General features: G+C 43.3%; 3 protein-coding genes across 12 annotated transcripts; 2 read left to right on the forward strand and 1 right to left on the reverse strand.

Moving 5' to 3' along the window:
* The first annotated feature begins 58,533 nt into the window (after positions 1-58,533).
* On the forward strand, positions 58,534-59,928 carry LOC122943913 (deoxyuridine 5'-triphosphate nucleotidohydrolase, mitochondrial-like). Its single transcript, XM_044302076.1, has one exon. It carries the CDS (start codon positions 58,536-58,538, stop codon positions 59,502-59,504), a length of 969 nt encoding a protein of 322 aa, XP_044158011.1. The 5' UTR covers positions 58,534-58,535; the 3' UTR covers positions 59,505-59,928.
* A 76,567-nt stretch (positions 59,929-136,495) lies between these two features.
* On the forward strand, positions 136,496-836,953 carry INPP4B (inositol polyphosphate-4-phosphatase type II B). 9 transcript variants are annotated; one of them, XM_044300592.1, is made up of 23 exons: positions 136,496-136,950; positions 162,309-162,353; positions 358,374-358,492; positions 376,508-376,624; positions 497,619-497,657; positions 535,158-535,237; positions 577,835-577,946; positions 598,616-598,688; positions 624,660-624,807; positions 662,626-662,756; positions 665,877-665,981; positions 679,978-680,086; positions 710,113-710,290; positions 747,890-748,099; positions 753,080-753,218; positions 765,572-765,744; positions 771,565-771,688; positions 775,750-775,867; positions 778,779-778,919; positions 780,389-780,486; positions 794,877-794,989; positions 809,379-809,533; positions 835,661-836,953. In XM_044300592.1, exons 1-23 carry the CDS (start codon positions 136,860-136,862, stop codon positions 835,779-835,781), a joined length of 2,739 nt encoding a protein of 912 aa, XP_044156527.1. In that variant the 5' UTR covers positions 136,496-136,859; the 3' UTR covers positions 835,782-836,953. The 9 variants fall into 9 exon arrangements, with proteins under 9 accessions (XP_044156527.1, XP_044156520.1, XP_044156535.1 ...); XM_044300585.1 differs by having other exon boundaries at positions 136,497-136,950; positions 835,656-836,953; XM_044300600.1 differs by lacking the exon at positions 497,619-497,657 and having other exon boundaries at positions 136,497-136,950; positions 835,656-836,953.
* An 80,447-nt stretch (positions 836,954-917,400) lies between these two features.
* IL15 (interleukin 15) lies at positions 917,401-1,045,474 on the reverse strand. 2 transcript variants are annotated; one of them, XM_044300664.1, is made up of 8 exons: positions 1,045,234-1,045,474; positions 1,016,778-1,016,941; positions 990,733-990,799; positions 986,918-986,953; positions 979,607-979,651; positions 933,858-934,010; positions 932,540-932,717; positions 917,401-918,240 (listed from the first exon to the last, which is right to left on the reverse strand). In XM_044300664.1, the coding sequence occupies exons 2-7, from the start codon at positions 1,016,822-1,016,824 to the stop codon at positions 932,583-932,585; spliced, it is 483 nt and encodes a 160-aa protein (XP_044156599.1). In that variant the 5' UTR covers positions 1,016,825-1,016,941; positions 1,045,234-1,045,474; the 3' UTR covers positions 917,401-918,240; positions 932,540-932,582. The 2 variants fall into 2 exon arrangements, with proteins under 2 accessions (XP_044156599.1, XP_044156607.1); XM_044300672.1 differs by lacking the exon at positions 932,540-932,717 and having other exon boundaries at positions 1,045,234-1,045,447.
* Positions 1,045,475-1,153,433: the final 107,959 nt, after the last annotated feature.

A 1,153,433-nucleotide genomic window follows, 5' to 3' on the forward strand; every position in this document is an offset into this window, starting at 1 on the left:
GCATTTGGTGTCCCTAACTGTCCCTGATCCAAAATGCAACCTCTCCCCACACTGGCAAAACACATAATGTAAAATGGCTGCCAGGTTGTGTTCTGTTATAGGGTTGGGGGGTGTCTATGTGCAGAAACATCTCAATTGGCTGTCCCGTCCAACCTGATGGAGGTGTCATGGGTCAAAGTTCGTCTCTATGCCCAAAAAAATGGCGTGTGCGAATATCGCCATATGTTTGTATGTTCGGCGAATTGCGAACGAGCAAAGTTCACTGTGAAATGACCGCTGAGCGAACCGCAAGGCCATCTCTATATGCCACCACCTGCTGGCTCAGGTTTTGCTCCATGTCCTGCTGCTGGCTGGTTTCTTTAGTATGTGGGTGAAGAAAGTGCTCATCAGAGACTCAAGACTCAAGTTGCTGCTGATGGAGCTGGTGCTGTTCCTGCTCCCACCCCTCCTCCAGCAGTCATGGCAGTGGAACATGAGTGCAGAGGGTCCCCCAGGTCAAGCCTTTGTGAGGATGGGTTATGAAGCACATAGGCAGTTTATCATCCCTCTCAGAAGGTGGAAAAAAGCCCCTATTTTGGCACAGTAATGAGGGTCTAACATCATGGAGAGCCAGTAGTCATCCCTCTGCCAAATGATGATACTGCAGCTGTCAATATGCAAGCCACTTAGCATGCATCAGGCCATTAGCGTAAGGGAACTAGAGGGACTCCCTGCCTCCATCTCCAATTCATAATGCCATGCTCTATCGGGATCATGTGCCTGGTCTACCACATCGCCCTTGAGATTTTCATGCTCCTCCTCTTCGTCTCCTCTCGCTTATCCTCCTACTCCACCACTTCAGCCCCCACAGTGCTTAGGTGCCTTTAAGATGTAAATTCCATGTCCTCTGTCTCTTGGCCAGTCAGATTTATCAGCATCTGCTTCAGGACATGGAGGAGTGTATAGCATCATTCATCCTGTAGTCTTGACGACTGATAAAGTGGCCTCCTCATAGGGCCTGATTAAGTGGCAAGTGTCACACATGTGATGCCACTGGCGAACGTTGAATATACACAGAGTAGTACTCCTGTCTGCCTATATCATCAAGAAATCGATTACCGCCTTCTTCTGCTCATATAGTTGGTCCAACATGGAGTGTGGAGTTCCAACATATGGAAACGTCACATATGAGGCAATGTTGGGGAACTCCATTCTGCCTTTGCAGCTCAAGGAGGAAGTGTTTTGCACGATAAGAGTGACTGAAGTGCATGCACTTTCTGGCCATTTTTAAGACACCTTGTAGTTGAGTGGAAAACTTTAGGAACCGGGTTACAACGAAATTAAAGACATGCGCCATACAGGATGCATGAGTCATCCCTCTTAATGCAGAACTGACAGAATGTTCTTCCTGTTATCCGAAATCTTCAGTTGGCGAGTAGACAGCCAGGATTTGATTTATTGATGAAGGACGTGAAACAGTACCTCCCTGATATGACTCTGTTCGCCTAGGGTTGGCCAGGTGCTAAACAGCATGACACCGTCATGCTCTGCATAGAGGACCACACCAAACTGTGCCTACAGTGGAGGATGAGGAGGCAGAGGAGGACATTTGAGCCGGAATCACAGCATGAGAATGTGGAGATGCCATTGCATCACTGGCCAAGTTGCAGGTGTGCTTGAGCTGGAACGACATTTACCCAGTGGGCCATAAAGGACATATATAGTCCTTGACCATAGTTACAGCTCCACACGTCGGCGCTGACATGAACTGTACCAGACACCGACAGACTCAAGGACTTGCCCACCTTCTGCTGTACGTAATGTATGCAGGGCTGGAACAGCTTTTTTTTTAGAGACGTAGTGATGGCTTGAGACTCTCCATCTTGGCTGCAAGAGCCGCAAGCGGTATTAGGCAACATAATCCAATGTGCCCAAAGATGCATAGACGTGAACAGGGACCACTTTCAGCATCTTTTGTGACTTATGCGTAATAAAAATAAAAAATAAATCCTCTTGCTAATTTATCTTGTCGTACTATCACTGGAGGCCGGCTACTTTTTTAGGGGCCACCCTGAAGACACCTTTTTCCTTTGTTATTTCAATGACATTCTGATACAGTTCACTCAGTACATTAAATTATTTATAACCTAACATTTTTTGGAGGTCTTTAAAGAGTTCTATGCACAGTTGTATAACATTAAAAGCCACTTCTCTAATATGTCATCTGTCTCCATAGCAACACGTATAGAAACTTACGTTACAGAGACTGCTCTTCCTGAACTATCGGAAACAGATAGGGAGTCATTAGATTCAGACTTCACCGAGGGTGTCATTAAACGTATTATCAGTAACTTTCCTTCTGGGAAAAGTCTAGGCCCTGATGGGTTTACCACAGCGTTCTATAAGCATTTTAGTGATATTCTCTCGCCCTTTCTGGCAAAGATCTTTAATAGTATGCCCGGAATCTCCGAAACAATCCCTGGAAGCACACATTAGTGTTCTTCCCAAACCGGGTAAAGATCACTCCATATCATCGAATTATAGGCCAATTTCCTTAATCAACATAGATATTAAACCGTATTCCAAAATCCTAGCAGATAGGTTGGCCTCTTTAATACCAAGTCTGATACACTCAGACCAAGTAGGGTTTGTACGTGGGAGGGAAGCACGAGATAACACAATAAAGTCTCTACTACTTACAAATTTAGCAAAGCTTTCTTCATCGCCTTTTTGCCTACTATCAATTGACGCCGAAAAAGCCTTTGATAGGGTACATTGTTTTTTTTTTAGACACCACCCTAAAATAAGTAGGGTTAGGTCGCAGGTTTCTTAATCAGATCAAGGCGCTTTACTTAAATCCTATGGCCAAAATAAGGGTTACTGGACTTTTATCCTCCCCTATCCAGATCCATAATAGAACAAGGCAGGGGTGTCCGTTGTCCCCATTACTGTATGTTCTCGTAATGGAACATCTAGCTATGGCACTCCGTCGGAACCCTTGCATTCATGTACTATTAAAAATACCCAGTATAAGGCGGCGCTATACGCAGATGACCTTTTACCGTATATCACTCAGCTTCAATTAACCAATCCCTCAGAACTTCAAGTCTGAAGTTCTTAACATTACCATCCCTAAGCCAGAGTTCAACCGAATACTATCTTCTTTCCAGTTTAAACATCAACCCTCAGCTATAAAATATCTAGGTATTATCATACCAGCAGAAGGGAAAGATCTGTTTAAATTGAACTACCTTCCACTGATAGACAAGACTTTGAAGGACCTCGCTACATATAATAAAAAGGAACTGTCGTGGTTTGGGCAAATTAACGTTATAAAAATGGACATTCTCCCCAAATTTCTCTACATATTTCAGGCAGTCCCACTAATACCACCCTCACAATTTTTTCGTAAATTGACAACTGAATGTACCAGATTCATTTGGGGCCACTTAAGACCTAGGATAAGTCATACCATCTTAGCGAGATGCAGATCCGCATTTCTATAATTTATTATCGGGAAATCCTCTCCCGAATCTAGATGTACTTTCCGCTAAGCATACGAATGCACGGATCTCGTGGCTTGAATACGAACAGATAAGATCTTACATATCTTCGGAAGGGGAGCAGTGTTCCTTTGGAACCTCATTGACAGAAATGGAAAAATTATTTCATCTCTCTTCTCCACCAACTCACCTGATCTCACAATTGTACCAGACCCTATTATTAGAAGGACAACAAAAGGATATCCCGAACTTTATCAGGGGATGGGACAAAGCGATAGGCACATCATTGGAGAAAACCGAGCAACAAAAAGCATTTTTGTTCACACATAAATTATCTATGGCATGCTTGGCACAAGAAAAAAATTATAATATTATGTCCCACTGGTATAGGTACCCGGTCCGGTTGCACAGAATTTTTCCAACGGTCCCTGATTTGTGTTGGTGTTGCAACACAGACCGGGGCATGATGCTTCACATTTGGTGGAGTTGTGTTCTAATCAAACCGTTTTGGGAAAAAATCTTCCAAATATGCAACCTTTTCTCTAAGAACACTGTAACTAATTCTCCAAAAGGTGGCGTTCCTCTCCATCCTCCCAGGCACTATTGCTTCTAAAAAAAAAAGACATCTTAAGATTTTGTATTACAGCAGCTAGATCAGTAATTCCCAGACATTGGCGTTCCCCCGTGGTACCGACTCTGAGAGAGTGGTATCAAGAAATGCAACTTATTGCTAGAAAGGAAGAGATCTCTGCTGATTTTGTCCAATACGTCTCCCAAATATTATATCATATGGTCAAATTGGATTGATTCTCAAGACTCACCTGAATTTTTGGCCCTAATTGCTTCTTGAGACCTTAAGCTTCCCCATAATAAGCCACGAAATACACTAATTATGACATTGTTGGGGTTGCCGCCCCCCCCCCTTTTTTTTCCTTACCCTCCCCCTCCCTTCATCACCTTACTTCAGTGTCACAGTTCCCTTCCCTACCTTCCTCTCTTTCTTGTTTGTATATGTCTTACATAGAAAGAATATTATACTGTTCTCATGACGGTATTGTTTGAAATTTACTGATATGATTCTTTTGACCTATCTATACCGACAGATGACTGCTTCTTTATTTTGTACAATATTTGAAATGACTCAATAAACATTGTTTAAACATAACCTAACATTTTATATGACCACATCTTACACACTGCCCTTTCAATAGCTGATTAGCAGGAATGTCGGAAGTCGGACGCACAGTGATATACTATTGGTGGCCTATTTAAAGGATAGGCTATCAATATTGTGATTCAGAAAAAAAATACCCTTTATTGCTGGTTTTGCACAAGGGATTTTCTGGTATTTCTTTCTGCATTTTTCTGCTTTTTTTATTTTCATGCTAAACATATGGGAGGGGAATTTATCATGAGGGGAATAGTTGAAGTCAGTTTTGCTTGAGTCTGCCTTGGCATACTTGATGCTACATTTATCAAATGTCCCATGTTGTTTGATAAAATTGCCTCATCCATGAATCCAACACTTTTATCTAGAAAACCTACTCCAGTTTTCCAACTCCACCTTCCTACTGGAGTGAGATGGCGACTTTTTTGGTGACTCTTAAAAAAAGTAATTAACATAGCTAACCATGTCCACTTTTTGGGCCACATTTCAAAACTAGAGTGAGTGGTTTAAAAAAGCATAAAGTCACACATTTTTTGCGCAAATGAGTACAAAATATCACAAAAGCCCCATTTTGTGACTTTTTTAAGCCAATTTTCTGGAGTCAAGGTATGGTGTTCTTTGCACATTTTCTCAATAACCATTTTTATACAACTTCAAAAATGTCTGAAAAACCCTGTAAAAATTGACTATTTAAAAAATGTTTTAAATTACAAGCTTTATTGAAAAGGCATGCTTCAAAATGTAAAAGAAAAATAAATGTGGCTGAATATGATTTAGGACAGACCTTGTGAAGAGTGCAGTAATCGAAGCCATTCCTTGAAAACTGTTTGCTGACATTAGAAGAGAATAAACTGACATTATAGAGGCATCTTTCGCAGCACTGGAGTAGTTATATTGTTTATGGATGCATATGATACAGAGTCCAATGAAGTCCTTTATGTAAGGGTTATGAGTACTGTAAATAGCATAGGATAGGTAATGATAGTATTCACAAAATATGTTCATATAATGGATTACTAGCTTTTCAATTTTTACCTTTCTGTTATTTTACTAAACGTGTACACTCAGCAGGCTGTGGTATATGATTATAAAAGCCTATTCAATTTGTACTCTATTGCATCAAAAAAGAAATAGATCCCAGTACAAGGGAAAAGAGAATGATTCCTTAAAAGGGTTCTCTCACTTCAGTAAGTGGCATTTATCATGTAGAGAAAATTAATACAAGGCACTTACTAATGTATTGTGATTGTCCATATTGCTTCCTTTGCTGGCTGGATTCATTTTTCCATCACTTTATACACTGCTTGTTTCCATGGTTACAGACCACCCTGCAATCCATCAGTGGTGGTTGTGCTTGCACACTATAGGAAAGAGCACTAGCCTATGTGTACTCCCATGGTCCCGGCCACCAGAGAGGCTGATGCTTTCTCCTACAAAAATGAATCGAGCCAGCAAAGGATGCAATATGGGTAATAACAGTACATTAGTAAGTGCCTTGTATTAACTTTCTCTACATGATAAATGCCACTTACTGAAGTGAGACAACCCTTTTAAAGGAATTCTGCAGCTTTTCTCTCCACACCCACCCCCTTGCCAAACCCGTGGAGGGAGGTATACTTACCTACTCCCTACTGCTCCGTTCCAGCTCCTCCAGTACGCTGTGTGATCGCCGCACTCAGGTCCTCGTTTGTAAACTCCTGTCATTGACAGGGATCATATGTGCCGCTGCAGCAAATGACTAGTCACATTAGTGACATGTTCCGCAAGCGACACGTCACTGTGTCATGTACAGTTGTCAACCAAAATTAACCGGACAGAATGATATAAAAAAAACGGACCCCCAAGGAGTCATAATAATCACCAAAAAATGAAGCTGACTTTCGTTTATATGAAAATCCAAAAAGCTTTATTGTAAATATAAATGAACAGTACATACAAGTATTATAAAACAGGCAGCACAAGGCGGGACACACAAATGAGGAGCAGGACCCAAGCAGAGGCCGGGAGATCAGTGCACGAAAATACAGGGAAAAAGAATACTAGCTGAAAGAGGCAATTGTAGAGACTGAGGTTAAGATGGAAAGAACACAATTAAACATACCCTGAATGGTGCAAAGATCTCTCGGCCAACTCCTGACCCAACGCCGTTTCGCCAGTAAATCTGGCTTCTTCCGGGGATACAGCCGGAAGAAGCCATGTGTCATGTACAGCCCAAACATTTTTTTTTAAATGGGAAAGGCAGATCTGCTTCTGTTGTGGTTAGCTTGGCAGCATTTGATGCCTCTGTAGTTGATGGAGTAGGGTCAAAAGCTGTCAGACTTAGGGTAAGCTCGGGTATTCGTGGTGGCTCTGTTAGGGCATCTGTCATATGGGATTCTTCACACTGTTGCCAACTGATAAAATAATTTCAGTATACAAGCTATGCATGCAGAGGAACAGATGTAACCATTTAGGCACAAATTTGGACCTACAGCTATTCTTTAGCATATGAAGCGGCAATACAGGCTCAAAAAAATTGTGGGAAAATTGAGCTGGGCAGCAATGTGAGGAAGAATGTTATCCCCCTCCCTGTCGTAATTCTAGTAGCCAAGCCACATCCACAAGTAGTACATGGTTGTTGTTGCTATTATCGCCATCAACATCATCAGCTACTGCTTATCCTGCTCTGACTACAATGTACGGCGCTGTGCTTGATAAGCACAGAGAGGGCTGTAGTGCTCATAGATGCTACGGTGCCTTCTCAAACAGCTGACTGGCAGGGGTCTATGGGGTCGGATCCCACCTGATCAGATATAATGAATAGGTCATCACCAGTAATAAAGTCTTGAAAAACTCTTTTAAATAAAAGTTATTTCATCTTCTGATACCATTGGCAGGCATCTGCCACCACAAAGGGATGATATTTGAACTTTTTTTTATTTTAAAAGCATTACAAAAATCTGATAGTGCAGTTTGATTTTAAAAAGGCTGTTTACTACCACCGGTAACCATGCTTTGGAATGACTAATGCTGTCTTGACTTGAAAGAGGTTGTATGTAGATCTAGGAGAACATTGTGTACATACACAACTTTTCACGGAAATTAGGGCACTTAAGATTTCAGTGGAATTTATTTGGACCAAATCAAATCTATGACTGAAAAGATTTGGAAATGGAAAGAAAAACAAATTTCAGAAAATTTGCTCATCTCTAATTGAGACAAATACACATTATGAGGGTAATTTATCTAACTGGTATAACGTAGAACTGGCTTGGTTGCCCATAGCAACTAATTACTTTCATTTTTGACAGCTCCTTTTGAAAATGAAAGAAGTAATCTGATTGGTTGCTATGGACAACTAAACCAGTTCTACTTGACACCAGTTTGGTAAATGACCCCATATATCTATTGGAGCTTTAATGACGTCCAATTCTCAATCCATAATATGGAGTCCCCCCCCCCCCCCATCCTTTGCAGCTACAACAGATTCTACTTGTAGTGTGAATGTGGTGTTTGATGGGAGGACTTGGATCACAATCTGTATTGGATTTTATCCTAAAGGTGTTTTATGTGGTTGAGGTCAGGGCTCTGTATGGGCCAGCGAAGTTATTCCACACCAAATCCATCCAACCATGCCTTTATGGAGCTTGCTGTGTGCATAGTGGAACAGGAAAGGACATTCTACAAACTGTTCCCACAGAGGTGGAAGCATACGATTGTCCAAAGTGTCTTGGTGTGTGCTAAAGTATTAAGATTTCACTTCACAGGAAGTAATGGGAACTAATGTTCTCCTAGTATTTGCTAAACCCAGACCTGTCCATCAGACTTCCAAATAAAGAAGTGCAGTGACCAGAAACGGGTACGCTGAAGCCACTTATGCAGTGGGCCAGGATGTGGGTGGATAATTGTCTGTATTTGTTAGTAAAGCCAATTTCAGCGTGCACAGGGTACTACCCCAGGGCCCTTCCAAGGTGTTATAACGAACATCCCAGATTAGGAATGCCAGAGTGGTGTAATGGCCTATAATGTCTCTATAGGGAAGTGGTAATTGTGTCAACAGTGTTTCCTACCTGGGTACGGCTGGACTCCTGGCTCACTTGTAATAAATTTAAGTGTGGTGATAGTAGGAGTAATAGAAGAATTTTGCTGAAGAAATGATGTCCAGACCATTAGATGAAGTTCAAACATTTATTTACTGAAAATAACTTGTATCCAAACAGTATACAGCTTTGGCCACTGGTCCCAGCAGGTTTTGGCAATCATTGGTAGGAATAAATGCTTCTGCTTGATATGTGAGGAGCTTGCAGGATAGGACGCCTGCTTGGTAGCTCTGTAACTGTGGCAGGAATTAATCTTCTGCACTTTTCTGTACCTTCTGCTTTGTGGGGATAGACTATCTAAGGAGGAATGGCTTCTCCTAGGTCGCTGGACTTAACTCACAGATGATTTCTCAGGGGATGTTTTCTTTCTGGAACTCTGGAGGTTGTCTATTTTCTTACTTCAGCTGAGGCTGAAAGTGCTCAGACTGGGTATATGATAAAAGTCTCAACCGAGACAAGATCTGTGCTGTCTTTCCTATGCAGGGGTTCTCCTAAATGCTATCACACACCCTTCCCCACCAGGGGTGGCTAGCACACTGACTCTAACTTCCTTCTCCACCCATGCTGCAGGATGTGGGAACAGTCCACACCTCCACAGGGGGAGCTAAGCTGGAATAATCCAATCCAGCCTAGATACACTAAACTGGGACTAGTACTGGGACTAGTACCTGGCCAATGCATTGTTGCCACCTGCTGGTAAACCTGGAAAATTACAAGGAACAATTACTTTTAACATGGTTTTAGATGCACATTTGTGAAGACATAATATAAATTACATCAGATGACAGTATAAAATCTCTTAACAGATAGTAGCCGGGTAGAGGCATGTAGCAACACAAATTTGGGGTGTTACATTCCCCCTTACTTTGAGTTAAGCCACCCTCGGCTTGTGCTTAGGGTGAGATGAATGAGCTCTGAGGTACCCAATTTAGTACAAAGTGCTGCATGAAATACATATAAAGACATACAAAGACAAACATGAAACGACTACCCCAAGGTACCTGGACGCATGAGTTTTTCCCTCTCGGTATAACCAGTGAACCAACGGTCTGCACTAAGCAATCACTACTGACTGACTTTGAAGTATTGTCCACCGATATCAAAGAAAGCATGGGGGTGTCTTTATTCTGTAATCCCACCATCGTGTAATGAAATGCCTGCAATTGGAAGGGTGGCTTTATCCTGTATTCCCTTCCCTGCACTAAAGTCAAAATTTAAGGCTTATAGCACGATCACTATGGTGACTATGGGTAGCAAAAAGGCTCTAAGGTGGAGGTGCCATACCTTAGGCAAAGGCACAGAAGGAGGAGGTATCAGCTTCTCCATGCACTTCTGGCAATGTCACAGGAGGAGGGAATAATAATCCCATGAAACTCCTGGAAGACACACCAGGATGGGGGTTTAGTAGTCCCATTACCAATCCTGGCACATATAACAAACAGGAAGGAGGGGTATATTACTCCCCTAGCCATTCTTGAAGCAGCGGGGTTACCCTTGTAGTGTCTGGACCTGCCTGGGACTTTCCACTTGTCTTACTCATGCACTATGAGTAGGCCATTAGTATTTACCGTCTAAAGAGGTAGTCCGTTTAAAGAGAACATAGCTATAAAGCAAAGTGACACAAAAGCTACTGATCTGACTAAAGGCAAAAGTTAAGTGCAATATCACCAAAAGTACATAAATTCACATTGAGGCATCTATATAAGAGTCCATACAACGTTGCTTAACCTGTAAACTTGAGTGCAAAAATATAGTGCAAAAATATAAGAATAGAGATCACAAAGAGCTCAGGTACACGTTTGAGTCTTTTTTTGGGTGCAAGCTTGCAGCGTTGCATAGCATATAAACTTGTTGGAAAAACAGTGGAAAAACCTAATGCATTTATTAGTGCAATCAATATTCAATAATACGCTCAAATATAACTTGAGTCCTATTTCTTTGAAGTGCTTTAAAAGTTGGAATCCTCTGGAAACAGATAAAAGTCACTTGTAATTAGTGATGTCCCGAACTATTCGCCGGCGAATAGTTCCCGGCGAACATAGCTTGTTCGCGTTCGCAGCTGCGGGTGAACATATGCGATATTCGGTCCGCCCCCTATACATCATCATTGAGTAAATTTTGACCCTGCACCTCACAGTCAGCAGACACATTCCAGCCAATCAGCAGCAGACCCTCCCTCCCAGACCCTCCCACCTGTTGGACAGCATCCATTTTAGATTCATTCAGAAACTGCATTCACAGTGAGAGGAGGGGGAGTGTAGCGGCTGCTGATTCAATAGGGAAAGTGTTAGCTAGGGCATTGTTCTGTGTCCACAGACTCATCTGCTGTAAGGACAGCATCCTGACAGCACCCCAAAAAGCCCTTTTCAGGGCTGGTACATCAGTGTGCTTTTTATATATATATATATATATATATACAGACGTGGACAAAATTGTTGGTACCCTTTGGTCAATGAAAGAAAAAGTCACAATGGTCACAGAAATAACTTTAATCTGACAAAAGTAATAATAAATTAAAATTCTATAAATGTTAACCAATGAAAGTCAGACATTGTTTTTCAACCATGCTTCAACAGAATTATGTAAAAAAATAAACTCATGAAACAGGCATGGACAAAAATGATGGTACCCCTAACTTAATATTTTGTTGCGCAACCTTTTGAGGCAATCACTGCAATCAAACGCTTCCTGTAACTGTCAATGAGACATCTGCACCTCTCAGCAGGTATTTTGGCCCACTCCTCATGAGCAAACTGCTCCAGTTGTGTCCGGTTTGAAGGGTGCCTTTTCCAGACTGCATGTTTCAGCTCCTTCCAAAGATGCTCAATAGGATTGAGGTCAGGGCTCATAGAAGGCCACTTTAGAATAGTCCAATTTTTTCCTCTTAGCCATTCTTGGGTGTTTTTAGCGGTGTGTTTTGGGTCATTGTCCTGTTGCAAGACCCATGACCTGCGACTGAGACCAAGCTTTCTGACACTGGCTAGTACATTTCTCTCTAGAATTCCTTGATAGTCTTGAGATTTCATTGTACCCTGCACAGATTCAAGACACCCTGTGCCAGACGCAGCAAAGCAGCCCCAGAACATAACAGAGCCTCCTCCATGTTTCACAGTAGGGACAGTGTTCTTTTCTTGATATGCTTCATTTTTTCGTCTGTGAACATACAGCTGATGTGCCTTGGCAAAAACTTCGATTTTTGTCTCATCTGTCCACAGGACATTCTCCCAGAAGCTTTGTGGCTTGTCAACATGTAGTTTGGCATATTCCAGTCTTGCTTTTTTATGATTCGTTTTCAACAATGGTGTCCTCCTTGGTCGTCTCCCATGTAGTCCACTTTGGCTCAAACAACGACGGATGGTGCGATCTGACACTGATGTTCCTTGAGCATGAAGTTCACCTTGAATCTCTTTAGAAGTCTTTCTAGGCTCTTTTGTTACCATTCGGATTATCCGTCTCTTAGATTTGTCATCAATTTTCCTCCTGCGGCCACGTCCAGGGAGGTTGGCTACAGTCCCATGGATCTTAAACTTATGAATAATATGTGCAACTGTACTCACAGGAACATCTAGTTGCTTGGAGATGGTCTTATAGCCTTTACCTTTAACATGCTTGTCTATAATTTTCTTTCTGATCTCTTGAGACAGCTCTTTCCTTTGCTTCCTCTGGTCCATGTCGAGTGTGGTACACACCATATCACCAAACAACACAGTGATTACCTGGAGCCATATATATAGGCCCAATGGCTGATTACAAGGTTGTAGACACCTGTGATGCTAATTAGTGGACACACCTTGAATTAACATGTCCCTTTGGTCACATTATGTTCTGTGTTTTCTAGGGGTACCATCATTTTTGTCCATGCCTGTTTCATGAGTTTATTTTTTTACATAATTCTGTTGAAGCATGGTTGAAAAACAATGTCTGACTTTCATTGGTTAACATTTATAGAATTTTAATTTATTATTACTTTTGTCAGATTAAAGTTATTTCTGTGACCATTGTGACTTTTTCTTTCATTGACCAAAGGGTACCAACAATTTTGTCCACGTCTGTATTGCAGTTGCCTGGCTGCCCATGTGTGAGAGGCTGCAGGCTCAGTCATAGATAGCACTGTGTGCACAGTGCACACCATTCATACAGGGTGTGACAGAAAATACCTTGCAGATGAAAAAAATAATTCTATTTAATATTTTTCTGTGACATAATCACATTTGCAAGCCCATGTGTGTCAGGCCAATGCATACTGTATTGTGCCCACTGGCTAGTGGCTAGGCCTGCACTCATACCGTTACAGGGTGTCATTCACGCAAATTCCTTGCAGAATTTTTTTTTATATTTAAACTTTTTCTGTGCTCTAATCACATTTGCAAGCCTGTGTGCGTCAGGCCCACACATACTGTATTGTGCCCACTGGCTAGTGGCTAGGCCTGAACTTATACCGTTACAGGGTGTCATTCACTCAAATACCTTGCAGAAAAAAAATACATATTTAAAAGTTTTCTGTGCTGTAATCACATTTGCAAGCCCGTGTGTGTTAGGCCCACACATACTGTATTGTGCCCACTGGCTAGTGGCTAGGCCTGCACTCTTACCCTTACAGGGTGTCATTTACTCAAATACCTTGCAGAAGAAAAAAATTATATTTACATTTTTTCTGTGATCTAATCACATTTGCAAGCCCGTGTGCGTCAGGTCAACACATACTGTATTGTGCCCACTGGCTAGTGGCTAGGCCTGCACTCATACCGTTACAGGGTGTCATTCACTCAAATACCTTGCAGATAAGAAAAATTCAATTGAACATTTTTCTGTGATATAATCACATTTGCAAGCCCGTGTGTGTCAGGCCCACACAGACTGTACTGTGCCCACTGCCCACCACTTATATAGGGTGGCACAGTACCTTGCACGCATAGTAACACTTATATAATAAAAAATGACAGGCAGAGGCAGGCCTACGCCGCAGGGGCCGTCGTGTTCGCGGTGCTGTGATTTCCACTGGCCCTGGAATAATGCCCAGTGTTCAGAGGCCACGTACCCTGAACCCAAAAAATTCTGAGAAAATAGTTGACTGGCTTCCACAGGACACCCAATATTCAACAGCTTCCGCTAAGAACCTTGATGCACCATCCTCCTCCAGCTCAGCTTTGGTCACCTGCTCTCAAGTTACCACTCTCTCGCTTCGCCGCCACCACCACCACTACCACCACAGCCACCACAGCCGCTTCACTTGATCCCTCAGAGGAGTTATTTACAGATCAGTTGGATGAAATGCATTACACACATGGACGTACAGTGTGATGATGATGATGATGTTGTAGCCGCTGCTGCTTCCTTTGCTGAGGTGTCAGATACAAGTGAAGTGGTTGAGGATGACGATGTGTCCATGGATGCCACGTGGGTGCCTGCTCGAAGAGAAGAAGAAAAGGGGGAAAGTTCAGAAGGAGAGACAGAGAGAAGGAGGAGACGAGTTGGAAGCAGGGGGAGGTCGTCGCAAGGAGCTAGTGGCACAGTCAAACAGCATGTATCGGCACCCGGGGTCAGCCAGACAGCACGCCAATCAACGCATGCTGTTGCCACCACCAAAATGCCGTTGTTGCAAAGCTCAGCAGTGTGGCTTTTTGTGTGTGTGTCTGCCTCTGACAACAGCGATACCATTTGCAACCTGTGCCAAAAGAAACTGAGTCGTGGAAATCCAACACCCACCTAGTTACAACTGCTTTGCGAAGGCACATGATCGCACATCACAAACGCCTATGTGATCAACACATGATGACGAGTAGAAGCAGCACACAAGCTCAAAGCTACCATCCTCCTCCTGGTCCAGCATCTTCAGCCACGTCAACCACTGCTGTCCTTCTTGCCCCCTCTCAACCACCCGCCACTCCGCCTCTCACCTTGAGCAGTTCCATCTCATCTGCCGACAGTCAGGTGTCTGTAAAGGAAATGTTTGAGCGTAAGAAGCCAATGTCACAGAGTCACCCCCTTGCCCGGCGTCTGACAGCTGGCTTGACGGAACTCTTAGCTCGCCAGCTTTTACCATACCAGCTGGTGGAGTCTGAGGCCTTCAAAAATGTTGTCGCTATTGGGACACCACAGTGGAAGGTACCCGGACGATTTTTTTTTTCTAATAAGGCAATCCCAAGCCTCTACTCAGTGATTGAAAAGGAAGTAATGGCATCTCTGGCATACAGTGTTGGGGCAAGGGTCCATCTAACCACTGATACCTGGTCTGCAAAGCACGGTCAGGGCAGGTATATCACCTACACTGCGCATTGGGTCAACCTGCTGACGGCTGACAAGCATGGAATGCTTGGCTCTGCAGCGGAGTTGGTGACACCGCCATGACTTGCAGGCAGGCCTGCAGCCACCTCCTCTACTCCTCATACTCCATCCTCTTCCATAACCTCCTCGGCTGAGTCCTCTTCTTCTGCGGCGTCTGGCTGCACATCAACTGAATACCCCCAGCTCCCCAGGGGCTATTTCACATCCCGGATACAACAGTGTTACGCTTTCTTGGGGTTGACTTGCCTGAAAGCAGAGAGCCACACAGGACCAGCACTCCTGTTCGCCCAGAACGCACAGGTGGATCAGTGGCTGACCCCGCACCAACTGGAGATCATCAAAGTGGTGTGTGACAATGGAAGCAATTTGTTGGCGGCATTGAATTTGGGCAAGTTGACACATGTGCCGTGCATGGCACATGTGTTGAATCTCATCATTCAAGGCTTTGTGTCTAAGTACCCAGGCTTACAGGACATCCTCAAGCAGGCCAGGAAGGTGTGTGGCCATTTCAGGCGTTCCTACACGGCCATGGCGCACTTTGCAGACATTCAGCGCCGAAACAACATGCCAGTGAGGCGCTTGATTTGCGACAGCCCGACACGTTGGAATTCAACACTCCTAATGTTCGACTGCCTGCTCCAACAAGAAAAAGCCATCAATGAGTATTTGTATAACCAGGGTGCTAGGACAGCCTCTGGGGAGCTGGGAATTTTTTTGCCACGTTACTGGACGCTCATGTGCAATGCCTGTAGGCTCATGCGTCATTTTGAGGAGGTGACAAACCTAGTCAGTCGCACCAAAGGCACCATCAGCGACCTCATCCCATTTGTTTTCTTCCTGGAGCGTGCCCTGCGAAGAGTGCTGGATGAGGCTGTAGATGAGCGTGAAGAGGAAGAGTTGTGGTCACCATCACCACCAGAAACAGCCTTGTCATCATCGCTTGCCGGACCTGCGGCAACGCTGCAAGAGGAGTATGAGGAAGAGGAGTCAGAGGAGGAATGTGGCTTTGAGGAGGAGGAAGACCAACCACAGCAGGCATCCCAGGGTGCTCGTTGTTGTCACCTATCTGGGACCCTTGGTGTTGTACGTGGCTGGGGGGAAGAACAGACCGTATATAACTAGCTTAGAGATGGGTAGTTCAAGTAGTGGGTACCTTGTAATTAAGTGGATATTTCCGGAAATTGGTATCCTTAAAAAATAACTTTTATTGCTACTCATATTAAAATACACACCGGATTCCAAAAAAGTTGGGACACTAAACAAATTGTGAATAAAAACGGAATGCAATGATGTGGAGATGGCAAATGTCAATATTTTATTTGTAATAGAAAGTAGATAACAGATCAAACGTTTAATCCGAGTAAATGTATCATTTTAAAGGAAAAATACATTGATTCAAATTTTCACTGTCAACAAATCCCAAAAAAGTTGGGACAAGTAGCAATAAGAGGCTGGAAAAAGTAAATTTGAGCATAACGAAGAGCTGGAAGACCAATTAACACTAATTAGGTCAATTGGCAACATGATTGGGTATAAAAATAGCTTCTCAGAGTGGCAGTGTCTCTCAGAAGCCAAGATGGGTAGAGGATCACCAATTCCCACAATATTGCGCAGAAAGATAGTGGAGCAATATCAGAAAGGTGTTACCCAGCGAAAAATTGCAAAGACTTTGCATCTATCATCATCAACTGTGCATAACATCATCCGAAGATTCAGAGAATCTGGAACAATCTCTGTGCGTAAGGGTCAAGGCCCTAAAACCATACTGGATGCCTGTGATCTCCGGACCCTTACATGACACTGCACCACAAACAGGAATGCTACTGTAAAGAAAATCACAGAATGGGCTCAGGAATACTTCCAGAAACCATTGTCAGTGAACACAATCCCCCGTGCCATCCGCCGTTGCCAGCTGAAACTCTACAGTGCAAAGAAGAAGCCATTTCTAAGCAAGATCCACAAGCTCAGACATTTTCACTGGGCCAGGGATCATTTAAAATGGAGTGTGGCAAAATGGAAGACTGTTCTGTGGTCAGACGAGTCACGATTTGAAGTTATTTTTGGAAATCTGGGACGCCATGTCATCCGGACCAAAGAGGACAAGGAGAACCCAAGTTGTTATCAACGCTCAGTTCAGAAGCCTGCATCTCTGGTATGGGGTTGCATGAGTGCGTGTGGCATGGGCAGCTTGCATGTCTGGAAAGGCACCATCAATGCAGAAAAATATATTCAGGTTCTAGAACAACATATGCTCCCATCCAGATGTCATCTCTTTCAGGGAAGACCCTGCATTTTTCAACAAGATAATGCCAGACCACATTCTGCATCAATCACAACATCATGGCTGCGTAGGAGAAGGATCCGGGTACTGAAATGGCCAGTCTGCAGTCCAGATCTTTCACCTATAGAGAACATTTGGCGCATCATAAAGAGGAAGGTGCAACAAAGATGGCCCAAGACGATTGAACAGTTAGAGGCCTGTATTAGACAAGAATGGGAGAGCATTCCTATTTCTAAACTTGAGAAACTGGTCTCCTCGGTCCCCAGACGTCTGTTGAGTGTTGTAAGAAGAAGGGGAGATGCCACACAGTGGTGAAAATGGCCTTGTCCCAACTTTTTGGGGATTTGTTGACACCATGAAATTCTGATTCAACATATTTTTCCCTTTAAAATGGTACATTTTCTCAGTTTAAACTTTTGTTCCGTGATTTATGTTCTATTCTGAATAAAATATTAGAAGTTGGCACCTCCACATCATTGCATTCAGTATTTATTCACGATTTGTATAGTGTCCCAACTTTTTTGGAATCCGGTTTGGAAATGCCCTTAGGTATTGGTGCATAATAGAGAAATGGGGTGAGCGAGAACCCCAGTTGTGGTGCCTGTACAATAGTACTAGGGAGGGTGAAGGAAGGAGGGGAAGGGGAATGCTGGGTCTCAGCCCCTAGTATTGCCCTACTCAAAGGGCCCTTCTCCTGGTAAACTCTAACCTCCTATATGCCCCTATGTGTGTCCCTATGCATTGCTCCGACTGCCCGGCTTCGTCCTGAAGGGGTAGGGAAGAGGGGGGGGGATTCCCTAGTGCTAGATTAGTACAGCACCCACAGATGGGCTCCCAGAGCCCTGGGAAACCACTGTGTACAGTGACACTGGACCAGTAGGGACCGGTGTCCTGCAAAAAGGGGAGTGTTGGTGGGTGTCACAGCCGTGTATCACCCAACACTCACTGCTGCGATAATCTGGAATGATCAATAATAGTTGGTGGCCCGACGCGTTTCCCTGATGTATGGCAGTTCGTCAGGGGCCCACAGAATTGATGTCAGCATTAATATCAATGGCCGACCCACAATTATGGGCCGGTCACTGGTATTTCAAACAGTTATATTCAGCAGTGCTCGGTTTAAAACACCTGACATCAGGTGTTTTAAACTGAGCACTGCTGAATATAACTGCTGAATATAACTGCTGAATATAATTCTGTGGGCCCCTGACGAACTGCCATACATCAGGGAAACGCGTCGGGCCACCAACTATTATTGATCATTCCAGCTTATCGCAGCAGTGAGTGTTGGGTGATACACGACTGTGACACCCACCAATACTCCCCTTTTTGCAGGACACCGGTCCCTACTGGTCTAGTGTCACTGTACACAGTGGTTTCCCAGGGCTCTGGGAGCCCATCTGTGGGTGCTGTACTAATCTAGCACTAGGGAATCCCTCCCCCCTCTTCCCTACCCCTTCAGGACGAAGCTGGGCAGTCGGAGCACTGCATAGGGACACACATAGGGGCATATAGGAGGTTAGAGTTTACCAGGAGAAGGGCCCTTTGAGTAGGGCAATACTAGGGGCTGAGACCCAGCATTCCCCTTCCCCTCCTTCCTTCACCCTCCCTAGTACTATTGTACAGGCACCACGACTGGGGTTCTCGCTCACCCCATTTTTCTATTATGCACCAATACCTAAGGGCATTTATTTTAATATACGTAACAATGAAAGTTATTTTTTAAGGATACCAATTTCCAGAAATATCTGAAGAACAGACCGTCAATGACATCAGTGAGGAGGAGGAACGGGAAATAAGTAGCTCGGCATCCAACCTTGTGCAAATGGGGTCTTTTATGCTGTCATGTCTGTTGAGGGACCCTCGTATAAAAAGGATGAAGGAGAACGACCTGTACTGGGTGGCCACGCTACTAGACCCCCGGTATAAGCAGAAAGTGGTGGAAATGTTACCAAATTGCCGGAAGTCAGAAAGGATGCAGCAGTTCAAAATCAAACTAAAAAATATGCTTTACACAGCTTATAAGGGGGATGTCACAGCACAACAGAAATCTAACTGGGGAAGAGGTGAAAGTAATCCTCCTCCTACCACGACCACGGCAGCAAGGTCAGGACGCTTTACAGATGTGTTGTTGATGGAGGACATGCAGAGCTTTTTCAGTCCTACACATCGCCACAGCCCTTCGGCATCCAGCCTTAGAGAACGACTCGACCGACAGGTGGCAGATTACCTTGCCTTAACTGCAGATATCAAAACTCTGAGGAGCGATGAACCCCTTGACTACTGGGTGTGCAGGCATGACCTCTGGCCTGAGTTATCCTAGTTTGCGATAGAACTTCTGGCCTAGCCCGCTTCAAGTGTCCTGTCAGAAAGGACCTTCAGTGCAGCAGGAGGCATTGTCACTGACAAAAGAAGTCACCTCGGTCAAAAAAGTGTTGATTACCTCACCTTCAGATGAATAAGGCATGGATCCTGAAGGGACTGACAGTAGGGGATACGTTTAATTAACAAAAGGCCTGATGACATTCCTTGGCCTCAAAATGGTCCCCACGCTGCTGTATTTAATGTCTGCATACCGGCTTTCGTGAATTCTCCGCCACTAACTAGGGTTCAAGCCGCAATGTTTTAGTCACCTTTCTGCCTTGAAAACATCAATTTTTCCGGCCACTGCTACAACAGCGGCTGCAACAGTAAGATTATTTTTCAGGCATGTGTACGTGCCAAATTTTTCTGGCCTCTAGTGCTGCACTGTGGCTGCAAAAACAAAACTAAAAAAAGGCACATACAAGTGTCAATTCCCCTTTCGTGATCGTTACCTTGTTGTGGTGAAGGGGCTTGCGTATCACAATGAAGCGATCATCACCTCTATGAGTGTGTTGGCAATGTTGCCACACCCCAGATGATAAGACCGTTGCTTCATTATGATCAGACCAAAAGCGATCGGCTGGATGTTTTTTCATAGAAAAAACTTCAATTTTTTTATTTTATTTTTTTAAGTTGTATGGGTGGGTTTTTAATACATAAAATTAAAAAAATCATAACGTTTATTAGAAATAATGCATACAATTTAAAAAATCCCCATCAATTCCAATACAAAGCAAGTACAAAGCTCAGAACTAAATTATTCCAGGATGTCGTAATGGTTCGTTAATTCGACAATGGTTAATCAATTCGACACACGTCCCCAGTAGTGATGAGCGGCAGGTGCCATATTCGATTTCGACGAAATTTGCGAATATTCGATAGAATATTCGTTTTATATTCGTCGAAATCGAATATTCGTTATTATTCTAGTTATCGCGAATAATATGCGATTTAAATAATCGCACATGCGATTTTTAACTTAAAGGCTACTCTCCTATTGAAATAGCAATGCGATTAATTCAAGTTATATTAATCGCATTTGCGATTTCAACGTAATTCTCAAATCCGACAGTAGATTCTAGTATATGGAGACGTTCCCATGGTGATGGGGACGCTCCATGAGCATGGAATATAGCAGTGCTAACTAAGTTGGCACTGCTAAGTGCTAAGTTGAAATCGCCATGCGATTATTTCGTGTTATATTAATCGCATTTGCGATTATCTTTTTTTTTTTTTTTTACTATGGTTGGCTTCAATGGTAGAATTAGCGAATATGACGAATATATTCGTTATATTCCACAAAACGAATATACGAATGTATTCGTCATATTCCACAAAACGAAGATAACGAAGTATTCTCCATCTTCGTTTTAGCTACCTATTCATCAACTTCGCTAATTCTAGCAATCATATAGGAAAGTTTACTATAGAGACAGCTAAGTATAATTCGCTATGCGATTATATTACTTAGCTTTTTTTTTATAAATAGATTATAATAATTATCAGGTATTATAATTATTCTATTTATATAAAAAAAAGCAGTCATATAATCGCATAGCGAATTATACTTAGCTGTCTCTATAGTAAACTTTCCTATATGATTGCTAGAATTAGCGAAGTTGATGAATAGGTAGATAAAACGAAGATGCAGAATACTTCGTTATCTTCGTTTTGTGGAATATGACGAACACATTCGTATATTCGTTTTGTGGAATATAACGAATATATTCGTCATATTCGCTAATTCTACCATTGAAGCCAACCAAGGTAAAAAAAAAAAAAAAAAAAAAGAGATAATCGCAAATGCGATTACTATAACACGAAATAATCGCATGGCGATTTCAACTTAGCAGTGCCAACTTAGCACTGCTATATTCCATGATCATGGAGCGTCCCCATCACCATGGGAACGTCTCCATATACTAGAATGTACTGTCGGATTTGAGAATTACGTTGAAATCGCAATTCGATTATTGCAAGTTATATTAATCGAATTGCGATTTCAACGTAATTCTCAAATCCGACAGTACATTCTAGTATATGGAGACGTTCCCATGGAGATAGGGACGCTCCATGAGCATGGAATATAGCATTACTAAATAAGTTGAAATCGCCATGCGATTATTTCGTGTTATATTAATCGCATTTGCGATCATTTTATTTTTATTTTTTTTACTATGGTTGGCTTCAATGGTAGAATTAGCGAATATGACGAATATATTCGTTATATTCCACAAAACGAATATGGCGAATATATTCATTATATTCCACAAAACGAAGATAACGAAGTATTCTGCATCTTCGTTTTATCTACCTATTCATCAACTTCGCTAATTCTAGCAATCATATAGGAAAGTTTACTATAGAGACAGCTAAGTTTAATTCGCTATGCGATTATATGACTGCTTTTTTTATATAAATAGAATAATTATAATACCTGATAATTATTATAATCTATTTATAAAAAAAAGCAAAGTAATATAATCGCATAGCGAATTATACTTAGCTGTCTCTATAGTAAACTTTCCTATATGATTGCTAGAATTAGCGAAGTTGATGAATAGGTAGATAAAACGAAGATGCAGAATACTTCGTTATCTTCGTTTTGTGGAATATGACGAATACATTCGTATATTCGTTTTGTGGAATATAACGAATATATTCGTCATATTCGCTAATTCTACCATTGAAGCCAACCATAGTAAAAAATAAAAATAAAATAGATAATCGCAAATGCGATTAATATAACACGAAATAATCGCATGGCGATTTCAACTTAGTAATGCTATATTCCATGCTCATGGGAACGTCTCCATATACTAGAATGTACTGTCAGATTTGAGAATTACGTTGAAATCGCAAATGCGATAATTTCAAGTTATATTAATCGCATTTGCGATTTCAACGTAATTCTCAAATCCGACAGTACATTCTAGTATATGGAGACGTTCCCATGGAGATGGGGACGCTCCATGAGCACGGAAGGCGGCAGAAGCGGCAACGGGCACTGACTGGAGCAGCCAGGAAGCCAGGAATCCAAAGGACAGGTAAGAACAACTTTAGGGAAGTGGGAAAGGAAAAAATATAACAATAATAAAAAAAAAAAAACGAATATTCGAAATATCAAATTTATAGCACTATATTCGAAATATTCGCGAATTAGCGAAGTGCCGATATTCGCGAAAAAAATTTGCTATTCGAATATTCGCGCTCAACACTAGTCCCCAGATAGGGGACATAACAGGGATTAAACTGATAGGAATAGTACTAGTTAAGACACCACTCATAGAGGGTGTCACAGCACACTGCTCCGTGCACGCGCAGTGCCCCAACTTGGGAGTAAGAGGACCGACCAAGCTGCTTTTTCCATCTCTCGGTTCCTAAAATCAATTCAGTTTGGTGTATCAGAGTTTGGTCTGTCGCTGTGAAGGCAGTCAAAGGTACCCGGCCTAAAATTTTTTCACAAAAGGCAATCCCACCCTGATATGGGACGTAACAGGGATTAAATTGATGAGAATAGTACTACAGAAAATTGCACTCATATCGGGTGTGACAGTAAATTGCACGGCGCAGATGCAGTGACCGTGGCGTGGATTCAAACAAAGGGGAGGGAGCCAGCAATTTTTTACCATCTCCCCGTTTGAAAAATCAATTTAATAAATGGACCCCAGAATGGGAACATAGCAGGGATTAAACTGATGAGAAGAGAGAACTACAGGAAATACCACTCATATCGGGTGGGACAGTAAATTGCACGGCGCAGACGCAGTGACCGTGGCGTGGATTCAAACAAAGGGGAGGGAGCCAGCGTTTTTTTTAACCATCTCCCCGTTCGAAAAATCTATTTAATAAATGGACCCCAGATTGGGGATGTCATGTAACAGGGATTAAACTGATGAGAATAGTACTACAGAAAATACCACTCATATCAGGTGTGAAAATAAAATAGCACGGTGCAGATGCAGTGACCGTGGCATGGATTCAAATAAAGGGGAGGGAGACAGCATTTTTTTAACCATCTCCCTATTCGAAAAATCAATTTAATAAATGGACCCCAGATTGGGGATGTCACGTAACAGGGATTAAACTGATGAATACTACTACAGAAAATAGCACTCATATCGGGTTGACAGTAAATTGCACGGCACAGACGCAGTGACCATGGCGTGGATCCAAACAAGGGGAGGAGCCAGCGTTTTTTTAACCATCTCCCATTCGAAAAATCTATTTAATAAATGGACCCAGATTGGGACGTAACAGGGATTAAACTGATGAAATAGAGACTACAGGAAATACCACTCATATCGGGGGCAGTAAATTGCACGGCGCAGACGCAGTGACCGTGGTGTGGATTCAAACAAAGGGGAGGGAGCCAGCGTTTTTTTTTAACCATCTCCCCGTTCGAAAAATCCATTTAATAAATGGACCCCAGATTGGGGACGTAACAGGGATTAAACTGATGAGAAGAGAGAACTATAGAAAATAGCACTCATATCGGGTGGGACAGTAAATTGCACGGCACAGACGCAGTGACCGTGGATTCAAACAAAGGGGAGGAAGAAACCTTCAATGACATCAACAGGACATGGCTAGCTTGGTATCCAACCTTGTGCAAATGGGAAGTTTGCGGTTGGGCAAATGGACTGTTTGCGGTTGTTTGCGGTGCATTAAAAGGGGAGTTTGGTCTGTCAATGTCTGTGAAGCGGGCATAACCTTTACACTACATGATCAATACAACATCATACCTGATCGTATACACACACTGGATGTTTTAAACCACGTTGTTTAAAAAAAATATTAGATTGTTAGGTGATTTATGCCCTTTATGGATTAAAATTCAACTCTGCGTCAACTATGTAATTTTCCATGGGAGTTTTGCCATGGATCCCCCTCCGGCATGCCACAGTCCAGGTGTTAGTCCCCTTGAAACAACTTTTCCATCACTATTGTGGCCAGAAAGAGTCCCTGTGGGTTTTAAAATTCGCCTGCCTATAGAAGTCAATGGCGGTTCGCCCGGTTCGCCCGTTCGCGAATATTTGTAGAAATTCGCGTTCGCCTTTCGCGAACGGAAAATTTTATGTTCGACATCTCTACTTGTAATCCACATGGAACAATAGTCATTTGTAATCCAATAGGAAAGTGTATTTGTAATCCAAGGGATGGTACAAAATGTTATATAAAACATATATAAAAAAGCAGCATAATGAGAACCATAGTTCCATGAGGCTCTCAAGTAACCTGAGAAAGGGGATAAAACAATGTAAACTGGGGTATAAAGGGTTAAAGTAGTTGGGGGAGTCCTTACAAAAGTGGCCATCCATCTCAGGCTGTAACTAGCGGCAACGGAGACAACAAAACTGGCCAACAGTCCCCCAGATTTCAAGACCAGTCCACGCTGTGGCTCCCTAAAGTTCTTTTATTTGTAGCAAAGGAGCATTTAGAGAAGGACTTGCAGGTCCTCCTCACTACTGGAGCTGCTAAAGCTCATTAGTGGGCGCCCTTATTTCTGGTAGTTAAAATTTGCAGCAGTTGAGGTGTGCCACTGCCCTCTTGTGGGTTTCTTGGGATTTGGCTGAGCAGTCAGCCTGGTGAACGCTGCAGTGACCTGCTGCAAACCGGGATCCCTTGCAGAGGTGGACAAAACCTCTTGCTGGAGAGGCTCTGGACGACAAACTGGAGGTGTCTGTGGAAGCTTCCATGGCAGGATATATGGTTGCACCCTGGGATTAAAGGGTAATATAAAGTTATTGATCTGGCCCACACGTAGTGTTGGGGGTGCTGCCAGGTCAGGAATTAGTGGCTGTGGTTCAGGTTGGGCTTGTTCCCTGAACCGTAACTTGCCATCTGGGGTCTCCTGCAAGCAACAGACCCTCCCTGCAGAGCCTGGGTCTTCCTGCCAGGTCTCTGGGGTAAATGCAGGGGATAGTGGATTGGCCAGGAAGGTTACTCCTGCGGCAAAGGGGCCTTGAATTGACCGAATTGGAGTGTATTCAAGCTGGTCCGCCACATACAAATTGTGCCAGGCCTGAGGCAGGTAAGTGCGCTTGACAGAGCGGCGGCCTAAAAATACCTCGGCTCCCGAGTAGTTGTCTTGGAGGAAGTCCACTCCTCTCTCTACAGAAAACCAGAGTACGGTTCCTGTGTGCCGGGCGAGTTTGGGGTCCCCTGGCTGGGGGTCATCCAGTACCTGTTTCACCCACTCCTCAAAGGCTGTCTTATACTCCCACTGGCTTTGGGCATGACAGGTGATCTCCATTGGGACTTCTGGATTAAGGTGACTGGGCCTAGGTTCAGTCTGGTTGGGCGACAGAGTGGAAGTTCCAGCCGCCTCTGCAGTGCCAGTGGCGTGTGGAGCGGGGCCTCTCTGGGCCTAGTAGTAGTCTTCTGGGACCACCGGGCGCGGTGCAGGGGCAGCTACGGGCTGGACCGGGCCTCAGGGAGCGGGACTGCTACAACCTGTTGTTGTGCCCAGGCAGCCGGTTCCGGTGCCTCCTGCTGGTCATCTTCGGCGGTCGCAGCTGTCTCCGGAACACGCCTCCGAGGACGCAGCTGGTTCCTGGGCCGGAACGTCAGTCGGTGACGATGACGATGAAGCGCTTGATGGTGTAGACGCCTCCGGTGCCTGGAGAACTTGACAGATGTGGAGGCCATATTGGTTTCCGTGCTGGCGGCCATATTTCTTGCTTCCTCAGTTAGGATGATTGCCGGAAGTGAGAGTGGAGTCCAGGGGGAGGAGTCTTCACTACCTTGGCTCACATTGCAAAGGTCCTGGTGGGCAGTCTTTAGTTTTCCCGCTTCTAGGGGGGCGTAGACATCCTTTTCTCTCTTCTGAGAGGGCGTTCCTTCGTTTTCCCCCTTCCAAAGGGCATGAAGAAGTGGCGCTGGAGTGCTAATGCGCATGTTTTAGCGCTTTCTGTCACTGCAATAAAGTACATTTTCATAGTTATGCAGTGGACCAGGATATGGGTGGATAATAGTCTATATTTGATAGTGACGCCAATTGCAGCGTGCGCAGGGTACTACCCCAGGGCCCTTCCAATGTGTTATAGCGCACGTCCCAGATTAGGAATGCCAGATATAGGGTAGTGGTAATTGTGTCAACGGTGTCTCCTACCTGGGTACAGCTGGACTCCTGGCTTAAGTGCAAAAAGTTTAAGTGTAGTGATAGTAGGAATAATACAGGAATTTTGCTGAAGAAATGATGTCCAGGCCTTTAGATGAAGTTCACACGTTTCTTTACTGAAGATAACTTGTATCCAAGCAGTATATAGTTTTGGCCACTGGTCCCAGCAGGTTTTGGCAATCATTGGCAGGAATAAATGCTTATGCTTGATATGTGGGGAGCTTGCAGGATAGGATGTCTGCTTGGTAGCTGTCATGGAACCAAGAACCAGACGTACAACAGAGATGAGTGGAAATAAGAAGGCTTTATTGGAAATCAAGCCGTAGCAAAAGTCCAAATGGATGGCTAAACCAAAGCAGGGTCTTGCGTAGACAGAGGTCAGGAACCAGGAGGGTGGTCAGACGAAGCCAGGATCAGGAACCAACGGGGTAGTCAGACGAAGCCAGGATCAGGAACCAACGGGGTAGTCAGACGAAGCCAGGATCAGGAACCAACGGGGTAGTCAGACGAGGCCAGGATCAGGAACCAGAAGCAGCAGCAGTCTTAGAAGCATGTGAACACAGGAGGACCAAGCAAGGAACTGAAGCCACAGACCTTCTATATATATGAGCTAGGCATCCAGCTCCTCCCAGTGGGAAGGAGGAGCCGCAGGGTGGGAGGCTACAAGAAACCCAGAAACCAAGATGGCCGCCAGCACATGTCAAATGAAGGAGAACAGTGAGAAGGTAAGACCATGACAGTACCTCCCCCTCAAGGGCCCCTCCTCCGCGGAGTAAGGAACGGTTTCAGAGGGAAGCATGCGTGGAAGGCTCGGAGCAACGCAGGAGCATGGACATCTGCGGAGGGAACCCAGGAACGCTCCTCTGGACCATAACCACGCCAATGGACCAAAAACTGCAACCGACCGTGGACCAGGCGTGAGTCCAGGATATTGCTCACCTCATATTCCTCACGATTGCCCACTTGGACTGGACGGGGCCGAGGAACCGAGGAAGTGAAACGATTACACACCAATGGCTTCAACAGGGAGACATGAAACACGTTGGAGATCCGCATGCCAGGAGGAAGCGCAAGGGCATAGGCTACCGGGTTTACCCTGTGAAGCACTCGGAAGGGACCAACAAAGCGAGGCGCCAGCTTGGGAGTGGGCACTCGAAGGTTGAGGTTGCGGGTGGACAACCATACACGGTCTCCGACCTGGTAGGAAGGAGCGGGCGCTCGTCTGCGATTAGCCTGGAGTCTCTGGCGTTGCGCAGAGACCTCAAGGGACCTCTGGATCTGTACCCAAGAAGTACGTAGGACGGAAAGGTGATCCTCCACAGCCGGAGTATCCTGGGGAGAGAATACCTCCGGTAACACGGCAGGTTGGAACCCATAATTGGCCATGAAGGGAGACGTCCCAGAGGAAGAGTTCACCGCCGTGTTCCTGGCAAACTCAGCCCAAGGCAGGAGGTCAACCCAATTGTCTTGGTGATCGGAGACATAGCAACGAAGGAATTGCTCCAAGGCCTGATTGGATCGTTCTGCGGCCCCATTGGACTGAGGGTGGTAGGCCGAGGAGAAAGAGAGATGAATCCCCAACTGGGAGCAAAAGGCGCGCCAGAACCTGGACACAAACTGACTCCCCCGATCCGACACAATCTCCTTGGGCAAACCGTGCAACCGGAAGACCTCCCTGGCAAAAATCGAGGCCAACTCTTGTGCAGAGGGTAACTTCTTGAGAGGAACACAGTGGCACATTTTGGAAAACCGATCCACAATCATGAGAATGACCGTATGGCCTCGGGATGCAGGGAGGTCCACAATGAAATCCATCCCCAGGTGTGACCATGGACGCTCCCCGGTGGCTATGGGTTGCAAAAGGCCCAACGGAAGGTGCCGAGGGGACTTACTCTGGGCACAAACGGAGCATGCCGCTACATATGCGGCGATGTAGGAACGTAGAGAAGGCCACCAGAACAGACGTGAAACCGCCCAGGACAGCTGATTCTTTCCAGGGTGCCCCGCGGCCTTGGAGTTATGGTAGGTTCGCAACAACAGAGTGCGCAACTCCTCAGGCACAAAACATCTGCCGTTGGGTCTCCCAGAGGGAGCACCAGATTGAGCCGCCAAAATCTGCTCACACAGAGGAGAGGTCAGGCTGGTGCGAATGGCGGCCAGGATCTGATTCGGGGGTATGACCGTAGTCGGAATCGACTCCTCCCCGGACAGCTCGGAGTACTGCCGTGATAAGGCATCCGCTCTGATGTTCTTGGAGCCGGGTAGGTAGGAGACCACGTAATTAAAACGTGACAAGAACAGAGCCCATCTGGCCTGACGTGGTGTCAATCTCTTGGCCTCAGAGAGGTAGGTCAGATTCTTGTGGTCCGTCAGGATGAGAACCGGAACCACCGAGCCCTCGAGCAAGTGCCTCCATTCTTTAAGGGCCTGCACGATGGCCAATAACTCCCTGTCACCAATCTGATAGTTGCACTCCGCGGAAGACAGTTTCCGGGAGTAAAACCCACAAGGAAGCAGAGGACCCTCTGGTGTTCTACGCTGAGACAGGAGGGCGCCTACTCCCGTCTCAGACGCGTCCACCTCGAGGACAAAAGGCAACCCAGGGTTGGGATGCGACAGAATCGGAGCCGACACAAAGGCGGACTTTAGAGCCTCAAAAGCTCGGATGGCCTCGAGCGGCCAGACCTGGGGATTACTGCCCTTCCTGGTCAGATCCGTGAGAGGCTTGGCTAGCATGGAAAAGTCCCTGATGAACTTCCGATAATAATTGGCGAAGCCCAAAAAGCGCTGCAGGGCACAAGCCCACTGGGCTGGGGCCACTGTAAGACAGCCGAAACCTTCTCAGGATCCATGGAGAACCTCTCAGCGGAAATGATGTAACCTAAGAAGGTTACCTGGGATCGGTGAAATTCGCATTTCTCAAGCTTACCGAACAGCTTGTTCTCTCGTAAGCGTTGCAACACTCGTCTGACATCCAGAATGTGGGCCTCCATGGATGCAGAATATACCAAGATGTCATCCAAATAGACCACCACACACTGCTGCAACAGGTCACGGAAAACATCGTTGATGAATTCCTGGAAGACTGCGGGCGCATTGCACAACCCAAAGGGCATAACCAAGGATTCATAATGACCGGTCCTGGTGTTAAACGCGGTCTTCCACTCATCGCCCGCCTTGATCCTTACCAGGTTATATGCCGCCCTCAGGTCGAGTTTGGTAAAGACCGTGGCCCCTTTGAGGCGATCGAACAGCTCGGAAATCAAGGGTATCGGGTAAGCGTTCTTGATCGTGATGCGATTGAGACCCCTGTAATCGATGCAAGGCCTCAACTCGCCGCCCTTCTTTTTCACAAAGAAAAATCCAGCCCCTGCCGGGGACGAGGATTTGCGAATGTGTCCGCGTGAAAGTGCCTCCCTCACGTACTCCTCCATGGCCTCATTCTCCGCTACCGACAGTGGATAGACTTTGCCACGAGGAGGAACGGCACCAGATTGTAACTCTATGGCACAATCGTATGGGCGGTGCGGAGGTAGGGCAACCGCGCGCACCTTATCGAATACATCCCGGTACTCTTCGTATTCAGGAGGCAACAGAGAGTCCGAGGAAGTACACAGCAACTTGACAGGCCCATGGATGCAACTAGCCCCACACTGCGGTGACCACGAGAGGATCTCGACCGATCTCCAATCGAAAGTCGGATTATGCTTCTGGAGCCAGGGGTACCCCAAGACCACCGAGTAGTGTGGAGACAGATCGACTCTCTGTGAACGACACCAATGGCTATCCCCACTGGAAGGGTCTCATGAGTCACGTGTGGCGGCAGAAGGGGTCTGCCGTCTATCGCCTCAAGAGCCAGTGGGGAACCTCGAGGCTGCAGAGGAATGGAATTGGCGGCAACGAACACTCTATCAATGAACAAACCACCAGCACCAGAGTCCACCAACGCCTGGGTCGTCACCGAGCCCCCGACCCAGGAGAGGACAACTGTGATCAGTGGTTTGTCAACACGGGAAACCGGGGACGAGGAGACTCCACCCAAGATCTGCTCCCGACAGGACCTCAGGTGCGAGCGTTCTCCCGGACGGTTCGGACATGCCAACCGAAAATGCCCACCGAGACCACAGTACATGCATCGGCCCTCGCGTCTCCGGAGTACCCTCTCCCCCTCAGACAGGCGAGCAAACCCCCGCTGCATGGGTTCACCCCCAGACAAGTCATCCCCAGGAGGCGTGGGAGGAGAGGGAGGCACGGGTGGGACAGCAAACGTAGGCGCCAATCTGTTAGGAGACCTCCGCAGGCTCTCCTTAAAGGAAGGTCTCTCCCTGAGTCTGGTGTCGATCAAAATCAGGAAAGAAATAAGAGACTCGAGCTCCACTGGTAGGTCCTTAGCTGCAACCTCATCCTTCAAGGCATCCGAGAGACCATGAGAGAAAGCAGCGACCAGAGCCTCATTATTCCAGCCCACCTCTGCTGCCAGGGTACGAAACTCAATGGCGTATTCAGCTACGGATCGTGAACCCTGTCTGGTGGACATAAGGAGCTTCGCAGCAGAGGCAGCACGAGCCGGCACATCGAATACCTTCCGAAGAGAAGCAACAAAACCGGAAAACTCGGCAACCACCGGATTGTTGTTCTCCCATAAAGGGCTGGCCCAGGCCAAGGCCTTGTCCGAGAGCAGCGAGATCAAGAAGCCCACCTTTAATCTCTCAGTAGGAAACGCATGTGGCAGCAACTCGAAATAAATGCCCACCTGGTTAAGGAAACCTCGGCACTGAGTTGGCTCTCCCCCAAAGCGCTGTGGAAGGGGGGCAGAACCGATCATACCCCGAGACACCGCAGGCGCAGCAACAGGTGTCGGGGTAGACTCTGGCGCAACAACCGGAGCGGCAGTAGGAGCGGGCCCAGGAGCGACAACCGACCCATCGGCAACGGAAGCGAAATGAGCCGTGCGTTCAAGCAGGGTTTGCAACGCCACAGCGAACCGACCCAACAGGTGATCCTGCTGATCAAGTCTGGCAACCAGCGTAGGTAGCGAGGATGGCCCTGTACCGTCAGAATTCATGGCTTGGTCCTAATGTCATGGAACCAAGAACCAGACGTACAACAGAGATGAGTGGAAATAAGAAGGCTTTATTGGAAATCAAGCCGTAGCAAAAGTCCAAACGGATGGCTAAACCGAAGCAGGGTCTTGCGTAGACAGAGGTCAGGAACCAGGAGGGTGGTCAGACGAAGCCAGGATCAGGAACCAACGGGGTAGTCAGACGAAGCCAGGATCAGGAACCAACGGGGTAGTCAGACGAAGCCAGGATCAGGAACCAACGGGGTAGTCAGACGAGGCCAGGATCAGGAACCAGAAGCAGCAGCAGTCTTAGAAGCATGTGAACACAGGAGGACCAAGCAAGGAACTGAAGCCACAGACCTTCTATATATATGAGCTAGGCATCCAGCTCCTCCCAGTGGGAAGGAGGAGCCGCAGGGTGGGAGGCTACAAGAAACCCAGAAACCAAGATGGCCGCCAGCACATGTCAAACGAAGGAGAACAGTGAGAAGGTAAGACCATGACAGTAGCTCTGTACCTGTGGCAGGAATTAAGCTTCTGCACTTTTCTGTACCTTCTGCTTTGTGGAGACAGACTATCTGAGGAGGAATGGCTTCTCCTAGGTCTCTGGACTTAGCTCACAGATGATTTCTCAGGGGATGCTTTCTCCCTGGAACTCTGGAGGTTGTCTGCTTTCTTCATCCAGCTGAGGCTGAAAGTGCTCAGACTGGGTATATCATAAAGGTCTCAGCCGAGACAAGATCCGTGCTGTCTTTCCTATGCAGGGGTTCTCCTAAATGCTATCACACAGACTTCCACAAAAGGGGTGGCTGGCACACTGACTCTAACTTCTTTCTCCACCCATGCTGCATGACGTGGGAACAGTCCACACCTCAACACAGGGGGAGGTAAGCTGGAATAATCCATTCCAGCCTAGATACACTAAACTGGGACTAGTACCTGGCCAATGCATTGTTGCCACCTGCTGGTAAACCTGGAAAATTACAAGGAACAATTACATTTAACATGGTTTTAGATGCACATTTGTGAAGACATAATATAAATAGCATCAATAGATGACAATATAAAAGCTCTTAACAGATAGTAGCGAGGTAGAGGCATGCAGTAACACAATTCTAGGGTGTTACATTAGCATGATTTGTCATCCAAATGCGCTGTTGACTGAAAGCCGAAAGTGAAATATAAAATGCACTACAGAGTCTATTTTTTTAAGAAGTAGCAGGCTTTAGGCATAACATTTTTAGGTGTTTTCCTATAGGCTTCCCCATAGGACTTGAAATGTCTGGTAAAAAAGGAATGTTAAAAACAGTCAGAATTTGTTTAAAAAAGATAAAAAATACACCACCCAAATCTAAATGCTTTTAAAACTGCGTGAAATTCCTTTCATTTTTCACAAACCTTTTGTTAGGTTTACTTATCTCATACAGTATTATGAGTGGGTCTTTTCACCCATTTTGTCCACACTGTATTGAAAGAAATGGAACTTAGCCTATGTACTTGAAGACTACTATGAGTTCCATCTTTCAGAATAGATGACATAGCTCAGTAGCTAACAGTCAATATATTATTGGCATGATTTTACAAATGACAATCGTGCTTTATGGTGTTTAGGACTGGTGGGCAAAAAAAGAGGAATTTTTTATTTTATATTTTACGAGTTGTTGAATCTCCCTGCCTTTAATCTCTCTAAAATGCCCAAAATTTTGTCAGTTTAATAAATCACTCCTCTTCTATTGCAACATGCAAATTAAATATATTAAACATCTGACTGACCAATATGAATAAGCAAGTAGTGTTTGTGTTGCTACTAGGACTAGTCTGCAGTTACAAGACATCTTAAATTTATAGATCGATGCTAACTTTATATTTCTCTACAGAAACTTCAAATGCAAATTTCCGCCACAAAAAAATGTGCATTGTCATAAAATTTGGCACACTGCTACTTTATCATAGAGATTAGAATGTAAGGGTACCTGAACATGGTACATATTATGTGAGAATTTTCAATGCAAATTTTGTAATACAACAAATATAGTAATACAGTGTAATACAATAAAAAAGTATCTTCAGATATAATGAAAATCTCATATACACAGAATATAAATTTTCCACACATAAATTGACTTGTGGTGACGATTTTGAAATCCACATCATGTTGATTTGTGAGAATTTTCATTGAAGTTTTGGGCAAATCTACAACAATTTCTGCATTTAATGATAGTTTCAGACAGGCATGTTCACAGTGTGAAACTCACTCCATTTGGGAGCATGAATTCCTGAAGTTTCTGCTCCTTTGATCGGACTGCGCAACATTATAATTAGGCATGAGCGAATCGACTTCGGATGAAACATCCGAAGTCAATTCGCATAAAACTTTGTTCTAATACTGTACGGAGCAGGAGCTACGTACAGTATTAGAATGTATTGGCTCTGATGAGCCGAAGTTGGTGCTTTGCGAAGTCTCGCGGGACTTTGCGCAATAACTTCATAAATAAAATTTTACTGTAAGAAAAACATTTACCGAACCCGGGTTTAGTTCCAAGGTTCCACTTGGAACCAAACCCGAGTTTGGGAAATGTTTTTTTTTACAGTAAATACTAATTTATGACGTTATTGCCAGTGATGATCGAGTATGCTCGGCTAAACACCAGTTCGGCTCGAGCATCTTGATGCTTGGCACATGGCAGTATTCGAGTGTCCGTCCAGCATGTTTCTTGGCTGCTTTGCAGCCAATAAACGTGCGGGTAAGTACTGCCCTCACTGTAATGCCGTAGCCATGTTGGCTGCTGGCATTTCAGTGATTGGCTGGCCAGAACCCATCATCGGGTGCAATATAGCGCCCGATGACGCATGTTTGGCTTACTTTTTGCATAGACTGTGTCTGCTGCGGACAGTGACATTAGCCGCGCCACATCTCCTGTGTAAAGTGTGCGCATCAAAAAAATATCAGTGACATCCAGTGTACTTTTTCAATAGTCGTGTCCGCTTCTGACAGTGACATTACCAGCGCCACATCTGCAGTGTAACGTGTGTGCTGAAAAAATGTATCTGTGACATACAGTGTACTTTTTCAATAGACGGTGTCCATTTGTGACAGTGACATTACCAGTGCCACATCTGCAGTGTAACATGTGCACTGAAAATTTTTATCTGTGACATACAGTGTACTTTTTCCATAGACGGTTTCTGCTGCAGACAGTGACATTGCCAGCGCCACATCTGCAGTGTAACGTGTGTACTTGAAAAATTTATCTGTGACATACAGTGTACTTTTTCAGGAGACGGTGTCCGCTTCTGACAGTGACATTTCCAGGGCCATATCTGCAGTGTAACGTATGCGCTTTTAAAAATATATCTGCGACATACAGTGAATTTTTTTGCGTAGACGCTGCAGACAGTGACATTACCGGTGGTACCTCTCCTGTATAACGTTTCCTCATCCCAAATACCTGTGATATTCCCTGTAATTTTTCCTTAGCCGCTGGTGACAGCATTGACATTATCTGCATGATATCTCCTGTGTGACGTTTCCACATCCCAAATACCTTTTTTAAATTTGTTTACGCATACACTTCCAAATCCTACGCTACTGTACATGTGACAGAATTTTAATCATATATAACATTTAATATGAACAAGGCGAGCAGTAAGAGACTGGGCAGTGGGCGTGATGCTGATGGTGCACGCAGAGACCGTGGCCCTGGGCGCGGTGAAACTGTTCCTGCTGCCAGAGTACAAGAAAAACAATCATCCACGATGCCTAGCTTCATGTCCCAGTTTGCAGGACGGCGCAGGACACCACTCTTAAAGACAGACCAGTGCGACCAGGTGGTCGGTTGGATTGCAGCAGATAATGCTTCCAGTCAGTTGAGCACCACCCTGTCTTCCACCAAGTCCAGTCTCAGTAGCCAAGAATCTGGTCAACAGAATCCTCACCCTGATACTCCTTCCTTCCACCATGGAGAGTCTGGGCAAACAAGTGATCCCACACTCGGATATCCCGAGGAGCTCTTTTCAGCGCCAATCCTTGATTTGGCACGCTTGAAGAGGGACAGATCTTGTCCCCTGATTACCAAACTCTTGAGCATCCACAATCAAAAGAAGATGACAGTGGGAATGGCAATTACTGTTTAATGAGGTGGATGATGATGAGACACAGTTGCCAATAACTCAACGGCAATTACTGTCTCAAGAGGTTGATGAAGAGTATGAGACACAGTTGTCAATCACTGAGGTAGTGGTTAGGTCAACAAGTCAGGAGGATGAGCAGATTTAGGAAATGGAAGAGGAGGTGGTGGACGATGAAGTCACTGACCCTGGGAATGTGGAAAGCCGAGCGAGGACAGCAGAACAGAGGGGGAGGGATCTGCTGCACCGCAACAGGCTGAAAGAGGCGGTGGAGTGGCAAAAGGGAAAAGGCGGGCCACACCAAACAACTGTTCCCCGAAGCACCCCCTTGTGGAAATCTCCCTTGCCAAGGGGTAGGTGTTCCGCAGTCTGGCGCTTTTTTGAGGAAAGTGCGGACGACAAAAGAATTATAATTTGCAACCTGTGCCATACAAAAATGAGCAGAGGCGTGAACACTAGCAACCTCACCACCACGAGCATGATCCACCACATGGCATAAAAGCACCGCAATTGGTGGGCCGAACGCCTGGGTCCACAATCTGTGTCTTCGGGTCACACCACTGCCTCCTCTTCCCCTGTGTTTTTTGCTGGACAAACCCAGGTCGAAGGTGCAGGCCCGGATGCCTCCCACCCTGCCCCATGACCTTCATAAGCACCATCAGCAACCACATCCACTTCCGTGTCCGAGCACATCGTACAAATGTCCTTACCCCAGGCATTTGAACGCAAGCGCAAATACCCAGCCAGCCACCCACAGGCCATAGCACTAAATGTGCAGCTTTCCAAAATACTGGCCCTAGAAATGTTGCCATTTAGGCTTTTGGACACTGAGGCCTTCCACAGCCTGATTTCGGTGGCGGTCCTGCGTTGCGCAGTACCCAGCCTCCACTATTTTTCAAGGTGTGCCGTGCCCGCCTTACATCAACATGTGTCCCTTAACATCACATGTGCCCTGATCAATCCAGTTACTGAGAAGGTCCACTCAACCACAGACACATTGACAAGTGAATTCGGTCAGGGACGCTACATTTCTCTGACTGGGTGAATGTTGTAGAGGCCGGGAGCGAGTCGTACCCTGGGATGACACAGGTGCTACCAACACCAAGGATTGCGGGCACTACTAGAGATGTCGCGAACGGCGAACGCGAATTTCTACAAATGTTCACGAATGGGCGAACCGGGCGAACCTCCATAGACTTCAATAGGCAGGTGAATTTTAAAACCCACAGCGACTCTTTCTGGCCACAATAGTGATGGAAAGGTTGTTTCAAGGGGACTAACACCTGGACTGTGGCATGTCGGAGGGGGATCCATGGCAAAACTCCCATGGAAAATTACGTAGTTGACTCAGAGTCGGGTTTTAATCCATAAAGGGCATAAATCACCTAACATTCCTAGATTGTTAACGTGCTTTAAAACATCAGGTATGCTGTTGTATCAATCAGGTAGTGCAACGGTCATGCCCGCTTCACAGTGACAGACCAAACTATGACAGACCAAACTCCCTGTTTAACGCACCGCAAACAACCGCAAACAGTCCATTTGCATAACCGCAAACTCCCCATTTGCACATGGTTGGATACCAAGCTAGCCATGTCCCGTTCCTTGTCTTCACTGATGTCATTGAAGGTCTCTTCCTCCACCCAGCCACGTACAACACCAAGGGTCCCCGAAAGGTGACAACAAGTCCCCTGGGACGCCTGCTGTGTTTGGTCTTCCACCTCCTCAAAGCCACCTTCCTCCTCTGACTCCTCTTCTTCAGACTCCTCTCTCTGCGTTGCCTCTCTCTGCGTTATTATAAGGTGTGTTAAGTAGTACTATTCCTATCAGTTTAATCCCTATTACGTCCCCTATCAGGGGACGTGTATATGGAATCGATTTTAGGAACCGGGAGATGGAAAAAGATGCTTGGTCGGTTCTCCTACTTCCAATTTGGGGCACTGCGCCTGCAATCTAATGTGCCACCAGATATGAGTTGTGTGTTAAGTAGTACTATTCCTATCAGTTTAATCCCTGTTACATACCCTATCAGGGGACGTGTATGTGGAATCGATTTTAGGAACCGGGAGATGGAAAAAGATGCTTGGTCGGTCCTCTTAATTCCAATATGGGGCACTGCGCGTGCGCTGTGTAATGTACTGTGCAATCCCAATATGTGTGGTGTGTTAAGTAGTACTATTCCAATCAGTTTAATCCCTGTTACGTTCACTAGTATTATTATTATTATAAGGTGTGTTAAGTAGTACTATTCCTATCAGTTTAATTCCTGTTATGTCCCCTATCAGGGGACGTGTACGGAATAAATTTTAGGACCGGGAGATGGAAAAAGATGCTTGGTCGGTCCTCTTAATTCCAATTTGGGGCACTGCGCGTGCAATCTACTGTGAGTGCCACCAGATATGAGTGGTGTGTTAAGTAGTACTTTGCCTATCAGTTTAGTCCCTGTTACGCGTCCACTAGTATTAATATTATTATTATTATAAGGTGTGTTAAATAGTACTATTCCTATCAGTTTAATCCCTGTTATGTCCCCTATCAGGGCACGTGTATGGAATAGATTTTAGACAACCGCAAAGAGTTGTCAATAGTTGACACACTCATGACATAAATTTTATACCTCTATGCGTCAATCTTGGTGTAGTGACGACTGTGCTCGTGCGCACGTTTGGGAGATTGCAGGCGATGGGGGTTTTTCAAAGCCTATGGTCGTGCTGAGGTAGTTCAGTGACAGTTAAGTGACCCAGAAAACAATGATTCTGCAGTGTGAGCCCATTGTTGGCCTAGTAGGCTTTAATGATCACCTTTAGATGATCACAAAGAAAATTAATGTTTTCTCTATGCAAAATTATACAGCCGATCGCTTTTGGTCTGTTCACAATGAAGCAACGACCTTATGCATCTGGGGTGTGCCAACATTGCCATTGCCAACACACTCATAGAGGTGGTCGCTTCATTGTGATGCGCAAGCCCCTTCACCACAACAAGGTAACGATCACGAAGGGGAATTGACACATGTATGTGCCTTTTTTTGGGGGGGGGGTTTGAAGCCACAGTGCAGCACCAGAGGCCAGAAAAATTATTGATGTTTCCCAGGCAGAAAGTGCCCTAAAACATTGCGGCTTGAACCCTAGTTGGTGGCGGATAAGTCACGCAAGTCATCCGACATTCAGAGAAAAAATACAGCAGCGTGTGGACCATTTTTAGCCCAAGGCAGCTCATCTCATCAGGCCTTTTTTAGTTGAATGTATCGCCCACTGTCAGTCTCTTGGGGATCCATCCTTCATTCATCTTAATAAAGGTGAGGCAATCTAGACTTTTTTTTACCTAGGCGACTTCTCTTCTCAGTGACAATACCTCCTGCTGCACTGAAGGTCATTTCTGACAGGACACATGAAGCAGGGCAGGCCAGAAGTTCTATAGCAAATTGGGATAGCTCAGGCCACAGGTCAAGCCTGCACACCCAGTAGTCAAGGGGTTCATCGCTCCTCAGAGTGTCGATATCTGCAGTTAAGGCGAGGTAGTCTGCTACCTGTCGGTCGAGTCGTTCTCTCAGGGTGGACCCCGAAGAGCTGTGGCTCTGCATGTCCTCCATCCACAACACGTCTGTAAAGCATCCTGTCCTTGCCGGTGTGGTCGTGGGAGGAGGAGGATTACTTTCACCTCTTCCCCTGTTAGATTCCCGTTGTGCTGTGACATCACCCTTATATGCTGTGTAAAGCATACTTTTTTATTTATTTTGGAACTTCTGCATCCTTTCCAACTTCCGGTAATTCGGTAACATTTCAGGCACTTTCTGCTTATACCGGGGGTCTAGTAGCGTGGACACCCAGTACAGGTCGTTCTCTTTCAGCCTTTTTATACGAGGGTCCCTCAACAGGCACGACAGCATGAAAGACCCCATTTGCACATGGTTGGATGCCGAGCTACTCGTGTCCCGTTCCTTGTCCTCAGTGATCTCACTGAAGGTATGTTCTTCCCCCCAGCCACGTACAACACCACGGGTACCAGATAGGTGACAACGAGCACCCTGGAATGCCTGTTGTGGTTGGTCTTCCTCCTCCTCCTCAAAGCCACATTCCTCCTCTGACTCCTCTTCCTCACACTCCTCTTCCAGCGTTGCTGCAGGTCCAGCAAGCGATGCTGATAAGGCTGTTTCTGGTGGTGATGGTGACCACAACTCTTCCTCTTCCTCTTCACACGCATCTACGGCCTGATCCAGCACTCTTCGCAGGGCACGCTCCAGGAAGAAAACAAATGGGATGATGTCGCTGATGGTGCCTTCGGTGTGACTGACTAGGTTTGTCACCTCCTCAAAAGGACACATGAGCTTACAGGCATTGCGCATGAGCGTCCAGTAACATGGCAAAAAAATTCCCAGCTCCGCAGAGGCTGTCCTAGCAACCCGGTCATACAAATACTCGTTGACGGCTTTTTCTTGTTGGAGCAGGCGGTCGAACATTAGGAGTGTTGAATTCCAACGTGTAGGGCTGTCGCAAATCAAGCGCCTCACTATCATGTTGTTTTGGCGCTGAATGTCTGAAAAGTGCGTCATGGCTGTGTAGGAACGCCTGAAATGGCCACACACCTTCCTGGGCTGCTTGAGGACGTCCTGTAAGCCTGGGTACTTATGAACAAAGCGTTGTACGATCAGATTACACACATTTGCCATGCACGGCACATGTGTCAACTTGCCCAAATTCAATGACGCCAACAAATTGCTTCCGTTGTCACACACCACTTTGCCAATCTCCAGTTGGTGCGGAGTCAGCCACTGATCCACCTGTGCGTTCAGGCCGGACAGGAGTGCTGGTCCGGTGTGACTCTCTGCTTTCAGGCAAGCCAACCCCAAGACGGCGTGACACTGTCGTATCCAGGATGTGGAGCAAGACGTAGCAGCAGAAGAGATCTCAGCCGAGGAGGTTATGGAAGAGGATGGAGTAGGAGGAGTAGAGGAGGTGGCAGCAGGCCTGCCTGCAAGTCATGGCGGTGTCACCAACTCCTCTGCAGAGCCACGCATTCCATGCTTGGCAGCCGCCAGCAGGTTTACCCAATGCGCAGTGTAGGTGATAATCCTGCCCTGACCGTGCTTTGCAGACCAGGTAGCAGTGGTCAGATGGACCCTTGCCCCAACACTGTGTGCCAGATATGCCATGAATTCCTTTTGCACAATCGAGTACTGATTGGGGATTGCCTTTTGTGCAAAGAAATTTCGTCCGGGTACCTTCCACTGCGGTGTCCCAATAGCTACAAATTTTTTTAAGGCCTCAGACTCCACCAGCTTGTATGGTAAAAGCTGGCGGGCTAAGAGTTCCGACAAGCCAGCTGTCAGACGCCGGGCAAGGGGGTGACTCTGTGACATTGGCTTCTTACGCTCAAACATGTCCTTGACAGACACCTGACTGTGGGCAGATGAGCAGGAAATGCTCAAGGCGAGAGGCGGAGTGGCGGGTGGTTGAGAGGGGGCAAGGAGGACAGCAGTGGTTGACGTGGCTGAAGATGCTGGACCAGGAGGAGGATGGTGCCTTTGAGTTTGTGTGCTGCTTGTACTCATGTGTTGATCCCATAGGCTTTTGTGATGTGAGATCATGTACCTTTGCAAAGCAGTTGTACCTAGGTGGGTGTTGGACGTCCCACGACTCAGTTTCTTTTGGCACAGTTTGAAAATGGCATCACTGTTATCAGAGGTAGACACACAAAAAAATGACACACTGCTGAGCTTTGCAATGACGGCATTCTGTTGGTGGCAACAGCATGTGTTTGTTGTGGAATCATATATCTATATACCTAGTATCAAATGTATACTTGCTTGTATTATATCTAACAGTTGCTTAAACAAGATGGCCCCTGAAGTAGCAGCCAGCTCCCTTAATAATCCCTTACTAAACACTTTATGATATTGAAATTGCTGACATAGTGCTGACATTGCTAAAGTATGGAGTGATAATGTGATACCTTGTCATGGGACTTAGTAATGTGACAATTAGATCATCAAATTAGCCGAGTCATAAAGTTCCTCTTTTTTGTTATAAAATATCATGTAATCTCAATAAACGCAGCATCTTGCATTGACTGACTTCTCTGTGACAGTCTGTGTGTGATCTCTTTCAAGGTGTACGTACGCCAATTATTTTATATCATTCGGAGCAATACATCAACAATACATCACTGACTATTGGAGTCAGATCCAGAACCATATCAGTTGGCGCCAAACGACGTGGGGCCTGAGGATTGGACCTCCTGCTGGCGTACCCCCAGAGACTGGACCCAGAGAGACAAGCCAACGGACACCGGGACCGCGGCCCGTAATAAGAGGTGAGAAAATATATTCATCTTACCTATTCTGTGTCCCTTGGCTTAGTCTATCCATATTTGTTCTAGGGAGGGGTGCACCGACAGTGAGGCATCCTCAGGGGCATGAAAGTAAGAACCCCATTGTATTGATAAGCTTGATGTATTGTGTTTTATAATTTTTTTGTGTATGGTTGGTTTCTCTGGTCTCTGGGAGAAAGGAGAGGCATAGACTGACAGAACAATAGAAGTCTCCTAAAGTGCCTACATTGAGGGGTAACCCTGGTGTGTAACCCCAAGAAATAGTAGAAGGGAAGGAGACGGCTTGCTGATAACCCAGTGGTGTGTTAATCTCAAGCTCAAGGTGTTTGTTTGTCAGTGTCTGTGCTAATCCAACTATCAGAGACAGACAGTAAGTGAAGGCTCCAGAAAGTGTTGAAGGCTCCAGAAAGTGTTGTTTTGAAAAAATGGGTAACCGAAATAGTGTCCCGAAGGGCTATTGTTCACCTGAACAGTACGTGGCGGACCGGAGAGGAAAAGGTTATGTCAAAGGACTAAGCAAGTTAGAAAAGAATTATGGTATTGCAAAAGGAGGTGTGTTGTGTTCTGCTGTGTGGCAGACATTGTTGACTGAGAAAAGAGGCAAATTGAATGATGATAAGTTGATAGATACAGTCAGAGTATGGCTGGACTGTAGCAAAGAATTTGAACAGACAAAAGGAGAAGCAATGTTTGATGAAAAATCAGGACTCCATTACTATCGGCCTGGCCCAGTCTTAGTACAGGAACAGCCACCGCCCTATAACAGTGGCGCAGCTGAAAGAAAAAGGGGAAGTTGGACTTGTACACATTGTGGTCAGCAGAACCCTGCCCCCCGTGATACGTGCTTAGCCTGTGGTGCTCCACGCCCACATAATCATGCTCTTTTAGCCCCCCAGCACGTCTCACCAGTCCCAGCAGTGACGCCATCTTGTCCTCAGCCAACGCCCAAGGCTGGACTTGTAATCTCCCCAAACCCTGCTCTTTCTGTCATGCCACAAGTCACTACTATATACCCACTTGTAAATCCTGACGGCACCTACATGCTACCCAGTCAGCCCATAGCTCCAGCTCATATAATGGTAGGAGGAAGTGGTGCTGTAGATCAGGAAGATGAGGATGGGGAGAAACAAAAGGAAGATGCAGGGGAAGACTCACAGCAGACAGTGGACTATGCACCTGGTACTGCAGCACAAACCCCGGGATATCGCAGCCCCCCACCGCACCTTGGACAATTTTCTGATATTACCCTAAGTAGCCAGCAGGGTGCAGCAAGAGCAATGAATGAGTCTTTTCAAAACCAAATTACAGAGCTGCAAAGAGAGATCCATAACATAGGACAAGGAAATCTTGAAGCCTTAAGGGAAATATACTTGAACACTCGCCCAGTCGGGCCACCTAGGTATGTGTCCTTTACCCCCCAGCAGTTGTTCACCATAGTGAACCTCATGCCTGACCCAGATACACACCCTATGCCCTTTTATAGAAAATTGGCACAAGTTTATCAAACCTACGGGTGTACTTGGTCAGACTTGCAAAGTATTGTACAAAATAAAACTGGTGAATTTTCTTCACTTATAATGGATCACATACGCCAACCAGAACTCCCTGGAGCAAATTATGACACTCGTGATTCAGAATCTGGCCGTGATTTCATTCAGCAATTATATAAGTGGGCGAAAGACAGACTAGCAGAGCAGTCCACGACCCTGCAAGACATGGTGCAGGATAAAGCAGAGTCAGTAGAAAAGTTTGTACAAAGAGTTAAACAAAACTATAAAGATATGGGATTCAGTCCAAATGAACCTGTGCACTTAAGACTCCTAGCACGGTCATTTGTAGATGGCCTTAGGCCAGATCTGAACAAAGCTCTTGTAACCTGTCGCCCAGAATGGAAATCATTAACATTGGAAATCTTAGAACAAGTTGCAAAAGGGCTGGAGAGTAGTACAAAGAAATCCCGCATATCAGTCATGGCAGTCATGACGGGAGAAGAAAGAGAGGAAAGACCCCCGCCCCCCCGTGTCTGTTATGGGTGCGGCAAACCAGGGCACATTAAGAGAAACTGTCGCTCCAAACATCTGTGGCCAGCAGATCAGAGCCAAAGAGGAACTCCTCCTCCATGGCCAGCTCCATCCCACTAGGACGTTGGCAAACCAGTGTTGCTGGGAGGGGACACCCCGTGTATGGCAGTCTCTGCCCCTCCTGCAGGCCCCGCCCCTCGAATCACCCTCGATGTGGCAGGGAAGGAACTCTCATTCCTTGTAGACACTGGTGCAGCCCGCAGTGTGTTATGTGAGACCGCCATACTCCCTTCCTGGCTCACAGATATGCATTTACCCTGCTCTGGTTTAGAAGGGGTCACCCAGCACAACCCTGTTACTAAGCCTCTCTTGATTACTCCCTCTACTAAATCCCAAAGCCAATCTCCACAGTTACATCTGCCCACTGGAGTAATGTCACAATTTGTTGTAAGCCAGACATGTCCTTATAACCTATTAGGCTCAGATTTTCTTCAGAAAATACGTGCCAACATCCAGTTCAAGGAAAATGGTACAGTTGTTTTAGGTACGGCATTGAGTCCTGAAGAAACCTGCCTCCTAATGGCATTAAAATCCCAGTCACTTGAATCACATGAACAAGGGGATTCGCTGCAAAGCATTTTGCACCTCATCCCTAATACCCTTTGGACCAAAGGTCCCCAAGACATTGGGCGTCTCAAAGTCCCACCAGTCACTGTAACCTTGAAGAATCCTAACTTACTGCCTTATAAAGCACAATACCCTCTCTCCATTTCCCAGAGAGATGCTATCACCCACCAGATACAGGCTCTTCTTGCAAATGGAGCTATTAAAATTAACACCTCACCATGTAACACTCCCTTATACCCAATTAAAAAGAAGAGTGTGAAGGGACAGCCTCCTGTATATCGCATGGTACAAGACCTCAGAGCAGTTAATGAGGCTACGGTCTTTGAAACCCCCATTGTACCAAATCCCCACACTTTGCTGGCTAGCATTCCTCCTGTGGCTGCTATCTTTACTGTCATTGATCTAGCAAATGCCTTTTTTTCTGTCCCATTACATGAAGACTCCCAATTTCTCTTTGCTTTTACACATGATGGAAAACAATACACCTGGACGGTGTTGCCTCAAGGAGCTCATAATAGTCCTTCCTGCTTTAGCAAAGCAATGGCATCCATCTTACAACCATGGCAAGCAGATCACCCAGAGGTGGAACTCTTACAATATGTGGATGATTTACTCCTCTGTGCTGACTCACACCCCGTCTGCCTGAACTCATCTGCCTCACTTCTTGCCTACCTGGCGGATGCTGGGTGCAGAGTCTCACGTTCTAAATTACAGTTGTGTCTTCCAAAAGTTGTTTTCCTAGGCCACTGCATCTCTCAAGGCAGTAAGCATCTTACGGATGCCAGAAAGAAAGCAGTCTCAGACATCCCACTGCCAGATACCCCTCACCAACTGCAAACCTTTCTGGGACTCATTTCATACTGTAGACCATGGATCCCTGATGCATCCGTTCTAATGCAGCCACTATTTGATTGCATACCCCGTATTGCTACTGTTCCTTTCCAAATGACTGCAGAAGCCATAAAAGCATTCCAATCTCTCAAACAAATCATTGTCACTGCCCCAGCTCTTGGCATCCCTAACTATCAGCTTCCCTTTCGCCTTTATGTCATGGAACGTCAGGGCCATGCCACTGGAGTTCTCACCCAGAGCCATGGGGGTCGTAGTAGACCTCTAGGCTACTTCTCAAAACGTCTAGACCCTGTAGCCAGAGCCACCCCTTCCTGTGTCAGGGCCGTTCATGCTGCTAGTTCTCTCCTGAACGCTACAGCTGACATCGTCCTGGGACACCCACTCACCATCATGGCTCCCCATGACATCTCAGCTATCCTGCAACAAACACAACCTAAACACCTCACTGCACAACGCCACCTCAGGCTCCAGTGTAGCCTGCTTCTGCCAGATAATGTCACCATCCAGAGATGCCACATCCTCAATCCTGCTGCACTCCTTCCTCTCCCAAGGGGGGAGTGTACTGAGTGTACTGCAGATGGAGATTCTGCAGATTTTATTGATCTACGTGCTGAAGAAGATCTTCAGGAAGAAGAACTATGGGCCTCAACAGACTCTCTTTACAAAGAACAAGAACATGATTGCATTACAATGATGGAAGCTGAAGTAGGAACTCCACCATCAATACAGGATACTCCTTTGCAAAACCCACACTGGACACTCTTTGTAGACGGTTCAAGGTATGCCGATGACAAAGGGAAATTCCATACAGGCATGGCAGTTACTAGTGAGTATGAAGTACTGTGTGCAAGGCAATTGCGCCCAGACCAGTCAGCACAAGAGGCTGAACTCATAGCCCTTACTGAGGCCTGCCTCATAGCAAAAGACTCCACTGCTAACATCTACACAGACTCCAGATATGCTTTTGGAGTAGTTCATGATTTCGGAATAATATGGAAGGCCAGAGATTACATTACAGCAGCAGGAACCCCAATTAAACATGCTTTAGCAGTGGAGGCTTTGATGACTGCAGTACTCCTGCCCACCAAAGTAGCAGTAATCAAAGTAAAGGCACATACCCGTGCTGACACACCAGAAGCCAAAGGAAATGCATTGGCGGACCAAGCAGCCAAACAGGCAGCAATGAAAGAGGAAAGAGCACAGCCAGATAAAATCATGTTAGCACAACCGAATGTCAAGCAACAAGAAATATCATGGGATCTACTGAAACAGATGCAGAAGCAAGCCACCCGCTCAGAAAAGGAAACCTGGTTAAAAGAGTCAGCCCTGGAAGAAGAATCCGGACTTTGGACACAAGGGAAGAAAGTGTGCTTGCCTAGAGCACTCTATCCTGTAATAGCCTCTGTGGCCCATGGGCCCACTCATCAATCTAAGACGATAATGAAAGAGCTCATCGATAAAATATGGGTAGCCCCAGGAATCACTCCTGTACTAGTGAAATATGTCCAGTCATGTTTAATCTGTGCCCAATGCAATCCAGGTAGGACTGAGCCCACGCCCAAAAAATGTCTCCCAAAAGCCTTATACCCCTTCCAGAGGATCCAGATTGATCATATCCAGATGCCAATGTGCCAAGGGTTTCAATACGTGTTAGTAGTGGTAGACATGTTCTCTGGGTGGCCAGAAGCCTACCCCGTCAGGAATCAGACAGCAACAACTACTGCTAAAAAATTGATACAGGAAACTGTCTGTAGGTACGGGGTACCTGAGGTCATTGAGAGTGATCAGGGCCCAGCATTCACTGCTAACCTAACCCAAGAGGTCTGGAAGATGGTAGGGTCACACCTGGCATTCCACACCCCTTACAGACCCCAAAGTAGCGGCAAAGTCGAGAGACTGAATGGGGTATTAAAGTCAAAAATGCTGAAAATGACTAGGGAGACAGGGCTCAATTGGGTTCAGTGTTTACCAATAGCACTCTTTGCAGTCAGACACACTCCCAAACCTCCCCATAAGCTGACTCCACATGAGATATTGTTTGGGTCGGGACCCCGGATGGGGCTGTACTTCCCTCAACAGTTGCAAATGCATTATGAATCTGTTGCAAAGTATGTGATAGCTTTGAGCAAACAGTTGTCTAACATCCATGTACAAGTCTTTTCTTCCATTCCAGATCCTGACTCCCTAGAAGGCAGCCACACTCTGAAACCAGGAGAGTGGGTAGTGGTCAAGAAACACGTCAGAAGTACCCTAGAACCACGCTTCGAGGGGCCTTACCAAGTACTACTGACCACTCCAACTTCTGTAAAGCTCGAAGGGAGATCCACCTGGATCCACGCCTCTCACTGCAAAAGGATAAGGAACCCGCCAGATTCAGAAATAACAAAATGATTTTCTTTTATCTGCTAGCACTGGTGACACTCACCACCAGTGCATACATTCCTCCCCCGGCGGAAATGGATGATGACGGGTGGGACAATAAGTTTGTCAAACATCATCAAGTGTTGTATAAAAGCTTCCCTAATAGTAGTAGCATGGGATGGGTCCCCATGGCTAATGATAAACAGAACAGGACCCTCAGCTCAGAATAGCAATATGCCCTGGAATGACTATATGTGGAGCAATGTATCCTGCTTCCCAAATTGGACCCACTGTTACTGCCTACAGGTACAAACCCATGGTATGGTTTTCAGTTCCCATAACAGATCAGGCTGTAATGATTCCAACCCAGACAGTCCAGTACAGTGCATTGGTATATATGCTGAAGCAAGTGGTGATCTGGCCTGCGCCCGGCGCAGTGTAAAGGACTTGACAATAGGGATGACTAGTGAAACCACAGAGGGTCAAGAAAAGGGTCAAAAACTGGCAGAAGGTATCAAACTAGCCCACTTAATCACTCGTTTGTTCAATAGTACAGTGGTTTCGGTCCCAAAAAATATATACCTAGTATGTGGACACAGGGCATATAAATGGCTCCCTTCGGATTTCAAAGGTTTATGTACAATTGCTAGGCTCACACCAGCCACTTTTACACTGCCTCATGGAAAATTAAATGTCAATGCTATCCCCAAACACACCTTATATAAAAGAGCCGCAGATAACATTCCTAGACCAAATGGAAAACCCCATCTTGTGGAAATGAGTGGTGCCAACAAGTTCTTTAGTACTCTATTAATCTATCCTATGCTTACACAAACATATGACAAGCTAGTAATGGCTACCGACTACTTGGATGATCAGATTTGGGAAATTATGAAACTGATGAATACATCTAATGTTGTCCAGAATCAGCTCATCATAGTCACTAATCAACACACTTTAGTATTAGACTATTTGACTGCAAAGGATGGGATGGAGGTATGTGTCAGGTAGTAGGTACTGCATGCTGCCATTATATCGATCCACAAGGTAATCTACAGGTAAAAGCTGGTTTGGAAAAGATGAGTGGCTAGAGGCTCACAGTGCAGATAAGTCAACATGGTGGTCTGACACTTTCTCATTCCTTAATCCCAGTAACTGGTTCAAGGGAATTAGTGGATGGACGATGGGAATAATTCAGGGAATATTACAGATAGCCCTAATATTGATGGTAATCTACATATTTATCAAATTTGTTGTTTCCTGCATTAACCGTATCACCAACAGAAAGAAACCTGCTGAGGAAACCATACTACTTCTCTATGAACAAATGGCTAGCACCGCAATAGATGTGGATGTCGTCCCTGCATTTCCGACACCCCCTACATTCCCGACACCCCCGCCTTCTCCAACTCCCGCGGATGAAGCTCCTCCACCCAGACCTGAAGATCCAAGAGATGATGAGAATTAGGGACAAATGAATCCCAGGGTATTACCAGAAGTCCGCTCAATCGGGAACTTATTCACAAGGGATAAGTTGTCGCCACTGTGGGTGAAGAGGATACGAATGGTATGCCAGGGGATTCGCTAGGTTTAGGGAAAGTCTACAATCAAGTCTACAATCAAGTCTACAAGGGGGGACTGTTGTGGAATCATATATCTATATACCTAGTATCAAATGTATACTTGCTTGTATTATATCTAACAGTTGCTTAAACAAGATGGCCCCTGAAGTAGCAGCCAGCTCCCTTAATAATCCCTTACTAAACACTTTATGATATTGAAATTGCTGACATAGTGCTGACATTGCTAAAGTATGGAGTGATAATGTGATACCTTGTCATGGGACTTAGTAATGTGACAATTAGATCATCAAATTAGCCGAGTCATAAAGTTCCTCTTTTTTGTTATAAAATATCATGTAATCTCAATAAACGCAGCATCTTGCATTGACTGACTTCTCTGTGACAGTCTGTGTGTGATCTCTTTCAAGGTGTACGTACGCCAATTATTTTATATCATTCGGAGCAATACATCAACAATACATCACTGACTATTGGAGTCAGATCCAGAACCATATCATGTTGATTGGCGTGCTGTCTGGCTGATCCTGGGTGCCGATACATGTTGTCTGACTGTGCCACTAGCTCCTTGCGACGACCTCCCCTTGCTTCCAACTCGTCTCCTCCTCCTCTCTGTCTCCCCATTTGAACTTTCCCCCTGTTCTTCTTCTCTTCGAACGGGCACCTACGTGACATCCACAGATACATTGTCATCATCAACCGCTTCACTTGTATCTGACAACTCAGCAAAGGAACCAGCAGCGGGTACAACATCATCATCATCACACTGTACGCCCATGTGTGTAATGCTGCCTGACTGAGACATATCCCTGTTATCTACATCCTCTTGCAATAATGGTTGCGCATCACTCATTTCTTCCAACTGATGTGTAAATTACTCCTCTGACAGATCAAGTGAAGCGGCTGCGGTGCTAGTGTTAGTGGTGGTGGCAGGCGTGCGAGTGTTAACTTGAGAGGAGCCCGAAGATGAGCTGGAGGAGGATGGTGTGTCAAAGTTCAGAGCGGAAGCTATAGAAGATTGGGTGTCCTGTGTTAGCTAGTCAACTATGTCCTCAGAACTTTTCAAGTTCAGGGTACGTGGCCTCTGAAAACTGGGCATTATTCTAGGGCTAAAGGGAATCACAGCACCACGATGGCCCCTGTGGGGTGGCCTGCCTCTGCCTGTCATTTTTTTTAGATTAGTTAAGTTGTACTATGCGTGCAAGCTACTGTGACACCAGATATGAGTGGCGCTGAAGTGACACTATGGACTTGCAGCTGAGCCTTAAACACACAAACACGTGTGTAACTGACTGCTATTTATTCACAGTCAAAATTGTTGTTTTTCTTTAAATGCAATTGAATGTGACACCAGATATGAATGGCGCTGAAGTGACACTATGGACTTTCAGCTGGGCCTTAAACACACAAACATGTGTGTGCAACTGACTGCTATTTATTCACAGTCAAAATTGTTGTTTTTCTTTAAATGTAATTGAATGTGACACCAGATATGAGTTGCGCTGAAGTGACACTATGCACTTGCAGCTGGGCCTTAAACACACAAACACGTGCAGGCAACTGACTGCTATTTATTCACAGTCAAAGTTGTTTTTCTTTAAATATAATCGAATGTGACACCAGATATGAATGGCGCTGAAGTGAGACTATGGACTTGCAGCTGGGCCTTAAACACACAAACACGTGTGTGCAACTGACTGCTATTTATTCACAGTCAAAATTGTTGTTTTTCTTTAAATGTAATCGAATGTGACACCAGATATGAGTTGCGCTGTTGACACTATGCACTTGCAGGGCTGTGAGCCTGACACACACTCTGGCAGGCAACTGCAATTTGATTACACAAGAAAAAAAAAAAAAGCAGACTGATGTTCTAGCCCTAAAAAGCAGAGATCAGATGAGTCTTTCAGGACTGTAGTGGACACTGAATACACTGGCCTAGCTATCGATTTCCCTATTAAATCAGCAGCTACACTGTCCCTCCTCTCACTAAGAATGCAGCTTCCAAATGAATCTAAAATGGATGCTGTCCAGGAGGTGGGAGGGTCTGCTGCTGATTGGCTGGAATGTGTCTGCTGACTGTGAGGTACAGGGTCAAACTTTATTCAATGATGATGAATAGGGGGCGGACCGAACATCGCATATATTCGCCCGCCGGGGCGAATGCAAACAAGCTATGTTCGCCGGCGAATATTTTGGGACATCTCTAGGCACTACATCCATCCGGGTTTCCGCCGCCACCTACATTAGTGTCTGCAAACCCCCTTCTCCTCCTTCACTTCCACCTTTGAATTATCATCTTGCAGCACCAGTCAGCCATCAGTCACTAGCTGGAAGCAGTGTAGCACTGCAGTGGGGAAGCGGCAACAGGCCGTGCTTAAACTGATCTGCTTAGGTGACAAACAGCAAACCACCGCAGAGCTGTGGCAGGGGATAAAGGACCAGACTAAGCTGTGGCTCTCGCCACTCAACTTACTACCAGACATGGTTGTGTCTGATAATGGCAGTAACTTGGTGGTGGCTTTGGAGGTAGGCAAGCTCACACACATACCATGCCTAGCCCACGTGTTCAACCTAGTGGTTCAGCAGTTTCTCAAAACCTACCTTAATTTGCCTGAGCTACTGGTGAAGGTGCGCCATGTCTTTGCACATTTCCACAAGTGATCGCCAGCTTTAGCCGGTCTGTCAATGCTGCAGCAGCGCTTGAAATTGCCAGCTCACCGGCTGTTGTGTGACGTGAGCACGCGCTGGAACTCCACGTTCCACATGTTGGCCAGGCTTTGTGAGCAGCAGAGTGGAATACCAGCTGTAACATGGTTGTCACCTTTCCAGTAAGCTTCCGCTATTCACAAGCGAGTAATGGGCATGGATGTCTGACCTCCTTAAAGTTTTTAGAAACTTTAAGAAATCAACACAGATGGTGAGCGACAATAACACAATTATCAGCGTAACCATCCCACTTCTGTGTCTACTCAAAGGCTCTCTGCTCACAATTAAGGACAACGCTTTGCATGTGGAAGAGGTGGAAATGGTGGAAGACATTACAAAGGGGAATAGCCAGACCACCCTCAGTTCGTCTTCTCAGCGAGAATTGGATGATGAAGAGGATGAGGAGGAGCAGGAGATGGTTACTTCTGCTACAGAGGCTATTACCCATGAAAGTTTAATTCCATCTTTTCAGAGTGGGTAGGCAGAAGAGGAGGAAGAGGATGAGAAGATTGATAGTGAGCCTTGCCTGTTGGTTCTCTGACACAATTAGCTGATTCTTCGTGTTAGGCTGCCTTTCCCACGACCCGCACGTCATACGCATTTTAGACAACACGGATTACTGGTTGTTCACCCTTCTCGACTGTGATGTAAATCTGATACGAATGTGTGCATGACTGGAGGGCTATAGGAAAAGGGCCCCCCATAGTTATATAAAGGATAGGTAGACAGGAATTCCTTTTACATCTTAGGTAATGCTGATCGTCTCATAAGAAACCATTCTACAAGAACATTAGGTTACTACAGTTCATAAAGACATGTTGTGGAAGCTGTAATCATCTACTGATAACGAAAAATAACTCATACAAGCAATCATACAATTGGTTCATAGGGACACCGCCCGTTGAAAACAGAGTACTGAGCATGCGTAGAACGTGATACTCTTATATAATAGTATGTTGCACTGCGCGTAATAGTAAGCGCGCACAAACAGTACTTAACTATAACTAGTGCTGTTCATGAGGAAATGGCTATAAGCCATCCAATCATAATGAAGCTCATGACTGAGCATCCCCAGGATGCAACAAGATGATGGGTGGAGTTATGGGCATATAGGCAGAGGATCTTTCCCATTTGGTTGGGACTTTTCCACTGCTGACCAGCCGTGTGATGTGTATGCGCTGCCTCCTGATGAATCGCTGGTCCCCCGATATGGAGTGATGATGCAATATCCGGTAATGTATTGATTCTTACTCTATGATTTATCCACAATTTCATTATATACTCTAGAAAACTGTATATTAACCCAAGTATTCATATAATAAATCATTGATAACAGAAAGAAGTTGTATGCTGTGTGTTTCCTAGTTGGAAAGCTAGTGAGAGGAAAGGTGAGGCTTTAGCACCGCCAAAAACATGGCAATACATTAATTGGCGACGAGGATGGGATTTGACCTTTTATAACATATTGTTTGGGGCAGGGGAATCCAGGGGAGTAATTTGTAGGTTTGGCATGTTGCCAGAAGTAAGGGGCAATTGATACATAAGCTCGTAAAATTGCCCCTGAAGGATATTTTGACTTGAAACTTGGTATCTGAACAAATCATCCGGTAACGCACCGATTAGATTAAGACAGGAGTAAGAAGCTCCTCCTTTCCAGTTTCAAAGCAGAATATCTTAGAAACTAAAAACAATTTATCTGTCGGAGGTTGTCTTAAAACGTTCCAAGTAACAAGGGACACCTCTGAGCACAGCCCCACCCATTTTGGCAAAAAGCCAAAAATATAACAGTATGTTTAAAAAAAAGGGCAAATCCCAGAAGGAACCCATGGAGATCCCCGGCTGGACCGAGGCTCCCTATAATATAATAGCAACCGAATTAGCTGGTCACGGGTTAGCGGAATCATGGGATAAACAGTTAAAAGAATCAAATCCGGTGGATGTAGTTCAAGTACTTGAGAAACTCCCAGCGAAAGCTGGTGATGTAGTTACCCTGGCTCGAAGGAGCTGGGTGTTGGCATCTGCATATCGTGGAGTGCACAAGCGATTGCAGAAGGCAATTCAAGATCAGAGGCGCGCGGAACAGGCTCAGTTGGAAGCCGAGGGGCGTGCTCTGATGTTGGAATGTAGTGGAAAACTGTTGAAAGACAAGTTGACCCACTATCAGACTATAGCAGAAAACTCTGCTGTATACATAGCGGCGAATAAATATAAATAAAGAAGGGGTAAAATTAACAAGAATAAAGTTTATAAACATATAGCTGCCGCCAGTGTGGATTGGGATCCTAGCAGATGGGATGGAGATATCTGGGATTCAGACTCGGATGATTGGGATGATTGTCCCGATGGTCCTGATTGTCCTGATCCAGTTATAGATCCCCCATTTGCTAAGGCATTCCCAGTGTTACGTAGAAAGAAAGAGACTACCTTAGGACCGGAAATAAGGGAAAAACTAGGGTCAGATGGGACACGTATCCCTATGTTGGATAAACACGGCCGACCCTTTATGAGAGATGATGGTACGCCAGTGTATCAAACGGAGTTGGTCCCTCATACGGAGGTTCGTGAGAACCTCCAAGACTTTTCGCAGGCAGAAGTAGACGACATACTTCCCAGATTTAGGCAAAGATCAGGGGAAAATGATATGAGGTGGTTGGTAAGATTATTAGATACCGGGGCTACAGGAGTAATGTTGGATCCAGGAGATATTCACAGATTTCTTACTATGACACAAGACACTGTGATTACTCGTGTAATGAAACATTGGTTTAACAATAAACATGAAGATGATAATATCACACTTGCAGGTGTAATAGTACAGGGGTTAAGAGAAAAATACCCCACGGAGGGAGACATTCCCTTTAATGATAGACCCTGGTTTGCCATTAAAGATGGGATTGCCCGGGTAAAAGAGGAAATAGCGAGAACTTCCCTTCATTCATTGGAAGTACGTGACCCATACATGACACCGGTTACGGCGGGTTTCCGTTCTAGGTTACTTAAAAGTACACCCCCTGCTTACAGGGCAGTAATGATGACTTTATTACTGTCACTGATGGACCGACCCGCATATAATTTGATAGATAGGATGTCAGAAATACAAGAAATGGGGTAATGGGGTAGGGATGGAGAAGAACGAAATAGAGACCATCGCCCTCCCCCAAAGAATCCACAATCTAACAATAGTAAACCTCAGGGAGGGGATAGGGTATCCAGAAGAGATATGTTTACCGCATTGTTGAAGGCGGGAGTTAGTAAGGAAAAAATAGATGGCATAGATACAGGTAAAATGTGGGGATTGTACAAACAGAAAGTGTTGGGGAAACAAGTTGGTAAAACTGAGGCCCCGAAGGAAGACAAGAAAGAGAAAGGGATTGATAAAGTAGCAAAAGAGGAGAGTAAACCCCGTCTCCCGGGATGGGAACAATACAAGGACCTCTATCCCTGGGAAGAAATGGCAGCGATTATGACTGCTCAATTACGATCTGCAACAGCTCCTCCAACGGAGGAGGTGGATTCAGCATAGGTAGCCAGCCGAACCCCCGTTTTCATGAAAAAGGACGAGCGACCCTATGTACCAATATCCATTCATTGGAAAGGGGGGAATGTCCAACGAATTCAGGCTTTAGTAGATACGGGGGCGGAGGCTACACTGATATATGGTAATCCTCATAAGTTCAAAGGCCCTAGAGTAAAAATCTCAGGTTTAGGAGGAGATGTCACAGAAGGGGTACAGGCACAGGTCACATTGAAGATAGGCAATCTTCCGTTGAGAAAATATTCTGTGTTGGTTGTGCCCATTCCAGAATATATAATTGGAATAGATGTTCTGAAGGGGATGACTCTTCACTTACAGGAAGGCAAATTTGCTTTTGGGGTACGGAAAACCAGTATCCAAATTAACACTGTATTGGTGGGAAAGGTCAAGATGCCCCCAGTACATATTCCCCCTGCCACTAAATTAATTGCCTTAAAATAGTATAGGATACCAGGAGGACACACAGAAATCTCACAAACTATAAAAGAAATGGTGGAAGCGGGGGTTATGAGACCTACCACCACCGCTTGGAACAATCCAGTTTGGCCGGTAAAAAAAAGTGACGGGTCATGGAGGATGACAATTGATTATAGGGAACTGAACAAGCATACACCGCCAATAACAGCAGCAGTCCCCGATACGATAGGTATCATTGAAAATATACAGAAACATCCAGGAACTTGGTATGCAGTGATAGACCTGGCAAATGCGTTCTTTACCATTCCGATAGAAGAAAAAGCTCAGGACCAATTTGCATTTACTTGGTTGGGGAGACAATATACCCTTGCTAGACTGCCTCAAGGATGGTTACACAGTCCTACCATATGTCATAGGGTGGTAGCTGAGCAGTTTGGATGAATTTAATCTTCCGGAAGGAATGCAGTTTTCTCATTATATTGATGATATAATGATACAAGGTGAGGACGCAGGCAGTGTGCAGGAAAAGTTGAATGGGTTGGTTTCCCATATGAAGGAGAAGGGGTGGGAGATTAATCCAGCCAAAATTCAGGGTCCGTCACAGACGGTAAAATTTCTTGGCATACAGTGGAACAAGGGACACAGGGAGGTGCTTCCTAAGGTAAAACAAAAGATCCTTGACTTCCCGACACCCAAGAGTAAGACCGAGATGCAGTCTTACATTGGATTGTTTGGGTTTTGGAGACAACATATACCCCATTTGGGACAGCTGTTGGCTCCTCTCTACAAGGTGACTCGAAAGAAATATGAGTTTACTTGGGGAGAGGAACAGCAGAATGCATTCGAAGCTGCTAAACAGGCCATACAAACAGCTGTGGATTTGTGGCCGATGAGGGAAGGAGATGTAGAATTACATGTATCCGTCTCAGACATCTATGCTAATTGGTCTTTGTGGCAGAAACAGGATGGTAAAAGAGTGCCGTTAGGCTTTTGGAACAAAAAGTTGCCGGACGCAGGGGATAAATACATTCCCTTTGAAAAACAATTGCTGGCCTGTTACTGGGCCCTAGTGGAGACTGAGCAACTTACACTGGGACATGATGTCCTGCTGAGGCCACAAATACCAATTATGCAATGGGTTATGTCCAATCCCAAAACTAACAGAGTAGGACATGCACAGGAACAAAGTATCATCAAATGGAAGTGGTATATTTCCCAAAGGGCCAAACCAGGAGAGGGTGGAGTGGCGACTCTACATGAAAAGGTGGCGAATATTCCTTCGGAGGAAGGAGTTATGTCTGATGTCACACTGGAAACGCAAGAATCTCCAGTAAAATGGGGAAAAGGGTTTGAATCTTTATCAGAGGATCAGAAACGGCATGCATGGTTTACGGATGGATCAGCCAAATACATGGGAGGAAACAGAAAATGGAAGAGTGTGGCATATAACCCTCGGTTGTCTGCTATACTCACAGCAGAAGGGGATGGCATGAGTAGTCAATATGCGGAACTCATGGCTGTTTTCCTTGCCCTGAAAAAAGAACAGGGAGATCAATGTCATATTTTCACAGACTCATGGTCGGTAGCTAATGGCTTGGCTACTTGGTTAATGGGCTGGAAAAAACATGATTGGGTTATACATGGAAAGGAAATTTGGGGAAAACAAATTTGGCAGGAAATAGAGGAGATTGTCCAGAGAACTAACACTACTGTTTTCCATGTTGATGCTCATATGCCAATAGACTCTCTTGAACGTTTGTTTAATTCCCAAGCAGATGCGGCAACGGCCATATCCACTATATCCAAGTCAGAGGATAGAGAGACTGAGTCATGGCTGGAAGGTACAGCCGTTTGGGCTCACCAAAAAAGTGGACATCTTGGAGAAAAGGCCACTTACAGGTGGGCGTAGGAGAGAGGTATTCCACTAACAGGAGACATGATCAAGCAGGTCATACAAAAGTGCCCCATATGTCAACATGTACAAAAAAGAGAGGTACCACATACAGTAATGGGACACATTGGGAGGGGAAAACTACCCGCACAGATATGGCAAATGGATTTTGTGGGGCCCCTCTCTGAAAGTAGGACATGTAAATATATGTGTACCGCCGTAGACACATATTCAGGCCTTATGGTGGCCTTCCCGTGTGCCTCTGCTACTCAATGGAGCACGCTACGAACATTGGAGATGATTATACAGTATTATGGGATGCCCTTACAAATACAAACAGATAATGGGTCTCATTTTACAGGGAAGGAAATAAAACAGTTTGCTTTAGAAAACAACATTGAATGGGTATATCACATGCCCTATTACCCACAGGCTGCTGGTCTCATTGAGCGAATGAATGGGTTGCTCAAAGGAGCATTGAAAAAAATGACTTCAGATGGTAAATACGGACAATGGAGAGATAATCTTTCCTCGGCCCTTCAGTCGCTCAATAATAGACCACTAACAGAATCCACTACACCTTTAATGAGAATGTTGACGCCAAATCTTACTATAGGTAAATTAACTATAGAATCTATTGAATATTGGAAAATTAATGAAGAAGCTCAGGTCCCTTTTAGGGGAACATCAAAATCTGCAGGGTTGGACTTGCACTCACTGGAGGTGACGGTAGTAAGTCCAGGAGTCACTAAGATAATTCCTACTGGAATCGGGGTAAAAATTCCCTCAGGACATTATGGACAGTTGGCCACTAGATCCAGTTATGCTCTAAAAAGTTTAATAGTGGTTGGAGGGGTAATTGATGAAGATTACCAAGGAGAAGTCAAAGTTGTTCTCATAAATCTGGGTAAAATGGATGCTATAATATCAAAAGGAGATAGGGTGGCACAATTGCTATTAATCCCAATATATATAGCACAGATAAAAGAAACAACAGCCCCCAAGGAACTAACTGTGAGGGGACAGAAAGGATTTGGATCCACTAATGAAATTAGTGTAGGTGCTAAAATTTGGATTCAAGATGTAAACGGACCTCCGTCACCTGCTGAAGTAATAGCGGTTGGCAAGGACCGTACTCTACTCGTGATGAGGCCTGGAGTAGAGAAGTGGGAATATATCCCACAGGAGAAATGCTATTTACGGGAATAATGCTGTATTCTTGATTTACAGAATCCACTAAGACATTGTGGCATCGTCCTTGGTCTCCTTGGTATCGTGTGGTTGGCATCCTACGCAGACGGTAATACACCTGGACGCAAGTTGAGCCTGGCTGAATCCAGAAATGGGGCGTGGGGATGGAAAAACCATTCTAAAACCAGGAAACAGGACAGTGTTACATGTGAAGCCAATCGACCCTGCTTATTTGCCAAGTGGAACATAAATACCAGTGCTTGGCTAGGGGCCAATCCACCCGGAACATTCCATAATAGACAGAGGAATATTACCTTTTATGCCTTATATCAAACATTTGTGCACATACAAGTAATATCGAATGTAACCTTGCGGTGTTGCAACGAAGAACAGTATGTGGAATTAAATAGAAGTCAAAGGGTAAAACTTGTGGAGAAGTGCTCTACCTGGACAGTGAATTCATCCCATATGCTGAATCGAACATTGAAAGAACCCAAATACTTTATTTGTATTAATGGAACTGAAATACAGAATAGAAGTGGATGGGGTGACTTCATTACTTTTGTTAATATAGATACTGCAAAGATAGATCCCGGCCATATTAAGAGACTTCCTTCGACTTGTGAACGAGTAGGGCAACATGCACAAAAAACTGAACTTTCGTTCAAAATAACATTCCAGCCTTCTAAGAAATGTCGATACCGAAGGGTGTGGTATGATACAGCATTAGGAGGATATGGAGCTCTGACCGGGACAATAAATGGTTTTGATATTGAAACATTAGCCAATAGAATGCATAATGCTGGCAGTAAAATTAATGAAGCTGATTAAAGTCTCTTTAAATGTGTTGTTTATAATGTACTGAATAGACTGAATTCCCATGCACCCCTTCCACCACAAACAAGGGTTTAATCTTCCTTTTCTCATCCTCCTCCTCTTCCATCATATCATCATGCTTATTCATTGCATATAAGGCCCTTGCATATATACCCTTCGCATATAATGTTTTACAGGGTCAGCTCAGCTGCAGGCCCTTGCATATAATTTTTTAGAGGGTCAGCTCACCAGCAGGCCCTCTCCTACAATGTTTTAGAGGGTCAGCTCAGCTGCAGGCCCTCGCATATAATTTTTTAGAAGGTCAGCTCACCAGCAGGCATTCACCTACAATCTTTTACAGGGTCAGATCACCTGAAGGCCCTCGCATATTATGTTTTAGAGGGTCAGCTCACCTGCAGGCCTTCACCTACAACCTTTTATAGGGTCAGCTTACCAGCAGGCCCTCCCCTACAATATTTTACAGGGTCAGCTCACCAGCAGGCCAGCACCTAAAATGTTTTACAGGGTCAGCACACCAGCAGACACACATCTAAAATCTTTTACAGGGTCAGCTCAGCTGCAGGCCCTCGCATATAATATTTTAGAGGGTCAGCTCACCAGCAGGCCCTCACCTACAATTTTTACAGGGTCAGCTCAGCTGCAGGCCCTCGCATATAATTTTTTAGAGCATCTGCTCACCAGCAGGCCCTCACCTACAATTTTTCCAGGGTCAGCTCACCTGCAGGCCCTCGCATATAATTTTTTAGAGGGTCAGCTCACTAGCAGGCCTTCTCCTACAATGTTTTACAGGGTCAGCTCACCTGAAGGCCCTTGCATATAATGTTTTAGAGGGTCAGCTCATCTGCAGGCCCTCACCTGCAATATTTTACAGGGTCAGCTCACCAGCAGGCCTACACCTAAAATATGTTACAGGGTCAGCTCACCACCAGGCCCTTGCATATAATTGTTTACAGGGTCAGCTTACCAGCAGGCCTTCACCTACAATCCTATACAGGGTAAGCTCACCTGCACGCCCTCGCATATTATAATGTTTTAGAAGGTCAGCTTACCTGCAAGCCCTCACCTACAACCTTTTAGAGGGTCAGCTCACCAGCAGCAGGCCCTCAACCATGATTTTTTCGATGGTCAGCTCAGCAGCAGACCCTCACCCATAATGTTTTAGAGGGTCAGCTCAGCAGCAGGCCCTCTCACCTAATGTTTTAGATGGTCAGATCATCAGGGTCACCAGCAGGCCATCAATCATAATTTTTCAAGGGTGTGTATGATGCTCTTCTTTATGTGTAACAAAGGGTGTATTGGAGTGCCGGTTTCTTGTCATTTTTGGCAGCCCTTTCACTTAGTGCATAGGATTTATGAGTGTAGGAGCCCCTACTACATGAACAATTGTACCACAATGTGAATGAGGCCCTCCTTTATGTGATATACAAGTTGTATCGGAGTGCCTTTTGCTTGTAATTTTTGGCAGAACTTTCACTTTATATATAATTAAATATACAGGAAAGAATGTTTCCTAACAATTTTTTTCTCTAAAATCGATTTTATCTTTGGTTTTGTTCATAAAGTCTGTAAAAGTGACTTACTACTCGGACAACATCATTCCCAGCAGCGACCCAGGAGTCCAAGATGGATCCAGACATCCTCCCTACGCTGTTCCAGAACCATTTTGGTGGTGTTTCCATAAATTTCTGACCTTTTCCTATGAACCAGGCACCCTCCCCTCTTCAGAGCAGGGGTTGCCTGGTTTGATGCTTGGGTTCTCCCTTTGACTTCCATTACCGAGCACCTGAGCATTCCGACGTGTTGGGCTAGAGCACCCAATCACTTTGGTGCTCGATCAACACTAGTTATTGCGCAACGTCTCACGAGACTTCGCAAAGCAATAACCCTGCTCCATACAGTATTACAACAAAGTTTTATATTTCATCCGAAGTCGATTCGCTCACCTCTAATTATAATGATTTATAATACTGTGTCTATTCCTGACCTCTGACCACTGTTATGATTTGTGCTCACATAATCCCGTCAGTACAAATCATTACAGTTGCGTTCAGGCAGAGACACACATCATTCTAAATCATTATAATGCTATGTAGTTTGGTCAAAAGGAGCAGAGTTCCCTACAGGAATTCACACTCCCAAACAGAGCAAGTTTCACGCAGTGAACATGCTTGTCAGAAAATAACCTAAGACAAGCAGATATTCCCATGGATTCTTCATGGAAATGCAGCAATAGCCACATGAAAATCCTCATGGAAGGAATATCAATGAATAATTTAGTAATATATTGTAATTTAGTAATATATTTTATAGGGTCTGGAGCTAGAGATCCTTTTTCTGGACACAGAGTAAAGTAAGCTTTTTGCTGGGGAGGTTAAAGGGTCTGTCTCACCAAAACAAACTGCATTTATAATGTGGTAGATTCATTAAGACTGGCATTTTATATCTTAACATTTTAGGTCACACTGCAAAAGGGTAAAAATTCATTTTGTGTGGTATAAACATTTACTGTATTAATTTTATGCATGAAGTTCATAGACCATATTTACATCCACCACTAAATGGGGCTGTTGTCACCTTCTCTATGTAGAGAGAAAGAGTTAGACCACTCAAAGAGAGAGAGAGTGAATCTAAGACTAGTCAGAGGAAAGAGCACATGCTAAGTGTCAGAGCTGAGAAAAAAGCTAGGCTTGGATGAGGATGAGGTACTGTCCAAAGCAAGGCTAGAAATGCATACAAGTGTTACCAGGAGTTGCAAATTGAAGCCCCATGGTGATAAACTGTTCAGCAAAAGCTTCTCCACATTGTCCAGTTGTGTAAAGGCTTCAAGCCATAGACAAGCTTACAACAGGCAGAAATCTGGATATGCCTGCTATACTACTCCCTGCCTTGGAAACCTGCGGTAACTTTAACTGTGAGTATGGGAACCTACACAAAAGGTGCAGAACATAGTCTGACATTGAGGTCTGCCTTGTGATTGCATCATAGAAGCCAACTGTTGCACCCCTCTTCCTGCATGTTTATGCAAGATTCATCTATGTGAGGAGAATTGCTTTAAAGAATCATCTTGGCCTATTAACTACTTTTGTAGCCGTTAGACCTGTAAGATCTGTGGAAAGTGCACTTGTATAACATTTGCCAGTCCATGCATGCTGAGAACTGTTCCTTTTGTGCTTGAACTTGATTATTCAGTAAAGCACCAGTCTACAGGTCCTTCTCAAAAAATTTGCATATTGTGATAAAGTTCATTATTTTCTGTAATGTACTGATAAACATTAGACTTTCATATATTTTAGATTCATTACACACCAACTGAAGTAGTTCAAGCCTTTTATTGTTTTAATATTGATGATTTTGGCATACAGTGTCATGGAACCATGAACCAGACGTACAACAGAGATAGGTGGAATAAGAAGGCTTTATTGAAAATCAAGCCGTAGCTAAAGTCCAAACGGATGGCTAAACCGAAGCAGGGTCTTGCGTAGACGGAGGTCAGGAACCAGGAGGGTAGTCAGACGTAGCCAGGATCAGGAACCAACGGGGTAGTCAGACGAAGCCAGGATCGGGAACCAACGGGGTAGTCAGACGAGGCCAGGATCAGGAACCAGAAGCAGCAGCAGTCTTTGAAGCATGTGCACACAGGAGGACCAAGCAAGGAACTGAAGCCACAGACCTTCTATATATATGAGCTAGGCATCCAGCTCCTCCCAGTGGGAAGGAGGAGCCGCAGGGTGGGAGGCTACAAGAAACCCAGAAACCAAGATGGCCGCCAGCACATGTCAAACGAAGGAGAACAGTGAGAAGGTAAGACCATGACAGTACCTCCCCCTCAAGGGCCCCTCCTCCGCGGAGTAAGGAACGGTTTCAGAGGGAAGCGTGCGTGGAAGGCTCGGAGCAACGCAGGAGCATGGACATCTGTGGAGGGAACCCAGGAACGCTCCTCTGGACCATAACCACGCCAATGGACCAAAAACTGCAACCGACCGCGGACCAGGCGTGAGTCCAGGATATTGCTCACCTCATATTCCTCACGATTGCCCACTTGGACCGGACGGGGCCGAGGAACCGAGGAAGTGAAACGATTACACACCAATGGCTTCAACAGGGAGACATGAAACACGTTGGAGATCCGCATGCCAGGAGGAAGCGCAAGGGCATAGGCTACCGGGTTTACCCTGTGAAGCACTCGGAAGGGACCAACAAAGCGAGGCGCCAGCTTGGGAGTGGGCACTCGAAGGTTGAGGTTGCGGGTGGACAACCATACACGGTCTCCGACCTGGTAGGAAGGAGCGGGCGCTCGTCTGCGATTAGCCTGGAGTCTCTGGCGTTGCGCAGAGACCTCAAGGGACCTCTGGATCTGTACCCAAGAAGTACGTAGGACGGAAAGGTGATCCTCCACAGCCGGAGTATCCTGGGGAGAGAATACCTCCGGTAACACGGCAGGTTGGAACCCATAATTGGCCATGAAGGGAGACGTCCCAGAGGAAGAGTTCACCGCCGTGTTCCTGGCAAACTCAGCCCAAGGCAGGAGGTCAACCCAATTGTCTTGGTGATCGGAGACATAGCAACGAAGGAATTGCTCCAAGGCCTGATTGGATCGTTCTGCGGCCCCATTGGACTGAGGGTGGTAGGCCGAGGAGAAAGAGAGATGAATCCCCAACTGGGAGCAAAAGGCGCGCCAGAACCTGGACACAAACTGACTCCCCCGATCCGACACAATCTCCTTGGGCAAACCGTGCAACCTGGAAGACCTCCCTGGCAAAAATCGAGGCCAACTCTTGTGCAGAGGGTAACTTCTTGAGAGGAACACAGTGGCACATTTTGGAAAACCGATCCACAATCATGAGAATGACCGTATGGCCTCGGGATGCAGGAAGGTCCACAATGAAATCCATCCCCAGGTGTGACCATGGACGCTCCCCGGTGGCTATGGGTTGCAAAAGGCCCAACGGAAGGTGCCGAGGGGACTTACTCTGGGCACAAACGGAGCATGCCGCTACATATGCGGCGATGTCGGAACGTAGAGAAGGCCACCAGAACAGACGTGAAACCGCCCAGGACAGCTGATTCTTTCCAGGGTGCCCCGCGGCCTTGGAGTTATGGTAGGTTCGCAACAACCGAGTGCGCAACTCCTCAGGCACAAAACATCTGCCGTTGGGTCTCCCAGAGGGAGCACCAGATTGAGCCGCCAAAATCTGCTCACCCAGAGGAGAGGTCAGGCTGGTGCGAATAGCAGCCAGGATCTGATTCGGGGGTATGACCGTAGTCGGAATCGACTCCTCCCCGGACAGCTCGGAGTACTGCCGTGATAAGGCATCCGCTCTGATGTTCTTGGAGCCGGGTAGGTAGGAGACCACGTAATTAAAACGTGACAAGAACAGAGCCCATCTGGCCTGACGTGGTGTCAATCTCTTGGCCTCAGAGAGGTAGGTCAGATTCTTGTGGTCCGTCAGGATGAGAACCGGAACCACCGAGCCCTCGAGCAAGTGCCTCCATTCTTTAAGGGCCTGCACGATGGCCAATAACTCCCTGTCACCAATCTGATAGTTGCACTCCGCGGAAGACAGTTTCCGGGAGTAAAACCCACAAGGAAGCAGAGGACCCTCTGGTGTTCTACGCTGAGACAGGAGGGCGCCTACTCCCGTCTCAGACGCGTCCACCTCGAGGACAAAAGGCAACCCAGGGTTGGGATGCGACAGAATCGGAGCCGACACAAAGGCGGACTTTAGAGCCTCAAAAGCTCGGATGGCCTCGAGCGACCAGACCTGAGGATTACTGCCCTTCCTGGTCAGATCCGTGAGAGGCTTGGCTAGCATGGAAAAGTCCCTGATGAACTTCCGATAATAATTGGCGAAGCCCAAAAAGCGCTGCAGGGCACGAAGCCCACTGGGCTGGGGCCACTGTAAGACAGCCGAAACCTTCTCAGGATCCATGGAGAACCCCTCAGCGGAAATGATGTAACCTAAGAAGGTTACCTGGGATCGGTGAAATTCGCATTTCTCAAGCTTACCGAACAGCTTGTTCTCTCGTAAGCGTTGCAACACTCGTCTGACATCCAGAATGTGGGCCTCCATGGATGCAGAATATACCAAGATGTCATCCAAATAGACCACCACACACTGCTGCAACAGGTCACGGAAAACATCGTTGATGAATTCCTGGAAGACTGCGGGCGCATTGCACAACCCAAAGGGCATAACCAAGGATTCATAATGACCGGTCCTGGTGTTAAACGCGGTCTTCCACTCATCGCCCGCCTTGATCCTTACCAGGTTATATGCCGCCCTCAGGTCGAGTTTGGTAAAGACCGTGGCCCCTTTGAGGCGATCGAACAGCTCGGAAATCAAGGGTATCGGGTAAGCGTTCTTGATCGTGATGCGATTGAGACCCCTGTAGTCGATGCAAGGCCTCAACTCACCGCCCTTCTTTTTCACAAAGAAAAATCCAGCCCCTGCCGGGGACGAGGATTTGCGAATGTGTCCGCGTGAAAGCGCCTCCCTCACGTACTCCTCCATGGCCTCATTCTCCGCTACCGACAGTGGATAGACTTTGCCACGAGGAGGAACGGCACCAGATTGTAACTCTATGGCACAATCGTATGGGCGGTGCGGAGGTAGGGCAACCGCGCGCACCTTATCGAATACATCCCGGTACTCCTCGTATTCAGGAGGCAACAGAGAGTCCGAGGAAGTACACAGCAACTTGACAGGCCCATGGATGCAACTAGCCCCACACTGCGGTGACCACGAGAGGATCTCGGCCGATCTCCAATCGAAAGTCGGATTATGCTCCTGGAGCCAGGGGTACCCCAAGACCACCGAGTAGTGTGGAGACGAAATAACCTGGAGACAGACCGACTCTCTGTGAACGGCACCAATGGCCATCCCCACTGGAAGGGTCTCCTGAGTCACGTGTGGCGGCAGAAGGGGTCTGCCGTCTATCGCCTCAAGAGCCAGTGGGGAACCTCGAGGCTGCAGAGGAATGGAATTGGCGGCGGCGAACACACTATCAATGAACAAGCCACCAGCACCAGAGTCCACCAACGCCTGGGTCGTCACCGAGCCCCCGACCCAGGAGAGGACAACAGTAATCAGTGGTTTGTCAACACGGGAAACCGGGGACGAGGAGACTCCACCCAAGATCTGCCCCCGACAGGATCTCAGGTGCGAGCGTTTCCCGGACGGTTCGGGCATGCCAACCGAAAATGCCCACCGAGACCACAGTACATGCATCGGCCCTCGCGTCTCCGGAGTACCCTCTCCCCCTCGGACAGGCGAGCAACCCCCAGCTGCATGGGTTGACCCCCAGACCAGTCATCCCCAGGAGGCGTGGGAGGAGAGGGAGGCACGGGTGGGACAGCAAACGTAGGCGCCAATCTGTTAGAAGGCCTCCGCAGGCTCTCCTTAAAGGAAGGTCTCTCCCTGAGTCTGGTGTCAATCAAAATCAGGAAAGAAATAAGGGACTCGAGCTCCACTGGTAGGTCCTTGGCTGCAATCTCATCCTTCAAGGCATCCGAGAGACCATGAGAGAAAGCAGCGACCAGAGCCTCATTATTCCAGCCCACCTCTGCTGCCAGGGTACGAAACTCAATGGCGTATTCAGCTACGGATCGTGAACCCTGTCTGATGGACATAAGGAGCTTCGCAGCAGAGGCAGCACGAGCCGGCACATCGAATACCTTCCGAAGAGAAGCAACAAAACCGGAAAACTCGGCAACCACCGGATTGTTGTTCTCCCATAAAGGGCTGGCCCAGGCCAAGGCCTTGTCCGAGAGCAGCGAGATCAAGAAGCCCACCTTTGATCTCTCAGTAGGAAAGGCATGTGGCAGCAACTCGAAATAAATGGCCACCTGGTTAAGGAAACCTCGGCACTGAGTTGGCTCTCCCCCAAAGCGCTGTGGAAGGGGGGCAGAACCGGTCATACCCCGAAACACCGCAGGTGCAGCAACAGGTGTCGGGGTAGACTCTGGCGCAACAACCGGAGCGGCAGTAGGAGCGGGCCCAGGAGCGACAACCGACCCATCGGCAACGGAAGCTAAATGAGCCGTGCGTTCAAGCAGGGTTTGTAACGCCACAGCGAACCGACCCAACAGGTGATCCTGCTGATCAAGTCTGGCAACCAGCGTAGGTAGCGAGGATGGCCCTGTACCGTCAGAATTCATGGCTTGGTCCTAATGTCATGGAACCATGAACCAGACGTACAACAGAGATAGGTGGAATAAGAAGGCTTTATTGAAAATCAAGCCGTAGCTAAAGTCCAAACGGATGGCTAAACCGAAGCAGGGTCTTGCGTAGACGGAGGTCAGGAACCAGGAGGGTAGTCAGACGTAGCCAGGATCAGGAACCAACGGGGTAGTCAGACGAAGCCAGGATCGGGAACCAACGGGGTAGTCAGACGAGGCCAGGATCAGGAACCAGAAGCAGCAGCAGTCTTTGAAGCATGTGCACACAGGAGGACCAAGCAAGGAACTGAAGCCACAGACCTTCTATATATATGAGCTAGGCATCCAGCTCCTCCCAGTGGGAAGGAGGAGCCGCAGGGTGGGAGGCTACAAGAAACCCAGAAACCAAGATGGCCGCCAGCACATGTCAAACGAAGGAGAACAGTGAGAAGGTAAGACCATGACATACAGCTCATGAAAACCCAAAATTCCTATCTAAAAAAATTAGCATATCATGAAAAGGTTCTCTAAACGAGCTATTAACCTAATCATCTGAATCAACTAATTAACTCTAAACACCTGCAAAAGATTCCTGAGGCTTTTAAAAACTCCCAGCCTGGTTCATTACTCAAAACCGCAATCATGGGTAAGACTGCTGACCTGACTGCTGTCCAGAAGGCCATCATTGACACCCTCAAGCAAGAGGGTAAGACACAGAAAGAAATTTCTGAATGAATAGGCTGTTCCCAGAGTGCTGTATCAAGGCACCTCAGTGGGAAGTCTGTGGGAAGGAAAAAGTGTGGCAGAAAACGCTGCACAACGAGAAGAGGTGACTGGACCCTGAGGAAGATTGTGGAGAAGGACCGATTCCAGACCTTGGGGGACCTGCGGAAGCAGTGGACTGAGTCTGGAGTAGAAACATCCAGAGCCAACGTGTACAGGCGTGTGCAGGAAATGGGCTACAGGTGCCGCATTCCCCAGGTCAAGCCACTTTTGAACCAGAAACAGCGGCAGAAGCGCCTGACCTGGGCTACAAAGAAGCAGCACTGGACTGTTGCTCAGTGGTCCAAAGTACTTTTTTCGGATGAAAGCAAATTTTGCATGTCATTCGGAAATCAAGGTGCCAGAGTCTGGAGGAAGACTGGGGAGAGGGAAATGCCAAAATGCCTGAAGTCCAAAGTCAAGTACCCACAGTCAGTGATGGTCTGGGGTGCCATGTCAGCTGCTGGTGTTGGTCCACTGTGTTTTATCAAGGGCAGGGTCAATGCAGCTAGCTATCAGGAGATTTTGGAGCACTTCATGCTTCCATCTGCTGAAAAGCTTTATGGAGATGAAGATTTCATTTTTCAGCATGACCTGGCACCTGCTCACAGTGCCAAAACCACTGGTAAATGGTTTACTGACCATGGTATTACTGTGCTCAATTGGCCTGCCAACTCTCCTGACCTGAACCCCATAGAGAATATGTGGGATATTGGGAAGAGAAAGTTGAGAGACGCAAGACCCAACACTCTGGATGAGCTTAAGGCCGCTATCGAAGCATCCTGGGCCTCCATAACACCTCAGCAGTGCCACAGGCTGATTGCCTCCATGCCACGCCGCATTGAAGCAGTCATTTCTGCAAAAGGACTCCCGACCAAGTATTGAGTGCATAACTGAACATAATTACTTGAAGGTTGACTTTTTTTGTATTAAAAACACTTTTCTTTTATTGGTCGGATGAAATATGCTAATTTTTTTAGATAGGAAATTTGGGTTTTCATGAGCTGTATGCCAAAATCATCAATATTAAAACAATAAAAGGCTTGAACTACTTCAGTTGTGTGTAATGAATCTAAAATATATGAAAGTCTAATGTTTATCAGTACATTACAGAAAATAATGAACTTTATCACAATATGCTAATTTTTTGAGAAGGACCTGTATAGCACTACTGCCTCATCACTGCATCCACTTCTGCATGGGACTTTGTCTTGCACCTCACAATCCTTCAACATCAAGGGCACCATGAACCACCATCAAGAAGTAGAACTCCAGAACCAGAGTGTGGCGCAAAGAGAAGAAAAGTGAGCCCTAACTGTCACTGCACTGCCCAGGGGAGCGGCAGAGTGAGTAATAAATACAACCACCATTTTTGCTACTATCACTCCTGTCCTCTCATCTCCTAGGCACGCTGCATGTCCACTTAAGGAGTCTAGTGCCAGTTGTCATACATGCTCTGTAGTTTAGCCCAACACTCAGATTCTTTTGTACATGAGCAGTGGAGTGATTATTGCTACTATGGAAATCAGCCAATAAGAGTCATCACAGTGGAAAGGCAACTTTTGAACTACACTTGACAAATCTCTGAAGCTTTTCCAAAACGTAATGAAGCACATCACTATCAATGATTGGTACTAGACTTTGGTCATTACTGTAAATAAGTAGCTTTGTGATTCCACTTTGTGACTACAAAAAAAAATTGTTTAATCAATTTAGTCTTGTTTTGTTTTCGTGTTTTTCTTCTCCAGTACATTTGTTTTATTACATACAAAAACGTGCAAAATATGGCAGTATGAAACATGTACCTGTCATTTTCAGTACAAAGTAATACTATAACCTTGAGTGTCCCCCAAAATGTGAATTTAGCACTATTGGGGGTCATTTATCAAACAGAAATATGCCTAAATTAGGCGTTTTTCTGGCGCAGATTTGCAACTTTTCCCTGCTCACCCCAGGTCTAAAAAAGTGGGCTTGGCATGGACGGAAAACGGCCTGCTTTTTAGCCATAGAAAATGGTCTCAATGTAAGACAGCTAGAAAGCTGTCTTACATTTAGCAGTGGACGAGGATCTGCCGAAGTTATGTAGAGGCCAGCGCCTCTTCATAACTCCGGCGGATCTACCTCCAGGTATAGGGCTTAATAAATGTGCCCCTGTGATTTTTTTTACCTACAAAAAAAAAAAACTGTGTAAGTGCTTTTTCCACCTGCACTTTTGTAGCAATTTTCTGCAGTTTTTTTGCACACAGTGTTTCCCACTAGCATCTTTATGGTGTTTCTACCCTATAAAGGCATAAAAAATCAGCAAGGAACACCAGGAGCAAATAAATGCTTGTATGGCTCAGTTTCAGATTTCCCTATTGTGACAGACTAAACCGTCACTGGGGCTGCTGGAGAAGCCTGAGGGCCAGCCTCCTTTCTATGGACTATGGACACAGAACTATGGAGACACCCTCAGACCTTTTGGGGTTACAAGGAACTATGAACCCTGATTTATGTGTGGAATTTATATGCCACATATTTCCTATTGCCCATTAAAGGTGCAGGGTGTGAATTCAGCAACACAAAAAGGGTTATCTCTGCACTGAGACTCCCACTAATTGTATTAGTGATGGGATTAAGACAGCTGACTCTAGGAGCAGCCGACTCTTAGATGAGTATATCACCCTATGATACACTCAGGAGATAATCCCATCACATGTGTCTCCTCTCTCCCTATTCATTCATTGTGGAGGGGGTGACGATGTATGTTTGCATGTTGTTCATGGTTGATTGATTTATGTTGTTAGACTTCTTGAACTGTATATATACTGAGTTGGTCTTCAATAAAGTGAGTTCCTGTTTTACCTTCAACATAGAGCCTCATCTCATGTGTGTGGGGATTGCTATACGCTGTATACTCCCCTGGCTATAACCCCTAGCTCTTGTAAGAGCTGTTCCTGTTCCTTGTTCCTGCATTGCTCTCTGAAGGAAGAGAGGTTCACCCACTAGAGCCTGGAGCCTTGTCATAGGTCCAGGGTGGGTAGGAGACGGTAAGACGCCAACCAACCTGCGGTGGTTTGTGGGGTCTGCAGTGCTTACGGTGTCAAGTGGAGTGCTTGGAGCCCTCAGGAAGCACAAGGAGCATCCATCAACAGAGGTACCCAGTCGGGGTGCCAGGAGATCCGTTACACTTATTATCTTAGAGCTGGCATTGCAGAAAAAAATTTCACCAATACTGCAAAAAACAAGAAAAATGGCAAAAAACTCTGTGAAAGCACCCTTAAAAACATTTAACGCCTAACAATGTGTCACCTATTTTTTCTACCAGCTAAAACCAGATAGTGACACACATCCTTTTTTAATATGGATTTATTATGTGAATTTTTTTTAATTATTTTTTTAACATAATGATGGAGAATCCATCCTGTCTCAGCTATTATTAACAGTATTTAGAGATATGCTTTGCAGCAGCCACCATGTGCCAAGCACAATGAACAAGAGGTGATAAAACATGATATAAACAATAGGTCAATTTCAGATGACACATTCCATTTAATGCCTGCAACATGTACATTCCTAGGAATAAAACTACATTTGTGGGCAAAAAATCTTTAGATAAAGAATCATTAAAAAAACTAGATTTATATTCTTACAAAGCAATGGTACTAAAAGCACATAAAGATTCCTAGTAAAATGAATAAAAAATAAGTTTGGAATGTTTAATTACAGCTTAACTGCTTAATTACAGGAGTGTTTACCTCCCTTCCTTAGGGTGCAGTCACCCGACTGCAAGTGTTTTGAGGTCCGCAAATTGCGGATCCACAAAACAAGGATACCGGCCAAGTACGTTCCGCATTTTGCGGACTGCAACCGCGGATAAGAATAGGACATGCTCTATCTTATTAGCGGGGGCCACGAAACGGAACAATGGATGCGGACAGCACACGGTGTGCAGTTCGCATCTTTTGCGGCCCCATTGAAATGAATGGGTCCGCACCCGTTCCGAAAATTTGCAGAACGGATGCGGATCCATTTATACGTTCGTGTAAATGCACCCTTATCAGGACAATTTTTCAGTTTCAGCAATAGAGAGAATCAAAAATTAGATTTGCAGGTTCGCAAAATTTTTCGGGAAAAATTTGATTCAATCCAAATATATTCGCGGCAAATTACATTTAAAAAAAACTGCTGTTTCCTGGCTGCTAAGAGCCTTTATAGTGTTGTACAATACCGTGCCTTGTAGTAACATGCACAAGGAGTCTTCTTTTGTACTGAAATAATTCTGTGAATCCGTATGACATGCAGATGACAGGCGTCGCTCTTAGAATCACTGCACACTTCACTTATTAGGGCAGTCACGGGGTCAAAACTGACCACATAACTCAAGTATGAACTCAACCTTACAGGTCGATGTTAGTGCTAAGAAGAAGCGCACTTCTTTTACACAATTGCCAGCTGATTCCACATAGATGTCTACAGAACCTGTTCTATTAAATGCTTATACAAGTAGCCCCCCCTGGACAGAGTGGAGAGGGTGCCACCAGCAAATTTGTGTTGACGCCACTGATTAATTTGTCCTTCCTCTGATCCATCAGAACAATAACCCACAAAAAATGGATCCTGTCTGTAGAGCATACAACTTCACTCGTTCAGCATTTGCTCAATAATCCATCAGTATTGCTAATGCCCAAAAAAAAACAGAAGTGGATCTAAAACAGAGATGACACGTGAATGGAATATTTTGCATGTATTCTGTGTTTTGTACCCACTCCTGCTTTTGGCTAATAAATTATAAGTCAATTCTGATGGCACCATACAGGCCTTACAGCTGCTACACAGACAGGATCCGTCATGTGTCTCATTTTTCCTTCCTTTTGACAGATCAGAAGAAAGGTAAAAAAAATCATGATGTCAGCCAGGCCGAAAGTCTAAATAGTGGCCCAGTCATGAAGTGGATAGGTTGGGAACAGCATGAGAAGTCCACAGAGTGGACCTATGACATAGTGGTGGGGTGGAAGCAGCAGCATCAGGAGGATACCACATAGTGGCAAGTTGTCATAGCGTGGAGATGGCAGCAGCAGCAACAGGATACCACATAGTGGCAAGGTGACATAGTGTGAAGATGGCAGTAGCAATAGCAGCATCAGGATACCACACAGTGGCAAGGTAACATAGAGTGGAGATGGCAGAAGCAGCATCATCAAAAGACCACAGAGTGGCAAGGTGACATAGTGTGGAGATGGCAGCAACATCAGGATACCACAAAGTGGTAAGGTTATATAGTGTGGAGATGGCAGCAGCATTATACCACAGAGTGGTAAGGTGACATAGTGTGGAGATGGCAGTAGCAGCAGCATTAGGATACCACACAGTGGCAAGATAACATAGTGTGGAGATGGCAGCAGTATCATCAAAAGACCACAGAGTGGCAAGGTGACATAGTGTGGAGATGGCAGCAGCAGCATCAGGAGACCACAGAGTGGCAAGGTTATATAGTGTGGAGATGGCAGCGGCATTATACCACAGAGTGGCAAGGTGACATAGTGTGGAGATGGCAGTAGCAGCAGCAGCATCAGGATACCACACAGTGGCAAGGTAACATAGTGTGGAGATGGCAGCAGCATCATCAAAAGACCACAGAGTGGCAAGGTGACATAGTGTGGAGATGGCAGCAGCATCAGGATACCACAGAGTGGCAAGGTTATATAGTGTGGCGATGGCAGCAGCATTATACCACAGAGTGGCAAGGTGACATAGTGTGGATATGGCAGCAGCAGCAGCATCAGGATACCACAGAGTGGCAAGGTGACAGTGTGGATATGGCAGCAGCAGAGTCAGGATACCACACAGTGGCAAGGTGACATAGTGTGGAGATGGCAGCAGCAGCATCAGGAGACCACAAAGTAACCCGGTTACAGAGTGGAGTGGTGGGTGGCAATCCCAGTACCCGCTGACGAAGGTGGGTGAAAGAAGGAGCACTTGGCATAAGATGTGTGGCATCAGGCGGGTGGTAGCATCAGAGTAGTAGCTGAGTCAGGTAGCCAGAAGAAACCGGTCTCTTTTATCAAATTGTTGGTGTGGCACCATGGATGATCTAGTGTGATGCATCAGGAATTGGTGGTTGGAAATCCTGGCTGATCCACACCTGATTCATCTTGACAAAGGTCACTCTCTCCACATTTTGGGAATATGGTAAAAGGAAGAAACATTCCTCGGCGCAGAGGGTTGTTTCTTCCTTTTACTATGTACTAAATCTTCGGGAGGGCCCAGACACACTCATCTGAGGAGACTTGCATCCGTGGCTGCATACCAACCTCTCTATTGGAGATTGATTTTATTCCCTATATGCCGTCAGTAGTGTTGTGCTTATTATTTGCACAACCAATTAAGGAGAGTCTCCAATTTGGAGTATATTTTACCTTTCCCCATACATTTTCACCCTATGGTGCGCTCTCTCTCTTTTGTTTATTTAGTAAACAAATGCTTGAGAATTTGATTTCCACATTTTGGTGGACAGGCGAGTTCTCCTTGGCCGGGCAAGACAGGGCAAACTTGTCCAGTTGCGGCCACAAATCCTACTGGCTGCCCAGTTAGCGGATCTTCAATGTGGGGTGGCAGGGTGCTGTCCAAGTATGCCACCACCTGCTAGTTCAGGTCCTGCTCCAGGTCTACCTGCTGCTGCTGGTGAGTAGTTTCGTCACTATGCGGGTGAATAAAGCTGCTCATCAGTGACTGTAGACTCAGGCTGCTGCTGATGGAACTGGTACTGCTCCTGCCACCCCACCCCTCCCCAGCAACCATGGCAGTGGAACGTGAGCGCAGAGGGCCCCCCTGGTCAAACCTGTAAGAGGATGGACGATGAAGCAGATAGGCAGCGGCCAACTGACTACCAAGGATGTCTCTGTAGTAGTTCAGTTTGTCCTCCCTGTCAGTGGGTGTAAAAAAAGGCCCCCATTCTGGATCAGCAGCGAGAGTCCAAAAAGGTGGGGAGCCAGAAGTCATCCCTCTACCAAATGGTGACAATTTGGCTGTCACTACGCAAGCAAGTGATCCCTGCCTCCATCTCCACTGCATACTGACACGGTGTGTCTGAGTCATCTGTCTCATCTTCCTAATCACCCTGTAGCTCCTCTGGCTGCTCCTGCTCCTCCTCTCCTGTCACCGGAGTAGAAAAACCACCCATTTCGCTACACATTGCCTGTGCTGAATGTCCTCCCCCCCTTCTCCTCCTCTTCCAGTTCAGCTGCCACAGGGCTCATGTGGCCGTGAGATCTAGGCACCACATCTCCAGTCCCCTAACCAGCTATTGTTGCCACCATCTGTTCCAGGACATGAAGCAGTGTGTTGGCGTTATTCATCCCATAGTCCAGGTGACTGACAAACGTGGCATCCTCAAAAGGCCGGAGCAAAGGGCAGGTGTTACGCATGAGCTGCCACCGGCTAAAATCAGTCTGTTCGTATAGTCCGTCCAACATATAGAGTGTGGAATTCCAATGGGTGGAAACGTTGCATATCGGTCTATGTTGGGGGATGCCATTCTGCCGATGCAGCTCAAGGAGGGTGTGCTTTGCGGTGTACAAGTGACTGAAGTGCATGCAAATTTTACTGCCCATTTTTAGGATGTCTTGCAGGTAGGTGTAAGACTTCAGTAACCACTTGACAACCAGATTTAACACGTGTGCCATGCAGGCCGCATGGCTCAGCCCTCCTTGATGCAGCGCAGACACAACGTTCTTCCCGTTGTCGGTCACCATCTTTCCGATTTTAAGTTGTCGGGGAGAAAGCCAGGATTCGATTTATTATTGAAGGACACGGAGCAGTTCCTCCCCTGTGTGACTCGGTTCACCCAGTTAATGAGGTGAAGAACAGCATGACAACACCGTGCCCTGCACATGTGGTATGCTGGAGGGGCACTGTGACTTGTCCCTGCAGTGGAGGCTGAGGACATGGTGGAAGATGAGAAGGCAGAGGCGGACATTGTTGCAGGACCAACGGTCTGGCAACGTGGAGGTGGAAACGGTGTGACCTGGCCAAGTTGCTGGTGTGGCTGTGCAGGAACCACTTTCACCCAGTGGGCCGTAAAGGACATGTACTGTCCCTGCCCGTAGTTACAGCTCCACACATCAGTGCTGCCGCGCACTTTGGCAGACACCGACAGGCTCAAGGACTAGCCCACCTTCTGTCATATTTGTGCAGGGCTGGTACTGTCTTTTTGGCAAAGAATTGACGACTTGGGACTCTCCACCTCGGCTCGGCACAAGCCATCAGTTCTCTGAAAGGTGCAGAGTCCACCACTTGGAAAGGAAGAGACTACAGCACCAGCAACTTGGACAGGAGCACGTTCAGCTTCTGCACCTGTCTCTTGGCAATCACTTTGGTAATCGATTGCTGATGGAATGACTGACGAGGAGGAGCAGGAGCATCTGGACCAGCAGAAGATGAGAATGACAGACAGCTCCCTTGGGCTGAGGTGGTGGAGCCTTGACTGTCTGAAACCGGGTGCATGCCGTTGGGTGAAGCAGCAGTTGCTGCAGCAGGCTGGACCACTAGATCTGGGCCACGGTTCTCCCAGGCCAATGTATGGCGACGCTGCATATGTTGGCGCAGGGCTGTAGTGCCAACAGTGGCACCCTGGCTACTCATCACCTTCTGCCCACATATACTACATATGGCCACATTCACCTCCCCCGTCGGCTTGACAAAAAACTGCCACACCGCTGAGTAGGTGATTTTCTCCCCAACAGTCTGCACTGACTGGCTGCTACTGCCACTGGCTTTGTTAACCCCTGCACCACTACTTCCCGGCCAGGTAGGCTGCTGCGAAGCAGGTGGTGTACCCTGGGCATGTTTGGCTCCCGACCTGCTACTGCTGCCACCCTGCTGACTCCCAGCCATGCTACCACTTTGCTGGCTCCACCGCTGGCTCATGGGCAAGCTGCCACCCTTGTCTCCTGATGATGATGAAGCCCCTTCGTCACCCGGCTCCCAAGTGCGGTCAGCTACATCACCATCATCGAGTACTGTCTGCACGTTACTGACGTCCTCCCCAACAATCTCTGGTTTAGGAGCCTGACTACTCGCAACACCACCTCCCACACCACTCTCCTCATCAATACTTGCCCGCCTAGCCGAGGAAGCGGCAGATGCCTCCTCCACATCTTGGCTGGCAGTAGCTGCTGACTGTCCTTTAGTAGCTCGTTCTCGCTGAAAAGTGGAGCCGAGCCCACAGCATATAATACTTCTCTGGGTGAGGGAACAGAAAAGGACAGGGGCAGGTTGAGGACAGGTGAGGAACAGGGCCTGCTCCCGGGCAATGTCAACTAAGGGTTGTGTCTGGCGAACCCACCGACTGTTGGCTGGGGGTGTCTGATGTCACTTGGGATGAAGTGGATGACCAAGTTAACCAATCAGGAGCTGCTGGGTTGCTGGTCAAGACATGACCGCTAGATGAAACCCGGAGCAGAGGCCTCTTGCTGTGACTCCTGCTGCCATGCCCCCTTACTCTGCTGCGACCTCTGCCTACGGCAGAAACATTTATGCCTCTGCCACTCCTCTGTGCACGGCCTGGCACTTCTCTGTCAGACATACTATTACCTGAACTAAATAAATTAAAAGCAAATTAAAACACCCCTAAAAGCGACAAAAAAATTATTTTTTTTGTACTGAAATAGGCCACTAAACTCTTTCACCACAAATAAATGCACCAGTGAAGTGCACATATATTTTTCTTTCTGTACTGAAATAGGCCACTAAATGCTTTCAACACATACAGTCATGGTTGTTAATGTTGGCACCCCTGAAATTTTTCAAGTGAAAGTACAGTCGTGGCCAAAAGTTTTGAGAATTACATAAATATTGGAAATTGGAAAAGTTGCTGCTTAAGTTTTTATAATAGCAATTTGCATATACTCCAGAATGTTATGAAGAATGATCAGATGAATTGCATAGTCCTTCTTTGCCATGAAAATTAACCTAATCCCAAAAAAACCTTTCCACTGCGTTTCATTGCTGTCATTAAAGGAACTGCTGAGATCGTTTCAGTAATTGTCTTGTTAACTCAGGTGAGAATGTTGACGAGCACAAGGCTGGAGATCATTATGTCAGGCTGATTGGGGTAAAATGGCAGACTTGACCTGTTAAAAGGAGGGTGATGCTTGAAATCATTGTTCTTCCATTGTTAACCATGGTGACCTGCAAAGAAACGTGTGCTGCTATCATTGTGTTGCATAAAAATGGCTTCACAGGCAAGGGTATTGTGGCTACTAAGATTACACCTCAATCAACAATTTATAGGATCATCAAGAACGTCAAGGAAAGAGGTTAAATTCTTGTTAAGAAGGCTTCAGGGCGTCCAAGAAAGTCCAGCAAGCCCGAAGACTTTTGAAAGATGGCCTGGTGTCACAAAGGGCAGCAAAGAAGCCACTTCTCTTCAAAAAAAACATCAGGGACAGATTGATCTTCTGCAGAAAATATGAATGGACTGCTGAGGACTGGGGCAAAGTCATATTCTCCGATAAAGCCTCTTTACGATTGTTTGGGGCATTAGGAAAAAGGCTTGTCTGGAGCAGAAAAGGTAAGCGCTACCATCAGTCCTGTGTTATGCCAACAGTAAAGCATCCTGAGACCATTCATGTGTGGGGTTGCTTCTCATCCAAGGGAGTGGGCTCACTCACAATTTTGCCCAAAAACACAGCCATGAATAAAGAATGGTACCAAAACACCCTCCAACAGCAACTTCGTCCAACAATCCAACAACAGTTTGGTGAAGAACAATGCATTTTCCAGCATGATGAAGCACCGTCCCATAAGGCAAAAGTGATAACTAAGTGGCTCAGGGACCAAAACATTGACATTTTGGGTCCATGTCCTGGAAACTCCCCAGATCTTAATCCCATTGAGAACTTGTGGTCAATCCTCAAGAGGCGGGTGGACAAACAAAAACCCACTAATTCTGACAAACTCCAAGAGGTGATTATGAAAGAATTGGTTGCTATCAGTCAGGAATTGGCCCAGAAGTTGATTGAGATCATGCCCAGTCGAATTGCAGAGGTCCTGAAAAAGAAGGGCCAACACTGCAAATACTGACTCTTTGCATAAATGTCATGTAATTGTCGATAAAAGCCTTTGAAACGTATGAAGTGCGTGTAATTATATTTCACTACATCACAGAAACAACTGAAACACAGATCTAAAAGCAGTTTAGCAGCAAACTTTGTGAAAACTAATATTTGTGTCATTCTCAAAACTTTTGGCCACGACTGTATTTATCACAGAAAAGTATTGCAGTAACACATGTTTTGCTATACACATGTTTATTCCCTTTGTGTGTATTGGAACAAAACCCAAAAAGGGAGGAAAAAAATCTAATTGGACATAATGTCACACAAAACTCCCAAAATGGTTGCGAACCCTTTGGAAAAAATAACTGAAATCAGTCGCTTCCTATAACCATCAATAAGCTTCTGACACCTCTCACCCGGAATTTTGGACCACTCTTCCTTAGCAAACTGCTCCAGGTCTTTCTTATTGAAAGGGCGCCTTTTCCCAGCAGCAATTTTAAGATCTCTCCCACAATGGGATTTAGATCTGGACTCATTGCTGGCCACTTCAGAACTCTCCAGAGCTTTGTTGCAATTCATTTCTGGGTGCTTTTTGACGTATGTTTGGGGTCATTGTCCTGCTGGAAGACCCAAGATCTCAGACGCAAACCCAGCTTTCTGACACTGGGCTCTACAGTGCGACTTGCACACATTCAAGGCACCCAGTGACAAAGGCAGCAAAACAACCCCAAAACATCAATGAACCTCCACCATATTTCACTGTAGGTACTGTGTTCTTTTCTTTGTAGGCCTCATTCAGTTTTTGGTAAACAGTAGAATGATGTGCTTTACCAAAAAGCTCTATCTTGGTCTCATCTGTCCACAAGGCATTTTTTCCAGAAGGACTTTAGCTTACTCAAGTTCATTTTTGTAAAATGTAGTCTTGCTTTTTTATGTCTCTGTGTCAGCAGTGGGGTCCTTCTGGGTCTTTATCCTTCATTTCATTTAAATGTCGACGGATAGTTAGCGCTGACACTGATGCTCCCTGAGCCTGCAGGACAGCTTGAATATCTTTGGAACTTGTTTGGAGCTGCTTATCCATCATCCGGACTATCCTGCGTTGACACCTTTCATTATTTTTTCTCTTCCATCCACGCCCAGGGAGATTAGCTACAGTGCCATGGGTTGCAAACTTCTTGATAAAGTTGCGCACTGTGGACAAAGGCAAATCTAGATCTCTGGAGATGGACTTGTAACCTTGAGATTATTGATATTTTTCCACAATTTTGGTTCTCAATTCCTCAGACAGTTGTCTTCTCCTCTTTCTGTTGTCCATGCTTAGTGTGGCGCACACAGACACACAATGCAAAGACTAAGTGAAATTATTTCCTTTTTATCTGCTTTCATGGGTGATTTTTATATTGCCCACACCTGTTACTTGCCCCAGGTGAGTTTAAAGGAGCATCACATTCTTGAAACAATCTTATTTATCCACAATTTTGAAAGGGTGCCAATAATTTTGTCCAGCCCATTTTTGGAGTTTGGTGTGACATTATGTCTAATTAGCTCTTTTTCCTCACTTTTTTGTTTTTGTTCTAATACACACAAAGGTAATAAACATGTGTATAGCAAAACATGTGTTACTGCAATGCATTTCTGTGAGAAATACCGTACTTCATTTTCTTGAAAAATTTTAGGGGTGCCAACATTTATGTCCATGACTGTATAACTGCAGAAGTGAACTGAGAATATATTTTTCTTTTTGAACTGAAATAGGCTGATAAATGCTTTCAATACATATAACTGCAGAAGTGAAATGAGAATATATTTTTCTTTTTGTACTGAAATAGGCCAGTAAACGCTTTTAGCAGAAATAAATACACCAGGAAAGTGCCTATATATGTTTCTTTCTGTACTGAGATATTTCAGCACATGGACACACCCCCACCCTATCAAAGAACCTGATCTGTCAGCCATTTCACATTCTGTGTTTTGCCAGTGTAGGGAGAGATTGCTTTGTGGAGCAGAGACAGGCTGTTAGGGACACCAAACGCTAGCGAATAGGGCCACAAAAGTCCTTTTAAGGACTGGTATAGGTGTTCTATCAATAGGTGTGATATACTGAGGGGTGTGATATACTTATAATATACTTTCTAACATATAAAGCATATTATAGTGCATTTTTATTGTGCAACAGTTGTGTGCGCTTCTGCTGCAATACCGCAGCTATATAGAGGTTCAAACGCTGTTGGAACTAATTAATGATGGACAAACATCGGCCAGGAAAATTCGTGATCAACTAATTGCGATCCGCGCGTTTGCGGTCCGACAACATAGATAGTGATATACCGGAGGGGGATCATTGGCAAAAATTCCCACCAAAAAGATTTGTGGGCCATTTTTAGGAGGCCAATTTTATGCAGCTTAAAGGGAAACTCTGCAAAAATGTGCCTTGCTGCAGCCTAGAAAATTTTTATTTCCTATCGGTTTGATATATACAAATGTGCAGCACTCCACGTTTTTGTATCCCGCAGAGTCCAATAAAATATGCATACATTAAGGTACTTTTTTTTCTACCATGTGTAGGAAAGCGCAAGGGGCCGTCATTGACGGAAGATATGTGTCACCGAGGTTCCTGGCCTCGGTGAGGTAAGAGCCGTTAATTTTAGGTGTCAGCAGCACAACTTTTAGTTATTTAGTGTGGTTGTAAAGCTGATCTGGGCCGACTCTTACTGGGAGCGGCCAAAGTGCAGGGTGGGTGGCTGTTCCCCATGTTCCAGGCCAGGTTTTGGTTAGGGATATAAAACCCAGCTAGCAGTTTCAGCAGGTGGTGAATTATCCTCCATCTGACAAGGAAGCTGTGGAGTCTGTGTTTTTTTAGATCTAAGGATGTAAGCTGTGCTAAAGGGCTGAGAGCTGCATTACTGGGAAGCAGGCCCCTAAAACCTGTTGTGGACTGCTGCTGACAAAACCGCTGACAAGGTGAATGTTATTTGTTCTGTGGACCTGCCCTGGTGTAAATGAACACCAAGACTGCGAACTGTCATTTTGTTCATGTGTGAATAAACACTGAACTGTTTAAGTTAAAGACTTAGTTTTTGCCTCTGTTCTGCGTCCGCTAATCTGCCTACCAGAGCGAATCCCCACACATGGAACGGACGCCACTGTACGGCATCAGTCTGAGGCATCTGTTCACGCATACATTTTTGGTTTGCATTAAATAGATGGCAAAAATAGGATGTGAACCCAGCCCTAGTGTCAGAATAAGCACCACTACATAGCGGAGCAGCGTGGTGAAGAGGGGAGGCCACCATGTACTGACAGAGTGCTACCTGGTCCTGGTGGTCAGGGATGAGTACTGTTTCCCAAGGATAATTTTCTACTGGAAAATACAGGGCACAATACAATACACTATAATCTATATAATATAAAGATGTTAGCCCTATTAGCCCTACCCCGAATAATAATACAATTAGGTGGTCATTTATTATATGGAAATAAGTCTATGCTAGGCGTATTTCTGACACAGATTGTGGCACAAAGGTCCTTAGCACCACAACCTGCATATTTTTCCCGCTCATGCCAGACCTAAAAAAGGATGGCATGGGCAGGGAAAGGGATACAGTTATGGCTATCCAGTTATTGGATACCACTGACATACATTGACCGAATAACACCTCTGTACAGGGACTGGATAACACTGTCATACCGTGACCGGATAAAAGGTTATAAGAAGACACAGAACAGGGAATGACTAGGGGCATTGCACAGGGTGTGGTAAGAGGGCACAATGCAGAATATAAGGGGGCACAGTACGGGGAGAGGGGGACAGAACGGGGTGGGGGGCACAGTCACATGATCCTATGACATTAGAAGGTCCTTATGGTGAATGCGGTTCATACACCACCATAATGAGAGGCAGAGGAGTGAGACAGGGGTGTGATTATGTTGCTAGAGATAAAAAAATGAACTGTACATTAGGCGGTCACAGGATAAATTTGCAATTGTCGGCGAGTATAGGCCCCAAAAATTAGGCAATAGGCATTCACCTGCAAGTAAACAACTTTGGATTCTGTGGCTGGAGGTACATTAGGCGGTCACAGGATAAAAATGTCAGAATAAATTCCAGTAGGCGTATCGATTTTTTCTTCAATGCTTTATTGATCCATACACAGGACGCGTTTCGGCCCGTCTAGCCTTCCTCAACTGCATGTTTAACAATTGAAGATATCACATATTTATAGGCTTAGTCACCTGACCCTGCCAATCAATTTAAACAGGAAATGACATCACATCACAATTAGTATCAACACATTTGTAATACCCTTGCGAATACTACGATGAACAGGTGCCCTTATGAATATTTATAACAAGAGTCTCCTCCCATCATGATCGTGTCGTAGTAGTCTGAAAAGAAAGATATAAAAAAATATAATTAAAAACACATCACTTCATAATCCCTATTCAAACCCTAGGGATGTAAAGTATCAAGGGTGTGGATCCAGAACACCGTCCCTTTTGAGTAACAACTTTTTCAGATCCCCCCCTCTCCGTGGTAAATGTACACACTCAATGACTTGGTATTTCAATTGTGATATGGAATGATTGCGATTATGGAAATGTAACGGTATAGGGAATAAAAGATTCTTGTTCCTTTTTGTCGATTTGTGTTTGTTGATCCGGTCTTTTACTTTCTGTATTGTTTCCCCTATATATAACATGCCACAAGGGCACTTGATTAAATATGCCACATTTGTTGTTTCGCATGTATAATAACCCTTGATTTTATAGGACTTTCCTGTCTGTGGATGTTGAAAATACTGACCTTTCTGCACATTGCTGCATTGCATACAGTGGAGACAAGGGAAAGTGCCTCCCTTCTGATTAGTGAGTGTACTCTGTAATAGGGCCTTCTCCATAGTGCCAATATCTGAGCGAATGAGATGATCTCTCAAACTGGGATTGCGTCTATTGCATATAAGTGGTGGTTTTTTAAATTCCACTATGGTGGGGTATGCTTTCTCCAAAATATGCCAGTGTTTGCGCACCACATTGTCCAGTTGGTGATTCAGTGGATGATATTTATGTATAAGTGCTATGCGCTTACTGTTATCTCTTGATGGAGCTCGTACCACACTAGCACTTATTGCTGTGGATAAAATGTCACGAGGATAACCTATCTCCAGAAATCGGGACGTCATCTCGTTCACCCTCACATCCTGCATTTTTAAATCTATCACAATCTTCTTCACTCTCATATACTGCGATTTTGGATTATTTTTTATTTTTTAAGAGGAGGATGTGCACTGCTATAATGCAGGATACTATTCCTGTCTGTATTTTTTCTATATAAATCAGTGCATACAATTCCCCCCTTCCTGCTTGAGTATTGTGACATCTAGAAAATGCACAGATGTCTGATCATATGTAATAGTAAATTTTAATTCCTCCCAGACCCCATTCAGATATTCAAACAGCTGGAGGAGGGGTGCGAGTGGCCCCGCCCACACGCAAAAAAATGTCGTCGATAAACCTTTTCCATACTAGTGCGAATTTTTTTAAATATTAATTCGGATATACAAAGCACTGTTAAAACGACGACAGGTTAATATTTGCGTAGGGTGGGGCCACATTCGCACCCATCGCCGTCCCACACTGCTGCCCATAAAAATGATCTACAAAAAGAAAATAGTTCTCATAAAGAACTAAATTCAACAAATCAAGAAAAAAATCGCTGTTGTTCAGCAGAAAAATGACTCTGTTCTAATGCAGATGTAATTGCCACTATACCTTTTTGATGTTCAATTGACGTATATAAGCTCACTACGTCAATGGTTACCAACCAACTGTCCTCAGGTATATTTTCCAAATCTCTGATTAACTGCAAAAAAAGAGACTGAATCGATCGAAGCCACAATGAATTGGCCTGGTGGATTTATCAAGGTTTTATGCACCTTTGGCAATACGTAGAACACAGGTGTCACCGGTGAGTGGTTGACCAAAAATTCGCTCAATTTCTTGTCGATGATTCCCTGAGCCTTATATTCGGTCACCAACCCCATGATCTTTTCCTTAATTCGAAAAACTGGATTGTGATCCAATTTTCTATAGGTGTCAGTGTTGGACAGTTGGCGGTAAACTTCTTGTAAATATTGAACCTTATCCATGATGACAATCGATCCGCCTTTATCGGCTGATTTCACAATAAAGGACTTATCCCCCATCAAATCGTGCACAGCTCTCCTTTCTTCTGTGGTAATATTTTGCATAATCGAAAGATCACCCCTCTTTATTATGTCCAACTTCTGTTGTATTTCTTTAGTGACAAGATGAACAAATGTCTCGATGGGATGATAGCTTTCTGGGGGGTAAAGCGGCTCTTGAGCCGCAAATCCAGGTCAGTCAACCTCAAACAACCACCACCCCATCCAAACTCATATCCTTCATAATACCGGGGGAATCTTTCTGAGCAAAATGAGTTTTCAATCTGATTTTACGAAAAAACTTTTGTAATTCCACATCTAATTTGAAAGTATCCATGTTATTTGTAGGAGAGAAGGAAAAACCTTTTTCAAGCAGCTCAATCGTTTCACATGAAATAACTTTCAATGATAAATAAATTACTATGGACTGTGTCCTACCTGGGATCGTGTGGTCACCGTCGACTGTATCAATCTTTCAGGATCTCTGATGCTTGTAAATGTGGTGAGCTGTCTTTCTTCTACATCAAATTGTTTGTTCAAGGCGTGCTCCTACCATACTGATGGAGTGGTACGAATACCCTCAGTTTCAACGAAGAAGATGCGACTAGGATCCTGTCACAAGTGACCTCTTCAATAGATTTTTTAACAATCCCTATGAGTGAATTAAAGAAAAGGCATTGGGAGAGAGAATCCAGGAGACTAGCATCATATGAACTACATGCCATAACTGGCTGAGTATTTTAAACTGAATCGGATCCCGAGGGGGATGCGAGTTCATCTCCGCCCTACCTTTTTTTCGGAAGATCAATAATATTGTGCGGACTTTGAGAAGATCATAAATAAATGTTCATTGGACATTATTTTACTAATAGTTGATCGACTTCAGAAAGCGATTGGAGAATTAAAGGAGGGCATTGCTACGACTAAACAGCAGCTGCAAGATTCACTAAACTCAGATGAGTTTGAAAAACTGAAAGGCACTGTGGAGAAATATATCGACACCTACAGAAGGGAGACGCAAGAAAAGATCGGAATTCCTCAGCGATAGTGAGGATTATTTATTAAATTGAGTGTATCAATGGCAGGATACATCATTCAGGTCTTGTCCTGGTTACAGGGGAGGATACAGGCCAGGAAATCAATATACCTCCAGCTCCGGCAGCAAATCAAACAATTCCCAAGTTACACTCCCTTTTTTCAGGCGGGGCCAAGGACGCCGTCCGCCACGAGGAAACGCCGGGTGGGCCGCAAGCATCGGAGATCCCGAAAGATCGATACAGCCGACGGTGACTATGCGATCCAAGGTAGGACACAGTGCAAAGTGATTAATTTATCATCGAAAGTTATTTCATGTGAAACGATTGAGCTGCTTGAGAAAGGTCTTTCCTTCTCTCCTACAAATAACATGGATACTTTCAAATTAGATGTGGAATTACAAAAGTTTTTTCGTAAGTTCAGATTGAAAACCTATTTTGCTCAGAAAGATTCCCCCGGTATTATGAAGGATATGAGTTTGGATGGGGGTGGTGGTTGTTTGAGGTTGACTGACCTGGATTTGCGGCTCAAGAGCCGCTTTACCCCCCCCCCCCCCAAAAAAAAGCTATCATCCCATCAAGACATTTGTTCATCTTGTCACTATCACTAAAGAAATACAACAGAAGTTGTACATAATAAAGAGGGGTGATCTTTCGATTATGCAGAATATTACCACAGAAGAAAGGAGAGCTGTGCGCGATTTGATGGGGTTACGTCCCGTACTGTGAAACCCACCAATAAAGGCGGATCGATTGCCATCATGGATAAGGTTCAATATTTACAAGAAGTTTACCGCCAACTGTCCGACACTGACACCTATAGGAAATTGGATCACAACCAAGTTTTTCGAATTAAGGAAAAGATCATGGGGTTGGTGACCGAATATAAGGCTCAGGGAATCATCGACGAGAAATTGAGCGAATCTTTAGTCAATCACTCACTGGTGACACCTGTGTTCTACATATTGCCAAAGGTGCATAAAACCTTGATAAATCCACCTGGCCGATTCATTGTGGCTTCGATCGATTCAGTGCTTTCACCTTTGGCAATAGTGTTGGAAAAGGTGTTCACTCCATTAATTAAGAATACCCGTTCTTTTCTTTTGGATTCATCTCAGTTTTTGCAGTTGATCAGAGATTTTGAAAATATACCTGAGGACAGTTGGTTGGTAACCATTGAAGTAGTGAGCTTATATACGTCGATTGAACATCAAAAAGGTATAGTGGCAATTACATCTGCATTAGAACAGTAATTTTTCTGCTGAACAACAGCAAATTTTTTCTCGATTTGTTGAATTTAGTTCCTTATGAGAACTATTTTCTTTTTGGAGAATGTGGGGTGCGAATGTGGCCCCGCCCTACGCAAATATTTACATGTCGTCGTTTGAGAAGTGCTTTGCATATCCAAATGAATATTTAAAAAAATTCGCACTAGTATGAAAAAGGTTTATCAACAACATTTTTTGCGTGTGGGTGGGGCCACTCGCACCCCTCCTCCAGCTGTTTGAATATCTGAATGGGGTCTGGGAGGAATTCAAATTTTCCATTACATATGATCAGACATCTGTGCATTTTCTAGATGTCACATTACTCAAGCAGTAAGGGGGAATTGTATGCACTGATTTATATCGAAAAAATACAGACAGGAATAGTATCTGCATTATCGCAGTGCACATCCTCCTCTTAAAAAAAAATCAATTCCAAAATCGCAGTATATGAGAGTGAAGAAGATTGTTGCAGCAATGTGCAGAAAGGTCAGTATTTTCAACATCCACAGACAGGAAAATCCTATAAAATCAAGGGTTATTATACATGCGAAACAACAAATGTGGCATATTTAATCAAGTGCCCTTGTGGCATGTTGTATATAGGGGAGACAATGCAGAAAGTAAAGGATCAACAAACACAAATCGACAATAAGGAACAGGAATCTTTTATTCCCTTTACCGTTACATTTCCATAATCACAATCATTCCATATCACAATTGAAATACCAAGTCATTGAGCGTGTACATTTACCATGGAGAGGGGGTGGATCTGAAAAAGTTGTTACTCAAAAGGGAGGCGTTCTGGATCCACACCCTTGATACTTTACATCCCAAGGGTTTGAATAGGGATTATGAAGTGATGTATTTTTTATTAGATTTTTTATGTTTCTTTGCAGACTACCACGACACGATCATGATGGGAGGAGACTCTTGTTTTAAATATAAAAAGGGCACCTGTTCATCGTAGTATTCGCAAGGGTGTTACAAATGTGTTGATACTAATTGTGATGTGATGTCATTTCCTGTTTAAATTGATTGGCAGGGTCAGGTGACTAAGCCTTATATAATATGTGATATATTCAGTTGTTAAACATGCAGTTGAGGAAGGCTAGACGGGCCGAAACACGTCCTGTGTATGGATCAATAAAGCATTGAAGAAAAAATTGATACGCCTGCTGGGATTTATTCAGATTTTTCCAGCTCAAGTGAATTTACAAGGTGGTGAGCTGTCTTTCTTCTATATCGAACAGGATAAGGCCACAAAAATTAGCCAATAGGCCTTCACAGGCGCCAAAAATAAGGCAATAGGAATTCACTTGACAGCAAAGAACTTTGGATTCTGTGGCTGGAGATATATTAGACGGTCACAGGATAAATATGTAACTGTCAGCCAGTACAGGCACACAAAAAGTATCCAATAGGCATTCACCTGACAGCAAAGAACTTTGGATTCTGTGGCTGGAGGTACATTAGGAGGTCACAGGATAAATATGTAAATGTCAGCCAGTACAGGCACCAAAAATGAGGCAATAGGCATTTACCTGACAGCAATCAACTTTGGATTCTGTGGTTGGAGGTACATTAGGCGGTCACAGGATAAATATTTTATTGTCGGCCAGTATAGGCCCCAAAAATAAGGCAATAGGAATTCACCTGACAGTAAAGAACTTTGGATTCTGTGGCTGGAGGTACATTAGACGGTAACAGGATAAAAATGTAATTGTCTGCCAGTGCAGGCCCCCAAAAAGTATCCAATAGGCATTTACCTGACAGCAAAGTACTTTGGATTCTGTGGCTGGAGGTATATTAGGCGGTCACAGGACAAATATGTAACTGTCGGCCAGTACAGGACCCAAAAATTAGCCAATAGGCATTCACCTGACAGCAAACAACTTTGAATTGCGTGGCTGGAGATACATTAAGCGGTCACAGGATAAATATGCAACTGTCGGCCAGTACAGACCCCAAAAATTAGGCATTCACCTGACATAAAAGGCCTTTTATGCCGCTGTATATACATAGGGCAAGGACCATTCTTTGTTCTGTGTGCTGGTGGATATGCGTGGGCTGTGTGGGGATGTGCTCGTGGTAGGCTAAGGTAGCAGCGGCAGCATTGAGGCAATCACAGACAGTCTTTGTGATACACCGTGACTTTATTCACATCAAAGGCATAACAGGCAATGTGCACACACAGGTGCCACACAGGTGCATATCCACATAGTGCATAGAACAAAAGTCCTTTTATAGCAAATAAACAGCAGGTTTGAGTCACCTTGTTTATGGACAGACCACACCGATCCTGCAGGCTTCTAGGCTACCTGCCTTTGTCTCCCTCAGCCCAGAGCCCATTCGGCTAGTAGCACCACAGGTCTCAGGGCTATCCTTCAGTTTGTGCTGTGCCCAGTCTCCCCTTGACCAGCACTGACTCTGTCTGTCAAAATGTCCAGCCCAGCAAGACACACCCCACCCCCCATCTTCAGCAAGCTGGGTTCTTCAAAGGCCCAGCTCCACCAAAAACCTGGGCTGGCCGTGGGGAACAGGCACCCACCCTGCTCTTTACCTGTTCCCAGTAAGAACCGGCCCGGACATGCTGCGCCAGCAGCATTCGCCGCTGTAACCGCAATGATCCGGTTCTTACTCCATCGAGGCCAGGACCTCTGGTGGCACGTATCGTCCATCCATTATTATCCCGGGGACTCTCCTACAGCTGGCATGAGGAGATTCAATTACACGTGGTCATCACAGGTGTTGAATTCCTCCGAGATCCATGCATCATTCATTAAAAAAAATGTGAGGTAGTCTACACTGTCGTGTGCTAGGCGAGTGCGCTTATCGGTCACGATCCGCCATGCTGCGCTAAACATCCTTTCGGAAAGGACACTCGACGAGGGGCAAGCCAAGAGTTCCATGGCAGATTGCGCCAGCTCTGGCCACAGGTCAAGCCTGCACACCCAGTAGTCAAGGGGTTCCTCGCTTCTCAGAGCGTCCACATCGGCCGTTAACCTGATGTAGTCGGACACCTGTCGGTCTAGGCGTTCCTGAGGCTGGATCCGGAGGATGGCTGTTGATGGGTTGGCTGCAAGAATGATCTCATATCAGAAGTGGCCAACACATCTTCAAACCGCCCTCTTTTTGCAGGCGCGGTAGGATTGGTACCCACACCTGTTTCGCTGTAGGTTAAAAATCCTCTGCCAGTGCCAGCAACAACAGGCCTGGAAATGCTGCATTCTGACAGCCCTCTGTGATGCTGGTAACATGTCCGCAATTTTATGTCTGTACCGGGGGTCTAAGTACGTTGCTACCCAGTACAAGTCCTTGCCCTTTATGCTTTTTATACAAGGGTCCCTCTTCAAACACTGGAGCATGAAGGCCCCCATTTGCACTAATTTGGAAGCAGTGGAGAGCCCTGGCTCCTGCTCATTGCCAAGGAGAATGTCATCCTCGGTCTCCTCCCCCTAGCCAAGGACAACACCAGGGATCCCTGAAAAGTTTCAAGCCTGCACTTCTTGCTCCTCCTCCTCCCCCCAGCCACCATCCTCCTCTGACTCCTCTTCAGACTCCTGCTGACTTATCTCAGATGGAATAGTCCCCCTGGGAATTCATTCAGCATTGCGACTTCCTCATCTTCCAGCTCCTGCTCATTAACGGCTTGATCAATGACACAACGCAATGCACGCTCCAGAATGAAGGCGTAAGGTACGATGTTACTAATGGCTCCCTGGCTGCGACTGACCAGTTTGGTGATCTCATCAAATGGCCGCAGAGGTCTGCATGCCTCGCACATAAGCAGCCACTGGCGCGGTAAAAAAAAAAAAAAAAACAAGCTCCACAGAACCTGTCCTGCCGCAGAGTTCGTACAGGTAGTCGTTAACGGCACGTTTCTGCTGGAGCAACCTATCAAGCATATACAAGGCGTCAGGCGTCAGCGCGTCAGGCAGTCACAAATCAAACGTCTGACGGGCAAGTGGTGTCACCGCTGAACGTCAGCAAGGCGAGCCATGGACATGCAAGATCTTCTAAAATGGCCAGAGATTTTCCTGGCCTGCTGTAAGAGGTCCTGGACCCTGGGGTATTTGGGAAGGAATCGCAACGGCAACGAATCGCTGCCAAAATGACACACATGCATGGCACATGTGTCATTTTGCCCTGTTTCAGTGCGCTCAGCAGATTGGCACCATTGTCGCACGCAACTTTACTAACTGTCAAATTGAGCGGGGGGTTAGCCACTGATCGGCCTCTGACCGCAGAGCTGAAAGGAGTGCAGGACCGGTGTGGCTCTTGGCTTCCAGGCACAACAACCCCAGCACAGCATGGCACATCGAATATGTTCTGGGGAGCTTGGGGGGTGCAGTGAGAGAGGCGGCAGCAGTGGAAAAGGAGGAGTCAGCCGAGAAGGAGACGGAGGATGGAGTAAGAGGAGGAGAAGAAGAGGCAGGCCTGCATGCAATCCGTGGCAGTAACACCAAATCCACACGGGTGCCATGGGTTACATGCTTGAGGGCCGTCAGAAGGTTCCCCCAGTGGACAGTAAAAGTTATGTACCTTCCTTGCTGTTGTCCCTAGTAGCAGGGGCAATATTCAAATTTGCGATATTTCACGAATATTTAAGGTGAATATTCATCATATATTTGTGAATTCGAGAATTCGTGATCTCCAGTTATTATTTTCTTGATAGCGAAAATCGGCAATCGGAAAATTCACGATTAAAATTCACGATACGAAAATTTGCAATCAACCCTACTCCTAAAGTCAATGATATTGAAGCATTCTCATTGGCCCACAAGCAAGAAGCAATAAGGGATCATGAGTATTGATGAATAAAAAATCTAGAATATTCTCGATTACGTGGATATAGCACTATATTCTAGATATTCACAAATTCTCAAAGTGCAAATATTCGCAATAAACATTTGCTCTTAGAATATTCGCGATTAACAATAGTCCCTAGGTGAGTGGTGGGCTTACCGCGACTTATGCGTTGACAGCACAGGCTGCAGATGGCAACACTATTGTCAGTAGCTGTGGAGCCCACACTGCAGAGCCATGTGCCGGCGTCCTAGGAGCGCCAGACGTGACCGTGCATGGTAGATTGCTCGCTCCAGATAAATTTGCAGTCTGCTTTTTGCCTCCTGTGCCCTGCGAGCTCTGCCTGCTTCTCCTCCTTCCCCTCCCTTTCTGCTGCTTGGTCTCTCCCTCTGAACTCACCTTCTCTTCCTCTCTTGTGGGCACCCACATGACGTTCAACAACACGTCATCATCGTCACCTTCACCACCACTGACATTAGAGATCTCAGAGTAGGCAGCAACAGCGGGGACCACCCTCCTTGGGCTGATCTGGGTACTGTCGTCAGACCGCTGGGTGGCGGCTGTTGCTTCCTCCTCTTCCTGATCCGATGGCAAAAATGGCTGCACATCGGTAAGGTCTGGGAATGGATGAGAAAATAATTCCTCTGACTCGAGTGGAGGGGCTATGGTGGAGGTGGTGGTAGTGTCTTTGGGGGTGCACACAGAAGAAAGTGAGGAGGGTGCTGATACAGAGGATGAGGAGCGTGCAGAAGCGGAATGCTAATTTAGCCACTCAACCAACTCTGGTGCGTCATTTGACGCAATCACACAAACCTTCTACAACTTCCCACTTAGGCTCTGGCCTGGTACACCTTCCCGACCCCTACCACCCCTGCGGAATGGCCTGCCTATTCCTCTGTCTGCCATTTTCAAAATGACCCTGTGACAAAGTCCCTATAGAAGAGCAGTATTTGCGGAAGTAGGTATATAGAACCCCTTAATGAGTATTTAGTGGAGGCAGCTATATCAAACCCCTTAATCTGTTTATTTTGGGGCAACAGGTATATCACAACAGTTGCATTTAGGTATTCCAATTGCGTTTGTCCCTCTGTATAGCTGCGGTATCTCAGCAGAACCTCACATAAATGCTGCACAATACAAATGCACTATATAGAAATTAGATTATATGTATATCACACCCCTGCCTCAATCAGTTTTTTTGGGGGGCAGCTGCTATATCACACCAGCTGCAATTAGTTGTTTCAATAGCGTTTGTCCCTTTGTATAGCTGCAGTATCTCAGCAGAACTGTACACAAATGCTGCAAAATACAAATGCACTATGTAGAAAGAATATTATAGGTATATAACACCCCTGCCTCAATCAGTTTTTTGGGGGCAACTGGTATATCACACCAGTTGCAATTAGTTGTTCCAATAGCTTTTGTCCCTCTGTATAGCTGCAGTATCGCAGCAGAACCGCACACAACTGCTGCACAATACAAATGCACTATAATATACTTTCTATGTTAGAAAGTATATTATATCACTCCCCTCAGTATGTCACACCTATCGATAGCACACCTATACCAGTCCTTAAAAGGACTTTTGTGGCCCTATTAGCTAGCAGTTTGGTCTCTTTAACAATCCATCCTTGCTCCACACAGCAACCTCTTCCTACACTGGCAAAAGACTGAATGTAAAATGTCAGCCAGATTGGGTCTATTTATAGGGTAGGGGGTGTGTTCATGTGCTGAAACATCTCAATTGGCTGTCCTGTGGATGTGTCATGGGTCAAAGTTTGGCACAAATACAAAAGAATATGGCGCCGGCGGACATCTCCATATGTTCGCATGTTCGCCGCGAAACGACCGCCGGGTGAACCACAAGGCCATCTCTACTCTCGGCATGTTTTCCATGCTGCGGCTGGACCTCCACTAGCACAGCACTGGATCTGGCAGGCTGTTCACCCGCCGGAACAGCCTGCCGAAGAAGGCTGCCGCTAACGTGACAGTAGCCTTAAGGAGTTAATTATTATCATAATCTAGTCAGTAATCTAATCCATAAAGGGTCATTTACAGCATTATGTTTAAAGGGGTTGACTGCTTTTTTAATATTGATGACTTATCCTCACGATAGGTCATCAATATCAGATCGTTGAGGGTCCGACTCTTGGTGCCCGGCCATCAGCTGTTTAATGAGACGATTGGTATGAGCGCTTTCTTCTCTGCTTGGTTTAATTGCTCACCATCGCAACTGCAGCAACAAGCAGGTCTAATTATAGCTCAACTGTCCTATTCACTTCAATAGGACGGCTCCTTTCTGTTCAAGTGAAGAAGAATTCCGTCCAATTTAAGTGAATGAGATGGTGTAGTTGTATTTACACCTGCTCACAGCTGAAATGTCGAAAGCGAGCCGGTAAACAATGAAGAAAAGGCAGTGTTTGTACCAACGCTGCGGTCTCTTCAAACAGCTGATCAGTGGGGTGGCAATAGTCACCCATCTGATATTAATGACCTACCCTGAGTACAGGTCATCGATATAAAAAAAAGCGGACAACCCCTTTAAGAGAGTTCACACATAGCAGATTTTTCACAGATGTTCTGTGTACATTATGGAGCATATCTAATGGCAATTCTGTTGATGAGTTGTCATGGATTTTACGTTTCGCAATGCACATCTTAAGTCCACAGCAGAATCTGTGAAACAATTTGCAAATAACACATTATTGATTCATAAACCATTCACACAATCAAGAAAAAGTCTGCGCAAAATAATGAACACAGTAAAGTTTTCAAAAGCCACAGCAGGCTGATTATCGCTGCGCATTCTACATTGCAAAGACAAGGATTAGGTCCATTGAATTACATTGGGGCTAATCCATGGGCAGATCCACTGGCTAAGATTTCTGCTGTGGATTATCAACAAAACAAAAAAATCATGGAGAATTAAAAAATATTTAAGAAATAAATTACTAAATCAGACATTAGAGAAATGACATTCCTAATATACTGCACATATTTTATTCTGACAGTGATATAATTATTTTTCTATAACATGGTGTTGCAATGTTTGAATTTTCCACCACCAGACTGGTCAACATTTTCTTAGAATTTTTTTATTTATTAAATATTTTGGCATTTTTGTAACAGTAAAAACAGCATTTTTTTTACAAAATTAGCAAGACTGTAGACTGCCACCCTCCTTCTTTATTTACCATCTTCTATTTGGATCCTGAACTATTAAGGCTCAAAATAAATATTATTGGAGTACATCCAAAACTTATTTTCTTTTTTGAACAGTTACTTTTTAAATTTCAAGGTGAATTCCTATTCCTACTATCCTATTTCTGCTGCTTTTGCTTAGTTTCACAAGAAATATCACTTATTCATACAAATGCTTTTCACGTCTGGGTGCTGTCCAAATTTAAACGGACAGCACTCGGACTGAACACTGACTCATTAATGTCAATGGAGGACATCTATCAATGTCTTTACGCCACAGTAGTGGCAAAATATAGTCGCACATTGCAGGCCATATTTGGCCCATAATTTGTGACTTTTAGAGGTTGTCTGCCCATTTATTTCAAAAGTGATGAGATAAAGGATTTATTATAACTTATACTAGAAACTGGTGTGAATTAGAGCTCAAGTCTGTGCCTGCTCTTAGCTGGTATACACTTGAGTTTGTGGCTCATGGAGGGCCAAAAATGTGCCTAATTTATTAAGCATCTTACTCCAGTGTAGGGAGGTCGACAGGGGCGTAACTACAGTTCTATGGGCCCCAGGGCAAACTTTGAATTGGGGCCCCCCTTGCGAGCCTTTGCTACCAGAGCCCCCCCCCCCCCCCCCCCGCCAGCCTCTGTCCCTACCCATACCCTCCCCCCCTCTGTATGAAGCATACATAAAAAAATATAATAATACTCTAGTCACTAGAGTATTTTTTATTTATTTTTGAATGTATGGCCCACACTGGCTATGAGGGATGGGGGGGGGAGATGAATGATGATCAGTGGTGCCGTGCGGCAGTGTGTCTGAATTCAGAAAGGGGGGGCCCGCGCCATATTAGGACAGCCAGGGGCAGCAAATAATGAAGAGGGGGCAAAATGAGGGGGCAAAATGAAAAAGAAATACTCAGTGGGCAAAAAATGTCAAATATATAGAGGGAATAGGGGCAAAATGAAATATAGTGAGACTCTTACTATATTTAATGTTGCCCCCGCCCACTCCCTCTATACATTTTGATTTTTGCCCACAGAGTATTTCATTTTCATTTGCCCCCTCATTACTTGCTGCCCTATTATGGCCGGTCCGGGGCCTCCTGAATTCAGACACACTGCCTCACGGCTCCACTGATCATAATTCATGTCCCCCCTCCGTATGAAGCTGGACGCAGGTGTGTGCCATTTTTTACATAAAAAAAAAGTCTACCTACTCTTGTTTGTTCCGCTCTCCTCACTTGAGGGCTGAGGCGGCCGGCAGGCTAGTCATTCATGGCTGCTGTGATCCCGCGAGACCCGCCGCGGAGGTCATGGGTCTCGCTCTGACAAGTAAGCGCAGCGCAGCCACTCAAAATATAAGGAGGGCCCGCCGCACGCAATACAAAACCACTTGGGCCCGCTTTACTCCATCTCTCCTGGGGGGCAATTGCGACCGCTGCGACCCCTATAGCTACGCCACTGGAGGTCGACTGGTGTAAGGGAACGCTAGTCTTAATAAATCTCACCCAATGTGTTTACCTACATTGACAAATCTCACCCAATGTGTTTACCTACATTGGCTTTTCTTTTTTTTCTTTTTTTTTATATGGACCATTGGTCTGTGGGGAGAAAAATCAAACTCTGTCCATTCAAGTTAATAAGTGGTAAGTGAAAAACTGAAACACATGGATGCCATGCATGTGGAGTCCATTTTTCAATGATGGATTCTAGGAGATTCTATGTATGTATGTATTCTTCAGGTTTTTTATTTTTTTACTGCTGTTAAAAAGTGATAACTGACATCACATAAATTGAAAAAAATCATAAACTGAATGCAGTCTGAGACAATACTCATTCAACATGGGTGGAAAATCATGGATTTTGCAGTGACAGAACTTACATTGCTCTTCTGCATAAGCACTTAAACTTTCTCAGACTAGATTCACAACATGTTTAGTGCTGGGAGATCTTCCAATGCACACGGTGGATCCATCTATGGACTATAATGGAGCACATATAATATAGCCAAAAGAGTGACCTTTTGGTTTATGCCTGGCTAGTATGCATACCTTATGTCAACTTTATTGGTAAATGCAGACCACTATGGAGGTTTATTTCAAACTAAAGTGGTGTAAAAAATGAGCCTTTACTGTAGCTGAGCCAGAAAAGTTTATAACAGATAGGCAATCTTTTCTAACGTTTGAAGCATAAAACTACACAAGCAATTTCATGGTATAAAAGTGAGCTTTCTCAAAGAATTAATGGAGCTAGAGGAGAGAGAAGATCATTAAGCGTTCTAAAATCCGAATAGGGTGAAAGTGTCAAAAATTACGTTTGTTCTGTCATTTCCTCAAAAATGTTTTTGTTCCTTTTTTTCTTTATCTTTCTGATTGTGCGGGTAAATGAGAGAAGAATTTTAGCAAAAGAAAAGTGAGCGTTGTTCAGTCAATTGATAATAATCGTGTATTATAAAAAAGATCAGGGGCATTTAAATGATTGAAACCTTCCCATGACTTGTCTGGTAATTTTCTTGACAATTAGACTACTGTCACAGAACCTTTAAAACTATTTTAAATTCAGAGCAAAGATCATAAGAAAAAGAATTTCAGCAGGCAAGATAAGTGATGATTGACATAAGAGGCCTAGATTTCCTTGAAATGTATTGTTCCAAGATATAAACTTATCCCCTATCCACTTTTTCTGGGAACACATCCCTTACAATGTTTACACTTTTTGTTACCATTACTACCTCATACTCCATTTGAAGGTTATACTTGCATTAATATGTATTTTGGGGGCCTGAGTGTTTTAGTTTTTTTATTTGCTGACAATGATCCATTGTTTGCCTTATTGGAGCCAAGTGCTGCAACAGTCAATTCCTAGTTTGTGTTTGCTATAATATATAATAATTATTGTTTAAATATTAATAAAAATAGTTGCCTGTATACTGTCAGTAAAGCAGTTAATATTTATGATAATTATGGGTGTTTGCAACTCTTTTTATGTCTCACTTTCCTTTTTGTTTGCTGCATTGTCTTGATAAATGGGTAGCACCCCTGCTTTCTGATCCTCAGTATAGGTTATTAGTATCCGATCATGAGCAGGTCCGTCTCCCTGCACACACGCTGATCAGCTATTTGAAGAACACTGCAGTCTCTTCCTAGGCCAGTGACATCATGTTCATTGGTCGCAGGGCCTTGACACAGTTCAGTCCCATTCGAGTGGATAGAGCTGAGTTGAGATACCAAGCAGAGCCACTATCTAATGGATAGCACTGTGCTTGGTATGCTGTGATGAAGCTGTGGTGCTCACCGGAGTGCCACAGCCTCTTCAAACAGCTGATCGACAGGGTGTCGGGATTCGGACCCCACTGATCACGAACCTATCCTGAGGAAAAGTCATCAGTATAAAACACTTGGAAAACCCCTTTAATAATTGTTGTTTGCTTGCAAACTCTTTTTCTATTGATCAGCAAAAAATAGGCATGCCAAAATAAAACATGCAACCTGAGCTATGTTGGTAAAACGTCCAGGGCCTTTAAAAAGAGAATACTGGAACATGTTGGTGATGTCCGCCATAAACGCGACAAACCACTGTCCAGACATGTTGTACTCCAGCATGGAGCAGACCCTAATATATTACGTTTCTCCATGATAGAGACAATCAAACACTTTATCAGAGGAGGTGACATAGATACTATCTTGAAACAAAAGGAGTCCAGATGGATTCATATGTTAAATACAATGTCACCACTGGGACTTAATGAGGATATTGATTAGTCTTGCTTTCTATAGTCTGCCATAGACTATCTATATAGGAGTTAGGGTATACTATAGAATACTATCGACTGAAGTGAGGGGAGGGTATGTAAGCCATCTCCAACACTCTGCTATTCCACTCTCTCCTATAGGGAAGAAGTTGAACGTTAAAATAAATATATAAAGTATAAAAAACTAAAAAGAAACAAATATCTGACAGAAATGTGTAGAAAATATAAAACTGTACGGTCAGACATGGGCATGGGATTTATAATTTCCCTATGTGGTCACCAGGGCCAGCAGGGATGTCCCTATGTATTCCTGCACTGTACCAAGGCAGGGTTTTTATCTATACATGTTGTGCTACAAGTTCATCCGCCCAGGGGGGTGACACATATGACTAGGGGGTCCACCCAGCAGTCTTGCTCTACCCGGCCGGTAGAGACACATATGAGACTGATGCAATCAGGTGACCATCCTGATGATTCTAGAACCACTGTTTCATCGAGACATGTAATTTAATAAGGTTATCCCCCATGACCGCCTAGTGTGATTAGAGGGCCCACCTAACAGCGATTCTCGACTTGGCCGGCAGATACATGCATAAGTTCGATGCGATCAGGTGACCCGAATGACGGTGTGATCGCTTACTCCACAGCAGGCAGTTATATGACCACTGGTATACCTCACTGCCAAGCGCCTTTTCAACGGAGGCTTGGCTCTGTCACGTGAGGCAACTGTGACCACACACCATCACGTGACCAGTGACATGGACGACTGACGCATCGACATGTCACCGCGTTACCAAGAGACACGATGACGCAACGAGGGAGGAGGTACTGGGACACGCCTCTCTCTATGTATACGCCATCACATGACCAGTGATGGCAATACGTCACCGCGTTACCAAGGGCCGCAATGACGCAACGAAGGAAGAGGTACCGGGACACGCCTCTCTCTGTGTAGGCCCAATTGTGAACAAGTTGAACACTGGCCCCGCCCACATGTAGGCTAGGCAGGCTATTTAAATCAGAGCCAGGCAGCAGCCGGTGACCTCACATTGAACTCACTGGGGCACCGGCGCTGGTATGTTTCTGGAAGCACTGACAACCTAACTAAGGAGGTTAGTAATACAGCTACATGCGATGGCTAAGATCTTTATCATCTCTTCCCTACAGACCACCACAGGTCAAGCCGGAAGATTGTGGCCTGCTACACCAATGAGTGGGCGCATGTCACCACCCCCTTGTAGTCAATCTTGGGCAAGCAAGTACCACAATTTATCTTCCATGATGTGGTGCACATGAGCGAGTTAATGTGACCACTGCTATATGTTACCTTGTATGAAATCATGGAATTGCGGAATCATAGTTTTGTTGTAAGAAGTCTTGGTATGCAATTATCCATTGAATCATGATACCACTGATGCATCAATAAGATTTTTTGTATGATTGTGTGACCATAGATACATGTACCCATAATCTAAACATATGGTGCGGATTTTTGGTTTATTTCTTGCTGATCTCTGCTTCTCTTTCTTTCCGTCCATTTCCCCCCCCCCCTTTTTTTTATTTTCCTTGGTATTAACTATGTATACTCAGCGGTCCTGTGGCATTTCTGGACCTTGTATACCCCATGTAGACTCCATTCAGGGTTAAAACCACTTCCCATATACTTGAACGGGCTCTGACAATTTAGAGCCGTATGGCAGGTCTGCCGGATGAGTTGATACAGCGCTTGGCCAGGATGCGCTGCGCGCCGGGTCACGTGGGGACGCCGCTGTGTTTCCTTGGGAGGCGGGCTGGAACGCATGTTTGCGTTCCACCCCTCCTCCTGATGAATGCGGCGCCTCCATGATGTCCTCGGCATGCATCATCGGGCACAAGCGCTCTATTAATAGGTATCAGCTGAGTTATATCAATTATTTACATATGTGTAGCTACATGAGGGGTATAAAGGGGGAGCCATGGCCACATTCTCATTAACCTCCTGACGAAGCTGAGGCGAAACGCGCGTCAGGGTTCTTGCCTGCCTTGTGTTCGGTGTCTCAGCCCTTCATCATGTCTGTGGGTATGTTCACGTTCCCAGTGGGTACTTTTGTGTAAGGTCTTGTTATTTTGCAGCTTACTATTCATGATCTGTTGTAAAGGGGCATATTTCATCTGGATTTATTAAATGGATGTTATGCGATTATGTGCTCTATAGTATTACTATTTTGGGCTGTATTATTACACATTAACTCTCCACTGGGCTGTGCAGTGAGTTGAACATCACAGTCACTTGTAGCGGATATTTACTTGATACTTTCTACTTGTGAATCACCTCACTGCATATTGCACAGACATGTATTTCATCTGTTTGGCAGGATTTTGAGGCACCGACGGGGGGGACTACTGTATCCGGGTTGTTTTGCAGATTTTTCTCCATAGTAATTCTGTGAAAATGTCTTATGAATTTTTTGATCAATTGATGATTTAATAAAGTATTTATATTTTTATTGGGCATTCTATGGTTGTTTTTCTAGCAACATTTTTAGGTTTATATGATTGGTTCTCTGTTTGCCCTCATTTACGGTATTATAGGGAGGGCTTTTTTCCTCTTTTTTTCGGTTCTATGCTATATGTTACCTGCGGGCACCACTTTATCAGTGTGTAAATCGATGTGGTGCGGCACCTGTATTTTCTGCCCATACGGGATCATACCTATCCCTCATATCTGCATAGGGATGTGGCCCTGCCAATATTTTTGACTGTACTATTTAAGAGTTATGTGTTAGTTGGAATCGTATGGCTGTAATGAATGACAGCCTGATACGGGTGACAACTTTACTTAGTGTCATCAGTGATGATGAAGATTGTGTCCTATTCACGTAAATATTGATGCCTGTTAGGTCACTGAACTGTATGTCCCCTGATGAGCCCAGGTTATTGGTGTGGGCGAAACGCATTGAGACTATATATCTATACCAATAGTGCATTTGGCATCGGGATAGACGGCTGCGTTGTGAGAATACACCATTGTGTGCACTAAGCAGCTGCCTATAGTGCGTACCATAGAACATCTTTTTTCTCTTACTCTAACGACGTATTGGATTTAGCACGTACCTGTACAGTGCATATATAGAAGTATATCTTGCTGCTCTACATCTCAAAAATATTTTTTTATTATTTTCTTTACCTAGACTAGGTTATCACTAATTGGGCCTTGACTAGACCCAGCCCAATTATCCCCGGATAGGGGCAGTCTAGGGCATTGCAGGAGGTTCCTGAACACGGGATCGCCCCTATCGGGGCGGCTATTAGGTTTTTTAGGCAGGAATTAATATCTTAGGGCCATACTCAGGGACAGGCCCAAGTAAGAAGCCATTATCTTGCCTAGAACAAAGTGTTCTTTAGGAATCTCACTGAGAAGCAGAAATAATTCTTCAGAGCGCAATAACTGCATATCCACTCATGAAGTGTCAATTTTTCTCTTCTTTTTTGTGTTTGTCTTTATGGGAGTTTGTTATTTTATACGTAAAAATACAATAAATGCTACGTTTTATGTCAGGTGGTACCCTGTGATTATACACAATAAAACATGGGAAGATTTCTGAAAGTATCTAAAAGAAACCTATCACAGAACAGCTTCTATTTCTTCTAGTGTTCTTGAGAAGTTAAAGCTGCCCTGTAATTGGTTGCTATTGTAGGCTGGAACACGGGAGTTTCAGGATCCAGGGCTGAGGGCATTTACCTCCTGGCCAGCATGAAGTGTACTACATGTCACATAAGCCTGTTTTAATCAGGCTTCAAAGAACAGGCAAATGGACAACTGTTTGCCTAATCTAAACATGCCACATATCCTATTGAGGGTATTCAAGTAAAATTAATACATTTGTATTTATGGTACTTACACTTGTTGGAATTAGCTCTGGAGACGTAGGCAGTTCTATGCAGTTTTCCTGACCTGTGCTTAACCAAAAATAAAAAATTTTAGAATGTGAGAAACCATCTTATCACTCTTGTGTTTCTCTATTTTGGTTGACTCATCAAAATCAGTGGTGAAAGTTCTGTAATCAACCTGAAATGTCAGCCCAACAAGTAATACCTTATTTATTCCAGGGCCCATTTGATTGTCAATCATTTTTGTTCGACAATACTATCGGTTTTTCAGGGGTGTAAGCTTTCTGATCAGATATGTAACATGGTATTCATCTTTCCCAACCTCCTTGGAACTGCCCCTAATCCCAATTCAACACATGAGATTTTGTCCTCTCTGCATTCCACTTGACCATGACAGATTTATTTCCTTTGGTAAGGTAGGTCAAGGGTGCTGCTACGCTAGTGAAATTTTGTATGAACCTGCAGAAATAACTAACGATTCCCCAAAAAGCTAGACTTGTCTGTTTGTTAAGGGCTGTGGCAAATTGTGGATGAAGTCCACCATATTCACCTTGGATTTTATCACACATCTTCCTAAAATTGTAGTATTCCTTTTGTGGTTCCCCAGTCAAAAAAGACACCACTACAACTGCTCAGCTTGTAACTTCTTACACTTTTCTAATCTCTTGAAGATCGTGATATATGCTTCCACATGACCGGTGGGTGTCCTCTTTTGAAGTGAAGCATTTACTGCGGTCCTTGTGCTTTTTCACTCTCCTCAGGTGACAGGTCACTTGTAGGCCAGGGTTTCCTGCTGTACCTTGTCGAGCAAACAAGGTCTCATCCAAGCCTTATAATACTGTTTCCTGGTTTTAGAAACACCCTACATGCAACCGAATATTTTTCCTGGGCATACAACAGGGCTCAGGAGTAATATTATAAACACTATGTGCATTTGAGGCCCAATGTGGTGATTTAAACATTTTATGCTGACAACTGTAGAGGCTCTGGGATGAAATGATAAATGGAACCCCTGAAAAGTTAACCCATTTTGGAAACTTTACCCCTTAGGTATTAATGTGTCTTGTTAGCATTTTGATTCTGAAACTAGTGCCCAGCGGACCGTGCAAAGTGAAACTTGCCAGTTTTACACAAATATGACATTCCAGTGCCCAATATGATAGGTGGGTTCTACTGTGTAAGGAAATCCAATCCAATGTCGAGTTAAGCTGCATGGGCACACGCCAGGGCTCAGAAACAAAAGAGTGCCATTTGGCTTTTGGAGCACAGATTTTGCTGAAATGTTTTTTTCTTGATGGAGCAGTTTTTTTGCCAGATGAGATGCCATTATCATTGGTTTTAATTTGGGGTACATAAGACTTTTTGATCACTTTTTAGTTAACTTTTTTAGAAACATGATAAAGAAAATACAGTAACTCTGTTATTGCTTTTTGTATTCTATTTTGCACAGTAAACTGTGCTCAAAAAATAACATGTTATCTTTTTTCTTCTCCTCAGTATTATTACAGAGATACAATTTTAATATAGTTTATTTACGTTTTACCACTTTTACACAATGAATTAAAAACAATCATGTTTTTTTGTTGCCGTTGGTACCATTTTGGGGTACATTTTGATTGTTTTTATAGAGTAGGTTGTCACAGATGCGGTGATACCAAATACACGTATGTTTATTTTTTATACATTTTAAACAATAAAAGCATTTTTTTAAAGAAAAATCATGTTTTAGTTTTGCCACTTTCTGAAAGCCCTATTTTTTCTGGCATTTTCATTGGTAGCCTTTTTAGGGTACATAGAATCACTGACTTTTTGTGAGGCAAGGTGACCAAAAATAGCTGTTCTGGAATAGTTTTCATTTATCTTTTTTTACATCGTTCAGCTGAAGGGATAGATCGTGTGATATTTTTATTGAGCTGGCTATTATGAATTCAAAAATGTCAATTTATTATTATTATTTTTTCAGTTTTACACAATAAAAGTGGTTCTGAAAAAAGAATTGTGTACCCTATTTTCTGAGAGCCGTATTTTTTTTTCTGGCCATGGTCGTGTGACAAGACAATTTTTTTTCGGGATTAGGCCAAGTTCACACTTAAGTTATTTGGTCAGTTATTTCAATCAGTTATTGTGAGCCTAAACCAGATTCAAAACACAGAACAGGTGCAAATGTTTCCATTATACCTGATCTCTAAGTAGGCTTCACTACTGGTTTTGGCTCACAGAAAGGGCTCATTCAGGCAGCCGTAGTGTTTTGTGGTCGGATACCGGCTCATGTGCATTCCACATTTTGGGGACCGCACATAGCCAGCACTATGATAAAAAATGGCTATTCTTGTTCACAATTGCGGACAAGAATAGGACAACTGATGCGGACAGCACACAGCGTGAAAATAATAGATCTGCACCCGTTCCGCAAAATTGCAACAATTTGGTCATCTGAATGAGCCCTAACTGATGGAAATAACTGATCAAATAACTGAAGTGTGAACTTATCCTTAGTTGACATTCTCATTCTTGCCATTTTGGGATACTGTCATGGTTCGGCCTGTCACAGAGACTAGAAGATTGAGATTGAGGCGACTTGCTCTACGCGATTGACAGCCCCTTTGGTTTCACTTTTCTGTGTTGCTGCTGGGGATGACCACACCTCTTATCTCAGGTGTAGCTTAAGTGGTCATTCCTTCTTCTCTATTTAGTCTGGTTTCACCCATCACACTATGCGGTTGATAGCTCCTTGTTTGTGGAAGTCCTGGTGCTGGTTCTCTCTGAGTTCATGCTCGTCCACATACTTCTGGAAGTTAAGTTTATCTTCTTTGTTGTTTCCCCTACCTGCTGATATTAGGCCTGAGGGGATCTCCTATTCCTTCATTCGGGAAGGAATAGGCCATACGCATCCTGACACTATCTGCAGGGGCCTGTTAGGGTGAGATTGGGCTTAGGTTCCTGCGTATGAATATTCCTACCATCAAGGTCTGTTCATACTGATAGCAGTCAGGGCTCGGCGTAGGGACTCACTAGGTGTGACCATTTCCCTTTCCCTAGGTTCCAGGCCTAATACCTTTTCCTTTCCCTTCTGTGTTCAGTGTGGAGTGTATTTACCACACTGCGCCGTGACATTATCAACCGCCTGAGACCGTCATTTTTTGTCTGTGTCACTGAGACTATGGATCCTATCGCTGCACTGGCTTGACTATTGCAAGGTCTGTCTTTGGTGGTAGCTGACCTCTGGACGCAGATCCAAGGATCACAGGCTGCTGGTGTAAGTAGTACTTACCAGACCTGTCCTGAACCTGCACTCCCGGACAGTTTTTCCGGGAAGAGTGACAACTTCATTTGGTTCAGAGAGTTGTGTAAGTCATTCTTTAAGTTATGCCCGCTCTCATCTGGGAATCAGAGTGGCAGAGTTGGTATTGTTATTTTGTTGCTTAAAGAGGACGCTTAGTCTTGGGCTTTTTCTCTGCCACCAATCACAGTCCCTCCGGTCGGTAGATGATTTTTTCAGAGCTCTAGGTCTTATCTATGATAACACGAATCGGATCTCCCTTGCCGAGACCAAGTTACGTGGTTTACAACAGGGAGAGCGTTCTGCAGAGATCTATTGCTTTGAATTTAGGAGATGGGCTACTGATACGGAGTAGAATGATCAAGCTCTCCGTGGTCAATTCTGTCAGGGATTGTCTGAGAGGCCAAAAGACACCTTGGCCTTTCATGAAAATCCTAAGTCACTGGAAGTGGCTATGTCCCTTGCCATACGTATGGATAGATGCCTGAGAGAGAGATCAAAGGTCCCTCACTTTCTGTCACAACTATGTGTTTGGTCGTGAATCTTTTTAGTTATACTGACACCTCAGCACACGTCTTGAGTGGCTTTTGTGGGTGCTCGTCTCCTGGTGCCTCCTTCCACCCGCGGAGTGAGATTATGGCTTTAAATGAGTTTTTCAGAGACAGCACACCAATGTAGTTTGCAATTCAATCTTTATTTTACCAGTGGTATATTCTCAAGTTATTTCATGACATTTATTGCTGTTTGCAACGTTTCGGGCCCATTCGGTGCCCTTTGTCAAGCTATAAATGCAAGAAACAAACACAAGACGATATTAAAAACAAAAGGAAGACAATTCATATCTTCATAATTCAGAATTAATATACACACATATATACGTATACACAAACGTACACACACGTATACATATATATATACACATACATCTCAATTCACTTGAACCATATTGTGTCATTACTCTTTTATAGATGGGAATTTCATTCATGATATAATCGTTCATAATTCATATCCTTCAAAGGACTATAGTTCATATTTCAGTACTGGGTTACTAGCATAATAAAACAAGCTGTATGTGAATTGCCCGCATACATCAATTCATAAAGAAGAGTTGCGGGGGAAGGGGTAAATTCCCTGCACGTATGTGCATCAGAATCAAAAACAAGCATGATTCAAGCGAAATTCATAAGAACAGTTCATAATTTATAACAAAATTCATGAGAAATCACAGTTCATAATTCATAACAGATAAGACATGATTGAACAACAGCACGTGATACATGATTCGACGGCAACCTGGTTGAGGCATAATTTAGATAGTACATGATTCGGGTAGGATATATCAAGTTAGGGTAGAATATATACAATATATACAAAGAGAGGCTCCATGGGAGGCAATAATAGTGGCTGATTAGATTAATAATTGAACACATGATGACAGTATCAGATAGCAGGTTGTGTCCTTACACATTATTCCTATGAGCATTTCAATAGGGGAGAGAGGGGCGGGCATACATGATCCAATAAGGTACAATGCAATGTGGGACAGCAGAGACATGTGGCACAAGCGAAAGCCGTAAGAACACCAGTTATGTGTGTCATCTATCTGCAGCGCAGGGTAAGTAAGAGTGGGGCTGGCGTACTCTGAGGCAGAGTTACATACCTGATTGACCGGTCCTCATGTTTCCACGGCGTGCGGTAGCTGCAGTGCACGCCGTGGTGTGTTTTATTCAGAGGTCCCGGCGGATATCCGGCAATTGCCGGCACATGAGGGGCGGGTCCAAGGTAGTGAGGTCGGCCCCAGGGAGGAGGAGTGAAGAGGCTTCAGGTGCGGAGGTGCCTGGCGCATGCGCAATGTTGCCCTGTGTGCGCTGCGCCATTTTGGTTACTGGCACTAGAATGGGAGAGATCCCGGCGGATGTCCGGCAATTGCCGGCACATGAGGGGCGGGTCCAAGGTAGTGAGACCGGCCCCAGGCCGGAGGAGTGAAGAGGCTTCAGGTTCGGAGGTGCCTGGCGCATGCGCAATGTTGCCCTGTGTGCGCTGCGCCATTTTGGTTACTGGCACTAGAATGGGAGAGGACATAGCATATTTGCAGCGCTGCCATAGGGTTCCTTATTATGATTTAGGATAAAAAGGGACTGGATCCACTCATGGATTATGACTTCAATTAGGTGTATGTGGTGATCCTAAAACAATCATTAAGGTACACGATTTTCTGTGGTGCCACAGGTCTCTGTGTATCGAACATGTACATTTTTATTTCAACCTATAACTACAGGCATACTATACCCAGAGTGAGTGATGTATAAGTAAGGACTTGGTCGTGAAGGACTTGGTCGTGAATCTTTGTGTCGCATGCAGTTGTCAGCGGTCTGCTTGTTGTCTACCGCAGGTGAGGGCAGTTAGTATGTTGTCTCATGTGTGGTTGCCGCTGGCATCATGTTGTTGTTGGCAGTGTAGCAGTCTGAGCTGGTTGCCAGGCGGCTCGCTGTCAAGGCATGCGGTTGCATCTAGCAACGTGTGTTTGTATGTGTTCACTTTCCATGTTTGGTTTGCACGGGATTTAGTTGTGTGTGCATTTTCCCTTTAAGTGACACTTACCTTGTCTGGTGTTGGAAGGGTTAACTCCTTTCCTAGTATGTGTGTGTGGGTGTGGCTGCTTGGGCTATTTAGCTCCTGCTGGATGCCTGTAGCTGAGGGGTACTCCAGCCATGCTTTATGCTGGAGTCATCCTCCTAGTCTCATATGCCATCTATCCAGTGAGGGCCACCCTTGTGGTCATAAAATATATGTATGATGTTAAGAAGATGTTTTTATGCTCTTGATGTGTGGACATCAGTACTTGCGCACGGGTTCCAGTCAGCGTGTCTGTGGCAGGTAGGTGTTGTACTGGTTTAACTCACCTGCCATATCCATATGCTGTACATGTTTCCCCTCTCCTTGCTCCTTGGCCAGTGAGACTCCTGTTCCTCCGTGTCTAGGAGGAACAGGTCTTCTTACCCTGCTCCTAGTCCAGGGATTTCCTGAGGGCTAGTAGGGACCCTAGGTTATGGAGTATGAGCCCTCCTACCATCTGGGTTGGCTCATACGGTTAGGAGTCAGGGTCAGAATTGGGGACTCGCTAGGAGGTGACCTGCTCCCTGATCCTGTCGTCCTGGCCTAGCAGCTACCCTTATCCTATTGACATCGAACGGTTGAGGGTTTACCCCATTCTCAGCCGTGACACTTTCAGGATGAACTATCATATAATATGGCGGCTTCCTCTGACACCTTGGGTGGAGAAACTTTGGAGTTTATGCCTAGGGACGAACCCATGCAGCTAGGGGGAGATACCCCTGGGCCTGGTTGCAAGAGTTATAGTCATAATAAGGGAGTATGTTTTTTCTGTGGTAAAAGGGGACATTTTGTTAATGTTTGTCCTTGCGTTCTGCGACAATGTGAAAACAAGAAGAAACCGTTTTCCCATCTCACTCTTGGTGGTGTGGGTGGGGAGTCAGAGAACTTACTTTTGCCATTTACTGGTAGTGCCCGATTCACGGAACAAAGTTGCCCAAATCTAGGTCATATGACCTCTCTGAACCTGAAAGAGGGGCCATGTGACAGTATATTGCCGAGAGTTTGGCTTAGAGACATATTAGACCTTCCAAGTTCCCAGTGGCAGCAGGGTTTTTCTTTGTAAAGAAGAAAGACAGAACCCTTAGGCCATGCCTGGACTTCCGTGAGCTCAATCGTATTACGGTCCGTAATCCGTTTCCCCTTCCTTTGATTCCTGACTTGTTTAATCAGATTGTCGGTGCCAAAGTGTTCTCCAAGTTGGACCTTAGGAGTGCATATGATCTAGTCAGGCTCAAGGAAGGGAATGAATGGAAGATGACTTTTAATACCCCAGAGGGTCATTTTCACAGTCTGGTCATGCCGTTTGGACTAACTAATGCTCCCGCGGTTTTTCAGCATTTTATCAATTAAATCTTTCATCATCTGGTGGGGAGGTTTGTTGTTGTGTCATCTCAATGACATATTCATTTATTCTGCAGATATAAAGACTCATCAGGATCACGTGAGAAAGGTGTTACAGATCCTAAGAGAGAATTAATTGTATGCTAAAATGGAGAAGTGTGTATTTGCAGTTTAGGAAGTGCAATTCCTGGGTTACCTAATCTCATCTTCAGGTTTTCGTATGGATCCTGAGAAGGTCTGTGCTGTGTTGGACTGGGATCGACCTGAAAATCTGAAAGCGTTTATGTGGTTTTTGGGATTCACCAACTACTACCGTAAATTTATTTTGAACTACTCGACTGTGGTCAAACTTTTGACGGACATTACAAAGAAAGGTTCGGATGTCCCAGTCTGGCCTGATGCAGCATTACAAGCCTTTTCTGCTGTGAAGAAGTGTTTTGCTTCTGCTCCTATACTGGTGCAACATGATGTGTCGCAACAATTCATCGTGGAAGTTGATGCATCCGAGGTGGGGGTAGGAGCAGTTTTGTCGCAGGGTCCTTCACCTAGTAAATGGCACCCATGTGCTTTCTTTAATAAACTCTCAGATGCAGAAAGGAATTATGACTTTGGTAATATAGAGTTGCTGGCCATTAAGTTGGCTTTTGAGGAATGGCATCATTGGTTGGAAGGAGTTACTCATCTTATTACTGTGCTTACTGACCACAAAAATTTGGCTTATCTGGAATCGGCTAAACGACTGAACCCTAGGCAGGCCAGATGGTTGTTGTTTTTCACCAGATTTAATTTCATCGTCACCTATTACCCTGGGGTTTACAACGTAGCTTGCCTGTGTGGAAGGGGGGCTGATTCGGAAGATCCTGGTCTGATATTGTCTGAAGGGTTAATCATATCAACCCTATATCCCGACCTTGAGGCAGAGGTGTTGGAGGCCCAGGGAGATGCACCGGATTCTTGTCCTCCGGGGAAGTTGTTTGTTCCTTCTGAATTACATCACAAGGTGTTCGAGGAACATCACTGTACGGTTCTCACAGGACACCCTGGGAGCAGATCCACTGTCAATCTCACCTCTCGTAGATTCTGGTGGCCCGGGTTGCATAAGAGTGTTGATAACTATGTGTCTGCTTGTAGAAGCGACACATACTCGGCCTTCCGGACCTTTACTTCTGTTGTCCATACCGTCCAGACCTTGGACTCATTTGTCCATTGATTTTTATAACAGATTTGCCTAATTCTTCAGGAAAAACTGTGGTTTTGGTGCTTGTTGATCGCTTTAGTAAGATGGAGCATTTTATAGCATTGCCAGGTCTACCTAATGCTAAAACTGTTGCACAAGTGTTTGTCGATAACATTGTGAAATTACATGGTATTCCTTCTGATGTGGTGTCTGATAGGGGGACTCAGTTTGTTTCCAAATTCTGGAAGGTGTTCTGTACTCGTCTGGGGGTACAATTGTCCTTCTCTTCGGCCTTTCATCCTCAGTCGAATGGACAGACTGAACGCACTAACCAGAATCTGGAGACTTATTTGAGATGTTTTGTCTCGGAGAACCAGGAGGAATGGTCTTCATTTTTGTCTTTAGACGAATTTGCCATAAATAACCGTAGACAGGAGTCTACTGATAAGTCGCAGTTTTTGGGGGCCTATAGGTTCAACCCGCAATTTGGCACATTTTCTGGTACGGAAAATTCTGGTATACCGGAAGAGGAACAACTTCACTCTTCTTTGTCATCTATTTGGCGGAAGATTCAAACGTATGGCTGACAAGAGATGTATGAATGTTCCGGACCTGAGAGTGGGTGATTCTGTGTGCCTGTCCACTAGAAGCATTAAGTTGAAAGTACACTCTTGGAAATTGGGTCCAAGGTTTATTGGTCCATATAAAATCATTGCCATTGTTAACCCGCTTGCCTTTCGTCTTGAACTCCCTCAGGCTTTGAAGATTCATAATGTGTTCCATAAGTCATTGTTGAAGAGATATGTTGAACCTGTTAAACTGTCCTCCTTGCCATCCTCCCCTGTCATGGTGGACGGTGATCTAGTATTTCAAATAGCCAGGATAGTGGACTCCCGAATTCTCTGTAGAGCCTTCCAGTATCTCTTCCACTGGAAGGGTTACAGATGGTGTTGATCGAGCACCAAAGTGCTCGTGTGCTCTGGGCGAACACATCGGTATGCTTGTGTGCCTTACCGAGCACCCAAGCACAATGGAAGTCAATGGGAGAACCCCAGGCACCCCCTGCTATGAAGAGAAGAGGGTGTCTGGTTCACAAAAAAAGGTTAGAAATTGATGTAAACCCCATCAAAAAGGTTTAGCACCAGCATTAAGAGGATGGCTGGATGCGTCTTGGACTCCTATTATCTATAACATACAATAGACAACCACACAAAGCCTATATGACAAAAGCCAGGTATATGCAAGCCACCAATCTATCCATGAGACAGATGACAGGCTGAGTCAGAATACCTTACAATGGCAGCCTTGTGCACTATGAAACATTCCAAACCAGCTCTCATCTGACTGAGAGCCAGTAAGCCTCAAAGTTACTTCAGATCTGTTGGATGGCTTGGGTGGACCTGCACACCTAGATCAATATCATTAGGGTGACAAAAAGTTTTACTGATTGTCCTAACATAATATTCAATAACCTTTCTATACAGTTTTGTCATGTAAAAACTCATTTGCATAAACATGGCCATAAGGAAAAATATGCAAATAAACATTTGCATGAAAAATTTGCGATCTACACTACTCATGAACAGTGCCATCTATTGGTTTCATAGTATTATGAAAAGACTATTAGTGTAGCCTTTTGCATGGAAAATTTTCGATAAAATTTCACGATTAGAATATTCGCGATCTACTGTACACTACTCATGAACAGTGCCATCTATTGGATTTATAGTCTTGTCATAAGACTATGAAACCAATAGATGGTGCTAGAAGATATGTGAATGATAGCAGGAATCCTTGCACATGAACGTATGAACCCCGTGGCCATGCTGCAGCCCAATGCACAAACACCAACTGTGGGGCAGCCGCAGCGGATCGCGGACCTATTCACTTTAATGGGTTCGCGATCCGCTTCTTCTGCATAAAGATAGGACATGTTCACTTATGTTTTCTGTTTTTAGTTTAGTTTTTATCGTCCTCTGAAAAAAAAAAAAAAAAAAAAAGGCTTTTAGTCTCTTTCGTCTCTGTTTTTTAGTGTCTGCGTCTGTTAAAAATAACAACAAAAAACAAAAAAAGCTTTAGAGTCTTAGTTTTTCTCTGTTTAGTTAATTTTTTGGAGTCCTCTGTGAAAACAAACAAAAAAAAATGTCTTTTAGTCTCTGTGTTTTAGTTAGAAAGAACAAAAAAGGTTTTTAGTCTTAGGTTTTTTGTGTTTACTGCAGTTTTTCTTGTTCTCTTTAAAAAAGAAAAAGAAAAAAAAAATTTACTCTCTGTGTTTAAGTTAGTGTCTGCGTCTGTAAAACAAAAAGTTTAGAGTCTTAGGTTTTTTGTGTTTTTAATGTAGTTTTTCTCTTTCTCTTTAAAAAAATATCTAAGAAAAAACATTTATTTTAGTCTCTGTGTTTTAGTTAGTCTGCATCTGTTAAAAAAAACTATTTTTAGAGTCTTAGGTTTTCTGTGTCTTGTGTTAGTTAGGATCTGTCTCGGTTGAGTTGGTGTAAAAAAAAGAAATTTAGTTCTACATATTATTATTTTTTGTATATTTTCTTAAATTTTTTTCCTCATTTAATTTTTGGGGGGTATTATATAACAATATAAACAGAATGAGTGTACTTGGCCGTGCAGGCAGCCGCGGTCGTGATAGGGGAACTAGTGGAGTTGGTTCCGGTGCTGGGCCGCTGCCATCAAGGGGCCGCTCCTCTAGCCACGGACAGGCGGGGGTGCTGGCGCCAGGGGCATCCGCCTGATCCATAAATTTTTCCGGCATAGCAGCTGCCCCATTACTTCGCAAGATGCAGTGGCTGTGGTGGGTCTCGTGGCAGATTCCAGTGCCACATAGTCCTCTGCCCCAGCTCCCAGCAGCACTCTGCCTCCTGTAGGACCAACCCCCAGCCCCCAAGAATGTTCCCCGCTCATGTTCGAAGACAGTGACAGTGAAAGGGACATCTTGGGGGAGGCAATGCAGGAGGCGGAATTGCAGTTTAGTCCTCCGGATGAGCAGGACCTTTTGGAAGGGATGGGGATGAGGAGGAGGAGGCTGGGGTAACGCCTGTAAATACCCCAGTGAAATCCCTTCCAACTGGTGCGGGTGGTGTCAGCCACACAACCCCTGCACCTAGTCAGACCCAGGCATCAGCGAGGATTGTTCCCCTCAGTACACCACTGGTTGGCCCTGGGTCTGACATTACAAGGGATGAAGAGGAGGGTGATGCAGAATGGGTGCCACCTCCTTTGTCAGGTAACAGCAACACTGATGAAGGTAGGCACCCGAGGCAAATGGTATGCCAGGTTACCAGGGAGCCCATTGTCAGGGGCTCCACTGGTAATGTGAGTAGGCAGCAGCAGCCAGCCCAACCTGTGCGCACTGAGCCCGAACAGGCGCAAGACAGCACCACCCCATCTGAAAGGAGGTCGGTACGGAATCGCCTGTTTGGGCTTACTTCACACTGGTAGCAGATGATGTTAAAATTGCCATTTGTAAGCTGTGCCATGCCAGGGTGAGGAGAGGGAGGTCTGTGGCTCGGCTGGGTACTACTGCCCTAACCCAGCACATGTGAGTCAACCACTGGCAGGAACAGATGCAGCGTGGTCGTAGCAGCAGTGCCACCAGCAGTGTGCAGGAAACTGCAGCTCCTGCCACTGTACTGCATCCACCCCAACCCCTTCCACCCATTCATTCCCACCTCCCTGCTACCTCTCCTAGAGGTACTGGTACCGGCAGCCAGACCTCTGCCTCCACTGCACCCTCCTCTATCTCTTCCTCATCTGCCGTCCGTACACACTGCTCCCTATGTCCCTGGGGACAGACGCGTCCGGTCAATCAATGCGCTCCTGGCAAGGGTTATCGCCCAACATCTGCTATCCTTCAATTTAGTGATTAGGAATCCATTCAGGCAGATGTTGGAGCAGGACCAACCCAGAAGTCGGGTCCCCAGCCGCCATTACTTTGCCAGGACCGGCGTCCCTGCCCTACACCAGCACCATGTGCAGAATGTATCCCTGTCGCTAGATCATGCTGTCAGCGACAGGGTGCATCTGACAATGGATGCTTGAACCAGCAAACATGGGCAGGGACGATACATCAGCTTTACTGGATGATGCAGGCTGAAGCAGCCATACAGAACATGATGGTAGGTGTAAACCGTATACCGAGGTGGGCTCCCCAAGATACAGTGAAGTCACGAACGAAGAAAAGCAACCCCAACACCAGCTTAAACTTACTTAAATGTGGCAATAAACACAACCACAAATGCTGGGAACATACAATCAATTTACATACACCCAGCCCGAAGGCTGAGACCCTTATGCTGCACAGTACGGCGCCCTCCGATGGATGAAGGAAAAAAGTGAAGTAATTTACCTACTGGTGGGCACAACTAAACTGCCACACCTTACCTGTTATTACCCTAAAAACAAGAACCACTGTATGGGTGTGTGTTACAGATTGTCCTACGATGCAACACAACAGCTTACAATCTTAACATTTTCTACAGTATTCCCCCTCCCATTACTGGTCCTGTAGCACGTGCCTGAGTATTCCTCCTGAGCAAAAAAAATGCCAGCCTGGCATGAGTTTGTGAGAATTTTATCAGCTCTCCAATGTCAAATGTCATTTTAAGTTATGGAGTCCTTGAAATAAACAGTAGTAACACTTGTGGCCTTACTCAAACAGAAACCCTAACTAACTAACTACAGGCCTGGTCTCAGTCTCTAGGCACCAACACTGTGATGAAGTGCGTGCACGATCTTACTGACTCGGGTCTGCTTTGCATCCGCTGGTGACTCTGAACATAATAAACGTCTTTCCAACAAGCATGCGGTACCGCAGTGTATGTTGCTTTGTTCCTCTGCTCTCATCAGTGTTCCTGGCCGCAATCCTCCTTTCTCTGGACAGAATCAGGGTCTTGGACATGATCAACTTCACTTAACTGCAGCTCTGGTCACTGAGGGAGGCTCTCACACCTGGAACCCGTCAGATTCTCTGCTCACACAGTTCCTTAGTTTTCACCTCCTTCTAAGAAGGCTGCGCTCTCTCCAGACTCTGTGTAAAACCCCACCTCTCTGGGCCTCGTTGACCTTCATAGAGTGACAGGCTCAAAAGCACTGGGGACGTCAGGCACATTTAATGGGAGAGGAACTGTTGACTGCTCAACACTTTCCCTGGGTGGCAAACTTGCCACAGCTGGAGCCTCTGTGGGTGCCAGGGCAGGGAAAACCCACCATTCCTCCTCCTCTCAGTGAATTTCCTCTGTTCTCTGAGCAGGAGGAGGCATCTCCTCCACGCACACTGGCTCATCAAAATTACAACGCCTCAACATGTCATGGTGCAAGTTTCGTGAGGGTCCCCCAGTCCCTATTGGCTCTATCTCATAGACCGGGATGGCAGGGTCTACCCTCCTCTTCACTGTACATGGGACCGCCTCCCACTGCCCATCCAACTTCCCAGAAGGCCGTTTAGCTTTGACTATCACCCGATCACTCATGCATACCCATCCCTCTGCACTGGTCTTGGGTTAGGGTGTACCACTTTTTGCAGGTGCCCCCCCACAAACTTGTGGATCGATCTCAGCCAGTGGTGGTGCTCTTGCACCCATGTGGTGGTATTTCTTGGTGGTGGTCCCATTGGATCGGGCATATGGAGATCTTCAATCTCCCGTCTGGCTCTCTCAAACATGAGCATATGTGGGGAGTATCCGGTGGTACTGTTTACCCTGTTGTTATAGGCCCACATCAGTTCAGGTAGGTATCAGTTCAGGCCGAGTCACCAAGGGGCATGGCCTGACAGGGTGTCTGGCACCCCGCTGCAGTGTCCGAGCCCCAGACTGCAGCGCTGTAGCTCGGACAGGCAAGTTGGTGACATAAGGAGCTCTAGGGGCACTGAGGTCCGGATGGCCTGGCCAGGATCCCGCTGTTCAGTACTCTTACTCAGCCCTTAGGGCCGACACTTAAGACATGCCTCGGCCACCATGTCTGCCAAATCTGGACAGTATACCAGCCGCTGGAGACACTTAATAGTTTTATTGATCCCCGGGCAGCCACCGGTCCCAATGACATGGGATCTGTCAACTTTTGGCCCTCTGAAGTCAGACTAGCCCACTCTTCTGGCCGAGGCCAGTTCTTGGTCCGGACCCATTCATTCACTTTCAACAGGTCCGGGCAGCCATTCTGGACCCTCTCCCAATCAGCCAACATCTTTCCCAGCAACATTGGCATCCCGGACACCACCTCACTTAAATGTGCCATGTCCTGTAATCGACGAAGGTCAGGAGTTTCAGTATCCTCTTGCTCCTCATCGACATTCTGATCCGACAACCCCACAGGGACTCGGGAGCGTTGCAGTTCTCCCTACCTCACAGGATCTTGATGTCGCATTGGTACTTAGAAAGGCAATCCAACCACCTCTGCTCAAGCACACCAAGCTTGGCATTCTCCCGACGTGTCATCACGGTCGCCTCTGTACCTGTCAGGTACTCGGCAAACCTTATCGGTCGTGGCCCACACGAGAGCCAGTAGTTCCAATTTAAAGGAGCTATAGTTTTCAGGGTTTCACTCTGACTCCCTCAGAGACTAGCTGTCATAGGCAATGACTCTCTGACGTCCATCCTGGACTTGGGATAACATAGCTTCCAGACCATGTAGACTTCCGTCAGTGTTCAGCAGGAATGGGGTGTCGAACCGTGCATAAGCCAGAATCGGGGCACTGGTCAGCGCCTCCTTCACTGCTTCAAAGGCTTCTTGCTTCCGGGTCCCCACTCGATGGAATGATTCTTCGTGCCCCCCCATAGTGCCCCTTAAATAACTTGCTTAACAGGCCCACCAAATGAGCAAATTAGGGTATAAACCTCCTGTAGTAGCCGGCCAGTCCAACAAATGCCCAAACCTCTCGTAGTGTACTCGGCTGGGCCCACTTCTGGACGGCCTCCACCTTGCTGGAGGCCCGGCTTTTCCCCTCCTGGGTGACCAAATATCCCAAATACTCTATCTGCTGTAGAAACAGTCACTTCTTGGGCTTGATCTTGAGCCCATGGTCTTGCAGCCGTCTTAGGACCTGTCGCAGCTTCTGGAGGTGATCCTCAAAAGAGGCCCCAAACACTACTATATCGGTATATCAATACCGACTTGAAGTTGAGATCTCCAATACAGTGCTCCATCAACTGCTAGAATGCTCCCGTGGCATTGGAAAGGCTGAAAAACATCCAGTTGAACTCGTAGAGTCCCATTGGTAGGATGAAGGCCGCCTTCGCTTTGTCCTTCTTGGCCACCGGTATCTGACAATACCCACTGACCAGGTCAAGAGACAAGAAGAACTTCACGGACAATGATTCCTCAATCCACGGAAGGGTGTAGGCATCTCAGACATTCTAGGGATTCAGCTTCCGATAATTCAACACAAAACCGGAGACTCCCATCTTTCTTCCACACCAAGACTACTGGACCAGCCCAAGGTACATTTTAGGTGGGATTTACTGGTAACATTCCCCAATCGATGCAGCATCACCGATGAGGATTTTGTGTTCGATGGCGACACCCGAAGTCCTCATCATGTCTCAAGAATGCCTCCTGATATTCCCAAAGGGTGTCTTCCAGCAACTTCTGTTGTCCTGGAGTCAGGGTCTTGCAGTCCACCCCCATCCGGGCCATGATTACTCGACCGTTCCACTCCGCTGTCGGGGTCTCCCTTTGATGGGCCTCTACATCATAGGTCCAGGCTGACCTCATATCTGGCTGTAGCGTGAAGCTCCTAACACTGTGATGAGGTGCATGCACGATCTTACTGACCCGGGTCTGCTTTGCATCTGCTGGTGACTCTGAATAGAACAAACGTCTTTCCAACAAGCAGTACCGCAGTGTTTATTGCTTTGTTCCTCAGCTCTCATCAGTGTTCCTGACCACGATCCTCCTTCCTTTTGACAGAATCTTGGACACGATCAGCTTCATTTAGCTGCAGCTCTGGTCACTGAGGGGTGCTCTCACACCTGGATGCCGTCAGATTCTCTGCTCACACAGTTCCTTCATTTTCACCTCCTTCTAAGATGGTTTCTCTCTCTCCAGACTCTGTGTACAACCCCACCTCTCTCATGAATTTGGAGATATATATGCAGTCTGTAGCTGTGTTTATGAAACAGCAGCATCTTGTGGTCAAACAGAAGAATGTCAGTCCAGAACTTTTAATTTACCTACACAAACAGCGTTCAGACAAGGAGAGCTGTTTCCCCAGCTCACATAGGCAGACAGACTGCAACAGTGGCAAGATGGGGCACTGCCAGCAAGGCAAGGTCTATATATCAGAATCAGCCTGAGGACTGTGTAATTTGTGAGTATTAATGCAGTAATCAAGTATCTATGCTGCTTAATAAAATAAAAAAATGTAATTGCAACTGTGTGGAAACTGAATATATGTAAACGGACGATTGAGGCTTGACGCCCAATTTCACGTTAATACACACAAGTAGATTCCTGCTACACCTTGGGTATTAATGCAGTAATCAGGTATATATGCTGCTTAATTAAATTTAAACTTCCTTTCCCCCCCCCCAAAAAAAAAAATTACATTGCAACTGTGGGGAAACTGAATATATGTAATCGGACAATTGAGGCTTGATGCTCAATTTCACATTAATACACACAGGTAGATTGCTGCTAAACCTTGGTATTGATGCAGCAATCACATATATATGCTGCTTAACTCCTTAAGGACACAGCCTTATTTCACTTTGGACCAGGCAATTTTTTGAAAATCTGACCAGTGTCACTTTAAGTGGTGATAACTTTAAAATCAGTTTTACATGGTGTCAATAAAAAAGGCCATCAAAATCGGCCTTCCAGAAACCATGTCGGTCCTTTCCTTTTGCGCCCTGACTTTTAGTGATACAGCAGTTTACGACCACAAATGTGGCGTTTATGTAAACTGCAGTATCAGGGTAAAAAAATACTACGTTTTGTTTCGTTGTTAACCCTTGCTTTGTTACCGGAAAAAAACAGATTAAAATGGAGAAAAGTGCCAAAAATAGCTGTTTTGGCCCTTTATTTTATTTTTTTGACCGTGTTAATCTGGGGGGTTAAGGTCATGGGGTATTTTTATAGAGGATATTCTTACGGACGCGGCGATACCTAATAAGTCTACTTTTTTACAATTATTTAGGTTTAAGACTATATTATCCTTTTTGATACAAAAAAATATGTTTTTGTATCTCTAAAGTCTAAGAGTCATTTTGTTTTGTTTTTAATGTTTCAAAGATTTTTTTATTTGAAAGTCGCATCTTAGATGCTGTTAATAGAATGCAAAAGAGCATAAGTATTGTACAAAACATGTAAATACATGAAATCATTATAACAATTACAATGAGAGATCCAATGATGGAAAAATAAATAAAAAATGGCAATGTAATTTGACAGTAGAGCAAAACAATTTTATTTATTTTTTCGGCCTTTCAATTTTATACATCTACAGTGGGATGCGAAAGTTTGGGCAACCTTGTTAATCGTCCTGATTTTCCTGTATAAATCGTTGGTTGTTACGATAAAAAATGTCAGTTAAATATATCATATAGGAGACACACAGTGATATTTGAGAAGTGAAATTAAGTTTATTGGATTTACAGAAAGTGTGCTATAATTGTTTAAACAAAATTAGGCAGGTGCATAAATTTGGGCACTGTTGTCATTTTATTGATTCCAAAACCTTTAGAACTAATTATTGGAACTCAAATTATCTTGGTAAGCTCAGTGACCCCTGACCTACATACACAGGTGAATCCAATTATGAGAAAGAGTATTTTAGGGGGTCAATTGTAATTTTCCCTCCTCTTTTAATTTTCTCTGAAGAGTAGCAACATGGGGGTCTCAAAACAACTCTCAAATGACCTGAAGACAAAGATTGTTCACCATCATGGTTTAGGGGAAGGATACAGAAAGCTGTCTCAGAGATTTCAGCTGTCTGTTTCCACAGTTAGGAACATATTGAGTAAATGGAAGAGCACAGGCTCAGTTCAAGTTAAGGCTCGAAGTGGCAGACCAAGAAAAATCTCGGATAGACAGAAGCAACGAATGGTGAGAACAGTCAGAGTCAACCCACAGACCAGCACCAAAGACCTACAACATCATCTTGCTGCAGATGGAGTTACTGTGCATCGTTCAACCATTCGGCGCACTTTAAACAAGGAGATGCTGTATGCGAGAGTGATGCAGAGGAAGACTTTTCTCCGCCCACAACACAAAAAGTGCCGCTTGAGGTGGGCTAAAGCACATTTGGACAAGCCAGCTTCATTTTGGAATAAGGTGCTGTGGACTGATGAAACAAAAATTGAGTTATTCGACCATAACAAGGGGCGTTATGCATGGAGGAAAACAGCACTTCAAGAAAAACACCTGCTACCTACATTAAAATATGGTGGTGGTTCCATCATGCTGTGGGGTTGTGTGGCCAGTGCAGGGACTGGGAATCTTGTCAAAGTTGAGGGACGCATGGATTCCACTCAGTATCAGCAGATTCTGGAGACCAATGTCCAGGAATCAGTGACTTTCAACAAGACAACGACCCTAAACACTGCTCAAAATCCACTAAGGCATTTATGCAGAGGAACAAGTACAACGTTCTGGAATGGCCATCTCAGTCCCCAGACCTGAATATAATTGAAAATCTGTGGTGTGACTTAAAGAGAGCTGTCCATGCTCGTTAGCCATCAAACCTGAATTACCTAAAGATGTTTTGTATAGAGGAATGGTCCAAAATATCTTCAACCAGAATCCAGACTCTCATTGGAACCTACAGGAAGCGTTTAGAGGCTGTAATTTCTGCAAAAGGAGGATCTACTAAATATTGATTTCATTTCTTTTTTGTGGTGCCCAAATTTATCCACCTGCCTAATTTTGTTTAAACAATTATAGTACACTTTCTGTAAATCCAATAAACTTAATTTCACTTCTCAAATATCACTGTGTGTGTCTGCTATATGATATATTTAACTGACATTTTTTATCGTAACAACCAACGATTTATACAGGAAAATCATGATGATTAACAAGGTTGCCCAAACTTTCGCATCCCACTGTATATATAACCATATTAGGTGTTTAATAAATTACAGAGTCATGCTATATCGAAAATCCACTGAGTGTGAAGAGGACAGCCAGGGTTCCCAAAGCTTCTCAAAGGACTCGTACGTGTCCAATCGGATGGCTGAAAGCCTCTCATATAGGAGGATACTATTAACCCTGTCGATCACTGCCTGAAAATTCAAGGAGCTGGACCTCCATTTAGAGGCAATATGAATTCTGGCGGCTAGTAATATATGTTGGGCTAATTTAAATTTAGCAAAAGACAAACGCGAGGGTTTGTCTCCAAGGAGGGATAGGGAGGGTGAAGGTGAGTAAGCACAGTCCAACAGTGAGGATAGTAGTCTGGAGATTTTTTTCCAGAATTGCTGGACACGTGAGCATGACCACCAAATGTGGTAGACCTTCTTGCCCACACCCCCTAAAACATTAAGAAGAAACTTCAAGATAGATGTGGTGTAATCTATAGGGGACTAGATATGTCCTATGAAGGACTTTTATCGAAGTCTCCGCCAAGGTAATTTGCCAAGAGTTTTTGGTCAAGGTCTGGGAATGAAGGTGCCATTTAGATAAGGGAAATTTTTCATGGATATTCTCCTCCCAATCTTTCATGTAAGGCAACTTAACTCCTTCTGGGGAGGCATTGAGTGTCCCGTAAATTCTGGACAATAGACCCTGTTTGCACAACGAGAACGTGATAAACCGTTCAAAGGGTTTGAAATCCAGGCTTAAAGGGGTTGTCCAGGTTCAGAGCTGAACCTGGACATCCCTCCATTTTCACCCCGGCAGCCCCCCTGACATGAGCATCGGAGCAGTTCATGCTCCGATGCTCTCCTTTGCCCTGCGCTAAATCGCGCAGGGCAAAGGCATTTTTCTGAGTTCCGGTGACATACCGGGCTCTCTATGGGGCTGACAGGCAGCCCGGTGACGTCACCGGCACTGATGGGCGGGATTTGGCTCTGCCCTAGCCAGTAAAACGGCTAGGGCAGAGCTAAAGCCCGCCCTTCAGAGCCGGTGACGTCACCGAACACACTGCTGGGCGGAAGTTACCGCCCGGCAGTGTGTTATTGAAAACACAGGAGCCTGTGCCCTGTGCGATCTAGCGCAGGGCACGGGAGCGCATCGGAGCATGAGATGCTCCGATGCCAGGCTCAGGAGGGTTGCCGGGGTGAAAATAAGGGTATGTCCGGGTTCAGCTCTGAACCCGGACAACCCCTTTAAGTTATTAACTCTCTGGGAGTGAAGAAAGGAAAAAAATTGATTAGCATTATATGACTCATTAACTGGGAGTGCGTATTTGTCTTTAAAATCACTAAGGGTAATTATCTTTCCTCTGATCAAAAACCTATGGAGAAGGAGAATCCTTTAGAAATCCACCACTTAAAAGTATCTGTCCGAAGACCCGAAAGAAAAGCCGGATTTCCGAACAGGTAGAGAAGCTGTGAACACCTGGATTGTAATTTAGCCTTAAACCTGACCGACCTCCAGAGTAGTAGAGCGTGGTAAGATAACGGAGAGTAGGTCCTAATTCTTGGTGGCAGGGAGAGGGGGGACCAGAGTAGGGCTTTCCAAGACCAAGAACTAAGAAGGGATTGTTCAAGGGAGACCCACAAAGGGTGAGCTTCTGGCTTCAGGTGTGTTAGGAATAACTGGGCTAGGCTTGGCGCTTTATAATACTTTGTAAAATCGAGGACTGAGAGACCTCCTTGTGATTTGTGCCTACACATAACAGTACGGGAGATGCGGGCTCGTTTATTGTTCCAGATAAATTTCATCACATCTGACTGTAAACTACGGATATCTTTGATGGGAATTTGAACTGGAAGGGTCTGAAACAAGTTTAACAGCCTGGGTAAGATCACCATTCTGACTATGTGCATTCTGCCAATCCAAGAGACTGGTAGTGAGCTCCAGGGTTTGAGGTCTTCCTTAACTTTTCGGTATACTGTAATGGGAGGTAATTAAGTTTATAAAGGGTGCCTAGTTGGGACGGTATCAGAGTACCTAAATATGGGATGTAGTTGGGTTGGAGCAAAAAGGGAAAGTTCTGCTGTAGATGGGATTTCAGCAGGGGAGGGATGTTGCATAATGGAAGTTCAGATTTTACATGGTTATTGTGAAGCCCCGAAAACACGGAAAAAGATTTCAGAAGATGTAACAGGTTTGGGAGAGACGTTATGTGGTTGGTGAGGAACAACAGGAGATCATCTGCAAATAAGCTAAGCTTATATTCAGTACTTCCTATCTTAAGGCCTATAATATTCGGGTTATTCCTAATATGAATGGCGAGAGGCTCCATTGCCCTGGCTCCATTGCCCTGACGTGTTCCCCTAAAAATCTGGATGGAGGTTGGATGTGTAAATGGGAGTTTAAGGTCACTGGGGTTGATTAAAGGGAGTAAACAGCCTGTAGAAAAGAACCTTTAATACCCAAAGCCTGTAATACTCTATACAGATAATCCCATGCGACGGAGTCAAAGGCCTTTTCTATATCTAAGGCCAAAATAGCTAACGGAGTTGTTTTATTATTGGCTACTTGTATTATATTAAGAACCTTTCGAATATTATCAGGAGCTTCCTTGTCAGGGATGAAACCCACCTGATTTTTATGTATAAGGCTGGGTAGGAGAGTATTAAGACGTTTGGCCAAAATGGATGAGAACATTTTTGTGTCTAAGTTCAATAAAAATATGAGTCTGTAGTTGGATGGTGATAGGTGATCCTTTTTGGTTTGGGAATGACTGTGATATTGGCCACCAGTAAATGGTTGCAAAAGTTGGTGATATGTGGGGTTAGTACAGGGGCAAATTTTTTATAGTAAAGGGCTGAGAGGCCGTCCGGGCCTGGGGCCTTCCCCAGTTTCAAGGCTTTAATTGTGAGCTCCCAACTTTGGTTACCTAGTGCTACAGGCGAAATCCGTGGAAGCGGGATAGATAATAAAAAGGTATCATCTGCCTGCCTCTGGTCAGTGCTCAGTTTTGCATACAGTTGTTGGTAAAAGGCATGAAAAGTATTGTGAATGACATCTGGATTGGAGGACAATTGGCCAGATCGTGAATGGATTTGAAAAACCTGGTTAATTTTTTGTTTGGCTTTTAATTGTCGCCCTAACATCTTATCAGGTTTATTTGCATATTTATAATAATATGATGCTGTCCAACGTAGGGCTTTTTCCGTATTATTTGATAGGATCAGATTTATCTGCATTTTGGTTTCTTTTATTGCCTTAAGCAAGTAAAGTGAGGGTGACCTCTGATGAGCTCGGACCAATGTACTCAGCTTGGCTTCTAAAGCCAAAAGAGTTGAGTTCCTTTCCTTTCCAGATGTCCCTTCATGCAAGCTTTATGAGAGAGCCAAAGCACCATAGGGTCTATGTCTGTGTGAGCATTATCTGCAAAGAGATTAACCATCTCTTCCTGGAGCCGATCACGAACAGCGGGTCTAGTTAAAAGTGACTCGTTGGGTCTCCATGTATATAGGCAACTGGTGGGGGTAGAAGGAGTGACGTCAACCATGACCATGTCGTGATCAGACCAGGAAGCAACAATATGTCTGCAATATGAGACAGAAGGCAGGAGGGATGTAGAGGCTAAAATAAGGTCTATACGAGTATACAGGCGATGGGCGGGTAAGTAATAGGTGTAACTCCTCTGTGGGCCATTATGTTCCCTCCAAGTATCTGCAATGGAGAGTGATTCTAAAACCCTTCTAATATGAGCCTCTTGAAAAGCAGAGCGTGGTGTATGCTTCGGAGATGAGCGATCCATTAAAGGATCCATCACAAAATTAAAGTCACCGCACACAACATCTCGTCATATGTGAGGGATTCAAGCGGTTGGTGCATCTGAGTAAAAAAAATAACCGGGTCATCAGTAGGAACATATACACTCACCTAAAGAATTATTAGGAACACCTGTTCTATTTCTCATTAATGCGATTATCTTGTCAACCAATCAAATGGCAGTTGCCTCAATGCATGTAGGGTTGTGGTCCTGGTCAAGACAATCTCCTGAACTCCAAACTGAATGTCAGAATGGAAAAGAAAGGTGGGCTACAACAGCAGAAGACCCCACCGGGTACCACTCATCTCCACTACAAATAGGAAAAAGAGGCTACAATTTGCACAAGCTCACTAAAATTGGACTGTTGAAGACTGGAAAAATGTTGCCTGGTCTGATGAGTCTCGATTTCTGTTGAGACATTCAAATGGTAGAGTCCGAATTTGGCGTAAACAGAATGAGAACATGTATCCATCATGCCTTGTTACCACTGTGCAGGCTGGTGGTGGTGGTGTAATGGTGTGGGGGATGTTTTCTGGGCACACTTTAGGCCCCTTAGTGCCAATTGGCCATCGTTTAAATGCCACTGGCTACCTGAGCACTGTTTCTGACCATGTCCATCCCTTCATGACCACCATGTACCCATCCTCTGATGGCTACTTCCAGCAGGATAATGCACCATGTCACAAAGCTTGAATCATTTCAAATTGGTTTCTTGAACGTGACAATGAGTTCACTGTACTAAAATGGCCCCCACAGTCACCAGATCTCAACTCAATAGAGCATCTTTAGGATGTGGTGGAACGGGAGCTTCGTGCCCTGGATGTGCATCCCTCAAATCTCCATTAACTGCAAGATGCTATCCTATCAATATGGGCCAACATTTCTAAAGAATGCTATCAGCACCTTGTTGAATCAATGCCACGTAGAATTAAGGCAGTTCTGAAGGCAAAAGGGGGCCCAACACCGTATTAGTATGGTGTTCCTAATAATTCTTTAGGTGAGTGTACATTTACAATACATATAGCGCGATCTTTATAATTGCCCAGCAAAATGACATATCTGCCATTGGGGTCTATGATAGAGCGGGAGATTTGGAGAGGGAACGAGTTCCGTATAAAGGTTATTACTCCTCTGCTCTTGGACTGAACTGAAGAAGAGAAGAACCTGGTATACTGAGGATTAAAGAACTTAGGGTGTGAGGTGGATGTGAAGTGGGTCTCCTGTAAGCAAATTATATCTGGACTATGTTTAAGGTAAGAGGTAAAGGCCGTCCTACGTTTTGTCGGGGAATTGAAACCCCTTACATTATGCGTTAGTAACTTACACATAATTGGAAAGGCGATAAGCTTCTGCTAATGTCAACTAGCATTAAACACCCTTTTACATTAGAGAGGATAGAGGGGGTGATCTCCATATTAACAACAAAACCATATGACAAAAATACTAACAAAGCACTAAAAGGTGCAAAGTGATAATGCAAATAGCTGGGCCAAAAATGATCAGCAAACATATGTGGGTCAGTAGTAGGGATCAGAGGGAAGATAAGCAACCCCTGATCTCCAATGGAAGACCCTATGATGGAAGGCAACATGTGGGTCCGAATCGCTGTTTCCCTGCGTAATAGCAGGAGGACTGCTGAGTAAAGGGATAGTTGGGCATGTTAAAAATCAAAGGGCACACATAAGAGAGGGAGAAACCTTGAACTCAGAGGTGTTGATGTGTGCAATCCCCACTTGTGCAGCAGCCAGAGGAAGACGATTCACTGCAGAACGTTCAGTGCCCCGGCAATTTGTTCACTGCTTGCGAGGAGGCAGGGATCTTTGTCCAGACCCGGGCTGGTCGTTGTGGTCTTGGGGGAGCCGAGGTTCCTTTTGGGCAGTCCACCACTATACCGACGCGCTGTAGTGTCTCGAAGCCTTCCGCAGGAGTGTGGATTGTATGATTGCGGGAATTCAGCTGAAAAGAGAGGGCAAAAGGGAACCCCCCTCTGTATCGTATTTGCGCTTGCTGTAGAGCTTGAGTTACTGGTCTCATTTCTCTGCGTTTTCGCAGTGTTGATGGGGCTAAGTCTGCATACAGATGAACATGGGATGGGAGACCAGGTAAGGCGGACATATTTCGTACGCCAGTGAGGACCATGTCCCTCACCTCTGGATGGTGAAATTTGAGGACCACGTCCCTAGGAATTTCGGGTGAGCGTGGTTTACCCAGGGCTCTATGAACCCTATCCAGCCGTAGCTGGTTTGGCTGCGCATGAGGCAGCAATGCTGCAAAGAGGGATCCCATGGTAGAGGAGAGGTCTTGGAATGATTCAGGCAAGCCTCTAATTCTTAGGTTCCCTCTCCTGGACTTATTTTCTAGGTCTTCTAGTTTTAGTTCAAGCGCTTGTAGTTGTGCAGTATGCGTTTGCGATCTCATCCGTTCTGGACTCCAGGTCAGAGACCCTATTTCCCAGATCTTGTATTTGGTGGGTGAAATGCTTGAGAAAGTGCAGCATGAAATAGGGCTGCAATGTTCTTGTACAAGACTTTAGAGTCGAGGTGCGGTCCACTTTCAGTTGAGGAGGCCGGGCTTTCTGGGGATTTCCTCGTGTTCCTGAAGATCTCCGGTAGGGTCTGTGACGGTGCCGGTGTGCCCGGAATTTTAGATTTACCCTTTCCGCGGGTCTTCTGGGTCCCCTGCATGGGTCTTGTAGGCTGGTGGAGCCGAAGGATCGGCGCTAAAAGTGGGAAAATGTCAGCGGTCGGAGCGGAGTTCACAGAGGCATGTCTTCCCTGTAAGCCGCGCATGCGCCCCTTCCTTTTTTTGTTTTTTAGCCGATTATCTTATGTAGGGGCTCATTTTTTGTGGGATGAGAGGATAGTTTTATTGGCACTATTTTGGGGGCTATATGACTTTTTGATCGCTTGCTATTAAATTTTTTGTTATGTAAGGTGACAAAAAAAGGTTTTTTTTGCACCATTTTTTTGTGACCGTGTTAATCTGGGGGGTTAGGTCATGGGGTATTCTTATAGGGGAGATTCTTACGGATGCGGCGATACCTAATAAGTCTACTTTTTTACAATTATTTTAGTTTTTACAATTTTTTGGGGTGTCTCAAGTCTGAGAACCAGTTTTTTTATCCGATAGTCAGTGGCTAAATTGGGATATAAATTTAGTACTCCATGGAAGTGTGATACTCCTTGAAGCAACCGTCAATGCAGAGGCCCGGATGATCGGGGCACATGTCGCACTGAGTAGTGGTGTCCTTCCGTATCCCCCTGCTGCCACATACTCTGCACTTTTTTGGGATTTGTCCCTTCTTTCCAGTATGGGGGATCACACCTGGAAAGTGTTGGGCAGGGACGATCCGAGCAACTCCAGTTCCTGAGGTACTCCGGCCTGCTCTTTCCCTGTCTGAAAAGATCAGGGCTTTGAGGACTGCCTCATAGAACTAAATGAATGTCCCTGTGTTGCCAGCTCTCCGGGACAGCACAAAAGAGTTGTACATAGCAACCTGCACCAAGTAGACCGCAACGTTTTTGTACCATGCCGGGGTTTTGCGCATGGCGTTATATGGCTTGAGGACTTGATCAGAGAGATTAACTCCTCCCATATACCGATTGTAGTCGACGATACAATCGGGCTTGAGGACCATTGCCGCGGTACCTCGCACAGGGACAGGGAAGATGCCGTTACCATGAATTGTGGACAGTACAAGGACATCTTACCAGCAACAGGTTTTCAATGGTAAGGGCATGGGTCAAACCCCTGGGGATAGGTACCTAGAGGGGGTGGGCAGGGAGGCCCCATTGATTTTTCCACACGGTCCCACAAGCGGGTGTGGATCTGGCTGCGAGGGACTAGAACAAGGGGATATTAGTATAAAAGTTATCCACGTAAAGGTGGTAACCCTTATCTAGCAGTGGGTGCATAAGGTCCCACACAAGTTTCCCGCTAACACCCAGAGTGGGGGGACATTCTGGGGGTTGAATACGGGAATCTCGCCCCTCGTACACACAAAACTTGTAAGTGTACCCTGAGGTACTCTCATAAGTTTGTACAGCTTCACGCCATACCTCGCCCGCTTTGAGGGAACATACTGGCGGAAAATGAGTCTCCCCTTGAACACAATGAGAGACTCATCAACCACGACCTCCCTTCCAGGTACATAGGCCTGTACAAATTTGGCCCCAAAGTGATCGATGACCGGCTGTATCTTATACAGACAGTCATAGGCAGGATCACCTTGGGTGGGACATGCTGCATTATTTGAATAATGCAGACATTTCCGGATGGCCTCAAACCGGGAGTGTGTCAAGGCCGTAGTGTAAAGTGGGGCCTGGTAGAGGACGTCCCCACTCCAGTAATGCCTGACACTAGGTTTCTTGACTAAGCCCATATGCAGCACGAGGCCCCAAACTGTCCTCATCTCGGCTGCACTGACCGGGGTCCAGCCACCGGGCCTAGCCAAAAAGGAGCCTGGGTGTTGAGCAACCAACTGTTGGGCATACAGGTTTGTCTGCTCCACCATTAGATTTACCAGTTGGTCACTGAAAAAATGACTAATAAAGTCATATTTAGTGTAGCCCACTGTGGAAATCTGGATTCCTGATTGACCTACAAAATCAGGAATCATGGGCTCATATCGCTCTGGGGTACACCAGACAAGTTCATCAGCAGGGTGCTTGCTCCGGTGGATTTAACTGGTGGGCAGGTAAAACTAGTATGAGCCCCAGAGCTGCTCGTACTAGGGTGGGCCACAGTGTCCGTAGCATGGCGGTCCTCTTGCTCCGCCTGGCAGTGTCTCCGCCGCCTTGGAGGCTCATCATCATCGCTAGATGATGAGGAGGACGCGGATGACAACAGAAAAGTGGGGTCATCCTCGTCCTCACTGGGACTCTCGGAGTCGGAGGCAAGCTGGGCATATGCCTCCTCGGCCGAGAACGTCCGGCGGGCCATAGGTGAGTGTGTGTCTGCGTGTGTATGTGCGTGTGTGTAAATCTTTATTTGGTGTGCGTGTGTGTGGGGGCACGGGTGTTTGCGTACTTTATCCCCAAAACTAACAGGAAAAAAAAAGACTAACTAAAAAAAGGAGGGGAAAATGTGAAAAAAAGTTTAAAAAAAAGTTAAAAACCGCTGATCAACCATCCGAAGTTGATCAGCGGTGGGGTGTGCAATGCACTAACAGTGGTCGGACGCTAAGAGTGCCGGCCACAGTCAGCGTATGCACAAAAAAAAAATGCCTGCGCCCCAAAAAAGTTGTGGGGGGGAGGGGGGGCAGGGGGGTAAGCAGAAGCACCCTTGGGGGGGGGTCTAGGGTCACACAGCTGTGGACCCCTGACACCCTACTTAGGGTGATGCAATCAAACTTTTTTTTTACCACTAACTTTCCCTTTTATATCCCTGCCTAGCCCAACCTTTCCCTATACTTTCCCTAATTACCTGCAGATAAGATGGGGGGTGCTGGGGGACAGATCGGGTCCTGGGGCAAGGATGGGTGCTAGAGCACAGATGCTGGCTCAGATCGCACGTGCAGGCAGCACTCCTCTCTCCTCGGGCTCTGGACACAAAAGGAGGAGGAAAGGAGCGCTGCTATCATTTGAACCTCCCGCCGGCCTACCTACCAATCAGAAGCGATCCTGAGAGGTGATGTCACCATCACCACGCAGGATCGCAGGATGGTGATTGGTGGGGTAAAATCACACTACCGATCACCATTCTGTTCCAGGTTATCGGATCCTCAGAGACCCGAAGAACCTGGAAACGCAGCAAACCGCAGGTCTGAATTGACCTGCGGTTTGCTGCGATTGCCTATACGGGGGGGTCACAGGACCCCCCGGCGCATTTGCCCGAGGTGCTTGCTCAATGATTTTTGCATTCACATTGGGTTTCACTTGTTTATATATAGATAGATAGACAGATACATACTGTGTGTATATCTTTCCAGTTTTCTAGCGATAGCCAGGTTCCTAAGAACATAATTGTGACTATGGTGCCTTGGCAGATCAGTCAGTCACTCAGGTTAGTTTGTCAGAATGATTGAATGCTTTCATATAAGGGAATACAGCATCCTGCAACCAGTTACACATGTTTTTTTTTTTGTTTGTTTTTTGTGTGCGGAAAATACAGCACCAGCAAAGTAAATGGATTAGACAAATTTCATGTACACTTTGCTTTTTTTTTTTTTTAGCATGAGGAAATTGACATTCTGTACAGATTTTGTCAATTCTTTGTGCAATTTGTTTGTGCGGATTTCAGCCTTTTTTCAATAGTAGGGTGAGATCTGCAGAAAATCCAAAACACATGTGCTTTCTGGTGCAGATTTCATGTGGAATTTCTGAGGACAGCCTGCACCCGTGTGCCTTAGGGTATGTTCACTTGATGTATTTTGGAAATCCCCTTACTATATTCAGGGTGGAATCTGCATTTCTTTTTTCAGAGTTTTTTTTTTAATTCCTTTTTGATGCAGTTTTCTGACACTTTTGACACAATGAGGGTGACATTTATTAAGACCGACGTGGAAAAAATGTCCCCTGATTAAGTCCCTCTGCGCTGCTGGAGTATGCGCCAAAGTTATGAAGTTATGAAGAGGCTCAAGTTTCCTCCAGCAGGATGTGCACTATACCAAAATCTACACCAGCTCACTTGCTGGTGTAGATTTAAGACATTTTCCACGCCAAAAACTGGCATGGAAATTGATAAATGAGCCGGGCCTACTGGCCCGCCCACGCCATGCCCCCTTTCCTTGGCACTCAGGAAAAGTGGCGTGAGCACTGCAAAAATCCCATGCGACAAAATCTTTGACTTTTATATGCCATAAAGTGGCAAATATGTGAATACAAATGACCCCCTGGGTGTTCACTTCAATACAAAAGTGCATTTTCACTTTGTGGCTTTTGGCATGAAACTGTGCAGAAAACACACACAGATCTGTTGTTTTTATGCTTCCATTCTCTTCAATGGAAGACGCATCGGGAATTCTGCCCCAAGATAGGGCAAGCTTCTTTTTTTCCACATGTTAAAAACCAGCAAGCCCTGCTTCTTATTGAAATGAATGGGAGGCTGTTTCAAGATGTTTTTTTTAGCTGATTTTGGGGTGGAAATGCTCCAAAATCAGCTCTAAAAAACTCTGGGGGACATTTACTAAGACGGCTTTTTACACTAGTCTTAGTCGTCCCCCCTGTCCTGCTGTAGTATATTGGCAATTTATAAATTAGGCGCATACATTGCAGTCCGTGCATCTGAAAAACTTTGCCAGTCTCTGGTTCCAGGCAAAAAAGTATTAAATTTGATGGGGCAGGTGTTCGATCCCTAACCTGCAATTGGCATAAAAACGACCGTGCAACGGAATATTGTCGCAAAGGCATCAAAACAGACACAGAAATGTCAGTTGTGACTATTTTACCTTCAGCTTTAATGACTGACCCCCTATGTGTGAAATGGCGGCAACAGCTAAGGCCGGGTTTCCATTCTTTTGATCCGCCAGAACAGAAAAATTAAGAAAAAAACGATCCTGTATTTTAAGCATCCGTTATGCTCATTTATGCACACTTGGCATCTGGTTAGGGCTACCTTCAATCTTGCGTTTTTGCCTGATCCGGCAGGGATCAGGCAAAAACACTTCCGTTACTGATAATACAACCATCTGCATCCGTTATGAATGGATCCGGTTGTATTATCTTTAACATAGCAAGCACGGATCCGTCATGAACACCACTGAAAGTCAATGGGGGACGGATCTGTGCCCATTGACTTGCATTGTGGGTCATGATGGATCCGTCTTGCTCCGCATCCCATGACGGAAAGAAAACCGAAGCTTGCTGCGGTTTGCTCGCCAGTATGGAAACGCAACTAAACGGAACGGAATGTATTCTGGTGCATTCCGTTCTGTTCAGTTACATTTTGTCCCCATTGACAATGAACGGGGACAAAATGGAAGCGTTTTTTTTTTTTTCCGTTATTGAGATCCTCTGCCAGATCTCAATACCATAAAATGTAAACACTAGTGTGAAAGTAGCCTTAGCCATTTCTGTCAATGCATGCAGGACCCACAGGGACTGGGTTACAAATTGTATTATATACTGATCATTTAAGACAAATAAACCATTTAAAGATATAATGGTGTAAGACATTCTCTTCTGGGAGTTTAATATTTGTAGCTATAGAATAAAATGCATGGATAATTTAGTGTAGGTAAAGCACTCAGGTACCACCGCCATTCTAAATAATCTACATATATACATGTATAATAACCGGAAATTGGGTAAAAATGAAATTGCCAACCGTGGATTTACATACTGTGACCTTATTGTAAAATGCAGAGCATTCTACGGCGCAATGTAATGTGTTTCTGAGAAAATGACAAAGCAAAAGCTGGAGGGGGGGTGGGTTTGAGATCGCAGAAGACGCAGTACTTTGCATTTCCCAATATTGTGCCATTTAAGGGGCAGCTGGTAACAGTCAGTTCTTCTATTTGTGTCCTAATGAATGTATGTCTGTTTCAAATATGGCTCATTAACTTTAACAGACTGAAAATGGCTCCTGCTAGAGAAATAAGGAGAGGCACATCTTCCACCCTTTCCTGATCAGCTCTGGAATTTCTTCCCAGAAGGTCACTCATGAAACAATTATGACTTTTATCAGGCATAACAGCAACAGACACCATGGGGAAGTAAATGAGGCTGGCATTTCCCACATTCAACCTGTTGCCTGCTGGAGATGCTGTGTCATCCTGAATTCTCCCCACATGGTGACACGGATAGATGGGAAGCTTAGCATAAAGGACAGGGCTAATAGAGGAGATGATGGACATGTTCACCTCCCTAAGTCCCTCTGTCAGCCTGCTGCAGCTCATGTATTGAATCCTTGGTAAAGTTTGCAGCTGCCAGCTGAGCAGCACAGTCTGAGGACCAGGGAAGGTTGGAGCATTCTGCCACCTAGTTTCCCAATGCATTAATTGCTGTGAAGCTTTGGTCTGTGCAGGAGCTGAACAAGAAGCAACAGGGGATTGATTGTGGAGAGGTGTGTTAGGTGTGTGCTCCAGTGACAGGGAAGATACATGTAGAATGGTCTGCATTAGGCACAGCATCACTTCTGCTGCTATCTGCTACCTGCCCCTCTCTTGCCTAGGTGGCTGAAGAGCTCTTACCTCAAGCCATAGCCAAGGAGAACTGCAGATCTTGGACAGTGGCACTGGGAGAAGCCAAATCACACAGGAGATTGAAGACTCTCACCAAGCTGATCATGGAGATAAAGGAGGAAAGGACTTGTGATTCAGCCCAGGATCTGATTTCTCCAGCAGAAGGGGAGAATGCTGTTGTGTCACAGTGTGCAAGTAAGTGCAGCACCTCCATTGGCATGCTATTATTCATGTGTGTCGTGCATGCACTCCTGGAGCGCAAAGTGCATCCTTTAACCCTTTATCAGCTGGTGCATCGCAAGGTCTGGGCTGATTTCACACAGCTTGAGCTGAAGGCTGCTATGTTTGCAGCCAAGGGAAGCTGATCCTATATGTGATCCTGCATGCCTAACAGAGCCTTATGATGACTGAATGGAGCCTTTTCACCTAATAGACCCTGGATATGTGTTCCTTAAACTGTGGACCTGTCTCACTCAGTAGGCAACTTCACTTCCCTCATCTGTTGTCCCTTGCTTTCAGCAGGGCTGAATAATACAATGATAGAAATATATAGCTGAAGTGGGTTATGGCTTGGAATATGCACATAAATCATAGACTCTTTATGCTATATGTGGGTGTCAAGTGGATTCAGCATACAGAGTGAATGGGTGTATTTTATTTTTTAAATGTATCTCATTAAACTTTTAGGGGGTCCACAACAGTTAGAGGAGCATTAAGTGATCTTCACTTGGTTTCCTACTCAACAGCACAATCCTCAGCAACCCCCCAAATACAATCCCCTAAAAAGATGTTGTCAACCGCCTCCTAAGCTATTACCTGGCTAGCAGAGTAGTACAGGTAGAAGATGGTTACCATCTTTGGTCAGAGTACTAGAATAGGCACAAAGTTCATAATCCAACATACATGTCCTAGGACCCACATGCCATAGGATCATGCAAAAGCGCAACACAAATCATTGTGATGCCCCAGTGTATATTATCTCTCATCTTGCATAGGACTGCAGATGTTAGACATCAGCTCTGCTACATTTGTATATGTTAGTGCGTGGCTTTATTTTGTAATGGTTTCTCAGTTGTCAGCAGCCCACCGGTTGGACTGAATGAGTTTGTCATGTAGGAATTTGCAGGAAGCTGTTCCGTAACATGGGGAATAGTGTAGGTAGTAATCCAATAAACCTTTAGCACATTCCGGATGCTCCGCATATTGCAGCTTCTCTAGTCTAGAGCTTTATGATGTGTTCTGAACATCTCATCTGTCAGAGCTCGGAGCAAAGTTGATTTCGATGGTCTCTTTTTTTTTTTTTTTTTTTTTTTATAACCTGTTTAGGAATTTAACCCTCGCACATACACAGATAGGGCTATTAAGTGGGAACAATTTCACTAATTTATATTTTCCTATGCAGTTCGGAGCCTGGAAGCTCCTTAATGACCAGGCTTGATGAATGTTTGTTATCCTGGTTTATTTCCTCCCGCCGTATGTGTGACTAAATGATGGTAATTATATTTTCAACGTGTCTAGTGTATCTTTGCCTTGCACATTTTGTTTTAATTCGGTCTTAGCCCTGTCTTATCCCGTGTCCATAGCAACACAATTTGGCAGCAGGAGACAGGCATCAAGCTACAGGGTCTAACACTATTGTATCCAATATATATCACATGCAATGTGGAGTTTTTGTATGTTTGCCATCTGGAAGTAGATAGCTGTGCTGTGGGATATTTTGAAGCTCTGTTCAGTAGCAGTTACCTCCTTGTAACGTGCAGTTGATTTCACTAGAAGCCTGCAGATATTGTCAGCTGCTGAAGGTACCAAATTTGCAGAGAAGATGTTTAATGTAATGTTCTTTAAATGCACACATTCTTTTCTTGCGAAAAGTAGACTGTGAGGTCTAAAGAAAAGATTCAAACTGCTAGGAATCTACTACAAGAAGCACTGCAGGACATTCCTTGGTGCTTCTCTCAGGAATGTCCTCCAAGTAGGATATGTTGGCTAATCTCTCAATTTTACACCAGTATGAGGGTTAGTAAGACCGCAGAGTGCACCTGTCTTTGCTATTGTTATAACTTCTCTCAGAAGAGGATACCTACAGTAGATCCTTTTTCCTTCACCACTTTGGATATGTTGGCCATTTTATTATGGTCATGTATAGTGTTGAGCGAACTTGTGTTTTAAGTTCGGCGTCTAAAGTTCGAGTTGGGGTTATCGAAGTATCCCGTTATGGATTCCGCTACCACGGACCATAACGGAATTTAGAATCCATAACGGGATACTTCGATAACCTGAACTCGAACTTTAGACGCCGAACTTAAAACACAAGTTCGCTCAACACTAGTTATGTATGCAGAGGATAATAAATATTTGCCTGTTTATGGTATAGTTGTGATAGACGTGCAACCACTCATGTCAGGGAAAGATAACAAAAAATAATAGTAAAACTGTTATGCTGAATGATTTGTATTCAGATTGAGTCTATCATGATACTCTTTGGCTTTAAAGATTGATGAGTCCATTCATGAATATTGTGGAGAATAGACTTTGTGAATGGACTCCACTCATCCTATAAGATGTGAGTCTGTCAGAAGTGGACCACACAGATGACATCTAAAGAATCGCATGCAAAACTTGGAAATACTTCATATAGCCCAAGGCTGCTGCTACCTGCTGATTTAGGAATTGTAGGACTAAGCATACCATTTTACCCTTTGGAATACATGCCCTCTAGAAATCTGATGGAGAAACCTCAAGAGCTGTCACTATTTTAGAACTCTTTTGAGTAGAAAACACTGTAGGTATAATGGATGCCACACAAAGCATATGGTGACTTTGTAAAGAAGTAAAGTAAGGTACTCTAGAATCCAACCAGTGATGAAATGTGGGTGATGATAATCTCTATTACTCATCCTTCAACTGATCAAAGCATAGAAAGGATTGTACCATAGACTATATATAGAATTAATGTATCCTGCAATGATAAAAAATAGGATGACTCATGTATTATGTGAGCAAATAAAACCTGCAGTGTTCCTACATTGCTCTGTTAGCTACTTCACTGTAGGGTACACATCTTATTTGAATATCTTGTTTTGTTCAGTTTTATTTCCAACCCCTTTCTGCTTCTTTGCATTAATCTGCATTACGTTTGCTTTACACATTGTAATGCATAAAATACAAATTACTCTGTTTTGTTACTGTTATAATTGCATTTGGCACGAATGATCCTTTTACTTTGGGCTTTATGTTTCCTGCTCTTAAGTACTTGTTTGCCAACCCATTAAGAGGATTTTCAAACAATGAGTTTCATAGGAAAGTTCCAAACCACTTTCAATAGCTTCAGCCAGTGTTGTGTGGGTAATTCCGCATTTTTTTTTTATTATTTTTTTTTGTGATAACTAAATAATTAGAAAACTATAAATAATAAGAAAACTCATTAAAATGTTCTACTGTTTTAGGGTACTTTCACACTAGCAGCAAGGAACTCTGGCAGGCTGATCCGGCGGGTCAACGGCCTGTCAGATCCGTGCTGCCGCTAGTGCATGCGTGCCCCCGGATTACCGCTTTGGCCCCATTGACTATAATGGGGTCGGGACGGAGTTCCGGCGGTAGCATGGAAAACATGCCGAGAAGCGGCCGGAATAAAACTACGCGTGAACTAGCGGCAGCACGGATCCAACAGGCTGCTCACTCGACGGAACAGCCTGCCAGAGTTACTTGCCGCCAGTGTAAAAATAGCCTTAAAAATTAAAATAGAATGCCAACTAAATTTGTAATCCACTGGAAAATTTCAGTTCTGAATTGTGTAATAGGATCCAAGGATTCTGTACCAACAGGTTCCAGGCCAATGGATGTTTATTCTATGTTATCTTAGTCTCTAGAAAAGTTACAGTAAGGGTCCATTCACACGTCAGTATTTTTCTATATCCCGAGTTTTAGTCCGTTTTCTGCGGATCCGTTGTTCCTGAAAATGTTTCCGTATGTCATCCGTTTTTTTCGGATCCATTGACTTTGTATTGTACCAGGAACCGATTTTTGCGGATAATAATAGGACAAGTTTTATATTTTATCGGACATGCGGAACGGAACAACGGAAACGGACAGCACACATTGTGCTGTCCGATTTTTTTTTCAGGATCCATTGAAAATTAATGGGTACGCAACTGGTCCGCATCCGTTCCGCAAAAAATGGAATGGATCCGGAAAGAAACAACGGACGTGTGAATGGACCCTAAGGGTTTTCTTTCCATGTCCGTTCCAAGTTTTTGTGCGAACCATATGCGGAACCTTTCATTTCAATGGGTCTGCAAAAAAAAACCTGAAGTTACTCCATGTGCATTCCATTTCCGTATGTCAGTATTTCCATTCCGCAAAAAAATAACATGTCCTATTATTGTCCGCATTACGGACAAAGATTAGTACTGTTCTATTAGGGGCCAGCTGTTCCGTTCCGCAAAATACGGAATGCACGTCATCCATATTTTTTGTGGATCTGTTTTTTGCAGACCGCAAAATACATACGGTTGTGTGCATGAGCCCTAATGCTACAAAAGCCTAAAGTACAATTCTAATGGACAAACAGGGCAGATCATTCCATAAATGTATCCAAGTTGACTGTGCACCAGAGTTGTCATAATGCAAACATTTTTATACGGTTTCGATACAAAGAACAAGTATTGCGATATTCGATACTACACAAAAAAAAATTACAAAAAATACCCACACATTAACCTCATGTTTCTGAGCTTATTATGTGGAGGTCACTTACTAATAATGTTAGGCACATCGAGGTCTGATAAAACCATATGCCTCACATTAATAGTAACATGGGGTTAATATGAAGCACATGATGGGGTTAATTACTATTTAACCTCATCATGTACCTTACATTAAACCCATGTTGTCCATTATGTGAGTAGGTACATATTATTAAACTCTTAAAGGGAACCTGTCACCGGGATTTTGGGTATAGAGCTAAGGACATGGGTTGCTAGATGGCTGCTAGCACATCCGCAATACCCAGTCCCCATAGCTCTGTGTGCTTTTATTGGGTAAAAAAAAAAAAACTGATTTGATACATATGCAAATTAACCTGAGATGAGTCAGAGCTACAAGTAAGATATGACTCTTTTATGTTAATTTGCATAAAAGGTGGGAAGTACAAAAATGCAGAATACTTATTGAATTTGTCTGCAAATGGAATTTAAAGTGTGATTTATATGTTTAGGGTAACACAATGAACATTTAGAAAAGCTCAGTGAGGGTAGCATAGTATAGGTGACAGGTTTCCTTTAAGGACTGAGCCTATTTTTATTTTTGCATTTTTTATTTCTTTCCTCCTCACATTCTAATAGCCATAGTTTGTTTCTGTTCCTATGGCCATATGAGGGCTTATTTTTGCCAAACAAGATGCATTTTTACTGGAACCATTAAATTTACCATGTCTTGTATTTGAAAATGAGGGGAAAAAAATTGTGAGGAAAAAATTGAAAATAAATAAATGATATTACAGCATTCAATGTGGGCTAAAAATAACATGACATCCTTATTATGCAGCTAAATAAGATTATGGCAATACCAAACCTGGGTAGTTTTATTTATTAAATAAAAACCTTTTTAAAAAAATCTAATTTAGTTTGCATTGCCGTTCTCTGACAAGCATAACTTTTTTATATTTCGGTCTACGGTGCTGTATGGGAACTTGTTTTTTGTGGACAAACTGATTTTTCTTGGTACCATTTTTGAGTTGCATACAACTTTTTGATCATTGTTGTTAAGGAGGTGACTAGAAGGTGACTATTTTTTATTGTAAAATTGGGAAAGAGGACCTGTCACCGCTCCTGACACGCCTGTTTTTAATAGCTTCATGCATTCCCCCTGTAATAACACTTCTGGAGCATCTATTCTTATGGCTCTATGTTGTACCATTCCTTTATTATTTCTACTAGATGTTATGAATGAATTGTTTGCAGTCTGCAGTAAGGGTACAGAGGGATGGTAAAAAGTTGGGGGGGTGTACCTGAACAGTCTCACTCTATCCAGTCAGCACTGCCATTGTCAGACATGTGCACACCCAACTGGTTACCACCCCGCTGTACCCTTACTGCAGACTGCTAGCAATTCATTCATAGCGTTGAGTTGAAATAATACAGGAATTGTACAACATAAAGTCATAAGAATAGATGCTCCCAAATTGTTATTACATAGAGAATGTATGTAGCTATTAAAACAAGCATGTCAGGAGAGATAAATATTTATTTTATTTAATTTTTTTAACTTTTTTTTAAATTGTTTTAATTAGAAACATTTAACCCCCTTAGGGAGCTAGAACCTGGGATCTTTTGATCCCTTGTCCTATTCGCCATAATATGAGATCTAATATGGTGAATGGGATTCTAATGTGCTCCCTGATGAGCTATGCCTCGTGCACAGCTTAGCGAGAAGCTTAGGGCACTTTCACATTTGCGGCAGAGGATTCTGGCAGCCAGTTCCATCTCCGTAACTGCCTGCCGGATCCGTCAAAACGTATGCAAACTAATGGCATTTGTCAGACGAATCAGGATCCTGATCTGTCTGACGAATGCATTGAAAAACAGATCCGGCATTTCTTTTTTTTCAATTTTTTTGCGGCCTGAGCATGCGCAGACTGCACAAACGGATCTGTTTTGCCGGAAACACTCGGGGCCGGATCCAGCATTAATGCATGTCAATGGTAAAAAATGCCGGATCCTGCATTTCGGCAAGTGTTCCGGAATTTTGGACGGAGATAAAACCGCAGCATGTTATCTCCATCCTGAAAAGGCAAAATACTGAACTGAAGACATCCTGATGCATCCTGAATGGATCGCTCTCCATTCAGAATGCATTATGATAAAACTGATCAGTTCTTTTCCGGTATTGAGCCCCTAGGATGGAACTCAATGCTGGAAAAGAATAATGCTAGTGTGAAAGTACCCTTACATTGACAGGCCTGGGAACCTCTAGCAGGGCCCAGGTTGTCTTGGTAACCAATTGGAGTCCTGCAATTTTACTGCAGAGGCTTCAAACATATGGCAGACGGCGCCGCCTCACTCTGCCTAACCTCACAGATGCCGCAATCGCTTTGCTCAAAGTCGCACAAGGCTTCTGTTATTTCCTAATGTATGCATATAGTATCTGCACATTGAAAAAAAAAACAATTTAAAATTGCAGTCCGAACTGGGCTTTGGTGTTGTGGTACCAGCCAGTACCAAACCCCTGTTCAGTTTGCTATTTTTTAAATAGTTTTTCAATACGCAAATATGCATACAGTGGGAATTAACCACCTATTTTGCCCGAGTCCAGCTACAGCAGTGGGAAAAGTAGCTAACTGGAGGGCTGCTTTAGATGCTGCTATCTCCTGAATGGTAGCAGCTAGAAGCATACAACTGGTCTTGTTTGAAAGCTGACAGTCCAAGGTCTAAGCAACTGAGGAGAAATCACTGTTAGAAATCAAGTCGGGAATAATCGCTGGTAAAACCTGTTTTTACTTTGACTTTCAGCGGCATTCACTGCATCCCGATTTTTCTCAGTGATATCTTCCCCTGTACTGGACATATTGCTGTCATTCTGGTATTGTCTGAAAGCTTGGAATGTCAGTTGCATGTTTCTAACTGCTACCATTCAAGACGTAGCAGCATCTAAAGCAGCCCTCCCCTCCAGTTAGCTACTTTTTTCACTGCTGGAGCTGGACTGGGGCAAAACAGTTAGGGGGTTAACTGAGGTCTCTTGGGTGAGAAGAATCTATGATCCGAAGGTCGATTCGCTCAAGCCTAGTTGTAATGATTTTCAGCCAGATCAAAACAGGAGAGGGAAGAGATGACTGTAGAGTGTTAATAAATTGATGTGCGTTAATGTTATGTAGGTGTCTGTGTGTGTGAAAAGTAAAGTGTCATGAGAATAATAAATATCTTGATAGTAAATGAAAGGTTGTGGTCAGAAAATAGGAAGGGCAAGTTGATAAAATCAGAAATCAAGAAGATCAAGATTGTTGCCAGATAATGGTGTGGTCCTCAAACAAAGGGAATGTGGGCATGGGTACAGAGAAAATGACCTGAAACGAGCCTTGTGGAGAAAGAAGTATGCCTACTCCTCCACCATGTCATCAGTAGTATGGTAAAAGTAGTAGCCCATGATAAGCAGCAGGGAAATTGGTCTCAGATTGTTGAAGCCAAATTTCCATGAGTTTTTTAGAAGTTGAGAAATTTTGAAAGGAAGAAGAATTGGATAGTGGGGAGTGTATTACACCCTGACAGAGTTACATAGAGCACAGGTAACCTCTTGGATACCTGAGGTTTATATAATTTATACTTTTTAACGTTTTTGTTAACTTTAAAAAAAAAAATTGCCCCTCTGGGAGGCTACAATACTATCTAGTCAGATTTTTTATTTTATTTTTTGCTTAAGCTATAGTTCCATAGAACTACAGTATAACTTTAATATGCTGTTATCCTATGTTGGCCAGCCACCTGCATGCCAACATAGGAACTGCAGGGTCATTTATTATCATGAATAACGCCTATATTGCAGGATCAACTTGCAGGATAACAGGCCGAACTGGATGGACAAATGTCTTTTTTCGGCCTTATGTACTATGTTACTATGTTATATTAGGCGTATTACAGGCGCAGATTGTGACGCAACTGTTAGTTGCACTGCAATATGCAGCTTTTCCCCCTCATGTCAGGCCTAAAAAAGTAGGCGTGGCATGGACAAGGAAGTGGATGGGCCGGAAGGATCAACTTCCAGGTCTTTCACCATTTAGATGCTGTGGTAATGCTTGACCACGGCACCTAAAGGTTTAAATGCCTGTGATCTGCTTTATTGTCAGTCGTAGACATGAGCAGTGGGCCTCATGTCCAAGCGGGCACCATGTTTAAATGAAATTGTTAAGGGTTAAAAGACACAGGAAGAGGACATACAGCAAATGTTAATCAGATTCTCTCTGTTTCTTTGCATGGCAGGTGAGAAGCTGAGATTAGCAGAAGAAAGTGGTCCTGGGTTTGGTAGGATGTCGCCTGCAGCCAGTAGCAGGAGAATAGAATGAGACAACAGATGGTAGAATAACTTGGGTGTATATTTTTTCAGTGCTGCACAATGGAGCAAGATGGGTCAAGGTGATATGAGAAAGTAAAAAGTGCATGTGAACTGTACATGGGTGAAGGAAGGAGAGAGGGACTGATGTGAATAGAAGGCACAGAGGGAGGAAAATGTGGATAAGTTTGAAGGTAAACAGCAGAAGCAGTGAATATGTGGAGACAGTGTTGCAAAGTATCTGATTTGTGAATACGTTGGTTTGTGTAGTCCTGCCCTGTCCTATTGCCTTGAATAGAGAGGACCTGTCACCAAGAATGCAATGCATACTGTGAAACAGCAGGCACTCAGCAGCTATTGTGCCTGCTCCACACTGGATCAGGTGCCATCTTTAAAGAGACAAATGACATCCTCCTGTTCTGTTAAAGTGAATCTGTTACCAGTGATCTCCCTATGCATTGAAACATAGCTGTAGCTCACCTGCTTAAAATGTAGTTTTTCTTTTGTTGATGCAAGGCTCCGTTCCTGAATTACTTTACTTTTTCTTAAAATGCAAATTAGGCCTTTGGTGCAATGAGCTTCCTCTTGTTGCACCCAAGCTCTTTTAATTTCTGTGGCCAGTCCCTCACTTTGATTGACGGGGCCAGGCAGTGGCAAAGCAGCCATGGAAGGTCTGGCCACAGAAATAAGAAGAGCTTGGGTGCAACAAGAGGAACGCTGACACTTCCATTTAAAGATGACACCCATTCCAGAGCATAGCGGGCATCGTAGCTGTCATACAACAGATAGCCGGGCTAATGTATGTGATCGGCCAATCGCAGACATTTAACCCCTCAATTGTGACCATGGCATCTGAAGTGGCTTTAGACCTGAGTGGTTTTCCCGTAATGAGATTGGAGAAGCCGTTCATTGCTAGTAATAGGCCTGGCAGGCCTTTAGTCTGTCACAAGTATATTCCAATGTTGTCCAGAAGGTGGCAGTACTTCATTGGAATATACTGAATTTCCCATAATTGAATGTATTAAAACACATTAGTGTGTGGGAAAAGCAATTAAATTCTTGCATGTACAGGTCTCCTAGGGGGAAGGGGGGAATAAAGATAAAAAAAATTAAAGAAGTTTTTAAAAATATAAAATATATATATTTATAATAATTTGAATCACTCTCTTTCCCCATAATAAAAATTTTAATAATTTTTAAATTTTAATCAAATTTTTCCTGTAACACAGCAAGGGTTAACAGCCAAACTACGTCGGCCGTTAACCCGATTGTAGTCAGACACCTGTCGGTCTAGACGTTCACTGAGGCTGGATCCGGATGGCGGCTGTCGATTGGTTGGCTGCAAGAATGATCTCATCTCAACAGCAGAATGCAGCATCTCTCGCAACAAGGCCTGGAAATGCTGCATTCTGACAGTCATCTGTGATGCTGGTAACATGTCCGCCATTTTGTGTTTGTACCTGGGGTCTAAGTACGTTGCCACCCAGTACTGGTCCTGCTCATCTTCCTGCTCCTGCCCCTCGACTGCTTGATCAATGACACAACGCAATGCACGCTCCATAAAGAAGGCGTAAGGTATGATGTCACTGATGGCGCCCTGGCTGCGACTGACCAGTTTGGTGATCTCATCAAATGGCCGCAGAAGTCTGCATGCATTGCGCATGAGCAGCCACTTGGGTGGTGAAAAAAAACAAGCTCCCCAGAGCCTGTCCTGCCGCAGAGTTCGTAAAGGTAGTCATTAACGGCATGTTTTTACTGGGGAAGCCTATCAAGCATATACAAGGTAGAGTTCCAGCGCGTCACAAATCAGACGTCTGATGGGCAAAAAATGTCGCCGCTGAACGTCAGCAAGGCGAGCCATGGCCATGTAAGATCATCTAAAATGGCTAGAGAGATTTTCTTGGCCTGCCGCAAGACGTCCTGCACCCTGGGGTATTTGGCAACGGATCGCTGCACGACTAAGTTCAGGAGGAGTGCCATGCACGGCATGTATGTCATTTTGCCCGGTTTCAGCGCGCTCAGCAGATTGGCAGCATTGTCGCACACCCCTTTACCAACTGTCAAATTGAATGGGGTTAGCCACTGATCGGCCTGTGACCGCAGAGTTGAAAGCAGTGAGGGACCTGTGTGGCTCTTGACTTCCAGGCACAACAGCCACAGCACAGCATGGCAACGTCTCAACTGGCACGTCGAATAGGTTCTGGGGAGCTTAGGGGGTGCAGAGGAAGAGGCGATAGCAGTGTAAAAGGAGGAGTCAGCTGAGGAGAAGATGGAGGATGGAGTAGGAGGCGGAGAGGAAGAGGCAGGCCTGCATGCAATCCATGTCAGTAACACCAAATCCACACGGGTGCCACGGGTTACATGCTTGACGGCCGTCTAAAGGTTCACCCAGTGGGCAGTAAAAGTTATGTACCTTCCCTGCCCGTATTTGCTAGACAACGTGTCTGTGGTCAGATGTATCTTGGCACCGACACTGTGTGCCAGAGATATATTAACTTACCGCTGAACGTGGCCATATAGTTCAGGGATGCCCTTCTGGGGGAAATATTTCCCTTTCGGGGACCTTCCATTGCGGTGTGCCAATGGCCAGAAATTTTCTAAAGGCCTCCGAGTCCACCCGTTTAAATGTCAGTAGTAGGCGGGCTAGCAGTTCTGACAAGCCAGCGGTCAGCCTTTGGGCAAGAGGATTATCCGGCTTCATCATTTTTTTATGCTGGAACATTTGGGCCACGAAAGCCTGCCTTTTTGCCAGATGAATGTGACGACGGCACAGTTGAAGGTGGAGTGGAGGACAAATGGGAGGAGAGAGGAGAAGGAGAAGAGGCAGGACGTGGAGCGCCGGGAGTGTGCCTTTGTGGGTTCTGACGGTTTTGCTCCCACTGGGTTTGGTGATGGGAGGCCAGTTGCTTTCTTAAGTCGGTGGTCCCTAGGTGAGTGTTGGGCTTACTGCGACTTATGCGTTGACAGCACAGGCTTCAGATGGCAACACTATTATCAGCAGCTGACGAGTTAAAAAAAGCTCATACTGCTGAGCCATGTGCCGGCATCCTGGGAGCGCAAGATGTGACCGTGCATGGTGGATGGCTCGCTCAAAAATACATTTGCAGTCTGCTATTTGCCTCCTTTGCACTGCGAATTCTGTCTGCTTCTCCTCCCTATCTGCTGCTCCGTCTCTCCCTCTGATCTCCCCTCCTCTTCCTCTGTTGTATGCACCCACGTGACGTTCATCGACAAGTCATCATTGTCACCTTCACTACCACTGACATTAGAGATCTCGGAGTAGGCAGCAAGAGCGGGGACCACCCTCCTTGGGCTGATCTGGGTACTGTGATCAGTCCGCTGCGTGGCGGGCGTTGCTACCGCCTCTTCCTCATCCGATGCCAAAAATGGCTGCTCATCGGTAACCTCTGGGAATTGATGGTAAAATGATTCCTCTGACTCCAGTGGAGGGGCTATGGTGGTGGTTATGGTGTCTTTGGGGGTACACACAGCAGAGAGTGAGGAGAGTGCAGAAGCGGAAGGCTGAGTGAGCCATTCAACCAACTCTGGTGCGTCCTTTGATGTAATCGCACGCACCTTCTCCAACTTCCCTCTTAGGCTCCGGCCTGGTGCATCTGCCTGACCCCTACTACCCCTGTGGAATGGCCTGCCTCTTCCTCTGCTTGTCATTTTCAAAATGACCCTGTGACAAAGTCCCTATAAAAGAGCAGTATTTATGGAAGCAGGTATATAAAACCCCTTAATCAGTTTTTTTGGGCCGCAACTGGTATATAAACAAATCTCACGCCCTATTTAGGGACCCTCGGGATCTCAAAGTCAATATAACAAGAGGTCGGTTGACCAAAAAATTCCTTTAGGGGTCTCTAACTAATATAAAAATATATCTTTATTAATTAATGACTAAAACAGTGATGCAAAAATTCTATAAGGATGATCTAATCTAAAACTGTCAGAGTACAGAAGAGTTGTGTACATATATATTTAACTCATGTATTTGACTACCAGCTGGTGCTTGGAGTTGGCAACAGCTTTAGGGTAGTTACATGAGGTGTATATCCATATATATTCCCTTCTAGGTAATTGAGCCAGGAAGGTACTGAGTGCAGGGAATCAATTTGGTATACTCTGATGTATGAAATGAGACCGGGCGTGTAACAGTTACCACTACATGTCATTCCCTCAATAATGGGCCAGTTCTGAAATGATTTGTGTTTGTTTGATGTAATTTATACTTAATCACACAATACACCGTGTTACTGGACGGTGGTCACTTGTTTGGTGACTGTTTATATCAACTGTACAGTCACAGCCAGTATTATCTACTCCTTGTTCTCTTAGAGGAGATGTGTATTTTGTCGCAACAGCTGGTAATTTTGTCCACCAGTCGGTGACAAATCTCTCTACCGGCTTGGTATCACTCTGTCTTGGCAGTAGATTTATGTAACGGTGACTGAATCTGGTGATCACTACTAATAGCCATTTGTTTGACGGGCTAATAATCTCCACTGTGCAGCCACCACAAACACTATCTGCCCCTTATTCTCTTGAAGCAGATAGTAGCTTGTTGTCACAACTGGAAATGTTGTCCACCAGTTGGCAGCAGAAATCTCTACTGAATTCGTTTGCTATATACTTATTGAGTCATATCACGGCGGCTGAATTTGTGATCATTCCTGCTAACAATTTACTCGCAACTGAATCTTACTATTGCTGTACTGCTCTGCTTGAGCTTGCTGGGTAATGACAGGGTGGCTGTTGCACTACCGCTATCTGGTCTGAAACTAATCCAGTGTTCACCTGCTAAACGCTCTCTGTGCTCTGTCTAAAAATAGCGCTGCACTATGGCACCCCTCCCGACATGTTTCGCCACTGCTGTGGCTTCGTCAGGGGAAGTGGGGTCCTTAGCGTGCACGCGCTGCTAATGACCATTATTTAACTAATGACCTCATGTAATTAGGTCATTAGCTGTTGCCAATTCCAAGCACCAGCTGGTAGTCAAATACATAAGTTAAATACATATGTACACAGCTCTTCTGTACTCTGACAGTTTTAGATTAGATCATCCTTATAGAATTTTTGCATCGCTGTTTTAGTCATTAATTAATAAAGATATATTTTTATATTAGTTAGAGACCCCTAAAGGGATTTTTTGGTCAACCGACCGCTTGTTATATTGAGCAACTGGTATATCACACCAGTTGCAATTAGTTGTCCCTCTGTATAGCTGCGGTATCTCAGCAGAACCACACACAAATGCTGCACAATACAAATGCCCTATATAGAAATTATAGTTATATCACACCCCTGCCTCAATCAGATTTTTTTCGGGGCAACAGGTATATCACACCAGTTGCAATTAGTTGTTCCAATATTGTTTGTCCCTTTGTATAGCTGCAGGTATCGCAGCAGAACTACACACAACTGCTGCACAATACAAATGCACTATAATATACTCTCTATGTTAGAAAGCCTATTATAAGTATATCACACCTATCAATGGCACACCTATACCAGTCCTTAAACTGACTTTTGTAGCCCTATTAGCTAGCGTTTGGTGTCTCTAACAGTCTGTCCCTGCTCCACACAGCAATCTCTCCCTACATCGGCAAAAGACTGAATGTAAAATGGTGGCCAGATCGGGTTTATTTATAGGGTATGGGGTGTGTCCACGTGCTGAAACATCTCAATTGTCTGTCCTGTCCCACCTGAATGATGTGTCATGGGTCAAAGTTCTGCACAATGCAAAGAATATGGCGTCGGCGGATATCGCCATATGTTCGCCTGTTTGACGAACAGCGAACGAGCAAAGTTTGCCGCGAAACGACCATCGGGCGAACCGCAAGGCCATCTCTATTTGAAGCCCCCTGATGCACACCTACAATAGAAACTCACAAAATGTTACCCCATTTTGGAAACCACAGGATAAGGTGACCGTTTTATTGGTACTATTTTTTGGTACATATGATTTTTGATCGCTCGATTTTATGCTTTTTGTGAGGCAAGGTAACAAAAAAATGTCTGTCTGTTCTGGCACAGTTTCTATTTTATGTGTTTTACTATGTTCATCTGACAGGTTAGATCATGTGCTCCTTTTATAGAGCAGGTTGTTACAGACTTGGCAATACCTAATATGTCTATTTTTTTTGTTTTGTTTTTGTTTTGTGTCTCCATTTTCTGAAAGCCATATTTTTTTTTTTTTTTTTTAGGTGATTGTCTCATGTAGGATGTAATTTTTTTTTTTTGTTGGATGAGGCGACTGGTACTATTTTGGTCTATATTTGATATTTGATCGCTTGGCATCACGCTTTTTTAATGTAAGGTTACAAAAAATTGCTTTTTTGGGACAGTTTTTATTTTATGCTTACAGCATTCATTTTAAGGGGTAGATCATGAGATATTTTTATATATAGATATATATTTTTAAACTAACATTTTTGGGTGCCTATTTTCTGAAAGCTATATTAATTTTATTTTTAGGTGATTGTCTTATTTAGGGGCTAATTTTTTGCGGAATAAGGTGACGGTTTAATTGGTACTAATTTAGGGTACATATGGCTCTTTTGATCACATTTTATACCAATTTTGGGAAGTGAAGCATTTTTTTTTTTTTTTTTTTTACACAATTATAAATGTTATTGGAAAAAGTTAGATTATTTTTATTTTATTTATTTTTTTAACACTTTTTGGAACCATAACCCTGCAGTATATTGTGACTTTACACTAAGGCTCCTGCCAGTGGCAAGCTGGATCCCTGTGAAGGCATCTGGTTGCCATGGAAACCATCGGGATTCTGCCACAGCTCCCTCCCTGTTAGGCCTCCTGCACACGAACGTGTGCGCCCCGTGACCGTGCTGCGGGCCGCAATGCACGAACACCGACAGTGGGGAAGCCGCAGCGGATCGCGGACCCATTCACTTTAATGGGTCCGCGATCTGGCCGTTTCACAAAACTATAGGACATGTTCTATCTTTTTGTGGAACGGAAGTACAGGATAAAACCCCACGGAAGCACTCCGTATGCTTCCGTAGGGTTCCGCTGCATGCTTTCGTTCCGCACCATTCCTTATCTCCGGATTTGCGGACCCATTGAAGTGAATGGGTCCGCATCCGGGATGCGTAATGCCCGCAGAATGGTGCCCGTGTATTGCGGCAACGGGAAGCACACAGTTCATGTGCAGAAGGCCTTAATCACTTCCATACAGCGACCTCTACGGACCGCGGCATGGAAGCGGTTAAACATCAGACATCGTTGCCAGCACCAATGTCGGTTATTACAGCAGAGTGTCAGCTGTATGTTACAGTTGACACTCTGCTGTGCTGGGCCATTTTGAATTATTGGGGAGATGCGCTTGGCCATTCCGAATGATTGGGGTGGTGTTATATATATCGTAAATTGATGTACATGAATATAGATGTACATCAAGATGTACATGAATTATAGGTTGTTATCAATACCCTTTATGTATGTTTTATATATATCTTTTTAGGGGAGTGTTTTTAGAGTAATAAATATTAATTATTCATCCATCAATTGTTTCCCTGGTGTGTGTGCCCCCTCATTTCACCTATTACCTTTTGGGTGTTATATATATGATTGGGGTTATTGGGACTACAGGAGCTTCCTAACAGCATAGCCCTGGTCCCCTCAACACTCATTGAGGAGGCTGCTCTGCAGGATTTGAGCCTTCCGCTCAATGCTGCGATTGGTCAGTCAAATGTGACTGACCAATCACAGCGATCTAAAGGCAGGAACTGCGCTGATTGGTACCCTGCTGGGTGTGCTGTCCTTGACACCTGTTTAGATGACGGTGTCACTGCAAGTACACCACAAGTAACTAACACCACATCATGACGTACGTCATTAGTCATTAAGGAGTTAAAAGGTTCTCCCAACACTCTCAAGTATCAAAGTCAAATGTTTGTTTACTTGTGCTCTGTAATCCAGACTGCATGGCTTTTCATACCAGGATCTAGATGAGAACTTTCCAGATTTTTCAGCCGCTCTTACTAAAAGTCCAGTCTTTGTCAAGCTCAGTCTCTTACCCCTCCTCCCTCCATGTTGATATTTGAGGGAATTGTCGGTTTCGGAACCTCTTTTAAAGGGGACCTGTCATGTGGATATTTGATTAGAATCTAACTAATTATATACAATCATTAACTACTAAAAAGTGCCTTAGATGTATTCACTTACTGGTGTGACAGATGGTTACCTCATAATATACACACAAAGATGCCACATGCCACATGCTAATGAGCTGATTTGAGTCCAGCGTGATGTCAGTGAGTCCAGCGTTTTTTTAATTTAGAGCTATAGCCACTCCCCTCCCACCTGCTGCTGATTCATATGGAAAATAACTGGCAGGAGCTCATGAATATTCAGGACTCCTCATTATGAGCTGGAGCTTTTCAATGCAAGAAGTTGGCAGATTGACTGGGTCGATTAAAGAAAGTGGCCCAGCATTTTGCTAAGAGAATTAGTCACTTATTTATGTTGTCCTTAGTTAGGACACCATAAAACTGGTGATGAGTTCCCTTTAAGTGGTTGTAGGGCAATTCATAACTTTGTCTGTGGGAGGAACTTTTTACATTGGGAGCTCCTCCCTTAGCTGTTCTGCAAGTTGTTATAAGGTCATCAGCCCTGCTGGTTAGTTAGTGTACTGCAGGAAGTCTTGGCCAGATGATTACCTTTGCTCTCCATACCATTGCAAATCACCCATGGACAACAGTAGTGTGAGCAGAAGTCAGATCAGTGGTTAAAGTCTTTTCTGATTGGGTGGCAGGCAGACCATCAAAAGCTGTGTCGTACCACACCTGGTGTTGTTAACTTGGGCAGCGCCTGGTCACTGCTGAGGTTGTCAATCTTGGCTCTGCTAAACAGTTGATACATTCTGCACTTAGGGAAGAATTAAAAACAAACTTGAACAGTTCCACATATTCTAACATTTAAAAATAAATTCCGCTCTGGATTAACTCCGTGCATGGGTTTCAACTCTGTCCAAAATAACTCGGTCCTTGGCAATTTGAGTTTTTAATGGGGTGAAGTACATTTAAAAAAACTTTGTTGTGTCATTTACTTCCCACCACCCACTCATCAGATGGATTAAACAAAACAAACAAATGTCCCATTATAACTTTTGTCGGTCTAACACTGCTTTTAAATAACATTGCCCAATGGAACCAAAACTTTGCTAAACCCTATACCTAAATCTCATTGTACACTTACATATACTGTGCATGTACTATTCTCAATTATTTTTTCAGTGTTTGACCCAATTTTTTTTATAACATTTTCTAAAATAAAAACTTGTACATAAAGTAGGTTCTACTTCATGGCGGTCCTCATCTTTGTTCTTAACAAATTAAATAAAAAATTGCAATCAATAGTTTTCAATGGTCTTGGATGGCCTTTGTCATGTGATAACAATTAAACATTTATCAGTTCCGAACGGAACCTAAGGACCCCATAGACAAAAGTAGTGCATGGAGCGGAGACAAAAGTAGTGCATGCAGGACTTTTGTCTCCGCCTCAAAAATCTTCACCTGAGTGGAAACCTAATAGACCCCATTATATTCTATGGGGTCCTTAAGTTCCGTTCTGCTCAGTTATGTACCGAATCCGTCCTCTCCGGAAAGGTTGAACAGTGATGTGAATGAAGCCCTAGTTACTTATAACACAATGTGGTGTTAAATAAAGACACATTTGTTTGAATGTCTTTTCATTTGTTGATATCTTCTTCAGTAAAAACCTTTTGACATCTTCAGTGTAAACCTTTTAACCAGCAATATCAGTTTAATTATATACCCTTGATTATTGATAACCCCATTAATATTAAACATTTATTCACAAATCTTCTAATATACTCAATGTTGTATATTGGTTCATAATTCCTTTGGTATTTTGTTTTCAGATGTACCCAGTTTCTCTGTTGGATCATTAGTTAAAAGCTTTGTCCTTTTCCTTAAGAAAATATAATATATTACACAATACATCTCACACACATATACAGAGTGAATATGCCATATCGGGTGTATACTCCTCGAACACACATCCTAAATGACAAAAATAACTTTTTTATTCATAGGGGTGGCTTGTAGTTAAGGGAGGAGAAGAAGGGGTTGTCTTTGGGTCCTGTGTTTTCCACCTTTTCTCTTTCCTTTTCTTCTGTGTCATCTAAGTCAACCCTTCCTTGTTGGGCTGTGCGATCCAGCATTGTCTCCTTAACACTGTATGAGGTCAGATCAATGGACCACATATATTGAGAAACCAAACATAACATTTAACATGTAATTAAACAAACATAAAGGGCCCATATCACATGCAAATCTGAGTCACATCATCGAGGTCGCATCATTAGGGAAAGGCTGCTGGAGACTGGGGTACCTCAAATGGAGTGGCTTGCACTTTTTTCCGACCTGAATCCCATTGAAAACCTATGTGATCAGTTGAGTTCCCTTGTAGAGGCTCATAACTCTTTACCCCAGAACCTCAGTGACCTGAGAGCCACCCTTCAAGAAGACAATAAGTTGACTTTTAAATAGCATGAGACATCGTTGTCAAGCTATAATTGATGCTCAGGGTCATATGACAAGTTGTTGAGGCATTGACATTTTTTGTGGGGATATACTCACCACTGTTGTTGGCTTTAATAAGTTGTTTAAGATTATCCACCTTCTCTTGCATTCAGCAGTGGACCCACATGTGCAGTAGCTTCCCTGCTTCCTTCTTCCTCTGTGTTGGTATAGTGGCCTCAATAAGAACCAGTGACCAGCTTGTTTTGGATCCTAATATTCACACCCAGTCCCCTTAATGCCCCCACATAGTAATTATTTTACCTTTGTGCCAGAACACAGTAGTAATGCCCACATGTGCCCCCTTTTACTATATCTATGCCCAGATGTGTGCCCTTTTCACAATACTTATGCCCAGGTATGACCCTTCACAGTAGTAATGCCAAGATGTGCCCCACAGTTGCTGTGCAGTGATAGTTAGGCCCAGATATGTGCCTCCTTCACAGGAAGTAAAAAACAAACAAAACAACTGTAATTACTCACCTGGTTCCTCCGAAGATGACAGCTCAGTTGCCAGCGCTGACAGTGGAGTGACAGCAGCTGAATGGTGAAGCAGGGAGCAGAAGGCTCCCTTCTTCACCATTACAATCAGCTGAGAGCAGGACATACCTCAGCCGTTCAGGTTGTATAGGTGTAGCATACATCAACTTGACAGAACGCAGTAAATACATTGCTGATACAAACTTTAAACTGATCCTTAACAATACAAAAGCCATTAACGAGATCAATTGCATATTAAGCACATTAAAGTGTCAAATTAAAGGGGGTTATAAAAAAAGTTATGTACATTTTTTTTTATAAAGCACTGAAAATAAATTATGGATACTATATTTATTAAGACGTTTTAAATGCTGGTCTTAATAAACCCCATCGCTGGCAGTGTATCTACCGAAGGTATGAAGAGGTGCCGGCCTCTCCATAACTTCCGCGCATCAAGAGCTAGTTCTAAATGTAATACCGCTTCCTAGCTGTTACATTTAGACCTTTTTTTTTACGCCTAAAACAGGCGTAGAAAATGGTATATGAGACGGGCCTGCCTGCCTGTCCCCTTCCTTACCCATGCCATGCCCACTATTTTAGACCTGTCGTGAGTGGGGAGAAGTCTCAGATTGCGGCTGCGCTAAAATACACCTCATATAGGTGTATTTCATAACAATAAATGACCCCCTATATTCAGTAATTTCCCTAGTTTTGTTCTGGCCCTTTGTTGACATGCAGTTGGAGAGCTGTGAGGGCATGTAACAACAATCTCTGAGGTTGTCATCGTGAATATTTGTGGGTGTCAGCAAAGACTGCCTTTGCCCTCCCCCTTGCTCTGCAAAGGGAGTGAATAAGATTGCTTCCCTGTCTGCAGTCTGACTGCTGGGATACTCATGTTATATGTGTGGGACTACAAGTCCAAGCTTTACAGTACAATGACATTGCTGATATACACAGCATCTTCCCCCTACCTGTTCTTGTGAAATTCTCTGCAGACTCTTCCTCACAGCCAGCAGAAGAGTACAGAGGAGAGAACTCCTTTTAGTCTTCGTCAGCTCTGTGTTTACAGGATGAGGAAGGAGAATCCTATGCACAGCATTTGTCTCTTCAGTACCTGGAGAAGAGGAAACCCTGCAGCTGCTCAGTACCTGAGACACCGCATCCAACTCTGAATTTGTGCTGCTGATGATAGAAGAAGTTAAACTTGCTGAAGAATCCGGTGGGAACAGAGACAAAGGGCAGACAGCTCAGCCATTAGATTGGGCAGTGCAGGGTGCAAGGCTTATCACTCCAACTAGCACAGCCTTCACAGTGATGTACTGTGCACAGACCCAGACTAGTGTTGGGTGCCAATATTTTGAATTGCGAATTTTAATCGTGAATATCGGCACTTCGAGAATTTGCGAATATTTCGAATATAGTGATATATATTCGTAACTTTGAATATCCTAGATTTTTTTATTTTTTTTACAGTACACGTGATCCCTCCCTGCTTCTAGCTTGAGGGCCAATGAGAAGGCTGCAATATCTCTGTCATAGCTTAGCAACATCCCTAGCAACCAATAGGAAAGTTGCCTACCCCTTACTATATAAGAACCTCCCCAGCAGCTATTTTCTAAAGTCTATTGCAGTTATGAAAGAGACAGCAGTGTCATTGCTGAGCTCTGTGCTTTGTTGTATTACATTAGACAGTTTATACACTCACCTAAAGAATTATTAGAAACACCTGTTCTATTTCTCATTAATGCGATTATCTAGTTAACCAATCACATGGCAGTGGCTTCAATGCATGTAGGGTTGTGGTCCTGGTCAAGACATTCTCCTCAACTCCAAACTGAATGTCAGAATGGGAAAGAAAGGTGATTTAAGCAATTTTGAGCGTGGCATGGTTGTTGGTGCCAGACGGGCCGGTCTGAGTATTTCACAATCTGCTCAGTTACTGGGATTTTCAAGCACAACTATTTCTAGGGTTTACAAAGAATGGTGTGAAAAGGGAAAAACATCCAGTATGCGGCAGTCCTGTGGCGCAAAAATGCCTTTTTGATGCTAGAGGTCAGAGGGGAATGGGCCGACTGATTCAAGCTGATAGAAGAGCAACGTTGACTGAAATAACCACTCGTTACAACTGAGGTATGCAGCAAAGCATTTGTGAAGCCACAACACTAACAACCTTGAGGCGGATGGGCTACAACAGCAGAAGACCCCACCGGGTACCACTCATCTCCACTACAAATGGGAAAAAGAGGCTACAATTTGCACGAGCTCACCAAAATTGGACTGGTGAAGACTAGAAAAATGGTTTCTTGAACATGACAATGAGTTCACTGTACTAAAATGGCCCCCACAGTCACCAGATCTCAACTCAATAGAGCATCTTTGGGATATGGTGGAACGGGAGCTTTGTGCCCTGGATGTGCATCCCTCAAATCTTCATCAACTGCAAGATGCTATCCTATCAATATGGGCCAACATTTCTAAAGAATGCTATCAGCACCTTGTTGAATCAATGCCACGTAGAATTAAGGCAGTTCTGAAGGCAAAAGGGGGTCCAACACCGTATTAGTATGGTGTTCCTAATAATTCTTTAGGTGAGTGTGTAATATATATATAATAAATGTATGTATGTATGTGTGTATATATATATATATATATATATATATATATATATATATATATATATATATATATATATATATAATCAGATAGTTAGGAGGAGATAGTCAGTGTAGGTTAACTTGATCTATAGTGTAGCTGATAGGTTCTGCTGTCCATACATACATGCTACATAGTGCTGTGATGTCACAAGTTGCACGTATTGCGAAAAAATATGCGCATCATTAATTGCCGAAAATTCGCAAGCGCAAATATATTGGAGCACTCTATCTGCATATAAAGCTATTGTAATCTGCCATGCCAACCATTATCTACAGTCTCAGGAAACTTATACCAACGTAAAAAATGTGGCATAAGTGACCCATGCCTGTATTTCGCGTGCATTACGCGAATATTACATTGCCGATTTTTGCAATCAAGAATATAATCACGAATTCGCGAATTCTCAAATATATGACAAATATTTAGTAGAAATATTTAGTGAAATATTGCAAATTCGAATATTACCCCTGCCGCTCTCATCACTAAGGGCTCTTTCACACTTGCATTGTCCGGATCCGTCGTGTACTCCACTTGCCGGAATTACACGCCGGATCCGGAAAAACGCAAGTGAACTGAAAGCATTTGAAGACGGATCCGTCTTCAAAATGCGTTCAGTGTTACTATGGCAGCCAGGACGCTATTAAAGTCCTGGTTGCCATAGTAGTAGTGGGGAGTGGGGGAGCAGTATACTTACAGTCCGTGCGGCTCCCAGGGCGCTCCAGAATGACGTCAAAGCGCCCCATGCGCATGGATGACGTGCCATGTGATCACGTCATCCATGCGCGTGGGGCGCCCTGACATCACTCTGAAGCGCCCCGGGAGCCGCACGGACGGTAAGTATACTGCTCCCCCGCTCCCCACTGCACTTTGCCATGGCTGCCAGGACTTTAGCGTCCCGGCAGCCATGATAACCATTCAGAAAAAGCTAAACGTCGGATCCGGCAATGCGCCGAAACGACGTTTAGCTTAAGGTCGGATCTGGATTATTGCCTTTCAATGGGCATTAATTCCGGATCCGGCCTTGCGGCAAGTGTTCAGGATTTTTGGCCGAAGCAAAAAGCGCAGCATGCTGCGGTATTTTCTCCGGCCAAAAAACGTTCCGGTCCGGAACTGAAGACATCCTGATGCATCCTGAACGGATTTCTCTCCATTCAGAATGCATTAGGATAAAACTGATCAGGATTCTTCTGGCATAGAGCCCCGACGACGGAACTCTATGCCGGAAGAAAAGAACGCAAGTGTGAAAGAGCCTTAACACAGACCTGCCCTTCAGGCTTGTGCATTGAATCTTATCAGAGCAGGGAGAGAAGTTGACATCGCAGGTCATGTGATGCTCAGCTAAATAGGAGAACAGGACCACTGTAGATGAAGTAAACAAATTGAAAACCCCTTAAATTTGCTTAGTTAGAAACATACAAAGAAAAAAAAAAATTCTGTCTTGATAAATGCCCCCCCTTTATGTACTGAGTTTGTAGTGGGTTGACAGGCTATGTTACTTGATGGTGCCACCATGCCCTGTCTGTAGGTGCAGGTGCCAACATCAATACGAGATCTAGAGTTGCTTGATTCTGGCATAATTGAAAGGCCTGAGACACTGTGCCACAGCTGTATTGTAAGGGATCAAAGATGTGTCTGTACAAGAGAATATCTTTGAGCTTGAGGACCAACAGTGAGCTGAATGGGGCCACTAGGAATCATGGGCAGAGAGTACCTTCAGCTCTTGGACAGGTCAGCTCTTGGAGATTTCTGTTGTGTATAAGAGACATTATCCTTGTGTTGAGACAAAGGGGGTTGGATTGTGAGAAAATTTAAGCACTAGAGAAGGCTATAGCTAGGTCATGAAGGGGCTGAGTTGAGTTTCAGCTTGGGAGGCAAATGAAAGGGAGTTGAATGCTCTGTGGCCTATAATGTGGCCAGGATAGTTAGATTCTCAAAATCAGTGGTCTGAAGGGATTTGTAGAAGAGAGTAGCACTGGGGGCTGTCAGAGATGTGGGTGGATGAGTGGAGAGTATTCATTCTTATGAAAAGTCTATAAAGTTAACTTTTATATATATATATAATCTAGTTTATATGTCCTAAATTGCAGTGGTGAAGAGAATACTCCCCTGTAACATTAAGTAAAAAAAAAAAGTTTTGTCTTAGGCAAGAGTGTTGAAGTTGTGTTCTGTACAATCCAGAGTGACCAGCAAACATCAAGTTTATCGCACTTTCTAAAGTGAATTGTAACCAGCTTATTGTAACTTCCAGACTGAACTTTTTTGTCACTGCCATGTGATAATGTGAAAAAGCAATCTGTTCTTTATGGGTAACCCTAAACTACTTTTTACACACTTTTAAGGCACTACTGTGTGTCTCTTGAAACACGAACCAACCCAACATCCATCTCCTGAATTTATAAATAGAGCTCCTACTGTATATGAGAGGGCTCTTACAGATGAACAGCAAATCCTTTAGTTATTTTTTTTTACCTTTTTGATCAAAACTTCAGAGGACCATTTAAGTAGAACAAATTATAGGGATCCAGGCCCAGGATATGAAGAAGCGTGTGTCTCTGAAATGTGTTCTATAATGGTGCACATCTCTATAGGCTATTGTGTGTTTTGCGACTACCTTTCTATAGTAGACATTAACCACCTAGACATTACCTTCAGCAGTGTACATGAAATCACTGTACTTCTCCCCCAACCTGGCTGGATAGAAAATAAAATATTAATGCTTGACTGCCAAGAATTATGCAGAGTTGCTAATGAGATGCTCTTTAGTGAAATCTTTATTTTTAATTACTATTTATCTTGCTTTTGTGTCCACAGAGATTCAAAGAACTTTAGCTGACCCGAAGCTTGAGTTCACTCTAGGTAAGAAAATGTTCTTTTTAACTGATATTATGCATCAATGCAACCATCAATTTTTGGTTTTGAGTGTGTCTGCTTTTAAATATTAAACCAATTTCATTTAAATAGATAGAATTTGTTTGTGTTGTCTGCAGAAGACACTATGTCATGTTCGTACTACATAATTGGGGTCACAGTGCTTAAGACTGACATTTATATGCATTGTTATATGATTGCACTGCAGTGCGTAATGTTTAAGTTTCTTTTAGTTAGCCTTCCTATTGTGTTAGCATTAGAACAGATCTGCAGTATGGTGCTGAGTAGAACAGTAAGTTTTATTTTGCGAAATGTTATTCTTGGAAGGAAATTAACATGTATCTTATAAATTTATGCATTTTGAAAATCCATTTTGTCCTTTTCATTTAGAAGTATAGTTTCCATCATGGTTTTGTTGTATTTAATTGAACTTTATATAACATCTATTTGAAGAACACTTTATTTTGTTAACACTTCACAATTTTGCACAGTGAAGCGAACGCTTTTTTTGTAATGCACACTATGGAATATCTGTCTGTCTTGATATGTGAAATATTGGTTAAATCTGCCACAGGACGTGATACCATTCACATAGTCAGTCAATCAGGGGGCTCCCTATTTAATTTGGGGGACTGCAGTGGCACCCATAAGCTGGAGGTTTAAAGAAGTGGCCGTGGCGGGAAAGGGGACAGGCCGGCAGACCCGTCTCATTCAACACTTTCTGCACCTGTATTAGGCATAGAAAAAGGTCTAAATGTAAGACAGGTAGGAAGCTGTCTTACATTTAGACTGGCGCTGGATGCGCCAAAGTTATGTGGAGGCCTGTGCCTCTTCATAACTTCGGCAGATCCAACCCCAGATGTAGGGGTTATTAAGACTGGCGACTAAAACACCATTCTTAATAAATGATCCCCAGAGACTTTTTGGGAAAAATCTGACTGCAGTTTTTGATACAGTTTTATGAACTTGCTCCTGTTACCACACAGAAGGAAATGGCCACGATTGTTGCTCAGCCAATCGCTGGTTTAGGCAGGTCACCACTGCACAGACTGACTGGTTGAGCTCCATCCACAGACATTTACTGTTCTGTCGAGACATCAGCAGGAAGTGAAGACCCCATATGTTGGAATACCGGCAGCAGAAATTGTGATGGTTCAATGCATACCGCATATTTACCAGTAAAGAAATCCCAAATTGTGTAATGTTTTAAGCAATGCTCCAGAAGGTTCCATTTAAATACAAATTAGCATAAACTTTAGTCCAATTTGCAGTTCTCTCCATCAAGAAAACCTATCTATACAGAGTTTGCATAAAAAAGGTATCATACTTTATCTAACAATGTATTTCGAACCAAGTGCAAGGGACTTGATCTGTTGATCTGCCATTTAACAAATAAGTGCAAAAAAAATTATGGAGCAATCGGAATGAGAAATATAAAGGAAGGGCTTCTATTTTTCCTTCCTGTTAGATCCACTTTAAGCATGAAAAGGGCAAGTCTTTTCTTTTTACTTTTTTTTTTTTTTCTGGAATCCATGGTTGGCTTTAGCTTAAAGGGGTTATCCCATAAGTAATGTAAAAAAATTTAAATCAGACATCATGTAGTACATGACGATTTCTAGAATTAGCCCTGTACCTCACATGGGTCTAGAGATCTCCACATACATTGTTCTGCTAGATTTATATCAAGATGGCAACTCAATGGGAGTGTCTTTTCTGCTGCAGCTAAGGGGACGTGTCTCAGTTCTCCCTATCACAGCTCAAGGGGAGTGTCTTTCTGCTGCAGCTAAGGGGGCGTGTCTCAGTTCTCCCTATCACAGCTCAAGGGGAGTGTCTTTTCTGCTGCAGCTAAGGGGGCATGTCTGTTCTATGGGTGCTCTCTTCCTATGACAGCTCAGGAGGCAATTGAAGGATGAAACTGAGCATGTGCGGACATCTTAGTGAGCAGGATAAAGAGAAAAAAAAAACAGCAAGTGGCGCTATACAGATACATTTTATTGAATAACGCAGTGGCTATGATACAATTTTAATTACATGCAATTACAAAATAATTCAGATGCAGGTGCTGGTTTGAGAACTGTGAAATATTTTTCATGGGACAACCCCTTTAAAGACAACACATTACATGGTGGCTCAGTGGTTAGGTTCAAATCCGACCAAGGACAACCTCTGCATGGATTTTGTATGCTCTCCCCGTATTTTCGTGGGTTTCCTCCTGGTATTCCAGTTTCCTTCCACACTCCAAAGACATATTGCTAGGGAGCTTAGATCGTCAGCTCCGCTGTGGGACAGCAAATGATGATGTCTGTAAAGCGCTGCAGAATATGTCAGTGCTATATAAGTGAGTAAAATAAATAAGAAAAAACCTTCACTAAACTGCCCTTGGTGCCATTTTGTTCTTTTCATTTAGAAGTATAGTTTCCATCATGGTTTTGTTGTATTTAATTGAACTTTATATAACATCCATTTGAAAAACGCTTTATTTTGTTAACACTTCACAATTTTGCACAGTGAAGCAAACGTTTTTTTGTAAGGCACACTATGGAATATCTGTCTGTCTTGATATGTGAAATATTGGTTAAATAGAATCTGCCACAGGACGTGATACCATTCACATAGTAAGTAAATCAGGTGGTTTCCTGTTTAATTTGGGTGACTTTTCAGTGACTGCAGTGGCACCCATAAGCTGGAGGTTTTTATGACTTTTTTTGGATTTCCTAATGAACAGAAATCTGTATGGTAATAAGTTCTCTTTAGGGCCAGTTTTACATGGGTATGTTTGGTTTGGGGATTATGCGCTCTATGATGGAAGCATTTCCCAGGCTACCCTGCGGTTTAAAAGTGGTGTTTTTCCCATTTCAGACACTGACATCAATGTAAGATAGGTGTGGGTCCCATCTCTGGGGTGTGTCTTATAAAGCGAAAAATGACAAAAACTGCAACAACCTAAAAATACAACGGTGAAATATATATTTTTTTTTCTCCATCCCCACCCCCCTCCAAAAACAGAAGTTAATCAACAATGAATGTTTTTATTTAGAAAAAAAAAAAAGAACCTCATCCCGGAAATTAACAAGTCCGTATATGGCAACATTGATGGAAAAATGAAAACGTTATAGTTCATTGAATGAGCTGTCATAAAAACTATTGTTTTCCATGAGAGATGCTATTAGTCAAACATAAAAAAGCATGTTTTGTATTGCTTTAAATGTAGTGACCCATAGAAAAAAGGTTCCATGTTATTTATGTCCCTCCTGCAAAAATCAAGTCTATGTAGAGCAGCTAAAAGCAGTTTATAAATCTCTGAATATGGTGATTCCAAAACGAAAATGGTCTGCAGAAATAGGCTTGGTATTGACGGGAGTAAACCCTCTGGTACTGAAGTAAAGAGAATTTCCACTCAAAATCTATTTTTGTTTAAATAGATTGTCAAGGCTTTAGATATTTATGACCTATCCCCAGGATAAGCAATTAATATCAGATCGGTGGGTGTTCGACCTCCAGCATCCCTACTGATCAGCTATTTGAAGGGGACTTGGAGTTCCGGTTAGAGCAGCGTCATCTTCAGTGTACGGCGTCTGCCTTGTAGCAATGATGCAGTGTAATTACAGCTTTCTGTTCGCTTCACTTGAACATCTGTAATTACACTGTACCACCACTGCAAAGGAGGTGGCGTACAAGTAAACATTGAAGAGGATGCAGAGCTTGCACGAATGCCACGGCCCTTTCAATTAGCTGATCAGTAAAAAGTATTTGTAGTCGGTCCTGAGGACAGGTCAACAATATCTGTAATCTAGACAATCCCTTTAATGTATAAAACATAACTAGCATGCAGGATCACATAACAGGATATATACAGTATATACACCAATGTTTATATTTGGCTGCTGATGATTCCTAATCCTTTTCCCCCCTTGTGCTGCCTAGATGATGGACCTGTTACTAAATAGCCCATCCAATTCTGTAGAAAAAAATGTTTTGCCTACGTACTTAATTTAGAAAATTGTCTTCTCCTTGTAGTTATCCAAGTTGGATGAGATCCAGCTGTCTGAACACTTGGCTTGGCCGCTGAATCATTCCAGTTCTGTTTAGCTTGCTAGTGTGTCTGGAATATGACAACAGACCTAATAGCAGGTGTCGTCCAACGGCAGGATATTTCTTATAAGATCAAGTCTTTCTTTCTGCCTGTGCTCAGAAAATACAGTATATGAATTGTAGGCTGTTGTGACATGAGATGTGCTGGTTTTTTAGCTGCAGAAACACGGATATACTGCCAGGGGATCTAACTAGATCATAGACCTATATAGATTGACATGTAACCTTGTTTTGCATAGAAGTCTGATACCAGTTTTTAATGAAAAACCACTCTTTTAATTGAATAACTACCATATATCATCCACATAATAGAAGGCCAATTTGGTATGATAATACAGGTGAAGTCATAAGGTTTGCATGCACCTTCATTAAAAATCAGTTTTTTACAATTCCTGACATTTAAGACTCTTTTAGGTGAGTTGAGATCACTGCTATATTTCAAGAATGTGAAATGTCAGAATAATACTAAAGATAATAATGCATTTAATATATTATTTCTTTCATCACCTCCCAAGTGGGTCAGAAGTTTACATAGCCAAGTTTTCACATCTTTAAATTGCTTTGGAAAGTTCCAGAAGAACAACTAAACTTTTGTATACAGTTTTGTTAATCTGTCCTAATGCCCTAATAACAGTTTTTGTAATATAGTTTTTTTGCACTTTTATGACACCTTTTTTCTCCCTAAAGTGCACATTTCACGTATGCTTAATGTCTACTTCTCTGTACACCACTGACTTCTCAACGGTGTACAGAGTACGGAGTTGACATTTTTATCAATGGGGCTGCAGCGCAATGAGTACGGGCAGGAGCACACATTGCTGTTCCTGTCTGTGCCCCCCAGAGGTTTACTAAATGGCATAGCACATGGGTACTCTGTAAACATGTGTTATGCCAGGATTAGCTGAGCAGAACAGGATCCTGCTTCGCTAAGAGTTGACATGCAGGACTCTTACCTTAGCGAAGCAGGCACAGGAGGGAGCCCGCTCTGCTTAGCTAATCCTAAGCTTTAGGAGGGAAAGTTATTAGGGCATTAGGAACAAGTTAATAAAAATGTAGTTACTCTTTAAGTTATTTGAAGCTGTATCTGTGGTAGTATTTTAAGGCCTACATTCCAGGCCTACTTGCCTTTTTTGCTTGATCATGGTAAAATTAAAAAAATGTAATAAAATCAGCCAAGGCATCAAAAAAAAGAATTGTGGACTGCCACAACTTTGGGAGCAATTTTCTAATATCTTAAGGTTGTGGGGATACTTTTATTTCAAGAGGAACTGGTGCACTTCAAAAAGTAAATACAATTATGAGGAAGAAAAATGATGTGGAGATATTGAATCGCGAGACATCAACCAAGAAGTTAAAGTCAACTAGGTATCAACTTTTTACTGCCCCTCATGAGGGAAGTATAAAGTAGAGACACTCACACTGATTCCAGCTGTTGCTCATGGTCTAATATTAGGTGGTTGCCAAGAACCAGCATTATAATTGTTGCAGTCTGTTCTGGTACAGAGTCAAGTCTGCCTGAGAAGAGTCATGACTATTCATATTCTCCTGCTTTCTCATCCCACTCCCTAATGACTCTCAGTTTTCTCTTAGGGAAGAAACTAAGAAGAGAACACAATCATCAGAAGGTGGGCAGGGAAAAGGGGACATGGTGAATAATCATGACTCTTCTCAGGCAACCTTGACTCTTTACCAGACTCTGACTACAATGATTATAATGCTGGTTCTCAGCAATCCCTAAATATTAGCACATGAGTGAGACACACTGATCACAAGGGTGTCTATCACTACTTTATACTGCCTTCAGCAGCATAAGGGTACGTTCACATTACCATATGTGTTTTGTGGTCCGCAATAGCAGATCCTCAAAGCATATATATCGGCTGTGTGCATTCCACATTTTGTGGAACGGAAGGGCCGGCCCCTAACAGAACAGTCCTATCTTTGTCCATAATACGAACAATAATAGGACATGTTCTATACAGATGTAGCAGGGGTAACACACACACTCTTAACTCAAATTTCTTAACTCATTGCATTATCTTGAAACAAAAGCCATCGAAAAGCAATTGCTTAAAGCATTTAGTTGCATTTAGTTTAGATAACATGTCTCATAAAGCATGTGTGTTAACCCTGCTACATCCGTATGTTCTATTTTTTTGCGGAACTGACATATGGACACAGAATGCCCACGGAATCATTTTCATATATATATTTTTTTTGCAGCCCCATTGAAGTGAGTGGTTCCACATACGGGCCCTCAAAAAAATGTAACGGACACAAGAAATAAATAAGTTTGTGTACATGAGCCCTAAAGTTAATGACGGGTTCACTTTAAAGCTTGGGCAAAAATGGGTATAACAAATCGACAGTGACCTGATACATACTTTGAAAGCTGTGGCAAAATGTGACTATACAAAGTTATGCCCATCTTATGTTCAGTAACACCCTCACATTCCATATTTTGGAATTGAATTTCTCTTTCAGTTCTGGCACTCCCTGGGGATTGATGTGACAAACCCTTTCAGGTAACCCCGCAGACAAAAGTTGCACATCATTAGGTCCGATGTCTTTGGAGGCCTCAAAACTTTGCTTACCTTATGTTCTTCTGAAAATGTCGCATGAATTTGCCACAGGGATGTGTGCCACGTGATCACGCTGATGATCAGTTAACTGTGCATAGAATTGTGAAGATGTACATGGCTGATTATGTTTCTGTCAATTATATTGGGCCCACAGTCCGCTTACCCATAGTTGCATAATAAGCGCAGATTGGATCATGAAGCAGTTGTTGGTGTGGTGAACGTGACATTTCTGTCTGCCATTACTTTGGTTCTGCAAATTACTGTAACTAGGCTGCAAGTGTGAGGCTCTTGAGACAGTGTTTCTGGGTTTGTCTGTATCGGACCAGCATTTGCAGTATTTTCAAGCTGAAAACTTGTATCCACAAAACAGGTGAAAAAGATGATACTTTGCCAGAGTTAAACAGGAGATAGACAAGAATGGCTACCAGGAAGAAGGCAGGAGCTAATTACATTAGGGCATAACAAGGAGCCAGCAGAGACAAACTAACAAAAAGCAAACTACATGAAATACAATAATATGACATAAAAGGCATAAATCCACGAGTGGGATGTGACAATTGGTGTTGAATTTTCTCAGGAGCTGCTATAGCAGTGTGTTATATTGCTCTGTCCCTGTTAGGCGACAGTTTCCCTTGTATAGATATGCGCTGTCTTGGTTGTAATGTTGCTGTTTATTTTTGCTTTGTTAAAAATGCCAGAAAAATGTTTTTATAAGCATTTTTAGGGATTTCCTTTGTCAGTCACAAAATATTTTTCTTGCCATTGTTTTTGTCTTTTTTTTTTCTACTAAAGAAAAGTCTATGGAAAAATGCCTGAAAAAATGTCACACCCAGAGTGCGATGCTATTTAAAACAAAAAAGCATTTATGCAAAAATACACCTAAAAGTTATTTTAAAAAAATGCCATGCAACATCTGGAGCAAAAACGCCAGAAAAAATGTATGTGTGACACCAGCCTAAGGGTACAACCCGAATATTAAATATGAATATGACAAGAACTCCCTGCACATTTTGAGGTCACAGAATACATTGAAATGTCTCAGTAGAAGATCATGATTTATCCATATAAATTGGATGTGTCTAGAGTATAAATTGCTGTAAAATAAGCAGCTGTAAGGGGAAATTAGGACTCCGAGGAGTTCTAATTAACAAGCAATTAATAACTTCTAATGCACTTAACTAAGAGCTCTAACTCCCCTGTAGCCCAGTTTTTCTGTACCTATGCTTGCAATTTTCATTTTTACGTGGATTCTCAGCCATGTGATGTCAAAATTCAAGTAGTTTAGTAGTTGAAAATCGGCCTGCCCTCTGAACATACACTGTAAATAAAATAAGATAGTGGTCGTTTTTCCAGTTGGACCGCGCTGCTCTAGAAGGCAGGAAAAACACCACTTTAGACTCCTTCTTCGGGTCGGGTGTATGCAATTTTATACCGCTTGTATTCTGTTCACTTTTGTGAGTATAATAAATACTGTTATTCCATTTATGTGATGGTATTTCACTATTGTGGCTATCCTTTGGTATCTGACAGAGGCGAATGAGTGGAGACTCTGCTGCTTTCTGTGGCCTTTTGCTTCCCTATATCCACGGATTATTGGAAGGAGTCTAAAGTGGTGGTTTTTCTGCCTTCTTAGCAGCGTGGTCTAACTGGAAAAAGGATTGAGATTTATGTGAACTGTACCCACTTCACGATTGGGTCCTGCGACGCAGAAAAAGGCAACGTACCAAAGACTATTTTATTTATTTATTTATAAAGATAGTGGTCATAGTGATTGGCTAAACAAACGTAAAACGGGTAGAAGGGAGTGTAAATGCTGCCCCTTACTGGTGTGGCTTGAGTGCTACACGTGAAGCTCAAACATAGCGTCTCTATACAAATTCAGCATCTGTGTTTTTAAGGATGACATGGCACAGTAACCCAGCTAGGAGCTGAAACATCACATATTGCTGAATCCATAGAAGGTTTCTTTTTCGCGTTTTTGAAGTGCTGCCTTTTTCTATTGTAACTCTTGATGGGACTGAGGGGGTGACCTCCATTTGGTTGCACACAGTACTCATCTAGTTGCATTTTTTTCAGCTTTTTAACACTATTATTATTTCATTACATTTATAGCTTATCAACAGAATAGGGAATAATTGTCTGATCTGCAGGAATTCATCATGAAAATGTTGTGCTGTCGAGCACTTGTACTCTGCTTTCTCCAGCAGTCCCAAAGTGTTGAATGGAGCAGAAGCGTGCCTGTGTGACTCCCGCTCCATTCAAATAGGGGTAGCACAGGGCCCCTATTCTCATGAGCATCAAGATCCCAGGGTTCAAATCCCTGCTAATCTGACACTTGTCCCCTGATAAGTATTTTTCATCCGAGAACAATTTGGATGGCGTTTTGAAAGCGTTTTTGTGCCATTTTGTACAAATTTTATTTAGAAGAGAAGCATTGGCAGAAAAATGCATGCTGTGTTTTGATAAAAAATGCCAATGAGCCCAAAACCTGAACCATATTTACTAATCCTATATATAGCATAAACATAGGCTGTCTAGACATGCATCAGACTTATCAGATTAGATGATAAATATGGTGCAGGGATATTTTTAGTCTATTTTATGTCAATATTATGTCTATGTCTATTTTATTAGTTGGCTTCATTTCAGACAGAATTTTATGTCAGAATTGCGGCACAGGTTTGGCGCAAAACGCTGCATTGTAGGAAACGCCTCAATTCGGCAAAGCCCCTTTTCTTATAATACTGCATCGACATTCTGGCAATATCTGAGCAAGGCATAAAGCGCGTTATGATGCAAGGAGAGTAGCAATGTAAGAATGACAGTAGAGTTGAATGAAGTATGGATAAATTGGTCCTCTTTGTATGTGGCCCTTGGGCTGTGACCGTAAGTGCATATTATTATGTGACCTAAGTAATCCTGAAGAGATGAGTAAGTTGATCATAGACTGTGTTTTCTTATCCATGAATTTAATTTAGGGATACATACATATGCCTCCAGGCGAAGATGAAAAAAACTGAATGCAGCTCATATAATAGATGTGGATATGTAAAAAGCAGACAATGCACACTACAGATTCTCTTGGCTTTTATAAACAATCAATAACCTTTCAGGGCATTTATGAGAGCTTGCATATCAGAGGGAAAAAAAAAGAGCATTTTTGTTCACATAATGAATTTAAATTGTGTAAAAATTACAAGATGTTTTATTGATTAGAACTTGAAAGCCTAGTAGCCTCATTAGAGCAATGCTATCTGTTTTATGAAGAAGCCTTTAAAGGCATTTTGCAACAAAATATGTTATAGCAATGAGACGTCTTGTAAGTCATATCAGACAGGGTTCCAGCAACATGCCCTAGAGCAAAGGGTTTATTCTTGGTCGCACATGCATGCTCAAATTCATTGAAATCAATAGAACTCCTGCAAACCTCCTCATTTGTAGTTTTACTTAACTTCTTTAGGACCCAGCCACTTTACCTTGAACATCCAGTAGTTTTGGCTTGAGGACCTTAGTTACTAGTAGTGTTGAGCGAATCGAAGTATCCAAAATGGACTTGGATCCAAATTTCAGGAACAAATTAGATTAGCTGCGGAGCCAAATTTCCTTGCGCTTCGTGATAACAAGTACATTTTCCTTGGAAACATGCTCACTAGAGATGAGCGAATTGAAGCTGATGAAGTGGAATTCGATCTGAATTTCAGGAATTACTCATCGCACCGAATCCGAATTTCTGAACTCTTCGTGGTAACGAATCACATATTTGTTTTTGCTAAAATGGCTGCTGCACATGTTAGGACATGGAGCAAGGAACTCTGGGAACAAAGGATCACCCACAATGCCATGCATGCAGCCAATCAGCAGCCAGCCAGCCCTGTGATGTCACAGTCCGATAAATAGCCTCAGCCATCTTGGATTCATACATTTTCCAGTGTACTGTGCAGGGAGAGATGTTACCAGGCGCTAGGGATGGTGCTAGGAAAGACTTGAAAGCTTATATTTTGCTCAATAAAAGTTCAGGGAAAGAGTATTAGAAGTGTATGGAAAGGATGGGTAAAAATTATTCCACACTATAAAAGGAGAACAGGGTCCAATAGGGGAGTGTACAGCCTGGGTAATAGGAGCAATTCTATTACACCTTGCTGCGCTGACTGCGGATCCAAATTGCCATTATACTGCTGCTCATTTCAGGTTTGCAATACCTCTGTTATTCCAGCAGTTATATATACTGTATATGTTCTAAAGCCTTTTTTGTCATGTAGTAGTGGGGGGGGGGGGGGGGGGGGGGAATTGGCTTATTAGCCATAGTGTGATGAAGTGAGAAAATTGCAGCCCTTTTTGGAGTGTATTAGTGGCAAAAAAAAATTGCCGTTCACGGGCACAGTTATATGTTCTAAAGCCTTTTTTTGGTGTGTATTAGTGGGGAAAAAGAAAAAGGGCTTATTAACCACTGTGTGGGAAGTGGGAAAATTACAGCCCTTTTTGGCATGTATCAGTGGCAAGAAAACTACAACTTTATTTGCCGTTCACGGACACAGTTATATGTTCTAAAGCCTTTTGGCGTGCATTAGTGGGGGGAAAAGGGGCTTATTAGCTGTTGTATGGTAAAGCGAGAAAATTAAAGCCCTTTTTGGAATGTATTAGTTTCCCTTTTATTTACCTTTTTGATCTGACAGTATGTCAGACACAGAAGTGACAGGCCCTGCACAGGGGAGGGGCACAGGCCTAAATGTTTATGGTGCAAGCACAGGTTGCACCAGAGTATGGGGGGGGGGCAGCAGTTGTCACTTCGAGATGCCTTTGCTACCAGTGTCAGCTAGCGGTCGTGTCTTGACCAGCAACCCAGCGGTTTTTGAATGGTTGACTCGATCTTTGACTTTGTCGCAAGTGACATCAGACACCCCCAGCCAAGAGTCTGTGGGTTCATCAGACACTACCCTTAGTTGGCATGGCCCAGGAGCAGGCCCTGTGCCCTCACCTGTCCTCAACATGCCTCAGTCCTTTTCTGTTCCCTCAGCCAGAGAAGTACTATATGCTGTGGGCTCAGCTCCACTATACAGCGAGGACGAGGTACTAGAGGACAGTCAGCAGCTACTGCCCAGCCAAGATCTGAAGAAGACATCCGTCGCTTCCTCCGGAAGGCGTGTAAGTAAGTATTGATGAGAAGAGTGGCGTGGGAGCTGGTGTTGCGAGCGGTCAGGCTTCTTACTCAGAGACTGTTGAGGAGGACATCAGTGACGTGCAGATAGAGATGTCGCGAACAGAAAATTTTCCATTCGCGAACGTCGAACGCAAATTTCTACAAATCTTCGCGAACGGGCGAACCGCCATTGACTTCTATAGGCAGGCAAATTTTAAGACCCACAGGAACTCTTTCTGGCCACAATAGTGATGAAAAAGTTGTTTCAAGGGGACTAACAACTGGACTGTGGCATGCCGGAGGGGGATCCATGGCAAAACTCCCATGGAAAATTACATAGTTGACGCAGAGTTGGATTTTAATTCATAAAGGGCATAAATCACCTAACAATCCAATTTTTTTTTGAACAACGTGGTTTAAAACATCCAGTGTGTGTATACGATCAGGTATGATGTTGTATCGATCAGGTAGTGTAAGGGTTACGCCCGCTTCACTTCAAAAAATTTAGGCCGGGTACCTTCGACTGCCTTCACAGTGACAGACCAAACTCTGATACACCAAACTGAATTGATTTTAGGAACCGGTGCCAAGTTGCGGCACTGCGCGTGCACGGAGCAATGTGCTGTGACACCTTATATGAGTGGTGTCTTAACTAGTACTATTCCTATCAGTTTAATCCCTGTTACGTCCCCTATCCGGGGACGTGTGTCGAATTGATTAATCATTGTCGAATTAACCACATCCTGAAATATTTTGTTCTGAGCTCTGTATTTGCTTTGTATTGGAATTGATGGGGATTTTTTAAATTGTCTGCATTATTTCTAATAAACTATTAAGAGACTTTTATTATGATTTTTTTTATTTTATGTATTAAAAACCCACCCATACAACTTTAAAAAAAAAAAAGTTTTTTTTCTATGAAAAAACATCCAGCCGTCCCGATCGCTTTTGGTCTGATCATAATGAAGCAACGGCCTTATCATCTGGGGTGTGGCAACATTGCCAACACACTCATAGAGGTGATGATCGCTTCATTGTGATACGCAAGCCCCTTCACCACAACAAGGTAACGATCACGAAAGGGGAATTGACACTTGTATGTGCCTTTTTATTTGTTTTGTTTTTGCAGCCACAGTGCAGCACCAGAGGCCAGGAAAATTAGGCATGTACACATGCCTGAAAAGCAATGCTATTGTTGCAGCCGCTGTTGTAGCAGCAGCCGGAAAAATTTATGTTTTCAAGGCAGAAAGGTGACTAAAACATTGCGGCTTGAACCCTAGTTGGTGGCGGAGAATTCACGAAAGTCATCCGGTATGCAGACATCAAATACAGCAGCATGGGGACCATTTTAAGGCCAAGGCATGTCATCAGGCCTTTTGTTAGTTAAATGTATCCCCTACTGTCAGTCCCTTCGGGATCCATGCCTCATTCATCTTAATGAAGGTGAGGTAATCAACACTTATTTGACCGAGGCGACATCTTTTGTCAGTGACAATGCTTCCTGCTGCACTGAAGGTCCTTTCTGACAGGACACTTGAAGCGGGGCAGGCCTGAAGTTCTATCGCAAACTGGGATAGCTCAGGCCACAGGTCAAGCCTGCACACCCAGCAGTCAAGGGGTTCATCGCTCCTCAGAGTGTTGATATCTGCAGTTAAGGCGAGGTAGTCTGCCACCTGTCGGTCGAGTCGTTCTCTAAGGCTGGATCCCGAAGGGCTGTGGCAATGTGTAGGACTGAAAAAGCTCTGCATGTCCTCCATCAACAATACATCTGTAAAGCGTCCTGTCCTTGCCGCCGTGGTCGTGGTAGGAGGAGGATTACTTTCACCTCTTCCCCTGTTAGATTCCCGTTGTGCTGTGACATCCCCCTTATAAGCTCTGTAAAGCATATTTTTTTGTTTGGTTTTGAACTGCTGCATCCTTTCTAACTTCCGGTAATTTGGTAACATTTCGCCACTTTCTGCTTATACCGGGGGTCTAGTAGCGTGGCCACCCAGTACAGGTCGTTCTCCTTCATCCTTTTTATACAAGGGTCCCTCAACAGACATGACAGCATGAAAAATTTGCACATGGTTGGATGCCGAGCTACTCATTTCCCTTCTTACGCTCAAACATTTCCTTTACAGACACCTGACTGTGGGCAGATGAGATGGAACTGCTGAAGGTGAGAGGCGGAGTGGCGGTTGGTTGAGAGGGGGCAAGGAGGACAGCAGTGGTTGAGGTGGCTGAACATGCTGGACCAGGAGGAGGATGGTGGCTTTGAGCTTGTGTGCTGCTTCTACTCATCATCATGTGTTGATCCCATAGGAGTTTGTGATGTGCGATCATGTGCCTTCGCAAAGCAATTGTACCTAGGTGGGTGTTGGATTTCCCACGACTCCGTTTCTTTTGGCACAGGTTGCAAATGGCATCGCTTTTGTCAGAGGCAGACACACCCAAAAAATGCCACACTGCTGAGTATTGCAATGACGGCATTCTGGTGGTGGCAACAGCATGCGTTGATTGGCGTGCTGTCTGGCTGACCCCGGGTGCCGATACATGCTGTCTGACTGTGCCACTAGCTCCTTGCGATGACCTCCCCCTGCTTCCAACTCATCTCCTCCTTCTCTCTGTCTCCCCTTCTGAACTTTCCCCCTCTTCTTCTTCTCTTCAAACAGGCACCCACGTGGCATCCATGGACACATCGTCATCATCAACCACTTCACTTGTATCTGACACCTCAGCAAAGGAAGCAGCAGCGGGTACAACATCATCATCATCATCATCATCATCACACTGTACGTCCATGTGTGTAATGCTGCCTGACTGAGACATATCCCTGTTATCTACATCCTCTGGCAATAATGGTTGCGCATCACTAATTTCATCCAACTGATGTGTAAATAACTCCTCTGAGGGATCAAGTGAAGCGGCTGTGGTGGTGGTGGCGGCGGCGGGGGGGGGGGAGAGTGGTAACTTGAGAGCAGGTGACCAAAGCTGAGCTGGAGGAGGATGGTGCGTCAAGGTTCTTAGCGGAAGCTGTTGAAGATTGGGTGTCCTGTGTAAGCCAGTCAACTATTTTCTCTGAATTTTTGGGGTTCAGGGTACGTGGCCTCTGAACACTGGTCATTATTCCAGGGCCAGTGTAAATCACAGCACCACGAACACGACGGCCCAGCGGCGTGGCCTGCCTCTGCCTGTAATTTTTTATTAGATAAGTGTTACTATGCGTGCAAGGTACTGTGCCACCCTATATAAGTGGTGGGCAGTGGGCACAGTACAGTCTGTGTGGGCCTGACACACACGGGCTTGCAAATGTGATTAGATCACAGAAAAATTTTAAATATAATTTTTTTTCCCTGCAAGGTATTTGAGTGAATAAAACCCTGTAACGGTATGAGTGCAGGCCTAGCCACTAGCCAGTGGGCACAATACAGTATGTGTGGGCCTGACACACACGGGCTTGCAAATGTGAAGATGTCACAGAAATTTTTTAAATAGAATTATTTTTTTCTGCAAGGTATTTGAGTGAATGACACCCTGTAACGGTATGAGTGCAGGCCTAGCCACTAGCCAGTGGGCACAATACAGTATGTGTTGGCCTGACACACACGGGCTTGCAAATGTGTTTAGATCACAGAAAAAATTTAAATATCATTTTTTTTCCCCTGCAAGGTATTTTCTGTCACACCCTGTATGAATGGTGTGCACACAGTGCTGTCTATGACTGAGCCTGCAGTCTCTCACACACGGGCAGCCAGGCAACTGCAATATATAGATAGATAGAGAGAGAGAGATAGATAGATAGATAGAGATATATAAAAATAAAATAAAGCACACTGATGTACCAGCCCTGAAAAGGGCTTTTTGGGGTGCTGTCAGGACGCTGTCCTTACAGCATATGAGTCTGTGGACACAGAACAATGCCCTAGCTAACGCTTTCCCTATTGAGTCAGCAGCAGCTACACTCTCCCTCCTCTCACTGTGAATGCAGTTTTCGAATGAATCTAAAATGGATGCTGTCCAGGAGGTGGGAGGGTCTGGGAGGGAGGGTCTGCTGCTGATTGGCTGGAATGCGTCTGCTGACTGTGAGGTACAGGGTCAAAGTTTTCTCAATGATGAAGTTATGGGGGGCGGACCGAACATCGCATATGTCCACCCACAGCGGCGAACGCGAACAAGCTATGTTCGCCGGGAACTGTTCGCTGGCGAATAGTTCGGGACATCACTACGTGCAGACAGTATACGATAAAGATGTAACCAATCGCAATTGGGAGTCGGGTGATGAAGGGGCTTCATCATCATCATCGGCAGAAGAGGGAGGCAGCTTGCGTGTGAGGCAGCGGTGGAGCCAGAAAGTCGGTAGGTGGGTGGGAGTCAGCAGGATGGCAGCGGTGGGAGGTCGGCAGCCAAACGTACCCGAGGTAGACCACCCGCTTCGCAGGAGCTTACTGGCCCGAAAAGTAGCGGTGCAGGAGTTCACAGAGGCAGTGGTAGTAGCGGTTAGTCAGTGCAGAGTGTTGGTGGTAAAATCATCTACTCGGCGGTGTGGCAGTTTTTTGTTAAGCCGCCGGTGGAGGTGAACATGGCCATTTGTCGAATCTGTGGGCAGTAGGGTAAGCATGGCCAGGGTACCAATGTTGTTGGCACCACGGCACTGAATCAACATAAAGTGTCCTGGGAGAAACGTGACTCCAATCTGGTGGTCCAGCCTGCTGCAGCAACCGCCAAAAGAAGCTGTCTGTCCTTCCCATCATCTGCTGGTCCTAATGCTCCTACTCCTCTTCCTCCTCCTCCTAGTCAGTAATTCCATCAGCAACTGATCACCGAAGTTATTGCCAAGAGACAACAGTATGTGTGCACTCAGCTGAACGTGCTCCTGGCCAAGTTGCTGATACTGCAGTCCTTCCCTTTCCAAGTGGTGGACTCTTCACCTTTTCAGAGAATTGATGGCTTGTGCCGAGCTAAGGTGGAGAGTCCCAAGCCGTAATTTCTTTGCCAAAAAGGCAGTACCAGCCCTGCACACATATGTAGAACAGAAGGTGGGCCAGTCCTTGAGCTTGTCAGTGTCTGCCAAATTGCACAAATCTTTGTGTCATCAGCAAAAAGACACACCTTACCATCGAGGCCTTCTGCAATTTCGCTGATAAAGATATTAAACAATATGGGTCCCAGAACAGATCCCTGAGGTACCCCACTGGTAACAAGACCATGGTCTGAATATACTCCATTGACTACAACCCTCTGTTGTCTGTCCCTCAGCCACTGCCTAATCCATTCAACAATATGGGAGTCTAAGCACAAAGACTGTAATTTATTGATAAGCCTTCTATGTGGGACCTTTTCAGAGAATTGATGGCTTGTGCCGAGCTAAGGTGGAGAGTCCCAAGCCGTAATTTCTTTGCCAAAAAGGCAGTACCAGCCCTGCACACATATGTAGAACAGAAGGTGGGCCAGTCCTTGAGCTTGTCAGTGTCTGCCAAATTGCACGACAGCGCCGACTTGTGGAGCTGTAACTACGGTCAAGGACAATATATGTCCTTTACGGCTCACTGGGTAAATGTGGTTTCTGCCCATCCAAACCAGCAACTTGACCAAGTGACGCTGCTTCTGCCTCCACATTCTCACGCCGTTGCTCCTGCGACAATGTCTGCCTCTTCCTCCTCATCCTCTGCCTTGTCCTCAGCCTCCACTGCAGGGACAATTCACAGTGCCCCACCAGCATACCACATGCAGCTCTGCACCTAGTTTGCCTGGGTGAACGAAGTCACACAGTGAAGGAACTGCTCCGCGCCCTTCAGCAAAAAATCGAATCCAGGCTTTCTCCACGAAAACTCAAAATCGGAACCATGGTGACTGACAACGGGAATAACATTGTGTCGCCGCTGCATCAAGGAGGGCTGAGCCATGCACCCTGCATGGCGCACGTGTTCAATCTAGTTGTCAAGCATTTCCTGAAGTCTTCCACCTATCTGCAAGACATCCTAAAAATGGCCAGGGAACGTTGCATGCACTTCAGCCACTCGTACACCACCAAACACACTCTCCTTAAGCTACAGCGGCAGAATGGTGTCCCTCAACATACTGTAGGCTGATATGCGACGTGTCCACCCATTGGAATTTCACCCTCCATATGTTAGACCAACTGTACGAACAGAGAAAAGCCATAAATTATTTTTTGGATGATATAGGTGGACAGAGGTACTCCTCTGTGTAACTTCGATGATAGCCAGTGGCAGCTCATGCATGACACCTACCGTTTGCTCGTGCCCTTTGAGGAGGCCACTTTATTTGTCAGTCGCCAGGACTACGGGATTAAAAACGTAATTCAACTGATTCATATCCTGGAAAAGATGCTGGTAAATCTGGCTGGTCTGGGGACTGGAGACGTGGTGCCTACATCACATAGAAACATAGAATGTGTCGGCAGATAAGAACCATTTGGCCCATCTAGTCTGCCCAATATACTGAATACTATCAATAGACCCTGGCCCTATCTTATATGAAGGATGGCCTTATGCCTATCCCATGCATGATTAAACTCCTTCACTGTATTTGCAGCTACCACTTCTGCAGGAAGGCTATTCCATGCATCCACTACTCTCTCAGTAAAGTAATACTTCCTGATATTACTTTTAAACCTTTGCCCCTCTAATTTAAAACTATGTCCTCTTGAAGCAGTTTTTCTTCTTTTAAATATTCTCTCCTCTTTTACCTTGTCGATTCCCTTTTATGTATTTAAAAGTTTCATCATATCCCCTCTGTCTCGTCTTTCTTCCAAGTTATACATGTTAAGGTCCTTTAATCTTTCCTGGTAAGTTTTATCCTGCAATCCATGTACTAGTTTAGTAACTCTTCTCTGAACTCTCTCCAAAGTATCAATATCCTTCTGGAGATATGGTCTTCAGTACTGCGCACAATACTCCAAATGAGGTCTCACTAGTGCTCTGTAGAGCAGCATGAGCACCTCCCTCTTTCTACTGGTAATGCCTCTCCATAAACACCCAAGCATTCTGTTAGCATTTCCTGCTGCTCTATGACATTGTCTGCCAACCTTTAAGTCTTCTGAAATAATGACCCCTAAATCCCTTTTCTCAGATACTGAGGTTAGGACTGTATCACAGATTTTATATTCTGCTCTTGGGTTTTTACGCACCAGGTGCATTATCTTGCACTTATCAACATAAAATTTTAGTTGCCAGATTTTTGACCATTCCTCTAGTTTTCCTAAATCCTTTTCCATTTAGTGTATCCCTCCAGGAACATCAACCCTGTTACAAATCTTTGTGTCATCAGCAAAAAGACACACCTTACCATCGAGGCCTTCTGCAATTTCGCTGATAAAGATATTAAACAATATGGGTCCCAGAACAGATCCCTGAGGTACCCCACTGGTAACAAGACCATGGTCTGAATATACTCCATTGACTACAACCCTCTGTTGTCTGTCCCTCAGCCACTGCCTAATCCATTCAACAATATGGGAGTCTAAGCACAAAGACTGTAATTTATTGATAAGCCTTCTATGTGGGACAGTATCAAAAGCCTTACTAAAGTCTAGATAAGCGATGTCTACTGCACCTCCGCCATCTATTATCTTAGTCACCCAATCAAAAAAATCTATAAAATTAGTTTAACATGATCTCCCTGAAGCAAACCCTCGCTGTTTTTCATCTTTCAATCCATGGGATTTTAGATGTTCCACAATCCTCTCCTTAAGTATAGTTTCCATTAATTTCCCCACTATTGATGTCAGGCATACTGGCCTATAGTTGCCCGATACCTCCCTACTACCTTTCTTGTGAATGGGCACAACATTTGCTAATTTCCAATCTTTTGGTTGGTTAAATGAATCTGTTAATGGTTTTGCTAGTTCACCACTAAGCTCTTTTAATAGCTTTGGGTGTATCCCATCAGGCCCCTGTAACCTATTTGTATTAATTTTAGACAGCTGACTTAGAACCTCTTCCTCTGTAAAGACACATGCATCAGAATATTCACTAGTCTTCCTTCCTAATTGAGGTCCTTTTTCCTTCATTTTCCTTTGTAAAAGCTGAACAGAAGTATTCATTGAGGCAGTCAGCTAGTTCTTTATCTTCTTCCATATACCTTCCTTGTTTGTTTTTAATTTGGTAATTCCTTGTTTTAGTTTCCTTTTTTCATTTATGTATCTGAAGAATGTCTTATCGCCTTTATTCAATGACTGAGCTAATTTCTCTTCTGCCTGTGCTTTAGAAGCTCTTATAACTTGCTTGGCCTCTCTCTCTGCCTAATCTTATACATTTTCCTGTGATACTCTTTTTTTTTCTTTTTTTTTTTTTATAATTACTAAATGCTATCTTTTTGTTTTTAATGATTTTGGCCACTTCGGCCGAGTACCAAAGTAGTCTCTTCCTTTTGTTGCTTTTACTGACAAGCCTAATGCAATTATCTGTTGCCTTCAATAGTTCCACTTTTAAGTAGTCCCATTTCTCCTGGACTCCATTGAAACTGTTCCAATCTTATAGGGACTCGTATACCACTAATCTAATTTTAGAAAAGTCAGTTTTTCTAAAATCTAAAACTTTTGTTTTTGTGTGGTGTGACTCAGTCACTGTACTTATAGTAAACCACACTGACTGGTGATCACTAGATCCCAAGCTTTCCCCTACAGTAATATCAGATAACAAATTCCCATTTGTGAATACTAAATCTAAAATGGCCTCCTTCCGGGTTGGCTCCTCCACTACTTGCTGTAGAGATAATCCCAGTAGGGAATTTAGAAAATCTGTACTCCTGGCAGAACTAGCTATTTTGGTTTTCCAGTTTACATCAGGAAGATTAAAGTCTCCCATAATGATAACTTCCCTTTTCAATGTCATTTTAGCTATTTCCTCAACTAGTAGATAATCTAATTCTTTGACTTGGCCAGGTGGTCTATATATCACACCTACACGAGTTACCTAATGATTATCAAGCTGCAACGTAACCCAAACAGACTCTAAATTGGCCTCGCTAACTTGTATTAAATTAGATTTTTTTGCTATCTTTCACATACAGGGCCACCCCTCCCCTTTCTTGCCTTCTCTGTCTTTCCTATATAGAGAGAACCCTGGTATTGTTATATCCCAGTCATTGCTCCCATTGAACCATGTCTCAGTAACAGACACTAAATCTATATTCTCAGATGCCATTATAGACTCAAGTTCACTTATCTTTTTCCCTAAACTGCAAGCATTTGTAGAAAAGACTCTGAGCTTGCCATTTCTTAACCTCTTCTGGCATTGTTCCGGGGGGCAGTCGGACTGCTGGATTATCACTCTTTTGCCCCCCTTTCTTAGTTTAAATGCTACTTAGCAAATACTTTGAATTGTTCACTGAGGAATTTTGTTTCCTTGAGAGAAAGATTCAAACCATCTATCTTGTACAGTTCTTTTCCATTCCAACGAGAGCTAACATGAGACACAAACCCTTAGTTCAGACACCATTTACCAAGCCATACATTGAATTCCTTAATGCGCATCTTTCTGTCATGCTGAAGGTTATGCACAGGCAAAACTGCAGAGAATGAAACAGTTGATGCAACCTCCCGTATATCATTACCAAGTGTGTGAAAAGCTTCCTTCACCTTTGAAACCTTGTTGCAAGCCAGGTCATTTGTCCCAAGATGGACAATAACATCCACCTCCCATTCCTACTTTGCTTGCCTAACAATATTAAGGATGTGTCATCTGTCCCTGCTAGCAGTAGCACCAGGGAGACATCTCACAAAACAATTTTCCTCAAACTTCCCACCTCTTATGATAGAATCGCCCACCAACAGCTGCTTACTATCAGTCCTCACCTTATCCTTTTTGTCTTTGGCTGCAGTCTTGCATACTTTAGGCATAGAAGATGATTGTTCCTCACCCACTGTGCCGGAGACATCCTCCATGTTGCTATTGCACTCTGAAAGTGCTGTAAATGATATATGGAGAGCCACAGACTGTGGGACATGTCTTCTATCAACAACTCTAAATCTACCAGAACCTGCAGTAACCCATCTTCCATTTCTAGGGGGCCTCTGTGGCAGTGGCATTGCAACGTTCCCAGCCTCACGGCCACATGAGCCCTGTGGGAGCTGAACTGGAGGAGGAAGAGGAGGAAAAGGAGGACATTGGTGCACAAGCAATGTGTAGCGAAATGGGCGTTTTTTCCACACAAGTGACAGGAGAGGAGGAGCAGGAGCAGAGGGAAGAGCATTAGGAAGATGAGGCAGATGACCCAGACATGGTGTGGCAGTATGCAGTGGAGATGGAGGCAGGGAGTCTCTGAGTTACTTGTGTAAATGGCAAGTTTGCCCTGGAAAAGCTGTCCTGCCCGGCCAGTAGTGTGGCCTCAGAGCGGATGTTTAGTGCGGAGGGAGCCATAATTATCCCAAGGAGACCTCGCCTTTCCACCCAAAATGTGGAGAGACTGATTAGATCATCCCTGCTGCTTCACCCAAACCTTGAAAAGAGACTGGTTTCTTCTGGCTACCTCCCTCAGCTACTTTTCTGATGCTGCCACCTGCCTGATGCCACACATCTGATGCCATGTTCTCCTTCTTACACCCACTATTGTCAGCGGGTACTGTTAGTGACACCCACCTCCACACTATGTCACTCTGTGATATCCTGATGCTGCTGCCACCTCAACACTATGTCATCTTGCCACTCTGTGGCCTCCTTATGCTGCTGCCACCTCCACACTGTCACCTTGCCACTCTGTGGTCTCCTGATGCTGCTGCTACCTCCACACTATGTCATTGGGCCACCCTGTGGACGTCTCATACTGTTCCCACCCTCCCCACTTCATGACTGGGCCACTATTTTGCCTTTTTGGCTTGGTTGATATCATCATTTATTTGACCCTCCTTCTAATCTGTCAGAAGGAAGGAACATGAGACACACAACAAATCCTGTCTGTGTAGCAGCTGTAAGGTCTATATGGTCCTATCAGAATTGGTTTATGATTTGGTAGCCAAAAGCATGAATGGGTACAAAACACAAAAGACATGCAAATATTCCATTCACGTGTCATCTTTGTTTTGGATCCACTCCTGTGTCTTGTTTTTTTTTTGTTTTGTTTTTTTGGGCATTAGCAATACTGATGGATTACTGACCAAATGCTGACCGAATAAAGGCGGATGCTCAACAGACAGGATCCGTTTCTTAGGGGGGTTATTGTTCTGATGGATCAGAGGAAGGGCAAAATAATCAGTGATGTCAACACAAACTTACTGCTGACACCCTCTCCACTCTGTCAGGGGGGGGGCTCGACTTGTATAATCGTTTAATAGAACAGGTTCTGTAGACATCTATGTGGAATCAGCTGATGACAGTGTAAAGGAAGTGCGCTCTTTCACGCTATAGTAGGATCTTGGGCCTCTGCATGGTACTTTATACCTGACACTAACATCGACCTGTAAGGTGGAATTCACATTTGAGTTATTTGGTCAGTTTTGGCCCCGTAACTGCCCAAAGAAGTGAAGTATGCAGTGATTTTAAGAGCGACACCTGTCATCTGCGTGTCATACTGACTCGCAGTATTGTTTCACTACCACAGCAGACTCACTATGCATGTTGCTGCAAAGCACAGTGTTCTACACCACTATACAGGCTCTCTGCATCCAGAAAATGGCAGTTTTTTTTACGCAATTCGCCACAAATTAATTTGAAATTCGGCAAACCTACCAAATCGGAATTTTTAAGAAATTCGCTCATCTCTAATACTCACCTTCTCTATTTGCATGTGAGGAGGCCATGGTGGCCATCTTGATTGAGAAAAGGGTTATGGCCACCACGTTTCCCAAACTTGTCCACATGTGATTTCTATCTGTGGGGAAACGGAAAGTGTCCACTAACAATCCGCATACCCTGGATGAACTCAAGGAAAACATCACAAACACTATCTCATTCTTCAATGTTGAAGAGCTGCAAGCAGTATCAGCCCACATAATCTGATGTGCCCAAAGATGCATAGATGTGAATGGAGACCACTTTCAGCATCTTTTGTGAATTGCTCATTCATCTTGCCATACTATCGCTGCAGGCAGGCTACTTTTTATTAAGCCACCCTGCTGCTATTACCCACATTCTGTCTTTGGGTCTTTCATTTGGAACATTTCCGTAGCCCTGACATATTTGGGCCTCTCAGATAATATTGTGTGCTACCTTGTTGATTGGTGTAGTAATCGCGTATATGCTGGTTTGAGTATATTTAATAACCCCCCCAAATATTTACACAATGTGGAGATGGAAATGAAAGTGAACGAATTTAGGCCTAAATTCATTAATACTCACTGTAAAGTAATTGCCATAGTCTGAGTATTGCCATACTGATCACTTGCTGGTTTTATTAAACTGAACAAGTCCCAAAATGTTTAAATTCCAACAGTGTGGAAATGGAATTCATGGAAGCGGGCAATTGAGGCCCGACTCTCAATTTCCTGTTATCACTCACAGGAAAGTTGGTTCTCTACCCTTTGTTTTGCTTTACTACTTATCTCCTATATGCTGTTTTTTTTGTTTTTTTTTTATTGAAGTTGAACCCCCCCCCAAAAAAAATATTTAAATAAATAAATTCTAACCATGTGGAAATGGGATTCATGAAAATGGACGATTGAGGCCTTAGGCTAGATTTCTCATTATCGCTCACAAGAAAGTAGGTGTCCTAGCCGATGTATTGCTGTATTGATCACCTATATGTTGGTTTAATTAAATTTATTAAACTCCCCCCCCCCCCCCAAAAAAAAAAAAAAAAAAAAAAAAAAAAAAATTGGACTGAACTGTGTGGAGATATTAAAAGGATTTTGCCCTAATATTTCGTTCTCATTCACTGATATATACAGTCATGTGAGAACCTTTCTTCTTCCTCCTTAGTGCTTTTTCCCACAACATTTGCACTAAAATGGTACTACATCAGTGGATACGTCCGAAACAAACATGAAAATATTTGGGTTTGTGTGCCGTCTGAAAAATAGCAAAGTTTGGACTGGTCCTGGTTCGGTTTGAACTGGATCGCTCATGCTTAATTGAGAGTTGAAAATTAACCTCCTTTGCCCATTTTTACCCCCAGCATCGTTTCAGGGGAAAATGGGGAAGTCCCTATATACATTAGAGTATGAGATGGGGCATACGCATTATGGAATTGCCCTGCAGATTTGCATGTGGAAATTCTGCAGCATTTTAGAGTGCCAGCAATATAAATAAGATTTTGAAAAATTTCACACTGCAAAAAAAATAAAAATCTGCAGCATAAAATGACATAGGATTGTTGCAAATTTTGGCACACATTTCCACTATGGATTTCACCTTTTGCAATGCAGAGGCTGAAATTCACAGCAAGTTAGCACTAAAATCTGTGACAAATTTACTTTACTGTGAGTTCATAAATTCTCTTCCTCGGGACATACCTTTTTAGATAGTCAGTCTCACGGAAATCAGGTTAGAATGCTGAAAATCTAATGTGTATGGGAACCTTTAGGCCAAAAGTAGGACCAAGAAAAGATAAATTTAAGGGTGTTCTGCACAGATGTTCTATGTAGAGCTGTCGGTGGGGCATGTGCTGCAGAGAGGCCTGAACTTCGAGGGCATGTTTTTTTTTAAATAGAAACAAAATAACATATATTACGGAAATGCTTTTTAGAAGATTTGTAATGATTTTCAAGGAAATTCTTTGAAGGTTTAGGTACGCTTTAAGTGTCATTCCCTGCAAAAATTACTAATGTACCAAAACATTTGTCAGAAATGTTTACATACCCAAATGTTATTATTCCAGAGAAACTCCAATGTCTTCTACTAGGCCACAACTAAAGCGTGGGCTAGCCAAGAAAATAAACTTGGTTCTGTGGTTGCAGATGCACCCGGGTCTTGATGTCTACCTTATAATATTACATATGGTAGATGAAGCATTATAAGATGGCACATTGGTAGATGAAACATTATAGGATGGCACACTGTAGATAGAGGAGGGTGCTACATATTTATCATTAGTGCCCAGGGGTTACAACGTACAACGTGATAACCAAGCAGCACTGTCATGTCACATGGCAAGGAAGCATAGCAAATACTACGTCAGCATACCAAATAACATCTGCATTGAGTTTGTATGTTCTCCCCGTGTTTGCATGGATTTCCTCCGGGTACTCTGGTTTCCTCCCACAATCCAAAGACATACTGATATGGACCTAAGATTGTGAGCCCTATTGCGGACCGGTTGATGCTAATGTCTGTAAAGCGTTCCGCAATATGTCAGCACTATATAAGTGAGTATAATAATAATATTAATAATAATAATAATAAAATACTATGACTGCCAACCACTGCAATGATTGAGAACACTTGTTCTTTAAGGCTACTTTCACACTCGCGTTTTGTGCGGATCCGTCATGGACGGATCTGTTCAGATAATACAACCATATTTCATCCATTCAGAACAGATCCGTTTGTATTCTCTTTAACATGGCCAATACGGATCCGTCTTGAACCCAATTTAAAGTCAATGGAGGACGGATCCGTTTACTATTGTGCCAGATTATGTCAGTGAAAACGGATCCATCCCCATTGACTTACATTGTGTGCCAGGACGGACATCAGACGGACACCAAAACGGAATGGAGACTGAACTGATGCAAACTTTTGCATTCTGAGTGGATCCTTTACCATTCAGAATGCATTAGAATGCAAACTGATCCGTTTTGGACCGCTTGTGAGAGCCCTGAACGGATATCACAAATGGAAAGCCAAAACGTGAGTGTGAAAGTAGACTAATTCCTGTAGCATAGTCATATTTTATTTTACATTATTCTTGTTCTAGTCGGTTTGTGTAGAGTTATCCCTGGTGTACATTTATAGTCACTATAAGAAATTTCTATTATTGTAAAGTAGGGGTTGGAGCTACGGTTTCATAATGGTGACATCAACCACTTATTTTCAAGCAGTTTCACATAAGCATCCTGGAATGTGCATACCGTATCTTTATGGATTTTATTAACCGACATACCATCCTTTATGGAAGCACAAAGGCCATGCAGGGAATTGGGCAGGGAAAAAAAAACATTTTTCAATTCTAGGTACAGTACATTCTCATTAGCAGAAACATTTCCTGAGAATGAGCTCGCTATTTGGTATGTGCTAAATAGACCATCAAGTGGCAAATCGGAGCAATTTCAATGAATGCGGTTTATACAAAGTCAATTAGGTCTAATGTTTTTAGATCAATAGTAAAAATAATCATGAAATGTGGTTGTAATATTGGCATAGCACAATTTTCCTAGGCAAAAATATGTAGAGATGAAGTGGTGGTGGTTAGATTTGAACAACTCTCAAGAAATATGTTACGTTCATTGTATTTGGCTGTTTTTGAATTGTGTTTATCTTGCTACCCTCAGAGGTATACTCTGTAAAACTATCATTATCCTCATTGTCCTCATTGCTATGTCATCATTTTATGAACTTTTACATGTACTATGTCATATACACTGCTCATCCATCTGCTTAATATTGTACAGGTCTTTAAGTTGCTTGTCGTGCATCAAAACATTTCTAGCTTGTCCAGGCATGGATCCACAAAACCACTGAAGGTAGATGTTTGCAGGAGATTCTAATTTAATTTGGTGGGGCCTCCATGGACTTGTTTTTAAAGCATATCCCACAGACTGTGAACTTAGCAATTTGGAGGCCAGGTCAACACCATGAACTCTTTGTCATCTTCCTCAAACCAATGGCAGCAACAGAGCTCAGTATCCCTGTGCAAGAACAGTATTTGAGCCAATATCTCATCGTAGAGCAACCATTTATAGTTTTCCAGCAATTCACCAGTAATTGTTAGTAATAAAATTCATTAACCCAGGCATTTCCATGCAATCCAATAAATAGTGGGCAGCTGTTTCAAAGGGGTTGGCTGGTCTCCTGTATTGATGACCTATGCTCAGGTTATAATTACAGCTGCTGTGTCCAATTCATATGGGCACTGCAATTTTTGTCATAGAGCTGATCGCCTGAGGTGCCGGATGTCAGACCCCCTACAATCTAATATCGATGACCTAATCAATGTAGGAAGCTGGCCAACCCCTTTTGGGTTTGGTACGTGATATGTGATAAACTAACATCCACATCAATACCAGTAAATATGGATTTAGCCTCTTAAGGACACAGGGCGTAATCAAAACTGAGTGCCTTCCGAATTCATTCGGCAGGCACTCTGGCACACCGCGTAGGGGGGGTCCTGTGACCCCCCCCCCCCCCCACACACACACACACACACACACATCGCCGATCACAGCAAACTGCAGGTCAATTCAGACCTGCGGTTTGCTGCGTTTACGGGTTATTCAGGTCTCTGGTGACCCGATAACACGGAACAGGATGGTGATCGGTGGTGTGATAATAATACACCACCAATCACCATCCTTAGATCCTGTGAGATGATGGTGACATCACCTCAGAGGATCTCTTCTGATTGGCTGCACTGGCGGGTGGGGGTTAACTCCCCCGTTCTCTCCTCTCCTCTATTCGGCCATTGGACTTCGCAGAGCGAATAGTCTGCTGCCCTATCTCCAGACTGCACCCCCTGATCTGTGCCCAGCACCCCCTCTTTCGATCCTCCACAGTGCCATCTGGCACTAAAAGGTAGGTTAGGGACAGGGTAGGGAAAGGTTTAGTTCAGGCAGGGAGACTTTAGGGAAAGTTAAGGTTTTTAGTGTTGCATCATCCTCTTAGAGCTTCTGGGGTCTACAGCATGGCTGTGTGACCCTAGACCCCCCCCCAGGGGTGCTGCAGCTTGCCCCCTTGCCCCCCCTTCACCCTTTCTTTGGGGCGCAAGCTTTTTTTTTTGCGTACGCTCACAGTGGCCTGCACTATTTAGCGTCCAGCCACTGTTAGTGCATCGCCCACCCCACCTCTAATTAGCTTCGGACGGCTGATCAGCGAGTTCGAATTTTATTTATTTTTCTCTGTTAGGTTTAGGGAAAAGTCTGTTAACACCCGTGATCCCCCACACACGCACGCACACACACACACTCCCCTATGGCCCGCCGGACGTTCTCGGCCTCCGAGTCCGAGAGCCCCCTTTTGTCATCCGCGTCCTCCTCATCATCAAGCGAAGATGAGCCTCCAAGGCGGCAGAGACGCCACCATGTGGATCGAGGGGACCCCCATGCTAGGGACCCTGTGGCCCACCCTAGTACGAGCAGCTCTGGGGCCCACCAGGTCAGTCCACCTTGTATATCTGACTGTAATGGCATCCCACTACAAGTCAGTTCACTCACCCCTCTTCTTCTACCCGGTAGCGTGCATATGTCTGCAGTTTTTCTTAAGAGCTGTTGCTGCGTTGCTCGGGGACCACCTTCTTCCGGTTTCTGTTCGACGTCCCACATGTTCAAGATGTCTCACGTGATCGGAGCCTCGGAGCGTCCCACGTGACCTGTACTTTGTTCGATTTGCTTGATTCGAATAGTCTGTTTTCCGGAGTCGTAACCAACCTCCGTACATGTGATTATTTAAAGACTGTTTCTATTGGTCTTTCCGCAACAGTCTATTAATAGTTGCAATGCTGTAAGACGTCTTCTTAATATAAGGATCTCATCCACTCCTGTTATACGCGTTTCGGGGTTGCGTACCCCTTCCTCAGTAGCTGGTTTATGAGATCCTACATTGCTTCCTTATATACCCATATAGGTTCCGCCCTTTGATCTAATTAAAGTTCCCTATAAGATCTGGTCAGGAACTCGTGGAATGTGGAATTTATATCCTTCACTATTCATATATAAAAATATTCTTATACAATTTTCATACGATTTTAAATGTTATGCACTTAATTACAAAATTATCACATTATAAATATGCTTTCCTACGATTATAAGTTAATAAGATTATTGTCCGCTTATAAATTTTCTTTCCTCTCTTTAAAAAATGGATTGTCTCATATATAAAATACATATATTCTTTAAAAATGTGCTTAAAATTCAGATAAATAACATAATACTATGATACATCTGAAAATTATCTATCTAAGAGGAACCGCCATGGGCACCAGGTTCGCCCCCAGCTATGCTAATTTATTTATGGCGCAGTGGGAGGACCAACATATAGCGCCAAGGATGGGGATGAACCTGGTGCTCTGGTGAAGATTCATAGACGATGTTATCTTTATATGGCAGGGAACAGAGGATGAGTTGTCATTGTTTTTGAATGATATAAATTAAAATGACAGCAATATAAAATTTCAGCTCGAGTGTTTAGTAATAAAACAGATTGAATTTCTGGATCTGACTATCAAAGTGGAGGAAGATAAGCTAATATGCCATACATACCAGAAAGAAGTAGCCAGAAATAGCTATATTCTATATACAAGCTGCCATCTACCAAGATGGCTGCTAAATATTCCTAAGGGGCAGTTCAGAAGGTTGAGACGTAATTGCACAAAGGAAGATGATTATATTAGGGAAGCTTCCGTTATGAAGGAGCAAATCCTTAATAGAAGTCCAAAATATGAATAGAGAAATGTTCTTTGAAGAAAAAGAAGCTAGCTCACACATAGATAAAAAAAAAACGGATGATCTAATGAGGATTATCCTACCCTATAGTGACAGTATAAAAAAATTGAAACCATTCAAAAAAATCATTGGCATCATGTCATAAAAGATAAAGTGATAGGACCATATCTAATTAATGGCCCACGAATGGTATACACCAAGGCACCGAATCTAGCTCTAAAAGTAGCACGACTATAAAAAAAAAAAAAAAAGTATTAATCATAATTTATTTAATCTAAAGGGATTTTATAGGTGCAATACGTGCAACAACTGTAAGAATACGAAATTTCCGAAAAAAAATAGTAAGGCTTCCTCCACTGCGAACACATTTTCATATGAAATTGACACATTTTTATCCTGCAAAACATCAAATGTCCTATATCTTGATTGAATGCCCTTGCAGGAAACAATATATAGGGCGTACAAAAAGACTACTGAAAACTAGGATTGCAGAACATATGACAAAAATCAGAACAGGATACGAGAAGCATTCACTGTCTAAGCATTTTAAATATTATCATAACCAGGATCCCTCTCAGTTGTAATTCATGGCGTTCGAAAAAGTGGATATTCATTGGAGAAGAGGTGATCATATCTCTAATGTCACGACAGGAAGCAAGACGTATATTTGATTTTAATACCTTGCTACCTGGAGGTCTTAATGCAGACTTTGAGATATTTGGCTTCCTGTAAAATATAGGGATGGGTGCCCCTCGCTAATGGGACATCGGAGTCTGGCTGTAATATCAGCACTCCGATCTCCTCTCGGTGGAGGGCCCCCACCCCCAACTTCCACTCATTCTGGACAATATGAATGAGAATCGAGTGGAACTGAAATCGCAAAAAATTTGCAGAAAGAGTGAGGATAGATAATTTTCAGATGTACTGTATCATAGTATTAAGTTATAATTTTACTGCAAATTTTATCTGAATTTTAAGCACATTTTTAAAGAATATATGTATTTTATATATGAGACATAGTAACAATCCATTTATAAAGAGAGGAAAGAAAATGTATAAGCGGACGATAATCTTATTAACTTATAATCGTAGGAAAGAGTATTTATAATCATGCGATAATTAATAATCAAACAAAATTTTTAAGTGCATAAGATTTCAAATCGTACAAAAATTGTATAATATTTTTATATATGAATAGTGAAGGATATAAACTCCACATCCCATGAGTTCCTGACCAGATCGTATAGGGAACTTTAATTAGATCAAAGGGCGGAACCTATATAGGTACATAAGGAAGCAATGTAGGATCTCATAAACCAGCTACTGAGAAAGAGGTACGCAACCCCGAAACATGTATAGCAGGAGTGGATGAGATCCTTATATTAAGAAGACGTCTTACAGCATTGCAACTATTAATAGACTGTTGCGGAAAGACCAATAGAAACATTCTTTATATAATCGCATGTACGGAGGTTGGTACCGCCTCCAGAAAACAAACTATTCGAATCAAGCAAATCGAACAAAGTACAGGTCACGTGGGACGCTCCGAGGCTCCGATCACGTGAGACATCTTGAACATGTGGGACGCCGAACAGAAACCGGAAGAAGGTCCCCGAGCAACGCAGCAACAGCTCTTAAGAAAAACTGCAGACATATGCACGCCACCGGGTAGAAGAGGGGTGAGTGAACTGACTTGTAGTGGGACGCCATTACAGTCAGATATACAAAAGATTGAACAATAAGCAGTAAGTACAAATATTACACTGCATATAATAACCCCCGATTCGAAATACTACCCTAATAATTTGCTACACAACTCAGACTTTCTAATCATTGAAGGACATCAGCACATCATTAGCAAGTGCTCTGCATTAATTGCACCCCATCAATTGCACTATAATGACTGCACTCTACGAAATAGTGTGGAATTTTTAAGAGTTTTAGAGGGATTTTAAGAAAGAATTTATGATACTCTAATTAACTATTAATTGATCCTTGGCTACTCCGCAGGAATCATATAATAATTCTTATCTAACCTCCAGATATTTTATGAATTTTAGGGATTGATGTACATTGTCTTTATATAATATTATTGTGATATATTGATTAAATGTTATGAAATTTGGTGGAATTTTAAATAATAAATGTGTTGTACCCAATGTGTAGTAACAGATATTGAGTGCCCACTATTTGTGTTGGTATCCTCCAGGTATTTAACAACCTCCCGTCCGCCCATAGACTAAAAACGTCCAGGAGGTGGTTCTCTATCTCTGAATAGATGTTCCTGAACGTCCATTCAGAGACTTCATCTGCACACTGCCTTCTCTAAGGGTTGCCCTGCTGTCACTGACAGCACATTGCCCTGCTCTCAGTGACAGCAGGGCAACCCTTAGAGAAGGCAGGGACGGTGCCCAGGGGTCCCTGCCTTCTAGATCGCTGTATACACAGCGCTATGCGCTTCCTGTTTCGGCCCGGCAGTCATGTGACCGCCGGAACCGGGTGAGTGCAGGAGCTGTGAGGTCTGCTACAGACCTTGATCAGCCCTGCACTGAGGCTGTACAGCACAGTATAGTGCTGTATAGCCTCTCTGGGGGAGTATTTCTCCTGTAACTGGGGCTACTATGTCAGCCCCAGTTACAGGAGAAATCAACAGTGGGAAAAAATAAATAAAGTGAAGTTAAATGTCCCCCAGAGGTCTTGTATGACCTTATGGGGGACGAAAAGTGTAAAATAAAAAATAATGTTAAAAAAAATAAAAATTAAAAAAATTCCCCAAGTAAGGAATTAAAAAAATGTTAAAAATATAATTTTTTTTAAAAAATAGACATATTTGGTATTGCTGCGTCCGTGATGGTCAGCTCTATAAATATGTTACATGATCGACCCAGTCCGATAAACACCATAAAATATAAAAACTGTGTCAAAAAAAGCAATTTTTGTCACTTTACATCACAAAAAGTGCAACACCAAGTGATCAAAAAGGCGTATGTCCAACAAAATGATACCAATAAAGCCGTCACCTTATCCCGCAAAAAATGAGCCTCTACATAAGAAAATCAGTAAAAAAATAAAAAAAATATAGCTCTCAGAACATGGACACATTAAAACATAATTTTTTTTGTTTCAAAAATGCTATTATTGTTTAAAACTTAAATAAATAGGAAAAAATATACATATTGGGTATCGCCACGTCCGTAACGATCTGCTCTATGTAAAATGTCACTTGACCGAACCCCTCAGATAAAGGCTGTAAAAATAAATAAATAAAAACTGTGCTAAAACAACCAATTTTTTGGTCACCTTGCCCCATAAAGTGTTATAATAAATGATCAAAAAATCATATGTACCCAAAAATAGTACCAATAAAACTGGCACCTTATCCCCTAGTTTCCAAAATGGAGTCACTTCTTGAGAGTTTCTACTGTAAGGATGCATCAGGGGTTCAAATGGGACATGGCATCTAAAAACCATGTGGCGCTCCTTTTCTTCAGCGTCCTGCCGTGTGCCCATACAGCAGTTTATGACCACATGTGGGGTGTTTCTGTAAACCGCAGAATCTATGTAATAAATATTAAGTTTTGTTGGGCTGTTAACCCTCGATGTGTAAAAGAAAAAATTGGATTAAAGTGGAAAATCTGCCAAAAAAGTAAAATTAAAAGATTTTATCTCCATTTTCCTTTAATTTCTGTGGAACGCCTAAAGGGTTAACAAAGTTTGTAAAATCAGTTTTAAGTAACTTGAGGTGTGTAGTTTCTACAATGGGGTCATTTATGTGGGTATCCACTATGTAAGCCCCACAAAGTGACTTCAGACCTGAACTGGTCCTTGAAAAGTCGGTTTTGGCAATTTTCTTAAAAATTTTAAGAATTGCTTCTAAACTTCTAAGCCTTCTAACGTCCAAAAAAAATAAAATGACATTTCCAAAATTATGCCAACATAAAGTAGATATTTCTGTTTTAAAGGCAGAGAAATTGAAATTTTGGAAAATTTTTCATAAATCAAGGTGAAATATTTTGACTCAAATTTATAACTAGCATGAAGTACAATCTCTGAATGGCTTGGATAAGTAAAAGCGTTCCAAAGTTATTACCACATAAAATAAGATATGTCAGATTTGCTAAATTAGGCCTGGTCAGGAAGGTGGCAAATGGCCCGGATGTGAAGTGGTTAAAGAGGTTGGCTGATAAAAAAAAAAAATATCCAGCACCAAGTAAATATAAAGCTGTGTGTTCCTTTAATATAGTGGTAAAATTCATGCAGCAAATCAACAACATCAGTGACATCCATCTGTTACGTCAACGCGTTTCAAACAGAACTGTTCTTAATAATTTAAAGAGGTTATCCCATGATTAATGTAAAAATGAAAATCGGACATCTAGTACATGACAATCTCTTTCTAACAAAGCTAGAACCAGCCCTGTACCGTAACCAACATGGATCCAGACAGATCTCCATTCATCGCTCTGCTAGCTTTATATCAAGCTGGCAGGTCAAGGGGAGTTGCTTTTCTGTTGCAGCTAAGGAGGCGTGTTCATTCTGCTACAGCTCTCTCCATATCACAGCTCGAAGGTGAAACTGAGCATGTGCAGCCGTCTCAGTGAGGAGGACAAAGAAATAAGAAAAGAACAAGCTGCAGGTGGTGTCATACAGATACATATTGAATAACTCAGTGGCTATACAAATTTTTTTATTAAATTTGATTGAAAACATATTCAGATCAAAGTATGGTTTGAAAACTGTAGAATAGTTTTCATGGGACAACTAGTGTTGATCGAGCATGCTCAGCCGAACACCAGTTCGGCTCGAGAATCGCCATGCTTGGCACATTGCTGTGTTCGACCGAATACCGCGTGTGCTCGAGCGCGATGCTAGAGTCTCCTCCTTGCACGTTTGTTGGCTGCTACGCAGCCAATAAACATGCTGGTAGGTACTGCCATTCACTGTATTGCCGTAGCCATGTTGGTTACTGGCATTACAGTGATTGTCTGGCCGGAACACGTTTTCAGGTGCTATAAAGCACCCGATGACATGTGGTTCAGCCAGTCTTAGTCAGGGAGAGCTGTGCTGTAGGGACAGATGGTGTAGGGAATTGAATTTTATTTTTTTGTTAGGCAGGGTTGGTGTTAGAGACCAAAAAGTCCTGTTAAGGACTATTGTTGTATCTGGCAGCAGTATATATTTTTAGCGCAACCTGCGCTAAATAGCTTGCAATTGTTTGGCCGCTGCAGACAGCGACATTATCTGCGCTACATCTCCTGTCTAACGTGTGCGCAGCCTAAAAATATCTGTGACATCCAGTGTACTTTTTCCGTAGATGGTGTCCGCTACGGACAGTGACATTACCTGCGCTACATCTCCTGTATAACGTTTGCGCATACCAAATATCTGTGACATTCCCTTTAATTTTTTATTAGCTGCTGGTGACAGCAGCGACGTTACATGCGCTACATCTCCTGTGTAACATTTGCGCATCCTAAAAATATCTGTGACATCTAGTGTACTTTTCCGTAGACGCTGCGGACAGTGACATTACCTGCGCTACATTTCCTGTATAACCTTTGCGCATCCTAAAAATATCTGTCACATCCAGTGTACTTTTCTGCGGACAGAGACATTATCTGCGCTACATCTCCTGTATAACGTTTGCACATTCTAAATATCAGTGACATTCAGTTTAATTTATTTGCGCGTACACTTCCAAAATCTGTGCTAGTGTACGTGTGACATACTTGCAAGCAAATATACCATTTAGTATGCAGAAGGTGAGCAGTAAGGGATGGGAAAGAGGCCATGCTGCTGATGGTGCACGCAGAGGCCATGGCCCTGGGAGCAGGGAAACTGTGCCTGCTGCAAGAGCAGAAGAAACACACTCATCCACGATACCTAGCTTCATGTCCCAGTTTGCATGGCGGCGCAAGACACCACTTTCGAAGTCAGACCAGTGCAACCAGGTTGTCAGTTGGATTGCAGCAGATAATGCTTCCAGTTGGTTAAGCATTACCCTGTCTTTTACAAAGTCCAGTTTCAGTAGCCAAAAGTCTGGTCAACAGAATCCTCACCCTGATACTCCTTCCACCCATCATGGAGAGTCTTGGCAAACAAGTGATTCCACACTTGGATATTCCAAGGAGCTGTTTTCATCGCCATTCCATAATTTGGGCCTCTCGCCAAGCCTGCTTGAAGAGGGACATGAGAAGATCTTGTGCCCTGATTCCCAAACTCTGGAGCATCCACAGTCAGAAGATGACGGTGAGGAACAGCAATTAGTGTTTCACAAGATGGATGATGATGATGAGACACAGTTGCCAATAAGTCAACCGCAATTAGTGACTCAAGAGGTTCATGATGAGGATGAGACACAGTTGTCAAAAACTGAGGTTGTTGTTAGGTCAAGTCAGGAGGATGACCAGAGTGAGGAAGTGGAAGAGGAGGTTCTGGACTATGAAATCACTGACCCAACCTGGGAAGGTGGCAAGGTGTGTGAGGACAGCAGTATAGAGGGGGAGGGATCCGCAGCACTGCAACAGGCTGGAAGAGGTAGTGGGGTGGCAAAAGGGAGAAGGCATGCCACACCAAACAGGCCCGCAACTGTTCCCCAGAGCACCCCCTTGCAGCAATCTCACTTGCCATGGGGTAGGTGTTCCGCAGTCTGGCGTTTTTTTTGAGGAAAGTGTGGGTGCAATGAAAGAATTTGCAACCTGTGTCATACCAGAATGAGCAGGGGCGTGAACACTAGCAACCTCCCCACCACCAGCATGATCCACCACATGGCATCAAAGCACCCTAATAGGTGGTCCAAACCCCTGGGACCGCATTCAATGTCTGTGGGTCACACCGCTGCCTCCTCTTCCCCTGTGTTATGTGCTGGCCAATCCCCTGTTCAAGACGCAGGCCCGGATGCCTCCCGCCCTGCACCTGGACCTTTGCAAGCACCACCAGCTAGCACATCCAGTACTGTATCCCAGCGCAGCATACAGATGTCCATACCCCAGTCCTTAGAACGAATAAGCAAATACCCAGCCACCCACCCACAGGCCATAGCACTAAATGTGCACCTTTCCAAATTGCTGGCCCTGGGAATGTTGTCATTTAGGCTTGTGAACACTGAGGCTTTCCGCAGCCTGATGGTGGCGGCGGTCCCTCATTACTCAGTCCCAAGCCGCCACATTACTCAGTCCCAAGCCGCCACTTTACTCAGTCCCAAGCCGCCACTATTTTTCCCGGTGTGCTGTCCCAGCCTTACACCAGCATGTGTCCCGTAACATCATCCGTGCCCTGACCAACGCAGTTAATGGGAAGGTCCACTTAAGGACTAATACAGTTGCAAGAAAAAGTATGTGAACCCTTTGGAATGATATGGATTTCTGCACAAATTGGTCATAAAATGTGATCTGATTTTCATCTAAGTTGCAACAATAGACAATCGCAGTCTGCTTAAACTAATAACACACAAAGAATTAAATGTTACCATGTTTTTATTGAACACACCATGTAAACATTCACAGTTCAGGTGGAAAAAGTATGTGAACCCTTGGATTTAATAACTGGTTGAGCCTCCTTTGGTAGCAAAAACTTCAACCAAACTTTTTCTGTAGTTGCAGATCAGACGTGCACAACGGTCAGGAGTAATTCTTGACCATTCCTCTTTACAGAACTGTTTCAGTTCAGCAATATTCTTGGGATGTCTTGTGTGAATTGCTTTCTTGAGGTCATGCCACAGCATCTCAATCGGGTTGAGGTCAGGACTCTGACTGGGCGACTCCAGAAGGCGTATTTTCTTCTGTTTAAGCCATTTTGTTGTTGATTCTGTTGAGCTTCAGCTGGTGGACAGAGGGCCTTAAGTTCTCCTGCAAAATGATAAACTTGGGAATTAATTTTTCCTTCGATGATAGCAATCCGTCCAGGCCCTGACGCAGAAAAGCAGCCCCAAACCATGATGCCCCCACCACCATACTTCACAGTTGGGATGAGGTTTTGATGTTGGTGTGCTGTGCCTCTTTTTCTTCACATGTAGTGTTGTGTGTTTCTTCCAAACAACTCAACTTTGGTTTTATCTGTCCACAGAATATTTTGGCAGTACTGCGGTGGAACATCCAGGTGCTCTTGTGCAAACTGTAAACGTGCAGCAATGTTTTTTTTGGACAGCAGTGGTATCCTCTGTGGTATCCTCCCATGAAATCCATTCTTGTTTAGTGTTTTACGTATCGTAGATTCGCTAACAGGGATGTTAGCATATGCCAGAGACTTTTGTAAGACCTTAGATGACACTCTAGGATTCTTCTTCATCTAATTGAGCAGTCTGCACTGTGCTCTTGCAGTCATGTTTACAGGACGGCCACTCCTAGGGAGAGTAGCAGCAGTGCTGAACTTTCTCCATTTATAGACAATTTGTCTTACCGTGGACTGATGAACAGCAAGGCTTTTGGAGATACTTTTATAACCCTTTCTAGCTTTATGCAAGTCAACAATTCTTAATCATAGGTCTTCTGAGAGCTCTTTTGTGCGAGGCATCATTCACATCAGGCAATGCTTCTTGTGAAAAGCAAACCCAGAACTGGCGTGTGTTTTTTTTTTTTTTATAAGGCAGGGCAGCTGTAACCAACACCTCCAATCTCATCTCATTGATTACACTCCAATTGGCTCTTGGAGATGTCATTAGTCTAGGGGTTCACATACTTTTTCCACCTGCACTGTAAATATTTACATGGTGTGTTTAAAAAAAACATGGTAACATTTAATTCTGTGTGTGTTATTAGTTTAAGCAGACTGTGATTGTCTATTGTTGTGACTTAGATGAAGATCAGATCACATTTTATTACCAATTTGTGCAGAAATCCATATCATTCTAAAGGGTTCACATACTTTTTCTTGCAACTGTACATGGACAAGTGCTTGTGGCCAGGGACACTACATTTCCCTGACTGCACACTAGGTGAACGTCGTGGAGGCCGGGAGCGAGTCGTACCCTGGGATGGCACAGGTGCTATTGACGCAAAGGTTTGCAGGCCCTACTTCTATCAGGATTTCCGCCACTACATTAGTGGCTGCAACACCCCCTTCTCCTCCTCCACTTCCACCTCTGAATTATCATCTTGCAGCACCAGTCAGCCATAAGTCAGTAGCTGGAAGCAGTGTAGCACTACAGTGAGGAAGCGGCAACAGGCCGGCTGAAACTAATATGTTTATGTGACAAACAGCACAACGCAGCAGAGCTGTGGCAGGGTATAAGGGGCCAGACTGAGCTGTGGCTCTCGCGGCTTTGGAGCTCTGCAAGCTCACACACATACCATGCCTACCCCACGTGTTCAACTTAGTGGTTCAGCGGTTTCTCAAAACCTTCCCCAATTTGCCTGAGCTACTGGTGAAGGTGCGCCCATGTTTTAAAAGTCATCTACAGCTGCCGACGATCTGGCCACGCTGCAGCAGAGCTTGCAATTGCGGAAATCCACGTTCTACATGTTGGCCAGGCTTTGTGAGCAGCAGAGGGCAATAATGTAATACCAGCTGAAACATGGTCGTCGCCTTTCCAGTCAGCTTCCCCTCTTCACAAGCGACGAGTGAGCATGGATGTCTGACCTCTGTGAGGTTTTACGCAATTTTGAGGAATCGACACAGATGGTGAGCGGTGATGCCGCTGTTATCATCGTAACAATCCCACTTCTGTGTATACTGAAAAGCTCGCTGCTCACAATGAAGGAGGACGCTTTGCATGTGGAAGAGGTGGAAATGGAGGAAGACAGTACACAGGGTGATAGCCAGACTATCCTTATTTCGTCTTCTCAGCACGATTCGGATGATGAGGAGGAGCAGGAGACGGTTGCCTCCGCTACAGAGGGTAGTACCCATAGCGGGTTTATTCGATCTGTTCAGCGTGGATGGGTAGAAGAGGAGGATGAGGAGATTGAGAGTCCTCCTCCTGATGAAGACAGTGAAGTCTTGTCTGTTTTGTACTATAGCACACATTGCTGACTTTATTTTATGCTGCCTTTCCCGTGACCCTCACGTTGTACGCATTTTGGCCAACACCGATTACCGGTTGTTCGCCCTTCTCAACCCCTGCTACAAAGAGAACTTTTCATCTCTAATTCCTGTGGTGGTGAGGACTAGAAAAATGGTGCAATACCGGAAGGTCCTTGTGTAAAAATTACTCCAAAAATCTCCAGCTGACAACACTGGAGGCAGAGTACGTAGTTCCCTGGGCAACCAAGGACTGGAGACGAGGGGAACACACAGCAGTTCAAACAGAGGTAGGGCAACACTCTCCAAGGTCTGGGACAGTTTCATGACACCTTGCCAGCACCCTCACCCTGATGCGCGGCCTACTGTCACAAGGAGGGAATAAAATTTGGAAGATGAAGGAGTACGTAGCAGACCATGTCAGCGTCCTCAATAATCCCTCTGTGCCTTGCAACTATTGGGTGTCCAAGCAAACCTGGCACTCTACGCCTTGGAGCTGCTGGCCTGCCCTGCCACCAGTATTTTGTCAGAGTGGGTATTTTGTGCTGTTGGGGGAATAATAAATGAGAAGGGCATCTGACTGTCACCTAAAAATGCTGACAGGTTGACTCTTATCAAAATAAACAAGGCCTGGATTGCCTCTGACTTCTCTACGCAACAAGAGGAAAGCGACTGAACATTTAAATGTGGCTTTTATGGTGTATTTAATACACTGTATTTCTTTGCACCCCTTCCACCAAAAAAAAGAGTATATGGTTCAATCTTCCTTTTCTCGTCGTCCTCCTCCATCATATCAACATCCTTATTAGGTTGCCCTCGCTCCTAATGTTTTAGAGGGTCAGCTCAGCAGCAGACCCCCAACCATAATTTTTTCCATGGTCAGCTTAGCAGCAGGCCCTCGCCCCTAATGTTTTAGAGGGTCATCAGCAGGCCCTTGCTCCTAATGTTTTTGAGTGTCGCCAGCAGGCAGCAATCATAATTTTTCAAGGGTGTGTATGTTGCCCTCCTTTATGTGTATTAAAGGGTGTATTGGAGTGCCAGTTCCTTGTAAATTTTGGCAGCCCTTTCACTTAGTGCATAGGCTTTATGAGTGTAGGAGTCACACTACTTGAACAATTGTACCACAATGTGAATGAGGCCCTTCCTTGTAATTTTTGGCAGCACTTGCACTTTATATACAAGTAAATATACAGGAAATAATGTTATTGTCAGTCTGTAAAATTGGCGTACTACTCGGACATTATCATTCCCAGCAGCGACCTGGGAGTCCAAGATGCATCCAGATATCCTCCCCATGCTGTTACCAAACCATTTCAGTGGTGTTTCCATGAATTTCTGAACCAGAATTTGAACCAGACACCCTCCCCTCTTCAGAGCAGGGGGTGCCTGGTTTATTGCTCTCGTTCTCCCATTGACTTCCATTTTGCTCGGGTGCTCGGTAGCGGAGTGCTCGGTAGTGGAGAATATAGATTGTGACCTCCAATGTGGACGGGTGCCAGTGTGAATGATAACATTCTCTGTACAGTGCTGCTGAATATGTAAGCGATATATATGAATAAAACAAAAAAGAGATACTGAAGGGCACATGTATTAAGACTGGAGTCATGAAGAGGCGTAGATCCCTAGATGTCTTACATGTGGATCCTTTTTCTACAGCTAAAACACGTGTAAAAAAATGGTAAATGAGATGGGCCTGCCGGTCTGTCCATGTCACGCCCACTTTTTTAGACCTGGCGGGAGCGTGGAGAAGTTGCAGATTGCAGTGCGCCTCTCTCTGCATCAGAAATATGCCTAATTTTAGGCGTATTTCTTTTTTACTACATGACCCCCTGAGTTTTTACAGTTTAACAGAGGACTAAGAAGATTAGCTTTAGTTCCTACGAGGACTGTTAACCCTTGAGAAATGAGGATATTTAATTCTGTGATTATTGGTAGAAGATGTTCTGTACTGATGTGATATATATATATATATATATATATATATATATATGTGTTTTATGTGCTGCACTTTTAAGAATCTAATATTATGTGAATGAGGAATTTAGCTAGTTAGTGCTTCTGTGGTCCAGAATCAGAGGAGAAGAGATTGTTATCTGTGCCACAAGCGCCTAACGTCACCTACTGCATGGCTGCTGAAAATGTTGCCTTTGTGAAATAGGAAAGTAAAGATGGGATTACAATTTTTTTAAATTTGAAAATAAATTTTACAGCACGGCACATTTCTGCTAAAGATGAACTAATAGCTGGAAAAAAGTGAGTCTTAGAATCCGAAAAGCTATTTAACAGCTGAAAGGGTACTGCTGGGATTGGACTATTTAAGGGATAGTGGTTTTATGACTGCTGTTCTGGAGTGAAGCAGCAGATAATGGGTCTGATGGCTGGCTGTGCTGTAAGGAGAATAGAAGCTCATACCGGCTGCCTTCTGACTACAGGTGACTGATTACCTCTTTCATTCTGAAAGCACAAAGCACAAACTGCCTTTTATGTGTAAATATTTTATCACTGTTCTGTATCTGCTGCGCTCCGACCAAACTTATACATGACAGGATCTAGGCTTAACAAAATCATTCACCCTACATTTGCTTTTTGGGGAGTATACTGAGACAATAACATGTTACAGTACATAATGTTACAGTGCCGCAATGCTATTGTTATATAAGTTTGAATTTGCATACATAGTATATTTTTCTGACCCTCACTACTAGAGTTGAGCAAACACCTGGATGTTTGGGTTCGAGAAGTTCGGCCGAACTTCCCGGAAATGTTGGGGTTCAGGATCCGAAGCCGACCCAAACTTCGTCCCGAACCCCATTGAAGTTAATGGGGACCCGAACTTTTCGGCACTAAAAAGGCTGTAAAACAGCCCAGGAAAGGGCTAGAGGGCTGCAAAAGGCAGCAAAATGTAGTTAAATCCCCTGCAAACAAATGTGGATAGGGAAATGAATAAAAATAAAAATAAAATAAATAAAAATTAACCAATATCAGATGAAAAGAGGTACCATAGCAGAGAATCAGGCTTCATGTCACCCACCACTGGAACAGGCCACTGTCAGATATTTAGACCCCGACACCCAGACAGAGGAGAGAGGGCCCATAGCAGAGAATCAGGCTTCATGTCATAGCAGAGAATCAGGCTTCATGTCACCCACCACTGGAACAGGCCATTGTCAGATATTTTTAGGCCCCGGCACTAGGGATGAGCGAACTCGAACTGTATAGTTCGGGTTCGTACCGAATTTTGGGGTGTCCGTGACACGGACCCGAACCCGGACATTTTCGTAAAAGTCCGGGTTCGGGTTCGGTGTTCGTCGCTTTCTTGGCGCTTTTGTGACGCTTTCTTGGCGCTTTTTGAAAGGCTGCAAAGCAGCCAATCAACAAGCGTCATACTACTTGCCCCAAGAGGCCATCACAGCCATGCCTACTATTGGCATGGCTGTGATTGGCCAGAGCACCATGTGACCCAGCCTCTATTTAAGCTGGAGTCACATAGCGCCGCCCGTCACTCTGCTCTGATTAGCGTAGGGAGAGGTTGCGGCTGCGACAGTAGGGCGAGATTAGGCAGATTAACTCCTCCAAAGGACTTGATTAACTGATCGATCTGCAGCTGTGGATCATTGAGCTGCTGATCCTCAATTGCTCACTGTTTTTAGGCTGCCCAGACCGTTTGTCAGTCACATTTTTCTGGGGTGATCGGCGGCCATTTTGTGTCTTGTGGTGCGCCAGCACAAGCTGCGACCAAGTGCATTTAACCCTCAATGGTGTGGTTGTTTTTTGGCTAAAGCCTACATCAGGGTGAAGCTGTCACACCAAGTGCATTTAACCAGCAATAGTCTGTTCATTTTTTGGCCATATACAAAATCAGGGGCAAGCTGCGCCTGTCACCAAGTGCATTTAACCCTCAATGGTGTGGTTGTTTTTTGGCTAAAGCCTACATCAGGGTGAAGCTGTCACACCAAGTGCATTTAACCAGCAATAGTCTGTTCATTTTTTGGCCATATACAAAATCAGGGGCAAGCTGCGCCTGTCACCAAGTGCATTTAACCCTCAATGGTGTGGTTGTTTTTTGGCTAAAGCCTACATCAGGGTGAAGCTGTCACACCAAGTGCATTTAACCAGCAATAGTCTGTTCATTTTTTGGCCATATACAAAATCAGGGGCAAGCTGCGCCTGTCACCAAGTGCATTTAACCCTCAATGGTGTGGTTGTTTTTTGGCTAAAGCCTACATCAGGGTGAAGCTGTCACACCAAGTGCATTTAACCAGCAATAGTCTGTTCATTTTTTGGCCATATACAAAATCAGGGGCAAGCTGCGCCTGTCACCAAGTGCATTTAACCCTCAATGGTGTGGTTGTTTTCTGGCTAAAGCCTACATCAGGGTGAAGCTGTCACACCAAGTGCATTTAACCAGCAATAGTCTGTTTATTTTTTGGCCATATACTACATCAGGGGCAAGCTGCGCCCGTCACCAAGTGCATTTAACCCTCAGTAGTGTGGTTGGTCAAGCTGTGACACCAAGTGCATTTAACCAGCAATAGTCTGTTCATTTTTTGGCCATATACTACATCAGGGGCAAGCTGCGCCCGTCACCAAGTGCATTTAACCAGCAATAGTGTGGTTATTTTTTGGCCATATCCCAGTCTAATTCTGTCACTAAATCCATACCGGTCACCCAGCGCCTAAATACTAGGCCTCAAATTTATATCCCGCTAAATCTCTCGTTACCGCTGTCCTGTTGTAGCTGGGAAAGTTATTTAGTGTCCGTCAAAGCACATTTTTTGTTCTGGGTTGAAGTACAATTCCCAATTTAGCAATTTCATAATTTAGTGGTTTCTGCTATATCAGAGCTATTTGAAATCTATCCCTAAAAGGGTATATAATATTCAAGGTGCACATTGGGTCATTCAGAATAACTTCACACACACCCGCTACTGTGTATTTTCAAGTCTAATTCTGTCACTAAAACCATACCTGTCACCCAGCGCCTAAATACTAGGCCTCAAATTTATATCCTGCTAAATCTCTCGTTACCGCTGTCCTGTTGTAGCTGGGAAAGTTATTTAGTGTCCGTCAAAGCACATTTTTTGTTCTGGGTTGAAGTACAATTCCCAATTTAGCAATTTCATAATTTAGTGGTTTCTGCTATATCAGAGCTATTTGAAATCTATCCCTAAAAGGGTATATAATATTCAAGGTGCACATTGGGTCATTCAGAATAACTTCACACACACCCGCTACTGTGTATTTCCAAGTCTAATTCTGTCACTAAACCCATACCTGTCACCCAGCGCCTAAATACTAGGCCTCAAATTTATATCCTGCTAAATCTCTCGTTACCGCTGTCCTGTTGTAGCTGGGAAAGTTATTTAGTGTCCGTCAAAGCACATTTTTTGTTCTGGGTTGAAGTACAATTCCCAATTTAGCAATTTCATAATTTAGTGGTTTCTGCTATATCAGAGCTATTTGAAATCTATCCCTAAAAGGGTATATAATATTCAAGGTGCACATTGGGTCATTCAGAATAACTTCACACACACCCGCTACTGTGTATTTCCAAGTCTAATTCTGTCACTAAACCCATACCTGTCACCCAGCGCCTAAATACTAGGCCTCAAATTTATATCCTGCTAAATCTCTCGTTACCGCTGTCCTGTTGTAGCTGGGAAAGTTATTTAGTGTCCGTCAAAGCACATTTTTTGTTCTGGGTTGAAATACAATTCCCAATTTAGCAATTTCATAATTTAGTGGTTTCTGCTATATCAGAGCTATTTGAAATCTATCCCTAAAAGGGTATATAATATTCAAGGTGCACATTGGGTCATTCAGAATAACTTCACACACACCCGCTACTGTGTATTTCCAAGTCTAATTCTGTCACTAAACCCATACCTGTCACCCAGCGCCTAAATACTAGGCCTCAAATTTATATCCTGCTAAATCTCTCGTTACCGCTGTCCTGTTGTAGCTGGGAAAGTTATTTAGTGTCCGTCAAAGCACATTTTTTGTTCTGGGTTGAAATACAATTCCCAATTTAGCAATTTCATAATTTAGTGGTTTCTGCTATATCAGAGCTATTTGAAATCTATCCCTAAAAGGGTATATAATATTCAAGGTGCACATTGGGTCATTCAGAATAACTTCACACACACCCGCTACTGTGTATTTCCAAGTCTAATTCTGTCACTAAACCCATACCTGTCACCCAGCGCCTAAATACTAGGCCTCAAATTTATATCCTGCTAAATCTCTCGTTACCGCTGTCCTGTTGTAGCTGGGAAAGTTATTTAGTGTCCGTCAAAGCACATTTTTTGTTCTGGGTTGAAGTACAATTCCCAATTTAGCAATTTCATAATTTAGTGGTTTCTGCTATATCAGAGCTATTTGAAATCTATCCCTAAAAGGGTATATAATATTCAAGGTGCACATTGGGTCATTCAGAATAACTTCACACACACCCGCTACTGTGTATTTCCAAGTCTAATTCTGTCACTAAACCCATACCTGTCACCCAGCGCCTAAATACTAGGCCTCAAATTTATATCCTGCTAAATCTCTCGTTACCGCTGTCCTGTTGTAGCTGGGAAAGTTATTTAGTGTCCGTCAAAGCACATTTTTTGTTCTGGGTTGAAATACAATTCCCAATTTAGCAATTTCATAATTTAGTGGTTTCTGCTATATCAGAGCTATTTGAAATCTATCCCTAAAAGGGTATATAATATTCAAGGTGCACATTGGGTCATTCAGAATAACTTCACACACACCCGCTACTGTGTATTTCCAAGTCTAATTCTGTCACTAAACCCATACCTGTCACCCAGCGCCTAAATACTAGGCCTCAAATTTATATCCTGCTAAATCTCTCGTTACCGCTGTACTGTTGTTGCTTGGAAAGATATTTAGTGTCCGTCAAAGCACATTTTTTGTTCTGGGTTGAAATACAATTCCCAATTTAGCAATTTCATAATTTAGTGGTTCCTGCTATATCAGAGCTATTTGAAATCTATCCCAAAAAGGGTATATAATATTCAAGGTGCACATAGGGTCATTCAGAATAACTTCACACACACCCTCTACTGTGTATTTCCAAGTCTAATTCTGTCACTAAACCCATACCTGTCACCCAGCGCCTAAATACTAGGCCTCAAATTTATATCCTGCTAAATCTCTCGTTACCGCTGTACTGTTGTTGCTGGGCAAGATATTTAGTGTCCGTCAAAGCACATTTTTTGTTCTGGGTTGAAATACAATTCCCAATTTAGCAATTTCATAATTTAGTGGTTCCTGCTATATCAGAGCTATTTGAAATCTATCCCAAAAAGGGTATATAATATTCAAGGTGCACATAGGGTCATTCAGAATAACTTCACACACACGCTTCTGTGCATTTCCAAGTCTAATTCTGTCACTAAATCCATACCGGTCACCCAGCGCCTAAATACTAGGCCTCAAATTTATATCCCGCTGAATTTGAATACAATACATTGGGCCAAATAATATATTTGTTGTTGTGGTGAACCATAACAATGAGAAAAACATCTAGTAAGGGACGCGGACGTGGACATGGTCGTGGTGGTGTTAGTGGACCCTCTGGTGCTGGGAGAGGACGTGGCCGTTCTGCCACATCCACACGTCCTAGTGTACCAACTACCTCAGGTCCCAGTAGCCGCCAGAATTTACAGCGATATATGGTGGGGCCCAATGCCGTTCTAAGGATGGTAAGGCCTGAGCAGGTACAGGCATTAGTCAATTGGGTGGCCGACAGTGGATCCAGCACGTTCACATTATCTCCCACCCAGTCTTCTGCAGAAAGCGCACAGATGGCGCCTGAAAACCAACCCCATCAGTCTGTCACATCACCCCCATGCATACCAGGGAAACTGTCTCAGCCTCAAGTTATGCAGCAGTCTCTTATGCTGTTTGAAGACTCCGCTGGCAGGGTTTCCCAAGGGCATCCACCTAGCCCTTCCCCAGCGGTGAAAGACATAGAATGCACTGACGCACAACCACTTATGTTTCCTGATGATGAGGACATGGGAATACCACCTCAGCATGTCTCTGATGATGACGAAACACAGGTGCCAACTGCTGCGTCTTTCTGCAGTGTGCAGACTGAACAGGAGGTCAGGGATCAAGACTGGGTGGAAGACGATGCAGGGGACGATGAGGTCCTAGACCCCACATGGAATGAAGGTCGTGCCACTGACTTTCACAGTTCGGAGGAAGAGGCAGTGGTGAGACCGAGCCAACAGCGTAGCAAAAGAGGGAGCAGTGGGCAAAAGCAGAACACCCGCCGCCAAGAGACTCCGCCTGCTACTGACCGCCGCCATCTGGGACCGAGCACCCCAAAGGCAGCTTCAAGGAGTTCCCTGGCATGGCACTTCTTCAAACAATGTGCTGACGACAAGACCCGAGTGGTTTGCACGCTGTGCCATCAGAGCCTGAAGCGAGGCATTAACGTTCTGAACCTGAGCACAACCTGCATGACCAGGCACCTGCATGCAAAGCATGAACTGCAGTGGAGTAAACACCTTAAAACCAAGGAAGTCACTCAGGCTCCCCCTGCTACCTCTTCTGCTGCTGCCGCCTCGGCCTATTCTGCTGCTGCCGCCTCGGCCTCTTCCTCCGCCTCTGGAGGAACGTTGGCACCTGCCGCCCAGCAAACAGGGGATGTACCACCAACACCACCACCACCACCTCCGTCACCAAGCGTCTCAACCATGTCACACGCCAGCGTTCAGCTCTCCATCTCACAAACATTTGATAGAAAGCGTAAATTCCCACCTAGCCACCCTCGATCCCTGGCCCTGAATGCCAGCATTTCTAAACTACTGGCCTATGAAATGCTGTCATTTAGGCTGGTGGACACAGACAGCTTCAAACAGCTCATGTCGCTTGCTGTCCCACAGTATGTTGTTCCCAGCCGGCACTACTTCTCCAAGAGAGCCGTGCCTTCCCTGCACAACCAAGTATCCGATAAAATCAAGTGTGCACTGCGCAACGCCATCTGTAGCAAGGTCCACCTAACCACAGATACGTGGACCAGTAAGCACGGCCAGGGACGCTATATCTCCCTAACTGCACACTGGGTAAATGTAGTGGCAGCTGGGCCCCAGGCGGAGAGCTGTTTGGCGCACGTCCTTCCGCCGCCAAGGATCGCAGGGCAACATTCTTTGCCTCCTGTTGCCACCTCCTCCTTCTCGGCTTCCTCCTCCTCTTCTTCCACCTGCTCATCCAGTCAGCCACACACCTTCACCACCAACTTCAGCACAGCCCGGGGTAAACGTCAGCAGGCCATTCTGAAACTCATATGTTTGGGGGACAGGCCCCACACCGCACAGGAGTTGTGGCGGGGTATTGAACAACAGACCGACGAGTGGTTGCTGCCGGTGAGCCTCAAGCCCGGCCTGGTGGTGTGTGATAATGGGCGAAATCTCGTTGCAGCTCTGGGACTAGCCAATTTGACGCACATCCCTTGCTTGGCGCATGTGCTGAATTTGGTGGTGCAGAAGTTCATTCACAACTACCCCGACATGTCAGAGCTGCTGCATAAAGTGCGGGCCGTCTGTTCGCGCTTCCGGCGTTCACATCCTGCTGCTGCTCGCCTGTCTGCGCTACAGCGTAACTTCGGCCTTCCCGCTCACCGCCTCATATGCGACGTGCCCACCAGGTGGAACTCCACCTTGCACATGCTGGACAGACTGTGCGAGCAGCAGCAGGCCATAGTGGAGTTTCAGCTGCAGCACGCACGGGTCAGTCGCACTACAGAACAGCACCACTTCACCACCAATGACTGGGCCTCCATGCGAGACCTGTGTGCCCTGTTGCGCTGTTTCGAGTACTCCACCAACATGGCCAGTGGCGATGACACCGTTATCAGCGTTACAATACCACTTCTATGTCTCCTTGAGAAAACACTTAGGGCGATGATGGAAGAGGAGGTGGCCCAGGAGGAGGAGGAGGAGGAGGAAGAGGGGTCATTTTTAGCACTTTCAGGCCAGTCTCTTCGAAGTGACTCAGAGGGAGGTTTTTGGCAACAGCAGAGGCCAGGTACAAATGTGGCCAGCCAGGGCCCACTACTGGAGGACGAGGAGGACGAGGATGAGGAGGAGGTGGAGGAGGATGAGGATGAAGCATGGTCACAGCGGGGTGGCACCCAACGCAGCTCGGGTCCATCACTGGTGCGTGGCTGGGGGGAAAGGCAGGACGATGACGATACGCCTCCCACAGAGGACAGCTTGTCCTTACCCCTGGGCAGCCTGGCACACATGAGCGACTACATGCTGCAGTGCCTGCGCAACGACAGCAGAGTTGCCCACATTTTAACCTGTGCGGACTACTGGGTTGCCACCCTGCTGGATCCACGCTACAAAGACAATGTGCCCACCTTACTTCCTGCACTGGAGCGTGATAGGAAGATGCGCGAGTACAAGCGCACGTTGGTAGACGCGCTACTGAGAGCATTCCCAAATGTCACAGGGGAACAAGTGGAAGCCCAAGGCCAAGGCAGAGGAGGAGCAAGAGGTCGCCAAGGCAGCTGTGTCACGGCCAGCTCCTCTGAGGGCAGGGTTAGCATGGCAGAGATGTGGAAAACTTTTGTCAACACGCCACAGCTAACTGCACCACCACCTGATACGCAACGTGTTAGCAGGAGGCAACATTTCACTAACATGGTGGAACAGTACGTGTGCACACCCCTCCACGTACTGACTGATGGTTCGGCCCCATTCAACTTCTGGGTCTCTAAATTGTCCACGTGGCCAGAGCTAGCCTTTTATGCCTTGGAGGTGCTGGCCTGCCCGGCAGCCAGCGTTTTGTCTGAACGTGTATTCAGCACGGCAGGGGGCGTCATTACAGACAAACGCAGCCGCCTGTCTACAGCCAATGTGGACAAGCTGACGTTCATAAAAATGAACCAGGCATGGATCCCACAGGACCTGTCCGTCCCTTGTCCAGATTAGACATTAACTACCTCCCCATAACCATATATTATTGGACTCCAGGGCACTTCCTCATTCAATCCTATTTTTATTTTCATTTTACCATTATATTGCAAGGCTACCCAAAGTTGAATGAACCTCTCCTCTGCCTGTGTGCTAGGCCTAAATATATGCCAATGGATTGTTGCAGTGGTGGCTGACGTGAAGCCTCATTCTCTGCTATGACATGCAGACTGATTCTCTGGTGACATGAAGCCAGATTGTCTGTTACGGGACCTCTCTCCTCTGCCTGGGTGCTGGGCCTGAATTTATGACAATGGACTGTTGCAGTGGTGGCTGACGTGAAGCCTGATTCTCTGCTATGACATGCAGACTGATTCTCTGCTGACATGAAGCCAGATCCTCTGTTACGGGACCTCTCTCCTCTGCCTGGGTGCTGGGCCTAAATTTATGAAAATGGACTGTTGCAGTGGTGGGTGACGTGAAGCCTCATTCTCTGCTATGACATGCAGACTGATTCTCTGCTGACATGAAGCCAGATTGTCTGTTACGGGACCTCTCTCCTCTGCCTGGGTGCTGGGCCTAAATATCTGACAATGGACTGTTGCATTGGTGGCTGACGTGAAGCCTGATTCTCGGCTATGATATGAAGACTGATTCTCTGCTGACATGAAGCCAGATTGTCTGTTACGGGACCTCTCTCCTCTGCCTGTGTGCTAGGGCTAAATATATGCCAATGGATTGTTGCAGTGGTGGCTGACGTGAAGCCTGATTCTCTGCTATGACATGCAGACTGATTCTCTGGTGACATGAAGCCAGATCCTCTGTTACGGGACCTCTCTCCTCTGCCTGGGTGCTGGGCCTAAATTTATGAAAATGGACTGTTGCAGTGGTGGGTGACGTGAAGCCTGATTCTCTGCTATGACATGCAGACTGATTCTCTGGTGACATGAAGCCAGATCCTCTGTTACGGGACCTCTCTCCTCTGCCTGGGTGCTGGGCCTAAATTTATGAAAATGGACTGTTGCAGTGGTGGGTGACGTGAAGCCTCATTCTCTGCTATGACATGCAGACTGATTCTCTGCTGACATGAAGCCAGATCGTCTGTTACGGGACCTCTCTCCTCTGCCTGGGTGCTGGGCCTAAATTTATGAAAATGGACTCTTACAGTGGTGGGTGACGTGAAGCCTGATTCTCTGCTATGACATGAAGACTGATTCTCTGCTGACATGAAGCCAGATCCTCTGTTACGGGACCTCTCTCCTCTGCCTGGGTGCTGGGCCTAAATATCTGACAATGGACTGTTGCATTGGTGGCTGACGTGAAGCCTGATTCTCTGCTATGATATGAAGACTGATTCTCTGCTGACATGAAGCCAGATTGTCTGTTACGGGACCTCTCTCCTCTGCCTGTGTGCTAGGCCTAAATATATGCCAATGGATTGTTGCAGTGGTGGCTGACGTGAAGCCTGATTCTCTGCTATGACATGCAGACTGATTCTCTGGTGACATGAAGCCAGATCCTCTGTTACGGGACCTCTCTCCTCTGCCTGGGTGCTGGGCCTAAATTTATGAAAATGGACTGTTGCAGTGGTGGGTGACGTGAAGCCTGATTCTCTGCTATGACATGCAGACTGATTCTCTGGTGACATGAAGCCAGATCCTCTGTTACGGGACCTCTCTCCTCTGCCTGGGTGCTGGGCCTAAATTTATGAAAATGGACTGTTGCAGTGGTGGGTGACGTGAAGCCTCATTCTCTGCTATGACATGCAGACTGATTCTCTGCTGACATGAAGCCAGATTGTCTGTTACGGGACCTCTCTCCTCTGCCTGGGTGCTGGGCCTGAATTTATGACAATGGACTGTTGCAGTGGTGGCTGACGTGAAGCCTGATTCTCTGCTATGATATGAAGACTGATTCTCTGCTGACATGAAGCCAGATTGTCTGTTACGGGACCTCTCTCCTCTGCCTGGGTGCCGGGGCCTAAATATCTGAGAATGGACTGTTCCAGTGGTGGGTAACGGGAAGCCAGATTCTCTGCTATGATATGAAGACTGATTCTCTGCTGACATGAAGCCAGATTGTCTGTTACGGGACCTCTCTCCTCTGCCTGGGTGCTGGGCCTAAATTTATGAAAATGGACTCTTACAGTGGTGGGTGACGTGAAGCCTGATTCTCTGCTATGACATGAAGACTGATTCTCTGCTGACATGAAGACAGATTCTCTGTTACGGGACCTCTCTCCTCTGCCTGGGTGCCGGGGCCTAAATATCTGAGAATGGACTGTTCCAGTGGTGGGTGACGGGAAGCCAGATTCTCTGCTATGGAACCTCTCTCCAATTGATTTTGGTTAATTTTTATTTATTTAATTTTTATTTTAATTAATTTCCCTATCCACATTTGTTTGCAGGGGATTTACCTACATGTTGCTGCCTTTTGCAGCCCTCTAGCCCTTTCCTGGGCTGTTTTACAGCCGTTTTAGTGCCGAAAAGTTCGGGTCCCCATTGACTTCAATGGGGTTCGGGTTCGGGACGAAGTTCGGATCGGGTTCGGATCCCGAACCCGAACATTTCCGGGATGTTCGGCCGAACTTCTCGAACCCGAACATCCAGGTGTTCGCTCAACTCTACCCGGCACCCAGACAGAGGAGAGAGGTCCCATAGCAGAGATTCAGGCTTCATGTCATAGCAAAGAATCAGGCTTCATGTCACCCAACACTGGAACAGGCCACTGTCAGATATTTAGGCCCCGGCACCCAGACAGAGGAGAGAGGTCCCATAGCAGAGAATCAGGCTTTATGTCATAGCAGAGAATCAGGCTTCACATCACCCACCACTGGAACAGGCCATTGTCAGATATTTTAGCCCTGGCACCCAGACAGAGGAGAGAGGTCCCATAGCAGAGAATCAGGCTTCATGTCACCCAACACTGGAACAGGCCACTATCAGATATTTTTAGGCCCCGGCACCCAGACAGAGGAGAGAGGTCCCATAGCAGAGATTCAGGCTTCATGTCATAGCAGAGATTCAGGCTTCATGTCATAGCAGAGAATCAGGCTTCATGTCATAGCAGAGAATCAGGCTTCACGTCACCCACCACTGGAACAGGCCATTGTCAGATATTTTGGCCCTGGCACCCAGAAAGAGGAGAGAGGTCCCATAGCAGAGAATCAGGCTTCATGTCATAGCAGAGAATCAGGCTTCATGTCATAGCAGAGAATCAGGCTTCATGTCACCCAACACTGGAACAGGCCACTGTCAGATATTTTTAGGCCCCGTCACCCAGACAGAGGAGAGAGGTCCCATAGCAGAGAATCAGGCTTCATGTCACCCACCACTGGAACAGGCCATTGTCAGATATTGTTAGGCCCCGTCACCCAGACATGCCTCGCTTCAGCCTCTGATGGCACAGCGTGCAAACCACTCTGGTCTTGTCGTCAGCACATTGTTTGTTTGAAGAAGTGCCATGCCAGGGAACTCCTTGAAGCTGCCTTTGGGGTGCTCGGTCCCAGATGGTGGCGGTCAGTAGCAGGCGGAGTCACTTGGCGGCGGGTGTTGTGCTTTTGCCCACTGCTCCCTATTTTGCTACGCTGTTGGCTCGATCTCACCACTGCCTCTTCCTCCGAACTCTGAAAGTCAGTGGCACGACCTTCATTCCATGTGGGGTCTAGGACCTCATCGTCCCCTGCATCGTCTTCCACCCAGTCTTCCTCCCTGACCTCCTGTTCAGTCTGCACACTGCAGAAAGACGCAGCAGTTGGCACCTGTGTTTCGTCATCAGAGATGTGCTGAGGTAGTATTCCCATGTCCTCATCATCAGGAAACATAAGTGGTTGTGCGTCAGTGCATTCTATGTCTTCCACCGCTGGGGAAGGGCTAGGTGGATGCCCTTGGCAAACCCTGCCAGCAGAGTCTTCAAACAGCATAAGAGACTGCTGCATAACTTGAGGCTCAGACAGTTTCCCTGATATGCATGGGGGTGATGTGACAGACTGATGGGCTTGGTTTTCAGGCGCCATCTGTGCGCTTTCTGCAGAAGACTGGGTGGGAGATAATGTGAACGTGCTGAATCCACTTTCGGCCACCCAATTGACTAATGCCTGTACCTGCTCAGGCCTTACCATCCTTAGAACGGCATTGGGTCCCACCAAATATCGCTGTAAATTATGGCGGCTACTGGGACCTGAGGTAGTTGGTTCACTAGGACGTGTGGCTGTGGCAGAACGGCCACGTCCTCTCCCAGCACCAGAGGGTCCACTAACACCACCACAACCATGTCCGCGTCCCTTACTAGATGTTTTCCTCATTGTTACCGTTCACCACAATAAGAAAAAAAACATTTGGCCCAATGTATTGAAATCAAATTCAGGCCTTTTTTTACAGACACCCAACACTATCTGGCTATCTATTTAGGTACCGTATTACACTAATACAGGCACAGCAGTAACGACAGATTTAGCTGAATATAAATTTTAGGCCTATTTTTTAGGCGCTGGATGACCGGTATACGTTTACGGACAGAATTAAACTTGGAAATGCACGGTAGCATGTGAAGTTATTGAGGATGACCCTATCAGCACCTTTAATCTAATATACCCTTTTATGGATTGATTTAAACTTGGCCTGATACAGCAGAAACCACTGATTTAGGGAATTGCTAAGTTGGGAATTGTATTTCAACCCAGAACAAAAATATATCCTTTGCCAGACAGCAGACAGTATTACAATTGGCTAGCCACAGCTGAAACGCCAGATTTAGGGTACTGCTATTTTGGCAATTGTATTTCACCCCTCAATAAAATAGCAAGCACAGCCAAGCCCCTGATGTAGGATATAGCAAAAAAAAAAAACACACTATTGATGGTTAAATGGACTTGGTGGCAGCTTTTGCTGGCGCACCACAAGACACAAAATGGCCGCCGATCACCCCAGAAAAAAGTGACTGAAAAACGCTCTGGGCAGCCTAAAAACAGTGAGCAATTGAATAGCAGAAGATGAATGATTCACAGCTGTAGATCGATCACTTCATTAAGTGTTTTTGCTGAGTAAATCCCTGTCTAGTGCCTAATCTCGCCCTAACAGCAGCAGCTGCATCCTCTCCCTACACTGATCAGAGTGGCGTGCGGCGCTACGTGACTCCAGCTTAAATAGAGGCTGGGTCACATTCTGCACTGGCCAATCACAGCCATGCCAATAGTAGGCATGGCTGTGATGGCCTCTTGGGGCAAGTAGTATGACGCTTGTTGATTGGCTGCTTTTCAGCCTTTCAAAAAGCGCCAAGAAAGCGCCGAACACCGAACCCGGACTTTTACAAAAAAAAATTCGGGTTTGGGTCCGTGTCACGGACACCCCAAAATTCGGTACCAACCCGAACTATACAGTTCGGGTTCGCTCATCCCTACTCACTACAGTTACGTGACAGAAGATCTGTGAGACTGGCAACACATGCTTTGATCTTACAGGTTTCCTTGTGGATCAATTAACTTCTGTGTTGTTTGTGATACTGACCACACCTCTAGTTGCTTCTCCCACAATGCTGTACGGTTTATAGCTTCAGTGGTATCTGTGGTCTTCTGGTATTTGGTTCTCAGGCTGAGTTCCTGTTGCTACCATAGCTACTGGAAAGTTAAGTGTTTCCTTTTCCTTTTGCATTTTGTTTTGTTTTATCTGTGTGTTGTTTTTCCCCTGCCCTTTGGTGTAGGCCTGAGGGAGACTCCTGCTCGTCCTTCCTTACTGGAGAAACTGGTAGTCTCAGTCCTGTCACTATCGCCAGGGTCTTATAGGGTGAGTTAGCACTCTAGGTACTCCTGCGTATGAACTCGCCTACCTTTGGGGTTTGTTCATACTGATAGTCAGTCAGGACTGTGACTAGGGATTTGACTAGGAGGTGTCCTTATTTTTTCCCTTGCTTTTAGGCCTTGTTCCTTGTTCCCTCTCCTTCTTCGTCCGGTGTGGTGTCTCCCTCCACACACGGACGTGACAAGCACTCACATTAGCGCAGCACACACATCTCAATTTATGGGTAAATTTGTTTCTGTATTCAGTCTTCCCAAAAAAAGAGGTGTGTAGTAAATACATGTATAATTCAAGCAAACATAGTTTTAACCTGAGCTTCAAAGTCAATGTTGTAATCTGATTCTGTATACAAGGTGCTGTGAGGCAGTGCTAATCTGATTCTGTATAAAAGGTGCTGTAAGGCAGTGACATGCCTCATAGTTGTTAGGGGAGATATATGGCAGGATTTGCTGCATCTTCCCCACAATCACCAGGTCTGAAGCAAGACCAGGTGCAGTAATCACCTGGGGATAAAGGAATCCTCAGAGTGAGAGGGGGTGGTGTCTTGCACACAGAAGTCTGGAGTTGTTCTGTGTGGTCGGAGCCGGGAGGGCTGAGAGACCACAAGGCTGGGTTTAGCCTGAGGTTTGGGGGGTCCAGCGACGCCTAAGGAAGAGAGTCCCGCGGTCAGCGTCGGGAAGACTTCTAGACCACTATCCCCCAAGAGACACTGGTGTGGGAGCAGCCTGGAGGCAGCTGGAGGTTAGGCTGGGAAAGCCGCACTGGAAAAATGTTGCCTGGTCTGATGAGTCTCGATTTCTGTTGAGACATTCAAATGGTAGAGTCCGAATTTGGCCATCCCTTCATGACCACCATGTGCCCATCCTCTGATGGCTACTTCCAGCAGGATAATGCACCATGTCACAAAGCTCGAATCATTTCAAATTGGTTTCTTGAACATGACAATGAGTTCACTGTACTAAAATGGCCCCCACAGTCACCAGATCTCAACCCAATAGAGCATCTTTGGGATGTGGTGGAACGGGAGCTTCGTGTCCTGAATGTGCATCCCTCTAATCTCCATCAACTGCAAGATGCTATCCTATCAATATGGAACAACATTTCTAAAGAATGCTATCAGCACCTTGTTTAATCAATACCACGTAGAATTAAGGCAGTTCTGAAGGCAAAAGGGGGTCCAACACCGTATTAGTACGGTGTTCCTAATAATTCTTTAGGTGACTGTATGTTGTATCATGTTGTATTGCACTTTCGTATAAAGATCCCTGTTAACAGGCTGTTGGGTGCACTACACAGATAGACTACACAGATAGCACCACAGTATATATTGCTCAGTTCAGGCCTAGTTTTGGTGGAGGAGGAGTAGGAGTTGAAGAAGTGAGAGTGCAGTAGCTAGCAGTGTTAGTGGAAGTCGGCTCAAGTGAGAAGTGGATAAAGTTACAAAGGACAATAGCCACTTTACTAGGCTTTAAGGACCTTTTGGATTCAAGGTGAAGGGTTTATTAGCTTCTGTTAGACTCACCATTAACAATCTGGGGAACAAGGACCAGATTTGGGACTAAATACCTGTGAGTACACAACCTCCTACCATAGCCTGAGATATAGCCACATATTCAGCATGTTACCTGGATTGACCACATCCAATCTCCATGTTCATAAGAGGTTGTTTATATCTGGATGTAAATTGCTGTCAAGACCTATTGATCCACAGTGAAAACCTGTCAGATCAAACCACGTGTTGCCAGTCTCCCCGATCTCCTGTCGCTCGAACGTCCGTGACAGAGGCTTATGCACAAATAGTGACTTTTTGGTGCTACTGTTCTCACACAGGGGCTTGATAACTCTTCTGTATAGTTCAGTTTTTGAGTACATTGCATCATTAGGTAAATTCCAAGTACTTGCAGAGTTTTTGTGGGCAAAATATCCCATTCACCTTTTTTTCTAAATTAATTTTGGCAACGTTCACAATGTGCATCATTTTGTGGGTGAATAATTCACCGGAACGCCTAGTCCCTGGCAACCTTATATACCAATGTAGCAGCTGAGATTACAAATGTTATTATGTGGTAATAAATGGCGTCTTAAACTTAACAGACCTGTATCTAAGTGAAGGCTTACACATACTTCTTCCCACAAAGGCAAATTCTGTCCATATGTCCAAATAGCGGGTCATAGACACGGGTGCCCCATGTGAGACCCTTTTTACAAGCCAGCGCAGAGAGCTGTTCTATAGCATCAGCTCCCTTTTTGGCAGGCTTGAGCATTGTATGGAAGGACGCCAACCACCAGCAGCCACTTACAGAAGGGAAATAGGTGGTTAGCCATGACTTTCCCCAGCATAACATTTTATTAAACCTTTATTAAAGGATCGTGAGTACAAAGTGCACTTAAGGGGCGAGAGAGTCTCAAGTACCAGTTTGTATTATAATATCAAAAAATATTGAAATCAAAGGAGAAAACAACAAAATAGTTGTGAGACATTATTCTTTGTATTCCTTCTACTGAGGATTTTCAGTTTCTAGTTATGGTAGAGCAAGCTCATACTAGTACAGTATATGCCCTATTAGGCTTGGGCTACACGACGGTCTTGGCTGAGACACTCATCATTCGACCAAAGATCGCTTTGTAGCCATTGAATTGAATGGGGCTGTAGCATGACTCACAAGTTGCCATGACCATAACCCCAGAATTGCAAAAAAAATCAGTAATGTTGGAATATTTAGTGATTCTGGGATCGCTTGTTTAATGTGTTGGGAAATAGATATGCAGAAATCTTGCATTAACTTCTTAAAGGGGAAGTTGTCATCGGAAAATGACCTTTTATTTAATCACGTTTTTATGTTTATATTTTTAAAGAATTTTTGGTAAGGGTATTTTTAATTTTCCAGGTCAATATCTATATGTAAACAAAAAACATAAAATCCTGCAGTATTTGCATTGGCCTCTAAGCCTATTAATAGGCGCCACTTCTTGGTCTGTACATATAACTTTACTGCAGTTATCTGCTTATCTATACACAGATGTGATATCTGTCAGTCTTATTCTGCCTATAATAAGACAGGATCCTCCATTCACAATAGGTGATTGTCAGAGCGTATCTATTCTTTCCTTGTGCAATGACATCTGCAGAGGTCACAGAGCATGAAAATTCTCCCACAGAAGTCAATGAGGTCCCCTCCTGACCATTGTGTCTATGGCCCATGGGGCTGCTATAAAGCACATTTTTGTAATGCTTTGTAAATGCTGTTAAGAACAGCTCAGGCAAGATGGCCACCCCATAATCCTATTCAAGAAATAGAACAAAAAATCTGCAATCAGAAAATAAAAACAGATTAGAATAAAAGGATTTGTGTTGCTGTCTGGTTTTAACTGGCAGATAACATTTTTGGTGACACGTTTCTTTAAACTTTTTAACCCTTAGGCCCCTTTCACACGGGCGAGTATTCCGCGCGGGTGCGATGCGTGAGTTGAACACATTGCACCCGCACTGAATCCTGATCCATTCATTTCTATGGGGCTGTTCACATGAGCGGTGATTTTCACGCATCACTTATGCATTGCGTAAAAATCGCAGCATGCTCCTCTTTGAGCGTAGCGGTGCGATAATCCACGCAATGCAGGCCCCATAGAAGTGAATGGGGTTGCATGAAAATCGCAAGCATCCGCAAGCAAGTGCAGATGCGGTGCGATTTTCACGCATGGGTTCTAGGTGACAGTCTATTCACTGTATTATTTTCGCTTATTACATGGTTATAAGGGAAAATAATAGCATTCTGACTACAGAATGCAGAGTATAATAGTGCTGGAAGGCTTAAAAAAATAAAAAAGTTAACTCACCTTCTCCTCTCCTTGATCGCGTAGTTCCCGGTCTGTTCTTTACTAGCTGTGGGCTAAAGGACCTGTGGTGATGTCAGATCACATGCTCCATCACCATGGTGATGGACCATGTGATTGGAGCATGTGATCTGACATCACCACAGGTCATTTAGCCAAAAGCTAGTAAAGAACAGACCGGGAACTACGCGATCAAGAGGATAAGGTGAGTTAACTTTTTTTATTTTTTTTAACCCTTCCAGCACTATTATACTATGCATTCTGTAGTCAGAATGCTATTATTTTCCCTTATAACCATGTTATAAGGGAAAATAATACAATCTTCAGAACATCAATCCCAAGCCTTCTGTGAAGAAGTTCGGGTTTGGGTACCAAACATGCGCGATTTTTCTCACGCGAGTGCAAAACGCATTACAATGTTTTGCACTCGCGCGGAAAAATCGTGCATTTTCCCGCAACGCACCCGCCTCTTATCCGGGCAAAAAACATGACGCCCGTGTGAAAGAGGCCTAAGTATACCGGATGTTTTTTTCACTTTTGTGTTTTCATTTTTCTTCCCTATTTTCTTTGAGCCATAACTTTTTTATATTTCCGGTCAGATAGCTGTATGAGGGCTTATTTTTTGCGGGACATGTTGACCCATGCCCTTCATTCTCTGGGTCAGTACGATTCACCATGTGTAAAGGTAATTTATGTCTAAATAGTGTAAAAATAAATTTAAACTTGCAGATTTTTTATTTTATTATTTTACATCACCATATATTGACCCCCATAACTTTTTTATACTTATATCTACTGAGCTGTTTAGGGGCTCATTTTTTGCAGAACAATCTGCAGTTTTTATTCATCACATTTTGGAGTGTGCGTGACTTTTTGATCATATTTTATTACATTTTTTGGTGTAGGAGAAGCAATGAAAAATGACAAATTGGAAATTTTTACACTTTTTTTTCCATTACGCCATATTGGATTATTTTTTTCTAGTTTAATAGTATGGGCGTTTTTGGTCACGGTGATACCCATGCTGTTTATATTTGTTATTTAGGTATTTATTTTTTAGTTATACAGAAAGGGGGGTAATTTAAGCTTTTATATATATATATATATATATATATATATATAATAGACGAAAAAATTGTAGATTGTAAGGAATCGGCCAGCAAGGAAAAAGAATCCATAGTGGTAAATATATCTTCCCATGAACTGACCAGTGCACAGACCGATCTTCTATCTAAAGGTCTATCTTTTTGTCCCGCGGTGGGAGTGGACTGGTTTCAACTGGAAGTAGACCTGCAAAAATTTTTTAGAAGTCTTAAGTTAAAGGTGTGGTTTCTGAAACCGATAGACAAATGAATAATGTCGATACCCAGCGTGGGTGTGAACTCTCCCTTCGCGGTGTAGGCTTATACGCCAAGGGGGACTTCACACCACAGATTAAGAATCCAGCTATTGACACATATATCAATGCAGTGAGGGCTGACATTGAGGCACTGAAGGAGTCCATAACTGTGGGAGGCCTCAGACATCCTAACATGACGTCTGCGGAGATGTGTGCGTTGGGTGAACTTTGCAGCAACGGCTCCCTCACGGTCAAACCGGCCGACAAGGGGGGAGCCGTGGTTGTGATGGACACCCAATGGTACATCTCCGAGATATTGAGACAATTAGGAGACTCCCTGGTATATAGGAAACTCAATCATGACCCCAAGTTTGAGGTTATTAAGGTCATCACAGGATTATTGGATGGAGCCCTATCAAGGGGTCTGATTGATGAAGCCCTTTACAAATATCTATTGATCACACAGCCCAAGACACCATTGATATATGTGTTACCTAAAGTTCATAAAAGCTTACAGAATCCCCCTGGGAGACCCATAGTGTCCGGGAGGGAGTCAGTGTTCTCAAATTTGGCCATCTTCTTAGATAAGATACTGAGATGTTATGCTGTTGGGGCAAAATCATATGTACGAGACACTGGTGATTTTCTGAATAAGATTGCTAATGTACAAGTGACGACACATACGCTGCTGGTTTCTTTTGATGTGGTGAGCCTCTACACCTCTATCAACCATGATAGAGGTGTGGAGGCAGTCAGAAGGTTTCTGGCTCAATCCCCATACACTGATGAATGTAGGGAGTTCATATTGGACCTGCTCGGTGTAGTCTTAAGATACAACTATTTTGCATTTCAGGATGGGTATTACCTACAACAGCGGGGAACCGCAATGGGTTCAAATATGGCGCCTACTTATGCCAACATGTTCATGTCTGCCCTAGAGGCTGAACACGTCTATGTATCCCACCACTACAGCCGAGTGCGGGGGTGGTGGAGATACATAGATGATGTTTTTGTCATCTGGGAGGGCACTGAGGATGAGTTGGCAGAGTTCCACACGTTTCTGAACAATATGGATCCTGAGATCCAGTTCACGCTTGTATACTCCACCGAGCAGGTCCAATTTTTGGATACCATGGTAAGAAAACAGGGTACCTCACTGGTCACTGACCTATACACAAAGCCAACTGACCGTAACAAGCTATTGAGGTTTGAGAGCTGCCATCCGAGATCTATGGTTAAGACTTTGCCACGGAGTCAGTTTCTCCGTGTGCAACGCATAGTGAAAGATCCAGCATTGTGTAAGACTAGGTTGTTGCAGATGGCAGACAAATTTACCCAGAGAGGATATCCGAGGAGTTTGGTATGCAGACAGTTGGATGGGATCGGAACTAGGAGGACTAGTGAGGTTACCAAACAGAGTAGGGTGCCTTTCATTTCCACATATAATGAGGGCAGCTACCAGATAGCGGGAGCCATTAAGAAACATTGGCCGATATTGAACAATAGCTTCAAAAAGGTGAAGGAGTTTGCTGTGCCCCCCTTGATGTCGTACAGGAGAGCGGACAGTCTGAGGGACAAATTGGTGAGGGCTGATGTTACCGGGGGTAAGGCCCCAGTTCAAACCTACATAGGCCGCAAGAAAAATGGGTGCTACCCATGTCTAAACTGTGTTAACTGCAACTATATGTTGAAAGGGGATAAATTCGTACATCCGGTACTGAACACCCGGTTTGAAATCAGACATTTTCTGACCTGTGATAGTTCATTCGTGGTATACCTCCTGTCTTGCCCCTGCAATCTACTTTATGTGGGGGAGACAATTTGCGAGGTCAAGACCAGAATGAACTATCACAGGTATTCGATCCGACAGAAGAGGAGAGACCTTCCGGTGCCCAAACACTTTGTTGAAGCAGGACACAAAGAAAAGGATCTTAAATTCAGGGTCATAGACCACATCCCCCCACTTAAAAGGGGAGGCAATAGGGAGAAATTGTTGAAACAACGTGAGATCCTGTGGATACACAGACTACACACACTGAAGCCAGATGGCCTCAATGCGGAGTGTAGATGGGAACTATATGGATAAAGGAAATATGTGTATAGCTCATCAACGTGGGGGTTTCTTGTTCGTTCAGTCTGGTGTAGGAGAAACATAACAGTGCACGCCTTTTTGAACATACTAATATGATATACTGACACTGTATTTTTTCTATTCCAGGATGTTTTGATTAACTTGATGAACTTTTATCTTGGTATTGGATGGAGCCACCCTAGTCCTTGGATAAGGATCTGATTTTGAAATTACATGTGGACGCATATGGGACGACGTCAGACGGCCTGGGATCAGTACATGATTGCACTATTTGTCCAACACTGTTTTATATTGTACTTATAGACTGCTGATGTATGCGCGTCTCTGACCACACATTTGAGGGTCAGTGACTTGACATACACGCTATCTTGAATTTGTGTATGCTGATGGGATGAGTGTGTCCCATGACAGCCACACTACATGAAGTTATTGGTGATGGCAAGGGGAGACGACATAATCGCCTGAGCTAATGGCTGGGCTTGATTTTCCTCCCCCTTGGCCATTTCCAATCATACTGTTATTCTGGATTTGTGCGCATGTATTTGCCCTGGCCGCGCTGGGCTCGTCCGCTGGTCTAGGCTTGTTTGCGTCGCCATGGTGACGGCGGGGTCCCGCCTGCGACGTGACGTGCGCTGAACCACATGGTCTGGCCTCCCTCCCTCAGCAGCTGCGGCTCCTGCGTGCGTTCCGGTGGATGACGCTGCGGTCCATTGGAGCGTGACGTGGGGGCGTGGCGCCGTCGGGGGCGCGGCCAGAGCTGTCGGGTCCGGCGCATGCGCACTGCCGACTGGGGGACGCTAACGCTGAAGGCATGGCGATGTTGACAAGCATAATGTGCGTAGATGGTGAGCTCCCTCCAATTTTTAATATGGTTCAGCTGCAACTGCAGCATATGATTTTAACTCTGTGTGTACTGCACTGTATAATGGTCACTGTATAAAAGGGGCTTGGATCCTCTATACATTACGTATTGTATATGCACTATAATTGCTGTGCACATCACTTATGTTTTTATGAACAAGATGTACACCTTTGATGCACGTAAATGTGTATAAGTATTATGTTTATTATATCTGAACACCATGTGACTATGCAGTCCCAGGTCATGTGACTTGATTGTTAACAGGTGTAATCACTGATTGTCACTCACTTGTCTATGTAGTGTGGGTATATATACCCAGCTATTTGCACTGTTATGTAGCTTGATAAAGGCCTCATTGAGTAGGCCGAAACGTCGCTTGGATTAAAGTTTGGGGTCTTCACCCGTACACTAGAAGCTGGAAGTGCTGCCTCGTTTTTTCGTCTATTATATACCGTGGAGGAGCGGCCTGCCTCTGTGGGGATTTGCACCCAGTCCATTGGCTCTGACTGTGCTGCTGCACTATTTGTGTTTTGTATATATATATATATATATATATATATATATATATTTTTTTTTTTTATATATAATTTTTTTTTTATTGGGATGGTTTTGTGGCTCATATATGAGCCTATAAATTATGTTTTTAAATTTTTCATTTTGGTCTATCAGGGATTTTTAAAATGCCATTAAAACTCAATTTAGCTAATTTCTTATCCTGGCCTGCTATCTGGTGGCCAAAATAAGAATTGCAGCATGAACACTTTCAGCCTCATCAGCGAGGCTGAAAGTGTTCAGCGCAAGTACAGATGCCCCAATTGGCCTCACGGGGCATCGATAGGAAGCCCGGATGCGCGAGCTTCCGGGTTTTTCTGCATTTAGAAGCCGTGACCTAACTTGGTCTCGGCATGTAAAGCATTTAATTACTGCTATAGGCATTATTGATGTTCACGGTAATTAGCCGCAGATCTCTGCTGTTTGAAACAGCAGAGATTTGCCGGCCATGGCGCCCACTGCATGTGTGAGTGGGCGCCATATTTACACATCGATCCAGCACCGTACATGTACAACACTGGTATCGAACGGGTTAATTCATGTTTGAAGTAAATATAGTCGTGCACAACTTAGGTGAGGCTACTTTCACACTGGTGTTTTAGTTTTCTGGTATTGAGATCCATCATAGGATCTCAATAATGGGAAAAAAACGTAAGTTTTTTCTCCATTCATTGTCAATGGGGACAAAACTGAACTGAACGGAATGCTCCAAAATGCATTCTGTTCCATTCAGTTGCATTCCCATACCAGAGAGCAAAACACAACATGTTGTAGCTTGCTTTCCGTCCTGGGATGCAGAGCAAGATGGAGCCGACATGACCCCCAATGCAAGTCAATGGAGATGGATCAGTTTTCTCTGCCACAATCTGCCACAATAGAAAACAGATCCGTCCTCTATTGACTTTCAATAGAAGAACCGACAAAAATTTCTCAACCAGTGAGAATTATGTGAGAATTAACTCAATAAATCCGAAAAACAACAAAACACATATGCATAAATAATTTATTTGATTAAATAGTCACATAAGGACAACAACGTAAACAATAATAGATAAAAATTGATGAACAAAATAGCAGTAATGTAGTGGCACTGTGGACCAGCGCAACACCAAGGTACCAGATAATAAATCTATCCCCTAAGCGTACGTCAGCTCTTAGTCCGAATAGGCCTAACGGCTAAAATATCTGAGATAAACCATCTCATAACCGGACCATAGAGTGGCGTGAGATTATTAAATATAAATGTCACCATGCTGGCCACATTATAAGCGTGAATGGGTGCAGTGTGTAGGCGAAGTTATTTAACACCCAGTGGTTTAATCAATTACAGCATGCACCCAACACCCGAATATGCAGCCAGCATGAGAACATACATGATTGTAGCAATAATAACAAAGTATAGGGGGAACCAACCTGGAGACCTGAGTGAGCGCACGCCTGACGCGCGTTTCGCACAGCTTCCTCAAAAGGGGCGTGTCCATTCGGCCAACACGTCTGGACTTTAAATACTGTCACAGTTGAGAGAGTGCGTCCTGAACCAATCGCAGCATGTCAAACCAATTACCTAACAGTACTCTGTCACCTGCGCTCGTACTGGGCTAGCACCTATCAGAGCATCGACGTCACTGCCGCCCAGAGGTTTCAATCCCCTCTACGCTCAATCTAGTAGCGCGACGTCACTTCCGCCCTTACTCTAGGTAGAAGGCAATACGTCACTACCGCCCATATTCCAGCAACACTTCCGCCCATACCCATCAACAGCGTCGGCATCGCGATATCATCATCAGGGGTAAGCTCAACCCAAGATCCATCACCTTGATAGAAGTATATAACGAATTAAGGACGAGGGATATTGGACAAACACAAGGCTCATCATTTCACTACTTAGCCAGTACGATGTCTATATAATATTTCTACATGAAAAATGGCATAGGGGATTTCATACAACAGGTGAAATTATAATCAATGTGGGTAGTGTATGGGCAGGGGAACAGAACGAACTGTCACCCACCCAATCACTCAACCAAAGCATTGAGACAAAATTACAAAAGCAGTGATTGATAATAAAGTGAATCAATTCATCATACACCTAATATACATAATGAATATTAAAAAGTTTAAACAGGGTTTTTGTAATATATCATCATTAGTATTAATAACATGACTGGCAAGTACATACAAATATTAAAATGACAATAATAGTAATAATGGTTTTGTAACATCATGGTCAGAACCAAAAGCCCACCCATGGAACATGCCATATATGTATATACGCATGTGTATACTATATGCGGAGATCCTAGCCATCCTTACAAAAATAAAATATATCAATAAATACAGTACATAGATATCTGAGTGTATAACATCCATACTCGTATATAATTTATAAGTTATTGTCACAAAGTATATACAACTACCCTAAATAAAGTGCTAAAAGTGATAAGGTGAAAGTGCTCAGTGCGCATGCAGTGCAAAGTGATAATATACAAGGCTCATATTAATGCCCTGCAAAATCTCGGGCATCTTTAAACAATATTAAAGAAAATAAAAACAAAATAATAGTGTAAATTCCCCCCAAAAAACATAACTGTCAATCAGTACATAGAAAAAGAGTCATCAGTTTTACAACATGTATCCAGGGTATTAACCACCTCATACAATCTGGCCATTATCTTTCTACGAATCCTCCCAAGCGACACCTCAATGTTGATAGAAATCGGACACACATCTCTCAATCTGTAACACATAAAATCACATCAGTGCATCCTGAATATGACACAAAATAAATCAAGACCTGTTAAAATAAAAAAATTACAAACCGTTAAAATATCATGGCAGTTAAAACCAAAAAAGTCCTGGGCATTGGACCCAGACCAGGAGCAGATGAAACACAGAACGCCTATTGGTCTGAATCAAGAGCACAGAGGAGCACACCAACAGAGCATGATTATTATATCTAAAAGAGGAACCCTAGAGAACGGGAATGGCGATTGCACCATCTACAAAAATGGCGCAAAGCTATTCCCCTCATTCAGCCCAAACGGTGCAACTGTATTTAGCAGGAATATCCATTTTGTTTCTTTTTGGGCTAATGTTTTCTTCCAATCTCCTCCTCTTGGGGAGATCAGTACACGATCCACACCCCTAATTCTGAGTAGGGTACTATCCGAGTTATGTTTATCTTTAAAATGTCGTGGCAAGGTCTTTAATTGTATGACATCTTGTTCTTCTCTTGATGCTTCAATAGCCAGTACATGTTCCCTGACCCTTCTTCTTAATTTCCGTGACGTCAGTCCAACATAAATGAGGTTGCATGGGCATATAGCCCAATACACAACCGTGATTGTTGAGCATGTGATGGTGTGTGTGATCTTATACACTTTATCACCTGCCGCATTATGGAAATGGGTTGCTCTGTCCATATTAGTGCAGGCAACGCATTTCCCGCATTCTTTACTCCCCCATGGTGGCCCTTTACTACCAAACAGGCCCCCTTCCTTTCGGACATAAAAACTGCGGACCAACTGGTCACGCAGATTCTTAGCCCTCCGGAACGTTGTTGAAGCATGTGGGGGTATCACCTCCTGTAGTTGGGGATCAGAGGTCAGTATGTTCCAGTATTTACTTAATGCCATATTTACCTCTTTCCACTTACTGGTATATCCTGTAATGAACCTGATCTGTTGCGAATCTTGTCGAGTGTGTTTCCTGTGTAGTAAGTCGCTTCTCCTTGAAAGTCGTGCACGCTTGTAGGCCGTCTCTATACACCGATTTCCATATCCTCTCTCTTCAAACCTTCTTTTCAGGTCTTCCGCCTGTACCTCAAACAGACTGTCAGATGAGCAAATCCTGCGCGCCCGCAGGAATTGCCCCACCGGAATGCTCTTTATCAAGTTACCTGGGTGTGACGAGCCTGCGTGTAATAATGCATTCACTGAGGTTCATTCGCGGTATAGGTTGGTACCCAAATATCCATTGGCATCCACCTGGAACATCACATCTAGGAACTCGATATCCGTACGGGCCACCTTAAATGTGAGTTTAATATTCTTAGAGTTGCTATTCAATACCCGGATATAGTTCACAAATTCCTCCTCCGTCCCCTGCCAGATAATCAGTATATCATCAATATACCTACCCCAGTATTGGACCTTACTGGACTCTGGCAGGGGACTGGATTGGAGGATGTCCCTCTCCCACAGCCCCAGGAACAAATTTGCATATGAGGGTGCACATGCCGCCCCCATTGCAGTGCCCTGCAGATGTAGGTAGAAGGACCCCCCAAAAAGGAAGAAATTATGGGTAAGGACTAGGGATGAGCGAACTCGAACTGTATAGTTCGGGTTCGTACCGAATTTTGGGGTGTCCGTGACACGGACCCGAACCCGGACATTTTCGTAAAAGTCCGGGTTCGGGTTCGGTGTTCGTCGCTTTCTTCGCGCTTTTGTGACGCTTTCTTGGCGCTTTTTGAAAGGCTGCAAAGCAGCCAATCAACAAGCGTCATACTACTTGCCCCAAGAGGCCATCACAGCCATGCCTACTATTGGCATGGCTGTGATTGGCCAGAGCACCATGTGACCCAGCCTCTATTTAAGCTGGAGTCACATAGCGCCGCCCGTCACTCTGCTCTGATTAGCGTAGGGAGAGGTTGCGGCTGCGACAGTAGGGCGAGATTAGGCAGATTAACTCCTCCAAAGGACTTGATTAACTGATCGATCTGCAGCTGTGGATCATTGAGCTGCTGATCCTCAATTGCTCACTGTTTTTAGGCTGCACAGACCGTTTGTCAGTCTCATTTTTCTGGGGTGATCGGCGGCCATTTTGTGTCTTGTGGTGCGCCAGCACAAGCTGCGACCAAGTGCATTTAACCCTCAATGGTGTGGTTGTTTTTTGGCTAAAGCCTACATCAGGGTGAAGCTGTCACACCAAGTGCATTTAACCAGCAATAGTCTGTTCATTTTTTGGCCATATACAAAATCAGGGGCAAGCTGCGCCTGTCACCAAGTGCATTTAACCCTCAATGGTGTGGTTGTTTTTTGGCTAAAGCCTACATCAGGGTGAAGCTGTCACACCAAGTGCATTTAACCAGCAATAGTCTGTTCATTTTTTGGCCATATACAAAATCAGGGGCAAGCTGCGCCTGTCACCAAGTGCATTTAACCCTCAATGGTGTGGTTGTTTTTTGGCTAAAGCCTACATCAGGGTGAAGCTGTCACACCAAGTGCATTTAACCAGCAATAGTCTGTTCATTTTTTGGCCATATACAAAATCAGGGGCAAGCTGCGCCTGTCACCAAGTGCATTTAACCCTCAATGGTGTGGTTGTTTTTTGGCTAAAGCCTACATCAGGGTGAAGCTGTCACACCAAGTGCATTTAACCAGCAATAGTCTGTTCATTTTTTGGCCATATCCCAGTCTAATTCTGTCACTAAATCCATACCGGTCACCCAGCGCCTAAATACTAGGCCTCAAATTTATATCCAGCTAAATCTGTCCCTAGTGCTGTAGCTGGGCGAGTTATTTAGTGTCCGTTCAAGCACATTTCTTGTTCTGGGTTGAAATACAATTCCCAATTTAGCAATTTCATAATTTAGTGGTTCCTGCTATATCAGAGCTATTTGAAATCTATCCCAAAAAGGGTATATAATATTGAAGGTGCACATTGGGTCATTCAGAATAACTTCACACACACCCGCTACTGTGTATTTCCAAGTCTAATTCTGTCACTAAACCCATACCTGTCACCCAGCGCCTAAATACTAGGCCTCAAATTTAAATCCCTCTAAATCTCTCGTTACCCACCGCTGTACTGTTGTTGCTGGGCAAGATATTTAGTGTCCGTCAAAGCACATTTTTTGTTCTGGGTTGAAGTACAATTCCCAATTTAGCAATTTCATAATTTAGTGGTTTCTGCTATATCAGAGCTATTTGAAATCTATCCCTAAAAGGGTATATAATATTGAAGGTGCACATAGGGTCATTCAGAATAACTTCACACACACGCTTCTGTGCATTTCCAAGTCTAATTCTGTCACTAAATCCATACCGGTGACCCAGCGCCTAAATACTAGGCCTCAAATTTAAATCCCTCTAAATCTCTCGTTACCCACCACTGTACTGTTGTTGCTGGGCAAGATATTTAGTGTCCGTCAAAGCACATTTTTTGTTCTGGGTTGAAGTACAATTCCCAATTTAGCAATTTCATAATTTAGTGGTTTCTGCTATATCAGAGCTATTTGAAATCTATCCCTAAAAGGGTATATAATATTGAAGGTGCACATAGGGTCATTCAGAATAACTTCACACACACACGCTTCTGTGCATTTCCAAGTCTAATTCTGTCACTAAATCCATACCGGTGACCCAGCGCCTAAATACTAGGCCTCAAATTTAAATCCCTCTAAATCTCTCGTTACCCACCGCTGTACTGTTGTTGCTGGGCAAGATATTTAGTGTCCGTCAAAGCACATTTTTTGTTCTGGGTTGAAGTACAATTCCCAATTTAGCAATTTCATAATTTAGTGGTTTCTGCTATATCAGAGCTATTTGAAATCTATCCCTAAAAGGGTATATAATATTGAAGGTGCACATAGGGTCATTCAGAATAACTTCACACACACGCTTCTGTGCATTTCCAAGTCTAATTCTGTCACTAAATCCATACCGGTGACCCAGCGCCTAAATACTAGGCCTCAAATTTAAATCCCTCTAAATCTCTCGTTACCCACCGCTGTACTGTTGTTGCTGGGCAAGATATTTAGTGTCCGTCAAAGCACATTTTTTGTTCTGGGTTGAAGTACAATTCCCAATTTAGCAATTTCATAATTTAGTGGTTCCTGCTATATCAGAGCTATTTGAAATCTATCCCAAAAAGGGTATATAATATTGAAGGTGCACATTGGGTCATTCAGAATAACTTCACACACACCCGCTACTGTGTATTTCCAAGTCTAATTCTGTCACTAAACCCATACCTGTCACCCAGCGCCTAAATACTAGGCCTCAAATTTAAATCCCTCTAAATCTCTCGTTACCGCTGTACTGTTGTAGCTGGGAAAGTTATTTAGTGCCCGTCAAAGCACATTTTTTGTTCTGGGTTGAAGTACAATTCCCAATTTAGCAATTTCATAATTTAGTGGTTCCTGCTATATCAGAGCTATTTGAAATCTATCCCAAAAAGGGTATATAATATTCAAGGTGCACATTGGGTCATTCAGAATAACTTCACACACACGCTTCTGTGCATTTCCAAGTCTAATTCTGTCACTAAATCCATACCGGTCACCCAGCGCCTAAATACTAGGCCTCAAATTTATATCCCGCTGAATTTGAATACAATACATTGGGCCAAATAATATATTTGTTGTTGTGGTGAACCATAACAATGAGAAAAACATCTAGTAAGGGACGCGGACGTGGACATGGTCGTGGTGGTGTTAGTGGACCCTCTGGTGCTGGGAGAGGACGTGGCCGTTCTGCCACATCCACACGTCCTAGTGTACCAACTACCTCAGGTCCCAGTAGCCGCCAGAATTTACAGCGATATATGGTGGGGCCCAATGCCGTTCTAAGGATGGTAAGGCCTGAGCAGGTACAGGCATTAGTCAATTGGGTGGCCGACAGTGGATCCAGCACGTTCACATTATCTCCCACCCAGTCTTCTGCAGAAAGCGCACAGATGGCGCCTGAAAACCAACCCCATCAGTCTGTCACATCACCCCCATGCATACCAGGGAAACTGTCTCAGCCTCAAGTTATGCAGCAGTCTCTTATGCTGTTTGAAGACTCCGCTGGCAGGGTTTCCCAAGGGCATCCACCTAGCCCTTCCCCAGCGGTGAAAGACATAGAATGCACTGACGCACAACCACTTATGTTTCCTGATGATGAGGACATGGGAATACCACCTCAGCATGTCTCTGATGATGACGAAACACAGGTGCCAACTGCTGCGTCTTTCTGCAGTGTGCAGACTGAACAGGAGGTCAGGGATCAAGACTGGGTGGAAGACGATGCAGGGGACGATGAGGTCCTAGACCCCACATGGAATGAAGGTCGTGCCACTGACTTTCACAGTTCGGAGGAAGAGGCAGTGGTGAGACCGAGCCAACAGCGTAGCAAAAGAGGGAGCAGTGGGCAAAAGCAGAACACCCGCCGCCAAGAGACTCCGCCTGCTACTGACCGCCGCCATCTGGGACCGAGCACCCCAAAGGCAGCTTCAAGGAGTTCCCTGGCATGGCACTTCTTCAAACAATGTGCTGACGACAAGACCCGAGTGGTTTGCACGCTGTGCCATCAGAGCCTGAAGCGAGGCATTAACGTTCTGAACCTGAGCACAACCTGCATGACCAGGCACCTGCATGCAAAGCATGAACTGCAGTGGAGTAAACACCTTAAAACCAAGGAAGTCACTCAGGCTCCCCCTGCTACCTCTTCTGCTGCTGCCGCCTCGGCCTATTCTGCTGCTGCCGCCTCGGCCTCTTCCTCCGCCTCTGGAGGAACGTTGGCACCTGCCGCCCAGCAAACAGGGGATGTACCACCAACACCACCACCACCACCTCCGTCACCAAGCGTCTCAACCATGTCACACGCCAGCGTTCAGCTCTCCATCTCACAAACATTTGATAGAAAGCGTAAATTCCCACCTAGCCACCCTCGATCCCTGGCCCTGAATGCCAGCATTTCTAAACTACTGGCCTATGAAATGCTGTCATTTAGGCTGGTGGACACAGACAGCTTCAAACAGCTCATGTCGCTTGCTGTCCCACAGTATGTTGTTCCCAGCCGGCACTACTTCTCCAAGAGAGCCGTGCCTTCCCTGCACAACCAAGTATCCGATAAAATCAAGTGTGCACTGCGCAACGCCATCTGTAGCAAGGTCCACCTAACCACAGATACGTGGACCAGTAAGCACGGCCAGGGACGCTATATCTCCCTAACTGCACACTGGGTAAATGTAGTGGCAGCTGGGCCCCAGGCGGAGAGCTGTTTGGCGCACGTCCTGCCGCCGCCAAGGATCGCAGGGCAACATTCTTTGCCTCCTGTTGCCACCTCCTCCTTCTCGGCTTCCTCCTCCTCTTCTTCCACCTGCTCATCCAGTCAGCCACACACCTTCACCACCAACTTCAGCACAGCCCGGGGTAAACGTCAGCAGGCCATTCTGAAACTCATATGTTTGGGGGACAGGCCCCACACCGCACAGGAGTTGTGGCGGGGTATTGAACAACAGACCGACGAGTGGTTGCTGCCGGTGAGCCTCAAGCCCGGCCTGGTGGTGTGTGATAATGGGCGAAATCTCGTTGCAGCTCTGGGACTAGCCAATTTGACGCACATCCCTTGCTTGGCGCATGTGCTGAATTTGGTGGTGCAGAAGTTCATTCACAACTACCCCGACATGTCAGAGCTGCTGCATAAAGTGCGGGCCGTCTGTTCGCGCTTCCGGCGTTCACATCCTGCCGCTGCTCGCCTGTCTGCGCTACAGCGTAACTTCGGCCTTCCCGCTCACCGCCTCATATGCGACGTGCCCACCAGGTGGAACTCCACCTTGCACATGCTGGACAGACTGTGCGAGCAGCAGCAGGCCATAGTGGAGTTTCAGCTGCAGCACGCACGGGTCAGTCGCACTACAGAACAGCACCACTTCACCACCAATGACTGGGCCTCCATGCGAGACCTGTGTGCCCTGTTGCGCTGTTTCGAGTACTCCACCAACATGGCCAGTGGCGATGACACCGTTATCAGCGTTACAATACCACTTCTATGTCTCCTTGAGAAAACACTTAGGGCGATGATGGAACAGGAGGTGGCCCAGGAGGAGGAGGAGGAGGATGAGGAAGAGGGGTCATTTTTAGCACTTTCAGGCCAGTCTCTTCGAAGTGACTCAGAGGGAGGTTTTTTGCAACAGCAGAGGCCAGGTACAAATGTGGCCAGCCAGGGCCCACTACTGGAGGACGAGGAGGACGAGGATGAGGAGGAGGTGGAGGAGGATGAGGATGAAGCATGGTCACAGCGGGGTGGCACCCAACGCAGCTCGGGTCCATCACTGGTGCGTGGCTGGGGGGAAAGGCAGGACGATGACGATACGCCTCCCACAGAGGACAGCTTGTCCTTACCCCTGGGCAGCCTGGCACACATGAGCGACTACATGCTGCAGTGCCTGCGCAACGACAGCAGAGTTGCCCACATTTTAACCTGTGCGGACTACTGGGTTGCCACCCTGCTGGATCCACGCTACAAAGACAATGTGCCCACCTTACTTCCTGCACTGGAGCGTGATAGGAAGATGCGCGAGTACAAGCGCACGTTGGTAGACGCGCTACTGAGAGCATTCCCAAATGTCACAGGGGAACAAGTGGAAGCCCAAGGCCAAGGCAGAGGAGGAGCAAGAGGTCGCCAAGGCAGCTGTGTCACGGCCAGCTCCTCTGAGGGCAGGGTTAGCATGGCAGAGATGTGGAAAACTTTTGTCAACACGCCACAGCTAACTGCACCACCACCTGATACGCAACGTGTTAGCAGGAGGCAACATTTCACTAACATGGTGGAACAGTACGTGTGCACACCCCTCCACGTACTGACTGATGGTTCGGCCCCATTCAACTTCTGGGTCTCTAAATTGTCCACGTGGCCAGAGCTAGCCTTTTATGCCTTGGAGGTGCTGGCCTGCCCGGCAGCCAGCGTTTTGTCTGAACGTGTATTCAGCACGGCAGGGGGCGTCATTACAGACAAACGCAGCCGCCTGTCTACAGCCAATGTGGACAAGCTGACGTTCATAAAAATGAACCAGGCATGGATCCCACAGGACCTGTCCGTCCCTTGTCCAGATTAGACATTAACTACCTCCCCATAACCATATATTATTGGACTCCAGGGCACTTCCTCATTCAATCCTATTTTTATTTTCATTTTACCATTATATTGCGATGCTACCCAAAGTTGAATGAACCTCTCCTCTGCCTGTGTGCTAGGCCTAAATATATGCCAATGGACTGTTGCAGTGGTGGCTGACATGAAGCCTGATTCTCTGCTATGACATGCAGACTAATTCTCTGCTGACATGAAGCCAGATTGTCTGTTACGGGACCTCTCTCCTCTGCCTGGGTGCTGGGCCTAAATTTATGACAATGGACTGTTGCAGTGGTGGCTGACGTGAAGCCTGATTCTCTGCTATGACATGCAGACTGATTCTCTGCTGACATGAAGCCAGATCGTCTGTTACGGGACCTCTCTGCTCTGCCTGTGTGCTAGGCCTAAATATATGCCAATGGACTGTTGCAGTGGTGGGTGACGTGAAGCCTCATTCTCTGCTATGACATGCAGACTGATTCTCTGCTGACATGAAGCCAGATTGTCTGTTACGGGACCTCTCTGCTCTGCCTGTGTGCTAGGCCTAAATATATGCCAATGGACTGTTGCAGTGGTGGGTGACGTGAAGCCTCATTCTCTGCTATGACATGCAGACTGATTCTCTGCTGTCATGAAGCCAGATTGTCTGTTACGGGACCTCTCTGCTCTGCCTGTGTGCTAGGCCTAAATATATGCCAATGGACTGTTGCAGTGGTGGGTGACGTGAAGCCTCATTCTCTGCTATGACATGCAGACTAATTCTCTGCTGACATGAAGACAGATTCTCTGTTACGGGACCTCTCTCCTCTGCCTGTGTGTGTGCTGGGCCTAAATATATGCCAATGGACTGTTGCAGTGGTGGCTGACGTGAAGCCTCATTCTCTGCTATGACATGCAGACTGATTCTCTGCTGACATGAAGCCAGATTCTCTGTTACGGGACCTCTCTCCTCTGCCTGTGTGTGTGCTGGGCCTAAATATATGCCAATGGACTGTTGCAGTGGTGGCTGACGTGAAGCCTCATTCTCTGCTATGACATGCAGACTGATTCTCTGCTGACATGAAGCCAGATTCTCTGTTACGGGACCTCTCTCCTCTGCCTGTGTGTGTGCTGGGCCTAAATATATGCCAATGGACTGTTGCAGTGGTGGCTGACGTGAAGCCTCATTCTCTGCTATGACATGCAGACTGATTCTCTGCTGACATGAAGCCAGATTCTCTGTTACGGGACCTCTCTCCTCTGCCTGTGTGTGTGCTGGGCCTAAATATATGCCAATGGACTGTTGCAGTGGTGGCTGACGTGAAGCCTCATTCTCTGCTATGACATGCAGACTAATTCTCTGCTGACATGAAGACAGATTCTCTGTTACGGGACCTCCCTCCTCTGCCTGGGTGCTGGGCCTAAATATATGCCAATGGACTGTTGCAGTGGTGGCTGACGTGAAGCCTCATTCTCTGCTATGACATGCAGACTGATTCTCTGCTGACATGAAGCCAGATTCTCTGTTACGGGACCTCTCTCCTCTGCCTGTGTGTGTGCTGGGCCTAAATATATGCCAATGGACTGTTGCAGTGGTGGCTGACGTGAAGCCTCATTCTCTGCTATGACATGCAGACTGATTCTCTGCTGACATGAAGCCAGATTCTCTGTTACGGGACCTCTCTCCTCTGCCTGTGTGTGTGCTGGGCCTAAATATATGCCAATGGACTGTTGCAGTGGTGGCTGACGTGAAGCCTCATTCTCTGCTATGACATGCAGACTAATTCTCTGCTGACATGAAGACAGATTGTCTGTTACGGGACCTCCCTCCTCTGCCTGGGTGCTGGGCCTAAATATATGCCAATGGACTGTTGCAGTGGTGGCTGACGTGAAGCCTCATTCTCTGCTATGACATGCAGACTGATTCTCTGCTGACATGAAGACAGATTCTCTGTTACGGGACCTCTCTCCTCTGCCTGTGTGCTAGGCCTAAATATATGCCAATGGACTGTTGCAGTGGTGGGTGACGTGAAGCCTCATTCTCTGCTATGACATGCAGACTGATTCTCTGCTGTCATGAAGCCAGATTGTCTGTTACGGGACCTCTCTGCTCTGCCTGTGTGCTAGGCCTAAATATATGCCAATGGACTGTTGCAGTGGTGGGTGACGTGAAGCCTCATTCTCTGCTATGACATGCAGACTAATTCTCTGCTGACATGAAGACAGATTCTCTGTTACGGGACCTCTCTCCTCTGCCTGTGTGTGTGCTGGGCCTAAATATATGCCAATGGACTGTTGCAGTGGTGGCTGACGTGAAGCCTCATTCTCTGCTATGACATGCAGACTGATTCTCTGCTGACATGAAGCCAGATTCTCTGTTACGGGACCTCTCTCCTCTGCCTGTGTGCTAGGCCTAAATATATGCCAATGGACTGTTGCAGTGGTGGCTGACGTGAAGCCTCATTCTCTGCTATGACATGCAGACTAATTCTCTGCTGACATGAAGACAGATTCTCTGTTACGGGACCTCTCTCCTCTGCCTGGGTGCCGGGGCCTAAATATCTGAGAATGGACTGTTCCAGTGGTGGGTGACGGGAAGCCAGATTCTCTGCTATGGAACCTCTCTCCAATTGATTTTGGTTAATTTTTATTTATTTAATTTTTATTTTAATTAATTTCCCTATCCACATTTGTTTGCAGGGGATTTACCTACATGTTGCTGCCTTTTGCAGCCCTCTAGCCCTTTCCTGGGCTGTTTTACAGCCGTTTTAGTGCCGAAAAGTTCGGGTCACCATTGACTTCAATGGGGTTCGGGTTCGGGACGAAGTTCGGATCGGGTTCGGATCCCGAACCCGAACATTTCCGGGATGTTCGGCCGAACTTCTCGAACCCGAACATCCAGGTGTTCGCTCAACTCTAGTAAGGACATAATTGAGAAGGATTAGAATAAAATCACACTTCTCCTTACCCATAGTTGTGGTCCTCAAAAAGAATTGCGTGGCTTCCAACCCATCATGATGTTTAATTGAAGTATAGAGAGACTCCACGTCACACGTAGCGATCAACATGTCAGGTTCCAAATGTATGCCCTCCATTTTTCTCAAGATGTCCGTTGTGTCCTTTAAGTGAGTAGGTAACCCCTCCACCAGTGGCTGTAAGAAATGGTCAATGTATTTACAAACAGCATCATTTAAACCATTCACCCCCGATACGATGGGCCTACCAGGGGGTTTCATCGCATCCTTGTGGATCTTAGGTAAAAGATATAGGGTTGGGATCACAGGGTAATCAGGCAGCAAGTGGGAAATCTGTTTCCTTGAGATAACCCCTTGTTCAAACCCAGATTGCAGGATAACCTCCAGATCCTGCTTAAATTTTATTAGGGGATTGAATGTTAGCTTCTTATAACAATCGGCATTTTGTAACTGTCTCTGCACCTCTTTCTCATACATGCGCGTGGGCCATATCACGATGTTACCGCCTTTGTCAGCCTGTTTTAGGACCACATCATCCCACTTCCCAATCTGTTTCAATGCTTGTCTTTCACCAAACGTGCAATTATCTCTCCCTTTTTGGTCAGAGATATGTGAAAGTTCATTTTCAACTAGTTTCACAAAGTAATGCACATTGGAATATAATGACAATGCTGGGAAGTTTTTTGACTTTGGAATCAGGGATTTGGGGAACTCACCAGACTTTTCTGCGATTTCTTGTTCCTCCAAAAGTGCAATTAAATTACTTAGTGCTTCCTGTTCCATTTGTGTGGCAAAATTAGGATCCTTTCTCTGATGATAGATCTTTTTGAAAATAAGACGTCTGGCAAACAGGTGTAGATCCTTCACTGTAGAGAAGTAGTCAAATATACAGGTTGGTGAATACGATAATCCTTTCGCCAAAAGTGACATTTGATCATTAGTCAGCACATGCTCAGATAAATTAATTACCTGTAGTTGGCGTCCACCGTCTTGACCCCTCCTCCCTGCAGGTTGCTTTACTATCCCAGGCTTGCGTTTGTTATCCCTCCTCGGGTATCTGCGTGTATCCTGGCCAGATGTACTGCCATCTTCACTTCTTGATGTACGTGAAGACAGTGAGACAGACCGTGATCTGCCCTCCTGCGTCTTATACTTCCATTTATAAATTCTGTTGCTTGCCATGTCTTGTTGATCACGTTGAAATTTTCTAGTTTTCACAGCTTTGATCTGTTTTTCCCAGACCAGGAAGGCCTCATCCATTTCTTTCTTGAAGCCTTCCAGTTCAATACCATTTATCTTCTGGGAAAGCTGTTCCTCAAGTCTAGTAATCTCACCATCCAGTATTAACATATTCTTACCGTTAGATTCTATAATAAGGCGCATCAGCGTAACTGAGCATGTACCACAGGCTGACTCCCATTTTGTGCAAAATTCCTCATCTTCTTGTCCGTAAGACGGAAACATCTGTACCCTTAAACCTCTAGGGATAAGTCCTCTTTCTATATATTTATCTAGAGTGGCTTTGTTCCACCACAATTTCATGCGTCTATGTAGTGCATTCCTCAATAGTGCCCTTAGCTCAGAAGCATTCCTGCCTCCTGGGTCCGTACCCTCCGCAGCGCCACCTGCAAAAACTGCATCCACCTGGGAAACCCAGGTTGACTCTCGTGAGTGGAAGTCCATCCTCTCTGCTTTTAGCAACACCTCTGTGAAAACACAGGAAATAATTAGTAGAACCGACAAAAATTTCTCAACCAGTGAGAAAACCATATGTGAGAATTAACTCAATAAATCCGAAAAACAACAAAACACATATGCATAAATAATTTATTTTATTAAATAGTCACATAAGGACAACAACGTAAACAATAATAGATAAAAATTGATGAACAAAATAGCAGTAATGTAGTGGCACTGTGGACCAGCGCAACACCAAGGTACCAGATAATAAATCTATCCCCTAAGCGTACGTCAGCTCTTAGTCCGAATAGGCCTAATGGCTAAAATATCTGAGATAAACCATCTCATAACCGGACCATAGAGTGGCGTGAGCTTATTAAATATAAATGCCACCATGCTGGCCACAATAGAGTTCATGACGGATCCGTCTTGGCTATGTTAAAGATAATACAACCGGATCCGTTCATAATGGATGCAGACGGTTGTATTATCAGTAGAACTACAGGTAACAGCACACTGCTGGTCAATTTCACAAAGATAAAAGCAAACACTGAAAAAATAATGGCGGCTTGGTGGCCATACTTACTGCAAGTGCAGTTAGAAGCTCTTTGCGCATATAATTGATCAATACATATGTCATAGATGGGCTCGACATATAATTGATCGGTATTGATCAATTATATGCGCAAAGAGCTTCTAACTGCACTTGGAGTAAGTATGGCCACCAAGCCGCCATTATTTTTTCAGTGTTTGCTTTTAGCTTTGTGCAATTGACCATCAGTGTGCTGTTACCTGTAGTTCTACTAATCCAATTGTGTTTCAGCCAAGGTAGCGTGCACCTGCTCGCTTGTTTTTCTTCCCGGTTGTATTATCAGTAACGGAAGCGTTTTTGTTGAGCCCTGCCGGATCCAGTAAAAATGCTAGTGTGAAAGTAGCCTTACTGAAAGTGCCTTTTAACTCATTTGTGACATAATTAATTTTAGACTTAACATCCCCCCCCTTATTGTTCATAATTGTTTTAATTAATTATATGAGACCTTACATTTTGGGACAAGTTACAGTTTTTTTTTTTAGGAACCATTTCAGATTTTATTTTTAGTGGGAAAGATAAAAACAATTATTAACATTAACTTGCTTTCAAACAAGATCGGGCACATATCTCTAGCTACTACCAAGCCCAAGATATGAGGGGTTAAAGTAGCTCTTCCCCTCTTACTCTGTGGGCTGAACTGTTAAGTCCTGTTCTCAAAGTCTGGGCAGAGCTGGTTAAAAACTGTTAAGTGGCTAATGGCCATTCCCACATTTCTTTCAACATTCGTTTAGAGGTACCAGTTTAGAGTCCATTTTAGTTTTATTTGAATAGGGCTTCACAGCTGCATCAGATTATCCATGCTGACCAAAGTCCGTTGCGAAAAGTGCATACATTGGGTACAAACATAATCAGATCTGGACCATAGAGCTATGGAAGAAGTAGTCTGGTCTGATGAATCACGTTTTCTTTCACATTGTCACAAAGTGGACAGCCTGGTACGTATGTGTTGCTTTCCTGTGGAACAGATGGCACCAGGATACAACTATGGGAAGAAGTCAGCTCTTTACTATCTACAAACAGTGGAGTACAGTAGGACCTCTTTCACATCATGTTTTTTGTATTTTGTACATCAGTTTGCATGTCTTTTTTTGAAAAAATCCAGTTTTATTATTTTTAACTGGAAACAAGGCAAGTGACCGGTGATTGGTTGAATTTTATTTTTTGGTGTTTGAAAATCTGATAAATTGTATACCTAGTGCAGGACCTAACACAAGGATTTCTGTTTGGTTTCATTGGAATTCCTGTGTCATGCGCCTCGTTCTCAGGCCTCTTTCTCCCACCACCCCCCCCCTCCCCCATCAGACAGCTGGTTGTAGAGGCTACAATGCATGTTTGAGAGGTGCATCCTCTCCACACTGTCTCCCCTGTAGCAGCGTTGCAGTGTAATTAAACCTGCCTCTCACGTTCACTTAAATAGGAAAGGAAGGTGTAATTACACTAGACCACCGCCACAAGGGAGACGATGTGCAGGGAAATGTTGCAGAGGATGCAGCGCTCGCAGAAATGCGCAACCTCTTCAGCCAGCTGATCGGAGGGGATGCTGGGAGTCAGACCCCCGCCAGTCTGACGTTAAACAATACGGCCACATTCTTTAAGACTGGCACCGGCCTCTTGATCCTCCACCAGTTCTAAATGTAAGACAGCTTCCTAGAGTATTTCAGCTTAATAAATGTGCCCCTATGTCTCTTTTTTCATGGCACATTTCCCTTAAAGCATGTATAAAGTCCTGAGACCACATTTACAGTACAGCTGGTCATCATCTCTTTTGCACCATAAACTAGGATTTTTCTAATGCTTCAATGCACTTTCAAACCAAGAGGGCATCTAATTCTGGCAATGGACACACCAGCGATGCAGTTCTAAGAACCGAGCAGAGTGGTGAGAGGAGGTAAGTCATTAAAAGCTCTGTGGCTTTTGTATCTTTGGCCACTTCCTCCCAAACTAACCAAGGGAAGCTATATATAATCATAAAATATACATCTTATACTTTTTTTGCCAACTTTGAAGTGTGAAATTTAGCTTGTTTTTACAGTAAATTTCTAGTGTGAAAATAAACCCAAAACCAAGCATGTCATTAAGCTGAGGATGTTTTCCTCAATTGTATGTCAAGGTCAGTTCTATAATTAGTATTTCCCACCAACAAAAGCTGTGATCTCTGTAGATATCTGGACCTTTTGACACCCTTTATATGCATCTTACGCTTTAGAGTGGCATACTGGGACTAAGGAACAATTTCACTTGTCATTTTATCACAGTTTTTTTATACAATGCCCCAAATGATTTGAATCACTGTTGAGCGTCTTGGCATGCTGACTTTCATGTGGACTCGCTTTTAGAGATGGACTATCTGAACTGATAAGTATATGGCAATAGCACAGCACTTTTTCAATGATGCACTTTCTATTGAATTCTATGGAATGTTGGTTTTAAGATGTATGTTGCAAGCAATGACTTGAAAAGTGGCCCGTGTCGCTTGTTGTTGAGGTGCATGTGTTTTCTGCATGAAGGTTTGATTGCCTAATTGTACTTTTTGGTTTTGATGAGCAATTAGACACCTGTCTGAAAATTATTGTTTTACAGCTTCATTCATGTGTCAAAATTCACAGTAACATATAATAACCAAAACAGAGATTAAATATTCAGAGGAGCTATGATTTTGCTTCTAAATTTAGGGGGAAACCAAATACTAAAGTGGTTTTGAAATGCTCCTACAGAACTTCCCATATACTTTCATACATGTTATACATTATTTAACTTCTGTATATGTGTGTATAATGTCATGTTCGTGCCTATGTCTGTGCCCTGTTGCATCACTACTTGACTGTTTGCTGCTGTTCTTGTGGTTTTAGGCCAAAGTATAAAGTCCAAGGCGGTCCACTGTTCACAATTGCCAATTAGTTTCCTGAAATCCTGAAGTTTTTTTGTTTGGCTAGGTTTTTATGCGTCATGCAGGGCTTGTATTGTGGGACACCCCCAAAAACAATGTTAAAGGAGTTGTCCAAATTGCTCATTTTTTATTTAAAGAAACTGCCAGGAACCTATTAAGTTTAATCTCTGCAGCTCCTTTCTTATCCCTGGGCTGCAGCACGTGACACCATGTATACAGCTGCAGCCATTTTCAGGCCTCAGCAGCCTTGCGCCATACACTTCTGAGACCGGTGATTGGCTGCAGCAATATATGAGAGGTCACCACTGTAGCCACAACAGTATGTCACTAACTGAAGCCTGGAGAAAAGGAAGTAGAGGCGCCGCTGGGTTTGTGCATTACAGTGGAATTGTAAAGAGTTGCCCCGAAAAATGGAGAATCCATAGAATTCAACATTGTCAGTCGACTGCAAGGTCCAAAAGCGGTAATGGTAATTGGCCCTGGTGTTGTCCCATTAAAGGCAAACAAGAATGCTGTGCAGTGTGTGAGGCATACTCATCCTACCAGATCTCCAATATGGCTGCAGTATTGTAGAGGACTACAATAGACAAACAAGGGGGAAGTGTAAGGAGGGCAAACATGTCTGTAGTATATACTGCAGCCTGTCCAATTTTTGTAAAACCTGTATTCTACAGTTTACTATGTCTGATATGTAATGGAGGTTGGTTTTAAGTCCTACATCTCTCTATGTAGAGTGGATATATTATTACACGTGCCAACCTGAGTCAGACATTGCAGAAGATGCTAGAAAGGAGCTTGGCACTGACAGGATGTAGGACTGTGAGGAGCAGTTATGGAGAGTTATGGGAGGAGAGTCTGGAAAGATTGTGGAGAGATCCTTGAGAGGAGAGTTGTCAAGAAGAGCTGCATCTAGAGAGAGATGAGACTGAGACCAGAGTTGAGCCTCATGCAGACGTCCGTGGAACACGGTCCCCGAGGTACCGGACTGGCATTGCAGGAGCACATGGCGTCATTGGTTGCTACGAAGCCGTGCGCTCCTGCAATGCTAGTCCGGTATTTCACGGACCGTGTTCCACGGATGTCTGCATGAGGGTTTAGAAACAACACAACAACATGAGACCGGCTGGGACTGTTACCACTAAGAGCCGGAGGGGCTGTGGAAAGCTGAGGGGAGACCGGTGTCAGTGGTTTGTGGAGAGCTGCACAAACTGATCTTATGTCACTGCCCAACCCAGACTTGTATTAAGGCTGGTTACAGCCTGTATTTGTGGGCGGGGCTGCTGGCTATATCTTTCCACGCGACCTCCCCCTGAGGACGGTCGCTTCATGCAGGCTTTCTCCGTTCCGCCCCGTCACTTCCGGTTTGCGGTCGCGTCACTTCCGGTTCGCGGTCGCGTCACTTCCGGGTGAGTCTCGGCTCCCTGGGCTGCCTCGGCTGGGGGCAGCGTTCGTCCATCGCCCGGCCGGGCTCGGCCGGTCTCTCTCTTCCCTCCAGCTCCGAGGGAGCCTCCTCTTGTCAGGTCTGTTTTGGTCCTCAGCAGGGTTCGGCGGGTCCGGCGCCTGCAGCGCTTCAGGTGGGGGCGGACTGTTCCGCTCGGCTCCCTCTGCGCCTCAGGTCTTCAGCGGTGTAAAAAAAAAAAAAAAAAAAAAGAGCACACACTGCTCTGCTGCCCGTGTTCTATTTTCTTATGCTTTTGTTTTATCCAGCAGGTTCCTCAAATGTTATGTGGTTCCCTATATGCCATAGGCATGTTCCCAATGCCATCCCCATCTGACTCTCTTTGCCATGTCCATGACACCTGTCGTGCCGCCGCGTGCACCTCCGCATCCCTTGCGTATAGCTCTTAGTCAGGGTCGGCAGGACGGGTGGGTTCCGGCCTGCGGGTCTTCCCCGGGTCCCTCATCCCAGAAGGGACCCGGGGGAGTAATTGATGAATATAAATGGCCGGAGGTAACTGACATGGAAGAGTGTGAACGCCCCTTCTCGGTCCATTAGTCACAAGAAGGCTAAATCAGCCTATAAAGCAAGCCATATTGGGATAAAACATTTCCTGTACTGATAATAACGTTGCATTTTTATTTATTTTTTTCATCCCGTCAGTACAGTAAGTAATTGAGTATTGAATAATACATTCATATTCTAGAAAAGGGTTTCTGATTCGGAGCCAAGAGTTTATTTCCTTAAAGATTTCCTTCTAAATGTTTTCTTTTAAATCCAACTGCTCTTGCGAATTCTACCTTTGTTCCGTGCTTGTGCATCACTCCATATGTTTTCCGCCCCGGGGCATTGGTTTATGGCACGGCAGCGTGGTGCCGCCCTCCTGTGCACACAGGTCTGGCGGCTGTGTCTGCCGCCCTCCTGGGCGCATGCGTCTGGCACCATTGCAGTGCCGTCCTCGCATGCTCAGGTTTGGCACAAGCTGCCCCGCCGCCCTCCTGTGCACATGCGTGTGGCACCGCCGTGTTACACCTGGGTGCTGATTATTGCTTGTTGTCTATACTTGGGTCTGTTTTCCTTGCTTCTTATCTCGCTCGCCCAGGCTCATTCTGCCTCCGTCATCCTGGATCACCCAGGCCCGTTCTGCCTCTGTCATCCTGGATCACCCAGGCCCGTTCTGCCTCTGTCATCCTGGATCACCCAGGCCCGTTCTGCCTCTGTCATCCTGGATCACCCAGGCCCGTTCTGCCTCTGTCATCCTGGATCACCCAGGCCCGTTCTGCCTCTGTCATCCTGGATCACCCAGGCCCGTTCTGCCTCTGTCATCCTGGATCACCCAGGCCCGTTCTGCCTCTGTCATCCTGGATCACCCAGGCCCGTTCTGCCTCTGTCATCCTGGATCACCCAGGCCCGTTCTGCCTCTGTCATCCTGGATCACCCAGGCCCGTTCTGCCTCTGTCATCCTGGATCACCCAGGCCCGTTCTGCCTCGGTCATCCTGGATCACCCAGACCCGTTCTGCCTCTGTCATCCTGGATCACCCAGGCCCGTTCTGCCTCTGTCATCCTGGATCACCCAGGCCCACGCTGCCTCTGTCATCCTTCCTCGCTCCCCGCCCGGTCCTCCGGTCCCGCATCTTTTTTCTCTTCCCTGCTCTCCTAAAGCAATGTTTAAGAATAATGACAATATTAAAGCTAATTGGTACAAGTTCTTCTTTAGTTCACCGGACCTGGGGGTATCTACAACTGTAATCAGGTATAATTGCATGTATTGTTTCTATTTTTCATTTATTTTGCAGTACATTCCAGCCGAGAAGCCATGGTTAGCAGGCACGGGGCTGGCCGGCCTGTTTCTCCATTCCACCCTACTGAGCACTTGGTTATAGCGCAGTGGTGTGATGCCACGCTCCTGTGCACACGTGTGCGGCACCCCTATCTTATGCCACCCTCCTGGGCGCATTACACGGCTTAGCGGTGTTGTGCCACCCTCCATGCTCCGGTACCTGGCACAGCTGTCTCGTGCTGCCCTCCTGTGCACATGCGTGTGGCTCTGCCATGTTTTTCCGCCCTGCCACATGTATGGGGGAGGGCGCGATAACCCTTAAACGGGCCTTTCCTTTCTCAGGTGCAGCGGCTGTTCCGGTTGTCTTATGTGCCATTTCGGGCTCGGGGCTGTCTTCATGAGCTTGTTGTCTTCATCTAGGTGCTGATAAATTTTTCCAAAATGAATAGGGCTGCAGTACCGTCTGATATCCAGTCTTCCGGTTCGGCCAAGTTGCTGCTCAGCTTCCCGAATTTCTTCAGGTATCACGCACACGTCATTTTGTCCGTTTTCCATGCTTCTTGTCTCACTCTCACACTTCATCTGTAGTCTCCCTGGATCACCCAGGCTCGTTCTGTCTCTGTCATCCTGGATCTCCCAGGTACACGCTGTCTCTGGCCCACGCTGCCTCTGTCATCCTGGATCGCCCAGGCCCACGCTGCCTCTGTCATCCTGGATCACCCAGGCCCACGCTGCCTCTGTCATCCTGGATCGCCCAGGCCCACGCTGCCTCTGTCATCCTGGATCGCCCAGGCCCACGCTGCCTCTGTCATCCTGGATCGCCCAGGCCCACGCTGCCTCTGTCATCCTGGATCGCCCAGGCCCACGCTGCCTCTGTCATCCTTCCTTGCTCCCTGTCCACGGCCCTCCGTTCCCCCATCTTCCTTCTCTTCCTGTCTCTCCTAAAGCGGTGTCTATTAAAATAATAAGAATAAAATCTAATTGGTACAAGTACTTCCTCAGTACACCGGACCTGGGGGCATCTCCAACTGTAATCAGGTAGAATTGCATGTATTGTTTTCTATTTTTCATTTATTTCACAGTGCATTTCAGCCGAGGAGCCATGGTTGGCATCAGTTGGCAGGCACGGGGCTTGCCGGCCTGTTTTTCCATTCCGGTGGGAGTGGGCTGGTCCTGCTTCTGCTGGGGGGAGAGTCAAGTATGAAGACAGAGAGGGGAGGGAGCGTATGCCAGAGCTTCTATTCCTGGGAACAGAACGAAAAAAAAAAAAAAAAAAAAAGTGTAGCTAACCCCATGAAGGTTGTCTTAGTAGTGGGGTTCAGTTGCCGTGCTATTTTCCGGTTTCCTAATGTACCATTTTGGGCACTATTTTCTTAAATCAAACACGGCTGCGGTTCTGTCTGATACTCAGTCCTCCCGATCAGCCAAGTAGCCGCTCATCAGCTTCCCGAACTCTTCAGGTATCATGCATACCTCTTCTGTCTGTCTTCCCTGCTTCTTGACACACTCTCACGTCATCCGAAGTCCCCTGGCGGGTCCGCCCAGGCTCGCTCTACCCCTGTCATCCAGGATCGCCCTGGCCCGTTCTGTCGTCCTGGGTCGCCCAGGCTCGCTCTGTCTCTGCCATCCTGGATCGCCCAGGCTCGCTCTGTCTCTGCCATCCTGGATCGCCCAGGCTCGCTCTGCTTCTGTCATCGTGGTTCGCCCAGGCTCGCTCAGCTCCTGTCATCCTGGATCGCCCAGGCTCGCTCAGCTCTTGTCATCCTGGATCGCCCAGGTTCGCTGCGCCCCTGTTATTCTGGATCGCCCAGGCTCGCTCTGTCTCTGCCATCCTGGATCGCCCAGGCTCGCTCTGCTCCTGTCATTCTGGTTCGCCCAGACTCGCTCCGCCCCTGTCATCCTGGATCGCCCAGGCTCGCTCCGCCCCTGTCATCCTGGATCGTCCAGGCTCGCTCCGCCCCTGTCATCCTGGATCGTCCAGGCTCGCTCCGCCCCTGTCATCCTGGATCGTCCAGGCTCGCTCCGCCCCTGTCATCCTGGATCGTCCAGGCTCGCTCCGCCCCTGTCATCCTGGATCGTCCAGGCTTGCTCCGCCCCTGTCATCCTGGATCGCCCAGGCTCGCTCCGCCCCTGTCGTCCTGGATCGCCCAGGCTCGCCCTGCTCCCGTCATCTTGGTTCGCCCAGACTCGCCCTGCCCTTGTCATCCTGGATCGCCCAGGCTCGCTCTGCTCCTGTCATCCTGGATCACCCAGGCTCGCTCTGCTCCTGTCTTCCTGGATCGCCCAGGCTCGCTCTGCTCCTGTCTTCCTGGATCGCCCAGGCTCGCTCTGCTCCTGTCATCCTGGATCGCCCAGGCTCGCTCTGCTCCTGTCATCCTGGATCGCCCAGCTCGCTCTGCTCCTGTCATCCTGGATCGCCCAGGCTCGCTCTGCTCCTGTCATCCTGGCTCGCCCAGGCTCGCGCTGCTCCTGTCATCCTGGCTCGCCCAGGCTCGCGCTGCTCCTGTCATCCTGGTTCGCCCAGGCTCGCGCTGCTCCTGTCATCCTGGATCGCCCAGGCTCGCTCTGCTCCTGTCTTCCTGGATCGCCCAGGCTCGCTCTGCTCCTGTCTTCCTGGATCGCCCAGGCTCGCTCTGCTCCTGTCATCCTGGATCGCCCAGGCTCGCTCTGCTCCTGTCATCCTGGATCGCCCAGCTCGCTCTGCTCCTGTCATCCTGGATCGCCCAGGCTCGCTCTGCTCCTGTCATCCTGGATCGTCCAGGCTCGCTCCGCCCCTGTCATCCTGGATCGCCCAGGCTCGCTCTGCTCCTGTCTTCCTGGATCGCCCAGGCTCGCTCTGCTCCTGTCTTCCTGGATCGCCCAGGCTCGCTCCGCCCCTGTCATCCTGGATCGTCCAGGCTCGCTCCGCCCCTGTCATCCTGGATCGTCCAGGCTCGCTCCGCCCCTGTCATCCTGGATCGTCCAGGCTCGCTCCGCCCCTGTCATCCTGGATCGCCCAGGCTCGCTCCGCCCCTGTCGTCCTGGATCGCCCAGGCTTGCCCTGCTCCCGTCATCTTGGTTCGCCCAGACTCGCCCTGCTCCTGTCACCCTGGATCGCCCAGGCTCGCTCTGCCCTTGTCATCCTGGATCGCCCAGGCTCGCTCTGCTCCTGTCATCCTGGATCGCCCAGGCTCGCTCTGCTCCTGTCTTCCTGGATCGCCCAGGCTCGCTCTGCTCCTGTCTTCCTGGATCGCCCAGGCTCGCTCTGCTCCTGTCTTCCTGGATCGCCCAGGCTCGCTCTGCTCCTGTCTTCCTGGATCGCCCAGGCTCGCTCTGCTCCTGTCTTCCTGGATCGCCCAGGCTCGCTCTGCTCCTGTCTTCCTGGATCGCCCAGGCTCGCTCTGCTCCTGTCATCCTGGATCGCCCAGGCTCGCTCTGCTCCTGTCATCCTGGATCGCCCAGCTCGCTCTGCTCCTGTCATCCTGGATCGCCCAGGCTCGCTCTGCTCCTGTCATCCTGGCTCGCCCAGGCTCGCGCTGCTCCTGTCATCCTGGCTCGCCCAGGCTCGCGCTGCTCCTGTCATCCTGGTTCGCCCAGGCTCGCGCTGCTCCTGTCATCCTGGTTCGCCCAGGCTCGCGCTGCTCCTGTCATCCTGGATCGCCCAGGCTCGCCCTGTCTGTCATTCGGCATCGCCCAGGCCCACGTTGCCTCTCTCATCCTGGATCGCCCAGGCCCACGTTGCCTCTCTCATCCTGGATCGCCCAGGCCCACGTTGCCTCTCTCATCCTGGATCGCCCAGGCCCACGTTGCCTTTCTCATCCTGGATCGCCCAAGCTTGCCCTTCCGCTGTCATCCTGGACCGTCACTTTACCAACTACCCAGTGCCTTCCCGGCTCGCTCAGGTCATTTAACAGCCCAGCTCCTGCCTGAATCACCCTGGCCCTTGTTACTTCCCGTGTCGGTCGGTCCAATTAACTATTTCCCTCCTACAGCGTGGGTAGTCTTTTTGCCCACTTATTCAGGCCTACCCCGCACTGGCTCCGGGCACAGTTCAGCCAGATGGATCATGGAGGGTGATAGGCATCCCTCCCGACTCCACGCCAATGTACACCTCAGCCCCTGCCACAAGTATTAAGGCTGGTTACAGCCTGTATTTGTGGGCGGGGCTGCTGGCTATATCTTTCCACGCGACCTCCCCCTGAGGACGGTCGCTTCATGCCCCACCCTCCCGACCCTTCTTTCTTTCATTTCACTCTCTTGGGTGGCCCACTTATTCAGGCCTACCCCGCACTGGCTCCGGGCACAGTTCAGCCAGATGGATCATGGAGGGTGATAGGCATCCCTCCCGACTCCACGCCAATGTACACCTCAGCCCCTGCCACAAATATATTTCATTACTGGAGTAAAGTTGTGTAAAATCTGCCACCTGTCTGGTTCCTGTGCTAATATACTACTCTGCTTGGGCCACCCTTACATGCTGTGGAGAGAAACAGTAAGATCTTCATAACTATGGACCTGGGGCCAAGGCTTAGGTAGTGCGTCACAGAGGGCACAGCCTGGCATTGCGTCTCACTAAGACCGCAACTAAGACCGCAACATCACTGGAGCCCTCACAAATAAGTTGGTGACAATCATTGCAGGTTTTCCGTATATAGATCTGTAGCTTTAGCCTTTATGAATTATGCTTGTGCTCCTCATAGTACTAGCATTATCTATAATCTATGTATGTACCAGAGCCCGGATTTCGTAAATAATACACTTTGATGATTGCTGGTGAGTGAAACTGTGTCATGCTATTGCTGCTGTCATCAGAATTCTGCTGCAGCCAACATAGCTATGCATACTCTAATGATCTAATTACGGCAGATGAGCTGTCTACACTCCTCTCTATTGCTGCTCTAAGTAAGAAGGTCTTTCATTTAAATGTAAGGTTAGGATAGTAAGTCAAAAGACACATCTGACTGAAGGTATGTTTCTCATATTCCTGAAGGATATCTCAGTTGTTGCTGACGTTCTTGTCTCCTGCCAGAAGTCCTGATGAAGGAGACAGAGGGAAATAAGAATTTCAGCATCTTTTGGAGATACCATTTAAGAACATTTTTGATCTTAAAGATGATCTGCCAGCGATCGTGATATGCCTGTATTGGAGCATCTGGCAAAGTGGGTAAAGAAAATTAAAGCACGCAGTTGTAAATGTATTGTTACATTTCCTTGTGGAAAATGCCCAATTAACTACAACAACTAGAAAATGTTTTCATGGGAAGCGCTTTATAGACAACAACCCATAATTACTAAACAATTTACAGCAGTTTTTGGCTTAAACAGAGCCAAAAAGTCATAAATTATGATTTGAGAAATTGGCACCAAAACGTAAAACTTTTTTCTTTTGACAGATTTGAAATGAGAATAGAAATGTTGACGTGGTCTCCAAGGAAACGTACTTCAATTCACATTTATTAAGAAGAACGCCTCTAAATAGCTAAAATTTTGGCATAAATCTATGCCATGATCAGGTATAGATTGCATTTTGTGACTGTTAGTTCCGGTTGCACTTTATTAAAAAACTTGCTACTTTTAATAAGTGTTGCACAAATCACTTAAAGGGTTTCACTATTAAACTGGCTGATTAGCGATGTGCTAATGTCAGCTGCGCCTAACTATGCTATTCCTGTGATTATTCATGCCTCCGTTACTGCAGAATTCTTAGGCTGGTTTCACACAGGCGTTGCGGGAAAAGATGCGGGTGCATTGTAGGAAAACAATTTTTCCCCGCGAGTGCAAAGCGTTTTAATGCGTCTTGCACGCGCATGAGAAAAATCTGCATGTTTGGTACCCGGACTTCTTCACAGAAGTTCGGGTTTGGGTTCAGTATTCTGTAAATTTTATTATTTTCTCTTACAAAAAAAAGAATTGTAGAATATAATGGAAAAAAAAAAGAATGTAGAAATATAATGAATATTTGAATTTGCGAATATTCGATGAATATTCTACAATATTCTACAAAACATTTGCGAAATATCATGAATTCGAATATTCCCCCTGCCACTCATTACTAGTCACTGATTAGTTTGCCCTTCCTCTGATCCGTCAGAACAGTAACCCACAAAAATCGGTCAGCATTTGTCAGTAATCCATCAGTATTGCTAATGGCAAAAAAAACAGGAGTGGATCCAAAACAGAGATGACACGTGAATGGAATATTTGCAAGTCATCTGTGTTTTGTATCTACTCCTGCTTTTGGCTACCAAATCACAAGCCAATTCTGATGGGACCATATAGGCCTTACAGCTGCTACACAGACAGGATCCGTGGTGCGTCTCATTTTACCTTCCTTCTGACAGATCAGAGGAAGGGTCAAATAAATGATGATGTGAGCCAATACAAAAAGGCTAAATAGTGGCCCAGCCATGAAGTAGGGAGGGTGGGAACAGCATGAGAAGTCCACGATGGACTTTCTCTGTTCGTACAGTTTGCCCAAAGTATGGAGGGTGGAATTCCAACGGGTGGAAACGTTGCATATCAGCCTAAGTTGGGGGATGCCGTTCTGCCGCTGCAGCTCAAGGAGGGTGTGCTTTGTGGTGTACAAGTGGTTAAAGTGCATGCAAAGTTTCCTGGCCATTTTTAGGATGTCTTGCAGATGGGCGGAAGACTTAAAGAGGACCTTTCACCAGAATAAAACTTCTAAACTAACTATGCAGACATTTATGGGCGCCGCTCTGTTCTCCCGTTATTGCCTCAGGTATTTTCATAGTTAGGCTCCACCCAGGGGAACCTACCGTCGGCTCATTCTCCCATGCTGTAGCGCTGGCCAATCGCAGCGCTCAGCTCATAGCCTGAGAGAGAAAAAAGCCTCTCGGGCTATGAGCTGAGCGCTGTGATTGGCCAGCGCTGCAGCATGGGAGAAGGAGGCGCCGGCAGGTTCCCCTGGGTGGAGCCTAATTATGAAGATACCGGAGGCTATAACGGGAGAACGGAGCAGCGCCCAGGTTTAACAGTAAGTGCAGGGGGGTCCCTGGGCGCCGCTCTACATGTCTGTATAGTTAGTTTAGAAGTTTTTTTCTGGTGAAAGGTCCTCTTTAAGGAACCACTTGACAACCAGATTGAACACGTGTGCCATGCAGGGTTCATGGCTCAGCGCCAACACAAAGTTCTTCCCATTGTTTGTCACCATGGTTCCAATTTTCAGTTGTTGCGGAGAAAGCCAGGATTCGATTTCTTGCTGAAGGACATGGAGAATTTCCTCCCCTGTGTGACTTTGTTTGCCCAGGCAAATGGGGTGCAGAACAGCGTGACACCGCCATGCCCTGCACATGTGGTTTGCTGGAGGGTCACTGTGCATTGTTCCTGCAGTGGAGGCTGAGGACAGGGTGGAGGATGAGTAGGCAGAGGTGGACATTGTTGCTGGACCAACAGCGTGGCAACATGGAGGCGGAAGCAGCGTCACCTGGCCAAGTTGCTGGTGTGGCTGTGCAGGAACCACATACACCCAGTGGCTGAAAAGGACATGTATTGTCCCTGATCATAGTTACAGCTCCACACGTCCGCGCTGCCTTGGACTTTAGCAGACAATGACAGGCTCAAGGACTGGTCCACCTTCTGTACTGCATGTGTGTACAGGGCTTGTACAGCCTTTTTGGCAAAGGTATGACGGCTTTGGACTCTCCACCTCGGCTTGGCACATGCCATCAGTTCTCTGAAAGGTGCAGAGTCCACCACTTGGAAAGGGAGGGACTGCAGAACCAGCAACTTGGACAGGAGCACGTTCAGCTTCTGCGCCGTTGAATGAGTGCTTGCATACTGTTCTCTGCATACTGTTCTCTCTTGGCAATCGCTTCGGTGATCGATTTGCTGATGGAATGCATGACGAGGAGGAGGAGCAGGAGCATCAGGACCGGCAGATAATAGGAAGGACAGATGGCTCTCTTCGGCTGAGGTGGTGGAGCCTTGACTGCCAGAAATCGGATGCGTGCCAGTGGGTGATGCAGCGGTTACTGCGGCAGGCTGGACCACCACATCAGAGCCACGGTTGTCCCAGGCCACTTTATAGCAACGCTGCATATGTTGACGCAGGGCCGTAGTGCCAACATTGGCACTCTGGCCACGCCTCACCCTCTGCCCAATATTCTACATACGGGCACGTTCATCTCCTCCGGGGGCTTAAAGAAAAACTGCCACACCACCGAGTATGTGATTTTACCCCCAACAGTAAGCACTGACTGACTGCTACCGCCGCTGCCTCCTTGAGCACCTGCACCGCTACTTTCCGGGCAGGTAGGCTCCCGACCTCCCACTGCTGCCATGCTGCTGACTTCCGGCCATGCTAGCTTTACTTTTGTCACTAATACACGACAAAAAGGGCTATAATTTTAGCACTTTACCACATAATGACTAAAAAGGCCTTTTTTTCCCACTAATAAAAGCCAAAAAATGCTTTAGAAAATACAGTATAACTGCACCACACTAGGGCAAATAAAACGTATAAATATTTCCTTGTAATCAACCATGTTAATGCCTGTACCAAACAGCACTTGCACCCTAATAACGGTTTGCTGGAATTACTCAGCTGTATAATGGCAATTTGCATTGCCAGTCAGTGCAGTAAAGTGTAAACAGATTGTTCCTATTACCCAGGTTGTAACCCCCACAACTGAAACCTGTTCAACAGAAATGCTGTGGATTGATTTCCCCACACCTTGAATAATCTTTCCCTGCATTGTCCCTAGCACCTGCAGACACGTCTCTCCCTGCACTAAGTACGCTGGTGAATGGCAGAATCTATGATGGCTGCCGTATTTATATGGCTGTGACATCACAGGTCTGGCTGGCTGCTGATTGCCTGCATGCATGTCAGTATGGGTGATCCCACTTTCCCAGACTTCCTTTCTTCATGTCCTCACATGTGCAACCACAATTTTAGGAAAAAAGTGATTTGTCACTACGAAGCGCGAGGAAATTCTCATTCTGTGCGTATCGAATTTTTCCTGTAATTCGTAACGAATTCCACTTCGTCAGCTTCGATTCGCTCATCTCTATTGACCAACTGAGCTTGTGGTCGCTGGTTACTACTGCCAACACTCTGGCATGATATGACTGGGCTGGTGAACTGTGGCATAGCAGAATTATGCTGTACATAACATACTGCTTGGAATTAAGAGGATTTCATGAGGACGCAGGAACACTGAAAATAAATTGGTATTTTTACATAAATCACTGCCTATTTTATGGAAATACATTGCACATGTGATCACTGTAACGGTCTGAAAATTTAGGTATAACTGCACTTAATATTATACATGAGTTACGCAGTAAAATGTAACTGTGTCCCTGTCTCTGAAGCATCCATGTCTTTCAGCAAATGCCCTGGGTGTCCAGTGCTTGCAATACCACCAGACTTCAGATTTCCATCAGATTTAGCTTCAGACGATAAACAAGTTGTTTTATGGCAATCCATGTGTGCTGCTTCATAGAAAGAGTAAAGGCTGCCAAAGTACACTCGTGACTGAATTCTCCATTGCTACTCTACATTCGTTATCATGATCATAATAATGAGCATGGGTTCCTTTTGCTGTCTTGAGTGGTCCCTCAAGATACAATGGCCTCGGGTACAATATTTATAGCTTACAATGGTCTTTCCTGGGTAATTGTAAGCTTAAACCAGACTCAACGTACAATGCAAAGTATGGCCATGTCTCTGTTACAGTGCAGGACTACATGTCCCGCACTGTCCTCTGTCTTTGCCAGGATGGGCTTTTTCTTTGGATGTCAGGTGAGGGAGGCTCCATTTTATTTTTCTGGAACACAGTGTGCTATATAGGACCCTACACTTATCATAAAAAGTGATTTATAGCTTCCAGCATTTATTACAGACTGTTATATGTAAGGTCTTGGCTTTTTCTTTGGATGTCAGGTGAAGGAGGCTCCATTTTATTTTTCTGGAACAAAGTGTGCTATATATGACCCTACACTCATCATAAAAAGTGATTTATAGCTTCCAGCATTTATTACTGACTGTTATATGTAAGGTCTTCCTTTTCATCTTTGGGAGCAATTTATTTTATTATTGCATTGTACTCATTTTGAGCTAAAAATGGAATTAGTCTTTATTCAAAATTTGTAGCCTTTTTTTATCTGCACAGGACTGAGACGCTCTAGTAGCAGGATCTAAATTTTCTCTCTGCTCCGTCAGCCAGTTCACCTGACGGACTCCTTATCGCTGATCTCTTACCTTATAAATAGCTCCGTTCTTATCTTACTAATAAGAATGTGGCTTAAATACGTTTTTCATTACCTTTTAAGTAATAGGTTTAGGTTTAGTGAAAGTGCCAGTCACACAGCTAGAAAAACAGTTACCCCTTTGTGACAGAAGTGCTCAATATTTTTAATAAAAGCGGTTTGATAAAATTATTCTTAACCCAAATTGAGTAAGATGCAATAATTAAAAAAAATTGCCACAAAATGTGTACATAGCCTTTGACTTTTCATATTCTTTTATCTTGGGATTATATTTTGGGGCTTTGAAACCAATAAACAGTTTGCCATAGAGTCATAATATTGCAAGTTGAGAGACCACTGTATACACTGTAATTGTTGGTTTACTTGAGGACAACCTACACTTTAACCCTTTCAGGACCCTGCCATATTTCACCTTAAGGACCAGGCCGTATTTTGGAAATTTGACGTGTCACTTTATGTGGTAATATCTTTGGAACGCTTTTACTTATCCAAGCCAGTCTGAGATGGTTTTCTCTGGATACATTATTCTTTATAATAGTGGTAAGTTTCAGTCAATATATTTCCTTTTTATTTATAAAAAATCCCAAATTTGCCAAAACAAATGGGAAAAATGTGCAACTTGCCAAATTTCAAGTTCTCTGCTTTTAAAAAAGATAGTGATACCTCATACAATAGTTATTACTTTACATTTCTCATATGTCTACTTTATGTTTGTATCATTTTGTGAATGCCATTTTATTTTTTGGGGACGTTAGAAGGCTTAGAATTTTAGAAGCAAAGAAAATTTTCTGATAATTTCCAAAACCCACTTTTTTTTTTAAGGACCAGTTCAGTTATGAAGTCACTGTTGGGCTTACATAATAGAACCACCCATAAATGGCACAATTTTAGAAACTACACCCCTCAAGGTATTCAATACTGATTTTACAAACTTTGCCAACCCTTTAGGTGTTCCACAAGAATTAAAGGAAAATGTAGATGAAATTCCAGAATTTCAATTTTTTTTTGCAGATTTTCCGTTTTAATCCATTTTTTCCTGGTTACAAAACAAGGGTTAACAACCAAACAAAACTCAATATGTATTACCGTGATACTGCAGTTTACAGAAACACCCCATTTCTGATTGTAAACCACTGTAAAGACGTACGGCAGGGCACTGAAGAAAAGAAGCGCCATATTTTTTTTGGAGGGCAGATTTCACTGGGATAATTTTAAGTTGCCATGTCACATTTTAAGACCCCCTGATGCACCCTTAGAGTAAAAACTTTTAAAAAGTGACCTCATTTTGGAAACTATGGGATAAGGTGGCAATTTTGTTGGTACTATTTTAGTATATGTATGATTTTTGATTGCTCTATATTACACTCTTTGTGAGGCAAGGCAACAAAAAATAGCTGTTTTGGCACCGTTTTGTTTTTGTTTTTTACAATGTTCATCTGACAGGTTAGATCATGTGCTATTTTTATAAAGCAGGTTGTTACAGATGCAACCATACCAAATATGACTTTTTTGGGTTTGTTTCAGTTTTACATAATAAATAGGGATGAGCGAACTCGAACTGTTACATTTTCGTAAAAGTCCGGGTTCGGTGTTCGTCGCTTTCTTGGCGCTTTTGTGACGCTTTCTTGGCGCTTTTTGAAAGGTTGCAAAGCAGCCAATCAACAAGCGTCATACTACTTGCCCCAAGAGGCCATCACAGCCATGCCTACTATTGGCATGGCTGTGATTGGCCAGAGCACCATGTGACCCAGCCTCTATTTAAGCTGGAGTCACATAGCGCCGCCCGTCACTCTGCTCTGATTAGCGTAGGGAGAGGTTGCGGCTGCGACAGTAGGGCGAGATTAGGCAGATTAACTCCTCCAAAGTACTTGATTATTGATCGATCTGCAGCTGTGGATCATTGAGCTGCTGATACTCAATTGCTCACTGTTTTTAGGCTGCCCAGACCGTTTGTCAGTCACATTTTTCTGGGGTGATCGGCGGCCATTTTGTGTCTTGTGGTGCGCCAGCACAAGCTGCGACCAAGTGCATTTAACCCTCAATGGTGTGGTTGTTTTTTGGCTAAAGCCTACATCAGGGTGAAGCTGTCACACCAAGTGCATTTAACCAGCAATAGTCTGTTTATTTTTTGGCCATATACTACATCAGGGGCAAGCTGCGCCCGTCACCAAGTGCATTTAACCCTCAGTAGTGTGGTTGGTCAAGCTATCACACCAAGTGCATTTAACCAGCAATAGTCTGTTCATTTTTTGGCCATATACTAAATCAGGGGCAAGCTGCGCCCGTCACCAAGTGCATTTAACCAGCAATAGTCTGTTCATTTTTTGGCCATATACTACATCAGGGGCAAGCTGCGCCCGTCACCAAGTGCATTTAACCCTCAGTAGTGTGGTTGGTCAAGCTATCACACCAAGTGCATTTAACCAGCAATAGTCTGTTCATTTTTTGGCCATATACTAAATCAGGGGCAAGCTGCGCCCGTCACCAAGTGCATTTAACCAGCAATATTCTGTTCATTTTTTGGCCATATACTACATCAGGGGCAAGCTGCGCCCGTCACCAAGTGCATTTAACCCTGAGTAGTGTGGTTGGTCAAGCTATCGCACCAAGTGCATTTAACCAGCAATAGTCTGTTCATTTTTTGGCCATATACTACATCAGGGGCAAGCTGCGCCCGTCACCAAGTGCATTTAACCCTCAGTAGTGTGGTTGGTCAAGCTGTGACACCAAGTGCATTTAACCAGCAATAGTCTGTTCATTTTTTGGCCATATACTACATCAGGGGCAAGCTGCGCCCATCACCAAGTGCATTTAACCAGCAATAGTGTGGTTTTTTTTTGGCCATATCCCAGTCTAATTCTGTCACTAAATCCATACCGGTCACCCAGCGCCTAAATACTAGGCCTCAAATTTATATCCCGCTAAATCTCTCGTTACCGCTGTACTGTTGTGGCTGGGAAAGTTATTTAGTGTCCGTCAAAGCACATTTTTTGTTCTGGGTTGAAATACAATTCCCAATTTAGCAATTTCATAATTTAGTGGTTTCTGCTATATCAGAGCTATTTGAAATCTATCCCTAAAAGGGTATATAATATTCAAGGTGCACATAGGGTCATTCAGAATAACTTCACACACACACTACTGTGCATTTCCAAGTCTAATTCTGTCACTAAATCCATACCGGTCACCCAGCGCCTAAATACTAGGCCTCAAATTTATATCCCGCTGAATTTGAATACAATACATTGGGCCAAATAATATTTTTGTTGTTGTGGTGAACCATAACAATGAGGAAAACATCTAGTAAGGGACGCGGACGTGGACATGGTCGTGGTGGTGTTAGTGGACCCTCTGGTGCTGGGAGAGGACGTGGCCGTTCTGCCACATCCACACGTCCTAGTGTACCAACTACCTCAGGTCCCAGTAGCCGCCAGAATTTACAGCGATATATGGTGGGGCCCAATGCCGTTCTAAGGATGGTAAGGCCTGAGCAGGTACAGGCATTAGTCAATTGGGTGGCCGACAGTGAATCCAGCACGTTCACATTATCTCCCACCCAGTCTTCTGCAGAAAGCGCACAGATGGCGCCTGAAAACCAACCCCATCAGTCTGTCACATCACCCCCATGCATACCAGGGAAACTGTCTCAGCCTCAAGTTATGCAGCAGTCTCTTATGCTGTTTGAAGACTCCGCTGGCAGGGTTTCCCAAAGGCATCCACCTAGCCCTTCCCCAGCGGTGAAAGACATAGAATGCACTGACGCACAACCACTTATGTTTCCTGATGATGAGGACATGGGAATACCACCTCAGCATGTCTCTGATGATGATGAAACACAGGTGCCAACTGCTGCGTCTTTCTGCAGTGTGCAGACTGAACAGGAGGTCAGGGATCAAGACTGGGTGGAAGACGATGCAGGGGACGATGAGGTCCTAGACCCCACATGGAATGAAGGTCGTGCCACTGACTTTCACAGTTCGGAGGAAGAGGCAGTGGTGAGACCGAGCCAACAGCGTAGCAAAAGAGGGAGCAGTGGGCAAAAGCAGAACACCCGCCGCCAAGAGACTCCGCCTGGTACTGACCGCCGCCATCTGGGACCGAGCACCCCAAAGGCAGCTTCAAGGAGTTCCCTGGCATGGCACTTCTTCAAACAATGTGCTGACGACAAGACCCGAGTGGTTTGCACGCTGTGCCATCAGAGCCTGAAGCGAGGCATTAACGTTCTGAACCTGAGCACAACCTGCATGACCAGGCACCTGCATGCAAAGCATGAACTGCAGTGGAGTAAACACCTTAAAACCAAGGAAGTCACTCAGGCTCCCCCTGCTACCTCTTCTGCTGCTGCCGCCTCGGCCTCTTCCTCCGCCTCTGGAGGAACGTTGGCACCTGCCGCCCAGCAAACAGGGGATGTACCACCAACACCACCACCACCACCTCCGTCACCAAGCGTCTCAACCATGTCACACGGCAGCGTTCAGCTCTCCATCTCACAAACATTTGAGAGAAAGCGTAAATTCCCACCTAGCCACCCTCGATCCCTGGCCCTGAATGCCAGCATTTCTAAACTTCTGGCCTATGAAATGCTGTCATTTAGGCTGGTGGACACAGACAGCTTCAAACAGCTCATGTCGCTTGCTGTCCCACAGTATGTTGTTCCCAGCCGCCACTACTTCTCCAAGAGAGCCGTGCCTTCCCTGCACAACCAAGTATCCGATAAAATCAAGTGTGCACTGCGCAACGCCATCTGTAGCAAGGTCCACCTATCCACAGATACGTGGACCAGTAAGCACGGCCAGGGACGCTATATCTCCCTAACTGCACACTGGGTAAATGTAGTGGCAGCTGGGCCCCAGGCGGAGAGCTGTTTGGCGCACGTCCTTCCGCCGCCAAGGATCGCAGGGCAACATTCTTTGCCTCCTGTTGCCACCTCCTCCTTCTCGGCTTCCTCCTCCTCTTCTTCCACCTGCTCATCCAGTCAGCCACACACCTTCACCACCAACGTCAGCAGGCCATTCTGAAACTCATATGTTTGGGGGACAGGCCCCACACCGCACAGGAGTTGTGGCGGGGTATAGAACAACAGACCGACGAGTGGTTGCTGCCGGTGAGCCTCAAGCCCGGCCTGGTGGTGTGTGATAATGGGCGAAATCTCGTTGCAGCTCTGGGACTAGCCAATTTGACGCACATCCCTTGCTTGGCGAATGTGCTGAATTTGGTGGTGCAGAAGTTCATACACAACTACCCCGACATGTCAGAGCTGCTGCATAAAGTGCGGGCCGTCTGTTCGCGCTTCCGGCGTTCACATCCTGCTGCTGCTCGCCTGTCTGCGCTACAGCGTAACCTCGGCCTTCCCGCTCACCGCTTCATATGCGACGTGCCCACCAGGTGGAACTCCACCTTGCACATGCTGGACAGACTGTGCGAGCAGCAGCAGGCCATAGTGGAGTTTCAGCTGCAGCACGCACGGGTCAGTCGCACTACAGAACAGCACCACTTCACCACCAATGACTGGGCCTCCATGCGAGACCTGTGTGCCCTGTTGCGCTGTTTCGAGTACTCCACCAACATGGCCAGTGGCGATGACGCCGTTATCAGCGTTACAATACCACTTCTATGTCTCCTTGAGAAAACACTTAGGGCGATGATGGAAGAGGAGGTGGCCCAGGAGGAGGAGGAGGAGGAGGAGGAAGAGGGGTCATTTTTAGCACTTTCAGGCCAGTCTCTTCGAAGTGACTCAGAGGGAGGTTTTTGGCAACAGCAGAGGCCAGGTACAAATGTGGCCAGCCAGGGCCCACTACTGGAGGACGAGGATGAGGAGGAGGTGGAGGAGGATGAGGATGAAGCATGGTCACAGCGGGGTGGCACCCAACGCAGCTCGGGTCCATCACTGGTGCGTGGCTGGGGGGAAAGGCAGGACGATGACGATACGCCTCCCACAGAGGACAGCTTGTCCTTACCCCTGGGCAGCCTGGCACACATGAGCGACTACATGCTGCAGTGCCTGCGCAACGACAGCAGAGTTGCCCACATTTTAAAGTGTGCGGACTACTGGGTTGCCACCCTGTTGGATCCACGCTACAAAGACAATGTGCCCACCTTACTTCCTGCACTGGAGCGTGATAGGAAGATGCGCGAGTACAAGCGCACGTTGGTAGACGTGCTACTGAGAGCATTCCCAAATGTCACAGGGGAACAAGTGGAAGCCCAAGGCCAAGGCAGAGGAGGAGCAAGAGGTCGCCAAGGCAGCTGTGTCAATGCCAGCTCCTCTGAGGGCAGGGTTAGCATGGCAGAGATGTGGAAAACTTTTGTCAACACGCCACAGCTAACTGCACCACCACCTGATACGCAACGTGTTAGCAGGAGGCAACATTTCACTAACATGGTGGAACAGTACATGTGCACACCCCTCCACGTACTGACTGATGGTTCGGCCCCATTCAACTTCTGGGTCTCTAAATTGTCCACGTGGCCAGAGCTAGCCTTTTATGCCTTGGAGGTGCTGGCCTGCCCGGCGGCCAGCGTTTTGTCTGAACTTGTATTCAGCACGGCAGGGGGCGTCATTACAGACAAACGCAGCCGCCTGTCTACAGCCAATGTGGACAAGCTGACGTTCATAAAAATGAACCAGGCATGGATCCCACAGGATCTGTCCGTCCCTTGTCCAGATTAGACATTAACTACCTCCCCTTAACCATATATTATTGGACTCCAGGGCACTTCCTCATTCAATCCTATTTTTATTTTCATTTTACCATTATATTGCGAGGCTACCCAAAGTTGAATGAACCTCTCCTCTGTCTGGGTGCCGGGGCCTAAATATATGCCAATGGACTGTTCCAATGTTGGGTGACGTGAAGCCTGATTCTCTGCTATGACATGCAGACTGATTCTCTGCTGACATGAAGCCAGATCCTCTGTTACGGGACCTCTCTCCTCTGCCTGGGTGCTGGGCCTAAATTTATAAAAATGGACTCTTACAGTGGTGGGTGACGTGAAGCCTGATTCTCTGCTATGACATGAAGACTGATTCTCTGCTGACATGAAGCCAGATTGTCTGTTACGGGACCTCTCTCCTCTGCCTGGGTGCTGGGCCTAAATATATGCCAATGGACTGTTGCAGTGGTGGCTGACGTGAAGCCTCATTCTCTGCTATGACATGCAGACTAATTCTCTGCTGACATGAAGCCAGATTGTCTGTTACGGGACCTCTCTCCTCTGCCTGGGTGCTGGGCCTAAATATATGCCAATGGACTGTTGCAGTGGTGGGTGACGTGAAGCCTCATTCTCTGCTATGACATGCAGACTAATTCTCTGCTGACATGAAGCCAGATTGTCTGTTACGGGACCTCTCTCCTCTGCCTGGGTGCTGGGCCTAAATATATGTCAATGGACTGTTGCAGTGGTGGGTCACGTGAAGCCTGATTCTCTGCTATGACATGCAGACTGATTCTCTACTGACATGAAGCCAGATTGTCTGTTACGGGACCTCTCTCCTCTGCCTGGGTGCTTGGCCTAAACTTATAAAAATGGACTGTTGCAGTGGTGGGTGACGTGAAGCCTGATTCTCTGCTATGACATGCAGACTGATTCTCTACTGACATGAAGCCAGATTGTCTGTTACGGGACCTCTCTCCTCTGCCTGGGTGCTTGGCCTAAACTTATAAAAATGGACTCTTACAGTGGTGGGTGACGTGAAGCCTGATTCTTTGCTATGACATGAAGACTGATTCTCTGCTGACATGAAGCCAGATTGTCTGTTACGGGACCTCTCTCCTCTGCCTGGGTGCTGGGCCTAAATTTATGAAAATGGACTCTTACAGTGGTGGGTGACGTGAAGCCTGATTCTCTGCTATGATATGAAGACTGATTCTCTGCTGACATGAAGCCAGATTGTCTGTTACGGGACCTCTCTCCTCTGCCTGGGTGCTTGGCCTAAATTTATGACAATGGACTGTTGCAGTGGTGGCTGACGTGAAGCCTGATTCTCTGCTATGACATGCTACTGATTCTATGCTGACATGAAGCCAGATTCTCTGTTACGGGACCTCTCTCCTCTGCCTGGGTTCCGGGGCCTAAATATCTGAGAATGGACTGTTCCAGTGGTGGGTGACGGGAAGCCAGATTCTCTGCTATGGGACCTCTCTCCAATTGATTTTGGTTAATTTTTATTTATTTAATTTTTATTTTAATTCATTTCCCTATCCACATTTGTTTGCAGGGGATTTACCTACATGTTGCTGCCTTTTGCAGCCCTCTAGCCCTTTCCTGGGCTGTTTTACAGCCTTTTTAGTGCCGAAAAGTTCGGGTCCCCATTGACTTCAATGGGGTTCGGGTTCGGGACGAAGTTCGGATCGGGTTCGGATCCCGAACCCGAACATTTTCGGGAAGTTCGGCCGAACTTCTCGAACCCGAACATCCAGGTGTTCGCTCAACTCTAATAATAAATAATTTATTGTCTCCATATTCTGAAAGCCATATATTTTTTGGGGGGGGATAATTGTCTTAGGTAGGGTCTCATTTTTTTTGCGGGAAGAGATGACTAATTGGTACTCACAGGCTCCCGTAGAAGGCAAGCCCCGATGCCTATGGAAGTTATCGGGCTGCCTTCTCTGCTATCAAGTCCCCGTCACTGCAGCACGGGGACCCGATGGGAAAGCGGAGGGAAGCCGTACCCTCCGCAAACCCCCTGCTTGCCGTGGTCAGCTTTGACCGTGACATACAAGGGGTTAATACACCAGAATCTGTGTTTTCATCAATGCCAGCGTATAGAGTAGGGGCAAGGCTGTCAGTGACTGTTCTTTGGTGGTCTTTAAGTCACGTCCACCAGCACCGAACATGTACTGCCGAGGTCCTCTACGGATTAAGCTTTTTGGCAGCAGTCTTTACGGCTTTGGAGAAATTTGAAGTTTAATGGTGATTTTGTTAAGGCATAATAAACAAGTGTAATGGGTATTTTGTAAAGAGCAATATCAAATCCATCACAATAAAGATTAGTATTACTATCATGTAAGGCAGCAGGACAACATTCGGTCAGATTTTGTTTATTTCTTTAACAATATACAAAGAACATAAAAAAAAATAAAAAAAAATAAAAAAAATATATATATATATATATATATATATATATATATATATATATATGACAAGCCTGTGTGTGGGATATTTAACCTTTCTTTTAGCTATATCAAGTTGATACTAGTTATTTCTTTGTTATATGGATTGGGTTATTCATGCAACTTTTGCACACACAGTTTTTCAATTGCATTTTTTTATTGTGTTACACACAAAAATTATACATTGTATACTGAAAACCACATGTTGCCAGTTGGGAAAAACTCCACACTTTGGCCAAGCATTTTGAAGTTTATACAGTATTTTAATATGTCAGCTATGGCAACTGCAACATTTTCATGGCAACTGCGACATTTGTGCAAAATTTCTAGATTAGACCTGAATTATGGCTCATTTACTCGCAAAAAAGTCGAATCCCACACCAGACAACCTTCTGGTCTACTTTTACACCTAAAGGTATAAACCACATTGGCCTCATATATATTATTAAGGTGCACCAGTTCATAAATTTGGTGCAGACACAGACTTAAAACTGACATAAAAACAACCTCAAATTATAAATGACCCCCATAGTTTGTAGGGCTGAAAAAAGACATATGTCCATTAAGTTCAGCCTATTATACTGAAAACTGATCCAGATTCAAAACATGTGATAAAATACAGGGCAGTGAAAATACCATCAGTGTCATACTGGTAAAAACAGCAAATTTGTGGAATCCAGAGTAATATAAGGTGCTCTTAAGAGAATATTTTTGTTGGTCATCTAAGGAAGGAAATTAAAGAATTAAAAGAAGGGAAAAGAAGCATGGTAGATAAGGAGGCTCTGGAAGGCATTAAGGAGAAGAGAGGCGAGCAGAGATCATGGGTATGGGTCTCCAAAGTTAAGACTGAATAACAATGAAAGGAAAAATGACCAAATTTGGAAACGCATTCTCTCATCCTTTGATCTTCTTTTTTAGTTCCAGAATTTGTGTTGATTAAATTCCATACGTAGTTTAGACTCTTTGAGCTCAGTTTTCTGATACAGAGCTCCAAATGCCCTACATAGTTGTAGATTTAAAGAGGTGTTTAGCAAGAAACCAAGCAATTCTGTGAAATAGCCTCCAATAATGAAACTGCACAGCACTTACTTAACATGTATCCCATCTTGCATCACTGAGGCCAGTGATCTTTTGAAATGGTGCTACTACTGAGCCAAGTGAACAAACCTGGCCAAGCGAATTGAAGCAGCGGTGCTGGATTTGAAAGGCAAGTACTGCTCATTTCTGGTTTTCTCGAACCAACATATTGATGAACTGTACATAGGCGAGGTCACCAAACCAAGAACAGTGGTGGTCTAACCCCTTCCCCCACACCCCGCCCCACTGATCAGCTGTTAGAGGCAGCTCAGGTTACAGATGTAAGCAGTGTGGGTATTGGGAACACCTCAGGTCCATAAATTGTGTAGTATAGCCAGCTCTGCTATTACCATAAATCCACCTATCCTCAACCGGCACTTACTTTGGTTAATCCCATCTTGGCTGTGAAACTGTTAGATGTTTTCACTAATAAAACTGATAGAGTTTGATCTAAAATTTGCAAGCCAGCAATGAGCTGCTATATGGTATGGATCACAGTGGTATTTGGAATAGTGTTCTACCTTCCTTCTAGAAGTAAAAATTGTTCCTCAACCTCTCTCACCTTCCAGTGTAGCTAAAACAGTCTTTCTATTCCTAGTAGTCCACAATAGTCCACCCCCTACTTTTTCAGCATTCAAAACAGTGCTCCTACCGCTCCAGTGAAAGGAATCGCTACTGCCCCAGGCATGTGTAGCAGCCACAGATTCCCCAACCAGTAGTCACAGCATTCTCATCCAGCAGTCAAAGCAGCGCCCCATTCTCAGTAGTCACATCTCCTTTTCCCAAGCAAACATTAACCTGTCAGGAGATTCATGGTGACCAAACTATGTTGATTCAAGAGCATGAATTTCCAGACAGGTTCCCTTTAATTTATTATGTGAGTACTAAAGTCTATAGCCACAGCGCTCCGAAGTGAATTAATGTAACATGCTATGAAATTGCAAATTAATGTTAAACTTCTAATAATAGCATTTAATTCAATATGTCATTATATGAATACACAGCGTCTCAAATATAGACAGTATAATTAAAATATAAAGGCCTACATTCAAGTGTTCAGGCAACATTGTATTCCTGGGGCCAATAATGGGGGCATAAATCACACTGGGGCACTATAGACATTATACGTTCACAAGACATTTTTAAACTATTTTTGCATCCATTTTCTGGCCATTTGTCCATTTATTTTTTTTATCCCATCCCCTGCAGTGCCCTCTGTATACACAATGTCCCCTAAAGTGCCCCAATGTGATTAACCCCTTCCCAACATATGATGTAATAGTATGTCTTGTCGCATTTTTATGTACTATTATGTCATGGTGATCGGACGGGCACCAGAGCGGTGCACACCCCAATCACTGCAGGGGCCTGATAGCCAGGCCCCTGCTATATCCACCGGCATCGCTGTAAAAGCCGATGCCGGCAGATTAATCCCTTCTATGCCACGGTCAGCGCTTACTGCGGCATATAAGGTCCATGCGGCGGGTGAGGGAGCCCATCGGCTCCCCACGCTGCTGTAGCGGGGACCCGATGGGTGACAAGGCAGCCCCCGTAGAAGACCGGAACCTGCCTTCTATGGGAGCGGAGGAGATCCAGCCTCAGGCTGGGTCTCCTAGGCAACCTGTTAGTGCATTACACTCAGTAATACATTAACAGGCAATGCATTACAATACAGATGTATTGTAATGCATTGCAGAGGGGATCAGACCCTCAAAAGTTGAAGTCCCAAAGTGGTACAGAAATTAAGTTTAAAAAAAAGCAAAAAAGTTTCAAGTAAAAAAGAGGAAAAAAAACGCCCCTTACCCGTGATTTCATAATAAAAAATAGAAAAAAAGGATAAAACACACATATTAGGTATCACCGCTTACGTAACAACCTGCTCTATAAAAATATCACATGACCTAACCCCTCAGTTGAACACCGTAAAAAATACTGTGCCAAAAAACCCAAGTGATCAAAAAGGCGTATGCCCCGCAACATAGTACCAATCAAACTGTCACCTCATCCCGCAAAAATGAGACCCTACATAAGAAATTTGCTCAAAAAATAAAAAACTATGGCTCTCAGACTATGGAGACACTAAAACATCATTATTTTTGTAAAAAAAATGCTATTATTGTGTAAAACTTAAATAAATAAGAAAAAGCATACATATTAGATATTGCAACATCCGTTATGATCTGCTCTATAAAATTGTCACATGACCTAACACCTCAGATGAACGCTGTAAAAATAAATAAATAAAAACTGTGCTACAACAACAAATTTTTTGGTCATCTTGTCCCATGAAGTGTAATAATGAATGATCAAAAAATTACATGTACCCAAAAATGGTACCAATAAAAACGTCAACTCTTCCTGCAAAAAACTATACCCTGCACAAGACTACCGGTAGAAAAAAAAATAATATGGCGTTCAGAAAACATACCGTATTTTTTGCCCCATAAAATGCATTCCCCCCCCCCCCCCAAAAGTGTGGGAAAAATGCCCGTGCATCTTATGGGCCGAATACTAATGAGCCCTTCCATTATGGAAGTGTTCATTAGTACCAGAGGACCAGGAAGCGGTGAAGGCTCTGTACTCACTGCTTCCTGGTCCTCGGCTTTCAGCTGTGCAGTGGCTGCGCACAGTGTGAGGGCGCTCGATGACCTCACACTGTGCACATCAGGTCACAGCACAGCCATTGGCAGGAGGAAGCAGATTGTGGGTGGAGAGGAGCTGCGGCATCCAGGAACAGGAGAGGTAAGTGTATTTTTTTATTTATAAAACATGGCAATATGGGGCTGATGTGAGGCAATATGGGGTGATCTTTGTAAATATGGGGCTGATCTTTGGCAATATGGGGCTGATGTGAGGCAATATGGGGCTGCTGGGGGCTGATCTGAGGCAATGGGGGCTAATATGAGAGGCAATGAGGCAATGGGAGCGCTTATCTGAGGTCTAATTGGGGGTCATTCACATTGGGGTCTGAGCTGAGGTCTGATTGGTGGTCTGACCTGAGGTCTATTTAAAATATATATTTTTCTTATTGTCTGTCTTATTCTTGTGGAACACCTAAAGGGTTAACAAAGTTTGCAAAATTAGTTTTGAGTAACTTGAGGGGTTTAGTTTCTACAATGGGGTCATTTATGGGGGATTTCCATTATGTAAGCCCCACAAAGTGGGTTTTGGAAATGTTCTTAAAAATGTTAAGAGTTGCTTTTAAAATGACATTTACAAAATGATGCCAACATAAAGTAGACATAGGGAATGTCATGTAATAAATATTTTATGTGGTATCACTTTCTATTTAAAAAAACTGAGAAATTGACATTTTGAAAATGTTTCAACATTTTTTGGTAAATTGGGTATAAAAATCATTATTACCACATAGTGACACATGCAGATTTGCAAAAAAAAGCCTGGGCAGGAGTGCGAAAACTGGCCCAGGGTAGAAGGGGTTAATGCCCCCATTACTGGCCCCAGGATTGTTAGTGCCCTATTAGTGCCCCCTTAGTATTAATAATTGCTCCATCAGTGGTTCTCAGTATTAATAATGACTCCCTTAGTGGCCACTAGTATTAATAAAGCTTTCATTTGTGGCCCCCAGTATTAATGCTTTTAAAAGTGGCCCCCAGCATTAATAATTACTTTGATAGTGGCCCCTGGTATTAATAGAGCCTCCATTAGTGGCCCTCAGTATTATTAATGCTCTCACCAGTGCCCTCGGTCTGCTTGTGTGAAAAAAAACAAAAAAACATTTTCCTTATACACTTGAATGCTGGGAGAGCAGTTATTTTCCTGCTATATCCAGTAAAGAGTAAGTGTCCCCGTTACTGGAGACAGCAGGACCTGCTCTCCCAGCATGATGATGTCATCACACTGGGAGGGCAGGTCATTTCCTGCTGCATGCAATGAGGAGTGAGTGACCCTCTGCATTTAGGTGGATTAGTATTACATTTTATTTTTTATTTATTTTAACCCATGAAAGGCCCTTTGTACCTGTTTTTACAGCCGTTCGATTGGGTGCACTCCTTTACATCTACAAACATGATCCACGTGATCTAGATGGTTTTTCCAGAATAGCGCCGTTATGTAAATCTCTGTCACTGGGGCCTTTTGCCTGTAATACTATTTCCATTTTAATAGAGAAATATACTGTAATTCTGTGATTAATGTTTTCTTGATTTCTTCAATAAAAAGAACATTGGAAAAAAAAGATGGGTGTACTCCTGCCTGTATGGCTGTTAAAAATGGTCCCATTGATTTTCAAATGGGGTCCGTCTGGCCGTAAAAAAATGGCCATGTGAATAGCCCCATTAACTTCAATTGATTTTAAAATTAAACGGCCTTTACTATTACACACCTTATTAATTCCAACTAGGTTAACCTTTCCATCCAACATACAAATTCATCTTCTCCATTCTGGCACTATAAGTCCTGCCTGTTAAATCCATATTGTGATTGAAAGTCATGTTTCTCATACACAAGCAGGGCCAGATTAAGCTTAGTGGATGTCCCTGAGCAAAAAGTCCAGCAGAGGTCCCTCATAATTTAAATTGTTTTCATAGCTGGGGGAATAAGAGTGCATCTGAGCTGCATGCCTGTCTGCTGCTTCCACACTCCTCAACATCCACACGCAGTTATCCAACTTGGCAGCCAGTCCACAGTTGAGTATAAATGTTATGGTCAGACAGTCCATAGACTAGTGTAAACTCTAGAGTCAGTCCATAGCCATAATGAGTGTTGAGCGAATCAAGCTTCGGTTCATGGATCCAAAGTCGATTAAGTCAAACACTTTGATTTTAATGCTGTCTGTGTACAGCGTTAAAATACATTGGCTTAGTGGAGACAAACTTCATTTCACTCGCACGAGACTTCAGTGAATTAATTTGATATTCATCACCATTTTCTGCTAGCCATAACTTTTTTTTATATTTCAGTTTACAGAACTGTATGAGGGCTTGTTTTTTTTGCGGGTCAAACTAGTCTTTATTTGTACCATTTTTGGGTAACATACAACATTTTGATTACGGTTATTCAACTTTTTGGGGGGACAAGGTGACAAAAAAATTGCATGTTTTATTGTTTTTTCCTGTTGCGGTGTTCACGCAGACATTTTTTAAAAATATTTTAATAGTTCAAACATTTTCAATAATCAGTTTTGTGTTTTATAAATTTTTAGATGTATACAATACTTTGAACTTTTTATATTTTCGCATTTTGTTTTCAAACTTTGTTTTTTGCAAATGTCCCATTCGCTATAATTGAGATCTATTATAGTAAATAGGATTCTGTCACTTTGCCTGCTGAGCTGTGCCTCATGCACAGCTTAGCAGGCAGATTACCATGCCAAGCCAGGAGGCCTTAGTCTTTTTCAACCAATGGTTCAGCAGGGTGTCTGAACTTTAAGTTACCTAGCTTGCTAGTTAACAGTGAAGGTGTGCTGCTCTGTTTGTCTGCACATATACTGACTTTTACCTGTTTACTAACTCTGCTGACTGTACTCACCATAGCCTGTTTACAGTTGACCTTTTGCTGACTGCTTTGATCTTGGACCTGTTTCACGGATTCACACGTTCTCTGCCTGCCCTAACCTTTACTGGTTTCCTGACTACAAGTACTGCTTGACCCCTTGGTGCATTACATAAGCGTCTCGAGCCCCAGTAGACATTACTTGACAGGATTCTGTGGGGTACGGTGATGCAACCTGGCAGGGCTCTTTGGGGAAAGTAGGACAGATGAACAGATGATCTAAATGGCACAAACCAGGCAACAGAGGCAGTGCAGAGGACTGACATTATTTTTTAGGATCTCTGGGAGTTTCAGTTTAAAATACAAACCATTTCATTTAAGGCTGTTCACAACCAGTCCCCTCCTTAAATCTTGCTTTCCCAATACATCCCCAAAAGCAATCTGCGTTCCTCACAGGACCTCCTTCTCTGTTTTGTTTTCACACAATTGACTACAAGATTTCTCACGTTTCCTCCCCCTACCTACTCTGGAATGCACTACCCTGGTACATCAGACTCTCCCTCAACATCCAAACCTTCAAAAGTAACCTGAAAACCTTCTTCTTCAGGAAATACTACCACCGGCAAAGAGCATGCTGCCACTACAAAGCCAGATGTTCACCTTTCACCCTTACCTACTGTATTCTTCCCCCTTCCCTTGTAGATTTTAAGCTCTCATGGAAAGGGTTCACTCCTCTCCCCCTCTGTACCTGTCTGTTAATAGTTTCTTGTTTTTTATATTATGTTTGTGTAACCCCCTCTTGATGTACAGCATCATCGAATTATTGGCGCTTTCAAATAAATAATAATAATAATGTTGTGGCCATGCTGTGTGAGAGGTGTAGGAGGGACATATGGTATCTTGAGGGGATGGACAGAAGGGACAGAAGGAAATGCAAGACATAGTTTACCAGGGCCCATGTAGGAGGAGGGTGCAAAGAGAAGACACTATTGGGTGATAGGAGCTCTTGAGGGGAGTAGAGAGACACATGTAAAAAATACCTGTACTAAACATAGGCAGGCAGCAGCTTCATCAGTGCCTCCACCTCCCTCTCACAGTTACTCACCAAAAATTAGAAACATATAGATGACCCTCATGCATCTACTTCTGGTTGTAGGGAGCAATGAAAGAATGCTGCAGACATCTGCTCATACTGTGGTCTCGCTTCCCGTAATATTCTAATGCCAGCAGAAGGCAGCATTGCTGTGTATGCAGCAGTATGTTTTCTACTGGCCACAATAATTATCTCTCCTCTAAGATTTTTGTGGATTTTATTTATCTCATCTTTTTGTACATTGTTATTTTTGTCAGTTTTTGTATGTAGAATGGTTTATTACCACAGTCATCATTATAAATAAATTTGAAACGTGATTGATTTATGCCTAGAGTGTCTCATCCTCTTTTCTATTTGATAAATGTGTCTAACAACATTTATGCCAAAATTACGTAACAAAAGCAATGCAACTCCAATAATAAGTGTGGGTCAGTGTGTCGGTTATGGTTTATGGCACTGGTGTCCTTTCAGCACATGGACACTGGTCAGAGTATGACTAACCCTGATTTTCTTTCATGGATTTCATTTTTATTTTTGTTAGGTATATGCAATAAAAGACAGTTGTTGTTTTTCTGATACTGTTTTGGAGCTACTGCATTATTAAAAGACCTGGTATTAAATTGACAAAACTGCATCAAATACCCTGTCCATGTAAACCCAGCCTGCATGAAAGACAGAGACCGTTGCATCTTATCTGACAGCAGGACTAGGTATATTCAGTTTTGCAGTTTCTCAATGCAAACAAGAGATTTCTCATTACTGATGGCAAACAAATATAATATAGTGATTAAGCTTTATTTACATAAAATCGCGAAACCTTAATGGACACCGCCCCGCTGTGGGAGCTCCTGAGTCAAGGAAGTGCACGTATGATTATTCCAACTAAGTGTTATTACTAGGGATGAGCGAATCGACTGCGGATGAAACATCCGAAGTAGATTCTCATAAAACTTTGTTTCAATACTGTACGGAGCGAGCGCACTGTACAATATTAGGATGTGTTGGCTCCGATGAGCCAAAGCTATTACTTTGCGAAGTCTCGTGAGACTTTGCGTAATAACTTCAGAAATGGATTTATACTGTAAAATACCATTTTCCAAACTCTGGTTCGCTTCCAAGGTACCACTTGGAACCGAATCTGAGTTCAGGAAATGTTTTTTCACAGTATAAATCAATTTCTGAAGTTATTATGCAAAGTCTCACGAGACTTCACGAAGTAATAACTTTGGCTCATCGGGGCCAACACATTAAAACTAAGTTTTATGCAAATTGACTTCGGATGTTTAACCCGAAGTCGATTCGCTCAACCCTAGTTATTACCCTTGAGGCATATTATACTTGCGCATTGCACAATGGCATTAAATTCCGTTTCATTCTTTTTGTTTTACAAAGTCAGCTTCTGCTGTAAAGCCCCCCATGCATATTAGTGTATTGTCGGCTGAACCTGCCATTTTCAGCAAGACTGCCTGCCAATCTAATGGGTATGCGGAGTTCCTGACTCTCCTTCAACAGATGTCAGGGGACAGAAGGACATGGTGAATTCAATTTTCTTCACTGAACCTTGGACCGGAAGTGTGATGTGCTGTCTGCAAGCATAACATCGGTGCTGGCCAATCAGTGACCTCAGCAGGTTCGCCATGTGACCATTGCCACCACTGAGGCCATTAGTTGGTCAGCAGTGATGACGTGCATGTAAATGACTTGTGACATTTCTGGTCTAGCAGGAATTTGAAGCGGCAGATATGGGAACTTGATGCTGGGACTGAAACAACGGCGATCATAGCGGCAGTGCAGTGTAATTACAATCGCTCATCTCTTTCAAGTTGTAATTACACTGCACTGCTGCTAAAAGCTAGACTGTGTGCAGGTAACCAATGAAGAGGACACAGCAATCCATACAAATAGCTGATCAGTGGGGGTGCTGGAAGTCAGACCCCACCCCCATTTGTAATTGATGACCTATCCTGAGGTCAGCTTGCACTCAACCATGGTCTCAGCGAACCCTTTAACCACTTCAGCCCCGCTAGCTGAAACCCCCTTCATGACCAGAGCACTTTTTACACTTCGGCACTACACTCCTTTCACCGTTTATCGCTCGGTCATGCAACTTACCACCCAAATGAATTTTACCTCCTTTTCTTCTCACTAATAGAGCTTTCATTGGGTGGTATTTTATTGCTGCTGACATTTTAACTTTTTTTGTTATTAATTGAAATGTAACGATTTTTTTGCAAAAAAATGACATTTTTCACTTTCAGCTGTAAAATTTTGCAAAAAAAACGACATCCATATATAAATTTTTCGCTAACTTTATAGTTTTACATGTCTTTGATAAAAAAAAAATGTTTGGGCAAAAAAAAATGGTTTGGGTAAAAGTTATAGCGTTTACAAACTATGGTACAAAAATGTGAATTTCCGCTTTTTAAAGCAGCTCTGACTTTCTGAGCACCTGTCATGTTTCCTGAGGTTTTACAATGCCCAGACAGTAGAAAAACCCCACAAATGACCCCATTTCGGAAAGTAGACACCCTAAGGTATTCGCTGATGGGCATAGTGAGTTCATAGAACTTTTTATTTTTTGTCACAAGTTAGCGGAAAATGATGATGATTTTTTATTTTTATTTTTATCTTACAAAGTCTCATATTCCACTAACTTGCGACAAAAAATAAAAAATTCTAGGAACTCGCCATGCCCCTCACGGAATACCTTGGGGTGTCTTCTTTCCAAAATGGGGTCACTTGTGGGGTAGTTATACTGCCCTGGCAATTTAGGGGCCCAAATGTGTGAGAAGAACTTTGCAATCAAAATGTGTAAAAAATGGCCTGCGAAATCCGAAAGGTGCACTTTGGAATATGCGCCCCTTTGCCCACCTTGGCTGCAAAAAAGTGTCACACATCTGGTATCGCCGTACTCAGGAGAAGTTGGGGAATGTGTTTTGGGGTGTAATTTTACATATACCCATGCTGGTTGAGAGAAATATCTTGGCAAAAGATAACTTTTCCCATTTTTTTATACAAAGTTGGCATTTGACCAAGATATTTTTCTCACCCAGCATGGGTATAAGTAAAATGACACCCCAAAACACATTCCCCAACTTCTCCTGAGTACGGCGATACCACATGTGTGACACTTTTTTGCAGCCTAGATGCGCAAAGGGGCCCAAATTCCTTTTAGGAGGGCATTTTTAGACATTTGGATCCCAGACTTCTTCTCACACTTTCGGGCCCCTAAAAAGCCAGGGCAGTATAAATACCCCACATGTGACCCCACTTTGGAAAGAAGACACCCCAAGGTATTCAATGAGGGGCCTGGCGAGTTCATAGAATTATTATTTTTTTTGCATAAGTTAGCGGATATTGTTTTTTTTTTTGTTTTTTTTCTCACAAAGTCTCACTTTCCGCTAACTTAGGACAAAAATTTCAATCTTTCATGGACTCAATATGCCCCTCACGGAATACCTTGGGGTGTCTTCTTTCCGAAATGGGGTCACATGTGGGGTATTTATACTGCCCTGGCTTTTTAGGGGCCCTAAAGCGTGAGAAGAAGTCTGGAATATAAATGTCTAAAAATGTTTATGCATTTGGATTCCGTGAGGGGTATGGTGCGTCCATGTGAGATTTTATTTTTTGACACAAGTTAGTGGAATATAAAACTTTGTAAGAAAAAACAAAAACAAACAAAAAATTTCCGCTAACTTGGGCCAAAAAAATGTCTGAATGGAGCCTTACAGGGGGGGTGATCAATGACAGGGGGGTGATCAATGACAGGGGGGTGATCACCCATATAGACTCCCTGATCACCCCCCTGTCACTGATCACCCCCCCTGTAAGGCTCCATTCAGACGTCCGCATGATTTTTACGGATCCATGGATACATGGATCGGATCCACAAAACACATGCGGACGTCTGAATGGAGCCTTACAGGGGGGTGATCAATGACAGGGGGTGATCACCCCCCTATCACTGATCACCCCCCCCCTGTAAGGCTCCATTCAGATGTCCGCATGATTTTTACGGATCCATGGATACATGGATCGGATCCACAAAACACATGCGGACGTCTGAATGGAGCCTTACAGGGGGGTGATCAATGACAGGGGGTGATCAGGGTGATCACCCCCCCTGTCACTGATCACCCCCCCTGTAAGGCTCCATTCAGACGTCCGCATGATTTTTACGGATCCATGGATACATGGATCGGATCCACAAAACACATGCAGACGTCTGAATGGAGCCTTACAGGGGGGTGATCAATGACAGGGGGTGATCACCCCCCTATCACTGATCACCCCCCTGTAAGGCTCCATTCAGATGTCCGCATGATTTTTACGGATCCATGGATACATGGATCGGATCCACAAAACACATGCGGACGTCTGAATGGAGCCTTACAGGGGGGTTATCAATGACAGGGGGTGATCAGGGTGATCACCCCCCTGTCACTGATCACCCCCCCTGTAAGGCTCCATTCAGATGTCCGCATGATTTTTACGGATCCATGGATACATGGATCGGATCCACAAAACACATGCAGACGTCTGAATGGAGCCTTACAGGGGGGTGATCAATGACAGGGGGGTGATCAGGGAGTGTATATGGGTGATCACCCGCCTGTCATTGATCACCCCCCTGTAAGGCTCCATTCAGACGTCTGCATGCGTTTTGCGGATCCGATCCATGTATCCATGGATCCGTAAAAATCATGCGGACGTCTGAATGGAGCCTTACAGGGGGGTGATCAATGACAGGGGGGTGATCAATGACAGGGGGTGATCAGGGAGTGTATATGGGTGATCACCCGCCTGTCATTGATCACCCCCCTGTAAGGCTCCATTCAGACGTCTGTATGCGCTTTGCGGATCCGATCCATGTATCCGTGGATCCGTAAAAATCATACGGACGTCTGAACGGAGCCTGACAGGGGGGTGATCAATGACAGGGGGGTGATCAATGACAGGGGGGTGATCAATGACAGGGGGGTGATCAGGGAGTTTATATGGGGTGATTATGGGTGATCAGGGGTTCATAAAGGGTTAATAAGTGACGGGGGGGGGGGTGTAGTGTAGTGTAGTGTTTGGTGCGACTTTACTGACGTACCTGTGTCCTCTGGTGGTCGATCCTAACAAAAGGGACCACCAGAGGACCAGGTAGGAGGTATATTAGACGCTGTTATGAAAACAGCGTCTAATATACCTGTTAGGGGTTAAAAAATTCGGATCTCCAGCCTGCCAGCGAGCGATCGCCGCTGGCAGGCTGGAGATCCACTCGCTTACCTTCCGTTCCTGTGAGCGCGCGCGCCTGTGTGCGCGCGTTCACAGGAAATCTCGCGTCTCGCGAGATGACGCGTATATGCGTCCAGGAGGAGTAAAGCAACCACCTCCCGGACGCATATCTGCGTACAGCGGTCGGGAGGTGGTTAATGCAGAGATATGCCCTCCTCAATTCTTATTGTTCTTGTGCTGGTTGAGATTTATTTATAAATTTCTTGGTAGTTTTTATGTGTTTGGTCTACTGCATGAATCTATTTCCTGATTTTAAAAGATACACTTCCCTACATATTTTACAGATTTGCGTTTTATTGTGGACTGAAGTGGAAGCAATATTACCATTTAAATTGTTAATGTAATAATGGTTATGGGAGTTCTCTGAGATGAATTAGCTCATTTGTATGAATATGCTATACTGGGCAGTTTATATAACTTCTTTTATTTGCAATAGAGTTTATACTTCAAGTTAATACCGACTTGAACTTCAAACCCTTTCCTTGGCTCATACATAATTTAGTGTTTTCACAGTGTGCCATTTCACCCTTTTCTGAAATGCCAGGATCCCCTGTGTTGGCATTCTTCATATCACAGATTGCCTTTTTTTGTTTGTACTATTCTTTTTGTCCTCGTTTTAAAGTCTGTTTTTCTTTCTTTTTTTTTTTCTTTTTTATTGTAACACTCTGTCCTGAGAAATCAGGAAAGAGGAAACAGCAAAGATGTACAGGAAAAGCCATGTTTTCTAAATTTCCTCTTACACATGAAATACCACCCAGATCAGAGCTCTCTGATGGTTCTTATTAGCAGAATGTTTTATTATGTGTGTTTTTGTGTGTTTAAATTGAGCCACCCAACATAGTATTGAATGCCTACTTCTTACATGCATGCAATTATGTGTTATGGAATGAAATGCAGCAGCCACCATCTTTTATAGGTTAGCTTCAGGATGAAGTTTTGAGATGGTATAGACCCTTGAAACATAGGTCCCTCAGCTTAGTGTCCCAATTCTATTATAAGCCTCAGAGGTACAGGGCAATATATTGAAACCGGAAGTTGATTGGAGGGGTGGGAGAATGTGGAAAAAGTTAAAGGAACATGATACAAAATTTGTTATTTGCTCACCACGTTCTTCATATTCATGTCCTACATACCTGTATGTCATTGATACAGAGTGCAGTTCACTCTGTTGCGCAAGTGTAATCCATAGAACAGTCACCCACAGCAATTCTTCTATTAAAACCAGTTCATTATTGTTCCTTCATTAAAAGTAAATAACAAATTCCCTACTAGAGGCAACCCACCCTAAAATCTTAACTCTTATTTACATTTTGAGTAACATTACGAATGGTTAAAATCACAAGATACATTCTCCTGTTTCTCTAATAAATACGCATCTAATAAATATTATACAATATTTGTGCAGCGCAAGCGTGAATCTGATTCTCTCACCAAAGCTCGCTCAGGCACTCCATGTTCTAACTCCAGTCAGGGATCACGTGTCCATTGTCCAATGTAAATTTAAATTAAAATACATTTCAACATTAAAGTTTAGCAGCAACTGTCTTTAGTACTGAGGCTGAGTAAATTAAGATCTATCAGAGGGAGCATAGAAGCACTTAAAAAAAATATATAATTTTACCTTGACGCTTAGTTAGACTATACAGCAAATATTATGTAAAGTCTCTGTGCATAGTGATCCAGCCATTTTAGAGACATCACAGATCTCTCCGGGGATTTAGAGATGAACACCTAAAGTAATTAAGAGTTGGCTAGATGATCAAGAAAGAGTTAAAAAATTGGGGCTGTTTAGCTTGAAGAAAAGTCTGTGCAGGATTGACCCAATAGTGTGTATAATTAGCAAAGCGTAATTAACTGGGGCACATCCACTACATCTCTCGGTGTCACGGTGGGGTGGGGTGGGGGTGCGGTGTCAAAGGGTAAAAGGGAATCAGCCTGGCCAAAAGGAGTAATAAGGGAGCAGGTCACCTCCTACAGAGTCCCTAATCCTCTCCCTGACTCCTCACCGTATGAGCGGACCCCAATGGTAGGACGACTAATACTCAGGATTCCTAGAGACCCTCAGTCGCCCTGGTAATCCCTCACCAAGGAGCAGGAAAGAGACGACCTGTTCATCCCAGTAGTGGAGGAACAGCAGTCTCTATCTGAGGCCAGGCTGCAAAGAGAGGGGAACACATACAGCATAAGGAGATGGCAGGTAAGCGAAACCAATAACATGCTTACCTGCCCCAGACACACTGACTTGAACCTGTGCACTAGTGCTCCTGTCCACACCAACATTAAAGGACACAGCACACACCACAAACCACACAGGAACCCAGGACACTCATAGCTGCAATAAACAAGAGACAGGGGAATGTCTAGTAAACATGCTGGACACCAAACACCACCAGACATGTGTAGTGTCAGACTAGGTAAATGTGGGCACTACGCAAAGGTCAATTGGGCCACGTTGTTCTCCACCTCCTGTGGAACAGTGGCATTATATTTAACAGTCCATTTTAATGTATTTTTTATATGTATTTATGTGTATTTTCCCTGTGATGTGTGTAGCAGGCCTATTAGGGTGTAGTTCATCCTCCTAGACACTAGAGGGAGCTAGGGAACCCCTAATACATATAGTTAGGCCCAGACAGGGAGGAGGGGGTCTGTGTGCAGAGTCTGAAGCAAGAAGACACTTTAGCCAGAGAGGAGCTGAGGTGCAGGCTCTGACATGCAGCTAGACAGCCTAGGCTTCTAGCTGATCACCAGGAGAAGGGTTTGCCTCCTGAGGAACAAGTTCCCATAACAGAGCAGAGCAGAGCCAGTATTCCAGCCAGACAAGAGAGCTGAAGGGCAGAAGGATCCTACCTAAAGCAAGGATATATATACCTGAGGAAGTTTTCTACCAAGGGTAAAGCCAGCATTAGGGCATACGGGCCTTGGGATAAAGACAGACAGGAGTTCTGAGCAATAGTGCACAGGATTTCTGAGGAAAAGTGCAGCCTGTTCTGTAAGTGTTTTTACCCTTTGAGTATCTTGCAAAGAACATTGTACCTGCCATTGATCTTAAAGCCTGCTTATGATTGCTGCTGCCATGTGGAACTGAACCCAGACTGTACAAAGTTAACTGTTTCCAGTAAAGGAAGCTTTGGTTCACCAAAACAACGGGTTCCTCAATTATTCCTATCTTCAATCGGTGTGCCACCATTACAGGCACTGGCGTCACAAATCCTAAAGGGACCTTGCCCCCGGCACATTAAACACCTGCAACATCCAGGGCACCTCATCTACCATCAGGCCTGGTCCCTATACACCGAGAGTGCCCCAGAGGTCCCCTGTGCCAGCCTCTCCATCACTGCTGTACGCCTGCCCAGGGTCTTTCAAGAAACTGTGATTAACCCAGAGCAACCCTCGTTTGCCTATTAACCGTGACCTCACTATTGCCATACCCTGCAGGGCTGCGTACTGCACATGTAACACCAAACTAGACATACAAACACCCTGAACATAACCCACTCATACAAATAGGGACAGGAAGGAAGGAGACACTGGGATAACATTGATGACCACAAGGGTGGCCCTCACTAGCACCAGCACCAACCACAGCTGAAGTACAACAGACTCCAGCTAGGAAACCACAGAAGATATAAGCCAAGTGACCACACCCAGTCAGGGAGTTAACCCTTACAGCACCAGACAGAGGGAGGCTACAACTTAAAGGGGAAGTGCACACACAAGCATACTAAACCACATGTTACCATCGGAAACAGCATGCATGGCAACCATGTCACGGCAATCACGCAGAAGTCCGAGACACTGCCACCGCAAGCTCTCACAGCAACACATTGCTGCAGGCAACCGCAAGTGTGGCAATGGTGTCACAGCGCAAACCAAAGGCTGTGACACTCGGAGGCTTCATCGTCAGCATTACTAAGAGTTGGAGATATGAGAGGCTATGGAACTCTCAAATGTAAGATGTAGCGGTGGTTTAGACTCTAGAATAAAATAATATACTGAACTATAAGCTATACGGTGATGTAGAAAAGCAATTTTCTCCTTTCTTATGTCTGTAGTTGTAGATGTATAACACTAAACAATTAAACACTGGTGTTAAAATAACACAACACAAAGGAAACATGAGTTTTTGACAAACTGTATTTAAAAGGGGTTGTGCGGTACAAAGATATTGTTGACTTATCAAATTATCTTTGCATCACACAACCCCTTTAACCCCTTAGTGACCACCAATACACGGCAGTCACTATGGAGCCTTAGGCTGGCCGCTGTGTCTAAGCACTGCACTGGTCTCCTGTGCAGCGCAGAGCAGGGGCTCTGCTCTAATATGAGAACCTCACTCCTGCTGTAACAGCCTGGGCTGGCAGGAGAGACCATCTGAGCTTTTTAATGCCCCCAATTGTGCCCACCACATGTAAGCAGTTACAGAGGGAGCAGACTCCCTCTGTATCCCATCGGCACCCTGCAAATGATATTGCAGGGTGCCGATGCCTGTGTAGGTAGGCCAGGGCCTAGTGTATGCCTTAAGCCTGCCTCCAGCATTTCCCAGCAGGCTGCACCTCTCTGACGCAGCCTGCTAGTCAATGTCAGTATAGCACTGACATTAAAATGCATTGCACTATAGGAATAGTGCAGTGTATTTTAGAAGCGATTAAATGATCGCCTATTAGTGGAGATAGATGAGGGTTTTGAAAAATTTGATTCGACAACTTAGCCAAAGTTAGCCAAGAAATTTGATTTGTTACAAATTAATTTGTTAAGGATCGCTCAAAATCAGGTACACCCAGGCCACTCTACAGGTGCACATGGAGCGGCCGTGCTGCAGGTGGGTTGCGGCCATGCTGCGGTGAAGAACTGTGTGCCTAATAAGCCCTCAGATGCCTTTCATGTAATAATTAAGACAGCACTGTGTAGCTGGTCTTCACTGTTAATGGCAGCGCGTCACTGGGCTGTTGCTAATATGGTGTTTGGCTGGTTAGGTTGGGGGGAAAATATGCTTATTATTGCTGTTTTTGCCTGCAATCTCCTGCAGATTGACAGTAAACCCAGAATATTAATCAGCTCTGGCATACCCACTTCTCCAGCACCAGCACTCTCCTGTCCTACAGGTGGGAGCCCTTCTTCTGCCATGTTCTTTTCCTCCTTTTCCACATCATCTAATATCAATGAGAATATGTAATCAGGAACATCCAGCTCCTCCTCTCTCTACATCTTCCTGACTTTTCCAGAACGTGGAGACTTTGAAGGATGATTTGGAAGACGTAAAGCCAGCAAAAGATGAGGATGGTCATCCATAAGACCTGGCGTCCCTAATGAGTGCAGACTGGGTCGTATTGGTTGGCACGCTGGCACTGGAATAATAAAGGCTTCCATCTTATTGGTATTGAATTACATATCTTAGTTGACGGCTGATGTAGGAATAAGTAAATGTAGGAATAAATAAATACTGATGCAGCATAAGTCTCCCTATATTTATATCCAATATTCTTCTATTAATCATTTTCAGCAACACTGTCCCCAGTGGATGACCGCTTACTATGTCTCTCCCTATGCTCAGCTCACAGAACAATGGTGGAGACTGCGCGGGATGAGGTTTTTTTAGGGCTGTGACATCACAGGTGATGGCTATCTGTGGATTAGCTGGCTGCACGGCATTATGGGTGATCTCATGTTCCCAGGCTTCTTACTCTTACTTTGTAACATGTGCAGCTGTTATTTTAGGAAAAACAGATTCATTTCTACAAAGCGTGACAATTCAGATTACTGTAGTTTAGTTTCGAAAGTTTTAAAGTTTTTCTAAACATCTGACCAAATTCAAATGCTTTGCTTCACTCAACACTACCTATTACACTTCCCTTTTTTTCCCATTGAAAAAATGCTTTTCAATGGAGAGAAATAGCAAAAATAAAATCTCCACATGCTTGGTATTGCCACATCCGTAACTACCCACACTACTCAAATATTATGTCAATTATCCAGATGGTGATAAAAAAAAGCCAGAATTGCTGCTTTTTAATTAGAAGTAGATATAACTGTATGCAAAAAATAAATGTATCACCTTTCCGACAAAGTTGAGCCTTTAACCCCTTTGTGCATTATCACGTACGTGTATGTTAAAGAATACAGTCTCTTGCTACATCCTCAAGTGCATGCACGTGATCTGATTGGGCGGGTGCAGGAGCATGCGCCCGCCCAATCGGCAGCACAGGCCCAGCGGTTATTGACATCCGGGCCCCTGCTGCATCTGCCATCATCGATATATGCAGTGTTGTCCACGGATTAACCCTTCACATGCCACAGTCAGCGCTGACCGTGCACGTGCGGGCTTTACATTTCCTCTGACTCCATCGGCCCCTGCACTGTGGTGATAGGGGGCCAATGGCTGCTATGGCAGTGATGGAAGCCTAGGAAATCCAGTCCCCAGGCTGAGGCTCCTAGGCAACTGTCAGCGTCTTACATTGTAAGACACTGACAGTTCAATACAGTACAATACAGCATGTATTGTACAGTATTTAAACAGGGATCAAACCCTGAAAAGTTGAAGTCGCACAGTGGAACAAATATAAAAAGTAAAAAAAAAGTGTTTTTTAATAATAAAAAAAAAATTGTTTCTAGTAAAGAAAAAACAAATCCCCTTCACCATAAAACTGTGTATAATGAAAAAATAAAAATAAGGAATATACATATTAGGCATAGCCATGTCGGTAACAACCAGCTCTACAAAAATGTCACATGATGTACCCAAAAAAAACTATGAAAAAGATTTTTTTTTTTATCACCTTACTTCAGAAGAAGTGTAATGCCAAGCTATCAAAAAGACATATGTACGCCAAAATAGTCATCAAACTGTCATCTCTTTCCACAAAAAATGAGCCCCTACATAAGACAATCACCCAAAAAATAATAAAAAAAATGGCTTTCAGAAAATGCTTTTTATTGTGTAAAACTGAAATAGAAAAAAGTTGACCTATTGGGTATCACCACATTCGTAAAAACCTGCTGTATAAAATTATCACATAATCTACCACCTAAGGTGAATTCCATAAAAAAAATCTGCAAAACTGTGCTAAAATAACACATTTTTTTGTCACTTTTCCCCATAAAGAGTAATATTAAATGATAAAAAAAATCATATGTGCTCAAAAATGGTACCTATAAAAACATCAACTCTTCCAGCAAAAATGATCTACACAAGACTATCAGCAGAAAAATAAAAAAATATAATAGCTTTCAGAAAATGGTGCCAAAAAACATTGTTTTTTATTGTACAAAAAAAATAAATAATAAAAACTGTGCCAAAATAGCCATTTTTGTCACATTGCCCCAAAATATTGAATGAAAATGGCAGAAAATGTAAAGAAATGTAACTTTAAGAAAATAGGCACAAAAACATTATTTTTGTTTTCAGAAATGCTTTATTAGGTGAAACTGAAGCAAAAACAAAAAAATACACATATTTGGTATTGTCTTGTCCGTATCAACCGGCTCTATAAAAACATGATCTATCCTGTCAAGACAACTTCGTAAAAGCCCCCAAAAAAATTTAACTGTGCCACAGCAGCCATTTTTGGGTTACTTGACTTTCAAAAAGCATAATATCAAGCGATCAAAGATCATGCACAGTAAAATAGTACCAATAAAACTGTCATATTCCGTAGTTTACAAAATAGGGTCACTTTTTGGGAGTTTCTACTGTAGGGGTGCATCAGGGGGTCTTCAAATGCGACATGACAACTTAAAATTATCCAAGCAACATATGCTCTCCAAAATTCATATGACACTTCTGTCCTTCTGCGCCCTGCTTAGCGCCCATACAGCAGTTTACAACCATATATGTTGTGTTTCTGTAAACTGCAGAATTAGGGTAATAAATATTGAGTTTTATTTGGCTGTTATACCTTGCTGTGTTACAGGTAAAATGTATTGAAGTGGAAAATCTGCAAAACAAAAGTGAAATTTAGAAATTTCACCTCAATTTTCCTTTTAAGTTTGTAAAATCAAATTTGAATAACTTGAAGGGTGTAGTTTCTTCAATGGGGTCATTTATGGGTGGTTTCTACTAAGCCCCACAAAGTAACTATGTAAATAAACTGGTTCTTAAAAAATAGGTTTTGGAAATTTTCTTTAAATTTTTTAGAATTGCTTCTTAAATTCTAAGCCTTTTAAAGTCCTTAAAAATAAAATTACATTTTCAAAATGATGTCAACATAAAGTAGATATCTTGGAAATGTACAGTAACAACTATTTTATGAGGCATCATTATCTGCTTTAAAAGCAGCTAAATTCAAATTTTATAAAATGTTGACTTTTTCAAAATTTTCGGTAAATTCTGGATTTTTTTTTATATAGAAAGGTGAAACATATTGATTCAAATTTGCCACTAATATGAAGTACAATATGTCATAAGAAAACCACAATATCAGAATGGCTTGGATAAGTAAAAGTGTTCCAGAGTTATTACCACATAAAGTGAAACATGTCAGATTTGCAAAATAAGGCTTGGTCTGTATGGTAAAACTGGCTTGGTCTTGAAGGCACCCAGGGATAATGACACCCAGGGTTAATCACTGACTATGATTGGCGTCAACGCCGATAGCAGACATTTAACCCCTCAGATGGTGATTATGACCATGACATCTGAAATGCTTTCCCCAGGAAGTGTTTTGCTGCTGGTGTCCAAACTGTTTCCTTACGCTAAGATTAGAGAAGGCTTCAGGTCTCAGTACCTCTGAAGGATCTGAGGCTACCACAGGAACATAATTATTGCAGTCTATGTGACACGTGAGCTAATGATTGTATCCTTAAAGGGGTATTCCCATCACAGATAATGGGGGCATATCGCTACACTGAGAATAGAGCGGGGAAAGGTGGTGGAGGGCACACAGCACTTGCCGGCTGGCTCAGCTATTTTCATCGGCCCCATAGAAATTAATAGAAGTGGTGGCCGCAAAAGCGTGGTGCGCTCCCATTCACTTGTATGGGGAGAGTTCTTGGCGGTCGATGGACTCAGAGAAACCGTTCATGGCATAAGTACCTATCAAACAATTGGGGCATATCATAGCGATATGCCCTCATTGTCTGTGAAGTGAATACCCCTTTAAGTCCCCGAAGGGGACTAAATATAAGTGTAAAAATAAAAAATGTTAAAGTGAAAAATTGCAAAGTACTAAAAATTAGTCCACACACAGCTCCATAGACATAAATATAAAAAGTAATGAAGGTCAGAATATGACAATGCAAAGCAAAAATTCGATTTTTTTCAAAACTTCATTTTTTTAAATATGCATTAAAAACACAAGAAAAACTATATAAATGTGGTATTGCTGTTATAGTACAGACCCAGAGAATGAAGAGAACATACAGAACACCACATACAGAACACTGTAAAAACAAAATCTATAAAATTATAGCGAAATTGTGTTTTTTATTCCCAATAAAGCCCAACTTATCCCACAAAAACCGAACCTTCATACTATGTGAATGAAAACGCAAAAAAGTCTTGGAAGGCAGGGAATAAGGCTAGGAATACACGACGACACAACTACACTGCAACATTTGTCGTGCAACATTTTGTTGCACCAATGTCGCGCGACAAATTTTATAATGGCAGTCTATGTTGTCGTACTGCAACATGCCACATCCTGCGACTGCGACGCGACAGTCACAGAAAAATCCATCCCGAATGGATTTTCTGTGACTATTGCATCACAGTCACATCATGTCGCATGTTGCAGTGCGACACCATAGACTGCCATTATAAAAATTGTCGTGCAACAAAATGTCGCGCAACAAATGTCGTCGTGTATACCTAGCCTAAAAGTCAGGGAGAAAGTACCATCCACCCTGAACTAGCAATTATTTCCTCCATACTTCCTAACTACCTAGTCATATTTTAAAGGGGTTTTCTGGGGTTTTAAAATTGATCATCTACCCCTAGGATAAGCCATCGAAATCAAATCGGTAGCGATCCAACTCAGCTGTTTTCAGGAGCTGCAGTGCACAGAAACCAGGCATCAAAACAGCACTGCTCTGTAAGGCCTCATGCACACGGCCGTGTTCCGCAGCCGAGAGCGGACCGTGGAAACCCTGCCGGGATTCCTCCTGACAGCATGAGCGCATAGCGTCATTGGTTGCTATGACGCCGTGCGCTTCATGCAGCCACTGCTGCACAGTAATGCACTGTCAGCAGGAATCCCGGCCGGGTTTCCACAGTCCGCTCTCGGCCGCGGAACATGGACGTGTGCATGAGGCCTAACACTGTGTAATGGCATTGGTGGTTGATGCAGCACTGCAGTAATATTAAAGTCTCCAGGGAAAGAGAAAAAAAACTAAAAAAAACTTTATTTTGTCCCTTCCAACAGTCTTCTCTGGCTTCTTAATTCTATAGTTCTCTGGTGTTCAGCACTTTCTGTATTTACACCAACATTTTTAGAAGCAGTCTACTATATGTATTCTTGGTATGTACTGACGTTCTCCCCTCCAATTAGTTGCCAATGTATGTTGATTTCACTTATTTTAAGTAGGCTTAGTTATGTTTTTGGTGTCGTTTTGACGCAAAGCCAGGGCTGGATCCAAATACAGTAAGAAACTGAGATGAAAGTGCACTGGAGTTTAAAGGGCTTTTCTGAGATATTGATATTGATGACCTATTCTCAGTACAGCACAACACGGTCCATTGTATTGAGGCTGTGCTTGGTATTGCAACTCGACCCCATTCTCTTGAATGGGACTGAGCTGCACCTAGGCCATGTGCCCTATGAACATGATTTCACTGGTCTAGGAAGAGACCTTGACCTCACAGAAGCCTCTTCAAACAACAGATCGGCAGGGGTCCCGGGAGTTGGACCCCCGCCTCTATGACATTGATGGACCTATCCCGAGGACAGGACATAAATATCAAAATCCCTGAGAACTCCTTTAATTTCCAATCATGGCTACTGCTGACCTTACATTGACAGTCCCCAAACACATGCAGGCTCATTTTGGCTGAGGGTACATGTGTTTTCAAAGATGGAGAGGGGAGTAAGCAGTGACAGAAACATCTTTTAGAGGAAAGAGGTTCTGCATCGGCACAAAATCACTTGGTGGAAGCAGTCTTATAGATGTATTCTTCTTTTATTCAGAAACAACGCGTTTCGGGGATTAGAGGTTCCCCTTCATCAGGTTTCACAAACATATAGTGGGTATTGTGGCAAGAACATATTTATAGATAAATTCTTTAAAAAAAACCGCCAAAGGATGCACCTGGGTGACGCCCCTTATGGGAGGAGCTATCCTCAGGTGTCATCCAAAACATATGGGTGTACAAATCATACATAACATTCACTTATAGTGACACAATGTATACAGTATACTGGCTTTGATCGCTTCCTTATTTTATTAAAATTCGCTGCCGATTGCTTAAATAAACATAAACATAAAGATGAGGTTCGGTTCCCGGTCATGTGATCGCTATTGCAAGCGTCACATGACTCGGGAGGTATATGCTGTCTTCACGCCGCTGGCATCTAGCCGGGCGGAAGTAGCAGTGATGTTGCGATCCCCCTGCCGGCGCATGCTCACATGGACACTCTGAGCTGGCAGCCGAAAACCAGAGCAGGGGGTGTCACATGATCGTATAGTGCGGTCATGTGACCTGTCGTCTTTCAGCAGAGTTCATTCCTAAGCTGTAGCAGTCTATCGTATTTGGTATTCATGTGAAAAAGAAACCTGTATCTTCGGTTAGAAAGCTAATTTCAACCTGGTCTATGCACTCTATATATGTTATGTGTAGGGAAATATTTAGTATATATTAGCCACTGATTAAGAGATATTATAAAATGTATACAAATAAAAGACCTATTCTGTATATATATAAAAACATATAGGATAAAATAGATAAAAATGTAAAAGTAAACGTGTGTATATATAAATAAGGGGGAGGGGGGAAAAGATTGAATCTATATGTATCTCAAGTATAGACCATGAAAAATATTTATATCTATATATATATAAATGTATATATATATAAAGGTGTAGACCCATGTATAGGAAATGTGCATAAAACATGTAATTTAAAGAGTAATAAATAATAAATATAAAATATAATAATAAAATAAAGAAAAAAAAAAAAATATATATATATATATACACATATATAAATATATATAAAAAAAAAAAAAGGAGTTTTTTTTATATATATATCCTTTCTCTTTGAATATCCTTTCACTTTATTTAGAGGTTTATTTCGAAGGCCTCATTGAGCCCGTACGGATTGAGACTATTAAGTTTGAAGATCCAGTACATCTCCCGACGTCTGATATATTGGGCATCTGTTTGGAGATGTACTGGAATGAGTTCAATGGGTGTTATCGTGAACCCTACGGTATTGCCATCATGGTGTTCCGCCGCATGTCTAGAAACGCTATGTTTCATGTATCTTTTCCGGATTTTTGAGCGATGTGTATTGAAACGTTTACGTAATTTTGATCTTCATCTGGGATGGCGATTTATCTTCAATAAAAAATTTCTTATCTCATCTAAATGCCAATAACTGGGGAATTAAATTCACAGGCACATACGACAAAACAAAAACCGAATTCTTGGATCTAGAAATCTTCATCCTGAATAACGAAATCAAAACACGTACTTTCTTCAAAAAGGTGGATAGCAACAGCTATCTTGATTTTAGCAGTACACACTATAGGAAGTGGAAGTCAAATGTCCCCTTCAGCCAATTTAAACGGATCCGCAGAAATTGCACATTAGATTCAGACTTCGACTTACAATGTAACATTCTGACATCCCGGTTCACCCAAAAAAGGTACCCCAGTAGTATTATTGCAGGTGCTAGAGAAAAAGCGAACAAGCTGACCCAATCAGAAAGCCTAGCCCCCCCCAAAAAAAGAGAGGATAAAAATGATCCCAACTTATACTGTTATAATACTTATACTGTTATAATTTCATTACAACCTATAACCAAAATCATAATGCCATTAAAGATACATTGGGGAAACACTGGCATATCCTCAAAAGGGATCCCATACTCAGCCAAATCATTCCGGAGAACCCCAAATTTACATATAGAAGAGCGAAAACTCTGAAAAACATTCTAGCTCCGAGCAAAATGAGATCATTAACACATTCCGCCAACAATGATTTTGATACTGAGGCCCTCAAAGGAAGTTTCAAATGTGGTCACCTAAGATGCCTTTGTTGCAATAGCATTAACCAACGATCATCTTTCCATAGCAGGAGCACTGGGGAAGTATTCCAAATTCAACATCACCTGACCTGTAACTCTGACTATGTCATTTACCTATTAGAATGCCCCTGTCACCTACAATATATAGGCCGCATAATACAAAAATTACGTAAACGTTTCAATACACATCGCTCAAAAATCCGGAAAAGATACATGAAACATAGCGTTTCTAGACATGCGGCGGAACACCATGATGGCAATACTGTAGGGTTCACGATAACACCCATTGAACTCATTCCAGTACATCTCCAAACAGATGCCCAATATATCAGACGTCGGGAGATGTACTGGATCTTCAAACTTAATAGTCTCAATCCGTACGGGCTCAATGAGGCCTTCGAAATAAACCTCTAAATAAAGTGAAAGGATATTCAAAGAGAAAGGATATATATATTAAAAAAAACTCCTTTTTTTTATTTTTTATTTTTTTTATATATATTTATATATGTGTGTATATATATATATATATATATATATATATATATTTTTTCTTTTTTTTTTCTTTATTTTATTATTATATTTTATATTTATTATTTATTACTCTTTAAATTACATGTTTTATGCACATTTCCTATACATGGGTCTACACCTTTATATATATATACATTTATATATATAGATATAAATATTTTTCATGGTCTATACTTGAGATACATATAGATTCAATCTTTTCCCCCCTCCCCCTTATTTATATATACACACGTTTACTTTTACATTTTTATCTATTTTATCCTATATGTTTTTATATATATACAGAATAGGTCTTTTATTTGTATACATTTTATAATATCTCTTAATCAGTGGCTAATATATACTAAATATTTCCCTACACATAACATATATAGAGTGCATAGACCAGGTTGAAATTAGCTTTCTAACCGAAGATACAGGTTTCTTTTTCACATGAATACCAAATACGATAGACTGCTACAGCTTAGGAATGAACTCTGCTGAAAGACGACAGGTCACATGACCGCACTATACGATCATGTGACACCCCCTGCTCTGGTTTTCGGCTGCCAGCTCAGAGTGTCCATGTGAGCATGCGCCGGCAGGGGGATCGCAACATCACTGCTACTTCCGCCCGGCTAGATGCCAGCGGCGTGAAGACAGCATATACCTCCCGAGTCATGTGACGCTTGCAATAGCGATCACATGACCGGGAACCGAACCTCATCTTTATGTTTATGTTTATTTAAGCAATCGGCAGCGAATTTTAATAAAATAAGGAAGCGATCAAAGCCAGTATACTGTATACATTGTGTCACTATAACTGAATGTTATGTATGATTTGTACACCCATATGTTTTGGATGACACCTGAGGATAGCTCCTCCCATAAGGGGCGTCACCCAGGTGCATCCTTTGGCGGTTTTTTTGAAAGAATTTATCTATAAATATGTTCTTGCCACAATACCCACTATATGTTTGTGAAACCTGATGAAGGGGAACCTCTAATCCCCGAAACGCGTTGTTTCTGAATAAAAGAAGAATACATCTATAAGACTGCTTCCACCAAGTGATTTTGCGCCGATGCAGAACCTCTTTCCTCTACCACGATTTTCTTTTGGGGGACTGGACATCCCATCCGAGAGACTACAAAAATCTGCGGCTGCAATCCTGGTGCAAAAGCCTTATTTATATTAAAGCTTACAGTAGAGTTGTGCCTGCCGGAGCACAACTCCATAAGGTGAGTCTGATTATTTCTCACTTTGATATCTTCATCCGGTGAACGTATTACACTATTGTGCGCTCCCCTTTTTTCTGTTTCCCTGTTTCCGAGGGGAAATTAGATTCGTCCGTGAGAAACATCTTTTAGTCTCCTGTGAGAACATCAACTGGGGAATGTGGAACTTAAAGTTGCCCAACTCTTCCTTTCTCCAACATCATCTCTCAGGTGAAAGTCGGAATCAAACAGGAACATAGCTGATTTATAGACTGTTTCAAGTTTGTGTAAGAGGTTGATCTTTTTTTCGAGTTCGTGAAGTTCTGTGGTCTGTTTTCATATTGTTTGTTTTATGTCCTCTTGTGTGGCAGGATGAGCTTGGAAAGTAAGTCATCAGAGGCAAGTATGTGGTTATTTTGACTGGTGCGTGCCAAAGCTCCCAAAAGCAGATGCTGTGAATCTTTTTCATTTTATTTCTGCTTCTGGTACATTTATGAACTAAATGAATAGCGGTTATATTGTGTAGACTTGTACAGAATTGGAAACTGTAGGCACTCTATATAGAAATGCCTGCAAGCTAGCTTAATAGTGTTTGCATCATTGGAAATCTCATTGCCAGTGATAACCAGGTTTTAAGCACCCAGCAGTGCAGAGAATCAAATTACTAAGCAGTGTATAATTTTCTGTAGTGCTGCTAAATACAATCTGAGTGAGCAGATTCTGTTCTCAAATAAAATTCTTCTAGTGTTGACAATAGTAATTTGAACCAAATTTGTTCTTTCCTATGCAAACTGACTATGGCTTGGCACTCTATAACTTTGCACAACTTCTTATTAAAACAGTATGGAGGGAAATTATCATTCCCCCACACCACTTTCCTGCGGTAAAAAAGTCACAAACCTTGTGCTTGAGACTTTTTAAAAACTACTGCGACAAATGTTTGTCACAAGTGGTCTCTCTACGCTACCTTCTCTGCTTTCCAAAAAGGGGGTGGTGATGGGGCCAGTGGCCCTGGCACATTTATCTTCATTTACATAGTAACATAGCAACATAGTTTATAAGGCTGAAAAAAGACATCTGCCCATCCAGTTCGGCCTCTTATCCTGCAAGTTGATCCAGAGGAAGGCAAAAAAAAAACTGTGAGGTAGAAGCCAATTTACTCACTTTAGAGGAAAAAATGTCTTCCAACTCCAATCAGGCAATCAGATAACTCCCTGGATCAACGATCCCTCTCTAGTAGCTATAGCCTGTAATATTATTACGCTCCAGAAATACATCCAGGCCCCTCTTGAATTCCTTTATTGTACTCACCATCACCACCTCCTCAGGCAGAGAGTTCCATAGTCTCACTGCTCTTACCGTAAAGAATCCTTTTCTATGTTTGTGTACAAACCTTCTTTCCTCCAGACGCAGAGGATGTCCCCTCGTCACAGTCACAGTCCTGGGGATAAACAGATGATGGGAGAGATCTCTGTACTGATCCCTGATATATTTATACATAGTTATTAGATCTCCCCTCAGTTGTCTTTTTTCTAAAGTGAATAACCCTAATTTTGATAATCTTTCAGGGTACTGTAGTCCACCCATTCCAGTTATTACTTTAGTTGCCCTCCTCTGAACCCTTTCCAGCACTGCTATGTCTGCCTTGTTCATAGGAGCCCAGAACTCTACACAGTACTCCATGTGTGGTCTGACTAGTGATTTGTAAAGTGGTATGACTATGTTCTCATCATGGGCATCATGCCCCTTTTGATGCAACCCGTTATCTTATTGGCCTTGGCAGCAGCTGCCTGACACTGGTTTCTACAGCTTAGTTCTCGGTTCAAGAAAATTCCTAGGTCCCTTTTCCATGTGAGTGTTACCCAGTGTTTTACCATTTAGTATGTACTGGTGACTTGCATTATTCCTTCCCATGTGCATAACCTTACATTTGTCAGTGTTAAACCTCATCTGCCACTTCTCTGCCCAAGCCTCCAATCTATCCAGATCACTCTGTAGTAGTATACTGTCCTCTTCAGTGTTAATTACTTTACACAGTTTAGTGTCATCTGCAAAAATTGATATTTTACTGTGCAAGCCTTCTACAAGATCATTATTAAATATATTGAAGAGAATAGGGCCCAATACTGACCCCTGTGGTACCCCACTTGTGACAGTGACCCAATCTGAGTGTGTACTGTTAATCACCACCCTCTGTTTTCTATCCCTCAGCCAGTTACTTACCCACTTACAGACGTTTTCTCCCAGTCCGAGCATTCTCATTTTATATACTAACCTTTTATGTGGTACAGTGTCAAATGCTTTGGAGAAGTCCAGATATACAACATCCATTGATTCGCTGTGGTTAAGTCTAGAACTTACCTCTTCAAAGAAACTGATTAAATTCGTTTGACATGCCCGATCCCTTATGAAGCCATGCTGATATGGCGTTATTTGCTTCTTTTCATTGAGGTACTCCGAGGTAGCATCTCTTAGAAAATCTTCAAACGGTTTACCCACGACAGATGTTAAACTTAGGCTACTTTCACACTCATATTTGGTGCGGATCCGTCATGGATCAGCACAAACGCACCCGTTCAGATAATACAACTGCATGCATCCATTCAGAACGGATCCGTTTGTATTATCTTTAACATAGCCAAAACGGATCCAGAAAAAGATAACTAGTTGGTGTAAGCTACCGCTCTCGGTTATAGGAAGAGCCAATCTAGTTAAAATGGTACCGATGCCACAGTTTCTTTAGGTTTTGTATAATAGTCCAGTGTGGATACCTATTTCTATAAAATACAGGGATTATTTAGATCTCTGATTTGGGGCAAACAGTCTCAGAGAATCCGGTTAGAAACCCTACAAAGAGATATGGATAGTGGAGGATTGACGATTCCTAATCTGTGGCTATACTTTCTGACGGCACAGGCTCAGCAATGCAAGACATGGGGTGCACTAAATAGTTCGGGTCCGGTGAGTGCGCTAATGTCCTATAGCTTGGTTCAGTTATTTGCCCCCAGACAGTATCCCGAGCGTACATCTACTATGTAAAGTATGGCAAAAATGGAGACATTACTAAAATTTTGGGTTGCTGTGACATTATTCCTCTCTGGACCACTCATAATTTATTAGAAATAAAACAATTGGAAGGTTTTGGTAATTGGGAAAGCAAGGGAGTACATTGGCTGTCGCAACTCCACATTAATGGGGCACTCAAAAGCTTTGAATAACTGAGGGTGGAGTTTGGCCTTCATAACAATCAGTTTTATCAGTATTTGCAGTTACATCATGTACTGGCAGCGCAAGGAAAAGTTACTAACCTTACTATACAAGCATCTATGATAGTGGAGCATATTAGAAAGTGAGGAGAGACTAGGGGAATGATATCTGCCTTTTATAAATTATTGCTCTCCTTTTATCAGGAAAGTTTCCATTGAAAGTCAGGGAGAAGTGGTCTAGGGAAGTCGGTCCCATTACAGACGCACAATGGTCAGAAATGTTATCTAAGGGCCCCATGTTATCACTGTGTGAGACACACAGACTTTCACAGTTATACCTCTTACATAGAGTGTACCGGACACCAGCGTTCCTTCATAGAATTGGTGTACGAGATACCTCTAACTGCCCTAAATGTGATATGCGGGACGCTCATATAATCCATATGTTCTGGGAATGCTCTGCCTTAGGACCGTTTTGGCGAGCAGTTTTACATGTTATCTTTGAGGTCTATAAAATTAGACTTGTACTGGGCTTATTACAAGATGATTCCACAGAGGGGGTTAGTATTGGTATAAGCAGATCACTATATCAGACAAGGAAGTTGATAGCCAAATACTTGATAAATGTAAATGTACCCACCAAGGAGGAATTCATTGCTAGCATGAACGAGATAATTTATTTAGAGAGGGGAGTGTATTATAAGAGAGGTACTAATACGAAATTTTAGTCTATTTGGGGACCGTGGCTTGCGACTCCGGGATTACCCTCTAGACGTCGGATATCTATGTTACCGGGGTATTCTGTCTAGTAATATAAAGACAAACACATTACTGGTTTGTTGGAACGTGAGACACAATAGAATTGAGAAGTATGTCTTAACAAACGGGAAAGGGCAAGAATAACAAAGTCATTACGGCATGGTACGGTTCAGGGGAGGGGGGGTTATGAATATGTATGTTTACTCTTTTATTATTGTTATATCCAAATTGGATTTCTGTATGTTCATACAGGTGAATTTGTACTAATTTCATATATGTACAAAACAGAATATATGATTAATGAAATAGATTTGATTTAAAAGAAAGTCAATGGGGGACGGACTCATTTTCTGTTGTGCCATATTGTGGCAGTGAAGACGGATCTGTCCCCATTAACTTACATTATGTGTCAGGACAGATCCAGTCGGCTACAAAGTGGAATGGAGGCGGAACGGAGCCAAACTGATGCATTCTGAGAGGATCCTTATCCATTCAGAATGCATTAAGGGCAAAACCGATCCGTTTTGGACCACTGTGAGTTCCCTGAATGGATCTCACAACCGGAAACCAAAACACCAGTGTGAAAGTAGACTTACCGGCCTATAGTTTCCAGGCCCTGTTTTTGGACCCTTCTTGAATATTGGCACCTTATTTGCTATGCGCCAATCCTGCGGAACACTCCCTGTCAGTATAGAGTCCTAAAATATCAGAAATAAGGGTCTGGCTATGACATTACTTAATTCTCTTAGGATACGGGAGTGTATGCCATCTGGTTCCGGCGATTTGTCTATTTTAATCTTTTTAAGACACTGCTGTAGTTCTTCCTGGGTCAGACAGGGCACTTTTAATGACAGTTTATTTTCTTTAGTTAATACAGTGGAGAAAAAATAGCCTTGTTTTGCTTTCTCCTTATCGCTCTCTGCAACTCCCCCCTCATTACTTTGTAAAGGGCCCATTTATAGTTTTTACCATTTATATAATTGAAGAAGCTTTTAGTGTTAGTTTTAATATTTTTTGGGAATTCATCTCTTAGTCTCTAGTTTGGCTGCTTTTATTTATTTTTACATTTTAAATTTTTTTCAATGCTTCCTCGCTAACTTCCTGTTTTAGTGATTTTAAATGCCTTCTTTTTGTCATTTATTGCTTTTTATTTATTCACATAGTTTTTTTTCTTGTTCCTTAACCTTTTATTCCCATAAGGTATGTACCTCTCACAATTAGATTTTAGGATGCTTTTAAAAATATCCCATTTTGTGACTGTATTTTCATTTTTGAGGACTTTGTCCCAGTTAGTTAGGCCTATGGCCTCTCTTAGTTGGCTAAATTAGGCTTTTTTGAAATTTTGGTATTTTTGTTACTCCCTGAAGAAACATTCTTTTGAATGACAACTGGAAGGCTATTACTTTATGGTCACTATTTCCCAGGTGTCCCCCCCAACCTGCACATCTGTTGTTCTGTCAGGTCTATTGGTTAATACTAAGTCTAGTATGGCTGTCCCTCTAGTTGGATCCTGAACCTGTTGGGAAAGGTAATTGTCTTTAGTTATTGCCGAGAACCTGTTTCCTTTATGAGATGTACAGGTTTCAGTTTCCCAGTCTAGATCTGTGTAGTTGAAGTCCCCCATAGTGACAACCTCATTATGATTTGCCACCTTTTGTTTAGAAGTAGATTTTCTGTGGAATATTATGTGGTATATTAGGTGGCTTATAATAAACTCCTATGAGTATTTTATTATTGTTTTTTCCTCCATGTATTTCTACCCACAGTGACTCGACATGTTTATGTCACTCACTTATATCTTTTCGGACTGTGGGCTTTAGACAGGACTTTACATAAGGGCAGACCCCTCCCACTCTCCAGTTTTGACAATCCTTTCTAAACGCACTATAACCTTGTACGTTAAATGCCCAGTCATAGCTATCATCCAGCCATGTCTCAGTTATTCACACTATGTCATAGTTCTCCTCACACATCACTAATTCCAGTTCACCAGTTTTATTAGTCAGGCTTCTGGAATTAGTATACATACAGTTGTGTTCAAAATTATTTAACCCCAAATGCTGTAAAGGGTTTTAGGGCATTTAGTGTACATTTGTAATTGTGTTCAAATTGAAATCTTACAAGGACTTTTTAAAGAAAAACCTTGCCTACTGTGAAGCATGGCGGGGGGTCAATCATGCTTTGGGGTTGTTTTGCTTCTACAGGTACAGGGAAGCTTCAGCGTGTGCAAGGTACTATGAATTCTCTTCAGTACCAGGAGATATTGGATGAAAATGTGATGCAGTCCGTCACAAACCTGAGGCTTGGGAGACGTTGGACCTTTCAACAGGACAATGATCCCAAGCATACCTCCAAGTCCACTAGAGCATGGTTGCAGATTGAAGGCTGGAACATTTTGAAGTGGCCATCGCAGTCACCAGACTTAAATCCGATTGAGAACCTCTGTTGGGACTTAAAGAAAGCAGTTGCAGCACACAAGCCTAAGAATGTGACTGAACTGGAGGCTTTTGCCCATGAAGAATGGGCGAAGATACCCGTAGATCGCTGCAAGACACTTGTGTCAAGCTATGCTTCACGTTTAAAAGCTGTTATAACTGGAAAAGGATGTTGTACTAAGTACTAAGATTGAATGTCACTTGGGGATTGAATAAAACTGATAATGATGTGAGCACAGAAAAGACATTTGTGGTTATTTAATGAAAAATTTTATGTTATATTTGTCTGACTTACAAGTGCCTCTTTGATTTAATTGTAAACAAGATGACTGAAATGATCAAAATCAATGTCAAACTGGCCAAAACAGTCAATTTCAGTGGGGGTTGAATAATTTTGAACACAACTGTACATTTAGAGGTTTATGTATAGTTTTTACCCTATATCTTTCCTTCTAAACTGTTCTAGTCCCCCCTTCCATTCCTCCCCCTTTCCATTACCTTGCCCTAGGTCTCTATTTGCACTATCTTCCCCTACTATAATGTAATTACCCTCCCCAGTCCCTATTTTAGACACTCCTCCAACCTTCTAGCCATTTTCTTCCCCAAAACAGTTGTCTCTTCCCCATTGAGGTGCAGTACATCCCTACAATAGAGCCTGCAGCCGGCAGAGCAATCGGCCCAGTTCTCCAGGAACCCAATACCCTCCTTCCTACACCAGTTCTTGAGCCACTTGTTAACCTCCCGAATTTCCCGCTGCCTTTGAGGTCTTTGCCCTAAGCTTGTGACCTAAATCCCTAAAATAATTTTTAAGGACGCTCCACCTACCTCTAACTTTGTCATTTACACCAGTTTTGTGGTGTAAATGAAGACAGAAATCTATGACAACTCAGAGCTACCATAGATTTCCGTTGAGGTGCATAGACTGCTTGATGATGCCCCTAATTTATGACAACGCTTGACCTTGTCAAAAAGTAGTCACATCCTCCGACAGCGCAGAGGGTATCGTAGACCAACGTAAAAAGCCGGTCTGTGATAAAAAAAAAAAATCCCCCCCTTTATCCCCCTGTACGTGAAATTTTGCAAAACTGGTGTAAAGGAAAACTTTCTTTGTTGCCCCTAGAAACTAATCAAATTCCACCTTTCATTTTTAAGGGCTCCTTTGGAAAATAAAAAGTGGAATCTAATTGGTTGCTATTGGAAGTAAGACAGTTTTCCTTTACACCAGTTTTGATAAAACTGCCCCTGTGTGTTTGCTTCATGGGCATCGTGTTGATTTTGCCAATTTTACATAATCTTGATACAATAATTGATTGCCCCAATAAATTAGAGATTGCTTGTCATTTTCTGTAATGCTTTGATTCTTCATTTGCATCCTTTGTTCCAAACAAATAACAAAATTGCAACAAAGAGTAATATAAAACATTACTCTTGGTAGTAACATTTGCTGTTGCCCTTTTGGTTAAAGGGATTCTGTCACCTGCTTTTAGCATTTTAAGCTGGCACCATCGCTATGTTGACTAAAGTACCTTATTTCCAGGACTCTTCTTTTTACTTATTTTCGTTTGGTAGTTTTGATATAAAAGAGATTTTTATGTCATGCTAATTAGGGTCCAAGGTGCCCAGAGGGGCGTTTTGTTCACTCTTCGGTGCCCAGTGACGCCCCCCTGCAGTGCCCAAGACAGCCTCCTGATCATCAAAACACCTCCCACAGCCCAGCAAACGGTTCACCCCCTCCCCACGTCATAATCTACCTTATAGATATGCCCCGTCCTTCCTGTCTGCGGCCAGAAAACTCGCGCAGGCGCAGTACCGCCTGCGGCCTGCGCCTGCGTGATCATCAACCTCCTGAGGGCAACAGCCTCAAAAGTCTCACTGGGCATGCGCCGAGCCCAGTGATGTGACCTGAGCGCTGTTGCCTTCAGGAGGTTGATGATCGCGCAGGCGCAGGCAGACAGGAAGAAGGACGGGGCATATCTATAAGGTAGATTATGACGTGGGGAGGGGGCGGAACCATTTGCCGGGCTGTGGGAGGTGTTTTGATGATCAGGAGGCTGGGCACCGGAGAGTGAAAAAAACGCCCCTCTGGGCACCTTGGACCCTAATTAGCATAACATAAAAATCGCTTTTATATCAAAACTACCAAACGAAAATAAGTAAAAAGAAGAGTCCTGGAAATAAGGTACTTTAGTCAACATAGCGATGGTGCCAGCTTAAAATGCTAAAAGCAGATGACAGAATCCCTTTAAGTAGCTTCACATTCAGTACTGGTGTTACTGGTTCTGCTGTGGTAAAATTTCCTCCATCTTCAGGATGTTAGAGATTCTTATTACTATTATACACCAAATATAGTTGTGGTAGGGGCTGAGGTGTACATTGGCGTGGAGTCAGGAGGGATGCCTATCACCCTCCAAGATCTATCTGGCTGAACTGTGCCTGGAGCCAGTGCGGGGTAGGCCTGGATAAGTGGGCCACCCAAGAGAGTGGAATGAAAGAAAGAAGGGTCGGGAGGGTGGGGCATGAAGCAACCGTCCTCAAGGTGAGGACGCGTGGGGGAGATATAGTCAGCAGCCCCTCCCACAAATGCAGGCTGTAACCAGCCTTAATACTTGTGGTAGGGGCTGAGGTGTACATTGGCGTGGAGTCAGGAGGGATGCCTATCACCCTCCAAGATCTATCTGGCTGAACTGTGCCTGGAGCCAGTGCGGGGTAGGCCTGGATAAGTGGGCAAGAAGACTACCCACGCTGTAGGAGGGAAATAGTTAATTGAACCGGCCGACACGGGAGGTAACAAGGGCACGAGTGATTCAGGCCGGAGCTGGGCTGTTAAATGACCTGAGCGACCCGGGAAGGCACTGGGTAGTTAGTGACGTAACGGTCCAGGTGACGGCAGGAAGAGCAAGCCTGGGCGATCCCGGATGTGAGAGGCAACGTGGGCCTGGGCAATCCAGGATGAGAGAGGCAACGTGGGCCTGGGCGATCCAGGATGAGAGAGGCAACGTGGGCCTGGGCGATCCAGGATGAGAGAGGCAACGTGGGCCTGGGTGACCCAGGAAGACTAAGGTAGAGCGGGCCTGGGCGATCCAGGATGACAGAGACAGAGCGGGCCTGGGCGATCCAGGATGACAGAGACAGAGCGAGCCCGGGCGATCCAGCATGACCGAGGTAGGGCAAGCCTGGGGGGAGCAGAGCGAGCCCGGGAGATCCAGGGAGACAGGAGCAGAGCGAGCCCGGGCGATCCAGGGAGACAGGAGCAGAGCGAGCCTGGGCGATCCAGGGAGACAGGAGCAGAGCGAGCCTGGGCGATCCAGGGAGACAGGAGCAGAGCGAGCCTGGGCGATCCAGGGAGACAGGAGCAGAGCGAGCCTGGGCGATCCAGGGAGACAGGAGCAGAGCGAGCCTGGGCGATCCAGGGAGACAGGAGCAGAGCGAGCCTGGGCGATCCAGGGAGACAGGAGCAGAGCGAGCCTGGGCGATCCAGGGAGACAGGAGCAGAGCGAGCCTGGGCGATCCAGGGAGACAGGAGCAGAGCGAGCCTGGGCGATCCAGCGAGACAGGAGCAGAGCGAGCCTGGGCGGTCTAGCGAGACAGGAGCAGAGCGAGCCTGGGCGGTCCAGCGAGACAGGAGCAGAGCGAGCCTGGGCGGTCCAGCGAGACAGGAGCAGAGCGAGCCTGGGCGGTCCAGAGAGACAGGAGCAGCGCGAGCCTGGGCGGTCCAGAGAGACAGGAGCAGAGCGAGCCTGGGCGATCCAGGGAGACAGGAGCAGAGCGAGCCTGGGCGATCCAGGATGACAGGAGCAGAGCGAGCCTGGGCGATCCAGGATGACAGGAGCAGAGCGAGCCTGGGCGATCCAGGATGACAGGAGCAGAGCGAGCCTGGGCGATCCAGGATGACAGGAGCAGAGCGAGCCTGGGCGATCCAGGATGACAGGAGCAGAGCGAGCCTGGGCGATCTAGGACGACAGGAGCAGAGCGAGCCTGGGCGATCCAGGATGACAGGAGCAGAGCATGCCTGGGCGATCCAGGATGACAGGAGAAGGGTGAGCCTGGGCGATCCAGGACAACAGGGAAGACAGACAAAGGCGTATACATGATACCTGAAGAATTCGGGAAGCTGATGAGCCGCTACTTCTGATCAGGAGGGCTGAATAAACGACAGCACCGCAGCCCTGTTTGTTATAAGAAAAGATTGCCCAAAATGGTACATTTAGGAAACCGGAGAATGGCACCGCAAAACCCCCACGCCTAAAACAACATTCATGGAGTTAGCTACCCCGGAGGGGATAACCTGTGCTGCACTTGGTAGCAGCAGTGGAAGGTGCAGTTTCTGGTTCCAGTCGAGGAGGCAGAGAGCGATTGTGCAGTGATTAAAAGGCACTTGTGGGAATAGGGGTCCACTGGAGGTTCGAACCTACTTAACCTGGGCCAGCGGTAGCCTAGACGATGGGAACCAGAATCGCAGATCCAGACCCCGCAGCAGCGTCCGCAAGGCAGCACCTTAATGACCACACCGGTGTCTGGTCTCTCCGCTGCGTTCCTGAAGCTTCTTTCCTCTTTTTCCCTTTTTTTTTTTTTTTTTTTTTTTTTTTCCGAAATGGAGAAACAGGCCGGCCAGCCCCGTGCCTGCTAACCATGGCTTCTCGGCTGGAATGTACTGCAAAATAAAAAATAAAGAATAGAAACAATACATGCAATTATACCTTATTACAGTTGTGGATACCCCCAGATCCGGCGTACTAAAGAAGAACTGCACTAATTGGCTTTAATATTATCATTATTCTTAAACATCGCTTTAAGAGAGCAGGGAAGAGAAAGAAGATGCGGGACCGGAGGACCGGGCGGGGAGCAAGAAAGGATGACAGAGGCAGAACGAGCCTGGGTGATTCAGGATGATGGAGGCAGAATGAGCCTGGGCGGGCGAGATAAGAAGCGTGGAAAACGACCCAAGTATAGACAACAAGCAATAATCAGCACCCAGGTGTAACACGGCGGTGCCACACGCATGTGCACAGGAGGGCGGTGGGACAGCTTGTGCCAAACCTGAGCATGCGAGGACGGCACTGCAATGGTGCCAGACGCATGCGCCCAGGAGGGCGGCAGACACAGCCGCCAGACCCGTGTGCACAGGAGGGCGGCACCACGCTGCCGCGACATAAACCAATGCACCGGGTCAATTCTTAACGGAAAAAGAGCTTACAGAAGGTTACTAAACAGGATTGCAGACATTTGTCAGAGAAAGGTAACACATTTATATAGAGGCTACAGCCATCCGCAATAAGCTTCAGGCTTCCTACTGTGCCAAAAAGGGCAGAAAGGATCCACTACTCAGAGACTGTATTCCCCTGAGGATACCTGGGTATCTAAATATACCCAGAGACAGTGCAGGAAAGATTGTGCAGGCTATAAGAAAGGGATTCAGCCCAGTCCTCCATACACAGCCTTGGAAATTGCATATATCATTGTAAAGACTGCATTGGATGTACAGTGCTTGTGTGAACCACCTACAAAATAGCCGCAGTAAAGTACAGTGGATTTTTGTACCTACCCCCGGCCTCCTCCTCATCGCACTGCACCGCCATTGCCCAGTTGTGAATGCCTTATAATGCAATAAATACATTCACTATCGAAGCAAACTGTTCAAATGCAGGTGAAGAAAAATATTGTACATTACAATGGGGAACCACGTGACCCTTGAGGAACCTGTCCAGCTCTGCTATGCCGCTGAAGACCTGAGGCGCAGGGGGAGCCGAGCGGAACAGTCCGCCCCCACCTGAAGCGCTGCAGGCGCCGGACCCGCCGAGGACCAAACAGACCTGACAAGAGGAGGCTCCCCCGGGGCTGGAGGGAAGAGAGAGACCGGCCGAGCCCGGCCGGGCGATGGACGAACGCTGCCCCCAGCCGAGGCAGCCCAGAGAGCCGAGACTCATCCGGAAGTGACGCGACCGCGAACCGGAAGTGACGGGGCGGGACGGAGAAAGCCTGCATGAAGCAGCCGTCCTCAAGGTGAGGATGCGTGGGGGAGATATAGTCAGCAGCCCCTCCCACAAATGCAGGCTGTAACCAGCCTTAATACTAGTACTAAAAAATGTAAGCAGCTTGTGGCTCGGCGGTTAGTACTGTTGACTTGTAGGACTGGGGTCTTGGCTTTGAAGCACGAGATCTGAAGCTGTCTATGGTGATGGTGATTGTACAGGGTTAGAGTGAAGGAAATAACTCCCCTTGAGTGAAGGCCCACGTTAGCTGCCTGCATCGCAAAACAGAAGTGGATTCAAGGATGGAATTATTGTGGCCCTGAACTCTGGAATGGAAGATGCTTGATGCTACACTTAAATCAGCATTTGGTAACTGTACTAAATTCACAATTATTAACCAGTTCAAGACTGGGCCATTTAACCCCCCTTTCATGATCAGGGAAATGTTCAATTTTTTTGAATATATATCTTTGAAAAATATAACTTTTATACCTTTGTTCGGTGATACAAGTGGCTTTGTTTTATCATTTTTATTTTACAATTTTTTTGTTTACATTCTTTTTGTTTTCGGAAAAATCTGAACAAAATAATCTATTTCTCAAATTTTTTATGGGGAGTGCTACAACTAACTTCCACAGGACAGGTATACTTTTAATCAAAAGGATCAACCCTAGCAGTCAGGATGTCTGGTTTGATAGGGTTTATCCTGCTGACAGGTGCTCTTTAAGTAAGGACTACTTATAGTAAATGGGCGCCCCCCCACAAACACTTCCAGTTTATTAGCCAGAGTGTTGATGTCTACGAAAAGAATTTCCCACTCTGGAAGACTGAGCATATGCATGCTTAATTTTCACTCAAGCGAGTGAGCACTTTGACCTCAAAGGTGTTTCTTAAAATTAGGAAACACTTGGCAGTGAAAATTAAAAATTTCATTTTTTTTCTAGAAAAAGTTGCTTTACACGCACATTTTTCTCTTTTACAAAGGGTAACAGGACAAAATGCACCCCAAATTTTGTTCCCCATTTCCCCCCGAATACGGTAACAGCCCATATGTGCTCAAAAAATTATGTATGGGCGCACAGCAGGCTTCAGAGTGGAAGGCGCACCATATGGCTTTAGGTGAGCGGATTTAGCTGGAATGGTAATTGGGAGCTATGTCGCATATGAAGTATTTTGGAAATACACACCTCAAGGAACCTTTCAAGGTATGTAGTGAGCACTTTGACCTCAAAGATGTTTCCTAGAATTAGGAAACAATTAGCAGTGAAAATGAAAATTAGCATTTTTTTCTAGAAAATTTTGCTTTATACCTACATTTTTCACTTTCACAAAAGGTAACAGGACAAAATGCACCCCACATTTTGTTCCCCATTTCCCTCTGAATACGGAAACACCTCATATGTGCTCAAAAAATTATTTATGGGCACTCAGCAAGCTTCAGAGTAGTAGGAGCACCATATGGCTTTAGGAGAGCGGATTTAGATGTTATGGTAAGTGGAAGTGTGACACAGTAAAGGGAGTTGCATGGGGAGGCAGGTATTTTCCTCCCAGTGTGTGCTGCTGGACTGATTAGCGGCCAGGTGGGGTCAAACACTGGAAAGGTCTGGGTTTTGACAACACCTAGCTGCCTTTAAAAGACAGCTGGGTTCAGCAGAAAGATCTCTGTATTGGTATCTGAGACTTGTGCTGGGATTGGAGGTTTGAGACCAGTGTGAGGGTAAACAGGCTGCCTAAAGTCTGTTCATGGACTCTCTGAGGCAGAACTGCCAGCTGGGTGTAAACTAGCACCAAAACCAAAAGGTGACTTTTTGTGTTGAATGTGACTTTTTGTTTATGAACTTGCCAAGAGTGTGAATAAACACTGAACTGTTTGATTTAAGATCTGGTTGGTGCCTCTATACTGCGTCCGCTTATCCTGTCTACCAGAGCAAATCCCCACAGTGCTATGTCGCATATGAAGACACCCTGAGGTGGCCCAACAGTGGAAACCCCCAAAAAGCGACCCCATTTTAGAAACTACACCCCTCAAGGAACCTTTCAAGGTGTGTAGTGAGCACTTTAACCTCAAAGGTGTTTTCTACAATTAGGAAACAATTGGCAGTGAAAATGAAAATTTGCATCTTTTTTCTCGAAAATGTTGCTTTATACATACATTTTTCACTTTCACAAAAGGTAACAGGACAAAATGCACCCCACATTTTGTTCCCCATTTCCCTCTGAATACGGCAACACCCCATATGCACTCAAAAAATGATGTACGGGCGCACAGCAGGCTTGACAGTGGAAGAAGCACCATATGGCTTTAGGGGAGCGGATTTATTAGCTGGAATAGTACTTGGGAGCTATGTCGCATATGAAGACACCCTGAGGTGGCCCCACAGTGGAAAGCCCAAAAATGTGACTCCATTTTGGAAACTACACCCCTCAAGGAATTTTTTAAGATGTGTAGTGAGCACTTTGACCTCAAAGGTGTTTCCTACGTTCTGGAAACACTTGGCTGTAAAAATGAAAAATAGCATTTTTTCACACAAAAGTTGTTTTAAACGCACATTTTTCACTTTCTCAAAGGGTAAAATGCACTGCTCATTTTGTTCCCTATTTCCCTCCGAATATGGCAACACCCCATATGTGCTTAAAAAAAATGATGTATGGGCACACAGCAAGCTTCAGAGTAGAAGGCGCACCATATGGCTTTAGGAGAGCGGATTTAGCTGGAATGGTAAGTGGGAGCTATGTCGCATATGAAGACACCCTGAGGTGGCCCTACAGTGGAAACCCCCAAAAAGTGATGCCATTTTAGAAATTATACCCCTCAAGGAATCGTTCAACGTGTGTAGTGAGCACTTTAACCTCAAAGGTGTTTCCTAGAATTGGGAAACACTTGGCTGTGAAAATGAAAAATAGCATTTTTTTTTCACCCAAAAGTTTTTTCACACCCACATTTTTCACTTTCACAAAGGGTAACAGGACGAAATACACCCCAAATTATTTTTTCCGAAATCTTTGCTGGCAGGCCTGAATTGGCAGAAAAGGTTTTTAGGTGCCATGTCGCATTTAAGATTCCTGAGGTCTCCAAAAATTTAAAACCCCCAAAAGTTTTGAAAAGTGAACCCCCGTACAAACATTTTAAGGGGTGGAAAGTGCACTTTTGACCAAACAGGTGTTTCACAGAAATGAATATGTATTGGTTGGTGAAAAGTGGATCTGTAAGTAGTGATGGACGAATATCGGCCGGGACGATTCGCGAACGCGCGTTCACGATTGGACCCATTCACTTTATTGGCAGGCGAACCTGAAAAACCTTCAGGTCATATTTGCAGCCAGCAAACACTTACTAGAAGTACACAAATAGTCCCACAACATGGACAGTGATATACCAGAGGGGGATCATTGGCAAAAATTCCCACAAAAAATATGTATTTTAATCAGGGGTCATTTTAGGGAAACTCTCAAAAAAGTGCCCTGCTGGAGCCTAGAAATTTTTATTTCCTATCGGGTTTGATGAATATAAATGTGTATCACTCCACGTTTTTGTATACTGCAGAGTCCATAAAAAAAAATGCATACCCTAACGTACATTTTTTTTCTACCATGGAACTGAATGGTGAACGGACGCCACTGTACGGCATCAGTCTGAGGCATCTGTTAACGCATACATTTTTGGTATGCATAAAATGGATGGCAAAAATAGGATGTGAACCCAGCCCTAGTGTCAGAATAAGCACCAGTACACAGCAGAGCAGCATGGAGGAGAGGGGAGGCCACCATGTACTGACAGAGCGCTACCTGGTACTGGTGGTCAGGGATGAGGACTTTGTTTCCCAAGGATCATTTTCTACTGAGAAATACAGGGCACAGTATAATACACTAGAATCGATATAATATAAAGATGATATCCCTATCCCCATTAGGTGGTCATTTATTATATAGAAATAAGTCTATTTTAGGCGTATTTCTGACTCAGATTGTGGCGCAAAGGTCCCTAGCACTGCAATCTGCATATTTTTCCCGCTCATACCAGGTCTAAAAAAGGATGGCATGGGCAGGGAAAGGGATACAGTTATCGCCATCTAGTTATTGGATACCACCACCATACATTGACCGGATAACACCTCTGTACAGTGACCGAATAACACAGCTATACCGTGACCGGGTAAAAGGATATAAGAGGGCATAGTACAGGGAATGACTAGGGGCACTGCATAGGGTGTGGTAAGAGGGCACAGTGCAGGGTATAAGGGGACACAATACGGGGTGAGGGGCACACTACGGGGTGGGGGGCACAGTCACATGACCCTGTGACATTAGAAGGTCCTTATGGGGAATGCTGTTCATATGCCACCATAATGAGAGGCAGAGGAGTGAGACAGGGGTGTGATTATGTGGCTAGAGATAAAAAAAAAAGCAACTGTCGGCCAGTACAGGCCCCAGAAATTAGGCAATAGACATTCACCTGACAGCAAAGAACTTTGGATTCTGAGGCTGGAGGTACATTAGGTGGTCACAGGGTAAATATGTAACTGTCAGCCAGTATGGGCCCCAAAATTTAGGCATTTACATGACCGAAAAAGGTCTTTCATGCTGCTGTATATACATAAGGCAAGGACCATTTTTTGTTCTGGGTGATGGCAAATATGTGTGGGCTGGCATAATGAAATTCAATTGCACGTGTTCATCACAGGTGTTGAAATCCTCCGAGATCCATGCCTCAATCATTTTAAAAAACGTGAGGTAGTCCACACTGTCGTGAGCTAGGCGAGTGCGCTTATCGGTCACGATCCCCGCCCCTGCTGCTCTGAACCTCCTTTCGGACAGGACACTCGATGAGGGGCAAGCCAAGAGTTCCATTGCAAATTGTGCCAGCTCTGGCCACAGGACAAGCCTGCACACCCATTAGTCCACGGGATCCTCGCTTCTCAGAGCGCCCACATCGGCCGTTAACCCGATGTAGTCGGACACCTGTCGGTCTAGGAGTTCCCTGAGGCTGCATCTGGATAACAGCTGTCGATGGGTTGGTTGCAAGAGTGATCTCATATCCGAAGTGACCAACAAATCTTCAAACTGCCCTCTTTTTGCAGGCGCAGTAGGATTGGTACCCACACCTGTTTTGCTGTGGGTGGAAATTCCTCTGCCATCGCCCGCAACAGCAGCATCTATCGCAGAAATGCTGCATTCTGACAGCCCTCTGTGATGCTGGTAACATGTCTGCCATTTTGTGTTTTTACTGGGGGTCTAAGTATGTTGCCACCCAGTACAGGTACTTGCCCTTTATGCTTTTATACGGGGGTCCCTCTTCGAAACACTGGAGCATAAAGGCCCCCATTTACACTAAATTGGAAGCGGTGGAGCTCATCGCCCAGGAGAATGTGGTCCTCGGTCTCCGACCCCCAGCCATGGACAACACTAGGGACCCCCGAAAAGTTTAAAGCCTGCTCTTCTTGCTCCTCCTCCTGCCCCCCAGCCGCCATCCTCCTCTGACTCCTCTTCAGACTCCTGCTGACTTGTCTCAGATGGAGTAGCCCCTTTCTGGGAATTCATTCAGCATTGCGACTTCCTCATCTTCCAGCTCCTGCTCCTCAATGGCTTGATCAATGATACAACGCAATGTAAGCTCCAGAAAGAAGGTGTAAGGTACGATGTCACTGATGGTGCCCTGTCTGTGACTGACCAGTTTGGTGATCTCATCAAATGGCAGCAGACGTCTGCATGCTTCGCACATGAGCAGCCACTGGCGCGGTGAAAAGAAACCAAGCTCCCCAGAACCTGTCCTGCCGCAGATTTCATACAGGTATCGTTAATGGCACACTTCTGCTGGAACAGCCTATCAAGCATATACAAGGAGGAGTTTCAGCGCATCGGGCAATCATAAATCAGACGTCTGACGGGCAAGGGGTGTTGCCGCTGAACGTCAGCAAGGCGAGCCATGGCCGTGTAAGATCTTCTAAAATGGCCAGAGATTTTCCTGGCCTGCCACAAGACATCCTGGACCCCGGGGTATTTGGCAACGAATCGCTGCACGACTAAGTTCAGGACGTGTGCCATGCAAGACATGTGTGTCATTTTGCCTTGTTTCAGCACGCTCAGCAGATTGGCACCGTTGTCGCACACCACTTTACCAACTGCTAAATTGAGCGGTATTAGCCACTGATTGGCCTGTGACCGCAAAGCTGAAAGCAGTGCAGGACTGGTGTGGCTCTTGGCTTCCAGGCACAACAGCTGCAGCACAGCATGGCAATGTCTCACCTGGCACATCGAATAAATTCTGGGGAGCTTGGGGGTGCAGCGGAAGAGGCGGTAGCAGTGGAAAAGAAGGAGTCAGCCGAGGAGGAGACGAATGATAAAGTAGGAGGAGGAGAATTAGAGGCAGGCCTGCATGCAATCCGTGGTGGTAACACCAAATCCACACGGGTGCCACGGGTTACATGCTTGACGGCTGTCAGAAGGTTCCCCCAGTGGGCAGTAAAAGTTATGTACCTTCCCTGCCAGTGTTTGCTAGACCACGTATCTGTGGTTAGATGTATCTTGGCACCGACACTGTGTGCCAGAGATATATTCAATTGCCGCTGAACGTGGCCATATAGCTCTGGGATGCCCTTCTGGGAGAAATATTTCCTTCCGGGGACCTTCCATTGCAGTGTGCTAATGACCACAAATTTTCTAAAGGCCTCCGAGTCCACCAGTTTATATGGCAGTAGTTGGTGGGCTACCAGAATTTGTGACCGGAATTAATGAATATAGAGAATATAGGGCTATATTCATTATCTTCGTTATTTGTATTTTACGAATATTCGCTATATTGCTATATCTTCAGGTTTTAGAATATGACGAATATTCTAAAAAACTAAGTTATAGCAATATAGCGAATATATTCGTTATTTATAATATTCGTCTTTTTTTTTTTTTCAATGTGTACTATTATTTTACTTTGGCATACTCCCCCCCCCGATAAGCATCCCCGTCACCATGGGAACGCCTGTGGGTTAGAATATACCATCGGATCTGAGTTTTCACGATGGTGACTGGGACGCTTGTCTGGGAGGAGTATGCAAACAACTGTACAGATTGGGGGAACAAATTGCGAATATTCTAAATAATGAATAACTCATTGGCCCACAAGCAAGAAGCAGTGATGAATCATGTTTTCAGATGTAAAAAAATGACGAATATTCGATATAGCGAATATATAGCACTATATTCAAAATATTCGCGAATTCTCGAATTTGCGATTTTGAAATAATGTATAATGAAAAATTTGCTATTCGAATATTCGCGCTCAACACTAGTGCCCGCTTCCTAGGAGTGCAAGATGTGACCGTGCATGGTGGATAGCTCGCTCCAGATACATTTGCAGTCTGCTTTTTGCCTCCTGTGCAATGCGAGTTCTGCCTGCTTCTCCTACTTCTCCTCCCTATTTGCTGCTCTTTCTCTCCCTCTGAACTCCCCTCCTCTTCCTCTCTTGTGGGCACCCACATGACGTCCATCAACACGTAATCATCGCCACCTTCACCACCACTGACCTTAGAGATCTCAGAGTAGGCAGCAACAGCGGGGACCGCCCTCCTTGGGCCGATCTTGGTACTGTCTTCAGACCACTTGGTGGCCACCGTTGCTACCTCCTCTTCCTCATCTGATGCCCAGAATGGCTGCGTATCGGTAAGGTCTGGGAATGGATTCCTCTGACTCGAGTAGAAGGGCTATGGTGGTGGTGGTGGTGTCTTTGGGGGTGCACACAGCAGAGAGTGAGGAGGGTGCAGATTATGTCAAAGGACGCACTCTCGTGCGTCCTTTGACATAATCGCGCGCACCTTCTCCAACTTCCCACTTAGGCCTGGTGCACCTGCCCGACACCTACCATCCCTGCGGAACGGCCTGCCTCTTCCTCTGCCTGTCATTTTTAAAATGACCCTGTGCCAAAGTCCCTAGAGAAGAGCAATATTTGTGGAAGCAGGTATATCGCAGGCCTCAATCAGTATTTAGTGGAAGCTGGTATATCGCACCCCTCAATCAGTATAGTATGGAAGCGGGTATATAGAACCCCATAATCAATATTTTGTAGAAGCAGGTATATCGCACCCCTCAATCAGTATTTTGTGTAAACAGGTATATAGAACCTTTTAATCAATATTTGGTGGAAGCAGGTATATCGCACCCCTCAATCAGTATTTTGTGCAAGCAGGTATATCAAACCCCTCAATCAGTGTTTTGTGGAAACTGATATATGGAAGGCCTCAATCAGTTAGTTGAAACAGGTATATCAAAACCCGCAATCTGTATTTTGTGGATGCAGGTATATGGAAAACATCTATCACTATTTTGTGGAAGCTTATATATGGCAGGCCTCAATCAGTTGTTAGTTGAAGCTAGTATATCACCATCAATCAGTAATTTTGTGGATGCAGGTATATGGAAAACCTCAATCACTATTTTGTGGAAGCTGATAGATCGCAGGCCCCAATCAATATTTTCTGGAAGCATACAAATGCACTATAATATACTTTCTATAATAGCTTGCTGCTTTTTATAAGTGCATTTGAGATATTCAGGCTATTTTCATACTAGCGTTGTTTGAATCCGGCGTTCAATTTTGTCACCATAACTGCCCGCCGGATCCGGAAAAACATGTGAAAACGGATTACATTTGAATCCTGATCAGGATTTTGATCACAATGAAAAAATGCATTGGAAAAAACGGATCCGCCATTTATGGACTTTAACTTTTTTTTTTCACATTTTTTCGGGTTTAACATACAAAAGCCAGATCCGGTTTGATGGGACACACAGCGCCGGATCCGGCGTTAATGCAAGTCAATGGGAAAGAAAACGGATCCGGCGTTCAGTCAAAGTGTTACAGATTTTTGGCCGGAGGTAAAAATACAACATGCTACGGTTTTCTGAAAAGCCTAATCAGTCAAAAAGACTGAACTGAAGACATCCTGATGCATCTTGAACGGATTACTCTCCATTTAGAATGCATGGGGATAAAACTAATCAGTTATTTTCCAGATTTGAGCCCCAAGGACTGAAAGTAGCCTTAGACTAACTTAGAGCTTTTCCACTGTAGCAGAACTTCAGCTTTGTTTCTGGTGGATACTCAGACACTGTGTTTCAAAACAGGTAAGGAATTTGTTAGACAGGTTATCACTATTGTCTGATTGCAAAGAAGCATGGGTGATTAAGGTCTTAAATTTGTTGTTGGGGGAGGAGCTTTTGTGGGGGTGTGTATATATAGCCACATCGTATTAGCTTGCCTAATTATAGCTTGCTGCATTTTCCAAGTGCTACTTTTTATAAGTGCATTGGAGATATTCAGGAGGTAATCTGGAGGTGGATACAATCTAAAAAAGTAAGATTTGTTTGTTTAAAATCTTTCCCCTCTTTAAAATGGCAGACCTGATTCTGTGTAGGAATTGTTGAGAGTTTTTGATAGAAGACATGTCCCATAGTCTGTGGCTCTCCATAATTCATTTGCAGCACTTTCAGAGTGCAAGAGCAACATGGAGGATGGCTCAAGCACAGTCGTTGAGAAACAATCATCTCTCATGCCTAAAATATGCAAGACTGCAGCCAAAGACAAAAAGGAGAAGGTGAGGACTGATAGTAAGCAGCTGTTGGTGGGCGATTCCATCATAAGAGGTGTGAAGATTGAGGAAAATGGTGTTGTGAGATGTCTCCCTGGTGCTACCACTAAAAGGGATAGACGACGTATCCTTAATATTGTTAGGCAAGCAAAGCAGGAAAGGGAGGTGGATGTTATTGTCCATTTTGGGACAAACGATCTGGCTTGCAATGAGGTTTTAAAGGTGAAGGAAGCTTTTCACACACTTGGAAATGATATATGGGAGGTTGCATCAACTGTTTCATTCTCTGCAGTTTTGCCTGTGTATAACCTTCAGCATGACAGGAAGATGTGCATTAAGGAATTCAGTGTATGGCTTGGTGAATGGTGTCTGAACCAAGTGTTTGGCTTTGTGTCTCATGTTAGCTCTCATTGGAATGGAAAAGAACTGTACAAGATAGATGGTTTGCATCTTTCTCTCAAGGGAACGAATGTCCTCAGTGAACAGTTCCAAGTATTTGCTAAGGAGCATTTAAACTAGCAAAAGGGGGCAAAAGAGTGATAATCCAGCAGTCCAACTGCCCCGCGGAACAATGCCAGAAGATGCCAGTAGCACTTAGGTTAAGAAATGACAAGCTCAGAGTCTTGTCTACAAATGCTCGCAGTTTAGAGAATAAGATCAATGAACTTGAGGCTATAATGGCATCTGAGAATATAGATTTAGTGGCTGTTACTGAGATGTGGTTCAATGGGAGTAATGACTGGGATATAACAATACCAGGGTTCTCTCTATTTAGGAAAGACAGAGAAGGAAAGAAGGGGGGAGGGGTGGCTCTGTATATGAAAGATAGCATAAAATCTAATTTAATACAAATTAGCGAGACCAATTTAGAGTCTGTTTGGGTTACCTTACAGCTTGATAATCATAAGGTAACTCGTGTAGGTGTGATATATAGACCACCTAGCCAAGTCAAAGAATAAGATGATCTACTAGTTGAGGAATTAGCTAAAATGACATTGAAAGCGGAAGTTATCATTATGGAAGACTTTAATCTTCCTGATGTAAACTGGAAAACCAAAATAGCTAGTTCTGCCAGGAGTACAGATATTCTAAATTCCCTACTGGGATTATCTCGACAGCAAGCAGTTGAGGAGCCAACCCGGAAGGAGGCCATTTTAGATTTAGTATTCACAAATGGGAATTTGGTATCTGATATTAATGTAGGGGAAAGCTTGGGATCTAGTGATCACCAGTCAGTGTGGTTTACTATAAGTACAGTGACTGATTCACAACCACACAATAACAAAAGTTTTAGATTTTGGAAAAACTGACTTTTCTAAAATTAGATTAGTGGTATACGAGTCCCTATCAGATTAGAACAGTTTTAATGGAGTCCAATGGAAATGGGACTACTTAAAAGTCGCACTACTGAAGGCATTAGAAAATTGCATTAGGCTTGTCAGTAAAAGCAAAAAAAGGAAGAGACCACTGTGGTACTCAGCAGAAGTGGCCAAAATCATTAAAAACAAAAAGCATTTAGTAATTTAAAAAAACGAGGATGACAGGCAAATTTATAAGATTAGGCAGAGAGAGGCTAAACAAGTTATAAGAGCTTCTAAAGCACAGGAAGAAGAGAAATTAGCTCAGTCAGTGAAAAAGGCATAAGACATTCTTCAGATACATAAATGAAAAAAGAAAACTTAAACAAGGAATTACCAAATTAAAAACAAAAGAAGAAAGGTGAGGGAGGTGCTCATGCCGCTCTACGGAGCACTAGTGAGGCCTCATTTGGAGTACAGTACTGGAGACCATATCTCCAGAAGGATATTGATACTTTGGGGAGAGTTCAGAGAAGAGCTTCTAAACTAGTACATGGATTGCAGGATAAAACTTACCAGGAAAAATTAAAGGACCTTAACATGAATAGCTTGGAAGAAAGACGAGACAGAGGGGATATGATAGAAACTTTTAAATACATAAAGGTAATCAACAAGGTAAAAGAGGAGAGAATATTTAAAAGAAGAAAAACTGCTACAAACGGACATAGTTTTAAATTAGAGGAGCAAAGGTTTACAAGTAATATCAGGAAGTATTACTTTACTGAGAGAGTAGTGGATGCATGGAATAGCCTTCCTGCAGAAGTAGTAGCTGCAAATACAGTGAAGGAGTTTAAGCATGCATGGGATAGGCATAAGGCCGTCCTTCTTATAAGATAGGGCCAAGGGCTATTCATAGTATTCAGTATATTGGGCAGACTAGATGGGCCAAATGATTCTTATCTGCCGACACATTCTATGTTACTATAAGTATATTACACCCCTCTGTGTATTACACCTAACAATAGCACAACGTTACGAGTCCTTAAAAGGACTTTTGTGGCCCCATTAGCTAGCATTTGGTGTCCCTAAGTTCCTAACAGCCTGTCCCTGCTCCAAAATGTAACCTCTCCCTACACTGGCAAAACACATATGTAAAATGGCTGCAATATCATATTCTGTTATAGGGTTGGGGGTGGGTCCATGTGCTGAAACGTCTCAATTGGCTGTCTTGTCCCACCTGATGTATGTGTCATGGGTAGGGATGAGCGAACTCGAACTGTATATTTCGGGTTCGTACCGAATTTTGGGGTGTCCGTGACACTGACCCGAACCCGTACATTTTCGTAAAAGTCCGGGTTCGGGTTCGGTGTTCGTCGCTTTCTTGGGGCTTTTTGAAAGGCTGCAAAGCAGCCAATCAACAAGCATCATACTACTTGCCCCAAGAGGCCGTCACAGCCATGCCTACTATTGGCATGGCTGTGATTGGCCAGAGCACCATGTGACCAAGCCTCTATTTAAGCTGGAGTCACATAGCGCCGCACGTCACTCTGCTCTGATCAGCATAGGGAGAGGTTGCAGCCGCGACAGTAGGGCGAGATTAGGCTGATTAACTCCTCCAAAAGACTTCATTCAGAGATCGATCTGCAGCTGTGGATGATTGAACTGCTGCTATTGACTTGCTCACTGTTTTTAGGCTGCCCAGAGCGTTTTTCAGTCACTTTTTCCTGGGGTGATCGGTGGCCATTTTGTGTCTTGTGGTGCCACCAAGAGAATTTAACCCTCAATGGTGTGGTTGTTTTTTGGCTAAATCCTACATCAGGGTCAAGCTGTCACACCAAGTGCATTTAACCATCAATAGTCTGGTTATTTTTTGGCCATATACTACATCAGGGGCAAGCTGAGCCTGTCACCAAGTGCATTTAACCCTCAATAGTGTGGTTGGTCAAGCTGTCACACCAAGTGCATTTAACCATCAATAGTGTGGTTATTCTTTGGCCATATCCCAGTCTAATTCTGTCAGTAAACGTATACCTGTCACCCAGCGCCTAAATAATAGGCCTCAAATTTATATCCAGCTAAATCTGTCGTTACTGCTGTGGCTGGTCAAGTTATTTAGTGTCCGTCAAAGCACCATTTTTGTTCTGGGTTGAAATACAATTCCCAATTTAGCAATTTCCTAATTTAGTGGTTTCTGCCGTATCAGGCCTACTTTCAATTTATCCCTAAAAGGGTATATTAGATTCAAGGTGCAGATAGGGCCATTCTCAATAACTTCACACACACGCTACTGTGCATATCCCAGTCTAATTCTGTCAGTAAACCTTTACCTGTCACCCAGCGCCTAAATACTAGGCCTCAAATTTATATCCAGCTAAATCTGTGGTTACTGCTGTGCCTGTATTAGTGTAATACGGTACCTAAATAGATAGCCAGATAGTGTTAGTTGTCTTTAAAAAAAGGCCTGAATTTGAATTCAATACATTGGGTCAAATAATATTTTTATTGTTGTGGTGAACGATAACAATGAGGAAAACATCTAGTAAAGGACGCGGACGCGGACATGGTCGTGGTGGTGTTAGTGGACCCTCTGGTGCTGGGAGAGGACGTGGCCGTTCTGCCACAGCCACACATCCTAGTGTACCAACTACCTCAGGTCCCAGTAGCCGCCATAATTTACAGCGATATTTGGTGGGGCCCAATGCCGTTCTAAGGATGATAAGGCCTGAGCAGGTACAGGCATTAGTCAATTGGGTGGCCGACAGTGGATCCAGCACATTCACATTATCTCCCACCCAGTCTTCTGCAGAAAGCGCACAGATGGCGCCTGAAAACCAAGCCCATCAGTCTGTCACATCACCCCAATGCATACCAGGGAAACTGTCTGAGCCTCAAGTTATGCAGCAGTCTCTTATGCTGTTTGAAGACTCCGCTGGCAGGGTTTCCCAAAGGCATCCACCCAGCCCTTCCCCAGCGGTGGAAGACATAGAATGCACTGACGCACAACCACTTATGTTTCCTGATGATGAGGACATGGGAATACCACCTCAGCATGTCTCTGATGATGATGAAACACAGGTGCCAACTGCTGCGTCTTTCTGCAGTGTGCAGACTGAACAGGAGGTCAGGGATCAAGACTGGGTGGAAGACGATGCAGGGGACGATGAGGTCCTAGACCCCACATGGAATGAAGGTCGTGCCACTGACTTTCACAGTTCGGAGGAAGAGGCAGTGGTGAGACCGAGCCAACAGCGTAGCAAAAGAGGGAGCAGTGGGCAAAAGCAGAACACCCGCCGCCAAGAGACTCCGCCTACTACTGACCGCCGCCATCTGGGACCGAGCACCCCAAAGGCAGCTTCAAGGAGTTCCCTAGCATGGCACTTCTTCAAACAATGTGCTGATGACAAGACCCGAGTGGTTTGCACGCTGTGCCATCAGAGCCTGAAGCGAGGCATTAACGTTCTGAACCTTAGCACAACCTGCATGACCAGGCACCTGCATGCAAAGCATGAAATGCAGTGGAGTAAACACCTTTAAAACAAGGAAGTCACTCAGGCTCCCCCTGCTACCTCTTCTGCTGCTGCCGCCTCGGCCTCTTCCTCCGCCTCTGGAGGAACGTTGGCACCTGCCACCCAGCAAACAGGGGATGTACCACCAACACCACCACCTCCATCACCAAGCATCTCAACCATGTCACACGGCAGCATTCAGCTCTCCATCTCACAAACATTTGAGAGAAAGCGTAAATTCCCACCTAGCCACCCTCGATCCCTGGCCCTGAATGCCAGCATTTCTAAACTACTGGCCTATGAAATGCTGTCATTTAGGCTGGTGGACACAGACAGCTTCAAACAGCTCATGTCGCTTGCTGTCCCACAGTATGTTGTTCCCAGCCGCCACTACTTCTCCAAGAGAGCCGTGCCTTCCCTGCACAACCAAGTATCCTATAAAATCAAGTGTGCACTGCGCAACGCCATCTGTGGCAAGGTCCACCTAACCACAGATACGTCGACCAGTAAGCACGGCCAGGGACGCTATATCTCCCTAACTGCACACTGGGTAAATGTAGTGGCAGCTGGGCCCCAGGCGGAGAGCTGTTTGGCGCACGTCCTTCCACCGCCAAGGATCGCAGGGCAACATTCTTTGCCTCCTGTTGCCTCCTCTTCCTACTCTGCTTCCTCCTCCTCTACTTCCACCTGTTCATCCAGTCAGCCACACACCTTCACCACCAACTTCAGCACAGCCCGGGGTAAACGTCAGCAGGCCATTCTGAAACTCATATGTTTGGGGGACAGGCCCCACACCGCACAGGAGTTGTGGCGGGGTATAGAACAACAGACCGACGAGTGGTTGCTGCCGGTGAGCCTCAAGCCCGGCCTGGTGGTGTGCGATAATGGGCGAAATCTCGTTGCAGCTCTGGGACTAGCCGGTTTGACGCACATCCCTTGCTTGGCGCATGAGCTGAATTTGGTGGTGCAGAAGTTCATTCACAACTACCCCGACATGTCAGAGCTGCTGCATAAAGTGCGGGCCGTCTGTTCGCGCTTCCGGCGTTCACATCCTGCCGCTGCTCGCCTGTCTGCGCTACAGCGTAACTTTTCCCGCTCACCGCCTCATATGCGACGTGCCCACCAGGTGGAACTCCACCTTGCACATGCTGGACAGACTGTGCGAGCAGCAGCAGGCCATAGTGGAGTTTCAGCTGCAGCACGCACGGGTCAGTCGCACTATGGAACAGCACCACTTCACCACCAATGACTGGGCCTCCATGCGAGACCTGTGTGCCCTGTTGCGCTGTTTCGAGTACTCCACCAACATGGCCAGTGGCGATGGCGCCGTTATCAGCGTTACAATACCACTTCTATGTCTCTTTGAGAAAACACTTAGGGCGATGATGGAAGAGGAGGTGGCCCAGGAGGAGGAGGAGGAGGAGGAAGAGGGGTCATTTTTAGCACTTTCAGGCCAGTCTCTTCGAAGTGACTCAGAGGGAGGTTTTTTGCAACAGCAGAAGCCAGGTACAAATGTGGCCAGCCAGGGCCCACTACTGGAGGACGAGGATGATGAGGAGGAGGTGGAGGAGGATGAGGATGAAGCATGTTCACAGCGGGGTGGCACCCAACGCAGCTCGGGCCCATCACTGGTGCGTGGCTGGGGGGAAACGCAGGACGATGACGATACGCCTCCCACAGAGGACAGCTTGTCCTTACCTCTGGGCAGCCTGGCACACATGAGCGACTACATGCTGCAGTGCCTGCACAACGACAGCAGAGTTGCCCACATTTTAACGTGAGCGGACTACTGGGTTGCCACCCTGCTGGATCCCCGGTACAAAGACAATGTGCCCACCTTACTTCCTGCACTGGAGCGTGATAGGAAGATGCGCGAGTACAAGCGCATGTTGGTAGACGCGCTACTGAGAGCATTCCCAAATGTCACAGGGGAACAAGTGGAAGCCCAAGGGCAAGGCAGAGGAGGAACAAGAGGTCGCCAAGGCAGCTGTGTCACGGCCAGCTCCTCTGAGGGCAGGGTTAGCATGGCAGAGATGTGGAAAACTTTTGTCAACACGCCACAGCTAACTGCACCACCACCTGATACGCAACGTGTTAGCAGGAGGCAACATTTCACTAACATGGTGGAACAGTATGTGTGCACACCCCTCCACGTACTGACTGATGGTTCGGCCCCATTCAACTTCTGGGTCTCTAAATTGTCCACGTGGCCAGAGCTAGCCTTTTATGCCTTGGAGGTGCTGGCCTGCCCGGCGGCCAGCGTTTTGTCTGAACGTGTATTCAGCACGGCAGGAGGCGTCATTACAGACAAACGCAGCCGCCTGTCTACAGCCAATGTGGACAAGCTGACGTTCATAAAAATGAACCAGGCATGGATCCCACAGGACCTGTCCATCCCTTGTGCAGACTAGACATTAACTACCTCCCCTTAACCTGATTCTCTGCTATGACATGCAGACTGATTCTCTGCTGACATGAAGCCAGATTCTCTGTTACGGGACCTCTCTCCTCTGCCTGGGTGCCTGGGCCTAAATATATGCCAATGGACTGTTCCAATGTTGGGTGACGTGAAGCCTGATTCTCTGCTATGACATGCAGACTGATTCTCTGCTGACGTGAAGCCTGATTGTCTGTTACGGGACCTCTTTCCTCTGCCTGGGTGCTGGGCCTAAATTTATGAAAATGGACTGTTACAGTGGTGGCTGACGTGAAGCCTGATTCTCTGCTATGACATGTAGACTAATTCTCTGCTGACATGAAGCCAGATTGTCTGTTACGGGACCTCTCTCCTCTGCCTGGGTGCTGGGTCTAAATATATGACAATGGACTGTTACAGTGGTGGCTGACGTGAAGCCTGATTCTCTGCTATGACATGCAGACTGATTCTCTGCTGACATGAAGCCAGATTCTCTGTTACGGGACCTCTCTCCTCTGCCTGGGTGCCGGGGCCTAAATATATGCCAATGGACTGTTGCAGTGGTGGCTGACGTGAAGCCTGATTCTCTGCTATGGGACCTCTCTCCAATTGATATTGGTTAATTTTTATTTATTTTATTTCTATTTTTATTCATTTCCCTATCCACATTTGTTTGCAGGGGATTTACCTACATGTTGCTGCCTTTTGCAGCCTTCTAGCTCTTTCCTGGGCTGTTTTACAGCCTTTTTAGTGCCGAAAAGTTCAGGTCCCCATTGACTTCAATGGGGTTCGGGTTCGGGACGAAGTTCGGATCGGGTTCGGATCCCGAACCCGAACATTTCCGGTAAGTTCGGCCGAACTTCTCGAACCCGAACATCCAGGTGTCAGCTCAACTCTAGTCATGGGTCAAAGTTCGGCACAATGCAAAAGCCATATGTTCGCATGTTCGGCGGATCGCGAACGCGCAAGGTTTGCCGCGAACCGCAAGGCCATCACTATCTGTAAGCTATGCAGACTAAATTAGAGAAATAAGGGGTGCATGATGGATGAAATTTAATTAATACTCCATGGGTGAGCGGTAGATTTTAAAACACTCCTGCATGCACAGGCCAGGTTTTTCAGGGCAGGTTTCGCTTTGGTAAATGGTGTATTTCCTTATCGCCCTTTTGGAACACACCCTGCATCTTTTTTGGGTCCTTCCTTTCCTTGCTGTCTGGGGGACTTGACCTGAAAAATGTTGCCCTGGTACAACACGGACACCATGACTTCCTGAAGTACTGGGACCCTCCACGGCCTGTCTTTGAAAAATTAGGGCCTTGATAACCACCTCTTGGAATTAAATGAAAGTTCCTGTGTGACCTGCAGATTGAAATAGCGCATTGCCATCTGTGCAATGTGTACGCCCAGCTTTTTGTACCACACTTTCGTGTGGCACTGTAGGGCTTTAGAAGTTGGTCCTAAATATCCACCCCTCCCATGTGCCTGTTGTAGTCCAGGATACAAACATATATATATATATATATATATATATATAAACTAACTACATGGAAAAAAAAATAATCTGCACAGTAAGGTTACTTTCACACTAGCGTTAGTATTTTCCAGTATTGAGATCCGTCATAGGGTCTCAATACTGGAAAAAAAAAAAGCTTCTGTTTTTTCCCCATTTATTGTCAATGGGGGACAAAATGTAACTGAACAGAACAGAATACTCCAAAATGCATTCCGTTCCGTTCTCAGAGAGCAAATTGCAGGATGCTGCGATTTGCATTCCGTCCTGAGATGCGGAGCAAAAATGGATCCATCATGACCCACAATCTTCTCTGACACAATAGAAAACGGATTCGTCCCCTATTGACTTTCAATAGAGTTCATCATGACGGATCAGTTTTGGCTATGTTAAAGATAATACAACCTGATCCGTTCATAACGGATGAATACGGTTGTATTATCAGTAACGGAAAGGTATTAGCTGAACCCCGATCCAGCAAAAATGCTAGGGTGAAAGTAGCCTAAACTGAGCAGAACGATCAGAAAAATTTATGTTTCTGATCAGCGATCAGTAGATGCAGAACGCACGCGCACAGATCTTATGTACGTGCAAAAATCTACACTAACACTACCTAACTAAAATGGATTTCTATATATATATATATATATATATATATATTATATGTATATATTTAAATATATATATAACTGCCAGAAAAAAATGATCTGCACAGTAAGCAGGACGCACGGACGTACACAGATATTATGTGCGGCAAAAAATCTACACTAACACTACCTAAAATTGATTTCTATTTAACACTAAATGTATGAAGGGACAGGGACGGAGGGTGGTTTAGGGATCTGGAACAGCTGCAAATGAAAAAAATATGTGCAGCAATTTCAGGTGTTCTTCTTCTTTTAGCAGGCCACACCACAAGTCCCAGCAAGCCAACAAGCAGCACAGAACCTCTCTGCATGCAGTCACAAGCTAGAATGGCTGCATGCAGAGAGGTTCAGCCCTTTCTTGTACTGCTATAGCGCTGCCATTGGTTGGAGCGTTGTTCCAGCCAATTACAGTGGTGGCAGTGGATGCCAAACACTGGAGTCCCCTGCCTGACCTCAGAGGAGACCGGTGCTGACTAGTTCAGCACCGGTCACCTCACCAAGCATCCCCCCCCCCCCCCGACCCGTCCCACAGCTTCCTTCTGCTGCCGGCGCTGCGATGTGCCGGTCTTCATTGACTGACCAATCACAGCGCTTGGAGCTGTCGGAAAGACACCATGCTGCCCTTACCCGGCATGGATGCCTCCTGTTAAGAGCAGCAATGGTGCCCCGATTCCCCCGCGATCCTGCCTAAGCACCAGGCAGTCCTTAAGGGCCCTTTCACACTTGCGTTGTCCGGATCCGGCATGTACTCCACTTGCCAGAGGTACACGCTGGATCCGGAAAAATGCAAGTGTACGGAAAGCATTTGAAGACGGATCAGTCTTCAAAATGCTTTCAGTGTTACTATGGCAGCCAGGACGCTATTAAAGTCCTGGTTGCCATAGTAGGAGCGGGGAGCAGAGGAGCGGCATACTTACAGTCCGTGCATCTCCCGGGGCGCTCCAGAGTGACGTCAGAGCGCCCCAGGCGCATGGATGACGTGTACATGCAATCACGTCATCCATGTGCGTGGGGCGCCCTGACGTCACTCTTGAGCGCCCCGGGAGCCGCACGGACGGTAAGTATACTGCTCCCCCGCTCCCCGCTACACTTTACCATGGCTGCCAGGACTTTAGCGTCCCGGCAGCCATGGTAACCATTCAGAAAATGCGCCGAAACGACGTTTAGCTTAAGGCCGGATCCGGATCAATGCCTTTCAATGGGCATTAATTCCGGATCCGGCTTTGCGGCAAGTGTTCAGGATTTTTGGCCGGAGCAAAAAGTACTGCATGCTGCCGTATTTTCTCCGCCCAAAAAATGTTCCGTTCCGGAACGGAAGACATCCTGATGCATCCTGAACGGATTTCTCTCCATTCAGAATGCATAAGGATAATCCTGATCAGGATTGTTCCGGCATAGAGCCCCGACGACGGAACTCTATGCCGGATCCGGCCAACGCAAGTGTGAAGTCACATCCAGCTGTGCCGTACATGTATGGCGCGGGTCCTTAAGGGGTTAAAAAACACCTTTTTCCCCACCTTTTTTTTAATAGGCCTCACCAATAGGCCTCACCAATTTCAGTCTACCTTGCTTAACCTAAAATAACTAGCTTTTCTCTTGTGCACCTGGAAAAGTTATATTTGAGGCTAGGAAGTTATTACTTACTATTCTATTCTTCTTTGAACTTTATGTGCCTTGTAACTATTTTACAAAATAGAAAAAAAAAAACACTAATGCTCTGTTCCCAATGTCTCCTAGCCATTACAGCCTGTTGCCAGGAGATTGCTATGATTTAAAAAAATTGATGTATTGATAGAGTGGAAACAGAAGGAACTTAGACCCAACATCTGTTTTATGTCATAATAGGTACATTTTTTATTAGTGCTAATTATGAATATATTTTATAGTGCCAAATCGGAATATATTTTATAGTACTCTGTAAGGGCACTGTACGTATTTGCTCTTGAATATAAATATGAAGTCTGCCTTTTCACAAAGTTTTCAACCCAACGGACATATTTTCTGAATAGGTCAGTTCTTATTTGAATCCAACCTTAACTGCCTCAATATAAATGCCTGTGTAAAATAAAATCTACCTCTGCTACATTACATACAGATAGTGGCAGATAGTATAATTCCTCTTCTAGAAATACAAAGATATGTATCTATCAGAATACTGAAGCAAATCCGAAAGTAAAGAATTGGGATTTTTTTAAACCTATTCTCTACCGTAACTTTTGCTTACCATTATTATGTTTTATTAACCATGGACCAGGTCAAGAAGATCAGTCAAAGAGCGGTTGTGAGGCAAGTGTTCTTGGAGAAGGAGATATCTTGCTATTGGCATTCCAGTCTTTCCAAAGATGTTCAGTGGTGTTCTAATTCAACCCAAAAGTATTTGATGAGATTGAGGTGCACCCCACTTCAGTTTCTACATGCCAAACTCATTAAACCATTTAGTTATGGATCTCATTTTGTCTACTGAGGCACTGCCATCCTGGAACAGGAAATAGTCTTGTCCAAACTGTTGCCACAAAGTTAGAAACATACAATTGTCATAAATGTCTTCATAGGTCACTATATTTTCTGAAACAAAGTTGGCATTAATAGGTGTTCTCTATCATCCGTGAAACCCAGGTGCATCCATGAGAACGCCAAGTAGTGAAACATGATTCATCACTCCAGAAACCACTGTTGCGCTTCGGTGTGGGAGGAAAACACCACACCGAGCATAGGAGGGAAGGGGGAAACAGGGAATCGGGCCTGAGAACTAGGGAAGGAAGATGGACACCTCCTAACCAAAATCCTGACTGACTACCAGTATGAACAGACCTTAAAGGTAGGTGAGTTCATATGCAGGACTACCTAGAGTCCTATCTAGCCCTATAGGACCCTGGTACTAATGGCAGGGAAGAGACTACCTGTTCCTCCAAAAGGAAGGACGAACAGGAGTCTACTTCAGGCCTAATACAAAAAATAGGGAAATGCAACACACAGAACCTAAACAAAATACAAAAGGGAGAGGAAAGACTTAACTTCAAAGGGGCTATAGAAGCACCAGGAACTCAGCCGAGATCCAACCACAAATAATCCACAGGCACAGAAGCTATAAACCGCACAGCATAGTGGGAGAAGCAAGTATAAATAAGGAAGGTTAAATGACCACATAAGCAACACCTGAGGCAAGGGGTGTGGTCATTACAGAAACAACACAGACACCTATGGATCCACAAGGAAAACCTGTCAGATTAAACCATGTGTTGCCAGTCTCACAGATCTCCTGCCAGTCACTTTGCCTTGGACATCTGTATGTCTTGGTACATCTGTGACAATCATATTTGCACTGCTCCAGAGTCCAGATGCTTTACATCCCTCCAACCAATTCTTAGCATTGCACTTGGTGGTCTTGGGTTCGCAGGCAGCTACTTGACATGGAAACACATTATATGAAGAATGTACAATTCTTGTGTTGATGGCACTTTTAGGGGCAGTTTGTAATTTTGTAGTGAGTGATGCAACAGAATATAGGTGATTTTTATGTGTAGCGAACTTTAGCATTCAGCAGTTCGACTTTGTAATTTGGCATGGTCTACTGATTTGTGGCTGAGCTCTTGTTACCCCTAGATGCTTCCACTTCACAATAATAACATAGTTGACAAGGGAAGCTCTTACTGATTCCAAATTTAACATAGGTAATATCCAATGCAAGATTTAAAAGGTTTTCCTGGAGTATGATATTGATGATCTATACTTAGAATAGCTCAGTAATATCAGATTGTCGATCTTCCAAATCCTGACACCCCTGCCGATCAGTTGTTTGAAGGAGGCCTCAGCACTCAGGCACAGCATTGTACATTGTATAGCAGCTGTGCTTGGTATTACAGCTCAGGGCTATTCACTTGAATGGGACTGAGCTGTGACTAGGTCATCTGATTGATGAACATGAGGCTGCAGTGCTCACAGAAGCACCACAACCTCTTTAAACTGGCCAGATCCCCACGATCATCTTGAATATTTGCAATTATGAATATATAGCACTATATTCTACACCTTCGCGAATTCTCGACGTGGCAATATTCGCAATAGAAATTTGTGATTAGAATATTCGGAATCAACACTATGCACTGTCTTTACTCGTCATAGGTCCTCCAAGCAGCTGCTGCCTCATTGAGGGCCTGGAGGGCCCATGTAGAGTGAAGACAGCAAGCAGCTATGAGGCACCTCTGGTCCCCTCCCACTCTGGGCCTGGTCCTTCACCTCTAGCAACCACAATCATTACTCCCCTGCTTTTATTTCTGTGACAAAGTACAGCTATATTTGTTGTTACTCTAGAACAGGGGTCGGCAACCTTATATGGAGTGCAGATTTAAAAAATAAAATCAAAGCTTGTGCAGAGCCATACAGGAAAGTAATATAACACAAATATGTGACATAAAACTTGTATTATTTACAAAATTCTCAACAATGCTTCCAAACTTGCACGGCTTAAAGGGGTTTCCAACCTTCTGGAAAAATAGCCTTCTGGCAAATATATGGATAGTAAAGCTTGTCACTACTCCTCAGAATCCAACTACGGGACCAGTATATGGGGGACGCCTCCACCAACCATACATTTACTGACAGTGGGGGAGAGCACCCCTCACTCATTTTAAGTGACTGGGATCTGCTTTCCACAATCACTGTCCGACATAAATTGGTGCCCCATATACTGGTCACCCCCACAATAATAGCAATCAGAGCTGCACCAATCACACCTAAAACTCACTCCCACACAGACCAATCACATTCCAACTCACCATGCATACTGCACCCCCCAAAGTAGTTGGGGAGCTTGTTCCCCATCCTCCCAGCAATCATTTTCAGGCTCACCATTCCTTCCCCCAATCCCCCAAAGTAGTCAGAAAGCTGGTTTCCCTTAATAACAAGCCTCCCTTATCTCCCCAGCAATCACTTCATAACAAGCCTCCCCTATCCCCCCTTCTATCATGTCAGGCTCACCACCCTCCCTCCACCCCTGAACAGGTCATAGTGCTCGTTCCTTCATCTCCCCAGCTCACCATTCTCCCCCACCCCCAATCTGGACACAGTGCTTGTTCCCCCATCCTCCCAAGCTCACCATCTTCCCTCCACTCCAAATCTGGTCACAGTGCTCATTCCTCCATCTCCCCAAGCTCACCTTCCTCCCCCTACCTCAAATCTGGCCACATGCTCATTCCCACATCTCCTCCCCAAGCTATGATCAAGTGCTTCTCTCTAGTATTCAAGAAGCTAGCTATTGCTTGCAAGCCCTGATTCATGGTCAATGAAGCTCTATAATCCTTTGACATCAATAGAGGCCAGTAGGGTTGATTTGTCAAGCTGCGTGCCCTCTAATCTTAATAATAAATCAGAGGTGTCTCTGATGTATGAAGGTAGGCCTTCAACAAATGGTTATAATATTGCATCCACATATACTCCCACAATTTGGTTCACACTCCCAACTCCTGATACTATTGGTCTCCTTGTAAATGGGCTTATGTATTTTTGGTCATGCATAAAAGGCAGCAGTTATAGAATATGTAGGTAGAAGAAAACCCTAATTTCTCCTGATTTGTGAGTTTTTATTTTTTTATAAGCATCTCTTTTAATTTAAGCAGGAATATAGGACCGGCTAGTATCTAATTTGTGGTAAAATTCTAGTTCCACCAGTAATCCTACATACATCTTTTTATATTCTTATGAATCTAGAGACCTCTCATTGGCTGTTGGGACCCCATAAGCTCCCAAATTGGGAAGTCGTTTGACTTTAAAAGATGGTTTCTCTGTTCCAGATGTGGCTACTGTTGCTCCCAGGTGATATGAATTATCGGCAAATTGTGTCAGAGGAGGGACTGATAGGCTATAGATCGAGGAGAGAGATTTATTAGGTCAAGCCTGAGGTTCCTGCACTATCTAGGTCTCATGGTGGTCATGTTTCAATTGATAAAAAATATATGATGCACTGCTTCTGGACTCTGGAGACCATGAAATGACAGTACTGTAGATTTCTTGAAAACGTTTCACTCGTTCTTCCAACCAACTTTCTCAATTCTGAGTGACCGTACAAGAATTTTCTGGGAATAAATATGTAACTGAATCAACATCTGGTAATTATACCCAGCATGGGGTCAGAGGTCATTATACCCAGCATGGGGTCAAAGGTGTTAATTCCATTATCCTAATTGAAGTCAGTAGGTGATAACGACTTCCCAGAAAAAGGTGTCAAGACAGCATTGTATGTGGCAGACAATAGATGTCCAACCCCCCCCCCCCCCCCCCCCCCCCACAGTGCTGTCTTGACACCTTTTTCTGGGAAGTCTTTATCACCTACTGACTCCAATTAGGATAATGGAATCAACACCTTTGACCCCATGCTGGGTATAATTACCAGATGTTGATTCAGTTACATATTTATTCCCAGAAAATTATTGTACGGTCACTCAGAATTGAGATAGCTCGTTGAAAGAACGAGTGAAACGTTTTCAAGAAATCTACAGTAAGTCCAGTTGCCTTGATTTATTCTTTACAGATATACCATGACCTGGATAAATGAGAACCTTCCCAGACATGAAATGACAGGGAACAATGTTCTTTAAAAATTAAGTCAAGGACATAGGTGAGAACAGGTTGACCATTATGCAAGTGATCTATGTACAAGACATTTGTAGCCCAAAATCATGGCTTAAAGAATTACAAAAACATATTTCTCCAATTATCTAACATGTCTCAAAATAATATAAATGTTAATGTTGAATGCCCTCCAGTAGTGATGAAAAATATATGAAAGTTTTAATAGCATGGTAAGTAGGCCAAATCAGAAGTCAATTCCAGTTCTGTTTTTAATCCCATTATACTGGTCACAATACATACAGCAAAGTATTATATTTGTAGGTAACATGAACCTAATAATATTATTCTGCTCCCTTGTGCATCTACAGCCTTGGTGACCTACATGGTATCTGTTTGTTATTTTTATGTGATATCTAAAAAAAAAGAATTAACCTGGCTCACACCTCCTCATGCTATGCTTTTATCTAATAACTGCTTCTCAGCATAATTAACATCACTTCTCAGCGCCATAATTAGTATACAGGCCCCTATGTTGCATGCTTACGTGAGGCATTAGTTCACATTTTGATCAAAAAGCCCACTCACAACAACAGGGTTGCCTCCTCGATGTGGGAACCTATTCTAAATTTGGCGTGGCACTCCATGGCAACCACTGGTGCCACAGCACCACACCAACAGACAGCGGAACTCAGCAGCCAAACAGCACCCCTGCTGTTTGGCAATGCCACCCTGGCACTGGGCCCCACTGACCCACCAGCACAGCATCACAGCAACAATGACTGCCACCGCATTTTGTTATTTTTATGTGAATTTGAGCATCTAAGTTTTTTCCTTTGACCTTCATCTTTATTTTAATTGTTAATCAGAATTTCACAGGAACTGCAAAATGACAAACTGTTGATTAACAATTCTTCACAGGCCACAAAAAGAAACGTCCTAATTAGGAATCGTTGATCTGATTGAAAGAGAGGGAAAAGCTCAGAGACTGCTGTAGGAGGAAACAATATAAATGGAGCAAAAGGAAAAAAAAGTTTAGGATATATTTAATTACAGAGCAGACATAGTAATATGTGAAATGCATAAAATACCCGGGTCTGCTGTAGATAGCCTTACATCATAGATAGAGATGAGTGGATCGAATTTCACAAAGTGGAATTTGATCCGAATTTCAGGATAAATTTGATTCACCCCGAAGCCTAATTTCCTCATGCTTCATGTTAGCGAATCGATTTAACCTGAAATAGTGTAAAAAACGAAAAAATGAATACTTACTTCCTCCATTTGCTTGCGACGGGCCGCCAGCCGCCATCTTGATTGAGGATTTCATTCGAAATCCCGTTCCGCGCAATATTTTGCGCCAGATCTTCAAGCAAGATGGTGACGGTCGGCCCGTCGCGAGCAAAGAGGCGGTAAGTTTGATTTAAAAAAAAAAAAGTATGTTAATTTTACACTGTTTTTACAATCAGATGCCGCGATCATGTATCAACGCAGCATCTAAGGGTCACAATGACGGGGGCGGTTCTATCGCAGCTCCCAGTCATTGCACCCGCTACTTTTAAGAAAATGCGCTTTGTGACATAGTAATTTGTCACAAAGCACATTTTTTTTGCAAAATTCATACTTACCTCATCCATTAGAGCGCAAATAGCCGCCTCTATCTTTATTGAAGATCTCCCACGAAATCCCACGCGCGGTGATGTATGATGTCACCACGGGCCGCAAGAGATTTGTCGCTAGATCTTCAATCAAGATGACAGCGGCCGCCTTTTTGCAATCAAATGGAAGAGGTAAGTATGTGTATTGTTATAAATTTGTATTTTATTTTACACATATTATTGCTGTCAGATGCTGATATAAGCTATGAACGTGACATCTGAGGGGGGCGGCTCAATCATCATTGCACCCACTACTCACTTCTTGGGACCACAAAAAAGCACTGTGCGCTGTCCGCATCCATATGTCCATTTCACAATCCTGCAAAAAAGATAAAACATGTCCTATTCTCGTCCATTTTGCGGGTTTGCAAAAAAAACTGATGCCGCACGGACATCACATGGAGGTCACCTGTATTTTTGCGGATCTGAGTTTTGCAGACTGAAAAACACATAAGGTCTTATGAATACACCCTTATTATACACCAGCCAACTTGTGGATATAAAACTACTTCTTCCTGCTGGAGAGGTACAGAAAATCTGACTCCTGTGAAGGGGGTGGTGTGGTGGTGGAGTCCAATATGGCACCCTGCTCAGTGTCCTGGCTTCTATTTTGCACCCTCTTCATAGGCCCAGCTCCTAAGTCAGCTGGCCTGATCTGATATGTCTCAGGTCATGGCTGCTCTTGCTTCCAGTTTATTGCTGGAGCCTTTGTACCCTCACTTTGTTCCACAGCACTTTTGCACCTACTTTCAAAAAGTTACTCTAAGGCCTTATGCACACGACCGTTGTTGTGTTCCGTTCCGCAAAATGGGGTTCTGTTGTTCCGTGATCCGTTTCCGTTTTTGTTCCATGTGTCTTCCTTTATTTTTGGAGGATCACCAGACATGAAGGAAAGTAAAAAAAAGTCTAAGACAGGTTTGCTATGCAAATGATAGGAAAAAAAGGACGCAGACGCGGATGACAAACTTGTGTGCGTTTTTTAGCGGTCCCATTGACTTAAATGGGTCCGCAAACCGCTTTCCGTGGAAATAATAGGACAGGTTATATTTTTATGACGGGCTGGAACCACGGATCACGGACTCGGATGGCAAACGGTGCACTATCCGCATTTTTTAACGGCTCCATAGAAATGAATGGGTCCGCACCTGAAACGCTAAAATCGGCGGAACGGACGCAGAAGCAAACAACGGTCGTGTGCATGAGGCCTAACTTGGCTGCATGGTGGGAACGTAGGGTCTCTATACTCTATACTGCCACACTTTAATCTCCTCAGTGTCGGGTCACAGGGTACTACACAGGGCACCCTGTCCCCTCTCAATATGGAACCACCTCCTCTAAAATGGAAGCTGTTTATACTTTGTGTAAGCGACCACTACACTCCTCCCACAAGCTTTGACATTAAACCATGGTGGTGTGATAAAATCACACAAATGTTTCAGAAAACAGAATTCCGCTTACTCTTAACCAAAAAATGGTGCACATACTTTGTAACATATGTATTTTCTGTTTTAGACACTTAGGGGGAGATTTATCAAACTGATGTAAAGTAGAGCTGGCTTAGTTGCCCATAGCAACCAATCAGATTCCACCTTTCCTTACTCGCAGCCAGACCAGTTTGATAAATCTACCCCATATTGTGCTCTGTCCAACAATTATGGTTTAACCGTTTTAACGGGAGAGGGGGCACATCTTTAAATGTGCCAATGTGCAGCCACATTATGCCACAACGTGAGCCAACCAATAGGTGAAGCAAAGTTTCTGATGATGAACCAAATTTATCATTCAGCCATTTTGATAAATTTCAAGCATCTGTAAAATATAAATATTGGGAAGGATGGGTAAATCTGCCCCACTATTTAGAAAATGCCTGCAAAAATGCCATTAAAAACATTGCACGTATTTATGTAGCCGTTTCTATATGTGCTTCTATATGAGCCGTTCCTACATCCGCTTTGCGGCCAGCAAATCGCGGATCCACAAGATATGGACGTGGTCCGTGTGCATCCCACAATTTTCGTGGGACCTTAACACTAGCGTTTTTACTGGATCCGGCAGGGTTTAGCAAAACCGCTTCTGTTACTGATAATACAACCATCTGCAGCGTTATGAACGGGGAAGGTTGTATTATCTTTAACATAGCCAAGATTGATCCGTCATGAACGCCATTGAAAGTCAATGGAGGACAGATCTGTTTTCTATTGTGGCAGAGAAAATGGATCCGTCCCCAGTGACTTGCATTGGGGGTCATGCCGGATGCGTCTTGCTCCGAATCCCAGGATGGAAAGCAAACAACGACATGTTGCGGTTTGCTCTTCGGTATGAGAATGCAACTAAACGGAATGTAATGCATTTTGGAGCATTCCGTTCAGTTAAGTTTTGTTCCCATTGACAATGAATGAGGACAAAACTGAAGCTTTTTTTACGGTATTGAGCCCCTATGACTGAACGCAATACCGTAAAAAACTAAAACGCTAGTGTGAAAGTAGCCTAAAAAAGCCTATTCTTGTCTAAAAAACAGACAGAAATAGGACCAGCAGACCCAAAGAAATAAATGGCTCCGTGTGTGATCCGTAAAAAATGCTGATCGGACACAGACCAAAAATATGGTCGTGTGAAAAAACTCATATGAACATGGTCTAACACACATTGACGTAATTTAGAAAGTTTAGTAATTATCTTTATTACGAACTTGTGCATACAGTAGGTACTGTATGTAATAGTCAGATTCCAGGTTTACTTTGTCTTAAAAACATTACAAGATAAGTATTCTTCTCACAGATAACATAGAACTAATGATCTTATTCTTCTCTTTCTTTTTCATCCACAACTTTTGTGACCTACTTTGAAATGATAGTTCTTTGACTAAAATACTGAAAGTGGCATAAGGGAAGGCACTGAGTACTTCAGTGGAAGCCCTTCCAAGCCTCCCTTCAAAATGGAGCTGTAGTATGGCCATGTATAAGCCCTTAGGCCTATTTCACACTTAAAGGGGTTGTCTCATCATGGACAATGGGGGCATATCGCATGGTGAAGAGTTATGTGTATAGGTGTTAGGTGTAATAATGTCATGTTGTGTGACTTGGTTATGAAAATACAGCACTCCTTTTTCTCCCCCTCCCTCTCGTTATCTCCCATTATACTCTGGAGGAGCTCAGAACAATGTTATTCTGGCAGGCTCTTGCTAGAGCTGTCTGGAGCGATTAGCAGGTGGACCCCTGTGGTGTGGCGAGGGGAAGGGGGATGTAATGGGATTTTAGTTTTATCTGATCACAAGTTCTGTATATAAGTTTGTGCAGTTACTCAATAAAGGAGATTTTTGTTTCACCTACACGTAGTCTCGACCAGTGAGTGGGGAAACTGGAAGCTACAGATCAGCGGTTTGCAATATCTCCTGAGTAAGGAAGAATACAGAGGTGGACATACTCTTCCTGAGTACTGGGGGTCTGTCACATTGGTGGCAGCAGTGGGATGCTCTTCCTTGCCTGAGGAGACATTCAAACCACCACCAGGATTTATTTCTCAACCGGCTGAGAACTGACTCAAGCAGCCATGAGCCTGGCAGTGGAGTACTCCAAATTGTTGTGGATCATCTGTCCAAAGGGAGAAAGGGGTCTGTCTAAGAAAGACTACTTCACCCTCAGGCAGACGGCACAGACAGCTCTATGGAATATTATAAAGGCACACCGGGGCCGGTTTCATCCATTTCCAGAACAAAGGGTCCGGGATCAGGTGGGCCTGCGAATGCGTATCCTGGGAGAGCAGCCTCAGGAGCATTGGGTGGCTGATTTGCACAAGTTGGTTTGGAGAAGTCAAGATATGGGTCCTGAACGCCCCCCCCCCCCCATAAAAACTGATTAAATAAAATGACATGACCGATGCCTCATGAAGCCATGCTGTTACAGTGTTATTTGCTTATTTTCATTGAGGTACTCAAAGATAGCATCTCTTACAAAACCTATAGTTTCTGGGCTCTGTTTTTGCTTTGCACCAGTCCTCTGGAACACTCCCTGTCAATATAGAGTTCTAAAATATCAGAAATAAGATTCTGCCCATAATATTACTTAATGATACGGGGGTGTATGCCATCTGGTCCCAGCGATTTGTCTACGTTAATCTTTTTAAGATGCCGCTGTACTTCTTCCTAGGTCAGACAGCTCACTTTTAATGTGGAATTTACTTTTACAGTTTTACAATATTTAATAGCTTAGCTTTCTCCTCATCACTCTCTGCAACTCCTCCCTCAACACTCTGTAAAGGGCCATCACATTCAGATTTATATATTTTACCATTTATATAATTGAAGAACATTTTAGGCTTAGTTTTATTCTCTTTGTAATGAATCTCTCTGTATTCAGTTTGGCTGCTTTTTATTTGTCTTTTTTTCAGTATATACTATTTTTTTCCTTATAGTTTTTCAATGCTTCCTTCTTTTTGTCATGTATTTTACATTTCTATTTATTAACATAGTTTTTTGTTTGTTTTGTTTTTTGTTCCTGCCCCTTTATTCCCATAAGGTATGTACAGTGCATCTCACAATTAGAGTTTAGGAGGATTTAAAAAATATCACATTTTGTGACTGTATTTTTATTTTTGAGGACATTAGTCCTCAGCGGCCAATGGCCTCTCTTAGCTGATCAAATGTTGCTTTTTTGAAGTTTTGGTATTTTTGTGCCTCCCTGAAGAAACACTCATTTGAATGACAATTGGAAGGTTCTTATTTTACGGTCATTATTTTCCAGGTATATCCCCACCTGCTCATCTGTTTTGTCAGGTCTATTGGTTAATACTAAGTCCAGTATGGCCTCTAGTCGGGTCCTGAACCAGTTGGGAAAGGTAATTGTCTTTGGTGATTGCCAAGAACCTGCTTCCTTTATGATATGTACACTTTTTAATTTCCCAGTTTATATCTGGGTGGTTGAAGTCCCCGTAATAATAAACTCATTATGATTTTCCGCCTTGTCTACTTCCCTTAATAGCAGATTTTCTGTGAAAACTGGTATATTAGGTGGTTTTTAATAAAATCCCATCAGCATTTTATTTTTTACTTTTTTTTTTTTATTATTTGTTTTTTACTTTAGTTTTATGGGAATCCCTTTAAAGGGGCTGTCATAGTTGAAAAGTTAGGCAGCACTCGAAAATGTGCTAAAATAAAAAAAGAGATGCTTAGTCATTTTCTCTGCTTCAGTTCCTTTACCCTGCTATTTTCCTTTCTGGCTGCAGCATTGACGTTCTATGCACCCAGGCCATTGCAGCCGCCAATCATTGGCCTCAGCAGTTACATCCTGTATACTGCTGAGGCCAGTGAGTGGATGCATGTTGGCAAAGGATATCACTATTATAGATGGGAATATGATGTCAGCAGCAAGAAGGCCCGGAGTGCAGTGCTGGAAGTGGTAGGGTAAGTAAAGGGTTTAGTATAACTTCTTTTCTTAATTTTGCATATGTATAGGGGCTCCTAAATATATTTTTTTTAATCTTGGACAACTCATTTAATGCCTTGTCGATCTCCAGCGTTGGATCTTTAAACATGACACCTGCTCAGAAGTTGAGTGGACACCCGGCGATAATTTCTGTGATTGGCGATTCCTACAGTTATGTAGCAAAATGATTGTGTTTAACCTCTTCGGGACCGTCCTGTTTGCTTTTTAAAAATGCTCTAGATAACTATAAAATGGTTATGAGGGTCAGAGTATGGTGATGCAAAGAAACAAAATACAGGGTGGGCCATTTATATGGATACACCTTAATAAAATGGGAATGGTTGGTGATATTAACTTCCTGTTTGTGGCACATTAGTATATGTGAGGGGGGAAACTTTTCAAGATGGGTGGTGACCATGGCGGCCATTTTGAAGTCGGACATTTTGAATCCAACTTTTGTTTTTTCAATAGGAAGAGGGTCATGTGACACATCAAACTTATTGGGAATTTCACAAGAAAAACAATGGTGTGCTTGGTTTTAACATAACTTTATTCTTTTATGAGTTATTTACAAGTTTCTGACCACTTATAAAATGTGTTCAATGTGCTGCCCATTGTGTTGGATTGTCAATGCAACCCTCTTCTCCCACTCTTCACACACTGATGGCAACACCGCAGGAGAAATGCTAGCACAGGCTTCCAGTATCCGTAGTTTCAGGTGCTGCACATCTCGTATCTTCACAGCATCTCGTATCTTCACAGCATATGCTAACATTACACTCATTGCTACAAAAACATACAGGGTAAAACGGTTAAACATACTTCTTACATCCAGTGACATCTCCTCTCATGTAGAGGTTCTCTTTCCTTATCTTCTCCATTCAGACCAGACCACCATGATGATGTCATTCATTTATGTCTCGTCTCTGCAGAGTTTGATAAAAAGACATCTTAGTTTCCTACTTTTCCATGATCCTCACAGCTTCTCAACACCGCATCCTGCCACCCCAATACTGTGCCCACTCTACTGCCCAACATTATACTGCAGAACCAGTCCCCCTGAAAATACTACTACCACACAGATTTGCACAAAGTATCCTAAAAATTAACTGCACCCAATAAAAAGTGTTCAATGCTAATAGTGTAAACATTGTGCTAAGCTAATACTGTGCCAGGGTGCCCCCACAGTAATAGTGCTCCCAAAAGTCCTGTACGCTGCCCAACTCAAGTGGCGCGATGATGATTACGTCAACGCACCAACTGTGCCTGCCTCTAACTGGGCCTGGAACCTACCAGAGGTAGCCGCAGGGCAGGGAGACTTTGCTCCCATGCCCTTGCCACAGCATCAATACATAATCAGTGGTGCGCCACTGGCAACAGGGGCCCAGTCGAAGTTGCTGTGACCCCCATAGCTACACCAGTGAAAGAGCCTGTGCCACTGAGTAAGCATTTAATTTACAACGATGCAAATGAAGTGCCTCCTCCAGTAGTGAGTGCGGCTGTCACAATGCTGTGTCATGGTCTGGTGGTAGTGGACCGTGACACTTGTGCCGTGCATGCTTGTTGCCGGTGGCAATGTGTTGTTTTTGCATGTTTGGACACTTCCCCTTTAAGTCTGGTGTTCCTTCCCATTTTGGTATGTAAGGGGTTAAGGTGTGTGCAAGGTGGAGCTGGGTGTGGCCTCATGGCTCTTCTTATGTTGGAGTTTTGAGCTTGAAGTCAGTTGTTTGCCTTTGTAGGAGAAGGAGCTTTGCTCCTCTATGGATGAGTCACCTGTCCGTGAGGGCCTCCTGGTGGAACATCAAGGTCTTTGGCTATGTCATCCCGATGTTTCCCCGTGTCCCCTTACCCTTCCTTTCCTATTTATGATGTTTGGTGTGGGTTTATGTACAGGGTGTATGTTGTATGTCATTTGGTGTTCCATGTCTGGTCTGTTTGGTGTTTGTAGTCCAGCATGGTTGTTTGACATTTCCCCTGTCTGTCTGTGCCTGCAGAAGTGTCCCGGAGGGGTGAACCACAAGTAAGCAAGCTGTAGCTGTAGTAGTTCCACCCAGTCATTGTGGCAGCTAGGTGGTAGTTGTTCCAGTGCGTGCCTGTTGAGCTGGGCTCTTACCTGCCGTTAGGTGTTTATGCTTGCTCTCTGCTCCTTTATTGTTGTTAGGCCTGTGGGAGACTCCAGTTCTTCTGTGTCTTGGAGAAACCAGTTGTCTCTTTCTCCTTACAATACCATCAGGGAGAATTAGGGTCCAAGGTTCCGGGTATGAGCCCTCCCACCATCAGGGTTGGCTCATACAGTCAGGAGGTCAGGGATTGTATTTAGGGATGCATAGGAGGTGATTGGCTCCCTTATCCTGGCTTCTAGGCCTAGTGGAATGGTCTATTGTGCGGTGAGGGTTTTCCCCCACTCCCCATCGTGACAGCGGCAGACTGATGTCTATGGCAGGTCAGAGCTGCTGTAGATTTCAGTCAATTGTTATGCAAGTTTCTGGTATGAATAATGATAAAAGTGCCAGGCCCATGGCCTTGCCTACACCCCCTCCTAACCACACTGCCTTTTCGCAGACCTAGCGAGGGTGGCATAAAAATGCCAGTTGCAAATAAAAAAGTCACAGTGGAATTTAAAGACAGTAAACCAAGTGAGAAGATACAGTGCAACAGGTAAACCTCAAGTCCAAGCACACCACTGTTATTTAAAAGGGTCTCTGTATTAGCAGTAATGGTCAGCAGTGCAGTCCGTTCACCTATTGCGCTCCGGGATCTCACTTGATTTACAGTCATTCATTTATGTTATGTTTGAGGAGAGGAACAAGACCCATTTGAGCAGGGTGTTTGCACTTTTTTTATTTTACCATATTTGTGTTTTAATTTATTTAATTTAAAGTGTCGCAAAACCCTGGTTTTACATTTTTTTTATGCTAGAAAACTTGTGTGGGGGGAAAGGATCAATTCACCCCTTAGAATATAAATAATGTGGAGATTAAATGGACCCCTAAATATTTTTTGCATCTGTATTTATTTCTTATTTACTGTACCATTAAAAAGTATTTGGTAAATTGCTAACTTCGCAAATCTTAACATAACATACACATAGGAAAAAGAAGATTGTATACAAGAAGCATGATCCCTGGACATCCTGTTATAAATTTCCATTGTTCCTGTGGGAAAAGTGTTCTACTATCCAGACTACAGTTTCCTGCTACAGTCAGTCTTTTGGAATTGATCCAGATGTGAGCAGGTTTATTAGGATCACCAAAATCGTGTACCCGTCCCAAAAAAAGTTGCCACCAAAAATATTTTGGTAGACCGCCTTTAGCTTTGATTACAGCACGCATTCGCTGTGGCATTGTTTCGATAAGCTTCTGCAATGTCACAAGATTTATTTTGATCCAGTGTTGCATTAATTTTTCACCAAAATCTTGGTTTAATGATGGTAGAGTCTGACTGCTGCGCAAAGACTTCTACAGCACATCCCAAAGATTCACAATGAGGTTAAGATCTGGACTCTCTGGTGGCCAAGCCATGTGTGAAAATGATGTCTCATGCTCCCTGAACCACTCTTTCACAATTTAAGCCTGATGAATCCTGGCATTGTAATCTTGGAATATGCCCGTGCCATCAGGGAAGAAAAAATCCATTGATGGAATAACCTGGTCATTCAGCATGTTGAGGTAGTCAGCTGACCTCATTCTTGCAGCACATACTGTTGCTGAACCTAGACCTGACCAACTGCCGCAACCCCAGATCATAGCACTGCCCCCACAGGCTTGTACAGTAGGCACTACGCATGATGGGTGCATCATTTCTTCATCTGCCTCTCTTCTTACCCTGATGCGCCAATCACTCTGGAACAGGGTAAATCTGGACTCATCAGACCAAATGATCTTCTTCCATTGCTCCAGAGTCCAATCTTTATGCTCCCTAGCAAATTGAAGCCTTTTTTTCTGGTTTGCCTGACTGATTAGTGGTTTTCTTGCGGCTACACAGCTGTTCAGTCCAAATCCCTTGAGTTTCCTTCGCATTGTGCGTGTGGAAATGCTCTTACTTTCACTATTAAACATAGCCATGAGTTCTACTGTTGTTTTTCTTTGATTTGATTACACCAAAAGTTTAAGTGATCGCCGATCGCGATCATTCAGGATTTTTTTTTCCCGCCACATTTCTTCCTCGAATATGATGGGTCCCCACTATCCTTCCAGTTTTTAATAATGCGATGGACAGTTCTCAACCCAACTTTAGTAGTTTCTGAAATCTCAGATGTTTTCTCTGCTTGATGCATGTCAATGATTTGACCCTTCTCAAACAGACTAACATCTTTTCCACGACCACGAGATGTGTCTTTCGACATGGTTGTTTAAGAAACGAGAAGCAACTCATTGCACCAGTTGGGGTTAAATAACTTGTTGCCAGCTGAAAGATAATCACCCATGCAGTAATTATCCAATAGGAAGCTCATAACTATTTGCTTAGTTAAATCCAGGTGGCGACTTAATTTTTTGGGGACAGGCAGTATATTAGAAAGTTATGTGAACTAAACTAGCTAATATTATAATTGAACATTTTTCACATACAATTAAAATAAGTAACAGGGAAAGTGAATAACATTGATTATCTCATGAAAGTGGTATCTGTCATGGGGTGGAATATACTAGGCACTAGGTGAACAGTCGGGTCTCCAAATTCATGTGTTGGAAGTAAGAAAGCAGGCAAATATAAGGATCTGAGCAAAAGTTACCATTGTGGTCGTGGCCACCAGGTACGTACCTGACCCCTACCTAGGGAACCTAACCCTAAGCGGTCAGAGTTGTGCCGCAACCGCGTCGTGGAGGGACGCCTGAAAGAGGGCATCCCCTTTGAGAGTAACAGAAAAAAGGGGGTCGGGTGGGAGGGAGAACTTCGTACGTCGTACACATGTGGGAGGGTGCCGGCGGCTGATATAGGCGGCCAAGCCCCTCCCACAAATACAGGCCAATGAATCGGCCTTACACTTGTGGTCGTGGCCACCAGGTACGTACCTGACCCCTACCTAGGGAACCTAACCCTAAGCGGTCAGAGTTGTGCCGCAACCGCGTCGTGGAGGGACGCCTGAAAGAGGGCAAGAGACATACTGATAGGCAAAGTACTTTATTGTGGCGTAATTACAAAGCCAGGTTCTGAAACGCTGTTGACATTTCGGTATCGGGGTGAGGTATGTAACGGGTGAAACATGCCGAGTGCCAACGCCCTAATTTCTGAATTACGTGCGCTGGTACCTGATTCTTGGAGGCTGCAGATGCAGCGCCTATGCGGAACGAATGTCCTGAGATAGCGGAGGGGTCACCACCCAGGCTGGCCACCAATGACCTGACATGGGACACGAACTGATGGGTGGTGAGTGGAACCACCCCGAAGGGTAACAGTGGGCTGTTAGGCCCGGACCCCGACAAGGCGGACCGTAGTTGACGGAGCACCGTGACGGGACACCACTGGTGTGAAGTGGGATAGAAGGAGACCGGGACAGGGGGGCCCACCTGGGAGGTCTTAGACGTCCTGAGCAGTAACGTGAACCCCTCGGAGTTCTGGACCAGCTGGCTGACCGTGAGGAACTTGCTATTGCCGGAAGAGCAGGTGAACTCCCCGGGCCTCAGAAAGCCGTAAAAGGCTAAATAGATGGCAGATTTGAGTACCAAGCTGGGCAAAACCCCGAACGGATTACTGTCCAGGACGTCGGATAGATTGCGGAAGAGGGGCCCGGTGACCGCTTGCCTACTGCCTCGGCCTTGAGGCCCGCATTTACTTAAGCCCTTGAGTGCTGCTTTAACAGCATGCATGGCGAAAACTGATGGTTGTTCGGGATGACTGACGGAGAGAAAATGTTGTACTCCCGCTAGGTATGACCTTACTGTACTGTGGGAGAGCTTGTGCACTGAGTGGCAGTAGCCAATAAACGCCAGGATGTAATCTGGAAAACTGGATTCCCCCTGAGGATGCTCCCCTTGGAACCTGCAGAACATCTTCCACCCGGTGTGGTATGCTTGAGTCGTGTTGGGCGAGAGAGAATTGCGAATCAGAGCGTGGGCCGTCTCAAGGTGGTCGGTTATGTTAACATTAAGGACTCGTGAGGAGGAACGGTGGCGCCTGTCGCATCTGCCTCTGGCATGATCTGAAAGAAACGGTAAAAGTTAGCCCTGGATAAGGCGTCGGCAGCCAGGTTTCGCTCACCTGGTACATGTGCGCTATGGACGTGGAAATGGTGGTGTAGGGACAGCTGAACTAACCGCCTAAGGAAACCCATGACGTGGCTCGATTTTGACGATCCACTGTTTATGATGTCTACGACGGCTGCGTTATCTGTCACAAACAGGACGGACTGGTTCGCCCAGAGACTGCCCCATACGTGAGCAGCTACCACAATGGGGTACAGCTCAAACAGTGCCGAGGAGTGGAGGAACCCTGGGATTAGTACCGCCTCGGCCGGCCATCTGTCTGCAACCCAGTGTGAGCCAAAAACAGCGGCAAACCCTGTGCCGGCTGCCGCGTCCGAGAAGACTAAGGGGGACTGGCACGACAGCTTGGGGACGAATAGGGACACCCCGTTCCACTGGTCCAGGAAATGATCCCACATACGGAGATCCGCTAAGGCCTGGCTGTCCAGACGCACTGGGCTGTCCTGTTCTGGGGCGGTGCTTAGGAGCGCCAGCAGGCGGGATACAAACGTTCTGCCTTGCGGAATGATGCGCATAGCAAAATTCAGCATACCCAGTAGCGACTGAAGGTCAGTCTTAGTGACCACCGACGTGGCTGAAAACCTGTGGATCACTTCTCGGACTCTCGTTAGCTTGTCCGAGGGTAACCTGGCTAACATGCGTTGGGAGTCCAACTCGATGCCCAAAAAGGTGATCACGGTGGACGGGCCCTCTACTTTTTTGGAAGAAACAGGTACCCCCAACTGGGAAAAACACCTTAGTAGCTTCCCCAGCCCCAGAGGGGCAGCCCCTGGCCCCTCAATCAGTAGGAAGTCGTCTAGGTAATGGATGACGAATTCACAGCGCACCTTGTGTACCAGAACCCAGTGGAGGGCTTGGGCCAGCTGGTCGAAGAGCCAGGGGCTGCTCTTGGAACCGAAGGTGAGTTTTGTGGCAAAGTAATACAGGCCTCGCCACCTGATACCGTGCCATTGCCAGAGTGCTGGCATAATGGGGAGCAATTTGAAAGCGTCCGATATATCTGCTTTGGACAATGCGGACCCGGGACCTGTCTGCATGATGATGGCGATGGCTTGGTCTATGGAAGAGTACCTCATACCCACTTCTTCCGAAGGAATGAGGGAATTGAGACTGGGAACCTGTGAACCATGTGGGGCAGACAAGTCAATGATGAGTCTCTCCTTCTTACTGAACTTGCCTGTGACGACTCCTACGGGACTGACTCTCCACCGTTGAAATGGGGGTACTTCGAAAGGACCGATTAAGAACCCTTTGACTAACTCGGCTTCTATGAGTGTGTCTACTGAGCCAGGATTCCTTTCGGCTGACTGAAGGTTCCCACACTCATGTGTGACCTCTGGGGTCGTGATTAACCCTGTGTGGAAACCTTCATGGAACCCTGACACCAGGAACTGCACGAATCCTGGGTTGTGATGACCTTGCAACATTACTTGTAGGCGACTAGTATCGACCACGCTCATATAATTCTTCACCGATTTTAATGAACAAGCTACTCGGGGGTGAGCCCTGAAGCAGTTGGTACAGATATGCAACAAGCGGCACTGGCCGAAATTACAAGACGCGTAATTAAAATTGTTGCATATCTGTGCCCTACCTAACTGGACAATGGGTCGTCCTAGTTTGTCTACTGAACTGGGGGGCCTGAAGATGTCGAGTGGTCCTGCTGAGGAGCCGGAGGGGTATGACGTCGTGCCGACTGCCGACTTATGGCACCACTCTACTGAGTGGAAGATAGACTGACAGGCCGAACAGGAGGGAGCCTTCAGGCCTGCAAAGTGTCTGCAGAACAACTCAGTGTCCAAGACGGACCAGTCTGTGACATGTTGAAACTGGGACAGGGCTGCAGCTGCTTTGGCTGAGAACGAACAGTGGTAATCGTAGAACGCATTCCCACCATACCTATGTCCCAACTCAGTGACCCTAAAGAGGTATAGGTCTAGCTCCTCCCTCCTGTCCGGCCTGGCAGTACAGATGACGTCCCTGAAAAGGCTGAAAGCCATGACGAACTCTGGAATGTTCAGTTTGCGATTGAGCCGGTGGTCGCGGCTTCTCAGCACCACCGAGACTTCCCCGCAGGCTATGACCTTGTTGTCGGAAAGGTCCCTGGAGGCTATTAGTAGCGAAGCGAGATTGATGTCCCTACCCTCTAGGATGTCCTTTCTGATGTTGATGGGGACAAAGTGAGACGGAGCCACGTTGGGGACTGGCTGGGCAGTGCGAATGTCTGCTGCCGCCGAGGTGGAGGCGACCGGAGGCTCGGGTGAAGAAACCGACACTGCCGAGTTGTGAGCCTCGACTGACTCGAGTCTAGCCTGTATGGACGTGACGGCCGAAGTCAAATTGTTCAGCATGAGGTGTAATTGGGCCAGCGATGTTTGTATCGTGGCTGCGGGGGGATCACCGCCGCTGGGCACCAAGGAGTCTTTCCATAACCGGTACAGCTCTGCCTTCCTGGCTGACGCCGGGAAAGGAACACCCCGTCTCGTCAGCTCCGCCATCAGCTTGGGGATAGTCCAAGCACGCAGGGATAACGTGCTGCCCCCTTCGGACGTCCCTGCAGCATTCTCATCCACTGATGCTTCCATGATATCAGACGCGTGCGACATCACAGCTGTGGAGAAAATAATGCAAGGTGACCGGCTACCCTGGGCGACCACCAAGTGCGTGAAGCTGTTTGACAACGTAGTAGAAAAAGGTGCACTGTCCCTGTGAAGCACACACCCTAACCCCCGACGGCCGTGAAAGAGTGGCCAGGAACCGCCACCTGAAGGTACACGCCAGGACCTGACTTACTTACCGACTGAGGAACACTGTGTTCTGAACCTCACGGAAGTTTTTAAATGGAAAAGGAAACCTGTACGTAAAAGAGTGCATGAGACCTCTCCCTTGCTAGTGATCAATACCTCCCGTCCACTGACGTGAGCCCCCGCTACCTTGTTCGTGGTAACTCGGGTGAATCCTAGACTGGCTTCTCTTGTGTGGATGTTTGAAAAAATGTTTTTTTTTTTTTTTTTCCCTCCTTGCTCTAACCTGGGAAACAAGCAGCACAATTAAACAAATCAACACGCAAGATACAAACTGATGGAGCGCGAGCTGTGGGCAGTGGATTTGAACAATGGATGGGGATGGTGTTGATAGACGTTTTTCCGCCCCCCCCGACTCTGTCTGTCGTGTGTGGTGGACCCCTACCTACCTAAGCAGCACGGCGGCCCGTGCCAGACTTTAAGTGTGTGTGAGGCGCTGGCCATTGCATCCCCCACCGTGTTCCACTGTACCGCGTGGGGAGCGCGGAGCTCCCTGACACAGAGGACCAAGCTGGGGGATACTTGTGAGCAACAGCTCACGCCTCGCACTACACGACTTTGTGCCACGTGGAGAGTGACGCGTGTCCCTAGCAGGGTGCGCAGTGCAGGGGCGCCCTCCGTTCGAGGGCTGACCCGCCCGCCGGCTGGGCACACCTGCCACGTGGGGAGCCGCGCAGCCCTCAGGCCTAGATCGGCGCAGGGAGGACCCCCGGTGGTGAGGGCCTACCCCTGCCGATAATGAAAATGCCGCGTGGGGGGCCTCGCCGGTCCCTGGCGGAGCGCCCAGTGCGAGGGTGCCCTCCTGCCGTCTGTGGGCCGACCCTCCGCCGGCTGAGCGCGTCCGCCGCGTGGGGAACCGGCTTAGCCCCCTGGCATAACTGGAACAGGGGGGGTCTGAACATGGCGCCGCCTTCCCCCCTGTTCCCCTAAACATCGAGCCACGTGGGAGGCCCACCGCTCCCTGGTGGAGTGCCCAGTGCGGTGGTGCCCCCCTGAGTCCGGAGGGCCGACCCACCGTCGGCTGGGCAAATCCACCGCGTGGGGACACGGTGGTGCCCCCTGGCTTAGACAGAGACGGGGGGGGGGGGCGTGTGTACGTTGCCCCACCCCGGTTGTGGTAAGGAGGGTCGTATGGAGCCTCCTTGATCCCCGGCACAGTGCGGTGGCAGGGACGCTACCCCTCAACTGGGGGGCGGGCCCGCCGCTGGAGGCCACGCCCACTCCACGTGGGGGAGCGGGGCAGCGCCGGCAGACATGGAGCATGAGACGTGCCTGTGAAGGTAAGCTGAAGCGGCGGAGGAGGGAAGGGAGGGAAGCGCGGTCTGCTGTGTGCTCCACCACCTCCATGACACGAGCGGGAGCGGGACGGGGGGCGAAGTGTTCCGGAGCGCGGGGCCCGCTTACCAACAGGGCCGACCGCACAATCGGACGTCCACTTACCTGGCCTGTTCGGCAGGACTGACAGGTACAACGCACGCTCCGGGACCCTGAGAACTTCGTACGTCGTACACATGTGGGAGGGTGACGGCGGCTGATATAGGCGGCCAAGCCCCTCCCACAAATACAGGCCAATGAATCGGCCTTACACTTATCTGGTCAGATACAACAGAAGAGCTTGTGTGACACACATTGATGAAAAAAGTAATGTTGGCAAGATAGGTGTCTGAACACTGTGTAGCTACATTAAGGTCACAGTGCAAATTCTAACCTCTGCCCACTACCAAAAGCACCTACAATCTGAAAGTGAGCATCATAACTGGACCATGGTGTAGTGGAATAAGGTAGCATGAATTGTGCTTTCTCCTACATTATGTGGATTGCAGGTGTGTATGTGTGTGTCACTTACCTGTAGAGACGTTGCAACAAGGATGCACTATCGGAAATTTGGTAGAGGCAGTCTTCTGCTGTGCAACATTAGGTCCTTTCATGTCCATTACTTTGACATTGACCACCTACCTAAACATTGTTGCAGACCAAGTACACCCCTAAATGGCACAATATTCCCTAAGGGCAGTGGCTTCTTTCAGCAAGATAATGCATCCTGCCACACTGCATAGAGTAACTAAACATTTGTATCACATTTTAACAAGATGTCCCTAATGCCTTTTAATAAAAGTTTTTCTAATATACTTTATTCATTAATTTTGTATTTTTATTATACTTTTTTATTGCTGCTCCTGCCAGTGCCCCCTGGAGGTTTACTAACTCCTGGCATAGCACATGGGTACCCTGCAGGAGCAGCAATATGTGTTCCTGTACTCACTGCACTACGGCCCCATTCATAAATTTCACACTCCGTACACCGCTGAGCAGTCAGCGATGTACAGAAAACTGAGTTTTAGGCGCACAGTGAATAGTGCTCTTTAGGGAGGTAAAAGTATAATAAAAATACAAAATTAATTAATAAAGTATATTCGAAAAACTTATTAGGCCATTAGGGACATCTTATTAAAATTTGACACAAAGGTTTAGTTACTCTTTAAATGTTTGAAAAACATAAAAAGAGCTCAAGGTTTAGATTTGACCTCCAAATTCCCCACATCTCATGCAGAACTTTTTCTCCCATATAAAATATCTCTGGATCTCTGATGGAGCTGACAAAAAAAGAAGCAAACGAATGCAAAACGAGCACAAGAAACTAAAACAACACAGTGATGTGAACGCGGCCAAACTTATGCATGCACTTTAGATGTTTGTCAGAAGATCCCAGAACCATTTGTCAGTCTAATGTTTGGGAGAGCAGTCCCACTGTGGCCTGGTGTCTGCTATTAAGTTTAACAAGCCTGAGCGACTTGGATTGTATATGCTTGTTGCTTTTTCAACCAGCAGATAAGTATTGCTTCTTATACTGTCTCCCTATAGTAATAAATATGTGTGCTTGACAACTGGATTTCGTTAGTGTGCAGACAGAACAGTTGAGTTCTTACCCCTTGTAATAAATAATAGTATAAGTTGCACATTCACCTCTTCCACATATTAAAATGTTTATAATAATGGAGTTAACATAAAGTCCCTTGTTGGTGCTAGAGGGGCTTTAAGGATCTTGATGGTGGAGGACCTTGGGAAATTGCCTCTTCTAACCCTAGTTATAGGTATACATGGCTGCAGAACCCATGAGAATAATGTATAAAGTCATGCTGCATATAGTGCTCCATGTCTGTTTATGAGTGCTGGAAAAGTCTGTGGTCTAAGGCTAGGTCTACACGGCGACATTTGTCGCACCAATGTCGCACGACAATTTTTATAATGGCAGTCTATGGTGTCGCACTGCAATATGCTGCGACTGCGACGCGACAGTCGCAGAAAAAATCCATCTTGAATAGATTTTCTGCGATTGTTGTGTGGCAGTCACAGCATGTCGACACCATAGACTGTCGTTATAAAAATTGTCACGCGACATTGGTGCAGTAAAATGTCACGCGACAAATGTCGCCGTGTAGACCTAGCCTAAACAAGCTTTATCAATTTCTGCATTGCCTGATTACCAAGTTTGTTTTTTAACATTGATTTCGTTGAACATATCCCTACTCAGGGGCGGACAGGCCATAGACCCTACAGGGGAACTTTGCGGTGGGCCGATGCCTAGGAGGCTGCTCAATCCCCTCTCAAGGCCTCTAATCGGGTTACATAGCAACTTTTAAATACCAGGAGCATCTGGTACTTATGTACTTGTATGTACTGCTGCAGGGTTGTGATAGTTAGATGCTGCGGCGGGAGTGACAGTATTTTGTACTGCACTGTGGTATCTCATTCTGCGGGGGCAGTATCTTGTACTGCACTATAGTATTGCTGGCCCTGCCTACTTATATTGGCCCTGTTTTCTGTCAATTTAGACCCGCCTACAACATGGGGCCATTTTTAGTTCGTTTTTTTTTCACTTTACGTTCCCAGCCGGCCCCCATCCGTGCTAATTACAGATTTACAGAAGATCATATATGTCCAGGGTAGACATGAAGGATCCAACCCTTCATACACATTTTATAATGGACATCTGTCAGCAGATCTGTACCTATGAATCTGGCTGACCTGTTACGTGTGCACTCGGCAGCTGAAGGCATCTGTGTTGGTCCCATGTTAATATGTGCCCGCATTGCTGAGAAAACTGAGGTTTAATATACCAGACAAGCGTGTTTGTGTCTAGAAATAAAATAGACCCTATCCCCAATCTCTTAGAACCCCTTCAATGCCAAGACCAAACCTGCTCAATAAAGAATAACAAATAGGTAAATGATAAAAAAATATTTTTACATAGATTTCCTTGACTTTGTCTTGTTCAGCCATTTGTCGGTATTATCAGCTTCCAGGAAAGCTGGATTTTAGTTTCAACAGAGGTTGTCGCTCATCTTTCCAGTTGACATCAATGGAGCTGAGCTGTGCCCAGGCCACGTTTCATAGTGGTGATGTCACTGGCCTGCGGGAAGTAGCGTGAAGGCTGCGGTTTGACTGTGAGCACTGCTGCCTTCTCAAACAGCTGATCGGCGGGGTTCTGGGGTGTAAAACCCACGCCGATCAGATGCTGATGACCTATGCAAAGAATAGAAAAAGGTAAAGAGCTCATCAACTTTATGCTGACCGTACTGAGGGCAGTATAAAGTAGTGACAGAAATGCTGATGTCAGCGGGGTGTCACACATCAGCTAAAAGTGAGTGGTTACCGAGAACCAGCATCATAACCCCACGCAACCAAAAAAAAACTTTTCGGCAGCTACTGGGCAAAAACCATTTGTCCTATACTAAATCGAGTGTGCGGATTACAAATCCGAAGTCAGAATTGTTGTAACACATCACAAAATTTTGCTATGCATAAGTATGCCTAAATGAATTCAGCACTTGGAAAGCATTGAATAATTTTGAACAGAACAAGTTTTACTCCAACAATTACCTGATCTACATCAACGTTTGCTTAGTAAACAGTGTATGAAAATGTAATGGAATAACAAAATTTTAAAAAGTCTAAAGTCTTACTTGAGCAAGGCCCAGTACTGGTAAAAGTGCTTCAGGCACCTGCTTTTGCGTTTATGAATGATCATATTTTCCCGCTGCAAAAACCAGCAGTAGTCCCCCATCATGTTGGGATTCCAGCGGCCTTGATATCTGTTCTCCATTGTAGAAATATCTTTATGGAACTGCTCTCCATGTTCGTCACTTACGTGTCCCAAATTGGGTGGGAAAAAGTCAAGATGGGAATGTAAGAAAAGCACTTTCAATGACATTCGGCAGCCAAGTTGTTCATGTGCTGTAAGCATGTTGTCTACTAATTCAGCATAGTTTGCAGCTCGTCTGTTCCCAAGGAAGTTCTTCACTACTAGCACAAATGCATCCCAAGCTGCAAGAAGCAATCACTTTGTCAGACTCTTGCGCTGATCATAAGTAGTTTATTTGCCAAATATGTAGCAGAAATTGTCTGGATCATTAACACATCTGCGTTTATCCATCTTTCAAAACTGATAGCACTATAACAGATCACTTTATCAAAATCTGTCCAGCTTGCCTTATATACTTACTGCTGACATCAGCCTGAGTGCGTCCGAACAGGTCTGGACATGTCCATTGGAATATCTCCAATATAATGCATTAATATTATAACTGGCTTTGCATGTACTTAAAATCTAGACATGTCAGGCAAATTCTGAGTTCATATTTGGAATTGGCGCGCTCATTTTAGTATAAATCACATGTTTTTCTCTCAGTAGCAAAATCATTTTTGTGTGGTGTAATCATTGCAGCCTGGGCCTTGAAAAGAGTCACAGCCACCTGAGAAGAGTCCTGGTTATTCATAATCTCCTGCTCTCTCACCCATCTGCTGATGATTGGCAGTTCTCTGCTAGAGAGAAAGAGAGAAAAACTAGGTAGAAGACTGTCAGTCATCAGCAAGGAGAGCAGGAATTCATGAATAACCAGGACTCTTCTCAGGTAGATTTGACTCTCTTTTCCAGGCCCAGTCTGCAATGATTACGATCCTGGTTCTCGGTAACCACTTCCTTTTAGCTCATGAATGACACACCGCTGACCTCAGCATTTCTGTCACTACTTTATACCGCCCTCAGTACGGTCAGCATAAAGTTGATGACAGGTTCCCTTTAGGCCTCATGCACAACGGCCGTACTGTATTTTGCGCTCCGCACTCCGTGGATCCGCAAAAAACGGAAGCCGCTCATGTTGCCTTCCGCAATCTGCGGAACGGAACGGGCGCTGGCAATGTAAATGCCTATTCTTGTCCGCAAAGTGCCACGGATGCGGACAGCACATGTAGTGCTGTCCGCATCTTTTGCGGCCCAATTGAAGTGAATGGGTCCGCATCCGAGCCGCCAAAACGGCGGCTCGGATGCGGACCCAAACGACTGGTCGTGTGCATGAGTCCTTAAGGAAAGTTGCTTAGCTATGCAGATATATCACTGTATTGCTAGGCTAATTTCTTTCTTGTTCTATTTCAAATTCTGGGAAAGCTGGGTCGGCACCTCTGTAGGAGCTGTGAAGTCAGCCATCTTGGTTGCAACTTTCCCCAAAATAGATACTAAAGTAGTAAACGGATGCCTGGAATTTTTACACTCTACGGACGTTTTAATATTTATTTATTTATTTTTGTTTTGTTTTCTGAAATGTTCTTTCAAGGAGTTACAACCGTCAGTACATGTAACTATGTAGCAGCATTGTGGCCGATATGCAAAACTGAAAGCTGCTGATAAGTAAAGTCAGTCACTGTGCCTGTGGTGCATGGGTGTAGGGTGACCCGGCTGGTTAATCAGTAACCTCTTTATTGAGAGATTCCTCCATAGCCATTCACCACAAGGTCTGTGACCACAGAGTGAGTGACGTTGCTTGGGTTTTAAGGTCAGAGCTGATGTGCTTATTCTCTCACTGCTGCCTGCGGATTAGCCTGCAATTCTGCTCCAGTGCTGGGAAGTCTTACAGGAGCCGCTTGTGGAAACGAATTCTCAGCTCTAACATGTGACTTCCTATGTCTGCAAAGGTAACTCCAAGGGACTTCCTCTCCAGAGATGTCATTCTCAGCTCCTGCTAAGTCTGTGCACTTTTACAGTCTATTTAAATGTTTCTTTTTTCCCCCTTCTCCTTCCTGTAGCATGCAAGGATTTACTGACCGCTGCCCGTGATGGAAAGCTAAACACATTTGTGCAGACCTCGGTGGCACATCCAACAGAGCAGACCCTAACCAGATATGCTAACACAGAACTAGTGGAGGTGAGCATTTTTCCTTGCATTTCTCTTCATGTGCTGCACAGGCAGGTTCCAACACATTTGGGCAGGGAGGCTCCACGTAGAACTATGTCAGGGATTATGTATATTCATGACTAGCCTTTCCCTGCTACATGGTAACAGCTGACGGTTCATTCCGTGACTGACTGCAGCAACGTCCCAATTACCTGAAGCCAGGATTACATAGATTTGACCTTTTTTTTTATTTATTCCCCCCCCCCCCAGAATGTGTTTACGGTTGAAGGCAAGGGTACGTATATGCCTGGGGTGTGTTGGAGCTCTCACACATTGCCGTCCTCATGGTTAACTGGGAAGAGAAGGAAACAGCAGTGGCAGCCAGTAAGGGCTCTGTTTACATTAGTCATGGCACCTCCTGGAAGTTTAGAAAAAACAAACAAAAAACTGCAGCCCAGGATACATGGCATGTAAACCAGCTTGCCTCGCTGCAGAATTACTTTGCGAGACACATTTGCAGTTCCTAAGGCATGTAGCCTGGGCTGAATGGGTCCAGCGTGCTTTCTATAGACGCAGACTTCCAGTTGACTGCTAATCAGGTTGGCAGCATCTGATCCTTTAGCTATTCTGCAAGTGAATGGTTTAAATAGTCTGCTACAGATCTCAGTGCTTTAGCGCTCGCTGTCTGGAATGTTTGTTTTTTCTAGCAAAAAAATGCAGACATCCATTTGCTACTTGATGAATGACCCAGATTTCTTCTCCTTCAAAACTTCTTCAGTACCAAAAGCGTTTGTACGCTGCAGTGATTTTATAACCCTTTTAAGCATCCCAAGAAGGTTGTTGCAATGCACAGTGCTCTGCCTATGTACCGCGCTATGGCTTGTGTGGTTGATGCTGGAACCAGTTTGATACTGGAGTTTGTGGTCTATCTGTAGCAGATCTACACCAGTCTGGATAGAGGGTTTGTTCAATATCGATTTATCAAACAGCGGCATGTGCTGATCCCAGATAGAAAGGAAACGTTATAGAATCTATGTGCACTCTATGGCGGCACTCATGTGAGAAATCACATCCTGACTTAAAACCAGTGAGATTCACAAACAAGCAGTGAGAGTTGACAGGTCTGCTAAACCAGGCTAATGGCCGTACTCCGGATGCTTCCCATCACTTCACTGGCATTAGCTGTAATGTAGCAGAACAATCCTGGGTATAAAGACTTTCTTGTTCTACTCCATTTCCTGACTGCTTGCCCTTTGGATGTCAACGCTGAGAACAGTATGTGTAAAAATACTCTATTATAGGATGTATTTTCTAGGTTACTAGTTTCAGATATTTATAGTGTGTACAGTGGTAAATAGATGTTTGTCTATGCTGCCTGCATTTATTATCATATAATTATATAGCACCCACATAATTAATTGCATGGAATAATTATGACTTTACATTGATCATTATGAACAAACACGCAGTTATAGATGATAATACCCTATCTCGGATGCTTGCATGTGTAGCAGACTCGTGAGTTTGTCATTTGTCACATTAATGATGACCTGAAATGTGGTAGATAAATATGCTTAGAACGTTCTTATGATATATTATTATTGCTGTCAGATTTGGTATGCCCGTACAGTTTAGTAAGATGGACTGAAAATATATACAACTTTGATTATATGAAATGATAGTGAGTGCCCTGTGTTTGCTTCATGGAGAAAAATAGTGACTGCTTTAGGCCAGTTTCCCTCTGGCGTTTATCTTTTCTGTCAGGCTGTTCCAGCAGGGGAAAACAGCCTGCCCGATCCATACTACAGTGTGCACACGTGTGCTGCTGGAACAGCCTGCCCGATCCGTACTACACTGTGCACACGTGTGCTGCTGGAACAGCCTGGCCGATCCTTACTACACTGTGCACACGTGTGCCGCCAGAAGTCCACTGGAACAGCCTGCCCGATCCGTACTACACTGTGCACACGTGTGCTGCTGGAACAGCCTGCCGGATCCGTACTACACTGTGCACACGTGTGCTGCTGGAACAGCCTGCCGGATCCGTACTACACTGTGCACACGTGTGCTGCTGGAGCAGCCTGCCCGATCCTTACTACACTGTGCACACGTGTGCTGCTGGAACAGCCTGCCCGATCCATACTACAGTGTGCACACATGTGCTGCTGGAACAGCCTGCCCGATCCGTACTACACTGTGCACACGTGTGCTGCTGGAACAGCCTGCCCGATCCATACTACAGTGTGCACACGTGTGCTGCTGGAGCAGCCTGCCCGATCCTTACTACACTGTGCACACGTGTGCTGCTGGAACAGCCTGCCCGATCCATACTACAGTGTGCACACGTGTGCTGCTGGAGCAGCCTGCCCGATCCTACTACACTGTGCACACGTGTGCTGCTGGAAGCAGCCTGCCCGATCCATTACTACAGCTGTGCACACGTGTGCTGCTGGAACAGCCTGCCCGATCCATACTACAGTGTGCACACGTGTGCTGCTGGAACAGCCTGCCCGATCCGTACTACACTGTGCACACGTGTGCTGCTGGAACAGCCTGCCCGATCCGTACTACACTGTGCACACGTGTGCTGCTGGAACAGCCTGGCCGATCCTTACTACACTGTGCACACGTGTGCCGCCAGAAGTCCACTGGAACAGCCTGCCCGATCCGTACTACACTGTGCACACGTGTGCTGCTGGAACAGCCTGCCGGATCCGTACTACACTGTGCACACGTGTGCTGCTGGAACAGCCTGCCCGATCCGTACTACAGTGTGCACACGTGTGCTGCTGGAACAGCCTGCCCGATCCATACTACAGTGTGCACACGTGTGCTGCTGGAACAGCCTGCCCGATCCATACTACAGTGTGCACACGTGTGCTGCTGGAAGAGCCTGCCCGATCCGTACTACAGTGTGCACACGTGTGCTGCTGGAACAGCCTGCCCGATCCATACTACAGTGTGCACACGTGTGCTGCTGGAACAGCCTGCCGGATCCGTACTACACTGTGCACACGTGTGCTGCTGGAACAGCCTGCCCGATCCATACTACAGTGTGCACACGTGTGCTGCTGGAACAGCCTGCCCGATCCGTACTACACTGGGCACACGTGTGCTGCTGGAACAGCCTGCCCGATCCATACTACAGTGTGCACACGTGTGCTGCTGGAACAGCCTGCCCGATCCGTACTACACTGTGCACACGTGTGCTGCTGGAACAGCCTGCCCGATCCGTACTACACTGTGCACACGTGTGCTGCTGGAACAGCCTGCCCGATCCATACTACAGTGTGCACACGTGTGCTGCTGGAACAGCCTGCCCGATCCATACTACAGTGTGCACACGTGTGCTGCTGGAACAGCCTGCCCGATCCGTACTACAGTGTGCACACGTGTGCTGCTGGAACAGCCTGCCCGATCCATACTACAGTGTGCACACGTGTGCTGCTGGAACAGCCTGCCCGATCCATACTACAGTGTGCACACGTGTGCTGCTGGAACAGCCTGCCCGATCCATACTACAGTGTGCACACGTGTGCTGCTGGAACAGCCTGCCCGATCCATACTACAGTGTGCACACGTGTGCTGCTGGAACAGCCTGCCCGATCCGTACTACACTGTGCACACGTGTGCTGCTGGAACAGCCTGCCCGATCCATACTACAGTGTGCACACGTGTGCTGCTGGAACAGCCTGCCCGATCCGTACTACACTGTGCACACGTGTGCTGCTGGAACAGCCTGCCTGATCCTTACTACACTGTGCACACGTGTGCTGCTGGAACAGCCTGCCTGATCCATACTACACTGTGCACACGTGTGCTGCCAGAAGTCCACTGGAACAGCCTGCCCGATCCGTACTACACTGTGTACACGTGTGCTGCTGGAACTGCCTGCCCGATCCGTACTACACTGTGTACACGTGTGCTGCTGGAACTGCCTGCCCAATCCGTACTACACTGTGTACACGTGTGCTGCTGGAACAGCCTGCCGGATCCATACTACACTGTGCAAACGTGTGCTGCCAGAAGTCCACTGGAACAGCCTGCCCGATCCGTACTACACTGTGCACACGTGTGCTGCTGGAACAGCCTGCCGGATCCGTACTACACTGTGCACACGTGTGCTGCTGGAACAGCCTGCCCGATCCGTATTACACTGTGCACACGTGTGCTGCCAGAAGTCCACTGGAACAGCCTGCCCGATCCGTACTACACTGTGCACACGTGTGCTGCTGGAACAGCCTGCCGGATCCGTACTACACTGTGCACACGTGTGCTGCCAGAAGTCCACTGGAACAGCCTGCCCGATCCGTACTACAGTGTGCACACGTGTGCTGCTGGAACAGCCTGCCCGATCCGTACTACACTGTGCACACGTGTGCTGCTGGAACAGCCTGCCCGATCCGTACTACACTGTGCACACGTGTGCTGCCAGAAGTCCACTGGAACAGCCTGCCCAATCCGTACTACACTGTGCACATGTGTACTGCCGGAAGTCCGCTGGAACAGCTTGCCGGAAAAGATAAACAGCAGTGTAAAACTGGCCTAAAACTTAGAATTTTACTGTAATCTCCTGGTTGGTTTATTGGGCTTTATTCTATTATTATGTTTTGTTGTAAGTGGATTCCAGGTTTATTTTCTAGTTAGACCCATAGGAAGTAACCTGTTGTAAACCAGTTGGCACTCCTTAGTCCTCGGCGTGGTGCCTCCAGGGAAATCGTCCCAATATACAAAAAGACTGGCATTCACTTCTTCTTTGCAAACTTCCACTAATTTATTGCATCATCAATATATAAGGCATTTCGGCTCAGATATGAACCTTATGAAAAAAAGCTTCCGAAGCGCGTCATCTGTTGATGCTGCAATGAATTTATGGAAGTTTGCAAAGAAGTGAGTGACGGTCTTTTCTGAAACTCATAAACCGTAATATTGTAGTTTGCAAATTCTAGCACAGCCAAAGTAAAGTGTCCCTAGTCTTAAGGTGTAGAGGTAGTTCTGTAGCCGACTTTTGAAGAGAACTTGTCAGGGCCTCTAAACACCCAGTATGCTGTTATGCAGTTAAGGTTTGACATCCAGATCCTTTTTCAGGATTAGCTAGAAAAATATGTTAGAACATCCTGGAGATGAGCCTGGGACTCCCCTCTGGGGGAATCTAGTGAATACACACTGTTTACAGGTCAGTACTCAGTGCATTATTGACCCTAAAGCTAGTGACAGGTTCTCTTTTATCAGCATGTTTCTGTCTATTCCACAAAAGATTCTAGTAATAGTGCAGTACGCAGCCCTGCAGGGTGAGCGAATGTGAGGTCACAGGGGTAGTTACTTACCAAGGGTGTTTTTGGTACTCACAGTTTTTATATATATATATATATACCCTGGGCAGGCGTACAGCAGTGATGGAGAGGCTGGCACAGGGATCCTCTGGGGCACTCTCCATGTATAGGGACCAGGCCGGGTGGTAGGTGAGGTGCCCTGGGTGTTGCAGGTTTAATGTGCCGGTGGCAAGATCCCTTTAAGTTTGTGACGCCAGTGCCGGTAACGGTGGCACACCAATTTATTGTAGTAATAATTGAGGAACACAGGTTGCAGTGAACCAGAACTTCCTTTTACTAAAACAGTTCAACTATTTACAGTTCTTTAGTTAGTTCCACATGTAAAATGTTGTAACAGGCAGGCTTTATATATAAACGGCAGGCAAAGTCCTTGCAAGATACTGAGAGGGAATAACACTTACAGATCAGGCTGTATTTTCCTCAGTTCCTGTCTGGCTTTCTTCAAGGCCCGTATGCCCTATTGCTGGCTTTATTCTTGGGTAGGGAAACCTTCCTTTGGTATATGTCTCCTTGCTGTAGTATATACTTATGCCCTTCAGCTCTCTGTTTGGCTGGAATAAACTTGGCTCTGCACTGTACTTTTAAAGGGACTTCAGGAGGCAAACTCTTTCCCTGGATGCAGCTTCTGAGCTTACATTTGCACAGGAAACTCAGGCAGGCTAGACTGCACTAACTAGCCTCCTGGATTAAACTCAACTGACTCTTTCCTGTCTGGGCCTAACTATATATACTAGGGGTTCCCTAGCTCCCTCTACTGTCTAGGAGGAGGAACTACCCCTACCAGGCCTGATACAGGAGATAACAGGAAAAACACATAAAAATATCATATAAAATACAATGACCATGTTCCACAGGAGGTGGAGAATAACGTGGCCACAATGACCCCTGTGTAGTGCCCACATTTACCTAGTGGGACACTACAATAGTGATACAGTACATTAGGTAATTGATAAACATAATATAATCAGAACTGTACCGTCAAAGCTTAAAGGGATTGTTAACCACTGGGGACTTTTTCTGCAGATTCTCCACCCTAGCTGGACCAGCAGTGGTAATCATAACTACCTGGTCCCTACCACTGGATTGCGGTTCCTTCATTCCCCAACTCTGTCGCAGCGCTTGGGACTCCTCGGTTCAACACTCACTTTGACTCGGGTCACATGGCTGCTGCAACCAGTGACTGGCTACAGTGGTGACATTTCACTCATGGGCCATGTCACACGTCACCACTGTGCCCATGTCAAACCAGATGTTGATGCGACAGAGGCAGGATAGTGAAGGAGCCAGAACCTAGGGGCATGGACCAGGTGAGTATAATACCCAATGCAAGTCTGGCCAATTTTTTCTATGTCATTAATGTATATGCCATACGGAAAACGGAACCGGAAACACTACTGAAACAAAAAAAAAATGGAACAGTTAAAAACGGCCCGCAAAACACTGAAAAAGCCATACGGTCGTGTGCATGAGCCCTAACTGGGCAAAGAACAGAACACTTAGATGGTAACCTCCTTTTCATATTTTTTTAGCTGCAGATCCATCATCTCCTGGGGTCCTATTCTGCCATCCAAGATGGCGCACCGCTTCTCAAACCACCTGATGCATACTGTGCATTTGATAGCCCCGAGACACTTCCTGCTGCTCTTGATGCTGGCCAATCCAAGAGCAGGACTGGGCAAGTAGGAAGTGTCTTGGCCTACCAATGCACAGTGTGCATCAGAAAAGTGGGGCGGCCATCTTTGATGGCAGAATTAGCTTGAGAATTACCGGATCTGACTACTTGCAGGGATCAGAAGGATTTCTCCATGCTGTTCTATGCACACATCTCCTCATACATTGCAGATATGACAGGTAGTGGCTTTTAATCAACAATGCTCAATAAAATGTTTGTATGTGCAGCACCTTAATAGGAATACTATTTAAGATGTAAATTAAAGGGATTATTGATATTGATCCTAAGGATGGTTCATCAATAGTCTGACACCCCTTACTGATCAGCGATTTCAGGCTGCTGCTGCACCAGAAACTGACAGTGTATAGAGCAGGAGTAGAAGGCTCCATATACTGTGTAGTTTCCAGTGTACTTGAATGGCAGCTGAGCTGTAGTACCACAGCACGGCCACTACTCGGTGCTGTCTACCTCCAGTTCCATACACTGTATAGGTCCTAGCACCTTTGCAGACAAAAACTGATGATCTGTGGGGGCGCTGGATGTAGAACCCCCATCTATCTGATATTGATGGTCTATCCTAAGGATAGGTCATCAATATCTGTAGCCCAGATAATCCTTTAATCCCTCTAATTTGCATCTTAAATAATGCCTATTAAAGTGCCTATACAAATAACAAAAAAAAAACAAAAAACAGCAGCAGCAGTCAGGGGTTTACCTTAAGGCACAATACCTTATGAAGATCCCAAATTCATAACTGTATAATAAAATGCAACATGATGCTTCCAAATATTGCTTTATTTTTCTTTATTAAATCCTTCTTTAAATATCCCATATAACAAAGGCATAAAATCCACATAGGAAAAATTCCAAAAGGTCAATAGTAGGGACGAGCAAATCGACTTCGGATGAAACATCTGAACTTGATTCGCATAAAACTTTGTTCTACTACCGTATGAAGCAGGAGCTCCGTACATTATTAGAATGTATTGGCTCCGATGAGCTGAAGTTATTGCTTCGCGCAATAACTTCATAAATTAATTTGTACTGTAAAAAACAATTTCCCGAACTCTGGTTCGTTTTCAAGGTACCACTTGGAACCGGACCTGAGTTCAGGAAATGTTTTTTTTTTTACAGTACAAATTAATTTATGAAGTTATTGCACAAAATCTTGTGAGAATTCACGAAGCATTAACTTTGGCTCATCGGAGCCAATACATTCTAATACTGTATGGAGCTCCTGCTCCGTACAGTATTAGAATGGAGTTTTATGTGAATCGACTTAGGATGTTTTATCCGAAGTCAATTCGCTCATCCCTAGTCAATAGTGTCCAAACGTACAAGAGAAGTCCAGATTTTCAAGGCAAATAATCCACAGCGAGACATAGTAGAGGGGAATCGGGCGTGATGACACTCGGGGTTGTCCCCCTCCTCCAAGCATCTGAAACGCTGCGTCTGTGTGTGATTATGCTTGATTCTCCACTGTCTCCACTGTCTCTCCCTGTGGATTACCTGTCTTGAAAATTTGGACACGATTCACACTTGGACTTTTTCTTGTGCGGATTCTATGTCTATTTTATATGGGATATTTGAAGAAGGGCTTTATAAAGAATTGAAGCAATATTTGGAAGCGTCCTGCTGCATTTTTTATGGCCTATTCACATACAAAACATGTTATTGGGCATGGCTGAATAAATGCCGATACTTGTGTAATCTGCAATGCATGTGGAGATGTGTGCAAACTATATCTGCTAATATGGAAGCTATTTTCCATGGTGAAAATCCATCTGTTCTTCGCAGACAGCATGCTCATTTAACCAAGAGCTAGAGCATCGGAATAGTGAAAAATGAAAAAGATTCAACCATAAAGCTGCTGATCTTCTCTAAAGCTATGTTTATTCCACACATCCTGGGTAGGTTACTACTGAGATACTTAGTGTTAGGGCTCATGCACACGAGCCGCAAAAAACGGATCCGCAAAAAATACGGATGACGTCCCCTAATAGAACAGTCCTATCCTTGTCCATAAGGGCTCGTTCACACGAATGTATTGTGTGCTGTCCGCATCCGTTGCTTCGTTACACGGCCCGCAAAAAATTATTCTTGTCCGTTTCGCGGACAAGAATAGACCTTTCTATAATAGGCCTCCTGTTCCGTTCCGCAAATTGCGGAAGGCACACGGCCGCAATTTTTTTAGACCTCAAAAGACGCAAGAGCCGTGTGCACGAGCCCTAATGCAGACAATAATAGAACATGTTCTATTCTGTTGCAGAACGGACATACGAAAACGGAATGCACACATGAGTAACCTGCGTTTTATTTAATTTTTTTGCAGTCCCATTAAAATGAATGGTTCCGCATACGGTCCTCAAAAAATAAAAATAACTGAACAGACACGGAAAGAAAATACATTTGTGTGCATGAGCCCTTGGGGCTTATGCACATGAGTGTGTGTGCCCCATGTTGTGGACTACAAATTGAAGTCCGCAATGCACGGGCACCAGTCATGTCCTCGCCGATTGCGGAGGCGGAGCGATTGACTTGAATGGGTCTGCGATTCACAAGAGACGCTCCGCACCACAAAAAAGTAGGTCAAATTAAAGAAATTTGGGGGGGTGCAGAGGCACAGAGCGAAATCCCACAGAAACGCTTCATATTGGTTCAGTGGACTTCTGATCTGTGCCTCCATTGCTAACCCATTGAAGTCAATATGGTCTGCAAAATGGGCACAGGGCACACACGTTCATGTGTGTGAGTCCTTAGTAGATGGCTATCTGATGTCTCATGGTTAACATGTGACTCAGATCAATATTCTTAGATGCAACTGAAACACAGAGGCAGATATTAAGGGGTTGTCCGGGTTCAGAGCTGAATCCAGACATACCCATATTCTCACCCTGGCAGCCCCCTTAATGTTAGCATCGGAGCATGTCATGCTGCGATGCGCTCCCTTGCCCTGCGCTGGACCGCGTCAGGGCAAGGGCTTTATTATTTACAATAACACGCTGCCGGACTGAAGCTTCCGCCCGGCAGTGTGTTCGGTGGCATCACTGACTCTGATGGGCCAGCTTTAGCGCTGCCCTAGCCGTTTTACAGGTACGTCACCGGATCTCCTGAAAAGGCCTTTGCCCTGCGCGATTCAGCGTAGGACAAAGGAGAGCATCGGAGCATGAAATGCCAGGAGGGCTGCCTGGGTGAAATTCTGTGTATGTCCGGGTTCAGCTCTGAACCTGGACAACCCCTTTACGAATCATGTCAATGCTTGTACTGCTGGATCAGCTGTTGTCTTGCTGCTCTGCTTTATTAGGCTTCATTCACTTTGCCGTTTTGCGCTTCCATCAGGGTCCCAGCATTTTACCGGACTAAGTAGCACAGCATTCTGCACTATTTTGTCTGCCTTTTTTGATGGAATCTACAATGGAACCTCCGAAGCAGGTGTGAAGGAGGCCTTAGCTGTCTTGAATTTGTAATTTCAGTTGACTTATGTTTGTGTACCAGCACTAACAGAGAATGTGACAAGTTAAAGGGTGTCAGCATATCCTATGACTATTCATGTTTATCCCTATTCTTGTGACAAAACAATATATCCAGTGTCGGCCAAATTCCTTGCGAAATTATCTGAATAACATCAGACGGATACAGAAAAGGGCAGGAAGTAAATGTGCCAAGTTACATTGCCCCTTATCTGCTACCTACAAGTTTAGCGCCAGTCCAGCTGAGTTTAATTATTTGAAACAGACTGGTTGCTATGGATACATTACCTAAAGCTACTGTGGTGTGTATGCAGTTGTCAGGCTGTGTGTCCCTAGCAACCAGTCTCTGTGACTCTTCGAACATCTTCAACTCAAGGCTCAATCAGCTGTGGGCAAAAAAGGCGCTTGGCAGTACTCACAGGACAGATTTAAACATTTCTTTTGGACAGTATGATTTTTAAAGTAAGCCCTGTTAAAGGGTTGTCTCAGGATAGACCATTAATATCTGATCGGGATGAAAAGGATGGCTGTAATTACACCGTGTAATCTCACTGTACCGCCGCTACAATGTAGAGAGCATGCAGATAAACCGTGAAGAGATCACCACTCCGAATCGGTTATTGATGACTTATACTGAGAATTGGTCATCAATATCAGAAAACTGGACAACCCCTTTAATAAAGGACAGTCCAGTGCAAAGCAGACGTGAATGACTCTAGAACCCAGAGACCCTGAGTTACTATAAGCACTGCTACTCTGTAAGTCTACATATCACATACAGAGCACAGCCTCCAGATGCACAAGTATATATCACCGCTGTCTCTGTGGATATGCTAATGAGCCTGGGCAGCAAATTTATGCACAATATAAATTAGAATGTATGAACATAAGAGTATTCAGTGCCCTGCTGATTTCATTGAGCATTATTTCTGTTAACCTGAAGGAATACTTTAAATGTCATGACTTTAAAAGTATACCGCATTTGCCCCAGGCAATGTAATTCTGCCTTCTTTACCACACACCCCAATAAAATACATTGGTTTTATCGAAGCAGTCTCATAAAAATAACCTCTGTTCGTATTTACTACTATATTCGGTCAATTAAACAAGCAGTGCCTTGAAAAAGTATTGATAGCCATTGAACTTTTCCACGTATTTTCACGTTACACCCACAAACGTAAATGTATTTTATTGGGATTTCATGTGATAGACCAACACAAAGTAGCAAGTATGTGTGAAGTGAAAAGAAAATGATACATGTTTTTCAAAAGTTTTAATAAATAAAAATCTGGAAAGTGTGTTGTGCATTTGTATTCAGCCCCCTTTACTCTGATACCCCTAAATAAAATCCAGAGTGACCAATTGCCTTTAGAAGTCACTTAATTAGTAAATAGAGTCCACTTGTGTGTAGTGTATAACTACAGCTGTTCTGTGAAGGCCTCAGAAGTTTGTTAGTGATTATTAGTGATCAAACGCCATGAAAACCAAGGAACACACCAGACAGGTCAGAGATAAAGTTGTGGAGAAGTGTAAAGCAAGATTAGGTTATATAAAAATATTCCAAGCTCAGAGCATCTCGCAGAGCACTGTTCAATCCATCATCTGAAAATGGAATGAATGGAGTATGGGGCAACTGCAAACCTACCAAGACATGGCTGTCCACCTAAATGGACTGCCCAGACAAGGAGAGCGCAAATTAGAGAAGCAGCAAAGAGGCCCTAGGTCACTCTAGAGGAGTTGCAGAGATCCACAGCTCAGGTGGGAGAATCTGTCCACAGGACAATTATTAGTCATGTACTCCACAAATATGGCCTTTATGGAAGAGTGGCAAGAAGAAAGCCATTTTTGAAAGTAAACCAAAAGAAGGCTCATTTGCAGTTTGCCACAAGCCATGTAGGGGACACAGCAAACATGGGGAAAAAAGTGCTCTGGTCAGATGAAAACAAAGTTGAACTTTTTGGCCTAAATGCAAAATGCTATGTGTGGAGGAAAGCTAACACTGCCCATCACGCAGAACACACCATGCCCACCGTGAAACATGGTGGTGGCAGCATCATGCTGTGGGGATGCCTTTCTTCAGCAGGGACAGAGAAGCTGGTCAGAGTTTATGGAAAAATGGATGGAGGTAAATACAAGGCAATTCTGGAGGAAAACCTGTTACCGTCTTCAAAAAACTTGAGACTGGGGCGGAGGTTCACCTTCCAGCAGGATAACAACCCTAAACATACAGCCAGAGCTACAATGGAATGGTTTAGATCAAATCATATTTATGTGTTAGATTGACCCAGTCAAATTCCAGACCTAAATCCCAATAAGAATCTGCTGCAAGATTTGAAAATTGCTGCTCACAGACACTGTCCATCCAATCTGACTGAGCTTGAGCTTGACTGAGCTTGAGTATTGACTTAGGGGCTTAATACAAATACACAGCACACTTTTTTCAGATTTTTATTTATCAAAAATTTTGAAAACCATATTTCATTTTATTTTCACTTCACACATACTAGCTACTCTGTGTTGGTCTGTCCCATATAATCAATACATATGAGTTTGTGTGTGTAACAGGAAAAAAATGTAGAAAGGTTCAAGGGGTATGAATACTTTTTCAAGGAACTGTACTAGAATAGGATCCCCTCATGATCGCCCTATAGGAGCCATAATGGAGAGCTCTTAAATAACTGTGCCTTGTTCACTCATTATATAGATGAAAGGTCTTCTATGTATGCTTTACATTAATGTAAAACATTTCTGGCCAGGACAGGTGATAACATCTGACCACTGAGGGCTAGAAAAGCTGGACCAGCAGCAGCTGTTCTTTAGACTAGCTTCCTTTTGAGTTGGTCTTCGTTACATTCCTTCAACATGTAAATTCATATTTCTCCTTTTTGATTCTGCTCTGACAATTCAATAACTTTACCTATCTCTTATCCTTAAGGGATGTAAAGAAGTATTCCCACATTAGACCTTTATGTCATATCTACAGGGTATGTAATAAAAATCTGATGGATGAGGGTCTTATCTCTGGACCCACACACAGGGCCGGTTTTAGACAAAATGTGGCCCTGGGCAAAATCAAAAGTGGGGCCCCAAATCTTGTAATAATTTGCTAAAAACACAGTCCAAAGTCCAACACCTGACAACCCCGCCGATCAGCTGTTTGGGCAGGTTGTTCACTGCTGCTGTCCCATAGACATACAGCGGTGAGAAGGGAGACGGCACATTCCCACAGCGCCCGCCGTCTCCTGAAACCGCTGATTGGCATGGGGTGCCGGGTGACCCTACAGTACCCTAGTGGTAATAATATAACCATAATGTCCCCTGTAGTGCCCCCCACTAGTTCCAATATATAATGCTTCCCCCCATAGTGCCAGTATATATATAATGTTCCCCCATAGTGCCAGTATATAATGCTCCTCCATTCCTCCCCAGTAGTACCAGGTATATATAATGACCCCCCCCCCCCCCTTTCCTGGTGTCCCCAGCAGTTTAGACATTTAGTATTAAAAAAAATAAACACCTCACTCCCGTTTTCCCCGCCGCTGTCTGCGACGCAGACCACAGTTTTATCTGTGGCTTGTGTTGCTGCGTCCTGATGTACGCGGTCCTAATGACATCACCACTCCTGCTCCGGGTCTCACGTGATGACGTCATCATGCGAGACCCAGCACAGGAGGTTGCATTGATGTCATTGTGGCTTCTTGCTCTGTTCTAATGCCTCACAGGCTTGAGGCCTAGCGGCCTGAGGCTTGTGAAGTTGGACGGCCATGAGTGCGCCCCCCCTTTTTGGGAAGTGAAGTGGTGCCCTAGGCAGATGACTACCCTCGCCTATCCATTGTCCCCGCCCTAATGCAGAGCACGTTACCGCAGGAGGTATAACAGGAGAGGACTATAACTCCCATCATGTCTAAGCCATTAGTATTTAATATCAGAACACATTACCCCCCTGTAATGTGTTCTGATATTAAATACTAATGGCTTAGACATGATGCGAGTTAAAGAGGATGGGATTACAACTCCCAGCATATCCAAGCCGTTATTATGTAATATCAGAGTACATTATAAGAGGAGGTATAAGAGCAGAGGACTACAACTTCCAGCATATCCAGGGTGTTGTAATGTATCCTTATATTGCATAATAATAGCCTGGACATGCTGAGAGTTGTAGTCCTCTCTTGTTATATCTCCTCTTGTAATGTACTCTGATATTACATAACAAGCTGGACATGCTGGGAGTTGTAGTCCTCTCCTCATACCTCATCCTGTAATGTACTCTGATATTACATAACAGGAGGTATAAGAGGAGAGGATTACAACTCCCAGCACTTCCCTGGCACTTACATTGAATCCTGCACTTTTTCCCATGCATGACTGGTCTTCTTCATTACTTTACTGCATAGCTCCACCTCCTGTTCTAATGTTCTAGTCACATGATGGAGAGGTCATCGCAGGTCCTTCATCCCCCCTCTTCTCTACTGAGCTCCGCTTTCTGCACGTGACATCATGCCAGGTTCTACAGCTCCAGTAGAAGAGTTTTGCTGGGGTCCAGAGCTGTCAGTTTGCAGAACAGCACTGTGGTAATGACTTGTGTTGTGTGCAGAGAGGGCACCTTACACTGCATTGTAAAGTACAGCTTTTCAGCTGTCCACCCGTTTGCTTCCACGGACATTGAGCAGCAGCACTGAAGTAGGGTGCCCCTTAGACCGGGACTTTGACCCCCCCCCCCCCCCCCAACGCCAGCCCTGCCCTGCCCACACGTATCTCTAGAATGGGAGTTCCCAACATCTCTCCACCAGCTGAGGCCAGCACTTATCCCTTCATTGTGCCCCTTCATAGTAGTTATGCCCTCATTAAGCCCCACCCCCTCGCAGTAGTTATGCCCTCTCTGTGCCCCTTTCACAGTAGTAATGCCCTATCTGTGCCCCCTTTACAGTTGTAATGCTCTTTCTGTGCCCCTTCAGAGTAGTTATGCCCTCACTGTGCCCCCATAACAATAGTAATGCCCTCATAACAATAGTAATGCCATCTGTGTCCCTTCATATTAGTAATGCCCATTGTGCCTCTTCACAGTAATAATGCCCACTCTGTGCCATATAACAGTTAAGCCCACCCTTTCACAGTAGTTATGATCTCTGTGCCCCCTTCACAGTAATGTCCATTGAGCCCCCTTCACAGTAGTAATGCCCATTGTGCCCCCTTCATTGTAGTAATGACTATTGTGCCCCCTTCATTATATTAATGCCCATTGTGCCCCTTTCATAGTAATAATATCCATTGTGCCCCCTTCATAGTAATAATGACCATTGTGCCCCCTTCATATTTGTAATGCCCATCGTGCCCCTTCACAGTAGTAATGCCCATTGTTCCTCTTTAACAGTAGTAATGCTCATTGTGCCCCCTTCATGGTAATAATGCCCATTGTGTCCCACTCATAGTAGTAATGCCCTCTGTGCCTTCTTTATAGTAGTAATGTCCATTGTGCCCCCTTAATAGTAGTAATGCCATCTGTGTCCCTTTATAGTAATAATGCCCTCTCTTCCCCCATGGAGTAGTATTGCCCTCTCTGCCCCCTTTATAGTAGAAATTCCTATTGTCCCTCCTCTGTGTTTAAAAAAAAAAAAAAAAACACAGTACCTACTCACCTACTCACCTTGTCCCATTCCTGAAGCTCAGATCCAGCGCTCCCCTGCAGTCACAGATTGCTCTACAGCACTGTGTGGGAGGAGCACAGGCAGATTCCCTGGCTTCAGGCTCATTCCACACAGGCAGGCAGCGCGATCTGTGCCTGCAAGCTAAATGGAGGAGCAGGGAGCAGAAGGCATCATGCTTCATCATTCAGTGCGCCTGCCTGAAGGAGAGAAGGAGCGCAGGGAGTTGTCAGTGAGTGAAAGGACCTCAGCTCCCCGGTGCTCCAGCAATTAGCACTTCCATCTGTATTAATGGATGTTCTCTTTACTTCTGGGCTCTTGCAACCCCCTGAAAGCGGGCACCCGGGGCGGACTGCCCCTCTTCCCCTAAGCACGCCACTGGACCCCCATAAATGCCAACAGTCCCAAATTTGCAGACACTTTCCCTAATTTTCAGAGACAGTCTTGCCAAATTCAGACTTTCCCAGATTGAAAATGTATGGAACTTCTGTAATCCCTGTCCATAAGTGGGCAGTCTTGTAGGATTTTGTGAGCATTCCTGGGGGTTGGACTTACATTCCCTGATTTACCAACTACAATGTTGGTAAGTATGTACCCCCAAAACAAGAAGCTAAATGCACTCAGCAGAGCCTTGTACCCTTTAAATTTTGCTTGGCTCTCCTTGACTTTCAATGAGCCCAAACACAACTCACTCCACCCACCAATCACAAATAAGGAGGCACAATGGGTAGCTAGGTGCTTCTGCGTCTTCAAGTTAGCGAATCGTGGGATCTCAGACCTTTGACCCCCAACGCTCACATTTTCTGACGTCACTATGACACATCAATTTTTATTTTATTTTTTTCAAAATGATATTTTTGAATGCAGGAATTATGGCAGCATCTACTTTTTAGACCACGGATAAGCAACATCTGGTACTCCAACTGTTCAGTAACTACATATCCTACAATGTTTCATTCATTTCTATGAGAGTTAAAATAACAGCCTAGCATATTTGCATGCTGGGAGTCGTAGTTTCATGACAGCAGGAGTGCCGAAGGTTGCTGATCCCAGCTTTAGACCTTGACCGACACTTTCTATTTGTGATGATGAAGAACTCCTGTTGTCTACTGTCCATTTACTTTTAAGATCCACATTAGTTCTTCGGTAGATTTTCTCCTGGTTTGATCCCTAGGACTCTGTGTGTAGCATGGTTTGGGCTACTCTCTGAATCGTTTCCTGCTGTTCAGGTGAATTAGACGTCCTGACGGATGCAAGAACATTATTAGCTGCATTTTAAAACAGATGTTCTCATTGGATATTTAGGTCAACTGGGTGTTATAGAATCAAGTGAATGGATAAAAGGCAACTGTCAAGAACAAAGTCGAAATATGTTCATGAACCTGACAGCAAACAGCGTTTGTGGAAATAGATATCATTGTCAGCTGAATGTTTGACTGTTTGGATGTAATCCCCAAATGCTGCCCTCATTACAGCTGCCTTCATTGGTGTGGCTTAATAAGAATAGTTTCTGGCTGTTCGTACAGATTACAGCTCACGTCCTTTCAAAAGAGACACCAAGCCCTGTGACAGCTGGCCCTAAGGAAACACTTTAAAACAACAGGCTGGCATAGGAAATAAGCAGTTTATTACCACCCACTAAGAAGGCTTCTGATAAATGGTGACAGAGGGACATTCACTCCTTTACTGAGCATCATAAGACTGTGGTGGCGCCCAAAAGCATCACCATGCCCAGCCGATAACACCAGGAGAGACGGTCGTCTCCAGACTTTGGGTGGGGGGGGTGAACAGAAATTGTTCTTTGAAATTAATATCCTATTTTTTCTCCTTCGCCTTCTTGTCTGCATGCTTGTCTGTCAGATGCTTTCTGTGCTGCCAGCAGCTGCCACCTCATTGAGCTCAGACTGTCTGCTTGTACTATACAGGGAACAAGAGATCCACTGTTTTTGACTGGTGTGACGTTTCCCTCGGAGTATCCCATCTACGAAGAAACTAAAATAAAGCTCACGGTGTATGATGTCAAGGAAAAGTCTCAAGAAACTGTGAGTATCCCGCTGGCACTTTATTCATTTCTCACTTTTTGCCTGTCTCCATCCACTTCAGAGCTCTCTAGAATGACATTAAAGCTAGAAATGGCCGGGGTAAGTGGACTGGATGTGCCATTTTCTATTTGCTGAGATCCCTAATTACACTTTAAAGTGATAAGTGGATGTTTTCATGCCTGGCAAATGCTGTTTTGGTCTATGCTCCAAGGCCACAGAGACCGAGCACCAGCTCTTTAAAAATGTATACTCTACATTCATTTTTTATGAACCAAGCCCTTATTTTTGCTGTTGACTGAGGATGCTTTTCTTGAGCTTATCCTTGGGCTTAGAAGGAGAAAGGTTAACTGCACTCGTAGTTAAAGCTCAATGGAGCACATCTCATGCTTTGCTCCGGTCTGAGAACAGGAACAGATGGATTAAATTAAACACTGCAAATAACCTTACAGGAAATATGGCTTGTACAAATGGGCCTCTTCACGGCAATCTGGTAACCTGTTTTATCAATGTTAGCAAATCATTAAGTAAGTACTCAGCCCTCTTAAAACCTGCGTTATATCTCCGTGCGTCTTTGGCTGGCAGTCTGGAAAGCTTTGTCTACCCATTTATAACTTTGGCTTGTGTTCTAGGAGTATGTCATTGCTGATGAGATCTTCTGCGGCACATTGTTTGCACTGTTTAGACCTTGGACACTCAGTCTGGTTCCTTCTCATATTATTCATTTATTGTGTTTTTGAGTTAATGTGACTATAAGATTTCTTTTTTTTTTTTTTTTCTTGGTTTGCATTTTTCATAACATTTTTGGCTGTTGTTGAGAATTAAATATGAATGAATATGTCTAGGAGCTTTGCCTGACAGTGTGTAATGCTCTGAATGAAGACTTTCTTCTGGGCAAGAGGATACTGTCTTTTGGGTTTTTTGCCGCTTTTGTAGTAAGCGTTTGGTCTTAGTTGTAGATGATTGGACAGTGATTATTGTTATACGTAATAACTTTGCAATATATAGAAAATGATTGATGTTTGTCTATAGATTTACAATCACATCTATCTCTTTGCTATTAAATACGGTGTATATGGTCTCGTCCCCATGACACAATCTTGGCAGATGAGTTAAGGCTACTGGTGACAGAGGCAGTTTTGACAAGGTCTCAAAAATATACACCAGCTTGGCTAGTTAAACACAATGGTTAGCAGTTTATCGCTGATATATGCAAACCGTTTCTGGCAATCTAATTTGTTCAGACTGCTCTTTAGACCTTAGTTTAATGGTCCAGAATATATTTTTTTGCATAATCTGTTTTACATGTGTTTTCAAGTGTAACAATATAATGCACACCAATGAATGCAGTACAGATGCAGCAAACATTAACGTAAAATGTTCCATGTTCCATTGAAAATGCCAAGTTAGAATATGCCGCAATAGTGTTTTTAGTGAGTTAAGTGTCAAGTTAATGTTTGCTATGTCTGCAAATGCAATCTCGGATTTACCTTAATGTAAGGTGGATGTCTTAAACCATGGGCATATGATTGTTGCTCATTTAATATGTACATTTTTGACAATAAACAGCTTGAAAAGTGGCTACCACCTTGTTCTCAACAAAAAAAGAGAAAAGAAACAAAGGAAAAGAAGACACAATTATATAAAATTTCTCAGATACAGCCATACCTCAGGCGTAGAGATCAGAGAAAGAAGCATAGGAGAAAAGGGGGAGTGGTAGCTATATTGACCATAGATATAATGGACAACTCATGACTGTGAACCTAGTTTGGCTGTGAGACCTGATCTGGTGGGTCTGGGTTTCATTGAAGTTCTTCAAAGGTTATGTGTTCCCCCTAAGCATGTTCTAAGTTTGAATCACTCCATTCTTGGGAACTTTTAGTGGTCCAAATGCTAGAAACTAGAGGTGGTCATTGCCAAGTAATCTAAAAAGTGAAAAAAGATTTAAAGCTAGCAAAAATCTTGCTGCTGTACTTTTGTCATCAAGCTGGTTTTAGTATAGAAAATATGTGATGGCGCTCAGATTTTTTATGAAGAGGAACCTTGTAGCCAGGTTAACATTAAAATGGCTATGTATCAGAGCTATAGAGGAGTTTATGGGGTACTTTCACATGTACTATTTATTGTGAGACAGGTTTTTATGTCTTATTTTATGTCAGTAGTTTATTAATATGTAAGGGTAATGATATAGGAAAGCATTCACTTCTTTCTTTTTTAACTTTTTTTTTTATCCATTTCTGGTTTTATCTTTAAAAACTGCATCATTATTATGTGTGCTGACCTAATTAGCCTACCTAGTGACCCTTTCAATCTGTAAATATCAAGCTTCCTTTTTTACTTTTAAAAAGGGTAATTTTAAATGGAGGGTAATTAGGAAAAAAAAGGAAATGATCCCCTTTGTGAAAGGTTCTTCCTTTGCTTATTGTTTTCCTTGCCTTGGATTATTCTGTCACTAGGCAGGCAATGAAGAGTAAAAGCCTATACATTAGTCTAACTGGGTATGAGGAGTGCATGTCAGGTCAATCACTCTTGCACTCCGGGAATGTGATCAGAAGAGACGGCTTTCCAAGTGCATCAGTGCACGGCTCACAACTCTGTCATTGTGCGTGAAAATACTAACAAACGAGCGAGGGCTTCTATCAATGTAGAACTTGGTCTGAACATATACCATAATGTCATCTGCTGCTGTACCCCTACTGGTTTATCTCATTTTCCCACCGTTCTTCTATTTGCAACTTAATAATAATCTTTCACCACATATGTTAGTGCCATTCTTGAATTCGGACATATTTTTATCACTTTTTGTAGAGCTAGAAATGTGCTAGACCTTTTTTTGATTGAAAAGCTGAAGTGAACGAGGAGGATAGTCATAAAAGAGAAAAGCGGTATTTCAGGGGTAGTGGAAATAGACTTGGCAGACAAATAGGACCACGTGATGGAATAAATGAGCATTACTTGTCTGAATCGCTTGCGCTAAATTAGCCACTGTGTATTTGTAGCCTTGCTGTTTTGCTTCATTTGGCAGCCAAAGGAAATAAGGGGTGTAATATAAGGAACTGGACAAACTGCATAAATAATTGTCACATTGATTGATGTAACCCATGGTTTCCTGTATCATTCATCATGCATGATGCTATTCATGGTAGATTCTGGACTGCTATATGTGTTTCCAGTAATAACATTAGCATGGCTGACATTATGACACTGTATGGTTTGGCACTGGTGCACATCAAATAAGGTAGCAATTCCAATTAAACTCCTTGTATAGAAGAACAATGATCTATTCATAACATTAATCTGCTTTATAATTATTTTACTCTCATTATCATACTTTTCTTGAGAAATTTACTGTGTTTCTTGTGCTAGGGAAGGAAAACATTTGGGGTCATTTATCGAACTGGTGTAAAGTAGAACTGGCTTAGTGGCCCATAACAACCAATCAGATTTCACCTTTCATTTCGCAAAGGAGCTGTGAAAAATGAAAGGTGGAATCTGATTGGTTGCCATAGGCCACTAAGCCAGTTCTGCTTTACACCAGTTTGATAAATGACCCCAATTGTCTCATTGGGGCTTATTCACACTAGTGATTGCATTTCCGCTAAACAGAATCTATAAGAATTGATCTGCATACTGTTAATCTGTCTTCTCAATCCTGGAGTGTTAGAGCTGACAGCAAAGATATGTCCTTCTTCAACTATCCTCTTGGCTCAATGTGTCCCGAGATAAGAACAATGATGTGTCTGGTATACGTGCAGACACAAAGTGTTTAAAATGTGAATTGTAGTCCTCTATGTTGAAGATTGACTCAGTAGAAAGTCTCGCAAGAGCACAGTCGGCACTCGTGCACGTGTCCAGGGTCGGCGTCCCGCTTACAAATACAAGGATGGGACCGGCACTCGCAAGATGGATGCATTTCTTATGTGTTTATTGCCACATCAGAAGAAGATGATGCGTTTCAACTCTACAATCGAGTCTTTCTCAAACAGGTAAATGTATGAAACAGCGGAAATTAAATAGCCCGCCGGTTCTGACATCACAAGCTATAGTGCTTGTGAATATTTTTGTTCACATTTTGACAAGCTGACGTCACGGCTTGTGACATCAGAACCGGTGGGCTAATTAATTTCCGCTGTTTCATACATTTACCTGTTTGAGAGAGACTCAATTGTAGATTTGAAACGCATCATCTTCTTCTGATGTGGCAATAAGCAGATAAGAATTGCATCCATCTTGTGAGTGCTGGTCCCATTCTTGTATTTGTGCATGTATCAGTAGAAAGTCTGTGAGCCCACCTCCAGTCTGTTCTCAGCAGTGAGAAGAGACAGAAGAATGTAAGGACTTTTATCTCCTCGTTTTAGGGATCAGCAGGGGTCTCGGCACTCTGACCCCTGCTACTCAGAACCTTTGATATGTCATGATGACAGAACGACTTTAAACCAAAGGTAGGGGTGAACACATCTGTGCATTTCAGTTTTCCTGCTGATGATGGTGCAGAAGTAAGTCTGAGGGAAACATAACATGCTGAAGGCTCAATCTATGAAACACTAATATAGGTAATAAAAAGATAAATGTAGCATTGATAATGGTTCTGGTGCCACTAAAAACCTAAGAGTTCAGGTAGTAAGCACTGTTTACACTGGTGTCATAGCTTTAATTAATTAGCAGATCCCATTGACTTCTATTTTTTTGTTACTGGGTCGAATAGTTCAGCAGACTATGCTATTTTGCCCATCAGTGGAATGGAGTTGAACTGAACCTATAGACCTTTTCCTTGCTGGAGTTCAGATGATATGTGCAGTCTTTCCAATTTTTTGCTGTTTTGTTGTCCACCTGTGACCTAATGGAAACATTATGGTCACTGGTGGCCTGCTTTAATAAGTACATGTTCACTGAATCAATCCCACATGGTTAAAGCAAAGCCTGTGTATCTCTGTGCTGGCCAGTAGATCCAGCACTTGTAGTAAAAACATTCTTGCTTTATTAGGATGCCAGTAAAACTAATGTTCAAAACGTGTTTCAAACTTTTCAAACCTGGTGAACAAGAACTCACAAGGTTAGAAGTGTGATGGAGTAATATGGACCACCCTTTATTGTAACTTTAATGGAATCTTAAGCAAGATTGTATTTTTTTACTACAAACACTGGATCTACTTGGATTTTGCTGGTCTGCCTTGCCTGGTAAGCATAGCTCTTTATTGTGAAAACCTCTTCAAACAACTCCCCAGAACTCCTCTTCATGAACTCTTTGTGTATGGGTATAACTCCTATAGAAGCAGTCATAGCAGCAGATAAGGGGCCCTGCAAGTAAAACGGGAGGGCACGCCTACTCAGATAAGAGGTGCATTAGTGGGTGAATGGAAGTAAGTGTTGAAAATTGAATGCAGATTGCTTTTAGTGTTATGAACTCCTTTAATGAAGATGCCACAGAGGCCCCCTAGAAATGGAAGATGGGTTACTGTAGGTTCTGGTAGACTGAGAGTTGTGGATAGAAGGCAAGTCCCACAGTCTGTGGCTCTCCATAATTCATTTGCAGCACTTTCAGAGTGCAAGAGCAACATGGAGAATGGCTCAAGCACAGTGGGAAACAATCATCTCCCATGCCTAAAGTATGTAAGACTGCAAACAAAGACAAAAAGGAGAAGGTGAGGATTGATAGTAAGCAGCTGTTGGTGGGCGATTCCATCATAAGAGGTGTGAAGTTTGAGGAGAATGGTGTTGTGAGATGTCTCCCTGGTGCTACCGCTAGCAGGGATAGACTATGGATCCTAAATATTGTTAGGCAAGCAAATCAGGAAAGGGAAGTGGATGTTATTCTCCATCTTGGGACAAACGATCTGGCATGCAATGAGGTTTCAAAGGTAAAGGAAGCTTTTCACACACTTGGAAAGGATATATGGGAGGTTGCATCAACTGTTTCATTCTCTGCAGTTTTGCCTGTGCAGAACCTTCAGCATGACAGGAAGATGCGCATTAAGGAATTCAATATATGGCTTGGTGAATGGTGTCTGAACCAAGGGTTTGGCTTTGTGTCTCATGTTAGCTCTTGTTGGAATGGAAAAGAACTGTACAAGAAAGATGGTTTGCATCTTTCTCTCAAGGGAACGAATGTCCTCGGTGAACAGTTCCAAGTATTTGCTAAGAAGCATTTAAACTAGGAAAGGGGGGCAAAAGAGTGATAATCCAGCAGTCCGACTGCCCCCCGGAACAATGCCAGAAGAGGCCAGTAGCACAAAGGTTAAGAAATGACAAGCTCAGAGTCTTGTCTACAAATGCTCGCAGTCTAGGGAATAAGATCAATGAACTTGAGGCTATAATGGCATCTGAGAATATAGATGTAGTGGCTGTTACTGAGACGTGGTTCAAGGGGAGTAATGACTGGGATACATCAATACCAGGGTTCTCTCTATACAGGAAAGACAGAGTAGGCAAGAAGGGGGAAGGGGTGGCCCTGTATGTGAAAGATAGCATGAAATCTAATTTGATACAAGTTAGCGAGAACAATTTGGAGTCAGTTTGGGTTACCTTGCAGCTTGATAATCATAAGGTAACTCGTGTAGGTGTGATAAATAGACCACCTAGCCAAGTCAAAGAATTAGATGATCTACTAGTTGAGAAAATAGCTAAAATGACATTGAAGGGGGAAGTTATCATTATGGGAGACTTCAATCTTCCTGATGTAAACTGGAAAACCAAAATAGCTAGATCTGCCAGGAGTACAGATATTCTAAATTCCCTACTGGGATTACCGTATTTTTCGCCCCATAAGACGCACTTTCCCCCCAAAAAAAATCGGGGGGAAATGCCCCTGCGTCTTATGGGGCGAATGCTGACAATTTAACATCGCTGGATGCGATGTAGCGTGAGCTGGGGCCGGGGGAGGGACTGGGAGGAGGAGCTGGGGGCCGGGAATAGCGGCGGGGCGGTGCAATCAATGTACTATAGCCCCGCCCCGCCGCTCTGGTATACTAATATTAAATGTCTTATTCGATTAAAATGTATTATATATGCCCCCTCACTCCTATATTGCTAATCGTACCTTAAATCCTATTCCTAGGTGCTGTAATGCAGGCTGGGCGGGCGGCAGCGTAACTCCTTGATGTCACGTGCCTGCGCCGCCTACTTTATGAATGAAGCAGGCGGCGCAGGCAAGTGACGTCAGCGAGTGACGCTGCCGCCCGCCCAGCCTGCATTACAGCACCTACGAATAGGATTTAAGGTTCGATTAGCAATATAGGAGTGAGGGGGCATATCTAATACAATTTAATTGAATAAGACATTTAATATTAGTATACTGGCGGCGGCGGGGGGGCGGGTGGATGATCGAGCTGATCCGTGGATGGCACAGTTAAGGGGGGGGGCTGTGGATGGCACTGTTATGGGCTGGGGGCTGTGGATGGCACTGTTATGGGGTGGGGGGTCTGTGGATGGCACATATATAACAGTGCCACCCACAGATCCCCCCCTGTAACAGTGCCACCCACAGATCCCCCCTGTAACAGTGCGATCCACAGATCCCCCCCTGTAACAGTGCCATCCACAGATCCCCCCCTGTAACAGTGTGTCAGTCATCCACAGATCCCCCCCATAACAGTGTCCGTCATCCACAGATCCCCCCATAACAGTGTCCGTCATCCACAGATCCCCCCATAACAGTGTCCGTCATCCACAGATCCCCCCCATAACAGTGTCCGTCATCCACAGATCCCCCCCATAACAGTGTCCGTCATCCACAGATCCCCCCATAACAGTGTCCGTCATCCACAGATCCCCCCATAACAGTGTCCGTCATCCACAGATCCCCCCATAACAGTGTCCGTCATCCACAGATCCCCCCATAACAGTGTCCGTCATCCACAGATCCCCCCCATAACAGTGTCCGTCATCCACAGATCCCCCCCCATAACAGTGTCCGTCATCCACAGATCCCCCCCATAACAGTGTCCGTCATCCACAGATTCCCCCCCATAACAGTGTCCGTCATCCACAGATCCCCCCCATAACAGTGTCTGTCATCCACAGATCCCCCCATAAGTGTCCTTCACAGATCCCCAGTAATAGTGCCACCCACAGACCACCATTAGTTCCAAACCCACCAAAAGCACACCTTTTGGTTAAAAATTATTTTTTTCTTATTTTCCTCCCCAAAAACCTAGGTGCGTCTTATGGGCCGGTGCGTCCTATAGGGCGAAAAATACGGTATCTCTACAGCAAGTAGTGGAGGAGCCAACCCGGAAGGAGGCCATTTTAGATTTAGTATTCACAAATGGGAATCTGGTATCTGATATTACTGTAGGGGAAAGCTTGGGATCTAGTGATCACCAGTCAGTGTGGTTTACTATAAGTACAGTGACTGAGTCACACCACACAAAAACAAAAGTTTTAGATTTTAGAAAAACTGACTTTTCTAAAATTAGATTAGTGGTACACGAGTCCCTATCAGACTGGAACTGTTTCATTGGAGTCCAGGAGAAATGGGACTGCTTAAAAGTGGCACTATTGAAGGCAACAGAAAATTGCATTAGGCTTGTCAGTAAAAGCAAAAAAAGGAAGAGACCACTGTGGTACTCAGCAGAAGTGGCCAAAATGATTAAAAACAAAAAGATAGCATTTAGGAATTATAAAAAAAAAAAAAAATGAGGGTGACAGACAAATTTATAAGATTAGGCAGAGAGAGGCCAAACAAGTTATAAGAGCTTCTAAAGCACAGGCAGAAGAGAAATTAGCTCAGTCAGGGAAAAAAGGCGATAAGGCATTCTTCAGATACATAAATGAAAAAAGGAAACTAAAACAAGGAATTACCAAATTAAAAACTAAAGGAAGGTATATGGAAGAAGATAAAGAACTAGCTGACTGCCTCAATGAATACTTCTGTTCAGTTTTTACAAAGGAAAATGAAGGAGAAGGACCTCAGTTAGGAAAGAAGACTAATGAATCTTTTGACGCATGTGTCTTTACAGAGGAAGAGGTTCTAAGTCAACTGTCTAAAATTAATACAAATAAGTCACAGGGGCCTGATGGGATACACCCAAAGCTATTAAATGAGCTCAGCGGTGAACTAGCAAAACCATTAACAGATTTATATAACCACTGGCAACAGGAGTCGTCCCAGAAGATTGGAAATTAGAAAATGTTGTGCCCATTCACAAGAAAGGTAGTAAGGAGGAATCGGGCAACTATAGGCCAGTAAGCCTGACATCAATAGTGGGAAAATTTATGGAAACCATACTTAAGGAGAGGATTGTGGACTAAAATCTAAAATCCCATGGATTGAAAGATGAAAAACAGCATGGGTTTACTTCAGGGAGATCATGTCAAACTAATCTTATTGATTTTTTTGATTTGGTGACAAAAATAATAGATGGAGGAGGTGCAGTAGACATCGCTTATCTAGACTTTAGTAAGGCTTTTGATACTGTCCCACATAGAAGGCTTATCAATAAAGTGCAGTCATTGGGCTTGGACTCCCATATTGTTGAATAGATTAGGCAGTGGCTGAGGGACAGACAACAGAGGGTTGTAGTCAATGGAGTATATTCAGACCAAGGTCTTATTACCAGTGGGGTACCTCAGGGATCTGTTCTGGGACCCATATTGTTTAATATCTTTATCAGCGAAATTGCAGAAGGCCTCAATGGTAAGGTGTGTCTTTTTGCTGATGATACAAAGATTTGTAACAGGGTTGATGTTCCTGGAGGGATACACCAAATGGAAAAGGACTTAGGAAAACTAGAGGAATGGTGAAAAATCTGGCAACTAAAATTTAATGTTGATAAGTGCAAGATAATGCACCTGGGACGTAAAAACCCAAGAGCAGAATATAAAATCTGTGATACAGTCCTAACCTCAGTATCGGAGGAAAGGGATTTAGGGATCATTATTTCAGAAGACTTAAAGGTAGGCAGACAATGTCACAGAGCAGCAGGAAATGCTAGCAGAATGCTTGGGTGTATAGCAAGAGGAATTACCAGTAGAAAGAGGGAGGTGCTCATGCCGCTCTACAGAGCACTAGTGAGACCTCATTTGGAGTATTGTGCTCAGTACTGGAGACCATATCTCCAGAAGGATATTGATACTTTGGAGAGAGTTCAGAGAAGAGCTACTAAACTGGTACATGGATTGCAGGATAAAACTTACCAGGAAAGATTAAAGGAACTTAACATGTATAGCTTGGAAGAAAGACGAGACAGAGGGGATATGATAGAAACTTTTAAATACATAAAGGGAATCAACAAGGTAAAAGAGGAAATAATATTTAAAAGAAGAAAAACTGCTACAAGAGGACATAGTTTTAAATTAGAGGGGCAAAGGTTTAAAAGTAATATCAGGAAGTATTACTTTACTGAGAGAGTAGTGGACGCATGGAATAGCCTTCCTGCAGAAGTGGCAGCTGCAAATACAGTGAAGGAGTTTAAGCATGCATGGGATAGGCATAAGGCCATCCTTCATATAAGATAGGGCCAGGGGCTATCCATAGTATTTAGTATATTGGGCAGACTAGATGGGCCAAATGGTTCTTATCTGCCGACACATTCTATGTTTCTATGGATGCCATGATGGAGTAATGGCCATTTCATTTGCTCTGGGTTCGATATTGTTGTGATCAGCTATCAATATATGTTATAGGCTGTAATTCTGGGTGTGGCCACTGGGTTTTGGAGGGACCTGTTTGCCAGCCTTTTGCCTCGGGATTATGGCCGATATACTAAAACTTTGTCGGAGAAGGTAGACCAGCCGCACAGCCTAAATCTGTGGAACTGTTTTGGGCAGTAAAGCCATGCTTGTCGTTGGTCAAATGTGACTTCCATGTCATTTGGGAACCCCTACTCAGGTCTGGGTTATTTCTGAATATGTTGTTTGCCCAGATCAGAGCGATCCAGGGATGTATAATTTATGGACATGTATGGGGCTTTGGGGTGTTTTCTGTGTTTTGAGGAAAACTGTGTCTTTTTCTGTCTGTGAGGGATTAAGTTAGCCCATTGTTTGGTAATTATATCACAGGCAGAGCCCATTGTGTTTGTTAATTGTATCAGATGAGAGCCCATTGTGTTTGTTAATTGTATCACAGGCAGAGGGGGGGTTGTCTACAATTTCTGGGAGTGTTTCCATACTGTAAATGCATGTGATTGGCCAATGTAAAAACTGTTTTGTCCCTTGCTGAAAGACCTGCATAAAAAGCTGACATGTAGCCCCATTAAAGAGTTCCTATTTTACACTCAACATAGAGACTTGTCTCATATGTGTGGGGAAAAGGCTGCATCTACACTAGGAAATGCTATACGCTGTATAGTCCCCTGGCTATAATCCCTGAGCTCTTTTAAGAGCTTGTTCCTTCATCAATCTGGAAGCCTTGTCGTAGTTCCAGGGTGGGTAGAATTCTGCGAGCTCCCAACCAAGCTGCGGCGGTTCGTGGGGTCGGCAGTACTTACGGTGTCAAGTGGAGTGCTTGGAGCGGGAAACACTAGGAGCATCCATAAATGGAGGTACCCAGTCAGGGTGCCAGGAGATTTGTTACACTGGGGTTATCAATCTTCTAGAAATCCCTTCCTCCATACTATTATCTTCTAAATTCTTTGTAAGGATTCTGTACTTATTTTTCTTTTCAGACTTTTTTAAGTGCAGAAAGTGAGAAATAGGCCAACTTTAGCATGCCTATTTTCAACACAACATTAAGTGTTAGGTCTAATAACTTCCATCAATTTCAATGGCAGTTAAGTACAAGTTTTCTTTTCCAAATAAGGTAGTTAGTGTTCAACAAAAAGAAGAATTTAAAAGAAGTTTGTGTCTTTGTGTAAGGAAGAAAATAGAGCTTTGTAAATCATTCTGCTTTCTAAACTGCTTAGTGCCATTTTTTATTTATATGTTTTGTAAAATTATGGAGCAGTCTCAGCATGTTTAAATATATATATTTTTTTTCTGGGGATGGATTTCATCTTGAAAATATTCTATTTTTCTTCATATTAAAAGGTAGCACAAGTTGAATGTGCAGGGTCTTGTAGTAAATCAGTGTGTCACAGTGACTAATCATTGAGGCTGCGTACAGTGTCTGATAAATGGCTACAACACCACGCGATGACTTAATTGTGCCATGAGAAAGAGTCCTATGGATCTGAGCTGTAGGGACTGTTCTGTGCTGTGTGCTGTGTGCTTTGAATACAGCCATTTATTGTACTTGTGTGCTTTGCCTTAATTCCAGAGACATTACCAGGAGCGTATTACTGTCTGAGTTACCCAGCCGTCCCATTCATGTTACAGAGAGAGGTTTTATATACTACCACACTAAATAAAAAGCAGCACAAACACTCAACATTATATACTGCATCACTGTGATTTCCCTTCACTAGGACTTAGGTTTTCCATTTAAACTTTTACTCTTGGCACTGCTTGTGAGCAGGAATCCTTCTCGTGGCATCCGCCAAACCCAGCTTCAACTGCCAGGTAACCAGACAATGATCTATCAGTCTACAAAATAATTTCCACACTTCCAATGAATTGTTTTAGATACAATCCCACCAACTTTCTTCACCAACCTTTTGCAATTGACATTATTGTAAGTGAGCAGGAAGGTTTATTCCAGCTTTATCTGGTGGTCATATCTATCAGTCGAGTGAAAACATTTCCATATCTCCAGTGAGATGTTGGCTTAGAGCTAAAGCTTAGCATTTTGCAAAGTGATCTCAGCATTGTATGTGACAACCCTGAAGCCCCATTCAATGGCTCTTGTGCTGATTGTTCTTCCACACTGTTTGGAATTGTGTAGTAAGAGTTATGGCCAAGTACAGAATATTTTTATGAACTATGATCTTCAGAACTATATAGGCTTAAGTTATTAATCCATTTCATGGCTGAGATGTTGTTGCTCCTAGACATTTTTCACTTCATAATAATAGCACAGTTGATTCAGGCATATATAGCAGGGCAGAAATTTGACAAAGTGACTTGAAGAAAAGGTGGCAGCACATGAAATTACATGTTAAAAGTAAGTGTGCTCTTCAGTATAATCTATCCTACTGCTAATGTATGCCAAGAATCTAAAGATATAGTCCAACCACAGTCCTCCAAGGGTGCACGGCAAATATTAGTCTGGATGCAATAATGAAAAACAAATCTAAAACCTGCACTACCTTGTGGGATTAAAAAATCCAATGTTCATCATGTGGAACTGGAAATGCAGACATAGTCAATGGAGAGTGCCTACATGTTTCAAACTGATTGGACTCAAAAGGGTTTTCCAGGACTTTATTACTGATGACCTATCCTCTGGATAGGCCATCAGTATCTAATTGGTGGGGGTCCAATACCCTGGACCTCAGCCGATCAGCTGTTTAAGAAGACATTGGCACTTCTGTGAGCACCGTGCCTTCTCCATGCTTACCAAGCACATCACCGTACATAGTATAGTGGCTGTGCTTGGTATCACAGCTTAGCTTCACTTCTGTGGGACTGCGCTGTACCTAGGCCTTGTGACCGATGAACATGTTGTCACTGACCTAAAAAAAAAGCTGAAAGAAGGCCGCAGGGCTACTGCAAGTGCCACTGTCTTCTCAAACAGCTGATCGGTAAAGGTCCCGGATCTCGAACCTCTCAAATCCGATACTGATGATCTATCCAAAGTATAGGTCATTAGTATAAAAATCTTGGAAAACCCCTTTAAAGGAGTAAAGGATTTGTTCTATGCTGGCAATGTGGATATAATGGGAAATTGGGCCAAAACGTTTGCTGTCCTATACCTACAACCTATAACCCTCTCCAAAAGTTGTAGCTCATTGAAAAATCTATGTAACAGTATAATTTGGCCATTGTATAGAATATATATGTCACTATAATGTGGGCATGTATGGTACCGTTATTTGGAACTACACTGTATAGTGGTATTGTTTAGGTACTATCATTTAGGTATTTTGGCAGTAGTATAACAGCATGATTTCCCCGATTCAAAATCAATGACAGAGGAGTTCCCACAAAGATATTGGTCTAGGCCTCCTCAGAGCTTAATCTGGCCCTAATATCTTGGCCCACAAATAATACTCTATTTGGGCATCATACTGATTTCCTTAAAGGGGTTATCCAAGATGCTGCACAATCCTGGGATCTTGTGATCCCAGCCTGGGATTACAACCTGCAGTGCATAGGTGACTCGGAATCTTTTGCTAAAGCAAAAGCTAGAAATTAAGACTCTCACTAAAGGTTCTAATCCCAGTCGGCACATGCCAGATGTACACGTGATCCCAGAAGTGCCGTCTGCAAACAGGCTGTTTATTATACTGCATAAAATTAAGACAAGACAATGAGATTCTATAGTTGGGTAATCTTTAAAAGGGTTTTCCGAGACTTAAATACTAATAACCTTTCCTCTGGATAGGTCATCAGTATCTGATCGGTGTGGGTCTGACACTTGGGACTGTTTGAGAAATCACCGGTGCTCCCTGCTTACCAAGCGCAGCGCAGTACATTATATAGTGGCTGTGCTTGGTATCGCAGCTCAGCCCCATTCCCCTATGTGGAGCTGAGCTGGGCCTAGGCCACTTGACCGATGAACGTGTCATAACTTGGTCTAGGAAAAGCTGTAAAAAAGCTACAGCGCTAGTGAAAGCATCAGTTCCTTCTCAAAAAGCTGATCAGCGGGGCTCCTGGGTGTCAGACCCCCACTGATCAGATACTGATGACCTATCCAGAGTATAGGTTATCAGTATTTACACCTTGGAAAACCTCTTGAAGGCCCCTTTACGCAAACCAACTGAGCAGACAATAATTGGGAACAAACCATTTATTCCTGATAACTGCCTGCTTGTCAGAAGAGGTGAGAGCTGTATTTACATGCAGCAATCATCTTGTCTGTATAGTGAAAAGCGATCACCATGCAGATTCATTGTTTTTGAGTAGCAAATCCCAGTTTACACAGGATCATCTGCTGCTCTGAAACAATGATTGGCTGAGGAACAAGCAGATGATTGGCAGCACCTTTGACCGGGCCAATAATTGGGAACAAGCATAATTGGTCTAAATACTCATACCATGTAAAATAGTAACATAGCTTATAAGGCTGAAAAAAGACATCTGTCCATCCAGTTCAGCCTGTTATCCTGCAAGTTGATCCAGAGGAAGGTAAAAAAAAATCCTATAAGGTAGAAGCCAATTTTCCTCACTTTAGGGGGAAAAAATTCCTTCCCGACCCCAATCAGAATAACTCCCTGGATCAATGACCCCTCTCTAGTAGCTATAGCCTGTAGTATTATTACACTCCAGAAATACATCCAGGCCCCTCTTGAACTCTTTTAGTGAGTTCACTATCACCACCTCCTCAGGCAGAGAGTTCCATAGTCTCACTGCTCTAACCGTAAAGAATCCTTTTCTATGTTTGTGTACAAACCTTCTTTCCTCCAGACGCAGAGGATGTCCCCTCGTCACAGTCCTGGGGATAAATAGATGATGGGAGAGATCTCTGATATATTTATACATAGTAATTAGATCTCCCCTCAGTCGTCCGTGCAACCCATTATTGGCCTTGGCAGCAGCTGCCGGACACTGGTTTCTACAACTTAGTTTGCAGTTCCCTAAATTCCTAGGTCCTTTACCTTGTCAGTGTTAGTCCTCATGCACACGACCATTCCGTTTTTTGCGGTCTGCAAACCGCGGATCCGCAAAAAACGGAAGCCCCTCGTGTGCCTCCTACAATTTGCGGAACAGAACGGGCGGCCCATTGTAGAAATGCCTATTCTTGTCCACAAAATGGACAAGAATAGGACATGCTATATTTTTTTTGCGGGGCCACGGAACGGAGCAACGGATGCGGACAGTACATTGAGTGCTAAACGTGAAAATGTAGAAGCAGCACCTTACGGTCTCAAGATAATGCGTCGTTCAATGCAGTAGCCTAGTAAGTAATAACCTGTACAGATTTATTCCATCACAATGATTAGCTTTGTTGATTGAATGTGGGGCGTGTTTTTTATTATGGGGGGTATTTATATGCCTACCAACACTGATGTCATTAGGCTTGACAAAGACTGGTGAACAGTCGAAACGTTGCCATTTGTGTCTGGAGGTACAAATAAAGAAGTTTTGATACTGCTACATGCTGCCGAAGCCATCTTCCTTTTTAAGTACATTGAGTGCTGTCCGCATCTTTTGCTGCCCTATTGAAGTTAATGGGTCCGCACCCGAGCCCCAAAAATTGCAGCTCGGATGCGGACCACAACAACGGTCGTGTGCATGAAGCCTTAACCAGTGTTTTACCATTCAGTATGTACTGGTGACTTGTATTATTCCTTCCCATGTGCATAACCTTACATTTGTCAGTGTTAAACCTCATCTGCCACTTCTCTGCCCAAGCCTCCAGTCTATTCAGATCCATCTGTAGTAGTATACTCTCCTCTTCCATGTTAATTACTTTACACAGTTTAGTGTCATCTGCAAAAATAGATATTTTACTGTGAAAGCCTTCTACAAGATCATTAATAAATATATTAAAGAGAATAGACCCCAATACTGACCCCTGAGGTACCCCACTAGTGACAGTGACCCAATCTGAGTATTTGCCATTAATAACCACCCTCTGTTTTCTATCACTGAGCCAGTTACTTACCCACATACAGACATTTTCTCCTAGTCCAAGCATTCTCATTTTATATACTAACCTTTTATGTGGTACAGTGTCAAATGCTTTGGAGAAGTCCAGATATACGACATCCATTGATTCGCCGCTGTCACGTCTAGGACTTACCTCCTCATAGAAACTGATTAAATTAGTTTGACATGACCGATCCCTCACGAATCCATGCTGATATGGCGTTATTTGCTTATTTCCGTTGAGATGCTCTAAGATAGCATCTTTTAGAAAACCTTCAAACAGTTTACCCACAACAGATGTTAAACTTACCGGCCTATAGTTTTCCATGTAAAGGGGTCTTTAGCTGAAAAATTGTGGTATAAAGATTTCTCTAAAGTTATTTCCAACTGAATCCTAGATTTCATGCATTCTTGCCTCCATGAATAAATGAAGGCCGTTTACTATTTTTTAGCATCTGTTGTCACTTGATGGGACATGTCTCGGGACATTGATTAGCTACAGTGTTCATTCATAACATCTCAGCCTGTCATAAGAAATGATCAAAGTCACATTTGTCTGAGGAAACTGATTATGACCATTTGTCTATCTATTACAGTTGCAAGAAAAAGTATGTGAACCCTTTGGAATGATATGGATTTCTGCACAAATTGGTCATAAAATGTGATCTGATCTTCATCTAAGTCACAACAATAGACAATCACAGTCTGCCTAAACTAATAACACACAAAAAAATTAAATGTTACCATGTTTTTATTGAACACACCATGTAAATATTTACAGTGCAGGTGGAAAAAGTAAATGTCTTGATAAACTTGAATTCATTTTTCCTTCGATGATGGCAATCCGTCCAGGCCCTGACGCAGCAAAGCAGTCCCAAACCATGATGCCCCCACCACCATACTTCACAGTTGGGATGAGGTTTTGATGTTGGTGTGCTTTTGCCTCTTTTTCTCCACACATAGTGTTGTGTGTTTCTTCCAAACAACTCACTTTTGTTTCATCTGTCCATAGAATATTTGGCCAGTACTGCTGTGGAACATCCAAGTGCTCTTGTGCAAACTGTAAACATGCAGCAATGTTCAGGGCCATCTTTACCAAGGGGCAAAAGGGGCAGCTGCCCCGGGCCCAGTTGCTCCTGGGGGCCCAAGGCAGCTGCCTCTTGAGCCCTGCTAGCCACTGCCCCGGGTGTCAGGCTGTCAGCTACACAGGGGATGCTGCCATGCCATGCCTGCCGACACTCCAGCCAGCGTACTGTGTCTGTGAGAGCTGTGATCTAGGAGCTTAATGACATCATCACCATGTGACCAGTAACCTAGCAATATTACTGGTCACATGGCTATGAGGTCATCACAGGTCCTACCAGGAGTGTTGCAGGAGAAGTTTTTAACGGTGGAGCTTTTTTTGTGAAGATTACATCAGGAAAAGGTGACAGGGGCTGTTATGCTAATGCTAATATACTGTAAACTACTGTACAGTGGGGTGCTGTATACTGTGGGGGGGCTGTATACTGTGTGGGGCCTGTATACTGTGGGGGGGGGGGCTGTATACTGTGTGGGGCCTGTATACTGTGTGGGGGCCTGTATACTGTGTGGGGGCCTGTATACTGTGTGGGGGCCTGTATACTGTTTGGGGGGTCTGTATACTGTGTGGGGGGTCTGTATACTGTGTGGGGGGGGCTGTATACTGTGTGGGGGGGCTGTATACTGTGGGGGCCTGTATACTGTGGGGAGGGCCTGGAGTGCTATACTGTACTGTATACTGTGGGGGGCTGTATACTGTATATTGTGGGTGCTGTATATTGTGTAATGCTATACTGCTGTACTGTATAGTGTGGGGGCTGTAACGTGTATAGTTTGGGGTGCTGTATACGTTGAGGTGCTATACTGCTCTACTGTATACTGTGAGGTGTTGTATACTTAGGGGTGCTGTATACTGTGGGCTGCTATACTGCTCTGCTATATACTGTGGGGTACTGTATAGTGTGGGGTGCTATACTGCATACTGTGTGGTGCTGTATACTATAGGGTGCTATACTGCATACTGTGGGGTGCTGGGGTGCACTGTAACACTAGGGTGAGCCGAGCCCCAGTCTCCTTCCTGAACTGCAGAGCGGTGCCCACTTCCAGCCTGAGCCCAGGGCACTGATCCTGAGCCGCTGGAGTCTTCAGAACTGGAAGTATTTATATCACTGTACTCTACCAGGTGTGTGGATTTTTTGTGTGTGTGTTGTGGTGGAGGCCGTGATTGCTTGCTAAGGTGTGGGAAGGCGGGATCCAGGGGGCCCAAGTAAATTTTTGCCCAGGGTCCAATCAATATTAAAGACGGCCCTGGCAATGTTGTTGTTTTTTTGGACAGCAGTGGCTTCCTCTGTGGTATCCTCCCATTAAATCCATTCTTGTTTAGTGTTTTATATATCATACATTCGCTAACAGGGATGTTAGCATATGCCAGAGACTTTTGTAAGTCTTTAGCTGACACTCTAGGATTCTTCTTCACCTCATTGAGCAGTCTGCACTGTACTCTTGCAGTCATCTTTACAGGACGGCCATTCCTAGGGAGAGTAGCAGCAGTGCTGAACTTTCTCCATTTATAGACAGTTTGTCTTATTGTGGACTGATGAACAGCAAGGCTTTTGGAGATATGTTTATAACCCTTTCCAGCTTTATGCAAGTCAACAATTCTTAATCGTAGGTCTTCTGAGAGCTCTTTTGTGCGAGGCATCATTCACATCAGGCAATGCTTCTTGTAAAAAGTAAACCCAGAACTGGTGTGTGTTTTTTATAGAGCAGGGCAGCTGTAACCAACATCTCATCTCATTGATTGGACTCCAGTTGGCTGACAGCTCACTCCAATTAGCTATTGGAGATGTCATTAGTCTAGGGGTTCACATACTTTTTCCTCCTGCACTGTGAATGTTTACATGGTGTGTTCAATAAAAACATGGTAACATTTAATTCTGTGTGTGTTATTAGTTTAAGCAGGCTGTGATTGTCTATTGTTGTGACTTAGATGAAGAGCAGATCACATTTTATGACCAATTTGTGCAGAAATCCATATCATTCCAAAGGGTTCACATACTTTTTCTTGCAACTGTATGTCAGTGATTTCTGATGTTCTATAATGAACAGCACATGACACTTATAATGCTCAGTGATATTTTTTGAGCTGGGTTCAAGTATTTCACGCATGCATTTTGTACACCACCACAAGGGAAAATAAAGGACCAACACAGATTCCATCAGGTAAGAATCTAATGACAGATGCCCTTTAAGGAGTAGAGTCCGACACACATTTGCTGACACTCTTCGGACCCTTGCAAACGAGCGTTCCTTCCGCAGCGAGTTGCAGCGCCCGGCCTGACCTCCCATCGCTGCCGGGAGTCACATAGCATTATATTGATTTATGATGCTATGTAACCCTTACAGTTCTGGAATGTACTGGATAACACTGGTATAATGCTGCCAGTGTTATCCATTACATTCCAGAACTGTAAGGGTTACATAGCATCATAAATCAATATAATGCTATGTGAATCCCGTCAGCGCTGGGAGGTCAGGCCGGGTGCTGCGATGCGGACTCGCTGCGGGAGGAACGCTCGTCTGCAAGGGGCCTTAAAAGATACTGGTTCTCTATGTTGTTGATGTAAGGAGTCTAACAATCAATACTTCCTAGGGGAAAATGTGTAAATCCGCTTCCCTGTGCCTCCAGCAGGTAGCTTACCTGGTAAGTCAATATCTGAAACATTACAGAGCCTTGAAACATGACTAGACGCCCATCAGTGGAAAGCACCTTTCCGGTTGGTCGTGTGAGATATCTTTGATACAGCTCTTGGAAGGTACTCTCTTTGCTTGCAGGGATCCAACTGCAGCTGGTATAGGGAGGCAATGTTCCTGGAGAAATATGAAAACTAGATCTCCACCAGAAGGAAGAAAACTCTCAAAATTCAGAAACCAGTACCTTCAAGAGCTGCCTCAAAGACCTCTCACTCAGCCAACCAGAACCCGACTGATTAATGTGTCTACATGTTATGTGTCTTTGCTTCTCTTTGTTCAACTCTCTGTGTGAAGCTGTCTGTAGTATCACAGTTATACAAAACACAGAAAGAGCAGCAATTTTCTTCTTCTAAAATGTATCTATTATGTGGGTAAAATGACAATAGAGTCACTTTAGTCTTTTCTTAACACAAACTGACCATTTCCAACTCTTTTGAATGTAACACAATATGAAAATGGTAAATTATGGAAGAGGTGGAAAGAAGATCTGGGAGTACCTGAAGGGTACATGATGAAGTATGTTTAAGTAGGATGACAGTGGTTTTCAGGATTTATCTTGTCTACCATTAGCTGTAAAAAGCTGGGCATTTTGGAGCTTACAACACAAAGCTCCAAACTCCACAGCTTGTCTCCATACGACATTTACTGATCTATTTTTATGTATCCTGTAAAGAAATGTTGTCAACCAAATTACGAGAAATTTGAAGTTGGAGGTTTTTTGTCATTCCTTTTTAAACACCAGCCATATAGATTGCAAGAAGAAAAAAAAAGGAAATAGCAAAGAAACCTGCCTAATTGTAATTGTTTGCAGTGTGCATATAACTCACATCAAAGTGGATCTAACGTCCTTGCCTTCACTATGAAATAAAGAATAGGCAATAGAAAGAGGTCATATTGGAGTAATGCTAGAAATTGTACTTGCCAGTTTTAGCCAACTGCAAAAAAAACATAGTGCTCTACACTTATTAGCATGCAAAAAGAGAATGAGGAATGTCTATCAAATGTTTTATGTCACAATTTTGGCCAAAAAAGTTGCAAATGATGGCATACTCAATATTGCTGCTATAATATGTAACTGTTCACTTCTTTTCTCATTTTTCCAAAGTGCCAAGAAAAGTAAGTGGGGTTTACTGGGAGAAGACATGGTGTAAATGATGGTTCCAATCTACACCAGATTATTGATGGCATAGATTTAATCTTCTGGCGCACAGACTGCCTGGAGATGTGCCAAGTGTATTAGGAGGCCTGTGCCTCTTAATGAATGTGGCACCTTATATCAAGACTGACATTTCTAATGCCAGTCTTAGTTTAGCTTTCCCAATCTCAGTTTATTTCTGAACCATGACTGATATCAGATATGTAGAATCTAGAAATTCTAGGCCACCACATCCCAGACTCAAGGATTTCACACTAACATATTTGCTACAGAATTTGGTTTGAGGTGTTCAGAGATCGTCTGTTGCATTCCTTTGGTAGAGGTTGCTATTGTTATAATGGATTTTGAAGCATTAGACCAGCTGTTCACACACAGGCTATCATATCGCTGCCATGCCGAACAGATATCCCAAGAAATCATGAAATTACTTACTGTTTTATTATTTATGGAAAGGAAGCAGACAAATGTTACTAAACCATGTTACTACTTAAGCCTCATGGACATGACCGTATCCGTTTTTTTGTCCATGTGCCATCCACATTTTTTTGCAGACCTATTGACTTAAATAGGTCCGTGGTCCGAATTTTGATGACCCATATGCTTTCCACATTCATTTGGTCCATTCCACAAAAAAGTAGAACATGTTCTATACTTGGCCACAACTTGCAGACCACGGACCCATTGTAGTCAGAGGGTGCGCAACAAATGTGGATGCAACACAGACAGTATCCATATATTGCATATTCCCAATATGTCAACCGAAAAATACATATAATTGTATGCCTATATTCTTTGATAATCTCTCCTCCAGTATTTCACTGAAGGTTGAGTGAGCAGTAAAGCTACTTTCACACTTGAGGCAGAGTGATCCGGCAAGCAGTTCCGTCGCCGGAACTGCCTGTGGATCCAGCAAAACGTATGCCAGCCGATGGCATTTGTAAGACTGATCAGGTTACTGACTGATCAGTCAGAAAAATTTATTGAGATGCCAGTGTCATCCGGCAAAACTGATCTGGCATTTAGTTTTTTCACCTTTTTTTCGGTCTGCGCATGCGCAGACTTGAAGGACAGATCCGGCCTTCCGGTATTTTGAATGCCGAATCCAGTTCTAATAGATTCCTATGGAAAACAATTCAGGCAAGTCTTAATTTTTTTGGCCAGAGATAAAACCGTAGCATGCTGCAGTTTTATCTTTTGCCTAATCAGTCAAAAAGACTGAAGTAAAGACATCCTGATGCATCCTGAACGGATCGCTCTCCATTCAGAATGCATGGGGATAAAACTGATCAGCTATTTTCCGGTATAGAGCCCCTGTCACGGAACTCTATGCCGGAAAAGAAAAACACAAGTGTGAAAGCATACTAAGGCCTCTTTCACACTTGCGTTGTCCGGATCCGGCGTGTACTCCACTTGCCGGAATTACACGCCGGATCCGGAAAAACGCAAGTGTACTGAAAGCATTTGAAGACGGATCCGTCTTCAAAATGCTTTCAGTGTTACTATGGCACCCAGGACGCTATTAAAGTCCTGGTTGCCATAGTAGGAGCGGGGAGCGGGGGAGCGGTATACTTACAGTCCGCGCGGCTCCCGGGGCGCTCCAGAATGACGTCAGATCACGTGATCCATGCGCTTGGGGCGCCCTGACGTCACTCTGGAGCGCCCCGGGAGCCGCACGGATGGTAAGTATGCTGCTCCCCCGCTCCCCGCTACACTTTACCATGGCTGCCAGGACTTTAGCGTCCCGGCAGCCATGGTAACCATTCAGAAAAAGCTAAACGTCGGATCCGGCAATGCGCCGAAACGACGTTTAGCTTAAGGCGGGATCCGGATCAATGCCTTTCAATGGGCATTCATTCCGGATCCGGCCTTGCGGCAAGTCTTCAGGATTTTTGGCCGGAGCAAAAAGCGCAGCATGCTGCGGTATTTTCTCCGGCCAAAAAACGTTCCGGTCCGGAACTGAAGACATCCTGAACGGATTTCACTCCATTCAGAATGCATGGGGATAATCCTGATCAGGATTCTTCCGGCATAGAGCCCCGACGACGGAACTCTATGCCGGAAGACAAGAACGCAGGTGTGAAAGAGCCCTAAGGCTGAGTTCACACTTCAGTTATTTGGTCAGAATGGCTTTCGAATTTAGGGGATTTGTCCAGAGGTCTGAATTCATTTTAGGCCTCATGCACACGATCGTTGTTTCATTCCGTGTCCGTTGTTCCGTTTTTTCGTGATCTTCTGCGGACCCATTGACTTTCAATGGGTCCGTTGAAAACTCGGCTAATGCACCGTTTGTCATCTGCGTCCGTGATCCGTGGTTCCAGTCCGTCAAAAAAATATAACCTGTCCTATTTTTTTCACGGAAAACGGTTTGCAGACCCATTCAAGTCAATTGGACCGTGAAAAAACGCAGAGGCACACAAGATTGTCATCAGCGTCCGTGTCCGTTTTTTTCCTATCATTTGTATGGCAAACTTGACTTAGACTTTTTTTTTTACTTTCCTTCATGTCTGGGGATCGTCCAAAAATAAAGGAAGACACACGGAAACAAAAACGGATCACAGAACAACGGAACACAACAACGGTCGTGTGTACGAGGCCTTAGGGTCTGATAATTCCGGGGTCTTACACCATCTCTACAATGAGTAAATCTGGGCCATTATATCCAAAGGTCACATTTTTACCTGAGGAAGGGGTCATATAGACCCCAAAAATCACATTTGCTTACCTTTATTAAATGTGAAAAGTGTGAAAACTTTATCAATGTTTTAGCAAACTGAAGACATTTGAGATCCAGTGATGGAATTGCAGTCCAAAGCCTCATTCACACATCAGTGTTTTGGTCAGTGATTCCCATCAGTGATGGTGAGCCAGAACCAGGATTGGCTTCTCCACAGACATAAGGTATTACCCTAAGTTCACACTTGCGCGTTTTACAGCGCGTTCGAACACGCTGTAAAACGCATAACTGATGCAAACCAATGCTTCCCTATGGGACTGGTTCACATTTTCGCGTTTTACAGCGCGTTCGAACGCGCTAAAAAACGCCCGACGCATAAACAAGTTCTTGAGCTTCTTTGGGGCGTTTTGTCACGTGTTCCCGTACATAGACTTTCGGGCGTTCGCTTGTCTCTGTATGCGCGATTGCAAATGCCCGTACAATCGCGCATACAGAGCGCTCCTTTCAGAACGCTCAGGTGTGAACCCAGGGTTAGGGAAAGATCTGCTCCTGTTCTGTGTTTAGAGCCTCATCTGGTTTTGGCTCAAAATCACTGATGGAAATCACTGACCAAACACTGACGTGTGAATGAGGCACAAACCACATTTCTCTTACCTGCTTGTAAATAAATTTGCAATCAGGTAAACCAACTCAATGAGAAATGATATTGCTTGTTTGTTTCTCTAGTAATTACAGCTAGTTAAGCATTTTGCTCATCGTCTACCGCCTCTTCAGTGTAAAATACATATCATTTTCTCCATACGAGGCATTCTGATATCTTTGGAGATCATAAATTCTTTGGGGGTTTCATTGAACCTTTACTGCTTCGAGAATGATACCGATAGATTTTTTTACTACTTTTATGGAGGTTTTTTGCCTTTAAAATATATTTGTCGTTAAGTTTGTCTTAATTGTAAGGTTTGAAATAGGAGATGACTTCTCAGGGTCTCGTAGACTTTCTCAAGGCAGCAAACTGTGTCGCTATGCGCCATCATCGTTCCTTAAAAGGTTGAGGCTAACTATTAAAGCGAATTATTACCGCTGAATAAGGTGTTCTGTGCATGGTGGATGACAAAGCCTTACAGATGGCAAAAGCTTATTACCTCCCTGGCATCCTTCTCCGCATGAAGGAATAACATCTGCATGAGCCAGCAGTGCAAGGCACAGTGTTTCTTTGGGGCAAGAGTGCAGCTTTCATTCTCTTTATTAATTGATTCATTAGCTTTGAAACACGCACAGACATTTCTATGATGCACACAAGTTCTCACCATATATTTTAACTACATTTTAAACAGGAAAACAATCTCCATCCATGACTATGGTAAAGAGTACGAAAAAACATTTAGAATTATTTTTCCCTGGAGCTATTCCTTTTCCTTTACCTTTCCAAAGGTATTCATCTCTTCTATATATCTGGACTCACAGACACATTATTTTTTTTAAACGGCTATAACGCCAGATTATCAAACACTCTGGATTTTTGTATGGGCATCAAAAAATGTGATGGAAGTTAAAAGGGTTGTACGATGCGCTCCCTTGCCCTGCGCTAGATCACACAGGGCACAGGCTCTTTTGTTTTCAATAACACACTGCTGGGCGGAAACTTCCGCCCAGCAGTGTGTTCGGTGACGTCACCGGCTCTGATGGGCGGGCTTTAGCGCTGCCCTAGCCGTTTTACTGGATAGGACAGTGCTAAATCCCTCCCATCAGTGCCGGTGACATCACCGGGGTTCCTGGCAGCCCCATGGGTAGCCCTGGTATGTCACCGTATCTCCAAAAAATTGAGAGCTGTGGTGAAAATGGAGGTATGTCCGGGTTTAGCGCTGAACCCGGACAACCGCTTTAAAGGAAATGTGTCACCAAAAATTCTATCTACCAGTTAAAATCAGATAGCTACACAAATCCCTTTTTTCTAATCTGTTTTTATTTTCTGATTGCAGATTTATTCCTTCTTGAACATGATGATGGGGTGGCCATCTTTTCTGAGCTGTTCATAACAGCATTTAGAAAGCATTAAAAAAATTACTTTACGGCAGCCCCATGGGCCATAGACACAATGGTCAGGTGGGGACCTCAATGACTTCTATGGGAGAGTTTTCTAGGCATGCTCTGTGCCCTGTGCAGAGGTCATTGCGGAGAATAGACAATTACCTATTGTGAATGGTCGATCCTGTGTTATCTATACACAGAGGTGATATCATTACAGGCAGGATTAGAATGACAGATAAGCAGATAACTGCAGTAAAGTGATTTGTACAGATAAAGAAGTGCAGCCTATTAGGCGTAGTGTCCAGTGCGAAAACTTCAGGATTTTATGGGTTTTGTTTAAATATAGTTATTGACATGAAAAAATTTAAATAACATCATCAAAAATTCTTTAAAATGATGTTTAGCATAAAAATGTAATTTAAGCTACTTTCACAATGGCGTTTTGGTTTCCGTTTGTGAGATCCGTTCAGGGATCTCACAAGAGGTCCAAAACTGATTAGTTTTGCCCTTAATGCATTCTGAATGGAAAAGGATCCGCTCAGATTGCATCAAGTTTGCCTCCATTACATCTCCATTCCGCTTTGAATGCGGACACCAAAACGCTGCTTGCAGCGTTTTAGTGTCCGTCAGGCGAAACTGAGCCAAACGTTCTGACGCAATGGGGACAGATTCGTTTTCACTGAAACAATATGGCACAATAGAAAATGAATCCATCCCCCATTAACTTTTAATGGAGTTCAAGACGGATCCGTTTTGGCTATGTTACAGATAACACAAACTGATCAGTTCTGAACAGATGCATTAGGTTGTATTATCTGAACAGATGCTCCAGAAAAAGGTAACAAAACAGGTGTATACAGGGTATACTGTGTCTGTTATCTATTTAGAAAACCATTGCTCAGATTTACTCATTCTATAGATGTTATAAACCTAGACAGGCTGTCTAGACCTACACCAGAATTATCCCAGTGCCTCAGGCTGGATGATAAGTCTGGTGCAGGGATAGACACTTTTTTCCATACCAACTATTGGTTGGCTTACTTTTAGATGGAATTTTACACCAGAATTAAAGTGCATTTTTGGCGCAAAGTGTGGTTTCTTAGGCCACACTAATTTCCTGCAAAGCCCTGCCCCTCCCTCTTAGCACACCCTTTTTTCAAGAAAGGCTAGAAAAGAGTTTAGAAACGCTCGTTGTGCCAAGATACATGAAAATGTCATCAATTTGCTCAAATTTTTAGACAGATACTAGGCATAGACACAATAACAAATTATGTATTTTTTATATGTAAAGCTAATCTGTTAACAGGAAATAACCTTTAAATTTGGCTAATATACCTAATTCTCTAAGAAAAAAACAACGGTGCTCCCACATCCATTATCAACCCTTACCAAATTTCCATGTAGAGAACGGCTAACAAGCAGCATGACCTTGTTAAAATCCTTGGTTTTTAACTTTTATTCCAAATTGTGGGCTCCACTGCTCTATGTATGAATGATAAATATAAGGATCTAGGTTACCTTGCTTCTTGAAGGGGTTTTTCATGATTACTACAGTTTTCAATGCACATGTAATTGCTTAGATCATGTACATCTTCTCCATGCTTCAATTTTAATTTGGACTCTTCTGAGCCCTTTCCACCATGTAGACCAATTACTCTGGTTTGCTTACATTCTGTATATAGCACTTCCTATGCCACTGCTCCAGTACACCTAACAACACCCAGCTAATTTATTGCTCCCCCCACCCAGCTAGTAACATAGACACTCCCCTATCACAGCCCCTAACAATGCCCAGCTAGTTTATAGCCCCTCCCACCAAGCTAGTTTATAGCTCCTCCCAGCCAGCTACATAGACACTCCCCTATCAATGTCCCTAACAATGCCCCGCTAGTTTATAACTCCCCCCACCCAGCTAGTTCCATAGACACTCCCCTATCACTGCCCCTAACAATGCCCAGCTAGTTTATAGCTCCTCCCTCCCAGCTAGTTTATAGCTCCTCCCACCAAGCTAGTTCTATAGACACTCCCCTATCACTGCCCCTAACAATGCCCAGCTAGTTTATAGCTCCTACCACCCAGCTAGTTCCATAGACACTCCCCTATCTCCGCCACTAACAATGCCCCCGCTAGTTTATAGCTCCTCCCACCAGCTAGTTACATAGACACTCCATTTGTTGCTGCTTTAACAAACCCATAGAAATAACATCACAGGAAATAAGAGCTGCATGGACATGGTCATGTGACCACAGTCCAGAATGGAAGATAGGATCAATGAAAGTAAATAAATAAATGATTATTTTAAAGGATGTTGATGCAAATTAGAGAACCCCTTTAAAGAGGATCCGTCACCAGTTTGAGTTTCTTATTTGACTTGAATGAGCATGTGGTCTCTACATTGTATATGTGCAAACCGGTTATGATAAAAGAGGTGGGAAAGCTCAAGAAATATGCAGATACCGTATAATCATGGAGGTATGCCACTTGATGAAGCCATCTGTACTGCCCTCTTTCCTGGACAAAATCCCTGTGATGAGACCTGCAGTGGAAGATAGACCCAATGGACTCCGTGCCATTGTCACCATCACCACTGGTCTATCCAGGGGGATGGGGGGTAGTGGGGCCATCAGAATCTTAGACTTCCAAAGAGCAACCTGTGAAATGAACTCCAAGACTGTGGTGGTCATTTTGTGATCAAGCAAAGTGGTACCAGAAGACACCAACCGCACCAAGATCTGTCACGAGAAAGGCACCAGGCATTTGCCATGCACAGTCAAATATTCAGTTTGGGCTAGAAAGTTCTTTTAATGAAACCAGCCTAAAGAAAAATGCAATTGTTTTCACCCAGTCTCCTGTTTCAAATCCTCTGACAAAGTTCTGTGCTGGATTAAAAGAGTTGTATTGTAGTATAAGCTAATAATTCAACGCCGACCGCTCCACTGCAGCTTTATACCACTGTGGTATTTTATTTCAAGCATCATTACTCTTCCCTTCAGAAAGCTAATACTACATTTTTCTTATAAATTATCGGAAAGTTCTATGATAAGCCTAAAACGTTGGATACATTTCATGTTTTTACAGTTTTGGAGAGTATATAGGTTTCAGTTAAAGGGAAGATTCACTTTTGCATGAAAGCTGTGTATAGTTTGAGCACAGACTATACCGGAGTCCCCAGATTCGATCTCGGGGACCAAAGCTGAGGGGAAATACTTTTTGTGCATTGTCACATCCATAGGAAGGGACTGATGCACACAGCGTGTTCTTATGGGAACAAACTGCTAACCAAACAAAAACACAGGTCCTGGGAATAAGCTTCACATAATGTTTTTAATAAGTTTTCGTGTCCGGTTCTAAGTTTATTAACCCTGAGTTCCCTAGAGAGAAATTCCCTTGTAAAATACTATTTTTTTTGCCTATTTTTTCCCTTAGGTTGTATTTAGTCAAGCATTTACAATTCCAATCTCCTATTATATATGGCTCCTATTGTGTGTCTCTCTTTTTCTTTCCCTAGAAACTGATGTAATATCTTTTTCTGTCTGTAAGGGCTTATGCACACAAACGTGTGCCGCCCTTCCCATGCATCGAGGACTGCAAATTGCTGTCCCCAATGCACGGCACCGTTCGTGAGGCTGGCACAGACTGCTGTGGACCCATTCAACTTGAATAGGTCCGTGATCTGTCCACACCGCAAAAAAATAGAGCAAGTTGAATATTTTGCAGTGCGGAGGCACAGACAAAAAACCCACAGAAGTACTACGAAGGTTCCGTGCCTCTGTTCCGCACCTTCCGGATTGCGGACACATTCAAGTAAATGGATCCGCATCCGTGATGCAGTGCACAAGCGGCCGGTGCCCGTATATTGCGGACCCACTGTTTGCGGGTCACAATACAGGCATCGACCAACATTTGTCATGTGAATGAGACCTAAATCCTTCTCACAAACCCTATTACAGATTGTCGAGCAGGGCCATCTTTACCAAGGGGCAAAAGGGGCAGCTGCCCCGGGCCCAGTTGCTCCTGGGGAGCCCAAGGCAGCTGCCTCTTGAGCCCTGCTAGCTACTGCCCCGGGTGTCAAGCTGTCTGTGTACTTTAGCTTTGTGATCTAGGACCTTAATGACATCATCACCATGTGACCAGTAACCTAGCAATTACTGGTCACATGGCTATGAGGTCATCGCAGGGCCTATCAGGAGCGTTGCAGAAGTTAACTGTGGAGCTTTTTTGTGTGAAGATTACATCAGAAAAAGGTTACGGGGTCTGTTATGTTAATATACTGTAAACTACTGTATAGTGGGGTGCTGTATACTGTGTGGGGGTGGCCTGTATAGTGTGGGGGGTGGCCTGTATAGTGTGGAGTGCTATACTGCTGTACTGTATACTGTGGGGGGCTGTATACTGTGGGTGCAGTATAGTGTGGAGTGCTATACTGCTGTACTGTATAGTGTGGGGGGCTGTATCGTGTATACTGTGAGGTGTTGTATACTGTGAGGTGTTGTATACTGTGGGCTGCTATGCTGCTCTACTATATACTGTGGGGTACTGTATAGTGTGGGGTGCTATACTGCATACTGTGTGGTGCTGAGTACTATAGGGTGCTATACTGCATACTGTGGGGTGCTGTATACTATAGGGTGCTATACTGCATACTGTGGGGTGCTGGGGTGCACTGTAACACTAGGGTGAGCCGAGCCCTGGTCTCCTTCCTGTAGAGCGGTGCCCACTTCCAGCCTGAGCCCAGCTGCCCAGAACACTGATCCTGAGCCGCTGGGGTCTTCAGATTTGGAAGTATTTACAGTCATTCACTGTACTCTACCAGATGTGTGGATTTTTTGTGTGTGTGTTGTGGTGGAGGGCGTGATTGCCTGCTAAGGTGTGGGAAGGTGGGATCCAGGGGGCCCAAGTAAATTTTTTGCCCAGGGTCCAATTAATATTAAAGACGGCCCTGTTGTCAAGGAGAATCAAAACTGGCCAAAGAAAGGGAATGTGTTAAAATAATGATCAAAGTCATAATCACCTGTTCATTCCCCCTTCACTCCAGCTCTAGTGCCCAATACTGCTGAGGCCATTGATTGGCTGCAGTGGTCACATGGGGGTATATTTGTATCTCACTACTGTGGCCATGTAAACAAAGCCTCCTGGAAGGACTAGAGAGGGATCGATCCAGTGATTATAACTTTGTTTACTATTTTAACACCGTTCCTGCCTTTGGCTTGTTTTTTATTCACCCAGATAACCCCTTTAAGAAAATATTATTTGGTTATTCATAATTAAAGATGATTGGAAAGCTCTGCATACTACTGAAGACACTATACATTGTGCACTGCTCCACATAATACAGTATGTTGGTCATATATAAGCAGTGTTAATCCCTTCCTGACAGTCGAGCTTCACTTTCCTGACACAGACTGTTTTGGGAAATCTGACATGTGGAACTTTGTTTTAATAAGTTTGGAATGTTTTTACTTATGCAAGCCATTCTGAGACTGTTTTCTCGAGATACGTCAGACTTCATGTTAGTGGTAAATTTAAGTTATGTTTCACCTGTATTTATAAAAGGAAATCCCAAATTTACTGTGTGAGGGCTCATTTTTTCGCAGGATGAGTTGCTATTACCATTGGTTCAATTTTCAGTGTATATATGACTTTATAATAAAAAGGCAGCAACTTTGCCATTGCTTTTGGGTCTTGTGTTTGCAGCGTATACTTTGTGGGAAAAATGACATTTTTTTTTCTTCATTCAGCTGGTCAATACGATTACAGAGATACCAATTTTATATACAGTTACAGAAATGTTTTGTTTACATTTTACCACTTACACAAAGCATTTTTGAAAAAAAATGTTTTTGTCACCATTTTCATGAAGCAATTTTTTTTCTTGAGATAGTCTTCTATGAAGTCTTGTTTTTTGCATAAGGAAGTGACGTTTTCATTGGCATCATCTTAAAGTATATAGGAATTTTTTTGATCACTTGATTTTTTTTTTAAGCAAGCTGACATTATTTGTATTTTACGGTGTTCACTTGATGGGATAGATCATGTGATATTTTTATAGAGCCTTTACAGAAGCAGCCATACCAAATATGTCTATTTTTGTTGTTACTTTTTAGTTTTACACAATTAAATTATTTCTGAAAACCTTTTTTTGGAGATAGTCTTATGTGAGTGCTTGTTTTTTGCAAGATGAGTTGATGTTTTCACTGGTACCATTTTGGGGTACATAGTACTTTTCAATCATTTGATATTACACTTTTTCTAAGGTAAAGCTGTTCTGGCAGAATTTAATTTTTTTATTTTTTCAGCGTTCACCTAGCGGGATCATGTGATGTCTTTATAGAGCTATGTGCTATAGAGATTTTATTTACTTGTGACATTTTGTATTTCAAGAGAGGGAGCCCCCTCCCTCTGTAAACTCCTTAGATATGGAATTAAGCATTAACCGCAGCATCAAATGGGTTAATTCGCCAGCACCAGAGTTTTCACTGATGGCATAAAATACTTTAAAAAAATAAAAAATGGTAAGTTTTATTTTTGTCCCACTATGGGACTTTAACATTTGAGGGTCTGATCTCTTCTACTGTGCATTGCGATACATAGTGTATTGCAGTGTATTGTAACTGTCAGTACTACACTCACTGTTGCCTATGAGACCCAGCCTGGGTGTCGGGCTTCATATTCTGAAGCTGGCAGGCCCCAGAGTCTTTGTAAAGCCTTGGGCTGCCATAGCATCGGCTCCTCACAATTACACCGAGGGAAGCCGATGAGTTGAGAGAGCGAGCCCTATCCCTTTGTAAACCCCTTAGATGCCACTGTCAATGCTGACTGATGCATCTAAGATGTTAATCCACCAGCAGATACAGCAGGAGCCTGACTGTCACCTGCTTCATTATGAGATAAGTATGCCAGCACTGAGAGGAGAAAGAGAGCAGGGAAGCTACTAAATGCAGAAGAATGTGGACCAGGTTAGACAGGGAGCGCTACCGGAGAAGAAAATTAAATTTACATGAACAACCCAACAATAGTTTTCTGCATGTTTAATTTGATACCTTATTCATTGCATAGTAATACTTTTCATGGAATAACCCCTTTAATGGATCTTTTAAGTGTTGCTGTGGACAACTAAGCCAGTTTTCCTTTACACCAGTTTTGATAAATCTCCACAACAGTGTTTTTGGCCTGCAAGGCCCTTTTCACACAATAGTGTGGTGCTCAGTTATTTCCATCAGCGATTGTGACTTGTGAGATAAAACCAGGAATGCGGTGTGCACAGAGTTAAGGTATAAAGGAAAGATATACACCTATTGTGTTTTTTTTACCTTTACCTGGTTTTGTCTCACAATTGCTGATGAAAATCACTGATCAAACATTGACAGTTTGAATTAGACCATTGACAAACTTGTATCAAGAAAATGTCTTGCTTAGGCTACTCTCACACTTGTGGCAGAGTGATCCGGCATAACTTATGCCAACTGATGGCATTAGTAAGACTGATCAGGATCCTGATCAGTCTTAAAAATGTCTGATCAGTCAGAAAAATGCATTGAAATGTCAGATCCGTCTTTCCGGTTTCATCCGGAAAAACTGATCCAGCATTTATTTTTTTCACCTTTTTTTTTCAGTATGTTTGTTCCGTTGCCCTGCAAAAAATTTGTGCATGTCCTATTTTTTTTCTAGTTTGAGGACAAGGATAGGCATTATTACAATGGATCCGCAAAAAAAACTGATCCGCAATTAGCCTTAGGGTTAGATCACATGGCACGGTTGAGATATGGTCATGATGTGGGTATGGAAAGCATGTATTATCTTGCTTTTGGGGTGCGATCATTTATGGATTGTTTAAACTGCTGTTATTTTTTTTTATTTTTTTGTGGTTCATTAGCATTCTAATTAACTTCAATTAGTGACATGTGGTAAAATATGCTAAACATGTACCGTAACTAGCTGATCTATGGACAATGCGATCAGCAGCCGCAAGCAGCAGGACAACCGCACGTACTGTAAATCAAGTGCCAGGTCTGCCTCAGAAACCTATTTCCACATTGACTTCTATTGGGAAATGGGTTCCTAAGCCAACGGCGCCACGTTGACCTTTTCTAGTCCTATGCAGGGCTAAACTTAACTGATCACTTCTCTAGACAATCAGGCAGAGTTCCCCCTCCAGTATAAAATGGTAGATCATGAGACAGACATCGTTTACACCTCCTCCCCTCCACGCGACGCAAGGGGGTTCTCCCGAAATGTCACGTGGAGGGGAGGAGGTGTGAACGATGTCTGTCTCAGCATCCCTCATGATGTTCCATTTTATACTGGAATGTATGAAAGAAATAAAAAGAAACAAAAGGTTTTGTACCAGCGACTTGTGAGTATGACTTCTATTGCTCACCCACATATAATATTGGCACATTGAGGTAAAAAGAACACACAAGTCTGCATGTTGGAAAGTCTGCTGGTGCTGGGTTAGGCCTCTTTCACACGAACGTGTGCGCTCCATGGCCGTATCGCAGACCACATTTGCGGAATCACAATACACGGGCGCCATTCCGTGGGCATTCCGCATCACGGATGCGGACCTATTCACTTGAACGGAAGCACGGAATGGAAACTTACGGAAGCACTACGGAGTTCTTCCGTCGGGTTTCGTCCCGTACTTCCGTCCCGCAAAAAGATAGAACATGTCCTATCTTTTTGCGGCACGGGCAGATCGTCGACCCATTAAAGTGAACGGGTCCGCGATCTGCTACGGCTGCCCCACGGTTGGTGTTCGTGCATTGCAGCCCGCAATTTGCGGGCCACAGCACGGCCGCACACGTTCATGTGCAAGAGGCCTTAAAGGGAACCTGTCACCAGGATTTTGTGTATAGAGCTAAGGACATGGGTTGCTGGATCGCCGCTAGCACATCCGCAATACCCAGTCCCCATAGCTCTGTGTGCTTTTATTGTGTAAAAAAAAAACACGATTTGATACATATGCAAATTAACCTGAGATGAGTCCTGTATGTGAGATGAGTCAGGGACAGGACTCATTTGAGGTTAATTTGCATATGGATCAAATAGTTTTTTTTACACAATAAAAGCACTTAGAGCTATGGGGACTGTATATTACGGATGTGCTAGCGGTGATCTAGCAGCCCATGTCCTCAGCTCTATACCCAAAATCCCGGTGACAGGTTCCCTTTAAGCAGAGCTCCCAATGTGGACTTGTATTTGTTACAGGTGGCTGAAGCGCTACATATTATACAAGAGGTTTCCCTCCCCTCATCCTGTCTATCATTCAACCTAGCATTCATCCTCTGGGGGCACCCCATTCCTCATTTATCATACTAAGCATTAAAAACAATAAAACTAAACATAATTTGTATTGCTGTGTCCAAAAATGTCCAGACTATTAAAATATAATTGTATTTATCCCACATGGTGATTGATCATTGTAAAAAAAATCTAAAAAAATCCTGATGCCAGAATTGCAGTTTTTTGGTCATCTCGCCTCAACAACGAAATGGAATAAAAAATGATTGAAAAGCCATGTACCCATCCGAAATGGTAGCAATAAACACTACGGCTCATTCTGCCAAATAACAAGCTGTCACACAGCTCCATCGAAAGGAGTAATACAAAAGTTATGGGTGTCAGAAAATGGCGACGCAAAGCAGCTTTTATTTTTTTAAGTAGTAAATTATAATAAAATCTGTATACATTTAATATCGGCATAATTGTACTGACGTGCTCAATAAGGTCATCATGTCGTTTTTACCACGTCGTAAAATGTAAACCCCAAAAACAATAGCAGAATGAAATTTTTCTCCTATTTCATACCACAATTTTTTTTTTCCAGTTTCACAATCCAGTTTATGGACCATTAAAAAAAAAAAAAAAAAAAGTTCAAAGGCGAGGAGCAAAAATCTAAACAGTCATTGCCAGAACTGTCTTGGACCTAAAGGGGTTAAACATGCTGCCAACCCCAAGTAAAAAATAATAATAGTGAGAGGGAGTTTGAGGGTGACCCCGTGCCATAGGGTGAGCACAGAAGGGACCTGACTTCAGTTATATACAGTACTAAGACATTAGCCTTTACCGAATGGCGCCTGCGCAGTGAAGGCCGCCTTGTCTCAGTTATTATTATACATTATAGATTCGTTTTTAATATTACATAACCACATATCAGCATATGAAAGCAGTCAAGTATATTCACTATTCTTTTTTCTGCTTTCAATTGTATTACAAAAAAGCAGGCATGAATATGATGTTTAAATCCAATTAAAGTGCCTCGGCCTATAGTAATTGCCATCTAGAATACTCACATTTTCTATGCGTCACATCTTATGGTTAGACTCATTTGAACCCTGCGGCAGTATCATTTTGATTGTAATAGTCAATTAATTTCTTTCTTTTATTTTTTTTTTTTTTCAGAACAGTGTCAAAATTTATAGCAAACCAATTATTCCACCTTGGGGACAAGGGACAATCTATCGTCACAATGCATTACCATCTCTTCTTTCTAGGCTTTGTCATGCAGTAAACCATATTAACAAACCTGACACTCAGAACGAGCTGTGGACTTCATTAATGGGACAGCATAGTGGACTACTAAAACTGTTGTTCTATGAGACATGTTATTTAGCCGTAATTTAACGTGGTATCTTATTTAGTGCATCGGCTTTCCTCCCTTGCATTCTTACATTTTATTTGAATGTGTAAAATGATATTTCTATACATTTCTGTAAAGCCAGATTTAAATGTGACGTCTCTAGGTCATGTTTAAGAGGACCCGTCATATCTTCTTCCCTCCCAGAAGGTGGTGCGATGTGGTGACACCTTGCTCTACTTATGCCAGGATGCTGACTGTGCGTGGTCCAGTGTCCTGTAGGCCTATAAGAAGGGGAATAGTAAGGCAGGGAGCCTATGGAAATTCTATCACGGAATGCATAAAGGAGTGTCTTTAGATATATAAAAATGTCTGTTTATTCCGTCATAATACAAGTCTATGGGCTGCAAAACGGATCCGTCCTGTTTTCCGTTATGCAGGTGAGTCCTCTCCTGCATAACGGAAACGGGACAGATCCGTTTTGCAGCCCATAGACTTCTATTATGACGGAATGAATAACGGAAAGCCTCTAAAGGCATTCCGTTATGCATTCCATCATAGAATTGCGTTTTGGTCCGTGGTAACAGAATCCATAACGCAATTCACCTTTTACCAGTAAACAAAGCGTGAACGAATTTCATAACCTGAATAAAAGAGGAATGGTACAACACCGTTACGAGAAAATATGAACCAGAATTGTTATTTCTTTGCATTTGGGCTCATTTTTGCTCCCACTTCATGTAAGTGATTTTATGAGCATTATAATAACGGTGACAGATGTATTTTATTATAAAGGGGAACATAAGCCTGGGTTACTTTTAGAAATCCTTCCTACTCTCATGCTAGTTAAATTCTCACTTCTATAGCTCCAGTACAATACTGTAAGACCAGGAAAACTGCAGAATCGTCATGGGACTTTCTAACGAAATCAGGACAGACCTCCGCAATATGTGTAGCCTCCTCATATATATATATATATATATATATAACCTAAATCTGTCTGCTTCTATGCTGTTATATATTACTTAATGAATACCGTTATATACAATAAATAACGTTAAAGGGGTCTTTTGACATATTTTAACTGATGACCTATCCTCTGGATAGGTCATCAGTGTGTGATTGGTGGGGGTCTGACACCTAGGATCTCGCCAATTAGCTGTTTAAGAAGGCACTGTTGCTCACAGTGGCACCGCAGACTTTTTGTAGCTTTGTTTAGGCCATGTGACGTCATGTTCATTGGTCATATGGCCTAGGCTCAGCTCAGCCCCAGTGATGTGAATGAGGCTGATCTGCTATACCAAGCACAGCCGATGTACAATGTGTGGCACGGTGTTTGTGAGCTGAGAGAAGTCTGGGGCACTACTGCCAGCTCCAGTGCCTTCTCAAACAGCTGATCTGGCCTCTACATAACTTTGGCGCATCCAGCGCCAATCTACATGTAAGACAGCTCCCTTGCTGCATTTCTATGCCTAAAACAGGCGTTGAAAATTATGAAAGAGATGGGTCTGCATGTCTGTCCCTTTCCCCACCCACGCCATGCCCACCTTTTTAGAGCTGGCGTTACTAGGGAAAAGTCACAGATTGCGACGCACACAATCTGAGCCTGAAATACACCTAATATAGGCCTATCTCTGGATAATAAAGAACCTCCATGGGGTAATTCTAATAGACTCCAATGTGAATCTAATGATTGCTTGTTAGGGTAAAAAAAGTGTAAAAAAAAAAGAAAAAAGTTTTTAAAAATATAATATATATATATATATAAAAATTCTAATCACCCCCCTTCCCCAAAATTAAAATACATAAATAATTAAAAAAATTAACATCATAGGCATTGCTACGTGCCAAAACACCTATACTATTAAAATATAAAAATATTTATTATATATGGCGAAACGCGATTTTTCTGTCTTTTTACCTCCCACAAAAAATTGAATAAAAAATGATCAAAAAGTCATACACACCTAGATGAGAAGTACAGATTGTTCCGCAAAAAATGATCCCTCACACAACTCCATACACATAAAAAAAAGTTATAAGGGTCAGAATATGGCAGTGCAAAGGAAATATTTGTTTTTTCTAAAGTTTTTGATATTTTTTTTTTGTATTAAAACACAAGCAAAAACATACATGTGTGGTATAGTTCTAATCGTAATGACCTGGAGAATAAAAGTAACAGGTACATTTTTGCCGCATAGGAAACGGTGTAAAAAAAAAGCCAAAACATAAAACTGTGGCAGAATGGTGTTTTATTTTTAGAATTCCCCACCATTTTAGAATTTTTTTCCCACTTCTCACCACATTGTATGCAACCGTGAATGGTGCCATTAGAAAGGAAATCTTGTCCCGCAAAAAACAAGCCCCCATACTGCTATGTGAATGAAAAAATTTAAAAGTTATGGCTTTGGGAAGGCTGGAACTAAAAAATGAAAACAAAAAAACTGAAAATTATTCGGTCTTGAAAGAGTTAAAAACAATTTGTCATTAAAGTGGAAGTCAGCTCTTGGGAATTGCTCCTTTTTGCAGTGGAGGGTTCTCATTAGAGAGTACATAATCCCCAAAAATTTGCCAGTTTACTGATACCAAGATTTCAACTCTCAGGACTGTATTTCTCAATTTAAGACAATGGAGGCTCTGTATGAATGTATATTCAGAATTGCTGTCAGCCTCTGAGTACCGGACTCCTAGGCATAGAAAGAGCAGAAGTGCATTACAGTTTACATTTAATGACTATTTTCCCACAAACCTACAAATTAATCTACTCCGCTCCTCCTGCTCTATGACATGCTGCCTGCAGATTGCACTGCATTATTAACATGACAGTTTCCCTTTAAATGATTCCATTGTGTCTATAAAAAATATTGGCTGTTCGTGATTTCTGGATAAGAAAAGAAAAACCAGGTTGGCATCCCTGAAGGTTATAAATGGCACAGTTAGTCAGCTGTGACTGGTACCAGTACAAGTGAAGAATGCAGAAGTCAAGTAGGAATTTAGAAGTCAAGATGTACGCTAAGTAAAAACGTAAAGAGAAAAAGTTATTGTACAGTCTGATTGCTCAAGGAAGAGCATCCCAGGTACAGGTAGGAAGTTAGAAGGCTTAGAAGTTTAGAAGCTATTTTTCAAATTTCAACAAAATTTCCAAAACCATTTTTTTAAGCACCAATTCAGTTATAAAGTGATTTTGAGGGGCTTACATAATGAAAACCACCCATAAATGAACCCATTTTAGAAACTACACCCCTCGAATGATGCAAAACTGATGTTACAAACTTTTTTAACCCTTGAGGTGTTAAAGGAATTAAAGGAAAATGGAGCTGAAATTTCAAAATTTTGGGGTAGATTTTTTATGTTTAATCAGTTTTTTCTTGCAACACAGCAAGGGTTAGCAGCAAAATAAACCTCAATATATATTACTCTGATTCTGCAGTTTACAGAAATACCCCATATGTGGTGGTAAACTGCCTTATGGTAATGGTCAGAAGGAAAGGAGTTTGGAGGAAGATTTCACTAGAATGGTTTTTAGGCACCATTTTTTATTTGAAGAGACCCTGACATATGCCTACAGTGGAAACCCTCAAAAAGTGACCCTATTTTAGAAACTGCACCCCTTAAATAATATATTAAGGGGGGTACTGAGCACTTTGACCCCCTAAGCGTTTTACGGAATTTGGAAACACTTGGCTGTAGAAATTAAAAGTTTTGTTTCTTCCAATAAAATGTTGCTTTATCCCCAAATTTTTCCTTTTTTCTAGGGGTAACAGGAGAAAAAGCACCTCATAATGTGTTACCCATTTTATTCTGAATACGGCAACACCCCATATGTGGTGGTAAACTGCTGTGGGAGCACATGGCAGGACTTGGAAAGGAAGGAGCGCCATATGGCTTTTGCAGCGCAGATTTTGAAGGATAGGTTTATGGGTGCAATCGGTTTTTATAGTGATTGTCTTATGTGGGGGATCATTTTTTGTAGGATGAGGTGACGGTTTTATTGGTACCATTTTGGGAAACATAAGATTTTTTGATTGCTTGGTATTAAACTTTTTGTTTGGCATAGTTATTTTTTATTTTTTTTACAGCATTGACCTGAGAGGGCATGTCATGTGATATTTTTATAGAGCAGGTTGTTACAGACGTGGTGATACCTAATATGTCTATAATTTATTTTTTTTGTTAAGTTTTACACAGTGAAATCATTTTTAAACAGAATAAAATCTTGTTCTTGTGTTGCCATTTTCTGAGAGCACAATTTTTTTTATTTTTTGGGTGATTGTCTTAGGCCTTTTTCACACGGCGTCCTGGATTTGCTCCTGATGCATAGTGTGTGCATTGCGTTGTTCAGTTTTTATCACGCGGGTGCAATGCGTTTTGCACGCGCGTGATAAAAACTGAATGTGGTACCCAGACCCAAACCCGGACTTCTTCACTGAAGTTCGGGTTTGGGTTACGTGTTCTGTAGATTTTATTATTTTCCCTTATAATATGGTTATTAAAGAATTCTTCATACAGAATGCTTACTAAAATGTGACTTGAGGGATTAAAAAAATAAAAATAAATTAACTCACCCCATCCTCTTGTTCGCGCAACCGGCATCGTCTTCTTTCTTCTTCTTTCAGGACCTGCAAAAGGACCTTTTGATGACGTAATCAAAGGCTGGCTCTCACGGATGACAGCCACAATGCCTAAGGAAGGCACCGGGCTGCCTTTCCTGCCATCGGGTCTCCATCACAGCAGCTCGGGACCCGATGGCCACCCCACCCCCGGCAGGATACCGCACGTGCTGCAGTCAGCGCTGACCGGGGCAGAGCAAGGGTTAATGCGCCAGCTTCTGTGTTTTCACTGATGCCGGCACATACAGCAGGGGTACGGCTATCAGTGACTGCTGGACTCCTGCAGCTGATCGGGCAGGCACAGCTCCAGCGCCCGCCTGATCAGAGCACCATAGCTGTACGGTGCTGGGATTTCTGTTCCAGTTTCCAGCACCATACATGTACGGTGCTGGTATCCTACGGGGTAAAGCTAATTACATTTCACAGCTTTTTGAGGCAGAAGACATACCACTACATATCAGTACAAGTTAGATGACTCACTGAAAAATCCTGATGTTAAAGCATATAAATGTGCTGTAAAGGGTTTTCCATCACTGGTTTCAGGTGTCAAGCAAAAGCACCACCGAATATAGAAAGTTATGGTATTGAAGCCAAATGCCATTTCAGTGTTCTGCTCCTATACAGCTTAGCTTGAAAGGTCGAGCGGTGTTGGTCCTATCCATCTTCACTAGTACTTATCCATCCTCATACAATGAAGCTATTCTGCAGGACGGATGGGCACCAATGTGCAATATATGATCTCTGTAATCAATTTCTCTTATTCCAAAAGTCTACAAGTCAGAGGGATCTATATTTCTGTAATATGTTGTGTAAATGCCGACATGGTTTGTGCTTTTAAGGCATCTAATGTAGGCCATTGATATCTAAAATGAAACTTGCCTCACTCGCACATTTGGTGATAAAGAAATAAAATTTGGAAGCTGTATTCATTTGGCACTGCAAGGGTTGGAGATGTTTGCTATAATTGTAGTAGTGTGCAACGCAGCGGTATCCTCTACTCATTTCTAAATTGAAGTTGTGAATCCTGAGGTCTCTTCTGCGGTGAATATGACATTTAACACTCTACTGGCAGGAAACTAAGGGTCAGGAAATATTTTTGGTGTGTGTGTGTGTGTATATATATATATATATATATAATTATTATATAGGGAAGCTTCACTGGGAAGCTCCTGCTACTGGTATCAGTTGCTGTACGGATCCAGAACTTCAGCACAGGTCCTCCAGAAAAACAATCCTTTTCACAGAAAAAAATCTCACTCAGACTCCTGCAGCACAAATAGAGACTCTTACTTCCTGCAGCCTTTGAACACAGTCCTGCCCAGCTCTCAAGGGACACAGCGGCATCTGGTGGCTGGAGTTAGTACTACTGGCAAGAACAGTCTATACGTTCCTAACACTTAACTGATGCAGCCTCTGTGTTTCATAGGAGCACCCTGCCAATAATCCCAGTTCACATGAAGGTCCACTTAAGGGTATATCCTCGCCCTCTCACACATAAGTTGATGGCTGGACTTAGCCTGGCAAGGCCCAAACATCACCTTTTTTATACTTTAATGGATCAATAAAAATGTTCCTGGTTATTTGGTTCCATGATTCTTTACTTGCAACATAGAGAATTGGGTATAGTTCACATGTGACAGATTGTTGGAGAAGATTCTGCAACTGAAAAATGCAAATAGGATTATTCTATAGCATGTGCAGCAAGCTCCCTAGAGATGAATGAGACATTGCAGAAATGATTCCACGAAATCTGTCTTGTGTGAGCATACCCTTAGAAAAGGTGGAGGAAACATTGACCACACCATCGGTCTACAGAAAATGCCTAGTTCACATGGAATGTTCTAGGTTAGAAACTTTCTTATTGCAGTTTTCTTTAGCATAGTGTCTGCTTCTGAAAAATGTAACTTGGGGTACATTCACAGTGAAAAAGAAACAGATGTTAAAAATGGGTAAACTGTCCGTTTTTAACGCTCCTTTTTTTGGTCATTAAAAATGGTCCCTTTCAGTTGAATGGGGGCTGTTGGGCAGTGAAAATGGACAAAATATGGACATGTCCTATTTTTTGATGGCCAGTATTTACGATACATTAAAAAAACGGACGTGTGAATATGCCCATAGACTATCATCATTCTGACAATGGCTGTGTACATAAAAAAAAAGCCATTATACGTCCGTTTTTCACTGTTAAATGGAAGTCTTAATGGCTACTTATGACTCGAGATGAGTATTGGAAAATTTGATCCGGCTGCTCCAACGAGTTTTAGAAAAAAAATCGCTTTGTGTCAAATTATTTAGTCACGAAGCTCATTTCTTTGTAAGTAGTGGATGGAATGACGGGAAATTGCAATTGTGCGGCTCCCCATCATTGCACCCCTTAGATCCGGCATTCATAGCTGACTTCAGCATATTACAGTGTAAAATTTAAATAAAAAATAAAATCATACTTACCCTCATCCATGTGATCGCGAACATCCAGCCTCAAAATCTCACACGGCCGGTGGTGACGCCATACATTGGGATTTCACGCAGGATCTTCAATCAAGATGGCAGTGGCCGGCTTTTCAATCTAAAACAGATTAGGTTTTTTTGCTTTTTGTTTCTTTTTACCACCATTCAGGGAAATTCGATTCGGTACCAAAAAGCACGAGGAAATTAGGCTTTGAAGCAAATCAAATTTTCCTTGAAATTTGGATCGAAGTCCACAACTAACACTACTTATGACTTTTCAAAATGAATTTGCGACCATGCTGATAATTAATGCTCTGGGTGGTACATTGTTAAGCAGATTTTACATGCTGATTTAAAATTGGGTGACCCCCAAGATGAGCTCGCAAGGACTACATTTTATTACACTGCATACTTGATAAAAATAAACTTTAGCGCAACCCAGATCTTTCTTTGTGGCAGGTACTAAAATAAGTGATAATTTTTTTTTTGTTCTATTAGGGATCTCCAGTACGGGTCTAATAATGGGTATGTCTGCATCAATGTATCTAAAGGGGATTGTTTAAACATTAATAGGAAAGGTAATGAGTCTGTCAATATGAAATCAATTATTTAGCCTGTGTCCTCCCTCTCACAGCGCAACATCATAATCTACTATCGGATGACAGCCAGCTGACCTCCTATAGATGTCTCCGAATATAATTATAGGCAGCAGGCTTTGTTAATGCAATTATCAGTGTATCTGCAATTAATCTTTAGTATGAATATCATCAACGAGAACCGCATAAAATTAAAGTAATCACTTACAAACTATATTATATAGTTGGATATTGTCGCATTAAGGCACTTTTCCTTGATGAATTAAAGGTTATTAAGGAAAACTACAGTACCTTAATTGCTTGGGACCTTAGTCTAATGCCAAGTTGAGTTTAGTGTGTCTTTGGTGTCTTCCTGATACAACCCCTTTAAAAAGAAAGCTGAAAAAGCTGGGCTTTATTGAACACCCATACTTGTGTGCATCTCCCCACCTCCAGCTACATCACTTACCTGACAACCTCCAATGACAGTGATCTTTTTTCTTTCTTTTTTTTCCTCCTTTATTATCAAGTTTTCTTTTGACCACACAATGTACTATAAAAACACATTAAATGACTCATGCCAATGGTCACAAAGTCATTTCTTACTTTCCACTAAGAAATGAAATTATTCAATATTTCTAGTCTGTACTCTTCCAGCCATTGGCAGACTTGGTAAGACTATGGTGCTTTCACACAATATATGAAATTGACCCTTTGGGCTCCTCCTTACTATGCCTCGTGGCCTCTGTGTGATCATTTTTATCTTATTGGTGGATTATTTATCCCTGTTTTATGATTATTCTGCCCAGGCTGTAATGAAAATCAGCTCTCAATGGAGCTATCCCTAGAGCTGGTCTGCCTAAGCAGCCATGACCGAAACTTTAGCGCAGTGCAACAGTCGCAAACAAAATCCTCAGTCTGAAGCTACCCTAAGTATGCTACATTTACAAAGCAAAAAAAGAAACATAATGAATTCATTACTTGTTGAATAGATAAAAATTGAGTAATGATATCCTGATGATATAGCGTGATGATGAGACATATTTCCTGGGTAGTTATTTTTTTACCTTTAGAAACAGTAATATTAATTAGCATACATTTTGCTGTTAATACCATAACTTTTTGTAACCCTCATTGTAGTGTATAAAGAAAAGTACATGGAAATTAAAGTCTAGGGAGATAAAGGTGTGAGATTTTGGTGGAAATGTGGCGCAGTTTGGCATATCAAGATTTAGAGAAAGTATTAGCCTAGCCCAAAAAGGAGGCATGGCTTCACTGGAAAGAGGGAATGACATAATACGAAAACTTTTTGCCAATTTTTGGCACATGTACCTCGTAATACATACCTCGGCTGCTAGAGAACATTATAATACACAACTTGGCTGCAGAACATCACATGGGTATTAAAGGGGTGTTCTCACTTGAGCATGGTTATGACCACCCTGCAATCCAGCAGTGATCAGGACCATGGGGACTGCACATAGGTTGGTGCTTTTTCCTATAGTGTGCAAGCCCAGCCACCTATGCTGAATTGCAGGGTTGTTGTAACCTTAGAAACGAGCAGTGTATAATGTGATGGAAAAATGAATCCAGCCAGCAAAGGAGACAATATGGACAATCACAATACATTAGTAAGTTCCCTGTATTAACTTTCTTTACATGATAAATGTCATTTACTGAAGTGAGACAATCTCTTTAAAAGTCTTTCCCACCATAACTCATCGCTGATCTCCAGGACAGATGATAAATATATGATTGGTGGTGGTCCAACTATCATGAGAATGGGGGTCTTCGTGTCCCTGAGTGACTAGAGTGACGGTCATGCATGCACTGTGTTTTTCCATTCATCACTTTAGGACTGACAAACAGAAACCAAGAATGGTGCTCACCTTCCTCCCATACAGTGTTACTGTCCCTCCATTGACTCTGGGACTCAGAGACCCTAGTTGTTGTACCTGAACCCCCACCAATCAGACACTTATCACCACCCTGTGGGACAACCCTTTAAGAGTCACCCAATCTCTCTTATTGGCATCTTTCAAAGTTGATTGAGTTCAGCTTTAACTTACCTGCTATATACGAAGGATACCAGTTATGTCTCCTGACCCCCTCCCCCCATCCTGTCCAGGTGCACACTCCGCCAAGAGCTGACAGGTCCTAATTGAAGATACTGTATGTTGGTATTGACAAGTTCCTAATACTACGTCCACCTTTTTTTTTAATACTGTATGGAAATACTGTGATGTGTTATTTGTAGTATTCCATTTGACTTCAATAGAATCTATCCGGTGAAAAATGAGGTATCGTGGTGCAGGAACTGTAACCACATGCCTCAGTATTATGCCAAATCAATGGTGTCTGTGTCCCTTCCGTTCCTGTGCCTCCGTTCCAGATAAATCCTGTCTTTTGGGGTATGCAAATAAGCTGTTTGGTGCGACAAGGTTACCATTGCACCTCATCTCACTAAAAGCTCTGCTCCCTAACTTGGATAGCCCTGCACCCCCATTGACAGGGCCAAGCAGTGGCAATGTATTCTCGTCTGGCCCTGTCACTCAAATACGGGGTTGCGGATATTCACGATGATGGGGGATGGTGCTTTTTGTGAGAGAAGGATGACACTCGCCCTGAGTGCACCAAACAGTGAACCCTTCATTTGCATATCACAAAAGAAATGATATCTCCAGAATGGTGGCACTAAACTGGATGGGGAAAGAAAGTTTTGACTAAGGAGACCATAGCGGATCTAACAATTCACTTGGCCTAATATTGAGGTATCTAATGACAGACTCCTAGAAGACTTCCAGTGACTAATGGTTCTAGTTCTTAAGCATACATGTAAGGCTATGTTCACATCTCTGATGGTGGCTCAGATACGCTTTGACAGAACCTGATGGATAAGTCAGTGGTTTCTGTTGGGAGCAAAGTGTGTCTGGCATATAACAGACCCGCCACGGCAGTGTGGTTTTCATTCTGAACAGAAACCAGCCTTACTATCCGTATAGGACTTTCTTTGTCAAATACCAGACCATTAAAGATATACAAGAAAATATTTATGGGAAGCACACCAAAATAGAGCATGGCCTGCTACCATCCAATAGCTAGACATTAAAGATATACAACAGTAAAATTCTTGCAGGCAGTTATATTCATAACAGACATAGGGATCCTACTGATTGTTATAACTGTACAATCGCTCTTATGAAAAAGAAACCTGAAAAAAAGGGATTAGCTGGACTCAATTCTAAAAGAGATTTACTTTTTATAGATATAATTATATGTTTTGCTGCATGAACAAAATGATAGATGCCATTTTTCTGCGAGAACAGATGCTGCAAGATACCTTTAAAGGGAGTCTTTCACCTAAACTGACCATTATAGAACACGAACACCATAATTTGTGTTATAGTCCCCATATTGGAATGCCACTCGCTGTTTAGCTGTCCGTCCCTTATTTTCTTTAAAAAAAACACTTTTATTCAATATGCAAATTAGGTCTGAAAGTGCCCAGGGTGGCGTTCAAGCAGCCCATGCCAAGGCCCCTCGTCGCTATTCATATGAAACCCCTCTGGCCTGTCCTAGGTTCTTCAGAAATCCAGCACCAGCGCCGTTCACAAGATTCGCCGCCCCTGCGCACTTCATTCCCCATTATGGGCAAAGGCACAAGAGCATTTAATGCTCATGTGCCGGAATGGGGAATGAAGTGCGTAGGTGCAGCGAATCTTATGAATGGGGTGAAAGGGGAGGGGTTTAATATGAATAGCGACGAGGGGCCTGGGCACCGGCCCCTTGAATGCCGCCCCAGGGCACCTTCATACCTTATTTGCATATTGAATACAAGTGTTTTTTTAAGAAAATAAGCGACGGACAGCTAAACAGTAAGTAGCATTCCAATATGTGGACTATAATGCAGATCATGGTGTTAGTGTTCTATAATGGTCAATATAGGTGAAAGACTCCCTTTAAGTTCATTGGATTCAACATCAATGTCACATCTTTCGAGTCTCGGAAGACAGAAGTGAGTTATGTATATTGAAATATAAAAAATAAATAAAAAAGTGAGTAAAAATAGATAGGAGTTAGAAAGGAAAAAACTAATCGCGGTAAGAAATGCTCATCTTCTTTTATCGTGGCAGGAGCGTATGTACTCTACCATCTTTTGTTAACGGAATAATGACGTTCCAAGATTGTAATGGGATCTTAGTTGAGATGCAGACATGCCGTTCTGTACATGGCCTCTTCTATAATATAATAGGCAACAATTTGCAAAGACTCAAGTTGGTGATATGTGTGGGTTCATCTCAAGGAACGGCTTGAAGAGAATGGATATGTATGTCAGGAATTGCTGATTATACAGCTCCACTAGATGTAAAGCTACACTAAAAGACATTAGCAGCTTGACTTTGCCTCTTTTAAATATCATTCATTAGCCCATGTTTGTTATAGTAGGACTATGTACAAAAATTGTATTTGTCATTTTTTTGTCATTTTTGTTTTAGTACTATGCTTAACTATATACAATTATCTATCTAAATATTGCCCCTCAAGTACATACAGTATACCTAACTAAAGTTATGTCTCTTTCTCACAGTCAGTGTTTGATCAGTGATTGTGAGCCAAAAGCAGTAGTGGAGCCTATGGAGAGAAGAGGTATAATGCAAAGATTTACTTCTTTTCTGTGGCTTGGACTCACTAATGAAAGCCACTGACCAAACACTGACTGTGTGAAAATGGCAATAACTGCTGGATTTTAAAATATTGCCTGTTTACTCCCAACTATAAATTGATTAAAGTTCTTTGCCACTATACAGCAGCTGGATTTAGTTACACTGAAGATATAACATAGGAGTTCAGTGTCGGACTGGGGTTCCTGGTGCCCGCCAGAGGTATAGACCCTAGTGGTGAATGATTGCCTCCAAATGCTGCTGAATGGGGTTTTCTCCTAGATCAGCCATGCCCAATCTGCGGCCCTCCAGCTGTTGCAAAACTACAACTCCCAGCATGCCTGGATAGCCTACAGCTATTAAGGCACGCTGGGAGTTTTAGTTTTGCAGCAGCTGGAGGGCCGCAGGTTGAGCATCACTGTCCTAGATCTTTGAGGCCCATTATGATATCAGAGCCTGGGCCCACCGAAGGGTCCCCTGGTAATCTGGTGGGCCAATCCGACCCCGTAGGAGTAAATGGAGCAAGCTTATGAAATGTTCTGTTTGAAGGGAAAGATATTGATAAATTGTTTGAAGAGTGACTTCCAGCGTGTCTAAAAAGGGGGGTGGTTCTCTTTTTTCTCTTCCTTTACTACCTTGTTATTATTGGGGGATTTAATTTCTATATGTAATACTGCCTTATTTCTCATTCATAATTAATTGCAATGTATTAAAACCACCCCTTAAAAACAAACTAGGGAAGATTGGGCAGTGTGATATGGTAACAATCAGTGCAGAAAGTGCACATTTTAATAGTCACAATCATATATATATATATATATATATATATATATATATATATATATATATATGTAAAAATGGGCAGCACTCCAAAAAGTAAAATGTAAGAAAACTTTATTTACCCCAGTGGGAAATGCGCGACGTTTCGGCTCCGAATCAGAACCTTTCTGATTCGGAGCCGAAACGTTGCGCATTTCCCACTGGGGTAAATAAAGTTTTCTTACATTTTATTTTTTGGAGTGCTGCCCATTTTTGTATTTTTGGATTGATCCACATTGGGTCTGCTGCACCCACCAGCTTGCATTGAGGACGGTGCTGCCATTGCTTTTTCATTTCTATATATATATATATATATATATATATATATATATATATATCATGCCAATATTATAAACTGCAATGATACCAGAATCAAATGTTAATCCAACGCCGTTCAAACGCCATAGTATCAGTCCCCACACTACCCTACAACAAGTAAGAGTCTGTTCTTTTAAAACTTGCTCCGTGCAGTGGATTAGTGGCTCCCTATTAGAAGAAGAAAGCTTAGACTGATACAAAGATATATTAAAAAAAGGGGGGGGGGGTGTCATCAGAAAATGACGTATTGTTTAAATCAGATTTTAATGTTTAAAAGAAAATTCTCAAAAAAATGTTTAATTTGTAATGTCCCTGTATTAAAAAAATGCTGAAATTTTGCAGTTGCCCACTGAGCCTCCCCACAGGCTGACACTTCGAGTTCTGTAGAGATCACTTGCCCATAGTTATCTCATTATCATCACCGTCAGGATTACATTCATAGAAAACACCTATGCATAGTTAACTGCTCCATTCTTGGGCAGATTAAAGCTAATGATCGTTCATACGAATACTAGTTAGCGATAATCTGCCTGCGTAAAGGTGCCAACCATTACCCAATGAATAAGCAAAACACTTGTTCATCGGGTAACAGGGTTGGCCAAGGAGACATCTAAATCATTGTTTACCGGCAGCAGCTCATGCCATTTAAACAGCACTTTGCTGCAAGTAAACAATGATTCTGTGTGGGGATGATGGAACTAGTGATCACTCCACCCCATACTGTGGAGGAGATCTCTGCATTTAAATATAGCCTTCTCTTCCACGGATGAACAGTTGATTGTCAGGAAGGAATGCTTCTTTCCCAACATCTGACCATGTAAAGGGGCCTTTACACAGGACCCTCTAATCACAATAGGCAAAGGTCACTGCTTACCTACTCCCCCTCCCTGCACAATGGCCATTGTACAGGTGACAGAGCACTCTCCCATAGCAGTCAATGAGTCATCTACAGGACCCTATGGCTGATGTGACTGCTGCAAAGCATATCTTTAAATCTTGTTAATAGCAGTTGAGGCAAGGTGTCCGCCCCCACAATCACATGCAGAAAATAGAATAAAAATATCCAGCAGCAGAAAATAAAAGCAGATTAGAAAAATGAATATTTATCAGTATCTGGTTTTAATTAGCAAAAAAAAAAAATAGGTCATACATTCACTATAAGAATTAAGTCAGTGCAGAATATTAAATTAAATTCAAAATTGTTATTCAAGGGCAGATATTCACTTTAATTTTAGTAAGTCACCTTAGTTATCTGTCTCAATATCTTTAAGACCAGCAAAAGTAGGATGAGCTAATATACTCCTTCCCAAAAGTCAAGGTCATTTCTCACTTACATAAAATATCCCAACACTTTGACCATTTACTTGTAATGGTATGTGAAAGTATTTTCATTAGCAGTGTTAGCTTGTCAATGAAGCCCTCTCTTTTTTTCTTTTTTTTTTTTTTGCTGTATAGCGCGTTCAAGAATACCATTTCTTTTCGCCCTTTTTGCATAGATTCCTTGGAGGCATTTTCCCCTTCTTCTCGTGTAAATCTATCAGGAAAGTAAATCTGATTTCCCAATAGATGACAGTTTTCTGTACGTCAGTTGACTTTACATTGTTACATGATCCTTTAAACGCTCATTTAAAACACTTCAAGCTGTTATCCTGAAGGCATCTTGTCGCCGCACTTGCCATAGTAACACAAATGTGTGTTGAAGGTTGGCCACTGAAGAGGTGTTGGATGCCTTCTCTATAGAATGAAAGAGGCAGCTAAGAGAAGTTGTATTCTATTCTGTGATGAATAAGACCACATACCTGTGCTGCTCCTATAGGCGGCCATTGCTTCAAATGCATTCTGTGTAGTATTTACCGGTTTATGGTCCGTATACAAAGTGATGGCACGGCAATTTGTAGAGCTTCACAGTATCACCTTGTTCAGTGTCTGTCTCCAGTTCTCTTTTAAATTTGCAGCATATTTACGTTAGTAGGTAATTATTGTACCTTTAGTATGGTCATCTTTCCTTTAATCATGGGAGGCGATGCCTGTTTTTGTGCCATCGCCTCCTTGCGATCATATAAGTAGGGGGATTAGCTGTTTAGTCTATTTGCTGGTCAGATCGCTGGACCAAAAGTTAAGTAGTGCGTGCTCCAGTGTGCGCTCCACCTACATGAAGTGTGGTGCGTTCCATGATGGAGCACAACCGGAATGGGAAGTCTAGCAGCTTTTGGCACGAATTCGCTTGTGACATGGCTATTTTAACCGGAGCTTCCGGCCACACCACAGGTCCTTTTCATCTTGGTACCTCTGGTGGGGCTGGATGCCCGCTTAAATTGTGAGTACTGCTTGTATTCTTACTGACTGACTCACCAGGGTTTCCTCCATTTATATATTTTAGGATGAGCCCAGTCATCTTGACACTGAATCATATTCCACTTCAAGTATTTGTGTATCAACCAGCCCCACCTCTTGGCTTCACTTTTCCTCTCCTTCTTTTCTGTTGATGGAAGAGGGGGGGGGGGAGTGTAGCTAGTGATTAGCCCTGTTAAGCACCCTCTATGTGTACCCCCTGATGGGGAAAACGTGTTGGTGTGATAGGGTACTATTGTTAGGGTGTATTAGGGAAATCCAGGGCAGGTACACAGACGGAGGATCACCATCTTTAGGTGATGCCTTCAGGCTGAGGACCAATCAGGAACATTATAGGGAAAGGAATTTCCTCATATGGTTGTTTCCTTGCATACACCTACTCCTGGGCCCTTGATTGATCTGAATAAGAGCATTGTTGTGTATTGTTTACATCTCACTATTTATGGTTGTATTAAGGATATCTATTAAAGCTTATGTTTTAGGGTTCCACTACTTTTTTTCGATTATTTTCTTTAATTTACTGGGACTCACTATATCCATTTGATTAGATAACTTATTGTTTGTTTTTCACAGAAAATAGCTTTGAAGTCCAACACCAAATAAATTAGTGTCCATTTTATATGCGGTTGATATGTTTTTTATGCTTTTGGCTAGATTTGCAAGGCTGAAGATTCTAGTCAATTTCCACTAAACAGGCCTATTTCTCCAATAATTTCTAAGGCTGTGTTTTCACCAGTCAGATTTAATCCAAATCAACGTGAGATCCAAGTACAATCTGCCTTCAATTGATTGATGACAATCTGGTCAATCAACAGCTACATCTCTGTAAAACCAGAGCACATCTACAGCAGAAATCGGAGAGCCAGTCTTAGATTTCTGCACATAATTATGTTTTTTGTTGTTGTTTTTTTTTCATGGTATCAGCACCTTTCCCATTAGACCCAAGTATTTGTTTTAATAATCAGCAACCTTTCATAAGGGTTAATAAGCTCCTACTCTATGTCACTTTAGATTTCTGAGACCACACGGAGAGGAGAGCTTTCGATACCTGTTCATATTATGCAGAGCTGCATGGTGGCTGTTGTGATGCTGTGCCCAGGTTTGGACTGGCCCACAGGGGTATAGGTGAATCCCCCTGTGGCCCCTAGTCTCCCACTCTCTGCACAAGTAGCACATAACACAGTAGACTTACTGCACTACATACATATATTCAATGTACAGCACCTCAACCAGCCTATGTTGATAAAAAAAAAACTAGGTAAATTATTTAAGAAACTGCCCAATTTATTATTGATATAATTAGGTGACTGAGACAACTTCTAGGAACAGGGTGTTCTGTCCCCACATGAAGGCGAATGAAGATATAACTGATAATGGCTGCGTGACTTCCTACCTTCGTATCCAAGCAGTGGAGCAGACCGGACCGGCAGATGCTCGGGTTAGATGGATCCAAAATGTAGACACGGGAATTAAATCAACGTGGGTTTATTTGATCCAAATACAGCGACAACGATGATGCAACACTGTAATGTAGTAGTGGTATTGGTGCTGTCCTGTTGGTGTCTTTCCTGAGGCTAACTGCTGGTCAAAAACTGATGCCTTCACTAGCTCAAAAATGTTAGAATATCCAGTCACACAGCTACCGTATACAGCACTGAAAATGGCTGCAGGAAGTGACATCGACTGAGGCAGCTAAAAACACGCCCAGCAGAGAAAAAACTTTACTAGCAAGAGCAGAGGCATGCAGCATACAATTCTGGCTAGCAGAACAATACATAGAAACAACATGGTAAAAGAAGAATTAATAATACAGTGTACGATTAAATATGAGGAGAACAGCACACAGAGGCCACTAGCCAGCATTCACTACAGGAACCCCCATAATCAATCTTGTGGCATCTTTCTGTGTGACCAGGTAATATTTGAATCTATCCCTACGGTGGACCCCCAAAATAAATTTTACTGGTGGGCCCTAGGCATTCCAATCCAATGCTTGCTGTGCCTGTGGGTTGGTGCGGCCCAGAGCTATGGGGGCTTAGCCTGATAGCAGTGGTGTTGTTGGGCTGTCTGCAGGTGCTGTGTTGTGGCAGCAGCGATCACCATGTGGTGCTGCACGATAATAGAGTAGGGACCCACTCATAAGAGGCCACCTTGACGTGGTAAGTGGGACTATGCATTTTGATCAAATCATATACAAAGTGCCTCAATGAAGATATTTATAAATGATGCTTAAAAACATTACATCAATTGATGGCTTGTGGATGTGCGATCCTTGTGTTGTTTTCTATGGAATTATTATCCGGGTGAGCATAAACAAATATTGCATGAAAGCATCCTTCAGCTATTTTCATCATCTCCCTGTTCTGGATGTTTCATTGCTATTTTCCCATTCAGTTTAGAATTGGCACTAGATGGTTGGTGAGAAATCGCCGGTTTAGATCTAAGAGTCTCCTTTGGGGTCATTTATCAAACTGGTGTAAAGTAGAACTGGCTTAGTTGCCCATAGCAACCAATCAGATTCCACCTTTCATTTTCTAAAGATGATGTTCAAAATGAAAAGTGGAATCTGATTGGTTGCTATTGGCAACTAAGCCAGTTTTACTTTACACCAGTTGATAAATGACCCCCCTTGGTCTTTTTCTTTGATTTTAAAAGGGCCAATACGGTTTAAAAATAAGACATTACTCATCCTCATCGATCCCCTACCACTGCCATTCCATTGCTACTATGGTCCCCACTACTTTCCACTTTCTTGTCATGGCTCAACACCCAGAAAATTGGTGGAAATGCCCAGCCAATTACTAACTGAGGTGTGTAACTGTTGTGGCCAGCGATTGACTCGGTGGCCATTTTTATAGCCATTACCTGTGTGTCAAGTTTATGCCATGAGTAGCAGGGACGGAAACAGAGTCGGATCACTGAGGGTGAGTGGTGTTTCTTTTTCTATTTTTAAAACAGTCTGACCCTTTTTAAAACACAATGAGGGACATTTATCAAGACTGACATTACCATCCGCCAGTCTTGATCTCCATGCACTGGTGTGAGATGAGCCTAAGTTTTTTTAAGAGGCAGATGCCTCTTAATAAATTAGGCGTATCTCTGCCTTTGAAGTCTAAGCCAGCTTCAGGCTGGTGTAGACTTCAGCTATAACCTATCACTTTCTGGAGAAAGTTATAGTAAATGCTGGTGGTAGGTGTGAAGCCCCACCCCTCTGCTAAGCCCCATAAAGGTGAAGAGGAGGTACAGAAACGGCGGAGTGAGCAGCCCTCCTCTTTCGGCACATCCAGCCAGCAGTTGGGCACACGCAAATTTTAATACATAATAACAAAGCAGTACTGAAATATATAAAAGGCAATTTGGATAAAAATCTATATTTTTAAATATTTAATGGATAAAGACTTTACAGTTCAATTTGTTAAACGGCTTGAAGCAGCTACCGTATTATAAAGTCTGAGCTTCCTAGTGTAAATCAGGGCTTCACACTGTACTGAACACAGGAGGCTGCATACTCGGAAGCTTTTTTCTCTGATGATACATGTCACAGTTCACGCAGCATGACAATTCGCTAACACTTGTTTTTGTCCTTCGCTTGCTGATGCCTAGCTTATTTTTCTATTGCCATCCATGCATGTGTATGAATAAAACCGGATTTATTGTCACAGCTTCTTTATGACAAATATGTTTTTCTCATTTTTTTTAATGTTGAGGAAATGATGCAGCATTTTATTATCAGCCGAAAAACAGCTGTCAGGTGTGTGTGTATCATAAATATATCATCGGCTGTTGGTAATTCTGCTTTTAACAAAATCTCACAAATCTAATGAAAGAACTCTTTCTATAGTTATTCAGTGTCTTCTGTTCATTCCTATACGTAATACTCTACTGAAACAGAGATATGCAAGTCAGTTCTCCTTCCAAAAGGACAAAAGTACTGAATGTCACCATATTACCTTTTTCGGAATGACATGTGCAAGTCAGTCACTCAGTCAGTGCTTTTGCATAATAAGATTTTCCCCTGGTGGTAGCCTCGAACTGTTTAATTAATGCTTTTTTATGAAGGAAAACAAGTTTTCATACTTTTGGGTATCTGTAAAAGATATTCAAATTGCTTTTACAGTAAAATTAAGATATGATAATTTGCATATAATTGTATATATTTGTATATAAATTGTGTATAATTGTATATATTTTGCAGAGCAGTCTTGTCTGGACTACAGTACCACTCATGCATACTAAGTTGTCTTCCTAATGAGAAAGAGCACCCCCTAGACCCCGATAAAGGCACCTCAGCTAAACCAAGGCAATTGTCTTGAGGCACTCAGTACACTTGTCCTTTTGGAAAGAGAACTAACCTGCATGTCTCATTCAGAGAAGTGCAATATGGGGACATTCCATGGTGTCCTTTTGGAAGGAGAATTGACTTGTACATGAGTGTGTGACTTGTATTATGTTATGTGTAGCTTTCCCTCTCCTTTTATTAGTACTTTTGATATAGCTAGAATTGATTCATACCCAATATGGATTTTTAGAATAATTTGACAAATCACACTGAAATGAATTTTAAGAAGTTCAATGATCTCTACTATGAAACCTAGCCCTGCTAATCGAGAAGGAGGAGCAATGCGGTGGCTTGGGTTCCTTTCCCCGTCCACAGTGCACTAGACTACTCATTTACATATGGATTTAGTACTTTTTCCACAAAAAGAAACAATGTATGGCTAAGTGAAAGGTACATTCAGCTGGGCTAGCCTTACAAGATATTGTATGTGCTATAACATTGTGTCTGCTATAGTAAATTTTCTGATGACAGAGTATTTACAAAATTAAACATGAAATGTTGTACATGCATGTACTTCCTGTTTATATTTTTGAATATTTTTATCATAATTGTTAAATATGTAAATTGTCCATAAAAAGGCATATTGGTGCTCACTAAGGAGTCTTAGTTAGGGCCGGGCAGCGGAGAGTGGAAGCTTGGCTCTAACATTTGAGCCGTACTTCTGCTCTAATGGCCCAGACTGGCAATAGCACTGATCCAGGCTGTTTAACCTCTTACATGCCACAGGTGCTATTGGCACCCTCTGTCTCCCATTGGCACCCCATGAATGAGATTGCAGGGTACCAATGTTTGTGCATGCAGACCAGGGCCTAGTGAAGGGCGCAGCCTGATGGTGAATGTCAGTATAGCACCAACATTAAAATACATTGCACTACAGGAATGGTGCAACGTACATTGGAAGCGATCAAAAGATCGCCTATTACAGATTCCTTGTGGGACGATTAAATGGTTTAAAACAGTAAAAAAAAAGTATTAAATAAAAAGATTCCAAGTAAAATTAAAATACACTTTTTTCCATTGAAAAAAACACTTTTCAATGTAAAAAAAATTGCAAAAGTAAAATCTCCACATATTTGGTATAATCATGTCCATAACGACCCTCCGTACACAATTATCATGTAATTATTCCCGTTTGGTGAACTCATTAAATTATAACCTTTTTGCTTATTCACCACCAAAAAAACACACAATAGAAAATTATCATAAAGTGTCATGTACTCAAAAATGATACCAATGAAAACTACAAGTCGTCCCGCAAAAATCAAGACCTCATACAGCTCTATAGAAAGAAAAATACAAAAGTTATGGGTCTTGGGATATGACGATACAAAAACATTTTCTTTTTATTTATTTTTATTTTGCAAAATTAGAAACCTGTATGTATTTAGAATCTATGTAACTGTACTGACCCAGAAAATTTATCATGTTGATATGCCAAAAAATGAAATTATAAAGAAAAAACGTTCCATTCCCCTCCCAAAAACAGTAAGCTATGTGTATCCCAAAATGGTGCCATTAAAAAAAAAAAAATTGCTTGGTCATTAAGGCCCAAAACAGGCTGATCACTAAGGGGTTAAGAAGCATAGTTTAATTTTTATGTTTTAAACCATAGATATCTATTAACATGGTGTGGATTGTACAATACTGGTATAGGAACAGACTCTGGTGTACTCAGTACACAGCTGCTGTGATACAGTACATTGATCTGCCTGCATGAGAAATATTATTATGGCCATACATTTTTTGCTTAATCTAAATGTTCTCAATATGCGCTAGCCTCTTTTATTGCTACAAACAAATGCAGATATGTTCGAAAAGAAATGGAGGAGAAATTAAAGGATTAGAATTAGATTGTGATACCTTGAAGACACAGACTTAATGGGGGAATGTCCGGGTTCAGCTCTGAACCCTGAAAACCCCTTTATCACCCAGGCAGTCCCCCTAATATGAGCATCAGAGAATTTCATGCTCTGGTGCTCTCCATTGTCCTGCGCTGAATCACGCAGGGCAAAGGCGTTTTTAGGAGATCCGGTGACATATTGGGCTCTCCATAGGGACTGCTAGGTGGAGGCTTCTGCCTAGCAGTGAGCCCGGTGATATCACCGACACTACTGGGTGAGTTTTAGCTCTGCCCTAGCCTGTGAAACGGCTATGACAGTGCTAAAGCTCGCCCATCAGAGCCGGTGACATCCCCGGGAAGTCTCCACCTAGTAGTGTTAAAAACATAAACTAAAAAAAAACTTGCCCTACGCAATCCAGCAGAGGCAGGCATGAAATGCTCTGATGCTCATATCAGGGTGCCACAGGGGTGAAAATGGGGGTATGTCCGGATTCAGCTCTGAACCCGGACAATTTTCCAGGCTCCTGATATTGATGACTTATCCTCATGGTAGGTCATTAATCTCAAGCTGTTCCTGCCTCAAAGAGTAATGGTCATGCCAGATTACTGCAGCTCAGCTATCGTTGAAGTGAATGGGACCTGACCTGCCGCAATCCGGCACTGCCACTATACTTTCTTTCCCGTTCAATTTACAGTGCTGGAGGCTGCAGAGAACAGCTGATTGGTGGGGGTGCAGAGTTTTGGACCATCAGTGAACGGATACCAATCGGCTATCTACTGGATAGGTGATAAGAATCTGAGAAACTGAGTACAATATATGAATGGAATGTCATGCATGTGCAACTGTTGCTCCAAGCACTTAGGACCCCCCCCCCATTTTTGTGATCTGTGAGGATCCCAATGATCAGATCACAACCTATCAGATACTTATTACCTGTCCTGTGATAAGTTTTTAATCAAATATATATACAGTATGTATGTGTGTATATATATATATATATATATATATACTGTGTAGAATCAGGGCAGCACACCTAGTAACAAACCGATGGGTGCCAGCGGTGTAAACACCTTACCAAGGTGTATGATATAAAACAAGGAAAAACACTGCAGCACATCCGTAGGTGAAAAATGGTGGATCTTTATTCACCATTCGCAAGGGTGAATAAAGATCCACCATTTTTCACCTACGGATGTGCTGCGGTGTTTTTCCTTGTTTTTATATATATATATATATATATATATATATGTATATATAAAATTTCCTATATCTAAGTTTATGGACTTTCAAGGTGAAATCCATATCATTGTAATAAAACTTGACACAGACTGCAAAAGGCTGATTCCATGTCCTCTTTGAAGGAAGTCATGATAAACTATAGTCCAAGCTAAATTAAGTTTGTTTTTACATCACCCTGAAATACATCATCACTATTGTTAAATGTTGATGACCTCTCTCTGCCAGATGAATGGTACCATTGACTTATGCAGGACTTGAACCTGTTGTGACCCTTAACAAATTCAAATGTCACAGGCACAGGCTCCATCTGGCCATGGTTGCTTTTCCAGCCAAGTTTTATAATGAGGATTAATTGGTATGTGACGGTGATAAATTCCGGCCTGCCTCTAATGCATTTTATTGAATAACTATGTTCCTTTTGGTACAAAATATGTTTTTTTATCTACATTTGCAAAAAAAAGTGTTTTCTTGCCTGACTCTTACTAAAACATTTAACTTGTTTTCGTATAGGGTAAAAAGTTACATTTGTAATGCATTTATGGTAGGTGACCAAAGAGAATAAACTATTTGAAATTATATGAGGCTGTCTAAGATTAGAAAAAAAAAAATTCTTACCATAAATGGTCCAACTCATGCAATATGGCTGCTATTGCAGCTCAGTTTTATTTGCCATACTTAAAGGGGTATTCTGGTTGTTACAATGACCCTTATCTATGGGATAGGGGATAACTGTTAGATCGGTGGGGTCCTACCGCTGGGACACACATCAGTCACAAGAATGGGGACACTGTACCTTCGGAGCCCCCCTGAAATATATGGAGAAGCAGGACAGGCATGCATAATGCAGCTCCATTCACCTCTATAGGATTTCCAGAAATAGTTGAGCGTTGTACTCGGCGGTCTCAGGAACTCTCATAGAGATGAATGGAACGACAGTGCACATACCTGACCTACCACTCCTTTCATATTTGGGGGCTTCAAGGGGTACAAGTTTCATGTTCTCGTTATTGGTGAGGTTCCAGTTATCCCCTATTCTTTGGATAGAGGAGAATTTAACCACTGGAATACTCCTTTAAATGAGGCTGAAGGTCTTATCTGTAAACCAGACACACTACTGCTCAGTTCATTGTGGTGAGTGCAGCAATCCCCCTCTTGCTGCCATGGGGTGGCCTGTTGAAATGAATACTATTACTATTGTGCTAATGAGGGGCTCGTACTGAGGGGCTGGCCTAGCCTCCTGGAGCACCAATTTACCTTCTCTTCTACCCTGTTGCAACTTCTTTTACCAAGCAATAAACATATATACAAAACAAAAAAGCACTCTCTGGGCAGTGGCGTACATACGGAAGTAAGGGCCCCTTAGCAAGGATCAAACCAGGCCCCCTACGCAGGACAGAAAGGTTTCTGCCTAAACCCTTTTCAATGACCATTGGGACATTTTTCCACTGCCTCATTTGCTAAAAGTTGTTCCTTTAGAGAGTAGAGTCCTGACCAAATTTTTTACCTCCAGTAGAAGAGGAGATAATCCCAACTATGACTGGGCCCCCTCTTGCCCTGGGCCCCATAGCAGTCGCCTGGTCTGCCGCTATGGTAGTTACTCCCCTGTCTCTGGGTATTTCAACGAGGTGCATGCAGGGGATACTAAAGGATTCTTTGTTAGTGACCTAGAAATGGTGTTCAGAGGCGGAGACTATGGCAGAAAAACTTTGGACAGAGCCAAAAGGTCTTAATCAAAAGCATGACCTGATATATCATTATTGACGTTACTGTTACATCTGCATCTCTATGTGAGTCACATTCTTTAGGATTTGTATTCCTCCATTCCAGATTTTCAGTTTTGCAGTCATGTGACACTGCATATGCTTTTAAAATGTGTTATTTTCCTTGCATAGACATATTATTAGTAAGGCTACACGCCGAAACATGTAAAATGTGCTTGCTGTATTCCCTGTTGGACTTTTTTGTTATCATTTTGGATTAATAAAGTAAGATGTTTTAATTGATTGGCAATGCTGTTGGAATTCTTCATATTATTACATGATAAATGTGGTGCAATGCATGTACACTGTACATTTTCGGTACACATTAAGCTATAATTCTGCCGCATTTAGCTTAGTAACTTTCCCACATTGCGTTTTGCAATTTACTACTTTCCTCTTTGGTGTCTGTTTTATTAATTCCATTATTTTTGTCACCCGCCTAATCTTTTTTAACAAACCAATTACATTATTATTGCTCTGTATTAAGGGGACACCATGAAAAACAAGAAAAAAAAAAGCATAACCTGCGAAGGAATGTTTAACTTTACCTCTTTAAACTAGAGAAAGTAATTTAAAGTGATTTCCTGCAGTCAGACAAGTTCCTTTTTTCCTCCCCACCTCTCCATCTTCGGCCGGAGACAGGCTCTTAGTTTATGTGCACTACCATGACCTTGTAGTCACACATAAAGTTCAGGAAATGGGCAGGGCTTAGCTCCTTACCCTGCAATGAACACTCAGAGCACTAGGAAAGGGCTGGAAACGTAGCAGATTTTTACAAAACCACCTCTTTGTTTGTGTATCCAGGGATACTGTACACTGACACTACAAAAAACTGCTAATGAGCTTTTCCAGGTGCCTGAATGACAAGTTTGCCTAAATAGACAGGAGGGATTTCTCACTACCTGTCTAGGCAAATCTGACATCCATCACTGTGGGAAAACTGGATTACAAGTCTTTCGGATCTGTACACACCATCTAGGTAATGCTACCTTTACATTTTGCAAGTAACCCAGCTTTATCAGTACGCTAAAAGGCAAGGTAAATTTAGTATTCTGCAGTCTATTAGAATTCTAAATCGTGGTGACCCAGCGTTCCTAGGATCATTAAAGGTGAATCTGCCTAGCTATGGCACTCTTTAGGAGTAATAAGGGGGATTTATCTTGGTAGAGTTAGTATTCAGCATTCTCTATTACAGTTCCACATGGTGGTAACCCAGCTTTTCCAGGACCCTGAAAAGCAGATCTGCCTAGATTCAGTATGGCACTATTTAGGAATGGGGAGCTGGATTTATCTAATGATTGTCAATGGTGTCAAAATTGGACACCTGTTATGCTTCTACAGCAACATGACCATCGCAAAACATCCAGACATGATGAATTTTGTGTTGCAGGCTGCATGCAAGCCTTTGATGTAAGTCATGTGCGACACGCAGCTCACCTGTGACTTACTTGCAACTTGGCTGTATTATTACACAGTTCTAAAATAGTCAGACAAGTTGCAATTTTTTTTGTGCAACTTGTTGTCATGCAATACATGTTTCCGTGTAGCCCCAGCCTTTTATTTACCCATGATGGTAACCCAGCTTCCCCAGGACCCGGAAAGGAAAATCTTCATAGCTGTAGCATTATTTCGAATTTTGGGGGGGGGCGACTTGTCTTGGTAGATTTAGTATTTTTCTTTCTCTACTACATTTCCACATTGTTGTAAACCAACTTTCCCAGGACCCTGAAAGGAAAATATGCATAGCTATGGCACTTTTTAGGAGTGGGGAGGGGGATTTATTTGAGTAGACTTAGTATTTAGCAGTTCTTGTTACAGGTCCATTTAATGTGTTACAAAACTTTCCCAGGATCCTGAATAACTAATCTGTCTAGCCATACTACAGCATGGAGGATTTGTCACTGAGCTTCTTATTCACCTTCTCCAGGCTCCTTGATAGAAAATCCAGCTAGGTGTTCTACAATACTTGGCAGTTACCAATTGATAAATGGGCTGATCTGGAATTCTGCAGTGTGGGAAAGCTGGGTAACAACCTCTGCAGGGTGGTGATAGGGGATATATTTGTTTTATAAAATACACACAATGCTGCCCTGATATATTGTTTGAATCTATCATATGGTACCAGGACAAAATAATGTGTTATTACCAATGCAATTTGAGTCCCTGAATGGTAAATTGGTCTAGCTACATAACTAGACAAATCTAGACAAACAACCTCTGCATGGATGCAATGGAAACTACAATTGGTACATACATTCTTTATAAAATGTACTTTACCCATGCATGTCATATGAGTAAAAACATGAGTATATATGTAGTTTATGGTCAGGGCTAGGACAATGTCGGCGTACGCAGAGAAACCTGCCCTGAACATAGTGGCTGAATTGTGCCGGGAGCCACGGGCGCGGCTACACCAGTGAAAAAAGGGGGCAAAAAACCATCAGTTAGGTACAATACTTTATTACAAATTACAAAGCCAGAGATCGAAAGGCACGAGATATCTCTACTTGAGGATTGGGACCGCCACCGCCCCATGGACCGGATGACGTGGGCTGGCACCTGATGCCGAGAAGCAGCGGAGGCCGCCCCTATGCGGAATGAGTGCCCCGAAATTACCTTGGGGTCATAGCCTAGTCCCTGGGCGAGGGCACGGATGTAAGATATAAACTGAGAGGTGCTGAGAGGCTTGCCTGCCTGTGGCAGGAGCGGGCTATCTGGTGATGAACCTCGAATGAGAGCTAGCAATTGATGCAGCACTTGAACTGGGCACCAATCGTTCAACGTTGGGTAGAATTTAACCTCAGAAGGGGGACCCGTCTGATTGGTTTTGGTGGAGGGTAGCAGGAGAGTGTAATGGCCCTGGCCCCATAACAGATGCTGCTCCAGAGGATGGTTATGACGATTTGGACCGGCCAGAACCTCTCCGGGCCGGAGGAACCCATAAAAGGTGAGATACATGGCCGCTTTCAAAATCAGGCTAGTGGAGGGCCCAAAAGGATTACCATCCAATGACGAGGAGAGATCCCTGAACAATTTACTGGACACTGGTTGCCTATGGCTCACGGACCCCTTCCCCTCCTTTTGAATACCCCGAAGGGTGGCTTTAATAGCTTGAATGGAAAAAAGGACCTGTGATGAGGAGTGGCCAGCATGGCGTGATGTTGAATTCCGGCTAAATAAAGTCTGATGGTACCATATGACAGAGAGAGATGTGAGTGACAATAGGCCAAGAAGGCCATGATGTAAGAGGTTTCGGAGTGTTGACCCCTCGGATGACTCTTAGAGAATTTGTCAAAAGCTCTTAGGCCAGCCTGATAATTCCTCGCCGTATTGCGTGACAATGATTTTGCGACCAGACCCTTGGCCTCCTCTAAGAGCGAAACTAAGCCAGGACGAGAGTGCTGAATTGGGGCACCGGCGTGCCCGACTGATCCGCGTCGGGCATTTCCTGAAAGAAAACCGCAAAATTAGCACGGGAAAGAGCGTCCGCGGCCCTATTCTGTTCGCCTGAAATGTGTACGCAGCGCATGTGAAAATTGTGGTGGAGGGATAACCACACTAATTTGCGCAACAACGCCATGATCCTGGGGGACTGGGCCCTGCCCTTGTTGACGATGTTTACCAAGGTCTGACTATCCGTAATGAACGTCACAGCAGTGTTGGACCAATGGTGACCCCAGACCTGAGCAGCCGCCACGATGGGATACAGTTCCAAAAGGGGGAGGATTTGAGGGCTGCTGAGTCTGAGGCTAATTCTGGTGGCCATCCGGCAGCCAGCCAATGAGACCTGAAAATGGCAGCGAATCCGGAGGAACCAGCGGCGTCGGAGAAAACCATAGGGGAAGAGGAATCCCACCGCGGAACGAACAAAGAAATGCCATTCCAGTCAGAGAGAAAACTACTCCACATGTCGAGATCTGCAAAGGCCTGGCTGTCCAGATGGACGACAGAATCCTGCTCTGAGGCAGAGGGCAGGAGACATAACAACCTGGAAAGGAAGGCCCTGCCTTGAGGCATAATTCTGGAGGCGAAGTTAAGCATCCCCAGCAAGGATTGGAGCTCCGCCCTGGTCAGAGAGTGAGACTGGACCACCCGGGAAATAGCAGAGCGGATCCTGAGCAACTTCTCGCTGGGGAGGCTAGCCTCCATTTTGATGGTATCTAAAATGATGCCCAGGAAGGTGACCTTGGTGGCCGGACCCTCAGTCTTGGCCGTGGCCACGGGAACCTGGAGATAGGAAAAAATATCCAGCAGTGAATGGGGAATGGAAGGGACCTGACTGGGCCTTTCAATGAGAAGAAAGTCGTCCAAGTAGTGGACGACCATGGATAAGCCACCGTGATGGACGAGAATCCAGTGCAGGGCTTTGGCAAGTGTTCAAAAAGCCAAGGGCTGCTCTTGGACCCAAAAGTAAGCCGGTTGTCAAAATAAAATTTATCTGCCCACTTGATGCCGTAGTACTTCCAAAGCTGCGGGTGTATTGGAAGCAGCTTGAAAGCATCAGCAATATCTACCTTGGCTAGCCAAGCCCCGACACCTGCTTGAAGAATATACTGGATGGCCTCATCAACTGAAGAATACTGCATGGAATATTCCTCAGAGGGAATGAGTGAATTGAGACTGGGAATGGAGGACATATGAGGCGCGGAGAGGTCATAAATGAGACGTTTTTTATTGGACGAAAGTTTTGTGACAAGGCCGATAGGATTGATGCGCCACGACTGGAACGGAATCTTTGGGAAGGGACCAATGACAACCCCTTGTCGACCTCTGCTTGAATGAGTGTGGTCACCGCCTCAGGGTCACTGGAGGCGGATAGCAGATTTGGACCCAACCAGCAGCCCTGAGTGCACGTGACAATGCCGGTGTGGAACCCTTCTCTGCACCCATCCAATAAGAAGGCGACAAAGGAACGATCTGGGTGGCCCTGCAGGAGTGCAACCAGTAACTCCAAGTTGAGGTCGGCTAGTCAGGAGTCCCTGGCTGTCTTCCTGGGGCAGGAAGGACGAGGGTGAGCCCGAAAACAAAGCGAGCACATGTGCAGTGCTCGGCACGCATTGAAGGTACAACCCTTGGCATTAAAATTGTTGCACACCTGGCTACTACCGAGGTACACAATTGGCCTGCCCAATTTATCTAGAGAAGAGGAAGACCTGGAGGACCCGGAAGGACCTGGAGTGGGCGCTGATTGCGGATCTTGCACCGGATTGGGGCACCATTCCGTAGAATGAAAAATAGACTGACAGATGGCACACAGAGGAGCCTTCAGACCCGCAAAGTCCCGGCAGAATAACTCCATGTCCAAGTCTGCCCAGTTGGACATGAACTGGAATTGATTCAGGGCCGCGACGGCTTTGGCAGAAAGCGAACGATGATAGTCGTAAAATGCCGAGCCGCCGTACTTATGCCCCAAATCCGTGATCCGGTACAAGTAGGTATCTAACTCTTCCCTGCGATTGGGCTGAGCGGAGCACACCACGTCCCTGTAGAGGCTGAAGGCCAGGACGAACTCGGAAACAGACAACTTCCTATTTAGCCAAGCGTCCTTGGCCTTCAAAACCACGGAGACTTCTCCGCAGTTAATCACTCGATTCTCGGAAATATCCTGGGAGGCAATCAAAATGGATGGTGAGACATGTTGACCTGAGAAAAAAAGGCGAACTTGTGTCTACCTGAAAAACTGAAAGAAGCACAGACGGATGCGGGGAGAGCGGCCGAAGAAAGTGAGAGACTGAAGGTGTGTGAAAGTGACCAACGTACGAACCTACCTGACGAGATATGAACGGATTTGGAAACACTGCTCCAAAAAAAAAAAAAAAAACAATCGTTTAAATGAAACTAATGAAAAAGAACGGACTTGAGTATCGAACTGACGGTTAACCCCGCCCCAGTGACCGTCTCTGAGCCGACTTACCTGGAATTGCCTTGAAATTCCTAGATGAACGAAGGAGAGGGAGGAAAAATGACAACTGCCCAATCTAAAGGAAGGAACAAGCGGCATCAGAACAGATGTAAAAATCCTGAGAAAACAAAGACAGAACCTGGGCATTCCAGGAACATTGACAACCTGGGCGATCCAGGAACATTGACAGCCTGGGCGATCCAGGAACACTGACAACCTGGGCGATCCAGGAACACTGACAACCTGGGCGATCCAGGAACACTGACAACCTGGGCGATCCAGGAACATTGACAACCTGGGCGATCCAGGAACATTGACAACCTGGGCGATCCAGGAACATTGACAACCTGGGCGATCCAGGAACACTGACAACCTGGGCGATCCAGGAACATTGACAACCTGGGCGATCCGGGAGGCACTGAGATCCCGGGAGGGCCAGGGGACCCCGGCCATACGTAAAGACCAGGAGACAGAAGCAGATTTGAACCAGAAAACGAGAAACCACTGTCTTCTGAGACAGTAAAGTGAAATCACATAAGTCGCAAATTCTGGTATTGTGATGCAAGGCAGATGAACTTAACATTAAACGTACGGAGCCCCAAACAATCTGGCAGGGGACCCAAATGAAACTGCGCCCCCCCTGGAAGCGGGAGAGCTACCTGCATCCCAAAACCAGAATTTGACCATGCCTCCTGAGCTACAAAAGCCCTTAAAAAAAATAGGCTTCCAACAGATATACCAGATAGCATGGTTACATGTGAATTCTACCTATGATACAACTTTTAATTCAATAGGCTCTCATACTGAGCCGGCATGTGACCGGCAGTTCACTGACTAGGATGCCGCTCCCCCAACCCTGTCGCCCGTACTCGTGCGAGCGCATCATGCTGGGGGGAGCGGCAACCAAGCCTGCACCACCAGGGGGCAGGAAACCAGGTCGGGTGCGAGACACAGCTAGAACGGAGCCAGCTGAGCCTCGATTACCTGGCAGGCTGGCGTGCTGCGATCCGGACGTCGGCGGCGCGTGAGCACAGGATACCGGAAGCAAGATTCGGGTCGGAAGAGGAGGGAGCTCGAAACCGCAAATAGTGCGTGAGGCTCGGGCGCCTGGCTGAGCGGCAGGTAGGGGGATAAATAGCCAGACGCCCCTCCCACAAATGCAGGCTGTTAACAGCCTTACTATTTGGTCTCCAGCATACTTCCACATACTACCCAGCCTTCTAAAGACACTTAAAGTCAAAATTGTGCAGTGAAGGGAGGAATTATCATATAGACTATAGCTGGCATAGTTACCACATTTATTTTATACTATTCATAACAAGGAGATCCCTTCCAATAAAATGGCCCAATTATTCAGACCAAAACCAGCCCCTTTCTCCAAAACTTTCTGGCTCATGTGTACTAGCATCAGAGCGGGGAGAGGAAGGGGCAGAAGACATGGCTGCAGCCTGAGAGAAGAATGAACTGCTTTTCTAGTTTATTTTTCATGGTCTGCAAATGTGATATCTTACGAAACAAGAGCAAATAACAATTTTTTGATGTGTGGATTTTGTGGCCCTTTAAGAATAACACAAAGGAAAAGAAAGTCCTCTGCAAAGCCCAGATAGTGGAATGTCCATTTCCTTTTCGATTAATATTGTGTATCACGTAATTCACGCTGATGTGAATCAGGAACATTTTAACATCCACCAGTGGCTGCCTCATTCTCTGGAGAAAGCCCTTAATTGTGTCTCAGAAATCCCAGTGCAGACAGAAGAATTACAGCCCATTGCTGCCGCTGTAGCTGGCTGACAAGACCACTCATTAGAGCTGGGATGTAGCACAGATTTCATTCTTTTCCATGTCGGAATTGGCTCACACAGATTTATATATACTTTTAAGAAAACTTTTTGTGTATTAGTCCTAAACAAACTCACAGAAGGTGGTCTGTGACCTGAATTCCTTTCTCTTCTCATCTTTATTTTTTTCTTTGTTTTAAATCCCATTAATCTTGATATTTTATCCACCTGGATGCAGATAAATAAATTACATGCTGGGCAAGAACTTCAAATAGATGGTGAAAAGAAGGAATGTGCATTTGTTTTAATCTTTGTAATTTCTTGCTCTAGAAAGGAAAGGTCTACACAGTGTGATTTTGTTTTTATCCCTGCTCTTCAATCATTATCAACCATAAAGAATTTTTGTTTCTTTTTTCTTAAACATCAAGTCTTTGATATTTTGTATCATGCACTTCTCTGAAGAATGTATGGTCTACTAATTTGCAGTGGGCAGCAGTGATAAAGTACAAGCCTACCCCAAGTCACCCTGGGTGTTTGTGTAATAGGTCACTGGCATATCAAAGGTTTTGATCGGTGGGGGTCTTAATGTTGAGACCCCCACCGATTGCTAAAATGAAGAGAGAAGTGCTTGTATGTTGCCCTCTTTCCTCACTGTAGGAGAGGAACGAGACTAACTCTATAGAAAGTCTATAGAGCCATCTCGGTTCCATCCCCTGCAGCATGGATAGAGCGGGCAATATGCCAGCGCTTCTCTCCCCTCCTTGTAGTGATCTGTATGGGTCTCAGCAATAAGATGACACATTAAATGTTTTAAGAAAACTCAGTGACCCTTTATGCTTTAAAGTTACATATTTATCTCAATGTTTTTGTAGCAGAGGATTCATTCAAAGACTTAGTTTACTAAGGGTACTGTGCCCAAGATGACTTTTCGGAATCTCCAAGGCATCCACCACCCAGAGGATGTGGCTTGTCAATTTTTTGCCCTCTCCGCCAAATATGATCTTCAGACCTGATCTTCATTTAAATGTATTGACATTATTCTTTAGGAGTTGCCGATGTGAAAGATTAAGTTACATTTTTGGATGGAAGTTATGTGCATTATAATATCACTAGCACATGTCCTCCAGCTGACAACAAATGCCTCTTATTTTAAGCATTATAAGGTCTGGTGATGCTTTGTTTCTGTTATATTATGTTATTTTGCCTTTGGTGACATAATATGTAAAAGAGCAGTTAATCAACGCTTGACACTATGCTTTAGTCACATAGCTATGTTGATGTCAGATGTTGATGCTCAGAGGAGAAAATGATAGACAAGGAGACAAGAGAAAGACTTATGAGTTGCTTAGAGGGACAGTCCTGTTATGTTTAGTTTATGTTCACTTTTTAAAGAATAAAGGAAGCAAAACCAGAAATAAATCAGAAGTTCTGACAATTAGTACTCACCATCTCTTGGGTAGATATATGACTTCTGTTAGATCAAAACCTGGAATTACAATTCTGGACCAAATTTAGGGTTGACAGGTTGGTCCAGGTTTTATATTACTTGAGGCTCATACAATTTAAATGACTGAAAAGAGATTATGGTTTACCGCAGTATTCAATATTTAAGTACTGTCAATTAAGTCATACTCTGCCAGCACAACCCAAGAGTTTTAAGACTTTTACTATTTTAGAATTATTAATTGATATGTTCCCTGAAAAGAAGATTTTAGGAAGTTATATTGAATTTTGACTCACAGGCAATGTTTAGGGCATGTTTTTGGTTATTGTGGGCAGTGGCATATGGATTTGGGTTACATTCATCAGACTACTTTTAAAAGAATGTTCTTGAATGTTAATAAAATGGCATATAATGCATCATGGAATATTTCACATTGATCTATTGTTTACAGATTGTACTTCACTCCAGAATTATTTAAAAATCAGAAACATTTTTAGATGACTGTCCCTCGTGTTCTCAGCCATCTGTCTATCTATTTCATTTTCTTTGGAGGTGCCTAAAGCTTCAATTATACTGCAAGTAAGTGCAGCGAGCCTAAGAGAGGAGAAGGTAGGGTGATAGTAGCCTAAACTGTGGTTATAGTTGTCACCCACTCTGACGCTCCCCTGGGCCATGCAGTGACTGGAAGGATGCACCTTTCTTCCCTTTGGAGCACATCCTGGTTCTGGGGTTTCTCCTGCCTCATGGTGGTTTGGGGTGCCCTTGATGGTGATGAATTGCAAGGTGCATGGCAGGGTCCTTTGATGGCGAATGATGGCATGGCAGTGCAGTGTGACGATGCAAGCAATAATGACACCAGGTTCTTTACTGAAGAATCAAGTTCAGGTACCCTGCCACACTAGGCAGTTCTTACACAATCTGCAACAGTTCTCATAGGTTGCATGGCTGGAAAGGTAGTTAATAGGTCAAGATGTTTCTTCAGAGCAATTTGCCTGACACTCTTACACTGTACTTCTCTCGATGCCTTTAGCATAAGCATCCAGACGTAGGGGTGCAACACTTCACTGTCACTTATCCCTATGGGAAGAGTGTAAACAGCCCCAACTAGTGTCATTATTTAAGGCCTTTAACCCAATGGCCATCATACATACAGAAAACTAGTTTAGTGCTCTCATTTAGAGAAACAAAATACGAGTATTGCAGGTTTTATACATTTTAATGGCTATCAAAAATAGAAGTAATGATGTTACATAGCGAGCTTTCGAGACATCACCAGTCTCTTCATCAGGAGTACTACAAGAATATATGGCGGAAATGCACATATCGTTTATTACAGCACATTTTTAACCCATTGCAGTGATGCACTTCTGTGCAGTGGGACACTCTCAAAAGGAACTAATGTTCCTAGTGTTGTGTATTAAATGGAGGTTCCCTGTCCCCTGTTACTGGACACATTTTTCAAAAGCCTCTCAGCATGTTAGTAGGGTTATTTCCAGGACCCTATTTATCAATGTCAATTTGTTGTTATTTATATTGGATGTCTAGTAGGATCCCTACTGGTTATCGATGGAGAAACATGTTGAACCCTATGATTCAGAATGAAAAGGAAACCTTAACAACTTCTTTGATTTCTCTCTGTGGAGGATCCGTGGGCACCAACATTGTAATTCCCATGCTCTTTGAGCTTTCTTTTTCCTGTTTTATTTTATTTTTTCTCGTTCTTCTCTCCTCGATTCCGCCGAGGGGGTAGAGTTATGTTTTTTTTTATGGTTGAATATTTTTGTATCTTCAATAAGTAAGAAAAAATATGAATTCAGTAATCCTTTTGAGGATGCATTTATTGTACTGCTTAGCAAAATAATGGCTTGGGTCTAATCAGACCTGTACAGTATTACGGATACATGTATGGCAATACAGTAGGTGTACTTTTCCCATACTGTACCCCCATATGCCCTTAATTTAATTTCATGCTAACTTTTTTCTTATATATTTTTGTGCAGGAAGCAGACCATATGTTCTTATGAACAATGTATATTTATGCATATACAGGGGCATAACTAGGAAAGGCTTGGCCTCATAGCAAACTTGTTCATGGGCCCCCCTACCTTGAGCATTGACGTTTATTGCCAAAATGCACACTGTTGTGTGAATGAGGCTTAAATCTGTCACAGATGTTTTTAAAAAGTAGCATAACTGTAGGAAATGTGATAAGATATAAAAAAAAATTAACTATTACTCACTTGGCAAATACTCCATTACTGAAACACTCAGATAGTCCTGCCTATCAGCAAAGATGTTCTGTATGACCACTAAAGCCAGTCAATAGCCCTAGTGGTGATGCATTTATATATTCACACAGACACACACCTACATGTATTTAAACACACATATACATATTTATACAGACATACAGTATACACACTTATACACGTTCAGGTTTCTTGATGCATTTTTTTTAAAGTCAACCAGGAGTGAATTAAAAAGAAGAGAAGTAGTATCTGTACTTTATGCTTTTTCTCCTTTATTATCCACTCTTCGTTTTAGACCTTCCCTAACTGCATCCAGAAATCTGAAACCGTGGCTGTATCTTAAAATGCGGCTGATAAGCCCCTGTCAGTATCTCGTAGAAGAGGGGGAGATGACACAGACAGGACGCTACAGGCAGCATCCAGGTCCTGATTAGCAGGTCCTGTTCTGCTAGAGATCCAGGCTGTGATTCCTCCCTTTCCTCTCCTCTCTAACCAGACAGTTCCAATAAGCTTAGAAAGAATAGAACCAGTGGCGTAACTACAAATGACTGGGCCCCACAGCAAACTCTATTATGCCCCCCCCAGCAACTTCTTAACCCCCAACTCACATGCACCCCCCCACTCCTGTGGCTAGTCAAGATTGAGCTCTCAGACAAGGAGCAGCAGCTGCTCCATTCGTTTCCTACAGTGTCGCTGTATATAATGTCATTGTATTATTGTTGACGGGGCCCTGACAAAATATTTTTGTCTTACTCCTGAGGGGGCCCCTTGTGGGTCTGGGCCCCAAAGCATCTGTTTCCCCTATGGCTACAACCCTGAATAGGACTGTGGAGGATGTGTTGCATACACTCAAAGTAATACTGTGTATCCTCCATTCTTTTTACTCATTGTGTGCCCCTGTCCTTGGTTGAACTTGATGGACTTATGTCTTTTTTCAACCGTATTAAAGGGATTCTGTCACCAGGTTTGGGGCTATAGAGATACGGACATGCACGGCTAGATCGCCGCTAGCATGTCCGCAATATATGTGTCCTATAGGGCTGTGTGGTTTTAATTTCTTTAAAAAAGGATTTTATAGATATGTAAATGAGTGATAAATGTGTCCAAGGGGCTGTACGAACCTTACTTGTGCCCAGCCGTGCCCAGCCACACCCCCCTGTGAAGGAGCCCAGCACCTCCTATGTCTCCTCCTTTCATCAACGATAGATAGTCGTAATCTCGCGATGCGCAAGCTCTTGCATGCGCAGTTCTTTCCCTGAGGCTGATGCCAGCACACGGAAGGAACACTATACCGGCACTGCGCATGCGCGACTCCATTTCGAAATAACATTATTCCTGTGTCCATGAATAAAAATAGATGTGTCCATGATTTTTTTTTTTTGAGGCTGGTGGTACTTGCCTGGATTATTTTGGTGGTAATTCTCATCATTTTACAGCTCACAGTAAGGCTTCATTCACATGTCCGCAATTGTGCGGAACGGGTGCGGACCCATTCATTCTCTATGGGGACGGAATGGATGCAGACAGCACACAGTGTGCTGTCCGCATTTCCGGAGTGCGCCACCGATCTTCCGGTCTGCGGCTCCGGAAAAAAAATAGAGCATGTCCTATTCTTGCCCGTAATTGCGGACAAGAATAGGCATTTCTATGGGGGTGCCGGCCGGGTGTATTGCGGATCTGAAATGCACTACGGACGTGTGAATGGACCCTAAATACTGCTAATGTTTTCTTATCGCTATATTGAGCCATAGACACGTGTTACTTATCTATATCATTCATTATGGTTTCCCAAATAGTCCGTAAAAAATATTGTTTGTCCGTGATTTTGGGATAAGTTGTCCAGAAAAAAGAAATTCTGGTTGGCATCCTTAACTAGTAGCCTAGTTAATATATAAATACACACAAGGCAATGTCTATAGCAGATGGACCTACTGCTTCTTTTGCGGCTGGCACTTTTATTATTTCTGTGTTTACAGTAGTAAACGATCTGCATTGAATTCCCTTGAAGCTGAAACAGCATATATTTGTGACTCGGCCACAACAAAATAATTACCTTCATCTCCAAAGACCAACAAAACCAAATTAGTGGGTAAAAATAATTCTGCATATAAAATATCATCATATTTCACCATAGCTGGACGCCTGAAGGCAAAACTGTGACATAAATATCACCCAGAATGGCATTTGATTAATGTGTGTGGTAGGAGACTCTCTCTTGGCTTCCTGACATTTAGGTTGCAGGTGAACGGTTCTCTCTTGGTAGAACCAATATGTGCAGAATACTGTCAGACATTGTCAAATTAAGAAGTTTAAATGGGCCAGCAAAAAATAATGTCTCACAAGTATTATAAACTGCTGGAGCGGTGAGAACTAGAACCTCAGGTACTAAATGAAATTTCAGTAGGATTTCTTCTGTTCTGTTTTTAAATAGAAGTCTTCATTATAATAGAGACCATGTCTTATTTTTACTAATCTGACCTTAGCTTCTGTTCCAGCAATGGATGAGGTTGTCTACTCTAGAAAGTCCATTTTAATACCCTGTTGAGATAAAGGATATGGACACCTTTTGGCAAAAAAATTTTTTACACCAATTAATTTATTTTGTGGAGAAAATCATTTCTCCAATTGGTTCTATTTATCTATCTTTTTTGTTTTTGTTCTACAGCCTGCTGTGCTTCCTATGCACAGCAGGCTGCTCTCAGTGAGTTTACAGAGAATCCGTCTGCTGATGGATTTTCTGTAAGGCCTTTTTTCCACGGGCGAGATTTCCGCACGGGTGCAATGCGCGAGGTGAACGCATTGCACCCGCACTGAATCCGGACCCATTCATTTCTATGGGGCTGTGCATATGAGCGATGATTTTCACGCATCACTTATGCGTTGCGTGAAAATCGCAGCATGCTCTATATTGTGTGTTCTTCATGCAACGCAGGCCCCATAGAAGTTAATGGGGCTGGGTGAAAATTGCAGAAGTTATGAATGAATTGCTATTAGCCTTCAATAAGGGTACAAGGGGAGGTAACCAGTTTGGGGGGGGTGTACCTGCACAGTCTGAAAAGGCAGCACTGATTGGATAGCGTCAGTCTGTGCAGGTACACCCCCCATTACCCCCATACTGGTAACCACCCCTCTGTACCCATACTGAAAGCTAATAGCAATTCATTCATAACTTCTAGCAGGAATAATATAGGAATGGTACAACATAGAGCCATAAGAATAGAGGCTCCATAATTATTACATGGGAAACTATTAAAATATGCCTGTCTGGAGTGGTGAAATGTCCTCTTTAAGGAGTAAAATACTTAATACATACTTAATATATACAGTGGAAGGAAGCAGAAATGTGCCTAATGGCAGAGGCGAAACAATAGAGTTGGAATAAAATGTAGTTGGCGAAAGACTAAGAGATGTTCCTACGTCCCCAAGAGGGATTTGGAAATATTTTACCAATATTCATATGTATTGCTTTTGAACAATGTCTTAATTTACTAAGCTGGTCAACACTGTCATGTCATATAATGTACATCTCACGCTAGATATGCCTTTGTTTGCGCTCATTGTACGGTGACTAAGCTTCATTCGCTTTCTCTGAACACTTGAATGAACTGTCCTACTTAGTTATAGTACATGATGGTGGGTTAAAAGTTTATTCTCTTTAATATGATGAAAGCTAAAGTGTACACTGATAGAATGAAAGCAGCGATTATGGACTCCATTAATTTTTTACCTTAAAATGTTTATCCAGAAACATCGTAAAGTTTATATTATAGCGCAGTTTGGATATACAATTAAAGGGGTTATCCAACCCCTATAATGATCCCCCCAATGCCTGAGCCCCTTATGCATAGATTATGCATACCACGCTCCCCGGCACCCGTGTCGCTCCTGATCCCCGTGCAGGTGACACTGGTGGGGGGCTTGTCCCTGTCGCCGCTTGCTATTGTTTGCTCCCCCCTCTTCACCGAATGTTTTAATCTGCACGACTGGGACATGCAGCGGTGGCCTTTCCAGGATCAGAAGCAAAGCGGGTGACGGGGAGCGGGTTAAGTGCCCGGGTATTGGGGGAGTCATTATAGGGGTTGGATAACCCCTTTAATCAACATAAAAAGTTAAACCACCTTGTAAATAGATTGTATTACCCATTTAGTATTGATTTAGAATTATATCCTGTACTGCATTCCAATGTTCCATTAATAATTCTTCAGAGCTGAAATATCCTAGCAGTGCCTTGCACATGAACAATCCTGCCGCCACTCCTCTGTTCTGGAGCCCCGATTGCCTTGATGGCATTGGCGTTTACATGGAGGGCATTAGAACAAGGGTATTTTTCTTTCTTTCTACGATTACTCTAGATAGGGAAGTATGAGTCTATAGTGGCAAATTTGTGAAAGATGCAAATGAGACTCCAGCTACAAGATAGTTCATCAACAGGGGACCAGTATATTATACATAAATATTCTGGGGGGAAAAGCAGTCCAGAGTATATGTCCTATATTCAGCTTTTTTTTCAATCTGTTTTAAAAAAAGAAAGAACTTGGAAGACTTTTGATGTAAAGGAGCATTAAACCTAAAAATGACTGCTAAATATAAAAAAGAAATAGACTTGTCCCGCTGTCAGCCTGCAGCAGTTTTGCTTGTAGAAATCCTTTAGAGAACACAACAGAATCTCTTGCAGAACGTTCTGTTTTGGCTAACTGCAGTCAGGTTATTGGGGGAGGCTCCTGCTCCAGCCAGTTGTCTTATAGTCAGATGCCGGAAAGTGAGGGGTAGGGGAACATGACAGCTTCTGAAATACACAGGAAAGAGTTTTTATATATTTCTTAGTTTTAACTATAATTTTTGTGCATTGTGTGTGTTTACTGCTCTGAACTGTACATGTTATCATGAAACCTTCCAACCTAAAGACAAAGGTCATAAAGCCTACAAGCAATAGTGTTTTTGCCCTACTAGAGCTATGTATTGGGAAACAATCCACTGTTGGAAAGTTGCTTTTCATCTATGAAATTTCCATGCCTCTTTTTCGGAGTTGTTTTCTTTAGGCCATCAATGTATGAATATTTCATAAATATATTAATATACACTACTTAAAATATGAATAGTTGAATTCCAACATGATATTTTAAGGTGATGTGAGTGAGCTAACCAATGAAGAGGGAAGGAGCTACAAAGGCAGTCAGAGGATTATTAGAAAATAAGTTTAGGAAGGTACTAGGAACTGTATGAAATGCTCTAAGAGTGGAGGAAGAGAGAACACCAGGGGTAAAATGAATAGAGATGGAGCTGGAAATGGATATGAAGGAAATAGGAGTCAATACTTGGATAAAGCAAAGTATTTCATTTTCTGTTAATCAGCTGGACAAACTCATTCAGGAGGTTCTCTAAGATTACCGTATTTTTTGGGCTATAAGACACAATTGACTATAAGATGCCCTCAGGTTTAGACAACAGAAAATTATAAAATAAATATCTTCTACTAATTAAAACGTTCATGGCAGTTAATTGAAGTGTAGGGGTTAATGTCACTAACTTTAATAGTCTAGGGTAGAAGGGATTAATAGTTTATACTCAGCTTCTGTTAATCCTAGTGCGTCATCTTGTAACTATTGAAACAAGCAGCAATAGCAACAACATCACAATAAACATCACAAGTTAGAGAGGGCAGTACAATACAGCACCCACTGTGTAGTATTCTTCTTATGCCCCATGTACGTGACCATGAAGACAATGGGTCTTCAACGCGATGCCAGTTACACATGGCCAGTGTCTGTGTCAGTGTCAATGGGTCAGTGATCCACAAGATGTGTCAAAAGATAAGTCATATGGGGGATTCAGCCCGCACAACCCCTAGCAGGTGCAGATTGCTACGGCAAAATACAGATACAAACGTGAGAGAGAAGTGTACAGATGACATCTTTCTCATTGATCCAGCAGAGCACTGTATGAGCACCTTGCCGGATCATCAGGGAAGCTGGCACTGCTGGAGCAACCTCACTGTGGACTATAAAACACAGTTTTAAGCGTGTCTCGTCCATAAAACGGAATATAAATTTAAGTTAAAGAAAATGGCATGTCTAGTGCTTCAGTTTACTAATATAACTCCTGTTCCCAAATACAATAAATGATAATGAACTCATCAACAATTGTCCCTAGATCTGTGATTGGCTTTAAAGGAAGAGGTAGTCTTCTGTTGGATCATCGGGGCCTTTTAGGGGGCAACCCCTAAATCTCGCTGAGAGAAATGGTAACTAAGATATACAAGTAAGAACAGATAAGTAAGATATTCAGATCCTTAGAAATATTTATATAACTTTTCTGCTCCCTTTTGAGCCTACAACGGTTTTGCCAAGAACATTTTATTTTTCAGTATTCTACATAAACTTCCTAGTTCCCAACCTTATCAGATATGGTCTTGCTGATATATTACTTCAGTGAGTCAAGATGATTGGAATGACTCTAGTATATGTTTCCAATGCCGTATTAGTATGTATTGCAGATCAGCTAATTACTATGCTGCCCTGTGGCATTGTATGCTGGTAAAATTGGATATCTAAGCCTGGAGCATCTTAGTCCATTACAGAAAGACACATTGCATGTTTTTATGGGACTTCAATACTGAACATATCCTTCTGTAGGACGAATGTGCCTCCATATTGTGTTTAAATGGAATTGAAAGCTTTTGAAATAATGATGTTCTTCCAAGTTAACTCTGTGAAGATGCTGGTAGTGATAAAAATTAATGTTGCTAAATGCTTTGTATAGTAGGCATATTTTAATTTTCACTATTACAGTCCATTGCAAGGATTGTTTTTCATTGAGCACAGCTTCTGTGAGATCAATACTTCGCGAAATATCATCTTGTCTACAAACATCTCATTGGTTTTTATGATGTGTGATAATAAATAAAGACTAGTCATTTGTGTTGGCCATTTCATATTTTTATTGGTTTCAAAAATAAAGTTCAGCACCATAAAGGAGTTTGCGCCTCATTACAATTGTGTAGGTGTGTATTCAGGTTAATTAATTGTTATAATGTGGGTCTGTTCAGCGTAGTAAATATTTAATTGTATGTGACTTTTATGCCTTTTGGACAGTCTCTTGTAATCAGATACTTAAAGGGGTTGTCTAGTTTAGAAAACTCATTTTACAGTATAAGGGAATGCTGTGTAAATAAAAGGGGATCCCTGTTAAAGGGGATGTGCAAGAATGGGGGAGGTGGAACCCCCCCCTCCCCCCCACTCTTGGCCGGACCTGTAAAAGGAAGCATAATTACCTGCTTTCCATTGCTAGCTTCCCACTCCTTTTATTCCCACCTGCAATGCTCTGCTAGAATCCTTTTGCGAAAACATCCGATTTGACGCTGCCGGCAGCCAATCACTGGCCGCAACAGTGGCCGAATTCCCGTGATTGGCTGAAGGCTGCATCAATCCAGATGTTTCAGCCAGAGACCCCAGCACAGCAACACAAGCCAGGAGGAGAAGGAGTGGGAGCTAGGGCTGGGAAGCGAGTAAGTAAGCCTCCCTTTATAGTTCAGGCCAAGTTTGGGTGCTGGGGGGGGGGGGGGTTGTCATATCTTGAGTGTAGAGCAGTTACAGTATCTCTCTCTTCCTCTCAGTACAGTATCTGGAGGTCCTTTGCTGCATTGCATGCACAGACAATCCATAGATTTTAACAGGTACCTAGTGGTGGAGAATTTGAACACTTCTAGCCAGATCTCCTCAGAAAGTATAGCAAAGTGCCGGGGATCCCATATGGTAGACACTGTGCAAATTGAAAGGGGCACTTCTAACAAGTACTGTAGGTATTGTACAGAGTAGTGAACTCCGTTAACATGTTGTTAGGCCACTTTTTGCAACATATTTATATCATGAGAGGCTATCTATCGTAGCTGAAAACGTAAATTCAGTTTTGATCGCAGATAAGCAAAGTCTTGGCCCCTTTCATGTGATAGAGAAGCTCAGATTTATGCGGCTGCTTGCAGTGAGCAATATATATTTTTAGCTCTCCTTCTGTCTACATAGCTGATATGCAGTGCAGACTGACTAATAATGGGAGATTGGGCTTAGGATTTTCTCATCAAGGGAATGGGTGACAATGTAGCAAATAGACGGGTCACGTTCACCCTGACTAAGGAGATCTTTCCAGCACGCAATTATTGGAAATGATCCGTTAGTTCCCAATGATTGCCTGCCCAGAAATTATGATTTAAGGGACCACATCAATTAAGTTCTTTTATACAGAGCAATTATCTGGAATGAGTCTTCCAATAAATGCTTCTTCCAGATACTTGCCCTGATCGTTGGGGCTTTAATAGAGGTAGTCCCAAGCAGGGGACCCTCTCTTTAATAAGCATATATTACTTCTGTGGAAGGGGATTCAGCTTGAAGAAACTATGCCTTAAACTGCAGTAAAACACATATTTTCAGTGTTTGGCTTTAAAAGTAAACTATATTTATTTCCCAAACAGATGGTACTCTGCTTTTTTTCCTAAAAAGAAAGATAGTAACAGCATTTCTTAGGTCTATAATCTATCCATCACATTAGTAAAACCTGTTGTGTATCTCAGTGGTGTAAGTGCAAATCTGAAGTTATGTGTAGGAATTATGTGTTAAAAGCCACTTAATATTAATAATAACAGTAAGTTATGATTTATATTATTAGTAGTAATAGAGATTCTGTATGATGATCATTTCATGATCTTCCTACATATTCCTTGGAGCCTACATGGTTTTTGCTTTTATTTGCTCCATTTTTCCCCATAATCATTCAAATGTTTAACCCACAGTTGTGACAAGTTATAGGAGGGAGATAAAGTATTTGGGGAAAATTAATCAATTGAAGATTTTTGTTTTTAAATATTTATTTTATGCACTTATATAGCGCTGCTATATTACACCGCGCTTTACACACATTAGAAACGTTTGTTATAATGCTGATATTATAGTTTAAAGAAAAAAAAATTGTGATTTTATTTTTAATTTTCCATGTCATTACAGTGGTCCCTCAAGATACAATATTAGTTGGTTCCAGGATGACCATTGTATGTTGAAACCATTGTAAGTTGAGTAATTGGTTCCAAAGCCCCAAAATGTCATCCACGATAAGAGAAAATGAACAGTCAGGAATAGCTGCTAACTAGTAACTAATACAGAAAAATCCAGAGCATGTGAACAGCACCGCAGAATATGTGGAAATCGGTTACCAGCGGCTGTCGGAGTGAACCTTACTCCAAAAATATATAAACCAGAAAAGTCCTCGGCACTTCCTTAGATAAAAAAAGTGTAGATTTATTCACCAGTAGAAACATTTCTGTCCACACACTGGAACCTTTATCCAGCAGTGCTTGAGAGAGTTTCCAGTGTGTGGCCTGAAATGTTTCTACTGGTGAATAAATCTACACTTTTTTTATCTAAGGAAGTGCCGAGGACTTTTCTGGTTTATAGCAACTAATCCAGCTATTTACCAGAGAAGTGTCCTTGATAGGTTGGCTCTGAGTCTGAGGCATTGTATGTTGAGTCTAGTTTCAACTTACGATGGGTCAGAAAAGACCACTGTATGCTGAAAATATTGTATCCTGAGGCCATTGTATCTTGAGGGATCACTGTATATTTAAAATGACTGTGAGGACTGTGGTGACATGATCTCTACAGAACAGGAAGTCTTGACATGATTAGGCTTAGCTGCAAATGCAAAAATTGCAGGATTTCAGGATTATTATTTTTTTAGTAATGACAGTAACATGAAAAATTTAGAAATTCACCAAAAATTCTAAAAAATGTTTAACATAAAAATGTGATTTAAAGGGGTTATCCGGTAATTAATTTTGATAGGTCATCAATATCAGATCAGCAGGGGTCACGGGTGTCAGCTGGTAGAAGAGGCCGGTGCTCTATAAGCTCTTCCTAGGCCATGTGACATTACTGTACATCGATCACATGACCTAGTTGCAGCTAAGCCCCGTTGAAGTAAATATATTGCGCTGTGCTTGGAGAGCTGCCGGGAGCTGGCTGCACTCGCCAGAGCTTCGGTGAGTGCGACGGCTCCCTAAAACAGCTAATCAATGGGAATGCCAGGACTCGGACCCCTGCTGATGTGATAATGATGTTAGGTCATCATTATCCATTCCTGGATAACCCCTTTAAATAATAAGTGAAGACACAATCTTTTTAAAGGGGTTGTCCAAGTTATTTCAGCATAGGTCATCAATATCAGATCAGCAGGGGTCCGACACCCAGCACCCCTGCCCATCAACTGGTTGAAGAGAAGGCACGCACCATGCCAGCGCTGCCTTCACCTCATTGTTTACCTGCTCGCCATCGCAACAGCTAATTTCACCTAAGTTGTCGCATTCATTTCAATAGTATGGCTCATTCCTATACAAGTGAATACTACAGAGCCGTCCCATTGAAGTGAATGGGACGGCTTAGGTGTAAATACACCTGCTCATTGCTGCGGTTGCGACTGTGAGCAGGTAAACAATGAAGACAAGGCAGCACGGAGCGCTTTTTCTTCAAACAGCTAATTGGTGAAGGTGCCAGGAGTTGGACCCCCGTCGATGTGATATCGATGACCTATCCTGAGGATAGGTCATCAATAAAAAGAACTTGGACAACCCCTTTAGAGGGCGCAATGGCATGTAAAACGAGGGGATTATATAGTGCAGTGGGCAATGTTCCTACACTGTTTGTTGGAGCAAATCCTTTACATTTATTTAATGTGCTGAGCTACAGTAGCTGTAAAGATTGAAATACGCCTGAGTACCTGCAGTACTCTGTGTGCTTGAATAGGATGTCATGATAATTCAGTGGGCCTTAACTACATGTGTCAGATTCGATAAGAGTGAGAGACAATGCAAGTCATTTAGCATTAACAATTTCCTTTCACGTTCTAACTTTATGTTTCACATCTGTAATGAACCTGCAGCCTGTTTATTCATTTGTGTTTTCTTCCGTTATCAGATGTTTAAAACACTAGAGGAAAATTCACTGAATAAATATAATTGTTGTTAAAATGACTGTTATGATTAGCATCACGGTCGTCATCGTTATCAGTGTTATTATCATTATTGTCAATGATATTATCCAATTTAGCATTACACAGTAATATACTGACCCATCTGTTAATCTGGTTTTGTTGATAATATCCAATATATTCAGCTAAACCTAGAGCAGTCCTATCTGCGCAAACACAAAAAACTACTTAAAGGGGTATCCAGTTGTGAGAAGTTATCCCCTATCCACTGGTTAGGGGATAAGTATTAGATCAGGGAGGGTCCTACTGCTAGGATTCCCACCGATCAGGAGCATGGGAACCATGTACCCCTTTGATACCACCCGAAACGAAAAGCGTAGCAGGTGAGACATATGTACTGCCTCTTCATTTATCAATATGGGAGTGCCAGAAATAGCTGGATGCTGTATTCATCTGTCTACTCCCATAGAGATGAATGTAGTGGCAGAATGCATGCCAGACCTGCCACTCCGGGGGGCCTCAAGGGGTACCAAGTGCCCATTCTCATGATCATTGGATAGGTAGGACCCCCGCCGATCTAATAGTTATCCTCTATCGTGTGGATGGAGGATAACTTCTCACAACCTGAATACCCCTATAAAGTGAAAGCACAATTATATATATATTTTTTTAATATGGACCCACGTGGGTCATTTATACCTTGATCCCCATTGTTCAAGTGTATACCCCTATATTTGTTTTCTAGTTGTGCTGATAAATTTCATGTCCTCTCAGAATAAACAACTGCTGCTGGAACAATTCTGAGGCAGCTGCAGCAGTTGTATAAACTGCACCCCTAGTCAGTACTGTGCTGTGGCTATATCTTTGGAGCACTCGCATAGTTACTAAGCATCTGCCCATTCTGATTAAGCCTGGTCTGTGCTAGAGGCTTATGGTCGAGATGATGGTGTAAGTCCTAGTTGCCACAGTTTTTATACTTTAAAGGTAAACTGTTTCCTCCAAAATCAGTTCAAAGTAAGCCTAACCACCATGTAGAGTAGGTGCCCCTAAACATAACCATGTTCTTGTGAAAATCTGGTCCTCTAATCTTTAGAAATGCTTACTTTTATTTCTATTTCTGTTTGGTGCACTTCCCCTGCATCATTGGTACCAACTCTGAAATCTCAGGGACTGTCAATAAAACAAGTGAGGAGGCTCTGGGCAGCTTGAATGGTGGAGTGATGATGCAAGGGCCTTAGAAATTTTTTTTTTGCATAGAAATAAAAAGTTTTATTTCTTAAGAATAGAGGACCACATTTTCACAAGAAAGGAATGATTCTGGGCAACTTCCCTATTCTTAATATAAAACAAATTTTGCAGGTGACAGATTTCCTTTAACCTGTCTTGAAGTCTAAGTGTGGACTCCTATAGCTAAAGGTCCCCATACACGTTGAAAACTATATTGCTGGCCATACCCACCGTTTTCAGTGGCAATCTAAAGTCCTGGCTAGAGGATGTTGAAAGAGAGAGAGAGAGATTGGGCATGATTAATTTTAAAGCCTTTTGTTCTCCAGGAAGAAAAGCCACAGCCAGAGAAGTCTAGCAGAGGCTTTCTCCTCTCTCCTCAATGAAAACACATATAAGCTCACCATTTGGTTGGTGATGGCAAAGGCTGTAGAGAACAGATTATTATTTTTTTATTCCACAGTTCTCCTATGAAAGTATTAGAATATTAATAAGATGAAACACTATGTAGGTTTCCAGGTTTGTGAGCTGGCAGTAATAGCTATATAGCCATGTTTTCCTCCACTGTGCCAGCCTGGAGTCAGGGGCATAGCTATAGCAAGTGCAGAGGTAGCAGTCGCTACCGGGCCCAGGGGCCTGAGAGGCTCCGAAGACCGTTGTGCCACATAAGAAGACACCAGTATTACAGAAAGTGCATGCTGGTCAAGTTACGCCTGGTGGGAAGGGGTTAGGTCAAGAAATTTTCATGGGATGTTGATGGTTCAGTTTTTGCCTCAGGCGGCACAAAGGCTATGTGCTTCCCTGCCCCTGGCCACAAAGTACTGCAATGAGCCTTTAGCTACACCCTTGGCTGTAGTATACTTATGAATATGGTATCAACAGATGATTCTGACCTTATCTGTAGAGAATGGTCCAGCCATAAATGTACAGGAGTTGGAAAAGGGTACTGAGTGATCACAGTTTTGATGGATTCCAGCCAATATGTTTTCTTTCGCCAGTCAACAGATTTTTGTTTTAAGAATCAGTCCTACTGTATTTTTCTCAGTAAATCTATTGCACACAGTATATGCAAATGTAAAATGTGAGAAAATCTGTCAAGGTCATTTGTCTGCATGAGAACATGTGCGTGTATTTTTTCTTTAGAAACGAACTATATGGAATGTGCTTCATCGGGAAAGCACTGAAACATTTTTCATTTGAACAGGTTACATAGAATATATTTTCTCCGGTATTCACAGTACAAATTTTTACTCAGTGTCAATTGCAAACAACCTTCTGTGTACCTGTAACAAAAGTAGCAATGATATAGATGTAGTTGTGGGTTTAACCCCTCTATATATGTAGGAGGTTTATTTCTAGGTGTAAGGATTTTAGGTTAGTTTCACTCCTGCGATGTGAATTCTGGCAGGCTGTTCTGGCAGAAAACAGCCTGCCAGAATTCTCCGGATCTAGCACTGCCGGATGCCAATGGATTGTCCGCCTGCCCCATTAAATATAACGGGGTCGGGCGGAGATCCAGCCACATTCCAGAAGACAATGTGGAGGATCGGCTGGACGCATGTGGAACAGCTCGACAGAATTCACACTGAAGTTGTGAAACTAGCCTTATTATTTGACAAACCTAAACTATACCATGATTATTACAGCCCAAAGATTGCAGGATCATGATGCTGCTTTACAACATTGGAAAATGTGTTCACATCGCAACCTAAAGGTTGCCCATGGGGTCAGGCGGGATCCAGCCGCATCCTGGCAGACAATGTGGAGGATCGTCCGGATACAAACTGCTGCATGCTGTGGTTTGTGTCCAGATAATTCCCGGCATTATCTGCCGGAACAGCCTGAAGGAATTCACATAGAGGTGTGAGACTAGACTTAGTCTTTGACAAATCTAAACTATACCATGTTTACTACAGCCTAAAGATCGCAGTATCGTCATGCTGCCTGACAACATAATAAAATAGAATTTTGTGACCTCAAAGTTGTGGTATCCTATAGCTCTCAAGTCCTCAGAAATCCAAGCCTGGTGAATTTCTAGCAGTGTGCTGATCTCATCAGTGCTGGGGTCAAAACAGCCAACAGAAAGGCTTATTTTATATTTTTATTGCATTTTTGATGTTTTTTGTTTTTACTGTCTACTACATAATGTTATATTGACTATTCTAATAATTTAAATGGCTTTACGTACTTTTATTATAAATCAATGTGGTTTAATGGAATCGGGGATAAAAGTATGAGGAAATGGTTGTGTATACTTGAGTAAAGTTCACATCACCGTTTACCTCTCCATCCTTCTGATCTGGCAGGAGAACAGACATAAAAAAACAACAAAAAAAACTTTTTTTTAAAATCAGTTACTGTAAGCTCAGCATCACTTTGCACTAAAAATAAGTTTGTGTCACTTGCACTCAAGGCAGTTCTTCACTGTGGCACTGTTTCTGGGGGAAAAAGATGACTTTTTTTCATATCCTAACTCTATTAGAAATGCATGGATCTTCACTTATTGATAACTGGAATAATGTCCTTCTGTAAGGATGTGTCACATAGGATCCTATCCTAGCTCCTAGGCTATGATTTGCACTTAGAGTTGAGTGTAAACTTCTAGTTTTGTTTGCACTATATGTTATAGCTTTGTGTTTTCCTGTTGTGTCCTTTTCAGGATGTTTTAGATTGTGCAGTCGAAGAAAACTGTGATTGTTCTTGCTGAGATTGCTGCCGCTGGCTGGCTGAGCTCTGCAGGATATCAAAAGTATAGGTATCCTGCTGGTAGTGTCAGACGGGGGAGATAATTTTGGCACCTCACTGTAACAGCTTTTCATCTGAAGTGTTATAATGAAGACTGGATTGGTGACACTTGTTAAAGTAAGGGTCTTCGCTGTACATGTAATGCACAGTCAGCTCTCTTTGCAAACAGTGTACAGTCCACCCACTTTCATATATCTTCATTAGTTCAGACAGAACATACTTTCTTGGACACATGTTTATTTTCTTTTATGATTTTGTTATACATCTTCAATTTAATTTTGAAGATTTGTGCCCAGTAGAAACCATTTTTTATTTATTTATTTATTTATTTATTGCTTGTTTTGTTTTTTTCCCTTTTACAAGGTGTAGTCTTATTAGATAAAGTATATACAGTCTTTGTCTTAAAGAGGACCTGATGTGTCTGGTCTAAAAACTGCTTGCATTCCTCATGTAATAACAAGTCCATGAACCATGTTTTTTTTTATTTTTTTAGATCTATTCCTTTATTATTCCTTCTAGAAGTTATGAATAAATTGCTAGCAGTTTGCAATGGTCCATCTAAATATTACCAGTTGGTTGGTGTGTTCCTGTACAGTCTGATACTGGCAACACTGATCGGATAGTATCGGAGTGTGCAGGGACACTCCCGCCACTGGTAGCAGCCAGTTGAACCTTCATTGCAAACCACTAGCAATTTATTCATAACTTCTAGAAGGGATAATAAAGGAATGGCTCAGTATATACAGTTGAAACCAGAAGTTTACATACACTATATAAAAAGACACATATGCATGTTTTTCTCAATATCTGACATGAAATTGGAATAAACCTGTCCTGTTTCTGGTCAATTAGGATTACCATATTTATTATTATTTGCCAAATGCCAGAATATTGAGAGCGAATGTATTAAGGCATTTTTATTACTTTCTGCAATGTCAAAAGTTTACATACACTAAGATTACTATGCCGTTAAACAATTCTGGACTGCCCATATGACGTCATGTGTTTGGAAGATTCTGTTGTTGGCAACATCTGAGTTAATTAGAGAAACACCTGTGGATCTAATTATCTGCACACCTGAAACACGCTGCTTCTTTGTGTAGCATCATGGGAAAGTCTAAAGAAATCAGCCAAGATATCAGGAAGAGAATTGTGGACTTGCACAAGTCTGGCTCAACCTTGGGTGCAATTTAAATATACCTGAAGGTGCCTCGTTCATCTGTACAAACAATTATATGCAAGTACAAACAAGATGTGAATGTCCAGCCATCATACCGCTCATGAAGGAGACGGGTTCTGTGTCCCAGAGATGAACATGCTTTGGTCAGACATGTGCATATCAACCCAAGATCAAAAGATAAGACCTTGAGAAGATGATGGCGGAAGCTGATAAGATTGTGTCAATATCCACAGTAAGGCTACTTTCACACTAGCGTTCGGGCGGATCCGTTCTGAACGGATCCGCTCATAATAATGCAGACGGAGGCTCCGTTCAGAACGGATCTGTCTGCATTAAAATGGCAAAAAAAAAGCTAAGTGTGAAAATAGCCTCGGACGGATCCGTCCAGACTTTCAATGTAAAGTCAATGGGGGACGGATCCGCTTGAAGATTGAGCCACATTGAGGCATCTTCAAACGGATCCGTCCCCATTGACTTACATTGTAAGTCTGGACGGATCCGCACGGATCCTTCAAACGGAGCTCACGAGCGGACCAGCGAACGCTAGTGTGAAAGGAGCCTTAAACGAGTACTGTATCACTATGAGCTGAAAGGCCACTCTGCCAGGAAGAGGCCATTACTCCAAAAGAAACATAAGAAAGCCAGATTAATGTTTGCAAATGTACACAGGAACAAAGACCTACATTTTTGGAGACATGTCCTGTGGTCTGACGAAACTAAAATTTAACTATTTACAGACGTGGACAAAATTGTTGGTACCCTTTGGTCAATGAAAGAAAAAGTCACAATGGTCACAGAAATAACTTTAATCTGACAAAAGTAATAATAAATTAAAATTCTATAAATGTTAACCAATGAAAGTCAGACATTGTTTTTCAACCATGCTTCAACAGAATTATGTAAAAAAATAAACTCATGAAACAGGCATGGACAAAAATGATGGTACCCCTAGAAAACACAGAACATAATGTGACCAAAGGGACATGTTAATTCAAGGTGTGTCCACTAATTAGCATCACAGGTGTCTACAACCTTGTAATCAGCCATTGGGCCTATATATATGGCTCCAGGTAATCACTGTGTTGTTTGGTGATATGGTGTGTACCACACTCGACATGGACCAGAGGAAGCAAAGGAAAGAGCTGTCTCAAGAGATCAGAAAGAAAATTATAGACAAGCATGTTAAAGGTAAAGGCTATAAGACCATCTCCAAGCAACTAGATGTTCCTGTGAGTACAGTTGCACATATTATTCATAAGTTTAAGATCCATGGGACTGTAGCCAACCTCCCTGGACGTGGCCGCAGGAGGAAAATTGATGACAAATCTAAGAGACGGATAATCCGAATGGTAACAAAAGAGCCTAGAAAGACTTCTAAAGAGATTCAAGGTGAACTTCATGCTCAAGGAACATCAGTGTCAGATCGCACCATCCGTCGTTGTTTGAGCCAAAGTGGACTACATGGGAGACGACCAAGGAGGACACCATTGTTGAAAACGAATCATAAAAAAGCAAGACTGGAATATGCCAAACTACATGTTGACAAGCCACAAAGCTTCTGGGAGAATGTCCTGTGGACAGATGAGACAAAAATCGAAGTTTTTGCCAAGGCACATCAGCTGTATGTTCACAGACGAAAAAATGAAGCATATCAAGAAAAGAACACTGTCCCTACTGTGAAACATGGAGGAGGCTCTGTTATGTTCTGGGGCTGCTTTGCTGCGTCTGGCACAGGGTGTCTTGAATCTGTGCAGGGTACAATGAAATCTCAAGACTATCAAGGAATTCTAGAGAGAAATGTACTAGCCAGTGTCAGAAAGCTTGGTCTCAGTCGCAGGTCATGGGTCTTGCAACAGGACAATGACCCAAAACACACCGCTAAAAACACCCAAGAATGGCTAAGAGGAAAAAATTGGACTATTCTAAAGTGGCCTTCTATGAGCCCTGACCTCAATCCTATTGAGCATCTTTGGAAGGAGCTGAAACATGCAGTCTGGAAAAGGCACCCTTCAAACCGGACACAACTGGAGCAGTTTGCTCATGAGGAGTGGGCCAAAATACCTGCTGAGAGGTGCAGATGTCTCATTGACAGTTACAGGAAGCGTTTGATTGCAGTGATTGCCTCAAAAGGTTGCGCAACAAAATATTAAGTTAGGGGTACCATCATTTTTGTCCATGCCTGTTTCATGAGTTTATTTTTTTACATAATTCTGTTGAAGCATGGTTGAAAAACAATGTCTGACTTTCATTGGTTAACATTTATAGAATTTTAATTTATTATTACTTTTGTCAGATTAAAGTTATTTCTGTGACCATTGTGACTTTTTCTTTCATTGACCAAAGGGTACCAACAATTTTGTCCACGTCTGTAGGTATAATGACCATCGTTATGTTTGGAGGAAAAAGGGAGACGCTTGGAAACTTAAGAACACCATCCCAACTGAGAAACAAGGGGGTGGCAGCATCGTGTTGTGGGATTGTTTTGCTTTAGGAGGGATTGGTGCACTTCACAAAATAGATGATATCATGAGGAAAGAAGATTTATATAGAAATACTGAAGCAACATCTCAAGACATCAGCCAGGAAGTTAAAGCTTGGGCGCAAATGGGTCTTCCAAATGGACAATGACCCGAAGCATACTGCCAAACTGGTTACAGTGGCTTAAGGATAACAAAGTCAATGTTTTGGAGTGGCCATCACAAAGCCCCAATCTCATTCGTATTGAAAATGTGTGGGCAAAGCTGGAAAGGCAGGTGCAAGCAAAGCGACTAACAGACATGGCTCAGTTACACCAGTTTTGTCAGGAGGAATGGGCCCAAATTCTGACCAACTATTGTAGAATACATGGATTGACTTAAAAAATTAAATAAAAAAACATAACATTCAACCTGTTTTTGTAAAGAAAACAAAAAACAACCATTCATATTCATTCATGATTAAAAAATGATGGAAGCTGTCTTAAGTTTCCAAGTTGGGTCTTGCAAGTGTTTGTTATCGTGAGTTGTGTGGTGACCAGCCAATAAATGAGAGGTAATTGGCAAGTCTGACAAAAGCTGGACATAATGTTATAACATAGTAATGTCAGACAGAATTAGATTAATGGCTACACTTTAGTAATAGTAATTCTGTGCATGATATTAATACAGAGTCAAACTTCTGTATTAATATTGTCATATAAATTACTTTCAGGCTGAGGATAAACAAAGTATAGAAATTTGTAGCCCAGTGTTATAAAGTCTAGGATAATGGTTTCCATAGAAAGGCATAAGGACTGCATTATGATCATGTCTGGTAGTTGGTCAGCCTGATAGCCCTGAACCATCTGAAAAAGTGACTTGTTGATGAAAGATATTTTTTTTCTGGAGTGCATATAACAAGCTTGACCATACTCAGGAATCATTTAGATCTCTGACAAAGTCAGCAAATAGTCACCTTATCTAATGGAAAGACATTTCCAGTACTATGATATGTTTTAAACTTTATTCTCAATGTCTAGACCAGTGATGGCGAACCTTTTACAGACCGAGTGCCCAAACTGCAACCCAAAACCCACTTATTTATCGCAAAGTGGCCAACACGGCAATTTACCCTGAATACTACAGTCCAATATAATATATCTTTTATGTACAGTACTTTATCATTTATCTATGATAGCCTGCCTACATTCTGTGTGCTGCCTGTGCTGTTCATAGCGCGCCTGCGCTTATGAATGGCAGAAAGAGTGTTAGGGCATACTGGCATGCCTCAGACTTTTTTCAGGGTGTGGGTGCCCACAGAGAGGGCTCTAAGTGCCACCTCTAGCACCCGTGCCATAGGTTCGCTACCACTGGTCTAGACAGTTCTAGAAATTATTTCCTAGAGTTTAAAAATGTTGAAAAGAAAATGTAGAAAAGTGTAAGACAAGTGCAAACATATACTGTTACTAGCTAGCCCTGGTATACCTGAAGAGCATTGCCTGAGCTCTTCATTTCTCCATACTGCAAAGCTAATTAGATCTCTTGAGGAAAATAACATTTATGTTTAAGAAAATGTAGCACAAAATCATTGTTCAAAATTACTGACAGAACTAGGAAGGGCTTCAGGAAAACACGATGAACATGCACCCGAAGAATAGGTACACCAGTATTAACTATATGATTACTGTATTACTTAAAGGGGGTTTCCAAGTGTTTATTATTAATTGCTTATCTTTTGGATAGCTTATCAATATCAGATCAGGCACTATCAGACAAGGCTATTAGCCCTCTCAATCAAATTTGGGGGGAATGTACTGAGCACCGTGGAACTTCTCTAGTCCCTCAGTGCTCAGGTTGCCTAATTTGCATAAATATAAAAACTAATATATAATTTCAGTAGTGGATCCTATAGCCATAAGACAGATATCAATCTAATCAGCATGATCAACCGTGACAGGCAATATGCCTGGTTCAATAGGGTTTATGATGACAGAGACCCTTTAAGGTAACCTTAAAGCCAAAGACATCTCATGAAAACAATTAGTTGCTAAAACATTTACCTGTTCACAACTCCTGAGAACACCATCATTTCCTGAACCACTTTAGTAAAAAATTTTCACATTTTTTAACTCTTCCACTTGTCTTATTTTTCATGGTTTTTAATGGTTGACCATCTTTCTGGACCATTGAATAAGCCCATTATGGCTAGGGCATAACTTCTGTAAATATATTATATTTTAGTGGCTCACTTCTCTGATCTGATTATATTTATAATTGGGATAAAGATATGGAAGGATATTAGATGAACATGGCCATGAGTTAATTATTGTATACTGTGATGTCTTATTTGCCACAAAACTACCATTCTTTTTATATAAAATATAAAATTGTAGAATTTGATATTTTAAACATGTACAGTCTTATGGATGGCTTGTCCTCAGGACTGTACATTTTATTGGTATTGCAGCTGAGGCCCATTCACTTGAATTGGTCTGAAATGCACATAGGTCATGTGTAGTGTCCAGCTATGGGGTGGCCCCAATGGTATGTTGGGTCTCCTGGACACCGTTATGTTGTCACCATGTGTTGCTACTCTCTGGAGGTGGTGCTAAGGTGTGGTGCACTCACATGAGAAATAAGTTTAGGGAGTCAGGGTTTGCAGTAAACCAGTGTGCTTCTTTACTGGAGGAACTCAACTCCAGTCTCCACTCTGGTAGAAGAAGGTTCTGTGCTCTCTTTATCTCTGTGAAGTCTGAAAATCTGGCCACAGGGTTGGTGGCCCAGGGTCTGTGGCTCAGTCATCTGGTTGGCTCCTTGGTTAAAGGGCTATTGACTTAGGGCCTGAGTATCCTCATCCCAGGATCTTCTTCTGGTCACTCACGCAGACTGGCAGAGTCTTTTGTCTGCAGACAACTAGGGGCTCTGCTCTACTTTTATAGTTTCTAACTGAATTAGAACCTTCTAGTAGGTGGGGTGGGGTGGAGAAACACAGCCTAACAGAAACAATGCTGCAATTTCAGTCTGCCATAGATTTGAATTGAGCCTCCATACAAGTTAATGGAGATGACCTAAGCAGGTTTTACTGTTTGTTTCTTCCCTCTAAAGCTCTGTATATTCTCTCATAGTAACTGTGTAAAATTAGCTTCTCAGTATATAGGTAGCAAGTCTCAGTATTAGCTGGCTGTGTATTGAATCTTTCCACAGTGCAGTGCAAATAAACAGCATATATTACAATAAACATATAAAATTAAATTCAACAATATTAAACAGCAGAAGGGTAAACAAATAAATCCTATTGCAAGTTAACCCTTCAAAGTGCAATAAAGCAGGGAGTTTATTGCATTGCAAAGTAGCAATAGGGGAAAATGTCCTCAAACATACGGAAAACCCCTTTAAGTACATCTTTTCCAGACGGCAAGACAACCTTTAAGTGTGATAGCAGGACTTGCATAGTATGGTTGCTACAAAGGGATCCATAATGGTTAACACCTAGGCATGCTATTACATCTGCGCTTCTCTTGAGACCAGATGGTGTTGATTCCTCTTTCTGATTTTATTGCCTTGTGTTCTGTAATGAAGAGCACTTATAAAGAACAATGGTTTGTGAATAACACCTGCTCCGTGGCTATGACTGAATATTTGCTGTAAACACAGGTGTATATTTCACCTGACGATCACACTTTAGCTTCCATACAGTATACCGGGTGTAATGTTTACTGTATAAATACTGGTAAAAAAGGATTTGTTTGTCTATGCCACATTTGACTTCATGCATAACCATTGTTTAACCACTTCAGCCCCGCTAGGTGAAACCCCCTTCATGACCAGAGCACTTTTTACACTTCGGCACTACACTCCTTTCACCGTTTATCGCTCGGTCATGCAACTTACCACCCAAATGAATTTTACCTCCTTTTCTTCTCACTAATAGAGCTTTCATTTGGTGGTATTTTATTGCTGCTGACATTTTTACTTTTTTTGTTATTAATCAAAATGTAACGATTTTTTTGCAAAAAAATGACATTTTTCACTTTCAGCTGTAAAATTTTGCAAAAAAAACGACATCCATATATAAATTTTTCGCCAAATTTATTGTTCTACATGTCTTTGATAAAAAAAAATGTTTGGGCAAAAAAAAATGGTTTGGGTAAAAGTTATAGCATTTACAAACTATGGTACAAAAATGTGAATTTCCGCTTTTTGAAGCAGCTCTGACTTTCTGAGCACCTGTCATGATTCCTGAGGTTCTACAATGCCCAAACAGTAGAAAACCCCCACAAATGACCCCATTTCGGAAAGTAGACACCCTAAGGTATTCGCTGATGGGCATAGTGAGTTCATAGAACTTTTTATTTTTTGTCACAAGTTAGCGGAAAATGATGATGATTTTATTTATTTATTTTTTTCTTACAAAGTCTCATATTCCACTAACTTGCGACAAAAAATAAAAAATTCTAGGAACTCGCCATGCCCCTTACGGAATACCTTGGGGTGTCTTCTTTCCAAAATGGGGTCACTTGTGGCGTAGTTATACTGCCCTGGCAATTTAGGGGCCCAAATGTGTGAGAAGAACTTTGCAATCAAAATGTGTAAAAAATGACCGGTAAAATCCAAAAGGTGCACTTTGGAATATGTGCCCCTTTGCCCACCTTGGCAGCAAAAAAGTGTCACACATCTGGTATCGCCGTACTCAGGAGAAGTTGGGGAATGTGTTTTGGGGTGTCATTTTACATATACCCATGCTGGGTGAGAAAAATATCTTGGTCAAATGCCAACTTTGTATAAAAAAATAGGAAAAGTTGTCTTTTGCCAAGATATTTCTCTCATCCAGCATGGGTATATGTAAAATGACACCCCAAAACACATTCCCCAACTTCTCCTGAGTACGGCGATACCAGATGTGTCACACTTTTTTGCTGCCAAGGTGGGCAAAGGGGCACATATTCCAAAGTGCACCTTTCAGATTTTGCAGGCCATTTTTTACACATTTTGATTGCAAAGTTCTTCTCACACATTTGGGCCCCTAAATTGCCAGGGCAGTATAACTACGCCACAAGTGACCCCATTTTGGAAAGAAGACACCCCAAGGTATTCCGTGAGGGGCATGGTGAGTTCCTAGAATCTTTTATTTTTTGTCGCAAGTTAGTGGAATATGAGACTTTGTAAGGAAAAAAGAAAAAAAAAGAAAAATCATCATTTTCCGCTAACTTGTGACAAAAAATAAAAAATTCTAGGAACTCGCCGTGCCCCTCACGGAATACCTTGGGGTGTCTTCTTTCCAAAATGGGGTCACTTGTGGCGTAGTTATACTGCCCTGGCAATTTAGGGGCCCAAATGTGTGAGAAGAACCTTGCAATCAAAATGTGTAAAAAATGGCCTGCAAAATCTGAAAGGTGCACTTTGGAATATGTGCCCCTTTGCCCACCTTGGCAGCAAAAAAGTGTGACACATCTGGTATCGCCGTATTCAGGAGAAGTTGGGGAATGTGTTTTGGGGTGCCATTTTACATATAACCATGCTGGGTGAGAGAAATATCTTGGCAAAAGACAACTTTTCCTATTTTTTTATACAAAGTTGGCATTTGACCAAGATATTTTTCTCACCCAGCATGGGTATATGTAAAATGACACCCCAAAACACATTCCCCAACTTCTCCTGAGTACGGCGATACCACATGTGTGACACTTTTTTGCAGCCTAGATGCGCAAAGGGGCCCAAATTCCTTTTAGGAGGGCATTTTTAGACATTTGGATCCCAGACTTCTTCTCACACTTTCGGGCCCCTAAAAAGCCAGGGCAGTATAAATACCCCACATGTGACCCCACTTTGGAAAGAAGACACCCCAAGGTATTCAATGAGGGGCCTGGCGAGTTCCTAGAAATTTTTTATTTTTTGCATAAGTTAGCGGAAATTGATTTTTTTGTTTTTTTTCTCACAAAGTCTCACTTTCCGCTAACTTAGGACAAAAATTTCAATCTTTCATGGACTCAATATGCCCCTCAGCGAATACCTTGGGGTGTTTTCTTTCCGAAATGGGGTCACATGTGGGGTATTTATACTGCCCTGGCTTTTTAGGGGCCCTAAAGCGTGAGAAGAAGTCTGGAATATAAATGTCTAAAAATGTTTACGCATTTGGATTCCGTGAGGGGTATGGTGCGTCCATGTGAGATTTTATTTTTTGACACAAGTTAGTAGAATATGAGACTTAGTAAGAAAAAACAAAAACAAAAACAAACAAAAAATTTCCGCTAACTTGTGCCAAAAAAAATGTCTGAATGGAGCCTTACAGGGGTGGGGGGGTGATCAATGACAGGGGGGTGATCAATGACAGGGGGGTAATCACCCATATAGACTCCCGGATCACCCCCCTGTCACTGATCACCCCCCCTGTAAGGATCCATTCAGACATCCGCATGATTTTTTACGGATCCATGGATACATGGATCGGATCCACAAAACACATGCGGACGTCTGAATGGAGCCTTACAGGGGGGTTATCAATGACAGGGGGTGATCAGGGTGATCACCCCCCTGTCACTGATCACCCCCCCTGTAAGGCTCCATTCAGACATCCGCATGATTTTTTACGGATCCATGGATACATGGATCGGATCCACAAAACACATGCGGACGTCTGAATGGAGCCTTACAGGGGGGTTATCAATGACAGGGGGTGATCAGGGTGATCACCCCCCTGTCACTGATCACCCCCCCTGTAAGGCTCCATTCAGACATCCGCATGATTTTTACGGATCCATGGATACATGGATCGGATCCACAAAACACATGCGGACGTCTGAATGGAGCCTTACAGGGGGGTGATCAATGACAGGGGGGTGATCAGGGAGTGTATATGGGTGATCACCCGCCTGTCATTGATCACCCCCTGTAAGGCTCCATTCAGACGTCCGCATGTGTTTTGCGGATCCGATCCATGTATCCATGGATCCGTAAAAATCATGCGGACGTCTGAATGGAGCCTTACAGGGGGGTGATCAATGACAGGGGGGTGATCAATGACAGGGGGTGATCAGGGAGTGTATATGGGTGATCACCCGCCTGTCATTGATCACCCCCCTGTAAGGCTCCATTCAGACGTCCGCATGTGTTTTGCGGATCCGATCCATGTATCCATGGATCCGTAAAAATCATGCGGACGTCTGAATGGAGCCTTACAGGGGGGTGATCAATGACAGGGGGGTGATCAATGACAGGGGGTGATCAGGGAGTGTATATGGGTGATCACCCGCCTGTCATTGATCACCCCCCTGTAAGGCTCCATTTAGACGTCCGTATGCGTTTTGCGGATCCGATCCATGTATCCGTGGATCCGTAAAAATCATACGGACGTCTGAACGGAGCCTGACAGGGGGGTGATCAATGACAGGGCGGTGATCAATGACAGGGGGGTGATCAGGGAGTTTATATGGGGTGATCATGGGTGATCAGGGGTTTATAAGGGGTTAATAAGTGACGGGGGGGGTGTAGTGTAGTGTAGTGTGGTGTTTGGTGCGACTGTACTGACCTACCTGAGTCCTCTGGTGGTCGATCCTAACAAAAGGGACCACCAGAGGACCAGGTAGGAGGTATATTAGACGCTGTTATGAAAACAGCGTCTAATATACCTGTTAGGGGTTAAAAAATTCGGATCTCCAGCCTGCCAGCGAGCGATCGCCGCTGGCAGGCTGGAGATCCACTCGCTTACCTTCCGTTCCTGTGAGCGCGCGCGCCTGTGTGCGCGCGTTCACAGGAAATCTCGCGTCTCGCGAGATGACACATATATGCGTGACTGTGCGCAGGGCTGCCACCTCCGGAACGCGAATCTGCGTTAGGCGGTCCGGAGGTGGTTAAACACAGGTTTTGTAGTACACCCATAATGTTTGGTCTAGACGCTGCTTTAATTCTGAGCTGTATCAAATCTGTGCCCTAATATGCTCATGCTGTTATCCGCTGGCCTACTGGTGAGCTAATGGTTATGAACAGCCTATATGCAACTATTCTGTGTAATTTTATGTACAAAAAAAACGGTTTTCTGGATGTCATTTTTTGAAGTCATTCCAACCATGTATACTACTTCCTGTCCTGGCTCTTTTACTTCCTTCTTTATTTGAACTTTTAGCACAGCAAACAGCCTTGCTTAACTTTCTCAGTCAAACCATTAAATGTAGCCAACGAGGGAAGTAAATGAGTGGCTAGATTACATTATCTAGGCCTATAAAGAGAACAATAGAGTTGGGATCCCAATTCTACAATCTACTATTATCCTAAAAGATAACACATTTCCCTGGCAGTAAAATAACAATGGGATCTCTATCCATATAGGGGTTTTATCTCTCTGTCTTGACTGCTACAATAGGACAATAACTTTAACAAATAGTTTTCTATGAATATTCAGTTTAAAAAGTACCCATTTCTACAAAAAATATCCCTTTAACAAAGTTGCAATAAAAAGCAATGGGGAGAGACAGAACAGTAGAGTGAGCTTATGATGAAACAGTAGGTGGATCTCAGACTACATTATACTTCATGCAGCCAGGACACTGGAATCTGAGGGGAATAAAAGGCCTGTGTTATGTAAGAAGACACCAGTGTTGTAATTGATACATGAAATATTGTAGGCCTATTACAGATTTGGCATTGGGACCCTAATCTTTGTTACCCCTTTACCTTAAGGCACTGAATCTAAGCTGGAGCCATAGGTAACCGCTCTCCCTTAGTGGAACAGAGCCAAAATATGGATACTGCAAAGCAGATAAGTATTACCCAGCCATACTTGTTTACATATCATTTTACAAGTGATGGCCTATCCCCTACTTGGCTTCTTTAAGACTTAAATTGGCATTAGACTTTGGGAATAAATTTGATATCTCATCCCCACAGATTAAAAGTTTTAATCATCGAAGAAAGAGTTTGAGTTTCTAGAAAGTTTATGGTCCTGTCTGTGTTTCAACTCCAGCAGTGAGGAGAGAGGGCACGCTACATTAGGTGATTGCTTCTGTCTCTCTCTGTTCCAGTGATCATAGGGGTCTCACTGCTCAGACCCCCATTGATCAAAACTTGTGATATGTGATGGTCAAAAATTTAGGGGGCTGTGTCTGTGTGCCCTTCTCTTCCATGCCCTAGTCGCTGTGTGAGGAAAGAAACATGGCTTTGTGTATTAGGCTCCCGTCCCCCTTAAAAAGGACCTTTCAATGGTCCTGATAATTACAGTATTATTTACTGGCAGTGTAGGGCATAATCGGTATATGCCAGTGCCCTTTTTTCAGATATATTTTGCTTTGTTCCCCCGCTGTGCCCCCTGTTCTCTTTTGCTGCCCTGTATGCTATTAATAACATCGCTACAGGGAAGAGGAGATGGCCGGGTTTCTCAGGGGGCACCTCCTTCTCCCTGGCTGTCACGCTCTCCACTGCGAATGGACAGCTTTAGAAACACGGCCATCTCCTCTTCCCTTTACGATGCTATTAATTAGCATTCAGGGCAGCAAAAGAGAACAGGGGGAAAAGCGGGGGAAGGAAGCAGTATATCTGGAAAAAAAAAAGCGCACTGACATCCCCTACACTGCCAGGTACTAATATTGTAACATCAGGACCAGTGAAAGGTCCTCTTTAAGCCGATAATCACTAACAAGCATTCTCATGAATGCTCATTAGCGATCACCTTGCAGTCTAATACTGCTGCCAATTACCTAATGAATGAGCAAACACTCATTCATCGGGCAATTCTAATATTTAAGCATCCTTTGCTGGTGGCAGATCATGGTGTCTAATAACACTCTGCCGCCGGCAAGCCACTAGACAGTATGCGGAAGAACGATGGCATAGCGATTGCTCCTCCCCATGCTGCTGAGGAAATCATTGCATGTAACAACCATGATGTCCTCCGCTAGCGAGCAGGAGATTGCCAGGAGGAAACTCTTCCCTTCCGGCAATATCTTGCTAATCTGCCTGTCTAATACAGGCTTTACTCCAGGACTTCCATGCTCCAGAGAACGCAGTGAGGTCACAAAGATCTCCGCACTCTGCTCTGGTAGCTCATGTCTGCTAATACATTAGAGCAGAATAGGATGCGCAAATACTGATGAGCATGCGCTAGTGCCGTCCTGTTCTGCTGTATGGAGATGCAGAGAGGTGGCCGGGCTGTGAGCTACTGCGCATGCTCCATCCTGTGTGCTCATGGGAACCTGGCTGTCCTCCAACTGCGGCCACCCCTGCTGAAGTGGAGCAGTGCCATGACCATGGGCAACTGTGGATATACAAGGAGGGGAATCCTGGGTGGAAAGGTCAGAAAATGTAAATCTAGAAGGCTATTTGCTAAAATTCATATTATTACAATGCCTATCATATTGAATAAGATTCCAGAGATTGGGAATACCTTTTTTAATGTTCATTTTAGTCTTCCCCTGTTATCCCATTCACGTATGTCAAAGAAACTGAAAACTGGGTGCTTGATAGGGTCTTCTTAGTTGCTTGGTCTTCTCTAATATTTTTCCAAATACATCGAGGCTTCATAGGGATAAGGAGTGAAAAATGGACTTTGCTGCAGGAAAAATCAAGCAATTAAGCAATCCACAGCAAGCACTGATGAGTATGTAATGATAACCCACAGTATGTTTTAATGAATATTGATATGACATCACTAGGCAATGATTATGAGACCTCGTTAGCACCACGTAATGTATAAGGTCATAAAGGACAAGCTTTTGTGTTTCATGCAATTTAATTATTTCACCTCCCAAACATCAGATTATGTCATTCCTCTTTTATATCGGCTAGCGTCTTACTGTGAAGTGCCACTTTGTATAGAAATATTGCTATGAACCAACTTAATCTCTTGTCGATTTTGGAAGTTTAATCAGATCCTGTTATATTTAGCCGTCGATGTAATTACATTGCGTGTTTGAAGCGGCATATACAGAGTTCTAGGCGTGTACACAGACATAATTGAGGATCATTTTAGTAATGGTTACAAATGATGCAGAAGAAAGAATTGTACAAGATAATAAATAAATGATTGCATTAGATTGGTTAGATGATTGCTTTTCAGCTTGTCAAGGTTACCTTTGCTTACAAGGTTCTCGGGAAGGAGCCATGTAGATCCTTAGGATAAAAACTAAGTTTATTTCTCGGAAGACCGATCTAAACAAATGATGTGAAACTCATAATTCCTTGGAGATTGACTACAGAAGATCCATTAAAGAAAATAAAAAAGTTAATGACAATTATGCCTTTGATTTGACCATCTCCACATAATTTTTTATATGTTTATGTTTGGGTTCACTAGTGTAATGTCAAATGAAACCTAGAGACAATAAAGCAGTTGGTCACTTTCTGGTTATTGTTGATGACCGTTTGGCACATTATTAATATACCTTGTGCTATGTCCCCTTGTTTCCATACTTGTCTACATAGAGGTCCTGTCCATAAGATGGCTGCTGACGAATGGTCATGTAGCCAGGCAAATCGCTCAGTCCCCTCAATTCTAATGCACTTCACTTGCCATCTACACTTGTACTGTTGGGAGATTACTGTAGGTTCATTGTGTTTGAATGGGCTGAGTGATGTGTCTGGTCACATGACCCTCCATCCGCGGCCATCTTATGGACAGGAGAGATTTGACCAGTAAGGGATTTAGCAAGTGGCACAAAATATCAATGAACGCAGGGATGACCAACCTTTGGCTCTCCAGCTGTAGTAAAACTACAACTCCCATCATGCCCTGCTGTAGGCTAATAGCTGTATTCAGTCTTTGCATGCTGGGAGTTGTAGTTTTGCACAGCTGGAGAGCCGCAGGTTGGCCATCCATGAACTAAGGTTATATTAGTAGGTGTCATATAGTTATCTTAAATACACATTGGTCAAAAGTAGCCAAAAAATTGCGATCCCCTTTAAAGAGTACGAAAACTTCATAGACTAATGTTGGCATGTCCATTGTGCCGAATGGGGTTGAGATTATTATTTTTGCAAGAATCACTAAATCTGTGTTTTATCGGAGATTGGTAGCAACCCCAAAATCCTCTGATGTGCTGTGGCAGGCTCTAATATATGTATGCCCATTCCAAAATTCTGGAGGAAGTCCCATAATGGCATCTTCTACATTACTGTTATTATAGCTAGGGTATTTGGTTGCTGCTGATGAAACCTCAGACTAAAATGGTAACTGGAAGCAATCCTATCCATCCATACATCCATTATAATTCATGTCTGGGTATTCTGTTGTTTTAATAAATGTTGCCAAACTAACATTACACTAGATATGCTTTTACTTTTAATAAATACATTTTTGCCTCCTTCAGAAATTGCAGCTCCCAATTTGGCTTTTCATGTTTGCATAAGCTCATCCATAGATGTGGGCTACATTCGGATACATGTGGGAAGATTTTCTCTGCCTACCTCCCCATCTACTAGTCCCTAGAATGCATGCTAATATATAGATATCAACGAGGTATATAATCTTTCATACAGTTTTATACATCTGTACATTTATTATACCACATGCATAGTTATGTAAGGTAAATCCAGTTCCAGTTGGCAGTACTCCTGTGTTTCCTGGTGAATATTTAGTGGTTATTTATTACGTAGCTGATAATGGTCACTTCATGATGTGTTTCGGCTCTGTCCAAGCCTTTAGAACAGGCATCCTCAAACTGCGGCCCTCTCCAGCTGTTGTAAAACTACAACTCCCACAATGCCCTGCTGTAGGCTGATACCTGTAGGCTGTTTGGGCATGCTGGGAGTTGTAGTTTTGCAACAGCTGGAGGGTCGCAGTTTGAGGATGCCTGCTTTAGAATTTTTTGCATTTTGAATGCACATTTGATAAAGGCTGAAACACTTCATAAGGTGGATATTATCCCCTGAATAATCACAAGCAGATACAGGAGTTCTGGTCTTTCTTTTATGTCAATGATTATTGCATTACTTACCTAGTAGAAGCATAATTTGTATTGTGCAAGTCATTAAAGAAAGCAGAACATTTGTAGTTGGTTATATTCGCTGTATACTGTTAGACAATAAAATCACTGTAATTGCACACTTTTACCTGAATAATAATGAAAGTAGTGACGAGCATCATGGAAAACTCTAATCCAGAATGTCTAACTAAGCATTGTGAAGGCTTTGTTCTGTATGATGGTTTCTTCACTGTAGTGGTTCATAGCTGTTATCTTTATGATACATTACCAACCAGGAAGGCATGAAAGTTTATATGGTAATTAATCTTTCCCCATACATGTGCAGCGAGCCCCTGTGGGAGCCGGTGCAGAGGATGGGAGTGGTAGTGGCCCTGATGTATTGTTGTTGTGTCACAGTCTCCTACCTCAGGCCATCACTCCCTGAGGTACGTGAAAAAGGTGATGATGAAAGGAACCAGACAGAGATGGTTGAACAAACAATGTCTACTTTTACTGAATGCTAAAATGGATAGCAGCACAATCATAAGCAGTTTGTATAAAGTACACTATCTCTCCTCCCAGATGATGGGTTATGGTGGCTGGCATTGCGGCAAAGATGACACTCAGAAACTTGCTAGCTGATACTCTTTCTCTCTCTTTTCATACAGCTTTATGCCTCATTCACACTGTCAGTGTTCGGTCTGTGATTTCCATCAGTGATTTGGAGCCAAAACCAGGTGCGGCTCCAAACACAGAACAGGTGCAGATCTTTCCCTTATAACTTATGTTTGTGGAGGCTCCAATCCTGGTTTTCGTTCACAATCACTGATGGAAATCACTGACCAAAACACTGATTTGTGAATAAGGGCTTACTCTGCACCTGTGACTGTAGGTGTCCACTGAATTATGCATCCTTCTAGCTATGCCTGTCCTGAACTCTCGTGATGGTGTCTTAGCGTGTTACCTACCACTTTGCAGTGGAGTCTTGATAGCTTGCTTGTTTACTCTGCTGACTGCAATACACCATAGCTTGCAATTCCTCTGCGGCCAAGGGCCCTGCAGTCTCCCTGGGGCAATTACATCCTCCTAGGTGAGCCAGTTCTGTGATCCACCTGGCCTAGAGTAGTGGGAGATGGAACGCATCATACCTTATCTCCTCTCTGAAACTGTCTCTCCCTAGCTCAGCCCAACCATTGGCAGGAAGTCAGACCAGCCCAGTTCTCCCAAGAGGTGAAGAATGGAATAGTAAGTTCCATTCCTGTTATCAAACTTTGCCAACTGTACCCCATCTGCTGGTGTACAAAGTGTATTATATGTCATTACATTCACATGGCATATAAAAAAGTAAACAACTGCGGATACCATAGTAGTACCCCTAGGTGTGGGATACTACACGTGGTAATAGCTGTAGGTTGCCAACTAGGACATAAATGTATGTGCAGCTGTATATTGGATCAAACTGTGACTTGATAATGAAACAAAACTCCATTCTAACTGCTTGGTATATGGAAGACTGGTGCAGTAACTGCCTGGGTGCTGGGTATGGGAGGATGATGCCACAAACAGCAAGAGTTTTAATACATTAATATAGATACATACAGTACGTCCACTTTCCTTCCACTGCATGGCATGTTGGAGGAGACCAGGGCTCCTACCCAGCAGCCATAGGCCTAGGGCAGGCTGATGAATAAATCACTAAGCTACCAATTTCAGAATTTCCACGTGGGGGCAGTGGGTACCAATCTGAATCTGTTCACAGAATGTTTGCAAAATCATGTTCGCAACTTTGTTGTTGGCTTTGTCATAAATTCTGCAGTAGGCAGTGCTATGGACGGGCACCATGACGGAAACTTGACAGACTCCTTTATAATTAGTGGAGGCGCTGTTGGTGTTTGTCATGTGGTGGATCTGCTCATTGGTCTGCAGATGCTTAGCTCACAAAAATCAGAAATTAAATGACTTGAGTTAAATAAAAATGTAAGCAGCCCCTGTACATGTGATATAATAACAAAATAAGTCCTACTTACCGCTTCCTGTGTGAGCTCCGGCACCCCACACCGCCCTTTGTGTTCCTGCAGCGGTAACATTCTGTGCTCACAGGTCTCTTCAGCCAATCACAGTCCTCAGCAGAGATGTCCCGCCTATAGCTGAGGCCAGTGATTGGCTGCAGTTTGATCTGTGTGTACGCCACCAGGAAGATGATAAAAGCATTGGGGAGGACCGGAGCGCACAGTTGGAAAAGGAGAAAAGAATATCTCATCTTTTGTTATTTACAGGGACTGCCTGAGTTTTTATTTAACTCTGACAAACCCTCAAATTTAATGTAACAAATTTTCATAGGAGGGAGAAATTTAGAATGGTTATACCTCCTCTTTCTGAGATGAAGTTTTCAGCTGGATGTTGGCTTGAGACTATAACATGTTTTTGTACCAGCACTAAGAAGAGTGAAAAGAAAGGCTTAAGATGGTCTTAGCCACAGGCTAATCACCTCTGAGACAACAAAGAGCTCAGGCTCACTTTTTATTGTCCGTAAGAACTGAATCCTGACAGATTTTTCAAGAGAAAGAGATGCAATCAACACACAGCCAAACAAAAGGAAATCTAGCATAACAACCTGAGACCTACCTCAAGAATAGCGTATAGCCTTGAAAATGCAGGTATTAGTGCTGGGTCTCTGTCATTATTCAGGAAGGTAGCTCCATCTAGTCTATCTCTCCGCTGCTGTGTGGTTTCATTAGGTGCATGAATAATTATGAGATGACCTGAAGGCTTTTCTGCAGTGACTCCTTAAGGCCGTTTCCTAATCTTGTTATGGCATGGCTTCTAGATCAAAGTCCTAGTAATTAAGTTGGGTTTTTTGTTACAAGTAGCCGAGAAAGCATAATGACGTATTTACAGAGAATGATTGAACAGATGCATTAGTAATGAACAGAATGTGATAATAGCCCCTTTGAAAGCCCACGACCATTGGCTCATGCTAAATACTCTGTAACCATGAGAGAGGGAAAGATGACATCATCTCATTTTGTCCCTCCATAATTAAATTGAAGGTGTATTTTTCTTTACCCTTTTATTATAGCAAAGATAACAACGGTGCATACAGTAAGTGATCATCAGAGGCGTCAGAATGTCAGCAGAACTATTGTGGCCACAAAATTGCAGCAGAACTGAAATCTCCACTCCTTTTTAGAGCTACACGGATATGTGTCAGATTGCATTGCAATTCTTGATTATCAATAGGGTCCTGTTGCAACAGTTGCAAAAAAAATAATAATTTCATTTTGGACTTGGTTGCAAGTTCCACATGACTTTGCCACCACAGGCTGCAATGCAAGTCACGCGCCACCATGACTAGACTGCAACCTGTCCACTTTTAGTCTTAGTTTTACAGCCAAATCACAGCTGTAAAATAGTCTTGCTATTGTGCAGCCCTAGGCTTAAAGAGGTTATCCCATGATTAATGTAAGAAAATGAAAATGCAATATCCTATAGTACATAGTAGACTCTTTCTAACAAAATTAGAACCAGCCCAGTACCTCACATGGATCCAGAGATCTGACCATCCATTGCTCCAATTGTTTATTTCAAGCTTATTTTCAAGGGTGTCTCCTTTCTGCTGCAGCTGATAGCCGTTGAAGGACGAAACTGAGCATGTGGACAGCACAGAGAAATTAAAAAAAGGGCAAACAGCAGGTGGCGCTATACAGATAGATTTCAGTGACTAACTCACTGGCTATACTAAATTTTTAATTACATGCAATTAAAAAAGTATTCAGATCCAGGGGCTGGTTTGAAAAATGTAGAATATGTTTTGTGAGACAACCCCTTTAAAGGTGTATTCTGTGACATTTATGGTATATCCAGAAGATATTCTATAAATGTCCAATCTGTGCAGGTCCCACCTCTGGGAGCCACTCTTGTCTCAACAGAGTACACATAAAAATGTGATTTGAACAATAGTATAATTGTTAAAATAAGAAGCCATTACCATCTGCTTATTGCTGCACAATTCTGGAAATTAAGCTAGAGAAAGATCCAAAATAAATTCCTGATTCCAAGTCACAAAACGAGTGAAGTACTGTATTGTAGTGAGACTTCTACCCGAGATCCTAATGGTGCACCTAATGTAAGGTGAAGTTTTGGTTTTCACTCCTGATTTGTTCTTATTTGAGTGAGGAGCTTTGTGAAGAGATAACATTCTCCCTGCTCAATAGACTGCGCAATATAATACTCACAGCAGTGCCATATACTGTCATCATGTCAGTCACAGTCGCCCTTCTACTGTAGTTTGGGTTAGTATTTGTTGCAGTATTGTTTCATTGTCTCCCACTGCTCTTGGAAACTGACCCTACAATAACCATCTGAAGATTTGACATTTCTATTTATACATGTGTACTACGGTTCACTAATGTTTTAATTGTAGTTTACTCTATTAATTCCTTCAACTTTTATAAACTTTTTTACTCTGGCGTGTTTTTATTTTACTTTATGCAAAATGCTCCCTAATGCATGTTAATGTTGACTACGTTTCTGCGCACATTCATACAGTATGTTCAACGAGTAAAGTACTTCCTGTGAAATTAAAAATTCATGCAAGTAGAAGAGAATATTGCTTCCAGATACTAGTGCTCAGACTTCTCCTGGTCCTAATGTATGATAAGTGATCTAACCTTCCTTCTGAAAAACCTGTGAAATCCTTGAGTAAATCATGAAATGTCAAAGTAGACACTTGATGCATTCTAGCACTTCGTCAAAAGCCAGCTACGGATAAAATATTGTCTTTGGAGGGACAGTTCATAGCGGAGCATTTGTTTTCCTCGAGATAAATGGTGCAATGGGCATCTAGTAGAGGCTTAACGGCTATGTTTACCTTTTTTCAATTGGCCTTTATTAAAAATATTGAGCTGGTCTGTCACAGAGATAAGGAGTCCGTCAGCTCCTGGTCTGATGGAAAAGACAGAAAATCCAAAGGGTGCATGTCCGCTCTGTACAGAAGAAAGGACTCCATATTTTTTAATAAAGACCAATTTAAAAAATATATTTTAAGCTCAAAATGAGTACAATTCAATAATACTAAAAAATTGCCCCCAAAGGTGTACGTAGACTTTAAGGTGAATTTAAACATGCAGATTATCAGGAACGAACATTCCTACGAATGCTCGTTTCTGAAAATCTGCCAGCGTAAAGGTGCAGCAGATCAGATTTCCTGCCTCTTGCCCACTTAGTCAGCAGCTTTTTTTGACTGTGCATGTCTAATACGCCCCTATAAATGTGATGCTTTAAAACTGCAGCTTGAACAACTTGCAGGAAATTACTATACAGTATTAGGGCTCATCCACACAAACATATTTTTGCTCCACATCCAATCCGCATTTTTTGAGGGTCGGAAGCAGACTTCAATGGGGCCATAAAAGATGCAAACAGCACATCATGTGCTGTCTGCATCCATATGTCCGTTCCATGGCTCCTCCAAAAAATAGAGCATGTCCTATTCTTGTCCATTTATGGACAAGGATAGGACAGTTCTATAAAGAGCAGAACAATCTGTTCTGCAATATGCAGAACACACCGCTATTACCCGTGTTTTGTGGATCCGTAATTTGCGTACCACAAAATGACAGTGGCGTGAGCCCAGAGAAGAGGTCAGCAAATGCAGAACCTTTTATATGCAGCTTAATTGGGGTTTTGTAATCTTTGGATTTTTTTTGTCTCTAGATGTAAACAAGAAGGGATATCCCATTAAGAAAATTTGGGGTCATTTATCAAACTGGTGTAAAGTAGAACTGGCTTAGTTGCCTATAGCAACCAATCAGATTCCACCTTTCATTTTTGACTGCTCCATTGGAAAATGAAAGGTAGAATCGGATTTTTTGCTATGGGCAACTAAGCCAGTTCCACACCAGTTAAATTAATGAACCCAATTATGTTTATGTAAAAATTTGCACCAAACTATAGACATATTTTATATTTAAACTCATTAAAAAATAACATTCCATTTAAGAGTCGCTGGCGCCATCCGCTGTCCACCTGAATGTCCACCTACTGAGCTGAGTGCTGCTGGTCATGCATGTTCAATCGCTCTCCCACACAACCCCAGTCCTTCTCTTCCTGGCCTGTGATACTCTGCTAGGCTTCCGCCTTAAAAACATCCAGTTTGATGTCAACTGCAGCCAATCATTGACCGCTGCGGTGACTGGATCCCCTTGCATCATGTGACCATTTGTCATGGTGGAAAAAGAGGCGGTCACTTCTATGGCCAGTGATTGGATGACAGCACCGTCCAACCGGATGTTGTCAGCAAAGGTGGGCAGAGGAGCATCGCAGGCCGAGGGGAGAAGTTGTGGAGAACCAGCACCGAAAAGCAGGTAAGTAAGCTTCCCTTTACTGGTCCATCCATTTTTGCACAACCCCTTTAAGCTTTATTTACATAAAATAAAAAGCACGCTTTAGGGGTAGTTGGCATATATAGGCTCTTAACCCCTTAAGGACCAGGCTCATTTTCACCTTCAGGACCAGGCCATTTTTTGCAAACCTGACCAGTGTCACTTTAAGTGCTCATAACTTTAAAACGCTTCGACTTACCCAGGCCGTTCTGAGATTGTTTTTTCGTCACATATTGTACTTCATGACACTGCTAAAATTGGGTCAAAAAAGTTAATTTTTTTGCATAAAAAAATACATTTTTTACCAAAAATTTTGAAAAATTAGCAAATTTCAAAGTTTCAGTTTCTCTACTTCTGTAATACATAGTAATACCCCCAAAAATTGTGATGACTTTACATTCCCCATATGTCTACTTCATGTTTGTAGCATTTTGGGAATGATATTTTATTTTTTGGGGATGTTACAAGGCTTAGAAGTTTAGAAGCAAATTTTGAAATTTTTTAGAAATCTTCAAAATCCCACTTTTTATGGACCAGTTCAGGTTTGCAGTCATATTGTGAGGCTTAGATAATAGAAACCTCCCGAAAATGACCCCATTCTAGAAACTACACCCCTCAAGGTATTCAAAACTGTTTTTTCAAACTTTATTAACCCTTTAGGTCTTCCACAAGAGTTGATGGCAGATGGAGAAACAATTTTGAAATTTCTATTTTTTGGAAAATTTTCCAATATAATCAATTTTTTCCAGGAGTAAAACAAGGGTTAACTGCCAAACAACACTCAAAATGGGTTGCCCTGATTCTGTAGTTTGCAGAAACACCCCATATGTGGTCGTAAACTACTGTTTGGCCGAACGGTAGCACATAGAAGGAGGGGAACACCATATGGGTTTTGGAAGGCAGATTTTGCAGGACTGGTTTTGTTTATACCATGTCCCATTTGAAGCCCCCTGTTGCACCCCTAGAATAGAAATTTCAAAAAAGTGACTCCATCTAAGAAAGTACACCCCTCAAGGTATTCAAAACTGGGTTTACAAACTTTGTTAACCCTTTAGGTGTTCCACAAGAGTTAATGGCAGATGGAGAAACAATTTTGAAATTTCTATTTTTTGGAAAATTTTCCAATATAATCAATTTTTTCCAGGAGTAAAACAAGGGTTAACTGCCAAACAACACTCAAAATGGGTTGCCCTGATTCTGTAGTTTACAGAAACACCCCATATGTGGTCGTAAACTACTATTTGGCCGAACGGGAGCACATAGAAGGAGGGGAACACCATATGGGTTTTGGAAGGCAGATTTTGCTGGACTGGTTTTGTTTATACCATGTCCCATTTGAAGCCCCCTGTTGCACCCCTAGAATAGAAATTTCAAAAAAGTGACTCCATCTAAAAAAGTACACCCCTCAAGGTATTCAAAACTGGGTTTACAAACTTTGTTAACCCTTTAGGTGTTCCACAAGAGTTAATGGCAGATGGAGAAACAATTTTGAAATTTCTATTTTTTGGAAAATTTTCCAATATAATCAATTTTTTCCAGGAGTAAAACAAGGGTTAACTGCCAAACAACACTCAAAATGGGTTGCCCTGATTCTGTAGTTTGCAAAAACACCCCATATGTGGTCGTAAACTACTGTTTGGCCGAACGGTAGCACATAGAAGGAGGGGAACACCATATGGGTTTTGGAAGGCAGATTTTGCAGGACTGGTTTTGTTTATACCATGTCCCATTTGAAGCCCCCTGTTGCACCCCTAGAATAGAAATTTCAAAAAAGTGACTCCATCTAAGAAAGTACACCCCTCAAGGTATTCAAAACTGGGTTTACAAACTTTGTTAACCCTTTAGGTGTTCCACAAGAGTTAATGGCAGATGGAGAAACAATTTAGAAATTTCTATTTTTTGGAAAATTTTCCAATATAATCAATTTTTTCCAGGAGTAAAACAAGGGTTAACTGCCAAACAACACTCAAAATGGGTTGCCCTGATTCTGTAGTTTGCAGAAACACCCCATATGTGGTCGTAAACTACTGTTTGGCCGAACGGTAGCACATAGAAGGAGGGGAACACCATATGGGTTTTGGAAGGCAGATTTTGCAGGACTGGTTTTGTTTATACCATGTCCCATTTGAAGCCCCCTGTTGCACCCCTAGAATAGAAATTTCAAAAAAGTGACTCCATCTAAGAAAGTACACCCCTCAAGGTATTCAAAACTGGGTTTACAAACTTTGTTAACCCTTTAGGTGTTCCACAAGAGTTAATGGCAGATGGAGAAACAATTTTGAAATTTCTATTTTTTGGAAAATTTTCCAATATAATCAATTTTTTCCAGGAGTAAAACAAGGGTTAACTGCCAAACAACACTCAAAATGGGTTGCCCTGATTCTGTAGTTTACAGAAACACCCCATATGTGGTCGTAAACTACTATTTGGCCGAACGGGAGCACATAGAAGGAGGGGAACACCATATGGGTTTTGGAAGGCAGATTTTGCTGGACTGGTTTTGTTTATACCATGTCCCATTTGAAGCCCCCTGTTGCACCCCTAGAATAGAAATTTCAAAAAAGTGACTCCATCTAAAAAAGTACACCCCTCAAGGTATTCAAAACTGGGTTTACAAACTTTGTTAACCCTTTAGGTGTTCCACAAGAGTTAATGGCAGATGGAGAAACAATTTTGAAATTTCTATTTTTTGGAAAATTTTCCAATATAATCAATTTTTTCCAGGAGTAAAACAAGGGTTAACTGCCAAACAACACTCAAAATGGGTTGCCCTGATTCTGTAGTTTGCAAAAACACCCCATATGTGGTCGTAAACTACTGTTTGGCCGAACGGTAGCACATAGAAGGAGGGGAACACCATATGGGTTTTGGAAGGCAGATTTTGCAGGACTGGTTTTGTTTATACCATGTCCCATTTGAAGCCCCCTGTTGCACCCCTAGAATAGAAATTTCAAAAAAGTGACTCCATCTAAGAAAGTACACCCCTCAAGGTATTCAAAACTGGGTTTACAAACTTTGTTAACCCTTTAGGTGTTCCACAAGAGTTAATGGCAGATGGAGAAACAATTTAGAAATTTCAATTTTTTGGAAAATTTTCCAATATAATCAATTTTTTCCAGGAGTAAAACAAGGGTTAACTGCCAAACAACACTCAAAATGGGTTGCCCTGATTCTGTAGTTTGCAAAAACACCCCATATGTGGTCGTAAACTACTGTTTGGCCGAACGGTAGCACATAGAAGGAGGGGAACACCATATGAGTTTTGGAAGGCAGATTTTGCAGGACTGGTTTTGTTTATACCATGTCCCATTTGAAGCCCCCTGTTGCACCCCTAGAATAGAAATTTCAAAAAAGTGACTCCATCTAAGAAAGTACACCCCTCAAGGTATTCAAAACTGGGTTTACAAACTTTGTTAACCCTTTAGCTGTTCCACAAGAGTTAATGGCAGATGGAGAAACAATTTAGAAATTTCTATTTTTTGGAAAATTTTCCAATATAATCAGTTTTTTCCAGGAGTAAAACAAGGGTTAACTGCCAAACAAAACTCAAAATGGGTTGCCCTGATTCTGTAGTTTGCAAAAACACCCAAATGTGGTCGTAAACTACTGTTTGGCTAAACGGCAGGACATAGAAGAAGGGGAACGCCATACGGTTTTTGGAAGGCAGATTTTGCTGGACTGGTTTATTTACACCATGTACCCTTTCAAGCCCCCTGATGCACCCCTAGAGTAGAAACTCCATAAAAGTGACCCCATCTAGGAAACTACGGGATAAGGTGGTTGTTGTTTTGGGACAATTTTTGGGGTAAATTAGATTTTTGGTTGCTCTATATTACTCTTTTTTGAGGCAATGTAACAAAAAAATTTAATTCTAAAATTGTTTCTACATTCGCTATTTAGTTTTGTGGAACACCTAAAGGGTTAACATAGTTTGTAAAGTAATTTTTGAATACCTTGAGGGGTTTAGTTTCTTAGATGGGGTCACTTTTTTGGAGTTTCTAGTCTAGGCTACATCAGGGGGGGCTTCTAATGAGACATGGTGTAAAAAAAAAAAACTGTCCATCAAAATCTGCCTTCCAGAAACCGTATGGAGTTCCCTTCGTTCTATGCCCTGCCGTGCGGCTATATAGCCATTTACGACCACATATGGGGTGTTTCTGCAAACTACAGAATTGGGGCAATAAATGTTTAGTTTTGTTTGGCTGTTAACCCTTGCTTTATTACCGGCAAAATGGATTTAAATTTAAATTTTGCCCAAAAATAGGTGTTTTGGCACCGTTTTTATTTTATATTTTTAACACCGTTCATCCGAGGCGTTTGGTAAAAAGTTATTTTTATAGCGACGACTTTTACGCACGCGACGATGCCCAATATGTATGGCTCTCAGACTTTGGAGACACTAAGCAGGCATCCTAAAACTGCGGCCCTCCAGATGTTGTAAAACTACAATTCCCACCATGCCCTGATGATGGCTGTAGGTTGTCTGGGCATGCTGGGAGTTATAGTTTTACAACATCTGGAGGGCCGCAGTTTGAGGATGCCTGCACTAAAACTAATATTTTTTGGGGAAAGAAAAATTGTTTTCGTGTCTCCAAAGTCTGAGAGCCATAGTGTTTTATGTTCTCTAGTGAACTGTTGGGGATTATAAAAATTTAGTACTCCATGGAAGTGTGATACTCCCTGAAGCAATCGATAATGCAGAGGCCCGGATGATCGGGGCACGTGTCACATTGAGTTGTGGTGTCCTTCCATATCCCCCTCTTGTGACACACTCTGCACTTTTTTTGGGTTCGTCCCTTCTTTCCAGTATGGGGGACCACACCTGGAAAGTGTTGGCCAGGGACGATCCGGGCGCCTCCAGTTCCCGAGGTACTCCGGCCTGCTCTTTCCCGGTCCGAAAAGATCAGGTCTTTGAGGACTGCCTCATAGAATTGGAGGAATGTCCCTGTGCTGCCAGCGCTTCGGGATAGTACAAAAGAGTTGTACATGGCAACCTGCACCATGTAGACCGCAACTTTTTTGTACCATGCCCGGGTTTTGCGCATGGCGTTATATGGCGTGAGGACTTGATCAGAGAGATCAACTCCTCCCATATACCGATTGTAGTCGACGATACAATCGGGCTTGAGGACCGTTGCCGCGGTACCTCGCACAGGGACTGGGGTGGTGCTGTTACCGTGGATTGTGGACAGCATAAGGACATCCCTCTTGTCCTTATACCTGACCAGCAACAGGTTTCCACTGGTAAGTGCACGGGTCTCACCCCTGGGGATAGGTACCTGGAGGGGGTAGGCAGGGAGGCCGCGTTGATTTTTCCGCACGGTCCCACAAGCGAACGTGGATCTGGCGGCAAGGGACCTGAACAAGGGAATGCTGGTATAAAAGTTGTCCACGTACAAGTGGTAACCCTTATCCAGCAGTGGGTACATAAGGTCCCACACGAGTTTCCCGGTAACACCCAGAGTGGGGGGACATTCTGGTGGTTGAATCCGGGAATCTCGCCCCTCGTACACACGAAATTTGTAAGTGTACCCTGAGGTACTCTCACAAATTTTGTATAGCTTCACGCCATACCTCGCCCGCTTTGTGGGAATGTATTGGCGGAAACTGAGTCTCCCCTTGAACGCAACGAGAGACTCATCAACCGCGACCTCCCTTCCAGGTACGTAGGCCTGCTGAAATGTGGCCCCAAAGTGATCGATGACCGGCCGTATCTTGTACAGCCGGTCATAGGCAGGATCACCTCGGGGTGGACATGCTGCATTATCGGAATAATGCAGACATTTCCGGATGGCCTCAAACCGGTGACGTGTCATGACCATACTGTACAGTGGGGTCTGGTACAGGACGTCCCCACTCCAGTATTGCCTGACACTGGGTTTTTGGACTAGACCCATATGCAGCACGAGGCCCCAAAATGTCCTCATCTCGGCTGCACTGACCGGCGTCCAGCCACCGGGTCTAGCCAAAACTGAGCCTGGGTTTTGAGCGACGAACTGTTGGGCGTACAGATTCGTCTGCTCCACCATCAAATTCACCAGTGGGTTACTGAAAAAAAAACTAAAAAAGTATATTTCAGTAAACCCCACTGTGGGAATCTGGATTCCAGGATTGCCAGCGAAATCCGGAATCTCAGGCTCAAAGTCCACTGGGGGACACCAGCTAAGTTCATCGGCAGGGGGCTCCGGTGAACTTATTTGGTGGGCCGGGAAACCAGTACGAACCCCAGGGCGGCTCGTACTAGGGTGGGCCACAGGATCCCTAGCATGTGTGGCCCCTGGCTCCGCCTGGCGGCGTCTCCGCTGCCTTGGTGGCTCATCGTCATCCGATGATGATGAGGAGGATGCGGATGACAAAAGGAACGTGGGGTCATCCTCATCCTCACTGGGGCTCTCAGAGTCGGAGGCAATCTGGGCATATGCCTCCTCGGCCGAGAACACCCGGCGGGCCATGGGTGTGTGTGTGTGCGTGTGTATGTGCGTGCGTGTAAACCTTTATTCTATGTGCGTGTGTGTGGGGGCACGGGTGTTCACGTACTAAAAAGTCCAGGCAAAAAAAATGGGCAAGTGTTAGGAAAAAAAAAAAAGTTCAAACTTGCTGAACAGCGGTTCAACGCTGATCAGCGGTCGGTGGGGTGGTGGGGCGGGCGATGCGCTAACAGTGGACGGACGCTAAAAAGTGCCGGCCAGTCAGCGCACGCAGAAAAAAAAAAAAAAAGTGGTGGTGGGGGAAGGGTCTGGTGGTGGGGGGAGGGGGTTGGTGGGTAGGGGGGGGGGGGGGCTGGTGGTGGTGGGGGGGCTGGTGGTGGGGGGGATGCGGGGGGGGGCAAGTGGCAGGGGGGGTCTGGGGTCTGAAAGTTGGAAAAAAAAAGTTTGGAATAAATGTGCTTTTTTTTTTTTTTTTCTTTTTCTAACTTTTCCCTTCTATCCCTGCCTAAAGGTGCCTCTCCCTCACTGACCCTAACCTACCTGGGTGGCGATGGGTGCAGGAGGGTGATGGATGCCGATTTAGGGGGACACAGGAGCTGGTGCTGGATGATGCTGCACGGTCAGGGTGCTGGACAGGAAGAGGAGGGGAGAGAGGAGCGCAGGAAGTTTGAATCTCGCGCCTCTCTCCCCTGCACCAATCAGCACCCTGGACAGCGGCGTTCAGCACCAGGGCCAGCTCCGCCTCTGCAAATCCTCGGACTGCGATTGGTGGTGTAAAATTACGCCACCGATCGCAGTCTTTTTCCGGTTCATCGGGTCACAGGACACCCGAATGGACCGGAAACGCAGAAAACCGCAGGTCTGAATTGACCTGCGGTTTTCTGCGATCGCCGATACGGGGGGGTCCAATGACCCCCCCCTGCGTTGTTACGGGATGCCGGCTGAATGATTTCAGCCGAAATCCCGTTTCGATTAACCCCCGCGGCGCCGGAATTCAGATTTTAAGTCGGTACGTCCTCGGTCCTTAAGGACTCGGGAAATAGGGCGTACCGGTACGTCCTCGGTCCTTAAGGGGTTAAAATCTTTGTATCCGCTAATTATCATAGGTTTATATCGGAGTTTTTAGAACCCTGAATTTACATTTGCAAATTCCAATTGAGTTAGGGCTCATGCACACAAACGTATTTTCTTTCCGCTTCCGTTCTGTTTTTTTTTCCGGACTGTATGCGGAACCATTCACTTCAATGGGTCCGCAAAAACAACGGGAGGTACTCCGTGTGCATTCTGTTTCTGTATTTCCATTCTGCAAAAAAGTAGTGCATGTCCTATTATTGTCCGCAAACCACGGTCCGAGGCCCCATTCAAGTCAATGGGTCCGCAAAAAATATGGAACGCACACGGAACACATCCGTATGTCATCCGTATTTCATCCATATTTTGCGGATCCATACTGTAGAAATGCTATGCCCAGCCCATATTGCTCATGTGCTTGGTGATTAATAAGTTACTGTTTCCGTTTTCAATCTGCAAAAAACGGATCGCATATGTCAACCATACAGATATGTTTTGTGGAATAACGGAACGGAAGAAGACTTAAATTAGACAAAAAAAAACTCTGATACGGAACAACGTATAGTGTGAATGAGCCCTTACATTGTGTTTTGAGATATAGAGATATAACAGGGTATTAGTGTTGAGCGAATTGAAGTGAAAGAAGTGGACTTTTTTTTTTTTATAAATCTTTTATGTTTTTCCAAAATGTACATGGTTATTCAACAGTCATTTTATTCTAACATTACAATTGCATTACATTACATTTCCCAAACCCCCCACCCCTGACATATCGGTTGCTCAAAAGAAAAGAAACCAAACATAAAAAAAAAAGAAAAAAATGTATATATAGTAAAATAATAAAAAAAAGAAAAATACATATTCTTCCCTTCTCTCTCCTATCGTTGGTAAAGATGATACAATATATTGAATTGGGTTATTCTATAGGAGAAGTTCCTTTAGACCCCTTTCTTTGCCTGTATAGCCGAATCCCCCAAATCTTCCCGTAAGGGGTTCAAGGCACCCTGCCATTTATGCATCAGATTGTCAACTGCTCTTCTGTTGTTCTTTTGGTGCGACAGACATTGATATATTCTTGAGACCAGTTTCTTGCCAGGTGTTAACTTGGTGATATTATCCAGAGGCTACGGTAGCCTTTCCCTATCGTCTTATACAGTGCTTGTTTTAGTTGTAAGTAATAAAACCTCAACTCTATATTTTTCAGTTGGTATTTCCTTTTTAACTCTTCATAGGAGATTATATTCCCATCCCCATGGACTTTGATACAAATTTCAGGAAAAATAAATTTGCCGCAAAGCCGAATTTCCTTGTGCTTCGTGGTTGATTTACTCTGAATTGGCATAAAAAATAAATCCTACTTGTGAAGAGGCCGCTGCAGCCATCATTCTTGTAGATCCCGTGCAAAACCTTGTGCGCTGTGACATAACCGCGCTGCCTGGCATGATGTCATCACGCGCTGCGTGAGATTTCGCACTGGATCTTCAAGCAAGATGGCAGCGGCATGCTCTTTGCAAATAAATGGATGAGGTAAGTGGAATTTTTTATTTTATTTTTTTTAGCAACCGCTGAAATGCTTTAATATTGATCCCAGATGCCGCGATCAGAGATGAACACGACCTCCCAGGGGTGCAATGATGGGGGAGGCGCAATCTCCATTCCCTGTCATTGCACCAACTGCTTACAAAGAAATGCACTTCATGACAAAGAAATTTGAATCAAATTTTTAAGAACTTAGCTCCTAATAAATATTTATAGTATTTTTGAATTTGCTTGTAATGAGTTAGAAGGAATCTGAGAGCATTGCACAATGTAGGAATATGTGTGCCTCAGTGTCGCTTTCTCTGGCTCCAGCACTCATCGGCATCTACATCATATGCAGATTGAACGTAATGTTCTACATTAGTAAACAGAAAGAAAACAAAGCAGAAATAAAAACAATAAAACGGCCCCGTTGAGGGTTAGAGTTGTGAAAAGACTGCGCTTAAACAAGGGAAAATGGAAAATGCGCAAAATGTTTGCATAAAATAAAGTATATCTATTGTGAAGTTATGTACCAGTGAATGGAAAATTCAATTTTTAATGAGCAGCAACAAATGGATCACAGAGGAAAATATACCCTCAAGTCTTTATGCAAGCATTTCTTTAGATAATACGGACAGTAGCAGCACCGGGAGGCCCCCTTGTGAACCCCTGGAGCTGCTGGGGGAAGCTGCGGTATTCAGTCCTAATGAACTATTCATTCTCATCCATTTTACAGTGATATTGATTTTGGCTTCTCCTGCTGTAGAATAAAAAAAAAAAAAAGCATGTTTTGGGAAGATTGCTGATTTGAGGACAGAGTGGCCAGAATAACCATTGGGTACCAATTAGGACAGATTCTGATCATTGTGGCCGTAATTCTTTTGGGGACTGAACTGAAATGGAGAGATGTTGCAGGAGGAAAATCAATAATCTAATAGGAAGCTAAGCTACAATAATAAAAGTTGCAGAACTTTATGGTTTTACGTAGCCAACAACATTTATCTTTTAATTTTCTTTTCCCATAGGTTCCTCCAGAAGCCAGTGATCCAAGAACAAACAGTGGGGTAATATTTTTTTTAAAACTTTTATATAGATCGTGCTGAGAAAAATGCATACACTCCCGGTTATACACACTTTATTATCTCGCGCTTATTTCAGTAGTGTTGTTTTTGTTAAAACTGATGCTGGTAAATCTTCAGCGTAGCGTGTACATGATTATATAGGCGTCTTGATGAATTTGGAAATAAAAGTCTTTATGATAGGATTAGACTGTTGTACACGAACAGCTGCCGTTTGTACGTATAGTTTTATGCATACATTTTGTTCGCTCTTCAGGGAACAAACTTAAACAAGATATCCTTTGTGAGCTCAACTTTTATATGGTCAGCACTTATAGGTCAAGCACCTGCATTTTCTCAGTGCCCCAGAGGACTACTGCAAATGGGTTAATTTGCTACTTAGTGGGTTAATATCCACTGTCAATGTTAATGCACTTTTTCTGTGTGATGTTTGTGATCCAAGATGTGAGATGGGAACACCGTCAGTTATGTTGCCCTTCTCGGCAGGAGGAAGTGGGTCCTTCTTCTCTGGGTCAGGAGTTTAGTGAGAACACTCTAGACAGGTTGAGTGAGAGGAAGCATCTGCATGTGCTGTGCAGTGCGAGACCTGCTGTAAGGAACCTTCATCCTTGCATGGCTACCAGCTACCACCACCCTCCGAGAGATAAAGACGTACAGAATATACAGACTGTTGAGGGGCAATTTAAAGGACTGGTGCATAGGTCAGACAGTAACAGAAACAGTCCTTACTGCTAATGGAAAGGGTACATTGCATCAGATGCCCACCACACTTACCATGTATTAGCTATTCACTGGAGGATCTACTCTTCACTGTGGGAACTGTACTACATATCGCAGCACTGTGTAACCCTTTGGTCAATTTGGAAAGTAGTTTGGAGCTGATAAAGACAGACTCAGAGTCAGCCATCTTACTGCTGGTGAAACCACGTTCAGCTTTGGAACTGAATTCTATCAGTGTCTTTGTGAACTTCAGTAAAGAACATTGGATTTGTTACCTCTACACTCAGCTGATTATTGCTTTGCACCACCATTGCACAGCTGCCATTATCCTGCCCTGCACTGGCCTTCCTGCCTTGCACCCTGCCAACTGTTCGCCATCAGGGGCACCACATCTATCAACAGACGGGAGTCACCAAAAGGCCCAGGGTGGGCCCATGAAAAGATAGGGTATGCCCTCAATTCAATGCACTGCCCCAGGAGTTTGGAATCCTTTGCTGCTTTTTACCTCAGATCCAATAGGGCAGAGCTGTGATCTAACATAGTAACATAGTGATTATTTATGAAACAGAAATACACCTATATTAGGTGTATTTCTGGGGCAGATTGTGGCACAAAGGTCAAGAATGCAGGGCCACATAAAGGAATTGCAGATGCAGACAGCACACAGATTGCTGTCCGCATCTTTTGCGGCCCCATTGAAGTAAATGGGTGCACATCCAACCTGCAAAAAAATCTGCTCAGATGTGGACCCAAACCACAATCGTGTGCATGAGGCCTTCATGAGAGCAATAAAGCTGTGTTCTACTGGCCAACACGGTACCAGGCTTTACTTTTTAGAACCCTTTTATTATAAGTACGGTCTGCAATTTGGAAATCTTTCAAGCCTTTGTTGACACTTGTATGTTGTGGGTAGCCCCATCTCGGACATTTTGGCCCATCTCCAGAACAATGCCCTGAAGTGAACAGAGAGCACACTGTGCATGCGGTCGTCTTGGCTTTTTTTGGATCTCCCACAGCAATGAGTGGACAGAAAGCAGCACACGTGCAGCCACCCCTCCATTTACCACTCTGGGGCTTACAAAAATAGCCAAGCTAGCGCTTTGCTGTTTTCAGAAGTTCCATAGGGGTAAATGTAGAGTTGTTGTGCATGCACGACTTGCTCTCTTTTCACTTTGGGACCCCGTTCTGGAGATAAGAATGAGAGGTGGGACCTTTACCTATGGGACATTTATAGCATGTTCCAGATGGAAATACACTTTTTAGTTTCTTCCATTCAAAATTTGTTATATTATTGCTGTCCATAAACTGATAGATTTATCTTGCATCTATTTTTTTATTTAAGGATTTTGCATGATAAAAATTATACATGGTAATGTTAGTCAAGTAGTAACTACATTCAAGTGGGAGTTTTTACAGGATCAGTTTTATTTTAGTAGAATATACTTTATTACTCCTTGACTGTTATGAATCCCTACGGACTTCTTCCTTTATGCTCTGCCTACGAGTGACTTCATCAATATGCTGATATTCCATAGAAACGGGCTCTCTCCTACATAAGCATATTCATACACTGCACTATTAGGTATTCAGTAGAGGTTGATGATCAGTGGTGATGAGATCCATTTGATGTAAGATGAAGACTATCTGACTGCTTTGACATCGATGTCCTTAACAGCTGCTTCTACTGGTATGTGGTGTCGACATACTAATGAGGTCACCACATACAGAATTTGAAAGAGGAAGTCAGCGGGGAATCCTAAAAAGTCAGGAAGAGACACAGTGGCTTTGTTGCATTCATACATGACTAACGATATGTGTGTAAAATAACATGCATTATGTATATATAAGTGATCGGATATAGAGGTTTTCTGGCTTTATATGAATAATAATGGGGCAATGATAACAATTTACTCATTTATATAGTGCTGTTATATTCAGCAACACTTTATAGACATTGTCAACACTCAATGCCGCCAGTGGGACCCTTTCATTTTTTTAACATTTTGTTTTGTTACGGCCTTGTGCTAAAATTAAATTTAAAAAAATCACGTTTTCTCCATCAATCTGCACTCCATACCCCATAATGAGAATGTGAAAACAGAATGTTAGAAATCTTTACTTCTCTATTGAAAAAGAGCAAAAATCTTGCATTGACATAAGTATTCAGGCCCTTTACTCAGTACTTATGTGAAGCACCTTTGGCAGAGATTACAGCCTCCCGTCTTCTTGGGTATGGTTCCCCAAGGTTTGCACACAGAGGCGTAGCTAAAGGCTCATGGGCCCTGGTGCAAGAGTTCAGCTTGCCCCCTTCCCTAGGTGCTTTGTGTCCAGGATCAGGGAAGCACATAACATTCATGCTGCCTGAGGCAAAAGTTCAAACGCCTACATTCCCCCCATGCCAAATACTTGACCTACCCCTTCCCTTGATTCTTTAACTTCAAAGGGCAAACATCGCATTCTACCACCCGGCATTCCTCCTTGGAGTCTCGGAGCTTGCTTAGTTTTTAGGGAGCATTAGGACTTTGTTTGGCTGGCGGTAATGCCTAAAGCATTAGGCCGCATTCACACATACATGGATTTTCAAGGACCACGGTCCGCGAAAACCAGTCCTGCTGAGTGCACGAGCGCATGGTGTCAGTGGTTGCTATGACGCTGTGCGCTTAGTGCCGCCGCTGTACAGTAATACACTCGTATGGATCATATGAGCGCATTACTGTACAGCGGTGGAGGCACGAAGCGCACGGCCGCATTCACACATACGTGGATTTTCACAGACAACGAAATGCTTTCCATTCAGAATGCATTAGGATAAAACTGAAGCTTTTTTTTTTTTTTTTCCAGTATTGAGCCCCTGTGATGGGAATCAATACCGGAAAGTCAGTTTTGCAGGTGCCTGATTTGCTGTAAGTGTTGCTAAATTAATGAAATGGTGTACAATGTCTGATCACGTTGGTGCATCTTTAACCCCTTCCTGATATAGCCATTTACCATTTTTATTTTAGTTTTTTTACACTCTGCCTTCCAAGAATCGCAATGACTTTTTTATTTATTTTTTAATCACCGATGTATGGGTACTTTCACACTAGAGTTATAGTTTTCTGGTTCCATTCAGTTTGCATCAGGATGTCTTCATTTTCAGTCCCTCTTACGGTATTTGGCTGGAGAAAATACCGCAGCATACTGCAGTATTTTCTCCGGCCAAAATTCCGGAACACTTTCCATTGAAATGTATTAATGCCAGATCCGGTACCAAGTGTTCTGGAAAACCGGATCCGGTTTCCCGGTCTGTGCATCTGTTTTTACGGATGACACCGGAGAAACGGATTCGGTATTTCAATGCATTTTCAGATGGATCCGCATCCGGATCCGGAAACAAATGCTATCTGTTTGCATACAGATTTCCGGATCCAGCAGGCAGTGTCAGCAATGGAACTGCCTGCCGGAATCCTCTAATGCAAGTGTGAAAGTGCCCTATGAGGGCTTGTTTTTTTGTGGGAGAAGTTATATTTTCTATTGGCACCATTAAATGTTCAATTAGATGTATTGGGAAGTTGGAGAAAATTCGAAATGAGTTGAAATTGGAAAAAAAAAATCCATTGTTTTTATGAGTTGTTTTCACGGAATTCAGTAGGTGGTAAAAATTGTCATCTTTATTCTGCTGGTCAGTCCAATTACAGACCAAGTTTTTACATTTTTTCTTGTGTTTTAATACTTATACGAAACTTTGAAATAAACATTTATACCTACAGATATGTGTGAGGGCAATCTAGTTTTCATTAATAGCTTTTTGGGGTGTGAATGACTTTTTGATCACGTTTTATGACTTTTTTGGGAGGTGTTATGCTTGTTCATGGGGTGATTGGTTGCACATTTCTGCCCAAGGATTATTAGGAATGAGCGTTCGTACTAACATTTGTTCCCGATAAGCGGCCCGACAAGTACTTTTAAACAGGTGTAACTGTAGTGTTCTGTTTTATGGTTCTTTGATATGGCACAATATTACAGAGCTATTCTTCCCTAGAAGCAAAGCTTCTAGAAGGAAGTGCTTGCAATATGGCAGCCAGTGCATGCAACTTTTTTCATTTTTTTTCCTGTTGGTTTTGTGTTCATACAGAAAACACCATTGTTTTCCACTCTTTGAAACTGGATGCATGTGGAGGCACATTAGGGCATGATAGTCCATTACAGATGCCATTATACAGTAGCTCCATACAGCCCAGAGGTTGCACAGAGACATAATATATTGGGTATTAGGAATCACAGCTTTAGGCCTCCTGTACACGGCCATGTGACTTTTTCAGTGTTTTGCAGTCCGTTTTTCACGGATCCGTCGTTCCGTTTTTTGTTTCCGTTCCGTTTTTCTGTATGGCATATATAGTATATAGTAATTACATAGAAAAAATTGGGCTGGGCATAACATTTCCATTAGATGGTTCTGCAAAAACGGAATGGATACTGAAGACATATGGAGTACATTCCGTATGTGTTCAGTTTTTTTTGCAAACCTATTGACTTGAATGGAGCCACGGAACTTGATTTGCGGGCAATAATAGGACATGTTCTATCTTTCAACGGAACGTAAAAATGGAAATACGGAAATGGAATGCATACGGAGTACATTCCGTTTTTTTGCGGAACCGATGAAATTAATGGTCCCGTATACGGACCGTATACAGAACGCAAAGAACGGAAAAAAAAAACAGTCATGTGAAAGAGGCCTTACAGATTGCAGATTTCTGGTCCTGCACAGGACATGATTTCTCCTTTATGCCTCAATATTGTCCCTATTGGAGAACTTACATATGCCTTATGACAGGCTAATGACCAGAAATGTGGCACAATTTATATATATTTTTAAAATTTTCTCAAAGCAATGTGTTTTAAGTATTTGAACCAGCTTAAAAGCCAAATACAAATTTCACATTAAGCAAGACATAAAGAACCACCTCGCCAGTACCACCTACTGGAAGTGTCTCCCTAGGAGTCCAGGTATTTTTACAAGAAAATCTATCCAGGCCATATATCCATCAATAGACGGCTGTTTCGGGGTGCTTACTGCATGGTATGGAGACTTATTGGCAATGATCCATGGTAAATGAATATGCAAAGATGTATCTCCGTAGAAAGAGAACCATCTTGCCAGTACCACCTACTGGAAGTGTCTACCTAGGAGTCCAGGTATGACTTTTCAACAAGCCTTGGGATTTGACAAGGAAATCTAGCCAGGCCATATATCCATCCATAGATGGCTGTTTCGGGGTGCTTACTGCATGGTATGGAGACTTATTGGCAATGCTCCATGGGAAATGAATATGCAAAGATATATCTCCCTAGAAAGAGAACCATCTTGCCAGTGCCACCTATTGGAAGTGGCTACCTAAGAGTCAGGAACTGACTTGCCAACAAGGCTTGGAATTTGACAAGGGAATATAGTCCAGATATCTATCTGTAGACTTGTATAGTCATGTGCATGAGCCCTAAAACTCATAAGGATAAGCCTACCCCAAGAGAAACTCACTCTATCCTCATGCTGCAAGCTCTTTCGCTATGGTGTGTCCATGTTTGTCTTTTCTCATGCGTCATGCTATATTTTTATGTCTGATAACTACTTGTCAAAGACTAGCGGAATGGTGATAATCTCCTTTAGGATTAGACAGATATAGACAGATTCCTGAATCAAGACATGAAGCTATTGAGCCCATTGTCAAACTGGTGACAGATTGCAGATTTGGTGCATCATCCATCACTGCTGGGTACTGTCAGTAGTCTGAGAGCTCGATCTGCCTGGGGATGACGAAAGCCTGGCCTTTATTAATATTTTCTACTGTAGAAAATATTTCATTATTCATCCATACAATAATAAGTATGCCTTAGTGAAATGATTTGAAAAAGATGTATTTTAATAAGCTTAAAAATGAATTTATAATTCAAAATTTCTAATGGAAGCATCTGTTTTACGACGCCATCCTCTTAATTATTTCTCCCCTAGCTTTTGACAGGTCTTTTACTATTAACGGTGGCCTGTTTTTTTTAAGGCACGTCTTAAGTCGTACTTTGATAAGCTGTTAATTGCATTACAAGTGAAATTCTAAAAATGAGCCTGTTACACGGCTGAACAAGTTCATGAGTTTGCTGCCTAATAATGTCTTGCTAGGTGCCAAAAGACTTCTAAAGTGGAACCGGCAACAAGAAAATGTACACGAAGAGCAGGATTGTGTGCTAACCATACACTCTGCCCAATTCTCCTCTGCTAATAGACTGATGGACAGGTGTAATTAACCTTGCTAGTGAGAACTGCAGTGGTATCCTGATATAGTACCCATTTGAGCGAAGCAAATGCATATTTATCTCCTAAATAGGGGCATGTATTTTATCTGCCGCAACTAGGAGACTCTTAAGACTCTAGATGGAGTCTCATCAGCAACATACTATACTATTATCATTAGCAACTCCAGTCATGATAGTGAAAAGGATCATTGTCTGATGGACTGTTTGCCCCATACGTTATAGACATTGAAGATCTTTCCCGTAGGAGCGCTACCGGGTTGAGCGTCTCTAAATGACAAACATGATGGCGTATTCCTTGTTTTCTAGGGTCCTGCTACAGACTCCTATCTTATGTTCCTACTAGAGATGAGCGAATTATTGGAAAATTCGATTCGGCTGCTTCGCAGAATTTTACAAAAAAACTAGCTTTTTCACAAATTACTTCATCACAAAGCGTATTTCTTTGTAAGTAAGTGTAGCAGTGACAGGGAGTGGTGATTACACCGCTCTCCATCATTGTGCCCCTCAGATGACACGTTCATAGATGATCGCGGCATCTGATATAAATAACATTTAAAAAAAATCATACTTACCTGATCCATTTGCTCGCGACGGGCCAGACCACGACCTGGCTTGAAGATCTGGCACGAAATCTTGCACGGCCTGGCCTGCGTGGTGACGTCACCCCGCACAGGATTTTGTGCGAGATCTTCAAGTAAGATAGCGGAGGCCGGACGGTCTCGAGCAAATGTATTAGGTAAGTATAATTTTTTTGTTTTGTTTTTTTCACTATTTCAGGTTAAATCAATTCGCTACCACAAAGCACAAGGAAATTCGGCATTGCGGAAAATCAAATTTATCACTTCGTAGACTTCGATTCGCTCAACACTAGTTCCTACATATCAGAATGACAGAGGATTGTCAGTCTATTGTTTTTTTTCTGCGAACTTGTAGTACAATCTGCAGCAATTAAATAAGAAAAGGAAACCAGTCCATCTCACCACGTCTGTAGGTTCAGTGTACCTGACCACACGTATAGGACGGTGCACGGGTGACCACTTCGGCTGCAGATACAGCATACCAAATGGAGAAAATCCAGCAGCATGTCCGTAAAATCGTCATCTTTATTAGATCACATTAAAAACGTAACATCCAAGTAGTACATAACAGCCTACACTGGTTTAAAAAGGGGGGAGAGGATAAGACCATCCTCCCCTTTTTTTTTTGTTACAGCCAATTGGGAGTTAACCCATTCTGGTAGGGTCTATTGTATGTGCACAGGTTGTTTTTGTTTCAGTATGATTTAATAGACTATGTTACCTGAATGAGTTAACTAATAGGTTAACTCCCAATTGGGTGTAAGCAAAAAATGGGGATAGTCTTATCCTTTTCCCCCTTTTTAAACCAGTGTATGTCAGTTATTGTTTCATGCCATGACTAAGGATAGCACGTGTCTGTCTGAATCGCAGAGGCAATGATGCACTACTTGGTTGCTTATTCTTTTAATGAGATCTCATAAAGGAGAAGATTTTATGGATGTGCTGCTGGATTTTCTCTGTTTGGAGTGAAATTTGCAGGCAGTCTAATATAGTGCAGTGTGCTGAGCAGATTGGAGTGTGGAAGGATGAAACTATATATCAAAGACATAGTGATAGGGAACTTAGATTGGGAGCCCCATTGGGGACAGCTTGATGATAATGTCTGTAAAGCGGAATATAGTAGCGCTATATAAGGGCATACATTAAATAAATAAATGGGAAAAAATTCAGCAAAATGTGTATTATTAATTTATATCCCTGCTCTTTGAAGGCTTAGCAGTCATGTGGGCGGTCCTACTTGGTGACTGACAGCTATCTCTGTATATGCAGTAATACAAGGAAGAATGTCAGTCGTTGATAAGACCGCCCACTTGACTCCTCAGCATAAAAGAAGTAGATATTTAAATTTGTAAATTACAAGTTTTACTGAATCTTTTTCCATAAAACTATAAATCAATCTGCTCAGCATCTCCTGCTCTATAGCATGCTGCCTGCGGATGGCACTGCATGTTTATGGTGACAGTTTACTTCAGAAGAGTTTATTTCACATATGAAAATACAGCAGTGGGTTTCTCTGAACAATCTAGCGGAAATGGTCAGGTTTCTACAGTAGCATTGCAGCAGGAATTGCAGAGGGTCTTTTGCTGCTTTGAACCTTTGCACTACAATCCGCGGGTGAAACTTGTCGCCAAAATTAACATCCTGCAGATTGAAAACCCACAAATCATTTCTGAAAGTGTCAACGTTTTCTGTAAGATGTTGTAGGACTGCGGCACTGCAGCATTTACGTATATCCCTTGTGTACATACTCTTATTACATGATTGTGCATTATCATTAACTTATGGCGTCATCTATAACCATTTAATTGTTGGGAAACTAGTAACTTACCTCAATATACAGTTGAAACCAGAAGCTTACATACACTATATAAAAAGACACATATGCATGTTTTTCTCAATATCTGACATGAAATCAGAATAAACCTTTCCTGTTTTTGGTCAATTAGGATTACCATTATTATTATTTGCCAAATGCCAGAATAATTAGAGAGAGAGAATGCTTTAAGGCATTTTTATTACTGTCTGCAAAGTCAAAAGTTTACATACATTTCATTAATATTTGGTACCATTGCCCTTAAACTGTATGACTTGGGTCAAACGTTTTGGATATCCTTCCACAAGCTTCTCACAATAGTTGGTCGAAATTTGGGCCCATTCCTCCTGACAAAACTGGTGTAACTGAGCCATGTTTGTTGGTCGCCTTGCTCGCACCTGCCTTTTCATCTTTGCCCATACATTTTTAATACGAATGAGATCAGGGCTTTGTCATGGCCACTCCAAAACATTGACTTTGTTATCCTTAACAGTGATGGCCAGTTCGCAGTGTTCGCCAGTGTTACCTGTGCCTGTGCCGTGAGCTGGTCTGAAATCAAATGCCGTCACCGGGAGAAGGCAGTTCCAAGAACAGCCTGATGAAGGCCCCCGGCGGCTGTTCTCGGAACTGCCTGCTCCCGGTGACCGCATTTGATTTCAGACCGGCTCGCGGCACAGGTAAGAGTCTAACCTTACTGAAGATGGCAGCCCGCATGTGTTTGCTGGCAAACACTGCGAACTGGCCATCACTGATCCTTAAGCCACTTTGTAACCAGTTTGGCAGTATGCTTTGGGTTATTGTCCATTTGGAAGACCTATTTGGGCCCAAGCTTTAACTTCCTGGCTGATGTCTTGAGATGTTGCTTCAGTATTTCCACATAATCTTCTTTCCTCATGCATCAAAACAACCCAACAACATGATGCTGACACCCCAGTGGTTCACAGTTGGGATGGTGTTCTAAGGCTTCCAAGCTTCTCCCTTTTTCCTCCAAACGTAACGATGGACATTGTGGCCAAAAAGTTCAATTTTAGTTTCGTCAGACCACAGGACATGTCTCCAAAAATGTAGGTCTTTGTTCCTGTGTGCATTTGCAAACATTAGATCTGGCTTTTTTATGTTTCTTTTGGAGTAATGGCTTCATCCTGGCAGAGGGGCTTTCAGCTCAGCTGATAAAGTACTCGTCTCACTGTTGATATTGACACAATCTTACCAGCTTCCGTCATCATCTTCACAAGGTCTTTTGTCTTTGTTCTTGGGTTGATATGCACATGTTGGACCAAAGCACGTTCATCTCTGGGTCACAGAACCCGTCTCCTTCATGAGTGGTATGATGGCTGGACATTCACATCTTGTTTGCACTTGCGTATAATTGTTTGTACAGATGAACGTGGCACCTTCAGGTATCTTGAAATTGCACCCAAGGTTGAGCCAGACTTGTGCAAGTCCACAATTCTCTTCCTGATATCTTGGCTGATTTCTTTAGACTTTCCCATGATGCTACACAAAGAAGCAGTGTGTTTCAGGTGTGCATTTATATACATCCACAGGTGTGTCTCTAATTAAATCAGATTTTGCCAACAACAGAATCTTCCAAAGACATGACATCATTATATGGGCAGTCCAGAATTGTTTAAAGGCATAGTAATCTTAGTGTATGTAAACTTTTGACTTTGCAGAAAGTAATACAAATGTCTTAAAGCATTCTCTCTCTCATTATTCTGGCATTTGGCAAATAATAATTCTGGTAATCCTAATTGAGAAAAAATTGCATATGTGTCTTTTTATATAGTGTATGTAAACTTTTGGTTTCAACTGTATCTCTATACATGATAAAGGAACCTGGCCACAAATGACTGTCTGTTTAGGTCTCCAATCCCCTTAGTCCAGTTGCTGCATAACCCAGTGCCTACGAAGACATTAACTGTGTCAGATTTTAGCAGTATTTTATTTTTATTTTTTACTCCAGTTTACTATAGTTCATTAAAGGGGTTATCCAGAAATTTATAGTGATGACCTATCCTCAGGATAGGTCATCAATATTAGATCAGCTGTTAGGAAGACTCATAGACCACCAGTCTCTTCTAGGCCATGTGACATCACTGTACCTCGGTCACATGACCTAGGTTCACTTCAATGGGGCTGAGCTGCAGTGCCAAGCACAGCCGCTATACTATACATAACGCTGTTATTGGAAAGCTGCGGGAGCCTGCTCCGCTCACCAGAGCTCCGGTGAATGCAGCGGCTCTCTGTAACAACTGATCTGCGGGGGTGCTGGGACTCGGATCCCCACCAATATGATAATGATGACCTATCCTGAGAATAGGTCATCATTTTCAATATCTGGATTATGCCTTTAAAGCCTCATGTACGCAACCATATCCATTTTGTGATCTGCAAATTGCAGAGCCACAAAACACAGATACAGGTCACATACATCCTGCATTTTCCCGTTCCACACATCATGCCTTATGTTAAAAATGTCTATTCTTGTCCACAAAACTGATAAGAATAGGTCATGTTCTATCTTTTTTGGCAGAATGGACATACAGATGCGGACAGCACATTTTTTGTGGCACCATTGAATTGAATGGGTCCGCATCTGATCTGCCAAAATTGCGGATCGGATGCAGCCCAAAAATACAGTCATGTGCATGGGATCTAAATGCAAGTCTCTCAGCAGTAATTAACATTGTGAAAATTAGATCCCCATGTACCCACCCAGCGACATCACATGCCCTACTGAATTAATCTGCTGTGGTCCACATGTCACCTCCTAAGCCCTCAGCTCCATATCTTGATCAAACACAACTGGAGGAGAAGGACAGAAAATGGCTGCTATTGATGGCCATCACAGCTTTTGTGGCAATATACTTTTTAGGGCCACTCTAAGTTCCAAGTCCACCCCTGTGTGTAGCTGTGGATGTCTCATCATATTCTCATTTCATATTGTTTATGTATTTTTATTGAATATCCTGTATTTTTTATTCATTTCCCATTGCTTGTAGTAATAGAGCAATCTAAACCCTTGTTTTTAAATCTCTGCAATGGTCAGAAACTGTGTTACACGTGATTGCCAATCTTCATCATTGTTTGGCATGATAATTATTTCCTTTGAGAGTAACCTAAATTAGGCGTTTAGGGGTTCATATTTCAAATTGTTTTACATTTTTTCCTCTAAAACATAGACTGGATACAAATAAGAGAAGTGTAATTATGTCTTTTATATTTTTTCTCCATTTAGCGTGCGTTCTTGGCTTTGGCTAAAACAAAAGGTTCACACAGAGCTTTTTAGAGGGGATTTTGAGAAGGGGATTCGAAAGGAACTCGGAAATATAGGAAGGACGGCTTCTCCTTTGTGCTGGGTCCACTTATGGCTTTGGCTGAAAAATACTGAAGCAAAATCATCCTCAAAACCTCCTCTGAAAAAACACCCTACAACATTTAAAAAAAGGTTAATTGTACGGCAATATGGAGTCATAAAATTCTGTGGTATATACAGAAATCATTGGGCCCATAGCAAAATTTAGAATGATTACCCTCTCCCAAATTAATGTGCGTTGGTTTAGTTGGATTTGTCATTCTTTTCTATGACGTTTCTAAGACTTCACATATAGTTTTTGTGGCATTTGTTGTCACACCTACAGCATGTTGAGTAGGAAAAAAATTAAATGTCACTGATCTAAAAATGCTCTAAAACTGAAGAAATGTCTCAAAAAGACACAGTTTGGTGTTCATTTTACAGTATATTTATTGGCTTTAGGCTAGTGTATGTCCAGAGCTGTTACTGAAAAAAAAATATATATACACTGCAAGTAATGTTGTCCATCAGAAAAAGTATAATCTTTATCCCAGAGATTTTATCAATATATTTCTGCTACAACCCTGCCATAAATACACTAAATAATATCCCCCTGAAATCTCCATATGATATTTCAAATAATAAAGATTTGGCTGCCTGCAACCAAAACTAGGAGGAGCTCTGAATGTATACAGCTGTAATAGAACTCAAAAGAAGCTGAATAAATCTCTATGCAGTGAGCTCCCCCTAGTGGTGGGTGCAGGTAATTCATTTGGCTATGTTGGGAAAACAGCACAGTGCCGAGCCCATTTCAACCACTGACCCCCTAGAAGCTGCAGAGTCTGCCTCCATGCAAAGTATGCCACTGCACACAAGCTCCATAAAAACTCACCGTCCATATGCATTCTTTGTATATTTAGCTTTCTATAAAAGGGTCCTCTGATGATTGCTGAAAAGACTTTGCCAGAAATATGTTAGAGTGTTGAACTTGATACCAGCTATGATTAGAGCTTCCTATTGTTAACGCTTAAAGTGGCCATTCACATTAGGTGTCATATATTTGTGAATTCGAGATTATATTCTTGATTCCGAAAATCGGCAATGTAATGTTCGCGTAATGTGCACGAAATACAGGAGTAGGTCACTTATGCTACATTTTTCGAGTTGGTATAAGTTTCCTGAGACTGGAGAAAATGGTTGGCACGGCAGAACATTAGAATACCTTTATATGCAGATAGAGTGCTCCAATATATTTGCGAATTTTCGGCAATTTTAAAACTAAAAGACCACAGCACTCTTTCTAAGACTGGCAAAGGTGGGTGAACATCCAGGGTCTGTTCTGTAGCTCCAATTCAAGAACTGCAGATATCACACAAATTTTTAGACAGCACTCCGTGATAATGATGATTTATTGATTTATTTCATATTATTTCAGCCAGTGGTACATAAGTTGCTTGCAACGTTTCGGGCTAACATACGCCCTTCATCAGGTACAAGCAGGACCACAAAGCGAGTATTGCCGGCGCGAATTTTCGGCAATTAATGATGCACATATTTTTTCGCAATACGTGCAACTTGAGACATCACAGCACTATGTCTGTAGCATGTATGTATGGACAGCAGAACCTATCAGCTACACTATAGATCAATGTAACCTACACTGACTATCTCCTCCTAACTATCTGAATTATATATATATGTGTTGACTGTCTAATGTATTACAACAAAGCACAGAGCACAGCAATGACACTGCTGTCTCTTTTATAACTGCAATAGACTTTAGAAAACAGCTGCTGGGGAGGTTCTTATATAGTAAGGGGTAGGCAACTTTTCTATTGGTTGCTAGGGGTGTTGCTAAGCTGTGACAAAGCCTTCTCATTGGCCCACAAGCTAGAAAAAGAGAGGGATGATCACCTGATGTGTACTGTGTTAAAAAAAAAAAACATGAATATTCGTCATTACAAATATATAGCACTATATTCTAAATATTCGCGAATTTTCGAAGTGACGATATTCGCAATATAAATTCGTAAATACCAATATTCGCGCTCAACACTATTTATCAGCTGAACCCACCAATTTTAGTAGGCCCAGCCAACCATCTAATGAGCATGAGGCCCTCCCAGCTCTCCCCCAGTAGCAGATGTCGGTAAAGATAAGGATTAGGCAGTTAGATTTCAACATGCCTGACCTTTTTTTCTTGAAGAGATAAACCATTGCCAGCCCAAGGTTCCAGACCTAGTTGTCCTTTTCATGTGGGTACCCCATATGACAGCTTAGTGAGGGACACGCTAGCCACTATTATAGAATAATATGGATGTAAACCATTACTTATGCAAGTCATTCATCAACTAATACCCCCATGGGAGCAACAGATGAGCGAAGTAATATGACTGTTCCCATTTATACTTTATGTGCTGATGGAGATTTTTTCACTTTGCTTCTGTCCCCATCTGTGGTGTGTTTATGCTGTGTGCGTACTGTGATATTGGTCACAGTTTGGTCTTAAGAAAAAGGAAAAAGTCCGGTTCCGTGTTAGCAAATAGAAAACTAGTTTAATGCTCTCATTAAGAGAAACAAAATAAGAGTATTGCAGGTTTGATACCTTTTAATGGCTAACAAAAATAGAAGTAATGATGTTACATAGCGAGCTGCCTGATGAAGGGACTGGTGATGTCGCGAAAGCTCGCTATGTAACATCATTACTTCTATTTTTGTTAGCCATTAAAAGGTATCAAACCTGCAATACTCTTATTTTGTTTCTCTTAATGAGAGCACTAGACTAGTTTTGATTTTAGGTTTACATGGACTTTAATGATATTGATGAAAAGTTCTGTTTTATGGTTTCCCCACTTTTGCTCTGATTATATGCTGAAAGACCATATAGGTCCCAGTATTTTATAACTAGGTAAAGCAATTATACTTGAAGCCTACCTCTGCAGTAGCAGTTATTACAAAAAAACATAAACAGCTCGAATAAGCTTGATGCCTCAAAGGCCTCCTCCTCCTGTTAGATTTTATTGCAAGTTGCAGGTCATAACTTTTTATTGAACCCGCATAAAGCATTATTGAACTAGCTTGAGAATTACATAGCCTTCAAATATTTGTCAGCCAGGCTCATAAATATTCAGAGATTTACAAGTTTACAATCATGATGGGTGTTTCTCTTCATTTTTTAAAAATATTCTTGAAAGAAAACTGACACAGATCGAAAGCAAAATAAAAGATATCCTTATATTAATTCTGGCGCAGATATATCAATAATGGAACAGGGAAAATATTGCCATTATTTAATCCATCCAATACTAATTCTATACACAATTTGTTAGACATCAAAATGAATGCTGGAATGTCTACGAACCACTAGAACTGAGGTCCTCTGTTCACATTCCCTCTGACTGAGCTACTGAGAGAGAGGAGGTAAAGGGTGAAGCATGTGCAGACACTCCTCATACAAGTCTATGGGAAATATGGATATAGCCAAGAACATTAACTCAGTTAGTCACAAAATAGAATGGAGATTTTCATTCTTCAGCTCACCTATCTAGCTGGCCCAGTTAAAAGGTGTGGCGGTGAAGGGATGGCCATCAGCATTAGTGCTGAGATCTTTGAAGAGGGAGATACCTCCTTTGATGGTCTAGGACACTAAAGCTGCAAATGCACAAATACCGTATGTGTATGTTTAGAGTATTTCTAGGGTAGGTAGGTAGACCTGCAGTATTCTAAGGTATTCTAAGGTGATCAATGGGTTTGCTGAAACAACCCTGGATATATGTGGTAGTAATGAGGATGATATGCACATTTTTGGTGGTTTAAACATGGATATATCCCTCACAGTAGATGGGGTTATCGGGCAAATCCTCTATGCTGTAGTAATGGGCACATCCCTAGTGGTCTAGGGCAGTGAAAGGGCTAATGGTGGACCACTGGGCTAATGGTTGACCACACGCTACTGCCAATAACTACTGGAAGCTGTGAAAGAAACCACCTGCTCCTGCGGGCCCACTGTTTCTACTGCTTGGCTGCCAGTATGCCTGGCAATCTGTTGCTGTCTGTAAAAAAAATTGTACTGTAACAGGTAAACCGTGTAGGACAGCAAAGATCACTCCGAATATCTGCATGCCCATGTGGACCTTACTACCTTGAAAATCAGATGTAGCCACAGCTTCCAAGTTCAATGCCTCATGTTTATTCATCTAAAAACGCCATATGTCATCTAAAATGGTGATGTTTAACCCCTTGGTACAGCTAGGTCTTATTCAAACTTGCCATTTTGATGTATATCCTATTTGGATTAATAAAGGAATGAAGATGCTGGGGTTACACTTGTCTTTTCCTAAGGAAAGAGCGCTGTCTGGGGCAGGATGCTCACCTAGCCTCATTGACAGTGCAGCCCTGGTTAGACATATTTGAAGCCCATAGTACAGCGCTCACTTTAATACTTTTTTTCATATGAAGTAGAATATGTGCTTTCTACTTATCAAGCGACCACTAAAAACAGTTTTATGGTAGTATATTAGATAAATGTATATACAGACACTTCCTATTCCTGTCTGCTCCTGGAATATATATTGATAAGACTGCAGTTTAAATTTGCTTGAATTTATGAAAAGCTCAACTAATATGTGTGAATGTAGCTTCAAGAGAGGAACAATGACTTTCCTTTTAGACTTTATAGGTTATATATATGGTGTGGAGAATATAACGTCATTAGTACTGTACACTGGTATTACTGGAATGTGTCACAAAATTCCGCAGGATCTTCTGTCGCTTGTAGGTTACACTTATTAAATCAATGTCTGCAATACTAGACATAAGGATCAACCTCTAAAGTACAGATTGTCCTTCATCCTTTGTCATATGTGAATGTTTTTGTAGTGATGCATGCAGCAATACAGTGTATATGAGCTTTTAATATTTTTAAATGGCCATTATAGTCACCCTGCCTTCTGCAAAACCCTAAAGAGATAAAAATGTACACTATTATGTCCCTATATACTTGCCATGTTCCTTGTCTGTCTGTCAGCCTTTGCTGTTTTTTTTTTTATTTCCTTCCTTTATTATTAAAAGAACATTATAAAAAAAAACATGAAATACAAAATTACAAAGTGTTTTTCACCCATATGACCCTCTCTCTTATGCAGTCCCCAACCCCATCCCTTTTGAACAATGATGTTGCTTTACAACCAGGCAACAACAAAAAAAAAACGGGAGGGGGGGGGGAGGATATTTTCCCCTTTCACTCTATCCCAGACTCTTATCCAAATCTGTTGCTGACTAGGTTCTTCTTTTCATACTATAAAAGTATACCATCTTTTTATTTTCCTGATTTTGTTTAAAGAGTGGATCCATTCGTCCCCACCTGGGGCATATGGACCCATCCGTTTTCTAGCAATAGCCAGACTCCCAGGAAATAGCAGTCTCTATATATATTTTGTTTGTTCACATTTGGTCCAGTTATATAAAAAATATTACCCAAAATACAAAAGCAAATTTCACATTGCATTTGAGATTTGTAAACTTCCCGATTATTTCAGTTACAGGTGAAACTCGAAAAATTAGAATATTTTTTATTTCAGTAATGCAAATTAAACGGAATTGCATTAATGCAGCTTAAAATTAGGATTTAGTGAAAAGGTTCAATATTCTAAGCTCAAAGTGTCACACTCTAGTCAGCTAATTAATCCATACCCACTGAGCAAAGGGTACCTGAGATTGTGACTTTGGGGTTTCATAAGCTGTAAGCCATAATCATCCAAATTATAACAAATAAAGGCTTGAAATATCTTGCTTTGCTTTATAAAAGTTCTTTTTTCTAAATAACTGCGGCACATAGTGAAATGGGACTAATATAGTTATGTTCAGCTGACATTAGCACATCGCTAATGTCAGCTAGCTTAATACCCATTTTTCTGCTGACAGAAACCCTTTAAATACTTAATACAATTTTGCCAATCTGTGTCCTGATTCAAACTAGTATCTTTTAGGGTGGGTTCACATAATGTTATTCCCATCCTCTTAACATATACAAAAAACATATATGTTAAATGGATGCCTCAGACCGATGCCATACAGTGGCATCTGTTTACTAATGAGTTCTATTGTAAAAAGTATACAAATATATGTCAAATACATATGTTTAAAAGAACTAAAAATATAAACGAAATCACCCCTCTTGAATAAACCCCAAATGATAATAGTTGAAATTCGATAACACTCCGAGGCCCCAACAATTAGGCATTCACCGTACAGAAAAGATCAAGTGATTATGTGGCTGGAGGTATATTAGACGGTAACCGTATAACAATTTTACTGTTGGCCAGTGGAGTACAGGCCCCAAAAATTATTCATTCACCCTACAGAAAAGAACAAGTGATTATGTGGCTGGCTGGAGATATATTAGACGGTCAATGGATATCAATTTTACTGCAGGCCAGTGGGCTATAGGCCCCAAAAATTATTCATTTACCTGACAGAAAACATCAAGTGATTATGTGGCTGGAGATATATTAGACGGTCAATGGATATCAATTTTACGGCAGGCCAGTGGACTACAGGCCCCAAAAATAATTCATTCACCGTACAGAAAAAAACTATTGATAATGTGGCTGTAGGTACATTAGGCGGTCACCGATTTACAATTTTTCTGTTGGCCAGTTAGATTACAGGCCCCAAAAATTATTCTTTAACCGTACAGAAAAGATCAAGTAATTATGCGGCTGGAGGTACATTAGGCGGTCACCGTAAAATAATTTTACTGTTAGTCAGTTAGATTACAGGCCCCAAAAATTATGCATTCACTGTACAGAAAAGATCAAGTGATTATGTGGCTGGTGGTATATTAGACGGTCGATGGACAGATGGATCTGTATAGCTGCTGTATCTCAGCAGAACCGCACACAACTGCTGCACAATACAAATGGACTATATAGAAATTATATTATAGGTATATCACACCCCTGCCTCAATCATTTTTTTTTTGGGGGGGGGGGGGCTACTGGTATATCCCACCAGTTGCAATTAGTTGTTCCAATAGCGTTTGTCCCTCTATATAGCTGCGGTATAGCAGCAAAACCGCTGACAACTGCTGCACAATACAAATGCACTATAATATACTTTCTATGTTAGAAAGTATACTATAAGTATATTATACCCCTCAGTATGTCACACCTATCGATAGCACACCTATACCAGTCCTTAAAAGGACTTTTGTGGCCCTATTAGCTAGATTTTGGTCTCCCTAACAGCCTGTCCCTGCTCCACACAGTAACCTCTCCATACACTAGCAATAGACTAAATGTAAAATGGCGGCCAGATCGGGTTTATTTATAGGGTAGGGGGTGTGTCCATGTGCTGAAACGTCTCAATTGGCTGTTCTGTCCCACCTGATGGATGTGTCATGGGCCAAAGTTCGGCGCAATGCAAAAGAATATGGCACCGGCGGACATCACCATATGTTCGCATGTTCGGCGAATCGAGAACGAGAAAAGTTCACCACGAAATGACTGAGGGGTAAACTGTAAGGCCATCTTTACTTGCAACTGCATATACTGTATATTAGGTGAAAATCCCCACTGTGCCATAGTTCAGTATGGTCTTTTAATATCCAAAAATGACTAATAATTTCATAGAACCCTTAGTACCCTAATAATAGGGACTTTTTCCAACCATCTTTCACACAATTGGCCAGATTTCAGTGCAGATATCTTTACTACTTCTCACTGGTGAACTAAGGAATTCATATTGTTCCCACCTGATAAGAAGAAAATGCTAGGATGTCAATAAGTAAATTTTAATAAGAGAGATTTATTCAAGTTAATGTTTATCTATGAGAAGCTTTCATAATCCTTGATAATTGAATAAGATGGTTAAGTGATTAGTTTGTACCCTTGAAAAAAATAAAATATCATCAGCATACAAAAGTATCTTGTCCCCCTTCCCATCACCCCACTCCCAAGACCACCCTATCCTCGCTGATTACGATGGCCAGGGGATCCTCCACAAAAGCAAACAGTAAGGCTACATGCACACAAGCGTATTATGTTTCCCTGTCCGTTCCATTTTTTTAGCGGATAGGATGCAGACCCATTCATTTCAATGGGTCCGCAAAAAATGCGACAGCACACCGTGTGCTGTCCACATCAGTATGTCTTTTCTGTAGCCCCACAAAAAAATAGAACATGTCCTATTCTTGTTTTTGGCATAGTTACAATGGAGCCTCAAAAAAAAAAAAAAACGGGTGGCATACAGATGTCATCCGTTTTTATTTGTGGACCGCAAAACACATATGGTCGTGTGCATGTAGCCTAAGGGAGAGAGGGATCAACCTCTAATTCTCCTTTCCATCTCAAAGAAGGTTGGTTAGGTTTATGATGAAATATTTAATAAATGTATTACCCAAACCAAATCTTTCTCACACAACCCAAAGGAACCTCCATTCCACACCCACGGCATAAGACTTCCACACACTGAAGATTTACAAATGTCTTATGTGTATTGTTTGATGATAACCTTTGAGGCAAAAAAAAACCCTCAATGATTGCCATAAATGAGGGATTCTGCAATCTGGCTGTGAGTATATTTGCTAGTATTTTAATATCCTTATTTAAAAGTGAAATTGGTTTGGTACAAGCCAGGATAACTATCCTTATCTAGTTTAGGGATCAACACAATTGTGACTTCTTCCATCGATTTGAGTAGTCTACCACACATCAATTTGAAGGCCATCTGGCCCTGGCATGGCATATCTGCTATCACTACTTCATCCTCTTGCCTTGTTATAGAAAATTCCAACATACATTTCTGTTCTTCATTTAAGGGTGGAATTTTGACTCCATTCAGATACGTTCTTTTCTTGTTCTCATCATAATTATCCCTAGAAGTGTACAATTCCTGTTAGAAGTCCAACAACTATACAACACTGTTTGTCCCTTAATCATAAAATGGATAGCTTGACTCTCTGGCAATTGATAATTCTGGTTGACTGTTTGCCAGGCCTGTCCCCTTCTCAGTATCTTGTACTATTTGCAAAAAGGTCAGCACTTTGTGCTTTCTCAATCAAATAATTATTATAGTTTTCTGAGGCAATTTGCCAAACACTCTCTCAACTCATTAGTTTTCCCTTCTATGTAGACAGTTTCTGTGTTCCTCCTAACCTTTTGCTCTAGTTGTCTTTCCTTTTTTTTTCTAACTAGTCTCTTTGCATTTATAATTCCACCACAAAAAAACATAATATATACTTTAGCTGTTTCTCAAACCAAGTCCATACCTGCTGGATCCACATTATTGAGGAAAATGTTTGTGATTACTTCATTTAACTTAAGTTGTTCGTTAAATATTTCCACCCAATGTCGATAAATATTATAATCTTTTATTTTTGACATATTATGATTAAAGGGGTTGTCCACTTTTTACTTTTAATGACCTATCCTCAGGATAGAAAAGGTAGGAGGCCACAGCAGCATATCCACGAAATCCTCTTTATTCAAACGAGCGCCTCACGACAAGGCATAAAATTGACAGCGACGTTTCGGCTATGACTAGCCTTTATCAAACATGATAGGTCATCAAAATCAGATTGGCAAGGGTCCGACTCCTGGCACTGATTCCGGCCTTCTCTGCTCTGTTTACCTTCTTCCTGCAGAAATTGCAGTGGTGATCAGGTGTACTTACAAGTATGATGTCCCCATACACTTCTATGGGACGGCTCTGTCTGTTCAAGTGAATACTACTGAGCAGTCCTATAGAAGTGAATGGGGACATCATACTTAATTACATGTGCTCACCACCGCAATTGCTGCGGGGAGCAGGTAGAGCAGAGAAGGAAGTACCGCCAGAATTTTGGCACAAGTCGAAACCACAAACAAGAAGGGACATGTCCAGATGGACACAGCTTGAAGCTGTGGTGGGTGTCCTTCGGCAAAAACCACAGAGGTAAGAGTGTCAAAATCTACCATGTGAACATACCTTTTGTGTCCTCAAAATCAGCATCTAAAAAAAAAAAACTGCCCTTTTTTAAATCTATTTTTCTGTCTAGCACAAAAGAGAAAAAGTCTAATACAGTGTTAGCCAGAACAAAATGGGTTTATTGCTCCCAAACAAAATAAAAACCTTTCAGGTATGATACCTTTTAATAGCTAACAAAATAGAAGCAATGATGTTACACAGCAAGCTTTCAAGACCACTTCCCTTCAGTGTACAGGGATGCAAAACCTGTTTCCATGAAATGGTAGAAGACAAGATTCAGATCCCCAACATACAGCAAGACTATAAAATCCCTGGGTCGTTCACATGTGCTTCATTCAATGTTAAAGGGGTTATCCCATGACTAATGTAAAAAATGAAAATCAGACATCATATAGTACATGACAATCTCTTTCTAACAAAGCTAGAACCAGCCGTGCACCTCACATGGATCCAGAGACCTCTCCATTCATTGCTCTGCTAGCTGGCAACTCAAGGGGAGTGTCTTTTTTGCTGCAGCTCAAGGGGCGTGTCCATGCTCTCCCTATCACAGCTCAAGGGGAGTGTCTTTTTTGCTGCAGCTAAGGGGGTGTGTCTCAGCTCTCCCTATCACAGTTCAGGAGGCTGAAAGGATGAAACTGAGCATGTGCGGCCATCTCAGTGAGCCAGACAAAGAAATAAGGAAAAAAAAATGCAGGTGGCGCTATACAGTTACATTTTATTGAATTACTCAGTGGCTATGCTAAATTTTTAATTACATCCAATTTCAAAAGAATTCAGATCCAGATGCTGGTAGGAAAACGGTAGAATATTATTTGTGGTACAACCCCTTTAAGATCCTGATTTTCTGCACTAAGACCCTGATTAATCAAGACCGGAGTGTGCAGTGTTCCTTCCCACCAACTGCCATCCTCGTCAGTGGAGGAGTAAGCTGCATTTGCATGCTGTTATCTCCTCCACAGTATGGGGAGGAGGGATCTGTAATGCCATCGCTCGTCCCCATATAGAACATATGGTGCTGTTTAGACCGCATGATCTGCTGCCAGAAAACAGTGCTTTAGGTGACCACATGAAAGATCCAATGACCCAATGAACAAGCACCTTTTACATTGGCAGATTATTGCTAACGAGCGTTCTTACGAAGGCTTCTTACCGATGATCTGCTTGATGTTTGGGCACTGTAGAGGGGCCTTTACACCTACTGTAACTTTGTGATGAATGAAAAGTGACCCTGGTGAATATCCACTGTAATTTGAGTGAATTTGTCGTGCAAATATTCTTAATTTTTCTGTAGTCATGTGAGTTTTCAATCAAGCACACTATAGCAGATAAATATCCACCTATTATTCTAAATATTGCATGTCTTTTAAGTTTATTTCTATGCCTGCGTGTTACTCTGTGCCTTGTACTTTTAGCATCACTCAAAACGGTTATAGTTTATCAATATTCATATGGAGATAAATGGGCTCATACAGACACTTCCTATTCATGCCTGCCCCTGGAATATATATTGATAAAATTGCATTTTAAAATGACTACAGTTTATAAAAAGCTCTTCTAATCTGTGTGGAATGTAGCTTGAATAGAGATCATTGACTTTCTTCTTAGACTTCGTAGCTAATATATAGGGCGTGAAGGACGTAAGTCCGTTAATACTGTACAGCGGTATTACTGGAGTGTATGTATCACAATTCTGCAGCTGATTTTCCCTCAACTTTTGTCACATATATATGCAATTGTGGGCACGTATGTGGCAATACAGTGCACATGAGCCTTTAATATGTTTCTTTGTCTTTTCGACGTCAGGTACTAAATGGCCTTTAGACGTCAGAACCTGAATGACACAAAATCTACAGTTTTGCAGAGTTGCATTCTAACCTTTTCTGTCTGTGTAGAAGCCTTTACTGTACTAGAATATAAATCTTAAAATGCAAAATGATCAGGCAACATATGGAGACCATCACCTCTATGTGTCCCTATTATGGATCCCCTATGTCGGGGATGGCCAACCTGCGGCTCTCCAGCCGTTACAAAACTACAACTCCCAGCATGCCCACACTGCTTACAGCTATCAGCCTACAGCAGGGCATGGTGGGAGTTATAGTAATGTACTGGAGGTATGGATTCTCTAAGCCGCAATCTATTTGGCAGTGGTTAGACAGAAGTGCTGAGTTTAAGAGAATCTCTTGTTTTCACCCTCTCCGCCCACAATATGATGGATTTCTACAGGAAGATTCCCATGAATCACTGTAGACCATACTGGCTAGAACCTCACGCTGATGTTAAAAGCTGAGACTTTAGCCAATATCTTCCAGTCAGGAACATATTGAAAGCCTGCGCACCCCGTCAAGGTATCTCAGTGTGGCGTGGGTCCTACCGCTAAACTACATATCGTGTGTGAACACAGTCTGATAGGCGCTAAGGACCTACTCACAGCCAAGCTCCTACATACCTCCATAGTAAGATCCCTAATACAATGGGAGGGAGGAGGAGGCTGCGAGCCCCACCTATAACAGGCCATATCACACAGATTCCCATGCCATGATCCTAGAAATAGTTACAGGTTGGCGGCAGCAGCACTGATGCAGTAGTACAGTAGTTAGAAATGTAGCCAACAGTTATCACCAGGAACACAGTCCGAACAGGACTGGCTACAAGATGGGGGAGTAGTCGGTAACCTAGCAAGGGGTCAGGGCCAGGAGTTGAACTACATGTATCATTAAAACAGTCTGAAGGACAAGGTAGGATCAAGGTCAGGAGCAAAGCCAAGGTGAGGATCAGTGGCAAGACAATAGCAATGCACAGGAACAAGAGCCAGCAAGGAATGCACCTTAGGATACTTTCACACTAGCGTTCGTCGGTCCGCTCGTGAGCTCCGTTTGAAGGAGCTCACGAGCGGACCCGAACGCCTCCGTCCAGCCCTGATGCAGTCTGAATGGAGCGGATCCGCTCAGACTGCATCAGTCTGGCGGCGTTCAGCCTCCGCTCCGCTCGCCTCCGCACGGCCAGGCGGACAGCTGAACGCTGCTTGCAGCGTTCAGCTGTCCGCCTGGCCGTGCGGAGGCGAGCGGATCCGTTCAGACTTACAATGTAAGTCAATGGGAACGGATCCGCTTGAAGATGACACCATATGGCTCAATCTTCAAGCGGATCCGTCCCCCCGCTCAGGCATCTTGTGCACTTAGAAATTTTTCTAAGTTATTAATGCAGACGGATCCGTTCTGAACGGAGCCTCCGTCTGCATTAATATGATCGGATCCGTTCAGAACGGATCCGATCAAGCGCTAGTGTGAAAGTAGCCTTAACTACCCAGCAAAGGATGTCAGGACAGATTCTTAGCAACTGGGACACGGCCTTTGAACAAGGTTAGGCTACTTTCACACTTGCGTTCAGAGCGGATCCGTCTGAGACGGATCCGCTCATATAATGCAGATGGTGGCTCCGTCCAGTACAGATCCGTCTGCATTATATTGTTAAAACATTTCTAAGTGCGAAAGTAGCCTCAGACGGATCCGTCCAGACTTTCAAGGTAAAGTCAATGGGGGACGGATCCGTTTGAAGATTGAGCCATATTGTGTCAACTTCAAACGGATCCGTCCCCATTGACTTACATTGTAAGTCTGGACGGATCCGCACGCCTCCGCACGGCCAGGCGGACACCCGAACGCTGCAAGTAGTGTCCTCCGGAGCGGAGGACAAACGGAGCCATACTGATGCATTCTGAGCGGATCCGCATCCACTCAGAATGCATTAGTGCTGGACGGATGCGTTCGGGGCCGCTTGTGAGAGCCTTCAAACGGAACTCACAAGCGGAGCCCTGAACGCTAGTGTGAAAGTAGCCTTAGGTTAATGAGCTATATGTTTAAGTTAATATAGCTCCCACTGTATATACACAGTTAAAGGGGTTGTCCCACAAAAACTAGTCTCCATTTTTTTCAAATGAGCAACTGAATCTGAATAATTTTGTAATTGCATGTAATTACCGTCAATTATTATATAGCCACTGAGTTATTTAATAAAATCTATGTGCGTGTTCATCTCCTTGTTTGTCCACCTCAAAGAGGTGGTTGCACATACTCAGTTTAGTCTTACAACTACCACTGGAAGCTGTGACAGTTACAGTGAGAGAGCTACAGTAGAAAGGCCATGCACCCTGAGAAAGGGCACACCGTCTGTGCTGCACCAGAAAGGACATGTCCACTAAGCTACAGCAGAAAGGACACACAGTCTGAGCTGACAGCTTAAAATAAATCTAGCAGAACAGTTGGGGCAATGAATGGGGAGAGCCCATGATCCGTGTGAAGATACAGGGCTGGTTCTAGCTTTATTAGAAAGATTAGAAAGGTTATCATGTACTATATGATATCTGATATTCATTTTCTACATTAATCATGGCATAACCCCTGTTAGCCCAGCTCCCCGAACCCGCGATTCCATCCCCACACGCAGGTACGGGCACCAGGCCCGTAGCTTCTTCCTGCTACTGAATGCCGTGCTGACAGATGCGTGCAGCGGGGTTTTTAGCTGTGGTCTGTATTCCTGCTGTCACGTACTAGAGGCCCAAGGCAGACCTCCAGGACGTCAGGCAACCAAGACATGGCAACACAGACCAGCAGCAACACAAAACAAGAGCTGCATAAAGTTATACAGACTACGCACAGGCACTACTACACAGAACAGCGGGTGTGGACCCACTGTGCCACTAACTGGCAATACTCTGGAGGGACGTGACTAAGCAACCACCTGGTATTCACTAGATCCTCAGATGGTATGGATAGACTTAAGCCAGAAAGGTAGTTACCAGAGCAATCCCCAAGTCAGTGGCAGCTGGTAGAGACCGACCAGGAGGTACCTGAATTAGGTACCGGCATGAAGTGTAGACAGGCAGACAGAGACAGAACCAGGAGCAACGGCACAGACAAGCGAGATACAGATCAGAGATACCAGTAATGGAACAGGCTAGAAATACATACAGGCAAGGGATTCCCCTTCGGGAAAGCCAGGGACCCTCTCACGAAGGCAGGACACAGAACAGACGGATCCAGCAAAAAGCTAGTGTGAAAATACCCTTAGGTTCCTAGCTAGTCTAGTTTCCTGTTTGAATTAAGGTATTCTTTTGGTTCTTGTCATTCTGTGTACCGGACTTTGGATTACGTATTATGGACTTTGCCTGATTAACTTTGTACCCTGGCTATGCTTCCGTCTGATCAGCCTCTGGCCTTCCAGCATCCACTGGGTGTATTGTGTCACCTGGAGCTCAGTCCAGTTCCCCTCTGAGGCAGCATCTGGTACTCCACTCTGGAAAGTCTCTCCTCACCATCAGAGGTATCATCCGAAGAACGAGGGGTGTGCTCAGACATTGCCCTCAGAGGGAGTTGGTCAGGTAGGGCTCATACACACATGCTAATTTCATTTGGAGACTAAGGTTTTGTATCTTGAATTCCATAAGAAACATAATAGCATCCTCAGGCATTAAATATTTTAGGAAGTATCTTCCCCTCTGTTATATGGTCAGCCATAGACACCATACAGTGAAACATGTGCAGGGACCCTGGGTGTCAGCATACTCATGACATACAATACTGAATAAAGCATTCCCCTTATAAAATGCTAGCCCCGCTAGCGGCATCACATGATCACAACTAGGATAGAGCAAAAATGTTGAACAGAATCATATCCTTCATATGTTGCAAACAATACTAGAATAAGAAATATTTTAGCAATTGCAGCTCAATGTTTTAACAAAAATACATCAAATCTTGGCGCTTGTTCACACCCTTTGAGCGCTTTGTAACACTGAGATTGAATTTCTCTGTTCATAAGTTTCCTTGTATAATCGCCACCTATCAACAGAGAAAAGACTCGTTCTGTTCCCGAAATGTGGAACTCCACAAATCTCCCTTATGCATTCCTCTAAAATATTTAGTGAGGGAAGAAACATTTACCTTATTATTAGTCGCAGTAGAAATATGGCATCTTATGCGCACCTTAAGCCACCTGCCCCACATATTGCAAGTTGCCAAGTAAATCACATGTGTTGTATTGCAATATATGTCCGCCCTAATTTTAAACTCTTGCATAGTGGTACAGGCTTGAAAACCATTATTAACCCTAGCGTACCTACATGCCTTGAATTTCTGATCTCAACCAGAAAAAGACAACCAAGTCCTTTGATGTACATTCCCAGGGGAAAACTGACTCGGAGAAACAAATCACCCAATGTCTGTGCCCATCCCAGTACGAAGCTGACACCCCTTTTTATAGGGTGTCCAAGTACTTTGTCTTCTATTTGAACTGGTAAATATTTATGTATAATATTCACTATTTGGTAATATTGTCTACTGTAGGTAGTTACAAAAGTAATTGGTTGCTCAGATTTTTCCTTTTTGGTAGTATATTTTGATTCAACCAACAAAGAAACTTGGATATGATTCTGCCCTTTTCAAGAAGCCTTCTTTAGGGTACAGTCAGAATAACCTCTTTGTCTGAGACGAGCGAGCACCTTATCTTTTTCATCATTATACTTGTCATCGTGTATGCAGTTACGTCTGATGCGTACTAACTCTCCATATGGTATATTATTAATTACATGTTGAGGGTGATACGAACTAGCTGCCAAGATGGAGTTACCTGCTGTGCTTTTTCTAAATGGCATACTAATGGCTTTATTATTCTCCTGGGAGAGCCCTACATCCAGGAATGGCATGCTGATAGAGTCAAAATGATGTGTAAAGCTCAGATTTGTCATTCCTATTGATGTACTGAACAAAATCCCCAAAATCTGAATGACTACCCTCCCAAATCAACAAGTCATCAGTAAACTGTCCATGCCAGATTATTGATGACTAAAATGGGTTGAAGTCTGACTGCTGTGCAAAGCCTTTTCTAGGACATCCCAAAGATTCTCAATGGGGTTAAGGTCCGGACTCTGTGGCGGACAATCCATGTGTGAAAATGATGTCTCATGCTCCCTGAACCACTCTTTCACAATTTGAGCCAGATGAATCCTGGCATTGTCATCTTGGAATATGCCCGTGCCATCAGGGAAGAAAAAATCCACTAATGGAATAACCTGGTCATTCAGTATGTTCAGGTAGTCAGCTGACCTCATTCTTGGAGCACATACTGTTGCTGAACCTAGACCTGTCCAACTGCAGCAACCCCAGATCATAGCACTGCCCCCACAGGCTTGTACAGTAGGCACTAGGCATGATGGGTGCATCACTTCGTCTGCCTCTCTTCTTACCCTGATGCGCCCATCACTCTGGAACAGGGTAAATCTGGACTCATCAGACCACATGATCTTCTTCCATTGCTCCAGAGTCCAATCTTTATGCTCCCCTAGCAAATTGAAGCCTTTTTTTCTGGTTTGCCTCACTGATTAGTAGTTTTCTTACGGCTACACAGCTGTTCAGTCCCAATCCCTTGAATTCCCTTCGCATTGTGCATGTGGAAATGCTCTTACTTTCACTATTAAACATAGCCCTGAGTTCTACTGTTGTTTTTCTACGATTTAATTTCACCAAACGTTAAAGTGATCGCCGATCACGATTATTCAGGATTTTTTTTCCCGCCACATTTCTTCCTCGAATATGATGGGTCCCTACTATCCTTCCAGTTTTGAATAATGTATTGGACAGTTCTTAACCCAATTTTAGTAGTTTCTGCAATCTCCTTAGATGTTTTCTCTGCTTGATGCATGCCAATGATTTGACCCTTCTCAAACAGACTAACATCTTTTCCACGACCACAAGATGTGTCTTTCGACATGGTTGTTTAAGAAATGAGAAGCAACCAGTTGGGGTTAAATAACTTTATTGCCAGCTGAAAGATGATCGCCCATGCAGTAATTATCCAATAGGAGGCTCATAACTATTTGCTTACTTAAATCCAGGTGGTGACTTTTTTTTGGGACAGGCAGTGTATTAGCAGAAGAAGGGGAGAAGCGAGCCCCCATTGATGCCCCACGAACCTGAAAGAAAATACTTTGTTCAACATAAAACTTTGTCTGTTACATTTTTGTAAAAAAAAACAAAACATCAAGATTATCTCTTGTAATTGAGCAGTATATCTCCTGTAGAGTCTAAGATGTTCACCAAGTGCTGACAAACCTTGGGCATGTAGAAGAATATTGCCACACTACATTGCAAGTAGCCCAACTATATGTGTCTGACCATTTTTCAAGACATGCTTTGTGTCATGTAAGTAGCTGGGAATTTTAATCGCAAGTGGTTGTAACTGTTGATCTACCCACATGCCCAATTTTTGCGCACAAGGAGCCACTATAGGCCTAAAGGGGGGAGGAAACTTCCCCTTATGCACTTTGGGGAGGGAGTGGAATATGGTCATAATTGGATCTTTCACGTAAATATATTCTGCCATTCTCTCATTAATGACCCCCAGGACTATACCCTCCAATAATAACTTTCTTAGGCATTCCTGTACATAATGAGTAGGATCAGTATTAACGCCGCATCATTTAGTATTTCTAAATTGCATTTGTCGTATAAGCCTGAATTATTAACAACAATCAGAATCCCTGAGGCTGGGTTCACACTTGAGCGTTGCGCAAACGCGCGTTTTACGTGCGTTTTTGACGCGCATTTTTATGCGCGTTTTTGTAATAGTAAACGCGCGTTTGACGCGCGTTTGTGTGATTCACTACAGTGTCCTATGGCCACAAACGCCCCAAAAGTCGCTCATGTACTTTTTGGAGCGTCGGGCGTTTTACAGCGCGATCGTACGCGCTGTAAAACGCCCAAGTGTGAACCATTCCCATAGGGAATCATTGGTTTCTCCTTGTTGAGCGTTTTACAGCGCGTAGGAACGCGCTGTAAAACGCTCAGGTGTGAACCCAGCCTGAGAAGGAGATCAGGATTGTGCTTAATCTGTTTTAGAGCTATGTGCCCCACAACAGTCAGATTATCTCCTAGCTTCCTACAGTTGGGTTTTAGGTTCATGAGCTCCTTCTCTACCATCTCTTGAAATCTTTCCAATGGATCAGACCGTGATGCTATTGGGAAGAAATGAGATACAAAAATGAAAAACAATCACATCTTTATTATCCACAGATTTACAGTGCAATGAGCTAAAATAAAGTAGATTTTTTTTTGTTCATATGAATTAAACAACTGCAAATCTGTATGTGTTTCACCCATAGGATTATTTCCCAATCCCAATATATTTTCAATATATATTTCAATATATTTTTCATCACAAAATGAGACTTTCAGAATAGTCAGCAAGGATTATTTCATTCTACTCAGACATTGAGCAGGACAAACCTCCTGTATTTCTAAATCGGACACTGCAAAAAAAAAGTTTTTTAAATTTTTTAAATAAAGTTTAAAAAAGTTTAAAGTTTTAAAAATAAAGTTTCTTACAAGTTTATTGATATAATAAATAGTTGTGAAACATTAAAGTCAATGGAGGGGACATAGTTCAGACCTTTTCATAGGACTGAGCATTGGGCTTCACTTAAGATGTAACTATAAAGGTTAATCACAGTAGAATCACATGACTCTGATCTTTTTTCACCCCGACGGTGCTTTCGTCCAGCACGTCTTTTACGTTTTTTAGAATATGTGTATCCACTGTTTCCTCGCATTAATATACTGTAGAGCCGCATACAGCTGGATCGGGTGTGGTATTTTCACCCATCAAGGAATTTGAACAATCATCGGAGGTGTATTGTGAATAATCAGATGAGTCATAATTTACAAAGCTGATATTTTGCATGTTCTTTCTTTTTTTCGATGACCTTTTTTCAGTGTAGGAGTTGTATTTTTAGACCACATATAAACCTTGTCAAATTGGTAATATCTGCAATCCCTCTAAAATTTGCCCTTTTTTATTTTCATAATTTGATTTTCGAACTTATTTGTGATTTTTTTCATCCCACACCTTAGGCCTCTTGCACACGAATGCGCAAATTGCACCCACCGTAGGGCAGCCGCAGCGTATCGCAGGCCCATTCACTTTAATGGGTCCGCGAACCGGCCGTTCTGCAAAAAAATGTTCTATCTTTTTTAAGAACAGAAGTACGGGACGAAACCCGACGCAAGCACTCCGTAATGCTTCCATAGGGTTCCGTTCCGTGCTTCTGTTCAGCACCATTACGCATCTCCGGATTTGCGGACCCATTGAAGTTAATGGGTTCACATCTGTGATGCGGAATGCACACGGAACAGTGCCCATGTATTGCGGATCCGCAAATGCGGTCCGCAATACGGTCACGGAGCGCACATGTTCGTGTGCAACAAGCCTTAAAGTCTTCATTCTGTGCATAATCTGACAGTGAATCTTGCGTCTCCTTAATTTGCTTTTGAGTATCATTCAGTACATTTTGTTCTCCCTGAATAATCAGTGACATTATTCTCAGCAAACAATCCGAAAGTATGCTGTTCTATTTTTTCAAAAAATCTCCATGGTATCAAAAAGTAGGGACCTTTTTTCAACCCTAATCCATTGGTTATCCATGTCTTCAATTCTTTTGCAAGCAAAATTTCCAGGCGTTTCACATTTCCAGGAGTTAACATTTCTGTTGGAGGCAATTTCTCATTGGAGGCTATAGTAGCACATTCTAAGACTGAAGCTATTTTATTCAAACGTGCCTCTGAATCTTGGACCTCCTTTAAACTCAATGGGTTTTCAGACTCAATGGGGGATATGTAAAAAGACTGCATGTAGTGTGCACGATCACCAAGCTTCTCTAGTACAAACAAGCGTAGATGTGATGCCCCTGGTAGTTTAGAATGGGAATGTTTTATTCAGTCTTGTATGTCATGAGTAAGGACTAGGTCCGTGGACTATTTTTTTATGAAACAACACCCTCCAGGTGCTGTATTTCCTTTCTTCATTGACTTTGGTGATTCTGTGATACGCATTTTGCAGGCATATTCTATATTTCTGCTAAATGGACATACCGATGCGGAAAGTACAAAGATGATCTGTGTGCTTTCTGAATTTGTATGTCTGTTTTGCAAAAAGATACATGTCCTATACTTGGCCACAAAATGCGGTCCACGGACCTATTAAAGTCAGTGGATGTGCAAACACGGATGGTATCTGTAGTTTGTGATCCAGAATTTGTGGACCACAAAATACATACGGTCTTGTGTATGAGGCCATAGGTTGTATGTGAATAATATTTTAACCCAGTGAAGGTATAGACAGCCTTACCCAGTTTTACTAATCGTAAAGATAGCATAGTCTTAGACAGTCTGTTTAGACCTGGACCAGATTTATCACAGTGTCTAGGGTTGGATGATAAATGTGTTTTAGGGATCAGCTGTTTGAGAAGGCACTCCTGTGCGTCTTCTCTGTGCTCACCAAGCAGAGCGCCATACATTGTATAGTGGCTGTGCTTGGCATCGCAGCTCAGCCTTATTCAATTCTATGGAGCTGAGCAGCGCCTATGCCATAAAACCGATGAATGCATATCCAGAGGTTGTCTTTTCAAAATAGACGTATGAGTGCTGCCAGCACTGCTGCAGAAGTTAAAGGGGTGGGGGTCAGCCTGTCATGCTCAAACCATGCGCTGCACGCTGCATCAAATTGGTCTCCATGGCTGTCATCCCAGAAAGAAGCCTCTTCTAAAGATGATACACAAGAAAGCCTACAAACAGTTTGCTGAAGACAAGACTAAGGACATGGATTACTAGTTCCATATCCTGAGGTCTGATGAGATCATGATAAACTTACTTGGTTCAGATGGTGTCACGTGTGTGTGTGTGTGTGTGGCAGCAACCAGATTAGGAGTACAAAGAAAAGTGTGTCTTGCCTTCAGTCAAGCCTAGTGGTGGGAGTGTCACGGTTTGAGGCTGCATGAGTGGGGAGCTACAGTTCATTGAGGGAACCATGAATGCCAACATGTACTGTGACATACTAAAGCAGAGCATGATCCCTTCCCTTCGGAAACTGGGCCGCAGGGCAGTATATCAACATAACAATGATCCCAAACACACCTCCAAGATGACCACTGCCTTGCTATAGAAAATGAGGGTAAAGATGCTGGACTATCCAAACATGTCTCCAGACCTAAACCCTATTGAGAATCTGTGAGGCATCCTCAAAGAGAAGGTGGAGAAGCGCAAGGTCTCTAAAAACCATGTCATCATGGAGGAGTGAAGGAGCATTCCAGTGACAACCGGTGAAGCTGTAGTGAACTCTATGCCCAAGAGCATTAAAGCAATGCTAAAAAATAATGGTGGCTACACAAAATATTGACACCTTGGGCACAATTGAGTTTTTTTTTTTGAGGGCACACCAAATTTACACACAAGTACAAGCTGTACACGGACTACTTTACATTGTATCAAAGTGTCATATCTTCAGTGTTGTCCAATAAAAAGATATCATAAAATATATACAAAATTGTGAGGGGTGCACTCACTTTTGCTAGATACTGTAAGTCTCAGAAAACCACTATTATATAATATCTTTCAAATCTTTAGGAGCAATATATAGTCCATTAAGCTTTATGACAGCTGCTAAATGCAACATATAATTAGATTATTTTTCTTACGTCCATTATGACACCTAATGTATACGTTTAAAAAACAATACATCCAAAGAGAAAGTCTAAACTGAGATTTGAGGCCAAACCCACCAATTCCTCTGCCTGTGCCCATCATGCACAGCCTGGATGTTGACAACAATAGCATGACAGTGCAGAGTTGTTATCTGAATATTACTGCATCTGTTGCAACAGTTTAAACATATATACCTAAAAAATCATTAGGGAGCCTAAAGGACTTTCTAATGAATAACTCTCCATGTGGAGAGTCCCTGGTAGTTTCTTCTCTGCTCTGTATCCCCAAATCAAAGGCAAAGACCTCTCACCCAGTTAAAAGCATATTTTGGCAATTTCAAGCTACTTCCTTATCCTCTGGATGGGGGATACCTATTAGATCGGTGGGTGCCCTGCTGCTTGGACCTCCACCAATCATAAGAAAGCTCCATCAGTCCCATATAAATTAATGGAGTGGCAGTAACCATGCTACATTCATTTTTGGGGTCCCATTCTCATGATTGTTGCTGGGCCCACACCAATCTAACAGTGGATAAGAGATAACTTGAAATTAGCAGAATACCCCTTTAAGCCAGTTATGTCTGCTCAGTACTGATGAGGCACAGTCAACCTGAAACAACTTTCTGCAGAGGAGGTACTGGCTTGGCTATAATCTTAACTAGAGATAAGCGAAGTTTAGAAAAATTCGATTTGGCTGCTTCGCCAAAGTTCCTCAAGAAATTTGATTCATTACAAATTAATTTTCCACAAATCGCTATAAATCAGGTATACCTGCAGGCCACTCTGCCTTAGGGCACGGCCACTGCAGTTGGGTTGTGGCCATGCTGCAGTGAAGAACAGTGTGGCCAATTAGCCCACAGCCTACCTTTTATTTAATAATGAAGACCCCGCTGTATTGTTGGTCTTCATTGTTAATGGCCGTGCTGCACCTTTAATGCACCTTTAAACAGGGGCTGTTGCTGGTATGGGGTTTGGCTGGCTAGGTGGGGGCACAATATGCAGGCATAACCACATCTCCAACACCAGCTCTCTCCTGCTCTACAGGTAGGAGCCCTCTTCTGCCATTTGCTTTTCTTCCTTTTCCACATCTTCTAATATAGATGAGAATGTATCATCAGGATTATCCAGCTCCTCCTCTCTCTACATCTTACTGACTTTTCTAGGACATGGAGACTTTGAAGGATGATTTGAAAGAAGTAAAGCCAGCAATAGATGACGAAGGTCATCATTAAGACCTGGTCCTCCCTAAAGGGTGCAGGCTGGATGGTATTGATTGGTATGCTGGGCACTGGAGTAATAAAGGATTCCATCTTATTGGTATTGAATTATTCTATTAATTATTTTCAGCAACACTATCCCTAGTGCATGAACGCTTGCCACGTCTCTCCCTATGCTCAGCTCACAAGAGAGTGGCGGAGACCATGCTGGATGAGGGTTTTATAGGGGTGAGACATCACAGATGGCTATCTGCGGATTGGCTGGCTGCACGGCATTGAGTGATCTTGCGTACTGAGGCTTGTCTCCTCTACACTTAGTTTTGCTATCTAACACGTGCAGCCACCTGATTTGTTATCATGAAGTGCAAGGAAATTTGGATAAGTTGAGAATAGTTTTCCTAAACTTTGAATCAAATTCCGCTTTGAATGCTTTGCTGAACACTAATCCTAACTAATGTCTCAAGGTTTAATATTGACTTATATGACTTACCTACCAACTAGTGGAACCAGAGGCACAGCTTTACTATTTTAGTTTTTTTGTTGTAAAGGGCAATTTGCATAATGAAAGACTATATGTGAGACTAAGGCCTCATGCACACGACCGTGCTGTTTTTTTGCGGTCCACAAACCGCAGATCCGCAAAAAAACAAAAGCCGCCCGTGTGCCTTCCGCAATTTGTAGAAATGCCTATTCTTGACCGCAAAACGGACAAGAATAGGACATGCCATATTTTTTTTGCGGGGCCATGGAATGGTGCAACGGATGCGCACAGCACACGGAGTGCTGTCCGCATCTTTTGTGGCCCTATTGAAGTGAATGGGTCCGCACCCGAGCCGCAAAAAAGCGGCTCGGATGCAGACCACAAAAACGGTAGTGTGCATGAGGCCTAAACGTGATAAACATCAGTAGTTAAAATCAACCTGTAATCTGTCTTACATCTATTCTATTTGTATACTGTGCTATTAATACATATGGCTATTTCACCTTCATTAACGAGCTATCGCCTTTGTAGTGAACCCTCATCTCTTAATGTCACTCGAGAGTTACAAAAATGTCTTTCTTCTTTTCATCTGTAGAAAAGTTTCCTGGGCTGCAGCACATTTAAAGTGAAGGATCTGGTGAAAGCAAAGGAGCAACCATTGTCTCTCAGTCTCAAGTAGGTTTCTTTTTTTTCCTTGACTTTCCTTAACCCCTTCTACCCGGGACAGTTTTCACCTTCCTGCCCAGGCCATTTTTTGCAAATATTACATGTGTCACTTTATGTGGTAATAGCTTTGGAACGCTTTTATTTATCCTAGCCATTCTGAGATTGTTTTCTCGTGACACATTGTACTTCATGAGGCAATTTATTTAGAAACATAGAAACATAGAATGTGTCGGCAGATAAGAACCATTTGGCCCATCTAGTTTGCTCAATATTTCACCTTTATTTATGAAAAAATCCCAAATTTACCAAAAATATTGTAAAATTTGCAACTGCCGCATGGTTTTTAGAAGGCAGATTTTGCTGGATTGGTTTTTAGACACCATGTTCCATTTGGGTTGTTACGGACACGGTGATATCATATATGTCAACTTTGTTTGTTTGTTTGTTTGTCTCCATTTTCTGAACGCTATATTTTTTTATTTTTCTGCCAATCGTCCTGTGCAGGGGCAAATTTTTTGCAGGAAAAGTTAACGTTTTTATTGGTACTATTTTTGGTATGATTTTTTGATCATTGATTATTACACTTTATGAAGCAAGGGGACCAAAAAATTGGTTGTTTTTGCACAGTTTTTATTTATTTAATTTTACAGCGTTCACCTGAGGGGCTAGGTCATGTGACATTTTTATAGAGCAGGTCGTTACGGATGTGGTAATGCCTAATATGTATATTTTTTTCTTATTTATTTAAGGGTGAGTTCACACTAGCGTTATGGAGTCCGTTCTGGCTTTTCGTTATAACAGTGTTATAACGGAACATTACGGAATCCATAAGTCGAAAGGGCGGATCCGTTTTGCTGCTCATATACTTGCATTATGACGGAATGCAGAACGGACGCTTTTAAAAGGCAACATTTTTTCATTTATCTTTCTGTGCATGCAACATACATACCAGTACATGCTACTTTGAGTGAACCTACAGTTCTCACAATTTTCATGCTGATGTATACCTAGGTCTGTGACATCTTTTACCCTGCCAGTTGGGTGTTTGGGAGAGAGGTTGTATCTGACCTCCTTACATGAGGTCTCCCCCCCCCCCCCCTGCTGTACACTTGTGCCTTATGTTTCATATATTGTTTGTTATGTGATCATGTCTTAATAAATTACATACCGTATTTTTCGCCCCATAAGACGCACTTTTTCTTCCCCCAAAATGGGGAAGAAATGCCTCTGCGTCTTATGGGGCGAATGCTTGCAGTTTTGCATCGCAAGCTGCGATGTAGGAGCGAGCGAGGACTCGGGGAGGGACTGGGAGGAGGATCTGGGGGCTGGCAATAGCGGCGGGGCGGTGCAGTCAGTGTAGTATAGCCCCGCCCCGCCGCTCCGGTATACTAATATATGATGTCATATTCAATTAATAGTTATTAAACATGCCCCCTCACTCCTATTACTACCTTACATCCTAATTGCTTCTTTAGGATTCAGGCAGGCCGGGCAGGCGGCAGCGTAACTCTTGTCACGTGCCTGCGCCGCCTATTTTATGAATGAAGCAGGCGGCGCAGGCAAGTGACGTCAGTGAGAGACGCGCAGACCGTCCGGCCGGCCTGCCTGAATTCTACAGAAGCGATTAGGATGTAAGGTAGTAATAGGAGTGAGGGGGCATGTTTAATAACTATTAATTGAATATGACATCTTATATTTGTATACTGGCAGCGGCGGCGGCGGGGGGGGGGGATCGATCTGTGGATGGCACAGTTATGGGCTGGGGGGTCTGTGGATGGCACTGTTATGGGCTGGGGGGGTCTGTGGATGGCACTGCTATGGGCTGGGGGGGGTCTGTGGATGGCACTGTTATGGGCTGGGGGGTCTGTGGATGGCACATATATAACAGTGCCACCCACAGATCCCCTCTGTAACAGTGCCAGCCACAGATCCCCCCCTGTAACAGTGCCAGCTACAGATCCCCCCCCTGTAACAGTGCCAGCCACAGATCCCCCCCTGTAACAGTGCCAGCCACAGATCCCCCCCTGTAACAGTGCCAGCCACAGATCCCCCCCTGTAACAGTGCCAGCCACAGATCCCCCCCTGTAACAGTGCCAGCCACAGATCCCCCCCTGTAACAGTGCCAGCCACAGATCCCCCCCGTAACAGTGCCATCCACAGATCCCCCCCTGTAACAGTGCCAGACACAGATCCCCCCCTGTAACAGTGCCAGCCACAGATCCCCCCCTGTAACAGTGCCAGACACAGGATCCCCCCCTGTAACAGTGCCAGCCACAGATCCCCCTGTAACAGTGCCAGCCACAGATCCCCCCCTGTAACAGTGCCAGCCACAGATCCCCCCTGTAACAGTGCCAGCCACAGATCCCCCCTGTAACAGTGCCAGCTACAGATCCCCCCCCCTGTAACAGTGCCAGCCACAGATCCCTCCCCCCCCCGTAACAGTGCCAGCCACAGACCCCCCCCCCCTGTAACAGTGCCAGCCACAGATTCCTCCCCTGTAACAGTGCCAGCCACAGATTCCCCCCCTGTAACAGTGCCAGCCACAGATCCCCCCCTGTAACAGTGCCAGCCACAGATCCCCAGTAATAGTGCCATCCACAGACCACCATTAGTTCCAAACCCACCAAACACACAGCACATCTTTCGGTTAAAAATATTTTTTCTTTTCTTATTTTCCTCCCCAAAAACCTAGGTGCGTCTTATGGGCCGGTGCGTCTTTTAGGGCTAAAAATACGGTATATTTTATATGTGTGTCTTCCACTTTTCTTTGGGGTTATTGGTTTTGTTTTTGGGTTGGCTCAGTATATTATACTAGACCCCAGTGTTATCTACACATTATATGTGAGTTTTTTCTTATAGGTTGGTCCAACTTGCACATATACCACATGTGAACATATTCTTAAAGTAATGCATTTTTTAAATTTGATGTTATTTGCAAAACATAAAAAAGTGACTGAGGTAGCGCAGAAATGTTATCATATGTGTTGCCATATGCCCCCCTGCTTCAGCTATAGGCGGATAGAGAAGCACCAACTGGAGCAGAGGAGAAAATAAGCGACTTCCGTTTTTGGATGCTGTTGTAGCAACTGCAAACTGGCTCCATTTTGATTTGTGTTTTGGGGTCTCCCTCCGTTCTGTCCCTGGCAGTAGAAAGCATTTTAATTGTAATCAATTAGGGTGGGTTAACACGACTGTATGTATTTTGCAAAATACGGAAGAAGCACGTCCTACCTTTTGCAGAACGGACATGTGGATGCAGCCAGCATGTGCTCTGTGCATCTGTATGTCTGTTCCGCAAATCATAGAACATATTCTGTTCATGGGTCTGCAGAAAAAATGGATGCAACACGGACATCACACGGACGTCATTCGTACTTTGCGGACCGCAAGATACATACGATCATATAGATGTACCTTGGAAATGCAAAGTGATTAAACATGAGAAATCTTAATCAAATTAATATGTTTTTCACAGATTCAGTTCTAGAACTGTTCATCATAAAACCATATTCAAGGCTACAGCGCAGCCAAGAAAATGACATTGAGAGAGTTTTTTCAAAAACTGTTAGTTGCCTATAGAAACTAATCAGATTCCACCTTTCATTTTCCAGGAGCCCTGAAAGCTTTACACCAATTTTGATAAATCTCAACCATTGTGTTTCCATAGATTTTATTTTATTTTTATTTATTTTTTTTACCCCATTGTTTGGTGTTGCGGTAATTGCTCTTTTTGAAGCACCATTGCTGCCCTTTTTCAATATAGAACCAGCACACAGAACCAGGAGGAAGACTGCCCAATAAAGTAAAATAAAAATATCTAAGTATCATTTGGTATATTCTGAGAGAATTTCCTATTTGATTATCCTCTATCTTTTTGAGGTTGTATGAAAATTCTGATAAGTGGGGTGAACTGTCCTATACTTGCTCCTTCAACAGTGTCACTATTTCCTCTGTTAATTGATGACAACCGAAGTAGCATTCCTCGGTCATTCTGTAGTAGGTATCAGTCAGAAATATACATTGTTCCAGTGACCTGCCCTGACTTGAGAAGATGTTGCAGTGCCAGAAGGGTTTTACTGTAGGGTCGGTAGGTGTAGTTGAAGTCCCTCCAGATAACCATGTGTGTTTGTGTGTGCAATAAGTACATGCGAGACACAGAGAGACCTACAGAGAGAATATGTGGAGGCCAGGACCTCTTCAGCCACCAAGAAGCCGTCAGAGGCAGACAGAGAGTGATTGATGCCGGAGAATAATTAGAGTCCGTAATGTATGTGTAGATGATCAGAAGAGAACAAGACAGGTCCTAAAGAATGGAAGCCCTCAGGGGGTCATTCATGAGAGGGCAATAGAGGCTGGTGAATCTGGGTTAAAATGTAGTCTTAGGAAGCCAATGGCTGTATATTGTGACCAGAGCATTGTATTAGGATGAAAGAAAAAGATACCTGCCGGCCTGGTCCAAAGCCATATTGTAAGTCACAAAGAGTGTGTGGGAGTTGGCGAAAGCTAGGGTCCGCATCCTCAAGTAGAAAACAGTGCAGTTGGCACTCAACTGGTGAGGGTGGCCCAAAGGTATATAATCAAGGTGATACAATGCAAGTTGCTTGTGTGCTGTATTAGAAGTTGAATAAAAGTGGTACTTCTTGAGAGGCAGTAAGCCCAATGTTCAAACTGTGATGAACATGCCTGTTTGAAAACTGTTGAATTGAGTTAAATTGAGATGTGTTAGACTACTTTCACACCTGTGTTTTTGCCTGATCTGGCAGGGATCAGCAAAAACACTTCCGTTACTGATAATACAACCATCTGCATCCGTTATGAATTATCCGGTTGTATTATCTTTAACACAGCAATGACTGATCCGTCATGAACACCATTGAAAGGCAATGGGAGATGGATCCATTTTGTATTAGATTGTCTCTGAGAAAACTGATCTGTCCCCGTTTTGCTCCGAATCCCATGACGGAAAGAAAACTGCAGCTTGCTCTCCAGTATGGGAACGCAACTAAATGGAATGGAATGCATTTTGTAGCATTCCGTTCTGTTGAGTTACGTTTTGTCCCCATTGACAATAAATGGCGACAAAACGGAAGCGTTTTTTTCCAGTATTGAGATCCTAAGACAGATACTAAACGCAAGTGTGAAAGTAGCCTTAGCAGCATATGCATTGCGAGTTGAAGGCAGTAATTCCTGAGAAAGTTAGTGGCCTAGTGGTAGGGAGAAACCTCAGAGGCACTTGAGCACTGGCTGTTGTGGCTGTTGTAAGCTTGCATACAATGCCTAGGCAAGGCATGCTGTGTTAAGGGGAAGCCCTTATTAGATGGAAGATGCAGTTGAGAATGACACAGAAGATTTGTGAGAGCCATCAGGGATGGGGGGCAGCCTGACCCACTGGTGGTGCACAGTACTCCAGACCCGAGCAAGGTGGGGTTCAAGTGTATTTAACCACCAAGTGGGAGAGAAACCACTTTGACTATTTTATGATAAGAGGGTTATTATACACCATTAAATCAGTCTTATTAACAGCCACAAAGTGATATACTGGTTCCAAGGCTTTTACTTCTGCTCAAAATCACTTGCTGATGGAACTGTAATATTTATGTTATCTTCAGTAAATTCTATACCATCTATATCCTAGGTGATGAAATGCCTATACATTCTCACTATGTGAACTGCTAGGGACAAATACGGACAGGACGCGACTCTTCTAAGAGCTGAATGTCAGCGTGGATAATTGCAGCTGCTTACTTCACTCTATCTGGACATTTGGGGTTCAGTCTGGGTCATCCTCCTTTCAAGTTCTACAATGTAACAGAACAAAAATGAGCCGTCATTCTCTTGGTATCAAAAGGATGATGACACATTTGCAGTTGGTACATGTTATTCTAAAAGCACAGACCAAGGGTGTAAATATAAAGGCTAGGCAAATCAGCGCTATAATCTGTAATAATCTTTGAAAACTCATGACTGTGCAGTTACTGTATAAAAGTGTTTAAAGGCGTCACACTTGAATAAAATAAAATAAATCCCCAAAGATGGGAATAGTGAGAGGGTGCAACTTTAGAATAGGCACTCTGTCCTGAATGAGCAGCACCCATTACTGGCATTTTATGGGAAGTTAATGCATTGGAGCCATCATGTCCTAGATGTAAAAGTACTTAGGCTGCTTTTGCAGATGTAGCAGAGCAATCCGTCAGGCTGTTGCAGCAGAGGAACAGCCAGCCAGAATTGTCCAGATCTGGCCTAGCCATTCACTGTCGGACTATAATGGGAACTGGTGAGATCTGGACTCTCCCCGGGATTTGTTCAGAAAAAATCTATTGCGCGCAGCGATATTTGTCTACCTGAAACCTGGCATCGATACTGGAGAGTGGCCGGATCCCATTATAGTCTAAGGGGTCTGGCGGGCACATGGTAATATCTGGCTCTGTCGGATCCGGAAAACTATTCTCTGCCGGAATGGCATGCCAGATTGCTTTCCCACATTATTGAAAGATGCTTAATTCTTTAACATAGGCAGGGGGACTAAACATTTTTGACATAGTTTGTGTATCTTTACACTACACACTCCTAAATTTTCAGATTTGCATTCACACACAGACATGTGTATATGTCAACCTTGATGGTGCATATTTCCAGGAAATTGTCCATCACTGATCTTGGTATGAGCGAAGTTATGGGTGATCACCAATTTGTTTGTGTGAAGAGATAATATTATGAAGAGATGCCCATCAATGTCTTGAGAGAAAAAGGTTATTTCCTAGTCTGTTTGAAATTGTATATTTTACACATAGTTATATATTTCAAGAATGCTAAAACCTTAATTAAGTAAATATGTACCTTTCAGTCTTAGATGTTAATGCCTTATAGGTCCTCAATTTGCTGTTAAACCAGGCACAGTACCTTGTAGGGCTAGCTCATCTGAATGAGTACCTTTCAGTTAGCAATCCATTGCATCTTTCTGTAGAAAAATGACTTTTAATCCATTTGCAAATGTGCAGTTAAGTGCACCAAGGGTAGACCCAAGCCACTCTGTGCACCCTTGGCCTTCCTTCTTCCTTTGCCCACCTCCCTCTCATTGATTGACAAGGTCCCACATAATCATCTTGCCTGATCCTGTCAATGAGTGGGAAGGGCTGGCAGAGGAAGCTGCACAGAGTTGCTTGGGCCCACTTTTAGGACACTGCTAATATGCATTTTTATCCAGAATAAAGTAATGGATCGCTATGTGAAAGGTATCATTGCATAGAGTTGAGCTAACACTACAAAGCAATTTCCTGCTGACAGATTCTCTTTAAAAGGTATATAACTAAAAACAGTGTCCTGTGCAACAAGACGTTAACTCTGGGGTGCTGGCCTGACAGAATTCCAAGGAAAAAGCCATATTTGATACTGTCCAATAGAAATACATAAATTATATTTTCCTGGAAGCTTGATTAGTGAAATGTTATACAATGGATCTATTATATTGCGGGTAATGTAGACTATTAACACAGAAAACATGGAATTATACCAAAATAGTTAGTGAAGAAACAGGAAGCAGAAGGCTGACTTTGATAGTCTTGCTGGCATAATCCCCAAATCTCTGCTCTGTTTAGTGCATATAATAAGAAAAAGGCATAAAAGCCAAAAACACTTCTGGGAGGACTCTGAGTAATGGGTTCAACTTTGAAAGCTGGAATGCGGCTAGGATTCTTTGATAATGATAAAGTTTGGTGAACAGAACATTTACATGAAATCAAACTAATAATTTGTAAGCGCTTCGATCGGATTGAGTTCCTCTAGAGCGCTATACAAGGACTTAGTAACATAACATAACATAATAATTTATGAGAGCGTATCATTTCTGGTCAATCTAACAGTACCTTGGGCAGTGACCGGGCCACAGGGGCATGTGAGTGGAGCTAATGTTGTGGACATGGACCAAGGAGTAGTTTCTACTTGCAGCTAACAGCTCTCTGGATGGTGTGCAGTAAATGGAAGAATGGCACCAGATTCCTTCAGGGCACTCTCAAGGTTACCAGATGCTAGTCGAGGTCCCCTTGATGGTCTGGGTGTAAGGTGCAGGGAAGGCAGGGTCCCTGATATATTCGTGATGGCAGCACTCTTGGGTGCAAGTAGGTGATGAGTTTACACAATAGGCACACCAGTTCTCGGAAAAAAATCTCAGTACTTTACTGAACCTGATCCAAAGGTCATCAATGCACATATAAGTCATTTACAGCAAGGCAGTTTCTACAATGGTTCAAGTTAGTTCCTAAAAGTTGCATAAGGGGTTGTTTTCCTCTATAGCAATCAATATTCATCTTTTGTTTCTCCAGGCTGGAGGGATCTACTGGCTCTGATGTACCGTATTGCCATATACAGTACTTTGGTACACAATAGCGTCGGTATCCTCTCTAGGAATACTATCTCCTGACAGGTGGTGTTTCTGTCTGGTAGCTTGGAATCTCTCCCCCAAATGCAGAGGAGGCTAAAGCCTGATAAACAACAATTACCTTCCTTTAACAATATTCTCACTCCCTCTCTGGGTTGCCTGTATCTTCAGTAATCTTTTACATCTATGTGCTAGTACACAGAACTATCTCTGGAGTTTAGCTAACGCTCCAAAATGGCTGCTGAGGTGTTGCTTCTACCTCGGACAACACACTACACTGTACTGACTTCCTTCTTGGGAAAAAAGAGTTGAGTCAGCCCTGGGAGGTTTGTTAGAACCTTCCCCTCCTTTATACAACTTAATGGTAACCTGATACGACACATTTTCATGAAACACAATCACAATACTAAGAAGTGTGTTTCAGGACGCTGCATATGAAAAAATGTCCTGTTAATGAATCTAAATTAAGTTATCAAGGAATACAAAGTTTTGCTATAGGAAATAAAAATGTGAAATTATATTGTAAAGGTTACTATTGCTAAGGAGCGTTAAGTAGATAGCCTATCCTAAGAATAGGCTATCAGTTTATGATTCGTAGGGCTCCTATCCCTAGGACCCCCACTGATCATCACAACTGATGGGCCTTTTTAGTGCTTATCCGTGCACAGTGGAATACCTACTGGTGTGTTTAGGCCTGGTATTATACTCCAATGAGCATACACTGATCGATAAGCCATTAACAGAAAATCCTCGATAACCCATTTAAAGAGGACTTGTCACCACAAATGCAATGCAACCTGCATGTTTTAGAGCAGGAGAAGCTGAGTAGATTGATGTATAGTTTTGTAGGAACAGATTCATCAAAACTTGTAATGTATACATTTTAATCAGTTTTCTTTCTGACTTCAGTTGAACACAGGCAAAGAAAGCTTTCAATCACCAATAATATCTCCCCCATGTACAACTGAAGTCATAAAAATATAAATGTATAAATAACAAGTTTTACTGAATCTTTTCCCATTAAACTATATACAGTCCTGATCAAAAGTTTAAGACCACTTGAAAAATGGCAAAAAATCATATTTTACATTGTTGGATCTTAACAAGGTTCCAAGTAGAGCTTCAACATGCAACAAGAAGAAATGAGAGTGAGACAAAACATTTTTTGAGCATTCAATTAATTGAAAATAACGATTAAACTGAAACAGGCTGTTTTTCAGCTGATCCAAATTTTAGGACCACATGCCTTTAAAAAGCCAAATCTGTGCAAAGATGTGGATCCATTGTCATTCTCTGTCAGGTAGTCACACGTTGTGATGGCAAAGGCAAAAAAACTCTTCCTTTTTGGACGTGGTCTGGTTGTTGAACTGCATAAGCAGGGTCTCTCATAGCGCGCCATTGCTGCTGAGGTGGGACGCAGTAAGACAGTCATTTGGAATTTCTTAAATTCCCCCCTGAGGGTTATGGAACAAAAAAGTCAAGTGGAAGACCCAAAAAGTGGCTGTCCGTCAAACACTGGACAATCCTCGATGCAAATTAAGGCCCTTACTGGTGCTGACTGCAGCCCCATAACCACAAGCATCTGAGACTGAAGGGCTTCAAAAACTAAAAACGTCTTTAAAGACCTTGTCTCCTTGAATGCCACAGAACTGCTCGTTTGGACTTTGCAAGAGAGCACCAAGCATGGGACATTCAAAGGTGGAAGAAAGTTTTATTCTCTGATGAGAAAAGAATTAACCTTGATGGTCCTGATGGTTTCCAATGTTACTGGCATGACAAGCAGATCCCACCTGAGATGTTTTTTACGCGCCACAGTGGAGGGGGCGCCATAATGGTCTGGGGTGCTTTTTTCCTCAGTGGAACAATGGAGCTTCAGGAAGTGCAGGGGCGTCAAATGGCCCCTGGCTATGTCCAGATGTTGCAGAGAGCATTCCTCATGACTGAGGGCCCTCGTCTGTGTGGTAACTACTGGGTTTTTCAACAGGACAACGCTACAGTACACAATGCCTGCAGGACAAGGGACTTCTTCCAGGAGAATAACATCACTCTTTTGGCCCATCCTGCGTGTTCCCCTGATCTAAATCCAATGGAGAACCTTTGATGATGGATGGCAAAGGAAGTTTACAAAAATGGACAACAGTTCCAGACAGTAGATGGCCTTTGTGCTGTCTTCACCACTTGGAGAAATGTTCCCACTCACCTCATGGAAACGCTTGCATCAAGCATGCCAAAACTAATTTTGGAAGTGCTAAACAATAACGGCGGAGCTACTCATTACTGAGTTCATGTTTGGAAGTTTGATTTCTGTTTTGGGGTGTTTATTTATTTTTTTGGAGGTGTGGTCCTAAACTTTTGATCAGCGAAAAAACAGCCTGTTTCAGTTTATTCATTGTTTTCATTAAATTGAATGCTCAAAAAGTGTTTTGTCTCACTCCCATTTCTTCTTGTTGCATATTGAAGCTCTACTTGGAAACTTGTTAAGATCCAGCCATGTGAAATATGATTTTTTAGAGAGAAGGGTTATTAGATGACAGGCACAAAGTGAAAGTAAAAAAAAGTACCATTTGCACAGCTAGACGAACAGATAGCCCTTTGTGACAGAACGGCTCAATATTTTATAATAAAGACCAAAATGAGTAAAATGCACCGAAGGTGTACATTGCCTTTTTAACTATGTTTTTTTTAATCAGTTTGGACAACACATTTGATGTATAAACTATAATCTATGGGTAATTCAATAATGCCTTAAAAAATTTAAACTTGTATTTCCCACATAGATAAAAAGTTTAACTCCTATTTTCACCCTACACAAAAGTTAAAGTAAAATGTTATTATTCACATTAAGTATTTTGTTATGATGGTCAGAAAAGCTTCTATCGTTTTGATATGATCCCCTATGGTAAGATAGCAGTAATGTTGGATCCGAGAAGTGCTTTCAAGATTCCAGTGGCAGGAAGAAAATTCATTGCCGCAGTCATGAAATCATCTTTGCTCATTAAATACCCTTCTGCTTTTTTGTTCAGTTTGATTGAAAACTGCTTGAAAGAAAACTTTTGAAGGGCTCCAGACAGGAAATATTTCGGCAGCTCCCTTTTAACCAATATTGTACATTCTAATTTGCCATCGCAATTTTATATCAATTTGAAAGTCAAATCATTGTTAGTTCTTTAGTCTAATTAGTTAAATAAGTTTTAAATCTGTTTCTTTTATTTGTGAATTTTTCAGTTGCTTTAATTTGTCGTTTGAAATAGATGTCAGATCAAGATAAGATATTCTTCTAGAAAATGGAACATCACAGCCTTGCAGTGAATAAAATAAAATTCTGTCTTCTATTCAACCAAAGCAGAGCCAATTAGTGTAGGTTATAGGGTTTCATATCAAAGGGGCTCTCTTCTACTAGCTTGTCATGATCTTTATGTGTAAGGGCACAAGTAAAATTTAGGCTGTGCATGAGTCCATTTTAAAAGTCACCAAAAACAGTCTATTTATGTAGAATTCAAGAATCAATTAACCTTTATGAACTAGATGTATTTTTCAATCAAATCCGTAAACTGGCCGCCCGTATTAGATGTATGTTGGCAGATCCTGCCGATATTCAGTGGGATGGATTCGCCTCTGCTATGATGGAAGCTGTTGGGAGAGAAAAAGGTTGGGCATGTTGAAAAAAAAATTCTCGAGGAGATAAGCCACCCGCCAGGGGAGTCTGGCAGAAGCTTTCATGCAAAACACATGCATGCTTCACAACAAACAGATCTGCACAAGCTTTGCCATCCCACCATGAGTTAATTTTGTAGATGCAGAAACAGACACCAGATTTATTATAAGGGGATTTTTTTATTAAGTCTGTTTCCCAGGAGTCTGCATTGCTGCAATTTGTGCCAAATGTATCAAACGTTGCATGACGTGGTGCATCTTTAAGTCTAACGCTTCTGGCTAGATTCACAATGAAAAGTACATGTGTGACAGTCATTTTTTAACAGCTGTTTTCAGAACCATTAAAGTCTATTGGCTTATTCACATGGTCGTTTTTTTTAAAGCCAGTGAAAAACGGCAATGAAAAAATAGGTTATTGCGTATTTTGGCCCTTTTCGTGGACCGACAACCTCCATATAATTAAAGGTTCTGTGTTTTTTTTAACAGCTGTTTTTTAGAAAGCACCAAATGGTTGTTCGAAATAGGCTATTTTGCTGTTTTTAATTTCCATTATTTAAACTGTTGTGTGACTATAGCCCTACTCCCCCTCACTGGAAGTAAGATGTGACTTTTTTAAAATTTCACAAAGATCTATTTTTCAACGTTTTGTAAATAGAATTCTGGAGTGCGGCGCTTAAAAACTTTCCCAAGATTTACCCCTTCCTTTCCAACAGCTAAAGTGCTTATCACAGACAGAGTCAATTTGCCTGGTGGTCTTAATATTAAAGTGATGCTTTGGGGAAATCTGTTTATTCCTCAAGGGTCATGCACCACCACCTCAGGCCATGCTTTATGCATAGCACATTTTTTATGCTGCCTCGTTGATAAATGTGGAGCATGATACATAGAAAAGAGATAGTGGGACATCCATAGCCCACTGACAATGTGCACAAATAAATCTACTCCGATTCACCAGCGGTGTCCAAGATGTTCCTTTATCATGTTTTTAGCAGAAAAATTGTTAGACCCTCTAAAAAAATGAAAAGAATCATCTCAATATAACAAAAAACAATGTAAAAAAGGCTATACAGAGCACAATACGTATTTGCATAAAGTACGCATGCCATTTAAAGCCCTTTTAATAAGATATTTTTCATCAGAACTCAGATCAGACCCCAAAATCTTTATCAGATCTCAGAATAGACCCCCAATCTTCATCAGGTCCCCAAATCAAACCCCCAATCTTCCTAAGATCTAGTGCGCTCTGCTTGCAATGCTGCACTGTGACTTGACGTTTGAGTGGTGAGTACTAGGGATGAGCGAAGCGACTTCAGGTGAAACATCCGAAGTCGATTCACATAAAACTTCATTAGAATACTGTACGGAGCAGGAGCTCCAATGAGCCGAAGTTATTACTTCGCAAAGTCTCGTGAGACTTTGGGTAATAACTTCAAAAATTAACTTAGTGGGACCTTGGAACCGAACCCGGTAAAAAAAATTGTTACAGTAGAAATACATTTTTAACCATTTCAACGCCCCCCCCCCCCCCCAGCTGAAACACCCTTAATGACCAGGCCACTTTTTACACTTCTGCACTACACTAATTTCACCGTTTATTGCTCGGTCATGCAACTTACCACCGAAATGAATTTTACCTCTTTTTCTTCTCACTAATAGAGCTTTCATTTGGTGGTATTTCATTGCTGCTGACATTTTGACTTTATTTGTTATTAATCGAAATTTAACTATTTTTTTTGCAAAAAAAGACATTTTTCACTTTCAGTTGTAAAATTTTGCAAAAAAAACGACATCCATATATAAATTTTTCACTACATTTATTGTTCTACATGTCTTTGATAAAAAAAAAATGTTTGGGTAAAAAAAAAAAATGGTTTGGGTAAAAGTTATAGCGTTTACAAACTATGGTACAAAAATGTGAATTTCCGCTTTTTGAAGCAGCTCTGACTTTCTTAGCACCTGTCATGTTTCCTGAGGTTCTACAATGCCCAGACAGTATAAAAACCCCACAAATGACACCATTTCAGAAAGTAGACACCCTAAGGTGTTCACTGATGGGCATAGTGAGTTCATAGAACTTTTTATTTTTGTCACAAGTTAGCGGAAAATGATGATTATTTTCTTTTCTTACAAAGTCTCATATTCCACTAACTTGTGACAAAAAATAAAAACTTCCATGAACTCACTATGCCCATCACAAAATACCTTGGGGTGTCTTCTTTCCAAAATGGGGTCACTTTTGGAAATGTTATACTGCCCTGGCATTTTAGGGGCCCGAATGCGTGAGAAGTAGTTTGAAATCAAAATCTGTAAAAAATGACCTGTGAAATCCTAAAGGTGCTCTTTGGAATGTGTGCCCCTTTGCCCACCTAGGCGGCAAAAAAGTGTCACACATCTGGTATCGCTGTACTCAGAAGAAGTTGGGGAATGTGTTTTGGTGTGTCATTTTACATATACCCATGCTGGGTGAGAGAAATATCTTGGCAAAAGACAACTTTTCCCATTTTTTTTATACAAAGTTGGCATTTGACCAAGATATTTATCTCACCCAGCATGGGTATATGTAAGATGACACCCCAAAACACATTCCCCAACTTCTCCTGAGTACGGCGATACCACATGTGTGACACTTTTTTGCAGCCTAGATGCGCAAAGCGGCCCAAATTCCGTTTAGGAGGGCATTTTTAGACATTTGGATTCCAGACTTCTTCTCACGCTTTCGGGCCCCTAAAATGCCAGGGCAGTATAAATACCCCACATGTGACCCCATTTTGGAAAGAAGACACCCCAAGGTATTCAATGAGGGGCATGGCGAGTTTATAGAAATTGATTTTTTTTGTATTTTCTCACAAAGTCTCCCTTTCCGCTAACTTGGGACAGACATTTCAATCTTTCATGGACTCAATATGCTCCTCACGGAATACCTTGGGGTGTCTTCTTTCCGAAATGGGGTCACATGTGGGGTATTTATACTGCCCTGGCATTTTAGGGGCCCTAAAGCGTGAGAAGAAGTCTGGAATATAAATGTCTAAAAAATTTTACGCATTTGGATTCCGTGAGGGGTATGGGGAGTTCATGTGAGATTTTATTTTTTGACACAAGTTAGTGGAATATGAGACTTTGTAAGAAAAATAAAATAAAAATAAAATATCTATTTCCGCTAACTTGTGCCCAAAAAAATGTCTAAATGGAGCCTTACAGGGGGTGATCAATGACATGGGGGTGATCAGGGAGTCTGTATGGGGTGATCACCCCCCTGTCATTGATCACCCCCCTGTAAGGCTCCATTCAGACGTCCGTATGTGTTTTGCGGATCCGATCCATGTATCCGTGGATCCGTAAAAAACATACGGACGTCTGAATGGAGCCTTACAGGGGGGTGATCAATGACAGGGGGGTGATCAGGGAGTCTATATGGGTGATCACCCGCCTGTCATTGATCACCCCCCTGTAAGGCTCCATTCAGACGTCCGTGTGATTTTTACGGATCCGCGGATACATGGATCGGATCCGCAAAACACATACGGACGTCTGAATGGAGCCTTACAGGGGGGTGATCAATGACAGGGGGGTGATCACCCATATAGAATCCCTGATCATCCCCCGTCATTGATCACCCCCCTGTAAGGCTCCATTCAGACGTCCGTATGTGTTTTTCGGATCCGATCCATGTATCCGTGGATCCGTAAAAATCATACGGACGTCTGAATGGAGCCTTACAGGGGGGTGATCAATGACAGGGGGGTGATCAGGGAGTCTGTATGGGGTGATCACCCCCCTGTCATTGATCACCCCCCTGTAAGGCTCCATTCAGACGTCCGTATGTGTTTTGCGGATCCGATCCATGTATCCGTGGATCCGTAAAAAACATACGGACGTCTGAATGGAGCCTTACAGGGGGGTGATCAATGACAGGGGGGTGATCAATGACAGGGGGGTGATCAGGGAGTCTATATGGGTGATCACCCGCCTGTCATTGATCACCCCCCTGTAAGGCTCCATTCAGACGTCCGTGTGATTTTTATGGATCCGCGGATACATGGATCGGATCCGCAAAACACATACGGACGTCTGAATGGAGCCTTACAGGGGGGTGATCAATGACAGGGGGGTGATCAATGACGGGGAATGATCAGGGATTCTATATGGGTGATCACCCCCCTGTCATTGATCACCCCCCTGTAAGGCTCCATTCAGACGTCCGTATGTGTTTTTCGGATCCGATCCATGTATCCGTGGATCCGTAAAAATCATACGGACGTCTGAATGGAGCCTTACAGGGGGGTGATCAATGACAGGGGGGTGATCAATGACAGGGGGGTGATCAGGGAATCTATATGGGTGATCACCCGCCTGTCATTGATCACCCCCCTGTAAGGCTCCATTCAGACGTCCATATGTGTTTTGCGGATCCGATCCATGTATCCGTGGATCCGTAAAAATCATACGGATGTCTGAATGGAGCCTTACAGGGGGGTGATCAATGACAGGGGGGTGATCAGGGAGTCTATATGGGGTGATCATGGGTGATCAGGGGTTCATAAGGGGTTAATAAGTGACAGGGGGGTGTAGTGTAGTGTTTTGTAGTACTTTACTGAGCTACCTGTGTCCTCTGGTGGTCGATCCAAACAAAAGGGACCACCAGAGGACCAGGTAGCAGGTATATTAGACGCTGTTATCAAAACAGCGCCTAATATACCTGTTAGGGGTTAATAAAATCGCATCTCCAGCCTGCCAGCGAACGATCGCCGCTGGCAGGCTGGAGATCCTGTGTCTTACCTTCCATTCCTGTGAACGCGCGCGCCTGTGTGCGTGCGTTCACAGGAAGTCTCAGCTCTCGCGAGATGACGCGCCAATGCGTCACTCTGCGCAGAGCTGCCGCCTCCGGACCGCGGATCTGCGTTAGGCGGTCCGGAGGCGGTTAAAGTTATTACCCGAAGTCTCGCAAGACTTCGCAAGGTAATAACTTCAGCTCATTGGAGCCAATACATTCTAATACTGTATGGAGCTCCCGCACAAGTATTCTAATGAAGTTTTATGCAAATCGACTTCGGATGTTATATCTGAAGTCGATTCGCTCATCCCTAGTGAGTACCTAGAAGAGCTACACTCACCACTCCCTGCACCTCCTGTGTACTAATGAGCTTTTCCATAATGGCAGTTTTGCAGTCTTCGGGTAGCATGTTTTAGAGCAGGAGGAGCTGAACAGATTGATATTTAATTTTGTGGGAAATATTAAGTAAACCTTGTATTTCATCTATGTAACTCTCTGCATTTTGTATGCGTATGATTCCAGTGGATGGTCCTACTCAATGATTGACAACCTTCCTTCTATAACTGTGCATGCAGAGATAGCTGTCAATTACTATTAATTGGTTCTCTTTTTGTAAGGCTGTACTTTTTTTTATTTATTTGCTAAAACAGTAAAATAGAAAGGATTTCAATGGGTAATTTTTATTCTTCATTTTTAAGAAAAGTTTTTGTCCATCACATTGCTTAAAGCTTGAAAACTAAAATAGAACCATAACAGAACACTTACTGCTCTGCCACGTCCCCTTTTTTGCTATAACCATAGGCATCCTGAGTTATGACCATAGGTACTGGCAATTGACATTATTGCAGACATAACACCATACCATCAAAAAGTGCCAATTCAGATGGCATAACACTAGTGTCACATTTCACAGTGAAATATTTATCAGCAATTGTTTGCAATGTCATGATTTCTTGTTTCTGCACACTTACAATTTCTCTCCTCTTTTTTTTGAGTTGAATGCAGCTCCCAACTATGACTTAAAGATGAATGTGGCTCCCAAGCACAAGGCTGAGGACCTCTGTTGTAGATAATACATAAAATATAATACATTAAAAAAAAAACATTTGCTCCATTTGGTTCTAAAATAAACTATTGGTTCCATAAAAATTGGAAATAAAGGCTTAAAATTTTAACTTTTTGTTATTTTTGTAATGTTGGTTCTACTTCCTGCTTTATCTAGCACTGATTGTGCAGTCACCCAGACTGGAGTGCATAGTCCTGGCTTCTGTACATAATTTTCCTTTGAGCTCAGTTTTTTTTTCCTCTTTGCACATTTCTTGGCAGTGTCAAATCCAATCAGCAACTATTATAATATAGCTGTCGTAATAAGAATTGTTGCTAAAAATCCATACATCTTCATAAATAGCTTTGAATATTATCATGTATGGAGGGCTAATGTTATGAATAGCATAAAAGCAAATTGAAACTGACGAGGACAAACATCCATGCTATATTAAAGGCCATGTACACCTTCAGAGGCAATTTTTGTTTATGATTGGATTTTACTAATTTTTAGTGAAAAAAATCATATTTTCAATTGGACTTTATTAAAAATATTGAGCCATTCTGTCACAAAGGTTTAACTGTTTTTCTAACTGTGTGACTGGTACTTTCACTTTGTGCCGAGTCATCTAATAACCCTTATCTCTAACCTACTGAGAGGTAATAAACACTTATTTAAGCCACATTCTTATCAGTAAGATGAGAACTAAGCTATAATGAGGGTTTATAGGGTCAGAGAGCAGAGGTAAGGAGCATGTCAGTCCACAAATGACAGAAAAGACAGAAAATCCACAGGCTGCTGCTACAGCATGTCAGCGATATACAGAAAAAAAGATGCCATCTTTTTTTTTTTAATTCAAAGTTTATTTATCATTTTCTTCTTCTCATTAAAACAAGAAAAACATAGATAAGAGAATAGCCATTACAAAAAGCACAGATATACATCCTCATATTTAACAAGAGCATACCCTAACAGCTTTTCCCCCTTCTTATTAATTATACCATAATCCTAAAAAAAGAAAGAAAGCTTTCCCCCTCCCCTCCCATCCCCACACCCACCCTCCCCTCCCTCCTCCCCCCTACCCACTTGGTTGTCTTGGGAGTGTCCTCAGGGTATTTTGTTTCAATGGCCTCTTTTCTAATAACTTATATCTATATTTCCCCCTCCTTACTCCTCATTTAATTACCCATCAGTTTCACCTGCCTGGCTTTCTCATAGCTCGTCACTCTTTCATATAGATTTTTCCATTCTACCACTCTTGGCGGGCGTTCCGCTCCCCATCCTCTGGCCAACACAACACGTGCCAGCATTAGCCCTTTTTCCCATTTCCTTTTGCTTTCTCTATCTCCCCCCATTATTCTAATGTCTCCCAAGACTGCCGTACTAATCCCCAGAGGTACAGGTCTCCCTGTTTCTCTCTCAAGGTCCTCAAAAACTTTAACCCAATACCCCTGTACAGTCGGGCAGGACCAAATCAGATGCACAAAATCAGCCCTTTCCTCTCCACATTTCCAACATTTTGCCTCTCCTGTTCTGTACATCTTACTCAATACCATGGGGGTAATATAGGTCCGGTGAAGGATAAAAAACTGCGTCAGTCGGAAGCCACTGGAGATTGTACTCCTTTTAACATTTTTATATATACTTCTCCAATAAGTTTAGAAAGATGCCATCTTTAAAAAATTATTTTAGCTCAAAATAAGTACAATGCTATAATTTTTTTTTTTGCCAAAGGTGTACATAGACTTTAAGTATAGGAATTAGTGTGGGAATGCAGGATGATATTGCCATTCAGGAATTTAAGTTGTTGCTCTAAGGACTATTTCACACGAGTGAGTATATTGCAGGAATCACGCTCTGTGTGTGAGCCTGATCCTCCGTTCCAGACCAGCAGGAGCACACGGCATTATCATGACTTATAATGCTATTTGCCTCTGCCTGACCTGACTTCTACAGAATCACACTGACGGCTTTATGTCACTATGATCCTGTAGAAGTGAGGTCAAGCAGATGCACATAGCATTATAAATCATGAAAACGCTGTGCTCTCCAGCAAGTCCAGAACGAAGGATCAAGCTCACACACGGAGCATGAGTCCCGCCATGGACTTGTTTGTGTGAAACAGCCCTAAAGGTGAAGTATCTCAGAAAGTTTTGTTTTCCCAAATTTTTGCCATTTTTTCCTGATTATTACAGGAATTTGTTTTGACAATAAAAGAAAGGTCTGAGCTGCACCTAGGCCACGTTGCTGGCCTTGAATGAGGCTTTGGTGCTTACGGAAGCGCTACAGCCTCTTCAAACATCTGTTCAACGAGGAGCTGGGAGTCTGACTGCCACGATCTGTGACCTATACTGAGGATTGGTCATCACTAGTGTTGAGCGAAGTGAGCTTCTGATGCTACGTCCGAAATCGCTTTGTTCAAAACTTCGGATTAAGGGTCCATTCACACGTCCGTTGTTTCTATCCTGATCTGTTCCGTTTTTTGCGGAACAGATCTGGACCAGTTCTGTACCCATTCATTTTCAATGGGTCCTGAAAAAAAAATCTGACATTGAGCTGTCCGATTTTTTTCAGGACCCATTGAAAATGAATGGGTACAGAACTAGTCCAGATCTGTTCCGCAAAAAAACGGAACAGATCAGGAAAGAAACAACGAACGTGTGAATGGACCCTAATACTGTACGGAGATCAGTCTCCGTACAGTCAGTATTAAAATGTATGTGCACCGATGAGCCGAAGTTAGTTATTCGCAAAGTCGTGCATGAATTTGTTGAATAACTTCAGTGGTTGATTTTTAAAGTGGAAAATCATCCTAAGCTCGCTTCGCTCAACACTAGTCATCACTATCAAATTCTCAAACAACCCATTTTCAAAGAATGGCCTCAGTAGCCAAATAGTGTATCCTGTGGCACAGTACACTGGAAGCATGCTTTTGTTTCACCTGAGCTGCTGTTAAAAAGGCTGCTGACTGCCGATCCATGGGCTATATAAATAGTGTGTCCTTTGCGGTGATGTGGTTTACTCAAGTGGCTGCTGTCTTAGCCGTGTGTTCTCTTCCGTGCAGGCGCTGGAATGGTGCAACAAGAAGCAGTCATGTGAGCAAATCACACGAAGACCGCCATTTTGCTTCCCAAGGATGGGGCGGCATTGCGCTGTTTATATAGCCCAAAGATGGGCAGACGGGGGAACTTCTTAACAGCAGCTTAGATGAAATCAAGCATGCTTCCAATTTATTCTGCCACAACATGTACTATTTGGTTATGGATATATTCTTTTAAAGCGAGCAACCTTTCTAAAGATGTATTCTGGTTAGATGAAGTTTTTCCCTATCTACCGGACAGAGCATAACTATTGGGCCCTTTTACACAGTCAGTATTTGGTTAGTATTTTTCATTAATATTTGTAAGCCAGAATCAGGAGTGGAACATACAGAAAAAAAAACTATAATGGAAAGATCTATACCTCTTTGCTGTGTTGGACACACTCTTGGTTTTGGCTTGCAAATACTAATGAAAAATTCTGACCAAATACAGAATCAAAATATTGACCAAATACTGACTTTGTGAACATGGCCTTAGACAGAGTACAACACTTGGCTATTTCCGGGAGTGCCCTAGAAAAGAATGAAGCGGCAGTGCTCTGGGCAACCTGACATTCATTTTAGGGACAGGACCCCCATTCTTGTGATCAGTGTGGTTCCCAGCTGTTGGACCCCCAGTGATCTAATACTGTAGTTATCCACTATCCTGTGGCTAGGGGCAAACTTCATGTAACCAGAATATCCCTTTAAGCTCCAGGGCCCCAAATGCATTCTCCAGGGCCCCAGAGGCTGGGATTGTTGTGGCCTCTAATAAATATGCATTAGTAAGCATTTTAGTTAAAAAAAAAATATACATCTGAAATTCAAAAGGGTTAAAAAAATAAAATTAATAAAATAATTCCAACAAACCAAATGTATTCATTAATGCATTTTGCCAAGAGATGCTGAATTTTTGTATGTCTTAGCAGGTCCTGTTGATTTGACCTCCCATATCTGCCATGTGATATGTAGCTATGGATAAAGATCTGCTGAGAAGTTTTGATTCTGCTGCCCTGTATTACAGCGCAGGTCTCTGGGTTGGTTCTCTGAACTGGAAACGGCTGTGTGAAGAGAGCAGCAATGTGTTATATAACCCAGAGCAATACAGATAACTGTCTGATTCTATAAATGTACTGTTACAAGTCCGGCTCTCGGGCACAAATAAAGCAATGGAAAGGAAAATTAACATCTTTGTTCTATGCATTGGCTGACAGTGTAAATACTAGTATTTTCATACAACATTTTTTTTTCATTGCTTAAAATACAATGCATCAGAAATTCCATATTTTCAAAGTTTTTCAATTTTGCACATTTATATTGATTACGGATTATAAATCAGAGCTATGCCATGTATTGACTATGCATCGATTTTTCTGTGGGTGCAAAGGCGGTCCTGACCATGCAATTGCGTGGGGTTCCTGCCTGTCAGGGGGCCCTGAGGGGCCCCTTACAGGCGTGTCAAACAGTGCGAGCTGACAGCAGGGCACGGGAGCCTATGGTTCTCCTACATGACGTTCAATCTCAAAAGCTTCAGACCACAGAGGGCTGCATTTGTTATCTGCATACTCTATGTACTGTAGTCATTGCCCCATCACTATTAAAGTGCATCTGTCAGCAGATCTGTACCTATGACACTGGCTGACCTGTTACGTGTGCACTTGGCAGCTGAAGACATGTGTGTTGGTCCCATGTTCATATGTGCTCGCATTACTGAGACAAATGAAGTTTTAATATATGCAAATGAGCCTTCAGGAGCAACGGGAATGTTGCCATTACCCCTAGAGGCTCAGCTCTCTCTGCTGCTGTTGCACCTTCTACACAGGTAGTGTAAACATCATCACACCTGGCCCTGTCAATCAAAGTGGTGAGGGAGTGGCAGTTGTAGAGCCTCTAGGACAGTGATGGTGAACCTATGACACGGGTGCCAGAGGCGGCACTCAGCGCCCTCTCTGTGGGCACCCGCACCCTTGAAAAAGTCTCTATGGTATACCAATATACCTTGGACTTTTCCTGCCATTCATCAGCGCAGGGTGCTGAATAAAGACGGGCTATTATAGCTAAATGATAAAGTACATGGACGATGTACTATACTGGACTGTAGTATTCAGGTTAAATTGCTGTGTTGGCACTCTGCGATAAATGAGTGGGTTTTGGGTTGCTGTTTAGGCACTCAGTCTCCAAAAGCTTCTCCATCACTAGTTTAGGTGTAACAGTAACTCTAGCCCGTTGCTCCTAAAAGATCATTTGCATATATTAAAACATACTTTTTCTCAGTAGTGCGGACACATATGAACATGGGACCAACACACATGTCTTCAGCTGCCAAGCACACATGTAACAGGTCAGCCAGTGTCATAGGGGCAAATCTGCTGACAGATGCCCTTTAAGCGCTATTTATTGAAAGCCCATACTTTCAGAAGTATTAATGGGGTGCAGGTTACAGTGTGTGGGAAGAACGTCCACTAGAGTAACGATAATTACTTTATCCCATCAGTGTCCAGTAATGTTTGCCATATTGAAGCACCCACATTATTGTCAATTTAGATCCAGTGTCAAGTAGGAGATGGCACATATGAAGGATAGACTGCAAAGATGCAGACGAATCAGTGCCCCTACGGGCACATTTACTCCAGCATGGAAACTCTAGCTATACATGGCATTGGTTTTTTGTTTATTCACATCTATCAGCACTTGACATAATGTAACAAAACATTGAGCAATATATTCTGCCCCGTATCTTGTCATTTACTTTCTCCGGCATATTGAGAATAGAAAACCACAGGAATAAATTCACATCATGGATGTATTCCATCTGTTTTATAGTAAGTGAATGACACGTCGCTCATAGCTGGAATCTAGTTTAGATGTTACCTGGTAATGTCTTAATTCTATAAATCATTAGGTGACATCACAGGGATCCGGCTGCGGATGTTGTACTTGCTTTATACCGAAAATTGAAACAGTTAGTTTGATATAAACAGACAGATCCCACGGCAAACCTAATTAATATTCGTCTCGGCATCATTTCCCTCCGCTGGTACGGCTTTTGCAGGCAGCACTTCTGTTATTGCACTGGGATTTGCATTGCTGTATGCGGAGTAGTGACATGACATTGCTGCCCATAGCAAACTTGGGGAGGAAAGGCGTTTCTTTTCATCTGTAGAAGCTACATGAGCTTTGTAACTGACAGAGGAAGGCGAGCGCAGAGATGTGAGGACCAGCACATCACACCCAGATCTCCCAGGTGCTGAGGACTGGACTCTAGGAAGGTCTGGAATGAAGTCAACCAACCGTGCTTTTCACGGCATTATTGACTTTTGGCTTGAAAGTAAGGCCCCTTTCACACGGGTGGGTTTTCCGCACGGGTGCAGTGCGTGCAGTGAAGACATTGCCCACCACTAAATCCTGACTTATTCATTTCAATGGGTCTGTGTACATGAGCGTTTTTTTTTTTTCACACATCAGTTCTGCGTTGCGTGAGAATCGAAGCAGGGTTTATATCCAGTGTTTTTCACGCAGCCCTGTCCCCATAGAAGTGAATGGGGCTTCAGTGAAAAACACATTTCATTGTTACATTGTTTGTAAACCTTCAGTTTTTTTTCCCGCGCTCGTGAAAAACGCATCAAAACACATTGCACCCGCACGGAAAAAACTGAACGCAGACAAAACTGACTAAACTTGCTTTCAAAATGGTGCGAGTTCCACTGAATGCATCCTGAGCCAATCCGTATAATTCGTGTGAAAGGGACCTAAGGAAGAAATGACGTATACCCCATAATTTATAGTGCAAATGAAAGGACACCTGCCATTTTTATATAAAATATTGATGACTTTTGGATAACATTTTTTGAAGTCACTCCATGTATTCTTCTTCCTATCCTGGTTCTTTAAAGGGAACCTGTCTCCGTGATCTTGGAATTTACATGAGTCACCATTTTTATTGTCCTACTTCCATTCTCAGTGCTCAAAGTTGCACTGAAATACATTGTCAGGACTGCTGTGCATGTACACAGGGGTCCTTTCCATTATGTTAGCGCAGCAGAGCAGCCTGGACTGTGTGTTCAATGCAGCAATGCACTGACAGTGAGGGAATCAGGAGCAGTAGCAAAAATAAAAATAGTGACCTGGACTCCTTATCAGCAGTACTACTTATGTAGCATTGCAGACAATAGTCCAAGATTATGGGGACATATTCCTTTTAACTTCCTGTTTGTTTGGGCTTTTAGCATGAGACAGAGACAATGGGGGCATATTGCTAAGATATGCCTCTATCTTCTGATAGGTGTGTATCCCACCGCTGGGACCCGTACCTGTATCGAGAATGGAGCGGGCCAAAGTAGTGGCTGGAGGACACCGGGTGAATCACCATGGTAAAAGATCATGTGACGTACCATTTGATGACCGGAGTGACGTCATCAAAGGTCCTTTACCTGTATTTAATGCTCACCACAGGTCCTATTCAACAAAGGAGACAGAAGGAGATGCCGGGCTTCGCGATCAAGTGGACTAAGGTGAGTTAAATTATTTTTAATTTTTTTTTTAACCCCTCAGGCGCTGTTTTACTATGCATTCTGTATTCAGAATGCTATTATTTTCCCTTATAACCATGTTATCCATCCCGATCGTCTCCTAGCAACCGTGTGTGAAAATCGCACCGCATCCGCACTTGCTTGCGGATGCTTGCGATTTTCACGCAACCCCATTCACTTCTATGGGGCCTGCGTTACGTGAAAAACGCAGAATATAGAACATGCTGCGATTTTCACGCAACGCATAAGTGAAGCGTTAAAATCACCGCTCATGTGAACAGCCCCATAGAAATGAATGGGTCGGTATTCAGTGCAGGTGCAATGCGTTCAACTCAGGCATTGCATCCGCGCGGAATACTCGCCCGTGTGAAAGGGGCCTATAAGTGAGAGCAGCATAAACCTGGAGACAGATTCCCTTTAAATGTAGATCAGTGATATCCTGACATACTGCTGTGCCAGTAAAATATCACTGCCGCAGACCATTGCCCACAGCGAAAACTCATAACTGATTGGGTCAGTGGCCTTATCTACTATAAACCTCACTTAGAAACAGATTTACTTCAAGTACAGAAGAAGATCTCATTCTTCCAGAACATTTTCAACAATCTCATGGTAGTTCATAGTTCTTATACACTACTTTTTAAGCTTTTTACTCTGGTACAGTATATCTCTTCTTTTCCCTATTTTCCTATGCCCTGGGCCCTCCTGAACTATTCAACTTTTTTTTCGTATTTTTCTTATCTCCATCTAATACTTAATTTTGGTTGTTTCATGTATTTGTGCCCCATCTATAGTTGCTTACAAACTTTGCTATATATCCTTTGGATTATGAGGAAAACTCACTGGTATTGGATCTTTGTCGAGACGGTACCATTTTATATATCTCCTTCCTTTTTATGTTTGCATTTAGAGTGGCTGTGAAGTGGCTTAATATTGATGACCTATGCTCAGGATCTGAGGGGGATACAACTCCTGGCACCCCTGCCGATCAGCTGCTTGAAGAAATCACGGCGCTCAAGCAAGCGCTCCTTCCTCTTCATAATTTTCTGCATTTGTCTCCTTTGCAGAGGTGGTGTAGGGTAATTAATTAGGACTTCTCCCCGTCTCATTGATTTGAATAGGATGAGCAGTTGGCTTTAAACTGCGACGTCACTACCAAGGGGATGACGTGCAGGAAAGAAGCGCTTACATGAGTTCCGGGACTCCTTGAAACAGCTGATCGGCGGGGGTGCCAAAAATCAGACCCTCGTCGATCTAATATTGATGACCTATCATGAAGGATAGGTTATCAATATAAAGCCACTGCACAACCTCCTCACGGCGGTCCAGTGGAAGTTTTTGAGGATGTATGGCAGCAGTATTTTGTGATGCACTGTGGTATTTGGGTCTGTTAGGGTGGTATAATGTGCCACAATATGGTATTGCTGGCCCTGCCTTCCATCAATTTGGAATCAACTACAAAATGGGGCCAGACATTCCCCATAATATACCATTTCTGGACAATCTTTTCTTCTAACTCTGTATTGTGCCTTTCTTTTTTTTTTTTATTACTGCTAGCTATTGATGAATAAATTGACTACTGGGTGTTACCAGATGGGGTGTATCCCTGCACAGTCCGTCACCTTCCGGTGTCAAGTGCAGCTAGTGTCAAGCTATAAAGGGGCACACCCTTGAACAAGGAGACTGATAACTCCCAGCTGTTATTTTATTCTTACATTTCTGGGAGGAATAACATAGGAATGGTCCAATGGAAGTACTTCCCAAAATGGACATGTCAGTAGAGATAATAAGCCCTCTTTAATAGAAATAGTGGTGAGAAGGAATTGAAAAGATGGAGGCGTCAGTGTATTTTTGCATGCAGTTGGTGACTGGGTGACCAGATTCAGTTTTCTAACCACCACAATGGATTATTATTTTCCAGCTCAATGAATGATGGTTTGATTAGTCAGAAGTCAAAATTCATGCGTGGCTTTTGTAATATGATTTATTAAAGCAGATAACATAAAAACTACAGGATACTATCCATCAGGATCTAGGAGACAGAAAAGTATAGTTTTTTGGCACTGTTTTGGAGAATTTATACATCAAAATCAGCTCCAAAAATGCCTCTAAACAGCCTCCTAATTTTTTTTGCAAGTGAAAAAAAAATACAACATGCCTTATCTTGGGGCAGCATTCACACTGAATAGCCCATTGAAATGAATGGGAAGCATAAAAAAAAAAAAGCTCCATACGATCCTGTGCATATTTTTTTTTTTTTTTGCTTGTTTTTGACATATTTTTTTTCTTTTCTGCGGGTCTGCACATAAAACCATGAGCTGAAAAGGCAGTTTTGTATTGAAGTAATCGCACATAATAAAAGTGTAAAAAAGCACATCAAAAATGCATCAAAAACCACATAAAGAATGAGCAAAAAAAAAAACATGCTGAATTTGTGGGTGGATTTTCAAAATCTGTCATGGGAACATGTAATTATTGTATTATTATTTTATTGTATGGTATGTAAAATCTTGAAGCTTCCAGGTATATTTTATTCACCGCGTGATGTGACCTCTCCTTGTCTTATTCTTTAGAGCGGCATACTAAATTTTAGTAAACTTGGTGAGAAGGCGAGCATATGAAACCACCTTCTCTTCTGCCTTCCCCTCTCAGCTGTCATGCATAATTAAATAAGAAGGTTATGCAAATACGCTCTCTCCTTTTTATATCAGACTAGCGATGGCCATGGGATCTAATTAGTGGATTTCTGATTTGCATAGTCCAAACTGTATTAATAATCAAAATGATATGTAGAAAACCAAATACATATTGAGGTTTTCCGTTGTTCCAACAAGAAAATGAATCTGTCTAATCAGATTCTCCTACATTGATAAGCCTGGAACTTGAAGAGTAAAAGGAAATTTCTGAGTACTTTCTCCTTGGAGTATGTGCTAAGCCATGAGTGGACCATTTAATATTACAACATAGGCCTGAATGTACATTTATCAAGCAGACTATATTAATTGTGATCTTTATGCCACTGATTTAGCATTCTGTCCTTTAGAGTCCTCACCAAGTATTCCGAGCAGGATGTCTGTGACCCTAATCAAGTATTTAACCAAGAATATGGTGTCAGCTTGACAAAAACAGTTATACGGGGAAGAACTTCTGCAGGTTTGTTCAGGTTAAAGACAAACTACAGGACAATACAAAAAAACAAGTTGTGATCCGATGTCCTTCACGTCTTCCATAGGTGTTATCAATTAGAATTACTAGAATCTTGGATGTTAAAGATATCTGGTCAGTCACTGATGTAATGGCATCACCAGAAGTCACTAAACCTTTTTAGGTTCAGAGTCAATGACATTAAAGTGAAATCAAATCAAATATTAAATGAAACAAATTACAACCAATAGCAACCAATGAAACTGAAAAAAAAAAAAAGAGTTGAAAATTCCAATGTACATGAGAAAGTGGCAAAAAGTCCAATATACAGTATATAAGGATTATCTGTAAAATCAACCATGTACAGAGCTCAGTATAAAATCACTTAAAATGTATAGAGAATATATCATAAAAAATGACCTATTGTTTAAACATGTTTTAGAGTTTTTGGTGCCTTTTTTTAATTAAATATTCCATAGATCGATCTATTTATCTATATATCTATCCATCTACTGTATTAATCTATCACTATCTATCTAATATCTATCTTTCTAATTATCTATCTAATATCTATCTGTCTATCTATCTGTCTATATCTATCATTATCAATCTATCTATCTTTATCTATCATTATCTATCTATATCTATCATTATCTATCTATATCTATCATTATCTATGTATCTATCTATCAATGCCTATCTATCTCCTATCTATCTATCTTTTTGCAATTTTCACACTGTCCGCTAGGTCTAATAATTGTTAATAATTTCCTGTTGTGTACAAGTAACTTTTCAGTATCCATTAGCATTATCTGCACAGGCAGAATTATAATGACAATTTACACCTCTATAGATAACACAAGGTCCAAAATTCACAGTAGGTGACATCACAGGTCTGGCTACTTTCACATCAGCGTTGTTTCTTTCCGCTATTGAGATCTGTAGCAGAATAACAAAAGAAAAGGAGCCAAATGATACCAAATAATAAAAAATAAAAATAAAATTATTTGTGGTAATATGACAAGACAATAAGTAAAAATGCAATACAATGCATGTGATGCCAGGAAACAGGGAACGAAAGGGAACAGGGAAAGAAAAAACGGCGCCACCCTGGGAGGGACACACTGGTCAAAAATACATAAGTATAAAAGATCACAGGAACGTGTAAGGTATAGTAACCTAATCTAGGATCACTACATGTACATAATAATAATGGAAGGTGAGTCACTACTCAACTGCAAAGAACCAATATATATCAAACAATGATAATATGGAAATAAATAGATATACCAAACAGCTAAGATGAATAGCCGCACTGGACGCCAGCCTGGGAAAACAGTGAATCATCCAGGTGAAGAGAGACAACAGATTAAACAACCAGGATGGCGCTACCCCAACGCGCGTTTCGGCGTGCCTTCGTCATTCTTTCCCTGTTCCCTTTCGTTCCCTGTTTCCTGGCATCACATGCATTGTATTGCATTTTTACTTATTGTCTTGTCATATTACCACAAATAAATATTTTTTAATTTTTCATTATTTGGCATCATTTGGCTCCTTTTCTTTTGTTATTCTGCCATTTGTACTCGGGAGCTTGTGCCGAGTTATCCTTCAGGGGTGGCATTAGTGGATACATTAGGTGGGCACTGTCCCCCTCCCTTCTCTCTCCAAACCCCTGGGGTCTCTTCGTTTTCCTATTGAGATCTGTGGTAGGATCTCAATACCGGAGGAAAATGCTTCAGTTTTATACCTATGCATTGTCAATCGGGACAAAACTGAAAAGAACGCACCAGAATGCATTCCATTCCGTTTGGTTGTGTTTCCATGCCGGGCAGAAAAACGCTGCAAGCAGCATTTTGAGCAAGACTGATCCGGCATGAAACACAGTTTAAGTCAATGGTGCCAGATACATTTTCCCTGACTTTAAAGAAAACAGATCTGGCGCCCATTGACTTACAATGGTTTTAGTGCCGGATCGGTCAGGTCTATTTTAGAGATAATACAACCGGATCCGTTCATAACAGATGCAGATGGTTGTATTATCATGAGGGAAGCGTTCTTGCTGATGTGAGCCTCAGAGAGCATGCCTAAATAGCTATCTCATAGAAGTCAGTGAGGTCCCCTCCTGTGCATTGTGTCCCATGTAGCTGCTTTCAAACGACAGGAAGTTTTAACATATTTTAGGGCTGGTGGGCAGTGTGAAAATTGATTATTATATTTTTTTATATTGATAATGACATGGAAAATGTAAAACAAAATCATCAAAAACTCTATAAAATGTGTTTCTACATAAAATGTGATTTAAGTGATAGGTCATTTTGGTGACACATTTTATATGTCCATTGATTGGATTGCTTATTAGTAGACTCTGCAAAATCACTGCCTTTTTATTATCTACATTATGTTTATATCAATCTATTAAAAATTTCCTAGCATAGAAGGGAATGGAACCTGTGAGTAATGAACAGCTGAAAAACCTCACCGCAACATGTCCTCTCCATCTTTGCCTTCGTGGAGGAGTGGGCATGAGGCTGGGAAGCAAGAAGTCGGTGTAGTTTTTGGCCAAGTACATATGGTGATTTGCTTTTTTATACTGTACCAACTTTTTGTCACTCGATATGGATGCATACCCGCTATGGAGTTTTACTTCTTAAAGGGAATCTGTCACTAGGATCTTGGACGTTTATCTGCAGTAATAGATAGTAGTCCTCCAGATCACAATTTTTTTGTTTCCTACTGACCACCATTCTTCTGCTATCAGGGTTTAAAGCTGCGGTGAAAAACATTGTTGGGACTGTTGTGCATGCCCACAGGAGTCCTCCCCATTATGCTAGTATGGCACAGCAGCCCAGACAGGGTTTTTCAGAGAAGCTCACTCATTAATAGGAAAAATATTTAACCTAAATGATCAACCCTCTTACAAGTAATTTGGGATAATATAAAAGGGTAAGAACACGACTAATCTTCAGCTAATCTGTCTCCTGTTTTACTGTGTTTGTAGCGGAAAATCAGGTGAAAATTAATTTCTCCTTTTAATTTCATTGTATATTCAGATTACAGAGAAAGAGGTAGGTAAAAACCTGGACTGAAAAGTGATATATAAAGTATAATGTAGACAAATGGGAAGTCATGGACTCCAGAGCAAATATCACAAAGTGGGTGGGGAAGCTCCCATAGAAAAGCACTTGGGTTAATAATGGATGGCAAAGAGAACATTAGCAATCTGTGCCAGGAAGCTGTTGCCAAGGCAAATGAAATAAAGGGATGAAAAAACGGTGGCTTGATATACATATTTAAAACCAAGTTCTACCCTAGAAATCATTACTTAATCAGAAAGATTAGCAAACAATATTATTTAATTTGGCTTACAGTTAACAGTGGGTTCACATCACGTTTTATGTCTCCGTTTGACGTATACGCGACAAACAAAAAGGATACAAAAATCAGCACACCACGTACGTGTATCCTGCACAGTCCAGTTAAAAAAATGTATACTTTTTTTTTTCAACAATGATAAAAAAAATGATTTTTTTTTAAGTGTAACTCTATGGTGAACAGATGCCACTGTATGTCTTCAGTCTGAGGCATCCGTTTAACGTAAACGTGTTTTGTATACGTGAAAAGGATGGGAAAAACTTGATGTGAACCCACCCTAATTCGTGTGTACCTATGTCAAATTATAGCAAAGATCAATACAGAGGTTTGTCTTATGATCTTTTCATGCCTAAAATAGGAGGACATTCACTCTGCCTGGAGGAAAGAAGATTTCTATACCAGCAAATTAGAGGATTCTTTACTGTAAAAGCAGTGAGACTAAGGCCTCTTTCACACGGGCGTTGCGGGAAAACGTGCGGGTGCGTTGCGGGAACACTCACAATTTTTCAGCGCGAGTGCAAAACATTGTAATGTGTTTTGCACTCGCGGGAGAAAAATTGCGTGTGTTTGATACCCAGAAGTTTGGGCTTGGGTTAGATGTTCTGTAGATTGTATTATTTTCCCTTATAACATGGTTATAAGGGAAAATAATAGCATTCTGAATACAGAATGCATAGTCAAATTGCGCTGGAAGGGTTAAAAAAAATAATTTAACTCACCTTAATCCACTTGCTCGCGTAGCCCGGCATCCTCTTCTGTCTTCATCTGAGCTTTGTGCAGTAACAAGGACCTTTGGTGACGTCACAGTCATCACATGATGGTAAAAGATCATGTGATGGATCATGTGATGACTGTGACGTCACCAAAGGTCCTTGTTACTGCACAAAGCTCAGATGAAGACAGAAGAGGATGCCGGGCTACGCGAGCAAGTGGATTAAGGCGAGTTAAATTACTTTTTATTTATTTTTTAACCCTTCCAGTGCATTTTTACTATGCATTCTGTATTCAGAATGCTATTATTTCCCCTTATAACCATGTTATAAGGGAATATAATAATGATCGGGTCTCCATCCCGATCGTCTCCTAGCAACCATGCGTGAAAATCGCACTGCATCCGTACTTGCTTGCGGATGCTTGCGGTTTTCACGCAACCCCATTCACTTCTATGGGGCCTGCGTTGCGTGGATTATTGCACCACAACGCACAAAGAGGAGCATGCTGCGATTTTCACGCAGCGCATAAGTGATGCGTGAAAATCACCGCTCATGTGAACAGCCCCATAGAAATGAATGGGTCGGTATTCAGTGCGGGTGCAATGCGTTCAACTCACGCATCGCATCCGCGCGGAAAACTCGCCCGTATGAAAGGGGCCTAAGGGCTGTTTCACACGAGCGAGTCCATTGCGGGAATCGCGCTCCGTGTGTGAGTGTGATCCTCTGCTCTGGACTTGCAGGAGCGCACGGCATTATCATGATTTATAATGCTATGTGTCTCTGCATGGCCTTTTTTCCACAGAATCATAGTGACATAAAACTGTCAGTATGATTCTGTAGAAATAAGGTCAAGCAGAGGCACACAGCATTATAAGTCAGTATAATGCTGTGCGCTCCTGCAAGTCCAGAGCAGAGGATCACACTCACACACGAAGGGTGATTCCCGCAATGGACTCGCTCACGTGAAACAGCCCTAAGGAATCCCTAACTGAAGATGCAGTGATGTTGATTCATTCAAAATGGGTCTGCATGCCTTTAGAAAGCGATCATAGAAAGACAGGGTATCTTTAACAGATTATTGAGATAGATCATGCGCCACTACCCAGAAGTGTAGCGGTACATGCGCAGCGGAAGCAGAACCTGTGCGCTTGCACTGCTATTCAGATGCAACACTGTCAGGGACAGTCGAGATGTCCAGCCCTGTCAATCAAGCAGCAGGGGGGGTGTCCTTGGCTTGGGGGGGGCACCACGTCGCAGGTGCAGAGCTCTGATGAGATGATTTGAATGGCTCATCTTTAGATGCCATATTTCTTGTTTGCTTCGTAAAACAAATTCAGTCAAATGCAGGTCCAAGTCTTTTTTTTTGGTATTCAGCTTGTGAGGCTGCCACATTTCCCTTTTTAGTAAATTGACATTTTATCTCTCTCCCAGCCAGTGATCCAGAGTTTGGGAGCTAAGTAAATAATTTATATTTCATTTAAAACTCTCTTGCAGAACTATTATTTCTGTTCTCTGCACAGTTTGGCATGTGATAAACAAAGCGCAGTCATCTTAGATCTACTAAATGTTGCATACCGGGTTATCTGCACAAGCAAATGTTCGGGAATTGCTTAATATTCATTAGACTCTGCCCCGGATAGAATTAAATCTACCAACCGTGACAGGTGCCACAATATGCTTTACATCCTAAGAAAGAACTTTTTTTGTCGGGAAGTTTACCTTTGCTAAACTCCTAATAAAGAATTTTTGAGGCAAGGCCAAGTTGTTTCCTCTCCAGCTATATGAGCACAGCAGGGCTTCCAAGATAAGTGCTGAGCTGTGAAAATTAGTTCTTCAATGCGAAACAAATAAATATTGAAGACAACACTTACGGTTTAAGAATGCATCTTCTCCTTTCTTTAAAATCTCGCCTCTTGATTTTATTTTATTTTTTCCGTCTTCATTATTTTGCACAAACACTTCCTTTCAATCTGACCCAACAGGACATTAATCTTACATTCCCGGGTTTATGTGCTTGAAATGCACGGCATGTTTGTTGTTTGGATAGCGGCGCTGCATCGGGGGTACTTTACATTCACAGCGTCTGACACAGCTAATGATGGCTGCTCCCTAGACATTTATGGAGCCGTTTGTTGATTTGTGTGTAGCATTCGCAAGTAAAAGATTTTTTTTTTTTTTTTTTTTTTTTTTTTACTGTGGTTCCACAATCCCATGTAATTTATGTTCCTGTTTGTAGAGTGATGTCTCAATATTGGCGTTTAGTAGACGGTCTAATTGACCAACGTAGTTAAATACTGGAATCTGCGCCATTGTTGGACTGTACATGGGAATTTCAATAAATGAGACACATGGAACATTAACTGCAGCTGGTGGTCCTGTATCGCATCACCACAGCCTTCCAGTGTCGGCTGTCAGATTAATGTTGTGCGCTATTAAGTCTTGTTTTGTAGCTTTAACTTTCAAGGAAGTTAATTTTCAAGCTGGAGTTGATATTATACGTTATACAGATGGCACGCATTTGTCTTACATAGAAGTCGTGAGGAAGAGCATGTCGTGTGATGTTGATTGCTGCCTTCACTTTAAAATGAGCTACCAGATGGTTAAAGGTCTATAAACAACGCTTCAGCAAGGTGTCCTCTATCTGTTTATGCAAGAGGGCAATTCAATTTTGATCAAAGGTTTTATGTAATTGCCCAATAAACTAGGAAAATGTATTTCCCAATGCATCCCAACAAAACTGTAATGTGTGTACTGCCCACCATACCGTTACTGTAGTTATCAAGGAATTAAAGAAAACACCACCTATAAAGCCTTTAATGGCTATTGCTCCATTAGCCCCTTAGTGACCAAGCATTTTTTTTCATATTTTCATTCTCTCATTCCAAGAGCTATCACATTTTTCTTTGGAGACTTATCAGGTCTTGTTCTTTGCTGGACAAATTGTAGCTTTTAATGGCACCATTTTGGGAGTACACATAACTCATGGGTTAATTTGCATTAACTCTTTGTAGAGTAGATTTGGAAAAAAATGAATATTTATGTTGTAAATTTAGCAACACTCACTTTGTGGCAAAAATAACATGATACATTTTTTGTCTGGGTCAACGTGATTACAGCAATACCAAATAAATATATAGGTTTTTTTAAGTTTTACTACTTTGGCACAATGAAACCTTATTTTTATTTTTTTTAAGAAAATGTTTTTGCATTGCAATATATCTTTTAGTTTTTATTGTTACCATTTTGGGGTACATAATACTTTTAGATCACTTTTTATTCCTATTTTTGTTGGCGAACAAGCTAAGAAAATTGCAATTCTGGCATTTTTTTTACAGTATTCACCATGCAGGATAAAATGTGATAATTGTATAGTTCGGGTTCTTACAGATGCAGCTATACCAAATATGTGGAGGTGATTTTATTTTTGCAATTTTTTTCATTGAAAATCAGTTTTTCAATTTAAATAAAGTATATTTTCTTTAACTTAGAAATTGTATTTTTTTTTACTAAGGCTGCTTTCACACTAGCGTTCGGGTGTCCGCTCGTGAGCTCCGTTTGAAGGGGCTCACGAGCGGACCCGAACGCAGCCGTCCAGCCCTGATGCAGTCTGAATGGAGCGGATCCGCTCAGACTGCATCAGTCTGGCGGCGTTCAGCCTCCGCTCCGCTCGCCTCCGCACGGACAGGCGGACAGCTGAACGCTACTTGCAGCGTTCGGGTGTCCGCCTGGCCGTGCGGAGGCGTGCGGATCCGTCCAGACTTACAATGTAAGTCAATGGGGACGGATCCGTTTGAAGATGCCACAATATGGCTCAATCTTCAAGCGGATCCGTCCCCCATTGACTTTACATTGAAAGTCTGGACGGATCCGTCCGAGGCTATTTTCACACTTAGCTGTTTATATGCTAAAATAATGCAGACGGATCCGTTCTGAACGGAGCCTCCGTCTGCATTAATATGATCGGATCCGTTCAGAACGGATCCGATCAAACGCTAGTGTGAAAGTAGCCTAAAACAAGGGGACATCCACCAGTTGCTTCCATAATACACTGTTAGTGATGAGCAGCAGGTGTCATATTAGAATTTGTGATATTTCACAAATATTTTTTAGAATATTCGCAAATTCGAATATTCGTTCTATTCTACATTATTTTTTTTTACAAAAAAATCGGCAAGGTAATGATCGCTTAATATGCGACTATTACGCGCTCAGTACAGGCTTGGGTCAAAAACAAATATATAGCACTATAGAATATATATTTGTTTTTTAGAATATTCGCTATTTTTTCCATCTGAACACATGATTTATCCCTGCTTCTTGCTTGTAGGCCAATGAGTCATTGGCCCACAAGCAACTTAAGCAGGGAGGAATCATGACTTCAGATAGAACAAAATGACAAATATTCAAAAAAACGAATATATAGCACTATAAACAATATAGTTCTATATATTAGTTTTTTAGAATATTCATCATTTTTTTCCATCTGAAGTGAACACTTCAGATGGAGAAAAATGACGAATATTCTAAAATACGAATATATAGTACTATATTGAATATAGTGCTATATATTTGTTTTTTAGATTATTTGTCAATTATTTTTTTCCATATGAAAACATGATTCCTTCCTGCTTAAGTTGCTTGTGGGCCACGATTCGTGTGTTCAGATGGAAAAAATGACGAATATTCAATATAACTAATATATAGCACTATATTCTAAATATTCTCGAAGTGACGATATTCGAGATAAAAATTAGCTTTTCGAATATTCGTGCTCAACACTATTAGTAATGAACTCTCAGGCACTCTATTAGGCCGCAGCTCTGGCACAGCCTAAGGGATAAACTGTGGGCAGACCTGCAGGCCATTAGAGCAGGAGCCTGTCTGTCATGTGAGAGGCAAACTCCTGTTTTCTGCTGCATGGAAGACTAGAACACCATCAAAAGGCAGTGGCTTAGCTTAAGGCCCTTTAATGACTGTTGTAAAAAGGCTTATTGGTGGTCACTAAAGGGTTAATGATTCCTTGCTTCAATTGCATGTATATTTATCCTTGATCAAGCTTTTTTGATACTCGCCATACTCATCCAGCAGTTATGTGCCTTCAGCTCTTAAAAGGAATTGCCATTATGTTTTCCCCCTGCAAACTAATGTAATGGATGGAAAAGTGAGAAAAGTTTGAATATGTAACTTTTATCTAAGTAGTCTCTGTGTGCTGAAGCTCCTTTGCTGGTTTGGCTGCAAGGCAAGGAAATTCTAGTGAGAAGATAAAAATAACATTTGGAATGAATCATTTTAGCCATTGTATTGGTTTTGGTGATAGGGGATTTCCATGTTTGCAGATTCCCTCTTAAAGGTAGCAGAATTTTTCACAGTATTACCCCATTCACTACATGGGCATTGAAGTTACATATACGCAACGTACACTGTATTCACGAGGGGAGGTGTCTGCCTCCACCCACCCAGACATGATTTTACAAGGAATCTCCCTATTTTAGCCTCCCTCACCCAGTTACAGTAGACATATAAGATTTCTATCATGCTCGCAGTTCTGATCAGCCCCTGGTGCCAATGTGCCGGGTTCTGGTAATGTGAAGACCTCAGTGTGACCACCTGAGTCCAGAAGCAGGCTACTCAGGCTGCAGGCTGGAAGAGGTATGTGGCTTGCATTGCATACAGCTGCAGCAAGTCAGGTGAGTATTTTTATTTTTGATGACATTGGGAGCTCTGTAAATACTGAGGGCACAAAATGGATGTGCCTGTGTGTGGGGTGGATCTGTAAGTACTGGGGGCGCTAAATTGAAAATACACATGCTGGGGCACAATGTGTGTGTGTGTGGAGGGCTCTGTAAATACTGGGTGCACTGAAGGGGCATTTACCTACTAAGGGCACTATGTGGGGGGCAATATACCTATAGGGGGCACTACTGGGCATACTATAAGTACTGGGGTACTACAGGGGGCACTATGACTACTGGGGTACTACCGGGTGCATTATACTTATTGGGGGCACTACAGAAGGGTATTATAACTACTGGGGCACTACAGGGGATACTTTTACTACTGGGCTATTACAGAGTGAATAATACCTACTGGGGGCAATACAGAAGGGCATTATAACTACTGTTGATGCAGGTAGACTAATTCATTTAATTTTTGGCATGCACACAAATCTAATGGAGCAGAAATAACTGTACTCATATATTAGGGTAAATGTTGCTAATACCTTAAAGTTAACTAGAAACTCAGTTAAAGTTCCTTTGGACCAACAACCAATGGCTGTGTTTGTCAATTAAAAATGGTCCGAAAGTTAGTGGTGTTTCCCAAAGAAAAGAGGAAGCTGTGCTTCTAGTGCTATCTTTTGGAATGCAGCTACCCTATACTCAGTGATCAACCTTTCAAAACAAGCCTTGAAACATTATTTAGGATTATAGCCTTGTGCAGACAGCTGTTTTTTTTTTTTGTAAAAAGGGAATTTGCAAACCAGGGGGGATTTTCCACTGCATGCTTCAGACAGATGCCGCTGTGTAGGTATTCAGTTCAATTACTTTGCCACAAAGTGAATTTCTTTGTAAGTAGTGGGTGCAATGACAGGGAACGGCAATTGCTCCTCCCCCATCATTGTACCCCTTGTGGCATCTGATATACATAACATGGTGTAAAATGTAAAAAATAAATAAAAAATCATACTTGCCTGCTCCATTTGTTCGCGACGGGCCAGCCGTCGCCATCTTGCTTGAAGAGCTGTTGCGACATCTCACGCGGCCCGAGATTACGTCATCACGTTGGCTTGGTGACATCATACGTCACTGCACGCAGGATTTCAGCTGAGATCTATAAGCAAGATGGAGCAGGTAAGTACATTTATTTTTTTGCACTGTTTCTGGTTAAATCGATTCGCTACTACGAAGCACGAGGGAATTTTGCTTCGCGGCAGTGGGAATTACCTGCCAATCTCATATTGATGATCAGTATAAATATCCTGGAAAACCCCTTTAATGGATATGTCAGTAGAAAAATAGCGAGGTTAATTACGCTATTCTATAAAGCAAAATAAGGTATACCAACGTATACCAGTGGAGGTCAATAGGACACTCTTGGACTCTTTTAGGTAAATAAAGACCTATGATTATGCTTGACGTGCTTTCACACTACGTATACAAATGTGTTCTGGGGACTCAGGCACCTGTAGCCAATCTATTCATTTTTAATTAATTTGCTGAAAATAATAAATGCAAAGGAAAACATGTTTCTGTAAGGCCTCAGAAACATGGTTGGAATAGGATTCCCATAGAGGACCATGAGGTCTCTAATGTACCTCTCCCTGCCTGATTTCTTAAGGTGAAGTTTATCTTTAGGAAATGCTCCTTCTGATGACTTATGTATGGTATTCTCAACTAGAAGCCATGCTGTTGGAGAAATACCTGCAGTAGCTGATTGGATGTTTTTGTCAACATCTCCATATTTTAGTAAATATGTAGATTTTAATGTATGATAAGGTTTTACTAAATTGCCAAGAAAATACATTCATATCTTCTGCAATCAAAGGTGCTCATGTATTCTGTATTTCTTGTATGATGTGTTTATTCTGCTATGCCTCTGGACTTCATTTCCTTGCTCTCTGATTTTATAAAACAGCATATAGCTATATATTTCTTTCCCAGTTCCTAGAAACTGAGATTGTGGATAAATCTTGAAACCCAGAATATGCCGTTGTATTAGAGTACAAGCTGTATGTAGAGTGTGAAATTAAAGTCCCATGCCCTGCATGCAATCAGCTCAGTGGTGACCTTCAGCAGATGGCTACGATACAAATAGGATGAAATAAATAACTGCAGCTGATGATGTCACATGCTTGATCTGTTTCTATCTGCAGAAAGGTACACGACAGTGATACTAATAGATTTTCTCAATATGCTTTCTCTACATATAATATACCATAGTATAATGCATTTATTAGTCCAACTCATACAGTAATATATTGTATTGATACTACTGTGCTGATAAGTAAAAGAGTCACTGTACTGTCACACAATTTCATTTCATTTAATAGAGAATGGTGCCCCTAGCAAATTTCTAAATCACTTCATTTACAAAATATGCCTGCATCCACCTGAAAAAAAGCTGTAAAGTCATAGCCATCAGGGGTCTCACTTCCACCTAATTTGTAGGAAATGTGGGGGTGCCAGAGCTAGCGGAGATCATGAGCATGATAAAATAACTGCTTCTACACTGCTTCTGAAAAGCAGAGAAGCTCCTGTATGTCTGATCTCTCCCTCCTTAGCATCGAAGCTTCCTTGAAGAAAACAAACATAGTGAAAAGTAAGGGAAAATACGTCACAGCAGTACAGTGCTGGCAGATTTTACAGAAGGGATCTGCCCCCTGCTTCTGAGTGAAATGCATCTAGCCCTGCAGCTGAAACAGAGAATAATATGGCTAAAAGAGACATTAGGAAAGCCCCAAAAAGACCTGTTTCTTCACAGTTATGATTGTACAACGAAGCACCGCTTTTATGAAAATGAATTTTGGTTTATTTAAGGCCTCATACACACAACCATATTTTGGGTTTGCATCCGAGTTGCATTTTTTGTGGATCGCAAACAGACCTATTTATTTCTATGTCCTATTCTTTTCCATTTTGTGGACACCAATCAGTTTCCAAACTAAACTATTCAGCCAGTATGTCTGAACACATCTTATAGCGTCAAGCCAGTATCAAGGAAAACTTGGGAACTGGCACACCTATTCATAGTCAATTATGAGATGGCGAGGCTGCATTCGGTGCACAGACTCACTGTAAGACGCTGCAGATCCACATGACATGGCACAGTAAGTTACCGTCTTGAGACGGTGTGCAGTTTTAAAGTGGACAGCTGCAGACATACATATTGCAGTATAGTAAACAACCATTTTGATACATTTATTGTCAGACAGTATCAACTAGTTTCTTCATTATTGCAAGTACGACACTGCTATTGAATCTTATATCGGGCGTTAGATATACCTGACTGTGTGAATCACACAAGGAACTTTATTACAGTGTGTCAGGGAATCTTGCTGGTATTTTTTTTATCATTTTGTTATATTATTTTTATTATGTTTTATGTACATTGTATGCATGTAGGAGTTCATAAATAATTTGTTTAATTTCCTATTTGTGGTACTATATACCTTGAGAGCCTACATATTTAATATATTCATTGTACTTTTTTTGGTTCCTAGGTACTTGTAGTGCACTCAGTATTTACCTTGTTATTACATTTGTGTGGTGAGCTGCCTAATATTTTATCAGCTTTACCCACTGGTTGACGGTTATCGCTGTATGTACAAAGAAGGCTGCAAATCGTTGACAATACCGCCAATAATAGATTACAAGTGCTGCTGAATCTTTTCCCATAAAACGATATATCCATCTGCTCAGCTCCTCCTGCTCTATAACATGCCGTCTTCAGCTCAGACACCGTGTTCCCCTTGACAAGTTCCCTACAAAGCTTCTTTGGTACAGCTTGTCTGATAGGTTTGTAGAATGATGACAACTTACATTACTCATGGTTATCTAGGACACGATTGAAGCAGGACCAGCAAGTTAGATCAGTTCGTATTGTTCCATTTCATCATAGCGGCCATATCTGTTGACAGAACTAGGTGGAGCCATGTTTCTGGGAAAAGAATGATCACGTCTATAATCTAATAAGCATAATAAAATCATACACCTGAAAACAATTTCTGGAAATGGACAAGTAATATGGTTCCCTTGTTTGCCTTCTCTTACTTTACCTACTTCTCTTTCTCAAAGTGAATAAAGGTCAGTTTTTTATGCAGGATAATCCTTACATTCACGTGGAATGCTATTTGACAGTGACTGACACTTACCACTGACGAATCATACATTTGTCCAGATATTTAAACGTCTAACTTTTTATTTTTCAGGACCTTAAATGGTGGAAAGAAAATTGGCAGAATTGAAGTGAGTCTGGTGAACATGGGGGAGATTCAGAATGGGGAGGCGGATCACATCACAACAGATGCACAAGGACAAAAGGTAGACACTCATTAATACCTGGCACAAATGACATTAGAAAGTATCTTGGATTGAATAGCAAATACATGTAATTAACTTTTGTTCTAAACAGAAATGAAGCTGGAGTCCCTTAAAGGGGTTCTCTGGGAATTATTTAAAATGGCCGCCAGCAATTTACCCTAGTCTGTGAGCAGGACTGGTTGCGTCCACTTGCAGAGCTGCCTAGGGAGGGTGAGGGGGCAGGGCCTCGCTACACAATACACTGCTTTACAGTAGATGATGTGATCCTGCTTTGATATGCCATCATGGCTGAGCAGCCTGACAGGAACGCTCACCATTATGTAGTATATGCAAGTGGAGTGGAGTGTGGAGTGAGACCATGCCCCCTCACTCCCTAGGCAGCTCTGAAAGTGGAGGCAACCAGTCCTGCTCACATTCTAGGACAGGCTACTGGTGGCCATTTTACATTATTCCCACAGAACCCCTTTAAGGTGGCCTACACATTAGACAGAAGTTGGTTAATGGTTGAACAGCAGTTGAACAATCTGGTAAACCGTTATTTCACAGACAGGTCATACATATTTCTTTCTATATTGGTCATTACAGTATTCAGACTCATGTTCAATGAAACTGTGCAATGGACGAAAGATCTTTTTGGGAACATTTAAAAAAAAAGATCTTTAATTCATGAATAGGGATGAGCGAACTCGAACTGTATAGTTCGGGTTCGTACCGAATTTTGGGGTGTCCGTGACACGGACCCGAACCCGGACATTTTCGTAAAAGTCCGGGTTCGGTTTCGGTGTTCGTCGCTTTCTTGGCGCTTTTGTGACGCTTTCTTGGCGCTTTTTGAAAGGCTGCAAAGCAGCCAATCAACAAGCGTCATACTACTTGCCCCAAGAGGCCATCACAGCCATGCCTACTATTGGCATGGCTGTGATTGGCCAGAGCACCATGTGACCCAGCCTCTATTTAAGCTGGAGTCACATAGCGCCGCCCGTCACTCTGCTCTGATTAGCGTAGGGAGAGGTTGCGGCTGCGACAGTAGGGCGAGATTAGGCAGATTAACTCCTCCAAAGGACTTGATTAACTGATCGATCTGCAGCTGTGGATCATTGAGCTGCTGATCCTCAATTGCTCACTGTTTTTAGGCTGCACAGACCGTTTGTCAGTCTCATTTTTCTGGGGTGATCGGCGGCCATTTTGTGTCTTGTGGTGCGCCAGCACAAGCTGCGACCAAGTGCATTTAACCCTCAATGGTGTGGTTGTTTTTTGGCTAAAGCCTACATCAGGGTGAAGCTGTCACACCAAGTGCATTTAACCAGCAATAGTCTGTTCATTTTTTGGCCATATACAAAATCAGGGGCAAGCTGCGCCTGTCACCAAGTGCATTTAACCCTCAATGGTGTGGTTGTTTTTTGGCTAAAGCCTACATCAGGGTGAAGCTGTCACACCAAGTGCATTTAACCAGCAATAGTCTGTTCATTTTTTGGCCATATACAAAATCAGGGGCAAGCTGCGCCTGTCACCAAGTGCATTTAACCCTCAATGGTGTGGTTGTTTTTTAGCTAAAGCCTACATCAGGGTGAAGCTGTCACACCAAGTGCATTTAACCAGCAATAGTCTGTTCATTTTTTGGCCATATACAAAATCAGGGGCAAGCTGCGCCTGTCACCAAGTGCATTTAACCCTCAATGGTGTGGTTGTTTTTTGGCTAAAGCCTACATCAGGGTGAAGCTGTCACACCAAGTGCATTTAACCAGCAATAGTCTGTTTATTTTTTGGCCATATCCCAGTCTAATTCTGTCACTAAATCCATACCGGTCACCCAGCGCCTAAATACTAGGCCTCAAATTTATATCCAGCTAAATCTGTCCCTAGTGCTGTAGCTGGGCGAGTTATTTAGTGTCCGTTCAAGCACATTTCTTGTTCTGGGTTGAAATACAATTCCCAATTTAGCAATTTCATAATTTAGTGGTTCCTGCTATATCAGAGCTATTTGAAATCTATCCCAAAAAGGGTATATAATATTGAAGGTGCACATTGGGTCATTCAGAATAACTTCACACACACCCGCTACTGTGTATTTCCAAGTCTAATTCTGTCACTAAACCCATACCTGTCACCCAGCGCCTAAATACTAGGCCTCAAATTTAAATCCCTCTAAATCTCTCGTTACCGCTGTACTGTTGTTGCTGGGCAAGATATTTAGTGTCCGTCAAAGCACATTTTTTGTTCTGGGTTGAAGTACAATTCCCAATTTAGCAATTTCATAATTTAGTGGTTCCTGCTATATCAGAGCTATTTGGAATCTATCCCTAAAAGGGTATATAATATTGAAGGTGCACATTGGGTCATTCAGAATAACTTCACACACACCCGCTACTGTGTATTTCCAAGTCTAATTCTGTCACTAAACCCATACCTGTCACCCAGCGCCTAAATACTAGGCCTCAAATTTAAATCCCTCTAAATCTCTCGTTACCCACCGCTGTACTGTTGTTGCTGGGCAAGATATTTAGTGTCCGTCAAAGCACATTTTTTGTTCTGGGTTGAAGTACAATTCCCAATTTAGCAATTTCATAATTTAGTGGTTTCTGCTATATCAGAGCTATTTGAAATCTATCCCTAAAAGGGTATATAATATTGAAGGTGCACATTGGGTCATTCAGAATAACTTCACACACACGCTTCTGTGCATTTCCAAGTCTAATTCTGTCACTAAATCCATACCGGTGACCCAGCGCCTAAATACTAGGCCTCAAATTTAAATCCCTCTAAATCTCTCGTTACCCACCGCTGTACTGTTGTTGCTGGGCAAGATATTTAGTGTCCGTCAAAGCACATTTTTTGTTCTGGGTTGAAGTACAATTCCCAATTTAGCAATTTCATAATTTAGTGGTTTCTGCTATATCAGAGCTATTTGAAATCTATCCCTAAAAGGGTATATAATATTGAAGGTGCACATAGGGTCATTCAGAATAACTTCACACACACGCTTCTGTGCATTTCCAAGTCTAATTCTGTCACTAAATCCATACCGGTGACCCAGCGCCTAAATACTAGGCCTCAAATTTAAATCCCTCTAAATCTCTCGTTACCCACCGCTGTACTGTTGTTGCTGGGCAAGATATTTAGTGTCCGTCAAAGCACATTTTTTGTTCTGGGTTGAAGTACAATTCCCAATTTAGCAATTTCATAATTTAGTGGTTTCTGCTATATCAGAGCTATTTGAAATCTATCCCTAAAAGGGTATATAATATTGAAGGTGCACATAGGATCATTCAGAATAACTTCACACACACGCTTCTGTGCATTTCCAAGTCTAATTCTGTCACTAAATCCATACCGGTGACCCAGCGCCTAAATACTAGGCCTCAAATTTAAATCCCTCTAAATCTCTCGTTACCGCTGTACTGTTGTTGCTGGGCAAGATATTTAGTGTCCGTCAAAGCACATTTTTTGTTCTGGGTTGAAGTACAATTCCCAATTTAGCAATTTCATAATTTAGTGGTTCCTGCTATATCAGAGCTATTTGAAATCTATCCCAAAAAGGGTATATAATATTGAAGGTGCACATTGGGTCATTCAGAATAACTTCACACACACCCGCTACTGTGTATTTCCAAGTCTAATTCTGTCACTAAACCCATACCTGTCACCCAGCGCCTAAATACTAGGCCTCAAATTTAAATCCCTCTAAATCTCTCGTTACCGCTGTACTGTTGTTGCTGGGCAAGATATTTAGTGTCCGTCAAAGCACATTTTTTGTTCTGGGTTGAAGTACAATTCCCAATTTAGCAATTTCATAATTTAGTGGTTTCTGCTATATCAGAGCTATTTGAAATCTATCCCTAAAAGGGTATATAATATTGAAGGTGCACATTGGGTCATTCAGAATAACTTCACACACACGCTTCTGTGCATTTCCAAGTCTAATTCTGTCACTAAACCCATACCTGTCACCCAGCGCCTAAATACTAGGCCTCAAATTTAAATCCCTCTAAATCTCTCGTTACCGCTGTACTGTTGTTGCTGGGCAAGATATTTAGTGTCCGTCAAAGCACATTTTTTGTTCTGGGTTGAAGTACAATTCCCAATTTAGCAATTTCATAATTTAGTGGTTTCTGCTATATCAGAGCTATTTGAAATCTATCCCTAAAAGGGTATATAATATTGAAGGTGCACATTGGGTCATTCAGAATAACTTCACACACACGCTTCTGTGCATTTCCAAGTCTAATTCTGTCACTAAATCCATACCGGTGACCCAGCGCCTAAATACTAGGCCTCAAATTTAAATCCCTCTAAATCTCTCGTTACCCACCGCTGTACTGTTGTTGCTGGGCAAGATATTTAGTGTCCGTCAAAGCACATTTTTTGTTCTGGGTTGAAGTACAATTCCCAATTTAGCAATTTCATAATTTAGTGGTTTCTGCTATATCAGAGCTATTTGAAATCTATCCCTAAAAGGGTATATAATATTGAAGGTGCACATAGGGTCATTCAGAATAACTTCACACACACGCTTCTGTGCATTTCCAAGTCTAATTCTGTCACTAAATCCATACCGGTGACCCAGCGCCTAAATACTAGGCCTCAAATTTAAATCCCTCTAAATCTCTCGTTACCCACCGCTGTACTGTTGTTGCTGGGCAAGATATTTAGTGTCCGTCAAAGCACATTTTTTGTTCTGGGTTGAAGTACAATTCCCAATTTAGCAATTTCATAATTTAGTGGTTTCTGCTATATCAGAGCTATTTGAAATCTATCCCTAAAAGGGTATATAATATTGAAGGTGCACATAGGGTCATTCAGAATAACTTCACACACACGCTTCTGTGCATTTCCAAGTCTAATTCTGTCACTAAATCCATACCGGTGACCCAGCGCCTAAATACTAGGCCTCAAATTTAAATCCCTCTAAATCTCTCGTTACCGCTGTCCTGTTGTAGCTGGGAAAGTTATTTAGTGCCCGTCAAAGCACATTTTTTGTTCTGGGTTGAAGTACAATTCCCAATTTAGCAATTTCATAATTTAGTGGTTCCTGCTATATCAGAGCTATTTGAAATCTATCCCAAAAAGGGTATATAATATTCAAGGTGCACATTGGGTCATTCAGAATAACTTCACACACACGCTTCTGTGCATTTCCAAGTCTAATTCTGTCACTAAATCCATACCGGTCACCCAGCGCCTAAATACTAGGCCTCAAATTTATATCCCGCTGAATTTGAATACAATACATTGGGCCAAATAATATATTTGTTGTTGTGGTGAACCATAACAATGAGAAAAACATCTAGTAAGGGACGCGGACGTGGACATGGTCGTGGTGGTGTTAGTGGACCCTCTGGTGCTGGGAGAGGACGTGGCCGTTCTGCCACATCCACACGTCCTAGTGTACCAACTACCTCAGGTCCCAGTAGCCGCCAGAATTTACAGCGATATATGGTGGGGCCCAATGCCGTTCTAAGGATGGTAAGGCCTGAGCAGGTACAGGCATTAGTCAATTGGGTGGCCGACAGTGGATCCAGCACGTTCACATTATCTCCCACCCAGTCTTCTGCAGAAAGCGCACAGATGGCGCCTGAAAACCAACCCCATCAGTCTGTCACATCACCCCCATGCATACCAGGGAAACTGTCTCAGCCTCAAGTTATGCAGCAGTCTCTTATGCTGTTTGAAGACTCCGCTGGCAGGGTTTCCCAAGGGCATCCACCTAGCCCTTCCCCAGCGGTGAAAGACATAGAATGCACTGACGCACAACCACTTATGTTTCCTGATGATGAGGACATGGGAATACCACCTCAGCATGTCTCTGATGATGACGAAACACAGGTGCCAACTGCTGCGTCTTTCTGCAGTGTGCAGACTGAACAGGAGGTCAGGGATCAAGACTGGGTGGAAGACGATGCAGGGGACGATGAGGTCCTAGACCCCACATGGAATGAAGGTCGTGCCACTGACTTTCACAGTTCGGAGGAAGAGGCAGTGGTGAGACCGAGCCAACAGCGTAGCAAAAGAGGGAGCAGTGGGCAAAAGCAGAACACCCGCCGCCAAGAGACTCCGCCTGCTACTGACCGCCGCCATCTGGGACCGAGCACCCCAAAGGCAGCTTCAAGGAGTTCCCTGGCATGGCACTTCTTCAAACAATGTGCTGACGACAAGACCCGAGTGGTTTGCACGCTGTGCCATCAGAGCCTGAAGCGAGGCATTAACGTTCTGAACCTGAGCACAACCTGCATGACCAGGCACCTGCATGCAAAGCATGAACTGCAGTGGAGTAAACACCTTAAAACCAAGGAAGTCACTCAGGCTCCCCCTGCTACCTCTTCTGCTGCTGCCGCCTCGGCCTATTCTGCTGCTGCCGCCTCGGCCTCTTCCTCCGCCTCTGGAGGAACGTTGGCACCTGCCGCCCAGCAAACAGGGGATGTACCACCAACACCACCACCACCACCTCCGTCACCAAGCGTCTCAACCATGTCACACGCCAGCGTTCAGCTCTCCATCTCACAAACATTTGATAGAAAGCGTAAATTCCCACCTAGCCACCCTCGATCCCTGGCCCTGAATGCCAGCATTTCTAAACTACTGGCCTATGAAATGCTGTCATTTAGGCTGGTGGACACAGACAGCTTCAAACAGCTCATGTCGCTTGCTGTCCCACAGTATGTTGTTCCCAGCCGGCACTACTTCTCCAAGAGAGCCGTGCCTTCCCTGCACAACCAAGTATCCGATAAAATCAAGTGTGCACTGCGCAACGCCATCTGTAGCAAGGTCCACCTAACCACAGATACGTGGACCAGTAAGCACGGCCAGGGACGCTATATCTCCCTAACTGCACACTGGGTAAATGTAGTGGCAGCTGGGCCCCAGGCGGAGAGCTGTTTGGCGCACGTCCTGCCGCCGCCAAGGATCGCAGGGCAACATTCTTTGCCTCCTGTTGCCACCTCCTCCTTCTCGGCTTCCTCCTCCTCTTCTTCCACCTGCTCATCCAGTCAGCCACACACCTTCACCACCAACTTCAGCACAGCCCGGGGTAAACGTCAGCAGGCCATTCTGAAACTCATATGTTTGGGGGACAGGCCCCACACCGCACAGGAGTTGTGGCGGGGTATTGAACAACAGACCGACGAGTGGTTGCTGCCGGTGAGCCTCAAGCCCGGCCTGGTGGTGTGTGATAATGGGCGAAATCTCGTTGCAGCTCTGGGACTAGCCAATTTGACGCACATCCCTTGCTTGGCGCATGTGCTGAATTTGGTGGTGCAGAAGTTCATTCACAACTACCCCGACATGTCAGAGCTGCTGCATAAAGTGCGGGCCGTCTGTTCGCGCTTCCGGCGTTCACATCCTGCCGCTGCTCGCCTGTCTGCGCTACAGCGTAACTTCGGCCTTCCCGCTCACCGCCTCATATGCGACGTGCCCACCAGGTGGAACTCCACCTTGCACATGCTGGACAGACTGTGCGAGCAGCAGCAGGCCATAGTGGAGTTTCAGCTGCAGCACGCACGGGTCAGTCGCACTACAGAACAGCACCACTTCACCACCAATGACTGGGCCTCCATGCGAGACCTGTGTGCCCTGTTGCGCTGTTTCGAGTACTCCACCAACATGGCCAGTGGCGATGACACCGTTATCAGCGTTACAATACCACTTCTATGTCTCCTTGAGAAAACACTTAGGGCGATGATGGAACAGGAGGTGGCCCAGGAGGAGGAGGAGGAGGATGAGGAAGAGGGGTCATTTTTAGCACTTTCAGGCCAGTCTCTTCGAAGTGACTCAGAGGGAGGTTTTTTGCAACAGCAGAGGCCAGGTACAAATGTGGCCAGCCAGGGCCCACTACTGGAGGACGAGGAGGACGAGGATGAGGAGGAGGTGGAGGAGGATGAGGATGAAGCATGGTCACAGCGGGGTGGCACCCAACGCAGCTCGGGTCCATCACTGGTGCGTGGCTGGGGGGAAAGGCAGGACGATGACGATACGCCTCCCACAGAGGACAGCTTGTCCTTACCCCTGGGCAGCCTGGCACACATGAGCGACTACATGCTGCAGTGCCTGCGCAACGACAGCAGAGTTGCCCACATTTTAACCTGTGCGGACTACTGGGTTGCCACCCTGCTGGATCCACGCTACAAAGACAATGTGCCCACCTTACTTCCTGCACTGGAGCGTGATAGGAAGATGCGCGAGTACAAGCGCACGTTGGTAGACGCGCTACTGAGAGCATTCCCAAATGTCACAGGGGAACAAGTGGAAGCCCAAGGCCAAGGCAGAGGAGGAGCAAGAGGTCGCCAAGGCAGCTGTGTCACGGCCAGCTCCTCTGAGGGCAGGGTTAGCATGGCAGAGATGTGGAAAACTTTTGTCAACACGCCACAGCTAACTGCACCACCACCTGATACGCAACGTGTTAGCAGGAGGCAACATTTCACTAACATGGTGGAACAGTACGTGTGCACACCCCTCCACGTACTGACTGATGGTTCGGCCCCATTCAACTTCTGGGTCTCTAAATTGTCCACGTGGCCAGAGCTAGCCTTTTATGCCTTGGAGGTGCTGGCCTGCCCGGCAGCCAGCGTTTTGTCTGAACGTGTATTCAGCACGGCAGGGGGCGTCATTACAGACAAACGCAGCCGCCTGTCTACAGCCAATGTGGACAAGCTGACGTTCATAAAAATGAACCAGGCATGGATCCCACAGGACCTGTCCGTCCCTTGTCCAGATTAGACATTAACTACCTCCCCATAACCATATATTATTGGACTCCAGGGCACTTCCTCATTCAATCCTATTTTTATTTTCATTTTACCATTATATTGCGATGCTACCCAAAGTTGAATGAACCTCTCCTCTGCCTGTGTGCTAGGCCTAAATATATGCCAATGGACTGTTGCAGTGGTGGCTGACATGAAGCCTGATTCTCTGCTATGACATGCAGACTAATTCTCTGCTGACATGAAGCCAGATTGTCTGTTACGGGACCTCTCTCCTCTGCCTGGGTGCTGGGCCTAAATTTATGACAATGGACTGTTGCAGTGGTGGCTGACGTGAAGCCTGATTCTCTGCTATGACATGCAGACTGATTCTCTGCTGACATGAAGCCAGATCCTCTGTTACGGGACCTCTCTCCTCTGCCTGGGTGCTGGGCCTAAATTTATGACAATGGACTGTTGCAGTGGTGGCTGACGTGAAGCCTGATTCTCTGCTATGACATGCAGACTGATTCTCTGCTGACATGAAGCCAGATCCTCTGTTACGGGACCTCTCTCCTCTGCCTGGGTGCTGGGCCTAAATTTATGACAATGGACTGTTGCAGTGGTGGCTGACGTGAAGCCTGATTCTCTGCTATGACATGCAGACTGATTCTCTGCTGACATGAAGCCAGATCCTCTTTTACGGGACCTCTCTCCTCTGCCTGGGTGCTGGGCCTAAATTTATGACAATGGACTGTTGCAGTGGTGGCTGACGTGAAGCCTCATTCTCTGCTATGACATGCAGACTGATTCTCTGCTGACATGAAGCCAGATCCTCTGTTACGGGACCTCTCTCCTCTGCCTGGGTGCTGGGCCTGAATATATGCCAATGGACTGTTGCAGTGGTGGGTGACGTGAAGCCTCATTCTCTGCTATGACATGCAGACTAATTCTCTGCTGACATGAAGCCAGATTGTCTGTTACGGGACCTCTCTCCTCTGCCTGTGTGTGTGCTGGGCCTAAATATATGCCAATGGACTGTTGCAGTGGTGGCTGACGTGAAGCCTCATTCTCTGCTATGACATGCAGACTGATTCTCTGCTGACATGAAGCCAGATCCTCTGTTACGGGACCTCTCTCCTCTGCCTGGGTGCTGGGCCTAAATTTATGACAATGGACTGTTGCAGTGGTGGCTGACGTGAAGCCTGATTCTCTGCTATGACATGCAGACTGATTCTCTGCTGTCATGAAGCCAGATTGTCTGTTACGGGACCTTTCTCCTCTACCTGGGTTCTGGGCCTAAATTTATGAAAATTGACTCTTACAGTGGTGGGTGACGTGAAGCCTGATTCTCTGCTATGATATGAAGACTGATTCTCTGCTGACATGAAGCCAGATTGTCTGTTACGGGACCTTTCTCCTCTGCCTGGGTTCTGGGCCTAAATTTATGAAAATTGACTCTTACAGTGGTGGGTGACGTGAAGCCTGATTCTCTGCTATGATATGAAGACTGATTCTCTGCTGACATGAAGCCAGATTGTCTGTTACGGGACCTTTCTCCTCTGCCTGGGTTCTGGGCCTAAATTTATGAAAATTGACTCTTACAGTGGTGGGTGACGTGAAGCCTGATTCTCTGCTATGATATGAAGACTGATTCTCTGCTGACATGAAGCCAGATTGTCTGTTACGGGACCTTTCTCCTCTGCCTGGGTTCTGGGCCTAAATTTATGAAAATTGACTCTTACAGTGGTGGGTGACGTGAAGCCTGATTCTCTGCTATGATATGAAGACTGATTCTCTGCTGACATGAAGCCAGATTGTCTGTTACGGGACCTTTCTCCTCTGCCTGGGTTCTGGGCCTAAATTTATGAAAATTGACTCTTACAGTGGTGGGTGACGTGAAGCCTGATTCTCTGCTATGATATGAAGACTGATTCTCTGCTGACATGAAGCCAGATTCTCTGTTACGGGACCTCTCTCCTCTGCCTGGGTGCTGGGCCTAAATTTATGACAATGGACTGTTGCAGTGGTGGCTGACGTGAAGCCTGATTCTCTGCTATGACATGCAGACTGATTCTCTGCTGACATGAAGCCAGATTCTCTGTTACGGGACCTCTCTCCTCTGCCTGTGTGTGTGCTGGGCCTAAATATATGCCAATGGACTGTTGCAGTGGTGGCTGACGTGAAGCCTCATTCTCTGCTATGACATGCAGACTAATTCTCTGCTGACATGAAGACAGATTCTCTGTTACGGGACCTCTCTCCTCTGCCTGGGTGCCGGGGCCTAAATATCTGAGAATGGACTGTTCCAGTGGTGGGTGACGGGAAGCCAGATTCTCTGCTATGGAACCTCTCTCCAATTGATTTTGGTTAATTTTTATTTATTTAATTTTTATTTTAATTCATTTCCCTATCCACATTTGTTTGCAGGGGATTTACCTACATGTTGCTGCCTTTTGCAGCCCTCTAGCTCTTTCCTGGGCTGTTTTACAGCCTTTTTAGTGCCGAAAAGTTCGGGTCCCCATTGACTTCAATGGGGTTCGGGTTCGGGACGAAGTTCGGATCGGGTTCGGATCCCGAACCCGAACATTTCCGGGATGTTTGGCCGAACTTCTCGAACCCGAACATCCAGGTGTTCGCTCAACTCTATTCATGAACAATCCTTCTTTGAATGAAAGGCATTTCGACTGTTGGGTGAAAACATTAAATATTGCCTACTTATTTTTAGACAATAATGGTCTGTCATCTAAATCGATCATTCTTTGTTCAATTTCAACTGATGAAAGTATTTTTTGGTTGAAATCATCAATTTTGATCAACTTTAGACCAATAGCTTTAGGTCCCAGGAACTTATGTTTGGAGTAAGTTCCATGAATCACTCATATTCAGCATGTCACATTCCCTTAATTGTTTATAAAAAGGTTATACACTTATATGGGACCAGCTGCAGAATCAGGCCCTCTGTACCGATGACCCGTCCTCTACGCCTATGTAAACTATGAAGGTGACATGGCACTTGCAGACTTCTATGGAGTGGAGTGGTAGCGAAAATGCTGCAGATTTTCCATGGGAAAACCAGAATGTATTAAAGTACCAACTTTATAGATGAGATTTTACACATCTCATCTACACATGGCAGGGATTTTCTGCATGGAAACGGATATGCGGTGCAGGATTTTCAGTGCAGATTTCATCTTTCCCAATATAGAGGAGGGGAGTTATGCATCAGGATTTTGCTGTGGACTTGACATGGATTTGTTGTAACGAAATCTGCCACCATGTACAGTTCTTTCTGAGGGTACGTCCAGATGTGTTTGAAAATTCGGCTTTTTGCTGCAGCTGTATTATGTGCGTTTTTTGCCTCAGAAATGGCTGTGGACTTCACCGTCCTCACTGCAAAGGGTGAAATCTGCAGAGGAAAACTACAGTATTAACTGACATGCTGCACAGTGGGGTAAAGGGGTTTGTGCAGGGAGTATATATTGGTTACTCTGTCCTCATTAATAGCTGATCGGTGGGGGTCCGACATCTGGCACCCCCACGATCAGCTGTTTGAAGAGGAGGCGGGGCTCCATTATGAGCGCTGCTTCCTCTTCATTACACTGTGCGTTGTCTCCCCTGTAGCGGTTGCGTAGTATAATTACAAGTACTCGCTCCATTCAAGTGAGTACTTGTAGTTACTCTGCACTTCTGAGATTAAGGGGGGCAGTGTAATGAACATGAAGCATGGAGTGCCGTCTCCTCTTACAGCTGATCGGCAGGAGTGCGAGGGGTTGGTCCCATGCCGATCTGATATGAATCACCTATTCTGAGGATAGTTTATCAATATATACTACCTGCATAACCCTTTTAATTATATTGCATTTTTTGTACACAGTGTGTGTATGAAATTTCTTGAAATCTCATCCACTTTCCTGGTACTATAGAAGGCTGCGGATTTGCTGCATGAAAATCCACAGTGGCCAATCCGCAGCATGTCAGTCACGTGTGGATGTGTTTCCTCATAAACACCGGCTGCTAACCATGTCTAAGTGAGTTAAATACTTTTCTTTGACCGTCCAATAATCCATAATATATGATCCAGCACCTGCCAGGACTGCTGGTATCCAGGGAAACAGGGGAAGGGGTACCACCTTTAACTCACCCTTGGCCCCTTTACCCAACCTTGACCCATAACAAAAGACACCGACAACTGTATCATTTTATTGCTGGGTGGTGATCGGCCACAGCTTCTTTATTAAAGCGGCAAACCTTAATAAACCATAATATCGGAGCGGTATGTCAAAGGCTGGACTCCCAGCGGGCAAGTTAAACTGTAATCATCAAAGCAGTCTGCCAACCGCTGGACTCCCAGCGGGCAGTTACGCCATCTGCTACCACCATATCTCCGCTGTATCCAAATGCCGCCAGCTGTGACTTCATAAACTTGACCAGAATTTGCAGCTCTCAAAAGCCATAATCATCGGAGCAATATCCAAAACCGCTGGACTCCCAGCGGGGGCTTTTAAGAATAGAAAAAACAAAACAGAATAACCAAGTATCCATAACTGATCAGAACCGTGCACCTCGACCCGCCTCCCAATCTGCTTCCGCTAGCAAAAGGGAAGTGACCAGAACAGAGAGAAGGTATATGTGACCTTCAGGATTTACTGCACCGCCCCCATCCTGTCTAAGAAGAATCCCCAGTGAATTAACCCTTAATGACCCTAATCTGCAACATACTTAATCATTACCGAGATGGGGCCAGACTCCCTAAACGCCCCTAAGGGGAAAAGGGGGGAGGGGGGAGGACCATCAGTCCCTGAGCACCCTCCCTATACAGTCGGGCGCTTGCCAGTCTAATCCTTGCCACATTAAACACATTTTAAGAATATTCTATTTATGTGCCTCCCTGATATACTATTTTATATGGTTCCATGTTTAAACTGCATTTACACATTAATCTAAGACATAAATACGACAACTTCTATTTTCTTTATATGATTTTGAGTGTCAGACTAAACTACAGTATGTATGAAAACTGCACCAGCAGTGGCACCTATGGCCATCTATTATCTGCGTAGTAGAAAAATAAAGACAAAAATCATTGTATTTTCATCAAGCTTTGATAAAACATGAAACAATTATATTGTAAATAATCCGATTTTAAGGAAGTAGTATCAGAGAGTATGGACGATATGCTAGGGTCTGACAGACATGGATAAAGAGCATTCCTGACTATAAAGTAGTCACAAATGAAGAGGCAAAGTGATGGTGTAAACTGGCAGATCGATCCCCGGAGAGACACAAGCCTCAGCCCATGTAAAACACATATATCTCTTTAGAGACACACATACACCCCCCTTCCCACGCGCGCTAACTGTTCCTCTCTCTAGGCATTAGAGCCCTGCACTCTCAACACCCTCCTCTGCTCTCTGTCTGGCCCTTTCCCTTTGCTGCCCTTCCTGGCTCACCCCCGTCTGCCCATTGCCTGGTACAGTTTTTCTGTGATGCCGTTTAGTTGTCCTCTATCTGCGTCCCCCTGTCACCATCACTGTGCTTCTCCCTCATTACTTGTGACTGCTCTTTAACACTTAAGGGGAGAATTACTAAGATTGGCGTTTTGTATACCTGTTTAAAGAAAAAGTGCACTGAAGATGAACCAAACCTATTAAGAGGCTCAGGCATCTTAGTAAATTTGGTACATCTCCTAGCTTTCCATGCTCCAGAAACTGAAATCCACACCAAATAGGATTTGGTTATAGATTTCATCTACAATTTATGCTGGTTTCCGCCGTAAATTATACAAAATTTGACAGTCCATGGGAGGCAGCACACTCTATGCTAAAACATGCCCCTTTTCTTGCCACTTTAAAAAGCCTAAAATTGTAAATATTGTAGCATAAAACCATTGATGATCTACTTCTGTTATTTTGTGTAGTCCCTTTAATCAGGTGTGCCCTTCACCCCTGTGGTCTGGTTGTTGGGCTCTACTCACCTCCCCAGGGGCAGATTGGGAACTTAAAGTGGCCCATGTTGTAGGTGGGTCCAAATTGATAGAAGACTGGACAAAACAAGAAGGCAGGGACAACAGAAGTAGGCCTGCAATACCATAGTGCAGCACAAAATACCGCCCCAGCAGAACCAAATACCACAGTGCAGCAAAACATACTGCCACCTCAACCACAGTATTCAACTGTATCACCGTCATGAGGACGTTAATACAGTTGATTTCAGGAGGACACTTGTGGCCGTTGAGTATCAGATCATTATGTACCTTGCCTGCAGCCTTGGATGGACCTTGGGCACTGGCCCACCAGGAAATTTCCCTGTATGGTGTATAGCCAATCCACCCCTGCACCTCCCTCTTCAGGAGTGAGTACAGGAGGTGATAGGGTTGCTCCTTCCAGCATTGTGAGAACTGCTGAACTGCATTTTGTGAACTGGAGGTGGAGATTGCACCCAGTAGTAGCAATAATGGGGTCTGCCATGCAGCATTGTTATCACCACCCATCTGTAATCTTTCATATGGTGCAAAAACAGAGGATTTTCTCTGCCGTTCATAGTGTGTGGCAGAAAAAAAAAACCTCTTGTCTGTGATTTTTTTTCTTTTAAAGTTTGCAGATAGATCGATAGAATAGATATGGATAGATGGATAGAGAGAGAAGGAGATAGGATGAACGGATGGATACATTGATACAATATATGGATAGATTAATGCATACATAGGACTAGATAGATAGAAAAACTGCAGCACTCCAAATTCGGTGAAATATGTAAAATTTAGTTCAGTCATAAATATAAGGATATTTAAACTAGATGGCTTAGGGAACTGGTGTGTTCCATGCCATCTATAGTGTCTAGCAGGACATACCATATCCAAAATGTGCATTAGTGTTTTTTAAGTTTGCACTGCGGATGTACCATTACATGATATTTGCACTGCAAACAGTGTGCTCAGCCTCTCCTGGCAGCTCTGAATGAGAAGCTGTGCTGTTCAAGAGTTAATCAAATGTTAAATCCCTGTGGCTTCAACATCGAGTCTGCTGTTGTTCCCCGACAGTCGTTCTTTACATGGCAGCAGCAGCGATACCAGTCAGTATTGCACTCAACCCTGCTGCAATGTAAAGAAAGCGAAGCACAGGTGCCAACAGAATCTTATATGTTTCAGGATATATAGAAACTGTAGTTAAGGGGGTCAAAATAAGCATTTTATTGTTAGTGTCTGGTATGGAACTTTTTACTCGCCATGTCTACACTAATATCCCTAAAAAACATGAGCATGTGTGTATCCTGCAGCTGGAGTCCATGGACAAGCTGGCTGAGATTATCCAGTCTTCGTTTCTATTTCAGAAAAGATGAAAACAAAAATATATAATTAAAATATACAAGATACAATTAAAATAACAACAATGTGCAATATCTAAAAAATCTCATATTCACTCATTATGCAAGGTGCAAAAATAGATGCTTCTAGGTAGGTTGTAATACAGAACACAGCTATTAGAGAAGCGATGTATATGTTTTTAGGTAGAACTATCTATGGATACAATGTGTTTTGGTGTAATGCAAAGTGTGTTACCGCTCTGATAGATAGATATAGATAATAGATAGATATTAATTAGATAGATATTAATTAGATGGATAGATATTAGATAGATATTGTGAGCAGACTGTGCCAGCAGTGCGACCAGGAGGCCGTGGAGGATGAGGCTCATTTCCTGCTGCGGTGCCCCAAATACTCAGCAGTGAGGGAGACACGCTTCAGGAGACTGTCTGATCTCTGCCCAGATTTCATCTCCATGGAGGAGAAAGAGACACTCTCCATACTGCTGGGGGAAGAGGAGAACACAGCGTCCACAGCAGCACAATATATTACTGCCTGCCATAGACTGAGAGGAGCCTGATATACCATGGACTCCTTTATCCCCACCCTGGACCTGTCCCCACCCCCCAACCCTACCCAATTATTTCCCACTTGCTTTGGCAATGCTAAAATGTATTTAGTCCGGCCAATAAAGCTTATTTGATTTGATATTAGATAGATAGATAGATAGATAGATAGATAGATAGATAGATAGAAGATAGGGATGAGATAGATAGATAGATAGATAGAAAGAAGATAGGGATTAGATAGATAGATAGATAGATAGATAGATAGATAGATAGATAGATAGAAGATAGGGATGAGATAGATAGATAGATAGAAAGAAGATAGGGATTAGATAGATAGATAGATAGATAGAAAGAAGATAGGGATGAGATAGATAGATAGATAGATAGATAGATAGATAGATAGAAAGAAGATAGGGATGAGATAGATAGATAGATAGATAGATAGAAGATAGGGATGAGATAGATAGATAGATAGAAAGAAGATAGGGATGAGATAGATAGATAGATAGATAGATAGATAGATAGATCGATCTGAGGCTGTAGCATCTACCCCTATCCCTGCATATCTCTTTCTATTCCACAATAAGTAGCAATTACTTCTGTGTGATTAATGTAATGCTATTCCTGCTTATGCGCACTATTTATATATAATTATTTTCTTGTATTATTTTTTTCCTCCACCACTAGTATTACTTAAATTACTATTATTACTCATTTTTTATCTCATTAACAACTTTCTTTATTGTAATATTTTAAACATTTTTTCCTTAGGTTTCTCTCCCATTAGAGATGCCTAAGCAAAAAAATGCCCAAAAAAGGGAATAACTAGAGCATTCTGCACTTTGTCAAGAAAATGCCAACTATGTACAAACACAAAGCAAAAAACACCATGAAAAATTTGTTTCATAACGTGTTATAGACTTTAAAGTAACATCTGGGCACATTAAAAAGTAAAAAAAAAGTACACAACAAAAAAACTTACAAAAAGGCAGCAACATAAACAGTAAAAATAGTAAAAACACTAACAAAAAACTATGTGGATAATTATTACCATAATAATGTTGCAACTTTTGTATGCAAGCCCCAGTTGCACAAAAATTTATGATTTTGGGGGAGGTTGCACCGCACTTGGCACTTTTCATAAAAGTGGTGGCACAGGGAGTGGATGGCGAGTGGCTGGGCCAAGGCATCAGGATACATTTATTATAATTTGCACCAGAAAATTAGCATACATTATATTTATATCTGAAATGTATAGCAATGTCTACCTGGTACACGGCCAATCCAAGGTGCACCACAATGGCCAATCCAAGGTGCACCACAACACCATGCACGCGACCATGCCCATTTGGCTGTCCACAAATCGCAGATCCGCCAAACACCCATACTGGCTATGTGTGTTCCGCATTTTATCGTTGCACACGCCCCGCCCTATGTAGGGGACATGTTCTATCTTTTTAGCGGGTCAGCCGAACAAACAAATGGATGGTTTGCCGCCCACATTTTTTACGCCCCTATTGAAATGAATGCATCTGCATCCAGTCCTCAAAAAATACGGATCGTATGCGGACCAAAAATACAGTCGTGTGCATGAGGACTACCTGCTTATTACTGTTCGAAGTGGCATGAAATCTACACTAAAAAGTGCAGCTTGTCCTAATATCTCAGCAGATTTTTTACAGCATATGTGTGAGGTTCCGTTAGGATCCCTATACACATGAATTTGCACTGGTGTTTTTGAACAACAAAAAAAGCCTTAGAAACCACTTGTAGATTTATTCCATGGTTTTTATGGCTTTTAAAGCTGCATTTTCTTTCTAAATGACTTTGTGAGTCACTTTTTTTTCTAGCATTTTTCCCTATAGAGAAGGAGTTGTCAAAATGCTAAAATTGTGTGTTTTTCAAAAACTACCCATGTAGAAAATGTTTTAGACTTTTTATATGTGTACAATTTTTTGATCTTTTGTGCATGTTTTTACGTGCGTTTTTATGTGCGTATATATATATATATATATATATATATGTGCTTTTATCTCACAGATTGAGACCTCTATACACACCCCTACATCCTAAAACTTGCTCATTTTATCAATACAAAGCCCAAATACCAACCAGTAACGATCAACCACTATTGGCGCCCAAAAGGGTATATTTCAAATAGGCGAGACCTGGAGGGTATTTCTACCTACCAGTCACCCTAATTTGGCTCACTACCATATTTTTCAAAAAACAACTGGGACCCAAAATGCCACCTAATTAACCAAAATATCAGTAGCATGAAATTCTTGTGTGTCCTATGTTTCATATTTCCCATGGACTTTCCGCTAACATCTGGTGTTGGCTGGTTTACAGCAAAAAAGCACCAAAAATACCACAAGTGCAGACCAGCATTAAACAAAAAAACTATGTGTGACGCTCCCTAAAACTATATTTGCCAGACCTCGGTGTCTGATCCCAGCCCAGTGTCTAGGACAATGTTTAGATTGAAGAATTACAGTACATTTCTTTATTGCCTGCTTCCTCCCCAAGTGAATCTCATTTGTGCCATTACTAGTTCGCAGGACCCACACTATATACCATCAGCGTGAAACTAACCTTGCATTTCACTCATTTTCGCTATTACTTGTGCCTTTCCATAGCAACCAGTCACGCTTGCCTTTGCCTTGATATACATTGTTTAGTCGTGATGATATTTTTTGTAAGTATAAGAGCGGAAGCGGAATCTAATCTAAAATTGCACACCAGCTGTGTTTTTATCAATAGGTAAAATGTTCTTCATTGGTATGTACTTTAAAAAAATATCCTCATCAGCTAGGTCAATTTGCATAACGATTAGGAAGTGGCAGGAGCAGTAATGAAAGCTCGAATTTTGTTACACCTGCTTGCCGTATGGTGGCAGGGAACATATCTAGCTTTTTCTTTTTCTTAAACACATTTGGATTCACAGGAAGGCAGACAGGGTCAACCTCATGAGTAGTGTTGAGCGAATTGAGCTTCAGATCATAGATTCGAGGTTGATTCGTTCTAACACTTCGTTTTAATGCTGACTGGAGACCGGTCTCCGTACAGCAATAAATGTATTGCCTCTGGGTCAAAATATGTTTGACCCGAAGTCACGCAAGACTTCGGTGAATGAATTCGGTATTCAGTTCTACCATATAGTAGCCAGTACCAAACCCGACTTTGGATTCCGAATTGCACACAAATGTATTTTCTTTCCATGTCAGTTCCTTTTTTTTTTTTTTTGGGCGGACCGTATGCACAACATTTATTTCAATAGGTCCACAAAAAAACGGAAGTTACTTGGTGTGCATTCCATTTCCCTATGTCTGTTCCGCAAAAAAAAAACAGTAGGACATGTCCTATTATTGCCCATGTTAGGGACAAGGATAGGACTGTTCTTTTAGGGCCCAGCTGTTCCATTCCACAAAATACAGAATGCACACATACGTCATCTGTATTTTTTGCGGATCCGTTTTTAAGGACCGCAAAATACATACGGTCATATGCATGAGCCCTAATTCTGTACAGAGACAGGTCTCCGGACAGCATTAAAACGAAGTGTTAGAATGAATTGACTTCAGATCCATGATCCAAAGCTCGATTCGTTCAACACTAATAATGAGAAGGATAAAAGCTTTAAAGGGGTTGGCCCATCCGCACTTTGGTGGCATATGACTAGGATATGCAACCAATGTCCGATAGGTGTGTGCCCCACACTTATGGCTAGAACAGGGCCCCTTACAATCACAAGCCAGAGTCAATTACCAGGAGAGTAGATATAAGCAGGGACAGCAGCCACAAGGATGATCCACAAAACAAGCCAGAAGTCAGATCACCAGAACAGTCTTAAATCCCCCTCCTCGCTCAAGGATTGAGCAGATCAGAACACTGACAGGTCGACCTAATGGGACTTGCCAGATCAGCATGACGACCCTCCCAGCACCACTCTGCCCGGAGAGCTCCTGACATACTTCCTTTGTGGCCACTGCAGTGGAAATATATGATCAGCTGTAATATTAATGATATCATTTGAGGGTATGCTTATCATGAGAATAGTATAAATAAATATGCTACGTTATATTCAGTATATTTCCTAACTATCTTTATATCTTTATGCAGTGCGCCTTAGTCTGTGAGTGTTCTTCACCTGAAATGTTCAGTGGAATTGACAATCTGCCCTTACTAACTGCAGGTAAGATATGGTGGTCTATGATTTATGCTCTTACGTTGCACTAAGACTGCGAACCCGCGTTCTGCCCTAAGCTTACGTGCCATAGAATCCTCTTTCTCACGCTAAGCATGGTTCTCACGTGAACTTAGCATGTCATGAAAAGACTTAAGTTCTAAACTGTCTTCTGCCTATACTTTTCATAGTAGCAACCTGGGACTGCCGCCAGTGCCAACCTGACTGTTGATACATTACCCTCTATTTATCCAAGAGGATCAAGAGGTCACTATCATTACACATTACAAAACTTTGTAAAGCGTCTCATCTGTTGTTTCAAGGGTGAAGTGCAAACATCAATTATTTGGTATTCATTGTAACCTCTTCATGGCCCAGTTATTTTTGGCCTTCAGGCCGAAAATGCTTTGAGGCAATTTTTTTTTTGTGTATTTTATCACTGGGTTTCAAGAGTCATAACTTTTGATGGTACAATTTTTTGGGGTTTTGTTTTACAATGTTCACTGTGTGATGTAAATACATTATTCTGTGAGTCAGGACAATTAGTACAATACCACATTTTTACTTTTTTTTAAATGCTTTACTACTTTTGCCCAATAAAAACCCTTATTTAAAAAATTTGGTTTTGAGTGACAATATTCTGAGCGCCATATTTTTTTTTTTTTTTTTTTTACGTTGATGAAGCCATTTTGGGGTATGTACCAGTTTTTTACTTTTCATTTTTTGGATGTGTTATGAACAAAAAGAAGATCAATTCTGGCATTGCTTTTTATTGAATTTCTTTCCTTACAGCGTTCACTACTGCATGTGGGTTAAATAACATGATACCTTTAGGCCTCTTGCACACGACCGTATGCCCTCCGAGATATGTCCCGGAGCGGCATTGATAGTGCAAACGGGAGCACACAGCATCATAGATTACAATGATGCTGTGGACGTCAGGCCGCCTGCAGGACTATTGTCCCGCACTCAGATGATCATAAGAGTGCTGGATAATAGCACAGCGGACGGCCTGACATGCACAGCATCTTTGTCATCTATGATGATGTGTCTGTATAGCCGTATATTATGCCTATCAAGCAAAGATCTTATGGTTGCTATATACAGCTGAGTTCTTGATGCAACTGCCAGGATAAGAGATAACTCTGATCTCAGCAGTTTAACTCATTAGATGCCATGTTCAATAGTGACCACAGAATCTATGCTGTTAGATAAAGGATGGGGCTCCCTCTGTTAGCTCATGACCTTGCCAATGGGTTGTCCTGGCAATCAGAGGCCTATTGAAGACTCACAGGCATCCTGTTAGGCCTTGTCTAGTAGGTATACTAAGATGGCAGACATGTGAGTCTTCAATAGGCCTCTGATTGCCATGACAATCTATTGGCAGGGTTATGGGCTAACAGAGGAAGCCCTATCCTCTATCTAACAGCATAGGTTCCGTGGTCACTATTGAACATGGCATCTAAGTCATTAAGCTGCTGAGATCAGAGTTATCTCTTGTCCTGGCAGTTGCCTCGAGAGCGCAGCTGTGTATATAAACAGAGTATAAAGATGTCCCTGCTTGTGACTGATAATACGCCATGTAGAATGAAGTAGTTACAATTTAATAGATTTGCATGCCGCAATGAAAAGCTAAATATTTGTGGTAGATCTAAACAGATGGGGTCTATATGTATGTTCCCTTGCAAAGCAACAGCTAATATTCCTAAAGCTAAAAGACCATCACAGAACAGTTCCATCATGGCTTCCTAGCAGACACTTGTATAGGATGGATTAAGATTCAGATGCCTGCAAGAGCACTTCATCCCATGTGCTGTATTAGGTCATTTGGATATATTATAGAGTGTCTTCTGCTCAGGACTCCTACCGTACTTGAAAGAGAATTTTGCACTCTGGCAGACTCGGAGCAACCATGTAATACGTGGTCACCATTCATTTGATGAGTGGTCTCTTGCAGTGTCCCTTTGTAATCACAGCTAATTGACATGGTCACAATTCATTTGACGATTGGTCTCTTATAGTTTCCCTTGACGATCACAGCTGATTGACAGGGCAGCTTTATTTTGAGAATAGGTTGTTTCAGCTTCACATGGACATAAAAACCTGCATTTAGTAAGACAAAAAAGGGGGTCTGGGAGAGAAGAGGGCAGGAAGGCTTCATCTGTAAAGTCGTGTTATGGAATAATTCTAAGCTATGGTTTTAAAGAGGTTGTGCCACCAAAATGATTATACATTTTTCAACCTAGCACCTGGATCTGAATACTTTTGTAGTTGCATATAATAAAATTTTTAGTATAGCCGGTGAGCTATTCAATAAACTGTACCTCCACCTGCTGTTTGTTCTTATCCTTATTTCTTGTGCATCTCACTGAGGTGGTCGCACATGCTCAGTTTAAATCTTCAACTGTCATCAGCCATATCTTCTGTTCGAAGCTGTGGCAGTTACAGGAAAAGAACTACAGTAGAAAGGACACACCCAATGATCTCCCAGCTTGAAATAGATCTAGCAGAACAATGAAGCGATGAATGGGGAGATCAATGGATCCATGTGTCCTCTCTAGTGATGGCACATTGTCATACAGGAAGTTTCCAGAAAGTAGGAGGATATAGCGCTCTATCTAGACAAGCAAAGCTACCAGTGCTTCTATTGCTTTTTTCAACATTGGAAAATGGCTATTGGAATGGAGAGAATCACTTTATTGGTAGCGGGGGGCTGCAGAACTGCAGTACAATCTGTATTTGTTTGTTCTTTTATGGTGTTTTAAATAATTCACTTACACAGGATATATTATTTTGTTCTATTTTCCCATCTTTTCAGTGCTGTGTATTGTTACAGTGATTAATTATACTTACTTATGCATATTTACACACAACTGCAAATAATTCAAGATTAAGTGGATTAGATCTGCAGTATTAAAATGTACAAAGATGATTTATATAATACAATAATAAACCATCAGATAACAAATATTGTTTGAGCCATGAAGGGAAAATAATAGGAAGCACAAAATCCCAAACCTTACCCCTGAACTAATTTATAAAAGGAAAGCAAGACTATATGCTAATTATATACTCATTTGTAAACTAGTCTTGAAACAGCTTTATATACTTAACATTAGAGGGATTAATTTTTCAAGGACTCTCATTCTAAAAACAAATCCAGAGGATGTGTGCATGGTATCCTGAACAAGTAGAGCTGTAGTTCTATAAAAGGAACCATTACTATGAATGAAATATGTTTCCCTTTATGTTCCACATATTGAGGAATGTTATCTAAAAGTGAGGTCATCAAAAAAAAAAAAAGTATTGTTAAAATCAAGTTTTTATGTTTAACATATTTTAAAAGAAGTTTTGATGTTATTTTTAATTTTCCATGTCACTATATTTAGCAAAAAACATAAAATCTTGCAGTTTTTGCATAGGCCACTAAGCCTAATAATTGGTGCCGCTCCTGGATTGTACAGATCACTTTACTGCAGTTATCTGCTTATGTTATTCTAATCCTGCCTGTAATGATATCACCTCTATGTATAGATAAGACAAGATCCATCTGTCCCAGGGGGGGGAAAGTGAACCCTAAATTCCACCCGCACCTCTGGCTCTGCCTACTTGCACAACCGCCCTTAGTGGCAGATCACAACTATTCAACGGTACCGTACCTGCTGTACTGCATGCAGGACTTTTATTTCCTTCTAAAAAACGGATCTCAGTTGGAAATGACTCAAATGGATGTCAAGTGTGCAACAGAATCAGGTTGTTTTTTTTTGTTTTTGTTTTTTTACAGAATCCATTTTTTTTTTCTTTTCTTCTGATGAATCAGAAGAACAGAAAATGAAACGGAGAGGTGAACTCAACTTTACTGATCATTTAAACTCAATGGGAAAGATTTATTAACAGGCATAGACTACAACATCATCAGGTCAGACTTGACATTGTTTTATGCCTCTTCACAAAGAAAGTTAATGGAAATGTCTATAAATGATTGAATGGTGACACAATTCTGAGGCTCTGACTTTTTCTGATGCATTTGTTAAATGTAAAAATGGTGCATGAGCTTTTGATCATTGTCAGTACCAGAAAACACTGAAAAATCTCCCACAGTGTTTAAAGAATAAAACCATGGTTTACATCTAGAGGAGTTATGATAAAAGTTGAAAGTAACATCTTTCCAATTAGACATTTCCGTAATCATATATGAGAGAATATACCATGGAAATATGTTGAAGTGTTGCCATTAACGTCTTGTCTAATTCAATTAAAGTCAGTATCTAGCAACTTTACTAGTTTTACAGTACGTGTGGGATGATTATCCAATATGGTCACCAACATATTTGGACAAAATGAAGGATAGTCAGGACAAGCTGTGCAGAAAAATGCTAATGATATTAATAGAAAATGAAGCTCATTTATACTAGTGATAGTTTCACATCTATGTAACTATTGTTAGATACCATATTGTCATTCATAAGCTTCAAGTCGTCATTGTATTGAGGTCAATAGAATGTCATCAGTAGGACCTCAGTTGCTAAGTTTTCACCTGGTTGTTATACCAGTGCTCTGTTCCCACCACCTTCTTTATTTCCTCTGGTGATTTGTAGTCGCCATTGTAACATAGTAACAAAGTAACATAATTTACAAGGCTGAAACAAGACATCTGTCCATCCAGTTCAGTCTGTTATCCTTTCAAGTTGATCCAAAGGAAGGCAAAAAAAAACTTTGAGGCAGAAGCCAATTTTCTTCACTTTAGGGGGAAAAAATTCCTTCCCGACTCCAATCAGGCAATCAGAATAACTCCCTGGATCAATGACCCATCTCTAGTAATTATAACCTGTGTTCCTTCTTCCTCACACTGTGGCCATCACAGTTGCACTGTTCTGGTTCCCCTCATGCCAGTGTCCAGCTACTGCTGCACCTCCTGATACCCAAAAGGCATGCGCTTCCTCTTGCTTACTTAAAGGGGTTCTGCACCTTCATTTAACTGATGATCTATCCTCTGATCCAGCAGCGCCGCGGCGTTCTCACTGTTTACCGCTGGGCCGCCCGCCCACTGACGTCACGACTTGTATCAACTAGAGTGGGCGCGGCTAAGCTCCATTCAAGTGAACAGAGCTTAGCCGCGCCCACTCTAGTTGATACAAGTCGTGACGTCAGTGGGCGGGCGGCCCGGCGGTAAATAGTGAGAAGGCAGCGGCGCTGCTGGAGCGCCGCTGCCTTCTCAAACAGCTGATCGGCGGGGGTCCCGGGTGTCAGACCCCCGCCGATCAGAAGCTGATGATCTATCCAGAGGATAGATCATCAGTTAAATGAAGGTGCAGAACCCCTTTAATCTTTTCCAGTTAATGGCTAGTCGCCTTTGGATATAATTGCCACATTCCCCTGTGTGAAGGTGTCTGAGTAATACTCTAAGTTCTATTAGCTAGTTTCTTGAAAACAGGTGTTATTGTCATGTTTGCCTGTCCATGTACCAACCTCTACCTGTTGTCAGATCTAACCCATCAATGACTGACCTGACTCCCCCCCCCCCCCCCCCCCCACATTCTGACCCTGGGCTGCCCAGCCTGTCCTTTGGACTATTTACTGAATTGCTTATATGCTGCTTACCGTGACTTGGCTTGTTTCCTGGCTACAGTTTTGCCTGTCATCTTGATGCTCCACACCGATGCCTCTTGGCCCCCATGGGTCAGCAGCCTCTGAACTGAGACAACTGCTGGGGGTTCCCCTGCAGCTGAGTCTAAAGCCTTGTATAGGGGTTAAAGGGTAAAGACCAGGGAGCTGCCAGGATAATGCCCTGAGTAGCTCCACGTCAACTCAATTCAGTGGCAAAGAGGATCCTCATCTGCTTCTGTAACACTGAGAGCTATGCAAAAGGGTTTAAGGTTTTGCCCAGTAAAGTATTAAATGTGGAAAATGGGGGTGTTGTAAATTGATTGGGTCTATATTATAAAGCAGTGATGGCAAACCTATGGCACAGGTGCCAGAGGCGGCACTCGCACCCTGGAAAATGTCTATGATGTACCAATATGCTTTAGACTTTTCCTGTCATTCATCAGCCCCAGGACGCACTATGAACGGCACAGGCAGCGCATTAAATGTAGGCAGGCTATTATAGCAAAACGATAAAGTACATGAAAAATATACTATATTGGTATTCCGGTTAAATTGCCATGTTGGCACTTTACGATAAATAAGTGGGTATTTGGTTGCAGTTTGGGCACTCAGTCTCCTAAAAGGTTCGCCATCATTATAAAGTGAATCTAAAAAGAATCAGAGACATTTACAAGATAATAAATAAGAAATGACCAGGTTAGAATTACTACTGAACAAGTGAGCGGAAGCATCCTAAGAAAGCCCAGGGTCAAGGGCACAAGTAGTACGTAAGTTCAGAAGAACACAGAAATTAAAATGCTCAGAGTACTGGAGTAAATAATACGATCTACATTATGTTCAGAATTAGACACAAAAAGTTAATCTATCTATATATAGGAGGCCAGTAACTCCTCTGATGTGTTTATGCAGGTGGAGGTACAGCACTTAGACATTGTAATGCCATTGACCAGAAATTCCACTGATCTAAATCTTGCTATAATTAGGGAACAGTGTTTTGAGAAATCATAGGGCTCATGCACATGAACGTATTTTCTTTCCGTTTCCATTAGTTTTTTTTTTGTGGACTTTATGTGGAACCATTTATTTCAATGTGTCCGCAAAAAAATTGAAGTTACTCCGTGTGCATTCCAGTTCCATATGTCCGTTTTGCGAATCCTTGCGGATGTTTTGTGGTCTGCAGAATACATACGGTCATGTGCATAAGCCCTTAGACTGATTATGTCACCAAATTGTTTTTAAACAGTAAATGTGCCTGCTGGAGACCTCACCACTCTCATCATTACTGCTGAGAAGATATTTAATAAACTTCATGTAATTAGGCAGTAGTTGTACTACAGGGCTAGTGAGGGAAATCTCTTTGATTTTCATGAGCTACATACAGTATACGCATCCCAAACATACAGGTTACTGCAGAAAAATCTTAATGTTTTGATCGTAAAAAGAAAAAAAAAGAAGTATTGAGTGAATTTTATTTTTATTCCACCAGGAATGTGGACCATGTTCTTGAAAAGTGAAATGGGTCATGATCAGAGAACACCAGGGGCGTAGCTATAGGGGTACAGAGGTAGCAGTCACTACCGGGCCCAGGAGCCTGAGGGGGCCCAAAGACCCTTGTGCCATATAAGAGGACACTGGTATTATAGAAAGTACATGCTGGTAAAGTTACACCTCTGGCTGAAAGGAAGGGCTTAGGTCAAGAATTTGGATTGAGGGGGATGCTGTTTCAATTTTTGCCTCAGGTGGCACAAAAGCTATGTGTTTCCCTGTCCCTTGCCACAAGGTAGCGGGCCCAAGCTGAACTCTTGCACCAGGGCCCATTAGCCTTTAGCTACGCCCCTGGAGAACACGATAGTCGCAACATTAATATGGAGGAAAATTGAGGCAGGGGCAGGTATATACATACTCTTCATCCTTTACAGCTTATTTTGTCAAACCAACAAGGAATGACATAGAACACTATTCAAATACTCAATTCTGACATCTCCTTGACATCCAACGATCAGATTTCCTAATACTCAAGGTATATTCGTCAATCCTGAAGAGATTTTCACTAACAGGAAATATTAAAGGGGTTATGCCATTAATATAAATGTATCCCACTCAACAGATATTGCTGTTATATCACTTTCCCCAAATACCACTGTGGCAAAACCAACCTCGCCACTGGGTTTTGGAGGGGCCTGGCTACCAGCCTCTTGCCCCAGGATTATGGCCCATACTAACTTTAAAGGAGAAAACAGACCGGCCGCACAGCTTAAATCTGTGGAACTGTTTTGGGCAGGAAAGCCATGCTTGCGGCCGGCCAAATATGACTTCCATGGAATTCGGGAACCCTTGTCCGGATCTGGGTGATTTTTGGATATGTTGTTAATCCAGATCAGAGCTATCCATGGATGTATACATTATGGGGATTTGTGGGGTTTTGAGGTGTTTTTCTGTGTGTTGGGAAAAATGTGTGTTTTCTGTCTGTGAGTGATTAAGTTAGCCTATTACGTTTGGTAATTGTATTTTGTTGATTGCGTCTCAGACAATGCCAGTGTGTTAGTTAATTGCGTCTCAGACAATGCCAGTATGTTAGTTAATTGCGTCAAAGACAATGCTCATTGTATTTTGTTGATTGCATTACATTGGTGGCAAGCAGTGAGATGGCGTCCTAGTAAGAGGAGAAGCCGCTCGGAGACAACGTTCGTGGATTTACAAAATTGAGGGCAACGCTAGTATCCGTACAGCGCCATACAGCAGGATGGAATCAACTAGTCTTCGGACAGCGTTCTATGACGAGGAGGAGGAGGCAGCTGTGGACTACAGGGATGCAGACAGAAAGGAAATCTGGTATGATGCCCTGGAAAATGCCCAGCGGCGGCGAGGTGAGAGCCTCCCCAGTTATGAGCAGAGGCTACAGGAGCGTGTGGCGATGCGGATGGGTCTCTTGGGAGAGCAGCCCCTGGATGAGTGGGTGACAGAACTGGAGAGCCTGGGATGGAAAGAGCTTTGGCTAGACAACGCCTACCAGGCACTCTGGTGGTATGTGATTCGGCACTCCCCCTGGATGGCTGAGCACGACAGACCCGAGGGTGAGGATAATGATGGCCCTGGCCTGTTTTGAGGCCTTCGCAGAACCGGATTTCGGAGATGCTATGCATGATTGGGCTACAGCGAGAGAGGTGAGACAAGACCTGGCATCTCTAGTGACAAAGGAGTGGGAGCAGGACTACCAATACTTCTTCAGCTCAATTCGGTCCCAAGAAACACTGCCAGAGAGCTGGGTGGCCGTCCCAGACCTACAACCCTACAGCTGGGAAAACCCGACTGAAGTATCCCCTGCTTTAGTACCAGCTACAGAGGTAGGGGACTTCATAGACTGGTCCTGGGGGGAAACCCATATGGCAGGTGGAGATGGGATCGAGATCTCTCCACCGGCCCTACAGGGATGCTGGGCAGTCGGCCCATATCCCCAACGGCAGCCAGAGTTTCAGGGAGTAGGGGCAGTTGGTCCTGCTCCCCAGCGGCAGTATGTTTTGCAGGGAGAGGAGAGCATCGTCTCCATTCCCCAGCGGCAGTGTACCTTGAAGGTAGAGGAGACAATCGGTCTCTCTCCCCAACCACAGGGGGACGGCACCCCTAACTCCGATGGGGCAGATGGGACCGCAGTCTCTGCACCAGGCCTACCGGGATGCTGGACAGCCGGTACGGATCCCCCACCAACTCCGCAGGAATGCCAGGAGGTAAGCAATCCCTCCTCTCCACAGCTGATCCGCAACAAGGTCTTGGGGGCAGGATTCCCTGACCCCATCCCAGCGGAAGAGCTGGCATCTGGGCAGAGCGCAGTTGGCCTCTGCCCTCCCCTATCCTCTTGTCCAGAGGCTGACTCCTCACAGGCTACCCCAGCGGAAAGGCTGGCATCTGGGAAGAGCGCAGTTGGCCTCTGCCCTCCCCTATCCTCTTCTCCAGAGCCGGACTTCCCACAGGCTACCCCAGCGGAAGAGCTGGCATCTGGGCAGAGCGCAGTCGGCCTCTGCCCTCCCCTATCCTCTTGTCCAGAGGCTGACTCCCCACTGGCTGCCCCAGCGGAAGAGCTGGCATGTGGGCAGAGCGCAGTCGGCCTCTGCCCACCAAGTACCTACAGCTCCAAGCTAGAGAACACCAATGAAGCAAGGAGTAGCAGATGCCCACTCAACAGCTGGGGACATACAGAACAGAGCCAGGCCCCAAAATTCAACAGGTCCAGTATTTGGTTGTGGGTGGACTGCCAGACTAACTCAGGTACCGACCGGCGTGAGGTCAGGTATCTGGTTAGTCTTCCCTGGGAGGGGGAGATGTGTGGCGAAACCAACCTCGCCACTGGGTTTTGGAGGGGCCTGGCTACCAGCCTCTTGCCCCAGGATTATGGCCCATACTAACTTTGAAGGAGCAGACAGACCGTGTCTTCAAATGTGACTTCCATGGAATTCGGGAACCCCTGCCCGGATCTGGGTGATTTTTGGATATGTTGTTCACCCAGAAAAGAGCTATCCATGGATTTATACATTATGGGGCTGTGTGGGGTTTTGAGGTGTTTTCTGTGTGTTGGGAAAAATGTGTGTGTTCTGTCTGTGAGTGATTAAAGTAGCCCATTATGCTTGGTAATTGTATTTTGTTGATTGCATTTCAGACAATGGCAGTGTGCTAGTTAATTGCGTCAAAGACAATGCTCATTGTATTTTGTTGATTGCGTTACAGACAGAGGGAAGGGGGTTTTGTGTACAATTGCTGGGAAGGTTTCAATACTGTAAATGCAGGTGATTGGCTAAAATATAAACTGTCACAGTCTTCTACAAGGGCCTCAAGGGGAGTGTCCCTTGCTAGAAGACCTGCATAAAAGGCTGAAAAATAACCCATTAAAGAGTTGCTGTTTTACATTCAACATAGAGCCTTGTCTCATGTGTGTGGGGATTGCTATACATGTATACTCCCCTGGCTATTAATTCTAGCTCTTGTAAGAGCTGTTCCTGTTCCTGGCCCCTGTGGTGGTTTTGGTGTAGAGCGGAGTGCTTGGAGTCCTCGGGAAGCACTGGGAGCATCCATCAACGAGGTACCCGGTCGGGGTGCTAGGAGATCCGTTACAACTACCATTTATTAAAACTTTCTTTTTCAAAAGTTATTATCCTGCCACTGTGCCCTGTGGCAAATCAGTTTCGATCTTCGGTTGCAGTTGGTTACATCCTGCGTTGCTGCCTTGTTATGTGGGACGTAGAAAGCGTCATTGGTATGAACAAGAGACGTGGTTAGTGTCACTTGATCTGCTAATGTCAGGACACCTCTTACTGCCCTAAGACAGCAGACATATGACAAATCAGAAAGTTGTTTTTAATCATGGGGGATAAGAGAAAACTGCAAATGAGGTAAATTTGAAAATAAAAATTGTCCAAGGAGGAATGGGAGCTACAGTAATTGATGAAAATAAACTTTAGAGTGAAAAGTAGTTTATGGCACAACCTCTTTAAGGCGAATTACTGGCTAAACAACACTGCCAGACCTGTCGCCTGAAGTAGTATAAATTCTGGGCTTCAAAGCTGTTACCACTTCTATCGTAAGAGAAGCTGTCATGCTGCATCCCAGTCACTTAAGCAACATTGTCAGTCCATTGAGTTGTTGGAGTTATCGCAATAGACTAAAGAGAAATGCAATGATATGTAAACATTTAAGAGAAATTAAATGTCAAATGACATTATATGGGGTGAAAACTCTAGCAGAATAAATGCTGTGTTTGTAGCTAGTGTCTTTCGATCCACCCGAGAAAATTACCAGACCACCTTTAGTCTATACAGAGCATATGCATGTTGTTTTTTAATAGCATTTTAAATAGCATTATCAATTAGTAATTGACTTTGATCTGAATTTCTGGAAAAATTTGTTTTGCCGCAAAGCTAATGAATCCATTTTTCTTGAAATTTTGTTTAAAAACAAAAACATTTTTGTTAAAAAACAACCGTTGCGCCCATCTTGATTGCAGAAACCCCTTAAAATATTGCGCAGGGTTGCGTATGACTTCAGCACGCCAGCCAGATGCGGCCAGTAATGTCATCAGTGATGTTGTCACCACGCCTGGCCAGTGCGAGATTTCACGCAGTGTCTTAAATCAAGATGGCCGTGACGTAAGGTGAGTATTTTTTTTTTTAACCCTGATTTACCCCCGATAGTCCTCAATTGTAGACTCAGATGCCACGATCAGCGATTTCGCGCGGATTCTGAGGGGTTCAATCATGGGAGGCGGCGTCATCGTCAATCGCAGTCATTGCGCCCACTACATAGAAATTCATCACAAATCAATTTTTTTTGTGAAATTTGTCGAAGCAGCCAAAATATATTTCATAACTTCACTCATCTCTATTATCAATGCTGGATATATCATTGATAAGGTCTAGAAGGTCATTTGTGCATTAAAACTTAATAGATAGACCAAGGGATTGACTCACAAGTCCTCTCCAAATGGGAAGGTCTACTGCTCGACTTTCTGTGGACCATCACTGTTTCAGAGCTTGGATCCTCCTGAGGATTCTCTGCTACTCTAGTGGTCAAGTCTGGTCCTGTCAAAAAAGTTTCTCACTTGTGTATTGATCTACTTATGTGTATTATGAAGACTAATATAAGACATTTGCTCAATTGAATTTTGGTTTTAGATGTGAACTGTGTGGAGTTCTTCAGTAAAGGGTTATGTGTGAATTAGCCCTTTACCATGTAAGTTGGACAGTGTAACAGCAGCTGTTGTGCACCGCTGTTCCCCTGCTTACCACCGTGGTCCCAGGCACTGTGTTCTGCGGCCAGTGCTTCCCATTCATCGCTGCAGTCCTGGGCTCTATCTGTGTGGGTACTGTTGTTCTGGGATCCGCTTCACAGTCTCCTCTCCGCCTTGGCCACAGAATGCTTGCTGCTTGTTTCCTGCAGCACTGCCTTAATAGCCGGTGCGTGTAAATTCCTGGGCTTTATGGGTTAGGTCATGTGACCTCGCTGACCAATCCTAGCCATCCTGCACATTTGTAAGTTGCTCAGTCCACTTCCCAGATGCCTCAGTGTCAAGGTCCTTGTGTCCTGCTAAGGTTCCTGATTACCGCTTGTTTTCCTGTGTTCCTGACTCGTACTTGTATTTCTGGACTCTCCTGTTGCCGACCCGGATTGCCTGACCTGTACCTGTGCCGCCTGCTCTCACCTTTTGCCTGTCTGACTACGCCTCTGCCTCATCATTCGGTCCTACACCTCTAGTACCTTTCTCTGGTACCTCCTGGTCTGCCTGGACCAGCTGCCTCGTGTGCCAATCTGGTGTTCCCCTCGGGAAATTCTATCCCCACCATCATGGGTACTGTAAAGATCGAGGAGTTCACTTAGACAATGCCCTTAGAGGAGGTAGGACACGGGGCACAGTGGGTTCACACCTGCTGGTTCGTGACAGACAGCTTTAACGAAGTGAGGGGTTTGTAACAGAAGCTCATGTTTTGCAGTGATGAATGACCTTACCTCCAGGCATTCAGGTAATAGAAGATGGCAGAACATTATTCATTTGCATAGCCTGCCTCAAATGCTTTTGGAAATTAAATGTTTGAGCCTGTCTGTGCACCCATTATATATTCTGTTCATGCTATGTTTTATGTGTAAAAATAGAAATGAGTTGTGACTATTATTTTTCCTGGGGCTCTTCACTGTAAACGATTTAAAAGTAAATGCAGATGTCATAACTCAGGGGTTTTATGAGGAATAAAGAAGTTCATGTAGTGCTTCCTGGAAGTTTTGAAATGGTTACTTAAATAAAGGCTTTTATGTGAAGGTCGTTGAGCCCACATATCTGGCATAAACACACCGTAATCATGGCATTTATTATATTTTATGTTATAAATCCAGCAGAGTTATGGTGCGCTGGCTTTATCACTGCTTTCATTATACAACGCTGGACTAAATTTATCACATTTATGTGAGTAAAGGTAGGCCTGAAGTACAACACATTGCCGCAGCTGGAGGCTGAAAGTTGTTAATATTTATCTGGTTTCTTAAACGTTTCTGAACATGTAGTACATGTAGTAACCCACTGACTAATACTAATTTAGAGTGGAGTGTACTTACATGGTGTTTGTGTCCATACTCTAGGTATTTGTTTCCCTTTTTGTCAGGAAGACCAGATGGGTCTTCATAACTTGCCATACCAGTTTTTATTCATTTTTGAAGCAGTTAGGATTAGTTATTACTCTACAACAGATACAAGCGGATGACAACAAGTCTGACACAGCCCATAAAAATATCGGATGAATGAACAGCTATTAACCCTTTCAGGACCCTGCCATATTTCACCATAAGGACCAGGCCGTTTTTTGGAAATTTGACGTCACTTTAAAGTATGTGGTAATATCTTTGGAACGCTTTTACTTACCCAAGCCATTCTGAGATTGTTTTCTTGTGACACATTGTACTTCATGATAGTGGTAAATTTCAGTCAATATTTTTCATTTTAATTTTTTTTCAAAATCCCAAATTTACCAAAAAATAGCAACTTTCCAAATTTCTATTTCTTTGCTTTTAAAATGGATAGTGATACCTCATATAATAGTTATTACTTTACATTTCCCATATGTTTACTTTATGTTTTGATCATTTTGTGAATGCCATTTTATTTTTTGGGGACGTTAGAAGGCTTAGAACAGGCATGGCCAACCTGTGGCTCTCCAGCTGTTGTAAAACTACAACTTCCACCATGCCGTGTGTGGGCTAATAGCTGTCGGCAGTCTGGGCATGCTGGGAGTTGTAGTTTTGCAACAGCTGGAAAGCCTCAGGTTGGCCATCCCTGGCTTAGAATTTTAAAAGCAAATCTTGAAATTTGTCAGAACATTTCCAAACCCCACTTCTTTAAGGACCAGTCCAGTTATGAAGTCACTGTGGGGCTTACATAATAAAAAACACTTATAAATGGCCACATTTTAGAAACTACACCCCTCACTGTATTTAACTGATTTTGCAAACTTTGTTAACCCTTTAGGTGTTCCACAAGAATTAAAGGAAAATGTAGATAAAATTTCAGAATTTCACTTTTTGGGCAGATTTTCCATTTGAATCCATTTTTTCCGGTAACAAAGCAAGGGTTAACAGCTGAACAAAACTCTATATTTAGTACCATAATTTTGTATTTTACATAATTTTGTGATTGTAAACTGCTGTATGGTCACACGGCATGGCACAGAATAAAAGGAGCGCCGTATGGTTTTCACTGGAATTATTTTAGGTTGCCATGTCACATTTGAAGACCCCCTGATGCACCCCTAGAGTGTAAACTCCAAAAAAGTGACGCCATTTTGAAAACTACGGAATAAGGTGGCAGTTTTGTTGGGTACATATGATTTTTGGTAGCTCTATATAACACTTTTTGTAAGGCAAGGTAACATAAAATAGCTGTTTTGGCACCGTTTTTATTTTTTGTTTTTTACAATAATGATCTCACAGGTTAGTTCATGTGCTATATTTATAGAGCAGGTTGTTACGAATGCGAAAATACCTAATATGACAACTGTTTTTGTTTTACATAATAAAGCATTTTTAAAAATGCTTATGTAGTGGATTAAGGCCTCATGCACACGACAGTATTTTTTCACGGTCCGCAAAAACGGGGTCAGTAGGTCCGTGATCCGTGACCGTTTTTTCGTCCGTGGGTCTTCCTTGATTTTTGGAGGATCCACGGACATGAAAAAAAAGTCGTTTTGGTGTCTGCCTGGCCGTGCGGAGCTAAACGGATCCATCCTGAATTACTATGCAAGTCAATGGGGACGGATCCGTTTGACGTTGACACAATATGGTGCCATTTCAAACGGATCCGTCCCCATTGACTTTCAATGTAAAGTCTGAAGTCCCTTTTATACCATCGGATCGGAGTTTTCTCCAATCCGATGGTATATTTTAACTTGAAGCGTCCCCATCACCATGGGAACGCCTCTATGTTAGAATATACTGTCGGATATGAGTTAGATCGTGAAAACTAATTTCCGACAGTGTATTCTAACACAGAGGCGTTCCCATGGCGATGGGGACGCTTCTAGTTAGAATATACTACAAACTGTGTACATGACTGCCCCCTGCTGCCTGGCAGCCCCTGATCTCTTACAGGGGGCCGTGATTAGCACAATTAACCCCTCGGGTGCCGCACCTGAAGGGGTTAATTGTACTATCATATCCCCCTGTAAGAGATCAGGGCTGCCAGGCAGCAGGGGGCAGACCCCCCCCCTCCCCAGTTTGAATATCATTGGTGGCCAGTGCGGCCCCCCCCTCCCTCCCTCTATTGTAATAATTTGTTGGTGGCATAGTGTGCGCCCTTCCCCGCCCCCCCTTCCTCCCTCTATTGTAATAATTTGTTGGTGGCACAGTGTGCGCCCCCCCCTGGCCCCCCCCTTCCTCCCTCTATTGTAATAATTCGTTGGTGGCACAGTGTGCGCCCTCCATCGGCCCCCCTCCCTCTATAGCATTAACAACATTGGTGGCCAGTGTGCGGCCTCCCATCTCCCCCCCCCCCCCCGATCATTGGTGGCAGCGGAGTTCCGATCAGAGTCCCAGTTTAATCGCTGGGGCTCCGATCGGTAACCATGGCAAACCAGGAAGCTACTGCAGCCCTGGTTGCCATGGTTACTTAGCAATAGTACAATAGTAGAAGATTCATACTTACCTGCTGGCTGCTGCGATGTCTGTGTCCGGCCGGGAGCTCCTTCTACTGGTAAGTGACAGTTCATTTAGCAATGCGCCGCACAGACCTGTCACTTACCAGTAGGTGGAGCTCCCGGCCGGACACGAACATCGCAGCAGCCAGCAGGTAACTATGAATCTTCTACTATTGTACTATTGCTAAGTAACCATGGCAACCAGGACTGCAGTAGCGTCCTGGTTGCCATGGTTACCGATCGGAGCCCCAGCAATTAAACTGGGACTCCGATCGGAACTCCGCTGCCACCAATGATCGGGGGAAGGGGGGAGATGGGAGGCCGCACACTGGCCACCAATGTTGTTAATGCTATAGGGGGGGGGGAGATGGGAGGCCGCCCCACTGGCCACCAATGTTGTTAATGCTATAGAGGGAGGGGGGGCCGATGGGGGGCGCACACTCTGTCACCAACAAATTATTACAATAGAGGGAGGGAGGGGGGGGCCGCACTGGTCACCAATGATATTCAAACTGGGGAGGGGGGGTCTGCCCCCTGCTGCCTGGCAGCCCTGATCTCTTACAGGGGGATATGATAGTACAATTAACCCCTTCAGGCGCCGCACCTGAAGGGGTTAATTGTGCTGATCACGGCCCCCTGTAAGAGATCGGGTGCTGCCAGGCAGTAGGGGACAGTCTTGTACACAGTTTGTAGTGTATTCTAACTAGAAGCGTCCCCATCACCATGGGAATGCCTCATATACTGTCGGATATGAGTTTTCACGAAGTGAAAACTTAGATCTGAAAAAGCTTTTATGCAGACGGATCTTCGGATCCGTCTGTATGAAAGCAACCTACGGCCACGGATAACGGACACGGATGCCAATCTTGTGTGCATCCGTGTTCTTTCACGGACCCATTGACTTGAATGGGTCCGTGAACCGTTGTCCGTCAAAAAAATAGGACAGGTCGTATTTTTTTGACGGACAGGATACACGGATCACGGTCTCAGCTGCAAAACGGTGCATTTTCCGATTTTTCCACGGACCCATTGAAAGTCAATGGGTCCGCGAAATAAAAAACGGAAAACGGCACAACGGCCACGGATGCACACAACGGTCGTGTGCATGAGGCCTAAGTCTTATGTAGTGGATACATTTTTGTGGGAAGAGATGACGGTTTGATTGGTACTATTTTAGGGTGCGTATGACTTTTTGATCACTTGGTATTACACTTTTTGTGATGTAAGGGGACAAAAAATGCCTTTATTGACACCGTTTTTATTTTAGTTTTTTTTTCAGTGTTCACCTGAGGGGTTAGGTCATATAATATACGCTAATAAAAAATGTATAAATTCTCAAATGGGACTCCCAATAAAGAACAATTGCACCACATATTGCCCGAAGGGGATAAGAGGGAGATAAAACTTAACTTTTACTTATATTATTAATAAAATTGATGCACTGCACCAGATAATGAATAAACACAAACAAGACCAGGATACAATACCATACAAGCACTTGGAATACGATGTAATAAGTCCAGTGAATTAGTGAGGGATCAATATTGGCGCGCAAATTACGTTGCAATGTAAAAATTGGAAAGTTCTTACCAATCTTGAAGTGCCTCAGCGGGGAAAAATGCAGTTCCACTGCGTATTCAGGTGGCTAGTGAACTCCTGTATGAAATAGCCAACGGGAACCTCTGACCCTAATAAAACCTGGATAGGAAAAGTGGCTAGGAATACCCTGCCTATCTATACAGAGCACTCGCCCCGAAAGGGGCAACCCCGTCCGGATACCTGACACTAAACCCGGGCAGTATCCCTAACAAACCCTATAAACATACCGTATCCCGACTTGCCACGTTTCGTCTGATAACTAGTCAGAGAAACATAAAAAAAAGGGTATCCTCCAAAATTCTAATGCAGGGTATATAGAGTATATATAATTCCGAGTCAAGCCTGTCAGGCAATGACCCAGTGAAAAATACAAAAAGTATGTATATATAGGTAAGTGGAGGGGCTTCCCCTGGGGTCGGTGGACCTGAAGTCAAAGGAGAAAAAGTGTGCCCCTAATCCAAAGCACGCCCACCACTGGGTACAGGCTGCTGAACGCCTGTCAGCAATGTTTGGCGTCTGGTGCGGCAATTAAAAGGCCGCACCTAGCACGCCTACTCCCAAGGACCGCTTTACTGGTCATGTGAGTGGAACACGTGATCTCCGTGTCACGTCACATGGGACATAGCTCAGAGTCTCGTGAGGCGGAACATCAAACATAGAGACAGACGGGCCTGGAGCCTAGCAACTAGGGTGTAAGTGTATAGTACGCCCCTTGGTATCAAATAGCCTTCAGAACAGAAGGAATATATTAAGGAGCTTCTTAGACAGTATGCAATCCATTGTGACATGCCGATAGAGCCAAGAGGCAAGCAGCATATGAAATCCAGACCTAATGAGCCAAAATCACAAAAAATATCACAAAAAATGGTGACAAAGAATGAAAAAACAAAAATACAGATTTAACACAGTACGGGAGTGGGGAGGGACAGGGAAGAAACTAAAGCCCAAATGAAGATCGGAGTTCATGACAAAATGAAGAAGGACAGATTAAGCATTGGTAAGAATAACATCCAACCCCCCTTCCCCCCTTTTCCCCCTTTTCCCCAGTAAAGGTATACACTCTAAAAACTGGGGGGAGTTGGTGACAGATCTGAAAAATGTAAATGCATAAACCAAAACTGGGGCATTCAAATAAAACAACTAAAATGAATCTGCTCATTAAGTCCCAGTGGGGCTTTGGTTTTGAGATAAGACATCCAACGGGCTTCTCTCTGAAGTAAATCCCTATCCCAGTTACCTCCCCTCTACGGTGGTTTGACCCTGTCAATGACCATGAAGGAGACATAAGCTCTACCATTGTGAAAACAGTGAATGTGTTTAGCTATGGGTGTATTCCTCATATTAGCAATGTCAATGAGATGCTAACCCACTCTTCTGCGGAATTCACGGATAGTCTTGCCAATATATTCTTTCCCACACTCACACGTTAGATGATAAATGACTCCCCGTGTCTTGCAGTTAATGTCATGAATTACATATTCTCTTCCAGTTACATTACTCCTGAAAGTTTTGCACGTATGAATATGTTTACATGCTATGCAACCACCACATCTATAGCAACTTCTGGTTCTCGTCTGGAGCCAGGAGCTGCCCGAAGGTGTTGGTGGTGCAAACTCACTAGTCTATCCCGTAGGCTCCTGCCCGGACGGTAGGTGATATGCGGGTAATCCCCCACAACTTATTTCAGATCGGGATCCATAGTAAGGATCTCTCAGTGTTTGTTTACAATCTCCCATATCTGTGTGGCGGCCTTGTCATAGGTAGTGATAAGTCGTATCAACTTCCCACATGCTTAGGGGTAAGGAGAGTAGATCTCTCCTTCTGTAGAGCCAACCTAAAAGCTAGTCTGAGAACCCTATCAGGATAACCATGTTGTAGGAATCTCTGGCATAGATCAGAAGCCTGGGAAATAAACTCCTGTCTAGGAAAGCCAGGGACATTTCATCAGATTCATAGGTAAATCTTAGGCCTATATGATTGTTATTCAGGCCCTTCACAAAGGATTCAAACCCTGCCTTGTCACCATTCCAAATGATCAAGATTTCGTCTATGTACCGTTTCCACAGCCCTATAGATTGGATAACCCCCGTCAACTCATCTGTAAAAACCATGGTCTCTTGCCACCAGCCCAGGAACAAATTTGCATACGAAGAGGCGCACAGGCTCCCCATCACAGTGCCCCTGAGCTGGTGGTAAAGCTTATTGTTGAACAAGAAGACATTCTTGGTCAAAGTGAATTCAAGAATACGGAGGACAAACAGACTGTGGGCACGGTACTGACACCCGCGAGTTTGTAAAAAATGGTCTACGGCCTTCATCCCCAGATTGTGAGGGATAGAAGAGTATAAAGCCTCCACATCAGTACTGGAAAGCATGCTACCCTCTTCAATATGGACCCCCTCCAAGCGTTTAAGCAAATCTGTTGTGTCCCGCGTGTAAGGTGTCAAAGCTGTCACAAAAGGGGCCAATACTTGGTCAAAATATATGCCCAAATTTTGGCATTGATTTCCAACTCCTGATACAATAGGCCAACCTTTTAGCGGTGATAACGCCTTGTGCAGTTTTGGTAGGCACTAAAAGGTAGACATGCGTGTGACTGCGGGTAACAAAAAGTTGTATTCATGCTGAGTAATGAGTTGTAATGGTTTAGCCTCATCCAAAATCATCTTAAGTTCCCGCCTAAAGTTGTCAGTTGGGTCCTGAGTTAACATTTCATAGGTCTCACTTCTGGTTCCTTACCGGTTCCGTGTGTTAAATCTGTATTTTTGTTTTTTCATTCTTTGTCACCATTTTTTGTGATTATTTTTATTTTATTTTGGCTCATTAGGTCTGGATATAACCATTGCATATGTAAAAAGAAAAGAAATAGAACCCGCGCTGACTATTGGTCACTATGAAGATTCAGATACTGCTGTGATGAATAGAATTTGTTTAAATGCTCAGTCATTCCCCTTTAAATTCGCAAGCTCCTCGATCTAAGTCCACCAGGAACTATATTACAATAGTATATAATAGAGGGAGATCTACTAATTCAAGTGCAATATGTCCATTATGTGCATTAGAACAAGGGTTAAAGACTTATTGATGTGTGTATCGTCCGGCACATTTGATGCTGTGAATCGGTTTAAATCGCTACTGGCAGTGATTCTCCTGTTGATGTCTCGTCCACTACTATCTTCGGCTACGCGCATACCACGAGGTGAGCTGAATATATAATGACAAATAGTCAGCGCGGGTTCTATTTTTTTTCTTTTTACATTAGTTTTTTTCCTACTTTTTGGGGCCTTTTTGGCAATTAACCCCATATTGGAACCCTGCAGCGACGCAGCCCGCACATTGTCCCATATTGTGTGAGCTTACTCCCCTTATCCTGACCACAGCGCGAGTATCCACTCTTGTTATTAACCATTGCATATGCTGTTTGCCTATTGGCTCTACCGGCATGTCACAATGGAAGCTCCTTAATATATTCCTTCTGTTCTGAAGACGATTTGATACCAAGGGGCGTACTATACACTTACACCCATTCGCAGTAACCAGGACGTCCCGTGAGTCACTGGGCGTCCTGGTTGCTAGGCACCAGGCCCGCCTCTCTCTATGTTCAATATTTCGCCTTACGTGACCCCATGCTATGTCCCATGTGACGTGACGCGGAGATCACGTGTACCACTCACATGACCGGTAAGGCGGTCCATGGGAGTAGGCCCACTTGGCTTGGCCTTTTAATTTCCGCACCAGATGCCAAACACTGCTGGAGGGCGTGTTTTGGATGATGTGCGCACTTTTTCTCCTTTGATTTCAGGTCCACCGACCCCAGGGGAGGCCCCTCCACTTGCCTATATATACATACTTTTTGTATTTTTCACTGGGTCATTGTCTGACAGGCTTGACTTGGGATTATGTACTCTATATACCCTGCATTTGAATTTTGGAGGTTATGCTATCTTTTTATGCTTCTCTGACGAGTTATTTGTTTTTTTTTTACTTGAAACTCTAATTATAAAAAAAAAACACTTTATTTTTACCTTTTTTCCCCCCCTACTTTTGGGATCTGATCCCCTCTGCAATGCATTACACTACATCCTATACTGTAATGCATTGGCTGTCAGCTTTTATGCTGACAGCCTGCCTGTAAGACCCAGCCTAAGTTGCTGGATCTCTCAGGCTTCCATAGAAGGCAAGCCCCGATGCCTATGGAAGGCATCGGGCTGCCTTCTCTGCCATCAGGTCCCTATCACTGCAGCACGGAGACCCAATAGGGAAGCGGAGGTTAATACGCCAGCATGGGTGTTTTCTTGTGCAGTAGGGGCCCGACTGTCAGTGGCTGCCGTGTCCGTGTCGCTGATCAGGCACCCTGCCCGATCAGGTCTTGCACCTGCCCGATCAGCCTGCTGTACATGTACGGCGCTGGTCCTTAAGTCATGTCCACCAGTGCTGTACATATACGGTGCAGGTCCTCTATGAGTTAAAGGACAGATTTGTACCTATGAAACTGGCTGCCCTGTTACATGTGCACTCGGCAGCTGAGGGCATCTGTGTTGGTCCCATGTTCATATGTGCCCGCATTGCTGAGAAAAATGTTTTAATATATGCAAATGAGCCTCTAGGAGCAATAGGGGAATTGCCATTACAAGCAGAGGCTCTTCTCTCTTTGCAACTTCTGCACCCTCTGCACTTTGACAGGGCCAGGTGAGAGGATGTTTACACTACCTAGCCCCGTCGATCAAGTTGAGAGGGCGCAGCAGTTGCAGAGAGAGCAGAGCCTCTAGGTGTAACAGCAACAGGATTCTGGATCCTTGTGTTCTGGAATATGACAACACTGGAGCATAATGGGTTCCTGGTTGTTTCACATTTGATTCTGCTCAATCTTTGGCAGTTAATTTGTGGATTTTTTTTTCTCTCAATACGTTTCTTGCGATCCTGTTGACTATTTGCAGAAAAAAGTTTGATGGTTCTGTGATCACGTCCTGATATCTTAGCAATTTCAAGAGTGCTGCATCCATCTGAAACAATAAGGAAACAATAAGACAGAGTACATTGAGAAAAGTGAAGAAGGGCACATTTCCGTGCCTCCATTGTTTTCAATGTTCTCATGTTATTAAAGGTTCAGAATTCTATCATCCCCATACGGTACAGGCCTATAAAGTGGAGGGATTTTTCACATGTGAATCAACAAATGTTATCTATTTGATAAAATGCCCTTGCGGTCTGCTGTATGTCAGGGAAACAATGCAAGAATATGTAAGTACAAGTCCACAATAAGAACAAAAAATGTATTGTTACCAATCCCCCACCATTTTGACAAATATAAACATACAGTGTCACAATTGAGATTTCACGTTTTGGAACAAATAAAGAGACCAAGACGAGGAGGAGACATAAAGAAAATTGTATTACATAGAGAGGCATACTGGATCCATATGTTAAACACAATATATCCCAAGGGTTTAAATCGTGACTATTAAATTGCATGCCTGTAATATATATAATGCATATCTACATTGTTGTTTCGGGTTCGCTGTCTTGTTTGTTCATTTCTATATCATTTTTTCTATAGACCTTATCGTCCCGTTGATCCTCTAGATGCTGATTTGTGTTGAGTTAATTACCGCCTACTGCTGGGCGTTTTGCGTCACTTGTGTTCAGATTGATCATGTTATATATAGGTGATTTGTTCAAAATGATTATGCATTCTGATTGAGAAAGGTTTTGTTCCGAAACACGTCATATTATATACTTTATGACAATGAAACAAAAAGAATATATTTGGAAGCAAGATACAGTTGCTGGGATTTTCTTATACATATGGATCCATCTAAAAGACTTGTAATTTTTAACTTTTCAGAGTCAGTTAAAGGGGTTATCCAAACTCCCCCCCCCCCCCTACACACACACACACACACACACACACACACAATGCCCAGGCCCCTAATACAGAGAATACTTACCTAGTGCCCGATTCCTGTGTCCTTTCAGATCCCTCCATGGCCGCCTCTGCATCTCCACCAGCTATGGGCCTTTATTAAGACCGGCGTCTAAACTGCCGATCTTAATAAGTGTTCCCCATAATTTTAGGCTGTCAGTTAATATAAAATTATAGATGGTCAAGGGTATGTGGTTATACACTGTGTGCACAATAATTAGGCAAGTGAGCCCATTTAAGAGATTTAAAGGGGTTATCCAAACACCCCACAATGCTCAGGCCCCTCATACAGAGAATACATACCTGGACCCCGATGCCTGTTTGCTTTCAGATCCCTCCATGGCCCCCGCTGCATCTCCCCATCATGCAGATCACAACATCCGATGATAGAGGCCAATAGCAGGCCACGATGGTGACCTGCTCCCCTTGCATCATGGGTGACATCACATGTGACACAAGGGGCCTGCTATTGGCTAAACCACCCTTCACCACATGTTGTCATCTTCATGACAGGGAGATCAGCGACAGCCATGGAGGGATCTGAAAGGAAACAGGCGTTGGTGACCAGGTATGTATTCTCTGTATGAGGGGCCTGAGCATTGTGGGGTGTTTACATTGTGGGGTGTTTGGATAACCCCATTAAATCTCTTAAATGGGTTCACTAGTTGGTGGAGGATCCACCAAAGAGGCACAGGCCTCTCCATAACTTTGGCGCATTCAGCCCTAGTTCTAAACGTTAGATAGCTTCTTAAAACAGAATGGTGAATGTGACAGGTCTGTCGGCCCGTCCCCTTCCCCGCCCACACCACGCCCACAATTTTAGACCTGGCGTAAGCTGGGCGAAGTTGCAGATAGCGGTGCAACTAACCGTTGCGTCGCCATCTGCACCTGAGATATGCCTAATTTAGGCGTATTTCAGTAATAATAAATGACCCTCTGTTTTTTCCTTTTCTTTTCTAAATACAGAAATGTGTTCTTCAGCAGTGATGGCCAGTTCGCAGTGTTTGCCAGCAAACACATGCGGGCTGCCATCTTGACTCACAAGTCCGGCGATGCACAGGTAAGCCTTTACCTGTGCCTGTGTTGGGAGCCGGTCTGAAATCAAATGCGGTCACCGGGAGCAGGCAGTTCTGAGAACAGCCCGATGAAGGCCCCTGCAGCTGTTCTTGGAACTGCCTGCTCCCAGAGACCGCATTTGATTTCAGACCGGCTCCCAGCACAGGCACAGGTAAGGGCTTACCTGTGCATCGCCGGACTTGTGAGTCAAGATGGCAGCCCACATGTGTTCGCTGGCAAACACTGCAAACTGGCCATTACTGTTCTTCAGTTGTTTTTAATACTGTCAATTAAAAAGCTTCTTAAATAACACAATGCAAAAATATAAAGGCTCAAGTTATTGTTATGCTGACAACGTGACAAAATATTGTTATGTTGATTTCACTGCACACGCACAGATGCTCAGGTAGGATCCTGCTCACTATGTCCATATTCACAGATAATCCGGATAAATGGATTGCACCACAGAGTATACAGCAATAAAAGCTCTGGATAATAGACCTGCCTGTTGTTCAGCAACAGTGGTCACATCACACAGTGAAGCTTGTGAATATATATGGCAATCTGTGATAAGTAACCAGTAACATTACTGTCTCCATTTACGTTATCTTCATGATCACAGTCCGAAGGGGCACATAGAGAGCAGTCACTGATGCTTTAGATGGCCCAAAGACCCTTTGACATGTGACAAGAGGCCAGCATTGTAAAGGCCACATGGCGGGTTACAGATTTTGTATTTCAGCTTATGATGAGCTTTAAGTTAAGTCTCTTATCACAGTACTACTGAGTCTTCCAGTGGCCTTACTTACAATACTTAAAACTCTATGACTGCTAAAAAAAATGGGCTAAGTTCTGGGATGATACAAATAAAATCAGCGGCAGACTACTATTGAATACCAGACGCTCTAGAATAGAATAAACCTGTCTTATATCCAAGACCTGAATGAATAAAAGGCACACCTTTCTGGAGTGCTGCAGTGCTTTCACATAGGCTTGACCTGATCATCCGAACTATAGAGTTGTGGGGGTTTGCTGTGTGTTTAGTGTGACACTTCAGATTCTTGTAATTACTGAATATGGTTGACATTTCCATGAAAAGAAACAAAACTTGAACATGTACCATTTCCCCGACAGTGTTAAAGAACCCCATCTACAAGTTCTACAGATTCCCTGCATCTGACAACAAGTGGATCTGTGTTCGGGAGCAGATGTCAGAGAGCATCATGTCTTTTCATATCCCAAAGCAACTGCTTACCCTTTACTTAAAAGAAGACACCAGAAGGTAAAACAGAAGTCAGCAGTATCATGTTATTCATGGCGGTATGAAATGATAGCTTCCAGAATTCCTATTTAATTGCATTGAAGTCAGTAACCATAAGGCACAATCTCCGTATCCTACCACAGTATACTATCATGGCACATAGCACTGAATTGTAACGTAGACTGCTTTATTCCCAAGGCAGCGCTCTGTCAGTTGGCAAGTGCCACTTTTCCACCATCTATTCATATATAAGATATGGAAGGGAAAGCTGGAAGTCACTGGGTTATGCTCATTTAATTTGGAGATCATTTTTCTTCCTGTCATTCTGCATACTTTTTACTGACCTTTTCGTTGTAATGAGTTAGTATTCATATTCCCGGACAGGTACTTTTTACCTATTGGAAATGCCAATTGGCGTGATCAGATTTGATGTAGAATGATATTTATTATAGTTACAAATAGAGTGAACAAAATACTAATACTATAAATAAAAATGTAGATGCCTCTCCAATGACCCCTTGATAATTGGGTTGTTAAACATTCCAAGTCAAGTGTAGCTCCAGTGATCCACTTGAAATCTCTTTGGATGTGTATCTCAGTAGGTTTATAATCTAGAATTCAGAATAGACTGCTCTATGCTGTTTAACAACTTAGTTCAATTACAGGCTCCACATTCAATTTTAGTATGGAGCAGAATATGAGTATTTAATTACTAAACCCATTGATTTCCAGCTTCAGGAGTAGAGAGAGTAATTAGGATGAGATATAGCGAATATAACTTAAATATCTTACCAAATCAGGGAATTGCATGCTGCATGCCTGTAGAAGAAACTTTCTAGCTAAGAATGTCCTGTCTCTGTCTCTTTCTCTATTTATCCTCCTCCCCCTTTCCCTCGCTCTCCCTCTCTTTCTCTCCCAGTGGCGTAACTAGAAATGACTGGGCCCCACGGCAAACTTTTGAATGGGCTCCCCCAGAAACTTCTTCACAACCCCTCCTTCTATGCAACCCCCCTAGTCAAGATTGTTCTCTCAGACCAGGCCCAGCAGCTGCTCCATCTGTCTCTTACACATATATACTGTATGTCATGTCACTGTATATAATGTAATTGTGTAATACTGTTGAGGGGGCCCTGACAAAATCTTTTAGACCTCGTTCTGAGTTTGGGCCCAGTAGCAGCTGCTTCCACAGCTTCCTCTATAACTACGCCCCTGAGTGTATGCAGATAGCCAGTGGCACACATAGAGAAGTAAGGGCCCCATAGCAAGGATCAAACCAGGCGCCCCACACAGGACAGAAGGGTTTCTGCTTAAACCCTTTTTTAATGACACTTTGGCCATTTTTTCACCGCTTCCTTTGCTAAACGTTGTTCCTTTAGAGGGAAGAGTACTGACCAAGTTTTCACCTCCAGTAGAAGAGGAGATGATCACAACTAAGACTGGGCACCACCTTACCCTGGGCTCCATAGCAGTTGCATGGTCTGCCGCTATGGTAGTTACCACCTGCAGGTAGCATAAAACAGGAGAAAACATAAGGAATATTTTACATTACATACCTTCTCATAGCATGTACCAGGTTTAAAGGCTATGTACACTTTCGAGGGCAATTTGTTTTATGATTGCAATTCACTCATTTTGCTCTAACAATCATTTTTTCAAAAGGTCTTTATTAAAAATATTCAGTTGTTCTGTCAAATAGGGTTAACTGTCTAGCTGTGTGAGTCATACTTTACTTTCATTTTGTGCCCATTATCTAATAACCCTTATCTCTAAACTACTAAAAGGTCATAAACACTTATTAAAAATTGATCCTGTCTGTGGGGCATCCACCTTCATTCGGTCAGCATTTGGTCAGTAATCCATCAGTATTGCTAAAGCAAAAAAAAATAAAAAAAACAGGAGTGGATCCAAAACAGAGATGACACGTGAATGGAATATTTGCATGTCTTCTGTGTTTTGTACCCACTCCTGCTTTTGGCTACCAAATCTTACAGCTGTTACATAGACAGGATTAGTTGTGCGTCTCATTTTACCTTCATTCTGACAGATTAGAGGAATAAACTATGTCAGCCAGGGCGAAAGGCAAAATAGTGACCCAGTCATGAAGTGGGGAAGGTAGGAACAGCATGAGAAGTCCAAAGAGTGGCCCTATGACATAGTGGTGAGGTAGAAGCATCATGAGGAGACCACATAGTGGCCCAATGACAGAGTCTGAAGGTGGCAGCAGCATCAGGAGGAGGCCATAGAGTGGCACAAAGACAGTGTAGAGGTGGCAGGAGCATGAGTAGGCCACAGAGTGGCACAATGACAGTTTGTGGAGGTGGTGGCAGCAGCAGCAAAAAAAAGGAGGCCTCATAGTAGTGAATTTTTATTGCGAATATCGTCACTTCAAGAATTTGCGAATATTTTAAATATAATTATATATATTCATTATTTCAAATATTCAAGATGTTTTTTTTTTAAACAGTACACCTGATCCCTCACTGCTTCTAGCTTGTAGGCCAATGAGAAGGCTGCAATATCTTTGACTTTAGGAGTAGTGTTGATTGCAAATTTCCGTACTGCGAATAATTTACTGCAAATCTTTCAATTGCCGATTTATGCAATCAAGAAAATAATCCCTGATAACAAATTCGCGTGGAGGTGGTGGCAGCAGCATCAGGAGGAGGCCACAGGGTGGCACAATGACAGTGTGAAGGTGGCAGCAGCATCAGGAGATCACAGAGTGACCCACCTCACTAAACACCCGCTCTGATGTCACACTACTGGCCGGGCAGTACAGCTTTTCCAGTGCAAACTCGGCCAGTTGTGGCCAGAAATCCAGTTTGGCTGCCCAGTAGTCCAGCGTATCTTCAAGGTTGGCTGGCAGGGTGCACTCCAAGTACTGTATTCCACCACCTGCTGGTTCAGGTTCTTCTCTAGCTGCTGGTGAGTAGTTTCTTTACTATGCGGGTGAAAAAAGCTGCTCATAAGTGATTGTAGACTCAGGCTGCTGATGGAGCTGGTACTGCTCCTGCCACCTCACCCCTCACCTTCAGCCATGGCAGTAGAACGCGAAGAACAGACGGCCCCCCTGGTCAGACCTGTGAGAGGATGGACGATGGTGCAGATAGGCAGCGTCCAACTGACTACATAGGATGTCTCTATAGTAGTTCAGTTTGTCCTCCCTCTCAGCGTGTGTAAAAAAGGCCCCCATTTTGGACCGGTAGTGAGGGTCCAACAAGGTGGAGAGCCAGAAGTCATCCCTCTGCCGAATGGTGACAATTCGGCTGTCACTACTCAAGTAAGTGAGCATGCAGCGGGCCATTTGCACAAGTAACTCGGAGGGACTATCTGCCTCCATCTCTACTGTGTACTGCCACGGTGTGTCTGGGTCCTCTGCCTCATCTTCTCCATCGCCCTGTAGCTCCTCTGGCTGCTTCTGCTCCTCCTCTCCTGTCACCTGTGTAGAAAAACACCTATTTTTCTACACATTGCTTGTGCTCCAATGTCCTCTTTCTCCAGTTCAGCCCCCACAAGTCTCATGAGGCCATGAGATCTAGGCGCCACATTTTTAGTCCCCTGACCTGCCAGATTTACCAGCATCTGTTCCAGGACATGAAGCAGTGGAATGACGTTGTTCATCCAGTAGTCCTGGCGACTGACAAATAACGTGGCCTCCTCAAAGGGCCTGAGCAAACTGTAGGTGTCACGCATGAGCTGCCACTGGCTGACATCGAAGTTACACAGGGGAGTACTCCTGTCTGCTTGGATCATCAAGAAATCGTTTGTTTTTTCTCTGTTCGTATAGTCGGTCCAACATATGGAGGGTGGAATTCCAATAGGTGGAAACGTCGCATATCAGCCTATGTTGGGGATGCCCTTCTGCCCCTGCAGCTCAAGGAGGGTGTGTTTTGCGGTGTACAAGTGGCTGAAGTGCATGCAAAGTTTCCAGGAAATTTTTAGGATGTCTTGTAGATGGGTAGAAGACTTCAGGAACCGCTTGACAACCAGATTGAACATGTGTGCCATGCAGGGCGCATGGCTCAGCACTCCTTGATGCAGTGCAGAGACCATGTTTTTCCCGTTGTCGGTCACCATGGTTCAGATTTTAAGTTGTCGCAGAGAAAGCTAGGATTCAATTTCTTGATGAAGGACATTGAGCATTTCCTTCCCTGTGTTACTCCGTTTGCCCAGGCAAACGAGGTGCAGAACAGCGTGACACTGCCATGCCCTGCACATGTGGTATGCTGGTCGGGCACTGCGAATTGTCCCTGCAGTGGAGGCTGAGGACACGGTGGAGGATGAGGAGGCAGAGGAGGACATTGTCGCAGGACCAATGGTCCTGTGAGAACGTGGAGGCAGAAGAGGCGTCATCTGGCCAAGTTGCTGGTGTGGCTGTGAAGGAACCACATTCACCCAGTGGGCCGTAAAGGGCATGTATTGTCCCTGACCATAGTGTCGCAGAACCAATTGTGTGAGAACGTGGAGGCAGAAGCGGCGTCACCTGGCCAAGTTGCTGGTGTGGCTGTGAAGAAACCACTTTCACCCAGTGGGCCGTAAAGGACATGTATTGACCCTGACCGTAGTTACAGTGCCACACGTTGGCTCTGCCGTGCACTTTGGCAGACACCAACAAGCTCAAGAACTGGCCCACCTTCTGTTCTACATACGTGTGCAGGGCTGGTACTGCCTTTTTGGCAAAGAAATGACGGCTAGGGACTCTCCAGCTCGGCTCGGCACAAGCCATCAGTTCTCTGAAAGGTGCAGAGTCCACCACTTGGAAAGGGAGGGACTGCACCACCAGCAACTTGGCCAGGAGAACATTTAGCTTCTGCGCCGTTGAATGAGTGCACGCATACTGTTGTCTCTTGGCAATCGCTTTGGTGATCGATTGCCGATGGAATGACTGACGAGGAGTAGAAGGAGGAGCAGGAGCATCAGGACCAGCAAATGATGGGAAGGACAAACAGCTCCTTTCGGCTGAGGTGGTGGAGCCTTGACTGCCTGAAATCTGGTGCGTGCCACTGGGTGATGCAGCGGTTGCGACAGGCTGGACCACCACATCGAAGCCACGGTTCTCCCAGGCCACTTTATGGTGATGCTGAATATATTGATGCAGGGCCTTGGTGCCAACATTGGCACCCTGGCCACGCTTCACCTTCTGCCCACAGATTCTACAAATGGACATGTTCATCTCCTCCGGAGGCTTAACAAAAAACTGCCACACCACAGAGTAGGTGATTTAACCCCCAAGACTCCGCACTGACTGACTACTACCGCCGCTGCTTCAGTGAACCGTTGCACCGCTACTTTCCAGGCAGGTAGGCTCCTGCAAAGCAGGTGGTCTACGCCGTGTACCTTTGGCTCCCGGCGTCTCACTGCTGCCACCATGCTGACTCCAAGCCATTCTAGTGATTTGCTGGATCCACCTCTGCCTCACGGGCAAGTTGCAACCCTCTTCTCCCGATGAAGATGAAAGCCCCTAGTTCACCTGGCTACCAAGTGCGATCAGCTACATCATCATCGAGTACTGTCTGCACGTCACTGATGTCCTCCTCAACGGCTCTGAGTCAGGAGCCTGACCGCTCACAACACCAGCTCCCACGCCACTCTCCTCATCACTACTTGTCCGCCTACCGGAAAAAGCAGCGGATGTCTCCTCCACATCTTGGCTGGGTAGTAGCTGCTGACTGTCCTCCAGTAGCTCGTCCTCGCTGTATAGTGGAGATGAGCCCACAGCATTTTATCTGACAAACCCACCGACTCTTGGCTAGGGGTGTCTGATGTCACTTGGGATGAAGTGGATGACTGAGTAAACTATTCAAGAACCGCTGGGTTGCTGGTCAAGACACGACTACTAGATGACACCGGGAGCTCAGGCCTCTCGCTGCGACTCCTGCTGCCACGCCCCCTTACTCTGCTGCGACCTGTGCCTGCGCCAGAAACATTTAGTCCTCTGCCACTCTGTGCATTGTCTGGCACTTCTCTGTCTGACATACTGGAAATTAAAACACAAAAAAGTCTGTAATTTTCTCACTACACCACACAACGGTTAATAAGCCCTTTTCCCCCCACTAATGCACGCCAAAAAGAGCTTTAGAGCTCTTAGAACATATAACTGCACCGCTGAACGGCAAATAATATTATTTTTTTTGCCACTAATACATGCCAAAAAGGGCTGTAATTTTCTCGCACAACGGCAAATACTTTTTTTGTGCCACTAATACACGCCAAAAAGGGCTTTAGAACATATAACTGCACTGCTAAACAGCAAATATATATTTTTTTGCCACTAATACAAGCCAATAAGAGCTGTAATTTTCTCATTTCACCAAACAGCTAATACTTTTTTTTTGTGCCACTAATGCACGCCAAAAAGGGCTTTAGAACATATAACTGCACCACTTACCAGCAAATTTTTATTTATTTTTTGCCACTAATACACGCCAAAAAGGGCTGTAATTTTCTCACTTCACCACAGAACAGCTAATAAGCCCTTTTTTTCCACTAATACAAACCAAAAAATGCTTTAGAACATATAACTGCACCGCACAAGGGCAAATAAGAAGCACAAATATTTCCTTGTAATAAAGCCTGTTAATGGCTGTATCAAACAGCACTTGCACCCCAATAACAATTACAGTTTTCTGGAATTACAGAGCTGTATAATGGCAATTTGGAGCCGCAGACAGTGCAGCAAGGTGTAATAGGATTGTTCCTACTACCCAGGCTGTAAACTCCCCTACTGAACCCTGTTCTGCTTCAATACAGTGTAATAATTCCTCCCTATCTTTTCCCTACACTTCTAATGCTCTTTCCCTGAACTTCTATTGAGCAAAATATAAGTTTTCAAGTCTTTCCTAGCACTTTCCCAAGTGCCTGCTAACATCTCTCCTTGCTTAAAGTACACTGGAAAATGGCTGAATCCAGATGCCTGAGGCCATTTATAGAGCTGTGACATCACAGGGCTGGCTTGCTGCTGATTGGCTGCATGCATGGCATTGTGGGTGATCCCTCGTTCCCAGAGTTCCTTGCTCCATGTCCTAACACGTGCAGTAGCCATTTTAGGAAACAATTTTATTCATTACCACGAAGCGTGAGGAAATTCGGATTCGGTGTGAATCGAGTTTTTACTGAAATTCAGATCGAATTCCACTTCGTAAACTTCAATTTGCTCATCTCTAATCACCATAGAGCTTCTCTTTACTTAACTCTATGCTAAACCATTCACCAGTGGGTCAAATTCTCTGTTGAATTTAAGCCCAGAAATTATGCGCCAACTTATGAGACAGTAGGAAATATTATTTTTTTATTTTTTTGGGATGCTGTTGCCTACATGCCCAAGAAAATTAGGCTGCGCAGATCTCATAATAATATGTTCTGGTTTTTTTCTCTACATTGTGGGGATTGGCTCTGGTAGACAGGACAAGCGGATGCAGTATAGAGGCAAAGACCAGTTTGTAACTCAAAAACATCAGTGTTTTATTCACACTAAGGCCTCATGCACACGACCGTTGTGTGCATCCGTGGCCCTTGTGCCGTTTTACGTTTTTTTTCGCTGACCCATTGACTTTCAATGGGTCCGTGGAAAAATCTGAAAATGCACCGTTTTGCAGCCGAGACCGTGATCCGTGTATCCTGTCCGTCAAAAAAATATGACCTGTCCTATTTTTTTGACAGACAACGGTTCACGGACCCATTCAAGTCAATGGGTCCGTGAATGAACACGGATGCACACAAGATTGGCATCCGTGTCCGTGATCCGTGGCTGTAGGTTACTTTCATACAGACGGATCCGAAGATCCGTCTGCATAAAAGCTTTTTCAGAGCTGAGTTTTCAATTCGTGAAAACTCAGATCCAACAGTATATTCTAACACAGAGGCGTTCCCATGGTAATGGGGACGCTTCTAGTTAGAATATACAACGAACTGTGTACATGACTGCCCCCTGCTGCCTGGCAGCACCCGATCTCTTACAGGGGGCCGTGATCCGTACAATTAACCCCTCAGGTGCTGCACCTGAAGGGGTTAATTGTGCGTATCATAGCCCCCTGTAAGAGATCCGGGGCTGCCAGGCAGCAGGGGGCAGACCCCCCCTTCCTCCCCAGTTTAAATTTCATTGGTGGCCCAGTGCGGCCCCCCCGCCCCCCTCCCTCCCTCTATTGTAATAATAGCATTGGTGGCACAGTGTGTGGCCCCCCTCCCTCCCTCTATTGCATTAACATTGGTGGCAGTGTGCGCCCCCCCCCCTTCCTCCCTCTATTGTTTTAATACATTGATGGCAGTGTGCGACTCCCCCCCGGCCCCCCCCTTCCTCCCTCTATTCTTTTAATACATTGGTGGCAGTGTGCGGGGGGGGCGCACACTGCCACCAATGTATTAAAACAATAGAGGGAGGAAGGGGAGGGGCGGGGGGCGCACACTGCCACCAATGTTAATACAATAGAGGGAGGGGGGCGCACACTGTGCCACCAATGCTATTAATATAATAGAGGGAGGGAGGGGGGCGGGGGGGCCGCACTGGCCACCAATGATATTCAAAGTGGGGAGGGGGGGTCTGCCCCCTGCTGCCTGGCAGCCCCTGATCTCTTACAGGGGCTATGATACGCACAATTAACCCCTTCAGGAGCGGCACCTGAGGGGTTAATTGTGCTGATCACGGCCCCCTGTAAGAGATCAGCAGGGGGCAGTCATGTACACAGTTTGTAGTATATTCTAACTAGAAGCGTCCCCATCACCATGGGAACGCCTCTGTGTTAGAATATACTGTCGGATATGAGTTTTCACGATGTAACTCATATCCGACAGTATATTCTAACATATAGGCGTTCCCATGGTGATGGGGACGCTTCAAGTTAAAATATACCATCGGATTGGAGAAAACTCAGATCAGATGGTATAAAGGGACTCCAGACTTTACATTGAAAGTCAATGGGGACGGATCCGTTTGCAATTGTACCATATTGTGTCAACGTCAAACGGATCCGTCCCCATTGACTTGCATTGTAATTCAGGACGGATCCGTTTGGCTCCGCACGGCCAGGCGGACACCAAAACAACTTTTTTTCATGTCCGTGGATCCTCCAAAAATCAAGGAAGACCCACGGACGAAAAAAACGGTCACGGATCACGGACCAACGGAACCCCGTTTTGCGGACAGTGAAAAAATACTGTCGTGTGCATGAGGCCTTATGGCAACAAAACAACACGACCGTCCATTTTCAGTTTTGGTGTTTGTTCACACCTAGACAGTTCATACAGCAAAAGTTATCCCAGGTGTTAGTTCACACTCGATTGCTCAGGACAGAGCAGACCTCCCAAACTTAGGCCTCCAGCCTAGCACACGGCTTAGATTCCAATCCAGCGATTGCCAGAGTGCCTCTGTCAGAGAGAGAGGTAATTACCACCAACTGACACTGCTGGCTGGGTTTTTTATATAGGGCAGTCAAGACCCAGCCTGGAACGTGGGGAGTAGTCACCCACCCAGCACTTTGACTAATCCCAGTAAGAACCGTCCCGGATCAGCTATTACAGCTATACTAAATATCAAGGTGACACATAAAAACTGGCTCTTACTCAACAGAGGCCAGGAACCTCAGTGACACATACCTTCCATCAACGACGGTGCCTTGCGCCTTCCTACAACATTTATGCTGATGCAGCTGGAAATATTATGGGCCTAGCTAAATGTGCCCATTGTCAAGTCTGTAAAACAGAAAAATTGTTTCATTTTAGTTACTTGAACAAAATGGCACAGAACTCAATATGTTTTTCATTGAAGGGTCACTAACTTTTTGCAAAACTTTTGATATGTCATAGAGATATTAAAATTTTTTAGATCGGTCGGGGTCTGAGTGCTGAGACCCCCACAGATTCTTACAACAAAGAAAGAGAAGCTGGTTTCCTCACTACAGAGGACAGAATCGAGACAGGGACATAGACTTCTATGGTGCACCTCTTGTGCAGCGAGAAGTAAGAGCACGCTATCTGCCCACTTCTCTCCCCATGTTTTATGGGTCTGTGGGGGTCTCAGTGTTGAGACCCCCACCAAATTAAATCTCTTGATATTTCTCTAGGACATATCAAAAGTTCTGTGAAAAGTTAGTAACCCTTTAAAACGTTGACATCACTTATGGCGTACAGATGAGGAATGTTACTGTCACGTCTACTTGGCAATGATATCTTCTACCCCCTGCTTTCTTTACGGCTAATAAAAATCATGTTTTTGCTGTTCAAAATGCCTCATTTTTTGTTTTGTACAAAAAGTGTGGAAAAAACTAAGATTTATTTTGAGTATTCAGCAGATTTTTGCTGTGCTCCACATTTTAAGAGCTTTAAAAAGTTGATTTTCCCTGAAGGTAACAATGAATCAGTTGATCTTAATTGCTTCTTGTGCTTTGGAGCAGATAATGTATTACTGCTGAATATTACAGTTTAGTTTTGTCATGTTCTCTATTCAATTACAAATTTGGGCGTATTTATGTTTTATCTTTAATGAGCACCAAGATGGTTAGTAGATCTTTTACACAGGCCTCTATATTTTGAGGTCCAGGTTGTAAATAAAGGAGTCTCTTTAATTGTGATTCACAATTGTATCTTAGAACAAATATTTTTGTGTTTACATATAATATTTGATGTTAGTTTGATAAAAAATTATTAAACGGTCACTGTAATTTCAAAATACTTTTCAGAGATCAATAGTGGGGGTGACTATACAAAACCTAGTAATTAGTATTCCAGAAGTGGAAGAGATTGAGTGCACTGATGCCCAACCACTTATGTTTCTGCATGTGGACATGGGAGGGCCACCGCAGTACGTCTCTGATGATGATGAAACACAGCTGCCAACTGCTGCAGCTTTCTGCAGTATGCAGACCGGCAAGGAGGGCAGGGGTAAAGAGTGGGTGGAAGATGATGTGGAGGATGATTAAGTCCTAGACCCCACATGGAATCAAGGTCATGTGAATGACGTGTGTAGTTCCGAGGAAGAGGTGTTGGTCACACAGCGCCAGCCGCACAGCAAAAGATGGAACAGGGTGCAAAAGCAGAGTGGCCGTCCCCTAGCCCAGTACGCCTGCTACTACCGACCGCACCCAGTAACACCAAAGCCAGATCCAAAGAGTTCCCTGTGTGCTGACAACAAGACGCAAGTGGTCTGCACACTGTGCAATCAGAGCCTGTAGCGAGACATAAATGTTCTAAACTTGAGCACCACCTGCATGACCAGGCATCTAAATGCAAAGCATGAGCTACAGTGGAGTACACACCTGAAAAACCACAAAAGATCTCAGGCTCCTCCTGCTCCCTCTTCTGCTGCAGTGTCGACCACTTCCTCCCCCTCTGGAGTGACAGTTGCACATGCCACCCTGCAAACAGAGGATGTGGCAGCAACACCACCACCATCGCCATCACCAAGCATCTCCACACTATCCTATGGAAGCATTCAGCTGTCTATCCCCCAAACATTGGAGAGAAAGAGGAAGTATCCCCCTACCCACCCATGAACCCTGGCCATGAATGCCAGTATTTCAAAATTCCTGGCCTTTGAATGCTGTCATTCCGTCTGGTGGAGACGGAGACTTTGAAAAACCTTATGGCGGTGGCTGTCCCACAGTATGTGGTTCCCAGTCGCCACTTCTTTTCCAGGCGAGCCATCCCTGCCCTGCACAACCCAGTGGCGGACGAAATCAGGTGTGCACTGCGCAATGCCATCTTTGGCCACATACCACCGATACGTGGATCAGTAAGTACATGCAGGGACGTTTATATAGCAGTTTGGCACATGTCCTACCGCCACCGAGGATTGCAGGATGTTCTCGTTTCCCTCCTGTTGCCTCCTCCTCCTACTCCGCTTCTTCCTCTACCTCCTCCTCATCCTGTAAGCATAACACCTGCACCACCAACTTCAGCACAGCCAGGGGGAATCGACAGCAAGCTGTTTTGAAAATGATCTGTTTGGGGGAAAAACAGAGTCCTCAGCGTTACTATCTCACTTCTATGTCTCTTTGAAAAAACACTTTGGGCGATGATGGAAGAGGATGTTGCACAGGAGGGAGAAAGAGGGATAATTTCCACGGTTATCAGGCCAGTTATTCACAAGTGGCTCCGGAGGGTGGGTTCCTGCACCAACAGAGGACCGGTACACAACTGTCCAGCCAGGGCACAGTTCTGCAGGATAAGGAGAAGGAGGATGATGAGGAGGAGGAACTGTGTTCACAGCAGGGTGGCACCCAAAGCAGCTTATGGGTATCAATGGACAGTGTCTGGGGGGATACAGAGGATACACCTCCCACGAGGACAGATTGTCGTTGCCTCTGGGCAGCCTGGCACACATGAGCGACTACATGCTGCAGTGCCTGCGCATCGACCACGAGTTGCCCACATTCTAAACATTGCTGATTACTTGCCGGCCACCCTACTGGATCCCCGCTACAAGGACAATGTGTTGTCCTTAATTCCATTACTGGAGCGTGATCGGGAGATGCGAGAGTACAAGCGCACACTGGTAGATGCGCTTCTGATGGCATTCCAACCTGACAGCGGGGTCTCAGTGGAAGCACAAGGTGAAGGCAGCAGAGGAGGAGGAGGAAGTCACCAACACAGCTGGGGCACTGCCAGCACCTCAGAATAGAGGGTTTGCATGGCCGAAATGTAGAAAATCTTTGTCAGCATGCCAAAACAACCAGCACCACCAGCTGATACGAAACGTCTTCGCAGGCAACAGCATTTGAACAACATGTGGAACAGTACGTGTGCACATGCCCACACGTACTGACTGATGGGTCTGCACCATTCAACTTCTGGGTTTCCAAATTGGGCATGTGGCCTGAGCTTGTCCTTTACGCCTTGCAGGTGCTGGCTTGCCCTGCGGCCAGTGTATTGTCCGCTCGTCTGCTTAGCACGGCAGGGGGAGGGGTGATCACAGACGAGCACAGCAGCCTGTCCACAGCTAAAGTGGACAAGCTCACGTTCATTAAAATGAATCGGGCATGGATCCCACAGGACTTGTCCGTACCTTGTGCTGAATAGACAAGTATACCAGCAGCACCCAGCCATTATTATACTCCAGTGCACTTTCTTTTTGTGTTCTCTTTTCCATTTCCCAATGTTTTGAGAACCTTTCCAAATTTATAAAAAAAATAAAGGTAAATAAATAAAAAAAAAATACAAAAAACGTGTTGGCTACATCCTCCTCCACTGCCGCTTCTACCGACACCGCCATGTTAACCTCCTACTCCACTTTGATCCTTTGTTAAATCATTTCCCTCTCCACATTTGTTTGCAGGTAAATTGTCCTGCTCCTACCCCCAATTTACTTTATTTTGCAGCCCTCTAGTCCTGACTACGAATATTTTGCAGTAGAAAGAATACTCCAGCAATGTGATTGCAAAGTCGTGAGTATTTATTGAAGGTGCGGCTGTATACAACGTGACGTTTTGGCCTCACTTGGCCTTTATCAAACTACAGCAAAAAATAAATAACATACAGTAAATGGATAAGGATACAACAGGTCAAATGGTTACAAGTATTCACAATGGCAAAATTAATGTTAAAAAGAATAGCCAATTTAATCGCTGTGTTTAAAGTCCAATCCGACATGGATCCTGAAAGTCAGGTAAAATTGGGTTCAACTGTAGAATCTATAGATTGAATCCATATGGGTGAAGAGAATAATAAGGAAAGTAATTTTAGCTCATGATGTTAATACTCTACATACTTCGCTTATAGTAAAAAAGAGAATGAGCCCCACAATAAAAAGATTACATGCAGTAATACAAGCATATATAAGCAAATACAGTTCTTGGCAAAGGGTCCCTGTCATTAATTACTTGATGCCGCTGGATGGTGAAGGTTTAGAGAAGCGTGCACTATATAGATACAGTACAGACCAAAAGTTTGGACACACCTTCTCATTCAAAGAGTTTTCGTTATTTTCATGACTATGAAAATTGTAGATTCACACTGAAGGCATCAAAACTATGAATTAACACATGTGGAATTATATACATAACAAAAAAGTGTGAAACAACTGAAAATATGTCATATTCTAGGTTCTTCAAAGTAGCCACCTTTTGCTTTGATTACTGCTTTGCACACTCTTGGCATTCTCTTGATGAGCTTCAAGAGGTAGTCACCTGAAATGGTTTTCACTTGACAGGTGTGCCCTGTCAGGTTTAATAAGTGGGATTTCTTGCCTTATAAATGGGGTTGGGACCATCAGTTGCGTTGTGGAGAAGTCAGGTGGATACACAGCTGATAGTCCTACTGAATAGACTGTTAGAATTTGCATTATGGCAAGAAAAACGCAGCTAAGTAAAGAAAAACGAGTGGCCATCATTACTTTAAAAAATAAAGGTCAGTCAGTGCGAAAAATTGGGAAAACTTTGAAAGTGTCCCCAAGTGCAGTCACAAAAACCATTAAGCGCTACAAAGAAACTGGCTCACATGTGGACCGCCCCAGGAAAGGAAGACCAAGAGTCACCTCTGCTGCGGAGGATAAGTTCATCCGAGTCACCAGCCTTAGAAATCGCAGGTTAACAGCAGCTCAGATTAGAGACCAGGTCAATGCCACACAGAGTTCTAGCAGCAGACACATCTCTAGAACAACTGTTAAGAGGAGACTGTGTGAATCAGGCCTTCATGGTAGAATATCTGCTAGGAAACCACTGCTAAGGACAGGCAACAAGCAGAAGAGACTTGTTTGGGCTAAAGAACACAAGGAATGGACATTAGATCAGTGGAAATCTGTGCTTTGGTCTGATGAGTCCAAATTTGAGATCTTTGGTTCCAACCACCGTGTCTTTGTGCGATGCAGAAAAGGTGAAGAGATGGACTCTACATGCCTGGTTCCCACCGTGAAGCATGGAGGAGGAGGTGTGATGGTGTGGGGGTGCTTTGCTGGTGACACTGTTGGGGATTTATTCAAAATTGAAGGCATACTGAACCAGCATGGCAACCACAGCATCTTGCAGCGGCATGCTATTACATCCGGTTTGCGTTTAGTTGGACCATCATTTATTTTTCAACAGGACAATGACCCCAAACACACCTCCAGGCTGTGTAAGGGCTATTTGACCATGAAGGAGAGTGATGGGGTGCTGTGCCAGATGACCTGGCCTCCACAGTCACCGGACCTGAACCCAATCTAGGAGGTTTGGGGTGAGCTGGACCGCAGAGTCAAGGCAAAAGGGCCAACAAGTGCTAAGCATCTCTGGGAACTCCTTCAAGACTGTTGGAAGACCATTTCAGGTGACTACCTCTTGAAGCTCATCAAGAGAATGCCAAGAGTGTGCAAAGCAGTAACCAAAGCAAAAGGTGGCTACTTTGAAGAACGTAGAATATGACATATTTTCAGTTGTTTCACACATTTTTGTTATGTATATAATTCCACATGTGTTAATTCATAGTTTTGATGCCTTCAGTGTGAATCTACAATTTTCATAGTCATAAAAATAAAGAAAACTCTTTGAATGAGAAGGTGTATCCAAACTTTTGGTCTGTACTGTATGTGCAACAGCACTGTAGGGGATGCGCCACCCTTCTACAGTATGGTGTGCTCTTTTGAATGTGCGTGTCGGCCGTAGAAAGACGCTGAGCATGCGAAGGCCTAGTTTGAGAATGAGTAGGAGCCAGAGTGTGTCAAGCCTTGTTCCAGAGACGAGCGAGAGCCAGAGCGCTCCTATTCAGATTAATTCTATGTATACTGATGTAAAAGTGTATGGCAAGAGCGGACAAAAATGTTCTACATTTATGATGATAAGGTTATTATAAATATATATATGGTGTGAGGCAGTGATTGGCCTCAGAGCTGCTAGGGGAGATTTATGGCAGAAGTTTCCATGTCTTCCCAGTCAGTTATCAGTTCTGAGGCAGCACCTGGTGCTACAATCAGTCTGGGATAAGAGCCCAGCCCAGACTGTCAGTCAGAGTAGAGAAAGTCTTTGTGCAACAGAGTCCTGCTGTAGGCTCTGTACGAGTGGTCTCAGCCAGGCTGGCTGAGGGTGCCACGGGGCTAGGTGTTAGCCGGGATGTTGGGGAACGCCGTGATGCCTGGGAACAAGGGTCACGAGGCCAGAGTCGGGAGGACTCCAAAAGGTGTTGAAGGATCACCTGGACTGTATGGCTGGAGAAAGCCGCATTTATGTTCCACATGTGAACAGAGCTCGATCTAGATGAGTCAGGGCTTGTGTTTTTGTATTAGCAAGTGCCTAGACGGGCAGGTTTTTGTTTTGTTTAATTTATGTTTTGTTGCTGTGAAAATAAACCTTACGTTTGGACCTGCAATCCGGGTGTTGTGAAGATAATTGTGAGAATGACCCCCAAAAAAGAGCTAATCCCTCACAATAGCGATAAAGTTACCTTGAGTTCCAGTTGTCATTGAGGCATGGAGACAGGGGGGATAGAAATATTTAGAAAGAAAACACAAAAAATACAAAATAGAAATAATGGAAAAATAAAGATATAATAATAAAATAAGAACAACACAAATATGAGTGTGTAAATAAGGAAGGGGGGGGGCAATATAAAACTATAAAGGGTACTTAGGCAGCACCAGGATTCCATACTAGTAGTTCTGGAAGAAATATGAGATCAAAGTGTTACTACCATATTTACATATAGAAAACTCCATATATTCTTACACCTCCAGGCTGTGTAAGGGCTATTTGACCATGAAGGAGAGTCACCGGACCTGAACCCAGTCGTGATGGTTTGGGGTGAGCTGGACCGCAGAGTGAAGGCAAAAGGGCCAACAGGTGCTAAGGATCTCTGGGAACTCCTTCAAGACTGTTGGAAGACCATTTCAGGTGACTACCTCTTGAAGCTCATCAAGAGAATGCCAAGAGTGTGCAAAGCAGTAATCAAAGCAAAAGGTGGCTACTTTGAAGAACCTAGAATATGACATATTTTCAGTTGTTTCACACTTTTTTGTTATGTATATAATTCCACGTGTTAATTCATAGTTTTGATGCCTTCAGTGTGAATCTACAATATTCATACTCATGAAAATAAAGAAAACTCTTTGAATGAGAAGGTGTGTCCAAACTTTTGGTTTGTACTGTATATGTACTATATTTTTCATATATATTGTGAACACTTTTATATATGTCCTCATACACAATTTTTGTGTGGACTTTGGACTACAGCATCCATTGAACTATCCGACCAGTTCAAAAAAGACCTAAGGAGGAGCTTACAAATCCCCTCCTCCCAACCAATTAATTAATTAATCATTCAATTATAGCAACAAAGACAAGAGAGTATATATGGGCAAAGTGGTCTATTGTTACTCATACCTACTGAAGAAGGAGCTGAAAGCTCTGAAACACGTCTGGGAGTGAGCAGCCATAAGTCCCATATTTATACTGGCCAGTATATGGAAAATTTTGCGGTGAACACTAAGAAGACCCACCATTTCAAATAATCGCGCTCATCTCAAATAATCCCGCTCAGTGGAACATGTGGGACACCGACCGCTAAAGTATTTCTCACTACCCCGAAGTGATGTCACCGGAGGAGAAAAGCGCGCAATGGCAAGACCGCTACAAACTCACGTGCAGAGCGAGGACGCCCCCAGCTACCTGGACAAACAGAGAACGCCGCCTACTACCTGGACAGCAGGAGAAACACAGAAGAGCGGTAATGTACCACTGTGCTATTTCCTTTCCAGGTGAAAACCCAGCACTCTATTGAGGAGCAGATATATGAAAGATCTAGCTGCAAAAGATCCATCTGCAATATCATTCTATTTGCTTTTAATAGCAGTGATCAATATATAAACAACCTTTGGGGATCGATCCACTACTAATAGGAACTGTTTTTTACTATTTACAAGAATCAATTTATTTTAACTCAGAGACAACCTTTTGAACTAACTGCCTTTTTATCTATATGAACTCAGAATAATCTTTGAACTATAAGAATTTTGCAATCTATGATTTTTAGGCAATTTTTATGAATATATTTTTTATGAACATTTTCTAGGAACAATTTTTTGGGATTTTTATGGACTTTATCTGGATTTTATCTGAATTATAAGAATTCCTAATCATATATGGATACTGATTAATATATTTTGTCACATATTGATCACATGTTCTCTCTCTCTCTCTCTCTCTCTCTCTATATATATATATATATATATATATATATATATATATATATATAGACATCAACGTATAACTTCACAGACATCAAATCCTGAATATCATATAAATCTTTTTATATGAACTAGCACCTTGTCACCTATGAATTATCTACTTATTTAATCTACCTATTTATATATCCAGTCACCTATTATTACTTCTTGAAGAGTACATATACCACAAGTCCTATTAAAACCATATAGTTAATCCAGACTAATATATGCCAACTACCAACTGACTTAAAAAAAAAAAAAGAACATCCTATCCTTATTACCTAATAAACATATCTACATATCCCACCTGTTGCGAGTGCCGTCCATTTATTTCATTTTTTTATCCTACTAACTTGAAGCTTTTGGGTTAGCTTCCTCGGACTGAGCACAGCTATAATTCTGCTACGAGAAGTGAGCCACCTAAACTACAAATTAGAATATTGCCCCTGCCGCTCATCACTAATAGAAATAGGCTACTGTGCCTATCTTTCAGGCTGGATTCACATATGCAGTTTATGGATTCAGTGCAGTTTGTGAGCCAAAGCCAGTAGTGGATCCAAAAGGGGAAAGGAAATAAAACAGAGGAGACAAATATTTTATATTCTGTTTTTGCTCAGTAAATTACATCAAAGCTACAAGAATATTTTTTTTTTCAAGAATGGCATGTGTGATTTCATTTTAGGATTTTTTTTTTGTTCCATAGGCTTCTCTTAAGGCCACAAAAAATGTTACAAAATGAAAAAGCCATCAAAAATACTGTAAAAAAAGAAAAGCACATAAAAAATGCTTGAAATGCATGTCAATGTTTTACAAGCCTTTTAAAACACTGCAATACGTATGTGTGAAGGCTGAAGAGTAGTTTTTACTTCATCTTTATGAAAGTTCTGCCCCTTAAAAATGTTGAATTGGCTCCTGGTGCAGTCTAACAAGCTTTTAAAATCTACAGTATATGGCTGATGCCTGGTTCATATACTGTAAAGAAATTAATAATCTGATATGGTAAAAGAAATCTCATGAATGAAGTCAGCGTGCACCAATTGCTCCATACTTTGAAGTCTGAGTGATTTAAAATACGATTGTGTGGCAGCCATTTGTCTGCTGGCTATAAAGATGTTCTATGTGTCAAATAATTCTGCTGCTGCACGTTACTTTCCACAGCCGCCTGACAGGCTTTTTCTGATAAATTGTAAATACTTTATTTTCCTCCAAGGCTTGAGTAATCATCAAATTAATCATGCACTCATTCTTTCTCAAGACAAGAGCACTTCTTAATCTAAAACATGTGAGTAATTAGTAGTTACTTCTGAGGACAATGGAAAACGATGTAAATTGTAGATGTGGTAATTGTTACATTTATGTATGTGGTCTTGGCACATGAGGGTGAGCTCACATCACCATTTAGCTTTCCGTTTTTCTGATTCGTCAGAAGAAGAAGAGAGAGGAAAAAAAACTGAATCCAGTAAAAAATGGATCCTGTTGCATCAGTTATGCATAGGATTGCAATGGATACATTTTTTATACAGGATCCAATAAAAAAAACGAGTCCTGTTGCATCAGTTGTCATCCATTTGACCCATTACCGTCTGAGATCCAGGGTACTTTCACACTAGCGTTGCTGGATTCAGGCAATCTGGTTTGGCTGCCTGATCCGGCAATCTGTATGCAAACGGCTACCATTTGTAGATGGATCCGGATGCAGTTCCGTCTCACAAATGTATTGCAATACCGAATCTGTCTCTCCGGTTGTCATCCGGAAAATAGATCCGGTATTTATATTTTTCACATTTTTAAAGGTCTCCGCAAAACCGGATCCATTTTTCCGGAACACTTAGTGCCGGATCCGGCATTAATGCATTTCAATGTAAAATAATGCTGGATCCGGCATTCCGCCAAGTGTTCCGGAATTTTGGACGGAGAAAATACTGCAGCATGCTGTGGTATTTTCTCCATCCAAAAACCGTACAGTGACTGAACTGAGAACATCCTGATGCATCCTGAATGGATTGCTCTCCATTCAGGATAAAACTGATCAATTTTTTTCCGGTATTGAGCTCCTGTGATGGAACTCAATACCGGAAAAGAAAAAAACTAGTGTGAAAGTACCCTTAGACGGAAACAAAAGTACTGCATGCAGGACTTTGTTTCCCCATCTAAAAAACGGATCTCAGACAGAAATGGCACAAACGGATGACAACTGATGCAACAGGATCTTTTTTTTTTTTTTATACTGTATCCTCTTTTCTCTCTTCAGCCCCTTAATACAACCCTTTTTTTCTTGTTTGCGGGCCGTTTTTTTTGCGTTCCGTATACGGTCCGGGTACGGAGCCATTCATTTCAATGGTTCTGCAAAAAAAACAGAATGTACTCGGTATGAATTCCATTTACGTATTTCTGTTTTTCCGTTCCATTGAAAGTTAGAACATGTCCTGCAAATCACATTCCGTGGCATCATTCAAGTCAATAGGGCCACAATTTTTTTTAACACATACAGAATATACTCCGTATGTCTTCCGTATCCTTTCCGTTTTTGCGGAACCATCCATTGAAAATGTTATGCCCAGCCCAATGTTTTCTATGTAATTACTGTATATGCCATATGGAAAAACGGAACGGAAACACAACGAAAACAAAAAAAGGAACAACGGATCCGGGAAAAACAGCCTGCAAAACACTGAAAAAGACATATGGTCGTGTGAAAGAGGCCTTCTTCTGACGGATCAGAAGAATGGAAAGCTAAACTGTGATGTGAACTTAGACCTAAGACATTAAAGAGAGATAACAGTTGACTATGGGTTTGGAATACATATGAATTGAATATTACTGTTCTAGATACTATCAAACAGTGTGCAATCTTTTTCAAAAAATTTGTTTTATGGCCATGTTTATTCTACACTAATCAAAAGTGCTCTAATTGGCTTGAAAATTGGTATATAACACTCTGAGGTCTCTTAGGACTCCTATAATTTACTCTTCCTGTAGTATATGCTCGAAGGAGTGGCACCCTCAAGTCTGAATGCTCTCTTATTATCCCACCTTGGGAGTAGCAGTTTTTTGTGTACCTTTGCCCACCCTATTTCACAGGCGACCTTGATTAGGTGGTACATATTGCTTTACCTGCTCTTCCTCTCATTGGATGCTTGACTGCACACAGAGGTAGCAAGTAGCAGCACATTATACATATAGGGTCTGCTCCTCTGAAGGTAGATGCCCAATGGCATAGAGATAGGTTTAGAGTAGGACCTACCTGACTGAGATCACCTTGTTGCTAGTAGGTGGGCACAGATGTGTTTTGTTCCAAATATATTGGCTGAGAGTCTCAGATTTTATCATATCAGAATGAGGTCTTAGACTATATATATTTTTTGCAACTATTGTCCATTATTTTCCCTGATTTTTCTTTTGTAAATGTAGCCAAGTACATCCGCATAATTATTTTGAAACTTTGCTGTAACTTAATGATATCTTGCACTAATACAATGCATTCAATAACACGGGTATGTTGATGCACTGAAATGTGCTGAAAATGTCCAATTACAGATGTTAAACTGAGGAAAAAAGGTAATTACTCAGCGTTTACAGCAGAATGTATGCACTTGGGATGCTGAAAATAAACCTATGCACTGTAGAAACCTGAGGTTTTTACTCCCAAAAAAGCTGGCTGGCAGTCCATATGCAGAAAAAAAAAATGTTTGTTGCAGGATTTTGTAATGCAGAACATGCCAGAAAGCTGTATGAACTATGAAACAACACACCACTCAGATTGACCAGTCCCTCACTCCTTATGCTATGCTTTCCCTGATAACACCCTAAAATCTACTAAATTGTCTCCCTATAGGGTCCTTAGTACATCTAGATTACTGGCTTGTGTCTGCAATAGCCTTTTATCAAACAAAGCCAAGACATATGCTTTCAGGTTGCAAGTTGAGCACAGAATGGTGTTCTATGTTGTTCTCAGCAAAAGGCTCTGCATGAATCCTGCTTCTAATTGGCTGATCTGTCGGTCTCTCAGCCAATCGGGGCAAGCTCTCCCACCTTCCTAACAGTGTCATGTGATTCTTCATCTTCATCCCCCCTCCTGTTTTTCGTTCCAGGTGTCAGAGTAAAATGGCACTGGGCTCCATTTTTGTGTGGTTCCTCCAAAGCAAATCACCAAAAAGATTATTTTGGCAGACAATTTTTTGTGAAACTCATAAACTATCCAATTAGTTTGGAATTGATTCACTCATCTCTAGTGCATCTTTCAGTCTAACACTTTTGTCTAGAAATGGTGCTTTGGTTGTGTTATGCCACTACCCTACTGGAGTGAGTTTGTGACTTTTTTTGGGGGAGTTTTCTATAAAAGGCAACTTGGTGTAGGATACTTTATAAAATTTTTGCATGGAGTTCGACTTGTTGTGGGACTCCGGTGTCAACGTGTTCTGGTTGGTGAGGCCCTGGTAGGAAAAAAATAATAATTGAGAAACCCTGGTCTACAAGTTGCTTTAGCAAGTGTTGTTTAGGCTGTTTCATGTTTCGAATCCTAGCCCTCATCCATAGTGCCCTGAACATTTTCCTACAGGGGCATTATGCCTTTTTAGAGAGAAGGGGTAAGGACAGTTAGCAGGGTCCAGGCCTTTAGCTGCTGTTCTGGATGTTAATTGCTTTTACACTGTTGTGTACTAGTTTCTCAAACACTAATGGAATACAGATAAAGACTAAACTTTTAAGTTCTTATTTTTCAAGAGAGCCCAAGGCATGTTAGTTCAATAATTTCCCTAAACTTGTATAACCAAACTCTGTTATTCTGTTGTCAAAAATAACATCATCTGCAAAATAGTATTATTGATATCTTACTGGAATTTATGGGAAGAAAATTAGGTGGATTACACCATTATTATCTCTACTTTTACAAATGAACTGAGACTCTCTCACTTCAATGATGCCTAGAGCACTTGAAGTGCTTGAATTATGTATAAAGCTGAGCTTATGAATTAAAAGGCTTCCGCTTCATATCAGAAAATCTCCTTAGCCATGATCGCTTAAATGTACCTATCAGTCCCTTATTTTTATCTACGCTGGTCCAAAATGTTGAGCATTTTCCTGTTTCAGAGTTCCAAATCCCTTGTCTTCTTCCATATAGCCATAGATGTAAATTATACAATTTAAAGTTCCTGTAGCCACCACTAGGGGAAGATAAACCGTTTCCTGACAAGATTTATTATTGAGTTAAACCCCTAGACGAACAGTGGCATACATGTACGGCGCTGCGGAAAGTGACTTGTACAATGTGTTGATCAGATGGGCACAGGTGCTGTGCTTGCCTGATCAGCTTTTTTGGCCTGGCTGCTAATGACAACCAGGCCCCTGCTGTAACCATTGTCATATGTGAAAACTCGTATTCCAGCAAATTAACCCCTAAGATGTCATTCAGTGCTGACCGCCACATCTAAGGGGCTTACAGAGGGAGGCACATCCCTCTCTGATCCTATCAGCTCCCTGTGATGCGATTGTGCTGTGCTGATGGCCTACCAACTACAGAAGCCTATGAGGTCAGCCCCCATAGATATTCACAATGCATTACAATACAATATGTATTGTAATGCATTGTAGAAAGGATGAGACCCTCAAAAGTCCCATAGTGAGACAAAATAAAAAATTCAAAATATATATCACATGATCTACCTTGTTAGGTGAAGGTCATAAAAATGTAAAAAAATAAAAACTATGCAAGAACAGACATTCTTTTGGTCACCTTGTCATCAAGGGATCAAATATGTATGTACCCCAAAATTGTACCAATGAAACTGTCTCCTTATCCCACAACAAACAACCCCGCACACAAGACCATTGCCAAAAAAAGGTTTCAGAAATGGCTTTCAGAAAATGACAATGTCAAAACATGATTTTTTTTTTCAAAAATACTTTGTGTAAAAGTGGTGAAATGTAAAACTATCATATATAATTGTACTAGCAGAATAAAGATGACCCAGAAAGCAATGGCAGACTGTTGTCTTTTCTTTATCGAGCTTCCAAAAAAAGCTAAATAAAGAATGATCAAAAAGTTGTATGTACCCCAAAATAGAACCAAAAATAATGACAACCCATTCTGCAAAAAAGCCATCAAACAGCTGCATCAAGAGAAAAATAAACATATGAGTTTCCAAAATGGGGTCACTTCTCCAGGTTCCATTTATTATTTCACCCCTGAGTCTCTACAGTTGTCAGCACAAGATGCATCACCACATTGGGCCTAAAAATTAGCAAGGTGCGCTTTTATTCCTGAGCCCTGTTGTATGTCCAGGGAAAAGATTAGGGCCACATGTAGGGTGTTTATAAAACCAGGAAGCACAGCATAATAATAGGGCTGACTTTTCACGCTGGCATACACTGGGCACAACATATGGGGCATTTTTGTTAAATTGATTCTTGCAATACACCTGTGGGGTCAAAATGTTTACTATACCCCTTTGCAAATCCTGTGAGGGTTGTGGTTTCTAAAATAAGGTCACTTCTTTGTAGGTTTCTTTTTTTATTCAACCTCAGAGCCTTTGTAATTGTCAAACTAGGCATCTATTTCCCTTTGAATCCATAGAAAAAAAATCTGCAGCTTTACAAGCAGAATGAAAAAAGCGAGTTTGGGTGCATGCGAGTGTGTTTTGATCCAAAATGTGTTTTGATTGTGACTTGAGTCTACATGACTTTAGATTCAGGGACTTTAAGAAAGTACTGCATTTATTCATTTTTTGTATCATGTTCATTGCAATCGCATATCAATTTAGCAAGTACTGTATCACTGTGATTGACAATATAATCCAGTGCACATCTTGTATGATGTATGCTATGCAGCCCTGAAACAGCTCTTTCAGGGTGCTTATTGCTGTGCAAAATGTAAGCAATTTGCATGTTTTGAAGCCCTTACACTGCAACTAAGTGAGCCAATTGCAACACTGAGATACTTTCACAATATACACAATATAATTTCACGGGGTTGATGCTCACTGAGCAGATACTCATTGGGGTAGATGAGGGGGAGGGTGGTAGTATGGAAGAGCAGGAAAGTGAGGTAGCTAGCTGGGTATCAATTACAAGGCAGGACAGATGAAAGAGTGCCAGGAAGGCTAGCACTCAGGGGTCGAGTGGAGGGGGAACGCGTGGGAACGGCGTTCCTGCACTTTTTTCATGGCAGGAACGCCGTTCCCTTTCAGCCTCAAGCCAGGAGAACGCGGCTGAATCAGAATCAGATTCACAGGGGGAGACGGAGCGCACTGTGCAGGGCAGGCTAAGGGAGGAGGAGCGGCTTCAGTTGAGAGGAAGCTGACTGTGCGGTGCTGCTGCCTGCGACTCCTCTCATCGCGCCCCGCCCCCTACTGACATCATCTCCTTCACTTCTTCTGTCGGCCAGATACGCTGTTCAGTCACTTCGGGCTGAGATCATTTAGAATGTCTTTCTAAAAGTTTGTCCAGGGATTCGAACTCACGACCTCTACACATCAGAGGAAGGCATTTACCCTCACAGCCATGAAAGCTGTCTAGGTAGTTGCTTAAAAAAAAAAAAAATAATATAAGACTTCTACTTATACCTAGTGTACTGATACCTAGTGTACAACCATACACATAACAGCTGCCCACTGTGTATGGATGTAGCAGAGCTGGGTGTGTTGGGGCAGCTGTCATGTATATAGTTGTACACTAGGTATCAGTACACTAGGTATAAGTAGAAGTCTTATTTTTTTTTTTTTAGCATCTAGCTAGATAGCTTTTATGGCTGTGAGGGTAAATGCCTTGCCTCTGATGTGTAGAGGTCATGAGATCGAATCCCAGGACAAACTTTTCTAAAAGTGTTTTTTTTTTTTTTTTTTTTTTTACAAAAATTACAGCAGTGGAGGGGGGTTGCAGTGGATCTTGGGTGAGTTCCCACACTTTTTTTCCCAGGACTTGACCCCTGCTAGCACTGATATGACACAAGGTTGCAAAGTTGGCAGATGAGGCGGATATCAGTTCATCTGCTGCAGCAAGATACGTACTCTGCCAGTATGAGTAATGTCAGCTCAAGTAATTATATTATAGGAGGGGAATATATTGCAGATAGTTACCTCGGGCAAGGTAATAGAACTGGGGATGGAATGGAGGGAGGGACTAGAAAATGTGTAGGGTAAAAAATATCCCAGCACAAACCGCTTGACCAGCTTCAAAGGCTATTAGCCGTGCTAACTGGGGCAATATCCTCAAAAATAAAGATAAAGACACAAAATTGAATACTTTTAAAAACATCCTAAACGTTTATTGTGAGAGGTACATACCTTACGGGAATAAAAGGGTCAGCCACAAGAGAAAAATAATATGGATACACAGAAATGTAAAGAGAGCAATGCAAAGAAAAAATAGAACAAGACAGTATTAAAGAAGCACTAAAAAACTATCAGGAAAAAAAATAGAATATGTAAAAGACAGATGAAGACAACCAAGCTGGAGACTGAGAGACTCGTTGCCAAAGAAAGTAATAGTAACTCTAAAATGTTCTTGAATTATATAAATGGCAAAAAGCTTAAACCTGAAAGTTTTGGCCCATTAAAAAGTGATGAGGGAGGAGTTGTAGAGGGCAGGGAGGAGAATGCAAATGTATTAAATATTTGTTATCCACTGTATTCACTAAGGAAAATGAAATGTCAGATGAAATGCAGTGTCGAAGTGAACTCCCCATTAAATGTGACTTTTCTGATCCAAGAAGAAGTGCAGTGAGGTCTTAAAAAGATTAAAATAGGCAAATCACCAGATCCAGATTGCATACACCCCCATATCATAAGAGAGTTAAGTAATGTTATAGATAGACCCTTATTTATGATATTTAGGGACTCTATAATGACCGGGTCTGGCCTTCAAAAGCCATATAGTCCTCCTTCTGAGTCTTTCCGTGTTATCATACAGCAGTTTACGACCACATATGGGGTAATACCATATTTTTCGCCCTATAAGATGAAATGGCAGTGCGTCTTAAGGGACGAATACTGCCATTTACACTGATACATCGCTGACCGCGATGCTGCACAGCGCAGCCGGCAGTGTATCAGCAGGGAGGGAGGAGGGGCGGGGGCTGGCATCTGGTGTTGTAATGGCAGCGGGGTCCAGTGCAGTCTATTACTCCGGGCCCCGCTCACTGTAGTATTAATAGGTAACGTGTAGGCATGGGCGCTGTTTTAAACTATAGTAATCCTCTGCAGCATAGAGAAATCCATGTAGTACGGTACTCACTTGAAACTCCTGTAAGCAGGCTGGGCAGCGGCAGCAGTGTAACGTCATTCACTACGTCACACGCCTGATCCGCCTGCTTCATTCATAAAGTGGGAGGAGCAGGCGCGTGACGTAGTAAGTGACGTTTCGCTGCCGCCGCACGCCCTGCCTACAGGAGTTTCAAGTGAATACCATACTACATGGATTTCTCTATGCTGCAGAGGATTACTATAGTTTAACACAGCGGCCATGCCTACACGTTACCCATTAATACTACAGTGAGAGGGGCCCGGTGTAATAGAATACAGTGACTGCACCGGCCGATCACTGCCATTTTAGTTAAAATTAAGTTTATTTTTTCTTATTGTCCTCCTCTAAAACTTAGGTGCGTCTTATAGGGCGAAAAATATGGTAAATATTGAGGCATATTTTGCTGTTAACCCTTGCTGTGTTACAGAAAAAAATCGACTAAAATGGAAAATGAGCAAAAATATGAAATAAAAAAATTTCACCTCTATTTTCCTTTGTTGTGGAACAGCTAAAGGGTTAACAACGTATGTAAAATTGTTTTTTTAATAATTTGAGGTTGTAGTTTCTAAAATGGGGTCATTTATAAATGGTTTCTATTATGTAAGCCACTCATAACCACTTCATAACTGAATTGATCCTTAAAATTCGAAACCTTCTTATGTAAGGCCCCTTTCAGACAAGCAAGTTTTCCACACGGGTGCAATGCATGATGCGAACGCATTGCGCCAGCACTGAATCCGGACCCATTCTTTTCAATGGGTCTGTGTACATGAGCGTCGTTTTTCACGCATCACTTGTGCGTTGCATGAATATCGCAGCATGTTCTACAGTCTACATGCACACGAACGTTGTTTGTTTCTGTGTCTGTTCAGTTTTTTTGCGGATAGGATGCGGACCCATTCACTTTAATGGGTCCGCAAAAAATGCGGACAGCATACTGTGTGCTGTCCGCATCAGTACGTCCGTTCTATAGCCCCACAAAAATAAAATAGAACATGTCCTATTCTTGTCCGTTTTAGGCATTGTTACAATGGATCCGCAAAATGTCATCCTTTTTTTGCGGATCCGCAACCCTGAACGCATCCGGGCCTAATCCATATCGTTCGTGTACAAGAGACCTAAAAGTCCTAAAAAATAAAATTACATTTACAAAATGATTCCATAATAAGGTAGACATATGATGAATGTTAATTATTTTATGAGGCCTTGCTGTCTTTCTTAAAAGCAGAGAAATTTGGACAATAGCAAATTTTTCCAAATTTAAGGAAGTTTTCCGAGATTTTCATACTGATTGGTGGGGGTCCGACACCCAGGACCCCCACCAATAAGCCATTTAAGAAGGCAGTTGCACTGCTATAGGCACTGCAGCCTTCTCTCTGTTTTTGCTAGACCAAGTGACGACACATTCATGTGTCACGTGGCCTAGGAGCAGCTAAGCCCCATAGAAGTGAATGGGGCTGAGCACTATACCAAGCACAACCGCTGTACAATGTATGGCGCTGTGCTTGTGAAGCAGCTGATCGTGAAGATCCCAGGTGTCAGACCCCCACCGATAAGATACTGATGGCCTACCCTGAGGATAGGTCATGAGTATGAAAATCTCAGAAAACCCTTTTAACTCCATGACTATGTGAAGGAAAGGAGAAGATATGGAGATGTGAAAATAAAACCAGAGGGTGAGATTTATCAAAACTGATGCAAAGGAAAACTGGCTTAGATGCCCACAGTAACCAATCAGATTTATCCTTTCAAAGGAACTATGAAAAATAAAAGGTGGAATCTGATTGGTTGCAATGGGCAACTAAGCTTAATCCCTTTAACTATAATCAGCTCATTTATAAAAAAAAAAATAATAATAATATTTAGGAGTGTACAAATTAACCGGCTACTCACGTTCAGTGAGTTACAAGGGGAAGTTTTGTGGACGCATTCTCAATGCAAGTTGCTAGTTATGGTCCCGAGTTAACTTGTAGCACCAAGTGTACAAATGACTGCTGTGAGAGGTTAAGACTTACGTATGAAATAAAAACAACTATAAAAAGTAACATTTTTGAGGCCCCCAAAATGGCAGTTTACTGCCAAACTCACAATGTCAAAGCTGCTACAAAATAAACATAAATGGGGAAGGTTTTCTACCATCGTCCTCATACCGCAACACGGTTTAATACAGAACGCAAATGGATTCCAAGTACAGTGCTGAAATGTCTCATCAACAGAAAACTGCAAAAGCAAAGGTAGTCTACGGAATAATAAAGGTTATAAAATGTCATAGCAAGCAAGCCTGGCTAGATTCTGACATACAAATATTGCTTATGTGGAACATAAAAGAAATCTACTTGTCACTTTCCAGGCAAAAGTAAGTATTTAAAACACAATTTAAACCGAAACAAACAATATCCTACCATTTCTTTTAGAGTAGCTGTATGTTGTAAGCCAGAACAAAGAAGTAGTTACTGCACGTTACTTTCTATTTTGGTCTTTATTGAATTTTTCTCTTTGCTATTTTATATTTGTTAGCTACTTGATCTTTATTGTCTTTGTTGTTGTTTTTTGCTTTTACCGTAATGTGACAGCTGGACCATCTAGTTTCAGAAGATTTGGGGGAAAGAAGGATTGGGCTGTTGGATTTCAAGATGCCTGTTCCTTTGGTTCTCAGGAGGATAAGCCTCTTCCAGAGGTGTCTATTAGCATCTTTCTCGCTATTTAGAATACATGCATGTTTGGCTAAGCCAAGAGGGTATGTAGACAGGGAGATCGGGTCGGAGAGCTGGCAGCCATCAGCTATCTAAAGTGTATTTCAGTCTCAAGTGCAATAACTTGTTTGGCCCGTACTGGCATTGTATTCCATGTATGATGCTATTTTTCTGGTAGAGATTTCAGAAATCCAACAAGCATCAGGACATATTGTGATCCATTTGAAAATTTATTTTTCATACCTGTCATGGCATTGTTAAATTGGAGACCATAGAATATAATATCAATGTGCTACATATATTTCATTTCTCCAAGCCTTAAAGGGGTTGTCTCACTTCAGCAAATAGCATGTATTATGTAGAGAAAGTTCATACAAGGCACTAACTAATGTATTGTGAGCATCCATATTGCTTCCTTTGCTGGCTTGATTCATTTTTCCATCCCATTATACACTGCTCATTTCCAGGGGTTATGTTCACCCTGCAATCCAGCAGTGGTGGCCATGTTTTTATACCATAGGAAAAGGCACCGGCCTCTCTCGTGGCCAGGGCTGCAGGAGCGCACATAGGCCAGAGAGTTTTTTGTATAGTGTCCAAGCACGGCCATAACTGCTGGATACAGGGTAGGCAGAACCTCTAGATAATAAGCAGTGTATAATGTGATGGATGATGAATACAAGTTGGACAGGACCTGGGAGCCGAATCGGGGTGAAGAGGAAGTAGCATCAGAGGAGGAAGGTGGTGGCAGAGGCAGCAATAAAGGTCAGAGGTGTGTGAATGCACCCTAAATCTTATTCCTAATAATGGATTGAGGTGAAAACATGTTATAGGGACTGTACAGTCTTATGTAAGAAAGTTTCATGATTGTATAATAATAAGTGGAAAAACTTTAAGATATATCATCTTCAAAATCTTTGCTGTCCATAAATACATTCATTGTTTACAGTCAGATTAAAGGGTGTTGCAAGCGATGGTGAGGAGGGAAGTGTTCCCTCCCAGAAATCGTCAGATAGCTAGGAGAGGACACCACTGCTATTACATGCAGCAATGTCCTCCACAGCATAGAGAGGAGTGATCTCTATGCCATCACTCACCCGCATGCAGGACAGAGTAGTGCCGGCGGCAGATCGTGGTTACACAGGTTGTTCTTCTCTCACTCACATGTATACATTGTCTAAAGCAGGTCCCTCATTACACAGATGCTGCATTTGCAATTGGTCATCTTTTGTTTTAAATAATGGAATGAGACAACAAACAAGCTTTAATTGTTTATTGGCTGATCGGTGGCACAATTATACAGGCCAATTTTTTGGGAGCGAATGTTATTATGAATGCTTGTTCCCAATTACTGACCCAAAAATGATTCAGTGTATTAAGGCTTTAAATGTGTCCTGATCTAATCTTGATCAGATAGCTGATGGGTTTGTTTCAGTGTAATGGTCCTCATGCTCATTGGAGTATTGTTGACCACAACTGCTGATTTAATCAACAGTCTAATGTGTATGGGTAGTTCCTGACTCTCTCCCAAAAGATGACATAGTAGGAAAGAAGGATCAGGTGCATTGAATTTCAATTGCCATCTTCTTGTACTTCCTTCCAGGAGACCATACCTCTGGTGCTGGATTTCTCCTCTTTCTCCATTGAAAGCATATATACATTGGGACTAGCTGAGCATGTATCTGTATGAGGGAGTCAGAAGAGATAGCTTTCCCACAAATAATTCTCCATCCTTCCTCAGGGATCCCCACCATTCGCAAGAACAGATGTCCTTTGTTCCTCTATTTGAATGGAGCAGTGGTTGCTCATGTCCACTTCATACAAATCTATGAAACGGACAGAAATTGCCACCATGATCGTGGGTCTCCCCACTAATTAGATGTTTACCCCCTGTCCCATGGATAGGGGATAGGTATTGCCCATGGAAAAACCTTTTTAAACCTATAGTCCAGGACAGGGATTGGTACCAGTGCCTACACTAGTTCATTTTAAGAAACCAGGACATATTTGAAATGGACAAGAAAGATTTTCAGATCCTGAATATCAACTACAAAAATGTTTATATTCACAGACAAGAAGAGATCTTAAAATGGTCAAGTGGAAGCATAATGTTTAAAGGGAACCTGCCACTATGAAAATGCAATGTGAGCTACAGGCGCCTTGTTGTAGATCATGAGGTGCTGAAATACAGTTTTAGTGGGGAAAGATTCAGTAAGACTTAAAATTTATACATTTAAATTCCTGCTCAATCAGTGTGGTCCTAGTAGTGATTGACAGCATGCCCTCTATGACTGTGTATACAGAGAGAGCTGTCAATCACTGATAGGACCGCCTCCTTGACTTCAAAGCCCAGAATGACATATCACTGATCATGATCATATCTGTTACAAAATAACAAATCCCTGATCTCTACAGGGAGTAAACTGCATCTAGTTCTAAATGTTAAAATAATCTAAACAAAAAAGTTTACAACAAAGAAATACAAGTAATATAATGATTGGATGGGAGGGTACTTACAGTAAATCTGCAGTATTTTTGAGTACCCTTCTCCAAACTTCCAAAGCTCAGAATGGGCAGGAATTTAAATGAATAAAATGCGTAGGTTTTACAGATTTTTTTTCCGATAAAACTATACATCAATCTGCTCAGCTCCTCCTATTCTATAACATGCTACATGTAGCTCAAACTCCATGTTCAACATTACAGGTTCCCTTTAATTACACAAATGGTGTACATATAATACAGTGGTTATTTACAAGAAAATACTTAAATGCCATCACCAACAGGATTATGCAAATTAATTTAATCTGTATAGCCTAGATCCAGGTCTATTTTTACATACAACTAATAATGAGTGAAGCATTTGAAGCATAATTCAGTGCAAGGTTTAGGAAAACTTTGATTCTCAATTAATCAGTATTTCCTTGCGCTTCGTGGTAACAAATCAGTTTTTCCTAAAATAGCAGCTGTACTTGTTACAAAGTAAAAGTAAGTAGCCCGGGAATGTGAGATTTCCACTAATGTCGTGCAGTCAGTCAATCCACAAATGGCCATCCACTGTGATGTCTCCACCACCAGGGACAGTGTAGCTGAAAACGATCAATAGAAGAATAGTGGAGAGGGAGAGTGCAGGATAAGGGTTTTATTTATTTATTCCAACATTTACTCATTCCTACATCAGCCATAAATGTAGATCAATAACAATAAGATGGATGCCTTTATTATTCCAGTGCCAACGTGCCAACCAATATCATGCAGTCTGCACCCTTTAGGGGGGCCAGGTCTTAATGATGACCATCCTCATCTTTTGCTGGCTTTACTTCTTCCAAATCATCTTTCAAAGTCTCCATGTCCTAGAAAAGTCAGCAAGATGCAGAGACAAGCTGGATGTTCCCGATGACATATTCTCATCGACATTAGATGATGTGGAAAAGGAGTAAAAGCAGATGGTAGAAGAAGGGCTCCCACCTGTAGGGCAGGAGAATTCTGGGGTTGGAGAAGTGGGTATAACAGAGCTGATTAATATTCAGTGTTTACTGTCAAATAACAATCAGATGATTGCAGGCCAGAACAGCAATAATATGCATATTGTCCCCCCACCTAACCAGCCAACCACCATACCAGCAACAGCCCCTGTTTAAAGGTGCATTAAAAGGTGCCGCGCAGCCATTAACCATGAAGACCAACTATACAGTTCGTCTGCATTATTAAATAAAAGGCAGCTGTGGGCTAATTGGCCACGCAGTTCTTCACGCAGCATAGCCGCAGCACAGCTGCTCCGTGTGGCCGTACCCTACGGCTGAGTGGCCTGGGTATGCCTTTTATAGCAATTCGTAACAATCGAATTTCTTGGCTAAGTTGCTGAATCAAATTTTTCAAAACTTCGCTCATCCCTACTTACAACCATTGGATAATTCATTTTTTGTGATTGATTTCTTTTGTGGTAGCATGCGGAAATTAACACATCTGTTTGATGGAATGTATTTTTGATTTTGTATCTGTATTATTAAAAGAGATATAACAGGAGGCATTTGGAATAGAAATAACTTTCAGATATTAAATTCTTTTCAGCACAATCTTAATTCATCATACGCACAGATTGCTATAACATGCTAAATCGTTTAGTTATAAGACTTTTTAAGCTTCAAAAGCTGAAATGAATCCATTGTGCCTCCTCATTTTTATTGCTAGTGTTTTTCTGCAAGTTTGAAAGTGTGTTTTCTTTAATTCATTTAGAGTTTGATGCTTGAAGCCTCAGTATTTATCGATACCTATCTACGTTTATTTTACGTTTGTAGATAGAGTACCTTGCAAATTGATTCACCTACTTGGTCTTTTTTCTGTTTATATTGTATTGCAACCTGGAATTAAATTATATTTTAATTTTACATTTATGTGACAAAACGGTCAAAATTGTTACAGTGAAATGAAGAAAAATTTACCTTATTAAAAAAAATAAGGCAATAAAAACTGAAAAAAATAAAGATCTGGTCCAACCAGTTAAATAATTTTATGATTATTATAACATAGTGTCACATGATGCGAGAATAAATCCACCTGTTTGGAAAGGCCTCTAAGCCTATAGCACTACTAAGCAACATGAAGACCAAGGAGCTCTCCAGTCAGGTCAGAGATGAAGCTGTGGAGAAATATAGGTCACGGTTGGGTTATTAAAAAAAATCATAAACTTTGAACATCCCATAGTATGCTATTAAATCTGCCAGAATTATAAACCTGTCAAGAGAAAGCTGCCCACCAGAACTCACAGACTGGGCAAGTAGGACATTAGTCAGAGATTCAACAAAGACACCAACAATAATACTGAAGAAGCTCTAAAGATCTATAGCTGAGGAGGAAGTATCTGTCCATAGGACTGCTATAAGCTGTACAATCCACAGAAAGGGGCTTTATGGAGGAGTGACAACAACAAAAAAGTAATTGCTTAAATACATAAGGAAAACTTAAAGGAACTGGATAAGTTTTGCTTGGAATGATGAAAAATCATAGTGTCTAGATTTACTGAGTTAATAGATATATCCCAAGAGACCTAGAGACCTGCATCTGCAAAGTAGTGGCCTCTACAAAGTAATATGAACATTAAATGTCAGTTTTTTTGGTCTTAATTATAGTTTGTCTCACAATAAAAATATTTTGCACCTTAAAAGGGGTGGCATGTTGTATAATTCAAATGGTGCAGACCTCCCAAAAATCCATTTTAATCCCAAGTTGTAATGCAGCAGAACAGGAAACAAGGGTGTGAAAACTTTTGTATACAGACCATAATATTTCCACTATCCAGTACTGGGTAGAAATATAAAACTATATTTCCTTGGGTCCACCAGAGAAAAATGATTCTAGGTGCCCCTTCTCCATTTCTACAGAGTATGTGCATGATTGGTTGCTATGGGCAACTAAGCCCATTTTCCTTTACATCAGTTTTGATAAATCTTCCCCATTATATCACTAAGACTAGGGTATCTGTGAATAATTTCATAAGAAGTAGACCCTAGTGGCAAGTGATTAGTTGCAACTGGGGTCATCATCTGCTTAATCTTTGGAGCTCTGTTTTCAGGGGTGCAGTATTACAGCTATGATCCAAACTGAGAATCTTAGAGTAATATAGTTTACCAGTCTGACTGGGCAGTCCTGAAATCCTGAAGACAAGAAGGGAAGAGTAGCTTTTTTTTATAGCTAATTTGGAAAGGAATAAAGTTAATATGTGTTTATATGGAAACTGATATTTAGACTGTATTGGACTCACGCCATGGACTCCGACATTGCTAACCCTGCCGATCAGCTGTTCCCTAGTAGGGCTGGCAGTGGAACTACACAGGTCTGTCCATTGTGAATGGGAGCGGCGCTGCAGTAATCGGCTCCATCCTGTAGACAGTGGGCGGAGCTGTGTAGTTCCAGCATCTACTTCTGCACTGGAGCTTCACGGGATAGCAGATCAGTGTCAGACCCCCGCCAATCAAATATTAATGGCCTATCCGGAGAAGTTTTAATAATATCCCTGATATCAGTTGTGCACAGTAGTAATGTGTAGTTGCCAACAGGTGGCGAGCCAGATGGAAAGAGCCCTAGAGGCACATTCCCCTATGATAACTTTTTTTTTTCCTCTGTACATAGGGGATTTGAGAACCACATTAGAGGAAAATATCTTGCATTTCTGCTCTTCCAAGCTTTCAGAATTTGCAGGCAGAATGTGTGCATTGTTCAGCTGTGTGAGCTTGTTTATAGAAGATTAAATCATTTTGCAATAACAGTCTCTCCTTCTAGGGCCAACACAAATGTACTGAACAAATGGTAGTTTGTTTCATACTCAAAGCCACATTAAAAAATGAGTCTATCTAATTCCAAGTCACAACATTAGCCCAAATTCATTTTCTGTTTGTCTGAGTTCCAAACAGATTATTATATTTGGGCAATGTTTTGCTGAAATATACATAATTGCCAACAGATGAATGGAATTTCTGAGATTTCTGCACCAAGGACACAGGAATATTTCATATCGCTCTTATTCTTCCCTGATCCTGTTTTACAGTTTGCCAGCTAATAAACAAGAACTAATATTAGCGATGACATATAGCAGCCCACCTATGCAAGGATCTCAAATCATTTTCATCACTCAGCAGTCAGTTGTGGTGTACAGGTTCTCATTAGGCAGATCCAGCTGATGTATCAGATTTTACAATATGCTAATGCTCTTTGAAGCAAACCAGACACCCATCTGTGGACAGCTTTTTTGAGGTTATTGCCCCATAATGTGACAAATTCATCCTGACCCCTGCAAGCAATTGGACAGGTACGAGGAGCTACAACTAATTTATGTACCATAGGTGGTTCTAATGATTGTCACTTGTCAATACTATGGTCACTAACATCTTCAGCCCATAAGGTTGTGCCTCTGCCACTATTTGGTCATACTGATTGCGTCTACCCCATACTATTGTGCCTTTGCTGCTAAGTGGATAAGACAAAGAAGTACTTGCTGTGCTGCCACCCAGAAGAATCCAGAAGGACATTAGGGCACTAGACATCTGAAGATCACATGTTTTATTGATAATCTGTGGTTGTGTACCCCGAAACGCATTACAGTGTCACAGATTATCAGTAAAGGGTGCAATCTTTAGTTGACTAGTATCCTTTTGGATTCTTCTGGGTGGCAGCAAAACAGGGATTGTTTCCTCATGTTATACATTATTTACCTACTGGATCTGTCCTCTAGCTCTACCTTGGTTTGCAGTATACCCTGAACAGTTGTGCCTCTGCACAACTAAGCAAGGTGAGCATCTAAGCTATTGTTCTCTGGTTTCTAGTCTACCTGTCCTTGTAGCTATCACAGATCTGATTCTCAATGAGGCACTCTTTTCTTTGTTTTTTAATTAGCACGTTTGCTTCTAGGTTGTCCTAATGATTGCTTCTAGCTCATATTATGAGTACTAATATCTTCTGCCTATACTGCCCCGGGCCAATATCATGGTCTCTAATATTTTCCCATACTGCCACATGGTCCTACTGATTGCCACCTACAGCATTCTGTGGTCACCAATTTATTTTACCCATACTACTGTGTCTTTGCTGCTAGTCTGTCCTATTGATCTCCTATAGTCCATGCGGTCACTAACTCCTTCTGCCTGCCTTTTACTTCTGGCCGCAGTAGCATTAACTAATTACTGAGAATATGTTTGAGTCTAAATATGTAGATTTGCTATGTGAATCTGGCTATGTGAAAAAAAAACTATATACTGTATATATGTTTATATACATAATCGTTATTTTGTCTCCCCCAATCAGAATTGAGGAACTGAAGGAACTTGGGGACCTCTCTCCACACTGGGACAATCTGCGGCAAAGTGTTATAAATCATTATGAAGAAATGTTGGGTGACTACCAGGAAAGCCTTGCAGAGCTTGAAAAATACACAGGTATTAAACTACACAATACCAAAGCTAATAATGAGGCACCCTGTTATGGTAGTCTCTTCAAAGAATACACCTTTTTTTTTTTTTTTATGTGCTTCCAGGAGTAAACAATTGATAGTTTATTGTTAAGGTGGCCATACACATGAAATAGAAGTTGGTTGATAGTTACACCATAGTCCAACAAACAATCATCTGGTACACAATCATTTCACAGACACATACATACACAATCCAGACTATCATGGCCTTTGAGGTGGCCATATACATTCAAAAGTTACTACAAGATAATTTAGACTAGCACATTCATATTCATAGTCACAGGTGCATATCCATCAAGCAAACATGGTTGATAATAAAATGGCTGCACAACATTTCACATACAAACAATAGAGCTGAGAAATGGGGATTATTCTAAATTAAAGTGGTATTATACCTACTATAAATGGAAAAACTAGAATCTCTTTGCGCACATTTTTGATCAAACGTGTGTCGGGCCATCTACCAGGCGTCAAGGTGGCTTCCGCAGATTGGTACCGAACACTAATATACCGCCTCTCTTGGACTTACTTAAGCATACAATTTTCAGGGCAGTGTAGGAGCCAGCTACATTTATACTCTGCTCAGAAGCCCCAGGCAGATGGGCGTTGCTCAGTCTAAAAGAGGCGCTACCCTCAATATATACTACAAGAAAATTTAGACTAGCACATTTATATTCATAGTCACAGGTGCATATCCATCAAGCAAACATGGTTGATAAAAAATGGCTGCACAACATTTCACATGCAAACGATAGAGCTGAGAAATGGGGATCATTCTAAATTAAAGTGGTATTATACCTACTATAAATGGAAAAAGAGGGTAGCGCTTCTTATAGACTGAGCAACGCCCATCTGCCTGGGGCTTCTGAGCAGAGTAGAAATATAGCTGGTTCCTACACTGCCCTGAAAATTGTAGGTTAAGGCAAGTCCAAGAGAGGCGGTATATTAGTGTTAGGTACTTCCACCTTGACGCCTGGTAGATGGGCCCGACACACGTTTGATCAAAAAGAGCTTCTATTTTTCCATTTATAGTAGGTATAATACCACTTTTCTTTACATTCAAAAGCTGTCAGCTGAACGATTGTCTGACAGCTGTATCTCCAGACTCCCCCAGAACTTCCTCATACACATTCGGCACAGCTTTTCACCCTAGACAACAAAAAGATAAAACTGTGCAATGGCACCAATAACATTGCAACTAGCTGTTTTAAAACTCTGTATGACATCACTGGGAAGTGTAATACAGAACTAGTCAACGAAATGAAAAAAAAAAAAGCATCACGTCATCTAGGCAGCCTAGGGGAGGAAGGCTTTTTGTAGAAGGATCATTAGCCAGTTGGATGAGAGTAGGAGAATGCTCTCGAGTCCCCATATGTTGGCTCTTTGAACTGCTGTACAGAACACAAAATGGTGGCGGTAATGGGATTTATCCATGTGACCGCTTTCTTTGCTATCCCTGGACTGATCCTCTTCTACCCATGCTCTAAACAGTAAACAAACATGTTCAGCATATGTACAGAAGAGGATCTGTTGAAGGACAGCACAGAAAGCAGTGATATGGGGGAATCAAATCATCACCACCATCTTACTCCCTATAGACACAGCAACTGATCAGTGCAGCAATATTTCCCCATATGTGACATCACCACTTACCACTTGTACGTCGGGGTAAGTGGTGATGTCACATATGGACATATGTCACAGCAAAAATAGATTATGACCTGTTGGGAAGCATGTATAGAAATTGGCCAACCCCTTACCGTAATTGCTTTTTCTTTGATGCGTGGCAAAATTTTCAGCCTAGGCGAAATTATTGGTGTCAGTACGAAATATACAGTATTTTTGTGAAACTGAACTTGGGCAGATACTAGAATAAAAGTGTAAGTTTCTTTGGGTGCATTGATGTTGTCTAGACTAGCCCATGTGTTGCTCACAGTAAACGTCAAATCATGATGACTCATTTTTTAAGCCATTTTTATACCGCCACTTCATGATGTTTATTTCTTGATTGTTCTCTTCCAAAGCATTAAACGTTTCTTTTATTTTCTAATTGCAAATCACTTTTTGTTCACGCTGGCAAAAAAATGCCCTGCTCACAGTAAATAAAATTTTACATGAAAAATGTTGCTTTGTTCTCTTATCCACATAAAAGCTGAATGGAATCCCCAAGATCTCTTGAATGAATAAAAAAAATGAAATACGGCAATCATTCTTGTAGCAGGTCTTTGCCTGTTTTGTTGCCTGCTTCCTAAGTAAGTGCAGGCATAGACACGTTAATTTGGGGTTATGACTCCGGGGTACCACTATGATTAAAATGGATGGAAGTATGTGATGTGGGACAGTAAGCTTTTAGAGGGACATACATATCGCTTTCTTCGGAGATGTTGACATCATCAATGAAAATGCATTTACTAAAGAGTTATCTTATGTTTATGCTGACTGGATAGAATTACTGTAGTATCCTCCTTGTGCATAAATGTAGTATTGGGGAGGAGACTAGTAATAGTAGGACTGTAGCAGTGCTATTATTCTATTACTCTGAAAAACATTTAATAAAAGTATTGCACTGCAAAAAAAATATATCACACACATACAAAAGAGTACCGGGAAACAGAATAATACTCCAAGAAGTGAAATATAGAAGAGAGGTCTGTGTGTTCATTATTCTTATTTTGACAAGTCAATAAAAATGAGTTGTACTTCAGCTTTTGGCTTTATATAATGCTATATTTTAAGTGCAGCCAAAACATAATGTGTGATAAATGTGCCATCATTTTCACCATGCTGGGTCCCTGTTGTAGACAGCAGGGGATGCCTGTCACTTAAAACGCATTAGCATATCTGCACATTAAATACTGCTCTGTAGATTGCCAAGAAGGTGCATGCTGTGATGCTGCAATAAAAAAATCTTCTCATTTCTTAAGATCCAAGTGCACAATAAAAGCAAAAGATGAACTGGAAAGATACAATGCATGCACCCTGCTAAGACTTAAGATAAAAAATAATAGTAAAAAATGAAAAATTATTATCTGCTTGCAGGATGATGGTTACAGCTTTTTTTTTTTTTTTTTTTATTTCCCCCCAGGGTCTTCCTTCAAATCCAGCTGCACGAAAGGAGAAAAGAGTCTAGAATTTGTTCCAATTAATCTCCATTTACAAAGAATGCGTGTTCACAGCCAAAAGTTAAAAGGTAAGGTTATTGGTCTTAAAAAAAAAAAAAGAAGGGATTCCTAAAGGTTGACTTTTCTAATATTAAAGTGAGCAGTTCAAGCCTGATTATAACTGCTGTGCAAGCAGGGATATCATGTAACTAGGGCAGATGGGGGCGTACATAGCAGAGAGAGGGCCTTCATAGCAAAGATCATAAAACACAACCAGTATGGTGCTGGGTAGAGTTGAGCGAACACCTGGATGTTCGGGTTCGAGAAGTTCGGCCGAACATCCCGGAAATGTTCGGGTTCGGGATCCGAACCCGATCCGAACTTCGTCCCGAACCCGAACCCCATTGAAGTCAATGGGGACCCGAACTTTTCGGCACTAAAAAGGCTGTAAAACAGCCCAGGAAAGAGCTAGAGGGCTGCAAAAGGCAGCAACATGTAGGTAAATCCCCTGCAAACAAATGTGGATAGGGAAATGAATTAAAATAAAAATTAAATAAATAAAAATTAACCAAAATCAATTGGAGAGAGGTTCCATAGCAGAGAATCTGGCTTCCCGTCACCCACCACTGGAACAGTCCATTCTCAGATATTTAGGCCCCGGCACCCAGGCAGAGGAGAGAGGTCCCGTAACAGAGAATCTGTCTTCATGTCAGCAGAGAATTAGTCTGCATGTCATAGCAGAGAATGAGGCTTCACGTCAGCCACCACTGCAACAGTCCATTGGCATATATTTAGGCCTAGCACACAGGCAGAGCAGAGAGGTCCCGTAACAGAGAATCTGGCTTCATGTCAGCAGAGAATCAGTCTGCATGTCATAGCAGAGAATGAGGCTTCACGTCACCCACCACTGCAACAGTCCATTGGCATATATTTAGGCCTAGCACACAGGCAGAGCAGAGAGGTCCCGTAACAGACAATCTGGCTTCATGTCAGCAGAGAATCAGTCTGCATGTCATAGCAGAGAATGAGGCTTCACGTCAGCCACCACTGCAACAGTCCATTGGCATATATTTAGGCCTAGCACACAGGCAGAGCAGAGAGGTCCCGTAACAGACAATCTGGCTTCATGTCAGCAGAGAATCAGTCTGCATGTCATAGCAGAGAATCAGGCTTCACGTCAGCCACCACTGCAACAGTCCATTGTCATAAATTTAGGCCCAGCACCCAGGCAGAGGAGAGAGGTCCCGTAACAGACAATCTGGCTTCATGTCAGCAGAGAATTAGTCTGCATGTCATAGCAGAGAATCAGGCTTCATGTCAGCCACCACTGCAACAGTCCATTGGCATATATTTAGGCCCAGCACCCAGGCAGAGGAGGGAGGTCCCGTAACAGAGAATCTGTCTTCATGTCAGCAGAGAATCAGTCTGCATGTCATAGCAGAGAATGAGGCTTCACGTCACCCACCACTGCAACAGTCCATTGGCATATATTTAGGCCTAGCACACAGGCAGAGCAGAGAGGTCCCGTAACAGACAATCTGGCTTCATGTCAGCAGAGAATCAGTCTGCATGTCATAGCAGAGAATCAGGCTTCACGTCAGCCACCACTGCAACAGTCCATTGGCATATATTTAGGCCTAGCACACAGGCAGAGCAGAGAGGTCCCGTAACAGACAATCTGGCTTCATGTCAGCAGAGAATCAGTCTGCATGTCATAGCAGAGAATGAGGCTTCACGTCAGCCACCACTGCAACAGTCCATTGGCATATATTTAGGCCTAGCACACAGGCAGAGCAGAGAGGTCCCGTAACAGACAATCTGGCTTCATGTCAGCAGAGAATCAGTCTGCATGTCATAGCAGAGAATCAGGCTTCACGTCAGCCACCACTGCAACAGTCCATTGTCATAAATTTAGGCCCAGCACCCAGGCAGAGGAGAGAGGTCCCGTAACAGACAATCTGGCTTCATGTCAGCAGAGAATTAGTCTGCATGTCATAGCAGAGAATCAGGCTTCATGTCAGCCACCACTGCAACAGTCCATTGGCATATATTTAGGCCTAGCACACAGGCAGAGCAGAGAGGTCCCGTAACAGACAATCTGGCTTCATGTCAGCAGAGAATCAGTCTGCATGTCATAGCAGAGAATCAGGCTTCACGTCAGCCACCACTGCAACAGTCCATTGTCATAAATTTAGGCCCAGCACCCAGGCAGAGGAGAGAGGTCCCGTAACAGAGAATCTGTCTTCATGTCAGCAGAGAATCAGTCTGCATGTCATAGCAGAGAATGAGGCTTCACGTCACCCACCACTGCAACAGTCCATTGGCATATATTTAGGCCTAGCACACAGGCAGAGCAGAGAGGTCCCGTAACAGACAATCTGGCTTCATGTCAGCAGAGAATCAGTCTGCATGTCATAGCAGAGAATCAGGCTTCACGTCAGCCACCACTGCAACAGTCCATTGGCATATATTTAGGCCTAGCACACAGGCAGAGCAGAGAGGTCCCGTAACAGACAATCTGGCTTCATGTCAGCAGAGAATCAGTCTGCATGTCATAGCAGAGAATGAGGCTTCACGTCAGCCACCACTGCAACAGTCCATTGGCATATATTTAGGCCCAGCACCCAGGCAGAGGAGGGAGGTCCCGTAACAGAGAATCTGTCTTCATGTCAGCAGAGAATCAGTCTGCATGTCATAGCAGAGAATGAGGCTTCACGTCACCCACCACTGCAACAGTCCATTGGCATATATTTAGGCCTAGCACACAGGCAGAGCAGAGAGGTCCCGTAACAGACAATCTGGATTCATGTCAGCAGAGAATCAGTCTGCATGTCATAGCAGAGAATGAGGCTTCACGTCAGCCACCACTGCAACAGTCCATTGGCATATATTTAGGCCCAGCACCCAGGCAGAGGAGGGAGGTCCCGTAACAGAGAATCTGTCTTCATGTCAGCAGAGAATCAGTCTGCATGTCATAGCAGAGAATGAGGCTTCACGTCACCCACCACTGCAACAGTCCATTGGCATATATTTAGGCCTAGCACACAGGCAGAGCAGAGAGGTCCCGTAACAGACAATCTGGCTTCATGTCAGCAGAGAATCAGTCTGCATGTCATAGCAGAGAATCAGGCTTCACGTCAGCCACCACTGCAACAGTCCATTGTCATAAATTTAGGCCCAGCACCCAGGCAGAGGAGAGAGGTCCCGTAACAGACAATCTGGCTTCATGTCAGCAGAGAATTAGTCTGCATGTCATAGCAGAGAATCAGGCTTCATGTCAGCCACCACTGCAACAGTCCATTGGCATATATTTAGGCCCAGCACCCAGGCAGAGGAGGGAGGTCCCGTAACAGAGAATCTGTCTTCATGTCAGCAGAGAATCAGTCTGCATGTCATAGCAGAGAATGAGGCTTCACGTCAGCCACCACTGCAACAGTCCATTGGCATATATTTAGGCCTAGCACACAGGCAGAGGAGAGGTTCATTCAACTTTGGGTAGCCTCGCAATATAATGGTAAAATGAAAATAAAAATAGGATTGAATGAGGAAGTGCCCTGGAGTCCAATAATATATGGTTATGGGGAGGTAGTTAATGTCTAATCTGGACAAGGGACGGACAGGTCCTGTGGGATCCATGCCTGGTTCATTTTTATGAACGTCAGCTTGTCCACATTGGCTGTAGACAGGCGGCTGCGTTTGTCTGTAATGACGCCCCCTGCCGTGCTGAATACACGTTCAGACAAAACGCTGGCTGCCGGGCAGGCCAGCACCTCCAAGGCATAAAAGGCTAGCTCTGGCCACGTGGACAATTTAGAGACCCAGAAGTTGAATGGGGCCGAACCATCAGTCAGTACGTGGAGGGGTGTGCACACGTACTGTTCCACCATGTTAGTGAAATGTTGCCTCCTGCTAACACGTTGCGTATCAGGTGGTGGTGCAGTTAGCTGTGGCGTGTTGACAAAAGTTTTCCACATCTCTGCCATGCTAACCCTGCCCTCAGAGGAGCTGGCCGTGACACAGCTGCCTTGGCGACCTCTTGCTCCTCCTCTGCCTTGGCCTTGGGCTTCCACTTGTTCCCCTGTGACATTTGGGAATGCTCTCAGTAGCGCGTCTACCAACGTGCGCTTGTACTCGCGCATCTTCCTATCACGCTCCAGTGCAGGAAGTAAGGTGGGCACATTGTCTTTGTAGCGTGGATCCAGCAGGGTGGCAACCCAGTAGTCCGCACAGGTTAAAATGTGGGCAACTCTGCTGTCGTTGCGCAGGCACTGCAGCATGTAGTCGCTCATGTGTGCCAGGCTGCCCAGGGGTAAGGACAAGCTGTCCTCTGTGGGAGGCGTATCGTCATCGTCCTGCCTTTCCCCCCAGCCACGCACCAGTGATGGACCCGAGCTGCGTTGGGTGCCACCCCGCTGTGACCATGCTTCATCCTCATCCTCCTCCACCTCCTCCTCATCCTCGTCCTCCTCGTCCTCCAGTAGTGGGCCCTGGCTGGCCACATTTGTACCTGGCCTCTGCTGTTGCCAAAAACCTCCCTCTGAGTCACTTCGAAGAGACTGGCCTGAAAGTGCTAAAAATGACCCCTCTTCCTCCTCCTCCTCCTCCTCCTCCTGGGCCACCTCCTCTTCCATCATCGCCCTAAGTGTTTTCTCAAGGAGACATAGAAGTGGTATTGTAACGCTGATAACGGTGTCATCGCCACTGGCCATGTTGGTGGAGTACTCGAAACAGCGCAACAGGGCACACAGGTCTCGCATGGAGGCCCAGTCATTGGTGGTGAAGTGGTGCTGTTCTGTAGTGCGACTGACCCGTGCGTGCTGCAGCTGAAACTCCACTATGGCCTGCTGCTGCTCGCACAGTCTGTCCAGCATGTGCAAGGTGGAGTTCCACCTGGTGGGCACGTCGCATATGAGGCGGTGAGCGGGAAGGCCGAAGTTACGCTGTAGCGCAGACAGGCGAGCAGCAGCAGGATGTGAACGCCGGAAGCGCGAACAGACGGCCCGCACTTTATGCAGCAGCTCTGACATGTCGGGGTAGTTGTGAATGAACTTCTGCACCACCAAATTCAGCACATGCGCCAAGCAAGGGATGTGCGTCAAATTGGCTAGTCCCAGAGCTGCAACGAGATTTCGCCCATTATCACACACCACCAGGCCGGGCTTGAGGCTCACCGGCAGCAACCACTCGTCGGTCTGTTGTTCTATACCCCGCCACAACTCCTGTGCGGTGTGGGGCCTGTCCCCCAAACATATGAGTTTCAGAATGGCCTGCTGACGTTTACCCCGGGCTGTGCTGAAGTTGGTGGTGAAGGTGTGTGGCTGACTGGATGAGCAGGTGGAAGAAGAGGAGGAGGAAGCCGAGAAGGAGGAGGTGGCAACAGGAGGCAAAGAATGTTGCCCTGCGATCCTTGGCGGCGGAAGGACGTGCGCCAAACAGCTCTCCGCCTGGGGCCCAGCTGCCACTACATTTACCCAGTGTGCAGTTAGGGAGATATAGCGTCCCTGGCCGTGCTTACTGGTCCACGTATCTGTGGTTAGGTGGACCTTGCCACAGATGGCGTTGCGCAGTGCACACTTGATTTTATCGGATACTTGGTTGTGCAGGGAAGGCACGGCTCTCTTGGAGAAGTAGTGCCGGCTGGGAACAACATACTGTGGGACAGCAAGCGACATGAGCTGTTTGAAGCTGTCTGTGTCCACCAGCCTAAATGACAGCATTTCATAGGCCAGTAGTTTAGAAATGCTGGCATTCAGGGCCAGGGATCGAGGGTGGCTAGGTGGGAATTTACGCTTTCTATCAAATGTTTGTGAGATGGAGAGCTGAACGCTGGCGTGTGACATGGTTGAGACGCTTGGTGACGGAGGTGGTGGTGGTGGTGTTGGTGGTACATCCCCTGTTTGCTGGGCGGCAGGTGCCAACGTTCCTCCAGAGGCGGAGGAAGAGGCCGAGGCGGCAGCAGCAGAATAGGCCGAGGCGGCAGCAGCAGAAGAGGTAGCAGGGGGAGCCTGAGTGACTTCCTTGGTTTTAAGGTGTTTACTCCACTGCAGTTCATGCTTTGCATGCAGGTGCCTGGTCATGCAGGTTGTGCTCAGGTTCAGAACGTTAATGCCTCGCTTCAGGCTCTGATGGCACAGCGTGCAAACCACTCGGGTCTTGTCGTCAGCACATTGTTTGAAGAAGTGCCATGCCAGGGAACTCCTTGAAGCTGCCTTTGGGGTGCTCGGTCCCAGATGGCGGCGGTCAGTAGCAGGCGGAGTCTCTTGGCGGCGGGTGTTCTGCTTTTGCCCACTGCTCCCTCTTTTGCTACGCTGTTGGCTCGGTCTCACCACTGCCTCTTCCTCCGAACTGTGAAAGTCAGTGGCACGACCTTCATTCCATGTGGGGTCTAGGACCTCATCGTCCCCTGCATCGTCTTCCACCCAGTCTTGATCCCTGACCTCCTGTTCAGTCTGCACACTGCAGAAAGACGCAGCAGTTGGCACCTGTGTTTCGTCATCATCAGAGACATGCTGAGGTGGTATTCCCATGTCCTCATCATCAGGAAACATAAGTGGTTGTGCGTCAGTGCATTCTATGTCTTTCACCGCTGGGGAAGGGCTAGGTGGATGCCCTTGGGAAACCCTGCCAGCGGAGTCTTCAAACAGCATAAGAGACTGCTGCATAACTTGAGGCTGAGACAGTTTCCCTGGTATGCATGGGGGTGATGTGACAGACTGATGGGGTTGGTTTTCAGGCGCCATCTGTGCGCTTTCTGCAGAAGACTGGGTGGGAGATAATGTGAACGTGCTGGATCCACTGTCGGCCACCCAATTGACTAATGCCTGTACCTGCTCAGGCCTTACCATCCTTAGAACGGCATTGGGCCCCACCATATATCGCTGTAAATTCTGGCGGCTACTGGGACCTGAGGTAGTTGGTACACTAGGACGTGTGGATGTGGCAGAACGGCCACGTCCTCTCCCAGCACCAGAGGGTCCACTAACACCACCACGACCATGTCCACGTCCGCGTCCCTTACTAGATGTTTTTCTCATTGTTATGGTTCACCACAACAACAAATATATTATTTGGCCCAATGTATTGTATTCAAATTCAGCGGGATATAAATTTGAGGCCTAGTATTTAGGCGCTGGGTGACCGGTATGGATTTAGTGACAGAATTAGACTTGGAAATGCACAGAAGCGTGTGTGTGAAGTTATTCTGAATGACCCTATGTGCACCTTCAATATGATCTACCCTTTTAGGGATAGATTTCAAATAGCTCTGATATAGCAGAAACGACTAAATTATGAAATTGCTAAATTGGGAATTGTATTTCAACCCAGAACAAAAAATGTGCTTTGACGGACACTAAATAACTTTCCCAGCCACAACAGGACAGCGGTAACGAGAGATTTAGCGGGATATAAATTTGAGGCCTAGTATTTAGGCGCTGGGTGACAGGTATGGGTTTAGTGCCAGAATTAGACTTGGAAATACACAGTAGCGGGTGTGTGTGAAGTTATTCTGAATGACCCAATGTGCACCTTGAATATTATATACCCTTTTAGGGATAGATTTCAAATAGCTCTGATATAGCAGAAACCACTAAATTATGAAATTGCTAAATTGGGAATTGTATTTCAACCCAGAACAAGAAATGTGCTTGAACGGACACTAAATAACTCGCCCAGCTACAGCACTAGGGACAGATTTAGCGGGATATAAATTTGAGGCCTAGTATTTAGGCGCTGGGTGACAGGTATGGGTTTAGTGCCAGAATTAGACTTGGAAATACACAGTAGCGGGTGTGTGTGAAGTTATTCTGAATGACCCAATGTGCACCTTGAATATTATATACCCTTTTAGGGATAGATTTCAAATAGCTCTGATATAGCAGAAACCACTAAATTATGAAATTGCTAAATTGGGAATTGTATTTCAACCCAGAACAAGAAATGTGCTTGAACGGACACTAAATAACTCGCCCAGCTACAGCACTAAGGACAGATTTAGCGGGATATAAATTTGAGGCCTAGTATTTAGGCGCTGGGTGACCGGTATGGATTTAGTGACAGAATTAGACTGGGATATGGCCAAAAAATAAACAGACTATTGCTGGTTAAATGCACTTGGTGTGACAGCTTCACCCTGATGTAGGCTTTAGCCAAAAAACAACCACACCATTGAGGGTTAAATGCACTTGGTGACAGGCGCAGCTTGCCCCTGATTTAGTATATGGCCAAAAAATGAACAGACTATTGCTGGTTAAATGCACTTGGTGTGACAGCTTCACCCTGATGTAGGCTTTAGCCAAAAAACAACCACACCATTGAGGGTTAAATGCACTTGGTGACAGGCGCAGCTTGCCCCTGATTTTGTATATGGCCAAAAAATGAACAGACTATTGCTGGTTAAATGCACTTGGTGTGACAGCTTCACCCTGATGTAGGCTTTAGCCAAAAAACAACCACACCATTGAGGGTTAAATGCACTTGGTCGCAGCTTGTGCTGGCGCACCACAAGACACAAAATGGCCGCCGATCACCCCAGAAAAATGTGACTGACAAACGGTCTGGGCAGCCTAAAAACAGTGAGCAATTGAGGATCAGCAGCTCAATGATCCACAGCTGCAGATCGATCAGTTAATCAAGGCCTTTGGAGGAGTTAATCTGCCTAATCTCGCCCTACTGTCGCAGCCGCAACCTCTCCCTACGCTAATCAGAGCAGAGTGACGGGCGGCGCTATGTGACTCCAGCTTAAATAGAGGCTGGGTCACATGGTGCTCTGGCCAATCACAGCCATGCCAATAGTAGGCATGGCTGTGATGGCCTCTTGGGGCAAGTAGTATGACGCTTGTTGATTGGCTGCTTTGCAGCCTTTCAAAAAGCGCCAAGAAAGCGTCACAAAAGCGCGAAGAAAGCGACGAACACCGAACCCGAACCCGGACTTTTACGAAAATGTCCGGGTTCGGGTCCGTGTCACGGACACCCCAAAATTCGGTACGAACCCGAACTATACAGTTCGAGTTCGCTCATCCCTAGTGCTGGGCTTTGTCACCCAGGACAATAGGACCTGGTGTTTGGGCCAATATCCCACTGCTTTGTTTGCTAACAGTACAAGTACACCCAGTAATAATAGGGATGGAACCAACCAGGAATGGACCCGCTCTTACAGAGAGCCCCAATGACACTATATTATGTCTTTATCATATGCATCCCATTGGTAAGGCCATAGTCACAGCTCATGCTGACCTATGTAATAAGCCTGAAGATACCTCCTAGTGACTGCCTCTTTTATGCTTTAGTGACCATGCAATTTTTTCCAAGTTTTCTGCATCACATGCCAAGAACGCTTTTATTTTTATTTTTCCATCGATGTAGTCATATGAGGGATTGTTTTTTGCAGGACAATTTGTAGTTTTTAATGGCACCATTTTGAGGTACACATATTGCATTGATTAACTGTTATTAACTCTTTTTTGGTGGAAGGGAAAAAACAGGCAATTGACTTTTTGCATTTTAAATTTTACCACATCCACTTTGCGGCTTAAATAATAACTTTATTCTCTGGGTCAGTCCAATAATAACAACACTGTGTGTGTGTGTGTGTGTATTATCATTATTATTATTATTAAATATTAAGATTTACTACTTTTGCACAATAAAAGTCCTTTTCTCAAAGAAGAACATTTCGCATTGTGCCTTCTAAGAACCTTAACTTTTTTTATTTTTCTCTCAAGAAAGTTGCTTGAGGGCTTGATACTTCTACTTTTCATTTGTACCATTTTGGGGTACATAAGAAATTTAGTTTTTTTACAGCATTCACTATGTGGGTTAAATATAACAATGAGAAAAATTGTATAGTATAAGTCATCCCAGATGTGGCAATACTAAATATGTGATATGTGGAAGGGATTTTATCTTTTCAAATTTTTCCAATTTAGACAAGGGTGTTATTTTTAAAATAAAAGTTGATTTAATTCTTATTTTTATCACTTATTAGTCCCACAAGGTGACCTTGACAGTAGTAGTACAGTGTATTATGCTGCCAGTAGATAACTGACTTTAGCATAACCTAGTAGTTATTTACAGAAGGCAAACCTGGGGTCTTCATTAGACCTTCGGTTGCCATGTAAAGGCATCGGCAGCCTGCTATCAAATTTGCTGCCTAGCACACAGCCTAGTCCTGGTGTTCGGACTGTAATTACAAGACTTATGTGTTCTGTAGGCATAGGGACCACTAGAATCTGTACACAAAGAGTAACCCTACCAAATAATAATACACATGCAGACTAAACATTACGGTACTTCCACACAGTGACTAAATAATACTACTGCACCATGAGTATATAACAAAATAAGGTTGTCATGTCATTCTTTTGCGCACAGTGAAAATTGCAAACATAAAACCCCTAAAACCTTGGGTATTTTTTCCAATTTCACCCCCCAAATACATTTTTTCCTGTTTTCCAATACAAGCTATAGTAAAATAAACCATGCCACAACTTGTCCTGTAAAAAAGAAACCCTTATCTGGCTATGTGAACAGAAAACGAAAAAAATAATAAATGGCAATTATGGCTCTTGGAAGGCGGGGAAGAAAAAATAAAATTGAAAAAATTATATTAGGTAGTGTCCTGAAAGGGTTAATGTTATGGCTGATCGGCGTATATGCTTTCTCTCACCATCTAAAGAGGATAAAGTCTCTATAAGAAGGAAGTGGGGCATCATCAAAGCTCCAGAAGGAGATGTATGATTTCTATTTTAAGACATCTGTCTCAAGGAAGCAATAAAGGAGAAGAAACATAGATCCTTAGTCCAGTATGTTCGCGAGTGGTCAGCGGGGAGGAGTGACTTACACATCCTTAGACAAATGATGCTGCCCTAGATAGTAATTGAGGAAACCTCCAGTTTATTGCGCTCTCCTCTCACATAGCCTTGGAGCCATGCTTCACTTTTATGTGCCCATTTCTACAAAGACCTGTAAAGAGTCTACGGAGTAAATCAACATTTCATAAGCCGATATGCAGAAAGGACATTTCTTTGCTGTAATTTCCCTGATTTTAATCAAGGCTTGTGTATCAAGAAATGAATGCGAGACAAAGAATGAAATGACAAAAATGCAAATTTGCGCCGAGGAAATATTCAGTAAAGGAAACGAGCCGTGTTGCCTTGTCTCCTGCTGACAGGAAAAATAACCTCCAGTTTGCTTGGTGTGGCGCTGATTGTTCGGAGTTCTTCCCTTCGTCTTCATGCATTATGCAAATGACATGTAGCAGTAACAGGAGCTCTGGGTGTCATAAAGATATGATCACTCTCTGCGGCGCTCGGAGCACATCACGGAGAGAAGAAAGCACCTGTCAGGCTGGAGATGCTACATTTGCAATGTTTTATAATACATGACAAAAGTTGTTGATGGTTACATTACTCTTTAGACTCTGCGTCGTAAAATGTTTTGACAAAGTTATATAGAAAGGCTTCATATCACGAAGTGGGTATTTTGTGTTCACGAATGATTCTGTCCCCGAGATACACTCTGGTGGTTGCACTATTCCGCTAATAATCATTTCTGGTCACAAGTGCATGAATAACTCAGAAGTCACCAATCCAGGTGATGGGTTGGGCTACAACTGTAGCTGTAAGCCAAAAGCATCCACATTAAAAGGTATAAAGACTTGAAATACCGCAGATCACTCTGTGTGGATTATCCACATTAAAAGGTATAAAGACTTGAAATACCGCAGATCACTCTGTGTGGATTGAATCTATAGAATATGTGAGGTAGATTCATCAAACTGGTTTAAAGTAGAACTGGCTTAGTTGCCCATAGCAACCAATCAAGTACCACATTTCATTTTTCACAGCTCCTTTGGAAAATGAAAGGTGGCATCTGATTGGTTGCTATGGGCAACTAATACAGTTGCACATGACACCAGTTTGATAAATCTCCCCCTATGAGTTTCACTTTTTGAATCGAATTACTGAAAGAAATTAAGTTTTAATAATATTCTAATTTATTAGGATGCATATGTATATCTACATCTATCGAAAGAGCCTTTACTGGCATTAAGGGAGATTTATCAAAACTATTCCAAAGAAGAGAGCAGTTGTCCACTGCAACCAATCAGGGTTCAACATTCATTCTGAAAAATGCTTCCCCATTGAGTTTACTTAGGCTAGTTTCACACTAGCGGCAGGGGAGTCCGGCAGGCTGTTCCGGCGGGTGAACACCCTGTCGGATCCGTCCTGCCGCTAGTTCATGTGTGCCCCCAGACTGCCGCTGAGAACAATTATGTTTTATATATGCATATGAACCATTGTCATTGCAGAGAGAGCTGAGCCATTGCTCCTAGAGGCTCATTTGCATATGTTAAAACATGTTTCTCAGCAATGCAGGCACATATGAACAGGGGACCAACACAGATGCTTCAGCTGCCAAGCGCACACGTAACAGGTCAGCCAGTATCATAGGTACAAATCTGCTGACAGATGCCCTTTAAATAATTTTATCTGGAAAGTCTTTATTTTTTATGGATTAAAACTGAAATGGTTTTAAAGTACTGTATATTTAAATAGTTCACAGATACACATGGAAGTGTGCCCAGATATCAGGAGTGTACACAACATTGCAGACGTATTCCAGAATGTACAGTATGTGTATTGGTGTTCTCTGAGGCACAAAAAGTTGTAATAAGATCAGCAACTGAACTAAGGCTACCTTCACACATGCATTGTTGTTTTCCGATATTAAGCTCCGGCAGAGGATCTCAATACCAGAAAAAAAAACATTTCCGTTTGGTCCTCATGCATTCTGAATGGAAAGAGATCCGTTCAGGAGGCATCAGGATGTCTTCCGTTCCAGCAGCATTCCGTTTTGTGACCAGACACAAAACTGCTACAAGCTGCAGTTTTTGTGTCCGGTCATAAAAACGGGAAAAAAAACGGATCTTGCACTAAAAACAATGTAGGTCAATGGTGACAGATCTGTTTTTTTTAGTGACGGATCCTTTTTTTTTCCGTTCTTGTATTCCCACAACTGCATCCTAACGGAACGGATGGATCCTGATGTGCAAAATCAAAACCAATCAGTTTAATTCCGCTATTGATATCCTCTGCCGGATCTCAATACCAGAATTAACAATAAAAGTGTGAAAGTGCAGCTGAAATATGGACTCTACAATACTCCCGAAACCAGTCTTGTAGCCCACTGGCACACTTCAATTAGAAGGCTCCAGATGCAGAGTAACCATACCTGTTACTAATGTTGCTCAGCTACCCTTTTGGCACATTTTTTGGAATAGTTGTGGAGGGGATTTAGAATTTTGGACGTGATCCATACCAGTTGTAGTAACCTTGTTCTATGCCTTTATTGTCACCGAATGGAATTTGACATGTTTTATATCGGCCATATGAATGGTCCTCCACAATCCTCAAGGAGCAATGATAGTGACTCAGCATTATATGTAAATGCTGCATTGCCTTATTGTGTTCAGATGTCTTATTATAGGACTACAGAGAGCGATGATAATTTAAACTGAATTATTAAAAAAATATATAATTTTTGTTCAGTTGTGCAGCTTCTGCTTCTAGAAGGAATAATACCTTGAGATCAAAATTCTCTTATGATTCACATCAAATATTTTTCATTGTGTTTAAGGGAAGCTTTTATTACTGTGTGTGAAGATAGTTTATTATGCAGCGCTGCTCTATGCTTTACCATCATGCATTATGAAAGACAAAAGGCAGCTTTACCCATATGACAGATAAGCATACTTAGCAGTGTCTCATTTACATTCAATTAATGCATAATTCAAACCATTCTATACTTACAAAGAAAACTAAAACATATTGGTTCACACCGTGATACAAAACAAAGCTGTAACTTGGGATATGGTGACTATTAAAAGCTAGTTAGTTGTGTTCACTTGAGAAGATTGACTAGCTTTCTCCAGACCCTGAAGCCCTGCTGCTCCCGTAAATTAATCGCTTGTTATTAGAAGATGTTCACAAAGATCCTGTTTCATTGACCAAGTGCTTTATCATATTGCTACTTAACTAGGTTCAAGTCAAGTACCGTACTTACCATATATCTGTTCTTCTCCAGATGCCCTGTATGATGTTATCACCATTGGTGCCCCAGCAGCACATTCTCAGGGATTTAAGAGCGGAGGTCTCAGGAGACTCCTTACTAGATTCGAAGCAGAAAAACGAAAGTAAGTACAGCAATTAACTACAAAACAATGGATTAATCATACCCGGCCTTTGTTTAGCTTGATTTTGGCTGTATATCTTAAAAGATTCAAGCCCCGTTCGTGACCAGGCTTGTGTTCAGTTTTTTAGTACCAGGACCTTCGAAAGTAATTTTTTTTTCTAGTTCGGTTATGTAAAAAATGTTGCTCCTTTTTTTCAGTTATTCATGGGGCTTTAGTTTTATGTCTGTTTTATTTGAGCATTTTTTTTAATTTTATATTTTATACCCGGGGAAAAAGTGAAAAAACAAAAGGGGGGGAAATATGGGGGGAATAAGACAGCTAGGGAGCTGTCTTACATTTAGAAGCAGCAGTGGATCTGCCGAAGTTATATAACTTCGGCGATCCACCACCAGCCCACAGCCTTATGAAGAACATCGTCTAAAACACAGGTCTTAATAAATGTGCCCCTAAATTCCCTGTATAGACATGGGGCCAGATTTATCATGACTCACTCCACTTTCACATATGGCTAAAGTCAGTTTTAGCCAAGTCAGATTTATAATCGGCCCTTTAAGACTGTAATAAATGTGGTATGACGGTAGCAGTTTATCCGTCAGTAAGCAGCTTTACAAAAGTCGCACATCTTTACGAAAAAGTCACACGTTTTTATGAAAAAGTCGCATGTTCTATTAAAAAGTCTCATAAGATAAGCATGGTCCTCACTGGAGTGAAATTGCGACTTTTTTGCGACTTTTTAAATAGTCCCAATAGTAAATCTGTCTAGAGATTAATTTACATAAGAAAACTGGCGAGCATAGTGCAGAGCAGAAAAAAGTCGCAAATTTGTGCGCAGTTTTAGCGTTTGGGACTTTTTGGGGACTTTTTCACTCCATTATTCTGACCTGAGCTAATGATAAATCTGGCCCATAGAGTACACATGTTTTAATATATAATAGTGACATATCAAAGGTTTTGATTGGTAAGTGTCCCAATGCTGAGATATTCACCATTCAGTAGATCAAGGAGAATTCTCCTCACTGCTGCTTATAGACTTTGTATTGAGCCCGTCTTCAGGAAAGACAGTGCTTTGTGTCTACTCATTTTTAGTGATCAGTGGGGGGGGTCCGCCTCTGCACCCTCACCCATCAAAACCTTTGATCTGTCACTATTATATGTCAACGTTTTTTTTCCTCAAAGTACAGGTACACTTTAAAAGATAAAATTCTGACAGCAGGGGCGTAGCTATAGGGGGTGCTGAGGTAGCAGTCGCTACTGGGCCCAGGAGCCTGAGGGGCCCCAAAGACCCTTGTACCACATGAGAAGACACCTGTTTTATAGAATGTGCATGCTGGTCAAGTTACACCTCTGGCTGGAGGGAAGGTGTTAGGTCAATAATATGGCATGGTGGGGGGTGCAGTTTATATTTTTGCCTCAGGCAGCAGGAAGGCAATGTACTTCCCTGCCCCTGGCCACAAAGCAATGAGGGATGGGAGGCCCAAACTAAACTCCTGCACCAGGGCCCATGAGCCTTTAGCTACGTCCCTGTCTGACAGCCTGTAGCCACCACCAGGGGGAGCATTCTGAATGATTTATATACTGAGCTTAAAGGGGTTGTCCAGGTTCAGAGCTGAACCTGGACAGCCCTCCATTTTCACCCCGGCAGCCCCCCTGACATGAGCATCGGAGCAGTTCATGCTCCGATGCTCTCCTTTGCCCTGCGCTAAATCGCGCAGGGCAAAGGCATTTTTCAGAGTTCCGGTGACGTACCGGGCTCTCCATGGGGCTGACAGGAACCCCGGTGACGTCACCGGCACTGATGGGCGGGATTTGGCTCTGCCCTAGCCAGTAAAACGGCTAGGGCAGAGCTAAAGCCCGCCCCTCAGAGCCGGTGACGTCACCGAACACACTGCTGGGCGGAAGTTACCGCCCGGCAGTGTGTTTATTAAAAACAAAAGAGCCTGTGCCCTGCGCGATCTAGCGCAGGGCACTGGAGCGCATCGGAGCATGAGATGCTCCGATGCTAGGCTCAGGGGGGCTGCCGGGGTAAAAATAAGGGTATGTCCGGGTTCAGCTCTGAACCCGGACAACCCCTTTAATAATAAAATAGTATGCAATAAAGTTTTCATTTCACTCTAGTTTCTTTGACTCAAACTTGTACCAATTTTCACCTGTGCTAGTGGTTAAACGTTCTGATGCACCTTTACTGGCAAATGTAACAATTCCCTTCAGAAATCTAAAATCCTGTATCCTAGTGACTGTATGGTGAGAAACATGAGAAGTTCCTGTACTCTAGTATTGAAGTATGAAAGAGCTAAGTCTGCCAGAAAGTATCAGGGCCCCAGCTCTCATGCTATAATAGGCCCCAGTGGTCCAGGAGAAAGATCTCATTTGGAGATGCCTTTGGAGTTAATAACTTGCCACCAGGGACAATTTCTTTGATTCAAAATCTATTAGACTTGGCAATTGGGCCCCGAGAATAATTTCCTCTGGTGGGCCCGAAGAACCCCAGTCCGACACTGCTTTCAGAGAAGGGGTTCCAAGAAGAGGGAGCCCTTCTCTATGACATGCGTATGCCATGATAGGGATTTGAATGGGGTTGTCTTCATCGGGTAACCACTTTAATATGGGAATATGAATCTGCCCTTTAATTACTGGTACCATATACAGTATATAAAAGCAAAGCATAAAATTATTGGATGCATCTTCCAATAGAGAAGATTAGGCTATAATTGATAAGCTAAATTATAATATGCGACATGGTATGGAACATTTTGCTTATGATCCAAACTTAAAATGACCATGAATAAATGGCCCCTAACTAATGCAGTAAATTTGATTAGGGACTCCACAAGCCATCTTATATCTTATGTTTTCCTTTTACTCGCATACTAGAAAATGGGGGGGGGCATATCATATCTATATATAAATGTGGAAATGGCCCCTTTAAAAACCAATGCAATACGTTATTTTGTTTGAAGACCCCACAGCAAAAATATGTCTTATTTTATTGGAAAATAATCACGCTGTGTTCCACCAGATAGGTTTAGATGTTGTGAATTATACAGTCCCAAGACAGTGTTACAGTGGGGCTGGAGCAGAGGAACACACACGGTATAACCTGAACCTTTTCCCCACTGGATACCAGGCAGAAATTGCGGCCATAGAGTCTACCTTTTATTGCTGCTGCAGGCTTTAGGGAGCCATATTAGGACTTTCAGTAGAAGTAGCCATAGATGTCTCTACACATTGTTTTATGATCTGTAATACATATAAAACAACTCAATCTGTAGATTATATGACTATTATGTTGTACGTATAAGAGGCAGCAATTTATAATACTCATCTCTTAATAGATGTCATTGGCAGCTTCTATTATTGACTGTACTGTTTGTGATCCTACTACTATAATTTCAATCTGTGGAAACCACCCTGAACTACTATAGTACATGAATAGATGGAGTGACATCAATTCCAAAGATGTAATTATTATCTCTGAACTCACCTTCACTCTCAGTAAGCCAGCGAATGGTCCATGCTCTGCTTTGTAATGCATACATGAACACCAGACTGCAGAGCACAAGATGTTCGGGGGACTGAAAGTGTCTACGGTTAATAGACATTTTTGGAATTTCTTTCTCTTCAGCTATTGACACATTATATTAGTTCATGTTTTTTTTTTCTGTTGACAGTTTCCCTTTACACACTTCCATAGACCAAGACATAAAATACAGTAGAGGGCTTTGTTAGGACATCAGAATTAGATGAGACATCATCTGAGTGGTCCTGCACTAGGTGTCCTATCAAACCTTCCCAATGAAACCCGGAATTCCTGACTAGTACACTACTTTTTTGTGGAGAAGGGGGGGGGGGGATCTTTTAGCTGATAAAAAAAAAAACTATTTAATTCATACATGTTTACAGTCCTTCTTTTGGGACACCATTTTTGTAGTCACAAAACGTTTTACTTCAATTTTTTTCCCTTTTAAAGAGCACCCAGTTCATGTTGCAATTTAGAAAAAAAATGCCAAGGGACAAAAAATAAATAAATTACCACTACAAAAAAAGTGTTTGTGGGGTGTTTTATCATTTTCTGTTTGTCAACATGTAACATCTAGCCAGAACGTTTTTTGGTTAAAAAACGAAAAAGGACAGATACAGTACAGTAAAAATACAGTGAAAACACCATTTTCTGCAGGTCCTTCATAGGACTGCTAACTGGGCCTCTACTATACCTCCAATTTAATTTCAAGATTATCTACGAATCTGACATAAATAAAATGTGGCATGTTCATATGTGCAGAGGTATTCTCGCCTAGAGGGGCCCGTACAGCAGTGTACAGAGGCTGTGTGGCTCTGGACACCATCAGAACATTGCCATACAGGTTCCATGCCCATATGTATGAGCTCTTGGGGTCATGTAGCACCATTAACCAAGGTTTTATCTGCCTTGTGATTGAAGGGAAGTCAGACTGGATTTGAAGGCACTACTGGCACAGAGTAGCATCTGTCACTTTCTATTCCCCCAGTAATTTTTTTTTGTTAAGGACTGTGCCGAATACATATGGATGGGACCCGTGTTTGATTGTATAAGCACAAGCATGCATCTAATTTGCCCTGTCAGACACTCTAGAGCATCACAGATTTTATCTGTATTCAGTAGGAGAATTACTCACCTTTTCCCTAATAAAAATATAGAGATTTTCAATTGATTAAAATACTGTAATTATTAATTAATATGAACATCCTATAATATTCTAAAGATACTTTTGTGAAAGTGTACAGTACATTATAAGCCTGCATGCAAACCACATATGAAAGCGTATGTTATATCGGTGGCCCATGCCCACCACTGCCTCTCCCTGTGTCTGTTGTAGTTCCATATTTCCAGAGGGGCCCCGCTGTCTTGTGTCTGCGAGTCCGATGCGTGGCAATCGCTCGCGTGAAAGGGACCTTATGGTAATCCTGGGATGTCCAATCAGCGGTCCTCCATCTCTTACAAAACTATAATCCCCAGCAATACCAATTGCTACTCTCAATGCCCAGCAATACCAACTGCTACTCTCTATACTGGTGAGGTCATTGCAGCAAGTAAAGGGATCCTTCTCCTCCGATCACAAATAATCTATTGTCGGAAAGCTTAATTTAAATAAATCTGGTACGTTACTTTACATCAGCCATGAGATAATCATGAGAGACGCATTCCTTAACGGCTATCGATTGCTCTTCTGTGGAGAAGAGTGCTGCAATTACCATAGTTTGCAAGCAGATGATCATTACTTTAATGATCTACTGCCAGCTAACGATGAATAGTAAACTGTAAAAAATAATCTACATTTTCCATATAAAATTATATAAAAAACATTTTCAGAGACATTATATAATTCCACAAAATAACATTTATTATATAAAGATACAAAACAATATCAGAAATACAGTAAAATTAAAGAGATCAAAAAGATCCCGGGTAAACAGGTGTGGTTTAATTGAGGGTTGACGACTGCCCTCAGAAGATTGGCCAGATCCTGTGTAACCTCCTACTGAGAGTAATGTTGTGACTAGAGATGAGCGAATTTATGAAAAGTTCTATTCGGCTGATTCACCGAATTTTACAAAAAATTAGCTTATTGACGAATAACTTCGTTACGAAGCGCATTTTTTTTTGTAAGTAGCAGGTGCAATGAAAGGGATCAGCAATAGCGCCGCCCCCCCGTTATTGTACCCCTCAGATGCCGCATTCATACATGATAGTGGCATCTGAGTGTAAAAACTGTGAAATTAACATAATTTTTTTCATGTTAAATCGATTCGCTGACACGAAGCACGAGGAAAATCAGCTTTGAGGCAAATCGAAGTTATCCTGAAATTTGGATCAAATTCTACTTTGTGGGATTCAATTTGGTCATCTCTAGTTGTGACGCTTGGTAGAACCTAGGAGGAGGATGTTGGGACACTGTACTTTGGCTGATTGTGGGTAGCCATTTCATCATCCGATCACGTGCATGTTCAATGTAGCGCACTACTTCAACTGTTTTTTGTGGACTAGCGAATAGATCAAGGACCATAGCAAGAGCAGTGATACACCTGGTTTGTCTTTCATCAGGCATACGTTTCATATAGGGGGTGAGATTTTTTTTTAAATTCTCCTCCTTAGGCCCCTTTCACACGGGCGAGTATTCACATCACGCATTGCACCCGCACTGAATCTGGACCCATTCATTTCTATGGGGCTGTGCACATGAGCGGTGATTTTCACGCATCACCTGTGCGTTGTGTGAAAATCGCAGCATGTTCTATATTGTGCATTTTCCACGCAATGCAGGCCCTATAGAAGTGAATGGGGCTGCGTGAAAATCGCAAGCATCCGCAAGAAAGTGCGGATGCAGTGTGATTTTCACGCACGGTTTCAAGGAGAAGATCGGGATGGGGACCCGATCATTATTATTTTCCCTTATAACATGGTTATAAGAGAAAATAATAGCATTCTGAATACAGAATGCATAGTATAATAGGGCTGGAGGGGTTAAAAAAAATATAAATAATTTAACTCGCCTTAATCCACTTGATCGCTCAGCCGGCATCTCTTCTGTCTGTCTTCTGTGCTGTGTGCAGGAACTGGACCTGTGGTGACGTCACTCCGGTCATCACATGATCCATCACATGATTCATCACCATGGTAAAAGATCATGTGTCGGACCATGTGATGACCGGAGTGACGTCACCATAGGTCTTTTGACTGCAATCAGCAAAGAAAGAGACAGAAAAGATGCCGACTGCGCGAGCAAGTGGATTAAGGTGAGTTAAATTTTTATTTTTATTTTTTTAACCCCTCCAGCGCTATTGTACTATGCATTCTGTATTCAGAATGCAATTTTTTTCCCTTATAACCATGTTATAAGGGAAAAAAATTGCAATCTACAGAACACCAATCCCAAACCCGAACTTCTGTGAAGAAGTTTGGGTTTGGGTACCAAACATGCAGATTTTTCTCACGTGCGTGCAAATGCATTACAATGTTTTGCACTCGCGCGGAAAAATCACGCATGTTCCCGCAACGCCCGTGTGAAACCAGCCTTACTCTCACCACAATTTTTATTTTGATACTCGAGAACCCGTACGTCAATGAGGGATCGAGTATCTAAACCAGAATCGTGCTGAGGGGGCCCCCTACGTCTACTTGATGAACGACGACGTGATGAATTTCCAGGATGCTCTCCAGATACATTTTGCTGGCCTCTCTCAGTAGGCTGGGACACCACATCAGGCTCATAAATTTGGACTTGCTCTGACATCTCAGGTTCCTGTGATGTGTCTTGAGCAGGTGGTTCAGATGTAGCAGCAGGTACTTCGACAGAGCAGCTTCATCCTCCAGATTGTCCACAGTCCTATTAATATACAAAATATTAAATTGTAATAATTTTTTTTTCTTCTATCGTTATACAACTATCAAACTTCTTGTGTGAACTCCTATTGGTTGTTCCAGCAGAGAACCGGATATGGAAATGCCTTAGGCCTCTTTCACATGAACGATATGGATTGGTGCCAGATGTGTTCAGGGTGCATTCAGTGAAACTTGCACCATTTCGCAATCAAGTTTAGTCAGTTTTGTCTGCATTTGCATTCAGTGTTTCAATTTTTTTTTCACGCGGGTGCAATGTGTTTTAAAGCGTTTTTCACACACGTGAAAAAAAGTTAAGGTTTACAAACAACATCTCTTAGCAACCATCAGTGAAAAACGCATCGCACCCGGATATCATGCATTTTTCACTGAAGCCCCATTCACTTCTATGGGGCCAGGGCTGCGTGAAAAATGCAGAATATAGAACATGCTGCGATTCTCATGTAACGCAGAAATTAGGAATGGGTCAGGATTCAGTGCCGGTGCTACGCGTTCACGCCACGCATTGCACCCACACAGAAAACTCACTCGTGTGAAAGGGGCCTTAATAAAAACTTGTGCAAATGTCCCCGATACCACTGCCGATACCTGTACGCCGCTTATAAATGTGTCTGTGTCCGTCCGCGGCCTGCCCCTGCATCTCGCACAGCAAATACAGCTCCAGTGATGTCAGGTTCATGAACAAATCATTCTTTTGAATCGATTCAGCTCACTAAACCGGAAGAGTCGATTCCTCTGACTGAGCTGATCCGAGTGAAACAGCTCAGTCAGATTAGCATAGAGGCAGCATGAGGCAGTGTAATAGGAGCCGACAGTGGAAGCTAGCCCCGCCCCTCCCTGCCCTCCAACCAATCAGAGGCAGCCAGCACTGACTCACAGCACAGGGGAGTCGTGCAGGGACTCAGAGAATCGGCTCAGAGTTTATTAGTTAAAAGAATCGAATGAGTCAAAGACTGTGTCACAGAGTCCCTGCCAGGCTTCCTGCTCTGCGGCTCCCAGTCTCTGGGGGGGGGGGGGGGGGCATTAGTATAGCATGTAGCGGATCTGTGTGTGTACAGGGTGCATGCAGCAGTGTAGCATGTAGCAGAGCAGGAAGCCTGGCAGGGACTCGGTGACACAGTCTCTGACTCATTCACTCATTCGATTCTTTTAACTAATAAACTCTCAGACGATTCTCCGAGTCCCTGCAATAACTATGCATTGTAATTACATTACAGTCTGCTCCACTGCATTCACTGCAGCAGAGCTGTGTTTGCCAGGAGCGAGTCCCTCTTGACCTTCGGTTCACTTGAGAGCCGACTCAGCAAGTGAACCGAAGATTTGATTCATGAAAAAGATCCGAACTTCCCATCTAAATGCCTCTCCAGAGTCCAGACACCCTCCGGCCTCCTCAAACAGAGTTCGCCTGCCAGTAGTTTTAAAAGTTATAGGAACCGACCCTAGTAAGTGTATAAAGCTTAGTTAGAAGATTATAACCAGCCCAAGTGGTCACAGACAGAAAGAAATAAAGGTGTTGTGTCTGTCTTCTATGGCCCTGGTCCTTCTCTTCCTGCCTGCAAGCTGCACATTGATCTCTAAAAGCAGGCATTAGGGCAAGAAGAAATATACATTACTCACTACTGTATGATGGCCACAAGACTATTATACTGAGGAGGGAGGGGCTTCAAAAATTGTTGTCCTGACTCCTTACAGTAGCGTCTCCTTGTGGCCCTCATACAGTATAACATCTCCTTGTAGCTGCCCCCATACAGTATAACATCTCCTTGTGGCCCCCATACAGTATAACGTCTCCTTGTGGCTGCCCCCATACAGTATAACGTCTCCTTGTGGCCCCCATACAGTATAATGTCTCCTGCTGGCTGCCCCATACAGTATAACGTCTCCTGCTGGCTGCCCCATACAGTATAACGTCTCCTTGTGGCTGCCCCCATACAGTATAACGTCTCCTTGTGGCCCCTATACAGTATAACGTCTCCTTGTGGCCCCAATACAGTATAACGTCTCCTTGTGGCTGCCCCCATACAGTATAACGTCTCCTTGTGGCTGCCCCCATACAGTATAACGTCTCCTTGTGGCTGGCCCCCATACAGTATAACGTCTCCTTGTGGCTGCCCCCATACAGTATAACATCTCCTTGTGGCTGCCCCCCATACAGTATAACGTCTCCTTGTGGCTGCCCCCCATACAGTATAATGTCTCCTGCTGGCTGCCCCATACAGTATAACGTCTCCTTGTGGCTGCCCCCATACAGTGTAACGTCTCCTTGTGGCTGCCCCCATACAGTATAACGTCTCCTTGTGGCTGTCCCCCATACAGTATAACGTCTCCTTGTGGCTGCCCCCCATACAGTATAACGTCTCCTTGTGGCTGCCCCCCATACAGTATAACGTCTCCTTGTGGCTGCCCCCCATACAGTATAACGTCTCCTTGTGGCTGCCCCCCATACAGTATAACGTCTCCCTGTGGCCCCCATACAGTATAACGTCTCCTTGTGGCCCCCATACAGTATAAAATCTCCTTGTGGCTGCCCCCATACAGTATAATGTCTCCTGCTGGCTGCCCCATACAGTATAACGTCTCCTTGTGGCCCCCATACAGTATAACGTCTCCTTGTAGCTGCCCCATACAGTATAACGTCTCCTTGTAGCTGCCCCCATACAGTATAATGTCTCCTTGTGGCTGCCCCCCATACAGTATAACGTCTCCTTGTAGCTGCCCCATATAGTGTAACGTCTTCTTGTGGCTGCCCCCATACAGTATAACGTCTCCTTGTGGCCCCCATACAGTATAACGTCTCCTTGTGGCCCCCATACAGTATAATGTCTCCTGCTGGCTGCCCCATACAGTATAACGTCTCCTTGTGGCTGCCCCCATACAGTATAACGTCTCCTTGTAGCTGCCCCCATACAGTATAACGTCTCCTTGTGGCTGCCCCCCATACAGTATAACGTCTCCTTGTGGCTGCCCCCATACAGTATAACGTCTCCTTGTGGCTGCCCCGATACAGTATAACTTCTCCTTGTAACTGCCCCCATACAGTATAACATCTCCTTGTGGCTGCCCCCCATACAGTATAACGTCCCCTTGTGGCTGCCCCCCATACAGTATAACGTCTCCTTGTGGCTGCCCCCAATACAGTATAACGTCTCCTTGTGGCTGCCCCCATACAGTATAACGTCTCCTTGTGGCTGCCCCCCATACAGTATAACGTCTCCTTGTGGCTGCCCCCATACAGTATAACATCTCCTTGTGGCTGCCCCCATACAGTATAACGTCTCCTTGTGGCTGCCCCCCATACAGTATAACGTCTCCTTGTGGCTGCCCCCCATACAGTATAACGTCTCCTTGTGGCTGCCCCCCATACAGTATAACGTCTCCTTGTGGCTGCCCCCATATAGTGTAACGTCTTCTTGTGGCTGCCCCAATACAGTATAACGTCTCCTTGTGGCCCCCATACAGTATAACGTCTCCTTGTGGCCCCCATACAGTATAAAATCTCCTTGTGGCTGCCCCCATACAGTATAACGTCTCCTTGTGGCTGCCCCCATACAGTATAACGTCTCCTTGTGGCCCCCATACAGTATAACGTCCCCTTGTGCCCCCCATACATTATAACGTCTCCTTGTGGCCCCCTTACAGTATAACGTCCCCTTGTGGCCCCCATACAGTATAACATCTCCTTGTGGCTGCCCCCATACAGTATAACGTCTCCTTGTGGCTGCCCCCCATACAGTATAACGTCTCCTTGTGGCTGCCCCCCCATACAGTATAACGTCTCCTTGTGGCTGCCCCCCATACAGTATAACGTCTCCTTGTGGCTGCCCCCCATACAGTATAACGTCTCCTTGTGGCTGCCCCCCATACAGTATAACGTCTCCTTGTGGCTGCCCCCATATAGTGTAACGTCTTCTTGTGGCTGCCCCCATACAGTATAACGTCTCCTTGTGGCCCCCATACAGTATAACGTCTCCTTGTGGCCCCCATACAGTATAAAATCTCCTTGTGGCTGCCCCCATACAGTATAACGTCTCCTTGTGGCTGCCCCCATACAGTATAACGTCTCCTTGTGGCCCCCATACAGTATAACGTCCCCTTGTGGCCCCCATACAGTATAATGTCTCCTTGTGGCTGCCCCCATACAGTATAACATCTCCTTGTGGCCCCCATACAGTATGATGTCTCCTTGGAATGTTATAGTTCTGTTTTTGGGCCTTTTGGATGGTCAGTGGTCAGAAAATACACGTGTGTGTATTTTATTGTTAAAATTAGTATTGGTATCGGTGAGTACTTAAATAAAAGTATTGGTACTCATACTCAGTCTTAAAAAAATGGTATCGGGACATCCCTAATAGAGTTGAGCGAACACCTGGATGTTCGGGTTCGAGAAGTTCGGCCGAACATCCCGGAAATGTTCGGGTTCGGGATCCGAACCCGATCCGAACTTCGTCCCGAACCCGAACCCCATTGAAGTCAATGGGGACCCGAACTTTTCGGCACTAAAAAGGCTGTAAAACAGCCCAGGAAAGAGCTAGAGGGCTGCAAAAGGCAGCAACATGTAGGTAAATCCCCTGCAAACAAATGTGGATAGGGAAATGAATTAAAATAAAAATTAAATAAATAAAAATTAACCAAAATCAATTGGAGAGAGGTTCCATAGCAGAGAATCTGGCTTCCCGTCACCCACCACTGGAACAGTCCATTCTCAGATATTTAGGCCCCGGCACCCAGGCAGAGGAGAGAGGTCCCGTAACAGAGAATCTGTCTTCATGTCAGCAGAGAATTAGTCTGCATGTCATAGCAGAGAATGAGGCTTCACGTCAGCCACCACTGCAACAGTCCATTGGCATATATTTAGGCCCAGCACACACACAGGCAGAGGAGAGAGGTCCCGTAACAGAGAATCTGGCTTCATGTCAGCAGAGAATCAGTCTGCATGTCATAGCAGAGAATCAGGCTTCACGTCAGCCACCACTGCAACAGTCCATTGTCATAAATTTAGGCCCAGCACCCAGGCAGAGGAGAGAGGTCCCGTAACAGACAATCTGGCTTCATGTCAGCAGAGAATTAGTCTGCATGTCATAGCAGAGAATCAGGCTTCATGTCAGCCACCACTGCAACAGTCCATTGGCATATATTTAGGCCTAGCACACAGGCAGAGGAGAGGTTCATTCAACTTTGGGTAGCATCGCAATATAATGGTAAAATGAAAATAAAAATAGGATTGAATGAGGAAGTGCCCTGGAGTCCAATAATATATGGTTATGGGGAGGTAGTTAATGTCTAATCTGGACAAGGGACGGACAGGTCCTGTGGGATCCATGCCTGGTTCATTTTTATGAACGTCAGCTTGTCCACATTGGCTGTAGACAGGCGGCTGCGTTTGTCTGTAATGACGCCCCCTGCCGTGCTGAATACACGTTCAGACAAAACGCTGGCTGCCGGGCAGGCCAGCACCTCCAAGGCATAAAAGGCTAGCTCTGGCCACGTGGACAATTTAGAGACCCAGAAGTTGAATGGGGCCGAACCATCAGTCAGTACGTGGAGGGGTGTGCACACGTACTGTTCCACCATGTTAGTGAAATGTTGCCTCCTGCTAACACGTTGCGTATCAGGTGGTGGTGCAGTTAGCTGTGGCGTGTTGACAAAAGTTTTCCACATCTCTGCCATGCTAACCCTGCCCTCAGAGGAGCTGGCCGTGACACAGCTGCCTTGGCGACCTCTTGCTCCTCCTCTGCCTTGGCCTTGGGCTTCCACTTGTTCCCCTGTGACATTTGGGAATGCTCTCAGTAGCGCGTCTACCAACGTGCGCTTGTACTCGCGCATCTTCCTATCACGCTCCAGTGCAGGAAGTAAGGTGGGCACATTGTCTTTGTAGCGTGGATCCAGCAGGGTGGCAACCCAGTAGTCCGCACAGGTTAAAATGTGGGCAACTCTGCTGTCGTTGCGCAGGCACTGCAGCATGTAGTCGCTCATGTGTGCCAGGCTGCCCAGGGGTAAGGACAAGCTGTCCTCTGTGGGAGGCGTATCGTCATCGTCCTGCCTTTCCCCCCAGCCACGCACCAGTGATGGACCCGAGCTGCGTTGGGTGCCACCCCGCTGTGACCATGCTTCATCCTCATCCTCCTCCACCTCCTCCTCATCCTCGTCCTCCTCGTCCTCCAGTAGTGGGCCCTGGCTGGCCACATTTGTACCTGGCCTCTGCTGTTGCAAAAAACCTCCCTCTGAGTCACTTCGAAGAGACTGGCCTGAAAGTGCTAAAAATGACCCCTCTTCCTCATCCTCCTCCTCCTCCTCCTGGGCCACCTCCTGTTCCATCATCGCCCTAAGTGTTTTCTCAAGGAGACATAGAAGTGGTATTGTAACGCTGATAACGGTGTCATCGCCACTGGCCATGTTGGTGGAGTACTCGAAACAGCGCAACAGGGCACACAGGTCTCGCATGGAGGCCCAGTCATTGGTGGTGAAGTGGTGCTGTTCTGTAGTGCGACTGACCCGTGCGTGCTGCAGCTGAAACTCCACTATGGCCTGCTGCTGCTCGCACAGTCTGTCCAGCATGTGCAAGGTGGAGTTCCACCTGGTGGGCACGTCGCATATGAGGCGGTGAGCGGGAAGGCCGAAGTTACGCTGTAGCGCAGACAGGCGAGCAGCGGCAGGATGTGAACGCCGGAAGCGCGAACAGACGGCCCGCACTTTATGCAGCAGCTCTGACATGTCGGGGTAGTTGTGAATGAACTTCTGCACCACCAAATTCAGCACATGCGCCAAGCAAGGGATGTGCGTCAAATTGGCTAGTCCCAGAGCTGCAACGAGATTTCGCCCATTATCACACACCACCAGGCCGGGCTTGAGGCTCACCGGCAGCAACCACTCGTCGGTCTGTTGTTCAATACCCCGCCACAACTCCTGTGCGGTGTGGGGCCTGTCCCCCAAACATATGAGTTTCAGAATGGCCTGCTGACGTTTACCCCGGGCTGTGCTGAAGTTGGTGGTGAAGGTGTGTGGCTGACTGGATGAGCAGGTGGAAGAAGAGGAGGAGGAAGCCGAGAAGGAGGAGGTGGCAACAGGAGGCAAAGAATGTTGCCCTGCGATCCTTGGCGGCGGCAGGACGTGCGCCAAACAGCTCTCCGCCTGGGGCCCAGCTGCCACTACATTTACCCAGTGTGCAGTTAGGGAGATATAGCGTCCCTGGCCGTGCTTACTGGTCCACGTATCTGTGGTTAGGTGGACCTTGCTACAGATGGCGTTGCGCAGTGCACACTTGATTTTATCGGATACTTGGTTGTGCAGGGAAGGCACGGCTCTCTTGGAGAAGTAGTGCCGGCTGGGAACAACATACTGTGGGACAGCAAGCGACATGAGCTGTTTGAAGCTGTCTGTGTCCACCAGCCTAAATGACAGCATTTCATAGGCCAGTAGTTTAGAAATGCTGGCATTCAGGGCCAGGGATCGAGGGTGGCTAGGTGGGAATTTACGCTTTCTATCAAATGTTTGTGAGATGGAGAGCTGAACGCTGGCGTGTGACATGGTTGAGACGCTTGGTGACGGAGGTGGTGGTGGTGGTGTTGGTGGTACATCCCCTGTTTGCTGGGCGGCAGGTGCCAACGTTCCTCCAGAGGCGGAGGAAGAGGCCGAGGCGGCAGCAGCAGAATAGGCCGAGGCGGCAGCAGCAGAAGAGGTAGCAGGGGGAGCCTGAGTGACTTCCTTGGTTTTAAGGTGTTTACTCCACTGCAGTTCATGCTTTGCATGCAGGTGCCTGGTCATGCAGGTTGTGCTCAGGTTCAGAACGTTAATGCCTCGCTTCAGGCTCTGATGGCACAGCGTGCAAACCACTCGGGTCTTGTCGTCAGCACATTGTTTGAAGAAGTGCCATGCCAGGGAACTCCTTGAAGCTGCCTTTGGGGTGCTCGGTCCCAGATGGCGGCGGTCAGTAGCAGGCGGAGTCTCTTGGCGGCGGGTGTTCTGCTTTTGCCCACTGCTCCCTCTTTTGCTACGCTGTTGGCTCGGTCTCACCACTGCCTCTTCCTCCGAACTGTGAAAGTCAGTGGCACGACCTTCATTCCATGTGGGGTCTAGGACCTCATCGTCCCCTGCATCGTCTTCCACCCAGTCTTGATCCCTGACCTCCTGTTCAGTCTGCACACTGCAGAAAGACGCAGCAGTTGGCACCTGTGTTTCGTCATCATCAGAGACATGCTGAGGTGGTATTCCCATGTCCTCATCATCAGGAAACATAAGTGGTTGTGCGTCAGTGCATTCTATGTCTTTCACCGCTGGGGAAGGGCTAGGTGGATGCCCTTGGGAAACCCTGCCAGCGGAGTCTTCAAACAGCATAAGAGACTGCTGCATAACTTGAGGCTGAGACAGTTTCCCTGGTATGCATGGGGGTGATGTGACAGACTGATGGGGTTGGTTTTCAGGCGCCATCTGTGCGCTTTCTGCAGAAGACTGGGTGGGAGATAATGTGAACGTGCTGGATCCACTGTCGGCCACCCAATTGACTAATGCCTGTACCTGCTCAGGCCTTACCATCCTTAGAACGGCATTGGGCCCCACCATATATCGCTGTAAATTCTGGCGGCTACTGGGACCTGAGGTAGTTGGTACACTAGGACGTGTGGATGTGGCAGAACGGCCACGTCCTCTCCCAGCACCAGAGGGTCCACTAACACCACCACGACCATGTCCACGTCCGCGTCCCTTACTAGATGTTTTTCTCATTGTTATGGTTCACCACAACAACAAATATATTATTTGGCCCAATGTATTGTATTCAAATTCAGCGGGATATAAATTTGAGGCCTAGTATTTAGGCGCTGGGTGACCGGTATGGATTTAGTGACAGAATTAGACTTGGAAATGCACAGAAGCGTGTGTGTGAAGTTATTCTGAATGACCCTATGTGCACCTTCAATATTATATACCCTTTTAGGGATAGATTTCAAATAGCTCTGATATAGCAGAAACCACTAAATTATGAAATTGCTAAATTGGGAATTGTACTTCAACCCAGAACAAAAAATGTGCTTTGACGGACACTAAATATCTTGCCCAGCAACAACAGTACAGCGGTGGGTAACGAGAGATTTAGAGGGAATTAAATTTGAGGCCTAGTATTTAGGCGCTGGGTCACCGGTATGGATTTAGTGACAGAATTAGACTTGGAAATGCACAGAAGCGTGTGTGTGAAGTTATTCTGAATGACCCTATGTGCACCTTCAATATTATATACCCTTTTAGGGATAGATTTCAAATAGCTCTGATATAGCAGAAACCACTAAATTATGAAATTGCTAAATTGGGAATTGTACTTCAACCCAGAACAAAAAATGTGCTTTGACGGACACTAAATATCTTGCCCAGCAACAACAGTACAGCGGTGGGTAACGAGAGATTTAGAGGGATTTAAATTTGAGGCCTAGTATTTAGGCGCTGGGTCACCGGTATGGATTTAGTGACAGAATTAGACTTGGAAATACACAGTAGCGGGTGTGTGTGAAGTTATTCTGAATGACCCTATGTGCACCTTCAATATTATATACCCTTTTAGGGATAGATTTCAAATAGCTCTGATATAGCAGAAACCACTAAATTATGAAATTGCTAAATTGGGAATTGTACTTCAACCCAGAACAAAAAATGTGCTTTGACGGACACTAAATATCTTGCCCAGCAACAACAGTACAGCGGTGGGTAACGAGAGATTTAGAGGGATTAAATTTGAGGCCTAGTATTTAGGCGCTGGGTCACCGGTATGGATTTAGTGACAGAATTAGACTTGGAAATGCACAGAAGCGGTGTGTGTGAAGTTATTCTGAATGACCCTATGTGCACCTTCAATATTATATACCCTTTTTGGGATAGATTTCAAATAGCTCTGATATAGCAGGAACCACTAAATTATGAAATTGCTAAATTGGGAATTGTACTTCAACCCAGAACAAAAAATGTGCTTTGACGGACACTAAATATCTTGCCCAGCAACAACAGTACAGCGGTGGGTAACGAGAGATTTAGAGGGATTTAAATTTGAGGCCTAGTATTTAGGCGCTGGGTCACAGGTATGGATTTAGTGACAGAATTAGACTTGGAAATACACAGTAGCGGTGTGTGTGAAGTTATTCTGAATGACCCTATGTGCACCTTCAATATTATATACCCTTTTAGGGATAGATTTCAAATAGCTCTGATATAGCAGAAACCACTAAATTATGAAATTGCTAAATTGGGAATTGTACTTCAACCCAGAACAAAAAATGTGCTTTGACGGACACTAAATATCTTGCCCAGCAACAACAGTACAGCGGTGGGTAACGAGAGATTTAGAGGGAATTAAATTTGAGGCCTAGTATTTAGGCGCTGGGTCACCGGTATGGATTTAGTGACAGAATTAGACTTGGAAATACACAGTAGCGGGTGTGTGTGAAGTTATTCTGAATGACCCTATGTGCACCTTCAATATTATATACCCTTTTAGGGATAGATTTCAAATAGCTCTGATATAGCAGGAACCACTAAATTATGAAATTGCTAAATTGGGAATTGTACTTCAACCCAGAACAAAAAATGTGCTTTGACGGGACACTAAATAACTTTCCCAGCTACAACAGGACAACGGTAACGAGAGATTTAGAGGGATTTAAATTTGAGGCCTAGTATTTAGGCGCTGGGTGACAGGTATGGGTTTAGTGACAGAATTAGACTTGGAAATACACAGTAGCGGGTGTGTGTGAAGTTATTCTGAATGACCCTATGTGCACCTTCAATATTATATACCCTTTTAGGGATAGATTTCAAATAGCTCTGATATAGCAGAAACCACTAAATTATGAAATTGCTAAATTGGGAATTGTACTTCAACCCAGAACAAAAAATGTGCTTTGACGGACACTAAATATCTTGCCCAGCAACAACAGTACAGCGGTGGGTAACGAGAGATTTAGAGGGAATTAAATTTGAGGCCTAGTATTTAGGCGCTGGGTCACCGGTATGGATTTAGTGACAGAATTAGACTTGGAAATACACAGTAGCGGGTGTGTGTGAAGTTACTCTGAATGACCCTATGTGCACCTTCAATATTATATACCCTTTTTGGGATAGATTTCAAAGAGCTCTGATATAGCAGGAACCACTAAATTATGAAATTGCTAAATTGGGAATTGTATTTCAACCCAGAACAAGAAATGTGCTTGAACGGACACTAAATAACTCGCCCAGCTACAGCACTAGGGACAGATTTAGCTGGATATAAATTTGAGGCCTAGTATTTAGGCGCTGGGTGACCGGTATGGATTTAGTGACAGAATTAGACTGGGATATGGCCAAAAAATGAACAGACTATTGCTGGTTAAATGCACTTGGTGTGACAGCTTCACCCTGATGTAGGCTTTAGCCAAAAAACAACCACACCATTGAGGGTTAAATGCACTTGGTGACAGGCGCAGCTTGCCCCTGATTTTGTATATGGCCAAAAAATGAACAGACTATTGCTGGTTAAATGCACTTGGTGTGACAGCTTCACCCTGATGTAGGCTTTAGCCAAAAAACAACCACACCATTGAGGGTTAAATGCACTTGGTGACAGGCGCAGCTTGCCCCTGATTTTGTATATGGCCAAAAAATGAACAGACTATTGCTGGTTAAATGCACTTGGTGTGACAGCTTCACCCTGATGTAGGCTTTAGCCAAAAAACAACCACACCATTGAGGGTTAAATGCACTTGGTGACAGGCGCAGCTTGCCCCTGATTTTGTATATGGCCAAAAAATGAACAGACTATTGCTGGTTAAATGCACTTGGTGTGACAGCTTCACCCTGATGTAGGCTTTAGCCAAAAAACAACCACACCATTGAGGGTTAAATGCACTTGGTCGCAGCTTGTGCTGGCGCACCACAAGACACAAAATGGCCGCCGATCACCCCAGAAAAATGAGACTGACAAACGGTCTGTGCAGCCTAAAAACAGTGAGCAATTGAGGATCAGCAGCTCAATGATCCACAGCTGCAGATCGATCAGTTAATCAAGTCCTTTGGAGGAGTTAATCTGCCTAATCTCGCCCTACTGTCGCAGCCGCAACCTCTCCCTACGCTAATCAGAGCAGAGTGACGGGCGGCGCTATGTGACTCCAGCTTAAATAGAGGCTGGGTCACATGGTGCTCTGGCCAATCACAGCCATGCCAATAGTAGGCATGGCTGTGATGGCCTCTTGGGGCAAGTAGTATGACGCTTGTTGATTGGCTGCTTTGCAGCCTTTCAAAAAGCGCCAAGAAAGCGTCACAAAAGCGCGAAGAAAGCGACGAACACCGAACCCGAACCCGGACTTTTACGAAAATGTCCGGGTTCGGGTCCGTGTCACGGACACCCCAAAATTCGGTACGAACCCGAACTATACAGTTCGAGTTCGCTCATCCCTAATCCCTAATAAAAAAACGTGCCAGAGTTTCACACCGAGTTTAGCCTTTGCTGTTTCTCATTATCGTTAAACATACAATTTAACAGATATCACAGGTAATTTGGGCCTGGAACATGCTGTAGGATCAGTCCAGGTTGAATCCGGGCTCTGCCAGCATAGCCCAGGCAACTTACATACTATGCACTTACATCGCTATCCAGCACCTGCGCCACTTCGTCAGCCCGCATGGCGGCTACAGTATTTCCACGTCGCACAGATGAAAACATCCAACATCAGGGGGGCAGTACAAGCCTTCTTAGAATTACCTGCAATGCTAGGAAGGCTCGTCTCCATCAACGCGTGCTATTGGCTGCCCCACTCCTCCTCGCAATGTCGGATATTTTCATCCGCATGACGGGGACATGCAGCGGCAGCTGCTTGGGCGTAAGAAGTGACCTTGTGAGGGGCCCGGGCATATGGTGGGAAATTTAGTTAATGGTTTCGGACAGAATGTTGGCATACACGGCTCCACCCTGGCAAGGTTATTTAACCCTTTTATCGATTATGAAACAAGAAAAGCATTTTTAAACTGGGATCCAGTGTCAGATTTGATATACATGTACCAGAAGGTATTTGATATAAATGTACCCAACATTATATTCCTGTATTAAAATGCATTTCTAGTGGATTAATCTATTGATAATAACAAATTCGGTCTTAGCGTATCGCTTTCCTTTGAATACTGTATGGAGTCGGGTCTTCATACAGTATTCAGATCTATGATCGTAGGATAGCTCCGCTCCACCCTACTCAACAATTAATATAAATAAAAACTATTAATATTTATTTAGCAAAATATTACTTACGGTCTCAATTCCATTATTGGTTTTAATAACTGAAGTTGAGCGGTATACAGATATGTTTTTTTGGCCAAGGAACCATCCCCACTTCTCTTCTTCATATTGAGTTCTCTTCGAAATTGCGGCAGGAATACCAACTATTATTTTTTATACGTGATACTACAAAAAAAAAACACATTTTTTACACATACATATTTTTCATATTTTTATTTAAATATAAATATGCTTCTATACGAGGTTAGCTAGCTATTCGACCAGTAGTTAAGTATATATACAGCATTTTCTAAAAGGGGTCAATAACTTATGCAATGCAAATGAGCATACATATGTAGCTGTACAGTGGGGCCTTGATATGCAACAGTTTGCAAATTACATTTATTAGCTAAAAGGGGGTTAAAAGTGGATTTTACATTTTACAATCCTAAAAATAAAATGCATCAAAATGGTGTTAAAAATGTTAAACCTGGTATTGTTATAGATGCTATATGGCAGACATGGCCACCCTGCTTCTCTTCAGCTGTTGCTAAACTGCCACTCCCAGCATGCTCAGTCTGCCTACAGCTATCAGCCTACAGCAGGGCATGGTGGGAGTTGTAGTTTTATAACAACTGGAGAGCCGCAGGTTGGCCAGACCTGCTATATGGTGTTCAGTTCACTTATACCAGACAGGTGCCCATACATATACACACAAGAGAATGTGTTTACTCACTGATAGGCCTAGCACATGGATCTCTGAGGGCAGGCCTTAATTTCCAGGAATGGAATCCGCAATTGCTGATGACATACGGATGTCTTCCGCATTTATTGCGGATCCTTTGACTTTCATTGTACCACGGACTGCAATTTGTGGATAAGAATAGGACAAGCTGTATTTATTTTTTCAGAGCTGCAGAACGGAAAAACGGATGCAGACAGCACGCTGTGCTGTCCAATTTTTTTCCTGATGCATTGAAATGAATGGAAACACATCCTCTCCGTATAAATTGCGGATCGGATGCAGAGAAAAAAAAATGATGTGTGAATGGATCCTTAAAGGGACACTGACAGGCCCAAAAAGCATATTTAGGTATATATATGACAGTACAGGTCATATAAAGTGTATTAGAATCATCTAAGTATCCCCCCTGTCCGCCTTATAAATACAGTAAAAAGAAGTTTTATAACCTGCTTTCATCGTGTTCAATCTGCCCAAGGGGCGGTGTTTCATCTGAACTTGCGCCCAGCCAGCCTCGCCACAACTGCCGTTTGAAGCGCCGCCCAGCTAATCAATATTCACTTCGCTGGGCGGCTACTCTGAAGCGCTGCTGTGCCCGGCGCATGCGCATTAAGCAGAGGCTGCATCGGCCTCTGGGAATCAGACTGTGCGCAGGCGCGATGCGATCCCGGCCAGTGAGGGTGCCGGGCGCATGCGCTGAAGATGGCCGGGGACACTAGTAGCTGCCCAGTGAAGTGAATATTGATTAGCTGGGCGGCGCTTCAAACGGCAGTTGTGGCGAGGCTGGCTGGGCGCAAGCCTGTCAGTGTCCCTGTAAGCTGTAGAAATGTGTGTATTAGGCCTCTTTCACACTTGCGTTGTCCGGATCCGTCGTGTACTCCATTTGCCGGAATTACACGCCGGATCCGGAAAAACGCAAGTGAACTGAAAGCATTTGAAGACGGATCCGTCTTCAAAATACGTTCAGTGTTACTATGGCAGCCAGGACGCAATTAAAGTCCTGGTTGCCATAGTAGTAGTGGGGGGTGGGGGAGCAGTATACTTACAGTCCGTGCGGCTCCCGGGGTGCTCCAGAATGACGTCAGAGCGCCCCATGCGCATGGATGACATTTCCATGCGATCACGTGATCCATGCGCGTGGGGCGCACTGACGTCACTCTTGAGCGCCCCGGGAGCCACACGGACAGTAAGTATACTGCTCCCCCGCTCCCCACTACACTTTACCAGGGCTGCCAGGACTTTAGCGTCCTGGCAGCCATGGTAACCATTCAGAAAAAGCTAAACGTCGGATCCGGCAATGCGCCGAAACAACGTTTAGCTTAAGGCCGGATCAGGATTAATGCCTTTCAATGGGCATTAATTCCGGATCTGGCCTCGCGGCAAGTGTTCAGGATTTTTGGCCGGAGCAAAAAACGCAGCATGCTGCGGCATTTTCTCCGGCCAAAAAACATTCCGGTCCTGAACTGAAGACATCCTGATGCATCCTGAACGGATTTCTCTCCATTCAGAATGCATTAGGATAAAACTGATCAGGATTCTTCCGGCATAGAGCCCCGACGACGGAACTCTATGCCGGAAGAAAAGAACGCAAGTGTGAAAGAGCCCTTAGAAGCATTCTTCACTGAACAGTACTGCAGTTGTTAACCCTCCTTTTGCTCTGTGTTTCAGCTGTTAGGCTGGTTCCAATTGCTAATCATCTATTGCTATATATGCCATGCTGTTCTCATTCCTTGCCTGAGCAATAAGGTTCCTCGCTTGCTAGTTTCTTGCTAAGGTGTTTCTACATTTTGTCTGCCCATGTACCGAACTCTGTTAGTTTATTGCATTCTGATCATCTGCTGTCTGACCTGACCTGAACCTGTTTACCCTCTGTTGCCAGCCCTGAGCTCAGACCTGTTTCACATATTTGCATGTACTCTTCCTGCCCTGACCTTGTTCTCTTACTGACTACGGGTTTTGCCTGATGCCTTAGTGCTGCGCATCAGTGTCTCTAAACCCCATGGGTCATCTCTCAAAAACACCAGGACCACTCCAAGAGGTAGTGACCTGGTTGTTCCCCTAAAGTGAAGTCCAGATATTTGTGTAAGGATTAAAGGGTTAATACCAGGGAACTGCCAGGATAATGCCCTTAGGTTAAGGCCAAAATCACACCATTTGGTTGACACAGTGGTTCCACATTCATTGCCATAATAGTGTAAAGGACATTGTATGTCATATATTAATCACAACTCAACCAAAATGTCATAAACACAACCCTTCCTTACAGAATATTTCAAAGTTTCTGGAAATTTTCATCCATTACTTTTAAATCATTTTGAGCAAATTGAGATTTGTCACATCTTTTGCGTTACTTGCAAGTTATCTGATTAAATCTGAATATACAGTCATCCGCTGAGGTAGCACAGCTCATTTACTGCACTAAGTGAAAAGATGTCTAGACACAAAATCACGTTTCGTATGTTGCGTCTATAAAAAGAACTCTAAACCACTGCCAGCTGGCAGCATACGAAGCAGTAATGTAAAGTGGCTTCTTGAGTTGCTACTCTAGTTGCCAATGAAGTTCAGTTGACTGCACAAGTATACATTTTGGGAAAATATGCCAGCTATCTGTACTTATTCTGCGTCAAAATTATCTCTTTTTTACCAGATTATTTCAAAGCCTAGTTAAAGGGACAGTCATCAGAATGGCTGTTCCACTGTTATCGCATTGTTAGGATGAGGTGGGGATAGTTGATATCAGCATAGACTAGCCCACCCCAAGATGGAAATTGGTACTGTAGCTATAAAATACTCTGCAGTGGCTTCTGGCTGCAAAATCTAGAAACAGATCTAATCAATATTAACTGACTTCTCAAAAGGGGACAACCTTAGGAAAACGCACAAAAAAAAGTTGCACTTGCTTAACACTCTCCTAGTGTTGGGGACCCATGTCATGTTCTGTAAAAAGAAACTTTGCATTTTGAAGATCTGTTTACAGTGGCATATCGTCAGTGGAGGCAGACCACACAACTGTCACAGGGTCAGGAGGAGAAGGGGCTTGGTGCTGAATTACTTTTTTGTGTATGTGAAAACACAAAATTTTCATTCAGCCACCACTAGGGGGGCTTCAGTGCAAAGAGATGGTTACAGCTTTAATTGTACACAATGGTAAAACTGTATGAACTCCTATGTAATCAACTCCCCCTAGTGGTGGCTGCAGGCAGCCAGCTTTGTAATATTTGAAGTGCAGCAGTAGATTTATTAATGTATTTATGCTAGTTTCTGATATAAATATGGTGTTCATGATAAGTGGCATATTTGCAAAGATTTTACAAAGACATTGAAGCTAGATAAAGTGGGTGAGGAAGAAGGCGACTTTTTTATTTATTATTTTTGCTAAAGGAAAAGATATCTGGGCATCATGCTTTGCATTCCGCATTACCTGGGAGTTTTTGATACACATATACTGGAAAACATGGTGGGGCAGGGGGAACCATACTAAGCTTTGCTAAGGGGCCCTGTAGGATCTGTGTATGCACCTGCTTGAAGGAATATTCTTGAGCACCAGCAGAAACGGTATATTTATACAGACCTAGACCAGCACTTCTCACAGCTGAGTGTTTACTAAAGTAGTATAGTGCAGACCAATGGTAACTGTCATATTTTCACTCATAATCAATTTTCATATATGTTGTTGCTGCTGTGGTGGTGATCCATAATCACTAATTATTGTGTTCACTTACCACTTGTTTAATAAGATTCCATCCATAGCAACTGCTCCTCACAAGACTTCTTTCTGACTGTCTTCTCAAGATGGCCGCCGATGCCCTTACGCTCAGGCTAAGACGTCCCTCACTAACTACCCAGAATTCATTCGGCTCATCTCGGGAACGGACAGCCTTACCCCAACCAATCGACTTTCTCCAGAATTAAACATGCCCTCTTCCTCTTGAGAAATTACGAATTTTTATAGCGAATGTTCTAATCGCGAATTTTTATTGCAACTATCGGCACTATCCCGGTCAGACAGGAGCACGCACGCAGCGTTCAGGACTGCCCACTACTATATCCTCTGTTTTCTCTATATATAGAAGATAGGAGACGGAGGACACCTAGCAACACTTTTAGCCACACCACTGAAATGCCTGGGGGAGGAAAGAACATGCAGCAATTACTAGGTAATTCAATACCTATACAAAAATATTAACTAGGGAACTAAGGTAAACTTAGTCAAACCAATCCAATTACATAAAAAAGAAAATATGACGGTTACCCTTTACTTACCTGTTAAATCCTCTGTTGCTCAGTACCAATGCTTCGGTGGTCCCCAAGGTGTTTGCTAAATTTCCTAAAGAATAATGTATTGTACAGGCATATGACTGCTGCAGCTGATCACTTGTCTCAGCAGTCAAGTGTCAAATATGCTAGCATTACCACTTAAAGGAAAAACAAAGAACTGAAAGCTCTTAGACGTCCAATGGTGAAAAAATAGGATGCTTTATTGAAAACTCAATCAGTGAATAATAAAATGCCATAAAAACAAGGGGAGTAGGGAGCACAGACGCCATCCCAGCTCTACAGTGTCGACAGAGAAAATCACAAATCCATTAAACATTGATCCAATAAAATATGAGTCCAAATATAAAGTATGGCTATGTACTGAGATAATGTAATTATGGAGGGTAGTGACCAGAAGGTGATCCACACATGAACACAGCCCGTGAAGCAGGCGGTAGTGTGACCCTGCTGGACCTATATCCTGCCTATATATCGGTGGGATATAGGTCCAGCAGGGTCACACTACCGCCTGCTTCACAGGCTGTGTTCATGTGTGGATCACCTTCTGGTCACTACCCTCCATAATTACATTATCTCAGTACATAGCCATACTTTATATTTGGACTCATATTTAATTGGATCAATGTTTAATGGATTTGTGATTTTCTCTGTCGACACTGTAGAGCTGGGATGGCGTCTGTGCTCCCTACTCCCCTTGTTTTTATGGCATTTTATTATTCACTGATTGAGTTTTCAATAAAGCATACTATTTTTTCATCATTGGACGTCTAAGAGCTTTCAGTTCTTTGTTTTTTCTTGTATTTATAAGCTTGTCCAGTTACATCGGAATATTGGGAAGTCTACTCTTTATATAAGCCGCACCATTGTGTGTATATGTATTTGGCTATTGACCCCCATGGTTGTGTTTTGTTTTTTATTTTATAGCATTACCACTTAGGCAAGTGATTGGCTGCATCGGTCACATGGCTGTACGACATCTATAGAAGTACAGTACTATTCCAGGTCTATACCTCTGCTTCTAAAGTTAAACCTGAAATTTGTACAGTATTATATTTGCTGCATATTTCACCCTTTGCATTTTAATAAGTGAAATCTGACAAATCTGGAAAACACAATAATAAAAAAATTATAATTATAATAAAATAATACAAATTGCTTGTTAAACCCCAGTCACATACTTTGCAGTTTATTATAATGCAGATGTTCACTGCGACATCCAATGTAGCAGGGTATAAGGGACCAGACTGAGCTGTGGCTCTTACCACTCAACCTACAATCAGGCATGGTTGTGTCTGATAATGGCCGTAACTTGGTGGCGGCTTTGGTACTCGGCAAGCTCACACACATCCGATGCCTAGCCCACATGTTCAACCTATTGGTTCAGTGGTTTCTCAAAACCTACCCCAATTTGCCTGAGCTACTGATGAAGGTGCACCACGTGTGTGCCCATTTCCTAAATTCATCTACAGCTGTCGCCGGTCTGGTAACGCTGAAGCAGCGCTTGCATTTGCCAGATCACCGACTGTTGTGCGATGTGAGCATGCGCTGGAACTCCACATTTCACTTGTTGGCCAGGCTTTGTAAGCAGCAGAGGGCAGTAGTGGAATGCCAGCTGCAACATGGTCGTCGCCTTTCCAGTCAGCTTCCGCTCTTCACAAGCGACGAGTGGGCATGCATGTCTGGCCTCCATGAGGTTTTACGCAACTTTGAGGAATCAACACAGATGGTGAGCGGCGATGCTGCTATTATCAGCATAACCATCCCACTTCTTTGTCTACTGAAACGCTCGCTGTTTACAATGAAGGCAGACGCTTTGCATGTGGAAGATGTGGAAATGAGGGAAGACAGTACACAGGGCGATAGCCAGACCACCCTCATTTTGTCTTCTCAGCGCGAATTGTATGATGATGAGGAGGAGGAGCAGGAGACGGTTGCCTCCGCTACAGAGGGTAGTACAGAGGGTAGTACCCATAGCAGGTTTACTCCATCTGTTCAGCATGGATGGGCAGAAGAGGATGAGGAGATTGAGAATCATCCTCCTGATGAGGACAGCGAAGCCTTGTCTGTTGGGACTCTGGCACACATGGCTGTCTTTCCCGTGACCCTAACGTTGTACGCATTTTGGCCAACAATGATTATTGTTTGTTCACCCTGGTGGAGAGGACTAGCAAAATGGTGCAATACCAGAAGGTCCTTGTGGAAAAATTGCTCCAAAAATTTCCAGCTGACAATACTGGCAGCAGAGTATGTAGTTCCTTGGGCAACCGAAGAGGGGAGACGAGGGGAACACACAGCAGTTCCAACAGAGGCAGGGCAACACTCTCCAAGCCCTTGGACAGTTTCATTATAAAAATATATATTTGGACGGCACGCCTCTATTGCTTTTTCCGGTGCTCAGCGGTAATTGCAGTAACAATATAATAGGAATGACCACGGCATTCGTTTTTCAATTGAATTAATAATGCTTCTTTATTATCCATCTAGGAAGTAATGATTAATAAATACTGGCCAATGTTTCGTTCTTATCACAATTATTACTTCCTGGATGGATAATAAAGAAGCATTATTAATTCAATTGTAAAATGAGTGCCGTGGTCATTTCTATTATATTGGACAGTTTCATGACCCCCCGCCAGCACCCTCACCCTGATGCGCGGCCTACTGTCACAAGAAGGGAAATTTTTTGGAAGATGGTGAAGGAGTACGTAGCAGACCATGTCTGCGTCCTCAATGATCCCTCTGTGCCTTACAACTATTGGGTGTCCAAGATGGACACTTGGCACGAACTGGCGCTCTACGCCTTGGAGGTGCTGGCCTGCCCTGCCGCCAGCGTTTTGCCAGAGCTGGTATTTTGTGCTGCTGGGGGCATAATAACTGATGAGCGCATCTGCTTGTCAACTGAAAGTGCTGACCGGTTGACTCTTATCAAAATGAACAAGGCCTGTATTGCCCCTAACTTCTCTACTCAAGAGGAAAGCGGCTGAACATAAAGACACTTTAAATGTGGCTTTTATGGTGTATTGAATACACTGTATTCCCATCCACCCTTTCCACCACAAAAAAGGGTATATGGTTCAATCTTCCTTTTCTCGTCCTCATCCTCCTCCTCCATCATATCAACATGCTTATTAGGCTGCCCTCGCTCCTAATGTTTTAGAGGGTCAGCTCAGCAGCAGGCCCTCGGCCATAATTTTGTCCATGGTCAGCTCAGCAGCAGACCCTCACCCCTAATGTTTTTGAGGGTCACCAGCAGGACATAAATCATAATTTTGCAAGGGTGTGTATGATGCCCTCCTTTATGTGTAATAAAGGGTGTAGTGTAGTGCCAGTTCCTTGTAATTTTTGGCAGCCTTTTCACTTAGTGCATAGGCTTTATGAGTGTAGGAGTACCACCACCTGAACAATTGTACAACAATGTGAATGAGGCCCTTCTTTATGTGATATACAGGTTGTATCTGAGTGCCTCTTACTTGTAATTTTTGGCAGCACTTGCTCTTTATATACAAGTAAATATACAGAAAATAATGTTTCTTAACAATTTTTCCTCTAAAATCGATTTTATCTTTGGTTTTGTGCGTATTATTGTCAGTCTGTAAAAGTGGCGTACTACTCGGACAACATCATTCCCAGCAGTGACCTGGGAGTCCAAGATGCATCCAGACATCCTCTCCACGCTGTTACCGAACCATCGATTTCTTACCTTTTCATGTGAACCAGACACCCTCCCCTCTTCAGAGCAGGGGTGCCTGGTTTAATGCTCGGGTTCTCCCATTGACTTCCATTGTGCTTTGGTGCTCGGTAGAGCACCCGATTATCCTGAGGTGTTCTAATCGAGCACCCGAGCATCTTGCTCGATCAACACTACTGTTGAGGCTTTGCTATGTTTTTATCCTTCTTTACTTGGGCGGGGGGGGGGGGGGGGTAAAATTTTGTCATTGAGAACCACATATCAAAAGTATTCCCACAATTATGTTTTTTCTAAAATACTTCCTGCAGCATCATGTATGTGAATGTAGCCATGGGGTTTTTTCTTTCTTTTATTTTAAGGGCCCTCCTAGTCCATTTATTTTTGGCAGTGTTCAGCAAAAAAATAAATACTGCTTTGAAATATCTTTCTTTAAGTGTATAAATCTACAGCATGCAGCACTTATTTTTTATGAAAGCTTAGCTAGCAAATAAATTGGTTTCAACTTTTCACATATTAGTACATTTGTGGTTCCTTGGGTGCTATACTTCAAAATAATGATTGGTGTGGAATTCTCTCAGATAAGTATGCTGTCATTTGCCAGAATACAGGAAATCAATTTCCCCATGTTTCCTTTATTTTTTTAGATTGAGTATTCAGTTCTCAGTTAAATCTGATAATATTTTCTTGCTGTTTAATAGAAATCTGCATTTCTGTTTTCCAGCGCTGGGTACCAATGTATTTACTATTCACCGGAGAACACGGCAAAGGCAAAAGAAATTTTAAGCAACATCAATCACCTGCAACCTCTTATATCAAGCCATACAGACCTCCTGCTTAATTCAGCAAGACAGCGCTCAGCGGACAGCCTCAAAAACTCTTTAAAAGCACTCTCGGAAACGGTGAGATCCAAATCTGCCGTGCAATGGCTCATTTATAAAAATGGACTCCCTCCTAATGCTTCTTTTTTTATTTAATGTACAGGTCGACATTCCCTACATAACAGAATATACAGTAATCACTTTGAAAGATAGACTTCAAAATGCCAAGCTAAAGCAATGGCAAACATTTTTCTTTGAAAAAAAAAAAGCAATTTAAACATGTTCTGTATCTTTATTTCTTGCTTTTAAAGGTGCTTTTGAAAGTAAGATTGTAGGCTTTCAGGAGCGGCAGATTCAGTTATTAAACTGAGTTATTTTGTTGCAACGTCCTTCCTTTTCTAATGCTAATAATTGTTGCCGAGAAGCAAGTAGAAGATAATGTTCTTCTAAGCTAGATTATTTTTTTTGCCTTCTTTTATCTGAAAGTGATTTTTTTTAATGCAGTTACATTTGCGATTCTACATGCAAACACAGCACTAAGATGTGAGCAAATAGAGTAAAACATTTTAGTGCTGGTGGCTCGCTTAGGTATGAGCGGGCCCCATGATGAGGACTGTTGCTGAAGAGGCAGACTTTACAAGAGGTGGAAGCATAGTAACAGGCTTTGCACCAAAGGAACTGAATATATGTATGGCATGATGGTTTATTCCAGGCACTGGTAAGTACGTGACAAGCAGAAGCAGAGATGACTGTTGATAGCAGTGTTGCCAATCAGAATTTTTCTTTTTTCTGGACAACTTAACCCAAAATCACTGACAGCCAACATTTTTATGGACAAATTGAAAAACCATAATGAGTGATAAACATTATAAGAATTTATTTACATGTCTATAGCTCAATATACTGATAGTAACTCATTACCAGTCTTTACTGTGAGCTGTAAAACTATGATAATTACCATCAAATTAATCTAGTCTGGAATCACCAGCTTCAAAAAAAATCACGGACATATTTTATTTTAATTTTTTTCATGGACAAAGGAAAAAAATTGCCTTTTTTTATGGAAACATTTCTGGGCAGTTGGCAACCCTGATTCATAGGTGTAAAAAATGTGTTCAAGCAAGGCTTAAATAAGTTATCTGGGCAAAAGTAACCCCCACAGTTGATTTTGAGGGGAAAATGAGGCCCAGTAGCTTATTTCCCCTGCAGTGGCGCCTAAAAGACAAATGTAGCGCAGTAATATACTCATTTGCTAAATGTAGATATGGTCCAAGACAAGTTAAATAGGGTAAATGTGAACAAAGCTCAAGGTCCAGATGGAGTACACCCAAGAGTGCTTAAAGAGCTCAGTTCAGTCATTGCTGTGCCCCTGTTTATAATTTTTGAAGATTCTCTAGGTACTGGTACAGTGCTAAGTGATTGGCGCAAGGCAAACGTGGTGCCCATATTCATAAAAGGATCTAGGTCCTCCACATGTAATTATAGACCTATAGGCTTGAAAAGTATAGTTTGTAATTGGATTGAAAACTGGCTGAAGGACCGTGTCCAGAGTGTTGTGGTCAATGATTTCTATTCAGAATGGTCTTGGGTTATAAGTGGTGTACCCCAAGGTTCAGTGCTGGGACCTTTTATTATTTAATTTCTTTATTAATGATATTGAGGACGAGATTAATAGCACTATTTCTATTTTTGCAGATGACACTAACTGTAAAAACTGTTCCAAGTAAAATGTGCTCTCCGATTGGAGAGGAAAGAGTTCAGTCTCCGGAAGCATCAAAGCTGCTTTACTGTAAGAACTGTGAATCTGTGGAATAGACTTCCTCAGGATGTGGTCACAGCAGGAACAGTGGACAGTTTTAAAAAGGGTTTAGATGAATTCTTAAAAGTAAACAACATTAATGCTTATGAGAGTCTCAATTCCTTCTGGGATTCGAATCCCCACATATGCCTTGGTTGAACTTTTTTTCAACCTTTTTAAGTATGTAACTATGATTTGGCACAAGTTTTTATTGAGATTGGTTCCTTAATGGTTACTTTTCTGCAGCGTCCTCTATGGGAACATTTATATTGATCCAGACAAGCAAAGAGACAGCATTTTGACTTTTGCAATAGCTGGGTCTTTTTCAAGAGGCACAGTACATCTATGGTGATTAAATATTTCGAGAACATAGTGTGGGTGACAAGGACTACGTTCAGTTTGCTTCTACTGAAAGTAGACCTACAGAGGAGCTTTAGCTATGTTTACAATTTTGAGTTGTGTTATTGCTGGATGTAGTCTTAATTCAGTGGTACCTTCAATATTAGTAGCCAAGTTAGGGAAGCTGGGTTGTCAATGAGGATTTGTCATCCTAAGAAGAACAAGAAGGAATAATATTAAACTGTAAATATTGTTTCAGGTGACTTTTCAGAATCAGTCATCATGTGTCTGTACATGAGGAATAACACTATATCTGACCATTAGTATTATTGTATTATGATTAGAGTTGAGCGGACACCTGGAAGTTCGGGTTCGACGGGTTCGGCCAAACTAAACAAAAAAATTTGAGTTCCGGACCCGAACCTCATTGAAGTCAATGGGGACACAAACTTTTAAACACTAAAATGGCTGTAAAAAAGTTATGGAAAGGGCTAGAGGGCTGCAAATGGCAGCAAAATGTGGTTAAGAGCATTTGCAAGTGCTCTGCAAACAAATGTGGATAGGGAAATTACTTCAAATAACATAAAATATGTAAAAATAAAGTACACATACTGCTCCACCATGTTGGTGAAATGCTGCCTCCTGCTAAGACGGGCCATATCAGCTGGTGGTGCTGGTTGCTGTGGCGTGTGACAAAGCTTTTCCACATTTCGGTCATGCTAACTCTGCCTTCTGAGGTGCTGGTGGTGCCCTTCCTCCTCCTCTGCCTTCGCCTTGTGCTTCCACTGTGCCCCCACAGTTTTGAGAACACTGTCAGGTGGGAATGCCACCAGCAGCACGTCTACCAGCGTGTGCTTGTACTCGCGCATCTTATGGTCACGCTCCAGTGACGGAATTAGGGACGGTACGTTGTCCTTGTAACAGGGATCCAGCAGCGTGACCACACAGTAGCCAGCACAAGTTAGAATGTGGGCAACTCGGCAGTAGTTGCAGCATGTAATCGCTCATGTGTGCCAGGCTGCCCAGAGGAAACAAAAAGCTGTCCTCTGTGGGAGGTGTATCCTCTGTGTCCTCTGTATCCCCCAGCCACTCATCAGTAATGGCCATGAGCTGGTTTGAGTGCCACCCCGCTGTGAACATGGTTCCTTCTTTTCCATCTCCTCCTCCTCATCCTCCACCTCATCATCCTCCAGAACTGTGCACTGGTTGGACAATTGTGTACCTGATGTTTGTGGGTGCAGGAATCTACCCTCGGAGTCACTGGAGGAATCTACCATCGGAGTCACTTGTGAATGACTGGCCTTAAACCCTATGAAATGATCCCTCTTCCATCATCGCCAGAAGCGTTTTTTTTAAGGAGGCATGGAAGTGGGATACTAACACTGAGAACAGCGTTATCGGCACTGGCCATGTTGGTGGAGTACTCGAAAGAGCGCAACAAGGAACAAAGGTCTCGCATAGAGGCCCAGTCATTAGTGGTGAAGTGGTGCTGTTCCGCAGAGCGACTCACCCGTGTGTGCTGCAGCTAAGCTGGAAGGCCGAAGTTACGCTGCAGCGCTGACAGGTGAGCAGCAGCAGGGTGAGAACGCCGAAAGCGTGCACAGATGGCCTGCACTTTATGCAGCAGCTCTGACATATCGGGGTAATTTTTAAGGAATCTCTGCACCACCAAATTCAGCACATGCGCCAGGCAAGGGATGTGCGTCAAAATGGCAAAAATCCCAGAGGTGGATGGTTGCATATCCACGTACCTCGACTATATAACACCTGAACACCCTACAATAGTGAGGGGACACGACCACTGGCTCCCTACACCAGACACGGAGGGAGTCAGGGTCACCTGGGATCCAGCAAACAGAAAATAACAGATAAATGTACAGCACTTAACTTAGTAGCAGACTGGGAAATAGGATCAGCATGCACACACACTCCAGGAAGAAGTATAAGCCGCCCAGTAATGCCTTATGGGGAGGAATTTAAAGGGAAGCAATCAGTCCAACTACATGACAGCTGAGAGAGGCTAACGAGATGAGGAACTGAACACAACAACAACAAAAAACTCAAGGAGGAGGTTCTGAAAGGCTTCTGTCAGAGCTTCTCAGCTGTCTGGTTGTGACAGTACCCCTCCCTCTACGAGTGGACTCCGGACACTCAGAGCCCACCTTCTCAGGATGGGACCTATGGAAAGCCCTGATGAGACGAGAGGCTTTAATGTCCGTCACTGGGACCCACATCCTCTCCTCAGGACCATAACCCTCCCAATAAACAAGGTACTGAAGAGAACCGCGGACTAGACGAGAATCCACAATCCTAGAGACCTGAAATTCAAGATTCCCATCAACCATAATCGGAGGAAGAGGCAAAGGCGAGGGTGCAATGGGTTGATCATAAGGTTTCAATGAGGACTTATGAAAAACATTATGGATCTTCCAAGTCTGAGGAAGATCAAGACGGTAGGCAACAGGATTGATGACAGACAGGATTTTGTAAGGCCCAATAAACCTAGGACCCAACATCCAGGAGGGAACCTTCAATTTGATATTCTTGGTAGACAACCACACCAGATCACCAACATTCAGGTCCGGACCAAGCACACGTCTCTTATCTGCCACACGCTTATATCTCTCACTCATGCTCTTTAGATTATCCTGAATCTTTTGCCAAATATATGACAAAGACGAGGAGAATCTGTCCTCATCAGGTAAACCAGAAGACCCTTCTCCCGAGAAAGTCCCATACTGCGGATGAAACCCATATGCACCAAAAAATGGTGACTTATCAGAGGACTCCTGACGACGGTTATTTAAAGCAAACTCAGCAAGGGACAAAAAAGAACACCAATCCTCTTGATTCTCCGCCACAAAACAGCGCAGATATGTCTCCAGATTCTGATTGACGCGCTCTGTCTGGCCATTCGACTGCGGGTGGAAAGCAGAAGAGAATGACAACCGAAACCCCAAGCGAGAACAGAAAGCCTTCCAGAATCTGGAAACAAACTGCGTGCCCCTATCAGAGACTATGTCTGAAGGAATACCGTGCAATTTGACAATGTGATCAATAAATGCCTGCGCCAGCGTCTTAGCATTGGGCAAACCAGGAAAAGGGATGAAATGCACCATCTTGCTAAAACGGTCCACCACCACCAGAATCACAGTCTTCCCCGAGGAACGAGGCAGGTCCGTTATGAAGTCCATGGACAGATGTGTCCAAGGACGGGAAGAAATGGGTAAGGGAAGGAGAGGACCTGATGGCCGTGAATGAGGGACTTTGGCACGAGCGCAAGTCTCGCAGGCTGCCACAAACCCCTCAACCGACTTACGAAGCGCAGGCCACCAGAATCTCCAAGCGATGAGATCCAGTGTGGCTCTTGCCCCCGGGTGCCTAGCAAGGACCGAATCGTGGTGTTCCTTAAAAATCTTGTGTCTTAAAGCGAGAGGCACAAACAACCTCCCAGGAGGACAAAGATCAGGAGCCTCTGACTGGGCTGCCTGCACCTCTGCCGCCAATTCAGAAAAAAGAGCAGAGACCACCACACCTTCAGCCAAAATGGGACCCGGGTCTTCAAAATTCCCGCCTCCCGGAAAACAACGTGACAGGGCATCTGCCTTCACATTCTTAACTCCGGGGTGGAACGTGACAACAAAATTAAACCTAGAAAAGAACAAAGACCATCTGGCCTGTCTCGGGTTCAGATGCTTGGCTGACTCCAAGTAGGCCAGATTTTTATGGTCAGTAAATATGGTAATAGGGTGTCTGGCTCCCTCTAGCCAATGGCGCCATTCCTCAAAAGCCAACTTGATGGCTAACAATTCCCTATCTCCCACATCGTAATTTCTCTCTGCGGAGGAGAGTTTTTTCGAGAAAAAGGCACACGGTCGCCATTTGGCAGGAGAGGAACCCTGAGACAAGACCGCCCCCACACCCACCTCAGAAGCATCAACCTCAACTATGAAGGGTAAAGAAATATCAGGTTGCACCAAGATGGGAGCGGAAGCAAAACTCTCCTTGATATTAGAAAAAGCCTTACGCGCCTCTACTGACCAAGAAGAAAAATCTACCCCCTTTCTGGTCATATCAGTGAGTGGTTTAACAATAGAGGAATAATTCAAAATAAACTTCCTGTAATAATTGGCAAAGCCCAAAAAACGCATCAGCGCCTTCTGATTCTCAGGAAGCTCCCACTCAAGCACAGCGCGGACCTTCTCGGGGTCCATGCGAAAACCAGAAGCGGAGAGAAGAAACCCCAGAAATTGAATTTCTGGAACCGCAAACACACATTTTTCCAGTTTCGCATATAATTTATTCTCCCGCAGGATGAGCAAGACCTGACGTAAATGTTCCTTATGAGTTTTGAAATCAGGAGAAAAAATCAAAATGTCATCCAAATACACTAATACAAATTTTCCCATCAAATGATAAAAAATGCTGTTCACGAAATGCTGAAAAACGGCTGGGGCATTCATCAAACCAAAAGGCATAACCAAATTCTCAAAATGGCCCTCAGGGGTATTGAAGGCCGTCTTCCATTCATCTCCTTCTCTGACCCTGACCAGGTTGTATGCCCCTCTTAGATCTAATTTAGAAAATACTTTAGCCCCAACAACCTGGTTAAACAGGTCCGGGATCAGAGGAAGCGGATAAGGGTCACGAATAGTGATACAATTCAGCTCCCTGAAATCCAGACAAGGTCTTAAAGAACCATCTTTTTTCTTAACAAAGAAAAAACCAGCGGCAACAGGTGACTTCGAGGGTCGTATGTGTCCTTTTCTCAGACTCTCAGAGATATAAGCACGCATGGCGATCCTCTCAGGTTGGGAAAGATTGTATAAACGAGATTTAGGCAGCTTGGCGCCTGGGATGAGATTAATAGGGCAATCGTACTCCCTGTGCGGGGGCAAATCCTGAACTCCACTCTCAGAGAAGACATCCGAAAATTCAGAGAGAAAAGATGGTACAGTCTTAGTAGCAACCTCAGAAACAGATGTTGTGAGGCAATTCTCTCTGCAAAAGTCACTCCAACCATTTATTTGCCTCGCTTGCCAATCAATGGTGGGGTTATGTTTAGTGAGCCAGGGTAGCCCCAACACTAGAGGAGTAGGCAAACCGCTAAGGACGAAACATGACACATCCTCAACATGAGCATCACTCACAATTAAACGGATATTGTGAACTATGCCCTTTAATGATTTCTGAGAAAGTGGAGCGGAATCAATAGCAAAAACAGGAATATCCTTTCCCAAAGTGCATACCTGGAAACCAAGAGTTATCGCAAATTGATTATCAATGAGATTGACAGCTGCTCCACTATCCACAAAAATCTCACAAAAAATGCTCTTGCTCTCTAGCACCACCCTGGCAGGCAGGACAAAACGGGAACTACAAGCAAACGGAAAACCTTCAATTTCCGCCTCAACCCTGCCAATAGTAACAGACGGAACATTTTTAAAAGATTTTTTCCTGTTTGTTTCTTTATTACTCCCAGAAAACTGCCTGAATCTCCTAGAGGGACAAACATTTGCCAAATGATTTATACCTCCACAACAAAAACAAACCCTCCCATGCAAGCTGAATCTTCTATTGTCAGAAGCAATCAACCCCAGCTGCATGGGCTCCTGCTCAGAAGGAGCTGACAGTGACCAACACCCCTGCGCACAGAATGAGACCGCTGCACTGTCCTGGGACTGAGTATGACAGGAAGGAGATATCTCTCCTCTCTCTCTAAGACGCCTGTCAATACGAACGGCCTGAGACATAGCAAAGTCCAAGGAAATAGGCCTCTCATGAAAGGCAAATGCATCTTTCAATCCCTCTGAAAGACCATGGCAAAATTGACTTCGGAGTGCAGCATCATTCCAACCAGTATCAGCTGCCCATCTCCGAAATTCTGAGCAGTATATCTCTGCGGATTGTTTACCCTGGCATAATAGACGTAGTCTAGACTCAGCCAGAGCAATACGATCCGGATCATCATATATCTGACCCAGGGCTAAAAAGAATTCATCCACTGAACGGAGAGGCTGTGCCCCCTCCGGCAGCGAAAAGGCCCAAGACTGAGCGTTACCCCTGAGCAGCGATATAATGATCCCCACCCTCCGTTCCTCATCACCAGAGGAATGGGGAAGAAGGCGAAAATGGAGTTTGCAAGCCTCTCTAAAACGCACAAAATTCTCACTACCCCCGGAGAACGTAACCGGGAGCGAGATCTTAGGCTCAGAACAAACTCCATGAACGCAAGCTGAAACGGTCACTTGAAGCTGAGAAAAAGTCTTGCAGAGATCAGCTACCTCCAATGAAAGACCCTGGAAGCGTTCAGCCAAAAGTGAAACCGGATCCATGCTTGAGACGGTTTTGGCGGCTTATAATGTCACGGAAGGTGTACAGGAAACAAGACAATGCAACATGCATATATGACTCACTGGATCCAAAGCTAAGGAACCAAAAGGGAGACCCCTGCACAAAACCTGGCACTTTCCCTGGCTGCTCAGCCTATGCAAAAATCCCAGAGGTGGATGGTTGCATATCCACGTACCTCGACTATATAACACCTGAACACTCTACAATAGTGAGGGGACACGACCACTGGCTCCCTACACCAGACACGGAGGGAGTCAGGGTCACCTGGGATCCAGCAAACAGAAAATAACAGATAAATGTACAGCACTTAACTTAGTAGGAGACTGGGAAATAGGATCAGCATGCACACACACTCCAGGAAGAAGTATAAGCCGCCCAGTAATGCATTATGGGGAGGAATTTAAAGGGAAGCAATAAGTCCAACTACATGACAGCTGAGAGAGGCTAACGAGATGAGGAACTGAACACAACAACAAAGAAAACTCAAGGAGGAGGTTCTGAAAGGCTTCTGTCAGAGCTTCTCAGCTGTCTGGTTGTGACAGCCAGTCTTGAGGGTCACTGGCATCAACCACTCATTGGTCTGTTGTTCCATGTCCGTTCACAGCTTCTGCACCGTGTGGGGTTTGTCATAAGTTTTAAAACTGCCTGCTGTCATTTACCCCTGGCTGTGCTGAAGTTGGAGGTGAAGGTGTTACACTGACCAGATGAGGAAGTGAAGTAGGAGGAGGAAAGCAACAGGAAGCAAAGAGAAGCGCCCTGAAATCCTCGGTGGTGGAAGGACATGCGCCTAACTGCTATCCGCCTCAGGCCCAGCCGCCACTGCATTTAACCAGTGTGCTGTTAGGGAGATATAACGTCCCTGACCATGCTTACTAGTCCACATATCCGTAGTTAGGTGGACCTCGCCACAGATGGCGTTGCGCCGTGCACACCTGATTTTGAAAAAAAAAGTTGTGGTGGCTGGGAACGACGTACTGTGGTACATAAGGTTTTAAAAAGTCTCCGTCTCCACCAGACGGAATGACAGCATTTCAAAGGCCAGTAATTTTGAAATGCTGGCATTCAGGGCCAGGGATGGGTGGGTAGGGGGGTACTTCCTCTTCGGCTCCAGTGTTTGGTTGATTGAGAGCTGAATGCTTTGGTGGGACAATGTGGAGATGCTTGGTGACCCAGGTGGTGGTGTTGCTGGCAGATCCTCTGTTTGCGGGGTGGCAGGTGCCACTGTCACTCCAGAGGTGAATAAAGAGGCCGAGACTGCAGCAAAAGAGGAGGCAGGAGGAGCCAGAGACCTTTCTTGGTTTTTGAGGTGTCTACTCCACTGCAGCTCATGCTTAGATGCCTGGTCATGCAGATTGTGCTCAAGTTGAGAACGTTTATGCCTCGCTTTAGGCTCTGATCGCACAGCGTGCAAACAACTCGTGTCTTGTCGTCAGCACATTGTCTGAAGAACTGCCACGCCAGGGAACTCCTTGTAGCTGGCTTTGGTGTGCTATGTCCCTTGCTGCGTTGGGCAGTAGCAGGAGTACTGTCTAGGGGACGGCCGCTCCGCTTTTGCACCCTGCTCCCTCTTCTGCTGTGCTGGTGGCTTTGTGCGACCACCGCCTCTTCCTCCGAACTACACAGGTCACTCACATGACCTTAATTCCATGTGGGGTCGAGGACCTCATCGTCCTCCACATCATCTTCCACCCAGTCTTCACCCTTGCCCTCATTGTCGGTCTGCACACTTTCGAAAGCCACAGCAGTTGGCACCTGTGTTTCGTCATCATCCGAGACATGCTGCGGTGGTCCTCCCATGTACTCATCTTAATACATAAGTGGTTGGGCATCGGTGCACTCAATCTCTTCCACTTCTGGGCAGGGCTATGTGGATGGCCTTGGGAAACCCTGCTAGCAGAGTCATCAAAAAGCAGAAGAGACTGCTGCATGACTTGGGGCTCAGACTGCTTGGCTGATTTGCAAGGGCGTGAGGTGAAAGACTGATGGACATCGGCTGCAGGTACCAACTCTGATCTTTCAGCAGGAGACTGGGTGGGAGACAATGTGAAGGAAATGGAGGCACTGTCAGTAACCTAATCTAGTAACGCCTGTACTTGTTCTGGCCTCACCATTCGTAGAGCCGCATTAGGCCTGACCAAACAACACTGAAGGTCGCCTACTCGCACCTGAGGAAGGTGTTTCACTTGTGCGTGTAGCTGGCACAGATCGACCACGTCCTTTCCCTGCAACAGGAGCTTCACCAGCAGCACCATGACCTGGTCCACATCCCTTATTTGACGCTCTCCTTATTCTCCGCAAATTTAGTATTTGGCACAAAATGGGTGATTTTTTAAAAATCAGAACATAATTGCAGTATTTCAAGCTTCTATTTGACTGTCACAAATGCACATATGCTGTGCTGGTGCACAGAACTTGCATAAAATGGCCGCCACCGCCCACCTAACAGACGGATAAAAGTTATTTTTCTCTGTCAGTGGGCTCAGGGCAGGGTAAGAAGATTGTGCACTGCACCCACAAAACTAAATATAGGTAGATCGCTGAGTTAACAAGCACTTCAGATTAAAGATTCTGTCCTATTCTCTCCCTCACAGCAGCAGCATCCTATCCCTACACTAATCAGAGTAGAGTGACGTGCAGTGCTAGGTGACTCCAGCTAATATAGAGGCTGTGTCGCATGCTGCACTGGCCAATTACAGCAATGCCATTAGTAGGCATGGCTGTGATGGCTTCTAAGGGCACACGAGTTAAACGCTTGTTAACTCGCCGAACATCGAACCCAAACTTATACTGAAAAGTTCGGGTTCGGGTCCAGGGTCCAAAAATCCCAAAGTTCGGTACGAACCTGAACTTTACAGTTCGGGTTCGCTTAACCCTAATTATGATGCATTTTACATTTTCATAATTTGCAGTTCCCCCTTTGCAGAATTCAGTTTTAATTGTCAGTTTTCCCTGAGCTTGTGCATGAAGACTAGCTGCTATGATGTCTCTCATGCAATCACATAGAGAAGAAGAAATCCTGCTCCTTTATCTCTCTGTAGCATTCCCTCAGAAGTAGCAGCAGCATGGGGGGCTTTAATCCTTTATTCACCAGCCTGTTTTGGGCCTTACTGACCAAGCAATTTTTTATTTTTTCATCTTTCAAGAGCTATAACTATTTTATTTTTCCGTCTATTAAGCCTTACGGGGGGCTTGTCTTTTGCGTAACAAGTGATATTTTTTAATGTTGCCATTTTAGAGTACACATAACTTACTGATTAATTTTTATTATCTCTATCTGGGAGGGGCATAGGAGAAAACAGCAATACTGCCACTTTATGTTATAAATTTTGTGAAGTTCATTGTTTGACATAAATAACAAGAAAAATGTATTCTCTCATATTGGTTGTTTTACATTTTACTTACCTTGTGAAAAAAAAAAAAAAAAAAGATGAAAATGTTTTTGCATCGCCACAGAACGAGAATGTTTTTATTTTTCTTTCTGCGGAGTTATGTGAGGATTTGATTTTTGAGAGACAACTAGTAGTTTTTATTAGTATCATTTTGGGTTACATAACACTTTTTGATCGTTTTTTATTCAGTTTTTTGTAGTTATCAAAGAGCGGCCATTCTGTTTTTTCCGTGTTTTTTTTTTTTACAGCGTTCACCGTATGGAAAAATTCACATGATATTTGCATAGTGGTGGTTATTACAGACACAGTGATGCCAAAAATGTGAAGAAGATTTTATTTAGACAATTTTTTCCATTGAAAAGCATTTTTTCGCAAAACAAAATCACTTTATTGGAATTTTTAGCTTTTTTTAACCCTTTAATAGACCCATAAGGAGACTATAATAGGCGACCTTTTGATTGCTTCTAAAATACAATGCACTATTTCTATAGTGTATTGTATTTTAATTGCCAGTGCAGCCTGCTGGAAAACACTGGACGCAGGCTTGGGGCCTACAGTAGGCCCTGGCCTTCATGCACAAACATCTACACCTCACGATCTGCGGTTTGCAGGGTGCTAATAGGAGACAGAGGGAGTCCACTCCCTTTGTAACTGCTTACATGCGGCGGGGGCCATTGTCTGCAGCATGTAAGAGGTTAAATGGCCCAGATCAGCACTTTTTCTGGTCTGGGCTGTTAGACCACTTACTAGACAACAGTGTTTCTGCCTCTGTCTCCCTCCTCCTCTCTCATATTCCCCCTTCCCTGTCCATAGACTTCTATGGACTGCAAATGACCTGCATAGCTTGATGGAGAAATTAGTGTTTTTATGTAAAATTACATTTATTCGTTTTGCTTGTAAGCCGGATTAATGAATCATCAGATATTTATCAGACTTTATAGGTTGCCCAGTATCAGAAATCATGAATTATTAAACATGAATGAAATCAACATACAGAAATCCTAAAATAAATTGATAGCTGCTACTTAATAAATTATCTGAGATTCCAGAAGTCCATGGCTGTGTCTACTATTCAAGCTCAGTTTTGTTCCCTTAAATGAGGCAGATTTTTTTTTTCTTGCATCTGTAACACACTTTTTGTAACCCATTTTGTTTCAATCCATGTCTTTAACCATAAGATAAAAGGATAATAAAACTGTAATGTAGCTGACTTTTTTGAACTATTCATATTGATCCATATAAAAAATACTGAAAAAATATGAACTTACTTAATCCTCTACTGTTTCTTTTATACGTTTGTATGGTATTAACTGTTCTTGTTGCTTCTCATGAACCTGAAAGCCACGAAGGCAAGTTATTTAATGCTTGCTATTGTACAGCAAGTATAATAATTGTAAGTAAGCTATAGCTTTTAGCTTTCCAAAGATAGATCCTAGCTGCTGCTCATCCTGAATTATGTTGTGGGTGAGCTATTTTTTTCTCCAGGACTCTATAATATAATAAAATAAAAAGAACCAGTTCAATTGAGAGACTTAGAAAAAAGAACCTTTCATGGCCATCTTTGATATGTCCCTTTCATAAGAAGATTTGAGGTATGGGCTGCAGTTGTGCTGTGCCAGACGGTGCAGGTGTCCTTAACTTGCGCAATGCTTCAAGCACATTAATTATTTACATTGTTTTTGATTTTGACATTTATTGGGACAAACTTAAAAGAACAACAACTGCTTGGTAAGTTATTCCCTCAGAAACCAGCCAGACACGATTTGGATGCAGAAGAAAGAAGTATATGTAGACAGATGGCCTGTGAAGCCCATACCTCTGCAATACCATGAGCAGAATTGGATCTTTATAGCTTGGAGTGATTTCAAGGCATGACACAATTTAGAGCAGGTTGTACTGAATCACTGTTATCCTTTAGTAAGGAAGAAATGTCAATATACAAGGATTTAAAGAATATAGTACCATCCGCTGGATTACAAAGGCTGGAGTGCTTACTGTTTCATTTTTTTTCATAAATGAATATTACTAGAAAATATAAGAACTTGTAATGCAGTATCGCCCATCAAAGAAAAATACATCCTCGTCTTCTTCACAATGCCTCTAGAAGACTAGGACTTAATTAATAATACACAACTTTTTTACTTGTTATTAAAAATATAAAAGTATCAAACCGTGCTCAAATAATGTGGTGAGAAAAAAATATATAAAATATAGAACATACTCTGGTATGCACCTCCATAACTTCTGCCTAGAAAACAATTGGAAAGGTCCTACCCAACCCAGGATATTTTAAGCAACAGGTGCCCGTCTCTTAGTTGATTGATGGTAGCCAGAGCTCATGGCGTGATTGGCAGTATGGAAATAATATCTAGTAAACCCTAATACTATAACCCTGCCTGCACACAAAGGGAAGGGGGCTAGCCGTCCCTGCCTACCACACACAGAGCACTCACCCCGATCAGGGCGACCCCGTCAGGAACCTGTCCCTGATTGGAGCCTCTTCCCTAAAAATGTCCCTCACTCAAATCCCTACATGCCATGTTTCATCCCCACACGGGGACTTATCAGGGGATACCTAAGTGAAAAGAATACATATAAACTTAAATAAGAACAAAAAGGGGAAAGGAATCTCCACAAGTTGTCAATTGGAGACTTGAAAAGGCTACTTACTATTACTTGATCTAATTCTCAGCGGTGAGACAAGGGCTTGGTGGGGACACTTCCCCATGCCCATTTTGGCACGGACCACTGTCTAACTTGTGCCCCATATACATATTATATAAGGAGACCTGAGAGTCTTTTGATCTTCTTCCCAACATTCCTCGTTTGTAATAGTAAGTAGCCTTTGTTTGCAGGCAGGGTTATAGTATTAGGGTTTACTAGATATTGTTTTCATACTGCCAATCACACCATGAGCTCCAGCTATTTGACTCTACCGTCAACCAACTTACCCAATCCTGGGTTGGGTAAGAACTTTCCAATTGTTTTCTAGGATGAAGTTATTGAGGTGCATACCACAGTATGTTCTATATTTGATATAATATATTTTTTTCTCACCACATTATTTGAGCACACTTTGATACTTTTATATTTTTGATAACAAGTAAAAGTTATGTTTTAATAATTATGTCCTAGTCTTCTAGAGGCATTGTGATATTGTATGGTGGGAGACTCAGATATACATACAGTTTTCATTTTTATGTATTGGGTACCAGTGTTTTTGATCCTTGTCCTCTTATTAGACTTCACTGCTGCTCCACTGCCTTTGTAATAACTCTCAATTCACTACTTGAATCTGTCTTCAGTGATAAGATACTTACCAGTCAGAATAGAAGTCTATGGGGAGGGGAGGAGAAGAACAAGGGAGGGGCTGTTGCGGGTAGGCAGAGCCAGAGAGACAAGTACAGAGAGTCTGTAGTTGGTTTGTAAATCATTTGCTGTCTTAATTAACTCCTGTCTTTACATCTAAACTGCTTATTTCTGCTGTGTCATGTCCTCCATTTGTGCTCCTGTTTGTGAGAGTGTGCTATAGATAGCCAGTAAGCCAAGCAGGATCCATGTCTAGTGTATATAGACAGACATGAAACCAGCGAGTTTCCATATACCAGCTCAGAAAACTTTAGCATTACAGACAGAATGCACTAGGAAAAACTGATAATAAATGCAGGATACAAAAGATATAATAGGTAGAAATTGTGCTATTCCTCATGTATGCCCACATGGATTCTTATTCTCAAAAATTGCCTGAAACGATAGTTACACTTTAAGATTTCTCTACTTTAGTTTTTTCTATTGTACTGAAAACAATTTCCCATTCTAAACAGTGTCTCATTACAGATATTAGAGCAGTGTTCCCCATCTGTGCCTCTCTGGTTGTTGCCAAACATCTTCTTTAAAATATAGTATTCCCACTTCTGCTCCTTCTTGCAGTTCTCTTCACTCCTGTTCTCCGCCATAGACCGTGTCCTGATACCATGACCCAGAAGTGAAGAGGACTGCATGAATGGTCAGAAATCATTATGTGCGCATATGGTCTAGGATTGGTATTTAGGGAGTCTGGTCTGGGGTCTTTTCTAATTTAAGGGGTCAGATTCCTGGTTTTAGCTTAGAGCAGAGATTTTAAACTCGTGGCCCTCCAGCTGTTCCAAACCTGAACTCCCAGCATGCCCTGCTAGCTGTAGGCTATCCTAGCATGATGGAAGTTGACCACGAGGACCACGAATTTGACTTCCCTTGACACTGGCTAAAATGCAGAATCCATGGAATCTGTGGACTTCATCCTTAAATGGGTTTTCTAGGCTCTTGATATTGATGACCTATCTAATCGATGAGGGTCCAACACCTCACACCCCAACTGATCAATTGTTTCTTGTAGCCACCAGAGTTGGAACTAGCACTGTGAATGGAACAGGACTCACAGCACCATTCAAAATGTAGCAGTCCTGCTGGGTTGCCACAGCTCAGCTCCCATTCACTGTAATAGGAGCTGAGGTGCAGTAACCCAGGACAGCCACTATACTTTAAACAGAGCTGTGCTTCCTATTCCATTCACAGCACTAGTTCCAACTCTGGTGGCTGCAGGGAACAGCTTATCGGTCGGGGTCATTGGTGTCAGACCCTCACTCATCAGATATTTAAGACCGATCCTCAAGAGCCTAGAAAACCCCTTTAACATACTCAAAGTGCCATAGACTTTGCTGCATGTCACAATCTCCCAGATAGTTATAGATTGCAGTGCTTATGGAGCAGTATAATGGTCAAGAGAGAAGTTGAGAGTTGCCACCTGGAGATCAATCAGAATACTACGGAGAACAAGGCAGGAGCCTCCCATGTCCTGTCCTCTATTTCCAGTCACAGCTAACAGCCTAGAGATGTACTGGTGGCATTAAACGAACAGCAGCAGTGCACAATTGCTATCAATGTAGCACACTATTATATTACAATTAAATTAGAACAACACACTGCATTAGGCCTCGTTCACATTGCCTTTTCTCCTTTCCGTTCTCCGGCTCCGTTGAGGAGCAGGAGAACGAAAAGGATGGATTCTGCAGATAACTGAGACCTAACTGAGCATAACGGAGCCTAAAGACCCCATAGACTATAATGGGGTCCGTTCAGTGTCCGCTCAGAATATGATTTTTGAGCGGAGAAACAGTGATGTGAGCAAGGCCTTAATAGTGTAACATACCAGCACCATCTACTACATCTGTATACTTCGATGGCTCCGTAATGATTTTTATTATTTCTACAATTAAGTTTGGTTGCTGCCACACTGACGGGATGTCCACAGAGCAATAATCAGGATGGTGGGGATGATGAGATGGGAATGAAGTGTAGGGTGGGCGTATATTCAGAGTGAGGGTGTAATTTCAGGCTGTTTTAGACTAAAGCTACAGTACCCCCACTCATTCAGGCTAGGGCTACACAATGTGCGGCCATACAACCTAAGATCACAATGTTGTGCTGCTGCATAATACCAGTGATGTGCTCACATTGTGACCCATAACTTACTGCAACCTAGCAGTCGGTGAACTCAAAACCTGCTGAAATGTAGTACGATCACATTCGATATGATTAGTTGCAATGTTAGCACTGCGACATTGTAATCTTAATGTCACACGGCCGACATGTAGTCCTAGCCTTACTGCTTAGATTATGAATTTTGTAGGTTTTGTGCAAAAAAAAAACAATCTAGTGATGGTGCAAGACCAGGAGAAGCTGAGCAGATTGATATCTAGTTTTGTGGGAAAAGAGTCAGTAAAACATGTAATTTATACAATGATATGTGTGTTTTTTTTTTCTGATTTCATTGTTCATTCAGGAAGTCTTATCTGTGACTGACAGATATCTCTGTATACACACTTACACAGGGAATGCTATTAATTACTGATAACACCAACCCCGTGTACAGATCTGAGTGACTGACTGACAGCTATCTATGTATGCACACACAATGCTAATAACACCTCCCCTGTGTAAAGCTGAAGAGCAGAGGTTTAAATGTATAAATTACAGGTTATTCTGAATCTTTTCCCATAAAACTATATATCAATCTGCTCAGCTCCTCCTGCTCTATATCATGCTGCCTGCGGATGGCACTGTGGTGACAGGCAGTGATGGCCAGTTCGCATTGTTCACCTGCGAACATATGCGGGCTGCCATCTTTTTTCACAAGTCCGGCGAGGCACGGGTAAGCCCTTACCTGTGCCTGTGCCGCGAGCCGGTCTGAAAACAAGTGCGGTCACCGGGAGCAGGCAGTTCCGAGATCAGGCCTTCATCGGGCTGTTCTCGGCACTGCCTGCTCCCGGTGACCGCATTTGTTTTCAGACCGGCTAGCGGCACAGGCACATGTAAGGGCTTACCTGTGCCTCGCCGGACTTGTGAAAAAAGATGGCAGCCCGCATATGTTCGTGGGCGAACAAAGCAAACTGGCCATCACTGGTGACAGGTCCTATTTAATAACCCTATAGCAGCTGCACAGACTTCCATGTAATATGTACACCCCTGTGCTATCTTTCTACCAGTTATCATAATGCATTCACAATGGAGTGTGATAAAATCCCTGAGTTGAAAGACAAATTGATGTCTGTTACATCTGTATCCCCTTATCTACCAGCTAATTCTGTATTTATTGCTTGAGATAAGCCCGTGTGAAACAATGGAAGGCTTCAGATATTTATAGCTCATTTAAATTTGAATTAGGTGTATAGATAAGAGGGTTGAAAAGCCCAATTAGAAGTATTTGTATCCCTAATCTGGTAATATTTTACCATTGCAAAATTCTCTGTGCGTTCATTGATCGAATATTTTAGAGCAGTTATTCTGGTAATGAAGAATTACTAAGTGGGTACAACATCTGGAAACATCTTTTCTGTTTCATACAAAGACATGCAGCTTGATGGGTTTTACATAATGAACATTATCTTGGATTTTATATCTTGATGTTTGCTGTCAAACTCGCAATAACCTATCACGTCAGTCTGCTCTCTATACTCTGGATGTGATAGTCATATAGGGAACTTTAGCTGTGATTACACTGTGTCAGTAGACATCCGTTATGAAGAGAATCTATCATCCTTAACCCCTTAAGGACTCAGCCCTATTTCACCTTAAGGACTTAGCCATTTTTTGCAAATCTGGCCAGTGTCACTTTAAGTGCTGATAACTTTAAAACGCTTTTATTTACCCAGGCCGTTCTGAGATAGTTTTTTCGTCACATATTGTACTTCATGACACTGCTAAAATTGGGTAAAAAAAAGTACATTTCTTTACATATTACAAATCAACCCAAAATTGGGAAAAATTTGCAAATTTCCAAGTTTCAATTTCTCTACTTCTATAATACATAGTAATACCTCCAAAAAGTTATTACTTTACATTCCCCATATGTCTACTTCATGTTTGGATAATTTTGGGAATGAGATTTTATTTTTTGGGGATGTTACAAGGCTTAGAAGTTTATAAGTAAATCTTGAAATTTTTCAGAAATTTTCAAAAACCCAATTTTTAGGGACCAGTTCAGGTCTGAAGTCACTTTGTGAGGCTTACATAATAGAAACCACCCAAAAATGACCCCATTCTATAAACTACACCCCTCAAGGTATTCAAAACAGATTTTACAACTTTGTTAACACTTTAGATGTCCGACAAGAATTATTGGAAAATAGATATACAATTTAAAAATTTTACTTTTTTGGCAGATTTTCCATTTTAATAATTTTTTTCCAGTTACAAAGCAAGGGTTAACAGCCAAACCAAACTCAATATTTATGGCCCTGATTCTGTAGTTTACAGAAACACGCTATATGTGGTTGTAACCCGCTGTACGGGCACACGCCAGGGCGCAGAAGGAAAGGAATGCCATAAGGTTTTTGGAAGGCAGGTTTTGCTGGACTGTTTTTTTTTTTTTACACCCATGTCCCATTTGAAGCCCCCTGATGCACCCCTAGAGTAGAAACTCCAAATAAGTGGCCCCATTTTAAAAACTACGGGATAGGTTGGCAGTATTGTTGGTACTAGTTTAGGGTACATATGATTTTTAGTTGCTCTATATTACACTTTTTGTGAGGCAAGATAACAAGAAACAGCTGTTTTGGCACCGTTTTTATTTTTTATTTACAACATTCATCTGACAGGTTATATCATGTGATATTTTTATATACCAGGTTGTCACGGATGCGGCGATACCTAATATGTATACTTTTTTTTATTTATGTAAGTTTTACACAATGATTTCATTTTTGAAGCAAAAAATATCATGTTTTAGTGTTTCCATAGTCAGAGCCATAATTTGTTCAGTTTTTGGGCGATTACCTTGGGTAGGGTATGATTTTTGCGGGATCAGATGACGGTTTTATTGGCACTATTTTGGGGTGCGTGTGACTTTTTGATCGCTTGCTATTACACTTTTTGTGATGTAAGGTGACAAAAAATGGTTTATTTAGCACAGTTTTTATTTTACATTTTTTACGGTGTTCATCTGAGGGGTGAGGTCATGTGATATTTTTATAGAGCCGGTCGATATGGACACGGCGATACCTAATATGTATACTTTTTTTATTTATGTAAGTTTTACACAATGATTTCATTTTTGAAGCAAAAAAAATCATGTTTTTGTGTTTCCATATTTATGTAAGTTTTACACAATAACAGCTTTTTTTGGGCGATTGTCTCAGGTAGGGGCTCACTTTTTTGCGGAATGAGATGACAGTTAGATTGGTACTATTTTGGTGGGCAAACGCCTTTTTGATCGCTTGCTGTTGTACTTTTTGTGATGTAAGGTGACAAAAAAATGGTTTATTTAGCAGTTTTTTTTTTTTTTATGGTGTTCATCTGAGGGGTTAGGTCATGCGATATGTTTATAGAGCCGGTCTATACGGATGCGGCGATACCTAATATGTATACTTTTTTTTACCCTATTTTTAACCAATTTATTTTTATTTGGGGAAAATTACGTTTTTGTTTATTTTTACTTGAAACTTTACTTTTTTTTCTGGGAAAATTTAATTTTTTATTTTTTTTCACTTTATTTTTTGTCCCACTTTGGGACTTGAACTTTTGGGGGTATATTCCTTTACAATGCATTCCAATACTTCTGTATTGGAATGTATTGGCTGTAAGAGTAATACTGTGTATTACTCATACAGCTTCTGGGGCCTTTGAGATTCAGGGGGCTAAGTCTCACAGGCTCTTCACCGGAAGGCAGCGCAGATGCCTCAGGAAGGCATTGCGCTGCCTTCCATGCCATCGGGTCCCCCCCACAGCCCCATGGGGACCCGATAGCACCGCCGCCGCACAATAAAAAGCCGCAAACCGCAGGTATGAATTGGCCTGCGGTTTGCGGCAATCGCTGACAGGGGAGGTCACGGGAACCCCCCGAGCATTTAGCCGAGGTGCCTGCTCAATGCTTTGAGCAGGCACCTCGTTCCGATCACCGTCCGCCGGGCAGCGGTGATCGGAAAAACCCATGACGTACCGGTACGTCATGGGTCCTTAAGGACTCAGGATCCATGCCGTACCGGTACGACATGGGTCCCTAATGGGTTAAAGGGAACCTGTCACCGGGATTGTGTGTAGAGCTGAGGACATGGGTTGCTAGATGGCCGCTAGCACATCCACAATACCCAGTCCCCCCCAAGCTCTGTGTGCTTTCATTGTGTAAAAAAAATATTTGATACATATGCAAATTAACCTGAGATGAGTCCTGTCCCTGACACAAATCGTCAGCAGCCAATCCCCTTGTGTAAAAATGGGATTTGTTGGTTACAATATGCAAACGGGATGAGGATGAATGATTGTACAACTACAATATAGATAAAATATACAATGTACAATATACATGAATCCTACACTACAACCAAAGCATAGCCTTTAGAAAGACTAAGGGTACTTTGACACTTGCGGCAGAGGATTCCGGCAGGCAGTTCCATTGCCTGAACTGCCTGCCTGATGCGGCAATCTGGACGCAAACGAATGCATTTATGAGACAGATCCGGATGCGGATCCGTCTCACAAATGCATTGAAATACTGGATCCATCTCTCCGGTGAATCCGGAAAAACTGATCTGGTATATATTATTATTTTTTAACATTTTTAAAGGTCTGCTTATGCTCAGACCGGAAAACCGGATCCGTTTTGCCAGAAAACTTAATGCCGGATCCGGCACTAATACATTTCAATGGCATTCCGGCAAGGGTTCAGGATATTTGGACGGAGAGAAAACTGAAGCATGCTGCAGTATATTCTCCGGCCAAAAAACGTAAGAGGGACTGAACTGATGCATCCTGAACGGATTGCTCTCCATTCAGAATGCATTAGGATAAAGCTGATCAGTTTTTTCCCGGTATTGAGCTCCTGTGACGGAACTCAACACCGGGAAACAAAAACGCTAGTATAAAAGTACCCTTACTTCAAGGAAATGGAGCAGTGTTTAAAAAAGGAATTAAAAGGATGGGATAACACAGCGAGTGAGCGCCCAGTAGACACTATTAAAAGTGGCCATCTTAATGGCAACTAAATTATCTGTCTGACAGTTTAGCAAATGTAAAAGGAAGAAGAAACCACTATGGTTTACTAGAGATATTAACTCATTTGCATAAACTTAAATATGGGAAAGACATGCAAATTAGCAGAATCTGCCTTGTTTTTCAGCTGAAACACTATTTGCATGCCTTTCCTATATTCAAGTTTATGCAAATGAGTTTACATGACAAAACAGTATAGAAAAGTTATTGCATATAATATTAGGACAATTAGAAAACTGAAAATGTGTATGCAGCCCTCCTAAGCAGTGAGAGAAGAGTTAGCTGGCATCCCCCCCAAAAAATTTCCATTTTTGTCATCCTAATGATAATGATCTAGGTGCGCAGGTCCCTGCAAGCCATCCAACTTAAATCAAGCAACTTTGAGGCTTACTGGCTCTCAGTCAGATGAGAGCTGGTCCTGGCAATATCATAGCCCATGAGGTTTATCCGAGGTGTGATTATTGCTAGTTGTTTCATAGTGCACAAGGTAAGGAATGCTGACTGTACCTGTCTCATGGATAGGTTGTTGGTTTCCACATACCCGGCTTTTGGCATACAGACTTTGTGTGATTGTCTGTTAAATGTTATGTATTGTATATTAAATGTAAAAGTTTATTTTTATAGATGTTATATTATTAAATTATTAATGATAGGTTAAAAAACACTTCTAATAAAAATGTATTAATGATAGGTAAAATAATAACGATATAAAAAATCTAGAGTATTCACAATTACGAAGATATAGCATTATATTCTAGATCTTCGCGAATTCTCGAAGTGCCAATATTCCTGATAAAAAAAATAGCAATTTGAATATTCGCGCTCAACACTAATAATGAGCTGATAATGAACATTGGATTTCACCCCTGGATAGTTCAGTAGATCCGCAGTTGGCTGTGGGATAGATATCAGAGTGTTGTTAATGGAGTACATTCTGAGATCTGTCCTGGGTCCTATTCTTTTTAATATCTTTGTAGGCGATATAGGAGAAGGTTTGGGGGGTAAGGTTTGTCTGTTTGCCGATGACACAAAAGCAGGTGCAGACTGGGAACTTAAAGTGGCCCTGGAAAAAATACTAAAAGTGGCCACGTTTTGTAGTCTGGTCCAAATTGATGGAAGGCAGGGCCAGCAATACCATTTTATGGCACATTATACCAACCTAACAGAGCCAAATGCCACAGTCTATCACAAAATACTTCCAACAGAACAAAATACATCTCCAAAAACTTCCACTGGCCAGCCATGAGGCGGGCCCAGGCGGTCCCCTGGGCATCACCGCACGGTGAAATTTCCCTGTAAGGGAACTCAATGTTTCCAAATGTAAAATAATGCACTTGGAGAAAACAAACCCTCAGTCTGAATATCTTATTGGCAGCTCAGTGTTAATGAGGACTTCAAAAGAGAAGAATTTGAGTGTCCTGATATCAGACAGCTTCAAAATGAGTGCACAGTGTGGAGAGGCAGCAGGGAAAGCAAGTAGGATGCTTGGCGGTATAGCTAGAGGTATAACCAGTAGGAAGAACGAGGTTGTGATCACACTGTATAGAGTGCTAGTGAGACCACATCTGGAATACTGTGTCCAGTTCTGGAGACCTCACCTACAAATAGACATAGATAAAATGGAACAGGTACAGAGACGGGCTGCAAAAATGCTGGTGGGTCTTAAGCATAAAACTTGACACGTAAATCTTTAAATATGTTATTGGTTTAACCCCTTCAGGACCCTGCAATTTTTAGCAAATCTGACTTATGACACTTTATGTGGTGATAACTTTTAAACGCTTTTACTTATCCAGGCCACTTTGAGATTGTTTTCTCGTCACTAATTGTTCTTCACGACAGTGGTAAATTTGAGTCAAAATATTTCATTTTTTTAAATAAAAAAAATACAAAATTTACAAAAAAATGGGAAAAATTAGAAAATTTCCAAATTTAAATTTCTCTACTTTTATAATAGATAGTGATGGACGAACCGCAAGTTTGCGGCAGGTCCCATTCATTTTAATAGCAGGCGAACCTGAAAAACCTTCAGCTCATATTTTCAGGAAATAAATAATTACTAGAAGTGCACAAATAGTCCCACAACATGGACAGCGACATACCAGATGTATTATTCGAATTTGCGATCTCCATTCATTATTTTTTTCAATGCAAAATATCGGCAATATAATTTTCACGTAAGCGCATGCACAAATGCACTATACAGTACCCAAATGCACTATAAAAAAAAGTATATTGGTATATAACACCCCGCTTCAATCAGTTTTTTTTGGGGGGGACTGATATATCACACCCGTTATAATTATTTGTTCCAATAACGCTTGTCCCTCTATATACCTTCAGTATTGCAGCAGAACCGCATACAACTGCCGCACAATACAAATGCACTATAATATACTTTCTAACATAGAAAGTATATTATAGCATTGTACAAGGAAGGCAATCCATTAGAATATACATAGAGATAAAACGTAACCTTTAATAATGTTTCTATGAGGGTCCACTCACGCGTCCGTAAGTGTTTTGCGGATCCGCAAAACACGGACACTGGCAATGTGCATTCCGCAATTTGTGGACTGCACATCGCTGGCACTATAATAGAAAATCACTGCAATAAATACACCAAAATGATACGCAACTGACAATACTAGCTAATTCCTCAGGCTGATGTTAAAAGCTGAGAACTTCTGATCTTCCAGTCAGGAACATATCGGAGCCCCTCATGCACCACGTCATGGTGTCTCAGCACGCATGGGGTCCTACCACTCAACTGCCCGTGGTGTGTGAACAGGGTCTGAATCAGTGCTAGAAACCAACTCACAGCCAGGCTCTCACATGCCTCCATAGTGATATCACAAATGCACTGTGAGGAAAAATAAAGCTGTGAGCCGCGCCCACAACAGACCATGTGACACAGAAGCTACCAGCAAAATAAAGTAGCACATTCCATACACATAAAGACAGAAAACTCACTGAGAAAAGTGGCCTAAATGGGTGAAAATGCTCCAAACCCAGACACTGTAGCGTGTCTATAACCGGGTGAGCAATTCCTCTGCATGCGGTCCGCAGACAACGGCAATCCCCAGCAAAAAATGTCTACAATGGAGGATGCCGGGGCGGACCGCATGCACCACAAGAGCATCTTACACAAAATGATACATTGTGCAGATGAAAAAATATATATACACACAAATCACTGCAGAAAATGCACCAAAATGATACGCAACTGACAATACTAGCTAATTCCTTAGGCCGATGTTAAAAGCTGAGAACTTTGCCAATATCTTCCAGTCAGGAACATATCGGGGCCCCTCATGCACCACGTCACGGTGTCTCAGCACGCATGGGGTCCTACCACTCAACTGCCAGTGGTGTGTGAACAGGGTCTGAATCAGTGCTAGAAATGAACTCAGCCCCAGAAATGAAAAACCCCAAGAAGTGACCCTATTTTGAAAAGAGCACCCCCGTACAAACATTTTAAGTGGTGGAAAGGGCACTTTTGACCTAACAGGTGTTTCACAGAAATGAATATATAGTGGTTGGTGAAAAGTGGATCTGTAAGCTATGCGGACTAAATCAGAGATATAAGGTGCTAAAACTACAGGGTACATCATGGATGAAATTAAATTAATAATCCATGGATGAGTGGTAGATTTTAAAACACTCCTGCTTGCACAGGCCAGGTTTTTCAGGGAAGGTTTCAGAGTGGTAAATGGTGTCTTTACTTATCCCCCTTTTGTAACACACCCTGCCTCTTTTTGCGGTCCTTCCCTTTATTGTTGCCTGGGGAACTTGACCTGGAAAATGTTGCCCTGGTAAAATACGGGCACTGTGACTTCCTGAAGTACTGGGATCCTTGATAACCACCTCTTAGAACTGAAGGAAAGTTCCTGTGTGGCCTGCAGACTGAAATAGCATGTACGGATTGCACATTGCCATCTGTACAATGTGTACAGCCAGCTTTTTGTACCACACTTTTGTTTTTCATGTGGCACTGTAGGGCTTCAGAAGTTGATCTGAAAGATCCACCCCACCTAGGTGCCTGTTGTAGTCCAGGATACAAACTGGTTTGGGGTAGTGGTTGTGGTACCTCGTACAGGAGCAGGGGAGCTGGTGTTAGTGTTAATGGTGGTCAGTACAAGGATGTCCCTCTTGTCCTTGTACTTAACCACCAGCATGTTCTCATGGAGGAGAGCCCTACTTTCACCCATTCTCAGTGGGTTGCCCTACCAGGGATCTAGGGAGGCCTCTCAGATTTTTGTGCACTGTGCTGCAAGCCACAGGGGTATGCTGGTATAATAGTTAACCACATAGAGGTGGTAACCCTTATCCATCAGTGGGTGCAGTAAGTCCCACACGATCTTCGCACTAACTTCTAGGATGGGAGGGGAATTCTGTGGGTTCTATCCGGGAATCTTTCCCTTTGTAAATGTGGAACTTGTGGGTGTACCCGGAGCTACTCTCACAAAGTTTTTATATCTTTATGCCATACCTTAAAGCAGCCAATGACAGGCCTAGCCTTGAACAGACGGTCAAATGTCGGGTCGCTTTGGGGTGGGCACTGTGCATTCTCGTTCTAGTGTATGAATTTCCGAATTGACTTAAATTGTTTCTGGGTCATGGTCTTACTGTAAATTGGAGTCTGGTAGAAAATGTCCGAACTCCAATATTGTCTAATGTTTGGATTCTTTACAACGCCCATATGCAGCATGAGTCCCCAAAACTTCATCACCTCAGTAGAGGCCTGGCAGAGCATCACCAGGGATGAAACCCAGCGTCTGGTGATGTCTATGCATTCCAGACTTCAGGCTGTAATTGACTGCAAAGGATTTGCAACCAAGTATTAAAAAATGAAAGTTTATTTATTTGATTTATGATTAATATTCTGTCCCATTACTTTTGGTCCCTTAACAAGTGGGAGGCACATATACAAACTGTTGTAATTCCTACACCATTCACCTGATTTGGATGTAAATACCCTCAAATTAAAGCTGACAGTCTGCAGTTAAAGCACATCTTGTTCGTTTCATTTCAAATCCTTTGTGGTGGTGTATAGAGCCAAAAAATTTAGAATTGTCGATGTCCCAATATTTATGGACCTGACTATATATATATATATATATATATATATATACACAGTGGATATAAAAGGTGGATACAGTGGATATAAAAAGTCTACACACCCCTGTTAAAATGTCAGGTTTCTGTGCTGTAAAAAAAAAAAATAGACAAAGAAATCACTTCAGAACTTTTTCCACCTTTAATGTGACCTATAAACTGTACAACTGAATTGAAAAACAAACTGAAATCATTTAGGTAGAGGGAAGAAAAAATATAAAAATAAAATAATATTGTTGCATAAGTGTGCACACCCTTAAACTAATACTTTGTTGAAGCACCTTTTGATTTGATTACAGCACTCAGTCTTTTTGGGTATGAGTCTATCAACATGGCACATTTTGACTTGGCAAGATTTGCCCACGCTTCTTTGCGAAAACACTCCAAATCTCTCAGATTGCGAGGGGGATCTCCTGCGCACAGCCCTCTTCAGATCACCCCACAGATTTTCAATCGGATTCAGGTCTGGGATCTGCCTGGGCCATTCCAAAACTTTAATCTTCTTCTGGTGAAGCCATTCCTTTGTTGATTTGGATGTATGCTTTGGGTCGTTGTCATGCTGAAAGATGAAGTTCCTTTTGTGTTCAGCTTTCTAGCAGAAGCCTGAAGGTTTTGTGCCAATATTGACTGGTATTTAGAACTGTCCATGTGTCACAACCAGACAGCTGAGAAGCTCTGACAGAGGCCTTTCAGAACCTCCTCCTTGAGTTTCTGTGTTGTGGTATTCAGCTCCTCCTCTCGGTAGCCTCTCTCAGCTGTCATGTGTTGGACTAATTGCTTCCCTTTAAATTCTTCCCCAGAAGGCTTTTCTGGGCGGCTTATACTACTTCCTGGAGTGTGTGTGCACGCTGACTCTGGCCTCCTGTTTGCTTCAAAGCTAAGTGTTGTACCTTTATCTGTTATTTTCTGTTTGCTGGATCCCAGGTGACCCTGACTCCCTCCGTATCTTGTGTAGGGAGCCGGTGGTCGTGTCCCCTCACTATTGTAGGGTGCTCAGGGCTTTATAGTCAAGGTTCGTGGATATGCAAACCTCCACCATTCGGATCTTTGCATAGGCTGAGCAGCCAGGGAAAGTGCCAGGTCTTCTGCAGGGGTCTCCCTTGGTTCCTTAGTTTTTGGATCCAGCGAGTCGTTTATACATGTTGCTTTGCCTTGTTTCCCGTACACCGTCCGTGACATTATAAGCCGCCATAACCGTCTCAAGCAGGGGCGTAGCTATAGGCTCATTGGCCCTGGTGCAAGAATTCAATTTGGGCCCCCCCCTACCCTCAATACCATTTCCTAACACCACCAGACCCCTGCACGCCCACCGTTCCCATATTGCTGATGATATAGCTGCCGCTTGTGCTGGAATCAGTCTATTGCCGAATGCACACGGCCGTGAACGGTCCGTGGTATCCCGGCCCGGATTCCTGCTGACAGCAGGAGCGCACTGACGCCGTGCGCTTCATGCTGCCACTGTACTTCAGTAATACACTCGTATAGATCATACGAGTGTACTACTGTAGTACAGTGGCGGCATGAAGCGCACGGCGTCATAGCAACCAATGACGCCGTGCGCTCCTGCTGTCAGCAGGAATCCAGGCCGGGATACCACGGACCGCTCACCGCCGTGTGCATTCGGCCTATATGTGTCATTCTGCAGCATGGGAGGTACATAGTTCTTAATTTTCCTTCACTTATCCTTTCAGTTTGCTTCATCATATGCCAGCAGGGCTATTGACATCGCCGCCAAGCCCGCCATTATTGCTCACACATGGCTGGTCAGCACTGGAAATATGGGATTGCAACTGCAACCCCTATGGGTGCAGTGACTGTCACCATATTGCTGTGAGTGACTGATGATTATAGCTGTCGCTTGTGCTGGAATCAGTCACTCACGGCAATATGGTGACAGTCACTGCTCCCATAGGTGTTGCACTTGCAATCCCATATTTCCAGTGCTGACCAGCCCTGTGTTAGCAATAATGGCGGGCTTGGCGGCGATGTTAATAACCCTGCTGGCATATGATAAAGCAGTGATGATCATGATATAGCTGCCGCTTGTGCTATGAATGTGATGGTCTATGGGCCATAGACCATCACATGATTCATAGGACTCTGCTGTGATATCTACCAGTACTTGTAGGATAGCAGTAGTGAGTCCTCTTACTTGCAGAGCTCATTTGCAGCTGCACATGTGGCTAGAACGGTGCTAGTAAGAGGACCCACTACTGCTATCCTATGTGATGGTAGTGTTCTCTAGCTACTAACAAGCGAAGCACCCAACTGCCAGAGCAGAGACTGTCTCCGAGTCTCTGCTAGTCACGTCGCTACACCTGCCCTCACCTCACTCGGGCGGCACGCAGCTTCTCCTCCGTTGCTCCACTTCCGGACAGTACTGCCAGACGGGACGACTCCCTCTCCTGGCTGAGCCTGCGCCTGCACGGCTGCACGCACGGCTCTGCCTCCGCCCCCCCCTGTGAAGTTAGCCGCCGGATATTCTGTACTCTGTAAATCAGGGGCCACTGCCAGGGCTTCACTCCGTCTCTCCTGGGGGGCCCTGTGGGCCCCCCTGACTTAGGGGCCAGGTCGCAATTGCGACCGCTGCGACCCCTATAGCTACGCCACTGGTCTCAAGCATGGATCCGGTTTCACTTTTGGCTGAACGCTTCCAGGGTCTTTCATTGGAGGTAGCTGATCTCCGTAAGACTTTTTCTCAGCTTCAAGTGACCGGTTCAGCTTGCGTTCATGGAGTTTGTTCTGAGCCTAAGATCTCGCTCCCGGATACGTTCTCCGGGGGTAGTGAGAATTTTGTGCGTTTTAGAGAGGCTTGCAAACTCCATTTTCGCCTTCTTCCCCACTCCTCTGGTGATGAGGAACGGAGGGTGGGGATCATTATATCGCTGCTCAGAGGTAACGCTCAGTCCTGGGCCTTTTCGCTGCCGGAGGGGGCACGGCCTCTCCGTTCAGTGGATGAATTCTTTTTAGCCCTGGGTCAGATATATGATGATCCGGATCGTATTGCTCTGGCTAAACTACGTCTATTATGCCAGGGTAAACAATCCGCAGAAATATACTGCTCAGAATTTCGGAGATGGGCAGTTGATACTGGTTGGAATGATGCTGCGCTCCGAAGTCAATTTTGCCATGGTCTTTCAGAGGGATTGAAAGATGCATTTGCCTTTCATGAGAGGCCTATTTCTTTGGACTCTGCTATGTCTCAGGCCGTTCGTATTGACAGGCGTCTTAGAGAGAGAGGAGAGATGTCCCCTTCCTGTCATACTCAGTCCCAGGACAGTGCAGCGGTCCCGTTCTGTGCGCAGGGGTCTCAGTCGCCGTCAGTCCCTTCTGAGCAGGAGCCCATGCAGCTGGGGTTGATTGCTTCTGATAATAGAAGATTCAGCTCGCATGGGAGGGTTTGTTTTTGTTGTGGAGGTATAAATCATTTGGCAAATATTTGTCCCTCTAGGAGATTCAGGCAGTTTTCTGGGAGTAATAAAGAAACAAACAAGAAAAAATCTTTTAAAAATGTTCCGTCTGTTACTATTGGCAGGGTTGAGGCGGAAATTGAAGGTTTTCCATTTGCTTGTAGTTCCCGTTTTGTCCTGCCGGCTAGGGTGGCGCTAGAGAGCAAGAACATTTTTTGTGAGATTTTTGTGGATAGTGGAGCAGCGGTTAATCTCATTGATAATCAATTTGCGATAACTCATGGTTTCCAGGTGCGCACTTTGGGAAAGGATATTCCTGTTTTTGCTATCGATTCCGCTCCACTTTCTCAAAAATCATTAAAGGGCATAGTTCACAATATCCGTTTAATTGTGAGTGATGCTCATGTTGAGGATGTGTCATGTTTCGTCCTTAGCGGTTTACCCACCCCTCTGGTGTTGGGGCTGCCCTGGTTCACTAAGCATAACCCCACCATTGATTGGCAAGCGAGGCAAATAAATGGTTGGAGTGACTTTTGCAGAGAGAATTGCCTCATGACATCTGTTTCTGAGGTTGCTACTAAGACTGTACCATCTTTTCTCTCTGAATTTTCGGATGTCTTCTCTGAGAGTGGAGTTCAGGATTTGCCCCCGCACAGGGAGTACGATTGCCCTATTAATCTCATCCCAGACGCCAAGCTGCCTAAATCTCGTTTATACAATCTTTCCCAACCTGAGAGGATCGCTATGCGTGCTTATATCTCTGAGAGTCTGAGAAAGGGACACATACGACCCTCGAAGTCACCTGTTGCCGCTGGTTTTTTCTTTGTTAAGAAAAAAGATGGTTCTTTAAGACCTTGTCTGGATTTCAGGGAGCTGAACAATATCACAATTCGTGACCCTTATCCGCTTCCTCTGATCCCGGACCTATTTAACCAGGTTGTTGGGGCTAAAGTCTTTTCCAAATTAGATTTAAGAGGGGCATACAACCTGGTCAGGGTCAGAGAAGGGGACGAATGGAAGACTGCCTTCAATACCCCTGAGGGCCATTTTGAAAATTTGGTTATGCCTTTTGGTTTGATGAATGCCCCAGCCGTTTTTCAGCATTTCGTGAACAGCATTTTTTATCAGTTGATGGGAAAATTTGTATTGGTGTATTTGGATGACATTTTGATTTTTTCTCCCGATTTCAAAACTCATAAGGAACATTTACGTCAGGTCTTGCTCATCCTGCGGGAGAATAAATTATATGCGAGACTGGAAAAATGTGTGTTTGCGGTTCCAGAAATTCAATTTCTGGGGTTTCTTCTCTCCGCTTCTGGTTTTCGCATGGACCCCGAGAAGGTCCGCGCTGTGCTTGAGTGGGAGCTTCCTGAGAATCAAAAGGCGCTGATGCGTTTTTTGGGCTTTGCCAATTATTACAGGAAGTTCATTTTGAATTATTCTTCTATTGTTAAACCACTCACTGATATGACCAGAAAGGGGGTAGATTTTTCTTCTTGGTCAGTAGAGGCGCGTAAGGCTTTTTCTGATATCAAGGAGAGTTTTGCTTCCGCTCCCATCTTGGTGCAACCTGATGTTTCTTTACCCTTCATAGTTGAGGTTGATGCTTCTGAGGTGGGTGTGGGGGCGGTCTTGTCTCAGGGTTCCTCTCCTGCCAATTGGCGACCGTGTGCCTTTTTCTCAAGAAAACTCTCCTCCGCAGAGAGAAATTACGATGTGGGAGATAGGGAATTGTTGGCCATCAAGTTGGCTTTTGAGGAATGGCGCCATTGGCTAGAGGGAGCCAGACACCCTATTACCGTATTTACTGACCATAAAAATCTGGCCTACTTGGAGTCAGCCAAGCGTCTGAACCCGAGACAGGCCAGATGGTCGTTGTTCTTTTCTAGGTTTAATTTTGTTGTCACGTTCCGCCCTGGAGTTAAGAATGTGAAGGCAGATGCCCTGTCACGTTGTTTTCCGGGAGGCGGGAATTTTGAAGACCAGGGTCCCATTTTGGCTGAAGGTGTGGTGGTCTCTGCTCTTTTTCCTGAATTGGAGGCAGAGGTGCAGGCAGCCCAGTCAGAGGCTCCTGATCTTTGTCCTCCTGGGAGGTTGTTTGTGCCTCTCGCTTTAAGACACAAGATTTTTAAAGAACACCACGATACGGTCCTTGCTGGGCACCCGGGGGTAAGAGCCACACTGGATCTCATCGCTCGGAGATTCTGGTGGCCTGCGCTTCGTAAGTCGGTTGAGGGTTTTGTGGCAGCCTGCGAGACTTGCGCTCGTGCCAAAGTCCCTCATTCACGGCCATCAGGTCCTCTCCTTCCCTTACCCATTCCTTCCCGTCCTTGGACACATCTGTCCATGGACTTCATAACAGACCTGCCTCGTTCCTCGGGGAAGACTGTGATTCTGGTGGTGGTGGACCGTTTTAGCAAAATGGTGCATTTCATCCCTTTTCCTGGTTTGCCCAATGCTAAGACGCTGGCGCAGGCATTTGTTGATCACATTGTCAAATTGCACGGTATTCCTTCAGACATAGTCTCTGATAGGGGCACGCAGTTTGTTTCCAGATTCTGGAAGGCTTTCTGTTCTCGCTTGGGGGTTCGGTTGTCATTCTCTTCTGCTTTCCACCCGCAGTCGAATGGCCAGACAGAGCGCGTCAATCAGAATCTGGAGACATATCTGCGTTGTTTTGTGGCGGAGAATCAAGAGGATTGGTGTTCTTTTTTGTCCCTTGCTGAGTTTGCTTTAAATAACCGTCGTCAGGAGTCCTCTGATAAGTCACCATTTTTTGGTGCATATGGGTTTCATCCACAGTTTGGGACTTTCTCGGGAGAGGGGTCTTCTGGTTTACCTGATGAGGACAGATTCTCCTCGTCTTTGTCATCTATTTGGCAAAAGATTCAAGATAATCTAAAGAGCATGAGTGAGAGATATAAGCGTGTGGCTGATAAGAGACGTGTGCTTGGTCCGGACCTGAATGTTGGTGATCTGGTGTGGTTGTCTACCAAGAATATCAAATTGAAGGTTCCCTCCTGGATGTTGGGTCCTAGGTTTATTGGGCCTTACAAAATCCTGTCTGTCATCAATCCTGTTGCATACCGTCTTGATCTTCCTCAGACTTGGAAGATCCATAATGTTTTTCATAAGTCCTTATTGAAACCTTATGTTCAACCCATTGTACCCTCGCCTTTGCCTCCTCCTCCGATTATGGTTGATGGGAATCTTGAATTTCAGGTCTCTAGGATTGTGGATTCTCGTCTTGTCCGCGGTTCTCTTCAGTACCTTGTTCAGTGGGAGGGGTATGGTCCTGAGGAGAGGATGTGGGTCCCAGTGACGGACATTAAGGCCTCTCGTCTCATCAGGGCTTTCCATAGGTCCCATCCTGAGAAGGTGGGTTCTGAGTGTCCGGAGTCCACTCGTAGAGGGAGGGGTACTGTCACAACCAGACAGCTGAGAAGCTCTGACAGAGGCCTTTCAGAAACTCCTCCTTGAGTTTCTGTGTTGTGGTATTCAGCTCCTCCTCTCGTTAGCCTCTCTCAGCTGTCATGTGTTGGACTAATTGCTTCCCTTTAAATTCTTCCCCAGAAGGCTTTTCTGGGCGGCTTATACTACTTCCTGAAGTGTGTGTGCACGCTGACTCTGCTTCAAAGCTAAGTGTTGTACCTTTATCTGTTATTTTCTGTTTGCTGGATCCCAGGTGACCCTGACTCCCTCCGTATCTTGTGTAGGGAGCCGGTGGTCGTGTCCCCTCACTATTGTAGGGTGCTCAGGGCTTTATAGTCAAGGTTCGTGGATATGCAAACCTCCACCATTCGGATCTTTGCATAGGCTGAGCAGCCAGGGAAAGTGCCAGGTCTTCTGCAGGGGTCTCCCTTGGTTCCTTAGTTTTTGGATCCAGCGAGTCGTTTATACATGTTGCTTTGCCTTGTTTCCCGTACACCGTCCGTGACATCATGATTCCCTCTAGCTTAACTAAGGCCCCAGTTCCAGCTGAAGAAAAACAGCCCCAAAGCATGATGCTGCCACCACCATGCTTCACTGTGGGTATGGTGTTCTTTTGGTGATTTGCAGTGTTGTTTTTGCACCAAACATATCTTTTGGAATTATTCAGACCATAACACCTTTTTTGGGAGACTTCAGATGTGTTTTTGCAAAATGTAGCCTGGCTTGGATGTTTTTCTTCGTAAGAAAAGGCTTTCATCTTGCCACTCTACCCCATAGTCCAGACATATGAAGAATATGAGAGATTGTTGTCACATGTACCACACAGTCAGTCCAGTACTTGCCAGATATTCCTGCAGCTCGTTTAATGTTGCTGTAGGCCTCTTGGTAGCCTCCCAGACCAGTTTTCTCATCAATTTTGGGGGGGCGTCCAGTTCTTGGTAATGTCAATGTTGTGCCATATTTTCTCCACTTGATGATGACTGTCTTCACTGTGTTCCATGGTATATCTAATGCCTTAGAAATTATTTTGTACCCTTCTCCTGACTGATACCTTTTAACAATGAGTTCCCTCTGATGCTTTAGAAGCTCTCTGTGGACCATGGCTTTTGCTGTGGGATGCGACCAAGAAAATTTCAGGAAAGACCAACTAGAGCAGCTGAACTTTATTTGGGGTTAATCAGAGGCACTTAAAAAAAAAAAGCACAAAGAATAATCCCCAAGTGCTGATCAGGCAGGTATGCACTGAACAGCACTTGGCGGTCACAGCTCGCACACAAAAAAAGCGGTGCAGAACTGGAAAATTGTAAAAAAAAAAAGACCAAAAAAGTGCACGGATCGAATGGCATCCGTAAAAAAAGTACGGGGGGAGGGGCTGGGGGTGACGGACGGGGGGAGGGACAGGGGGGGTGGTTTAGGGATCTGGAACGGCTGCAAATGAAAAAAAAAAACAGTGCAGCAACTCCAGATGTTTTCCTTCTTTTCCCAGCAAGCCAACAAGTAGCACAGAATCTCTCTGCATGCAGTCACTAGCTAGAATGGCTTCATGCAGAGAGGTTTAGCCCTTTCCTGTACAGCTATAGCGCTGTCATTGGCTGGAGAGTTATTCCAGCCAATCGCAGTGCTGGCAGGAGATGCCAAACACTGGTGTCCCCTGCCTCACCTCAAAGGAGACTGGTGCTGACCCATTCAGCACCGGTCACCTCCCCTTGACCCCCTCATGACCTGCCCCGCAGCTCCATACTGCTCCAGATGCTGCGATGTGCCGCTGTTCATTGACCGGCCAATCGCAGCGCTTGCAGGGGCGGTGCTGCACCATGTTGCCCTTACCTGGCATGGATGCCTGCCGGTAAGAGCAGCCAAGGTGCCTCGATTCCCCCGTGATTACCTTCCCTCCCACCTCCCAGTGGACAGTGTGCCGTACATGTACGTCACTGGTCCTTAAGTCCCGTCCAGCTGTTACATACATTTACGGCAAGGGTCTTTAATGGGTTAAAAAGTTCAGGAGGGAAGTGTTCTCCACAAGAAGCTAAACGCAAGAAAAAGGGGCCACAATCTGAAATTAGCTGGGGGTAAGATCAGGAGCAATGTGATGAAATATTATTTTACTGAAAGAGTGGTTGAAGAAAACTTCCAGCAGATGTGGCTGGGAAATCTACAGTAAGTGATATTAAACATGCATGGGATAAACACACGTCTAACCTCAGATAAAAAAGAAATAATATAAGGTCAGACTAGATGGACTAGGTGGTCTTTTAATGCCATCAATCATCTGTGTTTCTATGAAAACGTCCAGAGTGTTCTAGACAATCAGATTGAGTGCAATGTGATGGAAAGTTGTGTTTGTACTGCAGGTCTTTTTTAAACTCTAATATTCCTGGGGGTCGATGGTGGTTTAGCAGTTAACACTTTATAACTTATATCATATTTATAACTTATATAATATTCTATCATTTGATTTACGGTAGTGAAGATGGTAATGAAGATTGACTTTGGCAGCAATGTGTACCTATAATTTAACCTAAGTAGGTCCAAAATTGTCAGAGACTTTTTCTATTCTAATAATGCAGATCTCTGTTGCGGCCTGCCTTCAAATCATCTAGTTAAATACTAAATGTTGCCTGCTTGCAGTGGCCACTAGAGGGAGCTCACTGCATTATAGAGATTTACACAGTTTCCATTATCTCTCTGGTGGTGTGATACATATATATATAAATATATATATATATATATATATATTCTCCTGAACTGGTTAGAGGCAAGCTTCTGGGTACTAGGATACACCCCGTCAGTTTGAAAAGGGGTTCCTTTAAAAAGTGTAAACCAAGCAGAATAAGTATAAAATGAAGAAACGAGGGGCATTGTATTATAATAAATGAGGCTTTGCTCTGTAAACCACCCCTAATCATGGGAGCCTCATTCTCTGACTTATCACCATTTCCCACTGAAGCCGTAACACAATGCAATGATTTTCTTAGTAGGATTCAGACTGACGTTTTATTTCAATCCGTATGACAGTTTATACAATCCCATCTGGATAGTAAAATTGTTAAGTGAAATGTTAATGGCTGTCTTTAAAGCAGAATTATTCCACATCTATTTTTCGTATGTAAGTTATGAGCCTTGTCACTGCCATAAATAGTATACTAAAACATAACTGTTTAACCTGCTAACAAATGGGATTTTATGACATGGTGGACTGCTGTGAATGAGGCACTCTACCAGGAGCCTTGATTAACCATCTCGGTTGTGTGTTACAGCAGATTCTTCACATAAAATGCTCTTTTTTTAATGATTACTTTGCTTTTTCACTTTGCAGACAGAGTTGTTTGTTCATTCATTTAAAGACCCTTTGGTCAGCAGTGCTCTCTTGGCGCTCTACACGGCTCGGCCAGGCTGTGCAAACGTGAAGCTTACGGACCCGAGAAATAGCCCGACCGAGAATGATATGCAAGGTCAGGACAACACGCACCCAATAAGCAGGCAGGACTCTATTCCTCACCACTCTGAATATGATGAGGAAGAATGGGTAAGTAATTCTGCTTCATCTCACCCTATTGCTCATGGGCAGCTCTACATTGTGTCATTCCTCCTCGAAATATGTGAATAACTACATCTGGGTGTTACCCTTTCTCTTGTCAATTGTGTGTCCATCCACGGTCTGACACTGCCCCATCTAACGAGTTTTTGAAAAAATTAATTCTAGACTCACACATGACATACTTACCCTGTTTGTGAGTTGGTCACCATAACGCCTTATCTTACAAAGACTTTTAATAGACACTATAAATTATCCCTGCCATAATAAATTTGTACTATGGAATGTATTTTTGATTATTAAAGGACATCTGTCAGCAGATCTGTACCTATGACAGTAGCTGACCTCTTACATGTGCACTTGGCAGCTGAAGGCATCTGTGTTGGTCCCATATTCATTTGTGCCCGCATTGATCAGAAAACTGATGTTTTAACATATGCAAATGCTGCCTTTATTCCTAGAGGTTCTGCTCTCTCTACAACAGCCGCACCCTCTCACTTTATTGACAGGCCCAGGCACGATCTCATTTGCACTGTGTGGTCTTGTCAAAGTACAGGGGCGCGGCAGTTGCAGAGATTGCCGAGCCTCTAGGAGGAGCCTCGTTGCTCCTCCTTTTCATTCTATCTGATAGCAGCAATACCAGCCCTATCAATCAAAGTGTAGAGGGCGTGGCAGTTGCAGAGAGAGCAGAGCCTTTAGGTGTAACAGCAACGCCCCCGTTGCTCCTAGTGGCTCATTTGCATATATTAAAACACAATTTTTATCAACAATGCAACACAGATGCCTTCAGCTGCCAAGCGCACATGTAACAGGTCAGCCAGTTTCATAGGTACAAATCTGCTGACGGATGGCCTTTAAACCCTTGGTTTTGAAGAGTAAGAGGTCTTTGAAAAAAATAAAAATAAATTGCTGAAGCACTAAAGTTTGTACATGGCCTTCCTCCCTAAATCTGTTCAGGGCCTACCTCATTCCAGGCGTGTCACATATGTGAAAGATAGAAAAGCCTCTTTGTGTAATCCACCGGTATTCTGTACATTGCATAGACTGTGAAGGGCAGAGATTCTCATGTATACATTATACATGCAGTGCCCCTCAGTTTAGTGTAGTTATGATATTTGTATTCAGGTTCTTCCCGACACTGCTGTATGAATGTCTATTTTGCGTATATAGGTCAGCGGCACTATCAGAAATTTACTTTGTATATGAACCTGCATGACTAAAAGAGCGGTAACAGTCAGTGTAAGAATGATCATTGTGTTACTTATACACAGAGTTCCAATAAAAAACCCCACCTATGGGTATTATTCCATTTGATATATAATGCAGTATTACTTTGAGGTGGTCTATGTGTGCAGAATAAACTTTGTATTTAATCTAAGCTGTAAATCTTTCCTCTGGAGGTTTTACAGCGAAGTTTGAAACACTGCGGGTGTGCATAGATTGGCGCTGTTATTGTGCCTGGTATATTATGTCTGCCAAGAGAGGTACCATAATTGTAATATCTTCATCAACCATCTAAATGAGGACAATACGTTTTCATTCGAAGCCAACCAGCGTATTTAGAAAGCACGAAAGCAAAATGAATTGTGAACTGCCGAGATAACTGTTTAACTTGCGTATAATTGTGAAAAATAATAATACCTTAGAGGAACATTGTTTTAAAGACCAGCGTGAATGTGGGAAGTCTAATTTTAGCTGATGTAATTGAAGTTGCTATGATTCATTAGAGCTCCTGATGTAAAGGTAAACCACACAGGGAGAATTCACGGAGTTTCTTGTTAATAGTCTTTATGCTGTTTACTAGGTTGGCATGTACTGTTTTTTAGGAAAACAATCAAAATTAATTGACATCTGAATTTATTGTATGTATTATCATGTGCAAGAAGTGTTTATTTGCTGTTACATATTCCTTCTGTGCTGTCAAATAATGTGCAATGCAGACATATTGTTAAGGCTTTTTTATATACATATTCTCCTTTTTAATGAGCTAACGAGACATCGGCCCTGGGAGTGACTGTGACCAACACTGTACAAACATGTCACTATTTGATTTTTATTAAAGGGGTTTTCGAGGAATTTAATATTGATGGCCTATCCTCGGGATTGGTCATCAACGTCTGATCCTGAGGGTCACCCTCACCAATCAACAGTTTTAAGAGGCCAGGGCTCTCCGGTAACTACAGCATATCACGCGCAACAACGTACATTGTATAGCGGCTGTGCTTAGTATTGCAGCCCAAACCCAATCACTTGATTGTGCCTGATCTGCAAATAGGCCATGTAACCAATTAACGGGACCTCAGTGGTCTAGGTAGAGACCATCACTGGCCTAGAGAAAGTCTCTTCAAACAGCTGATCAGTGGAGTTTCTGGGAGTCAGCCACCACACCGATCATATACTGATGACCGATAGGCCATCGGTTTTGGACTCCCAAAAAAACCCTTTAAACTTTTTAGGCTATATCTCTTTTTTTTTTTTGGGGGGGGGGGGCTGGTTAGTTAACATAGCTGAAAAGTAACATGGTAGTATCAATAACAAGCAAGAATGAATTTTTCTTTACAACTTTGTATCCCTGAGACATAACTTGAGACTGCTGGGCCACATGTAAGTTCTGTAACTGGCCCTCCCCCACCATGTGCAGTTTATAATACTGGTGTTGTCTTATGTAGCAGTGGCCTTTGGACTCCCTCAGGGCCTGAGTGCAGCTGAGAACTCTGCTCTTGTAATAGCTGCACCCCTACTCACACTCACCAAACGGAGATAGTTAGCAAGTGACACTGATTTCACTTGTTTATTATCAACGTCTCTAATAACACAACGCACTGATAGGACACACACCAAATGTTGCACATTTTCGTACCATAATTTCAGAACAAAGTAAATGAAAGTATATGTTGCTGTAGCTAAGTATAATCTATACATTTGAGCCTATAAATTTAATAGAGATTATTTTGTCAATGTACTAGGACTAAGCTGACAGCCATATTAAGGACCTGAGCATCTATAGAGTCCTGTAGGCCCATACTACTCCACACCCATAGGGTCAAGGACTTTCTTTGATGAAAGAAATGTGCATGTCATATTGCTCCGGTATTGCGCTATAAAATTATTAGATATAGGTCCATAATACAGACTTTTAGGCAATCTTTGCTCCCCTAAATAGTCTGTGCATGCAGCATTGCTATGTGCATGAAGCCTAACATATCTACTATTGTAATTGGGATACTGTAAATGGGATCATCATTTTTACACCTTTCGTTTTTTTCTGGCTCATCCTACCATTCTTTTATGTGATTTTACCTGACTTCCGATATGTGCACATCTGCGCTTAGATTCCAATATTCTGTTGCGGCATAGGGATGGAATCACTGGATCCGGTATATGACGGACACCTACAGCACCAGAGATTCCCTCAAGAAACAATGGCCTCAGGATACAATATTTTCAACATACAGTGGTCTTTTTCTGACCCATCGTAAGTTGAAACTAGACTCAACATACAATGTCTCAGACTCAGATCCAACCAATCAAGGACACTTCTCTCATAAAATAGCTGGATTAGTTACTAGTTATCAGCTATTCCTGACGGTTATTATGTAAGGACTTGTTTTATCTGTCTTAGTTATCTGACTATTCGGAACCTGTCACCCGGATTTTGGGTAAAGAGCTGAGGACATGGGTTGCTAGATCGCCGCTAGCACATCTGCAATACCCAGTCCCCATAGCTCTGTGTGCTTTTATTTAAAAAAATGATTTGATACATATGCAAATTAACCTGAAATGAGTCATAGCTTGAAAATATGACTCTTCTCTGGTCACACAAGTAAGATATGACTCTTTTATGTTAATTTGCATATGTATCAAATCGTTTTTTTTACACAATAAAACCACGGAGAGCTATGGGGGCTGGGTATTGCGGATGTGCTAGCGGCCATCTAGCAACCCATGTCCTCAGCTCTATACCCAAAATCCCGGTGACAGGTTCCCTTTAAACCTTCATTTTCTGTTACATTGGATGGCATTTTGTGGCTTTGGAACTGATTACCCAAATTACGATGGTTTCAACGTACAGTGGTCATCCTGGAACCAGTTTATATTGTAACTTGAGGGACCGCTGTATCTTCTAGGGGAGAATAACTCCATAATTCTGCACCATAAGCAGACACAATATAGCAGCTCATAAAGTGTCCCATAGCGTAGTTTCCAACTGTCCCGAATTTGCCAGGATTGTCCCTGATTTTCAGAGACAGTCCTGGCAAATTCACACTGTCCGAGGCCAAAATGGGCAGGGCTGACAGGAACCCCTTCTCGGGGGGCGGCTCATATGCTCTGATTTCAGCAACTCAAATGTTGGCAAGGATGCCATAGTATGCAACATACAGGCTCTATGCATCTACAGACAGGCTCCATAAGCATATCAACATATGAATGTGCCATTCACCAAACAAAAAAAATAGCGTAGCATTCGCTATATTATGTATATATATATTTAATTTTTAACATATTTTCACAAAATACATTGCAATACATACTTATATAACATAGTGACATTCATAGTAACGTAGTTTGTAAACCTTAAAAAAGGCATACGTCCATCCAGTTCAGCCTGTTATTGATCCAGATGAAGGCGAAAAATGTCTTACTTTTAGGGGAAGCTGAATTTCTTACTTTTAGGGGGGGGGGGGATTCCTTCTGACTCCAATCAGGAAATCAGAATAGCTCCCAGGATCAACAACCCTTCCCCAGAAATGTAATAACTATAGCCTGTAATATAATTACACTCAAGTGCTACATCCAGACCCCACTTCAACTCTTTTAGGGAGTTCACCATCACCACCTCCTCTGGCATGACACATTATTCTTCAGCTGCCTGTTTTAAGATGGTTTTATCTATGAGGTCTTATGTATTGCTATTCTCTGTTTCTCGATCTTGTGTTAGTGTATCTTTTGTGATACTTATGTTCTTTTCAGGATAGGGTGTGGGTCAACGTAGGGAAGAGTCTAAACTGCATTATTGCCATGATAGACCGACTACTTGAACAAGAAGAAAGCACAAAAGACAACAAACTAGACTCTTCAGATGAAGATCTCATCAGATCGCACATAAATGGTAAGATATGATCATGTGAATGAAATGTGTCTGTTTACAAGAATAAGGAAGAGTTGAGCACAATGGACTTTCCTCGATGTTATTATACTGGCTGTGTATGGCTGTGCTGCCGTATTATATATCCAGGGACATTAGATTGGATTTCAGCACATACTGATCATACTCAATTGGATCAGTAGAGATAAAATAGGGCAATGTTTTCCTCCCTGTGTTAATCATTGTTTAACGTATCACAAATTGGTTTTAGAAGTGTGGGCTAAGAGCTTAAGATATTTAGTCAGTACCAGTTTTCAACAATGTTTTACAGTAATTTTACTATAAAATATTGGACTTTTTCACATTGGATAATCTGAGGCAGGGAAGCTCAACTTGTGGCCCTCCAGCTGTGGCAAAACTACAACTCCCAGCATGCCCTTATAGCTGTAGGCTGTCCAAACATGCTGGCAGTTTTAGTTTTATAACAGCTGGAGGGCAGCAGATTGGGCATCCCTGATCTAAGGAGATGATGCCGATGATAGATACATCACTCGGTGCATGAATTTAAAGAGAGCGCACTGCGCAACCGTGTCCACCCTCCATTTACTGCTATGGAAGTCCCATAACAGTGAATGAAGAGGTGGCCGTGCTTGCCACGTGAATTCTCCAGTCATCCCTATAGGACTTCTGAAATTAAGCAAGCTTAGTCAGCTATTTTTGGAACTACCATAAATATGAATGTTCTTCATTTTGGAGCCCCAGTTCTATAGATAGGAGATGGCCCCAGAGGTGGGACCTGCACCTATCTTACACTGGTGTCTTATCCTGGAGACATGCTACCATGTGTATAACCCTTTAAAGGGAATCTGTCTCCGACATCTGATCTCTAAAAGTAAGACTTGGTTTTAAACATGCCTTTGGTATTCCTTTGTCGATTTTCTGTGTCCAGAAAGCAATTTTTATTCTATATGCAAATTAGGTTGCAAAGTGCCCAGCAGGGCATTTCCAAACTTTCTAAGAGCCCAAGCCCCCCCACTATTTAGTGAGCCCAAGCCCGCCCATTGACAGAGCCCAGTACCTCCCTGTGTGCTCTGCCGCATCACTGACGCCCTCCCTCATCTGCTGTATAGCAAAGAAGGACCGGCACTCACTTTCTTGATGATATTAAGAGACATTTATTCAAGGCATAATAGCATCATCAGTGACTAGTTTTGGCTCAAGCCTGAGCGTTTTTCATACTGCAGTACTCCATTAGTGAGCAAGACAGGATTTGAACACATGTCACATACACTCCGCCCAGTGATGTCATTGTGTTACCATGATAACCAGTAAAGTGTGAATAAACATAAGGTGTCAAAGTGAAAACAGCAGACATGGCAATGCAGTAACCATAGGCAACGTATCCAGTAAATTGTACCAAAGGCATTCAAAAGTCCATAGTGTTATTCTTCTTGATAAAGCTGCACATCTTTGTAACAATGTTTATGTTTTCTGAAATTAAGGGAGATAAAGCTGTTTAGTTCATAATCTCTATTCAGACCCATAGGTTCCAGTGTCTGCAGCCTATGGATCCAGTCTGCCTCCCGTTTTTTTAGTAGTTGTATGCGGTTTCCACCTCTACGTGGTTGGAGAACATGGTCGAAAATTGGGATTTGTTCTCCTGTTTGTGGGTTGGTCAGGTTTTCACCTTTGATCACACTGGAACAGTGTATACAATGTAAGCACGGGAAAGTACCCCCCGTTTGCGTAGTCAATATGGACTGTCGCCATTTCTCCCTGCTGCCCCCCACGTCTGCTCTGACAATTTAGTCCCTAATATTCTCTGATCATTTATAGCACAACATTGGTGGGGATTGAAATTCAGTCACCTGTGGGTAGGATTTGGGGAGAATATTCCAGTGTTGGTTAATTACTGATCTGACTTTCCATATCCATGGGTGATATTTGACGACCAGGGGAATGCGGGGTGGTTTGTTTTTATGCTCTCTGGGTAAAAGGAACTTTTGTCTTTGTTCCTGAAGTACTCTATCAGGATAGCCCCATTCCTTAAATTTAAATGACATTTCATCAAGTCTCAGCTCCCTAGAGTCCTCCAGGCTAACTATCAGATTAACTCTTTAGTATTGAGAGAAGGGGAGTGATTTTTTTTGTCTTAGGGGGTTGGTTGCTCGTGTAGTGCAACAGATTATTACGGTTTGTTGGCTTGCTATGCAAATCTTTATACAAGCCACCACTACCATTTTTGATGACCCAAGTGTCCAAGAAATTGACCTTAATTTTGTCCCAATGTAATGTGAATTGTAGTTCCCTCCTCACGGAATTAAGGAAATCTGTAAAGTCCCGGAAGGATCAGATGTCACCCCACCATATGCAAAATATGTTGTCGATAAATATTAGCCAAAATATACAATGCTGTTTATACAGCTCATTAGGATAAATACATTCTTTCTCGAACCACGACATATAGCAATTTGCGTATGGCAGTGCGACATTCGATCCCATCAAGGTCCCGCTCCGCTGTTGGAAAAACATATCTTGAAAGAGAAAGTAGTTTTGTTGCAACACAATGGTCAAAAGATCAATAAAAAAAATTATTTTCTTGTTCAGTATTGGTACTATTGTCAAGTAACCAAGTAATTGCCCGTAAACCCTTATCATGGTGTATCAAAGTATACAGACTACACACATCGAATGTAACTAGTATGCAATCATCCTCCCAGTTGACCCCTATAATTTCACTGAGAAATTGGCTGGTATCCAGTAGAAAAGAGGGTAGTTGTTTTACAAGGGGGGTGAGCACCTTCTCAAGTAATATAGATGGTGGGGAGAGAATGGAGTCAATGCATGCTACAGTTGGGCGACCTGGTGGAGCAGTCATGGATTTATGAACTTTGGGTAATGTGTAGAATACGGGTGTAACAGGATGTTGGTTGATAATAATTTGCCCAATTTGTCATCAGTGACCCCATTTTTTCAGTATTTTTCTACCACTTTGCATAACATGTTTTTTATAAAGAACACTGGATTATGTGTTAATATGCCATATGTATCAGTATTAGATAATTATTCAAAAATTTCGTTAACATAATATGATCTATCCAAAATCACCAGTCTGCCCCCCTTGTCAGCAGGTTTAAAAATCAAAGTGCCCTCTGACATAAGGTTATCGAGTGCAGCCTTTTCCTCCATGGATAGATTGTGAGTCAGGTAAAGATGTCCCTGTTTAACGTCCCGGAGCAAGTTGGTAACATCTTTCTGGACCAGGTTTATAAAGGCCTCAATTGGATGGTATAATTTGGGTTGAGTAAAATTACTTTTAAGATTAAGGTTAAACTGTTTTAGGGCTCATGCACACGACAGTATTGCTTTTTCAGTGTTTTGCGGTCCGTTTTTAATGGATCCGTTGTTCCGTTGTGTTTCCGTTTCCTTTCCGTTTTTACGTTCCGTTTTTCTGTATGCCATATACAGTATACAGTAATTACATAGAAAAAATTGGGCTGGGCATAACATTTTCTTCAAATACTCCCCCATCTGCTGGTGATGTCTACTCCCCACTCTCTGCATTGGCCTGCTCTTCACATTGTATTGTGAGGGCATAGGCCTTACTATCCTTACTGCGAGATCGCAGTGCTTCCACAGTGAAGATACTAGCGGCGCAGGCAGTTAGGAGCACATGAGGAGGTACTGTAACCTATACTGTTACAAAACCTTTGTGGTTACAAAAATTGTATTTTTGAATTAGAGTTCAGGATTTCTGCTCCTATGTGTGGTCAGACATTACTTTCCGTTGTTCCCTGATAATAACAGCTCATCACTAAGGATATCCTATTGGCATGAATAAACTTATTTCCCAGCCAGCTGTCTTTAAAATGGGGCTTTTTTATTCCTAAAGGTCCTTACATGGACTAGTGTTCTTAAAATCCAATAATCGTCCCGTGCCAATCGCACTCATACATCAGATAAAAGTATCACTGATGCAGACACCTAAATCATTGTTTCTGGGCTGCAGGGATCTCTCGTCCCCATATAGTAGAGGTAATTGTTCCGTGTAAAGGCAGTTTACAGGAGCTAATGGTTTGTTCCTGATAATGGCCTGCTCAGTCAGCTCATGTAAATGGACCTTAACCTAGGAATTGCTGATAAAATTAAACAGGAAATATACTGGCTCACACTATTTTTCCATCTCCAGGATTTTCTGCATGGTCCTAAAACAAAGTGCTGAAGAATCTGATTTCTTCCGAGTATTAGTTTGAGGGGTGGGGCTTATTCAGGGGACAAGGCTTAGTGGCCTACTGAAGACGGGGCAGAGGGGGAGGCTCCTGCTGCAGTAAGTTATCTTACAGTCAGTCACAGGGTGGTAAGGAGGAGGCTTATCTTCTGGGACACATACAGACTATTTAATTATCATTCTCAGTTTTCATTTCAAAATGAGACATATGATGATCAAATAAAAGGAAGGGATTAAAGGGGTTCTCTCACTTCAGTAAGTGGCATTTATCATGTAGAGACAGATAATACAAGCCACTTACTAATGTATTGTGACTCTCCATATTTCTTCCTTTGCTGTCTGGATTCATTTTCCTATCACATTATACACTGCTCGTTTCCATGGTTACAGACCACCGTGGAATCCATCAGTGCTTGCACAACATATGAAAAATTCCCTAGCCTATGCGCGCTCCCATGGTCCGGGCCACCAGAGAGGCTGATGCTTTTTCCTATAGTGTGCAAGCACGACCACCACTGATGGATTGCAGAGTGGTCTGTAACCATGGAAACAAGCAATGTATAATAATAGAATTTAGCCCTGTCATGAATAAGGGCTAAAATTGAACTGTGCCCGAAACATGTAGACCTGCTTTCTTGTACCTGGATTTTATATTCACGTGATTATTGAATAAAAGCCTTTGGATTACCACAACTACAAGCTGGACAAAATTCCCTTTTTTCTTCATACTCTATAATAATAGAAACATTTATGAGACAACCCCTTTAAGGAGAATTTTAATTTTGTAAATTTCGTGTTCCTTTAAAGCGTATAGGCTGTATAAACCATGTCTTTTGTTAGGAAAAGTATATGAAGTCAATATATCTTCATAGTTCTTTTCTGACGGCAAGTAAATTATATGCAGTCAAGTGTGCAGAGCCAAAAGTGGTTTAGGCCAAGGTCAGGGGGCAAAAATAGATCCACGCTCTTTTTCACACAATGGTTGACAAAGTTTCTCTATATAAATGTGCTATAAACAGCAGGAATGACTTCTTACATAGCAGCCTACATTTATGTTACTTAACTGTTCCATATCACGTGTAAGTCTGTGAACCTGACGGTATATATAGGTCTGTTTCTTTCAGGGAGATACTGGCATGTTGGATTGTTATTAAGGACAGGATACACAGCATTTATTTTCATAATCCTTTTATCAGTGACTTCACTCTAATGCAGCCGAATGCGCAAAAACCTAAATAAACCTAGCAGTGGCGTATGTGACTTGTAAGCCAGTGCCACCTATTGGCGCTTTGTATAATGGCACTGTTTTGTGGTGCTACATTCTAAAATCAGTTAAAAAAGAAACCGTTGTATAAGAATGGGTTTTATCAAAGTTTAAATGATAGTATGATGGTAACTGTTACTGAATTATTACGAATGTTAGTGGAGCTTCATCTATGGAAAGTTTATCAGGGCTTACTCATACCTGGTGGTAGATACAGGGGCGTTGCTAGGGTCTCAAAAAATCTGGGGCCCAAGCCCCAATGCATATGGCCCAATTCTCTAAGTCAACCATAAGCCCCCGTCCCCCGTCCCCCACAAACACTAGCACTGAAGACATTTTACTGTACTTGTTATACAGCTATACAGCAGGACAAACCTGTGACATCTCCTCGGATGTAGATCTTCTCTGTCATCATCTTCTCCATTCAGTCCAACTTCTCTCAGCCGCTCCGTCTCTGCAGAGTGTAACATACAGACATCTTAGCTTCCTCACTTTTCTGTACCTCCAAATAGTATCCTAAAGAAAACTTTATGCCATACAGATAATCTTCCCCATAGTAATAGTGCTCCTCATAGTCCCACCAATAGTAATTCCCTTCTAGAATACCCTCATTAGTAATAGTGCCCCAACAGTGATAGTGCTCCCCAAGAGTGCCTCCATTAGTAGTAGAGCCCTCCAGTATTAATATTGCCCTTACAGAGCCCCCCGTAGAAATAAGGCCCACTATTGTCCCCCCCAGTGGTAATAAAGCTCTCTGCAGACCCCTCAGTAGTAATAAGAACGCCTAATGTAACCTGGATTTAAAATGCCCCCCGTATTTATAATGCCCCCTACTGTTATAATGCTCACCCTGAAGTGCCCCAGTATTTATGTCGCCCCCTACTGTTATAATGCCCCTAGAGTGCCCCCAGTATTTATATCAACCCTACTGTTATAATGCCCCTACAGTGCCCCCAGTATGTATATTGTCCCCTACTGTTATAATGTTCACCCTGAAGTGCCTCCAGTATTTATATTCCTCAGTTTAGTGTCCTCCAGCCACTCCACCATACAGTCCCATGTAAATACCATTATTTCCCTCCCTCCACCATAGAGTCCCATGTAAATACCATCACACCATCTCTCAAGCCCCTTCCAATATACAGTCCTATGTAAATAATATCCCTCTCTATCTACAGCCCCCTCCAAAATACAGTCCCATGTAAATAACATCACACCATGTCTCCTGCCCCCTCCGATATACAGTCCCATGTAAATAACATCACCTCCTCCCCGGCCGCCTTCAACATACTGTATAGTTCCATGTAAAGAACATCACCCCTTCCCCAGCCACCGTCAACATACAGCCCCTTTATCCCCTTAATATTCTGTCCCATGTAAATAATATCACTCCACCAGACTCCTTCAACATACAGTCCCACGTAAATAAAATCATCCCCAGACACCTCCAACATGCAGTCCCATGTAAATTACATTACTCCTCAATATTCAATCCGATGTAAATAATATCACTTCCTCCCACAGCTGCCTTCAATATACAGTCCCATGTAAATAACATCACCGTGCCCCAGCCACCATCAACATGCATTCCCATGAAAATAACATCACCCCCTCAACTTTCAGTCCCATGTAAATAACATCACTCCACCCCACTGTCCCATGTAAATAACTTCCCTCCCTTCAGCCCTAACATACAGTCCCAGTTAAATAACTATAACTCCCAGCATTTTCTGCCTCTCCCTTCACTTGCCTCTCCGGATGTAGCAGACCTCACCGCAGCTTCTTCTCAGGAATTCTCGTTACTGCTGTTTTGTCCTCTCCTGCACTGGTCACATGATGGTGACATCATCGCAGGTCCTTTTCATCTACTGCATTAAGAACTGATCACATGGACTGTGATGTCATCACAGGTCCTTCAGCTCTTGCAGGGCATTCGATTTAATTGTATTGCTGTCCTGAGGACAGCAATACAGTTGTATGATGGCACTGTACATTCGGGGCCTGGGACAAAACATCAGGGCCCCAACCCTGAATGTTTTAACCTAGCAACGCCCCTAGGTAGATAGCTAGGTGCCCGTGTTTCAAATGTGCATCCGCGTTTCGTGTTTCTGCAAAAAAACAAAACAAAGGAGGAATAGATGTTGCTAGGGTACCCAAAAAAAATAATATTTAAACAGAGGACATGTACAGGTACATGTGCCATTTTATTGTGCTTTTGGTGTCATTCAGAGCTGTGTGAGAAACCTTTGCATGGCAGTCATTTCTTTATTTTTTTATTGTTAAAATCCACATCTCAATATTGCTTATAAAATGGCACATGAGGTGGTTGCATTTTTCACTACTGATAATGGGGCAAAAATACCAACAAATTGTCACGGATAAAGCATACTTTATAACAATAATTGTTTGGCTTACCTTACAACAGAATTTTATGCCAAAATTATGGTGCCATTTAGGCCTCATGTACACGACCATTGTTGTGGTCCGCATCCTAGCCGCATTTTTGCGGCTCGGGTGTGGACCCATTCACTTTAATGGGGCCGCAAAAAATGCGGACAGCACTCCGCAAAAAAAAATATTGCATGTCCTATTCTTGTCCGTTTTAGGACAACAATAGGCATTTCTACAATGGGCCGCCCATTCCGTTCCGCAAATTGCTTCCGTTTTTTGCGGACCCGCGGTTTGCAGACCACAAAAAACGGAACGGTCATGTGCATGAGGCCTTAGGCGCAAAGTATTAGGCCATGGCCTCTTCCATATCCCTTCTGGCAAACTAAGCTCCTTTTGGGACAGGCACAGATACATTTTCGAAAGCTAGACACTCCAAGCTGCACATTCTCACACACTTTGTGTAAAAATCTAGGGTCACTCACAATAGTAAATGTGGACCAGAATAATTTTGGTCTGAGTGGTATGTGTGGCTCACCACTGTAGGATATCAGAAGGAATCACATGGACACAGTTTGTGTAACTTTGTGTACTATCTCCTTAAGAAGGGGATGGGCCAGTAGGCCCGTATCATTCATCATTTTCTACACCTGTTTTAGACCTAAATGGTCTAAATCTAAGACATCTAGGAAGCTGGCTTACGTTTGGACTGGGGCTGGATGCTCCAAAGTTATGTAGAGGCCTGCACCTCTTCATAACTTTGACTGATCCACTGCCAAATATAGGGGTTTTAAACGCCGGTCTTAATAAATGACCACCTATGTTTTTTGTGACATTTCTTGAATACACAATTTTTGTTGAATGGCAGATATGTTTTTTAAGATGCTTTTGTACCAAGAACATTCGTTCTGAAATGTATCTAAATGAAATGCATCCGAAAACAAATGGAAAAGATCACATACTTAGCATCCACTATATGCTACTTCTAACGAGTCTCGTACCTATCCACCATACAAGTCATCTTCCATTTCTAGTGCTCCTTGATCCATATGTAGTGTCTCAAATTGACCTAGATAAATGAGGGGTATTAGTTCATTTTAACATGCTGATATTACCATTTATACATTTAGTGTGCTGCTTAAGACATATGAGGTCTTTTATCAAACTGGTGTGATGTAGAACTGGCTTAGTTGCCCATAGCAACCAATCAGATTCCTCCTTTCATTATCCAAAGGAGCAGTCAAAAATGAAAGGTGGAATTTAATTGGTTGCTATGGGAAACTAAGCCAGTTCTACTTTACACTAGTTTGATAAATTATCCCAATAATTGTTATCCTTTTAAAACTTGGTGCTGTTTAAAAATCCAGTAGGTTTGTCGCCTGGTGTGCTATAGATGAATATTGGAGCAGGGATTTGGTAGTGTGCACTAAACTTTGCTTCCTGTGGCGTACTCTCATTGTACCTAACTAATGTAGCGTCAGCCTGCTTTTAAAATGACTTCATTCATTGCCTTCCGACATGTTTCACCAGATCCTTGGCGTCCTCTGGGTATATGGGCAATGGCGAAACATGTCAGGGGGCAATGAATGAAGTTATTTTGAAAGCAGGGCTAATATTAGCTAAAAGGCTGCAAGTGATTGTTCCATATCTATCACCAGGCTGGGACTGGACCACAGGGGAACAGGTAAATCCCCGGTGGGCCCCTGAGTAAGCAGACCCTAGTCTCCCATTCGCTACACAAGTGGCACATAACACAGTAGACTTACTGCACTACATACATATATTCAATGTACAGCACCTCAACCAGTCTATGTTCATATAAAAAAAACTATACATTATTTATTATATTTTAATAAATTTTACTGGTATTGTCTATCTAGTTTAATAAAACCAAAGGATGTTGCCTTGTCTACCTACATGAATTTAGCCCTGTAATGAAGTATAACAAAAGAGCAGTAAACTACAGTACAACATATGCAATTTGCTATCATTATGAGACATAGTCATTGATGCCATACATTTTGAAGAGTCAATTCCTGGTACTGTGATTTACTGCGGCTCAGTCACATTCAAGTGTAGGGGGTTGAGTCGCAATGCCAGAGACAGCTGTGACGAAATGTGCAGTACGGAGCCTGGTAAAGGGGACTTGGCAATTGCAGAAGCACTATGACCCCTTAAGCATGCTGATCAGTCAGGGTCTAAGGAATTGGACCACCACCAATCTAATAGCCTATACTAAGGATACAGTAGTTTATGAATATAAACTTTAGGTAAAGAATAATGGTTATTTATAATCCTGTGGTTTAAAGGCCTTGTTAAGTGGGAGCAAGTCTCTGAAACTGAGTTGGATAAGACTTTAGAAGGTAAACCTCTACTCCTTCTAGGTCTAAAGTAGGCCAGGTTTTTGTCCCTTATGTCTAGTTTTATGTGGAGGAACATCACACTGTGGCTAACCTTGTAGTAGGCTATCCAGTTATTGATCTCTTAACTTTTATTCTATATATGGTTAATACATGGAATGACTATAAAAGTCTTTTTCAACTACACTTTTTATGGACATCTTATGTCTTAGGTACCGTATTTCTCAAGATTAGTGTAAGTTGAGCATAAAAGGCATTTGTGAATTGTATGTAATGTACAATATATCTAGATCTAACTTTTAAAGTTATCTTTATAGGGGAAGATGCATTTTATTGAACCCTAAAGACTAACTCCGCATGTGCCCCACCATATGTATTTTGCGGTGCACAAAATGCACATCTGCAAAACACGAATAATGGCCATATGCATTCCACAGTTTCCACAGGCCCCATTGTAACAATGCACATTCTTGTCAGTAAAACAGGCAAGAATAGGACATGTTCTATGTTTTTGTTGGGAAGGACATGCAGACATACCAATGCGGACAGCACACACTGTGCTGTCTGCATTCTTTACAGAGCCATTCAAATGAATGAATCCGCATCCAATCCGCAAAAAAACGTGAATTGGATGTTGAAAAGAAATTGGTCGCATTAAACAAAATACTTAGGTATACTAATAATAATAATAATATTTATTATATTCTGCAGCGCTTTACAAATTCATAGGGTTCATGTACAAAAAAAAGAGTAACTGGCAAATATACAACTGAAACACTAGGAGTCAGGGCCCTGCTAGTAACTGGCTAATATACAACTGAAACACTAGGAGTCAGGGCCCTGCTAGTAACTGGCAAATATACAACTGAAACACTAGGAGTCAGGGCCCTGCTAGTAACTGGCTAATATACAACTGAAACACTAGGAGTCAGGGCCCTGCTAGTAACTGGCAAATATACAACTGAAACACTAGGAGTCAGGGCCCTGCTAGTAACTGGCTAATATACAACTGAAACACTAGGAGTCAGGGCCCTGCTAGTAACTGGCTAATATACAACTGAAACACTAGGAGTCAGGGCCCTGCTGACTCCTTTACAGCATAAATGCCCACGATGTGCCCCTTCACAGTAGTTCTGTCCTCCTTGTGGCCCATCACTGTAGTTATGCCTGCCTTGGTGCCCATCACAGTAGTTATGCCCATCTTTGTGCACCTTCAGAATAGTTATGCCCACCTTTTGGCTCCTCACAGTAGTTATGCCCACCTTTGTGCCCCCTTACAGTAGTTATGCCAACCTTTGTGCCCCCTCACAGTGGTTATCTCCACCTTAGTGCCCATCACAGTATATATGCCCATCTTTGTGCCCCTCATGGTAGGTACGCCCAGTTTGTAACACCCCTCACAGTAGTTATAGCCAGATATGTGCCCCTCAGTGTAGTTATGCCCAGATATGTGCCCCCTTACAGGATTATGTCCTCCTTATGCCCCCCCCCCCCCCAGTGCCCTCTCCAGATACATAAAATAAACAAAGAAAATACTTACCTGCTTCCCTGATGATCGGCACATCCAGACACACTCCCACACAAGCATAGCGCTGCTGGCTTTGCAGGAGGCTGATTCCCGAGCTTTCAGGACTCCTCCCACAGCCAGCAGCGCGATGTGCGGCCTGAGGGGGGGGAGAGCCAGCAGAACAGTGAAGCAGGGAGAGGATGGCTCTCTGCTTCACTATGGAAATGAACTGCTCAGCAATGAAAATAACTGCCAGGCGGGTGCCCCGGCTCGTGGCACATGCCTGTCTGCCCTCCCCCCTGCAATGCCCCAAACCCACAATATTATAAAAAAGAGTGCAAATTCTTGGTTTTGCTCCATTTTTGGTCCACATCTCATGTTTACTAATTTGCAGCTGGAAAAGCTACTTGGTGAACAGCTGGTATTTTCCAATTCTTTTAATATTCAATGGTAAGTGCGGCTGATTGCGGCATCTAATAAATTCATCTGATGTGATGTCTGTCTTTTGAGTGCAAGTTTACATAATATTTTTATGTATTCAGTGTTTTCCCAGCGTGGCAGCAGAGTGACTCATTTCATGATGTTCTCTTTGTATTTGCTTTGATCACTCTCCTTTTTTCTATCATGCAGAAGACTGGTATGAACAGCTCTACCCTCTGATAATTACGCTCAAAGACTGTGCAGCAGAAGTAGTGGAAAAGGCAAAGACATCAATGACTTTTGTTGTTCTTCAAGAACTGGCGTGCGGTTTGCCCCAATGTTTGCGCCTCACCTTCAGAAGAGATGTGGTTTTCAGCCAAGCAGTAAGTTCACAGAATATTGGCACTGTGTACACGCAGCCATTCATTAGCCTTGGAAGCAGACAATCAAGCAATCAGCGTAACAGGGTATTATACGTACCGAGGAGTAGATTCATTTTGTTCCAAGTGGGCAGCGGGTTAGGTAAAATCCTCGCACGGTTTCCTCACTAAATGCATCATATAAATCATATCTGAGTGGTCATTTATGAAAAAGACAGAAAGAACATTTTATAGTGATTTTTTTTCCTTTTTTGTGTCATGTATTTTCTCTGTGTGTATATGTGACTGAGGTGGATAAGACTTCAGAAAGTAAACCTCTACTCCTTCTAGGTCTGAAGTAGGCCAGGTTTTTGTCCCCTATGTCTAGTTTTATGTGGAGGAACATCACACTGTGGCTGAACTTGTAGTAGGCTATCCAGTTATTGATCTCTTAATTTTTACTGAATATATATGGTGTCAATATGTGACGAATACCGACTGACATCAAATACATAGGGCCAGCGATATACAGTATAGTCACTGGTTACCAAGGCGTGATGTTACGCTGTCCCTAAGGAGCAGGTCAGGTCAGCTTGGTACAGTTTTCACAGACTCCTCCTGTCTACACGGGCACAGAGAGGCAACAAGCTGATGGAGCCTTTTCACTCTTCCTCAGCTCGGGAAGACTACCACCAGCTTCTCATTTTATATAAGCCCTGTCCGCTAACGGGATTATACAGGGTGAGAAACCAACCCGCAGTAGCGTATTACTATGCCGAAACACGGACGTGGGAATTCGTGATCGAGATACCAGACAGCACAAGATTAACCACGTTGACTATAAACGTCTGCTAGGTGGTTCTCTATTTCTGAATGGACATTCCAGAACGTCCATTCAGAAACTGCAGCTGCACACTAATCGTGCAGCTGCTGGTCGGGTTGCCCGCTGTCAGTGACAGCAGGGCAACCCAGAGAGAAGGCAGGGACAGTGCCCAGATGTCCCTGCCTTCTGGATCGCTGCATACACAGCGCTCGCCAAGCGCTGTGTATGCAGAGCAGGAAGCGCTATGCGCTTCTTGCTCCGGCCCGGCGATCACCGGGACCGGAGAGTGCAGGAGATGTGTGAAGTCTTTCAGAGACCTCGATCAGCCCTGCACTGAGGCTGTACAGCGCTCTATTGCGCTGTACAGCCTCTCCGGGGGGGTGCATTTCTCTTTAACTGGGGCTACTATGTCAGCCCCAGTTACAGGAGAAATCAACTGTGAAAAAAAGTAAATGACGAAAAGTTTAAAATAAAAAATAAAATAAAGTGTTAAAAAAATAAAATAAAAAGGTCTCACATGTAAAAAATAGAAAAATAAAATAAAATCGACATATTTGGTATTACCGCGGCCGTGACGGTCGGCTCTATAAATATATCACATAATCGACCCAGTCCAATAAACACCATAAAAAAAAATAACTGTCAAAAAAAGCAATTTTTGTCACCTTACTTCACAAAAAGTGCGACACCAAGTAATCAAAAAGGCGTATGTCCCACAAAATGGTACCAATAAAACCGTCACCTCATCCCACAAAAAATAAGCCCCTACATAAGAAAATCTCTCAAAAAATAAAAAAAACTATAGCTCTCAGAACATGAACACATTAAAACATATATATTTTTGTTTCAAGAATGCTATTATTGTGTTAAAGTGAAATAAATTTAAAAAAGTATGCATATTAGGTATTGCCGCATCCGTAACAACCAGCTCTATAAAAATGTCAAATGACCTAACCCCTCGGGTGAAAACCGTAAAAAAAAAATATAAACTGTGTCAAAACAAGCAATTTGTCACCTTTCATCACAAAAAGTGCAACACCAACACCACAAAATGGTACCAATAAAACCGTCACCTTATCCTGCAAAAAATGAGCCCCTACATTTCTCAAAAAATAAAAAAAATAAAGCTCTCAGAACATGGACCCATTAAAACATAATTTTTTTGTTTAAAAAAATGCTATTATTGTGTAAAACCTAAATAAATAAGAAAAAGTATACATATTAGGTATCGCCACATCCGTAACAATCTTCTCTCTAAATATGTCACTTGACCGAACCCCTCATATGAACGCTGTAATAAATAAATAAAAACTGTGCTAAAACAACCAATTTTTTGGTCACCTTGACCCCATAAAGTCTTGAAAAGAATAATCAAAAAATCATATTTACCCCAAAATAGTACCAATAAAACTGGTACCTTATCCCCTAGTTTCCAAAATGGGGTCACTTCTTGGGAGTTTCTACTGTAAGGGTGCATCAGGGGGGCTTCAAATGGCACATGGCATCTAAAAATCATGTAGAGTTCCTTTTCTTCTACGCCCTGCCGTGTGCCCATACAGCAGTTTATGACCACATGTGGGGTGTTTCTGTAAACCGCAGAATCTGAGTAATAAATATTGAGTTTTGTTTGGCTGTTAACCATCGATGTGTTAAAGAAAAAATTGGATTAAAATGGGAAAATCTGCCCAAAAAGTGAAATTTTAAAATTTAATCTCCATTTTCCTTTAATTCATGTGGAACGCCTAAAGGGTTAACAGAGTTTGTAAAATCAGTTTTAGGTAACTTGAGGGGTGTAGTTTCTACAATGGGGTCATTTATGGGGGTATTTACTATATAGGCCCCACAAAGTGACTTCAGACCTAAACTGGTCCTTAAAACGTGGGTTTGGGCAATTTTCTTAACAATTTGAAGAATTGCTTCTAAACTTCTAAGCCTTCTAACGTCCTAAAAAAATAAAATGACATTTCCAAAATAATGCCAACATAAAGTAGACATATGGGGAATGTTAAGTAATAAATATTTTATGAGGTATCACTTTCTGTTTTAAAAGCAGAGAAATTGAAATTTTTGGTAAATTTGGGATTTTTTTCATAAATAAAGGTGAAATATACTGACTCAAATTTATGACTATCATGAAGTACAATGTGTCATGAGAAAACAATCTCTGAATGACTTGGATAAGTAAAGGCGTTCGAAAGTTATTACCACATAAAGTGAGCTATGTCAGATTTGCAAAATTAGGCCTGGTCAGGAAGGGGGCAAATGGCCCAGATGGGAAGTGGTTATATTATATATTTAATCTCCTTAAGGGCTCACTAGATATAACACTATGCACACAAAGAATATATACAGTGGTCTGAGGTTTAAATGCAGATGGCGTGGTAAAAAAAGGGTTAAGCAGAACAAAAGTCAGTTTACCATATGGATGAGTCCTTTGGGTTGATGAACAATGGTTACTGTAATCCTTGTCTGTCGTCACCTGGGAGGCAGCGATATCAGCCCGTTCCCCGTCCCTTCCAAACCCTTGATGCAGCATGACCCCCCTTCAGAAAAAAGACATGCCCGCTGGCTTGCATGGGCCTTTTGACCTGTAGCCGGCCCCTCCCCTCCCTGCATCTGGGAGGGGTCCACTCCTCCTCTTCTGGTGCTGGCAGCCAAGGACCCACAAAATCCATTAGGGCTCATAGCTCCAGACCAGAAGGTCACAGGGAGATGGTTCTGGGACCAATGAATCCGCCTGGGTTCCAACTACAGGTAGAGTCCAAACATGGTACCATTATTAGGTTTCTGTAGGGATATCTGTATACCTCCCCTCCCTGGCCTCCTATTACCAACCTACCACCAGAGCCATGTTTGTCTTGGCCACAGGGTCACAAATATATATCTGGTTTATGCCTGTGATGGACAGGCGATTCATAATTTCTTATGAATCGCCGGTTCCATGATGTCTGAGGTGTATGATAGATCTGGGCAAGGGCTGAGACCCCCTACAGAGAGGTTTTTCTGTAGGATTAGCTGGCCTCTGTGCTGGCTGGTTGAGGTCTGAATTTGTACGCTCTTGGCCTCCTTGAAGCCAGAACCCCTGTGGAGTTCATTACCTCTGCTATCTGACAGCAGATGGCTGGAATGAGATCATGGCTGACATTAAACAATAATTCTACATTCCTCACATATGGTTATTGGTTAATACATGGAATGACTATTAAAGTCTTTTTCAGCTATACGTTTTATGGACATCTTATGAGCATCACTTCCTCGTTTTAGCATGATGATAGGACAATAGTGAAAAGAAGCAAAGGCTTTGGTAGTCTTCTTGGATGTAAGTGGGGTAAGGTTAATAAGAACTCGGAGGAAATACAACAGTTCCTAGATAAGATCTCTATTTCTAGACTAACAGTAGACCAATGTGAGCGCTTGGAAGCTCCCTTAACTTCTTTAGAGGTAGATGATACATTATCCAGGATAACTAAAAATAAGACCCCAGGAATAGATGGCATTTCTTTTGAGGTACAGTACAGACCAAAAGTTTGGACACACCTTCTCATTCAAAAAGTTTTCTTTATTTTCATGACTATGAAATTTGTAGATTCACATTGAAGGCATCAAAACTATGAATTAACACATGTGGAATTATATACATAACAAAAAAGTGTGAAACAACTGAAAATATGTAATATTCTAGGTTCTTCAAAGTAGCCACCTTTTGCTTTGATTACTGCTTTGCACACTCTTGGCATTCTCTTGTTTCACACTTTTTTGTTATGTATATAATTCCACGTGTTAATTCATAGTTTTGATGCCTTCAGTGTGAATCTACAATTTTCATAGTCATGAAAATAAAGAAAACTCTTTGAATGAGATGGTGTGCCCAAACTTTTGGTCTGTACTGTATATGCACAATACAAAGAAATACTGACACCGAAACTGCTCACTATGTGGGCGGAATTGAGGAAGGTCGGAAAACTGCCAGACTCCCTGCGAGAAGCCCTAATTACACTTATTCTAAAACCTGGAAAGGATCCAGCCTTTCTGGATTCATATTGCCCCATTTCCTTAATTAGTACGGATAATAAAATATTAGCCAGGGTATTGGCAGCTAGACTCAGGAGTGTGGTCTCGGGGCTTATTCATGAGGATCAAACGGGATTCATGGCAGGAAAGACCACAACTGACAATATCATGCGATATTTTGTGAACATTCAACTTTTTTGTAAAGTAAATTGTCTGTAAAAAATAAATATTAATGTTTGTAAAAAAAGTAATAAAGATAATCTAAGAAAAAAAAAAGTGGGATATTACTGTGCCCAGTGACAAAGCACCAGCCCAAATGAGAAAACAATGGAGCATATTTATCGGTGCCATTAGTTACTGTCACAGATGGGTGGTGCAGATCATAAGTAGAGCAAGGGGCAATAACCCAGGGGCTATCCTATAGCCTGTACAAGACACTACTATATTTTTAAATATCATTCTTTATATTTCTTTATATATTCTTTATATTTCTAGTAAAAAAAAATTATATGCAACATTTGCAAATGTACCGCTGATTATATTAAAAAAATGTCTGTAGAAGAGGTAATTTGGCAACCTTTCTAATATTTACCAACAGACAGACGGTGCTCGCACATACTAGGTCCTTTCCTCCCCTCTCATTACTTCCCAAGTTCCCAAAAGGAGCATGGGACTACAGGTTTTTATGATCAGTGGTGGTTACTCATAGATATACCATAAACATTATTAGTGGGAAAAAACATATTTTTTCACCTTTTTTATTATTATCCTTATGGCATGTACATGAAAACCAGAATCCTCCCATCCATCAACCAAATATCCCTGTACCCCATCCCCTAATAAACAATTTCAGTAACCAATGCTTTTATCACGATCCCGATGAGTCTCCCACTGACTTGCAGATTAGTGGGTGGATTCTCTTAACAATCACTTCCTACCAAATGAATCAGAATCTCACACTGAACCTGCTTTCACCTTCCCAAATATGACATTCTGTTTTTTATCTATAGCTTTCAGGATTGATTTGTGGATTTATAATCAAGCTGCATTCAAGTTTCCACAATCAGGGCTTTCTACAACAACTTCACACGGTGGGGTTACTAGTGCAATACGAAGGTCTTCTGAGTACATATAGTAAGTATTGTAACTACCATGCATACTGACCTGTGTAATGTAACACTGTGCGCCCTATAAAAGAGGCCCTAAATTTCATTCAGAACAGCTGTGGATTATATATTTATTGTCATCCCTGCATTCATTTTAACAAAATACTTGTCTTTGTCATGCATATGTATGTTGTTTTGTATTTTACCTGGAATCATTTTTGATAATTTACAAGATAAGTTCATATTCTAAAACCTCCGGTTATAGGTACACCGCTACCCCGCGTTTGTTTGTTTTTGGCATCGGTTAGTAGCAAATTGGCAGATTTCCATTTACTTGTGTGGATTCTGCCGTAATGAGCATTTAACAAATAATATTCATCATATAAAATCATGTTTTTGCCCAATGCAGCCAATTTAGGTACTTATAAGGAATTTTATTTTTCCTGTCTCTAAAACATATTAAACTTTTTAAAATCCTGTTTTTATATTCTGTATAACTATGGTAATCGACACACCAGTTCATCTTGTCAGTCCAACATTTGAGTGATTGAAACTTTTTGTAATTTGCTGATGCATACAGTTGTTGCAAACTTTAACTTGTCACCTGCCATGATGTAACAAACTTTAATTCAGCGTTTAAATATTACATACAGTACCATGAAACAGCAAAATGTTCACTTGATATTTTCACTTTTGCTGCATCAAGGTATGTAACACATTAAAGGACATCTGTCAGCAGATTTGTACCTATGAAACTGGCTGACCTGTTACATGTGCTCTTGGCATCTGAAGGCATCTGTGTTCGTCCCATGTTCATATGTCCCAGCATTACTGAGAAAAATGAAGCTTTCATATATGCAAATGAGCCACTAGGAGCAATGGGGGCGTTGCTGTTACACCTAAAAGCTCTGCTCCCTCTGCAACTACCACGCCCTCGACACTTTGATTGATAGGGCTGGTATTGCTGCTATCAGATGGAATGAAAAGGAGGTCAGACATTGCAGAAAGAGTCTTTGTGGCCCTGATTGATATGCATAAGGACAACCCACTCTAGGATGGCAGAACGAGACCTTCAAATAAAGGCAGTTTTACTGGTCTCGTATGTGGCAACTTTGTTGGTCTTTTAACAGGTATCAGGCTTATTGCTTACACTCTTTCCAGAGGCAACAGGTTTAGTGGTTTGAGAGTTCTTCAACAAAGGAACAGTGTTACTCAGTGGCAGCAGTCCCTTTAAGAGGAAACAACTCATTCTCTGCCTGGCATGCATTGTACTCAACTCCCTGGGCATCAGCACTCTGGTTTTGATCTCTTTAGTGTGGCAACTATCAGCACAGCTATCTCTTGTCACACTATCACACAATCTGCACAGTGGCATTCCTTTTACACACAACTAGGGTTGAGCAAATCGGGTTAGGATTGCTGTATGCGAACCTGATTCATTTGAAGAATTTGTTAATAATATGGGCTCCATCTTACTGTAAAAAGTATGTCCTCCACAGAGGTCTTTCTGAAGTTTCTGCAAATATGACGAGACTTACTTTGTCTCGCTTCTATCACATGTCAGTTTGTGTATTGGCATAAATTACTGTTTCAAAATACTAAGCCGAGCTCTGCTTCGAGCCTTGTTAGCAAAGCCTAGTTCAGCTTCGTATTTTGATACAGTAACTGAACTCTGCATGTGATAGAAGCAAGGTGAAGTAAGTCTTGCGATATTTGCAGAAACTTTACAAAGACCTCCGCTGAGGACATACATTTTACAGTAAGACGGATCCAATATTATTATGGTAGTTTTTAAAAGATTCGCTCAACCCTACACACAACTTATTCATGCACACTGTCTGTGCACACTTTCTCTCACAAGTTGCAGTATCTCTCCTTACAACATTCACAATTAGAATGTAGACTGCAGCACGCTGGCAGATCTTTGTGATCCTAACCTGGTGTTTGCACAGGTCTCTAAGTGCTTAAAGTTAAGGGGATTACTCAATGTAAAGTATCCACACCTGTTTCAGGCCACTCATTTCCACTGTGATGATCAGTGCTCTGTGGCCCTGATGTGAGACACCCTCATCACTGGTGCCTCATACCTCTACTTACTAGCTGACTAAATCGCAGAAGTATGGCTGACTCAGTCCCCAGCAGCAGCTTCTCCCCAGCACACACTTTCTCTTTGCTTGCATACTACTTGCACAAGGTCTGGGTGGCCATACTATTTATTATCTCACAAGCATGTGCTCTTTTTGTAAAAGGGTGAAAGGCTGTTTCTAACCCTCTTACAAGTTTCTAAAAGATGAGTAGGGGTAGAATAAGAAGGGAAATAATATTTTAATAAATAATGTATGTACAAAATGAATTGTGTAAACATGAACCTCAACATTATAGTGCAATGTTGGTTACAGTTCATAACTCCATTAACATCACACCCAACTTGAAATAGAAGCAATTTGCATTAGTTATGAACAAATTTATTGCTTTTGACTCTGTGCCCAACTTAATTAACCATGCAGAATGACAATTCTTCCCTGTTGGTTTTGGTAATCAGTAAGTGATAATCTCTTAACTGCTCACAACATACTGAGTAATTTCTTTCCTGAAATAATTATTATGACTTTTTTGCTTCAGAAACCATGCACAGCCACTTAAAGAACAAGGATGCATAATTTGCTAGATTCTTATACCTGCTTAAAGCTATTGCAACTGTGATTTACCCACTCAACCAGCAGCTATGAAAATCAGTCATCAACCTCGCCAGTCTAAAGTGAGCTGTAAATCAGTCAGCTGAAACATGTCCAACCAGCTTAGTGTTGCACATTTCCCCTCTTTACATTCAGAACATATTAAATGAATGATGGATGCCAGCATCAACGATTAACACACGGCTGGACAGTATCTTACATTCTGGTCTTTTTAAATCATCTTTAAACACCACTTTACAGTGTGAGATAAGAAATGTTACCCTGTGAAGAAACTTCTATACAGTTCTTCAAACAGGAATCCTACTTTGAAGGAAAATTCAAGCTGCACGATCTGAAAATAATCCAAATGGATTGCTGATGATGCCAAATGGTTGAATGAATAAGTCAATGAATGATTTGGTGACCAAGTGATTGAACATTATTCGCTCGTTCATCAGAATCTTTGGTTGGGCCATAAATCATCATTTGTCGGCAGCAGATTGAGATGTCTAAACACTAGTGTTGAGCGAACTTGTGTTTTAAGTTCGGCATCTAAAGTTCGGGTTATCGAAGTATCCCGTTATGGATTCCTCTACCACGGACTATAACGGAATTTAGAATCCATAACGGGATACTTCGATAACCTGAACTCAAACTTTAGACACCGAACTTTAAAACACAAGTTCGCTCAACACTACTAAACACCACTCTGCTGCTGGCTAAAAATTATTCTGTATGGGGACGAGCGATGGCATTAGCCATCGCTCCTCCCCGTACTGTGGAGGAGATCGCTCCATGTAAATGCAGTGGTCTTCTTCACTGATGAACAGGCAGTTGTCTGGAAGAAAGCATTCTGCTCAGTTGAGCAGTGTGAAGGTACCTTTCAACAGAACGCCTGCTAGTTTGCGAATCCACTTAAAGTGAAGGCAATAGAAGAAAAACCATTGAACATTTTTTAAGAAAAAAACAATTGAAAACAAGATTTTTGCCCAAAATTAGTGGAATGCAATAAAAAATGCACCCAAAGGTATCCATAGCTTTTCGCATTATTTGTCTCCTACTGCAGAGCAGTGAGAAAAGGGGGAAATGGTTGATCTCCTTGGACACACATAGAAAAATTCTTAATAAATGTATCACACAGACTAGAAAGGGGGTGAGAATATTGATGAGATTAGGAGTCTTTTGTGCCTTTTGTACACTTATAAAATGTGAAAGTGTGATAATAATGAGTGTTCTGCTTAGTACAGTACCATACCACAAATGTTTTGCAGTATATAATTAAGTGTGATACATGTAGAGGTTTCATACAGAAAATAAAATATTGTTGTGTTACATTTTATTCAGTTATTCAGTCAGTTGTTTCCATAGAAAAATTGCACTTTTATGTCACTTTTGTTACCCATGTTGCACCTAGGCGAGGAAGTGGGAATGCTGGAAGACATGGCTGTCGGCATTTCAGATTTGAGGCACGTAGTATTTAAAATAACTGAAGCAAAATCGGATGACTTTCTTCCTGTTGTGACTGGGAGACGGTAAGAACTTCTTTTACCAGACTTTGGCTTTCTCACATCTTGGAAAATTAGATTAGGAAAGTATTTTGTTTTTCAAAGCGCATAAGATTTCACAAGTAATTAGTGTTATGGTGCATTGTGATGCTGAAATTGCCACAATCAATAAGTTATATATTTGTGTTGCTGTCTGGGGCCAGATTAATTAATTCCATTTATAAAGCTGACATTTCAATTTATGGATCAACTTAGGGCCAGGCATGTATGATAAAAGTCCCATTCTTGAATAGTTCATTTTGGATTATTTTCCAATATTTCAATGTAATTACCATTATCTGATTATTTTTTATACCCATGTATCACTGTTGATTTAGTATACTGGGGTTCTAGTGGCAGATACCTTTCAATATGTTCACCTCTCAATATTATTTTATAGTTTACATATTGAATTAAAAAGAGCTTTTAAAATGAAGTATTATTGCAATATACAGTATCTAAATCACTGAAAAAAAGGTGCACCACAATAATATGCGACTGACCATACTGGCTAGAACCTCACGCTGATGTTAAAAGCTGAGACTTTAGCCAATATCTTCCAGTCAGGAACATACTACTTTACATTGTATCAAAGTGCCATATCTTCAGTGTTGTCCCGAGAAAAGATATAATAAAATATTTACATAAATGTGAAGGGCATACTCACTTTTGTGAGATACTGTATATTGAAAAATCACTGAATAAAGTGGCCTAAATGGGAGAAAATGCTCAACCCCAAACACTGTAGCATGTTTATAATCGGGGAAGCAAATCCTCCACAAGGGATCTGTTGCTAACGGCAATCCCCAGCAAAAATGCATACAATGGGGAATGGCGGCAGCGGACCACATGCACCACAAAAACATCCTACACAAGATGAAATAATGTGTGGATGAAAATATAAAAATACATCACTGAAAAAAGGTGAACCACAATAATATGTGACTGACCATACTGGCCAGACCCTCACTAGGTTGGGAGTTGCAGGGTCAAAACAGCTAGAGAACCACAGGACTTACAATACAGATTCGAAATCAGAATTAGGTAAACATAAGTAATGCAATGTAACTATTCAGTTATTCAGTTTGTTATGTAGTATATATACAGTATGCTGCCACCCTTCACTATTACTCAAAGATACTTGTATATGTAAATGTAGAATTTAGGTAATATATAAATGTAAATGTAGAATTTAGGTAATATATATTTTAGATTAGTAGTCTCAGTCCTGTGGCTCTCTAGCTGTTTTGACCCTGCAACTCCCAACATATCCATGCAGCTTGCTGCCTGTCTGCTGCATCTACAGAGACTAATGTACGCATCGGTTTTTGACAGGCCTCCTCTCTGCATATTTGCTGTGCTGTGGCCGGGTCTACGCCGCTCCCCATTATAGTGAATGGGGCAAGGAGGACGTCCAACAGCTCACAGATGTACACTGTAGTATGGATCCGGCAGGCTATTTCCCTGCTTTAACAGCCTGCTGGAGAATATGTAGAATATTTGCCATTAAAGAGGCCCCAAGGCTAATTTCAAACAGCAATATATTCTCTTCGTATTTTAGCCATAACCAGGAGTGAATCAAGAACACATATGAGGTCCAAATTTTTTCACTCTAGCATGTGTCTGTTTTATGTTTCATCCTTGGGTTTGGCTTACAAATGCGGATAAGTCAACCCTTGCTTTTCTGTGAATGTCGTTAAAGACTCCAATTTCAACCCTTTCAAATTCTGTACATTCTCAGACATATGTAGCATCAACAACACCCGACAGTGTAACACAATTTTTATTTCAAAGCTAGTCATCTCAAACCACTCATCTTGGGGTATCTTCAGCCAAGAGAAAAGTTAAGGGGATTTTCAAGGAATTAATAAAATAAAATTACTGAATATACCTAAATATTACTTCGTTATACACACATTCCCAAAGAGCATTTATTATTTATAATGGCTTCTTTTCTCTAGGGGGAAATCGTCAGCTGGACTGGTTAATTCAAAGCAGGGAGCTCAAGATCTGTCTCGGCTCTCCTCACAGCTCCGGCTGTCATGAATTACGATCCTACGCACAGATGATAACATAGCTTATAACATCTTCAGCTCTGCGTGTGTAGGAACGAACAAAGTGAAAGCACAGAAAGGATGGACTGGTGGGGGGTATGGCTAATGAGCAGTGGCATGGCACTCTGCTACAATACCACAGCCTCACAACAGTCCTGTCCGCCCTTTCGCTTCGTTCCTTCCTACACAACCAGAGCTGAAGATGTTATCAACTATGTAATCAACCATGTGTAGGATCGTAATTCATGAAAGCCAGAGCTGTAAGGAGAGCTGAGACTGCTCTTAACCTCCTACCTTTGAACTAAACCGTCCAGTTTAGTAAGGGTTTTGTGTGTGCTAATAGGGAAGTGGCCATTTTATTTCCCCTGACTATTGCCCTCTAGAGAAAACCAGCCATTATAAATAATAAATGCTATTTGGGAATGTGTTTATAATAAAGTAAGATTTAGGTATTTTCAGTCATTTTATGTCATTCCCAGAGAACCCCTTTAAGAAGTACTGCCCAAAATACAGGTATGTGTAAGTGGCCTTAAGGTCTTTGCACATGACTATATTACAGATCTATTCCACTTCCGTGTGGTTTGAAGCTATAATACAGTAAACTATGTACATTTCATAGGCAAAGGCACCTGCATCACAAAAACAAAGTATTAGTATACAGTGCACCTGTTTTTACGATGTGTTCCTGTGCCTAGATTACAATAGTAATAGGACAATTTGAATTCGTTTTCTTTTTCCCTGTGTTTCTTCTACAGAATACAGGGCAAGAGTGTACTTGTAAAATGAGCTATGATAAATCCAGCATACACTCTATTTTTCATCATGTTCTTACATTTCCTTTCTAGGCAGCACTACGAGGTTGAGGTCAAACTTCCTACCAAAATGTTTGAGCTTCTTCCGCAAGAGATAAAAGATGGAAAATTGCTAAGTGTTTACCCTGTGCTTTTTAATGTAGGAATTAATGAGCAGCAAACAATTGCAGAAAGGTAAGAAAGTTTTCTGAAGCCAGAAGTTGTATGCAAACCACAGTATCATTGTAGTGGAGAAAAAATCTTGGAGATTTCTCAAATGCCATGACATTTTTTTCTGTGTGAGGTAAAAACAGAGGGGCATATAAACTACTCCGAATTTTATGCCAGAATTGTGATGCAATTTTGACACTAAGGGGGTAATTTATTAAGATAGTCGTTTAAAATGACAGTCTTAATAACCTCTATAGCTGACTGTGGTTATAAAGAGGGGCTGACCTCTTTATAACTTCAGCACATCCAGCACCAGTCTAATTATAAGACAGCTTCCTTGCTGGCTTACATTTAGACCATTTCCTACGCCTAAACCAGGCGTAGAAAATGATGAATGAAATGGGCCTGCCGGCCCGCCCCTTTCCCACCCATGCCACGCCTTTTTTTTGACCTGGCATGAGCGGGGAAAAGGTGCAGATTGCGGTGCAAATAACCTTTGCGCCGGAATCTACGCCAGAAATACGCCTAATATCGAAATACTGTTTTTCTGGATAATTAATGACCCCCTAAATGTTTTAGACCAGGCTCCTTTTCTATAAAGTCACACCCCTTTTTCAATGAGCCAATCCCCATTTGTCAAAATAGATGCAGTAGATTTTTCTAAAACTATATGGCCCTGATTTATCAAGATCAGCTTGTGCTACGCTGGTCATGATAGATCCTGTGCTGCCAGACAAGGCTTGTAATTTTGATAAGGCACAGGTCTAGGTTGATTCACACTAGCAAATGGGGTCTGGAGTGTAGTACGGATATGGGGTTCATTATTGCACTATAATTAATGTATAATTATTATTTAATTATTCTAATAAATGTATTTCCTAGCATTATGAACCCTATCACCCAATTCACATGATTGTAAACTACACATCTTGGTTTGCTTCTTATGAGTAGATCATCAATTTGCTGAGAATTGATGTTCTTCTGTGCAAAAGTGAATTAGATTAGTAGAATGTTTTTTTAAGCTATTGTCTTTGTCTGACGTACACTTGTTTTTCATACATGATTATGGGAGCCGCCATCTTGCCTGTTATTAGCTCCGGCCAGCAGTTCTGGCATAGAGCAGCTTGCTGAGGCTCTCTGGTTCTGGCATTGCTGGATTTAACCACAATGCCCGCCAGCCCCATTGACTAAAGTGACTATACAGTTCTCGCTGCTACCAGGCAAATATACCGGAATTCGGACAGACACAACCCGCTACATGGCATTTACAGACTCTCTGTAAAGTATAGCACTATGTTATAATTGAGTTTGTTCCTGACAATTGTAACCCTCATGTTCTTGTTGTACTTACAAAGACATGAAAGGGGTCACACACATTTAAATGCATTATTAGCTTCATTTGTCAGTGTCTCCAGTGAGGCTAGCATTTCTCACAAGAATTGTTTTATCGATACTCCCAGTGACGCTTTCTTAATTAACTTTCTCCTTTGCAGGTTCGGTGACACCTCGTTGCAAGAAAGTATAAACCAAGAGAACGTTGAACACTTGGAAGAGTATTACAGACTGTGCACGGATAAAACATCTCCCGACTGTAAGTATAGCTACTGCCTAGAATACTAGACTTGCTAGAAGCACAGTGTATGTAATTATTTTATTTTTATGGTTTAATAGGGCTGAGGCTTTGATCTACTTTGCATTTGCACAGGAGCCTACTGTGACTTTGTATTAATCAGAGAAAAGACGCATACACAGCGTGCTAGATTTAATCTGGTGGTGTCAGGAAAATGAATATGTGAACACTATAGCACATATAACATCTTGGCTGCTTTGTCCTGTAAATACAAATGATTTGTCGCACTTTCTTTATACCGTATAAAAAGAGAAATATGTGCAGAGAGCCTTATGTGTTATGCATGGTAATTTTGTCTATTGTCGGTTATTTATATTGCTTCTAGATATAACACCCTAGTCAGGGGTACACAGAAGATTGCAGCTCTAAGCTGATGCTGATATGTCATTGTGTGGATATATTTATGGAAGGAAACGGCTTAAGTGAAGATTATATATTTATAATTGTGCTTATCTTGCACCCAAGTTATCTCTTGCACTGTTTGCTATAAACAGAGTTAAAGGGAATCTGTCACCAGTGACCTCTCCATCCAAATGTTTGTATAGACACATAGCTGTGGTTCACCACCTGATTAAAACACTGTTTTTATTTTTTAGATGAGAGACTCTGTTCCCGAAGTATGATACTTTTTTGTAATATGCAAATTAGGCTTTTGGTGCAATGAGGGTGTCACCATTGCACTTGTTACACAGAAGCTCCACTCGTTTCTGTGGTCAGCTCCTCTCTGGCTGATTTGATTCACAAGGCCAGGCATTGCCAAGCACAGAAAGAGGGTCTGGCCTCTGAAGAGTGAAGAATGAGTGCAATAACAGCAACAGTAACACCTTTATTGCACCAAAGGCCTAATTTGCATATTGTGTCTATGTAAACAGTTTGATAGGGAGGTGATAGAGTCCTTTTAATGGTGTGAAGTGATGAGAGATGAGGCAGTACATTGTGTGATGTTTTCTTGCAAAGGAATACTCCAGAAGAAGAAGCTGTAAAACGGAAAAGATGGCAGAATTTTTTTGTGGCATTGTCTGTGTTTTGACTGATAGAATATGATGTGTTGTGATGATGAGTCAAGGAGAGGATCCTTCTGGTATAGTAGGTTAGCGTAATCTTGAGATCTGGTTATTTTTAGAAAGCAGGTGGAGCTAGCTGAGCTAAAACCCATAGAACACTCCACCAGTATGAGGAGTACCCTCTGAGAGTTGGGAAGTGAACCTGAAGCACAGAGTAGGCAGTTCTTGCGATACCTCTTAGATTGTTGTGTAAACCCATTCCCATGCCTAGGGACTACAAATGACTAATTAAGACCCATACAGAATTAGGAATCGAAAGCAATTCTGCAGCAGCACATGTATGGGTGGTGACATAAATTTAAATATATAACATTAATAAATTAACTCACACAAACACAACTGTAAGTTGGAAGTATTGAACGTGATGTTTATTATGGATAACATAATTACATATTTTTTATAAATAAGCATAATAAATGAATATGAATAAATTAATGAAACTATAAAAAATTAAAAATAATCGTCACTGAAAACATCAGATGGCATATGAACCAGTCCACCCAGCTGGGCGACAAAACTCCCATAAGCCAGTTAGTAAAGAGAAACCCCACAGCCATTTGTCAATCGTGTTCTGAAAACCAGCATTAAAAATATCTGTGCCAGTGTCCGTAAATATCAATAGCATAAACCCCTCTAAATTGACATGTCGATAAGAAAACCTACCGAGCAATACAGGGTTCGGACTGGGAATTTAAAGTAGCCTTGAAAAAATAAAAAATAAAAGTGGCCCCATCTTGTAGTTACAGTATCTCACAAAAGTGAATACACCCCTCACATTTTTGTAAATATATTATTATATCTGTTCATGGAACAACACTGAAGATATGACACTTTGATACAATGTTTAGTAATCAGTATATAGCTTGTAAAACAGTGTAAATTTGGTGTGCCCTCAAAATTACTCAACACAGCCATTAATGTCTAAACTTTTGGCAACAAAAGTGTGTACACCCCTAAGTGAAAATGGCCAAACTGTGCCCAATTAGCCAATTTCCCTCCCCGGTGTCATATGACTCGTTAGTGTTACAAGGTCTTAGGAATAAATGGGGAGCAGGTGTGTTAAATTTGGTTCTATTGCTCTCACACTCTCTCATACTGGTCACTGGAAGTTCAACATGGCACCTCATGGCAAAGAACTCTCTGAGGATCTGAAAAAGGGCAGTATTCCAACATGATAACAACCCCAAACACACCTTCAAGATGTCCACTGCCTTGCTAAAGAAACTGAGGGTAAAGGTGCTGTACTTGCCAAGCATGTCTCCAGACCTAAACCCTATTGAGCATCTGTGGGGCGTACTCACTTTTGTTGCCAAAGGTTTAGACAGTAATGGCTGTGTGTTGAGTTATTTTGAGGGCACACCAAATTTACACTGTTATACAAGCCATACACTGGTTACTTTACATTGTATCAAAGTGTCACATTTTCAGTGTTGTCCCATGAAAAATATAGTAAAATATTTACAAAAATGTGAGGGATATACTTACTTTTGTGAGATACTGTAGATCCAAATTGACAGAAGGCAGGGCTAATATAGGTAGGCTGGCCGACGTAAGTAGGGGGCCTGCAATACGATAGTACAGCACAAAATACTGCCCCACCAGAACCAAATAAACAGTGCAGCACAAAACACTGTTGCCCCCAACGCAGCATTCAACTCTCTCATCGTCCTGAATTTAGTTCATGCTGAGAACATCACATCTCTATGTACCCAACCTGTGGCAATGAGGAGGGTTGGGTGCCCCTTCCCCCACTAGAAATTTCCCTGTAGGGTCTATGGTCAGTTCAGTCCCTCGAGCAATGACATGAAGTTGCACATTGCCCAGTTGATTCTCTTCCTAATTCTGTCCAGAAACAAATACAAATTGCTTACTGGCTCAAACCAGCCACGGAATTATTTCTGAAAAAATTAAAAAGCTTTCTGGAAAATATATTGCAATATACCCACATCCTTCTTTATTTCCACAGTAAATCTAAAAAATCATTACAATCCAAATGAATTAATACATTTAGTGAGGGCCCGGCCACATTCAACCTATGTATTTCACTCTACAAATTCCTTCATTTCACACCCCTAACCACCAAATATGTTAAACACTTTACAATCAAATGATGGATTTTTTTAGAATAGCATCTCATAACCACTCACTTTTGAGTCCAAAACACATAGGAGCGTCCTACAATCCAAATTATCGTAGGATGTATAGAAAATAGAAATTGAATCTTATATTAAAAGATCAGGCCTGACATTTAAGTTAAACCTATTAGACTCTGATCTACGAACCTAAACTAGACTCATCTAAACCTAGTCTTGCTACCTCTGTCATGGATCCTATCCTAAAAGAATAAGAGGAAATTTTAAACTTATCTAAACCCAACTTAGTTCACACTTCAGTTATGTGATCAGTCATTGTGAGACAAAACCTGTAGTGAAGCCTACTCAGATATATCAGAAAGATCTGCGCCTGTTCTGTGTTTTTGACCTGAACTTGGTTTTAGCTCATTATAACTGACCAAATAACTAAAACTTAGTAACTGGTGATAAATCAGCAAGCAGCAGAAAAACACCCTTAACTTGCGTCATCCTTTGCAGCCAACTCTGAACATCCCAAACTGGACACAAACAAGAACCATGTAAACTAAAGAATCTTAAGCAACATCCCTTACCTAATTGATCAATCTTGGATTTCCAAATAAGTACAAAGACAGATGCAGAAAGTAATTAATTATATCAGAAACAGTAAGTACTGGCTTTTTCTCACTGTACATTTTCATCAGCGCTTACTGAATTACAAAAGACTAGACTTTCCATGTTCTTGCAGCTAGAGAATTTTTAATATTATTAACAATTACTCCCAAATGATATTCCACAGATATAATGTACATGGTGTCCCCTCCTGCTCTGCGTCTGTCCAACTAAAAACGGGATAGAGAATCTGCTAAGTCATTATATTTTCCTGACACTTATCTGGCTTTAGTCCACAAATTCAGTTTCATGCTGTACAAAACAAAATGTTTAAGCAATTTTACCATAAACTCAGACTTGGAGTACAATGCATTGACGGCAAACACTACACCCTTGTTATCCATCAATAGAAGAATCCTGTTATCCTTAAATTAAGAACCCTGGATAACACTAAAATCTGGAAAATCTCCAACAATACTATATCTTGTGTCATATTATTCCTTATCCAAGCCTCAGGCCATTTTTCAGCAGACCACTTACCAGCAAAATATGCACCATAACCACCACTACCAGCAGCACCAGTGAATAACCGCAAACTATCATTATCACAAAAAAACATGCTTCCAACCTAGGTGACCATTATATCAACTCACAAACTGTACAAAGACACCTAAATCTTTTTTCAGATCCTTAAATACACTGTATTTGCATATAGCAATTTTCAAATGTAGAGAAATAAAGTCTTTAAAAATAAATAAAAATACCAACCTTTATAACACGACTTAACTTCTTTCTAACTAACATGAACACTAACACAGATGTCAACGTAATTAGTTTCTCAACTGGCAATCTAAACTCCATCCTCTCCAATCATTTAATCACAATTCCTAAAAATTACAAACACGACACGGTAAAACTGGTTTTACAGTAGCAATAGGTATGCTACACTAGAGATGGCCTTGCGGTTCACACGGCGGTTGTTTTCGCGGCGAAACTTTGCTCGTTCGCGATTCGCAGAACATGCGAACATATGGCGATGTTCACATAAGCCATATTCTTTTGCATTGCGCCAAACTTTGACCCATGACACATCCATCAGGTGGAACAGGACAGCCAATTGAGACGTTTCAGCACATGGACACACCCCCACCCTATAACAGAACCCGATCTGGCAGCCATTTTACATTCTGTCTTTTGCCAATGTAGAGAGAGGTTGCTTTGTGGAACAGGGCCAGACTGTTAGGGACATGAAACGCTAGCTAATCGGGCCACAAAATAGGTATAGGTGTGCTATAGATAGGAGTGATATACTGAGGGGTGTGATATACTTATACTTTCTAATATAGAAAGTATATTATAGTGCATTTGTATTGTGCAGCAGTTGTATGCGGTTCTGCTGCGATACCGCAGCTATATAGAGGGACAAACGCTATTGGAATAACTAATTGCAACTGGTGTGATATAGCAGTTGCCCCCCCCCCAAAAAAACTGATTGAGGCAGGGGTGTTATATACCTATAATATACTTTCTAACATAGAAAGTATATTATAGTGCATTTCTATTCTGCAGCAGTTGTGTACAATTCTGCTGTGATACCGAAGGTATATAGAGGGACAAGCGTTATTGGAACAACTATTTGCAACTGGTGTGATATACCTGTTGCCTCAAAAAAACGATTGAGGGGTGCGATATACCTGCTTCCACAAAATACTGATTAAGGGGTTTAATATAACTGCTTCCACAAAATACTAATTGAGAGGTGCAGTATACCTGCTTCCACAAAATACTGATTAAGGGGTTTGATATACCTACTTCCAAAAAAATACAGATTGATAGGTGCGATATACCTGCTTTCATAAAATACTGATTAAGGGGTTTGATATATCTACTTCCACAAAATACTGATTAAGGGGTTTGATATGCCTACTTCCACAAAATACTGATTAAGGGGTGTGATATACCTGCTTCTACAAAATACTGATTAAGGGGTTCTATATACCTGCTTCCACAAAATACTGATTAAGGGCTGCGATATACCTGCTTTTACAAAATACTGATTAAGGTGTTCTATATACAGTACAGACCAAAAGTTTGGACACACCTTCTCATTCAAAGAGTTTTCTTTATTTTCATGACTATGAAAATTGTTCACACTGAAGGCATCAAAACTATGAATTAACACATGTGGAATTATATACATAACAAAAAAGTGTGAAACAACTGAAAATATGTCATATTCTAGGTTCTTCAAAGTAGCCACCTTTTGCTTTGATTACTGCTTTGCACACTCTTGGCATTCTCTTGATGAGCTTCAAGAGGTAGTCACCTGAAATGGTTTTCACTTCACAGGTGTGCCCTGTCATGTTTAATAAGTGGGATTTCTTGCCTTATAAATGGGGTTGGGACCATCAGTTGCCTTGTGGAGAAGTCAGGTGGATACACAGCTTGATAGTCCTACTGAATAGACTGTTAGAATTTGTATTATGGCAAGAAAAAAGCAGCTAAGTAAAGAAAAACGAGTGGCCATCATTACTTTAAGAAATGAAGGTCAGTCAGTCTGAAAAATTGGGAAAACTTTGAAAGTGTCCCCAAGTGCAGTCACAAAAACCATCAAGCGCTACAAAGAAACTGGCTCACATGCGGACCGCCCCAGGAAAGGAAGACCAAGAGTCACCTCTGCTGCGAAAGATAAGTTTATCCGAATCACCAGCCTCAGAAATCGCAGGTTAACAGCAGCTCAGATTAGAGACCAGGTCAATGCCACACAGAGTTCTAGCAGCAGACACATCTCTAGAACAACTGTTAAGAGGAGACTGTGTGAATCAGGCCTTCATGGTAGAATATCTGCTAGGAAACCACTGCTAAGGACAGGCAACAAGCAGAAGAGACTTGTTTGGGCTAAAGAACACAAGGAATGGACATTAGACCAGTGGAAATCTGTGCTTTGGTCTGATGAGTCCAAATTTGAGATCTTTGGTTCCAACCACCGTGTCTTTGTGCGGCGCAGAAAAGGTGAACGGATGGACTCTACATGCCTGGTTCCCACCGTGAAGCATGGAGAAGGAGGTGTGATGGTGTGGGGGTGCTTTGCTGGTGACACTGTTGGGGATTTATTCAAAATTGAAGGCATACTGAACCAGAATGGCTATCACAGCATCTTGCAGCGGCATGCTATTCCATCCGGTTTGCGTTTAGTTGGACCATCATTTATTTTTCAACAGGACAATGACCCCAAACACACCTCCAGGCTGTGTAAGGGCTATTTGACCATGAAGGAGAGTGATAGGGTGCTGCGCCAGTTGACCTGGCCTCCACAGTCACCGGACCTGAACCCAATCGAGATGATTTGGGGTGAGCTGGACCGCAGAGTGAAGGCAAAAGGGCCAACAAGTGCTAAGCATCTCTGGGAACTCCTTCAAGACTGTTGGAAGACCATTTCAAGTGACTACCTCTTGAAGCTCATCAAGAGAATGCCAAGAGTGTGCAAAGCAGTAATCAAAGCAAAAGGTGGCTACTTTGAAGAACCTAGAATATGACATATTTTCAGTTGTTTCACACTTTTTTGTTATGTATATAATTCCACATGTGCTAATTCATAGTTTTGATGCCTTCAGTGTGAATCTACAATTTTCATAGTCATGAAAATAAAGAAAACTCTTTGAATGAGAAGGTGTGTCCAAACTTTTGGTCTGTACTGTACATAGGGCAGAACTACTAATACCGTGTATGCTCGTTCATTGGGTGAAACGATCTTTGGTGCAGATACCTCAATCATTGTTTCTGGGCAGAAACAATGAATCTGTATGAGGATGAGAGATAGCGGAAGCAATTGCTCATCTCCATACAGTAGATGTGATTGCCTCATGTAAATGCAGCGCTTTACCTCCGCTGATGAGCAGGCAGGAGGGAACACTTTCTTCTTGATAATTGTCTGCCCATTAGCGCAGTGTAAATGCTCCTTAACAAATATCTATAGAGAGCCCGAAGGCAGCAAAATGAGAGCAAATGCAGTTGACATAAGCTTGCTATATTTGCATAGCAAAATGACTCAGCCAGTAGTATTTCATGATCCATTCTTCTTATAGTTACTAAAGGAAATGTGTAATCAGAAAACAGACTAATGTTTAAATCAAGTGTTTTTATCTTAAATATATTTGTTTAGAATTGTTGGAGTTTTTTTATTTTTTTGTATTTCAGGTCTATATAAAAAAAGAAATCTTAAATCTAGCATTTGTCACTGTCTATTAGTATGTTGAGACTTTGTTATGTACCAATCAGTTTTCAGCAGTCATCTAATTATCATTGCAGGCAATAACAGATCACACCTCTATATAGATAACACAGGATGCAGGATTCAGAATAGGTGATCATTCCAGCCTATCTACTCCTCCTCCTGGTATAGTGATCCCACAAAGCATGCCTAGAAAATTCTCCTATAGAAGAGATCCCCTCCTGTCCATTGTGTCAATAGTCCATGGTGGTTACTGTAAGGCATATCTCTAAATGCTGTTAAGAACAGCTCAGGCAAGATGAAAGCCCCATAATCATGTTCAGAAAATAGTATAAAAAATCTACAATCAGAAAATAAAAACAGATTAGAAAAAGGATATTTGTCACTATTTGGTTTCAATTTAAATAAAATATTATAGATGAAACAGTCCCTTTAACCCTTTTGCTACCAGCACCGTACATGTACGGCGATGGCTAAACATGGCGCCCGCTTGCACATGCAGAGGGAGACATGGCCGGCAGTTTTCCATTGTTTCAAACAGCAGTGACCCGGGGCTAATCACCACAACTGGCAATAATGCCGAACTGTGATCATTAAAGCCTTTAGACACCGTGATCAAGTGTGACCACGGGTTCGGCTGAACTTCAGGTCAAAGTTCGGGTTCGGGACCCGAACTTGACCTGAACTTGACCCCGAGCGCGGACCCTATTAAAGACAAAGGGGACCCGAACTTCAATTTATTGGTTTTCCATTATAACATGGTTATAATGGAAAATAATATCATTCTTAAGACAGAAGGCTAAATAAAATGGCCAGTGAGGGGTTAATAATAATAATAAAAAAACTCACCTCATGCACTTGATTATGCAGCCGGTATCCTCTTCTTTCTTCTTTCTGCAGGACCTGCAAAAGCACCTGCAATGACGTCACCGCGCTCACCACGTGGTGAGCACAGTGATGTCACCACAGGTCCTTTTATCTTCATTCAGCAGGACCTGCGATGAAGGCACTATGCTCACCACGTGGTGAGCGACGTGAAGTCATCGCAGGTCCTTTTGCCGGTCCTGCAGAAAGAAGAAAGAAAAAGGATTCCCGCTGCACGATCAAGAGGATGAGTTGAGGTTTCCCGCTCAATGGCCATTTTATTTAGCATTTTGTCTTAAGAATGCTATTATTTTCCATTATAAGCATGTATAATGGAAAATAATAAAAATCACCAGAACTTCAGTGAAAAAGTCAGAGTTCGGTTCGAACCAGAACTTTCCAGTTCGGTTTGGCTAAACCCTAATCTCAGCATCTAAAAACAAAAAAAACTGGAGGCATCCTCTGCGGCCAATGAGGATGCCAGTAATTTGCTTCAATACGCGGGGTCTCTTAGACATAAAAAACTCATACATATGTGGTATCGTTGTAATCGTACTGACCTAGAGAATGAAGGGCACAGGTCAGTTTTGCAGCAAAGAAAAAGCTGTAGGAACCAAAACGGTGGAGGAATAGCAGTTTTTTTTTCCAATTCCACCTCAACTAGAATTTTTTTCCCCGCTTCCCACTACATTATATTCCATATTATATGGTGGCATTAGAAAGTGCAACTTATCTCGCAAAAAATAAGCCCTCATATTTATATGAGAAGAGAAAAATAAAACAGTTATGACTCAAGGAAGATAGGAAAGAAAAATGAAAACGCAAGAATGAATAAAACCTCCAGTATCCTAAGGGTTAAAGAGATTTACTAACTATTCTGCACATTACCTATTTAGAAGTGCGGTGAAAATGCCAAATGGCCTTCACTGGAAGAGTCTATTGGTGCCCCAGCAACTAGAATCCCACCGATCATCAGTATGTCATCACTTAATATGGTAGAAACATTCCTTTAAATATTATATTTTAATATTTAATAGACAACCGCTTCCCATATAATGTAGTAATAGGTCTTGTGTAGCCAAGACTTGACTCAGATGGTCAATTATTAACAATCTTCATACTTATAACCAACAATGAATGAACAATTAACCCCTTTTTCCAATAAGAGGTTTTCATCTATACATTGTTAGTGTATAAAAAATGATTGGACACCAAACAATTGCTCCTTTATGAAGATAATTTAGAAGCAGATCAAGGCAAACAGCCTTACACGCTGACAATGAACCAAGCCATATGAAAGAATAGTGTCAGTAGGCTGTTTACAAGCTACATGCAGGTGTACTTGTAGTTACTGTAGATTGGTTATGTCTGGAATTTTGAATTTTTTTATAGACACATGAATCTTTATATTTTGAACAAGTGGTACTTTGGTTAGCATATGGAACTGAATGTCTTTTTTTGTGCTAGAAGTATCTATATCTATGCTATCTAACCTGAAAAGGGGAATAATGGTCATACTGTTCAATGAACAAGGTAGTTTTCTAGTTAAAACAATGCCAACGGATAATAAATTATCAGGGCAGACTACCTGTCTAAGTGCAGAAATTATATATCCTGACTGCTGCTGTCTTTAGTACCATCATTATTAATCACATTTCCACCGCCTGTTGAGGAGTTCTCCATTGTTCCCATAGGCACAGAGCTGCATGTAATGGAGCACAGCCAGGTAGTAATAAATGCAGCCAACAGCATCACCATAACCTTGAACAATTTAAAAAAATGTTTCATAAAGTTTTAACCATCCACTTTTTAAACAGAAAGGGCGACTACAAGGAATGTCAGGTTCCCTACATGCCTAGCATGGCATTATCCCAATAGTAAATAAAGGAAAATGCTGTATCATGGATTCATGGAAATTCTCTATGTTTTTGGCTTAAATAACTTTTTTCCATTTTACATACAAATGAAGCAAACCGATACAGTAGAATGATATGTTAGGACTATCATCATATACCAAAAATGTAATATACATGTAAACTAGGCCTGTTATGTAACATTAGTTTCAAATCAATGCTCGAGCACAAACTTAAGGTGCATTGACACGGCCTGAGAATCGGGAAGATTATTGGGAAAAAAATCATTCATTGGGTGATCCTGTAGTTTCTGCAGGCACCACTGATCATGGCTTCCGGGCAGCAGGTTGTGCTCTTTAAACAGCGACCTGCTTCCCAGAAACCATCATTCTGCATGGGGACGAACTATGGCAATAGCGATCCCTCATCCTTCGTACTGTAGAGGTGATCACTGCATGTAAATGTAGTGTTCTCCTTCAATGGGCGAGCAACCGACTGTTGGGAAGGAACGTTTCCTTCCTGACAATCAGCCGCTCAGTCGGCCCGTGTAAATCCAGCTTAAGGGTCTAATTTTGTCAGAACTTTCTTTAGTGTGGCTCATTGCAATTTCTGAGTCAGTCTTTTCACATTCCAACTACAAAAAATCAAGGCAGTCAAGGAAGGAAGGAAGGACACGTGAGAAAGTTTGGAGGCCAATATAACTGCTTTTGGACCAAAATACGTTTTTTTTAGTTTTTTGTCTCTTGGCATTCTGTCTGCCCTAACGTTTTGTTTTTAAGGCTATGAAGCTATTGTAGGCTTTGTTTTTAGTGGTCTGTTTTGTTTTTGTTTGTTTTAAAAAAATATATTAATTTGTTTTGGTAAATATATGATCGTTTTATTTATATTACTTTTTTAGTTTTGTGCAATGCATAAAACAGCAATTACACTAATGTTTTTATGTTTTATTGCGTTCATCATTAAAATGAATAGAGGGCATAGCTCACTATTTAACACGTTTAGTCCCACCAGAGAGAGGTTAGAAAGGAAATACAATGCAACGTTTTTAAGCATTGGGATAGATTCACACATCTGTTTTTGTATTGTTTTCTTTTTACACAGTTTTAACAGCAGTGGTCAGATGTTACTTTAAAGTCTATAGTGAAATATATAAAATACTACATACAAAGCATTATAGTTTGTAGAAAAAGGAAGAAAGAGAGGATTTGTACTGATAGTGTTATAGTTTGTGTCAGTTCTGTGACATTTTGGGGTAATGGCATTGGGTATGTTTTTTTTGTTTTCTTTTGAATAAGCTTCTTTGAAGGATTTAAAAAAAAGCTGCTCTATGTTTATATGGCTGATGTGGTGACATAGCTGTAAACCTCATTTGACTGCTGCAGCCAGTCATTGGCCTCGGCAGTATAGTTTCCTCCTTGGGACATCCTGCCATCTGTTCACCCTATAAGCAAGAATAAAGAGCTTATTCTGCCTTTTTTTTTGAGTTTCATAGTATGCCATTCGTATGGATACCTGGTGTAATGCTGCACCTTTTAAAAGGAATATGGTGGCATGTATTGCCAGACGCAGCTTTCTCCGTTGGTTGGTTAGGTTTGATAGCCGGGATGGATTGTGAGTACATCTTTGTGAGACATCCCCTTTATTAGAACACATGGAAAACTCTAAAAGCTTCTGTTTAAATGAAGTTTCCCCTAAACTAAATGGCACCAAAATCATTCCTTTCTGTACCAAAACATAAAATTCTTCAAAGAATGGTATTCAGATTCAGAAAATGCCATTCTCTCTCAAAATTGTGTTCTTGGTGCTTGTCATGACAAAGAGGTATTCTGTGTGCCAGGTGATGTTAGCCTTAAAAGGTTTGTCTTCAATTTTCAATACTGGGCACCTGCCAAATTGCCAACATACTGGTAATTCATTAAAATCTAATGATGTGTCACAGTATGACATTTTGACAGTGTACACAAAGGTTATTAAAGACTATATTCACCTGCGGGGCAATTATTTATTTATTTATTGCAGTTTAGCCATTATGGGCTAAAAATCTTTTTTTCAGTTGGTCTTTATTAAAAATATTGAGCTGTTCTGTCATAATGGGTTAACTATTTTTCTAGCTGTGTGAATCCTACTTTTAGTTGTGCCAGTCATCTAAAAAACCTTATCTAAATTACTAAAAGATCATAAACACTTATTTAAAAAAAGTTGTGTAGTGATTTATATTGATGACCTATCCTTAGGATAGGTTATCAATATCTGATCGACAGGGGTCAACCGATCAACTGTTTGAAGATGAGGCGACACTCCATGTGAGCTTCCTGTTCATTACACTGCACTTCGTCTCGGAAGAGTGTAATGATGAGTACTCCCTTCACTTGAATGGAGGCAGTACTTTTAATTAGACTATACCACTGCTTCACAGGAGACAACACATAGTTTAATGACCAGGAAGTGGAGCTCCCATGGGGTACTGCCTCCTTGTCAAACAGCTGATCGGTGGCAGTGCTGGGTGTCGTACCATCTCCAATCAGATATTGATGACCTATCCTAAGGATAAATTATCAATTTAAATTGCTGCACAACCTATTTAAGCCACATTCATATAAGTAAGCTATTTTTTTTAGCTATACTGAGTATTTATAAGGTCAGAGATGGGAGGCTGTCAGCTGAGCTGCCTAATGGAACAGAATGAAACTTCAGATCTTTCTACTAGAGAAACTCCAGGCTGCACAAAGACAGTGGTTCAATTTTTTTATAAAGATCTATTGAAAAAATTATTTTTGACTTAAAGTGAGTACAATGCAATAATAAAGATAAGGGGATACAAGATAGGGGATATCTATTAGATTGGTGAGGGTCCTATTTTTGGGACCTCCTATCCCGTGGAACCCCCCAAAATTAATGGAGTGGCCGGTCAGGCATGCGTGCCACCGTTTCATTTATTTCTATGGGAGTTCCAGACCCCCTGGGCGCTGTACTCAGCTATCTCCAGCGGGAAAACGTTACATAATTGGAATACCTCTTTAAGTGTTTTAGACACTTTTTGCGCCTTACTTAAAACAAGTCTGTGTTGGTGATGCATTAAATATAGCACACCATGCATCAACATGATACATTTCTGATATCTTCTTACTGCCTGTATAAGTTTAAGCGATCTAAATTTTAGACAATATTAGTAAATCTGTCCTAGTGTGTATACAGGTGAAACTCGTAAAATTTTAATATCGTGCAAAGTTCATTTATTTCAGTAATGCAACTTAAAAGGTGAAACTAACATATGAGATAGACTCATTACATGCAAAGCGAGATATTTCAAGCCTTTATTTGTTATAATTTGGATGATTATGGCTTACAGCTTATGAAACCCCAAAGTCACAATCTCAGGTATCCTTTGCTCAGGGGGTATGGATTAATTAGCTGACTAGAGTGTGACACTTTGAGCCTAGAATATTGAACCTTTTCACAAAATTCTAATTTTAAGCTGCATTAATGCAATTCCTTTTAAGTTGCATTAGTGAAATAAATGAACTTTTGCACAATATTCAAATTTTTCGAGTTTCACCTGTATATTGTTCAGAAAAATCTGCAATAACAGTGATGAATTACAGCTTGTGGTGCAGGTACTAAGTTTGTGACTTGTATCTCCACTTATTATTCCCAGGTCCACAGCTGTTCCAGGAACAAATTGATCTAAAGGAGCTCCTTGAAAACCTTCACCAAAACACTTATGCCAAAAAAAGGAAGAATGTAGAAATCATGTGGATTGCGGCTACTGTAAGTTTCGGTTCAACAGATTCAGAGCTATGTCAGGGGTGACAAATATATGACTTTCTCCTTGTAACTAGTTCAGATTGTTGGTAAGGCAGTACAATGCGTTATCTAAAACTAATATGTTTATGCTGTTATTTAAACTGGTATATCAATGAAATGACTGCAGTACAGTGCATTCACTAAAAGTGAAGGGTATTCTGACATAATAAAATGTGTGGAAGAAAGCTGCTACCCGTATATCAATGCAGTTTTTGCAGTACAATGGGTTCACTAAGTGTGCATGGTATCTTGATGTAATACAATGTGTGGAATAAAACTGGTATATTAATGCCGTTACTGCAGTACAACGTGTTTACTAAAACTGCTCAGTATTTTGACGTAATGTAATGCAATGTGTGCAATGAAACTGCTATATTAATGCAGTTATTGCAGTACAATGCAACATGCTCATATTGATTGTTCTGTTTTACATCGCTTGTCTCATTTACCACACTATTTTATGTCATTTTGTATAAACATTTGACTTTTCATGCCTGATGAAGAGACCTAAATAGTCCCAAAACTGCTATTTGTTATCATAAAAAACCACAAAAAAGTATCCACTACAGAGAACATATCATTTTATTGCCTCTATCTAACTTTAGTCTGTTTCTTTGCCTGGAATCAGGATATGGCCACAAGGGCTAGTTTTGTTCTTTCTGCCATTCTGCTGCAATTTTTGAGAGTTTTTTTTTTTTTTTTTTAAAGAACATCACTAATTGAATTCATACGCAACTGACAATACTAGCTAATTCCTCAGGCCGATGTTAAAAGCTGAGAACTTTGCCAATATCTTCCAGTCAGGAACATATCGGGGCCCCTCATGCACCACGTCACGGTGTCTCAGCACGCATGGGGTCCTACCACTCAACTGCCCGTGGTGTGTGAACAGGGTCTGAACAGTGCAATTACCTCACAGCCAGGCTCTCACATGCCTCCATAGTGGTATCACCAATGCATTGTGAGGAAAAATAAAGCTGTGAGCCGCATGGGGCTCCGATATGTTCCTGACTGGAAGATATTGGCTAATTCCTCAGGCCGATGTTAAAAGCTGAGAACTTTGCCAATATCTAACACCACGGGCAGTTGAGTGGTAGGACCCCATGCGTGCTGAGACACCGTGACGTGGTGCATGAGGGGCTCCAATATGTTCCTGACTGGAAGATATTGGCAAAGTTCTCAGCTTTTAACATCGGCCTGAGGAATTAGCTAGTATTGTCAGTTGCGTATCATTTTGGTGCATTTTTTGCAGTGATTTTTGTATCATTTTGTGTAAGATGTCCTTGTGGTGCATGCGGTCCGCCCCGGCATCCTCCATTGTATGCATTTTCTGCTGGGGATTGCTGTTGTCTGCTGACCCCATGTGGAGGAATTGCTCACCCGGTTATAGACACGCTACAGTGTCTGGGTTTGGAGCATTTTCACCCGTTTAGGCCACTTTTTTCAGTGAGTTTTTAACATCACTAATTGTAGTAAAACTGCAGCAAAAGCTATGCTAAAACAAAATGTTTAAGGTTTAGCAAAACTAGTGTAAAGAAAAACTGGCTTAGTTACCTATAGCAACCAATCAAATACCACCTCTTATTTTTCCAGAGCTCTTTTGGAAGATAAAAAGTGGAATCTGATTGGTTGCTATGGAAAACTAAGCCAGTTTTCTTTTACACCAGTTTTGATCAATCTCCCCCCATTGTGTGAAGGCAGCGGTTAAATTACCCTTTAGCATACTTAAAAGCCCCATTTGTTTCATATGGTGGCGTAATCACACTGATTTAGGAATCTCAATATTTATTTATTTTTTCCAAATCTGCTTAAGTTGTTTTTTTTTAACATTTATACATGACCTTTGTGTCATTTTGTATATTAGGAAAGTGTATTTTTATTTGAACATAGCGAATTCTTTGCCCAGATAACCCTAAAACTGCAGCAGAATGGAGATTTGTTTAATATGTTCTGGAGCTCAGGCGTGAAATTTTGATAATTGTGGTTAGATTTGCTGCCGCATTAAGGAATACTGAAATGATTCTAATTGCATTTTCAAGACTGAACTATAAAGCAATCTCCAATAAATTGACTGTGCTGACTGCACTAATGACCTGGAAACATTGTTTTACATCAATAATTCTCAAAAATATTAACATAGTGTACTTAATGGTGACATTTTCTGTGTCCCTTCTCCTTATGCGGGAAATGTATTATCAGCTAAGTACATAGCCCTGTTACACTGCTTCATTTACACATTTCTCTGCTCAGATTTTTCTTTGCTGTTCTGTCACTTGACCTAATAGGCCTTACTTTTAATGCTAAAATGAGTTCATGACTGATGACTGTGTGCATCGCCAAGTTAGCGCACACTCTCGGAATATGTACAGATCAGTGGTAAGAGCATGTGCTGCCAGCTTGTGCTGGTGACATTTAACGCTTGTCATTGCAGACCCCTCTATACAGAATTAGCGCATTATAAATGCAACAGATGGAACCTGTGCCACAGATGTGTTACATATTTTGCCTGAGTGGGTACATAACAGGATGCCAGAGTTATAGCTGCCATGGTAGGTGGGGGTCCTGTATATTGCTTTGGAACCCTGGAGCTTCATGTTATGCCTCTGCAGAAAAATTTTACTTAACCCCTTAGTGACCAAGCCTGTTTGGGCCTTTATGACCAAGCGTTTTTCTTCCTTTTTTCATGGTCTCGTTCCAAGAGCTATAACTTTTTTATTTATTCGTCTATATAGCTTTATTAGGGCTTGTTTTTTACAGGATAAGTTGTAGTTTTTAATGGCACCATTTTGGGGTACACATAACTTTCTGATTAACTTTTATTAAGTTTCTGGGAGGGAGATGGGGAAAAATAGCAATACTGCCACTGCGTTTTTACATTATAAATTTTACGGCGTTCATTTTTCGGTACAAATAACATAATATATTTATTCCCTGGGTCAGTATGATTACAGTGATACTAAATACTTATAATTTTTTTAAGTTTTACTACTTTTTTTTCCAATAAAACCCCTTTTATTAACCCAAAAAATGATTTTGCATTGCCACTTCACAAGACCCATAACTTTTTTTTTTTCTTTTTCTATGGAGTTGTGTAAGGGCTCGATTTTTGAGGGACAACTTGTATTTTTCATTGGTATCATTTTGGAGTAAATGGCGCTTTTTGATCGCTTGTTATTAAGTTTTTTTCGGAGGAAACTAAGAATAAATTTGCAATGCTATTCAAAGATTGACCAGCAGGCTGCGCCAGAGAGGTACAGCCTGCTGGAGAGAACTGCAGACAGGCTCGGGGCCCTGATCGGAAGCGAGGTAAGCTTCCCAACACATCAGCACCCCGCAATCGCATTTTTGGGGTGCTGATGGGAGACAGCGGGAGTCCGCTCCCTCTGTCACCACTTTACATGCAGCGGGCGCCATTGCACCCAGCATGTAAAGGGTTAAACAGCCCGGATCGGCACTTCTGCCGGTCAGGGCTGTTAGAGCAGGGCCCCGGCTCTCATGTGAGAGCCGGGTCCGCGCTCCCCACTGCACGGGGGAGCCGTGCAGCGCTTAGACTGGGCCACCGTAAAACGCGGCGGCCCAGCCTAAGGCCCCTTAGTGAATGAAGAGGGTTGTGGAATCCGCACACATTTTAATCGTGGGTGCTCGTGGAAGACTTCAGTCTAGTAATAATTTAGATAATCCACGGCACACCAGTATCGTTTTGCTTGCAGTTTATTTTGATTAAACAAATTCAAACAGTGTCAATATATGACTTATCGCGCCATTCTCAATTATTATACATAGAGAAATTCAGGCCATAATGAATTATGGCCTGAATTTCTCTATGTATAATAATTGAGAATGGCACGATAAGTCATATATTGACACTGTTTGAATTTGTTTAATCAAAATAAACTGCAAGCAAAACGATACTGGTGTGCCGTGGATTATCTAAATTAAGGCCCCTTAGTGACCGCCGTAAAAACACGTATGGGTGGTCACTAAGGGGTTAAAGGGCTTTTCTCCAAATCTCATGGATGGTTCAGTCTACCCTATCTGTGAAATCATAGATTTTCTAAATACCATACAGTATATTTGTTTTCAAGCATTTGGCATTTCTGAGTATTCACCCCCCTAAATAACGAATTGGCCAGCAGTCTTTATTCCATGTTGCTATTGGACACATCCTCCATTAGTTCTGATGAGCTGGTAGACCATGTGCAGTTCTTCCAGCCTTTCTTCATATGGTATGCATTGTCTGTACCTGAGGAGGGAGACCGCGCGTGCAGATTCTGCCTACTCGATGCCCAGGGCAAGTATGCGCTGAGGACACCATTTTGTCTCTCTGCTCCACAGATGTCCCCTGCATGTATTATATTTTACTGATCTGCAGCTGTCATGTACACAAGAAAATCTACAAGAACCACCTTTGAACACAGGACAAGAGAGAGGAGATGCAGGGACCTTCTTGGAACCATAATTTCCCAGAAGCAAGTTGAGGTTGTGTCTTATCAGGACCACCCTTTTCCGCTCCATAAATGGGATATCAGTGCTGAAAATACTGTATATCTAGGGAAAGTTTGGCCACGTGGGAGTCTCTTTTTCAAATGTTATAACTGTTGTGGACTTTTAAAAAACAAAAATTCTAAGACCTCTCCCCTTTAAATGAGCATCAGCAGCGAGCCCCTGAGGAGCCGGTGTAGAGGATGGGAGTGGTTGTGACCCTGTCACGTCTCACCTCAGGCTGTCGCTCCCTAGGGTTCAGTGCAGTGACCTTGTTACCTTGTTTCTTTTCGGTCCTCTTCTCAGTAGCACTCCTGGGTGCGAAGAACATACTGCCCGACAGCCCCACTGTGGTAAAGAATGGTAAAATCGGTTTGCAGCAGACAGTCCTGGCAAATTTCCATACCAGGCTTCCTAATTAATGAAATTAATAAATACATAAATGAATTTAGTTGGAGATTCTCCAAGGTTTCTCATTTCTTAGCACATGATTAAATTTGTTGGTTTATAATACTGCAGAATATCCATATCTTTGGAACTCATCACTAATATTCCATGATGGGTTGTTTTCACTGCTATTAGTATCGTTTTTAGTACAGTTTCTTCATACATCCCTCAGTACCCACTATACAGTATGTTCTATCACATATTGTGGCCTTGTATTGGAACCTTTCATTAACATTCAAGTAGCTTCCTTGTAATTGATGTTAACTGTCCAGCAATTTGCTCATTATGATTAAGCCGTGTTCCTAAATACACTGGCTGCTTCGTGCTAATCTTATAGTGATATTGTACCTGCTCTGATGTAATTCCTGAAGATTAAATTAAATAGTCTAGCAATGAATAAACTAAGCTCCTTAAGACCCTTTCAGGGTGAATGCCTGCAGAGGTTGTTTCTTTATCCAGTCACAGCTTTCCAAGAAAGTCGCCCACTCTCTATAGGTAATGCCCCCACAGTTCAAATTATAGAAATGCTACTGCAAAATGTTCTATCCAATTTACAGCTCATATAGGCTTTTATATATGACATTATTCTGGCCAGGCTGCTCCACTGAAATCTAATCTACACACGATGAGGATCTTAATGACATAGTATGACTGAATGTGGTAATAACATAGTGTCTATATCACAATATACAATAAAGATCAGACTAAGACCAAATAAATATTACTATCAGACCCTAATCAAAATCTGCCTATTAAAGGCACTTGACTCCCCCTGATACTGAATGGCAGACTTTGTTGGTGGATATTGTAGTCTATGATTCTTCAGAATCTAAATAACGTAAGTACATTTTAGACAGATTGCCAACCTTTTTTTAAATGGTTTGTATAAAAGGGAATTTTTCACCAGAAAATTATATTTTGTTTAAATGTTTTTATGTTAAATATATTTTTAAAGAATTTTTAGTGTTATTTTTTATTTTCCATGTCATATTGTCATGTATACTTTTTAAAAACAAGCACAAGATTCTGCAATTTTCGTGCTGGCTATTAAGCCTAATAAGTAGCGTCACGTTTTGGTCTGTATAGATCACCTTACTGCATGTTTCTGCTTACCATTACAGGCAGGATTACAGTGACAGATATCCCTTATTATAAGGATGATACAGGATCCACCATTCACAATAGTTGACATTACAGCTTATCAGCTCCCTCTCGACCTCTGCACAAGTCACCGAGCATGCCTAGAAAACTCTCCCATGGAAGTAAATAAGGTCCCCTCCAGATCATTGTGTCTATGGCCCATGGTGGCTGCTGTAAAGCATATCTCTAAATGCTGTTAGCCACAGTTTAGGGAAGACAGACACCCCCACCCCAATCATAAAATCAAAACAGATTAAAAACAAAGGATATGTGTATCTGGTTTTAACTGTCAGAAAAAAAAATGGTTCATTTTCTTTAACTTTGTTTGTAACTTCTGTTTCTTTGTCACGTTTAAAATATTTCAAATCCGTATTTCTTCTAGTAAAGGGGTGTTTGTTTTGAAGTGACTTTAAATGCCCCAACACCTTCAACGGTGTAGATTTGTTTTACTGCCACCACAAAGGTGCGCCAAATTTGTTAAGAGATGTCTTCACTTCATAGAACTGCACCGACACCACTTCTTTGCAGCAGCATTAGCCTTTAATAGCAATCCACAATTGCCTGGACAGCCACATAGCCTTTCCACACTGCTCGCCTCCAAAATCAGTTGCAAACATTCATCTTCCATAGAATACATAAAGCAGCCCTCACCGGTGTTGTTTCAATGGCTTTACTCAATCCACGCCAGGGAGGGCAAAAAATCCTTGTTTTTCTGTAGTGTTGCATGGATTGAATAAAGCAGTTCAAACAGGACCGGTGAGTGCCGCTTTATATATTTTATTAAGAGATATGTTTGCTTCTTCATAATTTTGGCATATTTTACTCCTTCGCATTCAGATTAAAACTGATATATGAAACACCTCACATAGTAACCAGAAACTGCCTTGTGGTGCTGTCCGCCTGACATCTGCAAATTGGTTTCTCTCTGAAACTTGAGTTCCGTGGGCAGCTCCACGTGTAGTTTCTGGCATCTGTGTTTGACTAAATGCTGTTTAAACCTTACATGAAAAATGCAGCTAGTTCCAGCAATAACACACTACGGGTGGCTTGTTCCCATGTGTTTCTTTGCCAGAATTCAGATGATACAGCTTGTGGTGTCTATACGGCGTAGAATATTTTTCTATATGGTAGCTGTTAGAGATGAGCAAATCTATTTGTTTCATCAGCAGGGCTTCTTCACCTGTGCGGGCCATCCCCGCAAGTGAAGAAGCGACCACCTTCCGCAGGATTGACTAGGTCAGTAGAGATGTCGCAAACATAAAATTTTCCATTCGCAAACAGCCATAGACTTCAATAGGCAGGCGAATTTTAAAACCCACAGGGACTCTTTCTGGCCACAATAGTGAATGAAAAGTTGTTTCAAGGGGACTAACACCTGGACTGTGGCATGCCGGAGGGGGATCCATGGCAAAACTCCCATGGAAAATTACGTAGTTGACGCAGAGTCGGGTTGTAATCCATAAAGGGCATAAATCACTTAACATTCCTAAATTGTTTGGAATAACGTGCTTTAAAACATCAGGTATGATGTTGTATCGATCAGGTAGTGTAAGGGTTACGCCCGCTTCACAATGACAGACCAAACTCTGACAGACCAAACTCCCCGTTTAACGCACCGCAAACAACCGCAAACAGTCCATTTGCAAAACCGCAAACTCCCCATTTGCACAAGGTTGGATACCAAGCTAGCCATGTCCCGTTCCTTGTCCTCACTGACGTCATTGAAGGTCTCTTCCTCCACCCAGCCACGTACAACACCAAGGGTCCCCGAAAGGTGACAACAAGCCCCCTGGGATGCCTGCTGTGGTTGGTCTTCCACCTCCTCAAAGCCACCTTCCTCCTCTGACTCCTCTTCTTCAGACTCCTCTCTCTGCGTTGCCGCAGGTCCAGCAATCGATGACGACAAGGTTGCTTCTGGTGGTGATGGTGACCACAACTCTTCCTCTTGATGCTCATCTACAGCCTGATCCAGCACTCTTCGCAGGGCACGCTCCAGAAAAAACGCATATCGGATGAGGTCGATGATGTTGCCTTGGGTTTGACTGACCAGGTTTGTCACCTCCGCAAAAGGACACATGAGGCTACAGCCATTGTGCATGAGCGTTCAGTAACGCGGCCAAAAAATACCCAGCTCCGCAGAGGCTGTCCTCTTTTTTTTTTTTTATTAAAAAAATCTGTTCTTACCAGTTTAATCTCTGTTTTGTCCCCTATCAGGGGCTGGTGTATGGAATAGATTTTAGGAACCAGGAGATGGAAAAAGATGCTTGGTCGGTCCTCTTACTTCCAATTTGGGGCACTGCGCGTGCACCGTGCAATGTACTGTGCTACCTGATCTGAGTGGTATGTTAAGTAGTACTATTCCTATCAGTTTAATCCCTGTTACGTCCCCTATCAGGGGACGTGTATCAAATAGATTTTAGACAACCGCAAAGAGTTGTCAATAGTTGACACACTCATGACATAAATTTTATTCCTCTATGCATCAATCTTGGTGTAGTGATGACTGTGCTCGTGCGCACATTTGGGAGATTGCAGGCGATGGCGGATTTTCAAAGCCTATGGTCGTGCTGAGGTACTTCAGTGACAGTTAAGTGACCCAGAAAACAATGATTCTGCAGTGTGGGCCCATTGTTGGCCTAGTAGGCTTTAATGATCACCTTAGATGATCACAAAGAAAATTAATGTTTTTTCTATGCACAATTATCCAGCCGATCATAGAGGTGATAGCTTCATTGTGATACGCAAGCCCCTTCACCACAACAAGGTAACTTTCACGAAGGGGAATTGACACATGTATGTTCCTTTTTTTTTGTTTGGTTTTTGCAGCCACAGTGCAGCACCAGAGGCCAGAAAAATTAGGCATGTACACATGCCTGAAAAAACAGGTATTGTTGCAGGCCAGAAGTTCTATCGCAAATTGGGATACTTTAGCTCAGGCCACAGGTCAAGCCTGCACACCCAGGAGTCAAGGGGTTCATCGCTCCTCAGAGTGTCGATATCTGCAGTTAAGGCGAGGTAGTCTGCTACCTGTCGGTCGAGTCGTTCTTTAAGGGTGGATCCCGAAGGGCTGTGGCGATGCGTAGGACTTAAAAAGCTCTGCATGTCCTCCATGAACAACACGTCTGTAAAGCGTCCTGTCCTTGCCGGCATGGTTGTGGTAGGAGGAGGACTACTTTCACCTCTTCCCCTGTTAGATTCCCGTTGTGCTGTGACATCACCCTTATACGCTGTATAAAGCATACTTTTCAACTTGTTTTGGAACTGCTGCATCCTTTCCGACTTTCTGCTTATACCGGGGGTCTAGTAGCGTGGCCACCCAGTACAGGTCGTTCTCCTTCAGCCTTTTTATACGAGGGTCCCTCAACAGGCACGACAGCATGAAAGACCCCATTTGCACAAGGTTGGATGCCGAGCTACTCATGTCCCGTTCCTCGTCCTCACTGATCTCACTCAAGGTCTGTTCTTCCCCCCCAGCCACGTACAACACCACGGGTACCAGATTGGTGACAACGAGCACCCTGGGATGCTTGCTGTGGTTGGTCTTTCTCCTCCTTAAAGCCACATTCCTCTTCTGACTCCTCTTCCTCAGACTCCTCTACCAGCGTTGCCGCAGGTCCAGCAAGCGATGCTGATAAGGCTGTTTCTGGTGGCGATGGTGACTACAAGTCTTCCTCTTCACGCTCATCTACGGCCTGATCCAGCACTCTTCGCAGGGCACGCTCCAGGAAGAAAACAAATGGGATGATGTCTCTGATGGTGCCTTCGGTGCGACTGACTAGGTTTGTCACCTCCTCAAAAGGACGCATGAGCCTACAGGCATTGCGCATGAGCGTCCAGTAACGTGGCAAAAAAATACCCTGCTCTGCTGAGGCTGTCCTAGCACCCCGGTCATACAAATACTCGTTGATGGCTTTTTCTTGTTGGAGCAGGTGGTCGAACATTAGGAGTGTTGAATTCCAACGTGTCAGGCTGTCGCAAATCAAGCGCCTCACTGGCATGTTGTTTCGCCGCTGAATATCTGAAAAGTGCGCCAAAGCCGTGTAGGAATGCCTGAAATGGCCACACACCTTCCTGGCCTGCTTGAGGACGTCCTGTAAGCCTGGGTACTTATGCACAAAGCGTTACACGATCAGATTCAACATATGTGCCATGCACAGCACATGTGTCAACTTGCCCAAATTCAATGCCGCCAACAAATTGCTTCCATTGTCACACACCACTTTGCTGATCTCCAGTTGGTGCTGAGTCAGCCACTGATCCACCTGTGCGTTCAGGGTGGACAGGAGTGCTGGTCCGGTGTGACTCTCTGCTTTCAGGCAAGTCAACCCCAAGACGGCGTGACACTGTCGTATCCGGGATGTGGAATAGCCCCTGGGGAGCTGGGGGGTGCAGTTGATGTGGAGCAAGACGCAGCAGCAGAAGAGGACTCAGCCGAGGAGGTTAGCGAAGAGGATGGAGTAGGAGGAGTAGAGGAGGTGGCAGCAGGCCTGCCTGCAAGTCGTGGCGGTGTCACCAACTCCTCTGCAGAGCCACGCATTCCATGCTTGGCAGCTGTCAGCAGGTTTACCCAATGCGCAGTGTACGTGATATACCTGCCCTGACCGTGCTTTGCAGACCAGGTATCAGTGGTCAGATGGACCCTTGCCCCAACACTGTGTGCCAGACATGCCATGACTTCCTTTTCCACAATACAGAGTACAGGTTGGGGATTGCCTTTTGTGAAAAATAAATTCGGCCGGGTACCTTCCACTGCAGTGTCCCAATAGCTACAAATTTTTTGAAGGCCTCAGACTCCACCAGCTTGTATGGTATAAGCTGGCGGGCTAAGAGTTCCGACAAGCCAGCTGTCAGACGCTGGGCGCGGGGGTGACTCTGTGACATCGGCTTCTTACGCTCAAACATTTCCTTGACAGAAACCTGACTGTGGGCAGATCAGCAGGAACTGCTCAAGGTGAGAGGCGGAGTGGCGGGTGGTTGAGAGGGGACAAGGAGGACAGCAGTGGTTGACGTGGCTGAAGATGCTCACCAGGAGGAGGATGGTGGCTTTGAGTTTGTGTGCTGCTTGTACTCGTCATCATGTGTTGATCCTATAGGCGTTTGTGATGTGAGATCATGTGCCTTTGCAAAGCAGTTGTACCTAGGTGGGTGTTGGACTTCCCACGACTCTTTGGCACAGGTTGCAAATGGCATAGCTGTTATCAGAGGCAGACACACAAAAAAAATTAGCTTTGCAATGACGGCATTCTGGTGGTGTCAACAGCATGCGTTGATTGGCGTGCTGTCTGGCTGACCCTGGGTGCCGATCCATGCTGTCTGACTGTGCCACTAGCTACTTGTGACGACCTCCCCCTGCTTCCAACTCGTCTCCTCCTCCTCTCTGTCTCCCCATCTGAACTTTCCCCCTGTTCTTCTTCTCTTCGAGCGGGCACCCATGTGACATCCACGGACACATCGTCATCATCAACCGCTTCACTTGTATCTGACAACTCAGCAAAGGAAGCAGCAGCGGGTACAACATCATCATCATCACACCGTACGTCCATGTGTGTAATGCTGCCTGACTGAGACATATCCCTGTTATCTACATCCTCTGGCAATAATGGTTGCGCATCACTCATTTCTTCCAACTGATGTGTAAATAACTCCTCTGACAGATCAAGTGAAGCGGCTGTGGTGCTAGTGTTGGTGGTGGTGGCAGGCGGGCGAGTGGTAACTTGAGAGGTGCCCGAAGCTGAGCTGGAGGAGGATGGTGCGTCAAGGTTCCGAGCGGAAGATGTAGAAGATTGGGTGTCCTGTGTTAGCCAGTCAACTATGTCCTCAGAACTTTTCGAGTTCAGGGTACGTGGCCTCTGAACACTGGGCATTATTCTAGGGCCAAAGGAAATCACAGCACCACAACCACGATGGCCCCTGCCTGCCTCTGCCTGTCATTTTTTTCCGATTAGTTGTACTATGCGTGCAAGCTACTGTGACACCAGATATGAGTGGTGCAACTGGGCACTGGCAGTAGTGGGCACAGTACAGTACACGCTGTGGGCCTGACACACACGCTTTCAGCCAACTGCAATTATATTACAGTGAAAAAATTGTTTTATTTTTTTAAATGCAAGCTACTGTGACACCAGATATGAGTGGTGCCACTGGGCACTGGCAGTAAACACACGCCTGACACACACACACACACACACACACACACACACTGGCAGGCAACTGCAATTAGATTACAGAGAAAAAAAAAAAGAAAAGCAGACTAATGTACTAGCCCTAAAAAGGGCTTTTTAGGGTGCTGTCAGGACGCTGTCCTTACAGCAGATCAGATGAGTCTTTCAGGACTTGAGTGGACACTGAATACACTAGCCTAGCTATCGATTTCCCAATTAAATCAGCAGCAGCTGCACTGTCCCTGCTCTCACTAACACTGCAGCTTCCGAATGAATCTAAGATGGATGCTGTCCTTGCTTTTTGATAGGAGGTGGGAGGGTCTGGGAGGGGGGATATGCTGCTGATTGGCTAGAATGTGTCTGCTGACTGTGAGGTACAGGGTCAAAGTTTGCTCAATGATGATGTATAGGGGGCGGACCGAACATCGCATATGTTCGCCCGCCGCGGCAAACGCGAACAAGCGATGTTTGCCGGGAACTGTTCGCCGGCGAATAGTTCGGGACATCTCTATTGGTCAGCCCGGCCCTAACAATTTCATGCCTGTGCTTCGATTAACAGAGCAAGGGCACAAGCTCTGCTTTGGCTATGTAGCAGTGTCTGCGCAGGCGTGAGAGTCGAAGCAGAACCTGTACCCTTGCTCTGCTAATTGGAGCAGCAGAGCAGGTAGGAAGTTGTCAGAGCTGGACTAAATTTCCGGCATTGTCAGTCTTGCAGCAGATGACAGCCCCCGCAGGTGAATAAGCCCTGCTGATGAGATAAATCAATTTTATCCCATCTCTAAAATATGTATGCATATGTTGGGTATGTTTTTTGTATTTGTGTATATGTTGTCTATGTTTTGTATTAATAGGGATCTGTATTACAGTATTATTGTAATGTATACTGGTATTATTTGGGTATGCTTTTGTACTTGTATTTTAGCTTAGTATAGACGGATTTTTAATTATTTCATGACCATTTTTATTTTTAGTACTGAGGCTTATTTGAAGGGTGTTCTAAATACCATCCAACCCACTTCTGAGCCAAACCCCCTTTTGACGCAGAGCAGGCTGCCTCTCTTTAGCATCTACATTTTACATTAGCAGGTTCCTTATTACTATTTACACCTAGCAAAGTTCTGGATTCTGCTGATACCTGGTAAAATGTTGGAAAATGCAACACAAGCTTAAATAATCACTGCTAGAACAAAATATATGTTCCATTTTTAGCTATAATAATATAATTTTTCAATTCAATGCTTTTAACTTACAGAGGAAAAACACGGAATCACCCTAAACCTTGACATTTGCTGGCTGAGTCTTTGCAATGCTACTAAAATGCACAATACTAATCTTTTTTTTTCAATATTTTTATAAGCAAATGATGGCTTTTTACATACATTTCTAGAGCCCTTTTAAGTTCTGATGGTATACTGATTCCCCCGAGGAGACAGAAAGATAGTTTCCATGGTAATGTTAGTGTATCTTCCCTTCCAATATCATGACTACCTATGACATACACAGAGTACAGATTTCTAGCTTCTGTCCTTTTGAAGCTGTGCAGAGCCCTTCCCTTTGATGTGTGGTCATCTAAGAGCTTAAAGTCCACAGAAAAAAGCATAATGAAGAATGGAGATCAGCAGTGCATGACATAAGGTCTCCTCATACATAGATAACTTAGGAAAAAGTCTTCTCAGAGCAGTGGTACTGAGAATGTTTTACCACAGACACTTAATACAATGTATTAAAAGGATCCTCCAGGCAAAACTGAAGCACTGTGTTATCTATGTTGCTGAATGTAAAGGAACAGAGCATGACACAGGAATCTCAAGAAAACCAAGGAGATCCCTGTGTCCTGCTCCTTCCACTAGACTTATGCAATGTTTTGGTTTTACTTCGAGTGTCCCTTTAAACATCAAGCAACTTGAAGTAACTTTGTTGTATGCCTACATTCACAATGATGTTTCATTACTAAATGGCATAATTATTTAAAATCCAGTGTCCAGCTTGCAGCTTTGTCTAGTGATTTGTATGCGTCTACAGTACATATCTTATACTTTGTCTAAGGGCTTAGAACTTGTGTTGGCCTACAGATGCCAAACGTGGGTTATTTCACGTTTAAAATTATATACTTATTTCTTTAGATTTGCCGAAAGATGAATGGGGTTCGATTTACATGTTGCAAAAGTGCCAAGGACCGGACTTCTATGTCAGTCACTTTGGAGCAGTGCTCTATCTTAAGAGATGAACATGACCTCCACAAAGACTTCTACATCCGGGCTCTTGACTGCATGAGAAGGTGTGTATAGATCCTTGTCTGGTATAGAAGCCCTGCTGCATGTCTGTGAAAATTAATGTACACTAATGAGCAAATTCTGCTCAAATCTACAGCAGTTCAATTTGATGTGATATGTATATGATGTGATGCAGGGCATTGAAGAACCAACAGATATTGCCACACTAAGATTCCAGAATCCAATCTAAAGTTGGGTTGCATATCAAAACAGTTATGTAATAGTTTATGATTTCTATACAGTAGAAAGACAACACATTATTTAGCACTCCCCCATATTTCCAGCACTGAGTACTCCAAACTTTTCAAGCTTAATAGCCACTTTCTATTACCACTGGTGGTGGTGAGCCACATGGGATAAAAAAAAAGGGAAAAACCTACTACAGATATGACCATGTCATTTTAATGACAGATGAGTAAATCGGTAAAAAAAAAAATTTGGGTCCAAATTGATTTTGCTTAAAGGGTTTCTACCACCTCATTTGGACCTAATTAGCTGTCAGACACTGGCGATCAGCTAGTGTCTGCTCTACCTAACCATGCTATTCTAAGACCTTTGTGTACACTAAAAAAACTACTTTTATTCATATGCAAATGAGCCTCTAGGTGCTATGGAGGCGTCTTTTCAGCACCTATAGCAGTGATGGCTAACCTTGGCACTCCAGATGTGGTGAAACTACGACTCCCAGCATGCTCCATTTATTTCTATATAGTTCTGAGAGCAGCCAAGCAAGGGGGGCATCTTGGGAGTTGTAGTTTTACCACAGCTGGAGTGCCAAGGTTAGCCATCACTGACCTAGAGGCTCCGTCTACTCACCTTGTATTCCGCCCCACTCGTCCGTCAAGCCCGCCCATCTCCTCTGGATTGCCAGCCTCCATCTCATCCATCGGCCGAATTCTCGTGCCTGCGCCTTGTGCATCTGTATTCGGTGCAGTCGCAGTGACTGTCTGAACGCTCCCTGCGTCCGGCATCTCCACTGCGCCTGCGCAGTCTGTTCCTCGGAGCGCACTGACGTAATCGGCGCAGGCACAGTGGAGATGCCGGAGCAGGGAGCATTCAGACAGTCACTGCGCCTGTGCCGAATACAGACGCACACGGCACAGGCGCGAGAATTCGGCCGATGGATGAGATGGAGGCTAGCAATCTAGAGGAGATGGTCGGGCTTGACGGACAAGCGGGGCGGAATACAGGGTGAGTAGACGGAGCCTCTAGGTGCTGAAAAGACGCCCCCATAGCACCTAGAGGCTCATTTGCATAGCAATAAAAGTAGTTTTTTTTTGTGTAACGGCTGCACACAAAGGTCTTAGAATAGCATGGTTAGGTTGAGCAGACACTAGCTGATCGCTAGTGTCTGACAGCTAATTAGGTCCAAATGAGGTGGTAGAAACACTTTAAATTAATAGTGCTCCAATTGTCCTGGAAACTGCTTGCAACAGTTTTTTTTTTAACAAATACAGACATAAAGGGGTTATCTCATCTGAGACAATTGGGGCATATCGTTAGGACCCTCCGTCTTCATCTTCACTGCCCTGTTTCTCTCACTGGTATACTTAATTTTAAATGTAAAATGGCTGCCACAGTGAATCGCTGAATTTCCGTGATATTTGTGACGAATCTGATTTGTTCATCCCTAATTTCAATTCAACTGGTTCTTTCACAATCCGTTGGGGCCCATCAAAGATGTCATGACTGTTTTATATGTAATATACCAGAAGGAAAAAGCAGGATAGATTGGGGTGCTGTTCCTCAGAAGTTAAAACAGTGATTTTTTTGTTATAAGCATTTACATAAAACCCTTGTGTAATGCATTTTGAAGGTTCTTCCCCTTAGACAAAACCTGACTGTTTTTTGTTTATTCATTGTATGCACTTATATAGCGCTAGTATATTCTGCAGTGCTTTAGAGACAATAGCATCACACTGTCCCCATTGGGGCTCACAATCTAAAGTGTTTTACATGTGTATGCAAGTTTCACCCATAAATGAGCTCATCACAAGGGTGTTTGCTGCTTAAAAACCCCCAGCAGTCAGCTATAATCTGCAGGGGAACTGGGCAACAAGTGTAATATTTCTGCATTCTCACCACTTTAATACATTGACCTACTGTAATGCTTTTCATAGCTGCTCTCTGCTCCAAATGAAGAATCACCCTAAATGTAATCACAAAGAGAAGTGAATATGAAAATACACTATTAGTATCTATTCTTCATAAGTTTCCTTTACTATATAATGCAGTCATTTTTACCCTTCATATCATGCAACCTAATGTCTTCATAGTTGTGGCAATTATCTCCAAGCTTTAGCTCTCCAACTGTTGCAAAACTACAACTCCAAGCTACCATTAGACAGTTGTGTTTTTTACAACAGGTGGAGAGCACTGCTGTGGGGAGCAGATCTTCAGAAGATCAATGTGGAGAAATTGAATGTTGCATTATCTCCTGGGTGGCACCAATGATGTCTACTGGACATTAGTCTACTACATATAGTGTATTCGGAAATTCTTAAGACCCTTTTACTTTTTTCACAAAAAAATCAATCACCATCATTTTTCACTCAGTCCTCCTTAATGACAAAGTAAAAATAGATTTTTTATAAATGTTTACACGTATATTAAAAAGGAAAAACAGAAATTGCATTAGACATGATTTGGAATAGTACATCTTTGTCCATATAAGTTCTCACAGCTGACAATGCATATCAAAGCAAAAACCAAACCAAAAGGAAGAAAGAACTGTCTGTAGAGCTCAAAGACATGATCATCTGGAGGCACAGACCTAGAGAAGTGTGCTAAAAATGTCTGCTGCACTGAAACATCCAAAGAGCACAGTGGCCTCCATATTTCTTAAATGCAAGAAGTTTAGGGAAAAAAACTGAACTCTTCCTACAGCTGGCCACCCCTCCAAACAAAGTAATTGGGCCTTTGTAAGAGAGGTGACTAAAAGCCCAATGGTCACTCTGGTGATCTCCAAAGGACCTCTGTGCATATGGAAGAAACTTACAATTGGTCAGCCATCACTGCAGCATTCCACCAATCTGGGCTTTTACTGAGGAGAGGCTTCTTCTGGCCACTCTACCATAAAGACACATGAAAGTTTGCACAAAAACACCTAAAGGACCCACAGACTGTGCGAAATACGATTCTCTGGTCTGATAAAAACGAGATTGAACTTCTTGGCCTCAATTCTAAGCATAATGTTTGGAGGAATCAAGGCACTGTCCAAAACCATCTCAACAGTGAAGTACTGTATGGTAGTGGGTGGCAGCATCATGCTGTGTTTTTTTTTTTTAGCAGCTGGGACAGGGAGACTGGTCAGAGTTGAGGGAAACCTGAATAAAGCAAAGTACAGAAATATTCTTAATGATAACCTGATCCAAAGTGCTCTGGACCTCAAACTGCCAAGACAATACAGGGGTGGCTTAGAAACAACTCTATAAACGTCTTTGAGTGGCCTAGCCAGGGCCCTGGCTTAAACCCAATCAAACATCTCTGGAGAGACTTGAAAATGCCTGTCCATCGCCAGTCCCCATCCAGCCTGACAGAGCTTGAGAGGATCTGCAGCGAAGAATGGCAGAAAATCCCCAAATCCAGTTGTGCAAACCTTGTGGCATCATACCCAAAAAGACTGGAGGCTGTAATCTCTGCCAAAGTTCCTTCAACTAAGTATTGAGTAAAGGTTCTTAATACTGTACTTATGTCAATGCAATATTTTAGTTTTTCCATTTCAATAGATTAGTAAAGATTTCAAACATTGTTTTTACTTTCTCATTATGGGGTAATGAGTGCAGAATGATAGAGAAAGTTTAGATTTTAGCACAAGGCAGGAACATAAAATCTAAAAAAAAGTTAAAGGGTCTGAAGACTATCCAAATGCACTGTGCTGCCTTTTAATGTGTTCCAAATCAAATCCAGCACAACTCATTATTGAATGTATTAGCTTCTTTTATTTCATTCCTTTAATAGCTAACCTTTCTCCGGAACACCAAGTTCTCTATTGATGTACACTTGAACCCAGTTATAAAGCTACCTAATGACTCTTCATAAATAAGCCGTCTTCTAGCGGCGTTTAATAAGATGCTCCCTGGGTTTCTTGACAATTAAAGAGTTTTAACTTTTAGGTAGGATTTGAATGCATAAGTTAGTTGCTCTTGCAAGTCACGAAATGCTGTCGTGTTGCACATATAAAAAAAAAATCATTTGTTAGGTCTTGTAGGGGAAATAATGATCTGTACTGTGAACCTCAGCAGGGATGTAGATCAATATAATTATATAAAAAAATGCCACAAATTACTGAGAAAATGGAACAGCAATTTCTGCTACCTAAGCATAAGAGAGCAGTAGGGATAAATGTTGCTTGCAGTATGCTGATGTACTTACACATCACACCATGAAGTAGCTGCCAACAGAGAAACTGGCCAGAATCCTGATTTCCGTCTTGTTAGTACAAAAACTCTTAAACCTCAGAAGACCATATTTCTAAGGTATTGAACTCAATACAGTGGAGGGGCAGTCATGTCGACCTAAGCAAACCTTCTATTGCTCCTGTATTATATTTTATTGATTTATTTTATACCATTATTACATGAATGTTCAAATCTAGCAATATTTAACACAGCCATTAACAATCTAACTTGTCCGACTGTTATACTAACCCAAATTATTATTATTCAGCACATAATATTCATGTGTCGTTACATACAGTAATAAGAAAACTCACTGTATCGTCAGATCGCAGCTTAGACTATAAACCATAAAAATCACAGAAGTGAAGTTTTCCATAAAACACAGCAATATCAAAAATCTCTCTCATGAGGCCCAATACTGATGGGTCTTGTCTTTACTTTGTAACCAGCTCCAGTGGTGTAATAAGGAACTGAACTTATGTTTGTTGTTCCTCACAGTGATGTATCGTGCAATGCTATGGACAAATTGTCATGGCTGCAGGGATACTGACAGTGGGATGTCTGCCTGGTTCTTGTGCAATAAGAATTTACAGGAAAAATTTTGGAAGAGCAATTTCTTTTGGAAAACATATGATAGTGTAACCCAAGGCAAATTTTTATAATCCGTAAAATGCAGTTTCTAGGGTCACGTCATATAACAAAGCCGTTAACGGGTTACTCTGCAGTCTGCACATTATAGGTCTTTACATCAGGAATAGGCGCTATATGCCGCACCTTTTTCCTTTCAGCACTATGTTTTTTTATGACAATGTGTGTTCTTCCAAGATAGACCAAAATGTCCAGAGTAAAGTGTCACTGCACTGAAGTATTCCCTACCTAACGAATGTTTCACACATCTACTTAATTTGTACTTTTTTTTAGCTCATTTTACATGTATTTAATTTAAAAAAAATGATTTTGCATGGTTGTCTGGTTTGACGATTTTGATGACCTATCCTGGCTTCCCGCTGATCAACTATTTGAAGGTGCTGTGATGCTCATGCAAGCCTTATGAACCTCTTTACCTGTAGGAGGCTACTTTGTAGCAGTAGTGCAGTGTAATTCAGGTGAATGGGAGAGGCATCTGTAATGGACCATAGTCTCAGCTGATCGGCGGAGGTGCTGGGAGTCCAAACCTCACAGATCTGACATTGATGACCTATCCCAAGGATAGGTCATCAATATCATGGAACCAGACAACCATTTTAAATCAGAAAACATAAAAAATCTGCTAAAACAGAACAGAAAGATTTTAGTAGTACCCATATTATGTGTACAGTGCATACAAGAGGAGGAGAGAATTTGCAGCCTGTGAACAGAGGCTTCAGCCAATGGCTGCAGAACTTTTACTTATGTGAAAGAAGGAGCATCATTTTGGCATAATTTTCTGAACAGCCCAGTAACATGCAGTCATTTTGTTATTGTGTTACGGACGGACCTACAGCAGTTAAAAATCTGAAGAATTAACAGCCCTGTTATGTTATGCGAGCTTTGTGGCTCAATTTTACTTATTGTCAAAATTTTGCTCCAAATTTCACTTTCAAGGAAGTGTTAGAACTGTTTGTGTTTGGGAGAGATATTGCCCGATACACTGATAAATTTGGCTCACAAATCTAGCCTAATATTTTAGATGATTATGCAGTTGCAAAGATACAGAAAAAGACTCCATGCCCATTATCTAGGTATCCAGAAGTTTATTTTCAAGACGATATAAGACAATATCATCTAAATTTGGAATTGTGCCTTACTGAACCCCTTTCAGTAGAATTGCGTGGTTCGTGTTTTTGTTCAGAAAGTATTACACGCTTTTTTTTTTTTCTTTTAACAAAAAGACAGTGGTGCTATGCTGAATGATGAAGATGTTCTCGTCAGCTCCCCTGTGTGTCTGAAACTTTTACTTTTGAATCCAAATTGTGTTAGAAGTGAAATGAAATACTCAAAGGGCATATATTTATTATCCTTTAAAACTGGCCCTTAATCTTTCGCCTTAACTTTTTATAGATCTGCTGACAGATTATTTCCTCCCAGGTAAAGCATGTAAAATGTGTGCCAGCTTGATGTGTAGCCGCCATAAGAAATGAAATGTAATACCTAGCCAACCATCACCCAGTACTAAATTTCTTAATGGAAGTATGTGTGTGTGTTAAGAAGCCAGATAGGTATATTTTTCAAATCTGTCAGATATGGTATCATCAGAATTCCATTTCCTATTAGTCATCTAAAATATCCCTGAAATGAAACATAAGTTGCTTGTTTATAATTTCAGTGCATTTTGATCATATGCTGTATGAAGCAGTGAATGTAATCAGTATTACATATTCATCTATCTGAAAAAGTCCACATTTTTCCCATATCTTTTTTTTTTTTTCCTTCGTATAACGGATTCCAGATTTGTTACCCTATATATACACTATACATGTGCATGTCTAATTGTAAGCCGTATTATTAGCATCACATGTTATACACATCAGTTATATATGAAGCTTTACATTGCTGGAAGTGATCATCATGCAATGAATGCATCTATATGCAGAGACCTATGTAGCAGTGACATAGCGCCCCTCACCTTCAGCAGGCTGGTTGCAGAAAAGGAACAACCACAGGCAGAGAATTAAAAAACAATAGAACTTTTATGTTCACATGTTGCGGACTCCATTTAGAGATGGGAAAATGCTTGCTCAGCCTTACATGGACTGTCAAGGACTGGCATGCGCTCCCTCGCACTGACAGCTAAAAAGGACCTGTACCCTCTCCTGACATATCTGCTTTATTAACTACTTGCATCCCCCTTGTATTAACAATTCTGGAACATCTATTCCGATGTCTCATTCCTATATTTTTTCCAGCTTGAAGTTATGAATGAATTGCTAGTAGTCTACAATGAAGGTCCAGATGGGCGTTACCAGTTGGGTAGTATCCCAGGGGAGTCTAATACTGCAAGAGAAAGGGGGTCAGTCAGCACATCCCAATGCGCAAGTGCACATCGTCATGGCTTGAAACACAAAGAAAATAGTCAATGCTACAGCACTCTGCAAGCCAAATAAAGTACAATAATGCCATAGTTATAGAAAATATTCTGGTGCTAATGCTATGCTTATTTTGTAAATTTGAGATTCTTGGCAAATACATTTTGTACAAAATTATTTGGGCCCGTCTGCTGGTGTCAAGGTGATCTCTATAATACAGGAACCAGAATATTTTCTATGACTATGGCAATATTGTACTTTATTTGTGTTTGCAGAGTGCTGTGCAGAGTGCATTGTCTTATACTGGCAGCACTGATAGGATAATGTCACACTGTGTAGAGATACGCCCATACATTTTAAAGGTCATGTCAAAATGGTCAAGACAGATGTATGACTAGCCCCATTGACATGTATGGGTCTTTGTGCTTTTTGTTGTTAAAACAGATGGAAAATATGTTTGTGAGAATAAGGCTATGCTTGTGTAAATCCTCCTATTCTCTATTCTAATACCTTTCTGTAGGAAAACCAACCAATGGATGCAGATCCATTCTAGACCTGACCGTGTTACATTGTTATAGAGGTCCGTCAGCCCTTTAATTGTACAAGCTTTTAATCCAGAAATGTAATACAACTGGAACTCTACAATCTGTGAATATTCCCATAGGCATGGCTGCCATATTTGCTGTCCCATACACTCAGGACAGATTGCAGCCTGAGGCAAGGAGCTCAGTGTGCCTCATGGACAGTGAACCTCTGCCTACACTTCCTATGTACTGTATATCTTTAGTAGTAATTGTATATATCTAATCGTACTATTTATATATGTATATACAGACGTGGACAAAATTGTTGGTACCCTTTGGTCAATGAAAGAAAAAGTCACAATGGTCACAGAAATAACTTTAATCTGACAAAAGTAATAATAAATTAAAATTCTATAAATGTTAACCAATGAAAGTCAGACATTGTTTTTCAACCATGCTTCAACAGAATTATGTAAAAAAATAAACTCATGAAACAGGCATGGACAAAAATGATGGTACCCCTAACTTAATATTTTGTTGCGCAACCTTTTGAGGCAATCACTGCAATCAAACGCTTCCTGTAACTGTCAATGAGACATCTGCACCTCTCAGCAGGTATTTTGGCCCACTCCTCATGAGCAAACTGCTCCAGTTGTGTCCGGTTTGAAGGGTGCCTTTTCCAGACTGCATGTTTCAGCTCCTTCCAAAGATGCTCAATAGGATTGAGGTCAGGGCTCATAGAAGGCCACTTTAGAATAGTCCAATTTTTTCCTCTTAGCCATTCTTGGGTGTTTTTAGCGGTGTGTTTTGGGTCATTGTCCTGTTGCAAGACCCATGACCTGCGACTGAGACCAAGCTTTCTGACACTGGCTAGTACATTTCTCTCTAGAATTCCTTGATAGTCTTGAGATTTCATTGTACCCTGCACAGATTCAAGACACCCTGTGCCAGACGCAGCAAAGCAGCCCCAGAACATAACAGAGCCTCCTCCATGTTTCACAGTAGGGACAGTGTTCTTTTCTTGATATGCTTCATTTTTTCGTCTGTGAACATACAGCTGATGTGCCTTGGCAAAAACTTCGATTTTTGTCTCATCTGTCCACAGGACATTCTCCCAGAAGCTTTGTGGCTTGTCAACATGTAGTTTGGCATATTCCAGTCTTGCTTTTTTATGATTCGTTTTCAACAATGGTGTCCTCCTTGGTCGTCTCCCATGTAGTCCACTTTGGCTCAAACAACGACGGATGGTGCGATCTGACACTGATGTTCCTTGAGCATGAAGTTCACCTTGAATCTCTTTAGAAGTCTTTCTAGGCTCTTTTGTTACCATTCGGATTATCCGTCTCTTAGATTTGTCATCAATTTTCCTCCTGCGGCCACGTCCAGGGAGGTTGGCTACAGTCCCATGGATCTTAAACTTATGAATAATATGTGCAACTGTACTCACAGGAACATCTAGTTGCTTGGAGATGGTCTTATAGCCTTTACCTTTAACATGCTTGTCTATAATTTTCTTTCTGATCTCTTGAGACAGCTCTTTCCTTTGCTTCCTCTGGTCCATGTCGAGTGTGGTACACACCATATCACCAAACAACACAGTGATTACCTGGAGCCATATATATAGGCCCAATGGCTGATTACAAGGTTGTAGACACCTGTGATGCTAATTAGTGGACACACCTTGAATTAACATGTCCCTTTGGTCACATTATGTTCTGTGTTTTCTAGGGGTACCATCATTTTTGTCCATGCCTGTTTCATGAGTTTATTTTTTTACATAATTCTGTTGAAGCATGGTTGAAAAACAATGTCTGACTTTCATTGGTTAACATTTATAGAATTTTAATTTATTATTACTTTTGTCAGATTAAAGTTATTTCTGTGACCATTGTGACTTTTTCTTTCATTGACCAAAGGGTACCAACAATTTTGTCCACGTCTGTATGTGAATCAGAACAAGCAGTAAACAATTTATACCCAACAGCTCAACAGCAGACACAGGTTGTTTGAGATGTGCCTTTTAAATCCTCTTGTTTGCTCTAATGGAAGATCAATCACTCCAGTTCTCAGGATTACTGGGTGTTTCAGCATTCATTTTAACACACCACCCGAGCACCCGAGCATAATGGAAATCAATGGGAGAACCTGAGCATTAAACCAGGCACCCCCTGCTCTGAAGAGGGGAGGGTGTCTGGTTCATTGGAAAGGGTCAGAAATTGATGGAAACACCACCGAAATGGTTCGGGAACAGCATGGGGAGGATGTCTGGATGCATCTTGGACTCCCAGGTCGCTGCTGAGAATGATGTTGTCCGTGTAGTACACCACTTTTACAGACTGACAATAATACACACCAAACCGAAGATAAAATCGATTTTAGAGGAAAAATTGTTTGGAAACATTCTTTCCTGTATATGTACTTGTATATAAAGTGCAAGTGCTGCCAATAATTACAAGGAAGAAACACTCCGATACAACCTGTATATCACATAAGGGAGGGACTCATTCACATTGTGGTACAATTGTTCAGGTAGTGGGACTCTTACACTCATAAAGCCTATGCACTAAGGGAAAGGGCTGCCAAGAATTACAAAGAACCGACACTTCAATACACCCTTTATTACACATAAAAGAGGTCATCATACACACCCTTGAAAAACTATGATTGATGGCCTGTTGGTGACCCTCAAAAACATTAGGAGCAAGGGCCTGTGGCTGAGCTGACCATCTAAAAAATTCTGTGGGCGAGGGCCTGCTGCCGAGCTGACCATCTAAAAAACTTTGTGGGCGAGTGCCTGCTGCCAAGCTGACCATCTAAAACATTTTGTGGGTGAGGGCCTGTTGCCGAGCTGACCATCTAAAAAATTTTGTGGGAGAGGGCCTGCTGCTGAGCTGACCATCTAAAAAATGTTGTTCAAGAGAGCCTGCTGCTGATCTGACAATCTAAAACATTTTGTGGGCAAGGGCCTTCTGCTGAGCTGACCATCTAAAACAATTTGTGGGCGAGGGTCTTCTGCTGAGCTGACCCTCTAAAACATTATAGTTGAGGGCCTGCTGCTGAGCTGACCCTCTAAAGCATTATGGTTGAGGGCCTGCTCCCGAGCTTACCATCTAAATAATTTTGTGGGCGAGGGCCTGCTGCTGAGCTTACCATCTAAAAAGTTTTGTGGGCGAGGGCCTGCTGCCGAGCTGACCATCTAAAAAAATTTGTGGGCGAGGGCCTGCTGGCGAGCTGACCATCTAAAAAAATTTGTTGGCGAGGGCCTGCTGCTGAGCTGACCCTCTAAAACATTATGGTTGAGGGCCTGCTGGTGACCCTCAAAAACATGGGTGAGGGCCCGCCGGTGGCCCTCTAAAACATTTCGGGTGAGGGCCCGCTGCTCAGCTGACCCTTTAAAACATTAGGAGCGACGGCAGCCTAATAAGCATATTGATATGATGGAGGAGGATGAGAAAAGAGAGATTGAACCATATACCCTTTTTTGTGGTGAGAGAGGTGCATGGGAATGCAGTGTATTCCATACACCATAAAAGCCACATTTAAAGTGCCTTTATGTTCAGCTGCTTTCCTCTGGTGGAGTAGAGAAGTCAGGGGAAATCCAGTTCTTGTTCATTTGTATAAGAGTCAACCGGTCAGCATTTTCAGTTGACAGGCGGATACGCTTATCAGTTATTATGCCCCCAGCCGCACTAAATACATGCTCTGACAAAACACTGGCGGTGGGGCAAGCCATCCCCTCGAAGGTGTAGAGCGCCAGTTCGTGCCACGTGTCCAGCTTGGACACCCAATAGTTGTAAGGCACACAGGGATAACTGAGGACGCTGACACGATCTGCTACGTACTCCTTAAAAATGTTTCCCTTCTGGTCACACTAGGCCACGCATCAGGTTGAGGGTGCTGGCGGGATGTCATAAAACTGTCCCAGGCCTTGGAGAGTGTTTCCCTGCCTCTGTTGGAACTGATGTGTGTTCCCCTCATCTCCCCTCCTCGGTTGGCCAAGGAACTACGTACTCTGCAGCCAGTGTTGTCAGCTGGAAATTTTTGGAGCAATTTTTCCACAAGAACCTTCTGGTAGTGCCCCATTTTGCTCGTCATCTCCACCACAGGAATGAGAGATGAGAAGTTCTCTTTGTAGCGGGGGTCGAGAAGGGTGAACAACCAGTACAAAGCAAGGGTCACGGGAAATGCAGCCTAACATAAAGTCAGCCATGTGTGCCAGAGTCCCAACAGACAAGGCTTCGCTTTCCACCTCTTCCACATGCAAAACGTCCGCCTTAATTGTGAGAAACGAGCGTTTGAGTAGACACAGAAGTGGGATGCTTACGCTGATAAGAGCGCTATCGCCGCTCACCATCTGTGTTGATTCCTCAAAGTTCTGTAAAACCTCACAGAAGTCAATGCCCACTCATCGCTTTTGAAGAGCAGAAGCTGACTGGAAAGGCGACAACCATGTTGCAGTTGGTATTCCACTACTGCCCTCTTCTGCTCACAAAGCCTGTTCAACATGTGGAACGTGGAGTTCCAGTGCATGCTCACGTTGCACAACAGTCAGTGAGCTGGCAATTGCAAGCGCTGCTGCAGCATTGCCAGACCAGCGGAAGCTGCCGATGACTTGCAGAAATGGGCACACACGCAGTGCACCTTTACCAGTAGCTCAGGCAAATTGGGGTAGGTTTTGAGAAACCGCTGAACCACTAGGTTGAACACGTGGGCTAGGCATGGTACGTGTGTGAGCTTTCCGAGCTCCAACGCTGCCACCAAGTTACGGCCATTATCAGACACAACCATGCCTGGTTGTAGGTTGAGTGGCAAGAGCCACAGCTCAGTCTGGTCCCTTGTCCTCCCCTGCCACAGCTCTGCGGCGGTGTGCTGTATGTCACCTAAGCAGATCACTTTAAGCTTGGCCTGTTGCCGCTTCCCCACTGCAGTGCTACACTGCTTCAAGCTACTGACTGATGGCTGACTGGTGCTGCAAGATGATTTTTCAGAGGTGGAAGTGGAGTAGGAGACTGAGAAGGAGGTGGCAATGGAAACCCTGATGGAAGTAGGGCCCGCAATCCTTGGTGTTGGTAGCACCTGTGCAATCCCAGGGTACAACTCGCTCACAGCCTCCACAACATTGACCCAGTGTGCCGTCAGGGAAATGCAGCGTCCCTGGCCAAAAGAACTTGTCCATGTGTCAGTCGTTAAGTGGACCTTCCTAATAACTGCGTTGGTCAGGGCATGGGTGATGTTACGGGACACATGCTGGTGTAAGGCTGGGACTGCACGGACTGATTGCGGACCACCTATTAGGGCGCTTTGATGCCATGTGGCGGATCATGCTGGTGGTGGTGAGGTTGCTATTGTTCACTCCCCTGCTCATTTTGGTACGGCACAGATTGCAAATGACAATTCTTTTATCGTCCGCACTTTCCTCCAAAAAGCGCCAGACTGCAGAACACCTACCCCTTGGTAAGGGAGATTTCCACAAGGGGGTGTTCCGGGGAACAGTTGCATGCCTGTTTGGTGTGACCTTCCTTCTTCTTTTTGCCACCCACTGCCTCTTTTAGCGTGTTGCGGTGCTGCAGATCTCTCCCCTTCTGTACTGCTGTCCTCGCTCGGCTTGCCACCTTCCCAGGTTGGGTCAGTGATTTCATCGTCCAGCACCTCCACTTCCTCACTCTGATCACCCTCCTGACTTGTTGACCTAACAACAACCTCAGTTAGTGACAACTGTGTCTCATCCTCATTATGAACCTCTTAAGACACTAATTGCGGTTGACTTATTGGCAACTGTGTCTCATCATCATCATACTCCACCTCTTGAAACACTAATTGCCGTTCTTCACCGTCATCATCTTCTGACTGTGGATGCTCCAGAGTTTGGGAATCAGGGCACAAGATCTCCTCATGTCCCTTTTCAAGCGGGCTTGGCGAGAGGCCCAAATTAAGGAATGGCGATGAAAACAGCTCCTCTGAATATCCGAGTGTGGGATCACTTGTTTGCCAAGACTCTCCATGGTGGGTGGACGGAGTATCAGGGTGAGGATTCTGTTGACCAGACTCTAGGCTACTGAGGCTGGACTTTGTGGAAGACAGGGTGGTGCTTAACCGACTGGAAGCATTATATGCTGCAATCTAACCGACCACCTGGTCGTACTGGTCTCACTTCGAGTGGTGTCCTGCACCACCCTGCAAACTGGGACATGAAGCTAGGTATCATGAATGAGTGTGTTTCTTGTGCTCTGGCAGCAGGCACAGTTTCACCGCACCCAGGGCCACGACCTCTGCGTGCACCATCAGTTGCACGGCTACTTCCCTGTTCCTTACTGCCCGCTTTGCGCATATTAAATGGTATATATGCTTGCAAGTATGTCACACATACAGCAGCGCAGGCTTTGTAAGTGTATGCTCAAATAATGTGCACAGAATGTCAAAGATATTTTTAGGATGTGCACACGTTAAACAGGAGGTATAGCGCAAGTAATGTCGCTGTCACCACCACCTAATAAAAAATTACACTGAATTAATGTCACTGATATTTAGGATGTGCACATGTTAAACAGGAGCTATAGCGCAAGTAATGTTGCTGTCACCACCGCCTAATAAAAAATTACACTGAATGAATGTCACTGATATTTTGGATGGGCAAACGTTATACCGGAGATGTAGCGCAGGTAATGTAACTGTCCGCAGTGGACACCATCTACGGAAAAAGTACACTGGGTGTCACGGATCTTTTTAGGCTGCTCACACGTTATACAGGAGATGTAGTGCAGATAATATCGCTGTCATTGGCGGCGAAAAAAATTACACTGAATGTCACTGATCTTTCAGAGGCGCTAACGTTATACTGATGATGTAGCGCAGGTAATGTCGCTGCCACCAGCAGCAAAAACATTTGACTAAATGTCACAGATATTTCGGATACGCAAACGTTATACAAGAGATGTAGCGCAGGTAAAGTAACTGTCCGCAGCAGACACCGTCTACAGAAAAAGTACACTGGATGTCACAGATATTTTTAGGCTGTGCACACGTTAGACAGGAGATGTAGCGCAGATAATGTCCCTGTCTGCAGCGGCCAAACAATTGAAAGCTATTTAGTGCAGGTTGTGCTAAAAATATATATTGCTTCCAGATACAACAATAGTCCTTAAAAGGACTTTTGAGTCTCTAACAAGTTTTAGCAATTTAGCGCAGGTTGCGCTAAAAATATATATTGCTGCCATACACAACAGTTTTTAAAAGGACTTTTGAGTCTATAACAAATATGACCTGTTCCAGCCAGCCAATCACTGTAGTGCTAGCAGCCAACATGGCTACGGCATTACAGTGAATGGCAGTACCTACCTTCATGTTTATTGGCTGCATAGCAGCCAACAAACGTGCTAGGAGGAGACTCAAGCATCATGCTCGAGCACACGTGGTATTTAGCCAAACACCGAGATGTGCCGAGCATCGCGATGCTCGAGGCAAACTAGTGTTCAGCCGAGCATGCTCGCCCAACATTAATAATTATAGTTTTAGATACATCTTCCAGCAGTTCCATCAGTATGTTGAAAAGTGGCTTATTGGTGTGAAGTATAGTACATAACAAGCTGTATGAACAGTTCAGGGTTAATTGAAATGATCAAAACTGTGCAGCATTTTTGAAATCCACATAATTGTTGTCTATTGATTTTATTAAGAATTTGAGACTGTGGTAGTTCTCTGCACAGTTACCGACGAAGACTATTAAGAATACATATCTTACAAATTATAGACAAAATATAGACTTAAGAACCTGCCGGGAGACCATGAACAAGATGGCTATTTACAGTTGCTAATTTGTATAGGTTTACTTTTATTCCTCTTATGGCTTGTGTATGGCTCTATTAAGTGCTTTAAAATGTCACTCATACACTTTTCATATTACAGGAATGAATGTTTATTTACTTCATTTATATAATAGCATATTGTAATAGTGTCATATAAGCGCTCAGCCCAATCAATCCTGATTGTGGTGCTGTAACCTCATAAATATTGTCTGGACATGACAGTACCCTTGCAGATGTGTGTGCATATGTCTATGAAAAAGTGAAAGGGTTGTCCCATTACAACAAAGTATCCCCTATCCACACAATTGTTGCGAGTCCCACTGCTGGGGCCCCCGACAATCACTAGAATGGAGACCCCTGTTCCTCTGTTTGAATGGAGCTGCCAACACATATGCATGCTGCTACACCATTCAACTCCAAGGAGCTTGGAGATAGCTAAGTTGAGTTGCAGTCCTCATGACTGGCGATTGCCCCAGCTGATCAGACACTTATCCCCTATCCTTTGGAAAGTTGTTGTAACACAACAACCCTTGTGAAGTTCCTTCATAGACAAAAGCAATAACTATAATAAGTTAAAACAAAAATTTTAACCAATCACAAAAGAAAATATTTAACTATATTTTTATTTAATAAAGACCATATAAAATAATCCCCTCTTATTTGGCATCCTCACAACTATAACAACATATATAATTGTTAAGAAAAAAACAAAAATGGCTTGGTCCTAAGTAAGTTATCAAGAACATCTAATTCAAGAACACTTTTAGGCAAAGAAACAAACCTTTGGTGTGATTAGGTCCCGCTTTGAGACCACCACCATTTGCCACAACGAATTGCTACTCTTGTTCTTGTATTTATTTATTTTTACTACAAGTAACCTCTAGGGCAGTGTTCCTCAACTCTGTTCCTCAAGGTCCACCTGCTGGTCAAGATCTGAGACTATCTCACAGAATGAATACCTGATGCATTGACACAAATAATATCACCTGCTCAATCCTAAGGAAATCCTGAAAACATGAGCGACAGGTGGGCACGAAGGACCGGAGTTGAGGAACACTGCTCTAGGGGACATTCTTTACTATTTTGTGAACTCACCATGAGAAATCAGTGTCTCGAGTCTGTCCCTTACTCGCTTCTTTGTGTAATTACTCTCTGATTCACTTTATGTTGCCATCTCTTCTATCTGTTGCACTGTCACCTGTTCCTGAACTTTAGCGCTTGCCTTCTGTGTAGTTAATCCTCATAAAGATAGTTGGTTCCTAACACATGAATGACTTTTCTCCCCTCTGCATGTGTTTCTTCTTTTTGTACTGCAAGTTCTGTTTACTAACTTTACTGTAATACTATTCTGTTTGTTCCTAACTTCTCCTGTCTAACAGCGGACAAGCCCAGGGAATTCTGAACGAGTCGGATGATCCAGAGAAAGGCTGTGTAGCAGATAACAAGCCAACCTCTCGCCACTTCTATCCTGTTGCTCTGCTTCTTGTCAGCTCACACTTGTTGGTTGTGTGGTTAATCCTGAGTCTTGCATTGCTGTTAGCCAAATATCAATAATATGCACTTCATCTTCTGTTTATTTTATCAATAGCAATGTCCTTGGTTTGTAAATTATATCTGTGGTTCTTTGAACCTCAAATTGTGTCCTTGTAGTATTATCCTGTGTTTTTTTTTTTCCATTTATTTGTCCATGTAGATCTAGTATTATATTCTGATTACTTTGTTATACCTGTTGGAATGACTGGAGGAAAAAGTATAACTCAGTCATTGCCTCTTCTTGATCATAGGGCTTATTATCATTGATTTGTTCTGTTTTGCTTCACTCAAAAGCCTCTTTGATATGACAATTCTTATTCGAATGGAGGCAAAATTTATATTTTTTGGCAAAGATCAATATAACTGGGAAATTAGGTGGAGTACAAGGTCGATCAAAGAAGCATGTTTTCTTAACATACCTACTTGTCTGTATATATTGTTTGCCATAAGATTTTCTGTTATATGACAGTATTTTATAGTCATGTATCCTGCTTTATTGCTTAAAGGACAATTTTGAAAATGTGTGTACAGGAAAAAAAATTATATCAGCCATATGAGTCATTGCCAAATAAATTTTCTATAAAGTTTCGTGCACATGCACTTCCATGCACATTGGATTGCGGCATTCTGCAGGGCTATAGGCAGTGCCATATTATGGCAATATGGCGTCCCATGGACCATGACTTGATTTTTTGTTTTGTTTTACTCCATGCAAAAAAACTTCATATGCCTACATATGAAATTGAAGGCATTGGATGTTTAGTAGGACCCCAATGCCCATGGATGTCCTATTACACCTCCATACAATTCAAATTTTGTATGAAGGTGACACTGAGAAAATATTAGGTTGTAAATGAGTTAAAGGGACTCATGATCCTTTGTTCCTAAACAAACAATTAATGGAGCATGCTAGGAGTCACCACAGCTGGGGTGCCAGAGGTTAGCCATCACTGATCCAGGCCTATCAAGAGAACAATAGATCTGTCATAGTGTCTCCCAATTCTATACCTACTATTATCATGAGGATTACCCTTCAGCTACTATCTTTCCCTCACAGCAGCAGTAAAGTGCTGACTTGTACAGAAGGACAATATTTTGTATTTGCTTCAAAGCCATAGTACTTCTGAAATGGAAAAGAAAAGCAGTCAAAAAGTCTAAAGAAATGTGTTTTCTATGAATATTGATAAAAAAAATAAAAAAAACTTCTGGTGGAAGTGACCCTTTAATGCTACCTGTACACATACTTTCTGCAGCAGTCCACATTGTCTGTTACAGCTTATGATTACCAGTGTGGTGACAAGGCAGTATTTCACTTTCTCATTTACACAGTGTTCTTCATCTTAGTAGTTTGCCCTTTGTATTTATTTCATTGATGTATGTTCATTTTTAACACTTTTCATAATTTGGGGCACTCCATGACCAAGTAAATACAACTCATGGACTCTAAAGTTACCAGCTCATGCACTAGTAATGTGCCCCATGTTCATATATTATGAGGACAGATGCTGTTCATTTTGAGGCTTTGTATTAACATGCCAAAAACAAGTAATGGCCAGGTTTAACATCATATTACTTAGTTCTAGAATACATTACCTTAAAACCTTATACAAACATCAAAGCCATGTACAACAGAAGATGGAATTCATACAGTAATATGTACTCATAGACAGTCAATGTGCCATTGTATGATGGCTCTATATACGGTAGCTCTTTCTCTCCCCTAGAAGCAATGGAACATGTCTTGATGTTTATGTTTTACAGATTCTATATGAATCCATGAGAAAGAAAAGCGTTCCTCTGTATGAAATCAGAGGCATGCAAAGGTAGAGGATGGGTCCATAGACTTTCTGAGTGCTGTTTTAGATCTGCTGTAATAGTCATGTACACATTTGCCCCCACCCTACACAAGCACACACACACACGTAGTAAAATGATGTGGACCATACATTCATGCTGTACAATCATTTATTGCTGCTAAGCAAACTTTATAAAAATGAAGTGTTGTTTTAATATAGAATTGATGAAACGGTCCACTTTCCAACTTCATGTCAACCTATTTCATGTGGGCTGCTATACTATCAGGTGTTGTAGCAACCAAATACCCATGGTGGGGCAACAGCACCATCACTAATTTCCATAGTCTTTGAGCAACACACCCCACAAGCATAGCACCATGTATAAAGATCACATTTTCATATGGTCTAAGACAACAAGCTGGGAACAAATAGTAGATATTGACCATTATGCAGTATCCCGATAATTAAAATACATGATGCAAGTGGCTGAAGGGCGGGTACCAAGGAAAGAGGGGGAAAAGAAATAGGGACAAAATGCAAATATGGCACATGTAGAAAACAAGACATGGGCAAAGTATCACATGCTATATATTGGTCTATCCCTGCTAAACCAAATATATGGAAATGAACTTAAAGGGGTTATCCAACCCCTATAATTCCCCCCAAAATGCCCGGGCACCTTATACAGGTTATACTTAGCAGGTTATACCCTGCTCCCCGGCACCCGCGTCACCTCCGATCCCCGCACAGCTGCCGTTGCATCTCCCCGACGTGCGGAACAGACCATCCGGCGACACGGGGGCAGCCAATAGCAGGCCGTGACTGGAACTAGACTTCCTAGCATCACCCACATTGGATAACCCCCTTTAAGTTTTTTTTTTTTTTTTTTCTAAATGCGTTCATTCTTTCTAATGGGTTCATTTGGGCATCATTGACAAATAACTCATATCAATTTGGTTGGCTATTTATTTTGTGTGTAGTCAAACTCCATAATATGTCAATTAACAAAAACAGAAAGTATTGGTCCCAAATAAAATATATAACAAATTTGATTAGTACATGATTTCAATGAAAATACAAACACATAAAATCAGTATTGCTGAGAAAAGGAGGAAAAAATATCCTCCGTACAGAGCGCACCCTGACGTCATTTATACCCCACAATGTCTCTTACAAGACAAAAACAGTTATAACACGTGCCCTCTCTTTATAAAGGGATATATAAAGTATAGCATATGTGCAGCCAATATGTATATCAGATGATAAATACACCCATCAATTAAAATGTGCACTAAAGAGCAATGCCTTTATACTAAATGAAACAATCAGATTGCACTATATTGATGATGCCCGATAGCACCAGCATATACTATAGCAGTCTATATATAGATCAAATACCATGTATTGTAGTAACCCACATATAAATGGAGCAGTGTATAATGACACCACTAACCATGCCAGATAACATCAGCATATGAGGTAACCTTAACATTAAACAGATGGATGAAAAGAGAGAAATGAGCACGTACCCTGTGACATGGTACAGCGCAGCCAGGACGAAAAAGACCACCTCGACACGCGTTTCACCTGCTGGCTTCGTCACACAAATTCCATAATATGATCCTTGTAGTACATGAATATGTGACTGCAAATGAGAAATCTCTTTAAACTTGGCACCAGCATCAACCTTTGCGAACTTGGCAGTCACTGTCAGTGCTATGGCAAACCACATGAATTGTGCCATGGAAAGAAAAGGCAGATCCTATTATAAAACGATATATAGCAGTTTACTACATTAGACAGCATGGAATAGTTAGAGTCACCACATCTTGCACTAAAAACCCATAAATCCATTCAGTGTTGTACTGTTAATAGCTCAAAATCCTAGCACGAAAATACTGAAAACCAGTAAAACATTATAATACATAATAATCTTAAGAAACATATACCTCGCAGATTTAGGCAAGTCCGGTGGGGGTGGAAGCATTTGGATTGAGAGATCTCATCTTCAAATCTATGACCAGATTATCAATATTAGCTTGTTATCCAAGCTGAGGCTCCACTTCATTGACTTACATTCGGGCCCATCTGGTTTACGTGGTAGGGTCTGTCATTCTGCCAGGACTAGCATTCCGTCCTGCATTATTGAAGCCTCCAATGTGCGCATAGTATTATCTGGAGATGCACTGTCTCAAACACCTACTGATGCAAACATCTCTAGAATTTTTTATTTTTTACTTCTTAAAGCAGTGGTGGTACGTTTGGTTAAACCTTTATATAGATTATCTGCCAAAATCTTTATTAGAGTTTATCTGCTCTGTGTATTTACTGCTTAGCTTAGAAAAGGTTATCAACTCTCGTGGCACCATCTCCCTGCTTAATAAATGGAATTTTATGTAATTGAAAAGGGTAAAAATAGATTTTCCATACGTTACTCTAATTATGCATGATCCCTACAGATAACTGCAGATCTAGAAAGTCCCTTTGATGCCAACCTTAGAATATTCTTATTTTGTCACCATTCATAAAAAAAGAGTCCTAGAAATTCACTAGGAACTGTTAAATATATTGGCATCTTCTAAAGAAGAGTTCTAATAATTGCATATGCATGTCATTATATAGAATATAACAGGTATTGAAACGTTTAAGGGAACTACACAAATGCAGCCTATATGTTCTGTGGAACCCACTAGAAAATAGAAATCACTATTGAACTGAGTCCTGTGCAGCTCTTACAGCACCAAAGCAGCTGCATCATAGTGTGAAGACAAATGCAGAAAGTCATAAAGGGCTAAGCATGTTCTTAAGGGTACTTTCACACTAGCGTTTTTGTTTTCCCGTATTGAGTTCCGTCACAGGAGCTCAATACCGAAAAAAAATTGATCAGTTTTATCCTAATGCATTCTGAATGGAGAGCGATCCGTTCAGGATGCATCAGTTCAGTCCCTCTTACGTTTTTTGGACGGAGAAAATACTGCAGCATGCTGCAGTTTTCTCTCCGGCCACAAATACTGAACACTTGCCGGAATGCCGGATCTGGCATTAATTTACATTGAAGTGTATCAGTGCCGGATCCGGCATTAAGTGTTCTGGAAAGAACGGATCCAGCTTGCAATGCGCAGACCTTTAAAAATGACACCAGGGAGACGGATCCGGTATTGCAATGCATTTGTCAGCCGGATCTGCCTCCGGATCCCTCTGACAAATGCCATCAGTTTGTGTCCGTATTGACAGATCCGGCAGGCAGTTCCGTCTGCCGCAAGTGTGAAAGTACCCTAATCATTTGAGTTGTCTGTGTGAGACATTTAGTTTCTTATGGCATCTGCTCATCAAGCCAAATTCTGCCTTGTTGCCATAATGTCCACTTTCTACCACTTTTAGTTTGCCGCTCGAACACTTTTGTATGTTTTCCTTACCGTTACTTGTCTTTCTCCTTTCAATGCATCGGTTTAGGAAAGTGCAAGCAATTTTTCTACTTTATGTCAATATGCACTATCTCTTTGTAAAATATTTTTTATTTCTAAAGTGACAATGATGAACTATATAAACTTCAAATGTATTATACATATTACAGTCAACAAACTAAATTATATCAATTAATGGTTGAAATTTTATCTGCAAATCTATATGGCCAGATCCAATAAATGCCTTATTCTTTTGTGTGAGAAGTAAGAAAAGATTTAGACTCTATAAGACTAGATACTTCTGATCGTGAATATTTTTTGATACTATCGACAGAGTTATAACTGAACGTGCTTGACAACAAGGTGCAATACTCATAGCCATTTGAAAGGTTAAAACTGGGACACTGTCAGTACTACAAAAAGATAAAAACTTCTTATCTTATAATATATCAAGTGCCAGCATTTCACCACCACCACTAAAAAGTCACAGCTTGAGCAGGCAATTAAAATGCAGCTTCCTAAAAGACCATTTACGTGGGTCGATACACAAGGCAATGATCAGGAACAGACTATTTGTTCCCGATTATTGCCTGCTCATTCAGCTGCATTTACACACAGCAATCATCACCTCTGCATGGGGATGAATGATCTCTACTACAATACCAACGAACAATCGGTACTAATTGTTTGCCAGCATTACTTCCTTGTTTACACAGGGCAATATGCTGATGACAATGTTTTTATGTGCCACATAAATAGTGGATCACTCATGATTTGTTGGGTAAATGATGGCATATTTACACTGGACAGTTATCGGGAATAAGGATAAATTATTAGCCGAATCATTTACCCTTGTAAATGGGCATTTAGACAGAATAAGATTATGTACTTACAATCTAGCACTTAATATTTTTTCACAATACAGGATCCAATTCTAGGCACCAATTTTGAAATATCAAAAGGAGTACATTTTAATGCATTTTATAAAAAAAATAGCATTTAGTGTTTTTCAGAAATATGTGTTCTGGAATACACCTTGAAAACTTTTAATTGGTAGTTTCAAACGGTTTGACAGTGCAGATAATGAATAAGAGGAAGCAATCAGAGGCAAAGTTCTTTCATATACATATTGTTAGTGTATTCAGTATTGCACATATGAAAATGTAACACATACTGTATATTAGGTGATAAGCTACAACATCTAGTGAGCTGAAAATATTGCGTATTCACTGGAGTTTTCTCACTGTATAAATTAGAAGGTTCTTCTTCAATCGTGGTGCTACCACCATCTATTTTATGCTAATCATAGCATCTCCAGTAGCACCATTGGAATAAGGAGGTCATGTCCATATTAATAGGGTTGTCACAGGATGAACACTTATCTTCTCAGGCCTCTGACGATCACAAGAAGGGGATCTCTCGTTTGAATGGGGCGCCGAGTCCCTGTGGATAGGACATAAGTGTTTTTGATATGGGACAACCCTTTTATAGAAGAACATACAGGGACACTTAGTCTGGTATCTGTGACAGGGGAGCCCTGGTAGCTTTGGTGGATGATGAACTAAAACACCAGGTAAAACAGAAATTTCAGTTTTGTCTGCCCTATAAGGTTTTGGAATTCAAGGAAGATTGTTATTATTTATTTTAAAGCATACCTAACCTTTCAACAAACTTTGCATTAATCAAGAGTACAGTGTATGTATATAAGGACTAACACTATTTCTGGACAATATGTCACTTATATTTAACATTTTTAGCAGTTTTCCCATCTGTTTTCTAAATCTTTTGTGTGCATTTCTCCCTGATCTGGTGGGTAAAGACTAGCTCCCATACACTGCACACAGAAAGTAGAGGAGAATATGCTTCCTAACTTTCTTCCACTCACTCATGATCTGTCCCAGTATTATATAGGACATTATAGAAAAGTACCTGTACTGATGCAATGAAGCACTTTTGTTGAGATAGAAACTGTCTCTTTAGCTGGTGTAGTCTCTGTGACTGTTTATATTTTTTATGTCTCGATCAACCCCTGCTCGCTCCTTCCCTCCATAGACTTCTATTGATGTGTAATCTGATACTTCTGTGAGCAGATAATGAATAAGAGGAAGCAATCAGAGGCAAAGTGCTTTCATATACATATTGTTAGTGTATTCAGTATTGCACATATGAAAATGTAACACATACTGTATATTAGGTGATAAGCTACAACACCTAGTGAGCTGAAAATCACTTATTCACTGGAGTTTTCTCACTGTATAAATTAGAAGGCTCTTCTTCAATCTTGGTGCTACCACCATCTCTTTCATGCTGATCATAGCATCTTCAGTAGCACCATTGGAATAAGGAGGTCATGCCCATATTAAAATGGTTGTCACAGGATGAACACTTATCTCATCAGGCTCAGGCCTCTGACGATCACAAGAAGGGGATCTCTCATTTAAATGGGGCATCGAGTCCCTGTGGATAGGAAATAAGTGTTTTTGATATGGGACAACCCTTTTATAGAAAAGACTAGCTCCCATACACTGCACACAGAAATCAGAGAATATGCTTCCTAACTTTCTTCCACTCATTTATGATCTGTCCCAGTATTATATAGGACATTATACAAAAGTATTTACCTGTACTGATGCGATAAAGCACTTTTGTTGAGATAGAAACTATCTCTTTAGCTGGTGTAGTCTCTGTGGCTGTTTATATTTTTTATGTTTCGATCAACCCCTGCTCGCTCCTTCCCTCCATAAACTTCTATTGATGTGTAATCGGATACTTCGGTGAGCTGGTTCATCTCGAGATGGATTCAATAGACATTTCACAGAGAAAGTTTAGGAAGTAGGGGAGGAAAACAGCTGATCGCAAGAGAACAAGACATGTTCTCTCATAACATACTGTATATATGTTACAAAGATATATCTTATAAGTCACTTTTACTATTGATCTATGCAAAGTTGCTTGAAAAGTTAGTGACCATTTAAAGCACCATTAATTCCTGGGTGCTGTACATGAAAAGGAGTATACATACATAATATAAAACCAAACCAAGTACAATAAGCATTAACTAACTTACTGACAAACTGGTACAAATGGGAAGGGAAAATATCCTACCCAATGTGCAATATTTCATTGCAGCAGGGTTTAAACAAGGCACCTTGGGTACACAGACCAGTTTTGGTATTTTTGATCTCAATAGCACAGATAAGCAATTTTGTCCTTTCTGCTGGTATTTCCTAAGGAGAGTTAGAAATGCAGTAAGTATCTTGGGTGAAAATATTTTCCCACCAGTTGGGGTTATCCTGTGTTGGTGATTTCAAGTTTTTGGTTGTTTTAGTTTTAATAAAATTATTTCTACTTGAAAAGAACAGAGTTAAGCAAAGTTCGTCATGAATATACAGAGTGTGGGCTTGCTCAGATAAAGTACCTGAAATTGTGTACATACCAAGAGTGGTTTGAATGAGTATTTCTGAGGGCATTTTTTACATGTTTCTGGCCTTTGGATTTAAATATGTAAGATGTATCATCACTTGTGAAAGAAAGAAAAAAAAAACAATGTATAGTTGGAACCTTGTTATTTTTACTCAAAGACTGAAACACTGCAATGAATAAATAAAACCTATTTCTTTACCTCCTGTCTTATGAAGTTGTGCTTTCTTTTCCTCTTCCCAGAGAAGGATGCCGCATAGAGAATGTGATGAAGAATATCAAATGCAGAAAGTATGCTTTCAACATGATACAGCTGCTGACATTCCCAAAGTACTACAGACCTCCAGAGGGGACATATGGAAAAGTTAACAATTAAATGCATTTAAGAGATCCTACTTGCACATCATATCATATCATTGAAATGCACAGACTGAACAAGTTAGCTTAGTTTAACATTCCTCAGGTAGAACCTACAGATTCTAGGATTTATTGGAAGAGTTTTCACACAGATTCACACAGAATGGTGCTTTGTTAAGACCATTATATCCCAAAACACCACTTAACAAATGATCAAAATAATATGCAAATACCAGTATTGTAGCAAATGAAACTTGGTTAACTTCCAAAATATTTCAGATTGTGAAAAATATTTCAGTCAAGGATATAACAGAGGCATCCATGGATATTACTTATTATTCATGACAATAGACACATTTCTAAAGCTTGTACCTGCTTGTAACTAGTTCTCGCTGAGGAACCTGAACTTCGACAACTTACTCATTGGATCTCAAACTTCAAGTTGTCCTTTGTGTCCAGTTTTTGTAGATTATTTTGAGAGAACATAATGACCAAGTGGCACACCAAATATATAACTTGTACATAATTATATGCTATTTATTTGTAAATGTTTTAGAGGTCCAGGCCATGCTCTCACTTGTTATTTTTTTTTTGTCAACAGCTGAAGGCATTCTCTTGTACAGCAGACATTGCCTTATGGCTCAATATTGTAACTTACACCAATAAACTAAAATAAAACCTATACAGTAGATTTGGATGTATGAAGGTTTGTAATGATCAGTTAGTATTTATAATGAGAGAGGCACACATCTAAATATCTAGTAACTCTATGTGCGTTACCAAAAACGTAAGCGAAAGTTGTTTGCAAATTTTGTTACTGTGTTTTAGAGTGGATGTAGTGTTAAATCCAGTGGATTTTTTTATTGCCTTTATACCATTGAAACAAAATAGCCAGCTGGTTTACAGCTTATAAATATGAAAGTAACTTCAGCTGGTATTTGGAGTTATCTTCACCACTTTTCAGAGTCTGGCTGTGTTTTTATGTGTTTTGTTTTCTAGCCACATGTGTTTTCTTGATTTGTCATTAGCAGTGTCAGTACTCAGTACTCTTTCATACCATTTGTTTGTATTTCATACACACACTACTTTTATGTCATAAGTAAAATGTTTGAATGTACCATTCTGTTTTTGAGTGCTTTCATTTTGGACATCTTCTCTTCCATAAAGCCATTATTCACTGTAAATCATGTGTATGTGTTTTTCTTTTGTTTTAATTTAAATAAATATTTTTGCTGTTTTTGTTAGTTTATTTTTAGTTATTTTTATGACAATATAAGGAATGTATTATATATAGCCATGTAGCCACTCATTTTTCTATATGGAAGCCATGGCGTTTATCATACACAATACACTGTCAACAGGTCTTGTTTTGGTAATAGTAGACATCACTGTCGATCTAATCTAGCAAAATGGCTTGTGTTCGGGCATTTTTTTTGATAACCATAAAGAATGAAACTTGTCTGTCAGATTATTAACCCAATAACATTTTTTTGCTGATTAAGGCCCCATGCAGAAGACCATCTCCGTTTTGTGGTCCGCAAATTGCAGATCCCAGCCATGTGTCTGCCGTCTTTTTTTTTTTTACCCCTTTAGAAATGTCCTACCTTGTCCAGACAAGAATAGCACTATCCTTTTCGTCGGTTTGAGGAATGGACAAACGGATGCGGATAGTATGCGGTGTGCCGTCCGCATCTTTTGCGGCCCCATTGAAAAGAATGAGTCCGCATCCAATCTGAAAATAGGTCATGTGAATGGGGCCTAATTTCTAGGTACATCTTTTATCACAACTGGAGCAATGTTTAATGACACAAAGCCCTGAATCTCTTAATACAGACAAAGAGATGGGGCCTTCTTAGATTGAATGATTTTCAGGCCTACCATCAGCTCATTCCAGATAATTGGCCAGTATAATCTTGCTGCTGATCAGCTAACAAATGGGTAAATACTCATTTGTTGATTGAATTGCATCTGTCATCAGGATGTAAGATGCCCTATAATCAGCACCACATCTACCTGTTTAATCATGGATGTTTTGCTCCTCTCCTATTCACCTTGCATTGGCTTGTGTAGTAGGCTGATGCAAAGAAACACCAATGGACATGTGTATTGTCATAGCGTTCATCCTGTCCAAACTTCAGGCAGTCTAATAGGGCCCTAAGGGTTTTAATGGAGTATTCCCACAAAGGGTATTTATCACCTACTCACTCTTCATATACTACATATTATATATAGCATACCCTGTATACTCTAACACCAGATTAATAGAGGTCACACTGGGACCCCTTCAATCACTAGAGTGGATGAAGAAAGGGATATAAATGAGCTCTTAACTAGCTCTGCCTCTAATGCCACCAGATGTAAGGCAGCTATCCTATAAGTCAATGTTTGAACCTTTAAATAGGACTTAGCAGTTGGCAAAAGTACTTTGGTTAGCAAAGTTTGTAAAATCAGTTTTGAATCATTTGGAAAATGTAGTTTTTTTTTAATGGGGTAATTGATGGGTGGTTTATATTATGTAAGGCCCTCAAAGTGACTTTTGAAAATGTAAAAAAATTTGCTTCTAAAATTCCAAGCATTCAAATGTCAAATCAAAAAAAAACATTCTCAGAATAGCTTAGTCAAGTAAGGCTACTTTCACACTAGCGTTCGTCGGTCCGCTCGTGAGCTCCGTTTGAAGGGGCTCACGAGCGGACCCGAACGCCTCCGTCCAGCCCTGATGCAGTCTGAATGGAGCGGATCCGCTCAGACTGCATTAGTCTGGCGGCGTTCAGCCTCCGCTCCGCTCGCCTCCGCACAGACAGGCGGACAGCTGAACGCTGCTTGCAGCGTTCGGGTGTCCGCCTGGTCGTGCGGAGGCGTGCGGATCCGTCCAGACTTACAATGTAAGTCAATGGGGACGGATCCGTTTGAAGATGCCACAATATGGCTCAATCTTCAGGCGGATCCGTCCCCCATTGACTTTACATTGAAAGTCTGGACGGATCCGTACGAGGCTATTTTCACACTTAGCTGTTATATGCTAAAATAATGCAGACGGATCCGTTCTGAACGGAGCCTCCGTCTGCATTATTATGATCGGATCCGTTCAGAACGGATCCGATCGAACGCTAGTGTGAAAGTAGCCTAAAAGCATTCCAAAGTTAACATCACATAAAGAAACCCATGTCAGATTTGCAAAAATAGGCTTTGTCAGAGAAAAATGTCAGGAAGGGGTTAATTAGGGATGAGCAAATTGAATTCGGATGAAACATCCGAAGCCGATTCGCATAAAACTTCATTCCAATACTGTACGGAGCAGGAGCTCCTAACAGTATTAGAATGTATTGGCTCCGATGAGCTGAAGTTATTGCTTCGCGAAGTGCCACAAGACTTTGTGGAATAACTTTATAAATAAATTTGTACTGTAAAAAAAACATTTCCAGAACTCGGGTTCTGTTCCAAGTGCACCCTTTTAACCCCCTTAGTGTTGCTAAGCAAAATCTGTCTTCAGCATTCTACTAGATAACAGTATGGTACAGAGGCAGGCATCTCAGCCTGCATCTGGTCTCCCTGGCCCAGCCTCTGCCTCCTTTCCCCATCCCTGCTTTCCTCTATGTGTATGTAAAATAGATTACTAAAAATTATGTGAAATGCTTCCTTGCAGTTTATCTGCTGCCAACACTCCCCTCTAACTTCCAAGCATGTCTCTGGTTAGGACTGGAAAAATGGGGAGAGGAGCACTGATGGCAAGTATATAAGAAAACAATATATTTACTGTCAGTGCTAATTTCTGCAGTCCCACTCTTCCCTATCTTTCCAGTGTGTCTCTGGTTAGTGCTGGAAGATATAAAAAAGGAGTGGATCTGCAGTGCTGCTGACAGTAATTGTATTATATTCCTGTATACTTACTGCCAGCACTATCTTCCCAGTACAAACTAGAGCCAGAGGGGAGCATTGCTTCCAATAATCAGTGCTAGCAGCATATAAACTGTCTGAAGTTATTAACTGAACATATAGGGAAGCAGAGGTAAATATTTACTTGTTCCATCTTTTTAATCAAACTATGCATAGATTTAATTGGAAGTTTGTGAAAAAGAAATGAACAAAATATATTTTCAGGTACTAAAATGTAATGTACACCTGTAAGTATGAGTGTACAACATCTCCACTGATATTCATAAATATTAATTCTACTACAGGTGCAGTTCTAGCAACGATAAATCTAATCAGTGACACCACCTGTAGATAAATATCAAGTGACATTGAAGATAGTTTGATTTGTATCACCCCATGTTGTATGGTGATAATGTCAAAAAGTTGGTAAGCATGGATGAACAATGTAGTGCATGCTACCCTAGGTAAAAGACTGTTAGGCTACTTTCACACTCGCGTTTTGTCTTTCTGTCTGTGATATCCATCATGGACAGGGGCGTTGCTAGAGTCTCAAAAGATCCGGGGCACAAGCCCCAATAAATATGTCCCCCCCCCCCCCCCGCACTATGCTGTACTTGCTATACAGCGGCACTTACCTGTCACATCCAGGGCCTCCAGGGGACGTCTCCTCTCTGTCATCATCTTCTCCACTTGGTCTGGACAACTTCTCTCAGCCGCCTCGTCTCTGCAGAGTGTGACACACAGACATCTTAGCTTCCTCACATTCTATCATTATCCCCCAACTGGAGTCCCCACAGTGTTATCCTGCTGCTTGCTATGCCAAAACCTCAACCCCCCCCCCCCCCCCCGGACCCCCAAGAAACATTACTGCCCCCCATAGTAATAGTGCTCCTCATAGTTCCACCAATAGTAATTCCCTTCTAGAATGCCCTCGTTAGTAACACTGCCCCAACCGTGATAATGCTCCTCAACAATGCCCCCATTATTAGAAGAGCCCTCCCATATTAATAATACCCTCACAGAGTCCCCAGTAGAAATAAGACCCCCTATTGTTCCCCCAGTGGTAATAAAGCTCCCTATAGACCCCTCAGCAGTAATAAGACCCCCATAGTGCGCTTAGTAGAAATAAGGCGGATCTATAAGACCCTCCTATAGAGCCCCCAGTAGTAATAAGACCGCCTATAATGTCCCCTGGATCTGCAGTGCCCCCTGCAGTTATAATCCTCCCTCCACCATACAGTCCCATGTAAATAACATCACCTCCTCCCCAGCTGCCTCCAACGCACAATCCCATGTAAACATCACCTCCTAAGGCTATTTTCACACTTGCGTTCGTGCAGATCTGTCCTGTACTTGTACAGGACGGATCCGCACCGATATAATACAAACGAATGCATCCGTTCAGGACCGATTCGTTTGTATTAGATTTGAATTTCTAAGTCCCAATACGGATCCGTCCTGACTTACATTAAAAGTCAATGGGGGACGGATCCATTTACAATTGCACTATTTTGTGTCAATGCAAAGAGATCCGTCCCTATTGACTTACATTGTAAGTCAGGATGGATGCGTTTAGCTCCGCAAGGCCATGCGGACACAAAAACACTGCTTGCAGCATTTTGGGGTCCGCCTTCAAAATGGAACGGGGGGCCGTACAGTGCCGAACTAATGCATTCTGAATGGATCCGTATCCATTCAGAATGCATTGGGGTTAAACTGATGCATTTGGGGCTGCTTGTGAGAGACCTGAAACGGATCTCACAAGCGGATAACCAAACGCAAGTGTGAACGTAGCCTAAACCAGTGTTTCCCAACCAGTGTGCCTCCAGCTGTTGCAAAACTACAACTCCCAGCATGCCCGCACAGCCAAAGGCTGTCCAGGCATGCTGGGAGTTGTAGTTTTGCAACAGCTGGAGGCACACTGGTTGGGAAACACGGGCCTAAACATTAAGTCCCATGTACATAAACATCATTCCCCCCCACCATCCACTTTCCACATACAGTCCCATGTAAATAACATCACTCCCTCCCCCAGCCACCTTAAGCACACAGTTCCATCCCAATAACATCCCTCCCTTCAGCCCTAACATACATCCCAGTTAAATAACTACAACTCCCATCATTGCTCTGCCTCTCCCTTCACTTACCTCTCCTGTACAGACATCAGCATTAGGCTCCTTCTCCTCTTCACTCCGGTCCAATCCTGCACTGGTCACATGATGGTGACATCATCCAGATCATCCTATCACAGCCTGTTTTGCTGATCACATGACCTGTGATGTCACCAAAGGTCCTTCACCTCTTCCCAGTGTAAGATTCAATTGTATTGCCGTTCTGTGTACGGCAATACAGTTGTATCTAGCAGGCAGGCAGGGCATTTGGGGCATGGGACAAAACATCCGGGGCCCAGGCCCCGAATGTTTTAACCTAGCGACGCCCCTGATCATGGGCTCTCAAAAGCGGTCCAAAACGGATCAGTTTTGCCCAAATGCCTTCTGAATGGAAAAGGATCAGCTCAGAATGCATCAGTTTGCCTCCAATCAGTCTCCATTCCACTCTGGAGCCGACACCAAAAACGCTGCTGTCCGCTTAACGAAACTGAGTGAAACGGATCCATCCTGGCACACAATGTAAATCAATGGAGACAGATCCGCTTTCTCTGGCACAATAGAAAATGGATCCATCTCTCCATTTCAATGGAGTTCATGACTGATCCATCTTGGTTATGTTACAGATAATACAAACTGATCCGTACATGGCGGATGCATGCGGTTGTATTATTGTAACAGATCAGTTTTTGCAGATCCATGACGTATCCGCCCAAAACGTCAGTGTGAAAGTAGCCTAACCCTGCACCAATCACATAGCTGACTGGCCCTTCTCCATTAAAAAGTGGTTTTGCTGCAATTTACACAAAATTGCAACATAACTACCATGATTTCTGCATGATTTGCACAAAATGCATTAGAAATATATCTCCTTACAAACTTTTTCTACATAAGCTGCAGCAAAGTCAGTGCATTTTGTTATGATTATATACAAACAACATAAAACTGCAACTAAAGAGGTTCAGAACTTTTGGTGACATCATAGTCACATTCAGTAGCACCAAAGAGGAGGAGGATCACACAGCATGGAGGAAGATGAAGGAGGAGGACACAGCACAGAAGGTAGAGGAGGATGAGGAGGAGACAAACAGGAAAATTGTGGTGAAGCAAAAAAGGGTGTTAACATGTGGAGCAGTATGAGAGACGGTGGAACCATTGGAAACAGTATGTGAGAAAGGTGAGTGGGTTCATCAAGAAGAGTAGTGTGTGAGAATGGTGGGGGGAGGGGGGACACCAGGGGCAGTGGAATGGTATGTGAGAAACGGGAGACCCACGGGGAGCATTATATGAGAAAGGGAGAGTCACTATGGGGACCAGAATGTGAAAACATTGGGGAACATGGAGAGAAGTGTGTTAGAAAAGGGAGAACCATGGAGAACAGTCCGTAAAGAGAGCTTGGTGAACAGTATGTGACAAGGGGCATATGGGGAGCAATATTTGTTCATGGGCTTGGCAATCAGTGAGTGTGAGAGAGTACAGAATGGTGAGCAGTGACTATGAGAAATAGAGCATGGGTAGTTGCCTGTGTGATGGTGGGCACTTGCCTAGCATAATTGTCTACACATTTAACTGGTTTGCAAAAGTTTGTTAAAGCCTTGAACAGAATTCACATTTCATTTTTATTTAATTAAATTGTTATTCCAATCTTAGACATTTATGGCCTATCCTATGGCATATCTGGTATCCCCACCTACTAAACCAAAAGTCCACTGGCTGCTGCAACCATGCTATAACATGAATAGAAAAGTGACAAGGATTATGGAAAGAGAGTAGCACAGCAAGCACGACTGTTCACATAATCCCAACCACTTTTCTATTCAACCATAGCAAAAATGCAGTAGTAATTAGTCGACTTGAATAATTAGGTGACCCTCATTTTAGAGGTGTATGTCCCAGAGGTGGGGCTCGCATCTTTAGGACACTTGTGGTATACACTGTGGATATGCCACATATGTCTAAGATGGGAATACCTGTTTACCCCTTGAAATACAAATATTTAATCAGCTGGACAGGAAAATTGTTGGAGATAAACCATAAGACTAGTTTTACACCTCGGGTGTAAAATCCTTCAAGCTGTTCCAGCAGACAATGTCGGGAATTATCCAGACACAAACCACAGCATACAGAGGTTTCTGTCCGGCCGATCCTCCGCATTGTCTGCCGGAAGGCAGCAGGATCTCTACCCTATTATGCTTCCAACAGTGCTGGATCCGGTGAATTCTGGCAGGCTTTTCTCTGCCGGAACAGTCTGCTGGGATTCACACCACAGGTGTGAATCTAGCCTAATTATGCTTTTAATTTAAAGGTTTTTTTTCAGGCTTTTAATTTTGATGATCTAGCCTCAGGATAGGTGATCAATATCGGATCAGCGGGGGTTTGAAACCCGGCACACACGCCGAACAGTTGTATGAAGAGAAGGCAGACGCTGTGCGTGTATGCCATTTCCTGTGTCTCTCCCCGATGGCTGCTGCTATGTCTATGGCAAGCAGGAAGAGAGATCGGTGGGGATGCCGATCCAATATGGATGACCTATCCTGAGGATAGGTCATCAATATTAAAAGCCTGGGAAACCCCTTTAAGCTTTTTATACCTCCCTATCGCAGCTCTTTAGTATGTAATTGCAGAAAAAAAACAAGATTTGTACAGTATTATAGCTTTCTAAATTGTAATATATTACTATTTAGGTATAATCGACACAAATGCAGTTGATTTTGTAATGCAAACACATAAATAGTACAAATACATACACACCCTTAAGGATGGGCCAATTTTTGTTTTTTACTCCCTCCAAGACCCATAACTTTTTACTTTTACGATCACACACCCTTATGAGGGCCTTTTTTTTTGTGGGACAAGGTGTACTTATAACAGCACTGTATAATTCACTATATCTTACTAAGAAATTATAAAATTATTTGTTGGGTGAAATTTTTAAAATGCATTTCCACCATGGGTTTTCAGGTTTTGCTTTTATGATGTTCACTATATGCTAAAAGTGATATGATGAGCTTATTCTGCAGGTCAGTATGATTATGGTGATACCAAATTTTATATTTTTTTTTGTGTTACTACTTAAAGGGATTATCCCATGAACTAGTCCTATTCCTTACATTGATCCAGAGATCTCCTCATTAATTGCTCTGCTACATTTATATCAAGCTGGCAGCTCAAGGGGAGTGTCTTTTCCACTGCAGCTTAGGGGGCGTGTCCATGATTTCCCTATCACAGCTCAGGAGGTGTGCCCATGCTCTCCCTATGACAGTTCAGGGGGCGTGTCCATGCTCTTCCTATCACAGCTCAGGAGGCAGTTGAATGATGAAACTGAGCATGTGCGGCCATCTCAGTAAGCAGGTCAAAGAAATAAGAAATTAAGTGGCATTATAAAGATACATTTTACTGAATAACTCAGTAGCAATTTTTTATTACATGCAATTACAAAAGTATTCAGATCCAGGTGCTGGTTTGAAAACTGGAATATTTTTTGTGGGAAAACCCCTTAGCCTCTTCAGGATATACACCGTACATGTATGGAGTATGTTTAGTCTTTAAATATGGCGTCTGCTCGCGGGCACCATAGCTGCTGGGTTTCTGCTGTTTTACACAGCAGCGGTCCAGGGCTAATGTGTGCGATTGCAGATCACAGACATTTATCCTTTCATTTATTGACCAAGTTCAAGGTGTTCTTCATTTGTAAACGGGAACATCTGGCAACTTTATTACATTGGTTACATATATCCTATATAAAATGAACCTAATGATACAATTAAAAGCCAGTTAATTAGCGTCCTGTTCCTGTGACTCGGACATATTGTTCATATCTAGTGGTTTAATAATTATACAAAATAACATCCTAGGGGGTCTTGATTTTTGTTATTACTGTATTTTCATTATAGGTTCAAAATTATAATATCTAGGGTTGGACTGGGAACTTAAAGTGGGCCTAAATTGACAGGACGCAAGGCCATCATAAGCAGGCAAGAATAATTTAAGTACACAGGGTTAGCACTACCATGCCTTATACCACAATGCACCACACTATACCACCCCATCAGAACCAAATACCACAGTGTATGACAATATAGCCCCTCAAAAGAACCAAATACCACAGTGCAGTACAAAATACCTCCCTAGAAGCCTCCTTTTTGTGATGGGCAGGAAGTCACCTGAAGACACATGTAAGTACCTGACATTCCCAGTGGTAATTAACGCTAGGAGCACCATTTTTTTAAGTACCCAGTCGACAAAGCCATTTTCCTGTAGGGTGCATGGCCAGTCCTTCCCTGATAGTGTCCCTAGCAGAGCTGGACAAATTGCAATAGATAGGAGGTGCCTCTAGAGAATTGGTGCTGACAATCCTAACTTTTGATGTTTACTGTGGATGTCTATGTAAGTTATTTTTGCCTAGCTATTAAAAAAAATCTAATTGGCCTCTGAAGTTTATAATAAAGTCAGTATTTTAAGAATTAATAAATAATATTTTTGGTCATCTTGAGGGTTAACAACTCCAGTAAACAGTAATGCACAAGTAAGAATAAAACAAATAGATTCTTCGTGTGTATCTCATGTATTCGAGAAGTTTCCTGCCCTAAGGAAAAGGTAAATACAGTAACCTACTGCTAATGCTGAACATCAATAGGTTATAGTTGCCATCAGAGTTCATCCATCTGTATCCAAAGGCAAGAGAAGCCAGAAATTCAGCAAGAAGTCTACAAATACTTTAAGGGCAATCAATAAGAATCCTTGGAGGTAATTTCTTTCATTAGCGTATTTGATAGTGTTTGTATGCAATGATAGAAATGTGTCATATTTTAAGTGTAATAACTAATAACTTCTCTTCAATCCTAATGTCACACTTGCGATTTATGTGTAATATAAACTGTATACCAAGCTGTGTAGAACTGTGGGATGTTTCCCGATGGTTTTGGTTGCCCTTTAGGCCCACAGCCTGTTTCTGCAAAAAAGTCTGCAATGGAAGCATAAGTGAATTTAAAGGGATTGTGAGTATTTAGTCCGTGACCTCACTGCAGGGTGGCAGATCGTCATCTGCACACTGCAGCTCCATGGGTCCCAGTGCTTGCTTACCTCGCAGGAGAAGCAGGCACCCACCAGCATACCGCCGCATCCGTCCTCACGGCCAGGTATCATCTGGTGCACTATAGCGCACATCTCTCCCATTCTTATAGGAGTGGCGAGCAGGCTCCTAATCACTGACCATGAAGTGCCCAAGCGTTGTTGTATACAGTACCTGGTAACTTCTGCTGAAGCCTGCCTGTCTGCTACTTGGATTATCTGGACTATTGACCCTTGCATTGCCTGACTACAAATCTGCCTGCCGTCTTCTGTAAGTTCGCCTCGGTTTCTGACCTTGCACTGCGTGACCACGAGTTCGCCTGACCCAGTTTACCGTATTACTCTGAACTTTGTTTTGCCTTTATTGTAAGTGACTTTTGTTTGCTTTCTGCCAGTAAATATCATCTGTTCCTTTACTCTGCCTTTGTTGGACTCTGTACACACTACTACAGTTAGCTACGTTCTGGGTGAATGGTGCAAACACCAGGGTCCTGACTCTGAGAATCAGCAGTCAGCAATATTGGGCTAATTCCTAGTCCTCGATCAGCTGATCCAGAGGATCCCCATCCCCTGGTTGTAACAGGGATTATCAGCAAATGCTATACTATAACAAAAAAAATGATGAATGCTCACCTCAATCCCCAGCTGATCCACCACAAAAGTGTCCCCCAGTGTTTGTCTTCAGTTAGGCACCATGTAACCACTGTAGCCAGTCAATGCAAATAAACATAGCTGCATTCATAATATTGCTGTCACACTCACATAAAAATTGAAAGTATGCATAACTGTCCCGAATTTTTGCCTGGCTTAATTTATATTTTTAGGGATAAAAATGCTAATCTGAATTTATTCCATATTTCTGTTTTCTAATTGGTACCGGCTGCATTTCATTGTTTATTATCAATTCTCATTATTGATGGCATAAAATACTGGGATACAAATGGAAAGTGATGAAAACATACAGCTCTTGAAAAAAAAATATTAAGAAAACACTCCAATTTAAAAAAATCTGTATCTCAAGATGTATGGCAGCCATTCCATTCCAGCATTTGTTAAACCTTCATCACTGGCATACCTCATTCTACTTATTGAGGTGCTGAGAAATGTCAGTAATTTTATAGAATAAAAGAAAACTGCTCATTTTAGTCAAACACATACCCAGAAAATTGCAACACTACAGAAACTGATCAATTTGCAGTGGCCTCTTAATTTATTCCAGAGCTGTATATGCAGACACTGCAGCAATACAGTTATTATAAGAATGTGAGAAAGTGGCTTGATAAAAAGTGATAGTGTATATTCCTGTTCTGGCAGCAGGTGGCAGTGTGGCACCCCTCTTTAACCTTCTTGGGCATTGTTGTATGCATTAAAAATAGCATGCAAATATACACCATTGTCATACTGCAGACACAAATGTGCTATAACCTCATCACTGTGATTCCAACAGAAAACCATCTGCTTTATTTCATCTATGTATCAGCTTGAAGGGAATGCTATCAGTAAACGATATTCTGTGTATGAATCTATACACATAGCATTAATGTGAAACAATTACCGATCTGCAGAACATGAAATAGCATTCATCATAGCACCTTCTATAGGGCCCAGAGGTTGAGGAGCCCAGTCAGGTGGAGAACATTGTTCCAATTTGGGAGGAATTCAAAAATTGGTGGTGTTAAGCTATGTAGCAGTACCATGCAGGTTTCTGATATATGGCACTATCTATACTTTTAATTATTGCTTCCTGCAACCTTATTCTTGGCCACTGCTAGACAAAGATGACCTGTCACCACTCCTGACAGGAAGGTTTTAGTAAATAAATGACCATTTTGGAGCATCTGTTCAGACAACTCTGTGCTATGCTGTTCATCTATTATTCCTACTAGACGTTTATTAAAGTATCTGCAACTTGGTGTAACCAGTTGGGGATATGGACCTGTACAGACTGACAGTAAAGCCTCATTCACACACATCAGTGTTTTGGTCACTGTTTTCCATCAGTGACTGTGAGACAAAACCAGGATTGGAGCCTCCACAGACATAAGGTAGAAGGGAAAGATCTGCTCCTGTTCTGTGTTTAGAGCTGCGCCTGGTTTTGGCTCAAAATCACTGATGGAAATCACTGACCGAACACTGATTGTGTGATTGAAGCATTACCAATCAGTACTCCCAGTGGAAGACTCTGCAGGGACATACTCGAACTGGTAACACCTATTTGGCATTTAATTGATAAACGTATAGTAGGAATAATACAGGAACAACACAGCATAGAGTCTTAAGAATAATTGCTACAGATGGGTCATTTAATGTCGAATATTATTTACAAAAAACAGAAATGGCAGGGACCTCTTTAATCTTCTTTTTCACTTTTCTGTCACTCTCATTTTGCTATCTGGCCCTATGAATTCTAGTTATGCCCCTGGCATAGACCTGAGCTTTAATAACATTAATATATAATTTATACCAACGCAAAAACACAAATGCAATCGCACACTGCAACCAGCACTCTGCCCTGCCTTTATGCTGGATGTTGAATAAGGCATTGGTGTACATTTTGGCCAAAGCGTAATAAGCCACTCACCACGTCAAGGTTGCCTTCATGAGTGGTCCCTAACACTAGTTCCTACCTGTTATGGGCCCCGACAGCCACACAAAGTCCAGGGAGCGCAGGTACAGCATGCACGCTAAGCACACTCTGCTTTTAATCCCGTCCGGTGCCATTACAGCTTTCATCGGATCCAGGGATGCAAGTACCAACATGCATGCTGAGCCCACTATATACTTCTCCTGGAGCCAAATGGCTACTGGTAGGTGCTGTATAAGCAGACTCAGTTTTATACTGACTTTAAAACCAGCCTCCAGGGCAGATTAACTGGTCAGGTGTGCATGACTGCATGGAGATCGCCACGCCTCCAATATATACTACAAAGAAAAAAATGTGGGGGGTTCAGCCCGCACAACCTTGTATGCAGGTACTCATTGCTATGGCGAAATACAGATACAAACGCAAAAACACAAATGCAATCGCACTCTGCAAACCAGCACTCTGCTCTGCCTTTATGCTGGATGTTGAATAAAGCATTGGTGTACATTTTGGCCAAAGCGTAATAAGCCACTCACAACGTCAAGGTCGCCTTCATGAGTGGTCACTAACACTAGTTCCTACCTGTTATGGGCCACGACAGCCACACACAAAGTCCAGGGAGCGCAGGTACAGCATGCACGCCAAGCACACTCTGCTTTTAATCCCGTCCGGTGCCATTACAGCTTTCATCGGATCCAGGGATGCAAGTACCAACATGCATGCTGAGCCCACTATATACTTCTCCTGGAGCCTATAATTTATACCACTTGATATTAAATCAGAGTTTTCCCAGACTTAGGTCCTTTTCACATGTCAGTGAGTATTTTGGTCAGTGTTAGATCAGTGATTTCCATCAACGATTGTGAGTCAAAACCACAAGTGGTCCCTCCAAAGAGTGTTTTTGACCTTTTCCTGGTTTTGGCTCTCAATAACTGACCAAATAACTTATGGTGTAAATAAGGCCTTCTCTGAATATGCAGTCCCATCAAACACAGCATGGAAATTAACAGCGTACTGACACAGGGACCATGCTATTAGCCCAATCATTTACACTGTACTTTTAAAAATGATTGGCGAAACCTGCTGTACTGTAATTCCCGATAACTTAGGACCAAATGGTCAGGTCATGAATGCCCTGAGGGGACTTACTTCTCTCTCACAATAATTCAAGAGAAATTCTGGGGTGGATAGTTAATGGGAAAATTGGTTTGAAAACTGGATAAAAAATTGGAAACAGACCTTGTTACAACTTGGTTGTAATAGTCATTGTATTATTGATCCTTGCAGTAATTGTTGTTTTATCCCCTGCATTAGGAGGATTTTGCTCAAAGCCATAGCTGAGGCTACCCCATAGATGATTATGAGAGAATTTCATGAGGATGGGAGACAAAGTCCACTTAGTTCTGTTGCCCCCCCCCCCCTCCCCCGCTTACAAAGCCACCTGGAGATCAACTGTAGGGACAGACATCTGACTTCTCCTTGCTAAGTCCAGTGTCATGGGAGGCTATACACTAGGATAGGTTGTCATGGAAGCTGGTGAAGAGGATTCGTAACATTGGGACAGATGTGCTAGGTTTTATTAGGGAAAGAATGAGGTCCAAGGGGGGACTGATAGAGATGTGGACTTAATTCTTTGAATCCGCTAAGAAAGCTTGCATATACTCCAGCTCTTAGACAACACCTTATCTTCTCCAGAGCACGAAGGTTTCATCCTACCGAAGAGAACACGCATCCCTGCTACATCATATATGCTGTTAGTGAAGACTCCATTACAAGATGGCACCTGTAGTTAGATATTTACATAGGCCACATGCCACAGTTAGTAAAACAATGCACAATGCGCAGATGCCAAGTGTTATCTCTTTTCATATTTTCATATTTCAGCCAATGTAACAATTCCACATGCCTCAGGGGGAATGCCCCTCTGATGTCTTTTTAAACTACTGTACTTCCTGTAGTAAATGAGAATTTGCTTTGACCCCAGTGTGTGTGTCAGTTATTTTCTTCCGTGCACATAAAACCCTTGGGTTACTATTAATTTGGAGCAGTAGATCAAACATAATCAGCCCTGATTGGCATCTTGAACAGAGTTACTAGGAGCCCCTAGACCATGGAGCCTGCATGAACCACACAATTGAGGGGCAAAGAAATTCGGTATGTCATTTTCTTTGTAAAGTGGCCCTCTGCAACCTGCCATATACAGTACTTATGTGACGTGGTCAGGAAGGGGTTAAGATAAATGCCACATACAGTATCCTAAAAATGACAATAAAACACTTTATATGAAGTGTATTTCTAATTGCACCATAAACGTTAATGGGCAGTCTGGCCACACAAAATAGATTGTTAAAAATGTCATGCAAAACACCTCAGTAAGGCTCCATTCACACGTCCGCAACCTGTTTTGCGGATACACGGATCCGCAAAACACGGAAAGCAGCAATGTGCGTTCCGCATTTTGCAGACTGCACATTGCCGACACTAATAGAATATGCCTGTTCTTGTCCGCAATTGCGGACAAGAATAGGACATGTTCTATTTTTTTGCGGAAACGGAAGCACGGATGCGGAAGTGCGGATCCGCAAATGTGGATGCGGACAGCACATTCCGGACCCATTGAAAATGAATGGGTCTGCACCCGTTCCGCAAAATTGCGGAACGGATGCGGATCCATTTTGCGGACGTGTGAATGGACCCTAAACATGACGTTTCACAAATAAAGGACTTGTGTGAAACTAGCCATAGGCGGGAAACAAACGTAAAGGGGTTGTCTCCTCGCTAGGACTTGCCACCAATGTCAGATAGGTGTGGATCTGATCACTGAAACCCTCACCTGTCTCTAGAACGGGACCACCAGTCAACAAGGGCTCAGAGCTCAAGCGCGACCATCCTCCATTCAATTCTAGGGAAGTTGAGAAAACAGCCAAGTTTCGGCTTGGCTATTTGCTGAACACACATAGAGGTGAATCGAGGTGGACGTGCATGCACAGTGAACTCCCATAAAGCAGGGGCTATATAGTGATGTCATCGCACCTGCACAGGCCGAGGAGTGATCGCACCTGTTGGGGAGCACACAGGCTGGTGAATGCTGGAGCTGGGAGCTGACCGCAACCTTCTTCACTATTGCACTCTATTGTATCTCTGTCATCAGGATGCACTGGGACGTGCCACAACCATCCCAGGACCACAGGACAGCTGCTGAAATCCAGGTCTGTCCCACTGGGAGGTATGCCATGCATTTTGTATCACTGACCAGCAGCTCAGCTGACTAGTGACTGAACAATAGCTGACAAACTGTGCACTGCTGTTTGAACAACTGTATTAGGGTGTCATGGTGTAGATTTACCAAAACTAGTGTAAAGTAAAACTGGTTTAGTTGCCCATAACAAAACAACCAATCAAATTCCACCTTTCATTTTTTTAGAGAACCTTTGGGAAATAAAAAGGTGAAAGCTGATTGGTTGCTATGGGCCACTAAGCCAATTTTCACCAGTTTTGCACCTGTCTGATAAATTTCCACCACTGTCTGGGTGGGGATAATGATTTTCATCCAAACGTTCATCTAGTCTAAACAGATCCACAACACTTCTTCACAATAGCCATACTTACAGAAATTTCTATCCTATTTTTCTCCCCAAAAAACATGTCCATAAAACATTGCTTTCCTGGAGAGCAGTCTCCATGTTATCAACCTGCTGAAAATTGCCTATTAATTCCCACAGACTATAAATGTTTTCTCAAATAATCAGGACACCATTAAAAACAGTAAACCGCTCCTGTTCGCCAAGCAATGTTCTTTCTCCGCCAGCTGCTCTTCGCTTTATGCCTCCCATAAGTTATTAGTGCTCAGAGGACTCGCTGTGTAATTACTGGAATATTTATTTTTTGCTGAAGCAGACATTTTATTGTACATATTTCCATATTCATTATCTTCTTGGAAATTGCAATCATTACCTCTTCAGGTGTTGCTGACATTGTCATGGTCTTCTAGCTCCCTACGTTGCTGGCGTGGGCTACCGCTCTTTGATAAGGAAGTGCATGAAACAAGATTTATGTCTGCTTGCATGGTTCGCAAATTGAAATGGACGCTCCCCATGGAACATGGTGTCTTGTTTGTTTAACATCATGCTACAGTGGGACAACCTCTGATTACTTCCACACCTACCATTCTCCGGCTGTTTCCCTTGTCATATCATCTGGGGATCATTCTCTTTAACTAAATTTATTTTACATTAAACTGCTTGTCACTTCAGTTTATTCGCCTTAGCAATGAACTAAACACATCAATTTTGCTTTGCCTAGGATAGAATGTAAAATAAAAGGCCAATTGTGCTTCCCTGCATCCAGCTTTTTAGTTGAAGTGATGAATCCTTGAATTAATTCAGATGAGTGTTCTTTAAAATAAACAGCACGGCTTATTGTCAGCGAGCTCTGATTTATCTTCTGTAACATAGCTAAAATCTCATCCACTAATCTACACAGTAAGAGCGTAGTATCAGGATCGAACACATTTAGGAATGGTATTTCACCCTTCTGGCTTTTCAGAAAAGCATTGGGAAAGTTTAAAAGGGTTTTCCGAGATTTTAATACTCTTATTATGGGGAACTTCAACTTCCCAAATATAGACTGGGAAACTGAAACCTGTAGATCTCAGAAAGTAAGCAGGTTCTTGGTAATAACCAAAGACAATTACCTTTCCCAAATGGTTCAGGATCTGAATATAGGGACAGCCATACTGCACTTAGTATTAAAGGGGTTATCCAATTTCAAGAAAACCCCACCACCACCACCACCGTTAATATACGTTCCCCGCTCCCGGCACTGCTCCTGGTCCCCACACCGCCACTGCTGCTTCTCCCTGCACACGGAAAAAACATCCTGTGTCGGGGGGAGCAGCCAATGGCAGACGGGGACGAACCTCCCTAGCATTGCCGGTAAAGCTAGGGAGGCTTCACCGACCCCACCTCCCATTGGCTGCTCCCCTCTGACACCGGATGTTTTCATCCGCATGCAGGGAGAAGCAGCAGTGGCGATGCGGGGACCAGGATCCACGCCAGGAGCGGGGTAAGTATATTACCTGTGAGGCGCCCGGCACATGTGGGGGGGTTCTTGAAATTGGATAACCCCTTTAACCAATAGATGTGCAGGTTGGGGAACACCTGGGAAATAATCACCATAAACCAATAACATTCCAATTGTCATTCCAAAGAGTTTGAGACTGAGGCACAAAAATACAATACTTCAAAAAAGCATATTTTGACCAGCTAAGAGAGGCCACTGGCCTCACTAACTGTGACAATGTCAGTAACTCCTATGGGTAGTGAAAGACACAGACAGTGAGCCCTAACCTAGAACCCAGTCTACTTTCCCTACAAGGCCTAGGTAGCAAGACCACAACTGGTCAACAATCCCTATGCTGCTTACATACAGAGACAAACATCAAGGAGACAAAACAACACAAAAACAAGGTTGTACGTAAATCGGTCAGAACCAGACAAGCTATGCAGTACCAAACGAGAGACAGAGAATGGTCAGAAGACAAACCAAGATCAAAACTACAGTTTCTGAGATCTGCTGTACATCTGTGTTGCATGGAGTCAACCAACTTCTGGCACCTGTGAACAGGTATTCCAGCCCAGGATGATTGGACTGCATTTCACAGTTCTTCTCTATTTCTTGGTTTTGCCTCATAAACTGCATTTTTTATGTCGCCTCACAAGTTTTCTATTAGATTAAGATCCGGGGATTGGGCTGGCCACTCCATAACGTCAATCTTGTTGGTCTGGAACCAAGATGTTGCACGTTTACTGGTGTGTTTGGGGTTGTTGTCTTGTTGGAACACCCATTTCAAGGGCATTTCCTCTTCAGCATAAGGCAGCATGACCTCTTCAAGTATTCTGATGTATTCAAACTGATCCATGATCCCTGGTATACGATAAATAGGCCCAACATCGTAGTATGAGAAACATCCCCATATAATGATGCTTGCGCCACCATGCTTCACTGTCTTCACAGTGTATTGTGGCTTGAATTCAGTGTTTGGGGGTTGTCTGACAAACTGTCTCCGGCCACTAGACCCAAAAAGAACAATCTTACTTTCATCAGTCCACAAAATGTCCCTTTAGGCCAGTCAATGTGCCAATTGGCAAATTGCAACCTTTTTTCAACAGTGGGACTTTGCAGGGGCTTCCTGCAGATAGTTTGGCTTCACATAGGCCTCTTCTAATTGTAACAGTACTCACAGGTAACGTTAGACATAGAAACATAGAATGTGTCGGCAGAAAAGAACCATTTGGCCCATCTAGTCTGCCCAATATACTGAATACTATGCATAGCCCTGGCCCTATCTTATATGAAGGATGGCGTTATGCCTATCCCATGCATGCTTAAACTCCCCCACTGTATTTGCAGCTACCACTTCTACAGGAAGACTATTCCATGCATCCACTACTCTCTCAGTAAAGTAATACTTCCTGATATTACTTTTAAACCTTTACCCCTCTAATTTAAAACTATGTCCTCTTGTACCAGTGTTTCTTCTTTTAAATATTCTCTCCTCTTTTACCTTGTTGATTCCCTTTATGTATTTAAAAGTTTCTATCATATCCCCTCTGTCTCATCTTTCTTCCAAGCTATACATGTTAAGGTCCGTTAATCTTTCCTGGTAAGTTTTATCCTGCAATCCATGTACTAGTTTAGTAGCTATTCTCTGAACTGTCTCCAAAGTATCAATATCCTTCTGGAGATATGGTCTCCAGTACTGTGCACAATACTCCAAATGAGGTCTCACTAGTGCTCTGTAGAGCGGCATGAGCACCTCCCTCTTTCTACTGGTAATGCCTCTCCCTATACACCCAAGCATTCTACTGGCATTTCCTGCTGCTCTATAACATTGTCTGCCTATCTTTAAGTCTTCTGAAATAATTACCCCTAAATCCCTTTCCTCAGATACTGAGGTTAGGACTGTATCACTGATTTTATATTCTGCTCTCGGGTTTTTACACCCCAGGTGCATTATCAACATTACATTTTAGTTGCCAGATCTTTGACCATTCCTCTGGTTTTCCTAAATCCTTTTCCATTTGGTGTATCCCTCCAGGAACATCAACCCTGTTACAAATATTTGTGTCATCAGCAAGAAGACACACCTTACCATCGGGACCTTCTGCAATTTCTCTGATAAAGATATTAAACAATATGGGTCCCAGAACAGATCCCTGAGGTACCCCACTGGTAACAAGACCTCTGTTGTCTGTCCCTCAGCCACTGCCTAATCCATTCAACAATATAGGAGTCCAAGCTCAAATACTGCTATTTATTGATAAGCCTTCTATGTGGGACAGTATCAAAAGCCTTACTAAAGTCTAGATAGGCGATGTCTACTGTACCTCTGCCATCTATTATTTTAGTCACCCAACAAAAAAATTAATAAGATTAGTTTGACATGATCTCCTTGAAGTAAACCCATGCTGTTTTTCTTCTTTCAATCCATGAGATTTTAGATGTTCCACAATCCTCTCTTAAGCATGATTTCCATTAATTTCCCCACTATTGATGTCAGGCTTACTGGCCTATAGTTGCCCGATTCCTCCCTACTACCTTTCTTGTGAATGGGCACAACATTTGCTAATTTCCAATCTTTTGGGACGACTCTTGTTACCAGTGATTGGTTAAATAAATCTGTTAATGGTTTTGCTAGTTCACCACTGAGCTCTTTTAATAGGTTTGGGTGTATCCCATCAGGCCCCTGTGACTTATTCGTATTAATTTTAGACAGCTGACTTCGAACCTCTTCCTTTGTAAAGACACATGCATAAAAAAATTAATTAGTCTTCCTCCCTAACTGAGGTCCTTTTCCTTCACTTTCCTTTGTAAAAACTGAACAGAAGTATTCATTGAGGCAGTCAGCTAGTTCTTCCATATACCTTCCTTCTTTTGTTTTTAATTTGGTTATCCCTTGCTTTAGTTTCCTTTTTTCATTTATGTATCTGACGAATGTCTTATCACCTTTTTTTTACTGACTGAGCTAATTTATCTTCTGCCTGTGCTTTAGAAGCTCTTATAACTTGCTTGGCCTCTCTCTGCCTAATCTTATAAATTTCCCTGTCATCCTCGATTTTAAAAAAAATAATAATTACTAAATGCTATCTTTTTGTTTTTAATGATTTTGGCCACTTTTGCTGAGTACCACAGTGGTCTCTTCCTTTTTTGCTTTTACTTACAAGCCTAATGCAATTATCTGCTGCCTTCAATAGTGCAACTTTTAACTAGTCCCATTTCTCCTGGACGCCATTGAAACTGTTCCAATCTGATAGGGACTTGTATACCTCTAATCTAATTTTAGAAAAGTCAGTTTTTCTAAAATCTAAAACTTCAGTTTTTTTGTGGTGTGATACCAAGCTTTCCCCTACAGTAATTTCAGATACCAAATTCCAATTTGTGAATACTAAATCTAAAATGGCCTCCTTCCGGGTTGGCTCCTCAACTACTTGCTGTAGAGATAATCCCAGTAGAGAATTTAGAATATCTGTACCCCTGGCAGAACTAGCTATTTTGGTTTTCCAGTTTATATCAGGAAGATTAAAGTCTCCCTTAATGATCGCTTCCCCTTTCAATGTCATTTTAGCTATTTCGTCAACTAGTAGATCATCTAATTTGACTTGGCCAGGTGGTCTATATATCACACCTACACGAGTTACCTTATGATTATCAAGCTGCAACGTAACCCAAACTGACTCTAAATTGGTCTCACTAACTTGTATTAAATTAGATTTTATGGTATCTTTCACATACAGGGCCCTCCCCCTTTCTTGCCTTCCCTGTCTTCCCTATATAGAGAGAACCTTGGTATTGTTGTATCCCAGTGATTACTCCCATTGAACCATGTCTTAGTAACTATATTCTCAGATGCCATTATAGACTCAAGTTCATTGATCTTTTTCCCTAAACTGCGATCATTTGTAGACAAGACTCTGAGCTTGTCATTTCTTAACCTATGTGCTACTGGCATCTTCTGGCATTGTTCCGGGGGGCAGTCGGACTGCTGGATTATCCCTCTTTTCCCCCCTCCTTTCCTAGTTTAAATGCTCCTTAGCAAATACTTTGAACTGTTCACTGAGGACATTCGTTCCCTTGAGAGAAAGATGCAAACCATCTTTCTTGTACAGTTCTTTTCCATTCCAACGAGAGCTAACATGAGACACAAAGCCAAACCCTTGGTTCAGACAACATTCACCAAGCCATACATTGAATTCCTTAATGCGCATCTGCCTGTGATGCTAAAGGTTATCCACAGGCAAAACTGCAGAGAAATGCACTGTAACCAGCATGTACAACATTTGCTGCCTTCCTTCCTTAAATAAGGGCATTAATTGCCACCTGTTTTTCAAAGAATGAATGACCTCACTCATTAAACTCCATGCCCCTTTCAATAAGTGATTGAATTACAGAGAATCAGCAGCATGCATGTCATGACTGTTGGGTCTGTTGAATTTCTATTACTCTACTACACCTGCTAATAAATTATTTGCCATGTAGAAATATAATTTCTACCAAAAACAGTGATTGATCAGGTTAGTGATGTCTGGCTGCTATTATTTTGAACACAACTGTATATGGACAACGCAGTACCAAACCAAGAGACAGAGAGTGGTCAGAAGACAAGCCGGGGTCAGAGAAACAAGCAATTCAATATGCACTGGAACTAGGAACACAGCTAGTGGGTCAGAAACTATAATTGGCACTGGTATATGGCCAGGAAGGGGTTTAAATAGAGCACCGAATCCCAGGATCAGAACCTGATAGGTCATGACTGGCGGTCAATTAGTCAGAACACTAGCACACATGAATAGAGCAGCTGAGCAATCAATCTACTGCTAATCTCCTCCAGCACATGCCCGCTGTGGGGATAATGAGTATTGCATCCTGTTGCTAGGATGCTGTCACATTACCAGGGGGCATGGCTTAGCAGCACATCTCTCCTGGCTCAGTCGTGCTGAATTTGGAGATCTTGCCCTTGGACAGGTAAGTTTGTGACAATGTTCTCAAAAATAAAAATGCAGCCACAAAATAGGATATTTTTAAAAGCATCCTAAATTCTAATTGTGAGAGGTACATACTTTATAGGAATAAAAGGGTAAGGAGCAAGAAAAAAAAACAATGTGGATAAATATACATTTTTAAGAAAGCAATAAATGGCAAAAAGAAAGCATCTAAATCACTAAAACAGGGAGGAAGGGACAGGAAGGGACATACTCTGCATCTGGAGGAATGAAGGAGACATAGAAGGAGATTCTTTATGGTAAGAGCAGTGAGACTATGGAGTTCTCTGTCCGAGGAGGTGGTGATGGTGAATTCACTAAAAGAGTACAAGAGGGGCCTGGATGTATTTCTGAAGCATAATAATATTACAGGCTATAGCTACTAGAGATGGGTCGTTGATCCAGGGGAGTTATTCTGATTGCCTGATTGGAGCTAGGAAGAAACTTTTTTCCCCTAAAATGAAGACAATTGGCTTCTACCTCCCAGGATTTTCTTTGCCTTCCTCTGGATCAACTTTCAGGATAATAGGCTTAATTGGATGGACGGATGTCATTTTTCAGCCTTACAAACTATGCTACTATGTAAGTGTTTTGCATATGAAAATCCTAATTTGCATAAAATAAATACTCATTGACCATTGTAAGGATATTGGGGTTTGGGTTTGATGGAAGTAATCCTACATCTAGACATGAAATTACGGTGTTGTGAAAATGACCTGTCTATAGTGTATGAGATTTCATTTTTGGGTATATACAGTACAACGGGCACTCAGGTAGGCATGCAAATTTATCAATGACTGTTTCAAGGTAATATATTACTGCCAGCTGCAGTCAATGCACCCACCATAACAATGTCCACACCATTGAGATACAATTACAGAGCAAATTAATCTCACTAAACTACTAAGCCCATGGTGCAGCAGGGCACCTTGACTTCATTCTGGCTGCAGTCTTTTCAAGCAACAATTTGCAAAAGGTTGCATTCAGCCGGTAGAAGGGCTGATATTTCAATGCTTAGTTGCCAATCCATTTAAACTCTTCCTTGCCATGGTTACATGACTGGAGTGATGGGGGAACAATTATGAGAAGTCATACCTGCTCCAAACAGCTTATATCGCAATAAATGGAAATTTGTTTCTCTTTAATAAATGAAAATTGCTTTTCTCTTTAATGGCTAAATCAGTAAAGATTGAGCAGCTCCATCAAAAGAAACTTTAGACATACTAGAGGAGCAATTGTCTCTTAGGGTAGTTTCATGCAAAGATTTTGGGGCAGATTTTTCTGCAGGTTTTTCAACAAAACCAGAAGTGGATCGACCAGGCAGTACAAATTACTCTCCATCATTACCATTATTACTTTCCCCAGGAGTGAAGCAAACAGTTCATGGGAGGAGATCCACCAACATAACAGAGTTTAAGCTGTTTTGTATGGTAGAATAAGATAAAATTCCTCCAAGCCAATTACCAGAAAATGTTTAATTGCAGTTATTGCTGCACAAGTTGGCCACTCCAGATACTGAAGGCAAAGATTCATATACTTTTGCCACCCACAGACTTGCGATATTGAATTATTTTCCTGAAATAAATTACCAAGTCTAATATTTTTGATGTACTTGTTTGATTTTGTTATCTTTATCTACTTTAAGGCTTGTGTGAATATCTGATGTAGTTTTAGGTCAAATGTATGCAGAAATATAGAAAATTCTACAGGGTTCACAAACTTTTATGCACCACTGTACACACTGCACACTGTACTGTTTTAGGATAATGAAAACTGTAGACTCTAAAATAACAGAAAAAAAATAAATTTGGGGGAAACATTAAAGAATGATGGCAAAATAGGATACATGGTCTGTGTAGGCTGTCCATAGGCTGTGCATATGTATTGTTATCTTAGGATACAGTGCATTCGAAAAGTATTCAGACCCTTTCATTTTTTTACATTTTGTTATGTTGTGGCCTTGTGCTAAAATAAAAAATAAAACATTTCCCCAATTAATCTGCACTCAATGCACCATAAGGAGAAAGCGAAAACAGAATTTTAGAAATGTTTGCACATTTATTGAAATGGAAAACCAAAAATTTTGCATGGACTCTTGATTACTTCTAACATGGAGTCCACATGTGATAAGTTCAGTTGGAAATGATTTGGAAAGACACCCCTGTCTATATAAAGGTCTCATAGCTGACAATGAATATTAGAGGGAAAAAAACAAATCATGAAGAGGAAAGAACTGTCTGTAAACCTCTGAGACAGGATTGTGTGGAGGTACAGATATGAAGAATTTTCAGCCAGGACTCTTCCTAGAGCTAAGTATGTAGGAGAGAAAGGCCTTGGTAAGAGAGATGACTAAGAACAAATTATTCACTCTGGCTGAGCGCCAAAGATCCTGTGTGCAGATGGGAGAAACTTCTAGAAGGTCAACTATCACTGCAGCACTACACCAATCTGGACTTTATGGTAGAGTGGCCCAGAAAAAAGCCTCTCTTCTGTAAAAGACACAGGAAAGCCCGCCTGGAGTTTGCAAAAAAGGACTCTTAGACTGTGAGAAACAAGATTGAAAAAAACTCAAATCTAAGCATCATTTCTGGAGAGAACCAGGAACTGCTCATGACTAGATCAAAATCATCCCTACAGTGAAGCATGGTGGTGGCAGCAGCATGCTGTGTTTTCCAGCAGCTGAGACAGGGAGACTGGTCAGGGTTGAGGGAAAGCTGAATGAAGCAAAGTGCAGAAATATTCTTAATTAAAATACGATCCAAAGTGCTCTGGATCTCAGACTGGGCTGAAGGTTCGCCTTTTTACAAGACCATGACCCTAAGCACACAGCCAAGACAACACAGGAGTGGCTTAAGGACAACTCTGTGAATGTCCTTGAGTGGCCCAGCCAGAGGCCTGACTTGAACTCAATCAAATATTTCTGGACAGACCTGAAAATGGCTGCCTACTAATGGACACTATCCAACCTGACAGAGATTGATAGGATCTGCAGAGAAGAATGGCCGAAAATCCCCAAATCCAGGTTTGCAAACCTTGTGATATCATACCCAAGAATACTAGAGGCGGTAATTGCTGCCTAAGGTGCTTCAAATAAGTCCTAAGTAAAGGATCTTAATCCTTACGTCAATGCAAGATTTTATACCATTTTAATTTCACTTTGTCATTACAAGGTATTGAGGGCAGAATGATGGGGAAACACTTCAACATTAAATTTGAGCAAAAGGGTGTGATAATTTTCTGAATGCACTGTAGAGAAATGTTAATACCTACATGATAGTTCAGCTTTACCATCATAAATTTACCCTAAACTAATAAGAAAACTAAAATAATGTTTAGGTTTGACAGCAAGCAAAAAAAAAAAAGAAACAGACCATTTTTGTATAAGGTTAAGAGAGTTACCTTTAAAATCTTAGATTAGTCAGTAAATAACAATCCATGGGTGTTAATTCACCACCATGATGACCTGAGGAGGATATTTAATACCATTGGAAGATAATGCACCTAGTCTATCTAGAAGCTGGGAAGACAATTAATAGTAATTTTTGGATATAAACTGAGACTCCTAAACTCAATAAACAGCCCAAAACAATTCTCAATCTATAGAGGACTACATAAATATCTAAGAAGCTGAAGTAATTATTGAACATTCAGAAAAAATGTCTGATAACTAAAGAGATACACCAGAAATCAAGTTATTTCAAATGTATGTACTATATATACTGTTATATATTGGGAAATATACACTTCAATTAAAAAAGGCATAAATTGATAATTTTTTCGACCCATTAGGGGTGGACAGTAATATGACATAAATAAGACAATATAACATCAATTGTAATTTCAATGTCCACTCCCTATGTTTTGTGCTGCAGCACCGCAACAGTTCCGCAATACCTGCTGCTAAAGATGCCTCACCGTAAACAGTTTTATTCAGGATACCGCACACTATCTTTCCCGCTATTCTCCCTGTTTCCCCTGCTTGAGAAGGACCACAGGTATGTGCCAATACATAAACTAAGATTACTTTGACATTGAACCTTCATCCATAGTCTCTGCTTTTCCTCTGTTGCAGGCTTGACTTCAGGGTTTTGTAGGTCTGGTATCTTATTACTGGAGCATGCCCCGGCCGGTGGCGTTGTTCCTTGCTAGTGAATTGAAAGCTCGCACTCACGTGGAGCAGCCTAGTAACATCACTATACGAGCTACGGATCGTTACAAGTGCCAAACTACCAACGCGTTTCAGACAATGCGATGTCCTTCGTCAGGGAATCAATCTGGCGCTTATATACCTGCTCGATTTTCTTGCCTTAACCCTTGATTAAACTTTGCTTCTCAGCAATACTGTTCTTTTCGTTCTACTTTCTTATTTACCCCCATTAATCAAAAGCAAACAATTCTATTTCAGCATTTAGACCCTTCAGTACCAGTGTGTTCATATTAAAAATCCACCTTGTTTCTGTTCTTGACATGCTTTCAAAATAATCCCCCCCCTGTTCATTTGCCTTAACTATTTCCAACCCATAAAAAATTGACCCTTCAAACTTTCCTTCATGTTTTTCTATATAGTGCCTTGATAATGGATGCCTCTTAAATCTTCTTTGAATGTTATATATATGTTCTCCCATTCTCTTCTTTGATTGTCTCTTCGTACGGCCAATATAGACCTTATCGCAGGGGCATATAATTGCATATATTACCCCCCCCCCCCCCCCCCGACTATTACATATTATATGTTCCCTAATTTCATATTTGTAGAAACCATCTCTATTCTCTGTTTGAACTTGTTTTTAATTTTTATATTTTGGGGGGATTTTTTTACACCCCAAAACATCTATAACATTGGTACAAGCCTTTTTGTGAATCTTTATTTCCCACCTTTTTATTACCTATTGCAGCACATTCTCTTGTGGATGCCACCATATTCCCTACATTTCTTGCTTTTCGATAAACGAACCTTCGGATCTCTGCAATGCAATCTCCAATTACCTTATCCTCTTTTAAAATACCCAAATATCTGCTCACTACCTTTCTGAACTGTTTAGTTTGGCCATTGTACAGTATAATAATAGGTGGAATTATTCCTTCTCTTATTTTTTGCGGTTCATATACTATCTTATTTACCAAATCTTCCAACAGGGTTTGTCTATTTAATTGCCCTATTTTAGTTTTTTGCTCTATCATTTTTCTTTATTGTACCCCTTAGATTCAATTTTTTTCTGCATGTATTCCGTTTCTTTCTCATATTCCTCTATCTCAGTGCATTTCCTTTTGATACACAAAAACTGGCTTCTTGGTATATTTTCAAGCCATCGTGGAAAATGGCAACTCTCCTTAAAGATAAAGCTGTTGGCATCCGTTGGTTTATTAAATGTTTTAGTGAAAATTTTGTCCCCTTCAGTATAAATATTCAAATCTAAAAAATTATTCTCTTTTACACTGTAATTCGGTGTGAATTCTAAATAAAAATAATTTTTATTTATCTCTTTAAAAAATCCCAGAAGTGTTCCCCCCCATATAAAAAGCACGTCATCAAAAAAACACCACTAGAGGACTAGGCCCGTCCGGGGCCTCCCATTAGAGGAGACCATGGGGGAAGGTTTAATAGCAAGGTAATCTTGGTTTATGTATTGGCATGTACCCGTGGTCCTTCTTAAGCAGGGGAAACAGGGAGAATAGCGGGGAAAGTAGTCACGGTATCCTGAATAGAACAATGTAACATGTTAATGAACAGCTTTTCTTCATATTCTGTCTTTGGGGAGGGGTACTCAAATCGAGATCTACTGTAAGATTTTATATATATATATATATATATATATATATACACACATACATACACAAACATATTATTGAGGAAAAAGGAAAATGTTCCAATATTACATGTCTGTGCATGACAAAAGTATGTGAACTTTTTTTTAGCTCCTCCTGCTCTATAACATGCCTTTCAAGGTGACATGTCTCTTTCTAAAGCCTCTATCTCAGGCTGTACCATGCCTAGTGCCATGTGTTTTGTTCCCATTTTAAACTTTATATTCATAGATTTCATACAAGACATTCTATGCAAATCTGATATACCACCGTTAGCAGCAAGGAGGTACCTCTTTGGTTATTAAAGACAAGTGCTAATAATTGGAGCTTTCCTGACTGAGATCCTTGTAGAGGAACCTCCCATGAACAGATGTCACCTGTGACATTCACTTCCAACCCATGGCCATCCAACTACACAAAAGCTGGAGCTCACCGAGCTGTACCACTGATGATTTGGCCACATCCCTTTAAACTGACACAAACTGTGAGATTCTGTTTAAAGTCTAGGCTGTAATTGAGCATGCGTTAGCTATCACTGAGCTCTCTGCTGCTGAATCAAACACCTACCCTTTGAGCAGACGACACAGGTGAAATACTGTTCAAACCCCCTTCTGGAAGATAAGTCTTCTGGGATAACACAGAGCACGGAGAACCCCTTTAAGGAAATGAGGCCCTTATCTTTCCTTTTGATTACTCTTCTACCTGTACATTGTTAAAGCACAAAAACAAGGAATAATTTTAAAATAAGATTATTTTATAGATTTTCATAATAGGATTATCTGTGAATATCACTTTCATGGCTCCCGGCAAACTACACAATGTGTTCCATGCAAATAAAATTGCGGGGGCTGCAAAAGAACAGATTATTCTCGCTTTATCTGAATACTGAAATGGCCACAAATGAAAAAGAGCTTTAGGAATGTTTAATCTAAGAACATAATTATATAAAATAAAAGTAACTGCTACTAAACTAAGTATATGTTTAACAATGAAATAATTATCTCTGCATGTCCACCATTGGTTTTGACATCACTGGCCAGAGCAGATATATCCTCTGATACATTCCATTACAAGACCTAGTCGCAGATAAATTGAAAAGAAAACTGAGTTTTGGTCTCTCCAGGACATCATATATATTATTCTTTATTCCTTTAATTATTTTATCCTGTTCAGAATATAATAAATTAAAATGTACAGTACAGAGTACAGTGGAACATGTACACATAAATATACTCAGTGCTAAAATGGCTAAAAAAAAAGGCAATTCTATATTACAATTATTCTAAAAGGCTCTGTACACCTTTTGGGGGTAATTTTGTTTTATTATTGCATTGTACTCATTTTGAGCTAAAAGTATTTTTTGAAATTGGTCTTTATTAACCCCTTAAGGACCCACGCCGTACATGTATGGCGCTGGTGGACGTGACTTAAGGACCAGCGCCGTACATGTATGGTAGGCTGATCGGGCGGGTACAGGAGCTGTGCCCACCCGATCAGCGGCAGGGGTCCGGCAGTCACTTATAGCCATACCCCTGGCATCAGTGAAAATGGAAAATCTGCCCAAAAAGTTAAATTCTGAAATTTCATCTACATTTTCCATTAAAGGGTTACCAAAACTTGTAATATCAGTTTTGCATACCTTGAGGGGTGTATTTTCCAAAATAGGGTCACTTTTTGGGAGTTTCTACTCTAGGGGTGCATCAGGGGGTCTTCAAATGTGACATGGCAACTTAAAATTATCCCAGTGAAATCTGCCCTCCAAAAATCATATGGCATTCCTTTCCTTCTGCGCCCTGCCGTGGGCCCGTACAGCCGTTTATGACCACATATGGGGTGTTTCTGTAAACTACACAATCAGGGCAATAAATATTGAGTTTTGTTTGGCTGTTAACCCTTGCTTTGTTACTGGGAAAAAAATGATTAAGATGGAAAATCTGCCAAAAAAGTGAAATTCTGAAATTTCATCTACATATTCCTTTAATTCTTGTGGAACACCTTAAGGGTTAACAAAGTTTATAAAATCAGTTTTGAATACCCTGAGGGGTGTAGTTTCTAAAATGGGGCAATTTATGGGTGGTTTCTATTATGTAAGCCTCACAAAGTGACTACAGACCCGAACTGGTCCTTAAAAAGTGGGTTTTGGAAATTGTCTGTAAAATATCATGATTTTCTTCTAAACTTTTAAGCCTTCTAATGTCCCAAAAAAAGAAAATGTCATTTACAAAATGTTCCAAACATGAAGTAGACATATGGTAATTGTAAAGTAATAACTATTTTATGAGGTATCACTATCTGTTTTAAAAGCAGAGAAACTGACATTTAGAAAATTGCGAATTTTTCTACATTTTTGGTAAATTTGGTATGTTTTAAGAAATAAAAATGAAATATTTTGGCTAAAATTTACCACTGTCATGAACTACAATATGTGACGCGAAAACAATCTCAGAATGACTTGGATAAGTAAAGGCGTTTTAAAGTTCTCACCACAAAGTGACATGTCAGATTTGCAAAAAATGGCCTGATCCTTAAGGTGAAAAATGTCGGCGCAGGCGCACTGAGAGGAGGACCTTGTTCGGCCGCTCCTTCCTCAGTGCGCCTGCGCCGATGACGTCACATCTACACCCAGCGCAGGCGCACTGAGGAAGGAGCGGCCGAGCGAGCGTCCTCCTCTCAGTGCGCCTGCGCCGACTGAAGACCGGTACGACGCAGGCGCGAGATTTGGAACGCAGACAGGGCCAGCCGAAGGAGGAGAGCGCTCGCTGGCCCTGTCAATCAACAGGAGGAGGGGGCGTTTTTTTGAAAGGAAGATGCGGCGGCTACCAGCAAGTAACCGCCCTACTTGCTGGTAGCCAGGTAATTAACATATTATAAAAGTGTGTTTTTTAAAGAAACTAAGCCACAGAAAAATGTAAGAGCATTATATATTGAATAATCGCACTATAAGGATTTTAATTAGCCCAAAAATGAAAAATGACTTTTGGGGGTGACAGAAGCCCTTTAATGATAAGAATGTGGCTTAAATAAGTGTTTATGACCTCTCAGTAGTTTAGAGATTATTATATGACCAGCACAAAGTGAAAGTGAAAGTACCAGTCACACTTTGTGACAAAATGGCTCAATATTTTTAATAAATTAAAATATAGATGTATGTATTATCCGTACTCTGGCTGTACAGTTTATTTTTAATCAACTTTCAGAAAAGACAAATGCATTATTTTTCAACATGATACATGTTAATTTGTGACTGCAGTGCAATAAACAATGGCTTTCCCACTTATAATTTGCACGAAAGAAGAGCCGCGCGCAGCGATTTGTTTTTTGTGGACTGAGGGTGTGTCTGGTGCCGATATTTCATGAAGACTTTGTACACAGTATGAAGAAAGTGCTTTGTCATGAAGAAGTGTGTATGTGCAACAGAGGCACGGTCTGCAAGGGGTCCCTTTAAGATGAGATAAGTGTTTTGTCACGCCAGTTGCAGTGAAGCAACAACAGGACAGAGTCCCTTTAAGGAATGGTGTTGGTACCCAGATATAGGAATGGCCAAGTGGTATAGGGTGGCCTATAATGTCCCTTAATGTTTTGTGCACGTGTCACGTTGCTCCCAAAGGGATACTCTGGAACCCCAGGCGTTAGCTCTGAAGCAGACAAAGGGGGTAGTTGAATTGTGGGATGAAGAATACATTGAGTCCAGACCTTGCAATGAAGTTCAATAACAGCTTTACTTTGCATAAACGTTTCTCCAAATGGTTTACAGACTTTGTCTTGGTCCCAGCAGGCTTTAGCATTAAAACTGTGGCAGGCAAACTCCTCTCTGCTACATCTGTTGCTCTCCGGTTCTGCTGTACTGACAAGCTGGCTATATAACTCAGCTTTTGCTGTATGCTACACTTTCCTTTTGTAGTCTGTCTCTTAAGTTATACCAGGGAACTTTCTTCCTGGCTTCTGAGGCTTCAAGCGTCTGCCTTCTTGTCCAGCTGAGCTTATGGTGCTCTGGCTGGCTTGGTTTGGGCTTGGGTACGTCCCGAAGAGACGTGGCCCTGCACACCTTCACCTAGCTTTGGGTAAGTTAGGACTGACCTCTAACTAACTAGTCTCCACCCTTCCTTAGAGAGAGGGTTAGAATGGAAAGAACCATACTCTCTTACTGTAGCACTGCCATGCTTACTGCCACCTACTGGTGAACCAGGTACATTACATGAACATTAAAAGGGATCGCCTTTCTTTCAGGGGTCGCGCTCACAGACTTCCTCGCCAGACACCAAGTTTAAGTTTAATCCAAACTTGTGATTTATTATGGCACTTCAGCATCAACAAAACAAAATAAACACCTGCTCGTCTGGGCATTACCTATACAAAATACGTCCCTACCTCTCTTATAGAGCACCATTCACACATGCAAGTCGGTCCAGTTTTACTCAGCCAAGTAGTCCACCCAGGGAAGTGATCAGGTGTCGCATAGCCTTGTGGCCCCTCAGTCCTCCTGACTGAGACCACGCAGAGCCTCAGAAGGTCTCTGCTTCCAAGTCACTGTCTCTTCTCCAGACTGACACTCTGAGATATGATCTTATCCCTGTCTGATTATCTCAGACCTCACCTGCGATCCTCTCTGGACCAAGGGAACACCCATCCTGGAAGGGTGTGGATTGGCAGATCCCACTTCCAGTCCTATCTGCCAATCCAACTAAAATCCAGCCCAGAATATACTAAAAACAACCTTGTCTCAGCAACCTACATCCTGCTGAGACTATTGCATCCCAGATTTTAGCTATCCCACCCAGCTGAGGTATCTGAGTGGGATATACACACATTCCCGCACTGTCCACCTTATCACAACATATACAGTTGCATAGAAATAGGAAATGCACAATGTGGAGGACTTCGAATAAATGCACAGATGAAATTATATTAGCATACACAGAAGCAGGGCGTAGGAGTGGTAATGCCACTCGGCGACGTTACATTCCCCCTTACTTAAAACCAAGCCGTCCTCAGCTTGTGCTTGGGATGTGCTCTAAGGGTACCCAAGGAAGGTTACAGTGCTGGATGAGACTATTTTTCTATGACTAACTGATATAGCAACTGCTACCACTAGGTCTATGCCCGTATAAGTAGGGTGTCTATTCACATTTTTCTCTCAGTATAAACAAGAGAACCATAGAGTCTGCACCAAGTTCTCAGTCCTGGCTTCCGTTTGAGTATTGTGGCCTAATACCAAGAAAGCATGGGGGTGTCTTCACTCTGTAATCCCACCACAATGCAGTGAAAGCCTGCAAACAGAAGAGTGGCTTCATCCTGTATTCCCTTCCAGCACCAAGGGCTAATCATACTTTACGCTTTGTCACCTTGATGTCTGAACTGGTAGCTTTTCACACATTTTTCCTAAGACAGTGCACAGTACCTTAAGGCACCTAGAACTAGGAGGAGGAACCAACCCACCTTCCATAGCTCCCATGAGGGCTAATGCCCTCTTAACTCACATTTTAGCAGCGGGTTACCCTTTAAAGATGTTTAGACTGCTTGTGACTTTACCACTTGGTCCTCCCTGTGTAGCAACAGCAAATGAACCCAAAGACACAGGACACACTGGCTCCTTCCCCTCCCAAGTCTGTGGAGAGAAAAAGGTTAAGGGTATATGCAAACCAGACAATATAATATCTAGGTTTTCTAAATTAATACCAGGCAAAATAGGACCATTAGTATTTTTGAGTCCTCGGAGAAAGTCCATATGAGCAAGGATGCTAACTATCTAGCTAACGGTATAAAGTCCAAAGTCCATACAAAAAGTGCATAGATCACATTGTTGTACCCAAAAAAAGAGTCCAGGCAATGGGCTAAAGTGCTTAAACGGTGCAGAACCCGTAAAACTTTAAGGCAAAAATAGTACAAAAATATGACAATAGAAATCACAAACAGCACAGGTACAAGTTTGAGTCCTTTCTTTGGGTGCAGGCTTGTAATGTTGCAAATCTGAAACATATAATGCAAAAAGAAAAAAAAATCATTTGTAATCCACAAGCGGCAGTATGCCAACGTGCGCCACCTGGAGATAGTTACTGGCTGATGGTTGGAGTCTATGAAGTCCAGGCACAAAAGGGGTGGATGAAAAAGGCCAAAATATAATCACAAAACAGAGGGCAATGTTTCTCACCAGTCAAAATGTGTCCATGGCTTGGCTCCTATAGTCTCTGTAGCTAAATATGAATTTCAAAGAATTCCCGATAACCGGCAGGTGGATTACCTTTGTTGGTCTGTTGGGATCTCAGCAAGGACAGTTCAGAGTCTCCGGGGATGGAGGTAGAGTCGGGGACTCAGCCGCCTGACTTGATTCTGTAGACGTAGTAATCCCAGCAACTGGCATCAAGACTTTGAGGCTGAAAAAAAACACTGAAGGGGGTCAAGCATGGACGGCAACTCTGTTGAAGTCTCATTTTATGAAGAAAATGACAGTTCGGGTGGTTCATCCACTTCTATTGATTGCTCCTGAACAGGTTCCTGCAGGCATTTCGGTGTACTGGCTGAGTACCTTTATCTTCTCTCTGGATCTCATAGACCTCCAATGAGGGTACAGACACTACTGTATATGGTTCTTGATCCCAGCGACTATCCAGCTTGCTCACTGGGTGATTGTTTCTGAGCCAGACCTTGTCTCCTGGTTGTAAGGGCTCAGCATGTGCGTGTAGATCAAAGTCCTGTTTTTGTTTATTGCTGGGCCTTCTCTATTTTGGAATCCACTATTTCTCTGGCATCCTCTAGGTGCTTCTGATGCTCTTTGACCCACTCATATTGGAGTGGTTCAGAGTCTGGGACATCGAGGGTGAGGTCTGCAGGTAAACGGCCCTGTCTTCCAAACATGAGGTATAGTATAGGGTATACCCGGTGGAACAATGAGTGGTGTTATTGTACAGGTACACTAATTCAGGGAGAAGCAAAGGCCACTTGGCCCTCTTGCGATATGGCACAGCCTTAAGCATATTGATTAGTGTCTGATTCATCTTTTAGCACAGCCCATTCCCTTGAGGGTGATATGCGGTAGTCCTCAGTTTTTTGCAGTTGTACAGTGCACAAAGTTCATAGAAGAACTAAGATTCGAATGCGGATCCTTGATCAGTGAATATCTTGTCAGGACACCCATATGGCAAAATGAAGCTCTTCTACATGGCAGCTGCAGTAGTTTTAGCAGTTAAGTCCTTTAAAGGTACAGCCACAACAAGCTTGGTGTAGTGGTCTATGATTGTCATAGCATAGGTGTATCCAGATCTGCTGGGTTCCAGTTTCACATGGTCGATAGCCACGATTTCTAGAGGACTCCTACTCACTATTGGATGAAGGGGGGCTCGCTGATCATGTCTTTCTCCCCTGGCCACAGCACAGGTGTGACACTCCCGGCACCAGGTTTCAATATCACTTCTCATGCCAGTCCAGTAGAAACGCTGCTTGATGGTGGCTTTTGTTTTTTGGGTTGCAAAATGAAAACACCTGTTATGGTATATGTCCATTGCCATCTTAGCATCTCTTCGGGGCACTACTATCTGATGGAGGCGCTCACAGGTGACTGGATTGAGCATTCTTCTGAGGAGCAGATCTCTTTGTAGGAAGAGTTGTTTTAGTTGTCGCCAGAGGCGAACCAGATCCGAGTCGGCTCTCCGCGACAGCAGTCAAAGTGTCCTTGAGGATCTGCACCGATAATGCAAACGCTTGTATCCATTCAAAAAAAAAGTCTAAGTCAAAATGGATCCGCCCTGACTTACATTGAAAGTCAATGGGGGACGGATCTGTTTTCAATTGCACCATATTGTGTCAGTGAAAACGGATCCGTCCCCATTGACTTACATTTCCTCCAGAGTGGAATGGAGGCGCAACGGAGCCAAACTGATGCATTCTGAACGGATCCTTATCCATTCAGAATGCATTGGGGCTGAACTGATCCGTTTTGGGCCACTTGTGAGAGCCCTGAAATGGATCTCACAAGCGGACCCAGAAACGCCAGTGTGAAAGTAGCCTTAAACTGCAGGAAGAGTGCATAGAGAGCATAGGAGACTGCTGAACTACAGACTCTGCTACAATTTATCGCCATGTACATAACTGTGCAGTGCACCAATATTCAATTAGTGGCCCCATGACATAGTGGGGAGAGTGGCAGCAGCAGTGGCAGTAATGCTAGGAGTTGTAGTTTAATAACAGCTGTAGTGCCGGAGGTGATGACCTCTGATCTAAATCTTAGTTTTAATAAATATCACAAAAATAAATGTCTATCCTATAAATCTATATTTCAATCTGCCATCTCCTCCTACTCTATAGCATGATGCCTGCAGATCAGACTGCATTCTAAGCATGGCAGCTATCTTTTAAACACGTTTTCCAGGTAAATAAATTTTTTAAATAGCTCACAAAAATTAAACCTCATGACTCCCCCACTCTGCCGTTCTGACACTGGTCCAGTCCTAACACTCCACTTCCTGGTCTTGGTTCAATATGCCAGAAAGGCCAGTAATGGAATGCTTACTCGGTAGTACAGTATGAGTTTGGTCTATTTTTTTACAATTAACCCTTTGCAGCCTATATTTATGTATTTTAAATATTTCCTCAGAATACCCTTTTAAGTTCTGGGATAAAACCTGAGAATGCCAACATTCATATTTTAGTTTTACATTTTAGAGTCAGTGTTGCACCCCCCGCATTGCCCATATGTATAATGCCCCCTGTATTATAATTAGTGTTGAGCAAATAAAACCATCTGAAGTGGAATTCGATTTGAAATTCGATTAGCAACTAATTAAATTCTCTCATGCTTTGTGGTAACAAATAGGTTTTTATTCTGAAATGGTGGTTGCACATATTACAAAGCCAGGGAAGCAAGATCACCCTGTGATGTCACAGCCCTATAAAAGCCTCATATCACACTGTCTTTGCAATTTCACTGTGAGCTGAGCATAGGGATAGACATGACAAGCCCTCATGCGCTAGGGACAGTGTTGCTGAAAACTGTAAAAAAAAAAAATTGGAGAGGGGGAGTGCAGGGACAATGCAAGGAGATAATAGGGAGAGCATAGGGAGATACCAGAGAGACTGCAGGTTGAGTGTATTCACTGCGTGCATCTTGTTCAACTGCTGCGACATTCATAGTTAATCTGTTATTTTATACATAGAATTACTGTGCGCCAGACTATTAAATGGCGGTCTAATATATCATCGCGTGCATCTTGTTCAACTGTTGCAACATTTATAGTTAATCTGCTATAATAGTTATAGTATACCCACCTGTCCTGAACCTGCCTCTTACTTTTGCTGCATCTTCTGCTAGCCAAGTAATGTCTGGCACTGGCTCTGCTCCGCTTTTCAGTGATGATGAACTATTATCCATATTAGATAATGTGGAAAAGGAGGAAAACAAGATGGCAGAAGAATGGACTTCCACTTGTAGGGCAGGAGAGCAGTTGGGGTTAAAGAAGTGGGTTCGCAACTGGAGGTGGGGGGCTTTCTTCTTCTGCCCCATGACCATTTTTCTCTCCTCTCCTGGTCAACTGCTGTGCCACGAAGTACTTTTCATGTGTAGTTTTAGGATGTAAGGGTTAAAGGTAAGTATAACATTAATTAAGTTAAATGTATATAGTGGTCAACTATTGGCCATTTATATAATTCTCATACAGGATGGGAATTTTCAGGAGATTGCAGGCCACAACAGCAATAATTTGCATCTTGTGCCATGGACCTAACCAGCCAACCCCCATACCAGCAACAGCCCCTGTTTGACTAACATATTATATGGCAGCTACTAGTTTTCAGGCTCCTGTCCCTTATGGCAATAATCCTGCCATGTTTGATCCATCTGCCATGTTCGGGACATCTTGTTTTAACCCTTATACATTTTTAACGCAAAATACCATCCAGGTCATTGTATATATTTGTATAGTTTTCGATTTGTATAGTTTTTTGTATTTTACACTTGGAATATGAAAATCATTCTTTTTTTTTTTAAAGGATTCATGTGTTAAAAACTATTTTCTAGTTCTTTTAGTAGTTTTCCATTTGATAGAACAGCGCCATTTACAATTTTAATCTGTAAATTTTTTATACTTTTTCTCACGCCGTTTTTTAAAGTTATTCATTGTTTGTATTGTTTTCAGAGCCTATAGTATGGAACCCATTTTTTGTTTTGCATTTTTATTTTTTCCTTTCAAAGTTCCAATAGCCATAACTTTTAAAATTTTCCGTTCATATAGCCATATAGGGCTTATTTCTTTAGGGATAAGTTGCACTATTTAAGGGCACCATTCAATTTACCATGTCTGTTATTGGAAAATGGGAAACAAAAATAGTATTCCACCAAGGTTTTTGGTGTTTGCATCACCCTTTTCTGACAGCCATAACTTTTTTATATTTCGTTCTACAGAGCTATATGACTGCTTGTTTTTTGTTGGAGGAAATTTATATTTTATTGGTACCATTATTGTGGTACGTATGACTTTTTGATCACTGTTATTCCATTTTATTTTGCTGCTATCAAGCAAACAGTCAATGCCCTCCAGCTGAGCAGGAAGTTCAGGGCTGGCGAGCCCTGAACTTGTGAGGTGAGAAAACCCCTTTAATCATCACCAGGATTCTTCAATAATAGTGGAATTCCTGTCCTTGAGGAAAAAAGCTTTAGCATTTCCCATGGTGGGGTTGCTGTGTTATCTCCCACCTCACAGGATTATCCCCCTTTTCTTAGATGTGCATATTTTAACTTTAACTATCACTCCCTAACGCTGTCACTGATACAGGCGCACTCTCCTTAAAGTCAGCCTCAGACATTTGATTAGTGCTTGCTGACACTCATTTGCTATACTCTCCCATCCATGCGACTGCCGCTGCTCACTGAAAATGTCTTTAGAAGCAAACAATTGTCACTAATTATTTTAACAAATCGCCTCTGAAAGCAAACTAGTAAAAGTAAGCTAGTACCGAACCCCGCACACCATTATCACCAGTCAGCACTGGGCTGTGATGATGCTAAGCCCCTTCAGCAGTATCTGCTCATTATAACCGCGACAGCCAGCTTGTGATCTGAATGCCTGGTGGAGTCAGATAGCAATGAATCCTTTTTTCCATCCTCACGTTTGTAACGACGGAAAGCAACGAGAGTCTTCAAAGTGTTTTTTTTTTTCTCTTTAAAATGGAAAACGGATGTTGTTGGAGAATAAAAAAAATAAAAAAAGAGGAAACTTTGTTTTACTCGCAGTACTTTAATTTCAAGGAAATGGATAACCTGAAATCTTTGTTCCTAAACTTTCTCTTACAAACCTAAAATGTGAATTTATACATTTCTGGTGGCAATCTAGGGCTGGGGAATTAATCAAATGAATTCAATTAATTTGCCCGTTTTTATTCTGGCTATGTCATTTTTTGAATTGCGGTGATTGTTTTCTTTCATCTCCCACGGCTTTGTTTGGCGCCAGCGGGAAACTTTCGGGAGGAACTAGGTATTCGGCGAATAGAAGGAGCATCACACCGAAGCCCGCCGTTTAACCCTTCAGATGTCGTTATCAACTGTTCCGATTAGAAGGCACAGGGGCTATCAAAGACTTGAGTAAACCTTTGATAAATGGCCTCTATTCTGTTTACTTCATTATAATGGTGGTGTTTAAACATTTAATGGGTTGTTTAATGGGGTTATGCCATGATAAACGTAAAAAATGAAAATCAGACATCATATAGTACATGACAATTACTTACTAACAAAGCTAGAAGCAGCCCTGTACTACATGACTTTTATTTTTACATCATTGATGGCATAACCCCATTAACCCCTTTCGAACCTCTAACAAACATGTGCAGCAGAAATCTGACATTTAAACATGGCATCCAGTCAGAAGCTTAGAGGGCTCCATAGCCACTTGGAGCTAATATTTGTGATTGGTGATAACGTCAATCACAGATATTTAACCATCAGGTGCCAGTGGTTAATTGAGAATACAGCATCTGAGAGTTTTTTTTTCACAGGAGAGCTCCACTCCTGGGGCCCAAATGGCTCCCTTACTCAGCAATCGGTGAAGCTGTTTATTCCTTGTAGCAGTGCTCCATAGGAACGTAATGAATCTGTGTGCAATCACATCTGACGATTGCATGGTCAATTTGAAGAAAATGGGTCGGCACTGCGGTTTGCACGTGGTGCACGCGTCCAGGGAAGGCGTCCCACTAGTATATAGCGAAGAAGGACTTTCTTGATGATATGAAGAGATGTTTATTCAAGGCATAATAGCATCATCAGTGACTAGTTTCGGCTCAAGCCTGAACCTTTTTCAAACTGCAGTCTGTTCATATCATCAAGAAAGTGAGTGCGGGTCCTTCTTCAATTGCATGGTCAAGTCCACTAGGGGCCTTTATTAAAGTGTAAAAAAAAGTTTTAAAAAATGGGAAAAAAAAATTTAAATTCAAACCCCCCACCCCCTTCATTAGGGTCATAGGTAATGCTATGTGCGAAAACTGTCTGATTTTCCGAATCGAATGTTCAATAACTACTCTCATCTAAATTATAGGCCATCAATAGTAAAATCCTGAAATACTCTTAAGTTCTACATGGAAACAATATGATGTAGATGAATTGATGAAGGGGGACAGATACTGTAAATCTTAATTTCCCCTTATTTAGCCAAATCTGAGGACAGCAGGAAATGTCTTGGGCTACAATATGCAGTGTGCACCAGGTAGTCTGGAAGCGGTGCAGCCATCTTGGATGCATGGGATTTGGCAGATCTGCAGATGGAAATATGAAACACCGTAAAAGATTAGTTTTTTTTTAGACCCCTCGCCTTCCAAAAGCAAGCCTTCACACAGCTACTGTATGTCAGCAGAAAAAAAAAAAAGTTATGGGTCAGAATATGGCCACACAAAGGTTTTTTGTTTTTTTAAAAAGCTTTTAATTTTTTTTTTTAAGTGGTAAAACATTATATGATCTGCATACATTTCTCCATTATCATATTGACCCAGAGAATAAATTAGCATGTCATTTGTACCGCACAGTGGACACCATGAAAATAAAACCTTGAAAACAGTGGTGGAAAAGCAGGGTTTTTTTCACACTGTCACCTTAAAATAGTTTTAAAAATATTATACATTAGATCAGGCATCCTCAAACTGCGGCTCTCCAGCTGTTGTAAAACTACAACTCCCACAATGCCCTGCTGTAGGCTGATACCTGTAGGCTGTTCGGGCATGCTGGGAGTTGTAGTTTTGCAACAGCTGGAGGGCTGCAGTTTGAGGATGCCTGCATTAGATCTAACCCAAAATGGTGCCATTGAAAAATACAACTCGGCTTGCAAAAAAGCCCTGATGTGGTAGAGTCAATAAAAAAATAAAGAGGTTTTGGCTTTTGAAATTCAGGGATCATTACCAAGCAGAGTACTTTTTACAGATTTTTTATTTTTTTATTTCTGTTTTTCAGCTGCCTTATCATAGCGTCCCCCAATGCTCCCACTAGCAGAACTCCATACTGATCAGCTTGATTCCAGGTGCCAATGACTGCATTTGGAAACCAATGTGGAACTCAAAATAAAATATTTCAATATGAAAAAGTGACAACTTTGCAGAACCCCTGCAGCAAAAGAAATAAAGCTTCATTGTTTTACATGAAGCGAAGGAAAATCTCCAGGACGTGCTTCTTAATCTATTTGTTTTGCAGCAAAGTGAATATTTTCGCTTATTACGAAATAGCGCCCGAGGGTTTTCATTGTGAGCAGACAAAGATTATTTTAGCTGCTGCAGAGGTTTTCTGCTCTGGGCCATGAAACAGGATGTTGTTTTTCTTGGTTCTCTAGAACAGTGTTAATACAGGTAACATTCAAAAGCAAGATTTATTGTAAAATATATCGAGATTATTATATTTCTTAAAGGGGACTGTATTCATTGGTGCATATACAAAAGGATCATTTTTTTTTAGAAACAAAGGACACTAGAAATCCGGCATGTACATGATACACTCCAAAATACATAGCACCCAAGTATAGAATACACAATATTTTTCATTACTATGTGAAGGGGAAAATGTATTCTAAATTAAGTCTTCAAGCTTTCAATGTTATCAGAGGCCGATGCAGGCGCCGCAATGACGTCATTTCGCCAGCTGAGCCAGGCAGTGTACAGTGCAGGAAAGCAGCATGGAGGTAAGTATATCTGTTTAACTCTATACTGTTGCCAAATACGGAGATGAGGAAGAGGAGCACTAAAAACAAGAACTGAACTTGCTTAGGCTTGACCCGGATTGACTGCAAATGCTGAAATTTAAACCTGGTTATCAGGGAATAAGGTCAAATTTATTTTTTTACATCACTTTTGAAGCATTTTATTTGAAGTTAAAACAATTAGAAAATCAAAATAAAACACAATATAGCCTCATGTACACGGCCGTTGTTTTGGTCCGCATCCGAGCTGCAGTTTTGGTGGCTCGTATGCGGACCCACTCACTTCAATGGGGCCGCGAAATATGCAGACAGAACTCCGTGTGCTGTCCGCATCCGTTGCTCCGTTCCGTGGCCCTGCAAAAAAAAATATAACATGTCCTATTCTTGTCCCCGCTTTGCGGACTAAAATAGGCAGTTATAGCAAAGGCTGTTCCGTGCCGTACCGCAAATTGCGGAACGCACATGGACGCCATCCGTGTTTTGCAGATCTGCGGTTTGTGGACCACAAAAAATGGAACGGTCGTGTGCATGTATTCTATCTATGTGGAAAACCTACCGGCCTGTATCAAGATGGATAGAAATATATACCGTATAGATAAGAAAAGAAAGGAGTTATGTGTGGTTCTTTTCTTCTCTTTCTTTTACTTTTCTTATCCACACATAACTCCTTTATTTTCTTATAGTTTTTTGTCCGCATGAATCCTGGCACTAATGCCGGAAAAAGGCTGGATTCCCGCCAGGTCCCATTATAGTTTATGTGATCCGGGGAAAACAGCCTGCCGGATAGTTTTAAGTTTAATTCTAGTGTGAAACTAACCTAAAAAGGCTACTAAATTGACTCAAATAAAAGGTGTCCTCTTGAAATAATTTACTGCAGTGGTGTTGCATGAACATACTGAAGTAGGACATTTATTATCATGTATGGCATAAAGCCTCATTCACACGTCCATACTCAAATCCGTGAAAAAGGGGTCAGTGAAGGATCAGTTTATCCGTTTTTTGCTGCCTGTGTGTCATCTATGTTTCAGACACTGTGCAGTTAAAAAATTATTTTAAATTTTTCTCAGCAATGAGGGCACATATGAACGTGGGACCAACACAGACGCCTTCAGCTACCAAGCAGCAGTGATGGCCAGTTTGCATTGTTCGCCTGCAAACACATGCGGGCTGCCATCTTTTTTCACAAGTCCGGCGAGGCACAGGTAAGCCCTTACCTGTGCCACGAGCCGGTCTAAAAACAAATGCGGTCACCGGGAGCAGGCAGTGCCGAGAACAGCCCGATGAAGGCCCCCGATGGCTGTTCTCGGAACTGCCTGCTCCCGCTAATCGCACTTGTTTTTAGACCGGTTCACGCACAGGCACAGGTAAGGCTGGGCTCACACCTGAGCGTTTTACAGCGCGTTCCTACGCGCTGTAAAACGCACAACAGGCAAGAACCAATGATTCCCTATGGGAATGGTTCTCACCTGGGCGTTTTACAGCGCGTACGATCGCGCTGTAAAACGCCCGACGCTCAAACAAGTGCTTGAGCTTTTTTTGGGGCGTTTGTCGCGCGTTCCCGCACATAGAAATTCGGGAACGCGCGACAATGTGTGAACGCCAGTCTCTGTATGCGCGATTGTAAACGCCCGTACAATCGCGCATACAGAGCGTTCGTTTCAGAACGCTCAGGTCTGAACCCAGCTTAAGGGTTTACCTGTTCCTCGCCGGACTTGTGAAAATGTGTTCGCGGGTGAATAATGCGAACTGGCTATTACTGCCAAGCACACATGTAACAGCTCATCCAGTGTCATAGGTACACATCTGCTGACAGATGCCCTTTAGTTGCTAGCAGTTTGCAAGTTACTAGTTGGGGGGAGGGGTGTCCATGCAAAGTGTGACACTGGCAGCACTGATTGGGTAGTGTCAGGCTGCAGGGACACACTCCAACTAGTAACATCCATTTGGACCTTTATTGCAAACTGCTAGCAATGCATTCATAACTTCTAGAAGGAATAATAATAAAGGAATGGCATATCATAGAGTAATAAGAGCAGATACTCCAGAATTCATATTACATGGGGAATGCATGTAGTTAATAAAACAGATATGTCAGGAGTGGGAAGAGGCTGTGAATGTGCCGTGGTTATAGTTTCTCGTATACTGTACATTGAATGTATTTAAATGCCTGTATTCGGTAGTTTGGGAAGCTCTGTAGATGATTGCCTATAACGTTAAAGTGCATAATGCTACACAATGTAAAGGTTTGTGCTTTCACTTAATACTTTGGACTGCTGAGTTCATGCAATTTAGCAGGAACAGCTCCGTCTGATGGAGAGCCACAGCGCACAAAGTGTACCGTGCCATGTAGGCATTTATTTCAAGACATATCACTCTCTTGGATAGTACAGCTTATGTGAAGCTCTCCAGTCTTCATCATTAAGGAATATGCTGTGTAATCACAAACTTTCTTTAGTTTGTCAAAAAGTCTTTTTCATTTATTTGTGCTGCCTTGAGGTCAGTCATGCTATCAAATAAAGCCTTGTATTTGTCAAACTAGCTTTTCCGGACAAATTCTAAAGGATTTTTACTGTTAATATGACACAAGATACAATCAACAATAATGTTCTCCACTTCATTTGCACTTTTAGAAATGGTGATAATAGATTGCACTGTCAGCATTTCGTTTAATATAGAGATATTCTGAAAGATTCACCAAACCCCAAAGCAGACATTCTCAGGCTCGAGCCATGGAAATGTGCTTTTCACTATTATCTTGACACAGCAGAGAACTTTTGCTGAAAATAAAGTATACTCTCCCACTTTACTGCAAATAGCTAAGCATACTAGAACTTTCAAGGTTATTTATGAACAACTTCAGGTGCAATTTTTTATGATTGCATTCTACCCATTTTGGGCTAAAAATCCTTGTTTTAAGTTGTTTTTTATTAAAAAAACAAATTATAGCAGTTTTTGTCATAAAGGATTTGCTCTTTAACTGTGAGCATCTTACTTTCACTTTCACTTTGAGCCGTTATTTGCGAGCTATGTAAATCCCTAATCTTTGGAGTACTAACAGCTCATAAACTCTTATTTATATTCTTACCAGTACAATAAGAATTGAGCTACAATAAGTGTTTATGAGAGCAGGAGATCAGAGATAAGGAACCGTCAGCTGAGCTGCCTGATGGAAAACAGGATAAACACAGAGCCTGATACTAGAGAATCTCAAGGCTGCACAGAGAAAGATGTTGACAATTTTTTATAAAGACCAATCGAAAAATGATTCTTAGATCAAAATGCAATAATAATAGGAACTGCCCCCAAAGGTGTCCATAGCCTATGTTCACACATGATTTGTTACAATTCCTGAGACTAAAAATCTGTTTAATGCAAATGCATGGGTTTGTTTTTTGGAGCATGTGCAGAGAATTCTGAAAGTTCCACATGAATAAGACAGTTGCTTGACTTCTGTAACTAATCTGCCGCATGTGAATACACCTCAAAGAGATTATTTGAGATAAAATCAGACCTCCAAACATGGTTGATCTGTGTTGGCGATGATACTGACCTGGTTCCCATCACCAGATTCCCAGCTTCCCTCTGCGCCGATATGGACATCTGTCAATGGGGGGACACTTAACCGCTGCAGCCAATCACAGGACACAACGGTGGCCTGGCCCCTTGCATCAGATCTGACATCACAAGGTGGGGACCAGATGAGTATCATCACCACCACGGGTTGTCCACATCTTTATGTTTGATTTAGTGTTAAATAACCCCTGTAATCATAACCCATAATAGGAGATAACAATGTACTGGACATTTGCTTTTTCCAAGATTGCATTTTATATGATTTTTTTATATTTTTTTAAGATTTTCAAAAGAGATCTTTAGCACGTCTCATCTCCTGGAGACCTCCACCATCCATTCCACCAGACAGCTTTCAGCAGTGGCGACTCTAGGAACAATATATAGGGTGGGGCACATAAGATACCACAGTCAAAAATGGGGGGGAACTAATAATTTTCACCCCTTAATCATACTACTGAAAAAAACTAAATAAGTATATATAAATAAGATTACAAAATTATTTGCAGGGATACCTTTTTATTGTACTAACCTAATACTTAAAAGACAAGCTATCAAGAGTTTTCCTTTCTTCCTCTGTATTGCTTCAGACCTAAGAAAGAGAGAAACACTCTCCAAAACTTTTCTTTAGAGTTTAAAGCAGTTTCAGAAAACACCAGGGCTGTGTAAATAATCCCATATGTTAAACATGTCACTAAAGAAGACCAATGAACAGACGCTCACAGGCTTATTCACAAAAGGGTGAAGAGTTTGGAGAAGCGAACAATCTAGGACAACATAACTAAATAGGAAAGTGAGCTGAATTGGAGAATTTTTTTCAAATCAGCTATGTTGTCCTATATTGTTCACTTCTCCAAACTCTTCACCCTTTTGTTGGTGAGTGCAACTAATACTACTTATTCTTCTTGTAACGCAGAATGTGGATGTCACAGGTTCGTGTAACGCAGAGTGCGGTGGTCAGGGGTGCGTGTAACTCAGGGTGCGCTGGTCAGGGGTGCGTGTAACTCAGGGTGCGCTGGTCAGGGGTGCTTGTAACGCAAGGTGCGCTAGTCAGGGGTGCATGTAACTCAGGGTGCGCTGGTCAGGGGTGAATGTAATGCAGGGGGTGCTGCTCAGGGGTCCATGTAACGCAGGTGGTGCTGGTTAAGGGTGTATGTAACACAGTGGCGCGCTGGTCAGGGGTGCATCGCAGATAGAAAAGGTACTTACATTACTGATGTGCTCTGTCCTCGTGCCTTCTTCTTCTAGGCATGGTGGCAGGGGGAGGGGCGCGCAACGATGTTTTCTGATGTTAAATCCCCAAGCCGCATTCTTTTCTGCCTCTGCAGGCCCTGCTAGGCTGAAATACACAGGCAGCCAATGGCAGTGATGCCCTCTCCCTCCCAGCCAATAGCAGCTGAGGTGAGCCGGGGAAGATTCACTTGACTGCCGACTGCCGAGGAGCCCATAGTGAAGCGGGTGGGTAGCATGGGCAGTACTTTCAGTTTGACAAAACTGACAGATCGCCGCTGTACTAGCGGCAGCAGCGGCCATCGTTTTAAAGGGCAATCAGTGGGGGGTGGGCACGCGGGGGGGGGCAAGGAATAACCTAGGGGGGCCAATTGCCTCCATGTAGCGATGCCTATGCCTCCCAGATACTCTGTATGCTATCCAGCACAGGTTTCTGATGCAATAAAGAATCCTAGGAAGGCAGAATCTCCTACTTGGCTAAACAAAAGTTAATTATATTCAAAGTCTACTTTAGGTAGATTATTTTAGTCAGCTAGAATTAAAGGTTAATATAGAGAGCTTACTATAGAATAGTAGTACTAGTATTAATTATATCTTTGCTAATAGGTGGTTACCAGGGCCGGCGATAGGGGGGGCAAACAGGGCAATTGCCCAGGGCCCCCATCCTTAAATAGGGCCCCGTGCTGAGCTTCCCCGACACATGTGGAAAAGAGCTGGTGACCTGAGAAGAGCACAGACAGCACAGCAAGGAGCGCTGGTCCCTGGTCTCCTGCCCACTGTAGCCCGCAAGGTCCTTATGCTGTAGTGAGGAGCTGGGTGCTGCGTCCATAGCACCGCCTCCACAGCAGTCAGGCAGACCTGGCCACGCCCCCTTCCTCTCTCTCACCGGAGGCCCTGCACTGTGAATGTGCTGGACTCCTCTGCTCCTGTGGTTTACTGGTGAGTTCACAATGTCACCCTCTAATGACCTGACAGATGTGCTGCCGGCCCATCTCTCCTCTCTGTGCTGCAATAAATGACAAGGGCTGCTTGTTGGCAGACATATCTATCTACAGTATCTATTTAGAAAAGGAAATTCCACGCTGCTCCAAAAGGTTGTTCAATGCAACGTTTCAGTCCTCTTACCAGGACTTTTCTCAAGCATTACAGAAATATTGCGTGAGAAAAGTCCTGGCAATAGGACTGAAACGTTGCATTGAACAACTTTTGGGAGCAGCATGGAGTTTTCTATAACTTAGATGCTGGATCACTTCCACAGCTGCTGGCACAGCGTCATTCACTTTGCTCCTGCTGTCTGTCTATCTTTCTATTTATCTTTCTATCTCTTTCATATCTATCTATCTATCTATCTCATATCTACCCCCTATCTATCTTTCTGTCTGTCTATTGGGGGCCACAATGTGTGGTCCCCAATGCACGGACAACATACGCGGGGTTGCCACAGACGGATCCAGACCCATTCAACTTGAATGAGTCTGTGATCCGTCCGCACCGCCAAAAAACTAAACGTTCTATTTTTTTGTGGTGCGGAGGCACGGAGAGAAACCTCATGGAAGCACTCCGTAGTGCTTCCGTGGGGTTCCATGCCTCCGTTCCACACTGCTCCTTCTGAATTGCGGACCCATTCAAGTGAATGGGTCCGCATCCGTGATATGGTGAGCACACCGTCGGTGCCCGTAAATTGCAGACAAGCAATGGTCATCTGCATGAGCCCTTAGGCTGAGGTTACACTTCAGTTATTTCCATCAATTATTGTAAACCAAAACCAGATGCATGTCAAAAATACAGAACAGGTGCAGATCTTTCCATTATACCTCATGTCTGTGGAGGCTTCACTACTGGTTTGGGCTCACAATAACTGATGGAAATAACTGACCAAATAATAACTGAAGTGTGAACTTACCTGCTTCCTGACTCTGGCTCTCGTCTCCAGTGCTCTCCGACCTCTGCTCAGGTCCCTGGATGTCATCATCCATTTTGACACTGCCTGCAACCAATCGTGGGCCACAGCGGTGAATTCTCTCCTTGCATAAAGTGAATAAATGTGACTGTTGTACCCACTTTTAATTTTGCCCAGGGCCACTTTTTGTCTAAAACCGGCCCTGGTGGTTACCATTCTTGACATGGCTGAGATTATGTCCAGTGGTGTCTGTTGTTGAACCTTAACTGACTAGATGATGGCAAACTTTATGCTAGTCTACCATCCAGATTTTTTTAAGAATGTGTATCTAAATAATATCTGAATAATGTCCAGGAATTCTGGATTAATGTCAATGTATATAGAAAGTGTTCATACAGTAGCTTGAGTACTATTGGGCTACCAGGGTGCCTACAAATTAGCCCCCTGCTCTGGATATAATACCTGTATATGCCGCAGACTAAAGCCAGTGTCTGGGATATCCCATATTCTTTAAGAGGTTTTTACGATATATGTCCCTCTGATAGAGCAAGTTGTCGTAACACCAGTTTCATTTCAGCAATGAGGACACAGGGTCCTCTTTAAGTATAGTGGTGTTGGTACCCAAATGTAGGATTGGCAGAGTGGTGAAGGGCTGCCTATAGTGTCCCTTAGGTGTGGCTTTAGCACTTGTCACAGTGCTCCTACCTGGATATCCTTGGATCCCAGACGTGGTCGTCCGAAGCAGTGATAAAAGGGGTGATGAACTTGGATGAGGAATAAATGGAGCCCAGACTTTGTATTGAAGTTAACAGCTTTACTTGGCATAAAATTTCATTAAGGAACAATCCTCCAACTTTATCTTGGTCATCGTCAGGTTTCAGCATTAGTATTGGCAGGCAAGCAATCTCAGCTCTGCTATATCTGCACTCTCTCAGCTCTGGGTAAGCTAGGCACACAACCTCTCCCCAGGTAGGATAGGCTAGAACTGACTCCTAACTAATCTCCTCCCTAGAGGGACCAAGAGAGATGGAAAGAAGATTCCATCTTCTGCTAGTCAGCACTGCTAATTGTTGCAGCCACCTACTGGTGAACCAGGCACATTACACTTTAGCAGTTATAAAATCAGGAAATACATACACATTATGCAGGACATGAGATTAGATGTATAAAAATGACATAGGATGCACTATTAAAGATAGTGGGGGCAAGGAAAAGATGGTAACGCCACTCTGGGGTGTTACATACAGTATACAATGCCTGAGTACATCTATATAAAGACTGCCCATCATGCAAATCAACACACCTGCCACTAGGTATACTGAATGCTCAGTAGGTGTCCCGAGTAGATCCAAATGTTACTACAGTAAAGCCGTTCATGATAAACTTAACATTAACCGACGTGTAGTCTTCTGCAATGTAGCTATTCGGCATCTGAACCTAAGGGTGAAGTTACGCCTATACACAGCCCAATAGTGGATATTTTTCCAAGAGTCTTCCAAAGATGTGGTATGCTAAACACTACACTCCAATCCGACGAGTTTCGGAGAAATAGTGTTCTCCTTCTTCATAAATTCCGATTTGCGTTCCTCCTGGTGTGTAAGAATACTGCTCCATCACTAGGGGTTACAGACTCCATCTATTTCCACGCATTTTTGTTAGGATCATAGCTAATCTTCACCAGCCTGGTGTATATTTTTCTACATTGTACTGTATGATTGTTTTCTGGGTATGTGGTGTATGGGTATCACATTGTATCTATCTGCAGCTCTGACTGGACTAGTGAGGAGTTGGATAGGAGTCTGGCTAATACCTCGCTGCTCCAGGTGGTGGTGCCTTGGGTTTGTTGGTCCACTGGCTCTGTTTTGGGGGCTGAGTATATATTTTAATGCATATAGAAAGTGTCTCCACAGTAGTTTGTGTAAGATTCTTGTTACTGTCAATTTTCACATCACTTTCCAATAAATCATCTTGCCACAGAAATTTGAAATATAACAAAATGAGCGTACTTAGCCAAGCATACATCTCTGTTCATTTCATGGTTCATCTTTCCTGCTTCAGCTCAGTCACTCAAAACATTAGATATTACTAGGCTATTTTGAGAGCATACATTTCAGATATTATTATTTTTTACTTTTGTCATTCATTTCTGGTAGCTTTTATTTTGTAATAGTCTGCAGGCATTAAAGGTAAACTACCATTTTTTTTGCAAATATTAACAGTCTATAGGTGAATTTTTTTATTCTTTTTTTTTTATACAAACGTTGGATGGATGGTTTTCTGGATATTATTTTTAAGTCACTTGATTCTTCTTTCTGTCCTGGTTCTTTAACTTACTCCTATGTTTGGATTTTCAGCATTGACTCTCAATCAGACCATTCGCTCTGACCAGAGAGGGAAGGGGATGATCACACATTACACTGACAAGTGCAATCCTCTTCTGTTGGCATCTTTTTCTAGGCCTATCCAGAGAACAATAGAGCTGTCATACTGTCATCCCAATTCTTCATCTTCTATTATACTAGCAGACACCTTCTCCACACAGCAGAAGTAAACTGACAATAGATGTAATCAGCATTATTTTGATACCAGCCACCAGGATGGACACTTTAAGGTGATTTGTTTGTATTACTGTAATGTGTTTTTTGGGTTACCTTAACGTGTTTAAAGGGGTATTTCCATCTCAGACAATGGGGACATATCGCTAGGGTATGCCTGTCTGATAGGCGAGGGTCCCACCGCTACAACGACGACGAAGCGGGTAGAGCTGTGGCTGGAGGACCCTGGATTTCCCAGGGTCCGTCTACTACCAAACACTGCTCCCCGCTGCTCCAATAGAAGTGAATGGCAGCGCACCACACACGCTTTCCCCCGCTCCCATTAATTTCTATGGGGCAGATGGAAATAGCCGAGCCAGCGCTCGGCTATATAATCGGCAGCCCCATAGAAATTAATGGAGGGCGGCTGCTCATACGTAGTGCACCCTCTGTTGATTTCCCCGCTCCGTTCTCATTGTAGGTGCGGGTCCTAGCGGTGGGACCCTCGCCTATCAGACAATGGGGGCATATCCTAGCGATATGCCCCCATTGTATGAGATAGGAAAAACCCTTTAAGCCTGTCAAAATAATGGTGGCTACATCTGTGTCTACACAGGAGCTTTGTCTCTCTGTGCTGACTGCTACAGAAGGACAAGATTTTGTATCTAATTTTAAATAGTGTAGTACTGCCAACATGAAAACCAGCAAAAAATGTTTTTTATGAATATTCAGTTAAACCAATGACACTTTCTGTCTACGCTATCTCATACCAAATGCAATATGACATCACTCCAAGACAAGGGTGATCTAGACACCACTTGAAGGACCAGGATGACAGTAGGATGATCCTTCATGTTCTTTCCTGGCTTCTTGGCAAATACACAAAAAGAAAGAAAGACTTATAATGACATTAACAGATGCAAGTGCCTGGCAGAGACTAAGGGGCACATTTATTAGGACTGGCGTTTTAGACGCTGGTCTTAATAAGCCCTATACCTGGCAGTAGATCCACTTTGGCGGATACACCGCCACTTCTAAATGTAAGACATCTTTCTAGCTGTCTTATATTTAGACCATTTCCTACACGTAAAACTGGCATAGAAAATTGTAAATGATCCCCTTCCCTGCCACGCCCTCTTTTTTAGACCTGGCGTTAGCGGTGAGAAGTTACAGATCTGCGCCAGAAATACGACTAATTTAGGCATATTTCTGTTTAATAAATGACCCCCTAAATACTCAGAGTTGCTTAGCGAACGTTCTTTGCTTACCTGCAGGAGTCTAATGCCTGCCTGAACTCAACTGGTATTCATTTAGGTCTCATACACACGACTGTATCCGTTTTGCGGTCCTCAAATTGTGGATCCACAAAAAACAGATGCAGTCAGTGTTGTATCTGCATTTTTTGTGGACCCATTGATTTCAATAGGTCTGCCTGTGCACATTTTAAGGACAGGTATAGGACATGTTCTATATTTTTGCGGAACGGACATACGGATGATGGGTGTGTTTTCTGCATCCTTATGTCTGTTCCACAGAATGACTGACTATGTCCGCAAAATGCAAACCATTTTTTTCAGATAACATGCGGACAGCACACAGACCACATCCGTTTTTGAGGATTTGTGATTTGTGGACCTCAAAAGAGATACGGTTTTGCACAGGGAGCCTAAGGCTGAATTCACACTTCAGTTATTCGGTCCGTTATTTCCCTCTATAATGGAAACATTTGCACCTATTCTGTGTTTCTGATTTGATCCTGGTATAGCCACAATAAGGCTACATTCACACGACCGTATGTGTTTTGCGGTCCGCAAAAATTGCGGATACGCAAAAAAAAGATAACGTTCCATATGGCATCCGTTTTAGTATTTTTTGCAGATCCATTGTAACAATGCCTATCCAGATCCATTGTAACAATGCCTATCCTTGTCCACAAAACGGACGAGAATAGGACATGTTCTATTTTTTTGCGGGTCTATGGAACGGACATACGGATGAGGATAGTACATGGTGTGCTGTCTGAATTTTTTGCGGACCCATTGAAATGAATGGTTCTGTATTCCGTAAAAAAAAACGGAACGGACATGGAAACAAAATACGTTCATGTGAATGTAGCCTAACTGATGGAAATAACTGATCAAATAACTGAAGCGTGAACTTGGCCTTGTTTTTTTTAAACAGTGCTATTTCTATATATTGATTTGTAGCTGAAAAGACTTTACTTTTCTCTTAATTAAATGATAAGAGTGTCTCTTCTTTGTTTCTTTTTAATCTTTTTTGGGGGGAGGCGGAACAGGTTGCAATTTTTTTTATTATGTCAAGGTGTGTGTATAGGATGTGCAGGTAGAAGACTATTGTGCAGGTTATTCGGTGAGATAGGAGAAAGTTTTGGGGAGGGGAAGCAAGAGTGGATTGGGAACTTAAAGTGGCCCTGGAAAAAAAAAACTAAAAGTGGCCCCAAGTTGTCGAGTCTGAACTGACAGAAGGTGGGGCAACGCAAGTAGGCAGGGCCAATACAAGCCAGGCAGGACAATGGATGTAGGCGGGGCCAGCAATACTACAGTACGGGCACACAATACCGCACCAGCAAAACTAAATACCACAGTGCAGCATAAAATACTGTCCTATGACCATCAGGATGGTGATACATTTGAATTCAGGAGAGACCTACGGCTGCTTGCCAAGTGCATAGGTACCTGGTACTCCTAGCATTAATTAATGACGTGAGCATCAGATCGTTATGTAGCTGGCCAGAGTATTTTTCTTTCTTTTACCTTTATTTATATTTTTTATCCCTTTCTCCAGCTCCATTGTCTGTGGCGCTGGTTCAGTTCTCCTCCCACTGTTTGTTTACACAGCAGCAGTGACGTGCCTGGACAGGGCTAATGTCTGTTGCAGCCAGTCACTGCCTTCACTGGTCTACCAGGAGGGCTTTTACACGAATGATACGGACTGCGTCAGGATCTGTTCAGGAAAAAACTGATGGTTTTGAACGCAAGTTGAATCTGTTTTGTCTGCTATTGCGCTCAGTGTCTTTTTTTTCTGTCTGGATTGTATTGGGATTGCATGCATTCTTCAAGTGTGTGAAGAAAACCTGAAGAATAACAATCTACATCCCCTAGCAATGATCAGTGAAAGACGCCTTGAATACGGTCATATATAAAACAGGTCAGTGATAAAACAGGTCTTATAGCCAAGCCAATACCTCATCTGCAGATGGCTATTTTGGGGTGAGCAGAGAGAACTGACTTATCTGAGTAAGAGACTTTTGCGGTGGAACCGGGGGTGATATTTCTCCTTGTGGAGGGTGCCTAGTAGACATAGGCCTTGTAGGCCATGCAATGTTCTTCTGGGAAAAGGTATGCAAATAAACTCACTGGTACCATTGCCCCTCACTGGAAAGAAAAATCTGTCTCGCTTCAGATGAAGTATAATAGCTTTTATTCCAGCAAAGTAAAATCCGTAAACAGGTGTACATGAAACAATCTACGCGTTTCAGACCTCTAAGGTATGTGGGTCCTTCCTCATGACAAACATGCATATGAAATGGGAGCACCTCCTTATGTATCCCAAACTGACCCCTGGTTAATGAGTATCTTCTGGATTGGTTATCAGTATCTGATCGTGGGGGTCCAACACCAAGGACCTCTGCTGATCAGCTGTTTGAGGAGGCACCAGAGATCCTGTAAGTGCTGTGGCCTTCTTGCAGCTTACCAAGCACAGCGCAATATATTGAAAACACTTTTACTCTAATTTCACCTTTAACGTATCTGCTAATCCTAAAGGTTCACATACTTTTGCCACCCACTTTTGCCATTTTGGATAATTTTCCTCCATAAATCAACTAGTCTAATATTTTTGACTTCTTTGTTTGATTTGGTTATCTTTCTATACTTTTAAAACTTGTGTAAAAATCTTTTGCAGTTTTAGGTCAAATTTATGCAGAAATATTAAGAATTCTGAAGGGTTCACAAACTTCCAAGCACCACTGTAATTGGTCCAAGGACATGGTGTAATTAGTAGGGATAAATTGCAGATCTATGAACTTCCCTATAGATTCCTGCCCAATAATGTTCACAGATTAAATGGGTTTTCCTTGACTTAGATATTGATGACTTATCCTCAGAATAGGTCAGCAATATGAGATTGGTGAGGGTCTGACAACCTCGCTGATCAGCTGTTTATGGCAGCCATTGGTGCATTCAATGATACAGTGGATGGAAGACTCTGTACACTGTTTAGGTTTCTCCATTAGTGGCTGGCCTAAACAGCTGCTGTGTCGGAACTCCACTAATCTGATATTGCTGACCTATCCTGTGGAGAGGTCATCAATATCTAAGTTCAAGAAAAAACCTTTAATTCAAGACTACACTGTGGAGGAGAGATTCATCATACCCCTGAACTAGAATTGTGGTGGAAAAAAGTGCACACCATGCACACCACCACTTGCTTTTACCCACAACATTCTCTAAAAATTAAAGGGAACCTGTCACCGGGATTTTGTGTATAGAGCTGAGGACATGGTTGCTAGATGACCGCTAGCACATCCGCAATACCCAGTCCCCATAGCTCTGTGTGCTTTTATTGTGTAAAAAAAAACGATTTGATACATATGCAAATTAACCTGAGATGAGTCCTGTATGTGAGATGAGTCAGGGACAGGACTCATCTCAGGGTAATTTGCATATGTATCAAATCGGTTTTTTTTACACAATAAAAGCACACAGAGCTATGGGGACTGGGTATCGCGGATGTGCTAGCGGCCATCTAGCAACCCATGTACTTAGCTCTAAGGAAAAAAAATATTACAGTGTCTCAAAAGAAAACCAAATTCTTAAAAAACATTTTTTCTGTGTAAAAATCATAAAAGACACAAACATGGTGTAAACTACTTACTGGTTATTTTTTATTTCAGTTTCTATGTTTGTATTCATATTTATGATTATTATTATTTGTGCATGACTGCAAACATATTGTGCTTCATTTTATTCACAGTAGTACTTTCTGCATACCACTGGTAGCACAACCGCTTTGCTGATAAGACACAGTCACCCTCAGTATGAAATGGTAAACATTTATAGTACCAGAATCTCCCCATCTAAAACGACTTAACCCACTAGCATCTATAAAAAAGAAGAAGCCAATTCTTTTCCTAGGAATTGCAGGCTGGCAGCAGATGGTGGTGATGCGAGGAACATGCACTAATGGATTAAGGAAATAATAATGGTTTTATTTACATTGAGAATCATGCTGAAAAGACAAACTTAAATACAGTATAATTAAAAACAAATGCAGTGGCAATTATTACTCAGGCCTTAATCCATCAGCCGAGACACACAGCTGTGCAGATTACAAAATACATTATTTTTGTTTGTACGTGTACGCTGAAGTTAAATGAGCCATTAACGAATATAGGCGCACCATGTGTGTTTGGTAAAACCGCAATAATTATTATAACAAATTGATCACATTCAGATAGCATTCCCTTATTAATCACATCGCGGCATTACTCTGTATCCTCATTAAACAGCCCCATACTTACAAGCAGCTATTTCTATTTCATCTTCAGATCAGTGAACAAGAGTGAGAGCAACCCCACTGAGCAGCGAATATTGGAATTCGAAAAATGAACAAGTAAGCAGAATTAAATTATGGTCTAAGAATAAGAATATCTCACACTTTATACAGATACGTAGGTAGACATTCATTAATACCAATAGATTCACAGCCTGATGAACGTTTAAAAGAAAAAAACTAAAACTTTATTAAAGTCTGTTTAAAAGGAGGGCAAAAAGCCTATATGTCACAGTCTGGGACCATCAGGCAACCAGACCCAAAAATTGTGCAGAGAAGGAGTATAAATAAATCCTCTGTACAATTATAGATCTGGACTAGAGACCTGACTTGCTAGCAAGTAGTTGCTAATCAATTGCAAGCCGGGTGTTAGGACACAGTTCACACTATGAATGGACACTACTATGTTTGTTGCAAGTGACCCTATAGGATATATTGCTCAAGTGTGGTAAATCCAGCTAATTCCTGGCCGTGTGAGGCTATGTTTAGCTGATCGCACTGACTATACTGAGTGCTGCACCCTTGGTCTGCGATTGAGATCAGTGTATCCAGTACATATACGCTAGACCACTATGTCTGGAGCGACTATTTATTAGCCTCACTACTCCAGATGATTTACAGCGTGCTGCGTTAATAAAGTCTCTGTGGACATATATACGCTGTCATGTAGTACAGTGTTCAGACCAGCCTCTCAGATAGCCTGCGGCCAGTATATAAAGCTATATCCATTCGCTTGCAGTCAGTATGTTTTGGCTGTATCCAGTCACTTGCAGCCAGTATATTTTGGCTCCATCCACACATTTGCGGCCAGTATATTTTGGCTGCATGCACACACTCAGGCTATCAGGTTAATACCGCATCTCATGCAACCCTGCCTAAAGAGCCGTGTCCTAATGGTTAACAGCAGCTCTACGCGTTTCCACGTGACATATGTTCGTCACGTATCTTCAGGAGCTTATTAGATAAATGCCTATGTCAGGACAAAGTGCCGCACTGTAGCGTGCTATGGCTCCGGCGCTGTGATGGGATCTGCTGTCATCAGAATATTTTACAAGGTACAGTACATAATAGTCATTGACGGCTAAGACTCCTCTCTGGGCGTCCTTCCCAGAGCTCACTATTCATGGTGAGCAAAACTAAAATTTCTCCTTGCCCCTTGCCAGTAAATCTATCCATTGCAATTCACATTAATCAACCACAGACAAAATAAGAACAGTGCATATGGGTATGTATCTTATTGGCTTATCTACAGCATTAAAGAGCATCTGTCAGCAGATATTGTACCCATGAAACTGGCTGACCTGTTACATGTGCGCTTGGCAGCTAAAGCCAACTGTGTTGGTCCCATGTTTATATGTGCCGACATTACTGAGAAAAATTATGTTTGCATATATGCAAATGTTTGGTAGGAGCTCAGACTGGCATAAGATATTCCTCATGTATAAGATAGGTCAGTACTTTCTGCTTGATGAGATCACATGGGTCATGTGATCCTGGGTGTCTCACATGACCACAGGGCGGCCCTATTTAAACAAACTGCTTCCACAGTTGCCTGTGAATAAGGTCATCTGGCATTCTGAATTGCTGTGTATTGCTGTAGAATTCTTGCCTGGTATTCTGACTCTGTATCTGCCTGACGAATTGGACCCTGTAGTGACTTCTTGGTATTGACCCGGATTTAGCATCATATTGCTTTTCTTTCTGAATTTGTCTCTGATTGTCTCTCCTGGTTTGACTTGGTCCGTCTGTTTACTCTGCTGTAGCTGTGAATTTTCCCTGGTGCCTATCTGTCACTTTGTTATTTTATCCTTGCTTTGTTCCTGCTTGGACGCCTGCACTTAGTTAATAGGGATTGCCATTCAGATGCAGATCCTCGTTTAGAACTGATCATGCAAGTAGGGACAGTTGTGCGAGTGGAGTTCAGGGCTCACTGTTCTCTACCATGACACTATGTTTTACATGTGTTTCCTATTTTCCTTCCCTGACCCTATTTCCATAAGCGTCATAGTTTCCTGATCTCCTGCCCATAAAAGAGCTTGCACCACATATTTAATTTCCAGGACCTAAAAATGCCTAATGATATTGGCGAGCTGGTCTGCCTCAGACAAAGTTTATTTTTGGCATCTCAGCTGGTTTATCTTGGTTATTGGCTAACTTCTCACCTAAAAACCCTGTAGGTGTAGTGGCTTTGGCTCTAATTGGGTATTTCCAAATATATTGCTATATTCAGATGTAAAAATATAAGTTCTCCATTCTCACTAGAGATAAGCAAATTGAAGTTTATGAAGTGGAATTCGATCCAAATTTCAGGAAAAATGTGAGTCGTCCTGTAGTCGAATTTCCTCACGCTTCATGGTAACGAATCATATTTTTTCTAAAATGGCTGCTGCACATGTTAGAAAGAGGAAGTAAGAAGCCCGGGAATGAAGGAGCACTCATAATTACAAAAAAACAAAATGGCTGCACACCATTGTATATGCAAACAATAGAGCTAAGGAATGGGGGTCATCCTAGATAAAAGTGGTACAATACTGACTATAAATGAGTAATGGAATCTCTTAGCGCACATACGTGTCGGGCCCACCTACCAAGCGTCAAGGTGGCTTCCGCAGATGGGTCCCTATCACTAAAGATACTGCCTCACTTTGGACTTACTAAAGTCTCCAATATTCAGGGCTGTGTAGGAACCAGCTACAAAAGTACTCTGCTCAGAAGTCCCAGGTAGATGTGCATGTCCAGTCTAAAAGGGGTGCCACCCCCAATATATTGCAAGAAAATTTAGACTAAAACCTTCAGAATCACAGGTGCATATCCATGAAGCAAACATAATTACAAAAAAACAAAATGCCATGCAGATAGCCAATCATCAGATAGCCAGCCTCTGTGATGCCGCAGCCCTATAAGAAGTCTCTTTCTGCCCAGTCTCCACCATTTTACATTGAATGTAGTGCAGGGAGAGACATTACAGGCACTAGATACAGTTCAGGGACAGATTATTCATAGTGTAGGGATATAATAGGGAGGCATTATCCACACTATAGTGAAGAGAGCAGGGGCTAATAGAAGAGTGTAAAGCCTGGCTATTAGGGGCTATTCTATTATACCCTGCTGCACTAATTGGGTATACAAAGTGATCTAATATTACAGATTTTAGGTTTGTATTCTTTGATAAAACAGTAATTCCAATAATCCTTGATTCTGTAATTGGGGTGAAACTGCGGTCGGATACTACAAAATTTGGGGGATTCATGTTCTTTTATATATGATTCAATCCGTTAATCCTTGATTGTCTATTTGGGGTGAAATTGCAGCTGGATACAACAGATTTTAGGGTACTCATGTTTTATTATACATGAGTATATCCGTTATTCCATAATTGAGGAATTGGTGTGAAATTGCTGCAAAATACTACAAGTTTTGGGGTACTCACGTTCTCATATATAAGTAATCCATTCATCCTTGTTTCGGGGGTGAAATTGCGGCTTGACACTACTGCTATTTTACTCTTAAAGTTACTGTTACAGTACAGTTTGTCAGACAGACAGGTGACAGGCCCTTTTAAGGGAATGGGCAGTGGCCAAAATGTTTCTGGAGCTGGCAGAAGTAGCAGCAGAAAAAGAAGGGAGGAGGGGAGGTGGTAGCAGCAGTCGCAGCGACAGGCCATAGCTGCCAGTGTAATCCAGCGGTCGTGTTTTGACCAGCAATCCAGATGTCCTTGAATGGTTGACTCGGTCTTCTACTTCACCTCAAGTGACATCCGACACCCCCAGCCAAGAGTTGTTGGGTTTCTCTGACACCATGGTTAGTTGGTTAGTTTGCATGGCCCGGGAGCAGGTCCTGTGCCCCCAACTGTTCTGAACCTGCTCCTTTCATTTTCTGTTCCTTCTGCTCAGGAAGTATTGTATGTCGTCGGCTCGGCTTTTCAGTGTGGACGAGTTTCTAGAGGACAGTCAGCAACTACTGCCCAGCCAAGATGTAGCGGAGAGACCCGCTGCTTCCTCTGGTAGGCAGGCAAGTAGCAAAGATGAGAGTCATGTGGGAGCTGGTGTTCTGAGCGGTCAGGCACATGGCCCTGAGACTGATGATGGTGACATCAGTGACGTGCAGACAGTAGCAGATGAAAATGTAGCTGATTACATGTGGGAGCCAGGTGAAGAGGGGGCTTCATCATCATCAGGAGAAGGTGGCAGCTTGCGGATGAGGCAGCGGCTGAGCCAGCAGGGTAGTAGCGTGGCCTCGAGTCGGCAGGGTGGCAGCACTGTGAGGTCTGGAGCCAAAAGTGCCCGAGGTAGACCATCTGGTACGCAGGAGCCTACCTTTCCGGAAAGAACTAGCAGTGCACGGTTTCACGGAGGCAGTAGTAGCAAGCAGTCAGCATGGAGTGATGGGGGAAAATAGCGGTGTGGGAATTTTTCATCAAGCCGCTGGATGACGTCAGCGTGGCCATTTGTAGAATCTGTGGGCAAAAGATGAAGCATTGGCACCACGGCCCTGCGTCAACACATGCAGCATCACCATAAAGTGGCCTGGGAAAACCATGGTGCTAATGTAGTGGAACAGCATGACGCAGCAACCGCTGCATCACCAAGTGGCCCGCACTCCTTCTTCAGCAGTCAAGGCTCCACCACTTCAGCATAAGGGAGCTATGTTTCCTACCCATAATCTACTAGTCCTGATGCTCCTGCTTCTCCTACTCCTTGTCACTCATTTCATCAGCAATCGATCGCCGAGGTGATTGCAAAAAGATGTGCACTCATTCAACAGCACAGAAGCTGAACGTGCTCCTGGCCAAGTTGTTGGTACTACAGTCCCTCCCTTTCCATGTAGTGAACTCTGCACCTTTCAGAGAACTGATAGCTTGTGGGGCGAGCCAAGGTGGAGAGTCCCAAGCTGTCATTAATTATACAAAAAGGCTGTACCAGCCTTGCACATGTATGTTGAACAGAAGGTGGGCCAGTCCATTAGCCTGTCGTGTCTGCCAAAGTTCACGGCAGCACCGACGTGTGGAGCTGTAACAGCAGTCAAGAACAATATAGTGACAGGAGATGAGCAGGAGGAGCGGAGGAGCTAGAGGGTGATGAGGAAGACTAGGCAGATGACCCTGACACACTGTGGCAGTATGCAGTGGAGATAAAGGCAGGGTGTCCCCCGTATCCCTTGCGTAAATGGCCAGATGCATGCTGAGTTGCTTGTGACAGCCGTATTATCACCATTCGGCAGAGGGATAACTTCTGGCTCTCCAAAATGGGGGCCTTTTTTCTACCGGCTGAGAGGGAGGGTAAACTCAACTACTATCAAGACATCCTATGTACTTAGTTGGCCGCAGCCTATGTGCACCATCGCCCATCCTCATGAAGGTCTGACCAGGGGGGCCCTCTGCGCTCACATTCCACTGCCATGGCTGCTGTGAGGGGAGGGGGGGCAGGGGCTCCATCAGCAACTTAAATCTGGAGTCTCTAATGAACACTTTTCTTCACCCACCTACTGAAGAAACCACCCACCAGCAGCAGCAGCAAGACATGGAGCAGAACCTGAACCAGCAGCTGGTGGCATACTTGGACTGCACCCTGCCACCCCACATCCAAGATTCCCTGGACTACTGGGTAGACAAACTTGATTTCTGGCCGCAACTGGCCGAGTTTGCCCTGGACAAGCTTTGCTGCCTGGCCAGTAGTCTGGCATCAGAGTGGATGTTTAGTGCAGCTGGGGGGCATAGTTACCCCAAGGAGAACTCGCCTTTTCAACCAAAGTGTGGAGACACTGACCTTTGTGAAGATGAATCAGGCGTGGATCAGCTAGGATTTCCAGACACCCATGCCTAATGCATCAGACTAGATAATTCTGGGTGCCACACCCAAACTTTGTGAAAAGAGACCCATTTATTCTGGCCACCTGCTTCAGCCACTATTCTGATGCTGACACCCATCTGCTGTCATGTTCTCCTACTGCCACCCACCATCTTGTACGGTTACTGCCACTGCTGTTTCCCCCCATCCCTACTCTTTGACTAGGCCACTGTGCTGACTCCTCATGCGGTTGCCACTCTTACCACTCTGTGAATGGGTCACTGTGTTGACTCCTCATATCATTTGTAGGGTGTATTTATAGGAGATATACATACGTCACATTAACCGTTTTGCGGTGCATTTAAAATGTTCTACAGTTTCTTTTGGGGTGTATTAGTGTAAAAAAAAAAAGGACGTCTTATTTGCCATTCTGTTGTGCAGTTACATTGTAATACAGCTTTTTGGGGTGTTTTAGTGTATAAAAAGTACATCTTATTTGCCGTTCTGCGGTGCAGTTACATTGTACTACACATTTTTTAGGGGGTGTTTTAATAGTATAAAAAGTACATCTTATTTGTCATTCTGTGGTGCAGTTACATTGTTCTACAGCTTTTTTTGGGGTGTATTAATAGTATAAAAAGTACATCTTATTTGCGGTTCTGCGGTGCAGTTATATTGTTCTACAGCCTTTTTGGGGGTGTATTAATAGTATAAAAAGTACATCTTATTTGCTGTTCTGCGGTGCGGTTACATTGTACTACACACTTTTTGGGGGGTATTTTAATAGTATAAAAAGTACATCTTATTTGACGTTCTGCGGTGCAGTTACATTGTACTACACACTTTTTTGGGGGGTGTTTTAATAGTATAAAAAGTTTGTCATATTTGCTGTTCTGTGGTGCAGTTACAGTGTACTACGGCCTTTATTGGGTTGTATTAGTGTAAAAAAAAGTACATCTTATTTGCCGTTCTGCGGTGCAGTTACATTGTTCTACAGCTTTTTTGGGGGTGTAAAAAAAAGTACATTTTATTTGCCATTGTGCGGTGCAGTTACATTTTTCTACAGCTTCTTTTGGGGTGTATTAGTGTAAAAAAAAAAAAGGACGTCTTATTTGCCGTTCTGCAGTGCAGTTACATTGTACTAAAGCCCTTTTTTTGGGTGTATTAATAGGATAAAAAAGGACATCATATTTGCCGTTCTGCGGTCAAGTTACATTGTACTAGACACTTTTTTGGCAGTGTTTTAATAGTATAAAAAGTACGTCTTATTTGCCATTCTGCGGTGCAGTTACATTGTACTACAGCCTTTTTTGGAGTGTATAAGTGAAAAAAACAAGTACGTTTTATTGGTCAAGTTACATTGTTCTACAGCTTTTTTGGGGTGTATTAATTTCCTTTTAATTATTTTATCTAACAGTATGTCAGACAGACAAGTGACAGGCCCTTCAAAGGGAACGGGGAGTGGCCAAAATGTTTCTGGCGCAGGCACAAGTAGAAGCAGAATAAGGGGGCGTGGCAGCAGGAGTCGCAGCGAAAGGCCTGACCTCCCAGTGTCAGCTAGCGGTCGTGTCTTGACCAGCAACCGAGCGGTGCTTGAATGGTTGAGTCGGTCTTCTACTTCGTCGCAAGTGACATCACACACCCCCAGCCAATATTCGGTGGGTTCTTCAGACACAAGACTTCGTTGGAATAGCCCGGAAGCAGGCCCTGTACCCTCACCTGTCCTCAACCTGCCTTTGTCCTTTTCTATTCCCTCTGCTAGAAAAGTATTATATGCCGTAGGCTCGGCTCCACTTTTCAGTGAGGACGAGCTACCAGAGGACAGTCAGCAGCTACTGGCCAGCCAAAATCTGGAGGAGAGATCCGCCGCTTCATCCAGTAGACGGGAAAGTAGTGATGATGAGAGTGGCATGGGAGCTGATGTTGCAAGTGGTCAGGCTCCTGGCCCTTAGACCATTGAAGGGGACATCAGTGACATGCAGACAGCAGTGGATGATGATAAATCCGATCATACTTTGGAGCTGGGTGAAGAAGGGGCTTCATCATCAGGGGAAGAGGGTGGCAGCTTGCGCGTGAGGCAGGGGCTGAGCCAGCAAGTTGGTAATGTGGCTGGGAGTCAGCAGGGTGGCAGCAGTGGGAGGTCGGGAGCCAAATGTGCCTGGGGTAGACCGCCCGCTTCGCAGAAGACTACCTGCCTGGGAAGTAGCAGTGCAGGGGTTCACGGAGGCAGTGATAGCAGGCAGTCAGTACGGAGTGTTGGGGGGGAAATGCCATACTTGGCATACATGGCCATTTGCTGAATTTGTTCGCAATAGGTGAAGTGTGGCCGGGGTGCCAATGTGGGCACCACCACCCTGTGTCAACACATGCAGCACCACCATAAAGTGGCTTAGGAGAACCGTGGCTCCGATGTGGTGGTCCAGCCTGCTGCATCACCCAGTGGCACGCACCTAATTTCATGCAGTCATAGCTCCACCACCTCAGCCAAAGAGAGCTGTCTGTCCTTCCCATCATCTACTGGTCTTCATGCTCCTGCTCCTTATCAGTCATTCCATCAGCAATCGATCACCGAAGCGATTGCCAAGAGACAACAGTATGTGTGCACTCATCCAATGGCGCAGAAGCTGAACGTGCTCCTGGCCAAGTTGCTGGTGCTGCAGTCCCTCCCTTTCCAAGTGGTGGACTCTGCACCTTTCAGAGAACTGATGGCTTGTGCCGAACCAAGGTGGAGAGTCCCAAGCTGTCATTTCTTTGTGAAAAAGGCAGTACCAGCCCTGCACACATATTTAGAACAGAAGGTGGGACAGTCCTTGAGCCTGTCGGTGTCTGCCAAAGTGCACGGCAGCGCCGACATGTGGAGCTGTAACTATGGTCAAGGACAATATATGTCCTTTATGGCCCACTGGGGAAATGTGGCTCCTGCCCAGCCACACCAACAACTTGGGCAAGTGACGCCGCTTCCACCACCACGTTTTCATGCCATTGGTCCTGTGACAATGTCCACCTCTGCCTCCTCATCCTCCACCGTGTCCTCTGCCTCCACTGACGGGACAATTCACAGTGCCCCACCAGCATACCACATGTGCAGGGCACGACAGTGTCACATTGTTCTGCACCTAGTTTGCCTGGGTGAATGGAGTCACACAGGGGAGGAAATGCTCCACGTCCTTCCGCTCATCTGCAAGACATCCATAAAATGGCCAGAAAACTTTGCATGCACTTCAGCCACTCGTACACCGAAAAGCACACCCTCCTTGAGCTGCAGCGGCAGAATGCCATCCCCCAATAAAGGCTGATATGCGACCTTTCCACCCGTTGGAATTTCACCCTCTATATGTTGGACCGAATATAGGAACAGAGAAAGGCCATAAACAATTTCTTGATGATACAGGCGGACAGAGGTACTCCCCTGTGTAACTTCAATGTTAGCCAGTGGCAGCTCATGCGTGACAACTGACGTTTTCTCGAGCCCTTTGAGGAGGACACTTTATTTGGTAGTCGGCAGAACAACGTAATTCCACTGATTCATGTCCTGGAACAGGTGCTGCTAAATCTGGCTGGCCAGGGGACAGGAGATGTGGCAACTACATCTCACGGCCACATGAGCCCTGTGGGGCCTGAACTATAGGAGGAGGAGGACATTTGAGCATAAGCAATGCATAGAGAAATGGGTGGTTTTTCTACACAGGCGACAGGAGAGGAGGAGCAGGAGCAGCCGGAGGAGCTACAGGGCGATGAGCAACACGAGGCAGATTACCCAGACACACCATGGTAGTATGCAGTGGAGATGGAGGCAGGGAGTCCCTCCGAGTCGCTTGCGCAAATGGCCAGATGCATGCTCAGTTGCTTGCATAGTGACCGCCGAATTGTCACCATTTGGCAGAGGGATCAATACTGGCTCTCCAACATGTTAGACCCTCACTACCGGTCCAAAATGGTGGCCTTTTTTACACCCGCCGAGAGGGAGGACAAACTGAACTACTAGACATCCTATGTAGTCAGTTGGCCCCTGCCTTTGTGCACCATCGCCCATCCTCACACAGGTCTGACCGGGAGGGCCCTCTCCATCAGCACCAACTTAAGTCTAGAGTCGCTGATGAGCAGTTTTCTTCACCCTCCTACTGAAGAAACTACTCACCAGCAGCAGCAGCTAGACACAGAGCAAAACTTGAACCAGCCAGTTGTGGCATACTTGGAATGAACCCTGACACCCAACATTGAAGATCCCCTGGACTACTGGGCAGCCAAACTCGATTTGTGGCCGCAACTGGCCGGGTTTGCCCTGACAAGCTTTCCTGCCTGGCCAGCAGTGTGGCATCAGAGTGGGTGCTTAGTGTGGTGGGGGCCATAGTTACCCCAAGGAGAACTGGTGTGGATCAGCCAGGATTTCCACACACCAGTGCCTGATGCATCCGACTAGATCATCCATGGTGCCACACCTAAATTTAAAAGAGACCTGTTTCTTCTGGCTACCTGCTTCAGCTACTATTCACACTCTGTGGTCTCCTCATGCTGCTGCCACCTCCCCACTCTGTCTCTCGGCCACTCTGTGGTCTCCTCATGCTGCTGCCACCTCACCACCATGTCACTGGGCCACTCTGTGGTCTCCTCATGCTGGTGCCACCTAACCACTCTGTCTTTGGGCCACTCTGTGGACTTCTCATTCTGTTCCCACCCTCCACACTCCATGACTGAGCCAATATTTTGCCTTTTTGGCCGGGTTGATATCATCATTTATTTTACCTTTCTTCTGATCTGTCAGAAGTAAGGAAAAATGAAACGCACAATGGATCCTGTCTATGTAGCAGCTATAAGGCCTGCATGACATGGTCCCTATTTGAGAATTGGCTTATGATTTGGTAGCCAAAAGCAGGAGTGGGTACAAAACACAGAAGACATGTCATCTCTGTTTTGGATCCAGTCCTGTTTTTTTTTGCTTTAGCAATACTGATAGATTACTGACCAAATGCTGACCAAGTCAAGGCGGATGCTCAACAGACAGGATCACATTTTTTAGGGTTTTTATTCTGACAGATCAGAGGAAAGGCAAAATAATCAGTGAAGTCAACACCCTCTCCACTCTGTCAGGGGGATTCTACTTGTATAAGCGTTTAATACAGGCATCCTCAAACTGCGGCCCTCCAGCTGTTGTAAAACTACAACTCCCACAATGCCCTGCTGTAGGATGATACCTGTAGGCTGTTCGGGCATGCTGGGAGTTGTAGTTTTTCAACAGCTGTAGGGCCGCAGTTTGAGGATGCCTGGTTTAATAGAACAGGTTCTGTAGACATCTAGGTGGAATCAGCTGACGACGGTGTAAAAGGAGTGCTCTCTTTCACGCTTTAGTAGGATCTTGAGCCTCTGCACGGTTCTTTATACCTGCCGCTAACATTGACCTGTAAGGCTGAGTTCACACTTGAGTTATTTGGTCAGTTTTGGCCCCATAACTGCCCAAATAAGTGAAGTGTGGAGTGATTCTAAGCACGACGCCTGTCATCTGAGTGTCATACTCCCTATGCGTGTTACTTCAAGGCACAGTGTTCTACACCACTATACAGGCTCTTTGCAGCCAGGAAATAGCTGTTTTTAAGGCAATTCACCACAAATATATATATATATATATATATATATATATATACACACACAGGTGAAACTCAAAAAAATTAGAATATCATGCAAACTTAATTTATTTCAGTAATGCAACTTAAAAGGTGAAACTAACATATAAGAGAGACTCATTACATGCAAAGCGAGATATTTCAAGCCTTTATTTGGTATAATTTGGACGATTATGGCTTATGAAACCCAAAAGTCTCAATTTTGAGGTACCCTTTGCTCAGGGGGTATGGATTAATTAGCTGACTAGAGTGTGACACTTTGAGCCTAGAATATTAAACCTTTTCACAAAACTCTAATTTTAAGCGGCAATAATGCAATTCCTTTTAATTAGCATTACTGAAATAAATGGACTTTTGCACGATATTAGAATTTTTTGAGTTTCACTTGTATGTATGTATATATACAGTGGGATGCGAAAGTTTGGGCAACCTTGTTAATAGTCATGATTTTCCTGTATAAATCGTTGGTTGTTACGATAAAAAATGTCAGTTAAATATATCCTATAGGAGACACACACAGTGATATTTGAGAAGTGAAATGAAGTTTATTGGATTTACAGAAAGTGTGCTATAACTGTTTAAACAAAATTAGGCAGGTGCATAAATTTGGACATTAAAAAAAAATTCAATCAATATTTTGTAGATCCTCCTTCTGCAGAAATTACAGCCTCTAAACGCTTCCTGTAGGTTCCAATGAGAGTCTGGATTCTGGTTGAAGGTATTTTGGACCATTCCTCTTTACAAAACATCTTTCGTTCATTCAGGTTTGATGGCTTCCGAGCATGGACAGCTCTCTTTAAGTCACACCACAGATTTTCAATTATATTCAGGTCTGGGGACCGAGATGGCCATTGTAGGAACGTTGTACTTGTTCCTCTGCATAAATGCCTTAGTGGATTTTGAGCAGTGTTTAGGGTCGTTGTCTTGTTGAAAGATCCAGCCACGGCACAGCTTCAGCTTTGTCACTGATTCCTGGACATTGGTCTCCAGAATCTGCTGATACTGAGTGGAATCCATGCGTCCCTCAACTTTGACAAGATTCCCAGTCCCTGCACTGGCCACACAGCCCCACAGCATGATGGAACCACCACCATATTTTACTGTAGGTAGCAGGTGTTTTTCTTGGAATGCTGTGTTCTTTTTCCTCCATGCATAACGCCCCTTGTTATGGCCAAATAACTCAATTTTAGTTTCATCAGTCCACAACACCTTATTCCAAAATGAAGCTGGCTTGTCCAAATGTGCTTTAGCCCACCTCAAGCGGCACTTTTTGTGCTGTGGGTGGAGAAAAGGCTTCCTCTGCATCACTCTCGCATACAGCATCTCCTTGTATAAAGTGCGCCGAATGGTTGAACGATGCAGTGACTCCATCTGCAGCAAGATGATGTTGTAGGTCTTTGGTGCTGGTCTGTGGGTTGACTCTGACTGTTCTCACCATTCGTCGCTTCTGTCTATCCAAGATTTTTCTTGGTCTGCCACTTCGAGCCTTAACTTGAACTGAGCCTGTGGTCTTCCATTTCCTCAATATGTTCCTAACTGTGGAAACAGACAGCTGAAATCTCTGAGACAGCTTTTTGTATCCTTCCCCTAAACCATTATGGTGAACAATCTTTGTCTTCAGGTCATTTGAGAGTTGTTTTGAGACCCCCATGTTGCTACTCTTCAGAGAAAATTAAAAGTGGAGGGAAAATTACAATTGACCCCCTTAAATACTCTTTCTCATAATTGGATTCACCTGTGTATGTAGGTCAGGGGTCACTGAGCTTACCAAGCCAATTTGAGTTCCAATAATTAGTTCTAAAGGTTTTGGAATCAATAAAATGACAACAGTTCCCAAATGTATGCACCTGCCTAATTTTGTTTAAACAATTATAGCACACTTTCTGTAAATCTAATAAACTTAATTTCACTTCTTAAATATTACTGTGTGTCTCCTATATGATATATTTAACTGACATTTTTTATCATAACAACCAATGATTTATACAGGAAAATCATGACGATTAACAAGGTTGCCCAAACTTTCGCATCCCACTGTATATATATATATATATAATAAAAAAATGTTGCAAGAGAAATGTGTGGCTGCCTGTGGTTTGAGGGTGAGCTCATTGGGGGTGAGAGACGTTTTTTTCCGAATTTTCTGAAAAGATTCGATCCAAATGTGTATATATATATATTTTTTTTTATTTATATTTTTTATTTAAAGTCATGTATGCATATCATGCATGTATAACCAGCTGCTTATGTAGTTTACTTTATGAAATTCCCATCATGTGCCCTACAACAGCAGTATTCCGTTTCCTGTTGAATGTACAAAAGCTTATTTTAAGAAATGATGGAATTAATTGATTATCTTGTAAAGAAAGGAAATTAGTGCTTAGTATGCTATATACCCAGTAGGGAAGCAGTCAAAGTTTTATTGCGATTGCCACAAAACTGGTCACATCATGGATTATACCCAATAAAGCGAATGTGACACGTATGGCAGAAAGTACACCCTGTACTAATAATAAAAACAAAGTATAAACACCACCCACAAAAGTCTCTGCCAGACATATTCACACTTTAGCCCCAGTGCCGTTCCCACTAAATAGGACAGGCTGCATATAAAAAGAAAAAGTCACTTGACATGATTTGGTATGAAACTAATCACCATAGCTTACCTACATACTTCCACATACTTTCCCACCTGCTTTTCAAAAGTGGTGGGGCTGGAGTAAAACAACAAAATATTGCAAATTTTACTGCAAATGACTTGCACCAAAATTTGCAACTTTTCTTCTGTCATTCCAGTTTGATACATTTCCCCTATAGTGTTGTTTTGCAAAAACAACAAAAAAAGACCTCTGTTTAAAGAGAATATACCGTATCATCATAAAACTATATATTTAGATTTAAAAGGGTTTTCTGAGATTTCTGAGGGTTTTCTGGACAGGTCATCAGTAGTGTTGGGCGAGCATGCTCGGCCAAACACCATTTTGACTTGAGCATTGCGATGCTTGGCACATCGTGGTGTTCGGCAATCACTGTAATGCCGTAGCCATGTTGGTTACTGGCATTACAGTGATTGGCTGGCCGGAACGCATCATCGGGTGCTATATAGCACCCGATGACATGTGTTTCGGCTCAGTCTTTTTTTTAGGCAGGGTTTAGTCTTGAAAGGTGTTACAGACCCAAAAGTCCTTTTAAGGACTATTGTTTTCTCTGGCTGCAATATACTGTATATTATTAGTGCAAACTGTGCTAAATTGTGTGCAATTGTTTGGCCGCTGCTGAGAGTGACACAACCTCTGCTACATCTGTTGTGTTACATCTGCGCATCCTAAATATCTGTGACATTCAGCGCAATTGTTTGGCCACTGGTGACAGCGACATTACCTGCGCTACATCTCCCATATAACGTTTGCACATCCTAAATATCTGTAACATTCAGTGTAATTTTTTCTTAGCCACTGGTGACAGCGACATTACCTACGCTACATCTCCTATATAACGTTTGTGTATCCTAAATATCTTTGACATTCAGTTAAATTTTTTCACCGCTGGTGACAGCGACATCACCTGCGCTACATCTCCTATGTAACGTTTGCGCAGCCTAAAACTATCTGTGACATTCAATGTAATTTTTTTGCCACTGGTGACAGCGACATTACATGCGCTATATGTCCTGTATAATGTTTGCGCATCCTAAATATCTGTGATATTCAGTGTAATTTTTTCTTAGCCACTGGTGACAGCGACATTACCTGCACTACATCTCCTGTATAACGTTTGCGCATCCTAAATATCTATGACATTCAGTTACATTTTTTCGCCGCTGGTAACAGCGACTTTACCTGCGCTACATCCCCTGTATAAGGTTTGCGCATCCTAAATATCTGTGACATTCAGTGTAAGTTTTTTGCTGCTTGTGACAGCGACATTACCTGCGCTACATCTCCTATATAACGTTTGTGCATCCTAAATATCTTTGACATTCAGTTAAATTTTTTCACCGCTGGTGACAGCGACATTACCTGTGCTACATCTCCTGTATAACGTTTGCGCATTCTAAATATCTGTGACATTCAGTGTAATTTTTTTGCAGCTGGTGACAGTGACATTACCTGCGCTACATCTCCTGTATAAGGTTTGTGCATCCTAACAAGTGGAACACCATTAGGGACATTTAAGCCATCCTACACCACTCTGGCATTCCTACACCTGGGTACCACTATATCACTAAAAGGGGCCCTGTGCCCTTGTTGCTTCATTGCAACTGGCATCACGACAAACACTTATAACATCTTAAAGGGATCCCATGGACGTTGACAACTGTGCGTTGCAAAAGTGGCGTCACTGACAGGATCCGAACATGTTAAATCTGTGTGCCCATCAACTGTCTAGCCTATTAGATTTACAAAAATACCTCTAAAAATTATTTTGATGCATTTACTGTGGAGCAAACGGCGCAAAATGCTGCGCGCTGGCCGCCGGAGGGTTAATCAGACTTTTTTTTATGTAATGTCGCAGCTTCTTCATGAGCAAACAGAGCGGGAAAATCCAGGAACGCTACTCTCCAAAGCGGGGAAATCTAGCCCTGCCTACCAGGAGCGATATTACAGCGTGCAAAGAGGAAGTGAAGGCTCCTCCCTTCGAGTCCCTCCTAGTACTCCAGTGAAGATGGGAAGTGAGCAGCAAGAAAAGAAGGCTCTAACAAAGCCCAATTAGAGAGAGATGGTCTGCGGCGACGACCTGCCCGAACCGAAGGAAGCAGTGGAGGAGATCAGGTTTTCGCAACTTGTACGAGGATTGGGTTAGGAGACACCCGCATTTTCACTCCGCCGCCCAGAAAGAGCGAACCGCCCAGAAAGAGCGAACCACCCAGAAAGAGCGAGGGCATCGATGCCCTTAATCCCGTGGTGCCCCTGAAGGTGACAGCCTACGCCACCAACGCCTGGGACTATAGGAACGCACAATAAGATTGGATGGTCCGAATAATCGACCATCTGCTGCCCCACAACCCGGTACTAGAATGGAGGACCGCCACTGTCATATAGTTCAACATAGAGAGAGGTACGGGGTTCATACAGGATGATAAATCTGGGACAGAACTATTTGTTAACAGGTGTTCAGTTAAAAGGCCATACCTGCCACAGACCCAACATAGCCTGTATAAAGGGGAGCAGGTCGAATACACCCTCATGCGGTCCCCTAAAGGCCCCTTTGCTACAGGGGTGATTTTGCACTCAAAACCATTGGTCCCAGTGTTTCGGAGCACTGGCAGGAGGACCCAGCTGCCCGGGAAGTATTGGACGCCTACCAGAGACAAGAGATGGAGTGCTGAGTTACAGGGAACAGCCGAAACCGGAACCAGAGCCCCTTATACCGGGACTGCCCGCACCCCCAATCATTGGCCAGCAAATGGGAAGTATGGCCCAGGCAGCCTTTGTCTACAGCCCGACGACAGTGACGTACCAGCTGCCCTGGAAGGCACAGCCCCAGGTGAAAAAGATCAATCCAGAGCTGTGCATAAGGCCACCTACAGAGGAGGACTGTCTTCCATCCCCTTGCAGCCAGAGATACTGGACCCATTTGAAATGGCAGGAGCAACCACTCCAGTGAAACAGAAAATGGCCGCAGCTGTAAAAAATGTCACCACCAAGACTGCACTACCAAAGGCAGGACAGACCTTTGATTAGTTTCAGCAGCTCCAGCAGTGAGGAGGATTTGAAATACCTCCTCTAAAGAGCTGCTCTGCCTAAACATTTTTTAGCTAAAAGAACAGTGACGTTTGGGAGCTACTTTATGGACTGGACCTGAAGGGTGAGGGCGTGTTGGCATTGTTGTCTGTTTTTATGTTCCAGGTTGCCCCTGTTTTTAGTTCTCACCCGAATGGCCATGTTAGTAAGGATTCCCCTGAACTATCTTCTACCGCCCAGTTGCGTACGGTTACGCACAATATGCCTTTTCCCCCCCTTTTCAGGTTATTTGGGAGCCCCTTTTGTCCAAACGGTTCTCATGACCTATGCTGCTATATCGTTGTTACCCATGTGGATTGCAAAGGACTTTGTGCCTTATGTGGATTACAAAAATTTCATCACTACCTCATTTGGATTACAATTAGTTATTCGTCATGGATTACAAAGGACTCTTTTGCACTTCAAGGACTTTGTTGCACTTAAAGTTACAGTTTGGTGCATTTTATCCTTTATCACTTTATCAAGCCTTGAAGAATAGACTCTAATGTGATTTTACTGCATCATTGCACTTTTTTTAAAAAATGTGCCTTATTGTGATTTGCACTAATCCTTTTTGTTTCAGCAACGTTTTAGTACTGTGCCCATTGTGAGTATTTCTCTTGCAGGAACCGCAATGTGATCTCATATGCACTATTTTGTATAGACTTTGGTGTAACTTTGAGAAAATGGCAACACAAAAACAAGATTTTATTCTGTTCAAAAAGGCTTTCACTGTGTAAATCTTAAAAAAATTGAAAATAATAGACACATTGGGTATCGCTGCGTCCGAAACAACCTGCTCTATAAAAATATCACATTAGATGGCCAATCAGGTAAATGCTGTAAAAAATAATAATAAAAAATCTAGGCCAAAACAGCTACACAAAAGGTGTAGTACCAAGCGATCAAAAAGTCTCATGTACCCCAAAATGGTACCAATGAAAATGTCACCTCATCTCGCAAAAAAAATGACCCCCACATAAGACAATCACTCAAAAAATAAAAACCAATGGCACCTATAAACCAATCCATCAAAATCTGCGCTGCAAAAGCCATATGGCGCTTCTATTCTGAATTGAGCCCCCACAGCAATTTACCACTACATATGGGGTGTTGACGTATTCAGGAAAAAAATGGGCAACAAATAATGGGGTGCTTTTTCTCCTGTTACCCCATGTGAAAATGAAAAATTTGGGGTTAAAACAACATTTTATTGGAAGGAATTAACTTTTCATTATTACAGTTAAGTGTTTCCAAATTCCGTAAAACACTTAGGGGGTCAAAGTGCTCAGTAACCCCCCTAATATATATAATAATATCTTTAAGGCATTTAGTTTCTAAAATAGGGTCACTTTTTGAGGGTTTCCACTGTAGGGGTACATCAGGGTTTTTTCAAATACAAAATGGTGCCTAAAACCCATTCTAGTAAAATCTGCCTCCAAAATCCATATTACCACTTTCCTTCTGACCACTGGCACATGCCCATAGAGCAGTTTACCGCCACTTATGGGGTATTTCTGTAAACTTCAGAATCAGAGTAATGCATATTGAGGTTTATTTTGCTGTTAACCCTTGCTGGGTTCCAAGAAAAAATTTATCAACATAAAAAATCTACCAAAAAAGTGCAATTTTTAAATTTTACCTCCATTTTCCTTTAATTCTTGTGGAACAGCTCAAGGGTTAACAAAGTTTGTAACATTAGTTCTGAATAATTTGAGGGGTGTAGTTTCTAAAATGGGGTCATTTATGGGTGGTTTCCATTACATAAGCCTCTCAAAATCACTTTATAACTGAATTGGTGCTTAAAAAAATGGTTTTGGAAATTTTGGTGAAAATTTGAAAAATTGCTTCTAAAATTCAAAGCCTTCTAACGTCCTAAAAAAATAAAATGACATTTACAAAATTATGCCAAAATAAAGCAGACATATGGGGAATGTTGATTGATAACTATTTTATGAGGTATTATACTATATGTTTTAAAAGTAGAGAAATTAATTTTTCCAAATTTATTGTAAATTTGGGATTATTTAATAAATAAAGGTGAAATATAGCGACTCAAATTTACTGCTATCATGAAGTACAATATGTCATGCGAAAACAATGGCTTGGATAAGTAAAAGCGTTCCAAAGTTATTACCACATAAATTGATACATGTCAGATTTGCAAAAATCGGCCTGGGATTTAAGATGAAAAGTCGCTCGGTAGTGAAAGGGTTAATAAATAAAATCATTGTTTAAGCCCTTCTGGACATTCACAGTCATGTAAGGCGCAGGTGGAATAATGGAGTTAAGGAACCTTGCCGTACTATTACCCGCCTATGTGCCCGAATGATCAGGGGCACTGAAAACTCCAGATGCTGGCGGATTAAACCCACTAGATGCCATGGTCAATGCTGACTGCCATATCTAAGGGGTTTACAGAGGGAGGGAACTCCCTCTCTGACCCATTGGCTCCTTGTGCCGCAGGTGACCAGGTACACGGGACTGCCCTAGCAGTCAGCAATGTTTCATTGTTGGTTGCTAGGGCCTCTTGTTATTCAACTGTATCGCTGTTCTCACGTACGATACAGTTGAATGCTGCAGCGAGGCACAGGGGGCGATATCTTCCTGCCCTGTAGTTTACTCTGATGGGCTACAGGCACTAGGCCTGAATTCGAGTTCGACACATGCGGCGCAATAACATCAACATTGCGCCGCCTGTGCCGGGCTGCAGGCAGCACAGGACACAGACCGGAAAAGGGGGGCTTTATTAATGCTGTGGGTCACTTTTGGGGTATTAGTACTACTGTGGACAGTATAAGTAGGTATGTTTGTCATTGGGGCACACTCTGGGGGCATTAATACTACAGGGGGCATTATGGTGGGCTTTATTACTACTGGGACACTATAGGTGGCATTGGTACTACTGGGACACTATAGGCAGGCATTATTACTTATGGGGGCATTATTGTGGGCTCTGCTGCTAGTAGAGGCATTATAGGGGGAATTATTACTATTGGGGGCATTATGGTAAGCCTTATTACTACTAGAGGGACCATAGGGACATTATTACTTCTGGGGCACAATAGACAATATTATTACTATTAGATGCACTGTAGGGGCACTATTACTACTAAGGGCACCCTGGGAGAGAATAATGACTATTGGTAGTACTTTTGGGAACACTGTTATTGTGGGGGCACACTGGCACAGTATCATCTTAGTACAATTATTTTTGGGGGACACGGTTTATAGCACTATGACTGTCAGGGTCACTATTTGCTGGGCAAAGTTATTTTAGAGGACACTGTGGAAATAATTATTGAAAGAGACACTGTCTGTGTGGTACTAGGTTTTTTCAAGGGAACTACAGTTGCAAGAAAAAGTATGTGAACCCTTTGGAATGATATGGATTTCTTCACAAATTGGTCATAGAATGTGATCTGATCTTCATCTAAGTCACAACAATAGACAATCACAGTCTGCTTAAACTAATAACACACAAAGAATTAAATATTACCATGTTTTTATTGAACACACCATGTAAACATTCACAGTGCAGGTGGAAAAAGTATGTGAACCCTTGGATTTAATAACTGGTTGAACCTCCTTTGGCAGCAATAACTTCAACCAAACGTTTCCTGTAGTTGCAGATCAGACGTGCACAACGGTCAGGAATAATTCTTGACCATTCCTCTTTACAGAACTGTTTCAGTTCAGCAATATTCTTGGGATGTCTGGTGTGAATCACTTTCTTGAGGTCATGCCACAGCATCTCAATCGGGTTGAGGTCAGGACTCTGACTGGGCAACTCCAGAAGGCATCTTTTCTTCTGTTTAAGCCATTCTGTTGTTGATTAACTTCTATGCTTTGGGTCTTTGTCCTGTTGCAACACCCATCTTCTGTTGAGCTTCAGCTGGTGGACAGATGGACTTAAGTTCTCGTGCAAAATGTCTTGATAAACTTGGGAATTCATTTTTCCTTCGATGATAGCAAACCGTCCAGGCCCTGACGCAGCAAAGCAGCCCCAAACCATGATGCCCCCACCACCATATTTCACAGTTGGGATGAGGTTTTGATGTTGGTGTGCTGTGCCTCTTTTTAGCCACACATAGTGTTGTGGGTTTATTCCAAACAACTTAACTTTGGTTTTATCTGTCCACAGAATATTTTGCCAGTACTGCTGTGGAACATCCAGGTGCTCTTGTGCAAACTGTAAACGTGCAGCAATTATTTTTTGGACAGCAGTGGCTTCCTCTGTGGTATCCTCCCATGAAATCCATTCTTGTTTAGTGTTTTACGTATCGTAGATTCACTAACAGGGATGTTAGCATATGCCAGAGACTTTTGTAAGTCTTTAGCTGACACTCTAGGATTCTTCTTCACCTCATTGAGCAGTCTGCGCTGTGCTCTTGCAGTCATCTTTACAGGACGGCCACTCCTAGTGAGAGTAGCAGCAGTGCTGAACTTTCTCCATTTATAGACAATTTGTCTTACCGTGGACTGATGAACAGCAAGGTTTTTGGAGATACTTTTATAACCCTTTCCAGCTTTATGCAAGTCAACAATTCTTAATCGTAGGTCTTCTGAGAGCTCTTTTGTGCAAGGAATCATTCACAACAGGCAATGCTTCTTGTGAAAAGCAAACCCAGAACTGGTGTGTGTGTTTTTATAGGGCAGAGCAGCTGTAACCAACACCTCCAATCTCATCTCATTTATTGGACTCCAGTTGGCTGACACCTCACTCTAATTAGCTCTTGGAGAGGTCATTAGTCTAGGGGTACACATACTTTTTCCACCTGTACTGTGAATGTTTACATGGTGTGTTCAATAAAAACATGGTAACATTTAATTATTTGAGTGTTATTAGTTTAAGCAAACTGTGATTGTCTATTGTTGTGACTTAGATGAAGATCAGATCACATTTTAGGACCAATTTGTGCAGAAGTCCATATCATTCCAAATGGTTCACATACTTTTTCTTGCAACTGTATGTGATTCTGCAGTAAAATATTGAGGAGAAATGTGGGCACAGTGTTGGGGACGGCAGGATGGGGTGTGGGAGGATAATGGAAAAGTAGGAACTTAAGATGTTTGTGCAACAGACTTTACAGAGATGAAACATGGTGGTCTGGTCCGAATGGAGAGGATGAGGAAAGAGAACTTCTATATCAGAGGAGACACCTCTGCATGTAAGGGGTATGTGGTGCCATATATTTGGTAAAGCAGAATGTAATTTAAATAGTAATAGTCATTCATCATAACGTGGTGTCTGTCATTTTGAAAAGAAGAGTAGTGCTGATCTACAGTATAGGACATGTAAATCTGGGTCACTGTTTGCAAACGAATAGCATAGCTCTGGTGCTTTTTCAATTACGTCTTTTGTCTCACAGAGAACAAAAGTTTTATGAAATGTTATAATATAGTAAGGAGATTATGAGTTTTAGAAAGATAGTAAAGAGATAAGTGTGAAAATAGTAATAACTAGAAAATGTGCTACAATGAGAGCCACCAACTGAACATAAGACAGATCTATTGACCATCTGTTTCCTAAAACAAGAAGCTTAGAAGCCATTTTCCTGGCTACTTGGCACTTCTCCTTACAATCTATGTGCTAACTAACGGCAGGTTCACATGACCCGATTGTCAGGCAGATTATAAGGAACAAATGTTCCTACGAATGCTCATTCCTGATAATCTGCCCATCTGAAGGTGCAGCCAATCATTCAGGCAGCAAGTAAATTATCATTTCTGGGCAGCAGATTGTGCTATCTAAATAGCACTATGCTGCCCAGAAATAATGCAGCTGTATGAGGACAAGCCCTTCCTTCCCGATAATCGGCTCCTCCTCACCATAAGAGTTAACATATTCTTAATAACAAGAAAATGTTGTTCTATAGAACATTACTACATTACTGTCTCTGATATTTTGACAGACTTCCCTGAAAATGACCTTTCCCAGTTGCCCCACTTGGTAAGGAGATTTATAGGATAATTCCATTTGTTTTCAAAACTGGATTTTAAAGTCATCTGGGACTGTTTAGAAAACCAATCCACATTTTTAGAAGAATAAGTCAATACTTACTAAGCAAAATTGAAATTTATTGCATATAAAAATACAAAGTTATAAAAAGTTGTGTGTATTTTATAAAAAGGTTTCCATTAAGCTGGCAACAATCAGATTTTCACCTTAGGCTTTGTTGATATTACCATCAAGGCTTCCATTTCTGATAAATCAGTTGTTAATATATAACAACAGAGACCTTACAAATTGATTTAAACTGAACCTATCAAGTTCATCCTCTGTGGGCATTATCAGGACTCTCACCGTATCTCCTAGGAGTCCTGGAAGAATTAGCATATCCCTCTCTGAAACAGAGCAGCAGAAATCACCTGACAAGTTCACTTTCAATCAGATCTGTCAGGTCAGGTTCTCAAATTAATGTGAATGTTAAAAGGGTTGTCTGAAATGTTGCAGCAGTACAGTACATTGTATAGCGAGAGCTTACGTCCATTCACTTGAATGAGACTGAGCTGCGTTTAGGCCACATGACATCACTGCCCTAGAAAGAGGTCATGGCGTTGACTGAGGGTGCCGGGAGTTGAATCCCACTAGTCATAAATTAATTACCTATCCTGAAGATAGGCAATCAATATCACAATCTCAGACAACCCCTTTAACTTGAAAACTGTTATTTATGTAACAATAAAGAAAGAAAAAAGCTGTGAAAAAACATCAGTGTGATGCTGTTAGTCTAAAGTGTACATTCTCGTGCCTTCCATTGTTTCTTCAGATGCAGCTGCCAAGATGGAAGGTTTTTCCTATTTAACATTCATTTTTTGGGTTATTGATTGAAAGCTATTTAAAAATTCCTGAAAAGATTTCTCTTCATATTCTTCGCACTTTTTACAACTGCCAATCTATAGGAGGAAAAGAAAAGTCAGTACAACTGTAAATAGTTAACCACAATGCAAAAAAAAAAACTATATTCAGGATTTTATTTTGACACTGTTACATACAGTTTTGATATGTAATTATTTCCTTTTTGGTGACCATTATTATATGCGAATGAGGGGTAAGGCCATGTGGTGGAAACGTTGCATCGATGTACACAAATATGGGCCACCTGGAGGAGATGTGCATTTATGTATTGCATCACTTAGAACATCTTTTGAGGTGGAGGCGATACATTGATGACGTCTTCCTCATATGGACGAGTACTAAGGTTGATCTACTTTATTTCTTAGCATTTTTGAATACCATTGATATCGATATAAAGTTCACACTAGAATATTCTGTGAATGAAATTCACTTTTTGGATAAGTTGATCACATTGAAGAACAATAACATCTATACGGATGTTTAAGTAAAACCCACTGATAGAAATACCATTCTTAGATATGATAGTGCCCATCTGAGGGAAATGGTTAAATCCTTGCCCTTTAACCAATTTTTACGTGCAAAACGCATAGTAAGTGACAATTACCAATTAGATAGAACACTTGATAAAATAGTACCATCCTTTTAAAGATTGAGGTTTCCCAAATCCATTTCTAAAAACACACCTTGCAAAAACCAAGGAAGTGGAGAGATCAAATCTACTCAAGAAAAAGAAAAAAGTGCAACAAATTAACAGAATTCCTCTAGTCACAACATATTCCCAGAATAGTTATGACATCAGAGGAATTATTAATAAACATTGGTCCATGGTAAAAAATGTTTTTGCCAAAATTATAATAGTGTTCTTCCCCATGGGAGTTTTTAACGGAGTATGTGTGACTGTTCCAAAATACATTGTGACAAGCAAAGGGGACAGGCATATTACTGATCGAATGTTCTGATGTTCCAGACATGAGACCAATGTTTAGTCTGGGGTGATTGTAGACACCGGTACATGACATGCATCGGTTGTCATAATCCCTGAATATTCCCTTGTAATAATATGCAACTACTTTATGACTTTTATAGTAGGAGAGTATGGTTTGCATATACTGTATTTGGTGTCTATGTTGATAATTATAATATTTATGATTATGAAATGGGTGATGACTGTATTAAATTGACTGGATATAGGCCATTGTGTATGTATATACACAGTCAATATCCAGTCAATTTAATACATAGTCATCACCAATTTCATAATCCTAAATATTATAATTATCATGTTTGAACTAGATTGGATATAGATGGCCAATGAGAATATGTTTTGATAAGTGTACAAAAAGGTGTCATCAACTAATATAGTACCAGTGAATGAGATATACAATTTTTTTTAATATATTCTTACTATTTTAGTACTCTAGTATTTTTTAGGGGGTTCTGTTTATATCATTTTATCATATACTTGTTCTATATTATATGTCAATATTTTACAATTATATGTATTAGTAAATAGCTTGGATACGTAATTGGTCTCTGGGTCATTTCAGATGAAGTGTGCCTTCTATTTTATTACATAACAATTCATTACACTGTGACAGAGCAAAGTCCTATAGACAGAGCACCTGATCCGCCAGAATCAGCAGGTGAGCCGCTAGTTAATAGTTATTTTTATTGGACTACTAATGAGTGCTTCCATTATGGAAGCGCTTCTTAGTACAAGAGGACCGGGAAGTGGTGAATGCAGCACTCCCCTGGCTCTGTACTTACCACTTCCTGGTCTTCCTCGGCGCACAGGGTGAGCATCTCGGCATTCTGTGACCTCATGCTGTACGGCATTGGGTCACAGCACAGCGTGTGGCACAAACAAACATAGAAACATAGAATGTGTCGGCAGATAAGAACCATTTGGCCCATCTAGTCTGCCCAATATACTAAATACTATGGATAGCCCCTGGCCCTATCTTATATGAAGGATGGCCTTATGCCTATCCCATGCATGCTTAAACTCCTCCACTGTATTTGCAGCTACCACTTCTGCAGGAAGGCTATTCCATGTATCCACTACTCTCTCAGTAAAGTAATACTTCCTGATATTACTTTTAAACCTTTGCCCCTCTAATTTAAAACTATGTCCTCTTGTAGCAGTTTTTCTTCTTTTAAATATTCTTTCCTCTTCTTGTTGATTCCCTTTATGTATTTAAAAGTTTCTATCATATCCCCTCTGTCTCGTCTTTCTTCCAAGCTATACATGTTAAGGTCCTTTAATCTTTCCTGGTAAGTTTTATCCTGCAATCCATGTACCAGTTTAGTAGCTCTTCTCTGAACTCTCTCCAAAGTATCAATTTCCTTCTGGAGATATGGTCTCCAGTACTGAGCACAATACTCCAAATGAGGTCTCACTAGTGCTCTGTAGAGCGGCATGAGCACCTCCCTCTTTCTACTGGTAATTCCTCTTGCTATACACCCAAACATTCTGCTAGCATTTCCTGCTGCTCTGTGACATTGTCTGCCTACCTTTAAGTCTTCTGAAATAATGATCCGTAAATCTCTTTCCTCAGATACTGAGGTTAGGACTGTATCACTGATTTTATATTCTGCTCTTGAGTTTTTACGTCCCAGGTGCATTATCTTGCACTTATCAACATTAAATTTTAGTTGCCAGATTTTTGACTATTCCTCTAGTTTTCGTAATTCCTTTCCATTTGGTGTATTCCTCCAGGAACATCAACCCTGTTACAAATCTTTGTGTCATCAGCAAAAAGACACACCTTACCATTGAGGCCTTCTGCAATTTCGCTGATAAAGATATTAAACAATATGGGTCCCAGAACAGATCCCTGAGGTACCCCACTGGTAACAAGACCTTGGTCTGAATATACTCCATTGACTACAACCCTCTGTTGCCTGTCCCTCAGCCACTGCCTAATCCATTCAACAATATGGGAGTCCAAGCCCAATGACTGCACTTTATTGTTAAGCCTTCTATGTGGGACAGTATCAAAAGCCTTACTAAAGTCTAGATAAGCGATGTCTACTGCACCTCCTCCATCTATTATTTTAGTCACCCAATCAAAAAAATCAATAAGATTAGTTTGACATGATCTCCCTGAAGTAAACCCATGCTGTTTTTCATCTTTCAATCCATGGGATTTTAGATGGTCCACAATCCTCTCCTTAAGTATGGTTTCCATTAATTTCCCCACTATTGATGTCAGGCTCACTGGCCTATAGTTGCCTGATTCCTCCCTACTACCTTTCTTGTGAATGGGCACAACATTTGCTAATTTCCAATCTTCTGGGACGACTCCTGTTGCCAGTGATTGGTTAAATAAATCTGTTAATGGTTTTGCTAGTTCACTGCTGAGCTCTTTTAATAGCTTTGGGTGTATCCCATCAGGCCCCTGTGACTTATTTGTATTAATTTTAGACAGTTGACTTAGAACCTCTTCCTCTGTAAAGACACATGCGTCAAAAGATTCATTAGTCTTCTTTCCTAACTGAGATCCTTCTCCTTCATTTTCCTTTGTAAAAACTGAACAGAAGTATTCATTGAGGCAGTCAGCTAGTTCTTTATCTTCTTCCATATACCTACCTTCTTTAGTTTTTAATTTAGTAATTCCTTGTTTTAGTTTCCCTTTTTCATTTACAGGTCCTTCTAAAAAAATTAGCATATTGTGATAGTTCATTATTTTCTGTAATGTACTGATAAACATTAGACTTTCATGAAAACCCAAAATACCTATTTCAAAAAATTTGCATATCATGAAAAGGTTCTCTAAACGAGCTATTAACCTAATCATCTGAATCAACTAATTAACTCTAAACACCTGCAAAAGATTCCTGAGGCTTTTAAAAACTCTCAGCCTGGTTCATTACTCAAAACCGCAATCATGGGTAAGACTGCCGACCTGACTGCTGTCCAGAAGGCCATCATTGACAAACTCAAGCAAGAGGGTAAGACACAGAAAGAAATTTCTGAACAAATAGGCTGTTCCCAGAAAGCTGTATCAAGGCACCTCAGTGGGAAGTCTGTGGGAAGGAAAAAGTGTGGCAGAAAACGCTGCACAACGAGAAGAGGTTACCGGACCCTGAGGAAGATTGTGGAGAAGGACTGATTCCAGACCTTGGGGGACCTGCGGAAGCAGTGGACTGAGTCTGGAGTAGAAACATCCAGAGCCACCGTGTACAGGCGTGTGCAGGAAATGGGCTATAGGTGCCGCATTCCCCAGGTCAAGCCACTTTTGAACCAGAAACAGCGGCAGAAGCGCCTGACCTGGGCTACAGAGAAGCAGCACTGGACTGTTGCTCAGTGGTCCAAAGTACTTTTTTCGGATGAAAGCAAATTTTGCATGTCATTCAGAAATCAAGGTGCCAGAGTCTGGAGGAAGACTGGGGAGAGGGAAATGCCAAAATGCCTGAAGTCCAGTGTCAAGTACCCACAGTCAGTGATGGTCTGGGGTGCCATGTCAGCTGCTGGTGTTGGTCCACTGTGTTTTATCAAGGGCAGGGTGAATGCAGCTAGCTATCAGGAGATTTTGGAGCACTTCATGCTTCCATCTGCTGAAAAGCTTTATGGAGATGAAGATTTCATTTTTCAGCACGACCTGGCACCTGCTCACAGTGCCAAAACCACTGGTAAATGGTTTACTGGCCATGGTATTACTGGGCTCAATTGGCCTGCCAACTCTCCTGACCTGAACCCCATAGAGAATCTGTGGGATATTGGGAAGGGAAAGTTGAGAGACGCAAGACCCAACACTCTGGATGAGCTTAAGGCCGCTATCGAAGCATCCTGGGCCTCCATAACACCTCAGCAGTGCCACAGGCTGATTGCCTCCATGCCACGCCGCATTGAAGCAGTCATTTCTGCAAAAGGATTCCCGACCAAGTATTGAGTGCATAACTGAACATAATTATTTGAAGGTTGACTTTTTTTGTATTAAAAACACTTTTATTGGTCGGATGAAATATGCAAATTTTTTTAGATAGGAAATTTGGGTTTTCATGAGCTGTATGCCAAAATCATCAATATTAAAACAATAAAAGGCTTGAACTACTTCAGTTGGTGTGTAATGAATCTAAAATATATGAAAGTCTAATGTTTATCAGTACATTACAGAAAATAATGAACTTTATCACAATATGCTAATTTTTTTAGAAGGACCTGTATGTATCTGAAGAATGCCTTATCGCCTTTTTTCCCTGACTGAGCTAATTTCTCTTCTGCCTGTGCTTTAGAAGCTCTTATAACTTGTTTGGCCTCTCTCTGCCTAATCTTATAAATTTGTCTGTCATCCTCTTTTTTTTAATAATTCCTAAATGCTATCTTTTTGTTTTTAATGATTTTGGCCACTTCTGCTGAGTACCACAGTGGTCTCTTCCTTTTTTTGCTTTTACTGACAAGCCTAATGCAATTTTCTGTTGCCTTCAATAGTGCCACTTTTAAGTAGTCCCATTTCTCCTGGACTCCAATGAAACTGTTCCAGTCTGATAGGGACTCGTATACCACTAATCTAATTTTAGAAAAGTCAGTTTTTCTAAAATCTAAAACTTTAGTTTTTGTGTGGTGTGACTCAGTCACTGTACTTATAGTAAACCACACTGACTGGTGATCACTAGATCCCAAGCTTTCCCCTACAGTAATATCAGATACCAAATTCCCATTTGTGAATACTAAATCTAAAATGGCCTCCTTCTGGGTTGGCTCCTCCACTACTTGCTGTAGAGATAATCCCAGTAGGGAATTTAGAATATCTGTACTCCTGGCAGAACTAGCTATTTTGGTTTTCCAGTTTACATCTGGAATATTGAAGTCTCCCATAATGATAACTTCCCCCTTCAATGTCATTTTAGCTATTTCCTCAACTAGTAGATCATCTAATTCTTTGACTTGGCTAGGTGGTCTATATATCACACCTACACGAGTTACCTTATGATTATCAAGCTGCAAGGTAACCCAAACTGACTCTAAATTGTTCTCGCTAACTTGTATTAAATTAGATTTTATGCTATCTTTCACATACAGGGCCACCCCTCCCCCTTCTTGCCTTCTGTCTTTCCTGTATAGAGAGAACCCTGGTATTGATATATCCCAGTCATTACTCCCCTTGAACCACGTCTCAGTAACAGCCACTACATCTATATTCTCAGATGCCATTATAGCCTCAAGTTCATTGATCTTATTCCCTAGACTGCGAGCATTTGTAGACAAGACTCTGAGCTTGTCATTTCCTAACCTTTGTGCTACTTGCCTCTTCTGGCATTGTTCCTGGGGGCAGTTGGACTGCTGGATTATCACTGGATTATCACTCTCTGGATTAACAACAAGGAGAGAGCTGGATGACAGGAGTGGCATATGGAGAGGTAAGTTGGTTATTTTTTTTCCCTCTGATCTGAGGTCTGATTAATATGGGGGTCTTATTAAAGGGGTTGTCTCATCATGGACAATAGGGGCATATCGCTAGGATATGCCCCCATTGTCTTATAGCTGCGGGTCCCACCACTGGGACCCGCACCTTTATCGAGAATGGAGCCCTGCAAGTGAAGAAGGGCGCACTGCGCAGCCGCCTTCCATTCACTTTCTATGGGTCCGGCGAAAATAGCTGAGCGCTGGCTTGGCTTTTTCCGTCGGCTCCATAGAAATGACTGGGAGCGGGTGCAGCGCATGTGTGGTACACTCCCGTTCACTTCTATGGGGAGCCGGCTTTGTGGTGGCTGGACTGTAGTCCTCCAGCCACCTTGCGGGGCTCCGTTCTCTATATCGGTGCGGTGGGACCAGCATCCTAGCGATATGTCCCCATTGTCTATGATGAGACAACCCCTTTAACATGGAGTTGTGATCTGAGGTCTGATTAACATGGGGGGTCATTAACATCTTATTAACATAGAGGTCTGATCTGAGATCTGATTTATATGGGGCTCTGAATAGGGGCCTTATTATTAGAAAATGGGGGTCTCTTCTGAGGTCTGATTGGGAGTCTGAGCTGAGCTCTGATGAAAAACATTTTTTTTCTTATTTTCCTCCTCTAAAACAAAGGTGCATCTTATGGGCAGGTGTGTCCTATAGGGAGAGAAATACAGTAAGGTAACATAGTAATATAGTATACAAGACCGAACAAAGACAGTTGTCCAACCAGTTCGGCCTGCTATCCTGCAAGTTGATCCAGAAGAAGGCAAAAAATCCCTGTGAGGTAGAAGCCAATTTTCCGCACTTAAAGGGAAAAAAATTCCTTCCCGACTCCATTCAGGACTCCATTCAGGCAATCAGATAACTCCCTGGATCAACGACCCCTCTGGGTTTAATCACTGTATACGTGTAAGTGTTTAAATTCTTGACCATTTACAAGCTATTTTTTGCTGAAAAAAATACTCATTTATATTTAGGGGATGCAAACTCCGCTTCAAGGTGGATACAAGTGCCTGAAGTCTAGGCAATGCATATTGCTCTACAGGATTTGTTCTAGCATAACCACAATTATTTCAATGATTTAAAGTGGTTTACAGGATAACTGTACATTAAATACTGAACACTTTACCAATTCTGCTCCAATTAGCATTATTTTGTATATAGGCTAGTTAAAAGTATACATACAGTAGGTAGGGATCCCCAACTGATGGGTTGTCCAGGACGTAAATATTGATGACCTACCTTCAGGATGGGGGTCTGACTCCCAGCACCCCTACTGATAAGCTGTTTGAAGTGCTTGTGGCACTCAGGTGAGAATTGTGGCCTCCTCATTATATAGCAAGCACAATGCAGTACATTGTATAGTGATTGCACTTGGTATTGCAATTCAGTGCTATTCACTTGAATGGGAATGAGCTGTAGAAGAGCCATGTAACTAATGTCACAGCTGCTTCAAACAGCTGACTGGTGAACAGAGGGTGACCCTTTGATAATGTTTGTAACAGACTGAGGATTAAAAGGGTTGTCTGAGTTATATAAAAACTCAGGCAACCCCTGTAAACGGCCTACAAAATCAAATGCGTATTTTATCTAGTTTTAGGTCAAATTTATGCAGAAATATAGAAAAATCTGAAAGGTTCACAGAATTTCAAGCACCACTTTAAATCATCACTTGCTGCACATTAATGAAAGAATATCTGCCAATCTAATAGGACCCTTAACCCCTTCACGCACATTATCACATACATGTACGTGAGGGATTACGGCTTCTTGCTGCATCCTCACTTGCATGTACGTGATGTGATCCTGCACCTGCCCGATCAGCAGCACAGGCCAGACTATTACTGATAGCCGGGCCCCTGCTGCATCTGCCGGCATTACTGTATGTGGCGATGCCAGCGGATTAACCCTTTCACATGCCCGCGGCAGGTGCGGGGTTTGCAGAGGGAGGGGGCTCCCTCTGATTCCATCGCCCCCCCCCACATGCTGCGCTGACAGGGGGCCGATGGTTGCCATGGCAGCTCCGATGCCTTACACAGATATTGGACCCTGCCAGCTACGGAAGCCCAGGACATCCTGCCTGCAGGCTGGGTCTCCCGATGCTGAAAGTTCAATTCAGTACAATACAGAATGCATTGTACTGAACTGAAACAGGGATCAAACCCTGAAAAAGTGGAGTCCAACAGTGGGACACATCTAAAAAGTATACAAAAAAGTGAAAAAAGTGTTTTTTAATAAAAAAAATTCAAGTAAAGGAAAAAAAAGCCCTCACCATAAAATCGTGATTAAAAAAATAAAATAAAATAAAAAACTGACATGTTAGATGTCGCCACGTCTGTAATGACCTGCTCTATAAAAATGTCACATAATCTACTACCTCAGATGAACGCCGTAAAAAAATGCAAATTCCAAAGCGATCAAAAAGACATATGTACCCCCAAAATAGTACCAAACCATCATCTATTCCCGCAAAAAATTAGCCCCTACATAAGATAAATGGAGACTAAAACATGATTCTTTTTCTTCAAAAATGCTTAGTGTAAAACTGAAATAAAATAAAAAAAAGTAGACATATTAGGTATTGCCGCGTCCCTAACAACCTGCTCTACAAAAATATCACATAATCTAACCCCTAAGGTAAGTTCCATAAAAACGATAAAATTTTTGGTCACTTTGCCACATAAAGTGTAATATTGAGTGATCAAAAAATCATATGTACCCAAAAATGGTACCTATTAAAACGTCAACTCCTTCCGCAAAAAATGAGCCCCTACACAAGACGATCGGCAGAAAAATAAAAAATATATTCTTTTATTGTATAAAACTTAAAAATAAAAAAAAGACATTAGGTATTGCTACATCCATAATGACCTGTTCATAAAAAAAATCACATGATCTACCCCCTCAGGTGAACAGTTAAAAAAAATAAGTAAAAACTGTGCCAAAATAGCAATTTTTTTGTCACCTTACCTTGCCCCAAAAAACTGTCATATTGAATGATCAAAAAATTATACTGTAATGGTACCAATAAAAATGTCAGCTCTTCCTGCACAGGACGATCGGCAGAAAAATAAAAGAAATGTAGCTTTCGGAAAATTTTGAAAAAAAAAAGATTTTCTAAAATGCTTTATTATGTAAAACTGAAACAACAAAAAAATACCCATATTTGGTATTTCGCGTCTGTATCAACCTGCTCTATAAAAGCAACACATGATCTATCTTGTCAGGAGAACTCCGTAAAAAACAAAAAAACTAAACTGTGCCACATTTTTGGTTACCTTGCCTCACAAAAAGCGTAATATCAAGCAGTCAAAAATCATATATGTCAGTGTATTGGTGGTGGAGAGGTATAGTTAGGATAATTGGTGACTATCTTGGTATTTGGCACACCTCTAATAATATGAAAAAATATATTACTAGAGACGTGCCAAACACCAGGATAGTCACCAATTATCCTAACTATACCTCTCCACCACCAATATACTGACACTAATCCATATCAATATCCTAGATACAGCTTTGGATGTAGGAGTGCCTGTTAATTCAATTATTTGTTGCCTTTATTTAATGAGGTTGTTTAGGGGAAACCTCTTCTAACAGAGCACCCTATTTCGTATCATCTTGTTAGGTGAGCCACCACACAATCGTTTATAAAAATCATATGCCATATTTTCTGACGTATAAGACGACTGGGCGCATAAGACCCCTTTTCCATTTAAAATATAAGGTTTGGCTTATAATCGCCGTATAAAACTACCCCTGCTTGCCCAGCCCTCCCTGTCCTCCAAGACGATCTTCTCCAGTCCAGGGAACTGACCATGGCAGCCAGGGTTTCAGTAGCGTCCTGGCTGCCATGGTAACCTATCTTTTTCTTTTCACATTCCCAGTTTCCCAAATAGGAACTATTAGGGGCTGGTAAAAGATGGTGGGTCCATTGCCATGGGGGATCTGTGGATGGCACTGTTATGGAGGGAATCTGTGGATGGCACTGTTATCGAGGGGATCTGTGGATGGCACTGTTATTGGGGGGATCTGTGGATGGCACTGTTATTGGGGGGATCTGTGGATGGCACTGTTATTGGGGGGATCTGTATATGGCACTGCTATGAGGGATCTATGGATGACACTATATAGCATCTTATGCTATATGTGTCATCCACAGATCCACCCCATGACAGTGTCATCCACAGATCCCCCTCCCTATAACAGTGTCATCCACAGATCCCCCTCCCCATAACAGTGCCATCCACAGATCCCCGTCCCCGCCGCTCACAGGAGTATACATTTATAAACTGTAATCCGTAACTTTAACTTTAAATCAGCACTCATCTCTTTACTACCTTACTCTCAGCTCCGGTAACAGGCAGCGCTCACTCACTGATGTCACGCGCCTGCGCTGCCTAGTGGAAGGGGCAGGCGTGTGACATCAGTGAGTGAGCGCCGCCCGCACTGCCTGTTACCGGAGCTGAGAGTAAGGTAGTAAAGAGATGAGTGCTGATTTAAAGTTACGGATTATTACAGTTTATAAATCACCATGGGAACGCCTGGGGGTTAGAATATACCATTGGATCTGAGTTTTCACGATCTCACTGAGATCGTGAAAACTCAGATCCGATGGTATATTCTAACCCCCAGGCAAGCATCCCCGTCACCATGGGAACGCCTGGGGGTTAGAATTTACCATCAGATCTGAGTATACCCAGCATATAAGACAACCCCCGACTTTTGAAAATAATTCCTAGTGTTAGAAAGTCGTCTTATACGCCGGAAAATACGGTACCCCAAAACAGTACCAACGAAACTGTCAGCTCATCCAGTAGTTTACGAAATGGAGTCACTTTTTGGCAGTTTCTTCCCTAGGGATGCATCAGGGGTCTTCAAATGTGACATGGCAACTTATTATACCAGCGACATCTGCCCTCCAAAATCCATATGGCGCTCCTTTCCCTCTGCGCCCTGCCGTATGCCCAAACAACAGTTTACTACCACATTTGGGGTGCTTCTGTAAACTGCAGAGTCAGAGTACATTTTTTTCACGCCTAAGTTCTGCGTTGCGTGACGAACACAGCATGTTCTATATTCTGCGTTTTTCACACAGCCCTGGCCCCTTAGGCCCCTTGCAGAGGAGCGTGTCCGGATTAGGTCCGGATGCGTTGTGTCTGCGATCAGGGAAAATAGTGCGAGTAGGTACGCAATTGAAGTCAGTTTTGACTGCTATTGCGTTCCGATGTTCAGTTTTTATTGCGCTGGTGCAATACGTTTTGCACGCACGTGATAAAAAACTGACTGTGGTACCCAGACCCGAACCCGGACTTCTTGACTGAATATATTTTATTATTTTCCCTTATATCATGGTTGTAAGGGAAAATGATAGCATTCTTAATACAGAATGCTTACTAAAATGTGGCTTTAGGGGTTAAAAAAGAAAAAATATTAACTCAACTCATCCTGTTGTTCGCACAGCCGACATCATCTTCTTTCTTCTTCTTTCAGGACCTGCCACGTGGTGAGCTCGATAACGTCATCAAAGATCCTTTGGCAGGTCCGGAAAGAAGAAAGAAGATGATGCCGGCTGCGCGAACATCAGGATGAGGTGAGTTAATATTATTTTTTTTTTAACTCCTAAAGCCACATTTTAGTAAGCATTCTGTATTAAGTGTGAAAATCGCACAGCATTCGCACTTGCTTGTGGATTCTTGCGATTTTCACGCAGACGCATTAATTTCTATAGGGCCTGCGTTACGTGAAAAACGCAGAATATAGAACATGCTGCGATTTTCACGCAACGCACAAGTGATGCGTGAAAATCACCACTCATCTGAACAGCCCCATTGAAGTGAATGGCTCCGGATTCAGTGTGGGTGCAATGCGTTCACCTCACGCATTGCACCCGCACGGAATTCTCGCCCGTGTGAAAGAGTCTTTAGAAGTGAATGGGGCTTCAGTGAAAAACGCATTGCATCCGCAAGCAAGTGCGGAAGCAATGAGTTTTTCACTGATGGTTCCTAAGAGATGTTGTTTGTAAACCTTCAGTTTTTTATCACGCGCGTGAAAAACACATCAAAACGCATTGCACCCGTGTGGAAAAAACTGAACAACTGAACGCAATCGCAGACAAAACTGACTGAACTTGCTTGCGAAATGGTACAAGTTTCACTGAACGCACCCTGAATGCATCCGAAGCCAATCCGTCACGCTCGTGTGAAAGGGGAATTACTAATGTATTGTGATTGTCCACATTGCCTCCTTTACTGGTTTGATTCATTTTTTCTTCACATAATACACTGCTCATATCCAGGGGTTGTAACCACACTGCAATCCAGCAACTAGGGATAAGCGAATCGACTTCGGATGAAACATCCGAAGTCGATTCGCATAATACTTTGTTTGAAGCGCTCCGTACAGTATTAGAATGTATTGGCTCCTGTGAGCTGAAGTTATTACTTCGCTAAGTCTCGCGAGACTTCGCATAATAACTTCATAAATTCATTTCTACTGTAAAAAATCATTGCCTGAACTCAGGTTCGGTTCAAAGTGGTACCATGGAACCAAACCTGAGTTCGGAAAAAGTTTTTTTACAGTAGAAATGAATTTATGAAGTTATTATGCGAAGTAATAACTTCGGCTCATAGGAGCCAATACATTCTAATACTGTACGGAGCGCTTCAAACGAAGTATTATGCGAATCAACTTTGGATGTTTCATCCGAAGTCGATTCGCTCATCCCTACCAGCAACGATGGCTGTGCTTGCATACTATAGGAAAAAGCATAAGCCTATGCGCATGTCCTCACTTCTGGCCAACAGAGAGGTCAGCTCTTTTTCCTACAGTGTACAAGCCCGGCCACCTCTGCTGGATTGCAGGGTGGTCGTAACCTTCTGGATATGAGCAGAGTATTATGTGATGAAAAAATGAATCAAGGCAGCAAAGGAGGCAATATGGACAATCACATACATTAGTAATTACCTTATATTAAGGTGGTCTACATGTTATGCTTCTTGCTGAAGTAAGACAACCCATTTAAGGCACATTTAGACAACGCAAGGAGCAGCGGATTTTCAGGAAGGAAGCATTCCTCAACAACTGCCTGCTGCTAGCAGAGATGAAGCGCTGCATTTACATGTGTCGATCACCCCCACAGTATGAGGATGACTGCTGTTATCTCTTATCCCCATACAAAATCATTGCTCCTGGGCATCAGAGTACTGTTTAGACAGTAGAAATGCTCATTCCAGATAATCGGCCAGGATATCCCACGGTGTAAGTGTGGTTCTGGACTTTGATTTATCTCTAGTAATGCTATCTCTCAGTCAAACTGCTTAATTTTCAAAAGATTTCATGTTCCTCATGTGACTGCAGCGATTTGTAGGTATTCACTCACAATACCTGTGCAGCTTCACAGAACTTCAGGCTTTTGTCCATGTGTGCAAAGCTGATGCCATGAGATCTACAGGTGAAACTCCAAAAATTAGAATATCGTGCAAAGTTCATTTATTTCAGTAATGCAACTTAAAAGGTGAAACTAATATACGAGACCGATTACATGCAGAGCGAGATATTTCAAGCCTTTATTTGGTATAATTTGGATGATTATGGCTTACAGCTTATGAAACCCCAAAGTCACAATCTCAGTTACCCTTTGCTCAGGGGGTATGGATTAACTAGCTGACTAGAGTGTGACACTTTGAGCTTAGAATATTGAACCTTTTCACAAAAATTCTAATTTTAAGTTGCATTAATGCAATTCCTTTTAATTTGCATTACTGAAATAAATGGACTTTTGCACAATATTCTAATTTTTCAAGTTTCACCTGTAGACAAACTAAAGTCAATTACTGCCAAAGGCAAATCTGGGAGCTCCAACATGAAGGAGGAGAATGGGTATGCATTTAATTACTTAGTGTTTTATTATTATAATAAATCTAAATCACCATTTACACTTGATATTGCTACTGATATTGATAAAAGGGTCTCCTAATCAAAATCGTCTGGGACCCCCAGAAACGAGCTGTAAATTGGGGCAGACTGATGGATCCCACAGGGAAATCGCAGATGCCCAGGAGCACCATCAGAGCTTTCCTCGCTGCTGCCGGCTGGGTACATAACAATCTGATGCAGAAAAAGACAAAGTTGCTTATGTTTACAAGTAACATTTTATGCAATACTTTTACTGCTGATCACTATTATTCAATGTTGTTACTCAAAAGAACATAATAATGTGCAATTCTTTATAGGCACTGTACAGCAATCATCCGTATTAAGAATAACAGATAGAAAAGCTACTATAGTGATTACAGTGATTTCTGCTTATAAAAAGACTGAATTTATGTTGAATGCTTTCATAAAAAGCATGAAAATACTATGTGCATCTGTGCACTTCATATTGAGATAAGTTACAAAATTAAGGGCACTTTAGTAAAGAGGTTTAAATCACTTACAGGTTTTTTCCTCAGGATAGGCCATCACTATCTGATCAGCGTATCCATCCTCTGTGTAGTGGACAGAGCTGGGCACTGCAGCACTGCTCCTATTCACTGCAATGGGCGCAGCGCTGCAGGAACCAGTTCCATCCATTACACAATGGATAGAGCTATGTAGCTCCAGCCCCGATTTACAGCACCAGTCAGATAGTGATGGTCTTTCTTGAGAATAGTCTCAATGGATTTTAGTGGCATACCACAAAATGAGATCATAATACTGTCAGAGTATGGATGCAGGAGATGCGTCCCAAACCATTTAGGTACAAAAATAAGAACTTCTGTAATCAACTAGGTTGCAAACAGTGTTTCACTCTTTATTGTGTGGACTTCCAGTATATAATTGACAGTTTTCGGCCAAGAGGCGAATGGCGCTCTTTATCATAAGGACATCATGCCCAAAACCTTACTTCACTGCTATCTTCCTTTATTCCATTACTTTAGGTCCTCTGTGTGGCAATCCGGCAATCAGATCCCTTTTGGTCGAAAACTTTCAATTATTTATATACTGGAAGTCCACACAATAAAAAGTGAAACACTGTTTGCAACCTAGTGGATTACAGGATCCATTACTTTTGCAGCTTGAAAATAGGTCATCACTTGTAAAATCCTGGACAATTCCTTTAAGGCTGAGCCAAAACAGCGTTAAAAAAAAAACTTGATGTGATGAGGGCTCTTTTTTGCAGGACAAGTTTGTAGATTTTATTTTTTCCTTCACATTTTTCATTTTTTTTGTAATAAATTGTAATCAAAAGACTTTCACCATACTTACCATATCACTCTCTGATGGACGATAAGTCAACATATTGTTAAGCGTATGCCTTATTCCCTTGGCTACATTTTCCTCTTCTGTCATACTGATCTCTTCCACTACTACTTTAAATTCTTCACAATAGCAATCAAAAATTGTTTGTGTACACGTGTCCTGCAAATCAGATAGAAATGTAAACTGTGCAATAATGCTTACATCGACATAAAAAATATATATATACAGTACAGACCAAAAGCTTGGAAACACCTTCTCATTCAAAGAGTTTTCTTTATTTTCATGACTATGAAAATTGTAGATTCACACTGAAGGCATCAAAACTATGGATTAACACATGTGGAATTATATACAAAACAAAAAAGTATGAAACAACTGAAAATGTCATATTCTAGGTTCTTCAAGGTAGCCACCTTTTGCTTTGATTACTGCTTTGCACACTCTTGGCATTCTCTTGATGAGCTTCAAGAGGTAGTCACCTGAAATGGTCTTCCAACAGTCTTGAAGGAGTTCCCAGAGATGCTTAGCACTTGTTGGCCCTTTTGCCTTCACTCTGCGGTCCAGCTCACCCCAAACCATCTCGATTGGGTTCAGGTCCGGTGACTGTGGAGGCCAGGTCATCTGGCGCAGCACCCCATCACTCTCCTTCATGGTCAAATAGCCCTTACACAGCCTGGAGGTGTGTTTGGGGTCATTGTCTTGTTGAAAAATAAATGATGGTCCAACTAAACGCAAACCGGATAGAATAGCATGCCGCTGCAAGATGCTGTGGTAGCCATGCTGGTTCAGTATGCCTTCAATTTTAAATAAATCCCCAACAGTGTCACCAGCAAAGCACCCCCACACCATCACACCTCCTCCTCCATGCTTCACGGTGGGAACCAGGCATGTAGAGTCCATCCGTTCACCTTTTCTGCGTTGCACAAAGACACGGTGGTTGGAACCAAAGATCTCAAATTTTGACTCATCAGACCAAAGCACAGATTTCCACTGGTCTAATGTCCATTCCTTGTGTTCTTTAGCCCAAACAAGTCTCTTCTGCTTGTTGCCTGTCCTTTGCAGTGGTTTCCTAGCAGATATTTACCATGAAGGCCTGATTCACACAGTCTCCTCTTAACAGTTGTTCTAGAGATGTGTCTGCTGCTAGAACTCTGTGTGGCATTGACCTGGTCTCTAATCTGAGCTGCTGTTAACCTGCGATTTCTGAGGCTGGTGACTCGGATGAACTTATCCTCCGCAGCAGAGGTGACTCTTGGTCTTCCTTTCCTGGGGCGGTCCGCATGTGAGCCAGTTTCTTTGTAGCGCTTGATGGTTTTTGTGACTGCACTTGGGGACACTTTCAAAGTTTTCCCAATTTTTCGGACTGACTGACCTTCATTTCTTAAAGTAATGATGGCCACTCGTTTTTCTTTACTTAGCTGCTTTTTTCTTGCCATAATACAAATTCTAACAGTCTATTCAGTAGGACTATCAGCTGTGTATCCAACTGACTTCTCCACAATGCAACTGATGGTCCCAACCCCATTTATAAGGCAAGAGATGACAGGGCACACCTGTGAAGTGAAGACCATTTCAGGTGACTACCTCTTGAAGCTCATCAAGAGAATGCCAAGAGTGTGCAAAGCAGTAATCAAAGCAAAAGGTGTCTACTTTGAAGAACCTAGAATATGACATATTTTCAGTTGTTTCACACTTTTTTGTTATGTATATAATTTCACATGTGTTAATTCATAGTTTTGATGCCTTCAGATTGAATCTACAATTTTCATAGTCATGAAAATAAAGAAAACTCTTTAAATAAGAAGGTGTGTCCAAACTTTTGGTCTTTACTATATATATATATATATATATATATATAAAGATCTTCACCCAGCGCCAGCCAAATATGCTAACTAATGAACAGTGGTGGAGTCTGTCTATAATAAGTTTTTGCAGTAGTTTTCAGCTAGAGACCAGTCATATGTTTCATCTCCTAATCCCACGAACATTGTGGGACCTCATAATACTAAGTTATAGCCGAAAGCTGTTTCACACAAATATGTTCTGCACTTTAAATATTAAAAGAATACTTCAGAGAAGTGCCATCTACGAAGAGCACACGTACCATTGACTATTAATGTGTGTCACAAACCAGCGGGTGTGAACCCACTGTGCTACGTGTCCTACATCCTCTAAGGGCGTTGTCTGAGTAAACCCCTCAATTCTTCACAGTACCACTGATGGTGGGGATAGACTTTCCCGAGGGGAACACCAGGTTGCTACCTCTTGAGGAGGATAGGCACACGAGGCAGCTGGTCCAGGCGGACCAGGAGGTACCAGGTAAAGGTACCAGAAGTACAGGCGTAGTCATTGCCAGGAGCAACAGTGCAGGACCGAAGGATGAGGCAGAGGTGTAGTCAGACAGGCGAAAGGTCAGGGCAGGCAGCACAAATACAGGTCAGTCAATCCAGATCGGCAACAGGAGAGTCAAGGCTAGCAGGCAGGGATCAGACGGGTAGCAGAATCCAATAACACAAATGCAAGTCAGGAACATAAGTGGTTATCAAGAGCCTTAGCAGAGCACAAGGACCTTGACACTGAGGCATCTGGGAAGGGGGCTGAGCCACTTATATACAGTACAGACCAAAAGTTTGGACACACCTTTTCATTCAAAGAGTTTTCTTTATTTTCATGACTATGAAAATTGTAGACTCACACTGAAGGCATCAAAACTATGAATTAACACATGTGGAATTATATACATAACAAAAAAGTGTGAAACAACAGAAAATATGTCATATTCTAGGTTCTTCAAAGTAGCCACCTTTTGCTTTGATTACTGCTTTGCACACTCTTGGCATTCTCTTGATGAGCTTCAAGAGGTAGTCACCTGAAATGGTTTTCACTTTACAGGTGTGCCCTGTCAGGTTTAATAAGTGGGATTTCTTGCCTTATAAATGGGGTTGGGATCACCAGTTGCGTTGTGGAGAAGTCAGGTGGATACACAGCTGATAGTCCTACTGAATAGACTGTTAGAATTTGTAATATGGCAAGAAAAAAGCAGCTAAGTAAAGAAAAATGAGTGTCCATCATTACTTTAAGAAATGAATGTCAGTCAGTCCGAAAAATTGGGAAAACTTTGAAAGTGTCCCCAAGTGCAGTCACAAAAACCAAGCGCTACAAAGAAACTGGCTCACATGCGGACTGCCCCAGGAAAGGAAGACCAAGAGTCACCTCTGCTGCGGAGGATAAGTATATCCGAGTCACCAGCCTCAGAAATCGCAGGTTAACAGCAGCTCAGATTAGAGACCAGGTCAATGCCACACAGAGTTCTAGCAGCAGACACATCTCTAGAACAACTGTTAAGAGGAGACTGTGTGAATCAGGCCTTCGTGGTAGAATATCTGCCAAGAAACCACTGCTAAGGACAGGCAACAAGCAGAAGAGACTTGTTTGGGCTAAAGAACACAAGGAATGGACATTAGACCAGTGGAAATCTGTGCTTTGGTCTGATGAGTCCAAATTTGAGATCTTTGGTTCCAACCACCGTGTCTTTGTGCGACGCAGAAAAGGTGAACGGATGGACTCTACATGCCTGGTTCCCACCGTGAAGCATGAAGGAGGAGGTGTGATGGTGTGGGGGTGCTTTGCTGGTGACACTGTTGGGGATTTATTCAAAATTGAAGGCATACTGAACCAGCATGGCTACCACAGCATCTTGCAGCGGCATGCTATTCCATCCGGTTTGCGTTTAGTTGGACCATCATTTATTTTTCAACAGGACAATGACCCCAAACACACCTCCGGGCTGTGTAAGGGCTATTTGACCATGAAGGAGAGCGATTGGGTGCTGCGCCAGATGAGCTGGCCTCCACAGTCACCGGACCTTAACCCAATCGAGATGGTTTGGGGTGAGCTGGACCGCAGAGTGAAGGCAAAAGGGCCAACAAGTGCTAAGCATCTCTGGGAACTCCTTCAAGACTGTTGGAAGACCATTTCAGGTGACTACCTCTTGAAGCTCATCAAGAGAATGCCAAGAGTGTGCAAAGCAGTAATCAAAGCAAAAGGTGGCTACTTTGAAGAACCTAGAATATTACATATTTTCAGTTGTTTCACACTTTTTTGTTATGTATCAGTGTGAATCTACAATTTTCATAGTCATGAAAATAAAGAAAACTCTTTGAATGAGAAGGTGTGTCCAAACTTTTGGTCTGTACTGTATGTGCCTGAGGGCTAGGATTGGTCAGTAAGGTCACATAACCTAACCCATAAAACCCAGGAAGTGATGCGCGCCGGCCCTTAAAGGGAACCTGTCACCTGGATTTTGGGTATAGAGCTGAGGACATGGGTTGCTAGATGGCCGCTAGCACAGCACATCCGCAATACCCAGTCCCCATAGCTCTGTGTGCTTTTATTGTGTAAAAAAAAACAGTTTGATACATATGCAAATTAACCAGAGATGAGTCAGAGCTTGAAAATATGACTCTTCCTTGGTCACACAAGTAAGATATGACTCTTATGTTAATTAGCATAAAAGGCGGGAAGTACAAAAATGCATAATACTTATTGAATTCGTCTGCAAATGAAATTAAAAGTGTAATTTATACGGATGTAGCATGGTTAGCACTCCTTTTTTCAGAGATTTCTGAGTTTGGTTATCTAATCTAAGCAAACACCTTCAATTGCTTTTCGCTTTTGTCTCAAGATAATGAAATGAGTTAAGAAATTTGAGTTAAGGCTAGTTTCACACTAGCGTTTGGCTGTCCGCTCGTGAGCTCCGTTTGAAGGGGCTCACGAGCAGACCCGAACGCTTCCGTCCAGCCCTGATGCAGTCTGAATGGATGCGGATCCGCTCAGACTGCATCAGTCTGGCGGCGTTCAGCCTCCGCTCCGCTCAGCAGGCGGACACCTGAACGCTGCTTGCAGCGTTCGGGCGTCCGCCTGGCCGTGCGGAGGCGTGCGGATCCGTCCAGACTTACAATGTAAGTCAATGGGGACGGATCCGTTTGAAGATGCCACAATATGGCTCAATCTTCAAGCGGATCCGTCCCCCATTGACTTTCAATGTAAAAGTCTGGACGGATCCGCTCAGGCTAATTTCACACTTAGCTTTTTTTTGCCAATATAATGCAGACGGATCAGTTCTGAATGGAGCCTCCGTCTGCATTATTATGATCGGATCCGTTCAGAACGGATCCGATCGAACGCTAGTGTGAAAGTAGCCTAACAGCGGGAGTGCTAACCCTGCTATATTTGTATGTTTAGGGTAATACAATGAACATTTATAAACGCTCAGTGAGGGTAGCATAGTAGAGGTGACAGGTTCCCTTTAAGGAAGTGCTGCAAACAAACAGCAGCAAGCGATCTGTGGCCAGGGCTGAGATGAAACTGTGGAGAGGATATATATAAATCGCTGACAAACCCTGCAATAGAAAGCTACACAAGCTGACATGCATACAGACGTGGACAAAATTGTTGGTACCCTTTGGTCAATGAAAGAAAAAGTCACAATGGTCACAGAAATAACTTTAATCTGACAAAAGTAATAATAAATTAAAATTCTATAAATGTTAACCAATGAAAGTCAGACATTGTTTTTCAACCATGCTTCAACAGAATTATGTAAAAAAATAAACTCATGAAACAGGCATGGACAAAAATGATGGTACCCCTAGAAAACACAGAACATAATGTGACCAAAGGGACATGTTAATTCAAGGTGTGTCCACTAATTAGCATCACAGGTGTCTACAACCTTGTAATCAGCCATTGGGCCTATATATATGGCTCCAGGTAATCACTGTGTTGTTTGGTGATATGGTGTGTACCACACTCGACATGGACCAGAGGAAGCAAAGGAAAGAGCTGTCTCAAGAGATCAGAAAGAAAATTATAGACAAGCATGTTAAAGGTAAAGGCTATAAGACCATCTCCAAGCAACTAGATGTTCCTGTGAGTACAGTTGCACATATTATTCATAAGTTTAAGATCCATGGGACTGTAGCCAACCTCCCTGGACGTGGCCGCAGGAGGAAAATTGATGACAAATCTAAGAGACGGATAATCCGAATGGTAACAAAAGAGCCTAGAAAGACTTCTAAAGAGATTCAAGGTGAACTTCATGCTCAAGGAACATCAGTGTCAGATCGCACCATCCGTCGTTGTTTGAGCCAAAGTGGACTACATGGGAGACGACCAAGGAGGACACCATTGTTGAAAACGAATCATAAAAAAGCAAGACTGGAATATGCCAAACTACATGTTGACAAGCCACAAAGCTTCTGGGAGAATGTCCTGTGGACAGATGAGACAAAAATCGAAGTTTTTGCCAAGGCACATCAGCTGTATGTTCACAGACGAAAAAATGAAGCATATCAAGAAAAGAACACTGTCCCTACTGTGAAACATGGAGGAGGCTCTGTTATGTTCTGGGGCTGCTTTGCTGCGTCTGGCACAGGGTGTCTTGAATCTGTGCAGGGTACAATGAAATCTCAAGACTATCAAGGAATTCTAGAGAGAAATGTACTAGCCAGTGTCAGAAAGCTTGGTCTCAGTCGCAGGTCATGGGTCTTGCAACAGGACAATGACCCAAAACACACCGCTAAAAACACCCAAGAATGGCTAAGAGGAAAAAATTGGACTATTCTAAAGTGGCCTTCTATGAGCCCTGACCTCAATCCTATTGAGCATCTTTGGAAGGAGCTGAAACATGCAGTCTGGAAAAGGCACCCTTCAAACCGGACACAACTGGAGCAGTTTGCTCATGAGGAGTGGGCCAAAATACCTGCTGAGAGGTGCAGATGTCTCATTGACAGTTACAGGAAGCGTTTGATTGCAGTGATTGCCTCAAAAGGTTGCGCAACAAAATATTAAGTTAGGGGTACCATCATTTTTGTCCATGCCTGTTTCATGAGTTTATTTTTTTACATAATTCTGTTGAAGCATGGTTGAAAAACAATGTCTGACTTTCATTGGTTAACATTTATAGAATTTTAATTTATTATTACTTTTGTCAGATTAAAGTTATTTCTGTGACCATTGTGACTTTTTCTTTCATTGACCAAAGGGTACCAACAATTTTGTCCACGTCTGTACATGTATATATGGATGAAAATGGGGCCTAACAAAGTGCTGCCATATAGTTGCTGGGCTTGTTATATATCTGAGCTTTGTTGTGGCTGTGTTTAGATCACAAGCTGTGAGCTGCCAGCATCAACATCTGTAGGTAGAGAAATGTAGAGAAATAGTCAAACAGACTTGTTTCAGGAATTTGTACAGCTAAAAAGCAGTTCCCTTCATATGAATGAGGTTGTTTTGGCTGCAAGCAAATACATTTCCTATTAAGTCCTATTAAGATGAATGGGACAGTTGCACAAAAAATCTGCCACATGTGAAAACACCCATAGGCCCTGTTCACACAGAGCCTTTTGCTGCCTGTGGCTGCGCTGAGTCTGCCTTCCATTGTTTTCAATGGAAGCTTGTGCCACATTTAAAGCACATGCGGTCTACAGCCAAGACTGTGCCAAGGCAGAACATGTCCTTCCTTGGCGTGGTGTCTAGAGGACACAGCTGGAAACCACAGCAGGTCTCTGTTCGTAGTTTAGCGCCATTCAGCAAGTAAGACCGCGGCATTCACATAGAAAAACTAGAGGTGCTTCTACCATGGAATATGTGGCATTTTACACATTCGCTATGTCATATACATTTTTTACTAGATTTATCTGTATAGTATAACAAGGCAGATTACAATTTACTATACATTAAAAAAGGTATGTCATCACATACTAACCAGGCATATATTGCATGGTGCATAAAGTGGCGAAGTTGGGAGGAACCAAGTAGGCGGTTGCCCCAGTCAACAAACTGCCAAACTGTAGCTTCTAGGTTTGGAGGGTGCAAATATCCAATGTAGGATAGATAGTCTGTCAAGAAAAGACAGTCTATATGTTAGCTCAGTAGTCTCAAATAAATGTTATATCGTGAACGGAGTGTACCATGTGAGATAAAATAATACGTAGCTTTTATTAATCTCTTTTAAAATAAGTGAGACAGTGTTACTAAACTTCTTGCACACGCACTTTTGTGCGTATGGCTCTTTGATGAAAGAAGGGGTGTCAGGTCTATTGCCCTAGTGGGCGCTAGTCGGTTTTATGATGGGAGTAGCTTCTTGGCGAGATCAACAGATATTACTCCTGTACAGCTTAGCCTATTTGTCTCTCACCCTAACTCCAGTCTTGAGTGGGGAGATTGGCTAACTGGCTGTAGTCAGAGCACTCGCCCTGAAAAGAGCGACCCCCAGCCGCTGGAACCTTGGGCCTGATCTGTATATCCCTTCCTCTAATAGCTGACTGCATGTTCTATCTGACGTGTTTCCCCATAATACAATGGTTCATCAGGGAGCGATCAGTTCAGTGGCAGAGCTTCTTCATATAAAATGGCAGCTTGCTAAAGGATTCTGTCTCCTTTTGTAGTTCCAGCTGCAGGACCTGTGATAATATCATCAAAGGTCCTTTACCCCCTAAATATAGAAAACCTGTAGGTTTGAGACTATAAGGGAGTAGGTAAAAGAAGGTCCTCACTCTGGAGTCAGTAAATAGAGTGGGTAAAAGGAGTTTTTCTCTTTTACTCTCCATGTCCCCTAACCCTATTCCAAACCCTAATCCTAACCACTCATAGTAACAGTAACCATAACAACGTTGCACCTGTTCACATGAGTGAATGTACTTTTTAATCAACAAGGAGTGCTGCAGATTTCTTCTGTATATATACACACACACACACACACATGTCCCCTTTTAGGCTTCCCCTGCGGGCATATGTGTGCACAGTCCTGGCACTTCAAAAGACAGAGGATCAGAAGATTGCACCCCCTCCAGGTTTAAATATTCCAGTGGTGGAGCGCTCATCAGGCCAGTTGAGCAGCCCTACTAGAGAGAGACAAGACAATATTTATAACTGAAGAATGTAGTGTTTAATAAATATATTTGATTAGAATACAGTGTGTTGAGTCTCAGCACATACACACATCAGAACATTAGGGAACAGAGCGTTAAGAGGGAGATGGAGTCATCCAATCTCCTTATCCTTTTACATTGGCGAGACAGGCCCAGACCGTTGAGAATTTGTTTTTCTGTTTGGCTTTATTGAAATTTGTGTTTATTCTGTGAACTAGATAGGTGGGAAAGGCATGGACAGATAACATTGCTACACGGTGAAGTGTCGTGTTATACTGTGCACCTAAGTATGGACTTCTCGACACTGCAACACATAGCTTAGAACAGCACTTTTAACTCCATATTCCCCACCACTTACAAATGCTGTGGTCCCCTTTGTTAGCACAGGCTTGTAGTCATGACAAGCTGTGCATAAACAAACAGTTATTAATAAGATGTCCAAACGGCTACGCATGCTGGCTAAATTAGTTTATGTTTATGACTCTAGTGTTTTGGTGCCTTACAGACACAACTGACATAGAATGTGCAATGTAAAGTTTACTGAGACAGGCAGATGGGTGTACCGGAATCGCAATTAGTAAAGCTGCAGAACCATAATGATGAAATTGAGGCTCAGTTGACTCATATGCTAAGATCAAGGCCTTGAAAGATTGAGCAGCCTGTACTGAAGCGGTAGTAGCCAAGTTGAATGATAAAGTTGCTGCTAGGCTTTAACGGATATCAAGCAAGCAACACATCAACGATTTTTCTAAAATTGTGGGGCCTTCTCTTTTCCTTTAAAGTCAGGACCAGAATCAGTCGGTGGTAGGCCAAATTTCTCAAAATTTCATCCTATCTAGAAATCTAGTTATAGTTCCATAATTTTAAGCAACAAGAAAACTGAAGAAAGCATTTCTGGTTATGGAACAATTCAGAAGGTCAAGACGGGAGCACTATTACAGTGTGGACAGACCTAAGCCATACATGGCAGACATCAGATGTTTTGCATGTGCTGGTTTAGTCCATATAGGTAAGCACTGCAAGTAACCAAGTACAAAGGACAAGTTGCCAGATTAGATATTTTAGAAGTGTGGAAAAAAGGACATATTGGAAGGAATTGCCACTATGCAAGTAACTGTAATATAATGTGTCCGGTAACAGAAATGAAGACAACAAATTGTACATTAGGGCCTAGTCAGCTTGGCCATAAAAGGGTTCCCTCTCAGCGTCATATGCCCCACCATGTGCTGAGGGGTCAAAATCACCAATTTAGACTAGAAAAGAATGTTTAATACCTCTGTATCATTTGTTACATAGTCTGTTCCCTGTGTATGTGCATGTCATGTGTTTTTATCAGCTTTTTTTTTATGTTGATGGCTGTAGTCTCTGTTTTGTGAATGTGTGATAGCCTCGCTGGTTTTTGTGGTTTGCATTCCACCAGTGTTAGTCCAGGCCCAACTGTTTTTAATTTATGTATTCTTATGCAGGTATTGGGTTGTGGACAGATAACATTGGTACACGGTGCAGTGTGATGTTATACTGTGCACCCAAGCCGTCAAGTTCAGACAGACAACACCGTTTTTCTTAAGGTTCAGTAGTGCTCTGTTATACTGTGGACTAGCGCAGGTAGTGGGTTGAGGACAGGTAACATTAATACACGGTGTAATGTTATTATACTGTGCACCTGTCACGAATGAGGTATGGGAGGGAACACCACACCGACAAAAGGAGGGAAGGGAAAATCAACTAGGCCCCATCGCTAGGGAAAGGGTCACCTCCTATAGAACCCTACTCCGTGCCCTAACTCCTATCCGTATGTGCACACTTTGAAGGTAGGAATGCCCATACACTGGAACCTGGAGAACCTGGAGACCCTAAAGAGCCCTATGGGTATAGGTAGGGCTTGAGACGACCCGTTCCTTCCCAGATGAATGAATGGTGTCTCCCTGAGGCCTAGTAACAACAAACACGTGAAGGGACAACAAAACACAAAGGAACGAGACATTTAACTTCTGTAGTGAGATGGACGAGCATGAACTCCAGAGAGGACAACACACCAGCTCTTCCAAACCAAATAAAGCTATCAACCGCATAGACAGAAGGGTGAGGTCAGACTATATAGGGGAGGTGTAATGACCATTAAGCTACACCTGAAACAAGGGGTGTGGTCATTAACAACAACAACACTAAAGCAAGAGTAATTAAAGAGGCTGTTAGATAACTTCATGTGCAGCCAGTCTCTTCGATCTTCTGACATCTGTCACGGGAGGGACTGTGACAGCACCCAAGCTTTTAAGCTTGGACAAGTAACACAGCTTTGATTGAGGTTTGACACAGAATAATTAACAACATCGAATATGGCTTGTATTTTTGTGGTGTGGGGTCCTTCATCCACAGCTCCCCTTGGATATTCTAACCCATGAGGTTGGCCATCCTTATCTGTTGATACAGATGAATGGTGGAGGAAAGAAACTGCTATCCTCTGATGATCAGATGCTTATAAACTAGTGTTGGGATAACGAGGGGTCCTGTGAGATGAATTTCAGCCCAATACCTTCCTCTAGCCTAATATACTTGGGTCAAGGGTATTAGTGCTGGTATCAGCAAGCAACTAATTGCACCGAAAGGGGAGGACTCCCCCCTGAGCGTAGTGTACCCATCATCCCGCCCTAGGTATCGATACAGTGGTGCAAAAAGGAAGAACACTAACTACGCCAGAGAAGAGGTCGGACATCCGTCCAGATACCCCTGAGAGACTCCAAAGGATCTCTCTTAGTATTGGTGCCAAACTGAAAACATCTCCTAATAGACTTCAGTGAGGAAGAAAAATCATACAGAAGCTCAGAGTCTAGGAAAGCCAAGCCACCATCTTTCCTAGTGGGAGAGTTTGATTGGATTTATAGCCCAAAGCAACTTGAATCTGCTCATCCACCCTGTGATAGTCCTTTGTATCTTGGTGGTTATACCTTAGACTGATCTTCATTTACAGACAAATGAAGGGACTGGCCAGCCAACTATAGCAAGACCAGGAAGAAAGTCGTGAACTTACACAAAGACATGGGTTTAGGACTTGACTCGGATATGGTCCTGTGCATACTTGTATTTTCTTCAATAGTGTACCAATAGACACTCTAGGTGCAAATGTGTGACAGCCTATACCCAGAGAAACTCACCCGACATACCACAGTGAGTTAATATATGAGTGTATATACATTTGCACCCTTTAGTTGTTTCCCATTGACTCGTGGGTGTGTGACCTGCACATGTTTTTAGATGTGTAGAATGTTGCATGAGTCTCTATGGGTACACAAACTAAGTTTAATTACTGCTGAGTGTATGGTTTTGTAATTTTTCGATGGGTAGTTGGTTATGTGTAGATAAGATTGTACCTTTATTATGTCTGTGTTTGGCTAAAAGAGAGTAGGAACTACTAGGGACAGGTAAGGTACCCACACTGTTTAAGGTATTTGCCATGTCAACCCTAGGAATTGTGGCGTTCGTAAGAGATGGACTGAATGTTAGTACCATGGTTAGGATTTAGGTACTGTGACATCACCTAATACTCAGGGATTATGATCTGCCTTGGTAAAGACTCGCGTATCTATCCATGGAGAAAGATGACAATCCCTACATTCATCAAGGAGAAGCATCTGGGGAAAGTCATTCCTTTGACAGGATGCCATTCACATTGACCGTACCCCAAGACAAAAGAGGTGCTGCATATGTCAACATAATGGACTGTGAGAGTGAAGCCATTCCTGAGTCTAACCAGTAAAAAGATGTCATTAGGATAGGCTGATACCTCACACTCAGAAAAGATAAGACAGCAAAGAGCTTCAATCCTGACATGAAAAAGAAGGAAGATCTAGAAAGGTGAAGATGGTTTTTCTGTGGATGGAGACGTTGGGTTACAGTGACTGGCAGGAAAGAGGTCCCTGTGGAAATGGGACGTCTAGGTACCTAAGTGAAAAATTATACTTCATTTCATCCTGGACTGTTACCAACAAGTAGGGTTGAGAAAAGAAAATACCTTCAAGCACAAAACTTCCCTCAAATTTCATTGTCCTGTTCTTGACAGCAGGGGAATCGTAGAGAGTGCCTATTAAATCTAAATATATATACAGTAATATATATATATATATATATATATATACACACACACACACACACACACTCACATGTCACCTTTTAGGCTTCCCCTGCAGGCACACGTGAGCACAGTCAAGTATGCCTGCTGGGGAGGGGAGCAGCCCAGGCAACTGGACAAATGCATCCAGTTGCGGGCACATCAAAAGGCAAAGGATCTAAAGATTCTCTACCTGCAGGGGACCACCATCACACAGTACGCAGGTCCCCCCTCTGGCGCGGGAGAGGTGCCGACACATATGTGGGCTGACTTGGAGACGTCATAAAACCTCGCCAGCCCACGTACACTGATGGGCCACTCAGGAGCGTGCCCCGACGGGTTACTTAACCACCTCCCGACCGCTGTACGCATATATGCGTCCGGGAGGTGGTTGCTTTACTCCTCCTGGACGCATATACGCGTCATCTCGCGAGACGCGAGATTTCCTGTGAACGCGCGCACACAGGCGCGCGCGCTCACAGGAACGGAAGGTAAGCGAGTGGATCTCCAGCCTGCCAGCGGCGATCGCTCGCTGGCAGGCTGGAGATCCGAATTTTTTAACCCCTAACAGGTATATTAGACGCTGTTTTCATAACAGCGTCTAATATACCTCCTACCTGGTCCTCTGGTGGTCCCTTTTGTTAGGATCGACCACCAGAGGACTCAGGTAGGTCAGTACAGTCGCACCAAAAACCACACTACACTACACCCCCCCCCCGTCACTTATTAACCCCTTATAAACCCCTGATCACCCATGATCACCCCATATACACTACCTGATCACCCCCTGTCATTGATCACCCCCCTGTCATTGATCACCCCCTGTAAGGCTCCATTCAGACGTCCGCATGATTTTTACGGATCCATGGATACATGGATCGGATCCGCAAAACACATGCGGACGTCTGAATGGAGCCTTACAGGGGGTGATCAATGACAGGCGGGTGATCACCCATATACACTCCCTGATCACCCCCCTGTCATTGATAACCCCCCTGTAAGGCTCCATTCAGACGTCCGCATGTGTTTTGTGGATCCGATCCATGTATCCATGGATCCGTAAAAATCATGCGGACGTCTGAATGGAGCCTTACAGGGGGTGATCAATGACAGGCGGGTGATCACCCATATACACTCCCTGATCACCCCCCTGTCATTGATAACCCCCCTGTAAGGCTCCATTCAGACGTCCGCATGTGTTTTGTGGATCTGAACCATGTATCCATGGATCCGTAAAAATCATGCGGACGTTTGAATGGAGCCTTACAGGGGGGTGATCAATGACAGGCGGGTGATCACCCATATACACTCCCTGATCACCCCCTGTCATTGATCACCCCCCTGTCATTGATCACCCCCCTGTAAGGATCCATTCAGACGTCCGCATGATTTTTACGGATCCATGGATACATGGATCGGATCCGCAAAACACATGCGGACGTCTGAATGGAGCCTTACAGGGGGTGATCAATGACAGGCGGGTGATCACCCATATACACTCCCTGATCACCCCCCTGTCATTGATCACCCCCCTGTAAGGCTCCATTCAGACGTCCGCATGTGTTTTGTGGATCCTATCCATGGATCCGTAAAAATCATGCGGATGTCTGAATGGAGCCTTACTGGGGGGGTGATCAGTGACAGGGGGGTGATCACCCTGATCACCCCCTGTCATTGATAACCCCCCTGTAAGGCTCCATTCAGACGTCCGCATGTGTTTTGTGGATCCGATCCATGTATCCATGGATCCGTAAAAAATCATGCGGATGTCTGAATGGAGCCTTACAGGGGGGGTGATCAGTGACAGGGGGGTGATCACCCTGATCACCCTGATCACCCCCTGTCATTGATAACCCCCCTGTAAGGCTCCATTCAGACGTCCGCATGATTTTTACGGATCCATGGATACATGGATCGGATCCGCAAAACACATGCGGACGTCTGAATGGAGCCTTACAGGGGGTGATCAATGACAGGCGGGTGATCACCCATATACACTCCCTGATCACCCCCCTGTCATTGATAACCCCCCTGTAAGGCTCCATTCAGACGTCCGCATGTGTTTTGTGGATCCGATCCATGTATCCATGGATCCGTAAAAATCATGCGGACGTCTGAATGGAGCCTTACAGGGGGTGATCAATGACAGGCGGGTGATCACCCATATACACTCCCTGATCACCCCCCTGTCATTGATAACCCCCCTGTAAGGCTCCATTCAGACGTCCGCATGTGTTTTGTGGATCTGAACCATGTATCCATGGATCCGTAAAAATCATGCGGACGTTTGAATGGAGCCTTACAGGGGGGTGATCAATGACAGGCGGGTGATCACCCATATACACTCCCTGATCACCCCCTGTCATTGATCACCCCCCTGTCATTGATCACCCCCCTGTAAGGATCCATTCAGACGTCCGCATGATTTTTACGGATCCATGGATACATGGATCGGATCCGCAAAACACATGCGGACGTCTGAATGGAGCCTTACAGGGGGTGATCAATGACAGGCGGGTGATCACCCATATACACTCCCTGATCACCCCCCTGTCATTGATCACCCCCCTGTAAGGCTCCATTCAGACGTCCGCATGTGTTTTGTGGATCCTATCCATGGATCCGTAAAAATCATGCGGATGTCTGAATGGAGCCTTACAGGGGGGGTGATCAGTGACAGAGGGGTGATCACCCTGATCACCCCCTGTCATTGATAACCCCCCTGTAAGGCTCCATTCAGACGTCCGCATGTGTTTTGCGGATCCGATCCATGGATCCGTAAAAATTATACGGACGTCTGAATGGAGCCTTACAGGGGGGTGATCAATGACAGGGGGGTGATCAGGGAGTCTATATGGGTGATCACCCCCCTGTCATTGATCACCCCCCTGTCATTGATCACCCCCCCCCTGGTAAGGCTCCATTCAGACATTTTTTTTTGGCACAAGTTAGCGGAAATTTTTTGTTTGTTTTAGTTTTTGTTTTTTCTTACAAAGTCTCATATTCTACTAACTTGTGTCAAAAAATAAAATCTCACATGGACGCACCATACCCCTCACGGAATCCAAATGCGTAAACATTTTTAGACATTTATATTCCAGACTTCTTCTCACGCTTTAGGGCCCCTAAAAAGCCAGGGCAGTATAAATACCCCACATGTGACCCCATTTCGGAAAGAAGACACCCCAAGGTATTCCGTGAGGGGCATATTGAGTCCATGAAAGATTGAAATTTTTGTCCTAAGTTAGCGGAAAGTGAGACTTTGTGAGAAAAAAACAAAAAAAAAAATCAATATCCGCTAACTTATGCAAAAAAATAAAAAATTCTAGGAACTCGCCATGCCCCTCATTGAATACCTTGGGGTGTCTTCTTTCCAAAGTGGGGTCACATGTGGGGTATTTATACTGCCCTGGCTTTTTAGGGGCCCGAAAGTGTGAGAAGAAGTCTGGGATCCAAATGTCTAAAAATGCCCTCCTAAAAGGAATTTGGGCCCCTTTGCGCATCTAGGCTGCAAAAAAGTGTCACACATGTGGTATCGCCGTACTCAGGAGAAGTTGGGGAATGTGTTTTGGGGTGTCATTTTACATATACCCATGCTGGGTGAGAAAAATATCTTGGTCAAATGCCAACTTTGTATAAAAAAATGGGAAAAGTTGTCTTTTGCCAAGATATTTCTCTCACCCAGCATGGGTATATGTAAAATGACCCCCCAAAACACATTGCCCAACTTCTCCTGAGTACGGCGATACCACATGTGTGACACTTTTTTGCAGCCAAGGTGGGCAAAGGGGCACATATTCCAAAGTGCACCTTTCGGATTTCGCAGGCCATTTTTTACACATTTTGATTTCAAGGTACTTCTTACACATTTGGGCCCCTAAATTGCCAGGGCAGTATAACTACGCCACAAGTGACCCCATTTTGGAAAGAAGACACCCCAAGGTATTCCTGTGAGGGGCACGGCGAGTTCCTAGAATTTTTTATTTTTTGTCACAAGTTAGCGGAAAATGATGATTTTTCTTTTTTTTTCTTTTTTCCTTACAAAGTCTCATATTCCACTAACTTGCGACAAAAAATAAAAAATTCTAGGAACTCGCCATGCCCCTCACGGAATACCTTGGGGTGTCTTCTTTCCAAAATGGGGTCACTTGTGGCGTAGTTATACTGCCCTGGCAATTTAGGGGCCCAAATGTGTGAGAAGAACTTTGCAATCAAAATGTGTAAAAAATGCCCTGCAAAATCCGAAAGGTGCACTTTGGAATATGTGCCCCTTTGCCCACCTTGGCAGCAAAAAAGTGTGACACATCTGGTATCGCCGTACTCAGGAGAAGTTGGGCAATGTGTTTTGGGGTGTCATTTTACATATACCCATGCTGGGTGAGAAAAATATCTTGGTCAAATGCCAACTTTGTATAAAAAAATGGGAAAAGTTGTCTTTTGCCAAGATATTTCTCTCACCCAGCATGGGTATATGTAAAATGACACCCCAAAACACATTCCCCAACTTCTCCTGAGTACGGCGATACCAGATGTGTCACACTTTTTTGCTGCCAAGGTGGGCAAAGGGGCACATATTCCAAAGTGCACCTTTTGGATTTCACCGGTCATTTTTTACACATTTTGATTGCAAAGTTCTTCTCACACATTTGGGCCCCTAAATTGCCAGGGCAGTATAACTACCCCACAAGTGACCCCATTTTGGAAAGAAGACACCCCAAGGTATTCTGTGAGGGGCATGGTGAGTTCCTAGAATTTTTTATTTTTTGTCGCAAGTTAGTGGAATATGAGACTTTGTAAGAAAAAAAAAAAAAAATAAATCATCATCATTTTCCGCTAACTTGTGACAAAAAATAAAAAGTTCTATGAACTCACTATGCCCATCAGCGAATACCTTAGGGTGTCTACTTTCCGAAATGGGGTCATTTGTGGGGGTTTTCTACTGTTTGGGCATTGTAGAACCTCATAGTTTGTAAATGCTATAACTTTTACCCAAACCATTTTTTTTTTTTTGCCCAAACATTTTTTTTATCAAAGACATGTAGAACAATAAATTTGGCGGAAAATTTATATATGGATGTCGTTTTTTTTTGCAAAATTTTACAGCCGAAAGTGAAAAATGTACATTTTTTTGCAAAAAAATCGTTACATTTTGATTAATAACAAAAAAAGTAAAAATGCCAGCAGCAATGAAATACCACCAAATGAAAGCTCTATTAGTGAGAAGAAAAGGAGGTAAAATTCATTTGTATGGTAAGTTGCATGACCGAGCGATAAACGGTGAAAGTAGTGTAGTGCCGAAGTGTAAAAAGTGCTCTGGTCATGAAGGGGGTTTCACCTAGCGGGGCTGAAGTGGTTAAAGCGCTCATCAGGCCAGCTGAGCGGCGCAACTAGAGAGAGCATGAGTCATCTCCTTGGCAACAAGCGCATCTATTACAACAAACCCTTGTAGCAAATGAACCTTTTCTTTGTCCCTACACTCCCCTATACATCGAGCATTAACCTTTTCGCTGTCTCCCTGAATGAAGGTTAACCCTTTTCCTGCCCACTCAGGTTAACCCTTTTCAGGTTAACCCTCTCCCTCCCTTAGATAACTCTTTCCTTCTCTTGTATAGGGACAGTTAGTGCTAGGTGGGGAAGGAGCCACTTCTTAGGTAATTGCACATTGGGTGAGTGTAGTGATATTTATAAGGTGTGTGTTTTTATAGTGTTGTATTGTTAGACATAGTGTTGATTATATATATATATATATATAATCAGCTATAACTGTACACTCTGTAGTGTTTAATAAATATATTTTAGTAGACTCCATCACATCCAAAGTGTATATAAAGCATTTTATAAAATATCCATATACGTAGAGAACCTATATTGCACAACATATGTATCTTCTGAGTGGCCAGCATGTCACGTTATGCTATATAATATCCTCAGTGGGAAAAGGTTCTTTAAATTGCCACTATGTTTCAGAGTTTATTGTGCAGACATGTTGTGCTATATAATATCTTTAGTGGGAAAAGTTTATTTACATTGCCACAATGTTTAAGAGTCTATTGTACAGCCTCCAATTTGTAATTTGTATTGCAACACAATTTTAATAGGTCATATGGCTGACTTTCCTTACGAAGTCTTACGAAGTGTGATGTCTTTCTCAGACAATTCAATCAACCTGTGTCTTTAACCCCCTAGTGACCACACACATTTTTTTAAAATTGCATTCCAAGAGCTATAACTTTTTTGTTTTTTCATCAATGTACTTGTATACATTGCAGGACAAGTTATAGTTTTTAGTGCACTATTTTAAGTACATGTAATGATTGATTAAAGCAAGCTGTTTAGCTAAAACTCCCTTTGTTTACATCACTAAAAAGGCGTATTAATGGTCACTAAGGGGTAAAAGGTTAAAACAAGAGTTGCTGAACACAATAATCTCTTAAAACAAGAGTTGCAGAAAACATTAATACTTTAAAACAGGCATGTCCAAACTGCGGCCCTCCAGCTGTTGCAAAACTACAACTCCCAGCATGCTCTAATAGCTGTAAGCTATCCAGGCATGCTGGGAGTTGTAGTTTTGGAACAGCTGGAGGGCCGCAGTTTGGACATGCCTGCTTTAAAACAAGAGTTTCGGAACACATTAATCCCTTAAAAATGGTAATATCCTTAAGGGGTTAAAACAAGAGTTACTGAACACATTAATAACATCAAAAACGGATATGAGAAACATACATTATCCAATGATTTTAGAATACATCATGCCAGTAAACCATTGGGTTTGAAGTTTATGGCAATTAACTTCGTTGGTGAAAATTGGAGAGGGGGTGATTTTATTTCCTGAATGTCTAGATGCGAATTGAAGAAAATATATGAATTTGGATCCTTGATGCCAAAGGTTCTTAATGCAGAACTGGAGATTTTCGGGTTCTTGTAAATGGGTTGGGGGGACAGAACACACGAGGCGTCGGTGCCCGGCTGTATACCAGCGCACTGATGCTTCCTGTGACTTTCCCCTCACCCCCTACTTCTAGTAACTCTTACATTATTAAGTGTTCTTGCATGGCAAGACCACTTACTGTTATCTCACATATACACTCACCTAAATAATAATTAGGAACACTTGTTCTATTTCTCATTAATGCGATTATCTAGTCAACCAATCACATGGCAGTTGCTTCAATGCATGTAGGGTTGTGGTCCTGGTCAAGACAATCTCCTGAACTCCAAACTGAATGTCAGAATGGGAAAGAAAGGTGGGCTATAACAGCAGAAGACCCCACCGGGTACCACTTATCTCCACTACAAATAGGAAAAAGAGGCTACAATTTGCACGAGCTCACCAAAATTGGACTGTTGAAGACTGGAAAAATGTTGCCTAGTCTGATGAGTCTCAATTTCTGTTGAGACATTCAAATGGTAGAGACCGAATTTGGCGTAAACAGAATGAGAACATGTATCCATCATGCCTTGTTACCACTGTGCAGGCTGGTGGTGGTGGTGTAATGATATTTTCTGGGCACTTTTTAGGCCCCATAGTGCCAATTGGCCATCGTTTAAATGCCACAGGCTACCTGAGCATTGTTTCTGACCATGTCCATTCCTTCATGACCACCATGTACCTATCCTCTGATGGCTACTTCCAGCAGGATAATGCACCATGTCACAAAGCTTGAATCATTTCAAATTGGTTTCTTGAACATGACAATGAGTTTACTGTACTAAAATGGCCCCCACCAGATCTCAACCCAATAGAGCATCTTCGGGATGTGGTGGAACGGGAGCTTCGTGCCCTGAATGTGCATCCCTCAAATCTCCATCAACCGCAAGATGCTATCCTATCAATATGGGCCAACATTTCTAAAGAATGCTATCAGCACCTTGTTGAATCAATGCCACGTAGAATTAAGGCAGTTTTGAAGGCAAAAGGGGGTCCAACACCGTATTAGTAAGGTGTTCCTAATAATTCTTTAGGTGAGTGTATATTATTATTATAGCCAAACTTACCACCCTAACTCCTCCCACAGTTTTTACACTACATAGACAGTAATATACTGAAACGTGCGGATTGTTCACGATTGGTGTGCTATTACTTTGTGGAACGTTTCGCCGAATGGTTCAAAAAATATCGTTTTTGTGTCGAAATTGGTCCCATAAGAATAAATGGGACCTGACAAAAGCTAGAGTGTGAGCTGAAAAATCAGGACATGATTTCTAAACTGCCACCACTCCCTCATTTTCAAGGCCACCTTCACAATTCTTATATCAAAACGTTCAGCTAAGGAGTGGGTTCATACCTTCAACAAATTAAAATTTACGAGGATAGTGAAAGGAATCGGAGAGTTGCACGCAGAGCCACATAGAAATATCTAATGTATGTGTTGTATGTTGTATTTTACTGAATTGAGGGGAACAGCAGCCAATGGGGGGGGGGGGGGAGGATATTTATGATTCGTATATTCTATACATAGATGCGATGGATATGATGTTTAATGGTATAATTTTTATACTAGTGTGATTGATATTGGTCTATGTATTAACCTTGTTTTTGTAAAACAAAATAAAGATTAATAAAAAAAAAAAAACGTTCAGCTATCCCTGCTGCCACTAAAAATGTCCACAGCTGGGGGGCGGAGCTTGGCTGCAGAGCGAGACGCACATGTCTGTGTGAGCTCTGCTGCTGGCCACGCTTACACAAGCTTTTTCAGACGCAGCTGGCATCCAGAAATGGGCAAAGTCGGGAGAGATAGAGCCAGAGACACTCCTAGCACACGTGGGAATCCCTCCACCCACGGAGAAATGGAGAAATTCCTAAGAAGAGGAGTCGGGCCGACTAGAGTGGAATCCAAGATGGCGCCGGAGAAAGAAGCCTCCGAACAAGGAGACCAGACGGACGCCTCGGCCGAATCAGATGGAGGAAGAGACAGCGAATCGAGCACCAGACGCCCCAGGGATAACCTCCCAGTCTCCAGAGACTTTATCACTAAAGCACTAGGGGCCGCCTTAGCTCCGCTGAAGCAGGACCTGCAAGATATTAAAGCAGACCTGAAACAGGTTGGTGACAAGGTGGAAGCCCTTGAGGCGGGATGGGAAGGAACTACTGCTTTTAACTCGGCGGTGGCACATAGCTTTGACCATGCCCAAGCCCACATCAATCAACTTTATAATCTGATGGAAGATCAGGAAAATCGTGGGCGCAGAAACAATCTGCGTATAAAAGGAGTTCCGGAGACTCTGCCCTCAGACGCCATCATGGCTTCAATGGTGGAACTTTTTCAAAAGATGCTAGGCCCGGAAGCCACAGATGATTTCACTATGGACAGGGCCCACAGAGCACTGCGACCCCCTCCTAAACCTCAAGAGGCACCAAGGGACATTATATGTCGCTTAACTAGCTTCAATACCAAAGAAAAGCTGCTAAAGGTGGCAAGAGACAAACACCCGATCGCCTGTTTTGGATCCACAATTACCTTATTCCAGGATCTATCGCCTATGACCCTGCAGAAAAGACGAGCCCTGAAGCCGCTCTTGGAAATCTTACAGAATAGGAAAATTATATACCGCTGGCTTCATCCGTTTGGACTGTTGATTAACACTCCAGGACGCAAAGTTGTCATTAGATCCCCTGCTGATCTTACCCAGATCTACAATATCCTAGAGACAGAGCCATTGGATATCCAGGACTGGACCACTGTGAAAAATCTCACAGATCTCCCTGCAGTTCCGATGCTGACTGCCTGGACTCCTGCTTCATCTTCTAGATCTCAGAGGCATAAGAAGAACCTACCCAGGATGACGCCCAAGCGACTGACATTACACCCAGATTGAGACAATAGGTTTACTTTTGTTGCTGAGTCACATATTTAATAGTGTGATGCAGATAGAGTGGGGTTGTTCACAGATTTAATCTGGGTAAAATGATGTTATTGACAGTCTGTTACCTGTTATTCAATCTAATATATACCAGAGATTCTCTGATAAATGCAATAAGGAAACGGGAAGTTCACTGAAGTTGTACTCTCTCCTCCCCTGTCCCCCCCCCCCCCCACCTCCTTGTTAGCAGTAGGCCTTACTATCTAGAAGATACATTATAGAAGAGAGGGGTGGTAGGTGTAGATGTGGGCAGGGGGTATACCCATTGTTATTGTTTTAGGGATTACCTGATTTATCATGTCTCTATACACCTGACGACATGTGGTTATTATAATATTGCCAGTTGAAATATTAGGAAGTTATACATGCTTGTGTATGCGAAATGGCCGTGTTTTCGGTCCAATTCTCCTCCCCTAAACTCCTTGTAAGAGGAGATTCTGTTATTAAGATGGTTATCTTTCTACTGTCTATCATATACTTTACATGTCAAGAGATCTATTTTGATTCATGTAATAATGATCTATTCTTTATTCTTTTTGATTTGCATTTTCTACTTATCCCTCCTCCCTCCCTTTCCCCTACTCCTTCCCTGCAGCGGGCGTTCCAGTACTTTTCTCCTATAGGTCTCATTGGCTTGTCACTGGACCTTCACGAAGTTATGAAATGGCCACCATAAAGGTCTGTTCCTTCAATGCTAGAGGGTTAAATTTACCAGCTAAGAGAAGCCAGGTAATTCAACTTATGCGCAAGCAGAAGGTGAGCATCCTGATGTTACAAGAGACACATTTTAGGAAGGACCATGTGCCGCGGATGAGCCATCTTACTTATAATAGGTGGTACCACGGTACATGGCCCTCCTCAGCCTCAAAAGGGGTCTCAATTGCTTTACACAAGAATTTTCCTCTGACAGTGAGCTCCACTCTGGATGATCCAGAGGGTAGATTGATTTTTATTAAAGGGACAATAGGGAATAATACTTACACACTCTGTAATTTATATGCACCTAACACTGCACAAACTAAATGGATATGTACCACCCTAAATCTAATAAGAAATTTTATGGAAGGTATTCTAATAATTGGGGGAGACTTAAATATTACGCTATACCCGCTTATAGATTCATCAACGGGAATATCATCCAACTCACAAATAGCTTTAAAAAGAGTTCAGTCAGCTATACACTCATTGGGATTGGTGGACGTGTGGAGGACATTAAATCCTACTGTTAAAGACTACTCTCATTACTCAGTGGCCCACAGATCATATCAGAGGCTTGACTATTTGTTTGCCCCTACTTATAAACTGACTTCTTGCACTAACGCCTCGATAGGCACTATGTTATTATCGGACCATGCTCCAATATACCTGGAGATGACTTTTGAATCTTTACCCAAACCTATGTCTAACTGGAGACTTAATGAGACATTACTAGACTCACCGGAACATATCCGTAAAGCCACAGAAAAGTTGGAAGAATATTTCCAGCTAAACGAGACTCCAGATATAGCACAAGGAATGATATGGGAAGCACACAAGGCTGTGATAAGAGGTCACTTTATTAGCTTGGGCTCTTTCCTTAAAAGGAAGAGAGAAGAGCAGGTGGTTTCCCTGGTAAAGAAAATACAAGCTTTGGAAACTTCTCATAAAAGGACTAGATCAGAGATAGACCTGAATGAATTAGATCTAACACGTTCATCCCTCAAAAATATCCTGAACCAAAAGACAGCGAAGCTTTTTCTCTCTGCGCGATTTAAATACTATGTGCATGGAGACAAAGCTTCAAAGTTTTTGCTCGCGCAGATTAAAAAGAGGAAAGCCAAGTCATTTATTCAGAGAATTCGCACAACTACATCCTCACTAGCTAGAAACACAGCAGATATAGCAATGAGATTCAAGGAATTTTATGAGGAACTATATAATCTACGCACAAAAGATACCCCTCAAGATAGAGACCAGAGATCAAAAAAGATAGATGATTGGTTAGCGACTCTAAAGCTTCCTGTCTTGGAAGACCAACAAATAACCTCTCTAATAAGACCCATTACAGTACAGGAATTAATAGAGGTGGTTAAATCTTCCCCAATGCATAAAAGTCCAGGCCCTGATGGCCTACCAATGATATATTACCGTAAATTTCAGGGAGTCCTCCTTCCCCAATTTTTGAAACTGTGTAATGACACATTTAAAGGGACCCCTCTGCCAGACCAGATGTTGATGGCTCACATCACCATTATCCCTAAAGAGGGAAAAGATGAAACGAGCTGTGCAAGCTATAGACCTATATCTTTACTAAACAATGACTTAAAAATGTTCGCTAAAATCCTGGCGCTTAGGCTTAAACCGCTATTGCCAAACCTTATTAATAGTGAACAGGTTGGATTCGTAGCGGGGAGAGAGGGTAGGATGAACACTACTCGTCTTCTCAACATTATTCATCACGCACGTAGCCGCTCTGTTCCATTAGTATTGCTGGGGACAGACGCCGAAAAAGCGTTCGACCGTATAGACTGGCTGTTTATGAGGAAAGCCTTGACGAAGTTTAATATTCCTTTGGACTATGTCAACGCGGTTATGGCTATGTATTCCAAACCATCAGCCAGGGTGGTGGTTAATGGTACACTCTCTCCCCCTCTGCGAATTTCTAATGGGACAAGACAGGGCTGCCCTTTGTCGCCTTTATTATTTGTTTTGACAGTTGAATGCCTATTCCAAGCTATAAGACAGGACGACAGAGTACGGGGTGTGGAGCTACAAGGGGTTCACCATCAATTAGCGGCATTCGCTGATGACCTTTTGGTATTAATTACAAATCCGAACGAAGCGTTCTCTGCTATACAGTCACTCTTTGAACTTTTCGGTGATCTGTCTAACTTCTTGATTAATCCCACAAAGTCTCAAGTTTTGAATGTGACATTGGATACCCGAACTCAGAAGGACTTGGAGCTCCACACCCCGTATCAATGGTCAAACTCCAGTATTAAGTTTCTAGGTATTAAACTTACGTCGGACCCTATTCGACTGTATATTGAGAACTACATTGGTTTATCTGATGAAATCAGGCATACATTGGATTCATGGGAAATACCCTTCACTTCATGGTTTGGCAGACGCTCACTACTCAAAACTATTGTATTGTCAAAAGTATTATACTTCCTCCAAACCCTCCCCATTCCACTTCCCCGATCCTTTTTCACAAAGTTAGAAGCAATCCTCTCTAAATTTTTGTGGAATAAGAAGAGACCTAGACTCACGAAACAATACACCTCTATACCTATCAAGCAGGGTGGAATGGGTGTGCCGGAATTCCATGGCTACTACTTAGCGGTACATGGAATGAGATGCCTAGAATGGTTGCGCTACAAAGGGGACAGGCTCGACATTCAATCAGAATTTGCCATCAGCCAAGTTGCTATTCGACCATTGCTCTTACATGGTAAATCTGTACTTGAATTAGGTATTGCAAACCCCATTACTAAGAATTCAATACGTCTATGGAAACAAAAACTGTGTCCTCATTATCTGACGGCCAAAGTTTCCCCTCTGCTACAATTGAGGGATATACTATACGATGCATCTCCACAATTCATTCACACTCTGCCTGATAAGGTGAAAGCTTTGACCATACCAGTTGTGGATCTATTAGATGCTTGGGGTACGTTAAAAAATGACTGGGATAGGGAGAATGATATTTCCCCTTTGTCCTTTCTGCATAGACTGCATGTAAGGGAGTACCTGAGACCATTGTCCCCAATACATAGGACGGAACCAACTAAGTTTGAGAAAATTGCCCTTCAAAAACAAGAACCGATTAAAAAGATCTCCACACTGTATTCTATAATACTCACCTTTTCAAGCCTGGAGGTCAACCCATACCTAAAGAAATGGGAAACAGATCTAAATCTAGATGGGAAGGAAAGGTCGCTTACCAGATGTCTCTCTATGACCCCAAGGATCTCCACTTGTGTAAGACTGCAGGAAAATTATTTCAAAATTCTCACTAGATGGTATTATACACCAGAAATCCTACATAGAATGTACCCAGATGTCAGTGAACAATGCTGGAGATGTAATAAAGAACGTGGCACCTTCTTCCATATTTGGTGGAAGTGTGAGATAATTGGAGGTTACTGGTCACAGATATGCTCAACAATCACTGAGATATGTAAGTGTTTGGTCCAACCATTTCCGCAAATCTGCTTACTCAATCTACTGGATGGATTAAAGTGCTGTGGTTCGACCAAACGTCTCATCTCACACCTCTTGGCTGCAGCACGAATTTTAATTGCTGTCAAATGGCGGGATACCTCCCCTCCTTCAATAAATACTTGGGTAAATAGATGCGATGATATTTACAGAATGGAACAAATAGCTGGTTGGGAAAACAGATCCACTCACGTGTTCCAAAAAGTGTGGAGTCCATGGGTGACTTACAGAGGATTTCAATCCTTGTAAACTACCGTTACTCTAACTTCTGTCCTTGAGGCTAGATATGTCTATGATCCCCTTATGTGAGATGGCTGGAACGTGCGCTGCAACATCCAATTCCCCCCCCCCCTCTCTCTCTCCTCCCCCCCCCCCCCTCTTTCCCTCGTTATATGATTTAATTTTTCTGTTACTCTAATGTTATTATATTTCCTCTTATCTTGTTCTGTACTACTAGCAAGATATGTGCTGTCTTATAATGCATGAGATGTCATTTTTGCTATCATTGTTCCTTACAAAGTAGGACAAAAGAAACCTTTACTATTGTAAACGAATATGTGAAATACTTATGTGTTTATGAGACTACTATGAACAATAAAAATTGTTTGAATATAAAAATGTCCACAGCTAAGCCATAGTCCTGATAGTTTTCACAATATGGCCATTTGTTTTCAACTCAAGCTGCCCATTGATATTCATTAAAACTCCACTCTAGTCACCTCAAATTTGAAAGGCAATTTCTAAACTGCGACTGTGCCTTCATTTTTAATATTTCAGAGACATACTACATCAAAATGTAGGTCTGGGTCTTGTGATTCTCACAATATAAAGGTCTTTGCTGTAGGATTTATAATTTTTAAACTACAACCATTTGAAGATGGCAACCGCCAGTGAAGTGAGCAAGTTGGAGCAGTTTATTTTTAACCGCTCTTCTCCGCCCTTGCTGTAGAGTGAGTTGTCATAGGAACCCAGGTGTGTGAGCAGCCAGCAGAGTGACAAAAGCTAGAGTGTGAGCTGAAAAATCAGGACATGATTTCTAAACTGCCACCACTCCCTCATTTTCAAGCCCACCTATGCAAATCAGCTGCTAATGTTTTTATAAATGTATGTTTTAATGTAACTGTGAAGCACTTTGGGCAACAACATTGAAATTAAATGTGCTTTATAAATAAATAAAAGTTGAAATGCATTTCTCACTCTATCAAGCTTGCCATGTGCACTTTTTTAATTTGCTCAATTAATTGGTTAGTTTAATGTTTACCATCTTTACTCACTCCAAACACTCCACACAGTTACTCTGCCCACTCCAACCTTTCCACAGTTACTCTGCCCACTCCACCCAGTTACTCCGCTCACTCCAGTTGTTGACTTCTGGTGGAGGCAAGAACACTTCCCACAATTTCCCCAGAAATTGTAGCTTTTCTAGTTCATGATTCTTAGCTTTTTTTTTTTTTTTTTATTCTTATTTTTTATTTATCTTTTCTTTGTGGGGGATAGCATCTATTAATGTAACAGGACAGTTTAACAAAATCGAGAGGATAACATCTACTAATGTAACAAAACGCACAATGTGAATTAATACCGATGAATTAACAGCTGGTAATAGCAGCACCAATAAGAGTTTGTTCTAATGATGATCCATTCAAGTAATTAGATCTCACCCAAAAGGGATTAAAAACATGAACATTAGGTCCTAGTATTCATTCATCACTTTTTGCACCACTGAGGAAGGAACTACCGGTTCCAAAACATGTCTCATGGCGGTTCCTGAACGGGCAGTGTGGATAGAGATCTATTAGTGTCGCGGCAAGCAGGACTTCGGTTAGCGGTTGGCGTTCTAGCGGGTCTAGCACGCATGTGCAACAAGGAGCTGCACAATCGAGACATCACGATAGGAGGCTAGTTGGAGGAAAAGCAGCACAGGTTGATCACGATCGTGAGTAACATAATATATCAAATGTTGGTAAAATCAATTGTGGACTGAATACAAATCCCACTAACTCAATATGTGTGCAATATGTGTGCATAAAATATGAACTAACCGCAAACTGGCGCTATAACTCATTTAAGGATATGGACAAATTGTAGCAGACCACAAGGACGCGTTACAAGTTTACTATTCATTAGGAGTATTGAGCAATCCAGCTAACAAAACTAACTACAAACTGACACTACTGTATTTTTGGTATTTTTTATCTTTTATATTTGCGAGAGCTCCGCATTTAAAGGGACCGTGTTCATGAAATAGATTATATGAACTTTTTATATGATTATATGAAAGTTTTTTTGGTTATTTATGTAAATGTAAAGGCTGTTTTTATGCATTGGATTTTATATTATGTATAAGATTTAGTAAAAGTACATGCAAATTACTGTGAGCCAGCCATTTTTTCATTATTATTTGGGTCTGTATTAACACTGATGGGTGGTCAGTGGGCCAGGCTCCAGAGTAACTGGTGAGTATCCTCTAGACTGTTAGTTTTTTAAAGGTTTGCACTGACAGCTCCTTACCACCTCCATTGTAGTGCCCTTTCATCTGGAGATGAGCAGCTACAATGTCCTTTCAGCGTGCACACCGCACGTGGTCTGGTCTCTGGGTCCGGCAAATCGTTCAGCTGTGGATCATGCGCTTCTGCCTTCAGACCAAGAGGTAGCTTTGGGATTATTATTACCTCCATAATAGTTGTTCACAAGTTTGTTGTAACCTTTACTTCTTCCTTATTATATGTTTTTGGTGTTTATTTGGAGTAGTACTACCCAAGATGCATTTCCTCAGTAGCTATTAGTTTATAGAGATCTTCCATTATTTTATAGTCCTTATGTGACCCAAAACCTGGAGTGCATAACTCTTAGGATTGTTGGTAAATCCTAAAATGGGATTTAAGGTGCATAATAGTGTGGAGGAATGATTTCCCAATATCATGGAAGAATGGTTGAATAGAAATATCTAAAAAACGAGAAAAAATAAATAAATATATACCTTAACAGGTCTTAAATAGTTGTTGCCCATTTATTTTTGATGTCTCACATGTGGCGTATTAGACGCCGGTCTTAATAAACCCCTGCACTGGCGGTGGATTACCGAAGTTATGTAGAAGCAGCGGACTTTACATAACTTCAGCGTATCCACTGCGATTCTAACTGTAAGACAGCTTCTTTGCTAGACCATTATCTACACCTAAACCAGGCGTAGAAAAAGATGAATGAGACAGGCCTCCCGGCCATCCCCTTCCCAGCCCACGCCACACCCAATTTTTCGACCAGGCGTGAGCGGGGAAGAAGTCGCAGATTCTGCCGCAACATGGCGTATGACAGAATCAGTGCCAGATATACACCACAAAAGTGGAGTATATCAGTCCATAAAAGACATCCTTAATTGATGGAACAATTTTAGAACCTAAATTGGAGGCTTTAATATATGTAAAGAGTGGGTGTTTTGGAACAAAGGTCCAATTACTTTATCCTTACATATATGGCGCCAATGTTTTTTTCCGACTATCCTATGTTGAGAATTAAACGGTAGTATGAGTCACATACTTTGTTCCTCAGCCTTATAAGCAGGTTTTTCTCCCAAAAATTATGTTCTATCCATTAACTGTACCTTTTCTAATAAAGAGTTAATTATATCCGAGGTATATTCTTTGGCTAAAAATTGATTTGTGGGGGCTGTAGCTTCCTCTTCAAATTGAGGTGTTTCTGTGCAGTTTTGTTTTAGTCGTTGCAATTGGCTTGTTGGTATATTGATTAACCATCTGGGAAGGTGGCAACTTGAATACAGGATGTAACTATTTTTGGACAGAGGTTTTTGATATGTGCTACGGATAATCTTGGAATATTTTACAGTAATTAATAAATCCAATAATTCTACCTGTGTTGTACTAATTGTACAAATTGTTTTTATCATTTAGTTCTTTCAAAAATGTATGTAGCTTCTGTTCCAACTTTTGTCAAATAAAGAATATATCATCAATATAGCCCGCCAGAGTACCAGGCTCTTCCCTAGCCATGATGATATAGCTTATGTTCCCATTGGGCCATAAAAATATTGGCATAACTGGGGACAAACCTGTTACCCATGGCGGTGCCTCTCCACTGCATATAATATTCTGATTCATGAAAGAAATAGACAGCGAATGCTGGCATTTTTACATCGCAGGCTGCGATGTATCAGCGGGGAGGAAGGAGGGGCTGGAGGCAACTCGCGGCGGGGCAGTCACTGTACTCTTACACCGAGGGCCCCGCACACACAAGTATTCAGATGTGTTAACTGTAGGCAATCCATATTTAAACTACAAGGTAGCGCAATCCGCGTACCTTAGTACTCACTATTGAACGCCCATACTTGCAGGCAGACTGGCCAGTCACTCACTTCCTCACGGCGCATGCTCCGCCCACTTTATTAATGAAGCAGGCGGAGCATGCGCCGTGATGGAAGTGTGTGACCGGTCAGTCTGCCTGCAAGTATGGGCGTTCAATAGTGAGTACTAAGGTACGCGGATTGCGCTATCTTGTAGTTTAAATGTGGATTGCCTACAGTTAACATATCAATTGCCTACAGTTTACATCTGAATACTGGTGTGTGCAGGGCCCGGTGTATTAGAGTACAGTGACTGCACTGGGCCAGCAGCGATTTAAACCCCTTCACGACTGCAATCCGTATATATACACGTGATAGCTGCACATGCCCCGTGCAGCTATCACATGTATAGACGTCATTGCAGTTCTTTAATCCAATTAAAGCTTCTGCCCGTGTCCTGCTGCTGTCATGGACAGCATACAGTCTAGTAATGCCGGCAAGGGACCAATCAGAGTGGCCCCTTGCCGGCAATCGATCCGATTAGTTAGTCTGTGCAGACTAACCAATCGGATCGCGGCAGTGTTAAAATGCCGGTTTCAGGCTCTGATCTGCGCTCTGCAGATCAGAGCCTGAAATCAGGTAATGTGTCCTGAAGCCCCCGATCTGTGCCCCCTTCTTGAAGCCCCCGATCTGTGCCCCCTTCTTGTGCGCCTCCAACCCCACACCACCACCATCGTGAGCCCTGCCTCTGCCATTGGTCCCCGCCCCCCCATCCATGTATCCTGCCCCCGATGTGGTCCGCCCCCTCCTGTCCCGATCTGTAATTTGTAAAATGCTGCCCCCCCCTCCCCAGTGCTGCTTCCGATCGGTTCCCCTTCTGTGTGTGATGGCGGCGGCTCCATTCCTGAGCCGCCGCCATCAGCAGCGTGTGTCAGCTCTATGCTGACACTGCTGTAACCCCATAGATGCCGCAGTAGCGGCATCCATGGGGTTAATAGAGGGAGGGGCGCCCGATGGTTGCCATGGCAACCGGACGCTTTGCAAAGGCGTCCGGTTGCCATGGCATAGGCGTCCGGTGCTGCCACCTACAGGGCATATGATTGTATTATACTTTGCAATGCAAGAGCATTGCAAAGTATAGTACAACCATCAGCCCCACTGGATCTTCAAGATCCAAGAGGGAACTATTAAATAAATAAAAGTGAAAATAATAAAAGTAAAAATAAATAAATAAAAATGTAAAAAATAAATTGCCTTTTCCTATAAAAAAACAAAAAAACAAAACAAAAACCACACATATTAGGTGTCACCGCATCCGTAACGACCATCTCTATAAATATATTACATCATAGACCCCGTCCAATAAACACCATAAAAAATAAAAACGGTGTAAAAAAATAAGCCATTTTTGTCACCTTACATCACAAAAAGTGCAACACCAAGCGATCAAAAAGGCGTATATACCCCAAAATAGTACCAATCAAACCATTACCTCATCCCACAAAAAATTAGCCCATATTTAAGACAATCACCCAAAAAATAAAAAAGCTATGGCTCTGAGACTATGGAGACACTAAAACATAATTTTTTGGGTTTCAGAAATGCTATTATTGTGTAAAACTTAAAAAAATAAGAAAAAGTATACATATTGGGTATTGTCATGTCCGTAACAATCTGCTCTATAAAACTGTCACATGACCTAACCCCTCAGATGAACGCTGTAAAAAAAAAAAAAAAACTGTTCCAAAACAGCCAATTTTTTGGCCACCTTGCCCCATAAAGTGTAATAATGAATGATCAAAAAGTCATATGTACCCAAAAATGCTACCAATAAAAACCTCAACTCTTTCTGCAAAAAACTAGCCCCTGCACAAGACGATCGGTAGAAAAATAAAAAACATATGGCATTCAGAAAACCAATCCAGCAAAATCTGCCTTCCAAAAACCATACGGTGTTCCTTTCCTTCTGCGCCCTTCCGTGCGCCCTTACATCAGTTTACGACCACATGTGGGGTGTTTCTGTAAACTGCAGAATCAGAGTAATAAATATTGAGTTTTGTTTGGCTGTTAACCCTTAATCTGCTAAAAAAAAGTTACATTTAGAAATTTTATCTCCATTTTTCTTTAATTCTTGTGGAACACCTAAAGGGTTAATAAGGTTTGTAAAATTGGTTTTTAAGTAAATTGAGGGATGTAGTTTCTACAATGGGGTCATTTATGGGGGGGGGGGGGGGTTCCACTATGTAAGCCCCACAAAGTGACTTCAGACGTGAACTGGTCCTTAAAAAATGGGTTTTGGAAATTTTCTTAAGAATTTTAACGTTCTAAAAAAAAATATAACATTTCCAAAATTATGCCAACATAAAGTAGACATATGAGGAATGTTATGTAATAAATATTTTATGAGGTATCACTTTCTGTTTTAGAAGCAGAGAAATAGAAATTTAGAAAATTGCAAATTTTTGGGTAAATTGGGGATTTTTTCATAAATAAAAGGTGATATATATTGACTCAAATTTATGACTGTCATGAAGTACAATGTGTCAAGAGAAAACAATCTCAGAATGGCTTGGATAAGTAAAAGTGTTCCAAAGCTATTACCACATAAAGTGACGCATGTCAGATTTGTAAATTTTGACCTGGACACTGGGGCATCAATGACCTTTGGTCGTGAAAGGGTTAACACCAGTTGCCGGCCCCCACTTGTATTAGGGTCAGAAAACCAGTGCAACACATCTCCGCCGCATAGAGTTGATCAGGTTGTTGATTGCGTTCTGTGGAATGTTGGTCCACTCCTCTTCAATAGCTGTGCGAAGTTGCAGAATATTGGCAGAAACTGGAACACGCTGTCGTATATGCCGATCCAGAGCATCCCAAGCATGCTCAATGGGTGACATCTCCGGTGAGTATGCTGGTCATGCAAGAACTGGGATGTTTTTAGCTTCCAGGAATTGTGTACAGATCCTTGCAATATGGGGCAATTATCATGCTGCAACATGAGGTGATAGTCGTGGATGAATGGCACAACAATGGGCCTCAGGATCTTGTCAAGGTATCTCTCTGTGCATTCAAAATGCACCTATGTTCGTTGTCCATAACATACACCTGCCATACCATAACCCCACCGCCACCATGGGCTACTCGATCCACAACTTTGACATCAGCAAACCACTCACCCACACACACTATCTGCCATCTGTCCTGAACAGTGAAAACCGGGACTCATCCGTGAACAGAACGCCTCTCCAACGTGCCAGGCACCATTGAATGGGAGCATTTGTTATGACGACGAACTGCAGTCAGGTCCAGACCCCGATGAGGACGACGAGCATGCAGATGAGCTTCCCTGAGACGGTTTCTGACAGTTTGTGCAGAAATTCTTTGGTTATGCAAACCAATTGTTGCTGCAGCTGTCTGGGTGGCTGGTCTCAGACGATCATGGAAGTGAACATGCTGGATGTGGAGGTCCTGGGCTGGTGTGGTTACACATGGTCTGCGGTTTTGAGGCCGGTTGGATGTACTGCCAAATTCTCTGAAACGCCTTTGGAGACGGCTTATCGTAGAGAAATGAACATTCATTGCACAGGCAACAGCTCTGGTAGACATTCCTGCAGTCAGCATGCCAATTCCACGCTCCCTCAAAAACGTTGGGACATCTGTGACATTGTGCTGGGTGATCAAACTGCACATTTCAGAGTGGTCTTTTATTGTGGGCAGTCTAAGGCACACCTGTGCAATATTCATGCTGTCTAATCAGCACCTTGATATGCCACACCTGTGAGGTGGGATGGATTATCTCGGCAAAGGAGAAGTGCTCACTAACACAGATTTAGGCAGATTTGTGAACAATATTTGAGAGTAATGGGTCTTTTGTATATGTAGAAAATGTTTCAGATCTTTGAGTTCAGCTCATGCAAAATGGGAGTAAAAATGAAAGTGTTGCGTTTATATTTTTTCTCTGTGTATGTGTCAACTTTATTAAGTGGATTAATTCATTCTTGAATTTAAGTTTTTAACCCAAACAGTAATTGCTCTGCTTCCAAGAAATATAGCCATCTGGCAATTCTTGGACAATAAATGTAATCATGTAGAATCATTTGAATTTAGAAATATAAATACCACAAATAAAGCATCCTCTACATCTAAAAGGTGACCTCCTAACACAATGTTAGTCACATTTCGACAATTAGAACCTTTATTGCAGAAGCAGCCTATCCAGCGCTGGGAAATTAAATCATTGACTCACTATTTAGAAAAGGACATTATTCTAAAAGGTCTTAAACTATTTAAAAATCCAGCACATGATTTACATAGCGAGCAATTTAATAAAGAATGGGAGTCTTTTTTAAAGTTTAGTCAATAGCCCTCATACAGATGATCATTCAACGTTGAACACAAATATCAAGCGAATCAGAACAACAAATAGAGACAAACGTATTCTCAAAACAATGAATACAATAAGTATCAGGAAAGGATATATACAGGGTTGGGTAAATTAGAACAGGAGATCAATTATTTAAAAAAGTAAGACATTTCAGGCAAATATGGAACTAACTAATGACAGTGGTCCTAAAATGAATAAAAATTGGAACACGTACAAAATAAAAAAATATTTTAAATCAAATACCACCAAACATTTAACAATCACAATCACACCGCACCTACTGTTATCAATCACCTGGAATACTTCCCAACCAATCACCCAATCACTATCATAGGAGATATGTTCCTCATCACTCACATTTATTGACACCAACAGATCAATCATACACCAAGAAGACATGTAACCCAAGTCAATGGGCATCATTATCTAGTCACAAGCACAGCTGACACAAGTCAATGGGCATCATTATCTAGTCACAAGCACAGCTGACACAATATGCACACAGAGCAGAGACTCTGCAAGTAAAATCAGACACAATATCAGCAGGTACAAAAACACAGACACAAACAATAAACAATAAAAAGAGGATACGGAGAGGCAATGGAAGGAGATCGAAATACAAAATAAGTATTCCACTTAATATATTTGATACATAGATAGGGATAGAAAAATTTGTCTAACAATAACACTATGTTAAGAACCCAGTGGAGAAGGAAGCTGTGGGGACCTCCAGGTATCAACATACAAAACTAAAGAGGACCTTTCATGTATTGTTTTTGTATAATTAAGTACCTATACTTGTGGGGTACACTCCACTGGCGCTGCCATCATTGTTTTCTTCAAATACCGCTCGCTTGCCCCGCTGTGCCCCCTGCAGTTTTTGCGCCCAGTATATTAATACTGAGCATCGGTACAGGGAGGAGAAGATGCTGGGTTTCTCAGTGGGCATCTCCTTCTCACTGGATGCACTGCGGACCAATTGCAGTGCACCGCGTCACAGCCAGGGAGTAAAAAAACAGCTCAACTTCTCCCTGGCTGTGACATGCTCTGCTGCGATTGACCCACTGCAATTGTTTGATTTATTTATTTTATTTTGATATGGTCTATTTTATTTTAGGGTATGGTGTTGTGGCACTATGGTATTTTGGTATAATGCTGAATTGGTGCCAATGGTACCTAATAGAGATCATTTACTAACTTACATAGACATAAAGTCAATTAAAACAGATTCCAATGGAGTGATGCAATGGGAAGTTGTAAAAAATGGGGAAAAAAAATAAAGCATTAGTGCAAAAAAGTAACAGAGAAAATATGAAAAATGCGATTGACTTGTTCATAATCTAACATTACAGAGCCACATGTGAGACATCAAAAATAAATAGCAAGGACTATTTAGGACCTGTTAACGTGTTTTTTTTTTTTTTTTTTATATATATTTCTATTTAACCATTCCTCTGTGATACTGAGTAACCATGCTCCGCGCTATTATGTACCTTAAAAGGTACACTGTCACCTGGATTTCACTTACTGAGCTATTATCATCACCACATCAGTCTCCACGATTTACATTAAAATATACTGGTATTACTGCCCTGTGTCTTGTAACTTGTCTAGAAAATCGCTTTTATTAATATGCCAATTACCTCAATAAGGAGCCCAAGGGGCTGTCCCTCCGGCGGTTGGAGCCCAGCCGCGCCCATTACTTCAGAGCCCAGCACTGCCCCACTGCTAATTTATTCACTCCTCTTCGCCGACTAAATGTTTGTGCAGCGCCAGTAATCCCGCGCATGTGCCCTGGATACACATGTCTGTGCCCGCGCGGTGTCCTGGCATCGGCCTCACAGAACTCATTGCGCATATGCCAGCTTCACTCGACCCGGAAAGGAAGAGCGGAGTGGCGCGACTTGCCAGGCGGGCGGAGGACGAAGGAGCAGGAGTGGGTCAAGCTAAGCTGGCGCATGCGCAATGAGTTCTGTGAGGCCGATGCCAGGACACTGCGTGGGCATTGACGTATATCCGGGGCGCATGCGCAGGATTACGGGCGCTGTACAAACATTACGTTGGCAAAGAGGAGTGAATAAATTAGCAGTGGGGCGGTGCTGGGCTCCGAAGTAAAGGGGCGTGGCTGGGCTCCAACGGCCGGAGGGACAGCCCCTTGGGCTCCTTATTGACGTAATTAGCATATTAATAAAAGCGATTTTATAGACAAATTACAAGACAAAGGGCTGTAATACTAGTAAATTTTAATGTAAATCGTAGAGACTGAAGTGGTGATGTTAATATCTCAGTAAGTGAAATCCAGGTGACAGTGTCCCTATAAATCCCATTTTATGTTTTACCAACAATCCTAAGAGTGATACAATCCAGGTTTTGAGTCACATAAAGACTATAAAATAATAGAAGCTCTCTAAAAATAATAGCCACTGAAGAAGAAGTAAGACATACTCCGAAACGCGTCTGGTGTTTACTTGGAGTAGTAATAAGCAAAAGACGTGTAATAAGGAAGGAGGAAAGGTTACAACAAACTTGTGAACATCTATTATACTATATGGGGGTGATAATAATTCCAAAGCTACCTCCTGGTCTGAAAGCAGAAGCGCACGATCCACAGCCGAACTATTTGCCGAACCAAGAAACGAGACCACGTGCAGTGTGCACGCAGAAGGGACATCGCGGATGCTCATCTCCAGATGAAAGGGCACTACAATGAAGGTGGTAAGGCTATCAGTGCAAAATTTTAAAAACAGAGGTCGACTGAATTGTCTGAGAAAGAAATCACACTTTGTAAGGAAAGTCAGCCATAGGACCTATTGAGATTTTGTTGCAATACAAATTGCTGAGGAGGCTATACAACAGACTCTGAAACATTGTGGCATTGTAAGCACCAAGTATATTCATCTCTATACATGACATTATTTATCTGACAGTAGGTTAGTCAGTTGCCTTGAGCACCCCCTATACCAGTGAAAAGCGAACCTTTTAGAGACAGAGTGCCCAAACTGAAACCAAAAAAATGGTATTACTTACCGGTAATTTTATTTTACGGAGCCCATGACAGCACCACCAGAGAGAGGAGGATCCGCCCCCCGAGACAGGAAACCTGCAGAATAAAAAGGGCGGACACTCTCCTCCCCTTCAGTAAGTTTTCCAAGTACCGGAGGAAGGCCGCCAATATATATTAGACGTGTAAATGAACATTTATTTTTTATTTTTTATATATACATATCACCTCTTTTTTTTTTTTATATATCACCCGTGCATAAAAGGACACATAGGGAGGGAAAGCCGTGGTGCTGTCATGGGCTCCGTAAAATAAAATTACCGTTAAGTAATACCATTTTTTCCTATCGCCCATGACAGCACCACCAAAGACTTACTAGAGGAGCTCTTAAGGGTGGGATGTAGAAAGAAGGACCCCTTCACCAAAGGAAGAATCCCCCGAAAGGTTCAAGTCCAACCTATAGTGTTTAAAGAAGGTAGAGGGTGAAGACCAAGTGGCAGCCTTGCAAATTCTCTCAATTGGAACCGCAGACCTCTCTGCCCAAGATGCCGCCACTGCTCTGGTCGAGTGAGCCCTTAACCCAACAGGAGGGGACAGACCAGAGGATAGATAGGATAAGGAAATAGCAGCAACAATCCATCGGGCGATGGAATTTTTAGAGGCAGCCGAACCCTTATTCACTCCCTGATACTGCAGAAACAGTGAAGAAGACTTCCGCCAGGTAGATGTGGCCGATAGATAAGCTAAAAGAGCTCTTCTGACATCAAGACAATGGAGAGACTCTTCCTCCTTAGTAGAAGGATTCTGAAAAAGGGTAGGAAGAACAATCTCCTGAGAACGGTGAAATTTAGAGACGACTTTCGGGAGGAAAGCCGGGTCAGGGCGAATGATAACTTTGTCATCTAGTATCAAAGTATACGGAGGATTTATGGAGATGGCCTGAATTTCACTAATCCTGCGGGCGGAGGTTAAGGCTATTAACAAGGCTAGTTTTAAAGGTCAGATGCTTGATAGAGGAGGACTCAATAGGCTCAAAGGGAGATACTGATAAGGCTTTCAGCACTACCTCTAAACTCCACGGAGGAGGCTTAGGAACTGACACTAGGGAGGTTCTATCCACAGCCCTAAAAAATCTGGAAACCCATGGATTCCCTGCTAAGTTTAGATTGAACAAGGCAGAAAGAGCTGAGACCTGAACTCTTAGAGTGCTGACCGCTAGACCCAGTTCTAGCCCCTTCTGGAGAAACTCCAGGATAGTATGTAAAGGGGCTACCGCCAGGAGGCTCCCTAACTGGATCTGGGCGAAGTCAAGAAATTTATGCCAGATTCTGCTATAAATTCCAACCGTGACCTCTTTTTTACTCTTTAACAGGGTAGAAACTAGGGCGTCAGAAAACCCTTCCTTGTTCAGCAACCACCTCTCAAATTCCAGGCCGTTAAGTGTAGGTTCTCCACAGCTGGATGTAACACCGGCCCCTGGCTTAGAAGCCCCTTGACCGAAGGGAGAACCCAAGGATCGGACACTGACATGGTTCTGAGTCCCGTGAACCAGGCTCTCCTGGGCCAAAAGGGTGCTATCAGGATAACCCTGGCCTTTTCTTCCCGAATCTTCCTCAGAACCCGGGGAATCAGGGGAAAGGGGGGGGGGAAGGTGTAAGCTAGATGAAACTTCCACTCCTGGGACAGAGCATCCATCCCACAAGGGGACCCCGACAGGTCTAGAGAAAAGAACTTGGGAACTTTTTTGTTTGAATGGGTAGCAAACAAGTCGATTTCCGGAAGGCCCCAAAGATCTACAATCTTCTGGAAGACTACCGGGTCCAAAGACCACTCCCCCTGAGACAGGGTATGACGGCTCAGGAAATCGGCTTGTTTGTTCTCCACACCCTTTATGTGAACGGCTGAAATCGAGGAACACGTTCTCTCTGCTAACTCCAGAATAGAGAAGGCTTCTTTCATGAGGGTTCTGCATCTCGTTCCTCCCTGTCTGTTTAAATAGGACACTACTGTCCTGTTGTCTGAAAGAACTCTTAAATTCCTTCCTTTTATTTCTGGAAGTGAACTCCTAATAGCTAAGCCCACTGCCATCAGTTCCTTTAGATTTGAGGATTGAACTTTCTGAAGGGAATTCCAACGGCCCTGATAGAAAGAACCTTGAATGTGAGCCCCCCACCCCCAAGGGCTTGCGTCCGTAGTCAGACAAACTAAATTCTCGATCTTCCAAGGGGTCCCCTGTGTTAGATTTCTTTTTACTAGCCACCAGGCTAGTTCCTGGATAGTCTGGGAAGAGACTTCTAGACTGGCATCCAGTGACCTGCTCTTCCCCCAACTGGCCAGAATCTCAGGACGTGAGGGAGCCCACGACTGACATGGCTTTCCTTATGGAAGTCACTGGTCTCTGGGTTAGACTCGCAACTTTGCTCTGAACGGTCTGTATCTTCTCCACAGGTAAAAAGCATTTCTGGAGAGAGGAGTCCAAAATTAGGCCCAGGAACACCTGTTTCTTTAGCGGACGGGATCTTGACTTCTCCTCGTTTATCATCCAACCCAGTTTGCCTAAGATGGAACGGACCTCTAGAACAGCAAGACTGCAAGCCTCTTCTGACTGAGCTACGATTAAGAAATCGTCTAAGTAAGGGATAAAAAGGATGTCTCTTTCCCTTATGTGGGCCGCCATCTCTGCTACCAACTTTGTGAAGACTCTCGGAGCCATGGAAAGCCCGAAGGGGAGCACCTGGTACTGAAAATGTTGCAGATGACCATCCAAAAATACTGCTACCCTTAGGAACTTTTGATGTTCTACAGCAATGGGAACGTGGTAATACGCGTCCTTTAGGTCGAGAACCGCCATAAAGCACTGAGGGTATAAGAGATTGATTGCTGATTTTATCGTCTCCATCCTGAATTTCTTCGGCTGAAGAAAGAGATTTAGTTTCTTTAGATTTATGATGGTTCTCCAGGAACCGTCTGGTTTCTTGACCAGAAAAAGCGGGGAATAGAACCCTTTCCCTCTTTCCTCTTCTAACACCGGGATTAAAACGGACTTTCCTACTAGTTTCACCACCTCTTCTTCCATGATGGATCTTCCCTGCACGGAACCCGGAACTACGGTGGGTAGAAATCTGGCAGGAGGAGACTGAAGGAATTCCAGATTTAGGCCTCTGGAAATGGTATCGAGTACCCAAGGGCTCAAGGAAATACTCCTCCACTCCAAAGTGAAAGCCTTCAGTCTGCCCCCTACCGGAATGCTGGCGTCATTGCTGGTCAGGCTTCTTTTTGTCTGAGGAGGGCTGGTTAAAGAAAAAGTTTCTGCGCTTTCTTTGACCCCTAAACCGGTCTTCCCTAGGTCTTCTATCCTGTTCCTGGTTACTTTTAAAGGGACGAAAGGGGAAGGAGCTCTGAAAACCGGGAAACTTTCTCTTCCTGTCAGCCGCCTTATCCAGGAGGTCGTCCAAACTAGGACCAAAGAGGTACTCCCCCTCACATGGAACTCCGCAAAGCTTAGTCTTGGAGGCAGTATCGCCACTCCAATTCTTTATCCACAGAGCTCTCCGAGCAGAGTTGGATAAGGCTGCTGACTTAGCGGCCAGTCTGACTGAGTCGGCAGATGCATCCGCTAAAAAATCAGCTGCTTTTTTAATTGTAGGGAGGGAGGCCAGTATCTCCTCACGGGGACTTCTGTTTTTAAGCTGAGCTTCTAATTCGGATAGCCAAACAATTAAAGAACGGGCCGTACAGGTGGAGGCTATACTGGGCCTAAAGGATGAGGTAGATGCCTCCCAAGCACCTTTAAGAAAGGCGTCTGCTTTTTTATCTAGAGGGTCTTTTAATATACCCATATCCTCAAATGGCAAGGCCGTCTTCCTAGAGACCTTGGAAATGGCTACGTCAATGCGGGGAGCCCTATCCCAGGAGGCAGAGTCCTCTTCTTTAAAGGGGTATTTGCGTTTGAGGTTCTTGGAGATAAATACTCTCTTATTTGGTTTCTTCCACTCCCCTCTAATCAACGCAGCTACATTTTTGTGTACTGGAAAAGTACCATGTTGTCTGGCTTCTAACCCTTCAAACATAATGTCCTGAAAGGAACAGGGCTCCCGGGTCTCTTCTATGCCCATAGTAGAACGAACGGCTTTTAAAAGCTTCTCCGTATCTTCCACAGGGAAACACGGTCTCCGCCCCTGACCTTCTTCCTCATCAGGAGAGGACTGCTCTGAGATGTCCGAAAATTCAATCACTGAAGAAGGCAAATCTTCCTCTCCTTCTGAAACAATGGGATTACGCCGGGTCTCTTTACGAACCGGCCTCTGATCCTTCTTAGCAGTTAAAGAGGAGTTAACCTCTGACCGAACTAACGCCTGTAGACACTTATAAAAGGAAGGAGATTCTTCCGCAACTGTTCTGTCTATACAGGTCTGGCACAATTTTTTATCCCACTCTGAGGGCAACCCCACTTTGCACAGAGCACACTCTCTATTTTTCTTTTTGGCCACCACTTTTTTAGGCTTAACCTGTAAATAGACAGTAATGCCAATTAGTAAAAAAGGAATCTAGGTCATAAGAGACCCCACTCACCCCTTCAGAGGTACCAAAGCAGGAGGGACAGCAAGCTCCTCAGATGGCTTGTCTTCCTCCATGATGCAGGCTCAGCCAGGTCGCAAACGGACGCCGGCAATTGGAAAATCGCGATCCTCTCATAGGGCGCATACTGATGACGTCACTGCCGACGCCTGCGCCGGTCACATGACAGCAGGAGCGCTATCCGGCACTCACTGCCGAAGCCCCTCCTCTTCCTCCCCCAGGCAGCCGGCGTCGGTCTTCGCGGCACCTCCACAGAGGCGCCGGCTTCTCCCAGCTCGAGCACACTGAATACTCCCTCCGGAGCTCAGCTGTGCCTCTGCACGGACCCCCAGCGCACGTCGATGCCGCCAATTTTTCAGGGACCGCAGGTCAGTAGCGGAGCGCCACCGGGGAGAGGGATCTGATGCATCCATGCTGCAGGCTTCCCACCAGAGACAGGAAACCACACTGAAGGGGAGGAGAGTGTCCGCCCTTTTTATTCTGCAGGTTTCCTGTCTCGGGGGGCGGATCCTCCTCTCTCTGGTGGTGCTGTCATGAGCGATAGGAAAACCCACTTATTTATCGTAAAGTGCCAACACGGCAGTTTAACCTGAATACCAATATGGTATATATTCCATGTACTTTATCATTTAGCTATAGTAGCCTGCCTACATTGAGTGCGCTGCCTGTGCCGTTCATAGTGCGCTGATGAATGGCAGGAAAAGTCTAAGACATATTGGTACACCATACACTTTTTCCAGGGTGCGGGTGCCCTAAAAGAGGGCTCTGATTGCCGCCTCTCGCCACCACTGCCTTATATCTGTCACGCGCCGAAGGCCAAAGGCAGACCTTCGGGATGTCTTGCAAACAGGACACAGGTAAAACAGACAAAGGACCAACAGAGTACTTTATTACACATGTAATAAAAGAATAAGACAGTAAAGCAGGTTAAGCAATAGTGGTAGAACTACCACAGAACCCAGTGCACCAGCAGACCAGAGGCAAAACCCAGACGGCGGGGAGCCAGTGAGCCCAGTTCTTCACAGAGCCCCTGGTGGTGGGGAAAAACTGGGCCAAGGGCTCACTGATCGCACCCCTAGGATGGTCGCTACCTGCAGAGAACCACACAGGTGCAAGCATCAGCGGAATAGACAACAGAACTGGAACTCAAGCAAACACAGGACATGGATCAGACAACAAGACAAACTAGAAACCAGCACAGAAGCAGATGCCTAGACCCCATGCGAAACAGAAGCATGGCGGTCTCAGACAGAGCTGCACACAGACTAGAGATCCTCCCTCCGGAAAACCCAGGAGCAATCTAACGAAGGTAGGACAAACACAGGAACAGAAGCAGTAAGGCACTGCAGGACAGACATGGAACAGACTAGATCAGAAGCAGTAGGCACTGCCAGGCTGGACATAGGACTGGATGAGAAGCAGTTTAGCACTGCCAGGCTATTTGACGCACTGCGAAGCTAGACAAGGTGGTTCCAGACAGAGAACAGGTAAGGCATGGACAAGGATAACAACATCAATACAGAACAGGTACAGAAGATCAGACAAGGGAATAACAACATCAATGCTTTACCAGGCGACACCTCACAAAAGGGCAGATGACAAAACCCCCTTGGTCAGCAGTAAGAGGTTACACTCAGCAAGGCAGAGAACAGCAAGGTGCAACACCCAGCAAGACACAAGATAGACTGACCCTAAGGGCACATGCACACGTTCAGGTTTTATGTGTGGAGAATCCGCACTGAAATCCACAGGTGTTCACAGGCAAATCCGTGCGGTCAATTTGCTTCAATTGGTGTGGATTTGCATGCGCATTTGGTGCGGATTTTCTGCATGCTGATTTTACTAAGTGAATGGAGAAAATCCGGTCAGGAAAAATAAAATGACATGCTGCGGATTATAAAATCTGCACCGCAGGTCAAAATCAGCACGGAAATAATCTGCATCATGTGCATTGAGAATTTCAAATTCATGATCGTGTTCATTTAACCTAAGCCCCACAGCTCAGCGATAAAGCTGCAATAACAGGGCACCTGATAAGACACACCCAGGAACAAACCAGGGAATGTTAACCCCATAAGAACCAAACAGGAAGGGGAGCCTGCATGAACAGAGAAGTGAACACACAGAGACACCCGCAGCCAGTACGCCAGAAGACAAAGAACCCATGACACAAACAGAAATGCATCCATACTCAGACCCTGTTCACACTCAGAACCAGCATACATGGGAACACCCACAGCCAGTACACAAAGTGCATGCAGCCAGCCTACACGGCCACAACTGTCACAGTGAACCGCACCATGACAATACCCATACCCTAGGAAGTGGTGAGCCACTGAATCATGCATCCATTCTCAAATGCTAAGTATAATTCATTTGACTGACATACTTACAGTATATTCATCAATCTTTGCAGTATACAGCCTTAAATCCCTTTCCTGCATAAAAAAATACAATAACAAAGCAGTTAGAAGAAAATGCGATAAATATAACAGACAAATCTAAATAAAAAAAAGAGATACTGTTGGCATATTAACAGAATATGTCATCAATAGCTGATTGTTAGAGATCACAAATCCCACCAATTCTTCGAATGAACAGCACTATTCCTTAGCCAACCCTGTGTAGGAGCTGAAACACAGCCCCATCCACCTAACTAGGTCTGTGCTGTTTCTCTGTTCAGAAGCAGTGATGTATCCAGTTAAGAGCCAATGCTATGGCTCTTTTGTTCCTGGTGCCATATAGGTTTCCCTTAAAAAGGGGTTGTCCAGGATTAAACTTTTTATTTCGCCCTCTTATTTTTAAAAGGAGTCTATCAGTAGTTTTCAGCATGCAAAACTGTTAACATTAGGTAAAGGATGGGTGAATCCAGACAAATATGTCTTTTTCTGGGCTTTTATCATCTGGAGTAGTAAGAATATGAACTTTTATTCTGCCAGGAAAGAGCTCAGTGCGGGGCACTCTGTGGGAAATGTATTTTGCTCTCTGCATCGAGCTGCTTCATAACCCCTTCTCTCTGAATGACAGCTATAGAGATGTTCTGGTTGGTTTTCATTCGATTTTTATAGAATTTTGATTTTCAACATGCAAAAAAAAACATAAGGACCAATGTGGTCCAGTATACAGTATAGAACTGGACATACAGTCAAAATAGCCATTACATATAACTTCCAATAAAGTGAGAAAATAAAAATGACACTAATAATATCTGATATACTGCATTTCCAAACTGGGATATGTGAACAGCAAAGATGCATGTCCTCTCAAATGGGTCCATTTAGAAGAGCTAGTGATGGAGCCACTGGAAGTAAACCTGATATCTCAAATAAGATTATGATTATCAGACCAACATTTTTTTGATTATGGGACAGTCCCACCATACATCATTGTCTCCTGGTTGGATTCCACAGTTGCCATTCGGTGAAGAGTTGGGGGGGCTGTCAAGCAGCTCAATGCAGAGAGGACTTCACAGTGAAGCTCTACCGTGGACACTTGCAGCAGCAGAATAAAATACATATTCACACTACTATTTGTCCTTTACCTACTGATTTGAACAGTTTTGAGTTGCCATAACTGCTTACACACTCCCTTTAAATAAGTGACATAGGATGTTTTCTCAAAAAATTTAATAAAAATCCAGCCCTCCTTCCAAAGCCCACTGAGAGCTGCTGCAAGTGAACACTGCAGCCTTGCTGAAGTCCATAATGCCCTGCATCGAAAGGCTTTCCCTGCTGCAACTGCAACCCCTTAGGTTGCACACATTTGTAAAGACTTGAGCCCATGCAGCGGCATACTTCAGTGGGAGCTTCTAATAAACATCCTAAAGCAAAGCCCTCTTATTCTCCAAGAGTAACGTTTACCTCTGGTGTAGTAGCTTAGATGCTGGATACCTCCTAGCAGCAGGCAGAAAAGTGCAGCATATGGACACTGGAGCTCTGCAGTAAAGTGCACATACATACTGATGTATGTGCACTCAGCCTAAGGCCTCATGCACACAACTGTATGTTTCATCAGTATGCTATCCGCATTATTTTGCAGATAGCACACTGACTCATTCATTTCCATTGGGACATTCCCATATCCGTAATTTTTGTGGATTCGTGTGGCCATTCCTTAAATTATCGAATATGTCCTACTCTGGTCTGTATTGCAGATGAGAATAGTCATTTCTATTAATGGTAATGAGTAAAATGTGGAATGCACACAGTATTTGTATTTTGGTCTGTAAACAACAGATTTGCATAATACAAAATCTGTCACACTCATGGGGCCTAGGAGGGCTAAATACAAAAAGAAAACCCCTTTAAGCTCCCAAATATAGGCTACTAAGGCTATTTTCACACTCACGTTTTGGCTTTCTGTTTGTGAGAAAGCCAAAACGTGAGTGTGAAATTAGCCTTAGCCCATCTGACAAAACTGAACCAAATGGATCCGTCCCCGTCGACTTACATTGTGTGTCAGGACGGATCCGATTTCTATGATACAATCTGGCACAAACAGAAAACATATCAGTCCTCCATTGACTTTCAATAGTGTTCAAGACGGATCCGTCTTGGCTATGTTAAAGATAATACAAACCGATCCGTTCTGAACGGATGCAGACATTTGTATTATCTGAACGGATCCGTCTGTGCAGATCCATGACGGATCTGCACCAAACGCGAGTGTGAAAGTAGCCTTAATTTCAAGTACAATACATTGCATACTCTTTTCTAATCCACATTTGTGTATTACCTATAATAATTCATTAACTATAATTAACCAATAATAGTTACATTTTATTCATTGATTTAAAAAAGTGTTTGTTATTCATATTTCTTAAACATTCATTCAGTTATTTCAGTTTATTATTTTTGTTCCACTAAAAATATTCTATGGTTTTCAAACAATCATCTGGATCTAAATACTTTTGTAATTGCATGTAATTCAAAATTTTATATAGCCAGTGAGTTATTCAATAAAATGTTTCTGTATAGAGCCACCTGCTTTTTGTTCTTTTTCTTATTTCTTTGCCCTACTCACTGAGCTGTGATAGGGAGACAGCTCCAGCAGAATGGACACGCCCCCTTAGCTGCAGTGGAAAAGACCCTCCCCTTGAGCTGTCAGCTTAACCCCTTCAACCGTGCCTGTTTTCACCTTCCTGCCCAGGCCATTTTTTGCAAATCTGATATGTGTCACTTTATGTGGTGATAACTTTTAAACGCTTTTACTTATACAGGCCATTCTGAGATTGTTTTCTCGTCACATATTGTACTTCATGACAGTGGTAAAAATAAGTTAAAAAAAAACTTTTTTATTCATAAAAAATACAAAAATTTACCCAAAAATTAAAAAAATTAGCAAATTTTCAAATTTCAATTTCTCTACTTTTATAATAGCTAGTAATACCTTAAAAAATAGTAATTACTTTACATTCCCCATATGTCTACTTCATGTTTGGATCACTTTGAAAATTACATTACATTTTTTGGGGACGTTAGAAGGCTTACAAGTATGGAAGCAAATCTTGAAATATTTCTGAAAAAATCCAAAACCCACTTTTTAAGGACCAGTTCAGGTCTGAAGTCACTTTGTGAGGCTTACATAACAGAAACCACCCAAAAATTACCTCATTTTAGAAACTACACCCCTCAAGGTATACAAAACAGATTTTACAAACTTTGTTAACCGTTTAGGTGTTCCACAAGAATTGATGGAAAATGGAGATTAAATTTCAGAATTTCACTTTTTTGGCAGATTTTATATTTTAATCCATTTTTTCCAGTAGCAAAGCAAGGGTTAACAGCCAAATAAAACTCTATATTTATTACCCTGATTCTGCGGTTTACAGACACACCCCACATGTGATCCTAAACTGCTGTACGGGCACACGGCAGGGCGCAGAAGGAAAGGAACGCCATATGGTTTTTGGAAGGCAAATTTAGCTGAACTGGTGTCATGTCCCATTTGAAGCCCCCCTGATGCACCCCTACAGTAGAAACTCAAAAAAGTGACCACATTTTGGAAACTACGGGATAAGGTGCCAGTTTTATTGGTACATGTGACTTTTTATTGCTCAATATTACATTTTTTGTGAGGCAAGGTTACAAAAAAAAATTATGTTTTTATTTTTAGCTTTACAGCTTTTACCTGAGGGATTAGGTCATGTGACTTTTTTATAGAGCAGATCGTTACGCACGTGGCAATACCTAATATGTCTACCTAATGTCTTTCTTTTAGTGCCTCATAGTCTGAGAGCCATAGCTTTTTATTTTTTGACCGATTCTCTTTGGTAGGGTCTCATTTTTTGCGGGATGAGGTGACGGTCTGACTGGTACTATTTTGGGGGGCATACACCTTTTTGATCACTTGCTGTTGCAATTTTTGTGATGTAATGTGACAAAAATGGCTTTTTTTTTACATTTTTTTACGGTGTTAAAAAAAAAAGAGCCGTTAGGTTATGTGATATTTTTATAGAGCTGTTTGTTACAGATGTGGCAATACCTAATATGTATACTTTTTTATTTTTTTCACTTTAGCACAATAATAGCATTTTTGAAGCCAAAAATTATCATATTTTAGTGTCTCCATAGTCTGAGAGCCATAGCTTTTTTTTTTTTTTTTTTTACCGATTCTCTTACGTAGGGCCTCATTTTTTGTGGTATGGGGTGACGGTCTGACTGGTACTATTTTGGGGGGCATACGCCTTTTTGATCACTTGCTGTTGAAATTTTTGTGATGTAATGTGACAAAAATGGCTATTTTTTACACAGTTATTTTTTTTACGGTGTTTACCTAAGTGGTTAGGTCATGTAATATTTTTATAGAGCTGGTTGTTACGGACGTGGCGATACCTAATATGTATTTTTTTTTATGTATTTCACTTTAGCACAATAATAGCAGTTTTCAAACAAAAAAAATATATTTTAGTGTCTTCATGTTCTGAGAGCTATAGTTTTTTTATTTTTTGGGCAATTGTCTTAGGTAGGGGCTCATTTTTTGTGGGATGAGGTGACGGTTTTATTGATACCATTTTGGGGGGCATACGCCTTTTTGATTGCTTGGTGTTGCACTTTTTGTGATGTAAGGTGACAAAAATCGCTTTTTTTAACACTGTTTTTTTTTTTATGGTGTTTATCGGACAGGCTGGATCATGTGATAAATTTATAGAGCCAGTCATTACGGACGCGGCAATACCTAATATGTGTGGGCTTTGTTTTTGTTTTCTTCGTTTCTTTATAAAATAAGAGGAAAGGGGCGTTTTTTTTTCTTTTTTACTTTATTAAAAACACATTTTTTTTTACTTTTTTTTACTTTACTTTATTTGTGACATTCACTTTTGGGGGTCTGATCCCCTCTGCAATGCATTACAAATAAAATACATCTGTATTGTAATGCATTGCTTGTTAGTGTATGACACTGAGTCATACACTAACAGGTTACCTAGGAGACCCAGCCTGAGGCTGGATCTCCTCGGCTCCCATAGAAGGCAGTTCCCGATGCAGTGCAAGGCATTGGGCAGCCTCTGCATGGCATCGGGCTGCCTTGTGTCGCATCGGGTCCCCGCCACAGCAGCGCGGGGACTCGATGCGATCGTTCACCTGACACAAACCTCTTCTATGTCGCAGGGGCTACCACTGACTGCCGGGCCCCTGCAGTGATCACGTGCGCACCGCTCCGGTGCCCGCGCGATCACTATGACTTACTATTACGTCAAATTGTGGGAACTCAGTGGTTCCCATGATGTAACAGTATGTCAAAGGGTGGTAAGGGGTTAATATAAATGTAGCAGAGCAATGAATGGGGAGATCTCTGGATCCATGTGAGGTACAAGGCTGATTCTAGCTTAGTTGGAAGAAGATTGTCATGTACTATATGATGTCTGATTTTTATTTTTTACATTAGTCATGGGATTAGTCATTTTCAATGTACTGCCACTTTTAAGTATGCTAAAAATATATTTATTTGTGACAAAAAAAGTGGTGTACATTTTGGCCCTGATTTATCATATCTTCACTCTAGAATTCTGGAGTCAAAAAGTCGCAAAATAGGGCTTTTGCCGCAATCTCACTCCAGGAGGAGGGTAGAGTAGAAAACTGGAGGAGCTTCTCTGGACAGAAGTGTTAGGTTTAAGGACAAGTCAAATTTATGAAACAACAAGTGACATTTGATAAATGTGGCACAAAGTACTCCAACACAGACTCAAGCAAAACTGACTCTAAATATTCTCCTCATGATAAATTCCCCCTTTTGTATCTTGCTTGACGAGGAAGGCTGGCTTGGCAGGAAAGGAGGCATTGCTTGGTAGGCAAGGAGGAGTGGCGCAAGATGCAACAACATGCACCAGAAGTGCTTCAAAATTTTGACGCATAGTAAGCCAGCCAATAGGTAGTGTAAAATTAGACAAAAGTGTCTAAATATGAAACAGCTTTATCATACAGTGTGTGCCAAAATGCAACCATTGGGGACTTTTATCAGGTTACGGGGCAGTCTTTATAGTGACACCTTCACATCAATGTGCAGGAACAGGTTAAAGAAAAGAGACGATGCTAAAGAGTAAAATTATGGAAACTTTTCTGCAGTAATCAAAGAGATTGGCGCTATAATTTTTGTAGGAACTTCTAGGAAAATGAAATCAACAACCTGATTGGTTAGTATGGCCAACCTCTTCTCTTTTCCTTGCACATGGACTGTTCTGTGATAATGTCTCATGTTAACCCATCTCCTAATGAGTTCCCTTATCAAAGTCACCTTGAGCAACAGATTTGTGATGTCGAGAGCTATTAGCACTCCTGTAGTATAGATAGTGACCACTCAAGATCTACATAAGAACAGGAAAATTGCCCCAACATGGTCACCTACATTTGTTGGTAGGCATTCACCTGAACTCTGGGATGCTAAATGAGGTTTTCCAGCTGCACGCCTCAAGACAGATGGGGATTTTCTGAGAAATAGATATCGACGACCTATCCACAGGTTAAATGATCAGTATCTGATTGTTGGGGTCCGACTCCCAGGTCCCCACTGATCAGCTGTGGAAGAGGCTGATGCAGTTGGGCGAGTGCTGCGGCCGCTTACTCAGCCTGTGAAGCCACAATTGTTGGTCACATGACCTTTTTACAGCTCATTGTGCAATACCAAGCACAGCTATTAAACAATGTATAGCCATCATACAACGTACAGTGCTGTGCTTGCAATACTACGAAGATGTCCCTCCAAAGTTAGAGGTGCTAGGAGTCTGACCCCCACTGATCAGATATTGATGACATATACTATCCTAAGGATAAGTCTTCACTATTTAAAGGGGTTGCCCATTTTCCCATATTGATGACCTATCCTCAGGATACAGTAGGTCATCAATATCAGATCGGCTGGGGTCCCACTACCAGCACACCCACTGATCAGCATTTTGAAGAGACCGAAGCACTAGTACGTGTTCAAATCATTGGATGGAGCAGCTGTAATGTCAAAGGCATGCAGGAAAACAGTAAAGAGAATGCAGCACTTGTATGAGCGCTGCTTTCTCTTCATATAGTTGATGGTCGGAGTCAGAACCACGTTGATATGATATTGATGACCTAACCTGAGGAAGGGTCATCGATATGGGAAACCCAACAACCCCTTTAATGCGCAAAAAAAACCACTTAAAGTTTATTATAGACTCTCTGAACTAAAATACTTCCCAAAAAAAGTCCAATCACATAGGTACTGTGAACCAGACTTACATATTTACTTTTCCAGTTCTTGCTGCTTTCCAATTTCTAACAAATAAAGAAAAATGTATGTGAGTTTATAATTTTTATTCAAAAATGTAAATGTTAAAAAAAAAAAATACATATTACACAGAGCACACATCATGCATAAAACTTTGTACATGCTGTCTGCATAATCCATTAAGTTAAAGGGGTTGGCCAATGGAAAATATTCAACATTTTTTTGTTTTAAAGCTTTGCATTTGTTGACCGCTGTATAAACCTGGAATCAATATTTGCAGAATCCTGTTATCTATGTTAAAGTTCAATAAAAATAAATTAAAAAGATATTTAAAATTTTTCACACCAGCACTTCGAACTGAATCCTTTTGTAATTGAAGGTAATTAAAAGTTTAGTGTAGTCAATGAGTTACTCTATCTAATAAAATCTATCTGCATAGCAGCATCTGCTGTTTGTTCTTTTCCTTATTTCTCTGTCCACCTCACTAACATAAGCTGAGGTGGACGCACATGCTTAGTTCCATCCTTCAACTGCCACCAGCATTATCTTCTGTTAAAAACTGTGAGAGAGAGCTGCAGAGGAAAGGACCCATCCCCTGCACTGCCTGTCTGAAGAGAATCTAGTAGAGCAATTGAAGTAATGAATGGGGAGATCTCTGGATCCATGTACAGTCAGGTCCATAAATATTAGGACATCAACACAATTTTTGGCTCTATACACCACCACTATGTATTTGAAATGAAATGAACAAGATGTGCTTTAACTGCAGACTGTCAGCTTTACTGCATTTACATCCAAATCAGGTGAACGTTTTAGGACTTGCAACAGTTTGCATATGTGCCTCCCACATGTTAAGGGACCAAAAGTAATGGGACGATTGGCTTCTCAGCTGTTCTGTGGCCAGGTGTGTGTTATTCCCTCATTATCCCAATTACAATGAGCAGATAAAAGGTCCAGAGTTAATTTCAAGTGTGATATTTGCATTTGGAATCTGTTGCTGTCAACTCTCAAGATGAGATCCAAAGAGCTGTCATTATCAGTGAAGCAATCCATCATTAGGCTGAAAAAAAAAAAAACATCAGAGAGATAGCAAAAACATTAGGTGTGGCCAAAACAACTGTTTGGAACATTCTTAAAAAGAAGGAACGCCCCGATGAGCTCAGCAACACCAAAAGACCCAGAAGACCACGGAAAACAACTGTGGTGGCCAGTTGGCCAGATCAAGAACACTCTCCAGGAGGTAGGTGTATGTGTGTCAAAGTCAACAATCAAGAGAAGACTTCACCAGAGTGAATACAGATGGTTCACCACAGGATGTAAACCATTGGTGAGCCTCAAAAACAGAAAGGGCAGATTAGAGTTTGCCAAACGACATCTAAAAAAGCCTTTACAGTTCTGGAACAACATCTTATGGACAGATGAGACCAAGATCAACTTGTACCAGAGTGATGGGAAGGGAAGAGTATGGAGAAGGAAAGAAACTGCTCATGATCCTAAGCATACCACCTCATTAGTGAAGCATGGTGGTGAAAGTGTCATGGCGTGGGCATGTATGGCTGCCAATGGAACTGGTTCTCTTGTATTTATTGATGATCTGACTGCTGACAAAAGCAGCAGGATGAATTCTAAAGTGTTTCGGGCAATATTATCTACTCATATTCAGCCAAATGCTTCAGAACTCATTGGACGGCGCTTCACAGTGCAGGTGGATAATGACCCAAAGCATACTGCAAAAGCAACCAAAGAGTTTTTTAAGGGAAAGAAGTGGAATGTTATGCAATGGCCAAGTCAATCACCTGACCTGAATCCGATTGAGCATGCATTTCACTTGCTGAAGACAAAACTGAAGGGAAAATGCCCCAAGAACAAGCAGGAACTGAAGACAGTTGCAGTAGAGGCCTGGCAGAGCATCACCAGGGATGAAACCCAGCGTCTGGTGATGTCTATGTATTCCAGACTTCAGGCTGTAATTGACTGCAAAGGATTTGCGACCGAGTATTAAAAAGTGAAAGTTTTATTTATGATTCTTATTCTGTCCCATTACTTTTGGTCCCTTAACAAGTGGGAGGCACATATGCAAACTGTTGTAATTCCTACACCGTTCACCTGATTTGGATGTAAATACCCTCAAATTAAAGCTGACAGTCTGCAGTTAAAGCACATCTTGTTTGTTTCATTTCAATTCCATAGTGGTGGTGTAGAGAGACAAAACATTTAGAATTGTGTTGATTTCCCAATATTTATGGACCTGACTGTACATGACTGGTTTTTGCTTTGTTAGAAAGAGATTGCCATGTAATATATGATGCCTGATTTTTATTTAATTTTTTTACATTAGTCATGGAATAACCCCTTTAAATTAATGACTAAAATATCATCTAACACGGAGGTACCGTAGCAACGCAGTTAAAATTTGAACTACTACTTGCACTCCTGATGTACATACATCATTTAAGGGCTTTTACTATGAGCTGTAAGAATCTGCTCATAGAAGCCTTTACTATACAGCTTCATATATGGTCCATTCTGTCACAAGTGGTTGGTTCTAATAGCTGTTGCAAAGCAACACTTTTGAGTACTGTGTGACTACTGAGTAATGTGTGGTGTCCGGTGGTATCTTCTACAAAGGATCAGCAGTCACCCTCTGAGATTGGCAGCACATTAGATCTAAACTGACGTATGCACCAGTTGTAGGTCTTATCCACGTCTTGTACATAAGAGATAATTCTGTACTTTGCACTTTACTTTATAGCAGTGATTAATGTGCCATTCACAATTTTATTATTCATCATGTTTTCCATTATCTGTGGACTATATATTTATATGACTGTTGACTGGAGTCTGTTTTTTCAGTCATGTGACTCCTTTTTAATAGGCTTTTTAGTATGGATTTTTATTTTTCACTACATTTTTTCTTCTCATATGTTTTTTGGTTGGCGTGATCATTTATAATTCTGTGTATGCCATTTTACTCCAGGTCCAATGTCTTAAACTGTACACAATTTCTGGCACAAACACAATGATAAAAGTGAACCATGCTGCACAGCATACTGTTTTTCAATGGCAGCCAAATACCAGACAAATACATCTGGGTACTATAGTTGCGTGTGTCTGGCTATAGGTTCAGTGGGACCATATATACAGTAACCAGTTTAATTGCTAAATTGCTAAACAGTACACAACCACTTCTGACAACACTGCCTCTCTAAGTCTCACTGATAACTAGGGGCGTTCCCTAATGTGCTTTATCTCTGCACTGGACCCTTTAAGCTTGGATCTTCTCTGTAATGTAATTTACGGGGCTGCATTTTGTACTAGCATTTTCCAAATAATGGGGTAGTAACAGCAATGCATGCGACAAGAAAGCAATCATCTGGTTCACGAACCAAAAGTCACATAAACTGGGCAATGAACAGAACACTTACCTTGGGTCCTCCCTTTCATCTTATCTGCTGAAGATCTGCTAATTCTCGGAAATATGCCCGCACCAATTCTCAAACTGTCTGATGCACACTATGCATTGTTGGCCCAAAACACTTCCTACTTGTCCAGGACAGGTCTTGGATAGGCAATGTTCATGTGAGGAAAGCTGGCCAATCCGAGGGCAGTAGAGAGTGTTCATCAAGCAGTCTGAGAAGCGGTGCACCCATCTTGCATGGCAGAAGAGAAGTCGGGGAAGTCATGGATCTGCAGCTAAAACGATAAAAAATTAGGGCACCATGTAGGGGTTCTGTTCATTCCCCAGTAAATAGGAATTGTTTGCCTTGAACTGGAGGGTCACTTTAGGAGAAAATACACAAACCCAAAAGGCAACTTTGATACTTGCTTTTTTAAGCATGTCCAGCTCTTTCCTTATCAGCGTCCCTCTTTCTTTGTCCCTCTTACTCTCAAAGCTGAAAGTGAAAAGTAAAGAGAAATGTAAAATGTTCCTCCATCTTTAATTTTCCTGGGCTACATTTTTATATAAGCTCCCATCTACTGTGAAGAAGAGCTGAAAGAAATAAGAAGAATTTACAATTATCCCCGGCAAATGTTCACACTTCGGGACCATAGTTTACGATTTTGGAAGAGGTGATGTAAACTGCATTATTGATGACTGATGAAGGAAGTGAGTGGACCGAACCGAAAAGATTCTATTATGGACAAACTTGAAACGTCCCTCTGTAACAAATCTCCTTGAGCGATGTACAAAACTCTCCTTTGCAGGTTTGAAAGTTTTTCAAACATTTTATTTACTTACTTTATTTAGAGGCAATTTAAAATATAAAAAGAAAATGTTAATGGAGTTTTATTCACATTTCATCTTACTTCAAGTAATTTTAGTGAAAAAAAGACCAGCATCAGAAAAGCCAGGGGCACTCCAAAATTCGGGAGGCGGCGTTATCCTGGATGCTCCCTTACGGCTGAAGTCCTTGACTTGTTTGAAGCACCCATAAAAAATATTAGCCACCAAAGTACATACAGTACAGACCAAAAGTTTGGACACACCTTCTTATTCAAAGAGTTTTCTTTATTTTCATGACTATGAAAATTGTAGATTCACACTGAAGGCATCAAAACTATGAATTAACACATGTGGAATTATATACATAACAAAAAAGTGTGAAACAACTGAAAATATGTCATATTCTAGGTTCTTCAAAGTAGCCACCTTTTGCTTTGATTACTGCTTTGCACACTCTTGGCATTCTCTTGATGAGCTTCAAGAGGTAGTCATCTGAAATGGTCTTCCAACAGTCTTGAAGGAGTTCCCAGAGATGCTTAGCACTTGTTGGCCCTTTTGCCTTCACTCTGCGGTCCAGCTCACCCCAAACCATCTCGATTGGGTTCAGGTCCGGTGACTGTGGAGGCCAGGTCATCTGGCGCAGCACCCCATCACTCTCCTTCATGGTCAAATAGCCCTTACACAGCCTGGAGGTGTGTTTGGGGTCATTGTCCTGTTGAAAAATAAATGATGGTCCAACTAAACGCAAACCGGATGGAAAAGCATGCCGCTGCAAGATGCTGTGGTAGCCATGATGGTTCAGTATGCCTTCAATTTTGAATAAATCCCCAACAGTGTCACCAGCAAAGCACCCCCACACCATCACACCTCCTCCTCCATGCTTCACGGTGGGAACCAGGCATGTAGAGTCCATCCGTTCACCTTTTCTGCGCCGCACAAAGACACGGTGGTTGGAACCAAAGATCTCAAATTTGGACTCATCAGACCAAAGCACAGATTTCCACTGGTCTAATGTCCATTCCTTGTGTTCTTTAGCCCAAACAAGTCTCTTCTGCTTGTTGCCTGTCCTTAGCAGTGGTTTCCTAGTAGATATTCTACCATGAAGGCCTGATTCGCACAGTCTCCTCTTAACAGTTGTTCTAGAGATGTGTCTGCTGCTAGAACTCTGTGTGGCATTGACCTGGTCTCTAATCTGAGCTGCTGTTAACCTGGGATTTTTGAGGCTGGTGACTTAGATGAACTTATCCTCCGCAGCAGAGGTGACTCTTGGTCTTCCTTTCTTGTGGCAGTCCGCATGTGAGCCAGTTTCTTTGTAGCGCTTGATGGTTTTTGTGACTGCACTTGGGGACACTTTCAAAGTTTTCCCAATTTTTCGGACTGACTGACCTTCATTTCTTAAAGTAATGATGGCCACTCATTTTTCTTTACTTAGCTGCTTTTTTCTTGCCATAATACAAATTTTCACAGTCTATTTAGTAGGACTATCAGCTGTGTATCCACTTCTCCACAACGAAACTGATGGTCCCAACCCCATTTATAAGGCAAGAAATCCCACTAATTAAACCTGACAGGGCACACCTGTGAAGTGAAAACCATTTCAGGTGACTACCTCTTGAAGCTCATCAAGAGAATGCCAAGAGTGTGCAAAGCAGTAATCAAAGCAAAAGGTGGCTACTTTGAAGAACCTAGAATAGGACATATTTTCAGTTGTTTCACAGTTTTTTGTTATGTATATAATTCCACATGTGTTAATTCATAGTTTTGATGCCTTCAGTGTGAATCTACAATTGTCATAGTCATGAAAATAAAGAAAACTCTTTGAATGAGAAGGTGTGTCCAAACTTTTGGTCTGTACTGTACATTATTGGGAGTGCATATGGTGGCTAGCACTTGTTTTTCATGGGGATCAGATCCATATCATTTTATAAACAAGAAATCAGAAAACTATTTTTTCCTTCAATTTTTCTTCCCCCACCTCTGGCTTTTTATAATGTTTGACTATGGGACTTGTCGTACTTTTAAACTAAGAATATATTTTCTTATGCCCTAAAAAGCAGGGTCAGATTGGCCCACCAGAGTACCAGAGGATTCTCTGATGGGTCCCTTGCTCTGACACAATAATGGAAGCCTTACAAGACAGAACCCCAAGGCCTAGCAGGATCCACCAGATACCCTATTAAAGGGGTGGTCTCACTTCAGCAAATGGCATTTATCATGTATAGTGCCAATGTTATAAACTTCTTACTTTATTTCACTTGAGAGGGTTAACTTGCACTGTTTAATACTGTGTAATTAAATTTTATACGTACGTTGTTATATCCTGTTCATTTGCACTGTGTTTGCATGGCTCTGTGGAAAGGGTTAATGAATACTGAGAGACTTTTGGGACTTTGAATTAGAAGCTGGTAATTTTCCACAGCTGCCATAGGGTTTAACACCTTCAGGACCTTGGACGAGAATGCTTGTCCTAACGTGCAGGTACTTCAGGCACTAGGACGAGCATTCTCGTCCTGCAGTTAAACTGTCACTGTGAGTGAACACACAGTGACAGGACAGTGACAGCTGATTGCTCACAACACCTACAAAAGAGACAGTCACAACTGTCGTCGTCTGACGATCGCTGTGATTGGTCAGTTAATCCAGACTGACCAATCACAGCTAAAGGCGCCTATTTCAACTCTGATCTCCTCAGTTTTGTAATTACTATGACAGTGCTGAGGAGATCAAAAGTATGTGCTATAAATCCTCAGAAGTACACTCCTAATTGCTAAGGAGATCGCAGCTGCAGCCTGACATTCCCCCTCAACCCCCAATACAGAAGTATTTTAAAGCATTGTAAAGGGGATCAGACCCCCAAAAGTTAAAGTCCCAGAGTAAGACAAAAAATAAAGTTAAAAAATAAGTTAAAAAATAAAGTTTTACAAAAAATTAAAAAAGTTTTAAGTAAAAAAAAGCGTCCTTTTCCCAAAATAAAGTAAAAAAAATAAAAATAAAATAGGGATAAAAGGAAAGTAGACATATTAGGTATTGCCGTGTCCATAGCCACCGGCTCTATAAAAATATCACATGACCTAACCCCTCAGATGAACACCGTCCAAAAAAAGAAACAAAAACAGTGCAAAAATTTTTTTGGGTCACCTTACATCACTAAAAGTGCAACACCAAGCGATCAAAAAGGCGTATGCCCCCCCAAAATAATGCCAATCTAACCATCACCTCATCCTGCAAAAAATGAGTCTCTACCTAATACAATCGCCCAAAAAATAAAAATAAACTATGGCGCTCAGACTATGGAGACACTAAAAGATGATTTTTTTTTGTTTTAAAAATCCTGTTATTGTGTAAAACTTAAATAAATAAAAAAAAGTATACATATTAGATATCCGGAACACTTTGACTGGCGCCATGTGTTCTGTCAAACCGGACGGCTTTTCCATGTTAAAAGTTAAAGTCCATAAATGGCGGATACGTTTTTTCCAATGCATTTTTTCATTGTGATCAGAATCCTGATCAGGATTCAAATGTAATCAGTTTTCACACGTTTTTCCGGATCCAGCGGGCGGATCCGGCGACGGAATTGCCCGCCGGATTCAAACAACGCTAGTGTGAAAGTACTCTAAGTCTATGACACACAGGAGATGTAACAATGTAATTGTTGTGCTAAGTTTCTCCACTACACCCCTCCCACTAGAAGGTTCCAGTCTAGTCTAGAAATTATATATAAGGAAGTCAGTCAAAGCCCCTAGTGTTCTGCAGTTAGGGACCAGTGCTCAGAAGAGAGGACTCTGACAGACTATTAAGTGACCAGAAGAAGACACTGAGATCACCAGCCTTTGACCTGATTACCAGGGTTGCTTTGCACCTGAATTTCTCCAGTAAAGAAGCACTCTGGTTTACTGCAGACCCTGACTCTGGACTTATTTCCCATTAGGGTGCATCACACCTTACCATCCCTTCCGGAGAGCATCAACACGTGGTGACATGTCGACAGTGTCCGGGGTACCCAGTGTAGCGTTAGGGCCATCCCAAACTCGGCCACTGCACATGCAGACAAATACAAGGCACTTACTAATTTACAAATTTATTGAGATTTACCATATTGCTTCCCTTGCTGACTAGATTCATTTTTCCATCACATTATACACTGCTCGTTTTTGTGGGTCATGACCACCCTGCAATCCAGCAGCGGTGGAAGTGGATGCATACTATAGAAAAAAGAGACAACCTATCTGGTGGCCAGGATGGTGGATGTATGCATAGGTTGGCACTTTTTCTTATAGTGTGCAAGCATGACCACCGCTACTGCATTACAGGGTGGTCATAACCCCTGGAAACGGCCAGTATATAATGTGATGGAAAAATTAATCGAGCCAGCAGAGGAGGACAATCACATCACATTAGTAAGTGTTATGTATTAACTTTGTCTACATGATAAATGCCATTTGCTGAAGTGAGACAACCCCTTTAAGGGAGTATTCACATGGACATATTTTCAGTCCATGTCTGATCTGCATTTTTATTTTTATTTTTTTTGCAGATTGCACGTGGACCCATTCATTTCTATGGGTCTGCAAAAAATGTAGACAGCACATGGATGTCACCCACGTCCTACCTGCATCAATGCGGCTGTACCATAAATTATAGAACATGTCCTATTGTTTTGCGTAGTGGAACAGGCAGTTCTACAACAGGGTCCGCAAAACGTGCAGGATGCACACTACCAGTATAGTGTCTTGTGGATCTACGGTGTGTGGACCGCAAAATTGATACAGTCGCATGCATGCTCTCTTAACCTTACAGATGATACTGTAAGTGCTGAATATTCCTTAAAAGATAATGTGCATATGTCCTGTATACACAGGTGGTCCCAAGAAACTTCTGCCCAACATTGCTAAAAAGTGTAGTTAAAGGTTAGGTACACCTTTGGGGGCATTTTTTTATTATTATTATTGCATTGTACTCATTTTGAGCTAAAAATACTTGTTAAAATTGGTCTTTATTAAAAATATGGCGTACTTTTTTCTGTACAGAGCTGACATGCTGTAGTAGCAGCCTGTGGATTTTCGTCATTTGGGGAGCTGAAGGGCTCTTTATCTCTGCTCTCTGACATTATAAGCACTCATTATAGTTCAGTTCTTATCCTACTCATTAGAATGTGGCTTATATAAGTGTTTATGACCTCTCAGTAGTTTAGAGATAAGGTTTATTAGATGACTGGCACAAAGTGAAAGTACCAGTCACACAATTAGAAAAACTTAACCTTTTGTCACAGAACAGCTCAATATTTTTAATAAAGGCCAATTGAAAAATGATTTTTAGCCAAAAATGAGTAACATGCAATCATAAAAAAATGCCTCAGAAGGTGTACATAGCCTTCAACTTTTCTTGCCAAATCAGTTCCTATTCTAATTAACCAACAAAAAACCCAGCCTACAAGTGGCGTCCACCAGTGCGGGGGGGGGGGGGGGGCGTTGCGCCTCGGGTGCCGGCTCTGACGGGGGAGCCAGCAGGCCCAGAAGCAATGAGCGTCTCCATCAATACAGATGGAAGCGCTCATTGCTGAAGCACTGACATCCGTTACCCAGTCCTGCATACTGCGGCGGGGTAGGGAGCGGAGCGCATAGTTCCCTGCCCCGCCGCCGATCACCGCCATAGGCTTCAGACCTAGTAGGCCTGAAGCCTATGCGGTAGTGAAATCCCGGCGCAGGGGCGCGCGATGACATCATCACGCACGCCTGTGTCGGGACTCAGCATCACAGTGCTGGGACTCTGCGAGCAAGCGCAGGTAAGTATTTAGCTTTTAGGGTTTTTATTTTTAGTTTTTTTTTCTTTCATGTGCCAACTTTGGGGGACATGAGGGGGCCGGGGTGCACACAGGACAGGGGACGTGTGGGGGGAAAATATGGTAGTATAATGTGTAGGGGCAAATTTTTATTTTATTTTATAATGTGCCAACTTCGGGGGATATGAGGGGGGTGCACACAGGAAGGACGTGGGGGGGAATATGGTGGGATACTGTGTGGCACAGTGGGGGCAAATTATTATTAGAGGGATGGCAATGTGGGGGAAATTACCGTGTGGGGGGGCAGTGTGGGGGACACTACTGTATGGAGGCAGTGTGGGGGACATTACTGTGTGGGGGCAGTGTGGGGGACACTACTGTGTGGGGGCAGTGTGGGGGACACTACTGTGTGGGGGCAGTGTGGGGGACACTACTGTGTGGGGGGGGCGGCATGGGGGCCTTTCTATTGGGGAGGCACTGTAGGGGCTATTCTATTATTTCTGGGGACACTATACAGGGATTATTGCCTGGAGCACAATATAGGGTGTTATTATTACTCAGGGCACTCTAGGGGACATTATAGCTGCCGTGGACACTATAGGAACATTTGGGGTCATTTATCAAACTGGTGTAAAGCAGAACTTGCTTCGTTGCCCATAGCAGCCAATCAGATTCCACCTTTCATATTTGACAGCTCTTTTGGAAATCCAGTTCTTCTTTACAACAGTTTGATAAAGGACCCCAATTATGTCTATTAGGGTCACTATTTTTCAGCAGTATAGTACCTGGGGCATTGGGGGGCACAACAGGATGGGGAGGTTGATGGAAAAATTGAGAAATCTAATGTGTCTGTGTTACAAACTCTGTAGAGACGAGATGCGGCTGAAAGAATTTATCATGGCGGTCTAACTGAGGAGAAGAGGAAAGAGGAGGTCTACTTGACAGGAGATGTCCCTGTATGTAAGAGTTATGTGGTCAAGTATTGGGGGGGTGCCAGAGAAAATGACCCGCCCCGGGTGCCAAACACCCTGGGCACGCCACTGCAGCCTACCTCCCTGTGATCGCGGGGCACTAATACAGAGAAACACTACAGTAATGCAGTCTGCTTATGGTTTCCTCACCTCCCTCTGTGCAAAGTACAGGACACCAGAACATGACACAGAAAGGGTTTAGTATGGGTCCTGATGACTCGATTGGTACTAGTTCTGTGTTGGCCTTTTACACTGGCCAATATGTCACCAATAAATGCGCACCTTTTAGGGTACTATCACACTAGCGTTTTTGCTGGATTCGGCAGGGCTCAGAAAAAACGCTTCCGTTACTGATAATACAACCGTCTGCATCCATTATTAACAGATCCAGTTGTATTATCTTTAACATAGCCAAGATGGATCCGTCATTAACTCCATTGAAAGTCAATGGGGGACGGAACCGTTTTCTATTGTGTCAGATTGCATCAGAGGAAACGGATCCGTCCCTATTGACTTGCAGTCCCGTCTTCATCAGTTTTCCAGGACGGAAAGCAAACTACAACATGTTGCGGTTTGCTCTCCGGTCTGGGAACACAACTAAACGGAACAGAATGCATTTTGGAACACTCAGTTCTGTTCAGTTTTGTCCCCATTGACAATGAATGGGGAGAAAACTGAAGCTTTTTTTCCGGTATTGAGCCCCTATGACGGATCTCAATACCGGAAAACTTAAACGGTAGTGTGAAAGTACCCTTAGTCTGGTGGCTGATTGGCACCATTTTGCAGAACAGAATGGCCAGCCCAAATAGAGTGGCCGGCCCTAATGTAATGTGGATAATAATAGGATATGTTCTATTTTTTGCGGAACTGCCATACAGAAATACAGACAAGGAATGCACAGCCTCAGTGAAGTTAATGGTTCCACATACGGGCGGACAAAAAATACATTTGTGTGCATGAGCCCTTTTAGAGGACTTACTCCTGAAATGTCTGCTTTTGTAAATAATTGTATTGCTTATAATACTACAAGTCTGGAGCATCTTTACTTAGAACTCTGTATTGTACTATTCCTCTATTATTCCTGTAAGAAATTCAATAAGAAATTGACAACTGGTTGTTAGATGTTCAGGGTGCGTCTCTCCACACAGTAAGGCCTCATGCACACGACAGTGTTTTTTCACTGTCAGTGATTTGGCTTCAGTGGTCAAATTTTGCTTCAGTTGTGTATCCTTGTGTCTTTCTTTTTTTTTTTGTCTGACAGGGGGAAAAAAAGGAAGGTTAATGAAAAGTGTAATTTTATTGCACCCAGGTCTTGTAGAAAAAAACGGACATGGACGCGGATGACATACCAGTTGTGCATCCGTTTTTTTTAAAGGACCCATTGACTTGAATGGGTCCGTCCTCCGTTTTCCACTGACAAGAATAGGACAGGTTATATTTTTTTGACGGACTGGAATCACGGATGTGGAGAAAAAACGCAGGACGATCAGTTTTTTTCACAGTTCCATAGAAATGAATGGGACCTCTGCTAAACTGTGAAAAATGACGGAACGGATGCGGATGCACACAACGGTCGTGTGCATGAGGCCTAACACTCTCCAATTAATGGTGGCACAACCCCTTTGAGTACTCTCTTAGTACTGTAGTACTATATATATGTATTGTTTTAGTTTTTCCATCTCTGCATTCCATCAACCATAACATTTACATTTTGACATCTATGTAGCTATATGAGGTCTTGAAATATATTTATGTAATTTTTTTGCGTGTGTCATTGTTTGTCATTATTTTTTGTACGTTTTGTTTTCGATAAACATCAGTATTTTGTGATCCTTAAAAGGGTATTCAGAGATTTTTATACTGATGAACTCGCCAATCAACTGTTTGAGAAGGCAATGTATAGTGCTGGCTTGGTATCTCGCTCAGCCCCATTCTAGCTGCTCCTAGGCAATGTGACACATGAACGTGTGTATCTGGAGAAGGCTGCGGCGCTCACCAGAGGTCCCATCTAGTGGGGAATTTGAAGTGATGCAGTCACTAATGATGCAATAATTTTTTCTTTTCTCACTAAGTGTGGCAGGATGAATTTTATGTGGCACAAACAGTGAAACATATAAAACACTGAAAAAAATGTGGTTTTGCAGTATAGTTTTTGATTGTCTGACACACGACTACTACATGTGAATGTACACTGATTCCTAACTATGTTGCTATATGATGTAACTATACTCCTCAATATTAAAATTGCAAGAAGGACAAGTTGTAAGGTTATGCAATTCAAGGAAGCAGCAGGTGTCACTAACATCTGCAGATGATGAAATTTTCAAGCACCTAGCTCCAATCTGTGGCATGTGGAAGCGACATACAAGCCAGAATGAATAGCAAAGTTTTAGTTTTAGCCACATGAAACGTCAAAAATAGTATAAAGTTGTGTGGGATGATTGTGCAATGCCTCCTGTTCATCATCATGCCCGTTATCTCCACTTGTCACAAAATAATATGGAAAGGAATCCTTGAGAACCACTCTGGAAGATTGCTATGCACCTAGCCCGAGATGTCAGCACTGTTCAATGTTGTATGTACCTGTGGTTGAGAGAACAACGACGAACTGAAATGGCAGCAAGAAGTGCACGCATGCAATCCTCTACCTAACAGCTTGCCGTTACTTTAATTTGGTCCAGTCTATTTCTCCAAATTGTCTCCAGGAGCCGTGTCTCTAGAACAACACCAGATCGCATGTTACTCATGAGCAGCCTGTGTGGCCTAGACGCGCTATCATGGCCTGCACCATCTTCAGACTTGTGTCCCATCAAGCTCCTCTGGAACGCCATTGGTCGGCAACTGCAAAGGGAGTTGTCAGCAGCAGATGTTAACCCTTTCATGACCAAGGGTCACTGATGCCCCAGTGTCCAAGTCAAAATTTTCAAAACCTGACATGCGTCACTTTATGTGGTAATAGCTTTGGAACACTTATTTATCCAAGCCATTCTGAGATTGTTTTCTCGTGACACATTATGCTTCATGATAGTCATAAATTTGAGTCAATATAGTTCACCTTTATTTATAAAAAAATCCCAAATTTACAAAAAAAATTCGCAATTTTCTAAATTTCAATTTCTCTGCTTTTAAAACAGAAAGTGATACCTCATAAAATATTTTTTACTTACCATTCCCCATATGTCTACTTTATGTTGGCATCATTTTGGAAATGTCATTTTATTTTTTTAGGACATTAGAAGGCTCAGAAGTTTAGAAGCAATTCTTAAAATTTTTAATTTTTTTTCCAAAACCCACTTTTTAAAGGACCAGTTCAGGTCTGAAGTCACTTTGTGGGGCTTACATAGTGGATACCCCCATAAATGACCCTATTGTAGAAACTACACTCCTCAAGTTACTCAAAACTGATTTTACAAACTTTGTTAACCCTTTAGGTGTTCCACAAGAATTAAAGGAATATAGAGATGAAATTTCTAAATTTCACTTTTTTGGCAGATTTTCCATTTTATGAAAACATTTTCTTTAACACATTGAGGGTTAACAGCCAAACAAAACTCAATATTTATTACCCTAATTCTGCGGTTTACAGAAACACCCCACATGTGGTCATAAACTGATGTAAGGGCGCACGGCAGGGAGCAGAAGGAAAGGACTGCCACATGGTTTTTGGAAGGGAGATTTTGCTGGACTGTTTTTTAATTGCCATATCCCACTTGAAGCCCCCCTGATGCACCCTTACAGTAGGAAATCCCAAAAAGTGGCCCTATTTTGGAAATTAGGGGATAAGGTGCCAGTTTTATTGGTACTATTTTGGGGTACATATTATTTTTAATTGCTCTATATTACGTTTTTTGTTAAGGCAAGGTAACCAAAAAATTGCTGTTTTGGAACCGTTTTGTCATTTTAAATTTTTTACAAGATTCATCTGACAGGGCATGTGCTATTTTTATAGAGCAGGTTGTTACGGATGCAATAATATCAAATATGTCTACTTTCTTTGTTTGTTTCAGTTTTACATAATAAAGCATTTTTGAAAAATAAATTATGTTTTTGTGTGTCCATTTTCTGAACTCCATTTTTTTTTGTCTTTTGCAGGGGAAAGTTTTTTGCAGAAAGAGTTGAGGTTTTTATTGGTACCATTTTTGGGTACATAGGATTTTTTGATCATTCCTTATTACACTTTATCGGGCAAGGTGACCAAAAAATTGGCTGTTTTGGAACAATTTTTATTTATTTATTTTTACAGCGTTCATCTGAGGGGTTAGGTCATGTGACAGTTTTATAGAGCAGATTGTTGCGGATTTGACAATACCTAATATGTATACTTTTTCTTATTTTTTTAAGTATTACACAATAATAGCATTTTTTAAACCAAAAAATGATGTTTTGGTGTGTCTTCATAGTCAGAGAGCCATAGCTTTTTAATTTTTTGGGCGATTGTCTTAAATAGGGTATCATTTATTGCAGGATGAGGTGACGGTTTGATTGGTACTATTTTGGGGGACATGTGCCTTTTTGATCACTTGGTGTTTCACTTTTTGTGATGTAAGTTGACAAAAATTGCTTTTTTGGCACTGTTTTTTTTTTTTTTTAAACTTACAGTGTTTACCTGAGGGGTTAGGCCATGTGATATTTTGATCAAGCTTGTTGTTATGGACGCGGCGATACCTAATATGTACACTTTTATTTATTTATTTCACTTTAACACAATAATAGCATATTTGAAATAAAAAAAATTATGTTTTAGTGTCTCCATGTTCTGAGAGCTATAGTTTTTTTATTTTTTGAGCGATTTTCTTATGTAGGGTCTCATTTTTTGCGGGATGAGGTGACAGTTTTATTGGTACCATTTTGTTTGACATACACCTTTTTGATCGCTCGGTGTTGCACTTTTTGTGATGTAAGGTGATAAAAATGGCTTTTTTTAACACAGTTTTTTTTATGGTGTTTATCGGACAGGGTTGATCATGTGATATATTTTTAGAGACGGTCGTTACGGACGCGGTGATACCTAATATGTGTATTTATTTTTTTTGAAGATCCAGTGGGGCTGATGGCTGTACTATTCTTTGCAATGCTCTTGCATTGTATAGTATAATACTATCAGATGTCCTGTAGATGGCAACACCGGACGCCTTTGCAAAGCGACAGCCCCGATGGTTGAGAGAGGGAGGCCCCTCCCTCTATTAACCCCATGGATGCCGCTGCCGTGGCATCTAAGGGGTTACAGTAGAGTGTCAGCATACAGCGGACACTCGCTGCTGATGGTGGCGGCTCAGAAATGGAGCCACCGCCATCAAATACAGCAGGGGGGATGCATCGGGGGCAGAGGGCATAAATGGGGGCAGCGCTGGAAAGGGGGGGTACGGCCAGCATAGATGGGGGAGGAGGGGGGGGGACTGCATCAGGGGCAGGCTGGGACAGATGGCGGAGGCAGGGCTCACAGGGGGGGTTGTAAGCGCACAGGGGGGGGCACAGATCGGGGGGCACCAGGACACACTACCTGATTTCAGGCTCTGATCTGCAGAGCGCAGATCAGAGCCTGGAACAGGCATTTTAACACTGCCGCAATCCGATTGGTTAGTCTGCACTGATTGTTCCCTTGCCGGCATTACTGCACTGTATGTTGTTCGTGACAGCAGCAAGCACTTGTATTAAAGAGCTGCCATCATGTCTATACACGTGCTAGCTGCCCATGTACATTCATTGTGACAGAACATTCCTCAGGCAAGCATTAATAATCTCAAAAATAGCATGCCTATATTTCTGTGTGTGGTGCTCATACTCAATACTTAACCCCTTCTGGACCCAGACATTTTTCACCTTAAGGACCAGGCCATTTTTAGCAAATCTGACGTGTGTCACTTTATGTGGTAATAATTTTAAAACGCTTTTACTTATCCAGGTCAAATGTTTCATTTTTTTGTAAAAATAAAATACCAAATTTACAAAAACAATATAAAAAAATAGCAAATTAGCAAATTTCAATTTCTCTACTTTTATAATAGATAGTGATACCTTCTAAAATAGTTATTACTTTAAATTCCCCATATGTCTACTTCACGTTTGGATCATTTTATTTTTTGGGGACGTTAGAAGGCTTACAAGTTTGTGACGCTTACATATTAGAAACCACACATAAATCACCCCATTTTAGAAACTAAAACAAGCTATTCAAAACTGATTTTACCAACTTTGTTAACCCTTTAAGTACCCCACGAGCATTAAAGAAAAATGGGAATGAAATTTCAAAATTTCACTTTTTTTAGCAGATTTAAAATTTGTATCTATTTCTTTCTGCAACACATCAAAGGTTAACAGCCAAACAAAACTCAAAATCAATTACCCTTAATATGGAGTTTACAGAAACACCCCGTATGTGCTTAAAAACTGATGTATGGGCGCACAGCAGGCTTCAGAGTGGAAGGAGCACCATATGACTTTTGGAGAGCGGATTTAGCTGGAATGGTAATTGGGAGCTATGTTGAATGTGAAGACACCCTGAGTTGGCCCTACAGTGGAAAACCCCAAAAAGTGACCCCAATTTGGAAACTACACCCCTCAATGAATCTTTCAAGGTGTGTAGTGAGTACTTTGACCTCAAAGGTGTTTCCTAGAATTAGGAAACACTTGGCAGTGAAAATGAAAAATTGCTTTTTTTTCACAAAAAAGTTGCTTGACAACCACATTTTTCACTTTCCCAAATGGTAACAGGACAAAATTCACTCCACATTTTGTTCCCCATTTCCCCCCGAATACGCCAACACCCCATATGTGCTCAAAAACTGATGTATGGGCGCACAGCAGGGCTCTAGAATATGGATATGGATTTTGCTGACCTGAATTGGCAGACATTGATTTTAGGTGCCATGTCGCATTTAAAAGATTCCTGAGGTCCCCAGAAATTAAAAACCCCAAGAAGTTACTCCATTTTGAAAAGAGCACCCCCTGTACGAACATTTTAAGTGGTGGAAAGGGTACTTTTGACCTAACTGGTGTTTCACAGAAATGAATATGTAGTGGTTGGTGAAAAGTGGATCTGTAAGCTATGCGGTTTAAATCAGAGATATAAGGTGGTAAAACTACAGGGTACATCACGGATGAAATTAAATTAATACTCTATGGATGAGTGCTAGACATCCTGCATGCACAGGCCAGGTTTTTCAGGGCAGGTTTCGCAGTGGTAAATGGTGTATTTCCTTATCCCCTTTTGGAACACACTTGCATCTTTTTTGGGTCCTTCCCTTCCTTGCTGTCTGGGGGACTTGACCTGGAAATGTTCTATCCGGGAATCTTTCCCTTTGTAAATGCAGAACTTGTGGGTGTACCCGGAGCTACTCTCACAAAGTTTGTAAATCTTAATGGCATACCTTACCCGTTTGCTAGGCAGGTACTGTCGGAATCTAATCCTCCCTTTGAAAAGTAATAGGGACATCATCTAGACAGACATTTTTATCGGGGTTGTACACCTCTGCAAACTTGGTGTTAAAGTGGTCAATGACAGGCCTAACCTTGAACAGACGGTCAAATGTTGGGTCGTTTTGGGATGGGCACTGTGCATTGTCGTTCTAGTGTAGGAATTTCCTAATTGACTCAAAACGCTTCCGGGTCAAGGTCTTAAAACAAATTGGAGTCTGGTAGAAAATGTCAGAACTCCAATATTGTCTAAAGTTTATTTTTACAATGATCATAGGCAGCACGAGTCCCCAAAACTTCATTATCTTCTGGGGTCCAACCTAGGGGTCTAGCATATGCCGATGTAGGGTTCGGATCAATAAATTGTTGGGCGTATAAATTGGTTTGGGCCACCATTAACCACTTAGTGAACACCCATATGTGTTTTTATGGCGGTCACTAAAGCGCCTTAGGCTGGGCCAAAGTTTTTTCACGGCGGCCCAGTCTAAGCGCTGCACGGGTCGCCCTGCAATGGGGAGTGGGGGCCCAGCTCTCACATGAGAGGCGCGGCCCTGCTCTAACAGCCCAGACCGGCAGGTCTGTTTAACACTTTACATGCCGCGGGCAATGGCGCCCGCCGCGTGTAAAGTGCTGATAGAGGGAGCGGACTCCCTCTGTCTCCCATCGGAATCCTGCAAATCCGGGGTGCTGATGTGTGTGAAGGCTGGCTGGGGTCTCGTTTAGGCCCCAGACCCACCTTGAGTAATTTACAGCAGGTTGCGCCTCTCTGGCACAGCCTGCTGGTCAATGTCAGAATAGCACTGACATTAAAATGCAATGCACTATAGGAATAGAAAAAATAATATACACTTTTCAATGAAAAAAAATGGATAAAAAAAAAAAATCTCCCCCGGCATTTGGTATTGCCGTGTCCATAACGACCCAGACTACATAAATATCACATAAATTATCACCTACGGTGAACGCCGTAAAAAGATAATAAAAATAAAAAGACAGAATTGCTAATTTATTCTTAGTTGCCACCGAAAAAACATAATAACAAGCGATCGAAAAGCGCAATTTCCACAAAAATGATACTAATGAAAAATACAAGTTGTCCTGCAAAAATGAAGCCCTCACACAACTCCATAAAAAGAAAAAGAAAAAAGTTATTGGTCTTGGGAAGCGGCAATGCAAAAATGTTTTTTTCTTTTAAAGGGTTTTATTGCAAAAAAGTAGTAAAACGAAAAAAAAACCTATATGTGTTTGGTATCACTGTAATCATAGTGACCCAGAGAATAAAGATATTATATTATTTATACCGAAAAATTAACGCCATCATTTATAACGTAAAAACGCAGTGGCTGTTTTTCCCATCTCCCTCTCAGAAAGAGTTAATAAAAGTTAATCAGAAAGTTATGTGTACCCCAAAATGGCGCCATTAAAAACTACAACTCGTCCCGCAAAAAAAAAGCCTTCATAAAGCTATATAGATGGAAAAATGCGACGATGAAAAAAGGAAGAAAAACGCTTAGTCAGTAAGGCCGAAAACAGGGCTGGTCACTAAGGGGTTACATTTACAAAATCTTCAGAGAAGAAGACACTATCTGTCTGTATTCCAGACCTGCCCTCAAAATGCGGGGCTATAATAGTCAGGGGGTGGGATCCATAAGGCCTCTTTCACACTAGCGTGACGGATTGGCTCCAGATGCGTTTAGGGTGCGTTCAGGGAAACTCGCACTATTTTGCAAGCAAGTTCAGTCAGTCAGTCAGTCTTGTCTGGAACTGCGTTCATTTTTTTCCACGCGACTGCAATGCGTTTTGATGCGTTTTTCACGTGCGTGATAAAAAAACTGAAGGTTTACAAACAACATCTCTTAGCAACCATCAGTGAAAAACGCATTGCATCCGCACTTGCATTCAGTTTTTCACTGAAGCCCCATTCACGTCTATGGGGCCAGGGCTGCGTGAAAAACACAGAATATAGAACATGCTGAGTTTTTCACGCAAAGCAGAACTGATGCGTGAAAAAAAAACGCTCATGTACACAGACCCATTGAAATGAATGGGTCAGGATTCAGTGCGGGTGCTATGCGTTCACATCACGCATTGCACACGCGTGGAAAACTCGCTCATGTGAAAGGGGCCTAAGGGTTCACTCTGGGGGTATGCCTCCGCTTCTACGCTGGGGCGCCTTCTAGAGGGTATTTACATTTAGTCTGAGACTACTAATTGCCTGCTCTTGACATGTGCATGTTCTGTTTTTTATATATTTTTAAAAATTAACTTTTATTATTTGCTTTTTTAATAAATAGTGAGCGTTTTTGTGATATCTAACCTACTCCGTTTAAAACTATCTACAGTAACCCATTGTGTGCTGTTATTGTGTTTTTCTCTCTCTTACAACAGCTATTATTGCAATGGCAGTGTATTTGTTACACTTGCTTCTTTATAGCTGGCTGCTTTCATATATACACATATAACACAATAACAGCACACAATGGGTTACTGTAGATAGTTTTAAACGGAGTAGGTTAGATATCACAAAAACGCTCTATTTATTAAAAAAGCAAATAAAAGTTAATTTTTAAAAGTATATAAAAAACAGAACATGCACATGTCAAGAGCAGGCAATTAGTAGTCTCAGACTAAATGTAAATATAATATAAGTGCCTCTACATGTGCAGGGTGTATATAAGTGTAAAATATACCTTCTAGAGGGTCTCTCATCAGCGGATGATGATGGAGTAGAGGAAAGTGGCATCCTCTTCTCCCTCACTGGCAGACTCAGTATCGAAGGCAAGCATGGCGTATGCCTCTTCAGCTGAGTATACTCGTTGGGATGGACGTGTGAAATATGTAAACCTTTATTTCATGTGAGGTGTGTACGTGAAGGGGCTAGTTATACATTTTAAATTCAATTTAGAAGAAAAAGAAAAAAAAATCTGCACAAAAAAAAAATTGCAGTGCAAACTGAGCAGACGCAATCAGTAATCGACACTACTGGTCGGCGCTCAGTGGTTGCAAAGTGCATGTACGCAGATGGTGCATTCGTGCAAAATTCTAAACTGACACTAACTGAAATTTATAAATATATATCTAACTACCACTAACTGCAGGTCTTTTTTCACACAAAAAAAAATGTAAAGAAAAGAAACAAAAAAATGTGCAGATGTAAATGAGCACACTACTGATGGGTGCTCTGCAGCACGCACACAGATCGTGCATGTGTACAAAAAACTGTACTATAAAAATTCACTACAGTGTTATAAAAGTGAACACTGGCTAAAAATTAACTTAACTTATATCTATACACTGGCTGTCCCTAAAAAAGGCGCCACCTGGATTGAACTAAGGCTACTTTCACACTAGCGGCACGGACCTCCAGCAGGCTGTTCCGTTGGGTGAACAGCCTGTCGGATCAGTCCTGCCACTAGTGAACGTGTTCCCCCAGACTGCCGCTCTGTCCCCATTGACTATAGTAGGGGTGGAGTTCTAGCGGAGGCACGACAGCACACGGCGAGAGGCCGCCGGAATAAAACAACGACATGTCCGACATTTATTCCGGCAGCCTCTCGCCGTGCGCTGCCGTTCCTCCACCGTAACTCCTGCCCGCCCCCATTATAGGCAACGGGGATGGAGCGGCAGTCCGGGGGCACACGTTCACTAGCGGCAAGACAGATCCGACAGGCTGTTCACCCGATGGAGGCCCGTGCCGCTAGTGTGAAAGTAGCCTTAACAAATTGTTATAAGCCTCCTATTGTATAATTACTGCATGGGCGATTATCTTTTAGCTGACAAAAAGTTATTTAATTCTAACTGGTGCAATGAGCTGCTTCTCATTTCTTAAACAACCATATGGAAAGACACATCTCGTGGTCGTGGAAAAGATGTTAGTCTGTTTGAGAAGGGTCAAATCATTGGCATGCATCAAGCAGAGAAAACATCTAAGGAGATTGCAGAAACTACTAAAATTGGGTTAAGAACTGTCCAACGCATTATTAACCCTTTCATGACCAAAGGTCATTGATGCCCCAGTGTCCAGGTCAAAATTTACAAATCTGACATGCGTCACTTTAAGTGGTAATAGCTTTGGAACACTTTTACTTATCCACGCCATTCTGAGATTGTTTTCTCGTGACACATTGTACTTCATGACAGTCATAAATTTGAGTCAATATATATCTCCTTTTTTTGGAAAAAATCCAAAATTTACCAAAAAATTGTAAAAATTTGCAATTTTCTAAATTTCAATTTCTCTGCTTCTAAAACAGAAAGTGTTACCTCATAAAAAATTTATTACATAACATTCCCCACATGTCTACTTTATGTTGGCATCATTTTGGAAACGTTATTTAAATTTTTTAGGACATTACAAGGTTTAGAAGTTTAGATGCAATTCTTAACATTTTTAAGAAAATTTCCAAAACCCACTTTTTAAGGACCAGTGCAGGTCTGAAGTCACTTTGTGGGGCTTACATAGTGGAAACCCCCCATAAATGACCCCATTGTAGAAACTACACCCCTCAAGTTACTTAAAACCAATTTTACAAACGTTATTAACCCTTTAGGTGTTCCACAAGAATTAAAGGAAAATGGAGATGAAATTTCTAAATCTCACTTTTTTAGCAGATTTTCTATTTTATTACATTTTTTTTCTTTAACACATTAAGGGTTAACAGCCAAACAAAACTCAATATTTATTACTCTGATTCTGCGGTTTACAGACACACCCCACATGTGGTCGTAAACTGATGTAAGGGCGCACGGCAGGGCGCAGAAGGAAAGGAACACTGTATGGTTTTTGGAAGGCAGATTTTGCTGGATTGGTTTTCTGAACGCCATATGTTTTTTATTTTTATACCGATCGTCTTGTGCAGTGGCTCATTTTTTGCAGAAAGAGTTGAAGTTTTTATTGGTACCATTTTTGGGTACATAGGATTTTTTGATCATTCATTATTACACTTTATGGGACAAGGTGGCCAAAAAATTGGCTGTTTTGGAACAGTTTTTTTTTGTTTTTTTTACAGCGTTCATCTGAGGGGTTAGGTCATGTGACAGTTTTATAGAGCAGATCGTTACGGACGTGACAATACCCAATATGTATACTTTTTCTTATTTATTTAAGTTTTACACAATAATAGCATTTCTGAAACCAAAAAAATGATGTTTTAGTGTCTCCATAGTCTGAGAGCCATAGCTTTTTTATTTTTTGGGTGATTGTCTTAAATATGGGCTCATTTTTTGCGGGATGAGGTAACGGTTTGATTGGTACTATTTTGGGGTATAGTCGCCTTTTTTGATCGCTTGGTGTTGCACTTTTTGTGATGTAAGGTGACAAAAATGGCTTATTTTTTACACCGTTTTTATTTTTTATTTTTTATGGTGTTTATTGGACGGGGTTGATGATGTGATATATTTATAGAGATGGTCGTTACGGACGCGGTGACACCTAATATGTGTGGTTTTTGTTTGTTTTTTTTTATAGGAAAAGTAAATTTATTTTTTACATTTTTATTTTTTATTTTTTTACTTTTATTATTTTCACTTTTTTTTTTATCAGTTCCCTCTTGGATCTTGAAGATCCATTGAGGCTGATGGTTGTACTATACTTTGCAATGCTCTTGCATTGCAAAGTATAATACAATCAGATGCCTGTAGGTGGCAGCACTGGACGCCTATACCATGGCAACCGGACGCCTTTGCAAAGCGTCCGGTTGCCATGGCAACCATCAGGCGCTGCGATGGCAGCAGCCCTGATGGTTGAGAGAGAGGGAGCCCCCTCCCTCTATTAACCTCATGGATGCCGCTACTGCGGCATCTATGGGGTTACAGCAGTGTCAGCATAGAGCTGACACATGCTGCTGATGGCGGCGGCTCAGGAATGGAGCCGCCGCCATCACACACACAAGGGGGACCGCATCGGGGGCAGGGGACAGCGGAGAGCGCTGGAAACGGGGATAGGGGGACAGCATTTTACTTACAGATGGGGGCAGGAGGGGGCGGACCGCATCGGGGGGGGTCAGCATAAGAATATTGACAAGAAGGGGGCACAGATCGGGGCAGAAGGGGCGGACCGCATCGGGGGGCAGATCAAGAACAAGGAGCACAGATCGGGGGCTTCAGGACACATTACCGATTTCAGGCTCTGATCTGCAGAGCGCAGATCAGAGCCTGAAACCGGCATTTTAACACTGACGCGATCCGATTGGTTAGTCTGCACAGACTAACCAATCGGATCGATTGCCGGCAAGGGACCACTCTGATTGGTCCCTTGCCGGCATTTCTGCACTGTATGCTGTCAGTGACGGCAGCAGGGCAGTAGCAGAAGCTTTAATCCAAGCGCTTTGCAGCGCTTGGATTAAAGAGCTGCCAGAACGTTTATATACGTGGTAGCTGCACGGGGTATGTGCAGCTATCACGTATATATACAGATTGCAGACGTGAAGGGGTTAAAGACTGGAAAGATAGTGGGGACCCATCGTATTCGAGGAAGAAATGTGGCGGGAAAAAAATCCTGAATGATCGAGATAGGCAATCACTTAAATGTTTGGTGAAATCATATCGAAGAAAACCAACAGTAGAACTCAGGGCTATGTATAATAGCGAAAGTGTATGCACAATGCGAAGGGAACTCAGGGGATTGGGACTGAACAGCTGTGTAGCCGTAAGAAAACCACTAATCAGTGAGGCAAAAAAAAAAAAAAAGTTTCAATTTGCCAAGGAGCATAAAGATTGGAATCTGGAGCAATGGAAGAAGGTCATGTGGTCTGATGAGTCCAGATTTACCCTGTTCTAGAGTGATGGGCGCATCAGGGTAAGAAGAGAGGCAGACGAAGTGATGCACCCATCATGCCTAGTGCCTACTGTACAAGCCTGTGGGGGCAGTGCTATGATCTGGGGTTGCTGCAGTTGGACAGGTCTAGGTTCAGTAACAGTATGTGCTCCAAGAATGAGGTCAGCTGACTACCTGAACATACTGAATGACCAGGTTTTTCCATCAATGGATTTTTTCTTCCATGACGGTACGGGCATATTCCAAGATGACAATGCCAGGTTTCATCTGGCTCAAAATTGTGAAAGAGTGGTTCAGGGAGCATGAGACATCATTTTCACACATGGATTGGCCACCACAGAGTCCAGATCTTAACCCCATTGAGAATCTTTGGGATGTGCTGGAGAAGGCTTTGCGCAGCAGTCAGACTCTACCTTCATCAATGTAAGATCTTGGTGAAAAATTAATGTAACACTGGATGGAAATAAATCTTGTGACATTGCAGAAGCTTATCGAAACAATGCCACAGCGAATGTGTGCCATAATCAAAGCTAAAGGCTGTTCAACAAAATATTAGAGTTTGACCTTTTTTTTTGGTGGTGACTTTTTTTTGGGACAGGCAGTGTATATAGAAATATAGAACTATATATATATATATTTATATAAAGCCCTAACTACAATTTCTTTTTTTTTGAACCAAAAATAAGGAAAAATTGGCAATACATCAACACAGAAAAAAAAAGCGCAAACAATAATCCCCAGATGCTGATCAGGCAGGTATGCACTGAACAGCACTTGGCAGTCAGAACTAACATGCAGAAAAAGTGGTGCAGAGCCGAAAAATAGAAAAAAAAATGACCAAAAAAAGTGGACAGACCAAATGGCGTCCATAAAAAAAGAATTGGTGGAACAGGGGTGCCTGGGGGGGAGGGAGGGGGGTGCGGGAAGGTACAGAGGGTGGTTTAGGGATCTGGAACAGCTGCAAATGAAAAAAAAAAACGAGGTCTTTTTTCACACAAAAAAAAAAAGTTAAATAAAAACAAAACACAGATCGTGCGTGCAAAAATTACTATAAAAATTCACTACAGTATATTTCATTTTATAAGATGCACTTTTTTTCCTTCAAAGTGGAGGGAAAGTGTCACTGCGTCTTATAAAACGAATGCGACGCAAATTAGGTGGCTCAGAAGCTCTCACTAACAACTCCTGAGCCTGCCATTAAACTATTGGGTGGGCTGGCGGCTTCACTGAATGCTTCTGCCTCCAGCCCGCGCTTCCTTAACAAGACCGCACCAGGGATGGGTGGGCTGGCGGCTTCACTTATTGTGCTCCTCTGCCGCCAACCCGCGCGTCCGATGCGCATCCGGGACCGGAGACCGCAGCTCCAGTAAGTGACAACTTCTCCCCCCTGTCCCCTCCTCCAGCTGCTGCTGGGGGACCCCCGGGCACTGACCTGAGCTCCAGGGTCCTGTGTGCACTTCTCGTCCATGTGCTGAATGTCACACAGTGCGCTCCAGCCCCTCTGTCATTGTGCCTGCTAGCCCTGCTGCTCTCTGCTCATACATATACACATGGATGCAGGCACTACTGGAGTGTCACTGCTCTGTATACTGCCCTGCTAGACACCCTGCTCCCACTCTTGTATTGTTGCTGCACTGTAAAAAATTATCACTATGGATTCCTATGGATGAGGGGGGTTATAGTCATATTTAATATAAACATATGCCAACTACAGAACAGTCCCTGGATAGTGTTTATAGTTAATCTGACTATAACTCCCCTCATCTTTGAGAATACACCAATGTACAGTACCTACAGTACATCAGTGTATTATTTAGGATGATGGGGGTTATAATCACATGAGTGTCATTCACAGATCCCTCATAACAGTACATCATCCACAGATTCCCCATAACAGTACATCATCCACAGATTCCCCATAACAGTACATCATCCACAGATTCCCCATAACAGTACATCATCCACAGATCCCCGATAAGTGTGTCATCCACAGATCCCCGATAAGTGTGTCATCCACAGATCCCCCATAAGTGTGTCATCCACAGATCCCCCATAAGTGTGTCATCCACAGATCCCCCATAAGTGTGTCATCCACAGATCCCCCATAAGTGTGTCATCCACAGATCCCCCATAAGTGTGTCATCCACAGATCCCCCATAAGTGTGTCATCAACAGATCCCCCATAACAGTGTCATCAACAGATCCCCCATGACAGTGTCATCCACAGATCCCCCATAAGTGTGTCATCCACAGATCCCCCATAACAATGCATCATCCACAGATGCCCCATAACAGTGTCACCCACAGATCCTCCATAACAGTGCATCATCCACAGATTCCCTCCATAACAGTGTCATCCACAGATCCCCCATAATAGTGTCATCCACAGACCACCATTAGTTCAAAAACCACCAAAAGCACACCTTTTTGTTAAAAATACTTTTTTTCTTATTTTGCTCCTCAAAAACCTAGGTGCATCTTATCATCAGGTGCGTCTTATAAAGCGAAAAATACGGGAGGGGGGGGAGGTGCAGCGGGAAGGGACAGGGACGGAGGGTGGTTTAGGGATCTGGAACAGCTGCAAATGAAAAAAAATATAAAATCAGTGCAGCAATTCCAGATGTTCTTCTTTTCTTCTTTCAGCAGGAAAGTGTTACACCACAAGTCCCAGCAAGCCAACAGCAGCACAGAAAAGCACAGAACCTTTCTGCATGCAGTCACCAGTTAGAATGGCTGCATGCAGGGAGGTTCCTTTCCTATGCAGCTGTAGCGCTGCCATTGGCTGGAGCGTTGTTCCAGCCAATAGCAGTGCTGGCAGGGGACGCCAAACACTGGTGTCCCCTGCCTTACCTCAGAGGAGACCGATGCTGACCAGTTCAGCACCGGTCACCTCCCCCTGACCCCCTCCCAACCCGCCTAGCATCTTCTTTCAGCTTCCGGCCCTGCAATGTGCCAGTCTTCATTGACCGGCCAATCATAGCGCTTGGAGCTGCAGGGGGGCGGTGCTGCACCAGGCTGCCCTTACCCGTCATGGCTGCCTGCCATGGTGCCCGATTCCCCGCGTTCCTCCCCCAGCACCCGGCGGACCTTGCGCCGTACATGTACTGGTCTTTAAGGGGTTCATAAATCAAAATGTATTGAATATTTTGTTTACATTTTTTTATCATTTGGATATCATTAAAGGGGTTTTCTCATCTCAGACAATGGGGGCTGGAACCCGCACCTATATCAAGAACAGAGCCCCGAAAGTGAAGGAGGGCGCACTGCGCAGCCGCCCTCCATTCATTTCTATGGGGCTGCCAAAAATAGCCGAGCACTGGCTTGGCTATTGCCGTCTGCCCCATAGAAATGAATGGGAGCATGGGACACACATTCACTTATATGGGAGAGTCGGGGATTAGCGATTGGTGGTGGACGGACCCCGGGAAATCTGGGGTCCTCCAGCCACAGCGATCCCTGCTCCGTTCTCGATATAGGTGCGGGTCCCAGCGGTGGCACTTATCAGACAATGGGGGCATATCCTAGCGATATGCCCCCATTGTCTAAGATGGGATTACCCCTTTAACATGTCTGTCTATCCTGTTATTTCCTTAACTCCACAACTTTTACTTCTTGGTGTTGCAATTTCAATGTTGAGGAGTCTAACATACAGTAAACTAATATTCAGTATATGAAGTGTACTTTTGAAATTACTTTGGAGTAGGGGTGGGCAGTATAGGCGATATAAATTTGTGCCACGATATGGATTTTGTGCATATCGCCTATATCGCCGGACCGCCATATAACGGAGCAGCAGTTCCGATCGGAGTCCCAGCAGTATAATGCTGGGGCTCCAATCGGTTACCATGGCAGCCAGGAGTCACGCTACTGAAGTCCTGGCTGCCATGATATGTCAGTGAGCAGCATTATACTCACGTGCGCCGTGGCCGCCGGGCGCTCCTTCTCATAGGTCTGTGCAGCGCATTGCTAATGCTATAGGCATTAGCAATGCGCCGCACAGACAGAAGAAGGAGCTCCCGGCGGCCACGGCGCACGTGAGTATAATGCTGCTCACTGACATATCATGGCAGCCAGGACTTCAGTAGCGTGACTCCTGGCTGCCATGGTAACCGATCGGAACTGCTGCTGTGGGGGGGGGAAGGGGGCCCCCTGCCACCAATGATCAATACTGGGGGGGGCGCACTGCCCACTGCCACCAATGATGGGGGGAGGGGGACCCTGTGGCCACTGCCACCAATGATTAATACTGGGGAGGGAGGGGGGGTTTGAGTTACCAGAGGGGGCTGATAAGAGGCTGGGGGGCTGATCAGAGGCTGGGGGGCTGATCAGAGGCTGGGGGGCACATCAGAGGCTGGGGGGCAGATCAGAGGCTGGCTGCCATGGTCAGCTCCCTGCTGTTGTGTGCACAATCACAGGGCAGCAGGGAGAGTGTAAAGTCCTATTCACCCTAATAGAGATCTATTAGGGTGAATATGACAAGGGTTCTAGCCCTTAAGGGGGCTAATAGTTATTAAATAAAAAGTAAAAAAAAAAAGAAGAAGTTTAACCCCTCCCTCAAATATAGAAAACTATATATCGCACATGCTTAAAATTATATCGCAATATAGATTTTAGGCCATATCGCCCACCCCTACTTTGGAGCTTTTTACCTGGGTTCAGACTTCAAAAAAATTGAAGTAAATCCATAAAAATTTGGTTTTCTTACCTTTGCATTAAGGTGATACTGAATATAACTGGAATCCAGAGATTCATTTATTGATGGGAATCCAAGAGATAACGAGGCTACTATCAACGAATGTCATTATGGAGCAAATACACTGTTGGAAAGACTCCCGACTTCATCTAGAACAGACTGTTCCTATCAACAGGCTGTCAGAAAAGATAAAACACTTCTGTTAATACACAAGCTCCAAGATGTGCACAGTCAGCAATTTCTGTAAACTGACACTTCCATAGTAAAACCAAGAGACAATTATGTAACATGTTAACAACAAAGAGAAAGTGTAGGACGTTTTATGATAATGTAAGATATCATTGTTATCAATGTAATTATGCATTCTGCTAAAATTCCTTGTGAAAATATCACTACATCTATATATATTTGTTCATGCAAGGTACAGCAATTTTATGACACCGTAATATATTGATAAAACTGCAGGTTTATTCTTAAAATGGTCCACTTAGGCAAAACAAAGTACAAACACTGTATTACTTAAATGGGTTATCTGGTAAACGGTCATCAATGTCAGATCAGCAGGATCTAACACCTGGGAACACCATAGATCAGCTGTTATTAGTGGCCAGTGCTCTGTGATCGCTGTGTCCTCTTCCTAGGCCATGTGACATCATCGTACATCAGTCATGTGGCCTAGTTGCAGCTGAGCCCCATTCAAGTCAATGGGGCTAATCTGCAATACTAAGCACAGCAGCTGTATGATGCATAACACTGTGCTTGGAGGGAAGCTCCGGTGTGTGCGGCGGTTCCTTGAAACAACTAATTGGCAGGGGTGCGGGGACTCGGACCCCCTCCAATGTGATAATGATGACCTATCCCGATCATTATCCATTCCTGGAAACCCCATTTAAAGTATTACAAAGGGCAAAAAGTGACTTAGATAAGCAAAGAAAATGTACACTAGGTGTCTTAAAGCCCCTGCGCTGGTGAAGAGGCACAGGCCTTTTCATAACTTAGGCGCATCGAGCACCAGTCTAAATGTAAGACATCTTCTGAGCTGTCTTACATTCAGACCATTTCCTAAGCCTAAAAAAGTTATAGAAAAACATGAATAAGACGGGCCTGCCGGGTCCCCCTTTCCTGCGCAACACCCAGACCTGGCGTGAACGGGGTGAAGTCGCAGATAGCGGCGCAACAGTTTCTGCGTCTGAAATACGCCTAAGGCTACTTTCACACTTGCGTTCAGAGCGGATCTGTCTGGTGTCTGCACAGACGGATCTGCTCCTATAATGCAGACGATGGGATCCGTTCAGAACGGATCCGTCTGCATTATAGTTTAGAAGAAATTGTAAGTGTGAAAGTTGCTCAGACGGATCCGTCCAGACTTTACATTGAAAGTCAATGGGGGACGGATCCGTTTGAAATTGAGCCATATTGTGTCAACTTCAAACGGATCCGTCCCCATTGACTTACATTGTAAGTCTGGACGGATCCGTTTGCCTCCGAACAGCCAGGCGGACATCCGAATGCTGCAAGGGGCCGCTAGTGAGAGCCTTCAAACGGAACTCACAAGCGGAGCCCCAAACGCTAGTGTGAAAGTAGCCTAAGTTAGGTGTATTTCAGTATAATAAATGACCCCCTAAAGGTACAGCCATAAATGGCAGGTCAGCTGCAGATTTTCCCGCAGCAAAAAATCCACAGTGTACCTGGACAAAATCTGCAGTAGGGTTGCAGCTATCAATTATTTTAGTAATCAAGTATTCTACCAATTAATCCAACGATTAATCGAGTACTCTAATAAGAAAAAGCTAATTAAAAGAACGTTTTCTATAAAAACTCAGCTCCCCTGCCATCAGTCTCCCCCCTCCCTTGCGCCATCAGTTCCCCCTCCAGTGCCATTAGTTCCTCCCCTAGTGCTACTGGCTCCCCCCAGTGCCATCAGTTCCCCCTCCAATGCCACCAGCTCCCCATGGTGCCACCAGCTTTCCCATGTCATCAGTTGCTACCCCTACCAGTGCCATCAGCTCCCCCTCCAATTCCACCAGCTCCTCCCCCAATGCTACCAGCTCCTTCCCCAATGCCACCAGCTCACCGTCAGTGCCATGAGCTCCCCCAGTGCCACCAGCTGCCCGCAATGCCATCAGTTCCCCCACGCCCTCCCAGCCATCAGTGCCCAGCCGCAGCCCCAGTGAACTAAAATACTTACCTTTCCTGTAGGGGCACTGCCGACACTTCAGAGATCTTCAATCCTCTTCTTCACACGCTGCACTAGGACCTGACGTCACACAGCATCAGTTCATAGTGTGTGCTTACGTGCACTGTGTCCTGACGATGTGTGTACGCCAGGATCCAGTGCAGCACTGTGCGGGCAGGCCGGGTGACCGCGGAGCATGAGTAATAGCAAGCTCTTCACTCACACTCCATGGTCACATGGCACAAACTAATCATCAATGCAAATCAAAAAATTTGCAGCGAGGATTTTTTTGTGTCGAGTTAATCGATTAATTCGAGTAATCGTTTCAGCCCTAATCCGCAGTGATATAATCTGCTGAAATCGTGCTTGTCTTGCTGTGGATTTTGGTGTGGAAACACTGCAGATTTTCCACAGGTTACCCCCCTGCACTGCAAGGGGTAAAATCCACAGGATATACACAATATAAATTGACATGCTGCAGATTTAAAATCCACACTGTGAAAGCAAATACTCTAACATTACCAGCCTTCTAACAATTGATGCTGAAAAAGCATTCGATAATATAAGTTGGAACTGGTTGGGGACTGTAATGGATAGAATGCGGATTACAGGTACTTTTAGAACATATATCAATGCTTTGTATAAATCCCCTAAAGCGCAAATTGCACTAACAGGGTTTTTGTCCACCTCTTTTTCACTTTTAAAAGGGACAAGACAAGGGCACCCTTGTCTCCTCTGCTATTCAACATAGCGATCGAAGCGTTAGCTAGACTATTGGAGTCAACAGAAATATTCCAAGGTATCAAAATAGGTAAGCAAGAGATCAAACTGTCACTGTTCGCAGATGACATCATTATGTTCTTGTCAAACCCACAAAGAGATATTAACAGATCTTTAATGTCGTGAGGGAATTCGGCTTTTCGGCTTTAAGGTAAATCAAGGTAAATGCGAGCTACTGACTATAGGGGTAGGAAACCATAGGAGATATTTCGTCCTGAGTAGGGATGAGCGAACTCGAACTGTATAGTTCGGGTTCGTACCGAATTTTGGGGTGTCCGTGACACGGACCCGAACCCGGACATTTTCGTAAAAGTCCGGGTTCGGGTTCGGTGTTCGTCGCTTTCTTCGCGCTTTTGTGACGCTTTCTTGGCGCTTTTTGAAAGGCTGCAAAGCAGCCAATCAACAAGCGTCATACTACTTGCCCCAAGAGGCCATCACAGCCATGCCTACTATTGGCATGGCTGTGATTGGCCAGAGCACCATGTGACCCAGCCTCTATTTAAGCTGGAGTCACATAGCGCCGCCCGTCACTCTGCTCTGATTAGCGTAGGGAGAGGTTGCGGCTGCGACAGTAGGGCGAGATTAGGCAGATTAACTCCTCCAAAGGACTTGATTAACTGATCGATCTGCAGCTGTGGATCATTGAGCTGCTGATCCTCAATTGCTCACTGTTTTTAGGCTGCACAGACCGTTTGTCAGTCACATTTTTCTGGGGTGATCGGCGGCCATTTTGTGTCTTGTGGTGCGCCAGCACAAGCTGCGACCAAGTGCATTTAACCCTCAATGGTGTGGTTGTTTTTTGGCTAAAGCCTACATCAGGGTGAAGCTGTCACACCAAGTGCATTTAACCAGCAATAGTCTGTTCATTTTTTGGCCATATACAAAATCAGGGGCAAGCTGCGCCTGTCACCAAGTGCATTTAACCCTCAATGGTGTGGTTGTTTTTTGGCTAAAGCCTACATCAGGGTGAAGCTGTCACACCAAGTGCATTTAACCAGCAATAGTCTGTTCATTTTTTGGCCATATACTAAATCAGGGGCAAGCTGCGCCTGTCACCAAGTGCATTTAACCCTCAATGGTGTGGTTGTTTTTTGGCTAAAGCCTACATCAGGGTGAAGCTGTCACACCAAGTGCATTTAACCAGCAATAGTCTGTTTATTTTTTGGCCATATCCCAGTCTAATTCTGTCACTAAATCCATACCGGTCACCCAGCGCCTAAATACTAGGCCTCAAATTTATATCCAGCTAAATCTGTCCCTAGTGCTGTAGCTGGGCGAGTTATTTAGTGTCCGTTCAAGCACATTTCTTGTTCTGGGTTGAAATACAATTCCCAATTTAGCAATTTCATAATTTAGTGGTTTCTGCTATATCAGAGCTATTTGAAATCTATCCCTAAAAGGGTATATAATATTCAAGGTGCACATTGGGTCATTCAGAATAACTTCACACACACCCGCTACTGTGTATTTCCAAGTCTAATTCTGGCACTAAACCCATACCTGTCACCCAGCGCCTAAATACTAGGCCTCAAATTTATATCCCGCTAAATCTGTCCTTAGTGCTGTAGCTGGGCGAGTTATTTAGTGTCCGTTCAAGCACATTTCTTGTTCTGGGTTGAAATACAATTCCCAATTTAGCAATTTCATAATTTAGTGGTTTCTGCTATATCAGAGCTATTTGAAATCTATCCCTAAAAGGGTATATAATATTCAAGGTGCACATTGGGTCATTCAGAATAACTTCACACACACCCGCTACTGTGTATTTCCAAGTCTAATTCTGGCACTAAACCCATACCTGTCACCCAGCGCCTAAATACTAGGCCTCAAATTTATATCCCGCTAAATCTGTCCTTAGTGCTGTAGCTGGGCGAGTTATTTAGTGTCCGTTCAAGCACATTTCTTGTTCTGGGTTGAAATACAATTCCCAATTTAGCAATTTCATAATTTAGTGGTTTCTGCTATATCAGAGCTATTTGAAATCTATCCCTAAAAGGGTATATAATATTCAAGGTGCACATTGGGTCATTCAGAATAACTTCACACACACCCGCTACTGTGTATTTCCAAGTCTAATTCTGGCACTAAACCCATACCTGTCACCCAGCGCCTAAATACTAGGCCTCAAATTTATATCCCGCTAAATCTGTCCTTAGTGCTGTAGCTGGGCGAGTTATTTAGTGTCCGTTCAAGCACATTTCTTGTTCTGGGTTGAAATACAATTCCCAATTTAGCAATTTCATAATTTAGTGGTTTCTGCTATATCAGAGCTATTTGAAATCTATCCCTAAAAGGGTATATAATATTCAAGGTGCACATTGGGTCATTCAGAATAACTTCACACACACCCGCTACTGTGTATTTCCAAGTCTAATTCTGGCACTAAACCCATACCTGTCACCCAGCGCCTAAATACTAGGCCTCAAATTTATATCCCGCTAAATCTGTCCTTAGTGCTGTAGCTGGGCGAGTTATTTAGTGTCCGTTCAAGCACATTTCTTGTTCTGGGTTGAAATACAATTCCCAATTTAGCAATTTCATAATTTAGTGGTTTCTGCTATATCAGAGCTATTTGAAATCTATCCCTAAAAGGGTATATAATATTCAAGGTGCACATTGGGTCATTCAGAATAACTTCACACACACCCGCTACTGTGTATTTCCAAGTCTAATTCTGGCACTAAACCCATACCTGTCACCCAGCGCCTAAATACTAGGCCTCAAATTTATATCCCGCTAAATCTGTCCTTAGTGCTGTAGCTGGGCGAGTTATTTAGTGTCCGTTCAAGCACATTTCTTGTTCTGGGTTGAAATACAATTCCCAATTTAGCAATTTCATAATTTAGTGGTTTCTGCTATATCAGAGCTATTTGAAATCTATCCCTAAAAGGGTATATAATATTCAAGGTGCACATTGGGTCATTCAGAATAACTTCACACACACCCGCTACTGTGTATTTCCAAGTCTAATTCTGGCACTAAACCCATACCTGTCACCCAGCGCCTAAATACTAGGTCTCAAATTTATATCCCGCTAAATCTGTCCTTAGTGCTGTAGCTGGGCGAGTTATTTAGTGTCCGTTCAAGCACATTTCTTGTTCTGGGTTGAAATACAATTCCCAATTTAGCAATTTCATAATTTAGTGGTTTCTGCTATATCAGAGCTATTTGAAATCTATCCCTAAAAGGGTATATAATATTCAAGGTGCACATAGGGTCATTCAGAATAACTTCACACACCCGCTACTGTGCATTTCCAAATCTAATTCTGTCACTAAACCCATACCTGTCACCCAGCGCCTAAATACTAGGCCTCAAATTTATATCCCGCTAAATCTCTCGTTACCGCTGTCCTGTTGTGGCTGGGAAAGTTATTTAGTGTCCGTCAAAGCACATTTTTTGTTCTGGGTTGAAATACAATTCCCAATTTAGCAATTTCATAATTTAGTCGTTTCTGCTATATCAGAGCTATTTGAAATCTATCCCTAAAAGGGTAGATCATATTGAAGGTGCACATAGGGTCATTCAGAATAACTTCACACACACGCTTCTGTGCATTTCCAAGTCTAATTCTGTCACTAAATCCATACCGGTCACCCAGCGCCTAAATACTAGGCCTCAAATTTATATCCCGCTGAATTTGAATACAATACATTGGGCCAAATAATATATTTGTTGTTGTGGTGAACCATAACAATGAGAAAAACATCTAGTAAGGGACGCGGACGTGGACATGGTCGTGGTGGTGTTAGTGGACCCTCTGGTGCTGGGAGAGGACGTGGCCGTTCTGCCACATCCACACGTCCTAGTGTACCAACTACCTCAGGTCCCAGTAGCCGCCAGAATTTACAGCGATATATGGTGGGGCCCAATGCCGTTCTAAGGATGGTAAGGCCTGAGCAGGTACAGGCATTAGTCAATTGGGTGGCCGACAGTGGATCCAGCACGTTCACATTATCTCCCACCCAGTCTTCTGCAGAAAGCGCACAGATGGCGCCTGAAAACCAACCCCATCAGTCTGTCACATCACCCCCATGCATACCAGGGAAACTGTCTCAGCCTCAAGTTATGCAGCAGTCTCTTATGCTGTTTGAAGACTCCGCTGGCAGGGTTTCCCAAGGGCATCCACCTAGCCCTTCCCCAGCGGTGAAAGACATAGAATGCACTGACGCACAACCACTTATGTTTCCTGATGATGAGGACATGGGAATACCACCTCAGCATGTCTCTGATGATGACGAAACACAGGTGCCAACTGCTGCGTCTTTCTGCAGTGTGCAGACTGAACAGGAGGTCAGGGATCAAGACTGGGTGGAAGACGATGCAGGGGACGATGAGGTCCTAGACCCCACATGGAATGAAGGTCGTGCCACTGACTTTCACAGTTCGGAGGAAGAGGCAGTGGTGAGACCGAGCCAACAGCGTAGCAAAAGAGGGAGCAGTGGGCAAAAGCAGAACACCCGCCGCCAAGAGACTCCGCCTGCTACTGACCGCCGCCATCTGGGACCGAGCACCCCAAAGGCAGCTTCAAGGAGTTCCCTGGCATGGCACTTCTTCAAACAATGTGCTGACGACAAGACCCGAGTGGTTTGCACGCTGTGCCATCAGAGCCTGAAGCGAGGCATTAACGTTCTGAACCTGAGCACAACCTGCATGACCAGGCACCTGCATGCAAAGCATGAACTGCAGTGGAGTAAACACCTTAAAACCAAGGAAGTCACTCAGGCTCCCCCTGCTACCTCTTCTGCTGCTGCCGCCTCGGCCTATTCTGCTGCTGCCGCCTCGGCCTCTTCCTCCGCCTCTGGAGGAACGTTGGCACCTGCCGCCCAGCAAACAGGGGATGTACCACCAACACCACCACCACCACCTCCGTCACCAAGCGTCTCAACCATGTCACACGCCAGCGTTCAGCTCTCCATCTCACAAACATTTGATAGAAAGCGTAAATTCCCACCTAGCCACCCTCGATCCCTGGCCCTGAATGCCAGCATTTCTAAACTACTGGCCTATGAAATGCTGTCATTTAGGCTGGTGGACACAGACAGCTTCAAACAGCTCATGTCGCTTGCTGTCCCACAGTATGTTGTTCCCAGCCGGCACTACTTCTCCAAGAGAGCCGTGCCTTCCCTGCACAACCAAGTATCCGATAAAATCAAGTGTGCACTGCGCAACGCCATCTGTGGCAAGGTCCACCTAACCACAGATACGTGGACCAGTAAGCACGGCCAGGGACGCTATATCTCCCTAACTGCACACTGGGTAAATGTAGTGGCAGCTGGGCCCCAGGCGGAGAGCTGTTTGGCGCACATCCTTCCGCCGCCAAGGATCGCAGGGCAACATTCTTTGCCTCCTGTTGCCACCTCCTCCTTCTCGGCTTCCTCCTCCTCTTCTTCCACCTGCTCATCCAGTCAGCCACACACCTTCACCACCAACTTCAGCACAGCCCGGGGTAAACGTCAGCAGGCCATTCTGAAACTCATATGTTTGGGGGACAGGCCCCACACCGCACAGGAGTTGTGGCGGGGTATAGAACAACAGACCGACGAGTGGTTGCTGCCGGTGAGCCTCAAGCCCGGCCTGGTGGTGTGTGATAATGGGCGAAATCTCGTTGCAGCTCTGGGACTAGCCAATTTGACGCACATCCCTTGCTTGGCGCATGTGCTGAATTTGGTGGTGCAGAAGTTCATTCACAACTACCCCGACATGTCAGAGCTGCTGCATAAAGTGCGGGCCGTCTGTTCGCGCTTCCGGCGTTCACATCCTGCTGCTGCTCGCCTGTCTGCGCTACAGCGTAACTTCGGCCTTCCCGCTCACCGCCTCATATGCGACGTGCCCACCAGGTGGAACTCCACCTTGCACATGCTGGACAGACTGTGCGAGCAGCAGCAGGCCATAGTGGAGTTTCAGCTGCAGCACGCACGGGTCAGTCGCACTACAGAACAGCACCACTTCACCACCAATGACTGGGCCTCCATGCGAGACCTGTGTGCCCTGTTGCGCTGTTTCGAGTACTCCACCAACATGGCCAGTGGCGATGACACCGTTATCAGCGTTACAATACCACTTCTATGTCTCCTTGAGAAAACACTTAGGGCGATGATGGAAGAGGAGGTGGCCCAGGAGGAGGAGGAGGAGGAGGAAGAGGGGTCATTTTTAGCACTTTCAGGCCAGTCTCTTCGAAGTGACTCAGAGGGAGGTTTTTGGCAACAGCAGAGGCCAGGTACAAATGTGGCCAGCCAGGGCCCACTACTGGAGGACGAGGAGGACGAGGATGAGGAGGAGGTGGAGGAGGATGAGGATGAAGCATGGTCACAGCGGGGTGGCACCCAACGCAGCTCGGGCCCATCACTGGTGCGTGGCTGGGGGGAAAGGCAGGACGATGACGATACGCCTCCCACAGAGGACAGCTTGTCCTTATCCCTGGGCAGCCTGGCACACATGAGCGACTACATGCTGCAGTGCCTGCGCAACGACAGCAGAGTTGCCCACATTTTAACCTGTGCGGACTACTGGGTTGCCACCCTGCTGGATCCACGCTACAAAGACAATGTGCCCACCTTACTTCCTGCACTGGAGCGTGATAGGAAGATGCGCGAGTACAAGCGCACGTTGGTAGACGCGCTACTGAGAGCATTCCCAAATGTCACAGGGGAACAAGTGGAAGCCCAAGGCCAAGGCAGAGGAGGAGCAAGAGGTCGCCAAGGCAGCTGTGTCACGGCCAGCTCCTCTGAGGGCAGGGTTAGCATGGCAGAGATGTGGAAAACTTTTGTCAACACGCCACAGCTAACTGCACCACCACCTGATACGCAACGTGTTAGCAGGAGGCAACATTTCACTAACATGGTGGAACAGTACGTGTGCACACCCCTCCACGTACTGACTGATGGTTCGGCCCCATTCAACTTCTGGGTCTCTAAATTGTCCACGTGGCCAGAGCTAGCCTTTTATGCCTTGGAGGTGCTGGCCTGCCCGGCAGCCAGCGTTTTGTCTGAACGTGTATTCAGCACGGCAGGGGGCGTCATTACAGACAAACGCAGCCGCCTGTCTACAGCCAATGTGGACAAGCTGACGTTCATAAAAATGAACCAGGCATGGATCCCACAGGACCTGTCCGTCCCTTGTCCAGATTAGACATTAACTACCTCCCCATAACCATATATTATTGGACTCCAGGGCACTTCCTCATTCAATCCTATTTTTATTTTCATTTTACCATTATATTGCGATGCTACCCAAAGTTGAATGAACCTCTCCTCTGCCTGTGTGCTAGGCCTAAATATATGCCAATGGACTGTTGCAGTGGTGGCTGACATGAAGCCTGATTCTCTGCTATGACATGCAGACTAATTCTCTGCTGACATGAAGCCAGATTGTCTGTTACGGGACCTCCCTCCTCTGCCTGGGTGCTGGGCCTAAATTTATGACAATGGACTGTTGCAGTGGTGGCTGACGTGAAGCCTCATTCTCTGCTATGACATGCAGACTGATTCTCTGCTGACATGAAGCCAGATTGTCTGTTACGGGACCTCTCTCCTCTGCCTGTGTGCTAGGCCTAAATATATGCCAATGGACTGTTGCAGTGGTGGCTGACGTGAAGCCTGATTCTCTGCTATGACATGCAGACTGATTCTCTGCTGACATGAAGCCAGATCCTCTGTTACGGGACCTCTCTCCTCTGCCTGTGTGTGTGCTGGGCCTAAATATATGCCAATGGACTGTTGCAGTGGTGGCTGACGTGAAGCCTCATTCTCTGCTATGACATGCAGACTAATTCTCTGCTGACATGAAGACAGATTCTCTGTTACGGGACCTCCCTCCTCTGCCTGGGTGCTGGGCCTAAATATATGCCAATGGACTGTTGCAGTGGTGGGTGACGTGAAGCCTCATTCTCTGCTATGACATGCAGACTAATTCTCTGCTGACATGAAGCCAGATTGTCTGTTACGGGACCTCTCTCCTCTGCCTGTGTGTGTGCTGGGCCTAAATATATGCCAATGGACTGTTGCAGTGGTGGCTGACGTGAAGCCTCATTCTCTGCTATGACATGCAGACTAATTCTCTGCTGACATGAAGACAGATTCTCTGTTACGGGACCTCTCTCCTCTGCCTGTGTGTGTGCTGGGCCTAAATATATGCCAATGGACTGTTGCAGTGGTGGCTGACGTGAAGCCTCATTCTCTGCTATGACATGCAGACTAATTCTCTGCTGACATGAAGACAGATTCTCTGTTACGGGACCTCCCTCCTCTGCCTGGGTGCTGGGCCTAAATATATGCCAATGGACTGTTGCAGTGGTGGGTGACGTGAAGCCTGATTCTCTGCTATGACATGCAGACTAATTCTCTGCTGACATGAAGACAGATTCTCTGTTACGGGACCTCTCTCCTCTGCCTGTGTGTGTGCTGGGCCTAAATATATGCCAATGGACTGTTGCAGTGGTGGCTGACGTGAAGCCTCATTCTCTGCTATGACATGCAGACTAATTCTCTGCTGACATGAAGACAGATTCTCTGTTACGGGACCTCCCTCCTCTGCCTGGGTGCTGGGCCTAAATATATGCCAATGGACTGTTGCAGTGGTGGCTGACGTGAAGCCTCATTCTCTGCTATGACATGCAGACTGATTCTCTGCTGACATGAAGCCAGATCGTCTGTTACGGGACCTCTCTGCTCTGCCTGTGTGCTAGGCCTAAATATATGCCAATGGACTGTTGCAGTGGTGGGTGACGTGAAGCCTCATTCTCTGCTATGACATGCAGACTGATTCTCTGCTGTCATGAAGCCAGATTGTCTGTTACGGGACCTCTCTGCTCTGCCTGTGTGCTAGGCCTAAATATATGCCAATGGACTGTTGCAGTGGTGGGTGACGTGAAGCCTCATTCTCTGCTATGACATGCAGACTAATTCTCTGCTGACATGAAGACAGATTCTCTGTTACGGGACCTCCCTCCTCTGCCTGGGTGCTGGGCCTAAATATATGCCAATGGACTGTTGCAGTGGTGGCTGACGTGAAGCCTCATTCTCTGCTATGACATGCAGACTGATTCTCTGCTGACATGAAGCCAGATCGTCTGTTACGGGACCTCTCTGCTCTGCCTGTGTGCTAGGCCTAAATATATGCCAATGGACTGTTGCAGTGGTGGGTGACGTGAAGCCTCATTCTCTGCTATGACATGCAGACTGATTCTCTGCTGTCATGAAGCCAGATTGTCTGTTACGGGACCTCTCTGCTCTGCCTGTGTGCTAGGCCTAAATATATGCCAATGGACTGTTGCAGTGGTGGGTGACGTGAAGCCTCATTCTCTGCTATGACATGCAGACTGATTCTCTGCTGTCATGAAGCCAGATTGTCTGTTACGGGACCTCTCTGCTCTGCCTGTGTGCTAGGCCTAAATATATGCCAATGGACTGTTGCAGTGGTGGGTGACGTGAAGCCTCATTCTCTGCTATGACATGCAGACTGATTCTCTGCTGACATGAAGCCAGATTGTCTGTTACGGGACCTCTCTCCTCTGCCTGTGTGCTAGGCCTAAATATATGCCAATGGACTGTTGCAGTGGTGGCTGACGTGAAGCCTCATTCTCTGCTATGACATGCAGACTAATTCTCTGCTGACATGAAGCCAGATTGTCTGTTACGGGACCTCTCTCCTCTGCCTGGGTGCTGGGCCTAAATTTATGACAATGGACTGTTGCAGTGGTGGCTGACGTGAAGCCTGATTCTCTGCTATGACATGCAGACTGATTCTCTGCTGACATGAAGCCAGATCCTCTGTTACGGGACCTCTCTCCTCTGCCTGTGTGTGTGCTGGGCCTAAATATATGCCAATGGACTGTTGCAGTGGTGGCTGACGTGAAGCCTCATTCTCTGCTATGACATGCAGACTGATTCTCTGCTGACATGAAGCCAGATTCTCTGTTACGGGACCTCTCTCCTCTGCCTGTGTGTGTGCTGGGCCTAAATATATGCCAATGGACTGTTGCAGTGGTGGCTGACGTGAAGCCTCATTCTCTGCTATGACATGCAGACTAATTCTCTGCTGACATGAAGACAGATTCTCTGTTACGGGACCTCCCTCCTCTGCCTGGGTGCTGGGCCTAAATATATGCCAATGGACTGTTGCAGTGGTGGCTGACGTGAAGCCTCATTCTCTGCTATGACATGCAGACTAATTCTCTGCTGACATGAAGACAGATTCTCTGTTACGGGACCTCTCTCCTCTGCCTGGGTGCCGGGGCCTAAATATCTGAGAATGGACTGTTCCAGTGGTGGGTGACGGGAAGCCAGATTCTCTGCTATGGAACCTCTCTCCAATTGATTTTGGTTAATTTTTATTTATTTAATTTTTAATTTAATTCATTTCCCTATCCACATTTGTTTGCAGGGGATTTACCTACATGTTGCTGCCTTTTGCAGCCCTCTAGCTCTTTCCTGGGCTGTTTTACAGCCTTTTTAGTGCCGAAAAGTTCGGGTCCCCATTGACTTCAATGGGGTTCGGGTTCGGGTTCGGGACGAAGTTCGGATCGGGTTCGGATGCCGAACCCGAACATTTCCGGGATGTTCGGCCGAACTTCTCGAACCCGAACATCCAGGTGTTCGCTCAACTCTAGTCCTGAGAGATTGCCCGGTATCTTTAGTCACCTAGGGATCAAAATAGGGTGTACGCCTCATTCTCTATACACTCTAAATTACCCGCCATTATTTGCACAAATAAAACAAGAACTAAAGAGATGGCAAAATTTGCCCCTGTCAGTGATGGGTAAATGTCACTTAATCAAGATGATTAGTTTCCCAAAACTATTATATCCTATGCAGACTATGCCAATTTTACTTCGACATGCAGATGTGGTGTGTCTTAATAGGGCTTTTACTAATTTTATTTGGCCCAGGAAAAAAAACACGTATGGCATTGAGATCATTATGGGCCCCTATAAATAAAGGAGGGTTAAGATTGCCGGATGTGAGGAGTTACAACTTGGCATGTCTTTTCAGGCATTGTAGAGATTGGCTAAATTGGACATCACATTACTGTAATTGCAGTCTAGAAAGGGAGTTGGCGGGAGGATGGGATCTTGGATCTCTACTTCATTCCATGTTGGGTTCTTTACATCCGACTATAAAAAATTCATTAGTGATCAGGGATACTTTGGTCACCTGGAAGGAGATTCGGAAAATGTAAAGTCTCTCATTTTTAGCATCTAAACACATGCCTTTATGGAATCACCCAGATTTCAATCTAGGTAAAACAAACAAGTTGTTCCATTCTTGAAAGTTGCTAGGTATACACAAAATGTCGCATATTATTCATGAGGCAGAACCTAGATAGCCATCGCTAGGGGAATTACAAAATAAATGTGGGCTTCCTAGGGAACAGTTTCTAGAGTCTAGATTGAGAGACTTGCAGAATGAATATATTTCCAATCCCTTTGATATTTTGCTGAAGCGAAGAGAAAATAAATTATCACTTTTTCTGACATTTACAAAAGCTTGAGAGAAAAGCATAATAACTTGTCCACTAAAAGATTCCAGGGATGGAAACCACTTTTGGGCTCTAGTGAGTGGATTGGTAAGATTATGGAGGGATGGGAGAGAGTGAGAAGGGCAGTCCCATGTGAAAAATGGAGGGAATCTCATTTTAAATTGCTGCATGGGACAATTTATGCCTTTAAAATCCCGTTCAAGAATAACCTACCTGATAGGATAACGGAATGCCCTAAATGTCATTTATCCAAAGCGGGATTGTATCATTGTATCTGGGAATGGCCACAAGTAGGTATATTCTGGAAATAAATTCTTGCCTGGATAAAGAAAATATGGCAGTTAGACCTACCATTAGAACCTCTGGTAGTTCTGTTTCACGACTTTCCAGATAAATTGGTAATACCTAGGCTGGTAGATGGTGGCACTCAGATGTTTATTAAACTCATGGTTACAACCGAAAGCTCCCTCAATCACAGAAGTTCAATTACAAATGAGATGATTCCTATTGATGGATCAATTAGAAACAGAAAAACTAAAGTCGTGTAAAACGTCACATTTTTTTGACAAGTGGAAGGTATATATCAGTAAGCAGCTACCGGAAGCTGAAATTCAGAAAATTATGAAAAACTTCCAATACACAGAATGGTATCTGCTTACTGACTTGAAAGGGAAGTTGGGCAACTTGAAAGTAAGCTATTCATCATAAGAGACAGTCTTTGGCAGTCTTCATAACCTTAGTAGTATTATCTGGGATGGGTACTCATCCAGATTGGGGGGGGCAAGGTTATTAAATTTTGGAAGGAGATTTCTGTTGTATGGAGCAAAATATGTTACTCTTCATTTGTACAAGAATGTTTCAAAAACATGTAACCATGATGATTCTTCTTTTGTACTCAAATGCATTGCGAATTATGCTTTGCTCTTAAGATGTATTTTTCAGAAAATAAATAAAATGTTCATTTTTTTTTTTGTGCAGATTCAAGTCTGGAAACTCTCTGCTGCATGGGGATGAGGTTATTTTAAAGGGATTGTCTCACTTCAGCAAGTGGAATTTATTATGTAGAGAACGTTAAAGAGTTTCTGTCACCTGAAAAATGGGTATTAAGCTGGCTGACATTAGCGATGTCTTTTTACCCATGATAGGATTATGAGTTGTGATGAAAAAGCTACTGCATGCTGCATGAGACTAAGCAGACCGGGTCAGGGGAACCAAGGGCATGACCCGGCATTCCACAGTATTGATGAAGTTGGGCGTGTGTGCTAAATGTCACACGTGTAGTATAAGTTCTCCAAAAAAATCGCAGCATGCTGCTCTTTGTGCGTTTTTCACGCAACGCAGGCCCCATAGAAGTGAATGGGGTTGCGTGAAAATCGCAAGCATCTGCAAGCAGGTGCGGATGCGGTGCGATTTTCACGCACGGTTGCTAGGAGACGATCGGTATGGAGACCCGATCATTATTATTTTCCCTTATAACATAGTTATAAGGGAAAATAATTGCATTCTGTATTCAGAATGCATAGTACAATAGCGCTGGAGGGGTTAAAAAAATAATAATAATTTAACTCACCTTAATCCACTTGCTCGCGCAGCCGGCATCTCCTTCTGTCTTGATCTTAGCTCTGTGTAGCAACAAGGACCTTTGGCGATGTCACAGTCATCACATGATCTTTTACCATGGTGATGGATCATGTGATGACTGGAGGGACGTCACCACAGGTCCTGTTGCTACACAAAGCTAAGATGAACACAGAAGGAGATGCCGGCTACGCGAGCAAGTGGACTTTTAGGCGAGTTAAAAAATGTATTAATTTTTTTTAACCCCTCCAGCGCTATTTTTTTCGCTTTCATAAATCCCTGGGGAGATGCAAAGAAGAGTAAAAAAAAAAAAAAAAAAACTTCTACAGATTAAGAGCTTGCTGCATACTCATTACTCATTGCTACAGGGAAGCCATTTCAACATAGTTCCTGTATAGTTGAGCTGAGTTGTTCACAAACTAGCGGGTCCGCACAATTCACACCCACTCGCCATCACCTCGCAGTTCCATTTAATCCATACCGCTTACACCATGAGAGCGGACTCAGCTTTTGCCATACGCATTACCTCTATTCTGAGTTTGCCTGACACGCATCAGGTACATGTTTTGTTTCTATTTCCTGATACGCATCGGTACATGTTTTTTTGTTCTGACACGCATCAGATTCACGTGGTCACTTGACCAGGCACGTTCCATGTACAAGTTATTTCATTTCCTGACACACATCAGGTCCATGTCTTTGCCTGACACGCATCCGGTCCATCCGGTCACTTGTCTGCCACGTAGCAGATTCATATTATTTTATGTTGTCTGACACGCATCGGGTTCATTCGGCGGCCTGACACGCATCAGGTACATGCTTGTTTACAGCAGGTTTTTTCTCTTTTCTTTTATTTGTTGATTTGCCTGACACGCATCAGGTGCATTCTTCACTGGCCTGCCAAGCAGCAGGTACATGTCATTCATCTGGCCTGACACGCATCAGGTCCATCAGGTCGCCTGACACACATCAGGTACATGCTTGTTCAGGTTTCTTTCACTATACATTTGAATTTTTGCCTGATACGCATCAGGCGCATTTTTGTCACTCGCCTACCATGCAGCAGGTATATGTAATTTTTTTGCCTGATACGTATCAGGTATATGCTCATTCAGTTTTATTTTATTATCTGTTCGTTTTGCCCTGATACGCATCAGGTATATGCTTATTCAGTTATTTCATCTGTTCGTTATTGGCCTGATACGCATCAGGTGCAGTTTGCCACTGGCCACGCAGCTGGTACATGTGTTTATTGTCCTGCCTGACACGCATCAGGTCATTTCATTTTCTGACTCCAGGTGAACGCTCACTTGCCTCACATGCCTTCAGCATCTCTCAAGCCTCACCCCATGTTTTCCAGGGTCATCCAAGAGGTCTGTCCGGTTCGGGTTTCGTTTAATGGTTTCCTCCAGGTATTAGTCTTAGGTCCCTGATCATTCTAGTTCCACGGTATCATACCACCCTACTCACTTCCTATCTCATTTTCACGTCATTTATTTTACAGCCACGATGTCCCACGCTTCCGATATCGCAGAGACTCGCTCCATTCCGGAATCCCCCGGTTCGGCCCATGGAATTAATCTTTCCTTCAGGCAGTGGACCATTCCAAAGCTAATGACTGAATTAAATAGGAGAGGCATTCGCTATCCTGCCTCTGCTCGCAAAGCAGATTTGTACAGGCTTCTAGCTGTTGAGCCTACCTTAGCTGCAGAAGAACAAGTGTCCCTGTCCACAATCCAGACATCGCTGGCCCAGATTCACTCAACCATCAACAGTCTTTCTAGTTCAGTTTCCGACATCCAGACTAGGCTGCTGGCTGTGGAGACCAGGCCATCAATGCCGGATCTACCTACCTCTCCTGTTCCAGGCCCCTCCACCGTTTGTGCTCCAACCCCAGGTAGGGCTCCCAGCTCCTTTACCATTGCCCCGTCACACTTCGTTCCGGACAACATCCGGAAGGATATTTTGGCAGGTAAAGACGTAAACCTGGCTTCTATCCTCATTTCCACTCACGACTCCAATGAAAATAATACCATCGCATGTGGAGACTTGTAAGTGGTTCTCAAGTCCAAAGATGCCCGCTTACACCAAAAACTCTCCATTCCAGAATTTGTGCTGGCTTTCAGCTTTTTCCGGGACATTTTATGCTCTGCCCAACGACACCGTAGGGAAGAGCAAGATACCTAGCCAATCCTTCTCGCATTCCTCTGACTGGTGTCCCAATTCAGGATCTCTGGTTCAAGGTAGGGTCCCTGCCATTCCTTCCGGGTCCTCAAATTCAGGGCAGAATGTTGACAAGTGGGGTAGGCCCATAGTCTTTCTGGGTAGGAGTCAGGTCTGCAATAATTTCAATTGGTCAGACTGCTATTTTTCAAAATGCAAGGCCTTGCACGTTTGCTCAATTTGTTTCAGGGCTCATCCCCAGTCTTCTTATCCGCAAAGATAAACCAAAAATTCATGACTAGCCGGGGTTAATACCGAGTTACTAGCTTCCCTTCTCCAGCATCATCACAACACGAACTTTGTGCAATTTTTGGTGTCTGGATTTTCGCAGGGTTTCCACACAGGGCTGGTTTCCTCCCCGCTGACCACATGGGAAGGCTCCAATCTCCGTTCTGCTTTGGCAGATCCGGAGTCAGTTGACTCTCTCATCCAGTCCGAAATTAGCAAAGGTTTTCTCCTAAGCCCATTCACTGTCTCCCCCTTTGACATCTGGAGGGTCAACCCCATTGGTTTGGTTACAAAAAAAAATTCAATAAAAAAAAGGCTGATTCTTTACCTCTCTGCTCCTCATGCTTCCAGCACACCCAGCTTAAATTCTTTAATTCCCTCGGAAGACTTTTCCATGCAGTACTCTTCCTTGGACGAAGCCATTCGGTTGATTCTCCAGCTGGGACCAGTCGCTTGGCTTTCCAAGGCAGATATTGCAGATGCCTTCAAATTACTTCCAGTTTCACCTCAATTTTGGAAGTTTTATGGCGTTAAATTGAGGGACCTGTATTATTTTTCTGATAGATTGACATTCGGATCCAAAAGCAGCCCTTGGCTGTTTGATCAATTCGCCCAAGTCCTTCACTGGGTCCTGATCAATCATGGCGGGTGTTCCAGGGTCATTCACTACCTGGATGACTTCCTGCTGATCGAAGCCTCAGATCAAGCACCTAATCAGCTCCAGGTACTCCTCGATTTATTTTCAAAATTGAACGTACCGGTTGCCCCGGCGAAAATTGAAGGCCCATCTTTAATCATAACTTTCCTAGGTATCATCTTGGACACTGGTAAGATGGAAGCCAGACTCCCTGACGATAAGCTAAAAAAAATCCAAGATTCCATCAGGAAATCAGTCACGGCCAGGATCCTCGCCAAAGTCGAACTTCAGTCACTTCTGGGAATGTTAAACTTTGCCTCAAAGATCATGCTTCAGGACCGAGCTTTCATTTCCAGATTGCTGCAACTTTTACCTGCTGCCTCGGATCAGGATGCCTTGATCCATCTCGACACCGCAGCAACCGCTGACTTACACATGTGGCACCATTTCCTTTCAAACTGGAATGGCATCTCCCTCTTCGTCCCTTCTTGGGACCGCAATTCACCCGCGGTCTTTTCCGACGCAGCAGCTTCAAAAGGTTTTGCAGCCATTTTTAAAACACACTGGTTCGCAGGTCCTTGGCCGCTTCAGATTTCTTCAGTTCAGAGTTCCATCAAATCCTCTCCACATCTAGAAATCTATCCTATTGTCGCAGCTGCACAGGTCTGGGGCGAGCTTTGGAGAAACAAGCCAGTCATCTTTGTCACAGATAATCAGGCAGTGGTAGAAATCCTCAACAAAGGCCGTTCCTCTTCTCCGCAAATTATGGCTTTTGTCCGCAGACTAGTGTGCCTTGCATTGCAGTTGAATTTTCATTTCTCGTGCAGATTCATACAGGGTTCAGCAAACACGGCTGCTGATGCCCTATCTCGTTTCAACTTCCCTGTTTTCTTTCAGGCAATGTCAGATGCAGATCCATCAGGGGTCCCTCCACCCACCCTCGAGACACTGATAATGGACTAAGCAAGCACTTGAGAACAGCACAGTCACTAATCCATAGTTCCTTGTCCCTCAATACAGCCAGGAATTATAAAACAGGGTGGGAAACCTTTAGGCAATTTTCCCTCAGGCATCCACAAGAGGAATTGGATAGAACCACTTACATCACTGGCATTCCTGGCTTTCTGTCACACAGAACTTCGGCTATCTTTTAACACCATAAAGTTGTACTTGGCAGGGGTGCAACATTTTTTCACGTTAGATCATCCAGGCAGTCAGTCCATATTTTCTTTTCAAGCCAGTAAAATCCACCCTGAGAGGAATTCAAAAGAACAGCAATAAGCCAGAGTCCAGCAGAAAGCCAGTAACCAGGGCAAAGTTCAGGGCCTTTTCCACCTCCCTAGACAATGATCCTTTCGGGCCATACAAAAGCATAGTGATCAAAGCAGCCATGTACCTCAGTTTTTATGGGTTTTTGCGGCCCGGGGAATTTACCAGCTCTCCTGGACGCGCAGGCCCCACCATAGATCAGTTAGCCTGGCATCAGACACATTGCACCCTACTCCTTCACTCCACCAAAACCATTCAGGTTGGACCGCCAGTAAAAATTCTCTATTTCCAGACCTTCAATGATTGGTGCCCATTTGCTGTGCTCGAACAGTTATTCCACGCAATAAAAAACTCCACGCTAGGCAGCCCTCTTCTTCCTTTCAATTCCAAGCATCTCACAGCATCACAGTTCGTTCGCCACATCAGGATCTTGGCTTCCGGATTGGGTTTTAATTCAAAGGTCATTTCGGGACATTTGTTTCGCATAGGAGCAGCATTCGCAGCGTCAAGTCATGGGGTACCAGCGCATGTTATCCAAAAAATGGGCAGATGGCAATCATCCTGTTTCACGCACTATGTTCCAAATCCGCAGGTTGAAATTGCCAAAGCCTTTACTAGTTTAGCCCTGTGAATCCAGCAATAAAGTTGTTTCCTACCCAATTGATTTTTGCCCCTTACTTAGCTCACACATGGCCATGGCTTCCGGCACACCTCAGCCATTCATAGTTGATGGTAGGGGTGGACGATATAGGCGATATAAATTTGTGCCACGATATGGATTTTGTGCATATCGCCGGACCGCGATATGACCATGGAGCATTAGTGAATGATCGCGCTCTCTGCGCGCACCATGTTCTCTTTAGCCGGAACAGTTGAGAAGAAGGGAGTCCCTCCCTCCCCACTGTGAGTGGCTGCCGCTGGCCACTAATAAGAGCAGAGTAGGAGGAGGAGGGACTGTGGCCGCTGCGCCACCAATGAATGCCTGAATACCAACGTAGCGTTCATGTGCCGGCCATATCCCGGCCCCTATCAGTTGAGGGGTTAATCGCGCGGATCACAGCGTCCTGTCAGAGGTCGGGTGCCGGGAATGTTCTTCAGTCTCTGCATTGGTGGCAGTGGGCAGTTCCGATCGGAGTCCCAGCAGTGTAATGCTGGGGCTCCGATCGGTTACCATGGCAGCCAGGACGCTACTGAAGTCCTGGCTGCCATGGTATGTTAGTGAGCAGCATTATACTCACGTGCGCCGTGGCCGCCGGTCGCTCCTTCTTCTGTCTGTGCGGAGCATTGCTAATGCTTATAGCATTAGCAATGCGCCGCACAGACCTATGAGAAGAAGAAGCGCCCGGCGGCCACGGCGCACGTGAGTATAATGCTGCTCACTAACAAATGCTTAAAATGCTGCTCACTAGCAAATGCTTAAAATTATATCGCAATATAGATTTTAGGCCATATCGCCCACCCCTAGTTGATAGTTCAGGTAACTTGTCCTAACCTGGTTTTATCTACTCTGATTACAACCGTAGCCAGGACCACAAGTAGATAAGGCTGAAGCTCAGCCTGCGTTTGTGGGAGGGGCGAAGGAGGCCTATTTTACACCGCCCCGCTCATTCTCGTGGACGCCGCACACTCACCTCTCCCGCCCTTCCCCTCTCTACTTCTCTCACCATTAGGGCATGCCCCTTACTTAGCTCTCACACGGCCATAGCTCCCAGCACACCTCAGCCATTGACAGTTGATAGTTGAAGTCACTTGTCCTAACCTGGTTTTATCCACTCTGATTACAACCGTAGCCAGGACCACAAGTTATATTTGACTTCTTGTGAACCGACCATTCTTTGTATATCCTGTGAATATGTCATAAATGTCAAGATGGAGACCCACTTTAAAATTTTATTTCAATAGGACTGGAAACCTTTTTACAATTTCAATGTCATGATCAAAGAAGATTACATTATAAAAGAAGAAAAATTTAATTTGGGACTCAATCAGCCAGGTATGGAAGGTTCGTCTTAGGCCGAATGCACACGGCCGTGTTCCGCGGCCGAGAGCGGTCCGTGGTATGCCGGGCTGGATTCCTGTTCAGAGCAGGAGTGCACGGCGTCATTGGTTGCTATGATGCCGTGCGCTTCATGCCGCCGCTGCTGTACAGTAATACACTCGTATAGATCATATACACATGGCTGTGTGCATTCGGCCTTAAAGTGGATAAGATTAGAAACTGGTAAATCATCCCAGGACTGAAATTACTTCAAGGTTAGAAATACAAAAGTCACTCTCAGCTATGATCAGTCCATGGGATTCACAGAGAAGATGCAATGTGGAAATCACTATCCATGAATTACATCAATTATTGTGTCACATTTGCAAGAATACATCAAGACGACCCTCAAGACAAATTTTAGAATATTCTAGGAAGAGATGAGTAAAAACTATTTCAATGCGCCACATGCTGTGATATCTCGAGAAGGCGACAGGGTCTGTGCCTCCGTTCAGCACCGGACCTCCCAGATTGTGGAAGCATTGACGCATTGAATGTGTCCACATCTGTGATGCGGTGCAAAAACGGCCAGGGCCCATATATCACGGGCTTGGCCGACACACAGGTCGTGTGCTTGAGTCCCTAATGTGTAGAATTTTTTGTCACACTGTTACTCCTTATGTGCTCCTCCTCAGAGCAACAAGATCAGACAGTTCTCATCCTGCATTGCTGCCATCTATTCCGGGCTGTTCTCCTCCCCATCTACTCCCCTGGCTGAAGAAGAAGAAGAAGAAGTCTGCAGCCTCTTGAGCACTTCATGTACTGCTTCCTCACTGCTGATCCTCTCACATGACATTTGCATGAAAAAATCTGCCTATTTGCTTCCTTTTTTGCCTTTGTTTTTCTCCATTTACTTCCAATTCAACTTATGACAAAACAATTCTAAATGTATTAAAGGGGTTGTGCGGCCTTGGAACTGACAACCCCTGGGGCCCTCCGCTGTTCCCCTGAACATAATAAATCTCCAAGGCCAGCCAACCCCTTTCACTTTTTCTGGTCATCTATATGTAATAGGAAGCAGCCTCCAGGAGATTTAGCAACAACAGGAGTATCCTGGCCGCCCCAGCTGCCTCCATACCCTAAAGAATCATGCACCTCTGTGTCTAACATATAAACAGGACAGAAGGGACTGGAAGGAAAATCACAAGAGTCTATTCACATACGGTAGATTTGTTTCAGTAATTTCTGCACTAATTCATCTGAATAGGGCTTGCACTACATCTTTTTCTGGAAGAGTAATAATACTCCTCTCATTTTACTATTTTCAGCCGATGAGGAGTATGAAAGTTGCAATAATTCAAATAAATAATATGTAGGCATACATAATGTTAAGAGGTTGCTATTTATACAGGGAAACCATTTTTAATCTAGTTAACATCTCTCTTCTCCATTCAGCATCATCCAACATACAGTCCCATATGGATATATATATGAGACAGGCACTGACTATTATAGATGTATATGTGACAGGCACTGACTGCTATGGATGTATATGTGACAGGCACCCAGGGCCGCCATCAGGGGGGTAAAGCCGATACCCCAGTAAGGGGCCCGGACCCCAGGGGGGCCCGGCCGGTCCCAAGCCATATATATTTTTTGTTGTGTCAGTGTGTTAACTTTAAAATCAGCGCTCATCTCTTTACTATCTTACACTGACTCAGCTCCGGTAACAGCAGGCAGTGCGGGGGGCGCTCACTCATTGACGTTACGCGCCTGCTCCTCCCACTAGGCGGCACAGGCGCGTGACGTCAGTGAGTGAGCGCTGCCGCTCGCACTGCCTGTTACTGGAGGGAGCTGAATGTAAGGTAGTAAAGAGATGAGCGCTGATTTAAAGTTAAAGTTACTGTCTGCAGCCTGCAGGGGAGGCACTGACTGCTATGGATGTATATGTGACAGGCATCGACTGTTATAGATGTATATGTGACAGACACCGACTATTATAGATGTACATGTGACAGACACCGACTATTATAGATGTACGTGTGACAGACACCGACTATTATAGATGTACGTGTGACAGACACTGACTATTATAGATGTATATGTGACAGACACCGACTATTATAGATGTATATGTGACAGACACCGACTATTATAGATGTATATGTGACAGACACTGACTATTAGAGATGTATATGTGACAGACACCGACTATTATAGATGTACATGTGACAGACACTGACTATTATAGATGTATATGTGACAGACACCGACTATTATAGATGTACGTGTGACAGACACCGACTATTATAGATGTATATGTGACAGACACTGACTATTAGAGATGTATATGTGACAGACACCGACTATTATAGATGTACATGTGACAGACACTGACTATTATAGATGTATATGTGACAGACACTGACTATTAGAGATGTATATGTGACAGACACAGACTGTTATAGATGTACATGTGACAGACACCGACTATTATAGATGTACGTGTGACAGACACCGACTATTATAGATGTACATGTGACAGACACCGACTATTATAGATGTATATGTGACAGACACTGACTATTAGAGATGTATATGTGACAGACACCGACTATTATAGATGTACATGTGACAGACACTGACTATTATAGATGTATATGTGACAGACACTGACTATTAGAGATGTATATGTGACAGACACAGACTGTTATAGATGTACATGTGACAGACACCGACTATTATAGATGTACGTGTGACAGACACCGACTATTATAGATGTGTATGTGACAGACACCGACTATTATAGATGTACATGTGACAGACACTGACTATTATAGATGTACATGTGACAGACACCGACTATTATAGATGTATATGTGACAGACACTGACTATTAGAGATGTATATGTGACAGACACCGACTATTATAGATGTACATGTGACAGACACCGACTATTATAGATGTACATGTGACAGACACCGACTATTATAGATGTACATGTGACAGACACTGACTATTATAGATGTATATGTGACAGACACCGACTATTATAGATGTATATGTGACAGACACCGACTATTATAGATGTATATGTGACAGACACTGACTATTATAGATGTATATGTGACAGACACTGACTATTATAGATGTATATGTGACAGACACCGACTATTATAGATGTACATGTGACAGACACTGACTATTATAGATGTATATGTGACAGACACTGACTATTAGAGATGTATATGTGACAGACACAGACTGTTATAGATGTACATGTGACAGACACCGACTATTATAGATGTACGTGTGACAGACACCGACTATTATAGATGTGTATGTGACAGACACCGACTATTATAGATGTACATGTGACAGACACTGACTATTATAGATGTACATGTGACAGACACCGACTATTATAGATGTATATGTGACAGACACTGACTATTAGAGATGTATATGTGACAGACACCGACTATTATAGATGTACATGTGACAGACACTGACTATTATAGATGTACATGTGACAGACACCGACTATTATAGATGTACGTGTGACAGACACTGACTATTATAGATGTATATGTGACAGACACTGACTATCAGGAATAACATTAAACTATAAGAAGCTTAGTTGTATTTGTGCTAAGGAAGCTTCAGATGTAGGTGTACTGTAGGTGGTGCACACGGTGTACGCAGCAGGGATGCTTAGACTTGCCTGACACTAGTCTATGTGTCAAAGGTAACTGGAGGTCACAAGCACCACGTGCTGCTGCCGCCACGGGCACGAGCAGCACACAGTCATGTGAACAAGCCCTTAGGGCTCATGCACACAACAGTATTTTGCGTTCAGTATACTGGACTTTTTTTAGTTTAGTATGCGGAACATATACTGAACCATTCATTTCAATGGTTCAGCAAAAAATACTGAAGTGTCTCCGTGTGCATTCCGTTTCAGTATTTCCGTGCCGTGAAAAGATAGAACATGTCCTATTCTTGTCCGCAAATCACGGTACTTGGCTCCATTCAAGTCAATGGGTCCGCAAAAAAAAAACGGAACACATACGGAAATGCATCCGTATGTCTTCCGTATCCGTTCCGTTTTTGCTGAACCATCTATTGAAAATGTTATGCCAGCCCAATTTTTTCTATGTAATTACTGTATACTGTATATGGCATACAGAAAAACGGAACGAAAAAACGGAAAGGAAACAGAAACAAGAAAAATTGAACAACGGATCCGTAAAAAACAGACCGCAAAACACTGAAAAAGCAATACTGTCGTGTGCATGAGCCCTTATACCTTATGTCTGTGGAGGCTCCAATCCTGGCTTTGGCTCACAATCACTGACCATAACACTGACGTGTGAATATGGCTTAAGATATGCAGCACTAAACCGGGCGGCAGCCCCTTCATTCTCAGGATAGGTGGGGTCCCACAGGTCAGACTCCCACCACTGATAAAGTGATGGCATGTCCTAGAAATATACTACCCTACCCCTATAAGGCATTGATACAGTTACTATTACGGAAAACTGCATTCACTTTTCACTACACAATGCATTTGCTGAGTTTCATATACTACATAGTAACCGTCTGTTTCTGTTGTTATACTATAAGGACTAAGGCTAGGGCTATACGACGACATTTTGTCGCACCAATGTTGCGCAATAATTTTTATAATGATAGTCTATGGTGTCGCACTGCGACATGTGACATGCTGCGACTCTGATGGATTTTTCTGCGACTGCCGCGTTGCGACACCATAGACCATCATTATAAAAATGTCGCTCAACAAATATTGAAGTGTAGTTATGCCCTATGTGTCGCGCGACACATGTGGTCGTGTAGCCCTAGCCTAAGGCTACTTTCACACTAGCGTTTTTACTGGATCCGGCAGGGTTCAGCAAAAACGCTTCTGTTAGGTACTTTTACACTAGTATTTTTCCTTTCCGGCACTAAGTTCCATCATAGGGGCTCAAAAGAACTGATCAGTTTCATCCCCATGCATTCTGAATGGAGAGAAATCAGTTCAGGATGCATCAGGAAGTCTTCAGTTCAGTCACTGAACAGCGTTTTGGACGGAGAAAATACTGCAGCATGCTGTGGTATTCTCTCCGTCCAAAGTTCCAGATCAGTTGCGGAATGCCAGATCCAGCATTGAAATGTATTAGTGCCGGATCCGGCATTAGAAATACTGGAATGCCTGATCTGTAAAAATGCACAGACCGGTAAAAATGTGGAAAAAAATATAGAAATGGATCCGTTTGACCATATGACAAACTGAGAGACGGATCTGTTCTTGCAATGCATTTGTGAGACGGATCCGCATCCGGATCCCTCTACAAATGCTGTCCGTTTGCATGCAGATTGTCTGATCCGGCAGGCAGTTCTGGCGACGGAACTGCTTGCCGGATCACTCTGCCGCAAGTGTGAAAGTAGCCTTACTGATAATGCAACTGTCTGTATCCGTTATGAACGGATCCGGTTGTATCATCTTTAACATTGCCAAAACGGATCCGTCATGAACTCCATTGAAAGTCGATGAGGGACGGTTCCGTTTTCTATTGTGGCAAAGAAAACGGATCCATCCCCATTGACTTGCATTGTGGGTCACGCCGGAACCGTCTTGCTCCGCATTCCAGGACGGAAAGCAATCTACACATACTGATAGGGAACTTATAATGGGAGCCAATAATGTCTGTAAAGCGCTGCAGAATATAGTAGCGCTATATAAGTGCATAGAATAAATCTAATGAAACGGTGCCATTTGTCACCACACACTTTCACTGCAGCAGCACATGAACAGCTCACAACCTGCGCAGTTTCAGAAATACAGCCACCTGCACCTGGAAGCCACTAATCATCCCATCTGCATTATGACCAGGAAGTGGTGACAGTAAGTAACAATGTGTATATAGCATAGGAGCAGGGACAATACATGACATATACACCACAGTAAATAGGGGACAGATACACCCATGACATCCCAGGTCACTACCCATGACAAGGTGGGGGGAGGGGGGCGTCCCCGGATTACCCCTCACCTACCACCAGTGACATGTACAGGGCACAGCGCCCACACAGAAGCGCACAGTCAGAACAGGGACTTACAGCTACATGTCCTCCGGGCTGAAGACTCGGGAACTCTCGCTGGTTGTCAGAAGCCGCACACAAGTCCGGGCGGCAGCGGGCGTTATCTGTCAGCTTCCTGCTGCATGTGTGGAGCCCCGGGAGCCGAGAGCGCCTGCCGTCTTCCCGCCCCCTGCACACACCACTATTACTGTGCCATGCCCATATGTGCAGCACTCAGCCCATGCCACCGCCACCAGCTGCTGCCCGCTTCGGCCATGTTTCACACCAGAGGCGGCTTTTTATACTATGCTTCCATGCATGGGACAGTTTGGAGTGCGTTATCTCCTCCCTTCATTACAAAGGTTTTGGTAGAAAGTCATTTCTTTAAGTCGCAGTTCACACACTGTACAGGCTGTGGCATCGGAGGGTCCTTCACAGCCCCCACCCCACCGAAAGCTGATCTCTGGCCATTACATAGGAGGTGTAGCTCAGGCTGTGTTCACACTTCCATCAGGATTAGGGCAGCACCAGGGCTCATGCACATGAACGGTTTGCGGTCCGTAAGTTATATGGATGCCATCCATTATAGAAACGCCTATTCTTGTCCGCAAAACGAACAAGAATAGGACATGTTCTATTTTTTATTTATTTATTTTGCTGCACCACGGAACGGATGCGAACAGCACATCTGTCAGCCTTTTTTCAGTTTATTTTTATTTAGTTTTTGTTTATTTTTATAGGTAAAATTGGGAAAGGGGGTGATTTGATTTTTTTAAATATTTTTATGTTTTTTTTTTAAATACTTTTAGCCCCTTAGGAGGCAAGAACCTGCGCTCTACTGCTTATTTGTCCCCTAGACCCGGGATGGACAACCGGAGGCTGTCCAGCTGTTTCAAAACTACAACTCCCATCATGCTAGCTGTAGGCTTTCTGGGCGTGCTGGGAGTTGTAGTTTTGCAACAGTTGGAGGGCCACAGGTTGGCCATCCCTAGTCTACAGCTATCAGCCTGCAGCAGGGCATGGTGGGGGTTGTAGTTTTACAACAGCTGGAGAGCCGCCAGTTGGCCATCCCTGCCCTAGACCATAATAGTGAACTCCACACATACCGTTGCTACTGACAGTGGCATCTGCGCCATCGCCGATCCCAGTCATTGCGGCTGGGTGCCTGCTGCGTGCAGCCCTGCTCCTTACAATCCCTTAAACATTACCACATACATGTATGGGAAGGGGTTAATATTTTAACTCTGTTTGACTTGATTTCCGTCTTTTGTTCATGACAGAACAGGGTAGTGCGTCCTGCAGACCACCGGTATTCAATCTAAAACACAGTGTGAACCCAGCCTTGTATGGTGGCCATGAAGAGGAGTTGTCCTGGTGAAACCGCAGCCACAATAGACTGGATGTTACATTAATTTTTACTATCAAAGTCAATGAAAAACAGGATCAAAATGGACTGCTAACCCGCTGGGACCCACTGCTATCTTGTCCCTGTCTCATACCACTATTAAAGGGGTTATCCAATGTCTAAAACATGCCCTCCAATGCCCGGACCCCTCATATAGATTATAGTTACCCCGTGGTGACTCTAGGGAGGCTCGTCCCCGTCGTGGCCTACTATTGACTGCTCCCCCTGACGCTGGATGCAGGAGCGACGTGGGTGCCGCGCAGGGTAAGTATAATCTATATGAGGGGTCCGGGCATTGGGGGACATGTTTTAGACATTGGATAACCCCTTAGGATACCAGATTTTTTTTTGCTTTTGGGTTTTAATTTTCTTTGTTATGGCATATAATGTAGTGGGAAGCGAGGAAAAAATTCCAAAAGGGGTGGAATTGAAAAAAAGAACGCAATTCCTCCACCGTTTCATGGGTTTTTTCACACGGCATTCCATTTGCAGCAAAACTTCATTCTCTGTGTTAGTACGATTACAACGATACTACATATGTATAGTGTAACAATAAATTGAAACTTTGGGAAAAAAATAAAAATAAATGTTTTTACATCACCATATTCTGACCTCCATAACGTCTTTATAGTTATATCTACTGAGCTGTGTTGGGGCGCATTTTTTGCAGGACAACCTGTAGTTTTTATTGATACCATTATGAAGTGTGTGTGACTTTTTGATAAATTGTATTATATTTTTGGGGGAAAGAGAAGCAATAAAAAAAATGGCAAATTGCCCATTTTGACTCTTTTTTTTCCGTTCCGCCATTTGCCTTATTGAAAAAATATTTTAATATTTTAATAGTACAGGCGTTTTCGGTCATGCCCATAATGTTTATATTTTTTGTTTTAAACTTTTATATTTTTTAATTTTCTATATCTTTTTAACAATTTTTTTAAACTTTTTTTTATGATTTTGAAGCTCGTATTTGAACCTACAAAATCCTATTTTTTTTAATTCTGAACAATCATGGGTCTTTTCGACCCATTATTTGAGCAAAATTACTAATTTCTTATGTTTGCCTGCCACCTGGTGGCCAAAATAAGAATTGCTGCTTCAATAACCTTGGTCTTTTCAGAGAGACCCAGCGCTTTGAAATCAATTATCAGCATCCTCAATGGCTGCAAAGGATGCTGGTAAGAAGTGCTTCCAGGGTTTTTAACCCTTTAGATGCCGTGATCACACTTAATTGTGGCATCTAAAGGTTTTAATGACCGCTATCGGCACTATTTAGCCGCGGGTCTCTGCTGTTTGAAACAGCGGAGACCTGCCGGCCATGACGACTGCTGCACGCACGAGCTCCAGCGCCGTACATGGAGAGGTGGCCGCACACGAATGGCTTTCTCCTTTCACTTCTGTGTGACTTCGGAAAATAGCCAAGCACACTTACTGTGCCAAGCACACTTACTATACTCAGAAGGTTCATAGAAGTGAATGGAGAAAGCTGCAAATGTCCTGCCACCTCTCCATTCACAGGCACGCAGGATATGCCATAAATGTCCAGATGACAATAATACCCCTTTAATTCTTTTTATTTAGGTGGGGGAATCCGTATGAACAGTAATTACGTAACTTTTTGTAGTTTTGTTTTTACATTGTTAAATATATTCTGCAATTCTGTAGTTTTTTCTTCGTAGGCGCATTTATGCCCCGCTGTGCACCAGAAACTGAAGCCTGCTGTAGCCAGTTTCTGGCGTCAGTTATAATAAAAGCGGCGGCTGCGCAAAGCCCCTCCCGCTTCTACCCATTTTCTCAGCCATTTCCAGAAAGTGGCAGAAGCCTAAAGTGTAACAAATTATGGCACACGCATGACATGTACTGATGAATGGAATCAGGCTCGGACTGGCCCACAGGGGTACAGGGAAATCCCCCGGTGGGCCCCTGAGCAAGGTGGGCCCCTAGTCTCCCACCCCCTGCACAAGTGGCACATGACACAGTAGACTTACTGCACTACATACATATATTCAATGTACAGCACCTCAACCAGCCGGTGTTCATATAAAAAACTTGTTAAATTATTTATTATATTCGAATGTATCTGTATGGTGGGCACCCAAAATACATTTTACTGGTGGGTCCTAGGTACCCCACTCCGACACTGAATGGAAGGTATACCACGGCACTCTCAAAACTTAAGCATTTCAATATTTGTTCACCAATTCTCAGCGACGTTTTTTGACCAGTGTGGTCTTTTTCAAGCAGAAAAAGACCACACTGGTCGAAACGTCGCTGAGAATTGGTGAATAAATATTAAAATGCTGATGTTTTGAGAGTGCCGTGGTATACCTTCCATTCATCAGTAGCTGTGACGGGGTGCTTTCAGACTGGCACCTGATACTGCGGGCACCACCACTGCTGCACCCTTCTTCTTTTTTCTTTCACACGCCCGACATGTGCCATAATGTGCAACTTTTTAACGCCACAATGGCGTAAGGGGCTTAATAAATGTCCCTCAATTAGTTTTTTTGTGTCTCCATAAAAGAAATGAACGGTGCGGCTCGGTGTGTGGTTAGTTATGATTGTGCTCGTCCATCACTGAGACTTGTCAGACCACGTTTATTAGTAATCAGGTTCACTTACTTTTTCTTACACCTGCACAGTGGTAAAGCCACTATTCGCTACTGCCCAATGACTATAATGTGAACATTATCTTAGGATGACACTGTTTACTTGAAGCCACCGGTTTCCAGATTGAATTCCTGGCACAAAAGTTTTAATATGACTGCACAGAACCTGATAGGTATGAACATAATAAACGTTGCCGTCTACTTCAGCTCTTCAGTCTCTGTGAGGGAAGATTTCCTAAGCGAAGGTTACACTGTACGGAATTAGGGCTATACCCAGAAGCTGGAGAAGGAGGCCGAGACTGGGAAATCATACCTGTCACCTCAGGCGTGACAAGAAGGAAGGAAAATGCTGTTACAGATGTACCTTTGTTTCAAAGCGTTAACATTAAACCCTACAGGACCCAACCATTTTTCATATTTGTTTTTTCTCCCTGCCTTCCCGGAGACATAACTTTTTTATTCTTCCATTCACATAGCAGTGTGAGGGCTTGTTTTTTGCGGGACAAGTAGAACTTTCTACTGACACCATTTAATATTGCATATGATGTAATATGATGATATGCTGCACACTAAAACACTTTACATATATATATATAGATGTTAATTGTCATAGTTAATGAGATGACCGCTGAAAAGTGATCTGTACAGACCAAGAAGTGACTCCTATTACTAGGCTTCGTAGCCAGTGTTAAAACTGCTGTATTTTATGGGTTTTTTTCCTAAATATAGTGACATGGAAAATAAAAAAAACACCAAAATTATTTAAAAATATATTCAACATAAAAACATTGGTGGACATTTATGAAGACAGGGGATGTAGACGTCAGTCTTCGTCTCACCTGGGCGGGTGGTTCATCCGCCTAAGTTATCCAGCCTCTACATAACTTAGGCAGACTTCACAGGTCTAAATCTATGCCAGCTCCCTTGCTGGCGTAGATTTAGACCATTTTCTAGGCCTGTTTTAAGGCCAGCCAGCACGCCCTTTTCCTCCCTCTGTTTTAGACCTGGTGTGAGTGGCGGAAAAGGGGAAAAAGATATACGCCAAAACTTCCAGAAAAAGGAGTATAATGGCTATTTAATATGAGGGCATGGGAATTGTAAGTTTCTGTGCTTGTAAAGCAATAAATGTGTGCTATATTCAAAATAATTTGAAAACATTTAGTTTAATGCCAGACACTACATTCCCAAATCTTATGTGTCAGTACACATTCCTAAGGTGGGGGTAGGACTCACTTAGGTGAGGGGCTATAGATTAGACAGAATGAAGAAAGTATTGGTAATGGACAACAGATTTTGGCTAAGAAAAACATGAAGCAAGCAAGCGTTGTCCATGCATGAATGTATGGGGTATTAGAGAGAGTTTAACCTATCCAATGAGGATAAGACATGTATGGTTATGTATAAGACGAGTGTGGGCCTCTCCCCCTTTATTTATTTTATGCACTTATATAGCACTGTCCCCAATGGGGCTCACAATCTAAGGTCCATATCAGTATGTCTTTGGAGTGTGGGAGGAAACCGGAGTACCCGGAGGAAACCCACGAAACTTTGGACCCCAGCGCTGCAAGACACCAATGCTAACCACTGAGCTGCCCACACCCCTTTGAGCATTTTCCTTTGTGCGATTGAAGCTGTTAATGCTCCCGGCTAGCCGCAATAAACCTTATTCTTCCTGAAGAATGTGTTTTCTGAATGGTATTCCACAACAGCTGGACTGACAAAGGTTTCAATTTCCAAAAAATATAAGTTACAAACAACTTAGTCTTCTTCTGAAACAAGAAAATATTATGTATTTTTATTTATTTTAGTATTATTGTATTTCCATGCTCATTAGATTTATGTTATGGTACATACATCTACAAAGAAACACAGTTTTTTCTTGAGATTTATGCCAAGTTCACACTTTAGTAGTTTGGTCAGTGATTTTCATCAGTGGTTGTGCGCCAAAACCAAGAGTGAAACCTACACAGAAGTATAATAGTAAGATTTGCATCTGTTCTGTATTTTTGACCGACACCTGGTTTTGCCTTACAATCACTGATCCCTGATCAGACACTGACCAGATGACTTAAAGGCTGTGTACATCTTCAGAGGCATTTTTTTAATGATTGCATGTTACTCATTTTTGGCTAAAAATCTTTTTTCAATTGGCCTTCATTAAAAATATTAAGTTGTTCTGTCACATAGGGTTAACTGTTTTTCCAGCTGCTTGACTGGTACTTTCACTTTGGGCTGGTCATCTAGCAAACCTTATCTCTAAACTACTAAGAAGTCATAAACACTTATTTAAACCACATTCTTATCAGTAAGATAAGAACTGAGCTATTTATAAGGTCAGAGATCAGAGATAAGGAGTAGAGATGTTCGTGACCGGGTGAGCCGCCATTGACTTCAATAGGAAGGCGAATTTTAAAACCCACAGGGACTCTTTCTAGCCACAGTAGTGATGGAAAAGTTGTTTCAAGGGGACTAACACCTGGACTGTAGCATGCCGGAGGGGGATCCATGGCAAAACTCCCATGGAAAATTACATAGTTGATGCAGAGTTGGATTTTAATCCATAAAGGGCATAAATCACCTAACAATCCTAAAAATTTTTGAACAACGTGGTTTAAAACATCCAGTGTGTGTATACAATCAGGTATGATGTTGTATCGATCAGGTAGTGTAAGGGTTACAGCCGCTTCACAGACATTGTCAGACCAAACTCCCCTTTTAATGCACCGCAAACAACCGCAGTCCATTTGCCCAACTGCAAACTCCCCATTTGCACAAGGTTGGATACCAAGCTAGCCATGTCCCGTTGATGTCATTGAAGGTTTCTTCCTCCACCCAGCCAAGTACAACACCAAGGGTCCCCAAAAGGTGAATTGAATAGATTTTTCGAATGGGGAGATGGTTAAAAAAACGCTGGCTCCCTCCCCTTTGTTTGAATCCACGGTCACTGCGTCTGTGCCGTGCAATTTACTGTCCCACCCGATATGAGTGGTATTTTCTGTAGTTCTCTTCTCATCAGTTTAATCCCTGTTACGTGACGTCCACAATCTGGGGTCCATTTATTAAATTGATTTTTCGAACGGGGAGATGGTTAAAAAAACGCTGGCTCCCTCCCCTTTGTTTGAATCCACACCACGGTCACTGCGTCTGCGCCGTGCAATTTACTGTCACACCCGATATAAGTGGTATTTTCTTGTAAAATTATTTTTATTAAAAGTTTTATAAACAAATAACAGTAACAAATAAGGGTTTTCTTATTCGAGCGGAGAGCATGAAAATAACATATAGTCAAGCATCTCCTTAATATTATGTGAAACGTAAAGCTGAGAAAACCATAACAAAAATTAACAAATTAACAGAACACAAAGAAACAATGCAGGGGTGCATCCTATGCCTGAGATAGATAATACTTGCTATTCAACCAACTGTCCCATCTGAAGTGAAAAGTTGCAGATCTGTCCTGGATCCTCGATATCATCTGCTCAAAGGAGCAAGTAGTGTTCACTGCTTGCCACACCTCTTTAATATGTGGGGTGTCCAAAGACTTCCAATGTCTCGTCACCACCAACTTTGTAGCCATGACCACATGAGCGACGATTGACCTGGACTCGCTCGGTAGGTCATCCAGGCCCAGTAATAGAAGTGCTAGCTGAGGTGTCAGCGTGATATGTGAGTCTAGGATGGAATGTAAAACGACTTCTGTAGCTTTCCAAAGTGGTTGTATTGAGACACATTCCCATAGTGTGTGAATGAGAGTACCTCTAGCCCCACACATTCTCCAGCACTTGTCAGACGCGTCAGGAAATAGAGTATGTAACTTACTAGGTGTGTAATACCATCTCAGACATGTCTTATACAGAACCTCCCTATGACTGGTGCTGTGAAAAAGTTTGTGTATATTGGAGAAGGCAGTATTCCAATCAGATGGGTCAATGGAGATTTGCAGGTCTTTCTGCCATTTATCTATGTATGAGTTTTTAGATGTGGTAAGAGAAGCAGACAGTTGGGTATAGAACATTGGGATGGCTTTTTTCCTTTTAAAGAACGATGCTAGAGGGGGCAAATGGTTCGGGTTTGTCCTGTCTACAATGGAGTATTTATTGACAAAATTCCTCACATTCAGAAACCTGTAGAAGTCATCTCTGTCTAGATTGAACCGGGCTTTGATTTGTGAGAAGGATGCAAACACCCCGTCGATATAGAAATCCTGGAGGGAAGATATGCCTATTGCCCTCCAGTCATGGACTGGGATCAGGTCTACTTTATCTCTCAATGCTTCCAAGTTGAATTCAGAGAGGGGAAGAAATTATTTGCCTCTAGTAATTTTAATGAATTCTTTCCAAATCCCCTCAGAAACCTGAACTACTTTGATAGGGGGTGGAGGGAGCTGGAATCCCAGTAGTGGCGCTAGCAATCTGGTCTTCAAAGTACGTAAACCGCATATATCTTTCTCAATTTTAACCCACAGCTTGTCGGGGCTGTCCAGCCACCAGTGAGATAATTGATCTAGCAGGGCAGAGAAATAGTAGAACTGGATGTGAGGGACACCCAGTCCGCCCTTCCTCTGGTGTTTAATCATTGTCTTGAACGCCACCCTAGGTTTCTTGCCATTCCAAATGAACAGTCTGAGTTTAGCATTAAGTGTAACAAAATAGGAGTGAGGGATATCAATGGGAAGTGACCTGAAGAGATAGAGCAGCTTTGGCAGTAGTAGCATCTTATAGGCCGCTATCCTGCCAAGCCAGGAGATATTATTTTTGGAGTATTCTGCAATATCTTTGTTCATTTCTGTGACCATTCTAGGAAAATTGAAATCAAATAACTTAGAGGAGGGATGTGACACCTGTATGCCCAGGTAAGTTATCTCAGACTGTTGCCAGTCCAACCGGTGCCTTTGTTTAAGATCCTGCAGAAGAGGTTTGGAAATGTTAACTGGTAGAGCCTGTGACTTATCTTGGTTGATTTTATAGTATGAGATTTTCCCATAAGTTTGTGCTACATCAAAGAAGGCTGGCAAGGAGGTAAGTGGGTCAGTTAATGACAGAATGATGTCATCGGCAAATAGTGCCAATTTGTATTGTTCACTATCCAGTGATATACCCTTGATGTTCGGGTGGTGTCTAATTGCCATAGCAAGCGGCTCTATAGATAAAATAAACAGCAGGGGTGAGAAGGGACATCCTTGCCGGGTGCCATTAGTGATGTTAAATGGGTCAGATATGGAGTTATTAACATAAACTGTGGCAGATGGGTTACTATATAGGGCCCTAATCCCCGAGTGTATAAGTCCTGTGAAGCCAAATTCCTCCAGCACTCTGAAAGCGTATGACCAGTTGATGCGGTCAAAGGCCTTTTCCGCATCGATGGTTAAGAAAACTGAAGGGATATTAAGTTTTTCGCAATATTGAACCAGTGAGATGATACGCCTTGTGTTGTCAGGCCCTTGTCTGGATTTCAGGAACCCTACTTGGTCTTTGTGTATCAAATTTGGCAGAACATCTTGAAATCGGTTGGCTAAGATTTTGGCATAAAATTTAATATCTGTGTTCAATAGTGAAATTGGCCTATAATTCTTCACATTAGATGGATCCTTGCCTGGTTTTGGTATAGTGACTATTGTAGCCCTCAGCATGTCTTTGGGGAAAGAGCCTGAAGAGAAGGCCAGATTAAAGGTTTTGTGTAGATATGGAAGTAGTATGTCCATAAATGTCTTGTAATATTCTGTTGAGAACCCATCTGGGCCTGGGGATTTATGGCTGGGGGAGGTCTTAATTGCGTTTGAAATCTCAAGTTGTGAAATTGGGAGGTTTAGGCGTTTCAGCTGATCTGGGTCAATTTTAGGGATGTCCAATTTATCTAGGAAATCAGTAATATCTTTATCAGCTATCAAGTTCTGTGGATCTGAGGCCAAATTATATAATTCCTCATAATATATTTTAAAAGCGTTCGCTATGTCCCTGGGGGCTAATTTGGGTTGGTTAGTAGTAGGGTGAATGATAGGGTGAATTTTAGTCTTCTGGAATCTGGCTTTCAGACGCTTAGCTAAGAGAGCCCCCGCTTTGTTGTCATGGGAGTAGAAGTTTAGTCTGGTTTGTCTGATGGACTTTTCGTATTTATACAGTAACAGATTGTATAGTTTAAAACGCACTTTTTGCAGTTCCTCAGTGACACTAAAGGATGGGTTGGACTTGTTTTTAGACTCAAGGCTTTGGATAAGCTCCAAAGCTGCTTTAACTTCTTTGTTCCGTTGCTTTTTTATATATGAGCCTATGGACATAAAGGTGCCTCTAATTTTCGCCTTATGTGCCGCCCAGACTGTGAAAGGGTCCACATCAGGGGTGTCATTGATAGTAAAATATTCCCGCAGTTCAGATCTGATCTTTTCTGCTGATTCTACGTTTTTTATGATGGATTGATTTACTCTCCAGATATAATCATTAGGCTGGTGAAGGTTGCTGGCAATGGTTATGGAGATCGGGGCGTGATCTGACCATATAATGGTACCTATCTCAGTTTTAGCTATCAAGTCTATCAGCGGCTGTTCTATTAAAAAATAGTCTATTCTTGAGTATGATCTGCATTTATTAGAAAAGTAGGTGTAATCCCGTTCAGAAGCATGTTGCAGCCTCCATATGTCATAAAGACCATTACTATGTATCAGTATCTGGAAGGCTGAATCACGGTACCTACTACCGTGTGTGGAATCCAATGTGGGGCTGGGAACAGCATTAAAATCCCCCCCTATGATTAACATGCCCTTCTTCATTGAGTTGACTTTTTTAAATAATTTCCCAAAAAATTTTGTTTGTCCAGTATTTGGGGCGTATAGATTCACTAAGGGATACAGTTTACCATCTATCTGGGCAATTAATATTATAAACCTACTTGCTGGGTCTGAGTACTGTTCTAGGATGTCAACTGATAAGGTGTCCTTAAATGCAATTAAAACTCCCCTTTTCTTCTTAATATAACTGGTGTATATTATTTTAGGGAACCTTCTATGTCGTAGTTGTGGCGTGCTCCTCTCTGCTATATGAGTTTCCTGGGCATACAGTATGTCACATCCTCTATCAATTGCCTCGTTCCATAGTTGACGTCGCTTAAAGGGGGAGTTTAGTCCCCTTACATTAATTGAGGTCAGTAAAACAGCCATGGATAACAATTAGACATTGCAGAAATACTCCATACCTTCAGGTCATTATGCCACATCTGCAGAGTCATTAATGGGTCCCTTTCTACGTGGATGGTTGAGGATCCAAGACAAGTTAGGTAGACATCAAGTGAAAAGCAAATACAACCCCCTGCATTGAAAACAAAACACAACAAAAACATTGTTAAAACTGAAACATATAAAAGACATGTTGCCTTTGGTGGCCCTTGAAACAACAGGGCAGAGAAGAGTAGATGAATCAGTGTCATCTACTACAATTACTGGGGCGGGTAAGTCCAGCAATCATGAGGAGAAGGCCTCCACAGTAAAAATAAAGCTCACAGTAGGTGCCTCAAGTGTCCTTTCTTTGTCTCCGGTGGCCCATCCCTCTTTTATGGTCTTGTTGATCAGTAGGGTGTCGCCTCTCTTGGGGCCTTCTGGAGTCGCCATCTTGAAAACGTGATGGCTGTTCAATATGTAATTTCCACTTTTTCAGGGTATCAAGGGCTGAATCTGGTGAATTCAAGACGTGTAGCTCCCCATCTTTGAAAACTAAGAGTTTAACTGGGAACCCCCATCTATAATTGATTCCATTAGCAGCCAGGGTTCTAGTAATGGTGGCAAAATTTCTTCTGGCCCTAATAGTGGCCGCAGACAGGTCTGTGAATAATTTCACCCCGGCAAATTCAGGGTTATTACGCATTTCTCTCAACATCTGTTCCTTTATGTGAAAGAAAGTCAGCCTGGCTAATACGTCCCTCGGTATGTCCTTATGAAGATATGTAGGTTTGGGGAGCCTATGTGCCCTATCAATGCTCAACTCGTAATCTTTGGCTTGTGGGACCAGAAACTTTATCATGTCCGTGATGTATGGGACCAGATCTTTGTTAGAGACCGATTCAGGAATCCCCCTAAATTTGATATTGTTTCTCCTGCTGCGGTCTTCTAAATCCGTGATCTTTGCCTGGAGAGATTCAATAGTGTCCTCAACCATATTATGTCTATCTATCAGATCATTTTGGGAGGCAGGAAACTCCCCCATCTTGTTTTCCACATGGGACACTCTCTCACCTACTTCGTCAATTGCTTGCTGAAGTGGCACAATGGACGATTTACAGTCATTATTTATAGAGCATTTAAGTGCCAAAAGCATGTCTTTAAGCAGTGAAGCTGATAGTTCTTTGTCAGCCGCCTGAAAATTTTCGAATGCATCAGGAATTCGATCGGATGATCGATCATTACTCACTGCGTCGTAGAAAAATCGGGTTCTTCCTGGTCACGGTCGCTTTGTTCGGCCGAGCCAGCTGAATGGGGATCCTGTGGCATGTGAGCCGTCGCGCCTTCTTTGTAATTTCCTTTGTCCCGCTTAGGTGCGGTCTCAGCAGGGTCGCGGCGCTCCCTTGGTGGATCTTTCGATGTTTCAGTCGATTTTCCCCTCTTATACGGGGTGCAGGGAGGTAGTTGTTCAATCCTTCGATTAATATTAATCGGGGTGGTATAGACCGGAGTTTTTTCCGTCGCTGGGGCTCTCCTGCAGCTGGAGCCCGATGAGGCGTCGGACGCTGTATCAGCGCCGTCCCGGGCATCCTGCTCGTGGCTCGAAAAAGATCTGCTTCTTCGATTCGATCGATCCGATTTTTTCGATGTCCTTACTCTAGAGTGTCTGGACCTCTTGATGGTGAAGAAATGATCCATTTTGAGGCAATAATGGCTTTGGAAAGTCGCTTTTAGAGCTTAGCTGTGGAGGAGCTCCTTCCTCATGCGACCATCTCCTACAGCAGTCAAGCCACGCCCCCATGAGTGGTATTTTCTGTAGTACTATTCTCCTCAGTTTAATCCCTGTTACTTCCCCTATCCAGGGACGTGTGTCGAATTGATTAATCATTGTCGAATTAACAACATCCTGAAATAATTTTGTTCTGAGCTCTGTACTTGCTTTGTATTGTAATTGATGGGTATTTTTTAAATTGTCTGCATTATTTCTAATAAAAAAAATCATAATAAAGTCTCTTAATAGTTTATTTTATGTATTAAAAACCCATACAACTTAAAAAAAGAAAAATAATGTTTTTTCTATGAAAAATTATCCAGCCGATCGCTTTTAGTCTGATCATAATGAAGCAACGGCCTTATCTGGGGTGTGGCAACATTGCCAACACACTCATAGAGGTGATGATCGCTTCATTGTGATACGCAAGCCCCTTCACCACAACAAGGTACCAATCACGAAGGGGAATTGACACATGTATGTGCCTTTTTTTTTGTTTTATTTTTGCAGCCACAGTGCAGCACTAGAGGCCAGGAAAATTAGGCATGTACACATGCCTGAAAAATCAGGTATTGTTGCTGTAGCAGCGGCTGGAAAAATTGATGTTTTCCAGACAGAAAGGTGACTAAAACATTGTGGCTTGAACCCTAGTTGGTGGCGGAGAATTCACGAAAGTCATCCGGTATGCAGACATTAAATACAGCAGCGTGGGGACCATTTTGAGGCCAAGGCATGTCATCAGGCCTTTTGTTAGTCAAACGTATCCCCCACTGTCAGTCCCTTCGGGATCCATGCCTCATTCATCTTAATGAAGGTGAGGTAATCAACACTTTTTTGACTGAGGCAACTTCTTTTGTCAGTGACAATGCCTCCTGCTGCACTGAAGGTCCTTTCTGACAGGACACTTGAAGCGGGGCAGGCCAGAAGTTCTATTGCAAACTGGGATAGTTCAGGCCACAGGTCAAGCCTGCACACCCAGTAGTCAAGGGGTTCATCGCTCCTCAGAGTGTTGATATCTGCAGTTAAGGCTACTTTCACACTAGCGCTTGATCGGATGTGTTCTGAACGGATCCGATCATATTAATGCAGACGGAGGCTCCGTTCAGTACGGATCCGTCTGCATTAATAACGTAGAAAAATTTCTAAGTGCACAAGATGCCTGAGCGGATCCGTTCAGACTTTCAATGTAAAGTCAATGGGGGACGGATCCGCTTGAAGATTGAGCCATATGGTGTCATCTTCAAGCGGATCCGTTCCCATTGACTTACATTGTAAGTCTGAACGGATCTGCTCACCTCCGCACGGCCAGGCGGACAGCTGAACGCTGCAAGCAGCGTTCAGCTGTCCGCCTGGCCGTGCGGAGGCGAGAGGAGCGGAGGCTGAACGCCGCCAGACTGATGCAGTCTGAGCGGATCCGCTCCATTCAGACTGCATCAGGGCTGGACGGAGGCGTTCGGGTCCGCTCGTGAGCTCCTTCAAACGGAGCTCACGAGCGGACCGACAAACGCTAGTGTGAAAGTAGCCTAAGGCGAGGTAGTCTGCTACCTGCCGGTCGAGTCGTTCTCTAAGGCTGGATCCCGAAGGGCTGTGGCGATGTGTAGGACTGAAAAAGCTCTCCATCAACAACACATCTGTAAAGCGTCTTGTCCTTGCCGCCGTGGTCATGGTAGGAGGAGGATTACTTTCACCTCTTCCCCTGTTAGATTCCCGTTGTGCTGTGACATCCCCCTTATAAGCTGTGTAAAGCATATTTTTTAGTTTGGTTTTGAACTGCTGCATCCTTTCTGACTTCCGGTAATTTGGTAACATTTCCGCCACTTTCTGCTTATACCGGGGGTCTAGTAGCGTGGCCACCCAATACAGGCCGTTCTCCTTCATCCTTTTTATACGAGGGTCCCTCAACAGACATGACAGCATGAAAGACCCCATTTGCACAAGGTTGGATGCCGAGCTACTCATTTCCCGTTCCTCCTCCTCACTGATGTCATTGACGGTCTGTTCTTCCCCCCAGCCACGCGCAACACCACGGGTCCCAGATAGGTGACAACAACGAGCACCCTGGGATGCCTGCTGTGGTTGGTCTTCCTCCTCCTCAAAGCCACATTCCTCCTCTGGCTCCTCTTCCTCATTCTCCTCTTGCAGCGTTGCCGCAGGTCCGGCAAGCGATGATGACAAGGCTGTTTCTGGTGGTGATGGTGACCACAACTTTTCCTCTTCACGCTCATCTACAGCCTGATCCAGCACTCTTCGCAGGGCACGCTCCAGGACGAAAACAAACGAAATGAGGTTGCTGATGGTGCCTTCGGTGCGACTGACTAGGTTTGTCACCTCCTCAAAGGGACGCATGAGCCTACAGGCATTGCGCATGAGCGTCCAGTAACGTGGCAAAAGAATTCCCAGCTCCGCAGAGGCTGTCCTAACACCCCGGTCATACAAATACTCGTTGACGGCTTTTTCTTGTTGGAGCAGGCGGTCGAACATTAGGAGTGTCGAATTTCAACGTGTCGGGCTGTCGCAAATCAAGCTCCTCACTGGCATGTTGTTTCGGCGCTGAATGTCTGAAAAGTGTGCCATGGCCTTGTAGGAACACCTGAAATGGCCACACACCTTCCTGGCCTGCTTGAGGACGTCCTGTAAGCCTGGGTACTTAGACACAAAGCGTTGTACGATGAAATTCAACACATGTGCCATGCACGGCACATGTGACAACTTGCCCAAATTCAATGCCACCAACAAATTGCTTCCATTGTCACACACCACTTTGCCGATCTCCAGTTGGTGTGGGGTCAGCCACTGATCCACCTGTGCGTTCAGGGCGGACAGGAGTGCTGGTCCGGTGTGGCTCTCTGCTTTCAGGCAAGTCAACCCCAAGACAGCGTGACACTGTCGTATCCGGGATGTGGAATAGCCCCTGGGGAGCTGGGGGGATTCAGTTGATGTGCAGCCAGACGCCGCAGCAGAAGAGGACTCAGCCGAGGAGGTTATGGAAGAGGATGGAGTAGGAGGAGTAGAGGAGGTGGCAGTAGGCCTGCCTGCAAGTCGTGGCGGTGTCACCAACTCTGCTGCAGAGCCACGCATTCCATGCTTGGCAGCCGTCAGCAGGTTGACCCAATGCGCAGTGTAGGTGATATACCTGCCCTGACCGTGCTTTGCAGACCAGGTATCAGTGGTCAGATGGACCCTTGCCCCAACACTGTATGCCAGAGATGCCATGACTTCCTTTTCAATCACTGAGTAGAGGTTTGGGATTGCCTTATTTGAAAAAAAAATTTGTCCGGGTACCTTCCACTGTGGTGTCCCAATAGCGACAATTTTTTTGAAGGCCTTAGACTCCACCAGCTGGTATGGTAAAAGCTGGCGGGCTAAGAGTTCCATCAAGCCAGCTGTCAGATGCCGGGCAAGGGGGTGACTCTGTGACATTGGCTTCTTCTAACGCTCAAAAATTTCCTTTACAGACACCTGACTGTGGGCAATGGCGGATCCAGAGCCTGGTCTCTGGAGGGGCACTTTCAGATTATTTTCTGTCCGCCGCCACAAAACAATGGTGCTTATAGAACAGACTCCACAGTGTAGGCTATATGTGTATAACAAACATATTTCACATGAAAACTTACAGTTACTTGGCTTGGCCCTTGGGGATCTCGGACGCCACTTCCACACTTTGGCCGGGGGCTCGGCGGAGCTGATGTTCTGTTTTATCCTAATGAGAAAGATTTGGAGAAGGGGCAGAGGGATAGCAGAGCAGGGAGAGGCCGGTACTGCTACTAGGGGGTCATACCATGGGGGAGTAATAAAGCCCACCATAATGCCCCCCCCCCCAGTAGTAATAATTCTCCTTATAATGTGACAGTGCAAAAAATACCCCCTTGTAATGCCCCCAGTTGAGCTAATGTCCCCATAGTGCCCCCATAATGTGCCAGTATGAAATACCCCTATATAGTGCCCATAGTAAATGACCCCATAGTGCTCCACACCCTCCTTCCTCCTAGTGCCCCCCATAATGTACCAGTATAAAATGCTCCAGTAGATGCCCTCAGTGTCCCCCATAATTTGCAAGTATAAAATACTCCTTCTTAGTGCCCCCCGTAGATGACCCCATAGTACTCCTCTCCCCCTTCCCCATAGTACCCACCATAAGGTGTCCCAGTATACAGAGAGCTGTACAGAGAGCCCATATAAAATACCCCTTCTTTGTGGCCTCAGTAGATGCCCCTATAGTGCCCCCAATCATGTGCCAGTATTAACAGCCCCCCTGCCAGTAATAATAGCCCCCTATGCCAGTAATAGCAGCCCCAGTAATAACAGCCCCCCTGTGCCAGTAATAACAGCCCCCCTTTGCCAGTAATAACAGCCCCCAGTAATAAGAGCCCCTCTGTGCCAGTAATAAAAGCCCCCAGTAATAAGAGCCCCTCTGTGTCAGTAATAACATCCCCCAGTAATAAGAGCCCCTCTGTGTCAGTAATAACAGCCCCCAGTAATAACAGCCCCCCTTTGCCAGTAATAACAGCCCCCAGTAATAAAAGCCCCCCTTTGCCAGTAATAACAGCCCCCCTTTGCCAGTAATAACAGCCCCCAGGGGCCAGTAATAACAGCCCCCAGGGGCCAGTAATAACAGCCCCCCCTTTGCCGGTAATAACAGCCCCCCCTTTGCCAGTAATAACAGCCCCCCTTTGCCAGTAATAACAGCCCCCCTTTGCCAGTAATAACAGCCCCCCTTTGCCAGTAATGACAGCCCCCGCCAGTAATAACAGCCCCCCCTTTGCCAGTAATGACAGCCCCCCTTTGCCAGTAATAACAGCCCCCCTTTGCCAGTAATAACATCCCCCCTTTGCCAGTAATAACAGCCCCAACCAGTAATAACAGCCCCCAGGTGCCAGTAATAACAGCCCCCCCTTTGCCAGTAATAATAGCCCCCCTTTGCCAGTAATAACAGCCCCCCACCAGTAATAACAGCCCCCAGGTGCCAGTAATAACAGCCCCCAGGTGCCAGTAATAACAGCCCCCCGCCAGTAAAAGTATTGTATATAATAAAATAAAAAAAACACATACTTACCTCCATGTCAGTGATGCGATGCAGGCCTCTTCTGGCCTGTGTCCCACGCTGTATGGCTCAGGCGGCGCGATGACGTCATCACGCCGCCTGCGCCGGCCTCTGATAGGCTGCCGGCCTAGTGCCTGCAGCCTATCAGAGGAAGGGAAAGGGACACGCCTCTCCCTGCCCTACCGCAGCACAGGCAGGCATCTGTATCGCTGTCCTGAGGACGGCGATACTGATGACTGGAGATGAGTGCTTCCACAATGGAAGCGCTCATTTCCCTGTGCCCAGCCGCCGCCGCCGCCCGCCGCCAGCTCGGGGGGGGGGGCAATTGCCCCGTTGCCCCCCCCCCCCCGGATCCGCCACTGACTGTGGGCAGATGAGATAGAACTGCTGAAGGTGAGAGGCGGAGTGGCGGGTGGTTGAGAGGGGGCAAGGAGGACAGCAGTGGTTGACGTGGCTGAAGATGCTGGACAGGAGGAGGATGGTGGCTTTGAGCTTGTGTGCTGCTTCTACTCGTCATCATGTGTTGATCCCATAGGCGTTTGTGATGTGCGATCATGTGCTTTCGCAAAGCAGTTGTACCTAGGTGGGTGTTGGATTTCCCTCGACTCAGTTTCTTTTGGCACAGGTTGCAAATGGCATCGCTGTTGTCAGAGGCAGACACACAAAAAAAATGCCACACTGCTGAGCTTTGCAATGACGGCATTCTGGTGGTGGCAACAGCATGCTGTCTGGCTCACCCTGGGTGCCGATACATGCTGTCTGACTGTGCCACTAGCTCCTTGCGACGACCTCCCGTTGCTTCCAACTCGTCTCCTCCTTCTCTCTCTCTCCCCTTCTGAACTTTCCCCCTCTTCTTCTTCTCTTCGAGCAGGCACCCACGTGGCATCCACGGACACATCGTCATCATCAACCACTTCACTTGTTTCTGACACCTCAGCAAAGGAAGCAGCAGCGGGTACAACATCATCATCATCACACTGTACGTCCATGTGTGTAATGCTGCCTGACTGAGACATATCCCTGTTATCTACATCCCCTGGCAATGATGGTTGCGCATCACTAATTTCATCCAACTGATGTGTAAATAACTCCTCTGAGGGATCAAGTGAAGCGGCTGTGGTGGTGGTGGTGGCGGCGGGGGCGGGAGAGTGGTAACTTGAGAGCAGGTGACCAAAGCTGAGCTGGAGGAGGATGGTGCGTCAAGGTTCTTAGCGGAAGCTGTTGAAGATTGGGTGTCCTGTGTAAGCCAGTCAACTATTTTCTCCAAATTTTTGGGGTTCAGGGTACGTGGCCTCTGAACACTGGGCATTATTCCAGGGCCAGTGGAAATCAAAACACCACGACGGCACCTGCGGGGTGGCCTGCCTCTGCCTGATATTTTTTTTTAGATAAGTGATACTATGTGTGCAAGGTACTGTGCCACCCTATATAAGTTGTGGGCAGTGGGCACAGTACAGTCTGTGTGGGCCTGACACACACGGGCTTGCAATTTGCAAATGTGATAATATCACAGAATGTTTTTTAATAGAATTTTTTTATCTGCAAGGTATTTGAGTGAATGACACCCTGTAACGGTATGAGTGGAGGCCTAGCCACTAGCCAATGGCCACAATACAGTCTGTGTGGGCCTGACACACACGGGCTTGCAATTTGCAAATGTGATTATATCACAGAAAAATTTTTAATATAATTTTTTTATCTGCAAGGTATTTGAGTGAATGACACCCTGTAACAATATGAGTGGAGGCCTAGCCACTAGCCAGTGGCCACAATACAGTCTGTGTGGGCCTGACACACACGAGCTTGCAATTTGCAAATGTGACTATATCACAGAAAAAATTTCAATATAATTTTTTTTATCTGCAAGGTATTTGAGTGAATGACACCCTGTAACGGTATGAGTGGAGGCCTAGCCAGTGGCCACAATACAGTCTGTGTGGGCCTGACACACACAGGCTTGCAATCAGCAAATGTGATTATATCACAGAATTTCTTTTATCTGCAAGGTATTTGAGTGAATGACACCATGTAACGGTATGAGTGGAGGCCTAGCCACTAGCCAGTGGCCACAATACAGTCTGTGTGGGCCTGACACACACGGCCTTGCAATTTGAAAATGTGATTATATCACAGAAAATTTTTTAATATAATTTTTTTTATCTGCAAGGTATTTGAGTGAATGACACCCTGTAACGGTATGAGTGGAGGCCTAGCCACTAGCCAGTGGCCACAACACAGTCTGTGTGGGCCTGACACACATGACCTTGCAATTTGCAAATGTGCCATCCAGGCGTGCCATCTCTTCCCTCCACAACCAAGTGGGGTAAACACTGGGTAAATGCCGTGACGGCTGGGCCTGAGGCAGATAGCAGTTTGGCGCATGTCCTTCTACCACCGAGGATTGCAGGGTGCTTCCTTCAGTTTGCCTCTTGTTGCTTCCTACTCGGCTTCCTCATCCTCTACTGCCTCCTCATGTGGTCAGCATAACACCTTCACCACCAACTTCAGCACAGCCAGGGGTAAACAACAGCAGGCAGTTTCGAAACGTATCTGTTTGGGGGACAAACCCCACACTGCGCAGGAGCTGTGGACAGGCCTTGAACAACAGACCGATGAGTGGTTGGTGCCAGTGAGCCTCAAGCCCGGCCTGGTGGTGTGCGATAATGGGCGAAATCTCGTAGCAGCTCTGGGACTAGCCGGTTTGACACACATCCCTTTCCTGGCGCATGTGCTGAATTTGGTGGTGCAGAGGTTCCTTAAAAATTACCCCAATATGTCAGAGCTGCTGCATAAATGTGTGGGCCGTCTGTGCGCGCTTTTGGCATTCTCACCCTGCTGCTGTTTGCCTGTCAGCGCTGCAGCATAACTTCGGCCTTCCTGTTCACCGCCTCATGGTGGTGCCCACAAGGTGGAACTCCACCTTGCACATGCTAGCCAGACTGTGCGAGCAGCAGCAGGCGATAGTTGAATTTCAGCTGCAGCACGCACGGGTGAGTCGCTCTGCGGAACAGCACCACTTCACCACCAATGACCGGGCCTTCATGCGAGACCTGTGTTCCTTGTTGCGCTGTTTCAAGTACTCCACCAACATGGCTAGTGCCGATAACGTCGTTCTCAGCGTTACTATCACACTTCTTTGCCTCCTTGAAAAAACGCTTCTGGCGATGATGGAAGAGGATGTGGCACAGGAAGAGGAGGAGGAAGAGGGATCATTTCATAGGGATTCCGGCCAGTCATTCACAAGTGGCTCCAAGGGTGGTTTCCTGCACCCACAAACCCCGGGTACACAATTGTCCAGCCAGAGCACAGTTTTGGAGGATGATGAGGTGGAGGATGTGGAGGAGGAGATGGAGGAGGAGGAACCGTGTTCACAGCAGGGTGGTACCCAAACCAGCTCATGGCCATCACTGGTGTGTGGCTGGGGGGATATAGAGGACATAGATGATGCACCTCCCACAGAGGACAGCTTGTTGTTGCCTCTGGGCAGCCTGGCACACATAAGCGATTACATGCTGCAGTGTCTCTGCAATGACCACTTAGTTGCCCACATTCTAACTTGTGCTGATTACTGGGTGGCCACGCTGCTGGATCCTCTTTACAAGGACAACATACCATCCTTAATTCCGTCACTGGAACATCATCGTAAGATGCGTAAGTACAAGCGCACGCTGGTAGACTCGCTGCTGGTGGCATTCCAACCTGACAGCGGGGGCACTTTGGAAGCACAAGACGAAGGCAGAGGAGGAGGAAGAGGTCGCAAACGCAGTTGGGGCACCACCAGCACCTCAGAAGGCAGGGTTAGCATGGCCGAAATGTGGAAAAGCTTTGTCAGCATGCCACAACAACCAACACCACCAGCTGATATGGACCGTCTTAGCAGGAGGCAGCATTTCGGCAACATGGTGGAGCAGTATGTGTGCACACGCCTACACGTACTGAATAATGGGTCTGCCCCCTTCAACTTCTGGATCTCCAAATTGGGCACATGGCCTGAGCTTGCCCTTTACACCTTGGAGATGCTGACCTGCCCTGCAGGCAGTGTATTGTCTGAATGTGTGTTTTGCACGGCATGGGGCGTTATCACAGACAAGCTCAGCCGCCTGTCCACAGCCAATGTGGACAAGCTCTCGTTAATTAAAATGAACTAGGCATGCATCCCACAGGACTTGTCCATTCCTTGTGCAGAATAGACATGTATACCGGCCTTACCCAGCCATTGTTGTACTACAGCGCAATTGCTCATTGTTGTATTTTGGATATTTCCCACTCTTTTGTGCTTACTCTCTTTTTATTGGGAAAACCAAAATCAAAAATGGCTAGTGACATTTGACACATAGAGTATTACAATAGAACCGTTAGAGTCCAGCGTATAAAGTAACAATGAGTAAATTGTTATCAATACAACAAATACATAGAATGTAAATAATCATCAAAAAATGAGTACAGCTATAGACTCACTTTGTAACATTGCATTCATGTTAACACTTTCCATAAAGCATTGTGGCCTATGGAACCACATAGGCAGAATATTCTTGCGGCTAAATGGACAACTTGTTGGGAGTTATCACCCTTTAGAACAACAATAACATGGGGGGGGGGGGACAAGAAACATAAGGAAGGAGGGGGTTGGATGGGAAGAAAACATCGAGAGATATTAAAACATATGAACCTGACCTAAAGATTCTGTGAAAAATCTTATAAATTCTAAAACTCATTAAGCTCCTAGTAAGTCAATAAATTCCGAAGAGTCCAGAAACTGGAGTAGGGGGTCACAGCTACGTGCAAAGGAATCAGCTCTTTCTTGTTCGTTTGCTGTCAACTCTTCCATACGTAGAATAAACCTGAACTCTCTTGACCATTCAAGCAATGTGGGTGGCGAACTGGACTTCCAATGTCTTGGAATAACCATCCTTGTCGCAGCTAGAAAATGCCTTAGGACTCCTTTCTTGACCTGGGCAAGAGAGCCAGGAATCAGGGATAGTAGGGCGAGTTATGGAGTGTTAGGAATCGTTCTGTGTATTTGGCAAAAATCTGCAAGATTCGCTCCCAGAACGAATGGATTTTCGGACAGCTCCACCAAATATGTAATAAGGAACCCCTATCGTTTTCACACCTCCAGCACCTGTCCGACACATTAGGAAACATTTGATGCAATTTAGTAGGACAATAGTACCATCTCAAGAGAATCTTATAATTTTTTCCTTTGACCTGTGACGCCAGTGAAATTCCATGGGAGATCGTACACATCTTCTCTACCTCCTCGTCTGTGAACCGGGTCTGCAAATCGGATTCCCAACTATCAAAAAATGGTGCCCTTTCTCCACTTTGTAAATCAAGAAGCAATCGGTAAAGTGTGGATAAAGTGCGCTCAATTGTGTCCTGTTGCAAATATAACCTATCACATCCTGTCATTGGGTTCACTGTTCCTCCGGAAAATGTGGTTTCAAAAAAGGAACTTAATTGAGCATATCCCAACCAGGAAGTCATACTAATTGCTACGCTCTGGCGTATAGTCTCAAAAGGGGATAGTGTCCCCTCTGACAGAACATCTCTAAATCTCATTAGATCATTATGTGTGGTTTTGACGAGAAAGGATGATGGAGTCAAACCCGGGATAAAAGCTGGATTCCCATGAAGTGGAGTCATAGGACCTGGTCTGAAGGAGATTTGGGATTTATTGATCCATTCCTCCCAGATTGCTAGAACATGCCTCGCTAAAAATGGATATTCTTCCTGAGGGGGTCTATCCTTTATATTTAACCAGGGTATGGTCTGGAGGGAGATAGGAGACAAAGATTGTTCCATAGTGACCCAAAGCTTCTTCAAGCCCTTATGCCTCCAATCCAAAAGTCTAGTAAGTGCCGCTGCTTCATGATATAGGTGGATATCAGGTAAACCAAACCCCCCTAGGGATTTATGTTTAATCAAAACCTTCTTATTTAACCTAGGTTTACTTGTGTGCCAAATGAACCTGTTAAGGGTCCTTTGGATCTCTAGGAAGTATTTTTAGGCACGTGAATAGGTATAGTTTGAAATATGTATAAAACCTCGGTAAGATGTCCATTTTGACTGTATTCATACAGCCGAAACCATGAGAGATGCTTAAGTTTATATGTCCAAAGGTCCTCAAGAGTTCTTTTCTGGAGAGGCATGTAGTTTAAAGGGAGTAACTGGTGTAAATGAACTGGAATCTGAATGCCCAAATATGATAAGCTATCAGCCTTCCATTTAAATGGGAAGTTATGTTTGAGAGATTCAGTCATCTCTTGAGAGAGGGAAATATTTAATATTTCAGTCTTGTCCCATGTTTATCTTAAAGTTACTAAGATGACTAAATCTATCAAACTCTTTAAGCACGGATGGAATGGAGGTGTGGTGGGAAGTTACATATAGTAGAAGGTCATCTGCAAAAAGAACAAGTTTGTGTTGCATGCCTGGGGTCTCTATCCCTTTAATGTTCGGGTTGTTCCTAATAGATTAATAATATTAATTATACCATAACTTCCCATATGTGTGCAGTGGTATCTGGTTACACCCAAATATAACAGATTAATTTTGTAAACTGGGATTCATAAAACGTAACATTTACTAAGTCATTTAAAATAGTGATTCACACTGGGTGAGAGACGACAATAACAACAAAATACCTCCACTATATCAAATCATGTACTAATGAATGATAAAAAGGGTGGATCTTACCCCGTCTTAGCAGGATCCACAAACCAAAGAGGAAGGTCCTGGCAGTTGGTAATACCTGGGACCAGTGTGACCAGGGTGCTTGTGTCGTGGTTGGCATCAAATCCGCTCCTAATACACCCTATTATGGCTTTCCTACCTTACTAGGGGTAAGGGGCTGTTCTTATAGCCTGCCTAGCACACATGGAGCACCCGCCCCGACAGGGGCGACCCCACACCGAACCTTTCCCTCAGTACGGGTCTAGTGTTCTATATAGCCCTAATTACAACGCCCTACATGCCATGTTTCTGTCTTTCTTTCCAGACATCATCGGGGACTTCGCACATGTATTCAAGGGCAACTAAAAATCAAAATCACAAACATACACTAAGTACAGGTCACATATATTTCTGAGTGACGCATATAAAGTAGCTTATCAACAGACTCAGTTTATTTACTAGAGATCAAGGTGGTTTTAGCCTCGTATCTTCACTCAGGATAGTGGGTAGTTCTTATCCTTACTGTAACATGGGAAGTGTCCCATGTCAGTCAGTGTCTCACCACAAATGGCAGTGATTTGGGTGAGCACTCAATAGTTGTTAGCCACCTCCTTATATACCTCACCTCTCAGTGGGTGTACGCCCCCCATGATTACTTGCCTCACCTGTCCGTATCCATCAGGGTGCATGTTACTACATGTGGAACGCACGCCGCTCGCCTGCGTTCCACCGGACCGGAAGCTGGAAACACACGGTGCGGGCTAACCGGAAGTGAGGTCAGGGCCTGTGTCTGAGCGTTGCTAGTTGCATAGCAACCTCTAGGCTCATACCCGCACGGCCCGATCGCCTGGCAAATGATGACTTGCCTGCTCTTTATGTATGCACAATCACATTCAGGATTTAAAGTTGGCAGGACAGCCAAGCCCACGCCACGATACTCAAGATACCAGCTAACAGCTGGACCATGGAAACGGATATATTTACTGGAATGCATAGTGTGACATATTTTATCCAGTTACCCCAATCATTATTCTAGCCAAATCAGCCATCAAATCCCACATGCTCATCATTTGAGATGAGAACATGTGAGATCTAAGGGAGACTTAGCCAGACTACACCCCTCCTAGTCCTCCTTTTACTGCGACTATACTCATAAAATGCAGCAGTAATTCTGTTGTTTGTTTAGACCGGATGGATGGACCATTTTGAGATAGAAGATCCATTTCGCCTCACATTGAAGGATCCTCTTGTCAAAATCGCCCCGTCTCATTCCTGGCTTAATTTGTTCAATCCCCATAAAGGAAAGGCAATCCAGCCTACCATCATGTTCGGTGTTCACATGTTGTGCCACCGATGTGTCTCTGCCATTCCTTATATCGCTCAAATGTTCTCATATCCTTCTCCTCAATTCCCTACCTGTCTTACCGACATATTCTTTTCCACATTCACATGTGATTTTGTAGACTAATCCCATGCTTCTGCAGTTAATGATGTCCTTAACTATGTAAATTTTGCCGGTGTTGTTGCTCCTAAATGACAGGAGGGAATTTGTAGAGGTCAGCTTCCGATATATGGATGTCTCCAGACAACCCATATGATTTATACTCACTCTGATGTCTAGAAAGGGGAGTTTTGATGGATCATATTCCGATGTGAAATGGAGGTCTATCTCGTTTTGGTTTAGTTGTTGAACCCAAGCCCAGAAAGTCTCCATGCTCCCCTTCCAGATGATGAAAACGTCATCTATAAAGCGCGCCCACCCCTGAATACTATAGTGTTTTTCCACCAGCCCAGGAACAAATTTGCGTACGATGGGGCGCAGGGACTCCCCAACGCAGTGCCCCTGAGCTGGTGGAAAAAACACCCATTGAATAGAAAACAATTTCTCTTCAATGAGAACTCCAACAGTTCTAGTAAAAAGGCACTGTGTGCCTGAAAGTGTCTCCCACTTGAAGACAGAAAGTATGATACTGCATACAGGCTCCATTTGTGTGGGATAGATGAGTATAGTGCTTCCACATCTACACTCCCCAATATGCAGCCCTCATCCAGATGGATACTCTCTATCTGTCTAAGGAGGTCCCCGGTGTCTTTTACATGAGATGATAGGGAAAGGACAAAAGGTGCCAGGATCTTATCTATGTACACTCCCAAATTTTGGCTCAGGCTATCAATGCCCGATACAATCGGGCGCCCTTTCAAGGGCTCATAGCCTTTGTGTACCTTAGGGAGGCTATAGAAAGTGGCGATTTGGGGGTATTCGGGGTACAAAAAGTCAAATTCTTCCTGACTGATTAGTTTGGCAAGTTTTGCCCTGTCTAGTATACTTTTTAACTCTTTTTTGTAAACGGGGGTCGGGTCACTCTGTAGGATTTCATAGCAATCCTGTGGGGCTAATAAGTTCTCACACATCCCTTCATAATTCTTTGCACTCAGGATGACTGTGTTCCAACCTTTGTCCGATGGAAAGCCATAATAGGGTGTATTAGGAGCGGATTTGGTGCCAACCACGACACAAGAACCCTGGTCACACTGGTCCCAGGTATTACCAACTGCCAGGACCTTCCTCTACGGTTTGTGGATCCTGCTAAGACGGGGTAAGATCCACCCTTTTTATCATTCATTAGTACATGATTTGATATAGTGGAGGTATTTTGTGTTTATTGTCATCTCTCACCCAGTGTGAATCACTATTTTAAATGACTTAGTAAATGTTACGTTTTATGAATCCCAGTTTACAAAATTAATCTGTTCCTAATAGCTACTGCCAAGTGTTCCATTGATAGGACATATAAAAGTGGGGACAGTGGGCATCCCTGTCGCGTTTCATTGTGTATGTCAAATGGTGGAGCCAGAATACCATTAGTTCAAACTCGTGCTGATGGGTGCGAGTACAAAGCAGCTACCAGTTCTACATACCTTTCCCCTATGCCCACTTGTTTTAGGGAAGCTAGCATAAATTGCCAGTGTACCCTATCAAACGCTTTTTCAGCGTCCACCGACATCAAACACATGGGTATTTTTCGTTGTTGAGCTTGCGAAATTAGGGTAATGGTAACGGATAGTATTGTCCCTAGCCTCTCTCCCCAAGATGAATCCTACTTGGTCTCTGTTGATAATATCAGGCAGTATTATATTGAACCTATTCGCTAGAATTTTTGAATAGATCTTAATATCACAGTTTATTAAAGAAATTGGCATATAGTTACTGCATATAGTACCGTCCTTGTTTGGTTTAGGTATAACCACTATGTGGGCCTCTAAGGATTGTTTAGGGAAAGGACATGTGGGGGATATACTGTTATACATCTTAGTGAGGAAGGGGAGCAATAATTCTTGGTATCTTTTAAAGAAGATGGCTGTAAAACCATCTGGGCCAGGACTTTTCTTCCGTTTAAAGGGGTTATCCCACTTAGCGTTTTTATACTTACCTGCTGCCACCGCGCGTTCACTTCCTGGATTCTGGCTGGGGGCGGGCTTCATCTTGATTGAAGTCTTCTCCCGGCCGTGCCGCGCGCTGGACTGAATGCGCAGCTCTGTACTATTCTGGCCGGGAAGAAGTCACCGTCGCGCATGCGCGGCAGCGTGCGCGTTCAGAACAGCGAGCGGACCGGCCGGGAGAAAAGAATGAGTCTTCTGGGCAAGCGCGACCTTCCGGCTTTTGGAGAAGAGCAGTGGTCGTAACCAGGGGAGACCGAGTCACAACAATCAGGTAAGTGGGTATGAATTTTATCCTAATTGGTGGGGATTTGTTAATAAAGTATATTTACAAAAATGATCACTGTCAAATCATTAACAGATTTAACAGTGATCATTATGATGGGATAACCCCTTTAAGGGCTGATATCACTGTCTTAACTTCCGTCTCTGTGAAAAGCTGATCTAAAGCCGTACTCTGCTCGGCCGATATCACTGGCAAGGCTGTTTTTGACATATATGTAGATATACGTCTCTCAAGGTCTTGTTGAGACATATCAGCAAACTGGCCAGTAATATTATATAACGATTCATAATACGTCCTGAAGGTATTGGCAATGTGAGAGGGATGATGTACTGACTGACCCCTATGGTCTTTGATCACAGGGATATATGTTTGTGATATTCTGGGATGTAACAACTTGGCAAGCGCACTCCCACATTTATTGGCCTTGTCATATAGAAAACTCTGGAATCTTTCCCTTGAGAGGGTGAACCGTTTATCTATAGCATTTTTAAGATTATCTCTTATTGTTGTTAGTTCGGCTAGAAGAGAGGGGGTAAAAAGTCGTTTGTATAGTGATTCTAAGTCGTGCAAGCGCTCTGTTAACTTTTTGATGTGAGCCTCCCCTTCTTTTTTCAGTCTAGACCCTTGTTGTATGAGTGTGCCTCGTACTACACATTTAAGTGCTTCCCATTGCAAAGGAGGTGCTGTGGTATCAGAAGCATGATTCACCAGAAACTCCTGGATTGTATCTTCACCGTATCTCTTAACAGGGTGTCATTCAGTCGCCATGTCCATTCCCTGGCCACTAAATCAGACAGTTCCAGTGTAAGGGATATGGGTGCATGATCCGACCACAAAGCTGTGCCAATGGAAGCCTGAGGTTGGAACATTAAAGCATGATGAGAGATGACAAACAAGTCAATCCTGCTATAAGTACAGTGAGCTGGAGAAAAGTATGTGTAGTCTCTTTCATTAGGATGTAAGATTCTCCATACATCTATCAATCTTCTATTATGCAGAATCGTGCGTATCCTGGCTACTGCTGAGGATGGCACTAAAGACCTGCCTAGGGATGTGTCTACCTTTGGATTTAGCATCAGATTGAAGTCGCCCCCAAGGAGGAGAACCCCCTCAATGAAGGAGTCCAATCCAGACATTATAGAGGCAAAAGCCTTACCCTGTCCCGAGTTTGGCAGATAGATGTTACCGATTGTGTACGTTCTCCCATGGATTGCCAGCTTGACGAAGACGTATCTTCCTTTATCACAGGACCTGTAATCTAGAATAGAACAGGAGAAGGATTTATGAAAAGCAATGGAGACTCCCCTAGCTTTAGCCTCAGGATACGTGCTATGATACCAGGTGTTATAGGACTTTGATCGTAAACCTGGGATATGATCGGTTTTAAAGTGAGTTTCCTGTAACAGTATAATATGAGCTTTTTCTTTCTGTAAACCTGACAGTATCTTTGTTCTTTTTTCTGGAATGTTGAACCCTCGGACAGGAATAGCCATCACGTCATGTTAGAGTTATCTCTCTAGGCCTGGGAGGAAGGGGAAATAGGAAAGGACAAAGGTAAAAACACAGTGGACAGGAAGGGAATCAGGTATACCAGACAGGGGAGACAAACAATAAGGGGATAGTGTGGAATCCCAAGGGGGATGTACACACGTGTAACCAAAGAAAACCTCAGAGAAGAGGCAGATAACGTAAGACGTTATATTGTGTGGGGTCGGTCTTCCAAAAACAGGTGAAGAGACCGCCACGAAACTAACCATTCTTTCCTAAAGCTGTTAACTACTCCTCACTTTAAGACAAATCTAGCAAAAGGGTTTAGACATATAAGCTAGCTCATATCGGACTATAATGCCTAAAAGTTATTATCAATTAGCCAGGAAACAGTCATAAAATGTGAGTATACATCAAATCAGTCAGTAGACTAACTAACATATAGTTTAACTCTTAACTATCCTCTCTAATAGCACACAAAAGTATACTGGCATAATATGAATCCAGGGTCTTCCTATACAACTGCAGGTCACTAGCTGATAAATGGCGATATTTAGGACCTCTCTGTTTTTCAGTATACGTCGAACCTTAGCTTAGAACAAAAACATATCACAAACCATTAGTTGCCTTCTGTAGGAAGAAATAGGCACTTATTGAAGTAGTGGGTTGATATAGGGTCTCCAGCCCCAATACGGAGCCCTAGCAGATAGGAGATCCCAAACTTAAGAAACCAGACACGTTAGAAATTGCACTATTAACGCTATAATAACAGAGATCAAGTGGGGTGATCCTGTGAGTTGGTCACCATTCTGGAACCAGGGTACTTCGTAGTGGCGGAATGGCGTGCCAGTCCGGAAGATTAATATTTGGTAGGCCCAAAGCAGCTAGAAAGTCCGGTAACTCGTCAGGGACCTTCAATTCAAAACGCTTGCCTCCACGTCGGACCACTAACTGGAAAGGGTATCCCCACATGTATGGAATCTCTCTTTCTTTTAGACACTCCAACAAAGGTCGCAGTGCTCTACGTTGCAGCAAAGTTGAGCCGGATAGATCTTGCAGTAAAGAGATGTGAGCGTCTCTAAATTCGATCGTTGGCTGATTCCGTGTTTTACGCATAATTTCCTCCTTAACCGCGTAGTAGTGTAGACGGCAAATAAGGTCCTTCGGCTTGGAAGGGTTAGGAGATGCTAGAGCCCTATACGCCCTATCCATTTCCAGATCATCAGTAACAGATCGATCCAGGATTTTCTTGAAAAAGTCCTGTACAGTGTGAATCAAATCTGCTGCAGGTATAGACTCTGGGAGCCCTCTGATCCTTATGTTATTTCTTCTGCTCCTATTTTCAATGTCTTCTTGGAGCCGATATAACTGACCGATATGCTGATCTCTGATGTCACCTTTGCCCTCTATATCTTCTAACCTGGCTGACATTTCCTCTTGATGAGAGGCTACAGCATAGACCCTCTCCTCCATGATTTGCATGTTGTTGGAGATTGTGTGCAGTTCTTGCTTATAAGAATTCTCCAGGCGCACAATAAATTGTTCCATCTCCTGCCTAGTCGGCAGTTGTTTAACATGCTCCCTCCTGTCCCATGTTTCCTCGTATGGTGAGGGTATTGCTTGCAAAGCTGGGGTATGGGGAGGTTGCTGTCTGGAGGGTAAAGGCTCCATTTCTGGTGCGCAAGATGGCGGCCGCCACGTGGCGCCCCGCGCCGGTGAGTGGCCTCCTTCAACAGGTGGCATAACTTCTTTCACCCTAATCGGGTCCCGCTCCTTGTCCCTGTCCGCTTCTCTACCTGTCTGGAGGGGACGGGGATCAAGCGGTGCTCGGATTGTGTGCCTTGGGGGAGAAGGCTGCTGCTTGGGGATTGCGGCCAGTTACCGTCTGCCCTTCCGGGGCGAAGAAGTGCTGGATGCCGCTCCTTCCCCCGTTTGATGTGCCGGCAGCTGAGCTCTTTCTCGTCCGGAACATTTGCTGACACGAACGGTCCACTTGTGGGGGAGGAGCCCTTATCTTTTAGTTTCGTGGCGGGAGCTCAGTTCGAGTGCAACTTCACGCTGCCATAATCAGGACACTCCCCCCTTCCCACTCTTTTGGAGTGTACCCTAATAAAAAAATTAAATTAAATTAAAGCCAAAAATCAGTGTTGGCTACCTAGTCCTCCTCCACCACCGCTTCCACCTACACCACTACGTCCACCGCCTACTCAAACCCCTACTCCATATAGACCTCCACCTCATAAATCAAGATTTATTTATTTTTTTGTACGTATTTTATTTTTTCATGTCATTTCACTAATTTGTCTGTTACATTTTCGGGTAAAATTCACAAATTTTTGGGTGTAATATAGCCCTGCTCTACCTAGTAGACAGGTAAAAAAAAAAACACAAATTTGTCTGTTACATATTCGGGTGAAATTCACCAATTTTTGGGTGTGATATACCCCTGCTATACTAGTAGACAGGTAAAAACATTTCACTAATTTGTCTGTTACATTTTCGGGTGAAATTCACCAATTTTTGGCTGTGATATACCCCTGCTATACATTGTAGACAGGTAAACAAATTTCACTAATTTGTCTGTCACATTCTTGGGTGACACTTGACCTTTTTTGAAGTGATTAAACCCCTGCTCTGCATAGGTGACAGGGACATAAATTTCAAAAAATCATCTGTTACATTGTCAGGTGACATTTTACCAATTTTTTCGCATACAAACCCCTGCTATGCATAGGTTACAGGGAATTAAATTTAAAAAATTATTCTTTAATTGACGCGCGCCGCCTCCCTTACTTGTAAGCTTCGGCTTTAATAATTTGTCCCACTTTTCCGCTCGATCAACATTTAGTTTCATCTATTGACCTCCCTTGGATGTGGTATTTCTTTGTTACGCTCCCTCTCTGGCGTGGAACCCTGATTCGCCGATAACCGTGATCAACATGGTAGGTGCAGAAAAGAACATCGAAAGTTGATAGATAAGATATCCAAATCGATCGTGGATGTCACGGGGACGTGCAATCAGGCAGAAGTTATCTACAGTCAACAAAGATAACGTTTAAAAATCCAAAATACCCCAGTGACATTCCCTATACCACTCTAACCTTCAGAATCACCAACCTCCTGTTAGGAGATTATTCTGTATCATCACCATCATCTGGTATAAGGGGGTATTACTTTCCCACCCCTGCATACAATATGTTTTAGACGCCGGTCTTAATAAAGCCCTGCACTAGCGGTGGATCCGCTGAAGTTATGAAGAGGTGCAGGCCTCTCCATAACTTCGGCGCATCCAGTGCCAGTTCTCAATGTAAGACAGCTTCCAAACATTTAGACCCTTTTCTACGCCTAGAACAGGCGTAGAAAATAATGAATGAGATGTGCCTGCCGGCCCAACCACTTCCCCACCCATGCCACGCCCACAATTTTAGACCTGGCGTGAACGGGGAAAAGTCGCAATCTGTGCCTGAAATATGCCTAACTTAGGCGTATTTCGGATTAGTAAATGACCCCCAATAAGTATACATTAAAATCACACAACACAGACAGTAGTTAGAGTTCAATACTCACTGCCTATAAAATAGAAACTGATGGAAAGAAAGAAAAAAAGAACCTCTTTGTAACTCTGAAGTCATGGTATGTCAATAGGGCATTAGAGGCTTATGAAGCAAGGTCATGAGCTGATTCCATTCCATATGCGGCAGATGCCAGCTGTATAATAGAGCTGGCACCTGGCTGCAATGACTGGGATTAGCGATTCCGTGGTCAGTCGCGGCATCTGAGCAGTTATATAGAGGGAGGGGGCTACCTCTGCTCTCCAATTGGAGCCCTCGCGGTAAAATCATACTATGACAGCCTGGCGCCTTGTGAAGGCTCTCAGGCCTCTCATAGTGGGCTGTGAAAAACCCATAGACTGCAATGGCATTGCACTGGTACAAGGGATCAGAAAATCACATGTTCGTGTCCTCTAAGGGGACTAAAATTTACAGTAAAAAGTAAAAAAAGGCAAAATATTTTTTTAAAATCACCCCTTTATCAATGTTACTTATAAAAATAAATATACAAAATAAGCATAATTAGTATCAACATGTCCAAAAATATCCAAATATCTTTCATATGCTGTAATGAAAAAATAAATAAAATAGAATTCCCTATTTGTTGCCTCTTTATGTTCCCCCTATATAGTGCCTGTTACATGTGTCCCCTGTCACAAGGGTGTCAAGAGCCACGTCTGACTCCGTTATACTCAGGGTCAGGAAGTCGCAGCGGGTGGCTGCGTGCTCTATGTCTAAAGATAGTGCTGTTACTTAATGGTAGCGTTTTGGGTTTGCCTTGCAATCCTTTTTGTTTCACTCAGAGATCCGTAGCTTCTTCTCCTCAGCTGTTTCTTGTCCAGCACTCCCAACCTCCTTATATTCCCCTCTCCCACTTCTCTGGTTGCCAGTTATAGAGCTTCCTGCCTGGACTTCTATACTGACCCACTGGAGCTGAGTTGCTGTTATCCCTGGTTGCTGTACCAGAGCATTACCCTCTGGATCCCTGTTGGTTGTTTGTTGTTGTCGCCCACCTGGGGCTATATGTTTTGTCAGTATTGTCTGTCTTCTCCCTAGTGTTTCCCTTTAGTGTTAGTGCTGCGGACTAGTGTTCCCACCGCCCCATTCACTATGTAGGGCTCTTCTTAGGGAAAGCCAGGGTTTAGGAACGTGATCGGCGTACGGGTGAGAAACCCATCTAGAGACGTCAGGGCAGTCAGGTGCCAGCCTAATGGTGAGTTAGGGGTCACAATCTTTCCCTCTCCCTTGGACAGGGCCTTCCTTTTCCCTCCCTTTGCGTCACGTATGTGATCGGCACACCGGTTATGAGATCTCCTTTATGCATAGCATCTCTTATATATGCACCCGTTAATTATGTATAGCACCTCAAATGTGCCCCTTTTATACATAGTGTTTTTCATAAGTGCCCGCTTTATGTATAGTGCTCTTTATATGTGCCCCTTTTATGTAAAGTGCCTATTATATGTGCCCCCTTTATGTACAGCGCCTCATATGTGCCCCCTGTGTGTATAGTGCTCCTTGTATGTGCCCCCTTATGTATAGTGCCTCTTATATTTATATTATTATTATTTATTATTAAAGCGCCATTTATTCCATAGCATCAAAGGGGAAAGCGCAGATGTGGGAGATGTTTATGAGTTGGAGGCGGCAGGTGGTGGAAAGGGCTTGGATGTGCGTTCGGAAGGAGAGGGCAGAATCCAACGTCACTCCAAGGCAGCGGACCTTGAAGAGTATGCAACCATTGATTGTGATAGATAGGTCTGTTGGGAAGGTTAAGCAAGATGGGGGAAAGATGAAGAATTCTGTTTTATGCATGTTAAGTTTTAGAAAGCGAGCGGAGAAGGAGGATATGGAAGATAGGCATTGTGGGATTCTGGATAGTAAGGTGGTAATGTCTGGACCAGAGAGGTAGAATTATGTGTCGTCAGCATAAAAGGGATACTGAAAGCCATGGGACTCTATGAGCTGTACCAGGCCAAGGGTGTAGATAGAGAAGAGGAGAGGGCCAGGTCAGTGATGCCAAAAGATGAGAGCATTTGTAACAGAAGGGAGTGGTTGACAGAGGCAAAGGACAGGTCAAGGAGAAGGAGGACAGAGTAATGTTTTTTTGGTTTTGGCTGTTAGCAGGTAATAGGTAACTTTGGTAAGGGCAGTCTCAGTCGAGTGGTGGGGTCGGAAGCCAGATTGTAGATGGTCAAAGAGGGAGCAGGAAGGACAGTTCAGAATGTTGCTCAAGCAGCTTTAAGGCATAGGAAAGAAGTGATATGGGGCGATAACTAGACAAAGGAAATGGGTCAAGTGAAGGCTTTTTGAGGATGGGTGTAATGGTAGCATGTTTAAAAGAGGGGAACACACCAGAGGTTAGTGATAGGTTGAAAAGATGAGTTAGGGCTGAGGTGGGATGGGATTTGGTTAAGTGCACAGGTGGTAAGATGTGATCTGGAGAGTAGAGTGGAAAGTTTTTCTGCTGTGATGGTGGAGAAGCAGGTTTTGGGAGAAGAGGACTGAGTAGCTGTGTAAGGGAACTGTGCACTGAATCTTTCTCTGATGTTGATGAACTTTTGTTTGAAGTATGTGGCAAAGTCTTCAGCTGACATGAGAGGTGAGGGTGGGGCACTGGGAGGCGGAGAAGGAAGTTTAAAGTCTTAACAAGTTGTTTAGGGCTGTGGAACAGGGAAGAAATTAGAGATGAGAAGTAGGCCTGTTTTGCATCAGCGAGTGAGAATATGAAAATGAGGAGGGATTGTTTGTATGTGGTGAAGTGATCCTTAGAATGGGATTTCTTCCATCACCGCTCTGCAGCCCTGGAAGCTTGTCTGAGTTTTTTGGTCAGGTTGGTGTGCCAGAGTCTGTTAATTTTTCGGGTTTTGTTGGGTGTGAGGGGGCAACAAAGACCAGAGCTGTACTTATTGTGGTGTTATACAAGGTGGTGGCAGCATCTGGGTCTTGGAGGGAACAAATAGTAGACAGTGGCAGAAGAGAGTCGGAGAGCAAACGAAAGTCAAGACGTTTAAGGTTCCTGCGGGGGTATGTTAGCGCATGGACCGGGGAAGCAGCAGAAGAGACCAGAGAAGAGAAAGTGAGTAGGTTGTGGTTGGATAGGGGGAGAGACGAATTAGAAAGGTTTGCTAGGGAGCAGAGGTGGGTAAAGATAAGATCTAGTGTGTGACCATCTCTGTGGGTGGGAGCAGAATACCACTGTGAGAGGCCGAAGGAGGAAGAGAGTGATAGGAGCTGAGAGGCAAGTGTCAATGAGGATGCTGAAGTCTCCCATGATGATAGTAGGGATGTCGGCAGAAATAAAGTATAGGAACCAGGTGTTAAAGTGGTCAAGAAAGATGGTGGTTGGGCCTGGAGGGCAGTAAATGACAGCTACTTTTAGGTTGGAGGGAGAGTAGATGCGAACAGAGTGTACTTCAAATGAAGTGATCGTAATAGAGGGTGGCAGTGAAGTTGGGCTGTAGGAGCAGGTGTCTGATAGGAGAAGACCAACCCCTCCACCATGTTTGCAGCCGGGACGGGGGGTGTGAGTGAAATGAAATCCGCTATAAGAGAGTGCAGCAGGTGGTGTCAGAGGGTGTCAGGCATGTTTCTGTGAGACCCAGAAAGGAAAGTTTTCAAGAGATGAAGAGGTCATGAATGTAGGACAGTATGTTACAGACAGAGCGAAAATTCCACAATGCTTCTGCAAGAGGGACCAAGGGAGCAGGGGACAGAGGAATGTTTTTTTAGATTTAAGGGGTTGCAGAAATTTGCAGAAGGAGATTTGTAGTGGGAGGTAGAGGTGACAGTTAGGATTTGCTAAGGGGGGCCTGAATTTGGAGAGATATCACCAACAATAAGGAGAAGCAGAGAAAGTGTTAGTAGGTGAGAATAAGAGAGGTTATAAGGTGGCTGTGTGTGTTTGGGTAGGAAGTGTTTTACGTGGCCAAACAGATGAATAGGTAAATTAGATGGAGGGAGAGATAAAAAGGTCCTTGCTGGGTGAATGGATGTGGCGGTATTTCAGGAGGTTTTGGAAAAGTGGGAAGAATAAGACGAATGTTTGCATTAACTATTTTGGTAATTACCTTTGGCCCCCTTCTGGTTCAATTCTGGTATAATTCAGTATGTACACTTAAAGAGTTGCACTTGAAAGATGTTGCATTGAAAAGACCTGTGCCCTGTTTATGTATATTGCCTCTTATATGTGCCCCTTTATGTATAGTACCTCTTATATGTGTCTCCCTTATGCTTAGCGCCTCTTACATGTGTATACTGTAAGATCAAGGTATAAAAGATGCAGTGGATACAGATATATGTGAACAGTCATATATTATGGTCCCTGTGTGAGGTATTGGGGGTTGTAGTTAAGGTTAGAATTAGGGTTAGCATATTAGGGCCAGTATTAGGGTTAGGGGTCTGTATTAGGGTCAGTTTTAGGGTCCTGTTGAGGTTAGTTATCTAAAATTTAACATTTATTACTTGTCATTAAAAAAACCTTAACTAGAACTAACTTAAAACTGTCAGCCGTGTCTGCACTACCGCTGTTAGTTGTCAGAGTTGAGTTATGAGGCTGACTGGAGGACAGCTAATGCACTTGGGCTGCCTGGCTCACTTTTCTATTAATCAGAGTCCACCGTGCTATGTTTTGGTGCACACTGTTTGTATCACAGTGCGCTACCTACGGGTTGTGAATGCCCTCCTTGCGCTCACTCAATGCTCATGAGAGTAGTGGAACTATTGATTTTTCAGTACACTGGCTGTCAAAAATGTAAAGATCGGGGGCGGAGCCTGGCAGCAGAGCTGAATGGCCGCAAGTTAGATCGCTCTGCTGCAGACTGATAGGGAAGAGGGCATTATAAGCAGTAATCATCAGCAAACATGGGTAAACCCTTGAGAGAAAAATCTAGGGACAACTCGGCACACACGAAGCTTTCCTCAAGTCAGGGAGACCTGGATAAATTTGTCAAAAAGACGTCGGCGCTGCAGGCTAAGAAGCCAGAGAAGATGGCGCCGCCAGACGACCCTGAACAACAGCCTGAGGCCTCAGATTCAGAAGATGGTGATAGCAGTGAAGCAACTGCTCCGTCTTTGAAAGAACACCTCCCGGTCTCCAGACCTTTTATGAGGAAACTTCTAGCAGAAGCACTAGACCCAATAGTGCAGGAACTGAAGGAGTATGAGAAAGATCTCCAACATATGGGAGAACGGGTGGAAGCAGTGGAAACTGTGCAGTCCGCCATCATAGAGTTTGGTTCAGCGGTGGCTCATTCTTTGGACTATACTCAAGCCCATATAAATACACTGTACACACAGCTGGAAGATCAAGATAATCGGGGCCGCCGGAACAACCTCCGACTCAAAGGCTTCCCTGAAAGCATCATGCCGGACGCCATTGAAGCCGCATTACTTACCTTCTTCACCACCCTTGCTGGACAGGATGCGACTCAAGATTTCTTTCTGGAGAGAGCTCATCGGTCACTGAGACCACCACCTGGCCCTGCAGACCCACCTAGGGGTATTATCTGCAAACTTGTTAGCTACCAGGCTAAGGAGTGTATCCTAAAAGCAGCCCGCGGCAAAACTTCTTTGAAGTTTGAGGGAGCTACGGTAGCCATTTTTCAAGATCTCTCCCCAGTCACACTGCGCAAGAGAAGAACGCTGAAGCCACTGCTGGAGGTATTAAAGGAGAAGAAACTTCTATATCGCTGGCTATTTCCATTTGAGCTTCTCATAAACGCGCCAGGCAACAACAAGTTAATTCTCAGATCCTACAGTGACTTACGACGAATTTATGATCACTTAGGTATTGGTGACCAAGAGATCCAGGATTGTAAAATTGCTCAAGAGATCACAGAAGTGCCACCGCTGCCATTACCTGCATCGTGGATTCCAGGAAGACAGAGTAAGTCCCAGAGGCAGAGGCAGAGAAAGAAGAGCGGAAATGGGACCATGAGAAAGGAGTTCGGTGGTGATACCTGAAGTTTTACCCTCTTCTAAGATGTTAAGTCAATGACTTTATTGTCATTAGCACAAGGGGTGAGAGGTTATAGAGTCGCTTATAAATTAATATTGATCTCTGCATTGTCTTCCCCATTTTCCTTTCCCTTCCCCCCCCCACCCTTTTTCCTTCCTTTCTTTTTCACCCATATACCCTCCTTACATTTCCTCCCCTCCCCACCATCCTTACTTATCATATTCCATCCTCTCACCTCACAATCTCACATGCTGTAAGCTCACTGTATATGTCACAGGGTGATGTGTAAGAGTACAACTGCTGGTGAGATTATCTTATTCCAAGGGATATAATATGCGCTGAGATTAGTGCTGAATATACTTTTCAGCTGTTGAAATATTAACATAGTAATCAGACAAAATGTTTGAGTACTAGAGATATTTAGGTAGTTAGTCATGATCGTAGCATATCGTAACTATCGATCCTGGTTTACTATATAGAGAGACAATTTTCAATTGTCCTTAGAGATTTTTTATTTTTTTTCTTCCATGTTAAATTAACTGCCCGACCTTCTCTGTCGGTTTTTAGACAGACTTCCCCCGCCCACAAGAGCCATCTTCTATCTGGAGGATGGGTTTTATACCTCTAGTGATGGAGGATTGGCCCGCCCACTCTTACTCTCTCACATGCTTTGATAGAGAAGATTTGTACTCTACATGGGGGAGAGTGGGAGTGGGTGATGCTAGGAACCTTTGTTCCGTAAAAATACTTTCTGTTCCTGTGTTTTATTCATATGTTAATAGTTATACCCAGCAATGTGCAAAATCTGTATGGGTTGCAGAGATATGGCCTTTATTGAGAGATAAGTCATATATGATAGTGGTATGGATCCCTTGAAAGTTACATCACTTAATGTGAATGGTTTAAATGGGCCACAAAAAAGAAGCAGAGTTTTTCAGATGATAAAAAAGGAGAAAGTAGATATCCTACTTTTGCAAGAAACTCATTTCAGGCATAATAGAATACCCCCACTTTTCACTAATATGTTTTCCACGTGGACGCATAGTACACATACATCAGCTTCTAAGGGAGTCTCTATAGGGTTTAGGAAAGGTCTCCCATTTCAAATACAGGCACAATCAGTTGATCCAATAGGGTGTTTTGTATTTGTAAAGGGGACACTCTTTGGTAACAAGATTACGGTTGCGAACGTGTATGCTCCCAATATGAATCAAGTCAAATGGCTAGTGGAGGTTTTACAGAAGTTACATGTGTTTAGGGAAGGTGCTCTATTGCTGGGAGGTGACTTTAATTTGGCTCTGGATCATCCTTTAGATTCCACATCTCTTCTTCCAAGACACTCTGCCCTCAAGTTAAAAAACTGAGAAAAGCTTTAGACGCTCACCAGGTATCAGATGTATGGAGAGTGCTTCATCCTCAGGGTAAAGATTACACTTTTTATTCGGCAATACATGGCACGTATAGGAGACTAGATTACATATACCTATCGAACCACCTTCTCGATAGAATTGAGACAGCGAGCATAGGACCAATCACTGTCACGGACCACGCAGCAGTCTCGATGAGAATTCACTTCATGGGAGCTCCTCCCAAATCCTGGACTTGGAGGCTCAACGAGACCCTCTTAGAAGATTTTAAGCACAGAACACAGATAGAGGAGAAAGTAAATATGTTTTTTGAGATTAATAACAACCCACAGATAGCCACTCCTATCACATGGGAGGCACACAAGGCTTTTGTTAGAGGGGGAGTTGATTGCCTTAGGGTCGTGGGTCCGTAAAAAGAGGACAAAGGAGGTAGACTCAGTGATAACTCAAATATCTGTGCTTGAAAACCTTAATAAAAAACATCCCTCCAGGACTACTCATGAAGACATAATCAAATTACGTCTTCGACTTAAAGATCTCCTAAATATTAGAGATGTCAAGGTGGTCTCAGGTCAGGCGGGTCCTACGCTAAACCTACCTAAGCCGTTGGGCTTCTATGTTCAGGAGCGCAGACGCCGCACATATGGTGTGCTGCTCCTTGTAACCTCCATGTGCATCAAGCAACCAATGGGAGGAGGAGCAAGCACAGCCATATGTACCACCTAATTAAGGCGCTCATTGGATAGGGGAGGGGGGCAAAAGTGCAGAGGAATGCTACTCCCAAGATACTAGGTGCGCATTCACACTTGAAGGTGCCACTCCCTCAAGCAAACACTACATAAACAAAAAAATCACAGAAAAAACTAAGATAAAAACATCCTGCACGATATGATACAAATTTGCGGATGTCCCTGGCCATATTATTGAAGAAAACCACAGAAATAAGATAATAATGCACTTATTAAAGCAGATGCAAGCACTATATATGGACTAAGTCCTCACTCTGATATGATAATGTCTGAGACACTTAGTCAATATATTTTGATCAAAACACATCTAAGCCCGCCTACCGAGCGTCAAGGTGGTCTCAGGTCAGGCGGGTCCTACGCTAAACCTACCTAAGCCGTTGGGCTTCTATGTTCAGGAGCGCAGACGCCGCACATATGGTGTGCTGCTCCTTGTAACCTCCATGTGCATCAAGCAACCAATGGGAGGAGGAGCAAGCACAGCCATATGTACCACCTAATTAAGGCGCTCATTGGATAGGGGAGGGGGGCAAAAGTGCAGAGGAATGCTACTCCCAAGATACTAGGTGCGCATTCACACTTGAAGGTGCCACTCCCTCAAGCAAACACTACATAAACAAAAAAATCACAGAAAAAACTAAGATAAAAACATCCTGCACGATATGATACAAATTTGCGGATGTCCCTGGCCATATTATTGAAGAAAACCACAGAAATAAGATAATAATGCACTTATTAAAGCAGATGCAAGCACTATATATGGACTAAGTCCTCACTCTGATATGATAATGTCTGAGACACTTAGTCAATATATTTAGATCAAAACACATCTAAGCCCGCCTACCGAGCGTCAAGGTGGTCTCAGGTCAGGCGGGTCCTACGCTAAACCTACCTAAGCCGTTGGGCTTCTATGTTCAGGAGCGCAGACGCCGCACATATGGTGTGCTGCTCCTTGTAACCTCCATGTGCATCAAGCAACCAATGGGAGGAGGAGCAAGCACAGCCATATGTACCACCTAATTAAGGCGCTCATTGGATAGGGGAGGGGGGCAAAAGTGCAGAGGAATGCTACTCCCAAGATACTAGGTGCGCATTCACACTTGAAGGTGCCACTCCCTCAAGCAAACACTACATAAACAAAAAAATCACAGAAAAAACTAAGATAAAAACATCCTGCACGATATGATACAAATTTGCGGATGTCCCTGGCCATATTATTGAAGAAAACCACAGAAATAAGATAATAATGCACTTATTAAAGCAGATGCAAGCACTATATATGGACTAAGTCCTCACTCTGATATGATAATGTCTGAGACACTTAGTCAATATATTTTGATCAAAACACATCTAAGCCCGCCTACCGAGCGTCAAGGTGGTCTCAGGTCAGACGGGTCCTACGCTAAACCAGATTCTTGCATCTGCTTTAATAAGTGCATTATTATCTTATTTCTGTGGTTTTCTTCAATATTATGGCCAGGGACATCCGCAAATTTGTATCATATCGTGCAGGATGTTTTTATCTTAGTTTTTTCTGTGATTTTTTTGTTTATGTAGTGTTTGCTTGAGGGAGTGGCACCTTCAAGTGTGAATGCGCACCTAGTATCTTGGGAGTAGCATTCGTCTGCACTTTTGCCCCCCTCCCCTATCCAATGAGCGCCTTAATTAGGTGGTACATATGGCTGTGCTTGCTCCTCCTCCCATTGGTTGCTTGATGCACATGGAGGTTACAAGGAGCAGCACACCATATGTGCGGCGTCTGCGCTCCTGAACATAGAAGCCCAACGGCTTAGGTAGGTTTAGCGTAGGACCCGCCTGACCTGAGACCACCTTGACGCTCGGTAGGCGGGCTTAGATGTGTTTTGATCAAAATATATTGACTAAGTGTCTCAGACATTATCATATCAGAGTGAGGACTTAGTCCATATATAGTGCTTGCATCTGCTTTAATAAGTGCATTATTATCTTATTTCTGTGGTTTTCTTCAATAATATGGCCAGGGACATCCGCAAATTTGTATCATATCGTGCAGGATGTTTTTATCTTAGTTTTTTCTGTGATTTTTTTGTTTATGTAGTGTTTGCTTGAGGGAGTGGCACCTTCAAGTGTGAATGCGCACCTAGTATCTTGGGAGTAGCATTCCTCTGCACTTTTGCCCCCCTCCCCTATCCAATGAGCGCCTTAATTAGGTGGTACATATGGCTGTGCTTGCTCCTCCTCCCATTGGTTGCTTGATGCACATGGAGGTTACAAGGAGCAGCACACCATATGTGCGGCGTCTGCGCTCCTGAACATAGAAGCCCAACGGCTTAGGTAGGTTTAGCGTAGGACCCGCCTGACCTGAGACCACCTTGACGCTCGGTAGGCGGGCTTAGATGTGTTTTGATCAAAATATATTGACTAAGTGTCTCAGACATTATCATATCAGAGTGAGGACTTAGTCCATATATAGTGCTTGCATCTGCTTTAATAAGTCCATTATTATCTTATTTCTGTGGTTTTCTTCAATAATATGGCCAGGGACATCCGCAAATTTGTATCATATCGTGCAGGATGTTTTTATCTTAGTTTTTTCTGTGATTTTTTTTTTTTCTCCTAAATATTAGATCAGCAAAGATGCTCAAGATGTCGAAGTTTCAGACTTATGTCCATGGTAATAGGGGTTCAAAATTGCTTACGCAATTAATAAAGGGTCAAAGGGAAAAAACACATATTGCACGCATCCAAAACAATAAAGGTGAGTCCCTGACCTCAACACCAGCAATAGCAAATGAATTTGCATCCTTTTATTCCTCATTGTACAACTTACAAACAATAGATCCTGAGGATAAACAAAAGAAAACTGCGGCTTTCATCAACTCGGTGGTGGTTCACAAACTTGGTTCTGAGGAGGTAAATAGCTTAATGACTCCCATCATGGAAGAAGAGGTGAGGGAATGTCTACTGAGTATCCCTACTGGTAAAAGTCCAGGGCCGGATGGTCTTCCCATAATATACTATAAAAAAAACTTCAGAAGATATTAATACCCCAACTCACTAAACTTTGCAATTTGCTATTGGGAGGTTCTCCTCTTCCCTCACAATCCCTGATGGCCCATATAGTAGTTCTTCATAAGGAAGGGAAAGATCCAAGTAGATGCGGTAGTTATAGACCCATCTCGCTCTTGAATGCGGACGTGAAGCTATGGGCTAAAATTCTTAGCCAAAGGATAGCCAAATTTCTGCCCCGTCTGCTTGGAGAGGAACAGGTGGGATTCGTGGGGGGCAGAGAGGGTAGACATAATGTAAGTAGGATTTTTCATGCTGTCCATTATGCTAGAAAGGAGAAGACTCCCTTGATACTTGTTGGGACGGACGCGGAGAAGGCCTTTGACAGGGTAAGCTGGACATTTATGAGAGATTCTCTCCTGCACTTTGGCTTCCCCTCCGCGTTCATCACTGCAATCTTCACTCTTTATGGAAGTCCTTCAGCAAAAGTCTTAGCTAATGGATACCTCTCTGCTCCCTTCGGAATCAAAAATGGGACGCGTCAGGGGTGCCCCCTATCACCTACTCTCTTTGTGCTAGCTCTGGAGATTTTTCTAAATAAATTAAGAGCGTCAGACAAAATTAAGGGTCTACAAAGAGGGAGCTACACACACTCAGTAGCAGCCTTTGCTGATGACCTTTTACTATTGGTCACTAACTCAGAAGAAGCCTTACCGGAAATTATGGTATTACTTGAAAGTTATGGAGAAATCTCCAATTTCAAAATAAACCATGAGAAATCAGAAATACTTAATGTTTCCATAGAAAAGAAAAGAGTAAAAGACCTAATCCCACTCTTGCCATTTCAATGGCCAGGACGAGCTATAAAATTCCTGGGAATCCAAGTGCCATCCGATCCCCAGCAGTTCTATAGTTTGAACTATCCCCCCTTATTTGCGAAGATTAAGGCCTATCTCAATTCTATTAAAATCCCATTCCTGTCTTGGTTAGGTAGGAAAAACATACTGTCTACATATGCTCTACCACAGATAGTATATATACTAAGATGTCTGCCCATAAAAATTCCTGACAGGCTTTTTTCAGACTTCAGGAGTCTCTTTACTACATTCCTATGGGCTAGCGGAAGGCCATGTCTCTCTTATCTTCTTCTTATCAAGAAGAGGTCAGAGGGAGGTCTCTCTTTCCCTGACTTGAGAACTTATCATCATGCAATACATCTAGAAAGATGGACCGAATTAGCAGACTTGTCCAATAACAAGTTGCATGTAGACATTGAACGCAATCTTATGGGTACAAATGCCACAAGGTACATGTGGGTTGCAAGCAAAAATAGAAAGAAGCCCTTGTTCACATCTGAAATGACTAACACTATGTTTTCCTATTGTCAGAAAACAACAGGACTCCTGATGCATCAAAATAAACTTTCCCCACTAGCTCCTCTTTCCGTCCTACCTTACTTTATGAGAGGTAAGAGGAGTGTAAGTCAACAGTGTTGGTACAATCTCACAGGGGTGAGAATCTCAAACTTGCGCAAATCGACTGATTTAGACTCCTTCATACAAGAATTGTTGGAGAAAATCCCGAGATCCTTTAGGAACTCGCTAGCTATAAGAGATTTGACCATCACTTGTAGAGGTTATAAGAAGGAATACACTAAGGAAGCTTTAGATCCCACTTGGCTAGAAAACCTTACATTATCTTCCACCAGGCTGTCCTATTTATACTCCCGGCTACTTCTCGCTTCAACTCCTGAGAAGCTTCTGTACCTAAAGGCGTGGGAACAAGAGCTTCAGATAAACATTTCAGACGCAGATGTCAAATTTATTTTAGCTCATTCCCATGGCTTTTCCAGAAGTATTCGATTACAGGAGAACTCTTTTAAGATCCTCACGAGGTGGTACAGGACGCTGAGCTTCCTACACAAAATTAACCTGATCCCTGATGATAAATGCTGGAGATGCCTGGAAGGGAAGGGGACAATTTCACACATTTGGTGGTCTTGCCCCTCCCTGAGTCTTTTCTGGGAAGAAATAGGGGAAGCAATCAACACTATATGCAACACTTGCATATTCACTATCGCCGGAATTAGTTTTATTGTGGAAACCCCAATTAGGTTTTACACCCTCAGCTGATAACCTCCCTACACATTTGATAGCCGCTGCGAAAATCCTTATACCAAGGAGATGGAAAGAAAGGGATCCCCCGAGGTTAGAAGAATGGATGGAGGAAGTTCATCACATTTGTCTTATGGAGGAACTAGTGGGATGGAATTTAGGAATAAGGGAAAAGTTCCTTAAGATTTGGAAACCCTGGCTAAATTTTCATGAAAAGAGGGTAAAGATTGATAACGCCCTATAACATACACGATACTGGTTACTCATAGAAAGGGACATTCATTGGCCCGAAGTAGAATTGAGAAGAGATTTAACTTTTGGTGAAACTAAGTGATGGTCTCTTGACCTACAAGTCATAGGAATATGAATCATACAAAGTAGATAGTCTGCTACTGGCAGAGATTGCATAGCCCCTTGCCGGGGATGGTTAATTGTTTTTGAGTTAAATATAAATATATTTAATACTAAAATAATATCCTGACTCATTGTTTTGTATCCCTGTTCAATAGTCAGTGATAGCTTTCTGTAATGTATAACTGCAAGCTTGTATCTGTATTGGAAAGTGTATAAGCATGTCACCTTGTGTTTTTACATGAGATGGTTCTCTGGATTAATGAAGATGTAATATCTAAAAGTATGTTTTCCATGTCAGATTTCTCTTGCATAAAGCAAGGGATACTGTTATTATACTGCTCTTTATAAATAAAGAATTGTTAAAAAAAAAAAAATGTAAAGATCACACTCTGCCCCCCGACATGTTTCGCCAAACACTTGGCGTCTTCAGGGGTTTGGGCAGCGATCTGTGAAGGGGGCTGGACCGGGCTTATAACACCTTCCTGCCGGCGTAATGATTTCATCAGCTAATGTGTAACTGTTTTGTTACCGAGTTGCCCGTTTGGCCTATCTGTATCCATCTCTTAGGAGGCTCTTATCTTATGGTGCCTCCCCCTGGTCTTTTATCCAATGTGTATTGGTTACATTGTTGCGCTTGCGTTCACTGTTTGTGCAGATTCGGAAGATTCGCTCATTGTGCGCATGTCAAGGACTTGTGTAGTCATTGCAATCCTGCATCCCAACTGCGCTTGCGTGCACTGTTATACTTCAGGACCAATTCTCCCCACTACACATGCGCATAGTACTCCTTCTGTTGGTGCGCGTGCGCCGGGACTTTATCATCGCAAGGACGCCATGTTGGTCAATGCGCATGTCTGGGCACATAGTTTCTAGTGGAGACTCACCTCAAAGCGGCCCAGCTGCGCTTGCGTGCCCTGTTAGACTCCGGGGCCAATTCTCCCCACTACACATGCGCATAGGGCCCCCCTCTGGTTGTGCGCCTGCGCCGGGACTTTATCATCTCCGGGACGCCGTATTTGTCAGTGCGCATGTCTAAGTACATAGTCTCTAGCGGAAAGTTATCTCTATTCTACGCCTGCGCCCGGTGATAGAGTCAAATGGATTGCTCCTTCCGGCGCATGCGTGGGATCTTTGCCAGACTCGGTTAGTCAGGGGGTTCTTATATGATCTCAAAACTACGCTGCGCATGTGTGCACTCTTAGAGTCTGATGGTCTCATGTCTCTGCGCGTGCGCCTAATTCCCTCACCACCAGGGGATAACGGGATGCTATGTCATCACTGCGCATGTTGATGTACTTGGTCCTGGGTCCGGTAGCGACTGCTACCTCTGCACCCCCTATAGCTACGCCCTTGCTCTTACATCCAGTGATGTCACCTTTGTTGTAGACGTTCTCTTTCCTTATCTTCTCCATTCAGACCCGACCTCCATGATGATTTTTCAGCCATCTCCCGTCTCTGCAGAGATTGAGAAACAGACATTAGTTTCCCACATTTCCATCATCTTCACATCTTCTGAACACCCTTTTCTGCCACCCCCAATACTATACTGCAGAAACAGCCCCCCTGGAAATACTACTACCACACAGATAGTGCTCCCTTCAACAATTATTGGCACACAGTTCTTTAAAAAATAACTGCGCCCAGACACTAATAGTATAAAGATAATGTCCCCCAAAAATAATTGCGTTAAGCTGATACTATGCCAGGGTGCCCCCCAAAGTAAAAGTGCTCCCCAAAATCCCACCAGTAAAATAATTCTCTGCCAGAGCACACATAGTAGTAATAATGCCCCTATAGTGCCCATACTAGTATTCATGTTCCTCATAGCCCCCAGTAGTAGTAAAGCTCCCCATAATACCCCCTAGTAGTAATAATTCCCCTTATAATATGACAGTACATGATATACCCCCGCTTAGTGCCCGCAGTTGAGCTAATGTCCCCATAATGTATGCCAGTATAAAATACCCCTATATAGTGCCCCAGTAAATGCCTTCATAGTGCTCCTCTCTCCGTTTCCCATAGTGTCCCCCATAATATGCCAGTAAAAAAATTCCCCTTCTTAGTGCCCCCAGCAGATGCCCCTACAGTGCTCCTCTCCCCCTAATGTGCCAGTAAAAAATGCCCCTTTTTAGTGCCACCAGATGCCCCAATAGTTCTCCACTCCCCCATATTGCCCCCAAATAATGCCCCATAGGGCCACTCTCCCCTATAGTGCCTCCCATAATGTGCCAGTAAAAAATGCCCCCATAATGCCCCCAAATAATGCCCCATAGTGTCGCTCTCCCCTATAGTGCCTCCCATAATGTGCCAGTAAAAAATGCCCCCTTAGTGCCACCAGATGCCATAGTGTCCCCCATAATGTGCCAATAGAAAAAGGCCCCTTTAGAGCCCCCACTTCCTCATAGTGCCCCCAAATAATGCCCCTATCCCTTATAGTGCCCCCCATAACGTGCCAATAAAAAAAAATCCCCTTTAGAGCCCCCAGATGCCCCCATAGTGCTCCTCTCCCCCATGGTGACCCTCCCATAATGTGCCAGTAAGAAATGCCCCCATAGTGTCCCTCCAAAATGGGCAAGAAATAAATGCCCCCAGAGTGCCACCCCCCAAAAAATGGGGTTGTAAGAAATGGCAGATGCCCCATAGTGCCATCACTTACCTTCATCAGCAGTGATGTGATGCAGGCCTCTTCCGGCCTGTGTCCCTGCTGTTTGCTGCCCGGCTCAAGCGGTGCAATGATAATGACATCATTGCGCTGGCCTCTGATAGGCTGCAGGCATTCTATCAGAAGAACAGGGAAGAGAGACGCCTCTCCCTCCCCTGCCCCGCCGAAGCACAGCCAACTATACAAATGAATATGGAGATGAGCGCTTCCACAATAGAAGCGCTCATCTCCTACTGCCTCCCCACCGCCGCCAGAAACTAGAACCAGGACCGCGTCGCCTGTGGTGATCGGCGGTGTGGCCCTGAGGGATAAAAAAATATAAAAATGATTCACTGGTTGTTCTAGGGGGGTCCAGACCCTGTCGGTGCGCCACTGGCTGTAAGTACCGTCACGAGCCTTTCATAAATAATAATGACTGGCATACGACATAAAGCGTGGTGTGCCTTTTCTGTCCTGCCGAAACATGGAATGGAAACTCTAAGGCCATCTGCATACAAAGATCAGTACAAATTTCCGTGTGGATTTCTGTGCGTTTATGCACCATATCCGTGCCACATTTTGAAATTTCAAACAGGCGCCTTTGTTGAGGATTTGATGTGGTTTTGTCGCAAATCAACTGACAGGCAGCTACAACTGCAAATATAACTGACAGGCTGCTGATTTTTAAATCCACGATTCAGCACAAAAAAACTGCAACAATTGACGTGCTGAGTCAGGTCAAATTCCACACCTAAGAAAAAAGCGAAGTGTGCACGAGATCTGTCTAATCTTATACACTTTGCTGGTACTGTATGGGTGCCTTCAAACACGGCAGAATTTGTGGCATACATTTCTGCAACTGAAAATGAGTTCCATTTATCTGAATGAGGTTGTTATGGCGGTAAGCACATCGATTTTTGAAAGTCCCCTTCAGGTTAGGCCTCATCCACACGACTGTTGTTGTGTTCCGTTCCGCAAAATGGGGTTCCGTTGTTCCGTGATTCGTTTCCGTTTTTGTTTCCGTGTGTCTTCCTTTATTTTTGGAGGACCACCAGACATAGGCCTCATGCACACGACTGTTGTGTGCATCCGCGTCCGTTCCGTAATTTTTCACAGTTTAGCGGAGGTCCCATTCATTTCTATGGAGCTGTGAAAAAAAAATGATAGTCCTTAGTTTTTTCTCCGCGTCCGTGATTCCAATCCGTCAAAATATAACCTGTCCTTTCTTGTCAGTGGAAAACGGAGGACGGACCCATTCAAGTCAATGGGTCCGTCAAAAAAAAGGATGCACAACTAGTATGTCATACCTGTCCGCGTCCGTTTTTTTCTACAAGACCTCGGTGCAATAAAATTACACTTTTCATTAACCTTCCTTTTTTTCCCCCCTGTCAGACAAAATAAAAAGGAAGACACAAGGAAACACAACTGAAGCAAAATCGTACACGGACCACTGAAGCCAAATCACTGACAGTGAAAAAACACTGTCGTGTGCATGAGGCCAGAAAGGAATGTAAAAAAAAGTTTAAGACAGGTTTGCCATGCAAATGATAGGAATAAAACAGATGCGGATGACAATCTTGTGTGCCTCCGCGTTTTTTAGCGGTCCCATTCACTTGAATGGGTCCGCTAACCGTTTTCCGCGGAAATAATAGGACAGATTATATTTTTGGGACGGACTGGAACCACGGATCACGGACGCGGATGGCAACCGGTGCACTATCTGCATTTTCAACGGCTCTATAGAAATTAATGGGTCTGCACCTGAATCACTAAAATCGGCGGAACGGACGCGGAGACAAACAACCGTCGTGTGCATGAGGCCAAAATGGAACTGATTTTCAGTTGCAAAAAAATTCAGCAACAAAATCAGCCATATGTGAAGGCATTCTATTACGCTTCGGTTTTTCTGCATGAAAATCCATGCAAAAAAAATGCATGTAAGGCCTCATGCACACGACAGTATTTTTTCACGGTCCGCAATTAATCTAGATAGATTAATTACATTTATTGCGGTAGTTGAGTGTAGGGACTGAGGACCCTTGACGTGGGCTTGCGGGCTGAGGTTTTTTGGCCAGCATATTTTGTAACGTACATATCCATAGTAATGATGTTTGAATGAAAATGCCACCACCAATCACATCATTAGAATTTAATGTAATAGGCCAAAAAATCTTCTAATACCTCATGTTCACATAATACCCAAAACGGATTCTGTCCCTCCCAAATAAAAATTATGTACATTGTGACCTGGTGTGCGTCTATATGTGTGTATGAAATGTGTTTATGAACTGTAAATATTTGTTTGTTTAATAAAAAAACAGACAAGGAAATACAATTTTTCTGTTCAAATTTTTTTGGGGGGACACATATATTTAACCCAATAATAAACAAGCATTAACACATCAAATATAATATATTTTGCAGAACATAATAGGTTATAGGTCAAATAGTTCTCGTGTAAACGAGCCAGGCTGAAATGCAGCTTGTGGCCGCACCTGGCCAGGCTCACTGGCCCGAGTTGCCATCCTTGGCGGAAAAATGGATGGTGTCGGTGCTTGGAAGCGCTGGTAAGTGGGATTCGGGGGGAAAGATGGCCCTTGAGGTGGCACTTGAGGCTGGTAATAGCCAGGGTCAGGTACATGTGGGGGTATATTGAGAATTTGCCTGCGTAGGTCATTTATTTGAGAATGTATGTCTCCCTGATAATTGGAGGCATACATTTGGATGACCAGTGCTAGTGATGCAACGCATTCGGGATGTCTAGCCATGGGGACTTGTTTCAATATACTGGCAAGGCCCCTCAGCGTCGACTCCTCAATGCCGTCACTCCTCCTCTGGGCAAGGAATTCAATGACTCGGGCATCTATAGCCTCCCGAGTTGCCTTCCCAGAGGAAGATTGAGGGACATTGCAGCGTCTCCTGGGCTGCTGTAGAGGTGAAGGACTCCTCGGAGATCGGGAGGCCTCAGCCTGGGATGGCTGGTCCGGCTCCTCAGCTAGCGTTGGGGCAGGACTAGTAGCCGGGGGAAAAAACTGGCGACAAGTCTCCACTTAATGCCCCCTCTGACTCTTCTGGCTCATCCAGACTGTCCACAGTACTGTATAGGAAAATGACATGAAAACATATATTACATCATTTGTCTACAACAGTTAAAAATTTGCATTTATTTTACTTAAAATACACAACTTTGTGTGAACAACATATACGTGGCGCATGCATACATCTCAAATTTACTCTGAAATGACAATTTATTCAAATATTGTTTTTGAAATTGTTACATTTGAAAATATATATTTTTCAAGGTCAATTAGCTGACAATGCAAAATATAAAACTACTTAAACATATGATTGCCTTTTGAATCTGTGAAGCACAAAACAAGGTATACACATTCATGGACCAAAAGCAGTGCTGAAATTCAGTCCGTCTTTTCTATATCTGGACTGCTTTGAACTGCCTACCATCCATATGTAATGTTAATTAAAAAAAACATAAATTCCTAAAAAATAAAATGGAGCACGCATCACAAGGCCATGTTGGTAGTAGTTACTATTCAGCTGTACGGACACTGTTGGCGCATCAGTATGCTCTATTTAACCGCCTCCGGACCGCCTAACGCAGGATCGCGGTCTGGAGGCGGCAGCTCTGCGCTCAGCGACGCATATACGCGTCATCTCGCGTGAGCCGAGATTTCCTGTGAACGCGCGCACACAGGCGCGCGCGTTCACAGGATCGGAAGGTAAGCGAGTGGATCTCCAGCCTGCCAGCGGCGATCGTTTGCTGGCAGGCTGGAGATGTGATTTTTTTAACCCCTAACAGGTATATTAGACGATGTTTTGATAACAGCGTCTAATATACCTGCTACCTGGTTCTTTGGTGGTCCCTTTTGTTTGGATCGACCACCAGAGGACACAGGTAGCTGTGTAAAGTAGTACCAAACACCACTACACTACACTACACCCCCCCCCCCGTCACTTATTAACCCCTTATGAACCCCTGATCACCCCATATAGACTCCCTGATCACCCCCCTGTCATTGATCACCACCCTGTAAGGCTCCATTCAGACGTCCATATGATTTTTACGTATCCACAGATACATGGATCGGATCCGCTAAACACATACGGACGTCTGAATGGAGCCTTACAGGGGGGTGATCAATGACAAGGGGGTGATCACCCATATAGACTCCCTGATCACCCCCCTGTCATTGATCACCCCCCTGTAAGGATCACTGCCCTGGCATTTTAGGGGCCCGAAAGCGTGAGAAGAAGTCTGGGATCCAAATGTCTAAAAATGCCCTCATAAAAGGAATTTGGGCCCCTTTGCCCACCTAGGCTGCAAAAAGGTGTCACACATGTGGTATCGCCGTACTCAGGAGAAGTTGGGCAATGTGTTTTGGGGTGTCATTTTACATATACCCATGCTGGGTGAGATAAATATCTTGGTCAAATGCCAACTTTGTATAAAAAAATGGGAAAAGTTGTCTTTTGCCGAGATATTTCTCTCACCCAGCATAGGTATATGTAAAAAGACACCCCAAAACACATTGCCCAACTTCTCCTGAGTACGGCGATACCAGATGTGTGACACTTTTTTGCAGCCTAGGTGGGCAAAGGGGCCCACATTCCAAAGAGCACCTTTAGGATTTCACAGGTCATTTTTTACACATTTTGATTTCAAACTACTTACCACACATTAGGGCCCCTAGAATGCCAGGGCAGTATAAATACCCCACAAGTGACCCCATTTTGGAAAGAAGACACCCCAAGGTATTCCGTGAGGGGCATGGCGAGTTCCTAGAATTTTTTATTTTTTGTCACAAGTTAGCGGAAAATTATGATTTTTTTATTTTTAATTTTTTTCTTACAAAGTTTTATATTCCACTAACTTGTGACAAAAAATAAAAAATTCTAGGAACTCGCCATGCCCCTCACGGAATACCTTGGGGTGTCTTCTTTCCAAAATTGGGTCACTTGTGGGGTAGTTATACTGCCCTGGCAATTTAGGGGCCCTAATGTGTGCGAAGTAGTTTGAAATCAAAATCTGTAAAAAATGGCCGGTGAAATCCGAAAGGTGCTCTTTGGAATGTGGGCCCCTTTGCTCACCTAGGCTGCAAAAAAGTGTCACACATCTGGTATTGCCGTACTCAGGATAAGTTGGGCAATGTGTTTTGGGGTGTCATTTTACATATACCCATGCTGGGTGAGATAAATATCTTGGTCAAATGCCAACTTTGTATAAAAAAATGGGAAAAGTTGTCTTTTGCCGAGATATTTCTCTCACCCAGCATGGGTATATGTAAAAAGACACCCCAAAACACATTGCCCAACTTCTCCTGAGTACGGCAATACCAGATGTGTGACACTTTTTTGCAGCCTAGGTCAGGCAAAGGGGCCCACATTCCAAAGAGCACCTTTAGGATTTCACAGGTCATTTTTTACACATTTTGATTTCAAACTACTTACCACACATTAGGGCCCCTAGAATGCCAGGGCAGTATAAATGCCCAACAAGTGACCCCATTTTGGAAAGAAGACACCCCAAGGTATTTCGTGATGGGCATAGTGAGTTCATGGAAGTTTTTATTTTTTGTCACAAGTTAGTGGAATATGATACTTTGTAAGAAAAAATAAATAAATAAATAAATAAATCATCATTTTCCGCTAACATGTGACAAAAAGTAAAAAGTTCTATGAACTCACTATGCCCATCAGCGAATACCTTAGGGTGTCTACTTTCCGAAATGGGGTAATTTGTGGGGTGTTTGTACTGTCTGGCAATTGTAGAACCTCAGGAAACATGACAGGTGCTCAGAAAGTCAGAGCTGCTTCAAAAAGCGGAAATTCACATTTTTGTATAACTTTTACCCAAACCATTTTTTTTTTTTACCCAAACAATTTTTTTTTATCAAAGACATGTAGAACAATAAATTTAGAGAAAAATTTATATATGGATGTCATTTTTTTTGCAAAATTTTACTGAAAGTGAAAAATGTCATTTTTTTGCAAAAAAATAGTTACATTTCGATTAATAACAAAAAAAGTAAAAATGTCAGCAGCCATTAAAGCTCTATTAGTGAGAAGAAAAGGAGGTAAAATTCATTTGGGTGGTAAGTTGCATGACCGAGCAATAAACGGTGAAAGTAGTGTAGTGCAGAAGTGTAAAAAGTGGCCTGGTCATTAAGGGTGTTTCAGCTAGGGGGGTTGAAGTGGTTAATAAAGTGTATTATGTATGTTTTTTATCAAATTTTAATACATTTTTTTAGAAAACTATATGTTGAGTTATTTTTTTTTTTTTTTATTAAACTATGTAAATGTCAATTACATGTACCGAAGAGCTACCAAAACCTAAAACCACCATAATAAAATTTGCATTTATGTACCAACAATTATGAACTATAAACCAAACTTTTAAAAAATGGCTACGCTATTCTGGGCCACAAAAAGAAAACAGGCTTTTCTATCAATTTTCAAAATTATTACCTATACACAGGATAAGTACACAAGATCATATTTGCCGAGGAACAACAAACAACCACCATGACGAACAACTGTATGAGGAGACAATGCGTGCAGTGCGCACGGCCCATCTCCCTTCCCGCCTGAGGTGGCCGAAATACCCTTGTGCCACATTAGAAGACACACAATGCACTGAGGGAAGGTGGGCCAAAGCTGAACTCTTGCACCAGGGCCCATGAGCCGTTAGATACGCCCCTGACAACGCCATACAACTCGTTTCATTGTAGACCACTATGGCATAATTCAAAATTTGGTAGTAATAATTAGCATGACAAACACTTTTTTTATTTACAACAAAAAAAACTTACGGCCTCAAATCCATGACCGGACGCAGAAACTGCAATTGTGCAGGGTATATGTACGGGCGTTTTTTGGAACCCCCTTCACCACTGCGCCCTTGGGCATTCATTTCCCGGCGAAACTTGTCCCGGCAGCTGTTCCACCTGGTTTTTGTTAGCTTGAATAAAAAAATTAAATAAAAATTGTCATTTGTTGTAAACAAACAATTAAAATATATCTGTAGAAATAGTAAAGGGCAAAAATTAATAAAAAACAAGTTGCCAACTGTGATAAATGTATGAATAGGCTGGATTAAACAGCACATGGTACAGAACTGCAGGTATAGGGATACTAATGAACAATAAGTTCAGGAAGGAGGAGATTAGTCGTGCAAGCCATTTGGCCTTCATGAATTTAGAATATGACATACAGACAACTATATAGGATGCTCAATTACAAAAGGGACACGTGTGAGGAAATAACAAGTGCACATACAGGTTTGTGACTGTTTGCTGGAGCAAAGGGAGGCTCAGCCATTTTGCAGAAAACAAATGGGGTATAGTATTTAGTGCACGACTGATCCCAAAACCATGTGCAGGTTTTAAGCCAAATGAAGCTGGACCACAAAATATACATTCTTCTGACCGCATGGAAATTATAGCTACATAATTTTATAGGGACAGACTGGGCAAGGACAGTACAACGACATTGCTTGCACTTACCTAAAGCTGCACGGCCACGTCCATCAGCTTTGGCCCATTCTTGACACCTCAGATGACGGGCCACTTTCTCCCAAGCAGCATCTTTTTGGACACGGTCCTGATAGTTTCTGGACCGGGTGTCCCAGAGTTCTGGCCTCTCCTGCACCAGACATATCAACTTCTCTACATTCCACCGTGGCATATTTGTGGCCTCCAAACTGAATATAGCCAAAGATAAATCACAGTAGCCAGACAGCAATGGCTCACCACTCTGGAATTTCACCACAGGTGCCTAGCAATTTGCATATCCTGTGATATTAAACTTCCTGTATCTGATTTTTTTTTTACAAACCGGATTCCAAAAAAGTTGGGACACTAAGCAAATTGTGAATAAAAACTGAATGCAATGATGTGGAGATGGCAAATGTCAATATTTTATTTGTAATAGAACGTAGATGAAAGATCAAACGTTTAATCAGAGTAAATGTATCATTTTAAAGGAAAAATACATTGATTAAAATTTTCACGGTGTCAACAAATCCCCAAAAAGTTGGGACAAGTAGCAATAAGAGGCTGGAAAAAGTAAATTTGAGCATAACGAAGAGCTGGAAGACCAATTAACACTAATTAGGTCAATTGGCAACATGATTGGGTATAAAAAGAGCTTCTCAGAGTGGCAGTGTCTCTCAGAAGCCAAGATGGGTAGAGGATCACCAATTCCCACAATGTTGCGCAGAAAGATAGTGGAGCAATATCAGAAAGGTGTTACCCAGCGGAAAATTGCAAAGACTTTGCATCTATCATCATCAACTGTGCATAACATCATCCGAAGATTCAGAGAATCTGGAACAATCTCTGTGTGCGTAAGGGTCAAGGCCGTAAAACCATACTGGATGCCCGTGATCCCCGGGCCCTTAAACGACACTGCACCACAAACAGGAATGCTACTGTAAAGGAAATCACAGAATGGGCTCAGGAATACTTCCAGAAACCATTGTCAGTGAACACAATCCACCGTGCCATCCGCCGTTGCCATCTGAAACTCTACAGTGCAAAGAAGAGGCCATTTCTAAGCAAGATCCACAAGCTCAGGCGTTTTCACTGGGCCAGGGATCATTTAAAATGGAGTGTGGCAAAATGGAAGACTGTTCTGTGGTCAGACGAGTCACGATTCAAAGTTCTTTTTGGAAATCTGGGACACCATGTCATCCGGACCAAAGAGGACAAGGACAACCCAAGTTGTTATCAACGCTCAGCTCAGAAGCCTGCATCTCTGATGGTATGGGGTTGCATGAGTGCGTGTGGCATGGGCAGCTTGCATGTCTGGAAAGGCACCATCAATGCAGAAAAATATATTCAGGTTCTAGACCAACATATGCTCCCATCCAGACGTCATCTCTTTCAGGGAAGACCCTGCATTTTTCAACAACATATTTTTCCCTTAAAATTTAACATTTTCTCAGTTTAAACTTTTGTTCCGTGATTTATGTTCTATTCTGAATAAAATATTAGAAGTTGGCACCTCCACATCATTGCATTCAGTTTTTATTCACGATTTGTATAGTGTCCCAACTTTTTTGGAATCCGGTTTGTATTTTATTGGCACAAGTTCTGGCAGACAGTTTTGCCCTGGCAAACAAGAGAAATAAAACAGACGTGGACGCGGATGACAATCGGATGTGCTTCTGCGTTTTTTCGCTGACCCATTGACTTGAATGGGTCCGCGAACCGTTGTCCGTCAAAAAAATAGGACAGCTCATATTTTTTTGACGGACAGGAAACACGGATCACGGACGCGGATGCCAAACGGTGCATTTTCCGAGTTTTCAACGGACCCATTAAAAGTCAATGGGTCCGCAGAAAATCACGGAAAACGGAACAACGGACACGGATGCACACGACGGTCGTGTGCATGAGGCCTAATCCGCATTGTGCGCAGACACAGTTAACGTGTATAGTACTTTCTGTTAGGGTATGTTGAGATATGGAATATTTCCACTGCAGAAATATGGATCTTCTCCATCTTCTCCATGTTTTGTATGGAGGTTGTGAAAACGACATGTACATGCAGTGGAAACAACCCTATTCAGATTTACAGAAATCCCTTCAGTGAATCTGCCACATGTGAACGTAGCCTAATGCATTTACTACAGTAGCTCACTGCTATAAAGTTGCAGAAAGTTCTCTGTGAATACTCTATAGAGACAGACTACTTTCCTGTACCCATTATAAACCTTTCCAACCAAACTGCTTATTGCATTTTGAGGGTTTGCAAGAAGCAGGGGACAGATGGAAACGAAAGACAGAATCTGACTACTCAGAGTGTGTTAGTAATATCTACTATGGTGTTAGGTTTGCTTAGAAGGCGCAATAGGATATTTTTAATTTAGCCTATTAGCAATGTTTCTTCATTTTTCATAAATCCCAACAATAAATTCATTCTGACCAGAATAATAGCTGCAGTGATAGAAAAAGTTTGGCCTTGCAGGACTTTTATTTCCATCTAAGGCTACATTGCTCAGTGTACTGTCTGCATCCGTTGCTCCGTTCCGTGGCCCCACAAAAAAAAATAGAACATGTCCTATTCTTGTCTGTTTTGTGGACAAGAATAGGCATTTCTACAATGGGCCACCCGTTCAGTTCCGCAAACTGCGGAAGGCACACGGGCGGTTTTCGTTTTGCGGACCGCAAAAAACGGAACAGTCGTGTGCATGAGGCCTAAGTCCAGACCACAGGATCCCTCTCTCACACGTAGTGTAATTCCTGGTACACAATAAACAGAAATACTCCTAAATTAGGAATATTTCTGGTGCAGATTGCAGCGCAAAGGTCTAAAACGCCAGTCTTAAAAAAAATGCGCCCCCAGGTTCACATTCGCACTTGAATAATTAATTCAGCTTTCTCAAGGCACATCTCTGAACAATTGACTATGTCCCTGCTGTTAATAACAAGAACCATGTTCACACTGCATTTGAACAATGGATTTAGTTTGTATTGTTAATCACAAGGATTGTGGTGATAGAGGGATCCAGATATTACAATTATTGTTAGGAGTAACCCCTCCCTTTACATTCCTGTAGGGGGTCATCACCTCTTCCATATCCTTTCCAGAGACAGGTCAGGAGAGTGTAGTAATAACAACAAGAAGGCCCCTTGCAGCGAGCGTGTCCGGATTAGATCCAGATGCGTTGCGGATGCGTTTAGTGAAAACTGCGCGATTTCGCAAGCAAGTCCATTCAGTTTTGTTTGCGATCGCGTTCGGTTGTTCTGTTTTTATTGCGCGGGTACAATGCGATTTAATGCGTTTTTCACGCGCGTGATTAAAAACTGAATGTTTACAAACAACATCTCTTGGCAACCATCCGTGAAAAATGCATCGCATCCGCACTTGCTTGCGGATGCGATGCGATTTTCACGCAGCTCCATTCACTTCTATGGGGCCAGCGTTGTGTGAAAATCGCTGAATATTGAACATGCTGCGATTTTTATGCAACGCACAAGTGATGCGTGAAAACCAACGCACATCTACACAGCCCCATTGAAATGAATGGGTCCGGATTCCGTTTGGGCGCAATGCGTTTGCATCACGCATTGCACATGCGCGGAATACTCGCTCGTGTGAAAGGGGCCTACTTTCACACTGGCGTTTTGGCTTTCCGTTTGAGAGATCCGTCATGGGCTCTCACAAGCGGTCCAAAACACGTCAGTTTTGCCCTAATGCATTCTTAATGGAAAAGGATCCGCTCAGAATGCATCAGTTTGCCTCCGTTCCATCTCCATTCTCTTCTGGAGGCGGACACCAAAGCGTTGCCGGCAGCGTTTTGCTGTCCGCTTGACGAAACTGAGCCAAACGGATCCGTCCTCGCACACAATGTAAGTCAATGGGGACAGATCCGTTTTCTCTGACACAATAGAAATCGGATCTGTCTCCCATTGATTTTCCATGGAGTTCATGACTGATCCGTCTTGGCTATGTTACAGATAATACAAACGGATCCGTTCATGCATGCAGTTGTATTATTGTAACGGATCAGTTTTTGCAGATCCATGACGAATCCGTCCAAAACGCGAGTGTGAAAGTAGCCTAAGATGGAACAACTTCACAGACAGAAACCAGGGATCCCCTATCATAAAATGTGAAGATGTCACGTACCAGCGTTATACAGACCAGAACCATTAGAGGGGTCAGGAAAAGACTAGTGTCCTTTCCACCGAGGTGAAACATGAAACCCAGAACAGTGTTTCATGCCTGTATTTGATTTCCCCACCTGTGCTGCACGATTATGACGAGGTATGCACCTTGTCATAAATTAGGCGAATCTATGGTAGTCTGTGTGCCTAGAGTGAAAACCAACTCCACTCCCTGAGTGGAGTAGTTTCCCGTCAATATTTGCGCCTATTTCCAGACGTAAAGCCTCATTCACACGTCAGTGTTTGGTCAGTGATTCCCATCAGTGATTGTGAGCCAAAACCAGGATTGGAGCCTCCACAGACATAAGGTATCAGGGATAGATCTGCTCCTGTTCTGTGTTTAGAGCCGCACCTGGTTTTAGCTCACAATCACTGATGGAAATCACTGACCAAACACTGACGTGTGAATGAGGTATTATACTGTTAGTAAATTTGCAGGGGCCAATATCCTGGCCTCAGCTTCACCCCCTCACTTCCAGTGGAGAGAACAGCATAAAAACAACTGTGTGACAAAAAATTGCACGGGCATTTAAAAAATCACCAAAAGGGGTCTTGCAGCTTTTTTTTACAACAAAAACTGACATAGCGCAGTTAATAAATTACCCCCCTTAGTATTTAAATAATTGATCAGGATTCACCGCTATTAAGAACTGTGTTCACACTCAGTGTTTGAATAGTCACGCAAGTAACAAGAACTAAGTTCACACTTCTTGTTTGAATTACGGAAGCCTGACGGAATGTCTGCCGGCCCAATTAAGTATAATGAGGCCCGGAGGAGACCCGTATCCATTCCGGCACACAAGTATAATAATGGAAAGTTGAGTGGAAGTGAAAAAGTGTGGTAGAAAGCGGTGCACAAGCAACAGGGATAACCACAGCCTTGAAAGGGTTGTCAAGAAAAGGCCATTCAAGAATTTTGGGGAGTGGACTGCGGCTGGAGTCAGTGCTTAAAGAGCCACTGTACACAGTCGTATCCAGGACATTGGCTACAACTGTTTCATTCCTGGTGTCAAGCCACTCGTGACTCAGAGACAACATCAGAAGCGTCTTATCTGGGCTAAGAAGGAAAATGTTGCTGAGTGGTCTAGACCTTTGTTTTCAGATTAAAGTAAATTTTGCATTTCATTTGGAAATCAAGGTTTCAGAGTCTAGACTCTAGAGGAAGAATGGAGACACATACAATCCAAATTGCTTGAAGTCTAGTGTGGTTTCCACAGTCAGTGATGGTTTGGGGAGCCACCTCACCTGTTGATGTTGATTCACTGTGTTTTATCAAGTCCAAAGTCAGCACAGCCGTCGAGCAGGAAATTTTAGAGCATTTCATGCTTCCCTCTGCTGACAAGCTTTATGGAGATGCTGATTTAATTTTCGAGCAGGACTTGGCCACTGCCCACACTGGCAAAAGTACCAAGACCTGGTTTAATAACCACGGTATCACTATGTTTGAATGGCCAACACAAACTCGTCTGACTTAAACCCCGTACAGAATCTATGGGGTATTGTCAAGAGGAAGATGAGGGACACCAGACCCAACAGTGCAGATGAGCTGAAGGCCACTATCAAAGCAACCTGGGCTTCCATAACACCTCACCACAAGCTGAACATAACCACACCGCATTGAAGCAGTAATTCATGCAAAAGCAGCCCTGACCAAGAACTGAGTGCATATATTGTACATTCTTTTCAGGAGGCTAACATTTCTGTATTAAAAACCTTTTTTTTTTTTTATTGATCTAACAGAATATTCAATTTTTTTTGAGATACTGACTTCTGGGTTTTCATTAGCTATAAGCCACAATAATCAACATTAAAAGAAATAAACACTATGAGTTTCACTTTTTGAAATCAATTACTGAAATGAATTAAGTTTTCGATGATATTATAATTTATAGAGATTAATCAGTATATTCTACACTAAAGGTTAATAAAGGAACACATGATAGACTGATGGAGGTGAATTGCATATGCAATTAACTACTCTGCGAGTATAGGAAAGAGCATCTGTTAGATATTTTAAAACATAAAACATTGTGCCAAACACTCTGCCATGAGTAAGAACACCGAAGCTATCCGAAACAAGTAGCCGTTGTTTGGATCTTTTTGCAACCACTTGTTATGTATGGATTTTTTTGAATAAAGGCCCAATTTATGGATTCTGAGATGCTGGACTATTTTCTACTTTAGTTTTTAAGTTTACATGTGGAGACCACGCAGCACAGATTCTAGGGGCACAAGGAAGGCTGAGCTGGCTACAAACTATTTTTTATCTATAGCTTCCTACCTAGCCTAGCTTTGTCTTCTTACACGTCTATTATACACTCACCTAAAGAATTATTAGGAACACCTGTTCTATTTCTCATTAATGCGATTATCTAGTCAACCAATCACATGGCAGTTGCTTCAATGCATGTAGGGTTGTGGTCCTGGTCAAGACAATCTCCTGAACTCCAAACTGAATGTCAGAATGGGAAAGAAAGGTGATTTAAGCAATAATGAGCGTGGCATGGTTGTTGGTGCCAGACGGGTCGGTCTGAGTATTTCACAATCTGCTCAGTTACTGGGATTTACACGCACAACCATTTCTAGGGTTTACAAAGAATGGTGTGAAAAAGGAAAAACATCCAGTATGCGGCAGTCCTGTGGGAGAAAATGCCTTGTTGATGCTAGAGGTCAGGGGAGAATGGGCCGACTGATTCAAGCTGATAGAAGAGCAACATTGACTGAAATAACCACTCGTTACAACCGAGGTATGCAGCAAAGCATTTGTGAAGCCACAACACACACACAACCTTTAGGGTCGGATGGGCTACAACAGCAGAAGACCCCACCGGGTACCACTCATCTCCACTACAAATAGGAAAAAGAGGCTACAATTTGCATGAGCTCACCAAAATTGGACTGTTGAAGACTGGAAAAATGTTGCCTGGTCTGATGAGTCTAAATTTCTGTTGAGACATTTAAATGGTAGAGTCCGAATTTGGCGTAAACAGAATGAGAACATGTATCCATCATGTCTTGTTACCACTGTGCAGGCTGGTGGTGGTGGTGTAATGGTGTGGGGGATGTTTTCTGGGCACACTTTAGGCCCCTTAGTGCCAATTGGCCATCGTTTAAATGCCATGGGCTACCTGAGCATTGCTTCTGACCATGTCCATCCCTTCATGACCACCATGTACCCATCCTCTGATGGCTACTTCCAGCAGGGTAATGCACCATGTCACAAAGCTCGAATCATTTCAAATTGGTTTCTTGAACATGACAATGAGTTCACTGTACTAAAATGGCCCCCACATTCACCAGATCTCAACCCAATAGAGCATCTTTGGGATGTGGTGGAACGGGAGCTTCGTGCCGTGGATGTGCATCCCTCAAATCCCCATCAACTGCAAGATGCTATCCTATCAATATGGGCCAACATTTCTAAAGAATGCTATCAGCACCTTGTTGAATCAATGCCACGTAGAATTAAGGCAGTTCTGAAGGCAAAAGGGGGTCCAACACCGTATTAGTATGGTGTTCCTAATAATTCTTTAGGCGAGTGTATATTCATTGACAGAAATGTCAGATTGCTGCAAAACTTGGCATGGAGTTATGTCTCAGGCAGATATGTAAATGATTACAGGTGTGGTCCCATTAGACACTTGATCTTTACACAACAGGGTGTAAAAGTGCCTTCACTGCTGCCCTATAAAAAGACTCTCAGATGCTACTTTTGGGTTTTGTGCCTCCTTAAACATGCCTTTATGATGCTCTCGAAGACAATTTGCCCAGTTGACAAACTTGGAGAGGAGGTGTATCATTGGACTGAGAGAAGCAGGATGGTCATTTCTACTACTAGTAGCTGCTGGTAGGTGTAGGGGGCAGTGGTTACATGAGGGCACACACACACGCCAAAAGATTCTAGACCACTAGTGGAGAGGATCATTTGATCTGCGAAACAAACACGAGCAGCTCCCACAGTTTTCTGGTCAACCATCCAGACACAAGTGCACCTTCATTACACAACCCTAGTCTCCGCCCAGACCATTTCATGGAGATTAGAAGAAGGAAATCTGGCGTCACAGAGGCCCTTATGTATCCTGCCATTGACAGCCAGGCACCATCGCCTTCATTTGCAGTGGTGTCGTGAACAAAAAACACTTGACTGTTATGGATTGAAGCCAAATAATCTTTAGCAACAAACCCACATTCTGTTTGGGATCCGACAATGGATGGTTTTTATTGTGGAAGCCTGACGGTGAGAGAGCCAATCCTGCCTTTGCTGTGAAGCAAAACATTGCCCCAGAACTAAAGGCCTGAGGTCCCTTCACAAAACTAAGGGCCTGAGCTCCCTTCAGAATTTCTTCTGCACAACAGTATGTTCAATATTACCTACTATGCAAGGAACTAGAGCCCAACTCATAAAAAAAATGCCCTCGTCACTGTCTCTCTCGTGACAGGGGTCAGAAGATCTAAGAGACTGACTGCACGTGATGTGATCTGACAGCCTCTTTGGTTTCACTTGTTTCTGTGTTGTTGCTGGTTATGATCACACCTCTTGTCTCAGGTGTAGCTTAAGTGGTCATTCCAACTCCTATTTAGTCTGGTCTCACCCATCATGCTATGCAGTTGATAGCTCCTTTCTGGTTTTGGAAGTGCTGGTGTTTGGTTCTCCACTGAGTTCCTGCTCGTCTGCATACTTCGGAGTTAAGTGTATTTTACTTTTTTCTAGTTTGTTGTATTCCCCTATCTTTTGGTATAAGGCCTGAGGAAGTCTCCTGTTCCTTCAGCTGGGAAGGAACAGGTCATCTTTTGTCCTGACACTATCTCCAGGGCTCGTTAGGGTCAGATAGGGCTCTAGGTTCCGGCGTATGAACATTCCTACCATCGAGGTCTGTTCATACTGATAGTAGTCAGGGTACGGTTTAGGGATTCACTAGGTGGTGACCTTTCCCCTTTCCTAGTTTCCAGGCCTAGTACCTTTTCCCTTCCCTCCTGTGTTCAGTGTGGAGTTTACTACCCACACCGCGCCGTGACAGCCCTTTAGTTATCAATCACCTGTTTTCCAAGTTACGACATCGCAAGTGTACAGCTCCGTCAACTTTGTAGTGTTGATGCTGATTCAATTCTGAGACAGGAATGAACTGAGTTGAGCCGCAGGTTGGAAATGACCAGGCAACCTGAGGGAAGGACAGATAAATTTTATCTGAGACAAAAGAGTAAGTTGATAACTTGGAAAGGAGGGAACAGGTATCTCTGGGGTGGGAGATGATAACTGAGGGGAGAGAGAGGTAATTCTGGGCAAGGGAGAGATTAAAGGGTTATTCCCATCACAACCTTTTATGGCTGAGATGGGAATAACCGGAGTATGCACTGGCCAGGGGAAAGTGGTTATGGAAATGGCTGAGTCAGCTGCACTCTGCTGTTTTCATAACTCCCAGAGCAATGAATAGAAGCTACAAAAACAATGTACTACAGCAAGCTATCTTGTTTCTGTAAATCCTTAGTCACCAGAAATAATGTAACTTGCTGTGCTTAACCTGTTTGCATAGCTCTCATTCACTCCTACGGAAGTTTTGGACACAATGGAGCGCAGCTGGGTTGGATGTTTCTGTAACTCTAGCCATCCCAGCTGTCACTAACTCTGGTTATTCTATCCCAGCCATGAAAGACTCAGATGATGGTAAGTATACAACTTGGCACAGTTTTGCTGTTTTGGTACCTTCAGGTTTTAAAGGTCAGTGCTGGCAACAGATTGAATATGTAGGGAAGCATGTAAGGGTGCTGGCATGCATTCAGGATGCAGTTTTCAACTTGCCCAGTTTACCAGCCTCATTAAACCCTGGTGTTCTAAATAGTGGGAATGATTTAATTAATTTCAGCTAGCCACAATAAAAAAAAACTGCATTGTGAATGCATGTCAGAACTGCACTGTGTGCCAGCACCCCTAAGGGCTGTTTCACACGAATGGATGCAGTGCATGTCATCCTCTGTGTGAATGACAGCCAAGACCCGATGCGGACAGCAGAAGCACGGAGCAGTAACATGATTGATAATGCTCCGTGCCTCTCTGTGACCTCTTTACTACGAAATCACAGTGAGATAAAGATGTCACTGTGATTTCGCAGTAAAGAGATCACAGAGAGGCACGGAGCATTATCAATCATGTTACTGCTCCGTGCTTCTGCTGTCCGAGCAGGTCTTAGCTGTCATTCACGCAGCGGATGTCACGCACGGCATCCGCTCGTGTGAAACAGCCCTAACAGTTTTTAGTCAATTATATAAGACGAGCATGGAGGCAGCAGCTGCGGCAGGGAGAACAGAGGCAGTCTGATAAGTCTCTGTCTCTACATCTTCATCAAGTACCCTTGAGGGAGCAAACTGGGCAATTGCCTGGGTCCTCCATCCTCAAATCCTGCTTTAGTACTACTGTTCAGCTGCTATTCTGTGGAAGTAGGCAGGCAGCTGGAAAACAGTGACAGCAGGTGGAAATTGCAATGTCTGGTGGGCCGGTCAAATATACCTCCGATTAGTTACTATAAGAACTAGCCCTACACACAAAGTCCTCACACTGACTTACCGGGTAGAGCTAAACTCAGTCTATTGGTCCAGTGTTGGCTCAGCCTCCACCTTTTGTCGCCTGTTGTAGTTCCCGCTCATTCTACACATCACAGCAGCCATCTAGCTTGAGCAGGCCATGCTGATGCTGGTGGTGATTTAAAGCGGTTATCCAGGAAAATATGTTTATGACTTATCCTCAGGATAGGTCATCAGTATCAGATATGGTGGGTGTGATACCCGGGACCCCCTCCGATCAGCTGTTAAAAGAGGCCTTGAGTGCAGAAGCCTCTTCCTAGGCCAGGGACATCACTGTACATTGGTCACATGGCCTAGATGCCACACAGCATGCAGTCAATAGCTTTAGTGAGCGCAGCGGGTCCCTGAAACAGCTGATCGGTGGGGATGCTGGGACTTGGACTCCCGCTGATGTGATGATGTATGCTGAGGATAGATCATCATTATCTTTTCCAGGATAACCCCTTTAAATGTAAGGAGACAACTCACTGCTCACTGGCTGGAAGAAGCTGGGGATATCTGTCTCTCATACAACATATTAGTGTTATTATTTAATATTGATGATTTTGGCATACAGCTCATGAAAACCCCAAATTCCTATCTAAAAAAATTAGCATATCATGAAAAGGTTCTCTAAACGAGCTATTAACCTAATCATCTGAATCAACTAATTAACTCTAAACGACCTGACTGCTGTCCAGAAGGCCATCATTGACACCCTCAAGCAAGAGGGTAAGACACAGAAAGAAATTTCTGAACGAATAGGCTGTTCCCACAGTGCTGTATCAAGGCACCTCAGTGGGAAGTCTGTGGGAAGGAAAAAGTGTGGCAGAAAACGCTGCACAACGAGAAGAGGTGACCGGACCCTGAGGAAGATTGTGGAGAAGGACCGATTCCAGACCTTGGGGGACCTGCGGAAGCAGTGGACTGAGTCTGGAGTAGAAACATCCAGAGCCACCGTGTACAGGCGTGTGCAGGAAATGGGCTACAGGTGCCGCATTCCCCAGGTCAAGCCACGTTTGAACCAGAAACAGCGGCAGAAGCGCCTGACCTGGGCTACAGAGAAGCAGCACTGGACTGTTGCTCAGTGGTCCAAAGTACTTTTTTCGGATGAAAGCAAATTTTGCATGTCATTCGGAAATCAAGGTGCCAGAGTCTGGAGGAAGACTGGGGAGAGGGAAATGCCAAAATGCCTGAAGTCCAGTGTCAAGTACCCACAGTCAGTGATGGTCTGGGGTGCCATGTCAGCTGCTGGTGTTGGTCCACTGTGTTTTATCAAGGGCAGGGTCAATGCAGCTAGCTATCAGGAGATTTTGGAGCACTTCATGCTTCCATCTGCTGAAAAGCTTTATGGAGATGAAGATTTCATTTTTCAGCATGATCTGGCACCTGCTCACAGTGCCAAAACCACTGGTAAATGGTTTACTGACCATGGTATTACTGTGCTCAATTGGCCTGCCAACTCTCCTGACCTGAACCCCATAGAGAATATGTGGGATATTGGGAAGAGAAAGTTGAGAGACGCAAGACCCAACACTCTGGATGAGCTTAAGGCCGCTATCGAAGCATCCTGGGCCTCCATAACACCTCAGCAGTGCCACAGGCTGATTGCCTCCATGCCACGCCGCATTGAAGCAGTCATTTCTGCAAAAGGATTCCTGACCAAGTATTGAGTGCATAACTGAACATAATTATTTGAAGGTTGACTTTTTTTGTATTAAAAACACTTTTTTTTATTGGTCGGATAAAATATGCAATTTTTTTTAGATAGGAATTTTGGGTTTTCATGAGCTGTATGCCAAAATCATCAATATTAAAACAATAAAAGGCTTGAACTACTTCAGTTGTGTGTAATGAATCTAAAATATATGAAAGTCTAATGTTTATCAGTACATTACAGAAAATAATGAACTTTATCACAATATGCAATTTTTTTTAGAAGGACCTGTATATATATATATTCTATACAGTGATAACAATCATCTTAGATAATCATGATCTGCGATATAAAAGATGTCATATAAAACAAAAGGTGTTAAATATTATTATCACAATATTATATATGTTAAAAGATTAAAAACTTAATAGAACCATTGAGTACTAACATTGTCTTATGTTGTATTTCAGATGCGATTTCTGTATAATTGAAAAACGCAATTGCGTTTTTTATATAATTTTTTGCAATATCTGAATATGTGTACTATAAATAGTTAAAAGGTTAAAGGTGTAAAAGTGTGCGGCACACCTCATGCGAAAATATTATATAAAAAATTTTTATAATTTTTTTTTTTTTTAATAAAAGAGACATAATCATTGCCTTTCCCATCGGCCCTTTACTATTTCGATTCATTTTTCAGTAATTATTTCGATAACTTTTTCTATAACTTTTTCGATGGCTTTTTTCGACAATTTTCTCAATAGCTTTTTCGGAAATAGGGCCCAACTGGGGGTGGGGAATAGAGGATTGGGAACCCTCCATCCGAGAAGGACCAGAGTGGGTAGAACAGACCAGACCACCTCTGGGCCTGAGTCAGATGGGGGGCGCCCAACCTGGGCTTTAAAGAAAACCGTAAATTTCTGATTCAGCATTCAAGCCCATTGGTATAATTGAATCGAAATTGAAAATGAATCTAGATTCTACTCTGGACATTTGTTTGATAAAGTCCCCGCCTCTCCAGTGTGGTTTAACCCTTTCAATAGCCGCAAAAGATAAAACATTTGGATCCTGATTATGATACAATTTAAAATGTCTGGAGACAGTATGTTTGTCTGATCCACTTCTGATTTTCGTAAAATGTTCAGAGACTCTCTCCTTCAGAGTCCTTTTCGTGCGTCCTATTTATTGTTTGTCGCAAGGACACTGAAGGATGTATATTACATTTTTACTGCTACATGTTAAAAAATCTTTAATTTCATGTTTAAAACCATTCGAAGTGGATGAGACTTCCATTGTTTTCTTAGAAAAAAGTGTTTTTTTACAATTTGAACAGGTGTTACATCTAAAAAAGCCTTTCAGATTCAGCCACTTATGGATAGTCGAATCCGCGGCAGATTTTCAGAATTTGACGGTCGGGGCAATTTTTAGGCCTAAATTAGGAGCTTTAGTGTAGATGATGTTTGGCTTCCTAGGTGTATTCTTGTTTACCTTTCTGTCTAGGTATGTGTGTGAAGTCTACCTGCAGATGTGTAAAAGGAGTGGTGGGTAATCAAGGTGTTGATGTGGGACTTTGACATTGGTGTTTGGGTTGTTCCTCAACCATGTGATACACCTTCCCACATAATCTGACACTAACTGCTTAATGCCTGTAATATAGAAATTCTGTGCTAGCAGCATGTGTGTTGTTTGAATGCTGTTGTGTCCTACTCCATGAAAATGTACAATGAACAGAGGGGTGCTGTGCTGTGGTATGCATGGTTTTCCCTCTTTGCAGATTAATCCTGTCCTAAGATTCTTCTGCAAGATTGGATAACACCAATCGGCCATTTCATCGTCAGTAGCTGAGGACCGGAGATCCACAGGTATCTGAGTTAACTCAAGTGAAGGAGGTACTAAATTCACCATTTGCAATGTGGCCGGAGCCATCAGTGCAGCCTTCCTGGCCTCCGCGTCTGCCAGGGTATTGCCTTGGGACACATGATCTTTACCACCAGTACGTGCCCTGCAGTGGACAATTGCAATCTGTGAGGGCAATCTTAGGGCTTCTAAAAGTTGTATGACAAGTTGTGACTGTGAGATGTGCTTACCATCAGCTGCAATGAATGCTCTCCTTTGCCAAATGACCACATGGTCCCAGACCACTCCATGTGCGTACCTGCTGTCAGTGTAAATGATGACTGTCTTGCCTTCATGTAGTATGCATGCTCTCGTGAGTGCAATCAATTCTGCTGCTTGTGCAGATTGGTATGTGATGGGTCCGGATTCCTGGACAATATGTGTGTCATGTTGTATGCCGTGTATACAATCACGTGCCTCTGTCAAGTGATCCTCAGGTCCTTTAAGTCCTAATAGGGCAGAGGTGGTTAACAGAGCTGGGTTGGCACTCCAGCTGTGGTGAAACTACGACTCCCAGCATGCTCCATTTATTTCTACAGAGTTCTGAGCGCAGCCAAGCAAGAGGGGCATCTTGGGAGTTGTAGTTTTACCACAGCTGGAGTGCCAAGGTTAGCCATCACTGTAATAGGGCATTCAAGATAGGTGCTGGACCTGAGGTGTGTGATATTGTGTCAGCACACCCGCCATGGTTTTACAATTTTTTCGAGCATATATATGTGGAATGTGAGTCTGTAGTCAGGGAGGCCCAAACCTAGACTTGTCATTAAAGAACATTTCAAATAATCAAATGCATTAAACATTTCCTCAGACCACCTGATGAGATCTGGCATGTCTGCCAGAGTGGCTTGTCTCATTACATTGTCATAGTAGGAGCAATCAGGAATCCATTGTCTGCAGTGGTTTATCATACCAAGGAAAGATAACATTTCTTTCTTGGTGTGCAGGGTGACCAGGCCCACAACAGCCTGGACTCTTTCTGTGCTGATTCTCCTTTCTCCCTTTGTGAGAACAAAGCCCAAGTACTCAACTTGCTTTTTACACCATTGCATTTTCTTGCGTGACACCTTGTGTCCACATTCAGACAACCATTTTAACAAAGATAAACCATCTGTTACATTGGCCTCCTCTGACGCACTGCACAATAACAAATAATCCACGTATTGCAAGAGCACAGAACCCGGGGGGGGGGGGGGGGTGCCATGGTTTTAAACTGGCTTGGAGGACAATGCTGTACACTACAGGTGAATCAGCATATCCCTGGGGCATCCTGCACCAGGTGAGTTGACAACCCTCAAAGGAAAAAGCAAAAAGAGTCTGGTCTACTTGTCAACCGGGATAGAGAAGAAAGCATTTTTCAAGTCTATCACGCTGAAACAGACAGCATCTGCAGTAAATGGCTGACAGCAACTGAGAAATGTGTCAGCTGTCTCTGTTTACTCACGTGTTGGCTCCTGAACTTTTGCAACTATGTGTGGGGGTCTGTATCTTCCTGATCTTAAAGCATCCCGCTGCCTCCTTCTCATATAAATGTTTCTTGTATTTTGTCTGAGGTCCATGAGAAAACGCGCTGCTTTACAATCAACATGAGATTGGGAAGGAGAACTAGGCTGTCACTATTTGCAGCCTGCAGTCCCTGGTTGGGAGGGGGAAGCTCACAATTCGATTTTCCTCCACCGACAGTAAGAAAATTCACCAAATGACAGAGTGAGATATGTTCTTACACTTACCACCAGAACAATAGCTCTCACACAAACAGATGAATCTTAACACTCTATGTATCTTATACTCTAAATATAGGTATGCATCAAACCAAGGTTGGTCAGTCTCCCTTAGACTGTTCTCTTACATGTACCCCTGGTACTAAAAAATCTCTGTCGACAGTTAGATAAAGTAAATAGATCTCCCTGAGATCCTGTGGTGTGTCCCTGACACAAAACAAATCTCCCTGAGATTTGTTCCGTGCGTGGCACTCCAAGTGCCGGCCTTATTCATGAAAGTACTCCAAGTACTTATTATAAACTCCCGGAGTCTATTTTCAAGGCTTAACAATGTATCCTGGATACATAATAAAAACTCACGGTTAGAGATGTGGCCAGTGCCCTCGGACCCGGCAGTGGACAAAAGTGATGTCTCTCTTACCGGAAATGAGGATGGCCTTCTCTATCTCGGACGGAGCCCCCAAACTGAAAAGATTTTGACCTTTCTGGACCTCTACGACAACCTTGGTTTGAGACACTGACATCAGGAGGGATGTTTCTCAGTTGGCAATAATAGACACACTCACACACATCACTGAGAAACACTCTAACTTTATTATGCTATAGCTTGGCCTTATATAGGCAGTAGAAAAGTTTGCATAACAACAGCGTTAAACCAATCATAAAGATAAACATTTGTGTTCACTCACATACTACCGGAACATCCTTTTATGGTATGTAATACGTCACATATAAGAATGTACGCAGTTATGCCGAATGACCCTGAATGAAACAAGAACATTTTTTCTAGTTCTAGGATATTCCCAGAATCTGTCCTGAGACAGATAAGTGAACCTAACTCACAGCGGTTGCCCCCTGTAACTTAGCCTGCCGCTAGGGAATGGAGACTGGGCTCTCAATTCCCTGCAGGACCGGTGGAGAGACCTCGGTCCCATCTCCACCGGCCCCTGGGGTTCTTCCCAGTAAACCTCCACAATATCCTCCCAGCTGAAGGGCTCTGGACCTGGGTCTTACACTGCTCTCTCGCTGAGCCTTTCCAATGGAGTGGAAGAGATCTCGGTAGTCCTGCTCCAGTTCCCACTCCAGGGTTGCTAGGTGAGCCAGGTCTTTCTCTACCTCATGGGGGTCATCCCAATCCTGCCTAGCCTCCCTCTCATAGAAAATGTCATGAAGTCTGGACTGTGCAGGGCTCCCGAAGTTAGGCTCTGCAAAGGACTCCCATAACAAGCCAGGACCATCAAACGCCTCTCCCTCTGGCTTGTCATGCTCAGCTGTCCAGGGTATATACTGTGCCATATACCACCAGGGTGCCTGGTAGGCATCCTCCAGCCATAGTAGCTCCTGCCATACCCGGTGCTCTAGTTCCTTCACCCATTCCCCCAGGGGCTGCTCTCCCAGGAAGGGCATCCGCAGGGCCACTTGCTTCTGCAATCACTGCTCTTCACTGGGGAGACTCTCGCCTCGCTGGTATTGTACATTATCCAGGGCCTGGTACTAGATGCCTTTCCTTAAGGCATCCCGGCCATCTAGGTCTTCCTCATCGTATGCCACTGCTGGTTCCATCCTGCTGCTGTCAGGGTCGCTGTACTGGGACATGCGTTGCCCTCTAATTGTAATTCCAGGAATTATGTTATTTTGTAGCTGTTCTTCTGGGCTGTGAGAACGATCCCGCCACTTGCCACCAATTGTAACGGCATACAAGGAAATGCTCCAAACTCCGAATAGAACCTCACGAATAGCTGCTAGCAGACGAATAGGATACGCACCCAAGCTGCTCACACTCCTAGCAATCAGTCACAGCATACAGTGAATCCCCCCAAGAACGAGACCAAGCTCTGTGTTGAGGGTAAAGCAGTGGACAGCCAGAACTGTGTGTTTATTGTTCTTATATAACATTGTTACACATTAGTACCATCCACAGGGTTTTGTAAGACAACCATTTTTCATATTATAAGAACCCCTTATATATAATTTACTTACAGTTCTGAAGACTCAGGGGTGCTGGCTGGCTTGGTCTCAGGGGTGCTGGCAGGCTTGGCCTCAGGGGTGCTGGCTGGCATGGCCTCAGGGGTGCTGGCAGGCTTGGCCTGGCAGAAGGAGTGTGGGAGACTGTGAGGCCTTTTTTCTCCAAGCTGCTCCGGAAAAAAAATATTTTTCATTATACCTCAGGTGAGACCACAAATCAGACCCTCAATGTTAATCAGACCTCAGCTAACAGCCCCAAAAAGATCCCCAATGTTAATAAGACCTCAGATAACACCTCAGCTCAGACCCTAATATGAATGACCCCCAATCAGACCTCAGATAAGAGCCCCATGCCTTATAGCAACCCCCAGTAGCCTCATAGCAGCCCCCAGTAGCCTCTCCACCAGCCCCCAGTAGCCTCTCCACAAGCCCCCAGTAGCCTTTCAATCAGCTCCCAGTGCCTCTCACCAGCGGCCCCCCAGTGCCTCTGCATCAGCCCCCAGTCAGTGCATCTCCATCAGCCTCCAGTCAGTGCATCTCCATCATCCCCCAATGCACCCTCCCCGTTATTAAAATCATTGGTGGGCAGTGCACCCTCCCCCCCCTCACCAGTATTAAAATCATTGGAGGGCAGTGCGCCCTTCCCCACTCCCCAGTATTAAAATCATTGGTGGCAGCCAGGACGCTACTGAAGTCCTAGCTGCCATGGTCAATTAGTCAGCAGCATACTTACATGCGCTGTGGCCGCCCGACGCTCCTTCCTCTTGTAACTCGTCACAGGTCTGTGCGGCGCATTGCTGTGACGAGACCTGTGATGAGTTACAAGAAGAAGGAGCGTCGGGCGGCCACAGCGCATGTAAGTATGCTGCTGACTAACTGACCATGGCAGCCAGGACTTCAGTAGTGTCCGGGCTGTCATGGTAACCTATCGGAGCCCCAGCATTACACTGCTGGGACTCCGATCGGAACTGCCGCTGCCACCAATGATGGGGGGGATGGGGGGATGGAGGGGGAGGCCGCCCCCTATCATACCGCCACCCACTCGCCACATGAAATTTTTATATTTTGTATCCTCAGCCGGCGGCCCAGGCCCCCAGTGGTGATAACAATCCCTACACCACTGCACTCGCAACCAAACCCGGTCATCACACAGCTGCTCACTCCTCTTCCTGACCTGAAGCTGCTCCCCCTCGTCACTTCGCCTGCCCTGCACAGTGCACGCAGGGATCGCCTTTCAGCCTCCGCTCCGCCCCCTATGTGATTTTAGTCAGCATCTTAGCTGCGGGCCTGCGCCGCCCGCAGGTACGGCTTTACTGTGGCTCTCCTGGCTTGAGGGGGCCCGGTCGCAATTGCGACTGCTGTTACACCTATAGCTACGCCAGTGGCCGCAGCCTCTTTGCTCCTTACCAAGCACAGCGCTGTCCATTTGAGAGCACTGCGCTTGGTATTACAGCTCAGCCCCAATCACTCAGATGGGACAGAGCTGAACCTAGACCATGTGAACGATGTCCTATGGCCTAGGAAGAGACTTTGGCGCTTACGAAGCACCGCAGCCTCTTCATACAGAAAAATAAATAAAAATAAAATGGAGGGGGGGGGCAAGTTGGGTAGACAGCCCCGGGCATATCATGCACTTAATCCACCCCTAGTAGATATGTACTACTTTTGTCTGTGCATAATTACTATATTCTGACTGAATTTCTAACCGACTTTCTGACACACAGTATCGTCATCGTTTACATATGAAGGCTGAAAACCTGGGCTGACCTACTCCTGCTCTCATTGCAGATGGGGTTGTCACAATGCAGAGCAGAGACACTAATGCGTCAGCAAAACCACAGTAGTAGTTCAAATCTCTTCTCCTGGTTTAGACTGCAGATTTGATAGAGCTTACCTGCTCTAACAAATTGTACATTTTGCTGTATCTGTGGCATTTTCTAAGCACCGATCTATATGCAGCAAAATGAGCATCGATAGTTCTGCCACACAGTCTTCTCAGGGACAAAGAAATCGAAGTGAGAACTTGCAGGTGCCCAATTAATTCAGCTTTAAAAATCTTTAATGCATTATTGCTGGCCATTAACACAGTGGTATCACAGCAAGGTCTTCTTAAGACGTAACCAAGTTAATAAAATGTAAAATCAAACTAAAAGAATAGAATTGTAAATCACAATTTAATAGACAACATTATTTTATATTCTTTAACTCATGACCATTTAGTATAATTCTCCAGCTTTAAATGTTACAGAACAATGCACAGAAGATCCTTTTTTCCTATACAAATATGAGACTGCAGAGGAGCTGTTCTTTCTGTATTATGAAGTGTAATATATGGAATAATCCAACCCCTGTGTATTAGGGATCACTGGGTTATACAGCTAGAAGCAGTACAAGTATATTATTCACACTGAGGCACAGGAACTCTTTTCTTCTGAAAAGAAGTCTGTATTTGACTTATCTGCTTTATGCTGCAGTGTCAGAATGGATCCTTGTGATGAGATTAAACTTCAGATTTTAATGGAAACTTTTAAAAATTAAGTTGGGGTACAACCCCCCAAAAAGTGTTGACTGTGGACTGAATTCTAGTGATTATTTTCAAGTTTCATATAATCACCACTCTTAGGAAGCATTCTTGGGAAGTTCTGAGAGGTCTCATGGTCACATCACGTTCAGCTATGGTAGCGAACCTACAAACCATTATCATTTTTTCACGTTACTCACTTCCAAATGAGACCACAAAAATGCAGGTTGGAGGGCATTTGTAGCAGACTGGATGTGGGGTGTAAATGTTTGATGATTTAAACATTGGAAGGAATGGTTGGTGAAGCAGCACAAAAGCCCTCTTAGGCTACTTTCACACTTGAGTTTTTCTTTTCCGGCATAGAGTTCCGTCACAGGGGCTCAATACCGGAAAAGAACTGATCAGTTTTATCCCGCATTCTGAATGGAGGGTAATCCGTTCAGGATGCATCAGGATGTCTTCAGTTCAGTCGTTTTGACTGATCAGGCAAAATAGAAAACCGCAGCATGCTAAGACTTGCCTGAACGCCGGATCCGGCATTTTTTCCCATAGGAATGTATTAGCGCCGGATCCGGCATTCAGAATACCGGAATTCCGGATCCGTCGTTCCGGCATGCGCATGCGCAGATCAGTAAAAATGTACAAGACGGATCCGTCGGTCCGCATGACAAGCGGAGAGACGGATCCGTCCTTGCAATGCATTTGTGAGACGGATCCGCACAGTCAGCGGCAGATCGGTGGATCCGGTGGAACTGCCCGCCGGATCACACTGCCGCAAGTGTGAAAGTACCCTAAGGGCACTTTTGGAAGATGGAAAACAGATTAAGTCCAGCACAAGGTGTCTCTGTTAAAACATCATCATTTAATAAAGTCCATAAAAAAAAAATCACATAGGATCCATTCTGTCTACGTGTTTCGGACTTGATAGGTCTTAATCATGAGTGATATGTACATTTAGGGAACAAATGAATTGAATTGTTCACACCATATTGATGTTTTTCTGACATTGTATAACTGTATAATGACTTACCCTCTAGATCAGTTGTTTGAGAAGGTACTGGCTGCCACAGCCTTCTCCCGGCTCACCAAGCACAGCACTATACATTATATAGAGGCTGTGCTTGGTATCACAGCTCAGCTCTATTAACTTCAATGGGGCTAAACTGTGCCTAAGCCATGTGACTGATGAACGTGACGTTACCTGGCCTAGGCAAAGCTGAGAGAAGACCTGTGCCTTCTCAAACAGCTGATCGAGGAGCGGTCCTTGGTTTCGGACCCCCACTGATCAGATGCTGATGACCTATCTCAAAGGATAGGTCATCAGTTAAAATATCTCCGAAAACCCCTTTACAAGTTAAAATTAGGTTTACATAGGTTTTCTATGTGAGTTTACTGGGTAAGGGAGGGGAGAAAGTGCTGGAAATCTACACCTGTCAGCTCGCTTCGCACTCAAACAGGAAAAAAACTACCGCTTTATGTATGACATACACGAAGAACACATTTAAATCTTCTGTAACCTTATTTTCCTTTTTCATCATTGTTTTATTTGCTGTGCCACTTTTTATATCTTTTTTTTGTGTGCATCAAATTTTTGTTTTATTCTACTTTTGGAGACATCCTATTTTTATTGTTGTTCATCCTTGCACATCTCTTATTTCTCAACATAAAAGTTGCCAGATAAGCATAGACCACACCTAAAATATTCACTTATTCTGACAAAAGGGTTACCTATTTGCATGACTAATCTGACCACAGCAGTTAGTAGGGCAATGGTTGCAAATTACCCTCCATTTAAAGGTTTTCTGAGAGACTGGGAACCCCTTTTAATATTGCCAGGCAGGGTGCATGGTTTAAAAAAAAAAAATAGACTTACCTGTCACTGTAGTTCTGTTCTCCTCTGCTTTTGGTCCCCCTGGATCAGTAGTATGACATGCCTTCAATGCGTATGTCGCTGCTGCTGGCCAATCAATGGCGTCAGCAATGGCAGAGGTCACATTGCGTGCCTGCACGCATCACTGATTGGCCAACAATGGTGACGTGTGTAGACAGTACATCACTCTTCCAGTCCAGGGGTAACCAGAAGAAAAGAAGAAGGGAGCTTGGACCGAAGTGCTAAGGAGAGGTGAGTCTTTTTTTTTTCAGTCCCAGCACACTGCCTGCCCATATAAAAAGGGGTTCCTAGTCTCAGAAGTCCCTTTTAAACCTATGCTGCATCTCAGCTTTTTCCGTAAGACTTTGAACTTAATCATGAAGTTACAGTACATAAAATGAAAAAAAGACACAGGTCCATCAAGTTTAACCTTTATCAGATTAATTATACATTAATTGTTAGATTAATTATAATCCTCAATGTTTGCTATTAGATACGCATCTAGCCCTTACTTTAATGCTGACAGTACCTACCATTACTACCTCCTGGGGTAGGGCATTCCATATTTGGACTACTCTACCTGTAAAGAATCCTTACCTGTATTATTGCCTAAATCTCCCTTCCTCCAATTTCTTAAGCCTCTCATTATAAGAGAGACCTTTCGTTCCATTTAATAATCTGGTAGCAGGCATATAAACCCTTTATAGTTCTTCTATATCATTTAACCTAAAACTGAACCCCATATTCAAGCTATACCTTACAAGAGATCTCTATTTTAATATAGCCTAGAATCTTATTTGCTTTGAAGCTGCTTCCTGACATTGAGTACTGTTGCTTAGCTTACTTGTAACCAGAATGGCCAAGTCTTTTTCTTGTTCTGTTGACCCCAGTTTTATTCCATTTAATGTGTATGCAGCCATATTATTTCTGTGCCCTTGGTGCATTACTTTACATTTATTAATATTAAATGCATCTGCCATGTTCTTGCCTATCCTGTCAACTTATCTAGGTCTTTCTGTAATATTTGATAACCAAGCTGGGTTTTAAGTATCCTACACTGTTTGTGTCATCGGCCAAAACTGAAATGTTACTCTCCTTCCCGACCACAAGACCACTGATAAAGAGTTTAAAAGGAATTGGGCCTAACACAGATCCTTGTGGTAACCCACTGCTAACTTTAGCCCATTTTGAGTATCTACCATTTACAATGACTGTGTTTTCTGTCCTGGAACCAATTTCTTTTATATGGTCCCCCAGTCCCTGCATTTGTAGCTTCAGCACAAGGCTCTTGTATAGTACTGCATCATAAGCTTTCCAAAATCCAGATATATCACTTCTGCCGCAAGACCAGATTTGCGTCAACACCCTCATAAAAACCAATCATTTTGGTTAGACATGACCTGTTTTTCAGGAATCCATGTTGGTTATTATTTACTCACCGCTATATACTTTTGCAGCTCATCTCTTAGGATACCTTCAAATATTTTACATATCACAGATGCCAAACTTACCATGTAATTACATGGTTCCATCTTTATACTTTTCTAAAGCCTAGATAGAAAGCCTTTATACTGTCTGACAATTGGGCAGATTATCGCTAACAAGGGTTTGTAGGGATGCTCATTAGCCATAACCTGCTGATGTAAAAGTGCCGCCACGTAATTGAATTGTTCATGTGGTCACCTAAATCATCATTTGCCGGCAGCAGATCATGCTTTCTAAACAGTGCTCTGTATGGGGATGAGCAGTGGCTATACCGTGGAGGATATTGCTACATGTAATGCTATACCGTGGAGGAGATTGCTACATGTAATGCGGTAGTCTCCTTCACTGATGAGCAGGTGAATTGGCTGCTCAATTCAGCAGTGTAAATGAGCCTTTAAATATTGGTAGAATATCTGCCATCCTCCAGTCCTGTGCCATTGGCCCTGTTGGCTCAATCCCTTCAGTACCCATGGATGAATGTTATCCGGGCCAGGAGCTTTATCAATATTTAATATACTGTAAGATGGTGATATGTGGCAGAGGAGTGATTACTTCCCCCCCAAATCATCATTCGCCGTTGATGAAAAGAGTTTAATATCTCCGCCTTCCCTCATGTTTTTAGAGTCCAGTATTATTACATTCTTATCTTTTTTGGGATTTTGTAAGGGATCGCTCTCTCAAGCAGGGTTGCAATGACAGATTCCTCCTCAGACAACGGGGTTCAAGTCCAAATGGTGCTTTATTTTGGCACTTCAGCAACAGCACAAACATAAACATCACAAAATAAACACCTGCCCCTCTAGGCACTACCTAATACATAGGTCATTTCTACCTCACCTATAGAGCGCATTTCACACACAGGGTACCCTCCGGCTTTTCTCAGCCATACGGTCCAGCAGCCTTCTGGCTGTGACCACACCAGTACCTTTGGGGGGATATGGTCCAGAAGTCCTCCCGACTCTGACGTGCGAACCTCTTTCCGCAGGCGTCGATTGGCCCCCAAAACTGAGGCATTCACACAGCCTCGTGGCCTCTCAGCCCTCCTGGCTGAGACCACACAGAGCCTCTGCAGGCTTCCGTTTCCAAATCCTCTCTCCTCCCCCCAGACTCATAAACTGATGGTTGTTTTATCCCTCCTTGATTACAGCAGGCCTCACCTGTGATCTCCTCAACTAAAGAAAATACCTGTAGTGGACTAGGGGTGTGGACTGAGAGACTCCCACTACCAACCTGTCTCCCAGTCCAAAGAAATCCAGCCCATACAACTTTAAACAAAATGATCTCCAGCAACTATGCCTTGCTGGAGCAGCACCATTTCTGGATTCCAGTTATCTCAGCTAAACTGAACAACCAGATGAGATACAAACCCTCAGCACACCTCTATCATGCACTTCACTACAATTTATACAGTATATTTAGGAAAGCTTTGGGGATTTCTGTCAAGCAATTTGTTTTTCTGTGGCTAATTTAGACAACTCTATTTCATAGTTTTTTAGCAGCCCCGTGGACATAGAGGCATTGGCAGGGCACTAGACGCAAATACATTGCGAATGATATGGGTTAGTATCACAGTGTCGGACTGGGGTGCCTAGGGCCCACCAGTAAAATGTATTTTGGGGGCCCACCGTACGGATACATTCAAATATTACCTGCTCACACAGCAGAAAGATGCTACCAGATGATTGAATATGGGGGTCCCTGCAGCAACTTTCAGAAGGTAGGTCCTGGGGAGAAGAGGAGACTGACAGCTTTTCTCTATACCTAGAAGTCATCTCAGCTCTGATTGTGTCTATAATAATAAACTGAACATAAGCTGGTTGAGGTGCTGTCCATTTAATATATGTATGTAGTGCAGTAAGTCTACTGTGTTATGTGCCACTTGTGCAGGGAATGGGAAACTAGGGGCCCACCTTGCTCAGGGGCCCACCGGGGGATTCACCTGTAACCCTGTGGGCCAGTCCGAGCCAGGGACTATACATGGGGTGCAGTGTACTATACAGGACTGTACATGAGGTGCAGTATCATATACAGGACATAACATGGGGTGCAGTATAATATGGAATATACATGAGGTGCAGTGTAATATACTGGACTATACATGAGGTGCAGTGTAATATACAGGACTATACATTGGGTGCAGAGTAATATAAAGGACTATACATGAGGTGCAGTGTAATATACAGGACAAAACATGGGGCCAGTGTAATATACAAGACTATACATGGGGGGGGGGGGCAGTGTAATATACAGGACAATACAAGGGTGTAGTGCAATATGCAGGACTATAATTGAGGTGCAGCATAATATACATAAGTATACATGGATTGCAGTGAAATATACAAGACTATACATGAGGTGCAGTATAATATACAGGACTATACATGGGGTGCAGTGTAATATACAGGACTATACATGGGGTGCAGTGTAATATACAGGACTATACATGGGGGCAGTGTAATATACAGAACTATACATGGGGTGCAGTGTAATATACAGGACTATACATGGGGGCAGTGTAATATACAGAACTATACATGGGGTGCAGTGTAATATACAGGACTTTCCCTTTTCGTACTCCGGCAGCACATCATGGGTTAATCCCATTCCCTTCAGATTGTAGGACCGCCCACCTAGATAAATCTGAATAATTAATCAATTAATTAGCTCCCTAATATAAGGTGGCAACCAGAATGCATCCTTGTGTTTTTTTTATTGTCCTTCAGTAAGCCCACCTAGCGGCTGGTTACCTGGATCAGGTAGCCTGACTGACCTTTTTTTCTTTTTCTTCCTATTTTTGGCCATGTATACAGGGAGTGCAGAATTATTAGGCAAGTTGTATTTTTGAGGATTAATTTTATTATTGAACAACAACCATGTTCTCAATGAACCCAAAAAACTCATTAATATCAAAGCTGAATATTTTTGGAAGTAGTTTTTAGTTTGTTTTTAGTTTTAGCTATTTTAGGGGGATATCTGTGTGTGCAGGTGACTATTACTGTGCATAATTATTAGGCAACTTAACAAAAAACAAATATATACCCATTTCAATTATTTATTTTTACCAGTGAAACCAATATAACATCTCAACATTCACAAATATACATTTCTGACATTCAAAAACAAAACAAAAACAAATCAGTGACCAATATAGCCACCTTTCTTTGCAAGGACACTCAAAAGCCTGCCATCCATGGATTCTGTCAGTGTTTTGATCTGTTCACCATCAACATTGCGTGCATCAGCAACCACAGCCTCCCAGACACTGTTCAGAGAGGTGTACTGTTTTTCCTCCTTGTAAATCTCACATTTGATGATGGACCACAGGTTCTCAATGGGGTTCAGATCAGGTGAACAAGGAGGCCATGTCATTAGATTTTCTTCTTTTATACCCTCTCTTGCCAGCCACGTTGTGGAGTACTTGGACGCGTGTGATGGAGCATTGTCCTGCATGAAAATCATGTTTTTCTTACCTTGCAGACTTCTTCCTGTACCACTGCTTGAAGAAGGTGTCTTCCAGAAACTGGCAGTAGGACTGGGAGTTGAGCTTGACTCCATCCTCAACCCAAAAAGGCCCCACAAGCTCATCTTTGATGATACCAGCCCAAACCAGTACTCCACCTCCACCTTGCTGGCGTCTGAGTCGGACTGGAGCTCTCTGCCCTTTACCAATCCAGCCATCTGGCCCATCAAGACTCACTCTCATTTCATCAGTCCATAAAACCTTAGAAAAATCAGTCTTGAGATATTTCTTGGCCCAGTCTTGACGTTTCAGCTTGTGTGTCTTGTTCAGTGGTGGTCGTCTTTCAGCCTTTCTTACCTTGGCCATGTCTCTGAGTATTGCACACCTTGTGCTTTTGGGCACTCCAGTGATGTTGCAGCTCTGAAATATGGCCAAACTGGTGGCAAGTGGCATCTTGGCAGCTGCACGCTTGACTTTTCTCAGTTCATGGGCAGTTATTTTGCCTTGGTTTTTCCACACTCTTCTTGCGACCCTGTTGACTATTTTGAATGAAACGCTTGATTGTCCGATGATCACGCTTCAGAAGCTTTGCAATTTTAAGAGTACTGCATCCCTCTGCAAGATATCTCACTATTTTTGACTTTTCTGAGCCTGTCAAGTCCTTCTTTTGACCCATTTTGCCAAAGGAAAGGAAGTTGCCTAATAATTATGCACACCTGATATAGGGTGTTGATGTCATTAGACCACACCCCTTCTCATTACAGAGATGCACATCACCTAATATGCTTAATTGGTAGTAGGCTTTCGAGCCTATACAGCTTGGAGTAAGACAACATGCATAAAGAGGATGATGTGGTCAAAATACTCATTTGCCTAATAATTCTGCACGTAGTGTATTTCCTGGCCCCTAGCGTTCGCTCCTGTGTTCTTCCAGGAAGCGCTTTCTGCATCGGAGGCAGCGTTTACCGCACCGGCAACCGGGGTATATTATCCTGACTTGGTTTTCGGTGGCATGGTGGAGCACAGAGAAGCTCTCTGTGAAACGCAGGTGCTGGGCGTCTGACATCACCCCGCGTGCCTCCTCCTTCGGCAGCAGAACTTCCGGTTACGGACTTCCAGTTTCGTAGAGCGCAAGAAGCGCTTGGTGGAACGCAGGCGCTGGGCATCTGACATCACCCTTCATGCCGCCGCCTACCTGATGCAGCTGTAAGTATTTAAACTGGCTGTCTGTAGTGCTCACTGCCGCATGTGCCTGGCAGCAGAGCTCTGGTATTATAAAGGTAATTCTGCCTGTCCTGTGTCAGGCAAATCCTCCAATAGTTTTCCCCTTGTTTACTGGTTTCTGCATTATGTGTTACAGATGTCCAGCCCTTCAAGCAGACCAGGAAAGAGGGCCAGAAAGAGCAGGCACAGGTTGTGCCATTCATGTGATCAGACCCTGCCTGATGAGTATCCAGAGGATTACTGTGAGCAGTGTAGTGGGAACCCTCCTAAGGTCTCCCCATCTAGATCTGCTAAGAAACGCAAATCTAAACAAGCCTTGTGCATCTCATGCATTCAGCCGTTGCCTCTTGATTGCTCCTCCAATATATGTAAGAATTGTTCTCATTCAGATGAGGCCTCTGACGCAGAGACCAGGAAGATGATGTCTATTTAAGAAATGTCTTGCTAAAACTAGGAAGAAGAGTAACAAGAGAGAGCATTTATCTTCTGGGTCGTCTTCTGAGCAGTCTTCACGCTCTGAAGGTGAAGTCTCTTCTGACTCTGAGTCCGAGTCCACGATTCTGGAGGATAACTTTCTGTTTAACAAGAATAACGTTAACCAACTGATTAAAGAAGTAAAAAGGAGCATGGAGTCTAAGAAAGAAAAGAGTTCAGAACGAGAAGAAGAAAATATTTTTTATTTTCCCTGAAAAGAAAGCCTTTGTGTTTCCTAGTCACCCTGTCTTGAGTTACATTATGTGTAAAGAATGGGAACAGCCAGTGGGAAAGATAAATCTGGGATCCAGATTTAGAGCAGCATACAAAACAGATCCTGCTGAATCCACCAGCTGGGAAGCCCCAGCAAGAGAAGACCCGGCGCTTACCCGTTTAGCTAAAAAGTCTCTTTTTCCTAGTGATGACTCCTCCTTGCTCAAGGAGCCTATGGAGAAGAAAGCGGATGGGCTCCTAAAGAGACTGCACACCTACCTGGCCTCCCTAAGCAAGGCTGCTATGGCAACAGTCCCTGTAGCTCGGGCTCTCAGGGTATGGCTAAGCCAGCTTGGTAGGGATATAGAGGATGGAGTGTCAAGAGAGGAATTGCTGCAACAACTACCATTGTTGAAAATGGCGGCGGAGTTCCTTTGTGACTTCCCTCTGGATACGTTAAGGTTGACGGCGAAGAATATGGCCCTGTCAAACTCAGTTAGAAGAGCCTTCTGGTTGAAGCTATGGTCCGGAGATCCTTCGTCTAAGAGTAATCTCTGCTCCTTACCGTTTGAGCCTGGAAGACTTTTTGGCTCCCATCTGGATAAGCTTCTGGAAGCTAATATGGAGGAGAAGACATTGCATTTTCCTCAAGCCAGACGTAGAGACAAACTGAAGTTTTTTCGTCCCTATAGAGGACAGGATTATAGGAGGTCAAGTTTTAGAGGACGCTCAACCAGAGGAAGATCTGACCGTAGATTCAGACTAGCTCCTGAAAAGCCAGGAAAGAAGCCAGATGATTCCAAACAACCGAACATGGAGTTCTGACGCCACAGGTCAGGAAGTGGGAGGCCGCCTGTCAAACTACTACTCAGAGTGGCTGCGGATTACCTCAGACAATTGGGTCTCCAGATCATCAGAGAAGGTTACGAACTGGAGTTCGACCACTTTTTTTAGAAAAGGGCGCACCAGAGGGGAAAGGGGGTATACTCCAGAGTATTCCACATACCCAAGGCAGATGGAAGAAACCATCTCATCATAAATCTGCGTTACTTAAATCAGTACCTGAAGAAAGTTCATTTCAAGATGGAAACTATAAGATCGATAACAGCAGTACTCAGAAGAGATCAGTACAAGGTATCCTTAGACGTAAAGGACACGTATCTACACATCCCCATAAGAGTGTCGTCCAGAAAATTTCTAAGACTGGCTATTCAGAAGGAGGAAGGCATTTCTCACTTCCACTTCAAGGCTCTTCCTTTTGGCCTCTGCTCTTCACCGAGAATTTTTACCAAGATTGCAATCATAGTAGCGGTGACTCTTCGCCTCCAGGATATTCAAGTCTTCCCCTACCTGGACGACTGGCTTCTGGCAGCCCAATCCGAACACCTTCTGCAAATTCATCTCCAGAAAGCGGTAAAACTACTTCAATCCCTAGGATTTCTAATAAATTGGAAGAAGTCAGAAATCATTCCTACTACCTCCAAGTCCTTCCTAGGGTTCAGGATAGACACACGCAGCATGACACTTCTCCTGCCACCTGTAAAGATTGGGACGTTAAAGAAGGAAATAAGAACCCTATTATCCTTACATCGTCCTTGAGTTCGCAGAGTAATGAAGACATTGGGACATATGACAGCGACAGCAGATGCCGTCCCCTGGGCCATGATTCATACCAGGGACTTACAGCAGGACATGCTACAGACTTGGCATCACAGCCACCACAGTCTGAAAGAAAGAGTGAATCTGAAGCCTTTAACAATTCAGAGTCTAAACTGGTGGCTTCAGACCAAGAATCTTTCCTCTGGGAAGCGTTTCCAGTTCATGTCTCCGGTCATAATCACTACAGACGCATCTGGCCAAGGCTGGGGAGCACACCTCCAAGACAAATGGGTTAAAGGCCTCTGGTCCCCACAAATGAAGAAGCAATCTTCAAATTTCAGGGAGCTGAAGGCGGTCCACTTGGCTATCCACCAGTGTGCAGCAGAGATAATAGGAAAGCCAGTGCTTGTTTGTTCAGGCAATCTCCCGGCGGTATTTTATCTGAACAAGCAAGGAGAGACGAGGCATGGGGTTCTCCTGGGCTTGTGCAAACAGATATTCTCCTGGGCAGAGTCCCACCATTTAAAATTAAGAGCCATGCATATCAAAGGTTGCTGCAATACTCAAGCGGATCAGCTGAGTCGGAGGATGATCAAACCGGCAGAATGGGAGCTGAATCAAGACGTATTCCAGCAAATAGTGGCCAAATGGGGTCTGCCAGCGTGGGACCTGATGGCGTCCAGAAGGAACAAGAAGCTGCCAAGGTTTTGCTCTCTGAACAGTTGGGAAGACCCCACACTGGTGGATGCCTTTTCCTTCAGCTGGAGACACCTATTCGTGTACATCTTTCCTCCGGTCCCTCTCATTGTGAGAGTCCTTCGGAAGATCCTTGCAGAGAGGCCTCAGGTGATACTAATAGCGCCATTCTGGCCGAGAAGGTTGTGGTTTCCCCTTCTTCTCCAGCTTTCCAAGGGGGAATTCTGGAAGCTCCCTCTAGTTCCGGATCTTTTACTTCAAGAGGGTCGGTATCATCAGCATCTGGACAGACTACACCTCACAGCCTGGAGGCTGAAAGATCTGCGCTAGAAGAAAGAGGACTCTCAGACTCAGTAATTAATACACTTCTCTGCTCTCGTAAGCAATCAACGAATATGAAGTATGCCAAGATCTGGAATAAGTTCTCAGAATGGCTCTGTGAGTCGAATTGTTCAGTCATTAACATCTCTTCTATACTGCAGTTCCTTCAAGACGGTTTTCAAAAGGGTCTCAAACCCAATACACTAAGGGCACATATGATGGCGATCAATGCCATGACCGAAAATAAAGTCATTCATCACCCGCTCATCGTCACGTTCTTTAAAGCAGTAAAGAAGTTAAGACCTACTTTTCGAGAACCCATACCGGTCTGGGACCTGTCCTTGGTACTCAGAAGATTAACGGCTTCTCCATTTGAGCCTCTCCAGCAAGCTGATTTCAAATGGTTTACCTATAAGGTGTCTTTTCTAATTGCAATTACATCGGCAAAGCGGTTGGGAGAGCTACGAGCCCTTTCCTCTAAACATCCATACCTGAGAATTCTTCAAGACGGAGTGCTACTTCGTACCATGCCATTCTTCCAACCAAAAGTCTCATCTTCTTCTAACATTAACAGAGAGTCTTTCCTTCCAGCGTTCTTTCCTGACCCTTCTGATGAACAACAGAGTGCGTTACACACACTAGATGTTAAGAGGGCAATTGAAATGTATCTTCTCAGAACAAAGGAGTTCAGAAAGGCAGAGAACCTCCTCCTGTTATATGCCGGTTCAAGAAGAGGGCAGTGTCCATCCAAAGATACCATTGCAAGATGGATTAAGTCTACAATTATGGAAGCATATGCACTTGAGGGATTTCTCCTCCGTTTCCTATCAAGGCACACTCTACAAGAGCCACTGCAGTATCCTGGGCGGAAAAAGCGTAAGTTTCTCTAGAAGACATCTGCAACGCAGCATCCTGGTCTTCAACACTGACCAAGAGCTCAGTAGCAAGGAGCCCAGGGGCCCCTGACGAAGCCTCTGGGCGAAACCCAGGTCGGGCATTGATATTTCAGATGATTTTATATGCTGATTTCTAGCGGTGCTGTTGTGAGTATAATAAAATCTTTAATCTTTGACATATTCACGGGTACTGCACTATGTTGCTGATCTTTTGAAGGGTCATCGCTGTCCTGTGAAGTTTTGGTCGGCAGTGTGGCGTGTGCCTGTGGGGAAGTTTTAGCGTAGGATACAATTTAAACTGTGCTTTCCTTTAATAAGGCGTTTTCTAAACTATATCTCCTTTGGAGCATGGACCAGGACTCTGGTTTATACCAAGAGCTCAGCCTTCGGCACTGGGGTTTTGAGTGCAGTACTAGATGCGGAAGCCCCCCCTTTGGGATCTATGCAAATCCCGTGATGTGCTGCCGGAGTACGAAAAGGGAAAGGAAAAATACGTACCTGGGATTTTACTTTCCTTAAGTATGGAGGCAGCACATCGATACCCTCCATAATAAATTTTTCATTTTTTTGTGTCTGGATCTATTTTTTTAACACAAGGATGCATTCTGGTTGCCACCTTATATTAGGGAGCTAATTAATTGATTAATTATTCTGATTTATCTAGGTGGGCGGTCCTAAAATCTGAAGGGAATGGGATTAACCCGTGATGTGCTGCCTCCGTACTCAAGGAAAGTAAAATCCCAGGTATGTATTTTTCCTATACATTGGGTCCAGTATAAAATACAGGACTATAGATTGGGTGCAGTGTAATATACATGACTATACATGGGGCGCAATGTAATATACAGGACTGAACATGGGTGAAGTGTAATATGCAGGACTATACATGGGGTGCAATGTAATATACTGGACTATACATGAGGTGCAGTGTAATATACAGAACTATGCATGGGGTACAGTGAAATATACAGGACTATACATGGGGGACAGTGTAATATACAGGACTGTAAATGAGGTGCAATATAATATACAGGAGTATAAATGGATTGCAGTGCAATATACAAGACTATACATGGCTTACAGTGTAATATACAGGACTATACAAGGGGAGCAGTATAATATACAGGACTATACATGGGGTGCAGTATAATATACAGGACTATACATGGGGTGCAGTATAATATACAGGACTATATATGGGGTGCAGTATAATATACAGGACTATACATGGGGTGCAGTCTAATATACAGGACTATACATGGGGTGCAGTCTAATATACAGGACTATACATGGGGTGCAGTGTAATGTACAGGACTATACATGGGGTACAGTGTAATATACAGGACTATACACTCACCTAAAGAATTAGTAGGAACACCATACTAATACGGTGTTGGACCCCCTTTTGCCTTCAGAACTGCCTTAATTCTACGTGGCATTGATTCAACAAGGTGCTGATAGCATTCTTTAGAAATGTTGGCCCATATTGATAGGATAGCATCTTGCAGTTGGAGATTTGAGGGATGCACATCCAGGGCACGACGCTCCCGTTCCACCACATCACAAAGATGCTCTATTGGGTTGAGATCTGGTGACTGTGGGGGCCATTTTAGTACAGTGAACTCATTGTCATGTTCAAGAAACCAATTTGAAATGATTCGAGCTTTGTGACATGGTACATTATCCTGCTGGATGTAGCCATCAGAGGATGGGTACATGGTGGTCATGAAGGGATAGACATGGACAGAAACAATGCTCAGGTAGCCAGTGGCATTTAAACGATGGCCAATTGGCACTAAGGGGCCTAAAGTGTGCCCAGAAAACATCCCCCACACCATTACACCACCACCATCAGTCTGCACAGTGGTAACAAGGCATGATGGATACATGTTCTCATTCTGTTTACGCCAAATTCAGACTCTACCATTTGAATGTCTCAACAGAAATCGAGACTCATCAGACCAGGCAACATTTTTCCAGTCTTCAACAGTCCAATTTTGGTAAGCTCGTGCAAATTGTAGCCTCTTTTTCCTATTTGTAGTGGAGATGAGTGGTACCCGGTGGGGTCTTCTGCTGTTGTAGCCCATCCGCCTCAAGGTTGTGCGTGTAGCAGGCAATCACGCCCTCCACCATAACACACACACAAAAAATCCACACATCTGGTAGAGTACAGTGAATGACTGTAAATACTTCCAGTTATGAAGACTCCAGCGGCTCAGGATCAGTGCTCTGGGCAGCTGGGCTAAGGCTGGAAGTGGGCACCGCTCTGCAGGAAGGAGACCAGGGCGTTACAGTGCACCCCAGCACCCCACAGTATGCAGTATAGCACCATACAGTATACAGCAACCCACAGTATGCAGTATAGCACCCTATAGTATACAGCACCACGCAGTATGCAGTATAGCACCCCACACTATACAGTACCCCACAGTATATAGTAGAGCAGTATAGCAGCCCACAGTATACAGCACCACACAGTATGCAGTATAGCACCCCACACTATACAGTACCCCACAGTATATAGTAGAGCAGTATAGCAGCCCACAGTATACAACACCTCACAGTACACAGTAGAGCAGTATAGCACCTCACCGTATACAGCACGCCAAACTATACACGATATAGCACCCCACAGTATACAGCCCCCCACACTATACAGTACAGCAGTATAGCACTCCACAATATACAGCACCCACAGTATACAGCCCCCCACAGAATATACAGCCCCCCACCGTATACAGTACAGCAGTATAGCACTCCACAATATACAGCACCCACAGTATACAGCCCCCCACACTATACAGTACAGCAGTATAGCACTCCACAACCCTTCCCATGAGCAAATTATAGTCGTGGACCGAGAGGGGCTTTTCAATTACACTGGTTGCTCGTTCAATTTGTATTGTCGTGTCTGCGTGAATGGAGGAGAGCATGTAAACGTCACGCTTGTCTCTCCATTTCACCGCAAGCAGTTCTTCATTACACAAGGCAGCCCTCTCCCCCTTGCAAGACGGGTAGTAACGAGCTATTGTGGGAAGCCCCGGCGACTAGGTCGCACGGTGCCACAGCAGCCAATCTGTTCTAAAAACAAATGCCTGAAGGCACACTTATGTAAAAATTGTCCACATAAAGATGGTACCCCTTGCCAAATAAGGGTGACACCAAGTCCCAGACTGTCTTCCCACTGCTCCCCAGGTAGTCAGGGCAACCGACCGGCTCCAGGGTCTGATCTTTACCCTCATAGACTCTAAATTTGTGCGTATAGCCTGTGGCCCTTTCACAGAGCTTATACAATTTGACCCCATACCGGGCGCGCTTGCTTGGGCTGTATTGTTTGAAGCTAAGGCGCCCGGTAAAATGTACAAGGGACTCATCTATGCAGATGTTTTGCTCAGGGGTATATAAATCTTCAAATTTGGTGTTAAGGTGGTCTATGAGGGGCCGAATTTTGTGGAGCCGGTAAAAAGCTGGGTGGCCTCTGGGACGAGAGGTGCTGTTGTCACTAAAGTGCAGGAAACGCAGGATGGTCTCAAATCGTGTCCTGGACATGGCAGCAGAGAACATGGGCATGTGATGAATTGGGTTCGTGGACCAATATGACCGCAATTCATGCTTTTTTGTCAGGCCCATGTTGAGGAGAAGGCCCAGAAAAGTTTTAAATTCGGAAACTTGGACGGGTTTCCACCGGAAAGACTGGGCATAAAAGCTTCCCGGGTTGGCGGCTATAAATTGAGTGGCATACCGATTTGTTTCTGCCACGACTAAGTCCAAGAGCTCCTCAGTCAAGAACAGCTCAAAAAACCCCAGTGCCGATCCGATCTGAGCTGTCTCAACCCAAACTCCAGACTGGGCGGTGAAAGGGGGAACTTCTGGTGCGGCTGAAGTTGGGGGCTGCCAATCAGGGTTTGCCAGCACCTCAGGGACTCTACGGGCCTGTCTGTGCGGTGCCTGCGACAGGGGAACTAATGCACGTGCCACCGTACCAGCTTCAACTGCCCTTCTGGTGCTCGCCACTTCACCATGTTGTACGGCAGTGCTGGTAAAAGGTCCAGGATGGGCTGCGCTGCTGCTGTATGCCTCACCACGTAATCCAACAGCGCCAGCCCCACTCTGCTGCCCTTGAATCGGATCCTGCGCAACACGGGGCCGGGTACGCCTGGTGGTATCAGGGACCTCAACCTCATCGTCCGAACTTTGGGTCAGACTGCCACTGCTTTCTACAGGTTCATATTCTGACCCGCTGGATTCGTCAGATGAGGGTTCCCATTCCTCATCCGACTGGGTCAGAAGCCTGTACACCTCTTCAGAAGACTACCCCTTACTTGCCATTTGGTCAACTAAATTTAGGGGGTATTCCTTGAGACTACCCAAGAAAAAAAGCAAGCCTGTCTTACAAATGGGAGGCTAGCGAAGTACCGGAAGCCGCTGCGATTGATAAAAAATATCAAAACAGATTTTTTTTTTTATCGCCGCAGCGCTTGTGTAGTGATTGCGCAGTGATAAAAAAAAAAATGTTGTCACTACGGCGGGCGTAGGTGAACGCACGTGTAGGCGACCGATCAGGCCTGATCGGGAAAACACTGCGTTTTGGGTGGAGGGCGAACTAAGGTGACACTAATACTATTATAGATCTGACTGTGATCAGTTCTGATCACTTACAGATACTATAAAAGTACCAATGCTGATTAGTGATACGCTAATCAGCGAATCAGTGACTGCGGTGCGGTGGGCTGGGCGCTACCCGACGCTAACTACCTAACTAAGAAGCCTAAACTATCCTAAAACCTAACCATCAATACTAGTGAAAAAGAAAAATGACAGTTTACACTGATCACTTTTTTTCCTTTTACTAGTGATTGACAGGGGTGATCAAGGGGTGATCAATGGGTTAATTGGGGTGATGGGGGGTGATCTGGGGGCTAAGTGTAGTGTTTGGTGTACTCACTGTGATGTGTGCTCCTCTGCTGGGACCAACCGACGAAAAGGACCAGCAGAGGAGCACAGAAGCCATTTAACACCTTATATTTATAAATATAAGGTGTTAAATGGCTTTTGATTTGTTTTTTTTAAAGTCACCAACCTGCCAGCGATGATCAGGCTGGTGACTAACTTCTCCTGTAACGATTCCCGGCCCGCACTGCGCATGTGCGGGCCGGCTCTGCCCGAAATCTCGTGTCTCGCGAGAGGACGCATCGGCGCATCCAGGAGGAATAACAGGGCCACCGCCAGGGCGCAATCCTGCGTGCCGCGGTCCTGAGGCGGTTAATAGCCGTTTTTTTTTTCACTGTCATGTGCATGTAGCCTCATATTCTCTAGCAGATGACATCACAAATAGTGTTTCTAAGGAAACAAAAGTGACCGTGCCAGAATTCTAATGATGACACCACAAGAAGTGTAACCATGTTAGGATTCTAATGATGACATCACAAATGGTGCCTTAGCATGAGAGCGGCCATATTGAATGTACTGGGCTCACACTTTGTGAATATACCGTTAAGGGAGATATCACTAGTGGATAAAGTATTACCTGGGGGGATAATTTATTTTGAAACTTGTGTTAGTTTTCTGGCATAGTATAAGGCACAAACAAAAATTTGTGAGCTTAAATAATACACTTAAAAAAATCCTAACTCACCCCTTCAGGCTCCAGCTTTGAACCAACGCTCTCAGGATACCCATAGAAAATAGGGCTGAGTACAATTTGTGCAATTTAATAATTAAGATAAATAAAAAAAACATTTTTTCTTTTAAAAGAAACTATGTTTATTATAAAACAGCGCATTTTCTGAGGCAGCTCTTTAAGGGAGGCAGTGGCTCCGTCTCCAGGATTGGCTGGATTCAGGTCCGCTAACTTGTAGAGAGGAGGTTGGGGGTCGAACTTCTGGCAGATTTTCAGGGACGGAATAGTGTCACAAGAGGTTCCTCATGTTGTGGTGTAGTCAGGTCTTAGAAGAGAAAATATCCAAATAAGAAAAACTGTTTGTAAAAACACAAGGAGAAGACTGAGGGAAGCAGCCAAACTTACCGGGCCTGGTGGTGCTCTACTCATCTTCATGGGAATTTTAGATGGTATGGATGAGAAAAACCATCTGTAGATGGTAAGTGGGCCCCAAGGGGTAGATGGTAAATGGGCCCCAAGCTGCAGATGGTAAATGGGCCCCAATGGGGTAGATGGTAAATGGGCAACAAGCTGCAGATGGTAAATGGCCCCAAGCCGCAGATGGTAAATGGCCCCAGGCGGCAGATGGTAAATGGGAACCAAGCAGCAGATGTTATTTTGATGGCCCAGGGGCAGATGTTATATTGAGGGCCTATTGGCAGATGTTATAGCCGGCGGCAGATGGTACAAGATGGCCGCTTTCTCTTACGGGGGTAAGAGGCCATGATGTTGGTGGTGGCCCCCTGAAGATCCTCCATCTCAACATCATCAGGATACTGGCGAGGGCCAATATCCATCTTGTCGTCATCGCTGGGAACGGATTTCATTTCTTCATCATCTGGATACTGGCGAGGGCCGACATCCATGCTCTCTACAGTATTCACCATGGGAACAGTCTTTGGAACCAACCTCCTCCTCTTCCTAGATTTCCCCATGGTGACAGACAGCTAGAGAAACTGACACTGCTGTCAGGGTGTGACCCCGATTTATAGGATTAGACCACACCCCCTGATTATTATGTCATAAGTAGGTGAGTCATGCCCCCATTATGACATCACAAGTAAAAGGGTCATAGCAAGCGGGGGATTAAGCACGCCCATGCCATTCTAATGATGACATCATAAGATGTGCCTTAGTATGAGAGTGGCCCTATTGAATGTAATGGGGTCACACTTTGTACTGAGGGGTTTTCTTGGGATAATTTTTTAATAACACAGCATCTATATACATGTCTAAAAGTAGAACTTTGGTCCTTGTAACAGCCAATAACAGCGCAGGTTTCATTTCATATTCTGCTCTTGGAAAATAAAAATCTGCGCTGCCATTGGTTGCAACAAAAAATGTTTTTAGTTTTTGTCCACTTCACCACATCCGCCCCAGATCTAAATTTCTCAACCTCTGTTTTAATTTTTAAAATTGCTTTGGAAAAATGAAAGCAGTTTTACTGTTGATCTGACCCAATGTGTGAGATGATGGGAGTAATGCATTGTGTGAGATGATGGGAGTAATACACTGTGCAATGATAGTTTCTAATATATTGTGTATGAGATGGAGATGGTTGGAGTGACAAATTATGTATAAGATGGAAGAGATGCATTGCGTGTGACATGATGGGAGTAATAAACTGTGAGATGATTGGAGTGCTTACAGATATTTATAATGTTACATTTTCACAGTAAAACATTTTAAAGATATTTCCGATAGTTTACAGTGGATTATTGTCCAATATACAGGACTATACATGGGGTATAGTGTAATATATAGGACTATTCATGCTATGGAGTGTAATATACAGAACTATACATGGGGTGCAGTGTAATGTACAGGACTATACATGGGGTGCAGTATAATATACAGGACTATACATGGGGTGCAGTATAATATACAGGACTATACATGGGGTGCAGTATAATATACAGGACTATACGTGGGGTGCAGTGTAATGTACAGGAATATACACGGGGTGCAGTATAATATACAGGACTATACATGGGGTGCAGTGTAATGTACAGGAATATACACGGGGTGCAGTATAATATACAGGACTATACATGGGGTGCAGTATAATATACAGGACTATACATGGGGTGCAGTGTAATGTACAGGACTATACATGGGGTGCAGTGTAATGTACAGGAATATACACGGGGTGCAGTATAATATACAGGACTATACATGGGGTGCAGTATAATATACAGGACTATACATGGGGTGCAGTGTAATGTACAGGACTATACACGGGGTGCAGTATAATATACAGGACTATACATGGGGTGCAGTATAATATACAGGACTATACGTGGGGTGCAGTGTAATGTACAGGAATATACACGGGGTGCAGTATAATATACAGGACTATACATGGGGTGCAGTGTAATGTACAGGAATATACACGGGGTGCAGTATAATATACAGGACTATACATGGGGTGCAGTATAATATACAGGACTATACGTGGGGTGCAGTGTAATGTATAGGAATATACACGGGGTGCAGTATAATATACAGGACTATACATGGGGTGCAGTGTAATATACAGGACTATACATGGGGTGCAGTGTAATGTACAGGACTATACATGGGGTGCAGTGTAATGTACAGGACTATACACGGGGTGCAGTATAATATACAGGACCATACATGGGGTGCAGTGTAATATACAGGACTATACATGGGGTGCAGTGTAATATACAGGACTATACATTGGGTGCAGTGTAATATACAGTACAATACATTTAGGTGCAGTGCAATATATAGGACTATACATGGGGTGCAGTGCAATATACAGGAGTATGCATGAGGTGCAGTATAATATACAGTACTATACATGGGGTGTAGTGTAATATACAGGAGTACACATGGGGTGCAGTGCAATGTACAGGACGATACATGGGGTGCAGTGCAATGTACAGGACGATACATGGGGTGCAATATAATATACAGGACTATACACGGGTTGCAGTATAATATACAGGACTGTACATGAGGTGCAGTGTAATATACAGGACAATACATGGGGTGCAGTGTAATATACAGGACTATACACGGGCTGCAGTGTAATATACAGGACTATACATGGGGGACAGTGTAATATACAGGATTATACATGGGGACAGTGTAATATACAGGACTATACATGAGGTGCAGTGTAATATACATAGAAACATAGAATGTGTTGGCAGATAAGAACCATTTGGCCCATCTAGTCTGCCCAATATACTGAATACTATGAATAGCCCCTGGCCCTATCTTATATGAAGGATGGCCTTATGCCTATCTCATGCATGCTTAAACTCCTTCACTGTATTTGCAGCTACCACTTCTGCAGGAAGGCTATTCCATGCATCCACTAGTCTCTCAGTAAAGTAATACTTCCTGATATTACTTTTAAACCTTTGCCCCTCTAATTTAAAACTATGTCCTCTTGTAGCAGTTTTTCTTCTTTTAAATATTCTCTCCTCTTTTACCTTGTTGATTCCCTTTATGTATTTAAAAGTTTCTATTATATCCCCTCTGTCTCGTCTTTCTTCCAAGCTATACATGTTAAGGTCCTTTAATCTTTCCTGGTAAGTTTTATCCTGCAATCCATGCACCAGTTTAGTAGCTCTTCTCTGAACTCTCTCCAAAGTATCAATATCCTTCTGGAGATATGGTCCCCAGTACTGAGCACCATACTCCAAATGAGGTCTCTGTAGAGCGGCATGAGCACCTCCCTCTTTCTACTGGTAATGCCTCTCACTATACACCCAAGCATTCTGCTAGCATTTCCTGCTGCTCTATGACATTGTCTGCCTACCTTTAAGTCTTCTGAAATAATGATCCCTAAATCCCTTTCCTCAGATACTGAGGTTAGGACTGTATCACGGATTTTATATTCTGCTCTTGGGTTTTTACGCCCCAGGTGCATTATCTTGCACTTATCAACATAAAATTTTAGTTGCCAGATTTTTGACCATTCCTCTAGTTTTCCTAAATCCTTTTCCATTTGGTGTATCCCTCCAGGAACATCAACCCTGTTACAAATCTTTGTGTCATCAGCAAAAAGACACACCTTATCTTCGAGGCCTTCTGCAATTTCGCTGATAAGATATTAAACAATATGGGTCCAAGAACAGATCCCTGAGGTACCCCACTGGTAACAAGACCATGGTCTTGTCACAACCAGACAGCTGAGAAGCTCTGACAGAGGCCTTTCAGAACCTCCTCCTTCAGTTCTCTTTGTTGTACTGTTCAGTTCCTCATCTCGTTAGCCTCTCTCAGCTGTCATGGAGTTAGACTGATTGCTTCCCTTTAAATCCCTCCCCCATGGTGGAGTGTGTGTGCATGCTGATCTTGTTTTCCTGTCTGCTACAAAGTTAAGTGCTGAACATTTATCTGTCATTTTCTGTTTGCTGGATCCCAGGTGACCCTGACTCCCTCCGTGTCTGGTGTAGGGAGCCGGTGGTCGTGTCCCCTCACTATTGTAGGGTGTTCAGGGGTATATAGTCGAGGTACGTGGATATGCAAACCTCCACCTTTCGGATCTTTGCATAGGCTGAGCAGCCAGGGATAGTCTCAGGTCTTGTGCAGGGGTCTCCCTTTTGGTTCCTTAGCTTTGGATCCACTCAGTCATATATGCATGTTGCTTTGTCTTGTTTCCTGTACACCGTCCGTGACATTATAAGCCGCCTAAACCGTCTCAAGCATGGATCCGGTTTCACTTTTGGCTGAACGCTTCCAGGGTCTTTCATTGGAGGTAGCTGATCTCCGTAAGACTTTTTCTCAGCTTCAAGTGACCGGTTCAGCTTGCGTTCATGGAGTTTGTTCTGAGCCTAAGATCTCGCTCCCGGATACGTTCTCCGGGGGTAGTGACAATTTTGGGCGTTTTAGAGAGGCTTGCAAACTCCATTTTCGCCTTCTTCCCCATTCCTCTGGTGATGAGGAACGGAGGGTGGGGATCATTATATCGCTGCTCAGAGGTAACGCTCAGTCCTGGGCCTTTTCGCTGCTGGAGGGGGCACGGCCTCTCCGTTCAGTGGATGAATTCTTTTTAGCCCTGGGTCAGATATATGATGATCCGGATCGTATTGCTCTGGCTGAGTCTAGACTACGTCTATTATGCCAGGGTAAACAATCCGCAGAAATATACTGCTCAGAATTTCGGAGATGGGCAGTTGATACTGGTTGGAATGGTGCTGCACTCCGAAGTCAATTTTGCCATGGTCTTTTAGAGGGATTGAAAGATGCATTTGCCTTTCATGAGAGGCCTATTTCTTTGGACTCTGCTATGTCTCAGGCCGTTCGTATTGACAGGCGTCTTAGAGAGAGAGGAGAGATGTCCCCTTCCTGTCATACTCAGTCCCAGGACAGTGCAGCGGTCCCATTCTGTGTGCAGGGGTCTCAGTCGCTGTCAGCCCCTTCTGAGCAGGAGCCCATGCAGCTGGGGTTGATTGCTTCTGACAATAGAAGATTCAGCTCGCATGGGAGGGTTTGTTTTTGTTGTGGAGGTATAAATCATTTGGCAAATATTTGTCCCTCTAGGAGATTCAGGCAGTTTTCTGGGAGTAATAAAGAAACAAACAGGAAAAAATCTTTTAAAAATGTTCCGTCTGTTACTATTGGCAGGATTGAGGCGGAAATTGAAGGTTTTCCGTTTGCTTGTAGTTCCCGTTTTGTCCTGCGCTAGAGAGCAAGAAAATTTTTGGTGAGATTTTTGTGGATAGTGGAGCAGCGGTCAATCTCATTGATAATCAATTTGCGATAACTCATGGTTTCCAGGTGCGCACTTTGGGAAAGGATATTCCTGTTTTTGCTATCGATTCCGCTCCACTTTCTCAGAAATGATTAAAGGGCATAGTTCACAATATCCGTTTAATTGTGAGTGATGCTCATGTTGAGGATGTGTCATGTTTCGTCCTTAGCGGATTACCTACCCCTCTAGTGTTGGGGCTACCCTGGCTCACTAAACATAACCCCACCATTGATTGGCAAGCGAGGCAAATAAATGGTTGGAGTGACTTTTGCAGAGAGAATTGCCTCACGACATCTGTTTCTGAGGTTGCTACTAAGACTGTACCATCTTTTCTCTCTGAATTTTCGGATGTCTTCTCTGAGAGTGGAGTTCAGGATTTGCCCCCGCACAGGGAGTACGATTGCCCTATTAATCTCATCCCAGGCGCCAAACTGCCTAAATCTCGTTTATACAATCTTTCCCAACCTGAGAGGATCGCTATGCGTGCTTATATCTCTGAGAGTCTGAGAAAAGGACACATACGACCCTCGAAGTCACCTGTTGCCGCTGGTTTTTATTTTGTTAAGAAAAAAGATGGTTCTTTAAGACCTTGTCTGGATTTCAGGGAGCTGAACAGTATCACTATTCGTGACCCTTATCCGCTTCCTCTGATCCCGGACCTGTTTAACCAGGTTGTTGGGGCTAAAGTCTTTTCCAAATTAGATCTAAGAGGGGCATACAACCTGGTCAGGGTCAGAGAAGGAGACGAATGGAAGACGGCCTTCAATACTCCTGAGGGCCATTTTGAGAATTTGGTTATGCCTTTTGGTTTGATGAATGCCCCAGCCGTTTTTCAGTATTTCGTGAACAGCATTTTTTTATCATTTGATGGGAAAATTTGTATTAGTGTATTTGGATGACATTTTGATATTTTTCTCCTGATTTCAAAACTCATAAGGAACATTTACGTCAGGTCTTGCTCATCCTGCGGGAGAATAAATTATATGCGAAACTGGAAAAATGTGTGTTTGCGGTTCCAGAAATTCAATTTCTGGGGTTTCTTCTCTCCGCTTCTGGTTTTCGCATGGACCCCGAGAAGGTCCGCGCTGTGCTTGAGTGGGAGCTTCCTGAGAATCAGAAGGCGCTGATGCGTTTTTTGGGCTTTGCCAATTATTACAGGAAGTTTATTTTGAATTATTCCTCTATTGTTAAACCACTCACAGATATGACCAGAAAGGGGGTAGATTTTTCTTCTTGGTCAGTAGAGGCGCATAAGGCTTTTTCTAATATCAAGGAGAGTTTTGCTTCCGCTCCTATCTTGGTGCAACCTGATATTTCTTTACCCTTCATAGTTGAGGTTGATGCTTCTGAGGTGGGTGTGGGGGCGGTCTTGTCTCAGGGTTGCTCTCCTGCCAAATGGCGACCGTGTGCCTTTTTCTCGAAAAAACTCTCCTCCGCAGAGAGAAATTACGATGTGGGAGATAGGGAATTGTTGGCCATCAAGTTGGCTTTTGAGGAATGGCACCATTGGCTAGAGGGAGCCAGACACCCTATTACCGTATTTACTGACCATAAAAATCTGGCCTACTTGGAGTCAGCCAAGCGTCTGAACCCGAGACAGGCCAGATGGTCTTTGTTCTTTTCTAGGTTTAATTTTGTGGTCACGTTCTGCCCTGGAGTTAAGAATGTGAAGGCAGATGCCCTGTCACGTTGTTTTCCGGGAGGCGGGAATTTTGAAGACCCGGGTCCCATTTTGGCTGAAGGTGTGGTGGTCTCTGCTCTTTTTTCTGAATTGGAGGCAGAGGTGCAGGCAGCCCAGTCAGAGGCTCCTGATCTTTGTCCTCCTGGGAGGTTGTTTGTGCCTCTCACTTTAAGACACAAGATTTTTAAGGAACACCACGATACGGTCCTTGCTGGGCACCCGGGGGCAAGAGCCACACTGGATCTCATCGCTCGGAGATTCTGGTGGCCTGCGCTTTGTAAGTCGGTTGAGGGTTTTGTAGCAGCCTGCGAGACTTGCGCTCGTGCTGAAGTCCCTCATTCACGGCCATCAGGTCCTCTCCTTCCCTTACCCATTCCTTCCCGTCCTTGGACACATCTGTCCATGGACTTTATCACGGACCTGCCTCGTTCCTCGGGGAAGACTGTGATTCTGGTGGTGGTGGACCGTTTTAGCAAAATGGTGCATTTCATCCCTTTTCCTGGTTTGTCCAATGCTAAGACGCTGGCGCAGGCATTTATTGATCACATTGTCAAATTGCACAGTATTCCTTCAGACATAGTCTCTGATAGGGGCACGCAGTTTGTTTCCAGATTCTGGAAGGCTTTCTGTTCTTGCTTGGGGGTTCGGTTGTCATTCTCTTCTGCTTTCCACCCGCAGTCGAATGGCCAGACAGAGCGCGTCAATCAGAATCTGGAGACATATCTGCGCTGTTTTGTGGCGGAGAATCAAGAGGATTGGTGTTCTTTTTTGTCCCTTGCTGAGTTTGCTTTAAATAACCGTCGTCAGGAGTCCTCTGATAAGTCACCATTTTTTGGTGCATATGGGTTTCATCCGCAGTTTGGGACTTTCTCGGGAGAGGGGTCTTCTGGTTTACCTGATGAGGACAGGTTCTCCTCGTCTTTGTCATCTATTTGGCAAAAGATTCAGGATAATCTAAAGAGCATGAGTGAGAGATATAAGCGTGTGGCAGATAAGAGACATGTGCTTGGTCCGGACCTGAATGTTGGTGATCTGGTGTGGTTGTCTACCAAGAATATCAAATTGAAGGTTCCCTCCTGGAAGTTGGGTCCTAGGTTTATTGGGCCTTACAAAATCCTGTCTGTCATCAATCCTGTTGCCTACCGTCTTGATCTTCCTCAGACTTGGAAGATCCATAATGTTTTTCATAAGTCCTTATTGAAACCTTATGTTCAGCCCATTGTACCCTCGCCTTTGCCTCCTCCTCCGATTATGGTTGATGGGAATCTTGAATTTCAGGTCTCTAGGATTGTGGATTCTCGTCTTGTTCGCGGTTCTCTTCAGTACCTTGTTCATTGGGAGGGTTATGGTCCTGAGGAGAGGATGTGGGTCCCAGTGACGGACATTAAGGCCTCTCGTCTCATCAGGGCTTTCCATAGGTCCCATCCTGAGAAGGTGGGCTCTGAGTGTCCGGAGTCCACTCGTAGAGGGAGGGGTACTGTCACAACCAGACAGCTGAGAAGCTCTGACAGAGGCCTTTCAGAACCTCCTCCTTGAGTTCTCTTTGTTGTACTGTTCAGTTCCTCATCTCGTTAGCCTCTCTCAGCTGTCATGGAGTTAGACTGATTGCTTCCCTTTAAATCCCTCCCCATGGTGCATTGTTGGGCGGCTTATACTTCCTCTTGGAGTGTGTATGCATGCTGATCTTGTTTTCCTGTCTGCTACAAAGTTAAGTGCTGAACATTTATCTGTCATTTTCTGTTTGCTGGATCCCAGGTGACCCTGACTCCCTCCGTGTCTGGAGTAGGGAGCCGGTGGTCGTGTCCCCTCATTATTGTAGGGTGTTCAGGGGTATATAGTCGAGGTACGTGGATATGCAAACCTCCACCTTTCGGATCTTTGCATAGGCTGAGCAGCCAGGGATAGTCTCAGGTCTTGTGCAGGGGTCTCCCTTTTGGTTCCTTAGCTTTGGATCCACTCAGTCATATATGCATGTTGCTTTGTCTTGTTTCCTGTACACCGTCCGTGACATTTCTGAATATACTCCCTTGACTACAACCCTCTGTTGTCTGTCCTTCAGCCACTGCCTAATCCATTCAACAATTTGGGAGTCCAAGCACAAAGACTGCAATTTATAGATAAGCCTTCTATGTGGGACAGTATCAAAAGCCTTACTAAAGTCTAGATAAGCGATGTCTACTGCACCTCCGCCATCTATTATTTTAGTCACCCAATCAAAAAAATCAATAAGATTAGTTTGACATGATCTCCCTGAAGTAAACCCATGCTGTTTTTCATCTTTCAATACATGGGATTTTAGATGTTCCACAATCCTCTCCTTAAGTATGGTTTCCATTAATTTCCCCACTATTGATGTCAGGCTTACTGGCCTATAGTTGCCCGATTCCTCCCTACTATCTTTCTTGTGAATGGGCACAACATTTGCTAATTTCCAATCTACTGGGACGACTCCTTTAACCAGTGATTGGTTAAATAAATCTGTTAATGATTTTGCTAGTTCACCGCTAAGCTCTTTTAATAGCTTTGGGTGTATCCCATCAGGCCCCTGTGACTAATTTGCATTAATTTTAGACAGCTTACTTAGAACCTCTTCCTCTGTAAAGACACATGCATCAACAGATTCATTAGTCTTCCTTTTCCTTCATTTTCCTTTGTAAAAACTGAACAGAAGTATTCATTGAGGCAATCAGCTAGTTCTTTATCTTCTTCCATATACCTTCCTTCTTTTGTTTTTAATTTGTTAATTCCTTGTTTTAGTTTCCTTTTTTCATTTATGTATCTGAAGAATGTCTTATCGCCTTTTTTCACGGACTGAGCTAATTTCTCTTCTGCCTGTGCTTTAGAAGCTCTTATAACTTGTTTGGCCTCTCTCTGCCTAATCTTATAAATTTCCCTGTCATCCTCTTTTTTTATTTTTTATAATTCCTAAATGCTATCTTTTTGTTTTTAATGATTTTGGCCACTTCTGCTGAGTACCACAGTGGTCTCTTCCTTTTTTTGCTTTTACTGAAGGCCTAATGCAATTATCTGTTGTCTTCAATAGTGCCACTTTTAACCACTTCAGCCCCGCTAGGTGAAACCCCCTTCATGACCAGAGCACTTTTTACACTTCGGCACTACACTCCTTTCACCGTTTATCGCTCGGTCATGCAACTTACCACCCAAATGAATTTTACCTCCTTTTCTTCTCACTAATGGAGCTTTCATTTGGTGGTATTTCATTGCTGCTGGCATTTTTACTTTTTTTGTTATTAATCAAAATGTAACGATTTTTTTGCAAAAAAATGACATTTTTCACTTTCAGCTGTAAAATTTTGCAAAAAAAACGACATCCATATATAAATTTTTCACCAAATTTATTGTTCTACATGTCTTTGATAAAAAAAAAATGTTTGGGCAAAAAAAAAAAATGGTTTGGGTAAAAGTTATAGCATTTACAAACTATGGTACAAAAATGTGAATTTCCGCTTTTTGAAACAGCTCTGACTTTCTGAGCACCTGTCATGATTCCTGAGGTTCTACAATGCCCAAACAGTAGAAAACCCCCACAAATGACCCTATTTCGGAAAGTAGACACCCTAAGGTATTCGCTGATGGGCATAGTGAGTTCATAGAACTTTTTATTTTTTGTCACAAGTTAGCGGAAAATGATGATGATTTTATTTTTTTTATTTTTTCTTACAAAGTCTCATATTCCACTAACTTGCGACAAAAAATAAAAAATTCTAGGAACTCACCATGCCCCTCACAGAATACCTTGGGGTGTCTTCTTTCCAAAATGGGGTCACTTGTGGGGTAGTTATACTGCCCTGGCAATTTAGGGGCCCAAATGTGTGAGAAGAACTTTGCAATCAAAATGTGTAAAAAATGACCGGTGAAATCCAAAAGGTGCACTTTGGAATATGCGCCCCTTTGCCCACCTTGGCAGCAAAAAAGTGTGACACGTGGTATCGCCGTACTCAGGAGAAGTTGGGGAATGTGTTTTGGGGTGTCATTTTACATATACCCATGCTGGGTGAGAAAAATATCTTGGTCAAATGCCAACTTTGTATAAAAAAAATGGGAAAAGTTGTCTTTTGCCAAGATATTTCTCTCATCCAGCATGGGTATATGTAAAATGACACGCCAAAACACATTCCCCAACTTCTCCTGAGTACGGCGATACCAGATGTGTCACACTTTTTTGCAGCCAAGGTGGGCAAAGGGGCACATATTCCAAAGTGCACCTTTCAGATTTTGCAGGCCATTTTTTACACATTTTGATTGCAAGGTACTTCTCACACATTTGGGCCCCTAAATTGCCAGGGCAGTATAACTACGCCACAAGTGACCCCATTTTGGAAAGAAGACACCCCAAGGTATTCCGTGAGGGGCATGGCGAGTTCCTAGAATTTTTTATTTTTTGTCACAAGTTAGCGGAAAATGATGATTTTTTTTTTTCTCTTTTTTCCTTACAAAGTCTCATATTCCACTAACTTGCGACAAAAAATAAAAAATTCTAGGAACTCGCCATGCCCCTCAAGGAATACCTTGGGGTGTCTTCTTTCCAAAATGGGGTCACTTGTGGCGTAGTTATACTGCCCTGGCAATTTAGGGGCCCATATGTGTGAGAAGTACTTTGCAATCAAAATCTGTAAAAAATGACCGGTGAAATCCGAAAGGTGCACTTTGGAATATGTGCCCCTTTGCCCACCTTGGCATCAAAAAAGTGTCACACATCTGGTATCGCCGTACTCAGGAGAAGTTGGGGAATGTGATTTGGGGTGTCATTTTACATATACCCATGCTGGGTGAGAGAAATATCTTGGCAAAAGACAACTTTTCCCATTTTTTTATACAAAGTTGGCATTTGACCAAGATATTTTTCTCACCCAGCATGGGTATATGTAAAATGACACCCCAAAACACATTGCCCAACTTCTCCTGAGTACGGCGATACCAGATGTGTCACACTTTTTTGCTGCCAAGGTGGGCAAAGGGGCACATATTCCAAAGTGCACCTTTCGGATTTTGCAGGGCATTTTTTACACATTTTGATTGCAAAGTTCTTCTCACACATTTGGGCCCCTAAATTGCCAGGGCAGTATAACTACCCCACAAGTGACCCCATTTTGGAAAGAAGACACCCCAAGGTATTCCGTGAGGGGCATGGCGAGTTCCTAGAATTTTTTATTTTTTGTCGCAAGTTAGTGGAATATGAGACTTTGTAAGGAAAAAAGAAAAAAAAAGAAAAATCATCATTTTCCGCTAAATTGTGACAAAAAATAAAAAATTCTAGGAACTCGCCGTGCCCCCCACGGAATACCTTGGGGTGTCTTCTTTCCAAAATGGGGTCACTTGTGGCGTAGTTA

This window comes from Bufo gargarizans, chromosome 1, assembly GCF_014858855.1.
Source record: "Bufo gargarizans isolate SCDJY-AF-19 chromosome 1, ASM1485885v1, whole genome shotgun sequence".
Taxonomy (NCBI): domain Eukaryota; kingdom Metazoa; phylum Chordata; class Amphibia; order Anura; family Bufonidae; genus Bufo; species Bufo gargarizans.

Coding starts and splice junctions, on each gene's coding strand:
- LOC122943913 (XM_044302076.1), top strand. CDS start 58,536: ATGGTGGCCTTCCCGTGTGCCTCTGCTACTCAATGGAGCACGCTACGA.
- INPP4B (XM_044300585.1), top strand. CDS start 136,860: ATGGAGATAAAGGAGGAAAGGACTTGTGATTCAGCCCAGGATCTGATT. Junction 136,951..162,308: donor TGTTGTGTCACAGTGTGCAA/GTAAGTGCAGCA, acceptor TTGTGTCCACAG/AGATTCAAAGAACTTTAGCT. Junction 809,534..835,655: donor GCTCTTGACTGCATGAGAAG/GTGTGTATAGAT, acceptor TCCTCTTCCCAG/AGAAGGATGCCGCATAGAGA.
- IL15 (XM_044300664.1), bottom strand. CDS start 1,016,824: ATGAATCTCTGGATTCCAGTTATATTCAGTATCACCTTAATGCAAAG. Junction 986,954..990,732: donor AGCTGGACATGCTTAAAAAA/GCAAGTATCAAA, acceptor TTTATTTGTTAG/AAATTGGAAAGCAGCAAGAA. Junction 934,011..979,606: donor CAAAGATTGATGAATATACT/GTAAGTATGTCA, acceptor TCTGATTTGCAG/GACACGTGTACACAAACAAT.